This window comes from Ornithorhynchus anatinus, chromosome 12 (genome assembly GCF_004115215.2).
Source record: "Ornithorhynchus anatinus isolate Pmale09 chromosome 12, mOrnAna1.pri.v4, whole genome shotgun sequence".
Taxonomy (NCBI): domain Eukaryota; kingdom Metazoa; phylum Chordata; class Mammalia; order Monotremata; family Ornithorhynchidae; genus Ornithorhynchus; species Ornithorhynchus anatinus.
The window spans coordinates 13,410,141-14,563,573 of NC_041739.1; the positions used below are offsets into that span (position 1 = coordinate 13,410,141).

The following is a 1,153,433-nucleotide window of genomic DNA, read 5'->3' on the forward strand; positions in this document are numbered from 1 at the left end:
AACCTTAGGCAGAGCTACTTAACCTCTCTGGGCCTCAGCTACCTCATCTGCATGGTGAAGATAAGACACTGATAATAATAATAATACTAACTGTGGTATTTGTTAAATGCTTACTGTGTACCAAGCACTTTTCTAAATGCTGAGATAGATATAGGGTAATCAGGTTTCCCACGTGGGGCTCACAGTCTTCATCCTCATTTTCCAGATGAGGTAACTGAGGCCCAGAGAAGTGAAGTGACTTGCCCACAGTCACCAAGCTGACAAGTGGTGGAGGCGGGATTAGAACCCATGACCTCTGACTTCTAAGCCTGCGCTCTTGCCACTATGCCAAGCTGCTTCTCAGCTCCTTCTCTCCTCTCCTTCAATCCCATGTGGAGCAGGACCTCTTTTTCCAATCAAGTGATAATAATAATAAATTATTATTAGGTTATTTTTTCAGCATTTACTATGTGCCAGGCACTGTACTAAGCACTGGGGTGGATACAAGCAAATTGGGTTGGAAACATCCCTGTCCTACATAGGGGTCTCATTCTCAATCTCAATTATCTTGTATCTACCCATCTACCCCAGCATCTAATATTGTACTTGGCCACCAACTAAGTACTTAATATTTGTTTTTGCCAGCCTCCTGTTTCCAATAAAATGGACTACTTGTTCTTTACAAAGTTCTCACCTGGTGTGTAACATTCTCCCTTTGTCAGAGATAAGGGTACTCCTCATTGTTGTCAAAGTAGTGTGGTTCTTTTCTGAGAAGATCACTGAAAAGTCCGAAGTTTGATGGCAGTCAACAAAACCCCGGATCTAGTCTCCTTTGACACACCATTACTGCTCTTTCATGTTCCTTCAGTTGATCTGTATGACCAACTAGTCATGGGCAGGGAACATGTCTACCAACTCCCTTATACTGCACTCTTCCAAGGCTTAGTACAGTGCTCTGCACACAGTAAGCACTCAATAAATAGGACCGATTGACCGATTGATTCCATCACAGGATTTTGTTATGATTGGAGAAGCAGCATGACTCAGTGGAAATGCACATGGAATAACTTCAGCGAGGACCTCATTGTTGATGATCCTATTATGTCGTTAGATGATTGCCGTATCGGTCTGTGTCTGATATAATTAGAGAAGCCGCACTGCCTAGTAGAAAGAGCGTGGGTCTGCGAGTCAGAAGGCCTGGGTTCTACTCCCAGCTTCATCATTTGTCTGCAGTGTAACCTTGGGCAAGTTACTTAACTTCTCTGTGCCTGAGTTTCCGCATTTATAATATGGGGATTAAGACTTTGAGCCTCAAGTAATAATAATAATGTTGGTATTTGTTAAGCGCTTACTATGTGCAGAGCACTGTTCTAACTGCTAGGGTAGACACAGGGGAATCAGGTTGTCCCACGTGGGGCTCACAATCTTAATCCCCATTTTACAGATGAGGGAACTGAGGCACAGAGAAGTTAAGTGACTCGCCCACAGTCACACAGCTGACAAGTGGCAGAGCTGGGATTCGAACGCATGAGCCCTGACTCCAAAGCCCGTGCTCTTTCCACTGAGCCACGCTGCCCCGCCAAGTGCAACAAAGACTCCGTCCAACCTGTTTATCCTCTGTTTACCCCAGCTCTCCCCTTTCCGGGTCACACCTGGAGAGTTCCCCATTCCATTCCTAGATTGGGCAGTGGCTAGCAAGTGGAAGGCAATCAGCTACAAGTCAAAACCCACCTGGGCTGGGCAGCAGCAGCATGGGAGACAATCAAGGACGAAGACTCAAGTTTATTGCACGGAAGGAGACAATGGTAACCCCCCTCCGTATTTTTACCAAGACAACCCTACAGATCCACTACCAGAACGATTGCAGTTGGAGATGCGGTGTTCTGGGAGAGATGTGGCCACGGTGTCGCTATGGGTCAAAGACCACTCGATGGCATAAGACAAGTCAAGACCTCAGCTCTTAGTCAAGTGCCTGGACCATAGTAAGTGCTTAAAAAATACCATAAAAAATGCTGCTAGTTCTTGTTGATGCATTTCTTGCCTTGTTATAATGAGTTTTAAAATCTGGGTTTTGAGGAAATTTCCACAGGCTTGAAGAATGCCGTTAGATGAAGTCTTTAGACTTCTCATTGACTTGCTGTGGGCAGAGAACATGCCTACTAACTCTGTTGTTGTTTACTCTCCCAAGCACTTAATTCAGAGCTCTGCATCCAGTAAGTGCTCAATAAATACCATTGATGATGATGATGATGATAGCTTGGATGTTACTTTTGATGTGTTGAAAGCTCGAGTTTGGGGGGTTTGAATCGATGGTCATTCTAGTACCTGGACTCTCATGACCCCTATATCTTTGAGATCCCTGTTATTAGTTCATGGGAAGAGCACTGCTGTGAGAATCAGGAGGCCTGGGATCTAATCTCAGTCCTTCAGGCTAATGTGCATGAAGACTACATATGCAGTCACAATGTGCTACACTCCTGCTCATTTGTTACATGCTTTGCTCCTGGACTGGAACATGTAGAGGACTTTTATGGTGGGAAGGTGCAGTTGATTTCAAGAACTGAACGTGGTGTCCAAAACTTATTCATTCAGTAGTATTTATTGAGCGCTTACTATGTACAGAGCACTGTACTAAGCACTTGGGATGTACAATTCAGCAGCAGATAGAAACAATCCCTGCCCAATAACAGGTTCACAGTCTAAATGGGGGAGACAGACAGCAAAGCAAAACAGAACATAACTAAACAAGACAACATAATCAAGATAAATAGAATCATGGAGACAATAGACATGTCATTAATAAAATAAATAGGGTAATAAATAATATATATAAATAAGCACAGGGCTGAGGGGCGGGGAAAGGGGAAGAGCAGAGGGCAGAAGGGGGATAAGGAGAGGGGAGGAGGAGCAGAGAGAAAGGAGGCTTAGTCTGGGAAGGTCTCCTGGAGGAGGTGAGCTCTCAAAAAAAGGTAATCAGGTTGTTCCACATGGTGCTGGGGCTCACAGTCTTCATTCTCATTTTACAGGTGAGGTCACTGAGGCCCAGAGAAGTGAAGTGACTAGCCCAAAGTTACACAGCTGACAAGTGGCAGAGTCGGGATTAGAACCCATGACCTCTGACTCCCGAGCCCGAGCTCTTTCCACTAAGCCATGCTGCGTCTCCAATACTATTTGCTGACAGAGAAATACTCATAGTTGATAACAGTGTGAAGTAAATGGTTCTTCTATCCAAATTACAGTCTGAATGGTAACATTTTTAATGATCTTCAGCTTCAGAGAACTTCAGGTTCACAAACTCAATCTACCATTACCCAATTTCCCTTGGTGGAGTTCAACAATGGTGGTGAAAAACGATGATCTAACAATTAATTCTTTAACTAGGAGATTAAAAAAGATGCACCGACAAGGCACGACATTGCTGCCCACACTTTTCTCGTGAATCACTAACCTTCTATGGACAGATTGGATGATGTGGTGAATGTCGGCAGTTATTCGGTTAACATTTCCAGGAAGCAACAGAAGAGTGACTTAACAGAAATGCCCTCATAAAGGAAGAGAAATTTTGAGGCAGGTGACTGTGATGAGTTTTTAGAGTCCAGCAGAAACTTGCAGAGTGGCAGTGTTGCTGATGGTGAAATAGAAAGTCCTTCCTGCCACTATTCGGGAGAGATGAATGACTCACTTCAGAACTCTTCTGAATGAGCCGTGAGAAACAGCATTAGCGACCCTCAGGGTATGGTTGACTTTGCTACACAGAACAGCAAGACTGCCCTCAATTCGATATCCATCAATGAGATTTATGACCCCATTGTAAAAGGCAAAAAGCAGAAAATGCTGGAATCGCCAGTGGCATCAGTAATGAAGATCTTATAGAAGGGATCCCCACTTCCCGCAACCCGACCCACTCACTCACTTGGATTAGTTTTGATTGGGTGCTAGACCATAAAGGAAGTCAAAAGGGGTGGCAAAGAAGAATGACCACTCTAATCTAGAAAAGAGATGCTCCACGTAAATAATGCTCTTCCTTGCTCGTATATTACTAATAATAATTCCCGAAAAACTCCCTCCCCATTCTTTCATCTAGAGGAGATGGTTGTATTTATGCATATTCATTTTATGGTTGATCAAAGTTTAATGTCCCTCTAAAGCCAATCATGACAGGATGGGTATTCTTTCCCGAGCTGTCTCATGCCTCATGAATTTTAAGGCCACCTTCAACTCCACAGACCTGGCTTGGTTATAAAGAATTCACATCCCTTAAGGGCAAGCGAAGAGAGACTCTTAGATCTTTAGGCATTTGATCCCACTCCAACAACCATACCTAACCCCTTGCTTAGTCTACAGACAGATAGATACCTCGCTGACTGCTGAGAAACTCTGGAATTCAAAAACGCAGTGCCATCCAGGAGTTCGGTGGTGTGATTATTTGCTTGATTGAAAGTGGTTTTGGGAGGGGTAGGTTCAGAAATCTTGGGAAAAGCAAAAGCAGAAAATGAACAGCCTTCAGATTTAACAACACCGTCATCGACGTGTCTGAATAAAGAACTCCAGGAGTAGTAGAGTCAAAGATTTCAAAGAGGCAGCATGGCCTTCTGGAAAGAACACACACCTGGGAGTCAGAAGACCTGGGTTCTAATCCTGTTTCTGCCAATTGTTTATTTTGTGACTGTAGAAAGTCAAGTAACTTTGCTGCGCCTCAGTTTTTGCAGCTGTAAAATGGGGATTAAATACCTGTTCCTCTTCCTGACTTGAGGGTATGGATTTGTGCATCCAGGGGGTGGGGAGTAGGGGGATTTTGAAGTGAGTCCATATGGGCTGCAGTCTTCTCCTTCTCTTCTCCTTTTTCTCCTTCTCCTTCTTTTTCTTCTCTTACTCTGTGGCAAGCACTGTTCCCAGTTCAGGGGTAGATACAAGTTAATCAGATTCAACATAGTGCCTGTCCTACATGGGGCTCGCAATCCAAGCTGGAGGGAATAGGATTCAAAGGGAATAGGATTCAATTTACATTTTACATTTGAGAAAACAGAGGCACAAAGAAGGTAAGTGATTTGTCCGAGGTCGCACAGCAAGCGGTTTGACAGAGCTGGGATTAGAACCCAGGTCCTCTGACTTGCAGGCCTATGTCTTTTCTTATTCTCTGAGTAGGGGGGATGCTAATCATTCCACGTGCGGAGGGTTATCCCTAATCTTAGTGTCTAGTTTCATTTTCCTAAAATGATCTGTTACTGGGGACACACACTTGCCCTATTTTTGAATTACATTGTGTTCTCTCTTAGCAAGAGCCAAAGTTTGGGTAAAGCTGGGATGAAATTAATATCTTGAGCTCTCAAAATTAATATCTGGTCATATTACCCAAAGAGAATTGAGTTCTGATTACTGGTAGGGAAACTGGGAGATAGGAGACCTGCCTGTCACTTGCTTGTTGTATCCACGAGCAAGTTACTTAATCGCTCTGTATATCTGTTTCCTCAACTGGGAAGCAGAATGGCTTAGTGGAAAGAGCACAGACCTGGGAGTCAGGGGATTTAATACTGGCTCTGCCCCTTTCCACTCTGTGACCTTGGACAAGGTATTTAACTCCTCTGTGCCTCAGTTTCCTCATCTATAAAATGGGTATTGAATACCCACCTCCCTCCTTCTTAGACTGTGAGCCCACTGAGGGACAGGAACTATATCCAACCCAATAGTCATTGACTTGGCAATGGTTGGCATGTAGTAAGCACTGATAAAATATTACTATTGTTATAATTAATAATATAAAAAACAGGATAAGATGCCTGTTTTCTCTCTCTCTTAGGCTGTGAGCATGATGTGGGATAAAAAGCGTGTCCAACATGATGATCTTATTTCAAGTCCAGCACTTAGGCATCATTGTTATTTCTGATATTATTAGTTGTCTCGGTGTCCTTCTGAATGATCTAACTACATCATGTAGTTGGGGAAAAAAGAGGCATATCAGGGGAAAGATTTATTCCTGCTCCACAGAAAGTCTGTGTAGGGTTGTTTTTATGCTTTTGTTTACCAGTAGATGACTAATGACTTTACAAAATTATGTAGCATCTTGTTAGTGTGAAAGTTTAGGGCGGAAAAAAAGCAACCTTTCCTATTATATTCAGATACCTGTTATTTAAAAGCTGTATGCAGGTCCCTACTCTTCATTCCAGAATTCAGGCTAAACCCCTTCCTAGTATTTTAACACACCTCCTGCCTTGGCTTTTTTTTCTTTTCATGCTGTCCTGTGAGGTGTCCCGTTCTCTGCACTAACTTTGAACCTAAAATAGTCTCAGAAGGCATTGGCATATCAACATCTTCATGACGTCGAAAGCTTTTCATCTATTGACTGCCACTCTCTGCTGTTTCCATCCTTTCCACAGCAAATCAAGGTAAGATGGGTAACAGGAATAAGAGTGCAGATGATTCACCTGTGTGACAGAAACCGAGACATCAGTAATGTCATGAAAGTAAGCAGAGACTGGTGTTAGTAGGCAGTGGAACAAACAGTATTTGACCCCGTGTCAGCTCAGATGTTCATTGTTAACAGTGGTCACAACTCCACACTAGCGGTGCCAAACTCTCTTATCAATGTAACTCAAAAGAAGCATCATGTTATTGAGAGAAATAATCATTTCTTTGAATCAAAGGTCAAATGGTATACTTATGTGGGTGTAATGAAATGGAATTAAATGTGGAAACGGAATATAAAAAGCATGGGATTTGGGGGAAAAGGTCAACATTCAGTCAGATGATGATGATGATGATGATGGTAATACTACTAATAATAATAATTGAGGCATCTGTTAACTGTTCCTTTGTGTCGTGAAATGACTAAGAGCTGAGAAGCAGCATGGTTTTGCGGAAAGAGCCCGGGCTTGGGAGTCAGAGGTCGTAGGTTCTAATCCCGGCTCAGCCACTTGTCAGCTGTGTGACTTCAGGCAAAGCACTTCACTTCTCTGTGCATCAGTTACCTCATCTGTAAAATGGGGATGAAGACTGTGAGCCCCACGTGGGACAACCTGATTACCTTGTATCCCCCCCAGCGCTTAGAACAAATACCATCATCATCATCATCATCAGCATCACTGGGATATACACAAGGCAATAGGTTAAACAAAGTCCTTGCCCCTCAGCAGGCTCACAATCTAGGTCGGAAGGAGAACTGGTATTTCAGCCCCATTTTACCCATGAGGAAAGTGAGGCATAGAGGAGTTAAGTGAGGGGTTAAGGGATGTGCCTTAGGTCACACAGCAGGAGTCAGAGGTCATGGGTTCGAAGCCCGGCTATGCCACTTGTCAGCTGTGTGACTGTGGGCAAGTCACAACTTCTCTGTGCCTCAGTTACCTCATCGGTAAAATGGGGATTAACTGTGAGCCTCATGTGGACAATCAGATTACACTGTAACTACCCCAGTGCTTAGAATAGTGCTCTGCACATAGTAAGATCCAACAAATACCAACATTATTATTATTAAGTGGAGGACCAGGATTAGAACCCAGAAGTCCGCTGACTCCCAGGTCTGTGCTTTTTCCACTAGACACTGCTGCTTCCCTTGAAGCAAACATGTTCCAGGAATTAGGCAATCAATTTATTGACCAAACACCTTTTCTGAGCAGAGCAGTGGTCCAGTGGATAGATCATGGGTCTGAGAGTCAGAAGGATCTAGGTTCGATCCTGGCTTTACCTTGTCTGCTGTGTGACCTTGGGCAAGTCACTTCTCAGTTCCCCAGTTATCTCAGCTTTAAAATTGGGATTAAGATGCGAGCCCCACATGGGACATAGAATGTGCCCGCCCTTACCAACCCCCTGCACCTAATGATAATAATGTTAGTGTTTGTTAAGTGCTTACTATGTGCCAACCACTGTTCTAAGCGCTGGGGCTACCAGCGCTAAATACAAGGTAATTAGGTTGTCCCATGTAGGGCTCATAATCTTCATCCCCATTTATGGTTGAGGTAAATGAGACACAGAGAAGTTAAGCGACTTGCCCAAAGTCATACAGCTGATAAGTGGTGGAGCCGGAATTAGAACCCACAACCTCTGACTCCCAAACCCGGGCTCTTTCCACTAAGCCACACTGCTTGTCCTTCTGGCTACTAGGCCCACACTTCATCCAGTAGTCTACAGTTATATTATTGTTAATATAACTTTATTATTCATTCACCATGTGACCAACCTCTCCCTAACCCCCTAGACAGTGACCATTCTATAGATCAGAAAGTTGTCTGAATCAGCATCCTTGAATGATCAGCCCTCCTTTCTTTCTTTCTTTCTTTCTTTCTTTCTTTCTTTCTTTCTTTCTTTCTTTCTTTCTTTTCTTTCTTTCTTTCTTTCTTTCTTTCTTTCTTTCTTTCTTTCTTTCTTTCTTTCTTTCTTTCTTTCTTTCTTTCTTTCTTTCTCTCATTCATTCATTCGTTCGTATTTATCTAGCACTTACTGTGTGCAGAGCACTGTACTAAGCACTTGGAATTTACAATTCGGCAACAGATGGAGACAATCCCTGCCCAACAATGCGCTCACAGTCTAAAAGGGGGAGACAGACAACAAAACCAGTAGTCAGACATCAATACCATCAAAATAGATAACTAGAATCATAGATATATACCCATCATTAGTAAAATAGAGTAATAAATTATATATACAAATATACATAAGTGGTGTGGGGAGGGGAAGGGGGTAGAGCAGAGGGAGGGAGTAGGGGAAATGGGGAGGGGAGGAGGGGCAGAGGAAAAGGGAGGGCTCAGTCTGGGAAGGCCTCCTGGAGGAGGTGAGCTCTCAGTAGGGTTTTGAAGAGGGGAAGAGAGTTAGTTTGGCGGATGTGAGGAGGGAGGGCGTTCCAGGTCAGTGGTAGGACGTGGGCCAGAGGTTGACGGTGGGGCAGGAGGGAACGAGGCACCGTGAAGAAGTTAGCGGCAGAGGAGTGGAGTGTATGGGGTGGGCTGTAGAAGGAGAGAAGGGAAGTGAGGTGGGATGGGGCAAGGTGAAGGAGAGCTTTGAAGCCAAATATACAATGTGTAGGGCTAAAGGAAGAGAAGAAATGCTTATACAAGTATTTTATTGCTTTTTAGGAGCTCTGGTAAAAAGAGCGAGAGGGGAAGATGTTGAATAAATAGCCTAAAATGAAGTTTGGGGGATTATCTGTAAATTTCCCTCATCTATTCCCTATGCTGTTCCTTATTACCCCAGATAAATAAGTTAGCTGTGGTAGTCAAGTGAGTTTATTAAGATCATTGTTCAGGTTCTCAGCATAAACAGTGCAAGCACTTCAATATTCCTCCACCATACTGAATAATTTATTAACTTCTGAAATAGTCCTTATTGCAGCTTCTCTACGTCAGCCTTCCTTTTCCAAAGAAACAGAATAAGAGGCAGAGCCTTGGAGGAGCTCTGCGAAAGCCCCCCAAGATTTCAGTTTCTTTTTATAAGCTTTAAACTGCCTATTCCTGTTTGCAGAGTCTAGGGACAGACTTGAGCCCCACAGTACCTTTGAGCACTGTGTCTTGTCTTATGCTGTCGAGTCGTCTCTGGCCCATGGCGACCCCATGGACAAATCTCTCCCAGAGTGCTCCAACTCCATCTGCAATCATTCGGGTAGCGGATCCTTGGAGTTTCCTTGGTAAAAATACAGAAGCGGTTTACCATTTTCTCCTTCCGTGCAGTAAACTTGAGTCTCTACCCTCGACTCTCTCCCACGCCGCTCCTGCCCAACACAGGTGAGTTTTGACTTGTAGAAGATGGCCTTCCACTTGCTAGCCACTGCCCAAGCTAGGAATGGGATGGGTTGACTTCTGCTTGACTCTTCCCCATAGTCAAGACTGGTAGAGTCCTGAAAACTCTCCAGATGTGACCCTGAGAGGCATTTGAGCTCTGTAGTAGTTAAATAATGAAAATCTTTTAAAAAAAAGATTGTTACCTCAGCTCTTTGCCCTTCGAATAGTGGAGGGACTATTAGGAAAGTTAAGGAAAGTTAAGACCAGTGCCAGAGGATTTTACCGAGGCACTGGTTGGCCCAACCTCTGTCTTTCCTCTAGTTTGTAAGCTCCTTGTGGTCAGGGGATATATCTACCAACTCTATTGTGTTGTACTCTCACAAGCGCTTAGTACAGTATGCTGCACACAGTATGTGCTCAATAAATGAAATTAATCTATGGATTAATTAATTATGGAGCCAATCAAAGAGAAGCTAGCTCCATAGGGGAAGAATGGGGATGGTGATAATTAGGGGTAAATCTAGTGAAAGAAGAGGGGGTGATTTTTTAAAATGGTATTTGTATCTAAATGGTATTTAATGCTTACTAAGTGCCAGTCTCAGTACTCAGCGTGGCTCAGAGGAAAGAGCCCAGGCTTGGGAGTCAGAGGTCATGGATTCGTATCCCAGCTCTGCCACTTGTCAGCTGTGTGACTGTGGGCAAGTCACTTAACTTCTCTGGGCCTCAGTTACCTCATCTGCAAAATGGGGATGAAAACTGTGAGCCTCACATGGGACAACCTGATTACCCAGTATCTACCCCAGCACTTAGAACAGTGCTCTGCACATAGTAAGCGCTTAACAACTATCAACATTATTATTATTATTATTACTCAGCACTGGGGTAGATATCTGTTAATCAGACTGGAGGCTCTCACAGGACTCTCAGTCTTATCCCCATTTTACAGATGAGATTGAGGCATTGAGACGTGAAATGACTTCTCTAAGGTCTCAGAGTAAACAAATGGCAAATCCAAAATTAGAACCCAGGTCTTCTGACTCCTAGGCTCACGCTCTTTCAACTGCTTCTCAGGAAATACTCAGGGTGATTATTGTGTTTTAAGATCCCCAATTTAAGGATCTTAAATTTAACCCTGTGGGTGAGTGCTTGAGAGAGGGGGGGCAAGGATACTGAAAATGGGTTTGTCACCATAAAAAAAGGAATGAGAATATAAAGGGAAAGGAGATATGGTGGGGAAAAGGTAGATTCATTCTGCACCCGTTTCTGGAGCTCGTGAAAAAGTTGCCAGCGGATCTTAAAACACCAGCCACACCGTTCCCAAAGAATAATGACCGGAGGCTTCAGCAACCCAAGGTAGCATATACTGTTCCCATTGTGAGATCTCATGACAGGAGGGAAATTAATTAGCTCTTGCCTCCAACAGTGTGCTGCTGCTGATGCAGTGCACAGGCTCTGCTGAACAGAGCAGCAGGCAACGTGGGATTTAGAGAAGATGAAGCAAAAAAACACTTTTCTCAGCCAAATTGTCCTCTTCCTTTGACAAAGGAAATGGATGGAAACAAAAATGACACTTCTTGCCATTCGGTGTATTTAATTGAGATCTCTAGGTTGCTTTTTAAAATGAAATATGGGATAATTAAATCTCTTATCAGACCGCAGCCAGACGGCAATCGTTTAGATGGGCGAGAGAGAGAATCCAGAGTCAACATGACCTCTCTCATTTATTAGGTTGTTTATCTGGTGGCTTCTCAAAGATTTTTCCAAGGATATTTTGAGAATGGCATGGGTAAATAGCCGAGTTACATTTCTGAATTGATTTTAAAAGCATATTCACAGCTCACCCCCTTTCATTCTTGAAGATCAGAGATGTTTCGCAACCAGGCTTGAGGGAGGGTTGTAAATAAACTTTCAAGGTCACGTGAGAAGAAAGGGGAAGCAATTGGATTTTGGTGGCATACGTCCCCTTCCTACAATCAACCAATCGTTTTTAATGAACACTTGCTATGTGCAGGACACTGTACCAAGCACTTGGGAGAGTATGATTCAACAGTATAACAGATACATTTCCTGCCACAGTGAACTTACAGTCTAGAGGGGGACACAGACCACAATATAAAGTAAGTAAATTTTGGATATGCAATGTACAGATATGTAAATGTAAACGTACAGATGATGTACATAAGTAATGCAGGTCTGAGTGGGGAATTACACATTGGTAACTTTGGCATCTGGGCCTTCTACAAGTTGCAGGCTAATCTACCCTTTTCATCATAGTGGATTTTCCCTCTTTTACTTTTTGGGCAAGAAGCCAGATAAGTAGGTGGCAAAATATTGCCCTTCCGTCTGCTTGATGGTGGAAGAGACAGAGTTCTCCCTTCCAGTAAGGACACATTTATCAACTCAGGGAGCTGTCTTTAGTCAGAACAACAAGAGTTCTTGTTGATACTTCAAAGAGAGGCTGGGCTTGCTGAAGCTTCCTTCCGATGGTAAAGCTGTAGCCAGACCAACTCCAAAGAGATCTTTGCAGAAAGAAGTTGAGTGCCCCTTTTAAGAAAGAGGATAGAGATAAGTCATCTTTGTAAAGCAATTTCATGGCATAAGTATTGGCAGTACTGGCTGCAAAATTCTCAGAGATGATAAGAAGGGCCATCTGCTAGCCCGTTTTCTACGAGACAAAACAGAATAGAACATCCTCAAGCCACTCATCAGATTTACTCAGAACGTGTTTGATAGAGAAACTGGAATTCAGACAGATTCCCATCTGATAAAATTAAGTTTCCATTGAAGATGGAAAACACTGAGATTCAGGAGCAGCTAAACTGCAGGAAGATTAATGAAAGTTCAAAGAGTTTCACTGCAGCTTCAAGGAAGACATCATAGCCCAATGGAAAGGAATAGGGTCTGGGTGTAAGGAGACCTGCGTTCCAGTTCCTGCTCTGACTCTGGCCTGCTCTTTGATCTTGAGGAAGTCATTTAAGTTTTCTGTGGCTCTGTTTCCCCATCTGTATCCTGCTCTCACAACTGTGCAAGCAGAGTGACTCAGTGGAACGACTCCGGGTTTGGGAGTCAGAGGTCATGGGTTCGAATCCCGGCTCCGCCACTTGTCAGCTGTGTGACTGTGGACAAGTCACTTAACTTCTCTGGACCTCAGTTCCATCAACTGTAAAATGGGGATGAAGACTGTGAGCCTCACGTGGGGCAACCTGATTACCCGGTATCTACCCCAGCACTTAGAACAGTGCTCTGCACATAGTAAGTGCTTAACAATACCATCATTATTATTATTATTGCTATTGTTGTTCTATGTGCCTCAGTTACCTCATCTGTAAAATGTGGATTGAGACTATGAGCCTAAAGTGGAACAGGGACTCTGTCCAACTTGATTTGATTGTATCCACCCCAGCGCTTAGTACAGCACCCAACACAGAGTAAATGCTTAACAAATACCATAATTACTATTAATAATGTCTGAAAGCTTCTGGGAAGGAGCAGAATGGGATGAATCGATTCTGGTAGTCTGGGAAAAGTGATGGAACATTTTTGATCCTGTCTGATGTCTTGCCTCACTTTTCATCCCAGATTTCTCTTTCAGAAGAGAAGCCCTGAGAAAACATCAAGACTCTGTTATGGTTTCTGATTCTACACATCAGTTCTCCAGGAGATTCATGGACAGACACTATTCCCCATTTAACCGAATTAGAGCCAGTGTTGCTTAATGGGAAAAGCATTGGCCTGGAAGTTGGCAGAACTGGAGTCTAATCCTTGTAGTGGGATCCATTTCCTCAGTCTCCACGTATTTTAGAAGCAGCATGGCTTAGTGGATAGAGCACGGGGTTGGTAGTCAGAAGGACCTGTGTTCCAATCCTGACTCTGCTATATGTCTTCTATGGGACCTTCACTTCACTTCTCTGGGCTTCAGTTCCCTCATCTGTAAAATGGGGATTAATGATAATAATAATGTTGGTATTTGTTAAGCATTTACTATGTGCAGAGCACTGTTCTAAGTGCTGGGGCAGATACAGAGTAATCGGGTTGTCCCACGTGAGGCTCACAGTCTTCATCCCCATTATACAGATGAGGTCACTAAGGCACAGAGAAGTAAAGTGACTTGCCCACAGTCACACAACTGACAAGTGGCAGAGCCAGGATTCAAACCCATGACCTCTGGCTCCCAGGCCCGAGTGTGATCCCCATGTGGGACGGGGACTGTGTCCAACCTGACTAAGTTGTATCTACCCCAGAGTTTAGAACAAGGCCCAGCACATAGTAAGAGCTTAACAAGTACCATAATTATTATTATTATTACTTCACCATGACATATGCTGCCAGACTGACTGAATGCTCATATTCTCTTCTGTCTCCTCTTGTAGTTTTAAATTGACTTGCATTGTGTAGGAAGTAGTGTTTATGCATATGAGAGCATTTTAGATCTATTCTTCTTAATTTACCATTTCTTTTGTTGCTGTCTGTCAGTCATATTTATTGAACAGTTACTTTGTGCAGAACCCTGTACTAAGCATTTGGAAGTATATAATATAGCAATATAATAGACAAGTTCCCTGCCCACGATTTATTCAACTGTATATATTGAGTGTGTACTGTGTGCAGAGCCCTGTATTATATGCTTATAGTCTAGAGGGGAAGACAGACATCAATACAAATACCACTGTCTTGGAATGCCCTCCCTCCTCACATCTGCCAAACTAACTCTCTTCCCCTCTTCAAAGCCCTACTGAGAGCTCCCCTCCTCCAAGAGGCCTTCCCACACTGAGCCCCGCTTTCCCTCTGTTCCCCCTCCCCTCCCCACCCTCTGCTCCTCCCCCTTCCCCTCTCCTCAGCACTGTGCTCATTTGTATATATTATTATCCTATTTATTTTGTTACTGAGGTATACATCCCCTTGATTCTATTTATCTTGATGATGTTGTCTTCTTTTTGTTTTGTTCTGTTTTGCTTTGCTGTCTGTCTCCCCCATTTAGACTGTGAGCCCATCACTAGGCAGAGATTGTCTCTATCTGTTGCCAAATTGTACATTCCAAGCGCTTAGTACAGTGCTCTGCACATAGTAAGCACTCAATAAATACTACTGAATGAATGAAATGAATGAATACATAAATGACAGATATGTACATAAGTGCGTGGGACTAGGAAGGGGGATGACTAAATGGAGCAAATCAGGGTGAAGCAGGAGGGAGTTGAAGAAAAGAAATGTGAACTTATAACTAGGAGCAAAAAATGCCTATTGGAGACTGGTTATTTTACATTACAAGTAAATGCCACTGGCAGGATGTGTTGATTATAAATAGGATTTATGGTGTGAAAACCAAGGAATCAGAGTGTATTGTCTCTCCCCTCCCACATGAACACTCCCCTCCTGAGTGTTTTGTGGTGTTTATTTAGGATCCTTTTCTTGTGTACACAGAGTGGTGATATGGGGAAGGAATTCTGATCCAGCTACCCATATCTCCAATACTCTTTTTGGGTGGCCAAGTTTTAAATTTATGCCAGTGATCCAAACAACTTCTTCTTTCTCTCCCTTCCTTTTCTCTTTCTGAATATCGCCTGGTACACTCTCTACTGTACCTTTCAGTATGTCATTTTATTGTCCTCTAAGCTAGTAAAATCTTAGGCAGTGCTTTCCCTTGATTTTTATTTTTTTTGAGAGTTTGTGTTTAGAAGAAATTATTGGTCTGAAAGGAATGCTTACTAATAAAATTATACGCTGTGGAAACTCTGCTTTGGAGTTGACACAAAATGAGTTGCTCTGAAACTGAACACTTTTAGGGTGAAGGCTGCTTGAGTAATATTTTATGTGTGTTTTTTTTTTAAATGACTTTCTAGGAATTGGCAAGGTAAGGAAAGGGAGGATTTACTTATGGTCATATCAATCCAGCCAAATAACCCTGAGAGTTAGCATATGGGTAGTCTCCCAAAAGGCCCTTCAGCTAGTTCTAATCGTTCAGGAAGATTAGATTAGAAGCCAGGAACTTCTGCCCAACTCAGCCAATTCCAGCTGGAATTGAGCTATTTGATTCTTCATAATGAGATGTTCCTCTAGATAGTTGCCAGATGTGGTGGGCCCTGGCCCTTTAGAATCCAAAATCTCATGGGAATTTTATCCCCATAAGAGAATAATAAAATAATAATAATAATGTTAACTTTGCTTGGGCTCTGTGGGAGAGAGATAAGGCCTGGGCTGCTTCAAACACGGAGGCCCTTATAAAGAGTCTCTGCTGCCATGGTGGTTCTTCCACCCAGTTCCTTCCCCTCCTGGCTCCAAACCACAGTGTGGGTTGTGCTCCGAGGTGTGGAGAGGGAGATTCAAGCTGGGGTGTTGCCCCCACGGTCCAGGGTGACCCCGCAGAGCACGGAGGGCTCCGACCTGCTGATATCGCCCCTCCTGTGCCCTGTCCCCTCTCGAATGAGGAACCCAACTCTCTTGACTCCCAGCTCTGTGCTTTTTCCATTAAACCTACTGTTTCTCACTAGTCCTTAGTGAAGAATGTAATGATGAGAACAGATAGTAAATGCAAGCTGCTAACAATGCTAATTTTCCAATTCATGGTTTTCAAACTTGCTGTGCTTCAAAATTTCTGCATAAAATTACTTAACAGTGTTAAGAGACCATCCCACAGCACACGCTACTCATTCTGAGGGCCACCCTCAGCAGCTGCCTCTCTTGTGCCATTTCTGAAGTAAGCCCTGCTAAGGGATGGGCTGCTAGAATGGAAGAAAAATTTAGGAGCTCATAATTCCAATTCCAGTTTTTACAGAACTCCACCGGAGATCGTTTAAAAAAAAACTCTCCCCTTAGAACCTTCATTTGGTCCTTCTCATCCCTATCAATTAACAATTCTTGGTCGTAAACTCCTTGAGGGGAAAGAGTAGATCTATTCTACCATACTCTGCCAAGTGCTCAGTAAAGTAATAATAATAATAATAATGGTATTTGTTAAGTGTTTACTATGTGCAGAGCACTGTTCTAAGCGCTGGAGTAGATACAGGGTAATCAGATTGTCCCACGTGGGGCTCACATTTTTTTAATCTCCATTTTTACCGATGAGGTAACTGAGGCCCAGAGAAGTTAAGTGACTTGCCCAAGGTCACACAGCAGACAAGTGGAAGAGTCGGGATTAGAACCCACGACCTCTGACTTCCAAGCCCGGGCTCTTTCCACTAAGCCATGCTGCTTCTCTCCACATTCTCTACACAGTACTCTGCACACAGAGAGCACTCAATACATAGTCTTGATTAATTGTATGATTGGTTCTCCACTCCCCCAACCCCTTCCTGTGGGTGGTTCTGGGGTTGGTATTTTATAGATCTTCACATAATTTTAAAAAGAGAGACCCTCTCCTCTCCGGACTCCAGGTATACTGAAGAACAAGTCACTACAGGATGGGAGAAGAAGGATTTACCAATGTGAATCACAAGGCATTTGAAAATATATGGAGTGTTTTATTAATGGGTAAACTGAAATGCCATGCTCCTTTTATATTTGGAGAGGGCACCACTGAAGCTGAGCATGAGGGAGAGCTTGAAAGCTTTCCAGCGTCACAGAGGAAGGGCTTCTCCTCGGAAGAGTAGGTTTTGGTTAAGCACGACAGGGCACTCATTACCAAGAACCCAACACCCTGCCCCTTGCCGCATTCTCGACATGTCTGGGCTTCTTTCTGGATTTTATTTGATACTTAAATCTGGCACACCTCCTGCAGGCCTATCCTTCATTGTGAAGCAGACAGATTGAAATAAAATCCCCAAACATGCCCCAGATATTCTACTCATCGATGCCGCTGCTTTACATACCATAAATCTTCAGTATTCCTCCCAGAGATTATTGAAAACATTTGCATGAAAACAAGATCTTAGTCTCTTAAGAGTTTATCTCCTCCTGCTCCTATATTTCTGACAGAGCATTATGACTTCAAGTGAGGAATAAACAGCAGGAACAGATGAGGTCTTAAAAATAAAGATCCTGTTTTCATGCAAATAGCTCTAATAATTAAAAAAAAAGTGTTGGAAGAAGAATTCTCAAATTACATATTCTGTGAGAAGAAAGGTTTCTCTATAGATTTTTTTTTTAAGGCATGAAAAGACTTTCCCACTTTAATTTAAAGTTTAGGCTCTTGGGTTTGGAATATATTGCTCCTAATGGGTTTGGATCTTGGTGACAGATATAGACTCTTGGGCATGATTAGGGTACTTTGGCTTTCTGAAGCTCTTCTGGGTTTGGAAGAACTGAGGATATATGCCCCTTAGATCTAGAATTCCCCCCTCCTCTCTATGAGAAAAACGAACTCTAGAATAAACAGCTGCAGTAGGTTACCAAGGAAGGTCAAGTTGTAAATCATGGAGTTGTCTAGAAATCTTGGCTAGGCACAGTCTAAAATTGAAACCATTGATCTGATCTGTCCAGTGGTTCAGATGTGAGCTTTTCTGGGATCAAGGGGGTTGGTAAGGGCGGGATTGGTCCCCTGCCCTTATAAATTTGTCTCAAATTCATCTAGGGGTAACATCGCGGTTATTAATGTTTTTTAAGATTTTGTTAAGAAACTAGATGAATGGTATGGGAGAGATTTTATTTCCAGTGCATTTCTCTCTGCAATATTTGATACTTTTTGACTCACAGACAACATCTTTGATCCTAATTGCCCTCCAGATAGGACTGAAGAGGCTATCGACGATGTTTAGTAAATTGAGTGCGGCAGTAAGGCACTTTCTTATGCCACCTGTCTGTTCTGCCTTAGCTTTTCATTCGTTACCGTTCGTAGCGATGATGTCCGAGAAGTGGCACAGCTGGATTTTCAGATGGCAGGTTGCCGCTACATCCTTGGCGGGAAGAACAAAACTTTTTTTGCTTTAAATTGTGGCTCAGTGGAAGACTCTTCTAACATAAAGTAACCTGTACTTCTCTACCATTACTGTTAGGGAGGTGACCTTACCCCACACTCCACACGTTATGGTCCCGAGCTAGCAGAATGGAAGAGAGAAAATAATATGCTTGGAAGAAAGAAAGAGTATACACTTCCTCCAGCTCCTCTTCCTCTCTTCCTCTCCCACTTTATCCTCTCTCCTGTCTTCCTGCCTTCTTGGAAATTCCCCTAGATCTTTGCTTTGCCTTCTTGTCTTGCTTGTTCCTTCCTTTTTCACTCCTTTCTTCTCCCATCATTTCTTAGCTCCCGCTTCCCCTGTGCTTTTTTTTTTCACTCATTTCATATGGAAGGCAATATTTATGCCCAACTATACTTTTATCATAAGAAAATTTTGTTAATTTAACAAAATTTCAGGAGTTTGTGTGTTTGTGTGTTGGGTGTGCCCTTGATTTCAAAGAAGATGCCCCTACAGGTGTAACCTCTTCGTGAACTGGCTGTGACTAAAAAGACCTATATTCAAGTGGCACGCCTTTCCAGACTGAACGTCTATGAATATTGTCCTTTGATGATTTTTTTAAAATGCTATTTGTTAAGTGTTTTCTATGCACCAGTCACTGCACTAAACACTGGGGTTGATACAAGCAGATCCGGTTGGACATTGTACATATCCCACATGGGGCTCAGAATCTCCATGCTCTGCCCTCGGTAAGTGCTAAATAAATATGATTGATTGATTTTACAGATGAGGTCATTGAGGCACAGAGAAGTTAAGGGACCTGCTCAAGGTCATACATAACAGATAAGTAGTTCGACCAGTATTTGCTATTTGCATATTGTCATCTCTGCCTCTCAGTATCCCAGTGTTCCTGAAACATTTATTCAAGATCAGTGTTTCTCGGGGCTGCTGTGTACCAGCTGGCCTGACTGCTGTCCTTGAATTCCAGCAGGCTGCTGCTATACCACACTGTAAGAAACTATGAGATTTTGCCCAGGTCCCTCTCCCATTTAGTGACGTGACTTCTCTAGGCCAGCTATTTTAATTAATGTGTGTCTCTGAAGTCATGGAACAGAATAGAGCATGAATGACACAACTCTAACAATAGCCAAGTGAGCCACTTGGACCATGAGCATTAGGATGCTCATAGAGTCCGCTAGCCTAATATATCCAATTTAAGACTAATAATACAAGTCAGAAGGAGAGAAGAGCAATAGACATTGAAGCCAAGAGAAAATAAAATATTGAAGCTATTGTTCATTAATTTTTAATGGAGTAGGTTAGAAAAAATAAGTGACTATTTGAAAAAAGAATTAAAATATACAAAATAGCCAGATAACTGAGCCCTTCCTAGCTTTTCTTCTCCCAGTGAAAATTGTTCTCATCCATCACATTGTCCCAATTTTCTCTTTCCTATCAAGAGTCATGGCAATCAATCGATGATATTTTTAGGTGTTTACTGTGTGCAGAGCACTACACTAAACACAATACAACAGATGTGGTAGACACCTCCTGCCTACAAGGAGGCTACGATCTGGAGGGGGAGACAGACATTAAACTAAATTATGAATAGACTGTAATCCCCCTGTGGACAGCAAATGTGTCTACCAACCCTGTTTCTTCCCTGTTTCCCCTGTTTCTTCCCTGTTTCTGTATTCTTCCAAGGGCTTAGCAGAATGCTCTGCACATAGTAAGTGCTCAAAAATGTGATTGATTGATTGATATGTGCATAAGTGCTGTGGAGCTGAGGGTGGGTGACTATAAAGTGTTTAAGAAGGTCCAGGGGTCCGGAGAGGAGGTTATTCTAGTATTGTGGGGAGATAAAAAGGTCATCATAGCCAAGTGAGTAGCCAGACCCCTACTCAGCAGGTCAGAGAAGCCTGGAGAGGAGTTTGCTTAACAACCACCGTAGCAGGCTTCTATTTGCAGGGTCACTCCATGGGATATATTCCAGGAAATTTGTTGTGTTTCCTGAAGACCCTAAAGAATCACTAAGTAAATCTGATTTTCATGTCACTTAGAGGATGGGGAATGGAGAAGAGTTAGGAGCTAGATCTCTCGGGGTAGAAGTACATTTTAGGCTAGAAGGTTTCCACCCACTCCCTCATTTCTCCTCAACCTTAGGTCCTTGGGGCATGGCTTTCTGCCCAGATATTCCCGAGTCAATATATGCCATCTTGAAGTTTCAATACTAGTTGTGCCTAAGTTACTGAACCTTAATTCCACAGATTTATCCCCCTTTCAAATACCTCCTAAATGGGTGCTAAGGCCTAATGAATTGATAAAAGATGAACAAGACTATAAAATAACAAACTCTCTGAACTCTTTTTTATGCAAAGTGAAGTTTGAGGATTTACAGTTCCTTATTATAATTCTTTCCAAAGCAATTACACACTCCAAATGGTTCATTATCCAAAGACAATGAAACATGTCCTGCCACTTGCAATTGGACCCTACTGCTGCTGGTTCTCAGTCCTTGGCTGGATTGTATGAAGCTCACTGACTAGGAGCACTATCCATGCCCTCTCCCGCAATATTACAGTGCTCTTCACTTTCTACCCACCTCCATTTTCTTGCTCCTATTGCTTGCTCTTCAAGCCCTAGTGCCTTTGAACTTCTGAAGATCCACGGTTAGTTCTGCCAGAATGCATATTTTCACTTCCTGCTTTGGTTAGAATCAGAGGGAATAGTTAGGGAATGTTCATCTGACAGTAGAGCCTGCTTGAATAGAATGCGGCCAGGTGTCAGAAAAAATGGTTTTGCATCTGTGCATAGGGTTGGATACAGGGTGAATTTTCCTTAGCAGGGGTCCGTTAGATATTCAAGCTCCACATTATAGGAGAACTGACTCTACTTCAAAGATGGGTTCTTTCACTATTCTTTCACTTTGTCTTCAGACTGATTTCCCATATCACACTTGGTCATTCTCAGACCTTCTCTCTAGCAATGGCTCCTTGAACTTCCTGGTATCTCTTTCTGTTAACACTAATGAACACAGAGATTCCCATTCTCATTCATTCATTCAGTAGCATTTATTGAGCACTTACTATGTGCAGAGCACTGTACTAAGCTCTGGGAATTGCAATTTGGCAACAGATAGAGACGATCCCTGCCCAATGACGGGCTCACAGTCTAATCGCGGGAGACAGATGGACAAAAACAAGACAACATAATCACAATAAATAGAATCAAGGGGCTGTACACCTCATTAACAAAATAAATAGGGTAATAAAAATATATACAAATGAGCACAGCCCTAAGGGGAGGGGGAGGAGCAGAGGGAAAGGGGGCTTATTCTCATGTCCCCCCCACCTCCGGCTCACACACACACACACACACCTGGCCTTAGGAAGCAACATCTTCCTTAGTAGTCTGGCCTTAGTAGCAACATCCTACTGAGAGCTCACCTCCTCCAAGAGGCCTTCCCAGACTAAGCTTCCCCTTTTCCCTCTGCTCCCTCTGCTCCCTCTCTGCCCCCCTTCACCTCCCCTCAGCTAAACCCCTTTTCCCCCCTTTCCCTCTGCTCCTCCCCCTCTCCCTTCCCCTCCCCTCCCCTCAGCACTGTGCTCATTTGTATATATATTTTTATTACCCTATTTATTTTGTTAATGAGGTGTCCCTCCCCTTGATTCTATTTATTGCGATTAAGTTGTCTTGTTTTTGTCCATCTCTCTCCCCCGATTAGACTGTAAGCCCATCAATGGGCAGGGATTGTCTCTATCTGTTGCCAAATTATACATTCCAGGTGCTTAGTACAGTGCTGTGCACATAGTAAGTGCTCAATAAGTACTACTGAAAGAACATCTTGGGAAGCAACATGGTCTATGTAAAGCAGCATGGCATAGCAGATAGGGCACAGGCCTGGGAGTCAGAAGGTCATTGGTTCTAATCCCAGCTCCACTATTTGTCTGCTGTGTGACCTTGGACAAGTCACTTTACTTTTCTGTGCCTCATTCATCTCATCTGGAACATGAGGATCAAGACTGTGAGCCTCACATGGGTCAGGGACTGTGTCCAACCCAATTTCCTTGTATCCACCCCAGCGCTTAGTACAGTGCCTGACACATAGTAAGTGCTTTACAAATATAATAATAATAGTAATACTGGAAAGAGCATGGGAGTCAGAGGACCTGAGCTCTAATTCTGCCTCAGCCGTTGTCTGCTGTGTTACCTTAGTCCAGTCACATAACTTCTCTGTTCTCTGTTCACTGATCTGCAAATGGGGATTCAATACCTGTTCTCCCTCCTACTTAGAATGTGAGCCCCTGTTGGACCTGATTATCTTGTCTCTACCCCAGTACTGAGTTCAGTGCTTGGAAGATAGTAAGCACTTAACAAATATTATTATTGTTATTATAATTAGTTCATCCCCATCCTGCTCCTCTTTCCAAGTAATATTTCTCAAACTTGCCCTTTCCTCCCCATTTGCATAGCCAAAGCATTATCCTAGCCCCTGGGCATCTGACATTTAGATTATTGCAAATTCCCTGGCAGGAGTTCCCCCTCCTCTCTTGATTTTTCCCCCCATTTCCCTCTGCTCCTCCCCCTCTCCCTTCCCATCCCCTCAGCACTGTACTCATCCGCTCAACTGTATATATTTTCATTACCCTATTTATTTTGTTAATGAAATGTACATCGCCTTGATTCTATTTAGTTGCCATTGTTTTTACGAGATGTTCTTCCCCTTGACTCTATTTATTGCCATTGTTCTCGTCTGTCCGTCTCCCCCGATTAGACCGTAAGCCCATCAAACGGCAGGGACTGTCTCTATCTGTTGCCGACTTGTTCATTCCAAGCGCTTAGTACAGTGCTCTGCACACAGTAAGCGCTCAATAAATACTATTGAATGAATGAATGATTTCATCCTAAACAACTAGTGAAGGACATCTTCTATAAACAGCATTCTAATCAGATCACCCTCCTTTTTAGAGTACCCTGATTTCCATTTGCTTCTTGGAATAAATTGAAACTCCCTACCAGGAGTGTGAATCTCTCCACCAACCAGCTTCACTTTACAAACTCAGTTCCATCATCTTCCATCCCTGTTTAGACCCCTATTTTGGGGGAAAAGAAGTAATATCGGATCATTAGCCAAAAAGTTAACTGTTAGAGTTTATGGGATGCTCTAGACTGTAAACTCACTTAGAGACTGTAAGCTCACTGTGGGCAAGGAAAGTGTCTGTTATATTGTGATGTTGTATGCTTCCAAGTGCTTACTACAGTACCATGCACACAGTAATCGCTCAAAAAATGCAATCGATTGCCCCCAGCCGATTCAAATCAGAGTAGGGATGGAAAAACTATCACAGGTTCCCTTCTTCCTTCAGACTGGAGTGAACCAGAAAACTGGTAGCATATTTACTTGATATTTGTTAAGCGCTTACTATGTGCTAGGCAGAACTCTCTAGTTTTAGAATAGGCTATGCATCTCTTTATGTACATCTCAACGCTCATCCAACTGCCAGTAAATCTAATAGAGATCTTTTTGAAAATATTAATACAAAATACAAAGGAATAGCATAGTTTGTGTCATTTTATGGACATTTCTATATCTGTTCTATTAGAATTTAATGTCTTTCGAGTGTGATGAGTACCACATTAGTTTTATTTACGGAGTATTTTCAGTATTATCAGATACTAGTATATTTGAATGAGCTGGCCAATTCTTATGGGTTGGCTTAGATACATTTTGGAATATTTATAGTTTATGTGGCTACATTTTGGAAAATTGATAGTTTATGTGGCATTATATTTTCCTGTGTTATCTAGTAATTGTCTGTAATACAGATAAAAAAGTCTCAGTAGGATTTCTCTGCTAAAAGCACAAAATGACTACTGATAAAAGTGTGCAATTTTACTGGCTCATAATAATGTACTTTTTGTAAGGCTGTAAACATTTTTGCACTAGAGCACTGTGCTTTAGGTTCAGTGTATTCTGGATAAACTTTCTAGGTTGGGTACATCATTTGTCATCAAAATGATCTTTTAGCCCCAGGAAGCCTAAGGAGAGCAGCTGTTCCTTATATCTGCAGTAGGTTTCAGCAGCATCGAGATGGGAAACAGACTTATGTGGTTGTGAAAATATCAATGAAATGAGCGTTCCTTTCCCCCCATTCCTGGTCTTTGTCGAATAGGAAGACCAGTGAGGAAGAATTACCGGGAACCATTAGAAGATGGATGTTGAAGTGCATCAGCGATGACATTTAGTTAGATCCCAGCACCTCCAATCCTGTTTTATTAAAGAAAACATAGATTGTTGTGTTCTGGCTTCCACCATTCCAGATGAACCAAATGCATTTATTATCATAAGCAATCTGCAAGGGTCGTACTGATCTGGATCCAGACACTTGGTGATCTTGAGGCAGGGGCGATTCTGCCACCCTGTCCCTTTCCCTACAATGTGATGATGGTGTTTGCACCTTGGGAAAGCAGCTTGGCGTAGTTGATAGAGCACGGGCCTGGGAGTCAGAAGGCCATGGGTTCTCATCCCAGCTCCGCCACTTATCTTTTGTGTGACTTTGGGCAAGTCACTTCACTTCTCTGTATCTCAGTTACCTCATCTGGGACTAGGAGCCCCACGTGGGACAGGGACTGTGTCCAACCTGATTAACTCGTATCCATCCCAATGCTAGTACAGTGCCTGCCACATAGTAAATGCTTAACAAATATCACAATTATTATTACACTAAATTCATAAGCAGCATTGCATCATGATGTAATATGGACATCGGTTTGAACCTCCAAATGAAGAAAATTTCTTCAGGGGGTGGGGTAGGGGAGTCCCTGACCTGCTCCCCTTACTCCAGGGCCATGCTATACCCCTCCCAAGCCCTAGCTCATGCAAGTACCAGTTCCAGACCATGGGACTCTCAATTCTGACTCATTGGTAGTGTCCCCACCCATCACCTTTCTGCCCATCCCCTTCCCCTCATTGTCTCCCTAATGGAATGTTCCGATGCAATTGCCTCACCATTTTACCCTCTGCATCAGGCACCTCCTGGAAAGTTAAGAGATTGTGGAATCTGATGAGTGTCTGAGCAGATTTCACCTAAAACCGGGTGGTCTTGGTCCTCCTTTGCTTTCACTACCTCCATTTCCTATGCCTAGTTTCTCTCGTCCACCCGGAGAAATTCTTAGAAATGTAGTACAGTGGAATCATGGAGGTCTTTAGCAAATAAGATGAGAAGCAGAATGGCCTAGTGGAAAGAGCATGAGCTTGAGAGTCAGAGGACTTGGGTTCTAATGTCAGCTCTGCCACCTATCAGATGTGTGACCTTGGGCAGGCCACTAAACTTCTCTGCATCTCAGTTACCTCATCTGTAAAATGGGGATTAAGATTGTATCCATTCAGTCATCTAATAGTATTTATTGAGCGCTTATTATGTGCAGAGCACTGTACTAAGTGCTTGGAATGTATAATTGGGCACCAGATAGAGACCATCCCTGCCCAGTGACAGGCTCACAGTCTACCCTAGTGCTTAGTACAGGGCCTGGCACAATAGCACGCACTTACCAAATACTATTACAAAAAGGATGAGGAAATGGGTACAATGATAGTTTCTTAATAGATTATAATGTTCATGCTCGCTCTGTCCAATGGTCGCTTAAAAATAAAGGCAAGACCCGCAGTCCCTTCAGGGAGTGTGGCTGTAACTACTCTTCATCCTCTCGCTTGTAAATGTGCACAGGAGAAAGCAGCTAGTGGCCATAATGCTAATTGAAATGGCAAATATGAGTTCATTTTAGGTGGAGAGAGCTGTGTTGAAAGAAATTATGCAAATAAATGTTGGGACTGCTGCTTTTATGTTGCTGGGATATTCACAGTGGATATTTTATCACAGGTTGGCTGCTTTAACATCTGAAACAACATTTTTTTTTATTTTGCCTGAATTTGCATTTAGTAAAATATCCAGAGATGAGGGACATATATAAGAATGCACAAGTATGAGGGAATGAATAAAAATGGTGATATTTGTAAAGCCCTTATTATGTGCCAAGCCCTGTGCTAAGTGTTGGAGTAGGTCCAAGATAATGACAGGATTTCAAAGATTGTGCCTGCTGGTACCAGGTGCAATTTATTTTGGAACAATTCAAGGTTAAAACTTGTAATGTGCAAATTCTAAAGTATTAAATGCAAATACAAGGCCGTATTTGGGGATGCCAGACTCCAACTGACCCTGAACCATGAGAAATAGTTAAAAACCAAAGATGTCCTTCTGATACCAAGTTAAAGGACTTTTTCAGGACCTTCTTTGTATCAGAAAGACTTCGTTGGCTTTAAACGATTTATTTCTCATGGTTCAGGGTCAGTTGGAGTCCAGCATCCCAAACTACGGCCTTATATTTGCATTTGATATTGTAGAATTTGCACATTACAAGTTTTAACCTTGAATTGTTCCAAAATAAATTGCCCCTGGTAGAGTTTAAACTGGGGGAAAAGGACCAGCATTACTCATCCACCGAGCATTATTCATTCATCGGTGTTTGCAAACTGACATTCTTGGAGACTGAGAACAAGGTGCTAAATTGCTTGGTGCTGTTCAGTCCCTCCTTAACCTCCTTCCTGCTGCTTCTTATCTTTTCCTAGAGAAGGAATCATTCTCCCATTCTCATTTTTGATCTCCTTCTGTGAGTTTATCAACCTCATTCATTAGTATCCTCATCATCGCACCCTGACTGTCCTCCTCCCAGCATTCTGCTTATCTAGGCTGCGCTAAGGAAGGGAATGACACTGATAGCTTTCTCACTTTCTTAGCAGACCACAAACAGATAAATTTCATCTCCAGAAAGGGAAGGGGTGAACTGCAGCCCTTTCAACCAACTCTGCTATACTGTCTTCTCCCAAGTGCTTAGTACAGTGTTCTACTCTTAGTAAGCACTCAATTAATGCCATTGATTGATTGATATAGTACTTTACTCATGAATGGGATCCTGAGTTCCAGAGGGAATTTCCACTGTTCTTCAGGAAGAATGTTCTCATTCATTCAATAGGATTTACTGAGCACTTACTATGTGCAGAGCACTGTACAATGCTTGAAAAATTTATTAAGTGCTGACTATGTGGCAAGCACTGTTCTAAGCGCTGGAAGAGATACCAGGTAATCGGGTTGTCCCACGTAGGGCTTACACTCTGAATCCCCATTTTACAGACGAGGTAACTGAGGCACAGAGAAGCTAAGTAAGTTGCCCAAGGTCACACAGTTGACAAGTGGCAGAGCAGGGATTAGAACCCATGACCTTCTGACTCCCAGGCCCGTGCTCTATCCACTATGCCAATTCTCCCTCCTATGTGGACTGTCAGATCCATGTGGAGCAAGAATTATGTAAGAATTGATTATCCTGCATCTATCTTAGTGCTTAAGCATTGTACTTGACACACAGTAAACGTTTAAGACGCTAACTACGGACGTGGGTACATTCTAAGTGCTTAGTACAGTGCTCTGCACATAGTAAGCACTCAATAAATACTATTGAATGAATCCTGGCTCCACCACATATCTGTTGTGACCTCAGACAAATCATTTAACTTCTCTGTGCCTCAGTTACCTCATTTAAAAACTGGGGATTAAGACAGGGACAGTATCCAACCTGATTAGCTTGTTTCTACTGCAGTGTTTATTATGGTGTCTAGCACATAGTCATTGGTTAACATGTATAAAAACAAAAGAAAAATCCCCCAACACCAAAAATGCAGTATGGCCTAATGGACTGCTCTGCACACAGTAAGTGCTCAAAAGTATGATTAAATGAATGAAAAAGCATGGGCCTGGGAGTCAGAGGACCTGGATTCTAATTCTACTCTCTCATTTGTTTGTTGTGTGACCTTGGGGAAGTCACTTAATTTATCTGTGCCTCAGTTACCTCACCTGATAAATGAGGATTGAGACCGTGAGTACCGGGAGGGACATGGACTGTGCCCAAACATTATCTTGCATATACCCCAGCCCTTAGTATTGGGCCTGGCACATAGTAAGTACTTAACAAATCCCATAAAAAGTACCACTTTATCCTAGTTTAGCATAGGAGTTTTAGTTTTAACCCAGAATTTAGGAAAGCCAAGCAATGCCTTGGACTTTTTTTATGATTAAGTTCTGAAATGAGTGCCTCTAGACCGTAAACTCTTTCTGGGCAAAAAATGTGTTTATCAACTCCATGGCACTGCACCCTTCCAAGTGCTTAGTACAGTGCTCTGCACAAGGTAAGCTCTCAATATATACTACCGATGATGATGCCCTGCTAAATGTGAGGATGGGGATGCTTTCAAGGGATCGCCTCAGAAGCCGTGGATGAACAAACTCGTTCACTCATAAAATGTCACGTTCCTTGTTCTGTGTCAAAGAACACTTCAAAAACCATTTGAAATGTTGCCGGTAATACTGTGTCCTTTGCCAGATTTAGATAATTTTTAGACTACTTTCCTCTGATTAATTCCAATGATTTATCATTTGTGCTGTCAAAACAACTCTGTGTTGTGGCTGAGTGTCCTCTCAAGTCCCGGGTTTCTAGATTTGGTTTCTTGCTTCTGACTTAGCCTGTTTTCCTCCTGGATTCAAGTTATTTTCTATTTCTAATTTTGTTTCTGCTTTAATCATTTAAGCTCAGAGTGTTTACATTATTAAGGAGTGCATTAAAATATGTAATCACCTTCTTGTAGTAATTCATACTTAATTATGTACTTTTTCAAATATCCCTCGGCATAACAAAACTATTGAGCAGATTTATTCTATTTGCTTATTGTTGATAAAAGTTCATGTGGAAGAAAGAGAAGCATATTCAAGTGTCTACATTCGTGACTTTTTACAAATAAGAATTTATACAAAGAATTCTCCGCTCTCCTATAGCTTTTGTAGATGCTTCCATAATTAAAGGATGTAGAAAGCCTCTTTTCCTCTGAATAATAATGATAATTTTCTAGAACCCAACAAAATTGGATGTTTGTTTGTCCAAGTTGACAAGTTCCATCGGGTGTGGTTATCTAGATATTTGATTGTCTGAAATAACTTTACTTCTAGTTGGTTCAGGTAATTGCTCTCTATGGCATTTTCTTTTAAGATTTTCAGATGAAATTTGGAATTCTCAGAGGAATAAATTGGGTTTTTCAACTAATTACTTTATTCCATTTTATTAAAAAAAACACCTAGATGCAGGTTTATGCCCAATTTCGTAAACTACGATGTGAATAAAAGGAAATTTACAACTAAGCTAAAATTGGAAAAAAATAAAATCAGAGGATGGTAGCTTCGACAAAATCCTTGCTAAAGAGACCTTGGGAATTCCCCAGGCTAATATCCTAAAGTTTTGGGTGATTCAAGGAAATGGAACTGAATGGATGATGAAGGTGAAATGGTAACACTAGCAGAAGATTCACAGTGGTGAGCATTTCACCTATGTTTTTAGGAACAAATAGAATGCTTCACTGGCTCAGACCAGAGATCTAACCAGATCAGTAACTGGTCTCTGACAAAAGCCAGGAATGGTTGGGAAAACTGTTGATGGTTGTCCTCTTTGGCATCTCTCTATTGTTTTGGGATATGCTATGTAAATTTGCTAGATTAACTGTTTGCCTTCCTTCCCCCTCTAGACTATGAGCTCCTTGTTGGCAGAGAACAGGTCTAGGCCGGGGAGCATATCAGGCCAGGTAAAGGGTTGGGATATGATGGACTGGAATACTAGAATGGGAATTTGTGTTTATAGTGACTCCTCAAATGTGCAGTAGGCTACTAGGAAGGATTCTTTTGCTTCTTTTTTCCCCCTTTTTCTGCAAAGTTGCAAGATGGCTGCGAGGGCTGATATAGATTGATTTGCACAGCTTTGCTGTTAAATCACCCATTCTGCCACCTACAGTCCCTTACCACATCATTAATCTCCACTACTGGATAGGAACTGGACTCCATAAACAGGTCTTCTGCCAAAGGAGATGTCCCTAGGCTCCCACATAAGATATTCCTATCTAGCCAACCAAGCTGTTTCCTTGGAAAAAAAAATCCTCTTTGTCCCCCTAGGCCTGTAAAACATTAGCACAAAACGTGCTGTGTGTTGAGATGAAAAAAAATCACCTTCAGGACGCCTCCTGGTGCTTACAAAATATCTGCAGATAACTAGAGAACCAAAAAAGAGCTATACATATTTTTTCGGTTCCTGTTACTGCCGGGAATTGGACAAAGTAACAAAGTGACCACCAGATTTTAGTAGCTGGGAGACCCCTCTCTAACCCTGTAACCATAAGACACATACACACACACGAATCAACCAAACAGTGGTATTTTTTAAGTGGTTACTGTGTGAAAAACACTGTACGATGAAAGTAGTATACATGATCTCTACTCTCAGGGAGCACTCAATCTGGTGGGGGAGGGCAGATAAAAGGCTTTTCAAGGGGGGAGATTGTCTTGCTTTATACCAGGTCGTTTTTAAAACATCCTTCAATTAAGCCTCTTTAATCTCAGAATCCTCAATGTATATATATAAGGGTTCCAAGCCAGAATTTCGGCTTCACAAGTCTCCGGAGGGTAAATTCTGTAAAGCAGAATGGAAACCGCTTTCTAAGGCTTACTACTCCCTGAGTGTCTAGGACAAAGTTCAACAAGCCTCCAGCCACAGCCCAACGAGGCTAGCAGCTACTAGTTATCATCCAGAGAGTGGTAACCTCCTCCAACTCCTCTAACATAACAGGCTCAGGACTTTAGCAAACTCTGATTTCCCAGTCTCTCAACTCCAAGTCACCCACAGGATTTTCAGCCTCTACCCGGTGAGGCCCTGGATACTAATAAAACTCTAATGTGTTAGGAGACCGTGGGAGACTCTAGAAAAAAACAAACAAAAAACTCAAAAAGAGCCATAGCCCCCAACTCTCTCCTAATGTTTTGTTAGTTCTTCGTGTTGTTTCTGACAAAACTGAGTATATTTTGTACAAAATTGTCTTCTTTAGTAAATGAGTTACTTTTTCCCCAGATCAAACTGACTTTCTTATAGTATTCTAGAACCAAGCAAAAACTTTGCTTATATAGGTTCTCTGTGTGCAAACTTGTTGTTTAGGCTACTGTCTTCCACATGAGTGGTCCAAACCAGCTTTGGAAAGAGCAGAGGTGGAGATACTAAGTGTCCATTTCCCCTCTGCGGCTTCTCCTCATCATTCTCTCTACCAACTCCTGTGGCTTAGTGGAAGGAGTGCGGGCTTGGAGTCAGAGGTCATGGGTTCTAATCCCGGGTCTGCCACTTGTCTGTTTTATGACCTTGGGCAAGCCATTTCACTTCTCTGTGCCTCACGTACCTCATCAGTAAAATGGGGATTGAAACTCTGAGCCCCACATGGGACAACCTGATTACCCTGGAATCAGAACAGTGCTGGGCACATAGTAAACACTTAACAAATTCCAAAATTATTATTATTATTTTATGCCATTTCCTTCCAAATTCTCTCTTCTAGTCTGCTTCTCCTCATTGATCCCTCTGAGTCCCTCCTTTACAAAATCTCCTCCACCCATTAATCAGTGGTATAAAGAAGCACTATTCTAAACATTTGATGTCACTGATGCCTGTCTACTTGTTTTGTTTTGTTGTCTGTCTCCCCCTTCTAGTCTTTGAGCCTGTTGTTGGGTAAGGATTGTCTCTATCTGTTGCCCAATTGTACTTTCCAATCGCTTAGTACAGTTCTCTGCATCCAGTAAGCACTCAATAAATATGATTGAATGAATGAATGAAAAATACAACAGAAGCAAAGCAAATGTTCCCTGTCCTCAAGGAGATTGTATTCAAGAGAGTGACGGACAGAAAATATTTCCAAGCAATGGGAGCTGGAAAAAAAACAAGGCATAAGGAACTGAATGCAAAAGTGCTATGGATGGGCAGGGATTGGCATGAATGGGTGTTGTGAATTAATCAGGGAAAGTGTAGTGAGGGAGAGTTTGAAGAGGGTCTTGAAGATGGGGACAGTTGTGATTTGGTAGATTTAAGGAGGGAAAGAGAGTTTCAGGCTGAGCAAGGGATCTCAGATGGGAGAGTAATGTGAGGGGTATAGTTGGAAAGGGAGCTTCTCCCTGGATCATCTCTTGAGACGTAGCTTGGGGGGAGCAGTGTGGCCCAGTGGAAAGAGCACAGGCTTAGGGGTCATAGGATCTGGGTTCTAATATTGCCTCTGTCATATACTTGCTGTGTGAACTTGGGCAATTCACTTATCTGTGCTTCCTCAGTTTCCTCATCTGCAAAATAGGGATTAAATACCTGTTCCCGCTCCTCTAAGACAGTGAGCCCCATGTCAGTTAGGAACTGTGTCTGATTTAACTATCTGGCATCTGCCCCAGCACTTAGCACTTTGTAAGAAGCTGCATGGTGTAGTCGTTAGATCATGGACCTGGTAGTCAGAAGGTCATGGGTTCTAATCCTGGCTCTGCCACTTGTCTGCTGTATGATCTTGGACAAGTGACTTCACTTCTCTGGGCCTCAGTTACCTCATCTGTAAAATGGGGATTGAGACTGTGAGCCTCATGTGGGACAGGGACTGTGTCCAAATGATTTGCCTGTAATCCACCTCAGCGCTAAACAGTACAGTACCTGGCACATAGTAAGCACTTAACAAATGCCATAATCTTTTTAAAATGCTTGGCACATAGTAAGTTCTTAACAAATATTATCCTTGTCTCTTCCTACTCCCTTGAATTTTTCTAACCTCTCCTATAGCCTCCCCTCTCATCCTTCTGAAATCCTCCCCTAGGAACCTCAATTAAACTCCTATCAGAGATTCCTCCCTTTTCCCTCTGAGTCTCCTCCAGACTTCTTCCCCTCCGGGTTTCCTCATCTGCCTCTGTGTATGTGTTCATGCACGCCACATGTCTTTGGGTATATAGCAGTGTGGGCCCTTGTGTGTTTGCCACTGCCTTGGTGTGGGTCTTTGTGTCTGTGTCTTTGTCCTAGTGACAAGAGCCCGGGTTTGGGAGTCAGAGGACTTGGGTTCTCATCCTGGCTCTGCCACTTGACTGCTGTCTGACCTTGGCTAATTCACTTTGCTTCTCTGTGCCTCAGTTACCTTATCTGTAAAATGGGGATAAAGACTGTGAGCCCCACATGGGACAACCCGATTACCTTGCATCTACCACCATCATGTAGCACAGTGTTTGGCACACAGTGCTTAAAAAATACCATAATTATTATTATTATTGTTATTGTCATCCCCACCCAAAGTACAGTCAGTTCTGCCATAAGGAAACACTGCGTTTTTTTTATGGTATTTAAGCCCTAAATTTATGCCAGGCAAGCACTAGGATAGATATAAAATAATCCAGTTGGAGCCAATCCATATCCAGCTTGGGACTCATAGTTGTAATTCCAAATTTGCAGATGAGATAAATGAGGCACAGAGAAGTTAAGTGACTTGCCCAAGGTCACAAAGCGGACAAGTGTCAGGGCCAGGATTAGAATCCAGGGCCTCTGACTCCTAGGACCATATTCCTTCTCCGAGACCACATTGCTTCTTAACACTTTAGATAGTATGTTGTTGGAGAATTAGGGAATATTTTTCTGACAACACACATCTGACTAGATAGAATGTGATGCCTGAGTAATTTCCAGAGGGTGACCTATCAGTCACTCTCAGCATCAAATTTCAGAGCAAAACTACCAAGACCAAAGTCTTGTCATGCAGGTCCAATAACCTAGAAACTACAGTTATAGAATTGAAATTGAATATGATGAAAAGATCCTAATGTCCCAGTTTAAAATATCTTTAATTCGTAGAAACATAAAATGTATTTCCTTGCAAGAAACTCTGTTCTAAGCTATGAAAATTTACTTGTACTTTAAGCAAAGAAATTTCATCTCTTTGCTCTTTCTTTAGGTGGTGATGGTGTGACCACAAAGAAAAGTCAACAGGCCATCACAAATCACTCATGCTTGAAGAATCCAACTTCTGAGGGTAAAGTAAATAGTAAGGGGGTCTACTTGTAGGACGCCTTTTCTAGAAAAATAATCAGGAGAGCGCTAACTCCTTCAGAAAAATGAGAGATTTTAGGACCAAACTTTGCAAGATGATATTTTTGTGGATGTGATTCTGCACTTTCTCTCTGACATGTCAATTGAAAATTTCAGCATACTCTAAAAACTATCATTACTGTGTTGGTATTTGTTAAGCGCTTACTATGTGCAGAGCACTGTTCTAAGCGCCGGGGTAGATACAAGGTAATCAGGTTGTCCCACGTGGGGCTCACAGTCTTCATCCCCATTTTACAGATGAGGTAACTGAGGCCCAGCAGCGTGGCGCAGTGGCAAGAGCATGGGCTTTGGAGTCAGGGCTCATGAGTTCGAATCCCAGCTCTGCCACTTGTCAGCTGTGTGACTGTGGGCAAAGTCACTTAACTTCTCTGTGCCTCAGTTCCCTCATCTGTAAAATGGGGATGAAGACTGTGAGCCCCACGTGGGACAACCTGATTCCCCTGTGTTTACCCCAGCGCTTAGAACAGTGCTCTGCACATAGTAAGCGCTTAACAAATACCAACATTATTATTATTGTTATTATTACTTGCCCACAGTCACACAGCTGACAAGAGGTAGAGCTGGGATTCGAACTTATGACCTCTGACTCTCAAACCCGTCCTCTTTCCACAGAGCCACGCTACTTCTCTATTTCCTAAGGACTGAGGAATTGGGAGTCATTTTCCAATTATTCAAAAGGACATAAAACTTTCGTGCTACAATGACGATGGACGGAAATTTCTAAAGCGGAAGGATGAACTTAAAAGAAAAAAGCACCATAATGGTTAGAAAGTTGGATAGTAAGCAAAAGAACTGATGCAGCAGTTTTTAAAAAGCAGTAATATTATAAGGTGAAGGGCTTTAAGCAGCAATCCTCAAGGATCATTGCTTACAGTGTTTACCCTCAATCCAAGACTACTATTTGTGGTGTTTACCCCTGCCAATTCTCCCATAATCATTAGGCAAAATGCTCAAGGAAAAACTGAGTGCTTTGAAAGTGTAAACGCCGAAAGGTTGTACTGTAATTATTGGATTCGTTAAGTACTTAGTATGTGCCAGACACAGTACTAAGCACTGGGGTAGTTAAAAGATAATCAGGTTGGACACAATCGCTGTCCCACACGGGGGTCACAGTCTTAATCCCCATCTTACAAATGAGGAAACTGAGGCACAGAGAAGTGAAGTGATTTGCCCAAGGTCACACAGCTAAGTGGCCGTGCCGGAGTCCTTCTGACTCCCAGGCCTGTGCTCTATTCACTAGGCAATGCTGACTCTCTACTGGAAACCAGTTTCAGAGTTTAATAACTTAACTCTTTACTAATTTAACCCTTGTGGATAAATATAAGTTTGTCGAAATCATTTGTGGATTTTGCAAATCAAATAAAAGTAGTGAAAGCATTTCCTAATGACTCCATATGTATACGTTCAACATTTAGCCAAAGAAATGCTAAATTCTACCAGACAGCCCATAAAAGACATGGATCAATTTAAAGTTAGTATAACTAAATTTGGTGCTCTCATAGCAAATGTCCTCTGGGGAATATGTTTCCACAGGGATTCACAGACCCTGAACTTGAACCTGCAGAGAACAAGTAGAAAGGCGGACAGAGAAGGAAAGTTGTGATCGTAACTCCTGCAACCAAGGGCCTAACTAGGAAAGCCTCTGCAGTTGACTTGAGCTGACCAAATTAAAATTATGTAGATAGTTCTGAATATTTTGAAAAGATTTAGTTGTTTGAACAAGCCCTCATCTGCACCAATTCACACAGAATTGTTGCCAAGGCAGCTGTTGCTAAGTGAAAATGACTCTGGGAGAACTGAGGTCCCTAATGAAATCACAAGCATGGCCTGGTGGAAAGAGGAGGGCCTTGGGAGTCAGGAGACCCAGATTCTGATCCCAGCTCGCCCCGGACCTGCTGTGAGCATTTAGCCTCTCTGGGCCTCAGTTACCTCATATGTAAATTGGGGAAAAAATCCCTGTTCTCTCTACTTCTTAGACTGTGTTTCCCAGGTGGGTCAATGACTGTTCTGCCTACCTTGTAGCATCCCCCCCAACACCCCTACTCCAGCATTAAGCATGTTGTTTGGCACATAGTAGGTGCTTAATTAATTCTAAATAATCAATCAATGGTATTCATTGAGCTCTTACTATGTGATGAGCACCTTATTTATTTATTCAATAGTATTTATTGAGCGCTTACTATGTGCACAGCACTGTCCTAAGTGCTTGGAAGGTAGAACTCAGCACCAGATAGAGACAATTCCTGCCCAATGACGGGCTCACAGTTTTAACGGGGAAGACAGACAGCAAAGCAAAACAGAACAAAACGAAAACAAGACAACATCATCAAGATAAATAGAATACAGGAGATGTACACCTTATTAACAAAATAAATAAGGTAATCAATTATGTATATATATATTCAATAGATTAGGTAGATATCATTCCTGCCCAAAGGAGTTTACAGACTAGAGATGGAAGCTAGCTAATAACATTATAAAAGAATTTTTGGATAGCCGTCACCTACCATCAAGTACCAGATGGAGTCTTGGGAGGTTGGGATTGAGAAGGAACAACATTTGTAGCTCTTTTATCTAGACTGCATTAGACAGATTAAACTTTCAGTTGGCATGTGACTGATTCAAAAAAAAAACCTTCAGTCGGTGTTATGACTTAAAATTGAAAGCAAAGCTTTAAATACAATAATGATAAAAATGGGAGAAGTATGTTAGCCCTATGAAAAACTGAATTTCATTGAAATTAATTCTAATGGTTTTGAGGTTAGAGCTGATTTCAAGCTAAAATGAAGGTGCAGATTTCCTGGGGGCAAATGGTAGACAATCCCAAGAATCTCAAGAAGAGTGTAGTAAAATGGGTGAGGAGAAGTTAATCAATTTTGTCATGGGGGAATCTTTCTTTAGGTTATGAAACTTTTTCCAAAGGATAACATCATGTTTTGAATTTATGAGCTCTCCAAAATTCAAAAGTATATCCCAATTAGAATAGCTGTCGACTTTGTCAGCCTCCTGGTTACCGTATAGTGGAGGGAAGTATGTGAATAAAATTCTGATTTAGTCCTTCTCCCACCATCAGGACATGAGAGATGTTGCAGGTGGCTGTCAAACTGTTGGGTGACCAATATTTGAAGACAGGAAAGGAGTAGGGAAAGAGATTCCTATCAATTTCTCCTCATGCAGATCTCCCAGCTATGAATTGGTCTTTTCTAAAATGTATCTTGCATTTAGGAGACTTCAGCAATTTGAAGGTCCCTCTCTGTGGTGGGGCGATAGCACAGCTCCTCTTCAAAGGGTGGCTCAATGAGTAACACAACGATCTTTCTTTTGCTAATCCATGATTTGAAGACCGTAGACTTGTAGTAATAATAATAATAATGATAATGGTATATGTTAAGTGCTTAGTATATGCCAGGCACTGTATTAAGCACTGGGGTAGATACAAGTTAATTGGGTTGGATACAGTCCCTGTCTCACATAGGCCTCACAGTCTTAATCCCCATTTTACAGGTAAGGTAAATGAGGCACAAAGGAGTCAAGTGACTTGGCCGAGATCAAACAGCAGACATTTATTCAGTCATTCAATCATATTTATTGAGCTCTTACTGTGTGCAGAGCACTGTAATAAGCACCTGGAAGAGTACAATACATCAGTAAGCAGTCACACACTCCCTGCCCACAATGGCTTTACACTCTAGTGGGGGGAGACAGACATCAAAATAAATAAATGAAATTACAGATATGTACATAAGTGCTGTGGGGCTAAGAGAGGGGAAGAGCAAAGGGAACAAGTCAGGGTGCCAGAGAAGAGAGTGGGAGGTGAGGAAAAGTGGGGCTTAGTCTGGGAAGGCCTCATGGATGAGATGTGCCTTCAGTAAGGCTTTGAAGGAGTACTGGGGGGGAGAAATTGTGTGGTGGATTAGAGGAGCAAAGGTGTTCCAGGCCAGAGGCAGGACATGGGCTAGGGGTCGGCAGCGATGCAGGAGAGATTGAAGCACAGTGAGAAGGAACAAAGTGTGCAGGCTGGGTTATAGAAGGAGAGAAGTGAGGTGAGGTATGAGGGGGCAAGGTGATGGAGAGTTTTAAAACCAGTGGGGAGGAGTTTTTGTTAGATGTGGAGGTGGATGGGCATCCGCTGAAGTTTTTTGAGGAGAGGGGTGATATGTCCCGAACATTTTTGTAGAAAAAAAACCAGGCAGCAGAGTGAAGTATGGACTGGAGTGGGGAGAGACAGACATGTGGCAGAGCGGACTCCCAGGCTCATGCTCTATCTCCCTGACCACGCTGCTTCAGGGAACACATCTACTGACTCTGTTTTATTGTATTCTCCCAGTTGCTCAGTACAGTCTATACACACAGCAAGTGCTCAGTAAATACCACTGATTGATGAAGAACAATTCAGTGCTGTCAGTTACTCACAGAAAATGGCATCATCAACTCTCAGGGTATGGGAATGAAACAAGCCACAATCTTAGCAATGGCAGAAACATTAATTTACCGTATTTAGGAGATTTGAAGATAGGTCATGTTAAAATTATTTTTTCAGCTCTGCCTCTGATTCACTATGCTCCTTGGGCAACTTACCAAGCTGATTTTCCTCTATGCTTTTTCCATAGAGTTGGGCGAATAGCATTTATCTCAAGCTAACTCGTGGAAATTCTTGTGACAGTTAACAATTTCATTTTATGGCTTTGAAACTCCTCAGAAAAAAAAAAAGAATATGAAAATATAAGGTACTATCGTGGTATTGGAAGAGTTTACTTCCAGTTGAAACTTTGAAAGATTTAAAAAAATATCTACAGCCTTGCTATTAATCGAGTGGAAAGGACACATCCCTGGGAATTGGGGTTTCTGGGGTTTAGAATGGCTCCTCAGGGAGAGGATGTTCCCGCTATCATGGTGGAGAGTTCTGACTGAAAAACCACAAAAGACAGTCTGTGAGGGGGATAGTTCCAACAGGAATCTCCAAAGCTAACCTGGATAGTCAAAACCACAGCAGCTAGCAAGGTGACCATTCAATCGTGACTTAGTGGATAGAGTGTGGACCAGGGAGTCAGAAGGACCTGGGTTCTAATTCGAGCTCAGCCAGGTGTCTGCTGTGTGACCTTGGCTAAGTCCCTTCACTTCCTGTGCCTCAGTTACCTCATCTGTAAAATGGGGATTAAGATTGTGAGCCCTTCGTGGAACAGGGACTGTTTTCACCTGATCAACGTGTATCTACCCCAGTGATTAGAACAATGTTTGGCACATACTAAGCTCTTAACAAGTCCTATTAATCAATCAATTGTATTTACCGAGTGCTTACTGTGTGCAGAGCCTTGTATTAAGCCCTTAGGAGAGTTCACTATAACAATGTAACAGACACATTTACTGCCCCCAACGACCTTACAGTCTAGACGAGTTACAGCACTACAGCCCAACTCTGGAACTATTCTGATGGTGCTTGGGTCATCACTGGGTCCTTCCCCAGGAGAGGCTGAGCAGCACTGTGCTAAACACTAGCACTAGAATCAATTACTCTACACAGGCTCTCAGTCCTGAAGTCTTGACTAGAGACCCCATCGTCGTCAGATCAAAAATCAGTGACTCTTGAAACTGAATCTGAATGTCGTTTTAGATTTTAAATCCTATCAATCAAGTTTTTTTTATGGTATTGTTAAGAATTTACTATGTGCCAGGCACGGTACTGAGCCCTGGATTAGATACAAGCCTATCAGGTTGCACACAGTTCATATCCTTCGTGGAATTCATAGTCTTAATCCCCATTTTACAGATGAGAGAAGTTAAATGACTTGCCCAAGGTCACAGAGGAGACAAGTGGCGGAGCGGGGATTAGAACCCAGCTCCTTCTGCCTCTCAGGCCCGGGCTCTATTCACTAGGTGACTCTGCTTTTTATGGTCTAAGCAAACCAGAACCATAACACAATGTTTTGTTGCATAAACTCAATGTAGGTTTTAAATAGTAGCTGCTTCTACTTCAAGTTAATTAGCGCTTACTCTGTGTCAAGCACTGTATTAAGAGCTGGAGTAGATGCAAGGAAATAATAATAATAATAATAATGATAATGTCAGTATTTGTTAAGCCCTTACTATGTGCAGAGCACTGTTCTAAGCGCTGGGGGGGATACAGGGAAATCAGGTTGTCCCACGTGAAGCTCACAGTCGATCCTCATTTTAAAGATGAGGTCAGTGAGGCACAGAGAAGTGAAGTGACTTGCCCAGAGTCACCCAGTTGACGAGTGGCAGAGCAGGGATTTGAACCCATGACCTCTGACTCCCAAGCCCGGGATCTTTCCACTGAGCCACACTGCTTCTCTATAATAATGTTGGTATTTGTTAAGTGCTTACTATGTGCAGAGCACTGTTCTAAGCAACATAATCAGGTTGGACATAGTCCCTGTCCCACGTGTGGCTCACTCTCTTAATCTCCCTTTTGCAGATGAAGTAACTGAGGCACAGAGAAGTCAAGTGACCTTCCCCAAGGGTCATTTCTTCCCCAGGTCCCTGTTAAGAGAGGCAATACCCCTGGCTCAGGTGGAGAGAGGAAGGTTCAGGGCCCTCCTGCTCATGGGGCAACCGTGGAGCCTCCCTCTCTGACGTGGGCCCAGAAGACACCGCTTGACTCTCTTCCATGTGAAGCTGGCCTTGGACAGAGGGCAGGAAGAGGAACAGTTCAGAAAGCACAGTCAAGAGAAGCAGCGTGGCACAGTGGAAAGAGCCCGGGCTTGGAAGTCAGAGGTCATGGGTTCTAATCCCGGCTCCGCCGCTTGCCAGCTGTGTGACTGTGGGCAAGTCACTTAACCTCTCTGTGCCTCAGTTACCCATCTGTAAAATGGGGATTAAAACTGTGAGCCCCACGTGGGACAACATGATTACCTTGTCTCCCTCCACCGCTTAGAACAGTGCTTTGCACATAGTAAGCGCTTAACAAATACCACCATTATTATTATGAGATCAGTCATTCTCTGTCATTCTCAGAAGGTTTCCTCTGGCTTCCCTGGCCCCACCGTACCCCCAAACTAGGTCAAGACATTTTATAGTACATTCTTAGGTATTGGTAGGGAAAAACAGGGAGGCTCCAACTTCCAGGAATCTCCCTGAAGGCAGGGTTCAAGTTCACTAATCCTGTGGTACTTTCCCAAATGCTTAGTAATAATGATTATGGTATTTCTTACGTGCTTACTATGTGCCAGGCACTGTTCTAAGTGCTGGAGTAGATACACGATAACATTTTTATAGTACATTCTTAGGGATTGGTAGGGAAAAACAGGGAGGCTCCAGCTTCCAGGGTTCTCCCTGAAGGCAGGGTTCACGTTTACTAATACTGTGGTATTTGCCCCAGTGCTTAGTAATAATAATTATGGTATTTCTTAAGTGCTTACTATGTGCCAGGCACTGTGCTAAGTGCTGGAGTAGATACGCGATAATTGAGTTGGACACAGCCCCCGTTCCATGCGAGGCTCAAGGTCTTAATCCTCATTTTACAGATGAGGGAACTGAGGCACAGAGAAGTGGAGTGACTTACCCCAGGTCACACAGCAGATGAGTGATGGATCTGGGATTAGAACCCATGACCTTCTGAGTCCCAGGCCCCTGCTCTATCCACTAGGCCATGCCGCTTCTTAATACTTGCTCTTCACACAGCAGGTACTAAATAAACACAGGTACACTCTCAATCACAAAGGGGAAAATTGTCAATGACAGCGCATTTGGAGGGCATTCATTAATACTAATTAATGAGTTGTCTTCTCAATAGTCATGGAAGTGATTATACAACGCTAAATATTTGTGAAATTTAGTGGTGTAATTGTGCAAGAACAATTTTCAATTAATATCACACATTTTCAAATCTAGAAAACAACTAGCAGGCAGTTTTACAGTGAAAACTAGACATATGGGAAAATCTATGGTGCTGCTGAGATTTCAACTTTGCATTTCGCTAACCTGAGATGTTTTTGTGCCAAAACGTCCTCCTGATACGTTTCAAAGTGAGCAAAATACCTGCCCAACATCAATTCATTCATGGGATGAATATATTCTTCGTAAAATTTCTCAGGAGAACAACACACTCATGTATGGGTGAAATAAAGCAGGGGGAATTTTAATCTAAATTGAGAAGCTGGGAGAGGAAAAATGAACAAGGTGGTTCCTTAGACCCTTAACCAGGATATCTGCAGAGGAACACTGCAGTGGCTTGAATCTATTTAGTTAAATCAGCCAGAATAGGGTTACAGAATTTTGGGGCAATGACGTCCAAGGTTAACAGTCAACAATCAAGAGATTGGAAGCTCCCTGAAGGCAGGGATTACATCTACAGTTGCTAGTATACTTCCCCAAGTACTTAGTTCAGTGCTCTGCACACAGTAATCATTCAGTAAATACACTGATTGAACAATCCATACAAAACAGGAGACTAGTTAATGCACTGAGGCATTCTCGGACATTTCCCCGATCTCAGGGACTGAGATATCAATCACTCAATCATATTTATTGAGCACTTACTATGTGCAGAGCACCATACTAAGTATTTGGGAGAATACACTATAATAGTAAAATAGATCTTTCCCGCTCACTTCAAGCGTGCATTTTGCAGCAGCATAATAGAAAAGACGTGGGCCTGGGAATCATAAGGACCTAGTTCTAATTCTGGCTCACCAGTTGCTTGCTATGTGACCTTGGGCAAGTCACTTAACTGCTCTGTGCCTCTGTTTCTTCAACTGTAAAATGGGTAATAATGTTAATAATAATGTTGGTATTTGTTAAGCGCTTACTATGTGCCGAGCACTGTTCTAAGCGCTGGGGTAGACATAGGGGAATCAGGTTGTCCCACGTGGGGCTCACAGTCTTAATCCCCATTTTACAGATGAGGGAACTGAGGCACAGAGAAGTTAAGTGACTTGCCCACAGTCACACAGCCGACAAGTGGCAGAGCTGGGATTCGAACTCATGAGCCCTGACTCCAAAACCCGTGCTCTTTCCACTGAGCCACGCTGCTTCTCCAACCTTTTGTTTGATAGACAACCATGGGAGATTTTTGAGGAGAGGGCATGACCCATCCTGAACGTCTTTTTAGAAAGATGGTCCAGGCAGAGGCATGAAGTATGGACTGGCATGGCGAGAGACAGGACGTCAGCAAGGAGGCTGATGCAGTATTATTATTACTTGTGATTGATTGATTAAATAGCCGCAGGTGCCAAGCGGAGTAGGGGAAATCAGGTCCTAAAGGATGTTTGCTGTTGACAGTGCAGTTCCAAGACTTTAACCACTCCTAAAGGCAGCTCAGGGCAGTGGACAGCATATGGGAAGAAGGAGTTACTTGGGCAAAAACCCAGTGACACAATTGCGGTCCATATAATAATAATAATAATAATGTTGGTATTTGTTAAGTGCTTACTATGTGCAGAGTACTGTTCTAAGCTCTGGGGTAGACACAGGGTAAGCAGGTTGTCCCACGTGAGGCTCACAGTCTTCATCCCCATTTTACAGATGAGGTAACTGAGGCACCAAGAAGTGAAGTGACTTGCCCACAGAAACACAGCTGATGAGTGGCAGAGCCTGGAATAGAACCCATGACCTCTGACTCCCAAGCCTGGGCTCTTTCCACTGAGCCACACTGCTTCTCTAATCTGAGGAGCCAATTATCAGGTAAGACTACTGTGGGTTTTTTGCCCTCCCTGCCTGACATCACTTCACCCCTATTTGCCCTGTCCTTCCTACTCCTGTTCTGCCTCAACCTATTCCAGTGTACTTAATTTGACTTTAATTTTAAAATACCATCAATAGTATTTATTGAACACTTACTCTGTGCAGAGTACTATTCTATGCACTTGGGAGAGTACAGTACCATAAAGTTGATAGACAAAGTCCCTGTCAACAAAGAGTTTATAATCTACAGGTAAAGGCAGATTTTAAAAGAAATTACAGGTAGGGGAAATGTCAGAGTATAAGGTTATACGTGTTTAATAATAATGTTGGTATTTATTAAGCGCTTACTATGTGCAGAGCACTGTTCTAAGCACTGGGGTAGATACAGGGTAATCAGGTCGTCCCACGTGAGGCTCACAGTTAATCCCCATTTTACAGATGAGGTAACTGAGGCACAGAGAAGTGAAGTTACTTGCCCACAGTCACACAGCTGACAAGAGGCAGAGCTGGGAGTCAAACCCATGACCTCTGAATCCGAAGCCCAGGCTCTTTCCACTGAGCCACGCTGCTTCCCCAGCTCAAGGGCTTAAGGGCTATAGGGTGTAGCGAAAATCAAAGTGTGAAAGTAGCACAAACCCAAGGACATGGGTAAAGCAGATGGAGGGAAAATAGCGTCATTCATTCATTCATTCATTCATTCATTCATTCATTCATTCATTCATTCATTCAATAGTATTTATGAGCACTTACTATGTGCAGAGCAATGTACTAAGCACTTGGAATGAAATTGAGAGCTTAGTTGAGGAAGGGGTCTTGGAGAAGATGTGATTTTAGGGGAGTTTGAGGTGGGAGGAGTGGTGGGTTTTCAGATATGAAGGAGGAGGGAGTTCCAGGCCAGAGCATGGAGTCTGTGGCAGAACATTTCTACTTGAAGAAACTTCCTTGAATATCTGTGCTTACAGATCCTTCTTTCATGACTGAACCCCACACACACGAACACGACCACTAGTATCCAGTGTAATGCCCAGTAAAAAGTCCTCATTAGAAACAATGATTTAGTTTAATTTGGGGGCATTAAGAATGGATTCTCTGTAAAGAGAAGATAGTTGCTTAGGGATAGTCTTTTGTGTGTGTTTTAGAACTTTGAAATAATTTCAGTTCCTGGAGCTATTGAACTAGTAGATTTCTGGACTAATGGATTTAATTACCTTCTGCAGAGTTCAGAAAAGTATAGAACCACCTCAACAAACACGGTTTTGTCAGAATTGGCCCCTGTCTTCAAGGGTTTTAGGGCCTTTTTACTTTCTTCCCTAAAGGTAGAAGACCCATGCTAATCAGCAGTTAAATTCATATCTGAGAATGTACGTTGGAAAATAACACTCCTCTACATAGCAAAAATATCAGCTGTGGGAGAAGAGTTGAAAATTACATTTGGTAAGAGGCAAAAAAGCGATAACATTTTTAAATTTACCAAAGCAGTCGATTGCTTTTGTATCTTCAACCATATAAACCATATAGCAATCTTAAAACAGTTCAGCAGCACATCAGTAATTGAGGTTGAGTTCAAATTTTCATTCCAAATCCTCATTTCTAATGCTTAATATACTCCACCATTTTAAACGAGATTGAAATGTAAGCTATGTATGGTATGAGATCAGATGTAATTTTTATTTTAAAGAATCATTTAAACAGGTAACAATAGAAGGAACAAGATCACTTTGCTCAGTTTTGGAAGTCTTATGTTTTCCAAATGATCAGCCCTCTAGTTTTATTTATTTTTTTTTAATGGAGAAAATGAAACTAAGTCGATTTATGAAGTTGCGGTCAGTACCACAGGCAAGTAATGCTACTTTCATATGGTCAAAGAGTGAATAGAAGATTCGCATCTAGAATCAATCAATCAATAGTATTTATTGAGCACTTACTGTGTGCAGAGCACTGTACTAAACACTTGAGAGAGTATAATATACCAGTTGGTAGTCATCTTCCTTGCTCACAACAAGCTTACAGTCTAAAAGTAACATGTCTGAATAGAACTCATGTAAACACAGACCACTATAACCTTGCCTTTTTAATAATAATAATAATAATAATAATAATGTTGCTATTTGTTAAGTGCTTACTAAGTGCCAACCACTATCCTAAGCACTGGGGTAGATATGGGGTAATCAGGTTGTCCCACATGGGGCTCACAGTCTTCATCCCCATTTTACAGATGAGGTAACTGAGGCACTGAGAAGTGAAGTGACTTGCCCAGAGTCACACAGCTGACAGGTGGCAGAGCCGGGATTAGAACCCAAGACCTCTGACTCCTAAGCCCGGGATCTTTCTTGTGAGCCAAGCTGTTTCTCTAATAATATGACTTTAATGTTGACCTAGATTCAGTTTGTGGTCAGTGGAAAAATCCTTAGACTTTTATGGCTGTTCTTGTATCTTGTCTTATCTTTCCCCCATTCTTTTTCATTGTGTTGTTTTTCCTCCCTCTCTTGCATTATCGATTAGACTGTAAACCCGTCGATTAGACTGTGAGCCTAATCACAGTCAGTGGGCAGGGACTGTCTCTATCTGTTGCCGAATAGTACATTCCCAGCGCTTAGTACAGTGCTCTGCACGTAGTAAGCACTCAACAAATGCTATTGAATTATCTCTGTTGCATTTCATCATGTTTTTGTAACCATTTTCTCAATCTTCTACCACTTTGCAGTTACTTCCTATCTTCCAAAGTGGTAGCGACCCTGCCCCACTTTGTAGGATCTGCAGATTTGACAAGCTCGTTCTCAGTTCCTCTCTTCAGGTCCTCTTCAACTTTTGGAGAACCGCCTTGTCGGTTCAAGTGGGAACCCACCTATTATGACATATAGCAGTCCTTCGTATTCGAAGGAAGACCGCGTGGCTCCCGCAGGCCCGGCCGCATTGGGAACACAGAAAGGTTGTCCCTTATTGTGTTGTTATACTTAATGTTTGCAGCACCTGTCGCTATTTTCTCTTTTGCCTCCTTGTTTCTCTTTCCGTTAAAAAACTTTAGCTCAAAAAGAAACATTTCTTCTTGTTGGCAGGGCACTCTGCAGGCCTCTCCTCAGCAACCGACTCCCAGTTCTCAATTGGATTGAAGCACTTTCTTAGCTTCTGTTTTACTGTGTTCTCATAAGCCTTCTTCTGCACCGTCTTGCTTTCGGTTTCAGTGCTTTCAGCACGCTATATGGAGGCAGATTGACTGACTGGCTAACCACTCATTCTCCTCACGTCCCACCCGGCTTAGCCATTTTAAGGGGACCATAGCTTCGATGCCGGGAGACTGTTTCAGAAAGACTTTGTTCAGGAACTTATTCTGTCATTTTATATTGAGTACAAACCACATATGATGCTGGGGGAACTGCTCAAGGAACTGGATGTGACAGCTATGTTGGTCCAGGACTCAGAGCTGTAGAGAAGGTTGCACAACGCTTCTGCTCTGTCGACCTTTAGCTTGGCCTGCAGTCTGATTCCATGTGGTCCCCTCCTCTCTCTGACAGACTGCCGGTCTTGATTCTGTTCTCCAGTTCCTTATCTCTCATTGCATTGTTGGTCAGTGTGCTCAGATTTAAGTTCAGTACCATTGATATTAATTTTGGTTTGTGTATATGGCTATCTTAGGGAAGGCTGAAACATCACCCCCATTTTCTTGAAGCTTATCATCAGTCGGTGGGGCCTGGCCGATTCTGTTAAGCTGTTTGCAATCAATGGCATCTTCTCGTGTGTGTGGACTTCTAGGGTGCAGTGTACTTCATTCATTCGTTCAATCGTATTTATTGAGGGCTTACTGTATGCAGAGCACTGTACTAAGCGCACGGAAAGTACAATTCAGCAACAAATAGAGTCAATCCCTACCGAACGACAGGCTCGCAGTCTAGAAGGGGGGAGACGGACAGCAAAACAAAACAAAGCAAGTAAAAAAGCTTGTTCTTGGACTTTTGAATGTTGAGATATAGTAGCAGTACAGTGCCCACTTTAGCTAGGCACTGAACTAGCCACTTGGGAAATACATAATAACAAGGTGACACATTCCCTGCCCCCTAGGAGCGTACACTCTAAGAGGGAAAACATAAAAAAAGGTTTACAATAGGAGTGGTCCAAATTAATAAATTGAACAAATGCATATATTCACGAGTGCTCAAGAAGGTGGAAAAAAGTGCTAGACTTGGCTGAAGGGTTGCTATGACTCAGAGTGCTGGGAAATTAACTGGGGAAATTATGCCTGGGAGGCAGAAGTTTAGGAGGCTTATGAACGTAGGGAAACTTTGATCTGACTGATGTGGGGAGTGAGGGTGATCCAAGGCGATAGAGTAGAACGAAAGGTACAGCTAGAAGTTTGGCAAGAAGTTTTTGTCCCTGAGTTGTTGATGTGGGGTGGCATTTTACTGAAATCTGAGCAGATTACCTCTAATTCTTCTCCCTCGCCTTCATGGTCTATCACTCAGTCATTGGTGATTAAACTGCTCTGGCTCAGTTCACTCTTCAGAAAGCATTTTGGTTGCTTGCTAGTTTCTTATGTTCTTCAAGTTGGTTGCTTATCATTGGACGATTAATTTTTTAGCAACTAGAAGAGCAGAACATATTAGGAAACGGCCACATGGCTGTTTGAAGACCGAATCAATTTAATTACTCCTCATATCGAGTGATAGGCACAGGGTGGGAGTGATCATTTTAATTGGTCTAGACTTCAGTAAGACTGTGGAATTGGTTCTGCGTGACTGTCTTATCAACAAACTATGAAAATGATTGTTTTGGCCGTTCTCCTTCTGGATAGAGTGTAGCTGGGTCTAAGATCTCTCTCAACTTTTTGGTTGGTTTGGTGTCAATTTGGGGAACAGCTTGAGTAGAGTCCCACAAAGAGAAATAATAAGGATATTTTTTGTATCTGTTGGGCACTTACTATGTCTCAAGTACGGTATTAAACGATAGGGTAGATATAAGATTATAAGGTAGGACACAGTCCCTGTTCCACACAAGTGTTGCAGTTTAAATAGGAAGAGGGAGGAGTAGTAGGGAGTAGGAGGGAGAGCAAGTATCGAATCTCATTGTATAAATGACGCACAGGAAAGTTAAATGACTTGTCCAAGGTCACACAACAGGCAAGTGGTAGTGATGTGATTAGAATTTAGGTCGTCTGATTCCCAGGACCCTTTTCAGTGCTAGGACAGGGTCCGAAGAAGCATTCGAGGATGATTTACGAGGTGGATCCTGGGTCCTACAAGGAAAGGCCAAAAGAATTAGCATCATTTAATCTGGAGAAAAGAAGGGTAAGGGATGAGCCTACTTCTTCTATCTGTAAGCTCCTTGAGGTAGGGATTGTGTCTACAGACTGGCTTGTACTGTGCTTTCCCAAGCACTTTACTACAGTGTTCTGAACCAAGTAAGCATTCAATAAATTCCATTAATGGATAAATTGATGGAATGGATTAAATTGATTGATGTATTAGTTAAAATGATAGAAAAGCTATGGGAGGAGGCGAGAGACATTGGGGAGTTTCTGGGGAAGAGGATGAGTGGATTTGGAAGGCCAAAGGAGGGGAATCAGGAAAGTCACAGAGCAAGGATTGGTGAGAGCAAGGTGAAGAAGATGGAGGAAGAGAACAGGGGTGGCTTCAGACGGTCCTTAGGGTAAGCAACAACCGCGAGGCCCGACATGGTTGTGGGTGGCAGGACAGGGATGGTGATTTACAATTTTAAAGAGCTCGGTCTGTGATGAAAGCGGCCCCTGGGTTAACGGGCCCGAGAAGGGGAACACAGTGGATCTGCTGCCATCAGTCAAGCACCGGTATTTACTGAATGCTTATTATGCACAGAGGACTGTACTAAGTGCTTGGCAGAGTACAATACATATGTTCATTCATTCAGTCGTATTTATCGAGCGCTTCCTGTGTGCAGAGCACTATACGAAGCGCTTGGAAAGTACAATTCGGCAACAGATGGACACAATCCCTACCCCACCACGGGCTCACACGCTACATGCTCACATCCAGTTTACAGTCTAGAGTGTAATGGTGGTGGTCAAGGCTCCTTTCTGGAGAAACCCGCTACGGTCGGGTGAGTCGAACAAGCTTCCACATGATGTGACAACATGGTGTGCGGGTGCGGACACTGTACTGCGATGTTACACGGATCTCAGTGTACACATGCAACATAGCATAATAATGTCATGTGGGATGGGAGTGGGTAGCCGCAGCATGGCTTAGTGGATAGAGCACGGGCCTCCGAGTCAGGTGGACCTGGGTTCTAATCTAGGCCCTGCCCCGTATCTGCTGTGTGATCTCAGGCCAGTCACTTCACTTCTCTGTGCCTCAGTTCCCTCACTTGTAAGATAAGGATTGAATGTGAGCCCCTTGTGGGACAGGGACTGTGTCCAACCTGGGTGACCTGTAGAGAAGCAGCGTGGATCAGTAGAAAGAGCACGGGCTGGAGAGTCAGAGATCATGGGTTCAAATCCCGGCTCTGCCACTTGTCAGCTGTGTGACTTTGGGCATGTCACTTAACTTCTCTGTGTCTCAGTTACCTCATCTGTAAAAGGGGCATTAAGACTCTGAGCCCCACTTAGGACAATCTGATCACCTTGTAATAATAATAATAGTAATGTTCTTATTTGTTAAGCACTTACTGTATGCCGAGCTCTGTTCTAAGCGCTGGGGTAGACACAAGGTAATTGGATTGTCTTGCATGGGGATCACAGTCTTGTATCCTCCCCAGTGCCTAGAACAGTGCTTTGCACATAGTAAGCGCTTAACAAATGCTATTATTATTATTACTACTGTGATCTACCCTAGTGCTTAGAACAGTGCTCGGCACATAGTAAATGCTTAACGAGCACCTTCATTATTATTACAATTAAATTTTCTGTTCTAAGGGGATCAGATGTTTGAGGCTGGACTTAGCAGGGAGAGAGTCGAGGTCAGTCACCTGGCAAATCTGGAAATGCAGAAACCCAAGCAAAAATTACATTGTTGTAGCAATCACTTGGAGACAGTGAGATTTCTGCTGAGCTAATGAGGAATCTTACATCCTGCCTCTGGCCTGGAACGCCCTCCCTCTTCATATTCGGTAGATAATTACTCTTCCCACCTTCAAAGCCTTACTGAAGACACATCTCCTCCAAGAGATCTTACCTGAATAAGCCTTCCTTTCCTCTTCTCCCACTCTCTTTTACATCAACCTGACTTGCTGTCTTTATCCATCCCCCCCTCCCAGCCCCATATCACTTACATACATATCTGAAATTGTATTTATTTACATTAATGTTTGTCATGTCTAGACTGTAAGCTTGTTGTGGGCAGGGAATGTGTCTGTTATATCGTTATGTTTTAGTCTCTCAAGTGCTTAGTACAGTGCTCTGCACACAGTAAGTGCTCAATAATGGCTCAGTGGAAAGAGCACAGGCTTGGGAGTCAGAGGTCATGGGTTCAAATCCAGGCTCTGCCACTTGTCAGCTGGGTGACTGTGGGCAAGTCACTTCACTTCTCTGTGCCTCAGTTACCTCATCTGTAAAATGGGGATTAAGATTGTGACCCTCAAGTGGGACAACCTGATGACCCTGTATCTACCACAGCACTTAGAACAGTGCTCTGCGCATAGTAAGCACTTAACAAGTACCAATATTATTATTATTATAAATGATGGGACGACTGAGCGACTGACCGACGATCAATCATTCTGCACTATCTGCAGCACCTAGAACAGCACCATCAGGAAGTCTCATGGCTTCTGATAACTTCTTTCCTTATGTAGCTTTTCCTTCCTTACCTCTTTTTTCAGTTTTGATTCATTTTTTCTGTTCACTCTTGGTTGTTTATTTAGTTTGCTACTTCTCAGTACAGTTCCTTCAACTCTTTAGAGGAAAAGAGCTAGCCGAACCTGAAAAATAAATGGAATCGATGAATCAATCATATTTATTGAGTGCTTACTGAACTATTTTCTTTGGAAAACTGGTGAAAGGTAAATACCCCTCTATTTGTATCTTTAAGCTCTTTTTTTGACATGAAATATTTGCTGACTGCCAAATCTCCTTTTGAAAAGTAACCTTTGCTTTTGCATTTTCACAACTCTTAGCATGTTTGCTTCTCAAGTGAAAGCTCCCCTGGGTTACACAAACGTATGCAATATCAAAATCTTGTGGAACTAGACTGGCAAATCCTATTTTTTGAAGGGAAGTCTTTATCTTGGTACCTGAAAAGATGAAGGAGCAATTGAATTGTGCCCACAGGTGTGATTTTAACATCTCCCTTATCTGTACCCATGAATAAAGATAGAGCACAGAGCATTTGGTTTTGGCCTGATGGAGGCAGTGTCATTTCAGAAAGATTTAATGAGTTAAAATAATAATAATAATAATAGTAGGATTTGTTAATAATTTACCATGTATCAAGGACTGTACTACACCCTGGGGTAGATAAAAATGCAATCAAATCAGACACATTCCCTCCCTCGTCCACACAGCGTTCATATCTAAGGAAGGAAGGAAACAGATATTAATCCTCATTTTGCAGATGAGAGAATTCAGTCCCAAAGAAATTGAGTGACTTATGTGAGGTCACATACAGACAAGCAGCATGGCCAGGATTAGGTCGGATTAGTAGAACTCAGGGTAGAAACTCTACTCAGGTTGTCAGTCTGGGAGGAAATGCTGGAAGGGTGCAGATGGCCCCAGGGGAGGCCTTCGGTTTCTGGTATCTATAGGCAAGTTTTCTGCTCTATCCCTTCCTTTCTGACTTCCAACAAGTCGTTAATTGGATGCCAGTTGACCCAGAGGGCATGGGACCCCAGATTTGATCCTTTTTTTGTGTTAGTCACAGAGACCAAGTGGGAGAATGGGAAGGAAACTAGACTGTGAGCTCCTTGTGGTCTGGGAACATATAATAATAATAATAATGATCATGATGGCATTTATTAAACGCTTACTATATGCAAAGCACTGTTCTTAGCGCTGGGTGGGGGGGATATAAGGTGATCAGGTTGTCCCATGTGGGGTTCACAATCTTAATCCCCATTTTGCAGATGAGGTAACGCAGGCAGGGAGAAGTCAAGTGACTTGCCCAAAGTCACACAGCTGACAAGCGGCGGAACCGGGATTAGAACCCATGACCTCTGACTCTCGAGCCAGGGGTCTTTCCACTGAGCCACGCATCTACCAACTTGGTCACATAGTACTCTCCCAGGTGCTCAGCACAGTCTCTGCACACAGAAAGCATTACAGTAAATACCATCGATCCACTGGTGATCGGAGTGCCTGGCGGGAGGGCAGGCTCTGCTCCTGTTTCTTGGCCTCCTTCCCACGGGCCTTCCTCGTACTCTCTGGATCTAAAGGACAGATTGAGATTGCCTCCCCATCTTTACCCACCATGTCCCAGCAAAGGGAAAGATGTCCTCGGGATGCCCCACCGGTAGGGGTAAGGCTGAGGATGGGTACCCGCAGACCACCGGCTGGGGCTCAGATGGGAATTGGGAGGGCAATAAGGATTGTTGAGGGGTGGGTGCATTTTTCCCACACTGCCGCTCCAGGACCCTCACACCTCCCCAGCTCGTGGGCCTTTACTGACGCTGCTGCTCCAAGCCCTGCAGTTTACCCACCCCATTTTGAAGCAGCGTGGCTTCGTGACAAGAGCCCGGGCTTGGTAGTTTGAGGACGTTGGTTCTAATCCCGCCTCTGTCGCTTTTCTGCTGGGTGACCTCGGACGAGCCCACTTCTCTGGGCCTCAGTGACCTCATCTGTCAAATGGGGATGAAGACTGGGAGCCCCACGTGGGACAACCCGATTGACCTTGTAACTACCCCAAAGCTGAGAACAAGGCTCGACACCGTTTAACCAATAGAGTTTCATTATTATGATTATCCCCTCCACTTTCTTGTCAGAAAGAAGAGCTCGGGGGGCAGGGAGAAGGCCAGGTCCAGGTCTGGTAGGGTCAGGGTGGCAAGGAGGTGGTGGGATGGAGGGGGTCCAGAGTGCAGAGCTTGAAGGGTCACTGGGATTGGGAAGACCCAGGGGTTGGGGGGAGGGGACCGGGCAGGTCCAGGTCCCCGCTGGGTGCTGTGAGGCTGGAAGGATGGGCGCTTTTCGCCCCCGATGACATCACGAGAGCCGGCTCGGCGAGGGGCGAGGAGGAGAAGGGAGGAGGAGAAGAGAGGGGAGGGGATGGAGGGAGGGAAGGAGGGGGGCGATGGGGAGGGGAGTCGGAGCCAGAGCCCGGCTGGGCTTGCTGCGTCCCGGCTGCACATCGGCGGGCTCTGGGCTGAGCGCTCTCCATCCTCCCGCAGGAGATGGGGGGATCCAGGCGGCCCCGGCCCTCGGCCACCGCCTGAGCCCCCCCGGACCCTCCCTCCGCCGGTGAGTGATTGCCCCGGGGAGACCCCCCGATGCCCCTCCCCAAAGCGCGCTGGACCTGGGGGACAAAGGGGACTGCAGGCTGGACCACGCACCGGACTCCAGCCCGGACAGGGACACTCGGTGGATGGGGAGGAGGAGGACGACGAGGAGGAGGGGGCTTTCCCGTCTCCTAAAGCGCGGCTCCGTCCCCCCCTCCCCCTCCAGATTGTGCAGTGCGTTCATCGGTCCAGAGGTGGGATTCTCAGCCTTCCCGGCCGCCCAGGGGAGGGGGTCCCGATCTCCTGATGGAGGGGGAGTCCTCGGGAGCTCCTCATTTGGAGGGGTCCTCGGGAGCTCCTGATTTGGGAAGGGGGTCCTTGGAAATTTCTGAAGCACCTTGGGAGCTCCTCAACTGGGGGGGGGGGGGTGTCCCTTGGGAGCTCTTGTTTGGGGAGGACATCCTTGGGAGCTCCTGACTCGGGGAGGGGGTCCTTCGGAGCTCCTGATTTGGGAGCTCCTGAATGGGGGGCGGGATGTCCTTCGGAGCTCCTGATTTGGGGGGATCCTTCGGAGCTCCTGATTTGGGGGGCATCCTTGGGAGATCCTGATTGGGAGGGGGGTCCTTGGGAGCTCCTGATTTGGGAAGGGGGTCCTTGGGAGTTTCGGATGGAGGGGAGGGTCCTTGGGGACTTCTGATGGGGGTGGTGGTCCATGGGAGCTCCTGATTTGAAGGGGGGGGGGTCCTTAGGAGCTCCAGGGAGGAGTCCTTAGAATCCCCCAAAGGGAAGGGAGGGTGTTCTCAGCTCCACCGGGAGAAGGAGACGAGCAGAGAGATGCTCAACTTCTACCCAAGTGGCAAGATTGCAAAGTTGGGCAGAGTCACACCCCAGCTGCCTCGTTTGCCCCCGGCCTTTTCCTCGAAGACCCCGCCGGGTCCGGGGATGGGGGGAAGGTGGAAAGAACTAAAAATGGGGGGCGGTCCAGCTTTCCCCTCAAATCCTGCTAGGCAGGCTGCCGGGCTTCGGGTCCTCAGCAGGGAAATCTCGGGGGACGAATCCACTCAGGGGCTTGGGAGTCCAAGGAACTTCATAATTGCAGGCGTTTGCTATTGTTGCTATTCCACTTAATCAGGACCTGCAGGTGGTTCCCTGCAAAACGCACCTGCTCCCCAACCCCCAAACCCCTAACCGCCTTTGTCCCGGCTGGACAAAGGATGGACCTTAGCTGGACCCGGATTATTCGCTCGCAAGGAAGAGCTGGCACCATCCGCTCCTATGCCATTTGGGTAAGGAAAAGATCATCAGAGGAGGAAATAAAAAGTTCCCATTGAACGCTCGATGCTTGAGGTATTTAGATAGAACCATTTGAAGCACATTTATACCTTGTGTTAAAGGGCAATTTCATCCGCCTCCGAGTTTATACTATGATAAATGACTCTTAAATGCAGCGGAGTTCCTCAGAAGCAAAAGTGCAATAATCAGGCATCCCGAATAAGCCTGATGATAGAGGGGGGGAAATATGGGTTTTTTTAACCTGCATCTCCTCTTTATTAGTTTTTTTCTTCTCATTTTCCCACTGACTCTTCACATTGGTTGCACCTTCGAATTTGGGGTGGTCGAGATGGGAATGAGAGTCATCCATTCAATCGTATTTATTGAGAGCTTACTGTGTGCAGAGCACTCTACTAAGCGCTTGGAAAGTACAGTTTGGCAACTAATAGAGACGATCCCTGCCCACATCGGGTAAGAGACAGCTCAGTCCCGTTCTCTACAGATCCGAACCTGCTACACAAGTAGCGGCTTTCTTCTTTACAAAGGCAGGGAGCAGACCCATGAGGGCAGAGGATGGAATAGGAGTGGACAGAGACGGAGAAGGAATGGACGGGGAAAGGAGGGCGCTAAACAGGTTTCCAAGCTAGGAAAGATGTTAACTCCGGCAGTGAGAGGGAAGATACTCAGCGTGGCCCTAAATGGCAGCCATTCTTAGGTCGGGTCGGGCTGGGCTAAAGGGTTATGGATAATAAAGTTCAGTCCTTGCTGCATTGAGAGACCAGCAGTGTCAGCTCTTGGAAACGTGTCATTACTCATCTCCACAGAACTCTTGGTATCGATGCCCCCATCCTGTAGAAATATCATATTTTAAATTCTTCACATCCTTTGATATGTGGACCTGGACTGATTTTGCTGGACGTCAATTCCCAACTCAAACCGTTTTTTTTCCCCTTTATAAGATGGCACTATTCCTAATGGTAAACAGGCTTTAAAAAATAAAAGAGCCCTTGCTCCTTTTCCCCTTGTTTGATATTGACCTGTATCTCTGGGATTTAGGAACCTGTTGCTAATTATTCTGGCTGTCTTTTTGAATACCCTGTACTGAGAAATGGTTAATGTCCATGTGCAGTCAGCCTGAGTGAAGGAATTTACCTGGAAGGAAACTACTTTTTCATTCTGATTGGCCATTTCTGAGAGGCAGGCTGTGCTGTGGTATTTTGTTCAGAATTTGTGAGCAAATCAGTTGTCTTTATAACAGATATTGTCCCCTCTTTTTGTGATGATGCAAAGGGAAGGTTATGATAAGTTCAAAGGAGGAGCATATTAGGCTAAATGCAAGCATGGGAAAGATTTCATTCAAAGAAGTATTTTACTTCATATTTAAATACTGTACTATTTGGCTACTGGATTGACTGTGCAGGTGTTAATTGAGAACCTCACAACTCTTTAGTAACATTAAGGGGAAGCCATGTGGCCTAGTGGAAAGAACACAGGGCTGGGAGTCAGAGGACTAGAGTTCTAATCCGGGCTCTGCCAATTTTTTTTATGGTACTTGATAAGCACTTACTATGTGCCAGGCACTGTACTAAGTACTGGGGTAGATACAAGCAAGTGAGGTTGGACACAGTCCCTGTCCCACATGGGGCTCACAGTCTTGATCCCCATTTTACAGGTGAGATAACTGAGGTCCAGGGAAGTTAAGTGACTTGTCAAGCAGCAGAAAAGCAGTGGAGCTGGGATCAGAACCCAGGTCCTTCTGACTCCCAACCCATATTCTAATCACTAAGCCATACGGCTTCTCCTGTCTGCTTTGTGACCTTGGACAAGTCACCTAACTTCTCTGTGCCTCACTTACCTCCTCTGTAAAGTGGGGAGTAAGACTGTGAGCCTCCTGTGAGACATGGACTGTGTCAAATCTGATTGGCTTGTATCTAGCCTAGTGCTTAATACTGTGCCTGGCACATAATAAGCACTTAAATACCATTTTAAAAAAAATCTCATGAATCTTTGCGACATACTGGTGAGAAAATGTACTGATACTTTGTTTCCAAAGCTGGGAGAAAGAAACTCTAAGGGGACAGTTCAAGGTAAGTGAAACCTTAGTGAAAGCATGTCTGACCTATTGTGATGATGGAATCTTCTGACAAAAATGAGTGATAAGCCTCAAATCCTTAGGGCTCCAAAATCCATATGAAGGAATTGATTACGGTGCCGGCGGTTTGCGTAGTGTCACTCGTATTCTCTCATCTTTGGCTGTGACATTCCCTCTGGGGCACCCATTGCAACAAGTAATAAACTTGTTAGCACTAGAGGAAACAAGGATGGTACTGTGTAACTGTGAAATGATCTTTGCTGAAACCAACCCTGGCAGCTTGGACAAGAGGAAAGAGCCCAGGTCTAGGAGCCATGAGACCAGGATTCTAAACTCTAAATGTGCCACTTGTCTGCTGTGTGACCTTAGGCCAGTCATTTAACTTCTCTGTGTCTCAGTTTCCTAATTTGTAAAATGGGAGATAAATATCTGTTCTCTCTCTTCCCTTTAGACTGTGGATTCCTTGTGGGGTAGGGACTCTGCCGTCTCCAATTGTATTGTATAATAATGATGACATTTGTTAAGTGCTAACTATGTGCCAAGCACTGTTCTAAGCACTGGGGTAGATACAAGGTAATCAGGTTGATCCACGTTGGGCTGACAGTCTCAATCCCCATTTTACAGATGAGGTAACTGAGGCACAGAGAAGTCAAGTGACTTTCCCAGAGTCACACAGCTGATTGGTGGTGGATCCGGGATTAGAACCCATGCCCTCTGACTCCCAACCCTGTGCTCTTTCCACTACACCGTAATCTAACTCCTGTGCTTAGTACACAGAGTAAGTGTGCTTGTACACACAGAGCTTGACACATAGTAAGTGTTGAACATATACCAGAATTTGTATTACTATGGCATGTAGAATTTGAGGTTTTCACCTGTTAGATCAACAACCATCACAATTCTCCCCATTGTCATTTTTACTTCCTGCAGCCAGGTCCTCCTTAGGTCCTTTACAACTTGATGAATTTAAAACAGTTCTCCCAGTAACCCACTAACATCGCGGAGGGATCGGATCCTGCAGAGAACAGTAGTACATTTGGAATTCAAAGAAAACAAGCATTCAGAGGATTTTAAAGAGTTGTTCAGGACAATGCAAGTTCCACAAAGGCTTGTCTTCCCGTGAACTTAGAATACCTCAGAGAATATTTCATTCATTATGTTGCTGAGCAAATATTGATTGGCAATGAGGAGGAAGTTAGGTTTTTAAAACAAAAGCTACTTGGCACACACTCACTTGGATAAGGACAGCTCTCTGAGGAAAGAACTGGGAAGCACTCTGCAGGAACACAGATTGGTGGGTTTCCAGGAAAAAAATTAATCAGAAATTAGATTTGATAGCCTCAAATGCCAACGCTCTTCTGCTCTTTTCACCATTTCCTCCCAAGAGTTAGATTTCATACCGTTGGGTTACAACGGAGACTCCATATCGATTCCTTTGGAGGGCAAAGGGAAACACAGAACTGGGCAATCCGTCAATAGTATCTATTAAGCACCTTAATAATGTTGGTATTTGTTAAGTGCTTACTATGTGCCGAGCACTGTTCTAAGCGCTGGGGTAGACACAAGGGAATCAGGTTGTCCCACGTGGGGCTCACAGTCTTAATCCCCATTTTACAGATGAGGTAACTGAGGCACAGAGAAGTTAAGTGACTTGCCCACAGTCACACAGCTGACAAGTGGCGGAGCTGGGATTCGAACTCATGACCTCTGACTCCAAAGCCCGTGCTCTTTCCACTGAGCCACGCTGCACCTTCTTAGTCGGTTGTATTTATTGAGCACTTACTGTGTGCAGAACATTGTACTAAGCGCATGGGAGAGTACACTATAACACTATAACAGGCCCATAGAAGACGAATATGTGATCCTTGCCCACAGGAAGCTTACAGGCTAGCCGATAGCACAACCAGGATGTTGTTTTTGAACTTCACTGTGCAGTCTGGATTCTCGTTGGAGACTTATCTCCCATCTGCCAATCAATCGATGGTATTCATTGGCACTTGTTCTTTACAGAGCACTGTACTTAGTTCTTGGGAGAGCACAATAGAGGAAATAGACGTGATCCCTGGCCTCAAGAAACTATTAAACTTTGGTGTGATGACCCTCTTTTCCTCAACAACCATCTTTGAAGGGATGCAGTTTGCAGAGAAGACCTAATAAGGACTCCAAGAGAGGTAAACACTCAACACTCATGCAAGGAAAGAAAGCCCTAAATGTACTGCGACAGCTTTTCCCAGGGACCAAGATGTTCGAGTCTCCGAAAGCTGGCCCACGGGAACTATTTGTTGGTGTGTATGTCATTTAGAATCTCCAGGTCTGAAAGAGTTAAAGCAGATTTAAAATGTGTCCAATGAGCGAAAAGCGAGCCAAGGGGATGCAGGGGAAATGGGTTCGTTTAGTCTTATAACCTGTTGGGCTCCTTGCATTTCTGTGGAATATTTTTATTTGTTATCTTCAACAGTCATGCTGTGAGAAAGTTCTGTGGTCCTAATTCCCTCTTCCCGGAGAAATGAATGGATGCAAAGAAGTTGCTAGGCCTTGGCTGAATTGAGGTAGGAATGTCCTTGTGGGCAGGGAACATGTTTGCTAATTATTATTTTGAATTTAAATTATTTAAATTAATTCAAGCTTTGAAGTCAGCCCCACTAGTTGAGTGGGGATGCGGGGCCAGGAAAGACGGAGGTGGGGCTTTCATTGGGACTCCCAGAAAAAATCCATAAGCCAAGCAAATGCCTCTGATGCAAATGGCACCGCCGTCTCCCACCCTGAACAACCCCAAAGATATTACTGGGTATCACTGAACATTGTTTTAGGTATTTCTGTTCCTCTCCGAATAGGCGTTCACTAGTTGAATACTTTGCAAGATTTCTGCAGCTCTGCAGGTTAAACAGACAATCCCAAGTTGGCCAACTTTCCATGCTCAGTTGCACCGCCATAAAAACAGTGTCATTAGTACAACAAAAATGTCTGTCTATACTCATACTGAAAATTTAAGGGGTGAAGGGTAATAATGATGGTAATTAGTAACCATGCCCTGTGTACCAAGCATTGTGCTAAGCACTGGCAATGATACAGTGCAGTCATATCAGACACAGTCCCTAAGGGAGAGCTGATATTTAATCATGGGAGAGCTGATATTTAATCATTTTTTGGATGAGGAAACTGAGGCATGGAGAGAGTGTGACTTGTCCAAGGTCAGTCCACAGGCAAGTTGCGGAGAGAGACTAGAGCCCGGCTCATTCTGACTCCCTCTCTCATACTCTTTCCACTAGGTCGTGCTACCTCCCTAGACAGAAAGAAGCCCTTCAAACTATTTCTCCTACAGTCACTATACTGAAGGGTCTGCTTCTGCCTTGTTTCTAAACTGGGATTTCCAGGAACTAGAAACTGAGTATTTTCTATGAAGTGTCTTCTCCCTTTAATTCTCCTGATACCCAGTCTTTCTAGTACAACCCTAACTTAGGCTCCAAAGCGCACACAGAGTGACCCATTATTGACTGTCCATTCTTTAGTAGGACTTTTTTTGTCCTGCATTTCAGGAAATGTAATTTCCTTAATTTTTACATATATCATCTTTGGATAATAGGTGTGCTTAAATAACAATGAGGAAATGATACACTCCTCTAGACTGTAAGTTCACTGTGGACAGGAATATGTCTACCAACTATGATGTGTCATACTCTACCAGGAGCTTAGTACAGTGCTCTGCACAGTAAATATTTCATAAATACAATTGAGGGATATATGCATATATTCAGCAGCCATAGAAAGATGACTCGGGCTCAGTTTGATTGGAGAGAACATAGAGTAGTGATTGAGATGCCTTCAAGAAAGAGTAATATCGGAAATGAAGACTGGTATCTAATTTTTAATTAGTGCAGTTTGTAGCATCTCGCCAGTGGCTCTACAGGTTAATTAATTCAACATATTTTTGTACATGGTCACACGCACCACATTTTTCTGAAGAAAAATAAAATTAGAAAATGAGCTCATACGGCAAAGCTGTTCGTGGGCTCAATTGTTTTTGTCCATTTCCAGGAGCTCTTATGTTATAAAAATGAGACATCTGACGCTAGACCCAGGTGCTCACAGATGCTGAGGAAATCGAGATGAAAGGCAAACTATGTTTCATGCTTAGTTGTCTGTATATGAATGACCGGCATGCACAACTAATATGAAAATGTGAAATTCTTACATGGAATGTATCTCTGAATGCTATAAGAAGAAATATATGGTCCACTGCTAACTAGGAGTCAGAAATCAATTTTTGCCTCAGAGAGATTATTGTTTAACTTCACAAATTCACAATAATAACTAGGAGATCCAGCTCGAATTACCCAGTTCTATAAATTTCTGTTCAGGCATAAATTGAATCACCTAAATCAAGGATTCTGCATTGCAAAAGAAAAACAGTTTTCAATTTAATTTAACAGGTGAAGTTCAGGGCAATCGCTTATGGAAATAAGCAAATGCAGGGCATAAAATCATACTGCTGGAAGGGAAATTGAAAGGTCAAATTCAAACCATTGGTCCCATGGTACCCAAATCATACCAATATGCCCTGAGAATTTCAGGTGTAATTGGTGCAGATGGGTTTTTTTCCTCTGATCCTCTGCTAATTCTATGCCACATCAGAGCTAGTAGTATTTCAAAAATAGAACCTAGCTTCACAGTGAAAACTATTTCACAAACGTCTCCTGTCCATCTTTCTCCCTTCCCTTTTTCCCACTGTCTCTTCAGGGGAGAGGGTTGAGATGCACTTCAGGGACTGGGTGAGCCTCCCATGTTAAAGTTTGGGGAATTCGATCTAGTGATTTCATTATTAGAATTTATTGAATACTTCGTTTGTGTAGAGCACTGGGTGGGTTGCTTGGGAGAAGAGACGTGGCCTAGTGGAAAAAGCACGGGTCTGAGGTTCAGAGAACCTGGATTCTAATCCCGGCTTCAATCCCTGCCTGCTGTGTGACCTTAGGAATTGAATGCCTATTTTATAGATGAGCATACTGATCCAAGAAAAGTTGAGACTTGCCCTAGGTCATATAAGAGGCAGATGTGCCAAATGATCAGGACATGTTTCTCCGCTCCTCAAGAAACTCCATCCACCTTCATATCAAAAACCCCTTTTCACTGGCTTTAGAGCGAGCAGTCACCTTGTCCTTTCTTACTTCTCCTCGCTACTCTCCTACTACGAGCCAGCCCTCACCCGTCACTCCTCAGACGCCTACCTTCTCACTATGCCTTCATCTTGTCTATCTCACTGCCGACACTTCGCCCACACCCTGCCTCTGGCCTGGAATGCCCTCCTTTCTCAGATCCAATATGCAGTTCCTCTCCCTTCCTTCAAAGCCTTATTAAAGGCATGTCTCCTCCTAGAGGACTTCCCTGACTCAGCCACCTTATTCTTCTTCTCCCACTCCCTTCTGTGTCACCCTGACTTGCCCCCTTTGATCATCTCTCCCCTCCCAGCCCCACAGCGTTTAGGTACGCATCTGTGATTCATTTATTTATATTAATGTCTCCACCATCCACCTCCCCTCCAGATTGGAAGCTCGTTGTGTGCAGGGAGTGTGTCATGAATGAATGAAAGGTGGCAAAACCAGGATTAGGATGCTTTTCCGGGAGCGTTAGAAACAATAGAAACCAGGGATCCTGCCACCCTTGAGGAGCTAATAATGATCCAACCTGTTCTCCTGCCTTCAGATCAGCTTGACTCACACCAGATGAGAAGTTTTTATCCAATTTTTTAAATAAATCCACTCTTTTACTCTTTAAATCATCCCGATGTTTAAATAAATTCATGACCTTTTAACTTTTCCTGGAGTCTAATCATGTCTTTCGAATCTTCTCCAAATTCACCCTGTTCTTCAGTTATCAGTCCCCAACTGAACTTGGTACTCTAGTAAGGACTGGTTGGTTCCAAGTTTAGGAAAAAAAAAATAATGGTTGGTTCCAAGTTTAGAAAAAAAATAACTCATGGCTTCTATTTTCTCTACTTTGGTTTATCCATTTGGGATCTGGAAGATATTATTCCTATTTTATTTTATATGATGCGTAACAGAAAATAGCAAACATTTATTTAATATTAAATAATTATCCACATGAGAAGCTGGTTCCATCCGACTTAATTTTTACTCAGACGTATTGAAATGAACAGTAGACCCTCCTGCACTGTGTACACACAAATACCATCTAGCATCGTTGGTTTTTGGAATTCCTTATTGGTTTTGTCTCTAGCTATTGTGATCTCAAAATAGTATTTTGTCTAATAATTAGCATTTTTTTTTTTTAATAAGCATTTCCTGTGCACAAGGCACTGCTAAACCCTGGGATACCTACAAAACGATCGTATTAGATTCAGTTCCTGTCCCACACAGCTCTCAATCTCGGGGGGGAGGGAGACCTTTTAAATGTGCTTCATCATGATTTGATGTTAAGTAATCTGGCTCAAAGGGACAGCAAATATTTATGTGAAAGATTGATCCACTGCATTTATCCCCTCTTTTCTAGGAGGGCCCCAAAGTACATTTTTCTTAGATAAAGAAGAATGAAGACCCTAACTCTACTCTGCCCTGTGCCTGTTTTCATCTTCATCACCTCTCCTTCTCCCAGCTTTTATCTTCCTTCACTGATCTTCCCCCCAAGATCCACTCCTCTTCCTAACTTTTCGATCACTATTGACAACACCATTGTCTTCCCCATCTTTCAAGCACACAACATCGGCCTTATCTCTGAACCCCAGTATTGAATCAGTCACCCAATCCTGCCAGTTTCTTCTTCCCAACTTGTCCAGAATTCACCTATTCCTCTCCACCCACACTGCCACCGCACCGGTCCAGGCACTTGTCATATCCTGAGTCAACGATTCTAGTCTGTAATAAAAAAATAAATAAATAGATGTTGGCATTTGTTAAGCACTTACTATATGCAGAGAACTGTTCTAAGCACTGAGGTAGATACAGGGTAATCAGTTCGTCCCATGTGAGGCTCACAGTCTTAATCCCCATTTTCCAGATGAGGGAACTGAGGCCCAGAGAAGTGAAGCGACTTGTCCACAGTCACCCAGCTGACAAGTGGCAGAGCCGGAATTCGAACCCATGACCTCTGACTCCCATGCCCGGGCTCTATCCACAGAGCCACGCTGCCTGGTGTGGGCAGGGATTGTCTCTCTTTATTGCTGAAATCTACTTTCCAAGAACTTAGTACAGTGTGCTCTGCCCACAGTAAGTGCTCAATAAATAGTACTGAATGAATAAGCAAAGTATCAGCTTCTCTCAGACTCACCTCCCTCTAGGCTCTCCCTTCTGCTATCCATGCCTCGTTCTCTTGCTTGGAGGTTTTTATAATGCATTGTTTTGCACAGCTCTCCCCACTCCTTAAAATCCTCCAATGCTTGCCCATTCCTGTCCATAAAAAGTGGAAATTCCTCATCAGCGGCCTCAAGGTATTCACTCACCTATCCCCCCTGCTTATCCTCATTCTCTCCCATTCACTCCCCAACTTGCCGGCTTCCCTCTTCTCAAGACAATCTATTACCACACTTCATTCTTGCCCTCTTCACATCTGGCTGACCACTGCTCGCCCCATATTCTTAAATCCTTCTGAGATCATATCTTCTCCAGGAGGTTTCTTTGATTAATGTCCTTGTCACTCCACCCTTTCCCAACTACAACACCTCTGACCCTTTAATTTACTTAGGTCCTTGAGTTCCACTTCCTCCAGGGAATGTAAATTGAAGAACAGTAAAGTCGTGGTAAATTTTCAACCAATTGTCCAGTGAAAAGGGAGTTACGCTATATTCCCTGTTGCTGTCTTTTTTCAGTTGTGACTTTATGCATATAGCATAGCTTTATTTCAGGAACCAATATTTCAGTTGCAATTTGATTCTACCTAGAGTTAAGATTGAGGTGTGTGTATGTGATGGGGGTATCTCTCACTCGCTTTCTATATATATATATATATATATATATATATACACACACACACCCACACGTTTACATAATATTTTCAAATCTTTGTTTAGCTCCTCTGGGTACCAAAAATAATCAGCTGAAGTCTTTTTGTAGAAATTGTGAATATCTTTTGATTGACTGCTATTCAAGCTGAATTAGATTCAGCCTTTTATTTATCAAAGATACAGTCTGCTCCCTATAATGCAAGATGAATTCCCTCTTCAAGGCAAGATGCATCTACATTGCAATAAAGCAGAATAATTCAAAGGAAGAATGATTTCTGAAATTAGTTTTAAAAGGACCTCAGCTGCAAATTCAGACAATAGAATCAATGGCTCCTCATTGGAAAAACGTCTGAGGACTGAGGTTTCTCCATTGTTCCTAACGGGAGACTCCGTCATCATTAGAAGCACAGTAGATTCTAATGGAGGAAAAGGGAGAAGAAACGAGGGTTGAGGGATGATGGGAATTCTTCCTTGGCATCATGTTTTGTCTGGAGAAGTGGAATTTTCGATAACCTCTCTGTTTGTATGTAGTAGTCATAATAATATTTACTGAGCGCAATGCACTGAACTTTGGAAATCTAACGGATGCAAAAGAGGCATTCCCTGCCCTCAAGCAGCTTACTCTCTAATGATGGAGCTTGCCCTCTGTGAAGAATACTACATGACTTCTGATTTTCCACTTGTCTGCTGTGTGACTTTGGGCCAGTCACTTTAACGTTCCCATGCCAAAGTTACCTCATCAGTAAAATGGGAATTAAAAACCATGAGCTCCATGTGGGACAACACGATTGCCTTGTATCTACCCCCAGTGCTTAGAGCAGCGCTTGACACATAGTAAGTGCTTATAAATGCCATCTTTATTATTATTACTATTATTTTCTTCAAGGAACATCTAACCAGATTTCTATTAATAAGAAAAAACTGAAAGTTTAGAAACTTACATTACCAGCACTTTTGGATAACAGAGGGAAAGCTCCTTACTTGATACTGGAAGTACAGTCAAACTGCAGAGTTTCCTAGGAGTCTTGGGGCAATATCCTAATACCAAGAGTCATTTAAATTCTTAACTATGGGTTTTTCTGTCTTCTACACTCAGTTCTAAAAAACCTAGCAGGCGACCTGATATTTCTGATGCTTTCTCCTACTGAAATCAGTTTACCTTTAGAAGTGTAGGGTTAGAGATGAATGGCTGAGAAAATTTAGACTGAAAATATTTGAGGAATAAATACATTAAAATTGGGATTATTGCCTAGCACATAATATCTGTATGTATAATGTAGCATCACCCTGCCTCAGGCCATACGTGGCTCAGTGGAAAGAGCATGGGTTTTAAAGTCAGAGGTCATGGGTTCAAATCCCGGCTCTGCCGCGTGTCAGCTGTGTGACTGTGGGCAAGTCACTTAACTTCTCTGTGCCTTAGTTCCCTCATCTGTAAAATGGGGATTAAGACTGTGAGCATCACGTGGGACAATCTGATTACTCTGTATCTACCCAGCGCTTAGAACAGTGCTCTGCACATAGTAAGCACTTAAAAAATGCCAACATTATTATACTCAGACATTATGGCAGTTGCAGTGTCTTCATATGACTGTAAGACCAGGTTTTGCATTCATTTAATCATATTTATTGATTGCCTACTGTGTGCAGAGAACTGTACTAAGCACTTGGGAGAGTACAATATACCACATATAGAACAATATAACAATAGATACATTCCCTGGTCCTATACAACTCCTTGACCTGTTTCCCTCAGATTCCCAAGCGCAAAGGACATTCTTTTCATACTCACGCTGGGGATGTTGTTGGTGCATATGATATTTTTAGTTACGTCCACTTCTCAGGATTAAAATTACATGAACATTAGTATGACCCTCAAACCCCGGAATGGCTTGAGACAGAGGGAGGGTGACTGCCGTCCTGTTTGAGGTCTCATCCCTACCCAATCCCCTGTCCAAACTTCTGCCATGTTACTTTAGGCTCTTATCCTATCCTGCCTTGATTATTGCATCAGCCTCCTTGCTGACTTCCCTGCCCCGTCTCTCCCCACACCAGACCATACTTCACTCTGCTGCTTGGCTTATTTTTCTACAGAAACTTTCAATCTGTGTTTCTGCCCTCCTTAAGAACCTCCAGTGGTTGGCCATCCATGTCCACCTTAAATGGAAACTCCTTATTATGGTATTTAAAAACACTCAATAATCTTGTCTTCTCCTACCTCACCTTGTTGCTCTCGTATCACAATCCAACCTTGCACTTCACTCCTCTAATGCCAGCCTACTCACTGTACCTTGAGCTCAACTATTTCACAGCCGAACCCTCACCCATGTCCTGCCTCTGGCCTGGAATAATAATAATGTTGGTATTTGTTAAGCGCTTACTATGTGCAGAGCACTGTTCTAAATGCTGGGGTAGATAAAGGGTAATCAGGTTGTCCCACGTGAGGCTCACAGTTAATCCCCATTTTACAGATGAGTTAACTGAGACACAGAGAAGTGAAGTAACTTGCCCACAGTCACACAGCTGACAAGTGGCAGAGGTGGGATTCGAACCCATGACCTCTGACTCCCAAGCCCGGGTTCTTTCCACTGAGCCATGCTGCTTCTATGAATGACCCCCCTCTTCATTAGGACAGACAATGACTCTCCCCACCTTCATAGCCCTATTGAAGGCACATCTCCTCCAAGGCTAAGACTTCATTTCTTCCACTTCCTCCTCTGTTGCCCTGATTTGCTCCGTTTATTTACCTCTCACCCCACCTCATCCCTACAGCACTTATTTAACTATCTATAATTTATATTAATGTCTCTCTCGCTCTCTAGACAGTAAGCTCCGTATGGTCAGGGAATGTGTCTACCAACCCTATTGTGTTGTTATGTTGTACTCTCCCAAGCACTTAATCCCGCGCTCCGTACACAGTGAGTGCTTAATAAATATGATTGATTAGGATTTGTGGGGAAGTGGACTTGATAAATATTAAAGGACCACGGGGAGATGAGCAAGATTGGGTGGCAAAAATAGAAGGCTAAATATATAGCCCTCAAGATAGGGCTAAATTTATCATCGCTCAGAAATGCACACTGTAGGACAACATACTAAACTTGCTTCATGTAGTCATCAAAGGCATGACGTTTCATATCGCCCTGCAGAACCAAATGGTTAGCTAAGTGTCATGGAGTGCCTTAGGCAGTGAGGAGAGTTAGGGTCACTAAGTTAATGACTGTCATCATCAGTGGTAATTATTGAGCAATTACTGGGTATAGAATATTGTACTAAGCACTTGGGACAATTCAATAGAGTTTTTAGACACAGTCCCTGCCCTGATCAATCACTCTTCTCCTCCAGAAGCTTTTGTCACCCACCTGAACCCAGGGTCAGAGACCGTGTCTCTCGGTCACGCTACTAGTCTGCAATTTGTTATCATCCGTTAGCACAAAGAATTAATAAAAGGTGTGTTGAGTCAGAAAAAGGCTGACAATGACAAGGGGAAACAGGCTGGGTTTTGAGGGGCAGAAGGAGAAGATTCACTCATCCAAGACTAGCGTATCGGGATAACGAGAGGTGGAGTAGTAGAAAGGAAATAAGGGAAATTGAGAGTGGGGAACAAAGTGAGTAAGAGGAAAGGTGAACGAGCAGATGGACGAAGTAGTAAGGGGTTATTGGAAGAGGAAGAAGCTCCAAAAGAGAAAAATGCATACAGGGATTATGGTGATAGCTCTTTCACCTAGCAAGTCAGAGGAATAATAGAGAAACATTTCCATGGAACATTATACAAAGAAAGATTGGATCAAAGGTCAGCCTTTCAAAAGCAGATGTAGATCGGCGACAGAGAATTGTCTAGAGAAGGAAATCGAAGGTGGAAAATAAAGGTGAGGGCACTAAGGAACAAAAATATAGAAAGGAACAAGAACAAAAACAGAGGAGTAAAATAGGATAGATAGATATGTTAAAACATCTAATTTGTGAAGAATCATTATTTTTCAACAATTTACAGCACTCTAATGTTAACCAAAGTATCTTAGCTTCCATTTGCAAAGCATCCCAGTAAATTACAATAACATAAAGCATACGTATATATTACCTGGACAGAGTACTGTTGTCAAAATGTACTGACAGGTTTATTGTATAGTATCTATTTGTAGTCCAAACTAAGCTATAAAACTAAGCTATGTTTTTGCTACAAGAATGTCCAGGCCACGTTTCCCCACTCCTCAAGAAACTCCAGTGGCTGCCCATCCAGCTCCGCATCAAACAGAAACTCCTCACCATGGGTTTTAAAGCCGTCAATCGTCTTACCCCCTCCAACCTCACCTCCTTACCCTCCTACTACGACCCAGCCCACACCTTCACTCCTCTAATACTAATCTTCTCATTGTACCTCAGTCTTATCTATCTCTCCACCTACCTCTAGCCTCAGTTATTCATTTGTTAAATGAAAATAACACCCGAGCCCCATAATGGGACATGGACTGTGTCCAACCTGATTAGCTTGTATCTACTGCAGTGCTTATTACAGTTCTTGTCACATATTAAATGCTTAACAAATGCTATTAAAAGAGTGGTTGGTTCAACACATTGCACACAGCAAACACTCAAATGCCACTGATTGATTGATTGATAGATACACATAGAATGGTGCAAGGAATATGTACGCTATTTAGTCTCCATGTTAACAGACACATACGGGCTTAAAATATGCATTTGGGTATTTTCTCTAGAGTACTTTATTTTCCCTAATGTCCAATCTCTCTCTGTTGGTAAACTCTACTCCTCATTCCTCTCAACGGTCAGTTCTCTGGCTCTGAAGTGTTAATATACCTTCTTAAGGACCAAATTCAATTAGTTACAGGGAATAGGGAGGACCTGGACCCAAATATAATTTAAACTGCATCATTTGAAAATATATATTTTCTACCTAGTAACTGAAATGTGAGTGCCTTTCTTTGGGATGTTTTAATCAAGGAGCAAGAATAAGCGTTTTCCTACATGTTAAAATAACTCAGGAATTTGTCTCTAGTCCTTTTGCCTTAAATCTAGTGAGATCAAGAAGCTCTGCTAATAGTTGAAGTGGCAACATCATGTCACGCTCAAATCAGTGAATGTTTTGTGGTTTTGAAAGGAAGTGATCTTCCCCATGCATTTGTGGGGGACCATTTTCTAAGAAAAGCCATAAAAATGAAGAAAGGAGAGGCAAAGGATAGCCTAAAGGAAGAAAGGTTTTCACCAGAGGGCAAAATGAGAAGCCATGAATGAAGAGTTAGTATGATTATGTAGGAGGGAAATGTATGGAAGCTTTTACCTTTTTAAAAGAAAGGGCCTTGAATGAATCTATCTTTTTACAGAGAGACTATGACAGTACTGTCAGATTTTTGTAATGCACTTTGAGCTTCGTTGAGGAAAGTTGAAGTGTAAACACAATCTATTTTATTAGCACAGCAGAGATGTTGTTGGCCATTACAAAATGCCATGAAAAAGGCAATATCTGTTCTGATGCCGGCTCGAGTGGAAGGGGGACCAGGGTGAGAGTTGGAAGAGGAATAGCCGGTGCCCCAGGGAGCCAACCGCCATGGAGAATTTTACCACAGTTTTCCAAGGCCTGCTTGGCCAGGTTTCCTTGGCTTGACCTGGATTCTGAAAGATAGTGACAGAACTGTGTTTCCATTAGCCTGGTCCTTCACTGTCGACCTGGCCTGGCTGGCTCCAGAAATTTCTCCTGCACTCTCCTCTATTTCCACATGACAGAGTCTATTAATACAACAGGGATAATTAATAGTAACGTGGCATTTTCTAAGGACTTACTATGTGTTCACCACTGCTAATCATTAGGCCTTCCTCGACTAAGCCTTCTTTTCCTTGTCTTCAACTTCCTTCTGCGTTGCCCTGACTTGCTCCCTTTATTCATCACCCCTCCTACCCCTACAGCATTATGTATATATTTGTTATTTATTTATTTATATTAATGGCTGTCTCCCCGTGTAGAGAGTAAGTTCACTGTGGGCGTGGAATGTGTCTGTTATAATGTTATACTGTTCTTCTCCAAGTGCTTGTTGAGCACAGTAAGTGCTCAATAAATACAATTGACCGATTGTTTTCCATAAACTAAAAGTAGGGAGAGAGCTTTTCAGTTCTTACTCACTGAGGAGGCATTAGTTGGTATTTTTGTCTTCCAAGTTGTCACTGTACACCGCTATCTGGTAAATCAGCATCGTGGCATAGTGGAAAGAACGTGGGCCTGGGAGTCAGAAGACCTGGGCTCTAATCTCAGCTTTGCCACTGGCCTATGGCATGACCACGGGCAAGTCATTTTATTTCTTTATTCCTCGGTTTTCTCACTTGTAAGATAGGCGTTGAATACCAGTTCTCCGTCCCTCCCAATTAGATGGTGAGCTCCATGTGGGAGAGGGTCTGTGTTTGACTTGATTTTTTTTATGATATTTGTTAAGGGCTTATATGTGCCAGGAGCTGTATTAAGTGCTGAGGTAAATACAAGCTAATCAGAGTGGGCACAGTCCATGTCCCACCTAGGGCTCTCAGTCTTAATCTCCATTTTACAAGCGAGGTAACTGAGTCCCAGAGAAATTAAAATCACCCATCAAATATGGCAGAGCTGCTGTTAAGACCCAGGTCCTTCTGACTCCCAGGACTATGTTTTATCCATTAGGCCAACCTGCTTCTCCATCTTATATCTGCTCTAGCACTTAGTACAGTGTTTAGCACAAAGTCATTGCTTAATAAATACTATTATTATTATTGTCATTATTATTAAATTTAGCATTCACCTTGTCACAGATAGCATTTTTAGTTCATGGCCCTTTCCTTCACAGCACTTTGTTTCTAATATTTTTTTCCACCACCATAAAATGTCTGCAAGAGCTTCTGTTTAGGATCTTTGAGACATCAAACATTTTCTCCCTAAGCCCCACCCACAGTACAAACTCCTACAGTGTTGTCTTGCTCTCTGCTATTCTCTCCTGATCATCACCTGCAGAGTTAAACATATTCCACAATATCCACAAAAGAAATAATGCATTTCCAAAGAAAGTCTCATCTGGTGAACGACAATGCTGGAACTGTGTGAAGACAACCTGTGGCTCAGCAAGGATGCAGAGCCTACATAATCACCGCATTGTGGTTAAAGCTGTAGAAACGGAAGTTGGGGCCAGCTGGGTGCAGTGACTGGAGCAGGGGCCACCTGAAAATCCCCTCGTGGAGCTGGAACTAAAGATGATGGTTTTAGGATGATTGTGGAGGTTCCTGTTGCTAACGCTACCACTAGTGGGAACCGGAATCATTCACTGAGTATCATTTGGGAAGAATTAGATTTCTATTTCCTAAGATGGTGATCCTTCCCGATTGAAAAGGGTCAAAAAACTTGGGGCAGGTGTCCTAAGCACATCTTGGAAACTCATAATTTGGATATGAAGATACTCTCATTCTCTTTCTCTTACTCTTCCTCCCATTTCAAACTTCTGAATTTGATCACCTAGGAAGAAGCTGAGCCTCCTCTCTTCATCAAACCAAAAAGTAGTATTAAATGCCTATTTCTGTAGATATCTGCTTGTGGACAGGTACTGCATTAAGCACTTAGGTAATTAGAGGTAAATGTCACAGTCTTTGCTCTCCAGGAGTTTACAGTTTAAGGGGAAGAAAAGCACAGAATATTTCAGCAATAGGAAAAAGTGAGTAGAGAAATGGATTGTCATTAAATAGTGCTTAGTAATATTGAAAGTGCTACAGGAGGTTGAGAGTGCAAAAGTACTGAAGTAGTAGTTGGGGAGCTGTGACTTAGGAAAAAGAACATTAACCAGGGAATATGACACCTGGAAGTGTCATATTTCAAGAGATGAAGAAAAGAGGTTTTAGGTGTGAAAAAAGCCAAGAGGTCAGAAGTAGAAGGATTGAGAGAGGCCCGGAATAATGAAATAAGATTGTGAGCTAGGGTACAGCGGAAGAAGAGTGAAGGGGCTGATGCAATTCCTGCCTGGTGCAGAGAGAAATGGATAAAACCATTGGAGGTTTTTGCAGAGTGAAGAGATGCATGTAGAATAGCATGACTCCATCAGTCAGGTTTCCACTTCACTAGAGAAAGTTTCCAGTCCCTAACTCTAACTTTTAACTTCGACATTCTCATCTCCTAGCAACCAACACTCACAATTCCTCTGATTGGGAGACAACTATTTCCATCCAATGTTTTTAAGGCTACCAGCCACATTTCTCCAGAAAAAAATCTAAAATCCTATTTTCTGGATTATGATCTGTAGAAATTGACTTCTATACCCTATCTCTCTCTCTCTTGCTCTATGTTACTCTATCTTCTCCAGCAGGTAAAAAGTCAATTGTTTAGCAGCTGAATGATGAATTTCTGCATTCAGAATAAATTGAGGCTGGATCCAGTAATCAAACACACAGTGGCAGATTTCTTGACATTCATTCAGTGCTCTGAAGAATCAAGAATGCCCAAAGAAGAAATGCAGAAATAAATGGCAAATAAATGATTCCTGGAAGACATGCAGACAGCAGCTTCAAAGATGCCTTTAGGCACAAATCAGAACCAGACTTAGCACTGGCATCAAATATGAAAATGTAATTTTAACCCTCAGTAACTGTTATCATAGCCATCACCTGAAAAAAAGACCTAAGTAGTTTCAATATATATTGAGACAGAACACATTTCTTGAACAAGATGCAATAATTAAGTGGCCAGGTGGCTTTCTTTGTTAAATTGTACCCACTGCAATAGCAATTATTTATATTGGAGCTCTGGAGAAAAATAAAATGCCCTCATTTGTTATGATTTTCTGTCAGAAATCACATTACAGCATTAAGAAAAACTGCATGTATATAAGGGTTGGTAACATGTTACCAAGGAAGACTGTGGAACTCCTTCTTTGGACATTCTCAAGAAAAGAACAGATAACTATATGGGTTGGCCACCAGCCTGCTGATTGACCATGACCAAGTCACTTAGCCTTTCTGAACTTTGGTTTCCTCATCTGCAAAATGGGGATAATAATGCCTGCTTTTCCACCTACCAAACAGGGCTATTGTGAGGGCAAAAAATGAAATAAATAATATAAGATCGCTTTGGGAATAAAAGTGCTATTAAAACCAAGATATTATCTGAAGTCATAGCTGGAGGATAAGTGTAAGCTCCTTGAGGGCTGGCAATATGTGTCTGCCTCATGTCTGTAGATTGTAAGCTCACTGTGGGCAGGGAACATGTCTATCAACTCTTATCTGTTGCCGACTTGTTCATTCCAAGCGCTTAGTACAGTGCTCTGCACATAGTAAGCGCTCAATAAATACTATTCAACTCTTTAATATTATACTCTTCTGAGCACTTAGTACAGTTCTCTACACACACAATTGCTCAATAAATTACAATGACTGATTTTCAGAGGTTTAGTACCGGCCTATCAGTGTAATGATTGATCGATTGAAGGCAGAGACACTTGATGATATCTACTAAGATCTTTCCAACCTCACTGAGAATGATAGATAAACCTGGGTCCTGAGGCTTCAAAGATAAAGAACCTGTACTGATGAACTGAAGTGAAGTACCTCTGAGGTACAAGGAATATGTCTAATTCCCACCTGTGTATTCTCTCCCAGTGCTCTGAGCACAGTAAATGCTCAATTAATGCCTTTTATTGTTTGATTGACAGGATGAGAAACAATTTGGTATTCCTGGCATACTGGATGGAGAAACGTTAAATCTTCATTATTCTAGCAGATGCCTGTCAAACTACTAACTGCTGTTCCTAATACAACCCTGTTTGTAGCTCTAACATCTGATAGCACAAGTAACGGGAAAAAATGACATCACTGACAAGCAAAAATGATGGCGTAGCAGCAATAAAGGCATTTGAAGGAGGGTTGCTTGGAAGAAAATATTGTTTCTCCATCCAGTCTGCTTTAAGGTTTTTTTTTTTTTTTACAGGCTAGCTTCAAAATTTCAAAGTTGTGAATATTATTACTGCGTGCCTACATAATTCTCCTGAAAGCAGTGTGAGAATGTGGGTGTATATTTATGTGTGGCTGTGTCTGAAAAGAGCTAGGAAGAAAGATTAAAGAGAATGTGATAATTAAAGCACTTTTGATTTACATTTTATTTGCTTAAAGACACTTAAATGAGGGGTGTGCTTGACTGCAGTGGCATAAAAATGGAAATGAATGTAATTTATATAGGATTTTTTTATTTGCAAAGTAGGATACATTCATTAGTCAGGCCTAGAAGTCAGTCACTAAATTGCCTCGTGGAATACATAAAGGTGAGCTCCCAGTTGTCCTAGATGGTCAGTCAATGAGCAACATTTAGCAGGCACTGAGAGCAGAGTACTGCATTAGGTACTGCGTATGTATAGAGAAGCAACATGTCATAGTGGATAGAGCACGGGCCTAGGAGTCAGAAAGTCATGAGTTTTAATCCCTGCTCTGCCACCTGTCTGCTCTGTGACCTGGGCCAAATCACATCACTTCTCGGTGCCTCAGTTACCTCATAATAATAATAATGGTGATGATGATGGCGTTTGTTAAGCACTTACGAAGTGTAAAGTGCTGTTCTAAGCCCTGGAGAGGATACAAGGTGATAAGGTTGTCCCATGTGGGGCTCCCAGTCTTAATGCCCATTTTACAGATGAGGTAACTGAGGCACTGAAGTTAAGTGACTTGCCCAAAGTCACAGAGCTAACAAGCGGCAGAGCCGGGATTTGAACCCACGATCTCTGACTCCTCAGCCCCTGCTCTCTTCATGGGGATTGAGACTGAAAACTCCATGTGGGACAAGGACTGTGTCCAACTCAATTTGCTTATACCCACCCCAGCTCTTAGTACAGTGCCTGGCACATAGTAAGTGCTTAACAAATGCCATAATTATCATTATTATATATTGTTCTTGGATCTGCAGTTTTCAAAGCTCTGATAATTGTGTCCTGTCCCCAGCTCCCCTAAATTCAACAGGAATTAATCAGGAAGGGACCATTTTGGTTTTCACAAGGACGTGGATGGTGTTGGGCAGACATGTTGATTCTTCTTCGATAGCATTTACTTGGTCCCTTCATTTTACTCTAATGGCTACCACTACCATGGTTTCAGGCAGACATCATGGGCAAGACTACTGGGTTAGCTTCTTTCCTGCTGTTCCTGCCACTAGGCTCCTCTTCTTCAATCCTAATTCCATGATGCTTCCTAGAGCGTGTTGCTGAATCACTTCTCAGCACGCACCCTGCACTCTTCAGAACCCTCCCAAAACATCCACTCTATCAGCATCAAACAAAACCTTCTGACAGATTTTGTTTTTGTTGGTTTTTTTTTTTTGTAGCCCAGTGGAAAGAACATGGGCCTGGGAGTCAGAGGACCTGGGTTCTAATCCCAGCTCTACCTCTTGTCTTCAGTGTGACCTTGGTCAAGTTATTCAAATTCTTTATGCCTCAGTTACCCCATCTGTGAAATGGTGATTAGGACTGTGAGCCCTATGTGGGAGAGGGACTGTGTCTAACCTAATTAACTTGTATCTACCCCAGTGCTTAGTGAAGTAACTGGCATATAGTTAGTGGCTAATAAATATAAAAAACAACTACACACAAACTGGTTTGCTTCATAAGGGCTGGTGTTGGGAAATATAAGTTCTTTCTCTTGTTTGGCAACAAGTATGGGATATGTTGTAAATAACACTTGAAGAGAAATACATATTGTTAATATTTTAATTTCCTTCTCTTTGCACAGTTATGATAGCTTCTGATCAAAGTACTCCCTCCTGTTAACCACATACCCTTAGACCTGACCGGCACGACCTCTAGACATATTGTCTGAACTCCCATTGTTCATTGAAATTCCCTAGACAGTCATCCATCACATATCTCCCCCTCGGATCTGGGTAGCACATTATTTCTTAAAAGGCTGTGAGCCTGCTTAAGTTTGCTTCTAACTGTACCCCTGTTTGTAAAGATATGACAACACAAGTTCCAACTAAAGCAATACTACTTTCATTTGAAAATAAATTAATTAAAAACAGGGTCCATTCACCTGATTTTAGATAACATTCCATTTTTCAGGGACTCCACCCCTGCCCGATGAAGATAGAACACTGAACACCTTTATGTCGATGCTGTCTCCATCCACCTCAGCACCTAGCTTGGAAGCAGCCCCCATGCTCAGAGGGACCAGAAAGGGACCACGAGGGGTCTGGATAACATGGATATGTTAGGAGTCCCTCTGGAGGAAATTTTATGGATTTGGGTGACCTTGGGAGGCACTTTTGGGAAATTTTGCATGTGACCTCATTAGTTGGTACTGCATCCTTGATCTAATGCATGTGACATCTCATACTTCTGTCCAATATTCACGAGGGCCTTCAGTGGCCACCCTTACCACAAATTCAGAAAATAGAGGGCTTCCATATGCAAATGCATAACACCATTATATTAATTGCTTTAACGTATTGTCAAACATGGAAAGTGTACCTAACATAACGTGTTGGTTTGTCCTGTGGGTTTTGTGAGTCACTGAAGCAACATGGAAGGTAAAGCAGCACCACTTTAATGGAAAGTGCAGAAGACCCGGAGTCAGGAGATCTGGGCTTTAATCCCAGCTCTGTCACTTGCCTGCTCTGTGACCTTGGGCAAGTCACTTAACTGATCTGTGCCTCAATTTTCCAACTGTCAAATGGGGATGGGGACTTCAGACAGTCCAGATCATTATTACTATTAATGATAACAATAATAAGAAGAATTGTGGTAGTTATGAAGATCCATGTGCTAAGCATTATGCTAAATTTGGAGGTAGATCCAATCCAACCAGTGCAGTCAAAGGAGGAGGGAGAATGGTATTGAATATTCATTTTCCAGCTGAGGAAATTGAGACATATAGAAGCTCAGTGACTAGCTCAAGGTCAAACAGCAGGCATATCTCAGAGATGGGATTAGAAGCCAAATCTTTTGACTTCCAGCTCTGTCCTCTTTTTTCTAGGTCATTGTGCACCTGCCTTATATGTGACAGGTATTGTGTCTGATCTTATTCATTCATTCATTCATTCATTCATTCATTCATTCGTATTTATTGAGCGCTTACTATGTGCAGAGCACTGTACTAAAGTCCTTGTGCATTGCATCTTAAAAATGATTCATTCATTCAATAGTATTTATTGAGCACTTACTATGTGCAGAGCACTGTACTAAGCACTTGGAATGTACAATTTGGCAACAGATAGAGACAATCCCTGCCCAGTGACGGGCTTACAGTCTAATCGGGGGACACAGACGGACAAAAACAAGACAACATAATCACGATGAATAATTATAATCAATTGTATTTATTGAGTGCTTACTATAAGCAAAGCTCTGTACTAAGTGCTTATTATGATGTTCTGAAGCAGATCTCACATTTCCGTTTAATAATTTCAGTTATTGTCAAAGAAAGATGTGGTTGTCCCATTCTTCTGCTCTTTAAGTTTTCAGGCCCTCCATGAGTGGGAGGAATCATATAAAAGTAATACTTTTTCCTCCTTCTCTTCCCTTTCCTGTATTTTCATTTCAGCAGAGCCTCCAGCCTAAAAAAAAAATTAATCTTCTCATCTGTTCCATCAGTTCATGTCGAAAACGAGGCATTGTGTGTTGATTTCTGTTTGGACTCTACAGTTGGCTTCTTTCCTACAGATTTCCTTCACTTCCTTTAGGCAAAATATTATCAGGGTCAGTAAACAGTGATGGTGCTATTCAGGAAACAGTTCAGCCTAGAGTATAGTACTTATCTATAAAAGCATAGGAAACTTTTTGCCTCAGAGAGGAACAATATCATATCTAGTTGGAATTTTAAAAATCCTTCATCTATAAAATTATCTTTCGTTAGAGTAATATTGTTAGCTGAGGTTTTTTCTGAATATATTAAGTTATAACCAGCACAGATATATATTTAATCAATTAAACTTATTTATATTGATGTCTGTCTCCCCATGTAGACTGTAAACTCGTTGTGGGCAGGGATCTTGTCTGTTAATTCTGTTGTGTTCTATCTACCCTAGGGCTTAGTCACTTAACTTCTCTGTGCCTCAGTTGCCTCATCTGTAAAATGGGGATGAAGACTGTGAACCCCATGAGGGACAACCTGATTACCTTGTATCTACCCCAGCGCTTAGAACAGTGATTGGCACATAGTAAGCGCTTAACAAATACCAACATTAGTATTATTATTATTATTGTTGGGTAAATTTTGAGGTGGAACTATTTACACAAGTGTTACAGTACAACTTGGGACTAACTTCATATGTTGGATACCTGACATATGGAGAAAATAATCTTGTTTTCCAGAATACCATTTGAAAGAATGCTGCATAGCATATAGAGGTACAGTGGGCATAAATGCTACCTTGAGTTGAATAATAATGATATTAATAATAATTGTGGTATTTGGTAAATGCTGTCTATATGCAAACCACTTTAATAAGCCCTGGGGTAGGTAAAAAATAATCAGGTCACACAGTTCCTGCCCCAGATGGGACTCACAGTCTAAGTGGGAATGAGAACAGGCATTTAATTCCCATTTTACAGATGAATAAAATGAGGCACTGAGAAGTTCGGTGACTTTCCACGGGTCATACAGCAACAAATAGCAGAGCCAGGATTGGAATCCAGGTCACCTGACTCGTAGGCCAGGGCTCGTTCCAGTAAGTCACGCTGCTTCTCCAAACCACTGTGGACAGCTGGAAAATAGCCCCGCAGGTGATGTTTAATAAAAATGCAAGCAACCCATTACTCAAATTAATAAACTTACTTGTTTTGATGTCTGTCTCCCCCCTCTAGACTGTAAGCCTGCTGTGGGCAGGGATTGTCTCTCTTTATTGCTGTATTGTACTTTCCAGGTGTTCAATACAGTGCTGGGCATACAGTAAGCACTCAATAAATACGATTGAATTAATTGTACTCTCCCAAGTGCATTATACAGTGCTTTTCACACAGTAAGCATTCAATAGATATTGATTGATTGGTAACGTTTGCCTGAGATTATCACAGGAAACTGGTAACTTCAAACCAAATAATATCATCACCTAGGGATTCTCCACCAAAGGAAGGTGGAATAACATGATTTGAAGCATTCACATCTTGATAACCTCAGGTCATGTGAGAGAATTTAGACATGGATGATCTAGAATCACAGAGTAAAAAAAATGCAAATTAGCCAGACAGATAGCAGTTATTAACATTCTAGCTTAAACTGCTAATTAAGCTGCACATACTTGAATAAATGATTTTGAAAATTACACAGCAGAGTAGAAAACACTGCAATTACTAGAGTAAAAATATAAGTGATAGACAGATAAAACAGACTCTTGTTGCTCTAAATCATCCAGGAAATTGTTGAAGCCGCTCTCTGTGGCAGAGTGACTAGACATGACTTAGATTGCCAAAATGTCTTTCCCTCTTCCTGCCTATCCCTGCCTGCCCAATCATAGAGGTGCAAGCATGAAATACAGTAGTTAACAGACTGAAGATGGAGAGAGGAAGAGGAGAAGCAAGAGTCCAGGGAAACCTGCAAACTGAATTACTTAGGTGACTTGTTTTTATTCCTACCTCCTAGGATTGTACTGGGTAGATCTTCTACAGAAAATCATTCTTCCTAAAGATCTGTGGCATTTATCATTATTAATGATAATAGCATTTGCTAAGCATTTATGATGTGTCAAGCACTGTTCTAAGTGCTGGGAAGATACAAGCTGATCAGGTTGGACACAGTCCCTGTCCCACATGGGGCTCACAGTCTTAATCCCAGTTTTACAGATTAGGGCACTGAGGCAAGGAGAAGTTAAGTGACTTGCCCAAGGTCACACTGCTGACAAGTAATGGAGCCAGGATTAGACCCCAGGTCCTTCTGACTTCCAGGCCCATGTTCTATTCACTAGGTCATGCTGCTTCCCAAAGCAACATGCATCAAGACAGGCATATACCCATGCAAATAATGCCTGTATTTGATCAATTGATGGAAGTTATTGAGCACTTACTGTGTGCAGAATAATAATAATAATACCAAATTGGTATTTGTTAAGCACTTACTATGTAGCAAGAACTGTTCCAAGTGCTGGGGTAGATGCAAGGTCATCAAGTTGTCCCATGTGGGGTTCACAGTCTTATTCCCCATTTTTCAGATGAGGTAACTGAGGCCTAGAGAAGTAAAGTGACTTGCCCAAAGTTACACAACTGACAAGTGGGAGCCGAGATTAGAACCTCTGACTCCCAAGCCCGGCATCTTTCCACTAAGCCAAAGCTTAAATTCAAAGAGTTAACCAAACCAAGATAGTGGATTTAGAGCACCTGCAGAAGAGGTGGTTTGGGTTCCATCCTATGTCAAAGAATTGGAATTTTGTTGACCCCATAGGAATGACAAGTGTTATCTGCCCATTGAGTAAATGAGGATCAGCTGCTTAGCTGGGAAAATGTGTGACGGCCACAGAAATGTTGCCTGGAGAAATAGTTAACCGGGCGTTTGCAGTTGGTTTGTGACTGAACACCTCAAAGAGCTTTGCTCACACTGGAAACAATTGTGTGATCCTGATATTGTACCTTCAAAACCAGTGTTACCTTGGGAACAGATTATGCAAATATATTCTTGATGAAAAAAGCATCTTCCTTTGGAGAAAAATAGGCTGTTGATAGCCTGATGACTGACTCAACCACAGCCTGATCATTTCTGTCCAGTGCCACATGATGTTTTCTAGAATCTGAGGGATATAAGCAATAGGTGCTGGCTTCAACAGTCATTTGAGAAGCCCAACTCTGAATGTCCCCGCTTTTTTTAAAAAAGCATTTAATCAGTCAAGGGTATTTAGTGGATGTCGACTGTGTGCAGAACACTCTATTATGTGCTTGGAAGAAAGAGTACAATACAGTTGGTAGACATGATCCTTGCCCTCAAAGATCTTATAGAGCCTGGTGGAGGGGCTGACATTATAATAAATTAAAGATAGGGAAAACCTTGAAGTATAAGGATAATGCACATAAGAGCTATGCAGATGGGTTAAGCATCAGAGTGCTTTTGGGGTATGAACTCAAGAGAAGCAGTGTGGTTCAGTGGAAAGAGCCCGGGCTTGGGAGTCAGAGGTCATGGATTCAAATTTCGCCTCTGCCACTTGTCAGCTGGGTGACTGTGGGCAAGTCACTTCACTTCTCTGTGACTCAGTTACGTCATCTGGAAAATGGGGATTAACTGTGAGCCTCACTTGGGACAACCTGATGACCCTGTATCTATCCCAGCGCTTAGAACAGTGCTCTGCACATAGTAAGCGCTTAACAAATACCAACATTATTATTATTATTATTATCAAGTGCGTAGGCAAGGCAGAAAGGATGGACAAGATGGTGGGGAAATGAGAGGCTAGAGTAGGCTTTCTGGAGGAGATCTGACTTTACTAGGCCTTCAGAGATGGAGAGAGTGGTGGTCTGGGGAGAAGGAATCCATCAGTGCTCTTTGTTGAGAGTTTACTGTTTGGTTATGAAAGGGGAAGCATAACCAGGCAGGAGGGTGAAAGGGAGGAAAGGGCTAAAGGCAAGATTGCAGTAGAGTAAGTAGGATGGTAAAAAAGGGTGAAGTCTGTGGGCTGGATTGTAGTGGAAGATTAGCAAGATTAGATAGGTAGGAAGGGGAGAGATGATTGCGTGCCTCATAGCCAAGGGTAAGGAGTTTCTGTTTGATACAGAGATGGAGGGGTAACCATTGAAGGTTTTTGAGGAGTGGGAGAAGTAGGCAGAACCATTTTTTAGAAAAATGATCCCCAGTAGAGTGCTGGGGAAGGGAGAGGCTAGAGACAGGAAGGTCAGGGAGGAGGCCTGTGTGGAGTAGAGACAGAAAACAACAAATATGTCAAGGTTTTTTGTACTGGATAGTCTTATTTAGAAACATTAGTGCTCGTGAAGGAAGAAAAAGAGGAGAGGGAATGTGGAGGTCCAGTTTGTGATCTGAATTGAGACAATGGAGGCCCTTGAAACGAATCCCATTTATGACTTGCAACCCGGAGAGATTTGAAATTCTACACCGAGTGGCCCAGTTTAGCAGTGTGGCTCAGTGGAAAGAGCCCGGGCTTGGGAGACAGAAGTCATGGGTTCGAATTCAGGCTCTGCCACCTGTGACTGTGGGCAAGTCACTTCACTTCTCTGTGCCTTAGTTCCCTCATCTGTTAAATGGGGATTAAGACTATGAGCCCCACGTGGGACAACCTGATTACCTTGTATCTACCCTAGCGCTTAGAACTGTTCTCTGCACATAGTAAGCGCTTAACAAATACCAACATTATTATTATTATTAAAATGACTTATGTTTAAGGATCTGCACTGTTGGAGTCTCAAGACCTTAGATTGGATTGCCGTCCTCTTCTCTGTTCCCTTCTGCACAACCACAAAGTCCGACTCATGCCTGACTGAGACAAGGGAGTGAAACTTGACAGAAAAACCGATAGAAGTAGGAAAGTGCCTGCTGGGCTGATGTTATCAGTGGCCAGGGTTGGGAAGAGGTGATCCCCCAGTCCATCTCTTAGGATGGATGGAATTGGCTAGAACCCTGAAACAGGACTTGGTAAACATGGGCAGCCAAACCCTTGTGGAGCTCTGGCACAGTGATGTCTCTCAGGTCACGGGGGTGTGTTCCTGCTGCTTGTGGCACTTAGTAATAATAATAATATTAGCAATAATAACAATAATGGTATTCATTAAGCAGTGTGGAAGCAATGTGGCTTAGTGGAAAGAGCACTGGCTTGGGAGTCAGAGGATATGGATTCTAATCCCGACACCGCCACTTGTCTGCTGTGTGTCTTCACCTCTCTGTGCTTCAGTTACCTTATCTGTAAAAATGGGGATTAAGACTGTGAGCCCCACTTGGGACAACCTGATTACTCGGTATCTACTCCAGCGCTTAGAGCAGTGCTTTGCACATAGTAAGCACTTAACAAATGCCATAATTAATCATTATTATTATTACTGTTAAACACTTATTAGGTGCCAGGCACTGTACTAAGCACTGGGGTGGATACAGGCAAATGGGCTTGGACACAGTCCCTGTCCTACCCTGGGTTCACGGCCTTTTTCCCCATTTTACAGATGAGGCAACTGTAGCACAGAGAAGTGAAGTGACTTGCCCAAGGCCACACAACAGACAAATGGTGAAGCTGGGATTAGAACCCATGACCTTCTGGGTCCCAGGCCGATGCTCTATCCACTACACCATGCTGAGTAGCTTTGCCTTCAAGCATATCCACTTGATAGCTAGTTTAGGCTACTGGTCATTTTGCAAGGGCTTCTGCAGATCCTTTGAAACTGGAATGTAAGGGTTCAATACAAAACAAGAAATTGTGAGTTCACCTAGTGGGTGAAAAATTTATGGAATTTGCTACTGTAGAAAATATGCAGAATGAAGTATCAGTAGGTCTTATCCGGAAGAGACTTTACCATCTAAGTGTGATTTCAGAATAGTTGTCCACTTGTCTTTTGAGCAGCATGGCTCAATGGAAAGAGCCCGGGCTTGGGAGTCATTCATTCATTCAATAGTATTTATTGAGCGCTTACTATGTGCAGAGCACTGTACTAAGCACTTGGGATGAACAAGTCGGCAACAGATAGAGACAGTCCCTGCCGTTTGACGGGCTTACAGTCTAATCGGGGGAGACGGACAGACAAGAACAATGGCACTAAACAGCGTCAAGGGGAAGAACATCTCGTAAAAACAATGGCAACTAAATAGAATCGAGGCGATGTACAATTCATTAACAAAATAAATAGGGTAACGAAAATATATACAGTTGAGCAGACGAGTACAGTGCTGTGGGGATGGGAAGGGAGAGGTGGAGGAGCAGAGGGAAAAGGGGAAAATGAGGCTTTAGCTGCAGAGAGGTAAAGGGGGGATGGCAGAGGGAGTAGAGGGGGAAGAGGAGCTCAGTCTGGGAAGGCCTCTTGGAGGAGGTGATTTTTAAGTAAGGTTTTGAAGAGGGAAAGAGAATTAGTTTGGCGGAGGTGAGGAGGGAGGGCGTTCCAGGACCGCGGGAGGACGTGACCCAGGGGTCGACGGCGGGATAGGCGAGACCGAGGGACGGTGAGGAGGTGGGCGGCAGAGGAGCGGAGCGTGCGGGGTGGGCGGTAGAAAGAGAGAAGGGAGGAGAGGTAGGAAGGGGCAAGGTGATGGAGAGCCTTGAAGCCTAGAGTGAGGAGTTTTTGTTTGGAGCGGAGGTCGATAGGCAACCACTGGAGTTGTTTAAGAAGGGGAGTGACATGCCCAGATCGTTTCTGCAGGAAGATGAGCCGGGCAGCGGAGTGAAGAATAGACCGGAGCGGGGCGAGAGAGGAGGAAGGGAGGTCAGAGAGAAGGCTGACACAGTAGTCTAGCCGGGATATAACGAGAGCCCGTAATAGTAAGGTAGCGGTTTGGGTGGAGAGGAAAGGGCGGATCTTGGCGATATTGTAGAGGTGAAACCGGCAGGTCTTGGTAACGGATAGGATGTGTGGGGTGAACGAGAGGGACGAGTCAAGGATGACACCGAGATTGCGGGCCTGCAGGACGGGAAGGATGGTCGTGCCATCCACGGTGATAGAGAAGTCTGGGAGAGGACCGGGTTTGGGAGGGAAGATGAGGAGCTCAGTCTTGCTCATGTTGAGTTTTAGGTGGCGGGCCGACATCCAGGTGGAGACGTCCCAGAAGCAGGAGGAGATGCGAGCCTGATGGGAGGGGGAGAGGAGAGGGGCGGAGATGTAGATCTGCGTGTCATCTGCGTAGAGATGGTAGTCAAAGCCGTGAGAGCGAATGAGTTCACCGAGGGAGTGAGTGTAAATGGAGAACAGAAGAGGGCCAAGAACTGACCCTTGAGGAACTCCAACAGTTAAAGGATGGGAGGGGGAGGAGGCTCCAGCGTAGGAGACCGAGAATGATCGGCCAGAGAGGTAAGAGGAGAACCAGGAGAGGACAGAGTCCGTGAAGCCAAGGTGAGATAAGGTACGGAGGAGGAGGGGATGGTCGACAGTGTCAAAGGCAGCAGAGAGGTCAAGGAGGATCAGAATGGAGTAGGAGCCATTGGATTTGGCAAGAAGGAGGTCATGGGTGACCTTAGAGAGAGCAGTCTCGGTAGAGTGGAGGGGATGGAAGCCAGATTGGAGGGGGTCTAGGAGAGAATGGGAGTTAAGGAATTCTAGGCATCGATTGTAGACGACTCGTTCTAGGATTTTGGAAAGGAAGGGTAGTAGGGAGATAGGACGATAACTGGAGGGGGAAGTGGGATCAAGAGCGGGTTTTTTTAGGATGGGGGAGACGTGGGCATGTTTGAAGGCAGAGGGGAAGGAGCCCTTAGAGATTGAGTGGTTAAAAATAGAAGTTAAGGAAGGGAGGAGGGCAGGGGCGATGGTTTTAAGAAGGTCAAGGGTCAGAGGTCAAGGGTTCTAATCCCAGCTCTGCAACTTGCCAGCTGTGTGACTTTGGGCTAGTCATTTCACTTCTCTGGGCCTCAGTTCCCTCGTTTGTAAAATGGGGATTAAAACTGTGAACCCCACCTGGGACAATCTGATTACCTTGTATACCCCCAGCTCTTAGAACAGTGCTTTCCACAAAGTAAGCATTTAACAAATGCCACCATTATTATTATTATTATTATCAAGAGGGTTTGGATACATCCATAGATGAAAATTGGATGTAGGGAAAATTGGACCATAGAAGAAAACACTTTGAGGGTAGATGGTATCCATAATGTTTCAGATAGCTATTAAGTTGGGTAACATCATATAGTTCCTCCAAGCTTCTTGTCACTGTCAGAAACAAATTATCAAGTGGACAAATCACTGATATGTTTTCTTATGATTTTATGTTCTTTCAGCTTCTACTGATCTGTGACAGTCACAGAGAAAGTTAATGGTTTCTTGTTTTATAATATATATATATAATGTATATATAGATAGATACACAGTTATCCTTTTATTGGAAGGTACCACTACTGGTGAAACCCACCTATGAGTGCTTGTGTGGCTGAAACGGTTAGTGGTTATCCACAGTTCTGGCCACATTGTGTACATAATCAGTCTGTCCCTTACTAGGTTGTCATGTTTGATGTTTGCAAAACCTAACCTATTTTCTCTTTTGCCTCCTTGGCTCTCATTCTTTTGCTCTTGAGCTTTTACTAATACTAGAAGTACTGTTATTCCATTATTTTGAAATCTTCTCTATGCCTTCCATGTATTTGGTTCCCTAATTTAATTTTTTTCCATAACTCAGGGTCTTGGGAATCCTGAATCTTTCATTCTTCTCATGTGTCCCATCCAGAGAAACTGGGTTGCGGTCAGCACAGCCTTGATATAAGCAGGCTGATTCTGTTCTGGAATTTCATTATTGTGATCCTGTCTTGTCATTCCAATAGTAATAATGATTATATTATTAATAACATTTATTAAGCACTTCCAAAAGATCAATCACAGTGCTACATGCCTGTAAACCCGTCAAACGGCCGGGACTGTATCTATCTGTTGCCGACTTGTTCATCCCAAGCGCTTAGTACAGTGCTCTGCACATAGTAAGCGCTCAATAAATACTATTGAATTGAATGAATGCTGGGCCAATTACAAGATTAGTGAAGACAAGGCCCCTGACTTACAAGGGGTTTGCTTTCTCAATGGGGGAAGACAAACAAATCACACTTATTTTTCATTTATTATTCCCTTATCTCCACGACTCCAGGAAACTCTTTTCTATTTGTACTCAATGTAAAGAATGCCATCTTTCACTTGCATTTGCGATGAACAGTAAGCGTTCAATAAACACAATTGAATGAATGAACTTGACTTAAAGAAGAGAGGGTTTCCAAAAGGATCTTCACGTAAAATTATTCAAATACTTTTTTGCCACAGTAAGATCTGCCAATTTAAAGAATGTAAGTTGCAGGTGAATTTTTCTTTGAAAATCATGAGAGATCCATAGCCTCGTCTCAAGGCATGGCCCTCCATGAGGCACATCCCTCTAAGTTCTTGCTGAGCAAGCCAGATTTGACCTTTGGTCTCTATCCCATCTGGCTCTCTGGTCATCTGCCCTTATCCTCTGAACTATCTCGGGAAGCTCATCAGGCTATCTTGGGAAGCTCATCAACTCACTGACAGGCAAGTATATATCACTCAGCAGCACCAGGGGTAACAGGAAAATTAATACCATCTCTCATGTCAGCAGAAATGGCACCATAGGAGAAAAATGCCATTTTAACTTGTGTTGAGGACCAAGCAATGGCATTCATATGCTGGCCTTTGAATTAAGCTGGAGATCAAAGACAAGCAGATGGAAATGGGCAGATGATGGGAGAGGGAGTTATGGTTCAAAGTGTTAATGAAATAGTCTGTTAAACCCCCACCCTCCCTTTCCCCAGAGAAGAGCTTCAAGAAACTGGATTTTCTGTTGATGAGTCTAATCAAAGTGTCAAGAATCTTTGCCATTTCTTTGACTCTACCTTTCATATATTATTATATTCCTATTCACAATCTCCATACAAATAAAATACTTCTAAAGTAGAACAGGACTCCTGGAAACAATAGCACTGAGGAATCAGAAACATCTGAATGGATCTTGGGTTCTTTAGGAAATCTGCCCCATCAGGTTAAGAAAGATAATCACCCCAAACAAATGTGATTCCAGATAATCTTTGGAAAATATTATTCTTCTCCTTGTTTCTTAGCAACAGGAAACTTAACTACAAACCCATTTTTTAATAACTCATTGCAGCTTGGAACTCTAATACATAGAAGAACCAGATGGTCAGGGAAAAGGTTTCCCAGATAATGTGTAGGCAATAAAGAGAGTTTTTTACATTCCATCATCCTCGGTTATTTTCATACATCAGAGCCAACAGTTAACCATACATGTGCCATTTTGGGACCAGAGCTCAATATCTCCAAATTCAGTAACGTAGATAACCTCTCAAGATTCTAGGTTTTGTTGCTTTTTCACAGAACATATCTTGAGGACTGCTTGAGATAATCTAATCTCTTCCATGCAGTGAGAAGTTGGGGCATCTCTATTACCCAGCCCAGAGCTTTTTAAAAAACAATTATGCAGTCTACAGTATGGTTAAATCAAAATATATGTGTTCTAACAACATTCACTGGTCTGCAATGCAAATGATCAAAATAATCCTTATTCTCTAGCGGTCAAGGAGCATTAAAGATGTTTTGGCATCTACTCTTTTTTTCTCAAGCTTCTGTCTAGTTGCTGGATTAATCCATGACAAATCAACCCAGGAAGGAAATTGTTTTTTGTGGGGTGAAATGTTGTTCAAGAGATCTGATGATGAAGTCAGTTAATTCCAGCTAATTCATTTTGTGGGCCAACCAGTTTCCAGGTGGAACAGAAGAACATTCAGCAGTGACAAAACAAAAGTTCTCACTCCTAAATGCTCTCCTGCATTCAGTAGGTTTGGAACTTCTCTTTCTAAAATTTTTTAAACATTTTCCATAATCTTTTTGATCATTTTCCTGCTTGAGGCTATGTGAAACTGTCTCCTGCTGTTTTGTTCCAAGACCTGAATTTGAAAAAGGCAGGGAAACAGTCCTCTTCAGCTAGAACTTTGCTCAGAAAAGGTTTCTCTCAGGAGTTCTTTGAGTGTAAGAAAACACTGAAGAGTTGAAGTTGTAGTCCCTGACAGTAAAAATGAATTGCAAACTTGCTTTCTGAGTCTCAGGAAAATGAAATTTTCTTCTGAAACAAATTGGATTATACTGCTCCAGCTACAGTGAGATCTGCATCATTTCTTTTTCAGAACCTGGTCCTTTCCAGAATCTAAATCCACAAGAGAAAATGTGATAAATTATGATCACATTCCCGGTCACTTCAAAGCGAATATGACTTCTGAGCTTATGTCTCCTGGAAACTCTGAAAAATAGTGGACCAATATCTCTGAGTATGGGTTTTAATGAAGCATCAAGATGGCTTGCAAATGATATGAAAGCGACAAGGGTCGATGGGAAGCTTTTATTCCTATCTCAAATTAAAGATCTCAAAAGGATGCCAATTAAAGTTAGAAACCTTGAAAGGCCACCTGTTCAACCTCCTCAAGGTAGAGAGCGACATTTTGTGGCCCTGCTATTTTGGTATCTGGATTACATTCATCTATATTCATTAGTGTAGAGATAGTCCATCTGGCAGAGATAAAACAACCTGAGTAACTATAAAACAGCTTAAAGATTTGACATATCTGGTAGACTCCCGGGGCTCCTAATGTGAATCAAGTCATACGACGGGAAGGTATTATAAGAGAGCAGTTTTGAGGATTTTACAAAACAGTGCTAACACTCTGTCTGATCAGGGCCACCGCTAGCTTTTAGTTTAGAATTCCCTCTATCCAAATTCCCCCTCTCCTGTTGGAGTTCCTTCTTTTCTTTTAATCAAAGCTCATCGCTTTTCTTCAAGAAGGCAATGTTGGTAGCGGCTGTCCAAAGGTGAGTTAGTGGATTGCTGAACGAACTTATTAAATGGCCCCTGCACCAAGTCTGAATTCTCCACTTATTTGTTCAAGTCAAATTGCCTCTCTCAGGGCTGCCAATAAAATTGGATTTCAAGGAACATGTTGCCCAGGTTAGTAAGGAACCTTGAGAAAAACACATGCTCACTGAAACGTACACACAAACATACACACATGTCCATGTGTATGTATATGCCTTTCATTTTTGAAGACTGATCCTAGCTGGGATGAGATCCCAACCAGATATATGACTCTAGTGAGCACCATGACTTACCCCTGAAGAAGGGGCATTGGTCAAAAAAGTAAGTTTTTTCTCACTTTCACAACACCTTCACCTACCCACACTAGAGGCTCAATAAATACCATTGATTGATTAGAAAAGTCTGGAAGTGTGCAACTGTCTAAGATATTTGTGCCGCATTTACTTGTAATGAGATCTCATCATGGTGGCTATGCTTTAAAACTCTAAGGTTTGGGATAAGGGAAAATCCTGCAGTGCCTTCTTATTCATCACATTTGAGTACCCGCTCTTAAAACGGATCAAAACAGGGTCAAAAACAATCTGTTTGGCCCAGGTCTCCGTTGATCATTCGGTATTTGAAATAACAGCTGTGGCCCAATGGGAACAGATAGACCCAGGCCGAATGAGGTGAAGCAGTCAATCAGTGGTATTTATTGAGCATTTACTAGGCAAATGCTCCGTGTTGGACGGCAGATAGGTCTTAGGCGGGGACCCTTGAGACAAGTGTTTGGCAGAGAGAAGTGCTGGTGCCATGACTCCTAAATTAGAGTATAAATGGGATGAGAGTAAACGTAACAGGTCACTGCTGTGTGACCTTGGGCAAGCCACTTCACTTCTCTGTGTCTCAGTTACCTCATCAGTAAAATGGGGTTTGAGAATGTGAGTTCCATGTGGGACAACCCGATTACCTTGTATCTACCCCAGAGCTTAGAACAAAGTGTGACACATAGTAAGCACTTAACAAATACTATCACTATTATTATAATTATTATTAAATAGTAAATACATGTCATTTACTTGTAGTTAATTTCCCTGGGGGCCATGGGGAAGAGAAGTAGAAATATGAAAAAAGTTGGAGACCAAGAATAACAAGACCAAGAGAAGCAGTGTGGCTCAATAGAAAGAGCATGGGCTTAGGAGTCAGAGCTCCTGGGTTCTAATTCCAGCTCTGCTCCTTGTCAGCTTTGTGACTCTGGGCAAGTTATTTCACTCCTCTATGCCTCAGTTACCTCATCTGCAAAATGGGGATGAAGACTGTAAGCCTCTCGTGGGACAACCTGATTAACCTGTATCTACTCCAGTGCTTAGAACAGTGCTCAGCACATAGTAAGCACTTAACAAACCAACAGATTATTATAACATAATATACCAAAAAGTTACATTTCCATAGCCATGGTCTTAAGTAAATGCCACTGAATGATAAAAATTTGAATGATTTCTAAGACATTTAAAATTATAACTGCTACTGTATTTGCTAAGCATTTTCTCTGTGCTATGAGTTGGGGTAGATACAAGTAAATCAAGTCAGGCACAGTCTCTGTCCCACACTGGCTCACAATCTAAAGATAATGATAATAATAATTGTGATATTGTTGAGCACTTACTGTGTTCCAGGCACTATACTGAGCACTGAAGTGTATACAAGCAAATCCTGTTGGATACAGTCCCTATAGAGAAACAGCATGGCTCAGTGGAAAGAGCCCAGGCTTGAGAGTCAGAGGTCATGGGTTCGAATCCTGGATCCGCCACTTAGCTGTGTGACTGTAGGCAAGTCACGTAACTTCTCTGTGCCTCAGTTACCTCATCTGTAAAATGGGGATTAAGACTGTGAGCCTCACATGGGACAAGCTGATTACCCCGTGTCTACCCCAGCACTTAGAACAATGGTCTGCATATAGTAAGCGCTTAACATACCAACATTATTATTATTATTATTATTATTATATGGAGCTCATGGTCTCATTCCCCATTTTACTGATGAGGTACTGAGGCACAGAGTAGTGAAGTGACTTGCCCAAGGTCACAAAGCAGACAAGTGGCAGAGGTGGAATTAAAAAGGAGGGAGAAAGGGCATTGGATCTCCATTTTAAAGATGAGAAAATTGAAGCACAGAGTAAAGTGATTTGTCAAAGGTCACATAGCAGAAAACTGACAGAGCTGGGATTAGAACCCAGGTCCAGTTTCCATTAGACCACGCGGTCTTCCTCAAATTAAGGAAATAAATAAATTGCCTGAAATGATTAGCTGTAATTTAACAGCAGCATGCATTGAGAAGTGCCAGGAACTGATATGGAACTTAGGTGGAAATTGCAGTGGGTTAAAGAGGATGTCAGGAAAAGCAAAATTGCTGCTCAAGGAGGAAAGAACTGAGGTAAAGGGCAGATTTATGGGAAAGCTAAGCATTGCAACAGCAAGATTTACTTGAGAGGTGGTAACAGATCAGTGCTCATGTTTGTAACAGCTAAAAGGCTTAAGTTTTCAAATTTTTGTTAATCTCTTTTCCTTCCAAGGGTTTGCCAGGAAATTTGGTTTTTTTTTCCAACTTTTTTGAAAATTAAAACATTTTAAAAAGGAAGAGCAAAGAGTGGGTAGTTTGCTTCTTCCTTTCTCCTTCCAGACTTTGAATTATTCAGTGTCATTTGGTTATTTCTGAACATATGAGTTTTAACTTATAACTAGTGTTTTAGCAAAATAATATGTAATTCTTCTCATATTCTTTGTGTTCAATGTCTTAAATTATTTCTTTAGTGAAAACAATATGTAGTATGGTGTTTATTGAGCAAAAATAATTGGAGATTCTGTATATTTTTCTCTTCCACAATTTCAATTTGGAATAGTGAAACAAAGTTTCATACTAATAGCACTGTTTGTTTCACATCCAAAATAACAGGTTTACAGTATTATGGAAGAAATTTTAGCATATGTTTAGCTGTTTCTGCAGCCTTTGAAGAAATTAGAAAATTGACTATGAATTTTAATTCGATTCATCTATGCCATACCACATGCTTTCTATCCTCGTGATTTGGGTAAAACATGATGGACGTATTAAAGAATGTTGTTCCCACAACATGAATCTGTTCGGAGTATAACAAGATCCACACGTTAGCACAGAATTTCAGTGTGGGAATAGTTGGTTGTGCACAAGCATGTGGGGCATTCGTCAAAGCCTGGATATGATAAATTATTTATATCAATGTCCGGCTCCCCCTCTTGATTGTAAGCTCACTGTGGTCAGGGAGCGTGTCTACTAACTCTGTTGTATTGTACTCTCCCAAGTGCTTAGTTCAGTGCTCTGCACATTGTAAGTGCTCAAAATATACCATGGATTGATTGTTTGATTGCTCTGCTTCCCAGCCTCTGTCTCAGACTTATTGTACTGAGCAGTTCATTGATGTTCCTTTGTGCTTCTGCAACTTTACAGTAATGGATTTCAAAGGGAACACTACCCAGGTTAGTAAGGAACCTTGAGGAATGCACACTTATAAACATACGTGAATAGAAACACACACACAGACACACACACACCCATAGAAAGACAAACATACGTGAATACAATGGCTTTTATTTTTGAAGATGACCCTACTGGTGATGAGATGCTAAAAGTTAGGGTATTCAGCAGTCTGCTTCTAGTGATGGACACATAGAATAGGAATGTGTAGGGTAAAATGTTAGTAATGGTGGTCCTTTCAGCCCCTTCACTTCCCCTAACCTATTTTTCCCACTGAATTACTGGGAGCTAGAACATAATTTTCCCAGAGAATGCAGTTCTTCAGTCAATCGATCAATGCTATTTACTGAATTCTTGCTGCGTTCCTGGGAGCCTACAGTATAACCGAATTGGCAGACATGCTCCCTACACACAAGGTGCTTACAGTCTAGCAGCAGAGACAGACATTGACAGAAATAAATCATTTATAATATATATTTTATGGATATGTACATAAGTTCTATGGAGCTGAGTGTATCAAGTGCCCAGATCAAGAGTACAACTACTGTGTAGCACTTGAAATGGCTTTAATACCACTCTGTGGGGATTCATTAATTTTCACTGAATGACCACCGGTCTCTGCATTTAGGCAATGGCCCAGTTTTACATCTGTGGATCACTCCAGACAGTGAGTGAGTTTCACAGTATCTACAAGGTGGAATGGTTTGGGGCCAATAAATGACAAAATAATCCTCAAGTTGTATTTTTTTCACTGTTACCTTGATCCTAGTAGTGTATCATAAATGCCAAAAGATTACCTTTCCTTCTGGGACAAGTTCCTCTGATAAAACTTGCCAAGTCTTGGGAAGGTCTAGCCAGTGGGCATCCTCCCAAAATTGACTCTTCTGGGTCAAATACAAATATTTGACTATTTTCTTGATGTCTTCTATGTATAGTACTGAATTTGATGTTACTGGAGTTATTCATTGGGACTATAGACATACTCCTCCTCTCTCAAAATATATCTGAGGTATCTGACACCTGAACACGAGTCTCAGAGCCAACAAAGAGCCAGAATAAAGTCAGTCTATGAGCACTGACTCCCCTCTCAGGATCACACCAGTACTCTACCAGTTTTGACTATGGGAGGGAGAGTCAAACAGAGGCCTACCCATTCCATTCCTAGCTTGGGAAGTGGCTAGTGATTAGAAGGCAGTCTGTTACAAGTCAAAATTTACCTGTGCTGAGCAGCAGCATCATGGGAGAGAGTTGAGGGAGGAGACTCAAATTTACTGCATGGAAGAAGAAGGAACCACTTCTGTATTTTTACCAAGAAAACTCTATGGATATACTAGCAGAACGATTGCAGATGGAGGTGGGTCGTTCTATGGAGTGACTCCATAGAGTCACTCTGGGTCAGAAACGATTTGATGGCAGAAGTCTTGACTAACACTGAAAAAATGATCATTTCCTTTAATGGGTGGGTTGTATGTGGGAAATGGTTGATAATTGGTCACCCAGAAACAAAAGGAGCAGTGTAAAGTGCAGCATCAACCAGTGAATGTACCGCTGCAACTAAATGTGGGGAGTCAGCTGAGGCAGGTACAGCAATCAAGAAAGACGTGGCTTTCTTCAAGCAGAAAGCTTTACAGTTCTGTGAGACTAAGGCTCAAGTGAAAATATTTCCTGGCCCTGAAAATTGCAAGCAATGCTATACCAGGATAATCTTTAAAGGTATACATCATATGGGACACAATGAGATTCTTGCCCTTTTAACCCCATTCTTACCTCTGAGTAGATATTACTTGCACTAATACCATTTTTAAATACAGAGAACAATTCAAGTCAATGTATCGTGATGTGAGTCTTTGGCCGTAGCCCAATGCACAGAGTTAGGAATCTCATGTTTCTCTCAGACTGTCCCGATGAATTTCTATTGTGGTTCTATGATCCAGGCTATTAGATATTTGAATTAAGGGGAATCCATTGAAAGGATGTATGTATATCAAAAGGTTCTCTGAGGTGAAAAGTGCCAACACAAGAGTTTGGGACAAATCAAAAATAGTAGTAATAGTATTTATCAAGTGCCTACTGTGTGCAAGACACTCTTCTAAGTGTTGGGAAACAGAACACAGGTATGAATTGGACATGGTTCCTGACCTGCTATGGGCTCAAAATCTGCTTCTGACACACCCATCTGCTTCTGACACACCCATCGGCTGCTGACACACCCTGTTAATGCTAGATCGAGTGGATTTAATAATAACTGTAAAAATAATGATAATATTTGTTAAACACATATTATTTGTCAAGTTTTGAACTAAGTGCTGAGGTAGATAGAAGGTATTCAGATCAGAAACAGTCATGGTCCAATATGACGTTCACCTTCTAAGTGGGTGGGAGAACAGGTATTTAGTACTCATTTAACAAATGAGAAAACAGGCCCAGAGAAGTTAGCGACTTGTCCAACATCAAGCAGGCAAGTGACACAGCTAGGATTACAACCCTGATTTCTTGACTACTAGGCCTGAGCTCTTTACACTAGGCCATATTTCTCACACAAGTGCTCCTCAGGCATTCTCTCTCCTCCACAGTCGAGTGAATCCACCAGGAACCTTGCTACACTCCCACTGAGACATCCAGGGCCCTCTGCATTCCTGTCGACTGAACAGCCATGCTTGCTCCCAGGAACCTGCACAGCTGGCGTCCTGTTCTATGCTGGCCCAAAACAATAGGAGAGGACGGAGGACCGGTCGGGGGGAGAAGGAAGTGAAGGGAGGGAGGGAGATGAATGGAGGAGAAAGAAGGGATGGTAGGAGGGAGGGAGATGAATGGCAGATTCCTAGAGGGAAGCTGGCAATGATTTCCCAAGAACAAATTACTTTTAAAGTTCATTCCCCTCCTCCCACTTTGATAGGCTGATCCATGCCTGAGGCCTCACAGCTGGCAAGATCTTGTCTGTTGCCTGTTCTGTGTTCATCCATTATCTTCAGGGGTTCATTTACTTATTTCTTTCTCCCTCCTTTGGTTACAGGTAATAATGCAGATCATTTCACAAGCTCTATTTTACAGTTCTTAACTGTACACTTTTGAAGTGTTTCATGACAAAGTTTTTACAATGTATTAGGATTAATTATCCCTTTGATTATTCTAAAGAATAGTCTTTGGAATCAAATAACAACTGGCTATTAGAAAAGACAGAGTATAGTGACAGTGGAAAATCTAAAATGTTGGCAGTAGTTGGAGAGACTAGAGATTAGATTTGATTTCAGATACTCATTATTTGACTGAGATGGAAAGGAACCCTCAGGTGAGCATACAGTTGAAAGAAAGAAGAAAGTAAGCTTCTTCTATGTGTCAAAAAGTGTTTAGAAGAAGGGGTTAGCTAGGAAGCTAGGGACCCTTTGCTGACAACAACTGATAAAGGAATTGGAGATTAGATGGATGGAGGTGGGCGGGCAAACTCAGGAATAACGGTTCCTGCTGAGGGACAGAGATATCCACTCCTCTAATGCCAATCAACTCAATTTGCCTCACTCTGATCTTAATTGAGCACTTACTGTGTGCAGAGCACTGTACTAATTGCTTGGGAGAGTGCGGTACAACAGAGTTGACAGACAAGTTCCCTGACCAACCTCTTGCCAACCTCATCGCCAATCTCTCGCTCACACTCACTCCCCTGATTTCAATTCCTTCCCTCTTCACATCCAACAGACCACTGATCTCCCCATCTTCAAAGTCCTACCGAAATCACACCTTCCTCAGGAAATCTTTCTTTTCTAATCTACCCCACCGAATGAGGATAATGCTAATGCTAATAATAATAATTATAATATTTGTTAAGCACTATGTGCCAAGAGCTTTACTAAGTACTGGGATAGATACAAGATAATCTGATTGGACACAGTCGCTAATGCACACAGGACTCACTGTCATAGTAGGAGGGAGAACAAGTATTTAGCCCCCATTTTATAAATGAGGGAACTGAGGCCCAGAGAAGTGATGTGACTTTCCCAAGGTCACACAATAACCTTGGTGATTATTCACCACCCTCTGTTAATTATACAGAGAAGCAGCGTGGCATAGTGGAAAGAACGTGGGCCTGGGAGTCAGAGAACCTGGGTTCCAATTCCAGCTCCACTACTTGTCTGCTCTGTGATCTTGGGCAAGTTACTTTACTTCTCTGTGCCTCAGTTCCCTCATCTGTAAATTGGGGATTAAGACTGTAAGCCCCATGTAGGGCAACCTGATTACCTTGTACCCCTCCAGCACTTAGAACAAGTGATTAACAAATGCCATCATTATTATTATTCTGTGTGCCTCAGTTTCCTCATCTGTAAAATAGGTATTAGGTTTGTGAGCTCTAGGTGGGGCAGGAATTGTGTTCAACTCAATTATTTTATATCTACCACAGCTCTTATTACGAAGTCTGGCATATAGTAAGCACTTAACAAATTCCATAAAAATATATCTATCTTCAGAAGTTTGAAGAGCACTGAAGTTTCTTCATCTTTTTCATCTGCCTATTGAACTGCCATATTTCTGCGGCAACCGGCAGCTGCAAAACTGTGATGTGATTTGCATACACGGGTTAGCTTAAGATAGCTTTTAATGGAAGTGTGAGATTGATCTGGTTTAGAAATAATGATAATAATAATAATAATGTTGGTATTTGTTAAGTACTTGCTATATGCCAAGCACTGTTCTCAGTGCTGGGGTAGACACAAGGTAATCAGGTTGTCCCATGTAGGGCTCACAGTCCCCATTTTACAGATGAGGTAACTGAGGCACAGAGAAGTTAAGTGACTTGCCCAAGGTTACATAGCTGACAAGTGGTGGAGCTGGGATGACCCATGACCCATGACCTCGACTCCCAAGCTTGTGCTCTTTCCACTAAGCCATGCTGCTTCTCATTAGGAGGATCCCCACCACAGCTTTCTATAAGCTCTAGAGCCTGCCTTGACTGCCCTTATGAATGGAGTCAATTACAATATTAACATTGCAAACCCATTTACTGATATCAAAGCAGTAAAAGAGGTATTTTTTTGAAGGACCAGTGTCTTGCAAAAGTGAGCTCTTTATGATGGATTGGCCTAGATCTAGTCATGAACATTTTGGTTAATAAAGATACCCCAAATGTGTCCTCCGCTTCATGGATTTTTGGAAAGTTTTGAGAGGTTCAGAAGGATTCACCCAATACATACATAAGCTACCCCAGAATTGGAGTCCTTTTAGAATTCCTATAATTTCATAAAATATTCCTTCAATACACTAATTAGTACCCGAGAGGCTGGAAACAAGTAGCTTTAAAAGGTGCCTAACTTCCAACAGAGTGTCTCTCATGAACTAGGCAAATCTGGCACTGTGAAATCATTGGAAAGGAGAGTCTATTCATCTGGGAAAAATATTACTATTTAGCACAATCTTACAACACTGACGAATAACCAAGTACAGTATATTGCACAGAGTAGTTTCTCAGTAATTACCAATGAAGATAATCATGAAACCCTCTTAAATTCAGTGCGAAGTAGTCATCCATGTCAGATAAATGATCTCTTCCAGAGTTAACTCCTGGGATATCTGGAATGAAAACCACAACAATTGATCTTATGGTAATGATGATGGTGATGGCGTTGGTTCCAAAAAGATGATCTTAACATCACATTAGAAGTGTTTCCGTTTCTAAGTGTGATATCCTTTATTACGTTCATTTAAAAGTTATTTTCTTTCCCTGAAATATCTTGCTTCTTTTTATAGAGGGCTCTTATGTGCTTAAAGAGTTCTATAAATTAATCTTACATTAATCAAAGCTCTATCAAAGCTCTGGTTTGGTGTTCTTTTAAAATGAATTTAAATCATAGGAAAGAACACTCAATTATGCTAAACCAATTCCTCTACCATACTCAATCTCACCTTTTGTTTTATAAAATCAAACATTGTCCAGAACAAAGTCAGGTCATGAGATGAATGCTGCCCCTGGCCCTGGTTTCCTTTTCTCTCCACTCTAGTTGAATTCTGAATTCTATCAAGTCCCGGCCCGTTGCCTGAACAACTCACTCCTGCCACGCTCTAACGAATCATAGATGAAGGCTTTGAAGAAACCTCATGGCTTCTCTCGTTTCCATCCCTTGAATCAAACCTGAAAGTAAGTGTCTACTCTCCCAAGATTTTCTCCCCTTCACTAGTGATTTGACTATTTCCGAGGATTCTGCCAAAGATATCTCATTAGCTTCAACTCCCTCCAACCCTCATCAGGTGAGACATGAGTTTCTTTTGACAACTGTTTTCTATGCTCCTTATGTCAAAACTCCCATTCAAATACTGAAGTCAGTAATTAAATTTAGCCTTCATTTTCCGAGGTGTACTTTTCTGAGTTCCAGATGTCCTCTGTTCATTTCACCCCGGCACAATTTCTTTTGGTTCTTCCTATGAGTTTCTAAAGTTGTCTTCCTGTTAGATGGTAATAGAACATTTTTTCATAGAAGATTTAGCAGTCCTGCTTAGGGATATAATGTCACCCCAAATGGCAAAGAGCCGGACAATGGGCTCTACTGTATTTTCTGGAGCACAGGTATAGAAATGATTATCTCCTAGGGCACTCCCACTAGAGGGCAGGGCCATCTCAAGTACCAGGAAAAGGAGTTTCTATTTATCTCTGCTTCCATCTCTGTCGGTATCTAGAGGTGCTGAGACACAGGCCCTACCCCTGTCCTCGTTCCTCTGGAGTTGGGAGGTCAGTTAGATTCTAAATTCCTTGAGGACAGGGTGCATGTCTTGTTTCGTCGGTACTCACATTCTTTTGTACATTCTTCGGTGCTTCTCACTTAGGAGGTACTAGGTAATTACCACTGACGGACAGACTTGAAGTGACTGAGTACAGTGGCCACACTAAGACCGAGTGCATGACCATGGACTTCGTTGTCCAATTGCAAGCATAGTTTGGCCATGCCATGCTATTCATTTAACTTATCAGAACAGTCAATTTGCTTCAATTTTAATGGGTGGGAGCGGGTAGCAGATGGGTAGATCCAGGACTCTGATGCCTCTAAAAACTAAACCCAAGGTTTTAGCATGACGGGCAAATGGCTTTTATTGAATGCCTTCTGTGCACAGATCAATGTTTAGATAAAATGTAGGCTTCGTGGTCCTCCACCAGTTCATTTACTATTTCTTAGCTATTCCCTTCTCTTATGATTCTCCACTCCGTTTCACCTACACAAACTTACACACCATCTCCCCTGCCTCTGACTCTATTGCATGCCTTTCCTTCTACTCAAAGACCTTCCCCTCCCTAAGTTACCAGCCCACCTTCAAATCTCTTCTTTCAAAGCTCTGCAGAAGGCCTACCACCTCTATGAAATTTCCTAGGTTTTCCCCCTTTGCCCATGCTCATCTTTTAGTGCTCTAATTTGTTACCGAGGAGGACCAAGTCTCTGGGAGGAAATTATGCTCAGAATGTGGTTGGAATTAGATTGGACAGCAAAGAAAACAGACCCACCAAGACTGAGGATAAAAAAAAACAAAACTGGTTGACACATACCGAAATAGTGGTTTCGTATATGCTGTGAAAGGTTGAAAGTCCAGGTTAAGCAAGGGAGTGGCCCTAATTAAGTTAGATCAGCCACAACTGGAATTCCTGTCCCAGTCAAACAAGGTCAACAACTTCTTTGAGGAATTGTACTGCCTTTCAGACCCATTTAGTTGATTCTTCAAATCCCTTCTCTCTCCAGAAGTTCAAAAAATAATTTTGAAGCACCTTTCATTTTGCATGAAATAAGTTCCACAGAAATTCTCTTGTCACAATTTCCTTCTCTTTTTGCATGTCTCACTCAAGAGTTGAATTTACTGTAAAATTCTGTTGAGTGGAAGTGATTCATTAAAAAAAAAATGAACACTGCTGATTTTTTTTTTCCTGGATGAACAAAAACTGGTTGTCAATGCAAGGCATGTACTGTGTATTTTATTTATTCATTTAGTTCTTGGGTATTGTCAATCCCTTGGTAGTGGGTATACAATGAAATTCTCTGTTTTATCAGATTTGTTTGGGTGAATTGACTCAAGACTGATCTTAGGAATCAATGTGGAGAGAAAAACCATCTTCTCTCAAACACACTCTGAATAGACTCATCGTACTTGTTTGAGATTAATCCCACAGTCTTCCCAAAGCTAGTTCATTCTATAGATTTCTTTTCATTCTTTTCCTTTTCCATTTAGAAACTTTTGGATAAGAGGTCTTGTCTGAGTAAGTGTGGGTGGAAAATAATGATGAACTATTATTGAGAGGACAATATTTGAAAACCTCCAGATATAACTGGCCAAACATAAGAGGGTTATATTGGGTGGGATCATCCTCTCAGAAATGGCATTTTCTACAGTTTATGGTCACCTTCAAAGTCAAGAAAAGAATGGTAGAAGAACCACTTGGGCTATTTATTCAATAGTGGCTACAGTCACACACACACACACACACAAACACACACACAAAAGGGGGACTGCATCTTCTCCCATGGCAGTTTTCATTTTCCCACTGCACCATCTGCTCCCAACTCTTCTCTTGAGGTGGGTGTCCACCTTAGGCAATTTTCAACCCCCAGGTCCATTACCATGTGCTAGAGTTGAAAATTGGTGGTCACCGCTGGGACTGAAAATTTATCTGTGGAAATGTCCCCCACTTCTTTTTTCATTCTCGCTTGGTGGCCTAAACCCAATTTTCAAGGGTTAGGAGTTAATGAAGTAGCCTTGACAATCTTAGACTTACAGCCCCAGATCCTATGTTATCAGGCTTTATAAAAAGGATCTACGTTGTGGAGAGCAAAGGCAAAGGAGAAGGGGATTGTAAGTGGGAGATGAAGACAGGGAACTGGATGTTTACTCTAGATTAAGGTCCTCAGTTGTCAGTCTCCACAGTCTTAGGTCTGGTTTGCCCATTTCCACAGGAGCTCCAGTCCATCCCTGGAATTTCATACGTTCCTGACAAGTGCCTAAATGAAAGGATGAGAGATCATATTATCATTAAAGAAGTGCTGTATTTAGGGAACAATTATTACTAATTTAGTGTCAGCCTGGTGGAAATAAACTACTCCATGCCATCATTCTTAGCCTAGGGCTGAACAATATTAACAGGGATAGAACTGTTGACTGGAGAGCAACACCTACTAAATTTGCAAGGAAATCCAAGGAGGGACAAAGTGTGAGACAATGACCAGCACCTTGGTGTATGGGACCAGAATTTAAATTGACTGGAATAAATTTGAGAAGCAAACCATAAAGTGCTGAGATTTAAAAATCTCAAGTACAATTGAAGAAGAAGACCCAATGGAGAGAAGAGTTCAAAGATTCGCAGAGGTGTTCAGAGGAGATAACCTGATGTTCAACTTATATTCAATAAATTCTTCACTAGAGTGGAAAAAAAACCCACTACCAGACTCAGCAGAGCAACCTTCTATTTCTGCAGCTTTCTGCAAAGACCCATCATTCTATAACAAATCTTCATTCAAGTAATGATGTGACCATATGCTTTAAGTTACATAAAGATTAAACAGTAGTATAGTGGTTTAATCACTGCAGTATATATCTCGTAAAGGAATTTCACATTAATCTTCCAGTAGTTCTGGATTGTATCCTAATTTTATCATGTAAGTCTATGGGGGAAAGTGAACCCCAATAATAGAACCACATTTTTGAGAACTATACCCCATTAAAACAAGGTGTCTACCTGTACTTGTAAGTTTCCTTAATGGATTTCATTAAGCACTTACTGTGTGCCAGGCACTCTACAAGATACAAGATTATCAGGTTGGACAAAGTTTAGTGCTAATTCTACTAGAAATTCTACTAGGTTTTAAAATATTAGCATCTCCAAGTGATAAAATATCTTCAAGGCCAATGTAATAATAATATTAAAAATAATAATAGTTGTGGTATTTTAAAAGCACTTACTATGTGCCAAGCATTTGTACTAAGAGCAGGGGTGAGTCGATACAAGATAATCAGGTCAGACATAGCCCCTGTTCCACATGGGGCTCAAGGAAGAACAGGTATTTAATCCTCATTATAAGGTGAGGAAACTGAGGCACAGAAGAGTTAAATGACTTGCCCAAGGTCACTCAGTACACAAGTGGCAAAGCCAAGATTAGAACCTAGGCTCTCTGGCTCTCAAACTCATGCCCTATCCACCCGGTCGAGTTGCTTCTCTATCACTCTGATTCTCTCTTGTTTTAGTCTAATGTGTGTGGTAATAATGATAATAATTATGGCATTTGTTAAGTGCTTACTATGTGCCAAGCACTGTTCTAAGTGCAGGAGTAGATACAAGATAATCAGGTTGTCCCACGTGGGGCTCACAGTCTTAATGCCCACTTTACAGATGAGGTAACTGAGGCAGAGAAGTGAAGTGACTTGCCCAAAGTCACACAGTTGACAAGTGGCGGAGCCAGGATTAGAACCCATGACTTCTGACTCCCAAGCCCGTTCTCTTTCCGTTAAGCCACGCTGCTTCTCGTGGTGAAGACCAGAGCGGCAACTGAGATGGCTACCCTGACAATCGCTTGTTGGACTGTGGTGCACAGCATAACGTTGGGATGCCGCTGTGCTGACCCAGCCGTACATAGATTTTGCACAAAAATTATTGTGTGAACTTTGCAATATGTTGAATTCCTGCCCACTGATTCTCTGGTTGCACCCACAGATCAAGCGAGAACACGATGGAGAGAGAAGAGAGAGTACGAGTAGGGCTGCACCAATCACTAGAACTAGAGTCAATTCCTTCATGCATGTTCTTAGCCCTGAAAGCCTACCCGCCGGCCAAAGGCTTATGAATAGTTTACCAGAAATGCCAATTATCACTTTGGAAACATTCCACTGACTCCCTCAAAAATGAATAATGACTGTCAAGTGATTGTCCAGTGACTTCCATCTTTCATCTTCTTTTATCTGGCCCTAGACCAGGAATGGAAGCGGTCTGGGACCAAGATCCGTGGCTCAGTGGAAAGAGTCCGGGCTTGGGAGTCAGAGTTCATGGGTTCAAATCCCGGCTCTGCCACTTGTCAGCTGTGTGACTGTGGGCAAGTCACTTAACTTCTCTGTGCCTCAGTTCCCTCATCTGTAAAATGGGGATGAAGAATGTGAGCCTCACGTGGGACAACCTGATTACCCTGTATCTACCCCGGCGCTTAGAACAGTGCTCTGCACATAGTAAGCGCTTAACAAATACAAATACCAAGCTTCAAAAATAGGCTCTGCTGATATATCTTTCTGTGCTTAAGGTTGAGAAAGAGCAACTAGTTCTTTACCATTGGTCAAGGATTTTTTCTTATTATCAAGGTACATAACCTAATTATTTGGACTGTATCTGACTATATTGACTTGAATCTATCCCAGTGTTTAGAACAGTGCTTGACACAGTTTAAGCACTTAACAAATACCATAATAATGTAATGCTTTGTGTACAATGGAACATGGCTTGACTCTCTCGGTTTAAATCTTTAAATCCCAAACATAAACTGTGAAAAGGCTGTTTTTATCAGATTTTAACCACACTTTTCTACTTGCACAGAGAATCAGCTGTCATGCTGTTAAAATAAAGAACGTGACTCTTTTCATCATGAAATATGTATCTAGATTTTCTTTTAATATCAGTAACGGGCAATAGGTCAAGATAAACCAGCCGGAGGTGTTGGCCTGTTTTTAAGAGACTTAGGCACTTAACTTTCAACCAGGAATCTCTCTTTTACTCCTGCCCATTTTTGCAGAACTTGTCAACAATATGGGCACTCATCTAACTAGAAGAGAAAATGAAAACAGATTTCTCATGTGGCTTTTTATAGGAGGTCTTTTTGTGCCATTAACTGATAATCTCGATAATGTGGCATTTAATTGAACTATTTGCATACTCAGAGGATATGAGTAGGTGTGTGAAAGGAATTGGAATTGGTTGTGCTTTCATGCAGAAGGAAATTGGACGGTTATTAGATTACACGGATACCTAACTGCCGATCACTCAAACCATCATATGCTCTGTCTGGAAGATGGGGATTTGGACTTCCCATTCATCATTTTATTAACAGACTGGTGGATCAAGGCAAAGGATTTAATTTGGCATTTCATTTGCTCCTCTCTGTCTTTTGAAGCATCATTCTGTCCTTCCCGACCTCTCTTTTCTGTGCCAGTGGGCATCACAGAGAGGTCACTGGATGGACCTAATGGAAGATCGTTGGATGTGACTTTGAATTTAGAGGTTTGCAGATTGCCGAAGTGAAATTGGCATATTAGAGGAGCAGCATGGCCTAGTGGAAAGAGCACCCTGGCAGTCAGTGGACCTAGGTTCTAATCCCGGCTCTGCCAGTTGCTTGCTGTCAAGTCACTGAACTTTCTCTGTGCCTGAGTTTTCTCAAATGTAAAATGGAGATCACCTGGTCTCCCTCCTACTTAGACTGAGAAGCTTCTTCTCCTCCCTCATCGACACCCATGCCCGTCACCCCCGCCGATTGTTCCGGACCTTTAACTCTCTCCTTAGGTCCCCTGTTCCTCCCCCTCCCCCATCTCTCACCCCTAATGATCTGGCCACCTATTTCCTCACGAAAATCAACACGATCAGGTCTGAGCTCCCCAAAGTCATCCCTCCGCCTCTCCCCTCCCCCCCAACAACCCCCTCCCCTACTTTCCCATCCTTCCCTGCAGTATCCTCAGAGGAGATCTCCTCCCTCCTCGCAAGTGCCACCCCCTCCACCTGCGCCTCGGACCCCATTCCCTCTCACCTTCTTAAAACCATCGCCCCTGCCCTCCTCCCTTCCTTAACTTCTATTTTTAACCACTCGATCTCCAAGGGCTCCTTCCCCTCTGCCTTCAAACATGCCCACGTCTCCCCCATCCTAAAAAAACCCGCTCTTGACCCCACTTCCCCCTCCAGTTATCGTCCTATCTCCCTACTACCCTTCCTTTCCAAAATCTTAGAACGAGTCGTCTACAATCGATGCCTAGAATTCCTTAACTCCCATTCTCTCCTAGACCCCCTCCAATCTGGCTTCCGTCCCCTCCACTCTACCGAGACTGCTCTCTCTAAGGTCACCCATGACCTCCTTCTTGCCAAATCCAATGGCTCCTACTCCATTCTGATCCTCCTTGACCTCTCTGCTGCCTTTGACACTGCCGACCATCCCCTCCTCCTCCGTACCTTATCTCACCTTGGCTTCACGGACTCTGTCCTCTCCTGGTTCTCCTCTTACCTCTCTGGCCGATCATTCTCGGTCTCCTACGCTGGAGCCTCCTCCCCCTCCCATCCTTTAACTGTTGGAGTTCCTCAAGGGTCAGTTCTTGGCCCTCTTCTGTTCTCCATTTACACTCACTCCCTCGGTGAACTCATCCGCTCTCACGGCTTTGACTACCATCTCTACGCAGATGACACGCAGATCTACATCTCCGCCCCTGTCCTCTCCCCCTCCCTTCAGGCTCGCATCTCCTCCTGCCTCCGGGACGTCTCCACCTGGATGTCGGCCCGCCACCTAAAACTCAACATGAGCAAGACTGAGCTCCTCATCTTCCCTCCCAAGCCCGGTCTGCTCCCAGACTTCTCCATCACCGTGGATGGCAGGACCATCCTTCCCGTCCCGCAGGCCCGCAATCTCGGTGTCATCCTTGACTCGTCCCTCTCGTTCACCCCACACATCCTATCCGTTACCAAGACCTGCCGGTTTCACCTCTACAATATCGCCAAGATCCGCCCTTTCCTCTCCACCCAAACGGCTACCTTACTATTGCGGGCTCTCGTTATATCCCGGCTAGACTACTGTGTCAGCCTTCTCTCTGACCTCCCTTTCTCCTCTCTCGCCCCGCTCCGGTCTATTCTTCACTCCGCTGCCCGGCTCATCTTCCTGCAGAAACGATCTGGGCATGTCACTCCCCTTCTTAAACAACTCCAGTGGTTGCCTATCGACCTCCGCTCCAAACAAAAATTCCTCACTCTAGGCTTCAAGGCTCTCCATCACCTTGCCCCTTCCTACCTCTCCTCCCTTCTCTCTTTCTACCGCCCACCCCGCACGCTCCGCTCCTCTGCCGCCCACCTCCTCGCCGTCCCTCGGTCTCGCCTATCCCGCCGTCGACCCCTAGGTCACGTCCTCCCGCGGTCCTGGAACGCCCTCCCTCCTCACCTCCGCCAAACTGATTCTCTTTCCCTCTTCAAAACCTTACTTAAAAATCACCTCCTCCAAGAGGCCTTCCCAGACTGAGCTCCTCTTCCCCCTCTACTCCCTCTGCCATCCCCCCTTTACCTCTCTGCAGCTAAAGCCTCATTTTCCCCTTTTCCCTCTGCTCCTCCACCTCTCCCTTCCCATCCCCACAGCACTGTACTCGTCCGCTCAACTGTATATATTTTCGTTACCCTATTTATTTTGTTAATGAATTGTACATCGCCTTGATTCTATTTAGTTGCCATTGTTTTTACGAGATGTTCTTCCCCTTGACGCTGTTTAGTGCCATTGTTCTTGTCTGTCCGTCTCCCCCGATTAGACTGTAAGCCCGTCAAACGGCAGGGACTGTCTCTATCTGTTGCCGACTTGTTCATCCCAAGCGCTTAGTACAGTGCTCTGCACATAGTAAGCGCTCAATAAATACTATTGAATGAATGAACTGAGAGCCCCATATGGAACAGGGACTGTGTCTGACCTAATTAGCTTTTAATAATAATAATAGTTATTATTATTATATTAAAACAAAAAAGTCACTAGTGTGTGGGAAGCAACACTTTCAAAGATAGAAAGAAGAAGGTCCTCAACTGAAGCTACCTTCTTTCTCCCCTAATTTGGAAGGTGTCCTAGGTCAGCTCTGTAGGACTCAAATGAGAAAAATTATCTTAACCACACACATTATCATCCCGTTCTATTTTGGAACATATTTACCCCACATAACCCTTTATATTTGAATCTATGTGTTAGTCAAAGTAGGGGAGAATTAAATTTACTGTCAAATCCACCCACTCTTTTTAGCCTAATTTATGTGACCAGGACAGAAGCAAGAGTTTGGGCTTGATGGTTTTGTGCAATTTGAATTTTCCGGGCCAGGTACTAAAAGACGAAAATACTCTTAAATACATTTTCTTTGGCCCTCGACCTGTAGTTAAAGAGTCTACTCTGGCATCTACCCACTTAACAGCTAATTATTGGTTTATTAGTAGGAATCCAGCATTTTCTATTTGGTCTCAATTAAAATCAAATTCCTACTCCCTTCCCGGGGATGTTAGAGGGGTTCCTGTGAGCAGAAGCTGTCTCCGGGGATGTGGAGAGAGATGAAAAAGTGTTCATTACTGGCAAAAACATCAGTGCCTATTTAAATAAAAAGCTTTTCCTCTTTTTAAACTGTTCCACCAATTTTTGTCCATTGCTATCAAGTTGGTGGTTCTCTGAACTGGCTCTAGCTTATGTAAATACAATTGCGGAGAAAAATCCTTAAAGAAAACTGAAGCAACTTCAAACAAAAATTTTAATCTGACATCTTCCTTTTTGTTGTTATTTCTTCCCTGTCTTTCCCACTTATCCTAAATTGATTCCCATTTCCCTCCTTGAAGTTCCTGCACTTGCATTTTTTCATTTCCTACTTTTCTTGGGTTTTCCTGCTCTAATCTGTGCTGTGACTCAGTTTAATCTTCATCTTGAAGAGAGTTTCCACCTTTTCCCTGTTGAGTTACTTGGCACCACTCATGCTCCAGGGTATTCTTTCTTTTCCTCAACTTTTAGAAATTAATCCCTAGGAGTATTGTAGGAGAGGGGAGTGGAAACCAGAGACATGTAGCTCTGTAAATCAGGATACTGAAATAATATTCTGTGTAGAATTCTCTAAAGTTTTTTTTTATTTTTCCCAGTGGAGAATTCTGCATTCTATATGGCATGGGCTCTAAGATTGTTAAGAAATCCACTTTTATTTGTCTCTAGTTCCTTGAACATCAATTTTTTTTGCTTCTCCAGTCCCTTTATCCTGCTGCACCTTCAGACCCAAAGACAAAACCCCTTCCTGTGAGCCCCTGCAATTTGGCTGCCCGGGATTTTCGAACATACGGCTTATGGATTTAATCTTCCCCAGTGACATTTTCTGTTCTGTTCTTACGCCCACACAACACTTCTTTTATAGACACTCTTTTAAGCTTCCTATAGGGGAATTAATTGAAGTTGCATCTTTCTGTTTCTGGGCCACTTTCTAGTTGCCAATTATATAATTCATTTTGCGGCTCTCAAATTCCCTCCTTCTCAACAGGGGGGCATTGTGTTAGTACTCTCCATCTTAGTCCATTTACCGACTAAGTCGCTCTGCCTCCCCAGTGTCTAAGTCCCTCTCTGGTGGTAAGCTGGTACTTAAGAGAGCCTGTTAATGTGGTGAGTTCCCCTCCCCCTACACAGCTGCTGTATGGAAAATGATTCCCCAGGGTTCCCCAAGACTTAATGCACTTAATTTACCACTAGAGTGGGACTTTGAAGCCCTGGAGAAAATCCGGCTCCTTATCTTTCAGAATGCAGTACTACAGGGCAGGGAGATTTAAGCCTGTGTTTCCCTATGCACTTTCAGAAGCACTCTCTTCCAGGAGCTAGCTGATGAATTCTGACAGCTCATCAGGCAAATACCAGAACCCTATCCATTAAAGGGGCTTGTCACTACTAGTGACCTCCCAAGAAATGAGACAGCTATACTGTAGTGGATTTAATAATAAATATCGTATTTGTCAAGCCAAACATGTATTTCTTAAGCTTAGAGCCAGGCACGGTACTAAGAACTGGGGTAGACACGAGATAAATTAGTATTATGGTATTTGTTAACTGCTTACTATGGGTCAAGCACTCATTTAAGCACCGGAGTAGATACAAGATAAGTCAGGTCTGATGCGATTCTTGTCCCACATAGAGCTCATTGTCTAAGTAGGAGAGAGAACAGGCATTTAATTCCCATTTTACAGATGAACAAAATGAGGCACCAATAAGTGAAGTGACTTGACCCAAGGTCACCCAGCAGGCAAGTGGCTGAGCCAGAACTAGAATGCAGTTTCTCTGACTCACTGGCCTGTGCTGTATCCTCCAGGCCACCCTGTTTTTCCAGTTTCCAGAATGCATAACTCTGAGTCCCAGAGGAAATACACTCGGATGGGTTTCCCGAGGAAGAAGACTCCTGGGTTACCAATTCAGCTGCGGTGCTGGGGGACCCTGGAATTTCTCTTTTCATCCCTGTAGAAGCCCCACACCATCAACCTAAATGAATAGGGCTCAAGTTGCACATGTGCTCATGCTTCTTTCTACTTGAAAATCAGATGGTTTAACGGCTAGGCCACCCCCCAAACCGACCTAGCCCATGATCGCCAATGGTGCTATGAGAGCAACCATTTTATAACTTTGTAAATCTGATACATCAGCAGATACATTCAGCACTGCTCCAAAGAGAAATCATCTTCCCACCTAAACCCCGCCCTCCCTGTCTCTGCCATAGCTGAAGACAACACCACTATCCTCCCTATCTCATGAACTCATAACCTAGGCATTATCCTTGATTTAACTTTCTCATTCAACCTGCGTATTCAGTGTGTCAACAAATACTATTGTTTCAACCTTCAAATTATCACTACAGATCCACCCTTTCCTCTCCATTCAAACTCCCACTACACTGATCCACGCATGTATCCTAACCCACCTTGACTACTACATCAGCTTCCTCAGTGATCTCTCAGCCTCTTGTCTCTTCCCACTCTAATCCTTACTTTACTGTTCTGCCCAGATAATTTTTCTAAAAAAAAGTTGAGTGCACATCTCCCCACTCCTCGAGACCTCCAGTGGTTACCCATCCACCTCTGAATCAAACAGAAACTCCTTGCCATCTGCTTTAAAACACTCACTCAATTTTCTATTACAATCTAGCCCACACATTTTGCTCCTCTAAAGGCAGATTATTCACTGCACCTTGATCTCTTCTTGTTTTTTGTTAACAAATGTGCCGAGATTTATTTGAAAAATTTTCAAAATGAAAATATGATTTAGGTAATGTTCCCGAGTGGAAAAATCATGGGCCTGGGCATCGGAAAAATGAAGTTCTAGTACCAGCTTCACCTTTTGCTTGTTTGGTAATCTTGGATGCTAAACTTCTCTGTGCTTCAATTTGCTCATCTGTAAAATGGGGAAAAAGTTTCTGCTCTCTCTCTCTGTCTTAGACTGAGAGTCCTGTATGGAACAGACTCTTTTCAATCTGATCATCTTGTATTTACCTCAGTGCTTGTCACAGAATTTGGCACACAGTAAATGCTGAATAAATATTATCATTATTATTATTCATAAAAATTATGGTTGTGAATCATACTATAACTATACACAGAAATTTCAATAGGTCTTACATAGATCAATCAATCAATGGCATTTATTGAGCATATACTATGTGCAGAGCCCTGTACTAAGCACTTGAGAGGATTAGCAGACACTCTTCTGGCCATAACAAGCTTAGATGTGTGAACACGGTTTTCATTAGGTGGATAGACTGAAAAAGTGATGGTAAGAATGTTGATAGATAAAAAGATAAAAGAGAAGCAGCAAGCCTAGTGGATAGAGCATGGCCCTGGCAGTCAGAAGGACCTGATTCTAATCCCACCACTGCCACTTGTCTGCTTTGTGACCTTGAGCAAGTAACTTAACTCCTCTGTGCCTCAGTTTCCTCATCTGTAAAATGGAGATTAAGTCTGTGAGCCCAATGTAGAACAGGGACTGTGTCCAGCCCGATTATCTTGTGTCTAACTCACCAGCACTTAGAACAGTTCCTGGCACATAGTAAGGACTTAACAGACACCATTATTATTATTACTATTATAAAATGTTAACAAAATAGGAAGAATTTAAGTTCATCAGCGCTTCAATTGAAATCCAGCAGCCCATCACTCATTTCCACAGAGACGAAGTCAATAGGTTCCATCTTTGACATTCACAGTAATTATAACTCAACATGCTGAAGATTTGGAGGTTAAACCTATGGAAGGGAAGGCCACCTCTTCTTTTATCTCTTCTTAAAAAAGGAGTGAGCCAGTCTCTGGCGTAAGTTTGCATGTTAGTTCAGAATTCTTTTTGAGCCCTCCAATGATGAAGTGGGATCTGAGGGGCTGATTTTGAAAGGGATCCTGCTGATGACTTGTATACTTTTCCCGCTAGGACTCCAATTGAAATCGTCCAGGGTTTCCTATTTCCACTCCTTCCGACTTCAGCCCAGTAGCTGGTGAAAACAGTAGCTGCTGTGATGTAACGGGGAAACTCATGATTGGGGAGTAGAAGCTGGGGACCTGGTCTGAACACTCGTCAAGTAATCAATCAACCAGTGGGGTTTATGGAAACATTACTGTGAGCAAAACACCGAATTAACTGCTTTGTAGAGTAGAGTAAGACATGTTCTCTGCCTTCAAGGAGCTTATACTCTAGTGATTGGATTTACTGCAGTCACAATTAACGTCTTTGTCTCGATCATTTCTGGACTATCCAGGATAAACTGAATTCCTGGAATTATATGATTTAGAAACAGGTCATGTCCATTGGACTAAACAAAACTAAACCCTGGTCTGAATTTTCATCCGAGAATTGGAATGAGAACAACTGGAGTATTCTGCTTTCATTTAAGAGCCGAAATAGAAGTCTTTAAAATATAACTAGAAATTCAGTTTTTAGGTTATTTCTTCATTTATTTTCACAGCCCAGCTCAGCCCGGGTCATTCCTCAGCTGCCCAGAAGAATATATTAGTTTTTTAAATTTGTTTTTTTGTAAGTCTAAAGTTGAGTAGTTCCTCTGTCAGCTGCAGCACACACAAGGTGGGTTTGATTAAATTTTGGAGTGCTTCACTCCAAATCGCAAAAGATTGCTCCTTGCCAAAATTTAAACCATAAAGCCAGTGGTAAATACTGGTCCTAACATGTGCTAGTGCCACACACATTCTGGTCCTTCTTCCTAACAAAGCCCATCCTCCCCAACCAAGGATGGGCCTGGATGGACCCTTTTCTGTCTTCCCCTCTGATTATATGGAATGGAAATCACTTCTTTGACATCCTTCTCACATCACAACCAGAGACTCCAGGAATGTATTCAAATGCAGCTCCAGTTGGCAGCACCTTTACCAACTCCTGCTGCCAAATGTATTTTTGCTGCTGATCTCTTGGAATTGTTCAGTGTTGCTTGGGAAAAGTCACCTCCCTCCCCCCAGCCCCCCAGCCTTCCACCCAAGGGCAGTCCCCTCTCAAGGACAAACAGAATGCTATTCAAGTGCCTCAGGACTTGCGAGGACAATAGGGTTGGGCTTTTAGGGTTTCTTTGGTTTGAAGAAGCATCATGGCGTAGTGGTTAGAGCATGGGCCTGGGAGTCGGTAGAACCTGAGTTCTAATCCCAGCTCCACCACTTGTCTGCTGTCTGAGAAGCAGCACGGCTCAGTGGAAAGAGCCCGGGCTTGGGAGTCAGAAGTCATGGGTTCTAATTCCGGATCCGCCACTTGTCAGCTGTGTGACTTTGGGAAGTCACTTAACTTCTCTGTGCCTCAGTTCCCTCATCTGTAAAATGAGGATTAAGACTGTGAGCCCTACTTGGGACAACCTGATCACCTTGTATTCCCCCTCCCCACCCCAAGCGCTTAGAACAGTGCTTTGCACATAGTAAGCGCTTAACAAATGCCATCATAATTTCCCCCCATTTAAACTGTTAGCCTGTCATTGAGCAGGGATTGTCTCTATCTGTTGCCAAATGGTTCATTCCAAGCGCTTAGTACAGTGCTCTGCATGTAGTAAGTGCTCAATAAATACTATTGAATGAATGAATGAATGAATGAATGAATGCTGTGAGAGGGAAAGTCACTTCACTTCTCTGGGCCTCAGTTCTCTCTTCTGTAAAATGGGGATTGAGACTGTAAGCCCCATGTGGGACAGGGACTGTGTCCAACCTGATGTGCTTGTATCTATTCCAGAGTTTAGTACAGTGCCTGACACATAGTTAAATGCTTAATAAATACCATTATTATTATTATTATTATTGGGGACACATTACGGCAAACCCAGAGGAATAGGCACAGGTTAGTAAAGAAGTTGGCTCTAAGTCCCACTGTGAGCTAGTCTAATCTGGCCCAGCCTTCAGTTGCCTCATGATCCACCCAGGTCTCTCTAGATATCATATCCCAACAGGGCTACCAACTCCATATAATCAGGTTTTTCTCATCTTTTATTCTTTTCTGACATGACTGTAAGCAGGGAACATGTCTACCAACTCTGTTATACAATATTCTCCCAAATACTTCCCCCAAGTACAGTGCTCTGAACACAGTCAGCACTCAGTAAATGCAATAGATTGATTGACATGCCTTATGGTCTTCATAGATTCCAGTAGCTTCCTTTTTTTAAAAAAACAAACAGATAGAGATGAATTTCCTTTACAACGTAGTCGGTTGATTTTTATTGTATTGCATGTTCCCGTACGCACCTTAATAGTTAGACCAGATCTGTACACAGTAAAGTCAGTGGTATTTATTGAGTAATTACTGCAAGACGGGTACTCTACTTAACCCTGGGGATAGAAAAATAGCATAGGTAGATATGATTCCTGCCCTCAGGAAGCTTGCATTCTATTGAGGAACAATAAGTACTTGCTGAAGACAGTCACTTTGCCTATTTTTCTGCAATCAGTTAATGAAAAAGCCCACCAAACATCCATACCATCACTTTAACCATGAATTTAGTTTTTATAATTTTAAATTTCACACTTAATTTGGAAATGCCTTATGAGTTGGTTCTTTTGCAATTCTTTGACATAATCTATATCTACTAGTAGCTCAGCCCGTTTGTTGAACTCATTTACTGTTTTTAGCTTAAAGTCAAGGGTAATGTATCCAAACCAAGAGGATTCTACACTTAAGATAAGCACTTAGTATAGTATTCCGCATACAGTAAGCACTCAATAAATACCACTGATTGATTGATAAGGGACAGGATAAATGTCACATCTATATCCAGACATACACATCTATGGATCCACTGACACGTTGTGAGCCAGTCCTTCCCCAAATCAAAGTCACTTCGTTTTCCCATAGGCTTTTCAAGAAGGCCTAAAACATATTTGGGCAGCCTGGAACAGTTGATGCATTTTCTTAACCTGCTCTCAATAACCAGTGAACACTGACACAGACAATAAAGAGAATCCAAGTCAATTCACGGTCAGTGTTTACACTCATTCCTGCCATTAGGTGTATTTTCACTGTGCCTTTTGGCTGGAAGGGACAGCAGAACCAGGGAATGTTATTGCCACACTGTGAACTTATCTGAATAGAACATGTTGTGGTGTTGCAAGAAATAATTGTGTACTTGTTTGTGATGAGGGACACACTGGGTACAATGATGGGAGTATTCCCTAATGTGGGGTTCTGCAAGAATACAGCCCCCATGTTATAGAGAACTGGTTATACAGTGACATTTATCTGGACATATGTTTGCTCCTTGTTGCAGGGGTATGAATAGTACAGAAGGGTTAAGGCTTAAGAAAGCTCTGACATTCTGCTAGAGAGGGAATTAAGGATCTAAGAGTCTGGTTTAGTAATTTTGATGAATAGTAATAATTACAATAATAATAATAATAGTTGTGTTATTAAGTATTTACAAGGGGCCATACTCTATGATAAACACTGAGGTATATATGAGATAATAAGGTCAGGCATCCTGTCCCACATGGTACTCACAGTCTAAAGGGAAGGGAGAACAGGAATTTCATCTCCATTTTACATATGAGGAAACTGAGACACAGAGAAGTGAAGTGATTTGCCCAAGATCACAAAGGTAAGTGGAGGAGCTGGGATTAGAACCTGGTCCCTGCCTTTCTGATCTGTGCTTTGTTGACTAGGCTAGGTTGCCTCAGGGCCTCTATACTTCGATCAACAGCCTTTCTATTAGTATTTTTCAATACGGTCAGGCTGATGACAAGCGACATCAGATGTGTGGTTTCTCTGTGTTCAGTAGACTGTTTTTTCAGAAGACATCCCTTTAAACTTTACTTTCATTCTCTAAAGCATCATGGAATTGCTCAGTGATGAAGGTATTTGTTAAGTACTATGTGCCAAGCAGTGGTCTAAGCACTGAAGTAGATACAAGTCAGCCAGGTTGGACACAGTCCCTGTCCCACATTGGGCTCACAGTCTTAATCCCCATTTTTTACAGATGAGGTAACTAAGGCTCACAGAAGTGAAGTAACTTGCCCACATTCAAACAGCAGCTAAGTGGTGGAGCTGGAATTAGAACCCATGACCTTCTGATTCCCAGGCCTGTGCTCTAAGCACTACACTATGCCACTACTTTAACTGCCAGTTTTTGTTCCAAGAGGACAAATTAACAATCAGAAATCAGGCCCAGAAATAAAGTCCCAGAAAGCGCAGGTTCTCTACATCACTGGGGAGGCACTGTGAACTAATAGGTAGAATTCATTACTAGAAATGGGAGCTACATGATCGAGGTTTGCTCTGGCAGTGCACCAGTGAGAATAATTTCTTCTCCCTGCTCAGGGCCACTCATGTACATCTCTTCCTTCTCCCCCTAGCCCATGCACGATCATGTTGTGGGACAATGTCTCAGTTCCCTTTTGTCTAAATCACGAAAAAATTGGGGGCCTCCCAGCTGATTCCTATAGGGAACTGTAGTTAAGGCTGCCAGCTGTAGCCCATTTCCTCATTTTCCCTGCCCATAAATGAGCTTGGAGGAGAACTTTCAAAGGAGAGGAGTTGTTTTGCCTTAGTGGTGGGGGTGGGAGGGAAATGTAAACTAGTTCTCTAGGATGAAGGGTCTATCAAGTTTCTTGGCAGTTTGTGTTTCCACTGTCTTCAAAAAGCTATGTTCTAAATGAGCAGAAGCTAACTGAGCTCCTCTCTCCACTTCTGGGAGAAGGTACCAGTGCCAGATGACTTCTAGAGTTTGGATGCAGGGTGTCCTGGACCTGGAAAACGTGAGTTGGAGCCATTTGTCTGTTCTTGTCAGGCAGTTTGTAGGGGCTCCCATATCAAACTGCCCCCAGAGAATGATTCTTCAAATCAGTGATTCTCTAAGTCTCTTTGATCAGGTGGGTGGGGTGGAAACTGAGAGGGGCTTTCAGGATCCAAGGATTGGTGATTACTTTTGCTGCCCACAAGGTTGCTATGGGAACTAGTATGGGAACTATTATCCTTCTAGTCATATAGAATGCATTGGAGAAATACAAGCCTGGATGAAACCTTTGACTCCATGCAGCATTGTCTATAAGAGTTGAGAGCAATGCCAATCAACTCCTTCAGGGAGAAGCTCTCAGTGGGACCCTGTTGATCACGGGTAAGTGTGGTGTGTAGTTGGAGTTGTCGAATTCTTGATGAAGTGGTGAATTTTCTGGTTGAATTGATTCAGTGACTTGTGAAAGAGTAAAGACCCCAGTTTTTGCAATTACCCCAGTGCTTAGCAGTACCTAGTCCATGACTTTGGGGGTTGAATACATTTGTAACTTTGAATCTAAGCCAAGATGAAGGAATTGTGAGGATTAGACCATGTTATTCTGCAATTGAAGCCTTTATTTAGTTCTCTAAAGGCTTTGGTATAGGATTGGGAGGGTTCCTCTCATAATGGGCAGGGAATGTGTTGCTAATTCTGTTATATTGTGCTTACTTGGTACAGCATTTTCACAATGCTCAGTGACTGTCATCTAAAATGTACTGAAGAACCAAAGAAACATCTAATACCTGCCTGCTTATTGAATCAGTTGAGGTACTGTGTTAAAGCTTTAACTACTTACTTTAGCTATTGGAGTTGAATCCTTTTTGTGGAAACAGACTTTCCTGCTAAATACAGGAATAAAGTATCAAATGCAATCTTCCTTTGAGGAGCTGTATGCAGGGATAGTATCAGCTGTTAACTATCAGTTCAACAATTAAAGACAGTGCATTGGGGATTGCAAGTATTTCTGTGCATACTTTATGCACTCTATTCTTTCATCTTATCTGTAACTCAAATGCCTGCCTCTCCTGCTAGGTTATAAGCTGCTGGAGGGCAGTGATTGTGAATACTAATTGTATTATACTCTTCCAAGTACTTAGTACACAGTTCAACGACATCTTTTGAGCACCTATTGCTATAATACTAAAATAACAGGCTTATAGACTAGCACAATATTGGTCAGCAATAAAGAGAAGCAGCATGGCTCAGTGGAAAGAGCCCAGGCTTGGGAGTCAGAGGTCATGGGTTCGAATCCCAGCTCTGCCGCTTGCCAGCTGTGTGACTGTGGGCAAGTCACTTCACTTCTCTGTGCCTCAGTTCCCTCATCTGTAAAATGGGGATTAAGACTGTGAGCCCCACGTGGGACAACCTGATTCCCCTGTGTCTACCCCAGCGCTTAGAACAGTGCTCTGCACATAGTAAGCGCTTAAATACCAACATTATTATTAAATATTTTCATGTCAAATGCAGAATTAGAACTGCTGTTTGTAAATAACACTGCATTTTATCATAGGACAATGATCCCTTTGTTATGGTCTATATTACAGCAATAAGTGCTAGACTCATCACTGGTCAATTAACCAATGGTATTAGAAACCTGTTGTGTACAGAGAACTGTACTAAATGTTTGGGAAAATGCAATGCAACAGAGATAGTAGATATACTTTCTGCTCATAACAAGCTTACAATCTAGAGGAGCAAGCAAATAGAAATAAATTAGGGATATGTACGTAAATACTGTTGGACTGAGGGTGGGGTGGATACCAAGTGCCCGGAGGTTCAGATCCAAGTGTGTGTATATATAATATATATATATATATATATATATACACATACAAAATTTATTGTGTGTGTATATAAAATCTCAGGGAAAGGGAGTTGTGTGTGTGTGTGTGTGTGTGTGTGTGTGTGTATATATATATTATATATATATATATATATATATAAAATCTCAGGGAAAGGGAGTCAAGGAAAAAAGGGCTTAATAGGATATAGCCTCTTGTAGAAAATGTGATCTTAAGGCTTTGAAGGTGGGGAGAGTGGTGGTCTGGGAAGTGGGAGAGAATTCCAAGCCAGAAGGAAGATGTAGAAAAGGGGTTGGTGGTGAGAGAAACAAGATAGGAGCACTGTGAGCAAGCTTGTGACGGAGAAGTGAAGACTCATTCCAAGCATTACTACTGTCAATCATATGAGTGTTTAGTGTGTGCAAAACACTGTACTAAGCACTTGGGAGAGTACTATATAACAGTTGGCAGACATATTCTCTGCCCACAAGGAACTTATCATCCAGATGAGACACATTTATAACATTACGGATATGGTCATAAGTGATATGGGGGTGGATAGAGGGTGTAAATCCAAGAGCATGCTCAAAAATCATGGGAAAGAGTAGAGAAAATTAGGTCTTAGTCTGGGGAAGGCTTATTGGAAGAGATGTGATTTTTTAATAAGGCTTCAAAGGTGAGGTGAGTGGTTTGCCAGATATGAAGGGCAAGGGAGTTGCTGAATGCGGGTGAGTGATCAGTGGTGAGATAGCAGAAAGTGAGGTACAATGAGTAGGTTGGCATTAGGGGAGTGAAACGAGCATGTTGTAGTAATAGGAAATTGGTCAGGTAAGATAAGTGGGGTCAAGGTGATTGAATGCTTTGAAGCTAGTGGTAAGGAGTTTCTATTGGCTGCAGAGGTGGAAAGGGAACTGCTGGACCTTCTGTAGGATGTGGGAAACTTCAGCTGAATGATTTTTAGATAAATGATCCCAGCAGCAGAGTGAAATATGGACTTCAGAGGGGAGAGACGGGAAGATCAGCAAGGAGGCTGATGGAGTAATTGAGGCAAGATAGGATAAGTGCTCGAAACAACACGGTAGCAGTTTGGAGGGAGAGTAAAGAATGAATTTTTAGCAATGTTGTGAAGGCTGAACCCACAGGATTTAGTAACAGATTGAATATATGGTTTGAATGAGAGGAGTCAAGGAAAATGCCAAGGTATCTCAAAGTGGCAGCTATGCCACACAGGTGGCTGAATGTCCAACCCCTGGAAAGTGAAAATGCATGTAAAGAATGTCCCAACAATCTAGAAACACTTATTAGGGCCAGAAAACCCAAATTGGCTTAACCAATGAGATAAAGGATCAGATATCTCTACAGAAAACCTACTACGAAGTAGCCTTTCAGACAGGGGCAACTACCAGAAGACGACAAAACACCAGGACCAATTGGATGAGAACAATCTAAGGTCCCAAGGAAAATTTCAGGAATTCAGCAATATATTAACATTTCCTTGAGTCTCACTGCCCTGATCAAAAGGATACTCAAGAGACTGTAGCATGCCTAATACTACAGGAATTTATACGATAACATAGTTATATTCTTTAAGAACCTTGTGTGTGTTAGAAAAAAATAGTAACATTTGAATGGATTTAGGGAGAAAATGGTTTGGCATATACCATTATCACCAACACTTTTCTGTGCCAATCCCTGTCTAATAGCTGAGTGTTTTAAGCCCGTGCCACTCATTTTCCAGCAGCGAGTACTGAAAAACTGTAAAAGTACACAACAGTGAGAGTGGGAAGCAAAACAGCATTATGCCTTGGTCGAGAAGACGCGTGCACTCAACTGTTTCTTCCGACACTCGATCTCAGAGTACCACCCTCCACTCTGTTAAAGCCAACTGTGTAATGGAAACATGCTTTATAGCAGCAGCTACTGCACGAAGTGTAAATCAGTTTCATCAAGCTGTGCACTGTAGAAATATACCTTCTGGAAATATCACATATTTAGGAAAATAGATTGACAGATTCCACCTAAAAAATACAATCCTATCAATTATACTTTGACATATTATAGGTATATAAGCTAAGGAAGTCAAGTGGGCAACTTGAATGGGTTCAAAATGGACTGCTTCCTGATTGGATCGATGTGGCTAAATATCAGGCCACTTCATCTAGATGTTGCGATTCCCTATTATTTAAATTTACTTCAATAATTTTGAGTTTTCATTGTATTTCACTTCAGGCTCTAATTTTAATTTCCCAGAACAATAAAACCTGAGCTGAACAATAAGTGAACAATAAATACAAGGAAAAATAGTAATAACATCAGGCATTTAATATTCCTTCTCATAAATATTTATAGAGAAATATGCAGCAATAAGACATACAACAGTCAAAAAACCCCAAAATAGTGATTTTTCCCAATAAAAACCCAGAGATTACCCAATAAGTGGTTCATCTCCATGTACAATTTGTGTCTTATTTAGCTAGTAACATTTAAAGATCTTAAGTGGAGTGCTGTTTCTGGAATTTTTTTACTGAATTAAAAAAATTTATTTTGTGAATGTTTAGAGTAAATAGCTGCTCCATATCTCTTTTTTGTAAAGGACTGTGAAGAACAACATTATCTCAGAAGTAGTTTAACGCCTGAATCCGCTTGTTATGGAACCATAGGTTTGTGTAGGTAGAAGTCATTAAATTAAATCTTTCATGCAGTTTTTGTTTAAAGCTGGGTGCATAAATTCTGATTCAAAATTGACAGGTACTTTATCTCCAAGAGTCAATGGAGAATGTCTTTTTATTTCTAGAAGTACTATATTTTTGTAATTCTCACTTTGGTAGTATTTTATTCCAACTCCTTCATTCTCAATTTTTTTCCATCCTAAAACTGAAAAAAATCTCCTTGGATTTTGGTGTTGCATCTCCATTGATGTTAGAAGGAGCGACTTCTTTCCTTTGTTAAACTCACTTCAGAAATTATCATATTGTTGCTTGAGTGGAGAGCAGCAGGGAGAAGCCTTGGTTTTCTACTACTACTTATTATATCACTATTAGTTTCATTGTTGCAGGATGATTAAACTTAAAGCTAAATCAGGATCAAGCAATCATTTGTATTTATTAAGTACTTTGTCAGTTGACACATTCCCTGCCCACAATAAACTTACAGCCTATCCAGCAGTAGACACAAAAGTGTTAGATTGGTGACAGCAGCAGTTTATTCATTTTTCCAATACTATCCTTTCAGATATCTGAGTACATTCTGCTCCAAGGTCACTCGCCTAGGGGAATAATAATACAAATAGTGGTATTTAAATATTTACCATGTGGTAAGTGTTGGCATAAATACAATCAGATCAGACAGAGTCTGTTTCAAAATGAGATCACAATTTTAAGGGGAGGGCTAATAGGTATTTAATCCCTTTTTTTTAAGATAAGGAAACCTAGACATAAAAAAGACAACGACCTGTTCGAGGTCAAACAGCCACCAAATGATGGAGCCTGGGGTTAGAACCTAGGTTTCCTGCCTCCCAGTCTTTTGCTCTTTCAAGGAAGGCCCACTCTTTCTGGTATTAAACAATATAAAGAAATGCAGGAATCTTCCACTGAATGCAAAACCCCTCTCTTGGCCAAGGCTAAAATTTGTCTTGTTAGGAAATTTAGTTAGGACTGGGTTAGGAGTCAAGCTGAGGAAGGAAAGTAGGTGCCACAAAAAACACCATCTTTAATCATGCCCAATAAAGAACTCATTTTCCTACCCAAATTCTGTCCTCCGACTTTTCCGTCACATTAGACAGCACCACCATTCTCCCTGTCTCACAAACCCATAACCTTGGCATTTTCAACCTCAACCTCAATTTCTGTCTCATTCAATCTTATTAAATTCTGTCACTTCAGCCTTAACAGCACTGCTAAAACCGGATGTTTCCTCTCCAACCAAATTTTTACCATGCTAATCCAAGCATTTATCCTTTCCCACCTTGATTACTGCATTACCTCCTTGCCTACCTCCATGTCTCCTCTCTCCCTACTCCAGTCCATATTTCATTCTGCTTCCCTGGTTATTTTTCTACGGAACTGTCGAATCCATATTTCCTCACTCCTCAACACCTCCAATAGTTGCCCATCCACCTTTGTGTCAAACAGAAACTCCTTTCCATCAGCTTTAAAGCACTAAATCCATCTTGCCCTTCCTACCTGGCCTTTCCAATTTCCTATTACAACCCAAACCACACACTTCACTTCTCTAATGCCAACCTACTCACTGACCTTGATCTTATCTATCTTACTGCTGACCTCTCACTTATGTCCTGCCTCTGACATGGAATGCCCTCCCTCTTCATACCCAATAGACAATCTCTCCCCAACATCAAAGCCTTATTAAAAGCACATCTATTTCAAGAGACCTTCCCAAACTATGTCCTCGTTCCTCTTCTACTCCTTTCTGCATCACCCTTACAATTGGATTTGCACCTGTTATTGACTCCTCTCTCAGTCCCATAAGACTTATGTACAGATCCATAATTTATTAACGTATGTTTCCCTCTCTAGTTTGTAAGCCCATTGTGGCCAGGGAATGTCTTATATTCTTGCATTGTACTCTCCCAAACAGTACTGTGCTCTGCACACAAAATGCTCAATAAATGTGATTACTTACATGAAAAGCATCCTTAAAAGCTTTCATCACTGACAGTTTAGAGTGGGAGTTTATGTTAAATCTTTCACAGGAGAAAACAGGAAAAGCAAAATAGTGCTTTTTGTTTGATAGTCTGCATTTACAACTGTGCATTAAGTGCCCCACCTCTTAGCAAAGAGAAGAATGCATTATTACCACATTGAATTAGTCAGTCTAAATTGGTTTGGCTACACACAGTATGGCATAAGTTTACAAATTTAATAACTACCCAGAATTGCACAAAAATTGTTGCTGTTGACATTGAATGCATGCTAATAGGCTTTCTCCCCAATGATGTCACTTCATTCTAGTGTGTGAAATATTTTCAGTGGCTTCTTGCAGGCATTTATTTTTTTTCCAGTGGTCAGATTAGTGTGCGAAAATTTTTCTCTGTAACCTTGATAGACCAGTTCCTTTCTAGTCACTGTAATCAATCCTATCTCTGTCAAAAAATTCTATTCACTGATTGCTTACTGTATGCAGGGCACTGTATTAAGCCATTGGGAGAGTACAACAGAACAGTCAACAGACACATTCCCTGCCCACAATGAACTCCAAGTCTAGAAGTGGAGAGACAGACATGAATACAAATAAAGTTTCAGATAAGTACTTAAGTGCAGCGGGGCTGGGTTGGGGTAAGAGCAAAGGGAACAAGTCAGGGTGCAAAAGGGAGTGGGAGATGAGAGAGGGCATTTTTAAATGTAAGAGAACACATTTTATTGGTTATTAAGCAGTTGAAAACAAACCTAAAAAAAATTTGGAAAAACTGCCAGATCTACTAAATTGACTAATGGTATTTGAACATTTATTGTGCTTAGAACAGCACAGTACAATAGAGTTTGGTAGACATGATCTCTGCCCTTATGAACCTTACAATCTAGTGCAGGAGGCAGACATTGAAGTAAATTGAAAAATAATTGGTTCTGGATGAATTAAGCAGTGTCCAGGGAAGTCTGCTTTCAAGAGTGATATTAACTGATAATGTACAGTGGGTTGATTACTCAGTGCTGGAAGTGGAGAAGATACAAGGGTTACTGTTTTTGCAATTCACATATTGAGATGAGACTATTGATGGCAGCCTGCTTGTGGGCTATGGCATTTCATTTACTTTAAAGTACTTTTCAAAAAAAGAGGAGTTGTAAAAGACAAGGATAATAATATCCTTATTTTTTTATAGTTTTATAGCAGCAATATGAAAATACTACTACACGCTTATGTGCAGAGCACTGTTCTAGGTGCTGGGGTAGATATAGGGTAATCAGTTTGTCCCACGTGAGGCTCACAGTCTTAATCCCCATTTTACAGATGAGGTAACTGAGACACAGAGAAGTTAAGTGATTTACCCACAGTCACACAGCTGACAAGCAGCAGAGGTGGGAGTCGAACCCACGACCTCTGACTCTCAAGCTCGGGCTCCTTCCACTGAGCCACACTGCTTCTCATGCCTCACTGCTAGTGTACTCAAGTGGAAAGACTATTGTCTTGGGAGTCAGAAGATCTAAGTTCTAATCCTGGTTCCACCACCTCCCTGTTCTTTGACCTTGGGAAAGTCACTTAACTTTTCTGTCATTCTATTTTCCCCCTCCATGAAATGGCTATATGCCTGTTCTCTCACTCAGACTGTGATCCGTATGTGGGACAGGGCTCTGCCTAGGTTATCACATCTATTCCAGGGATTAGTACAGGGTTTGACACATAGTAAGCACTAAAACACCACAGTTATCACTACTGTAACTAGGTGTGTCTCATGAGATGTTGGATAAAATGATTTAAAACTGATGTTGAGAACCTAGTCCTCTCTGGTCTTTGCATCTACCAGTGAAATACTATATTCTCATCAGTAAGAGGTATATTCTCATCAATAACAGTGGCAGTTATTGAGTACCTTTAGAGTTCTAGGCATTAGGGAACACTCAGGTCCCTGGTCTCACATAGCTTACAATTTAATGGCCCTGTCAAATCATATGGTCTTTAAAAGTCATTCCTAGTCCCTGACACAGCTTTTCCCATTTATAACATTTGCAATGAAAACTATGAGTTGGATTATCCCTAAGATCTTATCTACACTATCTCCAGAAATGTGGTCTAGCTGTGCTCCCTCCTTGCTTACTGATCATAGAGAAGCAGCGTGGCTTAGTGGATAGAGCACAGGGCCTAGGAGTTGAAATGTTATGGGTTCTAATCCTGGCTCTGCCGCCTGTCTGCTGTGCGACCTTCGGCAAGTAACTTAACTTCTCTCTGCCTCAATTACCTCATCTGTAAAAGGGGATTAAGTCCCTCTGAGGCACAGGGACTTGTGTCCAATCTGATTAACTTGTATCTTCCCCAGTACTTGGCACATAAGTGCTTAACAAGTACCATTATTATTACTAGTAGTAGTAATAGTAATTCTCTCATGTCACATGACTACTGGGCTGATAAAGTAGTGGACCCTGTGTTGGTGCCACCCAAGTGCTCCGAGTTCAGAAGTCTGGTGTTGTACCTGAGTGGTTATTTTCCTGCCTTGGGGAATCTGTGTGTGGCTGGGGGCTGCTGGCTCTCCTCACCCCAATCCACCTTTGCTGTGGGTTTTCTGAAATGGGCAAATGTTTCATGGTTGGCCAAAGGCCCTTGGGGACATCTGCTGCCCAGGCCACTCTTCAAGGATCCTGCTGGCTTGAAGTGTCCTGGATCCAGTCAGGTTTATCTGAACCTTTCTTTGTAGGGCCTAAAGAGGACTCTTGAGCCCGGAAAATTTTTACCAGTCAGAGATATTGAAGAGACTTCTTGAGCAGACGGTAAAGAAAGGCCACCCACTGTGACTACAGTGATGAAAGATCTTCTATAAATAGAGTGGAGTAAGAATGTGGTTGTATCAGACTCCTAGAAAATGACAGTTCCCACAATTTTCAGGGCAAATCCCTGGCTCAGAGTACCAGCAGGGATGATTACTAGCAATCCAGCTTCAATTATTGAGGCAGGTGTCTGCCTTTGAGAGTGACCCTTAGGCTACTTGGCCCAGGACTTCTTGACAGAAAAAAAATACTGGCACTAGTTTTGTCTATTTACTGTAGTCAAAGCTAAACATCAACAACTGTACTAAACCCTTGGGAGAGTACAATACAATAGAGTGGATGGACACAATCTGCCCACAAGGAGCTTAGTGTCTCCTCCTCCCACAAACAAAACACTGCATTAGCTATACAACTTTGAAGGTCAAGAAAAGCCTAAACTATCTTGTTTTTATTTGTGTAATGATTCCCACTGCCTCCTTGGTATATAGAATTTTTTTGAATGTAACATTTGAACAGGAAAGAAAGCCAGGGAGTAAAAGAATTGCAGTTTGTGCAGCATGAAGGCTACTTTGGCAGCATTCAAACTGTGGGTTGCATTTGCATCCAACTATAAGAGCAGAAGGGGTGACAATTTTCCTTTAGTGCAATGTCATATATGCTTAATGGCAACCTGACAAGGACTGAGACTTAATCATGTTTTTGATGGATTCCTTATATCCTCTAGCAGAGGACTTGTACAATTTGGACCCCAAATCACTATCTCTATTCCTTCACTGTAACTGTCTCCAGGGAATTCTATACCAGATGAAGAAAGGTACAACAATAACAGAACTACTTAACATTTGTTGTGCAGCAGATGAACTTACAATTTTTGGGATATGTTTGAAAACAAACTTTTCAGTGCATGATGAATCAAAATATAATCTGCCCTTTAAAAAAGGGAACATCATTGATGATGCCTTCCAAATTTATCTTCTCATAAGCTTCCAGTCAGGAGAGAGTCTGTATAACTTTGGGGGTCTTTCATTTTGCATAATGAAATTATTGTGCATTTCTGGAGTTTTAACTCATTTTCAAGATTTATTCTTAGAATCTCGTCACATCTTCCTTTTTTGTTTTATAAGGGGCTTAAAAATACTCTTCTTACTCATTATAAATAGCCTCGGACTGATCAGGCTGCTGACCTTCTCGGGGATATTCTCTTTAGGTAAAGCAGAAGTGAAGTTACAGAACCAAGAGAAACAGGGTGGCATAGTGGAAAAAGCCTGGGCCTGGGAGTCAGAGAACCTGGGTTCTATTTCTATCTTTGCCACATGTTTTCTGCATGACCTTGTATAAGTAACTTAACTTCTATTTCTCAGTTTCCTAATTTATAAAATGGGGATTAAGTTCCTATTCTCCCTGCTTTTTAGACTGTAAGGCCCATGTGGGAGAGGGATGCTGTCCATCCTGATTAATCTTTTAACTACCCCAGGTAGTATTACAGTACTTGGAACATAGTACTTAAACAAAATTATAATAGTTATCATCATCAATGGTATTTGAACACATACTGTGCAGAGCACTGTAAGTCCTAAGAGTACAGCATGGCTAGTGGAAAAAGCATGGGTCTGAGAGTCAGAGGACCTTAGCTCTAATCCTAGCTCCACTCCTTGTCTGCTTTGTGATGTTGGTCAAGTCACTTCTCTTCACTACCTGGTCTCTCCCTCCCACTTAGACGGCGGGATGTGAGACTTGATTGCATGAACCAAGCCCTTAATGCGGTGCTAGGGACATAGAAAATGCTTTACAAATGTAATTTATTATTACTAAGAGAGGCTTGGAAGCAGGGATGGACACATTCTTTGTATGAAACAAACCAATTACCATAGCAAGGATCTCTCTGTGCCCACAAAAAGTGTTGGTCATGCTTCAGTCTTTTAAGCCACATTGCACACAGGTAGATAGGATTCCTCCCCCCTGCCAGTAATAATGATAATTAATAATTGTATCTGTTAAGCACTTACTATGTGCCAAGTACTCTAGCATATTGGAAAACAAAGAATGAACCTCATTATTAAGGTCAAATGTGATCATTGTTTCTATTTGGCCCTGAATCAAAAGACTCCAGCCTTTCCAGTAGTTTTGGACTTGGAGCTTATCTCAGAATCTGAGGTTGTCAGTAACCTTGGGAAGCAGACTCCAATTAATTCGATCATATTTATTGAGCACTTACTGCCTGGCAAAAGCAGGGGGAGCACCAAAATGTCTTAGTCATTGGTTCATTCACAACCTTTGGTGTAGAAAGGCATTCCTAATGCCATCATCAACTTCGAAGTCCAGGGAACTCGTCAGGATATTGTCGCATCTTTGCAATTGATGCCTAGCGTATTTCTGAGCAGACTGTGATAGGGTGCTCTCTTTCATTCTAAATGAATCAATCAATCAGTGATATTAAGCACTTAATGTGTACAGAGTTCTGTAATAGGTGCTTGGGAGAGTACAGTAGAGGTAGACATGATGCTTATTGAAATTACAGGAAGGAGAAACAGCAGAGTATAAGGATATGAACATAAGTATTGTGTGGCCAGGATGAATGACAAAGTGTTTAAGGGGGATACAGACCCAAGTATACAGTTGGTACAAAAGGGGAGGGTGAAGGTGGGGGTGGAGAAATGAAGACTCTGTCAGGGAATTCCTCTTGAAGGAGAAATGATTTTAGTAGGACTTAACATAGGGATGGTGATTGTTGGATATGAAGGGAGTTTCAGGCCAGAGGGAGGATGTTAACAAGAGGTTGGTGGTGAGATTGAGGTACAGTGAGTAAATTGGTGTTGGAGGAGTGATATGTGGGCTTGATTGTACAAGAAGATTACCTCATAGGTCAGATAGGAGGGAAAGAGTCGATTAAGGAAAGAATAGACAAATTGTCTTGGTAGTTGCACTTATCAGGAGGAAGCATATTCCTATATGTACCTAGAAAATGATTCATAGTCAACCATTTACAATCCACAAGAGGCCCTGCAGAATACACTACCTGTTGTATTCCCTAAAAACATTAATCTGATTCAACTTGTTCTTTTTGTTGTTATTGCATTAAACTATTCCAGATATGGAAATGCATCCTAACTGAGTTTCAGAAGCAGCTTGAAATATTTATAAACTTTTCAAAGATTAAGGAAAAATAAAAGTTGTTCCTTGGGAGGGATTTTAGAGTGAGAGGCAGCTGGTGTTCCCAACTGTGCTACTTTGTTGTTATTGATCATAATGACCCACCTCAATCTCTTCTTTCTCTTCATCATCATCATAGCCTCCTTTATGAGCCTTTCTTAAGACTCTTTTCAAATAAACTCATATTAGTGGAAATCACCATGAGATGTAGACAAATTAGTGATGGCGTGTCAATTTTCTTTGAAACAAAGGAGCTAAAAACCCAGATATGGTTCCAACCCACCTTAAGTCAAGGAGAAGTTATTAATAGTGCCAGGAACAAAAGCCAGGAAGCCTGCAGGGTGAGGCAAGGCCCTTCACCTCTAGACATTTACCTGTTTTTTTAAGGCAGGTTCTTCTGTTTGTGGTTTTCCAAATCTACAGCACCCCCCCCCCCCCTTGGGGAGCTCATTCACTCCTCTGGCTTCAACTATTATCTTTACATAGTTGATGTCTCAAATCTATCTCTTGAGCCCCCAACCTCTCTCTTTCTCTGCATCGACCCATTCCCGCCTGCCACCAAGACATCTTTAAATGGATATGCCGATGACCTCTCTAGTTTAACATGTTCAATACAGTACCGCTCATCTTCCCTCTAAAATCATTTATTCATTTGTATGTACTGAGCATTAACAGACACAATCCCTGCCCACAGTGAGCTTACGGTTTAGAAGGGGGAGGCAGGAATTAAATAAATTTACAGATATGTACATAAGTGCTGTGGGGAGAGAACAAAGGGAGTACTACTAGGTGATGCAGAAGGGAGTGGAAGAAGAGGAAAGGAGGCTTAGCCATGGAAGACTTCCTGGAGGAGATGTGCCTGAACTTCCCCATCAGAGTTCACAAAACTCTAAAGACACTAACCTTGTCATTAGCCTCAGTCTCTTTGCCTGCCCATCTCTTTGTCTGCCCATCTCCTCCCTTTTCCTCCCACTTTGACAATCTGTCCCTTTTTTTCTCAATCCAAATTGCTAACATGATGGTCCAGGCACTTGTCATATCCTGATTTAACCTCCTCTCCTGCCTCCACTCTTTCCAATAACAATGATGTTTCTGATATTAAACTGTCACTATGTGCAAAGCACTGCACTAAGTACTACAGTAGGTACAGACTAATCATATTGGACTCGGTACCTGTCAGTCTAGGAGGGAGAACAGTTATTTAATCCCCATTTTGTAAGTGAGGAAACTAAGGTATTCTTCCTCTTACTTTCCACTCCAGTTCTTACACTTTGTTTCTCTCCCTACTCATGGTGCCTAATTCTCACCTTTTCCAAAGTTGACCTCAAGCTCACACCATTCCTTCTTCCTGGAACTCTCTCCTCCATTATCAGCTGTCAGTGCTCTCCCATCTTCAGAGACCCCCTAAAATTACATCTCCAGGTGGCCTTCCTTGATCCATCTCTCATCACTCCACCCAATACCTCTCTTAACCCTTCCATTTCAGCATTTCTGTGTTACCTCAGCACTCAGGTTCTCACCCTTACACATTTGTACTCTATGGCTTCCTCTCATCTGTCATATTTTTGTATTTGTCTCCTCAGCTGGATTGTAAGATCCCTGCAGGCAGAGATCCTGTAAACCAACCTAACTGTATTTTCCCAAGTACTTAGTAAAATACTTCACACAGAATAATCACTCACCAAACACAACTGAATGATTTATGTTTTGATTAGAGCACTGGATTGCTCATAAAATTTCTCCAAGAGTGAATTTCTCACGACTGTATGAGAAATGGCCCTGATTCTTCTTTCTGTAAAATAGCAAAATTTCTTGGCTAAGGTAGTCAAGAAGAGTCTGTCTTGTTCCTCTTAGAAGCTGCAGAGATTTATGAGAAAGGAGGATGGTCTTTGGCAGTGTGGGAAATTTGGGAGAGTCCAGAATTCTGAGCCTATACTATCCTGAGTTCCTTTCCCTAGAGGGGATCCACCTTTACTTCCAGTACAAACTATGGGTTGCCACCCAGGCATCCCTGGTTCTTGAATTTCAGAAGCAACCCTGTACCTGAGAGCTTCTGTTTGCCCTACTCTCAATAACATTAGCTTTAACCAAGCATATGCTGTATGCTGAGCACTGTACTAAACATTTGGGTGCGTACGGTAGAAGTGAAGAAATGGCACTTGCCTTTGAGGAGTTTGTCTAAACTCTCTGAACTGCAGTATTTTTTTCTACACTGAATTTAACTAAACATCATATGAATACAGGACATGCAGAAGACGTGGCTCTCCTCTATTGTAACCCAAAGGAAAACCGAAAAGTAATTCATTTCATAGATACAAGGATATTTTGTTACTTTCTAATTTCACTTTCTAATTGCTAGCAGAGAAATTTAATTAAAAAGAAAAAGGCTGAGAAAGTTCTCATTGAAGACAACTTTGAAAATGGCATCTTTTTTCTTTTAGGCAAAATGAAGTATTCTGTTCATAAGGCGAGATGATTCATGATCAATCAGTAGTATTTATGGAGTGCATAGTCTAGTTTCTTTTTTTCCATAGTACTTAAGCACTATCTCCTCCAAGTAGCCTTCCGACTAAGCCCGCCTCTCCTCTTCTCCCATTCCCTTCTGTACTGCTTTTACTTGCTCCTTCATTCATCCTCCCTCACATTCCCTCAGTACCTATGCATATATCTGTAATTTACCTTTTCATATTAATGTCTGCCTCCCCCTCTATACTGTGAACTCATTGTGGGAAGGGAATGTCTGTTATAGTGTACTCTCCCAAATGCTTAGGATAGTGCTTTACACAAAGTACTCAGTAAATACAATTGAATGACTGAAGCACACTGTTCTAAGTGCTGGGATAGATACAAAATAATCAAGGTGGATACAGCCCATACCCAACAAGGGGCTCACAGCCTTAATCCCCATTCTACAGATGAGGTAAGTGAAGCAAGAGAAGTTAAGGTGATTTGCCTAAGGACACACAGCAGACAAGTGGTGGAGCTGGGATTAGAACCCAGGTTTTTCTGGATCCCAGATTTATGCTCTACCCACTGGCCCTTTTTATGTGCCCAAACACCACTGAGGTAGATTTAATGCATTCAGATTAGTCACAGTCTCAGAAGGAGGGCAAACAGGTAGTGAATCCCCATTTGACAGATTAGGCAACTGAGACACAGAGAATTGGTGACTTGTTCAAGGTTATAAGGCCAGCAAGTAGCAGAGCCAAGATTAGAACACACTTTGATATTCAGGGTGATTCTCTTAACACTAGGCAAGGGTGCTTATCCAGCACTTAGAGTAAAATTGAATTGGTAGGCCATCTCCCTGCCTTCAGAGAATTTGCAATCTGTCAGGGGAGATGGCCACTATGGCCACTAAAGTTGTATTCAGTGGCTTAGGGGATTTCAAATTTCAGATGAGTATCAGTATGGATTTTGAGTCCACCTTAATTCTGGAAAATTTTTTTGAGAAGTTTTTTAAACTGTTCAAGGAAATGTTTTATTATTGGAAATCAAACCTTTAATTCATTACCTCCTCCCCTCCCTTTTTTCCCTTTTGGACAGAGAGTTTTGTTCATTTAAAATAATTGTACTTGTTAAGGCAACTGAAGGTTATTAAGCCTCTGAGGGCTATCCAAGATATAACAAATAGAAAATGGTTTACACATACCCAATCATCTTTTGAAAGTATGTTACAGAATAAATTGCATATTGAAACAACTGGTGAAGACAGTGACCAGCAAAACTTTGGAAATGTCACTTGAGTTATTTGTTTAGTTTTTGGTCTTATAGTTTTAATGTCAAGTCCTAGTTGTAGATGTGCTGTTTTTCCCAAGTTCCTTTTATTTTATTTTATGATCCATGAAGAAAAATTAGCTCAACTGTTTTTGCTGGTATTTCTAAAGATGGATTCATTACACTATTGTGGCCTTTTATTCCAAAGAATGATCTTGGTGGCTTATTGAATTGCCTATCGTCTCATCCCCTTTGATTTGCTGGTAGTTGCTGTTTTGAGCTCTAAAATGCTTCTTTAGTGGTAGAATATAATGAATTTTTCTAAGGACATATTCTGCACTCTGCAACATTCTAACACAGAAATGAGTTTTTTCTTCAGTCATATTTGAATGCTTACTAATGGAGAGCACTATAGTACTATCTTGAGAGAATACAATAAAATAGAGTTGGTAGATATGTTCCTTCCACATGAGGAGATGACAGTCTTGTCTCATCAATGAAAATACTATTGGGTCAGCAAATGGTTGTCATTAAAATGTCATGTAAGAATGGAACGATGTTGACTGACACATATATCATTTCAGTGTACAGGGCTCATAATTTAGCATTAAGCTCTGTGAAAGACAATAATGGATCAACTCCTTCTCAAGGGTATCCTATGTAGATGGTCAAGCTAATGGCTTCAGAATCTCTATGAAGTCAGGAAAGCTTCATTATACACCTGCTCCTGTTTGGCATATACAAAGAGTTTACTCTCTTCCTTTTCAAGACCAGAAAGCTTAATGTCAGTTCTGGGGAAAATGCTGCTAATGCAGAAGGTTATTAATGAATGCAAGTCTTCTCCATAACTCCACAGTTCTGAACTAAAAACCTTGGAAAAAAGTTGAATCCTGGAAAGGGTTCTGTATTCTGCCAGTAATCTAATAGCTAAAAATCATAAGCAAGAGTCTGGAGGATTGAAGTACGAGAGGAGTGTTGCCTTTTTTATGTTTCAGCAAATATTTTTGTGGGAGGGCTAAAAAATTTACAGCAGAATGGAAGATTAACAAGAACACCGGTGCGTACACTGTTAAAGAAAAATATATTTGTGTCTCATACATGACGACATCTTTCCTTCAGCTCACTTCTCCAGCTCATTAACGTTGACCTCCTCCTCACTGTGTTGTCAAAAATGTCACTACTCTTGATGCCAGAGCTGTCTCTTTTTAAGCAGCTCCTTTCATTGCAGCAGTCTGCCTTGTTGATTTTCTTTCTCGAAAAAGAGCTCATCCCAGCAATGTGTGGCTTTTTTTTTTGTTTTGTTTTTCATTCATAACTGAGACTCAGAATTTGAGATTTACCTGAGATCTCTCTACCTGCCAGTATTTCTTTTCTGTTTCTTATCTTTGCAATTCTTCTTGCTGACTCTCACTTCCCTCTCTAAGACCCCTTTCCATGCTTCACAAGCCCCTTCCCTCAAATGCTTCAGTTTCTTTTAGCTTATTTGTCTGGACCTATTAATTTTGCTCTAAAAGCTGTCAACAGGGCCAAAGAGCCTAAGTCATCTTTTTTTTTTCTCTCCCACACCTCCTTCCTTTCCTCCCGCACATGATTCACAGGTGATAGTGAATCACTAATATTATTGATTTAGCTTGTATTTTTTTCTATTTCCATTATTTTAACTTTCTTACTCCATCTACTGAAAGTTTGCATAGTGTGAAAATATCAAATGCAACTTTAGCACATCAAAATGTATAGGCCATGGGCATAATTTATATAACTGTATATCTGGGTTACTGAAAATCAATACTGGCTGAAGATTAAGCATACCTGAGTGATGAGATCTCAAAATGTCTGAGACATTCTAAACATTGCATAAAAAAGGCACCATCTGATTTAAAAAAAAAAAATTAACCTTCCTTCTGGTTTGTCTACGAATGGAATATTAGGGTTTATATTTATCCATAATAATAATGACATTTATTAAGCTTTTGCTATATGTGAATCAGTGCTAACTCTAAGGTAATCACAAGGTAAATAGAACAGACCTAGTCCCTGTTTCACAAAGGAATCACAATCTAGTGGGATAAGGAGATGTGTAGAGCAATGACAGAGACTAACAAAATGGCAATAAATATAAAATCAATAATCCTGTATAACAGTGTAAAAATGGTTAAACAGTTTTTGGTTGGAGGAGACCTTACACTCTTGCAAGAGTCTAGGTAATCTTTGATTATATGACATTCCAGTCTCCCAGCTTTAAACAGTGTTGAAAGTAGGCTTTCTGTCCCAGGTACTCTGGTGGAGACATGGCTGTTTATTGTCCAAGTTCTGGTGTTTCTGTTCCTACTGGGTGCTTAGTGGAAAGAGTACAGGACTGGGAACCACAATACCTGGGTTTTAAACTTGATTGTACCACTTCCCGGTCAGTCAAGTCAGAACTTCTTGTCTCAATTTCTTCATCTGTAAAACGTTGATGAGATACCTGTTTTCCTTCTTCACTTAGACTGTGAGCTCCATGTGGGATAGGGACTATCTTCAGTCTGATTATCCTGTATCTTCTCCAGTACAGCATGGAGTTTGGCATATAACTGTGGCATTTATGTATTGCTGTGCACTTTTTTTCTTCTGCCGTCTTTTCTTGAAGTTGATGCTACTGATGAAAAGGACCTCTGACTGAAAAAGGTCATGTGGATTCCACTGTCCCAAACTCACCTTGCATGTTCAAAGAGTGTCCTTTCTAACACTGTCCCATTTGTTGTTTACAATGTCTGGCTCTGTTTTCCCATTTGCCTCATAGTCCTTATGAAGCTTCTGGTCCTCTCTAGATTGTAGTGTGTGATACAAATCTACCTTTGGCAATTAACCCCAGGGTAATTCTCCACAGTTGGTGCCCCTTCCTCCCAGACTGAAAGGTCCTCACTTAACTTCTTGGCCAGAGCCTGTAAGCTTGCCCACAGAACCATAGGGTCCTTGAAGGCAGGGAACTCTTCATAACTGCTAGGAGCAGTTACCAGGAAGCTTTTTCCTATCTTTCCCACTGCTAAATGTCCCTGTTCCCGGCATGCTTAATTTCTGAGACTATTTTGTGTATTAAATGGTATTTAAATGCTTACTACTTGTTAAACATTCTTAAGTGCTGGGGTAGGTACAAGTTGGAAACAGACTGAACCCCACACAGAACATGGACTGAGGGAGAACAGGAAAACTGAGGCACAGAGAACTTAAGTGATTTGCCCAAGGTCACGCACCAAGCAACTGACAGATCTGGGATTAGGACCCAGGTCGTCCCAACTCTTCCTACTAGTCCATGCTGCTGCTTATATTTGTGTTGTCTGTCTTCAATCCCTTCTCCCCACTTTTAGATGGTGAACCCCTCAAGGGACAGGTACCATGTCTAATTCCCACCAGTGTCTTCTCTCCCAGGACTTAGTACAGTGTTCTGCAAACAGTAGGCACTTAACAAATACTGTTACTATTACTATTGCACAGTAAGTGCACAATAAATGTCATGAATTGGTAGCTACCTATTACAGATCCTGAATGAATCTGGCCGCGCCCTAGCCTACTGGAGCAGCTTGGTATCTGGACCCTGTATTGCCCCGCTTCCTTCCCCTATGTTAATAGAACGAGGCATCAAGGAGGGTTCAGCTAACATTCCATCGTCCTTTCCTGTCTGTAGTCACCAGTGTCACACATCTTGCCCTTGTCGGTCGTTTCAAATTCAACAGGACTAAACTTTTCTAAAATCAGAGTCTGTGTGAGACTGGGTGGATCTCAATTTAGCTCTCACACCCTTTGGGATAAAGATTGCAAAGACATTTACAAGTCAAAAGGCACTGGGGTTTCTAACCTTTTCACATAACTCAGCACTAGGATGTAACTCCTGCTGGGTGGCTTGGGTGTGTGTGATATAAATCTAAGTGTGGTCTCACTCGGTGTTAATTTAAACAAAGGCCGTACCCTTCCTTCATATTGGTTTATACTCCAGAATACACCCAGGGAAGGAAAGCCATATTCAACAAGGCAGCAACTGCATTCAGGTAAGTGTTCTATCCAACTGTCAGAAATATTTTCATCAAGATGAAATCAATATTAAATCCTGACAAGTTGCTTAGGAAGCTGAAGAGGTGGAAGACAAAGAACACTAGGTGCAGATCTCTTGTACGTGAAGTTTCAAGGGATGGTCTATTTTAATATCACAGCCTTCTAAGATATCACTGATTCATCTCAGGAAAGACCTTTGAATTGACAATTTACATGGGGGAGCCCAAACCTATAAATGCACTTTGAAAATTTGTCAAAACATCTATTTCAGCTCAAGGCATGTTTAAATTACACATAATGTGTTCTTCCCTAACAAAGAAATATGAACCATGTGAAACCCAGCTGGAAAGAAATTGTGGATGTCAAGAGCTGACATAACACATCCCATTAGCAGGAGCGTATCAACTTATGCTTTCTTGGTTTTACAGTGTCAAGTTATGTAAATGGTCTTTCTCCCTTCCACCGTGACTATATTGGCCATTTGCCTTCTTTAACATGCACCTCGGGGATGGCACACCCATCCCTTCGATAAGAGCTCAATCAGTATGTGCTGAGCAGCTAACATGACAGGAGCCCTTGTAAAATACCATTTTGTTATCTAGCACTCTGGAGTCTTAACTTCCCAAACTCCTACCGAATTGATAATTGTGAAACACAAATTTTTCTTGCCATGCCCCTAGAAATGTATATCGTGCTTCTTCTTCCCTCTCGGTTCTCAGAAAGGGCACTGAGATCTCATTACTATTTCTCACACGAAATCTTTCACATGCCTGGGAAAGGAGACTAGGATTGAAGCTTTTCACTTGTGCAGACAGATCCTGGAAGATGATAAACATGACCATCTTTCTGAGGCTAAAGAAGTTTGCCTATTTGCAGGGATCTCTGTGGTGCTTTTATTTTAAAATGAAAAAAGACTCAAATAACCCACTATAGATATACTTATGACATTATTCTGAGTGAGAACTGTTATTATATGATTCCTGTAAGTTTAAGTCCCTTATGCAGACATAAGCCCCCTGTGGGACAGGGACTGCGTCCAATCTGATGAACTTGTATCTACCCCAGTGCTTGATGCACAGTAAGCACTTAACAAATGCCATTGCAATTACAAAAGAAAAAGAAAGCCTCTTTGTGGTTTGGGCTGGAGTCGTGGAGTGGACTTAAGCAGCCAGAGAAGGCCCTTATTCCCACTGAGAAATGGCAAAATTATCCTCCAACTGAGAGTGAGGGAAGGGTAAGAGGAGAGATGGGACATGGCTTCTCTTCATTCAGTAGTAGTCACTGAGCACACTGTGTACAGAGAACTGTACTACCCATTAGGGAGTACAATATAATAGACACATTCCCTGCCTACAACAAGCTTACAGTCTAGAGGGTGAGACACACTATCAATAAATTACAGATGTTTACATAAATGCTATGAGTGTGGGAGGAGGGAATAAATAAAGGGAGCAAGTCGGGTGATGCAGAAAGGAGAAGGGAAAAGAGGATAGGAAGGCTTAGTCAGGGAAGGTTCTCTGATTGGGCCAGTTCAATGAAAGTTGTTGGCAGCATCCCTCCTTAAAGAGTATTCCAAGTACTCAAAATTCAGTAACTTATTCAACCATATTTATTGAGCGCTTACTAAGTGCTTGGAAAGTACAATTTGGCAACAGGTAGAGACAATCACAAATATACATGCTTCAACAAGGAGCTGAGATGTAGCACGTTTGGGCAAAGGAAACTGAATACTGTGTTTACAAGCAGAGGAGAGGCTGATTCAGATGCAGGCTTCCAGTGATCCACTAACCACTTTTTGAGAAACACTGCACTACAAAATGAACCTACCTCGAATAGTGCCTCATTCTCTGTGGGGGTGCAATGAATATTTATTAGCTTATATACCTAGTTGACAGAAGGCTATGGCCCTATCATTGTTTTACCACTAGATACGATTTTGGGCCAAAAAGAAAATTAGAGATTCTCCCCTTTGTTTCCAAAAAACAAAAACACCAGATTCCTGGCATGTAGGGGAGAAATGCTATTGCTTTCCTGAACAGTTGGTTTGTCCGCTGCTAACTCCCATATAGAAGAGGCTGTGAGAGGACTGGGATGTGTTGTCAGAATATAATGTCATCAACCCCTAGAGAGAGGAAATGGGTCAGTGTTAATCTCTACATGCATACTAACAGGCAATTCCTGATGGACTTGCATGGATCTTATCATACAAACACATGGATCAAATCCCATCTCCAGGATCATAAACCCTGAGGGAAATGCCTTGGGAGCAAACTGGGCCAGATTTTTCTTCTCTTCCCTCCTGACATTTAACCATGTAAGAGAGTTCTTTTGGTCTCATTAGCAAAAAGTCCGCGATTGCATTTCAAAGGATAGTATACTATAAATGGGAAGAAATCCTGAATTACTGCATAAAATGAAGCAAAATGCCAAGCAATAAGTAGAAGTGCTTATGCCACTAGATCATTCCTTCATTTTAGAAGTTGGATTAAATGAGACCCAACAAGGATGGAAACATTTTTTTTTACCACACATAATCATTTTCATTTGTCTCTGAGGCCTCATAACTAAGCTCAGGAAAAGTGAGATCACACTTAATTCTTGTGAAATGGTATGACTTGGTGTCCAGTGGAGGGGGTTGGTTGTGGTGAGGCTTGGCCCAAGTAGCGTCAGCATTGGTCTATCCATAAGGACAGATATATCACAAGATTACTGGAGGAATAACTAGTAGAAATAAGCTTTGCCAATGGAAAAAATGTGTTCATTAATGATTTGGGGGAGGGGGAGAACCATAGTTTTAAAAATGAAAGGCAAAGTGAAAAATGTCTCCTAGCTCTGATGTTCAAGGCACAAAAAAGGATGCTTACTTGTCTATTTGAGCCTTACAAACTAAAAATGATAACTTTAGGGTAGAGTTGTAGAATTCAATTTAAGTGACTTGTTTTTAATTATTTTAAAAAGTTTTGAAGAGATTCTGACACTTTATGACCTCATAATTTAAAACATACTGCTTTTCCACCTTATCATTTGCCACTGTTCTCCTTCTTGGCCAACAATCCTTATAATTATGCCCTTGCAGTGCTCTAAATAATAGCTTATTGGGCTGATAGAGTTAATGCAATATTTTTTCCATGAGTCTTACCACTAGAATCTGTCGCTGGAATAGAGAACTGGATTTTTAATGTGTTCTGTGTTGCATAATTCTTCACTTGACAGGTAGCACATGGTCTTGTGGGGAATCTGTCTTCATAGCTGATTAAAACAAAAATTTTGTCTCTACGCTGACCTGCTATCATTGTAGCCAGGCAGTTGAACCATTCCCCAGTGCCCATTTGAAAGCTCTCTCCTTTCCCTCCAGAGCCCATCCTTTACCATGCCCGACCATGTTTTCTGTCTTCAGAAGACAATAGAATGAAGTCAGTGAAAAACAACTTGATCCAGGAGAGTATTTCTGGATCTAAAGACAATGATGAGGTTGGGGAGATTACCATAGCTGGAAAGAAGAATAAGCATCAGATTCGAGATGGACCCTTTTTATTTTATAGCTGAAATGACTGCTTGCTTATAAAGATTATGATCATAAAAGCAAAATTTTTTTGCATAACTATAGGATGCAGATCCTCTTTTTTTTTTTTTAAGAAATGTATCACAGAGATTATTTCTCTGACCTTGCTAGTAATGTGTCACCAAACCAAAAATTGCCAAATGCCTGTTTCTATAGTCTCTCCCTCTTATTTTTTCTTTCTTGGGGGCCAGAATTTCCAGTAAGGAATGCTGTGGTTAGGGCTGACCTGTGCCTCCATGTAGGCTTTGTGGAGGAATTCAGCCAGACAGGACCACAGAGTTTCAACCAACTATGCAGGCACCAGAACAGTTTGTCTCCTTTGAACTGACGCTAGTTCCATACCCAAGCTTGGGGACTGACTGCCCCATTGACCCTATTAATAGTCTAGCGAAAGGACATTTCAAATTGGGCAGGTAGTCAGGAGTAGTAGGGGAGAGGAGTTCTGACCAGGCACTTCCCTCAGATTTTACTGCCTTGGACTGGAAACGTCCCCCAGAACAGGGCCAAATTCAGGTTGGAGGCAAAGGAGGGAGAAACAGAGATTTGATTATCAGCTCTGAATTACTGAACTCTTAGACAGAATTTTCTGCCGATATGTAGCTTAATTTAAACAACAAGAATATAATATATTTCAAAATGATTCCTAGGACAAGTAAATCAACCACCACTAAATATGTCACAGGTTGTGTAAATTCCAAACAGGAAAACAATGTGGAGAGGCCATTATTGACAATACAAGAGGGATATATATTCTTTTCTATATTAAGTCTTTCATTTTATCCTATTAGCATTTGCCTGAGAAAAAGTGAAAAAATGAAATGGATGAAGTTCATGGTGAGGAAATATGGTCATGTTTAAAGTCCTAGATTTAGATTAATATAATTCTTACTTGCCACTGAGAGATAGAATCATGCACTGGCAATTTAATCCCCAGATGACTATTAGACCACATTGCAACATTATTAATATTAAACAAAGGCCCTCCTGAGAAGTTACCAAACACAAGCAGATCATTCATCAAGCATTTAATTAACTGATAAGGCTAAATGGAGAACAACCAACTAAGTGATAAATGGATCTTCTTGAAGTTATTTAGGAATTGGCAGTGAATTCAAAATGGAGGAATGAATTTTGTAAATACCTGCAATTACTCTGAAGGAAGTATGTTGCCCATGTACCCCATTCGCATATTGATGTATGATCTGTAGCAAACTAAGGGGCTATTTGAAATTTCAGTTACAGTAGATGGATAGCTTGAATAGCATATTGAAAATTTATCATTTAATCATTTTCACTTTACTACTCAGAAACATATTCCCTGAAGGCAACTTATTCATTGTACGTTGATCTGTTCTTTCTCCCCATCGATCCCTTGCTAACATCTCTTCTGCCACCCCTTCACATCTGACAGACAACTACTCTTCCCAAAACACTTAGGTACTCACTCCATCTCCCCCCTCCACAACATTTACATATCCTTATACTTGGCTGTAAGTTCTCTGTAGGCAGAGAACATGTCAACAACTCTGTTGCATTGTACTCTCTCAAGCGCTTAGTACAGTATGTACACAGTAAGCACTCAATACATTTGATTGGCTCCTTGCCTACTTGTATTTTAGTGTCTGTCTTTCCCCTCTATGTAGTACCTTAAGCATAGTGTCTCACTCTATAAACTCTTCCAATCAAAGGGATTTATTGAGTGCTAACTATGAACAGGGCACTGTACTAAACACTTGGGAGAGTGCCATATAAGAGAGTTGGTAGGCAGGGCCCCTCCTCACAGAGGCCAATAGATTACAGAGGAAGACAGACACATTAAAGCAAGTTAGAGATGGATATGTACGTAAGTGCTGTGGGGTAAAGGATGGAGTGAATATAATGAGTACACACCGAAGGGCAGAGTTGATGCAGAAGGAAAGTGAACAAGGGAAATGAAGCTTTAGAGAAGACTTCTTGAGGGAGATGTGATTTTAGGAGGGCTTTGAAGATGGGGTTATTGTTGGTAGGTCAAATATGAAAGCACCGTGGCTCAGTGGCAAGAGCACGGGCTTTGGAGTCAGAGGTCATGGGTTCGAGTTCCGGCTCGGTCACTTGTCAGCTGTGTGACTTTGGGCAAGTCACTTAACTTCTCGGTGCCTCAGTTACCTCATCTGTAAAATGGGGATGCAGACTGTGAGCCCCACGTGGGTCAACCTGATTCCCCTGTGTCTACCCCAGAGCTTAGAACAGTGCTCGGCATATAGTAAGTGCTTAACAAATACCAACATTATTATTATAAGAAGGGAGAGAACATGGGCAATTAGCCACGAGAAAGATGTGAATGAGATACAGTGAGTAGGCTAATGTTAGTGGAGCAAAGAGTATGGGCTGGGTTGTAGTAGGAGATCAACAAGGTATGTTGAGGGGGAGGTCTGATTGAGTACCTTAAATCCAATGGTAAGGAGTAATAATAATAATTTTGGTATTAAGCGCTTACTATGTTCAGAGCACTGTTCTAAGCACTGGGGTAGATACAGGGTAATCAGGTTGTCTCACGTGAGGCTCACAGTCTTAATCCCCATTGTATAGATGAGGTAACTGAGGCCCAGAGAAGTGAAGTGACTTGTCCACAGTCACGTAGCTGACAAGTGGCAGAGCAGGGAATCGAACCCATGACCTCTGACTCCCAAGCCCGGGCTCTTTCCACTGAGCCATGCTGCTCCTCTAATGGTAGGGTTAGATAGCATTTCCATGACAAGGGAGTTTAGAGCATCTAAGGCATATAGAGGTTGAGGAGAATTCAGATTTGGCAAGAAGGGAACCCCCTGTTTTAGGCTGGTTCATAGCTCTTTTTGTGTTCAGAGGAAATGTGATTTCAGACTGGGGCTCACTGTGGGCAGGGAAAGTGTCTATTATATTGTTATATTGTATTCTCCCAAGTGTTTAATACATGATCTGCATTCAGTAAGCACACAATAAATATAATTGACAGGACAGTTAATGTGGAGTGGAGGGAGCAGAATCTAGATTTCAGGGGATCAAGAAGAGAATTGGAGGAGAAGAAGAGGAGGTGGCAGGTGTAAACAACTCACTTGAGAAATCTGGAGGGGAATGGTAGTGGAGAGATGTGGGGGAGACCTGGAGGGTACCATGTGGTAATGGGAGGGTTATTTTAGTGTAGGGGATATAGTGGGTTATTTTGAAAGCAGAGGGAAAGGAGTAGTTGAAGATGGTGATCACAGAGGGAACAGAGGAGGACAAAGTGTTTTAATAATACGTGGTTGGAGGCACAGGTGGAGAGGGTAGATTTTGAGTAGTGGGAGATCTCTTGAGAAACTGCTGGGAAAGATGGACAACAGTCCAAGTGGGGACATGGAGCGGGGACTGAAATGTTGCAGAGGAGATTTTAGGGAAACTTCACCTGTTGAATTTTTTTTTTTTTTAAAGTAGGAGACAAAGTTCTTAGGGGCAAGGGATTGGCAGGAGGAAGTTAAGTCTGAAGCAGCTGGCACAGGCAATGTTTGCAAGAGTTAATAAGGATGGAAAAGTTTTGTTTTGGACAGAATCAAAACAGGTGAGGGTAAATTAGAGAAGCAGTATGTCCTAGTGGAAGAGGAAGGGCCTGGAGTTCAGAAGAACCTGGGTCTAAATCTGGCTCTGCCACTTCTGTGCTGTGACCTTGGGCAAGTCACTTACCTTCTCTGTGCCTCAGTTCCCTCATCTGTATAATGGGATTGACTGTGAGCCCCATGTGGGACAGGGACTGGGTCCAACCTGAATACAACTTATATCTACCCCACTGCTTAGTACATTTCACTTAGTAAGCACTTAACAAATACCGTGTTTAAAAAAACAAACAAAAAACATTTGAAATAGTTGAGGTTAGCATGACAAATGGATTTTGGAGTAGCAAGCACAAGAGCAGAGAAAGCAATATGTGGAGGTGGTAGAGGGCTGCAACATTGTTCTTGTCTGTCCATCTCCCCCGATTAGACTGTAAGCCCGTCAAATGGCAGGGACTGTCTCTATTTGTTGCCGGCTTGTTCATCCCAAGCACTTAGTACAGTGTTCTGCACATAGTAAGCGCTCAATAAATACTAATGAATGAATGAATGAACCTGGAAGTTTTAGATCATCAGAGGGACAGGGAAGCAAGAGAGTTGAGTTCCGTGGTGAGAATGGAATTGGGTGCGTGGATTTGGGTGAGGAGAGAAAGTGGGTTGGGTATGGAGAACAAATGGGGTGAGATGGCTTAAAATGTGGTCTGTAATGGGTAACAGGACAGATTTGCAGAGGGGGAGATAGGCAGGTGAGGTTGCCGTCAGAGGGCAGTTTCAAATTTGGTGAAGGGAGAGAGCCTTATTAAAAGCACATCTCCAAGAGGACATCCCTGACTAAACCCTCATTACCTATGCCCCCACCTCCCTTCTGTGTCACCTAAGCATTTGGTTTTGCATCCTTAATTCACCTCTCCCTCAGCTCCACAGCACTTACGTACATATTTGTCATTTATTTATATTAATGTCTGGCTCCCCTTCTAGACTGTAAGCTCATAGTGGGCCAGGAAAGTGTCTACCAAGTCTGTTATATTGTACTCTCCCTAGCGTTTATTACAGTGCATTGCATAAAGTTCTCAATAGATACAACTGATCAATAGAGATTGTACAGTGTACAGTGATTGTACAGTGACTAGAGAATACCAACATTATTAGACAACAATACCAACCAAAATACCAACATTATTAGAGAAGACTAAGCAGGTGAATGGGGTGGAGCAGGAGGGCTGGGTGATTAAATGAAAAGAAGTAGGCAGTGGAAAAGTGTATGGAAGGAAAAAGAGAGAAGGAACGTAAGAGGAGTTACTATGGTCCAGAAAGTTGCAAGTTAGGGATGTAGATGATGCAAACTAGTAATTCCAGTGAGTGATAGAGGCTGATGATATGCACTTTAAGGGAAGGTTAAGAAAGGGATTGGGGGCTGGATGCTGCAGAAACAGTACTGGGAGGCAAAAAAGAAGCCAACTCTTTTTTCCCAGGGAGTCTTGGGGAGTGTTTTGTGCAAGCACTACGAAGAGTAAGTATTCAATAAGTACTACTGATTGACCTTATCAGAACTCTGTCAACACTCAAAGGAACTCAACATTGGTATAGCTCTCAGAATGGAATTTTTTTTCATGATTCTCTGTTTCCTCCTTCCTTTTCCGCTTCTATGAGCAGAAAATCCACTCCCCAATCCACTTTTAAGTGCTCCAGTAGCATTTTTCAGCAAAAGACTAATCTTTAGGAAAATAGCACTTGGGAAGACATAAAAGAGGCAGGAAAACATTTCACTGTCAATGTTATCTTTTTGCAGTAGAAGAGGAAGGGAAATGAAAATCAGGAGATTAGAATATTGTTTTAACTCAAGAATATTGGGGCAAGTATTGATTCACTTTAATAAAAATGTATATTCTGCAACTCATTCGCGTGGCTTAGATGTTGTTCAAAGCTCACACTTCCAGGCTCTGAAGATATGAGGCAAGTATTTCCACTACAGTGAATTTTTCAGCTGACTGTTCTTTGTGAGTCAGTGGCCCCAGTGATGAAACTGCTACCACAAACACATAATACAGATCTCAAATTCCAGGCATAAAATTCAAGGGATGCTTGTTAAGGAGAGACACAGAAAACAAAATTGGCAATGACCATGAATCTGTTTTTGTTTAATGTGGTGGAGAAAGTTCCATCAATGCCATCAATCAGATGCATAATTTTCTATAATAGTCCCCAGGATTTTCTCTACCCATAGGTGTGTTCAGATAAAATAATTACTACTTGCTAGAGGCATATGAAATTAAACAATTTTAATGGGGTGAGGTCCTCCAAACATGAGGTGAAGGATGAGGAAGTGACTCAATTGGGAGATCTTTTTCTACCAGAAGAGGATGCTTTTGAAATTTGGAGGTAGGTGAATAATAATAGAGCATCCCTTTTGGTTATCTCGATCTTATTGTAAAAGTAGGTGAACGTGTAGACAAATGATCTTATAAGGGGTATATTTATATATTGTGCACATGTCATTAAGAAGCAGCATGGCCTAAGGGAAAGAGCATGGGCCTGGGACTCAGTGGACCTGGGTTCTAAATACTACACTTCCACCTGTCCTCTGTGTGAAAATGGGGATTAAGACTGTTAGCCCTAGGTTGAACAGGGACTCTGTCCAACCCTATTACCTTGTATCTACCCCAGTGCTTAGTACAGTGCCTGGCACATAGTAAGCACTTAAATACTATAATTAGGCCATTTCACTTTTGAAATGTTTGTAGGAAACTGTTTAGAATGGCTACTATAATGAAAGACTTACTGGAGAGTATTAATGTAAACAAACCACTTATTCTCCTGTTAATATTTATGGAGAGCTCTGCATTTTCATCACCGTAAACATTTTCCAGAGGCCAAGAATAATCTGGCATCATATTTTCAGATAGGTGGCAGCCCTAGTCATGAGTGTCTCTTGCCAAAATCCTCTCATCTCTCTGCTTTGTCAGAATTCATAGCTGCCTTAGAAGAGATCAATTGTAAGATTGAGCAGCTGTGGGGTTTTTTGGGTTTTTTTTTTGAGGAGTAAAAATTATTTGTGAGCAGCAGAACTTCTCTTCCTGTATTTTATATACTTCTAATCACTTGGAATCTGATTTGAACTTGAATTTATTTGCTGGAGAGACCTAATTAAGTGAAAATTGGACTCTTTTGTGAGGAAAATTGCCATGGGATTATGGATTTATGTAAATGCATGTAATGTATTTGATCCTTTGACTAGATAGTGTATTTTTCCTCTTTCCAAGGGATCACCATTAGCTATGAGTAATAATGATATCTATTAAGTGTCAAGCACAGGGTAGATTCAAAAGAAGTAGATTGGACACAGACCCTGCCTAAATGGGGCTCATGATCTGCTTGTTGGTGATTCAGTTTTCTCATCTTTAAAGTGGGCAAAGTGACTTGCCTAAGGTCACACAGTAGTCAAGTAGCAGGCAAAAACTAGAATCTAAGTTTCCCAAACCCAGGCTTGTGCCATTTCCAGTAAACCAAGCAGCCTTCCATGCTATTCTTTAAATTACATGATTTCAGAGAAATCTCTAATGGAAAAATATGACTGGACAATAGCAAGCAGATCTATTGGTTCAAGGAAGCAGCTTATTTGCTCTCATGATCTAAGGCACACAAGTTAATTCCCTTCTTTACTTCTTATCAAACTTTTTCATGTGCAATTAGAACATTGATTAAGTGTCCAGTTGGGTTGCATTAAATACATCTTTCCTGAAGTTAGGCCTTCCTCTTGTGTAGTTAGTTCAACAAATGGTTTTCTAACCTGACGATAGTTCGACTTCAATTTACTTGAATGTATGACCACTGTAATCTACATGAAACATGGGTGACTACATTCTTTCAGAATTCTGAATAGAACTAGGGGATTCACTTTTTAAAAGTTTGAGTTGAAAATGAGTTAACGATCATTCAGCCTAATGGAATGGATCTAGAAGTTTTAATTGGCTAGTGACCCTTGCAATCACATCATCAGCAGTGGTGTCTTCCAGCTGAAGGCCAATTCTCAGTTTGGCCTTAGCCTTCACTTCGGTTTCCTCATTGAATAATGCCACTATGTATAATAGCTTTTTGTATTCCTTTCATAATGTTAATTAACTCTGAATGTTGACACCATTACTTGTTTCACACCAATTTCTCTCTGAATTCCTGGATTTTTTTTGTTTTCCTTTGTCCAAAGCTCAGAAATTCAAAATGTGGATTTTGAATTAGCTTTTAAAAGGATGTTAAGGAATGTGATTGTATTTAGAGAGAGGTACATGTACAGTAAACTTTCTGGTATACAAACGTTTGAGTATGAATCAATTTCAAATGTCAGAAGCCTTTAGATAATCATTGGTATTGAGCATTTGAGTAAATGCTGTGCCTAGCTTTTCACTCCACTCTTAGGAGAGTACAATACATTAACGTTGGTAGACAATCAGTGGAATTTTTTAAGGGTTTACTCTGTACAGAGCATTGTACTAAGCATTTGGAAGAGTACAATGCAACAGAGTTGGTAGACAAGTGCCCACAGGCAACTCACTGTCTAGAGGAGGAGCTCACAGTCTAGTTAACTGAGAGGAACCAGTGATTCCTAATCTCCATATCATTCAAGAAATAGGTGGACAATAACTATTGTGACATTTAAGCACTCTTACCACCATGAATCATCTAAACCCATCAGCAATCTCTAGGATGCTGTTAAGTGGTTAGACTAGTGGAAAGAGCATGGGCCTGGAATTGTTGCTTACATTTTCTGTTCCTTAGCTTTCTCAGTTTTAAAATTAATTTCTTGTACTTTTTGTTTTCTCATCTGTTAAATGGGGATTAAATAGCTTTTCCTCCTTTCAGACTGTAAGTTCCATGTGGTATTTGGATTATGTCAGTAAATTGTAGTCTACTTTAGGGATTCCATCTCACCAACTGTATTGACTCTTGTAAGAGTTTAGTACATAGCTGTGCACACAGTGAGCACTTGATAAATGCCATTGATTTTTTTTTTACCTAATTAAATTGTATCTATCCTACTGCTTAGTATAATATAGTATATTATATATACTATAGTATAGAGAAGCATCGTGGCTTAGGGGGAAGAGCACGGGCTTGGGAGTCAGGTCATAGGTTCTAATCCTGGCTCTGCTCTTGGGCAAGTCACTTAACTTCTCTGTACCTCAGTTACCACATCTGTAAAATGGGGATGAAGATTGTGAGCCTCTGTGGGACAACCTTATTGCCTTGTATCACCCCAGTGCTTAAAACAGCGTGGCACAGAGTTTAACAAATACCAACATTGTTATTATAATGTTTAGCACATAGTAAGTACTAATCAAATATGACTGTCATTGGAAAGGTACAACAGATCATCATCGATGGGAACTCAATCGACTGAGTGCCTCATTTATGACCTATATTTCTTCCAGCTTTATTTTATTCATCCTTAAAACTCCATCTCCACTGAGACCTCATTCCAGCCTCATGCTCAAATGGAAAATTGGTGTCCACTTTCCCCTAGGATTTCCTCAAAAGAGCGACTTGTCTCCTTGCTTCAGTGGATTGTCTAGCTTTCAACATCAGGTTCCTCTTCTCTCTTTATATTCAACAAGTACCATCCTTCTCCTCTCTAAGACTTCAGGAAAATGCACTTATCCTTAGATTCCTTTAAATGGAAGTCAGGTGTGGGTGATCCACCCTGTTCTCACACTCAAAGATTGTTTCCCCTTTCAGTCCCTTCCAAGCTCACCTCTTAACTCCTCACCCCAAATCCTCTAACAATGTAACCATCCAATACAGATTAATTTCATTGCCTCATTCTGCATTCCTTGTCCATTTTCTTGTGAACATAAAAGTATTTTATTAATAGTGATAATGACTTTTTTTTACATTTTCACATAGTTGGTCTTGTAGAAAGATTTTTTCGATACCATATTTAATTTAACCAAAATATAATTTAGCAAGATATTTTAGACTTACTGAGTGGGCTGTACTACTCTTTGTGGGACTTGGCTGTAAATAAGTCCTTAGTGTGAAATTAGGCTTCAAGAATCCAGTACCCTTTTCCCCCATCCCTCTTCTTTTCTCTCCCACTTCTCCCCTTCCTTTTTGCTCCCAGAAGAATAGACAGTTAAAAAAAAAAAAAAACGCAATGAAAATGTAGTATAAAATAGAACAAGCCCTTCTCACATGCTTAAGAGGTGAAATTATGAATTCAGTGAAATCTTGTCTATTTCCTGGAATGAATCTATTGATTTTTAGCATGAAAGAGAATACTTGAATTTCATTTGAGATAGAGGTGAAGTGGCACCTTATCCCTCATCCAATTGCTTTATAATTTTCACCCCATAGGGTCCGTTTTTCCCAAAATTCTCTATTGGATTATTGGGTTATTAAAGATTAGTATCTGGAACCTAATCTTCCTAAAGTTTCTAGTATTTGTAATGCCTTTAAGATGATTTCATTACAGAAGCCCATCTTCGGTAGCCAGATCTTAGTGTATCTGAGTAGATTGGATTTTGTCCTTCACAATTTGAAGATGAAAGTGAGGTTTTATTCATGAAGTTGACCAGGCCAGTATTTGCCCAATATTTCATTCCACTATTTGCAGAGAAGGTTTGTCTTTTGGTCCACCACTTGACTCCTGTGTGGCCTTGAGCATGCCACTTCCCTTCTCTGAGCCTCAGTTCTCTCATCTGGAAAATGGGGATTAAGATTGTGAGCCCCATGATGGACAGGGACCATGTCCAACCTGATTTGCTAATATCCATCCCATTGCTTAGTGTGCCTAGGACATAGTAAGTGCTTAAATACCACCATTATTTAAGCACAATTAATAATTATGGTAACAAATTATTATGGTAACAAATACCATAATTATTAATTATGCTTAAATAATGGTGGTATTTATTAAGTGCTTACTTTGTGCAAAGCACTGTTCTAAACACTGGGGGGAATACAAGGTGATCAGGTTGTCCCACATGGGGCTCATAGTTTTAATCCCCATTTTCCAAATGAGGTAATTGAGGCACAGAAAAGTCAAGTGACTTGCCTGAAGTCACACAGCTGGCAAGCGGCGAAGCTGGGATTAGAACCCACGACCTCTGACTCCCAAGCCCACACTCTTTTCACTGAGCCACACTGCTTCTCTAATACCAAATACCATAACTAATACCAAACTAATAACATTATAATTATTAATTATCCCACCTTCACAACATTGCTAAAATTCACCCTCACCTCTCCATCCAGATCGCTACCATGTTAATACAATCACTTATCCTATGTCACTTTGATTACTGCAGCAGCCTCCTTGCTGACCTCCCAGTTTCCTCTGTCTCCCCACTCCAGTCTGTACTTCACTTGGGTCCCCAGATCATTTTCATACAAACCTTTCAGAACATGTCACACCCCCCACCCCCAGAAGTCTCCACTCATTGCCCTTCCACCTCCATATCAAACAAAAAATCCTTCTATTGAAGACATATCTCCTCCAAGAGACCTTTCCAGACCCAGACCCACTTTTTCTTCCATTACAACCCTGACTTACTCCCCCTGCTCTTCCCATCCCAGCCCCACAGCACTTATGTACATATTTAGAATTTTATTTATTTGTAATGTCTGTTACCCATCACAGACTGTAAGCTCATTGTGGGTAGCGTGGGTAGGGGATGTCAGCATTCATTGTTATATAGTACTTTCACAAGTGCTTAATACAGTGCTCTGCACACAGTAAGTGCTCAATAAATGCAATTGAATGTATGAATGAATTATCATTCCCTGGTACATTTGTTTAGTGCTTGACATCATTTACAATTCTTCCTTGTGATATGGCCATCTTCTAGAAGCCTTAGGTTGAGGAGCTCAGCCTTATCTTTATTGCTACATGACAGGTTAATCTGCTGGGTGCTGGGGTTTTTGTTGTTTTTTTGGGTTTTTTTGCTATCCTCCCACAATCAATCACAGGTATTGAGAGCTTGCTCAGTGCCCAAGATTGTGCTGAGTGCTTGGAAGAGTGCAATAGTATGACTCAAGGAGCTTCATGTGTCTTGTAAAACATTTCTTCCATTCTCTCGTTTACAGCTCCCCAACTCTAGGTTACCACATCTTACTTCTTGAGCACTCTCTATTTTCCTTCTGCCAAAATGTGAGACTATGAATATTGTTTCAGTGTAGGTGACTATTGCATTTTGGTTTCTCCTTGAATTAGTCCCTGTGATGCCATTTGATGATAAACGTGGCCTATAAATAATGATGGCATTTGCTTAATGCTTACTATGTACCAAGCATGATTCTAAGCATTGGGGTGCATACAAGATAATCAGTTTGTCCCACATGGGGCTCACAGTCTTAATCCACATTTTATATATGAGGGAACTGAGGCACAGAGAAGCTAAGTGACTTGCCCAAAGTCACACAGCTGACAAGTGGCAGATTGAGATGAGAACCCACATCCTCAGAATCCCAAGCCCATGTTCTTTCCACTGAGCCACGCTACTTCTGTGGTGTGGTGATAGGCCCTCTGTAGAAATCAGATGCTGTGCTTGGGCTCAGGTTTGAACACTACCATGGTCCAAAGACCTGCCCCTTGAATTGAAGCTTGATGTCCAATTTGAATGACATGCTATGAGTTTCTCAAAGGCTATGCTGATGCTGACTTTCATTTTTTTTTTTTTCTCACCTCTGTCTGACTTGGCATGCCAGGGCCAATTTGTTTCCTAAGTAACATAATTCAGTAACAACATTTAACTGTCAACAATGGAGACCTGGCTTGTGTGTACAATTTAACGGGTGCTCGGGTCTCCTTCAGGATGTGTGTTAGTGTATGAATTTATGCTGATTCTGAAAACTTGGAATGGTGGGGAAAGTTTAGCTGAATAAAAGGAGAAGCTGGTTCCAAGTAAACAGAAAACACAGTCCTGGGTTAAGACTGTCTTCAACAGAGACTAGTCTCCAAATTTACATGTTCTTTGTAAAGTCTATTACCATATGTTCTGAAGAGATTTATCTTTAAAGATCATTGGATTTCATCTCAAATAACAGAACTTCTCAACGTCAGAACACATTTAGAAATTTGGAGAGTTTTTTTTTTTTTCTGGTTTCATGGAACTTTTAATGTTGGAACCAGCTGATCATTTGTGTAAAGTTTTTATGCAACACATTACCTTGCAGCTACATTCTACGTGCTGGGAATTAAATGGACAGTCTTTGCCAACCTGATAATTTAGTGATGTGATTGTTATTTTTGAGGAGATTTTCATCATTTCAGGTAAAGTAGAAATAATTATAGCCCTGTTTTTTTCTTTTTTCACCATACTTTTAATGTCTTGAATTTCTCCTGATAAAGGTCACTCACTTTGCTTTTCATTAGCACATTTTAAAGAGCAAAATAAAGTGAGTTTGGGTGTTATGAACTACGGTAGAATATCCATTGCACCTATTTACTTTGGGTTTTTTTCCTCTTTCACAGAGAAAGAGTTCCTCAGAAGTGGAACTTTCTTTCTTATGATTTTTGACTAAAAGATCTTCTCTCCCTTTTTTATAGCTATGAAATGTTGTGAGCTCATACATTGACATTACTACTTCATGGTGTCCTGAGGTCACTCTATCACTGGCAGTTGGAATTGAGTAAATGGTTAGTTTTGAATTATTTCTAGGACAGTTCTTGCACTGCGGGGAAAAAAGACACTCTTGGCCAATGTTCTAACGCTGTGGTAGATATTCTGTGTGCCAGAAAAAGGACCCAGGAGGCCTCAATCCTCATTAAGCTGGTATTCACATGCTTAGATTTTTCATATCTAGCTGGGATGGTTTGTGAAACTTCAAAAATGGATATATTCCATTAAATCAAATCACTCATCAGTTGATAGCTAGGCCCAAAGTGGGCCTATATTCCTAACTTTTGAGAGAGCACAAATGTAGTGGTATATCCTAATTAGAGAAGGAAGGTAGAAGAAGGGGGTTAAGGAGGAATATCGAGGAAGGGAAGTCAGAAACAGGGAAGATCATGGAAATTTGTTGAGGAGTAACCTGAAGAATAGATCTATTCAAATTCCATGATGTGGAGGATAAAGCTTGCTGCTACTTCTGGCCTTCCCAGAGAGCAATCCTGCTGGATAAAAGGTCTTTGTTCCCTATACTTCACTCTTGTTTGGGTGAGGGATAGAGTAGAGAGACATGTTCAGATAATCTATACACTGGGTCTCCCTCTAGATTGCAAGATTCTTGAAGGAAAGGATTGTTTCTACCAATTGTACTTTCCCAAGCACTTAGAATGTTCTCCCTGCAGTAAGTATTCAGTAAATACCACTGATTGATTTCCTCAGGTGTAACCTAGCAGAAGCAGCATGGCTTAGTGGATAGAGCACAGCTAGGAAGGCAGAGGACCTGGGTTCTAGTCTCTGGTCTTCCACCTATTTGCTCTGTGACCTTGGCAAGTCACTCAACTCCTTTGGATCTCAGTTACATCGTCTGTTTTTTAAAAAAAAAAAATTAAAAAAAAAAACAAAATCCAAACCAACAAATGGGTATTAAGACAGTGAGCCCCATGTGGGACATGAACTGTATATCTACCCTAATAACACTAAAAATGAAAGATTAATCAACTGAATCTAGTTTACAGTTGTCAATTTTTCTCTTATGGAATAATGTGTGTTCTAAGATGCTAAACAGTTGGATGGTAATTCATTTATCCATTAAGAATGAACTCATAAAATTCAGTAGCTAAAATGTTCCACTTTAATCCTATGTTTAGGGTATGTACAATGTCCGTAATATACACTATGTAAATGCACATTTAAGGGTGAACATGCAAGAGATGCAGTGGGCTTGGGAGTTAGAGAACCTGAGTTCTAAATTCCAGCTCCACCACTTGCCTACCCTGTGACCTTGGGCAAATCAATTGACTTCTCTGTAAATCTGTAAATTCAGAATAAAATACCCGACTCTGAACCCAGTGTGGGACAGGGAACATGTACAGTCCGCTTATATTTTATGAACACCTGTGACTCTTGGGGTGCTTGACATGTAGTAAATAATAAGTGTGTGTTTGCATATAGCAGATTACCAAACTTGACAAATCAGTCCTTGAGAAAATTCCTGCAACCTAGAGATGGCTTATGACTCAATCACAATCATTAATGCCATCACTTGGCTCCTTAAAGAATGTGCTACCCCATCAGCTTCAACAGTCAGGTTGCCATTCTTATTCAGTTTGGCTCTGTGGTTAAATTTCGTGTACACAGCTCATTCCTGATGGCTAACATGACCATTGCACAGCAGAGCCCTAATTAATCAGGTTTGTATTGATTGCAGGCTACAGATAGTGGCCTGAAGAGAAAGACAAGGTTGAATCCTATTCAGTGAGCTTGTTTGAGCTTCAGACCCAGTGATTACTACAGGCAGGAAGTAAGAAGGGCAAATTCTTTGGGATTTGATCCTCACTCCACCCCTCACTTCTCCTCCCCTGCTTAAAGTGACTTTTCATCAGAGCCACCAAATTAGAAAGTGATGCTGACAACCTTGTCAAAGAACAGACCTGTTTAAGAAATTAAACTATCCTACTCAAAACTTCCCCAGCCCCTGCAGTTTTTGTCATGGCTACATATGAATGGTGCTCTCAGCATTTTCTTTTTCGAAGGTTAATTGGACTTTTTCTCCCAGGATGTGCCTTTTAAATACAAAACAGGTATAAAAGCAACTCTTAAGAGTTGGTTGTTGTTTTCAGAGGCCTGCACTGGCCATTACAGCTTGCAGTTGTAATAGAAGAGCAGTGAGGTGAGGGAGGAGTGGGCAAGGTGACTGAGTGGTTTAAAGCCACTGTAAAGTCGGTCCCAGAAAAATACTGGGATAGTCTAGGGCTTAAAAGTATTAGTACTAGGATTTATTAAGTGTTTTTCTGTGTGCAGAGCTGTCCACTATGTACTGGGAAAGAATACGCAGTTGGGAATTAGACATAGTACCTGTTCTTGGGAGAATTCATGATCTAAAAATAGAAAGTGGGGAGAGGGAACAGGTGACAGACACATAAGAGATAAAATTATCAGTGAGAAAGCATAAATCCAAAAAACAGAGACCAGTAAGATACTGAGTTAGAGAAGTAGACATTTTAGGCTCCCTGTGGCTCAGTGTCCAAAGTTACAACTGTGTCCATGGTGACCATCACAGCAGCTGCCTCCCACAGCTACCCAAGATTTTATGGAAGAAGCCCTATACTGCGGCTGCTTTTCTCTCCCAGGAGAAGGGGGGATGGAGTTCAACAAAACTTGGAGATGAAAGATTTAATGTTTCAATCTTGGAGTAATTTCAACCCTACAAAATAGACTAGGTTAGTCAGCTGCAGGCAAGTGTTACTTGTCACCAAAGTGCTCAGTGCTTGGAAGCTATCTTGTCTGGGTGAGTGAGGAGGAAGAGAACAGACAGGTTAATCACAGGAGGGATGGTAACTCTGTGGCAGTATTCAGTCAAGAGCAGGGACTGCAGAGAGAGAACTGGCTATGAATCCATGATGACTTACTCTGTTAGGTTTCATGGGGAAAGGTGAAGGTTTTACAATGTGGATTCCTAGAATGCTTTTAACAGAGGCTTCATCTTTTTTTTTTTAATGGTATTTGAGCACTTACTTTGTGCCAGATACTATTCAAAACACTGGGATAGAAGTTAATCAAGTTGGACACAGTCCATGTCCCACATGGGGCTGACAGTCTTAATCTCCATTTTTCTTTTGTAGATGAGGTAACTGAGGAACTGAGAAGTTAAGTGACTTGCCCAAGATCATACAGCAGATAAGTGGCAGAGCTGTGATTAGAACCCAAGTCTTCCTGGCTGATGTCTTATCCATTAGGTCACACTGCTTCCCTTCTCAGTGGATAAACTTGAAATTCATACTACAACTTACTGATCTCCAGTCTGAAAACTAGGAAGGGATAAGGTCAACTTTCAATTGGCTGCATTCTTATTACTGAATAACAAAGGGACTTTTTCAAGTCATGAGATTTCAGAAAACCATATTTTAAAGGTAAAAGCTGATCTGATTCTGACAGTGACATTGTATTAGCCAAACAGAGGGATGATTCTTTCACACAGTCAGAATATTCTCATTCTCTGAGGATGTTATTTGATGGGAATTGGTGATCCAGTGGGGAAGTGCTGCTTGGAAATTGTGGTAGGAAGCATGGATCCTAGGGACAAGATTCCCCAGCAGATAGTCTCCCAGCATTGAAGAAATCAAATGAAACCATTGGGCAGTGTAGGTCGTCTGAGGGAGTTTAAGTGGTAATTAACCTAACCCCAGAGTCTACCCTCTTAAATAATAGAAAGACCGGACTCATCTTAGGCAGTTCATTGTTGGCACTGGGTTTCCAATTAATCAAATTAACCCACAATTTTTTTTCCCAGATATGCTGCCTTTTTTAAAAAGTAAATTTATTCCTCCTTTTCCTGATTAGCATAGTGCTCCTTCTCACCTTAAATCAGGAGATTTAATGAGGACACTAATAAGACCTTTCAATTCAATGGAAGGCTTAAAATATGCTATTTTCAAGACAATTGGCATAAACCACACTATAATTCCACATGTCATTTTTCTTCCCTTCTTTAATGACAGCTTCCCCTGGCAGACACCCCACATACTTCACTTCATGTGTCAACATTTGAGAAAGGAGCTTGTTTTAGTATCTGCAGTTTCTTCCTACTTTGCTGAAGTAACTGTGAGTTGGGGTGGGGGCCCAGTGTGGGGGGAGAAATAAAAAAAAAAAAATCAGACCCACCTTCAAAACAGAAGAGCTCTCACTTGAGAAGCCTTGAACCAATTCCAAGATTCTTAATGTCCTGTCTGGCTTATTCTCATTAGAGAGTAAGCTCCTTGAGTTCAGGTATCATGTCTTACCTCTACTAAACTCTCCATACTCTTAGCACAATGCTCTGCCTACAGTCGTTGCTCATTAAGGACTCAGGAACATTTTACCATTTGGCATCTCACATCAGACCTGGCCAAGGGTCTGGCTGGCTTGGGACTGCATACAGTTTTTCCTAGGGAAGAGATATAGCTTATGTTTTAGGAAGCTACTTGTAGTCAAGAAGTGGCCATTGCTTTATTTAGACTCTATTTGAATGCCTACTCCATGCTGAGAATTAGATGTTTGGGAAAATGGGATGGACTTAAAAGGCATGGTCCCTTTGCCCAAAAAGCTTGAAGTCTAAGGGGCCATATCTACACAAATTTTGTAAGTAAATTAATCATTCAGTGGTATTTATACACCTCCCCCAACACACAAATGTAAGCTTATATGTACATAGCTCTGTGAAGCAGAAGTGTAATAAAATAATGAGTTGTACTTTGTTTTATAAATGATGGTGAGATGCCATGAGTTCTTCCTGGTGTGGCTAAAAAATGACTGATATGCCTCTCATACTCTCTGACACATCACACATATCATTGATATGCATTGAGTGATTACTATGTGAAGAGCTGGGGTAGAAACAAGCTAATCGGTTTGGACAGAGTCCCTGTCCCACTTAGGGTTCATGGTCTTAATCACCATTTTTCAGATGAGGTAAATGAGATAAAGACAAGTTGCGACTTGCCCAGTGTAACATAGTAGATAATTGGTGGAGCTGGGGCTCCCTGACTGATGCTCTTTCCACAAATCAATGAGTCATACTGACTGTTTCGGAGAGTTCCCTGCCCATAGTAAGCTTACAGTTGGGAGGGGGAGGACATAGCTACTCTACATAACCTTTCTACTAAGCAGAGTTCTTTCTTGCTGCAAGGCTGTGTTTGATCCAACTGGCAATAACTTGCTTTCTCATCTGTCAGTTGGGATCCTGGTCCTACAGAAAGCCTCCATTCACGTTGAGCACAACTTTCAGACTTATTCGCTGGCTTTGGTACCTTTGCAACAGTCCACTGTTATGCTGCATTTGTGGTGACTGTTTTGCTATATAATAGACTAAAACACACCAGTGATATGTGTTTCCAACACCTTTGCCCTATCCTACCCAAGAGAGTTGAACTTATTATTACCTCTCAAAATTTAGGGGACTCCAACATTTGGGCCTCGAATAAAAATCATGAGTCTAACATGAAATTTTAAATTGATTTTGGCTTGAGAAACTTTAATAACTCTGTAGCTTATATCTGATATCGATTGTATTCCTTTTGTGTATTCTACACATCCTTTTTTCTTAAAATGCTTACAGAGACTATAACGGTGAAAAAATGTAAAATTGTGACACTTTAAAATCATTATTTGAGTAAGGAGGCATATTTGAGGGCAGGAAGTATGCATTCTATTTCTATTGTCTTTTCCCAAGCTGTGAGTATGTAGTAGTTGCCCAATAAATGCTATTGATTCCTTCTATATGAGTGGCAGACACGGTCCATGCCCTCAGAAACAAATTGAGTGAGAATTTTTGGAAGTCCGAGATCATTAATGTATCATCCTGGAAGATTTTTATGATGCTGTTCTTATAGATTGCTTAGGGAATGGAAAAATATTACTGGAATTGAATGGCTTGAGTGACAAATGGAATAAAATTTACTGAGGCACCTACTGCGATTACCTTTAAACCCAATGAGCCCAACCATTCTTTAGGAGGGAAGAACATGGAGGAAAATCCTCAGCCAATCCAAGTGTTGGGATTTCATAAGCATGGAACCAGGGGAGGGTTCCTGCAGTCATGGGACTTTAGAATATAAAGGAGTTATTAATTTTTCATTCAAGCTTATCAGGATACCAAGATTGGAGAATTGAGTGAAAGGGGAATTGAACAGCAGTCAATAGTTGTTAGGCAGAAATATATCTATGGAACAAATATTTATTGCATACATGACAAGTTTAACATTATATTTGTCAAGGACAGTTTTCATTTGCTTCAGCTTTTCTAAGAAGTATCAAAGATTCTTCTTGAACATCAGTGGCTTTTTTTTTTTTAGTGTAGTTGTAGCCCTAAAACATTTACAGTGCAGAAAGATGACATGGAATGGAAGGAACCAATTCACTATTTAATGAACTAAGCTGTTTAAGCTTACCATTGCTTGAGCAATTTGGTCAAATGAAGGTGACAAATCTGGGAACTCAGTCTATATCCAGAGAGGAACCTTAATGTTTCTGCTTTGCTATTTTTTCTACCACATCTGGCTGTACTTTCAACATTCTTTTCACAGTCTCAGCAATTACTAACTTTTTCAATGCTTGTCCCGGGTGAGCCTTTACAAGATTCCAGTGTATCCAAGTCAGATGAGTTTCTTGCATATTTTGTTAGATACCAAAGTTCAACAGTGAGCAGTTGGTTATAATTAGTTCATTCCCAAGCAACGGGAATGACAATGTTAGTACTGTTCCATTTTGCTCTGATAACCCTGTTCTCCATTCTTCACTGGGTAGCTACAGGATTAAATTGCTTTGATCTTTTCTTTGATTTGTCTGTCCATGTGCTTGAACATTATTGGTTTCACTAATATTATCTCTATTTATTTCATTAAAATCTTTGTGTGGCCAAGAGTGAAACCAGCATTCCAGGTGATACGATCACATTTCAGACTGCACCCTGTGAAACTTTGTGCTGCCTCAGTTGAATATAAAGTAGAGAAGGAATATAATGATAATGATGGTATTTAACTGCTTACTATGTGCCAAGCACTGTTCTAAGCGCTGGGGTAGATACAAGGTAATCAGGTTGTCCGACGTGGGGCTCATGGACTTAATCCCCATTTGAGAGATGAGGGAACTGAGGCCCAGAGAAGGGAAGCGACTTGCCCAAAGTGACACAGTTAAGTGGCGGAGCTGGGATTAGAACACATGTCCTCTGACTCCCAAGCCCAGGCTCTTTCCCCTAAGCCACACTTCCAGCAATGAAATTGATTCTGTGGGTCTTGCACTTGTCTTTTATTCAAACACATTACCTCTTGCATGCTTTTGATATTCACTCCACCCACAGCCCCATAGCAATTATGTACATACCTGTAAATTACTCATTTATGTTAGTCTGTCTTCTCTAGACTGCAATATTTTTGTAGATAGGGAACCTGTCTACCAACTGTGTTGTATTATACTCTCCGAAGGAGTGTGAGAAGCAGCTTGGCCTAGTGGAAAGGGCATGGGCCCGGCAATCAAAAGGACCTGTGTTCTAATTCTGACTGTCATTTGTCTGCTCTATGACCCTCAGCATGTCACTTAATATCTCTGTGCCTCAATTATCTCATCTGTATAATGAGGATTAAAACTGTAAGCATTATGTTGGACATAGACTGCATCCAACGTGATTAGCTTATATCCTCCCCAGTACTAGTATAGTGCTTGGCATATAGTAAGAGCTTAACAAGTACCATAAAAATGTGCTGAGAAGTGCTCAGAGCCCAGTATCAGTGCTGGATAAATACCACTGATCCATTTCCTCAATGCCCTCATTTTCACTAATGAAAGATAATTCTCTGTCCCCTATGTCTCCCTCATCTTTGAAGAGAGAGACTGACTTATCCTGTGCTGTAATAATTCTCTGTCACGTTGTACCAAAGATATCACTTCCTTTTTCTCTGTGAAATAGGATGGCCGTGACTTACACTGAGAGTGTATCATTCAGTAGTTTCACAGTAAACTCTCCTTCAGAGAGTATAATACAACAGAGTTGGTAGACAGGTTCCCTATCCACAAAAATATTACAGTCTAGAGAAGACAGACATTAATATAAATGAGTAATTTACAGATATGTACATGTACATAATTGCTATGAGGCTGTGGGTGGAGTGAATGTCAAAAGCATGCAAGAGGTTATGTGTGTGAATAAAAGAAATGCAGGACTCAGAACCAATCTCACTGCTGGCAGTGTGGCTTAGTGGAAAGAACCCGGGCTTGGGAGTCAGAGGACATGTGTTCTAATCCCGGCTCTGCCACTTATCAGCTATGTCGCTTTGGACAAATGACTTCTCTTCTCTGGGCCTCAGTTCCCTCATCTGTAAAATGGGGATGAAGACTGTGAGCCCCACATGGGACAACCTAATTACCTTGTATCTACCCCAGTGCTTAGAACAGTGCTTGTCACATAGCAAGTACTTAACAAATACCAAATACAGTAAACAATGTTGAAGCTTCATAGCAGAGTTCAAAGGGGCTCTCAAGGGCATTACCAGCAGATTTGGGAGCTTTATTAGGGGTAGCAGTAACCTGGGTTTATTATGCAAATTAGGGATATTGGGTGAGAAATATCTGGGGCAAACCTTGTCCTGAAAGGCTTACGTTGTGCATTTTTTCCTAGGGAAAAACGGATTCAAGTTACTGTTTTGTTTTTGTTAATCTTGCTGTTCCCTGTCATCATTGTCCTCTTCTGAGGATTTAACAGTTATTAAATAGCAACAGTATTGTATGTAAATCCTCCTGATTTTTTTTGCTGTTGTGAAAACTCTTCTGAGAAACAACCTATATTTTTCAAATTGAACTATTCCAAATAATTTTCCTTTTTAGTTAGAGGTTGTAGCAGGAAAGATGGTTTGCTTAGGTGAATGTGTTAATAATTTGACCCATCAGAAGTTTGACATGACAGAATGCAGTTTTCAATTCCGTAAATCTTTAACTTTTTAATTTTATCATCTGACCCAAAATGATTGAATCAATGAGCTTTCTCCATCCCAGTATAGTGAAAATGTCACATAAATTGGTGAAGATGGGTATTATTCAACAGCATTCTACAAGACTCTATTTGAAGAAACTTAGGAAAAAAAAATACAAGGATGCCGAATGTGGGTGAGGATATTTAATTCATTTTAACATATTAAGGTAGACATCAAGTAATTAAAAAATAGACAAAGATTTTTTTTCAATTTTGTTTCATTTCATTTTATTGGCTGGGAAGAAAGAATGGGGTTGCTCTTAATTAGCTGAGAACATATAGGATTCACTCTTCCAGGCTGGAAATCAAGGATATACTTCATAAATCACACACTCTTCCCACCTGTGATACCCTTAATCTGTTTCTGAAGTAATTTCAGAAATGAGGCTACTGCTGTGGCTTTAAAGTTTAATGTTTCATTAGTCCACTTACCCCAAACTGTATTTTAAGGACCCCAAGCTGTGATGAAAACTTCATATCCTGGCCGATCTCTCCAACAAAGAGAGCGGTGTGGTTCAGAACTACTTCAAAGAGATGAGTTCTGGTCCCCTCTAGATTGGTAGTGACCTCCCATTTGGCCCTGGGAATGTTCAGGCTTTTCGTTCTCTGGACAGAGGTTATTCTGATCAGTGTAATCACCTTGAGGTAGAGGAAACCCCTGAGATTTAGAGAGGGCTTTCTGAAAATATTTGCAATATAAAATCTCACCTGTATTTCCAGGGCTAACTTGTCCCTCCTCTGCTGGCCTGCCCACCTCTTCCTGAACCTAGAAACACATTCTGAGGTCATGAGTTTGGATTTACCATGGTTATTGTTATGGTGTTTGTTGAGCGCTTACTATGTGTCAAGGACTGGTGGAAGCTCTGGGATAGAAACGGGAGGTTCAGGTCGGACTGTCATGGTTATAATTCATAATAGACACACCATCATCTGAAGTGGATTTGACTGAAGGGAGAGTAGTTGGCAAAGATTACTCCTTGGTATTAACTGAGCATTTACTAAATGCAGAGCACTGTACTAAGCTCGAGAGAGTACAGTAAATAAGAGTTGACACATTCCCTGAACACAAGGAACAGATGAGACTTGGTTTCAGTAGGTGGAAGAACAGGTAGTTAATCCCCAACAGATGAGGAAACTGAGGCACTGAGAAGTGCAATGATGTGCCCAAGGTCACACAGCAGGAAGTTGACAGAAAGGAACCCAGGTCTTCTTACTTCCAGGTCTGTGCTCTTAGCAGTAGGCCACATTGTTCCTCTACTTAAGAGAGCTTGAAATGTATCTCATATATTCACTCCAGAGAATAGAGATGTGCAAAGCTTCATATAATTGACTGGGAGCACTGTGACACTGCAGACCTCAGAACAACCAACTCTTAGTGAACACCAATAAAGAAAGAGTATTAAAACATCATTTTTACACTCACAACATGAAATTAAGTTCATGCATCTAGGGGAAGAATGACAATAAACGAGCTCTGTAAGTTCTGGCAAAATATAAGTACTCTTTCCATGTAGGAGCTTCAGTATAGGAACCCAGGAAACACTATTTTTTCTTTTTATCCCTCTGGCTGAAATGTTTTAAGAGTTGCTGCATTTTGTAAACTGCTGAAACATGAAATAGAATGCTTGATTTGTTTAGAACTTGCAGTTCCCAGAAATTATTATATGTATTTGGTTCATTTACTTTCTGTAATGTAAAAACATTTTTCAAGTCCTTATTTCCTGAAAGGATTTATTTTAATCCAGTTTTCCGGATATATTCTCCCTTCTGTCAATTACAAAAAATACACAGGGACTCGAAATAGTCCTAGGAAGATCTTCCCTCTAGACTATAGTTCCTTATGTGCAGGGAATGTCTACCAACTCTGATTTATTGTACTCCCTCAATCTTAGTACAGTGCTCTGCACTTAGTAAATGCTCAGTTCATACCATGGATTGATCCTTGCCAACTAATCTCTCTTAAGTCAAAGGTATTTCAGATGATGGTGTCTTCTTGAACTAGGACCATGAGGACCTAAAAATACATGTCTTGAAAGCAAAACTTTTATATAACTGTAGGGTTCAACGATGTTTCTGTGATTTGTTTTTGTGATAGATAAAATCAATGAATGACTTGCAATCCCTTCTAACAGTGTGTATATAGTCAGTTGTATTTTTGGAGGGCTCACTATGTGCAGAGCACTGTATTAAGCACTTGGGAATGTATAATACAGAAGAAGTTGGTAGACACTTTCCCTCCCCGTAAAGAACTTACAGTCTAGAGGGGGAGATGAATCCAAGTGCCAGGGTGATGCAGAAAGAGGGAGTAGGAAAAATGAGGGCTTAGTGGGAGGAGATGTTGAAGATGGCAATGAGGGAGGGGGGAAAAAAGAGGTGACAAGTGTTTTGACAAAGGGTCAGAGGTGCAAGTGGAAGGAGTTGATTTTTGAGAGATGAGAAATCTCTAAAGATAGTGCTGGGAAAGATAGAGTTGAAGAAAAGGAAGGAGTAAGGAGGGCCTGGAGTTGAGGAGGGAAGAATTTTGGGGGATCACATCTGTAAATTTCAATTTATCAATATAGTATGTGGCCAGGCCATTAGGGACAAGAGACTTGTAGAGGAGGGGGTGGGTAATTTGAGGAAGGAGTAAAATAACTGAAAAATAGCATGGTCAGTGGGTATGGGAGTCAGTAAGGTGGAGAAATAATATTTCTTAGCAGAGGAGAAAGCAGAGTTAAAGCCCATGAGGATGAAGTTGACATGGGTTACGTTGACCTGATTTCCACCAGAAGTGCTCCACAACTCATGCGCAGAAACAGAAGTGTATATGAAGGCTGTATCATGCTTAGGCTATAGAATTCCCAACTAATGCCTGATGTCGGTTCTGCTTTCCTCTCAATTTTACAAAGTCTCTGATCTAAAGGGAGTCATTCATCCCATTCCTTATAGCTGTTGGTCAGGCTATCTTCTGTTGTCGGCTGCGCAGCCATAACTCACTGTCCAAAGTTTTTCTTGCCTTTTATGCTTATGGTTTCACTAGTTTAGCTCAGCCCACTGCTCAAGAACCTTGCTATATTCCATTTGCTTTGACAAGAGGTATTATCAAATATTAACTAGTTTTTGAGAACGTCACTGATATTATAACCCAACACATCTTCACTAGGAAATGCTCAAAGTACAGCAAGCCTGAGGAAATTAAAATTAGTTATAATCTATAAAGACTCTTGCAATATGGTGAATAAACTTTACTATGGGGTTTTACAGGACTTATTACATACAAATGGCTTGTGTCCACATTATTTGACATTAACCAAGACCTAAAATGCCTTGAGTTTCTTCTGTCATGTATGCACTCTCTCTCTCTCTCTCTCTCTCTCTTTGTCTCTTTCTCTCAGAATGTATTATTACCTTTGCAAATGAACCACTAGGAGAGCTAAGGCATAGATATTTCATAGATTGCATATTTCATAGATATTGGCTCACAGATTTTAGCATTTTCTACCGTTAAACACAAGAATGCTTCAGATTTTTGAAAGAATCATACTGAGTAACATGGGAAAAGATGAAATAGATGGCCAGAAAAAGCTTGCAGACCAAAAAAAAAAAAAGGAATCAGACTCCTTGGTTTTAAAGCAAGCTTAAAAAAAAACCACAAAAAAACTTCCATGTGTCTGCCTCTTGCTACATCTTACAGAGCATGACAGCAGTAAAGGTTCCAATGTCTAGGAGTAGAATTAAGGAGTTTTCTTTTTTTAAGGAGCAGTGGGAGAAGAAATTAGTCATATTTGAGAACTTATTGTGCGCACACCACATTACTAAGTACATGGGAAAGTATAATGTAACAGAGTTGGCAGACTCATCCCTGCCCACAACAAGCTTACAGTCTACAGGAAGAGGAGATCCACTCAGTAGTATTTATTGAATGTCTACTGTGTGTAAAGCACCTACTAAGCACTTGGGGAAAGTACAATTGAACGGAAATGGTGAACACATTCCCTGCTCTCAAGGAACTTACATTCTAGGGAGAATCTAATAGACAGGTGGAATTTCCAGAGTGCCACTCAAAGAAGACAAGGTTCTGCAAGACAAATCCCCAAAAAATCCTTTGAAGAGAGAGGCCCAAGTGGAAATATCATGGGCCAGGGTGTCAGAGGACCTGGATTCTAATCCTGACTCTTACTACTATGCCTCATTTCCTCTTCTCCCACTACCTTCTGTGTCACCCTTGAAGTTGGATATGGACACACATCCAACAGGTCTCATTTAATATGACTAATTCTCTGTGACTTCAGGTTAGTCACTTATCTCTTTTGTGCCTCAGTTTCCCTATTTGTAAAAATGGCGGTTCACTACCTGTTCTCCTACTTAGGTAGTGAGTCCCATAAAGTGTCCAATCTGGTTATCTTAACCCTTCATCAGTGCTTAATGCAGTGCTTGGCACATTGTAAGCAATTAATTGTTATTATTAGTAGTAGTATTAGTATTGTTGTTATTATAGTTGCTGTTACTTGTCACATCCATTCAAATCTTCCTTAGGTTCTGGGAACAATATTTGTGGCAAAAATCTAAAGGGTACGTGTTTCAAGATTGTTTCCCTAAAGAGGCAGTCCTTTAGCAAATGGTATCAGAGTTTAAGCTCATAAATGATTTGGGGATATAAAGCAGTTGTTGAAATCCCTTGGAAGTTCTTCTGCTATGACACCTCACAATTTAGTTATTTCCAATTACAGTTTCAATATTGGAAGACATTATTTTTATTACTATTCCAGCTGCTCAAATCCACGCAACAGTAAATCAATTCAAAAGTCAAATATAGTGGTGGCAATATAGCAGGCTCGATGATTTTGATTTCACAAGGCTGATGACTGAAAACAAAATGTTTCACTTAAATTTGTTATCTTTAAATCTAAAAGTAGAAGGGAAGGGACTCCTCAAAGCATCCTAATCATTTTAGTCACACATAAGGCTAGAATCTCCTTTTCTCTTCCTTCTCCTCCTCCTCTTATGTCTTTCTCCCTCGGCTTATCTTTTCTTCTTCCTTCCTCTGTCTCATGTCTCTCTTCTCTCTATAATTTATGTATTGCTTTTTGTTTTAGAATCTGAGACCTGTAACTTATTTTAATATGTTTATCTCTCCTTCCATATAACCTCCTTAGGACAAAGATCATATCGGCCTACTCTATTGTACTCTTTCTAATACAGTGTTTCTATAGTAAATGCTCAATAAAACCACTTATTAAGAGTTGCGGAAACCCAAGAAAGGTTGAGTAATTGTTTAGAGACAATAAAACCTAAGAAGTACCATGTAGGCGTTGGAATTGTTTAGCAAAGAGAAGAGAAAACTAAGGTGAATTTAATAACTCAACCAATGATGGGTTATTAGAGAAAAGAGTTGTCAGTTTTCTACCTCTACTGAAAACAGCAGAAGACCAATTTAAACGGCTGGAGAGTTTTAGACTAGCTCTGTAATCAGTGTAGATTTGATATGTGTTAATTATTAACTGAGAGTAGCAGCCATGATTAATCCTTTCTAGTCATTAATTTGTAGCATAGTTGACATCTGATGCAAATTAAGATGCTTGCAGTACAACTGTAGAGTGAGACAGTGGTGTGACAAGTGGGTAGTTAAGCTCTACGTCAGAACTTTGTTAGGACTAGCCTCATCTTTTAGTAGTATTAAAATGATGAATTACAACATTTATGGTTCATCTGCTTCAGTATTTTTTTGCAGAATGCACTGATGCTCATACATTATCCAACCTCGGCTTCACTGACACTGTCCTCTTCTGGTTCTCTTTCTATATCTCTGGCTGCTCATTCTCAGTCTCTTTTGCGGCCTCCTCCTCCAGCTTCCCTTCCCCTATCTGTGGGTGTCCCTCAAGGTTCAGTTCTGGATCCCTTCTTTTCTACATCTACACCCACTCCCTTGGAAAACTCATTTGCTCACTTGGCTTCAGCTATCTCCTCTATGCTCATGACACCCAAATCTACATCTCCTGCCCTGTGTCTCCTTCTCTGCAGTCTCATATTTCCTCCTGCCTTCACGACATCTCTACTTGGATGTCTTCCTATCGCCTCAAACTTAGTATCACTAAAACTGAACTTCTTATCTTCCCACCCAAACTCTATCCTTCTGCTCACTTTCCCATCACTCTTAACAGCACCACCATTCTTCCCCTCTCTTAAGCCCATAACTTTGGTATTATTCTTGGTTCCTCTCTCTTGTTCCTCCCACTTATTCAAGACATTACTAAATTCTGTCAGTTCTACCTTGAAAACATCGCCAAAATCCACCCCTTCCTCTCCATCCAAACTACCACATTTAATGAAAGTACTTATCCATCTTGATTATTAACCTCCCTGCTGACCTCCCTGCCTCCTGTCCCTTTCCACTCCAGCCTATACTCCATTCTGCTGCCCGAATCATTTTCCAACAAAAATGTTCAGACCATGTTTCCCACTCCTGAAGAAACTCCAGTGGCTTGCCCATCCACCACCGCATCAAGCAAAAACTCCTCACTATTGGCTTTAAAGGACTTAACCACTATAAACCAGCCCACACACTTCATTTCTCTGGTGCTAACCTTCTCACTGTACTTTGACCTAGTCTACTCACTGCCGACCTCTCGCCCACATCCTACCTCTGGCCTGGAACACCCTCCCTCCTCATATGAGATAGATAATTGCTCTCCCCAACTTCAAAGTCTTATTGAAGGCAAATCTCCTTCAGGAAGCCTTCCCTGACTGACCCTGTCTCTCCTCTTCTTCCACTTCCTTCTAGGCTGCTCCTACTTGCTCCTTCATTCATCCTCCCACTCTTCCCCACAGCACATATGCATATATCTGTAATTTATTTACCTATTTATATTAATGTCTCCCCCTCTAGAGATTGTGGGTAGCAATATGTCTATTATATAATGTAGTCTTCCAAGCACTTATACAGTACTTTGCACACAGTAAACACTCAGTAAAAACATTTAATAGTGTGCAAACACTATCAATGTTGTTTAGATTTAAAAAATATGACTAGGAGTTGTTATTGATTAGTCACAAGTGACTTTGAGAGATCAAGTAGTCCCACCTCCCTCACAAGTCTGTTGGGATTTTTTTTTTCTTTTTACCCTGTTGGCTTTTTTCCTTTGTTCCCATCCTCACCCAGATCATTGCTGAAATTAAAAGAATGTACTAATTTTAAAACTACATGAGAAGACATTGAATTTTTGTGCTCTGTGTAGTTTAAAACACATCTGAAAACAGTCATCCATAAATAACTTGGGATACATATTTTTCGATTCTTAGATTTTTTTTTTTGAGTATTAAAGAAGTTTCAGAGGAAAGCGATGTCTTTAATTTTGAAGTTTTCTATGGGTCAAGATATTTGTTCTCCAGGATAGGAAAAATCATACATTTGCTCTTCACAAAGTTGTTGTTGAAGTTCTGCAATGACGTCCTTATGATAATTGTGGTCTTTAAGTTTATTTTTTCAGTGTGTTTACAATATGCTAAGCATTAGTACTAAGCACTGGGGTAGATAACAGATAATCAATTCAGACAGCCTTTGGCCCACGTGGGGCTCATAGTCTAATAAGGAGAACAGGTACTAAATCCTCTTTTTATAGATGAGGTAACTGAGGTAAGTGACTTGCCTAAAGTCACACTGCAGGCAGGTGGCAGAGACAGGATTAGAATCCAGGACCATGTTCTTTCCACTAGTCCACACTGTTGTGTGCCACATTTGGGTCAGTGGGCTTCTTAGCTACCTTTTTTCTTTAGTTATAAAGCTTTATATTAGAGCAGATGGGCTATGCTTATAAGAAGGGATTTATCCATAATTTATTTAAATTAATGCATCTCACCCTCTAAACTCCTTGTGGTCAGGGAACGTCTCTTCCAACTCTACTGTACTATTCTCTCCCAAACTCTCAGTACTTCGCTCTGTACATAGTGAGCACTCAAATACCCTTAATTGATGGGTCTAAGGTTGCCCATTCTGGGTGGTATCAATCATAAATATTTGAGCGCTTATGGTGTGCAGGGTAATAGTGATTCTGGGTGACTGAAGTTTAGCTTTCCCCACTCTGTAATGGTTTTGCTTAAAATAAACCATAGCTGCTTTATTTTCCCCCCAAGTAGATTTAATAGTATGCTGGATTGTGCACTTTTTTCAGAGTAACTTTAACACCTTGCACTCTTTCCCCTGAAGAAGCGTATTGTACAACTTTATGCAATTAACTCATGTTAGCTCTAATTAAAAGAAGCTCATTAGATGAGACTTAAAGGGAGATTTGGAAAGTTAATGACTGTGAAATTTGCAAGTCTATCAAGCTACCATGAAAGGTTAGCTGTGCTAATAAGTCTTCCTAGATATAGCAATTGTGCATGATGAGAAATCACCCTCAACTCTCCTAAAAACTCCACTAAGTTGAATTCCTTTCTTCTCTCTTTTGGAGTTCTGCCGATTGGATAAAATACGTCGATTTCATAAAGCCTGATGACTGAAAACAAAAGATTTCACTTAAATTTGTGATTCTTTTAAAAAATTACTCCAGTACCAATGTCAGAGACTGCAGGATTTTGTCTAGCTGAATTTGTATTTGTCAATGTGCATTTCCTGTTCTAGGGACATGGAGTGAAAAAGATAGCAGCCTGGAACTAAACAAAGCTAATTGACTATGGGACCCTTTATGGGTAATAGACTGTATACTCACTGTGGGCAGGGAACATGTCAATCAACTCTGTTATATTGTACTCTCCTAAGTGCTTAGTACAGTGCTAAACTCAATAAATACGACTGATTGATTAGGCTCACCCACTCCCCCAAATACCACCCCCCCCACACACACAACATGTATGCAGTGAGAATGTGTCCCATGAGAAGTCTTGTGGACCTCTCTGAGGCCTCTCCTTCGTTAAGACATTCCAAAAAGAGCAAACCTATTGGTCCCACCCAGGATCTTACTTTTATAGTGATGAGGAGAGCTTTCTTGATGAGGATAAAAGCTCCCAATCAATCGTATTTATTGAGGGCTTGTTGTGTGCACAGAGCACTGTTCTACGCACTTGGGAGATTACAATATAACAGAGTTGGTAGGCACGTTTCCTCCCCACAATGAGCTTAGGCTAGAGGTGAGTCACACTAATATAAGTAAATAAATTACCGATATGGACATAAGTGCTATGGGACTGAAGGGAGTGGGTGAATAAGAGGAGTAAATTCAAGTGCAAAGGTGATGTGGAAGGGAATGGGAGAAGAGGAAATGAGGGCTTAGGGAAAACCTCTTGGAGGAGAAGTGCTTTCAATAAGGTCTTGAAGGGGGGAGATGAGGAGGGAGGGCGTTCCAGGCCAGAAGCAGGATGTGGATGAGAGGTTGGTGGCAAGATAGACGAGATCAGCGTACGGTGAACAGATTGGCATTAGAGGAGCAAAGTGTATGGGCTACCTAGTTTGTGAAGTCTTTCCTGATTTGCTTCACTCCATTCTAATCAGTCCAGTATTCATTCTTCATTCACTGGTATTTATTGAGGGCCTACTGTTTTGCAGAGTACTGTACTAAACACTTCGAAGCGTTCAGTACAGCAGAGCTGGTAGATGTATTTTCTGCCCACTAGGAACTTATACATTTAGCACTTGTTCATATTATAGAGAAGCAGCGTGGCTCAGTGGAAGGAGTCAGAGGTCATGGGTTCTAATCCCAGTTCCGCCACATCAGCTGTGTGACTTTGGGCAAGTCACTTAACTTCTTGGTGCCTCAGTTATCTCATCTGTGAAATGGGGATTCAGACTGTGAGCCTCATGTGGGACAACCTGATTTACCCTATATCTAACCCAGTGCTTAGAACAGTGTTCAGCATATAGTAAATGCTTAACAGATACCAACATTATTATTATCATTATTCCTGTCCTCAGCACTTGGGTCTACATGTAAATATCTGAAACTAAGCATTTAAAAACAAATGTGTATGTGTGTTTTTATCCTTATTCAGCTGTTTTTACCTGGTATATTTATATGTCATCCTGCTTTATCCTCATTCTTCCTCTACTAATATTAGTATTTAAGTACTAGCTATGTACCAAGCAGTGTAGGAAGTACTGGGGTAAATATGAGATAATCAGGCAGACTGTGAGCCCCACATTGTGCAGGGACCAAGAAGGGGGGAGAATGGTTATCAAATCCACATTTTACTACTGAGGAGACTGAGGCACAGAGAAGTTAGGTGACTTACCTGCTGTGGGACACTAGGCAAGTGGCAGAGCTGGAACAACGACCTAAGCCTTCGGACTCCACTGGCATTTACTTTCTATAAATCACTTTTCCTTGTCTTCCCCCATTGAAATATAAGCTCTTTGAGGACAGGGTACATGAGTCTTACAACTTTTGCTGAGTCTTACAACTTTTGCACTCTCGCAGCCACTTAGTGTAAGCCCTAGGATCCAGGACGAGTTGCATAAACACTGTTGATTGTGGCCCGGAAAAGTTGTGCGAGTGAACTGAGGCATGCAGTGACTTTGCCTCCAAGCAAATGGGGCTTGTTCACTCTCTAGCCTCACCTGCCTGTGTCCCTGGACCTCCAACCTTGGCTAGGCCCGTCTGGGACATGGAAAGGGGTAGAGTGATGGCCTAGCTGTGACAGAACCAGACCCAGGGTGTGAACAAAAATGAGAGATAGTTTGACCCTTCCAAGGTAGATGTGTGAGAATCCAACCTCTTCCGCTCCTTATCGGTGGAGAATTGTGATGTTCTGTCAGCAGTGACATTCTGCTAGTACCCCTTAAAAATGAGACCATTTCTAAACTAAGGGTGGAACCCCCAATTTTCCATGGGCTTTGCAGTTCCACTACCTCCTTTTCCCTCCGAGGTAGCCTAACTAATTGTCTTTATGCAAATCCAAGTTTGCTTTTGTGCAAGGATCTCTTGGAGATTTTGCCAGATGGAGTGCAATTAACTTCAAACCATTAGACATATTAATAGCTCCTTATAAAAAGGACATCCATGATATTAGCCTGTAAGAAATAATTAACATGCAAACAATTTATTAGAAACTGCACTTTCCCCATTAAGGCATTCCATTTGCTGCCATTGTTTTTGTACTCTAGGTAATTAATTTTTAATAGCTGATTAAATGGCTCCATCTTTCATTAGTCAGAGAAGGAGCAATTTCCAATGGATTGCACACCAGTTTCGAGACTCAGGAGATATTATAACTGTTGCTAAACTATCAACTTGCTCGCAAATAAATTATGTAACCTTCCTGCTTCTCAATTTTGCATTTGTTTAAATGACCCAGCTTAAGATGTTTAGCATCATCCTACCTGGGACAGGTGCTTGGAAGGATGATTAATTTAGATTGGTTTGCACCACTCTAATTTTGGAGTCAAATTATAGGATTATATCTTGTGCTTCAGTTTCTTTTCCAGTCGATGGAATTTAGCAATTAATGTGTGCCGGGCCCTGTACTAAGTGCTTGAAAGAGTACAATGGACTTCGTAGACATGATCCCTGCCCTCACTGAATTTACAGTGTAGCAGAAAAGCATGATTGTTCAGAATTTTTAAGAGGGCCCAGCAGAATGTCACTGCTGACTGAACACCACAATTCTCCACCAATAAGGAGTGGGAGGTTGGGTTCTCACAGATCTACCTTGGTAGGACGAACAACCTCTCATTCTGCTCACACCCTTTAGATCTGGGTTTGTTACAGCTGGGCCATCATTCTTCCCCATTCTATGTCCCAAAAGGACATGTTCAGGAACTGAGGCAGGTGAGGCTGTAAAATGAGCAAGCCCATTTGATCTGAGGTGCACTACTGCAGAACTCAGTCTATCCACACAATTTTTCCAGGCCTCAATTAGTGGCATTTACTTAGCTAGTTCTGGATGCTAAGGAAATGAAGAAAGAGACTAGGTTAAGGAGACAATATTTGAGCTTGATAAAGTTGTATGTGAGTACCTCGTGGGCAGGGAACGCATCCACTGTCCAACTCTGTTGAATTATACTCTCCCGAGCACTTAGTACAGTGCTCTGCACACAGCAAGAGTTCAAATATAATTAACAGGAATCAGGCAGAATATCTTCCTGCCAGAATGGTGCAGACTCCCTAACTGCTCTCTTGCATATAATTTCTCATGAACAATAATAATTAAGGAATGAAACTTTTTAGGTCAAAACTGTTTTTTTGTTAATTGAGTTACTGGGTTTGAATCTCTTTATAACCATTGTTGGGGACTCCTGTAGAAAGGGATTCTACTTTCAGGAATATTAAACCAGTCTCTGCCCGATTTCATATCCTAAATGCTACTGCTCATCAAGGGGCAAAAAGTAAAAATTTAACCCTCAAGTGCCAGTGTGAATAGGTACTTGTTTTGAAATTTCACAAGTCCTTATTCTTTTATTTTTTTTTTTTGCAAACATCAAAAATCTAAAATTGATTTTTAAATAAATCTCAAGGTATCTTAATGGTATTTATCTTAATGGTATTTAAGTGCTTGCTAGGTGCCAGGCACAGTAAGAAGTGCTGGGGTAGATACGAGCTAATCGGGTTGGACGCAGTCAGTGTCCCATGTGGGGTTCACAGTCTCAATCCCCACGTTACAGATGAGGTAACTGAGGCCCAGTGAAGTGACTTGCTCAAGGTCACACAGCAGACAAGTGGTGAAGATGGAATTAGAACCAGATCCTTCGTCTCCCAGGCCTGTGCTCTGTCCACTAGACTATGCTGCTCAGTGATTTAGGTTCTCTCTTGCATCTTCTCAACACACATTCTTCATCAACCACTTCATTCACCCACATTTGTCTTTCTTTAAAGTCCCAACATCCTGGGAATACGATGATAATTGACAGCCAGAAAGCGGGATCTGAAGGTCTGGAAAGGCCAAGAGAAGGAGCCCATGTATAGCTTCATAGAGTTTAAAACAGTTCTTTCGGCTCTCCTCTTTGATTTTCCTGGGTCCCTGGCTTTGGGGCTCTGTCACACATCTTAAAGGCCAGGATCACGCATTTGCGTCTCAGCGGGTGCTGAGCAAGTAGTGAGAAATGTTCATGTCTCTGTGAACTTTTAAACGGGGCTACGGAGCCAAGCTGTCTTGAGCACATTTATGGAACAGCTGTATTTTCCATCTGCCAAGGGTCTGTGATTGTAGATTTTTAGCTGCCATAATAGTGCTAAGCATTTTTGGTAGAAGAATTGAAGAAATTCTTCGTTGGTTTCATTTTTTTTCCCTCTTTTTCCCCAGGAACCCTTCCCAGCTCAAAAATGATAGTACATTATACTTCTTAGAGGCTTTTTAGAGAAATGCTAGGGAAAGAGGGGAAAGGCTAAGTTAGTTGTTTAACCACTAAAGTTTACGTTTGACAACATGAATTACATAACCAGAAGAGAATGAGCAGTGTGACTAGTGTAACGAGCATAGAGCTGGTAGTCGGGGACCTGGGTTCCAATCCCGACTCTGCCCCTAGCCTGCTGTGGGAATGATCAATCAGTGGTATTAATTGAAGATTTGTTTTGTTCAGATCACTATACTAAGTGTTTGGGAGAGTACAACACGAGATTTGGTCAACACTTCCCTGCCTGAAACGATCTTACAGTTTACAGGGAGAAGCAGACAATACGTATCTGTAGTAAATTACGGATCTATGCATAATTATAATAATGATATTTGTTAAGCGCTTACTATGGGCCAAGCACTGTTCTAAGCCTTGGGGTAGGTACAAGATAATCAGGTTGTCTCACGTGGGGCTAACTGGGCAAGTCGCTTAACTTTTCTGTGCCTCAATTACCGCATCTGTAAAATGGATATTAAGACAAAGTCACACAGCAGACAAATGGCAGAGTTGGGTTTAGAACCCATGTCCTCTGACTTCCAAGCCTGTCCTCTTTCCACTAAGTCATGCTACTTCTCACATAATTCTGTGGGGATGAGGGTGGGATGAATATCAAGTGCTTGAAGGTTACAGCTCCAGGTACTTGGATGATTCAGAAGAGAAAGCGAGTATGGGAAATAAGGACTTAATCAGAGAAGGCTTCTTGGAGCAAATATGATTTTACTAAAGCCTTGAGAGTAGAGAGCAGGAGTCAATGTGAATTATCGGTGCCTCAGTTTCCACGATAGGAAAATGGCGATTAAATACCTGATGCCCTATATGAAGACTGTGAGCTTCATATAGGACAGGGAATGTAGCCAATCTGATTGTATTTTGCATAGTGCTTAGTATATAGTAAACGCTTACAACTACCATTATTGCTATTATTGTTATCACTAATTGATCGATTACATTTTTTGATCTCTTACTGTGGGTAGAGTACTGTAGTAAGCTTTTGGGAAAGTACTATATAATGTAGTTGGTAGACAAGTTCTGCCTGTAACATACGAAATACAAATCAATTATGAATATGTACTTTAGTGCCGTGGGACTGAGGAAGGAGTGAATAAAGGGTTCAGATCCAGATGCAAGAGTGGAGAAAGAAGTATGAGAAAAGGAAATGCAAGTTTAGTCAGGGAAGGGCTTCTGGAGATGTGCTTTTAATAAGGTTTTGAAGGTGGGGTTTATGATTTTAAGTTGGATATGAAGAGAGTGAGTGTTTCAGGACAGAAGAAGAACATGGGTGAGGGGTGGGCAGTAAGATAGATGAGATTTGAAATACAGTCAGAAGATTGACATTAGAGGAATGAAGTGTATGGGCTGGGTTGTAGTAGGAAATCAGAAGGATAACTTGGGAGAGGGCAAGGTGATTAAAGTCAATGGTAAGGAGTGTGTTTGATGTGAAGGTAGATGGCCAACCACTAGAGGTTGTTGAAGAGTGGGAAAATATGGATCGAACTTTTTTTTTTTTTTTTTTTTAAGAAAAATATTTCGGGCAGCAGAATGAAACTGAACTGAAGTGGGGTTAAACAGGAAGCAGGGAGCTTAGCAAGGAGGCTGATGCAGTAACCAACGTGGGGTAGGTAGGATAATGCTTGGATTAATGTGGTAGCTGTTTGGACAGAAGAGAGAATTTTAATCATGTTGTGAAGGTTGAAGCGAAGGATTTGGTGACAGATTGACTACGTGGGTATAATGGGATAGATGAGTCGATAATGCCAAGGTTATAGGTTTATGTGAGAGGGAGAATAGTGGTGCTATTTACAGTCATGGGGAAGTCAGGGGAAGATAAGGAATTCTGTTTCGGACATTTTAAGTTTGAGGTTTCAGTGGGATATCCAAGTGGAGATGTCCTGAAGGCTGCAGGAAATATGAGGCTGCCGAGGAGGAGAGAGATTAGAGCTTTTTGTATTATCTGTTTGTTTTTATGGTATTAAGCACTTACTATGTGCTAGGCACTGTACTAAGCCCTGGGGTACATAGTGCTAATCAGGTTGGACACAATCCATGTCCCACATGCTGCTTACATCTTTAATCCCCATTTTACAGATGAGGTAATTTAGGCACAGAGACCAGAGTGATTTACCCAGGGCCACGCAGAGCTGGGATTAGATCTTAGTTCCTTCTGATTCCCAGGTCCGTGTTCTCTCCACTAGGCCCTGTTGCTTCTCTCTTTTGGTAAACGAGACAACTAGCATAAGCTTCTTGTAGTCAAGGAACCTATCTACCAACTCTGAAGTGTACTCTCCCTAGGAATTGGTGCAGTGCTCTTCACATAGTGTGTTCAGCAAATTCCACTGATTGATTGATCAGGCCTTCCAAAGAGGCAAAACTGACTGGGGACTTTGGGTTGCTCAGCCTTTGGCCCTGGGTTAATTTTCACGGCTAACGGAGCTAGATTTGGAGGGAATTCCATCTCTATCACTTTCACCCCTTCCTTTTAGTGCTTTGCCCAAGTTCTCCAAATTGTTGTATAATCACTCTGGTAAAAACAAATCCCCGCTATTACTACAGGAAGAATTTGTTCCCAGAAGCCCTTCTTTATGTAATCACTTTACATTTTGAATTATTTATATTCATTATTGTGATAATTTGCTCACCCAGAATATTGTACTCTTAAAGCAAGCAGGTGGAACTGAGCAGATGAATAACCTTGTATAGTTATTATTTCAAGTAGTGTTCTGTTGTTTAACATCACTCCATTATGCAATCTGTGTTCTATACCAAGAGTAAACTCAGTTTTACAGTAGCAGACATGAGCCCAGTGTTGTCAAATAATCAGTTGTCATTTATATAAGGATGATGATGGATTTGAAAATCTTTCAAAGTTCATGTCCTCTCAGATGTTCTAATCCAAAACCCAAAACAACTATGAAGTGCAAATCGGGGAGAGTTACTGAATCTACACATCTCAAATCGATCAAAGGATTTATTGAGTCCTAGGCATCGCATTAAAAGCATTGGAAGAATACAGAAGTTTCAAGAATCATCCCCTGCCTTCAAGGAGCTTATTTAAAAGGGGATGAAAAAGGCAAAATTTGCTTCTTGATAGTTAAAGAAGGAAGTAAAACAAAAGAGGAAGCAGTTGAAACATACTGGGGCAAAACAGCTATGCAAACAATTGAATATTCATTCAATAGTATTTATTGAGTGCTTACTGTGTGCAGAGCACTGTACTAAGCATTATAAATATAGAAAAACAAAACATGAACAATATGCGTATGTACATAGGTACTAAGGCATCATAGGCATATTGTTTCATTTGAAATGAAAATATAGAAAATAGAAATGGAGGTGGTGAGTCATTTTAGGATTTTTTCCAAAGACTTCTACCTGTGCCTTTTGGGGAATCAAGTGAGGTTAATCCTCAAAGTCCTTCTGATCTGGATACTTATTGAACATGTGTGTCTATCTAGCCTTTATTTTCAAAGCTATTACTTTCAAAGCTATTTTCTTTGTAGAAAACATTTAGACATTTTGAATTTACTGCAAAAGCATTGCCTTCTGTCAAATATACAATCAATAGTATTGATAGCTTACTCTGGGCAGAGTACCGTGCTAAGCTCTTGAGAGAATATAACAGTGTTAGAAGACAGCACCTCAAGAAGCTTGCCATCTGAGCCTGGCTGACTTACTTGTCCAAATACATTTTTGTCATTTAACCAAACTATGCTAATTTCCTCCATTAAAAATGCATCCTGGTACCAGGTCCTCTGTTCCTACTGTTACTTGTAAATTTTTTCAGTTTCTACCATTATTTTTATAAATTTCCACCATTAGACTGCATGCTCCTCAAGGGCAGGGAGAGAACGATTTGTGGCTATAATCCTCTCCCAAAATGGTTTGCACGGTGCTTCAAACTCAGGAGTTTAATAATTTCATTCACAAGTTACTGACCATTTTCCGCTTCTTCCCTCTGTGTCTATTGTGTTTGTTTTTGTGGGGACCTGGGTTGGGAGAATTTTTGAGAAGGTTGTCTGTAAGTCTTTCCTTAGCTTACTGATACAACAGCAGAAGGAAGTTGGAGTATTTGTGGGTAAGAGCAGTTCAAATTCTGTAGGCCAAATAAGGATCTTATGCACCTATAGGGGCAAGTAGTGTGGCTATTTGGCTTTCCTGGGGATACTGTCAAGTTAATCAGTAGTATTTATGGAGGGCCCTATGTACAAAGGACTGTTCTGAGTCCTTAACTGAGCACAATAGAGTTAGTAGAGATGATCTCCGCCTCTAAGGATCACATGATCCAACAGGCAATACAAACACTGAAATAATTTACAGATAGAAAGAAGACCATAATGTGCAGTGACAATATCTACCAACTCTGTTATATCACATTCTTCCCAACCACTTAGTACACGGCTTTTGCATGTGGTAAACAATAAATTTTATTAATTGAAGTGGCTATGTATCTGAAATAGTACTTAAAAAGGTATGTAAGTCTGTCCATATGCAAGTATTGCAGGTGGTGGTGTGTACTCAAAGGTGTGTAGCTAGTGTAGAAATTATGCTGAAACAATATATTTTGGAGTGGAGAAATTGAATTCAAGATGGCTTCCAGGAGGGATTCAGATGAATCTCACACTTCTTTAGGATCTCAGACAATGCAAAGACCATCATGAGACTGTCTTCTTAGCCACCACTGGGCACGTGGCTGGGATCTCACTGTCAGTAGTGTCACCTCGGAAACTGAAGAAGAGTCCTGAGCACTATATGAATAAATTTAAAGCTGCATTTCTGTTTGTGCACTGTTTTCTTGAAAGACCCAGATTTTGATATGAGGTGATTTGATTATACAAGTGGAAAGGAAAAAGCCTTTAACAGAGCTTCATGCTTCATTTGGATTTGGCCCAATTTCATTAGACAGGGCTCACTTAACAAGCCTATTCATTTATCATTTTTGCAAGAAATGGGGGTGCTAGTGGAAAAGGCATGGAACTACAAAAAAACCACTTCAAAGGCTAAAATTGTGATTGTTCTGAAGGAGTTCTTTATCCAAGATGATTTTTAATAGGTATAAAATTCATCAAATTTCTCATCCCAAATTCCAGCAACATTGTTTTTTCAAGAGCTGGACCAATCAATCATTTTGGTTTCTTTGCAAAGATTAGATTTTATTTTTAACATTATGCAAAGGAAAGATGTTACATCATCCAGGAGGGATTATTTTCTTGGAAAAAAATACATGCCCTAGAATCGTATAATCATCTAAGGAATTTTTTATATATAGTAATCATGTGTGCATATTGCCATGAGACCTTATGGGAGTTTATTCTTCAGAACTTTATAGTAGTCATTTCTATTCAAAGAAGACACTAGTAGTAATAAGTGCTTAGATTGTGCAGAGCACTGTGTTAAGTGCTGAGAGATAATACACAAGTGGAAATTAGACCTGGTCCCTATGCCCTGTGTGGCCCACTACTGACAGACGTTGACCTATGAGTGTGTGAGTTGAGAACTAGCTGGCCACCTCAGTACCCAAAACCACAAGGGGCCCCACCAAAAACTCTCCCTGCTTTGTAATTTTATCCTAAAATATTTAGTCTTCAGGTGCTAAAGGTGGTTAAGGGCAGACTAACCAGCTGTGCCCCTCTCATTAGGAGAGGGATGGCCATTGCCATTTTTGTTCTGAGGCTTCAGAAAGAATGGAAAAAAAAGGTACTTATCACCTAGTGAGTGCACAGTACTGTACTAAGCACTGGGATGAGTGCAGTGCAATAGAGTTGGTAGATATGTCTGCCCACAGGGATTTTTCAGTCTAGAGGGGGAGGTAGGGTAATGGCAGGGAATATAGGTATGTACCTTAGTGCTATGAGAGAGTGATTATCAATGCTGAAATGGAACAAGTCCAAGTACATAGGTGACAGAGAAAGGAAACGTGGTAAGTGATAGAAGGGATTAGTCTGGCAAAGCCTCTTGGAGAAGATATGATTTTAATAGGTTTTTGAAGATAGGGAGAGTGGTGGTCTATTGGATGTGAAGGGGGAAGGAGTTTCAGTCCAAAGGGAGGATGTGGGCAAGGGGCTTGTGGTGACATAGACAGATTTGAGGTACAGACAGGAGGTTGGCATTAGAGGAATGTAGTACGTAGGTTGGCTTGTAGTAGGAGATTAAACGATTCACCAATCGATCACAATTGCCCCGCCAAAGCCCTACTGAAGGCTCACCCTCCTCCAAGAGGCCTTCCCAAACTAAGCCCCCCTTTTTCTTTAGCTCCCCTTCCCCATTGCCCCAATTTGTTCCCTTTGCTCTACCACCCTCCCCACCCCACAGCACTTGTGTATATATACATATCTATAATTACACTTATTTATAGTAATGTCTAATTGTTTTGATGTCTATATACCTTTAATTTTGTTTATATATGCTAGAGATGCCTGTTTACTTGTTTTGATGTCTGTCTCTGCACTTCTAGACTGTAAGACCATTGTGGGCAGAGTTTGTCTCTCTTTATTGCTGAATAGTACTTTCCAAGTACTTAGTACAGTGCTCTGCACACAGTAAGTGCTTAATAAATACGATGGATTGAATGAATGGGTAATCCACCTTCAGTAACTCTTAAGGCCTTAGGACACAACAATTTTAGCAGTAATAGTGTCAAGGGAATTAGTCATCTAAGAGTTCATCCAGATTGGTTTTAGACCCTGATTGTAGCCTCATCCCTTCTCTCCCAGACTCCCCTGAATATTAATCCAGGGTATATCACTGCTAGAATGATGCTGCCCTCTCCTGCAATGGTCACTTTTAAATTGAGATGGAATATAAAGGGCCTGTGAGTCAGATGACCAGGGTTCTAATTCCTGGCTCTGCCACTTGTCTGCTGTGACCTTGGACAAATTGCTTCTCTTGCCTCTGTCTGCTCACAAGTAAAATGGGTCTCAAGACTGTGAGCTCCATGTGGGACAGGGACTGTGTCCTCCTAATCATCTTGTATCTATTCCACTGCTTAATGCAGTGCTTGAAATGTAGTAAGCATGTTGCAAATATAATTTTTTTTGTCATGAAACCACTGATATTGGCAGAAATTCTATATGTAGCTTGGAATACCTAAATTTAGAGTTGACTGAAGTGCATGAAGACATAAACCTACATTTCCCTTGCTTTATACCCATTACAACTTCACTTGAGGAGAGCTTGAACCCAGAACAGGTACCTGCCCATAGTGGGAAAGAAGATTCATTCAAAGGGATATTCCTACCCACATATCACTCTTCAATACAATATTTTTGCTTACTTTCCTTCACTAATTTCTCTTTCCGTAAAAATTCAGCAGGAATTCAAGACTAAATTCAAATGACATATTTGAAAATTTCAGCATGCAATTCAAAAAAAAAAAAAAAGGAATACCTGTTTGTGTGTTTGGGATATGCCCTGAGAGACCAGTTTTGAAGCATGCAGATGTAGTTGCATGATGAAACAGATGCTTGTGATTACTAATGGCATCCTTTCAATGGAGTCTCTGTATCATCCAGTACACCTGATCTGTCATACCAATCAGTACGAAGAAATCCTCTCTGGGCATATTTGTTTTATGCATGTGCACCTTTACACTCTCTGCCTCTCTCCCCCTCCTCCCCGTCCCCTTCTCCATCCTCATCTAAAATATGCTTCATTTTTTTATGCTTCATATCAGGAGTCATATCTTCAGTGTTGGAATTTCTTTGCTGTTTGAGAGAAAAAATCATATAAGAGTGATTAGATTCTAAGTTGTTTTTGCTTGTTTCTAAAGTTTGAAAATCCACAATAGCCTTTCTGGTAAATACTTGTTGGTCAGGTGTGGCAGTGGGAAAGTGAATGGAACTAGTTATGGAAATATACAGATGATTTAACCATTCATTAGACATTTTAAGAGCATGTTAAATTCTGCCCAGGGTATTATTATTATGGTATTTGTTAAGCACTTAACTATGAGTCAGGCACTGTACTAAGTGCTGGGGTGGATACCAGCAGATTAGGTTGGACAAAGTCCCTGTCCCATGTGGGGCTCACAGTTTCAATCCCCATTTTACAGATGAGGTAACTGAGGCTCAGAGAAGTTGTGACTCTCCCAAAGTCACACAACTGACAAGTGGCAGAGTTGGAATTGGAACCCATGACCTCTGACTCCCAAGCCCAGGCTCTTTCCACTGAGCCACATTGCTTCTCAATATGGGTCTTCACAATGCATTTGGTGGAATGGCAACAGCAGAGTTGGTAATCATGCATGCATAACATGGCTCTATCTGGTTACAGAGTATCATGGTGTCTGAATACAGAGTTATGCTTCAGACACAGGATGGACACTACCTTGCAGGTTTTCTTTAACATGGGGTTCTGTGAGTACTCAGTCCCTCTATTTTTTAGAAAAACGAGAAACATTATTTCTATTTCCTCCATTGCATAGAAGACGTGTCAAAATACACATCTTGGAAATATGTAATTGTTTCTAGAAATACCCACACAGTATTTCAGATCATTGTGATTTATTATTGATACTCAGGTTATGTAATCAGCACAGTAAGTTGGCTGCTTAATTAGGCGAGTCTTGTGAAAATTCTGATTCGTAAACATATGTGAACCAATCAAGCAGATGATATCAAAAACAATTAGAGATATTATCTTTAAAAATAACAGCCACAAGAGAGTACCAAAATATCAGTGGGCTGCTTCTCTGATCAATGAACCAAGGAGTAGAGTAAGCAGAAATAAAAGGGGAAACCCTGAAGAAACCAGAGAAGGCACCAGAAGGAACCTACAGCTTGACATTAAACCCACATCATCGTCATTGACATTTATTGAATGCTTACTAGGTGGACGGTACTGTACTAAATGCTTGGGAGAGCGCAATGCAGTTGAGTTGGCAGGCCCACTCCTAGTCCACATGCTTGCAATTTACGTGTATGTTAAAAGGCAGTGCGATCACAGTAAAGGGTTAAGGGCTTGCTAGTCCAAAAAATAGAATTTGAGCATTTATCGGATACAGAACACTGTGTGAAGTACTTTGGAGAGTACAGTACAATAGAGTTGGCAGACATATGCCCTGCCTTCAAGGAGCTTATAAACTAGCATTCACGAAACCTGGGCTCTTGTCTCAGCTCTGCCTGTTGTGTGAACATGAGCAATCTCTTCAACTTATCTGGACCTTTATTTTTCATCTGTAAAATGGGATCATGCTAGCCTTTAATTATCCCTTGATGTTGCTGTGAAGATAAAATTCGGGAAAATAAGAATCCTCTATGTTGAAAGTCCACATAGAATATATTGTATGGATTTGACAAGGTGCTAGTTGATTATCAGGGACAATCCTAGGAGATTTGACAGCTTGTGGAAGCAGTGATCTCTCCCCAGCCCACCTGTATGCTTTCATTCCTTCATTCGTATATGAGTGCTTAAAGTGTGCCGAGCATTGTTCTAAACACTTGGGAGAGTACAGTACAGCAATAGACACATTCCCTGTTTTCTCGATAAGCTGAACCAGCCCTTCATTTCCAACACCACCTGTTCCATAGCTTCTGTCCCTGCTACTTTGACTTCCTATCCATGATCCCTCTCAAGTTCCCTTCCCTCCTCACCATTTCCTCAGCTCACTACCCTTCCTCTACCAATCTCTACTCTCTTCAACTACCACCAAGTGATTGCCCAACTTCTCCCCCAACACTTAGCTTGTGACTGCAGCCATGGCTAAATTACTCATCTTCCCTCACTATCCTAGCCAAGGCAGGTTAATCATTCCCTTCTGCCTCTGCTGTAACTCCCTTGGTCACTTGCAACAGACTTCTTTTTCTTTTAATGGTATTTAAGTGCTTACTATATAGCAAACCGTTCTAATCGCCAGGATAGGTAGAAGTTAATTAGGTTGGAAACCATCCCTGTCCTGAACGGGGCTCATAGTCTAAGTAATGTCTCCATCCACCACTGCTGTAGCTTCTCCTTTTCCTGCTCCATCGTCAACATTAGATGGGGCCAAGTCCTAAGACAAGAATGAACTGTCCAGATGGAAAGAGAAAATGAAGGAGAGGAAGGTAGGTAAGGTATAAGTGTTTACAAATAGAGAGCCCAATCCCTCTTCTGCAGAACTTAATAATAATGTTGGTATTTGTTAAGCGCTTACTATGTGCAGAGCACTGTTCTAAGCGCTGGGGGAGACACGGGGGAATCAGGTTGTCCCACATGGGGCTCACAGTCTTAATCCCCATTTTACAGATGAGGTAACTGAGGCCCAGAGAAGTTAAGTGACTTGCCCACAGTCACACAGCTGACAAGTGGCAGAGCTGGGATTCGAATCCATGACCTCTGAGTCCAAAGCCCATGCTCTTTCCACTGAGCCACGCTGCTTCTCTATGGAGATCTAAGTTCGTGAGGCTGGTATTGCAGCAGCCTGGCCTAGTGGAAAGAGCCCAGGATTGAGAATCAGGAGACTCAGGTTTGAGTCCCATTCTGCCACTTGGCTGCTGGGTGATATTTGGGAAGCCACTTAACCTCTCTGTTCCTCATCTATAAAATGGAGATAAAATGCCATCTTTCACTTCCTCCCATGTGGGATTGTGTCTGATGTGATTATCTCATATCTATCCAACATTTGGCTCCTAGGGAGCACTTCATAAATACTCTAATTGTAATTATTAGTGTTGCTTTTCAGCAGAGGATCATAGAACCATTCGCACAAATCAGCCAGCGTAGTTTTAATATCGGTTTAGAAATAAGCTGGCAGTTGTAAACTCTCTTCTTAATGGTTAGTTGAAACAAAAACATGGCATTGCCTCCGTACATTTTGTGTGTGTGTGATAAAGTATACAGCCAGTGGAATATTTCTTCAGACAGAGGATCTATATTTGTGAAGATTTAATTGAAAACTCAGCCCTCTTTTACAGTCTTTCCCCTAGAACTCCTAATCTGTCTCAATCTGAATAATTCTAAAGTCCTAGTTCCTCAATACTTTATTTTGTAAGGATTAAAGGGATGGATAATTTTATCACAGTTAAGAATTGTTAAATCAGGAGAAAAAAGTTTGCTCCTCTTTATTTCTAGAGGATTCTTTTTAGGGGAGGAAGAGCTGTAAAATATGATAGAGGGAAAATGAAAAAGAAAAAAATATCTGAAGACAAGATAGAAGAATCGGCACAGTGGGGTACTCCAAAGTATCAATCAATCATATTTATTGAGCACTTACTGTGTGAAGAGCACTGTACAACTGCTTGGGAGATAATACAGTACAACAGAGTCGGTAGATACATTCTCTGCCCACAATGGACTCATTGTCTAGAAGGGAGGGAGAGACATTAATATAAATTAAATTATGAATACATACATACATACGTGCTGTGGGGCTAAGGGAGGGTGAATGAAGGGAGGAAACCAGGGTGATGCAGAAGGAAGTGGGAAAGGAGGAAATGAGGACTTAATCAGGGAAGGCATTTTGGAAAAGATGTGCTTCAATTAGGTTTTGAAAGTAGGGAGAGTCTGTCAGATATAAAGAGGGAGGAGGTTTCAGACCAGAGACAAGATGTGGGCGAGAGGTTGGCAGCCAGAGAGATGAATGATTGTTTAGATGATTCCCTTTTTCTGATAGCAAGAATGATCTTAAAGGAGTGTTTTCTTTTGATTCCCCCAGAAACAGGTCAATCAGTGAAATTGAATACTTACAGTGTGCAGAGCATTGTACTGAACACTTGGGAAAGTACAGTACTATGGGATTAGTAGGTGTGATTCCTGCCTACAAGAAGCTTCAGTCCACAGGTGACACTGGATTTAACTACCAAGGATTGGAAACAACCCCTTCCTTGGCAGTGAAATCTCTTTGACCCTTGGAGCACCATTAAGGGACACCCCCTGATTTTCGGGGCAAGGCAAGTCCAGGGAAAGTTGCAAGGGAGGAAGGGAGAGGAATAAGTGGGCAACTTGCTATGAGAGGAGAAATCCAGTTCACAAAGTTCCCCTTCACTCCAATGTAATGCTGAACTATAAGTGATGTCCAATAGTACACTTTCTCAGTAAAGGTTAACTAATGATAAACGTGGGAGGAGACAAAGTGGATATTGTAACTCTTTGGGGAAAGCTACTTAAATGGGTAAGATAGAGCCCATATTTTGGAAGACAGATGGAGATTCAAAGTGACTGAAACAAATAGGAAAAATGGCCCTAGAGGAATAGAAATGAAAGTAGAAAATGAAAGTTAATGCAGGGAGAGAGAGAGAATTGCACAGACATCCAGACTCACAAATACAGGGACAATTGTAATAGTTCACTCTTTTCACTGCTGGCAAGGTCTTAGCCCTTAGCCATCTGTTTCAACTACTGAAGCTTATCATTAACCGTGTAGCTTGTCCAATGACACTGCATGATCTCTACTCCCTTTCAAACAGAGAAAGGAACAGTCAGCGTCATCAAGATCCCTATAATGCTTCATTGTTTACTACATTAGTTGACTGGGCTCTGACAATAACCACCCATATCTGACCACCCTGAGAACCTCACCCAAATCCTAGGACTCCTCTTTAATCATTTAGCTGTTCATGTCAGAAGTGAAGGTGTCATATTTAACTCTTTCATTAGTCATTAAATTAGAGTTGGGTGCTGGTTCCCCTTGTACACTTCTCTCTCCCTACCTGTGCACAATTACAGACCTGATTTTAGTACTGTGTTGGACAAAGTAGGCTGTCATAAGTGGGTAAGGATTCACTTGGAATTCTTGAATATTCTAATGAGAAATAGTGGTAATTTCCCTCCTTTTTTTTTCTCCCCCTCTATAGAGGCTCTTGGACCACACAAACCTCAAACTGGGTATGGCCCAAGGGAAGTCTGGGTTCAAGCAGGAAGAGCCAGGAGTATCTTCACTGAAATTATTCTCTTACACAGCAGCTGTAGTTCTAGGTGGAAAAGAGGAGACCAGCATTGATTTGTAAGCTCAGCCCATTTTTCTGCCAGGCATTAGCACTTAATTACCAAAATTATTACTAGGGCTTATCTTCCTCACTCTTCACCAAAGAGATCCTTGACCTGAGAGTAAGATTTTGGGACTGTGATTTTCCATCTTTATAGGAGCTCCATTCTGGGAGATAGGAAGGGACAGAGAGGCTTAAAGAAAATTAAATTAGAGATAAATCTCTTGAGATTATCTTTTGTGTCAGTACAGGTGAAATGTAATAATGAAGTTTATATATTTTATTAATCTGACAGCCTGGATAAAGGTTGATCATCTTGATATGCAGAGAGGAAAGGGCTGACTTTTTAAAAAGAAATGTAATAAGCCCAGGTAATTAACTTTCAGGGGAATTTCCTTTCTGGTTGTGAACAGATGAAATAAATGGTGTTGATTTTTCATTGGGTTTAGGGGTAACTCTACCATCAAATTGTTTTATAAGGCAATAATATAGTGCTTAAATGGATAAACTGTGGCACAAAGAGTTTATCCCAATGAGCGCACACATATTCCTAACAACAAACTGGGGAACTAGATTACTTCCACATAAGAGTCACATAGTATTCTTAGTATTGTAATAAAAGTCATGATTAATGATGGGTGAATCTCAAAAGCTTTAGTAATTTGATTACAATTCCATAAGCAACCAGTCATTTTTATGCATTCTAAGCCTCACACCAGCTAGGCAAGCTTCTTTCCCTGCAGAACTGTTCCCATAATCCAGAAAGACAGACTCTTTTTCATGAAATCCCTGCTATTTTTTCCTTGGACTATGCCTAGAAATGCTGTGTACACTAAAGCTGTATTTTCTTTTTTTGGTGTGTGCGTGTTTGTGTGTGGTGTGGGGGGCATTTATCATCTGAACCTAAATTCTAATTCAAGACTCCAAAGAATACTAGAATTTGTCTTCCCCAACTGAATAGGCAGGTGAGGGACTATTTAGCACTTTAGCACTAGATAGGGGCTCAATAAATGCCAATGATTGATTGCAGAGAGTGTGTCCCTCAGTTACTGGGGAAGGTTATGGTTAGGAGATTGCATTTCTTTCTTGTATCCACTGCAAATCTGTTTCATGTGTTCTTGTCCCCAAGGTGGGGATAGTGGTATTCGGTGCCCCTGAATCTAGGGGGAGTGACCAAACCAGTTTAACATAGACCACACTTGCTTTCAGCCATGGTATGAGGATTGCTATCATCCAAAACTGCTAAATATGGAATTCAGTGAGACCCGGTTCTACACATCTCAGAAGTACTTACCAAGGACTATAGCATTTGCATGTTTACTATGTGCAGAGCACTAAACTGAGTGCTTGGAAGAGGCTAACCAAAGAAATAAGATTCCTCCCCTCTAAGAGATGGCAAAAGAGTGAAGGGGATAGATATATAATTTAGGAAGAAAAGTGCTCAAAAAGTACAATATGGAAAATACATACAAATGTGCAAAGTAAAATTGAGTGCAAAAATGCTAAGGTGCCTTAAAAGGTCAGGGATGATAATAGGTAAGATGCGATATGGACAGAACAAAAATTAATTTCCTAAATGATGAATAACCTTCATTAGATGTATATGGTTTTTAGTAGCATGAATGCATCAGTGTGTTTGTGTGTGGTACGTGTTTCTGGAGGGGATTTGAGGAGCGTGAGCCTGTGCCCTTTCACTGCTCCGTGGAATTGGAGGAAATTTTTGTATAAGTGAGAATTTAACTTTAAGGGCTAGACAAGTTTCTTACATGTTGAAATTCTGGGCATCAAAAACAATTACTAATAAATACTTTCCTTGAACTAAGAACCATATCTTCTTTGAGTGTGACATGCATAATACAAGGTTCGTTTGCTTCAGAAAAGATTACAAACCTAGTCACAAAGCTGTCAAAATGCAGTGTCTAATGTGGGTTTTTGGTTTTTTTTGATGTTTGCTTTCCAAATGGTTTGGGTCATTTACTATGAAATATTGAAAAGGTAGATATTTTGTCCAGTGCAATTGTCTTCTAACTTTATATACACCTAACCCCTTTTTTTTTTTTGCCATGCCAGATGTTGGCAGGCTGCAGACATCTTTGGGACAAATGTCCTGCCAAAAAAATACTTCGACAATCACAGTATTTAAAAGAGTAGCGAGAGAGGGAATTCAAATTACTACCCTCTAAAACCTTGGGCATTTTAGATGCTTTTTTGTTGCGGAGTTAGACATGAAAGACTGGATGCAACTTGATTTTTAGTATCACTGTTTACTTTGGTAGGATTCAGTGTTCTTAGTTTCATGTTTCTGGGAATCCTGCTGCTTCTAGCTCAGAGGCTGAATTTCAAGAAATCCTATTTATTGGGTTTTAGCCCTGTTTTGTCAGCATAAAACACTCTGCAAAGTATCAAGGAGGTTCTTTCAGCTCTCAGTGCAGGCAAAATGTTGGCTATAGTTTAGAATATTCCATTTCTTAAAAATTGACTCACTGTTCTACCTAAAGTAACTCTGAATCTTCCTACCCAAAAACATTTCTGTTCTAGGGTTAGAGCTACCCTGGGATTTGTAGGCGGCCCAGGGGGTTCTGCCATCCTGACAGTCCCATGGTACTTTTCCAGCTTTTTTCCCTCCATTCATCCCTCTTAATCTCTGTTCTCATTCTTTGGAGCTCCCCTGCTGCCAGTCTGGATTTAAGAGTGTTCGGAGGAGGAGACCTGGTTTGTTATGGAGAGAAATTGAGCAGAAAGTCTGCTTTAATCAAGAGTGAAAGGGAGAGGTGATGACTGGAAGACTTTGCAGCTTCAGTGTGAAATGGAAATGATGACCTTAAGAAAAGGAGGCAAAGACCCAGTGTCACTTTTGAAAGTCACTTACCTGCTTGGTGAGAGGTCTCCTGAGGCCTGGGGGAAAGTTGATTCTCATGTGGGTTGGTACTCAACTCCTGCAAATTTCACTGTGACAAACTGGTGGGTGGATGCTCATGCAGTCTCAACTAGTGAAGCACTGTATGCCTTAATGAAGAGCGTAGCCTAGTGAAAATAGCACAGGCCTGGTGGTCATAGGACCTGGGTTCTAATTCTGACTCCACCACTTGTCTATGTGACCTTGGGCAAGTTCCTTTGCCTATCTTTGCCTCAGTTTCCTCACCCAAAAAATGGGAATTAAATACTCATTCTCCTGCCTACTTATACTGTGAGCCCCAGGGGGAACAGAAAATGTATCCTACCTATGGTCTTGTAACTACCCCAATGCTTCAACCTTGCTGCTAAAACAAAATTCTCATTTCCATGAAGAGGAAATTGAGTCACAGCAAGTGAGGCAATCATGACTACCTGCTAAGTAGTGGAAGAATCAGGATTAGAACCCAGAGCACTTTGGGTCCTAAATTTTGGTTTAGACCACCTAATCTCACTGCCTTCCACAGATCAAGATAAGCAGTCATTCCTTGCCAAGTTCTTTATCTTAAAAATTTATGTAGACCAGGGATTGTCCTTTTGTTATTGCTTGCGAGGGCTGCCTAAAACTGAAGAATTGTTGAAAAAGGTCAGGAATGATGATAACAATACTGAAAATGTGCTCTGCTTCTCCCTTTCTTAATTAGTTTTGTCCTTCCCATTTGGCCACTAGACATGTCTTCCTGGAATTATTAAAGAAAAGGTTAGTCCTATCTTCATACATGGTTTAGAGGCAGAACTGCCTGCCAACAAAGGGATGGGCTAAATGATCTCTTGAGAGTATTTTCTAACTTTTAGTTTGCAAGCTCTTGATCATAGCATGAAAGTTTAGGATCACTGTGTTCTCCAGGATTTTCTTGAAATACATTGATTCCTTTTTTTTGGTGTAGAAACTGCCAGACAATAAGCACATAGAAAATCCAGATTTTTACCACTGAACTCATTTTGCATGTACCTCACGCAACTGACAACTAGAGTGTAAACCTCTCTCATTGTCTGGAGGGGCCATGATGTTTTACCAGTCTATATTTCCCAAGTGCCTAGGGTAGCACACCACCCAAAGAAGATGCTCAATAAATGTTACTACTTCTAGAAGGAGTATCTGCTTTTGGCTAATTCTGATAATGAAAATCTTGGGGAGGAGAAGGATGGTTGTGAATAAACTATATTTGGGGGATTGGAGCCTCCTGGAGCCAATAGAAACACACACACCCAGTCACACTCTCTTACCATCATTGCAATCCCTTACTCTAGTTGAGGTTGTACTCTAGAGATCACCAGAATACCCAGAAAACACCTCAGAACGCCACCCTGGAAACTTCAGCAAGTGACCAGTTGACCTGTGGTGGTGGATGTTGCTGAAGAGAACAAGGAAGTGACATTTTCTCTTCCATCTTCTTGATGATCCTGCTACGCCTTCCCCCTTGCTGCTGAGCCTCTTCTTACTAATACAGTAGTACTGAAAGTGGGATCTTAATAAATTCTCACATGGTCTATAGGAAGTGATTCAGTGGCTGACATAATCTGAGACAATGGGGAGAGCCTCTTGATCCTTGCAAATTCTCATAGTGGCCGGGTGAACCCATAAATCCGTGACTCGCTTACCTGATGCGGCACATCATGTCACCTGAATTTCAAAGGAGGAAAACAGAGTAGTGAATCCACATCTCTGAGTGAAACAGCCACTTCCCCCGGGCCCCACCACCAGAGTACAGAGTAGGTGCTCAGTAAATACCGCTGATGAAAAATTCTTGCAGTGGCTTGATCCCCAAATGGTGCATCTTTACTTTGCAATCCCTTTGCTAAAAGATCCACAATGAAAAAAAATCACAGTAGAATGATTTGGAATAGCCTGGGGATCAAGAGTTCTTTAGAGGCTATCCCTATTGTCTCAATGTATGTCAGACACTCACTTTTTCAGCCCAGGCCTGCCGCCACTGCCGGTTCTTGTTCATTCAATCTGATGACTCCTTTACCATCTGCCATTTCATCACTGACTCCATTGATTTTTAGCCTGTAGGAATTCTGGAATCTGTCCTGGTGAGGGAAGATACCTCCAGGGATGTACAAATAACACAGATGATTAGAGAAATGATTGAAATTTATCTTACCTCATTGTCAACACTGCAGGTTGCTAAAGGTCCTTGGAGGAATTAGCACATTAGCCCTCTCATTTCTTTCCTTGGTATGTTATCTGGTGGCAATAACCCCACATCGATACATCCTGAAAGAGAACGCAGGATTACAGAGTTAAAAGGGATAGAGAGAGCAAATGAGGGTAAACTGCAGAGCATCTGGAAGAAAAATCTAGGATTTATTCGCCATTAATATTAATCCCCCCATCTTGAGAACCATATTTATTCTGCCATTTAGAAGAAAAAAATGTCTTACCAGGATTTCCACACTAGATCACTGGTTTTAACTGTTCAGTAACACCATAATATATTAGAAATATTGAAGCTGGCCAAAAAAGTTGTTCCCTGTCCAATCTGAATATTTCTTGGCTCATTCCATACTGGTGTTACCATTCAGGCTATCTATTCATCTCCAGTCCTCATCTGTAGTAAGATTTAGAAAGTCCTGGTAGTTTGAAAACTGGAGGTTTAGTCCAAGTCAAGGGCATAATCAAAATTAATGGGTGCTCACCATAATTGTCACATTTATTCAATGCTTACTGTGTGCCAAGCACTTGACTACAATCAGATCAAAGTCCTTGTCCCACACAGGCCTCCAATCTAAAGGGGAGAGAGCAGGTATTTATTTACAGTTGAGGAAACCGAGGCAAAGATGTTATGATTTGCCTAGAGTTACCCAATAAGCAAGTGTTAGAATGCGGATTAGAAGCCAGGTAGCTTTCCTGACCCTCAGTCCTGTACTCTTTCCATTAGGCAACAGTTCTCCACTCCTGGCGAAACAGTGTAACACTGTTTTGAAATAGAGGGAAGGATAAATTAGAGGTAACTTTTATTTCTGAGAAGATAGAATTCAGAGTTCAGTGATGTTCATAAGTAAACAGTTCAGGAAAAGCAGAGTGGCCTAATGGGAAGTGTATGGTCTAGGAGTCCAGGAGATACAGGTTCTAATTCCAGTTCTACCACTTGCTTGTTATATAACCTTGAGCAAGTCATCTGACTTCCTGGGAATCCATTTCCTCACTTGTAAAATAGGGTTTAAATACCAGTTCTTCCTCCCCCTTTGATTTGTGAGCCCTATGAGGGACAGGAACTAATCCCCAACTGGCTATCTTATATCTATCTACCTCAGCACTTAGTATAATGCTTGACACATAGTAAGTGCTTAATAAATATCATTAATGATATGTTGTTTCTCCCGGGCCAGGGTCTTATCTAACAGTCACCATGTATTCTTTCTCCACACTTAATACAGCACTTTGTGCTCTAAATACACTTAATAAGTACTATTACTATTTCTCCTGGAAGTCTGAGTAAAAAAAAATGACGGATTTAGGAGTTGGTGAGTTTGACTCCCTGTCCCTTTGAGATGTAAGAGAAGTGTCCAGGGAACATGACAAGTGGACGGCTTGCAAATGTACTGCGGCTTGAAAGATGAATTTGTGTTCTCTTCTTGAACACTGTTACATAGCTAGGAGCCTCAGGACTTGAGGGAGGTTATTCCCTCATGCTTTGTCACAACGTATGTCACTTAAAGGGGTGAGGCTGGCCTCCAGCTTGGTCCATGGCTGCCCAGGGCTTATACCCGCTTATACCAACTCACCTGACCCACTACAGAGATGACTGCAGTGAGTAGAGAGACACTAGCAACTCCAAGAGAGTGTCTTAGTGGGGCATGGAGGGGAGTGCAGTACCCGAGAGGGAAACTGTGGTTCCTTTCTGTACCGAGCAGGATGTGCAGCTACTAGAGTTGTGGGGACACTGCAGAAGTGCATTATTGTACATTGGTTTGGTAAGAAATTACTCATCTCTCTGTAGCAATATACAGGCATTTTGAGTAACAGCAACCATCTGCACCAGCTACTTCTATTCCAGGACTAAATTGGACAATATCTCATAACTGATGTCTTTTTGATGCAAAATGAAAAAAAAAACCAGTTTTGGAAACTTTGTTCTTGATTTGGGGGAGCAAGATGAATCCTTTTGTATTCCTTTAATATGATGGTTAATTTCCTGCCCATATACTTTTGATCCTGAAATTCCCAAATGAGCAAACTAGCTATCAAGATGCTGGATTTATGATGATCTTACTAATATTAGCACTCTATAGTAATTCTGGCTCTGCAACTTTCAGACGTATTGTGCACTTGTGCATGATATAAATCAAATCAAATAATTGTGATATTTGCTAGTGCTTACTATATACCACCCAGTGTTCTGAGCTCTAGGGTGGGTATAAGCAAATCCAGTTGGACCAAGTCCCTCTGCCATTAAAACCTTTAATCTCCATTTTACAGATGAGGTAACTAAAGCACAGAGAAGGTCACACAGCTGGCAAGTGGCTGTTTATCAATCAACCAGTGATATTTATTGAGCACTTGCAGGCAGAACACCTTAAGCATTTGGGAAAGTAGAATGCAATAGTTAGTGGACATGATCCCTGCCCATAAGGACTTGACAGTTTATAATTTACACTTTACTGATAAATTACATATAGGGAAAATGATAGGGGATAAGGATATGTTCATAAGTAGTGTCCAGGGAAGAGTCCAGGGAACATGATAAGTGGATGGCTGAGGATGGGGTCGATAAAGGATAGAGTTCCAAGTGCATAAGTGACACACAAGGGAGGAGTAGGGAAAGGGATCTTGGAGAAAATGTGACTTTAGGATGGTTTGAAAGTAAGGAGACTGGTGTTCTTGTGAGATACAAAAAGGAAGGGAGTTCCAGGCTAGAGGGAGGATGCGGGCAAAGGGTCAGCCAGTGACTTAGACAAGATTGAGGTACAGGGAGTAGGTTGATGTTAGAGGAGTGAAGTGTATGGGCTGAGTTGTAGTGGGAAATTGGCAAGGGGAGGTAAGGATGGGGGCGGGGGAGCTGATTGAGTGCCTTAAGGGCTTCAAATTTCTCTTTGATGTGGAGGTGGATGGGCAAATACTGGGGGTTCTTGAGGAGTGGGGGACATGTATTGGGTTCTTTTTAGGAAAATGATCAGAACAGCAGCGTGAAGTATATACTGGAGAGGAGAGAGATGGGAGACAGGAAGGTCAGCGAGGAGGCAGATGTAGTAATCAAGCCAGTCTTCATGAGAGTACAAGTTCTTTGAGGGGAGGGATCAAATCTTATTCTTTGGAATATTTCTCAAGTGCTGAGTATACTGCTCAGCAGACAGCTGGTGCTTCATAAATACTGTTCTTCCTGATGATGAAAGAAGATCTAAACAGTTAACAGTGATAAATACGTTAAATTTATGGGACCTTTAAACTAAACATGTCAGAACGAATGAAAATGATTTATTCTATTGATGGTACAGAAAAAAAACAGCTTAAATATAAATAACTACCAGTAAAAGGTTTGCAACTAGTTCTCTGCTTAAGCTATTTCTGTTTCTCTTCATTCTCAATTCCATTTATTTGTAATTGTGCATCTCCGTAAGGTTTATACAGTGATTTTCCTTTAAGCAGCATAGGATCTGTTTTTAAAAAGGGAAAATCCAAGAGCCACTACTCACTGCCCCCATGTTTGCAATGCTCCATCCGACTCTGGGCCTTCAATAATAATTTAATAATTTTGGTATTTGTTAAGCGCTTACTATGTGCAGAGCACTGTTCTAAGCACTGGGGTAGATACAGGGTCATCAGGTCGTCCCATGTGAGGCTCACAGTTAATCCCCATTTGACAGACGAGGTAACTGAGGCACAGAGAAGTTAAGTGACTTGCCCTCAGTCACACAGCTGACAAGTGGCAGAGATGGGATTCGAACTAATGACCTCTGTCTCCCAAGCCCATGTGCTTCAACATCAGGCTGGAAGTGGAGAGGGAAAAATCAACCAATCAGTGCTACTGACTGAGGGCTTACTCTGTGCAGAGCACTGTTTGAAAATATAGTTGGTAGGCACGAGCCCTGCTCTCAAGGAATTTACAGTCTAATGAGAGAAACAGATATTATCAATAATAATAATAATAACGGCTGTAGTATTTAAGAGCTTACTATGTGCCAATTTACAGTGCAAAGGGAAATGCCAAGTACCTCATTCATTCATTCAATAGTATTTGAGTGCTTACTATGTGCAGAGCACTGTACTAAGCGCTTGGAATGAACAAGTTGGCAACAGATACAGTCCCTGCTGTTTGATGGGCTTACAGTCTAATCGGGGGAGACAGACAAGAACAATGGCAATAAATAGAGTCAAGGGGAAGAACATCTCGTAAAAACAATGGCAACTAAATAGAATCAAGGCGATGTACATTTCATTAACAAAATAAATAAGATAATGTAAATATATACAGTTGAGCAGATGAGTACAGTGCTGAGGGGATGGGAAAGGCGGGGGGAGGAGCAGAGGGAGATGGAGGGAAAAGAGGGTTAAGCTGCGGAGAAGTGAAGGGGGGAGGTGGAGAAGGGGGAGAAGGGGAGCTCATTCTGGGAAGGCCTCGTGGAGGAGGTGAGTTTTAAGTAGGGTTTTGAAGAGGGGAAGAGAATTAGCCTGGAGGAGGTGAGGAGGGAGAGCATTCCGGGATCGCAGGAGGATGTGGCCCAGGGGTCGACGGCAGGATAGGCGAGACCGAGGGATGGTGAGGAGGTGGGCGGCAAAGGAGCGGAGCGTGCGGGGTGGGCGGTAGAAAGAGAGAAGGGAGGAGAGGTAGGAAGGGGCAAGGTGATGTAGAGCCTTGAAGCCTAGAGTGAGGAGTTTTTGTTTGGAGCGGAGGTTGATAGGCAACCACTGGAGATGTTTAAGAGGGGAGTGACATGCCCAGAGCGCTTCTGCAGGAAGATGAGCCGGGCAGCAGAGTGAAGAATAGACTGGAGCAGGGCGAGAGAGGAGGAAGGGAGATCAGAGAGAAGGCTGACACAGTAGTCTAGCCGGGATATAATGAGAGCCTGTAGCAGTAAGGTAGCCGTTTGGGTGGAGAGGAAAGGGTGGATCTTGGCGATATTGTAAAGGTGAAACTGGCAGGTTTTGGTAACGGATAGGATGTGTGCGGTGAACGAGGGAGACAAGTCGAAGATGACACCGAGATTGAGGGCCTATGAGACGGGAAGGATGGTCGTGCCATCCACGGTGATAGGAATGTCTGGGAGAGGACTGGGCTTGGGAGGGAAGATGAGGAGCTCAGTCTTGCTCACATGGAAAGCAATGAGGCCTAGTGGAAAGAGCATGGGTATGGGAATCAGAGAACCTGAGTTCTAAACTCAGCTCAGCCACTTGTCTGCCGCATGATCTTGGTCACTTAACTACTCTGTTAGCGTTTAGTGGGTGAGTTTACCAACTCTGGCAAATGAGTCTTAAGAGTTGGGCTATCTAGTGGTTGCCAACCTCACTGAGACAAAATAACAGCTGGTGTCTTGGCCTGGAGAGTTTAGGTAAAGCCTAGCCTTTACCAATATGTCTCCAGTGACTCGTGTGGGTGGGATCTTGACCTATAATAAACAGTAGAACTCCTCCAATGTCTAATCTCTACCAATCAACCCACCACCCTGCCATCTGCTAAAAATGACTTCTATAGACTTCAAATCCTTGAATCAGCACTTCTGATGTAAGTGGTCAAAGTCATCACTTTGGCTTCAGCAGTGCTGAATTTAAAAGCAAACAGATTTCTCGGATCACTTAAACATTTGCATACAATACTTCTAGCTGATTAACTCTGGGATTTATAAAGCCTCACACATTGCTGCTTCTCAGATGAAATCAATCAAAGTTTTTTATTGAGCACTTAATGGATGCAGAGCACTGTTGGGAAAGTACAGTACTATAGAGTTGGTAGACTCCTTCCCTGACCACAAGACAGAGACAGTCTCTGCCCTTTGACGGGCTTACAGTCGAATTGGGGGAGATGGACAGACAAAAGCAATAGCAATAAATAAAATCAAGGGGGCTAACATCTCATTAAAACAATAGCAAATAAATAGAATCAAGGTGATGTACATCTCATTAACAAAATAGGGTAATGAAAATATATACAGTTGAGTGGACGAGTACAGTGATGAGGGGAGAGGAAGGGAGAGGGGGAGGAGCAGAGGGAAAGGGGGGAAAAGAGGGCTTAGCTGAGGAGAGGTGAAGGGGGCAGTAGAGGGGGAGCAGAGGGAAAAGGGGAAGCTCAGTCTGGGAAGGCCTCTTGGAGGAGGTGAGCTCTAAGTAGGGTTTTGAAGAGGGGAAGAGAATGAGTTAGGCGGAGGTGAGGAGGGAGGGCGTTCTAGGACCGTGGGAGGACAGGGCCCAGGGGTCGACGGCAGGATAGGCGAGAACGGGGGACGGTGAGGAGGTGGGCGGCAGAGGAGTGGAGCGTGCGGGGTGGGCAGTGGAAAGAGAGAAGGGAGGAGAGGTAGGAGAGGGCAAGGTAATGGAGAGCCTTGAAGCCTAGAGTGAGAAGTTTTTGTTTTGTGCAGAGGTTGATAGGCAACCACTGGAGGTTTTTAAGAAGGGGAATGACATGCCCAGAGCGTTTCTGAAAGAAGATGAGCCGGGCAGCAGAGTGAAGAATAGACTGGAGCGGGTGCTTACTATGTGCCAAGCACTGTTCTAAACACTGGGGGAGATACAAAGTAATCAGGTTGTCCCAAGTAGGGCTCACAGTCTTCATCCCCATTTTACAGATGAGGTAACTGAGGCACGGAGAAGTTAAGTGACTTGACCATGGGCTCCACAGCTGACAAGCGGTGGAGCTGGGATTAGAACTCAGCACCTCTGATTCCCAAGCCCGGGATCTTTCCGCGCTGCTTCTTATTGAGTGCTTACTGTGTACAAGGCGCTGTACTCAGTACTTGGGAGAGTACAGTAGGACAGAGTTGATAGATACATTCTCTGCTTATAACAAGATTAGAGTCTAGAGGGGGAGACAGACATTAACATAAACAAAAAGAAATAATGCATTTCTAATTTATAGCACACTTCATCTAAAATAAAAATAGGTAACCAACTATGGTGCATTCCTATCTTCAGATTTATATGAGGAGGCAGATATTAACAAATAAAAGGGAACAATGCATTTCTCATTTATAGTACACTTCATCTAAAATAAAAATAGGTAACCAAACAATGGTGTGTTCCTCTATCCTCAGATTTATATAATTTCATAAACCATTTTCTAGGAGGCCAGTTCTCTCCCGATCTATTATATTGCCTCGTCATTAGTATATCTCAGCCTTTGCTTACTAACCAATTCTCTTCCACACTTGTTCCTCTCAGTAGCCAAGCATTTGAATCTGAGCTGCTTCAAATTTTCCACTGAACTTTATTCGCCCACCTGACGATTCTAGGGCTCTCACCACCGGAAGAAATCTTTCTTGGAACCCCCAACCCCTTCTCTATTTGAAGCAAATTTCCAGCAGTCACTCCCTGGAGGCAGTGAGCATGTCTCCATCTGTTCCCCATATTCCCCAGTGTGCCTTTTTCCATCATATTAAAGAGATCTAGGGCAGAGAGGAACAGGACAGTCAGGTAACTGGCAGGCTCATTGGGTGCAAGCTCCCTCCGTGTGCCCATAGCCCGACTACAGAATTCACATCGACACCTCTAATCCATCAAGGAGGCATTTCTACTCAGACTTTAGACCGTCCATCCCCACTGACTGAAAAGGCAGTGCTGGGCTACACGTTCCAATATGACAGCAAGCGTGTGAAACCATCTAGTCTGCAGAAGGGACCATTGATTACGCTTTCATATTCTGAAGCAACTTTTTATGAACTCTGGGCTTTAATCCTTAGCCTCAGCTGCTGGATAATGCCTTTAATACGTCCACCAGAATTTAGAATGAAATGGCTGAGTTACTATGACTACAAGCTACCTCAAAATTATAAAGGACAAAAGGATAAACCGGAGACTACTAGACTTTCTTCCCACTTCCCTGTTCTCCCCCTTGACCCGCCCCCACCCTCCCGAAACACACACAAATGGCCTTTAAAATCCAGAAAATCAGATAGTCTTTGGGGATAGTGGAGGGAAAAGAGGAGGGCTGTCTTTTATTTCTATTTTCATGGACATGTCATTGAGATGTTGTCATAGTATCCCAGTGCCTAAATTAGTTTCTAAGAGTAAATTCCAGTTTAGTCTATCTAAATGTGCTTCATATTCAAAGACTCCTGATGATGAGATTCCATCTGTATATGAATGTGGCCAAAAAAATCTAGTTTTTTCACATAGGACATCCCCGCCACCGCCCAACACACACAACACAGTCCACCGTACACATGTACAGATATATTTTTTAGCCTCTAGTCCAATCAGGGTGATCAGAGCATCCTAATTTAACGCTGTTAAGATTTCATAAGTCCTGCCAAAAGGTACTGATGCTTCAACAGTAAAGACATCATAATCTGGCTTCCTAGTAATATAAGATTTTAATTTGGGAAGTCAGAGTGGGAGGAAGGTATATCGTGCTGTTGGCAGGAGAGGTGTGTGATTAATTTTTTTTTTTTCAGTCACATTGATGGGTTGTACCAAATCCCTAAGCCTCTTTCTCCAGCCCCAGGCAGTCTGCACTGTGAGGCAGCTGGCCAGGATAGAAGGCTCTAGTGGCGGTTACAGAACGGAGGATCTCTGAGATCTCTTTGGCAAGCAGGCACCTCTGTCCCCTCCCCAAAGAGCTTCAGAAGGCACCTTTGGGGGAAAAAGCCCCAACACACAATGAGTGCTATTAAAATTCACATAGTTCCAGGATTAATTACTAATGTTAAATAAGAAAGGAAATGTGATAAAATGAGTAGAATGTCAAACACACCTTTAATATGCTTACAGATTTTTTTCAGTTTTTTCCTAGTAGTTTATCCGAATTTAATGCATTTTGAGAAACAATTGCACATTTTTGAAATTAAAATCTGTGTGTTATTTGATGCTATGAAACTGATTTGAAATTCATTTTGTAATGGGAATCACAACCTTTTGTTCTAAATAGAATTAGCCTTAGCAACTGTACAACATGATTTGGCTTTTACAGGTGACAAAATTCATATTATGGATGATGGGTACAGCTCTCAGGATGAGGGTCCTGCCATCCGCTGCCACCTCTGAGGAACAGGATGGCCGAGTAGAAAGAGCACAGGCCTGGGAGTCAGAGGATTTGGGTTCTAATCCCAACTCCACCACTTATTTATTTATGATATTTATTAAGAGTTTTCTATGTGTCAGACACTCTTCTAAACCCTAGAATAAATACAAGATGATCAGGTTGGACAGAGTCCCTGCCCCTCATTAGGCTCACAGTCTAAATAAGAGGGAGAACAGGTATTCAATCCCCATTTTACAGATGAGGTAAATGAGGAATAGAGAAATTAACTGACTTGCCAAGGTCACACAACAGACAAGTGATAGAGACAGGATTTAGACTCAAGTCCTCTGACTCCCAGGCCCGTGCTCTTTCCCCTGGGCCATGCTGCTTCTCTTAGCATCTTTCACTGGGCCACTTGCCAGCTGTGAGACTTCGGGCAAGTCACTTAACTTCTCTGTGCCTCAGTTTCTTCATCTGTAAAATGGGAATTCAATACCTTTTCTCTCTTGTATTTTGACAGTGACCTTTGTGAGAAAGAGAGGGGGACCATGTCTGACTTGATAGTCTAAGATCTACCCTAGGGCTTAGAACAGTATTTGACACAGAGTACTTAACAAATACCATCCTTCTTCTTAGGAAAATCATTTTAATGTTCCTTTCACATCTCAATATTCTGAATACAAACCATAATTGTCTGATATTTTGATTTGGAGGAAACTATTTTGAAAGAACGATTTCCCAAGATGAAAATTCAGCAGCATAATTTACCTATAGGTATATTGTGACTGATGCAATGAACCACACAGGATCGAGTTATCATGTACATTAAAAAAAAAAAAAAGGAACAGGCATAACAGTGGTAACTGAGTCCTAAAAAATTAAATCATTAATGCACAGTTTATATTTTCTTGTTACCACTGGAACTCTGAGTCAGTGTACTTTTAATTCTGCTAAACTGTGTGTTGAAGAAAAAGTCAACACCTTGTGTGGCTTAATCTGATATCTGAATAGCTGTAGTTTTATAACATGATCCTGCTCATCCTCCCTTATGGACTATCATGTGGTATTCAGGAAGCTCTTTTAAATGCTAAATTATTTCATTGCAATTATTTTTTAAAAGCAAGGAGGGGATTCTCATTCTACAGGCTGTTGCTGATTTTTTTTTTTTTTTTTTTGAGACACCCTGATTCAGTGTGCTTACAGTGTCCTCTCCCTCCTCCCAAACTGTCAAAACAGGATTGTGCTTGAAATTCTGAAGTGGCTACATGAGGAGGGATGAACTACAGCAGGAGGCAGGGAGAGAGATGCCATTGGGCGTTGCCAGGGGATACAGATTTACCAGAGTGTTTGCAGAGCAAAGGGGCTGAAGCTAAATAGATGAGTCACAGGTATTGAATGAGAAGTTATCTATTTAACTTATACACAATAGAAGAGCTCGAACACATTTCTAGAGGGACACATTTCCTTTGTCTAGGCATGTTCTATTTTAGCTCAGCTTTAGAGATGTGGCTTTATTTGCAATGGGATCTTAATGTATTACAAGATGATGGGTGGCTACTTTCCAGGGAAAGGATCAGGAAAAACTAATTATCCATCCCATTTTTAGAAGTTGGAATTTATCCAGCTACATGCCATTTATTTATGGACAAGGAAAACTAGCAGATGGTGTGTGTTCTTACTTTTGGAGGTGCCTGAAAATCCTCATCAGCCATTATTTATTGAACACCCATTGGATAGTGACCTCGGTACCAGGTATTTAAAAAGTTGCTAAAAGGGATGGCTTGTCAGGTTGGAAAATGAATTAGAATAGGAAACGTTTTTAGGGTCCATTGGATAAGAACTGATGAGGCATATTTGTTTCCCAAAGTCTTCCTACCTAGAAGCTGTCAGAGTGACAGAAGAGCACAGTGTAAATAGGATGGATTTTAAGAGAGGCAGATGCATCTATTAACTCTGGTTTTGTTTTGTTAAAAAAAAGAATGATTTCAAGAGAATTCCTGTTTTTTGTTTTGTTTTTTTTTCCATATGTTATGGGGTTTCCTTATGGTAACTTCCAATATTTTAGCAACATTATTGCACTGCCTTATATAAGCCATTTGTGCTTGTCAATCCTTAATGCTGCCTGATAAACTGCAGGCTGGGGGGAAAAGGGTTTTCCTCAGGCACCCCATTAAAGAAGACTGAGCTTTCTTTCAAGACTGTCCCCAGACTTTACCACAGGAAATGTTGGGAGAGGGGTTCCTAGTTTAAAGTCAGTGAGAGAAAAATTAGAAAAAGGGTTGGATGTCTTCTCTGTCTTCCAAAAGGGAAAAATCCACCTTTCTAAAACACAAGGGGAAAATCAAACTCCTTCTCTCTTTTTTATCATTTTTCTTTCAACACATTCAACTGGCTCCTGCCATCCATCTGCAATATCCAGAAGACTAGATGCAAAGCATAAGTCTTGGGAAAGGGAGAAAATTTCACCTGAACAAAGTATTTCATTTGACCTAAAGCCACCACAGAGGTACCATTTACTCACTGTCAAGAATCGAGGTGACATACACCTCCTCTACTCATGGCAGGGACCATATCTGTTATACTGTTATGTTTTACAATACAATGAATTGTGGCTTGGAGTTTTAATTTGAAAACAGAAATCCCACTCCAAACCACTTTTTGCAAGTTTAAACTCAGAAGGTAGAAGTGAAAATGTATTGTAGCAGGAGGTAAAAATGGGGTGATTTGGGGGGTGGGAAATTATGGAATTAATACAATGACCTGCACACAGTCACTGCTCAGTAACTACAACTTATTGATGGATTCTAGTTATTCTTGAACAGGTGGGACTGCTTATGCATTTCAGTGTCATGTGAGCAGGGATCCCAACTAGCAACTCTGTTGTCTTATGCCTTCCCGGGTTCTTGGTGCAGGGCTCTGAGCATGGTGGACATTCAGTTAATGCCATTAATTGATCGATGAACTGACATGTGCATACGTATAGAAATTATATGTGTGTGTATATATATATATATATGATATAAACAAAAAGTGTCTATGTATGTCTGTAAATACTCTTTATTTGTCTCCCTCCCCAATTAGATTGCAGGCTCTTTGAGAGCAGAAAATTTGAGAACAGAGAATGTACATTTTGCTCCTGTGCTCAGCCCTCAAAAGGCATCCAGTTAATACCATTGATCAGGATTTTCTGTTGTTTTGTTGATAGAGAAGCAGAGTGGCCTGAAGTGGGGGTAGAGACCTGAGTTCTAATCCCAGCTCCACCACTTGACTGCTGTGTGACCTTGGGCAAGTCATTTAGTTTGAGTTTCAGATTCCTCATCTGTTAAATGGGAATTAAATCCTAATTCCTCCTACTTAAATGGTGAGCTCCATGAGGGACAAAAATGGTAGCTAGTCTATCTTTTCTATAATCCATCACTTAAGACAGTGCTTGGCACATAGTAAAAGCTTAGCAAGTACCATTAAAAAAGTGTTAACAAAAAGTTGTGGTTTGAAATTTCAATTTGAAAGCATAAATCCTACCCCAAACTGCTTTTTGCAAGTTTGAAAGAAATAGAGCCTAAAGCTTTGAAAATTTACAGGATAAACAAGTTTGCACCGTCAAAAGAGGAAAACCCAAGCTTTAATTATACTTGATAACAATGGAAGTCAAAAACTGTAGTTCTCTGAGGGAAACATAATTTAATGTAGCAGAAGGAAAAAATGCAGTACTTTTTTGGGGAATTATGAAATACTTGAAATTACTATTTTTTATCTACCCCAGTATTTAATACAGTGCCTGGAACATCATAAGTGCTTAACGAATGACATTAAATTTTTTTTTTAAATCTGTGGCTTGGAGTTTTCATTTTAAAGCAGAAATCCCATCCCAAACTGTTTTTTGCAAGTTTAAACTCAGAAGGTAGAAGTGAAATTTTATTGTAGCAGAAGGTAAAAATGGAGTGATTTGGGAGGGGAATTATGAATCTAATTGAAATGACTGAACTATCTTTTATAGAATTGGTATGTTTTGTACCAATTTCTAATATAATTGAAAGGGAGAAAATTAACACTGCTTTTAAACATATATTTTTAAATCTAACATCAGTTGCCCAAAATAAGTTCTGATCATCAGAAAAGACTTAAATCTTTCATTCTTCTACAATGTTGCTTTTTTTAGCTTGGGTTACTCTTGGGTTTTGGGTTTGTTAGTCTTTATGTTCACTGCAGATATAGCTTACTGCAATTTCAATAAATGTTTTGTAGTGTAGTTTGGTGTTGTAGAATGGCCTATCAAGGGGGAGCACATCAATTTCATTTTACTAGCTGTCTCTGAAATGTCTCTAATTCGTGCTTATAATTTGCTCTTTATTACACCATCCTGGCTTGCCAGCTCAGCACAATTCAATATCTTAGAGCTAGGTGTAAAATGATGGGCTGGTATTCAAATACCAGTTTTCTACTCCTCCTACAATAATGTTTCACCACATAGCACTCTCCAAGAATGATCAATATTCCCCTCCGAATGCCCTGTTCATTGAAAGGCACTGATTGGTATGTGGAAAAACCCAGGGGAGCAGATCACAAATATTGATGGTGATTCACTGCCCCAAGTCTTTATTTTATTAACCTATTTGAAGGAAAGCAGAGGAATAGCTTAGGACAACTCCCCTGCCCCGAGTTACTGCATGAAGTTGTGGAAGTAGAAGCTTGTTCTGCTGACTAGAGAAGTGGTTTCTTAATTTAAATTCAGTGCAGAGTCTGTGTAAGTTAAATTGAACTGCAGTGGTCTTTTCGTCTTAGTAGTTGAGTTGTTCTTTGGTTTGAAGATGATGTTACTGCATCCATGACGGGGGAAAATCACTGGGAGAAATTGTCCTGGAGGCATAGTCCATGATATTACCCTGCTGCACCTTCTCTGGCCACTCGCCATTGAGGTGAGTATCGCTCTGAAACATGGATCAAGAGCATGGATCATGCTCTTGAGTTGTTTTTGTAATGGTGGTAGTGAGATGAGGAGTGCTAGTAGTGATGGTTCGTACTGAGCCATCCACACTCTTTCACTGATTTTCCAGTCTGTTACTGGGCAGCGATTGTCTCTATCTCTTGCCGAATTGTACATTTCAAGCACTTAGTACAGTGCTCTGCACAGAGTGAATAAAAATGACTGAATGAATGGTAGGGAGAGTTGGTACTGTAAAGTACATAATATTCTGAGCCCTCAGCAGAAGCAGACACCACCATGCCCACACCCATTTGTTAATCTTCACCGACTACATGATGCAAAGTGGCTTCTTTGGGGTGGTATTTCCCACATTTTCTTGAAAAATGAGGGAAAAGAAAACAATGAAAAAACAAAATAATGATTGCAACAACAGTTTTCTTTTCTCGCTCTTTAAAACATCTTTTCTTGACTTTTGGATAACTTTTAATGCCTTTATTAAGGTTTTTTCTTATTCCCTCATATTTGATTTCATCTGCTTTCATGAGAATTAATGCAAAGCCTTAATAGCAAAATTTTATCTGGCAGTGGAGAAGCCCTAACTTCATTTGCTCTGACTCTTGCAATGGGAAGCAGTGAGGTCTAGTGGAAAAAGCATGGGCCTGGGAATCAGAGGATCTGGGTTCTAATCCCAGTTTTGCCATCTGCTGCTGTGTGACCTTGGGAAAGTTATTTCTCTGTGTCTGTTTCTTTATCTGTAAAATGGGGATTAAATACCTGTTCTCACTCATATTTAGACTGAGAACCCAATGAGGGACAGGGGCTACGTCCACTCCACTTATCTTGACTCTACCCCAGTGCTTAGTACAGTGTTTGGCACAGAAGCACTTAGCATAAACTTTATAATTATAGTTTGATGTCCTCATTGGAAAAAATCGATCTGAATGAGATGCAATTAACTCATCAGCACCATTTCTAAACTAAACTGCCTCCCTGGTTCAATAACTTATAAGATGACCAAAGAAGGATCTCTTCAGGGCCTCGAAGATCAAACACAGAGGGTGAGCAGCCCTTCCAGAAAGATCCATTAATTGTTCATAGTTCAATCTCAGTAAAGATAGAGAGGTGAATGGAAGATATTCAAACTCAAAGATATAAGTCAAACTTTTGGGGTCCTTCAAATATTTGCATGGCATAATAATCATAAAATATTGGTTGTATATCCAGGGTGGTTAAAACAGCAGCCTGCGTCTATATAAGACTGTAGACTGCTCAGATTGTGAATAGAATTGAGTAGGTGGTCTGAAGGAAGCCCACTGACCTTTGAATTGGATGATACTAGAGTTGGATGACATTGATTTTTCCCCTCTTCCAGCTAAAACCCTGAAACCAACTGGAAATTTATTTAATTTTTTGAAAGCTCCTTGGAGATGCAAAGAAATTATTTGAAGATTCGTTGGTTGGTAGATTTTTCTGGATGACATCGTGGCTTAATAGAAAGACTTGAATACTGGGAATCAGGAGACCTGAGCTCTAATCCCAGCTCTGTGACTTATTTGTTTTATAAACCTGGGCAAGTAACTTAATCCCTTTGTGCCTCAGTTTCCTAATATGTAAAATGGGAATAAGATACCTGTTCTCCTAGTCTCTTAGATGGCAGGAACTGTGCCCAATTCTCTCTACTACAAGCTCCTTGTGGGCAGGGGACATGTCTGTAACTCTGTTATAAGGTACTCTGTATACTAAATGGTTAATATAGTCATCTGCAAACAGTAAGAGCTCAATAAATTCAATTAATTGATTTGATCATCTTGTATCTACCCTTGCGCTAGCAGTGTTCTGGATACACAGCACATGTTTAGTAAAAATCATTCCACAAGCAGGGCTGGTAACTCCCAAAGTGCTTTGTTAATTAAGCCCTCAAACAATTTACCTAACCTCAAGGACCCAACTGTCAATTTCTTTAATAAAAAAACAAACAAAAAAACCCACAACTCACATGCTTCCCCCCTTTTTTTTTTTCCTGTTGCTTTAACTGTTTCCAATCTTCACCTTTGTTCCACTGCTTGCATCTCTCACTTCACTGTCATTAGATACAGCACAAACAAACATTTTAATTGGAGGAATTATCTGACCTGCTAGAGTATGACTAGAGTTTTTCAATTAGCCTTGTTTGGTGTACAATAGGGGCAACTACACTCTGCTTATTTGATGGTTTGCCTTCCAACTTTTGAAACTCATGTGGTCGGGCTACTCAAAAACAATTCTAACATTAGAAAAGTTGATCATATAGTAGGTGTGTGGATTTCAGTGGGATGGGATTTGCATAAGTGGAGTTCTCTCTTGCCCATTTATGAGCTTCAATAACTTCATCTTGGAAAAGGCAGAGCTCCTTGCTACAATCCGACTGCAGACTCAGAAATCACTTGAGAGCCATCCACAAAGTGTCTAATAATTAGAAAATGTGAATTTCCAGGTAAAAGTAATAGAGACCCTTCTGGCAGTAGCTGATTGCCAGTTCTCAGAAAGACAAGTGTTCTATCACTTGGGTAGTGAAAGCCCCACTTGTTTTGTACTTTTTCTTCTCATCTCCTGAGAGTGAATTTGTGAACCCATCAGAGTCTCTGTTAACATCTCAAAACTGCTAGTCTCAGAGAATTGCCAAGCCCAGGGGGGATCTGTGGGCAAGGAATATGTCTAACCATTCTGTTATATCATACTCTCCCAAGTGTGTAGTACAGTGGTCTGCACACAATAAATGTTCAATCAATTTGATGGACTGATTACAGAGTGCAGAAGCCAGAGTGCTGAACAGCTGAGAACCTTCATTTGATGGCTGAACTCAGTACTGAGACTTCAAAACAAATTTATAACCAACATCACCAGCGTCAATATACGCTTTAAGCCTCTATCATGCACAGAGCACTGTAGAGAGGCAGCGTGGTTCATTGGAAAGAGCACAGGCTTGGGAGTCAGAGATCACAGGTTCAAATCCCTGCTCAGCCGCTTGTCAGCTGTGTGACCTTGGGCAAATCACTTCACTTCTCTGTGCCTCAGTTCTCTCAACTGTAAAATGGGGATTAAGTGAGCCCCAAGTGGGTCCACCTGATCACCTTGTATCCTCTCCAGTGCTTAGAACAGTGCACATAGTAAGCGCTTAATAAATGCCATCATTATTAAAGCTTAGGAGAATAGAAAAAAGTTAGGAATGGCCTTCCTCAGTTGGCTCATCTGAATACTGGGCATTCCATATCTGTCCTCCCTGCTTTTAGACTGTGGTGTTCATGTGAGACAAGGATTGTGTGCAGCCTAATTGTCTTGTGTCTATGTGAATACTTGGGTGCTTAATATATTGCTTGGCACAATAAGCCACTTAAGACACGACAAATACTAAGAAAGGACTCCTGACCCAAACAGTATTTACGGCATGCTTACTTTGTACACAGCACAGTACTAAGTGCTTGAGAGAGTGCAATAAACTTGGTACCCATGGTTCTTGTCCTGAAGGAGCTTACAGTCTAGTTGGGAGAGACTGAAACTAAAATAAATTACAGCTATGAGAAAGAAATAGCTTAAGTGTGCTCTAGCGTGGGGGAAAAATACTTAAATTACGGATGGGGGAGTAATGAAATATATGTACATAGGAGTTATGGGAGCTGTGCGAACCTAAGTGCTTGGGCAGTGTGGATGGGCAGTGATGGTGGATAAGGGATACAAGGTGGGGAAATTAGAGATTAATGAGGGAAGACCTTCCAGAGGGAGTTGGATCTCAAAGGGACTTTGAAGATGGGGAGAGCTATGGTCTATCAGATAAAAAGGGGAAGGGAATTCCATCCAAAATGCCCATGTCACATACATTTCTCTGGACACCTTACTTACTGACTTCTCCCTATACCTTAAGGAGTTCCAGTTTACTTCCAGCACTTGTCCATCCACCTTCCAGAGCCATTGCTAAAATTGAGTGGCTTTCCTCCAATCCTAGAAAAATCAAACAATAGTATAGAGAAGCAGCGTGGCTCAGTGGAAAGAGCCCGGGCTTGGGAGTCAGAGGTCATGGGCTCGAATCCCAGTTCTGCAACTTTTTTTTTTGAATAGTATTTGAGTGCTTACTATGTGCAGAGCACTGTACTAAGCGCTTGGAATGAACAAGTCGGCAACAGATAGAGACAGTCCCTGCCGTTTGACGGGCTTACAGTCTAATCAGGGGAGACAGACGAGAACAATGGCAATAAATGGCAATGGCACACTTGTCAGCTGTGTGACTGTGGACAAGTCAGTTAACTTCTCTGTAACTCAGTGACCTCATCTGTAAAATGGGGATTAACTGTGAGCCTCACGTGGGACAACCTGATTACCCCATATCTACCCCAGCGCTTAGAATAGTGCTCTACACATAGCAAGCGCTTAACAAATACCGTTATTATTAATAATGTTGGTATTTGTTAAGCGCTTACTATGTGCAGAGCACTGTTCTAAGCGCTGGGGTAAACACAGGGGAATCAGGTTCTCCCACGTGGGGCTCACAGTCTTAATCCCCATTTTACAGATGAGGGAACTGAGGCCCAGAGAAGTTGTGACTTGCCCACAGTCACACAGCTGACAAGTGGCAGAGGTGGGATTTGAACTCATGAGCCCTGACTCCAAAGCCCATGCTCTTTCCACTGCGCCACGCTGCTTCTCGATATTATAATATTATTATTATATTATATTATATATTATAATATATAATAATATTATAATATAATAATATAATAAAATATATTATATTATTATAATTAATAATATTTTATTGTGCACTTACATTATACTCTCCCAAGCAATTAATAATAATAATAATAATAATGTTGGTATTTGTTAAGCGCTTACTATGTGCCGAGCACTGTTCTAAGCGCTGGGGTAGACACAGGGGAATCAAGTTGTCCCACGTGGGGTTCACAGTCTTAATCCCCATTTTACAGATGAGGTAACTGAGGCACCGAGAAGTTAAGTGACTTGCCCAAAGTCACACAGCTGACAAGTGGCCGAGCCGGGATTCGAACCCATGACCTCTGACTCCAAAGCCCGTGCTCTTTCCACTGCGCCACGCTGCTTCTCGATATTATAATATTATTATATTATATATTATAATATAATAATATATAATAATATTATAATATAATAATATAATATATAATATATTATATTATTATAATTAATAATATTATTATTTATTGTGCACTTACATTATACTCTCCCAAGCAATTAGTACAGTGTTCTATACAGAGTAACAGAATTGGTACCCTAGCCACAAGAAGCTTATAGGAGGAGACAAACATTAATATTGATAAATCGATAAATTATAGATATGTTCATAAGCATACCCCTCTCAGGATCAAATCTGGACAGTTTCCAGTACTCTACCAGTCTCGGCTATAGGCGGGAAAGTCAGGCAGAGGTATATCCATTCCATTCCTAGTCTGGGCTAGTGAATGGAAGACAATCTGCTACAAGTGAAAACTCACCTGTGCTGGGCAGGAGCGGCATGGGTGAGGGTTAAAGGTAGAGAGTGAAGTTTACTGAGTGGAAGAAGGCAGTGGTAAACTACCATATTTTTACCAAGAAAACTCTGTGGATGCACTAACAGAATGATTGGAGGTGGAGGTGAGGCTTTCTGGAAGAGATGTGTCAATGGAGTCGCTATGGATCGGAGATGCCTAGACAGTATAAGACAAGACATAAGTGCTGTGAGGGTGGTATGAATAATGTCCTGGAGAGAGAGACTGCTATTAACTCTGGCGTTGGCCCCTTCAGTGGAAAGGCCCTGGCCTTCTGCACTGGATGAAGACTGTCAGAACTGAAGATCAGGGTGCTTATGTGCTGCTCAGAGATGATTCAAATAGCAGCAGCCTCTCTGGGGATCGGAGACACTGGCTGGGATTCTAAACATGACAAGGGAGTAGACTTAATAAAGACTTACAGGAATATGTGTGTTGGGGAGGGTAGGGGGGTGGTAATCTAGTCTTCTATGGAGGGTTCATACAATTTCTGGATGGGATACAGCGTTCAGAAGTATGCGGCTCCCAATAAAAGAAGTTAAACCTTCCTTAACCAATAGACTGTAAGCTTCATGTTGGCAGGGAACATACCTACCAAATCAGTTGTACTCTCCCAGTTGTTTAGTCCAGTGCTCTTCACATAGAACTAAATACCAAAGATAGATTGATTAAACTCCTAAATTCCTTGAAGTAATTGCTTTGTTTATTTCTTTAATTGCTATATTTTCTCTTTCCTGTAAGGAAATGTTCCCTGGAAGATTTTTGAAAGACACACAGTTCTGTGACTCCAGGGATTTACTAAAATACTTCCATATTTTCTAAGTCCCACTATGCTGGTCTTAGAAAGAAGAAACCTTTGGAGTGCAAATGACTCCTTTTCCTTATTTAAGAACATCAAAAGTTTAGCTGATTTTTTTTAAAGGGAAATTTAATTGGATTCCTTCTTTTGCTAAACTCTGTTAGAGAGCAGTGAATATTAGAACGTTGTTTCTCGCCTAAGAACAAACTAATTTAGTCATGAGGTCTACCAGATTGTGACAACTTTCTGATGGAGTTCTAGATGGAGGAATCATTTGATTGGCCAGTTTGCACTTTTACTCATTAATTGGAGAAATAATTAGTGCTTGTCAATAGTGCTGGTTTGTCATGTCTGGATTTAAGCAGGGGATTAAAATCCTCTATTGTTTCTAAAGGAAAAACAAAGTTTAATATGAGGCGAGAGCTGATTGATTTTTTTTTTTCCCTCTACCATACTAGGAAAGTAGCTGAATACTTTTTCCTCAGGGACCCATCTCCAGAGTATAGAAAGCAGTTTTATTTGGATGTTTATTCAGCCCCTGCTTTCTTAATTCTAATAAATTGTGCTCTCATTGGGGGTCTGCCCACTCACATTTCTCTATTATCATACCCTCCTAAACAGCTAGTACAATGCTCCATACCTATTAGGTGATCAGTAAGTGGATGAATGACTGTTCTTGTCATGATTTGTGATTGCAGGTATCATCAGAAAGTCAGTTTTAATAGACTGATCCGAACCCCTCGTTTATGTAAAGCTTCATCCTGAACAACTGCGGGAATAGGATCCCCAATCTCCCAGTCGGCACTTACGGAGAGGCATACTAAAGGGGTTCTGATTGCTGTGTGACTATCCCTGTCTCTGGTCAGAAGGTCATAAGAGCCTGGGCTTGGGGGTCAGAAGTCATAAGTTTGAATCCCGACTTTGCCATTTGTCAGCTGTGTGACTGTAGACAAGCCTTTTAATTTCTCTGTGCCTCAGTTCTCTCGTGGGGATTAAGAGTGTGAGCCTCATGTGGGACACCCTGATTAGCCTGTATCTACCCCAGCGCTTAGAACAGTACTCTGCATATAGTAAGCGCTTAACAAATACCAACATTATTAATCCTGGCTCCACCACTTGTCTGCTTCTTGACCTAGGGCAAGTCACTTAAGTTCTCTGTGCTTCACTTACCTCATCTGTTAAAAAAGAGAATTAAGAGTTTGAGCCCAATATGGGACAGGGACTGTGTCCAACCTAACTTGTATCTGTCCCAGTGCTTATAACAGTGCTTGGCACATAACCTGAATGGTAATTATTATTATCATTTGATGTGTCCTTCAGTTGAGTGACACCTTGTTTCTGCTTCCCCTCTGCTTCCAAACCAAGTCATTAAGAATTTTAAAAGTCAACCCAATCTCTGCTTCTCTGCCTCTCCACAGATGCCACAGCCACATCACCCTGTTGAGTTGCAAAATTGATTTGACTTCCTGGGGGAAGGAGGAGCATGGAGATGGTACCCAGACTTTTATCATCCAAGAATCTAAGATAGTCTTGTTGATCAAGGTTCTCAGAATAATAATAATAATAACAATGGCATTTGTTAAACACTTCCTATGTGCCAAGCACTGTGCTAAGGTCTGGGATAGATGCAAGGTAATTAGGTTGTCCCACATGGGACTCGCACTCCTAATCTCCATTTTATACATGAGGTAACTGAAGCAGAGAGAAGTTAAGTGACTTGCCCAAGGCCACATAGCAGACAAGTGGTGGAGGTGGGATTGGAGCCCTCGTCCTCTGACTCCCAAACCTGTGCTCTTCCCACTGAGCCATGCTGATTCCCTAAGCAACCTCAGTATTAATAAACTGGGCCCTATGTGTAGCGTGGCTCACTGGAAAGAACCTGGACTTGGGAGTCAAAGGTCATAGGTTCGAATCCTGGCTCTGCCACTTGTCAGCTGTGTGACTATGGGCAAGTCACTTAACTTCTCTGTGCCTCAGTTACTGAGAAGCAGCGTGGCTCACTGGAAAGAGCACGGGCTTTGGAGTCAGAGGTCATGGGTTCAAACCCCGGCTCTGCCACTTGCCAGCTGTGTGACTTTGGGCAAGTCACTTAACTTCTCGGTGCCTCAGTTCCCTCATCTGTAAAATGGGGATTAAGACTGTGAGCCCCACGTGGGACAACCTGATTCCCCTGTGTCTACCCCAGCGCTTAGAACAGTGCTCGGCACATAGTAAGCGCTTAACAAATACCAACATTATTATTACTATGGGATTGGCCATGAAACTTTACCATCTTTTCCATTCTTAAGTTTTGCCCTTAAAAGAACTCCCAAAAGAAAAATAGATCTGTCAGTGATATTTACCACTTAATATGTTTTCAGAGGCACTACATTAAATGCTTGGGAGAGTACAATACAACTGAGCTGGAAGACATGTTTCCTACCCCCAAGAACCATGCAGTCTAGAGGGGAAGACAGATGTTAATATAAATTAATTACAGGCATGTGCATAATTGCTGTGGATCTGAGGTTGGGGTGTTCAGAGGGAACATGCAGATTGAAGTGTAAAAATTCACATCTCCTTCAAGAGGTCTTCCCCAACTAAGCCCTCATTTCCTCTTCTCCCACTCCCTTCTTCAGTGTTCCTACATTTGAATTTGTACTCTATTCATCCCAAACTCAGTTCCTCCCTCACCCCCCGCCACCAACATACTTATGTATCTATCCATAATTTATTTACATTTATGCCTGTCTCCTCCTATAGACTGTAAGCTCCTTGTGGGCAGGCAATATTTCTACCAATTCTGTTATATTGTACTCTCCCAAGTACTTAGGACAGGGTTCTGCACACAGTAAGCACAGAATAAATGCTATTGATTGACTGATGCAGAAGGGAGAAGGATCATTCATTCTTCTCTTTCTCCAGGCCTCCAGGGAAAGGAAGTAAACAATCTTGATCCTGTTCTTTAATCATTTTTTGAAAAGGATGTGAGAGGAATGATGTGAATCTCACATTTACTGCTTCAGCTGGAACACAGATGACAATTTTTTGCATTAAACTGTGAAGAAAAGAGATGGGTGGAACTTGGGAGAGTGATTTACCTTAATGCATTGAGGGTTCTGGTGGGGAGAAATTTGGAGCAAGTTAAAATATTGTGACATATCTATATCACATACTCTCAGATCCACTGGTAACAGTGAACACACTAAGGCTCATCTTTAGCCTGACATAGTTTAGAAGGCCTATTGTCTTCAAAGGATTAAGCATGATTGGTTTCTTCTAGTGAGATCAAGGACCCAGCACAAAAAAATCATCTGACTGAAACTGCTTTCCAGCAGTGGAGAATTCCCTTTAAATCGAGTCATTATATTATATCATTTCTAAGGCTGTGTCTATTGGAAAAAAAAGCTAGGGACTCAAATTATCTTCTAAATGTACAGTTTTTTGGTTACCAGTGCAAAATAGTTAGTTTTGGTAATGGCAAGAGGGCTAGAAATCTCTCTCATGTAACTTCAGTCTTAATCGTGTGGAAATGTTTGAGGCTGGTAGCAGAATGGGGGTGGTATGGGTCATTGAGCTAGATTTTAATAAAAAAAAAAGCACTTTTCCAAATAAGATGTGAGTAGGGGGAATCTCATGCCATGTGGGATGTTCTGTATTAGAGAAGTGACTCTCACATCCTAATGCATAGGGCTTCCTTAATAGCTGAGTCTTATCTGAAAAGTACATAAAAATATCTTATTGCCTCTGTTGGGAATAAGGCTAGAATTCAGTCAATAGATTGGAATTATGGAATAGAGCTCAGAGTTGACACTGAAGAATGACAGTGAGAAAAATCACTTCTGGCAAGTACGGTTGGCTAAGTTGTATACATTTCAAAGATACCAAGAAAAATGAAAAATGAAATCAGGAGTGGTCTAATGCAAATCTGAGAGCCAAAAGAGGTAAAATTCTTTTGATGAGCTAATTGCTTTGGTTCCTTTGATAAGAAGACCAGGGCAGGAAATAGAGGGCAGGCCCATTAAATGCGGGATATAGGAAGCATATATATGTGTTAATTTTAGCAGTCAAGCCTATAATATTGACAGGTGGTAGCACTTTGTTAGGAATGGTTTTCATTGTTATTCAGCCTATGTGAACTAGCTCATCCTTTTGATGAATGTGCTTCGCTCCCATTTATCTCTCCATCAACCCCTTACTCATGCCTCAAAAACCTCCAGTGGTTGCCTGTCAACCTTCGCACGAAACAAAAATCCTCACTCTTGGCTTCAAAGCTGTTCATCACCTTGCCCTTCCTACCTCACTTCCCTTCTCTCCTTCTCCGGTCCAGCCCACACACTCCGCTCCTCTGACGCCGCTAGCCTCCTCACTGGACCTCCTTCTCACCTGTCCCGCCATAGACCCCTGGGGCCCACAGTCTACCTCTGGCCTGGAACGCCCTCCCTCCTTACATCCACCAAACTAACTCTCTTCCCCTCTTCAAAGCTCTACTGAGAGCTCACCTCCTCCAGGAGGCCTTCCAAGACTGACCCCTCGCTTTCCCTCTACCTCTCCTCCCCTCGCCATTCCCCCTACTCCCTCCCTCTGTCCTACCCCCTTCCCCTCCCCACAGCCCTTGAGTATATTTGTATATATTCTTTATTACTCTATTTTACTGATGTGTATATATCTATGATTCTATTTATGCTTTGCACATAAGTGCTTAACAAATGTCATCATCATTGTTGTTGTTGTTATTGATGCCTGACTACTTGTTTTGTTTTGCTTTCTGTCTCCCCCTTTTAGACTGTGAGCCTGTTGTTGGGTAGGAATTGTCTCTGTTTTTGAATGGTACATTCCAAGTGCTTAGTACAGTGCTCTGCACAGAATAAGTGCTCAATAAATACAATTGAATGAATGAATTAATGCCTTCTTGGAGCTCCACTTCCCCTCATCTCTGCCAGACCACCAATCTGCCCATGTACAAAGCCCTACTAAAATCATAACAATCAATCATATTAATTGAATGTTATACTAAGCACTTGAGGGAATACAATCTAACAGTGTTGCTAGACTCATTCCCTGCCCACAACGAGCTTACAGTCTAGAGGGACTGGAAGCATCTACCCCACAATCCACCTCCTCCAGGAAGCCTTCCCTCATAAACCTTTCATTCCACACCCTACTTCATCTCAAAATGTCAACTGTCCACTTGAACCCTCTTCTGTCAACCTGTCCTCCAGCAGCAGTTTGCGCAGATCTTTAAATTATGTTGCAATCTCCTACCTGTAATACTATCCCTACTTCTCTCCCCACGACATTAAGTTTCTTGAGGACAGGTGTAGCGTCTACTAATTCCACTGTGCTTCAAGTGTTTAGTGCAGTCATCTGCCTACAACAAAAAGTCAATGAATACTAATGCTTAAAAACATATGGGGAGTTGTTTTTATAGGCGGAATTAGGATTTCATGACATTATTGACTGACCTAATGATTTAAATATTTCCTTTGACTTTTAGAGAAAAAAATATAAATATAAATCCAGTACTTTTTATATTATGGCTATTCTTAGTAATGGTGGTGATGGAATGAGTAAAATTACCGCAAGATAATTTCCTAAACGGCTTTGCCTCAGTTCACACACTTACCTGTATAGCTCTTCTCATTGTCCAAAGACACTCCTTGCCGATGGTGAGATTGAACTACTGTAACTAATTGTGGCAAAAAATAATAATAATAGTAATAATGGCTTTTTCACTCTGTACTTACACCAAGGGAGCAGCATGCTTCAGTCCTAGCAAATTGAATAGCTTATTCCTACTGCTGCCTTCCCAGAATCTAAAAGATCAATATGGGGTGTTCTGGTAGAAGGAAATTCCTTCTACCAGAATTTAGTTTAAGGCTGGGAAAAGCTTTGGATGGAAGAGCTTTCTCTGGTCTATAGGTTAAGGGCATAATTTGTTCAGTAGTGCCATAGAGTTGCCCTGAGCCATCTGTACTCTCCAAACTTGTTCCCCAAGATTCAAAAACATATAAAAGTCCTTATTCTATGTTGGGGTAGGGATCATGTTTCCAATGGGACTGTATTTGCTCCCCAAAATTTGATACAGTGCTCATCTATATACACAAACAGCCGTCCTTTATATTTAACAAAGATACCCCAGAGGGGGAAATTCTTCTATGAATGCAGGCGTGACTGAAAAGGTCATCAGGGTATTCATTGACCCTAGCCTCTACCCGCCCCCCGCCCCCCCAAAAGGGTGCCTCTTGTTATGTTGGGATGTTTACTAATGGTATTTAAGTGCTTACTCTATGCCAGGCACTGTACTAAGTACTGGGGTGGAGACAAGCAAATAGAGTTGGACACAGTGTATGTCCCACAGGACGTTACAGTATTAATCCCCATTTTTCCTATGATGTAATTAAGGCACAAAAAAGTGAATTATCCAAGGTCAAAAGGGAGATAAGTGGTGGAGGCAGGATTAGAGCTCATGACCTTTTGGCTCCCTGGCCTGTGCTCTATCCACTACACTAGGCTATTTTTCATGTTTAATGTTTGCAACATCTAGTACTCTATTTTCTTTTGCCTCTTTGGCTCTCATTCCTTGTGAAGCCTTTGAAGCCAAAGACTCACTCCTTTCTTTAGAGCTGTGTGCCATGTTAGTCTTTCTGCAGCAGTTGACTTCAGTTTTCAGCTGGGACACAGGTTTTGTTTTACTGTGTATCATCAAAATGCCCAGGAGGCATATTTGATGATGATAGCTTTTTTTTTTTTTACTGTTTTAGAATCTCTCTTTATGGTGTGCTGATTCCATCGATCATCATTTTATTGGGGAATTTTATTTAACATGGCTTTATGTTGCATGCTGTTCTATGGCCGACTTCTTTGGGCAATGGATCTGTGTGACTACTGCCTTTCCATTCAATCATTCTTTCAATCATATTTATTGAGCATTATGAGAAGCAGCGTGGCTCAATGGAAAGAACCCGGGCTTGGGAGTCAGAGGCCGTGGGTTCTAATCCTGCCTCTGCCACTTGTCATCTAGGTGACTTTGGGCAAATCACTTCACTTCTTTGGGCCTCAGTTCCCTCATCTGTAAAAATGGGGATCAAGACTGTGAGCCCCAAGTGGGACAACGTGATCCCCTTGTATCTCTTCCAGTGCTTATAGCAGTGCTTGGCATATAGAAGTGCTTAACAAATGCCATTATTATTATTACTGAGCTCTTATTGTGTGCAAAGCACTGTACGGAGTGCTTGGAACGTACAATTTGGCAACAGTTAGAGACGATCCCTGCCCAACAATGGGCTCACTGTTTAAAAGGGGTAGTCAGACAGCAAACCAAAACAAGAAGACTAGGCAGGATATTAGTGTGCAAATTTGATTTCATTAAATCGTCTAATAGTTGGCCTCTTTCACTCCCTGGGTCTAGGACAGCTTGATAGACATGTTTGGTAAACTCTTCATTTAATCTGGGCATTTCTTCTGGGTTTTTCACTTTTCTGACCGATTCAGAGTGTTATTTAGGCAAGTGGTTTTTGTTTTTGGTGTTATTTGTTAAGCACTTACTATGTATCAGGCACTAACTAAGATCTGGGGTAGATCCAAGCTAATCAGGTGGACACAGTCTCTATCCCACATAGGGCTCACAATCTTAATCCCCATTTTGCAGATGAGGCAACTGAGGGCACAGAGAAGTGAGGTGACTTGCCAAAGGTCACACAGCTGAAAAGTGGCAGAGCCCAGCTTAGAAGATATGTCCTTCTGATTCCCAGGCCGGCTCTCTATCCACTGGGCTACACTGCTTCTTGTGTTGATTATCTGTCTTTAACTGCCAGTCCATTAGGCCTGCTTCATCTGATTGGAGGATGCTGCGATTGAGAGATGGATGGATGGATGGATGTGCCCCACGGGAGTAGGAGGCAACCTCTTCTTTTTTTTTTTTTTTTTTTTAAACCTGGAGTGCTCAAATTCCTATGCTCGCCACACCTGCCCATTGGTAGGTAGCTCAGGTGTTGGGGAAGCAGTGTTGAGGGAGAGAAATGGTTTCCTCTGGCATTCTATTACACTTCCAAATCATCTGTGTCTCATGGTTTATCTCGAGACAGCTCATTGCAGGCAGAGAATGTGCAATACTAAAATTCAAATTAAAATTGAAGTAATATGGAAAATACATGGTCGCTATTTTCTTAATTTGAAAAATGTTAACTATAATTATCAAAACCATTAAACCTGATAGCATCTTGTATTGGATCGATTGATCACTGGTTTTATTGAGTGCTTCCTGTGTGCAAAGCACTCTTTTAAGCATTTGACAGTACAGTAAACAGAGTTGATAGACATGTTCCTGTCTACAAGAATCTTATGGTCTAGAGAGGGGGACACATTAAAGAAAAGACATGTGCATTAGTGCTTTGGGGATGTGGTTGGAGTGAATATCATTTATTACCCTATTTATTTTGTTAATGAGGTGAACATCCCCTTGATTCTATTTGTCATGATAATGTTGTCTCGTTTTTGTTTTGTTCTGTTTTGCTCTGCCATCCATCTCCCCCGATTAGACTGTGAGCGCGTCACTGGGCAGGGATTGTCTCTGTTGCTAAATCGTACATTCCAAGCCCTTAGTACAGTGCTCTGCACATAGTAAGCACTCAATAAATACTATTGAATGAATGAATACTAGCTCTCCCAAACAATACAGTGCTCTGCAGACAGTAAGCCCTCAAGAAAGACCATTGATGATGATCCATAAATGTGCTTTACAAGTTGCAAACCCAGAACAACAAGCAAAATGATCTCTAGGGTGCTTGCCCTTGGATTATAATAAATAAATTTATTCATATGAATAACTGTCTCCCAAAGGCTTAGTGTAGTGCCTGTGTGCACAAAGAGCTTGGTAAATGCAATTGATTGATGTTGAGAAAATAGATTTGAAGTCATTTTTACCTCAGTGCACTTGTTTGCTTTTTCCTATAAATTCATTTCTGAGCTTACACATTATTGAGGAAGCAGGTTTTAATGGATTAAAAAAAAAAACTACTATGGTCTAGGGGCAAGAACTGGGATTTTGGTTCCAATTCGTGGTGAACTTTCTCAACCTAAACACAGAGAGAGGTATTGTGTCCCAAAAGCAAGTCCAAGAATTGGGCCATTTTCCAACCGAGGCTTGTTCAACTGATCTGTGCTTCAGTCTTCCAAACTCAAAAATGGAATAAAACAAGAACAATAAAAAATCTACAGACTCTTTCAGGAATATTGTGGAGATAAGGAAACACTCTTAGATCTTCTAGGTGTATTTTCGGAGAGACGGTGCACTTTCTCTGAAGCAGTGTGGCAGTCAGTATAGCCTAATGGATAGAGCATGGACCTAGGAGTCAGAAGGAGCTGGGTTCTAATCCCCATTCTTCCACTCGTATTCTGTGTGGCCTTGGGCAGGTCACTAAACTTCTCTGTGCCTCAGTTACCTCATCTGTAAAATGAGGATTAAGACCCTCCTGTGGGACAGGGCCTGTGTCCATCTTGCGGAGCTTGTATCTATCCCAGCTCTTAGAACTGTGGATGACACATAATAAGCACTTAACAATTACCATCATCATCAGTATAGTTGTTGCCAATAATGTGTAACAAGCACACTTTCCCCGTTTGTAAAATTTACATTCCCTGCTTCACCCTAGGAGTTTTCATTACTACCATTTGGTAGCATATCTGGTTTTCTTTAAGATGGTGTTTTTAAAACTTTCTCTTATTGCTAACCTGTGTTCCTTATAGAGGTGTTATGAGTAATTTGCTAGTTTGTATAAGGTACTCTGAGCTGTCATGGAGGAAACTTGCTGTATGTATATAAATATAAATGAATGAGTGAAAAATGTGGTGTCAGTAAAGAGAAAATATGCAGTATTCATTCAGTTTGAGCTTCTGAGAAGAATAGGGATCGATGTGGTGAAGATAACTCCTCAGAATATCAAATCTTTATTCCACCATTCATTCTCCTGAACTGCAGCGAAGATTCTTGCAAATTATAGGGTGACATTTCCTAATGCTTCTCCAGTCATAATTACTGCCACTGTGTCAAAATGTATAAGAATATCTTTAGGAATTCAAGCTAGTGATTTTTCTAAACTTCCCAGACTCAGTATTCCATTTTTTCTGATTCTTTTTAGTCTTCTCACATATTCTTGATGAGTGTCTGTGAGCACTGCAGAGGTAGCATTTTTCTCTAAGGTCGGTTTTCCCCTAAATATGAATTTTAATTTGCTTTCTCAGAATTGTTAAACACCTTGATACCCAATTTCGTCATCTTACCCACTACCATTGAGAAATTAACCTTTCGTCTCACTCTGAGTCTCGATATTGGAAAAGATTTCATGCACCGTTGCCTCTCACTATTTAAGTTATTAGTTCACCATCGTAGGAGGTGCTGTGTGACCTTTTAGCAGAGAGGTTGACCAGCATGGAGCACAACCACAAATCCAGTCCCTCTAGTGACTCCAAATAGATATCTACTACCGTGGAAGTCGACTAGAGGACTAAATAAATAATTAAAAAGGAAGTCAATGAGGTCACAATACGTAGTCACATCATGCTGTCCTTCCGTGCCTTTCTCCTTCAGCTACCCAGATGTAATTCACTGCCTAAGCTGAAAAGAAGCAGAGTGAGTGAAATACCCAGACAAGTTTTATTGTTTATTATTAAAAACAATAATTTTACCCAAATATGTATGAAAGTGGGGGAAATCTGGCATTACCCAACTAATATTAGCATCAGTGGTCCTGGGAAGAAAGGGTCAACATTTTTGGAGGAACAGACACTTGCTTACCTCCCACCCTCTCAACTCACCATATGCAAATTTAGACTAGGAATCTTCAGGACACAATTTCTGTATCTCTAGCATCTGCCCTTTATGTAACAGTTCTTACCAGGGCTTTGTGGAGCTATTTTGTCTTATTTCTCATTTCCCTGTAGGCTATTTGAGGGAAGGGACTAATGGCAGCTAGGCCTATGTTGTGCACCAGATAGGCACATAGCAATTGCTGTGGTGATGATAGTGATAGTTAAAAAATCTCTTTAGAGAAAGGGGGCTACTATCATCAAATCAGTACTTAATAGAATGCTCTCCCTTCCCACTTCCTTTCTCCCTCCCCCAACCCATAGGGGTCTTTAAGCAATGGAATTTTTCAGTGCCAGATTTCCAAATGCTTTCCAATGGTCTTCCTCTGGGTTTTTGTGTTGCCATATGCCTGCTGAGCAAGGTGTCGTCATTTTTCCAAGGCAGGGAGGTAGTTGCCTTCTTTATTATATCTGCTCACCAGGTGTCAATGTCAGCTCAGACACTCAGGTGAACATTCATGGGTGCGACATAGAAAAGGTAAGAGTTAGCCATAAATCCCATGAACCTAAACTTAAGCTGTCTTCATTTCCTGCTAATCAACCATTTTAGCTGAAAACCTTCCTTAGTCAATCATTTATTTAGTACTTACTATGTGCAGAGCACTGTACTAAGTGCTTGGGAGAGATGCACGGGAAAGATTCTGGCATTACAAGTTGCTTAAGAATCTTGTTTTATCTGATAAAATGTCATATCTGCCAAATCTATGTTAAACAGTCAGTTTGAATTTTAACAATGCTGTCATTTTTTCCTTTGAAAATACAAGCAAACGTGTATTATATAAATTTGTTCTTGCTGATCAGATTATTATTATTTATGAATATGAAGTTCATCCTGTTGTTAAAAAACCATTTCCTATTGGTGGTAGATATATCCTGAGCTAAAATTCATATTATTGTTGGAGGAGAGCTGAGGCTTGGATTGTAAACTTGTTGAAGTCTGGGATCGTGTCTGTATTATTCTCTCAAGCACATTGCTGTGCACACAGTATATATTCAAAAAATACAATTTATTGATTGGGTAACTGATGGATGTGGACCCGAGGTCAAAGAACTGCAGGGAAAGTAGGACACACATTCCTGCAGCTCCTGTTGCCTGGCAACTAATTTCCCAGAAGCCCATGTTTCTCAGAATCACCTAGGAGGGGGTACCAATTAGCAAGTTGCAAGGAGCGCTTTAATTCAGGTGAGGGGACCCTGACTGGCTCTCTCTCTCTCTTCCTACCTTCTGGGATATACACTGGGTCACTTTGCTAAGTATTCTGTCTATGTATGAGTGCATATACTCAGGGTTAAGGTCATTTTGTCTATGTATTTATATGATAGTTTTGAGGTATACTGAAGTCTGTAGGTCTACAGAGTGAAGGCATTTGGATTTGGTTTAGTTTTTCACTTTCCCTTTTCTAGTGCAATTAACTGAACTTCCGTTAAGCTCTGAGTGTTTGGGAAACGTCCGGAAGGACCATGAACTTGCTGAGATCCTCCCCCATTAACCCTCATTGGACCCTAAATGCCACAGGGAAAATAAATGCAGCCCTGTGACTTGGATTCATGATCTGAGACCTATTGAGAAGCTCAGAGTCAAGCACTCCATGCAACTTTTTCTCTTCCTCTCTCCCCAGCACCCCAATCCCTAATATCAGTTGCTCATTTGGGTAAAAGGTGATAAAAACCAGAATGTATTTGTATTAAGTTGCCAGATCATGGGCCTGGCAGATGACTAGCCCTTCCTCCACCTCACCCCTCCCATCAAAAACAAAAAACAAGAAATGTTTTTTGAAGGAGCACTCTCAATCAACAGTATTTATTTAGTGTTTACTGTGTGCGGAACACTTTTTATTAAGCACTTGGGAGAATACAATACAATGGAATTGCCCACGAGAAACATAGCATCAAGACAAGGAAACAGACATCAAAGTAACATATGAATCCATACATAAGTACTGTGGGGCTGAAGGTGTGAGTATATGAAGAGTTTAAAGGGTACAGATCCGAGGGCATAGACAAAGCAGAAGGGAGAACAATTAGGAAAGATGAGGGATTAGTTGGGGAAGGCCTCTTGGAGGAGATAAGATTTTAATAGGGCTTTGAAAGTAGGGAGAATGGTGGACTACTGTATATGAGGGGAAGGAATTCAAGGCCAGTGGGCAAGGAGTCAGTGGAGAAATAATGAGATCAAGATTCAGTGAGTAGTTGGTGTTAGAGGTGTAAAGTACATAGCTGCATTGTAGCAGGAGTTTAGTAAGAAGCAGTGTGGTCTAGTAGAGCATGGATGAGAAGGAACTGGGTTCTAATTCTGACTCCAACACTTGTCTGCTGTATCACCTTGGCCAAGTTACTTCACTTTCCTGTGACTCAGTCACCTCATCTGTAAAATGGGAAGTAACACTGAGCCCCATGTAGGGATGGGGACTGTCCAAACAAATTTGCTCATCTTCACCCTAGCACTTAGTACCATGCCTGGCACATAGTAAGTGCTTAACAAATACCACAGTAATATTATTTTTTATTACATTATTATTATCTTTATAATGTTGACATTTGTTAAGCACTTACTATGTGCAGAGCACTGTTCTAATTAAGGTAAGAGGGAGAGCTAATTGAGTACTTAAAAGCTGATGGTAAGGGGTTTCTCTTTGATTTGGAAGTGGATGGGCAACCAGAGGAGATTCTACTAGAACTACTTGCCAATAAGAGGGCTTCTCTTACTAAAGAGAAAGAGGTAAAGGGGAGTAGGGAAGCTATCTTGAAAAAAGAGCAAAGGAAAGTCAGACTGTTAGAGGTCCCGGTTGGATATGGTATGATGTGCTCCTCTGTCTGAGACCCAGCCAGAAGAGATTTTTATGAGTTGATTTACTTCTCTTTCTTCAAAGTATAACTGAGGTAAAAAGGAAGCTTGAGCAAATTAATTTAGTCATTAACACAATCTGTGGGGTATCTGCTAGGCAAATAGTATCTAACACATTAAATTCTTAGTTTTGTTCTGGCGATCTTGAACATCAGTGACTTGAATTATTACCTGGCATCTTTCCAGTTCAGTGTTTTCAGTCGTGATCCCTTTCCTTTGGGTTACAATAAATCCTTAATTTTGATTGGTTCAACCATGGTTGCTGGGAGTCATGTAGATTTCACAATTATATCCTGGTTCGAATTAATACCATATCTTCCTTTAATGGCCCTGAACACGGGAGGGCCCATCTTGTTTGGGGTTATACAGCTAAATAAGCCCCAACATCAGTCTCTCTAGGGAAAAGCCTCATTGGAGATTAATAGCTGAGGACTTGGGTCTACTACAAGTAGGGATCAAGATTCTGGTTTAATAGAACTTTCTGGACCTGTACTGCAAATCCTAAAATTGCCAGACTCTGCTAATGGATGTCTGATATTTGATGGGGAATTCCTTTAGTTGACAGAGAACATGCCAGTCCTCCTCATACCTCCCTGTTGAAAGTTCCCAGGCAGGTGAGGGAGAAGTAAACACCCTTTGGGAGCTATTTGTCCCCAGTTTTTCTAATATGTCAGTTGGTATGCATCATACAGGTAGGGGAGAATAAGTGTCTCCAGGGTGAGAAGAGAAATTGTTTCCCTGCAATCCATAGAAATGATATTTAGGCTTGTGACCTTTTTCTTTCTGCTGCTCCCACCTTAAGCACCAACTAGATTTAGTTTCCAACAAAGAAGACTCCAGCCCATTTCTCTTGAACAGTGGAATTCTCATTCCTCGTCCTTCTCCTCACCCGCACGTATCATCTGTGCCAACTTTTCAGCAGCAAATTTCACGGAGAAAATCACCGTGAACTCTGTGTCATCCCCTTATGTCTTTATGTGGGCTTGGGTATTTGATGAGAATTTTACCTTCAAATTGACAGACTTTTTTTTTTAGCATCTCTGGCATTTCAAGGCAAGAGCTAATAATAATAATACTAATAATAGTATTTAAGTACTTACTACGTGCCAAGTACTGTTCTAAGCTCTGAGGTAGATGCCAGGTAGTCAGGTTGTCCCCCATGGGCTCACATCTTAATCCCCATTTTACAGATGAGGTAAATGAGGCACAAAGAACTTAAGTGACTTGCCCGAAGTCACACGACTGACAAATGGAGGAGCCTGGATTAGAACCCACGACCTCTGACTCCCAAGCCTGTGTTCTTTCCACTAAGCCATCCTGTATCCAGACAACCTGAGCAACAGTGGAAGGTGAGGCTTCCTTTAACTTCTGGGCCCCGTCTTTTGCCATCTCAAGTTCTGGCAGTAATGTATTTTGAATCACCTGTTTTCCTTGGATGTCTGTGGATTTTGTTTGATGAAGTTTTGGATTATTTTCACCATGAAATCATTAAGAGCAAAGGTTAATCAGATAGTGGTCATTTCTTTTTGGGTGTGATATGTGCTTTTTCTCTTTGTTCTGAAGAGCAGACATTATTATGAGAGCTGGATATGAACTACCAAATTGAGGAGAGAAACAGTGTTGCCTACTGAGAAGCAGCGTGGCTTAGTGGAAAGAGCAAGGGCTTGGGTGTCAGAGGTCGTGGGTTCCCGACTCTGCTACTTGTTAGCTGTGTGACTTTGGGCAAGTCACTCAACTTCTCTGTGCCTCAGTTATCTGTAAAATGGGGATTAAGAATTTAGGCCCCATATGGGACAACCTGATGACCTTGTATCTACCCCAGTGCTTAGCACATAGTAAGTGCTTAACAAATACCATCATTATTAGTGGAAAGAGCACGGGCCTGGGAGTTGGAGAATTTGGGTTCTAATCCTGGCTTTATCATTTGCCTTCTGTGTGACCTTGGACAAATCATTGAACTTCTATGTGCCTCAGTTATCTCATCTGTAAAATGAAGGTTAAGACTGAGTACTCTGTAGGACAGGGAATGTGTTCAACCTAATTAACTTAGATCTATCCCAGTGCTTAATACAGTGGCTGGCACATGCTAAACACTTAACAAATATCATTTTTAAAAGTCTGGTAGGTTCAGTCTTGAACAATTAGTAGCTGGGTGACTGTGACCTGCTCGTAGATTAATCTTGTCTTGTCTATTTCTGTTGTCATCTCCTGCCCATAGCAGCACCATGGACACATCTCTCCCAGAACGCCCCACCTCTATCTGCAATAGTTCTGGTATTGTATCCATAGAGTTTTCTTGGTAAAGATATGGAATGGTTTACCATTGTCTTCTTCCGCAAAGTCAACTTGAGTCTCTGCCCTTGACTGCCTCCCATGCTGTTGCTGCCCAGCACAGGTGAGTTTTAACTTGAAGCAGCTTGCTTTATACTCACTAGGCACTGCCCAAGCAATGGAATGGCTATGCCTCTGTTTGACTGTCCCTCCCATAAATGAGACTGAGAGAGTATTGGAAACTCTCCAGGTGCGACCTTGAAAGGGGAGATTAATTTTAGACACAGGAAACATGAGACTATCAAGATGTACTAAAATCAAACCAGAATTCATTAATTCATTCAATGGTATTTATTGAGCGCTTACTATGTGCTGGGCACTGTACTAAGCGCTTGGAATGTACAATTCAGCAGATAGACTGTAAGCCTGTCACTGGGCAGGGATTGTCTCTAATCGGGGGAGAATCGAACTGAAGGTCAGAAGCAAACTCCTCCTTGGCTGGAAGAATTAAGTACTAGTATGTAGGGAGTGTTATTCTGTGCAGAACACTTCATTGGCACTTGGGAGAGTGCAATAGAGTTAGACATGCTACGGGACCGCATACACTTTTTTAGGGTATTTAAGTGCTTTTTTTGTGCCAGACACTGTACTGAGCACTAGGGTAGAAACAAGTTAATCAAGTTGGACACAGCCTCCATCACACATACAGTCCTAATCCCCATTTTACAGATGAGAGAACTGAGGCACAGACAAGTTCAGAAAATTGTCTAAGGTCACGCAGCAGATAGTGGAGGAACTAGGACTAGAACCCAGATCCTTCTGATTTGCAAGCCCATGCTCTATCCACTAGGTAATGCTTTTTTCCATTTCTCAGTGAATAGTCAATCGTTGATTCACACTGTGTTCCTAAAGTGAGCAGAAATGTGCAGAGGATACCCCAAGAGTTCTCAGCTGGTAACAAGCCAAGGTGACCTGGACCAGTTATTTATGAGCTATAATACCTCTGAGGCTCAGGAAAACAAATATCGTCGTTGCACACTTAATATTTCAAAAGACTGCGATAAGCAAATGTAGCATGAGATAAATAGAAAGTCTAGAAGTGGGAGCCTCGGAAATCTAGGTTGGCTCATTGACAAATCAGAGCTCCGTTCCTTTGGTAGATCCTAAGGTTTGCAGAGCGGAAAAGTGAATGTGTATTTTTGAGAAGTGCCGTCTTAGATTAAGCACTTGAGAACAGGATATTGAACTGGGAGGTGGATAGGGAGTTTATTAGAAGTTCATATTATGGTTATGAAAGCAAGTCAAGCGGTGAGAGCAGTATGAAAAGAACTGATTAAAAAACAACCCACCCATCATCGTCCATAAGAATTTATTGAACAGTCACTGGTGCGCAGACTAAACCCCATGCTTAAACCCTTAACCTGGAATTTTAAAATTTTCTTCACTTTGCCTGACACTTTGAAGTGTCCGCTCTCACTCTGCTGGATTTCATAATGGGTTCTTGTGGAAAGCCTAATCTCTGGTTGCACTGCTGAAGAATAGTGAAGTGGTCTGGCCTCATGGCAGAATGGAAAGAGCATGGAGTCGGGAGACTTAAATTCTAATCCTGATATTCCACTTGCCCGCAGTGTGACTTTGGGCAAGTCACTTAACCTCTGTGCCTCAGTTTCTTCATCTCTACCTTAGACTCTGAGTCCTACTTGGGATGGAGACTGCCTAATCTGTTTGTTACAATTACCCCAGAGCTTAGTTCAGTGTTTGGCACAAAGTAAACACTTAACAAATAACACAAATAGCATACAACTGGATTGGCTTAGCTTTTGGCAACCTACATCTTATAGAGTAGAATTAGGAGGGTGAATCCAATTTGCCTTCTTTTGATCCTGGGAATTCATGGTTCACTTTTCAATATGAGCAGTAAAACTTCGTTGTGTAACTGTGAGGTTTTTAAGGGCTTACTTTATGCCTAGCACTGTATTCATTATATACTCAGACTGGACCTAGTTAACAAGGAGCTCTTAGTCTAAATCAGAGATGTGCATACTTCAGTTGCTTTTCCTTGATTATTCAAACCAGATTTTGGTGGGCTCATGGTTTTGGTTTTTTTAAGGATCAAAAGTATCCTTATGACAATTATTTTTTTCCTCCACTCATAACCAGAATTATTTTTTTCTAACAAAGCTTTGGAACAAAGATTTTATGACCATGCCAACGTTCAAAACCAATAAAAATGAAATTCCTGAGTGGCCATTTCTAGGAGAATATAGCTTTCTAGGAAGAGTCTTTTCTTTGAAGTTTTATGACTTTATGTGATAATGATCCATTGGGTCATGCTGCCATGATACTGGAATGGGAGAGGTAGGGAGGGTTAAGAGAGTGTGTGGCTGAGTCCCTTTGCATGGCTCAGTGAAACACCAGAAGCCGATCTCATCTAAGACCTCAGTTCTTTCCGTAGATGATTCCCAAATATACCTCTCCTACCTCTCTTTCTCTGCAGTCTCACATTCCCTTGTGCTTTCAGGACATCTCTATGTGGATGTCCCACTGACACCTCAAACGTTAGGTGTCCAAAGCAGAACTCCTCATTTTCCCACTTAAACCCTGTCCTCCCCACCCCACCCCACCCCACCCCGGCTTTCCCATCACTGCAGGCAATACCACCATCCTCCCTGTCTCACAGGCCTGTAAACCTGGCATTTTCCTGAATTCATCTCACATGCATATTCGGGCTGTTACCAATTCCTGTCAGTTCTCCCTGTGCAACACCTCCAGAATCTGCCCCTTCCACTCCATGGTAACTACTACAATGCTGATTTATGGACTTACCATACACCGCATTAACAATTTCATCAGCCTCCTTGCTGGCCTTCTCTCTCCCCTCTCCAGTCCATACTCCACTCTTCTGCCCATACTTCACTCTGCTGCCCAGATTATTTTCCTAAGCAAACTTGCAGGCCATATTTCCCTATTCCTCACACACCTTCACTGGTTGTCCAGCTACCTTATGCATTAAACAGAAACTCCTTACCACTGGTTGTAAGATAATCAATTAGCTCTCTCCTTCCCACCTTTCCTTGCTGATCTCCTACTACAAACCAGCCCACACACTTGGGTCCTCTAATGTCAACCTTCACACTGTACCTTGATCTCATCTCTCTTGCCACTACCATTTTCCCTTGTTTTCTGACCTCAAAGTCCCACGTCTTTATTTGACAGGTCCCTAAACTTCCCCACTTTCAAAGTCCTACTTTCCTGATTAAGCCCTCTTTTCTCCTATCCTTCCTCCCTTTTGTGTCATCAGTTGGACTTGAATCTCTACCTCTTAAGCACGAGATAATTCATCACACCCTCAACCCCATTGCACTCTTGTACTTACCCATTTCGCCAAACCTGTAATTTATTTGAATGGTCTGTCTCCTCCTTTAGATTGTAAACTTCTTGGGAGCAGGGATTTTATCTACCAACTCTACTGAATTGTGACCTTCCCTTCTGGGATCATAGTCTTTGCATTTTTTCTAAAGCAGTACTGTACCCAGTAATAATAATATTGTGATATTTGTTAAGCACTTACTATGTACTGAGCACTGGGATAGGCACAAGATAATTAAGTCGGCCACAGTCCTGGACCCACATGAGTCTCAATCTAAAGAGAAGGTAAAATGAGAATTTCATCCTCCTTTTACAGAAGAGGAAACTGAGACATAGAGACATTAATGAATTGCTCAAGGTGACACACAGCAGGAACGTGGCAGAGTCAGGATCAGATCCCACATCTCCCTGACTCTCCCGCTCTCTCCACCTACCAGCCCCAAGCTCTTTCTACTAGGCCACGCTACTTTTCAGGTAGATCGTTAATGAAAAGGAATAAAAATATCAGTGTGTGTGAAGAGGACACGAGATCCTCAGACCTCTTTACAATGTTCCACCCATAACAATTTAGTTACTAAAGGCAAGCGGTCATAATGAAAACATGAGTTTTTGTGTGGATTCTAATTTAAGTATTCCGCATGGTTGCTGTTGGCTCACAGGGATGATTTGTAAATTGAATGTCTCATTGAAATCCTGTTTCTCTGCTGAAATGGATTGCTTGGCAATAAAAAGCACTTGGTTTGGTGAAATTCAGGGACAATCCCACCCCCTGGTTCACAGATTTGAATATGAGAAGCATCCATATTCTGGATTAGTCTGCATTTAATCTGGACATTTCTCTGGCTAAGGGCAGATGAGATTCTGGACTTGATTGCTTGGCTTCTTGCTTGTGTCTTGCAGAATGGATTCTAAAATTGTCTCTAAACTTGAAACCAAAGCAAAATTGGTGGATTTCTGAAAATCTTTCAGAGGGTGATGTCTTCACTTTTCCTTTTCCACCACTTAGCCAGTACCACCCTCCCCTGCCTCCCCAAGGCATTTCTGAGAACAGAGCTGATGTGTGGTCCAGAAGAAAATGAAAAATAATGATTGCAAAGGTCTTTTGTGTATTGCTTCATTACTCATTGTGTAGTTTTTTTTTTTCTAAAGGGTGTAATGGAGTCCCTAAATTGATATATCCAAACTGATGACACCAAGAAATACAACATCTGTCCCTGGTGTTCCCAGGGATAATTTACTTCAGTGAGGCATAATTTCATGCCTTGTTAAAGGAAGAGAGACCTCTTGATGACTGAAGGTGAAATGAGGGGACAGGCTTCACTAGAGGAAAACAGATCTCAGTGGGTTTTTCTTGAGGATTTGACATTTCAAAACAATGTATTAGTGTCTGTAGGTCAGAAGCAAGATTGTGTGGAGAGAAGGCTCCTGAGGTAAAGTATAACTGTCCCATGTATTTTTTTTTGGAAAACACAAATGATCTTTCCTTGCTCTGCTGGCAACAATCAGCATGACCTAATGGGAAAAGCACAGACCTGGATTCTAATCCCAGCTGTGCCACTTGTCTGCTGTGTGAACTTAACTTCTCTGTACCTCTGTTTCCTCATCTGTAAATGGGGATTAAATCCTACTCTTAACTACCTAAACTGTGAGCTCCACATGGGGCAGGGATTGGGTCCAACTTGGTTATTTTGTATCTACCCCAGCACTTAATACAGTGCATGGCACACAGTTAGAGATGCCATAAAACTAAATAAATAGAACAAAGTGAAGCTGAGGAAGTAGTGTAAACTCTCTCCTCAACAAAGATGTGGCAAGGGGGAAGGAGTGGTCTTATTTTCAATTTGGCAAAACAGTGAACCATTAGGGGCTTTCCCAACATCAGTTCTGGGCAATCACAGCATTAGCTTTAGAATTTGAAACCCCACTATGTACAAAGTACTTTAAAGGGCATCGAAGAGATTACAGAGGAGTTGGCATGACCCCTAACCCAGGTAGAACTGAATGGGGAAGATGTGGGAAGCAATCCATATAAATATACGTGGATATGTAGAGGGCGAGAAAAATAGAACACAGAAGAGAGAAACATATTTGCATATTCTTAAAGGCTGGAAAAAAACACACTTTTTGTGGAAACACAACTTTTTTTTTTCCGATCCCAAATACTATTCTCTGAAGACTGTCCTATATAGGTGTGAAAGGCAATCACAAACAACAAGGAACTCTGCTGGACATCAAAAGAAGGGAGATTTTGTTTAGTCAATTTCAGGACCATGTCACATCTTCAGAGCTCCAGGTGCAACTCTTTTAAAACAGCACTTGCCTAAATAAACTGTGACATTTCAACCTGCCTTCTTCCTCACAGTGGGAGCATTCACTTTGATTGCATGGGGGTTTCAAATTCTTCATCGAAGGTTCTGGGTCTGTTGCAAAAGAAGTAATCATAAAAGCACAAAGTCATCCTTCTGGTTTTCATTCACAGGTGATCCGCATGAGCTGTTGAAGGCTCTAAAATGTAGTCATTAAGGGTGAAGTGAAGAGCTCAGTGTAGCTAGAAGAAGGAAAGCACCATCTCTTGCCCCTGAAATATGGCACTGAATATTTCTCTAGGCAAAGGTACTAGGAGAGCCATCGGGAAAAGCAAAGTGATCGGTAGATCTGCTAAGGAAGGAATTATTTTCGGGCATTTTACAAATAACTGCTTTATTAACAACTTGTTGAAGTATATGGTATTCTTCAGAAGACTCTGATGTACCCAAGGAATGTGCCACTCCATATTGTAAGCTCTTTGAAGTGCCGGTGGGTGGGGTGGGGGGGGTGGGTCTTACTAATCAATCAGTAGTATTTATTGAACACCTACTCCTTGCAGAGCATTGTACTTGGGGGAGTACAGTAGAGTTAGCAGACATGATCCCTGCCTAATAATAATAATGAATAACAATTATGGTATTTACTAAGTGCCTACTATGTGCCAATCACTGGGGTAAAGAAGTAATCAGTCCCACAAAGGGCTCTAGCCTACTCTTCCAGTGCTTTGGGCACAGTAAGTGCTCAGTAGACACTAACTGATGAATTCAATAGTTAAAAGATGCCTGAGACATGATACTAGGCTAAAAAACCGCATCTCTAGAGGAAATGATATCACAAAACTGGGTTTGATGTTATATTTCAGCACAAGTATTATGTAGCAAGTCCAAGATTCTTCGAAGTAACCGGCAAGACTAATTGAGGCCATTTTTCTCAAGTTATTTCTTGAGGTTAATAAACTTTATCTTGGAGGAAACTTTTCCCAATACTTTTGTAGGTTGGACAGAGAGGTTGGGGCGAGAGAGAAGAGTACTGTGATTTTTTTCAGGGATCTTTTAGAATTCAATTATTGAATTTATCCACCTCCTCCACAAATACCATTTTCCCTTATTTAAGAGCTTCAGGGTGTGCTTGCAAATGAAGCCATAATTTATTTAAACTTCCAAAACTCAGAAAACGTTGAAAACAGCCAGCAGATGCTCTTTATCAATGTAAAACATTAAGCACAGTTATATTTTTGGTCTTGAAAAATATATCCCACTTGTCCTTAGCTCTGATATCTCAGTTTCAAGATAGTTTTTCCCAACTTCAGGATCTTGCTGATCGAAGATCTATTCCCAGTGTTCGTGGTTCTTCAGGATTTTAAGATGAGAATTGACCTGACCTAACCTAACCTGTGTGAAACTCAAGTTCCTTTTCATTTTTAAATGTCACTATTTTGACCCTGGTATCTGGGGAAACAGAGCAGAAGAAAAATTTTCTTGCTTCCTGAAAAAGATTGAACTTAGCACTTTGTACTGAACTCTCCCAAGTGCTCTGCACAGAGTAAGCACTCAAAGCAATGATGATGTTGATGGTTTGAGACTGTAGAGGAGAGGGGAGGAGATGGAGGTTATGGGATATCATAGAACCAATGTGCTTAAGAATTAAAGGGCTGAGTGGAAGTCTAACCAGAGCAAAGATTTAGTACCAGCTACTTTGCCAATATATGACAGCGACAATGATGATGAGGTTAGTTAACAGCTTACTTTGTTCTAAGCCCTATGGTAGATAGCAGCATGGCTCAGTGGAAAGAGCCCGTGCTTGAGAGTCGGAGGTCATGGGTTTGAATGCTGGCTCTGCCACTTGATAGCTGTGTGACTGTGGGCAAGTCACTTAACTTCTCTGGGCCTCATTTACCTCATCTGTAAAATGGGGATTAACTGTTGAGCCTCTCGTGGGACAACCTGATTACCCTGTACCTATCCCAGCGGTTAGAACAGTGCTCTGCACTGTAAGCACATAGTAAGCACTTAACAAATACCAACATTTTTATTATTATTATAACAGATTATCAAATTGGGTACATTCCCAGTCCTCCACAACATTTTTAGTCTAAGCTCTCTTTCCCCGCTTCAAAGTCCTACTGAGAACTGATCTCCAGGAGGCCTTCCCAGATTGAGCCCCCCTTTTTCCTCTGCTCCTTCTCCACCTCCCCATCACCCCCTCCGCTCTCCCTCTGCTCTCCCCTCTTCCCTAATAATAATAATAATGTTGGCATTTGTTAAGCACTTACTATGTGCCGAGCAGCACTGTTCTAAGCTCTGGGGTGGATAGAGGGTAATCAGGTGAGGTTCACAGTCTTAATCCCCATTTTACAGATGGGATAACTGAGGCACCAAGAAGTCAAGTGACTTGCCCAAAGTCACACAGCAGATGGGTGGCAGAACTGGGATTAGAACTCATGACCTCTGACTCCTAAAACCGTGCTCTTTCCACTGAGCCATGCTGCTTCTCTCAATGTTGGTATCTGTTAAGCACTTACTATGTGCAAAGCACTATTCTAAGCGCCAGAGAGGATACAAGGTGATCAGATTGTCCCACTTGGGACTCACCGTCTAAATCCACATTTTACAGATGAGGTAACTGAGGCCCAGAGCAGTCAAGTGACTTGCCCAAAGTCACACAGCTGACAAGTGACGTAGCTGGGATTTGAACCCATGATCTCTAACTCTCCAGCCTGTGCTCTTTCCACTGAGACACGCTGCTTCTCTGCCCCACAGCACTGGTGTATATTTGTACATACTTATTATTCTATTTTATTCATGATGTGTATATACCTATAATTCTATTTATTTTGATGCCATTGATTTCTATTTATTTTGTTTTGTTGTCTGTCTCCCCCCCTTCTAGACTGTGAGCCCATTGTTGGGTAGGGATTGTCTCTGTTGCCAGTTGTACTTTCCAAGTGCTTAGTACAGTGCTCTGCACACAATAAGTGCTTTCTAAATATGATTGAATAAGTGAATGAATAAATAAGAAGGAAGCAAATTAGTCCTCTTATACTTAATGCTCAGGGGTTTGGGCTCTTCTCTCATAGGCCAATCTGTAAACCTGGCAGAATTGTCAATCAGGTTTTTCAGAAAATGGTTAATTTCTTTTGGAGGGCAATTTTTACCACTCCTTGGTGTCTAGCAGGGGGCCTAGTTGAAAAAGTTCAGGTCTGAGAATCAGAAAAATGGGCTACTATTCTCAGCTATGCAATATCCTGCTATATATCACTAGGCAGGTCACTTCTCTATGCCTTAGTTTCCTCATTCATAAACTGGGAATTGTCTGGTCTCCTTCCTACTTAGACTCTAAGACCCATATGGGACAGGGAATGAAGCCAACTTGTATCTACCCAGCATTTAATACAGTGCTTGACACAAAGTAAGAGCTTAACATATAGCATTGTTATAGTTATTATCTCTCTCTGGTCTTGGCCCAAATCAATCAATCAATCGTATTTATTAGTGCTTGTGTGCAGGGCACTGTAGTATGTGCTTGGGAGAGTACAATATAGCAGAGTTAGTAGATACATTCCCTACCCACAAAGACTTAGTAGTCTAGAGGGAGAAACTGCTGCAATATATATGTGTTAACACTAGGGATTCTGTGAAATCAAGGTCATTTTGGGGTAATGAGGGGGCCCTCTGTTAGTGACTGTAACCCTCGAGGAATTCCAAGCTATCAAGTTTCCTTTAGCACTTTACTGAGTATTTACTGTATGCTGAGTACTGTCATCAAGCACTTGGAGAATATAAAACAGTAGAGGGTTTACCCACTCCCTGCCCTAAAGGCCCTCATCCTGAATTTCCAATAACTCGGAGGGGTTCAAGACCTTGTAGAACCTCCACATAATGTAGAGGAAGATTCCCATTGCAGACCCAAGGTTTTCCAAAAGCCATGGGGATTGAGGGTGATTTTCACCCTACAGGCATCACTGGGTAAACAGGAAGCCTTTTCAGGATAGCTAACATTGTAAAACACTCTTCGGTTGGACTGTAAAATCCTTGGAAGCCTATAATAATCCATGATCAGATGGTTTATCTGCACTACAGCAAATGCACTTCCCTTTGGGAAGTAGTCCTATAAAACAGCTGTTTGTTCTCTGACCCATTGTTTGGCAGTTTTCATACAGAAACCCACTCACCTCAGTCATATTCCTTTTTGTCTGCTTATTGTACTTTTCTAAATACTTAGTAGAGGGCCCTGAACACAGGAAGCACTTAATAATTGCCAGGATTTAATTGGCTGCAGTTGCAGAAATCTCCTCTCAGGGTTACACCTGGGTAGTTTCCAGTACTCTACCAGTCTCAGCTATGGGAGGGAGAGTCAAGCAGAAGCCTACCCATTCCATTCCTAGCTTGGGCAGTGGCAAGTGAGTGGAAGGCAATCTGCTACAAGTCAAAACGCACCTGTACTGGGCAACAGGGGCAAGGAAGAGTCGAGGGTGGAGGCAGTGGTAAGCCAATTCCATGTTTTTACCAGGAAAACTCTGTGGATCCACTACCAGAATGATTACAGATGGAGTTGCTGTGGGTCATAGATGGCTCGACAGCATAAGGCAAGACAAGTTGAAGAAAGAGTTGGTGGGCGTGTCAATTTTTTTTTCTACTGGTTGAAGTCATTTTGGAAAATTTAGAACACTTTTTTAATGGTATTTTTTATGCATTCACTGTGTCAAGGACTTTTCTGAGTGTTGGAGTAGATAAAAGATAATTAGGTTGGACACAGTCCCTGTCCCACATGACACTCACAGACTAAATCAGAGAAAATAAGATTTAATCTTCATTTTAAGGATGAGGAAACTGAGGCCCAGAGAAGTGAAGTGACTTGCCCAAGGTCACACAGCAGACAAATGATGGAACCAGGATTAGAACCCTGGTCCTCTGATTCCCAAGCCCAGGTTCTTTCCACTTGGCCATGCTGCCGCTTGTTGAAATAGGGTAGTCAAAGAAGTTGAAGCGTGTGAGGCAAACACAAGGAAACTTATTTGTAGCCTAGTTGTTATATTATATGAAAGCCTTTGGTTATAACCAACATATAAACTTTCTGGGAGCGTGTGTGTGCATATAATTCTCAGGTGTGATATTGGAGGGAGGGCTCACCATCAGAAATAAGCTCAACGTATCTTGTATTTAAAAACCAGAGTATTGGAAATCAACCAGTGGTATTTATTGAGTGCTTACTTTATGCAGAGTGCTGTACCGAGCCCTTGGTTTTTCATTTATTTTTTATTTAATAGTATTTAAGCATTTACTATGTGCCTGGAACCCTTACTAAGCATTGTCTATTGTACAATACCCATCGAGTTAATAATAATAATGATGGGATTTGTTAAGCGCTTACTCTGTGCCAAGCACTCTGATTTCCACCCTCAGGGACTTGCAACCTAGTGAGAAATTTACAATTTAATGAGGATTTTAAAGTTTCCTTGAGAATTGCATTCATTTATTAACCTAGCGTTCCATAACATTGATAGCCTGGTTGTGCAGATAAATACACATTTCCAACTAGCTGGTCAGTTTTCACTAACTTGTATTTTATTTTTTTAACTAGAGGTGAGATACCAGCATTAGAAATATTTGGGATAGTTTGCTTAATCTATATCTTTTGGATACTTGCAGAGTTGGCTTAGATTAGTCTGAATGCATAGCAAAACCCACGAGTGCTATTTAATGTGGCTCAGTAGATACACTCTTAGATAAGTACTGTAGTCTTCCCCTTGTTCTAGGGAAGCCAAATTCTATCTTAATGCTTCCTTTCTTCCCTGAAGACAGACATTACTGAAAAATGAGTAACTTAATGATGTAGTAATTGGGAATTTAATTTGCAAAACAATGAAAAATCTACCCATTTGTAATTAAATGAAGGATGGAAAGAGCAGGGAAGAATATTGGACAGGTACCCTTAACAGGTGTCAATGGGCTGGTGGAGAATATCCAGAGAATTTGCAACATTTGGTGATGTTCTGACCACTTTAGTCACTTCTGAGACCAGTCCTGTGCCAAGTTATTTCACTCCCGGTCTCTTTACTGTGTTTCCTCAATTTTGAATGGATGGAATCATAAAAGGTATGAAAGGATGCAAACAGAATTGCTTTTCTCCAAACACCAGTTTTAGTGGAAATTCTGGAGCTGCAGGCAGGTAGTTCTACTCTTTGAATCCCTCCCTATTCTTTAAAGTGCCAGTTTGCCCAGGGCAATCAGACTCAAGCTGTCTGGGTAGAGAGCAGCAAAGTTTCCCTCAGTGTTTTCGCCCTTGAGCGCTCCATCTCTCACTGGGAGGGAGAGTCCATGGAAGTGTGGCTCCCGAGAGAGAGCCTGCCTCAAATTCCCTTTTCATAAATTCTGTCAATCGCGAGGTCCCTGAGCTAGAAATAAGCAACTTCCTCCACCTCTCCCATCAGCAGAGAAGTAATGGCAGATCTGGGACACCATCTTACTGTACTCTAATTTGCCCGCACTGTCTAGCCCAATTCTTAGCACATACTATCAGGGTGCAGAATCTGGGATTTATTCTGGCTTGGTTTGTGTCTGTATTTTGTCCAGATAATGAGTAAGTGCAAATCTTTGTTAAGCACTAAGTACTAAGCATTATACTAAATGCTGGGTCAGGTACAAGGTAATCACGGTCAAACCCACAATCCCTGTCCTACAGGTGGGAGTCTGTGTGGCGCAGTGGAAAGAGCACGGGCTTTGGAGTCAGGGCTCATGAGTTCGAATCCCAGCTCTGCCACTTGTCAGCTGTGTGACTGTGGGCGAGTCACTTCACTTCTCTGTGCCTCAGTTCCCTCATCTGTAAAATGGGGATGAAGACTGTGAGCCCCACGTGGGACAACCCGATTCCCCCGTGTCTACCCCAGCGCTTAGAACAGTGCTCTGCACATAGTAAGTGCTTAACAAATACCAACATTATTAACATTATTAAGTGAGAGGGAGGCAGATATTGAATCTCTCTTTCACAGGTGAGGAAACTGAGGCACCAGGAAGTTAAGGTGACTGCCCCAAGATCATGCACTGAGCACTTGGGATAGTACAAAACAGTCTCTTATGGGTGCCCAGGTGAGGAATTGAGCTGCCTAATCTAAAAATGAAATGGAGAATATGTTCATTATACTTGAAAATGACACTAAGTGGGGTGAAGTTGCTAATGCCTAAATTGACCTTGGTAGATTAGCAAATGTTTGGTTTAAAAAAAACAAAAAACAAAAACAGATAAAGTTCAACTGGGGAAAGTGCAAAAAAGTCTATTTAGTAACACAAACTGATCTATGAAGATACAGTGTGGATGAAGACTGTCAAGGTATTGTGGAATACCTGTGGCCATAGTAAAACTTGCTAAGTATAAAAGAGCAATATAGTGAAATTCAAAACTTTAGGAAATGGAGGTTCCTGCCCAGGGAGTGGAGAGGTTTCCAGGAAGGGGTGGAGCTGTTAGAAGGCACCTACTGGCTGAACCTGCTGCCAAAGAGAACTATAGATTAACCTAACTGTACCTAACCCCCATCGTTTAACATATAATAAATGCTTAATAAGCACCTAAATTAATTTCTTTGTCCTTGGTGGATAGGGATCAACTTAGTACTTTTACTGGGAAACCAACAAGACTGAAATAGATCCTTGATTAAGAGAATGGCCCCAGAAAGAGGAGCTAAAATGACATTCTAGTGAATGGGAACAAAAATTTTGACAATGGGTGAACTGGGATTGTCTAAATGATACTCCTGGAGGGAAGTGCCTAGTACAGTGCTCTACACACATTAACCGCTCAATAAATACAATTGAATATATGAATGAAGCTGGGTCAGACTGAAAGTCTGTAGTTGCTGCTGCCTGGGAAACAACATGGCCTAGGGGAAAGAGCACAGGCCTCCGAAGTTGAAGGACCTGGGTTTTAATCCTGATTCTGCCAATTGTCTGCTGTGTGACCTTGGGCAAGTCATTTAACTTTTGAGCCTCATCTTTAAATAGGGATTAAGACTGTGAGCCCCATGCAAGTCCTAAGACCTGACTCTTGAATCTACTTCAATGCTTAGTTCAATGCCTGGCACATAGTAAGCACCTCATGTAGGTTTGAGCACCTTAAGGGCAGGGAACACGTCTACCAAATCTGTTCTACTTTCTCGATCCGCTTAGTATGGTGCTCTGCACACAATAAGCACTAATTGATGAACAAATACCAGTGGGGAGGAGGGGGAAAAAAAAAGAGATGGGATGGTTCTGTTTAGCCTAAGAGTCTATCTGGTCTGGGAGGTAGAAAGATTGATTCCTAGATGCTGATTTGCAGAAGTAGGACCTGACCAACCTGATGAAGTATTCCTATACCTATAAACTTGAACTGGGTCATTGATTGGGAAGTTTCTGGATCAGCCATGCCACCTGCACAAGCTTGGTGCTCTTTGGATGAGGGACCAGCTGTTCTGCACCATCATCACCTGAAGGGTAATCTTGCTTCCTGGATGGAGACTGAAAGGCTGATTGGGACTCTGTCGGCCAGCCTGGGTTGTGTTACCTCTTGATGATCTTGCTAAAATTCCATTAATCAACCTAAATCCATCCCACAGTCAATGGTATTTATTGAGGGTTTATTGAGTACTTAGCAAGGAGTGCTGTACTAAATGCTTGGTCACTAACAGCTCAGTGGAAAGAGCACAGGCTTGGGAGTTAAAGGTAGTGGGCTCTGATCCCGACTCTGCCACTTGTCAGTTGTGTGATTTTGGGCAAGTCCCTTAACTTTTCTGAGCCTTAGTGACCTCATCTGTCAAATGGGGATGAAGACTGAGAGCCCCACATGGGTCAACCTGATTACATTGTATCTTACTCCAGCACTTAAAACAGTGTTTGGCACATAGTAAGCGCTTAACATTATTATTATTATTATTAACATCAGGGAGGAGCGTGGCACCGTGGAGCCCCGAGACTAGGAAAGGGGGCCTGACTCACTTGGCACACATAATAATGTTGGTATTTAAGCGCTTACTATGTGCAGAGCACTGTTCTAAGCACTGGGGCAGATACAGGGTAATCAGATTGTCCCATGTGAGGCTCACAGTCTTAATCCTCATTTTACAGATGAGGGAACTGAGGCACAGAGAAGTGAAGTGATTTGCCCACAGTCACACAGCTGGCAAATGACAGAGCTGGGATTTGAGCCCATGACCTCTGATTCCCAAGCCTGGGCTCTTTCCACTGAGCCATGCTGCTTCACCTGCACACATGTACACGTTCTCTCCGCTCAGGACGTCCAGTTTGACAAACAGCTCCAGGGCCCACACGATGTTGGCCGTTTGTTGAAAGAGGCCCAGTGGAAGTTCTTAAAAGGAATGGGAATCAGAAAACCTGATTTCTAGTCTCAGCTCTCCCACTTGCCTGCTGTGTGAATTTGAGCAAGTAACTTAACTTCTCTATGCTTCAGTTTCCTCAACTGTAAAATGGGGATTCAATACCTATTCTCCTTCCTACTTAGATTATGGACCCCATGATAGACAGGGACTGGTCTGACTCGATTAACTGTATCTACCCCCAGATTATATCCCTACTATCTATCTCTATACTGTAAACTCGTTATGGGCTGGAAATGTATCTATTGTTATACTGTGTTCTCCCAAGTGCAGTTAAGTGCTCACTAAATATGACTGAATGAAAGAATACCCCAGTGCTTAGAACAAAGGTGGACACATAATAATGTTGGTATTTGTTAAGCGCTTACTATGTGCAGAACACTGTTCTAAGCGCTGGGGTAGATACAGGGTGATCAGGTTGGCCCACGTGGGGCTCTCAGTTTTAATCCCCATTTTACAGGTGAGGTAACTGAGGCACAGAGAAGTTGTGACTTGCCCACAGTCACACAGCTGACAAGTGGCAGAGTGGTGATTCGAACCATGACCTCTGACTCCCAAGCCCGGGCTTTTTCCACTGAGCCACGCTGCTTAACATAGTAAACACTTAACAACAAATACTCTATAAAAAAACAAACCAAAAAATATTTGGAAACGGCTACTTGCAACACTCATCAGTGACCCAGGACAAAAGCCGAGTGACAGGAGGAATTTCTGCGCTAGTGGATCCAGCTCCGCCTGCCAAAGGGAGTGACGGCACAAGGCAGTGCTTCTATGATGCTGGGATGGGCTAATTGAGTGGGGTATGACACGCTCCTGCCAGGAAGAAATCCATCCAGCTGTGCTCAGCTTTGCTTAGTATCAGCTTTATGGAGTATCATTAGCAATTTTGGACTCATATTGAGAAAGCTGTGGAAAGGCTGGAAAGGGTTCAGACAGGAGAAACCAAAATAACTGCAGCAAGATATAGCCAATTTCATAAGATAAGAACTTGGCTGTCAAGGTGACTAAACCCTGGCATAAGCACTGAGGGAGTAGGGAAGTTGTGAATTCCTCAATTTGGAGATCATAATAAATGGTCTCTATTATCTGTCTCGGTTAGATTAGCTATAATTCCCACAGTCACGGATATTTGCCTGCATCAGTGGGCTGGGACAATTGACTCCTTGAGATCGATCAATCAACGGTATTTACTGGGCCCTTACTGTGTGCAGAGTTTAGCTCTCATCTAGGCCTATGATCCTTTGTATTAATGATGATAATATAGTATTTAAGCGCTTACTTCGTGACAAAACTCTGTACTACTGCTAGGGTAGGAACAACACAATCATATTGGAAACACTCCCCATCACCCAAGGGGCTCAAGGTTTTAGGGGGAGAGGAAGTAGGCATTTAATCCCAGAGAAGCAGCCCAGAGAGGTTGTGACGTGCCCGACAAAGCCAGACTGTGGCAGAGCTGGGAATAGAATTTAGGTCACCTGCCTCTCAAGCCTATTGTTTTGGGGAAAGTGTTAAAGGCTTGGGAATTGCCTAATGTCAATTATACAGTTTTGAAAAGACTGATTTCCTGTTTTTGTGTTGTTTTGGGGGGCTTTTTGGTTGTATTTCATATTATCTAAAGCTTTAGGAAGCTTTGATTTGGATTCTCTGACTAAATAAAAGCAGTCTTTTCTCCCCAGGGCAAATTCTTTTTTTTGAACCTTGAAGTGCAATTTTTCAGCATGCAGCAATGTTTAATGGGTTGGTTAAAATTATCATTAATAATAATATCAGGCCCTAATCAAATGCTGGACGGGTACAAAATTATGAGGGGTTCCTGCCCAGTGAATTGAAAGAACAAATGAGAAAGATGAAATGAGTCAGGCTGTGAATTGAATTGAAGAGTTATTTCAGTGTTTCTCTGCGCTTTGATTTGATCTTGTTCAATATTATTTCTAGTTTACAGCTTGTTTGTTTTCTGGTTTAAGTTGGTAGGTTGTTGGTTTTGAGACATGCATAGAGACCTTCCGTAACTTTAGGCTTGTGGTTAATGTTGGGAAGATCTCTCCATCTTAACTCTGGGAGCTTTTTCTTATGATCGGGTACATACAGAATTGTAAAAGGATGGAAAGTGAGAAGTTCAAGGCCGGGGTTTGCATGCATTTGTCTTTGAGCATTTTATTTTCGTCTCTGTTTAAGATTGCCATTTTTGACTCAGGGACCATAATAATCAATAGAAGTCTGCTTGTTTCTTTGTAGACTTTTAATTTCATTTGGATGTGTGGCTTAGTGGAAGGAGCCCAGGCTTGGGAGTCAGAGGTCGTGGGTTCTAATCCCAGCTCCGCCACTTGTCAGCTGTGTGACCTTGGGCAAGTCACAACTTCTCTGGGCTTCAGTTCAAAATGAGAATGAAGACTGTGAGCCCCACGCGGGACAACCTGATTACCTTGGATCTACCCTAGCACTTAAAACAGTGCTTGGCATATAGTAAGTGCTTAAATGCCAACGTTGTTATTGTTATTATCATATGCAAATGATACATGCATCTAACTTTAGGATTGTGTTAGGTGACTGACATCGAGGTTGGGGGGGGGGGTTGGAGGGGTCTGTGGCTAATATAAATTTGGGATAGTTGAAGTGTATGAGGGAATATTAGAAGTGGCAGGAAGACAGGGCAGGGCAGCAACTTACTAGGGATGAATAAAACACCAAAGGACATTTATAGTCTCAATGGAGAAGGACAATGAAATCAAAAGAATAGATTATCCCAATCCCCAGCAGAAGAATTGAAAATATGTGGACACCACTCAGGAACGTCCCAGACCCTCCCCATAATAATAACTACAGCAATAATAGTACTTATGAAGCACTTACTACATTCTAAACTCTGGGATAGACACAAGATAATTGGGTTGGACACAGTCCCTGTCCCACTTGGAGCTCACAGTCTTTATCCTCATTTTACAGATGAGAGAACTGAGTCACTGAGAAATTAAGTGACTTGCCCTAGGTCACATAGCAGGCATGTGGCATAGCTGGGTTTAGATCCTAAGACCTCCAACTCCAGTCCCGTGCTCTTTCCACTAGACGACGCTGCTTCTGGTGACATCGGGGTGATGTCAGAGATGGGGAAGTCCACCTTGGGGTACAGCCTGGGAGGAGCAGGGGGCTGTTGGAGAGGCCGACGCCTTGCCCAAATCCTGCTTCTAGCCTGGAACACCTTGCCCTCTCTCTACACATCCAATAGACAATTACTCTTCCACCCTTCAAAACATTATTGAAGGTAGATCTCCTCTACCTCCTCTGCCTTACCTGACGAAGCCCTCATTTCCTTTTATCCCCACTCCCTTCTGTGTCTCCCTGATTTGCTCTCTTTATTCACCCACTTCCCCCAGCTCCACAGCAGTTATGTGCATATCCGTAACATTTATATTCATGTTTGTCTCCCCCCCCAGGCTGTAAGCTCGTTGTGGGCAGTGAACGTATCTAGCAACTCTGTTATAGTGTACTCTTCCAAGTTCTTAGTACAGCACTCTACACACAGTAAGGGCTCAAATGTGATCGATTTGATTTGAAAAAGGATGAAAACCTAGGTTCCTAGCTTCTTGTGCATGGGTCTGTGTCCCAATCCTGTCCAGTCTCCTCCACTTTGCCACTTATTTGGAATCAGAGCAGGGCACTGAGGTTTCAACCTGTGAAGAGTGTTTGACGCAGACAGGGGTTGGTATGATCAAAAGACCAAATGACTATGTGTACATCATCTTCTATCATGGTTGGCATCGTCGTCCCAACTCTCCCAAGACTGAGCGGTACCTTAGGTTAAGCTGTGTTTTTAACCAGATAAAATTGCTGTATTGGGTAGGGGGTGCTATCTCTCTGTCTGCATCCAGGAAGAAAGATAAATGACTTTACATTTCTGTAGTGTTTTTATATTCAAAACTACCATCACATCACTGACATGAGCGATTTACTACTCCCATTTTCAAGATAAGAAGTCTGAAAGTCTGAGAGGCCATGAGACTCGGTCGAAGTTATATGGCAGGCCAGTGGTAAATCTCGGGGAGAAAACCAGTCTCCTGACTCCTGGACCCAAGTCCTTTTCATTATATCATGTTACCTCCCTAAATTATTCATTCATACTGCATGCAAAAGATGGTTTACTCCCTGGGAAAGTATGGGTTAACTATCTCAAATGTCAAGAAATAGCTTGGGTTTGGTAATCAGAGGACCTGGGTTCTAATCCCAGCTCTACCGCAAGTCCGCCATGTGACCATGGGCAATTTACTCAACTTCTTTGTCTGTTACCTCATCTGAAATGGGGATTAAAATGGGAATTTTACTCCTTTCTCCTTGGACTGTGAGCCCTGTGTGGGACAGGAACTGTAACCAACCTGATTAACTTGTATCTACCCCAGTGCTTAGAGCAATTTTGGGCACATAATAAGCAGGTATTATTATTGTTATTCTTATGAATATATCCTGAATTTTTGCATAGAGCTTTGGTCATCAGCTTCTGGGCTACCCCCATGTTGTGATTTGATACTGTCAGGAATGATGGCCGAGGGCATCCTCTTGCTTAAATTTCCTTGCAAGTTCAGCTCTAAGTATGACTTTCTATCAGGGGCTTGGGCAGGATTCTGGTACACACAAACCAGCTCTTTAAGGACATTTTCAACAAGTGTTGGTTTGCTGAACAACATTTCTTTCCAAGAAGGATTTTTAAACCAAATGAAGCACTTAACCAAGTAGGAAATGAAAGTCTCAGTTAAATCAGAGGATTAAAAGTAATGTCAATTATGTGTGTTCTCCCTCAGTAAACATTTATTTTCAGCTTTAAGTTAAGGTTCCTAAAGGGCAGAGTTAGGGTCAGATGGTAAACTCCTCCCACTAGGTTTTAAGGTCTTCACAAAATAAACCCTAAATGGATATCATTGGTATTTGTCCAGTACAGTGATGAGCATGACATGCTCTGTCAGTATTAAGCAATCACACCATTTTCTGGAAGTCCAATTCTTCTTCAAAATGAACGTGGCGACATCTTCTGTTGCAAACAGTACTATATGTTCTCAAGAAAAGGATTCTGAAATGGAGAAGCAACATGACCTAGTGGATAGAGTAGGGTCCAGGGAGTCTGGAGGACTTGGGTTCTAATCCCTGCTCTGCCACTTGTCTGCTGTGTGATTATGGGCAAGATATCTAACTTCTCTGTTATTCCCTCTGTAAAATGGGGATTAAGATTGAGAGTCCCATGTGGGACATGGACACTGTCCAATCTGATTAGATTTTATGTACCCGAGCATATAGTAAGCAACAAATGCCATAAAACAAATGTTTTTGCTGATTTGGCTTCATCTCTTCTCCCTGAGTTTGAAATCCAAAGGAGGAGTTTGCAGTTTGCTCCCAGATGCTCTTGAGGCTTTAAAGAATGTTCAGACTGGCAGACAGCCAAAGTCGGAAGTAACCAACTGGTCGTGCAGCAGGTGAGGCCCGATAACATAAAACACTGCCAAGCTAGAGACTGTGGCCTTTTCCTTTCTCTTTCCTTTTTAGAGGTAGAATTCCAGAGGGGCTTGGTTATCTCTGAGAAACTCACAGTGGTCTGTTGTAATCCCGTCCATGTAAGAAGTTTCCAGCCATGCAAAAGACAGTTTGTTTTCTGGAAATAAGAACCAGGTGAGTTGTCACTGAACAAGATAAACAACAGCAGATGGGGGAGAAAAAGGAAAAAAAAAAACCCATAACATTCCCAGCACAATCAATTGCCAGGTTTATGGAGATGATCCAGGAAGTCAAAACTGCAGATCTTTATTTGGTGATTCTTTATATACCTTCACCCAAGGACAAATTCTTTTCCTTCATCAAATGTCCACTCGCCCACCCAATTCATTTTTTAATCCAATTGCATTTATTGAGCATTTATTGTGTTCAAAGCACTGTACTAAGTGCTTTGAAGAGTACAATATAATAATAAACAGACATATTCTCTGCCCACTCAATTATGACTGTAGTGGAGTTTCCATTCATTCAGATGTCTGGGCATTCTTACTTTTCCTTCCTTCGTACATGCAGTCAAGGTTACAGTGGAGCAGGTTTGCCGTCCTTTCTGGCCATTCTAACAGTTTGATTAGACTGTGACTGTGACCTTGGGATTTGTCAAGCACCTTTGACATACAGCTAAGCACTGGGCAGATATGAACTGAGCAGGTTGGATCCAGGCCTCGTCCCACATGGGGCTCACGGTGTAAAGTTTGAGTCAGAGTGGATAAGCATGCTATGCTGGCAAGGAGCTCACTACCCTCCTGGAGGCAAGTGGTAGTCAGGTGGCATGAACCAAAAGTGTTAAGCTGATTCAAGGCTGGTCAATAGGCCTGGATTCAGAAATGGCCTCTTTCCTAACCAAATCCAGAAGTCTTTTGGGGTTGGGATGACTTCAATTATCTCCCTGACTGAACTGCTCAACTCTGGCTACAAAATCACTGCTCTCTTGGGCTATTTCCCAAGCATTGATGGCCACCTTATTAGTCGGCCATAGATGGATGAATTTTCTTTTAGTACCTTTTGATGCGGTTTAGCGTAGGAGCCTTTTAAGTACCCTCTCACTCCACAGGGCAGGTTTTCTCTCCTACTATTTCCAGTCAAAAAGAGAATTAGAAAGGATGAGGTTTATTTAACAATTATTAACTGCACTGATGGCCCAGGAGCCTTGAGGAACAGAGAAAAATCTTCTTCCGTTCAGGACAGCCCTTTTTTCTTCCTAATTTTGTCACAAGGAGAATTACATTGTAACATGGGCAAATGCAATTTCAACTCCATTCCAATCAGAGGAACTTTATTGGCTTGCCAAAGTCAATCCCATGTCATTATATTGAAGAGATTCATGTTCCAGGGAGCAGTAGGGCTCTGTTCTCCATGTAGAATGCTTGGTAATGTCCGCTTAACTGTCGAAAAAATATTCAATTGGACCTAATGCTGCTATTGCTTGGATTGCAAAGCCAAGTGTGTGATTTCCTTGGTTAATATTTAATCCAAGGGAGTTTTTTTAGTCTTCCTCTTTTAATGGCATTTAAGTGCTTACTATAAGCCAGACACTGTACTGAGTGCTGGGTAGATACAGGATTACCAGGTTAGGCTCAGCCCATGTTCCGCTTTAGGTTCACAGTCTTCATCCCCATTTTACAGATGAGGTTACTGAGGCCCAGAGAAGTTAAGTGACTTGCCCAGGGTCTCACAGCAGACAAGTGAGGGGAACGGGGATTAGAACCCAGATGCTTCTAACTCCCTGGCCTGGGCTCTATAAAAAAGTAAGCAGAGTCTAAATAGTAAAATTTCTATTCTTTCAGAGTCTGCCAATTTAAACAATGGCTCTTGGTGGCATTCTGTGGTCTTTCAATAACATTTTTAGTCACTTTCCCTTTGTCTAGATTTTTGATGAAAATCATGGAACCACTAGCTGGATCCCTACGGCAACTCATTTACTTCTGATAACCCGAAACCCAAAACATAGTGACAATGTGAGCAAGGCAGTATCATCTGCAAAAAAAAAAAATTCAGAAGTAGAAAAATGCAAAATCCTTTGGGGATTGCCTCTTCATTAAAATTGTATGTATTAATATTTCTCCCAGGGTGATATGGATCACTAAATTCTCAGAACTTAATTATCATTATCAACCTAAAGCATGCTGCAGTTGACTAAAACATTTGAGCAAACCAATTTTGTTAAAGAAACAAAACCTTGTAAATTTGATCTGATTTCATTAAATGCCAAGTTTGGTTTGAGCTGGGGAATGTACTATGTTTGAATTCCATAGCTATTAGGAAAATGTTCAGCTTTTTCCCAGTGCCAATATTTTATTATGACTTTACTGAGGATCTGGAAGCACTGACATGCATCTAAAATCTGGCTTATAAGGATTGGTTGGCTAAACTAGAAGAAGCATTGATGGAGTATTTGATTAAAAAAAAATTTTTTATGATATTTAATCGCTTAATATGTGCCAGTCACTGTACTAAGTGCTAGAGTAGATACAAGCTAATAAGGTTGATTGGCTTGGACACAGTTCCACATGGAGCTCACAGTCTTAATCTCCATTTTACAGATGAGGTGACTGAGGCCCAGGGAAGTTAAGTAACTTGCCTAAGGTTACACTGCAGACAACTGGCAGATCTGAGATTAGAACCCAGGTCCTTCTGACTCTCAGACCTATGCTCTATCCACTAGGCCACACTTGAGGACCTTTAGCCTTGCTGGCTTTTCACTGCAAAGTATTCTCAATAGTATTTAATTTTCATTTCACAATGTCCTCTTAGATTCATTAGGTAGGTCTCATAAAAGTATCATCCAGACCTCATGGTTTTCTCTTTACTATTTGGAAGTGGGTTCTAATTGTATGTGTTTTGCTGGGTCATGAGAATAGTTAGGGTAAATTAGACACATTTTATAACTGTTTATATGTGTGGGTTTTTTTTTTTTGTTCATTGAAAGCAGACTAGGTAAGCATTTGTAACATCAATGTAGATTACATTCTTATCTCTATTGTCAACTGGTAATGAACACTGTAAGCTCGATTTATGGTTACCAAGGACACTGCTGAATCATGTATCATTAATTATAAGGATTGTATCGTGTAACTGCTCTTTTGCATTTAGGTTCTTTATTCAACCACGGTTGCAGTTTTTAAGTTCAGCATTTCATAAATTAGGTTGTTCCCTCTGGTATTCAAAATCAAGCTTTTTTTTTAATCAGAGACAGAAATGAGCTTTGTTGAGCTAGAGAACTGGATTTTACACTAGCTCCGTCTTGATGAAAAATAGCAAATCATTTGTTAAAAATGATCCATTCATAAAAGTACAACTGTAGAACATAAACAATTTCCATATCCATTTTCTCTGGATTACTTCCAAATGTTTTACCCATTCAGAAATCTTTGTCAAAATGCATGAAATGAATCAATCAATGGTATTCATACAGTGCCTACTATGTGTCAAGCTCTGTGCCTGGGTTCTATTCGCAGTTCTTCCATATGTCTGCTGGGTGTCGTTGGGCAAGTCACTTAATTTCTCTGGGCCTCAGTTTCCTCATCTGTAAAATGGGGATTAATCCTAATGCCTCTTGATTAGACTGTGAGCCCTGTATGGGTCAGGGACTGTGTCCAGCCTGATTAACTTGTTAATGATTAGAACCATATTGGGTACATAGTGCTTAAAAAGTACCATAATTATGATTATTGGGAGAATACATTGCAATAGAATTGGTGGACACAACCCCTGCTTACAGTCTAGAATGGGACACAGAGGTTCTAATAAATTACAGTTAGGGGAAATAGGCATAAAGGTTTTGTGGAGTTGGGGAGGGGTGAATATCAAGGGCTTTAGGGTTACAGTTCAAGGAGCAAAGATGACACAGAAGAAAGGGTACATTGGGGAAATGAGAGCTTAGGTCTTTAGTTGAAAGTGAAATTTTGAGTAGAGCTTTGAAGGTGGAGAGAGTGGTGGCCCTCAGATATGAGTGGGAGGGAGAGGGAGTTCAAGCCAGAGGGAAGCTGTGGGAATTGGGTTGGGACCTCCTGTCTATCTCCACTCCAGTCCATACTTCCCTCGCTGCCTGATTCATTTTTCTACAAAAGTTTAGTCCATATTTTTCCACTCCTATAGAACTTCCATTGGTTACCCATCCACTTCCGCATCCAAAGGAAACTCGTTACCTTTGGTTTTAAAGCATTCAAACACCTTGCCCCGTCCTACCTTACCTCACCACTTTCTTACCACAAGCTAGCACGCTCGCTTCACCCCTCAAATGCCAATCTATTCACTGTACCTAGATCTCTTCTATCTCACTGCTGACCCCTTGCTCATGTTCTCCCTCTGGCCTATAACTCCCTCCCCTTTTATATCTAACAGACTACAACTCTACCTACCTTCAAAGACTTACTGAAATCACATCACCCCCAAGAGGTCTTCCCTGCCTAAGGCCTCATTTCCCCGACTCTTTCTCAATCTCCATCTCTTGACTAATTAGAAGTGCAATTTGACATCTCGAGTTGAAAGACTGCATGGTAAAGATCGGAAAAGTGTATTGCAGAGTGTAGATAGCTAAATTGGGACTGAGCTGCAGCATCTGTGAGTCTGGTTCAGGGGCCCATGCTGCTTTTTCCAAACAAAGTTCAATATTTGGAAAGCTAATTTAACCAGAAAAAAAGTTTGAGTTTCTCATGTCTATTTTTCATCCATGATGCTTATTTTTATGGACTCAAATATACCCTGGAGAGTAAAGTCACTGCTTACTTTCTCAGAAAGACTATGACATTTGCTGCTACCTTTTAGCATTAGGAAATATCATCGTAATGATAGTCATTATCATAATAATGACTGATTAGTACTGATTTAATGTGACAGGAGGGAGGATTGATTGGAGGAGAATGAAAGAGGACCAAAATGTAGACCTATTGCTAAAACAAGAAAATCAAGACAGTATGCTCAGTTTTGCAAATTGTTGTACTTATTTTTGCATTTTGGGGGAGATAGTAATGCAGGCTCATTAGATCAGATGGATGTGTGAGTTTGCAACTTCTTTTCCATGGTCAGGAAGGTTTCTTATAGTCAGTGGCTAAGTTTTTAGGATCATGATGGATCTTGGAAGAGGAAGGGCTGGCTATTCACAGACTGTAATGACCTCTCTCCAGATTCATTGAGGTCACTAAAGGGAAATTTGCTTAAGCTGTAAAATGAATTTTTGGGTCCTAAATGTAATATTTAGTACAATTCCTGTCCTAGAGGGATGTTAACATGTTGGGATGAATATAGAATATTCTTTTAAAGGTCATTTTTAAACAGGTCTGGGATAAAGCTATCTCCCAGTGTGTCTTTCCATTTTTCTGCCTATCCCCCTTCAATCCGACCAAAATGCTACTTCCAAAATAACTTGAGTTCATAAATATTTTAGTATGGAATTCTTAGACCTTTGGAATTTCCAAATCACAATTTTCCTTCACCCCTCACAAATATTAAAAAGAATCGTAAACTCATTCTTACTATAAAATTACTTTTTGGAAGAAGAGAGACATTCTCCATTATGCTGTGAACTTAAATCATCAAATCTGAACTTCTCATACAAATTCCCTAGCCCTTGAAAAGTATGAGATACTTGTTGTGTGTGGTTATGGTTCATCTCCAGCAAAGCCTCCAGAATGGAAAAACACTTTCTTAAAAATGTTGTTCAGAAAGAAAGGACTTACACATACATGGGCTTTTCTTTAAAAACAATAGTGCATGGTCACAAAATACATTGAAAGCGAGAGTACTCAGTCAATTATCAGTAAAGAAATCATGCCATTAGATGAAAAAGGCAACCTCTGGAGACTCAACACAATCAGTTTTTCTCATGAAAGCTTAAATCAAGGTTTATGCATATACTGAAAGAAAATAAGATCCTAAAGAACCCAATGTGTCATGGGAAGGTAACCATGGATTTACCCTTAGAAATGGGACTACAAATCGATATAGCAATAGAGGAAATTTAAACAAATAACATAGGCCCACAAAAACGTGACTGAAGCATTTGCTGGTAAAAGATTTGGATTTAGACTAGCTTCAGAGTCACAGCAGGGGACTAATACCATTTCCTAATAATTGGAACTGCAAAATTGTGGCCATAAATTTATTGGATAAATCTATCGGAGAGATATTCTCTCCCTCGACCCTTACCTTAGAAAGTACTGTCTTCCATTTTGTATTCTTCTCCTCACAAGCAAGACTGGCTTGGCCCTGATACTCTTTTTTGGAAATCTGTTAAGGATTGAAAGGAAACAGTAGCGGGGCAGAGAAGGGAAAGGATTAAAGAGCTGAAGTTCCGTTATTTCCGTTTACTGGCTCTAAGGAGTCCAAGAATTTCTCTTTACTGGAGATAGCTCTCCAGTTTATTACTACTTCATCTTTTCCTTTGGTTCACCTCAACTTGGAATTCAATTGCATCCTTAGCCTAAGATGGGAATTTCAAGTTCTTCAGGAATGTCACTATGCATAGTTGGTGTTCTCTCCTTCTGAAGCAGGGAGACCACAAAAATGAAATATCAGCATTCAATGATGCTGTTTTGAAGTGCAATATTTCAGTCATGTGATAGGGAGAGGAAGCAGGACTGAAATATTCTGTAACTTGCTAGATATTATAGATCCTTGACCATGAATACCTTTGGAGAGTCTAGACACACTGCTTGATGGGAAGCTATGGAAAAGTGGGAGAGTTGGGCAGCCCAAATTTCTGGTGTTACCCTGATTGATTTAACACACATGGTTATCTTACTCTAAAAGTGCAAAATATTTTATTATAGGTATGAGGTCACTGTGTTTTCTGAGGGTGAAGCCAATGCAATGCAGTTTAAGGGCGACTTGCTAGTGTTTTTTGTTTGTTAAGAAAAGATAAAACATTCACTGGACCTTAACCATATCATACTATTTCTAAATAGGATCATCATCATCAGCGATATTTATAGAGCACAGTATTAGGTACTTAGGAGAGTACAGTGCAAGAGAGTTGGTGGATTTGCTCCCTGTCCAGAATGCCTTATTTTGCAAGTTTAGAGAAGCAGCGTGGCTTAGTGATTTGGGAGTCAGAGGACTCCCAACTAATCCCGACTCTGCCACTTGTCAGATGTGTGATCTTGGGCAAGTCACTTAATTTTTCTGAGCCTCGGTTACCTCATCTGTAAAACAGGGATGAAGACTGTGAGCACCACGTGGGACAACTTGATTACCTTGTATCTACCCCAGCACTTAGAACAGTGTTTGGTGCATAGAAAGCACTTAAAAAATACCATCATTATTATTATTGTTATAATCTAGGTGGTCACTATAATCAATTGATAGTATTTATTGAGCACTTACTGTGTGCAGGGCACCTATGTTCTGTGTGCTGAAACACCCGTGTTCACAAAAATCTGCAGTTATAGATTAGTACCATGCAATTACCCCCAGCAGGCACTCAGTACATATTATAACTACTGGAACTACAACTGGTTAAGTTATCTGATAGACTTTCAACTATTTTATCATACACTGATGGCATTTTGCAAACTTCTTTGGACATTTATTGTATATTGCTCCAATGCAAAGGAAAATAAGAAAGTCATCGTTGTAAATATGTGAGCTTTATATAATGAAAGCCATTCACAATATATTATATTTCAAAATCAAACGCAGACCTCTGTCTCTTCCTGCAGTCGGGGAGTAAATCCCAGTCGGTATTCTCCTCACGTGGCACTTCAGTGTAAACTGCTATGTGGACCAAAATTGATTATTCACTATTTCCAAGACAGTAATTGCATTAGCAAATGAAGTTTCCCAAACGGCACCTGTTTATTTATTTTAAGGGTCTTAAAAATACAAGTAGAGTTCCTCAGTTGGTTTCTTGCCTTTTGAAATGTTCATGTGCATTGAAGGTTTATTTGATTTGCCAGCTGAGGACCATGAAAATACAACGGGAATAAATTATTTGGGGCAAACCCACCTGCTGGCCTTGAAACTCCTCTTGCCACTGTTTGACATCGAATGTGCATGCCATCTGTGGAGGTTTTCAGGAACTAATGGTTTGCCTAACCCCTACCTCTCTAGTTCAGTGCACAGTGTCCTGTGAAATTTCTCCAGAAACGACCAGGTTTAATTAGGTGGGTTTTTTTTATTCAGCTTTGAAATTAATTTTCTAGACCTCTGACCTGATGATTCTAATCTATAGTTCTCCAGCTCTCAGCTGGCAGCTCATTCTCTGAAATTGGTCAAGCGGTGTAGGTCACTTCAGCAAAGGCCAATGTATAGACTAGCCCCGTATATTTGGATGCAGATATCACAGAAGCATATTTTTGCTGGCTTACATAAAACACAATCAGTTCCAAGCCAGAAACCCTATTGTATTTAGTCATCCTAATACTAAATTATAAAAATAATTTAGGTGTAAAGATCATGGGCCTGGGAGTCAGAAGGACCTGGGTTCTAATAATGACTTTGCCACTTGTCTGCTGGGTGACTAGGCAAGTCACTTAAGTTCATTTTGCTTCAGTTACCTCATCTGTAAAATGGGGATGAAGACTGTGAACCCCATGTCCCCATGTGGGATATGGACTGTGTCCAACCTGATTAGCTTATATCTACCCCAGTGCTTATTACAGTGCTTGGCACATAGTAAGCACTTATCAAATGCCATTAAAAAATTAAAAACAGCCATTTTTCTTCTCCCCACATCATTGTAGAAGGAATTTTATTGTTATTGGTGTCTAAACCTTAAATAAGAAAGGCTAGAGCATTAAAGTGTTGAGAATTTTTCCAAATTATACAGGCAGAATCAGGTGGTTTGAATCTCTTCAGTTTTTCCCTAGATGCTTCCTCTTTTCATGTGGACTATGAAGGCATCCTCTTCCCTCTACTTGAAGTTATATAGGACGAGTTTATCCTTTTAAAGGAAGCTTCCAGGCCAAATCTCATTACCCAAACCTAATATTAAAATAAAACCTTCCTGCTAGAAGCAGAGTTTAATTTTTACCATGAGAAATTAGAGACCCATTCCCAAGGACTGTCATGGGCAGAATTCATCAGTCAATGTAAGTAATGTAATTAAAGTAAGTAATGGGGAGAGATTGTGTTTATTAACTCTGCTGAATTGTACTCTCTCAAGTGTTTAGTACAGTGCTCTGCAAATGGTGAATAATCTATAAATACCATTGATTGATATGCACTGTATTAAGTGCTTGGTAGAATACCATACCACAGAGTTGGTAAACATGATCCCTGCCCTCAAGGAGTTTACAGTTGAGGGAATCAGGGGTGGGAGAATGAGGTTGAGGTGAACTCTTCTTCCGTGACTGCTATAATGGTGTCAAGAGTTTCACGCTTGCCCTCTATCCCAAGAATCAGGTAGCATAGATCAGCTAGGGCAATGTTCTTCCTAAGGTGCAAGGACCCACAGATCTTAGAAGCAACACTCGTGCAAGGTAGAGTCCTTAAGGCTTTGACCTGCAAAGCTAGGATTTCAGCATCAGTTTCAAGATTCTTCCCATAGATGACAGGGCAGAACCTCGGCAGACTCTTAGACCTCCGAATTCCCTGGCTTTGGGGCCTGTGCAAGGTACAGATCAGAATAAGGTTTATTGAAACCTCATACAACTTAGGCATGCAATAAAAGCTAGAATCCTGATGATTGGACAATTGCTTGATGGATTGTGTTTCAGGTTTTCCCCAGAGTCTTGCCCTGTGCCTGAACCCCTGTTAATGCATTTTCCCCAAGAGGACTCATCAACAACGTAGGAGTCCATGGACCCTAATACAGCACCCATTTGGATTGAAGCTTTTTACCTCTTCAATATATTGCATATGTATATAATGCATATATACATCAGATAAAATATACGATTGTGCCGGCTTACAGGTCATGTCGTTACTGAATCAGGTCTCCAATGTCATCAGTAGGTTACTTTCCACATTCTTGTTTTCTGGGATTCTAGGGCCCAGGTAACAATAGTGTCATGGATTATTTTTATTTGAATAGAGTTGCATTGCAGTTCTTAATATTTCAAAATATTTCTGGCCCAGTTTTCTTTATTGTCAATAGTATTACTTCTAAATTTTATTTCATCTTCACATACTCATCAAAGATAAAGCAGTGCACAAACTCTTTATCATCAGGAACCTCCCTTTCTCACTCCCAACCTTGATTTAAACACACGCTATTTATTCACGTTCTTCATTCAATCGTATTTATTGAGCACTTACTGTGCCCAGAACTCTGTACTAAGCGCTTGTGAAAACACAATGCAACAGTAAACAGACACATTTTCTGCCCATACTGAGCTTAGAGGGGACTTTATCTTGCTGGTATTCAAAAGTATATTGACTGCTTGAGTTTTAACAATCTTATAACTAAACCAGGTTTGAGATGCAGAACTCCCTCCATAAGTCCAATACTGATTAACGCATTTCTGTGGTACCCACAGCGACAGAGCCTATGTACTTTCTTTGACGCGCGCACTGTTACATTTACCCTTGATGAGTACTTTTATTACAGTATTAAAGTCTTCCATCCAAGAGAATGCCTTCTTTTCCTAGCCAATCTAAACTCATTATATGAGTACAATGGTAGGACATTGACTATAAAATGTCTTTGTGAAGTTAAACTGTATATCTACTTGATTTTTATCTGTTCATTTGGAGATTTCAGAGGGGAAGAGACCATAAATGTATTTTATATGATTTGTTTTAAATTTGTGGTCCATATTACCCATAAGTTTAAACTGCCCTTTTATTTGTTTCATTTTATTACTAATTATACCAGCATCAGTTGGCCAACAGTGATTTCTGGGTTCTTTGATCATCATCTGATTTGACTATAAATTGTACATTTGCTTTCTTATGTTGTCCCACTATGTTCCATCTGTTATTTTTTTCAAAATAACAACTTACTCCACACATATCAGAAATCTAGATAACTATGCATATATGACCATATTTTTATTCATTTTTAGATCGTAAATGAATAAATATATAGCTGCCCAGGTTTTTTAAGCTACAACCAGATACAGGGAACAAATCTCATAAGCAACAGCAGCATCACTGAACCCAAAAAAATTTAGACACACACTCACATGTCACTCACACTTCCTAGTTTATCAGTTTTTCTTTCTCTATTCTTCTTTCAGATCACCCTAGCGAGTTCTGTTTCTCCTCTGTCATAGAATCATATGCTTTTCATGTCTTTCTCATTTTTTAATGCATCCTGTTTAGTTATCTGTTATATTGTACTCTGTCTTTAGTATAGTGCTTGGCACTTACTACTGTGAGCTCAGTAGATACCGTTATTGAATGAATGATCCTCAGAGAAAGTGGAGTATTGAGAAGACTCCCTACTTCTCTTTGTTCCCTTAAAAAATCTGTATTAAAAAATTCTCTACTTCATTCTCCAACTTATTTTTGTTTTTTAGGGTCCTTTGTAAGCAGGATAACCTACATTAATGCATCCCTCATTTTAAGAAAGAGACAATTACAATTGGACTGCAACAGAATTGGTGGCAGAATGAAATATTGGAGGCAGAATAAATCTGTGGCAGAAACATCTTTAGATTCTGCTATTTCAGGATTGGAATTATTGTTTTCTTTAACCTGGTACCTTGGAGCAGGGAGTGTGTCTATTTAGGGCCCAGCTAAGATACTGAACCTGAGGGTTAAGGGGAAGGGAAGGGGCAAGGGTCTTGGTCTTTCTCCATTATCCCTTCCCTGGATGACTTCCATCTCCTTCCCACCTCACACATACCCAACCCAAGCAATTCCACATGATACTTTGCAAAGTTCTGCACCCCTCCCTGCCTATTTTCTCATTACATCCTGTATCACAGAGAGACAGTGGAAGCAGGAAAGCCCACTGTACAAACCACTAGCACTATCAAACAATTCTTCTGGGCAGGTTATCAGTTCCTGAAGTTTCAGGATTGATGCTTGTTGTCCCTAACAGGAGATTTCATCTTTATCCATTAATCTGGAGAAATGACTTTCTGAGACTCTTTTCCAGCTCAGCGTCCCAGCCAATGGAGGAATGAAAGTTTCTTTCATGCCCATACATGTCCTACCTTCTCGATCCCGGTGTTCTGTCTTTCAGCTTTAAGTATTCCCTTTCCCTGAAACCCAAAGACTTTTCCCCTCTCCCTGGTCTCCCGGCCTTCCAGTTCTCAGGCCAGTTGCTGAGATTTACTTTTCCCCCAAAACGGCAGTGTGCTTGCGTGGGAAGAGCTTGGACCTCGAGGTCAGGAGAACCAGGTTCTATGGCCAGCTTTGCCATGGGCCTTTTTGGGCAAATTGCTGAAACTTTTTGTGTCTCAATGTCTTTGCCTGTAAAATAAGGATAAACGATCTGCTCTTCTACCATTTAGATTGTGAGCCCTGGGTGGGATAGGCATTATGTCCAATCTGATTATGAAGTGTCAGCCCTAAGTGCTTTTTATTTATTTTTTTTAAAAAAAAGACAGACCAGGGCTAAAGGATCAATATATCAGGCTGAGAATAAAATGTTTTAAGATGTCTGACCAATCCAGGTATAACTCTGTCTGGACTTTACAGGGACCATGATAAAAGAACTCAACTATTGTTTTTCCTATGGCCATCTGAACTTTCCTAATTCCCAAATGGACCTGGCAAATGCTTCTTTCCACTATCCTGTTCCCTTCATTTTTATTGCTGTTTGATGTAGATACATTTTACTAGCACTTATAAGCTTACTGAGGTAGATACAAGAAAATCAGTTTGTGTCCCACATAGGGCCCTTAGTCTTAATCCCTATTTTTCAGATGAGGGAACTGAGGCCCACTGAAGTTGTGACTTATCCAAAGGTACACAGCAGACATGTGGCAGAGCCTGGATTAGAACCCTGGTCCTCTGACTCCCAATTCCATGGTCTTTCCACTAGATCCTGCTTGTAAATAGATACTTATATATTCTGATTATAATTTATTGTTGTTATTCCCCATGGCACAGTAAATGCCATAAATAATAATAATAATTGCGGTATTTGATAAGCACTTACTATGTGCCAGGCACTGTACTAAGCACTGGGGTAGATACAAGCTAATCACTTTGGACACACTCCTATCCCACATAGGGCCCCCAGTCTTAATTCCAATTTATATATAGTAAAATCTTGGAATTTATGATTATAAGAAAGGACTTTCTGAGAGTTTTTTCATCTATTTCTCAGCCTAGGTTTTGTATTATTTAAAAGCTCCCTTCACATGATCTGAATACATGTCAATGGCAAATCAGTTTAAGTCCAGGATAAATATTGTCATAAACATAATTATATCCCCATTACATTAGATAGTAAATTATGTGAGGGAAGGTACTATGACTCACCCTATTGTATTCTCCAAAGTGCTTAGTTTAGTCCTCTGTATACCATTATTCAATAAATCCATTGGCTTGATTCTAAGTTTTACAGTATTTTAAAATACTGTATAGCCACGGTGAACAGTAATAACCAGAATTGTACACATAAAATTTCATTTCTGACTCTTCAGTATGCAAATGATTCTAGAGTCAAACTCCTTCACTTTGGAAATTTTCTTTTATACATTTGTTCCATTCCAGAACAAAATGTTTGTTTGCCTATTGAGGCGATCAATCTCCACCTCGAATCTCACCAGATCAGGTTCTTGCTTTTGGGGCATTCTAAATGACTGGGCTTTTGTTCATTAACGGTGGGTGATGTTCTAAAGCTGGGGGGAATTGATGTGGTTGGAATAATATCAGTGTATGTTTAGGCTATTACTCATCCATTTTCATCCTTAGCCATTGGCAATCCCTTGACCAATATATCCTCTATCAAGCTATCACCAATTATTCAACATGTCTTGGACACCGGCAAAACTTGTTTTCTTCCTATAAGAAGGAGCAGGACTGGTACCTATCCTTGGCACTCATTTACCTGTGAGCAGACTTTTCATATAATCTTCCCTATTCATTGGTTTATTTGTATTAATGTCTAACTCCCTCTCTCGAGTGTAAGCTCATTGTGATCAGGGTACATGTCTACTAACTCTGTTGTACAACTCTCCCAAGCACTTAATACAGAGCCCTGAATGGAGTAAGTGCTGAATAAATACCATTGTTTGAATCTTTAGCTACTTCTCCCTGATTTGTTTGTAGTTTTCTGTTGATCTCTCTTCTTCCTCCAGTTTTCACTATTGGCAAATGCATTTTGGCTGTGGATCCCCCTCACAGAATTGTAAGCTACTTGAGTGAGAGAATGTGTGTGTTTCTACTGTTATTCTCTCCCAAGACTAGGACTTAGGTGGACATGAAATGCCACTCTTGATGTAAGGGCTGGGAGAAAACCCTGAATTAGCAGTATTTATTGTGTCAACTTGTTGTAGTGTACTCAATTAAACACTTGGGAAGTACAGAATAACAAAATGCAATGTTGCCTCTCTATAAGAAGCTTTTGGTCTAATGGTGTTCAATAAACACTTACTTTTCAACTCCAGAACCCCTGGTGCTTAGGTACGATGAGTAGTGGTGAACCTTGGCCCATCTGGCTCAAGCTATAAGCTCACAGTGGGCAGGGAATGTGTCTATTGTCATATTGCACTCTCTGAAGCACTTAATTACGGTGATTTGTGCACAGTAAGCACTCCCAAATATGATTGAATGAAACTGTAGTTCAGAGCCATATTGTTTGAGTAATATTATCCAAGATTATTGAGGAATCTTAGCTTGCCCTGTGGCTTAGTGGAAATAGCTCGGGCTTGGGAGTCAGAGGTCTTGGGTTCTAATCTTGGCTCTGCCACTTATCAGCTGTGTGACTTTGGGTAAGTCACTTAACTGCTCTGTGCCTTAGTTACCTCATCTGTAAAATGGGGATTAAGACTGTAAACCCCATGTAGGACAACTGGTTACCTTGTATTAACCTCAGCACTTAGAACAGTGCTTTGCAGCATGGCTCAGTGGAAAGAGCCCGGACTTGGGAGTCAGAGGTCATAGGTTCTAATCCCAGCTCTGCTGCTTGCCACTTGTGTGACTTTGGGCAAGTCACTTAGCTTCTCTGTGCTTCAGTTGCCACTTCTGTAAAATGGGGATTAAAACTGTGAGCCCCATGTGGGGCAACCTGATCACTTTGTATCCCCCCCAGTGCTTAGAACAGTGCTTTGCACATAGTAAGCGCTTAACAAATACCACCATTATTATTATAAGCGCTTAACAAATACCATATTATTATTATTATAAGTAAAAAAATCCACTGGATATCAGTTGCATTTATTGAGCATTTTCAGTGTGCAGAGCATTGTACTAAGCATTTGGGAAAGTACAATATAACAGAAATTGACAGTAATGTATGTATTTTTGTTTTTAATTTTTCATGGATATTTTCCTCTCCCTTAATTTTTGTTCCAACCCCTCCATAGCTTCTACGTTATGACTTCTCTAACTTTCATATTAGAAATCTCAACTTCCGATGTTCTGACCTCATATCAGGATTTGGTTAGGCATTAATCTTTCTACACCTGAGTGTTCTTAAGATCAATCAGTGGTCTCTATTGAGTGCTTGCTGTGTGCAAACCAGTGCACTAAGTACTTGGGAGAGTTGAATACCAGGCTAAGGAACCATCAATTATGGCACAGCCCTGTTTTGCAAAAGTTCAGGTGGCTAAAAAGGTCTAAAGGTCTAAATATTTCTAGCTCCCTTGATACTTTCTTAGTTTTGTAAATTTGGGTAGCACACATGTGCCAGCTATGTTCTGTTTCGGTAAAGTCCTGATCCCCAAACCAGAAAGTAGAAAAACAAATGTCGTCAATCGAATAGGGCATTTGTCCCCAACCTAGATTCTGTTTTCAATCCTGATACAGATATACGGTCTCTTCTTAGATATCAGTGTGTCTCACTTTCCTCAGATATAAAATGGGTAACAATCCCTGCTCCACAACTACCACTTCCAGATCCTTGAGTTTGAAATAGGTAATACCCGAAGGATGCTTGGTGATCCTGGAGAGACAGCATAAAGAAAATATAAGGAATTGTTAGCTTGGATGGGTTGAGGTCACAGAACCCCCAAGAGGAGGTACTCAGAAACGAAAATACAGTTTTGTGGTTGTCACATAGCAAGGAAGAGCTCCAAATCGGATTGTGATTACAGTGGATATACATTCCAGAACTACTAGAGAATGAATGTCTTTCAGCACAGTGTCTACTTCAGTCAATCAAACAGTCATATTTATTGAGTGCTTCCTGTGTGCAGAACACTGTACTGAGAGTTTGGGAGGGTACAACACAACAGATTTCATAGACACATCTCCTGTCCACAGCAAGCTTACAGTCTAGAGGAGAAGCAGCGTGGCTCAGTGGAAAGAGCATGGGCTTTGGAGTCAGGGCTCATGAGTTTGAATCCCAGCTCTGCCACTTGTCGGCTGTGTGACTGTGGGCAAGTCACTTCACTTCTCTGTGCCTCAGTTCCCTCATCTGTAAAATGGGAATTAAGACTGTGAGCCCCACGTGGGACAACCTGATTCCCCTATGTCTACCCCAGCGCTTAGAACAGTGCTCGGCACATAGTAAGCGCTTAACAAATACCAACATTATTATTATTATTAGAGGAGGAGACAGATATTAATATAAATAATTTATAGATCTGTTCATAATTTCTGTGGGGGCTGAGGTGAATATCAAATGCATACACATAGATACAGGGCTACATACATCCTCCCTCGTGTTCACTGGTTGCTGGTGTTTACCCTGCGTGTTTATTTGTCCTCACTGCTCTCTTTGTACATCTGTGGTTGTTTGGTTGGGTCAAGTCATCCTCGTATCTGGTTTTCTGCAATCCTGGAGGGGATGTTTCCTAACTCTGACCTCTGTGGGCAGGGACTATGTCTTGTTTATTGTTATATTGTATTCTCCCAAGAGCTGAGTACACTGTTATGCACACAGTAAATACTCAATAAATGCGATTAATTGAATGAATGCCCCTCGTCAAGGTCATTCTTTTGTTACCACTGTAAGTTACAAACAAATCTCACCTTGCTGCTGCCCACCTTTTTACACTTTAAATCTACCACTCTTATCTAGGGCCTTGAAGGAGATGTCCAAACACTAACTCCCCTAAAGTTCGGCATAATGTTTCAAAATATACAGCTTACAGTTGCAAGCTTTGTTAGTTCATGCCCTGTAGGGACATATTTTTAAGCTGAAGAATTTTGGTGACTGACTTTCAATGTGTGGCTTTCAAATGTGTACAAACCCTTCTGATAATGGATTCTTCTCCAGTGGCATTTATAGCAACTATTTCCAACCAAACTATGGTGGAGTCATCACGGTCATTTCATTGTCATTGTTTGTGAATAATATTTACCTAGCAGTGGCTTACTTCTTAGAAGAGAGCATTTTGGGCAAATTGAGCCCACCATTTTCTGATAAGGCCAGACTTTAAGCCCAGTAGACTAAAACATATGCCGATAGAGTTGGAGATGATAGTGCTGGCTGATAGAACTACCACTATTAGATACACGTATCATGGGAAAGAATTATTAGAAAATGCTAAGGATCCTGGGAGCTCTTCTAGGAGACAGTGGGGAAATGCACTTACTGGGAAAAAGAAAAAGGAGTAATTTTTTTGTGTGTCAAAACAGTCAAATAACTATTTTGTCAACTGAAAATCTTTTCAGTTCTATTGTTCAGTGGAATGTTGAATTTATCCGAAGTTGTTTCTCAGCCAATGCCAGAGTCTGCCCAGGGACAGAAGTATTTTGGGACAAGATGTTTTCAAGTGGAAATGTTTTCTGGTGATTTAAATCTTCCAGGAAAGCTGTAACTCTGTGACAAACCAGCTCATATGAGGGAATGCTCTGAAGGTAATATCTGTGGATCAAGGAGATTTTAGTTCCACACTAGATCCGTTTCTGGGAATGTCTCCCTAACTGACAAAGAGTGTTTCCAGTTGTCCAAACCCCTGATTATCCTTGTGACCCACCACTCAACTGTCACCCTGGAAGCCTCAGAATGGGGGTTGGAAAGTAGTACAAAGCTGTCAGAATAACTTACTGGGCAGTAGCCAATAGTCACTGTTTCCCAATTCATCCTAAATTGTATTAAAAATCAGCCTGGAAATATTTATAGTGTTAAAAGTCAAGGTTGGGATTTTGGTATTGAGAGAGGGACGGGGAGGAGAAGATTAGGGAATGACCTGCAATTTGTGCCTCATGATGACGTGGACGTTTTCTGAGAGAGACTGATCTTGTGAAGGTTTCTATTATTGTAGGCGGTACGGCACATACCGCCTCATACCCTCGGTGATTCTTTGGTGTGGTGGGTCAGTGTTTTCTCCATTTAAGAAAACTGAGTCATGGAAGTGAAAAGTTGGACCAAGGGCAAAGAAAGGACATTTTGGCAGATGGGCACTAGAATTCTATACTAGGCATTATTTGGGCTTTGAAAATGGTCTGTTACATCCTTGAAGTGATGTGGTTGTGGGTTTAATAATTGTGTATCTTGTACATGTAAATTACTGTTTGTTATCAAATATAGTGATTGTTTTATCATTCCAAAGGATCTGGCACAATTACTGAAAAGTAAATGTGTAGGCTTTGTTTTCAAATTCTAATTCTTCTCATTTCTTATATACTATTCTGAAATATGCCACTGCTATAATGTAGGCATTTTGTAGTCATGATTATAACAGCCCAGTTAGGCTAAGTCCACCGTTGTGTTTAATGATTTCCAGGAGGGGTGGTAGAGTTCAAAAGCTTGGTTGCATGATAAAGCTTGCTTCTGTCCCTTAACGCTCTAGGAAGATAAAAGCAAGACACCTGCCACAAGTTGACCTTTGTTCATTTGTTTGAAAGTAGACCATGAAACCTCAGCTGTAATAGCACCTAGAATTTGAACTGACATTCTTATTCTTTCACCTACATCGTCCTTGGTCTCTGTGTCTAAGAAATCACAATTTTGTTTTAATGATCTACCTGCCCAGTCATTCTCTAAGACAATCACTTGTCGATTTTCCACACCACAGAGGAGCAGGGTGAGGACAAAATAAATGAAATCTACAGGTAATCCAAGCACTTTGATTTATGCAATGGCTTCAATTTTCTCTTCCACCAACATTTTTACCGAGGATCGAAAAATGGAACTCAATTTCATTGCCCCCAAACACAGTTATTGATACATAGCTCAAGCTCCAGTCAATTCCTTTTACTGAGTGCTTACTGTGTGCAGAACACTGTACCAAGTGTTTGGGAGAGTACAGTACAACAGAGTTGATAGAAACATTATCCGCCCTCAAGGAGCCTCAAGAAATATCAGTGCTGTGGAGGCACTTCAAATCTGAAGTCACCCAAAGTTCTGCATCTATCTATCCTAGGAAATCTCTACATTAATTCATTCAATCATATTTATTGAGCACTTACTGTATGCAGGGCACTGTACTAAGCACTTGAAAGATACAATTCAGCAACAGAGACACTTCCTTCCCAACAACGGGCTCACAGTCTAAAAGAGGGAGACAGACAGCAAAGCAAGTAGGCATCAATACCATCAAAATAAGTAGAATCATAGATATATGCACAAATCATAGATATATACACAGACAACCAAACATATTAATTGGCAACAATTAATGGGGAGACAAAAAATAAAACCCAAAGAAGTCCATTATGTCTTCTGGAAGATTGATAGGGTGTGAATTACTAGAGAGAATTGAATTTTCTTCCAATGTGAATGTTTTCAAAGCTAGATGAATAGCAATTATGTTGAGAAATATGAGCCTAGAGCAGAAAGAAAGATTCTCAAGCATTTTTATCAATGTCACCCATGGGATCTTGCCAACAACATGAAAGTGCAAGGCAGAAACATCAACAACAAAGTCCAGGAATGTATTCTGTTAATTAATGTTGAGGTATTCTCATCCTGGTACAACCTTAATGGGAAAGTGGGTGAGAAGAATGGATGGTAGGTGGATACCTCGTCTACCGTATCCCCACTCTATTTTTCCTCCCTTTGGAATCACATCTGTACTTGAGCCCATAGCCACTAAGCCCTCTCTTATTCTCCTCCAACTCCCTCCCATGTCATGCTTTCACTTGGCTTTGCAGCCTTTATTCAGTCCTACAGCATCTCTGTCCATAACCATTATTTATATTTAACTCTATCTCTTTCTCTAGACTGTAAGATAGTTGCAGGCAGGGAATGTGTCTACTAACTGTCATATTGCATTCTCCCAGGGCCAGGTCTCCCTGGCCCACGTCCTACAGCTGTCCCAGAATGCCCTCCCTCCTCAAGTCCTCCAAACTAACTCTTCCCCTCTTCAAAGCCCTACTCAGAGCTCACCTCCTCCAGGAGACCTTCCCAGACTGAGCCCTCCCTTATCCTCTGCCCCTGCTCCCTCCCAATTCCCCCTCCTCCCTCCCTCTGCTCTACATCCTTCCCATCCCCACAGTACTTATGCATATTTATATATATTATTTATTCCTCTATTTTATTAATAATGTGTATATATCTTGATTACCTATTTTGATGGTATTGTTGCCTGTCTACTTGTTTTGTTTCGCTGTCTGTCTCCCTGTTTTAGACTATGAGCCCATTGTTGGGCAGGGATTGTCTCTATCTGTTGGCGAACTGTACATTCCAAGCACTTAGTACAGTGGTCTGCACACAGTAAGTGCTCAAAACGGTTGAATGAATGAATGCTTAGTTCAGTGCTCTGCACACAGTAAGCACTCAATAAATCTGATTGATCAACTGTTTGATCCCCTGAGAATTATGATATCTCTTCCCCGTAAAGCACGTTTACACTTATACACTGTTACTTCTCCTATGGGTCATTTATTTTAATGTTTGTCCTGGACAGGGTTGTGAAACCCCTTAGGGAAGGAATTATGTCTATCTACTCTCTTGTACTCTCTGAAATGCTTAGAACAGTGTTCTGCATAGAGTAAGCACTCCATAAATGCCACGACTGATTGAGCTGAGGATATCTAATCATTTGTTTTATGATCAACTGAAACAGGGCATATGTTAGTTGGAGGCAAAACAGATACTTTAAAGATGCAGAAGAACAGTCTCTAGCCATGTGGTAGAATTGTGGACTTAAATGAAACTCCTTTGGCAGGCCTTGGGAGATTGGCATATAAAGAATTTCCAAAACAGAACCAAGCACTGTTCGAAAAAAAGGATGGCAAAGTGATTTTTTTTTTTTTTTCTGAGCACGCAGAGTTGACTGGAATACTGCTCACCCATAAGTCTTTCAGTTACACCCACTTTCATGGATTGGATCTTACAGCATCATCTCCATATATTTGTTTGCCTTCTCTGTTGGAGTGTAAGCTCCTGGAGGGCAGGCAGCAGAGAAGCAGAGTGGCTGAGTGGAAAGAGCCCGGGTTTGGGAGTCAGAGGTCATGGGTTTGAACTCTGACTCTGCCGCTTGTGGGCAAGTCACTTCACTTCTCTGTGCCTCAGTTACCTCATCTGTAAAATGGGGATTAACTGTGAGTATCATGTGGGACAACCTGATTACCCTGTATCTATCCCAGTGCTTAGGACAGTGTTTGGCACATAGTAAGCACTTAACAAATACCAATGTTATTATTATCATTATTATTTTGTTGATCTCTACTTTCCAAGTGCCTAATAAAGTGCAGCACACTAAGCTGGGGTTCATTAAATGTTCCCATTGCTGTTGTGAGTATTACTGCTGGGGATAGAGACTGGGAGCCCCACATGGGACAGGGACTGTGTCCAACCCTATTTGTGTGTATCCACCCCAGTGCTTAGCCCAGGCTTGACAGTCAGAGGTCATGGGTTTGAATCCCCTCTCTGCCATTTGTCAACTGTGTGACTGTGGGCAAGTCACTTAACTTCTCTGTGCCTCAGTTCCCTCCTCTGAAAAATGGGGATTAAGACTGTGAGCCTCACATGGGACAACCTGATTACCCTCTATCTACCCCAGCGCTTAGAATAGTGCTCTGCACATAGTAAGTGCTTAACAAATACCACCATTATTATTATTACAGTGCTTGGCACATAGTAAATGCTAAACAAATACCATAATTATTATTATAATTGTTATTTGATTGGGTCTTAATCCTCTCTCTGTCATTTGCCAGCTTTGTGACTTTAGGCATATCACAACTTCTCTGTATCTTAATTTCCTCATCGGTAAAAGAGGGATAAAATAGCTGTTTCCCCTGCATCCCTCCTTCCCTCGCTCCCTCCTTCTTAGACTGTAAGACTTGCTTGGGATTGAGGCCGTCTCTCTTCTGATTCTATTTCATTTATCCCAGTGCTTGGCACATAATAAGAGCTTATCAGTGCCATCATTGTTTCTGCTAGACTGTAAGATCCTTGAGCTCAGGGATTTACTTGTTTATTTACTGGATTGTGTTTACTTACTGAATTGTACTATTCAACTGTAGTAGAGTGGTCTGCATATCATTGATGAATTGACTGGCTAATTACATTTGACCCCTGAATTCCCACTTGTTGCTATAATGGGATTGGTTTTTCTCTTCTTTTTATTCCACAGTGTTGAGGAATGTTTATTACGAAACACTTCATCTTGTTTTCCTAGTCCATCAGTCAGTGGTATTTCTAGAGCACTTATTATGTGCAGAACCCTATACTCAGTGCTTAGGAGAATACGTTACAACAGAATTAGCGGACATGTGTCCTGCTCATAATGAGCTGACAGTCTAGAGGGGGCGAGAGACATTAGTATGAATAAATAAGTTATTTATAATATGCAATTTAAAGATATGTGCATTAGTGTTGTGGGGTGTGAACTAACCTCCTCACTGTGCCTCATTCTCGCCTGCCCTGCTGTCCACCCCTGGCCCACATCCTACCACTGTCTTGGAATGCCTTCCCTCCTTACATCTGCCCTCTTCCCCTCTTCACAGCCCTACTGAGAGCTCACCTCCTCCAGGAGGGCTTCCCAGACTGAGACCTTCTTTCCCCTCTGCTCCTCCTCCCCTCCCCATTCCCCCTACTCCCTCCCTCTGCTCTACCCCTCCCCCTCCCCACAGCACTTGTATAAATTTGTATATATTATTTATTACTCTATTAATGATGTGTATATATCTGTGATTATTTTGAAGGTGTTGTTGCCTGTCTACTTGTTTTGTTTTGCTGTTTCCCCCTTTTAGACTGTGAACCCGTTGTTGGGCAGGGATTGTCTCTATCTGTTGGCGAACTGTACATTCCAAGGGCTTAATACTGTGCTCTGCACACAGTAAGTGCTCAATAAATATGATTGAATGAATGCATAAACCTATTTCATTGATGGATCAAGTAATTTCTGTAGAGTAGATGCATATTTGATGGACTGAGATGCCTGACCAAGAAGTCAGTGTTTAGAATATTTAGGAGTCTCCTAAAATAATAATAATAGTACATGCTTACTATGTGCCAAGCACTACACCAAGCACTGGGGTAGATACAGGATAATCAGGCTCCACATGGGACTCACAGCCTAGGAGGGAGAACTGTAATTAAATCTCCATTTTTGCCAAAGAGGTAACTGAGGCACAGAAAAGTTAAGTGACTTGCCCAAAGTCAACCAGAAGACAAGTAGCAGAGTCAAAATTAGAACTCAGGCCCTCTGACTCCTCAGTGCTCCAGTACTTGTTTACTGCCAGAGAGCAAATAGCCTAATGTGAAACCTTTGAAGGGCTGTGCACACAGTGACTAGTCAGGAATTTCAGAAAGTAATGAATTAAGAAATTCTTGAAAAGATTCTCTGAAGTACAATCGCAAACACTGTGGCTTAGTTGGGATTTCTAGACTGAAATGGCAAGAAGCAATTCTGATGCATAATGTAATGGTGGTTCTCACAGGGTAGGAGCTTTGGGAAGATGGCAGTTCTATGAGACAGAGTCACACACAATGCCAACCACTGAAAATAGTAGACACCAAATGGGTGACCTTTACTTGTTCACCATAAGGAGGGTAATGTGATTTTTACATTGGTCAATAATCGTTAGTATTTGAGTCCTTGCTCCATGCAGACCACTGTTCTAGAGCTAGTGGGTGTCTGGAGATGTTATGAAGACAGACCAACAGGATTTGGTGACTGAATATGTAGGATGAAAGAGAGAGAGAGCTGAGGGCAATGCCAGCGTTTCAGACTTGAAAGATAGAAATGATGGTGGTAGTGTCAACATTGATATGAAATTCAGAGGGGAGGAAAGAGTTTGGGAGGGAAGATGGAGAGTTCAGTTTCGAACAAGTTGAGCTTAGGATGCTGGTGAGACATTCCTGTAGAAACTTTCTAGAAGCAGGAGGAGATTCTTGAAAGGCAGGGATCAAATCGATCAGTGGTATTTATTGAGTCCTTATTGGGTGCAGGGCACTATATTAAGCACTTGGGAAAGCGCAGTATATATAAAAAAAAATTGGTAGACCTGTTCGCTGCCCACAAGAAGCTCACAGTCTAGAGGAATCATGTCCAGCAAGTCTACTGGATTGTCCAAAGTGCTTTTAAAATGGTGCTGTGCACACAGTGTTCACTGACTGATTGATACAGGATTGCTGGGAAGGAAAGATATCAAGGCTAGTGAGGCAGATTTGGGAGTTACCTATGCAGAGGTGATAGTTGAAGCCATTAAAGTGGATGTACCTCCCAAGGGAGTGGGCCTGGATTGAGAATAGATAGGGAACTGGTACTAAGCATTAAAGAATACCCCCAGTTTGATAATGGGAAGCAGAGGAAAGAACTGGTGAAAGTGAACTTAGAGCTAAAATAACTAGGAGGAGAGGACAGTGTCAGAGAAACCAAAGTTTGATAGCGTTTCCAGGAGAAGTGCGTGACCTAAAGTGTGGAAGAACTGATGAGAAGTCAAGGACAGAGTAGAGTGCATTGCATTTCATGAGCAGGAGGTCATTAGTGTTCTGAGAGAGAGCAATTTCAGTGGAGGAGGTGGAAGCTGTATTGTAGATGGTCGAGGGGAGAGTTGGAGAGGAAGTGGAGACAGCAGGTGCAAGCTCCCTTTTCGAGGAGTTTGGGCATCCAATATAAGGCAGAGATGGGAGGGTAGCTAGATATCCAGTGGGCATGAAGGAGGGTTCTTTTAGAATTAAAAGGATGTGTTTTAAAGCAGACCGGAAGGAGCCGTCAAGGACAGAGTTGGATCAAATTCAAGTTCATAACAGTGAAATTGAAAACCTCTAATCAGTCATCCTGAAACAACTTGAAATATTGGGGATTAGGTAGATAACTGTGAAAGTGAGAATTACTGCCTTTTTCACTATGAAAATCAGTGTCCAAACTGCACAGAAAAAGAACCCAAAACTTCATTTAAGATGTACTTAGGCATGTCTGTCTAGATTATAAGCTTGTGGTGGGCAGGGAATGTCAGTTTGTCATATTGTACTGTCCCAAGCGCTTAGTACAGTGCTCATTCATTCATTCAATAGTATTTATTGAGCACTTACTATGTGCAGAGCACTGTACTAAGCGCTTGGAATGAACAAGTCAGCAACAGATAGAGACAGTCCCTGCCGTTTGACGGGTTTACATTCTAATCGGGGCAGTACTCAATAATTATGACTTACTGATTTTAGTCAATGAAACATAGTTTCCAGCACCTTCCCAAGTAACCAAAGGCCTTGATAGTTCTAGAAAAAAGCATTTGGCTCCTATGATGAAAGAGCTGCTGGCCACAACTGCCTACTCCTAAAAGACTCTATAGTTTGTCTTCAGATTTCAAACTTTTGACAGGCTAATCAGGATTCAATTAGCTTTAGAATACAGAGCATCTTCACATGACTCATTTTAAGCCACTACTATGGTAGATAGTATTTCTATCATTGAAATTCCATACCGAGTAGCTCTTGGCAGGCCAGTAGTTGGTTGAATTTGGTTTTCGATTCCAAAGAGAGCAGAGCATCTCTTGCCCTAGTTATTTGGATTTAAGCCAGTAGCAAATGTCCTTAAGTTTTTCTTCCACTGATGACAAGCATGAAACCAATTATACCTTCTAGTAGTTGTAATCAGAAACTCTTTTAAATCAACTTCATGAATCAACGGTCGATTTAAACCCTTGGTTTAATTTCCAAAGAAAGGTTATAACTTGCAAACTTGGCTTATGCAATTTCTGATTATTCTTGCTATTGAAATAAAATCACAGGACAGAAAAACACAAAGGGTGAGAAACCAACTGATTAATTTTATCCATAACTACCAAAAACGTTTTTCTATTTTATGCACTTTAGCTGCATGCAGGGATTGTGTTGAGTAACTGTTGTATTTTAATCTTCCAAGTGCTTAGTACTGTGTTCTGCACAGAGTAAGTGCTCAATAAATACCACCGATTGATTACAAACTACCCATATCTGGGCAGAACAATGAATTTACTACAGTAGGGAGAAACAGAGATTTAAGTGAGAGTTAATTGCCATAGACAAAACAGTGATTTTAAAATCTACCCCTCTTAAATACCTTCACATGCTGAATGATGCTGCTGCTTTGAAAAAAAAAAATGAACCCAATGTGTTTTTGAGGAGTAATCATTTGGAAGACATTTAAAAATCCTTTAAAGGGATGTAACACTTAGGAGATATTTCAAGTCCTCAGCTGTGTTAAAATACTTTGGGCTGTGTATCTCATAGCTACTGACTATAATTAGTCTGTGGAAGTGGGAAATAATATTTCAGAATGCACGAGTTATAGTAAAGCTAACCAGCAGGGGCCTGTGTTGAGGGGAACAATATCTGCTGAAGCTGCCTCTCAGAGACTGAAGGAGGGACCTCAAGGGGTTAATTTTTTTCACTAGCAGCCTCATAAAGTCACATTTTCAACTGCTCCCGGTCTTGTCATCTCATTTTTTGTGTTTTTTTTTTTTTTTAACACCTCATTCTCTCAGCACTCCTCTCCCCTTGGAGGCAGATCCTTTGACCTGTGCAGATTACTGTAGCAGTGTGAAGGACAGAACAAGCTCGCCGGCCATTTCCGAGGGGGAGATCTGGCTCCAAAATAGGACGTTAAGCCTTTCGGCCTTATGCTTATTTACCAAGTCAGCACGATGCAGGGTCTCTGGGTGCTTCACGGACTCCTGGGGAATCAGCCTGGAGACAAAGGCAGAAGTGGGAGCCGCCGCAAATGTGAGAGCCAGTGCCATTAAGGGAAGCATTTTGCTAATAAGGGCCTGTGAGATCTAGGTTTCCTTGGTTTCCATGACAGTTATTAGGTACCATAGAAATTGAATAGTCTCCCACAATGCTCCTGGGAGAGAAGGGGTTCTCAGTGACAAAGCAGAGTAGTTATGACTTGTAACTCATCCTTATGAGAATACAGAACTCTCAGGATTACGTTGCTTGCTTTTTCTGGGGTGCTCAACTTTTGTCTTTTTTTGGGGGGTGGATGATGATTTGAACTTGGGCTACACAGTCTCTAAAACACTATTCCCCCCCCCCTTTTTTTTCCTTTAGAGCTGAGCTGGGCAAAGCAAGGATATGAACGGTTATGCAGGTGGGCTTCTCTGGGAGAGTGAAGAGATAAGGCATCCAATCAGGCTCTGGCAACCTGCAGCCCTGCCAATATGCCCCTCCAACAGATTTCTGTAGTCCCAGCGCGGGAGACTGCCAGCAATGGGAGAAGTTCACTGGGCAGAAACAAAGAGAAGAACAAGGAAGGAGAGGTAAGAGGAGGTTTGATTTGCTATTCTAGGACAAGCTATGGTACAGCCAATGTAGCCATCTGACCCCCAGGGGTTTCCTTGCAGTGGCTTAGCACTGCTATACGCATGATCCCAACATGGGGTTATAACATGCAAAAGAATGATGTGTGACTAGTCAGAGCTTACTGAAATGCATTTCTGACTTCTGAGAGGGGGAAAGGAATCTAGTCCGTAGGGAGTGATGCTGAAAGAATGGATTAGAATTCCTGCAGTTCCTTCCTTTTAGCATTTCATTTGAGACTTACCTGCCAGTCATTGTTCCACCATGGCTTACATAGAGCTGGGCAGTTTGTGCATGTTAGTCAAGCTTTTTGGGAGAAGGGAAAATAGTTCAGGAAGAGTTGGATGGATTTTATTTAATCAGGAGGACAAGGACAGTAATGCCGAAATAGGCAACATTAAATGGATTATGTTGGCATATAGCTACATCATAATCTGTTGCTCTCCATTTTCACAGAATGCATCTGTTGTTTTCTTAAAAAAAGGGTATTTCATCCTCTATCCTTCTGTCTTTCATGAAAAATACTATTTGAAATTTACATAGCCTAGAGAAATATACTGTTCAATCGGAGTTATCTAGGCTATATCAAAGCAAGTTTAAAATCTGCTCCTTGAATTCAAACTGCTTTTTTTCTGTAAAATATAAAACTATGCTCCTTTCAGAGTTTTTTTTTTTTTGTAAGTTTGGACCAAGTTGGGCATAGTGCTGGTGTTCAAAATACCCCTAGTGATTTTAGTAAATTCATATGCAGAAAGAGAGTCTGGGATTGAATGTCAGGAAAAACAGAAACTACAATCACTTTGCTCAATTTAAGCAATTTGTGCTTGGTATGGGGGATCTAATTAACCTTTTCAAAGACAGGGTGCTTTCCCCCAGTTCTGAAAGTTAATATTTTTCCTTGGAAATCTGTGATTGGGTAGGGGATAGAGGGGGAAGGAAATGGAAAGAAAGGAAAGAATAAATGGGAATTTGTGTGAAGTACTGAGACAAATAATATCTACTGCATCTTCCAAAGATTAAATGGCCTTTTCCTGCTTTAGAGTTTATAAGGCCATGATTTTCAGGAAATCAATACGTGATGACTAGGTAACATTCTAGGATTATTAGGTGGTGGTAAGAGATTTTAGGGATTTACAGAAACATGTTAGTTGATCTTCTCTTTGAGAAAGACAATTGCCTTATGACAGGCATTGGACATCCTTTGGAGCTTTTTCATGTTATAATATTGTTGAACAGAGGAATGGTTATGTTGGCTCCATACACTTTCCATTGGTTATTCTAATACCTGGAGTAGTAAGCCCAGACTTCTAGTGCTAAAACTTTTCACAGGCAATAATCTTGGTTATGATGAAAAAGATGTAATACTCAGATCCATAATTAAAAATGGAAAAAGCTATCGAACTATTCTTGTGCTCTCCCGCATAATAGTAAACCAAGTCAGATTTTGAAGGAAATTTTCAAAGGGCAAGTGAAGTGGCGATTAGCTTCAAATGTGTATAGTGTCCAAAAATGATCACTTTCTTCAGGGTGATTTATCACCTGGAAATTGCTCCATTATACAAATGCTTTATTGCACTCCCTCTCCCACTCCCTCCCCCTCATTCATTCAGTAGTCTTTATTGAGCGCTTACTATGTGCAGAGCACTGTACTAAGTGCTTGGAATGTACCATTTGACAACAGATAGAGACAATCCCTACCTTCATCCATTCCCTTCCTTCATGCTACCAACTCTTCTGGGATCACAGTTCCTTATGATAGATGGGTCAGGTAACTCCTTCATGTCTTGGAGAGATATATTTGCCTTTAAATACGATTCAAGTATGATAAGATGAGCCAACACTCCTAAGAAAATCACTTAAAATTTCTACTAGAACTTAATTTGGATCTGCAAAATGAGATTGCATTTAGGCTAATTCCTCACATATCTAACCTTTGGGATTTCAAAGATTAGCACTCAAATGTCATCCTAAAAGAAGTTACTATCCCTCTTTAAAGCCAGATGCTGGAGGGTACGGGTAAGACTATATTCCGCTCTTACTGATGAGCTGAAAAAGAGTTCAGGTATTTTCCTGGATAGGAGGTATACACTATGTTATGAGCTGTTCCTAGTTTTCCTCCCTAATATGTCCCACAGTCCATGTGACTGTAGTTTCTGAGGCATTTGTTGCTAAACTGAGATCTGTGCTTTCCAAAATGGTGGCTAGGTATAAGCAGGACTGAGGCCACCAAGTGGAAAAAAAAATGACTCCCACTTTCACTCCTTTTGGGTATCGCTACAAATTGTATTTTTTAAACTGATCAATTTGTAATTGTATTATTGATTCACTCTTTTCTCCCTTTCCCACCTCTCATTTCCTCTGAACAAATAGGTTCTATTATTTACCTTTAAGGGTAGTCCCCGTATTCCCTGCTCACGATCTCGTGCTCATCAGGTTTGGGGTTTTGGGGTCAAGGACTTTCAAATCAGTGCTGGTGAATACTGCTTTAAGTAGTATTCATACTGAGCTATATTCTCCTTGGGAATTATTCTCTAGAAGAGACAAAGATCCTTTAAGCAGCCCATTACCTCTTTTATGTACCACACTCTTCTTGGGCTAGTACATTTCTCGAAAGGCTCCCCGAGGACCTGTTTGTGTGTTTCCTAAAAGGCGATAGATTCTTCCAGGAGGAACCGCCTGTGTGGTTCATTGCTATTTGGCTCTGCCTTGTAGCTTGTTTAGTTAAAGCGAATCCATGTGTTCAACACACAGCCCGCTGCCAGTTAGAAGGGAAATGCAGATAGTTTTGCCACCATGGTGTTCTCACGTGTATTTTGGTTCAAATGTCATCAGGGACTGTACATTTGAGCACCACAGTCTCAGAAACAATGTTTTATGCCTACCGGTGCATGTATGCAAGAACCATCGAATAGAGTGTGAACCTTCCTCTGCATGGAGTTTTGCAAGTACTCAACCTACATATCATAGGAGAACTGGGGGTAAGCATAAGCATTCCGTCTCTCTCCCCACCCAGGGCATTTGGCAAACACAATAAAATAGAATGAAGTGAGGATATTTGGTATTTTTCCACTCCATTCAGCTGTAATATATTTATTAGAGGATTGGGATTCCAATCCCAGCCTTATCACTTGCTCTGTTACCCTTTCTCACTCCTATGTAGACAACAGGCATATGGGAGAGGGACTGCCTCTGACCAGCTTATCTTGAATCTACCCCAGCACTTCATACAGCTCTTGGGACATTCATTCATTCATTCAATAGTATTTATTGGCGTTTACTATGTGCAGAGCACTGTTCTAAGCACTTGGAATGTTCAATCCGGCAACAGAGACAATCCCTGCCCCTTAACGGGTTCACTGTCTAAATGGGGGAGACAGACAGCAAAGCAAAACAGAACAAAACCAAAACAACATCATCAAGATAAATAGAATCAAGGAGCTATACAGCTTATTAACAAAATAAAGAGGGTAATAAATAATATACAAATGTATTAAAAGTGTTACATAGAAGTAATACCATTTATTAAGCATTTATTGTGCTCAGAGCAGTGTAGTAAATGACTGTAGAGAATGTAGAGAGGTTGTAGATGGGAGTTAGACATGATCCCTGTCCTCGAGGGACTCACAATTTAAAAAGTGTTTAACTTACTATTGTCATCATTATTATTTCCATCATCATCATAATGTGATTATTACATGTCAAGTATGAAGTGTTAGTATAGATACAAGACAATTGTATCATGGAAGCATGTAGGTAGACAAATAGTGATAATTGTGCTACTTGATAAGTACTTACTATGTGCTTAGCACTGTGCATGTCCCAAAAGCAGAGCCCAAGAGCAATATTGTGTTGGGCTTACTGAAAGAACCTGCTTCAGGCTCAGAGTGAGGGAAGAACCACCCACTTATGTTAACATCCTGAAAGTCTACCTGTATGTAGCCTCCTCCAGCTTCAGAACCTGGAAAGTGATTCTCCAGCGAAAATGAAGGCCTACTCTGATTGTGACCGATAGCATAAAAATGAATCAATCTCTTGTGAACTCTGTGTTTTCATTATTGAAACGTGATGCTTGGCTTTTCTCCTGCATGACCTTTAGGAATGAATATTCAGATTGTCCATTCTGCAGCATTGCTTTGAAACATTGCCTGATGTATTTCCATTTTTATTGTCCCTAGGGGACTTTCAAAAGAGTTTTAAAATGATACCTGTCCTTAAATACTCAGCAATAACCTCTAAGTAAGAATAAGAGAAACTATTTTAATACTGTTTTAACATTCAGAAATCAACTCTGCCATGCTCCATTGTCCATTTTAGCTGCTAAATTACCTTTGTAGCCCTAACAATCATGCTGATTATGACTAAACCCTGTTCTAAGTGGAGGTTTTTAAATTTGGGCATCAAATAGAGGAGACTTTTTTGAAGTGCATAAGATAAAGGTGCAGTGAATAATAATAATAATGTTGGTATTTGTTAAGCGCTTACTATGTGCCAAGCACTGTTCTAAATGCTGGGGTAGATACAAGGTAATCAGGTTGTAGGGCTCACAGACTTCATCCCCATTTTACAGATGAGGTAACTGAGGCACAGAGAAGTTAAGTGACTTACACAGAGTCACGCAGCTGACAAGCGACAGAGCTGGGATTAGAACCTTTGACCTAATTCCCAAGTCCGGGCCTTTTCCACTAAGCCACACTGCTTTCTTGAAAGTGAAAGAGTTAAGAGTCAGAGTAGACTATATGCGAGCAATCTGTAGACTGCTCTTTCTGATTAGGGTAGGTCTCTAGAAAGTAAGTCCACTTCATGAAAGAGTATGCCATTTTAAAGTATGACAACCTATAGAGCCACATTAAAACTACTGTCTGAAAATACCAAGAACACAATCGATTCAAGTGAAATAGTGAAAAATACCCTGGGCACATTTTCCAGTTGTTCATTTGTGGATTGTAAGTGCTGCAATCATTACTGTTTAAGGAGGATGCCTCTCATCCATTTATCATTTGCTCCAAGGAGGACTAATTTTAGCTAAAGAATTTTTTTTTTCCAACATAAAGTGGCTTAGCGAGTTAAATGGCTGGAGACCCATTTCTCTGACTAGAAGTTGTTTTTTGTTGGGGTTTTTTTTTTGATATTCCACTCCCTTTCCACTCCCTTTGTCTTCTCGTTCTTTTTTAAGACTTTATTGTCAGCCTGCCAAATTCTGCACAGAAACATTTACTACGTCCTGAATAATTTCAGTACATTGGACAGCGATCAAGTTCCTCCCTCCCCCCTCTACAACTTTCTATCCTTGTCTGCCGCTTTTGTACAAGAGAATTGGTATTTACACATTTCGATAAAAGCCACTTAAGCCACGCATGACACATGTTAAAAAAAAAACAGGGCAAAATGGAGTCATTTGCATCAGCTTAAGAACATTTGCATCATTAAGAATATACTGCCTGTGGTATGTATTTGCATTTCATGCCATCCATTTTGATATGTTGCCCATCCAGCTGGATTGCAGCCCAACTACCCTTTTTAGATGACTGAAAATAAATGGGAAAAGAATTTATTGCTATCCTGAGGAATATTATTTTCAGTTTCACCTTAAATCTGGCACCATTTTCTGTGAAAGTAAGAGGCAGATACTCCTGTTTCCTGTCATATGTCAACTGATTGCTGGGAAGAAATAGTCTCCAAAGCATCATTTTCCTCCATAAACATTTCCTGGCAGAAATGGAGAACTGTTACAGTGTTTATTCTCAAGTTCCATGACCACAGCCATGGGCTTTACCTTGCAGAGAATGTTCAGAGGCACACACCCAGTTTGGGAAATTGTCCATGGTTTTGTCTGAAAATGGGATTTGTGAACAATTAGCTTAGGTCAGGCTTGAGTAACCACTGCTCCAAAGGCAGATGGAACATTTTCCTTCAAGGATCTCACAACTGAGTAGTGGAGTCAGACACTAAAATAAATAATAGGTAAACTACAGGTAAATTACAGTTAAAAGAGTAGAAAGATATTTACATAAGTGCAATGGTGGGGAAGGGGGTGTTCATATTGAAGTTTTTGGGTAGTACAGAAGTAGTCAAGTGGCACTTCAGAGTTTATGTGAACTCAGGAGATAAGACATACATGGAGGAAGGTCTCCTAAAAGACGTGTGATTTCAGAAGGACTTTGGAGTTAGGGAGATCCGTGGTCTGTAAAATTTGAAGGTGGGAAGAATTTCAGGCAGGGGGAAGGACAGGAACAAGAAATCGGCACTGGAACTGGCCTGGAGTGTCCTCCTCTTTCATATCCTACAGACAATTACTCTCCCCCACCTTCAAAGTCATTAAATAGTGCATCTCTTGCAAAAGGCCTTCCCCGACTAAGCCCTCATTTTCTCTTCTCCCACTCCCTTCTATGCCACCCTTGCTTTTTGACTTTCTGCTTGTATTCACCTCTCGCAAAGCCCCACAGCACTCGAGGTTCTGGCGGAATGTCTACGTAGAAAGAAATTGGCAGGAGAAATTGTGAAATTGCTGAAGAAGAGAGTGGTCTGGGAAAACGAGGTAGATTTGGGAGTGATCCACGGAGAGGTAATGGTAGAAGCCACTGGAGCAGATAAGCACATTCATTCATTCAATCATTTTTATTGAGTGCTTAATAATAGTGTTGGTATTTGTTAAGCGCTTACTATGTGCAGAGCACTGTTCTAAGTGCTGGGGTATAGACAGGGTAATCAGGTTGTCCCACGGGAGGCTCACAGTCTTAATCCCCATTTTACAGATGATGTAACTGAGGCAGAGAGAAATTAAATGACTTGCCTACAGTCACAGAGATGACAAGTGGCAGACCCGGGATTAGAACCCATGACCTCTGACTCCCAAGCCTGGACTCTTTCCTCTGAGCTAGTCTGCTTACTGTGTACAGAGCACAGTACTAAGTGATTAGGAAAGTACAATAAATTGTGATAGCCCCTCTTTATTACACAGTGAGCTCACAGTCTAGAGCTGGGGAGCCAGACAACAATACAAATAAAGACATCAATATAAACAAATAAAATGTCAAATCTATACATAAGTGTTATCGGGTGGGGAGAGGGGGAAGCAGCAAAGGGAGCACTTCAGGGTGACGCAGAAGGGAGTGGGAGATAAGGAAAAGCGGGGCTTAGTCTGGGAAGACCTCTCAGATGAGTTTCGGCATATGCTCCGTAGCGTGGCCAAAGTGTCTAACACAGCATGTCGCACACTGTAGGCTGGCGGATTGTTCTGATGAGCTTTAGATTGAGGTTTGCTGAGTCAACAGAGTGTTTGAATGCTCATGGAGAGCTGAAGGTGTGGAAGCACAGAGTTCTGTAAAGACATCTGTGGAGCTTTGAGATGCAAAGGGCAGTGGCATGACCCACTGGAAAAGAATTAGAACCATTGGAAATGAGATTGTTTATAGAATTTTAAAAAACACCATAGATATGTGAATGTCTGAGTATTAATTGACTATGAAAATGTATTAAAATAATGGGAACTGTTGACATTTTAAACATACATTCTTGATGATAACAATATCTCGTTACATGGTCGAATTTTTGTCTCAGGCAAATTTTCTTTGGGTCAAATTCCTCTAAAGATACTCTGTTCTAAAAATACATTCTATACTGCCTTGTCTGGTCTCCTAGGGCTGATTGAAAATCCACATAGCCTAATTATGTGATCGTCCCTATATGCAAAGTAGTTTTATGAAAAGTGCACATAATTAAATTATATGACAAATAGAAACCTAAAATTGGTGAATTTATCTATTCTTTCCCTTTGTCTTGATTAAAGAACTGTACAAGACTATAGAGTGAATAGAATCCTGAGAGATTAATAATTGAAATAGCCCACAACAAACACATCTACTTTTTTAACCCTCTACCTCAAAATAGATATACAGATTATCTTCAGTAGCAAACCATTTGTGCTGATGAGGGTATAATTTCTAAAATGTCATAGGCAGTCTATTTTAATTATTATTCATGTTATTACTCCATTTGTATGCTGTTCTCACTCTTTGGTGTATTTTAAATTTCAATTAAATTTGTGAGCCTGTATTCACATTCTTAGTGTAATTCTAACACAAACGAAAACATATCCACATCAATCCACTGCTGTCTCTGGTTTATTGAATAATTGAAGAAGTAGATAGTATCTCTCTCCCTCATAGTTCTCTTCGGAAACTCAAATATGACAACTTCTTGAATATGAGGCTTAAGTGTCCCTCATATCTAATTGTTCTCTTCTTCATGTGCATTCCTCTCTGCCTGGATCTGACTTCCCCTTTATATCTGGCAGACATCCACTCTCCCTACCTTCGGAGACCTCCAAAGATCACATCTCTTCCAAGAGGCCTTCCCTGATTTAGCCCTTATTTTCTTTATCTGCCCTCCTAGACCTAAAAAGCTAGATTCTCACCTCCTTAAACCTAAATATGTAAAGAATATTATCAAAAATGACTTGCAAATTCCTGGAGAAGCACAATTTTATTTTTGATAAATTTTTCTGTTTTTGGAATCATGTAATTCAGTAACTGAGAATCCCTGAAAATTATTTGGAAGATAGAGTCCCTAACACACTTTTCACCATTCTCTGGAAGACTGCAGTTATCAAAGGCAAGTTAAAGTTTTCGCTCAAAGGTCTAATGCATGATTGAGAATCCCCTGCCAAAAATGTGTTTCCTGGCTTAATTATGGAGCTCTAGCATGTTGTCAGGGTAAGAGAGAGTCTCAGTTACCAATTACAGAATTTCTGTTGGCAAATTCTAAGTGGAAAAAATATAGAAAACCTATACAAACCTCCAGATTTGCTTTGTAAAGTTAGGTTTTGTCAGATCCTGCATCAAATGTGTAGTTGGTAATTAAGTTTTAGCAAAGTACTTTCTTATATTAGTAGCTGAAAACAGAGATTGAATAAAAGACATTTACAGCTTTTAGATTTAGAGAGGCAGTTAAAGCTTATGGCAAAAATAAATTGGTTAATAGAAGAATCAGGGTATTGAGGGCAATTTTTGTTTTTTATCCTCCTCTATTGTGTCTCCCATTACAGTGATCTACTTTAAACAAATGATCTATATTTTATTATTATTATAGATATAGAGGGTGAGCATTCATTTGTGATTTAGGGAAAGGAAGGATTCCATGCCCTTGAGGAGTGCTGAGGATATCTGTGTTGCCTTTTAACTCAATGTTACCATCATTCCAAACACAGAATTATTAGGGCAAAATCTTAGTCATTCTCAGAAATTTAACCCCCGTCTTGCTTAAGGGTGAAGAATAGTTACTAAACAGAGGGATTCTAATTGCAAGTCCTACTGAAGGGCAGATCCCTTTCAAACTGTTGTTCACAAGTGTGAAGCCAGCTGAATGCTGGAATCCTCAAACTGTCAACGCTCTTGAGCTATAATTTCCTTTTGGTCACAAAAATGAATTAGGGATAATCCAACGATTACTCTCTTTCTGCAATTTTCTCTACCATTCATCCAAGACCAGTAAATTATATCTCTTGTTCTACCAGTTTCTCTCAGGTGGCTGCTATTGGTCAAAATCATTTTGTGAAAGGTCTCTCCTCTTCATAGTAAGTTTGTGAAACCAGTGATTATACTGATTGCTACTTCCATTCTCCACCATGGATTTTTTTTTTTTTGGGTCAGTGAGAGTTGGTAACTATAGATAAGAACTATAAATAATAATTACTATGGTATTTGCTAAGCACTTAGTTTGTACCAAGTGCAGTCTTAAGTGCTGGGGTAGATGTGTTGCAATAAATAAGATACAATCCATATCGCTCATGAGTCTCACCATCTATAGGGAAGAGAAAACATATACTTTTTCCAGTTTTACAGGTGAAGAAACCCAGGCACAAAGCTAAGAGTCTTGCCCAAGGTAAGACAAATGACAGACAAATGACAGACAGACAAATGACAGAGCCAGGATTACAACTCCCCACAATCATGAGAATTTGGGTGGGTCCCCGGACCCTGGATCCCACCAATGATGACCTTTCCTGGGTCCATTCTCCTCTTGGGCTGGGATTGGACTCAGATTCTTGAGGCCTGGAGTCTGACTTGAACCAGCCTGGGGCCAGAGCTGGGGCTAGGAGAGACATATCAGCTAATCTACCCAATGCCAGGCTTTGTGGACACACAGGCCCAGAAATGATACAAAAATCCCATGTAAATGTTATCTAATAAATAGAAGGATGTGCTCTAGAGAGAAAGTATTTTTTTATGAAATCCATTTGAATGGTTTCTGGAAAATAAATAGCAAATTCCTATGTATCGTGTTCATTGTAGAAATTCCTCATACCTGGTGATTTCACTCATTCAGTATTATTTTTAGAGCGCTTACTTTGTGCAGAGCACTGGTGCTTGGAATATTGGTGACATTCAAAGCACTACTTAGAGAAGGAGCTCCATTTCAAAAGTAGATGTTGAAGATGCGCAATCATTTTCTGATCCTTGGTTTTCTGAGAGCATTCATTTTTTCCCCTCACAGATTTTGTTTATCAGAATTTTCACTTTTCGGCTAAACCACATTTAGTAGCCAAAAAGAAGTCATTTTAAAAACAAAGCATAAAACTCCTCAAAGAGTAAAGTAAAAAATTTCAGAATAGCAAACAACATCAAAGCTTGCTAGAGAGCTTTGAAAATAGCACTTTATTTTTACCTAAGGATTTGAAGAGAACAAATGGGAAAATTGTTTTTAAGCTTCCCTAAATGTCACCTCATTATGCTGTACTCATTCTGATTATGTACTTTTAATGACTGGAGAAAGATCCAACATTAAACCTTCCACTGCAATTTGAGATGTGGAATTTTAACTGTTGGTGTGCTTCTTCCACTAACATTAGTTGATGCCTCATATTTGGCTCCAGGAAAAACTAAAATGTGTTACTTCCTATATAGATATGCATAACATTTTCACATATCCCTTTATTATATAGATGGTCTGATAGGCTATATCCAATTTTTTTTCTTTCCAATGGGATAACATTTAAAGTTTTTGAATTTGGAAAATGATGTTCTGTGATGTGTGTTATTTAGAAATTAAAAAGTAGAATTGTATCATGCATGAGTGCATGAGAAGGTGTTTTAAGTGCAAAAGTTTCTAAATTTATATGTTTTGGAAATTCAAATATAGTTTGGTCTTTAAATTTTCTGGCAGTAACTCACTTTTCTACTTTCCCTGCTTTTTCCCCTCTCTCTCTACCTCTTCTATTGGTAGCTGGTGCTCCTATCTCCTCCAAAGATGGCATGGCCTAGTGGATAGAGCACAAACCTGGGTGTCATAAGGTCATGGGGTCTCATCCCACCTCCGCCACTTGGCTGCTGTTGAACCTGGACATGTCACTTTACTTCTCTGTGCCTCTGTTCCCTCATCTGTAAAATGGGGATTGAGACTGTGAGGCTCATGTGGGACAGGGACTGTGTCTAACCCAATTATTGTGTATCTACTCCAGTGTTTAGAACAGTGTCTGGCACATAGTAAGTGCTTAACAAATGCCACAATTATTAGTTATTACTATTATTATATTATTTCTACTACCCCATGTATTATGACTCCTTGACCCTTTAATCTTAGCTCAATGCACCGTCCATCTCTCCCCCTTTTTCTCTTCTGAACTTCTCCACAAAAACAGCACTAAAGTTAAGATATCACTATTATTATTATTATTACACTTATTAAGCACTTGTTATTCATTGATTGATTTGATCACATTTATTGAGGACTTACTGTCTGCAGATCACTGTAATAAGCACTTAGCACTGTACTATATGTGGGAAGACAGCACTGCTCTAAATGCTGGGGTAGATACAAATTATTAATCAGGTTGGGTACATAATCCTGTCCCTCATGGAGCTCACAGTCTAAGTAGGAGGGAGAACAGGTATTTAATACCCTTTTACAGTTGTGGAAACTGAGTCACGTGAATTGTTCAAGGTCATACAGCAAGCAATTGGAAGATCTGGATTAGAACCCATGTCCTCTGATTCCCAAGCCCATGATCTTTCCATTAGGTCATACCGCTTCTTAAGGTATGCTGAAATTAAATCCCTCAAAGAGAAGGAAAATACCAGTAGGTCATACCGCTTCTTAAGGTATGCTGAAATTAAATCCCTCAGAGAAGGAAAATATATGGGGAAGACACCTACAGTGTGCCTATTTCAGTGTTCTGACTCATTCTTTTTTGACCTTGTTCTTTATAGGACAAAGCCTCTGCCATTCTTGCATTAATAGCAATGTTGGGAGCAGGAAATTAACAGTCATACAACTATTTACTTATCACTAAATTTTAGGGCTTAAAAATGGCACTAATGGTGAGAGTCTGGACCACAGCTGCCAACTCTATTGTATTTTATTCTCCCAAGTATCTAGTACAGTGCTCTGCGCGAAGTAGCACTCAATTGATACCAGCTTGATTGGTTGAGTGTGGTTAAAAATGGTACTATCCACCACTACAAAAATCCTAGTTTATGGATATGAGGAAGAGAGTTACCACTGTTACAGATAAATTTGGTTACATCTACCCTCCTTGCTCATTAAGACCTTGGAGTTGTTTTATTCTTGGTGGTATTGAACAAAATGAGTTGATTGTTCTGAGTCCTGATATGGTTTCTGTTAGTCTCGCTATGTACTTGGTTTTCCATGTGTAAGAATGAGCTAATGAGGCAATAGTCCTGACTTCCCTGACAGCAGGGAGTATTCATTGCCCAGGTAAATCATGTTAAAACTAAAGCGCACCACACAAAGCCTAAGAAAAGCTATTTCAAAGGCTGTTTCACAGTATTAATAATTGCATTTATTAAGAGTTTATAATGTAATAAGTGGTGAATAAATACCAAGTAATCAGGTCAGACACAGATTGTTCCACCCAGGCTATGTAATTAAAAAGGTACAAGCACTTATCCCCATTTTACAGATGAGGAAACTGAGGTAAGAGATTGTGACTTGCCCAAGGTCACTCGAGAAGTCAGGGGCATAACTGAGACTACAGCCCAGATCTACAGACTACCAGTCCCAAGTCTTTTCCACTACAAATGTAATTTGATTTAAATTACTATTCTATTTTTTTTTCTTAATGCCAACAGTTGAATCTTTTGGCAGTTTTGATCAGTTCTTGAATTCCTAGAGAGTCTTTTACAGATTTGGGGTATTTGAGCAATGTCATTCTCCTGTGTTTATTACTAACCAAGGTTCGTGACACCAAGTACTCTCACCGGCAGTCTTCAAGTTGAGTCGGTATCTTTAAAAGAAGTGTCAGTGAGGTTTGCTCCTTAGAGATACGACGTTTAAAAGGATTCCTTGAAGCTGGATTCCGACTAGTTTTTACAATAGCCGGTGGATTAAATTTGCTCAGTCGAATTGCACCACATAGAGATGTCTGTTTTTTTGGTTTTTTGGCTTGGTAACGATGTGCTGTTAACATTTTTCTATCTACTGGAGTATCGGTAATGTCCTGGCTATTGTGTAGTCAGATTTTTACAGGATATATAGATTTTTGCAGCATGTAGTTGTGATTTTAATTGTGGAATAAAAATTTATAGGCAGGAAGAGTATCTTTCCTTCTACAGTTAGGTGCCTAAGTCAGTCATCCACGTCCAGGCTGGAGTTAGTTGAGAGCCAGGCTGGGCATTGTGAAATGTGGTGAAGAGTCATAATTGAAGAGATCAGAGCTAAACAGATTTTCATCATGCCCCAAGGACTGGAAACCTCCTCTGGGCACTACACGGGTCGATTCACACTCTCCCAGCACTGCCGAAGAGTATAGATCACATGGAAATGGCAGGAGCCCTTTTAGGGATCCTGTGAATAGAGTTCCACTGACAAGGTGATGTGGATGGACTCTCCAACTGAGGACATAGGTCCAGAGATGAAAACCTGCATCAAGTTATTTTTGATAGTGGTAACGGCTTACTCAGCACAACTCTCACTCTCTCATTCCATCCTGCCCAATCAATAATATTTACTGAGCCCTTATTCTGTGCTGAGCACTGCACCAACCACTTGGGAGAGTACAGTTGAGTACATGTGTTCCCTGGCCTCAGTGACCTTGTGATCTAGTGGGGTAGACTTAATCTGATTTACAGATGGACTGAAGCAATAGAGTAATAGACTATAACTACATACTTGCCATGTGGGTAGGATTAGTGGACACAGAATGCTGAAGTGTCATTTTGAGGGGAAACAGAATGGAGAAGCAGCATGGCCTAGTGGATAGAGCACAGGCCTGGGGTTACCTAACATGTAAAATTCAATCATTCAATCATATTTATTGAGTGCTTTCTGTGTGCAAAGCACTGTACTAAGACCTTGGGAGAGTACAATGTAACAACAAAGAGACATAGTCCTGCCTGCAGTGAGCTTACAGTCTACAGATGGGGATGAAGACTATGAGCCCCATGTGGGACATGGACTGTGTCCACCCTGATTACCTTGTTTGTACCTCAGCACGTAGAACAATGCCTGACACATATAAGTGCTTAACCACTACCAATAAAAAGAGAGAAATAATAGACTAATCAGGGAAGAACCCCTGGCGGGGATGCTATTTCAGAAGGACCTTGAAGATAATAATAATGTTGGTATTTGTTAAGCGCTTACTATGTGCAGAGCACTGTTCTAAACGCTGGGGTAGACACAGGGGAATCAGGTTGTCTCATGTGGGGCTCACAGTCTTAATCCCCATTTTACAGATGAGGGAACTGAGGCACAGAGAAGTGAAGTGACTTGCCCACAGTCACACAGCTGACAAGTGGCAGAGCCGGGATTCGAACTCATGATCTCTGACCCCAAAGCCCATACTCTTTCCACTGAGCCACGCTGCTTCTCAAGATGAAGATGGGGAGAGCAGAGGTCTGCCGGAAGAGGAGAAGGAGGGTGTTCCAGGCAGAAGGGAGGTTGTGATCAAGAGGTCAGTGGTGAGAGAGATGGAAGAGAGGCCTAGGGAGTAGAATGGCTTGAGAGGAGAGAAATGTGGGAGTTGGGCTTTAGTGGGATTGAAGTGAAGATAGGTGGGAGAAGAAAACTGATGATTTCTCACAAGAAAAAGGAGGGAAACAGAGCAGGTGGGCAAGGGTTTGGTATGTTGCAAAATGCATGTAAAGGTGTTTTATAAGCCAAACTTATTTACAGCCATAGCTATCACAGCATAGTCTGCATGAACACCAGACCTCTCCAGGCAGCTGCCTTGTAGCCACTACGGTCTTTGTCATCTATTATAGCCAGCTAGTTTTTAGAATTTCGTTGGGCCTGGCCACTCTATGGAATTCCCTAGGATTTGGAATTGTTTTTTATTTGATTTTGTCAGAAGGCTTCCCCACTGATGGCATAGCTTTAGCAAGCATTCCACTTGTTGCAGAGCCACGCCTAGAACTCAGGTCTCCTGGTTCTCCAAAGCTGCACTCCTTCCATACACCACCAGCAGGTCTTAGAACCAACTGAAAATGGCACTGTACAGCCACGTCAGAGGCTGGTGAGAAGCAGTGTGAAAAGGGCCATCCTGACCATCCATTCAGGAAAACTGGTTTCTAAACCTAGCTCCGTCACTTGCCTGCTGTGTGTCCCTGGGCAAGTCACTTTGCTTCTCTGTGCCTCAGCTTCCTCATCTGTAAAATGAGGATTAAATACCTCTTCTTCACCTTAGACTGTGAACCCCATGTGGGACAAGGATTATGTCTGATCTGATTTTCCTGCATCTTTTGACCAGCATGCAGTATGGTGCTGGGAACAAAGTTTAAGTGCTAAACAAGCACCACAATTATTATTATTTATAAAGAATGGGGAATCTTCCAACTTATGAAGTCATTGCCTTTGCTCCAATTTTTAAAGCATTTATCACTATAATTAAAGCCAAAAAGAATAGTGAAGCTCTTGGAATAAATGCCAAAGTCTACAGATGGGGATGAAATGGCCTACTCAATTATCCATCCAAGTACTTTCTTAAATGTGTTGATGTAATGCCACAGAAGTTCAAAAATCCTTCCCTCCTCAAAATCTTCAAAAAGGATAACAAAGCTGTCTAAGGAAACTATGGAGACACCAGTGAAAATAGACTATCTTATTTGGTGTATTCTGCAAGCTGATCCTTAAGCTACCTGTCTGTAAAATGGGGATAAAATGCCCATTTACTTTCTCTTTAAAACTGTGAGTCCCACGTGAGATAGGGAATGTGCCAATCTTTTTATCTTTCATCTACCCCAGAGCTTAGATCTTACCCCAGAGTAAATCCAATCACTGCAGTTAAGCTAAATTTTCTACTTCAGCTAAACTGTCTGTCTCTAGCCCAACTGCACCAATAAGCCTGGGCAATTATCCAGAATATCTACACTGGCTTTGGCCCCATACGTTCCAGATGATTTAGTTGTGACTGTTTTAATCCCAAAGAAGAAAATCTATCTCCTACTTTCTATAAAACACCTTTCCTGGGACAGGTATAAGGCACTTAATTACCTAGATTCTCCCAAGAGCCGAAAGCTCTTATTGGTAGTAAGTTAAGTAATAAGTAGTCGCTCCAACAATTTGAGACCACTGGGAGCCATTGAATGTGCTACCAAATTACTGCCTGGGAGGGAAGAGCTTGGGCCCATGGGAGACTAGGGCCCCATACCTGTGAATTTATGCTGATCTCCATTCTACAAAAAGGGAAATTGGATCACCCAGAGATTGAGTGGCTGCCCCAAAGTTTTTTTTTAAAAAAAAAAAAAAAAAAAAAAAGAAAATCAGGTAAAAGAGAGAGAACTCAGTTCTGATTCATTCCTGAGCATCTGTCTTCCACATAGACGCACACAATCACACTAAAATTCAAATCCGGAATAATAGCCAGCCATTTCGAGGCTGTATTTCTTAGCACCGTAGTTGTTGATTAAAAAAAAAAGTAAAGGAAAACAATGCCATTATCTAAATTTATGGCTGACCGTATTCTCAAATAAATCACACTTTTAAAATTATGATTCTTATATTTGTACTGCTCCTTTATGCGTGGGCACTCCTGCATTTATACTGCTGAAGATGCTTCTTATGTATATTCTTAAATCTTCACCATCTGTTAGATTCATTTCTCACCCTGGAAGCCTCTGGCCAGACAAAACAAGCTCTCCAGCAGAACTCCTCTGAATGTGGAACTCTCTAGTGGAGAGGCAGGACCTGATGTATTTTGGTATATTCTGTGTATGCTATGTGATGGATGGGGGAAACAAATAATTGACTTTCCTCCTTTTGTGGGGGTTAAGAATCTCACTTCAATGTTTTCAGTGTCTTTTGGAGGATATTTACTTTTGATTGTGAATGCACATCAATCAATCAATCTATTGAGCATTTACTGTATGAAGAGCCCTGAACTAAGTGCTTGGGAGAGTACACATAGAAGCAACGTGGCTTAGTGGAAAGAGCACAGGCTTGGGAGTCAGAAGTTATGAGTTCTAATGCCTGACCTGCCACTTGTCAGCTGTGTGACTTTGGGAAAGTCACTTAACTTCTCTGGGCCTCAGTTACCTCATCTGTAAAATGGAGATGAAGACTGTGAGCATGAACACCACGTGGGACAGCCTGATGACCTTGTATCTCCCCCAGCACTTAGAACAGTGCTTGGCACATAGTAGTAAGCACTTAACAAAATGCCAACATTATTATTATTATTATTATGCCCTATCCACAACGTGCTCACCACCTAGAGGGAGAGACAGACATTAATATAATTTTTAAAATTATGAAAATGTACATAAGTGCTGTGGGGCTGAGGGAGGGGGGCATAAAGGAAGAAAATCAGAGTGATGCAGAAGGGAGTGGGAAAAGAGGAAATGAGGACTTAGGAAAGGTTCCTTGGAAATGTCTTCTACAAGGAGGTGGGACTAATTTTTGGATATGGAGAGGGAGGGCATTCCAGGGGAGAAGGTGGATGTGGGCAACAGGTCAGCAGCGAGATAGACCAAATCAAGGTAGAATGAGTAAGTTGGCACTAGAGGAGTGAAGTGTGTGGGTTGGGTTGAGAGCAGAGAGGTGAGGTAGGAGGGGACAATGTCTCTCACCCTTCCTGTGGCTCAAAGGCAATAATGATCTAATCCTATAGGTGAGAATAAATCCCCTCAAATGTGTTTGATAGGGATTCTATTAAAGTCAAATAAAGGGACTTCTGAAACTTCAGCCATTGAGAGGAAGACTAATGATACCAGTATATATGTACACATTCACCTTGACAGTAACTGAAGCCAATCAATATACCTGATTGAATATATTAATATGACAAGGTTAGATTATGTTTGTATATATATATATATGTATATGTAGATTACAGTAGGTCCAAGCAGCATCTCTCAGTGGAAATCAGTCAAACAGTGATATTTATTAAGCGTTTACTCTATGTAGAGCACTGTACTAAGCACTTGAGAAAATACGAGCACGGGAGTCAGAGAACCTAGGTGCTTATTTTGACTCCGTCACTTGCCTGCTGGGTGACCTTGGGCAAATTATTTAATTCCCTATGTGAGTTTCCTAATGTGATTTGGGGATTCAATATTTGTTCTCCCTCTAATTAGATTGTGAGCCCCGTATGGGACAGGAACTATGCCCAACCTGATTATCTCTTCTAGCCTAGTGCTTAGTACAGTGCTCTCGGTATCTAAGAAGCACTTATCAAATACCACAATTATTACTACTATTATTATTAGTAGTAATAGTAGTAGTAGTCTCTTTTCTCTGTCTGCTTTCTGACCTCTGACTAGGACAACTAGAGTGTCAGGTGCCTAAATGTCTGGGATTTTTTATTTCTAATATTCCACTTCCCTCTGCTCTGGCCCTTGCTCAGAGGGACCATCTGGGAGGGGAATGCAATGGGTCTGGAGCCTTAGGGAAGGGGGGAAGGGGTCAGAATACATATGCTGTGTGTTCAGCCAACTTCTGCCAGAGATTTCAGATGATGCCATTACAACGTGCGACCCATGCAACAAATGTAGTGAAAGTCTGTCATTATGGTCAGCAGAGTAGCGTCTGTCTCTGTGAGTGCTGTCTGTCCCAGACACTGATCCCCCATGCCCATGGTGGGGGGACAATGCAAAGTCCCCGTGGATTAGCTGCTTCACTGAGCCAGAAATGAGATGATGCTATGTTGTGTGAGGCATGCATCTCCATCACAGTGAAGGTGCCCACAAAGCGGAGCAGGGAGCTGAGTGTTTTTGTCATTTTCTATGTGATAGACAAAAGGGAGGGAAGTGGTGCCAGGAAACCATCTTGTGCGTGACAGAAGGCAGGTGGGCCACATTTGGGGTTCATCCAAAACCAAGCGTTCCCTGGAGCCAGAGTTTCCTTTTCTGAGGCACCAGTCAGTCCTTTCGACTGAGTCGAAAATTACTCACGATACATTTGTGAATCCACCTCTTTTTTTTTTAATATGTGGTTTTTTTTTCCCTTGAAATGTCAGAATAACTCAGTGATGGACTGAGCAAAGAAAAACTGGTACATTTCTCCTGAGTTTATATATGGTGTTCAGTTGCCAATGATAACAAAAACAGAATATGAAATTGCATAAGGGGGCCCCTAATTGTAACAGTGAAAAGAAATCCAAGATATTCAAAATGTCACCTTGTCTTGCATATGAATTACAGTTCATTAGTGGATAGAGCACAGGCCTGGGAGTCATAAGGACCTGGGCTGTAATCCTGGCTCCACCACTTGTCTGCCGTGTGGCCTTGTCATTTTGGTTCTCTGTGCCTCAGTTGCCTCATCTGCAAAATGAGGATGAAGACTCTGAGACTGTGTCCCCCGATTAGCGTATATCTACCCCAGGACTTAGTACAGTGCCTGCCAATTATAAGTCCTTAAGAAATACCATTAAAAAAAGTCCATTAAGAGATCATGTCTGTGATAAATGTCTAATTGTTATCAGATACAAAGCTTTGAACAGATCCAACCTCATGTATGATGTGTATTGTCAACCATGGTTTGGCTTAATAGGGCAGGCTTAAATTTTTGGTCCTCCTTTGGGGTTGGTCTAATAAACCCCAAACTTATTTCCTTACTCCCTTTGGGCAGGGAATGTTTCTGTTCTAATGTACTGTCCCAAGCACTTAGGACAGTGTTCTGTATACAGTAAGTGTTTGATAAATACCACCGATAGATTGAATTGGTGGACCAAAAGACTTAAGGCCTATGAAGGCTTCCTCTATAGTCAGTCAATCAATGGTATTTATTGAGAGCTTACCTTGCACAGAGTACTCCCTGAGTTGGCAGACACACTCCCTGTCCACAACGAGTTTACCATCTAGAAGGGAAGACAGATATTAATATAAATAAATGTATAACATAGAATGTTCAAATATGTACATAAGTGCTGTGGGGTGAATATCAAATGACCAAGAGTCCCAGATCCCAGGGCATAGATGATGCAGAAGTGAGAAGGAGACAGGGAAAGCAGAGTTTAATTAGGGAAGGTTTCTTGGAGGAGATGTGACCTTAATAATGCTTTGAAGGTGGGAAGAGTAGTGGTCTGGAATATATGGAGTGGAAGGGAGTTGCAAGTTAGAGGGAGGATGTGGGAAAGGGGCGGGAGGAAAGACAGATAAGATTGGGGCACCGCGAGTAAAGTGGCACTAGAAGACGGGAACATATGGGCTGGGCTGTGGTAGATCAGTGAGGTGAGGTAGAAGGAAGGGGCCGAGCTGATTGAGGGCTTTAAAGCCAGAGGTAAGGAATTTCAGTTTTAGGTGGATGAGCAACCCCTGAGGTTCTTAAGGAGTGGGAGACACGGACTGAACTTATTTTTACAAAAGACAAGAGGCAGGGAGGTCCATGAGTTGACAGAGGCAGTGGTTGAGGCAGAAGAGGATGAGTGCTCGGGTCAGTGTGGAGGCTGTTAGGAAAGGGGTAGGACCTAGTGTGGGAGTCTCTGGAAGGTTGGGACAGAGTAGCAGAGCAGCAGGGCAGAGCCAGCCTAGGTGCTGGTAAAGCAGTGTGGTTCAGTGGAAAGATCCCTGGCTGGGAGTCAGAGATCATGGGTTCTAATCCCTGCTCTGCCGTTTGTCAGCTTTGTGACTTTGGGTAAGTCACTTCACTTAGACTGTAAGCCCCTCAAACGGCAGGGACTGTCTCTATCTGTTGCCGACTTGTTCATTCCAAGCGCTTAGTACAATGCTCTGCACATAGTAAGCGCTCAATAAATACTATTGAATGAATGAATTCTCTGCCTCAGTTCCCTCATCTGGAAAATGGGAATTAAAACTGTGAGCCTCACATGGGACAACATGATCACCTTGTATCCCCCTCCCAGAGCATAGAATAATAGGCACTTAACAAACACCATCACTACTATTATTATTAAAGCATCTCTCCTAAACGGTCTCCTGGGTCCACCATCTGCCTGCTGAGGAATGAGCTTCAGCATGCATAGCAGTAACAGTAGCCCAGCACTGTATTAAACCCTGGGAAAGAATACCCAGGGAGGAATTGGATGTGGTCCCAGCATCTTCATTATTATAACTATCATTTATTAAACAGTTACATTGTGCATGACACTGTAGTAATTTCTCTCTCGCTTCTCTCTTCTCTCCTCTCTCTTCTCTCCTCTCTCCTCTCTCCTCTCTCTCCTCTCTCTCCTCTCTCTCCTCTCTCTCCTCTCTCTCCTCTCTCTCCTCTCTCTCCTCTCTCTCCTCTCTCTCCTCTCTCTCCTCTCTCTCCTCTCTCTCTCTCTCGTCTCTCTCTCGTCTCTCTCTCGTCTCTCTCCTCTCGCTCTTCTCTCTCTCCTCTCTTCCCCCCCCCCCCCCACCCCCCTCACACAGAGTCTCTGGTCCCGGAGGACTTACAGTTTAAGGATTGCTGGGCAGGGAAGAGACCCATGTAACAATCTCTGTCTCTGTCCCATAGGTACACTCTGCTGGCAGAGGTAGGTTGACTCTCAGTTAAGGCTCTGGGAAAGGCCTGGAGGATAGCACTTGTCCTCTCTGCTCCCTCTGCTCTGTTGCACTGTACTTTCCCATGCGATCAGTACAGTGGTCTGCACACAAGGACTCAATAAATATCACTGATTGATTGATTGATTGAAGAAAGCATGACATCCACAGGGTGCTCAAAGGGAGAATCGAACTCCATGATTTATTTCCTGGCTCGAGAATTATGGTCCCGCAATTCAAAAATGCCTTTGCTAGCAATTCGTGGTGAGTCTGACTACTGTTCTAGACAAGCTGTGGGTTGTTGCAGTTACAGCTTTTGATTCCCAGAATCAAGTTGTGAATGATGAATAGGGAAGCAACAGAGCCTAGAGGAAAGAGCCTGGGCCTGGGAATTAGAAAACCTGGGTTCTATTTCCTGTTCTGTCAGTTGTCTGCTGGGTGACCTTGGGTAAGTCACTTAACTTTTCTGTACCTCAGTCTCCTCAACTGTAAAATGCAAGTTCAACATCTGTTCTCCTTTATACTTAGATTGTGAGCCCCATGTGGGGCAGGGATTGGAGAAGCAGCGTGGCTCAGTGAAAAGAGCCCAGGCTTAGGAGTCAGAGGTCGTGAGCTCTAATCCCGGATCCTCCACCATCAGCTGTGTGACCTTGGGCAAGCCGCTTCACTTCTCTGTACCTCAGTTACCTCATCTGGAAAATGGGGATTAAGATTGTGAGCCTCACATGTGACAACCTGATGACCCTGTATCTACCCCAGTGCTTAGAACAGTGCTCTGCACATAGTAAGTGCTTAACAAATACCAACATTATTATTATTGTTATTAATGTGTCCAACCTAATTAATTTTTATCTAAACCAACACTTTAAACTCTGGCTGATGTATAGTAAATGCTTAACAGATAGCATTGTAAATAAAAATTTAAAAAAGAAAAAGAAATAATCACATGTAGTAAGGAAGAAAATAGAGTTTGAGATTTAATACCTTTTTCATCAACAGTTCATAGACTCAACTTCTTAGGCTTGACTTCTCCCTAAAGCTATATGACACAAATGTTTAAATGTTGGAATTAGCCAGGGGGGAGAATCTGACAAGGTGGATTTTATTCAGACAGAACTGTGTGATCTGAATATTGCAAAAATTATTAGAGATGTCAAATGAAGTTGGCAGTGTGATTTTCTTTGAGGTTTTTAATATCACCAAATTGAGAAGTGGATAAGATGAGCGATTTGGTTCAATTTGACACACTAATTGAAACCTTTTGATTTGGTTTTCAGAGCTCTCAGGAACTCTTCCAATGTTCCAAGCCTCTTTCCACGATATTGAGCAGTCACTAATTCTACTTAAACCAGGAGAATCTTTTATATATTTAAGCAGCAGCATATGGGACTTTTGGCTTGCATTTCTTCTTCCCACTATTCGCCACATCTATGGTGGAAAGCTATTAGAGCAATTAAATTTAAAATGTTACATTGTGGTACTGATGACAGTGGAGTGCCCATCCTATTGTAGATAATGAGTGAGGCTCAGTCTGTGTCACACAACTTTCAGGACAAACAACTTCTGTGGGCGAATTGCTTTCAAAGGTAGTGATAGGAGTGGCTCTTTTCACTCCCTCCATCTTTCTGGTCATGTTTCTGCTTGGACAGTAGATGCAAACCGGGAGGAGGAAGGCGGAGTTGTAGCACATTGCAAAGTTCATGGAAGAAATTTCGATATGTAGAAAATCAATTTGCTAAAAATAATAATGTTGGTATTTGTTAAGCGCTTACTATGTGCAGAACACTGTTCTAAGCGCTGGGGTAGATACAGCTAAATCAGGTTGTCCCCCATTAGGCTCACAGTCAATCCCCATTTTACAGATGAGGGAACTGAGGCCCAGAGAAGTTAAGTGACTTGCCCACAGTCACACAGCTGACAAGTGGCAGAGCTAGGACCATGCAACCATAGCATAGTTCCAATACATTGGAAGAGTTCCTAAGAGCTCTGGAAACCAAATGGAAAGATTTCAATTAGTGTGTCAAATTGAACCAAATATCTTATCTACTTCACAATTTGATGATATTAACAACCTCAAAGAAAATCACACTGCTGAGTTCATTTGTCATCTCCAATAATTTTTTCAATTTTTGCTACAGTACCGTGGACCAATAGGCAGCTGCCCTTTCCTGCTTAATGATTATTAGTAAACACTTAACAAATAATAATAATATTAATCACTTACTGTGCGTCAACCACTGGGGTAGATGAAATATATGCAGACCACATTCAGTCCCTGTCTCACATGATACTGGCAGTCTAAGGTGGAAGGAGGAGCAACTTGAGGCCCAGAGAGGTTGCGACTTACCCTAGGTCACACAGCAGGAAAATGGCAGAGTCCAGATCAGAACCCTGTTCCAGACTCCCAGGCCCGAACTCTTTCAGCTAGGCCGCTCTGCTTCGCTTTCGGATTCAAGAAATCCCACGCCCTGATTCTCCCAGTCCCATCTTCACAAGACACATCCTTACTGAATCAGGAGGTTAATGTGAATTGTGAGTATGGTTATGGGGGTGGGTGAATGTCTGTGTGTGTGAGTATGTTGCCAAGAAGGCAGAAGGTTTGGAGAAAGCATGAGAAAAAGCAGGAACAAGAAGGAAAGACACCCACGAGAATTCATCAGTGGCAACAAAAGAGGGAAACAAAACCTTGGGAATGTTTTTCAGAGCTCAGCTAGTATGAGGAAATGCACAGCCAGAGACAGCTTTATCACCTTAAAGTGTCGCTAATTTGAAGCTTCAGTACTCTATTGCACTTCCTGACTACATCATGGAGCATTGTTGGGTCACACATGTTTTTGTGTCTGAAGAGTTGGATAGCAAATATAATGGGGAAGACTTAATTGAACTTTTCACTATCCCAAAGACTGGAGGCAGAGCAAATACAGAATTTTACTCAAAACATTCCACCATACCAGTGCAAGAGGACTCCCACTGGTGTTTGAAAGCAGTAGGTACCAATCGAATCAAAGGAAATCTTCTTTTCACGCTGATGAAACGACATGACCTTTATCACAAGAAGCTGTGCTGTCAAAAATATCAGAAGGATCCAATGAGTCTGGGTAATTTCATGAAAATATTCTCTATGATGGGTTACTAGAGGGAAGGGTAAGGGATGTTAGGGGGCCCTTCCAAAGCCTTGAGGATGGATGTCAAAGGTATACATCACACTCTTCCTCCTAGTGTCCCTTGTTGGAAACCCACTAATGGACAGGATAGATCTCCTGACTTCATTTATCTCCTCTTTAAAATGGGGATAAAGGCTGTGAGCCCCACGTGGGAAAATCTGACCACCTTTTATCTACCACAGCACTTAGAACAGTGCTTAGTATGTAATAAGCACTTAACAAATACCAACATTATTCTTATGAATGACTTTGCAGATATTTTTATGAAAAGTCTTTACTGTGAGACCCATAAGGTCTTCCCACATAGGTAATTAGCCTTTTAATAGTCATACTCCTTTTGGGAATTTAGATTAAGCTAAATAATAGAATATATTTTAGGGAACATCCCCTTTTCTGTGTTTCATTATTTCTTCATTGTAGATGGTGGATATTCAAGAATACTGATCTTCACTTCAAGTCTGAGACTCAGAGGAAGTGTTTTAAGTAGGAGAGGGTTAACTTTTTAAGGCTAAAATGTTTTTTTCCCTTTCAAGCTGAACTTAGGTGGATCTTTAAAAAAAAAAAATGTTTTGCCTTTTTGGCAGAATGGAATTTAGAAATTTGATTAATTTACTCTAAGTCTAGACAATGCTGATTTCAGCCCCTGGTTAGATTTTCAAGTTTCTGATCTATTTAGATGTGACAGACCAAGCCAGATTCATGGTTCAGGCTTTGCAGCAGGAGCGGATTTCAATTTTAAATAAAGCACAGGGTCCATCATTATAAAGAAATGGCAAAAGCAGTTACACTCAGTCAAGCTCACCTAAGGACTTGCATGAGATTTTGCATAGCCTTTTCATGCTACTGAACACCTGCTTGTGAACAAGGAGAAGAAATTTTAAAAACTGAGATGCACGATTCCTAGTTACAATGAGGCCTTTGCTGCTTATGCAAGAGACATTCAGACGTCTAAAGACAAGTTGGATGATCTCATATCTGCAGAGGATATTCCATCTTGAACATGAAACCTTTTATTTGGGTCACACACTGTTTACTCATCAGTAAAGGTAACCGGACAGCTGCTGACTAGCCATACAGAGCCACTCTGAGCTGCAGACGCTAAGAGAGCAAACCAAGCAAAGAGCTGGAGGGTCATCATCAGTGGTATTTATTAAGTACTTTACTGTGTGCAGAGTACTGTACTAAACACTTGGGAGAGTATAACACAATAGAGTTGGTAGACACATTCGCTGCCTGCAACATATCCCATTCCTGTTGCCATTCCCTGGGGATGGGGTGATGAAAGGGCAGGAAAGGGAATACCCCTGAGGCAATAGGGCAAAGGTCAGTCAACTCCAACTCTTGATCTTTGAAATACATTCTAAGCCTCAACTTAGAATCAAAACTTTGGTGTAGAATTGGAGTGGCTCTGGGCTTCCAGCTATCACTTGTTTGGGAAAGTCTGCAGGAAGTCTAGAACTCAATGGAGTTCGAGACTCAAAACTGCCTCCATCTTTAGCAGGGCTGGATGGGTTAGGGGTGACCAGCCAAGCAAATGACAGTTGATTTTCCTCTTTGTCTGGATTCCCTACATCCTGACCTCTGCTGTCCAGTTCTTATGAACAGACCGTAGCATGCATCTTATGTACTCTTAGATACCAAAAGTTCTTTCCTTCCTCCTAGACTTGAGTAAACACAGGCAATGGTTGGGTAATTGCTGGCTTAGTTGAATTTGAGATGTGAATATATTGAAAAGAAGGTTTTCTCTAATGGTCTGGATCATTGAGATCATTAGCAACATAGGAATCTCTCCAATAAGTATATCGCTAGCTCGTTCACCCCAGAAAAGAGGCCAAAGTAGCAAAGATAAAATGAAGACAGGAAAAAGAAAATGTCAGGCTTAATTTTTTTTTCTAAAGAACAGGTGTATAAGAAAATTGCCTTTTATAAGGTACCCATAAAGAGGTTGAATGAATATGGTATTAATTTGAAGAGTAAGAATTTATCATCTCAAAAAAATCAATTAGAAGTGATTTTAATTGAGCTGTAGAAATATATTTCCAAGGGATTAGATCAGGTGTAATCATCTTGATAGGTTAAGCAACCTTATATCCCCATTAGTGTTCTTATGCAATATACGTTTTAATTCCATCTCCAAATAGTCCTTGCCTTAAACTCTTGGAGATACACCCACATCCCCACTCTGCTTATAATATTCCCCAGAATCCATATTTCTTGGGAATATCCACTACCACTCTTGCACAAATCTCTCTTTTCCTCTTAGTTTCCAAGGACAATCCTAATTTTGGTGTAGTTTGGTTTGGAAACTGGTGAGGAATTTTTTTTTATTGTCCTTTTAAAAGAAAATTGTAGGATAGTTGAATGTCGCTTGCATGTAATATCCCAAATTTATAAAAATGGAAACAAGGAATGAATTGTTCAGTGATGGACATAGTTTAGAGAAAAAAGAATTAAACCAATGTTGTTCTTTGCTTTTTATAACTGTAATGAAGTAAGGAAAATATTTTAGGGGTACACAATATGGATGTAAATTGAAGTAAAAAAAAATCCCATGTAGTTCAATACCTTAACGATCATTTATGCATCAAATTGTCTATGATAGTTATATAGGAGGTGGAGTGAATGAAGCATCTCTAGGATCTTAATGGCAGGAGGCCCAACACCCCTTTTATTGTAGGAAAAGAAACAGCCTCCATCCAACCTGGAAATAATAAGAATTGAGAACTCCTCCTCCTTGCATGTACTTAATGGATAATACCACTTTCTTTCTTTTCCTATCATGATTTGACTCTTCTTTATCAGACAACATGGAAACAGGGGGAAGGGACCTTAAGGTGTTAACTAGGCCATTTGTTTAGTTTATTGGTTCAAACCTCCAGAAAAAATGAAATCAAGGAATTTTTCCAGTATAGTTTGCTAGGTCGGAAATTCTTCTGTATAAACCTAAATCTTTCTTGATGCATAAGGTCATTTATGCCCTCAAGAAAGGAGGAGAACAACTGGTTAGCAAGCGTGGGCAGTTGGTTACGATGTGTCTAAAGGTCATTTGAATTATCTGTGCGGCAGAGTGACAGCAAAGATTTCATCAGCCGCTGACAATTTGAACAAGCAGAAAACAATTGTTCTTTTCCATTCTTATAGTTGTTCATTTCACTCCCCCTGCCCCAGGTGAGTGATGTACTGCCCGAGTTTGGATTAAACTATTCTCTTTGAATCTGACCTCTTCTCCAATTTACCAAGTTGACTTTTAATTCTGATCTTATCCTGCAAGTTCCCTGAAGATAAGCGGAGCTGACTTCAAGGTGGGCCAAGTGGTTGGGGGGTAGGAAGAGAAGCACTCTCTCTGGGCTCTGGCACAGGATGCTCCTCTCCCAGCTCAGGCTGAGCTCATAAAGGTTCCCACACAACTGCTGGAGCCTTAGATGGTTACCAAACCTGGCACCTCTGCCATTCCACATCTGTAGCCTAGTGACTTTGAAAGAGCAGAAACATTTTCTGTTCCCATAGCTCAGCTCCTTAGTATCCCTGTTCTCTGAAGCAATCCCTGGTCTGTGGCAGAACCCTGGATTTGGCTGCCAGGTATCAATCTAAGGTCTTAATCTTGGAGATCTTCAAACCTACCCCTACCCAAGATGGGGGATACAACACGCTAGTAAGCTCCATGAGGGCAGGGCCAGGTCTTCTACTTTCAAGGTTTCTAAGCATCTAGTGCAGCAAATTTAATCCATTCATGTGTATGCCTTCTGATGGAATGCCATTTGGTAGCATACCATTCTTGCTGTCTCTGACCTTAGGAAGAAATTTCAGGATTTGAGTCTACACATTTTCACTTGCAATACAATCTGGAGGACTTTTTAGTGAGAAAGAGAAAACGATGGTGTGCAATATTGCTTTTTTATAAATGTACATTTGTAAATATTCTATGTGGTGTAGATTTCCATTACAATATTGTTTCTTTATTCTTAGTGAAATCTGATCTTAATTGCAAGGAATTGCAAGGAAATTGCAATCTTCCTTTCAAGTTAACTTTTTTCCATTTTCGTATAATCTAAGTACAGTACTCTGCACATAGGTACTTGGTTAATACATTTGATGTTGGTGATGATGATAGGGATTGCCTCAGGCAGGCAACGTGTTAATGCTAGCCTTGCATTTTAAAACCCAAAATTTACCAGTCCTACAATTTTTTCAAAGTCCACCTTCCCAGTGGACTCCATAGGCTGCTCTATGTGGATAGTAAAATAAATTAAATCAATGTCCTATTTACAGGGTTCTCCCTCATTCGACTCTGACCCTCAGAAACAACTCTGTATCTACCTCGGCTCACCCCAAGATTCATTCAGTAGTATTTATTGAGCACTTACTATGTGCAGTGCACTGCATTAAGCACTTCAAAGTAAAATTCAGCAACAAAGAGAGACAATCTCTGCCCACAGAGGGCTCACAGTCTAGAATATATGTATGGGATATAGAAGGCAATCACTGCCTTGTTTGGATCTAAATCTGCTTATTTGGAAAGTGTTTATAGTGTAAAATCTATACCCTAATTTCATTTTCCCTTTTTATACTAGTGCCATCTACTAAAGTTTATAGAGTATACCCATACCAGGTCATTTTGTTTGTAGCCAGAATAGGTGCCAATCCTCGTGATAAGCACCAAAGTTTGCTACCCCAAACCCAATACCTGCAACTATTTGCTCCTTTCCCCTTCCCATGGCATTCACCTTCACCTCAGCCCCTTTTATCAAGTAATTCACCCTTATTTGAGGGCATGGAACCTCTAGATGAAGTAGAAGGTAAGCTCATTGAGGAGGGTGAACAAGCCTAGCAACTCTGTTATATTGTAATCTCCTAAACATTTAATATAGTGTTCTATACAAAGTTAGTGTTCAATAAATAAGATTGATTGATTACTAGTTCTGGGTGCAAAAGCACATATAACTGGTCTGCTGTCAGTGAAAGAGAGCCTAGCACTAACCTAAACACTGGGGTAAATACAAGCAAATCAGACTGGACACAGCTTCTGTCCCAGCCGGGGCTCATAGTCTAAGTAGGAGGGAGAAAGGGATTTGAATCCCCATTTTACAGTTGAGGAAACTGAAGCACAGACAAGTTAAGTCACCTGTCTTAGGTCACACAGCAGGCAATTGGTAGATCTGGGTTTAGAACCCAGGTCCTTTGACTCCGATGCCTGTGCTTTTTCCATTAGGCCACGCAACTTTCCAATTAGTAAAGCCTTCAAGATATTCAAAAGCCTTCATTAATTGCCCATTTATGCATGGTGCTGAATAAATTGAATTACAGTGCCTGTCATCAAGGCCCCAAGAGAGACATATTAAAGAAATGCAGGTGACTGGACATTATTGAACCAATATGGCCATTCCACAAGATGAGACCTTCCCTGACTAAGCCCTCATTTCCTCTTCTCCTACTCCCTTCTGTGTCACCCTTGCACTTGAATTTGCACTCTTTATTCACCCTTCCTTCAGCCCCATAGCACTTCTGCACATATTTCTAATCCATTTATATTAATGTCTGTATTCCCCTGTATTGCTCTAGACTAGACTGTGAACTCATTGTGGACAGAGAACATTTCTACAACTTTGTTACATTATACTCTCCCAAGTGCTCTGCAAACAGTAAGTTCACAATGAATACATTGATTGATATTGCTACTGACTGCACTTGAAGCTAAAGTGGCAAGTCAAAGAAGACTGCTATTTGGACAGAGTAGAGTTTGTTCTAATGGAAATTATTACCTTTTTTCTTTCCTAAGAATTACACACAGGGAAGCCTATAAATGGAGTTGAGGGCTCCAGAACTGTTTCTGTAGAGGAAAGGGATGGGATTACTAAATTGAAAGGAGAAGGGATTCCAGGCAGGGAGTGATGATTCAGTAGAGATAAGCCTGGGACACATGAAGACTGACTACTGCTGCTACTGCTTTTAGCCACGGTTTGGCCACCTTTTGTTTACCACAGAACACTGGATTCTATGCCAGGCTTTAATTCATCTATTGAATCTATTGAGCGCTTATTCTTTACAGTGTGATATTTTAAGACTAAAATACACTTGGTAGATATTCTTGCCCTCAGGAACTGGCAATCTAGTTGAGGAGACAGGCAATAAAATAACATGTAGGGTAAACTCACAATAAGCACTCAATAAATACCACTGATGGAATGAAATAGTTTTAGACTTAAGAAATGGTTGTGTTATAATCCTCTAGATGATAACATTTAGAAAAAGAAAGTCAATAATATGCTTCATTATTTTTCTTTCCTTTAGCATTGTTATTTTGTTCACTGGTAGAAAGCAATTTTGGAAGAGCTTCAGAGTTTTAAAGCAGCTTTAAATAAATCCTAATTGGCATACTGTACAAATAACTTTTGTATATATACATCATACAGAATTTACTAAACACAATGATGCATGGTTAATTACAGCTTTTTTTCAGGTGATGATTATACATAAAAATCATATAGCAAACCTTGGAAGGTAATAAGTCCATATACCTTCCCAAGATCCTCACTTCAGAAATTTAACCTCTGGAGCTTTTGTATGAACAAACATAAGCATTTACACCCGTAGCAATCTCATAAATTGAATCCCACTGTAGTAAATGTAAATGGCCCAAGCCTTTGAATTTAATCTCTGTTCATACTGAATTATGTCTTGAAGAGCTCAAACGGTTTCAGAAAGTAGAGAAAGAGAGGTACTTTTATTACTGAAAAAGCTGATTTTTCTGCACGTGAGAGGCATTTGACAATTTATAGATAATTTGCCAGATTTCATTTTTCTCTTTAGGAAAAATAATTTGATTCAGTGTTGTATTTAGATTTCTAGGATAAAAGACGAGTTATAGGTCATTTATTTGTAATGTAATTCATTAACTCACTGACTAATCCGAACAGTTTCTGAAGGACTGCTAATGATGTACAAAATAAGTTTTGTGTAATTCAGATTAGATTACTTCAAATAATCTCCCTGACAAGAGAAAGATATTTGAATGAGTGTAAAACAATTCAAGTACTAGACTTTGCATTTTAGCTTTTGGAAAAAGCCAACTGAAATTTTATGTACAAAATAGGACCATTAGTTGCCTAGCAAAAAATAAAAATAAAATGGAATTTCTAGCACTTATAAAATGAATACTATTCTCTTGTTTTGGGATGGGTTTTTTGGTGAAGCATGAGCTATCCCACCTGTACTAATTGTTTTAATAATAATGAAGTAATAATAGTATTTGTTCTGTTTTAACTTTAAAAACAATGGTAAGGGGTTTGATGTGGGGGTGGATGGGAAACTACTGTAGGTTCTTGAGTGTTAAGGGCTAAGCATTGTTCTAAATTCTGGACTTTAGGTCTAGTGGTAAAAAGGTTTGATGCAGAGGTGATGGGCAACTAGTGGAGATTCTTGAGGACTGGGAAGTCCTAGCCTGAGAGTCTTTTTAGAAAAATGATCTGGACAGCAGAGGGAAGTGTGGACAAGAGTAGGGAAAGACAGGAGGCAGTGAGTTCAGTGAGGAGGTAGATGCAGTAGTCAAGACAGAATATAAGTGCTTGGATCAGCGTGGTTGTCATTTGGATGGAGCGGAAAGGGAGGATTTAAGCAATCCATGAAGATAAAACCGACAGGATTTGGTGGCATGGCATATGTGGGCTGAATGAAAGATGAGTTGAGGATAATGCCAAGGTTACAGGCTTGTGCGACAGGAAGGATGATGGTGTTATCCACATGATGGGAAATAAAAGGGGAGGCGGAGGTTTGGGTGGGAAGATAAGGAGTTCAACATTTTAGTCCTGAGATGGGGTTAATGCCCGTGTCGTCGACTCAGTTGGGGAGTGCTTTAAGCTTATCCATTGCTCCTTCCCTACCCTTTTCCCATTATTGATGGCTTAAAGGAGGCTCCCAGACTCCAGGCAGGCTGGTTACTGGGTGGTGTTGGAGCGGAAAACTGCAAGCAACCTTATGACATTGAATGTCAGCCATCTACATTCCTGGGCCAATTATGAGATACAAAGAAGTTCTCCTATTTGATGTCCATAGCCCCCATCTAGAATTCTCAATTACGATTGAAAAGCTGGTAGCTGGTAAGCCCCATTTTGTTGGGTTTAGAAGCAAACACGGTCTATTCCCATGTTCCCCTTTCCCCCTTCTCTGAGCCATGCATTTCACCTACTGTAGAGTTCACCAGCTGCAGACCTGATATATAAGACCAACTAAGTAACATTGGAAATACACTTAACCACCATGCCTCAGTTTTTTTTTTATATATTTTAATCCGACTGCCATTTCCCAGTGAGTTCACACAGATCACCTGAGGTGCTGCCACGTGTAATCATGAGTGATTGTAAAAACCTTTGAGGTTGTTGCTCAGAATCATTATTGATCCAGGTATTATTTAGCGATTATTTATCTTGCCTTGAAGAAATGAGTGCCTTCTTGTTGGGAAGCAAGATGAGCTTTTTATTTGTTTAAATTAGGGAAATGTAAAGAAAAAAGCATTTGTGTTGTGTAGTGTTGTAGAAACAGCAATTGTTCCTATTTGTGGCATACCGCTTGCCTTTATTTTTTTACCTAACCAGAAACTCAAAGGACAGGAATCATGTGTTATTATCCCTTATGAATGTGTGCAAAGCAAGACAAATATACTCAGGTATGCTTTGAGATAAATAGGTAGAGAGCTAGACAATCATCACATTTTAAATAGAAAATGAAGGAAACAAAGGAATTGGTTAAAATAGTATGAAACACAGCATCCAAGCTTATAAATACTCTATGGGAGTTTCTGCAGAATGAACATCTCACCCTTTGTAAACAGATGCCTATACCTCTGTGTGGGCAGATTTTTAGAACCCAGAAAAAGAACATTAAAGCAGCAGGGGCAACAACACAGCCGTAGGCATCTTTCAATCCCAGGGACATGTTCATGTTGCCCTCAAACTCCTGAAAAAGTCTCCTACCTAATATGGGTTCTGAATCTGAGCCTAAAGTCAATGAAGAGCTTTTTGTTTTTCTGATACTAAACATTTAATTGTATCTAAAAGAATATAGTCAAGCCTCAAAATTACCCGAATTTTGATTATTTGAAAGTCAGCCAGCTTCCCAATTATTTTTTTTTGTGCGTGTATGTGTGTTAAAAATTGCTATGGTTACTAGAATGAATTCAAGTGTTTTTCATTTGGTGAATACAGTTAATCTATCAAATACTTGTGAGATGTAGAATAGCTCAGCAAGCCACACATATGTAATTCTGCATTCGGGCACAGATCCATCTAAGACTAAACAATTATGAAACTCCTGAAAGCTCACAATAGACATGTTGAACACTGCTTCACTTAACTCCAGTCTGTTATTGACTAATCTTTGAAGACCGCCACTACTTTGGAATCACATCTTCAGGCCCCGGTATTTAAGAGCTCTTGAACTGGATGACAGGATGAGTTGAAAAGGATAAGTAAATACACAGCCTTCAGGAAGCTCAAGTGTCAGGACTTATCTTTATTTCCAATAGTTTGATTTTAATTTCAGAGGCACAGTCTGAAGCTGGTGCTTGGAGGGGTGGGAGAGAGGCTGCCTCCCACAAGCATCTTTTCTTTCACTTCCTATAATTAACCACATAAGGATCCCATTTGCAGGAACTGGAGTACGAGGTGGGAGGTGAAATTTAGGCAAGGGTTACAGGTGGAAGGAATTTTGGCAGGGCTGGACTGATTCTTTATATATATATATATTTGTTAAGCACTTTCTGTGTGTCAGGCACTGTACTGAGCACTGGGGTAGAAACAAACTAATCAGATTATCCCATGTCCCATATGGGGCTCACAGTCTTAATCCCCATTTTATGGATGAGGGAACCGAGATAAAGAGAAGTTAAGTGACTTGCCCAAGGTCAACTAATTAGAGTAAAAATTAGACTCTTCAAAACTGAACCGCAAAATCAGAGGAGGGGTCTGCATAAGCAACAGGAGCTAATCATTCAGTGGGATTTACTGAGTGCTTACTGTGAGAAACTTGTCCAAAACTGAGCTAACACGTCCAAAACTGAGCTCCTTATCTTCCTTCCCAAGCCTTGTCCTCTTCCTGACTTCCCTATCACTGTGGATTGTACGACCATCCTTCCTGTCTTTGAAGCCCGCAACCTCGGTGTCATCTTTGACTCAACTCTCTTGTTCACCCCACACATCCAATCCGTCACCAAAACCTGCCGGTCTCACCTTTATAATATCGCCAAGATCCGCCCTTTCCTCTCCACCCAAACAGCTATTTTACTGGTACAGGCTCTCATAGTATCCTGGTTGGATTATTGTGTCAGTCTTCTCTCTGATCTCCCTTCCTCCTGTCTCTCCCCTCTCAGGTCTATTCTTCATTCCGCTGCCCGGCTCATCTTCTTGCAGAAACGCTCTGAGCATGTCACTCCCCTTCTTAAAAACCTCCAGTGGTTGCCTATCACCTCCACATGAAACAAAAACTTCTCACTCTAGGCTTCAAGGCTGTCCATCACCTTGCCCCCTCCTACCTCCCCTCCCTTCTCTCTTTCTACTGCCCACACCGCACGCTCCGCTCCTCCGCCGCCCACCTTCTCACCATCCCCCATTCTCGCCTATCCCGCCGTCAACCCCTGGGCCACGTCCTCCCGCTGTCTTGGAATGCTCTCCCTCCTCACCTCCGCCAAACTGATTCGGCTTCCCCTCTTCAAAGCCCTACTGAGAGCTCACTTCCTCCAAGAGGCCTTCCCAGACTCAGCTTCCCCTTTTCCCTCTGCTCCCTCTGCTGCCTCTCTCCCCCCACCTTTGCCTCCCCTCAGCTAAGCCCCCTTCCCTCTCCTTCTCTCTGCTCCTCCCCCTCTCCTTTACCCTCCCCACAGCACTGTGCTCGTCCACTCATTTGTATATATTTTTATTACCCTATTTATTTTGTTAATGAGATGTACATCCCCGTGACTCTATTGCTATTGTTTTTGTCTGTCTCCCCTGATTAGAATGTAAGCCCATCAAAGGTCAGGGCCTGTCTCTATCTGTTGCTGATTTGTACATTCCAAGTGCTTAGTACAGTGCTCTGCACATAGTAAGCGCTCAATAAATACTATTGAATGAATGAAAGAATACTAAGCCCCTGGGAGAGTACAATACATTAGAGTTGGTAGCCAAGATCCCTGTCTTCAAGTGACTTACAGTCTAGTATTGCTCATCTATTTGCTCCCCTCAGTGTTGAGGACAGTCAGAACTTGTGAGGAGCCAACAATTCCATCCTCCAGGATTTGGGGACCAAACTAAAATTGGCTTATATGGACACTGGCCCTGGGGATATTTCTTGATATTCTGGTGGACCAATCTTGACCTGGATGTGGGTGGCGGAGAAGGAGAAAGACAGCCAGGAGAACAGCATGCCTTGAAATGTTCTGGGGGTCCAGGAGGACTGTATGCTGGATTCAGCAAGTAGATTTACTTGCTGGAGTGGAGAGCATGAGCCAGGCCAGCAGGAGAAAGGAGCAATTAGGCAAAGTCGGGAAGGCCAATTGGCGGATGGGTGCTAAGTACAAGATCGGAAGGCTAATTGGGTTTTAGAGGTAATTGGGAGTGTTCCAGGAATAGAGTGGGAGAATCTCGCAAGTTATTGCTTTTTACCAATAAAATTATTAAATTATCAGTCCATTTGCTATGCAGTCTGAAAATTCCACTTCTTGCAAAACACAACATTGAGTATTTGCCACCTCAGAACTATTTGTTTCTCTGAAAGGATATTTGTAATTCAAGAGGTGCTTTTACAAATTCATGCAAATTGCTTTATGATGGAAATTGTGTTTCAAAGATTTCCTCATTAAGAAGAGGGCCAACAATCAGTAAGCATAAAACACTCCAGGCCGCCATTGACGTATTTACCACTACTTGTGCCAGGCATCTTATCCTGTGAACCGGTGATAACATTCTGCCTCCCCACTGGATCAACTGCTCCAACTTTTGGTGTCCAGTACCTCTAGAGAGACTGTTAGGGTCTTAATACTTGATTCAATTTTGTAAATTGGCATTCCCTAACTTAAATAATGGGGGCTTTACAGCTGCTAGGCCATAGTGAGGAACCTTGTACCGTCTGAAGGTGTGCTGGACTGAAGAGCCATCTGCGGGTTTTGTGTTTGCTCCAATTAATCTATCAATTATGCATGTCAGGCCACCACTTGAAATTTTAGACCATAAAGAATTCTTCCTTAAGGTTAAAAAAAAAAAGAGGCCGAATGGCAACCAGCACCAGATTCTTCAAGTAGCAAACAGCTGTAGCCCCATCCAGTTCAAACACAACAAGGCCCTCCTGCAGCTCACATCCTCCAACACACTTTTTCTCATTATTCCTCCACCCCTCTAGTCATATAAACTTATCAGACTTCTCTTGAAATGTACCACTTATACGCTTAATCATCACAGTCATCATTTATTTAGCGCTGACTATGTACTGAGCACAGTACTAAGCACTCCGGAGAGTACAATACGACAGAGTTGACACCTTTCCTGCCTACAGTTAGCCTCAGCACTTAGGTGTATATATATATATATATATGGTCATTCAATTGCACATTACGTTATTTGATTGGTAAATACTCTTCTGACAGTCTTTTCCGTTGAAATGTACAATATGCCACGTGCTTATTGATTATTCTATTGGTAACTACTCTTATGACAGTATCTCCAGTTGAACTGTTAACTCCTCGTAGGCAGTCGATATGCTACGTGATTCTTTTGTAATCGTAAGTACTTGGTAAAGTGTGCTGTACCCAGTAGACATTAAATAAATACCACTGTTACTATCATAACAACTGTTACATTTACACATTGTGGACCAGACTGTTGGTTGGGCATCGATCTCTCCACCCACACCTTCAAGTAGATATTCGTGTGTGTAGTAACACTTCTTAGGATTGTTGAAGAACTTCAGGTTCAGTTCTCAAATCTGTCCTAATTAAGATTTGAAGAAGCATGGGCTCATGGAAAGAGCACGGGCCAGGGAGTCAGACGACCTGGGTTCTGATCCCAGCTCTGCCACTTAGCTGCAGTGTGACCTGGGGCAAGTCGATTAACTTCTCCATGCCTCAGTTCCTTCCCCTGCAAATGGGGATTCAGTACCTGTGCTACCTCCTACTTAGAACGTGACCACAAGCGAGGCCTGATTATCTTATCTTAGGCCTTAGTACAGTTCTCAGTACTAAGCACTTAACAAATACATTATTTATTATTATTACTATCATAATTATTATTTTTACCATCTTTGGAGCTTGCTGGTCTTTTATATCATTAAATCAATCGATAATATTTATTGAGACCTACTTTCGCGTACAAACAGAATCAGTAATTGGAATGAGAAGTTGTCAGACCTCTTACCGCTTGTGGCTGTCAATTCTTGGTGATAAACTGTCTCCAGTTGCATTATTATCGTTATATATTGTTTTATATTAATTATATTGTTATAATTGATATTATAATTAATTACAATAATAATGAACCATTAGGGAACCATTGCTTTCCAAGTTGGTTCAGCATGAGCCTGGGTGTCAGAAGGGCATGGATTCTAATTCCATTCCAGTGCTTGTCTGCTGTGTGACCTTGGACTAGTCACCTTTCTTCTCTGTGCCTCAATTACCTCATCTATAAAATGGGGATTGAGACTGTGAGCCTCATGTGGGTCAGGGCCTGTGTCCAACCTGATTGGCATGTATCTACTCCAGTGCTTAGTATAGTGCCTAGCACATAGTAAGCAATTGATAAATACCATTTTTGGTTTTTTAGTGCACTTATCACTTGCTATAACAGATGGAAGGAGGGGAGTATCAGACAATTTCATGAAGCTTAGACCTCCGAGACCCTGAATCTATTGAGCACATGGGTCCTAGCTTCTTGTCTGCTCTCTGCTTTGGTGTGGAGGAGAAAGGAGGAGAAGCTTGGCTCTCATGGTGTTCTCTTCAACACTGTGAGCCCATTTGGGGTAGGGTTTGTCTCTATCTGTTGCTGAATTGTAATAATAATAATCATAATGGAATTTAAGTGCTTACTATGTGCCAAGCACTGTTCTAAGTACTGGGGCAGATACAGGGTAATCAGGTTGTCCCGCGTGAGGCTCACACTTTTAATCCCCATTTTCCAGATGAGGTAACTGAGGTGCAGAAAAGTTAAGTGACTTGCCCAAGGTCACGCAGCAGACAAGTGGTGGAGCCGGGATTAGAATCCATGACCTCTGACTCCCAAGCCTGTGCTCTTTCCACTAAGCCACACTGCTTTTACTTTGTACTTTCCAAGTGCTTAGTACAGTGCTCTGTACACAGTAAGGACTCAATAAATACGATTGAATGAATGAAAGAAAGAGAAGTGCTGTGAGAGCAAAAGAGGAGATGCGCAATGGTAATTTCCTTGGTTCTACAATAATACATGTTATCACTGCATGTTTTATCTACAGTATCATCAGGGAATTAGGGAACATTTGCTCAACAGTGCAACCTTGTTGGGAAACAATATCAGAAGAAATGATTTGTGCAAGGGCTCAAAAGAGGTTTTTGAAATTTCCTTACCTGCTAGTTTTCCTTAATATAAGGTTTTGCGAGAACAGAATTCCCATATTGTATACTAATTTTCTGCAACACAAAATAGCCTCCCCTGAATTCAAGGTGTTTTTACTATTATTAATACTAATTACTAATAACATTAATAACAGTGCATTTTATGTGTTTACTATGTACAAAACACTATTCAGTCCTGGAGTAAGTACAAGTTAAGCAGGTTGAACACAGTCCTTGTCCCACATGAGGCTCACAGTCTATTCAGGAGAACAAGTAATGACTCTCCATTTTACAGATGAGGAAACAGAAGCACAGATAAATGACTTGCCCAGGGACACACTACAGAGTCCCAGTTGTAATGATAATTTGGGATGGTGCTTCACACATACAGGAAGTTTAGTTTTCTTAGGGTCACTGTACTGACTCTAGGGAAAAATCATATTGAAGATGGGGAGAGAGAGTGGGGAATAAGAGAAATAAACCTTACCACATTTCATTATGGGTGTAATCTCAGTGGGTAGGAATTTTAAATCTTTCCAAGTGCTCTCTCAGCTGTTCCTGCCTACTTTTTTTTTTTTAGCCAGTGCTGCAGGATAAGTGAGGGATGGTAAGATCTGACTACTTAGCAATTCCAGATCCACTAGGCAGATGTCTACCCCATGACAGGAAATATTGATTCCCTGGAGGTGAAACCTGGTGTGACCTCTTAATTTCCAATAGTGATGACACATCACAGTCATTTCTCAGAACTCTGTGAAGGAGAGGGACTATCAGAGAAAAGACATTATTTGAGATTCAAGGCACAAGTTGGCTTAGAACCATGTAAGATTCTCTCCAAGAACTATTATAGGTACAGATTCGTTTGCTTCACTAACACTCTCCTGTAGCCTCTTTAGGCACGGTCCACATTCTGGCTCCTTGGCTGCATTTTGGGGGTGAATATAGCTTGCTATTTGCCTATTGGAACTGACTCATAAAAACCTTACTATAGCCCCTCTTCCACTTTCTTTAGCTTCACTGAATTTTCCAATAATGTAGGGGTTTCATTCTTGATTTATTTCTACCTATCCCATACACCTCCTTATCTATGTTATTCAATTGTACCTTCAATTAATTACTTAGATGACCTTATTTGTAATTATTTTGACATCTATTTCCCCTATTAGAGTTTAAGCTTCTTGTGTTGCCTCTCTGTATGCTTTCCAAATACTATAGTGTGTTGCATCAAGTGACACTGAAATACCATTGCTATTCATTGACAAACTCCACATTCCATATTAGTATTCGTGCCTTCACTAGCATCTTTAATATCACACACATACAACCATTTCTTTCATCATCATTTTACATTCTGCCCAGTTAGACTTGGGATGACAGGATAATTTTTCCAAATTCAACTGCATCATATTTACAGTGTGTAGTAGAAACCTGTGTTATTAAAGAATGTATAAGTTAAATCATCCCTGTTGTTCTTACTGAATCAACTTTTTCTACCATGGACTAAATTTGAGAGACTACCCTGCCCCCTCCCTACGTTCTCTTCACCTCACTTGGAAATGAAGCACAGGTTTCAGTCAATAAGTCTTATTTATTTAGCACTTACTATGTGCAGAGCCCTGCACTAAATGCTTGGGAGAGTCCAATAGAACAGAGTCATTAGATGTGTTCCCTGCCCCGAAGGAGAGGGAGCATCTAGAGGGGGAGAATCTCAAAGTGCTTTTTCATTCCCTTTACAGGCCCTCAACTAATGTTCCTTTAGGTTCATAATTTTTTCTCTCTTTTCCAGGAAAAAATAAGCCTTGTTCATCCCTGTCCCCTTATCCTCTAGGTATTTCTACAATTCTCTCTTCCTCTCCATCCTTTTACAATTCCAGATTTCTCCCACTCTGTCTGCATCTTCTGGTTAAGAAGAGTATTATCAATCAATTGTATTAACTGAGTGCTTATTGTGTGCAGAGCATTGTACTAAACACCTGGGAAAGTACAGTATAACAGAGTCAGTAGACATGTTCCCTTCCCCCAAGGAGATTACAGTCTAGAGTATTTTATGAGGTATAGAATGTTGATCAATTTATGCCTCTGCCCGTCTTCCGCAATTAGACTGAAAGCTCCTCAAGGAATGGATGACTTATTATACGTGTTCTGTATGCTCCTTAAATGCATTGATGACACACAGTAAGTTATGTTAACTGACTATGGCTGAACCACTGGATTCTCTAGATTACAAGTCAAGGAGATGTTACTGGGATGGACTTGAAATCAGAATGCTTGGTCAATTTTCCAGCTCCATCATGAACGTGTTGGCATGTCGGGCGACTTATTCCCCCCATCAGAAGCAGCTCGTTCCAATAATGACAAAGAGTGGTTTGTTTGCATTGTGCTTTAGGGGCCTCATTCGGAAGGTAGTACATATTCGATTCACCATCGTTTTTGTAATGTCTTCGGAATCCTTGAGCAGGGCCCAGAATCATTGCTAATGAATTCCTCTTCAGAGGGAGACACACCAAAGGTTCATTAATCACCCTGGCGTGCAAGTGTCCTGTCGTTTGTTTCAGGAAAATGAGCAACTGCTGATAAATCTCACCTTCTTTCTCTGCCTCTGTGACATGGTGTATGTCGATTAGTCCTCAGCTTACAAGAGGAATTGATACTGTAATAAATTGAGGTGGTGATGCCTGTCAGGGGAAAAAGGTTGGGATCTTTAGGGAAATATAGGAAATATTATTGGAATTTATTAATTGGAATGCTCTTTCTGGGAACACAGCTGATGACTTTGTTTCACTTTGCTGTTGTCTTGTTCTTACTGCTGGACTTTGGGAAGCTTTGCAGTATTTTAGGCAAAAGCTGTGTTCTCCTGTAACAGATATAAGCAATAAGCTTCATCCTAGATTTTAAATTCAAGAAAGCATCCACTTTGAGAAATCAAATTATGCACAATTGAATGGAAAGAGCATGGTTTTGTGTTCTCAAACTAAAGAACTTATTCTGGAGTACCTTTCCATAAATTGGAGTGTTAATACTTTTCACTGAGTAAGCAGTAGTAAGTTGCTTATATTACTTGACTTCATCATTACTTCACCCTATAAGGTCAAGATCAGAACTGCCCTTGCTGCAGAGGGTTGTGCAAAAATTAACTATTGTTCCTATGCTGTTAAGATAAAGGGATTGAAATAATATTTCAATAACTATTAATTATTTAAATTATATAATAGCTTAATAATGATCTACTAAGGCCCAGCTCCCCCACTTTGTCCCTAATGCCACTCGCTCACGGTGCCTTAATTTCATCAATCTAGCCACTGACCCGGTCCCACATCTTCCTTCTGGCCTGGAACTCCCTCTCCCTCCATTTATATTAATGTTTGACTCCCCCTCTAGACTGTAAGTGCATTGTAGACAGGAATGTGTCTAACTTTTTTAGTGCTTAGTACAGTTCTCTGCACACATTAAGAGTTCAACAAATACCACTGATTGATTGGCTCCTGTTCTCTGCTACTTGTAAGTCTTTCTCGGGACTCAGCACAAGTCAGTCATCTTTCTGATTAATAATATCTGTTGAGCTTTCACTTGCAGAGCACTATACAGAGTGCTTGGGAGAGCACCATAGAATTGTAGATAAAATCTCGGCCATTGGGGCATGTATAATCTAGCAGGGGAAACAAGACACTAAAATAAACTTCACATAGGGGAGAGACTTATGTAGGTCATTTATGTACATAACTGTCATGTTGATTCCCAATGCCATGGAACTGTAGTGCCTACAGAAAGGATTTAATTAAGAAGGAAAATTACATTATTGTGAGGGAGTTTTACATGCTGAAGAGTTGCCAGGAGAGAATTATTACTAACATTCTGTTGTGTTTACAATGTACAAAGCACAATCCTGAGCAGGAGGACATCGATTGATACCATCCCTGGCCCCCAGGAAGGTTCATAAACTCAGTGGAGGAGAGAAGATATATAGAACAATAAAAGGAAAATTCAAACGGTGAAAGGGATTAAAAATTCCACCACAAAAAAGTCACTAATTCCATATGCAGAGCTATCTGTAATTTCTTTTAATGTCTGTCTCCCACACTTAGATGGCAAGTTTCTTGTGGGCAGGGATAACGTCTACCAACTCTCTTGTATTCTCCCTAGCACTTTGTTCAGTGCTCTACACACAGCAAGCACTGAAGAAATGCCGTTGATTGAGTGATTAAGAAGCTCTTGCAAATGTTGGGTTTTCAGGTACCTCACCACTCCAAACAGTCCTTGCCTAAACAACCTTCCCAACATTCTAAAAAGTTGAAGATAGGCTTCTTCCAAAATGCTGCTTTTTGTGGCCGAGCATTCACTCTTGTGGCGTGGGCAAGATGAGGGACATCACCTAGACATTGAAAGGACACCTGAAGGCCCCATAAACACATGGATATTCGAGAAGCAGCATGTCCTAGCAGATAGAGCATGGGCCCCAGAATCAGAAGGACCTGGGTTCTAATCCTGGTCCCACCACTTGTCTGCTGTGTGACCTTGGGCAAGGCACTTTACTTCTCTCTGCTCCAGTTACCTTATTTATAATATGGGGATTAAGACTGGAAACCCCATATGGAACAGGAACTATGTCCAACTTTAAGACCTTTTATATACCCAGCGCTTAGTACAGTGTCTGGCACATAGTCACTCAACAGAAACTTCATTCTGAATGCAGGGGAAGGTAGACTATATCCACTTTCAAAGAGTCTTCTATCCATACAATATATGAAACACTTTTTGGCATGGTGGTAGTCTGCTAATTTCTGGAATCGTAGTTCAGCTTTATTATCCCATTGAGATTAATTCCCCATATAGAATTAGCCACAAATGTGTCATAAATTACTGGGTAATTGTGATTTGTGTTTGTTTACATTATCTTGCCCTCTTGCAATCCATCAGAGGTGAATTTACACAGCCTTCAAAATATGGGGGAGTGAGATTGGCCAGAAAAAGTTGAGATATTTAGATATTTAACTATCCCCTTGCATTATACTTGAGCTCCAGAAACACAGTCCGAGGTTTAATGCAGAGGTTAATAACCTAAAGCTTTCTAAACCTAAACAGTTAGAAAAGTGATTCTCTCTCTCCTCTCTGAAACACTATATATGTGCAAATTGAAGTGATAAATTACTTTCCTGCCCTTTATAAAAATGAAAGAAAGCAATAAACAGGATCTACTTGTATAGTCGGTCCTTACCCTTCATATTTATGGAGCTTTATTTATAGACAGCACACATTATTATTTTTACAGATTTATTTTTTTTCAGGGAAAACCTCAAGGGATAGGTCTGTCGGTTTCATGAAGCTCTCAGGAGGTCATTGTCAAAAAACGTGAAACAACTGTGCTTCATCCCATTCAAGCAGAATAGTGAAAAGTCTTCTACTTTCTGTTAAAAAATGACTTTGGAATTGTTTCGTTGTGACTGTAATATAAAGGTGTATGCACCATTTGAAAGAGTTTGTCACAGATCTTGTCGTTTCTATCTCAGCTGCATCCCTTGATTATAGTTTCTCATCTCTCACTCTAATATATGTGTGTGTGTATTATATATGTGTGTATATATATAATATACACATATACGCATAATATTATGTGTATAATATACACATGTGTATATATGCATAGTCATATGGTGAACTTTAATTTTACCTTACTTTTCTCACTTATTTTATGAACTTAACCTTCTTGCTCCTTCAATATGTTTTCCACTCTCCCCTGCTCTAGTTATTTAACAAATCTATTAGAAGCTAGCTCAAAAAAATTAATTCAAATAACCTTCTCATGTTTGTCTTTGCATGCATTATCCATTTGTAGTCCACTTCAATTTTGTCATTATGACATCTTTACTGGGAGATTTGCCCCTTGCCCAAAAGATTTTCCATTAGTTTGACCAACAATATTGGGCTCTAATATATCTGTTCTCCCTCAAAATCTCCTCCATCTTGATTCCTAACCTTTGGATGCCTTCCGCATGGGTATTTTTCAATCTTAGTGTTGCAAGTGTACATAGTTCTGCTGGTTATGAGTGTTTTCACTGTGTCCTTTGGCTAAAACATAACCACACTGGAATTAGGGAATCTTCTTCTGAAAATATGTGACAGAGTACAGCACATCATGGTGGCTGACCCTGGGAGAAGACTACAAGAAGAATTGTCCTTAATGCAGGGTTCTGTAAGAACTCAATTCCTGTGTGAATCTTCCAGATGACCCTTGGCCCCCACCTTATACCACGAGATACCTACGGTGGGAAAGGAGTCTGTAGGTAGACCCAAAATGAACAAATTTCAAGAATATTGGGTAAATAATCCCTTCATATTAGAGATACAATGGTAATTCTCCCTCCTACTTTGACTGTGAGGCCAATGTGGGATAGGGACTGTGTTCAATCTGATAAATTTGTAGCTAACTGAATGTTTAGAATAGTGTTTGACACATAATAGGTGATTAGCAAATACCTTTAATAATAATGATGATGATGTAAAACAAAATACTAACCACCTGGATGACTATAATCCCTTGCGAATCCAATTCTCCAGTGATTTACCCAAGGGATATGGGCTGAGGACCACTGTTATGCTGTGAAATCAAGCTGATGAAACAATATCATTAGTCGGAAAGATTACTCCTCTACTATCTTCTATGCTTAAAGCAACCTCTATCCTTATCTATCGAGCCCCTTTTTTGATATCACTCAATCATTTGTATTTATTAAGCCCTTAATACAGTACAGAGCACTGAACTAAGTGCTCGGAAGTGTACAGTATGAGTCCGTAGACAGTCAGTCCCTGCCACAGGAGTTTACAGAATGTAAGCTCGTAAATCCTCCTAACAATTCACTTTATCAATTAAGGGGTCTGAGTTTAAATGGGAAGGAGAGAAATAATCTTCATGTCACAAAAATGTTCTGCCTACTATTCTCTCTCTTGCACAAGAGAGTAAATAAAGCCTATATACCAAACAGCTCATAAGACAACCCATTTTATAATCTTAAACGTTACTGGTATCAATATATGTAAAGTCAATTCTTCCATGACAGTCTTTTCAGTGTGTTTTGGTTAGAACTCTGATGGGAAATCAGAGAATGTTATTCCGATGGCCTGAGTCCATCTGGATAGAACACACATTGTTTTTGGAAAGAAAAAAATTTGTGCATGCCCACAATGTTAGCCGAGGCATCCTAATACATATTTCCTTAACTCAGGGCTCTTCACGAACACGATTGGAGAACTGACTCTATTTTATTTGTCCTTATGCCTATTCTGCATTTAAAAAATTAATGTTCTTGAGTGAGTTCAATAATCTGCCTGGTTCTGAAGAGGACTCAGTAGCATAATTCAGGTATTTGAGGTAATGTACACATATGCTTCTCTTCACAAAGAAAAAGGAGATCAGGCACTCTGTTTAAAGTAATACGGGAGAGAAGTCTACTAGGCTTGTTTTGAAATCTGTCTCCCCCCTTCTAGACTGTGAGCCCATTGTGAGAAGGGGTTGTCTCTGTTGCTTAATTGTACTTTCCAAGCACTTAGTACAGTGCCCTGCACACAGTAAGTGCTCAATAAATATGATTGAATGAATAAATACTAGATGATGAACATATTGGAAAAAATCAATGGTGGTGCCTTGAAGAGAAATTTAATAAAGGTTGGTGCTTAGAAAAGCTAAAAATAACTTAACTTGAGATCAAAAGTAAAGCCTGACCCAAATGGCTTTTACATATAATGGAGTCAGAATTTCTACAATCTTCTTTCTGATAAAGCCCTCTGTACTTCCACATGAGAAATAGCTATTGTTCGGGGTTGAATTTCTTTTTGATCTATTCTCTGCTTCCAGAATCAGTTGGTAGGTAGATGGCTTATATTAAATCATTCATTTTGTACCACTAATGACCCTTAAAGGGTATTTTGTCATGTTAACCTCAGTTTATTGTACTCTCCCAAGTGCTTAGTACAGTACTCTGCACACAGTAATTGCTCAATAAATGACACTGATTAATTGATTGGTTAAAGACTGTGTTCAATTCTAAAACAGATGTGTTGTAACTCTTCCCAGGAGTTTAAACTAATCTTTAGTGCTAGTGGTCTTATTCATGCTTTGTTCATTTTATCCTTGAGTTTAATGTTACTTGACAAGTTGGAGAAAAGCGTAGCACAGGTAAATTTGTAGGCAGTGCTGATTCCACCTGAGATATTGAAATATATATGGAAGTAGAATTTGTTGTATTTTTCTGCAATTCTGGAAAATCAGAATTGTCCTAACCAGATGAATAGGAAGGAAATCTGGATCCTTGCCAGTGTTTATGAATGTGATTAAACAATTGGGGCGAAAGAAAGCTTTGTGGTTTCCAATCTCAAAGTATGTAGTGTCAACACATAGCCCTGCAGACAAAACCAGCCTCCTAGATAAAACAAGTTAATAAAGTAGGTCTAAAAGTGTGAAGAGGAAGATTGGTGTCTCTGGAAATTACTTGTGGTTCTTCCAAAAGCAGATTTCTGCACAAGTGGGTGATGGGGAGGAAAAAAAAACATGAGCAGATTCAATGGGAACTTTAAAGGTTAAGAGAAATAAAATTAATTTTGCTTAGAGAAATCTTGAAAGATGAAAAATTAGTCTGAAAGCTCTTGCCATCACTCGATGCCAACACAGAACCATCAAGCTGGGAGGACCTCTGGGAGTCATTCCGTCAATGGGCAGGGATTGTCTCTATCTGTTGCCGAATTGTACATTCCAAGTGCTTAGTACAGTGCTCTGCACATAGTAAGCGCTCAATAAATACTATTGAATGAATGAATGAATTTGACTCCAGATCACTGCCTTCAAACTACTACTGGATTACTAATCACCCCAGGACAGATCAATCAATCAATCATTTAATCAGTCAATGGCACTGGGATATTTACTGTGTGTAGAACACTGAGGGAAGTGCTTGGGAGAGTACAATGGCTGTAAATTAATGATTAGATGATGCTGGGTCTTTTTGTAATCACATCACCTCTCTTCCCTGAGCCCCTATTTGAAATCTGAGAAATAAAATGGTTTTATGGGAGAAGGGGGCAGTAATAAGGGAGGAGGATTAAAGCCAGTTGGAACTCTTCTTTCTGCTTAATTTTACCCACCATGCGGTTTTCTGGGGATATAGTTTCTCTCCATTTGGAAATGGTAGCTGAGCCTGAAAAAGATAAGGGGTCAGGCAAAGGGTAATGCCTATTTTTCAAGAATTTCTTCATTAAACCTTTCCCGGGGCACTTAAACCCAGATCGTGTCTCTTCAGATCCTGTCTTTGTTCTCTCTTATAGGCAGATATTTTGTCCTTTTTCAAGGAATCCATTTAGTATATAGGTTTGAAGGATAATTTAAGTGTTCTTTGGCATTGGTACTCTAATCAAGAGTGTTCTTATGTCCTTTGGTGAGAAATCTACTTTGCATCACTTCAAGGTGACACTCCTCCTCAGGCGTGGACACCGAAACACTTCACATTTTACTTATGACAGAGAGTCATTGAGAAGCTGAAGGGCATAAGGTTATTTTGAATTAGAATAAACTGTCATTTATACTGATTTATTTCGAATTTATTTTCACAACTTTGTTGAGTTAAAGTCTCTATCCCTCTTGGCACCTGCTTGGGTTTTTTTCCCAGAATTGGGTTTTTTTCCACCTCAATCGCCCTCCTTTTTGAGAACCTTGGTTTAAATTAGCTTTGTAAGCTGTTGCTTGGTTAAATATATTAATATAAAATTATTTACTCAAAGGTTCTGCTTTTCCTAATGAAATGCAGTATTTTAGGACAGGGTATTAGTAGTCAGGGCATTAGGAGTTTTAATTAGCTATCTAGAACAAAACTGTCCTGATATGTTTTCCAGATTACTCATTGATCGGTGAATGCCTCAGCTCAGAAATCAATCTGGGTGTGTTGCTTAATGTTTTGTCTTGCAGTACTTCTATGTCTCTCCATATATCTACCTAATTACATACTATATATGCATTTATGCATGAATCCTTAGCTAATTGCCTTTCTATAGCCCCTCAATCATGCCATGGGCTTGAAGATACTAACTAGCATTTACTGATGACTAAGGATAAAATGGAAGCCAATTGTTATACTCTTACTTGGTGACAGAATTCTATTTATGCCACTCAGCTGTGATAAATTAGTGTACCCCTCCCCCTCTGAGTGAGTGTTTCTGCTGATTCAAGTGTAATTGTGCCAAACCATGTGATAGATAAACTCATCATCAGTGTGACTGTGGGCAAATCACTTAACTTCCCTGTGCCTCATTTACCTCATCTGTAAAATGGAGATTAAGACTGTGAGTCCCACATGGGACAACCTGATCACCCTGTATCTCCCCCAATGCTAAGAACAGTGTTCTGCACATAGTAAGCACTTAACAAATACCAACATTATTATAAACAAACTGGGAGTCGGAAAGACTAGAGTTCTAATCCCGGCTCTGCCACTTGGCTGCTGTGACCTTGGGCAAGTCACTTCACTTCTCTGTGCCTCAGTTCCCTCAACTGTAAAATAAGATTAAGACTGTGACCTCTAGATGGATGAGAACATTCTCCAACATGATTATCTTGTAAATACCCCAGGGCCTAGAACAGGGCCCGACACATATTAAGTGCTTAACACATATAATAACAATACTGTACAATTGCCTTTCCTATGATTTCTAAATAGAAACTTTACCCCAAGGGAGAACTATCATTTTTTGTTGTTGATTTTGGATTTACTGAACACATTGAACCCCACAGTTCATTCCATTAGTTCATATCTCTTTGTTTCAAAGCCCCTCCTAGGGTCCCTCCATTGAACAAATAAAAGGCAGCATTCTCAGAGACACTTTTTCCTCTTACATCAACATGTTCATTTTCCAACATGGCTCCTCAAAAATGTTCATTAGATCCTAAGATGCTTGAGAAGAATCTTCTGTTTTTCTGTTGGAACCTCCAAATGCTTAATACAATCCAGTCAACTGTTTTTATTGAGCACTTTCTCTGTGCACAGCACTTTGTTCACTTGGAGAATACATTAGAGTTAGTAGACATGATGTTTGCTGTCAAGGAGTTTACAATCTAGAGTGCTTCACACTCAGCACTCTATACTTTTAAATGATTGGTATTTGCTGAAGCCAGTTTGTACTTTTCACTGTTAGATGAGCCTAATATTAAGATTGACACCTCAGACTAATTTTCACATAGGATACTTAGTCGTCTCGCCTTGTCCCTCCTGGAATATGTAAAACATCAGTTATAATTATTGAAATATTTATTTCTTTAGTGGAATCCAAAACATAGAAGCCACAAAGGGATTAGTCCCCGAGAAGTGAAATTGCTGGAAGTTGACAGAAGTTGATCATGTTCCAAATAGAAAGCATGTTTTTTAGAGATCTCCTGAAAGTTGATATTATTTTTAGTTTTCTGCAAAAGGTCAAGCCTTGATGTTAAGATAAGTGCATAGCGATTGACAAGATGTAGATGTAGACATTTGGGTGGTTGTCAGAGTAAATTTGAGCAAATTGTTTCTGTTCCCCAGAATGTCTCTGTGGGTTCCTTAGTATGACTTGCACTATATAGTTCCAATTTTGTGTTACTGAGCATTACTATTGTGTGTGACTATTCCTCATTTTATCCTTAAGCTTTATTAGTGATAAAGCTCAAGGGGAAAATGTGTATCTTGTAGCTGTATACATAGCATATAGATTTGTGTTCTTAGCCCAAAGTGGTTGCATACCCTCCCCAAGCAGACTAATATGTGGTTCTCCAGAGGAGTTAGATATCACATCATTACTTGACACGAAAGACTCCTTATAGAATTCAGTCTGTTTTACAGTCTGCCAGCCTCCAATATCATTTCCACCAGGTGTACTTCACACACTGGTAATGGACATGAGCATGAAATTATGGCAGGAAGAATATTATGGGCAGGGAATTAGTGGTAAGGTAACTCCTGATGTGCAGCAGTAGAAAAGTCAGACAAGATATTATTATAACCTTCCCAAAGTCAGATGAAAGTAATAGTTTAATTCACAAGAAGAGTGCAATATTTTCTAGAGGGACAGAGAGTTCATTTGCTAAGTGTAGGCTAATAGAAATTGATCACTCTTGCCTAAATCAAGAAATCTTTCATGAGGTAATATAGATTGTAAATCTCCTTAAAAGGCTCTGCTCTCAGGCTCTTACACGTATCTATCTACGAGATCCTTAGAGAGGCAGAGCTTAACACTTGGTGAATTTTCCAAAGAAGCAACATATATATGTATCTTTTGGTTTTTATCATCTGGCAAAATTCAGCGTTGAGAAAAGTGATAGTTTAAGCCCGAAATGAAGTCACCTCTACTGCTAAACTTCTCACTGTACCTCAATCTCGTCTGTCTCGCCGCCATCTTCTCACCCACATCCTACCTCTGGTTTAGTATGCCCTCCCTCCTCATATCAGACAGATAATTGCTCTCCCCGCCTTCAAAACCTTACTGAAGGCACATCTCCTCCAAGAAGCCTTCCTTGACTAATCCCTCCTCTCCTCTTCTCTGACTCATTTCTGCTCCCTCTTACTTGCTCCTTCATTCATCCTCCCTCCCATCCCCACAACACATAGGTATATATCTGTAATTTATTTATATTAATGTTTGTCTCCCCGTCTAGACTGTGAGCTCATTATGGGCAGGAATGTGTCTGTTGTTATATTGGACTCTACCACGTGCTTAGTACAGTACTTTGCACACAGTAAGTGCTTAATAAATACTATTGAATGAATGAATGATAGTGTGATTACCCATGTCAAGATTCCTCACTGTGCAAAACTGAGCCAATTTGACTGATAGATAAGTGCTGTGCTTGTTGCTTGACCTCTCCTGCCAAGGTCCATGTGATGAGTTGGTACAGAACCCTATGTGCTGTGGATAACTGGGGGGCCTTGGAGCCCCTTTTGGAAGTAATTCCTGACTATGCTTTCCCATAGACTGTAAGCTCGTCACTGGGCAGGAATTGTCTCTATCTGTTGTGGAAATTTACATTCCAAGTGCTTAATACAGTGCTCTGCACATAGTAAGCATTCAATAAATAGTATTGAATTCTTCCATAGCCCAGTGCTGCAAATAAACTTCAACATTCCTCTCAGCCCCATACATTTACCCTTATCTTCCTTCAAAAGCCATCTTTTTCCTTGGACTTTGCTTGTTCCTCTAGACTGTAAGCTTGTCCTCTATACTGTAAGCTCATCCTCTAGACTGTGAGTTGTCCTTTAGACTGTACATTCATCTTCTAAACTGTAAGCGCTTAGTGGGAATGTGTCTACCAATTCTGTTATATTGTACTCCCATAAGCAATTAGTACAGCGCTCTGCATACAGTGAATCCTCAATAAATATGATTGATTTCAGTTCTTGATTTTAATTCTTTAATTCTGCAAAAGGCAGTAAATGGACTAGTTTAGTACTCTATTAGGCTGTGCTGCTTAGTCTATTTTCTTTCAAATGGTATTTCTTAAGCATTAATTATGTTCCAGGAAGAGTACTAAGCTCTGGGGTAGATGCAAGGTTGGATACAGTCAATGTCTCACTTGGGGCTCACAGTCTTAATCACCATTTTACAGATGAGGGAACTGAGGCCCAGAGAAGTTGTGACTTGCCCAAAGGCACTCAGCAGACATGTAGAAGAGGCAGGATTCGAATGCAGGTACTTCTTACTAACAGGCATGAGCTCTATCCATTAGGCCACGCTGCTTCTGACATTATATACATTTTCAGCATATAATGAATGTTAGTGGAAATACCTGTAGCTATGAATAAAGAAGGGTAGAAGGAGGCACCCTGACGCTGGTAATTTTCAAGTGCTTCAGTGCTAGTTTTCTCAGATGTTTCTTCCATAGATGAACTTTGTTTAGCCCCATTACAAGTATGCCATCTAAATCTTTTCTATTTTTTTATGGCTCTCTTTTTCAGCCTACTGAGTGGGCAAAAAAGATGAGTTATCTCTCATTTCCTATTTCACTATGAAAACACTATGAAAAAATGGACTTCTAAAATAAGCTTTTGTGTGTAAGGGTTATTTTGGTGAACTTGAAAGAAAAATTCAAAGTTCAATTTTAATTTTTCTTTTCCTGCAAGTGGTTCAGACTTTCTCGTTTGCCTGTGTTTATGGGAATTCCTTTGCTCTCCTGGATTTGATCAATCAGTCGTATTTATTGAGTGCTTTCTATGTGCAGAGCACTGTACTAAGCACTTGGGAGAGTACAGTACCACAGCATTAGCAGATATGTTCTCTGCCCTGTTGCCGAATTGTACATTCCAAGCGCTTAGTACAGTGCTCTGCACATAGTAAGCACTCAATAAATACTATTGAATGAATGCCAATAACGAGCTTACAAACTAGAGGAGGAAATCTTCCCATTTCAGGAGCTACCTTGAATAATTTTTTTTTATTCCCATATGATAAATTTTTCAGTGCCTGGAAATGATGAGGATGATTAACTTTGGAAGGAATGGAAAGCATATTTGGTAGTGTCCCAACTAAATCATCCCACCTCCATCCTCAATTTAACTTTGGAAAGAAGGAAACCATTAATGCAGACAGGCAAATTAGCATGGGCCACTTAGGTAGAGAAAGTAGGATTTGTCTCCCTTTCTATTATTATCTTTTTGTTAGCCTTTCATGAGAATTGTATGGAAATGTTAAATATACACATTAATACTCAGAGTTTAGTAATCTGGGCAGTGGTAGGAGAGCTGGTGGTAATGGCTTTTCAGATTTGGGATGGGATTGATTTAGGATTGCCCGCCACTATTGACAGTGGAAGCAGTGTGGCTTAGTGAAAGGGCCTGGTCCTGGAAGCCAGAAAACCTATGGTCCTGGGAGGCAGAAAGACCTAGGGTCTAATCCCAGCTCCACCACATGTTTGCTGTGTGACCTTGGACAAGTCACTTAACTTCTCTGGGTCTCATTTACCTCATATGGAAAATGGATTTAAGGGTATGAGCCTATGTGGGTTGGGGACCGTGTCCAATCTGATTAATTTGTCCAATCTGATTAATTTGTATCCACCTCAAGGCTTAGTACTGTGCCTGACACATAGAAAGTGCTTAACAAATACCACTTTATTTTTAGTATTATGTGGGACAGGGACTGTGTCCAACCTGATTAACTTGTACCCGCCCCAGTGTTTAGAGTAGTGCTTGGCACATAGTAAATATTTCACAAGTAATTATTATCATAAACCTGGTTCTACCACTTTAGTCAAATCAGTTGACTTCTCTATGCCTCAGTTTCCTCACGTGTAAAATGGGGATTAAATATCTGCTCTCCCTCCTTTTGAACTGTGAGCCCCATGTGGGGCAGGGACTGTGTCCTACCCAATTATGTTATACCTCCTCCGGCACTTAGTACAGAGCTTGGTTGGTATATAGTAAGTAAGGGAAGCAGCGTGGCTCAGTGGAAAGAGCCTGGGCTTGGAAGTCGGAGGTCATGGGTTCAAATCCTGGCTCAGCCACTTGTCAGCTTTGGGACTTTGGGTGAGTCACAACTTCTCTGTTCCTCAGTTACCCCATCTGTAAAATGGGGATTAAGGCTGTGAGCCCCACGTGGGACAACCTGATCACCTTGTATCCTCCCCAGCGCTTAGAACAGTGCTTTGCACATAGTAAGTGCCTAAATTCATTCATTCATTCAATAGTATTTATTGAGCGCTTACTATGTGCAGAGCACTGTACTAAGCGCTTGGGATGAACAAGTCGGCAACAGATAGAGACAGTCCCTGCCGTTTGACGGGCTTACAGTCTAATCGGGGGAGACGGACAGACAAGAACAATGGCACTAAACAGCGTCAAGGGGAAGAACATCTCGTAAAAACAATGGCAACTAAATAGAATCAAGGCGATGTACAATTCATTAACAAAATAAATAGGGTAACGAAAATATATACAGTTGAGCGGACGGGTACAGTGCTGTGGGGATGGGAAGGGAGAGGTGGAGGAGCAGAGGGAAAAGGGGAAGATGAGGCTTTAGCTGCGGAGAGGTAAAGGGGGGATGGCAGAGGGAGTAGAGGGGGAAGAGGAGCTCAGTCTGGGAAGGCCTCTTGGAGGAGGTGATTTTTAAGTAAGGTTTTGAAGAGGGAAAGAGAATCAGTTTGGCGGAGGTGAGGAGGGAGGGCGTTCCAGGACCGCGGGAGGACGTGACCCAGGGGTCGACGGCGGGATAGGCGAGACCGAGGGACGGCGAGGAGGTGGGCGGCAGAGGAGCGGAGCGTGCGGGGTGGGCGGTAGAAAGAGAGAAGGGAGGAGAGGTAGGAAGGGGCAAGGTGATGGAGAGCCTTGAAGCCTAGAGTGAGGGTTGATAATAATAATAATTATTATTAATAAATGCCATTATTATTATTAAGCAATAATAAAAATAATTGTGGTATTCATTATTGTTATCAGTGACAACTGGACAGAACCAGGTGAAATGGGATGGAGAGGCAGAAATAAAAATAAATGTGGCTCCTCTCCCATAGCATACTCAGCAGAACTCGACATGAAGTGGTAACCTGTCTCCCTGCTCTCTTTTCCCCACTCTCTGTTCCCCTCCCTTCTCTTTCTTCCCCCCTCCCTTTTCCCACTACCACAAACCCCTTAAACAAGCCCGTGTCAGCTGAGTTCCTGGAAAGATATATAATTATCTGTTTTCAGGGACACCTGTCTGTGAGTATAAAAAAAGAAGAAAACCAATCTCTCTGACAGCCAGGCAACTGGGAGGCTTTTTTCAAACTGGATGTTGTCTGTGGAACTGTTTCCTTTTTTTTTTTTTTTTTTTTTTTTACAGAATGGTTCATTCCAGTTCAGCACCTCCCCTCAAAAACTGTGAATTGTATTCTTTAACAGTGTCAGATGCATCAGCAAGCAAGTGACTATCTTTTTGAGCATGGACTATGTAATGTTTAGTTGGTTGCATCTGAGACTTTTCAGTCACACTGGGATAGGGTCTCACTGAAAAGTTTCTCCTTCACACGACCTCTTCCCCTTCCCTTTCCTTTTCCTCCCAACAGCTTCCTTTCTCACTTCTCTTCCTTTATGCTTTCCTTCTTCTTCCCTTCACCCCTAAACACTTTTCTGATGCTAAGTACTGTATTTATTACTGCTCTTTTGCTCTGTGTAACAAACACTACCCCAAGGATGGAAACAATTTCCATTCTGTTCTGCAGCTTTCACTGTTACCTAACTTCTATCTGGGGTTGTGGGTTGAATCTTGACTTTATCTGTTTCATTTCCTTTGAAATATTTGAGCTACATAATTATATCTGAATCACTGCAATTTTTTTTAATAATACACCACTCTTATAAAGGCATTCATTTTTTTCCCCTAAAATGAAAAGGAAGTCAATTTAAAAACTCCAGTTTTCATCTCTAGGTTCTTCTTTATAATAGATGCTTAAAGAACATATGTTCAAATGAATCGGTAGTATTATTAGTTCCTTAAAAAATGACTTCATTTGAACAGTTTTTGGAGATTCAGGGAAGGTTTTTGTCCCCCATAGCAATACCTCACCCCAACAGCACTTATTAACACAACCTTGTGCTCAGTTGTTTCCCTTATCTCTAATTTGTTTTAAAGTCTGTCTCCCCCACTAGCGTGAATGCTCCTTGGGGCCAGGGATCCAGCATCTATAAGTTCTATTGTACTCCCCCAAATACAGTGCTATGTTTTCTCAAAAAATTTCCAAAGTAAAGACTTCTTACAGCATTGAGTTTTCTGTTTTGTGTAGGTCCAGGTTAGCGATTGGGAAGATGAATTTGCCACTACAATATTTTTTTTAAAAAAATACAGTAGGTCACAAAAATTATGTTTAGGTAAGCTTTCTTTAGCTTTGTCCATATTTCTCAAAGTTAGCCACTCACCTTAGTTAGGCTCATCTGCTTCACGTCCTGCACATCTCAACAGACTAGAAGGGCACAATAGATTTCCCTGCATTAAATGGCCTCAGAAAGAGGGGAACTGTATGAAAAAATATACTGGATTAGCCTGAGGAAATTGGGAAAAGACAATCTTCCAGGAGAGAGGTTGCGGGTGTTTGGAAGCAGTTTTTTTTTTAATATTTTTTAATGCAAAGCAAGGTTTCCAAAGTTCTCATAAAGCATAGGAAACGTGTGTGAGTTTTGTTTGATTCAAGAAGCTTCTTTTTTCTATGCTTTGTGTGTTCTCTGTGTGTGTGTATGTGTGCAAGTGAATACACATATGCAGTGTGTGAAGGTGCGTGGGCATGTATCCAGAGAGACACAAACTGTGACTGCAGTTGTTACGTAAATAGATATATGGGGTTGAAGATTGTATTCGATTCTCCATAGAAAGAGGCACAGTTGTATGTATTTCTCTGGGATTGGAGCTAAATGGAAATGCTAGATTTGTATTTATTAAAATGAACATCTGCTTGGGGTAGCTTATTAAAAATTAAGCTCAGTTAAATCTTAGATTCCTGTGATCACTCCGTAAAGCGGATCAGTGCTGCCTCTCAACCATGTTGGCTTGGTTCAGTGCTTAGACAGTAATTAGCGAGAATGCTTAAAGACCACTTTCTGGTTCTGATAAATTACAAATGATACTGACAATTTAATGTCTCTTAAGGGAGATTACAGTTGTTCATAATTTACCTGCTGTCCTGTCTACTGTAAATCATTACACCCGAGGCTGTGATGGCCACAACCATCAAGGCTGGGAGAAGAACATGCTTCCTCAGAGTCTCGCTGACCTGTGTGCTTAATAATAACGTTGGTATTTGTTAAGCACTTACCATGTGCCAAACACTGTTCTTAAGTGCTGGGGTAGAAACAAGGTAATCAGGTTGTCCCACTTAGGGCTCACGGTTTTTATCCCCATTTTACAGATGAGGTAACTGAGACACAGAGAAGTTAAGTGACTTGCCCAAGGTCATACAGCTGCCAAATGGCAGAGCCAGGATTAGAACCCATGACCTCTGACTCCCAAGCCCAGGCTCCTTCTACTGAGCCACACTGCTTCTCTATGCTTAGTGCTTCAGTCCTTTCAATTTAGCTAAGCGATCTGTCTTTTAGCAGGAAACAATACTATGAGGAAGGGGGGATTTCTTTAAATCCTCTGAATAATGGTATAATGAATCAATAGATGGCATTTATGGAGCACTTACTTTGGGCAGAGCACTATAGTAAACACTTGGGAGAGTACGGTACAGCTATTGTAGGATAGTGGGCAAGTTTTATCATCTGGACTTCCATTATGGTCTTTAGAAAGAGGGGAGAGGTGCAATGGGGCAAAGACAGGAGGTTGGGTAGGGAGGAGGAGGAAGCCAGGAAGGGAGGAGAGGAGGATGAGAAGGGAAGAGAGAATGATGGGAAGAGAGGAGAGTGGGAAGAGAGGAGTTGGAAAATGCTAGTGAGCATTGTAAGCCTCTCTCTTTCTCTCTCTATGTCTCTGTACATGACCTCTCTGCTCCCAACTGTATTTTTTTTTTCCTAAGCATGCCCAGCTGATAATGACTGGGGAATCCTCTCCAGGCATGTGACAGTCCACTAAATGAAACTCCAGAATGCACAGGCAATTAATCCTCAGCTAAGGAAACGGTCAATCAATCAATCAGTAGTATGCATTGGGAATTTACTGAGTGCAAGGTACTGTACTAAGCATTCAATAATATTAATAATAATGTTGGTATTTAAGTGCTTACTATGTGCAGAGCACTATTCTAATCGCTGGGGTAGATACAGGGTAATCGGGTTGTCCCACATGAGGCTCACAGTCTTTATTCCCATTTTACAGATGAGGTAACTGAGGCCCAGAGAAGTTAAATGACTTGCCCACAGTCACATAGTCGACAAGTGGCAGAGCTGCGATTTGAACCCATGACCTCTGACTCCCAAGCCCAGGCTCTTTCCACTGAGCCACGCTGCTTCTCTAATAGAGTACAGTAGGATTAGTAGACACCATCCCCGCTCACCCACATGTCTCCTGTGTGATCTTTGTCAAGTCACTTGACTTCTCTGTGCCTCAGTCACCTCATCTGTCAAATGGGAATTGAGACTGTGCCCAACCCGATTTGCTTGAATCCACACCAGTGCCTAGTACAGTGTCTGGCACATAGTAAGCACTTAACAAATACCACAATTATTATTATTATTACCCCTCAAACCTGGGCTTCAGAGCTGAAGGTCTTTGTCACCTTCATTGTGCCACTGCAACATACCTTGTCCTCAGCAGGAGAGAGGGAGGGGGACCTATAATCGTGGGGAGAATGGAAGAGGAGTCCAGGGAACACGATTGGTTACCTGATGCCATTCCAGCCCCAAATATTTCCAAGGTGTCAGCCTTTCTGCAGCTCACCCACTCTACCCTTGTCCAACTCAATCAAAAGAAGCCGGTTGAAAATCAACAAAGGACAAGGTCATCCAATCCCTTTTATTCTATAGCAGAAGGGGGTTTTCAGAAGCAAGAAAACCACCTAGTAGGAAGTGCCATTTATATGAAGGACATCACTGAAACCAGGGTTCTTCATCACTTCTATCTGTCTTTATCCATAACTTGAACCATTCTGGAGTTATACTTGGGCTTCAGGTGGATCCAGGAGAACCTCGCTAGGAATCCCAGCAAGGTATTGACTAGGAAGAGCTCTGGACTATTGATCCAAGCATTTCTCAGGTCTGACAAACTAGCCTTCATCTCTCCGTGACCCTTCTGCATGTCATTTGAGTTGATGTCAGCTTCACTGCTAATGGCTTCTCCTTGCAACCCAGTCCCACACTCAGGCAACTCATTCAGGAAGCAAAATAAAAATCTCAGAGAATGAATGGGACTGTAAAAGCAGGGACATACTGAAATCCCATTAGAAAGTAGCAGGAGAAAGGCTGACCTCCCTGTGAGCCAAAATCTCTTTGGAATCTCTTCTCTCCTTTCCAGGATTTACAGTCCAGCAGTTTTCACAAGCACTGAAATTGGGTTTCCAAAAGAAAAATAAGTCCAAAATAGAGGAAAAATTGAAAATCAGAAGTGAGATGTTTGCTTGCACTCAGATTGTTTTGCCCATTATGTATCATTTCACTTCCGGGCTTTGCATGAAGAATCTTGTTTTCATTTGCTCTGCATTATTTTAAGAAATGAGATTAAAACCTGATAATTAATGAGGAATATGGAATGACAGTATTTTCTTTACTTCAGATAAGTTTGGGTTGCAGAGATCAGAACTTTTAGGAACCTTTAAACAATGACTTTGGATATTAACTAATGACCTGGGGATAAAAAAAATAATTCAGATTGTCTATTTTTGTGCTTGATTTTTTCCAATAGATGAGCCACCCTGAATATATTTGCCTATCTTTTCAAGCAAGCTAGCCACCCTGTTCCTTCAAGCATTTCAAACTTGTTTTTCATGAAAGATCTTTATCACTTCCCTATTTACATTGTTCAGATCCATTTAACTGTAGTGTTTTGTCATTTAGTGGAATAACTCATCAATCTGTTAGCACAACCTCTCTTTATAATGCTATAAAATGGGCTATTTGGAATTCTGAAATGTTACAAACCTCCAGATTGCTAATTGCTTTAGATACTGTGAAAAATAATTACTCCACATTATTTTTGATATTTAATTGGCAGTCTAATGCATTTAACTAAAGACCGGCAATATAACATTTCACATTACTGTACAATATGCAGTGGAATGGAAAACTAGACTGTAAAACTTTACAAGTAGAAACATTGTTTTGAACATATCAGTAAAGATTATTGCTGTTCTAGTTTTAGTATATTTTGAAATAAAAGGCAAAAAATGGATCTTCCAGTTAATAAAAACAATTAGCAATGTGTTTTCTTCTCAAAAATATGGTGTATTAGGGACACAACAACCATTATATCTCATATGGGTTATGGAAATGAATGTTCTACTAAAAATTATCCTTTCCGGGGTGCATTTTTTCCTTTTTTTTTTTCCTTCACAACAGAGATTGGTCTTTCAGTCAATGGATCAGATATATTTACAACTGAATCGGGTTTGATCCATTCTCTGGTTACGGTACTTTCTGTGAAACAATATTCCCAACTAGAGCTATCATGAGGAAGTTTAGGTATTTTGGAATCTGTGACCAGGCACGTAATCATAATAATAAATGTATTTGTTAAGCATCTGCCAACATTAGGGCAGATACAAGATAATCAGGTCAGGCACAGTCAGTAGGGCTGTCTAAGAGGGAAAGAGAAGAGGTACTGAATCCCAATTTTGCAGATGAAGAAACCAAGGCACAGAGAAGTGAAGTGACATACAAACAAGTGGTGAAGCCAGAATTAGAACTGACTTCCAGGTCTGTGTTCTTTCCACCATGCTATACCTCTTCCTGTTATATCCTACTATTCGAACAGGAAATCCTCACAGGAGGTAACAGGTTTTTCTATAACCTGAAACTGTGATGTGCTACTAATGTGATGAATGGCTTCCTAAAGATTCCTACCTAGAAGAGTCAGCCTTCCATTTGTCGATGACCATTGAATTATCCACCATCTATTTTGGGATTTGCTTTTATGAATGTACTCAGAGGGGTGGTTAAAAGATTTGCACTCATCACCACTTAACCAGCAATAAGTGACCTGTTTCAGGGAATGTAAATTATTTTCAGAATTTCAGAAATTGAAAAGGGATAAGTGGAAGGAGAAAATGTTGGGCTGGTGCGAAGCGATAGCCCGTAACCCTCACAGAATCCCAAACAACACGAGGACACCGGAGATCTCGAGTGATCTGGCAGATGCTTCACAGACCTCTACTCTGGTGAGTGCAAAGTTACCTTTCCTGAAAGTGGCATGTGAACAAATATCCCCGAAAGGCGAGGGGAGAAAATTTTCTCGACTCCCAAGAATGAGTTTGTTTTTGAATGTTATATCTGTATTCTGTTTCTCCTCACCTTCTCATAATTATATAGTTTGTTCAAATTTGCATGAGATCATTAGCAGCCAGGTGTTTAGTGAGTTTCCCAAATTAAGGAGAGATTATTGCCCCTGTCATGGTTTTCAGCAGTTTCCTCTGAAGTCATCAATATGGAGAGGAATCTTAGAGAACACTCCATTCTGATCAAGGTACTTCAATGAAAATTCTACAGAGGTAACAAATATTTTATAGTTGCATATAGATTTCTACAGTCAATAAAAAAAACAAAGACTGAAAAGCTTTTCTGAAGATGAGTTTTACAGTGTTTGATTACAAACACAAAACACTTCTGGCTTTTTTAACATCTGACATGGATTCAACAGCATTTACTTTAATACATAACTGTAATGCATTAGTCAGTTTTGTTCAGTGTTTTATTTAATGAAGTGGCGGGGCCTGAAGAATGAAATCTGGACTTCTTGGTTTTCTGTTTTTAAAGGAAGGCTTTCTTTTACCTAATCATTTCCTATTGATCGGAAGTGTTAGCATCCCATTAACAGGAAGGGTTTCAAATGAACTTACCTGGCTTTGTTGTTTTGCTTTTTGATATGTTATAAAATGGTATCCGCCTTCTCTGATATGAGAGGGAAAAGAAATGCTTGGTAGCATTAAATTACAAATTGGTCTTTGAGATTTCATTTGATCATGTACACCTTTCTTGATAGGGACAAAGAAAATGTCGTTTCTTTTCAGCATAGGTTCCCCTCTTTGTCTCCTTGTTTAGGTGATGGTAGATTTAGCTACTTAACTAGGAACAATGGGATCTGTCAGCTTTTCTTGCCTCGTTTTTCAATTTCTGGAGTGTTTAACATTTTTAGTGTCCTACATGAGGTAGGCATACCCAGCCAAGCATTACTAAAGAGCTGTCAGGAAGAAGCATTAGAACAGGGAACTGGGAGATGAGAACAGACCTTCAATTGTTGAAACACAGAGCAGACATCAGAGTAGAAAAGCAAGCGATTACTTCAATTTAATAGATTTGTGGGGAGGAGGTAGAGGGAGAGGAAAATGCAAAAAAGAAAGTATGTTCCCATTGCAGATGACTCTGTTTGACAGTCCTGGAGACTGAACTGTACATTCCAAGTGTTTAGTACAGCTCTGCACACAGTAAGCGCTCAATAAAAACGACTGAATGAATGAATGGAGACCACATTTTCAGGCTGAGTTCCAGAACATCAACCCCGCACGAATTTGAGCCAGAACAGCATGACCTAGTGGAAAGAACACGGGCCTGGGAGTCAGAGGATTGGGCTTCTAATCCTGGCTCTGCCAACTGTTTGCTGTATGACCTTAGGCAAGTCACATTAGTAAAATTAGGATGAAATCATCCTTTGGTCAACATAGATTGGAGTCCCATGTAGGACAGGGACTGTGTCCAATCTGATAAACTTGTATCTACCCCATAGCTTATAACGGTGCTTGACACATAGTAAGTGCTTAACGAATATCTGCACACAGTAAGCGCTCAATCAATACGATTGAAGGAAACATCATTGAAAACAAAAACAAAACAAAAAAAATGGGGGATGAGGATGAGACGTAGTGAAGAACCCCACTTGCACAACACCAAACCCAATCTGGAGTTCTCATTCAGCACATAACTAAACAATTGTCTTCTTGGTGGATAAAATATAAGCTCTGAATTGTGGTTTTATTTTTCAATCCATAGTTAATGCCCCGAGATTATTTGAGATTATTGAACAATTACACTCTTTCACTTGGGGCCCGGCTATACCAATTGGAACAGTGGTCTGCCTCAAATTAGATTTTGATTAGGGAATGTTAATGCAGAACTTGTCTTTGTTTTCAGCCAGATTAGATCAGGGTGGTGGATTAATAGGAAAATAAATGTTATCATTACTAGGTAAGGCCATTGGGACTTGCTTTTCGCCTCTGGTTGGGCCAGCAAGATGCTCGGAGGAACACAAGATAGTCGGTGGTTTTTTTCACATGCATCCTCGTGGTTAAGGGTGAGCTCAGTGGTATTCACTGAGCACTTATTATGTGCAGAACGTTGTACTAAGTGCTCGTTGAAAGTTTACAATTAATCTGGGCCCTTCTTTGCTTCATCGTTGGCTCTTTTTCTCCATGCCCCATCTCCATTCTCACCCCCTGCTAAAACTCCCATCTTTCAGGTTGGAAACTGTAAGACTGATGAAAAGTTGAGGGAGAATGTCTGGGGTAAAGCAGTTTTTCCACCTGAGAGTAATGAAAGGAGCTGAAAGAAGGAGAGAGGAGCTGTGGGTTTGGGGCCATTTCTGGGTTCAGGTGGCAGGGGAAATCCAAGTTTGTTCAGATGATTTTGGAAACAAAGACTAATACACACAGAAGGGAGAGCAAGGCAGTTTCTAAAACAGCCCAAAGATGCCCAAGGATGATCAGAGTCTGGCATGTTAGTCAATCAATCAACGATATTTATTGAGGGCTTAATATACTAATACTAAGCCCTTGGGAGAATCTATCGGGAGACACGTGCCCTGCCCAAAAGGAGCTTACAGTCTAGAGGGGGAGAAAGACATTGATATAAATAATTAATTTATGGATCTGTCCATATACAGCAGTATGACTTGGTGACTGTCATTGCCTGTTTTGCATGCGTTTATCTAGACTAAATTCCACTTGACATTGCTATCTCTGTAAAGCGCTGCTGGACACTTTTCCACATGACAAAAATGTTCTTTTTGTTCTGCCACCCAGTGGAATGGCTCTGAATCTGATATTCCTGTTTGCTGACAAACTTGCCTCTTTTAGGTGCCCCACAGAGAAGTGGAAAGACTTCCAGTCCAACCAACAGGGACACTGCCCTAATGATGATAATTACTATTATAATTTTAATATTGGTTATTTGCTTGCTAAGCTACTACCTCTTTCACAAAGCATAATAATTGTGGCACTTGTGAGGCACTTACTGTGTGCCAAACACTGTGCTATGAGCTGGGGTAGATGTAATATAATCAGATCGGAAACCCTCTCTGTCCCATGTGGAGCTCAGAGTCTAAGGTGGGGTGTGAGTGGGAAAGCAGGTATTTATAATCCCCATTTTACAGATGAGGCAATGGAGGCAAAGAGAAGTTGTGCCTCACCTGAAATCACACAGCAGGCAAATGGTAGAGCTGGGATTAGAACCCATCTTCTGCTCTTTCCACTAGGCCATATTGCTTCCCTGGATGGAAGGACAGTGCATTTTCAAGCTCATACTTGCATGTATGCTCTCTTTCTCTCTCCCTCGCTCTCTCTTTCTCTCTCCCTCTTCCTTCCCCACCTCCCGCCCTGCCCCCGGATTCTGTCCCCAGTATAGCATCAGTATTATCTGTAGGAGAGTCTTGCCCTTGCAGATTGACCTTCTGGCTCGTGACTGTCCAAGTTAAAGTCTCTCAGCTCTCCTTATTTTTTACCCAAAACATTCTTCACCACTTTCTTTCCAGCTGTGTTAATCCAAGAAATACGATTTAATTCAGTATATTGTTCTAGGATATGATCTGAATGACGGCCCCCAAACAAATGAAATGGCATTCCAATGCGTATAAAATACATATCTTGCCTCAGTAGCAAAACCAGGAAATGCAACGTTGGGTATTTTCCTCCCTGTTGTTAAGAGTTAGCTGAAAACCTGCTTAGTAAACATTCTCTCAAGGCCCCAAGGTTCCCAATCTTGTTAGTTTGAACACACTTTAAAGTCAATGAACATTTTGCCAAGATTAAAAAGAAATGACCTCCAAAAGAGCCATGTAGACAACTAATGAACATCTTTGAAAACGCAGACATTTACTGAGAAAGGAGGCACTGAAGTAGCATGGCCTACTGGAAAGAGCAAAGGTCTGGAAGTCAGCAGAAATGGGTTCCCATCACGGCTCCGCCACTTGTCTGCTGGGTGACCTTGGGGAAAACTTATCTGTGCCTCAGTTGTCTCATCTGTAAAGTGGGGATTAAGACTGTAAGGCCCTTGTGGGAAGTAAGTGCTTAACAAGTCATTGCCTGTCACTGCCTGCTGTGTGACCTTAGACAAGTCATTTCACTGTGCCTCAATTTCCTTATCTCTAAAGTGGAGATGAAATACCTACGCTTTCTCTCCCTTAAGCCTGCGACCCTCATGTGGGTCAGAGACTGTGTCCATGGGTTTAAACTGTATCTATCACAGTTCTCAATCATATTTATTGAGTGCTTTCTATATATAGAGCCCTGTCCTTAGAGAGTACAATATAACAGAATTGGTTGACATGTTCTCTGACCACAAGGAGCTTACCTTGCTATAGAGTTTAACAGTGCTTGACACCTAGTAAATGCCTTATAAATACCACAATTATTATTATGATTTTTCAAGGGGAGTTTCCATCTACGTGAGGGTATGTGGCAGGAATGACCTATGTACAGCTGTTAGCCCCTCACCCAAGATGACCACAGGAGAACAATTCCCATCTACAGGCCCATCACGGTTTTTGAAGTGACTTCTCGTTATTCCAGTATTTCCAAATGCTCGGCTGGTGTAAATTCCCTCTCTGTTTTTTCTTTTCTCCCCCAAGAGACCTTCCTCAATTAATTATTGTGTTTTCCCAAGTGCTTAGTATGGTGTTCTGCACACAGTAAGCGCTCAATAAATACCATTGACTGATTGATAGCTTCTTCTCCTTTCTCTGCTCTCCAGACACACTTTGCTTCTATTTCACCTGGTGGGAGACTGGGCTTCTTTGAAATGTTCGTCTTGCCCTCCCTGCTGGTATACCTCCCACTTCATTACACTCTGCAGCCATCCATCACTCACAGCTATTTATTGAATGTCTGTAGGGTGCAGAGCATTTGGGAGAGGACAGTAGAGTTAGTAGACATCATCTTTGCCTTTGAGGAGTTTACAACCTAGTGGGGGAGGCAGGCACCAAAATTATTCACACATAGAAGTTAACTGGATATATGTATAGGTGAATGCTTGCACAATAGGATTCATTCAAAAGTACTGCAGGTAGGTGTGAGTGTATATTTAGTGTACAGTGCTGAAGTGCTCATAGCAGGGCTGAAATCAGGGGAGAGGAGAAATTATTTGGGGGAAGGTCCCCTCTGGGATTTCAGAAGGTCTTTGAAGGTGTGGAAAGTAGTCATCTGGGGAATATTAAACAGCCAGGAGTTCCACAAAAGAAAAGAATGTGAGCCGGATGTCAGAGTGGAGGGAGATGAGAGCAAGACAGAATGAGTAGGTCACTGGAGTGGAACTCAGGGTGTGAGCTGTGGTGTAATGGGAGAGAAAAGTGGATAAGGATTAGAGAGCTGATTGAGTATCTTAAAGCCAATGGGGAGGAGTTTCTGCTTGAAGCAGAGAGGGACGGCTAGCCAGTTTGAGGTTTTTGAAGTGTGAGGAAATTTAAGAAAACAACCCATATAGGAGAGTGAAGTGGAGAGTGAAGTATAAATTGGAAAGCGGAGAGCCTGGAGGTAGGGAGATCTGTAAGAAAGCTGGGTGCAGAGAAAGGGACAGGCCCTGTAAATCTTCTGGATGAAAAACTGACAGGCTTTCATGGCAAACTTAATGTTGGGTGGGAAGGAGGACCATTTTGTTTTAGTGGTATTTGTTAAGTTGTTTAAAATGCTGTTCTAAGCACTGGGATAGATACATAATAATCAGCTTGGATGTAAATGAAAAAGAGGGTACAAATGGAAGACCAGACCACATCAGATTGCCATTAGTGGTAGGGAGGATGAAAGGAACAGGGCATTTTAGTGAGGACTGGATAGGCAGGAGGCAGTGGATCCCCGTTTTATCTCCCCCTCTGTACTGTAAGCTCATTGTAATCAGTAAGCTTGTCTATCATCTCTGTTATTTTGTCTCTCCTGAGTGCTCAGTACAGTGCTCTCCACATAGTAAATGTTCAATAATATGACCAATGATGATGAGATGCCCTGCCTTCCCCAGCCTTTCTTCCCTGAAGTCACATCCAGAATAACTCAGAATAGAGATGCAGTAAAGCCCCATCTAAATTCAGCTCCAGGAAGGTGAGATGGAAAATAGGACAAAGGACACTCTCTCAGCCAAGTATGGATTAAGCAACTAGCATCTAGCATTGTAGATGTCCAGAATGTGCCAGTCATCGCAGACATTGCTCTATAAAAAACTATGATTCATTTCTTCCAGGAGAGCTTTATTTTTTTTTATTTCAAATTACTCAACATCTGCACATTTCCTGTAACACTACCATACGCCCTTGATCCTCAATTTATGATGCAGAGAGAATGAATAAAGTTTCTCATCCTTATATTCACTTCAGGAAGAGAGTTAAACCCTTTTGGGTCAGCAGATCAAACTCCAAGACACAATACTACCAGGCCATTCTGATTCGTACTTACCTCTGAGGACAGAAACGTCTTCGCCCACGCTTCTCGGACCAGCTAATTATCATGCCTCCTGTCCACACTGATCAGAAGTCCAGAAAAGAAAATATAGGCGGCAAAGCAGGGGATTTAGAAAATGTTTCAAATAACAGGGGCAGTGTGACCTACTGGAAAGAGCATAGGCCTGGGAGTTAAAGGACTGGGATTCTATTTCTGACACTGCCAATTTCATGCTTTGTAACTCTGGGCAAGTCACAGTTTCTCTAATCCTCAATTACCTCATCAGTAAAATGGGGATTCAATAGCTGTTCTCTCCACTATGCTTACTTTGACACTGTGGACCATCCCTTCCTCCTCCACACCTTATCCCACTTTGGCTTCACGGACTCCGTCCTCTCCTGGTCCTCCTCTTATCTCTCTGACCAGTCATTCTCGGTCCCCTTCGCAGGCGCTTCTTCCCCCTCCCATCCTTTAACTGTTGGAGTTCCTCAAGGGTCAGTTCTCAGCCCTCTTCTGTTCTCCATTTACACTCACTCCCTCGGTGAACTCATTCGCTCTCACGGCCTTGACTACCATCTCTACGCAGATGACATGCAGATCTACATCTCTGCCCCGTCCTCTCCCCCTCCCTTCAGGCTCGCATCTCCTCCTGCCTCCGGGATGTCTCCACCTGGATGTCTGCCCGCCACCTAAAACTCAACATGAGCAAGACTGAGCTCCTCATCTTCCCTCCCAAGCCCAGTCCTCTCCCAGACTTCCCTATCACCGTGGATGGCACGACCATCCTTCCCGTCTCTCAGGCCCACAACCTCGGTGTCATCTTTGACTCATCTCTCTCGTTCACCCCACACATCCTATCCGTTACCGAGACCTGCCGGTTTCACCTTTACAATATCGCCAAGATCCGCCCTTTCCTCTCCACCCAAACGGCTACCTTACTGCTACAGGCTCTCGTTCTATCCCGCTAGACTACTGTGTCAGCCTTCTCTCTGATCTCCCTTCCTCCTCTCTCGCCCCGCTCCAGTCTATTCTTCACTCTGCTGCCCGGCTCATCTTCCTGCAGAAACGATCTGGGCCTGTCACTCCCCTTCTTAAACACCTCCAGTGGTTGCCTATCAACCTCCGCTCCAAACAAAAACTTCTCACTCTAGGCTTCAAGGCTCTCCATCACCTTGCCCCTTCCTACCTTTCCTCCCTTCTCTCTTTCTACTGCCCACCCCGCACGCTCCGCTCCTCTGTCCCCCACCTCCTCACTGTCCCTCGGTCACGTCTATCCCGCCGTCTACCCCTGGGCCACGTCCTCCCGCGGACCTGGAATGCCCTCCCTCCTAACCTCAGACAATCTAATTCTCTTCCTCTCTTCAAATCCCTACTTAAAACTCACCTCCTCCAAGAGGCCTTCCCAGACTGAGCTCCTCCCCTTTGTCCCTCTGCTCCCTCTACCCCCTCACCTCTCTGCAGCTAAACCCTCTTCTCCCCCCTTTCCCTCTCCTTCTCCCCCTCTCTCCTCCCACCCCCTCAGCACTGTACTCGTCCGCTCGACTGTATATATCTTTATCACCCTATTTTGTTTATTTTGTTTAATGAGATGTACATCACCCTGATTCTATTTAGTTGCCATTGTTTTTATGAGATGTTCTTCTCCTTGACTCTATTCATTGCCATTGTTCTTGTCTGTCTGTCTCCCCCAATTAGACTGTAAGCCCGTCAAATGGCAGGGACTGTCTCTATCTGTTGCTGATTTGTACATTCCAAGCGCTTAGTACAGTGCTCTGCACAAAGTAAGCGCTCAATAAATACTAATGAATGAATGAACACTGCCTGAAACACTTGGGAGAGTGCAGTGCAGCAGACTTGGTGAACATGTTTCTTACCCACAAGGCGCTTACAGTGAGCCCCATGTGGGACAGGGACTATGTCCAACCTGATTAACTGGCATCTACCCCAGGACTTAGGACAGTGCTTAATACATTGCAAGTGCTTAACAAATAGCATGATAAGAGTAATAGTACCCGGCATCCTTAGACTTTAGACTCTAAACTCATTTTAGCGGGGAACGGGCCTACTAATTCTGTTGTATTGTACTCTCCCAAGCAGTTAGTACAGTGCTCTGCACATAATAAGTGCTCAATAAATAGGATTGATAGTTTCAGCAGGAATAATAGAGACAAAGTGGACCAGATCTGTGTGTAGTCACAAGTTCTGCAGGAGGTGTGTCGCCACCTTCTGGGAGTAGTTAGGGTCGTTTTTTAGTACCCACTAGGTACTGTGCACTGTCCTAAGCATTCTGGTGACACTTTCATTCATTCATTCAATAGTATTTATTGAGCGCTTACTATGTGCAGAGCACTGTACTAAGCGCTTGGGATGAACAAGTCGGCAACAGATAGAGACAGTCCCTGCTGTTTGACGGGCTTACAGTCTAATCGGGGGAGACGGACAGACAAGAACAATGGCACTAAACAGCGTCAAGGGGAAGAACATCTCGTAAAAACCGATGGCAACTAAATAGAATCAAGGCGATGTACAATTCATTAACAAAATAAATAGGGTAACGAAAATATATACAGTTGAGCGGACGGGTACAGTGCTGTGGGGATGGGAAGGGAGAGGTGGAGGAGCAGAGGGAAAAGGGGAAAATGAGGCTTTAGCTGCGGAGAGGTAAAGGGGGGATGGCAGAGGGAGTAGAGGGGGAAGAGGAGCTCAGTCTGGGAAGGCCTCTTGGAGGAGGTGATTTTTAAGTAAGGTTTTGAAGAGGGAAAGAGAATCAGTTTGGCGGAGGTGAGGAGGGAGGGCGTTCCAGGACCGCGGGAGGACGTGACCCAGGGGTCGACGGCGGGATAGGCGAGACCGAGGGACGGCGAGGAGGTGGGCGGCAGAGGAGCGGAGCGTGCGGGGTGGGCGGTAGAAAGAGAGAAGGGAGGAGAGGTAGGAAGGGGCAAGGTGATGGAGAGCCTTGAAGCCTAGAGTGAGGAGTTTTTGTTTGGAGCGGAGGTCGATAGGCAACCACTGGAGTTGTTTAAGAAGGGGAGTGACATGCCCAGATCGTTTCTGCAGGAAGATGAGCCGGGCAGCGGAGTGAAGAATAGACCGGAGCGGGGCGAGAGAGGAGGAAGGGAGGTCAGAGAGAAGGCTGACACAGTAGTCTAGCCGGGATATAACGAGAGCCCGTAATAGTAAGGTAGCCGTTTGGGTGGAGAGGAAAGGGCGGATCTTGGCGATATTGTAGAGGTGAAACCGGCAGGTCTTGGTAACGGATAGGATGTGTGGGGTGAACGAGAGGGACGAGTCAAGGATGACACCGAGATTGCGGGCCTGCGGGATGGGAAGGATGGTCGTGCCATCCACGGTGATGGAGAAGTCTGGGAGCGGACCGGGCTTGGGAGGGAAGATGAGGAGCTCAGTCTTGCTCATGTTGAGTTTTAGGTGGCGGGCAGACATCCAGGTGGAGACGTCCCGGAGGCAGGAGGAGATGCGAGCCTGAAGGGAGGGGGAGAGGACAGGGGCGGAGATGTAGATCTGCGTGTCATCTGCGTAGAGATGGTAGTCAAAGCCGTGAGAGCGAATGAGTTCACCGAGGGAGTGAGTGTAAATGGAGAACAGAAGAGGGCCAAGAACTGACCCTTGAGGAACTCCAACAGTTAAAGGATGGGAGGGGGAGGAGGCTCCAGCGTAGGAGACCGAGAATGATCGGCCAGAGAGGTAAGAGGAGAACCAGGAGAGGACAGAGTCCGTGAAGCCAAGGTGAGATAAGGTACGGAGGAGGAGGGGATGGTCGACAGTGTCAAAGGCAGCAGAGAGGTCAAGGAGGATCAGAATGGAGTAGGAGCCATTGGATTTGGCAAGAAGGAGGTCATGGGTGACCTTAGAGAGAGCAGTCTCGGTAGAGTGGAGGGGACGGAAGCCAGATTGGAGGGGGTCTAGGAGAGAATGGGAGTTAAGGAATTCTAGGCATCGATTGTAGACGACTCGTTCTAAGATTTTGGAAAGGAAGGGTAGTAGGGAGATAGGACGATAACTGGAGGGGGAAGTGGGGTCAAGAGCGGGTTTTTTTAGGATGGGGGAGACGTGGGCGTGTTTGAAGGCAGAGGGGAAGGAGCCCTTGGAGATTGAGTGGTTAAAAATAGAAGTTAAGGAAGGGAGGAGGGCAGGGGCGATGGTTTTAAGAAGGTGAGAGGGAATGGGGTCCGAGGCGCAGGTGGAGGGGGTGGCACTTGCGAGGAGGGAGGAGATCTCCTCTGAGGATACTGCAGGGAAGGATGGGAAAGTAGGGGAGGGGGTTGTTGGGGGGGAGGGGAGAGGCGGAGGGGTGACTTTGGGGAGCTCAGACCTGATCGTGTTGATTTTCGTGAGGAAATAGGTGGCCAGATCATTAGGGGTGAGAGATGGGGGAGGGGGAGGAACAGGGGGCCTAAGGAGAGAGTTAAAGGTCCGGAACAATCGGCGGGGGTGACGGGCATGGGTGTCGATGAGGGAGGAGAAGAAGCTTTGCCTGGCGGAGGAGAGGGCAGAGTTAAGGCAGGAAAGGATAAATTTGAAGTGTGTGAGGTCGGCTCGGTGCTTGGACTTTCGCCAGCGGCGCTCAGCAGCTCGAGCATAGGAGCGTAGGAGGCGGACGGAGGAGGTGATCCAGGGCTGTGGGTTAGTGGCGCGAGAGCGGCGGAGGGAAAGGGGGGCGAGAGAGTCGAGATGAGTAGTGAGGGTGGAGTTGAGAGCGGAGACCTGATCGTCGAGAGTGGGAAGAGAGGACAGGGCGGCAAGGTGAGGCGAGATGCTATTGGAAAGACGGATGGGATCGAGAGAGCGGAGGTCTCTGTGGGGCAGTAGCGAAGATTTGCAGGGGGAGGGAGTGTGAGAGATGAGGCAGGTGAGAAGGTTATGGTCCGAGAGAGGGATTTCAGAGTTGGTGAGTGAGGAGATAGTGCAGCGGTAGGAGATGACAAGATCGAGGGTGTGACCGAGTCGGTGAGTGGGCGCGGTATGGTGGAGGAGGAGGTCGGCAGAGTCGAGGAGGGACAGCAGGCGGACACAAAACTGAGGCACCTTCCCCATCTACAAGGGAGTTTATACCCAAGCGGGGAGTCAGACTTTAATATATTTACAGATAGAGTAATCAAAATAAATAACTGAATTAACAGTTGAATTATCATGCTTTCGTAAGTGCCGAGATAGCTATAGATAAGTACTGAAGTGCAAGAATTGGATGATGGTTTTTTACAGCTTGGAGGGCTGGAACTTAATTAAAGAAGCCTTGTTGGAAGAGAAGCCATTTGAGGAAGTCTTGGAATATGGGGCAGTCTATTTTGAAATTGGAGAGGGAGGGAGTTCCAAGCCAGAGGAATAAGATGGGTGAAAGAAGGGGGATGAGAGAGTTGAGAGCATGTATAGTTAGCCGATTCATTTGGAAGGAACTGAGGAAGTGAGTTAGGGAGCGGGGGGTGAGGAGAGTGGATCTAAAGATGGAGTGAGTTGGTGGAGTGTCTTGAAGCCAACTGTGAGGAGCATGGGATGAACGTGAAGGGACCTGTGAAACCAGTTTAGGGTTTTGAGGAGTGCTCAGGTCAGTGCTCAAGGATGCTTCAAGGTGATTTGTGCAGCATATAATACTAAATAATTGCGGTATTTCCTAAGTGCTTACTTTGTGCCAGGCAGTGTACTAAGCACTGGGGTAGATACAAGCAAATCTGGTTGGGCACATTTCCTGTACCACATGGGGCTCACAGTCTCAAACCCCATTTTACAGCTGAGGTAACTGAGGCTGAGAAAAGTGAAATGACTTGTCCAAGATCACAAGCAGACAAGTGGCAGAGTCAGAACTAGAACCCATGACCTTGAAACTTCCAGGCCCATGCTCTATCCACTACGTCATGCTGCTACTATCCATCTGGCCAAAACACCTCCAGTAGTTGCAGAAAAAAGACAAGACAGCCTTTGTTTTGTACAAAACTGAGGCCAAGACTATGAATCCGCTATTGTCATACTTTCTGTTGAATTTCATTGTCAGTGATGTCTTCAATTATTAATCGGTTTTACCATATCTATTTCCTATAGATTGGCAGAAGGGACCAATGAAGAGCCTGATTCAATAGTCTACTCATGATATGGCCAGATCCTGTAACAGGGAGATAGCTGTTTAGATGGAAAGAGAAGCAGTGTGGCTTAGTGGAAAGAGCCCAGGCTTGAGAGTCTGAGGTCGTGAGTTCTGATCCCAGCTCTGCCACTTGTCTGTTGTGTGACTTTGGGCAAGTCACTTAACTTCTCTGGGCCTCAGTTACTTCATCTGTAAAATGAGGATTAAAACTGTGAGCCCCACGTGGGACAACCTGATTACCTTATGCCTACCCCAGAGCTTAGAACACTTTTAGACTCTGAGCCCGTTGTTGGGCAGGGAGTGTCTCTATCTGTTGCCGAATTGTACATTCCAAGTGCTTAGTACAGAGCTCTGCACACAATAAGCGCTCAGTAAATACAGTTGATTGAAGGAATGAATGAAGAGTGCTTGGGACATAGTAAGGACTTAACAGATGCCATCATGATGCTGAAAGGAAGGATCAGAGCTAAGATATGTGAATAGTTAGAAACCCAGGTTGAATGTGAGAGATGAAGGGCAGGAAGGAGTCAAAGATGACACTGAGGTAGCCGGCTTTTTGCCCCTCCTCATCAGTACCTTGGCCAACATGAGACATTTCACGGTCGTGGAACTGACCAAGCAAGGGCGTGAAAAATGGAAGCCCAGAAGGTTAGAGTGGAGCTTCCCACTTTCTGGTTCATACAGTTTCAGGAGGACAGCATAACTGTGCCACACGTCCTTGGTCTTTCCCTGCCAACATTGTCCACTCCCAACATCTCCCTTCCCTTGAATTGGACCTCCTGAAGGTGGGGCACACACTGCATCTGACATGATGTCACCACACTAGGCCGTGGACCCAGTGATTCATCAAGACGTCACAGAAAACATTTCTCCGTGGCCAAGGCCTCACTTCAGCCAAACAGCCTGGAGCATCTTGACTTGGTAATCCTAAAGTATGCCCTGCTAATGGATCATTAAGCCTTCATCTGCAAACTAGGAAATTTTGGAAATTGCATTAGGAATACAGTGAAAAAGAATGCACTTTAATTGGGAAAACAATGTTGGAATGGTCTGATTGGAATAAGGAACTCTTGATTCCATTTTGCTGTGGATATTAATCTGTTCAGACTAGCTATCTGAAGCTCACAGATATTAAAGTGCAACTGTTATGTAGTTTCAGATAAAAAATCTAAAATCAGTTTTTGAAGAAAAATGATATTCCTCTGATCTGAACTTGAAATCACTGGCTGGATGATTACCATCAGCGCTGTCATAATTATGTCCCAAGTTGCGTGAGCAAGCAAGGTTTGGGCTAGTACACTAAAAATCTAGGCTAGATCTAATTTGCTTTCATCATCTCCTAGTGATAAAGGTGATTACTCTCAAAAGACTGGGAAGCAAAGGTAATGTCAATCAAACAATCAGTGGTATTTATTGAGTGCCTACTGTGTGCAGATTACTCAACTGAGAGCTTGGGAGATAGGATTCAGTAGTGTTGGTAGACTTGATTCCCGCCCCTTGAGGAGTTTACAATCCTTTCAGCACATAGCTAGGAGCAGGGACTGCCAGCAGAAGTGGGGAGGCAAGTAGTAGCCTGGACTAGGGGATACTTCACAGGCCCGGAAATCAGAAGGACCTGGGTTCCATTCCGAGCTCTGCCACTCATCTGCTATGTGACTTTGAGCAAGTCACTTCACTTCTCTGTGCCTCAGTTACCTCATCTGTAAAATGGGGACTGATACTGTGAGCCCCATGTGGGACATGGACTGTGTCCAACCTTATTAGCACATATCTACCCCTGTGCTTAGTGCAGTGCCTAGCACATAGTAAGCGTTTAACAAACACCATTAAAGAAAAACGTCAGCCTCCATCTCTTCTCATTCCCTTCCATGATCACCTATACCTTGGGCAGCTCACAGAAATTACTTGAAGATGGAGTTGGTCTGACTTAATCAGCAAAATCCCATAGGTGGAAAAAAACAAGGGCATAAAACTTTGATTTAGCAGCTTGGCAATCAGTTTTTCATCAACCTAAATAATTGTCAAAGGCATTAAATTAGGTGAACCGAGTCACAACAACAACAGTGAGCTTCCGCCTTAAAAAAAAAAAAAAAAAAAAAAAAGCAAATCCAGTGCAGATACGGGAATTTAGAGTCTTGGTCCCAAGGAACCAGATGCAGGAATAAAATTGAATTTAACAATTCAGTTGTTCCTTAAAGATAAAAAAGGGTTTTCATCTCCTATAGTTGCCAGCTTGTCAGCTTCCACAGACAGCTTGTCATAATGACTAAATCATATATCCTATCCTGCAGTGAACAGCCTAACAAAAGGCTGCTATGCAGTGTTCATAGTCCGAGTGATTAGCCCAATGGAAATCAGAAAAACAGCACTTCTCAATGGGCATGACATTGTTATGCTATTTATCACCTTTCACCATGTGCAGGGTAAATGAAAAATACAGTTGGCTACACCTTGCTGTAAGCATAATTGGTTGTTATTGAAGTCTGGGAACCATACAATTCAATATATTTTCTGCAGTTGCCTACCCTTAAAGCTTTTGTACCAGTGAGGATTATTTATTGAATTGCATAGAGGAAAAATCATTTAACTGATTCGCAACCCCATGTGTTTACTATCAGGAAAGAAAAAAAACCCCTCTTTGAATTGTTTCTATGTCTGACATACGAATGCAGATTTTGTTGTTGAAGCGTGACTCAAAGTAAAACAGTCATCTTCCCTTAGCTGTAAATATAGTCATCCTCCAAATTTGAAGATGGCAGTGGTGATGGGGAAATTTTATCCACATTTGTGTGTGGGAAGAGCAGGTTTGAATAAGTCAATATGTGATCAAACATCCCTCGCAGTTGCACTTGTAAATATAGTCCTTGACGGTGCTTTGCATGTGCTATTTACAGTGTCTCATGCTGTTTACAACTCTGCCTCTAATGTTGTTATGTGCCGCCCCGTTCCAGACTGCTGCAGTCTAGGTGGGTCTGTCTGCCATAAGCCAGGAAATCACAGCTACACCACATTGGTAAGGTCATGCTTCACTATATCCTTAAAATGTCTCTCCTGTCATCCCTCTATAGTATGTCAGATTCTCTCCTCCCTTCGCTCCATTTCAGCTCTCCACACAAGTTTCCCAGGTGTGCTTACATCTGTTCTTCTCGCATCCGTACCCACCAAAGCTGTGATGCCAGGACTATTCCATCAATAGCTGATCCCATTCCAGGACTTTATTATTGATATTGTGCTGTGCCCTCCCATCCTCCTTCTCACCTCCTCTTGGATTTTCTCCTTGACCAGATATTACACCCAGTTCAGAGATAGGATTGCTCTTCAAGAACGCTTTAAAAACTACTTTGAAAAACATGCCCTTTAATGATAATTGCTAAGCACTTACTATGTGCCAGCCACTGTCCTAAGCGCTGGGGTGGATACAAGTGGATTGGGTTGGACACAGTCCCTGTCCCACATAGGGCTCACAGTTTGAATCCCCATTTTCCAGATGAGGTAACTGAGGCAAAGAGAAGTTAAGTGACTTGCCCAAGGTCACATTGCAGACAAGTGGAGGGGCTGGGATTAGAACCCAGGTCCTTCATTACTTTCAAGCCCTACTCTATCCATTAGATCATGCTGCCTCTCCTCTAGTGGACATTCAATCAATCAGTTGTATTTATTGAGCACTTACTGCGGGCAGAGCACTACACTAAGTGTTTAGGAAAATAGAAGAGTTGGTAGACACTTCATAAGGAGTTTACAGTCTAGTCTATAACAGAAGTAAAAAAAACCACATTATGACACTGCTCCTCTGCATATTATAGCAACGTTCTGCCCAACCCGGCTGGGAAAGTTTGTGTGGGTCAGCTAGAACAAAATAATAGGTACTTCTTGAGCACTCACAGATGGCAGTGCTCTGTACTAAGCACTTGGGAAAGTAGAACAACAGCATGAGGGATGTTCACACCCACAAGGAGTTTACACTTTAATTGGGGAGGTGGACATAGTATTTCATTCATTCATTCAATCGTATTTCTGGAGCGCTAAATGTGTGCAGAGCACACTGGAAAGTACAATTTGGCAATATATAGAAACAATCAGAACAAATTGTACTGTCACGAAAGTGCTAGAAGTGACAAATGGGTTGATGTGATCTGGGTGTTGGGAGTTCTGGGGAAGATCTGTGGGAAAAGAGGCTTGGGCAGAGTCAGTTTCTAACACTGGAAATGCTAAAACTCAGCACCTGAAAGAATATCCATCTTGGAGGGTGAGGTTTCTCGGAGCTTGCTCAAAGATGGTCCACTATGCCGCCATATCTCAGAGGAGAGTTCAGGAACTCAGTCAGGTGTTCTCAGTATTAATAGAGAGCATAGCTTCCTATCCCCCATTGGCATATCAGAATAGAACAGAAGGAGAGTTGGATAGTTTCAGGTTTCCACCAATTGGGAGGGCTTCACTCCGCTATCCGGGTCACTGCTTCCCAGAAGATCAGCCTCAACGCTATCCGTTGTGGTAGCTAAAAGTGCTTTTCTCAGGGCTGTTATTTCCGGCCCAGAGGGAAATCCCATCCTAGTTGGGCTTTTCCATCTTCCAGCAACCCCGTTTGCCCAGTATCCAAACTTTTCATTCATTCATTTGTATCTACTGAGTGCTTAATGTGTACCAAGCACTGTACTAAGCACTTGGGAGAGTAATAATAATAATGATGGTATTTAAGTGCTTACTATGTACAAAGCACTGTTCTAAGTGCTGGAGTTGATACAAGGTAATCCGGTTGTCCCACCTGAGGCTCACAGTCTTCATCCCCATTTTACAGATGAGGTAACTGAGAAGAAGTTAAGTGACTTGCCCAAAGTCACACAGCTGATAAGTGGTGGAGCTGGGTTTAGAACCCATGGCCTCTGACTTTCAGGCCTGTGCTGTTTCCACTAAGCCACGTGCAATGTAACAATAAACAGACACATTCCCTGCCTTCAGTGAGCTTACAGGACTCTCATCCCACCCCTCCAAATTCCGGGAGGGTTTTACAGCACCATCCTTGGAGCCAGTGAGGATAGGGTGTCTTGGAGCCCCTTTTCCATATCTTAAAGGGCAAAAATAATCGACCATGAGTCAGGCAACCCCTATCAGCCAGCACAGACATGGACACATCCCCCCACCACAAGATCCTACTTGGCTGAGGAGGTTTAAGGGAGGCCAAACGACATCTTACCCAACCTCTCTACCTCTCACAGAATTTACTGACCCCCTTGGGGTCGGGAATGACCCCTCCCCACGGAGCTTGGGGCAGTTTCCCAGCTGGTCCTGCCGACTCCTTGTGGTGAGTTCAGTAACTTGGTTCTGTTCTCATCCTTTCCAGGCTCACGGAGGTTTCCAACCCGAAACCCTCCATTGAGCTCAGTGCTCTTTGAATCATATCCTCATTGTCACTTTCTCTTTGAAAACAAAATGAGGAGAGTATTAAAGAGCAAGTCTTTGTTTTGAAGCAAGGTAGCAGCAAACAAAATGATTTTACTTCCTCTTTCTTCCTAGCCAAAAGTGAGACAGTTCCTCCACCTGATTTAGCAAAGCAGGGTGGTGGATGGCACTGAAGAACACTGTGTTCTTTCACTAATTGCTTCCTATTATTCTGGAGGAGTTGAACTGACAGAATTGCAGAAGTGAGAGGCCAGATGAAACACACCAAAATTCCACAGTCATGATTGAAAGCCCTTGTATCTGCTCAGTGCTTCCAATCTGAGGCGGCATGTCCACCCAACATGAAATTCATCTGGCTTTTTGGGGCCTTCAAAGTTCTGGACTCTTCAAAATAAAGAGTGGGCATTCTGCATTTGAAGAGCTAGTACCCTCTCATGGAAAAAAAAAATCCCCTAAAAATCAGGAGCTTTGTTTTAGTCAGTAGCTTGAACCATTAATTGGACATTCTGCAAATGTCAGTTAAATTGTCCTTAGTGTTGAAAGGAAAGAACCACCCAAGTAGTGGCATATACACATAATGCTAAATTTTGAATAAATCTACTCACCTCTCCCCTAACCATCTATTAGAGTTGCTAATAAATAGTAAACTTGTCCAGTTTGAGGTTTGTCGGTTTTTCTTTCCCCTGACGACTTCCCATAGGACGTTCATGAACTCTGAAATGGCAAAGGGCAGGCACGCAAGAACTGAATAATCGAAAAGCAGACTAACCAGCTCATGAATAATTGAGAGTTGACTGTATTTTGCTGAGCCTGTGCAGCTGTGATACCTGTTACCGAAAAGAAGGCAAGGAGAGCTAGGCTAAAACCCATTTCCATAGAATTGAAACACTTAGATTGAACTTTAGGATCCTCGGGGCTTAAATTAAATTCAATTTTAACTGTTTTGAACTTGTTCTTAAAAGGTCGGCAGGCCCACATGGCTCCTGGTGTTAACGGTCTGTGTATAGAGGGGCCAGACCTAATCAGGGGGTGACTAGATTACAACCTCCCTGCGATTTGGGAAAATGAGTTCCAGAAAAGTATGAAGGGAGACAAGGCTAAGCTATTAACCTGAGGTGAGAGGGGCTATTTTCATCTCTGCATCGGGAAGCTTCCTGTCCCATTGTATCCACAATTAATTTAAACACCTACATGGTCATCTGGGCTTCTCCTTTAAAGAATGCTATAAAAAAAGCCATTTGAGTTAGCAGTTTACATTTCCCCTGCCAAGAGTAATGCCAGTGGCAAGTGCACTCAAATACAACATACAAGCACTTAACAGGTTGTATGTGTGTGTGGGTCCAGAATGTAAATAGCTTTTTCTGCCCTTTCGTCTTGGCAGTTCACCTGCTGGCTTGGTGGGTGGTGGGGATGGTTTGCAGTAGTGGTGAATATCTGGGAAAATGAGTTTCTTGAGCATGAGATCTTCCTCCTGGATATATTTCCCCTCTGATTATGGATGAGTTCATCTGAACCCCTGGAGAATGTATCTCGTAGATAGCAAGGTCACAGGGCTGACTGGAGCTTTGTGGCAGAGGGAACAGAAGCACAAACATTCCCTCCCCGCAACCATGGAGAAGTGACTCCTCTGCCAATAGGTCACTGAAGCACAACAGCCCTTCTCTCCACCAACCGCCCTCCACCCACCCTATAAACCAGTGGGAGATCGAACTGCCCAGTGCCACACGTCAGGTAGGTCTGTTAGCTGCCGCCTCCGTCTCCGGCTGCCCACGGCTACGTGGACTGGGCTTTTGATTTCCATACGTTCTATGAAACATTTCTTCTGTCCTCCTCAATTATGGTTTCCCCACTTCAGCTATTGAGAATAGCCATCGGTCCTACCCCTGAAGGTGTTATGCAATAAATTGTAAGTCCATCACTGGGCAGGAATTGTCTCTATCTGTTGCCAAATTGTACATTCCAAGCACTTAAGTGTAGTGCTCTGCACATAGTAAGTGCTCAATAAGTACTATTGAATTGAATAAACACTGATATGGTCCTTATTGACTGACTGACTGCATTTCAGAACCTCATTATCTGTCATCTTGTCTTCTCTGATACTAGGTGGCATGGGTTGGAACTGCTCCAGAACTCAGATGTGGCATCTGGAATACCAGATTCTGGAGCTATAGAGCAAGTTAGGCAATCTACAGCTGCTTAATCAATCAATCTCATTTATTGAATGCTCACTGTCTGCAGAGTGCTGTACTAAGCATTTGGGAAAGTACGATATAACAGTTTAATAGGCATATTCCCTGCCCACAAAGAGATTATTTTCTAGAGGGGGAGACCAACATTAATATAAATAAATTACAGATATGTACGTAAGTGCTGAGGGTAGGGTGAAAGGGAGCAAATCAGGATGATGCAGAAGGGAGTGGGAGAAAAGGAAATGAGAGCTTAGTAAGGCAAGGCGTCTTGGAGATCTGCCTTCAATAAGGCTTTGAAGGTGGGGAGAGTAATTGTCTGTCAGATATGGAGAGGAAGGACATTCTAGGCCAAAGGCAGAACTTGGGCAAGTGGTCGGTTGCAAGATAGACAAGATCAAGGTACAGTGAGTAGAGGTTGGAAAAAAAATGGTAACTAAGAGCTTACTCTGTGCCAGACACTGTACTAAATGCTGGGGTAGATACAAACTAATCAGGTTGGACACAGTCCCTTCCTGACTTAGGCCTCACAATGTTAATCCCCATTTTACAGATGAGTGAACTGAGGCACAGAGAGGTTACACAGAAGACAAGTGGCAGAGCGTGGATTAGAACTCAGGTCCTCTTGACTCCCTTGGACTACTCACTAGGCAACACTGCTTCACAGTAATAAAACATTAGTAATAAAACTTTAAATTGGGCGGGATTCCTGATGTCATGTTGACATCTTCTCTTTTTCGTTCTCTCAAAGGACGTTCTTGCGTTCTTAATTCAGTTTCCTAACTCTGCCTATCTCTGTCACTAGCCACTACAGCCTTGGGGTCAGAATTCAATGCCAGCATTCTGCTCATTCACCCTACCCTCAGCACTTAAGTATATATCTGTAATTTATTTATATTAATGTCAGTCTCCCCCTCTAGAAAGTAAACTCTTTGTGGGCAGGGAATATGTCTATTAAATTGTTATATTGTACTCTCCCAAGTGCTTACTACAGCACTCTGCAGGCAGTGAGCAATCAATAAGTGCAGCAGTTATAGGTAGAGGCTGGCATGCTCCTGTCAGTAAAATGTTTCAGTATTTTTCAGATTGCTAGTCTAGCTTTTTGCTGATTCTGAAAAGAGGTTCACGTTTTCTTGGTTGTGATTCCATAACAGTGTGCTTAGGAGCATGTCAGTGTGATTAGACTGTAAGCCCGTCAAAGGGCAGGGACTGTCCCTATCTGTTACCGATTTGTACATTCCAAGCGCTTAGTGCAGTGCTCTGCACATAGTAAGCACTCAAATACTAATGAATGAATGATGAATTTTGGTCTATTCAATTAATTTGTAGTATGTACTGAGCACTTACTAGGCAGAACACTTCACTAAGCACTTGGAAGAGTACAATGAATATGATCCATGCCTTTGCAGTCAGGAAGACAGAGTTGCTCCCTTAGACTGTAGAGCTCTTCCCCTCTAAACTGTAAACCCCTTGTGGGCAGGGAACACGTCTACCAACCGTGAATTAGTACACTCTTCCAAGTGCTTAATACAGTCCTCTGCATACAGTAGGACCTCAGTAAATACGATTACTTGATACACATAAGGGGAAAGTGAGTATCCAAGTGTTTAGGTGATATGGATGTGCTGAAGTGTCACTAGGCAACAAATAAGCTGGGAAGAGCAGAAGTTAACCTAGGAAGACCTTCTGGAGGAGATATGATTTCTGAAGTGCTTTGAAGATGAGGGCAGTGGTTGGTTTTCCAGGGATGACAAGAAGTAGGGAAGGTGTGAACAAGAGTGAAGTTGTGAGACACACAAGAATGAGGGAGAATGAGTAGTGGATTCCGGGAAGCAAAGTGTGTGAGCTGAGGTGGTGTGGGAGAAGAATGGTATTTTTTTAGAAGTTATACTTTGAAGAAGAACCTGAGCAGCTAAGCAGACCGCCCCCACTCTGCTAGTCCTTTGCAGTTATCATTAGATAAGGAGAGATATCTGAGAGATAACGAGAGATTAGATAACAGTGAGAATTCTTCACTGCTCTTTCATTAAGTGTTGGGAGAAAAGGCCATGTCTTCTCCTGTGGACTGGCCAATCATGCTTCACTGTAACTGAAGTGTCCTTACCACCTCTGTACAGTTACTGTCTTGATTAAAATGAAAATGGAGCCATTTACTCTCCAGTGGTGGTGTGAAGAGGGGGAGGGTCCATTTACTCTCTTCAGGGATGCAAAAGTCCTGGATTTGGTTTGGTCCTTAACTCTCGTGTGTGTTCTTCATGCCACACAGTGGACTCGGTCAATATTCCTTTTATCAGGATCATGGGGATCAGAGAGCTGTCGAGCACACATTCTTTCCTTGGTGAACATTATAAAGAAAAAACAATAAGCCATTTTTTTAGATGAAAAAAGCTCATCAGTTGGTATAATCCCTCTCCCCCAAAAGTAATATATGCATCAGTAAAAAAAACAAGCAGGCTCCAAGATAGGCACTGGAAAGAGTATCAGGAGACCTGAATTCTTCTCCAGGTTCGGAAGCTGGCACAGTCTCTCCCTTTGAGCATTTTCCTTCACCGATAAGGAAATCTTTTTTACTTTAAGTAAAATGGGAAGCGGTCCCTATCTCATGCAGCTGTTGTGAGGATTAATGAGAATGCTGTGTGAGTCCCATTAGTTTCTTTAAGAAAGATGTGTAAATATGAAACATTTCTTTCAGAGATTCGTATTTTCACTCTACCAAATGAAAATCCCTTTCCCTCTGGGTTCAAGGGGAACATAAATTCACATTTATGGGTTTTTTTCCAGACTCTAGAACCAATTTGTTGATGATTAATATTTTAGTAAAGGCGGGCTTAAAGAGATCAAAGAAAGGCACTGAGTTGTGTGGGGGTATATTAGCAGCTTTAGAATCATCGTAGTCTAATGGAGAGAATGAAGTCCTGAAAAATAGGAGACCTGGGTTCTAAGCCTGGTGATGGCACTTACCTGCTGTGCGACCTTGGGCTAGCTGTTAACCTCACTGTGCCTCAGTTTCCTCATCTGTAAAATGGAGATTAAATACTTGTTCTCCCTGCCCTTTAGATTTTGAACTGTGTGTAGGCTAGTACCTGAGTCCAACCGTTATCTTGTACCTACCCCACAGTTTTCTTGGCACATAGTAAATGCTTTTTATTATGAATATGGTCATGGTTATTATTTATTCAGTGGCAAAAATATCCACCCCAAATTGTCAGAGGATAGTTTGGGTAAAGCTGGTGCCTCCTAGCCCAGATTTCTCCACCTCAAAACTCTAATGGTGGTATTTGTTAAGCGCTTACTATGTGCCGAGCACTGTTCTAAGCGCTGGGGTAGACACAGGGGAATGAGGTTGTCCCACGTGGGGCTCACAGTCTTCATCCCCATTTTACAGATGAGGGAACTGAGGCACCGAGAAGTGAAGTGACTTGCCCAAAGTCACACAGCTGACAAGTGGCCGAGCCGGTATTCGAACCCGTGACCTCTGACTCCAAAGCCCGTGCTCTTTCCACTGAGCCACGCTGCTTCTCTAGGTCCACAGATGGATCCGACAGTCAATTAATAGTATTTAATGAGCTCCCACTGTGTACAGAGCATTATATTAAGCCCTTGAAAGAGAACAACAGAATTAGAAACCATGATCCCTGCCTTCAAGGATCTTAGAGTCTAGCAGGGGAGAAAGACACAAAATAATTTCCAGAGACAAGTGGACAGAGTAAGAATGGAATGATAGATGAATAGGGGAGACCATATTTTGAATTTTGCAAATGTTTGGACCAGGTTGGCCCTGTCTAGAGCCGTGAAAAGCTGGAGATGAGGACTTTCTCCTCCAGGCAGCAGTGAACTGACCATTTTTTTGTGGTGATTCAGAACTGTTCATTTATCCTGATATTTTGCTCCCCATGTGTCACTTCTCCCCACCTTGGGTTGTAAGTCCCTCCAAGCCTGGGTCTGGATAAATGTCCATGTATTCCTCACCACATCTAGTCCAGTTCTGCTTAAATTGTAGGCACGTTTTAAATGCCACTGTCGATGGTTAAGAGAAGCCATAGTTCAGAGAGCTTCCTCCTTCACCTCTGAACAGTGGGTGCATAGTCTCCAATATGAAGGACTTGGGAAAGGGGATGAGAGAGGGGGCAGCAAGACGGACAAGTAGCATATGAAAAGCTCAGGGTCCTTGCCATAGTGCCACGATGGGGGGACTTGCTCTCTTTAAAATTGTATGTTGAAGATTCCTGAATGAAAGGTAGTTTTCTTGTCCAATCCTCCAAAAGAAAGTTAGCTTTATGTATGGGCAGCTTGATTAAAGATAAAATTGTGCCGTCCCTCTTCCTGGTCTGGTGGCTTCCAGCAAGCTAGAGAGGGTGATCTTTTAACAATCTCTGAGGGCCAGCTTCCTTAGCTGAGAGCCAGTGTTTTCAGACCACTATCTTTGACCGGAAGACGGTTTCTCCACTAATGAATGTTGAACTTTGGATTAAACATGAAGTAGCGACGATCCGCTACAGCAGTTTTCACCATAGAAACAAGGAAAAGGTGCTTCGTAAGGCTTCGGATAGTGCTTGGCAGTACATGCTCAATAAATACCACTGATAGTATGTTTGTGGACAAGCATACAAGAGAATATCTCTCAAATACATACACACTCATGGATATAGTCTTACTTTTGTCAGGGTCATCTTCTAATCAGAGGATAACTGTATGTCTAAACTGCCTAGCCCTTGAAAAACTGTTTTGAGGTCACAAGGGATCCAGGGTTATGGTTTCAAGTATAAAGCTTTCAAAAAAAAAGAAATGAAGAAAGAGGCACAGAGAAAATATGCTGATTAGGAAAGTAAGCTAAAATGAATGTAATTCTTGGTGGGGTAATGAGTTTTAGCCACTGGGATCCTCATCCAGCAAAGGTACCCATTTTACTAATCAAACTGCATTCAAACTCTAATTTGAACACATTTTATGGAGCAATTACTGCCTCCAAACAACATTCTGATGAAATATCTGCATAGGGAAATCTGCTTGGTCAGTCGGGCAGAGAAGTCGTTTTATGGTTTGAAAACGAAAGGTTGGAAATTGCATTATTAGGAGGAGCGAAGGAAGCAATTACGTCCATATGGGAGGGGCAGGAGAGATCAAGATCTAATACAACATGAAGGGGAGTCAGCGCCGAGCAAGAAAATAAAATGTGTGAACCCAAAAGTGCCAAGTGATGAATGGTAATGTCACTGGCCTTGGGAGGCAAGGCTGATGCTAGTACATTCGTGCAATCATTCCTTAACTTTTTCAGGGGACGCTGAGGGCCGAGTGGATGGGACCATCATAGAAGAAGGCTGCTTGCTGTTATGGGGCAGGACAGGGGAAGGAGATGTGAGGGAGAAATCTAGTTTCTAGGGGAATGTTGTGGTGATCAAACTAGGAAGGTCAAGATGTTGAGATATTCAGTGTTGATGGCATGCAACTGTGACCATTTTTATGATCTTTGAAAGATTCTTGCAATTGGGTGGAATTATTTTAAAAACCAATTATTATTACATCTGTTAAGCACTTACAATGTGCAAAGTGTTATTCTAAGCACTAGGCAGATATGTTATCAGGTTGGACACAATCGCTATACCACTTGGGGCTCTCAGTCTAGGTAGAAGAGAGCAGGATTTAATCCCCATTTTACAGGTAAGGGAACTGAGGCACAGAGAAATTAAGTGACTTGTCCAAGGTCAAATAGTTGACACGTGGCAAAGCTGGGTTTTGAACTGGCTCCCATCTGACTCCCAGGCCCAAGCTCTTTCCACTAGGCCACACTGTTTCTCTGTCAGAAGTACATTTTTTTGGTTGGATAATGTATCCCAATACTTTCTTATTCTGGCTAGAGTTTAGTTATTTCAGGTCCACTTCTCTAACATCTGTGGTGTTTGGCCTTCATTCTTGTCCATATCAAAGAAGCAATGGAGGCTACATGCAAGTGAACTATCATATGTAATCTGACTGTTAGAACTTTTCTGAATCTCCCAAAACAGCTGCCTCAGAAATAAATGAATTTTCAGAGTGTTTTGGGCATGACCCATATTTCTTAAACTTGTTTTTAATTTGAAAAAGTCACTCTGGCTGTCATGAAAATCTGACATTTACTTGATCCTGTGGGCCATTTATTTTCCCTGGGTAACAGTATCCTGCACTCTTTAATTGTCCTTCTGCTATTTCTAATTTGTCTCTCAATCAGTCAATTGTATTTATTGAGTGTTTAATAATAATGTTGGTATTTGTTAAGCGCTTACTATGTGCCGAGCACTGTTCTAAGCGCTGGGGCAGATACAAAGTAGGTTGTCCCACATGAGGCACACAGTTTTAATCCCCAGTTTACTCCGTGAAGAGCACTAAACTAAACACTTGGAAGGGTATAATATAGCAGAGTTGGTAGACATGTTCCTTGCCCACATGCCATAGTGGTGATCATGATCACATTGCATATTCAATGAAAATAGTCAATTCACTTAACTCAGAATGATTTAACAACCAAAGACGTGATTATCGAAACAAACTAATGGTTTATAGTTCATGAAAAATGTGAGTCTTAAAAGGTTCCTTCATCTAATGTAACATATGCAACTCAGAGTTCAGTTGCTCTCTATTTTCTCATTAAAACTTCTAGGCTGTCATCTTTTTTCAATAAGGCTGCCCTCTAGGCGGTGAAACACCCTCAGCAAGGCTTGTTTCAAGTGGCAGAATGAGGGTGGCTGACAAGTAGTCGACTCAGTTGGGCCATCTTCAGCAGCAGCGGCTGTCTGGTGATGCGTAATAAAATCTATAGCGACGGGCAGAGGTAGGAGAGAAACAAGTGGTAAAGGAGCAAAGGCAGACTGTTGAAATGGGTGATAACGGGGTCCAATTAGAGTCAACCCAGAAACTCCAAATCCTCTGTAACTACCCAATGCAGAAGCCATTTTGGTGCAAAACCCAGCTTTCCCTCCTGTTTTTCCTGCATTACCCAGTGTAGGTAGATGGCACCTAGTGGGGGCAGGGTGGTGGGGGAGGGATGTTACCATAATAATAATAATGGTATTTGTTAAGTGCTTATTATGTGCAAAGCACTGTTCTAAGTGCTGGGGAGGATACAAGGTGATCAGGTTGTCCCACATGGGGCTCACAGTCTTAATCCCCATTTTACAGATGGGGTAACTGAGGCACAGAGAAGTCATGTGACTTGCCGGAAGTCACACAGCTGTCAAGTGGCTGAGCCCGGATTTAAACCTGTGACCTGTGACTCCCAAGCCCAAGCTCTTTCCACTGAGCCACGCTGCTTCTTAATGCTTTTCCAGTGGGTCAGGCTTATACCCAAGAACACGTCCCTCAAAGCTGGGGAACTATGCAAAATCCAGTCATCGGCTCTATTTAAATGAGTAGTAAATCCACCTGATTCTATTTGTTAAGGAAAATCGGGTTGGACACCGTCCCTTGTCCCACGAGGGACTCACAGTCTCAATCCCCATTTTACAGATGAGGTAACTGAGGCATAGAGAAGTGAAGCGATTTTGCCCGAGGTCAAACAGCAGACAAATGGTAGAGCTGGGATTAGAACCCATGACCTTCTGATATAGGCCCGTGCTCTATCCACTACACCACTACGAGGTGCTCGTCCAGTAAGAACCTTGAAGTATCACAATCAGCAGACTGGCACCATGAATGACCAACCAATAGAGAACTAGAGAAGACTACAAGGTAGAATAAACGAGAATGGCTTGGATGCCTTTTGTCCCAAACAAAATCACATAAGGGCATTTTTCCATTATGAAAAATACCTACACTATTCTTTCAAGGGAGAGATAATATTATTCTACTCATTAGTCTCAGAATATGTTCCTCTCTGACCATCAGTGTAATTTATGGTGATGGCCCTACCGAAACCTCTCTCTGGACCAGAAGGGAAGGATCTCGTACTTATTGATCAACTTCAGGTTTTACAGTCTGCCCTCAGTCAATTTTTCAATGCCTTTCTGACAGTTTAGATGTAATGACTATCCTCTGGTTCCCCTGATTTTTACATCCCTCCTCCTTAATTTTGCAGTGTTATCACTCAAGGTCCAGGCACTCAGTTTAAAGCGTGGGTTTATTGTTCATTTACTAAGAGATGAGGAAAATATGAGTGCAGTGTGACTACTGGAGAACAAGCCATTTCTGCTGGCCCAGAGATAAAATAGACACATACTCCCCAACAACTTTGTACTTAGGGGAGAGGGGCATTTCCCTGAATATGCTATTATGAGGAATTTTTTCGTGCTGCTTTAAATAAGGAAGATTGTTAGCCAGGGTTTGAAATCATATAGAGTCTCTATCTCTTAATTCAGTTGTTTTGGCTCATTACATGGAGATGTGAATTATTAAACAAGTTTCTCTGCAAGGCATCTCACTGTGGATTAATGAAGTTGCACTGTGCAGGTGTTCTCCCAGCATACCTCTTGTGGAGAAATCCGGGGAGACGGCAGCCAGCAGCACATCCCACACAGTGCAGAGAGACTCAGAGCTCTTTTATTAAGGATATTTGTTAGACATTTGCCAGGTACTGTACTAAGAGCTGGGGTACATTCACGCTAATCAGGTTGAACACAGTCTCTGTCCCATGTGGGGCTCACTGCCTTATATTTTACAGAGGAGGTGATTGAGGCACAGAGATAATGAGTTTCCCAAGGGGTCACAGCAGAAAAGTGGAGGAGCTGACATTAGAACACAGGTCTTCTGATGGATACAGAAAGACTGTAGACCTGTAAGACGGTAGCGACTTTAAGAAAGTAGACTCTAGGCCGTAAACTCCTCCTCTAGAGTGTAAGCTCCTTGCGGGCAGGAAACATCCTTACCAACTCTGCTATATTGAATTCATTTAATTCATTCATTTGTTTTCATTAAGCTCTGTACAAAGCACTGGAGCACTTATTGTATTCAGAGCACTGTACTAAATGCTTGGGAGAATACACTATAACAGTAAACAGACACATTCTCTGCCCACAAGGAGTTTACAGTCTAAAGGGGGTGAGACAGACATTAATAGAAATAAATTAAAGATATGTACATAAGTGTTGTGGGGCTGGGAGGGGAGATGAGTAAAGGAAGCAAGTCAGAGCGACGCAGAGGGGAATGTGAGAAGAGGGAAGCAGGGCTTAGGGAAGGCCACTCTAAACCTCATCCTTCACATGAACAGTGTTGCTTAGCAGAATGAGTGTGAACCTGGACGTTAGAAGTCCTGGGTGCTAATCCTGGCTCCACCATTTGCCTGCTGTTTGACGTTGGGAAAGTCACTTAACTTCCCTGTGCCTGTACCTATTTATTTTATTTCAGTGTTATTTGTACAGCACTTACTATTCGTCAAGTGCTGTAATTAACACTGGCATAGATACAAGACAATCTAGTTGGGCACAATCCTCTCCCACATGGGGCTCACAGTCCAAGCAGGAAGGAGATCAGGTATTGAATCCCCATTTTATAGAGGAGGATTCCGTGTTCTCCATCCACCTTAAAATGGGAGCACAGATGGGACAAGGACTGAGTCCAACCTGTTTATCTTGTATACATCCTAGCACTTAGTATGGAGACTTTCCTCAAAGGGAATAAAGGAGGCATCTATGAACAGCACCTTGTAGTAGGTTCTGTGGTGTTCAGATCAGCTCAGGCAGGTAGTGGAGTTCCCCAGAGCTATTATTATTTTCATTAATATCATCATTATTATTGTTGTTGTATTATTTAAGTGCTTACATATCTAGCACTGTTCTAATCACTGGGGTAGATAAAATTTAATCAGGTTGGACACAGTCCCTGTTCCACATGGGGCTCAGAGTCTAAGTGATTTCTAATCAGGAACCTTTGATTATAGAGTGCAGTTTTGTGAAAATATTGCTACTCCTTTGAACTGGAAGACCTACTTTTTGTCATGACCATATTGCTCTTAAAGTAGCTTGTGAAGCTTGTTCTTATCTACGTAACCAGGAAAAATGATTACGAGTTGCCGATGCCTGAGTCCCCATTTTGCGATGCCACACTTTCTTTTAATAATGCAGCTTTAATGGGAGTTTCTCTCCTGGAATACAAATGCAGGAGATGGATGCTTTTTTCCTATCAGGAGCAACTCAGGAGGTGCTAATTAGGAACTTTTTCATGCTATCCAATTGTTAAATGGTAATTAATTTCACGACCATTGCTTCCCTGCCTGTGTTTAGGGGAATATGTCGTTTGTCATCTTTTAAAGTCAAAGAATGACTGTTTGATGTCCTCTTCCCCTCTCAGAAAAGCTGGGAGAGGCTCTTCATAGGAAATTACTATTAAAGTTTAGTGTTTTCCTTTGGTATTTCTTAGGCAAGTTATTCCTTCCTAGTACTGGGAAAAAAAAAAGTTGTCAAGTGTTCCCAGTAAAAGGGGAATCACTTGCAAAGATGTGCATTAGTTTGCTGCTGGGGATATTTCTGTGGCGTTTTGGTGATGGTTGTTGGGAAATCCTTCCGGATTTTGTGATGTTTGAAGTTTGCAATTAGCTTAGTTATTTTGAAAGTTGATTTTCCATTGAACAGTGCAGTACAGACATCAGATTCTTGGAGGTAACACCATTAAGTGAATGGAACAGTTTGTGTTCACACCTGAACAAATGAAATGCCATTTGGATTTCTAATCTTTCATCTCCGTTTATTTTTGAATGCAATTGACCGCTAAAGGGGTGGTGGAAGTCATATAAATAGAATGCTGCAGATGGGTTAGTAAATATTCTTGCAGGTTTTTGTCCAGGAAAAAAATTGAAATAACCTAATCATAATCCTGCTCAGAGCTCAACAAATATTGACCAGATCCCCTAGTCAAACAAAATTACCACTGGCCATATGCTTCCAGCCTTCGTTTCTGTGTGCTATCTTTGGATAATCTCTTTTTGTTTGTTTTAGTTTGTTTGATGTCTTCTTTCAACTTTTTCCTGATTTCTCAGGCTGGATTGCTAATTAATTAACCATAGGACTACTGTGTTCATCAGTTTTGATTTTGCACATATCCCTGTGAGTTAGAAAGTGAATTTGTTGAGTTTAGATATTGGGATGTATTGATCAATGTGTATTTTAAATAGTGAGAACCCTTTAATGTCTACCACCTATATTTATTAGTATTATCAGCATCGTGGTATTTTGTTCAGCACTTACTATATGTCAAACACTCTTCTAAGCGCTGGGGTAGATACAAGTTACAGGTCACACATAGTCCCTCCCCGACATGGGGCTCACAGTCTAAGAAGGAGGGAGAACAGGCATTGAATCCCCATTTTATAGATGGCGAAGCTGAGGTTAGGCGATTATCCAAGGACACACAGCAGGCAACTAACTGGAAGAGTTGGCATTAGAAGCCAGGTCCTCTGATTCCCAGGTTCATGCTCCTTCCACTAGGCCATGTTACTTTACTTGTCTGCTAAATTTTCTCCACCCTGTCCACAGAGGGTTTGTCACAATAGTAAGACAGAGACCTGAAGGATAATACTACACATACTCAACTACAAACTATTGAAGAGTCTTCTAGAATGACAAAATTCTGGTTATTTCAGCCCCCAAATGCTTTTCTGGATATATCAGATGGAAGGATCTTTCTTTTTCGACTTGAGATCAATGAGGACAAGGCATATTTGGTAGTCTCAATTAGCTGGAAATGTGTACACATAGGCCCCGTGTACTGAATCACAGCTTAGGGTTTAAATAATAATATTCTCCAGATAGATAATGTGTTGCCAATTTGCTCTCTCTCTGGCCCTGATCTGCCCTACACTTCTTATTTGCATGATCTCAGTAATTATCTGGGTACTGGTGACTGGGTACATTTGGGTGTTAGCTTTCAATTCTGAGCGTGGGGATGAATTTGAAGTAGAGGCCCCAGTGGAGAGGAGCTCAGAAAAATTAGATTAATACAAGGGCCACAAAGAGCACTATACTAAGCTATACTAGTATCTGAATTATCTTCTATAATGTAAGTTCCTTGAAGAAAAGAATCTTGACAGCCTAAGCACTTGCCTAAGCACTTAGTACAGTCCTCCTCACAGAGTAAATGGTCAATAAATAGTATTGATTGATTGTGTAGGTGTCGGTTCTGGGTTTCATTCAGAAAGGCAGAAATGGAGTCAGAGGAAATGCAACATGGGCTAGGAACAGGGAAACACAGACACACATCTGGACACAGGGAACACGTCTACCAGGAAACATATCTTTTGTATTGAACTCTCTCAAGCACTTAGTACAGTGTTCTGCACACAGTAAGGACTCAATAGATACCACTGATTGATCGAAGCATGGGCACGGGGCAAAAATAGAAAAAGAATCAGGGTGGGTTAGGCAGTCTGTACCCTGTTGAAATCCATGGACAGGACACAGAACCTCCATTTTGAAAGTCCTTCTCATTACCCCCCACGTTGCCTAGCAAGGAATCCCTGCTGACTAGATCAGCTGCTTACTCAGCCCTAAAGTCTTTCCAGGAAAAGCTGATGTATTTGTTCCCCAATCCCAGGAGGGAGAGAGCTCTCCTCATCCTGATGGACCTGCCACCTGGGGTGTGTGGTTATTTTACTCAGTCACCCTCAAAATCTGTAGTGGCTCAAGAGATAAAGCTGCGGTATTCCCAGCTCTTATATCTCTCCCCAGTTCTCTCCGATGGAACTCTGCTCCTCAGGATTTCATGACCATGATTGATGACTTTGTTGCAACGCCACAGATTGCTAATTAAACTTGACCTTATATAAAGAGATCTGTGTGGCAGGGATATCAATCTAGATTTCTTGGCATTTTAATTTGTTTGAATCAACGTGCCATGTGCCTTAGAGAATCTGTTCCAGACATCCCTACCTCTAACACCTATCAATTAATTAATCCATGATAATTATTAAACTCTTATTGCATGCAGAGCACTCTACTAAGCATTTAGGAGAGTGCACTATAGTAGAGATGGTTGACACTTTCCCTTTGTCTCTGTTGTTTCTCCTTCCTGCAGTTCATTCAATTGTATTTAATGAGTGCTTACTATATGAAGAACACTCTACTAAGCTATACTAGTATCTGAATTCTCTTCTAAAATGTAAGTTCCTTGAAGAAAAGAATCATGTCTAATAGCCTAAGCACTTGCCTAAGCACTTAGTACAGTCCTCTGCAAAGAGTAAATTGTCAATAAATAGTACTGATTGATTGCTTAGGTGTAGGCTCTGGGTTTCAGGTATTGCGATATTTTCTTAAAAAGTTTGTCTAAGCAACAAATATTTTATATTGTGCTGTTATCATAATGAAAAGATCAGGATTAGTGCTTCCAAAAGTTGATAATGTTCTTGTCATTGTAACTAAAACTACTAAACCCCTCTAAGAAGCAGAGTGGCCTAGTGGATAGGGCGCGGGCCGGGGAGTCAGAAGAACATGTGTTCTAATCTCAGCTCCACCACATGGGCTGCTGGGTGACTTGGGCAAGTCACTTAACTTCTCTGTGCTTCTGTTACCTCCTCTGTAAAATGAGGTTTAAGATTTTGAGACTTACTGGGACAGGGACTGTGTCCAACCTGAGTAGTTTTTATCTACCCCAGGGCTTAGTACGGGTCCCTGGAACATAGTAAGTCCTTAACAAATAATAATAATAATAATAATGGCATTTGTTAAGCACTTATTATGTGGGCCAAGCATTTTTTTAATTGTGTGGTGGGGAAAGGGCAAGGGGGATTGCTATTAAGATTCATAAAAGTTGCCAAAAGATTTAGATTTGTCAGGTATTGTTTCCAGAGATGGAAGCATTTGCATGAATTACTTCCTTAAAGTGTTGTTAATGTTTCTAAAGCATTGACCTTGTTTAAAATGGGGGCTTGACCCTTGGGAATTTTGGCAATTGTACAGAAATGTGAAGATCCCAAGTACACTGTGATGAGAATTCCAAGTTAGATCGCTGTTGAGTAAATTATATAGACATATTTTATGTGAATAGTTGTAAAAGATCTTGTTACCTTCTGAAAAAGTATGGATAGCTCCCAGTAGCATTTCAAGCTCCTTTTTGAGATGCAGCTGGTAATGTTCCTGTATTTACTATCAGTACATTCACTGCAAATACCCCATTTCAGTGGCAGGAAAATCAACCAGGGGTTAAATATGGCATTGAGGTTCACCTCTCTGGAATAATTTTATTTAACCTCTTAAAGTCTGGAACCTAGAAAAATTTGGCCAAACGGTGAAGTCTTTTTCAAATCACATTTAGCTCCTATCACTATTTTTGACTTAATTTTTCTTAAATATAAATGTCTTCAAGTCATTTCCACCAGAAAATTCAGGTGGTCTGTTAAAGATCACAGACCTCCATAGTGGCATTAGAGACCTTCAAGTTAGGGCGGAGATGGAATATCTGACCTAAAAAAATATATTTCAAAAGTAGCTTTGTTTTTAAGGGTCAAACTAGTGAAGGTCTGTGGTCTTGGCTCAATTCAAGTGCCCCTGATGCTGCTGAATTTGAGTTTGAACCACTTGCCTGGCATCCTGCAAATATTACACTTTCTCCTAGTGGCCAGATGTCAGAGACAATGCAAAACATCAGAAAGAAGGAAATAGTTGCTAAGAAAATTGCAGAAGCTCCTTCTCAGTAGGACTTTAAAGATAGGGCATTAAATAATAATAATAATAAAAATAATGGTATTTGTTAAGCTCTTACTATGTGCCGAGCACTGTTCTAAGCGCTGAGGGAGATACAAGGTAATCAGGTTGTAATAATAATAATAATAATGTTGGTATTTGTTAAGCGCTTACTATGTGCCAAGTAAGCACTTTCCCTCTGGGTTCAAGGGGAACATAAATTCACATTTATGGGTTTTTTTCCAGACTCTAGAACCAATTTGTTGATGATTAATATTTTAGTAAAGGCGGGCTTAAAGAGATCAAAGAAAGGCACTGAGTTGTGTGGGGGTATATTAGCAGCTTTAGAATCATCGTAGTCTAATGGAGAGAATGAAGTCCTGAAAAATAGGAGACCTGGGTTCTAAGCCTGGTGATGGCACTTACCTGCTGTGCGACCTTGGGCTAGCTGTTAACCTCACTGTGCCTCAGTTTCCTCATCTGTAAAATGGAGATTAAATACTTGTTCTCCCTGCCCTTTAGATTTTGAACTGTGTGTAGGCTAGTACCTGAGTCCAACCGTTATCTTGTACCTACCCCACAGTTCTTGGCACATAGTAAACGCTTTTTATTATGAATATGGTCATGGTTATTATTTATTCAGTGGCAAAAATATCCACCCCAAATTGTCAGAGGATAGTTTGGGTAAAGCTGGTGCCTCCTAGCCCAGATTTCTCCACCTCAAAACTCTAATGGTGGTATTTGTTAAGCGCTTACTATGTGCCGAGCACTGTTCTAAGCACTGGGGTAGACACAGGGGAATGAGGTTGTCCCACGTGGGGCTCACAGTCTTCATCCCCATTTTACAGATGAGGGAACTGAGGCACAGAGAAGTTAAGTGACTTGCTCACAGTCACACAGCCAAGTGGCAGAGCTGGGATTCGAACTCATGAGCCCTGACTCCAAAGCCCGTGCTCTTTCCACTGAGCCATGCTTTTGTCCCACGGGGGGCTCATGGTCTTAATCCCCATTTGACAGATGAGGGAAAGGAGACACAGAGAAGTTAAGTGACTTGCCCAAAGTCACACAGCTAAGTGGCGGAGCCGGATTAGAACCTACTACTTCTGACTCCCAAGCCCGGGCTCTTTCCACTAAACCAGGATGCGACATCCAATCAATCACTGGGATTCACTGACCTGCTACTATGAGCAGAACATTGTACTAAGCGCTTGGGGAAGCAGCCTGGCTCAGTGGAAAGAGCCCGGGCTTGGGAGTCAGAGGTCATGGGTTCTAATTCTGGATCTGCCGCTTGTCAGCTCTGTGACTTTGGGCAAGTCACTTAACTTCTCTGAGCCTCAGTTCCCTCATCTATAAAATGGAGATTAAGACTGTGAGCCTCACATGGGACAATCTGATGACCTTGTACCGCCCCCAGTGTTTAGAACAGTGCTTTGCACATAGTAAGTGCGTAACAAATACCAACATTATTATTACTATTATTAAAATATAACAGAGTTGGTAGACACATTCCCCACCTACAAGGAGCTTTCAGTCTATAGGGGAGACAGGCATTAATATAAAATTATAGATATGTGAGTCAGTTCGGTGGGGCTGAGGGTGGGGTAATTAAGGGTTCAAATCCGAGTGCAAGATCTTAAACATAAGCGGGGAAAGTGTCTCGGCCAGGGCTGCATTGCTGTCATTTTTGACGTAGACTGCTTCCTCCCTTGACTCTTTCTTCCCTTCCCTGACCCATCTCCTTTATATGCTCCATCCTCAGAGACCGAGGGGAAGTGGAGATGACCAAGCTGCTAGGATTCGCTCCTCCAGACTCTAAACTCATTATGGGCAGGAAACACGTTTACCAACTCTGTCTTTTCACGCTCTTCAAAGAGTAAGCACTCTTAAAATACACTAAATAGACTGCTACATTCCCTTCCCAGGCTCTTCTGGAGCAATATTGGAGAAGCATCATGCGTGGCCTAGTGGGAAGCTCACAGTCAGGAGATCTGGTTGAAATCTCAGCTCTGTCATGTGCTTACTGTGTGACCTTGGGCAACTCACTTCACTTCTCAGTACCTATTTTTCTTTATCGGTAAAATGAGGATTAAATGCCAGTTCTCCCTCCCTAGACTGTAAAGCCTCAAGTGAGACAGGGACTGTGTTTAATAATGTTGGTATTTGTTAATCATTTACTGTGTGCAGAGCACTGTTCTAAGCGCTGGGGTAGATACAGGGCAATTAGGTTGTGCCACGTGAGGCTCCCAGTCTTAATCCCCATTTTACAGATGAGGTAACTAAGGACCAGAGAAGTGAATTGACTTGCCCACAGTCACACAGCTGACAAGTGGCAGATCTGGGATTCGAACCTGACCTCTGATTCCCAAGCCCGGGCTCTTTCCACTGAGCCATGCTGCTTCTCATATTGAAGCAGAGTGGCTTAGTGTATAGAGAGCATGTGCCTAGGAGTCAGAAGGACCTGGGTTCTAATCCCAACTTCACCACTTGTCTGCTGCATGATCTTGCGCAAGTCACTTAACTTTCCTGTACCTCAGTTAGCCTCATCTGTAAAACGGGGATTTAGACTGTAAACCCCATGTGGGAAATGAACTGTGTCCAAACTGATTAGCTTGTATCTACTGTCGAGTTTAGTACAGTGATTAACGTCTAGTAATTGCTTACAAATGACATTTTTTTTAACAAAGGATAGAATAACCACATGATACTTTTCCTGCCCACAAGGAATTTATTCTCTACTGAGGAAGACAAAGGCGTACTTTCAACTCCTGTGATCAAAATAAAATTATTCATGGGTGCTAAACAGCAGGGCTTCCCTCTGATATTCCCTCTTATTTCTTCAGAATTTCCATTAGAATTTTTTGTTTTTACGCTTTATACTTCTTGGCCATATTTCCCAACTGATATCAGTTAAGAATCTGACCGCAGACCTTATTTTGCTAAGCGTGCATATATGTGGGATAGATTTACTGGTTCTAATCTGCCTTCATGAATTATTCAGGAAGCTACTGTATGAGTCACCGTCCAAAGGTGAAAATAGACCCGATGTTCCAAGCCTTCAGAAGTGTGGCCTGACCTCATCGCAGTCCCATTTTTAAATAAGAATAATTCAAACTTGGGAGGCTTTTCCAGTAAGTGAATGGAAACATGATGGGCATGCCACCCATAAAGAAGCCTGCGAGTTATAGATGCTGACAGCAAGAGAATACCAAATAGGGGTAGTGTCAGATGTAAATAGGGGCCTGGAGCAAGGTCTGCAGGTGACCTATTTTTTTTTTTTTTACCATTTTATTGCTTTATGCATCAACTACCAGAGAGACTCCTTAATTTAATTTCCTGAGCCTTATGCCCAGCTTTCTGTGGCATGGGGTTCTACAGCAACCATTTTCCACCTAACAGGGAACATCTATGCCACTGCATTTTTATTCAGTTTGGTTCCCTTCTCATGTGGAGATAGCTGTTTCAGCATCTTTGATTTGATTAGTGTACCGCAAAGAAAAGCAAGACTGTTTTCTTCCCCACTGGGTGGATGACCTGACTGACGATTTAAGATTGAAATCTCCACAGGATGATTTCTGCCCCTCAAAAAAGAGGTTTCTGCTCTTTTGAAGGTTCATTTGGTTATCCGATTTCAAAGGGAAGGTAAATCCTTCTCCTCTTAGCTGTAAGATCCTCCTCTATACTCTAAGCTTCCTGTGGAGAAGGGAAGATGTCTACCAACTCTGTTATACTGTACTCTCCCAAGCACTAAGTACGGTGCTTTGCACCGAATATGTGCTCAACAAATACAGTGACAACTGGGTTCCCCCTTTTTAATGGTATTTAAGTTCTTAGTATGTGCCAAGTACTATACTAAATGCTGACAGTAGATACGAGATAAACAGATTGGACACCTTCTCTGTCCCACATAGGGGTGTCGTTCTTAATCTCCATTTTATAGATGTGGCAATTGAGGCACACAGATGCTAAGTGACTTGTCCAAGGTCCTTTTCCTGTGAGGAGTGATCTCACCATCAATTATGGTATTTACTGAGCACTTACTATGTGCAGAGCATTATGCTAAATGCTTGGGACGGTACAATATAACTGGCAGATGCATTCTCGGCCCACAGTGAGTTCAGAGTTTTAGAGGGGGAGACAGATGATGATATAAATAAATAATTTATAACAATATTTAAGGATAGAATAATAAAAATGGTAGTATTTCAGTGCTTACTATGTGCCAGGCACTGACTGTATTAAACGCTTGGGTGAATACAAGCAAATCAGGTTGAATACCGTCTCTGTCCCATATGGGGCTCGCAGTCTTAATCCCCATTTTACAGATGAGGTAACTGAGACACAGAGGAAGTGAAATGACTTGTCCAAGGTCACACACAGCAGACAAGCACTTAGTACAGTGCTTTGCACACAGTAAGTGCTCAATAAATATGGTTGAATGAAAATGGCAGATCAGGGATTAGACTCAGATCCTTCTGACTCCCAGGACTGTGCTGTATCCACTAGGCCACATTGTTTCTCTGTGACTTGCCATTTCTCCTTCCTGGAGGCAGAGCATTGGATCAGATGGGCTGTAGTGGCCCCATCTGACTCCAGGCTTCCACGATTCTATGGTTAGGCCTACTGATGCTGCCACTAGTAGCAGAGGTGACCCAGGACACCTGGGTAGAACATGAAGCATAGTGGGAGTTGTCCTGCAGCAGCTATAGTAAACTGAGGCAAGCGTCAAGTTTTTGGAATATGATGCACGTGGCCTCACTGTGAAAATATAATCTTTACCTCATCTTGTTGAGCAGATGCCTGGTTATTTTTGTATGCTGTCTACTAAGAGAGCCTGGAAATAAGGGAATGCAGTACAGACTGAGAGAACTAGTTTCCTGATACCGAACCTTGTACATTTCATTTTGAAAAGGTTCTCTCAGCTTTCAGAGGAGGAGGACATTACCCGGCCTTAAAGTTTGAGAGAATGATCTGCGATACCAACTAGGAGAAATTAGGTTAACAGTAGTAGCCGTAATAACATTTATTTAATGTACTAGGTGCTTGGGAAGTAGAGAATAATGAAATGACATGTTCCCTGGCTACAAGGACCTTACACTATAATAGTAGACAAAAATAGAATGATTTACCACACTGTCAAAATAAATTGAGTGGACATATATACATGAAACCTAAGGAGGGTGCCAATAAATTCATAAATACTAGAGAAAGATAAAGGGATAATAAGGGTACTGGAAAATTAATCAGCTAAGCCATGTAGAGAAAGGTATATTTGAATGTGGGAAGACCTGTGGAATGTGGGAAGACTTGAGGTCTGTCCGATGTGGGGATAGAGTTCCAAACAAGGAAAACATCATGAGCAAGAACTAAAGGAAAAGAGAAAGAACATTAGTACTCTTTGTAGCCTAGTGGAAAGAGCATGGTGTGGGTCAGAATACCTGGGTTCTAATCCTGGCTCTGCCAACTCCTTGATGTGTAACTTTGGGCAAGTCACTTGATGTCTCAGTGCCTCAGTTTCTTCAACTGTAAATGAAGATTAAATCCTACTCCCTCCTGCTAAAAAGTGATCAGGTTGGATTCAGTTCCTGTCCCACATAAGGCTCATAGTCCAAGTTAGAGGTAGGAGGATATATTCCCCATTTTACAGATTGTATTAGAAGAAGTTTACAGATAGGATTAGACCCCAGGTCCTCTGACTTCCAGGCCTGCACTCTTTCACTAAACCACGATGCTTCTCCTGTGCTTACATTAGGAACCTTTGATTGGTCAAAGGTCAATTGACCAATCAATTACCATTCTGATTCTATCCATTGGGAGCACAAGAAGTACTGGGGTGTTACTGTTCTCTGTGCTTGGGAGAGTTCAACACAATAAGTTTGGTAGAAACGTTCTTTGCCCCCAAGTAGCTTACAGAGTAGAGGAGGGTCTTAGGCCTGAAGTGTTAACACTTTGGAGAGGAGGAGTAAGAGAACCAGGTTCCCCTGATAGGCTTCCCTGCCCTCTTCTACCTCTCCTTCCCCAAATCCCTCCAGATCAGGTCTTTCCCATCACCTCTCTGCATGCCCCTATCTGGACTTTGGAGTTTCTCCCACCTCACTTCTGCTTCTTTCAGCTTTCTGACTCCTTTTTTCCCGCTTCACTTCTTCCTTCTCCTTCCTCCTTTCTCCCTTGTCCTCCATACTAATAATAATAATGTTGGTATTTGTTAAGCGCTTACTATGTGCAGAGCACTGTTCTAAGCGCTGGGGTAAACACAGGGGAATCAGGTTGTCCCACGTGGGGCTCACAGTCTTAATCCCCATTTTACAGATGAGGGAACTGAGGCACAGAGAAGTTAAGTGACTTGCCCACAGTCACACAGCTGACAAGTGGCAGAGCTGGGATTCGAACTCATGAGCCCTGACTCCAAAGCCCGTGCTCTTTCCACTGCACCACGCTGCTTCTCTGTAAATGAAGTCTCCATACGACTCCCACCAATTCCTGTTGTCAATTCCATCTTCAATAGACTAGTTATTTCCTAGTAGCTGTTCTTTAAAGACAAATTAGCTTATCTTGCAATCACATCACAATCAGTATGATATAAAGAGCTATAATCACATCCACTTGTCTACTTTGTGACATTGAGCAAGTCAGTTTTTCTGTGCCTCAGTACCCTCATCTGTAAAATGGATATTCAATACCTGTTCTCCTTCCCTATGAGACTGTGAGCACTATGCGTATCAGGGACTGTGTCTGACTTGACTATCTCATATTTACCCTAGCACTTAGCACAGTGCTTGGCACATAGTAAGGGCTAAACAAATATCACGATTATTATAATTATAATTTTTTGTCCTTCATTCTGCATTACTGGAGAGATCAGTAATTTTTTAAAGCAATGCTTCACACTCTCAATTTGCTCTTTTTGCATATTTAACAGTGCAAATTACTTTCACGTGAATTTAACTCTTTTCTCCTTTTCATTCCCCATTGCCAGAATTAAAACATCATCCACTATCACTCACTCCAGGAATTACTTCGAATATCTACATTCACTTTTCTGGGAATTTAAATTCAGGGCTCCATGTAATAATGTCTCTACCCAGAATTGTCCTAAGAAAAAGAGTGGTGATGAAAAAGCACTCGGTTCTTGATCAAGTAGTGAAAAACATTAACTACATTTACACTTCATTTCAATTTTTAGAAAGGGAGTGAAAAAAAACCAACATTTGACACCAAGAGTCATTGGAGAGTTGCGTACTTGGCATTCTCTCAAAGTTGCTCAAAGAGAAAGGCCCCCCCGATCCACAAGCATCAGTTCAGCAAGCCACTGCCATTGAGCCGACTGCATCTGTGAGGAGGAGGACTTCTTTATGATGTCTGCCATTTTAAAATACCAGGGTGGGTCATCATCATAGGAAATAATCAGATAATGAGAAGAAAGTTCATGGCATATCCAAAATAAATTATTTCCCTCTTCAATTAAATCAAATGAATTTATTAAACACGTACTGTGTGCGGAACTCAGTACTGTATAACAGAGTTGGTAGACATGTTCCCTCCCCACAGTGAGCTTGCAGAGAGACAATAATCTAAATAAATAATAGATATATAGAGAGAAGCAGCGTGGCTAAGTGGAAAGAGCCCAGGCTTGGGAGTCAGAAGTTGTGGGTTCGAATCCAGGCTCTGTCACTTGTAAGCTGTGTGTCTGTGGGCAAGTCACTTCACTTCTCTGTGCCTCAGTTACCACATTTGTAAAATGGGGATTAACTGTGAGCCTCACGTGGGACCACCTGATTAGCCTCTATCGACCCCAGTGCTTAGAACAGTGCTCTGCACATAGTAAGCACTTAACAAATACCAACTTTATATAAGTCCTCTGGGGCTGAGGGAGGTGGGCTATTCATTGGAATCAGGACTATACATTGGAATCAAATAGTTACTAAAAATTCTGTGTTTAAAACTTAACCAGGAGATTTCACTCGCTAGGTTTAAATTGGTTTCACAGGAAGCAAAGTTGGGGCTTTCTTGGAGCTCAGGAGGAGAGAAAAACCCTAACTGAGCTAATCAATAAGTGGTTTTATTGGACATTTACCTTGTAGAGAACACTGAGCTAGATGCTTTGGAGAATTACAGTAGTTTGAAAATAGATTGGTTCAGATCCTAGTTTCATTTGTTATTTTGGAAAACAGTCTAGAGGAAAGAGGAGGACCTGGAAGCAGAGGCCTTGGGTTCTAATCTGTTTTCCAATGCCTGTAATGGGGTGGGGACAGAAGAAAAATCCATTAGCTAAAGGTCCATGAGGATATTAATAGGAACCTGCGGGTGGGGTAGTTCCCTTGGGTAACAGATTGTTTACATTTTCAAGAGCTTCATATCTTCACATTCAGCTGAAATGACATACTGGGAACACTGTGCCTAAATCAGACTTACCTGATTATGTTTTCACTCCGTTGACACAGTTACTCAAATGTTTTAATCACATACCACATGTTTAGATGATGACATTAATTAAGTGGTTGGAATTAGCTATATTTAGTGAGACTCTTTGTCCTTGAAAGAAATGCAAGCTACAGGGCTTTTTAATAAAAACTGTAAGATAACTTCCATGGATTCCTAAAGTGAAGCGGGCATTTCAGTCATTACTTTGAACACTGTTGGGTAATGGTCATTTGCAAAAATGCATAAAGAATAAAGAGAAAATATAAAATGTTTTTAGAGTCCAAAAAAGAAGGTCACTTCAGATCTTACCCAAATTCTCAGGTTCAACTAAATGAATATTGAATTAATTGTGCTTTGCAGTTTATTTTTCAGTAACTATAGTTCTGATATACCTTAAGAGCCCTGAACATAATAGGGTATTCTTATTCTGATATTCAACATCAGTGATCTAAATTCCCCCCCTACAATGTCTGTTCCAAGTGATGATAATGGTGAAATATGGTCCAGTTGGGTTTTTTATGCTCTGACCATTTCATTACTCTTCATTGCATTTACATATTCCTTGACACTTAAAAATGGACATTTTGTAAGACAGTACAGTGAAAGCAGTGGATAAATAGCTAGTGAGTTGCAAGGCTGTTCTTCAATTGCCAACGGCATTCTTAGGACTTGGAGATTTTGAGCCATATTCTGGGTAAGAAGAACTACTATGTACAAGTATTAAGATGCCCTGGATATCCAGATCCCCAGAGTAAATATTAGGTAGATAGATAGGTATAAAGGTAATGATAATGTTGGTATTCAAGTGCTTACTATATGCCAAGCACTGTTCTAAGCACTGGGGTAGATACAAGGTAATCAGGTTGTCCCACGAAGGGCTCACAGTCTCCATCCCCATTTTACAGATGAGGGAACTGAGGCCCAGAGAACTGAAGTGACTTGCCCAAGGTCACACAGCTGACAAGCGGCAGAGCTGTGATTAGAACCTACGACGTCTGACTCCCAAGCCGGGGCTCTTTCCACTAAGCCACGCTGCTTCTGTAGATAGATATGGTTATGTGTTTGGGTGGGGTGGGGAGGAGGGGTGCACTCCAGCTCCTTGTGGGCAGGCAATGTGTCTGTTATATTGTTGTATTGCACTCTCCCAAGTGCTTAGTACGGTGCTCTGCACACAGTAAGTATCAATAAATATGATTGACTGACTGACTGACTAGGGTGTGTGACCAGAAGAATGAAAGAATTCAGTTTCTAAACAGGCTGGCCTCCTAGGATCTTGGTCATCTCCCTTCCAATCAGGTAATTTTCATGTTAAATTTCATGAAATCTTCCCTAAACTCATGGTAACTAGATATGAATTGACAAAACTGTCCATCAATATTTACCTATTTGCAAATATGTCTGGAAGAGCTTAATAGGTGTGTAGCATGCTAGGGAATCCTTAAGAGTTTATTAGGAGGTAGACTAGTCAATTTGGTGCTACTCAAGTGGGTGAGTAGAATGGGAGATGGAGTGAATCCTGGAAATGTGATTGGCAACTTCAGTATTTCAAAGCAAAGATTGAGAGCACCAGGGAAGGAAGAATGAAGGGAGGATCCAAGACCCACAGTTGCAGCAGCCCCTTGGTCTTTTTCCCTTAGAGTTTGATGTCAAAACAAGCCACCTGATTGCCATGGCTGGTCGGAGGCCCGACTGTTTCTTTCTGGTGGAATTTTCCGGGAAGTGGACTTGGCCCCAGTGCGGTGGAGGCTGAAATACACTGCCTGCTCCTGCGGCAAACCGATGTGGCTGTGTGCCAGGAGAAGAGTATCCCACTCCCCTGCCACTCCTGGTTAAGAGACCAGAACCAGATCAGAACCAGGAGCTCTTTTATATCCCTATATATTGATTTTGACTTTTATCCCTGTTAAACCAAGTAGAAATGGATTCAGAAAGAAATGGTAGGTACACCACTTTTATTTACCATCCATCTAAGTTCTGGAAACAAGTTTATATAATCACAAATGGAATTTTTTTTAAGTGTACAAATGATTAGAGTCATATTATGGGGAAGGGTTGAGTTCTATCCTCGATAGGCTTTTGGAGGAGAACAGTGTTACATTTTAATGTCACTCCATAGCAGCATAGAGCATACTTTCCTATCAATCAAAAATGTTGTTTTGCACCAATACCATGTAATAGCTTAAACACAAACACATTTTTGATTGACAGATTCTCCTCAAAGATGATATGAATATGTATAAGTTTTTCAGTGAATTAATGGGTAAAATACCTTAAATAGCAATATTATCCATTCTGATTTTTTTTTAAATGGAACATCTTCCAAGTTGTAATTCAGTCAAATTACTAATTGGGAGTTGAGGGGTTTGGTAGCCGGGCCTTCATTTACTGTTTTTATGGTCAACAAGATCAATCAATAGTAATATTAGCTGTTGTACTTTTCAAAGTGGATTGATCCATGCCTGTCATGAGGAACAAAGTCCAAGGAGAAGAGTGTTACTAATTGTTGAGGAGAAGTCTTTCAAGCCTCAATTCTTAAAGTAAACAATTTTACCGAGTATTGGTGCTCATGTTATTTTCTCAGGGCTGTTTAGTCAATTTAGTTTAGTCTGTTTAGTCTGGAACCCTTAACTGTGTGCAGAATCATTTTAATATTTCTAATTTTGTCATTTTAAAGTTGATTGACTAAATCCCCTTCAGGACTGAAGAAAAGAATTCTTAAAATTAGGTGGGCAAGGAAAAGCCATCAGTCCCTCCTGCAAGTGTACTGACTGTTTCATTCTGCTTAGGTGGAAAGCAGAGAAAAAGGTAGTGAGGTCAGTTGAGATTAAGATACTTAAAGAAAATAAAGTGGTTGTTCCTGCCCTCTCCCCATTTCCCCACTCCAATCCTTTCCTCAAGCACATTAAAGAAAACTAAAACCTGGGGAGATAGACTCAATTATTTCCAATGGCTTTAACTAATTGCATGGATCTAGAATGTCTCAAATATTGAATACATTTTGAAAATCCATCCTTATTCTAAAGAATAGCATAAGCACATTTTGATAATTGGTCTTAAATAAAGATCAGGCAAGAACATATTTTCACAAAAAATGCAGCAAAGGCACAAAAGGATCTGTCCAAATTAGCAGACCCAAATGAGCAATAAACTAGGGAACTTAAGGAATTGGCTTATCTATTGCATGGCTTCTATTTTATTTTCAATAACGTATGCATGGCTAGAAAATTCTGAAAACCTAAACTCCCTGAAAAACTCCCTGAAATAATCTTCAAAAGAAAGGGAAACATATGAAATATCAATTTGCAGCATACCTATCCCTGCTAGATGTATAGGGGAAGAAAAACAATTGTGTTTTTCCTGAAATTTCTACTGAGTAGTAGGAGTACGTATTTGAAGAGACTTTAGTCTGTTATTTTTAGAAATGTTGTTTGGCAGGACTGAAAACAGAAAAGCTTCACACTGCCTCCTTTGAATCCCCTTTACTAGTTCATGCCCGATTGGATCAGTAAACCCCCTTGTCTCTCACTGCTGTGCCTTTTACTGCCTGCTGACTAGAAGGGAGAAAGGCTTTTTGCCATTCAAGTGTTTGTAGATAGAGGACCCAATCCTCAGCCCATTGCTATCCTGGAGAAATTTTGAGAAGCCAGAAAATCTGCATAAGAGCAACCTCTTCCTTGCTTCTCTCTCCTATTCCTACCTGGTTAGGACAAAATACTTTCAATAAATACCCTTAATAAATATTTATTTATACTCTCCCCCACTGGATTGGGAGCTCTTTGAAGGCAAGAATCACATCTACCAATTTTATCATAGTGTACTCTCCCAAGTGTTCAGGACAGTGCTCTGCAAACAAACACTCCAATACTATTGATTGAATTGAATAGAATTGATTGTCATCAGGAAAATACCGTCAGGTGGCTTGTTTTGACATAAAACTCTAAGGGAAAAAGCCCAAAGGGCTGCTGCCACTGTGGGTCTTGGTTCCCCCTTCATTCTTCCTTCTCTGGTGCTCTCAATCTTCGTTTTGAAATGTGGCAGTTACCGATCACATTTCCAGGATTCCCATTCTACTCATCCACTTGAATAGCACCAAACTGACCAGTCTACCTCCTAATAAACACTTCAATACTATTGACTGAATAGAGGGATTGTCCTCAGGAAAAGAGTAGTGTGGTGGGAACCAGCCTAGAGTGTGAGACCTGAACTTGGGAGAAACTACCCTGAATGTAATTAATTCTTATGAACGAAGTTAGATGCTCTTTCAAAAAGTGTTCAATAGCTCGCTAAATTCTCAGTGAAGATTTCTACACATCCTGGACTGTTCATTCATTCAATTATATTTATTGACTGCTTACTCTTTGCATAACACTATACTAAGTGCTTGGGAGAGGACACTGTGACAATAAAAAGACACATTCCCTGCCCACAAGAAACTTACGGTCTAGAAGTGTGTAAACTATGCCAAATAGACTTAGACTGGCTTGTCTCAGGCTGCCTGTTGTTTAGGTACATCCTTAGACACACACTGGATGTGTCAATGACTTAGAAGAAAAACAGAAATTAGGTTGAGGAATGGTGTTAGTAGTAGGTGTGATGAGCGCTGTATTAGGCTCTTGAAAATTACTGAATAACAAAATGATACGTTCGATGACCACAGGCAGCCTGCAATCTAATAGAGGAGAAACAAGCATAAAAATGAAGGTCAAACATCAACAAAGAAGCAGAAGCAATTCAAATGGGTTTAAACATGAGACATAAAAAATTAGAGTCATCTGTTACAAGGAAACCTCAAATCCCAGTGCAATATGGTCAATGAGTAGCAGAAGGGGAGAAGTCAGAAAACACTAATGTTGAAAATCAAGGCTTTCTAGTGAAAAAACACTTTAAAAACACATTTAAGTACTGAATTTTTGACACTTTGCAGGCCCTACATCCCACTCAGAGACCAACTCCGTGATCTTTGTCAATCAGAATATTCTTGGCAGTGAGATTTCAAATGATGTAGCATCCCTATTGCTAAGCCTATCCTAGTAAAATGAAATGGACACAAAAAAAGTCACTTTTGTCTCAATTATCTGTCAAGATTTTGTGTTAGTCTGAATTTCTGGTTAATTACCATAGCTATCATTTTTCCTTGTTAATGTCAGCTGTGGTTTGAGAAGAAGCTCACTGCCCCAGCAGTGGTCTTTTAAAATTCTAAAGCAGAAGAGATATTTTACCATATGTTCCTAGAGCAGGAAGAAAAAGCCACTGTAAGGTAAAGATAACTCTTATGCTTGCCTATGGTTGTAAGAAGGCCAGTAAACTTCAACAAAAATCAATAAAATGTTGGAAAAGTATTAAAATTAAATAAGCAGAGTTGCCTAGAGGACAGAGCATGGGGTGGGAGTCAGAAAGACCTGGGTTCTAAGCCCAGCTCTGCAATTTGTCTGCTGTGTAACCTTGGATTCACTTCACTTCTCTATGCCTAGTTCCCATATTTACAAAATGGGGATTAAGACTGTGAGCCCCATATGGGACAGAAACTGTGTCCAACCTGATTAGCTTGTGCTTGCCCCAGTGCTTGGAACAGTGTAACACATAGTAAGCACTTAAAAAATACCATGGAAAAAGAATCCTCATTCCCAGGAGGGAGAAGTGTTATTCCTGTTGGTTTCTCCAACCTCTATCAGTCCTTCATGCAGTTCCACTGAACTAGCTGATGCTCGCAGTTCTCTCCAATTTCATATCATCTTCAAATGTCATTAACATGTGCTTTACTCTCCACCGTACATAATTAATGAATATATTAAACAGAATGACATCTAAAATTGATCTCTCTAGCATCCCAAATTCGAAGCATTGTTTCTTCCTTCTTTTGGGTGATGTTTTTTACATTCTATTTTCAATCTATTTGCCTGAGCCAACCACTAACTAGGCTGGAATAGTTTCACTAGACTTTCAAAGAATGTCCAATTCTTTTAAATGTGAATGCCCAGACAATAAATTACATTCCCTGCCTACAGTGCCCTATAATTAGATTCAGGTGTCATTTTCTTCCCTCAGTTGTCACTTTATGATTTTTCTCAGCTCTTCAGTGTTGACCTATTTCTTCCTCAGTGCTTAAGTATTTACTGTTAATCCCATTAGAAAGCAAGTTTAAAATGGTGATTAGTAATTTCTGGGACCATTGTGATTGATTTGGGGTGGAAGAAACAACATGGAGAATAACTTCGTTTCCCCAACCTCATCTCTTCTTTCCCACTTTGTTTTAGGCCTTTTGTGCTTTTCAATGTTCTAATGCAAAGAGATTTTGCCTCCTGAATATACTACTCTGCAGAATTCCAGCCAGATGGTGAACAATTCCAGTTCCAACTTTCCTAATATGTTGGTTTTTAGCTCTAGAGCAGTGTAAGCATCCTTTTGTTCAATTGGCATTCTTTAAATCCAGGGTCAATCAGTTGGCTTAACAGAATCCAAATCAAATGAGAGGTTATTAAGGCCATTAAATAATTTTTGATCTTTCTTTCAGTGTTTCAATTTACTTAGAGTAATGGGACACGAATAAGACCCTAGGGCTGGAAGGGAACTGGATAAATCATCTAGTCCACCCCAAGACCTCCAAGCATGTGAATGATTACATCAGTCAATGAATGGCCTTTATTGGACACTTACTGTGTGCAAAGACTAAGCCATCCAGGTTACCCATTCCAATGTTCAGCTTCACAGACAGCTTTTTTGCAGTTGCAGGGAGGTCTTCTATCCTGTTGGTGCACTGAGGCCTGAATATTCTGATCAATATTTGATATCACTTGTCAGTGTGAAAGGTTTCCCAAAATGTTACTGAGAATTTGAGTGTGAATTATTCTATTGACTCCTGAGCTCCTTCAGTCTGAGAAACCCACAGAAAAATTGAACTTTTGGAATGAGTTGTATACTAGCCCTTTCTGGAAGTGTTAAATCTCAGGCTTCTGAAAACTTTCATATTGGAATGTGCTGGGATCCATTCACAAGGGCATCTCATTTGCCAAAATATGTTTACTCACATACTCCTGAATTTGAATATCAAAATCCAGGAGAGTGAGAAAGAAGTCAGCTAATGGTAATGTTTTGCCAGAAAGAAAATGAAATCCAGCACCTTTTCCTAGCGGAATTTGAAGATCTCAGAAACCTTTGGGAGAAATTACAGTTGAGTCCAGGAAATCAATCAATCAATAGTATTTATTGAGCGCTTACTATGTGCAGAGCACTGTACTAAGCGCTTGGGATGAACAAGTCGGCAACAGATAGAGACAGTCCCTGCCGTTTGACGGGCTTACAGTCTAATCAGGGGAGACGGACAGACAAGAACAATGGCACTAAAAAGCGTCAAGGGGAAGAACATCTCGTAAAAACAATGGCAACTAAATAGAATCAAGGCGATGTACAATTCATTAACAAAATAAATAGGGTAACGAAAATATATATAGTTGAGCGGACGGGTACAGTGCTGTGGGGATGGGAAGGGAGAGGTGGAGGAGCAGAGGGAAAAGGGGAAAATGAGGCTTTAGCTGCGGAGAGGTAAAGGGGGGATGGCAGAGGGAGTAGAGGGGGAAGAGGAGCTCAGTCTGGGAACGCCTCTTGGAGGAGGTGATTTTTAAGTAAGGTTTTGAAGAGGGAAAGGGAATCAATCACTAGTATTTATTGAGTGCTTACTATGTGTGGAATACTGTCAAGCATTTGGGAGAGTAAAATGCAACAGAATTATCAGACTCATTCCCTGCTCACAAAGACCTACAGTCTACATGAGGAGAGTCATGGAATAATTTCAAGACTACATCTCACAGAAGTTATTTTTAGAAAGGATCTCTTCTGGAGTTGCCAATTGGGCATTTTGAGCTTGGGGATACATTTGTAGGTGAAGCGTGAAGGTGATAGGGCACTAAGGGTGGAGTTTGAGATGGTGAGTCTCTGATAACTGAGGGAAGGAAGGAGGGAGGAAGTGTAAAAAGATGAAGATAGGATAGGAGAAATAATAATAAAATCGGTATGTGTTAAGTACTTACTATGTGTCAAGTACTGATCTAAGCACTGGCGTGGATACAAGGTAATTGGGTTGGACACAATCTCTGTCTTAGATGGGGTTCAGAAGCTTAATCCCCATTTTGTTGATGAAGTGACTGAGGCGCAGAGAAGTGAAGTGACTTGCCCAAAGTCACAAAACAGACAAGTGGAGGAGCCAGGATTGGTTGGTTCCTGGGCCTGTGCTCTATATGGGACCCGCCATGCCCTTACCATCAGCTTTTAAATACTCAATTATCCTGCCTCCCCAACCTTGCCTCCTTGATTTCCTACTACAATCCAGCCCGCACACATTGCTCCTTTAATGTCAACCTACTAACTTATCTTGATTTTGTCTATCTCGCTGCCAACCTCCCACCCATGTCTTGCCTCTGACCTGGAATGCTCTCCCTCTTCATGTCGATAGAAGCCAGATGATCACTCTCCCCACCTTCAAAAGCTTACTGAAGGCACATCTCTTCCCAGAAGGCTCCCTTGACTAGGCCCTCATTTCCATTTTCTCCCTTCCCTTCTGAATCACCCTTAAATTTGGATTTGCACCCTTTATTCACTCCTCCCTCAACCCCAAGGCATTTAAGTACTTATCCATAATTCATTTATTTATTTATGTATGCCTCCCACTCTAGTTGGGGGAAGGGAACATGTTTACCAATTCTGTTATATTGTACTCTCTTAAGCACTTAGTAGAGTCCTCTGTACACAGTAAATGCTCAATAAATATGATTGATAATTGTGGTGTTGGGTAAGCACTTACTATGTTCCAAGCACCATGATGAGTGCTGGAGCAGATAGAGGGTAATCAAATCGGACACAAGGATTGGAGAGGGAGGAGGGAGAGAAGGGAGGGGGAGAAAAAGCAGAGAGAAGAGGTGGGGGGAGACAGTAATGATATTCATAATTTCTGTGGTGTCTCCTTGGTTATGTCACCTATAGAAATAATAATAATGATAATGATGGTATTTAAGTAGTAAGTACTACGTGCCAAGCACAGTTCTAAGCACTGGGGTCGATACAAGCTCATCAGGTTGTCCCACATGAGGCTCACAGTTTTAATCCCCATTTTATTCATTCAATAGTATTTATTGAGCGCTTACTATGTGCAGAGCACTGTACTAAGCGCTTGGGATGAACAAGTCGGCAACAGATAGAGACAGTCCCTGCTGTTTGACGGGCTTACAGTCTAATCGGGGGAGACAGACAGACAAGAACAATGGCACTAAACAGCGTCAAGGGGAAGAACATCTCGTAAAAACAATGGCAACTAAATAGAATCAAGGCGATGTACAATTCATTAACAAAATAAATAGGGTAACGAAAATATATACAGTTGAGCGGACGGGTACAGTGCTGTGGGGATGGGAAGGGAGAGGTGGAGGAGCAGATGGAAAAGGGGAAAATGAGGCTTTAGCTGCGGAGAGGTAAAGGGGGGATGGCAGAGGGAGTAGAGGGGGAAGAGGAGCTCAGTCTGGGAAGGCCTCTTGGAGGAGGTGATTTTTAAGTAAGGTTTTGAAGAGGGAAAGAGAATCAGTTTGGCGGAGGTGAGGAGGGAGGGCGTTCCAGGACCGCGGGAGGACGTGACCCAGGGGTCGACGGCGGGATAGGCGAGACCGAGGGACGGCGAGGAGGTGGGCGGCAGAGGAGCGGAGCGTGCGGGGTGGGCGGTAGAAAGAGAGAAGGGAGGAGAGGTAGGAAGGGGCAAGGTGATGGAGAGCCTTGAAGCCTAGAGTGAGGAGTTTTTGTTTGGAGCGGAGGTCGATAGGCAACCACTGGAGTTGTTTAAGAAGGGGAGTGACATGCCCAGATCGTTTCTGCAGGAAGATGAGCCGGGCAGCGGAGTGAAGAATAGACCGGAGCGGGGCGAGAGAGGAGGAAGGGAGGTCAGAGAGAAGGCTGACACAGTAGTCTAGCCGGGATATAACGAGAGCCCGTAATAGTAAGGTAGCCGTTTGGGTGGAGAGGAAAGGGCGGATCTTGGCGATATTGTAGAGGTGAAACCGGCAGGTCTTGGTAACGGATAGGATGTGTGGGGTGAACGAGAGGGACGAGTCAAGGATGACACCGAGATTGCGGGCCTGCGGGACGGGAAGGATGGTCGTGCCATCCACGGTGATGGAGAAGTCTGGGAGCGGACCGGGCTTGGGAGGGAAGATGAGGAGCTCAGTCTTGCTCATGTTGAGTTTTAGGTGGCGGGCAGACATCCAGGTGGAGACGTCCCGGAGGCAGGAGGAGATGCGAGCCTGAAGGGAGGGGGAGAGGACAGGGGCGGAGATAACTGAAGCTCAGAGAAGTGAAGTGACTTGTCCTAGGTCACATAGCAGACAAGTGGCGGAGCCAGGATTAGAACCCACATCCTCTGACTCCCAAGCCTGGGCTCTTTTCACTAAGCCGGAAGCAGCTGGCCATGCCTAGGATCATATTATCTCATTGGAGATATTTTATTGGCATATGCTATGCCATGGGCAGGGATTGTCTCTATCTGTTGCCGAATTGTACATTCTAAGAGCTTAGTACAGTGCTCGGCACATAGTAAGTACTCAATAAATGCTATTGAATGAATTTCCAGCAGCTGAAAATCCAGAAATCTGTAACATTTACATGGTGCTTAGCCCAACTGTGGCAATATGGGAGCTTTGTAGTCTCTCCAGTAGAATGAAGGTTCAACTTCTGCATAACGTGAGTGTGTGAGGAAACCAATCACTTATTTGATTTGGGAGATGCTCCCTTGGAGATGGATTCAAATGACCTAATTCATTTTGCTCAGCAATTTGTGCAGTTTAGGGAAGCTACTGGAAAATGTTTGGAAAATGGTTGAACAGATTGCAATTGCAATCCATTCCAATTAGACTCAAGCAGTGCAAAGAGCCATCAAAGACACAATTGTGAATTTAAATTGTATTGAGTGATATCAACCATAAGTAAAAGGCTTTTAAAATATACATTGGGGAGAACATTGAGAGATTTTTTAATGAGCGTAAGTAAAGATACTTAGTCGAGTTAAAATAAATATTCATGAATTATGATGAACATTTTAGTAACCATGTTTAACTCTATTTGGACGAGTCAGTGAATTGGCCTCTCAAAATGGCTGCAGAAAATTGAGAGAAAGTTTTAAATGGCAGATTTATTCAGCCACAGTTTTGGTTTTACCTTTGTAGGGTCAATGAGAAAGTATTCCAATAGTTTAGGTTCCATAATATTTCTCTTCTTAAAGTAGATGAGCCTGAAAAGTAATAGAAATGTTAAATCATCTTGAATTTAACAAGTGACAACCCAAATGACAGAGGTTTCAAGAAACTGTAAACGCAAATTAGACCACTGAAAATCAAAATTCAAATTTTAGATCAGGGATCATAACATCCCTTAGACATATACATGAAATTCCCAGTATTTAACACTTTCACTGATGGTTTCCTTTTTTATTGCTGGTTCGCTGGTTGAAAATTATCCTTCAGGTTTTTGACTTCTTCCTAGTAAAAACTGTCCCTGACAGGCATGGTGGGGATTAGAAGTATTTGTTCCAACTCCTTGTTCTACTCCTCACACCTTTCCCCCACCCACCCTCATTTCATAACGGCAGTAAGCGCTACCACCAAAGATTGGTAATTCAGTTGAGGCCAAACCTCTCCCACCCTGTCCTTCCCCACCATTCCTGTCTTCTCGTCTCCCCCTCCACCTTCCGTGGGCGACTTAAGCAGGAAAATCTCTGGTTTGGGAGCCAAGGATCCAGCCACTGCAACAGGACAGGAAAGAGGAGTCTGGAGATTCCACCCATGTCAGCCCCACCCTTTGTCGAAAGAGTGAAAACACTTTCGAGTCATAATCGACGGGGTTCTTAGCACTGACCTGGGGTTGGTAAAGAAGGTGGTCCAGCGAGGTAGTGCCGGTGCTGCTTCTGGGGGGCTCAGCTCAGAGTTTTCCATCGTATCTTACCAAGTTCACCTGTGAAACGTCCCTACTACCCCAGAGCAGCCTCCCTACTCATTCTCATACCCTGGATGCTATTTGATTTACTTTCTCTTGGAGCAAAGGAGTTAGGTTGTTATGGAAATATATTCGTTCATTCAATCATTTATTGAGTGCTTTCTGTGTTCAAAGGACTGTACTAAATGCTTAGGAGAGTACCGTACAACAACAGACACATTCCCTGCCCACAATGAGCTTACAATCTAGTGTATGACCAGTAAAACCGTGTTCCAAATAAGACCAACAACCTAGGGCTCGGGAGACGTAGGTTCCTGTGATGGGCTCTTCTGGGCAAAGACCACACTCTCTGTCACATTGTGCTGTCACTAAGCCAGGGTACTTGCTCCTGAAACTCTGTACCCCAGCAAAAACATGACTGACAGGGAAGAGAGACTGCTCTGGTGGCTCTGCACAAGCCACTAGGACCAAAATCAATTCTTCTGCACAAGCTCTTGATCCTACAAGTTCAGAACTGAGGTGAAATAATAATAACAATGATCATACCATTTTCAAAGTGCTTGCTATGAGTCAGGAACCGTACTAAGCACTGGGATGTATGCAAGATAATCAGGTCCAACAGACTAAAGAGAGAGAACAGGTATTTGATCTTCATTTTACAGATGAGATAATGGAGGCACCAAGAAACTAAACCCTTAGGAAGCACTAAATAAATACAAGCGACCAAGGTCAATAGCAGGCAAGTGGCAAAATTGGGATTAGAACTGAGGTCCGTAGACTTTTAGGCTGTGCTGTTTTCACTAGGCCTCTCTGCTTCCTGGAGGAAGAATCTCTCATCATCATCGGTTGTTCAGAAAAGAGAATTTCATCAGGTCGAAGGTGACCTGAAATAAAGACCTGGATCATCTTTTTTTTGGTAAATCCCTTTCTGCTTTGTCTATTTTTCAAGGATATCTGAAAAATTGGATTCAAGCTTTCTTTATTGGCTATAATTTCTTAGACTACTGGGTATAGGCCATTGGTCAGCCAATCAGCGGTATTTACTGAGTGCAGAGCTTTGTATTAAGTGCTTGGGAAAGTACGGGACAACAGAGTTGGTAGATGTGATCCTTGCTGCTAGCAGCTTACAGTTTACTATCTCTAGCTTTGGAGATTCTTTTAAAATTCCTGGTACACAAATGTGACTTTACCCTAAACTCTCTTCATTACCTCTCAAAATCCATTTTAATATTTTCAGTTAATATTCACTGAGTGCCCTGAGGATGCATTTCAGTGAATTGTTCAATGAAGCTGCTCCAAAAAAATAACACTTGGTTGTGTTTTGTTGGAATCCATGCGGCGTGCTTGGGCCCCTTCTGCAGACAATATTCTGTGCCTCGAGTGACCTTCTCCTCCAGGATTTCCATCTGATGGAGAGGGGAAGAAATTATTTCTACACACCAAGTGCACAGAGTGTCAATTCCAGTATGGCATAAATTATTTTTTTAATTTGCTGAACTGGTGGCAGAATGCAAAATTGCATTGCCTGACTGCCTTTCAACATCTGGTCTCATTCCCCAGAGTATACTTAGCATTCCCCAGTTCCCCGTGGTATCCTCTAGATCTCCTACATCTCTAACGTAGAAGCAGTTGAATAAAATGAATGGAGCTTTTTACGTGGAATAGAGCAGTCATGGTATTTATTAAGGACTTACGAAGTGTCAAGCGATGTCTTAATGCTCGGGTAGATGCAAGAAAATAAGAATCTATGTCCCAGTTTCTTTGGGGGAACTTTTTCGTTTACAGAACCGTGATTAATAACTTCTGACTGACAAAACCAGCTATCAGTGAAGCAATAGTAAATGAAAATGAGGGGGGATTTTCCTGTTAAAATGGTCCATTAGTGGTTAACCAAAGCAGATTCAGTGGTCTGGGTGATTGGAGCGAAGTGATGACCTGACAGAGCTGTTGTCCTGGGCCATCTGTCAATGGACTATAGACCATCCCAAAGCGTGGCTTGATCGACCCAGCCCAGGAATTCTTTAAAATGAGGAGATTTGAAAAATAGACACTAGAAAATAAGATTAGTGGGAACTCCAACCCTTAGTATTAATAGTAGTAGTGTTTGAGCATCCTTCAGCGTGGCTCAGTGGAAAAGAGCCTGGGCTTCGGAGTCAGAGGTCATGAGTTTGACTCCCGGCTCTGCCACTTGTCAGCTGTGTGACTGTGGGCAAGTCACTTAACTTCTCTGTACCTGTTACCTTATCTGTAAAACGGGGCTTAACTGTGAGCCTCACGTGGGACAACCTAATTACCCTGCATCTACCCCAGCGCTTAGAACAGTGCTCTGCACATAATAAGCACTTAACAAATACCAACATTATTATTATCCTTTTGGTCCAGTGCCTTGTGCCAAGCATCTGGGGGCAGAGTAGCAGCATGACTGAGGAGTAAGAGAACAGGCCTGAAACTCAAAGCAACTCTTTTTTAATCCCACCTCTACTGCTTATCTATTGCGTGACTTTAGGCAAGCCACTTTAAATTCTCTGTACTTCAGTTTTCTCATCTGTAAAATGGGGATAAAATACCAGGTCTTCCTCCGTACCAGGCTGAGAGCCAGCCCCTTATGGGACAGGACTTTGTCTGACATGATTATCTTTTCTCTGTCCCAGCACTTAGTCCAGGGCTTTACACGTAGTGAGCACTTTACACATGCCATAGTAATAATAATAATAATGATAATCGTTTGTATCATTAATATTATTATTATCATTACCATAATTGGGGAAGGGGCCTTTCCTGATTAAGCCCTCTTTTTCTCAACTTCCTTTCTCTTTGGATCACCCATGTATTTAGATTTATGCCTTTTAACCACCTGATATTCAGCCCCCCTCAGCCCCACCGCATTTATGCATATCTGTAACATTTATTTATATTAAAGTTTGTCTCCTCCTTTAGACTGCAAGCTCATTGTGAGCAGGGAATGTATATACTAAGTCTGTTGATTTGTACTCTCCTCAACACTTCATACAGTTTTCTGCACATATTAAGCAAGATTCTCTTTATCTTGATGGTATTGACGTCTGACTACTTGATTTGTTTTGTTGGCTGTCTCCCGCATTTAGACTGCGAGCCCGTTGCCTGGCAGGGATTGTCTCTATCTGTTGCCGAATTGTGCATTCCAAGCACGTAGTACAGTGCTCTGCACATAGTAAATACTCAATAAATACGATTTAATGAATGAATTAAGCATTCAGTAAATACCATTGGTTGATTGGGAAGGATAAAACAAAGTCAAGACACTTTTCCTGTCAATAAGTAGTAACAGTAATATTTAATAAGAACTTATTCTGTACAGACCACATACTGAGTGTTGGAACAGAATGCACAGGTGGGAATTAGACATGGCCCCTCTCCCTGTGGGGGAGAGAGACAAAAATATTTACAGACTCAGTAGTTGAGCTAAAAAATCTAATAAATGTCTATATAATGTCCTAAGAATGAGTATAAATAAGTCCATACGTGTTAGAGCTGATGGTTTAAAAATCTTTAAAACGTTGGTAATTATCACTTCTCAAAACTCCTCAGGAAGGAAGAGACCAGGATTTCACCAGCCAGCTTATCCAACAAGGGCTTAGCAGATGAGTGTCAGGAAGTTGTTCAGTTGTGGAGAAAAGAGCATCCTCACAAACCAACTATTTACTTTCCGGCTGCATTCTGTTTCACGTTATTCACAAGTCAATCAATCAGTATATATTGAGCACTTATTCTGTGCCGAGAACTGTATTTAGCATTGGAGAGAGTTCAACAGAGTTAGTCGACAATTGATACAGTGCATGCAAAAAATGTTTTGGGCAGGAACCTAGCATTAGCCACTGATAGCCTCTGATAAGAATGGACTTGTGGAGATGTAAGGAACAGCCCTTTGCATTCCAGCAGCAGTCAGACAAATTATCCCTGTTTTGACTTGGAAACAGTTGACTAATTGCACTGCCAAAGTGTTTTTTGCTGGGTGGTACAATGGTATTAAGAAATGGATTTTTCCACTGATTATTTCAGGATGGCAATTAGTGCTCTGTTACTAGAGAAGTTCTGTGGTGTGGAAGTTACATCCACAGAAGGGACAATGCTTCTCAGAATGATTAATTTTATTGCAAAGCACAGATTAGAGTCTAATAATGATAAGCATCTTAATGTCATTTGCTGATTTAGGCGTTTGGCCAGCTCATCATAAAGCAATTATAAAGCAAACAGTCCATCATTAGTGCTCTAAAGTATCTATTGACCTTGCCATATTCCCGACAAATTGCAAAATTGAGGCTGCCTTTCTGATGTACCCATTTTCATTGGTGATGAGCATGAGCCTATTTTGGGGAAGATTTGTATGCAAACTGCAGCCATGATCTATTACAGCCAACCTTTCTGAAAAGGTAGGTTCTTGATCAAGATGCAGGACATTTATTCATAAATCACTTCCTGTTCCAGGAAACCCAGATAAAAATAAGTATTTAACATTGTCCTTTAAATATGAACGTTCCCTCTCTCCAGCCTAAGGGCAGCTGCATTTTGTGGTTTTAAGATTTGGAGCAAAAGAGACAGGGTGGGCTTTTTCTAACTTGAATTCAGAAACAAAGTTCTGAATACCTGAATGAGTATTCCCAGCTTTACTAAAATGATTTTGAATTAGAAGGAACTTATCAAAGTCATATTATTACTGAGCAGGGAAAATGATTTCTTCAAGTAATGTCAATCACATGATATGTGTTAGGGCACAGTTTGCTGAATACTGAAAACTGGTTTCATTTCCTTTAAACATTTTGCCCCTCTCACCTCATTTTGATCTTGTGCCTCTTTGTTCGGTAAGAGAAGGTTTTTTGAGTGGGATCCGTGCACCTCTATCTCATTTGCTTGCTTGCTTTTTAATTATAGAGAAGCTGTGAAACCCCTCAGATTTGTGGTTTGATTTTTTATCATTGAAACTTCTGAAATAACTTCACGCACCGTGAAGATAACTGAACGGTTTTCTTTTGTTAATTTCCCAAAAGACATTGCAGGCAGTTAAGGGCTACAGGTCAAGCTATGCCATCCTGGAGTGGTTTAGTATCTGGGCGATTGATACAACCAGGGCATAGCACCTCTGGATGAAATCCAGAATAGGTGGGGGATGGTGAAGGGAGTAATGAAATGGGCAAAACAAATTTCCAGTGGAGTGGTCCTATTCTTTAGCTCCCCTTTGTCCCTGAAGACACATCTAGTGTTTGATTTGGCCCTTCACAGCCTCTGTGCCTTGATCCAGAAGAGGGGCATGATGCTTTGAAGCACAGGGTCATGAATTGCACTGCAGTAAATTCAACAAGACTCAACCTTTATGAGCATCCAGTCTAAAAGTGTGTGTTGGTAAGACATTGTTCTTTTCAGACCTACCTTTTCTTTTATGGTATTTAAGTGCTTACTACATGCCAGGTGCTAAGCACTGGGATAGTTACAAGATAAGTAGGTTGGGCAGGGTTCCTATCCCATGTAGAGATCTCAGTCAATTCTCATTTTATAGATGAGGTAAATGAGGCACAGAGAAGTGAGCTCATTCAGATTTGCACTCTTTGTGTCCCACCCTCAGCCCCACAATGCCTATCCTAGGTTATTGATTTATTTTAGTGTCTGTGTCTCCCTCCAGACTGTATGCTCTTTGTGGGCAGGGAATGGTTCTACCAAATCTGTTTATATGGTATTCTCCCAAACAGCACAGTGGTCTGCACACAGTAAGTGCTCAATAAATATGATTGATTTATTGACTGATTACTTGTCCAAGGTCATATAGCAGACAAGTGGCAGAGTCAGGATTAGAACCCAGGTCCTCTGACTCCCCGGCCCGCCTTCTTTCTACTAGGTCATGTTGCTTCTCTCACTGCTTTTAACTGTGGCTCATGCAGTTAAAAACGTACCCTCAATACTCTCAAGGTTGATCTCTAAATGTGCATGTGTGCATATGTGTGTATATTAAATGTATTTATTCAACTATATATGTAGTTATACATATATAATGAATGTTATATCAACACACACATATGCTGAAACCCTAAGACATACATTTAAAATAGTGCAAAATTTAAGAACCCTTAAAGCTCGTTTGGTTAAAACAACAACAAAAATCTACTCTTTGAAAACCACTCAGAGGAACTATTCTCTTTAAAAGAGCACTTTGTGTTAACTGAGATAAACACGTCTTCTACTTTGTTGAGTTAATTCTAAGCACTAGTCTGCAAGAATGAAAAATTCTCACTGTATGTTTGTGACATTAATATATTATCATCCTTGACAAAGTCCACAAATGTAAAAAGCAAAATTTTAACTGCAAAGTGAAGAGCTAAAGAGTTTCGGAAAAGGAAGTTAAAGTTGGAATTCCTGTGAAATGAATCTCCCATGCTCTTTCCACTAAACTTCACTGTTTCTCACTTCATTATGCTGCTTCTTGGCCAGTCTGTGTCAAAAGCGTGACTAATTCACTTCTGAAGAAAGACAGAATGGCCAATTTTAGGTTCTTGGGCTATTTGGTTTTAGTAATTAGTTTTTCTTTCCATTGTTTGGAATTCAAGATCATCAATTACATGACTTGTCGTGATTTTTTCCCCCCTTGAATTTCTCTTTCTGAAAAATGCTAGGCCTGGATGCATGATTCACCAGCACTCGATCAAAACATTACTAAAAAATTAATTAGAGCATGTTCACCTCTAACAATTCCCACTTGCCACTTCAGCCCTGTGAAGTACTGTTGGAGGCTAAGGATATATGCTGTAGCATTCATATAGGTAAAAGGTCTCCTCTTTGGAAGGGCTGAGATCATTGAGAAACACATAGAATTTGGTAGTCTTTTAATGAATGTTTCCTAGGATGCACTTTGTCTAGGTTGGTAATTACCTCCCCAATCCCACCCATTTTGACTTCGAGGGAGACTGGAGGAGAAGAAAGATGTCATCCCCATCAATGTTTGTGAGCCTCTATCTAGGTTTATAACCCTCTAACAGTCAAGCAATCATATTTATTGAGCACGAACTATGTACAGAGCACTGTACTTAACTGTATTGGGAGAGCACAATATAGCATATTTAGCTTATAAATTGCCTGCCTATAAAGAGCTTACAGTCTAGAGAAATTCACATGTTTCTTTCTAGTAACACTTTGGGTCTATATTTTCTTCTAGATTTCCAAGTGAGAATAAAGATCTAGAGAATAAGCTCAGATGATTTATAAATGTCACTACACCTCCGAAATAAAAATATAGTCTTATATGGTGTACCATTTAAATACCCTAATTGTTTTATATCTTGTCAGGAAATTGCTGGAGTTTCGACTCTTATTTTGACGGCATACTGATGTGAGAGCTCATTGATAATCATGAACAGAAACCTCCATCATAAATTAGTATAAAAATGCAATCTTACAAAACTGTCAGGAATCCGAGGACTGAGAGGAAAACGTCTTTACTGAAGACTACTGCAGGTTTCTTGCCCTTGGTGCTATTTCTTAGGCTGCTTTCTCCCCTTGGCCCTCTAGGAGCTTCCTAGAGCCTGAATTCTGGGACATTAAGATCTGGGCATTTGCAAATAGTGGTCTGCCTAATCAGAAATAAAACCAGTCAGCTTTGGCATATGAGAATATGGCTACACTTCAACACTTAGATAAACAGCTTCATTTAAATGAAATGAAGAAAAAAGAAAAAATTAGATTTGGTAGCCTGGATCTCACTCACTTCCAGCTCACCGCAGTCTCTTGGTGTTGAAGGATGACGGCAGAGCTAAGACACTGTATCCAAGATGAGTGATTCAAAGTCATTGAGAGGGAATCTCAGGTTGAGGGATTTCCCAGCAATGCCCTGGATCCAACTGGATCTAGCAGATCATCTCAGCAAAAGCAGATTTCCTCACAGCAGAAAGCGACTGCATGTGAAATCTTCTGAGATTTTTGCAACCAGTGATGGAAGTCGCTACTACCAGGGAATCGAGTGCCATCAGACTCATCTTTCCCAACTGTCCATGGAAACTCTGCATGTGAATGGCTCTACTACTCTTCTAATTAATTTCTGTTAATTACAAACCTGGCCATTCTTTGGAAGAAGCCAATCACAACTGGAACCATTACTTCACAGGAAAGTAGGCTGAAGAATGTTTTAACTAATCAGCTGAATCAAATCCCAAAGTCTAGCCTGGTCTAGTCCCACAGTCCTAGGGCTTAGCTAGACAACTCACCTCTCAGAGATGGAGGGGTTAAGTGAAACTGTGGGTATATTTCAATTCCTTCCTCACAACTTGGCATTTACCCTAATACAAAACTCCCAACAGTTCCCACTGAAATTAACTCCCTTAATATCACCCAATGATATTAGAGCTCATACTGTGTACAGAGCACTGTACTGCCTCTTTGGGAGAGTACAGTGTAATAGAGTTGGTAGTCACATTCTCTGGCCACAAGGAGTATTCAGCCAGCAACGATCGAGCGCACGGTAAATGTAGCCATGAATGATTTACAGTAAAATAAGAATTAGAAGTTTCCTCAATTTGAGGTTTCTCTTTTACTGCATGTTACACAAAATTAACCACTTTTCAGTGGTGCCCAGAATTCTACCATCCTGTTTTTGTAAATCTAGTGACAGGCACACCCCCCCTGCATTTTGCTATCGTGGTTTACGGTGCCCCCAGAAGATTTCAATGTAATTATAGTCTTGTTATGTACAATGGGGGATGCTTTATTACTTTATAATGAACAGAAGACCACAGTAAGCTTAGAGATGCTGGTGATGCTCTCATTATCATCCCACTCTGATTATGAGATTAGCAATGAACCACCAGGAAAGAGTGCAGCAAGAAAAACATTGAAAACATACAAGAAATATTTGAAAAGAGAAATTAAGTGTTCACAAGATAATTTTTGCGAGAATTTTGTGAGCGAAATGTGTTAACAATATTATGATATTTTGAAATTGTCAGTAAATGAATTTTTGGTACACTAATGAAAAGAAATTGGGTTTCTTTAGATGCCATATGAGATAAGTAATTTGGGAAGCCCCACATTATACCTGGCAAGAAAATTTGCAAATCATTAAGGGAAAAAAAAGGATAATACTCAGAGGTACATTTTATTCCAGTAGTTTTTCTTTCTTAACCAGTCGTAATAAACATTTAAAAATCCTCTTTCAAGTTTAATAAACTTTGGCACAAATAGAGAGCAAGCAGTTAACACCACCAACCTAAAGGTGTCAGTAGACTAGCCCATTTTGTTAGCCTGAAAATATTAATGAGACTGGAAATAAAGTAAACTCAACACAACATTTAAAAAAAAATTCAACTTCTTTCTAGAGGAGATTTTAGCCAGATAAATAGCACTACATCAGCCAATAATAATAATAATGATTATGGCATTTGTGAAGCACTTACTATGTGCCGAGCATTGTTCTAAGTACTAAGGTAGATATGCGGTAATCAGGTTGTCCCACATGGGGCTCAATCTTAATCCCCATTTTACAGATGAGGTAACTGAGGCACAGAGAAGTTAAGTATCTTGTACAAGGTCACACAGCAGACAGGTGGTGGAGCCGGAATTAGAACCCATGACTCCCAAGCCTGGGCTCTTTCCACTGAGCCACCCTGCATCGACCAATCAGTAGTATTTATTAAACTTTATATGCACAGTACGGTATATAAGTACTTGGAAGAGTTAAGTGCAACAGAATTAGTAGACATTTTTTCTGACCACAACAAGTTCAGAGTCGAGGAGGGGAGACAGATATTAATATAAATAAATTAAGGGGCTGATGTTGGGGTGAATACCAAGTGCCCAAAGCATACAGATCCGAATACAGAGATAATGCAGAAGGGAGAGGGAGTCAGAGAAAAGAGGGCTCTTTCTCATTCTTCTCTTCCCCACACAAAAGGTTTTGACTGGGGCAGGGATTGTGTTTGATATTTTTTTCTTTGTGGCCCCAGACACTGTTGGGACAGGACTGAGGGAGTGTGAATTTTTCCGTGCAAACCATCGGCATTGTGAGCAATTCCTTCACTTTTGTTCTTGAAGTCTTCGTGACTGAAGGGAAACCCCTCCTCCCATCAAGGCTCTTGCAACGGGAGACTCCATCACTCACACAATGCTCGGCAACACGGTCGGCTTTCCATAAAATGCCGCTCTTGATGATAAAGTGCAAGGACAATATATAATAGTGAGCAAAGTGCTTAATTTTTTTATCTTAGCTTTCATGACAAATACAAAAGTAACTGTACTGTGAAATTTCATTGCTAAGGGGAAAAGCAGATCATTATTAATTTCCAAGGATCTCAGTGTGATAACAATACAGAATTATCTAGATAATTGGAAACAAACAAAAAAATCTCGTTTAGCCAGATGATTCAGATAAGTACTCAATTATTCTACTTTTAGTTCTCTTACTATGCAGGGAAATAATAGCAATTCTAGCCCTAGCTACTTTATAGAGATGTTAAGAAGAGCAGTTTGCTTTTATTGTAGAAAAGGGTACCCTGGGCCCTATTTATGTGCAGGACACTGTACTAAGTGCCTGGGAGAGTACAATACAACAATAAACAGACACATTCCCTGCCCACAGTGAGCTTATAGTCTAGAGGGAGAGACACGTAATATAAATAAATAAATTACAGACATGTACATGAGTGCTGTGGGGTTGGGAGGGGGAATGAATAAAGGGAACAAGTCGGAGTAACACAAGGGAGTTGCAAAAAAGGGGAAGGTCACAGATCTGGTGACCTTCCAGGTCACATTTCTCTTTCCCTCTTCAAAACCTTACTTAAAAATCACCTCCTCCAAGAGGCGTTCCCAGACTGAGCTCCTCTTCCCCCTCTACTCCCTCTGCCATCCCCCCTTTACCTCTCCGCAGCTTAAGCCTCATTTTCCCCTTTTCCCTCTGCTCCTCCACCTCTCCCTTCCCATCCCCACAGCACTGTACTCGTCCGCTCAACTGTATATATTTTCATTATCCTATTTATTTTGTTAATGAATTGTACATCGCCTTGATTCTATTTAGTTGCCATTGTTTTTACGAGATGTTCTTCCCCTTGACGCTGTTTAGTGCCATTGTTCTTGTCTGTCCGTCTCCCCCGATTAGACTGTAAGCCCGTCAAACGGCAGGGACTGTCTCTATCTGTTGCCGACTTGTTCATCCCAAGCGCTTAGTACAGTGCTCTGCACATAGTAAGCGCTCAATAAATACTATTGAATGAATGAATCTGGTGAGTGGGCCAGGCCAAACCCCCAAGGGTTAGATGAGGGAGCTGGCTTTCAACTAGTAGGGAGTTAAGCTCTATCCCCATCAGAGGAAAGTGAGTCAAGGCTGAACACTCATAGAGCGGGGGGGAAAAAAAGGGAGCTGTGAATTGGCTGTAAGGTCCTGCTTTTGTTCTTCTTTTTAAAAAAATGGCATTTGTTAAGTGCTTAGGAACTGTACTAAGCACTAGGGTAGGTACAAGCTAATCAGGTTAGATATAGCCCATGTTCCACCTAGGGCTCACAGTCTTAACCTCATTTTGCAGATGAGGTAACTAAGGCATGGAGATGTTGTGTGATTTGCCCAAGGTCACACAGAAGACAAGTGGCAAAAACAGAATTAGAACCAAGGTCTTTCTGACTCCCAAGTCTGTGCTCTGTCTACTAGGCCATGATTTTCCCTGAGCTTCATCCAGAAAAGTTTCCTTGTGGGCTTATATTTCTCTCTACCCAAGCTCGACCTGACTGCAAGCTAACTGTGGACAGGAAATGTGTCTACCAACTCTGTTAGATTTTTTTTTGTCCCAAGCACTTAGTACAGTGTTCTTTCCCCAGTAGGCACTCAACAAATACCACTAATTTATTGGTAGAGTTGTGTTACTTTGGAGGATATTTTAAATTAAACCTCATTTTCCAGTTGCTTTTTTCCCCCTAAGCAAAACTCGTCGGCTAGCACATGACTTAACCATATGGCAAGTTAGTCAGACCCCAGCTTGGCCCTGATAGTCTTGATGCTCAGGACCTGTAAGTATTAGCTTGCAACCCTTGTTCTCTATTATTTTTAGTAGTGATCTCTCCCCATTGGTGTTATTAATTCAATCCTGACTGTTCTCTTGTCTGGCTTGGAAGTTTGGTTCAGCCACAGTCACTGGGACTTCCAGAAAATTCTCAATTCCTAATTCCAGATCTTCTGTTAGTAGTCCTAAATCCAGGATAGAAGACATTGTTTATGATTTTATGGCAAAGTAGCCCCACTTTCAATCAAACAAGAAAAAAAAATTTCCTGGACTCTAATCGTAACCCAGTTATTGGGGGTTTGGGTTTCATGGTCACCAAGTAGTAATAGTATAGAAGTGCTTGGGAAAGTACAACAGGAGTCCTGTACATTCACTGCCCATAAGACGTTTACACTCCTACACTGATAAAATCACATCTCCTCCGAAAGACCTTCCCAGATAAAGCCCATTATTTCCTTCCCCTCTTCAACTATGAACTTGGCTGTATACCCCTTAAGCACTTGGATACTAACTCTAGCCCCTCAATAGTTACGTAATTTTGTTATACTTTAATATTTCCCCTTTCTCTAATCCATTTTAATGTCCATCTGCACCTGTAGACTGTAAGCTTCTTGTGGGCAGGACCTCATCTACCAACTCGGTTGTAATGCACTTTCCCAATTCCTCTGCACACAGTAAGCACTCAGTAAAGACCATTGATTGATTACGGGGTGGAACAGACAGAAAAATATTTAAAATTACTCAGCTATACACTCTGATTCTGCCCATAACAACCTTAATTGTTTAATGGAAGCAGGCCCGTGCCTATTTCAGTCACAAGATGGCGAGGCTGGCAGGATTGCTGTGCTTTTTTTATACTCCAGGAAAACACAGCCAACATCTCTGGAGAACTCAATTTCCTGTCCAGAATTTCCAATCTTATTCATTCAATAGTACTTATTGAGCGCTTACTATGTGCAGAGCACTGTACTAAGCGCTTGGGATGAACAAGTCGGCAACAGATAGAGACAGTCCCTGCTGTTTGACGGGCTTACAGTCTAATCGGGGGAGACGGACAGACAAGAACAATGGCAATAAATAGAGTCAAGGGGAAGAACATCTCGTAAAAACAATGGCAACTAAATAGAATCAAGGCGATGTACAATTCATTAACAAAATAAATAGGGTAACGAAAATATATACAGTTGAGCGGACGAGTACAGTGCTGTGGGGATGGGAAGGGAGAGGTGGAGGAGCAGAGGGAAAAGGGGAAAAAGAGGGTTAAGCTGCGGAGAGGTAAAGGGGGGATGGCAGAGGGAGTAGAGGGAGAAGAGGAGCTCAGTCTGGGAACGCCTCTTGGAGGAGATGAGTTTTAAGTAGGGTTTTGAAGAGGGAAAGAGAATCAGTTTGGCGGAGGTGAGGAGGGAGGGCGTTCCAGGACCGCGGGAGGACGTCACCCAGGGGTCGACGGCGGGATAGGTGAGACCGAGGGACGGTGAGGAGGTGGGCGGCAGAGGAGTCCCAGCCTGCCATGGTTTCAGGATGCCTGAGGCCACCTACCATCCACTGAGGCAGCTTGAAATCCTGAGAGGCCTAGGGCAACTAGGTGGCAATCCTGCCCCTTCTCCTCCATACTATCCTGTCCATCTTTCACCAGCTGGAATGGCCCAGTGGATAGAGCGCAGGCCTGGGAGTCAGAAAGACTTGGGTTCTAATGCCAGCTCTGCCACTTGTCAACTCTGTGACCTTGGGCAAGTCACTTCATTTCTCTGTGCCTCTGTTCCCTCATCTGGAAAATGAGGATTAAGACAGGGAGCCCTGTGAGAGATGGGGACTCTGTCCAACTAGAGTATCTTGTTCCTACCCCAGGGCTTAGAACGGTGTCTGACACATAGTAAGCACTTAACAAATACTGCAGTTTTTATTATTACTATTATTTTCCCCTCTCTTCACTACCAAAGCCCATCTATGCCCCCTCCCACCACTTGCATGGCCAGAGAAAATAAGCTGTTTGTAAATGAGCCAAGTTCTTTCTGCCACAAGCATGGGATGTTAAGCTTACTTCATCTACAGAGACACAGATGCTCATCATGCATGAGCTAAGCATCCTTGCATGCAACCCGTTCCCCTTCTGCTTGAGCAAGGTTTATAGTGACTGCAGTTATGGGAGAGGAGCAGGGCTTTCACTGGATCCAGGCATTTTCTCACTGGACACCCCTTCACCTTCTGCTTCTCTGAATTTCCATTTCCACCTAACCCAATTTACAGGACAAAAGTTGAAATTCAAGCCAAGGCGTATGAAAATAAAGAAAATGGTCCATCATTAAGAGAACCAGGATATCTCTGCTTCTCTCCCTAGGCAAGAAAAAAAGCTTGAAATTACTATGTGCCACACTGACTGGCTGCATTACAATTCCGTATCCCCCTCTGTATTACTTCCTTTGATTGTGTAAGGTTCATTTCATCTCAATGTAGATTAAATCAGAACACTAACATTCCCAACTGGACCACCAGATGGAATCACATTTTAATTAACTTTTCAGCCAGCATACAGATGTGTCGCCTGTGAAACTTACTAACAAACTATTTGCTTTCAGCAAAATGAGAAGTTGTAGCGATAGATTCCAATCTGGAATGAATGAGCACATTGTGGGAACATTAACTCTAAAAAGAAAAAAAAAAGATCCTTCATTGGCCATACACAGAATAATACTGAGCAATTCAGAAAATTATGTCTCAGGATACTCCTAAACCACAGTAACATGTCGCATTTCAATTTACCTACCCCATTATGTAAGCACTTACTCATCCACACATCCATCTTTCCATTCACTTCTACCTCCTATTTGTAAATGAGCTTATGTCTGTCTCTCCGTCCCCATCACCCCCCATTAGACTGTAAACCTCTTGAGGCCAGGAATTGTGTCTCATTGTACTCTCTCAAAAGCTTAGTATAATGCTTTGTTACTCCCTATATACAATCGATTGATTAGATTCCAGTGAATATTTTGGGGTCCGAATGAGGTGCGCAGAGTTTAGGTTTAAAAGGATTTCTCAGAGTTTGTGAAATTAGGCTGCCATACACCATGTTAATTATACTCCACCAAAAATAAAGGAGAAAGAAGAATTTCCAGCTCCTGCTGGTCATTCCTCTAAAATCAATCAGTCAGTGGTATTTATTGAGTACTTACTGTGTGCAAAGCACTATACACCAGAGTATTGTTCCCTGACTAAAACAAGCTGAAAATAATAGTTATCCAATAATTGGGTGGGAGAGGTGCTATGAAAAGCACTTTAAACATAGTTACTGTCTTCTAAGAATTTTCATCTTGAAAAACTTCATCATCATGAACCTACTTTTCATTAATTTAGAATAAAGGGAGAATGCAGCTTGAATGGGTGGAAAAAAATCTAAATTGTGAACGCATTTATAATGTGACTTTATTGCAGTTCCCTGTGTGTGTTTTGTTGCTAAGTGCAACCTTTCCGGTGTTATCCTATTCTTAATTCTTCAAGTACTTTGATTCTTTGCTGCTTCTGCATATCCCTTGCCCTTGCAACAGAACTGAGGCTTTGTTACTATAGCTTTTTTCAAAAAGGTCTTTCAATGAAATCAATGTCTTCCTTCCCAGAGCAGCTAAGGAGAGACAAAGGGAGGAAGTGTGAATTCTAGAAGACTGGGGTCTGAATTCATTAGGGCTGTAATTACTGACAGACACAGTACCCTAGGAATAGGATGGTAGGAAGACCCAGTAAACTAAAAATCTTTAGGAACAATTGCTTCTCCTACTCTTCCTTGGGAGGGGAGAAAGGATGGGAGGTAGAGAGGAGAATGCCATCTACAATAAATCCAAGGAGAAATGCTTTCTGCTAGTTTATTCAGGACAGAACAACATCTTTCTCCTGTTCCCCAACTCCATATCCCTGAGCAAGAAAGCTTATATTGCAGACTGCATTTGGAAAGGTAGAAAGATCAGGGGATCTCAGTGCTTACTTAAGAAGAAAGGAAAGAGGCATGTTGTCCCTTCCCGTGGTCCAGACCACAGGAAAAATCTGTGAAGAAAATGACACTAAGCTGGGGATGGGGAAAGGAGGGACAATGGAGGACTGAAGGGGTGGAAGTCAGAATCCGGGGCATGGTGGATGGAAGGGTACATGAGAGCTATGAGGAACAGAGAACAAAACTTCTAAAAGGCATAATGCGTAGGGAGGGGAAGTTTAGAGGAGGCATGAGGGGGTTGGGCAGGAGAGGACAGGGACAGAGCACAAGTGGCAATACCCGATCACCACCCAAGGAGTCCAAGGAGGAGTGAGGGCCTATTTTTCTTCGATTCCAGTGAAACTCTACCTTAGTGATCCCCTGCCCCTCCACAGGGGATCACAGTGCATAGCCTGCTGTCAGAGAGATGGCCAGGAGGCAGCAGTGCTTGGGAATGGATTGCTAGGGTAATCCTTCTCTACTTCCCCACCTCTTTGTCCATGCTTAATAATAATGATGATATCTGTTAAGCACTTACTATCTGTTGAGTGCTGTTCTAAGCGCTGGGGTAGTTACAAGCTCATCAGGTTGGACACAGTCCCTTTCTCACATGGGTCTCAGTGTCTTAATCCCCATTTTACAGATGAGGTAGCTGAAACACAGAGAAGTGAAGTGACTTGCCAAGGTCACAAAGCAGACAAGGGGTGGAGCCGGGATTAGAATCCAGGTCCTCGTCACTCCCAGGCCCACTCTCTGTCTGTGCCGTGCTGCTTCCGAACAGCTGTCTGCATGCTGACTGTCTCTGTGAACAAGAGCCTTGTATAAATTTCCTCAGACAATAGCAAGGCTGTGCATGTACTTGAATCTTCTTGGCACAACCTTGTAGAATGTAGGAGGGGAAAAAGAGTGCCTTTTTTTTTCTTTTCCACAACTTGGATGGGTAAGATATAGTGGGAGAATTGCCATCACCCTAGATTTTCCCTTCAGAAGCAGTATGCATCTTTCCCTGCCTGGACTCTCGAGGCTCCCCTAATAGATTCAAGCCATTTTGTTTGCCCATTTCTAATTTATAATGGATATTAAAATGTAGTGTGCTTCTATCCATCTTTTAATGGGTTTAATGAATGTGATAAGCCTTGCATGAAAAATGGCCATTGCCCTTGTGGAACTTAAAATCCAAGTGATGGAACGAGGTACATAAAATTAGACACGGGGGAAAAATGACAACAGGCGGCTGGTGGATTTTGATTATAAGCGGGAGACCCATTAAAGTTCATTTATACCAGGCTCTCAAGTTTGGTTACAAACTTCTCTTCATTCAACTTGAATTGTTCTTGGAGCCCGAGTGAAAATATTAATAAGTACAGTTCAGAGGTTGAGAAACTGGGAAGTGGCATCCTTTGTGTACATTTAGAGGCTGAGCTAGTGGCAAGAGCGGCAATCGAACCAAGACTTCCATTTTCTAAGAGCTGTTATCCACAAGGCTACAGCTTCGAAACAGGGATCTCTGCTCGAAGGAAAGGAATTAGATTTCTATCTCCTGGTTTCCCTGATGTGGGATATGATTTTGGCCCAGTGAGTTAACATCACGAAGAACTCTGACCCTTTGCTCTTCCTCTGTAGAGCTGTCTTTATTCTGAGAACACAATGAACAGACCTTAGTTTTGCAGGTCTATGTTGCTTTTATCATTTAGATCCAGTGTGCAGCTTGCCTTCCAGCTGGGCAGTAGCCCATTTTATCCTAGTGACTTCAGTTAGAAATGGACCTTTTCCCCTTTTTTCTTGATCAAGGACATACCTTAGAGTCCACTTCTCATCTACTAGAATTAAAAAAAAAACAAATAAAAGATATCAAATGCATGGGTCAAATGAGCTGTAATAGGAGTTGTTAACCTACTAACTTAAGGTATATCCAGTTCAGTTAAAATTTCCGAACAGTAATACCTTCTATTCCTTCAAGAGCCTAGTACTGGCAGTAAGGTCCCAGTTCAGAGTGGTGCAGGCCAGTATTAGAGTCTATTTCTGACCTTTCCTCTTCAGGACACCATTTATTTTAGAAATCAATGCAGCAAGTGTTACTTATTAACTCTGTCCTTCCCTCGTTCCTTCATAACTCTGCTTTTTGGAAATCTGAATCTACATTAGACCTATAGCTCGGGGAAGCCCACTCAAAAGAAAAAAATGGTCATATCTGACTTGTAGCTTTCTGGGAATGGTATGGACAAGATTCATTTGGGAAGTTGCTCGTGAGAGGGAAACCCATATGTTAGAAGACTCCAATTTGGCAGAAGACGGAATTTCTGAGTACCAAACATTTTGTTCCACTTTCACTGTAGAGACTCTTGGGCTTGAAAATGAATATCCATCTGTTGAAACTCAAGAAAACAAAATAATTGCAAGGGAGTTGGGAAAAAAAAATTGTGCCAGACTTGGTGATGGTAGTCATTTTAGTCTGGGAGTGTAAATCAAGCGTGTGAGAGTGTATATGGGAGTGTCGATGAAGCATATGCAAATATTCAACATGTCCAAATTTTATTGAAAAAAATTAGAACTTTGGTAGACCTAGCCATTTTCTTGATTTACTTACTTGAAACATGTTTCTGTCTCATATTCCACCTTTCCATGTTCCATTGTTAACTGAATATTTGAGTGCTTTCTATGTGCAGATCATTGTACTAAATTCTTGGGAAAGTACAATACAGTAGACTTGGTAATCCTAATAATGATTACTGTGGTATTGGTTAAGCTCTTACTACAGGCCAAGCATTGTGCTAGGTACAAAATATTCAGGTTGGACACAGTCCCTACCTGATGGGTTCTCCCAAGCTAAGTTGCTAGTTAGATCTTGAGCCAGTAATTATCCCATGCCCCCTGCCCTTTCCCTCCCTATTTGGAGGTCTTTATTTTGTTTCCCAGTATTCAGCAGGCTCTCATTACGCCCATGGTTCAGAAGAATAGGGTTCACCTACAAGGTCTCTTCCAGGTAGAAAGTTGGTTCTTTACCATGGAGTTGATTTTATTTTATTTCATCCTCTATGACCAGCCTAAATTGTTTGGTTACAGTGGAAACAGTGTCCTCATTGCCATTTTTAAGATTTGTAACTTGTATCCAATATAACAATAACATCTGGGAAGCTACAGGATAGAAACCGTTCTCCGGCTGTTCTGTGTCTCAACAGAGAGCGCCAATTCAAGATGAATGCCGTCATCTATAATGTTTTATAGAAGACATTGCGCTGTTAGGAGAAGTCACATGGAAAATTGGGCCATTGTATCTCACATCTGACCTAAAGGAAGGGTTTCACTAGCCATGTTGAGCCCAATCTCCATCCAGGGAGCAGAGTCAGACATCCCAGAGGACCTGGAATGGGGTTTCCCACCTTGATTCTGCCAGAGGAGCAGGTGCACTCTCAGTGCAGGCCTGCGTTGCCTCCGGCAGTATCTCCAGGCTGCCCTGGAGAGAACTCTGTCAGAACCATGAGCCTTCCAGAAAGTCTGACCGGAGTCCCTGAGCTCTTCGGTAGTCTCCGGCCTGCAGATGATCCCGAAGGAAGTGGGGGATCTGGTCTGGTATGGCCGATACTCTGGCTTTGGCTGGTGAGTAGGTCTTGGCTACACAGATGAGGCACCATGATGCTGAGGATGATGCCCTATGATGCACAGAGCTGTCCCTGGGCCGGGTCTACATAGGAAGCAGGATGACTGCCAGATGGTCCTGGGTGGTTTTGGCAGTGAGTGAGTTGGTGCTGAACTGGGCAGGATGGGAGCTGAGGTCCTCCTTGCCTTGTAAAACCACTTTAAAGTGGTTTAAAGGTGTTCTCCCTCTGATGCACACGTCCGTTCTCCCCCCTACTTAGACTGGAGCCCCATATGGGGCAGGGACTATGTGACATCTATTCCAGCACTTACTACCGTATTGGACACGTAGTAAATGCTGAACAAATGCATTATTAATAATATTGTGTTCCTTGCTACATTGAAAACAGTGTGGCCTAGTAGTAAGAGAATGAGCCTAGAAGTCAGAGAACCTAGGTTCTAATTCCTGTTCTGCCACTTCCCTGCTTTGGACATTGGGCAAGTCGCTTAACTTCTCTGTACTCCAATTTGTAAAATGGGGATTAAATACCTGTTCTCCCACCTATTCCATTCATTCGATCGTATTTATTGAGCACTTGTGTGCAGAGCACACCTATTTGACTAAGAAACCTATTTAGAATAGGAACAGTGTCTAATCTGACTATCTTGTATCGGCCGAGGGCTTAGTTCAGTGCTTGGCACGTAGAAAAGGCTTAACAAATGCCAGTTATTATTATTAGTGTTATGCATAATTTACTCACATTGAAAAGAGCCATCATTAATATGCCTGGTAGAGTCTGGATGAAAGTCAACTAAAGCAGCTGAGTAAGAAGCAGCCTTGATTCTGAGGAAGACTGTAGAATTTCATTTTGCTGGAGATCTTTACAAATATCAAAAAAAAGTTCCAATACCACCTTCAGTGGTGTGTTTAGTGTCCACAAACCTCCTGAAGTCCATTTTGGTAATTGAACCAACTAAACAGTCTTCTCTATACAGATGTCCATAAACTTTCTTTCCTCAACATCTGCCTCACATCTGCCTCAACAGCATCCAACAACGTTGTCAACCCCAGAATGAGGACCATGTCATGTGATCTTGAATGTAGGTGTCTGCAGGCTGAACAAGGTCATGGATGGTGTGGAATTCCCCCCGCCCCCCAACCACCTGCTCCCCCCACCATCACAAGTTTAGCTTCCTGTCATATTGCTCAAGGTTTACTGAAAACACAGTCAAAGGACAACCGTTATTCTTTTTTTAATGTTTCGGTTTGGGCATTTTTTTTGGTTCTTTTTTGCTTTTCCCTTCATTTTTGCACAGACTATATACGCAATCAGTTACTGTCCATTACGAAGGATCGTTGCATGTGCCTTAGAATTATGAATTATATTAGGAAATCAGTGAAGGAGGTTTGTTCACAATGAGCCTTAATTTTTTGAGGTTTTATAACTGTGTTCTACATAATAATAATAATAATGTTTGTATTTGTTAAGCGCTTACTATGTACAGAGCACTGTTCTAAGCACTGGGGTAGATACAGGGTAATCAGGTTGTCCCACGTGAGGCTTACAGTCTTAATCCCTATTTTACAGGTGAAGGAACTGAGGCACTGAGAAGTGAAGTGACTTGCCCACAGTCACACAGCTGACAAGTGGCAGAGCTGAATTTGAACCCATGACCCCTGACTCCCAAACCTGGCCTCTTTCCACTGAGCCATGACTGCTTCCACATGCCAAGCACTGTACTGGGGATTGAGATTGTGAGTCCTTTGTGGGACAGGAACTGTGTCCCAACCCAATTTGCTTGTATCCATTCCAGTGCTTACTACAGTGACTGACACATAGTAAGCGCTTAACAAATACCATCATTATCATTATTATCATTATGCACTGGGAGAGATATAGAATAGTCAGACTGGACCCAATCTCGATCCCATATGGGGCTTACAGTCTAAGAGGAAAACAATTATTAAATTCCTATTTGAATATGAGGAAACTGAGGCACAGAGAAGTTAAGAAGCTAAGGAAATACAGCTGACAGGTGGCAGAGTCAGGGTTGGAATTCGAGTCCCTGACTCCCAAACTCATGCTCGTTCCACTAAGCCATGCTAGTTGTGAAAACTCCCAGGAATTCTCCGGTTTATCTTTTGCCATTTTTTCAACAATAGTCAATCTGTAATATTTACTGAGTTATTGTGTGAAGAACACTGTACTAAGCGTTTGGAAAGATATAATGCAACAGAGTGGTAGACCTGTACCCTGCCCAGAAGAGGCCTAATGAACAAATAAGTGGCCAAATCTTGGTGAAGATTTTTTCCCCCCTGAAATATTAATTTTAGACCCAATTCCTGAGGAATTGCTATTTTCATTAAGCCCACTTTATTTGATAGACTCTTCCAACCATCCATCTGTTACTGATAGGCTTTTTCTATCGATGAGACACTCTAAGTGAGATCTTCATGACAGCTGGGGACAGAGTCAGCATTTGGAGACCACCTACAAGAAAACTTCCCATTGGTCATAGCAGGAGACATGATGGCTACAGAGTGGAGGAATTGAAAGGAGCCAGAAAGCACCTGTCAAAAACTGAGCAGCAACTGAAAGTCAGATGACCACTTGATCCACTCAGTCAAATGCAGGATGTTTCTGTTTTCCTGAACTCTATAATTAACAGCACTTTTCCCAGCTCTGTCGCTTGTCTGCTGTGTGACCTTGGGCAAATCACTTCACTTCTCTGGGTCTCCGTTACCTCATCTGTAAATGGGTGCTAAGACTGTGAGCCCCAGACAGGGCAGGGACCGTGTCCAACCTGATCTGCTTGTATCCACCCCAGCACTTAGTACAGTGCATGGCACATAGTTAAGCACTTAACAAATACCATAATACATTACAATACACTTTTCCGCAGATGTTCCTGCCTTTTCAAAAACTGTATTTTCAATTTTTGAGGGGGTGAATTGTTCTTTTTCAGCTGGTTCCCCTATAGTAGGATACAAAGAGTAAATATCTGAAGGGGACTCGTTTGTATTATTTTGTAGGTAAGATCATTAGGATCATTATGTTTTATGATTTTTTAATGGTATTTGTTAACCGCTATATGCCAGGCATTCTACTAAGTGTTGGGGTAGATACAAGAAGATTAGGTCGGACTCAGTCTGTGTCCCACATGGGGCTCAAGGTCTTAATCCCCTATTGACAGATGACATAACCGAGATATGGAGAAGTTAAGTGACTTGCCCAAGGACACACAGCAGACAAGTGGAAGAGCTGGAATTGGAAGTTAGAAGGACCTGGATTCTTTTCACTAAGGTATTAAGCACTTACTATGTTCTAACCCCCTGGATGGGCACAGGATAATTAGAGATGAGATAACCGAGGCACAGAGAAGTTAAGTGATTTGCCCAAGGTCACACAGCAGCCAAGTGGAAGAGCTGAAATTGGAAGTTAGAGGGACCTGGGTTCTATCCACTAGGGTATTAAGCACTTACTGTGTTCTAACCCCCTGGATGGGCACAGTATAATTTGATCTAACTCAGGCCTCGTGACCTACAGGCGGGGTTCACATTCTAAAGATGAGGGAAAACAGGTGTCTTAACCCCATTCTGGGGGGCTGGAAATACTTCAGCACTAGTTAACAGTACATTGTTAGGTGTTTGTTCCTTTGTCTGTGATTATAATGGAAGCGACCAAAGCAGAGGAAAAAATGTGTGCAGCTTTCAAGTTCAACTAGTCAACTGTCAACCCATTCACTTCTCTGCTATCAGCTAACAGTGAAAATACCCCCTGCACCATCTCCGTGGACACCATTTCTTTTCTATGCTAGCCTGAATATGCTTTTTTAAAACTATGTCCAACTAACTCCCTGCACCCTCAGAAATTCAGCTCACTATCCTTATCTGCTTATATCTGGGCTGACTGTCATGAGTGTGATGATGCATCTGATCATTTGAGATCCCCTTCGAGGGGAACCAGTGGCTGATTCTCCATATTGGACCACAATTCCAAGGAGTATGTATGCTACTCTATTTTTAGATCCGCGATATCCTCTGTCATGGCAACTTACATGCTCTCAGCTTTGTTTTACAAGGGAGTCAAAGGTGCCAGTTAATGTAAACACTAAAATTTCCAGCAATTAATGAGCCACTGGAACCTGCAGTAAACGTGTGTGTTTTAACCTCATTTAAATATAAACACAGAGCAAACATAACAAGAAATGACAGGGGATGTAATCTATTGTGCAGCAGTCTCAGAGCCACAAATTCCTGAACAGCATTGAGGAGGTCATCAGCCTCAATAAAACTTGGCCGTTTAGAGAGGAAGAACCTCCCAGGGAGTTAGTGGACCTGGGTTCTAATCCTGGCTCTGCCTCTTGTCTGCTCTGTGACTTTAGGCCAATCATTTAACTTCTCTGTGCCTCTTTTTCCTCATCTGTAAAACATAGATAAGATACCTCTTCTTCCTCTAAGAGTGTGAGCCCCATGTCAGACAGAAGCTATGTTGATTGTAGTCTAACCCAGAATTTAGCACAGTGCTTGGCACATAGTAAGTGCTAAACAATTATTATTATCATTATTAGTCCTATGGATGAACTAGTCACCAAACAGTATAGAAAAAATAATTAATGAACCCAGGTTTAAACATCCCTCTCTACTGTAGTCCCTCTGACCCAGTTCAACCTCAGAAATTTGATGCTCAGGAGTAGGTCATTCTAAAGGGATCAGCGTGATAAAAGGAACAGATTAGAAAAGTGCTAGGAAGTCATTTTGCAGGATTAGCATCTATTCCTGTATAAAGACAAGGGAAAGGTCAATCCTTTTGGCACTCCAGATCGTTAGTCAAAATAGACATGGATTTAAAGCAACTGGGGCAGCCTCATTTTCCCCAGAACAGGAAATATAAGTTGTCTTTTGGGATCCAACCATTTACATTTTTACATTAATGAGTATAATGAGTATGATATATCTGATTCCTACTCAATATTATACATTTAGAGGAGAGGAAGAAAGCCCAGAGGACTCCTCTGGGCTCTTTGAAGAAAAAGTGCCACTTAAATTCAAGGTATTATCATTATTATTATTATTGTTGTTATTATGGTTATTTCTTATTTTGATTTTCTGCTTCTGAGGCTCATTCTGAAGTGTTGTGGATCGTTAGGGTTTCTCCCACAGGATCAGGCCATTGCAGTTTCCAAGCAACTGCTGTAATCCCGAGAAGACTCGTGGAACAGTAACTGTAGCCATAAATGGAGGGAATTCAGTGGCAGTTGTAAACTGCAGCAGGTTGCCAGGGACATAATGCCAGCAGAGATGAGAAGGAATTCCTTTCATGCATTTCTGTTTTTATAAAGCCCTAGGATAAGAACTGGCTGCTATGGTGATAAGAGAAGAGAGGGTCAGGAGGGTTCGGGGGAGACTGGGACTGGGCTGGGATGGGAGGAGATGTGTAGTATATATCTATATATATATGTGTGTGTGTGTGTGTGTGTGTGTGTATATACATATATATACTAGTATATGTCATATATTTTGTCCATTTACCTTGTGGATCTGCATATATATATATACATACATACATATACAGATTCACAAGTTAAATGGAGGAAGCATCTGGAGCTCGTAGTGTAGATAGTAAAATTGGGCGTTTCTGGGGGAAGGAAAGGGAAGTTCTCGGGATTCTGATCCTGTTTCAAATTCAAACTGCAACAGTGCCCTGTTAGAAAGGAGGGAGGCATACCTAAGACCTCCTGAGGAAATAAGCAGCATCTGAGTGAACCAAGCTACTTCCCTGCGACAAACAGCGCTTAGTAGTCTGCAGATCAGAGCCCAACTCCATCAGGAACTTTTAGCATAGTCATGGACGCGATGAAGCTGGGGTGATGGGGGAGAAAAAGGAAAAGTCTTTTCATGTAATTGCCAGGGTCAAAACTTCTTTCCACTCAGCAGTTTGCTTGTGCCCCTGCTGGCAAAGGGCTCTAATTAGGATGGCCTTGGTTATACAGTGTTCTAGAAGAAGAAGAGGCAGAAAGCAATAGATGTCATTTTTGCTGCATCTCTTCTGTCTTTATCAACAGCATTCTACCATTGAAAACCCTTCAGCATGTCTCCAACAACAAATGAATGTAATTCAAGTGTTAGTGCAATCATGCAAGTCGTTCATAATTTCAGGTAATTTAGACATTAGCAAGTAAGTAGCAGAAGGTGGTTCTGACATGGAGAAATGTATTGCAAATTATATCGCCTCTATTAACACTACAGCACTGTGATTAATGTGGGGCGATGCCATATTGAAAAGCAATAGACTAGTGGGGAAAATGTATTATAAAGAGTTCTACTTCTTACCGGTGGAAAATGATTTGCGAGGTCATTCTATGCAACTGGAGTAAAGATTCCTACAGCATTTTGAAGATATGGATGTACTTTAATCTTACCATAAAAGCAGGCAGAAAAAAATGATTTCTGGGCTTTCATACATAAAAGAAATTTGAGTGTTTAATATCAGGGCAAACTTTTCCTGAGGGAGCAGTGAATATTTATTCTGAATGGTTAGTGTGATATAACTTAATATGATATGATTATCTCTATTTCTGACATTTTATTCTTGAAGACCTGAATAGAGTACTTTAAGTTTTTTTAGTGTCAGCAAGTTGGAGGGAGATATTTAGTTGCACTGAAGTTTGAGGGTCTCTAATAAAATATTTGGTGCTTTTAAAAATTCTGTCTGACATCTAGAACTCGCATTGAGTTTGCATTATAGGTGAGAGACATGAGTATCCTCTAACTCCTCTTGTCAATGACCATTTGTCTTCCCAGGATTCTACTCCATCCCACAGAAGATGGGTCTAGAAAATTATCTTCAGGTCTTCCAAACCACTCTATCAAATTGTACTTTCCTGAGCACTTTAAAAACATGCTCTGCACACAGTAGGCTCTCAGTATATATGATTACTGATTGATAAAGTGGCCCATATCAAGCGAAGCAGATGGTTGAAGGATGATGTCACTGACTTGATTCATGTTGGTGGCCTGAAAGGGTGATTGATTCATGGCTTTTATTTTTTGTCTGCCCTGAGTATATACAGGCTGAATAACTGTTCATTTCCCTATTTTCCTTGGACATATTGTATTAGGTGATTGCCAAAATAGGAAGAAATGTCCGGCCATGATAGTGACGGCATAGAGAAAGCTCCATAGAATAGCAGCCCAAGATACCACCTCCAAAGCACCTGGATGCAGTTTGTTATAGTTTATCAAACTTTCTCCTCATTCCTCCCCACTTCCACTGCTGCTGTGGCCAGATACCTGACACACACGTTCCCCCTCCTCACCCCCCCACATCCCCTCCCACAAGCACACCTTCCGTACAATCTGCGAGTAGACGTGCATATAGTAAGTAGAAGGAATGAGCTACGGGATTACTGCTTTTACCAGCACTCCTCCCCCTCTAAAGTCTTCCCCTCTAAAGTTGGTGCTAGGTTCTTTGGGCCCTGGTAGATTAGAAGCTGGAGGAACTAAAGGAATAAAAGCTGGGTGATAGGAACAGTTTTTGAAGAAAAAGCAGGATAATTGGTTTCTAAAAATATGCTCTCAACTTTTCTCTTTCTTAAGTTACATTCCCCAGGCATTTTGCCATGGTATTTGATGTTTGCGAGAGATCCCTGTATTTGCTCTCGGATGAAATCCCGAGAGAAGGAATGCAGCTGATTTTACATCTGTACTTGAATCACAGAGTGCTGGGTGAGGGACTAGGTTAATCACGTAGCTGCAAACATCACTTACAAAAGGAAAAATCTCTCTTGATAAGCCCCATAAAGGCCTTCCTGACTGTGTTTTACTATCTAATAATGACGCACCAGGTGGCTGATGATACTGCGCCTCGGTGGGAAGAAGCCATTATTGCCCGATAACTTACTCTCCACTGGGTCTCAGTGCTTAAGAAGACTAGATAAATATTCCTGGTAATCCATTTTCCTAGACCTGAAAAAAACAACATAGTCATCAGAAAGCAGGGCCTAGGGTGTTATCGAAGTGGAAACTGCTGCGCTCCCTTATGTGCGGTGTCATTCTGTGGCCCTCCAGCCATGTCACATGGAGGTGGCCTATCACAGTTGTCAATTTGACTTCGGGCCTATTAACTGGGCCATAAGGATACTAATGGGAATTGGAAGGGTTGAAAAATTGGCAGCAGATGAAGGCTATTGAGACCATGTGGGAGTAGGAGGATATAAGGGATGAAAGGTTATTGGGACCCCTGAAGATTTTCCTTATGCACCAGGAAACTCATCTGTGGAGAAACTCCAAGCCCTGATTCCTATTGCCAGTGAACTTAGCTAACTCTTTGTTTTAACTGTCCCTCAGCCACCAAAGTTGAGTCTCAGTTTTCTGAGATCCAGACCTCATGCAGTATTGGAAAGCCTGTGCCCCAAAAGAACCATCTCTGAGACCATGGAAAGAGCACAGGACTGAAAGTCACTTGACTGGGGTTTTAATCCCAGTTCTGCCCCTTGTCTTCTTAATTCAATTTCTCTGTGCCTTTACATACTCATCCTTAAAATACAGTGGCTGCTCTCCTGATTAGACTCTGACCTCTATGTGGAACAGGGACGGAGTCTGATCTGATTAATTTATATCTACCCCAGCGCTTAGAACATGCAGTAAGTACAACAGTCCCTATACTAGTAGGAACCACTTAGTATGAACTGCAGTGATATCTTTATTATTATTGTCATTATAATTGTTATGTTCTATCAATGAGAACTTTAGATGAGAGGAGGTGTTTCCACATCTTTCTGGATTTTGATAGATGACTTTGGAGAAAAGAGAAATGGCAGATTAGAATTCTCTTGACTTTGAAGAAGAAAAAGAGCAAAATTTAATCTTTGTGTCTGTGATTTCCTTGTGCCACCAGAGATCAAAGCCAAAAGATGACTGTAAAGAATCAAACTATCTCATGGTAGTGTGATACTAGTATTTGGGTTTCTCAGGGGCACCTTTCCCTTTCTTCTTTCAGTATGCTAGGGGAGAAAAAAGAGGATATGGAAGAAGAAGCAGGACTATCAAGGGATTCAGCCAAAAAACTTGCTTTTGACAATACTTCCTTAGTCTTTTTTAAAGTTTCATTTTTTGTGCTAAACATTGGTGTTCCCCACATTGCCTATTAGTCAAAATTAGTTGGGTTTTTTTTTTTAATTTACAGTTGATATAGGGATTATTTCCCTTACTATACAGCAGGATTCTGTGCAACTTGGAAATGAATGTTTTGATGTTGGCTATGGATAAAAGCTGTGCAAGAATCCTAGTCAGGTGTGACAGGACTTCAGCTATTGTGTGATAGGGTTATCCAACAAAAATGAGCAAAACAGACAATCTAGAAAAATGTGGTAGACAGAACCATCCACTGTCCTGCATAAATATTGAAGGGTAGTGTGCACAGTTTCAGCAATTCTTACACTTCTAGTCATTTTACCCACATAACCCTGCCCAACTGGTCCAGTGAGCACCAACATGGCAGATGAGATGAGCTTTTGACCAGAGGAATTTCCGCCCAACAAAACTGTATATTTTGCAATCTATTTCTGAATTTGTCCCTCCTTATAATAATAATGATAATAATTGTATTTGTTAAGCGCTTACTATGTGCCAAGCACTGCTCTAAGCGCTGAGGTAGATACAAGATTCAGGTTACCCCATGTGGGGCTAACAGTCTTAATCCCCATTTTATAGATGAGGTAACTGAGGCACCGAGGAGATAAGCGACTTGCCCAGAGTCACACAGCTGACAGGTGGAGGAGCAGGGATTAGAACCCATGACCTCTGACTCCCAAGCCCGGGCTCTTTGCACTGAGCCATGCTTCTTTCTTCTCTCCTTGACCACATCTTCAACCTCTCACTCTCCACCGGTTCCTTCATCACTGCTTTCAAACCTGCCCATAGATCTCCTATCCTGAAATCATCCTCCCTTGGTCAAACAGCACCTTCCAGGTCCCTCCCTACTATGGTTCTTTTCCAAACTCCTGGAGTGAGTTGTTTTCACCCACTCCCTCCACCTCCTCCCCTCCAATTCTCCCTTGGATCCCTGCAATCTGGTTTTCACCCCTACATGGAAATGGCCCCCTCTAGGGTCACTAATGACCTCCTTCTTGCCAAATCAAATCATCTCTACTCTATCCTAATATTGTGTGACCTCTCACCTGCCTTCGATGTTGTGGAAACACACTTTAACCTTGGCTTCACTAACACTGTTCTTTCTTTGACCTCTCCTTCTCAGTGTCATTCACCAACTGCTTCTCTGCTTCCCATCTTCTAACTGTGGGAGTCCTTTGAGGGCCAGTTCTGGGACCCTTCTATTCTCCATCTATACCCAATCCCACAGAGAATTCTTTCACTCCCATGGCTTCAACTACCATCTCTGTGTGGATGTAGAGAAGCAGCATGGCCTAGTGGAAAGAGTCAGCCCTTTCTCACAAGCCCTTAACTTTGACACGATCCTTAACTCATCTTTCTCATTCAAGCCACATATTCGGCCTGTCACCAAATCCTGTCAATTTACCCTCTAGAATCCACCCTTTCTTCTCCATCCAAACTGATCCATACTGATCCAAGCACTTATGATACTATACTGATCCAAGCACTTAAGATACTCAGCCTGTATCAACCTCCTCACTGACCTCTCCGCCTCCTGTCTCTCCCTTTTCCAGTCCACACTTAACTGCACTACCTGAACCATTTTTCTAAAAAAGAGGTCAGTCCATAGCTCCCCTTTCCTCAGAAACCTCCAATAGTTTCCTATCCACCTCTGCATCAAAAAGATACTCCTTACCATCTGCTTTATAGCAGTCAATCAACTTTCCCCTTTGTATATTACCTTGCTGATTTCCTACTACAACCCAGCCCACATACTTATATTCACCGTACCTCATTCTTGCCTACTTCGCTGCTGATCCCTTGTCTGTGTTCTCCCTCTCGACTGGAGCTCACTCCCCTTTCATATATGATTGATCACCATTCTTTCCTTAGTCAAAGTCTCCAAGAGGCCTTCCCTGACTAATCCCTCACTTGCCCTAATCATCTTTCCTTCTGTGTCATCTAAGTACTTGGATCCATATCCCTTAAGCACTTGGATATTCACCCCACCTTCAGCCACGCAGCACTTTGGTGCATATCATTATACTCTGCCATGTCACCTAACTGTAATTTTTTTTAATATCTGTCCCTGCCCTCAAGTATATAAGCTCCTTTCATTGCATTGTACTCTCCCAAGGGATTAGCACAATGCTCTGTACACAGTAAGCACTCAAAAACCACCGATCAATTGGGTGATTGAACTGTAGAACTTGCTGCTCGTCATTTGTACAAATTACACGAAAGCTGTTTAATCAATCAGTCAATCAAAGGCATTTATCTAGAGTGCTTGAGAGCATATAGTGCAATCTAGTTGGAAGACATGATGCCCGCCCTCAAGGGGTATACAAAAAGGTTTCCTTTGTTTAGTTATTGTTATTATTATGGTATTCGTTAAGCGCTTACTATGTACCAAGCACTGTTCCAAGCGCTGGGGTCGGTACAGGGTAATGAGGTTGTCCCGTGTGGGACTCACAGTCTTAATCCTCATTTTACAGATAAGGTAACTGAGGCACAGAGAAGCGAAGTGAATTGCCCGAGGTCACACATCAGAAAAGTGGCGGAGCCGGGATTAGAACCCGTGTCCTCTGACTCCCAAGCCCTTGCTCTGGACACTAGGCCATGCTCTTTCTCTAAGAGTTTGAGTTTGTTTATAGTGTTGTAAAAGCTGTGAGTAAATCACCGTATTAAGAACAAATGGAGATGATGCATTATGCTGTGCAATTTTCCCTGCGATCAGAGGTTAAAAACTTGGGGACCAAATGTTCAAATTCCAACCGATGTAGTAGTGACTTATTTTGGCCTATGGTGCTGAGAACTCATTAACCTCACTTAGCAGCCATCATTGAAAAGGTACTTCTCGGACGTGGACAAAGCATAACAGGGCATTTTGACCACGGTGGATGATTAAAAAGACAGAGGCTATAATGGAAAACAGCACTGAGGCATATTCTATTATGTTCGGACAAGGTTTCCTTCTACTGGTGCGGATGCAAGCCTGAATAACAATCAGCTGCCTTAAAAATGTGGGTCTCTAATAGCCAGGACTGATAAGCCTGAAATGAGAACCGTGTCCTGATTTTGTTTGGATGGGTAAAGGATGTTCCTGACACAAACTAATCGGGATGGTTGTTTTGTTCTTGCTAGAAATGCTACCGGTAAAATAAGGCAATTGTGGAAACGTTTGTGCCCCTAAGCTTATCCGGTTGGGAGAGAGCAAAGAGGACATCACAAACTCATCTACCCAAAATAGAGTCATCACTGTGGGTTTTCTGCTGTGGGGAGAAAGCATGGCCCAGTAGGAAAAGCACAGGCCTGGGAGTCGTCTGACCTGGGTCTAATCCTGGCTCCACCACTTAATAATTGTGGTATTTGTTAAGCGCTTACTACTTGCTGGGCCTCCTCAATGATGTTGGGTCAGTACGTGAATTTCTCTGTGCCTCAGTTTCCTCGACTGTAAAATGGGGATTCAATACGTGTTCTCCCTCACATTTAGAGTGTGATCCCAATATGGTACAAAACCTGTGTCCAACCTGATTAAATTTTTGTATAGTATTTGTTAAGCATTTACTATGTACCAGGCACTGTACTGAGCGCTGGAGTAGATACAAGCTAATCAGGTTAGACACAGTCCATGTCCCACATGAGACTCACTGTCTTAAACCCCATTTTACAGATGGGGTAACTGAGGCACAGAGAATAATAGTAACAATTATAGTATTTGTTAAGTACTTACTAAGTGCCAGGCACTGTACTAACCGCTGGGGTGGGTACAAGCAAATTGGGTTGGACACAGTCACAGTCCCACAGTGGGCTCACAGCCTTGATCCCCATTTTTCAGATGAGGTAACTGAGGCAAAGAGAAGTGAAGTGACTTACCCAAGGGCACAGAGCAGACAAGTGGCAGAGCCAGGACTAGAACCCACCACCTTCTGACTCCCCAGCCTGTACTCTAGCCACTATGTCATGCCAGAATTAGAACCCAGGTCCTGCTGACTCCTACGACGGTGCTCTATCCACTGGGCCATGCTGCTTCTCCACACCAGTGCTTGACCCATAGTAAGCATTTAACATATACTGTCGTCATTATAAATATATTGTTATTCCCCCCCTCTCATGGTCGCGCCTGGAGAGTTATAAGTAGTCTACCAGTCTCGACTATGGGAGGGAGAGTCAAGCAGAGGCCTGTCCATTCCATTCCTAGCTTGGGCAGTGGCTAACGAGAGGAAGACAATCTGCTACAAGTCAAAACTCACCTGCACTGGACAGCAGCCGCATAGGAGAGAGTCAAGAGTGGCGACTCCAATTTACTGTGTGGAAGAAGGCGATGGTAAACCACTTCCATATTTTTACCAAGAAAACTCTATGGATCCAATACTAGAATTATTGCAGATGGAGATGGGTGTTCTGAGAGAAGTGTGTCCACGGTGTCATTCTGGATCGGAGATGACTCGACAGCATAAGTAATTGCTGTTGCTATAATAATAATAATGATAACTATCATAATTATCATTATTATCATTATGACCTAGTGGATAGATCATTGTCCTAGGAGTCAAAAGGACCTGGGTTCTAACTCTAGCATGACATAGTGGATAGAGTGCAGGCCTGGGAGTCAGAAGGCGGTGGGTTCTAATCCTGACTCTGCCACTGGTCTGCTGTGTACCCTTATTAATAATAATAATGATAAATAGGATGGCTGTACGGTTTAACTGATAAACTGAGATTTTAAATAAACCAATATTATCATTTGGGAGAGTATAGGGTTTCATGGAGTTTGATCTTATCAAGATATGTATCCTAGATGGGAAGGTCACATTAGGTAGAAGTCCTGGATAAGAGTGTTTTCATTGGCGAAGATAAGAAAGCCTTAATGTTTCATCTGACACATGACTAAAACATTGCTTCGTTACAAAAGGTGCAGGCCAGACTTGGAATTCTTAGTGTAACAAGTAAAATCTCATTAAATACCTAAACTACTACTAGGGCTTAGTCCGGGTATTCAGATTTCCAGTCATGGTCACCTCCATTCTCTTCCTCCTTTCTTTTAGCTTCTTCCTGCTGATGTTCTTTTTCCCCACACACATTTCTCCCTCTCTCTCTCTCTCTCTCTCTCACTCTCTTTCTCAATGCTTCCACAATTTTCCTCTTTTTAAAGAGGATACATTCTTTGAATAGCTCTTGAAATCTTCAGGAGGGAAGGTAAATTGTAAATAGACATAATTCATTTAGAAAAGAACACCTTCTTAAATGTTCTTTTCTACATTTGTATCTAATGCAGGAGACATGATAAAAAATCTCCCCCGAAAAGGAATTGTAGTTTCAGGAACTATAATATTTCTCTTTCTCGATTTGTGACCAACTTTTCTGACCAGAGAGATGTGTGACCATTAGTCAAATCAATTTAAATGCATCTGCCCAATGTTAATAAATAACCTTCCTTTAAAGTCCCAATAACTAATTTTTAAATAAAAACATGGGCAGGGATGAATTTTTAGTACCCAGTCCATGGAGGAGGCAAAAGAGCACATTAATAGTGATTCAGCAAAAGACAGCAGGTAGTAAGAGCAAACTTCTAAGTTGGGAGAAAAAGAGTAAATGGAGAAAATGTTTCCCACATCACTCTCAGCTGTTTAGAGTCCCTTGGGTCCTCTCTTTGAGTCACAAGTTATTGATGCATCATTTTCCTCCTTTCCACCTCCTGCCTACCACCAGAAGTCAGAGGTTCTAAAACCTCAAATGTACATGATGGAGTGTGGACCGGGAAGGTGTCCATTTATTGTGGTATTTGTTAAGCACTTATTACGTGCTAGGCACCGTTCTAAGTGCTGGAGTAGATACAAGATGATCGGGTTGGACCCAGTCCCTCTCCCACATAGTGCTCCGGGTCTTCATCCCCATTTTACAGATGAGGGAACTGAGGCACGGAGAATTTAAATGACTTGCCCAAAGTCACACAGCAGACAAGTGGCAGAGCCAGAATTAGAATTAGTTCTGTATTCTTCCGCTAGGCCATGCTGCTTCTGTTTACTGTAATAGTGTACTCTCCCAAGCGTTTAGTACAGTGAGCACACAGTAGCACTCAATAAATGGTCTGCGCATAGCAAGCGCTCGATAAATACAATTAATTGAATGATTTCAGACACAAAGGATAAGACTCGCAGGAGTGAGAGACTGCATGGAATAATTGGTCACAGTGCCAGTGTTTTGCCGCTATGCCCGCTCATCTCTGCCAGGGCTGGAGTGCGACGAGTGAGTGGGCACTGGGTGGTTCACCCCGGAGTTGCTTATATTGCGGACCCATCTGTATCCAAAGAGGCCACGGCCCAGCACCAATCCTATTTTTCTGGATTCCTATTGAGCTGACCCACCTCCTGAACAGCTCTCAGTTGCTCTTTGACTAAACTTGCACCGTGACACAGTCACAGTGAGCAGAAAAGAATTAGAAATCCATCTCCCTCTTCCCAGAGCAGGGTTCTTTTCACCAGCACCAGCCACGGAGCATAGGGCAAATCCTTGCACTCATATACCTAAGGGAAAAAAAAGAAACCAAACATCAGGCTTAAATGCCAACGATAGCTGACCGAAGAGGGGAGCTTTCAGTTAGCATTTCTCTGGGACATTTGTGTATATGTTTGGGGAGCTTTGTCCTTCTTGAATTTCACTCTGAGTTTTGGAATTCAGTTGCTCACTTCTGGTTTAGAAGAATCAATACCTAGGCTGCTGGTGCAATCTGAGAGTTTTGTACTGAAGCTTTAACCTGCAATTAAGAGGGTAATTTGCATGTTATAATGTGCAGTTGTCACCCTAGCATTTCACTACTAGGCCAGGTTAATAATAGTATTGGAAGCAGAATAAACACATCCTTAAACAAATAACAACTGCAGGCTCTCACCTGCTCTTGGCCTAAAACCAAATACTCCTAGGACACGTTTTCTACTAGCTCTCTGCTAGGTCAGCTTCATCCACGACCCACACAACTCACCACAGGAAGCTCAGAACCTGCCTTAAGTCTGGGGCCTCTACACAAGTTTCCGACAGCTAGCCAGCATTTTTTCTGAGTAACTCCTAAGACTCTCATTGATGACCAATAGTAGTGCATCAGCAAACCACCACGCTCTAAATAACCACATTTGGATATGTGCTCTACTTCCTTACAGCAGTCTTAAGTTTTATCACCTAGGCGTTTTAAAAAAGTCAAACAGTTTCCATGTCATTTGATCATCGTAGGATATACACACAGGGCTTATTTTTTATTTTGCCCAGCAAATGTACAGAAAAAAAAATCATTAAAAATGTTTTATCGGCTTATGATCAGACATCTTCACATCTTTTAAGGTCCTCATATTTAAATACAGGATCTTTGGCAGAAATACGTGGCCCATCTCGTTTCTTTTGTCCCTATAGATTATTTCTACAGTAAGAAGACTTCACAGGGATTGAAAAATAATCATTAATCCAATGTTCTTACTGGTTTCACTTACACATTCTTGGCTCTTAATAGCTTCCAGTGTGAATCAAGTTCAGCCAGTTGGAAATGTGGCTTCTGAATGCTTGAAAATAACGTTAACTTTTAGAAGATTGTCGCCTTTGAAATCCTGTAGCCTTGTAAGTTTCTCTCACAAGTGAATTGAAGCTCTCCTACTCCCTCTCCCCTCCCTTAGGGAGGCCGCGCAGTTCGACTCGCAACTTGAAGATGAAGGCATCTGTTAGAGGAAGCACTGTACTGCTTTCACTTCCTTAAATGCGAATTGAAAATAACCCTTCAGTCTTCTGTGATGAAAAACTTTTTAAAAACCTCATTGATTTGGAAGCAATATAAAATTGTTCGACCTCAAGGTGACATTGATTAAAGATTTATGAGGTTGAAAGTTTACACTAGGTGCTAAGTATTAAAGTAGTTGGATGGCTTTAAATCTCTGAAATCACCCAGGGCTCACAATCTGTCTGATTGATCCTCACTTGACAGTTGAGGAAAGGGAGGTCCAAGGAAGTTAAGCATCTTGCCCAAAGTCACGCAAGAGACCAGTGGCAGAGCTGGAAAATAGAATCAGTGAATCAATGATATTTATTGACCATTTACCATGTGCAGAGAGATCACTGTACTAAGAGTTTGGGAGAGTGCAATACAACAGAGTTGGTAGACTTGTTCCCTGTCCACAATGAGCTTATATTCTGCATCCAGTAAGCACTCAGTAAATACAATTGATTAATTGAATCATGACTTTTAAGCAATACTGTTACCTCGTGGGCGCTAGGTATCTATTTTCACCAGCAATTGTGTTTCATCCTAGGCCTTGCCACACATACTTACAGAGTTGTGCTTTTCCTATATTCCCCAGAAGACTGTACTCTCACTGAGGGCCAGAACAATTTTTTCCCACCTAGTACAGTCATTGCTGTTGACCGAGGGACCGGCCAGTGAAATTGGCAGACAGGCTATGGCCAAGATGATAGAGGGGCCGGGGAGACCATGTGGCCCTGGTTTCAAATTCAATAGAAGACTCAGTGCCCAAGGAGAAGAATATGCCTATAATAATAATACTTGTATGTGTTAAATACTTACTATCTGTCAAGCTCTATATTAAGCACCTGGTCTCTGTCACACAGGGGACACAGAGTTTAAGTTAGGAGGTAAAAGAAGTATTAAATCCCCATTTTGGAGATGCGAAAACTGAGGCACAGAGAATTCATTCAATCATATTTATTGAGGACTTACTGTGTGCAGAGCACTGTACTAAGCACTTGGGAAAATACAATATAGCAATAAACAGACACATTCCATGCCCACAACAAGCTTATAGTTAAAAGACTTGGCCAAGATCACACGACATCCAGTTCAGAGACAGTTCAAGCACCCACATCTCCTGACTCCTAGACCCAGGCTTTTTCCACTAGGCCACCAATCAATATAATTTATCGAGTGCCTTCTGAACAGTAGACTTATGCTTCGGTCCGAAGATGGCATGGGTGGGTGGCGAGGGCCTTTGAGAGAGAATCTATTGCTCGCTGAGTGCAAAGAGCTGTACTAAGCCCTTAAAAGTGAACAAGAGCAATATACGTTTTCTTCCCTCAAGAGATTGACAATCCAATGGGCGAAACCATCAAATTACAATATATTTACAAAGAGTGAGAACAAGAAGAAGAAACAGAATTTAAAAGTAGTGCAAATAAAATATGGGAATAGATAATTGAATATGAGATTAGCATGAGAGTGATTGAGAGTTCAGGGTTCAATAAATAGCATTGAATACCGGCAGCACTTGAACACGACATAACTGATTTCTGAAAACTATGTCTGAAGTCGAAGTCAGGGTGAATTTTCTCAGTAGGAACAGAGATATAAATGAGGGATTGATTTCCGTACCCTGACCGGATGCCCTATTTTTAGCCAAATTACACAGAGTTGTGTACTCAGTGATGAGTAAGATGGCAAGCAACATTTGTTCACCTCCCATAGATTCCACTTATTATTACTGAAATGTCCTAAGCAGGGCCACTCTAGGACAGCATGTGCCATTCAGCTACTGGTACAGGGCATCCCCTAAGTCTTTCCCCTACCCCTACAGCCAGGCTGAATCCCACTGGCTCCTGTTCTATCCAGCATGGGCTGAAAGGCAACCAGTAGCCACTGGGGAGGTCCATGAGGAATGAAGAGGTGCGCCAAGCAACATTTTAAGAAGATGGTTCAGGTAGTGTTGTGGATAAACTGAGGAGGGGAGAGAGAAGTGAAGAAGAGAAAAGACCAGGGAGGAGGTTGATACTGTGTAGCAGAAGAGAGTTTAAGCAATAGCTATAGATTAAATTTTGTCTATAAATGATAGAAACTGTAATCACCAAGTGTTTGTGGCACTTAAAAAAAAAATAGATATTTTCTGTGTCAACGCCTCAACACAGCTGCAGGTCATGGATTGTTGCCTTCTAATGCATCTATTGGTTTGCAAACACTCTGCCCAAGTTCACTGTTCAGTTCCAGAGGGAAAATAATTGAATACATGTTCTATAATTTACTCCAGTTTTAGGGATTCATAATTTGCTCTGGGCATGCTCCTTAACCTAAAAATAACAAAAGTGCCAAAGGGAGAGGAAAAGCACTTCTTCAGGTAGTGGAAGTAAGCCTTCAAAAAAAGGTGTCAGCCTGTAGTAATAGGCTTTGATTTTCATCTTGTAAATGGAAGGTGCTTTAAAATGATGTAAAAGCAGCCTATAAACTGGTGAAATAGAACCTTTCCAAAGGAAATAGCACATTATTTTACCTCCTTGAAGGAAAATAGATTTTTCAAAGAAATGGAATTATAAAACAATTTGGGATTAGGGCAAATTGGGAAAGCGACAATTAAGTCAAGGGAGTGATTTGCCTACCAAGAGGATTGGGGGATTTCCAGATCTAAAATGAAAGGAAAACACTGAAGTTAGGCTCTGTCCCACAGACATAAGAACCTGAATTCACCTTCATGCCTTTGTTTATCTACTCAAAAATGCCCTTTGCCCTGTTTAGTGACATTAGCATGCTTTGTAATGATTTAGCATTATAGAAGTTTAGAATACAGTTCTCTGTAGAATCTGTCTGCTAAATCTACTAATTGTGGTAGCCTTTTCTTTTGGCTGGTGAGGAGAGAAATAATTGATGTATATTGATGTAATAAATGATAGATGTATATTATCGATAGGCTGGTAAAGAGGCAGGCTAGTTGAAATTGTATTGCATTTTGCTAATTTAATCCAGGTCAAGGTTGTTCAGTACACTGTGTGAAACACCTTGAACCCTGCAGTCTCACCTAAATTTTCTCCGTCCATGAGCTATATTCCCTTATAAATTCAGAATTATACCCATTTATAGTTATACCCATTCCCAGTGCTTCTGTAAAGTTCTTCGATGGTACATTCAAATGCTTTGTGTTGATTACCCTACTTTTATATATTTTGTGTTTGTCTCTCCCCCCACCCCGCCACCTTAGAATAGCATGGTTTAGTGGCAAGAGCACAGGCTTGGGAGTCAGAGGTTGTGGGTTCTAATCCCTGCTCGGCCGCTTATCAGCTGTGTGACTTTGGGCAAGTCACTTCACTTCTCTGTGCCTCAGTTACCCATCTGGAAAATGAGAATGAAGACTGTGTGCCCCACGTGGACAACCTGATTACCTTGTATCTACCCCAGCATTTAGAACAGTGCTTGGCACATAGCAAGCACTTAACAAAATGCCATCATTATTATTATTACTACTAGAATGCAGACTTTTTGTACATAGGGACTGAGTCACTTTGTTTTGTACTTCCCAAGTGCTTAATATGGTATACGGCACCAAGAGGGTGGTCAGTAAATAATATAATTTCCACTACTAGCAATATAACTACCACTACCATTCCTAAACGTCCAAAAAACCAGAATCACATTCCTGCTGAAAAGAAGGCTATTTGACCGACAAAAAAAAAAAAAAAGAAATGAAATCCTGACAAACCTAACTCTGTTTATTACCACAAGGTGGAGAAGAATCCCTGTAGAATAGAAAGATGTCCTTCATTGTCCATGACGGGGCCCTGTGAATTTTTAAAAAGTAAACTTGCAAGGCTATCATCCTCAAGGGTTGAAATTACCTACACAAGAATTTAGCGATTAATAATAATAATTTGGTATTTACTAAGCACTTACTATGAGCCAGGCACTACACTAAGCTGTTGGGTAGCTCCAAGCAAGTGGGGTTGGACACAGTTCCTGTTCCTGTCCCACATTTACAGTCTTAATCCCCATTTACAGATGAGGGAACATGCACCAATTCCCACCTAGTTGGAATTCTGTTTTTTTAGATACATATCCCAGAAATAGGTGTATTGCTAGATTAGTAGATGTCTATTATATTCATAAAGCATAACTAAGGCTAAATTTATACTAGCAAATCTTTGGAATAGTTCCAGCAAATGATGAAGCTCTCAGTAACATTCAGGTCTACGATAATTTGTGCTTTCACTGTATTCATTGGCTAGAATGTTCTTAGGAAATTAGATTGTGTTTGTCTGACATTGTGAGCCTATTTGGGTAAGGACCTCTAGATTGTAATCTTATGGCAGGAATTATATCTACTAATTCTCTTGTACTCTCCCAAGTTTCTGTACAGTGTTCTACACAGTGTATGCACTCAATAAAGAGTATTGATAGGTTGATGGATATGGGCCACCATAGATTCGGATGAAATGCTTTGTCCACATGTATACAGTCCGTTGTATTTATTAAGCGCTTACTGTATGCAGAGCACTGTACTAAGCATTTGGGAGAGTACACTGTAACAGAGTTGGTAGGTGTTCCCTGCCTACAAAGAGTTTACAGTCTAGATGTGGAGATAGACATTAATATAAATAAACAAATCGCACAAGTGTGGAATGAGTTAGTTCAAGAGTAAGTTTTCCTTAATGCAGGGCTTTGCCAGAATGCAGTACCCCCTTTCTCCATGTTATAGGAGAACTGAGACTAAAAACTCCTTGAGGACAGAGTGTGTCAACCAACTCTATCTTTTTATGGTATTCATTAAGCGCGTACCATGTGCCAGGCACTCAACGAAGTGCTGGGGTAGATACAAGCTAATTGGCTTGGAAACAGTTCATGTCCCACATGGGGCTCATAGTCTTAATCTTCATTTTACAGATGAGATAACTGAGGCACAGAGGAGTGAAGTGAGATGAGGTAGCTGAGGCACAAGGAGTGAAGTGACTTACCCAAGATCACTCAGCAGAGAAGTGGCGGACCTGGGATTCGAAACCAGGTCTTTCGGGCACTCAGGATCCTGCTCTGTCCATTAGTCTATGCTGCTTCTCTGGATTCTAAACTAGCAAGTACTTCGTACAGTGTCTGGAAACAGCTGACATTTGATAAATACCATTGATTAACCGGGGGGATTGTAATGTTTTAGTGTTTCCTAAAATTTTTAATTTTCCACTTTTTCCCTTGATATATTTGGGTAATTGAGACCAACATATGGCTCATGGATTAAATTATGTGGATCATTTGAAGCATAAACCAGGGGCTGATAGAGAAATACACTATTAAAATACAATAAATATTTAGGTTTGCTCTGCTTTGTGCAGGTTAATAAGACTAAGATCATATTTTCCTTCTTACAGTTCAACTGAAATCATCTGCAATTCATTGAGATTATAACTATCGCAACCTTCTCAGTGACTCTTGGAATCTCATTCATAGCTGTCCAACTTTCCTTTGAGATGAGGGCTGAAGGGATGCAGGAATTTGGGTGAGCATGGAGACTGGGAGGGGAAAACTTTCAAAGAGCTAACAGCTCAGAGAGTTCTGAGATTGGATACCCTCAGGGCTGGTCAGAGATCTGAAATGTATAATCAGTCAATCATTACAATCAATTTGTCAAGAATAGTGACTAGCTCTAGAGAATTAGCGTCTATAGTCAGCTCATGTACAGATGTCTTTTTCCCTGAACAAAAGGAGTTTTAATTGCTTGGCTTTTGCTATGAAAGGGGAAATCTCATTTGAAAGAAAAAAAAAACACAAAAAACTTTCAGACTGGTATGCAATTTGGCAATAATCAATATTTCTATTGATATGCTTTTTCCACATGGGTTTGACTTTTTATCTTAGTGAAATTTCACAGAAAAGGAGTCCCCAAAATGTGGTCTTCTCTGCTGACTCTGAACTGATAGCATTATGGCGATTCTCTTAGGTAATAGAGAAAAGCCTTTTCATTCCAAAATTTAAATAGAGATGATTGGGAATGAATGCCCAAACCGGTTTAATTCCTCCAAATATTTCACATGATCAAACAGCCACATCAAACATTAAATAAAAGACATTAGCAAATGTTCATTAAAATGCATAAACTATGAAAGTGCGCTACCAAAGGGCATTCCTCTCTGAGCGTGGGAGGCAGCTGCTAACTTCTGTCATTATTCCCTGATTATCATGCTCTTGTGATGTAGGGCCATCAGGGGCTCTTGTTAACTACGACCCTTATCGACCCTCAAGTTGACAATAATATGGGCATCAGTTTAAAACGTGAGATTCTTGAGACAGCTTCTATTTAGTCTAACATTAAAAATATAAACTGATTTTAATGCTGTATGACAACCGTATTTGACTAATCTACAATGAAGAATATGTCACTGAAATAGTAATGGGACAAGCCACCCAATTAATTAGTGGTAAATTGTACAGATTGCTCTGAAAGCCTTCCAAGAGAGGATATCAGCTCTTGTACCCAATCTTGGAAGTGCAGAGAGATATAGATGGACCAGACTTTTTTTTCAACTAGCCGGGGGTAAAGAAAAATGTGAATTTTCATAGTTAGATTTTTACTGCTGGAACGTAATCATTAGAACACAGATAGAGTCCCCTCCTCCAAATTCAGATATCTCAACAAGGAGAGCTCTTACTGATTAGTGAAGGTAATTTGTTGGAGTTAAATAAAGTGAGTGTCAAACATGTGATCTGACAACCGTATGCAGAACAGCGTTCTGACTTACTGCCAGCTGGAGAACAGCAAGCCGTGTTAATGTTGGTATTTGTTAAGCTCTTACTATGTGCAGAGCACTGTTCTAAGCACTGGGGTAGATACAGGGTAATCGTGTTGTCCCACATGAGGCTCGCAGTCTTCATCCCCAATTTACAGATGAGGGAACTGAGGCACAGAGAAGTTGTGACTTGCCCACAGTCACACAGCTGACAAGTGGCAGAGCCAGGATTCGAACCCATGACTTCTGGCTCCCAAGCCTGGGCTCTTTCCACTGAGCCACGCTGCTTCTCATGCACGAGGTAGGAACTTGTAGGGGGAAAGAAAGAACAGTTTGCTATGTTTTCATTATTTTTTCAAAATTAAGAATTACCTCTCATCTTACTGAGTTTCTTCTATGGGAAAGTAGAAGTTGCTTGGGAAAATCCTCCAAAACAACGTTAACAAAGGTTGCCAACCCCTAAGAGTTTGTCACTACAGGGAAGGAAGAGTGCAGGTCTCTGGTTCTCTGATGGTGATTTGTAAGAGATCCATTGACCTATATTTTATATCTGAAGCAGCGTGGCTCAGTGGAAGGAAAGAGCCTGGGCTTGGGAGTCAGAGGTCATGAGTTCGAATCCCGGCTCTGCCACTTGTCAGCTGTGTGACTGTGGGCAAGTCACTTAATTTCTCTGGGCCTCAGTTACCTCATCTGTAAAATGGGGATTAACTGTGAGCCTCACGTGGGACAACCTGATTACCCTCTATCTACCCCAGCGCTTAGAACAGTGCTCGGCAATATACTAAGCGCTTAACAAATACCAACATTATTACCTGAAAACAGCACATATAAAGGGAGACCTGCACAATGCCTATGGTGTATGTAGCCTTATCTTTGACTTTTCTGTTTTTATTGTTTCATCTTATCTTATGTAGCTGTCGCCATTCTCCTCCCTCCAACTTTATTCTTAGATTATAAGATCCTCGAAACCCAGGGACCATGTTATCATCTGTGTATTCTTTTCCAGTGCTTATTATGGTGTTTCACCCATACGTGCGCAATAAAAGAATACTATCAACTACTGTCAATAACCACAGTCTTTATCTGTGCTATCTGCTGTCCTGGTCCCACCAATTTGTATTTGTCAATTGGATCCCAAAATCAAATTTGGGGGAAGTGAGTGAAGATACTTTCTGAAGATACTTTCAAGCTCTTAGGTGGAAAGAAGACTCCCTGACAGTGAGATTGTTAAACACTGGAAATAATTCCCAAGAGTGCTCTGGGGACTCTTTTCTCCTGAGGTCTGTACAGGTAGATTCAGTTCTTACCTCGGATAGTTTAAGTGCAGTACTATTGATGCCTGGGTAGCAGCTGATGGAATTGTCAGCCTGAAATCTCAGGAATAGACAGGAGCCTTCTCATTGTGATTCCAAAGAACCTCCAGAAAGAAATGTTAAAGGGGGTCCGAGTGGGACATCTAGGAATCTAGCGCTCAGTACAGTGCCCTGCACACAGTAAGCGCTCAGTAAATACGACTGACAATGAATGAGTGAATCGAGAAATGTTAAAAATGTGTGACGTATTGACCATGAATCAAAGATGACATTGTCAACTACCTCAAACTATTCCACCGGCCTGAAGTTTCAACTTCACCAGTAAGCAGTCACAAAAACATAAGCCAGTCCAACAAGGTGATAAAAGAAAGTAGACACCAATCTATTCATTGGGAACTAAAGAAATATCGTTGTGTCACACTTTCTCAATATCAGAAATTAGCATTTAGTATGCATCCAAACAGCAAGTCGCTGCTAGACAGCCTGAAAGCAATATTTGCACATGATGGAATTCCCAGGGAAGACTTTATTTCCTGGGGGCAGGAGATGAATAACAATTAGAATGATAATTGTGATATTTAAGTACTTATGTTCTAAGCACTGTGTTAAATGTTGAGGTTCAGTCCAGTCAGGTATAGTCCCTGCCTAACACGGGGCTCATAGTCTAAAGGGAAAAGAGAACAAATAATTTCTATTTTCCAGAAGAGGAAAGTGAGGCACAGGAAATGAAGTAACTTGCTCAAGGTCACACAACAGAAAAGTAGCAGAGCCATGATTAGGATGGTGGTCTTTCCACTAGGCCCTGCTGTTTCAGCAGGTTGTTAGAGATTGGAATTTAGCTCCTAACAATGTAAGGTTGCAAGCTCTGCAAGATGATGAGTAAGAACAGAGGATGCAGTCTTTGACACAGTACAATACCTCTGAGACCTCAGAACCATCCATCAGTAGTGTTTACTAAGTACTTACTCTGTGCAGATCACTGTACTAAACACTGTACTAAGGTTGGGAAAAGAGTTCAGCGATTAATCAGGGAAGGGCTCCTGGAGGAGGTGTGATCTTAACGGTTTTTATGGAGCAGTCGCTGTGTGCAGAGCACTGAATTCCGTATTTAGCACTGGGATTTCAGAAGGGCCTTCGAGACGGGGACATCAGTGATCTGCCAGTTGTAAAGAGGGAGGGAGTTTCAGGGAGAAGACAGGGAGTGAGCAACAGGTCGTTGGAGAGAGATGAGATGAAGGCAAAATTGAAGGAGTTGGCTTGAAAGGAGCAAAGTGTGTGAGCTGCTGTGTAGTGGGAGAGGAATGAGAATAAATAGCAGGGAGGAGATGATTGAGTGTCCTAAAGCCAGTCATTAAGAATTTCTCTTATTGCTTACCCATTTGGTATCTTTAAATATGATGCCCAGAGGGGTTAGCTAAGGGTTGGGGGCTGTAGGTGCCGGGAGAATCTTTTCCACTTCCCTGCAAAAACTAGAGTAAAGACAAAAACAACAAACAAAACAAAAAGAACAACAACAAAAGTACAGTTGTCTTCTGCACTATAAGTGGATCTGAACTGTAAGCCTGCAAGAACATCAGAGTTAGACACAGGCAGGCAAAGATGACTGTTTCAGGGGTTGGTATAGTGACAAATTGATCTTTGGACAGAATGGCGACGGCAGTAATTGCAAAAATAGTTTCAAGAATTAGAATTTTCTGACTGAGGAAACCACCTCCTGTCAGCCACTAAACTGACGAGAAAAGACTCCCCTAAACAAGGTTCACCCAACCCCCAACTCCATGAGGCTTGTGTCCTTAAATCAAACAGCCACAGCTGGGGGTGAAATATGGAGTAGATCTGTACGTTTACATACACCCAGAACGTGTCTTAAAATAAATCCACGCACTTAAGGGTAAACAGTTTTTATAAACCCACGGAGCACATATGGTACCAAGAGTTCAACAAGCTTCCCAATAGTTTTTTTTTGGATGGCTAAATGTTTCCTTTTGGTGGTTTATTTTTTTTAAATAATTTTTTCATTTCCCATATGGACAGATAAAACCATGTGAATATAAACATAAGTTAGAGAAAGGTTCTTTTCTTTTGGAGTCAAAAGGACCTGGGTTCTAATTGCAACTCTACCACTTCTTTGTTGGGTGACCTTACATAAGTCGCTTAACTTCTCTATGCCTCAGTTACCTCATTTTAAAATGGGGATTAAGAATGTGAGCCCCATGTGGGACATGGACTGTGTCCAACTGAATCTACGCAGTGCTTAGTAGAGCGACTTAACAAATACCAAAAAAAAAAATAAAAAATCAGGATCCTCAATTAGTAAAGGACAATAAATTTACTTTGTTTTTATAGTTCCTAAGACTTTTGTGTAAAAGAAGCTATACTTTTCAGCTATTATCAGGGCTAAACTGGGCAGCACTGGCCATGGGCAGATACATTAATCACCAGCTGTACTGCAAGATTGTTATCCATATGAGTAATCTCAATCTTTAGTAACGTATTCTGTGACGACATCAGCAATCCTAGGGAGATAAGTGTGGAATGGGAAAAATGAGGCACAGTTTAACTGTGAAGTAAGTTGTCCAGTCAGATGTGTCTGGACCTTTGGTCAGACTTCCTATAAAGGAGCGATTCATTCAGTTCTTGGTTAGTAGTCGTAAGAGTAATTTTAAGCACTTACTGTATTCAGAGCACTGTACTAAACTCTGGAAAATAGTACGCAATTGGGAATTAGTCATTGCCCTCGGAAATCACATGGCATTTTCATAACGACAGTTTTGGTATATCTACAAAGCAGACCCATTTTTAGCAGAGTTTACTGACCCCTCTGGACATGAATCTTGTTCCCAAGAAAAGAAACTAAGTCCTGTCCTCCAAGATTTTCATGAAAACATAATATAGGTCTATCTGGAGTTACAGCCAGGGTATACTGTGAGAAGCAGCGTGGCTCAGTGGAAAGAGCCGGGCTTGGGAATCAGAGGTCATGGGTTTGAATCCCGGCTCTGTCACTTGTCAGCTGTGTGACTGTGGGCAAGTCACTTTACTTCTCGGTGCCTCAGTTACCTCATCTGTAAAATGGGGATTAACTGTGAGCCTCACATGGGACAACCTGATTACCCTGTATCTACCCCAGTGCTTAGAATAGTGCTCTGCACATAGTAAGCGCTTAACAACAACGTTATTATGTTCAGTCAATCAGTACAGTGCTCGGTACACAGTAAGTGCTCAATAAATAGGACTAAAAGAATGAGTGAAACGTGTTACAGGTCTGAAAACATTGTAATTTCAGTAGAGTAGAAGCATGTTATCAAAGCAACATAAGCCTTTCTCCAAGTGCCTAGAAAATTATCTAAACTGTATACAAATTGTCCTGAGTTAAAAAGCAGCAAGAGACCTGGAAAATCCATAGTTGGACATCTCAACTGTGACTCTCCAAAACTAATGATAGAATTTTCCTTGGAAACAATAAGAGTCAAAGAAAAATTCCCTTTGGTGCAGAGGAAGAATAATCCTGAATAGTCCACTATTAGGATATCCATCAACACGGGGAACCGAGGGCTCATGAATGTGCTGTTTTTAATCAGCTTGAGGGAGGAGTTGTGAGTTCTACCTCTTTAAATAATTCCTTTAATTTTGTTTTCCAGAATGACAAGTCCCCAGGACGCTCTACGAGTCGATCGAGTAACATATCAAAAGTAGGTGGATTACATTTGCTTGTTTTCTTGCATTTAGACATCCAACTGGATTTATGTGACTGGACCTAAGTCAGTTACTTTTTGCACAGGCATCTTATTGATCTGGGTTCTCCTGGATAATTTGGTTTGCCAAATATTTTCATTAAGCTTTACAGGCAGTGTTTTGAAGAAAATAGCGACTGGATTTTCCCTCACAGTAAAAAATCCAGGAAATTTTCACTACCATAATTTGTCTAATGTAAAGTGCTTTCTGGCATGTCTGAAGTGATAGTGCTATCGCCTGCCATAGTTGAAGAGTGGGATCTGCATTTACGGAAGAATTACCATGAATTACATTTTACGAGGACTGTAGTTCATTACATAGGGTGAAACCTGTTTTTCAACCAGAGTATGTATTTGAAGTCTATGTAAAACCAAGCCATCTCCTAGTTACATAATTACTAAGGGGTGGATCGGGCATGGATATTTTGGCCTGGCCAAATTTATAAATGAGTGACGACTCCACGGGATGGATTCAATTATTTGTGTTCTATTAGGAAATATAAGTTCCTTGAATGCAAAAATGCCACTAATAACTTTGTTTACAATGACAAATCACATTTTGGTTGGAATGCCTGGCCTTAAGAGTTGAACATAATGCCTGCAAATGGCACAGTCCAGCACCATCTGCCTACCAGCTGGCGAAGATGTGTCACCTAAGTCACCTACACAGGGAACAATCATGTTTCCAATTGGCTTTTCCAAGAAAACCGGGCAAGAGGGCAAAATAACGTTAAAGACAAAAAATAAGGATCTCTCCAGGTGGTAATTTCCCTCTCCAGATTGTAAACTTGTTGTGGGCAGGAAATGTGTCTACCGACTCTGTAGTATAGTACTCTCCCCAGTGTATGGGGCAGTGTACTGCACGGAGTAAGCACTCAAATACCGCTGATTGGGGATTTTTGCCAGGCTAGCAGCATGGCCCGTTACTCCGTGAGGAGGTTGAAATAGCATGGGGAAAAAAAATCTGATACAAGGGAATGTGAACAACAACAACCAAAAAGGGTGTGCTGGGTTACGTAGGAAAGCCGGAGAATCTCTTTCTGTTTTACTCTTTTAAGAAGGGATTTTCTCATATATTTCAGTAACTAGCTGTAGGCATGTTGTAACCTGGAAGGTCTAGTTGGGCTCTCAAAGTTGCTTCCAGCCCAAGGATTTGGTGGATTTACTGCTGAATGTACAAGATTGAGCTTCACTTTGAATTGATCGATTGAAGGACTGGTGGGACACTTTCTTCCTCCTTCTAGGGCCATAGATTAAATAAGTGTAATAAATAGTAACACTGTAAATGTGGATTACAAGCAAAACCTTAGTTCTGCTAATTGAATTCCATTATTTGCCATTTTTTTCCAAAGCTCAAAGTGCTTAATACAGCGCTCAATAATTGCCACTGATTGATTCATTGATTGATACTTGAATGGAATTGCTCTCTGGGGAATTGTAATCAGTTACAGTTTGTATTTCCAGTTGGGTGGAATACTGATAATCCCAGGTAGACCTGGATTACATTTCTATTTTTTCTTGCTTTTCTTATGCTATTATCATGCCAGTCCATCTTGGCTAAATCGAAGGGAAACAAAAGCTGTAGCTCAAAAAGGCAGAAAGAAGCTGGGTGGGTTTGGCAAATTGTATCTAGTGCGTAGATGGTAATATTTATCAGCCACTTGCATTTCTCTTAGGAAAGTCTTTGTGGAGAAGAGTTGTTGCTGATCCTCTTTTGATAGAGTGTGCACAAGCACACACACACACTTTACAAATAAGTTTCTTGCATTGCAAAATGATCCACACTTCCCCTTGCCTATGCTTCTTCTGGGGCTGGAAATCACTGCATTGATTCAGCTGCTGTACATTGTACATTCCACTAACCCACTTTTCAAAAGGCAGAGTCACTAGGCAGGATGTCTGATATTTTCAAATCAATTTAGAAAAGTATTTTAAAAGCCCTTTTCCATTGGCTTATGCAGTGGGCAGATAATGGAACCTGATCTAGGTGTAACAAGAAACTCAGCATCTTTACCTTTAAAAAGCTTTCTCGGTCTTCATCATTTCATGTCAGTCTGAGGCTGCATTTACTGTACAAAGTCTCATTTCAATTGTTCACTTGGACTCCCTCGAGTCACATTAAGTGAAAGGTAGGCTGGGTGGTGTTTATAAATATTCTGGAAGCTTTCTTTTTGTCACTGGCTGGGTAGCCGTTTTGGATTTCTAAGGCTTCGATATAACAAAATTTGTTTCATTATGTGACATTTCAAGTATCTCCCAAACCCTGATTTTCTTTCTGTCAAATCATCTGTAATTCCTTGATCCTGGTGATGCCAGGATTCTCTTACCCCAAGTAAAGTCTTCACTCTAAGGTTGAATTGAAGGAATTCAAACAGGATGATATATTGGAATGTGCAAACTGTGGAATCCTGGGCTCCATCCTTCCTTTTTCCTAACTGGGATCAATAAATCAGTTCTGTCTCTAGGTAGCACATGTTTGGATCTGAAACACTTTGATGTGCTTTAATCAGTTAAAATAGGAGCGTCGTCATTAAAGGAGAATTGGAAATGAGTTCAACTCAAAAGACATAATGAAGCAAACAAATTTTGATTTTCATTAACAACAAAATCTCCTCTTCTTCCTTCACTCTCAGAAGGCTCTCAGAAAGACCCATGACAAGTCATGACCTGAGATTAGTCAGTTAATCAATCACTGATATTTAATGAGCACTTATTGTTTGCAGAGCACTGCTCTAAGCCTTTAGGACAGTACAATTGGAAGACATGATCCCTGTCCTCAAGTAGCTTGCAATATGTGACCTGAGTTCTGAAGCAATGTGGTCTAAGGGAAAGAGCACTGGCTGGTAGCCAGAGCTCCTGGGTTCTAATTCCAGCTCTGCTACTTGCCTGCTGTGTGACGTTGGACATGTCACAACTTCTCTGTGCCTCAGTTTTCTCATCTGTAAAATGGTGTTTTTTTCCCTAGACTGTGAACCCCATGTGGGACAAGGATTCTCTTCAATCTAATTATCTTGTATCCACCCTAGTGCTCGGCTCAGTGGAAAGAGCCCGGGCTTGGGAGTCAGAGGTCCTGGGTTCTAATCCCGGCTCTGCCGCTTGTCAGCTGTGTGACCTTGGGCAAGTCACTTAACTTCTCCGTGCCTCAGTAACCTCATCTGTAAAATAGGGATGAAGACTGTGAGCCCTACGTGGGACAACCTGATTACCTTGTATCTACCCCAGCGCTTAGAACAGTGCTTGGCACATAGTAAGCGCTTAACAACATTATTATTACAGTGCTTGACATATAGCAATTGGTTAAAAATACCAGCAAGGGTGGGGGAATACTTAAAGTTAGGGGAAAGGAAGGCATGGAGATTGACTGTTATTTTCAAATTTAAAGGATTGGGGTGGTGGGATTTTTCCTGAGGAACTATTGCCTTTTGGCTTTCTCTCCCAACCAATGCCTCCCCCACAATTCCCAGACTTTTTCCCAATTGATCCTATAATTTGGAGTTGGATCTGTCCAAGACTGAAGCTTGGACCTCAATTCATGTAGAATAGATCAGGGTGGGGAGCAGGGGAAGGCCGGAAAGGAAGGCCACCAGGTAGTGGTGCTGTAGAGAAAAATCAATCCATGGTATTTTCTGAGGGCTTCTTGTGTGCAAAACACTGTACTAAGTCCTTAGGAAAGTATGATATGACAGTTGGTAGATATGATATTTGCCATCCTCTACAGGGAGGACCTACATTAAAATAGATTAGGGATAGGGAAAATAGAATAAATAACATAAACTCCCCCTCCAAACTCTGTATATGAAATAAAGCTCTCCCTTGCCCCTTCTCCCTCTCTCCCTGAATTCACCCCAGCTCAAGTTTGGAGTAGATCATCCAGTTCATGATAACGATTTACAGTAGAGAGGGGAATCTTCTGCATTCTGCAAGTTTAGTGGCAAGCTCACAGGTACTGTGCAGGGGAGCTTTAAAGGTCAGATGGGCAGTACTTTCCCCACTACTTCTATTTGGATTCTGCCCTTAGGATTACCGCTGCAGACATCGCTGTTTACCGCTTTGTCTCTCTATTCCCAGATGCCCGGAACCTTATTTAGCTGATTGTTTCTGAGTGTTATACACCGGTCGACCCACGCTGAAGGCAGCTGCTGCCGTTTCACTGGCAGTGCATAGCTCTACTTCCTCGTTTCAGGTTGTGTTTCAGTGAGTCTTTCATAGAGGTTATATCAGCCCATTCTACTTGCAGCTGTGTCGCTTTAGCTCGCCATTCCACAGCTGTTTGCGATCTGCCCAAATGTCTGCCTGTATTTTATACATTCTCTTCAGCAGCGGGTCGCAGTGAGCATCCCCTCCGGACTGGTTGGCTGGCGACGTCCAGGACCTTGGTGGAAATATTGTTTTGCCATTTGATGTCCAGTACAGGTTTGTTTCTGGTGAAAGGGTCCTGGAACTGTCAGCTTCTGGAACAATGTACCTTTGTGGGGAATTGAGCCCCAGTTGGGCTTAGCCTGAGAGCCCCATTTGGGACAGGGATTGGGTCTAACCTGATTATCTTGTATCTACCCTAGTGCTTAGTATAGTGGTTTGCACATAGTAAGCACTTATCAAAACCCATCATCATCAAGTGAGAGAGTGTAATATCCCAGAGGTTAGAGGAAGTGGAGTTTAGAGGTTCACTCTTTGAACAGCTATTCGGGGATGGCAGGACTAAGGAGGCTTTTTCTAGTGGGTTTTTTTTTTCATTTTTCCTTTTTCGCCTTTTGACATATTATTATGATATTTGTTAAGTGCTTATTATGTGCCAAGCACTGTTCTAAACAGTGGAATAGTTACGAGGTAATCAGGTTGTCCCCCGTGGGGCTCACAGCCTTAATACCATTTTATGGATAAGGTAACTGAGGCACAGAGAAGTTATGTGACTTGTCGAAGGTCACCCAGCAGACAAGTGGAGGAGCCAGGATTAGAACCCATGTCCTCTGACTCCCAGGTCCCGGCTCTTTCCACTAAGCTATGCTGCTTCACTTATATTCTGTGTGTTTTCCTGTCCTCAATAACAGAAGCAATCGAATTGTTTTCCTGTATGTTCTTAAATAGATGCCCCCAACCAAAATGCCCTCAGCGCGTTGGCAAAAAGTAAGCATTAATAAATATCACTATTAGTATTATTATTACTAACAGCAACAAATGTATTAATGATGAACAAACCACATTTGGGCCACTGCTATTGATTTTGGATAGTGCTACGTGGTTTCTGTCCGCAAGTTGTCAAGCTTTGGTCCTGCCAGGCACGTTTGAATCCAACATGGGTCATTAAACATGAACAATGGTGTGGGAGTTTCTGTCACAGATCCAAGAGTCTTCTCCCTAGTCAAGGTCTCAGAGCTAAATGGGCAGGGTTCCAGTTCTGCAGAATTGCTTAAAAGAAGCTTATGTGTTCAGAACATATTGTGATCCTGTGACCTAATGGAAAGAGCATGGGCTGGGAGCAGAGGACCTGGGTTCTAATCTTACCTTAGTCATTTGCCCACTATGTGAGGCCTTTGGCAGGCGGGCTCACTTTTCTGTGCTTCAGTTTCCTCATCCGTATTCCTGTTCACCATCCTAATTAGATGGTGAGCCCCATTTGGGACTGGGATGGTGTGCAACCTAATTACCTTTTATCTACCCCAGGACTTAATAATAATAATAATGATAATAATGTTAGTATTTGTTAAGCACTTACTATGTGCAGAGCACTGTCCTAAGCGCTGGGGTAGATACAGGGTAATCAGCTTGTCCCACAAGAGGCTCACAGTTAATCGCCATTTTACAGATGAGGGAACTGAGGCCCAGAGAAATGAGGTGACTTGCCCACAGTCATCCTGGTGACAAGTGGCAGAGCCAGGATTCGAACCCATGACCTCTGACTCCCAAGCCCGGGCTCTTTCCACTGAGTCACGCTGCTTCATAGTGCTTGGCATAGTATGTGCTAACCATATTATTATTATTATTATTATCCAAGTATAGAGAAGAAGGAGAGAAGTAGAAGCAAATACCTATCTCCTTATCCCCTAATCCCATCTGAGTGAAGGAAATTCTTGAAAATGAGTCTTGCCTTATGATGATGATCAGCAATTGTTTAGCACTGTGGTTCTACTGTATTGAATTTACTTGAAAAAGCCAGGTCATCTTTCTGCCCCAGATATTCTGGGTGTGGCATTCATGTGTCATGAGAACAGATTATTACCATACTATTTATTTTTTATCAAGTCCTGGCTAAAGAACTCCTTTAAACTCTAAATGTAGCTAACTGATCTTAAGTAAACCAATCATCCATGTTTCTGGGAGTATCATAAACCCCCAGGGAAGATCAGAACTCCACCAGTTCAGCTCACTGTAGGCAGGGACTGTATCTACCAAATCTCTTATACTGTACTCTCCCTAGTGCTTGGCACAGTGGTCTGCACACGCAAGTGCTCAAATAATACAATTAATTGAATTAAAATTGAATAGATTTTCCTCTTCTTTATAAGATCATTAAGTGCAACTAACTTCCCAGGGACTTTTAATGGTATAAGATTTGGCACCTGTGACTGGCTTTATTTTCCGATATGATAGCATGCTACTTTTCACTCACAAGAAAATCCTTTGATTTATTGCTGTGTAATTTTGATTTAGCGACATTATTAGTTTCATTTTGTGAGTTTTACACTTTTCCCCTTGACAGTGAGCTCTGTTTAGTGCTTTCAGAGCCTTAGATAGACTAGATAAAGCCAGGAAAACATTTTGGCTTGAGCCTATAAATGTATCGGGCATTGTTTGAAACGTCGACAGCAAGAAAAGATTCTGTCTCTGGTCGTTTTAAAGGCTATTTCAAACAAATGATAATAGAGACGGAACTGTTACTTTAAATGGTTTCTTAGACCTTGACAAACAGCTACAGTTCTGCATCTTTCTCCCCTGCCATGGACATCCTCCCTTCCTTCTTACTATTTCCATTTTGTTTCTCTAGCCTTGTTTTTTATTTTTCCATTTTTCTTCCTTTGGTTTACTCCCTCATTTGCTCTTTCCCACTGTCCCACTCGCTGGGTGATTCATTCTTCTTCTTACTTAAATGGATTGCTTCCACTCTGGGTGAGTTTATCCCCACAACACTCACCCTCCTTACTGTCATCATGGTTAGTAGAAAAGCAACGTTTACAGAGTGCACACTGAGTATGGAACACTCTACTAGTGCTTTGCTTTACCCCAGTGCCCATTTGGGATTTTCCAAAAGTGGACAGATACTATAGGAGGAAATCTGTATCAACCTTAGTCTCCGGATCATTTCCAGCTTTTCTGGGACTGAAGGCAATGAGACAGGATTTTTCTGTCCAAGTAGATCATTCTCCTATCCTTGACCGGTCCGGGCCCCACCCTGTCAACCTTGTTGTACCTGTCCATTGCTGAGGCTTTGCACCTGCCCAGAGTTCATATGTAGAATGGCTTTGAATAAGTGTTTCTTTTGTGCCAGGCTCTGTAATAGCACTGGGGGTAGATAATAATAATGTTAGTATTTGTTAAACACTTACTATGTGCAGAGCACTGTTCTAAGCGTTGGGGGAGATACAGGGTAATCAGGTTGCCCCACAAGAGGCTCACGGTTAATCCCCATTTTACAGATGAGGTAACTGAGGCACAGAGAAGTAAAGTGACTTGCCCACAGTCACCTAGCTGACAAGTGGCAGAACTTGGATTCGAACCCATGACCTCTGACTCCCAAGCCCAGGCTCTTTCTACTGAACCACGCTGCTTCTCTAAATGCAAGTTAATCAGGTTAGACTCAGTCCATGTCCCACATTTTATAGCTGAGGCACAGAGAAGTAAGGTGACTTGCTCAAAGTCACCCAGCTGGCAAGTGGCGGAGCCTAGATTAGAACCCAGATCCTTCTGACTCCCAGGCCCATGCTCTGTCCACTAGGCAACACCACCAAGGTGAGCTATTCTCCCTGTATTCTCCCCGTAAGAACGAATCTTGGAATTTTAGAGGACACTGGTCCAAAGAGCGAAGATTAAGGTTATTTGGTATAGTCAAGGAACCTTAGCGCCTATGCCTTCTATAGCATCCTGATGGCCTGAGGGGTTCAACACACTTCCTGGAATTCCTAAACCCCAGGGAAGGTCTTGGACCCTGAGAGGATCGGGCTTACTGTAGAATTTAGCGGCAGCAGAAGGCTTAGGCTATGCATATTTTCTGAAAAGAACCCTGTCCCAAATGATCTTTTCCTCTTATTGGAATTCATCACTTGTCTTTGTGTGCTTCTTTGTATTCTGGAGTTATAATGAAAATGCTCATTTTATGAAGGGGAACAAAATCTATCGTCCAAAACTTCAAGAAAATGTTAACTTTGGACTTTGCTGCTCTCCCAGAAGTGACTCTAGGATCCTGCTGAAGCATGAATGAAAAGCAGAAAGTGTCTCAAGGGTTCTAAATGCATTTCTTCCAAGCATAATCAGACACTAGCAATATATTTAGCACTCAATCTTGGAGATCTGTGAATGGGGATCTCCATGTTCATCATTATCCAAATGTATTGATATAATGCCCTAATATGTGTAGCACAGAGTTAAGCAGTATTAGCTTGTGAGCTCAGATTGGTCCATAAACAAGTCCTAGTCTATGTATGGTAAAAAGGGGCTTATGATTCTGTTACTGATATGATCTGTGCCAGCAAAGTGAGCACAAGCAGGTGTGGTTGGACTTTGGGCAGTACTATGGACAGTCCTGGACAGGTCGTCCTGCTTACCACTGTCCCGTGAACTTCACCTAATTTTGTCTCAGTTACGCTAAGTGTAGAAAGAGACTGAAATGAGGGTGAATGAAGTGTTTGACTTTCCTGTCTAAAGATAAGATGAGGTCGAACATATATGCCTTTTGGGTTCAGAGATGATGCTAGTGATGTGACAGTTTTATCTCTCTGTGTCTGTGTCTATTACTGGGGACAGAAGTGGCTAAAAAGATCATTTTATGACTAAAAACAATCTCCCAAATATCTGTACAAAGTTCTCCCCCTGTTGCACTCCTTATCATTGCTATTGTTATCATTATTATTATTATAGTTTTTGTTGTGTTTGCTGGGTACCATGCATTGGGGTAGACACAAGATAATCAGATTGGAAAACTGGCCAGTTGTCACCATCTTCTCAAAGCCTCTAAACTGTCCAGTCCAGTTACCCCATTTCTAATTGCTACAGGCCAGGCTTATCTGTACTCTGGGGCTCGCTTCCTGTGATCCCCTTATCTTTTGGGATACCCCATTTCAGCTCACCACGTGGTCCCCACCAGTGAAAACAAAATATAGCAAGCAAAGTTTTTTTCCTAAGAGACTATTTTCCAGAACTGATTTCCTGTGACTCCTTCTTGACATTTGATATTAAACCTAGAACTGTGGTGGCATTGGTGGAACCAGTGAAGGAAGAGCCAAAGTGTGTGAAAAGTCAAGTTCTGGCCATCATCACGGCATTTGGACATTACAGTTGCTCTATAGATTGCCAATTTGTTCCTATCCATGGGAAGTAGGCAAAACACGGCCTCAAAATTCAGGGTTTCTCTACGAGAACACATTTCCCAGAGAAAAAGTGTGCCCTAAAGGAAAGAGCACGTTTGCTGTATGATCTCAGGAAAGTCATTTAACTTCTCTGAGCCTCAGTTCCCTCACCTGTGAAATTGGAATTAAGACTGTGAGCCCCATGTGGGACATGAACTGTGTCCATCCTGATTAAATTGTACGTGCTCCAGCACCTAGTACAGTTCCTGGCACATAGTAAGTGCTTAACAAGCACTATTAAAAAAAATAGGGATTAAGACTAAGACTGTGAGCCCCACGTGGGACATGGACTGTGTCCGACCTGCTTAACTCGTCCGTAACCAAGTGCTTAGTACAGTGCCTGACACATGGTAAGCACTTAAGTACCATTTTAAATAACAATATGAATAATAATAATAATAGATGTCCACGCTTATACTGAGGACTTGGGAATCCAGGTATTTTAGACCAAAAAAGCCCTACACTTACGCCAAACTATGTAGATATTTGTGGCTAAGGTAAACCTTAGGCTTCAGATACTTGAATAATTTGCCATGATAGACCCAGTTTTATTAGAAAATCCAAGGCATTACAAAAGGGGAACTATTGCCTGGGCCTTGGAAATACCATTCCATCCTTAGAATTTTTTTTACCAATAAATATCATTATTAAACAACTACTATTATCATATTATATTGCTCTATTATGTGATAATAATAAACAGTAATAATGATGGGCCTCCTTAGAAATCATTGCATGCTTTATAAGCATTTTAAGTGAATCTCATTTAAAGTCTTACCTGTTAATCAGCAAGACACACAATACAGGGCTGCAGATAGAGAATAGCTAAGAATTTCCTTTGTCTTATATTGCATTTATTCCAAAGAAAATTTGGAATTGATACGAGGAAAGAGCCACTGAACTAATTTATCCCTGGAGCTCAAGTATCTGTCATTCGGTCTGTCTTTCTCTTTCTCTCATCCCCCCTGTATTTGGTTCTTAGGGAGGCACATAATCACAATCCACCAGGGGAACTTTCAGCACATTAGTGCCCTAAATCACAAGGGAGAGCAATAAAATGGATGCTTATGTATAGGCTACAGTGGCCTAAAGGACTGAATGTTTTTCCTTACACGCTTACCTCCAAGAACTGACTCAGCCTCCATCTCCACAATGTGCACATTTCCTACCACACTAATTTTGAGATTAAAAGCAAGGAAAGTGTCTGCTAATTTTGTTTGTATTGTACTCTTCCAAGCACTTAGTACAGTGCTTTGCACATAATAATAATAATAATAATATTGTTATTTGTTAAGTGCTTACTATGTGCCGAGCACTGTTCTGAGCGCTGGGGTAGATACAGGGTAATCACGTTGTCCCACGTGAGGCTCACAGTCTTCATCCCCATTTTACAGATGAGGGAACTGAGGCACCGAAAAGTCAAGTGACCTGCTCAAAGCCACACAGCTGACAGGTGGTGGAGGCGGGATTAGAACCCACGACCTCTGACTCCTAAGCCCGTGCTCTTTCCACTGAGCCACGTTACTTCTCTGTAATGCTGCACTATGTAAAGTGCTTATTTTACATAGTAAGCACCCAATAAGTAGCACTGATTGATCGACTGATGTATTCATCTCCTTCATGAGGAAAGCAGAGCACAGAATCTGTCAATCTACAGCCCCCCGCCCCCTCCACAGCGGCAGTTGTGGATTCCCCCAGACCACAAATGGAATGGGCCACGCTGCATATCCTGAGTGTCACCTGCTTCTCAGAGGGGGAATCTCCAAATGGCTGCTGGCCTGACAGGCCTGGATACCCAGAGTGACCTGCCAGCAGAAGCCTTGGAACCTCTGGGTTCCTGTGCTCCCTTACCACGCTTTTGTGTAGCTTGTGTTATGTCAGGGAGAAGATGGTAACCCCAACCTTGGGATCCCCTGAATTATAAAAGATTGAGGGAGGGAGACTATAGATTATGTTCCATAGGCGATTGTATGGGTTTACTGTTGTGGGGAGAGGGTGCATTCATGCACTTTCAAGAGTCCTGTAGGGGATTATCTAGCTCATTAACGTTCTCTGGCCCTTAAGATTTTCCTTCTTTATACTGCTTGCCTACCCAGCAGGCCTACCCACCATCATTATAGTTAAAAGCATTTGAATAACTCTGTAAACTCTATGAAAGGAGAGGTCTGCAGAAGCAGTGTGGCCTAATGGAAATAGGACAGACCTAGGAGTCAGGAGATCTGGGTACTAAATCTGACTCCACCACTTGTCTGATGAGTGACCTTGGTGAGACCACTTCATTTTTTCTGTGCCTCAGTTTCCTCATCTGCAAAATAGAGATTCAACTGCTGTTCTCCCTCTCCCTGGACAGCTAGCCCTGTGTGAGAGGGGGATTGGGTCTGACCTGATTATTTTGGAACCACCCCAGTAGTTAGTACAAAGCTTGGACCGTAACATGCACTAATACCAAAATTATCATTATCGTCATTATTATAATTCTTGAAGGTTGGATACTGATACAATAAATTTTGATCATAGTTTCCACACTGAGGCTCAGTAGATACCCACCTACCCTACTTAAAACTACCCTACTTAAAACTCACCTCCTCCAAGAGGCCTTCCCAGACTGAGCTCCCCTTCTCCCTCTACTCCCTCTTCCGCCCCCCTTCACCTCTCCGCAGCTTAACCCTCTTTTCCCCCCATTTCCCTCTGCTCCTCCCCCTCTACCTTCCCATCCCCTCAGCACTGTACTCGTCTGCTCAACTGTATATATTTTCATTACCCTATTTATTTTGTTAATGAAATGTACATCGCCTTGATTCTATTTAGTTGCCATTGTTTTTACGAGATGTTCTTCCCCTTGACTCTATTGCCATTGTTCTTGTCTGTCTGTCTCTCCCGATTAGACTGTAAGCCCATCAAACGGCAGGGACTGTCTCTATCTGTTGCCGACTTGTTCATTCCAAGTGCTTAGTACAGTGCTCTGCACATAGTAAGTGCTCAATAAATACTATCGAATGAGTGAATGAATGAATGAATCCACCTATGGCTGAAACTGCAAATATCCAACAAATCAACCAGTCTTCTACTAGGCAAAGACCTTGGTTTGTTCTTCTCTGTAGTTTTCCTCAGCATCACACAGGAAACATTCAAGTTCTCAAGAAACATCTAAGTTAATGATGTTGAACAGAGTTGTCCTGTGATCGTGGTTAAATGGCTCCGGTAACATAGAGTAATATCTGTTAAAATAGGTAGTATGCTTCTATTCTAACAACAAAACATCTCTTTTCATGTTCAGTGTTGCGCCATGATTTAAGTTCCATCTAGTAGCGCCATTGTGAGGCTCTGCCAGAAGTGGTCTGGGCACTCTGCCCCTCCACAAGCGCCCATCTTACCACAAACTGTTGACCTCCTAAGCACCTCTGTCTATTCACCGCTCTTATCTCCACTCTTTCCCCTCTGCTTCCAGGCAAGACCTAGGTTGGGGGATTAGGGAATGGGGCTAGAGAAATAAGAGTAGGTCCAAAGCTATGAATGAGATTAACAAACTAGTAGTCGGTGGGCCCAAAAGGAAACCTCCAGGAGTTTAGATGTCTCCCAGCAGGCTTCTCGCTGCTTTTCCCAGTAACTAGGTATGGCTTAGGTGAGGTGGAGAGTCCCAAGAAGGGCACCCAGACCAACATTTTGGCAGCTCATAGCTTCTATTGTGTCCAAGGTAAACGAGAAGCAATACAGTGGGAGTTTCAGAAGCCTCCCACCATTAACCCTGTCCCACCAAGCAGCTTTCCTGCCTGCTCAGCCTCTACCGTGGGACTGCTGTAATGTAAGGGTGGACCTGATCCCCCAGAGCCTGTGTGGGGTGGGAATTTGTTGAAGTCAAGAGTTGGTCATTTCAGTCTAGCAATCAGACCTGAAATAAGCCAACTGAAGAGATGGAGAATATATTCAAGATTGGAAGTCAGTGTGGCCCAGGAGTTAGAAGAATACCATGCTGTGAAGTCCTCACAGATGATAAGCTTCCCAGAGAAAATGCAGCTTTAGTTCAAAAACTCGACTATTGTTTCCTTAAGAAACTAACCGAGCTGCCAGCCAAGATAGATATATGGCAATCTTTTATGATCTTTTATGATTCCAAAAATAAATAATGAAGTAATTCTTCTGATGTTCAGTTGTCCTAATGTTCTGCTGACGTGCTAATTCTGCTTATGCTGATAAAAATATCAGAATAATTTTAAAATGTCAGAATTGTTTGTCTTTCTAAAGGTGTGAATAATTCAAGAGGAATAGCCATATATTTTTCCCCGAGTGGTTTCCGACCACATCACAGAACAGCAGACGTGATCTTTGCCAAGCGTCAGCTGCAGAAGGATGGCAAGCAATAGCACCGAGACCTCCATCCTATATTCATAGAGTTCGCAGAAGTTTTTGACATCACGAGGGGCAATCCACATCCTGGATAATCAGTCCCTGAATAATTGAGCACAAGCTGAACTCCCATGTGAATACAGAGGTGATTTGGGTATAGGAGAAATCACCTTAGAATGGAAGAGTTTAATGAAGTGTAATTATATTCCGCCATCTGCAATATAAATCAAGCACTCCTTATTTAAGGAAGAAGGTGAGCGCGCTTCTTCCAGCATCCCCCCTGTGGTGAGTTTTGTGACTCATTTTTCAATGAAGAAAAATTTAAACTCAATGGAAAGCAGCATATTGTGTTCCTGTCAGCCGCCATTTGCAGAGATGGCACAGAGAGCGGAAAGCTTTCGACTGGCTCCCTGCTGGTTGGGGAAATTTCTTAGAACTCCTCTGATGTCAAAAGAAAATTGTTTGCTTTCTTAGAAATAAAATAATTCTAATAATGATACTGGTTAAGGACTTACTATGTGCCAAGCACTGTTCTAAGCACCAGGGTAGATACAAGCAAATCGGTTTGGACACAGTCCCTGCCCCGCAAAGGGCTCACCGTCTCCATCCCCATTTTACAGATGAGGTAACTGAGGCACAGAGAAGTGAAGAGGCTTGCCCAAGGTCACACAGCAGATGCATGGTGAAGCCAGGATTAGAACCCATGACCTTCTGATTCCCAGGCCTTGTTCTTTCCACTACACCACGTTGAACAGTGGGTTTAGAAAGTCTGGAAGCCTGGAATGGAGAGGTCAGTTTTTCTGCTTTGAAAATCCAGTCTCCACCTTGAACATCTCTGTCTAAGGAGAAACCGTACATTTTCTCTTGCTTTTCAAGTTTCTTTGGAGATTGGCAAAGATTTCTTTCTCTTGGGCAGAGCCTCCAGACCAAGGAGTCACCCACAATGTTAAGCCTGACCCTACTGAATGTATAACATTAAGGCAATGCATAACACTACACTAGTTAGTAATCATGGTCACAGCCTGCTGGTGACTAAAGTTGCTGACTTCATGGCACTGTACCCTTTCTTAAAAATCTAGGACCTTGTCAAAATTAAAGGCTTCTTGTTTGGGAAAGAGCATGAAAGAACACAGCCCTGCGAGTCAGGGCACCTGGGTTCTAAGTCCAACCCTACCACTTGCATGCTGTGTGACTTTGGACAAGTCACTTGACTTCTCTTGGTCCCATTTTCCTCACCTATAAAATGGGCATTCAGTACGTGTTCTCCTTCCTACTAGACTGTGAGCCGATATGGGACGAGAACTGTGTCCATCCTGATAATTTCGTTTCTACCCCAATATGTGGTAGTGAGCACTTAAGTAATGTTATTGTTATTATTTGTTTTAGTGGATAAAACTATTACATTTTCAAAGAAGAGCTTTAAAATTCAGGAGAGCAACTATTACTATGGTTGTCTGATAAAGGGGCTAATAAATAACATCATTAGTAAGAAAGGTAAATAATAGAGATGCATCTTTATTCTTATTAAACTTCCATAATTCCAAGAGTCCAACACTGAGCAAACACACTTTGATCTAAATAAGGTATTCCCAAAACCATTAAGCAAGGTCCCAAGAGTTGTAGGCTATAAACAAAACAATGTTTAATGAATAACTGTGCACTTTGATCAGGATGTCACACACAAATGCTTCCCTTTCTATCCTGGAAATAATTCAGGATTGTACACAAGATATACTGCATATTTATCCTAAAATCACCAGGTGAGTGACTTGATCCGTTTTCCTAAAGGACTCCGTCTGACATTTGAACTTCTAAATGAAATTGCATTAAATATGTATCGACTTCGAAGCCTTACTGAAATAGAATAATGCATTTTCAATTTAGTGTTGGTTACACTTGGCCTGTTTTAAAGTGCTCTTCTAATGAAACGGTGGATCTATCAAAATTAACTCTATACAAGATGCAGCACCGTTGCTGTTTTATTTAATCATAGCGTTTACTACCAGCTTCTCCTGAACGCTAAAGCAACAGTGGGATATAATCAAGCGGCCTTGATGACACTGTTGTAATGGCAAAGGAGTTTCTAGAAAGATATGGCGACGTCCCTTGGTGCCCCAAGGTTTTACTGTAGGGAGCTAGGGTGCTTAGGGAACCTCTCGCTAAACATCCATTGTGAATATTCTTAGTCAGCTAGAGAGGGAGAAGTCCGAGGGCATGTTGTGATCCCGAATAACATCGCAGTTACCAGTATCAACATCATCCATTCGCATTTCGCGTGGGGCGAATGATGGCTAAAATGGCCCAACGTAATTTGAAAGGGGAGAAAGTTTGACTCCAGCCAATCAGTTTAATCAATCAATTGAATTTATTGAGTGGTTTACTCTGTTCATATCATTGTGCTAAGTGCTTGGGAGAGTGAAGAAGAGTTAGTAATATGATATTGGTTAAGTGCTTACTATGTGTCAAGCACTCTTCTAAGCACTGGGATAGATACAAGCTTATCAGATCTGACATAAAAGCTGTCCTCAGAGGATTTAGAATCTTATGGGAGAGACGGACACTAATAAAATAAATTGCAGGTAGGGGGAAGCAACAGGGTGTAAAATACATACATATTGATTAATAGAATTTATTTAATCGCTTATTATCTGTCAAGCATTGTACCACGCGCTGGGGTAAGTACAAGATAATCAGGTCAGACTTAGTCCCTGTCTCACATGGGCTCACATTCTAGGTAAAACAGGCACTTAATCCTCTTTTTACAGATGAAGAAAATAAGACACTATGAAATTAAGGGACTTACGTAAGGTCACACAGCAAGCAAGAAACAGAGCTGGGTTTAGAATTTAAGTTCTTTAACAGCCAGGCTCATGTTCTTTCCATTAGGTCATGCTGCCATCATGTCTCTCCTATGTGCTATTGGAGAAATTCAACTTTTGTACCTGAAAGAATACTGGGGGGAAAAAATCTATTTGCAAAAAGCTAAAGGAGAAAAACACTGTCAATAATAAACAGCGTGGCTTTGGAAAGAAAAAGTTCCGTCGGACCCAAACTGAGTGGCAGGGTCAAAAGGAAGCAAAAGCTGTAATCAGCCTTCACATTGACAGGACTTTTGATTCAAATCCAGATGTCATTTTGAGCCCAATTATCATCTTGGACCTTTGTCAGTAATACCATTCTTCTCGTAATAGTAATAAATTTCTACTCGGGTCAGGGAACCATTTTGACATTTTCAGGGGTATGCTGAAGGCCAGACCATCAACTGCTAAGAGAATGCTGACAAAAGCCAAAAACCATGACACAGAAGTGGATCCCCTTCTAGCCAAAGGGAGAATATGGAATCCTTCCCTGGAAATCTCTAAAGCCACTTTCTCAGTTGAACCTGATTATAAACTCTGATTGTAAAAGTTCACATTTTACCCTGCATGTGTCAGCCCTCCTATAGTTGGGTACTAACATAACAGAATTCTACAACCTACCAAAAATATTACCATTAGTATTATTAGCATAAACATCAGCATCATCCTATTGCGACTTTTCCAGCAGCTCTGAACCTGTGATAGAACCCAAGAGAGCCGGTCCACTCTGCAAAGCTCTTTTGGCTTCAAGCATCCTGGAGGTAGTGGGGAGAAGAGAGAAAGAGGAGAATCTGGGCCATTAATAGCTCCTAATTTGCATCATGCTCTGCTCTACAGTTCCTCTAATTACTTTGGGTTTGAGGGAACACTAGGGTTGATAGGAGCACAGAAATTGGGGCTGGCTTTTGTTGGTTTAGGGAGGAGATAGAAAAAATGATCTAGAGATATTAGGAGGAAGAACAAAAACAAAATCAGTAGTAGTGCAATTATGTCAAGATGAAACAAATGAATTAATAATGATGGTATTTGTTAAGCCCTTATTATGTACCAAGTACTGGGATAGGTACAAGATAATCAGGTTGGACATAATCTCTGTACCTTTTTGGGCTCACGGTCTAAATCGGAGAGAGAACAGGGATTCAATCCCCATTTTACAAATGAGGAAACTGAGACCCAGGGAAGTGAAGTGTCTAGCCCGAGGTCACAGACCAGACGAGCGGTGGGGCTGAGCTAGAACCCAGGTCCTCTTACACTCAGGCTCACTACATAAACCGCTTATAGAGTATGCAGGCATTCATAATATAGTTATTTCAGAAAACACTGCCTGTGGTGAATTCATGTAGTGCGTGCATGTGTGGCTGATTAGGGCAAGGTCCACGGTATATAAAAAGTCTACCCCTGGTCATGCTTAATGCTTTCATCATTTGGTTCGGTGTCCGCTTTTGCTCTTTGATTCTGCTCTTCGGCTCAAAAAGGGTCGCTCCTTTCTTGTTAGCGGTGTGTGCGAAAGTGCTGAGGCTCGCTATAAATGTATAAATTGGGTTGCTGAGACTTGAGGCATTGAGAATCAATCAGAGTCAGCTTCCTGGTTGTGGTAGGTTTTAAGCAGGCTTGGAAGATGGGGAAGATTGTGGTCTGGTGGATTTATGGGATAGGGAGTTCCAGGTTGGGGAAAAAGTAGGAGCAAGAGCAAAGTGGGAGATGCAAGAATAAGGTATAGTGAGGAGGTGAGATTGGGAGGAGTGAAGATCATGAAGGGGAAAATCGCAGGTAAAATGTGTTAATCTGTAAAGTGAGGAAAGCGGGAGTCAATGGTAACTGAGTTTTTGTTTGATGTGGAGAGACATGGGGGGCTCCTTGGTAACTTCCACTTTCTTTTTTCTTTTCTCCTCCTACCTTCATTCTTTTTTCACTTGATTTCCCTGCCCTCCCTTCCCCTTTTTCATCTGTTCATTATTATGGCATTTGTGAAGAGCTTACTATTTGCAAAACACTGTTCTAAGCGCAGGGGTTGATACAAGGTAATCAGGGTGTCCGATGTGGGGCTCACAGTCTTCATCCCCATTTTACAGATGAGGTAACTGAGTCACAGAGAAGTTAAGTGACTTACCTAAAGTCACACAGCTGATAAGCGGTGGAGCCAGGATTAGAACCCATGACCTTTGACTCCCAAGCCTGTGTTCTTCCCACTAAGCCACGCTGCTTCTCTAAGACATCTTCTTCTTTAGACATCTTCATTCTAAATTTTGTTTTCCCTACAGCAACACAATGCAGTAGAGATTACCAAAGTAAATTTAATAATGAGTTGTCAGTCAAGGGACCAGGGAACATTTGGCAGAATTTTACAAACTGCTAATTCTGGGCCTTTCGAGTCAATGTTAGCCCTTCTCCTCCTGAGCCTGGGATTTCCTGGATCTTAGTTCATGGGCTCGTATGCTCCAGAAATCATACAGTCTCTCCTCACTGGTGGTTTGTTAACCGCAGGGCCTGGAATGATCTGCAGTGATCTGCAAAGACACTTCCAAGGTATTTCCTCTTTTGCAGATACTGGAAATAGTTTGGTCGGCTTTAAGTAGAGACTAAAGGAATAGGCGAAGGGAGTGTTTTTGTGCAAGCTTTCCATTTTGTTTATAGAGGGGAAAATTAAAGAAACGCCCACCTTTTCACCTTTTTTTAAAGAAGGCTAACTGATCAAATGAAAATGATAAAAGGCCCAGGGTTGATTCTAGTGGGTAACAAATGCTACAGAAAGCTCAGAGAAATGGAGTGTACTGTTGTACAACTTCCCGTTATTTCCTTTTTCTTCCTCCTCATATTCCCGTAAATTATTTTTGTCTGTATGTTTCTCCCATTAGGCTTTGAGCTCCTTGAGGGCAGGGAACACGTGTCTTGCTTCTATTGTGCCCTCCCAGGAGCTTATACAGTTTTCACACTCAGGAGGTAGCACAAGGAATGTCAACGATTGATTGGTCTACTAATATCTCATGATTCACATTTTATACCCCTTACCCAGTTCCACCTAAACTGAAGTAGGTAAAACTATTAATTATTACAGATCAAGTCCCAAAATAGTTATTGGATCATCACTCAGGGATGAATTAAGCATAGTCCTGTTGATGTCTGCTATGGAGATAAGACCAGACGATTTGAAATAAACCAGAGAATTCCTCATTTCATTTGCCACAATTTTCTTGCCAGATCTACCACTAAAACAGAAGACTTTGACCAAATTCCTTTTTTAATGGATCTTAAGTGCTTACTATGTGCCAGTCACTGTATTAAGCCCTGGGGTAGATACAAGTTAATCAAATTGGACATAGTCCACATCCCACATGGGGCTTACAGTCCTAATCCCCATTTTACAGATGAGGTAAACGAGGCACAGAGGAGTTAAATGACTTGCCCAGGGTCACACAGAGAACAAGTGGCAGAGCCGGGTTTAGAACCCAGGGCCTTGGACTCCCGGCTGTGTGCTCTATCCATTAGATTGCAGACCACACTATTTCTCCTTTTCTCTTCTCCCTTGTCTTGTATCAGGGACTCTGATGGTAATGGGCCTCGGCAGAAAAAAAACCACAAGCCAGAATTTGTTTGGGCTAGGGAATACAAAAACAAATTAATCAGGAAATCAGTCAGTGGTATTTAATGAGTGCCTACTATTTGCAGAACACCATAATAATAATAATAATGATGGTATTCGTTAAGTGCTTAATATATGCCAGGATCTGTATTAAGCGCTGGGGTGGACACAAGCAAATTGAGTTGGACACGTACCTGTCCCATGTGGGGCTCACAGTGTCAATCCCCTCTTTACAGATGAGATTACTGAAGCACTGAAAAGTGAAGTGACTTGCCCAGGGTCGCACTGCTGACAAGTGGCAGAGCGAGGATTAGAACCCGTGACCTTCTGCCTCCCAGGCCCATGCTCTATCCACTCTGCCATGCTGCTTCTGTATTAAACGCTTGGGAGAGTACAGTACAATGGAGTTGATAGGCACGATCCAAGCCCTCAAGGACCTTACAGTCTAGAGGGGGAAGCAGACAATAAAATAGATTTCAGATAGGAGAAATGGCAGAGTGTAAGGTGTTAAGTGTGTGGGGCTGAGGGTGGGGGGAATACTAGATCCTTAGCGGGTAGTGTAAAAATCAATTGCTTAGGAAATATGGCTCGCGAAAGCCCTATTTCTTGAACAGCACACAGTGTAGGAAACCAATGACCAGTGATTAGAGTTAGATTAAGCCTTTAGTAAACTATCTTTGCAATGTGGAGAGAGTTATATCCAGTTACCTTTGGAGTGGGTAACGGAGAGATGGAAGAACAGAGAATTTTGAATTAATAATGACTATTGGCATATATTTTCTAAGTGCTTACTATGCACCAAACTCTGTACTAAGGGCTGAAAACACACACACAGATAAAAGTGACTGGTTGCGGGGATTGATATAAGATAATCAGGTTGGGACTTCTAATCTAAGGGGGAAAGCAAACCATCTCCATTTCATAGAGCTGGAAACTGAGGCCCACAGAAGTTGAGTGACTTGTCCAGGGTCAAACAGCAGACATATTTTGGAGTCAAGATTAGAATCCGGGTCTCCCGATTTCCTGGCCCGCCATCTCTCCACTAGGCCATACCGCCTCTCGAAGTCACAACATAAAACCCTGGCGATATGATTGAATTTATATTACTGACCCAAGCCTTGCTACTCCAATTTTGACAAACTCTAACAACATTCTAAGTGGCCATAGATTTCATTCTACTAAATAACAAGACTGATGTTGTTATGTTGATTTCCTTTCGGGCAGGGCTACGCAGATCCCCGTATCTGGGTTGATTGCATTTGTCAGCTCTTTGATGTTTTCTTACCATCCCATTTTGGCAAATACATTGAAGCCTTGACCTAGTCACGTTAATAGCCCCGGGTTCTGATGAGCTCCCTAGCCGCAATATGCTAATAGGAGAGATGAAAGCCATAGGGTGGAAGAGAGTGCAAGTCCCCCTGAGTAATAGAGCTGCGGGATTTTAGATTAGACAGACTTGTTTGGGTTTGAAAGAGTATTTGATATACTGTATACTTCTATCTCTGTGTTGGCACTTAATGCTGATCAGAGCCCAAGAGGAGTTCAAAGTGAATTGGTAAAAGCAGTACTGAGGTACGGAGAAGAATGAGAGAGTTGTAGAGAGAGGCAGTAGCTCAGAAGGATATAGGGTTTATTCATCAACCTCCTATACCGAGGAAACATTTTCTTTAGGCAAATTCTGCCTATCCTGTTCATGCTCTGTTGTATCGTCCTTTCCCATGAGCTTAAGTACAGTGCCCTGCACTCAGAAAGCACTCAGTAAATGTCATTGATTGAAAAAAAATAACAATTAAATATCTGTCTTTGACCCACTTAGAATGGGGGAACCCATGTAGGACAGGCAATGTGTCTGATCTAATTTTATCGCATCTATCCGCCGCTTAGCGCCGTAATCCAATTACTATGAGGGGTGTTGGGAAAGGTGTCAGGAAGAATCAGTTCAAATTCAATCACCTTTTTTACTTAATTTCTGCAAGTTAACTTCGTGTTTTTATCTTCCCCCTTCAGTTATTTTTGATCACTCCAAGTAAGGAAATACTGTTTTTATGACAAACTTCATCCCCAGGGAACAGTGTGGCCTAGTGGAAAGAACACAGGCCTGGGAATCAGAGAAGCTAGGTTAATTTTTGCTTCACCTTGTGCCTGTTGTGCGACCTTAGGTGAGTCACTTAACTTCTCTGGGCCTCAGTTCCCCCATTTGCAAAATGGAGACTCGATACATGTTCTTTCTCCTATTTAAATTGTGGGCCACATGTGGGACCAGACTAGCTTCTATCTAGTCCAGTGCTTAGTACAGTTCTTGGCACTTAGTAAGCATTTAGCAAATATTATTATTATCATTTTATCAATAATAATCTTTATGAGGACGTTGGATCTCAAGCTGTGAGACTTCTGAAGCTGGACACAATAATATCCACAGTGCTCCTCCCCAGACAAGCCTCTCTCCTCGAATCTGGAACACTGAGAACCTCTAAAGCGAAGTTTCTTTTAAACAGTTGGGACTTGAGAAAATATCTATAAATTTTTAAAAGTTGCTTTTCCCTATAACTGCTGACTCCCACCTCCCTTTCTCCTCAGTGTGAGCACAGAAAAGAACAACAACAACTCTAAGATTGTTGTGGGCAGGGAATGTGCTTACCAATTCTGTTGTACTCTCCCGGGTGCTCAGCGTAGTGCTCAACATACAATAAGCATTCGATAAAGACCATGGATTGATTGATAAAAACTGTAAGCTCACTGTGGGCAGGGAACGTGTCTTCTAACTCCATTGAATTGTACTCTCCCAGTGCTTAGTACAGCGCTCTGCACATGGTGAGCATTCAGTAAATAACATTGATTAATACAAATCTCCAGAAAAGATTATTTCTCTTGCAATTCATTGGCATTCCATGCTGGCACTTAGACACTTCAGTTTTCTAAAAGTTTAGTTACATCTCTCAGCATCTACTCCAACCCAGGAATTCAAATAAGCCAACTACTAGGGGAAGCAGCATGGCTTAGTGGCAAGACCGTGGGCTTGGGAGTCAGAAGTCATGGGTTCTAATCCCTGCTCCACCACTTGTCTGCTGTGTGACCTCGGACAAGTCACTTAACTTTTCGGTGCCTCAGCTCATCTGCAAAATGGAAGTTAAGACTGTGAGCCCCACGTAGGACCACTTGATGACCTTGGATTCACCCCAGAACTTAGAACAGTGCTTGGCACATAGTAAGAGCTCAACAAATACCATTATTATTGTTATTATTATTTTGGTTCTTTCAGGGAAGAGGTTAACCCTGGAAAGTGCCATCACTGAGAAGCATCTTTGAGGAAACTTGCTTTGGGTTCAACGTTCTGTAGTTCTAACCGTGGCCTAGTGGACAGAGCAGGGACTGGGGAGTTAGAAGGACCTGGGTTCTAATTCCGGCTCCTCCGCCTGTCTGTGCTGTGTGACCTTGGGCAAGTCACTTCACTTCTCTGTGCCTCAATTACCTCATCTGTTAAATGGGGATTAAGACTGTGAAATGGGGGACTATGTCCAAACTGATTAGTTTGTATCTACCCCAGAATTTAGAACAGTCCTTGACGCTTAGTAAGCACATAACAAATACTAACATTATTATGGGACAGTTTCAGTCTGGGTTTCTGCTCTTAGTAGTTGTTTTCTGGCTAGGAATATGTAAGGCTTAAAGAGCAGATGAAACGGTCTTTCGACTCGGCTATTGAGGACCATGGTGGATGAGTCTCCAGGGAGTAGGTGTTGCTTTTGATATGGAAAATCCATTTTGAATGGCACAGAATCAATTACCTTAACAGGTTTGGAAACAAAAAAAACTGATCACTGGGGTTTCTTTCTTCTTCTCCAAATTGCCCTTTTGACTTGTGCCATCTATTGTCACTTACAAGATTTTCCCTTCCATCACCGTAGACCATAGAGATCTTAGTGTGAAGTATGTAAAATCCCAGAAACACTCTAGAAAATTATTCTTTCTGTGGTGTAGGTCAATTTATGGGCATTAGTGGCAAATTTCAGAGATGACTGTCCATTCCCTTTAATGGACCATCCTGTCTGATGGAATGCATTGTTCTCCAGAGAAATCCCATTTCCAGGAAAGTACTGGACCCAATATATAATTTAACTATCAGGAGGATATGCGCCATTTTCTTGACAGATGAACCATGAAGGGCCCGGAAGATATACTGCCCGTTTTGTGTAAATGTCTATGATCTGTCTTGTGGAACTATGCTGATTTGAGAAGAAAAGTCAGGAGACAAATAATGAGAAAAGCATAGAAAGGCCCTTAACCTCTTCAGTTTGACTAAAACTCTTTCCTTGTTTGCTTCTTCTGTGTGACTTTATTTTAGATTGCGATCACTTACAAGCAGAATTGGCCTTCTATTTCCTCTCCGCCACCCTGGGGCCTGAGCACAAAGTATCTCAACTGATTTTCCAGGCAGAGCAGGTTGCTTCTGGGAGGGCAATGTTGATGATGATGAGGATGGTATCTGTTAAGCACTTACTGTATGTTAAACACTGTTCTAAGAGCTGGGATAGATACAAGGTAATCAGGTTGAACACAGTCCATTTCCCACATGGGGCTCACAGTCTTAGTCCCCATTTTACAGGTGAGGGAACTGAGGCACAGAGAAGTTAAGTGACTTGCTCAGGCTCACACAGCAGATGAGGGGTGGAGCCAAGATTAGAACCCAGGTCCTTCTGACTCCCAGGCCCGTGCCGTATCAATTAGGCCATGCTGCTTCTGTGAGGGTGGGGTCTGGGACAGGAAGGCAGGCAGTCTGCAAAATAGGTGGTGGTTTCTCCAGAGATACACCATCCACCCTAATATGCCTTCAGCCCACACCCCATCTAGAGGGTGCGATTCTGGCCACAAACCTTTTGCGTCGTTCAATCAGTCAACCAATTTACTGAGCACTAACTGTAGGCGGATCACTACACTATGTACTTGGGAAGGTGCAATACAAAAGATCTGGTTGGTCGGCGTGCTCCTTGGCCAGTCTAGCTCTGATCTCTTCCTCTAATATACTCTACTCTAAATTTCCCATCTGCAACTTGATCCCCCAAAGTTTAAGTGCTTAGAACAGTGCTTTGCACGTGGTTAAGTGCTTAACAAATGCCATCATTATTATTAAATACTCACGGCTGGCACTGGCCCATTCTCTGAAAAAGGAATCATTTATGCACGCCTTCTTAATTCTCAGATTTTGCCGCATGTATGATTTTCTGAGCTCATCCGACTCCCCACCTTCTCTGCAATATAACTCTAATTTTGTTTTGGAGAATCAAGTCCGCATTAATAAATCAGGCTTCCCGTCTCGTCTCCACATTTTTTGGAGGTTTGAGTGTGTGTGGAGGGGCCTAGGTTTCACCAATCTTACCTTTTATCTTCTCCACTTCTGTGCAGGAGGCATTTTGAAGATTTTTACACACCCAGGAGTGTAGCCCCCTATCTAATCCAAAGTCCCAGTAGAACCAGCCTTATCTGAAGGGCAGAGTAAGATCTTGGTTGCTCATGCACTGAAAGGGACACATGCATGATTTCCCCTGCAGAGGCTGTGAGAGTGTCATTCTTCCTTGGGTCCCAGCCAGGGATTGTCTCTATCTGTTGCCAAATTGTACATTCCAAGCGCTTAGTACAGTGCTCTGCACACAGTAAGCACTCAGTAAATAAGATGGAATGAATGAATGACAACCATTGTCATTGGTTGCTTGCCTAGAGCTGCTTCCCTCCCTGCCCATCAGCAGCATGAGAAGCAGCTTGGCCCAACAGTAAGAACACAGACCTGAGAGTCAGAGGACCTGAGTTCTAATCCCTGCTCCGCTACTGTGTGACCTCCAGCAAATCACTTAACTTCTCTGTGTCTCAGTTTCCTCATCTGGAAAATAAGGATGAAATACCAGTTCTCCATTCTGTTTAGATGATGAGCCTCACGTGAGACAGGGACTGTGTCCAACTAAAAGTTTGGTAACTACTTAAATACCACAGTCATTATTATTATCTTCATTATTATCGTCATCAATAACATTTAAATGAGTACCTCCTGGCTTTTGAGTTCTTACAGGTGCTTGGGCAAATGCCAGGAAGTAAATGATCTCAAAGTGGACTTAAGCAAAGAACCCCTCTTTGCTTAAGTCCAGTCCCGGAAGCTGCTTCCTTGATAATTTTATTTTTAAAGTTGTGACTCAACATCCTTATGGATCAAACAATTAGAGAAATATGTCACAGAGATCAAGATGGAATCCCCAAGTGCTAGAATTACAAGTATCAAACAAAACATGATGGAAATAGTCTCCCTTCTAGATATAAAGTTGCCATGCATTTTTCTGGACTTCTGCAAATTTCACTGGCTGTAGAAATGAAGGACACCCCTGAGGAAACAGCCTTATCTACCAAAGGTTAACAAAGGCAAATAACAGGGAAAGAAGAGGAGATTTATTTTTTCCCCTCATAAATTTGAATATTGTATTTTTTAATCTTACCAAAGACCCTGGGAGGCTGTGGGTAATTCTACTTAGTAGGTGTACATTATCGCGCCTCTGAGAGACAAAGGAAATTCAGCTCATTCTTTCAAATTAGGAGTCAGAAAACAGAAATGAAGCAGAACAGCAAAATATATTATTTCAATTAAAGACTCTCCTTGCATACTGTCCTTGCAGTCAGCTTAGAATCCAGCAGCATTAAAGAATAAAAAGAACTTGCACTTCTCTTTCATGTGCAGTCCAGAAACTTAGAAAGGACAGCTCTACTTCTTCCATGCAGCAGTTTCTGGGACTGTTATTTTAAACACTGAAGTAGTAAAAAAAAAAAATGTAGGGGCTAAGCCACAGATTTTCCTTAATCATCTCACTAGCTCTCAAGCTACGGGAATCTGTAACAGTGTCACCACAGCCATCTGTCCAAAACCTAGATTTATGCTAGTCAATACTGAGTGGTTTAGTGGCTAGAGAAAAGGCCTAGGAGCCAGAAAGACCTGAGTTCTACGTTCTACCACTTGCCTGCTGGGTGGCCTTGGGGAAGTCACTTAACTAGTCTGGCCTCATTTACCTCATCCGTAAAATGGGGATTAAGAGTGTGAGCCCCACATGGGACTGGGTCCAACCTGATTATCTTGTATCTACCCAAACGCTTAGAACAATGTTTGGCACATAGTAAGTGCTCAAGTACCATAATTATTATTATTATCATTATTATTATTACTGCTGGGGAAGGAACTTCACTAAGAGATCTGATATGCTTGTTTCCTGAATGCTCACTTGAATCAGTTTATGAACATATGGAATGGTTCAGGTCCATTCCAGGATCGCTCCAAAGGAAGGAGAGATGTTTCTGGGCTCTTAATTGGAATTTCCAAAGCAGGCAGGTAAGATATTGGAAAAAAATACTGGGAGTCTAAAAGCCAGAATCAATCAATCAGTGGTATTGATTAAGTGCCTTCTGACTGCAGAACACTGTATAAGAGTTTAGGAAAGTACAATACCATGGAGTTGGTAGACACATTCCCTGCCCACAAAGCGCTTACAGTCCACCTGTTTATTACACAAGTGAATGTAGATCTGAGAAGTCCTTTATTGTGTTTTTGAGGCCACCACCTCAAAGCCAGTTCTGGCAGTACTTTCCAGTGAATAAAGACAGTCTTTTTAGGAAGTGGAGCTGCTTTGCTGCCCATTCATTTAATAATAATAATGTTGGTATTTGTTAAGCGCTTACTACGTGCAGAGCACTGTTCTAAGCGCTGGGGGAGACACGGGGGGAATCAGGTTGTCCCACATGGGGCTCACAGTCTTAATCCCCATTTTACAGATGAGGTTACTGAGGCCCAGAGAAGTTAAGTGACTTGCCCACAGTCACACAGCTGGCAAGTGGCAGAGCTGGGATTCGAACTCATGACCTCTGACTCCAAAGCCCGTGCTCTTTCCACTGAGCCACGCTGCTTCTCTGTAGAAACAACCAACTGGAGGACAGAGTGTCATGTAGGGATTCTAGAGTAAAGACCATGAAAATTCTCTGCATTCTTACCAAAGAAGCAGGTCATGAGATCCTGGAATGGAAATCAGTATGACTGTGCAAGAACAAGGATGACTGGCACCTTTAAGAAGAAATCAGCAATGAGAAACATAATATCTCTATGTGCTATCAGATAATAGGGATTTGATTTTTCCCCTTGCACACTAATTTCATATCTCCTGCACACTTAAGGCTCCTCGGTGACTTTAATGTACCACCCTGAGAAACTAAATACACTCACTTTAGTTCTCACCTGTGTATGTCCTCTCAGTTCATTTATTTTTACAGTGTGATTAAAAAGTAGAGAAGCAGTATGACCTAGTGGATAGAGCACAAGACTGGGACTCATTAGGACCTGGGTTCTAATCCCAGCTCTGCTACTTGCCTGTTGTGTGACCTTGGCAAACTACTTAACTCTCTGAGCCTTGGTTACCTCATCTGTAAAATTTGAATTAAGACTGCGAACCCCATGTGGGACAGGGACCGTGTTCAACCTGATTAACTTGTATCTATCCCAGTGCTTATAATGGGGCCTGACACATAATAAGCACTTAACAAATACCACAATTATTATTCTTATCATTATTATGTGTTTATGAATCTCTTCCTTCGGAGTATAAGCTCCTTCTGGGCATGGAGTGTGTCACTACATTTTCTGCACTCTCCAAATGTCTATTACAATGCCCCTTACCAGTACATCAACGTAAGTAACTAGGGAACTAGAGCCAATAAACACTGATTAAATTTTGGGGGATCAAATTGTGGTAATTCTGGTTACAGGCTCTCTCTCCCATTTTCCCTCTTTTTTAAAAGTTTTAATGTATTCTACTCTGATTCTTTTGTAGTCCCTCTCCAACCAAAATAACCCTTCTTTGAATTCTTGAAAAGTGACAAATTTGGAGTATAGAGAGCTAAAATAATAATAATAATGTTGGTATTTGTTAAGTGCTTACTATGTACACAGCACTGTTCTAAGCGCTGGAGTAGATACAGGGTAATCAGGTTGTTCCACGTGAGGCTAACAGGTAATCCCCATTTTACAGATGAGGGAACTGAGGCCCAGAGAAGTGAAGTGACTTGCCCACAGTCACCAAGCTGACAAGTGGCAGAGCTGGAATTCGAACCCATGACCTCTGACTCCCAAACCCGGGCTCTTTCCCCGAGCCATTCTGAAAACTGACACTGTTCAGAAATGAACATTTAAGGAACCCAAGAAAGGTAGATTAGAGTATTAAACAAAAAGTGTTTGATTATTTTCTATCTGTTAAAAAACAAAGTCCGTAGACACCAGGAAGCCCCGTACCACAGAGTGATATGATAATGAAATTGTGTGTTGCATCTATAAAAAAACAAATCCTAGACTGAAGGAAAGATTAAAAACAAACTAGTGTTCTGAAACATCAGAGAAATTCTATTACATCTTATTTTCTTTTTATGTTGTTTTTCTTTTGCCAGAATTCTAAATCCCTTCCTGAAATAAATCAACTTCCTGAACAAATAGGTGCTTCTGAAAACTATAACTAAAAAATTAAGCTTTCTCTGTATTTTCTGCACACTTCTTGTTCACTTACAACAGATCTTCCTGAGTTTCTTATTTATTTAATATTTTGAAAATGACCTGCAGGTTTGCTTCCTGCAGCGATTTGAAAATAAAATCTCCTATTTTTAAGGCTTTTTCAGAATTAGAATTGAACATGTCTCCCACGTGCTTCATCTCGAGTGAAGAAACTCTTAAGTTTCTTCAACTTCTTCCTATTGCTAAAATGTTTTACACCTCGGGGCAATTCCCTTTGAGACCAGGAAAGCAGATGAGTCAGAAACAATTATGAATTCTTCAGTAGAGTTTATAAGATATTTCAGACTTTATAAAAGATAGGGACAGTCAGAGTCTCTTGGGTTTTCATCATCAACGGTATTTGAGTACTAACTCTGTGTAGAACACTGTATTAACCTTTCAAACTCTTTCCAACTACTATTTTTCCTCCTTTCTGTCAGTCCTTCCTTTCTGTCATTTATTCTCCTTTTTTCTCCCTCCTTCTCCCTCCTCCCCTCCCCTCTCTTCTTTTACATTTTTGACCTTCATTTCAACAGAAAGGGGCCGGGTTTGGAGGTGGGGGGGGGTGTTTTGTTTGTGTCATTTGAGAGTTTTCATGTTATCCTAGGCTAAAGTAAAAGTATATTTGGTGGTATTGCACCCAGGTAACAGATCTGTAGTCAGAGAAGAAATGGGGTTCATCTAGATGAATGGGTGCAGGAGCTGAGTCAGTCAAGAATGACATCCACTTTCTTCTTAGAACAGCACACACAAAAATCATAACTGTTGGGAAACTCTCGCCCACATCCTACCTCTGGCCTGGAATGCCCTCCCTCCTCATATCAGACAGACAATTGCTGTCCCCCACTTCAAAGCCTTATTGAAGGGACATCTCCTCTCCTCTTCCTTCACGCCCTTCTGTGCCGCTCTTACTTGCTCTTTCGTTTATCCTCCTGCCCATCCTCCCCAGCATATATGTGTATATATATATATATGTAATTTATTCATCTATTTATTTATATTAAAGTCTGTCTCCCCCTCTAGACTATGAGCTTGCTTTGGGCAGAATGTGTCTGTTGTTATACTGAACTCTCCCAAATGCTTAGTACAGTGCGTTACATAGAGTAAATGCCCAGTAAATATGATTGAATGAATGAATGAACACTAATAAACTATCTAGTAAGATCGGCCTCTTCCTCCTCTCCTCCTTTGCCTTCTTCCTAACCTTGTACTTGGAATGTAATTATCTGTATACTTCAGCTCATATTAATATTATTTTTGCATGAATCTCTGGCTAATTGCAACTAGTTGTGCCTAAATCTTGGCCTGAGGGACTCTGAAAAGTTCCCGTGTTATCTGGAACCTGTGGAAAATTCAATATGATATTCAATTCTAGTCCTTGGCCACTTTCAATTAGTGATATTTATTAAGTGCTTACCATTTGCAGAGCACTCTACTAAGTACTTGGGTGAATATGATTCAACAGAATTGGTAGGTCTGATGCCTGCCCTCAAAGAGCTTGCCATCTTTGGTATTTTTCAGGTGAAGAAAAGACAGTAGACCAAGGGGACCAGGACCAAACTCTAGATTTTCCCAGACAATATTAATGCTTATTATGCTAGTGACAATTTGAAAATAATTATGGATGCCTGTCCTCTATCACTTCTGCCAAACTGAGCAATAGTAATAGTAATAGTGGTTACTATGTAATAAGTTTACTATGTAATACTACGTAGTAATAAGCTCTTACCGTGTGCAAATCACCCTACCGAGTGATGGGGAAAACTACGGAGCAGCTAAGGGAATTTTGTGAAGCCCTGATTGATTCTGCAACTACCCAACCCAACTGGCAATAGTTAACCCTGCCCCATCCGTGGCCTCCATGCTTCGGCAATAAGCTGCCTTGTCTAGAAGTTCATTCCCCGAAAACCTAACGTGAAATTACTTTCCTTAATTATGTAGCCGATATAAATAACTCTGATAAAATGAGTGCAGCTGGCCTCCACTTTGCTTTTCCCATTTGAATGCACTCAACAATGCAACCCTCAGAAATAGACATCCATTACGAGGAATACTCTATTTCTGAGAAAGTGTTATTCTGCTCATCCAACCAAGCACAGTTCCCCCATATCTGTCTCATACCTATTAACAAAATAAACCAATTACAAAATACACATAATGTACCCATTGGTAAATTAAAACAATACATTTTTGTAGAATTAGACTGAAGTTTGTGTTCTTTTGGGGTTAGGAGGGTTCCTCATTTAGGAAACTACCAATGCAAGTACCTAGTCTTTCCTTGGGTTAAATAGACACTGAGCTTTTCTTCTTTCTCTTTCCTAGCCTTTTTCCCTTTCTTCTTTCCTTCTAATTTCTCTCTGCCCTTCTGTAACTTCCCCTATGTCTTTCAATGCTTCATTTGTTCTATCTGTTTTTCTCTGTCTTTTTCCACATCTTTGAATATTTTGTCTCTATGTCCCTGTACCTCCTCTAGCCACCCAATTGTCTCCCAGTGTTTTTCCTCTTTGTTTCTACTCATTCTCCTTCTCCTCCACCGCTTAATTTTGTTTTCCTCTCTTCCTTATCCTAGTCCTTTAATCCTTATGTCCCACTCTGGATCCCTTGTTTGTTTTCATTAGCTTGAAGTTTCTTTGTCATTTTCTAGTTGTCTCCTGAGTCCTCTGTCTCTTATAGCTTACCTTCTTTTACCTTTTTTTTTTTTTGCCTCTTCCACTCCTCCCCTTTGTGTCGTCATTTTCTCCTCTTCCTCCTCCTTACTTTTTGTCCATGCAACAGTAGCTGTGTATAGAGGGGTTTGGGGACTCCTCTAACTCCTTCCTTAGTAATGATAGCCCACTAAGGGTGTTGGCCCCAGGAACGCAAAACATCTAGGCTTTCTTTTTTAATCATCATCATTAATAACATTTTACTGAGAGTCATCTGTGTGCAGAGTACTCTACTAAGCATTCGAGTGTAAAGCAAGTTAGGAGACGGATTCCTTCCCCCAAGAGGCTTATAGAATCAATCAGTCCATGTTATTTATTGAGCATTTACTTTGTGCAGAGCACTATACTTAGGGCTGTAGAAAAGGGACCAAGAATATTCATTCATTTTATTCATTTGGACTAAAGAAAACGTAATGCTCCTGCATTAAGTGAAATTATAAACATCAGCTGGCATTGAACAGTAGAGAAGCAGTGCTGTCTAATGGAGAGAACAAGGACCTGGGAGTCAGAGAAACTTGGTTCTAATCCTGGCTCTACCACTTGTCTGCTCTGTGACCTTGGATGAGTGATTTAACACTGTCTCAGTTACCTCATCTGTAAAATGGAAATTAAGATTGTAAACCCTAAGTGAGACAGGGACCATCCAACCCACATATCTTATATCTACCCCTCTGCTTAGTACAGTGCCTGTTACATCAGATAACAAAAATGGATCTTTTCAAGGTCCAAAGAGCATAAAATCAAAATCAGGCAGGAAAGCTTTATCTTTCCCAGTTCCTGAATCACTTCCTGGCTTAAGATCTAGTTCATAAACCTCTTAGGGTTTCATCTTCATCCATGGGTTTCATCCATCAGTTGATCAATAGAATTTATTAAGCACTTATGGATGAAGAACACTTTTCTAAGTGCTTGGGACAACAGGATAGAGTTAAAAGTATTAATAATAGCTGGAAAAGCAGTAACACCATACCAGGCTCTTGGGAAGTTACAATTAATGCTCTTAATGGTTTAGATTTGGTTCCTGTCATTGAGAAGCTTATAGTCTAAAACAAATATGTAGAAAAATTACACTTCAAAAACGGCTTAATCAGTGGTACTTTCTGAGCTCTTACTATGTGCAGAACACTGTAATAAGTGGTCAGCAAGTACACTACATTAGAGTTGGTAGACTTGTTCCCTGCCCACAATGAGTTCGTGTCTAGAGGGAGAAATCAACATTAATATAAAAAAATACATTGCAAACATAAAGGAAAGTGTTATGGGGTAAGGTGAGGAGGGTATGACTCTACTCTTCTCAGTGTTGTAGAGATGTAGTAGTTGAACACAGATAACAAAGATAACGATAATTGTGGACATTGTTAAGCACTTCTTATGTGCCAAATTACTAAGCACTGGGAAAGATATGAGATAATCAGGTCCCACGTAGTTGCTGTCCCACACAACGTTTACAAGTCTTAAATGGTAGGAAGAACAGCTGTGAGCTTGTTTTGGGCGGGGACTGTGTCTGTCTGTTGAAATATTGTACTCTCCCAACCACTTATACAGTGCTTTGCACACGGTAAGTGCTCAATAAATGCGATTGAATGAATGAGGAACTTGGGGCTCAGAGAAGTTAAGTGACTTGCCCAAAGTCATACAGAAGGGAAGTGGCAGAGCCAGAATTAGAAGCCACAGGTCTTCTGTCTCCCTGGCCTGTGTTCTTCCTACGAGGCAGGCTGTATTGTGTGATTCCCTGAAGACTTGGACATCTAGATATAGATATATGTATATATATTTTTCTTTTTTTATCTCTGTGTCTGCAGCACCCTTCCCTCCTCACCTTCTGAAGCTAGTCACATCAGGACTAGACCTGAGACTAGACAAGCCTCAGGTAGTAGGGGAAGCCCAACCCACTTGTGATTCTTCTTTTTTCCTCTTCAATCTACTTCTTTAAAGAACTAAATCCACCCCTTCCCTCAGGGCCCCTCACTAAAAAAAAAAAAAAAAAAAAATGTTGGTATTTGTTAAGCGCTTACTATGTGCAGAGCACTGTTCTAAGCGCTGGGGTAGACACAGGGGAATCAGGTTGTCCCACGTGGGGCTCACAGTCTTAATCCCCATTTTACAGATGAGGGAACTGAGGCACAGAGAAGTTAAGTGACTCGCCCACAGTCACACAGCCGACAAGTGGCAGAGCTGGGATTCGAACTCATGAGCCCTGACTCCAAAGCCCGTGCTCTTTCCACTGCGCCACGCTGCTTCCCTCACTGTATAGGGAAGCGTGGCTGAGATTCTCACTGACAGCACTCATCAATTCTGGACAAGGAGAGGCGTGCGACGTCCTAAGTGCCTTTCACCGAACACACAACATAATCTATTTCACACCCCATTCCGTGGAAGTTTGCTGAGTCCTCTGATCTCCAACTTGGTCCAAAGCCTTTGCGTTTCTCTCAATCCCACTGAACACAGGCGCTCTTCCAGTCAGAGAACAGATCAGCCAAAAACCAGCTGCTAGATCTAAACTGGACGACGGTTAAAATTGAGCTTGGAGAGCTTCCAGGGCCTCCCCAAATGAGAAGTTAGAGGAAATATAATCCTGATTCAGTGGTTTATGTTTGTCAGTCATTAAGGTTCTAATTGGAAAAGTTCATACGTCCCTACAATATATCAGCTTCGTCAGGATGAGAAAGTGAAAGTAACTTTTTATAGCTTCATCATCCAACAGAACAAAGTGCCGACGTTCGTCACGTGTAATTTTGTAATCTGAAATGTATTTGTTAGAGCAGTTTTGTGCGTTGCCATTTAAAACAATGGTATGTATGCACCCAGTAATCCACGTGAGCATTTTTGTGTACGTTTGTATGCATGTATATGCTTTCATGTGAGTCTTAGGGGAGGGAGGGAATGTGAAGTATGTGTGGTTACACATTTGTTGCTGCTGTACTTCTGCTAGCCAGATACACTCCAATCATTCATTCAATCATATTTATTGAGCACTTACTGTGTGCAGAGCACTGAACTAAGCACTTTAATCAGAATCAAAGACATAAAGCAACCTCCCAGAGAGCTTTAAGTGCTGAAAATGAAACGAGTCGAAAATTTATTTCCGTTTTAAGATATTTGTGGTAACTGGACTAAGGGGCCTTTTTTTTTTTTGGCTAAAATGTATGCCTTTTGAAGGCCACCATGACTTGTGGTTTCTTAAGAACGACAAGTCTTATGACAGTGAAGATTTGACACACAACTCGGTATAATTCTATATTTGTGAGAGGTGATTTTTCTTTCAGAATAAGTGAGCCTCTGCTACGCCCTATTATATTAATCCTAAAAGTTGCTCCTAGGACCCAGGCAATGGTGCAGTGGATGGGTAATGGGTATTGTGGTCTCTGCCAAAACTGGGTCACAGCAGAGTCAAGTGGTCCCAAAGTGACCCATGTGGCCTTGTGGAAAGAGCACGGACCCGAGAGCCAGAGGGTCTGGGTTCTAATCCTGTCCCTGTAACATGTCTGCTGTATGACCTTGAGCAAGTCACATAACTTCTCTGTGCCTCACTTATCTGTAAAATGGGGTTTAAGACTGTGAAGCCCAGTAAGAGTCATGGACTGTGTCCAACCCGATTGGCTTGTATTTACCCCAGAGCTTAATACAGTGCCTGCTATATAGGAAGAGCTTAATATCGCAATCATTATTTTTACTATCACTACTATTATTAATAAATACCATTAATGAAATGGAGCCTGTAATGTAGATTGGAGCTCTTTAATTCCATCTGATGCCACTACCAGGCAGGATTGTCCAGGACTCTAAAGAGTAGATGGCTCGCCTAGCAGCAGGAGGAACAGAAGCAGCTGGCAAGCTTCACGAGTGCAGCCAGGTCAGGGGTACTGTTGTCCCCCTCTAAGCAACCCAACAAACTGGCCCACAGCAACCAATCTGCTATAGGGGAGAGTCAAAAACCCCAGCAGCCTGAGCAGTATGGCAGATGGGAATGTCGTATGAGCGGATCAAGTGCTTTTGGCTGTCGATCTTTGTGATTCGGTGTCATTTTCAGGAAGCTTAAATGAGCCAGATGATCCCAGAATGTAACTCGAACCCTAGTCAGCCTCTTGGAGCACTTTCTGAACTCTCTGGGGCCGCTTGGGTTAGCTCAGAGTGAGAGTCTATAGGAGACAGGCCCAGGATAGGGGAGACATTGGGCTGAGCATATTCTGAAGCCCACGGGTCTCCCTCACCAAAGGGCTGTTCACAGTCCTGCCAACCAATCAATCCTTCAGTGCTTTTTAGCAAGTATTTAGTCTGTGCAGAGCACTGTACTTAAGCACATGGGAAATGGCAGTACAGTATTTGGCAGACAATCTCCATCCCCACAAGGAGCTTATAGTGTAGAAGGGGTGATGGACATTAAAATAATAGAGGAAATAGAGCATAAGGATATGTACATAAGAGCTGTGGGGCAGAGGGTGGGGTGGGTATCAAGTGCTTAAGGAGTAATAATAGTAATCATTATGGTATTTGTAAAGTACTTACTATGTGCCAAGCACTGTTCTAAGTGCTGGGGTAGATACAGGGTAATCAGGTCATCTCACATGGGGCTCACACTTTTAATCCCCATTTTACAGATGAGGTAACTGAGGCACAGAGAAGTTAAATGACTTGCCACAGGTCAGACAGCAGACAAGTGGCGGAGCCAGGATTAGAACCCACGTCCTCTGACTCCCAAGCCCGTGCTATTTTCATTAAGCCACACACAAGGGCGTAGGAACCGCCTTGGCATGCTCCTAAGGGGACTCCCTCAGGTCCCTGTGTCAGTTGGTGAAAGACCATGCCAAACTAAACAGAGCTCTCGAAGGAAACCATCCTACCTTTAGGTTGAATATTGTTCTTCAGTCAACCAATGGAATTTATTGAGCACTTAATATGTGCAAAGCACTGATCACTGGGCTTGAGAGTGTACAACAGAGTCGGTAGTCACACACCCTGCCTACAAGGAGCTAATAGAACAATCCAGCTGAGTAAAGACTAAATGAGGCCATTGATGAGGAGAGGTCGCAGACCATTCATCTGGTAAAAGAGTTATTCGGGGCTCTCTGAACAACGTCAATCAATGGTATTTATTGACCACTTACTGTCGGTTGAGCTCTCTACTAAGTGCTTGGGAGAGTACAACAGAGTCGATAGAAACAGTCACTGCCCACAGTGGGTTTACAGGCTAGAGGACATGGTGAACTTCCCCAGCCAGAATCATACCCTTCCCTCACTCCCAGTTAAGTAAGTTGGTCTTGTGCCAGGATGAATACATATAACTGCCTTCACTTGATTTTATTAGATTCAACAATCCGCTGCTCAGGGGACTCTGATTCTCTGCTTGGGTTACATTGAAAAATACTTTTTTTTGTTGTTTTGACCTACGTGGAGGGGGGGTTGGTTTTCACTGTCCCCGCAGCAGTTTTTAAAGGAGGGTGGGCTTGGGGGCTTTACCCGTGGTGGAATTCTGCAGCACTTACCTCTCTGGGGGTCTTAGAACTATGCTATCCATTGACTTGAAATGCAAAATAAGGTTGATTCCCGTCACACACTGGCAAGCGATAAAATAGAAACCTTGTGGACGTCGCTTCCTCAAACTCCCAGCAGCCCAGGCAAATGACAGCTCTTGCTTCTCGGTTTCTTCTAGTTCCTCAAACAAGTTTTATTTTTGTTCACAGTCAGACTTCCTGTATTCAGTGAGCAGCCTACCACCACCATGAACGGCAGCAACATTTGCTGTAGCTTTTTCACCATGTGGAAAAAAAGTAAAATATCAACCATGTATTACCTCAACCAAGATGCCAAACTATCTAACTTGTTTCAACAGGCAAGCAGCCCTACAACAGGAACGGCTCCCAGAAGCCAATCACGGCTGTCTGTCTGTCCATCCACTCAGGACATCTGTAGGTACGTGCCAAACAAATGATCCTATTCCGATGTCTGCTCTGTCCTCGTTCTGTATGTCCCCATTTCTAGCTCATGCTTCCGTTTGCCATTATTCACGGGTGATTTGCCGCGGGCTTATAACAGCTTGGGTGTTTCCATTTCATTTTCCTCTAGTTGATCTTTATTTACAAAGTCCAAGCTCGTGTCACTGTTGTTTTCATCTCTCTCTCTCTCTCTCTCTCCCTCTTTTTGCCATTGCTCTTTCCGTATCCCTTCCTCTCCCTTCCGCCTGCTGTTCCGTTTAGATCTGCCACCTTGCATGATGGGTCAGAAGATGGGTTTGAACATTCCACCCCTGTCATGCCGCTGACCCCTACTTTGAGGGAGTCTGGTAAGAAACGGTTGAAGCCGAGGGTTAGGCGGAGGAGAGAGGCTTCTCAGAGATGTGAGGATGCAGAAAAACAAAGAAAAGGGCAGGAAAAATGTACCCTGCCCTTCTCCAGTTCCAAGTGGATTGAGCGTCCCAAAGAGACATCTGATTCATCGTCCTCAGAGGAAAGTCAGTGGGCTCAGGTTAGAAGCAGAGCCCGAGGAAGGGTCAGAAGCACCCAAAGAGAGAGAAGGAGCCGTAATAAATCATCCAGGAAGCTAGAGGGGTCCCCCACTTCCAATGCTATTGAACTTGTCCCCCTGGGAGCCGGAGGGCAAAAGAAACAAGAGCCAGCTGGGCCTGAGAACTGTTCTTTAACACACCGAAGAACCAGCCGTACCAGGTGCAGAGATTGCGGTCTTCCTGTCCCCACGGGGTCTTGGCCGGCTAAACGTGCCTCGGGAAAAAATGGGAGCAATAAGGGCACACGCCACGGGAGAGATCTCCGGCCTCCGGCTTGTCTCGGACCAAGTGGCGTTATCCAGGAAGGCCTTTTGGAGAGGGACTCCGCCTCTGAGATGCGGGCAGTTCCAGATTGTGGAGGACCTGCCGATTTGGGGTCCCGGGGTCCCGACTCGGCTCCGAAGCTTCCTGTTATGCGGGATGACTGGTCTGATGGTTTAGAAGTCTGCAGGTCAGTTCCTGAATTGAGAAACCTGAATTTGCCTGAAGGAATCCCTTCTGAAATGTGAGAATGGCTGTGTTTGGTCCAGTAGGTATAGCCAGTAGGTCCTTGCTAAATGGTCCTTAAATGTCTGGTTTTGGAAGGGCCTGAGTGGTGTGGGAGGGAGGGGAGAAGGGGCAGAGGAGGGAGAAATGGAGGTAGGTTGCAGAAATGTTCAAATGGGGACATCCGCTTTGTCCGGGTGCAGATTCTGGTTAGAAAGGTCACTTGAAAGCAGACTATTTCCCATGATTTGAGATATCTGCACATTGAAAGTTTCTCCCATTTGACTGGCCACTTCCCCATCTCACATCCCAGTAAAGGAGGAGGGTGAGAAACCCAGTCCAGGGAAGGCCAGGAGGGGGTGGAAAGCCTGTCTCATCCGGCTCCTCCTCCTCCTGGTGAACTGGAGACCTCAGCAGTGCTCTAGAGGGACCCAACACTGTCACTAGCACTGTGGGGAGGGTATCCAGGGTTCTGGGTTCCTGCGATTGAGTGGGGAATGTCATATCCACAGCAGCAAGAATGGTGTAGTGAATATAGCCAGGGCCTGGGAGTCAGAAGGTTGTGAATTCTCATCCCAGTCCTGCCGCTTGTCTGCTTGTATGACCTGGGGCAAGTCGCTTTACTTTTCTGTGCTTCAGTTTATTCATCTTTAAAATGGCCATTGAGACTGTCAACCCCACATGGGACAGGGACTGTGTTCAATGGGACTTGCTCGTATCCACCCCAGCACTTAATACAGTGCCTGGAACATAGTAAGCGCTTAACAAATAGCAGAATTATGATTTTCATTATCAGGTGCTAATTTGTTCTGCAATTAGGAGGCTAGGCGGGGAAGTCTGGGGCTGAAAATGACATAAAACCAAGATATTCTCCAGGTCAGAGGTGCAAGGGGTAGGTAGCAGAGAACCCGGGAGAATGTGAATAATAATAACAATAATTCTGGTATTTAAGCACTGTTCTAAGCGCTAGGGTAAATACAGCCTAATCGGGTTCCACGTGGGGCTCACAATCTAAGTAGGAGTGAGAGTAGGTATTGAATCCCCCTTTTGCAGATGAGGGAACTGTGCCACAGAGAAGCAAGGTGACTTGCCCGAGGTCACACAGCAGTCATTTGGCGGAGCAGGATTAGAACGCAGGCCCTGCGACTCCAAGGCCTCTGCACTTTCCTCGCTGCTTTCAGCTACCACCACCAGCTATACACTGCTCTTTTCTCAACATGGGGTTCTTATCTTGCACTTTGACCAAACTGTAATTTATTTTTCTTGTGAATAGTCATACATTTTGCTAAATCCACTAAAAATCATTGCTACCGCGATATGTGCCCATGCCCTGTAAATGTAAGAAATCAAGACTTCTCTTAAACCTCTTGCAAATTTTATGCTGACCTCAACCATAAAAATTGTTTGGGAGTCTTTTTTATAAGTGGTAATTATATTTTAATCATCTGAAATGTCTTTGTTGTTTTTGGAGTTTTGGTTCTGTGCGAACATATTGTCTGCTTTCCAAAGCCAGAAGGGATTTAGGTCTGATCTGAAGGTGAATTTCCTGGACGGAAGTAGTGTTAACCAACAGAAAAAGTTAGCTAGGGTGACTGTGAAATATCTGTCTTCTTATTTTAAGAAGAGGATAGGTTCTTATCTGCCTAGGATGGTTTATATATGTCCCTACCTGAAGGCAAGGGTTTGGATTCAGTGAACCAGTGGATGGTGGGAGAGCCCGCAAAAGCACCACCATCAGGATTCCAGTCAAAATCTTTCACGGGTCTTCTTTCCCCTTGTGGATCTTCTCCACTGAGGGAGGTCGGGGTGCCGATGGTTCAGGGAAAAAGGAAGACGTTGTTTTCCACTTCGGGCCAGCCTTCCACTAACTTTACCATCTGGACCATGCAAGTTTGAACTGGAAGAGGAACAGGTAGATGAAATTATTTTCTTTTCCCATCAACTCCATGCCCTGGGGTTGCGCTTCCAGCATAGGGTGCTCCTCGAGTCTCCATTCATTCATTAATTCATTCAATAGTATTTATTGAGCGCTTACTATGTGCAGAGCACTGTACTAAGCGCTTGGAATGTACAAATCGACAACAGATAGACACAATCCCTGCCCTTTGACAGGCTTACAGTCTAATTGGGGGAGAGTCTCCACTTGTACAGTCCACTTTACTAAGTATTCCCACTGAATACTTGATCTGGAAGCCCATCCTACTGTCAAACGCTGCATGCAGAGACTTTGCACTGCTCCCCGGTTCCACTGCTAACCTTCTGTGAGCGTTGCAAGGACTCAGTGCAATTTTAAAAGGAATTAGGGGACCAGAAATGTTCCACAATTGGAACATTCAATAATAATAAGGTGTGTTTAACACTTACTATGTACCAGGCATTGTGCTAATCTGCTAAAGTAGATCAACGAATCGTATTTATTGAACCCTTACTGTGTGCAGAGCACAGTACTAAGCACTTGGAAGAGTACGGTATAACAGAGTTGATAGGCCCGTTTCCTGACCGCAATAGCTTGAAGTCAAGAGGGGATACAAGGTAACCAGACCAGAGTCCCTGTCCCACCTGGAACTTCCAGTCTACAGAGGTGGGAGAACTGCTGCTTAATCCCAATTTTCATATAAGGAATCTAAAGCACAGAGAAGTGAGGTGATTTTCCAAAAGTAATATGGCACGAAAATGGCAGAGATGGGATTAGCTCCCACATCTCTTGACTTCTGGTCCTGTTCTCTTTCCAGTAGGCAGCACTGCTTCTCTGCCAAAACACATTTACAAAGATTGTCATGCAGCCTTACTACCTCAGCACCTAACCCACCTCTTTAAGCATCAGAATGTCTACAAGGCAGGTTAGTATTTCAAAATTTGCACACCCCAAGTCAGGCAGTCCCCTGCCTACCACAGTGACTCCACAATAGAAGTCTTACAGAAGTCCTTTGAGTCTAGACAGGTTGGCCAGCAGTGGTGTGAATGGAGTGGTAGAGACCCCCTGCACTCCCACACAGCAACTGTCAAACAAGCTGAGCTGAGCCAAGGAGGAGTCAAACATAATAATATTAATAGTTGTATTTATTAAGCACTAACTATGTTCCAGGCACTGTTCTAAGCACTGGCGTAGATATAAGATAATCAGGTTGGATGCAGTCCCTGTCCTACATAGGGTTCGCAGTCTTAAAACATGTGCGTATGATCCCATGGAGAAAGTTCTAGCAGCAACTTCCCTTGTCCTCGGTATGAAAATAGGAGGCTTCCATTTCCTCAAGATGTGTTTTCTTTTATGAATATTAGCCTTTACCCTATTTAGATTGGGACAGAATGCCAACACTTGGTATGCTTTCTATTTACTGAGAAATATATGTGAATTAGAAAAAAGATTGCTTTGAAGAGAAACTGAATGAGAAGCAAAATGAGTGACCACCAGTGTTCCAACCTTGCAAGTTGAAGTAATAATTGCAGCTCTTGTTTCAGGAGCCTCGCTTTTCAAGAGTGTAGTTTTGTAGCAGAAAATGCTTTTGAACAGGTGAGACAAAATTCTCCCTGAAAGTCTCTGGAGAGCATGCACCTGAGAGATTAATTAGTTGATATTTACAATGGATTATGGTGGCTGACTAAGGAAGTAATGTTTTAAATATACATCAGTCTGTTACCAGGACTTTGCTAGTCAGTCAGCTCCTTGAGAGTAATTTTTGAGAAATTTTTTTTAACATATGAACAGTCATATTCAACTTTTGCTCAGTCTTTGTCAGTGTCAACATGGCTTTTATGCTACTTGGGTTTAATATAGATGCAGCATTCATTCATTCATTCATTCAATAGTATTTATTGAGCGCTTACTATGTGCAGAGCACTGTACTAAGTGCTTGGGATGAACAAGTCGGCAATAGATAGAGACAGTCCCTGCCGTTTGACGGGCTTACAGTCTAATCGGGGGAGACGGACAGAGCAGCAAGCATTCAGTAAATACTTTTAATACTTGCTGATGGGGAAAGCATTCAGTAAATACTTTTAATACTTGCTGATAGGGAAATCATAAACTGTAAGACCAAACTGGACCAAATAGAGGACTGTCCACGATAAAACATCCCTCTCTTTTGGTGTTTGTTCTTTTTTTCAGGCATCTCAATTCAGACATAAATCCCAATCACCACTTGTCTACGCTAAATCCTCTATGGGATTGCTGAGTGAGCCTTACAAATGCAGTTCAGTCATGTGTTCTGGCTTTCTCCTGCTTTCTCTTCCTCTTCCAACCAGGTGACAGGATTGTCATAGTTCAGGTTCCTAACTCTCTAGCAACCTGGATTAAGTCATCGGCATCAGAGAAATAAAGGGATAATGGCCTAGAGCAAAGAGCCTGATAATGTCAGGTAGGAAACCCCAGTTCTAATCCCAATTTTGGCGCTGGCCTTTGGGTAAGTCACTTAAACTCCCCTGGCCTGAGTTCCTTCATCTGTAAAATGGGAATAAGATACCCGTTCCCTATCCCTCCTAAATAGAGCATCCTGTGTGGGCCAGAGACTACCTGATCTGGTTATTCATTCATTCATTCATTCAATAGTATTTATTGAGCGCTTACTATGTGCAGAGCACTGTACTAAGCACTTGGAATGTACAAGTCGGCAACAGATAGAGACAGTCCCTGCCCTTTGATGGGCTTACAGTCTAATCGGGGAAGACAGGCAGACAAGAACAATGGCAATAAATAGAATCAAGGGGAAGAACATCTCATAAAAACAATGGCAACTAAATAGAATCAGGGTGATGTACATCTCATTAAACAAAATAAAATAAATAGGGTAATGAAGATATACAGTTGAGCGGACGAGTACAGTGCTGAGGGGGTGGGACGGGAGAGGGGGAGGAGGAGAGGGAAAGGGGGGAGAAGAGGGTTTAGCTGTGGAGCGGTGAAGTGGGGATAGAGGGAGCAGAGGGAAAAAGGGGGGAGCTCAGTCTGGGAAGACCTCTTGGACGAGGTGAGTTTTAAGTAGCGATTTGAAGAGGGGAAGAGAATTAGATTGTCTGAGGTGAGGAGGGAGGGCATTCCAGGACCGCGGGAGGACATGGCCCAGGGGTCGACGGCGGGATAGGCGAGACCGAGGGACAGTGAGGAGGTGGGCGGCAGAGGAGCGGAGCGTATGGGGTGGGCGGTAGAAAGAGAGAAGGGAGGAGAGGTAGGAAGCGGCAAGGTGATGGAGAGCCTTGAAGCCTAGAGTGAGGAGTTTTTGTTTGGAGCGGAGGTTGATAGGCAACCACTGGAGGTGTTTAAGAAGGGGAGTGACATGCCCAGATCGTTTCTGCAGGAAGATGAGCCGGGCAGCAGAGTGAAGAATAGACCAGAGCAGGGCGAGAGAGAGGAAGGGAGATCAGAGAGCAGGCTGACACAGTAGTCTAGCCGGGATATAACAAGAGCCTGTAGCAGTAAGGTAGCCATTTGGGTGGAGAGGAAAGGGCGGATCTTGGCGATATTGTAAAGGTGAGACCGGCAGGTCTTGGTAACGGATCGGATGTGTGGGGTGAACGAGAGAGATGAGTCAAAGATGACACCGAGGTTGCGGGCCCGAGAGACGGGAAGGTTGGTCGTGCCATCCACGGTGATAGGGAAGTCTGGGAGAGGACCGGGCTTGGGAGGGAAGATGAGGAGCTCAGTCTTGCTCATGTTGAGTTTTAGGTGGCGGGCCGACATCCAGGTGGAGACATCCTGGAGGCAGGAGGAGATGCGAGCCTGAAGGGAGGGGGAGAGGACAGGGACAGAGATGTAGATCTGCATGTCATCTGCGTAGAGATGGTAGTCAAAGCCGTGAGAGCGGATGAGTTCACCGAGGGAGTGAGTGTAAATGGAGAACAGAAGAGGGCCAAGAACTGACCCTCGAGGAACTCCAACAGTTAAAGGATGGGAGGGGGAGGAGGCGCCTGCGAAGGAGACCGAGAATGACTGGCCAGAGAGATAAGAGGAGAGCCAGGAGAGGACGGAGTCCGTGAAGCCAAAGTGAGATAAGGTATGGAGGAGGAGGGGATGGTCGACAGTGTCAAAGGCAGCAGAGAGGTCAAGGAGGATTAGAATGGAGTAGGAGCCATTGGATTTGGCAAGAAGGAGGTCATGGGTGACCTTAGAGAGAGCAGTCTCGGTAGAGTGGAGGGGACGGAAGCCAGATTGGAGGGGGTCCAGGAGAGAATGGGAGTTAAGGGATTCTAAGCAGCGAGTGTAGAAGACACGTTCTAGGATTTTGGAAAGGAAGGGTAGTAGGGAGATAGGGCGATACCTACCCTAGTGTCTAACACAGTGCTTGGCACCTAGTAAGTGCTTCATAAATAAGGAATAAGTTGTTATTCTAGGAAAAAGGAGGGAGACAAAGAGAGACCTATGTAGAGGTTTCAGATGGAAAAGATACATATGTCTAGAGACCCAGGTATCTACTAACCAGACTGAGGCAGACAGACCTCCTTAGCATAGACCAGCTGCAGCAGAAGTAAGAGAAACTGCAGCTGCTGCTAGATATTCCCTGCACAGGGGATTATCTGGTGCTTCCACCTCCACTTTCTCTAGGCTATCAGACAGAAACTCGAGTAAAGACAGCTGCACCTGGATTGGCTTATCTTCTCCGGATGCTACTGGGCAGCTGGGTTCCAGGTGATGACCCCTGTGTGGGTAAGGATGTATGACTCGGATGGAATATGTATGTGTTCAAGGATGGGTGGGGGCCTGAGAGGCCAGTAAGAGGCCCTGTCCCCTTTTTCTTCATCCCCAGGAACCAGCTCTGTGTTCTGCTCCTACTCGATGCTGGACTTGGACCCTGGAAGAGGCCTAGGGACAAAATACTACTGATATAATTACAATAATAACAGTGATTGCATTTGTTAGACACTAACTCTGGGTCAAGCACTGGGGAAGATACAAGATAATGAAGACAGACACGGTCCCTGTCCCAAGTGGAATTCACTAGTAGCAGGGAGAACCTGTAGTGAATCCCCATTTTACAGAGGAGGAAACAGCCTTGAAGAAGTTAAGTGACTTAGGGTAGACAGCAGAGCTAGGATTAGAACCTGGGTCCTCTGACTCCCAGGCCAGTGGTCTTTATACTAGGACTTGCTGTTTCTCTAAGAAGGGAGAAGGAAAGGAGAAGCTTCTTCAGGAATAGTTTAACTGCTGTCTTTCACCTTGAGACTAGAGAACTGCAGCAAGCAGGAGGGGATTAAAGCAGGCAGAAGAGTGCAGGGGGCTTTCACTGTAGGGACCCAACCTTCCCCCCTCCATAAGCAGCATTGCCTAGTGAAAAAGCATAGGACTGGGAGTAAAGGAGGCCAGAGTCCTCATCCTGGCTCTGCAATTTGTCTTCTGTGTGACTTTGGGCAAGTCAATTGACTTCTCTGAGCCTCAGTTTTGTCATCAGTAAAATGGGGGATTAAATATCTGTTCTCCTCTCTAAGGCTCTGAGACCCACGTGGGACATGGACTGTATCCAATATGATTATCTTCTATCTATCCCAGTGCTTAGTACATAGAAAATGCTTAAAAAATACCACAATTATTATCATTTTATTGGTATTTGTTAAGTACTTACTATGTGTTTATTATGTGCCGGGCACTGTACTAAACCCTAGGCTAGAAATGAGTTAATCAGGTTGGATACAGTTCCTGTCCCACAGAGTGTTCACAGTTTTCCCCATTTTACAGGTGAGGTAACTGGGGTACAGAGAAATTCAGTGACTTGCTCAAGGTCATGCAGCAGACAAGTAGCGGAAATGGTACTAGAATCCAGGTAATCTGACTCCCAGGCCTGTGCTCTTTCCATTCGGCCACACTGCTTCTTATAAACAGTAATAGACATATCACCTGTGGTAATCTCCAAGATAGTGGGATGATTAGAGATGGCAGCCCTGAAAGTAACAAATTCACTTTGCTTCATCTGTAGATGCCATGGATATCCATCAAACATCTAGCCCTACAACATAGAAAGCAAAGCAAAGTGTGTGAGGAATGGAACTATCAGGTGAAGACAGCAGGAGTGGCCCTCATCCTCACCCCCCGGTCTCTGCGTATCTCACTCTTCTCAAATTGAATGGAAAATGTCCTCCGATATTTATTTTAATAACAGCTGAGAGAGTAGGTCTGAGTAATGAGCAAAGCTGGCTGCCAGCCAGAAATCGATTTGAGTTTTCCCATGAGAGGAGATGCACAGTAAAGCTTTCAATACTATTTTTCATACTTGACAGGGCCAAACTTGGGATCAGTAACCCCAGTGATAAAATGGGAAAAGTGGGGTACGATATTTGCCCCTGGAAGTGTGACTGTGAGTTATTTCAGGCTCTAAGGATTTTTTTTATCCTCCCCCTCAGAGGGAACATTCAATTTCTGCCTTGAACAGCATTGCCCTGGGAAGACTCAGGTGTTTGCAATGTATTCAATTAAATGTAGGTTCACAGTGGATCAAATAAAGTACCTGGAATTATTAGATACTTAATATCCTTCCAGAAACCATTTTTTTCTCTTGATAAACCAACATTAATCGAAATTTAAACCAAATATGCAAGAAGTAACATGGCCTAGTAGAAAGAGAAAAGGACTGGAATTCAGGGGACCTGGTTCTAATCCAGTTCTCAAATACCACAATTATTACTATTTCTTGTGAAGAAGAAGCCAGGAGTTGGTCAAAATTTTAAAAGGATATAATCTTTTGGGAGAATATCTCTCCCTTCTCCAGTCCATACTTCTCTCAGTTGCCCGAATCATTTTTCTGAAAAACATTTAGCCCACACTCCTCCAAAGCCTCCCATGGTTGTCTATCCACCACCACGTCAAACAGAAATTCTTTACCAGTGGATTTAAGACATTCAGTCGGCTCTCCCCCCGACCTAACCTTACTATTCTCCACTACCACCCAATCCACATAATCAGCTCCTCTAGCATCTACCTATTCCCTGTATTTTAGCCTCATCTGTCCCGCTACTGAGCCTTTGTGCCCACTCTCCCTCAAGCCTGTCCCTCCCTCCTGCTTCCTTCCAACAGCCTATCGCTCTCCCACCTTTCAAATCCGCCTAAAAACACATCTCCTCCAAGAGGCCTTTCCCATCTAAACACTTAATTTCCCCTCTCCTCCCTCCTCTCTGTGACAACCGTCAACTTGGCTGTGTACTAATTAAGCACTTTGTTCCTCACCCCAGCCCCACAATTATATCATGTAAATATTCTTATATTCTATTTCCCCTATACATCTATTTTAACGTCTACCTCCTCTTGTAGACGACAAAATCCTCGTGGCCAGGAATTTCATCTACAAATTCTGTCTTATTGTACTTTCTCAAGAGTTTAATACAATGCTCTGCCCACCGTAAGAACTCAATCAATACCACCGATTGATTTAATTGAGTAAGTCTGACATTCTAGTTTTCACCTTATAATTTTCAAGACAGGGTCTTGTGTGTTGTCTTTGGGAATAAATTGGTCTAGGCATGGCACTGGTCGAAGTAATGCTGATTATCAATTACTGGTACCAATCTCAATTGTAAAATCTCTTGGCGGAGTGGAATGATTAATTGCCACTTTATTCTGTTTCAGTCAAAGTAATTACTGGGATAAGATTTCAGCCTGCTTTCCATAGACAACTTATTTTATAAACTTCCTTCTTGTGATGTGCAATAGAAAAACATAAAAGGTTGTGTTAAGGTGGGCTATTTGGAGGAGGAGGTTACATATTTCTCCAGAACATTTACAGCAGTTCAGCTGAAATAATTCAGAAGGAAACAAATGAGAGGGCTGGTTTTATCCAGAGAGCTGCACAATTCTCCATGTTCCTTTAACTATTTAAAACTCTTTTCAATTGAGTGCTTACTGTGCACAGCAAGCATGGCTCAGGGGAAAGAGCACGGGCTTGGGAGTCAGAGGTCATGGGTTCGAATCCCAGCTCTGCCACTTCTCAGCTGTGTGACTTTGGGCAAGTCACTTAACTTCTCTGTGCCTCAGTTACCTCATCTGTAAAATGGGGATTAAGATGGTGAGCCTCACGTGGGACAACCTGATTACCCCGTATCTACCCCAGTGCTTAGAACAATGCTCTGCACATAGTATGCGCTTAACAAATACCAACATTATTATTAGTAGTAGTAGTAAGTGCTTGGGAGAGTATATATAGGGTAATTGTCTCAGATAAATTATGGGCATTTAAGAAAAACATGGGAGAAATTAGAAATCAAAATCCTAGTAGATGAAAAGACACTCAGGCCCAGCATGGAGAGCAGAACACTGAATAATAGTAATCGCAGGAATAGCTTTTCTTCTCATTCATAGTGTGTAGTACAACTGTTTTCCTATTCATGTAAATGTTTCTTTCCACAATGAGTTTTAGGAGGTCGGTGGCCTATATAAAATGCCTCATCAGAGAACCAAAAGAAAACCAGGAGCTTATACAAAAGCACCAAATGTGGAAAGCAAATCGAATTGTGAAGGGAGAGAATGTGGAGAAATTATGCTTCCTGTTTGGCTGTTCTCCTTGTCATGTCACATTAGAAAATTTCAGGAGATACAAAAGGTATTTGGGATATATGCAGGGTCAAAATATACTATCAGAAGGAGAACTGGGGCTGTTAAATGGTTCACCTTAACTGTAAGGATGGATGGAAGAAGGACAGAGCTTTAATTATGCATGGGGAGGGCATGGACTGCCTGCCTCCCCTCTGACTCCACCCCCAGTGAACTAAATGTCTCGTGCCGGGGGACTTGATAGGGGTGGTGGGGTGAGGGGTTGGTGGGACCGGAAAAGAAAGGGAGGAGGAGGAGGAGAAGCAGCGGTGTGGCCTAGTGGAAAGATATCATGTCCGGGAGTCAGAGGACCTGTGTGCTAATCCAGGTTCTTGCTACTTGCCTTCTGTGTGACCTCAGGCGAGTCGCTTGACCTCATAGTGTCTCAGTTTTTTCATCTGTAAAATGGGGAATCAATACCTGTTCTTTCTCCTACTTAGAGGTGCCCAGCGAGTATAAAGGTCTCTAAAAGTTTACTGGATCTCAGGAATATCTGATGAGTTTCCACTACTCTGGCACTGTTGGTTTACTAGAAAAATCAGTCGGCAGAGTTCAGCTGTAGCACACACCGTAAGCTGAAAACATGAAATGACATGTCATAACTTATTTCCAAGGTGACAGTTCTCTGTATTAGAATAAGCTTATCAGGAAGACCAGCATTGAGACTAAACGCCCAGGCCACCCCCCATATTGCCTACTGCACCTTGTTTTGTTTCTAATTTTGTGTTGCACGCCTTGAAATAAACAGCTCTCTATTGCATTAAAATTTGGTTAGGGTTATTCGTTTTTAAAATGGATTTTATCTTCCCTCTTCAGATAAAGGCAACTGATTCAGAGACACAATGGAAGGACAACACTGACTGAGGAGATTTGAAATGATTATATTCTGCATGCATAATTAATACATTTCATCGACACTGGGTGGAGAGGCAGAAGGACACCAATTCATCATTTAGATTATTTTACAGCCAAAAAAAGTAATCTGGGCAAGATAGAAAAAGATCAAAAGGGCGATCAAAAGATGAGGAGACCGAATGAAGGATGGGCTTTGAGACAGAGACAGCAGACATCGCTTTAAGGGGTAAAGTTCAGGAATGCTATTGAAGAGCAGGCCATAGAAAATGTCAAAGGCCGTTGCCATTTAGCTGGAAAATATAGGAAAAAAACTAATTCCAACAAAAGGCTAGATGTGTTCTCTCCCTAACATGCCCAAAGGAAAAGACAGAAAAATCAAAATGAACAAGTTCAAAATTTTATACCTGGAACACACAACCTCATATAAACCCACAAAAATGATTGACGGAAGGAGGAGTTTTAGCAACCGAAAGTCCACTCGCTTACATTATGATTTAATATGCTAAGAATTTTGAAAGGCTGGTCTGGCAAATGGAACTCCCAAAGTCCTTATTTTTAAGTTTTTATTCTTTTTTTTCCTTCATTCAAATTCAAAAATATATTTAAGGGAAAATGTAGGTACACCCGTGGTGTTAATTAAGCACCTCCAAGTTCTCCGCATCAAAAAGTAGGAGCCGGTTGTAAAGAGCTCAATTTGCTCATAGTTGGAAAGGCTTATAAAGCCAGAACCAGGGGGTTGTGTGGAGGAGAAGGCTGTGTAAATGAGAATACCATGGTGACTTGCATGTGCTGACATGCAGTTTATGTCAACTGCAATTCCAACAGTGCTGAAATTACACGCCTTTTAAAATGTGGATGAACTGACTGCAGGCTGAAATCCTGCTCAGGCAACAAATAGCTCATCTCCTCCCTCTCTTGCCTTTCTTCTCCCTTCCTTTACAGAGACTCTAATGTCTCCTCCATTCTGAAAAAGCTGTTACTTTAAATGATCCTGTTCCCCAACTATCACCACACAGACGCCAAGTCTTTCCTCAGCCACATTTCTCTAACCCACCATCCTCATTGAGCTACCGTTGCTCCTTTAAGTTGTTTTCTAACTTCCTCCAATCTGGCTCCTCCTGAGAATTCTTCTCGCTGAATCTTCTCTTGAAAAGGTCTCTAGCATCTTTCTCATGGTCTAATCCCACAAGGCTAGGACTTTGACCTCGGTTCAGGGAGGAGGATCGTTAGGTCAATGAATCAATGGTATTTATTGAGCGCTTTTAGTCCAGACACTGGACTAAGCTTGGGAATAGTACAACACAGTAAGTAGAGAAGACTCCTGCCCTCAGGTTGCTTCCTGTTCTACTGGGGAGCACTGGCCCAAAGAAAGCATCATGAATCTGAATCTTGTGGTGGACCACAGAGTGCTCTGAGGTTTTACCGAATGGGGGGGTCAAGGAAATGGACTGCATCTTGTGAGCCAACTGCAGATTGGGGAAGAGGGGAAGGGGCAGGGCTCTGGAACAGCAGGCTTGGGGCAGATTCCAGGGGTTTTCCCATAAACCAATCAGTCTCAAAGGTGACTTGAGATCAGTGGGCAGGGTGGGGGGCGGAGGAATGGGAAGCCAAACCTTCTGCCATTTTATCCAGCTGACAGACCCAATATCTTCCATTTCTAACAAGTCCTGACTTCTCTTCCTGCTCCCGTTGGGAATGTGTTAGTAAGTGGGGGCAGAAATCAACAGTATTGTTTATGCACTTTCTTCCTCTCCACCATTTTCTCACACTATTCCCCACCTATTGCTATTTTATCAAGCATTAGAGGAACACCTCTGGACATCTGGTGGGCTTCGATCAATGTCTAATAAATTCATTCTAGGCCTGAGGCATAACGCCGCCACTGTTTTATCTGCAGTTTTATTCTGAGCCAGCTATTTGCAAGTGTCTGTGATGGCGAACAGTGGTTAACAGCTGGTAAGAGATCAGCTTGTGAAACCAAAGCTTCTGTGCTGTGTCACGTGCCTGTTTACAACTGTGAGAAGCAGCGTGACTTTGTGGAAGGATCCCGGGCTTGGGAGTCAGAGATCATGGGTTCTAATCCCAGCTCTGCCACTTGTCTGCTGTGTGACCTTGGGGAAGCCGCTTAACTTCTCTGTGCCTCAGTTCCCTCATTGGTAAAATGGGGATTAAGACTGTGAGCCCTATGTGGGACAACCCGATTACCTTGTATCTACCCCAGCACTTAGAACATTGCTTGGCATATAGTATGCGCTTAACAAATATCGTCTTTATTACTAAGTCCCGCTCTTAGTTGCCCACCTCTCAGAATTGCTAGGGGCAAGGAGTTTCCACCTCCGAGGGCAGAGCGATCATTTTCATCTTTACAATTTTTCAATCCCAGCCTCATTTACCCCAGGTCTCTGACAAGCAGGAGTTAAAGGGCTGAGATTGTGCCCATTCTGAGTATCTTCCATCTTGCCCAGGAACTGGTACAGTGCACTTAAATATCGCAATTATTATAATTACAAAGACAGCCACTCCCTACCCCAGCCCCATTTTTTTCCCTGCAAAACTCCTGCTCCCTTTTCCCACACCCTCACACCTCACACCTAGGCTTCTTCTTATCCTCGTGAGAGAACAAAATGGGTTATTAAATCAGTAGTGCGTATAGCCCCACCATAGTAAAAGGAATCTTAAAAGCAAAGTTGGTTCCCGAAGACTTATCCCAGATTCAGACAACGAGCTTGCCATTCACTTTAAGGTATTTCATTTTCATTTCACAAGTTTGTTTTGTGGTGTGAAGTGAGAAAGTAGTGCTTCCGAAGGCACGGGGAGTCAATCTGGCCACCATCTGTAGAGCATTCCTGTGCAGTAACTAGCCATCTCCTAGTGACCCAAGGTATAACGCATTTCAGGAGAGAAGGAGTGAGGCCTAGTGGAAAGAGCAGGGGCCTGGGAGTCCGACAAACAAGATCCTACTCCCGGTTCTGTCAAGTGCTTGCTCTGTGACCTTAGGCAAGTCACTAAACTTCTCTATACCTCAGTCCTCAACTGGAAAATGGGGATTAAATACCTCTTCTCCCCATACTTAGACTTGAGCATCATGTGAGACAGGGACTGTGTCAAACCTGATTAACTTCTATCTATCTCAGTGCTTAGAGCAACGCTTGACAAATAGTAAGCGTTTTACAAATGCCACAGAAAAGAAAAAAAGCCAATCTTTGAGGAGAGTGGACTAAAGTGTAACCAGTCATCCAGCTTTATTCCTGTCTGGCTCCTGTCCACAAACTTTATATCCAGAATTTTAAAGTGCTCAGTCACTTAATACAGTGCTCTGCAAGTAGTAAGTGCTCCACAAATACAATTGTTTGACTGATTTTCAGCACTCAGTTTCCCTCTGGTGAAACTCTTGCCATGGACTTTTCTGGTCCAGAAGCCTTGGTGAAAGGGCTTCGGGAAGGAGAAACAGTGTTTCTGGAGAAATCGTGAGGGTGTTACTCCAGAGAAATGCTTTAAGTCCAGGCTGACTTCTGAGTTTGGACAGGACTAATTCAGAACTGATCCTCTGGTATCTCCCACAGCACTTAGTACACAGCTGTTGATTCTCTTTTTCACTGCAGATCAAAGCTTGCTAGATTTCCCTTGTTAGGCAGCTAGGAGTGTCAAATTGTAAACTCTTGGATGGAGTCTCAAATGCAAATGAATCGGTTGTAAATGGATGTTTTGTAAAATAAAATTAAGAAAAAATTTATCTGCCCTCCTGAGTTCCTGTGCTGCCCATCTGTTTCATCTTTATATTTATTTAGGACCCATCAGAGCAATTGCCGGGAGTTAAGACAGTGTGATTCTAGCGAAAACAAAAAACAAGTTTTCTCTTCTGCCTTATAACGCAGGATATTCTTCCTTACCTACATTTACAACACCTGAATTCTAATTATTGGGTGAAAAAGGTACCAAAACAATGGGGGCATAAAATAATAAAAATAACTGTGGTATTTGTGAAGTACTTACTATGTGCCAGGCACTCTAACTGGATACAAGCAAATCATATTTGGACGCAGTCCCTGTCCTACGTGGGTCTGGCAATCTCAATCATAACTATGCTTAAGACACAGGGCATGGCTATGAAATCCCTTCCCTGAGATCTCTTTTCAGTTGGCAAAAATGGTAAAATTTTCATTATTGTATTACAATTTCTCATTCTTCCAATATGCTTTATATAAAGCGTTTCAATTGAATAATCATTTTATACTTTTCTGACACCTTATTTTTGAGGTAGAGTTCGTATTTTTGCTTTTAAAACTATTTAGCACCATTCTGACAATGTGTAGAAAAAAAAACCAACCTCTTGGGATCCCACTTGATTTGGATAATTTGAAAATGGCTCAAAATACTGAAACCTATAAAATAGGTTATATGGAATGGGAATAAAAATAGATAAAGTTCATTTTTCCCACAGGAAGTGGCTTTAATTTCAGAAGAAAATGATGTGTTTGTGTGTGTGTATGTTTGTACTTTTGCAGTTGAAGCTGGTATATGTAAACAACATTATTTATAGGTACCGGCTTCATTTGAATTGACACTGCAAGTACTTATTAGCAGGGCTAAGACATGCAGCCAACTTCAACTTTGGAAAATTTGATCTGCTAATCCAGAATGTATGCTAAAAATGTTTCTCTCTTTTTTCTTTTTTTTTTTTTTAAGGTCCATGAAAGTAACAGAGATCCAGCAATTCAACCTCTGAAATTGTGGTTTTTTCCAACTTGGGTTTTTCATGACAGGGCTTAACCTGTGTATTTTTCCATTTTTGAATGGCTATGGTTCTTAATGAAAACCCCAATGTCACATGGTGCAAAACCTTTAAGATCGTGTCCATTGCCAGAAGCGATTGCGCCTTTAAGTGTCACTAACAGGCAGGATTTTGATTAGACCAAGAAATATTCAGATTTTCATCTTACGCTTTCCTTTGTAACCTTTACTTCTCCTGCTGATGGTCTGTCTGGAAACACTGATTTATTCTGTGAGACCTTTTTTTTCCATCGCTGAGGCTGGGTTGAATTTCCTCAAACTGTGAGCCACATTGAGATAGAGAGAGGTGTTCCCTGGAGTTGGGAGCTGGAGGGGAGGGAGGAACATTTGATTTACATTTTTGCTTTGGCCACTAAAGGGGTTGGAGCCAAATGGGTGCTGGGGAATGTGCCTGGCCATAGTTGCGTAGTGCAGGACACTTGTGCCTGAAAGTTCTGGCTTGCCTGTGCCCGTTCTGTGCCTGGAGAATTGCAGGGATGCAGGCGATTTGGGGGATCCTGGCACTTCTTTTGAGACAAAGGAAGCCCCTTGGTTTCTCTACTGAAGGAAATGGAAAGCCCTACTAAAATCATATCTCCAGGAAGCCTTCCTTGACTAATCCCTCATCTCCATCACCCATCTCTCCCCCACCCTACGCTGTATCACATAAACACGTGGGTCCTCACCTGCTAAGCACTTAGGAACGTCACCCCACAACAGCACTTATGAGCATAATGGTTACACCTGTTGCTTCTTCCAAATGGTAAATTTTATTTTAGTATCAGTCTCCCTGTCTAGATTGTATGCTCCTCGAGGTCTGGGAGAGTGTCTACTTACTCTCTCATAGTCTGCCAAGTGCTCTGCATAGAGTAAGTGCTCATTAAATTGGTAGAATAAGTGCTTATTAAATACTACTGATTGTGCGTATACTCATATACATTCTTTACATATAGAGCAGCGCAGCCTAAGGGATAGAGCACCGGCCTGGGAGTCAGAAGGACCTGGGTTCTAACCTCGGCTCCACCACGACTCTGCTGGGTGACCTTGGGCAAGTCACTTCACTTCTCTGGGCCTCAGTTACCTCATCTGTAAAATGAAGATTAAGACTGTGAGCCCCATATGGGACAGGCACTGTGTCAAACCTGATTAACTTGTATCTACCCCAGAACTTAGTACAGTGGCTGGCCTATAGTGAATGTTTAACAAATACTAATAAAAAATATATAATTCTGATTATGAGGTGTTTTGAGAATTCATGTTATTTAACCCTTGGCTCTCAGTAAGCAATAGAAGAATTTTGTCTTTACTGTAGCTAAGATTCTGAAAATTCTCTTATTACTATAGATGTTCCAGTTCCATATTTATCAGGCTGTTCAGTTTTATATGAGAAGTTGAGTCCTGAAGACAAATGTCCTCTGTTCACACTTCTTTATTTTGAGGTTGGGGAAGTTGAGTTTCAATTCCTGTGGCTTATTTTGCAGATGACCGTTTTTGCATCCATTTTGTTACCCTGAGTGATTGCTCTTATACAATGTTCCTTTCCACTTGCAGTTTTATGTTATCTAAAAAATAGGTTAATAGGGGCAGTAATACTCCCCACCTTCATAGGTCTGGCAACGGGACTCAGATGATTCATATTAATTATTATCCTGTTAAAAGGTTTTCATGGACTATCTGTCAACCAGGTAATCAAGACACTGCCTAGAGATTTTCGATTATAGGACATACTGATTCAAACCAAGATTTGAAATTCTACCTTAGAGTAGGATTGCAATGGAATAGATTGCAAATGTTGGATTGCAGTGGAATAGAAAAAGCGATTTCAGATCACCAAAGACAGCCCACCCTGAAGACTGCTTAGAGTGTCTTTCAGAAACTGACTTATGCTGTGCTTAGATCCAGGGATGTAAAAGTTAATAACAGGATCATGGATGTGTGACTTGGTCCAGTGACTGTGTGGATTCTCCCCTCATCGGTGGAGGGGCAGAGTCAGTTTCAGAAGATAAATGAGCAAGGCAATCGCCTCAGGGTGTAATAATAATAATAACGGCTTTTATCGATAAAAGGCAGTCAGAATGGACACGAGGCCTGTCCCATTTGGGATTTACAGACAGAGGGAAAGAGAACAGGTATTTTATCCGCATTTTTACAGATGAGAAAACCAAGGCCCAGAGAAATTATATGACTTGCTCAAGTTCACCCAGCAGGCAAGAGACAGAGCCAGGACTAGAACTGGGACTAGAACGCAGGCCTTCTGACTCCCAGCCCTGTGTTCTTTCCACTAGGTCACTCTTCCTCACTATGCAACATCAGTAGATTTGGCTTCAACAGGGACCTGGAAGGGAAATGTAATAACTCTGGAACAAGGGTGAAGTCAGGGGGTTCCCCCCTGGAGAAACACCCTTGATCTTTGGGTTTTCTTGGTGTATGCTCTTGGGTAAGTCATTTAACTTTTCCGTGCCTCAGCATCTTCAACTACAAAATAGGAATTAGATAACTGTTGTCCCTCTCCATTAGATTGTGAATCCCATGTGGGACAGGGACTGTGTCTAATCGGATTGTGTTGCATCTACCCCACCGCTCATCACAGAGCTTAAAGTGCTTACAATAACCACGGTTATGCATTACAGTATTTTGCTCTGTTGGGTGCAAACGTAGCCGAACATAGTAATGCCCTACGAAATGACGGGGAGTAGTGAATGTCCAAAACCACTTCTGGGTCGGAATACAAGGTGGTGGATGCCGGAGGGAATGATGAGAAGCAGCATGGCTCAGTGGAAAGAGCACGGGCTTTGGAGTCAGGGCTCATGAGTTCGAATCCCAGCTCTGCCACTTGTCGGCTGTGTGACTGTGGGCAAGTCACTTAACTTCTCTGTGCCTCAGTTCCCTCATCTGTAAAATGGGGATTAAGACTGTGAGCCCCACGCGGGACAACCTGATTCCCCTATGTCTACCCCAGCGCTTAGAACAGTGCTCGGCACATAGTAAGCACTTAACAAATACCAACATTATTATTATTATTATTTATTGAGTGCTTATTGTGTGCAGAGCTGCAGTACATATTGGTCATCCCTCTGCATGGACTGACAGGGAGGCAAGACTACAGAGAGAAAAGGTTGGGAGGAATGAAATTGAGGAGTATGTGGCTTTGGTGGACTCTAACTTTTCTCCATTTCCTACAATTCCCCTAACGGGACAAATGACTAGCAGTGAGAATGACTGAAGTAAGGATTTACTCTGGAAGATGAATTATTACACGTCCCCTAAAAAAAAAAAATCAAACATTTATGCTTAGGAAGGGTGTTTGATTTCACTGGCAGCTTAATTCAGACATCAAGAAGGGTCAGTCCCAAAATAATGAAACAAATTTTATTAGATAAACCTCCATGATTTTATCAAGCAGATACTCCCCCTCCATATTATGGTTATTATTAAGGGAGAGAAATGTAAGAGCTTTCAGAGGAACACAAAGTCTTTCTGATCTTCTGTAAAACTTACTTTAAAATTCTTGAACTGAAAGTCTCTCTCTAACACTACCCAAGACTGGGATTTCAAAAAGTGGAAATGAGACACATTGCATGGCCTCACACTCGTGTGACTTCGTCAATTGATTGGGTAGAACAACGAGGAGCTGTGCAAGAAAGCATTTACTTGCATGGGGGACTGGGCCAAAGCGTGAAATTTTAATGTGAAATTTCCAAGTTTTTAAAACTTGGTCTAAGTTCGCATCATGGGAAAAAGAATAGAAAAGAATACATTTCTAAGGTCTGTTGGAATGAGGAGTCTCGGCATGTAACATAGGAATTGGAATGATTAGGCCTCACTGTGCAAAGGGACCAAATAACCTCCTCACCGTGGGAGCCCAACCCTTTAAAGTCGCTCAGCAGCTGTCGCTTTCCTTCTTCTCAGGATCTGCCACTGTGAGGGAGACGACGAGAGTCCCCTCATCACTCCGTGCCGCTGCACGGGAACTCTGCGGTTCGTTCATCAGGCCTGCCTGCATCAGTGGATAAAGAGCTCGGACACTCGCTGCTGTGAACTCTGCAAGTATGATTTCATAATGGAGACGAAGCTCAAACCCCTTCGGAAGGTACGATGTTAGCAGGGAAATCGTCTTCGGTGCCAGGGCTCGGGTGGAAGGCAAGCAGGGATAGATGGCTGGGAAAGTAGATGTATTTTAAGGATACGTTTTAATGATACCTTCCCCAAACATGCTGTTATTCTTAGTTGGGCATTTCATCCAATGGAGCCTGTGTGTCTCGGGCCTGGAAATGACACCCCATACGGGAGAGTGAATACCATCCCCTCTCGGTGCTCGAGATATGGGTGAGCATCCTTATGTGAGGATCGCCAACTCCCTGCTACAGGTACAGGGCCAACGGTCACAGGCTCCACAGCCGAAGGCAGAATCAGAAAAACCGGTCTCGGCTAAATCATGGTGATTCTCCGCTCCCCTAGCTTCGTTCCTTCCACAGGATCATAGCTGTTCTTTCTGGATATCAGACAGGATTGATTTAGGAGGCTGGAATGACCTGGCATTCTCCCCTCCATTCAAATTTCTTCCAGCTGGAGGGAAGGATGGTAGGGACAAATGAGGGATCGGGGCAGTGCCGAACTGATATTTTACATGCTCTTTTAATGCCAACTTACTCACTGTACCTCGATCTTGTCCATCTCGCCACCAACCCCTTACCCTCCTCCGCCCTCTGACCTGGAACTCTCTCCCCCTTCATATCTGACAGACCACCACTCTCCCCATCATCAAAGCCTTATTAAAATTACATCTCCGCCAAGACGACTTCCCCGATTAAGCCTTGGCCTTCTTTTCCCCTACTCCCTCTCCCTTCTGTGTCGACTATGCACTAGGATCTGTATCCTCTAAGTATGTGATATTCACCCCACCCTCAGCCTCACATCACATGTTCATATCCATAATTTATTTATTTACATTAATGTCCATTTCCCACTAAATTGTAAGCTCCTTGTAGGCAGGAAATGTGACTAGCAACTTTGTTTTATTGTACTCTCCCAAGCGCCTAGTAGAGCACTTTCCACACAGTAAGTGTTCAATAAATACCACTGATTGACTGAGACAGAGCATTCGCTAGCATCTTCCGGGGCCAACAGGGAAAATACGGCTCTCCTTTTGGCTTTGTCTTTACTAGTGTGGGCCTCTGTTTTCTCACTCTCTTCCTACAGAATGCAAAATGAATTGGTATGCAAAGTTGTCATAATTTCATGTAATTTAATTGCTCAAGCTCGGAATTGCAACTACCTTCAGAAGGCCTTCCCACAGAAGGCAACAGATAACATTAACTAATCTTATATCTCGAGTGTCAGGCATTCCCTCTTAGAGGAGAATTTATCTTCTGAGGGGATTTTTTTTTAAGTGGTTCATTTGGCATTTGTGGATTGTCAGGGAAGGGAAAGGAGAGAAATGGAATATGTAGTGCAGCAAGCTGTCAGAAATGGGTAAATAGCTTATCCTTCTTACTCAATTTACCCTCTCTGCTCCCAGTTACATGACCTCATCTTGGTGAAATTTTGCTAAAACCTTTAGGATCAGATTATGTAAGGATACAAGTCAGAAAACGAAGTTAGAGACCAATTTGAAGTTGACTGAGAACAACTTTTAAAGGATACTGTTTTAAAGGAAAATGACTACATCCATTTGGATGCGTTCTTTAAATTCAGGCCTTTGGACTATTTACATGGAACTCCCCTCCATCTAACTCAATGCACAGCACACCATCGCCTCGCCTCTGCAAGACTGTAGATGGGAGGGTCCCAGCCTCCAAATGAGGAAGCAGAGACTGTGCAATTTAAATAATTAAACTGCCCGAAGCTGCTTTTTCATTTAGATGCCAGGCACGTGCAACCAAAGAACACTGCCTTAGAAATAAAAATTATAGCTTCCATGATGAGCTGGGTTGAGAAATGAAGGACGGAGGACAAGCGGCATTAGAGAGACTGGCCGGACGGCCTCCGATTTAGTACCGATAGTGACTTGGCTTTTAGAACGCCCTTTGTGGCCAGAACTTCTCCAAGTGGTTTAGAACTACAAAATATGAGCTCTGGCCCTCCGTGAAAAAGGTGCGTTCTTGTAATTATCTGAACCTAGACTTCATCAGTCTCACTGCCTACCCCTCAACAAAGTCCTGTGGAACTTCTTTCCTCTTCATATCCAACAGACATTCACTCTCCACACCTTCAAAATCTTATTAAGATTACATCTCCTCCAAGAGCCCTTCCCCACTTAAGCCCTAATTTTCCCCAATCAATCAATCGATCAATCAGTCTTATTTATTGAGTGTTTACTGTGTGCAGCATGCTTAGGAGAGTATAGTAGTTTGAGTCACCCCCATACAGATTTTAGACTGTGAGAAAGGATACGCTGAGAGGCAAAAGTAGAGTTTCTTAGTTGTTGGGTCTCCCAGATTCCTATGCCTTCCAGGACTAGTACCCTTTATTCACCCCAGCACAAGTCCCACAGCACTTATATACATATCCATAATGTTGGTATTTGTTAAGCGCTTACTATTTTAATGTCCACCTCCCCCTCCATCTAGACTGTAAGCTTGTTGGGGGCAGGAAACACATCTACCAGTCAATCAATCGATCGTATTTATTGAGCACTTGCTGTGCAGAGAACAGTACTAAGCGCTTGGGAGAGTGCTGTGTGATGATATCACAGAGCATTCCCTGCCCTTAATTAGCTTACAGCTATTTTGTACTCTCCCAAACACACAGTACAGTGCTCGACACACGGTATGCTCTCAATAAATATGATTGACTGAGTGCAAACAAATGGAGAGCCCAAGATACTTTCTTCCTCACCAGATCCACATTTGAGGCTCGCTTGGTGCTCGCAGGTTAGGGGAACAGAGTTGGTGCTCTTTCAGGTGTGAGACTGCTCTCCCATCATGGCCGCTTGGAAGAATTACCACCGACATGCTGGTTTCCATTCAGAGCTGTTCATCTCATGTGGGTGACCCTGGCTCCACTGATGCCTGACCCAGTGATGCTGTGACACCAGGAGGGCCATTCAAAGTCTTACTCTTTTGTGTCTTCTCTATCACTCCGATGCAGGGTTCTTTCCTTCCTTCTTCTTACCTCACTGAAATGGGGTCAGTAAGGCTTGTGATGGGATTTCCTGCCTCCCAAGAAAGTATCCAATCATGTAATAAGTGTGTTTCCAGGACACTTGGTTTTGGAAGTATTAGATTGGCCACAGTTTTCCCAGATGTTTCTCCAAATAAAACCTAATGGTTGGATTGTACAAATACCTAAGATAGAAAGCAATCAGTGCCTTTTGTTGTTTCCTTTAAGAGACTAATCAATCAGTGGTATTTACTGAGGACTTCCTGTGTGCCGAGCACTGTACTAAGAACTTGGAAGAGTACAATAGAGTTACCTAGAGTACGTGTGAACTCTGTGCTCAAGGAACTTATACGGTAATGTACAGTCTATCCAGTTGTGTCCCCAGATATGTTCAGAGCTTACCAAACCCCAACACTAACAAATGCATAGGAGATGATCCTCGTAAGAAAAATGATATTTATATGGAGTTCTGTGCCACGTCTTCCTTTAAATTCTGGCCGTCGCACCCTGATGCCTGTATGCCTCATGTTAGCCTTTCCCCTCTTTCTTCCGAGCCCCTCTCTCCTGCCCAACTTACTACTGTTACCCCCAGGGGAGCTGAGAAAACACATTCCCTAGTGAATGCCCCTGGTCAAAAGCTAACACAGAAGGAGACAAATAATAAATACTTCCATTTAAGCAAAGCGAGAAAACAAAGGTTTCAAAATAATAATTGTGGTTTTTGTAAAGCACTTACTTGGTACTAGTGAATGAATCATTGCTATTTACTGAGCACTGTGTGCAAAGCATTGTATTAAAAGCTTGGGACACTACAATAGAGCAAGTAGGCACGATTCGATTCCTACCCTCAAGGAGCTTGCAATCTAACGGGGGCAATATCATTAAAATATACATTCTGGTAGGGTAAAGAGTTCAGCACATAGTACAGTGCCTGGCACATAGTAAGCACTTAACAAATACCATTATCATTATTATTATTATTATCGTGGTACAGGGCTAGGTATATAAGTGATGTGAGGGTGGTGGAGTTCTGTGAGTGAGCCCGTCATTAGGCAGGGATTGTCTCTGTCTGTTGCCGAATTGTACATTCCAAGTGCTTAGTACAGTGCTCTGCACATGGTAAGCGCTCAATAAATACTATTGAATGAATGAATGAATATGAGGGTAAGTACTAGGGAGAGCTCTGGGGTAGGTACAGTTCAATTAGATCAGGCACAGTCCCCTCCTACACAGTCTAAGAAGGGAAGAAGAGCAGGCATTTTATTCCCATTTAACAGATAACCAAACTGAAGCAGAGAAATGTTAAGCGACTTGCCCGTGATCACGCAGAACTGGGATTTGAACTCAAGTCTTCGGACTTCCACTCCAAACTTTTTGCAGTCGGTCAAGCTGCTTCCCAAAAGAATCCCTCAGGGCAGGGATTAGTCTGAAATCTGCTCTGAAATCTAAGTGTACCTGTTGTACCTACAAACACCGCCTAGTAGAAAAGCGCATAGTACAGCGCTCTGCACACAGTAAGCGCTCAATAAATACGCTTGAACAAATGGATAAGTTGAACTTGTATAATCACTGATGAATAAGCAGTCCCGAGTGCTCATGGAACATTGAAGAGGCAGCCTCTCTCCTTCACAAGTAAGGCCTCAAACTAATGACAACCACCAAAGATTCTGTCTCCCGTCGCTCCTCTCAAGGGTGCTGAGAATGGACCTGGCTACATTTCCACCCTATCATAAGGTTTCAGGGGGTGGAGGGTGCGGGGGTTTCCTCAAATGTTCTTTTTTTTCTACCCCACTGCTGTCATCAGCGTCTGATTCGCTCACCTGAACCCGGTGATTCGTAGGATTGGATGATTATACGGTTAATTTGCTCCTTGATTTTCCCAACTGGATGAATTTGTTGAAGAACTTTCCCTTGTGGTCCAAATGATCCACTTTGCCTTTGGGAAGCAAATTAACTGATTAATAGCTCAGTATCCTAGCTCAGTACCCACTTCACTGGAGGCACCAGCCCGGCCCTGCCCGGCCCATCCCCTGGGTAATTTTATTTCAGTTTGTGTGAAGGTAAAGGCCAACCGAACGAAGCACTTAATTTGACCAATGATTCTGAATACCCCGCATTAGCCAATCGCAGATGGAGATGCAATCAGGAACTACAGCTTCATGCACAGGAGAAAGGCAAACCGTTAGAGCTTAAAGAAACTAGATGCTTATTGGGGAATCTGGGAAAACATCAATTAAATCTTACTTCCCCAATTCGTACGGTAATAGCACCAAAATCCACTGTTAGTAAACCCATCCAAGTAGTCTAATGTTTCCAGAGCAGAATCCAAATAGGTAACAGTGCAATGAAGGGGGTTATTTATAGAGTAATTTACTTCAACTTGAAGTCAGTAGTATGGCTATTTTAACACCTCTTGACAAAAACCCGTTATTCAGAGCCATTTCCACTTCTTCACCAAGTGTCAACTGTGCAGCTGAAAACCCTGGAGAACCACAGAGGCTCAAGGTCAGAGAACAAAATGACTAAATTATGCAATTTAGAGAGCAAACATAATATCATTTGAGAAAACAAAGTAATTTCTTATCCTGATATGGGAAGATAGTTTGGGATTCCTTCCTTTAAATCTCTCTCTTCCTTGACCCACTGCAGCTGAATCACTAATTGCGAAGGGCAACCTGAGGAAGCCACAAATGCTTCTGGCAGACTGGCTTAATTGTCCTGAGACGAACAGAGAATTCCACAGCTATTTCACGGTGCAATTTACAAGCCCCAAATATGGGACAAATCCTGTATCCATTTGGGAAGCAGTGTGGTCTAGTGGAAAGACCATGGGCCTGGGAGTCAGAGAACTTGGGTTCCAATTCCTGCTCCACCAGTTACCTACTGTGTGACCTTGGACAAGTCACTTCACTTCCCTGTGCTTGGTTCCCTCATCTGCAAAATGGGGATTCAATACCTGTTTTCCCTCTTACTTTGACTGAAAGCCCCACTTGGGACCTGATTATCTTGTATCATCTCCCCTGGTGCCTTTAGTATGGTGCTTGACGTATGGTAAGCAACTTAACGAATACCACAGTTATTATTTGTTTAGCTTTAGGGGTTTGTTTTGACCTGCACACAATTGGGGACACACTTTAACAGGTCTCCCTGTCATAACCACCGACGGACCATCAAAAAAATCAACTCAACATTTTCGTCTAACTGTTCCTTTGTTTTTAACAAACCTAAGGTTGTGGTAGGATAGTAAATGTTACAAATGTTATGGATAGATCAACCAATCAGTCACATTTATTGACTGCTTACAGTGTGCACAACACTGCATTAAGCACTTGGGAAAGTGCTTAGAGTTGGTTGATACGTTTCCTTAGAGAAGCAGTGTGGCTCAGTGGAAAGATCCCGGGCTTAGGAGTCAGAGGTCATGGGCTCTAATTCCGGATCCTCCACCTGTCATCTGTGTGACTTTGGGGAAGTCATTTCACTTCTCTGGGCCTCAATTACCTCATCTGTAAAATGGGGATGAAAACTGTGAGCCTCACATGGGACAACCTGATTACCCTCTATCTACCCCAGCACTTAGAACAGTGCTTGGCACATAGTAAGTGCTTAAATTCCAACATTATTATTATTGTTATTGTTACAGATGTGTAGTTTGTCTTCTCTAGACTTAAGCTGAAGAAACGAAGACATTTTAGGATGTTAGATATTGGACTTTTCAGGTCCAGTAAATGGCAGTGGAATCAGACGAGTGACAGAATGCAGACTCAAGTGGATGGCAGAGCAACTTTCTAGTTAGCAAATTTTGGTCCAGGTGTCAGACTATTAACTGGAGTTGGACACTGAGAGCCCTGGGAATCTTTCAGGTGATGGTGAAGATATTAAATGACATTGGGCCCTGAAGTGACTTTGGAGACATGACTTGATAAGACCTAAATTGACAGTGAATTGTTTATAATAACTTTTTGAATATGGAACTCATATTACATCCCTACCGTTCCTGATCAATCATTCCATCAATGATACTCAGAGTTTGCCATAGTAAGTACTTGGGACAATCCAGACTATATATATTCCTCCTCAACGCTAACCTACTTACTGTGCCTCAATCTCAGGCCTCTCGCTGTCAACCCCTTGCTCACGCCCTGCCTCTTGCCTGGAACTCCCTCCCCCTTCACGTCTAACAGACCATCATTCTCCCCATCTTCAAAAGCCTACTAAATTATATTTACTCCGGGAAGCTGTCCCTGTCTAACCTCTCACCTCCTCATTCTATTCCCTTCCTTTCTGTCACCTACATACTTAAGTCCACACCCCTTCATCACTTTGATACTGATCTTACCCCCTCCCCACAGCTATCATTCATTCATTCATTCAAATTTATTGAGCGCTTACTGTGTGCAGAGCACTGTTCTAAGCACTTGGATTACAAGCACACACACACACACACACACATATATATGACTTCCCTTATTTTATGTTTTCCCCCCTCTAGATTGTAAGCTCCATGAGGAAAAGGATTGTGTCTACTTTACTGTGCTCTCCCAAGCACTTAGGGACTAGATTTAAGTAGAAGAAAATACCGTTTGATATAAAGAAACATTTCTTGATTGCAAGGGCTAAAAAACAATGGAAACCACATCTCCTAAGAAGTTGATGCAACTTTTCTCCCTGAAAATCCTTAAAATTATTAGATTCCAATATCTGTCTAATGGTTTAGGCATTTGCTTGCCTGGAAGTCAAACCATGTAGCCTGTAAGTCTCTTGCAGCTTTAGGATATTAAAATTCTGGGTTGTGTTCTTCATCAAGCCAAGATTACTGGCACCTAGCATTCTATGTTCATGTTTGAAAATGAAACCAAATCATACAGAAAAATCTGCTTAATATCTAATACCAAAGCCTGGGTAATTAGAATAATGAATTAAGGAAAATGTCACCTCTGAGAGAGTAAATCTTTAAATGGAGAAAATTAAAATATAAAAAGTAATTTAAAACATAATCGGAAAATGAAGCTGTGGGGAAAATTTCATTTGTAGCTGTTTCTCGATGCTTATGCGCATTTTAATTTGCTGTATTTCATGTTCCACATGGGTCATTGTAATATTGATTCATTCAGGTTTGTACTAGAGCTTATGTTTCAGATATTAGAATACAGGTAGCTAAAGTAGCTTCCATTTTGTTAACCGGCAGCTTTTCTTAAAGGAAAATTTGATTTTCCCTGGGGGTTGGGGAGCAGGGGGTGGGGGTGGGTGGATAGAGAACTGTCTTATTAGAAATGTCAATAGTAATCTAAATATAAATTGGCTGTCCCATGGTGTAATGGTAGCACTTAGATTGCCACAGTCATTTCACGATTAGACCAGAACTGCTTATTCAGACCCCTTGATTTTCCTCCTTTTTATTCTGTTGGGCATCCTATAGCCAATTCATTTCTTTCTTCCATGATGAAATGGGTTAGGGCAGAGAGAGGCTATAAAAGCCTCCACTAGCCAAGCTAAAGTCTTCTCTGGAACAAAGGACCGAACATTTGACACATTTCATAACTCACAATTATTAACTGCAAATCCTTTATGTTCACATTTTAATCAGCTTTAAAAAAATGTCATTTACCGTTCTGATATTTTGAGCAGTCTTGGGAACAAAGCATCTGAATGGAAATGGCACTTCACCAATCAAGTTGAAATCATTTTTGTTAAATGATTCTGTTTTGGTCGTCATATACATTACTTTGCATCCTAGCTTTTGCAATCCCAAATTATGTTCAGTATGCTATAATTACCATCTTGAAGGGCCCAAGAGTTTGAGTATCAGCAAGAAATATTGTTATGATGAAGTCGATTATAACGGAACATATCGCTCCCAAAGTCGCCACTCGGTAGTCTACCAATGTCAGATCGGATCTATTTCTGAAATCAGGCAATGCTGCCCAAGGACTTTCAGGTTTCGGGGTTCATAATTCAACCTGAAGTTATTACTATACATTCTTTAGGGATCCAACAGCCAGTAGTCAACTGCCTTAGTCAAGGATCAAAACAAATCAAACCACTGAGGCCATTTCTAAAACAATCCTGTGCAGGAGTTGTAGACACGATGTCAAATGTTTTGTAGAGAGAGTTGACAATGAGAGGGGGAAAGATCTGGGTCAATCAAACATTTGCACCCAAAATTTAGTTGTTGTATTTCGTTCAGGGTGGATAGATTGGTGAGGCCTTTTTGGATTGGGTGGCCTTTTCTTCTATTCTTTAGCTTGTAGCCTCCAAAAAAGCCTTCAGGAGGAGCTTGGGAATGTCTAGGGGAGCCAGCAGAATCACGAGGGGGACAGGCCGGGGGGTACTTGGAGGGGTCTCCAGAGACACCAACACTTTGGCCTCTCTAGCTGCTAGATCTGGATGGGCTAGGCCGCAGTGGCCTCTGTGGGGGGGATGGATTGCAGAAAGGGTGTAACTGAATCCCTGCTCCAGCATGATTTGCACCTTGGATCCTATAGGAAAATACAATTTACTTTGGGTTAAATGATTTCTCATTTGCGGGGATTTGGTTTCTGGCCAAGGCTTCCGACAGAGGCAATCAACTTGAGTCATTTTCTGAAAGTTTTTATGTTCCAAACTCAAGCATTGATATTCCTTTGACTTTTCAGAACATTCCGGAATGAAATGTTGGGGTCGATGAGGTGAATTAGCCTATTTTTTATAACGCTCTTGAAGTATTAGAGGAGACATTGTTCAGAGTTAATGCAAACGATGGAATTTTAACTGCTATTTGAAGGTTATGAGTAACGTGGATTGGGAAAAAAAGAGCTGTGTCCGTGTTCTCCATTGCCCTTTTCTCCTGATAATTCTCAAATCACTCTCTCTGCTTGACCTTCAATTTGTCCCGGTTGAGGTGCTGAATGCAAACGTATTTCAAAGTTGCCATGCTTGGTTTCATCCGTCTCTGCCATGGTACCAATCTTCCAGATGGCAGTGTGGCTAAGTCCGTAGAATTATCCTTGTCAAATTCCTTCATGTCGTTTCCGACCCATGGCGACTCCGTGGACACATCTTCTCCAGAATATCCCGTCTTCATCTGTGGTCATGGAATAAAGGAATCAAATTCAGATGACCTTTGATAAATTGGAGATATGATCTATCAGAAACTGGATAAAGTTTGAAAAGGGGGAAGACAAATGCTTGTTACTAATATCAAATGGAGTAATTAGTATCATTATTATGGCATTTATCATTTTGATATTTGTTAAGCACTTAAATGTGTCAACAACTGTTCTAGGCGCTGGGGTAGATACAGGCACAGTCCCTGACCCACATGGGGCTCACAAGTCTAAGAAGAAGGGAGGACAGGCGTTGAATCCTCTTTTTACAAATGAGGCTCAAAGAAGTTAAGTGACTTGCCCAAAGTCACAGAGCAGATAAATGGTGGTGCAAGTGATTAGAACCCAAGTCCTCTGATTTCCCGACCCATATGCTTTTCACTGGGCCACACTGCTTCTCAAAGCTACATGTCTTCTAAACCTTCTTAAGGAATCTTTTGGGAAAATCATGTCAGGTCCACTTGGCAGAGTAATAATTGTAATAATTATTATGATAGGTGTTAGGTGCTTACTCTGTGCCAGTAAGCTGAGACACTGTACTCAGCACTGGAGTAGATCCAAGCAAGTCAGGTTGGACACGGTCCCTGTCCCCCAGCGGGCTCACAGTCTTAATGCCTGTTTTCCAGATGAGGTAACTGAGGCCCAGAGAAGTGAAGTGATTTGCCCAAGGTCACGCAGCGGTCAAGAGGCAGAGCTGGGATTAGAATCCAAGTCCTTTCGACTACCAGGCCCCTGCTCTATCCTCTAGGCCATGCTCTTTCTGACAGCATTTGTGCATTTTGATTCGGCACACCCTGAAGACAGAATTCAGTATTTAAGGCTCATGGAACAGCCCCACACCCACCACTTCATGACTCCGCTGTCCATAGGGGCAGCTGCTCGGCTGTAAGTTTGAGTCCAACCTCCAGTCTCGGTTCACTTCCGCAATCTCTGCAGGCAGCTAATAAAAAGGAAAGTGCAGGTCCTCTCCCTGGGCCCAGGCAGCAAACAGAATCAGCCAGGATGATCCCGTGGGTCTCCTCCAGAGCAAGACCTAACTCAGGTGGCATTAAATGAATCACTGAGCGAGAAGACCTTGATAGGGAACTCGGATTTTGATGAAATCCGGAAAAAAGAAATCCTCTATCCCCAGGTAATTCTTAAAACTTTAGCTATCTAATAGAAATCCATATTACGGTTTTAAAAGTTCACGAGGGCAGGGATCATCTCCCTACTCCATTACACTCTCCCAAGAGTTTAGTGGCATGCTCTGCACAGAGTAGGCAATCAATAAATACCGTTGGTTAAGACAAAAGGTTTTGAACGGTAGTTTGCCTCGAGGCTTGGAGTTCTAGATGAAGCTCACCTCAGAACGGAGGGCCGACGAGTTAGCAAATTATGTTTTCTGTTGGTTCAATAGCTTCATTTTGGTAATTCCTATTTACCCTCGCTATTTAAGAACATGTCAGGAGGAGCCTGGTGTTGCTTTCAAAGTGTTATTCCCTTCAGGGAATCTCTGTCGGGGACTGCTGACTGAAATCAAAGGAATCTGGGTGAGAAAATGGAATTCCACCGAATCCAGAAGGACCCACGGAATTTAATTCAGAAAGAGGAAGGGAGAAAGGGAGAAGGAGAAACTTTTCATCACTTGCCATCGTCCTGCTTGCTGTTTTCTTACTGATCGGCTGAGTGTGATGCCTACCCTCCGAGCTTTTTCATCAATTTTCTAATAAGGTTCATGATAAGAAGTGATAGCTAATATTGCATAGGTCAGGTAGCACTGCCTTCTTCTGGGATTAGTTTTCTTTTAGCCTGATTTGGTGGATACTTTGCAATCTTTGACACACCAGAAGGTTCTGTATTACCTTTGATTTCTTGACGCAGCTACACTGTGTTGTCAAGGCAACCCATTCCGGTGTTTTCTTCCCCCTAGTAAACCATCACCAGTGCTGAAAGCCTTAAATCACAAATCATTCCTTGTAATCTACAAGGTCAAATGCTTCCTCTGTATGCACAAAGCTATTACCTTTTTTTTATTAGAAATCATGTCATTAGAGTGCAAGAATTCCTGCTTGAGGGATAATGTGTATATTAAAGCATATAAGTTAAAATAATTCCATAACATTTATTCCCTATCTTGCTGCCCCAAGGATACGTGGAGCTGTTTAACCCAGGTAGCTTTGGTTTGGAAGCTTAAGCAAAAAGGTGGCACATTATGGCCGATTTGGAGGTAAATGAATTGCAGTCAACAGATTCTTGGCTTCAACTTTCACATGATATGTGAATTTTTTTAAAAAATAGCTTAGGAGACGTACCCTTTAACTGGTGTGAAGCACTTCCTTGACCCTTGTTTTTCTTCCCATTTAAAATACCATTTTCGAGAGCTCTCCTTATTCTTATCAGGGGGATCACTTAAGACACTTGAAAATATCTCCTGGACAGATGTGAAGTCAGTATGCCATAGTAGAGCACCTCGATCCCATCAGGTAAAATGCTATATTGAGACAGAAGTGGAGTGTTGTTCTCAGTCGTAGGTTACCGTAAGGATATTTGGAATAAAAGCCTATTAAATGACCAAACGTGAGAGAAAAGAACTTTGTGAGTTTCCAGTTGATTCATAATTTATTTTAATAGCAATTAAAACTGAAAAATGAGGACAGAAGAGAGGTAAAGAGATTTAAAGGCCCATGAGGTAACTCTCTTGAGTTAGAAAAAGAAGGAATAGTAGAAACCTTTGAAAATGTCCAGGCTTGTTTCTGAAACCTACACTGCTTGATTGCAGTCCGTCATTCTGAAGAGTTTCAGTGTCACTTTACTTCACAGAATGGAGGGAACTTCTTTTTTTTTTTTAAAAAAATTTGCTAATCTGAATGGGAAGACAAAAGAGCTCAAAGCAATTAGACTGGATTCTTGTTGGATTAAGAAGTTAAGAGCTGAGAATTTGAACTTCTTCATTTTAGTACTTCTGATTTCATGCCTCACTGTTAATACTAACTACTTACAGAAATCTAAAGCAATTCCCTTTCGCTTTTGCAGTGTGGTTTGTCTGAATCTGAGATTGGGAGGCTCAGTGGCCTTCCACTGAAGTTTAAGCTCTCTCTCTTCTCTGTCCTGAAGCTGGTATCACAAGAGGCAAATTCGTAACATTAAGGCATTTTCAAAGAAGAGGAAGAATATAAAGTCGGTATAGACCTCTTAAGTGGTCATTGTCTTATGTTTCTGAGCAAGTTCGGTAGTAATGGTATTTATTGAGTGCCTACTAAATGGCACGCACTGTACTACTCAGAAATTACCTCAAATAATAATTGTGGTGCCAAGCACTAGGCTAAATGACGGGATAGACGCTAGATATTCCGATTGAACATAGCCCCTGTTCCAATTGGGACCATAGTCTATGCGGGTGAGGAGGATGGATACTCCTCAGATGCAGATGCAGAAACTGAGGCCCAGAGAAGTTAAGTGACTTGCCCAAGGTCACCCAGCAGGCAAGTGGCAGAGTGAAGATTAGAATCTTCCCTCTAGTAGACCATCACCAATGTTGAAAACCTTAAATCACATATAATTTCTTGTAGTACACTAGGTCCGTTACTTCCTCTGCGTACATGAAGCTACACAGGTCTACGCCCTCTCTCCACTAGGCCCTGTGGTTTCTCTAGTCGTGTTCCCAGCCCACAGTTAGTTTACACTGATGGGAGTTGAACTGGCTTTATGCATCTGTGGAATATATTTTCATGAAACAGAGGGCAAATCGGGCCTTTTCTGCTATTTCAATTCAACATAGCAAGACATAGTCATCAAAACGAATTCCAATTATACCAGTAATTATTGGCAAACTAACATTGCTCTGACTAGGATGGAAAATTAGTCCCTTTGATCCCTTTTTGGTCACTGGAATTTGAGGGGTCCTTCATTCGCACATCAGCAGGTCAGCAACCATTTATTAAGTCCCAACTCTGCCACTTGTCAGCTGTGTGACTGTGGGCAAGTCACTTCACTTCTCTGGGCCTCAGTTCCCTCATCTGTAAAGTGGGGTTGAAGACTGTGAGCCCCACGTGGGACAACCTGATGACCCTGTATCTCCCCCAGCGCTTAGAACAGTGCTCTGCACATAGTAAGCGCTTAACAAATACCAACGTTATTATTATTATTATTGTTAGCACAGGGTGCATGCTGCAACAACTCTCTGTGAATTTCTACAGGCAGGGTGAGGAGAAGCAGTGTGCCCTAGTGAAAAGAGCACAGGTCTGGGAATCAGAGGTCTGGGGTTCTAATCCTGCCTCTGCCACTTACCAGTTGTGTGACCTTAGGTAAGACCCTATGTTTCCATTTCTGCATCTGTAAAATAGGGATTAAGCACCTGTCCTTCCTCCACACCTTAGACTGTGAGCCCCATGTGCCTGACTTGATTATGTGGTAACTTCCCCAGTGCTTAGTACAGTGCTCGACAGATAGTAAGAGGTTAATTATAGGTGGGGGTGGTTAAGGGTAAGTACCTAAGTGCTTAGGATTTCAGAATCAAATGCATAGATGGCACAGTAATGAGGAAAATAATGTGGTTGATGAGAGGTTAATCAGGGAAGCCTATCTGAAGGAGATATCATTTTAGTAGGATTTTGAAGTAGTGGTTTGTCAGATAGGAAGGAGTAGGGACTTGTAGAAAAGAGGAAGAGCTCAAGAGAGGAGTCTAGAGTGAGAGAGACAAGATTGAGGCACAGAGGTTGGATAGGCAGCCGTTGGAGGATTCTGAGAAACGGGAGCAGATGCAGAAATGATTTTCAGGTCACAGGTCAACACACAAAAAAAATGTGCTCATGTTTTCCTTCACAGTATAAGAATGTCTGCTCTGGTGACCTTAATTTTTCCAACATTTAAATACCTGGGCTTTTGATGATACCATTTTCAGTTTGGAAAGTCTCTGTGTAAATTTGGAAATAGGAAAAGTGAGGGGAAGTTCTGAAAAACTTTGCTAGTCTTGTACAAGAACTAAGCAACCAATCAGTGGTATTTATTGAGAGCTTACTACATGCAGAATACTGTACCAAGTGCTTGGAAGAGTACTATCCAACAGATTGAGCAGACATGTTCCCTGCCCATAATGAGATTACAGTCTAGAGGGAAAGCCCTGGAAAAGAATATTCAGGTGGGAATTAGACATAGTCAAGTTGGAGGGATGGGTGGGGACGGGAAGTGAGTCTCATGGTGTTTATGTTCATGGCCAGAATTCACTTTGGTTGATCCTGACCGACGACGAAGGTCTTGAAATTGAATTGGCCTCAAGGGATCCTTCCAGCCTGGAATGAGACTCCTGAACCAATCTTAGTCCAGGCTCATAAGGAGGGATGGATTGGAATCATAGGGGGCTGTGTAAATGAGAGGCAGTTTACCTCCAAGTCAGGCAAAATGTAGGACCCTGCAATGGAAACGGACCACAAAACCCAAATGCGTGATCTGAAAACATTCTCTCCCAGCACCTCTTACACTCTGTAACATGTAGAGAAGCAGCATGGCTCAGTGGAAAGAGCCCAGGCTTGGGAGTCAGAGGTCATGGGTTCATATCCTGACTCTGCCACTTGTCAACTGTGTGACCCTGGGCAAGTCACTTCACTTCTCTGTGCCTCAGTTCCCTCATCTGTAAAATGGGGATGAAGACTGTGAGCCTCATGTGGGACAGCCTCATTCCCCTGTATCTACCCCAGCGCTTAGAACAGTGCTCTGCACGGAGTAAGCGCTTAACGAATACCAACATTATTATTACTGAGCAGCATCTGCTGCAGTTTTGGCTCCTCTCTAGGTGAAACCGATGAGAAGAGTATAGGCGCAGAGAGTAGGATTTGATTCTGGATTTCCTAACTCTTTCAAGTTCCTGAAGCAGGAGTTTCATTTCCAGACTACCGGACTGTAGTCTCAACACCAACCTCGTTGTTGACCGACGCTTCCTTTTTCACATGAATTTAGCAGGCTCCGGTTGCATCATCTCAAAATAAAAAAGAGGAGTTTAAGGGAAGAGTGTCTTGTCTAGTTCTGCAGAACAATCTATCAGTCTTCAGGCTCGTTCTGCATCTGACTGGCCCGTAGTCTGTGATAGGATGCCTTTCCGTATCTGAAGTTTGTGCAAATAGGCGACGGCCCACAGACTTTCAATAGCATGAACGAATACGCGATCCAATCGTACGCAGTATGCGAGCACCTAAGAGAGAGGTACAGACAGGGACTTGGTGTAGCCCTTTCCTTCCTCTTCTCCTACAGGGCATTGCCCCATCTCTTTCTGTCCCTTCATGTCAAGGCCCCACCCTCCCTTCCTTTTCCTCAGCTATTAATGTGGCTAAAATAACCCTTGCGCAATCGACAATCTATTTTATAGTGGGTGTGGTGGTTCCTCCTTGTGCTGAGGTGTTTGCGGAACTTGTCACTGTTTCCAAGTTTATCCCCTGGGGTCCGGATCTTAGCGGAGTCTTTGCTCACGGAGAACGTTCGAACCTCCTTGGGGACAGGAGACAAACACGAGTTCTCCATGGCGCTGAAGTTGTTGTCCTGCGTACCCCTCTGGGGTGACTCTGGGCCTGGTGCGGTGTTCCCTGGTTTCCACTGGGGAGGGTCGGTGGGATGGGCTTTCAACCCTCTCTGGGGGTCCTTGAGAAGCCTTAATAATTATAATTATGGTATTTGTTAAGCGCTTACTATGTGCCAGGGGTGGATACAGCATATCAAGTAGGACACAGTCCCTGTCCCACATGGGACTCACAGTCTCAACCCCATTTTCCACTTGAGGCCCAAAGAAGTAAAGTGACTTGCACAAGGTCACACAGCAGACAAGTGGCAGAGCCGGAATTAGAACCCATGACCTTCTGACTCCCGGGGCCGTGCTCTATCCACTATGCCATCCTGCTTCTCATGTACACTTCTCATGCTCCTTCTGCCTTATATGTGAATGCAGAACTCAGAGGCAGGTCCCCTGTCCCAACCAACAGATGATTTCTTTTCACCTCTGTAATACGTGCCCCATTCCCTGTTGGTGATTCTGCAAAATACCACACTGGATTGCAGAAGCAAGCATGTTTATAGATGGTGAGATTGAGCCCTCGCCTTAATGTATATAAATAAGAATTATGATTTTTTTTATGGTATCTATTAAGTGCTTACTGTTTGCCAGGCACTGAAATAAATTCTGGGGTAGATAAAAGCCAAGTGGGTTGGCCATAGCCCACATCCCACATAGACTAACAGTCTTAATCCTCATTTTACAGATGAGGTACCTGAGGCACAGAGAAGTTAAGTGAGGTGCCCAAGGTCACCCAGCAGAGAAATGGTGGAACTAGGATTAGAACCCAGGTCCTTCCGACTGCCAAGCCCATGCTCTATCCACTAGGCCATGCTGCCTCTCAATTTTTGTTAAGTGATGATATCTAAGTGCTTACCGTGCCTCTGACTGAGCACTGTACTAAATAAACTCTACTGAGAAGCAGCGTGGCTTAGTGGAAAACACACAGGCTTGGGAGTCAGAGGTCGTGGGTTCTAATGCCGACTCCACTTGTCAGCTGTGTGACTGTGGGCAAGTCACTTCACTTCTCTGGGCCTCAGTTACCTCATCTGGAAAACGGAGATTAAGACTGTGAGCCCCACGTGAGACAACTTCATTCCCTTCCATCTCCCCCAGCGCTTAGAACAGTGCCTGTGGGCAAGTCACTTCACTTCTCTGTGCCTCAATTACCTCATCTGGAAAATGGAGATTAAGACTGTGAGCCCCACGTGAGACAACCTCATTCCCTTCCATCTCCCCCACCGCTTAGAACAGTGCCTGTAAGTGCTTAACAAATACTATCATTATTATTACTAAACACTGGGGTGGAGACACTACAATTAGATCAGTAAACTCTTCGAAGGCAGGGGTGGTGTCTGCCAACTCTCTTGTACTCTGCTGTGCTAAGTTTTTAGTACAGGGAGCGCTCTGCATACAGTAAGTGCTCAGCAAATAGCAGTGATTGATTGATAGACCAGATAGGGTCCCTGACCCATATAGGGATCACAGTCTAAGTAGGAAGGAGAATGGGTGTTGAGTCCCCATTTTGCAACTGAGGAAACTGAGGCACGATGAAGTTCAGTGACTTCCCAAGGTCACTCAGCAAGTGGGTGATTGAAGAATTCAACATGCAGAGCGCCTCCCCTGGCCATGTCATTGTGCTGTCGTTTCGCAAACAAGTTTTCCTTCCGTTCTGTCATTCTAAGAAATTGGATCGTGAACTCCAAACAAATAAACATCCCGTCGGGAAGACGCTTTGGAAAACAACACTACACTATTTTAAAGAGCTGGATCGATATGTGCAAAATGTAAATGCAAAGGAAGCGAATTCCCAACAGACCAAAAACCCCAAATCCCATTTCTACACCTTCGCGGGTAAGTGGTTTCACTTTGGAAGATGTGGACCGAACCCGTGACTTCCACCCTGGGGCCATGATGTTCCCCCTCTGCTGAGCGGTGATGACCGTGCAGAATCGCAGGCAGTGACACAAAGTCACTGCCCATCATTCACAGATGAGCAAGGAGCGTCTTCCTCTTCCCAGTCATCTGGACCGGATCTCCAAGGATGGGCTGGGTGGTTGGCCGAGGAGACAGTGCCACCTAGCAGATTGCAGAAACACACGTTGCCTTTTGCAGAGCTATAAAATCAGTAGTTTTCCCTAACTCATCTGCACAGGAGCCACTGGAAGACAGTTCTTGGCACCCTAACCCGGAATCCTCTGTACCTTTCTCTCTGTATCTCGTCCAGATCCGTGGCAGGCAAGGAGGGGAGGAGGAAATGTAAGAAAAGGGCAGAACTGGCGTGATGTGCCCCAGTGGGTGATGAGAAGCACGTGAAAAACAGGAATGTACGATGATGAGATACTAGCTGGCACGTGAAGAAAGCGCAGAGGGATTGCAGCGCTCAGAAGATGGCATAGACTGAACCACCAGCAATACAGTCCAATAGTTGTTGGTTCCTAGTGTTCTTAGGCTGGTATTCCGTCACCAGCAAGGACTAAAAACTGAGCTGGACAAATGTAAGGAACAGAGTTGAAAAGACAGGAAAGACAGAACCGGGGTGAGTTGGGGGAGGCGGGGCGGGGCGAGAGACAGAGAGAAAGAGAGCGAGACCTGCCTATGTCAGCCTCGTGGAAATCAAAACAAAGTCTGATCACATCTCTAATTTTAGCCGTTTGCCAGACAAGTGACCCGAGCCCTTCCTTCTCCGGCGTAGCCCAGTCCTCAGCCCATGACAGTGACTTTCCTGGCAGCAATCGCACCGGCCTTCTGGATGCCCTGGAATCGGCCTGGCCCAACTAGCAATCCGAGTTTCCAGCTTGGCTAGAAAAGCTCTCTAGGTCCGTCACCCATCCGGGAGGCACGGTGCCAGATGCCATGACAATGGTGGACACCACAACAGTTATGGCTGCTCTTTCCACTTCTAGAGTGGTGCACTTCTCCTCCTCTTCTTTGTCCCGCTCCTCCTCCTCGTCCTCCTCCTCCTCCTTTTCTTCCTTCCTAAGTGGGGCCTTAAGAATCCCAAAGAATGACAGAATCTCAATGAATGGGTCCATCCCCCCTGTCAGAACATGAGGTCACCTCCTCGGGATCCTTAGCGCGCCCCTTGCCAATCTCGTTTGTGGAATTCCCCGGCTCCAAGCCGATATGGGATTTTTCTCACTTCCTGCCACAGCGACAGACCAGCCTTTGAGTCAAAGGGAGTAGGGAGGAAGTGAAGTGGTCGAAACAGAGAAGTTTGAGGTGGGCCCAGAGCAGAAGTTCAGGTGTTAAGATCCACGCCCACATCTCAGGAGCTCCGAGTTTGGGAGGGGTGCCGATCAAAGCCGAGATCCAGCATCCTCGTGAAGCTCTGGGGCCGCGGAAGAGGAAAAAATGTCACCGTTTCGCTGGAAACTAACCCCTACCTGCAGACGGCATGACCCACTGAACCGAGGCAGAGGAACCAGGCCACTTGGAGACGCCCGCACCTTTGGGTCACTTGCCTTGGGAGACCACCAACCTGGGCTCCCGGGAACAGAGCCAGCTGCGAATGGCCAAAACAGGGAAACGGCAGCCGGAGAGGACCCGACAGTCATGGGCTCCGGCCATCCAGCCGGCCATCTGTAGGTAGAGGCCAGGCGTCGGCCTTTGCTTCCTTCGGGCAAGAGTCCAGATTCTGCCCCATCCCTGCCAAGATGGACGATGCCACTTGTCATCCCACCTAAAAAGTGACACCCTGGTCAATTCACCTAGCCAAGGTAGTTTCCTCTGCTGACCACAGTCCTGGAAATCCCTGGTCTAAGTCTACCCTCTAGTGGAAATCTTTATCCACGACATACACTGCGTTTTCCAGAGGCCTGACTGGTTGTGTCTTGCAGTACCTTAACAGGTCAACCTCAGAGGAGGAAACGAAGGGGAAACGTGGAAACATAAGTGGTTTATCAGCACGTTGTTGTATATGGATGCATATATACGTTGATCGTCTTGACCTGGAAGAGTGAACTCGTGGGTTTTTTGCTCTGACAGGATAGTAGTAGGGATATCGACTAATGGAGCCCACAAGTCTTCAACCTGCGTCTGCATACCCGGTCCTAACTGGCTCACCCCCCATCCAAATAATAATAATAATAATGATGGTATCTGTTAAGCACTTACTCTACGCAAAGCACTATTCTAAGTGCTGGGAGGATACAAGGTGATCAGGTTGTCCCACGAGGGGCTCACGGTCTTAATCCCCATTTTACAGATGAGGTAGCTGAGACCCAGAGAAGTGAAGTGACTTGCCCACAGTCACACAGCTGATAACTGGCGGAGCTGGGATTAGAACCCATGACCTCTGACTCCCGAGCCCAGGCTCTTTCCACTGAGCTACGCTGCTTCTCTATCATATCCCATCGTATCCCACCATACCGCTTTCCCGATCTGTTCCCCGTATTGGCTGCAGCTTCCCCTCAGCTGTTTCAAGCTTCTCTGCTCCCCATTTTTCCCTCTTTGGCCATTAGTTTTCTATCCACGAATGAATTTTATTAAGCACTTATTTTTTATGGTATTGGTTAAACGCTTACTACGGGTTAGGCACTGTACTAAGCACTTGGGTAGCTATAAGCTAATCAGGGTGGACACAGTCCAGGTCCCACATGGGGCTCAAAGTCCGAATCCGCATTTTATAGACACGGTAAATGATTCATTCAATAGTATTTATTTATTCAATAGTATTTATTGAGCGCTTACTATGCGCAGAGCACTGTACTAAGCGCTTGGGATGAACAAGTCAGCAACAGATAGAGACAGTCCCTGCCGTTTGACGGGCTTGCACAGAGAAGTTAAGCGACTGGCTCAAGGTCACACTGCAGACCAGCGGCAGAGCTGGTATTAAAACCCAGGTCCTTCTGACCTCCAAGCCCGCGCTGTATCCACTAGGCCATGCTGCTTCTCTGCGTACAGTGGACAGAACACTGTTCTAAGTGTTTAGAAGAGTACAGTACAAGAAAGTGGGGTAGACATGCCCTCTACCCACCAGGAGCTTCCAGGCTAGAGGCAGAGACATTAAAATAAATTACCAAAAGGGAAATTGCAGAGTGTAAGGACATGTACATAAATGCTGTAGGGCTGAGGTGCATTATGTTACACTGTTCTTACCATGTGACTTGCTTTAAAAATCTACCCTCAAGTGTCTCACACCCATTCTGTCACACCTCTGGCAAATGGGTTCACTAGAAACCGTCTGAGCAGGTGTACGGAAATAAGGCCAAGAGCAGGAGACTGAGCTGGAAGTCTGGCCTGAGTGTGGGGCTGGGGACATCCTCCCCAATCCTAAACTAATGCTGCAGAAGAGAAGTTAGAATCTTCTCTCTCTGTCCTTATTCCAGTTTAGTCTCCCTAACTACAAGAAGGGAGACTCGAGCTTCGTGAGTTCCATAACCACTGCTGACAAAGAATGAGGCTGGAGATCATTTTTTATGACATTTTTGCATCACAGCTTCCCCCGGGGGAAAATATGGGTGATCCAGGGAGTTAGGTTTAGTGATATCAGTGGGAATTTTTAGTGGGATATTTAGTGGGAAGCAGCGTGTCTCAGTGGAAGGAGCCCGGGCTTGGGACTCAGAGGTCATGGATTCGAATCCCAGCTCCGCCACTTGTCAGCTGTGTGACTGTGGGCAAGTCACTCAACTTCTCTGTGCCTCAGTTACCTCATCTGTAAAATGGGGATGAAGACTGTGAGCCTCATGTGGAAAGACCTGATTGCCCTGTGTCTACCCCAGCACTTAGAATAGTGCTCTGCACATAGTAAGGGCTTAACAAATACCAACATTATTATTATTATATCAGCTTTGGTTACCATCCTGATTGCGACTGACAGGGTTGGGTACTAGTGGATAAATGTCAGGAAGGCGTTTTCAGGTCTTTAGGAGTGACGTGTTTTATCAAACATCATTCCATCAGATGGCCGAGACAAACCTGAAAAGTAAAGAAAGAGGTAGAATGAGTGGCAGTTTAAGTTAATTTTCCTCCTGAGAAAACATTCTCAGACAGGTTTTTCGGCATGTAGTGACTGCTATAGGCCTATCGAAAAATATGGCCTAGTAGTTAGACAATGGTCCTGAGAGTCAGTTCTAATCCAGGCTCTGCCACTTGTCTGCTGTGTGTCCTTGGGCAAGTCACTTAACTTCTCTGTGCCTGAATTACCTCATCTACAAAATGGGGATTGTGAGCCCCATGTGGGACATGGACTGTATCCAACCTGATTAGCTTGTAGCCTGGCACACAATAAGCACTTAACAGATACCGTAAAAAAAGTTCTTCCCCTCCTCACAGGGCATGTCCCCAGAAGCTACAATCCCAGATTGTCTTTCGTGTTCCAGCCAACCATCTGCAGATAGAAGCCAAGCATCTCACTTCCTGCCACATTAACCGACCCAGTTTTGAGGGAAAGGGACTAGGGAGGAAGTGTAGTGGTTGAAATAGAGAAGTTTGAGGTGGTCTTAGAGCAGAAGTTCAGGTGCTGAGATCCGGACCCACCATCCCAGGAGCTCAGAGCTTGGATGGTGCCTATTAAAGCCGATCCAGCATCCTCATGAAGCCCTGGGACACTGGAAGAGGAGAAAATGTCACTACATAATCACGGTGAATGTGACTTTATTTGGAATCTTTTTAACCCCTTTCACGTGTCTTGAATTCAAGCGAGATTCCTCTTGGAAATGATGAAACCCTAACGTGAGGCTTTGAACTGAATGACAGGCTGTAAAATATGAAAGGTCGCTGGTTCAGATATTGCAAGCTGTGGTTGAAAAAGAAGGGTTAGCTAGATTACTTCTACACCGACCATGAAGGGCTGTCATCTTGCCTTCCTAAACTTTTCCACCCTTATACGTGTAATTATTCAGCCATAGTTATACAAATGCCCTAGGAGGATTGATGTTACCTAGTAGAAACAAAAGAGTCTCAGGATAAACTCTAAGTCCTTGCGGATAACGTATTTGGGTTTGGAAAATAGGTGGTAGGATCGTGTTTTACTTACAAATAGACTTACTCTCCAGGTTTATTCCAGAATGTGTCACTGAACTGTAAGGCCAGGGAAGAAAGATCAAAATGGAGGCAGCCGTGCCAGAGACCTAACTGGCGTTCTCCAAAGATCGCAGAGTTGAATGCGAGACAGCAGATGTGAAATGGGGTTATTGGGCTTAAAAATTCATCGCAACCACCTGCACTTTCTGGGAACTTGAAGGTACACGATGGACACCAAACCCACTGCCAAATTGTTGATATTTTCCCATTCAGAGAGACAGCCAACGGACACGATTTTGGATGAAAGACCAGAGACTAAATGCCATGAAACTCAGAAATGAATAGGTTCCGGGGCCTCGTTTTGTAGAATCACCAACTGTTGGTTTAGGATGGGTCCGGAGCTTCCACTTGCCAATGACTTAATGGGCGGTTCTCTATTTTGGCTTTCTGAAAACCGTCATTCAGTAGCTTAATCCCAGGCAACCAACGGGAGGCTGCTTGCTCTGAATCTATGCCTAGGCAGCCTTGTTTTTGTTTTAAGCAGTTTTGGGAGCCAAACTACATTGGAGGAAAACTGTGTTGGCATCAGTTGTTGGCAGCAGTAGGCTGGCGGCACCATGGTGGTTTCCTGCCTAAATGTCCCTGGCGCAAGGGCGAGCACTGTAACTTTCTGGATGGAATCTGTCAAGCTACAGATGTAGTTCAACGCATCCAATATTTGGTCTGGCCAGCCTAGTCCCCGGCTCCAAGCCAGAGACTGACCTCCAATCTCCAAATGTGTTCTTTGTCTCCCAGAAGGCGGCTGGTGAGTTCCAGGTATTCAGAATGGGTAACTGGATGAGGTTGATTCAGTTCCATGTTTGACCACTAAATAGAACAAATGAAAGGGAAAGCTGGAGTATCCAAACATTGATTTTTAGAAATAACTAGTTTTGGGGGAAAAAACAACTGGGACGATTATCAGAAAAGTTCAGAAATATGAACAATATGGGGTGGGTTCCTGTCGGAGAAAACTTAAATTCAGTTCAGTGCTATCCATTTTTCATTATCTGAACTTGCTGTGGTCTTTTCTGGGATAGGTAGATTCTGTTCTACTGAAATTGGAACATGTGTGGTTTTCTACTCACAAGGTGATATTAATATAAATATTTTAAATCATGGAATGTCGGCATAATTATAATTACTCTATTATTATTAATGTAGTATTTGTTAAGTGCTTATAGGTAGGTCCCAACTGGAGAAGCCAAGGTGCGCTTGGACATAATTAATTTCAATAGTCAATGCTTTTCAATTAGAGACCTAATCTAGTTTCAAAACAAACTTGCTATCCTCCCCTCTCTGAGGAAAGCAAACACTAAGTCTTGAACTGAGTAACTCTTGGCCCCTGGTAAACTGAAGTATCACGGCTCGAAAAGAAATAGGGAATCCATTCTGGGAAAGTTGTCAGCATTCCATTTCATTAAAATCTCTAGACGGGGAATCACCACCTCCCTTTGTAACCTGTCCAGTGGGTTTAGAGCCAAGGATTTCTTTGACTAGCACATGTAACTTAATGATAATAACGCTAGTGGTTTTCATAAAGTGCGTAGTATGTGTTCAGCACTGTGTTAATAACCGAATAAACACACTGTAATTAAATCAGAAATCCCTGACCCACGTGGCAGGGAGAGCAGTTATTTAATCCCCATTTAATATATGAGGAAACAGAGAAACAAAAGAGTTAAGTGACTTATTCCAGTTCACACTGCAGACTGCAGTGTCAGAGCCAGGATTAGAATCAATCTCCTGACTGCCAGGCCTGGGCTCTTTTCAGTAGGCCACCTGCTTCTCAAATGAGAACTCCGTGTTTCCCCTTCCTCTGTTCTAAGTGGAAAGAGAACAACCTCTCCCCACCGTCTGCACGGAAATCCCATTCTATCTAGCTTTTAGCACCTGGATTCTCGGTGGCAGAATGCAGGGAACTAGGGAAGTTGGTGTTCGAATTGGCCTGCTGTTAAGTTCAATTCAATTAATATTTATGTGGTGCGTATTCAGGGTACAGGAAGGACACTCTATGGGGTCCTAATTAATGAGCCAGCTATTGGCAAAAATAAAACAAAACAAAAAACTGGAAGATTCGGGCTTCCAGAAAAAAGGCTTCCAAACAAACTGGCACGAGCTGTATTCTCTCCCTGGCCTGACTTTTGGAATACTATCTATAGTGACTTTATGGTGAAAACTTGGCAAATTATCATGGATCCCAAGAGTTACATTCCAATGTTAAAGTTGCCATTCTCCCTTGAAGCTCAGTCACAGTGGCCTTGTTTTGCCCCATTTCCCTCTGACTTCTTTCCCAGCGTCAGGGCAGTTGCATCTTTGAGAAGCACTCTGCCTATAGCACGTTGCATGTGATCACACTGCCTGCGATAATAAGATAATGGAAGATAATGAGCCTCCTTAATATAGGGAGTATGCATTTGGCTACTCAAGCACTTTTCTATCAAGCACAGTTTGTGATGCTCACCTGCCTTAAGAGTGTAAGGTGGATTTATTCTTACCAGAAATCAGAGTCACTGATTAAAAAAACAAAAACAATGGACCCCCAGTTTGGGGTGGGGGCCTTGGAGGTTGTCTTTTGCAAAATCCAGCCCCATTATCAATCCAGGTTAATTTTGTTTTTTCAGAATGAGACCTCGGTTAATTGGGAAAACCAGAACAGAACAAAAACGGATAAACACAGGGTAAACTCAAGCTTAGGCCAATTATACAAAAACAATAAAAGAGTGGCCAACTAAAATAGTGTGGGCCTGCTAATAGACCAAGGCAGGACACCTCGACGAATAGACAGAGCCTCACCCAGAGGAATTAAACGATAAGCTCCTCAAAGAGTGGACTGAATGATTAAAATGGAAGAGAGGGAAAAGGTTGAAACTGAAAAGGCAGGAGTGTGTAGCATGCCCTCAAACCAGGGGAGGCTAAGGTGAGAATTGACAAAGAAAATCAGTGGTCAGTAAGTCAATGGTATTTATTGAGCACTTACTATGTGCAGAGCTTGGGAGAGCACCATATAACAGACACATTCCCTGCCCACAACGAGCTTACAGTCTGGGGGGGTAAGACAGATTAAGTAAATAAATTACTGATGCGTACAGAAATGTTGTGGGCCTGGGAGGGGAGATACAGAAGGGAGTTGAAGAAAAGGAAAAGAGGGTTTAGTCAGGGAAGGCCTGTTGGAGATGTGATTCATTGAGGCTTTAAAAGATGGGTAGAGTGACTGTCAGATATGAGGGATGGCATTTCAGGCCAGAGGCAGAACACAGACAGAGGTCGGCGTTAAGATAGATGAAATGGAGGTACAGTGAGAAGGTTTGCATCAGATGAGTGAAGTGTGCGGGCTGGGTTGTCGTAGGAGAGTAGTGAGGTGAGGTTTGTGGGGGCAAGGTGATTGAGTGCTTTAAAGCCAACTATAGGAATTTCTGTTTGATGCAGAAGTGGACAGGCAACCACTTGAGAAGTAGGGAAACCAGGCCTGAACATTATTGTAGAAAAATGATCCGGGTAGCAGAGGGAAGTATGGACTGGAGTGGGGAGAGACAGCAGTCTGGGAGGCTGATACAGTAATCAAGGCAGGATAGGATTTGTTGAAACACTTTGTGCAGCATACTGTCCTGGTTGCTTGGGAAAATACAATATGATAGCTGGCAGATGCTATCCCTGCCCAAACCTATTTGTGCCCTTGAAATATTCAGCTCATTTGTGATTTTCTCTTAATCCCGCAACCCTGCTCTCCCCAGGATAAAGATGACTTAAGCCATGAACCTTTCCTCACCTGGGAACAAGGCAGGAAGTACTTTCTTCCTCGCATTGGCACATGTCTACCAACTTACTGACTCCTCCCAAGCACTCATTACAGTGTCTACTCACAGTAAGTGCTCAGTAAATACCATCGATGACGAGCTTCAACGTGACACTTCAGGGAGTGTCCACTGCTAAAAGCTGACAAGAGGTCACCAAATTAGGGCTCAATTTGACGTGCTGTTGCATCATTCATATGTGGTGATAATGCCACCAAGAAAACTACAAGCTGGGCTGCCGGGTTTCCCCTCTGTGAAAGTCACCTTTGGCAGGGGACACTTTCTTGTGGCTTTGGTTCTAATAAAAGAAGGATAAAGTTTTACACAAAGGAGACGGGCTCAAGGGTCAGGATTGCTGATTGTTACTATGTGAGCCTAAAGGCTTCATACAACTTCACCACGCTTTTTTCTGCCAACGAGTGCTGGGAAGGTGTATTTAATTCTAAAGACATGGAAACCCGGAGTTAAAAAGGACAGAGAGGGGATGATTTATGCAATAATCTAGTCACCAGGAAGGTGGCACTACCGTATTACTTTTCAGCTTCGTGCGCTAATGATTTGAGGTCAGGCGAATCTACGGATTGCCTCCTAACTGAGAGGGATGTCAAAGGAGAGGTGTCGGGCCTTGACGATCGCCCCCCGCCCTGCCTCTCCTTCAAATGATCTGCGGCCCGGCAGACGCCGAGATGGTAAGACGACAGCAGGGCTGACGTTTTCTTAAGCGACCTGTGAGGAAGATGACCACACTTCAAATTTTGACCCCACACCGTTTTGTTTGAAAGGGACCCATTTCATAACTTCTCTATGCCTCTTAACTTTTCTATGCCTCGGTTACCTCATCTGTAAAATGGAGATTAAAACTGTGAGCCCCACGTGGGACAACCTGATCACTTTGTATCCCCCAGCGCTTAGAACAGTGCTTTGCACCTAGTAAGCGCTTAACAAATACCACCATTTAAGGTGCAAGTAGCTGTCCGGAGCCTGTCACAAGCACCAGGTTGGGAGGGACCTTAATAGATCGTCTAGACCGTGATTCTCTGGGGAGGATCGTAATAGTATATGCACGGCCCAGTGGATAGAGCGCGGGCCTGGGATTCCGACCCCCGCTCCGCCACTTGTCTGCTGGGTGACCTCGGGCAAGTCACTTAACTTCTCTAGGCTTCAGTTACCTCATCTGTAAAATGGGAATTAAGACTGAGAGTCCCGTGTGGGACCGGGACTGTGCCCAACCTGATTAGCTTGTAATAATTTGGGTATTTGTCAAGTGTTTCCTTTGTACCAAGCACTCTTCTAAGCGCTGGCCTGTTTTAAGCACTCTATCTACCCTTCTGCTTAGTATAGTGCCAGGCACTAACAAATTAGTGCTAACAAAGCACTTAACAAATACTATAAAAAGTAGCCAACTCACAAATCAGTCAATCAGTGGTCTTTAGCGTGTGCTCGCTGAGTCAGACCACTGTGTCCTACCTGATTATCTTGTGGCTTCCCCAACTTTTAAAACTGTGCAGTGGAAAGAGCCCGGGCTTGGGAGTCAGAGGTCATGGGTTTGAATCCCGGCTCTGCCACTTGTCAGCTCTGTGACTGTGGGCAAGTCACTTAACTTCTCTGTGGCTCAGTTCCCTCATCTGTAAAATGGATATTAAGACTGAAACCTCATGTGGGACAACCCGATTACCCTGTATCTCCCCCAGCACTTAGAACAGTGCTCTGCACATAGTAAGCTCTTAAATACCAGCATTATTAATATTATTCTTACTAAGCATTTACTAAATACAATACAAATACCACTGTATTAAATGCAGTTCAGTAGTGCTGGGAGGCTACAGACAGTAATCTTGAGGTGGTTAGGGAACATATTGAACAACCCCTGCACACAGTTAAGTGCTCAGTAAATGCCAGTGACTGATGGATTGATAAAGCTAATAGTCTCCTACAGATCAGTTGAGAGCCTGATGAGAGAATTAAAAGATTCTTGTCCTTCCACAATCACTTTCTGATCAGCTTGAGGGTTCACAAGGGTGACTTGAACGGAACCTCTTTTCTGCTCAAGGAGGCCTGTATTCTTACATCACTGGAAGGATGAGCGGGTCTGAATAAAGGAGTAAAGGAGAAACAGGCTCCGCCGTCCTTGACTATGCTCTAGCCGGCTTGATTGGGAGTCTGGAACGGATTGGGCTAAATCTAAGAACCCCAAGCTAGCTGGGGAGAGTGTCATCCATAGCCTGTGACCAGAAAGGAAGATTATTGATTATAATTACCGCAAATCGTAGTCAAAGAAAAATACCCTGTCCTGACATAAGGGGGAAAGAAAATGACTTTATTCAAGATCTTTAATGCCTGCGACTTTTTTTTTGGTCACTGTTCATTAAAGTTGCGTTGATGGAGCCATCCTTCCTATTTGAAACCGAAGTTTCTGCTAGGTCATCCCGAGTGTATGTCTGCGGGAGGGAGTGAAAAAGGCGAGGTGGTCATCCTTACCCCTGACTCCACAGCACATCCTGAAATACTAATTATCGTATTTAAGTGCTTATTCTGTGTCAAGCTCTTTTCCAAATGCTGAAATCCACCCTCTGCGCCCGCTCTGAGGCCTCAAGTCTGAACATATCTCTGTCTTAGGCTCTGTCAGCGCCGGCTTCCTTTGACGTGTTATCGACGTGTAGAAACTCCTTGGGAAGTCATTTAGAATGCTGTGCCCAGGAGTATTTCTCGGAAGATTGCCTTTCTTTCGGACATCTGGCCCTCCTGCCATGGAGGGAGATCTCGTTATGTGGTCTGCACTGGGTTCAGTCACTCCATCTGCCCCTCTTCTTATTTCAGTGGGAGAAACTACAGATGACGACGAGCGAGAGGAGAAAGATCGTCTGTTCTGTCACATTCCACGTGATCGCTATCACCTGCGTGGTCTGGTCGCTGTACGTGTTAATAGATCGGACTGCCGAGGAAATCAAGCAAGGCAATGACAACGGTGAGACTTTATCCCTCAGGAATCACAACTGCGAAAAGGAGATGTTTTCCAGTATCCAAAATTACCTGTGGATTTAAGTTCATCTTCATCTGTTTTACTGCATGTAGGAAGCAACCAATATCGCCCAAATTTATGGTTAGCGTTTGACTGTCATGTTGTAACCTGACAGTTTTCCTTCGAAAATGTTGTTTAAGCTGCTATACGTTTCCCGAGCTGTTTCATTCCCGCAGGGAAAACCGAGGTTGTTACTAAGCCACGGTTCTAGTGGAAAGAGCATGGGCTTGGGAGCCAGAGGATGTGGGTTCTAATCCCGGCTCCACTTGTCTGCTCTGTGACCCTGGGCAAGTCACTTATCTTGTCAGCTGGGTGACTGTGGGCAAGTCACTTCACTTCTCTGTGCCTCAGTTCCCTCATCTGTAAAATGGGGATTAACTGTGAGCCTCACAAGGGACAACCTGATTACCCTGTATCTCCCCCAGCCCTTAGAACAGTGCTCTGCACATAGTAAGTGCTTAACAAATACCAACATTATTATTATTATTATCATCTTCTCTGGCCTCAGTTCCCTCACTTGTAAAATGGGGATTGAGACTGTGAGCCCCACGTGGGACAACCTGATCACCTTGTATCTACCCCAGTGCTTAGAACAGTGTTGGCACATAGTAAGCGCTTAACAAATACCATCGTTATTATTATTACCTAGGTGGTTTTGTTTATATACTATAGGCCTTTCGGGTACCATGGGAGATTGAAAAAGCAAACTCAAGACAGGAGAAACAAGCCGGGGTACATTTGCCATGATACAAACTAAAGAGCTCCTAGCACTGTTTCTTTTTTTAATTCCACGCTCCATAAGACTCATACGCATCCCCTTCGCTCTCCAAAGTGTGAAAGGCATTGGGAAAAAGACACTGATGCATCTGAATGAACAGAAGTGATCCACACCCTCCTTGAACCGACCCCTACTTTCTCCCATTATGAATTCCATTGGCTTACTGCCTCGTAGGTAAAGAATATCCCTGTCTGCCATTGAGCTTCGCCTGGTTCCCCAAGTTTCAGAGTTTCCTTTATAAGGGTCTATGCACACAAAATATTTATTGGCCTGTTCCCTGTGCTTTTTCCCAAATGACATGTAGCAGAGATCAAATCTACTACGAAGTGGCAAATGAAATCTTTGCTGCACATCAGATGCAGGATTTAGGAAGTGATGGTTAGAGTTGAGCTCCTTGTGGGCAAGGGATGTGTGTTATTACTAATATTATTGTTATAATATTTGTTAAGTCCTTAAGATCAGTTAAGCTCTGCTCAAAGCACTGGGGTAGATACAGGGTAATCGGGTTGTACACAGTCCCTGTCCTGCAAGGGGTTCACAGTCTAAGTAGGAGGAAGATTGAGTTTAATGAATTGACATTTTACAGATGAGGAACTGAGACCTGGAGAAGTTAAGTGACTGTTATACTGTACTCTCCCAAGTGCTTGGTACAGTGCTCCGCACACTTTAAGCACTCAGAAAATAGAATTGATTGTGGTGTTCCTTGGATTCTGATCTGGAAGTTGTGACAGTATTTATTGAGCACTTACTGTGCAGAGTATTGCCCCGAGTGCTGGGAAAGAATATACTAGTGGGAATCAGACACGGTCCTTGTCTCTCATAGGGATTACAAAGAAAAGAACCACTAGATTTTGTGCTCTGAAGTACTCTTAATTTCCCAAAGCCTTTTTACATTAGCTTATCACGTTCATCTTCACGTTCCACGCGCTAGGGTCGGGAATTTTATTCTCAAGAGGAAATTGAGGTCCAGAGAGATTAGTTTTCCCAAGATCACACAGAGGTCCAAGTGGCAAGAGTGAATCAGAACAGTGATCGCCTGATCACCATGGGCCTGTGTATTTCCAGTTCCTTTAACTCTTGCTGCTTAAAAATACAGTCCGAGGGCTATGTTTCATTGAGATTGATATTTTCTTGTTTGGAGCGTAATTGTTTCAAGATGAGTTGAGTTTCTTTTTGCCCCTGGGGCTCCATTTTTTGGTGGCAGAATCCTGACACCGGCAGGGACCACAAAACACCATCGGCTCAATGACCAGACCCTCCAAGGCAGAGGGCCGGGTACGAAATCCATCCCTTTTTCACTTAAGTCCATTTACTCTTGTTTGGTCCCGTGTGGGCCGAGAAAAAAAACCGGCCAGCCTCCTCCCCATAATCCTTTGAAGACAGTTGTTAAATCACGCCGACAGTTGTTAAATCTCTGCTCCAAACTAAACCACTCTTTTTTTCTTTAATATTCCGGATATATCAAAAGATACTCCTGCATAATTACTGGGCACTGAGGTAGCTACAAGACACTCAGGTTGGACACAGTCCCTCTTCCATGTGGAGCTTACAGTATAAGGAGGGAGTAGGATTTAATACCATTTTACAAATGAGGAGAGACAGGGAAATTAGGTGACTCAGCCAAGATCCCACGGGCGGCATGTGGCGGGCTCGCCGTCTTGGGTTCTCTCCACTAGGCCACGCTGCTTGACTTTTCGTTTCATTCAGTAGTATTTATTGAGCGCTTACTATGTGCAGAGCACTGAACTAAGCCCTTGGAATGTACAATTCACCACTTGTACTTCACTAGTGGGAGAAGCCTCCCGTCGGGCAGTTAGCGGAGGTTTGGGGTGGGAGAATCGTGACTCCCTGGTGACGGAGTGGTCATTCATTCAATAGTATTTATTGAGCGCTTACTATGTGCAGAGCACTGCTTACTAAGTGGTCCCTGAGTGCGGTTCTCCTGTCATGTTTCTGTGTGGTCCCCGGCAACTCCCAGGACCAGGGCAAGGGAGCTGTGGGGTCGGTTGGGCCGTCGAACTAGAGGTTTTATGGAATAGCTCTCCCACAGCTTCCCGTTGGGCCAAAAAGGGGGAGCCTGGTGGTAGGCCGCTCTGGGCCCAAAGGGTGTGATGGACGTTTAAACTGACCTTGGTTTTGGTAAAAGGGCCTCGCAAGCACGGCCTGTCAGGTCTCAGTGTGGATTCAAAGGCAAATCCGGTTGGAGCCAAATCAGTCCGGAAGGCCTCCGCGACTCTCTGAACGGAAAGAAATAGTTGAGGATGAAACAGCTGAGCCTTTTGCTGCCAGGCTGCCACGCAAAGCCAAGCCAGAAAGCTTGCGGGCTAGAGTTGTTGTTTTCATTTAGATTCAATATTTTATGATGCCCCAGACATTTCTCTCTCTCTCTCCTGCTGAAGAAAATGAAATGTATATTACATGAAGCCAGGGCCCTGGTGGGATTAATCCACACTGCCAAGTCCCAATTTTTTGAAAAATTGCCACCTCTCCTTTTCAGACTCTCTGAATTTTAGCCCCAAAATAGCTTTGATGCATTCATTATGTCTAGAAATCAGTCTCCACCTTAATGAGGGCAGAGGCTTCTAGTAAGTTTACAGAGAAATTTTCGTGTTCACTTAGTGCAACAGCTTCACTAATAATAACTAAATAATAATAACAGCTTTGCAAGTTTCTGTATTTCAATATCCCTACAGATCTTATTAATCTTTTCTGTATTTCAATATCCCTACAGATCTTATTAATCTTTCCACTGGAGTTCAATCAATCAACCGTACTTATTGAGCACTTACTGTACAGAGCACTGTACTAAGCGCTTGGGGGAGTCCAATATAACAGAGTCGGTAGACGCGTTCCATGACCACAACGAGCTTACATTCTAAAGGGGGAGACAGACATTAATATAAATTAATAAATTACAGATATGTACATGTATGCTCTGGGGCTTAGGGAGGGGTGAATAAAGGATGACTTAATAAATTATTCCCTATGTTTGGAAACTTTTTTGGATGTTCCGGCTTTTAAAGTAGAAATCACAAGCTGGGGACGTCCAGGGACTCAGTCCTCTCATAATCAGAAAGTTCAATTCTTTTTCCAGGCCTTAGAAGTTCATTCGGGGCCTCAGTGAGGTACTGAAGAAGCACGGCCTAGTGGAAAGAACATGGGCCTGGATGTCAGAGGACCCGGGTTCTAATCCAGTGCTTAGAACAGTGCTTGGCACATAGTAAGCACTTAAAAAATACCATCATTATTAGTAATCCCAGCTCTGCAACCTGGGGCAAACCATTCAACTTCTCTTATGTCCCAGTTTTCCTGTCAGTCTCTTAATTCTACTTTGAGCCCCATGCAGGACAAGAATATTTACAACCTAATTCACTCGTATTTATCCCAGCCCTTAGAACAGTGTTTGATGCATAGTTAAGTGCTTTACAAATACCATTAAAAAAACCCCCAAAATTACAGCTGTAGTTACCCGGGGTCCTAATGGCCAAAAGAGATAATATAGCTCCTTTACCCTCAAGAGCAAGATGTGGCCTGGAGTGGAAAACTCTTGCTCAGCTAAGAGCGGACACAAAACCTATTTTAAAATAAGCTTCCGTATTCCCCTGGCTCCAGCTCAGTTCACTTGTTTCACACTTATCTTAAGAACTTTGGTGGCAATTTGTTTCCAGTGAGTATTTGAATCAAACCATCTATGAAGGTATTTCATGTTTTTTTAACTGAAGTTTCTACGGTAAAAATTATCGTTGTGGGTAGGGAACGAATCTACCAACTCCGTTAATATCTACTCTCCCAAGTACTCTCCCAAGGACAGTGCTGTGCACAGAGTAAGCGCTCAATAAATATGACTGATTGATGGATCGTGGCACCATTTAGGGTGCTGGAAAAATTCATTGACCTAATAGCTCCCCGGTGCCCTGAATTAATGAAAATGTTTCCCTACTATGGGCAGTGGTGGGATGAGGCCCAGCATCCAGTTAATCCTCCTGTTAGTCTCCTCTAAATATGGTTTCAGAAATCTTCATTTCCAAATCTTTTCAGAAAATCCAAAGAGGAGAAGAACATTCACACAAAGGTCGATAATTCTTATTTAGAACAAATAAAAAGCAAAGAGTTTGAGTTTATGTAGTATCTGGATTTGCTATAGGATTTTCCTGACTGGATAACTGTTTATTCTTTATTGACTACTGGATTCTCTTTAGAAAGAATTATCATTTCTTCCCTTTTTTTAATCTAATCTTTTGCAAAATAGAACAGTGATCTATACCGTATTACAATTAAAATGGGGAAACTAGAACATTTTCCAAATTCAGTATAGACTGAAGAACATTTGACCATTACGAAAACACAGTGACTATGTTAGAATGGGAACTGGTGCAATCAAGGGGGATAAAAAAAGGTTGACAGGATAAATAATTGATAAACTATATGTCCTTTGAGTGTTAGAAAGGCGAATACACATGAAGCATCTGTGTCTTTTTAGCAATTTCCTCCTATTCTGAATTAATAATAAAAATAGTGGTATGTAAATGCTTGCTATGTGCCAAGTTTTAGATATAAGATAATCAGATTGGACACAGTCCCCGTCCTAAATGCGGCTCACAGGGATAACAGGTATTTAATCCCCAGTCAGTGGTATTTATTGAGTGCTTAGTGTGTGCAGGGCACTACTAAGCGTTAGGGAGAGTACAATTCAACACCATTGGTAGACATAAATCCCCATCCACAAGGAGCTTACAGTCTATCCACTTGACAAGAAAACGGAGTTAAGTACCAAGATTACCAAAATTCTGCACTCGCAGATCTCCTCGATCATCAGTAACATTTATCGCACTTAACGAATGCTATCCAAAGTTCATACGTATCCTCGTTAATATGCTTCTTCATTATCTGCGTAACATTTGGTACAAATTCTGATGAGTTTCTCTAAATATATTTTAGATATTCTTCTAATAAGTACATTTTAGATACTCTCCTAATCCCAAGAAATCCAGGACTGTTATTCTAGAACATATTTCTTATAATATATTTACTTTAATAATGATAATATTTATGAAGTGCTTATTATGTGCCGAGCACTGTACTAAGTACTGGGATAGAGACAAGATAAACAGGATGGAAGCAGTCTGATCTAGTGGATAGAGCATGGAACTGGGAGTCAGAAGGATCTGGGTTCCACTCCCGGCTCTTCTGCTTGTCTGCTGTGTAACCTTGGACAAGTCACTTAACTTCTCTCTGCCTCAGTTATGTCATCTGCGAAGCGGTGTTAAGACTGAGTCCCCACCGTGGGATATGGACTGTGTCCAACCTGCTTAGTTTGTACCTGCCCCAGTGCTTAGTACAGAGCCTGGCACCTAGTAAGCGCTTAATGAATACCATTAAAAAAAAAGTCAGGCACTTTCTTTTGACACAATCAGGACCACCCCAAATTCATAGTGATTGTTGGCCAGCTGTACTTTTTAGCTTCACGCTCGATGCCAAGCCTCTTTGGATTTCCTGGAAGGATCAGAAATCTGGCTGGGGCCCGCCAAGGAAAGGGACACCCTGACGGCTGGAGGGTCTGTGGGGGCTGGCCCCGACAAACTGCCATGCCCGAGAAAGACCCGAAAAGGGAGACCAAGAGGGTGAGGCAAGAAAGGGTAAGGAGAGAGACGATATCCACAGCCTCCGGGTCTCTTCCACGGTGGGGTGGAGAGCAGGTGGAAGGAGGAGTGAGAGGAGAGAGGCTAGGGATGGTGTGGTGAGATTGAAGAGAGGAGAGCGGGAGACAAGAAGGGAGGATAGGGTGACCCTGGCTCTTGAACCTGAAACGACAGGGGGTATCGATCACACAGCGGGGATCAAAAAGTCAGCAGAAACTGGGCAAAACCTGGGCTCCTGAAAGGGCAGGGCCCCGGGCCACCGCTCTGACGGACCATGCCCCGAGGACAGCCCCAGTGATGTGACCCTGGGATGGTTAACGCACACGAGGCAAGTGGATTGACCAAAACCTAGGCTGGCTCATGAAAGTCCAAGATATTTCTGGGCTTCTCCCTTCTAATGGAATAATAATAATAATAATGATGGCATTTGTTAAGAGCTTACTATATGCAGAGCACTGTTCTAAGCGCTGGGGTAGACACAGGGGAATCAGGTTGTCCCACGTGGGGCTCACAGACTTCATCCCCATTTTACAGATGAGGTAACTGAGGCACAGAGAAGTGAAGCGACTTGCCCACAGTCACACATGGAATAGTTCAGAAACCATAAAAACCTCGAGTTGGTCAGACAACTTAGTTGGCCGACAACTTAGAAAAAGAAAGCAAAATAGGTTTGATTAGGAACCAAGGCCTGCAACCAAAGAGCCTATAGGCATCACCAAAAGAAAAGGTTTAGATAAAAATATTTAAGGAGTCAGTTCTGGGACTGGGTCCTAAGGGCTTAGTGCAGTGCTCTGCACATAATAAGTGCTCAGTAAATACCATTGATTTATTTCAAATGGTATTTGATGTAACAAGCACTGTTTAAAGCACGGGATTGATGGAAACTAATCAGGTGGGACACAGTCCCTGCCCCACATTTGGGTCCCAATTAAGTTGGAGAGAAAACAGGTACTGAATCCCTACTTTACAGTTGTGGAAACTGAGGCAGAGAAGTGACTTGAGCAAGATCACACAGCAGACAAGGGGCAGAGCCCAGGTCCTCTGGCTCCCTTGCCCGTGCTCTTTCCACTAGACTACACTGCTTCCCTGACTGAGTTACACCTCAGGTCTGTTAAGACCTAAGTGAAGAGGGGAACCTCAGCCCGATTTTCTGAACCACCTCTATGATCATAATCATATAATAATAATGTTGGTATTTGTTAAGCGCTTACTATGTGCCAAGCACTGTTCTAAGCGCTGGGGTAGATACAAGGTAATCAGGTTGTCCCACATAAGGCTCACAGTCTTCATCCCCATTTTACAGATGAGGGAACTGAAGCCCAGAGAAGTGACGTGCTCAAGGTCACACAGCTGATAAGCGGCGGATCTGGGATTAGAACCCATGACCTCTGACTCCCAAGCCCGGGCTCTTTCCACTGAGCCACGCCGCTATCATATCACGGTCATATATGATTACGATCATTTACTTTATCAACAATATTTTCGACACCTAAGTCGCGAGCTCCTGGGATGACTGAGATTCGCCAAGCCAACGCCAGAAAGATCCCACAAGATAAAGGCCTAAGATATTGCTAAAAAGCCCCAACCACAGAGAACCGGTCCTTTCTTGAAACAGCTCTACGCTCCAGATGACAGATAATTTGACCAGCACGGATCAGCCTCGATATTAAAAAGCAGAATATGGCTTATGTGCTTTCATCTCCCCATTTTACAAACTGAGAAACATGAAACTGGCAAATCTGGGGTGGCACTAGAGGAGGTGACAAGGACAGTGGGAGGGAAAAAAAAAATCCATCCTGCCCAAAGACTCATTTCCTTCCCTCATGCTTGGGCTGAACTGAGGCGAACAACAATCCAATCAAATTTTAAGTACAGCTCTTATCAAACAGCTTCCATCTTCAAAAGTGAGAAAGTATGCTTACAGCTCAATTTGCTTAAGGCAAATTTAAGAAGACCAAACAGACCAACCACCCCATCCAAATCGGATCATCAGAGGGACAGATACACCAGAGTACAGATGTTCATTCAGACTCAGTCCAAAATCTCATCTGCACTTGGTCTGAATGGCAGCGTTATCATAATTAGATCTGATGAGATAATCCCATTTTAGCTGATTAGGTGCCGAGCTCCGGTCCCTGAGTTGCCAAGTGCCCGGCCCTGGAATCATTTGCAAGTTGTGTCACTTTGGAAGAACCCCACTGAGCTTTTGGGGAATTTATCCTGTGATTAGGAGACCACCGCGGTCCTAACATTTCTTGATTTGAAATACCCAGGTTCAAATGAAGCGGAATCCATTTATCATCACCAGCACAGATGTTGCAGTCAATTTAGGCTGCATCCTGTCTTGGAAAACACAGATATTTGCATTTGGATTTCAGCCTTTTGAGGTGGTTCAAGATTTTGTTTTTCTCTTGGAATCTTCCTAGGCCTTCACTATCCACGGCCATTCCCCGGCAGTGCATTTCCTTCTTGGTAAAGCCTTTACTACTCACCCTGTGACCTTGGGCAATTCATTTAACTTTTTGGGCACAGTTTCCTCATCTATAAAATAGGGCTGACGACGATAAGCCTCACGTGGGACAGGAACTGTGTCCTACCTGATTAGCTTGTATCTACCCCAGTGCTTGAAACGGTGCCTGGCACAGAGTAAGTGCTTAACCGATACCATAAAAAAGTCATTTAACTTCTAGTGCCTCAGTTCCCTTATTCGTTGTGAGCCCCAGGTGGCATCTGAGTATCTTGTAAATTGAGACACAGCGTGGCTTAGTGAAGAGAGCAAGGGCCTGGGAGTCGGAAGGACCCGGGTTCTAATCCCAGCTCCTCCACTCGTCTGCTGTATGACCTTGGGCAAGTCACTTAACTTCTCTGGGCCTCGGTCGCCTCATCTGAAAAATGGGCATTAAGCCTGTAAGTCCCGTCAGTCAGGGACCCTGTCCCGATCTGCCGGTTTCTACCCTAGCGCTTAGTACGGTGCCTGGCACGTGGTCAGCGTTTAACAAGGACTAAAATTATTAGGATAATGGCAGTTCTTGGCATATAGTAAGTGCTCCCAAAATGCCAGATATTAATAATGAAAAATTAAAATCACCTCTTTCCAGATAAGCATTCGGAACTGGAACCTGTTGGAAGGGTCTACTCTGAGTAACTTTGACCTTGCTTTATGCTGTGCGGAGGCAATGTCTCGCAAACGCGGCCCGGTCTTGAATGTGTTTGTGCGACGCATGAACGTGTAGGTGTGAGTAAACGGCACTTATTTACCCAAAGAGCAGGTGGGAAACTGCCATGTCTATATAGGATGTCGAAGAGGTAAGCTACGCAATTTTAAACCAAGGGACCGCTACACAATTAAATTCAGTAACATCTTTGGCCTGAGGCAGGACAGAGACATCGATTTTTCTCATCCTGCCAGAATCCCTCTAAGAGGCCCAGTAGGAGGTGGAGGATAAGCAGGAGGAAGACGCTGAAACGGAATCTGTAGCAAAGTAGTGGCACTAACCTGCTGTCTCTTCTGTTTGAAAGGTGTCCTCGAATGGCCATTTTGGACAAAACTGGTTGTGGTGGCCATCGGGTTCACAGGGGGCCTCGTCTTCATGTATGTCCAGTGTAAAGTCTACGTTCAGTTATGGCGCCGACTGAAGGCCTACAACCGCGTGATTTTTGTGCAGAACTGCCCGGACACTGCCAAGAAACTCGAGAAGAATTTCTCGTGTAATATGACCGTGGACACCAAGGACGCTGTGGCGGTGCCGGTGTCCCAAACGGGGACGGGTTCTCCACCCTCCCTGGAAGCGGGAGCCCCAGAGGTCATTCCCGTTTGAAGGGGCCGGTCGGAGGTCCTTCCCCGAAGAGTCTGTCGTGCGTCCGCTTGCTACCCAGACGCCACTACGGAGATCAGGAGCGAGCCGACGACCCCATTCTCCCCTCACCCCCAAACACACACCGGACCAAACACGAGGAAGCACCTTCCTAACAAAATAACGAACTGGCGGACAGGTGGTTGTGGTGAAATGGCGCCCGCCTGCTCCTTGCGGGATGTTGGCCGGACAGAGTGGCGTGGCATGAGCCCGCGATGAAAAAAGCACGTTTAGAAGATGGTTTTGAAAAGAATCCCCGGGCCAAGGAGAGCTTTTTAACCTGAGTGGCAAGGTGCAGATCTGAAACCCAGACCTCTTCTTTTTTGTCTGTTTACTAGGGTGGTAAGAGGAGGAAGAGAAAGTATAGTTGAAGTTAGATGTGTGTTACTTCTTGGGTCTTGTTTGATCGTTCTCTCACCCACAGTTATGAATGAGAAGGGATGATGCACCTGGCTTGGAGCCTTAGAAAACTGTGCACATTAAAGCCCAAATCAAACCCAGGAACAGACTTGAAAATAGGCTGCTGATTTTCCAAGCCTCCCAATTTGACAATTAACAGATTTATATGGTGACACTGGAGCCTGTTTTGACAGCTGCATGAACTGAAAATAGTTTCCATCCACACTTGATGGAATTAATGCTCCTGAATTATATAAATAATTGATTTGGGGGAAAAAAAAGAAAAAAAGAAACCTTTTTTAAGAAGACCAAACTCCAAGCCCAGTTTTCTCCTTCATCCCTTTAAAATACAGATGACAGCCTCAGGCTTCAACATACGACCTGATTTTCTTTGCAAAAGCTGCTTTATTGCTTATCATAAAAAGAAAGTATGATTCTTGCAAACCACTGAATTGATCCAACTCAAGTGCCCTGCTTGTAGATTATATGACGAGCTATTGTTGTTCTCATAACTGGGAAGAAAAAAGCAATCAGAAAATCTACCCCTAGCCAAGTGCTCAAATTTAATTTAACTTGTCCTCTTTGGGGCACCTGTAAAGAAGAGGGAGGAGTGTAAAAGAATACTTATAAGAGCCCAGAGTAAAAAGTTCCAAGGTTTTTAGCATTTGATGGATCTACCGGCCTGAGAATTACAGAGTAAGTCAGGACAAAAGATCTAGGACTTCTTAAAAAATGCCAAGATCACCCTTACTTAGATGTGATTCGGGGGAAGCATTCAGTGGCTAAGTTAACTTTGCTTTTCGACGGTTCAGTTCCTGCTGTCCCTGTTTTGACATGCACTGTGTGAAACTGAAGCGTCACTGACATTGAGGTGAGAGAGTAATGATCCCGAGTACAATGGCTCTTCGAGGAAGGCTGTCCTGCATTAAAAAAAAAAAAGTGTGAGTTCCTTTCGTTAGCTGTCGTATTTATTATTGTGGCAAGAAGCCGAGGTGGCCCTAGGAACCAATGCATGGTTTGCACAAGTCTGGATATCCACGTTGATGCATTTTGTAATGATCGGAGTCCCTTCTGTGCTCTAGTGCTTCACGAATTATGTTTTAGGAAGAGGAAAACAAGTCTTTCTTTGGACGCGTTGGACTGTGCTAACTGGCGGTAGCTGATTCCCGAGCCAGGTAGCTCCGACTCCTAGAAATACTGAATAGGATGAACATTGATCTTGTCCTTTTTTTAAATGTACCCGCGTAAGCTCTAAGTAGCACAGTGTAATCGTTTTCAGTCACTGGACCAAGTTTTTCTAAATGTTCCTGCAACTTTGTTTCCGGGGGGTGGGGGGGAGATGCATAAATGTAAAAACGGCACCAGCAACGTGCGAGAGCACGGGTGTGACCTCCAGCCTCTTTTTCTCACCACCGACTCCTGAACAACGAAGCCTTGTCTGTAACTTTGCCTAAAGATTGTCGGCCCCTCTGACCTGAAGCCAGGACTTAGAGTTGGTTTACAGCGGCTTAGCGGCAGGTCACTTCAAAAGTATCCGCCTTGCTTCAGTTTTCCCCCTTAGACTCCTTAGGCTTTCAGCTGAGCGGCCCCTCTCCTGAGGAGAAGGGGTCGACGGCAGTTTGTTGACTGCAAACCCCAAGAGATCTGAGAGAGTTCAGCACACCCGCACTATAAAGATGGAAGTCGGGGAAAAGGATGTTTATAATTATTGCCACAAAAATACCATTGTGGAAAGACAAAAAAAATAAGATAGTTCTAACCCCGGCATACCCACACTATATACAATCCACACCAGTGCGGGACACGAGAGCTAAAATGAGACCTCACGGATTCAGGGCTAAGCCTCGGGTTAAGGAAACCGTTACAGAGAGACGCAAGGACGGAAACAGCAAGAGATGTTATGTTTAAGACCTGAACACAAGTCCTTATGGCAAACCTCTGGTTGTCGTCTTGCATCTTCAAGGCGTGAAACTTGCAGGCTTCATTGTGCAAACGCCATCTATAGAGAACACCCCTGTAACCCTTCTGTGTTTTGGAATTGCGTTCTCAAAATGATGAGGGAGTGGTATACTTGGGGGAGTCACGCCTTCTGAAAAGAACAGCTTAAACTAAAATCTAAGTGCTTTTTCTGTTTTTTTTTTTACTTGCAAATGGCAGTGATTGTTAATCCTTATGAAATTGTACAGGTTTCTAATTGGTTGCATTTGATACTTGCCTTTAACAGCCTTTTAATGTTGTTGCTGGAGGGTGAAAAATCAAAGGACAAAGTCTAACGCTCCCCAAAGAAGCGTTTTTTAAAAAAAGGTCTGTTGAATTCCCAATCACGTCCAGTGATAAAAACTTTTTGAAAGAGGGCATCCCTGATGAAGGAAAAGATCTGGTCAAAATCTTGGATCTTCTTCTAGATATTTTGAATTTTCTGAACTCCTCTGATACTGTAAGTCCACCAGAGCATTACGCATTTCACGGGAAAAGCTGTAGGATCGGTCGCAGCAGCACTTTCCTTCAATGACATTATTTTTTGGTGTGGTGCTTTACTACTAAAACTAACTTACATCAACACGTAAAGCTCCAAAGGACCTTAGCAAAACATAAGGCACTTGGAAGCAAAAGGATTGATGCTTAACCCTGAGCTGCACTTTTAATATATTTGGCTCTCAAAAAGACAGCATTAACTACTAAGCCACCTTCTGCAAACGTTTTTGGCAAAAGGTGCCCGAGGAAATAGACGAGTACACAAATGTCTGTATTCCATTTACTTGGAAAACTAGCTCCCTGTAGCGAGGAAAAGTTGGGGAAAATTGAATAAACTGATTATTTCAGAATACTACATTGACATGCTTATCTGTTTGTGCTTCTCCAATTAAACTGAGAATTTTGGAACAAAGTGGGGCTTTCTTTTTTCATATCCTTATTACCAAGTCATTACAGAGCACATGGTGTCCCCCTTATGGTGCTATTTCTTCAGCTAACTGGAAGTGCTGATCCGTGGGGGAGCAGAGCTTCCTCCCAGCTGACCACCCTCATCCCAGACAGAACACTATGCTGAAACAAGAGGAAAATGTGCTGGTGTGCAATTCTTGGGTCTGCAGGGTTTTGCTATTTTTCATTTAGCCAATTTTCTTTCGTTAAAAAAAAAAATACTTGATGTTTTGTGGACTAATGTGAACTAAGACAAATGAAAAAAGAATACAATTATCTGTGGAAGAAAACATTTGTACATTAAACACGTGACCCAAACTTCTGTCCCTTTCTATAATTGTTGGTCAAATTTATTTTCTCAAGCCTCTTTCTGGCTATAGGGTTTTTCCATTTCAAGCCTTTTAATTTTAAGCTAAAGCATTCCTTTTAATGTTTTATGGCTGAAGAGTTTTGCTGTTTAGAAAGATAACTTTCTTAAAAAAGAAAAGAGTTTTCAAAGTCAGAACCAGCTGCATGGACTCACTAAATGGGAGATATAACTGCGGTTATATTAGCACAGAACTTCTTGGCCTAAGTTTGTTACTGGCCAGAAGATTATTTTACAATGCTTTGGTGCTGATTTTTCAATGCAAAATGGATTAAATCTAATTTTTCCAATTACACTTAAAGAAAACAAATCCACATGTAAACAAACCACCAATTTACTTCTAGTTCCTACCAGCCAGTTCCCCAACCGGAGGAAAAGGATAAAGGAAGTCTAGAGTTGGGCCCGTTCCCTCCTCTAATGGCGTCAAGAAGCATTGCATAACTTCTTCTTAAGGATCAGATGAACTTTATCTGGAATGAGTTTGAGGCTGTTTATCCTTTTCCATCAGCACCACAGGTGGCCAGTACTCATGCATTTTGGCTATGACCCTCTCCGGCTGGCACGAGCCCGTTTGAACTGAAATGAACTGTAGAACTGCTGTGCTACTGAAATGAACTGTCGGTGCACATGCCTGGGATATGGGGACAGGTGAGTACTAAGGTCTGGGGATTTTGGCAGCACACAACTCTCATAGGACAGTTAACTCCACCCCGAGGTTTAGTTTACAAAGCCACCGGGCTCCCAGGAGAATAATTATTACCTGCTCTGGTGACCAGGGCCTGAATTAACTCATATTTTGGAATAATCACATTTAAAAGATAGTATTTACTGGCCTGAAACATCCAAGTCTTTGATGTGACCATAAAGCTCATTAGCTCATTAGGGAGCCCCATGTGGGACAGGGATGGTGTCTGGACTTGATTAGCTTGAAGCTATCCCAGTAATTACTATAGTGCTCGGGGAGAAAATAAGCTCTTAACATATACCACAATTATTCACAAACCAAATGTTGTTTATACTGTGACTGGACACGAATATGGATACACAGCTCAAAACCTTTACAATAACTACTCTGAAAATAAATTTTACTTTTAAACGCTGTGGGGATTACAAACAGCAAGGAGTAGAATAAATACATCGTTATGTTGTCAACTGGGCCTAGCTCATGTCACAGATCAGAATTTTGCACCTTATAAACAATTCTCTTAGCAGGAAAAAATGAAACCACACACCCGAGAAAGTGTAGCAATACTCAACACCTGAAAATTACCCTGTTCACAAAATACCCTAGTCTTCCCTGAGCCGTAATGACTAACTTCACTGACATGAAAGCCACAGGGAAAGCAAACAGACAAAACAAAACAAAACAAAAAACCAGAGCTCCAGATCATTCTTGCAATGGTGTTTTTAAAAGAGAAATATTATTCACTGTTCATGATGGAAAATCCAAGCACACACACACAAAAAAACCCACAACAAATGAACTTATTAATAGGAATTACATCCTTCACCCTGGACCTAAAAGTCCTTTAGCAGAGAGGATACAAAAAAAGGAGGCTGGGGAAGAGATCTCATTTTAGGAGTAAAGATGGTTATAAAGTACTTAGTCAAAAATGGCAACTAATTTATTTAAAATTATTTCCTTTCTGATTGCTTAAATGGGGACATTTCTAACATTTTCTTTTGGAGGTGTCGAAAACTAGTTTATCGTTAAGGCTGGATGAACAAACCTTATTAGTCATTTCAGAATAGGCTGGAGACTTTGTAAACCTGTCTCCCTGAAGCCGTGCGGAGTTGAAGCCTGTTCCCACTCCATCCAAGTTCATCAGAATCAATCTTCGTGAGCTGAATTCTCCTCCTCCATTTCATCTAGCATGTTTATGTCTTCGACTTTTTCACCACATGGTTCTTCCTTTAGTTCTACATTTTTCTTCCTCTTGGAAACTGCATCACTAGCACAAAATTTTCTCATCTTAATGTTTGGCAACTTCTGTAGATCACAATCCCATTCCCTAAGTGAAAAGAAAGGAAAAAAAAACAACAGAGAACGCCATTTACAAATATGGAAACCCCAACAATGAAGCAGAAGAGTCTGAACGTCATAAATCAGTATTTGGCTTTGGGTACAAAAGACTGGAACTAAATGTAATCAGCTGCTTTCTGCTCTTCCATCGGTAACACACTCCAACAATCAAGCTACTTTTTAGTTGGACGTTGTCCGATCTCATCAGCTTAGAACAGTGTGTCTGGCTTGTTTTTAACTGGATGGAAAACCTTCAAGGAAAATTTTAGGCTGCCTTAAGATGTTCCATCAGTGATTTAAGATTTAATAAATATTCTGTCATCTTGCACCAATACCCCAGGAATCGGGGATTTTACACTGTCTTCACTGTTACATTATATTGTCTGCAGCGGCATCAAATGAAGGATTAGACCTGGAATTACGATCAAGTAAAACGCCTTGTGGGCAGTGTAACTCTGTTACACTGTACTCTCCCATGAACTCAGCACAGTGCTCGGTACACAGTAAGTACTCGGTAAAGACTATCAATGGATTAAGTACCCGGCCACGACTGGGGAGTGCAGAAAAGCTGTAGGCCGTGGCTAAACGCTATAGTAATACTATTCGGACTAGCTAATTATCTGTATTTAGCCTACTGGAAATGTTTCGTTCTGACCGTACTGCTGCAAAACGGGACTCTGACTACAGACCGGCCTTGCTGGGCATTCACCCTTGTGGAGGGGCCGGAGCTTGTCCCTCAGTTTATGGGATCCACGTAAGGCGTACGCCTGGATCCCCTGCCTGATTTTTAGGATTCAAACAAACATCGCTTTCCACTTCCAGGACAGTTGAGCCGCTGCCCAAAATCAGTCCGCATGGCTTTGCGTTGAATCAATCGATCGCTGGTAATTCTTGAGCGCTTACTATGGGCAGGGCACTGTCTTCGAGAAGCAGCGGGGCTCAGTGGAAAGAGCCCGGGCTTTGGAGTCAGAGGTCGTGGGTTCTAATCCCAGCTCCATCGTGTATCAGCTGTGTGACCATGGGCAAGTCACTTCACTTCTCTGGGCCTCAGTTCCCTCATCTGTCATATGGAGATTAAGACTGCGAACCCCACAGGGGATAGATAACCTGATCACCTTGTATCCCTCCAGAGCTTAGAACAGTGCTTTGCACAAAGTAAGCGCTTAACAAATACCATCACTATTATTTTTATTATTATTTCCTAAGCACTCGGGAGAGTACAATACACAATAATGCCGGCAGACATATTCCCCGCCGTTAAAGAAACCAAAGAAAGTCTGCTCCAAGGACCACAGTGTTAAAATGTAAAATGCTTTGTTCCTTTCCTTGTTTTTTCTTTTCCCAAGGGTTTTTTTTTTTTTTTTGTTTCAGAGGTAACAACTTAATGATGAATTGATTTGTGAAACAGATAAGTGAAGTTCAGATAAGTAACCTAACTCAGCTTTCAGTACACTAATAATGTTCATTAGTGCCCAAGCTTCTTTGTAGGAGAAATGTTAAGTTTATATCAAGGACATGATGTTTTTGTTGCTTTAAAGAAATATTATCTCGTCTCAGTGTGACGCTGTTCATTAGAAGGCCTAGATTCAGAATAATATCAGCAATGTTGAACTGCTGTGATGGGTTTTTCAAAAATCACTTTCCTAGAGGGATTAGACCATATGGCACAATACTCCATATTTGTGTTGCAGGGATTTAAAAATGGAGTAATTTTCAGAAATACTATTTTTCTGACCATTTGCCTGAACGATTTGACAAATGAGATCCTCTTAAACTCTCCCCTGGCTGGTGGCGCTGAGGCAGAACACCAACTAATTCTTTCTAAATTCTTCATTTTACCTGGAAAAATAATCTTCCCAGCCATCACAGCCTTAAAACACCCGCTGATCAGACGCCAAGCTCTACACTTCCCTAGAATTAGAAAGTAGATACGCACCTGAAAGTTTTCAGATGCTTTGCATTCACGATATCAGGAATCTCTAGAAAAGGTAAGAATCTCTATTAGCTTCAAAAGGATGGGCCGCATTGGACATCAGCAAAACATGCTATTCTCTGGCTATACAAGCATAGAAATTACAATGATGGGCAGCCCAATGACTAAATCGAGTGACAGGAGCTACAGCAAACAAGATGGGTTTGCTTTTTTTTCTTTTGGCGGGCCGACAGGAAGGAAAGCGTGTGAGATGTACCCAGCCCGTATCCCTCGTAGAGCCTCCGTTCTCGTTCCATGGTCTGTCTGATGGTGGCTTCTCGGGCACAGTGCTGCCGTCCCCGCCTGCCTTTAATGCTGTTTCGCAACTCGATCTGTTCCAGTTCGCTGCTGAACCGAAGTATGTAACTGGAAAGTACGAAAACAGGTTCAGCTACAAGATTCCCATCATTTTGGAAAGGAAATTCACGCTGGGCGTTCTTTGGGTAGATTTTAACCTACCGTTAGTTCTGTTTTTTCACCCTTAGATGACGGTCCAAGCCGTACTGCAATAATCCAAACTCTGGCCTGGGCTCCACATCCCTTTCCCAGCAGATTCGGGTGAAGCACTCCAACTCTCCAGCCGGCACAACTCTCCTCTTTCAGCGACTTCTACTATCTTGCCTCTCGCTCAGCTACCTCCTGCCTGGGTCTCGATCACTTGCTTATTGTGTACTCTCCCGAGTGTTTAGTATAGAGCTCTGCACGCAGTAAGTGCTCAATAAATACCACTGATTGATTGGTACAGGAAGTCCTTGACTTGGAATATTCCGAGTGAGCTGTGAGGGAGAAGCTGCTTAGCCTCGGGCAAAAAGCACAGGCCTGGGAGTCAGAGGGCCTGGGTTCAAATCCTGGCTCTGCCTGATGTGTGACCTTGGGCCAGTCACTTAACTTCTCTATGCCCCAGTTTCCTCATTTGTAAAACGGGGATTAAATCCTCCTCCTTCCAATTTAGACCGAGCCCCATGTGGGACAGGGACTGTTTCCAATCTGATAAACTTGTATCCACCACAGCATTGGAATAGTGTTTGACACATAATAATTACGTGTATAATAATAATAATAATGATGATGGTATTTAAGCGCTTACTATGTGCCAAACACTGTTCTAGGCACTGGGCACTGTTAATAACGATAGTAATCGTTAAGCGCTTACTATGTGCCAGGCACTGGACTAAGCACTGGGGTGGATACAAGCAAATCGGGTTGGACACAGTCCCTGTCCCACATGGGACTCACAGTCTCAATCTCCATTTTACAGATGAGGTAACTGAGACCCAGAGAAGTGAGGTGATTTGCCCGAGGTCACAGAGCAGACAAGTGGCGGAACTGGGAGTAGAACCCAAGTCATGCTGACTCCCAAATCCGTGCTCAATCCACAAATATGATTTAAAAAACATGGTACGACATTCCAAGAGGAATGCTCTCGTTCTGTTTTAGAGAAACACCTCCCCAGCACCTCATCCCACTTGTAATCCCGCCCTGAGTTGTAAAAACATGGACACAGGGCAGGGTGACGATGTGAAAGCATGAGAGGCATCAGAATGTCACCTTACTTTGAACTTCAAAGAGCCAAAATCCCAAGTGTTTAATTGATCTCTTGCAAGAGGAGGGAGTAAATCCTAAGGATTTCTGGTTTCATCTCTTCAGTGAAGATTTGTCTGAGGGTATCTCAACCTAGATCCACTAACCCTCCCGGCTCTTACCTCTCAACTAGTTCACATGCTTCTTTCTTTGTGTATTCGGCTTTGCTGGGATCAAGGTGACTTTGGAACCACTGCAGTTTTTCACCTAAAAGAAAAGGAAAACACTGTATTACAGTCAGGACTACTAGGAGTTGGGTTATATTTCCATCATAAACTCAAGTAAACAAGGATTACTATCAAGGATTTTTAAATGATCACAAAAGTGGGCCCTAACATTAAAACAGAAAAGTGTGGACGTGAAGCTTATGGAGGAAACCTGGTGGAACTTTGGTCCTGTTTAATCTTAGGGTGGGGTGATGGGTTGACGCAGTGTTTCTTGGTTTCTGTCACCTGGGTCCATTTGTGACACATTCTTTAATAGAATACAACAGTGTTGAGCAGACGGAGAGGAAACTATACGGCAGGGCCCAAAATATTTGTTTGGAAAAAGTACCGGCTTGCAATTATTGACTTTATCCAAGAAACCCTAAAATTATCTGATGGAAAAAAAATGGGACAAACCAAGGAAATCATTTAAGGGCAACTGATGTAACTGTGTAACAATGTCTGCGAGATCTGTTTGCCCACCATGCCATCATATGCCATGAAGTGTTTTCTTGCAGACACCTAATTTTTTAATTGCCATTAAGAGCCTTGTATCTCAGAATAGTAACAAATGGTTAATACGTGGCTAGTTACAGGAAGGATTCTATGCCTTCTGTGAGAACTCTACTACCTGGAGGCATTCTGCCATCCCTTGAAACACAGAAGAAATGTTTCCCAAGGTAACATGAACAGCATATTTGGGAAACGATAGCCATCATATAAGAAGGTCTGCGTGATGGAGGGTTGGTAATTTGATCCCTATTAGGCCTGAATGTTATCCTAGCCAACTCCAATAATAACCTATAAATTTCTCCACAAAAGGGACAAAATTAGCAGAATTCCCCTGCAGAAGTCATACTGAATGCAGAAAAGTCTCGTTGGTAAAATACTATTTCCGCATTTCTGCTAGGGAAGGTGCGGGGGTGCTTGTAAACTATTCTTTCATTTAATTTAAAAACCTGATAAATCAACCACTTACCTATAATGTTTAGGCGCAAAGCTTTATCGTTCTTCAGCCTTAAAGAAAAAAAGGTATCTGAATTAGACGATAATCTCAAATAATTTAGAAAAACAAAAAAGGAGACAAAAATGGAGCCGCCCCGTGAAGTCTAACATCACGCTCTACCATTTCAACTTATTTTTTTGAATTTCTAAATGGAGTCATAAAAAGTGATATTACAGGCACTTGGATTTTTTCTTAAGGTTAAGCGCTCACATGTGTCAAGCATATGTTTCCGACATTAAACGCAACAGGCAAGACCACAGTCTTCCTGCAGATCATACATTGCTAAATAGGAGGCACAAATGGAAATCAGAGAACTTCTATTTTCACTTTCGCAATAAGAACCACTAGTTTCAGTTGTGCTACAGACTCTTCACTGTCCCGGCTAGGCTGCGAATCACAATGCCATTTGCGATTTTTGCCAAGAAAGCTTCAGTTCATGAATTTGAATTGTAGGTCTGTGTTGCGGTAATGCCAATCGGGTTTACCTTGGAGGCTACAGATTCAAATTTTCACACAGCTGTGTGGCGAAACCTCGGAAAATTATACGTTGGTAGGAATTTTACGGTAGTTGCAAACGTATTATTTTCCCCATGGTCTAAACTTTACCCCCAAAGAGGCGGGTTAACTCCTATAAATCATTGGTATTTATCCATCACTTATGCACAGAGGATTGTACTAAGCGCTTGGGACAATTCAATACCATGGAGTTAGTACACACAATCCCTGTCCTCGCAAGTCTCGAGGGGGAGACAGACGTTAAACTAAATTACAGAGATGGGAAGAAGCAGAGAATTACAGAGGTGAGAGTGGGAAGAGTGTCCAAGAGCTTAGGGAGGACAGACCCAAGTGCTTCGGTGACGCAAGACGGAGGAAGAATAGAGTGGGGGGAAAAGGGAAGTTAGTTAGGGAAGGCTTCCTGGAGGAGGGCTTTGAAGGTGGGGAGAGCGATGGTCTATCAGGTATAAAGAGGGAGGGCGTTCTAGGTAAGCAGGCATGGAGACGTGAGCAAAGGGTCAACCGACAAGAAAGAAGAGGTGCAATAAGTAGACTGATGAAAGAGAAGTGAAATATGCCAGCTGGGTTATAGTGGGAGAGGAGTGAGGTCTGGTAGGAGGGTCAAAGCTGAGAATGCCTTGCAGTCTATATAACAGAGATTCTTTTGGATGCAGATGGACGGGCAGCTACTGGAGGTCTTCTGAGTGAAGGAACATGTGAAGAACAATTTTTTAAGAATATTAACCAGGCAGTCAAGTGAAGTAAGGACTGCGGGAGAGGATGGGGGCAGGAAGGTCAGTGTGGAGGCCGAGCTGAGGCGAAATATGTTAAGTGCTTGGATCCACATGGTAGAGGTTTCAATGGAACAGATTCTAGAGACATCGTAAAAGTACAACTCTCAGGATTCGGTGACATTAAATTTGCGCCCGGAATAATAACAGTGATAATAACAATGATGGTTTTCGTGAAGCGGGTACTATGGGCCAAGCACCGTTCTAAGCGCTGGGGCAGATACGAGGTAATCAGGTTGTCCCATGGGGGGCTCACACTCTTCTTCTCCCTTTTACAGATGAGGGAACTGAGGCACAGAGAAGTTAAGAGACTTGCCCAAAGTCACAGATCTGATAAGTGGTGGAGCCGGGACAGGAATAAGAGAGGTTAGTCTAGGAGAACGTCAAGCTTATGAACAGGGAGGATGGGGTGTTGAGGGGAAAGTCAGGGGGAGGAGAGGGTTCGGGTGAGAATGTGCCCTGGCTACTCACCCCATCCTCAGCCCCACAACATTTAAATACATGTCTATAAGGTTTCTGTAAGGTTTCTGTTTTGAATGTGCTAATCTGGAGGGGTTGGTGGGACACCCAAGTGGGAGATGTCCCAAAGGCGTGAGGAAATGGGAGACTGCAGAAGAGCGGGTGAGAGGTCAGGGCTGGAGTGGGAGGTTTTGAAGTGACTGAAGGAACAAATGTGTTCTCCAGGGGAGTGAGTGTACATTTGGAATAGAAGGGGACTCAGAATTGAGCCTTGAGAGACTCCCAGTTACTGGGTGGGAGGCAGAAGAGGAGCTCCCGAGCCTGTAACCTAAGCATTATCATTGACTTCTCTCTCCCACGCAACCCACGTAGTCAATTTGTCACCAAATCCTAGCAGTTCTAGCTTCAAAACGTTGCTGTAATCCACCTTCTCCTCCTACCACCTTGATACTGCATCTGCCTCCAAACAGACCTCCTGCCTCCTGTCTCTTCCCACTCCAGACCATTCTTCACTCTCCTGTCCGGATCATTTCCCAAAAAAACCTACCAAAATTCAATCCACTTCTCACTCTTGAATAACCTCCAGCGGTTGCCCATCCACCTCCACATCAAATAGACATCCCCGATACTCAATCAGCTGGCCCCCTCCTAACATGCCATAATGATCGACAGCCCAGTCCACGTACTTTGCTCCTTTAGCAGAGGTGGGTTCGCTGTGCCCTCACCCCAGACCACCCTAATCCTCACCTTCCAAGCTTTATTAAGGTCACGCTTCCTTTCGAGAGGCCTTCCCCATTTAAGCCCTCATTTTTCCCAACTCCCTCTCCCTTCTGCGTCACCTACGCATTTGGAAATGTGCTCTTTGGACACTGGGTATTCACCCCATCCTCAGCCCCACAACATTTAAATCCTTCTCCGTAATTGATTTATATTAGTCTGTTCCCTTCTCCAGACTGTAAGCTCATTGTCGGCAGGGACCGTGCCTATCAACTCTTTTGTATTATACTCTCCCAAGTGGGTAGTACGGTGTTCTGCAACCAGTAAGCACTCCCTAAATACCACTGATTTAACTGACCAACTGCCTGAGCCTGCAAAAGTGACTGAGGAGGAGCGGAGAAAGAGATATGAGAACCAGGAGAGGACAGTGTCCGTGAAGCCAAGGTTAGGTAGACGACGTTTCCCGGAGAATGGGTTGCATCCCCAGGGTTGAAGGCAACTGAGAGGTTGACGAGGATTAGGGTAGAGTAAGAGTCCGAAGGTCACCCTCACGTGCCTCGGTGTAAAACAAAACTCCCAAATTTGCGGTTTTTATTCAAGTTCAATTTCCCTCCAGGAAAACCTTCGTAAATTAAGACATACCCTGAAGTCACCATAGAGATGAAAATTTCAAATGCAAGGCTACAAATCGTATTGCTTTTCAAAGGGTAAACAGGCTCAAGAACTCTCAGGATCCACATCTGAGGCTTCGGACGATTTTTCCAGACCGAGTCATCTCCGCTCGGTGTTTCAAGTTCTTTTTAGTGTGATGTGCATGACAAGCGAGGGATGACAGTACATAGCAACAAAATGTTGCTATGGTGGAGGTTGAGATGTCACACAGAATTGAAGCCAAAATTAAATGGTAGGTAATAGTCTTTCGATGCCTGAAATTCGTTATCTCAAGAAAATATTTTAATGAGTTTTTCGAGATTATTTTGTGCAGAAGCAGAATTTCAGTTAGGAGATTGATTAGATGACCTCACGGTTCCTTTTAGTTCATTTTTTATGATTACTACTTCAGCCAATCTTCCTTCCCAGGCAATAAAAATCTAGCAATGTGCCTTCTACTTTTTTAATGAATTTTTAAAATGAAGGCTCTTTGGCAGAGTCCCGGCAGTATGGATTCTCAGATTTTATTTAGTTTATTACAAACTAATCTGGCCTTTCATCCTCACGCCCCATCACGACATGCAGTAGCTACTCACTCCAAGCCGAGATGAGGGAGGGGTGCTACTCTGCTGACCCTTGTCTAAGAAGCTCTTAATATGCCACATAGTTGGAAGGAAAGAAATATGAGCAGATAGCTTTCCAGACTATCTATCCAGCCCTAACCCAGAGCTCAAAGCAATGATCAAGTGAATACGAACTGCTGAAAAGGCATTGTTCTACGGTGAAATATTAGCAGCACCTACTGACTGGAAAAAAAAAAGAAAACACACCGAAAACACAAAATTTTACCCAACTAAAACCCTTCTACTATTTCTGTAGGGGGAAAAATTACAGCCCCCAGTGCAGGTGTCTGAACCTAAAGTGGCAAAAGGAGGGATGGCAGGTAATAGTAAATGCAGATCTGAATAATGAAAGTGTGGATTATGATGTCCTGTCCACGGCAACGCAGAAGACCCCATCTTCAGAACATTTATCTACCAGGTGAGATCCCAAAACATTTTTCATGTAGGGACCCAATTGTAGTTCCCAAGGTGGGATTTTGGTTCCAGGACCTCCAAAGCTGAGATTCCTAATCCTTCTAACCTCTTTTCTCCTAGGGCCAAATCTCTCCTTTGAGTCTAAAACTGTACCCTCTTTCCTGTCTCGCATCCACTTATCACCAGCAACTATTTACTGAGTGCCCACTGCGTGCACTCAATACTACACGTACTACACGCTTGGGACAGTTCTCAGTGGCTCAGTGGAAAGAGCGTGGGCTTCGGAGTGAGAGGTCATGGGTTCGACTCCCGGCTCTGCCACTTGTCAGCTGTGTGACCATGGGCAAGTCACTTGATTTCTCTGTGCCTCAGTTATCTAATCTGTAAAATGGGGATTAACTGTGAGCCTCACGTGGAACAACCTGATTACACTGTATCTACCCCAGCGCTTAGAACAGTGCTCTGCACATAGTAAGCGCTTAACAAATGCCAACATTACTATTCTACACAACAGAGTTGGCAGATCCACTCCCTGCCCACAGGAAGGGGAGCCAGCAAAAAGAGGTAGTGCCTCTTTTTGCAGCAGCAGGCTCCAGGAGTCTGAGCTCCACAGAGCTCCCAGTTCCAACCTTTACCCAGACCAGGGAAGGAGAAGGAGTGTGGTCTAGTGGAAAGAGCACGGGTTTGGGAGTCAGAGGACCTGGATTCTAATCTCACCTCTGCCAGTGGCTTGCTATATGCCAAGTCCACAAACATAACTCCTTGTCTTTCTACTGAAACCCTTTCCTCCCTACGGCTTTCCCAACATTGCCGACAATATGATTATCCTCCCCAGCCACAAGCATTATCCTCAACTCGTTTCTTTCCTACCACCAAAAGATTCAATGTCACCAAATCTCGTCGGTTCTACCTTCACAACATCTCTAGAATCCACCCTTTCATCTCCATCCATATTGCTACCACGTTGATCAAACCACTTATTTTCTGCCTTAACTAACATCAGCCTCCTTGCTGACCTCCCTGCATCCTATCTCTCCCTTCTCCATTCCACTGTTCGCTCTGTTGCCCGGAACAATTTTATGAAAATACATTGTCAATAGTTTCCCACTTCTTAAAAGATCACCAACGGTTGCCTATGCCCCGCCACAAACGGAAACTCTTTACCACTGGCTTTAAGGGCACTCAAATACCTCTCTCCCTTCTTCCTAACCTCACTTGACTTCTTAAAACTTAACCCGTGCCCCCCATTCCTCTATCACCAACTTACTCGATATACCTCTATCTCGTCTAGCTCACCAATGAACCCTTCTCCCTTTGGCCTGGAAATCTTTCACCGTTCACGCCTGACAGACCGCTACTCTCATCACCTTCAAAAACCCACTTAAAATCACCTCTCCTCAAGTAGGCCTTCCCAGACTAAGCTCTTTATTTCCCCATCCTCCCTCCCCTCTGCGTCAACTGTGACTTGGCTGTGTATCCCTTAACTACTTTGCCACTCACCCCAGCCCCATTATTCTTCTGTAAACATTCATATTTCCCGTATTCCTAATCTATTTTAATATGTCCCCCCCATGTAGACCGTAAGCTCCAAGTGGGCCGGGATCGCGTCAACAAACTCCCTAAGGGATACTCTTCCAAGTGTTCAGTGCAGTGCTCTGCACACAGCAAGTGCTCACAGACAGCACTCCATGAAAACCGGAAACCCCTTTGTGGACTCCTACGATGCCCACCGTCCCCCCAGTAAATTTTAAATTTACAGGAGAAAAATTAAGAGTAGTGGCAGATGACAGACTAACCAAAAACTGGACCGCTGACCATCTTTTGTGTCCCCTCACCGCTGACTTCTCTTTGGCACTGTCTGACTTGGCCAAAACAAGAACACTCTTCAGGTTAAGAAATGACTGCTTCCCACTTGAATTGTCTGGTCAAAGTACAGACCACACACAATGTACCAGAAGCGGGGTCCAACGAGAGCACGTCTGCTGAGCAATACTCCCCTGCCAACCTTCCCAACGGTTGTTTTCCTTCATTCTCCCACATCTTCTGCCAGTTCCACTTCTCCCACCCTTTGTGAATGCCTGAAGTGCTCTTACATTTATTTTCAAACAACCCTCACCTAACCTTAAACCCCTCCTTCGGAACAGGCTGGGCTGTATTACCGCAAACTGCATTTATTGAACGTTTTATTTTTCTTTCAGAGTCCAAGGACCTGGTAAGTGTCAGAACTTTCGATTTGCTCCTTCTGTTTTCCAAGTTTGCACAATCACTCCAGAATTAACTTCTTTAAGAACTGATATTGCATGCCAGAGAAAAGCAGTTTCTCAGTTTCACAGGAACATGTCCTTATAACCAAATGAAAAAGTAAAACCTTGTTCATTTGAATCACATGCTAAATGGAACTAAACAGGTTTCTTTTAGCTTCTCCCTTTAGTGATCTGTAGAATAGGAACCCCGTTCTGAATTATGAGTTACTAGGAAACATAGTTTCAAGTTTAACTTCGAAAGGGCTATCCTGTGCCCTTTCATAATGAATTCAAAAGAGGATTTCTTCGGAATAGGGGGAAATATCTTGGCCTAGTGGAAAGCCCACAGGCCTGCCAGTCAGAGAACCCGGGTTCTAATCCCAACTCTGCCACTTGACTGCTGCGGGGCTCTGGGCAAGTCGTTTAACTTCTCTGTGCCTCGGTTACCTCATCGTAAAATGGGGATTAAGGCTGCTCCATTTGGGACATTGTGTCCAACCTGACTTGCCTGTACCCACCTGAGCACTTAGTGACTGTTATTACTATTATTGTTATTATAATTATCGGTGCCATTTATTAAGCCCCTACCATATACGAGCCCCATACCAAATTCTTGGAATACTGCAGCAGAATCAAAAGACCCCATCAAAGTGCGGGGGACTCAAAACGATTTTACATAGGAAGAATTGTAGCAAATTGTATTAATTGGGCACCCGCTTGGTCCAATGCACTGTATTTAGTCTTTGGCAAGTCCAAGACGAATAAGTAAAGTTCACTGTCCATAGGAGCTTACACTTTATGGCGAGAGAGGGACCTAAAAATATTTACAGATCGAGTAATCAAAACAGATGCCCGAATGCACAGTTGAACAATAGTGCGGCCGACAGGTTTAAACACATTTGTGATTTATATTGATTGAATGATTACTTTGTGCCAAGCACAGTGATTTGTACTGATGAAAAGGATTCACACCCTACCCATAGAGAGAGTTTATAGTCCAGAGTTTAAAGAATGCGTTTGACCTAGTGAGGGGAAGAAGCAGGGGAGTGAAGTAGAAATACATTCTAGATTCCAAGCACAGGCGGTGGTGTGTGGTGGTTCGAAAACAGGATCACATACAGGATACCGAGTAGCTCTGCTCACCTGAACGAAGAGCATGAGCCCGGGAATGTGACGGGAGAGATGGAAAATATAAAGGAGTTCAAGGGTGAAGGCCTTTGAAGCCCATCAGTCAATGGAATTTGAGCACTTAATCTGTGCAGGAACCATACTGAAACCTTGGAAGTCTAAGTAGAGTGATCCCTGCTTAGTCAGGGAGGCAGACATTAAAATATATTACAGGGAAACAAGAGAGTACATTTTCTGTTGCACAGAAAATAGAACAAGAGAGAGGAAGACTCAGCAAAGAGTCTGTTATAGGAATTAAATTCCAGGATGATAAGGCCTTGAGTGAGGTTGGGTTTTTTGTTAAGCACACACTATGTGCCAAGCACTATAATAAGCACCGGGTAGACTCAAGATAATCGTGTCCCATATGGGCCTCACGGTCTAAGTAGGAGGGGGGACAGCATTAAATCCTCATGTTGCAGGTGAGGTAACTTAAGCATGGGAGTGAAGTGACTTGTTCAAGGTCAACTGCAGGGAAATGGCAGAAATGGAATTTGAATCCAAGTCCTCTGACTCCCAGGTAAAATCAAAACATGATTTCACATGTAAAAACTGTTCCCTCCTCCAACAAACACATCTGAAATTGAGGAAACACTGTAAACAGTAAATAAAACAGAGGACAACGAATTGTCCATTCCAATCGCTCAATACAGTGCTCGGCACACAGTAAGTGCTCAATAAATACTATTGAATGCATGAATGAAGATGCCACCCACGAGGAGGACATAAAATGCCAACAGTCACAGTTAACAAGCATTCATTCAATTCATTCAATAGTATTTATTGAGCGCTTACTATGTGCAGAGCACTGTACTAAGCGCTTGGGATGAACAAGTCGGCAACAGATAGAGACAGTCCCTGCCGTTTGACGGGCTTACAGTCTAATCGGGGGAGACGGACAGACAAGAACAATGGCACTAAACAGCGTCAAGGGGAAGAACATCTCATAAAAACCGATGGCAACTAAATAGAATCAAGGCGATGTACAATTCATTAACAAAATAAATAGGGTAACGAAAATATATATAGTTGAGCGGACGGGTACAGTGCTGTGGGGATGGGAAGGGAGAGGTGGAGGAGCAGAGGGAAAAGGGGAAAATGAGGCTTTAGCTGCGGAGAGGTAAAGGGGGGATGGCAGAGGGAGTAGAGGGGGAAGAGGAGCTCAGTCTGGGAAGGCCTCTTGGAGGAGGTGATTTTTAAGTAAGGTTTTGAAGAGGGAAAGAGAATCAGTTTGGCGGAGGTGAGGAGGGAGGGCGTTCCAGGACCGCGGGAGGACGTGACCCAGGGGTCGACGGCGGGATAGGCGAGACCGAGGGACGGCGAGGAGGTGGGCGGCAGAGGAGCGGAGCGTGCGGGGTGGGCGGTAGAAAGAGAGAAGGGAGGAGAGGTAGGAAGGGGCAAGGTGATGGAGAGCCTTGAAGCCTAGAGTGAGGAGTTTTTGTTTGGAGCGGAGGTCGATAGGCAACCACTGGAGTTGTTTAAGAAGGGGAGTGACATGCCCAGATCGTTTCTGCAGGAAGATGAGCCGGGCAGCGGAGTGAAGAATAGACCGGAGCGGGGCGAGAGAGGAGGAAGGGAGGTCAGAGAGAAGGCTGACACGGTAGTCTAGCCGGGATATAACGAGAGCCCATAATAGTAAGGTAGCCGTTTGGGTGGAGAGGAAAGGGCGGATCTTGGCGATATTGTAGAGGTGAAACCGGCAGGTCTTGGTAACGGATAGGATGTGTGGGGTGAATGAGAGGGACGAGTCAAGGAGTCAAGCAGAGTCAAGCAGAGAAGAAAGGACTAACAGACTGGTGGGAGTGTATCTGTTCCACCGTTTTGTCTACCTGCAACAATATTATGTGGTTTGAGATCAATAACAAGAGAACCTGCAACTGAAGCTAATTAAGAAGCAAGACGACGACTCAGTCTGAAGGAAATGAGACTTGCCAAGTGAGAAAAATTGTGAAGACAGTACTGAAAAAAACCCAATACTCTCTTTAGGGACAAGAGATCATTTTTCACCCACCACCATCAATAGAGCTTTTTCAGAATAGCTGACTCAACCGTTTCATCGCTTCCCAAAAGTGTGATTCCGGAACTCATGATTGGAAGATCGGGCTGAGGGCCAGGAGAGGGCTGAGGTTTAGATGAAATGAGTGGCGGCTATGGGGACTAGACTAAGGGGGGGGAGAAACGGGACAGGCCATCCTTAGGGAGGTAACAGAAGACATTCTTCAAAGCTGAGGTAAAAAGCCCCAAAAACCTAACTGAAGGTCAACGACACTGAGGTCCCTGCCCACACTCCTGTCCTTCAAGAAATACAGATTTCAAGTCCGGAGCCATGGGACTAGAAACACGGGAGAGTCGCAGAGGGCACAGAATGGCGGCAGGGGCTTGAAGTTGTGGGCTCGGGACTGCGCATCACCCCAAGATCACAGTTCCTGTGGTAAGACCAAATTTTGGCAAGCCAAGCTCGGCAGACCGGCCCACCGCCTTCTGCCCTGGGTGCTGCGTCTAGGGTCGATGCTTGGAACACAACCTGTCGTGTTTCCTTGAGCAACTTTTAAGCCGACCACATTTCTGTCAGTCTAATGATATTTCCACCGATTTCTCCAAGGGTGAAAATTCATCTCTCTCACTAGACCTCCCGGGGAAGAAATACGGCAAAGTTCAGGGCACCTTCCTACAAGTAATAACCACAAGTCAATCCCAAGTCAAAAGGCTGGCCGGTTACCTTCGATCAATCATTTAGAAAGCAGCATGACCCAGTAGACAGAGCATGGGCCTGGGAGTCAGAAGGACCCGGTTCTGCCACTTGTTTGCTGTGTGACCTTGGACAAGTTACTTCACTTCTCTGTGCCTCAGTTCCCTCACAGGTAAAATGGGAATTAAGAGTGTGAGCCCCATTTGGGACATGGACTGTGTCCAACCTGATTACCTTGAATCTACCCAGGTGCTCGGAACAGTGCCCGGCACATGGTAAGCGCTAAACAAATACCATTTAAAAAAAATCATATTTATTGAGCTCTTACTGTGCAGATTACTGTACTAAGCGCTTGGGAGAGTACAATATAATAGAGCTGGCAGACTCGTTTGCCGCCCACAATGAGTTTATAGTCTAGCTTAAAGTCTACCTTCATATCCTCAGCCTCGACACTAAGAAAATGGGAACCATCCTCCAAATGGCTCTTCAACATACAACGCAAGTGTTGGAAAATCACTTACTTTTCTCTCTTATCTTGTTTGTGAGCTTCTCGTGTGAGCTGAGCTGCTTTTCTACTATAAGGATGGATAACTTTCTTCTCATGTCCTACACCTTTCCCCTTCGGTGCTTTAGGCTGAAATTCAGAAAGAGAGCAGAAGCATCTCAATAAGAAGCACAGATGATTCCTCTCGTCGATGATTTCCTCAGCAATGAGCTGTTAGGCCCACTACAAAAGTGAGTATTATTGAAAGGTCAGCAAAGACCCAGTCAGTCAGTGAAAGACCCAGTTAGCCGCATTTTTATTTTTATTTTTTTTAGTGGCCATCATTCACAACAGTAATTTAAAGTGGAACGACTCAGTTTCATTGACCACTACCAATCAAGCAATAACGGAAAAAGAACGGAGGCAGATTATAAATAAAAAGGCGGGTAGGAAAAAAACCCCACAAGAATCAAGGTGCAATTAACTGAAAAGCATAAAATTGAATAAAAGAATAAAAGTGACACCAAAAAATTACATTTATGAAGGTATTTTAAAAGGTCATTTATTATTAGCCGATGCCTTTTTTTTTGAAATCCAAGCAATGACGAAATGGTTTCCTCCCAACAAAGGTAAAACTGTGTATCTGATGCATCGGTGAGTTCAATAGGGCATAATAATAATGTTGGGATTTGTTAAGCACTTACTTTGTGCAGAGCACTCTTCTAAGTGCTGGGGTAGACACAGGGTAATCAGGTTGTGCCACGTGAGGCTCACAGTCTTCATCCCCATTTTACAGATGAGGTAACTGAGGCACAGAGAAGTTAAGTGAAGTTAAGTGCCCACAGTCACACAGCTGACAAGTAGCAGAGCTGGGATTCGAATCCATGACCTCTGATTCCCAAGCCCAGGCTCTTTCCACTGAGCCACGCTGCTTCCCTAATTTTTGTCATCTATCTGCACACTGAAGAATTAATTTCTGGGGTCAGTATTTTGCTGATTCCCCCTACCAGGCTGTCATTTCTGGAGAGCGTAAAATTAGCTAAGATTAGCTAAAAATCTTAGCAATAAGATTGCTTTGCAAGTTTCCTAATGCAACGTTTCTGTTATTGTCAATTCTTACTTTTGCAACCCTAAATCTTGCCAGTGCCGGAAAAGTTGACATCGACAGAAAAGAACAATAAATGAAAATGGATTCCAACCTCTCTGAAAACATAATGGAAGAAACTAGATCAAAGGGAAATATTAATGGCATATCCGGAGTTTTGCCAGCCTCTTAATAGATTCCTTTCCCCCCAACGAACAGAAAATGACATTTTTAGTAGTATTGAAACCTTCTGGTCAAAAACTCCCACAACGTTCTTTATGAAACAAACGGTAGACCAGAGTAGGGATATTTACCAAAGATGACAAATTTAGACCACAGAAAACGTTCCTCTCCTATGAAAGAGGGCAATATATCCTGACAGAATTATAGCCCTTGATGTCTGATCACTAATAAGCACATAGCCTTCAACTGAAAGGAGCCCCCAAACTTAAACTATAATTGAATGTATAAACAAACAGCTTTTCAAACGAGGTCCACCACAGAAAACTTCCAGTTTAATTCAAATCTCACTGGCTAGACTGGTGATCTGTTAAACGAAAAACTTCTACAAGGCATCTCCCAGATGTCTCTTTGATGACATCTTTCTCCACTTACCTTATCCTGAACCACCCTCCACTTTGCTACTACTATATGATTGTTATTATTAAGCGCTTACTATGTGCCGAGCACTGTTCTAAGCGCTGGGAATATATACAAGGTAATCAGGTCGTCCCACTAGGGGCTCACACTCTAAATCCCCATTTCAGAGAAGAGGTAACTGAGGCACAGAGAAGTGAAGTGACTTGCCCCAGGTCACAGAGCAGGCAAGTGGCGGAGGCAGGATGAGAACTCAGGACCTTCTTACTCTCAGGCCTGTGCTCTATCCACTAAGCGTAGGCCATGTGCCACCTTGGGCAAGCTGCTTAACTTCTCTGTGCCTCAGTTTCCTTATCTGTAAAAGGAGGGGTTAAATATTCTATTCTCTCCCCTTTAGACCCTGGATCCAGTGAATCTGGAGACTGAACCCAACCTGCTTATAGCGTAGCCTCCACTTGAGTCACGGTAAGGGATTTTTTAATTGAAAAGCCAATTATTTGTTCTCATGAAGCACTGATGGCATTTGTTAAGTCCTTACTCTGCGCCAAGCACTGCTAAGCACTGGGGTATTCATAAGATAATCAGGCTGAACACAGTCCCTGTCATTCAGGAAGCTCCAGTTTAAGAGGGAGAACAGGTATCGAATCCCCATTTTACAGATGAAGAAACTGGGGCATGGAACAGTTAAATGACTTGGTCAAGGTCATACAGCAAGCCAGTGGCAGAGGCGGGATCGGAACACAGGTCCTTGACTCCCAAGTCCATGATCTTCTCATTATTCATTCATTCAATTGTATTTATTGAGCACTTACTGTGTGCAAAGCACTGTCCTAACCGCTTGGGAAGTAGAATTCAGCAACAAATAGAGACAATCCCTGCCCACAGTGGGTTCACAGTCCAGAAGACCACGTGCTTCTCTAATGATGCTGATGATACATTTCCTCGAATAATACACAAATAGCGGAATAAATTAAGTCAGAAAGTTTTCCTATTTACCCAGCATAAAATTAGTTGCCAAAAAGCTGGTGAGGTTCAAGTTCAAATGAAGTGTTAAGAAGAGGCTTGAGAGGAAGAGGCTTTGAACCTGAAGAGGGAGAAGCTTTTCTTTATAAATAGCCAATCACGCTAGAATCAAGCAACCGCTTAACAGAGCTAAGCAATTCGCTGCTCCAATTTGGGCCTGGGACATTAAATGGCTATTTTACACTGTAGAACAATTTCTGAAATAACTCTTTTTTCCAAATACTGAAGATTAAACCCTCAGGAAATGTTTGTTACAATCAAAACCTCCAGGTTCTCCTTCCGGTTGCCTATTAACTATTGATTGTGGTTTGGCCACCTTAGCTTCGTTAGTGAAACAGCTGGCAGTGAGGCTTTGCCTGGGAGACTGTGAGCTGGTTGTGGGCAGAGATGGTCACTGTTTACTGTTGTGTTGTCTTTCCCAAATACAGTTCTCTGCACACAGTGAGTTCTGGATAAATATGACTGAATGCTCTATTTAATTTCACAAAGCACTCAGGACTTACTGCAGTGTCAAGTTACTAGAGAAGCAGTGTGGCTCAGTGGAAAGAGCCCGGGCTTAGGAGTCAGAGGTCATGGGTTCTAATCCCCGCTCCACCACCTGTCAGCTGTGTGACTTTGGGCAAGACACTCGGTGCCTCAGTGACCTATAAAATGGGGATGAAGACTGTGAGCCTCATGTGGGACACCTGATTACCCTGTATCTATCCCAATGCTTAAAACAGTGCTTGGCACATAGTAAGTGCTTAAATACCAGCATTATTATTATTACTAGGCACTAGGGTATGCACAACTTAATCAGGTTGGACCCAATCCCTGTCTCACATGGGGCTCAAAGTTTAAGTAGGGGGGAGAACAGGTATTCATTCATTCCATAGTATTTATTGAGTGCTTACTATGTGCAGAGCACTATACTAAGCGCTTGGAATGTACAAATTGGCAACAGATACAGTCCCTGCCCATTGACTGGCTTACAGTCTAATAGGGGGAAGGGAATCCCCATTTTCCGTTGAGGATATGGAGGAGTGGGGAAGTTGCCCAAGGTCACCCAGCAGCCACCGGGCAAAGCCAGAATTAGAATTTAGGACCCCAGCCTCCCCGGCCTGTGCTCTATCCACTGGACCATACTATCTCTCAAACCACGTTGCATGGTGGTCGGTCTTCAGTCACCCATAAAGTCCTGCTGAATACGGACCAGGGAGTTAGAGGGAAGATTAGGGAGAAAACTACATTTCCCAGGAAGCAACAGCACTTGACTCCTGACCTTAGGGAGTGGTCCTGGGTGAAGCCAAGCCCCTGCTTCATCTGATAAAAGGTGGAAGAATGGCTCATTTCCCTCCTCTCCTGACAAGAAAAAGTTTCCCAGCTGGCTCCATGCGGGTAAGCCACCTCTCAACTATGCCCCGGTTTTTACAGATGGTATCTGTTAAGCTCACAATGACCCAGGAACTGTACTGAGTGGATGTTGCGGGCTGGGGGGAGGGGGCTGAGAATTTATCTGGAGGTTTGCTAGTATAAATCTCACAATTGTGCTTGCAAATCTTTCCTTGAATTTACTGTCATTCCTCTTGAGTGTCAGATTAAAGTACTATTTAACAGATGGGGTTAATCAGAGTTTTAGAGTAATTCCAAGTTCAAAATCAGGGTCCTCTTCCAGGTCAGATTCCCCATCTCTTTATCTTTCTTCTGAGTGGCTCCTCTGTTGCTTAAGTTTAGGAGTTGTAATAGTAGAAACGTTTCTAACTCTGGGGATTTTTAGCATGGTGCTCCCTAGCTCTATAAACAGCCCTCCGAAGGTAGTCCAAATGAGAAAATCAGGCTCTGGCTTGCTGACCGGTCAGAGGGACTATCTTCTTAAAAGCTGCCCGTTGCCAAACTGGGACTGAGGTCAAATTGCTTAGAAGCCACCTGTAAATCCTTCTTTACATTAGGGGGTAATGCTGCAGCAGGGTTAAGTGGTTCAGCATCAGCCTCGTGACATGCCGGAGAAGACGCAGAGGGCTGAACACACAGTGAACACATCCGCGGTAGCGAATGTCTTGCACACAGACGTGTCTTGGGAAGAATGAAGACTCGCTTGGAAAGTTATCTGAACTCTGACCGAGTAAGTGAAATGACCACCAGCTAACACACACCACCTATCAGACCACCGTTCTTCTCGCTTCCTATTTCACTTTGTTGGTCTGTGTCTCGACCGGTAGGCTGTATAAATTCCATGAGGGCAGAGAATGTGTTTTTAGCTTTTCTCTCATAGACTTAAGTATTCTGTAGTGTTCTGCCCTCAGTAGACACAATACCTACCAACCAATGAATCAATGGCATACTACTATTATGGTATTTATTAAGCGCTTACTAGACTGTGAGCCCTTTGGGCAGGGATTGTCTTTACCTGTTGCCCAACTGTACATTCCAAATGCTCAGAGTGTTCTGCACACAGTAAGCACCCAATAAATACGACTGAATTTATTGAGCACTTACTGTGGGCAGAGCACTGTATTAACAGCATTGACTGACTGAAGGATAGCTTCACTCTCCTGCTGGAGATTGCAAAACTAGGTGGAGGGCGGGGGTGAGGAAGGAAGGGGAGGATCCCGGAGAAAGCTATAAAAAAAAAAAGCCATTCATCCAACTCCTGAAATGTCAAATGAGAACTCAATTTGTACATGTATTCCAGTGTCGCTCTGTTCCGCGACCACGGGACAGAAGGGCACTGAACAAACGGTCTGATGATAATCTGACTGTTCCCGGCCCCAGATAGACGGTCTCTACTTATCTCAAACAGGTCATTCTCTGAGTAAATCCTGCATTCTAGTCCTCTCGGTCTCATGTCCTGGCACTTCTGCCGCATCTCCCCGGGCGGAAGATCTGGGGGAGCGGTAGAGCTCCGTTTGGGTCCCTGACATTTCTCACCCTATACTAACTCTCCCAGAGAGCTTGTCGGGGCCGTTGGCCACCATCTCTCTGTGGAGGATTCCCAAACAGAGCCTCCCAACCCTTCTCCTGCTTTCCAGTGAGTGACACGCGGCCTCTTGCTTCAGGGCACCTCTGGGCGGATGCCCCTTTAGACAGCTGTTTCCACCCAACTGCTCCCCATATAGTTTAATGGCATTTGTTTTATGTACAATGCTATTTTTGTAGCTCTTTCCTTCCATCTACCTGCTCCCTCTCCGAAGGAGGGATCGGATCTTCTAGTGACATTTGGGCCAGTGGTCTGGGAACCTGGACACCCGGCACCTAATCCCAGCCCTGCCTGCTGGGGCTGTGTCTTTCAGGGATGAGGGTTTCTGGCAAACGAACTCCTAGGGGCACCTGGGTGAGGTGGACCCTCCTAGTAGGAATCTTGAGAAATCACTGGCTGGCAAAGACCACGGAGGCTACCACGGCAGCTGCCTGCCGCCCTACTAGACTGGAAGTTCGTTGTGGGCGAGGAATCTTTTCTATTGTACCCTCCCAAGAGCACGCAGTAAGGCTCAATCAATACAACTCCAATTTGGGCCTGGGACATTAAATGGCTATTTTACACTGTAGTACAATTTTTGAAATTACTATTCATTCCAAATACTGAAGATTAAACCAGTACCTTGGAGTAGGTTACCTGAAGACGTGGTCGCTTCTGAATGTCCTATTTTGCCCCCCTCCCCATCCCCAGCACGTAAAGAGGAGTCTGGAGTTTCCTGGTACCCGACTCTGCACGTAGTAAGGCTCGATCGATACAACTGATTGCTTGAGGCTCGGAACCAAAGGTGATGCTTTATTTCCAAAAGCTCGGTCCTTCGTCACTCTCCAAGAGCTGAGAGCACTGTGGCCCGCCCACGGGGAGCACCGAAGCACCCTGTGCCGACTGGGTATTCGAACCCACCGTGCCGGAGGTGGGTTTGGCTTCAAGTTAGGGTGAGCGGGGTTGGGCCAGGGATTTTGTCGGGCCACCGGGTGCTGTCTTTTTGGAGGCTGAGGCCCTAAATTGCAGCCACAGCCGATTCACTTCTGGGCAGGGAACGTGTCCATTCCACTGTTGCAACGGACCCTCCCAGGCCCTTAATACAGTGTTCTGTACACAGTAAGTCCTCAATAATGACCACTGACTGATCCATTGCGCAAACGGGATCGGCAGGCTAAAAGCTGAGTTCTCATTTACAAAAACTGGGGGTTTCAGGTGAGTTTACTTTTGTTCCATTACAAAGTCTACACGGAAAATGTCTTACAAATGGCTGGCAGACGCTGGTATATGTGCAAAGATAGCAATGAAAGCTCATTAAGGGTAATGGATTCCAGCACCAACCCGAGACTTAACATCCGAACTGTGGCTCTGAGGTGATGGTTTTTGCACTGGAGTGAGAAAAACAAAACTACCCCGAGGAGTCGAGTACCGGGAAACTCCAGACTCCTCTTTACGCACTGGGGATAAGGAGGGGGGCAAAACAGGACATTTAGAAGCGACCAAATCTTCCAGGTAACATACTCCCAGATATGTCTCGATGCCTTATTGAAGAGTGGAGATCATGGAAATGTAGATTTGTGATGAACTGTCATTCAACTGACTTAAAATTAACCAGGACTGAATTAGGGTGGACCGGTAACATCTACAGATAGTGCTGGTTCGTCGGTCTAGCAGAAAGAGTAGGAGCCTGGGAGTCATAGGAACTGGGTTCTAATACTGGCTCTGCCGTGTATATGCTGTGTGACCTTGGGCAAGTCACTTAACTTCTCTGTCTCAGTTCCCTCACCTGCAAAAATGGTGACTCGATATCTATTCTCCTTCCTACTTTCAGTCCCCACGTGCAAACCCAATACCTTGTATCTACCCTAGCAGTTCACAGTGCTTGACACACAGTAAGCACTTAAGATACCACAATTATGATGGTTTATTACATCAAGCACATTTTTAGAGGGAAGACGCTAAGGACAAACGTAACTAACTCAGGTTTTGAAAATGAATCCCAACTTTCCTCTTCCCCGCTTATCTGTCAGGCTTGTAGATATATAGAGATAAAATCCAGGGATAGAGGAAGAGAAGCACACCCACTTTCATTCTCCCTAGAGGAAGGAGATGAACTAGATCACGTCTTGAGATTCCTTTTATTCCTCTAATGCTAAAAAGAAAATCCGGACCATGTTCATTCAGGGCAAAATGAACTACAGATACTCAAAGGCACTTAAAGAGGGGAAAAAACAGCCCTACTAGTCTCTCCTACCCTTCCCCACCAGAGTAGCTCTAGTTTTTTCCAGCTGGGGGGTTTGTGGATCTCTGTCACTAGAGCAACATTTTACTGGTTGGGCGGAAAAACACTACTTGCATTTATCAGCTGCTATTTCTCCGCTTTGGTCCATGCCTTTTCCAAGTAACAAAGACATCTGGCTCAAAGCGGTTTGATATGACAAGTCCATTTCCATTTCAATGCACTTCTTGTCTTTAGGACAGAACGATCAGGTTGATTGGGGCAGAAAAAGGAAAGAGCTGATAACCTAGATGAGCCACTTCAGACTAAGGATCCAGGGCCAGTTCGTGCAACAGGTCTCACAAATGCCTTTCTTGATGATCCGGAGGACTCCGTTATTTAAAAGGAGGGGAGAATATTCTACGGAAAATTATATAAATTCATCACCGCATTTTAATTGCCATGCCAAACTAAACTTTTCAGTAGCTGAACGCAAAGAAAACCTACTCCAAGCAAGAGACACATTCAATAGAGACAACTCATTACAGGGTTCAACCCGATGAATACTGTCATCTATTTACCAAACTACAGAGTTGAAAAGGAGCCAGCGCTAACAGCTTTAGGAGACGCACCGTTAGTCACTATATTTGGGAAGCAGCAGGTCCGAGCGGTGAAAATATGGGCCTGGGAATCATGGAAACTGGTGCTTTGCATAAAATAAGTGCTTAAATGCCATTATTATTATTGCAGCTCTGCCATTTGTCTGCTTGGGCAAGTCACTTCATTCGGTTGTATTTGAACGCTCACAGTAATCACTTCTCTGGACCGGTTTTCTCAACTGTCAAAGGGGGATTCAATACATGTTCTCCCTTTTACATTGAGACTGTGAGGCCCATGTGGGACGGGTACCGGTGCACCTAAGAAAATCCAAGTAGCTACCCCAAAGCTTAGAACAGTGCTTGGTACGTAATAAGCACTTAAATACCATCACCAGAAGTTAAGCATTTACTGTGTGCCAAATGCTACTAGGCCCTGGAGTAGATATATTGGATGCAGAGGGGACCCAATCCCTGTTCCCCATGGGCCTCAGTTTAAGGGGAAGGGAGAAAAAGTATTTCACCCCCACTGCCCAGATGAAGAAACAGCCACAGGTAAGTTAAGCAACTTATTTAAGGCAACAGATGATGGAGATGGGATTAGAACCCAAAACTGAGGCCCAGACCTGACCTCTTTTCACTAGCCACAGGATAAATGACGGATAAGAAAAAACTAGGAAAAGCCTGGGACTTTAAAAACAACCAGCATTCATTCACTCATCCCCCTGTATCTATTGAACGCTTCCTAGGTGCAGAGCACTGGACTAAGCGCTTGGAAAGTACAATTCGGCAACAGAGAGAGACCCTACTAGAGTGGGATCCCCAAACGCTTAGTACAGTGCTCTGCACCCAGTAGGTGCTCAAATACTACTGAATGTGGGCCAGGGACTGTGTTCAACCTGATTAACGTGCATCTATCCCAATGCTTGGCACATAGTAAGCGCTGAACAAGCACCTTCATTATTACTGGGAAGCAGTGGATAAAGGAAGGGTCTGGGAGTCAGAAGGTCACGGGTTCTAATCCGGCTCTGCCACCTGTCTGCTCTGTGGCCTTGAGAGAGTCACTCTGCTTCTTTGCGCCTGTCACCTCCTCTCTAAAAAAGGGATTAAACCTCGAGCCCTGCGTGGCACAGCACTGGGGTGGACCCAGGCAAATCCAGTTGGACGCAGCCCCGGTCCCCACGTGGGGCTCACAGTCTCAATCCCCATTTTCCAGATGAGGGAACCGAGGAAGAAGGAAAAAGGAGGGAGGAGGAGGTTGGCAGAAGGAGGAAAAAGGAGGGAGGAGGAGGTTGGCAGAAGGAGGAAAAAGGAGGGAGGAGGAGAATGGATGGATGGATGGAGGAGGAGGGAGGAAGAGAATGGAGGAGGGAGGAGGAGAAAGGAGGGAAAAGGAGGATGGAGAAGGAGGGAGGAGGAGACTGAAGGAGGATGGAGGTCATGGGTTCGAATTCTAGTTCCGCCACTTGGTGAGACTTTGGGCGAGTCAATTCACGTCCTCTGGGCCTCAATGACTCCATCTGTAAAGTGGGCAAGACTGGGAGCCCCACAAGGGGCAACCTGATCATCTTGTATCTGCCCCAGCGCTTAGAACAGGGCTCGGCACATAGTGAGCACTTAACCGATACCATCGTTATTTAGGATTATTACGAATCCAGAGGGTGTCGGTGAGGGCCAGAGAGGTGAGTGGCCCAGGGTCACCCAGCAGACGTTCCCCCCCTTTCCTTCTGCTCCTCCCCCTCTCCCTTCCTCTCAGCATTGTGCTCCTCCGCCCATTTGTATAGATTTTTTATTACCCTATTTATTTTGTTAATGAGATGTACATCCCCAAGACTCTATTGCTATTAATGAGATGTACATCCCCTCGATTCTATTTATTGCTATTGTTTTTATCTGTCCGTCTCCCCCCATTAGACTGTAAGCCCGTCAAAGGGCAGGGACTGTCTCTATCTGTTGCCGATTTGACCACCCCGCACGCTCCGCTCCTCCGCCGCCCACCTCCTCACCGTCCCTCGGTCTCGCCTATCCCGCCGTCGACCCCTGGGCCACGTCCTCCCGCGGTCCTGAAACGCCTTCCCTCCTCACCTCCGCCAAACTCATTCTCTTCCCCTCTTCAAAGCCCTACTTGGAGCTCACCTCCTCCAAGAGGCCTTCCCAGACTGAGCTCCTCTTCTCCCTCTACTCCCTCTACCCCCCCCCTTCACCTCTCCGCAGCTAAACCCTCTTCTCCCCCCTTTCCCTCTCCTCCTCCCCCTCTCCCGTCCCACCCCCTCAGCACTGTACTCATCTGCTCAACTATATATATATATATCTTCATCACCCTATTTATTTTGTTGATGTACATCACCCTGATTCTATTTATTTGCGATTGTTTTAATGAGATGTTCATCTCCTCGATTCTATTTACTACTATTGCTTTTGTCTGTCCGTCTCCCCCGATTAGACTGTAAGCCGGTCAAAGGGCAGGGACTGTCTCTATCTGTTACCGATTTGTCCATTCCAAGCGCTTAGTCCAGTGCTCTGCACATAGTAAGCGCTCAATAAATACTACTGAATGAATGAATGCTCTGCACATAGTAAGCGCTCAATAAATATTATTAAATAGTCTCTCTCTGTTGCCAAATTGTACACTCCAAGCATTTAGTCCAGTGCTCTGCACATAGTAAGCGCTCAATAAATACTACTGAATGAGTGAATGCTCTGCACATAGTAAGCGCTCAATAAATACTATTAAATACTGTTGAATGAATGGTCTCTATCTGTTGCCGAATTGTCCATTCCAAGCACTTAGTCCAGTGTTCTGCACATAGTAAGTGCTCAATAAATACTATTAAATACTATTGAATGAATGGTCTCTCTGTTGCCGAATTGTCCATTCCAAGCGCTCAGTCCGGTGCTCTGCACATAGTAAGCGCTTAATAAATACTATTAAATACTATTGAATGAATGGTCTCTCTGTTGCCGAATTGTCCATTCCAAGCGCTTAGTCCGGTGCTCTGCACATAGTAAGCGCTTAATAAATACTATTAAATACTGTTGAATGAATGGTCTCTCTCTGTTGCCGAACTGTCCATTCCAAGCAATTAGTCCGGTGCTCTGCACATAGTAAGCGCTCAATAAATACTAGTGAATTAATGAATGAATGCTCTGCACATAGTAAGCGCTCAATAAATACTATTGAATGAATGCTGTGCACATAGTAAGAGCTCAGGAAACACTATTAAATACTATTGAATGAATGGTCTCTATCTTTTGCCGAATTGTCCATTCTAAGCGCTTAGTCCAGTACTCTGCACATAGTAAGCACTCAATAAATACTACTGAATGAATGCTCTGCACCTAGTAAGCGCTCAATAAACACTACTGAATGAAAGCTCTGCACCTAGGAAGCGCTCAATAAACACTACTGAATGAATGAATGCTCTCTGCACCTAGGAAGCGCTCAATAAACACTACTGAATGAATGAAAGCTCTGCACATATAGTAAGCGCTCAATAAACACTACTGAATGGAGGAATGCTCTGCACCTAGGAAGCGCTCAATAAACACTACTGAATGAATGAAAGCTCTGCACATATAGTAAGCGCTCAATAAACACTACTGAATGGAGGAATGCTCTGCACCTAGGAAGCGCTCAATAAACGCTCCTGAATGAATGAATGCTCTCTGCACCTAGGAAGCGCTCGATAAACACTACTGAATGGATGAATACTCTGCACCTAGGAAGCGCTCAATAAACGCTACTGAATGAATGAATGCTCTCTGCACCTAGGAAGCGCTCAATAAACACTACTGAATGAATGAAAGCTCTGCACATATAGTAAGCGCTCAATAAACACTACTGAATGGAGGAATGCTCTGCACCTAGGAAGCGCTCAATAAACGCTCCTGAATGAATGAATGCTCTCTGCACCTAGGAAGCGCTCGATAAACACTACTGAATGGATGAATACTCTGCACCTAGGAAGCGCTCAATAAACGCTACTGAATGAATGAATGCTCTGCACCTAGGAAGCGCTCAATAAACGCTCCTGAATGAATGAATGCTCTGCACCTAGGAAGAGCTCAATAAACACCACTGAATGGATGAATGAACAAGGGGGGGAGGGGGGATCCCCTGACCTCTGACCCCCAAGCCCGGCCTCCTGCCACGGAGTCCCGCGGTGGGGCTCCCGTCCTCCCGCTGTCGGCCTGTCCGCCCGTGCATCCGCCCGTGCATCCGTCCGTCCTTCCGACCCACCATGTCTGGTCTCCGTCCGGGTCCCTCGGCGCCTCCCGGGCCCACAACGTCCGCGCACGTGGGCCTCGGGGAGGGCAGCGGAAGAGGCCGCCTCCCGCACCGCTCCGCCCGCACTTCCGCCCGCACTTCCGCCCGAACTTCCGCCCGCACTTCCGCCCTCCGAAGGCTCCGGCCTCCGGCGCTTCCGCCGCCGAGCCGGTCCGCCCTCCGAAGCTTCCGCGCTCCGAAGGGTCCGCGCGCCGAAGGTTCCGGCCTCCCAAGGTTCCGCGGCGGCCTGGCCGCGCTGCCTCGGGCTCCACCGCACCGCACCCCCACCGGGTGGCGATAAGAATAATGAGGGTCTCTGTTAAGCGCTTACTATGGACCGGGCACTGTACTGACCGCCCGGGTGGGGGGGGGGGGGAGAGAAGCCACGTGGCCCAGTAGCAAGAGCCTGGCTTCGTTCGTTCATTCATTCATTCGTTCATTCATGCATCTATCCATCCATTCAATCATATTTAGTATTCTTAATAAGAATGATAATACCGGCACATGTTAAGCGCTTACTATGGGCCGGGCACTGTACTGACCGCCCGGGGGGGGGGGGGTGGGGGGATAGAAGCAGCGTGGCCCAGTAGGAAGAGCCTGGGTTCGTTCATTCATTCATTCATTCATTCATGCATGCATTCAATAGTATTTATTGAGCGCTTACTATGTGCAGAGCACTGTACTAAGCGCTTGGGATGAACAAGTCGGCAACAGATAGAGACAGTCCCTGCCGTTTGACGGGCTTACGGTCTAATCGGCAGTTCATTCATTCATTCATTCATTCATTCGCATTTAATGATAATAATGATGATGATAAAGGCACTTGTTAAGCGCTTACTATGTGCCGGGCACTGTACTGACCGCCCGGGGGGTGGGGGATAGAAGCAGCGTGAACCAGTAGCAAGAGCCTGGGTTCGTTCGTTCATTCATTCATTCATTCGCATTTATTAATAATAATAATGATGATGATGATAAAGGCACTTGTTAAGTGTTTACTATGTGCCGGGCACTGTACTGACCGCCGGGGGGGAGGGGGAGGATGGAAGCAGCGTGGCCCAGTGGCAAGAGCCCGGGTTCACTCATTCATCCATCCATCCATCCATTCAATCGTATTTAGTATTTATTAATAATGATGATAATACTGGCACATGTTAAGCGCTCATTATGTGCCGGGCACTGTACTGACCGCCGGGCGGGATAGAAGCAGCGTGGCCCAGTGGCAAGAGCTCGGGTTCGTTCATTCATTCATTCAATCGTATTTAATAATAATAATAATAATAATGGCATTTGTTAAGCGCTTACTATGTGCCAAGCACTGTTCTAAGCGCTGGGGAGGATGCATGAGCCCTTACTATGTACAGAGCGCTGTCCTAAGCGCTGGGACTATGCAACTGGGCAGCAGATAGAGAACATCCCTGCCCGGCAGCGGGCTCCGGGTCTAAAAGGGGGAGACGGGCAGCAAAGCAGAACAAAACGAAGCAAGGGGTCCGGCGTCAAGATCAGCACACCACTAACAAAATTAACAGAGTAATAAATAATGCGGGTTTGGGAGCCCGAGGTCGTGGGTTCTAATCCCACCTCCGCTTGTCAGCTGTGAGACCTTGGACAAGTCACTTCTCCGGGCCTCAGTTCCCTCATCTGTCAAATGGGGACGAAGACTGGGAGCCCCACGGGGGACAACCTGATGATAATAAGAATGGTATTGGTTAAGCGCTTCCTATGTGCAAAGCGCTGTTCTAAGCTCTGGGGGGGATACAAGGTGATCAGGATGTCCCTCGTGGGGCTCACAATCTTCTTCCCCATTTTCCAGATGAGGGAACCGAGGCCCAGAGAAGTGAAGGGACTCATCCGAGGTCACAGAGCAGGCAAGAGCAGAGCCGGGGTTAGAACCCGTGACCTTAGGGGAGCGGCGAGGCTTAATGGAAAGAAAGAACAAGGGCTTGGAAGTCAGAGGTTGGGACTTCTTGGCAGCTGGTGACTTTGGGCAAGTCACTTCACTTCTCTGTGCCTCAGTGACCTCATCTGTAAAATGGGGATGAAGACTGCGAGCCTCACGAGGGACAATCTGATGACCCTGTATCTCCCCCAGCGCTTAGAACAGTGCTCTGCACGTGGTAAGCGCTTAACAAATGCCGACGTTATTATTATTATCTGTAAAATGGGGATAAAAGACTGTTGAACCCCACGTGCGACAGCCTGACGACAGTGTATCTACCTCAGCGCTTAGAGAAGTGCTTGGCCCATAGTAAGCGCTTAGCAAATGCCATCATTATTATTATTATTATTATTATTATTCTGACTCCCAGGCCGCGCTCTATCCACTACCCCATGCCGCTTCCCAGGTCCACGTGGCCCGGAGCAGTGGCCGAAAGAGACCCCTGGGCCTCCAGTCACGTGCCCAAATCGCCCTTTTGGCTCCCTCTGGGCCCTCCCAGCTCTGCCTCTCGGCTGCTGTGCGGCTTTAATCGAATCCCTTCGCTTCTCTGTGCCTCGGTTTCTTCAACTGCAAAATCGGGATTCAATACCTGTTCTCCCTCCCATCACACTGGGAGCCCCGTGCGCTAGAGGGCCCGTGTCCGAACCGGTAGTGTCTGCCACGGGGCTTAGCGCTCAGTAAGTGCCTAACGACGACAACCACCGTGATTATTAGCAAGGCTGCTTTAGGTCCCAAGAGGGACGGAGCTTTGATTGCTGTGGTTTCGATTCTTTTGTTGCTTTTCTTTGCTCTCTCATTTCGGAGGTGCGTTTGACAGGTTCGGCACCCCTGCCTGCCTACTCTTCGCATTCCCTCCCCCAGCAAGGCCGTGATCCGCGGGGACGAGAGAGCACGAGGCAAGTCGGATTGTGCATTCCAAGCGCTTGGTAGAGTGCTCTGCACACAGTAAGCGCTCAATAAATACCATTGAATTTATATTCAATAAATACCAACAATAAATACCAGCCTCACGCGGGACAACCCGATGACCCCGTATCTCCCCCAGCGCTTAGAACGGTGCTCGACACATAGTAAGCGCTTAACAAATACCAACATCATCATCAATGAATGAAGCTGCCCAAACCACTGATGCTGTAATCTCTTTGTTCACGCAGATTCAGAGTTCAGAGTCTTCGTGACGACAGGAGAGCTCGTCATCGTCATCGTTGGGCTGCTTGTGCAGGACACTAGGCTACACACTGTGGAACTCCCAAAGGGCAAGGATTGTGTCTACCAATCCTACCGTACTCTTTTCCGAGTGCTTAGTAATAATAATGACATTTCTTAAGCGCTTACTATGTGCAAAGCCCTGTTCTAAGCGCTGGGGGGGGATCCAAGGTGATCAGGTTGTCCCAGGTGGGGCTCGCAGTCTTAATCCCCATTTTACAGATGAGGTAACCGAGGCACAGAGAAGTGAAGTGACTCACCCAAAGCCACAGAGCTGACAGGTGGCGGAGCCGGGATTAGAACCCATGACCCCTGACTCCCAAGTCCGGGCTCTTTCCACTGAGCCATGCTGCTTCCCAGAGTTCAGAGCGAGTGCTCAATAAATACCATTGATTTATAAAATGCTTAGGGAGGAAAAGCTGAATTGAAGGTGTATGGCTCAGTGGAAAGAGCCTGGGCTTCGGAGTCAGAGGTCATGAGTTCGACTCCCGGCTCTGCCACTTGTCAGCTGTGTGACTGTGGGCAAGTCACTTCACTTCTCTGGGCCTCAGTTACCTCATCTGTAAAATGGGGATTAACAGTGAGCCTCACGTGGGACAACCTGATGACCCTGTATCTACCCCAGCGCTTAGAACAGTGCTCGGCACATAGTAAGCGCTTAACAAATACCAACATTATTATTATTATTATTAAAGATGGAGTCTGAATTAATTTTGAAAATAAACACCAACAAAACCCAAAACCTTTACCAACCATCAACAAAAGCAGTTGAATATTGGTACACCAGAACGTACCGTGCGGAAGGATACTTTCATGGCTTTATACTTAGTATTTTTATCTAACAATGTGCAACCAGTCCTGTATTAGGAATTCTATTAGGGCACCAGAAGCTAAAGTGGTATCTATCACTGACAGTCTCTTGGGCAAGTCCTTTAAATTTTCTGGGCCTCGATTTCCTCTTCTGTACAGCGGAGATGAAATACTTCCCCTTCAGACTGTGAAAGCCCCGTGTGGATCAGATATCGGCACATACGGCGCTAAACAGTGATACAGTGCTTGGCACATAGTAAGCGCTTAACAAATACCACCATTATTAATTAATTTATTATTTGTTAAGCGCTTACTATGTGCAAGGCACTGTTCTAAGCGCTGGGGGGATACAAACTGATCAGGATGTCCCATGCGGGGCTCACAGTTTTAATCCCCATTTTACAGATGAGGTAACTGCGGCACAGAGAAGTCAAGTCATACAGCTGGCAAACGGCGGAGCCGGGATTAGAACCCATGACCTCTGACTCCCAAGCCCGGGCTCTCTCCGCTGAGCCACGCTGCTTCATCCTTATTATTGATTACATTGTGTCTTCTCTGACTGCATGGTACCCACTCCGGTGTGTAGTGTGGTGCTTCGCACAGAGGACGTGTTTAACCATTATTATTATTCCTGAAACCTCCAGATGTTCAGGGGCCGATTTGGGACTTTGTCCCCCCGTATTCCATTTGTCGCTATACCATAGAACCTCCCCTTTCATGACCAAGAGACAACTCTGCTGGGACACAACCTGGTGGAGCGGAACTCCGGCCCCTGCTTCGCCTCCAACAGTCCACCCTTCTCCCTACTTTCCAAACCCTCCTAAAATCAAATCTTCTCCAAAAGGTCTTTCCCTGACTAAGAGAAGCGGAATGGCCCAGTGGAGAGAGGATGGGCCTGGGAGTCAGAAGGGCCTGGGTTCTTTTTATAATGTGGTGTGGAGAGTTTAGGTGATTTCCCAATGTATTTCAAAAAAGATGGACGGCTGATCAGAATAATTCACACCTTAAGATCTGCAAATAGGGTCACACTCGGCGGCGGGACCTTGGGTAAGTCACTTCATTTCAGCTCCTTCGTTAGTAAAATGCCGATTAAGACTGTGAGCCCCATGTGGGGCAGGGATTGTGTCCAACCCGATCTTCTTGTATCTACCCCAGAGGTCAGTCCCGTATCTGGCACATAGATTAGACTGTGAGCCCGTCACTGGGCAGGGATTGTGTCTATCTGTTGCCGAATTGTTCATTCCAAGCGCTTAGTACAGTGCTCTGCACATTGTAAGCGCTCAATAAATACTATTGAGTGAACGTAGTAAGAGCTGAGACGATACCATAATAATAAGAAGAATCATAATAATAATCCACTAGGGCACGTGGTTTCTTTAAAATCCTTGTGGGCAGGGATTACGTCCACCGGATCTAATAATAATAATAATAATAATATTGGTATTTGCTAAGCGCTTACTATGTGCAGAGCACTGTTCTAAGCGCTGGGGGAGATACAGGGTCATCAGGTTGCCCCACGTGAGGCTCACCGTTAATCCCCATTTTACAGATGAGGGAACTGAGGCCCAGAGAAGTGAAGTGACTTGCCCACAGTCACACAGCTGACAAGTGGCAGAGCCGGGAGTCGAACCCATGACCTCTTTTGTATTGAACTTTCCCCAGCACTTCATGGAGTGCTCTGCACACGGTACCAGCTCGATAAATAACTGGGATGGATAGATTGAAACCTGGGGAGCGTACGGAGCCAATTGCTAGAGGTATTTTATCCGGTGCCGAAAATTAAGTGCAAGGCAACCACAGGGTCAGTGAAGATTTAAATCTTCCTTTTGTCTTTATCCACCGAGCGGGTTTTAAGCTGCTGAGAGTGCCACCTTCTTGTTCAGACAGGAACCAAGGGACGATGAAACAATAATTCATTTAAGGGCACTTTCTTAGACCCCACACCCTTCCTCCAGACAAATCCCAGTTTGGCCTTGTATTGTATTGGACGTGCATCTGTTGCCATCTAGTGGGACCAGTAGTATTATAAAGAATCGGTCTTTTCCTCTTGCGGCTCACCGTCGGAAACTGGAAATTCTCCCTCAGATATAAGTAAATCAACCACTGTTCCCTACTCTTCAACACTGTCCCCTCTCCAAATAAAAGTAATTTATGCTTCACCTACCTGCGTCACCTGCGTGGGTTACCAGACTTGTCTTCTGGCTTATCTAAGTAGCAGCCGCCCCGTCCTCGCCTGGGTATTTTTGTTTCCTTCTCTCCCACTGCTGTGTTGTGTTTGTGACCCTGCTGGGATTTTATCCTCATTTGAACTTCCCAGACTTGATCGTTTATAGAAGAGAAAACAATTTCATAAATGTTTCTATTGAATAAATCCACATCAAGCTGGGACTTAAAAACTTGAGCGACTCCTACATCCTCTTTGGTAAAAACGCTGAGCGGCTCCCAGGCTGAAAATGGAGAGTTTGTCTTTAGAATAACTGATCCTTGGCATCGGAAACATTTGGCCGGAGTTTCATCAGCGATCGCCACTTCCAAATATAGAAGAGAAATAGGGAGGCCACGTCTGTCTTCATAAAGTTGATCTGTGGTCTATCGGCCACTCGCGTAGCTCTGGATGAGCGCGCTAATCGTATTTTATACTTATATGGCACTCTTCATCTGAGCATGAAGTACTTTGCAGATCATCCTACTAGTGACGATAACTTCGTATTGCTACTCTGAGTCTTCCTTTACGTTTGACGTCTTCCATGTGTCTCCAAGCACTAAAGTTACTAAAGCACTAAAGCTCCAAGTCCAAGCCTCATAGTATGGAGAATAAGACCACCAACATCATTTTCCCCCACACTGTGGAAAAACTGAGACAAACACCAGAAGACAAACTTGAGAAGCAGCATGGCGTTGTGGATAGAGCCCGGGCCTGGGAGTCAGAAGGTCGTGAGTTCTAATCCCGCCTCCCCCGCTTGTCTGCCGTGTGACCTTGGGGGAGTCACTTAGCTTCTCTGGACCTCAGTTCCCTCATCTGCAAAATGAGGATGAAGACTGTGAGCTCCATGTGGAACAGGGCCTGTCCAACCCCTTCTGCTTGTAGCCACCCCAGCGCTTAATACAGTGCCTGGCGAATAGTAGGTGCTTAACGAATACCATCATTACAACTATTATTATCGAAAACAATATAACAGTTCAAGGAAGAAATATGTACTATTTTATTCACATTAATGTGTTTTATTCATACCAATGTCTTTATTCTTATCAACGTCTGTCTCCCCTTCCAGATTTTAAACCCAATCTGGGGAGGGAACGTTTCTGCTGATTCTGTTTTATTCTACTCTCCCAGGTGCTTAGAACACCCCTCTGCACATAGTAAGTACTCAGTAAATACCAGTGGTTGATTAATTTATTTGTCAAAATTCTGTTCCTCATTTGAATAATTGGATATTGAATCATAATTTTGTCAAAGGGCTAGTGATTGGAAGAGCACCAGATATAAATAAAATATTGTGAAATGAGATGTTTCTACCTCTCTTTACGACTATAGTACACTGAAGAAGAAGCAGTGTGGCTTAGTGGAAAGAGCACTGTGGGAAAGAGAGCAGGTGAGGGGGTTGTGGTCAGATAGAGGAATTTCAGAATGGGTAAGTGTAGAGATTGAACAGTTACTGAAGATGATAAAAACAAATATGTGCACAAATTGGTGAGTGTGTGAACTGGGGTGAGTGTGGAGGAGAAAGCAGAAGTTGCCTTGTTCCATTTGTTGAAACTTGGGCTTTCCCCCCCACAAGTTCACAAATTAGGCCTCTCTTTTCTGAGAATCCTTAAAATAAGCTCTACTTGAGTCCTTATACAATCTATAGGTGACCTTGGTGAGAACAGCAATCTATTGTACTTATTAAGCATTTACTCTCTTCAGAGCACAGTACTTGGTAGAACACAACAGAGTTGGCAGACCGTTCTCCGCCCACAATGAGTTTACGGTCTAGAGGTGTGCTCATTCGTTCACTCAGTCGTATTTACTGAGTGCTTACTGTGTGCAAAGCATTGTACTAAGTGCTTGGGAGAGTCTAATAAGCACACACATTCCCTATCCACGATGAGCTCACAGAGTCTAGAGGGGGAGACAGGCATTAATATACATAAGTAAATAAATTCCAGATCTATACCTAAGTATCATGGGGTTGGAAGGGGGGATGAATAAAGGGAGCAAGTCAGGGTGAGGCATATGAGAATGGGAGGAGAGGAGAGCTTAGTCAGGGAAGGATTCTTGGAAAAGATGTGCCTTCACTAAGGCTTTGAAGTGAGAGAGAGCACTTGTCTGATAAGGGGAGGGTACTTAATATGCCCCTCCTCATACCTCTGCCCAATCAAGAACTGTGGCCTTCAGAGGAACAGGTGTGTAAAACAGAGTGAAAAGGTAGGCAGGTGTTGGGGATAAAGACTGGAGTCTTCTGTAAAGGAATAGAGAACACCCACCTGTGGTAGCCATCAGATTGTTCCTGCTGAGCTCTAGAGCACAGGACCTCTCTAAAAAGCAGCAGTGGAATGTTCCAGAGGGCATTTTCCCAGTATCTTGTTGGGCAGGATACTGCAAACATTGATATGGGAAGAAGAAAGGAGGCTGCAGCTCTGTCTCTGTCCTGCCCTTCCTCACCAGCAGTGTCATCAGGATCAGTGGTTTGTGAGAACTTTGCTGCCTTCAGAAACACTTCAGGTTGGTGATAGTTCATCAGGTGAACTGTTGGGGGTGGGTGGGTGGGTGGGGGGGGGGGCGGTGCCGTGTTCCTGAATACTGACAACTAACATGAAATACCAGGGAGGTGTGGGGAGGTTTGAGGACTGGAAATTCTTTGGGAAACTCATTTTGGTCAAAAATCCTGCCCGAAACACAGGAAGAGACTCTTGCTTAAGGTGGTGTGATCTTTAGCAGATTCGTGGCTGGGATGTGTTGCAAGAAAGTGTTCTCCTTGGCTTACCAAAGTTTTGCCTGGTGGCTTGGCGCTGGGGGAATTTCCTGAGATTGCTGAGGAAAAGTTAGTCCCCAAGATGGGAATGTGAATGAGGAGAGATTTTGGTCTTTATTTTTACCCATGAGTAGAGGTAGTTTTCAATATTGTTGTGCTCAGGGAGGATGGTCTGGCTTTACTTTTTTTGCTGTTTTTTAGGCCCTTGCCTAGTGGGGAATTTTTTTCTTCTTCTGAAAAATGCAAGCCCAGCAGACACAGTTTCTGAAAACACAAAAGACTTAAACCAAAATGAGATCAAAGGAATTCAGAAAGGTTAATCTGGCAGAAAATCACCCTCACCCAATTCTCATATAGCTCCAGTTATACCCCAAAGGATGTCTGTCTCCCCCGATTAGACTGTAAGCCCATCAAAGGGCAGGGACTGTCTCTATCTGTTACCGATTGGTACATTCCAAGCGCTTAGTACAGTGCTCTGCACATAGTAAGTGCTCAATAAATACTATTGAATGAATGAATGAATGTTTGACCGAATTGCTACTGTTGATGAGAACTGTCTCTGGTCTTAGAGATATGGTGGGTGGGGAAAACACATCTTTATCTTTCCATTAGACAGTGAATTGATTTTGTTCTGTGTTTTGGTTTTCTAAATGGTCTAAAGTTAGAACTGCATTCAATTGACAAATGGCTTTTGCAACAGAAAACTAATGATAACATATGAATCTACTTAAGCAAGGGTTACTTCTGCTCATATATCTGCCACGGCTGTTTTTGCTCCCTTTTCCACCTTGACTTTGATTATTAAGAATGTTTTGCTGACTCAGAATGCTGAAAAGTCTAAATGATTTATGGGTGCTGTGACTGGTCATGACACCCAAAATATTTTCCTGAGAGTTTCTCACTGCCTTCGTCTCTAAAGATCTTCAAAATCTGGCAAGAACATATGACCCATTTTAGATGATGACCTTTTCATACGGAATCAGATGAAGGATAAGAAAGTCTCCACTGCAGGCCACAACGCATAACGTCCAGTCAAGGCTGTCTTTCCATGATCAATGCTCTTTTTGACATTGAATATCCTTTCCAGGAATCTCCCGTCAGCGCAGCGTTTCCTAACTCCAACCAGTAAGTTTCTCTCATTAAAAACACTAGTTAGAAACAGGAAATCATGACTTTGCAATCCGAGTTTCTGATATTTCACAGACTTCAATCCATAATTACTGGTAACTTGAGCGTTTCTGGCTAGTGTGTATTGTCAGGAAAGCTATATATTTTTTTCCCAAGTTGTCAAACAATCAGAACTTCTAAGAGGCAACAGCACTTCCTTTGTCTTCAGAAAGTATTGCTCTTGGATCATGTGCTATGGATGATTCAGTCTCCTTAGTATAAAGAAAAGATAAATGGTCTTGGTCTTTCTCTAACAATAAAAACTCAAATCAGTATCTTAGTCACCTCCAATTTCACTTCAGAATTTCCAAATGTAAGTTGAATTGCTGTATTTGTGACTTTGTGGATTATTCTATATTATGAATTGAACAGAGCATTGACAGCACGGTCCTAATTTTGAATTTGCTGATTCTTTTCTCTGCAGGTGATTAAGTGACGATTTTTCTCGATAATCTGTTTCTCCTTGAATCGCTGATTTAGCCTCTGTTTTGTTTCAGTACGAATGGTACAGTGTCCCATAGTTCCAGATGTTTGCATTTTCAACTTTTATAGGAACCGCTACTACCTGATGGAAAAAGTAATTTTAATGCACTTTGCTTTTTCTGTGAAAGTACAAAATAGTAACCCGGCCTAGCATGTTCCTGCTGATATCCTCCATCTCACCCACTTCAGATAATGGATTTTCATTTCTTAGGGAACTACAGGTCCCTTTGTAGATAAACTGAATGGGCACATCCATTATAACTCTTGGGCTTTTTTTTGTTTTGTTTTTTCCAAAAGTACTATTTCTGCTTTCAATTGAGAATGCCAGATGGTACCAGTTGGATCACCATTTCCTTTAGCAAAAGCTTTTGGAAATATTCTCCTGACAAAGCAGAATGGGGGAAAAAAAATAACTTCCAGTGAAGATTGTCCTGCCAAACTGGTACCAGGTTCCTCTGTACAAGCTGGCCTACTATCAAGATCCCCGAACGCCCCCCAAACACAAAGTTGTTCCAAATTCCCTGCTTCCTTCTCTTTGAGGCACTTACTTAGTCACCTATCCATATATTAACCACTGTGCCTTGTTTCTGTACTAGATAGAAACAGCGTGGCTTAGTGGAAAGAGCCTGGGCTTGGGAGTCAGGGAACGTGGGTTCTAATCCTGGCTCTGCCACTTGTCTGCTGTGACCTTGGGCAAATCACTTAACTTCTCTGGGCCTGTAACTTCATCTGTAATCTGTAAAAGGGGGATTAAGACTGTGAGCCCCATGTGGGACAACCTGATTACCTTGTATCTACCCCTGTGCTTAGCACATAAGCATTTAAATACTATTATTATCATTATTATTATTATAAGGAACTCACACGTATTTCAAGGGTTAGGTCATAGGGATGGGAGCAGGGTCAATGCATGTGGCAGACTTAAGAAATAAGAGTCAGAGTCTTGGGAGAGAAGCAGATGACCAGAAGTTTAGACAGATATTGGACAGGCAAACTTGCCTAAAGAGATGGGATAGTGAAGAGGGAGGAAGATGGAAAAGGCAGTCACCAAGAGAAGAGAATTGGTGGGTCCTCCACAAAATGAGTGTAAATATCTTTACGCTTGGGTACTTCCCTTACCTGTAATTTAGCGTCTTGTCTCTGATGCTAGACCCTAAGTTCCTTGAGGACAGGAATCATATCTACTTCTTCTAGAGTCCTCTCCCAAGGTCTTAGTTCAGTGTTATGCACAGTGTAAGCTCTCAAAAAGAAGAATTGGTTGATGCTGCTACAACCAACCAGCTCTCCCATGGAGCTCAAGGCTTCTGGGGGAGCCAGATCGTGCCAATCAATTGTATTTGAATGCTTACTGTGTGAAGAGCATTCATTCATTCAATCGTATTGGAGACTTACTGTGTGCAGAGCACTGTACTAAGTGCTTGGGAAAGTACAACACAACAATAAGCAGTGGCATTCCCTGCCCACAAGTTTATAGTCTATAGATAGACATCAGTACAAATAAATGAAATGACAAGTATGTACATAAGTGCTGTGGGGCTGGGAGGCAGGAAGAACAAAGGGAACAAGTCAGGGCGACACAGTGGGAGATGAGGAAAAGGGGGGCTTAATCTGGGAAGGCCTCTTGGAGGAGATGTGCTTTCAATAAGGCTTTGAAGCGGGGGTGAGTAATTGTCTCTTGCATTTGAGGCGGATGGGCATTCCAGGCCAGCTCATCTGTAAAATGGGAATTAGACAGTGAGTCCCCCATGGAAATATCTGATTATCTTGCATCTACCCCAGCACTTAGAACAGTGCTTGGCACATAGTAAGTGCTTAACAAATACCATTATTATTCATTATTACTAAGAAAAGGAAAAAGGGGCTTAGTTGGCAACGGTCTCTTGGAGGAGATGTGCCTTCGATAAGGCTTTGAAGAGGGAGAGAGTAAATATTTGCCAGATAGGAAGAAGGATGGTGTTCCAGGCCAGAGGCAGGACACGAACAAGAGGTCAGTGGCAAGATAGAAGAGACTGACATACAGTGAGTCGGTTGGTATTATAGGACCAAAGTGTGCAGGCTAGGTATAGATCTTTCTCCCTCTCTCCAGTCTCGCATCTCCTCCTGCCTTCAAGACATCTCTAAATGGATGTCCCCCTGTCACCTCAAACGCAACATATCCAAAACAGCTCCTGATCTTCCCACCCAAACCCTGTCCTCCCCCGACTTTCCCATCACCGTATACGACACCACCCTCCTTCCTGTCTCACAAGCCCATATCCTTGGTGTTATCCCTGACTCCTCTCTGTCATTCAACCCACATCTTCAATCCCTCACTAAATCCTGTTGGTCCCACCTTCACAACATCACTAAAATCCACCCTTTCCTCTCCATCCAAACTGCTACCATGTTAATACAATCACTCATCCTGTCCTTCTGGATTATTGCATCATCCTCCTGAACGACCTTCCAGCCTTCTGTCTCCCTACTCCAGTCCATATTTCACTCTGCTGCCCTGAGTATTTTTTCTACAAAAACGTTCAGGACAAGTCACCGTGCTCCTCAAAAAAAACTCCAGTGGTTGCCCATCCACCTCTGGTTTCAAACAAAACTCCTCACCATTGGGTTTAAAGCACCTTGCCCCCTCCTACCTCACCTCGCTTCTCTCCTTCTACAGCCCAGCCCACACACTTCACTCTAGTGCTAACCTTCTCACCGTGCCTCGATCTCACCGTTAACCCCTAGCCCACGCCCTGCCTCTGGCCTGGAATGCCCTCCCTCCTCAAATCCAACAGATGATTACTCTCCCCCCACTTTCAAAGCCTTATTTAAGGCACATCTCCAAGAGGTCTTTCCAGACTAAGCCCCATTTTCATCATCTCCCACTCCCTTCTACATCTCCCTAACTTGCTCCCTTTGCTCTATCTCTCCCCCAGAAGGATTTGAGATTTTTCTCTAAATAAAGCATCTGCACAGCACATATGTACATATCTGTAATTTTATTTGTGTGTTGATATTCTCTCTCCACTTCTAGACTATAGGCTCATTGTAAGCAATGAATGCGACTTTGTTGTTGTACTCTTCCAAATGCTTAGTACAGTACTCTGCACATAGTGTCAATAAATATGATTGAATGAATAGGAGAGTAGCAAAGTGAGGAAGGAGGGCTTCAGGTGATTGAATTCTTTAAAGACGATGGTAAGGAGTTTCTGTTTGTTGCAGACACAGAGTGAACGTTTTTGGAGGAAAATGATCCAGACAGCAGAGTCGAGTATGGACTAGAGTGGGGAGAGGCAGGAAGTTCAGCGAGAAGGCTGACAAGGTAATCAAGATGAGATAGGATAAGCGCTAGGATTAACATGGTAGTTTGGAGGGGAAAGGGTGGATTTTAGCTATGTTGTGAAGGTTGAATCAACAAGACTTAGTAATAGATTGAATTTATGGATTGAATGAGAGAGAGTAGTCAGAGAATGCCAAGATTATAGGCTTGTGAGGCAGGAAGGATGGTGGTGCAGTTAACAGTGATGGGAAGGATGGGATTTGGATGGGAAGATTGTTGCCGACTTGTTCATCCCAAGCGCTTAGTACAGTGCTCTGCACATAGTAAGCGCTCAATAAATACTATTGAATGAATGAATGAAAAGATGAGGAGTTCTGTTTTTAACGTGTTTGAGGTGACAGCGGGACATCCAACTAGAGACTTCTAGAAGGCAGGAGGAAATGTGAGACTGCAGAGGGAGATGTAGATTTGGGAATCACCTGCAAAGAGGTGGTAGTTGAAGCCAGGTGAGCAAATGACTTGTCCAAGGGAATGGGTGCAGATGGAGAATAGAAGGGGAGCCCAAATCGAACCTCGAGGGACACCCACAGGTAGGAGGTGGGAGGCAGAGGCGGAGCCCATAAAAAAGAGACAGAGATGGAGCGGCCAGAGAGAGAATACGAGAACTAGGAGATGAGTGTCAGTGAGGCTGAGGTTGGATAATGTTTGCGGGAGAGGGGGACGGTCAACAATGTCAAAGGCAGAATCCGAAGAGGATCAGGATGGAGTAGAGGCCTTCAGATTTGACAGGATGGAAGGAGGAAGATGGTGTGATAACTGGAGAGAGTCGTGGGTCAAGGGAGAAGTTTTTTTTTTTTTTAAGTGGGGGGAGACTGGGCAAGTTTGAAAGCAGTAGGGAGGAAATGTGTAGGAGAGAAGGCACGTGAGGAGGGGTTGTGTCAGAGGGATTTCAGAGTTGGTGAGGGTAGAGATTGTGCAGTGGCCAGAGATGATGAGATTGGTGGTTGGCGTCTTGAATGCCAAATTTCTTGGGCTGCTGTTCTGCTTCTGGTCTTTCAAGTGGCAAAAGCTCCGTGTGCAGTGGTGAAAATCACCAAGCTGTTGCTGTGCTTCCCCTGCTGATATTGACAGTCACCACAAGGGCTCAGTCTTGAGATCTTTCTCTAAATAAAGCATCTGCACAGCACTCAAAGTCCGGCTGCAACAAGCCTCATTTGTACCCCTACCACTGCAGTATCTCCTTTAAAATTCTACCCACTGCGTAGCAAAGAAAATCTTCCCTAATCTAAAGAGTTTATCAGTATCCTCATCTATATGCAAACACACTGTTGTTTAGACCTATTTCTAGAGCCTGTGCATTTGGATCTAAACTTTAAGCACTTGATATTCACCCTGCGGAACTTCCATATATGTCCTTATACCTTGCTGTTTCCCCTATATGTGGTTTATTTTATTGTCTGCCTCCATAAGCCCCTTGTGGGTAGGGATCGGGTCTACCAGATGCATTATATTGTATGCTCCCGAGCTCTTAGTACAGTGCTCTGAACAGAGTAAGTGCTCAATAAAATCATTGATTGCTTGTATACATAGGAAACACCCTGTTAGTTCATACCAATAGTCGCCCCTGCCCAGCATCTTTTGTTTGATAGTAATTATGGCATCCGTTTAGTGTTTATTATGCATCAAGCCTTGTTCTAAACAGCTATTTTAGTCTACTTAGCCTGTGAAGCCTGTGAACCCCATGAGGGACAAGGACCTGATGATTAACTTGTATCTACCTCAATGTTTTGACACCTAGTAAGATTTTAACAAGTAGCCCTGGGGTAAATACAAATTAATCAGGTCAGTCACCATCCTTGTCCCAGTTGGGGTTCACATTCTAAAGAGAAAGGTAATGTTAACAATTTTTTCTTGAGGACCAGTTCTCCTCCCCGTTGTCCATTCTCATGTTTAGGGAAGAGGTCCCTCTAATTCCCATAATGGATCAAATTGGATCTATTATCCCTGCATTTATTTTATCCTGTGGGAAGTTTAAAGATCCTGGCCCAGAGGGGAGGTGTGGGTTAGCATGTGTTTTGTGGATGATTCTCACACAGGGAGGGTCTCTGCTAGGTCAGAAATGTCACAGTCCACTCGTATCCATCCAGGTGCTACATTTTCACCTTGCAAAACACCTCTACAAAACACCTCACACTGATCCTGGTATAAAATCACAATGAATAAGGAGGAATGTTTCTTCAATACACAGCCACGTCATCCAAGGTTGATTTTTGATCTGAGTTACAATTGGAGCAATTGCCTCTGTTCTTCCCTTGTTGGATCTGGGATCAATCAAGGAGTTTCTGTCGGATGAAGAGCACTCTCCTACCCTTTATGTTCCTATGTTCCCCACCCAAATACTTGCATATTAATTCACATACATATCCCCTTTTCCTTCTTCCTCCTACCTGTGATTTATTTTAGTGTCTCCCTACTAGACTGTCAATTCTTGGAGGTCAGGGATCAGGACCGTTAATTCTATTGTACTCCCCGGACTGTTTAATATGCAGTGGGTGTTCAGTAAATACTAAATGATTCAGTAGACCCCAGTCATCTCTTTTGGAGGAAACAATAGAGAAAGGCTTTACATAGAGGATTTTACCATTTAGAATTTCAGTCCCAGAATTTGGAGAAGCACATTGGCTTAATGGAAAGATCTTGGGCCTGGGAGTCAGGAGTCCTGCATTCTAATCCAGACTGAGCCACCGTAAACTCAGGGATCTCGTCTATCAACTCCAGTACAATGTAGTTAGTACAGGGCTATGCGCATAGTAAACGTGCCATAAAAACAAAAAACCACTCCCTTTTCTATGAAGCATCCCTGCTTTATAATCACCACCTTAGGTGCTCCCTTAAAACAATGATTTTTTACAGCCACTCTTAACACTTTTACATATATCAATTTACAGGGTATCTTTATTAAGGCTATACATTCCCTTATCATCCCAAGATGCATATTCATTATTTCTTCTCCTGTCTTCATTAGATTGTAAGTTTTTTGAGGTCAGGGGCAGTTTTTCCTTCCAACGCATTCTCTCCAGTGGTTCACACAGTCCTCAAAATGAACAGACTGGAAATGAGGGTATATTTGAAACCTCTCGTCCCAAGTGGTCTACTGAGCTCTGCTCTGTGTTCTTGGTACTGACCATCTAAGTTATACAACGTAAATATGAACAGATATGTTATAGGATGACCACGCCCAGTTCCACTTGTGTCTTTATAAAATGAAGGCCCGGCAAACTCAGTGCTTCGGGAACCTGAGACAGGACACCTTCCCCTGGTAATAAGCATTTTCTTTGAAAGGGAACTTGACTCTCTGTGGGTGATTTGGCCTTGATTTTGAAAAATATTTGAAGAAACCCATCATTGTGGGGAATCTTCTAGCTCCCAGGAAGGAATATTCATTCATTCACTAGTATTTATTGAGTGTTTACTATGTGCAGAGCACTGTACTAAGCGCTTGGAATGTACAATTCGGCAACAGATAGAGATGATCCCTGCCCAATGACGGGCTCACAGTCTAATTGGGGGAGACAGATGGACAAAAACAAGACAACATAATCACATTAAATAGAATCAAGGGGATGTACACCTCATTAAAAAAATAAATAGGGTAATAAAAATATATACAAATGAGCACAGTGCTGAAGGTAGGGGAAGAGAGAGGGGGAGGAGCAGAGGGAAAGGGGGCTTAGCTGAGGGGAGGTGAAGGGGGATGAGGTGCCTGTTGAGGCTGTGAGGTTCAACCCCATTGTAAACCCGGGGAATTAAGATCTTAGTAGCTAGTAGCAAGGGCCATGCAGTAGTCGCAAGTCACTTCACTTCTCTGTGCTTCAGTTCTCTCATCTGAAAAATGGGGATTTAGCCCCAAGCGGCTCAGGGACTCTGTCAAACCTGATTGGCTTGTCTTCACCCCACAGCTTGGTACAGTGTATGGTGCTTAGTAAGAGCTTGGCAAATACCTCTATTAGTAGTAGTAGTAGTAGTAGTAATATTAGTTGATGGTCCTGGTCCAGAGGAGTTCAGTTTTTCCCCCAAAAAAATTCCTAGAAAGACTCTTCTCTCTTGGTCCTCGAGGGCCTGAAAGAGTTAAAGTCTTGAACTCTTTATGGGCAGAGAATATGTCTGTCTGCCGTTTTGTACTCTCCCAAGAGCTTGGTAGAGTGCTTTGCAGAAGGCAAGTGCTCAGTAAATAAGACTGAGTCTGCCCTGCAGATCAGTATCTGTGAATTGCAAGACATTCTGTAGCTTGGAGCTCTCATTTTCCATAAATCTTACATTTGCAGGTCTACTTGAAAATGCTGATCATTATGGACTTACATTTCCTCCTGTAGATGAATAGCTCAGTCTCCTGCTACTGCCTGGTCTCTCTTTTCTTTCTGCTTTTCATGAGCAAAATTACTTCAGCTTCCCGACTCTTCATCCTCCAAGAGACCTTTCAAAATTGGGATTCAACACCTCTCCCATTTCCCATTTTCTGTTAGGCAGCCATTAATAAACATAGCATGTCTCGATATCCCTTTTTCAGCATTTTATAGTCTTTATTTTTGCTATTGCCCCAGTTAATAGAGGCTGTTCTTATTATCAAAATCCTATTAGTAGTGGCATTTCACAAATCCAAATAACATTCAAGACAGAAATTTTGCATAATTTCCTGACTATTAACATTCTCTATTGTCCACGATTCATTGTTGACGAGTTCCATCTTGAACACTTCATTTTGGACTTCTCACATTCCTCCGGATTTATTTTATTTACTTTGCAGAAATGTCAATTTGCCTGGGGTTTTTGCATCTGCATTACCCAACTGGGTCAAATTCTTCCTAAATCATTCAAGGAGAGCAACCACTCTTTCACAACTTCAAATGAGCTATCCACAAAGTTGCTTTAGTGGGATTTTCCTTTGTTTTATGGTGACTGCCCTTAGCCACACTCTGATTTCAGTTTTGTGCATCCTCAAATCAACTCATACATTTTCATGCAGAGGCTCTTGTCATCTCTAGAAGCGCATGGCAGCCTACCACAGCATGACTAAATCATCTTCAAAAGTCAAATTGGAACCTAACTCCTGGAGCTTTAGGTGGCTAAGTTATTCACCGGAGAGACACTATCATTGGACATGGGCTTTCTGCCGGAGCATACGATTGTGGAATTAGTCATCTTTATTTGCCAAATAAGTACAATTGAGTGATGGGTATTCTTTAGCAGAGACTCTGCATGGTCAAGTAAACATGGTAACTTTGTTTATGCCATCTATCCACATGTCACTGATCCTTAATATTTATTCAAAGATGCTTCTACTGACAATGGACTCTCATCCATGGATGGAGTGTGGCTGAACAACTCCCTGAGACTGTCACTCCGTTTTACATTGTGTACATGTAATAATGATGTTTTTCATTAATGATTATGCCCTGATGCATTTTCCCCTTATATGACCCGCCAATATTTCTTTTTTTTTTTAATCTGCCTCTTGGTCTCCTGGTCCTCCCAAAAATCTGTGCTTGAGACAAACTTCTCCTCCTGATTGCTGCTCATTAAGCTGTGACAATTGTTTGTTCCTAAGCTAAATTGTGTGAGACTGAATAATATCTGTAGTAAAATCATTTTAAAATTGTTCTATAGGCTAAATTCAAGTTTATGGGGCTCCTTTGTCAACCGGCTTCCATTTTCCAGGGGGGTACAGTTCCCATAAAAGGTTGTGTAGCTGATTCCTTGAAATTGTTTTTAGTGGGTTTTTTGGATAAAAAAATCCTGCGCATGGGTGGTTGCTGTGAGGGAATGATTCTCCTTCACTTCTTGACCACTTACTCACTGGGACTGTACAACTATTCTCTAAAAAATTCTGGAGGTGATGAGGCCAGGACCCGGCCACTGTCTCAGTCAATGGTATTTCCTAAGTACTAACTCTGTGCAAATCACTTACGAAGAGTTAGAGAGAGTAAAATAGACTTGGTATGGGATGGAGTGATAGACTTGTCTGCAGGAGACTTCATCACCACTAATTAAAATCTATTCATGGACTTGGCTCTTTTTTCATTTTGTTCTGCAGCTCCTGCTTATCTGAGGTTTGACACCAGTAAAATTGACAGCTCTTGAAAAGCAAGGTTGATTCTATTTGACTTGGTTTGAAGAGTACATTGATTTAGACTGTAAGCCCATCATTAGGCAGGGATTGTCTCTATCTGTTGCCAAATTGTATATTCCAAGCACTTAGTACAGTGCTCTGCACATAGTAAGCACTCAATAAATACTATTGAATGAATTGCCCATGCATTGGAAGGGATCAGTCACTAATCGTTACCATCATGCTAAGCACTGAAGTAGATACAATCAATCAATTGTATTGAATGCATGTTGTGGAGAGAGGCTGTGCAAGATATTCAGGTTAGATTTAGTAACCTACTTATGTGGTACTGGCAGATACTGGTCCAATCTTCAGCTCATCTGATGCCCGGTAATCAACATTTAAATGTCAGACTCAGTTTAGGAAAAGAAAGAGGCATAGAGAAGCTTGGCATAGCCTAGTAGAAAGAGCCAAGGCCTGGAAGTGAGATGATTGGGGTTCTAATCCCGGCTCTGCCAAACGTCAGCTGTGCGACATTGAGCATGTCACTTAACTTCTCTGTGAATCAGTTCTCTTATCTGTAAAATAGGGATTAATAGGGATTACCCCCCCGGATCTAGACTACGAGCCCCACTGTGGGATAGGGACTGTGTCCAACCTGATAACCTTCTATCTACTCCAGGGCTTAGAACAGTGATGGAGTAAGCGTTTAACAAATATTGTCTTTATTGACAACCTGAGTGTTTAGTACACTGCTCTGCACACAGTAAGCACTCAATAAATGTGATTGAATGAATGACTATTAATAGCAGGGCTTTTTTTTTTCCCTGTAGGATTGCACAGGATGAGTTTCCAAATGTTTCCATAACAAAATGTTGAGCGGGTGTATCCAGCCCTGGGAAAATGAAGGGTATTTGGAAATATAATGAGATGTGATCTCTTTGATGTCTTTAATCACTGTTACAGATGGTAGAAGGTACTTCCCTACTCCTCCTTTTAGCAATCCACCATGGACTTCCTGCCTTACATCGCTGAAGTGGGTGGTGAGCATTTTGGATAAGTTTTAATAAATCGGCAATTACGTAAGAATGAGTGCAGGAAAGCCAGCATGCAGGAACTCTGAGAAAGTTGAGTGGAAGAATAAGGACTTGGGCCACCCCCAAACACGCAGGCTTCAGGCTTTAATTTGAGAAGCAGCATCGCTTAGTGGAAAGAACACGGGTTTGGGAGTCAGAGGTCGTGGGTTCTAATCCCTACTCTGCTACTTGTCTACTTGGGTCAAGTCACTTAACTTCTCGGTGCCTCAGTTACCTCATTTGTAAAATGGTGATGAAGACTGTGAGCCCCACGTGGGACAAACTGATTACCTTTTATCTACCCAGCGCTTAGAGCAGTGCTTGGCACATTTTAAGCACTTAACAAATACCAACATTATTATTATTATTATTTAATTTATGCTGGGCTGAGATCTGTATAATCCCCACTTCCCCTTGGCTGAGCTCAGGGTCAACTAAGGTGTGTGCCTACCCTGGGAACATTGGATGAAATCTAATGTTTTTTCCGGCACAACCTACGTGCAGTTTTGGAAGTCGAGTAGCTCCCGCTTCATATTTACTCAGTGTCTCCCTAACCTGATCCTTGGGCTTCTCAGTTGGGAAGGAATCGTATCTACTAAGGAATCCTGCCTCTGCTACTTCTCTGCTGTGTGACTTTGGGCAAGTCACTTAACTCCTCTATACTTCAGTCACCTCATCTGTAAAATGGGGCTTAAGACTATGAGTTCCATGAGGGACAACCCAATTACCTTGTATCTACCCCAGCACTTAGAACAGTGCTTGGCACAAAGTTAGTGCTTAACAAATACCATCATTATTATTATTATTATTTACTAAATATTGATGTCTTCCAGTTAGTGCTCAGTAGTGTTAGTTGAGGGGTTGTTTTTTTTTTTGTTACAGCAAGAAGATTTGACTGTAGGAAACCTGAATCTTAACACCAGTACATATCTCCAGATCCATACGATCTCCACCACTTGTGCAGAACAAATAAGAACTCACCTTTCAAGGTCTTAAAGCAAAATGCTTTCAGAGACAGGAAGGAGAGGCGGTGGAACTTTTGTCTGTGCTTGAAATTGTGGTTCAAGGGAAGAATTACAGGAGAGCTGAAAACACTAGCCAGCATCTTCTCAGCATAGCAGAGCCTCTTGCCGGTTCTGTGGTTAACCCAGGAGATGAGATTCACTTTAGGCGCTCACTGAAACGGTGGGAAAATTCTAAATGAAATCAATGGGAGCTTTGATTCCAGGAGCCCAGAATAGTCTTTGGAGATGGTTGAACTCATCTCGAACTATCTCTCTCCTAATAGATTACAGACCTTTACTAATTAAGGCATGTTTGTGAAATTCATTTCCTTATTAACATCATCCCATTATCTCAACTAATTTTAGTGAAAGAGTAAGAGTCTATGTTTGGGTTCATCATCAGAAATTAGAGACATTACGATAAATGACTAAGAGGAGACACAAAGTAAGCCTATGAATAAAAGAAGTGTGTGTTTTTCAAGAACGTAGGAGGACACGGGGTTTCGATCTGAGGTAAAGAATCAGGAGTCACATTCGCAAGTACATTGACTGGTGTCTTTGAGTAAGTCACTGTGTGTTCCGGGCTGTGGAATGAGAAGGCGGCCTCCTACCTCATTTGGCAGAATGGCCGCTGGCATGTTAAATTGCTGCTTATGAAGCACACCTTTATGTGTAAAGTGATGTGTATCAGCTGAAAATGCTGGGTTTGAAGTTTTTAAAATTGTTCATCTTCCCAAAATTACTAAGAAAGTCATTTGGCCATTTTACCCTAAGTGCAAAAGCAGTTTAAAATGTGCTAGAGCAAGTTTATACGTGGTTTAACACTTCAGGTTTTCCACTGAAATAAGGAAGTTTGCTTTTAGGATCAGGCTATGTTCAACAAGAATATTCATTCAGTCACATTTATTGAGTGCTTACTGTGTGCGGAGCACTGTACTAAGCACTTGGAAAGTACAATTCAGCAACAGAGACAATCCCTACCCAACAAAGGGCTCACAGTTTAGAAGGGGGAGACAGACAACAAAACAAAACAGATACAGTGCTGATGTAGCAGTATCTGTTTAGGTCAATAACACAAACCTTTGGAAAAGCAGTGAGACTTGTAACACCAGAGCTACTGTGAATTCCTACAAAAAGAGGTAGAGACAGATAAGTTTGTTATTTGGGGGTTGGGTGGGGAGGGTGGCTTCTTTACTGCCTTGCATTTTTTTTAATTTTTTTAAATTAAATTTAAAATGGAATTTTTTTAATGCCAGATGGAAAGCAGGAGAGGAGTTATGCTTGGGGAGTGAGAGAGGTACTTGAAAAAGGTGAACAAAGGAAGAATGAGAAAGTTTTAGAATGAAATTGAATCAGCACATCTTACTTCATTGACTTTCTCAGCACCGTGGACAAGGGCAAAAAGATAGTTCCCTTCCGATTTCTTCCCACCACTGAATTTCTCACTTTGGATGTGGAAAATCTGGAGTTCAAGTTAGCAACCCAACTGGAGAGTCATAGCAGTAACAGAATGTAGAAATATGTTTTGCCCTCAGGATCCTCACCTCTGAAATCCTTCAGTGCTGTCCTGTTTGCCACCTACATTATTAGCTAGGTCTATATCTTACATTAGTAGATACTCAAACATTAATGACCATGTTATTGATGCCAAGAGAAATTTTCAAGTCCCTTGGCTTCCTTTTCCATCAGTGCACTTGATGACTCTTTATGGTTCAAGACATAGATCTGAGAGACGATTTTGTTTTAAGGAAAAATAATTATCTCATGACACAAACATGCACAGAGCAAATCTAAACCTAGATGTCCAACCAGCTTTGAAAGAAAATTGCCATGCAAAGAGAGGGAATTCCTTTTACTCATGAACCATTCTTTGGGTTACCTGTGACACTACTATGCAAGAATCAGAAGGCTACTTTCATATCTTTGTCCCTTTCGTGTCCAGGTTCCATGAATCTCATTACAACACAGAGAGTGGAGGCCTCTATATCCAAATTTAGAGAGTTCTAAGATCAGACAGTCAGACTTTTCCCTGTTAGAAGTATTTGCTGATTGAGCAGAGCTAAGCTCAGTCCAGCTGGGGACATGGTGGCTCCCTCCCACTGGTATAAGTCTCTGATCAGTTTATCTCCTTTCAGTTGGATATTATAGCCTGCCTACACATGGAGAGAATCTCTGTGGATAATTGAAGACTGTCTCCAACTGTCTTAAGGAGATGGCTGCTCCAGCTGGATGAAGGAAAATGAGTAATCCGTACCTCCTTCAGTTTAAAATGAAGCAGTTGAAAGGACTTTCAACTTGAGGCGATTGCTTGTTGAGTATTGAGCCTGTTGATGGAATTAGTTCATTTCTTTTATAATGAATTGAGATTTAGTCAAGTCGACTTTAACGTTTTTGTAGCCCACATAGCTTGATCTTATAGCCTTCTGGATTGTCATTGGCCATCTATTTTTTCTAACATTAGCATTCATTGACCTCCCACTTGGTGCAGAACACTGTACTAGGTATTTAGGAAGAATGGGAACTGTGTCCGATCTGATTATTTTGTATCTACCTCAATACTAAGTAACTTAGCACATAGTTAGCACTTTATCACTACAGTGCTTGGCACATAGGAAGTGCTTAAATGGCATCATCATTATTATTATTACAGTAGTTGCTACTAAAATATAACAGGGAGAATAACAGGGTCAAAGTAGAATGTACAGATGGACAAACAGGTATGAGTACTAAGGAGGGTGTAAATAAATTCACAAGTGCCAAGCAAACACTTTGTGAAGAGAAAATAATTGGTACCTTTTGTTTCCTCCTTTATTGTATGGGTCAGAGACATCATAAGTAGCACAGTGTAGTGGATGGAGCATGGGCCTGGGATTCCGAAGGTCATGGGTTCTAATCCCAGCTCCACCACTTATCTGCTGTGTGGCCTTGGGCAAGTCACTTCACTTCTCTGTGCCTCAGTTACCTCATCTGTAAAATGGAGCTTGAGACTGTGAGCCCCATATGGGACAGGAACTGGGTCCGACTTGATTACCTTGTATCTATCCCAACACTTAGAATAGTGTTTGGTACATAGTAAGTGCTTAAATATCATTTTTAAAAAGTCCTCTGCACTCAGTAAATATTGATCCCAGTGAGGGGAAAGCATACTTTAATCATTCTTTAGGAACTGTTGATTGAAAGTTAACGTTCTTTTAAAAAGTGGTTCTGTGGTTCCTAGAATTCCAGCAAAATCAAGGATAGATTACTCCTCTGTCATCTTGAAGATTTGCTACCAAACTGAGAATGATTTCTTTCTCAATGGTCTGACCTTCCATAGAACCATGGCCCTTCTAGACTGTGAGCCCGTTTTGGGGTAGGGATTGTCTTTGTTGCCGAATTGTACTTTCCAAGCGCTTAGTACAGTGCTTTGCACACAGTAAGCGCTCGATAAATACGATTGAGCAAATGAATGAATGGCAGCTGCAATGATCCGTCTTGTGCAAGAGAAGGTGGGTACCTGGTAGAAGTGTGTAATGAGGAAAGCAACTCATTACTTCATCGCTTTGAAATGGAGCAAAATTAAATTTGTGTAATGAGCGTGTTTTTAAAAAGTCTCTGTCCTAAGAAGAACAAAATGGCCAGACCCATGCTAACAAAGAAATGTAGTGAAGTAAGGGGTTTTATATTAGAGGGAAAAAATCAATTCCTGCCTCAAATCTCTGTATATTTCAGGAGAAAGGGGGGAGGGGCTTTAATGTTCCAGATAATTACTTTTCAATTCTCTTTGCTAGTGTAGCCCTAACCAGTAATTTTCAATTCTTAAGGAGCTGCTGTTCAGGGACATGAGAGAGCATTCCCAAGCTACCTTCAAGAAAAAACCCCAATTAACTAGCAACCTACATGTCCTTTTCTTGGTTCTGTCACCATGAAAGCTCAATCCAGTGATTAGTAACTATTTGCTTCAGTGCCATTTTGGAACAGGCATAGTACTGAAGATTTTCCTTCCTTGGATTCAGGGACTAAAGTAACACCAAAGAGGTAACTCTAGAGCCACTTGCCTAGTATTGATTCATAGGTCCAGCTGGAACAGGCCGCAGAGAGCTCACTTAAAGGTGGTGTTAAGGAAGAGTTAAATGATCTCGGTTCCATAACAAGTCCAAGGGTATCGATTTGCCTTGGAATTCATTGTTTTCAAAGAGATAAGGGGAAGTGAGATCAGGGGGACAAAGGAAAATGATTGCAGGTGGCTGTGCCTGACAATCAGTCTCCCAGCTGAATAGAGAAATCTCTTTGCCCCAGTTGAGAACTTCACTTTGCTCGAATTTTGCCAACCCCAGAGCAAAGGAATATATCTCTCTCAAGGTCCTGAGATCAATTATTTTTAACTTAAGCTCATTCCCGCAGCATCTCATGAGTGAGATAAATCCTCGCGGTGAATTTTCACTTCAGCTCATGACTTTAAAATTAGCTCCACAATACGACATTTTTATGCTGTTAGCTGTGACATTATGACAATCACTGGTTTGCTTCCCGAGAAGCGCAGCTCCTCTTTAGATGACAGTATGCCATCCCTCCAAGGTCACAAACCAAACCAATGACAATTCCACTTGTCAAAAACTTTAATCTGGGCCCTGGTTCCAAACATGCATCAGGCTTAAAGAAAAAAAATTACCCACTTTTCTTTGAAGTTTCCTATGGCTGAGTGAATTCTGAAAGCCATTCAACAGGTGCCTGCAGTTAATAAGTAAAGGCAGATGACTGATAAAGATAAAATCCTCAAAATTTTCTACTTCAATAGACATATTTAAATGCCGTGTGATAACATCCATCATTGAATTCACGGCTATATAAAATATTAAATATCTTGTTAATTCAAGCTATTCAGTACCAGAGTCACACATGGATTCCTTCTGGAAATATGCAAATGACTGTTAGACATATTGGTTGCTCTGATATACGCAGCATGGATTTTTCTTTGATGTGCAGTAGGAATTTAGTAATTGAGTCAATTATTTTTACCTCTTTTGGTCTCCTTGCCATAATGCCTGCCTGATAGTATTTCTGTTGAGTTTTTTTAATTGCGGGGGAGATATGGAGGGAAAGGGAGAGAGTCATTTTGGGGAAAAAAAATACTAGGTCAAAACTTCTTAAAAAAATTCACACAATATTAGGTTGCTTTGTTGATGTAAACAATTTCTTCTCCCAGTAAGACACAAAAATGAATTGGATATCTTTTTTCAGTATTAAAATTAATGCTAGAGAAATGATTAAAAATCTGTGATTTGGGCAGCAACTTCTACTTTAGGTACTTAAAGCCATGGGCATTTAACATTTTGGAAGATAGTACTAGTTTGGTTTTGCCTGATAATGACTATAATGGATTCTCTTGTCATAACGAATAAGCCTTTGTCCATTCACAAAGACTTTAGAAACAAGAGCCTGCACAAAAGAATCAGTCTTATTCAGAGCCGCAATAAATGGTGTTTGAGTGCTTACTGTGTGCAGAGCACTGCATTAAGCACTTGGGAGAGTACAGTGTAGCAGAGTTGGTAGACACATTCCCTGCCCACAAGAAGCTTACAGTTTCATGCTCTCTTGTCCCTGTCAGAGATATTCCTATGTCAGAGTACGGCTGATCTATATATAGTAATTCCTCAAATGCATTTACAGTCAACTTAGAAATAATTATGCCTGGTTAATAGTGCATTCATGCAGTAGAATAATTAAGTAATACTTAATATTGGACCAAAATACCAGGCTATTTTTGTTTTTTGAGGGTTTTTTTGGTCTTAATTTCTGTAAGAACAGTGGTAGGATCAGTGGTAAAGCTGTTGGGGGAAGAAGGAAAAAATGCCAGTGGTTTCATCTGCAGGAGACTTGCTTTTTTTTTTTTAACCTGCATCCCTTGGACTGACACAACACTTAACCTACCTTCTCTTCTTAACTTCTAAAACTTTGGGTAAGGGGAGCAATAGGAGAGGGAAATAGAAATTGGAAGACCAAATGCTGATTGATGTTGATGGCTTACCCTTTTCTCCCAATCCCCAATTCTTTTCCCCACACCTCCTGTCCAAAATCCTGACAAGATAGCCGAGAGAGAGGAAAGAGAAAATATTTATGGAATAGTCTTTTCCCCAACCAATCTCTCTGAGAGAAAGAGTGTGTTTTTTAAGGACATTTTATTTTTCTGGTTGAAAATTCTACCTGTGACCTGAAACCACCAGGGGAAAATTTCACCCTTGCCATCAATCTGTACGCAGCCATACAATAGTACAGCCAGTACTCTGAAATACCACTGATCAGTTTAGGCTTAGTCTCCACCTTCCAGTGGTAGCATAGATTCCTGATGAATGGATATTTTGAACTTTTCAACCTCCAGCTATAGTTCCTTTCTATATTGCCACCAGGAATAAGGACATTGTGAAGAAGGACTGGGTAGTTGTCACTGTCCAGACAAGTTGGCAGCAGGATGAGAGGGTCAGCATAGTAGATTCCTAAGCACTTCCAAGAAGCAACTGTCAATCAGGCCAACTCCCAGCCAATCAGAAAGGAAAGAAAATGATGCTGCCTCTTGGTCACAATTGTCTCTGCATAGGATGACATGGAAAGGTACTTAGGGAAGTAAGAGAGACCGTTATTGAGCTGTTAAAATCTTTCAGGGTGTTAAATTTTCCTAAGAAAGCCATGGCCATATAGCCCTGTATGGAGTCTCCAAATGTCAGGCTTATTCTCTCCTTAATAAAGAGATCCAAATGATATCATTTAAGCAAACTTTATTCTTAAAGATTGAGCTTCATCAGTTCTTATTCACAGTGCAAGGCAATTAGAAACAAGTTATCACCGAATAATATGTATGGAGAAGCAGCGTGGCTCAGTGGAAAGAGCATGGGCTTTGGAGTCAGAGGTCATGGGTTCAAATCCCAGCTTGGCCACTTGTCAGCTGTGTGACTGTGGGCAAGTCACTTAACTTCTCTGTGCCTCAGTTACCTCATCTGTAAAATGGGGATTAAGACTATGAGCCCCACATGGAACAACCTGATTCCCGTGTGTGTCTACCCCAGCGCTTGGAACAGTGCTCTGCACATAGAAAGCGCTTAACAAATACCAACATTATTATTATTATTATTATGTAGCTGTATTTTTCACAGCATAAAGAAGGATGAAATTTGATAGTCAAACTTTACCAATTATGATTCGGATTAACTTGGCTAATTTTTCCAGCAAATATTCCAATGGATGAGACTGAGCACAAACCATAAAGATATTTGGAATAAAACATTTAAAGTGCAACTAAAATTACTTTGGTGTAGTTATTGCTACCCATCAATCTGAAATTTCATGTATTTACTACACAATTTCATTTTTTAAAACCTCAATCCCACTTCTAATGTAAAAAGTCTGGCTTTAACAATTATGTCCAGTCATTCTGACACACGATTTATAGTAAACTGCACTCCCATGCACTTCAGTGAAGCAATAAAGCTTACATATCTAGGAATAGTTTTCAGTAAAACAAAGATGATACATCTCAAAACCTGACTTGGAGACATTCAGATGCTGCCCTTTGAAAGAAAAAAAAGTATTTATTCCAAAGCTTCTGGCAGATCTCCTACACGTTGTGATGGCAGCAAAATTTTGTCCCTAGTGTGCGCTGAATTTTAAGATACACTATTGCTGTCGATCTAGTCAAGGAGAGCTGAATGGTTCCTGTGTTTTTTTTTTTAAATACACCTCTCCTCAAGCCTGGTTCCCATTCACCTGACAGCTGAATTGAATCTGAACCTAAGGAGAAGAATTTTCCATATCCTGGAAGTCCTGGATTGAAAGGACTTCATTTGCTTTAAAAAGAACAATTTCCTCATATAACTGTGTGGCCTGTCCCTCTACAATGGACTAGCCCTGAAATGCACAAACTCTCAAGAAGAAAATCATTCAAGACATCACTTGGATGTTTCCTCTGGGGTTGGAATCTCCGGGGTAACTCTAGGGCCTCAGTGCCCATGACAATTTACAACCGGCTCTTGAGATTCCACATTAGAACACCCCAATGTTACTCCAGTAGTTGATTGCCACCATCAAGCTTCCCAGACAGTTTAAATAAACAAGCAAGGTGACCCAAATTTTTGGAAGAGGAACTCTGCCTGTGTTGAGTCAAGGAGAACAGCGGATGATGATTGATGAGAGTTTAAGGGCCCTGATGAAAAATTGCCAGTAATTGTACTCTAGTAGGTGTACATATAGTTCTCCTTTGTTCCTGAAGACATCACTAATGGCGACATTCACCTATGGGTGCATCTGTGGTTAAAAAGGCCAGTGCCGGTCCAAGCATCCCAATCACCCTGAGCACATAAAGTTTGTCCTTTTGCTATGTTCTTGCGCTTTTTGTTTGCTGTGCCTGACCTGATTCTACTTTTTGTTGCCTTGTTTCCTCATTCTTACAAACGTTCTCAGGAAGAGACATTCCTTTCTTGATTGTAGAGGACCTTAATGGTCTGTCACAGCATCTCCTTATTGTCGGCTGAGACGCAGCGAGCCCCCACGGCCCCACTTCCTTTCTGCATTTGGTGTCCCCATTTCAGCTCACTCTTGATAGTAATTATTTATTTGCATATCCTACTGTTGTCTATTCTCCTCCCATGACCCATCTATGATATACTCTAGTTAAGGGGACCATACATGAAAGCCTGGTTGTCCCTTGTCTGGAATAACTAACCCACCCCAATGCCCTATTTCCAATGAAGCACTAATTATTCCCCAAATACAGAAACTGGAGGGTGGGATCCTGCAAGTGTTTCTGATCATTTATTTGATTGGGGGATGAAATCTGGGGCACTTATCAAATCCCATATAGGATACCTGGAAAATCTGAAATCCTGGGACTAGCCTAGTCAACCCAAGATGCTTAGTCATCCTAATTATGGGTCAACACGGTTGAAAACAAGACATATGTTTTACTGAATCATGTGCCTAATTTAAAATGGTCTGATGTGATCAATTGTGGTGAGTGAGGCTTAACTCCAATCTGACCCCTCTAAATGGGGAAAGAAGACCAATGATTACACCATCAGGAGCACAGCAAAAACTGGTGCCAGCAGGTCGAGAACAGTTTCCTGTATCATAAACTAGCCAATCTAACTATTTTATAAGGTTGACCCCCCCCCCCCCTTGCCCTCACAAAGTAGAAGCTAATGTTTTGTTAGTGAAGACAGTTTCTTCAGTGAATTTCTTTGTAAGAAAAGTCTAGTGTTAATCTCATTTTAAAAGGTAACCTTTGCTGTCTTGAAAAATAGGAATAACTGGTTTTGACCAAAATATGACTTGTACTTAGCTATTTCATAACATATGAATATCCAGGCAGCCTCTTTAGCAATTTAATGTGCACATCATAAATGGAAAAATTCTTCAAATCTTTTTTTCCCCATAATATTAATCTCTTATGCACTCAAGAGGGTGCTATTACAGCTCTGGTAATAAACTGCATCTGGGAATAGCTTTTAAAAGCTATTAGATTTAGGAACATCATGAATACAAGAGGGGGAGACTGTAAAAAGGCAATGCTTTGGCCTTTTCAAAAAAATGATCAATTGTTTTTCTATTGGATAGGACTCCATCTTCTGATGGAGCATTTCTGGGAGACTGTTGTCAAGCTATTGGCCTGAGAGCTGATAAGACTTTGGAGTGATCTCAAGAAAAGGTATCAACGGTCAGATTGGTCAAGTGAAGAATTGTATTTGTTGAAGAAATGTAGAGTACTTACTGGACTCAAGGAGTTTGCATTGGGGAGAAGCTAAAAAGTGAGAGTATACTTTGAAAGGACCAGTGCCTGCTATGGAGGAGTCTATGATCTAATGGGAAAGGGGGGAGGGGGCATCAGAATGGAAAAGCTCTTCATCTAGCTAATATTAAGGCAGATATGTATCAATAGACTGCCCAACCTCCAAAGAAACTGAAAGGAAAAGTGGTTAGATCTGAAGACTTTTTTTTGTGTGGGGGGGGATTGTGAGATCCTGAAGGACAGTGACTTGTGTGCCTTGATTCCACTGTACTTTTGTAAGTGCCCAGTCCAATGTTCCACGCCCAGCAGATGCTCAGTAAATATCGTCAAGGCCTGTGAGAAAATATTCACAGATAAGAACTGGGCATTTGGGGTAGGATACTTAGGTCCCTGAGGAGAACAGAAACTGGAACACTAGACTGTAAACTCCTTGAGGGCAGGGATCGTGTCTACTAACCCAATTGTATTTTACTGTCCCAAGTGCTTAATACAGTGCTGTACACATAGTAATTGCTCAATAAATATAATTGATTTGGACATCTACAGCTCATTGATTCTGCAATTTTTTTTGTCCCTATCTTGTGAGCTGTTGTGGAAGAACATCTGCAACTAGAAACTTATTGACACCATCTACTGATTACTCTGCTCTCTTTCTAGTTTTTCCAGGAAAATTAATAAAAAAAATAGCAGGATGGGCTGAACTAACTTCCTCATTCTTTTACTGGCGATTTAGTATTATCCTAAACTGATCTAACCTTGCATTTCCATGTATAAAGTTGCAACCTGACTGGTCTGGAAAGGAGATGGAGCATCTGGTTGCAGGAATAGATCAGTTTAAAAGCCTGACTTTCATCAGATCACAACTGGAAATTAGTTTAATTTTTCCATGTGTTTTTTTTACAAGTTCATACTTCCATATTATAGTAAAATTAAGTTAGTATCTTACTGATATTCTGCTTGGTTGTCTAGATTTAGAATATAATAAAGCTAGTATCAGATGAACCATCTTGAATCGGATTAAAGAAATCCACTTATTCCATCCACTTATTCCATGTTCTAATCATTTCTGCTGGCAAGACGGGATTGGAAATGCTCTGAATGTGATGTGAAGGTATTGTTAAAGTAATACATAAAGCTCATTTGAACCAAATGCAGCATTAAGCAGTAATACTAATTACAATGGTCATTATACATGATTCAGTATTCATTCAGCTTTGTAACTTGAGATGTGAATGTGGTGACATGGGGAATTTCATTCTACATTTAGGTTTAGTTCTCTAATATTAAGATTAGATTGACATGTTGAACCTCCAGCTACCCTAGGTAACTTCTATTGTCTTTTCAGCTGCTGCCCATCTCCCCGACACCTACATTAATGTTTCCTTCTTTGGGGGGAAAAATGCCTCTTTCTGTGCAAGGGGAAAAAGCAGGAAGTATTGGTGAGAATTATCAAGATTGTGGAACCCAAGTTGAGGAAACTTTGGAATCTAGTCATTTTTTAAGTTTCTGGTCTAGCATCAGTGAAAGGGTTTGAACCTTGAAATTTTTGAAAGAATGTTTTCTAACTAAATTTAATGAAATGTTTCTGTTCAAAAGGGGAGAGCATTAAAGCACGATCGCCATTCATTCAAGTCAGTAATAATAACCCATCAGTTTCCTAAGGAGGAAAATCATAATTGGAGGTGGTGTAATGCAGCAACACACATAATGTATCTTCATAGAGCTAATTAATAATCATGGTATTAAGTGCTATATTCCAAGTACCTTTTTAAGCTTTCCGGTACAAATAGGATAACCAGGTCAGGCACAGTCCCTGGAGTCTAATGGGGAGGAAGAACAGGTATGTAATCCATATTTTACTGATAAAGAAACTGAGGCACAAAGAAGTTTATTAACTTGACTAAGGTCCCAAAGAAGGCGAATGGCCAGCCTCGGTTTAGATCTCAGGTCCTCTAACTCCCAAGCCCATGCTCTTTCCACTGGGCCATGCTGTTTCACCATACATTGTCAACACTGAAGAATAAAGAATCGTTCTGGATTAAATGGTTAAAACAAATCCTGAGCTGCATTGCAAGATTAACGGATACCCCCATCCCGATTCTTTAGTCCACAGAGGGATCTCTTTCAAAAAGAACCTCTGATTTCATTAAGAAACATGGACCGTAAGGGCAGTTTTCTCTTCAGCCTTTTATTGTGTCTTCCTCACACAGAATTCCCTTTGAAATCAATGTTCCTTAAGAACCTACAGTAAAAATCATGGGGCACTTATGTTTCCTGACCGGCTGCCATGTCCCTGTGAGTTGCTACAAATGATTTGCTGACACAACTTGGTTATTTTCTTAGAACAATTTCAGCTAGTTATCTCGGCCTGTGCAAGGGCAATATCATAGAAATGCACATCTATAAAGAGAGGGAATGACAAGCAGGCCCACAGACTGTAAATCTATGTTCTAAATGAACAGAAAGTAAATCATACCCTCACTGGGGTACATTTAAATCACTTCCATCATAAGGACACACTCTTTTTTTTTAAAATCTGTGTCAAAGTATAAGGTTGAAAGGACATTTGTTATTTAAGTTCAACAGGGTCCATATTACTTGCTATCCACATTAATCAGGCCTGGGCTTCCTTCTATCTCTTGCAAAGAATTCTTAGATCAGCTATATTTGTGTTCAGGGATGAAGGACTGTATTTCAAAAGAGGGCTAGGAGGGAATAGACAGTACTAGCGTAAGATCAGCAGTGATCAGCATTTTCCTCCTGATAGTTTCTCCACATGGGATTGGGAATGAAGAAAAAGAAATATTGGATCAAGCCAAAGAACTTCATCTTTTGGGTCTGAGTACAGGACGGTGCTTGATTCAGATATTAACAGCTGGTGAAAGCTTCCAATTCCAGGCCTTGGTTTAATGAGGATAAACAAACACAGCTGAAAGCCCCTGTTGTGGAGAAATGGGGATCTGTGAGAGCCGCCTACGGACTGCCTTTCTTCCTTCTTTTTCTTGGATGGGATCCATATGTGGGAAATTAACATGGGTGTTAGTCCAAGTGAGAAGAAAGCAAAATCTCTCTCTTCTCCCAGTGATCCAAATCAGTGTAACACCATCTAGTGGTTTTTTTTTTCAGACTTGTTCTATCCTTCGCTAAAATCAGGTCAACAGAGAGACCCCATAAGTGGTTTGAGGGCCAAGAAGTGAGATATTGTCTAAGGGGAATGATAACTGCTATTGTCCAGATTTTCCCAAGTTTTTCTGGGTAATAGGAAGGCTGATTTCAATTCCAGAATCAGTTTTGCTTGAGAAGCTACACCCTACGCCATCTGAGCCTGGATGGTGTCTAAACTGATTGTTTTGCCTACCCCAGCACTTACTCGAGTCCTTGGCCCATAGTAAGCACTTAACAGATTATTATTATTATTATTGTTTTTATTTTTATTACATGGCTCTCTAAAAGCAGCCAATGACACCAAAGACAACCTGCCTATATCCCCTTTATTGAGATATGGGGGAATTTGGGGTAATCTCCTCAACTGGGGAAGTCAAAGATGACTCTTAATGAAACCTTTATCTTGTTCAGCAGAGAGATCTTTACAAGGAACAGATTGTATAAGGGCAGTGGATCCAGAACCTGGGTTTTAGAACTCCCAGACTTGAGGTTGCGGTGTGCCTGAAAATCTATGAAATCAGCAAAAAAGAGTTTGGGGCTCTATTCCTAAAAGCAAAGTAAATCTGCTCTGCAGTGCCAAACTTGAACAGGGAGGAGCCTGATTTGCCAGATCGGGATACGGCACCAGAACACTCAAGCAGGGTTGGTTTGAGCAGCTTCATTCTTCCCGGATTGTTGTGGGCATGAACCTCTCAGCCCCAGAACCTCAAAGTCCCAAGACCACCTGCCCATAGAGTGCAGAGCAAGTCTTGATACAGAATAAGTCCTTCTAAAACCTTGTTCTCTTTGCTCCATGGATTTGGTTTTAGTAGTGGTCAAGAATAGGTGAGGGGGTAAGCAAAGAAGTAAGTTTAATGTAGAGATTAAATTCAATTCGTTCAGTGATATTTATTGAGCGCTTACTATGTGCAGAGCACTATTGAATGCATAGTGAGCACTTTAGAAAAGGAGGAGAGATTTCTGACTTTAGGAATGGAAGACCTAAGCAATTAGCACAATGTTCTGCACACAGTAAGTGCTCAATAAATGCTTAGTGGAAGTGAAAAATCAGGGACTGAGAGGGAACATTTTATAGGAGATGACTTTGATATGAAAAGCCGGGTGATGTAATGCACAATTGATTGATTTTTATTTTAGGTTTGAGTTAAGGGAGATTTGCTGTATGTTGAAAACCCTGAGATTTTAGTAGAGTCAACTATCCATTCCCTTGTAAATGAGAAAATGATGACATGGATAAATGAAATTCACAGAAAATCCAAAACTTCATCAACTTTCTCCTCCAACCACCCCATGACTAGTGTTAACAGTGACTAACCAAATGGTCAGGTTTAAGTCTTGTCTGTTTTCTCTTCACAGCCTAATTTCTGGATAGGGAAAATAAGCATTTTTCAGATGAGGAAACTGAGGCCCAGAAGAGATTAGTGACTTGCCCAAGGTCACGCAGCAGGCGAGTGGTAGAGCTGGGAATAGAACCCAGACTTTCTGATTCCCAGGTCTGTGCTCATTCCACTAGGCCATGCTGCTTAGAAACCAGGAACCTGGATAAACTACCGACTGAATCAGCAGCCCTTGATTATCAACCAAGAGCTGTATGATTTGCCAAGAAGCAGCGTGGCCTAGTGGAAAGAGCCCGGGCTTTGGAGTCAGAGGTCATGGGTTCAAATCCCGGATCTGCCACTTGTCAGCTGTGTGACTTTGGGCAAGTCACTTAACTTCTCTGTGCCACATTTACCTCATCTGTAAAATGGGATTGACTGTGAGCCCTACGTTGGACAACCTGATTCCCCTGTGTCTACCCCAGCGCTTAGAACAGTGCTCTGCACATAGTAAGCGCTTAACAAATACCAACATTATTATTATTATTATTAATCCCTGCTCTATCACTTGTCAGCTGTGTGACTTTGGCCCAGTCACTTCACTTCTTCTTCTCTGTACCTCATCTGTAAAAATGGCGAGTAAGACTGTGAGCCCCAGGTGGGACAACCTGATTACTATGTATCTAGCCCTGTGCTTAGAACAGTGCTTGGCACAAAATAAGCACTTTACAAATACCATTATTATTAATAATAAAAGGAATTATTAGCTATAAGAACTTTTGCAGAAATGGTATCTGTATAACCGAATCAGATGTGAACTTTTAAAAAGAGAAGCAGGCTGGGTAGCTTTATTGGTAGACTAGAAGCAAGAAGATGATCTCCATAAGATTCTGGTCAATTTTATTTATAGTGTTTAAGCATTTACTATGGGCCAGGAACTGTATTAAGAACTACGGTAGATTCAAGCTTATAATAATAATAATGCTGGTATTTGTTGAGCGCTTACTATGGGCAGAGCATTGTTCTCTGGGTAGATACAGGGTAATCAGGTTGTCCCACTTGAGGCTCACAGTTAATCCTCATTTTACAGGCGAGGTAACTGAGGCACAGAGAAGTTAAGTGACTTGTCCACAGTCACACAGCTGACAAGTGGCAGAGCTGGAATTCAAACCCATGACCGCTGACTCCCAAGCCCGGGCTCTTTCCACTGAGACATGCAGCTCATCAGGTTGCCACTGTTCACGTCCCTCATGGGGCTCACAGTATTAATCTCCATTTTACAGATGAAATAGCTGAGGTACTTGTCCAAGGTCACACAGGTGGCAGAGCTGAGATTAGAACCTAGGTCCTTCTGACAATTCATACTGAATACAGTCAGGCTTGCAAGGCTCTGCTAGAGTGTCTCTTCACCAATTTCTGTCTGCATGGCTAAATTGCACGTGCTCTGATTTATTTAATCTGCAGTAAATACTGCAAAGGTATTTCCTGGAGAACGTAGTTATGGCCTTTGAATTTCTCCCATTTCATTGTGAGTGGTGATGATTGGACGGTCGATGACTTTAGTCCTAGGGAATAGCTACCGGTGGTTATTTTAGATATTCCTTGAGCTTGAGTTGTTAAGCTATTGATTTATATCTAAGGAGCCTGCAGATTCAATCTTCAGAAAATAAAATTCCTTGTAAATTGAAGAGAGACTTTTCAGAAAACAGTTGAATGATTCAGACGTATCCTGCGAAGAAACTGATATCAGGACAAACAAGCCTATTAGCAGAAAGTGGTAACTGAAACATTTCACATTTGAAGTAACAACCTCTACCCATCCCCCTACCGGCTCAAATCCAAATTTGTTTCAGAATAATCTGGTTTATCGAATGGGTTTCCACTTGCTGTGGGATAACTCTCTTTCTCTAAATAGGTTATGAAGCAGGATCAAATAAGTGAATTTGAGGCCCCAGAAGTAAGTTATTGATCTTCGTTTAGAACTAACCTCCATGGCACAGAGAGGAAAATGGGAGACGAGAGAGATTAGTTTGCAGTACTGGGCAGTACAATTGGAAAAGGACAGCAGGAAAAAGAACTTGAGAGGAAGATTGAGTCCGAGGCAGAATGATGAAGAAATGGGACAGCCTCATCTTAGGGCAGTTGAAAACACTAGCAGAGAGAAATTAAGATCCTTACCCAAGGTCACAGAGCTAAAGCGTGGCTTCTCTTGTAGGATTTGCATTTCTTTGTTCTATAAAAGGACATAATAATTCTCTGTCATAGAATGAATCATTTCAAAATGGCCCTATTTAAAAGTTATATTCCATTAAATTGGGCTTGGTTTAAGAGAGGTAGGTATCAGAGTTCTCTCCTGAGACTTAGAAGCACTCTATCTTGATCTATGTCTCCGTGCTTTAGTCCAAGGACTAATAAGTCTGATCAGGATTTCTGAAACTGCCTTTATGAAACACCTACATTCTTACCATGTTTATCATTCTCCTCTCAGCCAATATTATTTTTATACAAGGAATCATGGGTTAATGATTGTGAATAGAGGGCGGGAGGGGAAAAAACAGGAAAGAGAAAAGTCAACAAATGGTAACCTTCGAAGAATGAACAATAAAATATGAACTTCAAAAAAGGTTCTTTATTACATCGACCATAATGGCATGTGTCAATTTTAAGCAAGCCATATGCAAATGTATTTTTAAGAGCTCCCTTAGTTAAACCAATTCTCCAGAGTGAGTCTGAGAATCTCCTATAATAGGGGCCATTTTTCTCGTCTTTATTTAAAAAACCAAAACAAACAAAAACCTGGGTCTAGTTTCCATGGACCATCCCGTAATAATGAAGAAGAATGTTGGTATTTGTTAAGCGTTTACTATGTGCCGAGTACCGTTCTAAGCGCTGGGGTAAATACAGGGTAATCTTGTTGTCCCACGTGAGGCTCACGGTCTTGATCCCCATTTTACAGATGAGGTAACTGAGGGACCGAGAAGTTAAGTGATTTGCCCAAAGTCACATAGCTGACAGGTGGCAGAGTTGGCATTAGAACCCATGACCTCTGACTCCTAAACCCGGGCTCTTTCCACTGAGCCACTCTGCTCCCCTATGCACTACTCTTGTAGTGCTTCCAGCGTCAAAACAAAGTTGACAAACTTGGCTGCATTTCCATTAAACCATGATACAGTAATTTGATGGGGAAGAAGTTGCAGACTTTTAATACCAAGTGAAGGAGACATAGATCTTGATGCTTTTAAAATTAAGCTAAATAGAAACATTAATGGAACAAGGGATCCCATAAAATGGGGAAATTAAAGGCCGTCACCCAACAGACAGGGCCCATTTAGTTCAGTAAAAATGACAGAAACATTTGGGTAGGAACAGAAAATATTAAATTTGTCAAAGAGTTCAAACAAATTGTTATTAGTATGTGCAATGAGGACACAATAATCTGTCTAGACACAAACTGCTCTTTACATAAAATTTCATTCCAACCAGATTTAACCTAATCCTGGATAGAAGTCTGTTACAATGACTTCAGGGTTTATTCAGTTCACAACAGAAACTGCTGCTTCCAGCTTATTAGGAACTATAATAGTGAGGGAGATATGGCTGATTAATTTCTGGAAAAGTTATGCAACTTCGGCTTCACTAACACTGTCCTCTCCGGTTTCTCCTCATCTCCTTGCCTGCTCATTCTCAATTATTTTCACAAGGCTTCTCCTCTGCTTCCCACCCCTAACTTTGGAAGTCCCTCAAGGCTTATTTCTGGGTCCCTTTTTACCCCCACCCACTTGATAAACTCCTTCACTCCTATAGGTCCAGACTTTTTAGACTGTGAGCCCATTGTTGGGTAGGGATTGTCTCTATCTGTTGCTTAATTCCAAGTGCTTAGTACAGTGCTCTGCACATAATAAGCGCTCAGTAAATAAGATTGAATGAATAATTCCAACAACCATCCCAAATCTGTATCTCCAGCTCTTATCTCATTCTCTGCAATATCATAATTGCTCCGGTGCTCAGAACGTCTCCACTTGGCCATCCTGCTGACACCTACAACTTGTAAAAAAGAGAACTCCCCATATTCCCATCCAAACCCTGTCCTTCCCCTGATTTTTCCCCTCACTGTAGACAGCAAAACAATCCTTCCTGTCTCACAAGCCCGTAACCTTGGTGTTATCCTTGACTCATTTCTCTCATTCAACCCACATATACAATCTGTCACCAAATCCTGTCAGTTCAACCTTCACAAGATCACTAAAATCTCCCCTTTCCTCTCCAACCAAACTGCGATCATGTTAATTAGAGCATTTATCCTCTCATGCCTGGATTACTTCATCAGCCTTCTTGCTGACCTCCCTATCTCCTGCCTCTGCCCCCTCTGGTCCATGCTTCACTCCGCTGCCTGGATCGTTTTTCTACAACGGTACATGTTTCCCCATGCCTCAAGAACGTCCGGCGGTCGCCCATCCACCTGGGCATCAAACAGGTACTCAATAATATTGAGCGCTTGCTGTGAGCAGAACACTGTAGTAAATCCTTGAGAGAGTACAGTATAACAGAGTTGACAGAAACGTTCCCTGGCCACAATGAATTTTCAATCTAGAGGTGGGTACAGACATTAATATATATATATAAACTATAAATATGTATCTGAGTGATATGGGGCTGAGGGAGGGGTGAATAGAGTGAATATCCAAGTGAACGTGCAAGAGCGACACAGAAGAGTTTGGGAGAAGAGAAATGAGGACTTACGGAAGGGCCCTTAGCAAAGTTGTGTTTTTAATAGGTCTTTGAAAGTGGGGAGAGTGATTGCCTGTCAGATATGAAGAGGGAGGGTGTTCCAGGCCAGAGGCAGGATGTGGGCGGGAGTTTTGTGGCGAGATTGAGGAGATTGAGGTAGAGTGAGTAGGTTGGCATTAGAGCAGTGAAGCGTGTGGGCTGGGTTGGAGGAGGAAATCTGGGAGGAATGGTAAGAGGGCACATGGAGTTTTAAAGTGCTTCAAATGCTTTAAAGTGCTTTAAAGCCTATGGTAAGAAGTTTCTGTTTGATGCGGGGACTCCTGAGGAGTAGGGAAACATGGACTGAACGTTTCTGTAGAAAAATGTTCTGGGCGACAGAGTGAGGGATAGACTGGAATGGGGAAAGGTGGGAGGTCAGCAAGAAGGCTGATACAGTAATCAAGGTGAGATAGGATAAGTGCTTGGATAAATGGCATAGCAGTTTGGACGGAGAGGAAAGGGAGGATTTTGGCGATGTTCTCAAGGTTGAACTGACAGGATTTGGTGACAGATTGAATACGTGGGTTGAGTGAGAGAGATGAGTGCCAATATGGGCTTAGGAGACAGGGTGGATGGTGGTACTGTCTACAGTGATGGGAAAGTCGTGGGCTTGGGAGTCAGAGGTCACGGGTTCTAATCCCGGATCCGACACTTAGCTGTATGACTTTGGGCAAGTCACTTAACTGCTCTGTGCCTCAGTTCCCTCATCTGTAAAATGGGGATTAAGACTGTGAGCCCCACGTGGGACAACCTGATTACCTTCTATCAACCCCAGCACTTAGAACAGTGCTTTGCACATAGTAAACGCTTAGTAAATACCATAATTATTATTACCATAGACTTTCAAGCACTTAGCACTCTATCACCTTGCCTACCCCTTTCTACACCTCCTTGATTTCATATTGTAACCCAGCCCACACACATCACTTCTCCCATGCCAACCCACTCACTACACCTTGATCACATCTTCTCAGTCCCACAGCACTTATGTATATATCCATAATTTATTCATATAGAGCAATGTCTGTCTCCCGCTATAGACTGGAAGTTCATTGTGGGCAGACAATGTTTCTACCAACTCTGTTATTTTATACTCTCCCAAGCACTTAGTACAGTGCTCTGCACAAAGTAAATGCTCAATACAATTGACTGCGAACTGGGGACAGATTACAGGTTAGGATGCAGCAGTGTAATGGAGCAAAATGTGGGATGAAGAGGGGGGTCTGAGAAGAAGAGTTAGGAGATAATAACGATAATAATAATTGTGGTGTTTAAGTGTTGACTATGTGCCAAGCACTGTACTGAGCTCTGGGAGAGGTACGAGATAAGCAGGTCCCACAGGGGTCTCGCATTCTAGGTAGGAGGGAGAACGGGCATTGAATCCCCATTTTGCAGATGAGGGAACTGAGTCTGAGAAGTGACTTGTCTACTGTGCAACCTTAGACAAGTGTGAGGGCCAGGATTAGAACCCAGGGACTCTGGTTCGCAGGGCCACATACCTTTCCCTAGGCCCTGCTGCAGTTTCGGAAGATATTTTAGACTTAACCCCTATGGGGAAGAGAAAGCTATTAGAACCCTTAGAAATGGATTTACCCGACGTAGCATCCAAGATGGGAAGCTGATATTGAAGGCACATGGATTTTTGAACTTGAATAAGGATGAATTTGGACAGGGCCATTCCAAGGGGGCACACAACCCTTTTTTGTGGTTCCATCAGCTGTCACAGCGAGGGGGTTGGCCCATTAGCTTTTCTTTCTTCCCCATCACCAGAGGGCTGGAGAATAAATGTAGGATGCCACTCTTCGCCTGGGAGAGTTAGATAAACTACTATTTTCATTAGTGCTGCTATCATCTCCGCCCCTGCAGCAGATTGGCGAGGGGAGGGAATGCTAAGAACCGGAAGGCCTAGTGGGGGATTAGCGGTGCCCATGAAAACAGCTTCACCAGCTCCCCCTGCCCAGGGACCGAAAGCTCATAGACCCAGCCTCGGAGAGCAGTGACAGCTGACTTTTCTCTATTTTCCCCTCTTTCGTGAAGGAAAGAGAAGGAAGAAATTAGGGTATTAACTACAGTACTCACCAGGATGATTTTTTGATAGCCTGGAAATTAATCTTTTCCATGGTGGATGAATAACTTTCTAAAGCCTTGAAATATGCCCTGTAAATACTTTTAGAGCTTCAACCACTAAAGAAGGTAAAAGTTTTCTGTCCCCAGGCCACCATCTTGCAGACCCCTTCCCTGAAAGCTCACAAACAGCCTACTTTGGAAATCCTGGGAGGAAACCCCTTTTCTAATCCAGCTCCGCTCCTCTCCCCGCCCAACTCCGCACTCTATAAATGCGTAGGAACGAACTGACATGAGATTGTGCCTGGTTCCCGATATGTTGGCCACTTTTAATTTTGACAAATGTAATTACCTGGGGCTTAGTGTTTCTAAAATTAATCTTCCTTGTTCTTATTTTACCAAAGATCAGCTATTGCTGAGTATCCCAGATCGGAGTAGGAGTAGCTGTTTGCTTCTGACAACGTATGAGCAGAGATTCCAAATTAAACCATTTGAAGGGCAGGATCCTCTTACCAGGGCAAGGGGAAATGATGCTATGCTAATTGGACCTGGCCTTTTTAAGAATTTTAAATGATGCCCTACTTTAGACATGGACTTGTTCTCTAGCATTTATTTAGCATTGCACTGAGAAAGAGAGGGACCTGCCTTGAAAGAGAATGGGCCTGGGAGTCAGGGAACTTGGGTTTTAATCCTGGCTTCCCCACTTGCCTGCCGTGTGACCTATGATAAGTTACTTAACTTCTTTGCCTCATCTGTGAAATGGGTATTGAATGCCTGTTCTGCATCCTACTTAGACTCTGAGATCTCTGTGGAACAGAGACTGTGTCGGAACTGATTATCTTATATCAATCCCAGAACTTAGTACAGTGCTTTTTGTGGTATTCGTTAAACACTTATCAGGTCCCAGGCACTGTTCTAAACAATGGGTAGATACAAGGTAACCAGGTCCCTCAGGGGGACACAGTCTTGATTCCCATTTGACAGATGAGGGAACTGAGGCATAGAGAAGTGACTTTCCCAAGGTCACACAGCAGGCAAATGATGGAGTCGGAGATTAGAACGCAGGTCCTTCTGCGTCCCAGGCCCATGCTCTAGCCACTAGGCAAAATGACCTATGGGCTTCGCAAATAGCAAGTGCTAAAGAAAGAAAATCACTGCTATTACTAGGAGGAGGAGAAGTTCAGCTTCTTTCTCTCACTAAAGGAGAGAGAAAGTGGGAAGGAGCAGCAGAAGTTGCCTGGGAATTGGCCTCGGTGGGAATCCCTGTGGTGGGCCTGTGGCCTGCTAACCCCACCCCAGTGGCAGCCTCATTCTGTGACAGGGCAGAAATAATGCCGTAATACACGAGAGCAGCTCGCTGAGCCCTCCAAACGTAAGCAAAACCCCATTAGAAATGCACCGATAAAGTGAGGCTTACTCTTTGTCTAAAATTTCTCAGATGAAATTTAACAAATTTAAAAACAAAGGACATAGGGCTCAGATGGAGACCTGGAAGAGAGTCTGAGCTTCCAGAGCTGATTCCCCTTTTGACAGATGAGGTAATTGTGGCCCAGAGACATAAAGTGACCGGCCCAAGGTCACACAAGGACAAGTGGTGGAGATGGGATTAGAACTGGAATAGTCAAAGTCTGCCGTTCATCATGCCGTTAGAGAAGCAGCGTGGCTCAGTGGAAAGAGCACGGGCTTTGGAGTCAGAGATCATGGGTTCAAATCCCGGCTCGGCCACTTGTCAGCTGTGTGACTTTGGGCAAGTCACTTAATTTATCGGTGCTTCAGTTACCTCATCTGTAAAATGGGGATTAAGACTGTGAGCCCCACGTGGGACAATCTGATTCCCCTGTGTCAACCCCAGCGCTTAGAACAGTGCTCGGCACATAGTAAGCGCTTAGCAAATACCAACATTATTATTATTATCTCAAAAGGTGAGTGCATTTTGCAAATGGTGTCAAAAAAAACAAACCCCAAACACACCTAGAGTACATTTCTAGACTGTGAGCCTGTTGTTGGGTAGGAATTGTCTCTATCTGTTGCCAAATTGTACTTCCCAAGCGCTTAGTACAGTGCTCTGCACAAAGTAAACACTCATTAAATATGATTGAATGAATGAATTATTCCACTGCTTTTTTTTAGGATATTCATTAAGTGCTTAATGTGTGTCAAAACTATTCTAAACCCTGGGGTAGGTACAAATTAATTAGGTCAGACACAGTCCCTGTCCCACATGGAGTTGACAGTCTAAGTATGAGGAAGAACAAGTCCCCATTTTACAGTTGAGGATACTGAGGCATAGAGAAGTTAAGTGACTTGCCCAAGGTCACACAGCAAGGGATTGGCAGAGCTGGGATTAGAACTCAGGTACTCTAACTCCCAGGCCCACATTTTTTTTCTACCAGATCATGCTGCTGCTGTTTCGTCTAAAGCAGTTACGTATTATGTATTAATTTGTCCAAATGGTCAGTTATGATTATTTAGCTACTTACCTTCATGAAAGCAGCCTACACCATCATAATCCACACTTCTTAATGACTGCCAAATTGCCTTTTTACCATTAACAGGTTTCAAGGTGGTTACAAGGATGTTTATTGTTCTATGTGCCCCTTACAAACAACTGAAGGCATATTGGGAGTCAGATGTCATGGGTTTGAATCCCAACTCTGCCACTTGTCAGTTATGTGACTGTGGGCAAGTCACTTAACTTCTCTGTGCCTCAGTTACCTCATCTGTAAAATGGGGATTAAGACTGTGAGCCTCACGTGGGACAACCTGATGACCCTGTATCTACCCCAGCGCTTAGAACAGTGCTCTGCACATAGTAAGGGCTTAATAAATACCATCATATTATTATTATATTTTATTAGACTAATGATAACTATAACTTGATAGGACTAACTTTTCTCTTCCCTTCTTGAGCTTCTGTTGTACCTCCCAAGAGTTTAGAACAGTGTATTGCATTCAGTAAATGCTCAATAAATACCATTACTTCTACAGTCACTAGTCTCTTCATTACTCTTTCTTAATAATAATAATTATTATTATGGTATTTGTTAAGTGCTTACTATGTGCCATGCACATACTAGGTTCTGGGGTGAATACAAGAAAATTGGGTTGGACACAGTCCCTGTCCTACTTGGGGCTCACAGTCTCAATCCCCATTTTATAGATAACTGAGGCCCAGAGAAGTGAAGTGACTTGCCTAAGGTCACCCAGCAGACAACTGAAGGAGCCAAGATTAGAACCCATGACCTTCTGACTCCCAGACCCATGCTCTATCCACCACACCATACTGCCTCTTGCCACTCTCTCTCTCCTCCTCCTTTTTCCGGCTTCTTGGTATGGGATGAGTAAATTGTCATCAAGCACTGGGCAGGTGGACAAATTCACTCCAACCCTCAGTGCCCTCCACAACTTCACATAGGAGAGGAGGTTGTCAACCATCTATAAATGGACACAACCTTGCCTACCGCCACTTATGCCAAAAGCGTTCGACCAGCTGCGATCGGTGCAGCTGCCTCCCAAAATTCTGGAGCGGTGTCATCCTGCTACCCACCGCCATTACATTTATGGATACCAGTGTATTCTTGTGGGATTTCCAGACACAATCAATCAGACATTATTTCTATGAACGGGCCAACCAAATTTCATCCAGTTGGCAACCTCGATTGTGTCTCTCCACTGAGAAATGGCACAGCAAAATTTCAGACTCACCCAGCAGATACGTTAAGGTCATCTCCCGATACCCCATGTGAGCGGCGACTGTTTCACGTGGCCTCCTTTGGAAGCTGCTGCTTTTTAGGGGGAGCGTCAGTCAGATTGAATTTGGCCAAGAAGGGATCCCTCATTTGGTCAGACCTGACCGAGGAAGAGAAAATGGGAGTGATTTGGAAAGAGTTTGCTCATCAATCAGTCAATTGTACTTAGTGAGCATTTATTTTGAAATGGCACTGTTCTAAGTGCCGGAGTAGATACAAGCTAATCAGGTTGGACTCAGTCCCTGTCTCACAGTTTTAATCCCCATTTTACAGATGAGGTAACTGAGGCACAGGGAAGTGAAGTGACTGGCCCGAAGTCACACAGCAGACACCTGGAAGACCCGGGATTAGAACCTACGTCCTTCAGAGTCCCAGGTTCATGCTTTGCAGAGCCCTGTATTAAGTACTTGGAAGAGTACAGTATGAGAGTTGGTGGACATGATCTCTGCCCACTAGCTCAAAACCTTCCTAGTTGCTGGATGAAGAATCAGTGCAAATGCAAATTCACTTGTAGGAGAGCCAATCTCTCTTGCTAGAGTGCTTCACACAGTGCTGCACAGAAAAAGGGCTCAAAAATACAATTCACTGATTAATTAGGAAAGAGCAAATGAATGTCATTGCCAACTTTATATTTTGCATCTGCTCTTTATTCACTGAGCAAAATAAAATCTTTAGTCTGTGGCAGAAATAGCTCTCTGCACAATTTCTGAAAGCTAGCCCTCACCCAGAGAGCATGGGGATTGTTTTTTTTAAAGTTGTTGAACTGATTCTCCCATGGGTTATGCAAAACCCAGACTGCAAGTTAGAACCTTTTGCAAGTTGCATGAATTCTGCTAAATTGACAGGGTTACTGACGATTTTCTGAATGGGATTACAGAGGATTGGAAAATGGCTAGCGGCCCATTGACTCCATCTATTAATGGTATTTACTGAGCGCTCACTTTGTGCAGATCTTTGTCATAATTGCTTGAGAGAATAAAGTAGAGTTGGAAGTAGCAATCCCTGCCCACAAAGAGCTCTCAATCTACAGGTGTGTAAGGAGTGTAAAACAGGTGAAACATCAGGGAACAGTTGATTGATTAAAAAATATATGTGGGTTGGCGAACTTTTGGCCTAGTAGGTAGGGTGTGGGCCTGGGAGTCAGAAAGACCTGGATTCTAAACCCAGTTCTTCCACTTGGCTTGGGCAAGTCGCTTAACTTCTCTGGGCCTCAGTTACATCATCTATAAAATGGGGATTAAGACTGGGTATGAGCCTCATGTGGGACATGGACTGTATCCTATCTGATTAGATGGTATGTACCCAGTACTTAGTACAGCACTTTTAACTGAACATAGTAAGTGCTTAATAAATACCATGAAAAACCCTATTATACCACTGGATTAGAAGAAATTTACCCCCACACATCGATGGTCCGATCCTTTGTCCTTTTGTACATGGTTGTCTGGTTTGTGTTTCAGAAGCTATAGGGAAATGCCTTAGGGTCCTTATTCGAATCACTCGGCCAAACTCATCTGATCACTGAAAGCTTTTAAAGACGCTCTCCCATGAACCACCCTATCCCACACAGCCCCCCCGCAGCAGGACCCTCCATATATTATTGCTGTTTTCCAGAGTAAATACAAATTCTTAGTATTGTAAACTGCCATAATGTTCTTTCCTATGTGTAAGCATGTATTTTTTGACTTTTTATAGGCTTTTAAGTCATTAGTGCATTAGTATAGCTCAATTTCTCATGAGTCAGAGATATAAAAAGGCCAATTACTGTGTAGAGCTTTAACTTGGCATCCTAGGGAGTCATGGATTTTCCGGGCAATATTATGTTCTTGCCAGGACATGTGCAGTGTCATGTTCAAATGTCCAAAGAGATGTGTTACATCAGAGACAGCATGTCCCAGGTAGATGATGTGGATCGTCTGTCTGATTTTTTCACTTCGAAGTTGAAAATAATAAAATATGACCCCTCTCCTGCTCTGCCCAGATTGGACCTACAAGATGGGCTATGCAGTTGGAGCCAGCAGCCAGCCACGTGGGTAGAAGAGAGAATTATTGGAACCTCCTTGAGGAAAGAGATCGTGTCTACTCTATTGCTTTCTTCCAAGAGCTTGCAAGTCAGTGTTAAGTGCTCAACATCAACTAATAACTGGTTGATCACAAGACTAAAACCGGGTTTGAAAGGCTGTGCTCCTCCTCTCAGTGATCACAGTCGTCCAAAGAGGCCAGGGAGCTGTAGAGGGATTGATGTTCACAGGCAAGTGGAAGCCCTCTCTGGATTTTTGTGTTGTCATTTTATGCTTCCGGCAATGAAGACCTTGAAGACCTTGATCAGTGGTATTTAGTGAAGGCTTACTGTGTGCAGAGCACTGTAGCAAGTACTTAAAAATTTCTCCTAGCACTGACAGAAGCAAAAATGCTTTTGTTTGTGGAAAATAGCCCTTTCCTGTCTCTCTCTTCCCAAGCCACAACTTATTCCTGAGAAGATATGATCCTTCATTTCTTTCTAGACTGTGAGCCTGTTGTTGGATAGGGATTGTCTCTATCTGTTACCAAATTGTACTTTCCAAGCATTTCAAACAGTGTTCTGCACACAGTAAGTGTTTAATAAAAACAATTCAATGAATGAATGAATGACGACAGAACACTCAGCAAGCTAAATGTAAGCATGATGAGGGCAGGGATTGTGCCAATTGTGCTCTCCCAATTGTTTAGTACAGTGCTCTGCACATAGAAAATCCTTGATAAATGCTGTTGATTGGCTGATAGCAGAAACTCTGGTAGGGAAAAGAGCCAAAATTTTCTTCTTTTGGGGGAAAGAGGCTAAATCTGGAAAGTATTGTCAGTCATTGACAGATATGAAGAAATGAAATTTTACTTTTCCATTTCCTGGGTTTTTTTAAATCTGTGTGTGTGTGTGTATTTGTATATGCCCTTGTTGTTAAATACATTTTACCAAACTTTAGTTAGTAAGCTTTTCCCCATTTCTTTGCAGCCCACTCTGGATCTGTAGGCTTTATTTAGTCCAGGGGGAGGACTGGAGAGTAGAACTGGCATATTGGAAGACTTTCCAGATGGCCCATTTTGTGTTGATGTCGGTAGACACGGTTCGGTCTGGGGGTGGACAGACTCACCAAAGTACTGCCGTGGGTACAGGAGTTATGTAATATCTAGTGATTCCCAGTAGCAGCTGAGACAAGAGGGAGTCTGAATGGTTGTCACATGACAAAGAACTGGCAACTTAAATCGACCACGCACGTACGCCAAAGCCCGTGTTGCTGGGGAAAAAGGAAGAAACATATTCATGCCATGACTGTTTTCTCACTGATCATCATCAGTGACATTCCACATCCCCTTTGGTGTCCACAGAGCACCTACACGGGAATGTAATATTTGCTTCCTGAAACATGCCAGCAAACATTCCCAACTATATTTTCCTGGGCACAGTTTGTAACAGACTGCCTTCTCCTTAACAACGTTCACTCACACAGAAGCAATCTCACCATCAGTAGAATCCGATTTAAGCAATCTGTAGTATTTATTGAGCACCTACTCTGTTCAGAGCATGAAACTAAGCATCTGGGAGTGTATGATCGAGTTAATGGATAAGATCTCTGCTTTCAGGAAGTTTTTAATCTAGCGAGGAGCTAAAAGATTAAACATGAAGGACAAACACACACACGTTGTACTAATGAATAGACATTCACATTTGACTCATAAAGCTACAGTGAGGCTCTTGAGTGGTCAGCTCATGCTCTTCCTCCATTTTTGCATCCCTGGCTTATAAAAGGAGAGGAAGAGAAACTCTCACTTATCAAGACTGGAATCCTCCATTCCTCAGTCTTACCCAGAGACACTGATCAATTAAGCAATAAATACTAAATGCTTGTACTAAGCACTTGGGAAAGTACAACCGAGTAGGTCCACGTGTTCCCTGCCCACTTAAGCTTACAGTCTAGAGGGAACTTGCCATATAGAGGAGCTTGCGGTTTTGATGCAGGTTGGGTGCCTCTAAAGCCATCATCTCACAGGTAGAGAAATTTGGGGTGGAACTAAGTGTTCGTCTATCCAAATAGTCTCCATCAGAAGCAACGAAAGATGCTCGGAATAAAAAAATGATCGGTGCCCTCTAGCCTAGCTACCCTGCTAGTTGTCTAGATAAACTAAATCCTGGCTTTGGTCCATCATATTATTGTCACTCATCTCACACACAAGCAGGCCACCTGAAGAGAGTTTGGCACCGTCTACAGTAAAAATGCCGGCTGAGTCTCGTTTGTTTGCTCTAATGTTCCAGCCGGCTCACTCCCTGCGGTGGTATCCTGTGTAGAGTCCTGGCCCAGAACGTGGGCAATAATCAAAGAGGCAGGCTTGGTGTTGCTTATTCCTCATTCTCACAGAAAATAAATGCACTAGCCAAGTAGGAGTCCCCAGAAGAATTGTGCATTCCAGCTGTCACCGGATCATAAGGAAATAGCCATCCTCTGGCTGGCTCCTTCCTGCGAGGCTTTCACAGTTTGATTCACTATGCAATAATGGAACTGGGCTGGCCATTAGGAGGGATCCACTCAGGCAGCGTGACTTTCGCTAGGAAAACTGGGCCCTTCTCCTAAGTAGTCTTGCCTGTCTCTGTCTTCTTCTGTGCAGTCAAACTCTGGTGCTCTTCTGGTTCTGCTTTTGCTGAAGTAGTTATCAGTCTAGCATTCACAGCAAGTCACGATTTCCCTGTTTGTTTTTGGTGGCCGGGGAGCCAGCGCTTGCAATCCCTCCTGTACTGAGGAAAAAGAGGAGCTGAAATATGGAATAGAGATAGTGGAAACGCTGCTGTGGAAGTTAAGCTGTTAGGAAATAAATGTGTAACTCTCTGAAGACAAAACTCCCCATCTAAAGGATTGTGCCTCCCTCAGCGTTGACATCACTGGCTCACTGTGAAAGTGATGGAATGGTAGTTAATCAGAGGGCCTGGGGCAGGGGCAGAATAGCTAAGCATTGAGAATCGTGTATAAAATGAACTTGCCTCTAGATCAATAGAAGATGGCAAGAGTAATAAAATGTTGTCCTCTTAATTGCCGTTGGCAGGTCAACCTAGGAAGTGGAATGTGGCAGACCACAGTGTTCTTACTCTTGGGGCAGAATCAGGTAAATAGATCATGGAATGGACAGCAGAAACAGGGGACATGAAATATGCCTGGGTGGTGGGGAGGAGATAAGAAAGGTTGGTGAGAGGTGGCGTTAACTTAGTGGATGGAGCACGAGTTGGGGAGTCAGAGGACCTGGGTTCTAATCCCGGCTCCACCACTTGTCTGCTTTGTGACTTTCGGCAAGTCACTTCACTTCTCTGGGCCTCAGCTGTCTCATTTGTAAAATGGGAATTAAGACTGAGACCCATGTGAGACAGGGACTGTGTCCATCCTAATTCGCTTGTATTCACACCAGTGCTTAGTACAGTTTCTCATACATAATAATGATGTTTGTTAAGCGATTACTATTATTATTATGGTATTTGTAAGGTGCTTATTAATATTATTGCTACAAAGACAACAGAATATAGGAAGCATGAGAAGATTTTCAAAGAGTTGATATGCTTGCTTACTGATTCCACGAATCAACTCGGGTGGTCTTCTCTAGTGGGAGTTAGCTTTCATTATCCTTACAGCCTGATACTGGGGTATTTTCTTCACACTAGTGTGTGGAAGAAGGCAGACAAAGAAAAAGCTATTTTTGCCTCTGAAATTCTTCATTGGTAGGCAAGCACACATAGGTCTAGGGCATAAGGCCAAAAATGGAAAAAGAACACACACAGAAGGGAGAATATATCTTTATTCTAGTCAGTGGCACCAACTCATATGGTCTCTTGTTTCTTGCTGTAACAAATGAAACTGGGCAAATGCTCCTGCTGAGTTTCCATCACCCTAACCCAATTTGGAGATCTTCTCTAGGTTCCATCTAGTAGAATCTGATAGGTTATTAAGCTGGGTCTATTCATATTCTGCCTGAAAATTTCAACAGGTACAAAGGGCGTGCTGAATGGCATTTAGACAAATGGATACCTCATACTATCAAAAGAGCTTCTTTGCAAACTATCCCCTTCCTAGTGTAATGAGGCCACCTTGCACTTAGCACTCTTAGAGAAGACTTGATATGTAACACTTTGAGTCATACTTAGCTGTCTTAAGGACAAAGTGACCGCGTAATAAAAGAGAAACAGTCAAGCATCATAGGCAGGTAACTCCAGGAAGAAAATGTGGCTCCTCTGTCTTGGGGCCTATTTCACCCAATTGGCCAAGTAGGGCTTGGTCTCCATCTTTTTAAAAAGTGACAAAACAAGACAAGAGTGGTAAGGCCATGTGGTGGGAGACAGATTAGGCTGCGTTGGTCTGAACTTTTGAACCGGCTAATCTATTTTCAACCATGATATGTTCAATTTGAAATTTGAGATTTATTACCCATATGTGGTTGTGCATTTTTAATTGATTTGCTAATTCAGTTGATTTGCTATACCGCAACTGAGCAGGACATTTGTGGCTTGCAGTTGGTTTTTAGAAGCCTCAGAAAATCAGGAAGGACAATTAAGGTCATTGTTAATAGAGGCAATCATTAACAAAGCTAAAGCATCTGGTATTTAGAGTTTTCTTCCAAATGGTACACTCTTGAAATCATTTTATGTTCTTAATGAAGAATTGGATTAAAATGAAAAAGAATGTCAACCAATAGAAGATGGTGTGAGAAGCAGTTTGTCCTAGTGGCCTGGGAGTCAGAGGACGTGGGTTCTAGTCCCAGCTCCACCATGTGTCTGCTTCGTGACCGTGGGTAAGTCACTGTGCCTCATTTTCCACATCTGCAAAATGGGGGATTAAATCCTACCCTTCCTACTTAATCTGTGAGCTCTAAGTAGGACAAGGACTGTCACCAACCTGATTATCTTGCATCTATCCCAGCATTTAGAACAGTGACTGGCACATATTAAGTACTTACAAAGTACCACACTTGTAAATATAAAATATATTCCTAAACTAATGGAAAGAACGATCGTCTTAGAAATGGCAGATAACCTGGGTTCTAATCCTAGGTCTGTCTTTGGATGGATGATTCTGCCCAAGGTAAAGCTAACTTTTTACAATCAATTATTCTTTTGACTATTTCATCCTGATATATTTATCCTGATTCTGCTATATCTTTGTCCTCGCACCTGCTTCCACTATCTTCAAATGATTTTTGTCTGGCTCTCGCATTAGACTCTATGGTCTTTGAGGGCTGTGAGACAGTGTCTATGTTTTAACAGGAACCCTAAGTCCCTAGTCCCCAGTAGTAGCGCCCTGTGGGCCCTCCGTAAGTACTTACCGATTGACTAACACATCATAAATGTGCTCTTAGAGCAACTGGAGATAAGTTGATGGTGGTAGATGAGGAGGCAGTGTACATTCAAAGAAGAGAATTGACAGTGTCCCCTGCTGATTCACCTCCTATGTCTCTGGCCATTCTTTCTCAGTCTTTTTCACGGGCTCCTCCTCTATCTTCCACCCCCTAACTGTGGGAGTCCCATGGGGCTCAGTTCTGGGTCCTCTTCTATTCTCCATTTACCTTAGGGTGATCCAGTTTCTCCCTTCTTCAGTCCATACTTCAGAATACTGCCCGGATCAATTTTAAAGAAGTTGTTCTGTGCATGTCTCCCTTCTCCCCAAGGACCTCTGACTACCTATCTATCTCTTCATCAAGCAGAGAATCCTCATCTTCAAATTCAAAGCATCAGCCCTCTCCCCTTTAATTTCCCTGTTCTTCCTCCAGTACATCCCAGTCCTCACACTTTTACTCCATTACCAACTACTCACTATTCCTTCATTCTTGCCTCGTTTTTCATCACCTTCCTCCTACCTGGAACTCCTTCCTCCTACATATCTGACAGACTTGTTGTTGTTTTTGTCTTACGCTGTGGAGTCGTGGAGTCGTGTCCGACCCATGGCGACACCAAGGACACATCTCTCCCAGAACACACCACCTCCATCTGGTTGTGTGTCCATAGTTTTCCTGGTAAAAATATGGAAGTGGTTTACTGTTGCCTCCTTCTGCGCAGCAAACCTGAGTCTCTACCCTGGACTCTCCCATGCCGCTACTGCCCAGCCCAGGTAAACTTTGACTTGTAGAAGATTGTCTTCCACTCACTAGCCACTGGCCAAGCTAGGAATGGAATGGACAGGTCTCTGCTTGACTCTCCCTCCCATAGTCGAGACTGGTAGAGGACAGGACTGGAAACTCTCCAGGTGCGACCTCGAGAGGTGATCTGACAGACTAGCACTCTTCATTTCCTCGATGTCCTTTTTTTCCCCTACGGTGTTTGTTAAACACTTACAGTGTGCCAGGCATTGTAATAAGCCCTGGGTAGATACAAGGGAATCAGGTTAGACATAGCCCTGTCCCCCAAAGGGCTCACGGTCTTAATCCTCATTTTACAGATGGGGTAACTGAGGCACAAGGAAGGGAGGCATGTTGCCCAAGGTCATACAACGGAGAAGTGGCAGAGCTGGAATTAGAACCCAGGGCCTTCTGACTCCCGGGTCTGTGCTTGAACCACGAAGCTAATCTCCCCGCTCCCTATTTTCCCTTCCCTACTTGCTCACCCATCTAATGATGATAATAATAATAATGACGACATTTGTTAAGCGGTTACTATGTGCAAAGCACTGTTCTAAGTGCTGGGGAGGATACAGGGTGATCAGGTTGTCCCACGTGAGGCTCACAGTCTTCATCCCCATTTTACAGTTGAGGTAACTAAGACACAGAGAAGTAAAGTGACTTGCCCAAAGTCACACAGCTGACAAGTGGTGAAGTAGGGATTTGAACCCATGACTTCTGGCTCCCCAGCCCATGCTCTTTCCACTGAGCCACGCTGCTTCTACTTAGTCCCTGCAGTGTCAACACTAATGTCCTGCCCCCACGCTCACAGTCTTTATGAAAACATCCCTTATATTGATTGCTTCCCTTACCTGTCATTTATTTTAATATCTGTCTTCCTGATGAAAGTAGGGATCATATCTGCCAGTTGAATGTATTTCACTCTCCCCAACTTTTAGTACAATGTTCTGCACACAGCAAGCACTCAGCAAATACCACCGATTGACTGAGAGCTGCCTGAAGTTATTCTCAAAGTCTCATAGTCAAATTCGGCAACAAGTGCTTAGAATCAGAACTTTTTTAAAACTTAGAATAATAGCCCTATAATATTATGTCAAACTGCAAAGGAAATAAAAGCCTCTAAACTGGGAAATCTTTTTTTTTCAGAATTATATCCAGGTTTCTGAAATATATGTAGATGAAAAATTATAGATTTTAGCCCAGCAAACCAATGTTATCCAGAGATGGGACTGACCCATGTGAATAACTCAGCTTTGTACACTTACTTTTGATTGCTGATTGATCACCAAAGGAGCCATTAGAGGTCAAAGTGAGGTGAAGTGAAAGTGATCTCATTCAGACAAATAAAAATTGAACTTCCTCCAGATTAGAGATGGGAGTGGGGAGGAAGAAGATGAGGAGAATCAGTTGTGCATGAAAATCAAGTCAGAAGCAATCCAGTACTAATGAAGACCCTCCTACTCCATGACACCCTATATTGATGCATTTTGCTAAATAATGCACAATGTGCTTTGAACCACTACTTTTTAAAGGGAAGATGTTTTTAAATGAAATGTAATTGTCTTTTAGGGGCAGGTTGAAAGAAACTGGAAAAAACCCATCTGTAACAATAAAAGGAGGCTTCATGTGCTTCCATGTTGCTTTCTCTTTTCCCTCGACCCCTTTACAAAGTCATAACCTGCATAATCGTTTTATTCTATGAGTTCTCTTTGCAGGAAGAATATTGAAAATGCCTTTGTTCAAGTCAATAATCCTTGTGATAAGAGAAAGGGAAGCTTTATTATAATGGAAGATACCTATGGAAATCGTCTTGCCAAAATATTGTTCAAGAATAGCATATACAAGTGAAATATTGTGTTAATGTGAAATCTGACTTGATGGTTCCGTGGCCCTTCCAGCTGTTATGTAATAGCTATCTCCAAAGAGCAAAACATATTTTTTCTACAGATTGAAAGCTGTTTGAAATAGAACAGGGAGTAGACAAGACAAGAGCATTTCTTTGTTGAAAATGATGTTCAGGTGAAATGTTTTAAATAAAACAAACAAATGTTTTTAGAAGTACTAAAGCTGAAGAGTATATGGGGCAAGCTGGAGTAGAAGTTCATTTTAAATAGAGAAAAGCTGTGCCTCCTGTAGAAGATTCAGTTTCACAGCTGTATAGAAGTTGGACCTTCGTAGAGTTATGAAGACTTTCAATTTGGTGTGAAGCCGTATGCTCCACTGTCAATAAACTCTGTCAGTCTTCCAAAGGACATGGTTGACTATCCTGATTTGATTTTCTACTTCTCTGACTCTTCACGCTTCACTGAGTAGTAAACTGCCCAGAAAACAGGATATGTGAACAGCATTTAGGATCTGTGTCACCTGAGAAAATTGTTGGAAGCAAGAAGGGCAAAACAAGCATAATAAAGCATAGACAAAAAATATATAATTTTTTTCAATCTTCAATCGCATCATCATCCTAATAACAATATTTAAGTACTTACTATGTGTCAGGCACTGTATTAAGTGCTGGGGTGGATACAAGCAAATCAGGTTGGACAACAGTCCCTGTCCCTCTTGGGGCTCACAGTCGCAATCCCCATTTTACAGATGAGGTAACTGAGGCCCAGAGAAGTGAAGCGACTTGCCCAGGGTCACACAGCAGAGAAATGGTGGAACTGGGATTAGAACCCATGAACTTCTGACTCCCAGGCCCATGCTCTATCCATTGTGCCATCCGGCTTCATTAGATGGTGAGTTCATGGCTGACACACTGTACATTAAAACTCTTTCCAATAGGTCTGGATAAAGGCTAGCAAAGAGAACAGTAGAGGAGGAAAGAATCAAAACTACAAAACCCAGGATACAAATAGTAGAAGAGCTCACCTCTCTCCTATCCCCCGCTCCCCTCCAGCCTTTCCCTGGCCGGGTGGAGTTTTCCTCTGAGAGAACTTAGGAAAAAGTTTGTTAGTTGAGTGTACAACTCTGTTGCTGCCCTAGAACCCGGGGAGAAGAGTTCTGTAGGGTGAGGTATGACCAATAATTACTCTGAATATTTAATGGCTATTTTCAGTCTTAGTGCTAAAACAACGACATGGCCCTTACCTCAAGAAATTCCTGCTTCCAAGACTGTCACCCCTTAAAAAGAGAAGACCCTCAAGGATGTGAGGAGACAACTGTATCAGAGAAGTCAGCTTGGCCTCCAATAATCAGTATAAGGATTGTGCTCCTTAAAGCAGAAGTTTTGGAAGGCAGAGGCATATTTGAAAAACAGTGATGGGCATAGTGTAGGTTTGACCGAGGAAAGTCATCATCCGAATACAGTGTGGAGTGTATGGTCAGTTGCGTATGGGTCATGCCCTACCACATCACATTCACGAACAGGATTCACTGTCAGTTGCATCATTTTCTAATGCAAAGGACAACTATTCATATGCGTGTATGTATAAGGAAAGAAAAACTACATGGGGTTAATAGTAAAAGTTAAAATTGGGAGGCATTTCTAGATCAAGCTTAGTTCATGCATTATCTTATTTTAATATTCAAATAATTCTGGAAGTCAATCAGTGGTATTTATTGACCATAGCACTGTACTAAGCACTCGGGAGAGAGCACAGTAGAGATGGTAAACATGATCTCTGCTAACAAGGAGTTAACCATCTAGTGGGATTGTGAGAGAGTGATCTGATGATCTAATTATTCTGTACCTAGACCAGCATTTACCACAGTGCTTGGGACATAAACAACTGATGAATAATGTTAATTTGATTATTTGCATTATTATTGTTAACCAACCAGTCATATTTACTGAGCTCTCACTATGTGCAGATTACTGTGCTAAGTGCTTGGGTGAGTATAATACAAGAATTGGTAGACCCATTCCCTCCCCACAATGAGCTTACAGTCTAGAGGGGAAGACAGGAATTAAAACAAATAAATAAAATTATGAATATATACATAAGTGCTAAGAGTCTGAGAGGGTGAATTAAGGGTGCAAATCTTAATAATCATAATAATAAGCGATTATTATTAATAACTTTAATAGAAAAATTCACTTTTCACTTTGGGATCTCGTTGCTTCCAATAAACTCCTTTTCCCCAGTTCCTCAACATTACAACTAGGAAATCCTATTCAAAGAATTCCAAAGGAAAAACTACAAGAGAGAAATATATTAAAAAGCACTGGTGCTTAATGAGAAGCAGCGTGACTCAGTGGAAAGAGCCCGGGCTTGGGAGTCAGAGGTCATGGGTTTGAATCCCAGCTCCGCCACATCAACTGGGTGACATTGGGCAAGTCATTTCACTTCTCTGGGCCTCAGTGACCTCATCTGTAAAATGGGGATGAAGACAGTGAGCCCCACGATCACCTTGTATTCCCCCCAGTGTTTAGAATAGTGCTTTGCACATAGTAAGCGCTCAACAAATACCACCATTATTATTATAGTCTAGCCAAAGCAAGACACAATATTTGGAGAGAACTTTTGGATCAAATTATATGCCAGCAAAGTTTGGTCAAAGTTTATCCATGTATCTTTGAGCCATGGATGGAATTGAAACCAAATATTCCTTTAAATATCTGTGGAAGCACAATTCTTCAAACCTGAGCGAGAAGTCTTTCAGTGTAATTAGGAAGATTCCCTGAGGTGAACCGAAGATGCTTCTTCACCCTCTGAGCTGGCTTGGTAAGACTGCAATGGTAACAAAGGGCAAATGCATTTGGAAGAAAAAACAACAAGCTTTTCCCAGTGTGATGGGCAGTTTAGCTGAACTCTGTAATTTTTACTTTGCAAAGCCCAAAATACTATTTTCTCAAGCAAAAATGAACTTTTTTTGGAATTCCACTGAGGAAGGGTATCCTAGAACCTAAACAATTCTGTCTTCAGGAAAAATCCTGGAAAGAATACAGTGAACATCTTTCTGGCACAGTCCTGTTTTGTGTTTGTAATAATCCATCCAAGTGGACCGCTCTCTAGATTTTATAATCCCTGGTGTTTCATCAGCAAGGTACTCTGCAAATTCTTATCTGGTGTTTTATTAATCCCAATAATAGATGAGATCGTAACCTACTTTCCCATTTGTTAATTCTATCCAGTATTACCCTGTTTATTTTCCTGACACACTTTGTTCTTCTTCAAATTGAAACCCAGACATAAAAAATTCCAAAGAATAGATGCTTCTATTTTGTTTTTTAGTGTGAATGCCTTGCACATAGCATGGCCTGTGACCAGTTTATTCCATCAAAGCAAAGTAACTTTATTCTGTACATGACTTCCCATTCCAACTAGGTTCCAAAGGCGTTTCAGCACTAAATAACACAATTACAAAGCAAAGTAAAAAAAAAAAAAAAAACTGAAGGAAGGGGAAGGGAAAAGAGGGTGAAGAAGAAAGTGTAGTTTGATTTGGGTTGTGTATCAAATGGAGAATCTGTGAGATAAAGATGCAGGAAAGCAAAGAAATAGATCTTCTCGCTTGAGTGAAGAGACTGATTGGAGTGGCAGAGAAGAACGGCCAAGCAAGATGAACAGAGAGCTGGGTAGAGAAGATGAGAAAATCCATGGAGGTTGTTTTTTGTTTTTGTTTTTTGACAACAAGAAGGTTAGTTTAAACTAATGCTGAAATGAATGGGTTGACGAAGGAATTGCAGGAGTCTAAATGGACAGCTCCTGGGAAACGAGGATTAAACAGAAACTAAATCATAATGAGTTTGTGGATGATTGTTTGATCTCTGAATTCTTTCTCAGAGAGGGGAAAGAGAGAGTTATAAAATAACTGGTTCTGAGAAACTAAGGAGGGTAAGCTAAAGAGTCCTGTGAACTAATATAATGGCAATTTTTGTTTTGTTTTGCTGTCTCCCCCTTTTAGACTGTGAGCCCGTTGTTAGGCAGGAATTGTCTCTATCTGCTGCCCACTTGTTTATTCCAAATGCTTAGTGTAGTGCTCTGCACACGGTAAGCGCTCAATAAATATGATTGAATTGAAGAAATGAAGGAATTTGGAAAGGGGAGGAGTATTCTAGGTTGCACTAAGAGTGGAGTAAAACTTTCAGTCCTCAAACGGAGACCAGCTGGACCTTCACTCCTTCCTCCTGTGATGAGGAAACCAAGTACCACGCAGTGGCAGTCAAATGGAGCTGGGTTCTATCAAAAGAGCCTCTAGCCTAGGTTCTCTCCAACTCCCAGATCAGAATTTCCCAGGACCAGTAAGAAGTTGGTGATGCGAAAAAATCTCCCGATGATTCATATTTATAACCTCCGCTGGGAACCAGGATGGAGAATTGTTGTTCAAGTGTGAACTTATGAGGTTATCGTTCTAATTTGGAAACAAGCAGAGATAAGATCTTGGCCTTGGGGTATTTTGCATTCAAACAGAAGGCAAATAGATGGGTGCACTACAGAAATAAGAGTTTGAGAAGATTCAAGTCAAAAGGATGAGGCATGGACCCTGGGTGGGCTGGTATTTTTATCTTGAGGAAAACCACAGCTTCTGCTCGATTTCTAAAGAAAACAGGTTTGTCGTGTTCGAACGAGAAGCAAACAGCTATCTCCATTATCGTGTCCCTGCAGGAACTGGAGAAGAGGGCTCTCTCAGTGGGAAGTATTCTCCCGTTTAAGGAAAATCATCAAGATAAAGGTCAGAGTGCAGTGCTGTCCGCATTTAAGTCACGATAAAATGTGTAAAGGGAGGAAATCAACAGTCCACAGAGGAAAGGTGTAGATGATGGTGAATAAAGCCTGAAGCGGTCAGCCTGTCAGAGGACCCTAAGCAGAAGGAATGCATCATCCTCATCAATCAAGACACACGTTTAATACCATCAGTGAATGCTTTATAAGGGGATGTAAGAACAAGAAAAGTTCCAGACAGAAAAGAGGTGAAAGGTGGTGTATAAATCTTTAGAAGCAGGTTTGGTAGCTGGGTTCTTTTAATTACAGACAGATAGCCTACTGGGTCTAGAACAAAAGGATCGCTCAGCAAGGGTTAAAACAACTCCAGTTGTGTGAAGGAGGAAAGAACCAGGTACCTAGTGACACAACTCTAAATATCATCTTCCTTCCAATTTTCCTTTCCTAGTCGGGGGTATTTGACATTTGTTGACCAATTTTCCTTTCCTAGTTGGGGGTATTTGACATTTGTAGACTAGATTCTAGGTTTGTGGTTTTTTTCCCCTCCCCATTCCCAGATACCACGACTAAGGTTCAGTGCTGTAAGCCCGTCCAATTAGACTGTAAGCCCGTCAAACGGCAGGGACTGTCTCTATCTGTTGCCGACTTGTTCATTCCAAGCGCTTAGTACAGTGCTCTGCACATAGTAAGCGCTCAATAAATACTATTGAATGAATGCTGCAGGGAGTCCTATAAACTACTTAACTGAATTTGGGGAAAGATTCCAATGACCAGAATGAAATAATAAATCCAGTGCTTTCTTGTGCATGGGACTGTGAGTGCTGGGCAAGATAGATAAAAGAACGTTCTGCAGGTGATAGGAGATTTCTTTTCCCTGTTAATGACGGGTAGCTGACAATGGCCACCTGAAGAGCAAGGGGCCGAAAAAGCTATCCTACTGTATTTTAATGTTATAAGTATTCAAGTGATGCTCTATTAAGGACACCTTGGGTGTATTCTTTCCATTGATAGTAACTCCACTCTGGGGTCGTGAGGCTAGAGAGAAGGACCCTGGCTATGGCAGTCATCATAACTGTGGCAGATGCTCCTGATTCCTTCTTTCTGAGATCCTCACCGGTGGCGGGCAATAATTGTGTGTCGGGTCACTGTAAAAGGGATGGAGGGATTTGGTGCGAGGGAACCTGACAGGGTAGGTAGGGGGTCTTTAGCTAAGACCCTGAGGCCACTGTGACATATTGCCAAAAATGGTTGAACAGCCCTGGATAGAGCACTTAAATTGATGGGTAATCTTCAACCTCATTTTAGCCATTATTTTCAATCTCCTACCCTATCAAACCTTTTACCCGAGCTGTTAACAATAAGTAAAATGGCCCAATTTGAGTTTCATCTCCCTTCCCTGCACCTGCCCATTTCCTAGCGGAAATATTAACAAGAGATGGAATGGACAGAGGGTGGCAGAGAGAGAGGGGGAGAAGCAAAAGGCTTGGCTAATTCACATCCTAGATAATCGGCTCCCAAGTCAGTATAGGAAGAAGTCAGAACACATTACAAACAATCATTTCCGGAGGCTTCGTCATTTCCCAGTGAGGTAGGTGGGAAATAGGCAGAATTCTTTTCCTTACTTTGTAGCTGGTGAAATTCTTGCCTTGCATAAGATCCGGCAAATTAGTAGGAAACAGCAAAGCTTTGGGTTCCTAGGGGAAACTAAGGGACGTGGCTCAGTGGAAAGAGCAAGGACTTAGGAGTCAGAGCTCACGGGTTCTAATTCCAGCTCTGCCACGTCAGCTATGTGACTTTGGGTAAGTCACTTAACTTCTTGGTGCCTCAGTTACCTCTTCTGTAAAATGGGGATTAAAACTATGAGCCCCACATGGGACAACCTGATTCCCTTGTATCCACTCCAGAGCTTAGAACAGTGCTCGGCACACAGTAAGCGCTTAACAAATACCAGCATTATTATTAGGTTCCACTGGCCCAGAGAAACTCATTCATTCTACTTCAGTCTAGGCCTCAATTAGGTAAGTGTATTCTTTTGTTAAAAATAGATTCAATCAATAGTACGTACTGAGCGTCTAATGTAACAAGGAACCGACACAAGTGTTGGGGTGAGTGCATTGGAATTAACAATAGTAGTGGGCCTAACGCCTGCCTTTTCTGAAGATATTAACAATCTCCTCTAGGTTGTAAACTCCTTGTGGACAGGGAACATGTCTAGCAAATCTGTTACGGCCCACTGTCCCACTTAGCACAGCGCTCGGCTCACAGTAAGCGTTCAAGAAATACCAATGGTTTATTTATTCTCCTCTCCCCTACTATTCTGGCTCTTGGCAGAAACCGACTGGCATAAAAGGCCCAGGCTATTATTAGAGGTGGAGCTGGGGTCCAAGGGCAGAAGGAGAAATAGGAAATAGGGTGGGGAGAAGCTACATTTCTCAGAAACCAAAGCGTAGACTTCCCAGAGACACCTGGGGATAATGAGTCTTGCGGGGCGGGGGGGAGTCTTTCTGGACCTTTCTGGAAACCCCCATGACTTTATTGTTTTGTTTGTTTTGATATTTGTTAAGCGTTTACTGTGTGCCGGGCACCATCCTAAAGGCTGGGCTAGATACAAGGTAATCAGGCTGACGGTGTTAATCCTCATTTTACAGATGAGGTGACGGAGTCACAGGGAAGTTAAGTGACTTGTCCAAGGTCACACAGCAGACAAGAGGTGGAGCCAGGACTAGAACCTAGCTCCTTCTAACTCCCAGGCCGACACTCTATCCATTAGGCCACCTGGCTTCTATGGAAGAGAAGCAGTTCTATGGAACTGGTGGGTGACATTTTGCTCTCTCTGGCTGCTGACAGTTGATGATGATATATGTTAAGTGCTTACTCTGTGCCAAGCACTGTTCTAAGTGCTGGGGTAGATACAAGGTAATCAGGTTGTATCACGAGGGACTCACACTCTTCATCCCCATTTTACAGATGAGGTCACTGAGGCACAGAGAAGTGAAGTGACTTGCCGAAAGTCACACAGCTGACCAGCAGCGGGCCCGGGATTAGAACCCACGACCTCTGACTCCCAAACCCATGGTCCTTCCACTAAGCCATTGCCTTCTGGGGTGATAAAATCCTGCTAGAACCTGGGTATGAGTTTCATTTCCCCAAGATGCTGTCTCTGCATAAAATATTTCTGATGTTTGTTAAGCTCTTATCATGTCGGACAGTGTGCTAAGCCTTGAGGTAGCTACAATTCACTCAGAACAGACACAGACCCTGTCCCACATAGGGCTCGGCGTCTGAGGAGGAGGGAGAACAGGTAGTGAATTCCCCGTTTACAGATGAGGAAAGTGAGGTGAGGAGAAGTTAAGCGGTGTGACCTTAAGTCACGCAGCAGGCAAATGACAGAAACAGGATTGTGGCCCATAGCTCATGATTCCCAGTCCATGCTCTTTCCACTATGCTACAGTGCTACTCAAAGTGTTATTGTATAATTACCAACTAGTCTGCACATTAGTAGGAAGGCTATGTGGTATCTGTGTGGTGATTTGGGTTGAATTAGCTCTCTTGCTAAAAATATCTTTTCACTGTGACGCAACCTACCGTGTGGAAGCCCACACCTTCTCAAGCCCCTCTCTCTTTTTTTTAAATGGTATTTGTTAAGCACTTATTATGTTCCTATACTAAGAGCTGGGGCAGATGCAAGCTAATCAGGTTGGACACAGTCCATGTCCTACAAAATCTTAATCCTCATTTTGCAGATGAGGTAACTGAGGCACAGTGAAGTGCATTGCCCAAGTTCCCACAACAGACAACTGGAGGTGTCAGAATTAGAACCCAGGTCTTCCAACTCCCAGTCCCAGGCACTTTCCACTGGGCCCCACTGCTTCTCAGTATTTCAGGAATAAGGACAGACCAGCTCTCACTAAATGCCAAGTGGTTGGATCACTGGAGTCTTGCGGCTAGGGACGTAGACTGGAAGTTGTTGAAGGGGTCAGACACCACCAGCACCCCATTCTTTTTCCCAGCATCAACAATGGTGAGTCGATGGTGTCTTTCCACTGAACCATTTTGCTTTATCACCTCTCTGAAAAACCCGGAGAAGGCATTGGCAAGTCCACCTCACAGACAGCACAGAGGTCAGGAGAATTGCCTTAGCGTCATCGATCAGGGACAGACTAAGGACTAGTACCTGACCGCTTACTGGATTGTGAGTTCAGAGCGCTGTCTACTGACCCCTCTGAACACACAGTAAACTGTCACACTGTCTGCACACAGTAAAAGCTTAATAAATACCATAGATTTTTTTTTCGATCGACTACCATTACCCCTTTAGACTCCTCGGGGGGAGGAAATGCACCTGCCAACTCTGTCGTACTCTCCCAAATGTTCGGACAGCGCTCTGCATGTGGAAAGCGCTCAATGAATACCACTGATCGATTGATTAGATCAGTGGTTCTCAAAGTCTGCAGAGGAACTCCAGTCGTCTGTTGCTACATCGCCACTGTTGCTTCGCCCAGAAGTGGGGAGGGGGTGTACCCCTTAATTCCCCGCCACCCACCCCAATTCCTATAATCAGACAGTGGCGTGTATTGAGCAGAGCACGGTACTAATTCGCTAAGCAAGCTCTCCCCGCAGACTGTATCTGATGTTGCCGTGAACCCCACTGGGAAAGCGACAGGGAGAATGGGCTCAGTGCCATGACTCTGAGGCAGGAATGCACTTTGAAATCTTGAACTTTGATGCGACCATGTTGAGTGTCTTGTTTTAAAGAGTTTACTTCACGTGATATCTAACTGTTCTGGAACAGAAGGTCAAATCAACAACCCAAATCCTTGAAACACAACTAGGAGCAAAAACTCTAAGCTTTCTGGGCTATTCAAAAGAGCCCTCTAATTACAGTAATATGAATGATCATTCAAGGCGCAGACCTTTTCCTTAACTATTTATCGGGAAGGTGAGCTGGAGATTTTCCGAATTTTTGTTAATTAGGCATCGAAGAGGAAAATAATTTTCTCCGGTCATTAAGTCGAGAGGAAAAACCTTTATTATAATACAAGTAATTTTTCATTCACTTGACCATTCAATTCAGCAGGGACAAGTGCAAAATAGTAACATGAAAGCACAAAAAGAAAACATAAACACAGAATGAGAAAAGACTGATTAGATACAAGCGTGGTGGAAAAAGACCTAGAATTTACAGTCAGCCACAAGCTAATAGGAGTCAGGAAAATAGTACTGTTTTTACTGGGATGCCTAAATTGAAGCACAACACACAGGAGTCAGGAAGCAACTCTTCCCCTCTCAGCCTCGGCTAGATTCTGACTGGCACTTTTGTGGCCAGTCTTGGGGTTCACAGTTTAAGAGGAGGGAGAAAAGATACTGAATCCCCTTTTTACAGATAAGGAAATTAAGGCACATTGAATTGCCTAAGGTCACCAACCATGCAAGTAGTTGAGCTTGGAGTGGAACATAGGTTCTCTGACTCCAACTGGGCCCGTGTTCTTTCCGCTAGGCTGTGCTGCCTCAGATTGGAGTGGGTGAGCTCTAGAGCTCTTATAATTTGTGGTTCAATCTTGCAGGGATATTTTGCACACTACAGTCTTGGGATAATTAATTCTGAGGCATCCGGATGTAGAGCTCTCTTTAAATGAGAGGCACTGTGTGGCTTTTTGTAAAGTACAGGTGAAAGAACATTGAACAAGGCTCCATTTAAAACTGAGGTTGCCGGTCTGATTGACCCTCAGGGTTTCTTCCCTACCATGTTGGAAAGAAATGGTCTTAGACTAGAATCACGGTAAACGGTCTTCTCTTCATGAGGCACCAATCTGTGAACATTCAGAACTCTGAAAGCACTAGAGATTTTTCATTTTATTGTACTTACTAGTGGAGAGACCCATTCTTCTGTTCGATCAATGCTGTGGTGTAACTCCTCTGTAAGAGCCTTTCGTGTTCCTCTCTTTCTTGAAACACTTTTTCTCTAGATCACTCAGTAGAAAGAGCCTGGGCTTCGGAGTCAGAGGTCAAGGGTTCGACTCCCGGCTCTGCCACTTGTCAGCTGGGTGACTGTGGGCAAGTCACTTAACTTCTCTGTACCTCAGTTACCTCATCTGTAAAATGGGGATTAACTGTGAGCCTCATGTGGGACAACCTGATTACCCTGTATCTACCCCAGCGCTTAGAACAGTGCTCTGCACATAGTAAGTGCTTAAATACTAACATTATTATTACTATTACTGTCCCTTGATTCTCTTGTCCAAAGCATGGGAGGATGGGGACTGGGAGTGGGGCATGTTACCCTTGCTCTTTTTTGTTTTCTGTGGACTTTCCGTTTTTCAATTGCTCCAGTCCCCTCCTCTTTCCTTCTTTAATATCGTTCTCCCCCGCCGAAACTCACTTCTTCCTGTCCTCTCTGAATGTATTCCCTGAGCAGCCCCAAGGCCTGCCCAACCTGGAAATCAAAGCCCCGTCCACACAGCCCAGCACCGACGGCTAGACTAGACACAAACCTGAGGTGAACGGAAGAGGGTCAGGCCTTCCTTCGTCGTGGCTCAGGTTTTTCACACATGGGTCATTTTACCAGTGGCTTGCTGGGGTGTGTAGCTCCAGCAGTTCCCTAGAACAACTGAGCAGGGGTTAAAAAGCAACTGTGCCCTTCCCCAGCCCTTGGGCTCTGACACCTCCAACCACAAGAGGAAGAAGTTTCTTACTTCAGGGAGGCTATCCCAACCTGGTCTGGTCCGAATAGGGCTCTCGGGCCTGGACTGGTCAAGTCTTTGTGCCGGGAGCAGCTCACGCGAGACTGCAAGGAGGTTGTGGTGAAACGTGGAAGGGAGCCGCCGGGCTTTCGGGCACTCAATCCGTGTGTGACGTCAGCGCCGGCGTTCACACGGTCCAATCGGGTCCTACCGCAAGAATCGAGGCCGGGCACGGCGCCGGTTCCATCTCTGTCAAACTGTGAGACTCACGATATCGGGAGGCAGTGAATGAGGGACATTAAGTCGGCCTTGATGCCGTTATTAAGGAACCCATAGAGAATGGGATTCAAGCAACAGGACATCATACCCAGCAAATGACAAATGCAAAACACCAACCTGAAATGTCTGTTAGAAATGAGGTTGGCGTTAAAGTCCGTCACCACGTGGAAAAGGTGAAGCGGCATCCAGCTGACGGCGAAGGCTAATATCAGAGTAGCCAATCGATAGAAGACCCGCCGAGACCGCTTCTTAATTCTGGTCATGGAGCGGGATGCGGTCAGCATCTCCTGCACTTCTGAGTTGTCTTCAGGCTTCACGTCAAAACATATGGGCACCCCTGGGATGACTTTACTGGAAGAGGAGAGACGACTTCTTTCCGTCCCAGAGGATTCCGGTAGGGCTCCCGAATGAGGCTCCTGAGGAGGCCTCAAGGCGGCCGGTACCACGCAGGCCGATTTCTTGCTGTACCGCCTTCGTTTTTTTCTGATGAAAGAATAATTCCATCTGTTGCTGCTGGGGAGCTGCTTCTGAGGCCCACTCTTCTTGGAGGGATGAAGCGATAAGTTTATCATCTCGTTCTCTTCTAATCTTTTCTCTCTTTTGACCAGCTTGCAGCTGATGCTCCTGCAGACGCTGGTATGACTAACGGTCAGGCAAACCAGAGGCAATATATACTGAACGAGCAACAGAGAGATAGTGAAGGCAATTCTGTAGGAATCAGACGGCCATGATTCGATACACAAGTATTTGCTGCTCAAAGACTCTGAGCCAAAGTTGTCCCGGAGTTCTTCAAGCTTGTGGAACACGGGTAGAGGGGAGCAGAGGGCCAAACCCAGTGTCCAGATGGTCATTATTAAGAAATACCCGTGGTTGGCTGTTAAATTATTAGAGAGGGGATGCGTTATCATGTGGTACCTGACGACAGCAATCGATATTAACATTAAGGTGGAAACCAAAACGGACACGCATTGGAGGAAAGGCATTATGTGGCACAAGACCTCACCAAACATCCAGTGATCCAGCAAGTTAGAGGTCAGCGTGAAAGGTGAGCAGAACAACACAACCAAAATGTCAGAGAAAGCCAAGTTTCCGATAAGGAAGTTGACGATGGTCTTCTGCCTGCGTTTTTTCATTAGAGCCATGAGGATAAGTAGATTTCCCATAAAACCAAGGAGACTTACAAAGGTGTACAGCCCGATCAAAAAATACTGAATGTCATCTACACTGCTTTTATAGTCATCCCAGACAGGGAAATCCAAATTCTTAGAAGGGGTGATGTTCTCCTTGGTAAGGGTCCTGTTAGAATCCTGGAGTTCTAAATCCATATTACAGGCCTGCTTGAATTCAGAAAGATAGTCATTAAGATCTTGAGAGGAGAAATGCATCACTGAATGTCCTCCCTCCTCACGTCCGCCAAACTAACTCTCTTCCCCTCTTCAAAACCCTACTGAGAGCTCACCTCCTCTGGGAGGCCTTCCCAGATTGAGCCCTTCCTTTCCCTCTTCCCCTCCTCCCCTCCCCATCCCCCCTACTCCCGCCCTCTGTTCTATATCCTTCCCCTCCCCGCAGCACTTGTGTATATTTATTATCTATTACTCTATATTATTAATAATAATGATGATGATTAAGTGCTTACTATGTGCGAAGCACCGTTCTGATGTATATCTATCATTCTATTGATCCATTTTGATGGTATTGATACCTGACTACTTGTTTTGTTTTGCTGTCTCCCCCTTTTAGACCGTGAGCCCGTTGTTGGGCAGGGATTGTCTCTCTCTATTGGTGAATTGTAGATTCCAAACGCTTAGTACAGTGCTCTGCACACAGTAAGCGCTCAACAAATACGATTGAATGAATGAATGAAAATCAAATCCGTTAAAAAAAAACTTCTCAAGTCCTTCCCATTCTTTGCTCAATTTTGGAGTCGAATTTGTCTTAAGAGCAGCAGATGACAATTAATTGAAAGTCCTTCAACTTCAGCAGTCCTCTACTTCAATGCCAATTAGAGAATCCTCTTTTTAAGAAACACGGCACAGAATAGGACGGAATTTAGACTGTCTGTTGGTGGGAGGATGACGTCTGAGACTCAAGAGGGGTCCATTTGGGAACTCTTGATTTTACTGAAGCTTAGATTTTCCATCTTTAGTTTCAGGTCTACCGAAAGAGGCGTCGGCTCAGAATGGGTGCCAGTGTCGGACACCTTGCTCCTCAGGCTGACATGCCGACTAGGTGGCATTTTCCTATTCTAAGGTTTTACGTGGTCCTGTCAACACTGTCTCTTTGTGGGCAGGGAATGTGTCTACCAGCTCCGTGATTTGTACTCTCCTAAATGTCCTGCACCCAGTAAGTGCTCAATAAACATGATTGCTGCACACAATTCCAGCCCTCAAGGAGTTTAAAGTTGAAGGGGGCAAATAAATGAACACAAACTGCCAAACGACAATAGGGAAGTGGTTTGGTGGCTAGATTAGACGCTCCTTGGGGGGCAGAAATCATGTTGACCCACTGTAGATTCCATTCTGAAGCACTCTGTACAGTGTTCTGCACAGAGTAAGTGATCAAAATCACCACTGGTTGATCAACTGAGGGTGGAGAGACCTTCAAGCGGGGGCTCCGTGGCTCAGTGGAAAGAGCCCGGGCTTGGGAGTCAGAGGTCATGAGTTCAAATCCCGGCTCTGCCACTTGTCAGCTGGGTGACTGTGGGCAAGTCACTTAACTTCTCTGTACCTCAGTTACCTCATCTGTAAAATGGGGATTAACTGTGAGCCTCACATGGGACAACCTGATTACCCTGTATCTCCCCCAGCGCTTAGAACAGTGCTCTGCACATAGTAAGCGCTTAACAAATACCAACATTATTATTTTGCACTCTTGGCCCCTTCTGCATAGTTGACTGGATAAATAATTCCTCTATTTGCCCTGTTCTCTCCCATCCCCCATTTCCTCTTCACCATCACCCACTTTAAACTTAGATCCTTATCATCCTCTGCCCCTCCTTCCCTAGGCTCTCTTCTCCTAAATTCAGCACCCATCCGGACCCCTGACCCCACTTGACCGTGCTGACCCTGAATCCCGAAGCTGCCGTACCTTTTTTAAGAAGCTTGTCCCAGTCGGTTCTGTTCCAGTCTAAGCCACCTGCATCCCCACAGAGAATCTATAATTAGGTTCAGCGTGGGGAGAAGAGGTGAGAGAGAAAGGTTTGAAATTGGGGGGGCACAAGTGGAGTTTGGAAACTGTGGCAGGAACAAACATTTATAAGAGGTAAAGAGACAGAGAGAGAGTGTTGGCAAGGGGACGGGGAGAGTGGGGGAGAGGAAAGAGAGGCGACAGGTAGAGGGGGAGAAAAAAAAGACATTTCAATAGCTTACCTGGAAACCACTGGCAGTGACAGAGAGATTTTCGATGTTCTGGGTAGCAGCAGCTAACGCATATATGCCTCTGGTATTTAGCAGTATTGCTCCCTTGATTTACCTTCCAGGCAAATCCCTTCTCATTTTGGCCACTGGTCCTGTAGTCAGAGAGAAAAGTCCATCTTGGGGAAAAGATTTCTCAAGTAGGCCTTGTGATCCAGAACTGAAAAATCTAACCAATTTAACTCACATAATAATAATTATGGTATCTGTTAAGCGCTTACTATGTGCCAGGCACCGTATTAGGCGCTGGGGTGGAAACAAGCAAATTGGGTTGGACGTAGTCTCTGTCCCCCGAGGGTTCACAGTCTCAATCTCCATTTTACAGACGAAGTAACCGAGGCCCAGAGAAGTGAAGCGACCTGCCCGAGGTCACACAGCAGATAAGTGGCGGAGCTGGGATTAGAACCCTTAAACTCCTATCTCCCAGGCCTGTACTCTATCCACTACACCACGCTGCTTGCCGTTCTGCACATCCATTCGTTCATTCGATCGTATTTATTGGGCGCTTACTGTGTGCAGAGCACTGTACTAAGCACTTGGAGAGTACAATACAGCAATAAAGAGAAACAATCCCTGCCCACAGTGGATTTACAATCCAGAGACGGGGAGAAAGACGTCAAAACAAGTAAACAGACATCGATATGAATAAATAGGATTACAGATATATGCAGATATGCGTAAGTGTTGTGGGGTTGGCCGGGGAGAGGAAGAGCATAGGGAGAGGGGAGAGGTGACGCGGAAGGGAGGGGGAGGTGAGGAGAAGGGGGCCTAGTTTGGGAAGACCTCTTGGAGGAGGTGTGCCTTCGGAAGGGCTTTGAAAGGGGGAAGAGTGATTGTCTAGTGGATCCGAGGAGGGAGGATCTTCCGGGCCAGAGGTAGGTTGTGGGCCAGGGGTCGGCAGTAAGACGGGCGAGCTCGAGGCACAGCATGAGGCTAGGAGTTAGGAGCCAGGAAATCCAAGATGCAGGTTCTAGTTCTTCTCCGCCCCTGGCCTGCGGAGCAAATCATTTCCTTATCTGGATCTCAGTTTCCCTCATCTGTAAAATGGGGATTAATTACCTGCTCTCCCTACCTCTTTAGATAGCGAGACCCAGGTGGGTCAGGAACTGCGTTAGATCTCATCATCCCTTACCTGTTCGGCACGGTACATGAGAGAAGCAGCGTGGCTCAGTGGAAAGAGCACGGGCTTGGGAGTCAGAGGTCATGAGTTCGAATCCCAGCTCTGCCACTTGTCAGCTGTGTGACTGTGGCAAGTCACTTAACTTCTCTGTGCCTCAGTTACCTCATCTGTAAAATGGGGATTAACTGTGAGCCTTATGTGGGACAACCTGATTACCCTGTAGCTACCCCAGCGCTTAGAACAGTGCTCGGCACATAGTAAGCGCTTAACAAATACCAACATTATTATTATTACTTTTTAAATGCCATAAACAACCAGTCTTCAGGGTCTGACCGCTGTTTGCGGAGTGAACGCCGTGCAGACGCAGAAAAACAAGGACCGGTCAATAAAAGGCATTTTAAAACGCTGACTGTTCTTTCACTGTAGCTTTTCATAAGGTGGGGTCTATCATTGCTAGCAGTGGGAAAGAGGAGAATTTAGGATCCACTTTTAATATAGGTTTAAGCCCAAAGCAGAGAAGGTCAGCATAAGAGCAGTGGACGGTTGCAGATATCCAAACAATTCAGGCTAACTGAGATCATTTAAGGTAAAAAATTCATTCTTCTGTTTGACTTTGAACAGGAATAGGGTAAGACTAGAATTCAGGCAACTCATATTAGCAAGAAACAAGTGGAAATGTTCCATTCTGAGACTGTGCCCTCTAAACCCTGAGCTCCCGATGTTCCAGAACTGATGTTTTGTTTTTCGCAAGAGAAGTAAGTGGCTTTAAAATAGTAAATACTGGAACTTAAAGGCCGAGACATGGTTTGTTGTTATAGGTTGTGTATTCCCCCTTTCCTTTTTTCCCTTCTAAAGATGCTTGACTCATAACGTGACTATACTTTGGAAACAGTACACACACACAAAAAAAAATCCTTCTGAATCACATCGTAGCCAAATGCTGAGAAATTATTACTTATAACATTTGAAAGCTGAAATTCCATTAGTTGTTCATTCTTTATCATTTTTCACATGTGAATGATTAAAGACATGATAAGATTAGGAAGCAGCATGGCCTAGTGGAAAGAATAGAGGCCTGGGGGTCAGAGGACCTGAGTTCTAATGCTGCCTCCTCCATTTGTAGAGAAGCAGCGTGGCTCAGTGGAAAAGAGCCTGGGCTTGGGTGTCAGAGGTCATGGGTTCGAATCCCGGCTCTGCCACTTGTCAGCTGTGTGACTGTGGGCAAGTCCCTTAACTTCTCTGTGCCTCAGTGACCTCATCTGTAATATGGGGATTAACTGTGAGCCTCACGTGGGACAACCTGATTACCCTGTATCTACCCCAGAGCTTAAAACAGTGCTCTGCACATACTAAGCGCTTAACAAATACCAATGTTATTATTATTTGTCTGCTGTGGGACCATGGGCAAGTAACTTCTCCTTGCGTCGGTTACCTCATTGGTAAAATGGGATTTAAGTCTGTGAGCCTTACGTGGGACATGGACTGTGTCCAAAACCTGGTTCTGTGGCCTAGTGGATAGAGTATGGGCCCGGTAGTCAAAAGGATCTAGGTTCTAATTCTGGCTCCACCACTTGTCTGCTGGGTGACCTTAGGCAAATCACTTCACTTCTCTGGGCCTCAGTTACCTCATCTGTAAAATGGGGATTAAGACTGTGAGTCCTCCGTGGTACAGGGACTGTGACCAGCCTGATTAGCGTGAATCTACCCTAGTGCCCATGAACCGTGCTTGACACATAGTAAGCGCTCAACAGATACCATCATCATCATCTTGTATCTACCCCAGCATTTAGTAGAGTGCCTGGCACATAGTAAGAGCTTAATGAGAACCCTAAAAAAAAAAATTGAACTCCCTTGCACGTAAATGAAATCTTGCTCAAAATAAAACTGAACAAAGTTTTGATCCATGGATTTAACTCAGTTTAATTAGGATACTTAAGTGCCAAGCGCTGAGGTAGGTAAACATAAACAGAGAAGCAGCGTGGCTCAGTGGAAAGAGCCCGGGCTTGGGAATCAGAGGTCATGGGTTCGAATCCCAGCTCTGCCACTTGTCAGCTGTGTGACTGTGGGCAAGTCACTTCACTTCTCTGGGCCTCAGTTACCTCATGTGTAAAATGGGGATGAAGACTGTGTGCCTCACGTGGGACAACCTGATGACCCTGTATCTACCCCAGCATTTAGAACAGTGCTCTGCACATAGTAAGCGCTTAACATATACCAACATTCTTATAAAAGATCAGACATAGTTCCTGACTCACATGCCGCTCACCATGTAGTTTAATTCTGATTTCCTTAAAAACAAGAGTGAGTCCAGTATCTTAACCACTCTTCAAACTTGGAAGTTTCTGCAAATACTTTAACTCACTCTCAAAAAATCGTATTTAAAGTAGTAGTTTTTATAATACTTTGGAAAACTATACCATTATTGCTCATATCTATTTTTATCACTTGTGGAATGAGACTGGGGAATATTTCAAATACAAATTTAAAGTTGCCACTCTTCCAATTCAAAATGATTAGAAAATGAAGAGTTTAAGCATTCAAATAACCAAAGGGAAATAGTTTGGTGTAACATTTTGTAACATGCTAATTAAATCTAATCAAAATATATTCATAAATTGACACTCTATGGCTTTTTAAGGGTGAAGACTTGAAATTTTTTATGTCTCCTTATTGAAATGATGATTATTCGGGAGCTAATCACAGGCAGTCTAGTTACTAATAATTTATGTTGATAAATATTTTAAAATTTATACTAACCCAGAATCAGGGTTGCAAAACTCAATAGGTGGAGATCGGAAAATTGCAATTAAAATTTGAAATGAATTGAAACTAAGTGATCGAGTACCATGAAGTCAGAGTTTGAGCCCCTACCAGCTGCTTTTATTTGCATAATTCAGAACCACTTTTAATTTGAAAACCAGGATTAATGAGGCATTTTACATCTAGAATTTCAAATTTTCCAGACCAAAATGCTAGACGACTCTGGTATATCAGCAGCACCATATTTAGGTACAATTTTGACAAACGGATGTTGACGTTATAAATATCGGTTCAGTATAGCTTGGGCTCTACGGTTTTATTTTGTAGTAGAGTACAGTATCTTCCCAAGCTTGCCTTTTAATAAGAAAATTAAGAAAGACAAGGTCAGAAATCAATGGCAATTATAGAAGTGTGTCCCTTGGCCTTAATACGCCAACCAGAGCTGAGAAGAACTAAGAGGTAGAAGGCAACCTATTTCCAAATGGATATAATTCTATAATTATAATACAAACTATAATTATACCTACACAGTACATACACAGTATAATTATAATACTTATATAATTCCATACACAGACTATATATATATATATATTCATATATGTATGCGTATATGTACGCATGTATGTGTGATATACTGAGAAGCAGCGTGGCTCAGTAGAAAAAGCACGGGTTTAGGAGTCAGAGTTCATGGGTTCTAATCCCAGCTCCGCTACTTGTCAGCTGTGTGACTTTGGGCAAGTCACTTAACTTCTCGGGGACTCAGTTACCTCATCTGTAAAATGGGGATTAAGACTGTGAGCCTCACGAGGGACAATCTGATTACCCTGTATCTACCCCAGTGCTTAGAACAGTGCTCGGCACATAGTATGTGTTCAACAAATACCAACGTTATATTATTATAAGACTACTTGTACCAGCCTAATTACTAAGAACCCATTTATTTTTTCAGCTGGGGGTTTCAATTTTTTAAATGTGATGGCTTAGACAGTAGGCCTAAAACCCTCAGTGCTCCTAGCACTCAGGCCTGGAATGGAATTAATAACTTTATTAAATCAAACCAATTCTTCTTTTCTAGCGCTTGGGATCTTCACTAAGAATTACAAGTCGATTCAGATTGCCCAGTGTCCAAGCTAGTCCTTTTTGGTAAACCCGAGCACTCTGGGAACCTGCATTAGTAGTAAAAGTACCACAGATTGCTTGCCACAGAACTATTATGGGCGACTTTGGAAAAACTTATTTTAGCACAGAAAACAAAGGGCGGTTCTAAATGGATATGTAAGGAATTTTAAGGCGCCATTCCTGACTCCTAACCCTGCAGGTGAGTCAGGTGTCCGCTCGCCGCCTTGCAACCTGGTCCTCTAAGTCACTGTGACTCCGGAGCCCTCCTCTTGCTCTACCTCATTTCACTTTTACAAGTGAGCAGAAAGAATTAAGAGGGTCTTTTCAATCGTCACCTACTACATTAAAGCAGCAGGGATGTTGGCTGTTGCCTGAAACTTGTGACCGATCTCTAGTAGTTGTAATTTTAGGAACAGTGGCAGCAGAGGGGTCAGGGAGAAAGGTGCCCCAGAGAGTTGCAGAGAGGTCAAGCAAAGCAACATGGCCTAGTGGACAGCGCGTGGTCCGAGGATTCAGAGGACCTGGGTTCGTGCCGTCATATTTATCGAATGCTTACCGTGTGCAGAGCGCTCTGCTAAGCTCTTGGGAGAGGACAATCCAACCATAAACAAGGCACATCGAGTTCTAATCCCAGTTCTGCTACTTGTCTGTTGTATGACTTTGGGCAAATCATTTCTCTGTGCCTCAGTTACCTCAGCTGTAAAATGGGGATTCGAGCTGTGAACTCCTTATGGGACACGGACTGGGTCCCACTGGATGGTCTTGTATCTACCCCATTGCTTCAGTACAGTGCCTGGCACATAGCATGTGCTTAAAACATACCATTTGCTCTCCAACCCTTCCTTTCTTCTCAATCAATGGTCTTTATTGAGAGCTGTCTGTATGCAGAGCACTGTACTCAGCACTTCTCCCAGGCTTTTTCCGGGCCACCACCACCTAGAACAATAATAATAATGGTATTTAAGTGCTTACTATGTGCTGAGCACTGTTCTAAGCACTGGGGCAGATACAGGGTCATCAGATCGTCCCATTTGGGGCTCACATTTTTTAATCCCCATTTTTACAGTTGAGGTAACTGAAGCACAGAGAGGTTGTGACTTACCCAAGGTCACACAGCAGACAAGTGGCGGAGCCGGGATTAGAACCCACGTCCTCTGACTCCCAAGCCCGGAATCTTTCCACTAAGCCACGCTGCTTCAGCACAGCTCCTTTCTCTCCTCCCTTTGTCCTCCGCTCCCACCAGCCTACCCTTTCAGTGAGGCCTTTCAACGAGCCCTACCTTTAAAATAACCAAACAGAGTTTTCCTCCCTGAAAAATGCAGAATTTCACAAGCTCCTTTCCCCACCAGCATCATTTCAATCCCCGGGAACAGAATGCTAAACAGAAGGGAAAAAGAAATCATTGACATCAGTATCGGGGCAGTCTTAGAGGGGCAAATGGACTCATTTATAGGTAATGGACACAGGTCGAGTACATGAACTAAATCTCGCTTCCGGATTAAAGTCATAGGTGAAAATATCCCAACCAAATTAGAATGTCTAAAAAAAACAAAACACCAATGCACAAAAATAAGAATAAAGTATGTCAGACCAAACCTAAATCCATCCCTAGTTTTCCGACGACCGTCGAGACCACTGTTAATCTTTCCTGCTTCAAAAGGAGAATTAATGGCAACAAAAATCCCTAGGTTAAAGACCCGAGAAGTGCCCCCCAGCACGGTAATATCGGAGCATCTTTGCAAGAGATTAAGCTCTGAAACAGTTGTATTCATTTTAGATCCCTCAACACCTAGCATAGAAAAGAAATGGGCCGAATAAAATTCCGCTCCTAGACACTGGCTTTCCAGAGACCGAATGTCAAAGAAACGACGTCGGAAAACGCAGTCGGTTCACCTGTGTCCGAAAGGAAGAAAAGTGTCCAACTTCTCCGTTAGAAGCTCCAAGCCTCGAATTAGGGAACAAAGCGAAGGAAAGGAGTAACTTCCAGGGACACACTTGAAAGATTCTGAGAAACCGCTCGAGCCTATGAATGAATATGTTTTTAATAGGCGTAGTGATGATTCCTTGAAAAAACACACTGCTTTCTTGCAAGCAGAAAGAGATAAACCGCTTGTGATGTTCTCCTAAAACCTTAATGTATTTAGGCAGTGCGATTTTTATCCTGAACCTTCACCGGGCCCAGGGGCGCCCAGATTTCTAGCCGCTCCGGGGGGAGGCGACGATTAAAAAGCAAGCAAGAAAAGGACGAAAAACTGAGCTGAGACGTGTTAGGCGAAATTCTCCGAGCCCTTCGTCCCGTCAAGGCTCGTAGCTCTGCCTGATATTTGCAATTTAAACCTGAACCCCGGGCTCGAAGATTTCCTCTGAACTCTCTCCGAGCTTTCCACCGCTACGTTTCCCCGCGCGTTTCGAAGAGGCGGCCGTTGGCGGTGAGAGGTTTCCCCGACCGCAGAAACTCGATTGAATAATAATAATAATAAAAAATAATAATAATAACAGGAATAATTGTATTTGCTAAGCTCTTACCACGTGCCGAGCGCTAGTCTACGCGCTTGAATAGGTGTGAGAGACTGTGTGTGTGTTTGTGAGAGAGTGAGCGTGTGTGACAGTGTGTGAAGGTGCGAGAGAGCGTGTGTGAAGGTGCGAAGGTATGTCCGTGAAGGGTGGGTGGTATTTACTAAACGCTTACTATGTGCCAAACGCTAGTCTAAGCGCTGGGGCGCGTGTGGTGTGTGTGTGTGTACGTGTGTGCATTTCTGAAGGTGTGAGGGTGTGCCTGGAAATAATAACAGTAATGATGATGGCATCTGTTAAGCGCTTACTACTTGCAGAACACCTCTGGGGTGTGGGTGGCATCTGTCGGGCGCTTCCTAGGTGCTAAACGGTGGTCTAAACGTTGGAGTGGGTGTGTGGTCCGAAGGTGGGTCCGTCAAGTGCGGGTGGTATTTGCTGAGCCCTTACATTGTGCTAAGCGCCGGAGGGGTGTGTGTGTGTGTGTCCGAAGGTGGGAGGGCGGGTCTGTAAATAATAATAATAATGATGCTAATGATAACGATGGCGTCCGTTAAGCGGTTCCTATGTGCAGAGCCCCGTGGTAGCGTGGGGGGGTACGCGTCGAGCGCTTCCTAGGTGCTAAGCGGTGGTCTAAACGTTGGAGGTGGGGGGGGGGGTCCGAAGGTGGGTCTGTAAAGTGCGGGTGGTATTTGCTGAGCCCTGACCAGGCGCTAAGCGCCGGCCTAAGCGCTAGAGTGGTGCGTGTAGCGTCAGGCGGAGCCCCCGCGGCTCGGTGATCACCCACCTGGGCAGGCTGGGCCCCCGCTCCCGGGGCCGGGCCGGGCCGGGCCGGGCCGGGCGGATCCGGGGGCCGGCGCCCGATCTCTGCCACCGCCGCCGCCGCTGCTGCACGCTCCGCTGCACGCTCCGCTCCGCTCCGGGGGCTGCGGGCCGGCGGGGGCGGACACCGGCAGCAGGACGACGACGACGACGACGAGGAGGAGGAGGAGGAGGAGGAGGAGCAGCTGGCTTTGCCGGTGACGGGCCGCGGGGGACCCGTGGGGATCCTCCTCCTCCTCCTCCTCCTCCTCCTCCTCCTCCTCCTCCTCCTCCTCCTCTCCTCCGCCTCTTCTTCCTCCTCCTCCTCCCTGCTCCTGCTCCCGTCCCCGCCCCCGTCCCAGCTCCTGCCCCCGCCCCAGTCCCAGCTCCTGCCCCGGCTCCTGTCCCTGCTCCTGTCCCTACCCCAATCCCAGCTCCTGCCCCAGATCCTGCTCCTGCCCCGGCTCCCGGCTCCGCTCCTGCCCATGCCCCAGTCCCAGCTCCTGCCCCGGCTCCTGCCCCAGCTCCTGTCCCTACCCCAATCCCAGCTCCTGCCCCAGATCCTGCTCCTGCCCCGGCTCCCGGCTCCGCTCCTGCCCATGCCCCAGTCCCAGCTCCTGCCCCGGCTCCTGCCCCAGCTCCTGTCCCTACCCCAATCCCAGCTCCTGCCCCAGATCCTGCTCCTGCCCCGGCTCCCGGCTCCGCTCCTGCCCATGCCCCAGTCCCAGCTCCTGCCCCGGCTCCTGCCCCAGCTCCTGTCCCTACCCCAATCCCAGCTCCTGCCCCAGATCCTGCTCCTGCCCCGGCTCCCGGCTCCGCTCCTGCCCATGCCCCAGTCCCAGCTCCTGCCCCTGCTCCTGCTCCTGTCTCTGCCCCGGTCCCAGCTTCTGCCCCGGCTCCGGCCCCGGTCCCCGGCTCCGCTCCTGCCCCTGCCCCGGTCCCTGCCCCAGTCCCCCAGCTCCTGCCCCGGCTCCTGCCCCAGATTCTGCCCTAGTTCCTGCCCCGGCCCCCGGCCCCCGGCCCCGCTCCTGCCCCTGCTCCTGCCCCTGTCCCTGCCCCGGTCCAGCTCCTGCTCCTGCCCCAGCTCCTGTCCCTGCCCCAGCTCCTGCCCCAGCTCTTGCCCCAGATCCTGCCCCGGCCCCCGGCCCCGCTCCTGCCCCTGCCCCTGTCCCTGTCCCTTCCCCAGTCCCAGCTCCTGCCCCGGCCCTGCTCCTGCCCCAGCTCCAGCCCGTGCCCCTGCGCCTGCTCTCTCCCCCTCGGAGCCCGGGGGCGCACCGCTGGAGCAACCGACACCGCGGGGGGAAACTGAGGCACCCTTCTTGGCATTCCCCCCGCGCCACACACACACCCAGCAGCACCTCCCTCCAAAAAACCCGCCAGACCCGCGCCCGGGCCCCGGCACGCACTATGGCTCTCCAGTGCCTTGTCCATAGTAAATCGCTTAACAAATACCATCGTTTATTACTATTGTTCTTATTACTCTAAACTTTGGGCTCGGTCACCGTTCTCTGCTGCCCCATCACTGTAGCCCAACAGCCCCGACCCCCCATCCCGACCCGGGACTCCTGGCCCGCAGCCACCCTATTTCCCCTCCACCCCATTCCCTCTCCATCCCACCCCATCCCACCCCATGCCCATTCCATCCCACCCTACGCCATCCCAATCCCACCCCACTCCATTTCCCCTCTACCCCATCTTACCCCGTTCCCAGTCCACTCCACCCCATCCCACCCCATCCCATCCCACTTCATTCCCATCCCATCCCACTTCATTCCATCCGCAGTGCCAGGGAGGGACCGGCCTCCTTCCTCGTTGGGGCAAGCTCAGAAGCCTGACGCCCCCCATCTCTTTTGCCCCGAGAGAGGTTGGAGGCCCAGGGGCAGGATGCCAAGATGCCCGTGTTCGGGTGGTTCCCTCCCCACGAAGGCCTCTTCTGCCCGGGCCGGTTGGCGGCAGCGGCCCTCCCCCGGAGGATCTGGGGCACCCGCCTGGGTGGGTGTGAAAAGGAGAAGGGGGGCACGCGTGGGGTGGGGCTGGAGGACGAGGGTCGAACGACCATGTGTGGGTGGGTGAAAGAGGGCTCGTGTGGTGGGAGAGACCATAGGTGTAATAATAATAATTACGGTATTTGTTAAAGCGCTTACTAGGGGCAGAGCGCTGTTCTAAGCGCTGGGGTAGATACGGGGTCATCAGGTCGTCCCACGTGGGGCTCCCGTTTTTAATCCCCATTTCTACAGATGAGGTAACTGCGGCACAGAGAAGTGAAGTGACTTGCCCAAGGTCACCCAGCAGACAAGCGGCGGAACCGGGATTAGAACCCACGACCTCTGACTCCCAAACCCGGGATCTTTCCCCTAAGCCACGCTGCTTTATGGAAGGTGTGAAGACAGGTTTCTGATGATATTAATAATAGCATTTGTTAAGAGGTCACTATGTGCAAAGCACTGTTCTAAGCGCTGGGGGAATACGAGGTGATCGGGTTGCCCCACGTGGGGCTCACGGTTTTAATCCCCATTTTACAGATGAGGTAATTGAGGGCCAGAGAAGTGAAGTGACTTGCCCAGAGTCACACAGCTGACGAGCGGCGGAGCCGGCATTAGAACCCATGACCTCTGACTCCCAAGCCTGGAGGTGGGAAAGGTGGGAGGCCTTGCAAGTGAGGAGTGGAAATGAGGGTAACGTTGTGAGTCTCTGTTTGTGTTTGTGTGTGTAAGCGTGGTGGGGGGGGAAGGGAGAAGCAGCGTGGCTCAGTGGAAAGAGTCTGGGCTTGGGAGTCGGAGGTGATGGGTTCGAATCCCAACGGTGCTTCAGTTTCCTCATCGATGGAAATGGAGGGTGAGATGTCTGTTCGCCCTCCCCCTTGGACGGTGAATCCCATTCGTTCATTCCATCGTACTTATGGAGCGCTTACTCTGTGCGGAGCACTTGGGCAAGTACGAGGCGGCAACAGAGAGCGACGATCCCCCGGTGCGGTGCTGGACACGTAGTAAGTGTAGTGTGGCTCAGTGGAAAGAGCCTGGGCTTGGGAGTCAGAGGTCATGAGTTCCAATCCCGGCTCTGCCACTTGTCAGCTGTGTGACTGTGGGCAAGTCACTTCACTTCTCTGTGCCTCAGTGACCTCACCTGTAAAATGGGGATTAAGACTGTGAGCCCCAAGTGGGACGACCTGATTATCCTGTATTTACCCCAGTGCTTAGAATAGTGCTCTGCACATAGTAAGTGCTTAACGAATACCAACATTATTTTTATTGTTGTTATTATTATTATTGCTATTATTATTATAAAACAAACACCACGATTATTATTTTTATTACTGGGGGAGGGGATGCACCAATTGGTCGATCGATGGTATTCACTGAGAGTTTTCGATGTGCGGAGCACTGTTCTAAACGCTTAGGGTAGTACAGTCCAACAGAACTGGCAGAGATATTTCCGGCCCACAACAACTCAGGGTCCGGTGGGGGAGGGGGGCATTCATACATAATATATAATTAAGAGAGATGTAACCATAAACGCCGCGGGGTTGTGCGAAAAGGAGAGGGAGCCAAGGAGAAGAAGTTTTCACCGGAGGAGCGCAGCAGTCGGGGATGCTTTACCTTTCCTTAATACTTCACCAGCGTGTCTCAGTGGAAAGAGCCCGGGCTTGGGAGTCAGAGGTCATGGGTTCGAATCCTGGCTCTGCCGCTTGTCAGCTGTGTGACTTTGGGCAAATCACTTCACTTCTCTGGGCTTCAGTTCCCTCATCTGCAAAATGGGGATGAAGGCTGTGAGCAGCCCCACTTGGGACAACCTGATCGCCCTGTATCTACCCCAGTGCTTAGAACAGTGCTCTGCACATAGTAAGCGCTCAACAAATACCAACACTATTATTATCATTATTACCTTTCTCACCTTTTCCTCCCTGTTGGTTTAAAGGCTGAGGGCGGAGGCTGCTTTCTCATCTTCCAGAAAGAAAAATAACAGATGGCATCTTCTGGAATGTCAGTGAATACGCTGGTGCCCCTCCAGCTTGGTTGGATGCCAGGTCTGTCTCTAGAGTGAGAATAACCGACCAGCAGTTATCTTAGGTGCCACAGGGAGAGCAATCAATCGATCAATAAGTGGTATTTCTTGAGTGTTTACTAGGTGGAGAACACTGTTCTAAGTGCTTGGGAGATTACGAGACGTCGGAATTAGCGGACACGTTCCCTGCCCGTAACGAGCTTGCAGCCTAGGGGGGAGCCAGACATTAATATGAATAAATAAGTCATATATAATAATTTTAAGATCTGTCCCCAAGTGCCGTGGGGTTGGGAGTGGGACAGATATCAAATGACCGAAGGTCACAGATCCAAGTGCCTAGAATAACACAGACGGGAGAGCGGACCGTGAGCTCGTTGTGGGCAGGGATTGTCTCTATCGAGTGCTCTGCACACAGTAAGTGCTCAATAAATACTACTGAATGAATGAAACGAGTCAGAGAAAAGAGGAATTCATTGGGGAAGACCTCTTGGAGGAGGTGTGACCTTAATCATGCTTTGAAAGTAGAGAGTGGTGGTCTGAAAGGGGAGGGATTTCCAGTCTACGGGGAGGACGTGAGAATGGCAGGCTTTGAAGCCGACGGCAAAGATCTGTCTGACGCGGAGGCGGCTGGACAGCCACCGGGAGATTCTTGAGGAGTGGAGAGTCATGGACCGAACGTTTTTGTTGATAAACGATCCATGCAGCAGTGTGAAGTATGGATCGGAGTGACCGACTACTTGTTTTGTGATGCTGTCTGTCTCCCCCTTTTGGACCGTGAGCCCGTCGTTGGGCAGGGATCGTCTCTATCTGTTGCCAAATTGTACATTCCCAGCGCTCAGCACTGTGCTCTGCACACAGTAAGCGCTCGATCAGTACGATCGAATGAATTGGAGTGGGAAGACACAGGAGGCCGGGAGGTCAGCGAGGAGGAGACGTAGAAGTCAAGACACCTCGGTGGGCAAGACAGCTCGACCGACGGTGAAACATGAGGCGACGTGCCCGGGAGCAGAAAGCTTGAGCTGCGGTTTATGGTCCCCGGTCAGATGATCTCGTAGCACGGCCAAGCAATGGCGGTTGTGAGGAGAATGGACTTGAAATTCCAGTCAATCCATCGTATTTACTGAGCGCTTACTGGGTGCGGAGAACTGTACGAAGCACTTGGAAAAGTAGAAAAAAAAACCCAGGTCGGTAGATGTGTTTCCCACCCACAACCTGGGAAAATAGTCCTGTCCATATACAAAGTGGAGGAACGTATCCCTCTTTCAGCTTCTAGACCGTCAGCCCGGTGTGGGCAGGGATTGTGTCTCTCTATTGCTGAATTGTACTTTCCAAGCGCTTAGTACAGAGAAGCAGCTTGGCTCAGTGGAAAGAGCCCGGGCTTGGGAGTGAGAGGTCATGGGTTCGAATCCTGCCTCTGCCACTTGTCAGCTGTGTGACTGTGGGCAAGTCACTTCACTTCTCTGTGCTTCAGTTCCCTCATCTGTAAAATGGGAATGAAGACCGTGAGCCTCACTCTGGATCTACCCCAGCGCTTAGAACAGTGCTCTGCACATAGTAAGCGCTTAACAGATACCAACGTTATTATTATTATTACAGTGCTCTGCACACAGTAAGCGCTCAATAAACACGATTAAATGAATGAACTCCTTACCTCTCCTCTTCCCTCCTCTCGCACTGAGAAGGCATAAGGAAGATAAGTGACATGTCCAAGGTCACGCAGCGGACAAAGGACCGGGCCAGGGTGAGAACTTCCAAGCCTGTGCACTACCCACTAGGCCACTGCTTTTCTTGTCTGTCTGTCCCCCAAGACTATAAGCTCCTTTTGTGCAGAGATCATTTCTTTCTACTCTATCCTACTACGCTTTCTCTTCTGTTTAGTGAACTCAGTCAGTGATCAAGAAATCCCTGATTGCTTGATCTCTTTCCCTTCTGCCACCCTCCCTCTTTAATAATAATGTTGGTATTTGTTAAGCGCTTACTATGTGCAGAGCACTGTTCTGAGCGCTGGGGGAGATCCAGGGTCATCAGGTTGTCCCACGTGAGGCTCACAGTCTTCATTCCCATTTTGCAGGGGAGGGAACTGAGGCCCAGAGAAGTGAAGTGACTTTCCCACAGTCACACAGCTGCCAAGTGGCAGAGCCGGGATTCGAACCGATGACCTCTGACTCCCAAGCCCGGGCTCTTTCCACTGAGCCACTCTGCTTCTCACGTAGTTTAGATATACAAATGCCTCCTAGTGGAAGACTTTTCATTTTCCTGCTCTGCCAAGTCAGTTTGTCCACAGTGTTGTGTTTTCAAGAAAGGAGTTTCTTCTAACTGGGGCTAATTTGGGATTCTGGGGTGTCAGGTGAGTGCCAGCGAGGATTCAGTCTTCCTTAAATGATCACATTTCTACCCTTGCAGAGAGGAATCAAATGACAGTGACCAATTAAAACTAAATAATGATTATTCACTAGCAACGAAGCACTTGTTGAACTGATTTGACAGGAAAAGATCCAGTTGGGAGGTTGACTGTTTTGTTCTTTTAAATCCCATAATCAGATTCCAAAGAAATTCTCAATTTCCTTGAAATTGAATCATTAAACCCAGGAGATGACCTTGCTTTTGTTCTGTCTACTTTTTTTTTTAAGCTGTAGGAGTCTTTAATTCAAAGAAGCGGTGATTAGGGCACAGTTAAGGAAAAGGAAAAGAAGACTTATCTGTGAACCCCAACAAATTCATTTTCTTTTGAATTTTCTTTTGAATTCTTTTCTTTTAGTGATTTTTTTAAATGACATTTGTTAATCACAGCATGTCAAACACTATACTAAGTGCTGGGGTAAATACAAGTTAACCAGTGGGACCGAGTCCCCGCCCTATACAGGGTTTACAGTCTAAGTAAGTGAGAGGAGGATTTAATCCCCATTTTAGAGATGAGGTAACTGAGGCACAGATAAGTTAAGTAACTTGCCCAAGGTCACGCAGCAGATATATCGCGGAGCCGGGATTAGAACCCGGGACCTCTGACTTCCCATCCATGCTCTTTCCACTACGCCATACTGCTTCTCCAAGACTTAGTAATAATAATGATGATGGTTTTTGTTAAGTGCTTACTATGTGCAAAGAACTGTTCTAAGCGCTGAGTACAGTGTTCTGTACCCAGTAAGTGCTCAATAAATGTCACTGATTGATTGATTGAATAAAATAAGATTGAGATAAAAAAATCAACTAAAGTTGATTCTCCAAGAACTTTGGGGATGTGTAAAAAAGAAAGGGAGCTGAAGAGCATGGGCTTGGGAGGTCGTGGGTTATCGGTTGTGTGACTTTAGGCAAGTCACTTGACTTCTCGCAAGTCACTTGACTTGTCTGGGCCTCAGTGACCTCATCTGTAAAATGGGGAGGAAGACCGTGAGCCCCACTTGGGGCAACCTGATTTCTTTGTATCTATCCCAGCGCTTAGAACAGTGCCTGGCACCTAGTAAGCGCTTTAACAAATACCATTATTATTATTGTTATTACTGGGGTTATGCTAAGAGTCAGCAACTGCTGCTTTCGCTTACTGTCACTACCTCACGGTAGTGATCTAAAACCGTAGGCAAAACGACGAGTCGCCTGAACTAATGAATTGGTTGAGGAAAGATGAAAAGTTAAGAGGAAAAAGGGAAAGGCCCAACAGCCTGAGAAGCAAGAAATTCTTCCAAATGTTAAATTAGGACATGTTCTTATCTCATAATGCATCGCTTTCAAACATTGTATCTATAAAGATGTGGAGGAGGGCGATGCGATCATTTACCAAACGTTGAGGGGGAGAAAACATCGTACTTGATTTCTCTGGAGACTCCCGTATTCTATTATATAAATCCATACCTAGTCCCTTATGTAAGCAACTCTCCTATTTTTGAGAAAGAGAGCCGACTCTCAGCAGGAATCTTTTAAAAAAGCAACAGATGCATTACATGCTTTGTTATTTTCCTAGGGAATCCAGTGTCAATCACGCGAACCTATGGGGGAGACGCAAACCCTGTGTTTGGGTCTCGTAGAAAATTTGGTGATGCTGGAGCAAAAGAAAGCCTCTTCTCATTCATTTTTATACGATCGCAAAACAAAAATGTGAAAAAAGCAACGCGGTGCAGAATGCCAACCGAGAAAGAGCAACCGCATCTTTTCCCTGTGATCTTCCTTAAAAGTTAATCGACGTTGATACCTGTGTGCCGTACCGGGAGCCAGATGCTTCTGCGTCTGTTTGCACAGCTTCGATTCCCTGATTCTCCCCATTCCCTGATTTCACCAGCATTCCTAGCGGAGTGGGCGGAAGGGAGTTCCCCTTTCCAAATCCGACTGAACGATGGGATCTTGAAGGGTGAGATGTTGAGGAGCAGCATCTGGCCCCCTGCTGCCTCAGGGACACCTCAAAGTTAGCCTCCCGTCCTTTTCTTGCTTCTATTATGGGAGAGCGGCAGTGTGGCCTAGTAGAAAGAGCACAGGCCTTGGAGTCAGGTGTCATGGGTTCGAGTGCTACCTCCACCACTTGCCTGCAAGTCACTAAACGCTCCGTGCCCCAATGTCTTCATCTGTAAAATGGGGATAAAATACCTGTTTTCCCTCTCTCTTGGACTGCGAGCCCTGTACGGGACAGGGATTTTGTCAGATCTGATTATCTTATGCATATGCATATGTTACATATGCATGTACCTACATCTCACTGGCAGGCCCTGTGCCCATAAAAGAAGCCATTCTGCTCCTCTGACTACGATACGTCACTTGTTTTCATTTAAGCAGGAGGCTGCTCCTTTCATACGCTTTCAATAACTTTCTTCGCCTTTCTCTTCGATAACTAGTTTTTCAAGGTTCGCGTATGCGTAGACTATAATTTTTAAAATCTGGTGTTCACATCTTGAAAACAACTTTCCTATTTTCTACATGGCAAAAAATGATTTTTTTCTTCTGAACAAACTATTACACATTTCAGGGAATAAATGTGCACCGGTGAGGTGATCAGCTGATGTGTTCGACCGATAAACTCCCTCAGAAGTTCTTCGGATATAGTCGCCTGGGCATATCGGCTGTCACGTGGGGTAGGACTGGTGATGAATTATACCTATTTGATAACCGACCGTAGTCTCTTCTCACTTCTCTAGGGAAGATCGCTATTTGGATTTGGATTCTGATGCTTCTGCTGCGCCAGATTGAAACTGGGGCCATTTAGCTGCACAATACTCAACTAGGACTGAGGTGTGTCCTTCTGTATTCAGTATCTGAAAAGGGAGCAGGATTAGAAACCCATAATGGAGATCTAATTTATAGTTTTGTGAAAGCCCTTTGGCTGAACCAGATTCCCCAACTGGAAAAATTGAAATTTAATCACTATCATAAATGGAAAAGAATAGCAACGGGATGGGTACAAGTTGCCGTTTACGGAATAACATTTAAAGCTACAGAAGTTTAAAGCTGCAAAAGCAAAGCTTGACTGCCTGATTACGGCCGTCGCCCGGGGACAGAGAGGAGGAGGAAGGGCGCTCTGCTGCCCTCCACCACACTTCCAGGGCACAAAGAAGAGACAGAGGGGGACTCCGCCACCGCCGCTGCCAGCCCTCCCCCCACCCCCCATTCAGGGACATTTGCCCACTGAGAAACAGCGTGGCTCAGTGGAAAGAGCCCGGGCTTGAGAGTCAGAGGTCGTGGGATCTAATCCCGACTCTGCCCCTGTCGGCTCTGTGACTTTGGGCAAGTCACATAATTTTTCTGGCCCTCAATTACCTCATCTATAAAATGGGGATGAAGACTGTGAACCCCACATGGGACAACCTGATTACTTTGTGTCCACCACAGCCCTTACAACAGTACTCGGCACATAGCACTTAACAAACACCTTTATCCCCACTTTGGACTGTGAGCCCGTTATTGGGCAGGGATTGTCTCTATCTGTTGCTGAATTGTACATTCCAAACGCTTAGTACAGTGCCCTGCACATGGTAAGCGCTCCATAAATACGATTGAATGAATGAACAGCATTGGCGATGGATGCGGCGGCTCTCCTCTCCCAGCTTGGGGGACATGAGTGTGGCGGGGCAACAGGATTGGGACTGGGGAAGGACACTGGAGAAACAGCATGGTCTAGTGGCAAGCACGGACCTGGGAGCCAGAGGATCGTGGGTTCTAATCCCCACTCCTCCACTTGTCTGCTGTGCGACCTTGGGCAAGTCACTTCACCTCTCTGGGCCTCAGGTACCTCATTTGTAAAATGGAGATTGAGACTGTGAGCCCCACGTGGGAGAGGGACTATGTCCAAACCTATTTGCTGTTACCCACCCCAGAGCTTAGTACGGTGCTTGGCACATGGTAAAACACTTGACAAATACCACAGTTATCATTATTATTACTGCTTGGTCTCTGTGCCCCACTATGATTTCACTGCGTCAGAAAGTTGGCAGTTCTTCCAATCAATCAGATTCTGCCTTCAGAAACCGATCAGAGGACGTGATTCATGAGCACGCTATAAATTAACTCCTTCAATCAGCCGAAGGATGGTCAGATACAGACACCCAGACGTGGCCATTAACCAAACCAATATACCTTAGGCGATTCTAGACTAAGGTGAGTCACTTGTCTTCTAGACTGGGAGCCTGTCGTTGGGTAGGAATTGTCTCTATCTGTCGCCGAACTGTACCTTCCAAGAGCTTAGTACGGTGCTCGGCTCACAGTAAGCGCTCGATAAATACGACTGAATGGATGAATGAAAGATACCAGTTATTTACAAACAGCGGGAGCAAGAGGGACTTCATCATATCTTGAATGCTTTCAAGAGTGCTCCCAAACTTTGCGCTTATGTCTAGCCCTGAAGTGAAAACCTCGAAAACTTGGAACTTTATTTTTTTTTGTTTTCTTGTTTTGGTGTGGATCCATTTTCCGAAAAATTTAACATTCAGTGACTTTGCAAAATATGATTAATGTGCTGTTGTAATGCCAACAACCATGCAACCATTACTTGGAATCGTTGGAAAGAGGAGAATGTAAAACTTCTAATGAGACTGATCTGTCATCTCTATTACCAAATATTTACAAGGAAAGAGCAGTTCTTCTTGTGAGGAATTACATCATTATCAAACAAGTTAGATGACTTCCCTTGGAAATTTGGGCTTGGGGCTAAAAACTGCCAGATCGCGACATGCTTGCCTTTTAATGACGAAAACCTTGAGGCGAGATTGCTTCAAAATGGAGAAGGTGACTCAAGGGGCAAGATTGAGTAAATAGAGTGATTGGTGAGTAGAAATTTAAATGAGTTTCTGGACTCGGAAAAGATCGGCCTCCCCAGACCGTTCATTCGAGTCCTTCTTTTGCCCAGGAATTGGGAATGCAGTTAGGATTTAGCCTAGCTGAAAGACGTATAGGCTCGGCTCGATTTTTAAAAGGCGTTTTGCTTGCGTTTGCGCACGGATTTATCCTTCTATAGCACTAGGCGATCACATTTAAAAGGACAAATAATAACTACCTGCCCCTCAATCCAGTGTCGGTCAGACTCCAGAGAAAGTGTGGTTCTCCCCGAATTTCTTGAGCGTGAAAGATGTGTCTAGAAAGGTACTTGTGAAGTGCACTAGCATAATACAGACTCCTATATCTATCTAGCTATAAATCTATATGTACACGAAGCTCGTCCTCTGGAGCGTAAGCTAGTTGTAGGCAGGGAACACGTCTACCAACTCTCTCAAGCTGTTAGCACAGTGCTCCGCTCACTGTGAGTGCTCAATAAATACGGTTGATAGATCGATATACTTGTCCTTTATCTCCGAAGAAGGCGCCGCTTATGAGAAGCAGCGTAGCCTAATGGAACGAGCACGGGCCTGGGAGTCAGAGGACCTGGGTTCTAATCCCAGTTTGCCAACTGCTTGCTGCGTGACCTTGGGCGAGTCACCTCTCTCTGTCTCAATTACCTCAACCGTAAAATGGGCATTAAATTCCTGTTCTCTCTCCTATTTAGACTGTGAGCCCCATGAGGGACAGGGACTGTTTGGCCTAATTAACTCCTACCTACTCCAGCGCTTAGAACAGTGATTGGCACTTAACAAATACCATAAAAAGTTCATTTATGAGTGTGTAGGTGACTAACAAGGTCAGTACTGGATCTGTAGTCTCGTCCACATTGGACACGCTAAAATGTTGTCCCTCGTGTTGCGTATTTGCTATTTTGTAGTGTCTGGTACCGTGTTCTCCTCTGCCTTCTTGTCTCTCCATACGAATCTAGATTCATGTACGGTTGTTGACGATTATACCGACTTTGAGTGGAATTTACCAGATTAGGAAGATAAATTCTGGTACCAGTCCCGCCCTCAAATAATGTGAAAACTTTAAATTTACCCTGCTTTTTTTTTAAAAAAAAAGAAAAAAAGGAAAGAACTCAGAACAGTTTTGCAAGCAGGTACTGCAAACCCATAACCTGGAGGCAGCCTAGGCTATGTCTAAATTGGGAACTCTCCTTGACAGTCAGGATGTATAGGGGTTTATTTTAGTCATTTCCATAGAGTGGCTATGGATCGGAAACGACTCGACGACATTTGATGATGATAATATTTTAATCATTACTTTGGGAATTAATTCCAGCCCGGCAGCCTACACCAATTCTGACTTCTGCAGAGATTGCTTTCCGAAATAGAAACCGTGTCAAAAACTCGGTATGACTATCGCAGTGATTAACCTGAATTAGACACCAAGTTGCTGTTGCGCACAGAGATACTCCGCATCTAAATGGATCTTTCCCTCCGCACAGTAGGCTCTGTCTTCCCCGGATCCCCCCCAGTCAATGTGGTGCAACCACGAGCCTCCCACTACCTCAGCTCCCTGTGATTTTGTGGTTGGGACGTTTCTCCTGCTAGTCCCTGCAGGTCCCGGTTCCCAGCCGGAGCTCCTGGCCCTGACTCTCTCTGACTCTTTACGGGTTGGGTGCTGGGGAAGGAAAAGGAACATTTCACAGAGCTCCCAGCACCCTGGCTCAATGCAAAGAGTCAGAGGTCGTGGGTTCTAATCCCGGCTCCGCCACTTATCAGCTGTGTGACTTTGGGCAAGTCACTTCACTTCTCGGTGCCTCAGTTACCTCATCCGTAAAATAGGGGTTAAGACTGTGAGACCCACGTGGGACAACCCGATTTCCTTGTATCTAACTCCAGCTCTTAGAACAGTGCTTGGCATATAGTAACTGCTTAACAAAGACCATAATTATTATTATTCAGGACTGGCGCTGTCCTGGGGACTAGGGCTGGCAGCCTAGTTCTGGGGAGCTAAGGGCGGGATTTCCCACTTAATTGTCTGCCGAGAACAGAGTGGGGACTTTCTCATTCCCAGGGATAAATTGAATGCAGAAAGTTATCCATTGCTTTTATTCCTAGTGGGCCCTGAAGGTGAGTAGGGAAATTTATTTTTCTCTTCATTTTCTCTCACAAGGGAGAGTATAATATTGGCCCCTGAATCCTCCTCCAGTGAAGTTTTGTTTCTGTGCCTTATTCACCTCTAAGGTCGAGCCAGTCTGACTTAGGCAATTCAAAAGAATTTCAGGAAACAAGGGATCTGTTTAGCCTACCTAACCTAGGGTCATGACAGGCTGAATTAAGTTCCATTTGGATATCAATCAATGAATCCGTGGTGTTTACTGAACCAGATTAAGTAATCTGGGCAGAGCACTGTATTAAGCACTAGAAAAAGCAGAGCACAATAGAATTGATAGGTATGATCCTTGCCCACAAGGCAGTGTGTGTGTGTGTTGTTTTTTGTGTGTACAATATTCCTGTGAATGTGTGCGTGGCTCCAGGGATTGTAGATTAGCACTGATTACTGGACTCTGCACACCCTAAGTGCTCAGTAAATACTATTGATTGATGGATTGATTTTAAGGTTACAATCTAATAAATATACTCTTACAAGTTGTCGAATTCGACTCAGAAAGGGTGTTGTTTTTCCGTATACGTGGATAATGAGAGTTCATCGCCTGATGCACTGGCCAAGAACCCCGTTTGCAATAGTCAGGAGTTTTTGAGTTCTGGTCTCAGCAACCCTTTCAACTACTGCACAGCCCGAGTGGATGGAGCAGCGTGCCTTAGTGGAAAGAATTCAGGCTTGGGAGTCAGAGGTCGTGAGTTCTAATCCCGGCTCCACCACTTACCTGCTGCGTGGCCTTGGCCAAGCCGCTTCACTTCTCTGTGCCTCAATTCCCTCATCTGGAAAATGGGGATGAAGACTGTGAGCCCCAAGTGAGACAACCGGATCACCTCGTATCTACCCCGGCCCTTAGAAGAGTGCTTGGCACATAGTGAGCACTTAACAAATGCTATAATTACTATTATTATTATCAGGTAGGAACAATAGCCGGTAATGCCTATCTGCCAGGCCTCTCTGTAGTAATGGTAACGACACAGGGTAGTGTGATGATAAGTGATAAGAGAAGGAGAAGCAGCGTGGCTCAGTAGAAATAGGCCGGGCTTGGGAGTCAGAGGTCATGGGTTCTAATTCCGGCTCCGCCACTTGTCAGCTGTGCGACTTGGGCCAAGTCACTTCGTCTGGAAAATGGGGATGAAGACCACGAGCCCCATGGGGGACAACCTGATCACCTTGTATCCTCTCCAGCTCTCAGAACAACGCCTGGCACATGCTCGCCTCCTCCAAGAGGCCTTCCCAGACTGCACTTCCCTTTTCCCTCTGCTGCCTCTGCCCCCCTCTTCACCTCCCTTCAGCTAAGCCCTCTTTCCCCCCTTTCCCTTTGCTCCCCCCCTTCCCCTCAGCTCTGTGCTAATTTGTATATATTTCTATTACCCTATTTATTTCGTTAATGAGACGTACATCCCCTTGATTCTATTTACTGCTATTGTTTTTGTCTGTCCGTCTCCCCCGACTAGACCGTAAGCCCATCAATGGGCAGGGATCGTCTCTATCTGTTGCCGAATTGTCCATTCCAAGCGCTTAGTACAGTGCTCTGCACATAGTAAGCGCTCAACAAATACTATTGAATGAATGAATGAACATAGTAAGCGGTTAACAAATGCCATCACCATTATTATGCTGAGTATAGGGGATGAGCTTGGAGAAAAAGGCGACTTGGTTCTTAGAAGCAATAATAGATGCACTTCATGGGAAGGGAGGGAAGGAAGGAAGGAAGGAAGGAAGGAAGGAAGGAAGGAAGGAAGGAAGGAAGGAAGGAAGGAAGGAAGGAAGGAAGGAAGGAAGGAAGGAAGGAAGGAAGGAAGGAAGGAAGGAAGGAAGGAAGGAAGGAAGGAAGGAAGGAAGGAAGGAAGGAAGGAAGGAAGGAAAGGGGAAGGAGAAGGGAAGGGAAGATGAAGGGAAGGAGAAGGGAAGGGAAGGGAAGGAGTAGGGAAGGGAAGGAAAGCAAAAGGGAAGGGAAGGGAAGGAAAGGAAAAGGGAAAGGAAGGAAAAGGGAAGGGAAGGAAAGGAAAAGGAAAGGAAAGGATTCTGAAGTTTGCTAAAACAGTGGTGAAGGCAGGCCACAAGATGGCACACTCCTGCCAAAAAATGGGAAGACCCGTTGCGGTCACACAACACAACACAATTTTGGACATTGGCTCGGATCCTCCGAGCCAAGCAGAGAGCGCGTGTGTGAGTCTGGGTTGCTTTGGCGTGCGCCCCTCGTTCCTGCGGATGCGTGCGCCTGGGCGGCTAGCTGGCGAGGCACGCCTGCCTCGGAGGGGCTTCTCTATTTTGGCCGCATCTCTTTCACGATCACTAGGCAACCCACCCCCAGCTGGGCGATTTAAAGGTGAGCTGTTTGCCGAGCGCTCTCCGGGCTCCGCTCGGTGCTGCACCGTCATGTGACAGCGGGGTGAGGTGGGGTTGGGCTTGAAGGGGGCGTCTCCAGCTCTCTTCGCCAATCTTGGGGATGTGAGCCGGAGGGAGCCCGGAGAAGCTTTTCCTCCTCTCTTGCTCCTTCTCCTCTCCCATCGTCTTCCTCCTGCAGACCCCCTCTCTTCTCTTTCCCCTTCTCTCCCAGCACCTTCCTCCTCCAGAAGCGAAGAGGACGGTGCCCCGCCGCGGGCTCCAAGAACTGTCGGGGACCAGGTGAGGCTCCGAGAGAGTTGGGGAGGGGGGACGATTTGGGGTTGGGGGGCGGGGGGGAGGAAGGAGCGGGGCGCGCAGGGTGGGAGCCTTTCAGCGGATGGATGCTGCAGCTGGAGGGCTGGGGAGGGGGGGCCGGGGACGAGTCGGGGACCCAACTCGGGGACCCAACTTGGGGGGAGCAGGGGGGCCCCGGGTGACCCGTCCCGGGCCCGGACCTTCCGAAGTGGACCCAACTTTGGATCCGTCCCCCGGCCCCGGGGCTCCAAGCGGCCAGCGAGGTGGGAGGGGCCGTCCTGCTTCTTTTAATGTTGGTATTTATTAAGCGCTTACTCTGTGCAGAGCACTGTTCTCAGCGCTGGGGTAAACGGGGTAATTAGCTTGCCCCACATGAGGCTCACAGTCTTCATCCCCAGTTTCCAGATGAGGGAACTGAGGCCCAGAGAAGTGAAGTGACTTGCCCACAGTCCCACAGCTGACGAGTGGCAGAGCCGGGATTCGAACCCGTGACCTCGGACTCCCAAGCCCGGGCTCTTTCCACTGAGCCAGGCTGCTCTTTGAGTATTAATCCCCTCTTCTGAGCGCCTCACGGTGCGCCAAGCACTGGGCCAAACGCCGGGGAGGGTGCACTCGGACATCCGAGGGCCCGCAACGAGCTCAGTCTCTTCTTTCCTCCCCCCTCCTCCCCCCCAGTCTCTCCAGTTTTCCCGGAGTCTCTCTGTTCTGGGAGACTCGAGGGGGGAAAGGGGGCAGAAGCTGCGGGCAGCTGCGTGGCTTTGTGGAAAAATAATAACGCGCATGAGAAGGGTGTGCGCTAAGCGCCGACCGTGTGCCAAGCGCTGTTCTAAGCGCTGGGGGGAGACACGTGGGGCTCCCGGTCTTCGTCCCCGTTTTCCGGATGAGGGAACTGAGGCCCAGAGGAGTGAAGTGGCCTGCCCGAGGTCGCCCCGCCGACCAGCGGCGGGGGCGGGATTAGAACCCACCACCTCGGACTCCCTCGGACTCTTCTCTAAAGAGCCCGCGCTTGGGAGTCCCAGCTGGTGGGTTCTAATCCCGCCTCTGCCCCTGGTCTGCCGGGTGACCTTGGGCAAGTCACTTCTCTGGGCCTCAGGGACCCCGACTGCCACATGGAGATTAAAAGTGGGAGCCCCACGTGGGGCAACCTCGTTGCCCTCCGCCTCCCCCCCCCCCGGCGCTTAGTGCTTGGCGCATAGTACGTGCTTAACAAATACCATCATAATCATCGTTATTATTATTCCACGGTGGCTCTGACCCGTCACCTGACGGTCCAGGAGGGGTGCGAGGGGGGCCCCGGGGGGCCTCTCCGCAGCGCAAGGAGAGAAAAAAGCGCAATTGACATTGTGGCTGGCCTCCCTCCCCGGTCTGGTCCCGGCTCCCTGCTTTCCCTCCATCTCCTCCGGGAGGCCTTCCCAGATTTAGCCCCCCTTTTCCCCATCTCCCCCTCCCTCCGTCTCCCTCACTTGCTCCCTTTGCTCTTTCCCCCTTTCCCCCCACCAGCCCCGCCGCACTTAAGCCCTAGCTGTCGTTTTCTTTATCTGTATCGAGTTCCGTCTCCCCCCCCCCCCCCCCCCGCCCCCACCCCTTAATGATGTTGGTGTTTGTTGAGCGCTGACTCTGTGCCGAGCCCTGTTCTAAGCGGGGGGGGGGGGGGGGGGGATACGAGGTCATCAGGTGGTCCCACGTGGGGCTCCCAGTCTTCATCCCCACTTTCCAGATGCGGTCACTGAGGCCCAGAGAATAATAATAATAACGTTGGTATTTGTTCAGCGCTTACTATGTGCAGAGCACTGTTCGAAGCGCTGGGGGAGATACAGGGTCATCGGGTTGTCCCGCGTGGGACTCACAGTTAATCCCCATTTTACAGATGAGGTAACTGAGGCACAGTGAAGTGACCTGCCCACAGTCACACAGCTGACAAGTGGCAGAGCCGGAATTCATTCGAATCCATGACCTCGGACTCCCAAGCCCAGACTCTTTCCACCGAGCCACAGAAGTGAAGTGACTTGCCCGAGGTCGCACAGCTGACAGGGGACGGGGGCGGGATTCGAATTCACGACCTCCGACTCCCGAGCCCGGCCTCTTGCCTCTGAGCCACGCCCCTTCCAGGGGGGAGGCTCGTTCTGGGCAGAGATTGGCCCTCTCTGTTGCTGTACTCTAATAAGGAGGTTGACGATGGTATTTATCAAGCGCTCACTCCCTGCCAAGCGCCGTTCTAAGCTTTCCCGAGCGCTCAGCAGAGTGTTCTGCGGGCTGTAGGCGCTTGTGCCTCAGTTACCTCATCTGTGAAATGGAGATGAAGACTGTGAGCCTCACGTGGGACCACTTGATTACCTCGCATCTACCCCAGCGCTTAGACCAGGGCTTGGCACGTAGGAAGCGCTTAACAATAATCATAATAATAATGTTGGTATTTGTTAAGCGCTTACTATGTGCCGAGCACTGTTCTAAGCGCTGGGGTAGACACAGGGGAATCAGGTTGTCCCACGTGGGGCTCACAGTCTTCATCCCCATTTTACAGATGAGGGAACTGAGGCACAGAGAAGTGAAGTGACTCGCCCACAGTCACACAGCTGACAAGTGGCAGAGCTGGGATTTGAACTCATGAGCCCTGACTCCAAAGACCGTGCTCTTTCCACTGCGCCACGCTGCTTTACCGACATACGAGTGGATGGGTGGGTGGAGGCTGTCCCGCCCGTTTGTCCCGAGCAAAAAGCCACCTGGCCGGTTCCGGGCCCGGGTCTCGCCCGCAGGTGATGGGCGGGAATCTAGGGGGCCGCCCCAGGGGTCATCACAAAGCCAAGGGGACAAGGGGTCAGGGCCTTGGAGGGGCTTCCGCCCGTGACCCTTTCATTCAGTCGTATTTCTTGGGCCCTTACTGTGTGCAGAGCACTGGACTAAGCCCTTCGGTGAGCAGCGGGGTCTGCGAAGGAAGGAAGCGCACTTTCTACTTGGGAAAACGGCCTCGAATCGAGGGAAAATATCCACCCCCTTCCCCGGGACTGGGAGAACCGGTCCAGATGGCTACTAGCCCACCTCACGGCGCTCTCCGGTCTTTCTCCTTGGGCTCTCGCCTGTGGAACAGTCACCGTGAGTCAAAGAAAGTTAATGTCGTTTGCTTCGTGTGGGAGCTGGTGGGGAGGGGGGCGTGGGATGGAGGAGGAGGGAAGAAAGAAAGCCCACGGCCCTCCCCATCTCCGCTCCGAAGACTCACGCCTACGGTTGCTACTTGTCCTTTGTTTATTATTATGGTATCTGTTAAGCTCTCACTCCGCACCGAGCGCCGCTCTAAGGATTTGGGGGAGACGCAAGGTCATCAGGTTGTCCCACGTGGGGCTCATAGTCTTCATCCCCATTTTACGTGCACCCCGTCGTATGTTCTGAGCGCTCACTGTGTGCAGAGCACTGTACTAAGCGCTTGGAGAGTACAATTCAGCCACAGAGACTATCCCTACCCAACAACGGGCTGACAAGATGAGGTAATTGAGGCTCAGAGAAATTAAGCGGCTGGCCCAAAGCCACACAGCAGACAAGTGGCGGACTTGGGATTAGAACTCGCATCCTCTGACTCCCAAGCACTGCTCTAAACGCTGGGGGAGATACGGGGTAATCGGGTTGTCCCGCGTGGGGCTCACAGTCTTAATCCCCATTTTACAGATGAGGGAACCGAGGCACAGAGTAGTTAAGCGGGTTGCTCAAGATCACACAGCAGACAAGCGGCGGAGCGGAGATTAGAACCCACATCCTCTGACTCCCGAGCCCGGCCGGGCTCTTGCCACTAAGCCACGCTGCTTTGTTTGTAACCGGCTGTCGGTTGAGGTGGGCTCTTCCCCCTGCCGGGAAGGAACAGCTGATATGTAAGTGATCTGGGTAAACTGAGGGTAACTCTTTGTGTGATTGAAAGCGCTTTCTCCTCCGGCCAAGAAAGGGATGAAGATCTTGTAGGGAGTTTTGGGGAGAGACTGTTCTTGCCGTTGCGATGGGCTCACGGGACTATGAGCAGCTAAACGACTAAGGTAGCAAAGGTCTATTCATTCCATCGTATCTGAGTGCTTACTGTGTGTAGAGCACGGTTCTGAGTGCTTGGAAAGTAAAATTCAGCAGCAGAGACAATCCCTCCCCAACAACGGGATCGCAGTCAAGCAGGAACAATAGTCATGCTGGGAAGAGACCGACATGGCTAACGTTAACAGCACACTTTTTCCCTTTTTTTTTTTTTTTCCACTAAAATTTCAGGTTCATTTTCTGGGATCAAACTGCCTTCCAGTGAACAGAGTGATGCCCTTATATAGGCTGCTTTGGGGTCCCCCCTCTCTTTTATTTTTGGCAAGAGTAGATGTCAATCTGTTTTATTTGGAAGAGACGTTCTGAAAAGCTTTTTCTCCTATGCTTCGTCCTTTTCGTAAAATTTCTGGTGGAAATTAAGATATTGAAAATTCAAAGTCAGGTTTAATCCGGGGCCAGAAACGGATAGAAAATCTGACTGGTAAGGACCGAAGGTGTGCAGCAACTTTTCCACTGGCCTCGGTGGTGTTTACCTGTTCTTACTTTATAGGTGGTAAAACAAAAGAAGAGTGCTGGTACCTATCACAGATAACAAGAAAAATCATCTGAGTGATTTTTCAACAGAATTGACGAGCAAGGAAGCTGAACTTCCATTTTTAGCCCACACATTTTAATACTTTAATTACTGTGCCTGATTCCGTTCATTTCCATATGCATCGAAGGACTGGCAAGTGGTGTCTGTGAAATGATGTATACACGAGTAGTAAAATGACTTATGGTTTCCTTTCCATTTTTCTCATTCACATTTTCTAGGAAGATTCATTTTTTATAAAGCAGCAAGGATTTTCCCTATCTATCTTTTGAACCGGTAGACTGTCTGTTTGAAATTTCAGTGAAGCTTTGCAGGTATGAAGACTATAGAGTCTTTGTATTTAAACCCGAATCAGGATCTGATGAATTGCAGTATTTTAGAACCGGAATCTTATAATTATGCAATCGTAGAACAGAACTATTCTTCCATTATTCTAAAATTTGATAAAGCATGGAAGGTCAAATATATCATGTGGTCACACACATCAGAATAACGTTTGGGGATTGATTATCCCCACAGTACTCAATTGTATTGATTGATTACAGAGCTCTGCACATAGTGAGTGCTCAATAAATACTATTGAATGAATGAATTATAGAGAACAAAGGGGGATATGTGAGTATTTCTAACACCTCGGTTCTTTGCAATCCCACAATTCCGGATTTATGTGCTTTTTACATTTTGAAGATAAGCTCGACCTCTCATGCTTGGATATGAAATTTCTACTTGTCCCTAATTATGATCCTCACTCTTGTCCCTCGTATCTGATTCCCTCACAGCCAGACCATTGAGAAATGAGGTAATTGTGATGTTCTTAGCTCTAGTGTGTGTGTATGTGTACATGTGTTTGTGAGTCTATTAACTTGTGCTTCACAGTGGCATTTACCTTGGCCTCAATTCCATGGCCGGACCCAGAGAATACAAGATAGCCAAGGAGGAGAAAGCAGACTTGCTCCTCTTCCTCCCTTTTCTAACATCTGCTGCAGACATGCAGTGATATTTGCATTAGCCTCCTATCCAGACCTGGAGAATGCCACAGTGATAGCAGTCTTGCTCCTCTTCCCTCCCCCCTTGTCTAACATCTGCTACAGACATACGCCCACTTGAAAAGAGAGTTTCCAATCAGACGCAGCAGCACACTAACCGATTACTTATTTTGACAACCCTAGGTGTAAAGAGTTGCTGTGAGCCCATTATTGGGCAGGCATTGTCTCTATCTGTTGCCGAATTGTACACCCCAAGCACTTAATACAGTGCTCTGCACATAGTGAAGCATAGAGAAGCAGCGCGGCTCAGTGGAAAGAGCACGGGCTTGGGAGTCAGAGGTCATGGGTTCGGACCTCCGCCACTAAGCTGTGTGACTGTGGGCAAGTCACTTCACTTCTCTGTGCCTCTGTTATCTCCTCTGTAAAATGGTGATTAAGACTGTGAGCCCCCCGTGGGACAACCTGATGACCCTGTATCTACCCCAGCTCTTAGAACAGTGCTCTGCACATAGTAAGCGCTTAACAAATAAATACCAACATTATTATTATTATTATAGTGAGCGCTCAATAAATACTATTGAAAGAATAGTTCCATCTGTCTCCCCCGTTAGAATTCAAGTACCTTGTGAGCAAGGAATGTGTCCTTTCTTTCTTCTGTATTCTGTCTAGTACAGTGCGCTGCGCTGTGGGCAATCAATAAATGCTACAGCTAGTACTAAAAGAGATTTAATAAAGGAAACAGAGCAGGGATGATCCAACTGGAGGAAAAAAAAAATTCTTGAAGCACCTATTCCCTGCTCTCAGACCCGTTCCTTTCTTCCCTCACCTGAGGGGCATTGGCTCAGGGAGATGATGCCTACTGTGATTTGGCTCAGCACTGAACGCTCTTGCTTCCTTCTCCACCTAAGTCTACCGCAGAAATTCTAATAGCCTGTTTTCTTCCTCTACGGGGGCAGCCTCGGGAGCAGGGTTGTTTTAAAATGAGAAATATTTCAAGTTGTTAAGTTTGAGGAGCAAATTATAGCTGTATTAGTCCAAGTAGCATGGAAGCTCAGAAAGTGGAGCACGGATGATATTTAGAGAACTTTAGGACAGAAATTTTAGGTTGACTGGTTAAGAAACGTAAGTAACCCCATTCCTCGATCGAACCGATGGGTTAGTCAGCCCCCAGATTCTATCCCCAACAGCGGTAAAATGGGGAGGGGTTTATGCCTGTCCTTCCTTTTCTTTAGGTTTTGAGTCCTGTGTGGGTCAGGGACTTATGTTTGACGTGATTATCTTGTCTCTACCCCAGTGCTTAGTACAGTGCTTGGCACAAAGTAAGCACTTAACAAATACCACAACAAGATGATTAGGAGAACCATGTTATCAATTAATTGATCGATGGTATTTACATGCTTGCTGTGTGCAGAGAGCTGTACCAAGTATTTGGAAGGGTACAATATGACAGAGTTGGTAGACATGTTCCCTGCACACAATGAGCTTACATGTTATGGGAAACCTTCTGGACACTAGTCCTAATGTTTAGGGATCGACTCTATAAGAATCTCAACTTTTCTGTACATATACCTCTGTATTTACCCTAGACTTTTTTTGCACCTATTTCTATTTTTTGCCTGAACAATTTCCTGTGGTAACAAATCCTATGTACTTTACAGCCACTCTATGAAGAAGTCTATCATTTTTATTGTTTTTTAAATTACTCTCAAGCTTCAGTGGATGTTTTCTCACCCTAATATATTGGGATTTGGTGAATAGCAGTTCCAAGTTTGCCCAGTGAGTATTCTTTGTGAATCTATAGATTTCAATCTCGTTCCTCTCCCTACCTGTTGTTTTTTTTTTTTTCAGATTGAAGACTCTTCTATTCTGTCCTCACAAGGAAACTTTAGTCATTTGGTTGCCCTTTTATGAGCCTTCTCCAGATCTTTCCTGTCCTCTCTATGACAAAATCAAAACTGTACACAGTGTTCCAAGGATGAATGTACTCTGATTTTACATAGAAGCAAAACTTGGTCTTTTGTTCTCTCTCCCCTTTCTGACGACGCCTACCACTTGTTGGCTCTTTTGGCCTTTGCTGTACATAGAACCAATGATGTAAAAAAAAGAACAAATCAATCAATCCATTAATGGTATTTATTGAGTACTTACTGTATGCAGAGAACTTTAATAAGCATTGGCAGAGTACAATACAGCAGAGTTGGTAGACTCATTTGCTGGTCAAAGCAAGCTAACAGTTTAGAGGTGGAGCAGACATTAATATGAATAAATAATTAGTATATATGTCCATAAAAGAACAGTCAATGACTCTGAGCTTTTCCCTGAGTGATGACTGGAAGCTCTGAACCCATCATTAATGTAGTCGTGACTGGGATTATTTTTTGCTGGGTCCAATGTCTTGCACTTGCTCCCCTTGACATTCATCTGCCATTTTCTAATCTGCTCATTTGTGTAGGCCTTTCTGGGTTTTAACCCCATCTCTGTGGCACTTCCGCAACCCAGAAGGCCCGAGTTTCATTTACCATCTTGAAGATTTCACTGTGTGCTTTCTCTTGCAGATGGTTTTTGAAGATGTTGAGCAAAACTATTACTAGCTCAGATCCTGGAGGTCTTCCATTATTTGTTCTTCTCCATCTCGAGAGCTTTACCGTCTCCTATCATTTGATTATTACTTTTGTTAGCCAATTTTCCACCCTTGACAAAACAGCCCTCCAATCCCGTGATTACTCAGTAAGGACACCTCTTCTATAACGTATTTTAACTATGCATTTTGGATAGACTGTGCTTAGGGAATTGAGGAACGTTCTTAGGACAACTCATATCAGGAAAGAGATGTCGTGTCTGAAGAAATGTTTGTGGGCAAGGAAGTGGGGTCCGTTATTCAATCGATAAGTCGTATTCATTTAGAGGTTATTGTGTGCAGAGCACTGTACTAAGCACGTAGGAGAGCATAGTATAACAATATAACAGAGTTGGTAGACACATTTCCATATGATGAGTTTTGTTTAATGTGTTATGGAGAACTAACTGAATTTCTAGGTATATATAGCATTATCAGAAGTCTTTTGAAAATCTAAAAATATTATTTCTACTGGTCCCCACCCCCTTCCACATGCTTGTGGATACCTACAAAGAAATTCAGCAGATTAATGAGGCAGGATTTCCCCTTACAGAAACTACACTATCCTTCTCCCACAGGTTGTATTTTTTCTAAGTGCTCACTGATCCTACACTTCATCATCTGTTCTACTAATCTGCCAGGTCTAGAAATGAGACTCCTCAGAAAGAAGATGCTCTTTTCTCCATTTTCTCTTATACCTTTGAAGTAGACTTTCTTTTGTTGCATTCTTCTCCTGTTGCTTTCTAGGAGACCTTGCAATTTCGTTGACAATTAGCATCACGGCATCATTCACTTTTTTTTATTATTTTTCTGCTCGGCGAGAACAATGTTTGGAGCCATACCGAAAACATAAACAAAATCACCGTAGCCTGGGATGCGGAACTCGGCACGGGAGTGATCACTGGCGAACCTGAGATTAAAAAATACGTTTCTCAATTACTCACACTAGTTCTGGAGATATAGCTTCGTTGTAGTCATCCTTAATGACTTACTTGTGTTCTAAAATGACCTGTACTTGGATCTGCACCCCTGGGACATTTGATATTTACCCCGCCCTCAGCCCCACAACACTTATGTTCATAGCTATAAATTATTTATTTTTAGTAACATCTGCCTCCCCCTCTAAACGGTGAGTTCATTGTGGACGGGGTAGGTATCTACCAACTCCGTGGTACTCTATTCTCCCAAAAGCTTAGTACGGTGCTCGGCACACGGTAAGCACTCAATAAAGACCCTTGAGTGACTTGTAAAGCGATCATCCTTTACATCAGTGCCTGACTGTAGTTGTAGTAAATCCAGGAAGACAAACGAGGCCAAGTGGAAAGAGCAGAAACTGTGAGCCAGGACACCCAGATTCTAGTCTATTCTCTGCAACTTGCCTGCTGTATGACCTTGGACAGGTGTGCTACTTGGCATACAACTGATGCATGTTTGAAGAGATTTATTGTTTATTGAGTGACTTTTCCTTTGCAAACTGTGGGCATAGTTATTCACTGGCATAGCCACTGGGGAAGCAAACGGAATTAGCGGTAAAAGTGCCCATTTTCTCTTTACAGATTGTGCAAGATTATCAAGGAAATGAAGAGTTCTGGGAAAATTTTAGTTACTGTTCTTCTCCTAGAAGAATGAGAACATGCTGAGCCTTTGAATTGCTTTGAGGAAATATACATTCCACTGAAGAAATCTACACTACCCCCGTAGACCGAAAATGAATACAACGGCATTTTCCTACGTCGAGAACCATTCCGTCGAGTATAATTTTTCAGAGAAGAATTCCCAGTTTCTGCCCTTCGAGGATGACGAATGCCACGTGCCCTTGACTATGGTCTTTACGTTGGCCCTGGCTTATGGAGCCGTCATCATCCTTGGGATCTCCGGAAATCTGGCCTTGATCATCATCATCTTAAAACAGAAGGAGATGAGGAATGTCACCAATATCCTCATCGTGAATCTCTCCTTCTCGGACCTCCTGGTGACAATTATGTGTCTCCCCTTTACTTTCGTCTACACTCTGATGGACCACTGGGTCTTTGGCGAGCCAATGTGCAAACTGAATCCTTTCGTGCAGTGCGTCTCCATCACCGTCTCCATCTTCTCCCTGGTTCTCATTGCCATCGAACGCCATCAGCTGATCATCAATCCCCGTGGCTGGAGGCCAAATAACAGACACGCGTACATGGGGATCGCGGTCATCTGGGTCCTCGCCGTGGCGTCTTCTCTGCCTTTCGTGATCTACCAGGTACTGTCCGACGAGCCGTTCCAAAACGTGACGCTTGAAGCGTTCAAGGACAAGTACGTGTGCTTTGATCAGTTTCCTTCAGACTCTCACAGGCTGTCTTACACCACCGTCCTCCTGCTGCTCCAGTACTTTGGCCCACTCTGTTTCATATTTATTTGCTACTTCAAGGTAAGAGAGAACGTTCTTCCCCCTTCTGTCTTTATTTCCGGTGGGCCTCGGGGGGCCCAAGTCGCTCCTTGGTTTAGTGGTTCCACACATGCGTGTTATGTCTCGTTCCTTGCAGATCTACATCCGTCTGAAAAGGAGGAACAACATGATGGACAAGATGAGAGACAATAAGTACAGGTCTACCGAAACCAAAAGAATCAATATCATGCTCCTGTCCATCGTGGTCGCCTTTGCCGTCTGCTGGCTGCCGCTCACCATCTTCAACACCGTGTTCGACTGGAATCACCAGGCCATTGCCACCTGTAATCATAATCTGCTGTTCCTGCTCTGCCACCTCACAGCCATGATCTCCACCTGCGTCAACCCCATCTTTTATGGGTTCCTCAACAAGAACTTCCAGAGAGACTTACAGTTCTTCTTTAACTTCTGTGATTTTCGCTCCCGGGACGATGACTATGAAACCATAGCCATGTCCACCATGCACACAGATGTTTCTAAGACATCTTTAAAACAAGCAAGCCCGGTCGCATTTAAAAAAATCAATCCCAGTGATGATACCGAAAAAATCTGAAGCTGCCAGCAGCCTAACCGTCCTAGCAGGCAGCTGTCTAAAGACAAGCACAACCCCAGATGATTCCCTGTTATTTTCTTTTTCCGAGGAGAACGGTAATGCCCCTTTAGAAACAACACGAATGTTCTTGTGTTGCCTTTTCACTCCGTTAGTTGTCACAGTAATTAATTTGAATGAAAATGCCAGCTGTGTTCTGACCTTCTCCTGCAGATGGTTTCCATCGGAAGTCTGCGGTTCCCTTTTATGTTATGCACTTGTACACAAGTAACGTACATATTGTATTTATTCCAAAGCGTTTTCTTCAAAACTGTCTCTACAAGTACTAACAATCTGATGCTTTTGTGATTTTTCAGTGCTCAGCCACTGGATTGGTTAATTCTGATTGAATTTGAACAGTTTCAGTCTACTGTTGAGGACTCATGAAAATCACATCCAGTGTGTGGAAATCATCGAGTTAGAACGTACTTCTTGCCAGGCAACAGACTCAATTAAGGAGTTACCTGAATTTTCATCATCTAAAGAGAAAATTGAACTTGATTCATAGTTTCATCCGATATTGCATGAAAAACAACCCAAAGCACTTCTTAACTGTTAATATACCAAGAAATCAGAACGTATACACACACAGACACACACACACACATACACACACAAACATATATATATATATATATATAAAGTGAAAAAACCATGTCTATGACTTAAAATGGGTATTTAAAATCCTAAGCTTTTTAGGTAATATAACACAATCTAATGTCGTTACAATAGATCGTGGGTATTCGGATTTCCTAATAACCGAATGAATTCTCCCACCTGAGAGGCAACTCGGCAATTGTAAAATTCCTTAACAGCCTTTTACATATTGTCTTTAAAAGTTTCCCATTTTGACAAGCAGTACAGTATATAGGAATGCAAAGTGTACTTCTCTGTATGCATCGGTGCCTATACTAACAACTGATTTCACATCTTCATTACACATCTCTCCGAAAAAGGGGTAGTCAAGATTGATGAGAATGAATGTACACCACAGTTACCATGGGTACATATCTGGAAACTGAGAGTACATTGTTTTGCCAGTGTTTACCAGTCAAAGACTAACTGTGCCTTGTGCAGTCCTATAAATAGTGTACTATATAAAACACTCAGCCATTTGTGTTTATGTATTAATATCCTTAATTCCATGTATCTTTTAGTTGGGATTGATTTTTGGAACCAAAAAGGAAAGGCATATTTTAGAACAAGACATACCCTAAGCTCATTGTATGGACAATCTATTAAAAAAAGGCTTTTGTTTTAGAACTGTGGGTATTTCCTTCATTAACTTTTTTTCCCTTACTCAGCAACATTCTCCCTTCTTTCTCCTACTTTTGTTTCAGGATTTATAAGGTGGTCAAATGTCTACCCATCCGAGATGCTATTGGCCTCATATTCCATCAGTGCGAGCTTGCTGCGTGAAGGGAATGTGTCTGTTTATCACTATACTGTACTCTCCCAAGTGCGTAGTACAGTGCTTTGCACACAGTAAGCACTCAGTGAATATGATTGAATGAAGGAATGAATCGAGTGCTCGCTGTGTACAGAGCACCGTATTAAGCACTTGGGAGAGTATAGTACAACAGAATTAATAGACATGTCTACAGGGAGCTTACATTCTGGAGGGAGTAGCAACATTCTGAAGTTCCTCTGTATTCCTCCCTTCTCATTTTATCTTCAGAACAGAGAAAACCTCTCTTTTCCTATATAATTCTCAAATCCAGGCTAGACAACATAATCACTTTAGTTGTTAAAAACGCATAATGGCTCAGACAGAGTGTGAAACATTCTTACAGACTGGGTGACACACTTACACATACACACATTTTGCTTTAAAATGATCTAAGGAATCATTTCTTTAAAAAATAAACCACCTGTGATACCAACTGTGATCTTCTGGTCAAGATTAATTAGGTTTTTTTCCCCATCCAAAAGTTTAACCTTTCAAATGATTGATTAAAAGTAAAAATACACCAGCAGGGATTATCCATAGTCACCGCTGAGATTATGTGATTTGAGGTCAATACGTTATATGAGAATGCAAGCCTGTCCCGCGGCTGTTAGCTTGTTGTGGGCAGGGAATATATCTACCAGTTGCGTTGTACTGTACTCTTAGAGCGTAGTAATAATAATAAAAATTGTGGTATTTGTTAAGTGCTTACTATGTGCCGAGCACTGTACTAAGTGCTAGGGTGGATATAAGCAAAGTGGGTTGGACACAGTTCCTGTCCCACAGTGCTCTGCACACAGTAAGTACTCAATGAATACTAATGATTGACTGACTGATAGAGGCCCATTTCCAGAACTCTTCCTGCTCATCCACACTGTAGACCGAAGACTCCAGATAATTATTTGTATATCAAATTTTCCCCACTTAGTTCAGTGGCTGAGAATTATCCAGTGGTGATCACCACACCATAGAGAAGCTTGACGAGCTAGATGAGTAAATTTGGTCACTTGTCCCTACAGACACTGGGAGGGTTGTGGGACAGTATGCAATAAGCACTGCTTGGCCCACTTTGAAGACCAAAGATCTACCGCCGGCTCGGTGGACCAAAGGACTGGGATTTATTGATACAGAAAATTGTCTGACACACTCGTGTGGAGAACCCTAAATGGATTTAGAAAGCAGGCTCTCTTCCCTTTCTCTCCCGTGACTCTAGGTAACACCTGAAGAACAGAATAGTTACTGCAAACATCCTCCTTGATTTTTGCCCCTGGAAGAAATGGAAGGGGTTGGAGGAAGAGGAGAAGGAGTAGACAGACTGTGTAAACTGTAGTCGTGTTATGCTGACTTCATGAGTTAGAAGTTGTAACGCTAAAGTCGAGCGCTTAGAATAGTGCTTGGCACATGGTGAGCGTTTAACAAATACTGTCATCATCATTATTATTATTAACATTTTATCGTTCTGTGTGCTCTTTTGTTTATTGTATACTAGCTATTCACAGGTTTTTAGATAGTTTATTAATGGAAAGATCATTGTGCTTTTAAAAGTGTGACACCTTATATTTCACATGTCTGGCTCTTATCTGTGCACAGGACCATTGGGGATATTAGGGAGGGGAAAAAGTTGAACATAAACTTACTCTGTAATTTGCCTGTAGTCTATGGTTGTCTAGTCTAATAGATGGTAAAAGTAGGCAGTATGCAAAAAAAGCAAGAAATTTAGACTGGTGCAGTGGAAGGGAGATTTGAAGTTTAGGTGGTCATACTCTCCCTGAACTTCCCAGACTCTACTGATTGAAACAGGCATTTCTTGCCTCCCACCCAGTTGCTCTCTGGCCGGATCCTTTACTCAGCATTCAGGAGACCGGGGACAGGGCCGAAAGGATAGCGGCAGCTAACGTGACTGGAATTCTGGTCCCCTGGTATATAAGCCAGAGTGTGTGATGTGACGTATGGGCTAGAAGTGGAGGACTGAGGAGAAAAGATGTGGGGATGGCTGCGTCAGCCTCCTTTCTGATCTCCCAACCTCCTGTCTCTCCTCACTTTGGTCTGTATTTCACTCTGCTGCCCAAATTATCTTTCTACAGAAATATTCAGGGCATATCACTCCAAAAATCTCCAGTGGTTGCCTGTCAACCTCCGTATCAAACAAAAACTCCTCACTCACTTTAAAGATCTCCGTCACCCTGCCCCTTCTGACCTCCCCTCCCTTCTCTCCTTCTACAACCCCGCCCTCACACTCCGCTCCTCTGGTGCTGACCTTCTCACTGTGCCTCCATCTCGCCTGTCTTGCCACCGACGCCGGGCCCACATCCTTCCTCTGGCCTGGAGCACCCTCCCTCCTCAAATCCCCCAACAATCTCTCTTCCTCCCCCTTTGAAGCCCTACTGAAGGCACACCTCTTCCAAGAGGCCTTCCCAGAGCAAGCTCCTTTTTACTCAGCTTCCCCTCCCTTCCATATCACCTCGACTCACTCCCCTTGCTCTCCCCCCGCCACAGCACTTAATGTATACATGTATAGATCTATAATTCTATTTATTTATACTGATGCCTGTTTACCTGTTTTGATGTCTGTCCCTCTCCCCCAACCCCTAGTCCATAAGCCTGTTGTGGGTAGGGATTGTCTCTCTTTATTGCCGTATTGTATTTTCCAAGTGCTTAATACAGTGCTCTGCACATAGTAAGTGCTCAATAAATACGATTGAATGAATGGATAAAGGGACTATGGAGAGTGGGGCAGAAAGAGGAAGAAGAGGGGAGCCTCAGACCTTAGATTTCAGGGTCCAAACTTGGGTCCTGGCTTCCTGGATGGCCTCCAAATCAATCAATGGTATTTACTGAGCATCTACTGAATGTTTAACTGAATGTATTACAGTATTAAGTAAGCACTTGGGGGGGTAGAGTACAATGGAGATGGTAGACACTATTCGTGCCCTCAGAGGGCTTCCACTCTAAGCCTCAGTCAACTTGCCTTTCACCATCCTCCTCTCTTCTTCCTGTTTCATCCTCTTCCTTTCTCCTTTGGCTTCCTTCTTCTTCCCCAGCCCCCAAGTAAGGAGGGAATTATAAGAGACCAACACCAAGAGTCAGGTGCAGTGATTGGACCCTTTACTCTTTGTTCTAATCCTGGCTCCATGACTTGTCTGCTGTGTAACCTTGGGCAGGTCACTTCATTTCTCTGGGCCTCAGTTACCTCATCTGGAAAATGGGGATTTAGACTGTGAACCCCATGTAGGACGGGGACTCTGTCCCATCCAATTTGCTTAATCGATCCCAGTGCTCAGTACAGTGCCTGGCACATAGTAAGCGCTTAACAAATTCCACCATTATTATTAGTAGTAATATTTGTATCACCCCTCATCTGAGATACACGTACTCTCAGGTGGTCATTTTTTTTTTTAATCTAGTGAAAATATCCCTCGTAGACTGCGTATTTGGGGTGGCTGATGACAGTGGACTGTTGGATTCCCCAAAGTTCTCATTTCTGCTGGGAGCCCAGGAGGAAGTGGAGCAGCAGGAATAGGTAAGAATAATTTTTTTAAAATGATATTTGTTAAGTCTGCTCCTATGTGCCAGGCAATGTATTAAGCACTGGGCTAGATATAAGCACCGGGCTAGATACAAGGTCATCAGGTTGGACATTGTCCCTGTTCCACATAGGGCTCAGAGTCTTAATCCTCATTTTATAGATGAAGGAACTGAGATGCAGAGAAGTGAAGTGACTTGCCCAAAGCACACAGCAGACAAGTGGTGGAGCCAGGATTAGAATCCAAGTCCTCCTGACTCCCAGGCCGGTGCTCTATCCACAAGGCCACACTGCTTCTCATAAGCTTCAGACACTGCTGTAGCCAAGGTCATCTACTTAGACCTGAAAGAAAGTTGCGTTTGGATATGTGAACTTTGAGCACTTGATAATCTCCCACCCTTAACCCCACAGCACTTAAGTCCAGCGCTTAGAACAGTGCTTCAGCATTTAGAACAGTGCTTGGCACATAGTAAGTGCTTAACAAATACCATTATTATTATTATTATTATATATCTTTAAATTAAGTATTATAAGTTATTTGCATTCATATCTGTCTCTCCCTCTAGACTGTAAGCTCACTTGGTTGGATTGTACTAGCCCAAGAGTTTAGTACGGTGCTCTGCACATAGTGGAGTGACCAATAGATACCTTTGATTGATTCATATCCTTCCATATCACAATATCTTTATTGTGAGAGGACTGGGGAGGATTTAGAGAATGGTGAGTCTGCTACATTTCTATTCAGAGCTGGAATAGTTATTGGTGGGGCTTCCTAATTCTGAGCAGAATCATGGGCATTTACCCTTGAATTTTTTTGTATGACATTGATGGTTACTGGCAGTCCCAAAAAGGCCATTTCCACATTAATACAATTAACTGCTTTATTTAAAACATATTATCAAGCATTAACCATGTGCGAAGCACTGTGCTAAGTGCTGTGGCAGCACAAGATAAGCAGATAATAATAATGTTGGTATTTGTTAAGCGCTTACTGTGTGCCAAGCACTGTTCTAAGTGCTGGGGTAGATATAAGGTAATCAGATTGTCCCACATAGGACTCACAGTCTTCATCCTTATTTACAGATAAGGTAACTGAGGCATAGAGGAAGTGAAGTGACTTGCCCAAGGTCACACAGCTGACAAGCTGCAGAGCCGGGATTAGAACCCATGACCTCTGACTCCCAAGCCCGGGATCTTTCCACTGAGCCACGCTGCTTCTCAAGCAGCTACAACACAGTCCTTTCATTCATTCATTCAATAGTATTTATTGAGCGCTTACTATGTGCAGAGCACTGTACTAAGCGCTTGGGATGAACAAGTCGGCAACAGATAGAGACAGTCCCTGCCGTTTGACGGGCTTACAGTCTAATCGGGGGAGACGGACAGACAAGAACGATGGCACTAAACAGCGTCAAGGGGAAGAACATCTCGTAAAAACAATGGCAACTAAATAGAATCGAGGCGATGTACAATTCATTAACAAAATAAATAGGGTAACGAAAATATATACAGTTGAGCGGACGAGTACAGTGCTGTGGGGATGGGAAGGGAGAGGTGGAGGAGCAGAGGGAAAAGGGGAAAATGAGGCTTTAGCTGCGGAGAGGTAAAGGGGGGATGGCAGAGGGAGTAGAGGGGGAAGAGGAGCTCAGTCTGGGAAGGCCTCTTGGAGGAGGTGATTTTTAAGTAAGGTTTTGAAGAGGGAAAGAGAATCAGTTTGGCGGAGGTGAGGAGGGAGGGCGTTCCAGGACCGCGGGAGGACGTGACCCAGGGGTCGACGGCGGGATAGGTGAGACCGAGGGACGGCGAGGAGGTGGGCGGCGGAGGAGCGGAGCGTGCGGGGTGGGCGGTAGAAAGAGAGAAGGGAGGAGAGGTAGGAAGGGGCAAGGTGATGGAGAGCCTTGAAGCCTAGAGTGAGGAGTTTTTGTTTGGAGCGGAGGTCGATAGGCAACCACTGGAGTTGTTTAAGAAGGGGAGTGACATGCCCAGATCGTTTCTGCAGGAAGATGAGCCGGGCAGCGGAGTGAAGAATAGACTGGAGCGGGGCGAGAGAGGAGGAAGGGAGGTCAGAGAGAAGGCCGACACAGTAGTCTAGCCGGGATATAACGAGAGCCCGTAATAGTAAGGTAGCCGTTTGGGTGGAGAGGAAAGGGCGGATCTTGGCGATATTGTAGAGGTGAAACCGGCAGGTCTTGGTAACGGATAGGATGTGTGGGGTGAACGAGAGAGACGAGTCAAGGATGACACCGAGACTGCGGGCCGAGAGACGGGAAGGATGGTCGTGCCATCGACGGTGATAGAGAAGTCTGGGAGAGGACTGGGTTTGGGAGGGAAGATGAGGAGCTCAGTCTTGCTCATGTTGAGTTTTAGGTGGCGGGCCGACATCCAGGTGGAGACGTCCCGGAGGCAGGAGGAGATGCGAGCCTGAAGGGAGGGGGAGAGGACAGGGGCCCACATGGGGCTTAAAATCTAAGAGGATAGGAGAACTGGTATTTTACCCTTGTCTTACAGAGAAGGAAACTGAGGCAAAGAAAGGTGGACTTGCCCAGCAGGCCACCGATAGAGCCAGGATTTGAAGCTGGGTCATGTGACTCCCAGTCCTGCGCACTGTCCTCTGAGCTGGGGGCAGAGAGCCGGGATGAGCTCCAGCAGAATTTTAATGGCTTTGTTTTCTCTTTTGATTCCAAAGGGAGGATCCGGGAGGCTCCATCAGTAGTATTTATTAGGAGCCTTATTCTGTTTATAGCCCTGAACTAAGCACTGAGAGTTCAATATAGATTGCGCGAACGCAATCCCAGCCCCCGGGGAATATATAGGGAAAGGAGAGAATTTTCTCCTCTGGGAAATGAAAGCAGCCTGGCCCAGTGTAAAGAGCATAAGACCGGGAATCAGGGGACCTGCGTTCTAATCTTGGCTTTGCCACCTGCTGCTGTGTGACCTTGGACAAGTCCCTCATATTCTTTGTACCCCAGTTTACTCATCTGTAAAATGGGAATTCAATATCTGTTCTCCCTCCTACTTAAACCGTGAGCCCAGTGAAGGACGGAGATTACGTCCAACCTGAGTATCCTGCACCGACGCCAGTGTTTGGTACAGTGTCTGGTACATAATAAAGTGCTTAAAAAATAGCATAGTTATCAAGACTGTAAGCCCGTCAATGGGCAGGGACTGTGTCTATCCATTGCTGAATTGTACATTCCAAGTGCTCAATATAGTGCTCGGTACATAGCGCTCAATAAATACTATTGAATGAATGAATGAATCATTATTTGTAGGAAGAGGAGAACGAGGAGTAGCAGCAGCAGTTGTAATAATAGTCATAGTAGTACTAGCACTTAGTTCAGTGCTCTGCACGTAGTAAGCACTCAATAAATACTATTGAATGAATGAATATTGGTCTGAATCTATGTAATGGGCTGGATGGCCAGGGAATGTTCTCACTCAACAACCAGGCACAGAATCGCTCTGCCTAAGATTCCTAGAGTCTCCTGGCCCAACTCCCCCAGTCATGAAAAGCTGCCCTCTTGCACCTTTCTGATAGACAATTCTTCACCTCATAGGGAAAGTGGGGTTTACTAGGTTTCTAGCCTAAACCAGAGACGCGGGATTTAGTGTTAAAGTTTGAAACCATGGAGCTCTTGCTTAAAATAATCATGGCTTTGTTTTTGTTATTTTTTCCTTTTCCACCAAAGGAGCACAGGAACACAAGAGTATATGTAATACAAGGTCATTCGAGGGCTTGGAATCCTCAAAACACGAGGGAACTTTGCTCCGCAACTTAGTCCAAAAATGCAAACCAGTGAAACCTACGGGAATACATGCTGGGAGTTACAGCTGGAAAAATACATCACCCTCGAGATGATAATAATTTTTATGGTATTTGTTATTATGGCATTATGTAGGTACCAAGCACTGAACTAAGCCCTGGGGTAGATACGGGATAATCAGGTCCCACTTGGGGCTCACATTCTAACTAGGAGGGAGGACAGGGATTCAGTACCATTTTGCAGATGAGGCATCTGAGGAACGGAGAAGCGACTCACCCAAGGTTACCCGGCAGGTAAGTGTTGGAGCAGGGATTAGAACCCAACCCAGGTCATCTGACTCCCAGGTCCATGCGCTTTTTCACTAGGCCACATTGCTTTGAGGCCAGGGCTCAGTCAGGGATTCCACAAACCTTTGAATCTTCCACAGGGTTGGAATTCTTTGGGATTTTCCCCAGTGGTATTCACTGGCAGATTCCTGATGTCATCTAGGTAGAGGGACACCCCCACTTTGCTGATTATGTGTTGTGTTGTAGTCTCCCAGCACTTAGCACAGTGCCCGGAACACAGTAAGCAATCAATATGATTGATTGATTGATCTGAGGTTTGTCAGGATCATTCCTGTCTTGGGTTCACTGCCAAGTTGGTACACCTTTCTAATCGGGCAAGGAAAAAGGGACCCTACCTCCAGGCTTGGTTCTTCCCAGAATCTTAGTGTTCATGGACCTGTGCTTCTGATCTTTTAAAACTGACTGTTGTATGTCGATAATAATAATCATTAATATCTGTGGCATTTATTATGCACTTACTAGCTGTCAAACACCATTCCAAGGGCCATGCTAGATACAATGTAAATGTTCAACAAGTAACAGTGATTGATTGATTAACTCTCCTAGGACGACTAAACTGCCCTTCCCGCCTAGCGGGACTTGATACTGTCGACCCATTTTGATACTGTCCACACAGGTGGACACATTTTCAAATGGCAGAGCAAAGGCAGAAAGGAGGTGGTGAGAGAGGAGTCCTCAGATCAGTGAACAGTGTGACTAAAGGTGGACAATCTTTTTTTTCCACTCAACCATCACATGTTCCTTCTATCCCACCACTAAATCTCTTATACTCTTTCTCTCTCCTGTACCCCTGCTTCCCCTCCTACTACTAATCTATTACCTTCAAAACTTAGTTTTCACTCATCTTGGACTTCTTGAAGGTGAATATGTGGGAAGATGGAGAAGCCAGGATCAAGGCTGGATCAGAGACTGGGCCAGGACTTGGATACAGCCCAGGGAAAACAGGAGGCAGGCTTGGTGTTCCAGAGTAGGACATATTTCATCAAGTCAAAACTGGTTTCCAAACCCTGCTCTTCTCATTCCAGTCCATATTCACATCTGCAATCGTTTCTTCTCTTTCAACCTAAAAAGCGTAAAATAGATAGATCGCCCAAAGCCTGCCTCCTCTCTTTGTCCTTTCCCTTCTAATGTCCCAATTCTTCTGTCTCCCCTCAATCTCAACATTTTCCATGGAAGCCTTCCCAAATGATCAAAAATTAAAGCCACAAAGTCTATATCGGATTCTCCCCTCCCAGGGGACGAGTTTGGATTATTATTATTACGGGCAGAGAATGTATCTAACCAACACTGTTGGACTGTACTCTCCCAAGCGCTTAGTACAGGGCTCTGCACACAGGAAGCACTCGGTGAACACCACTGATGATGAGCTTTAGCAATATTCAGCTCAATTCTCCCCTTCCATTTGAGGGGATGCACTGTTGCTTCCCTCCCCTTTTCTCCACTCCACTTAGGCCTGAATTTCTCTTTCTAACCAGAAAATCTTTTATATCTTCATTTCTTTCATAATGGAGAGGAAAGCGGAGGTGATTGGAGAGGACGGCATAGTCCATGGAAGAAATTCAATTGAGAAACAAGTTAGTATTCCACATAAGATATTTTTCCCTCTGTCCTTTGGAACTGGAAATGTAGATCTGTCTTCGTCAGAAGTGAATTGTGGAATGACTACAGGCCTGGGCTAAGCAGCGTGGCTCAGTGGAAAGAGCACGGGCTTTGGAGTCAGAGGTCATGAGTTTGAATCCCAGCTCTGCCACTTGTCAGCTGTGTGACTGTGGGCAAGTCACTTCACTTCTCTGTGCCTCAGTTACCTCATCTGTAAAATGGGGATTGACTGTGAGCCCCAAGTGGGACATCCTGATTCCCCTGTGTCTACCCCAGCGCTTAGAACAGTGCTCGGAACATAGTAAGTGCTTAACAAATACCAACATTATTATTTCTAATCCTCACTTTGCCACTTCACTGTGGGCAGAGAATGTGTCCATTTAATGTTATATTGTACTCTCCCAACTGCTTAATACAGCATGTTGCACGTAGTAAATGCTCAATAAATACAATTGAATGAATGAACTTGTCTGCTGCATGACCTATAATAATTATATTTGTTAAGCACTTACTATATGCCATTCACTGTATTAATAATGTTGGTATTTGTTAAGCGCTTACTATGTGCTGAGCACTGTTCTAAGCGCTGGGGTAAACACAGGGGAATCAGGTTGTCCCACGTGGGGCTCACAGTCTTCATCCCCATTTTACAGATGAGGTAACTGAGGCACAGAGAAGTTAAATGACTTGCCCACAGCCACACAGCTGACAAGTGGCAGAGCCGGGATTCGAACCCATGATCTCTGACTCCAAAGCCCGTGCTCTTTCCACTGAGCCACGCTGCACTGGAGCAGATGCAAGATATTCAGATCAGACACGGTCCCTGTCCCAACCAGGGATCACATTCTAAGTAAGAAGGAGAACAGGCATTGAACCCCCATTTTGCAGATGAGGAATCTGGGTCACAGAGAAGTTAAGTGACTTTCCAGGGTCACACAGCATTCAAGTGACAGAGCTGGGATTAGAACCCGGGTCCTCTGACTCCCACTAGGCTCTTTCCACTAGGCCATGCCATTCTCTTGACCTTGGGCACATCGCTTAACTTCTCTGTGCCTCAGTTTCCTCAGTTGTAAAATGGGGATTAAACCACACTCCCTTCTACCTAGACTGTGAGCTCCATGTGAACAGAGACGGAGTCCAATCCTATAACATCGTATCTACTTCAGTGCTTAGAGCAGTGCTTGTATAGATAGAAGGTGCTTAACAAATACATGACTGTAAGCTCATTGTGGGCAGGGAATGTATCTGCTTCTTGTTGTATTGTGCTCTCACAGCCACTTAGTACAGTGGTCTGCACACAATAAGCACTCAAACTACGATTGGCTGACTATTATTATTATGTTCGGGGTTGGATTTAAACCAGTAAGGTCGATGCGTCTGGTCTTTCCCTCTAAATCATTTTTCTTCCTGGGAGAAGATGTTATTTATCAATCACTCTTCTAGGCTAGTTGCCCAGTTGGTACAGAAACCAACTCCAAACAAGGCTACAGTGCCATCTTGTCACAAAATGACTGCCAAAGTTGGATTTGCAACAGCTTTTATTTCTGTGGGCCCCGGGAACCGAGTCAAGGAGGAGAGAATTGGTTCCCGGCCTGAATTCTCTGTCCAGCCTACGTTGGAAGCGTGCGGGCATAGCCAGAGAACTGATCGTGTCCCATGTGAAATGGCCATCAGATGGTTGGTTCTAGCACACGTTCCATTTTGTCCCTGCTGAGAAGTGTTCCTTACTTCTAGGTTGAATAGAGTGATGATGGTTTGCCTTCAAATTATAAGGAGAAAATGTTGAGCAAGATTTCCTCGGTCACAGAGAAAAGCTCTGTGTTTCTTGGTGTAATCCAACTCCTGGATGAGGATATAGCATGTCTCTAAGAGGGATAGAAATTCAAGAGCTGACAATTTAACTAGCAGATGAGATGAGGCCATTTCTAGCTTCTCACTAGTTTCTACCAAGTCCCAAGGGGGCCAGTTACTTTGCCAAACTTGTCCCGGAGCTACAGAAGGGAGCCAGAACTCCAGCCTATTTCAGAACCTAACCTCCATAGTGCATCGAGAGTTTGGGCTGGTCAGTGTGTCTTCTGGGACCTGGGAACACAAACAACACGTATTTGAACCAACACATATTTGGAAGCTGTCAGAATCCCTTTGGAGCTATTGCTCCCTGCCGAAACAGCTGTGAATGTGTAAAGTGCACAAATGACTCCGCTTGCGGAAACCTGCATTTACAAGTTGAATGCAAACCATGCCCGCGGTGCCCAGGTCAGGCAGCTGTCGAGAGGAGAGTGGGCAAGCTGTGTGGCAGCAGGAAGGGTGGAGCCCGACAGAGCCGATGAATTTTCCGTGTGCTTTTTAGGAATTAAAAGGTGAATCACCTAGCCATTTGGAGTCCCTACCATGTTTTAGCTCAGAATTTAGTATCACAAAAGGCTAAGGATTTTGTGGAAAATCTTTGAAAATCAGACCCCTTTCCAAAAATGCTGGAAGTCTAAAAATATCCTCTCATCCTTTCTGCACCCGTAAAGTCCACCTTAAAAAGATCTAATCTATGGAGGCTGCTGATCCCTTAGAAGTTAACAAAAATCCGGGCATGACTTTCCAAGAGAGTTAGAAGGGGCTTTGCTGAGATTCACATTTGAGGTTGACATCCTTTTCTTCGGATATAGAGCCAATATGGACAACTGCACCCCACAACCAATTAGGTTGTTTGTAAAGGCAGCTAACAACCAAATTCCGATTCTGTTCTTTATTGTCGCTCTTTTTGAGGGAGTGTGATGTTTGCCACTTCAGAGAGGGTTGTATGGGTTAATGAGATAACACCCACTTGGGGAATCATAAATTCTTAAAATGGAAGACTCTAAAAGACCACTCCTCCCCAGGCCCCCCACTCAGCAGACACCTTCAAGGAGATCCTTGGAGACCTTGTATCCTCAGATAATTTGTCCTTTTGTTTACTAGCAGGAGAAAGCTGGGCCTACCTTGTAGTCATTCAGACAATTGTATTTATTGTCCTATTGTCCTATTATACTTAGGGTATGCAGACTTCTGTACTGAGCACTTGAGAGAGAACAATAGAACAGACACCTTCCCTGACTACAGTGAGCTTACAGGCTAGAAGGGGAGATGGACAGTAATATACATGAATAAATTACAGATGTGTAAGTGCTGTGGGGCACCTATCAGAGACTGAATCAGGATGTACTAAGAATCAGGGTAAATTTTTACTCCTTGTAAATATCTAGAAAATACTAAATAACTCTGGAAAAAAAAATTAGATAGGCAAAGCAGGTCTTTGTGCTTTGGATGGTTTCACTTTGAGTTCATTCTCCTGTCCTTGTGCAGGAGAAATACAAACCTTGAAAAGTTTCGTCATTCTTGGTCATCCTTTCAGCATAAATAGAAGTCATGGCTGCCTTCACTCTCCCGTTTTCCCTCTTTATCTTTCACACTGAAAGGGTCTTGTTCATTATCTTCTTCAGTATGCTAATGTTCTTTCCTCGCAAACCACAGAGTGTTTATGTTGTTGTCTGAGGTGTTCCCCAGTCAAGGTCTCTGTGAAGTTATTCCTCTGAGGAGATTGCTTTATTTCACAATTTGTGCTCTGTGATTAAATCTCAGTGTGGAATATAGATTGCAAAACTCTGATCCTGCACAAATGCTTTAGAGATTTTCTCTGCGCATGCCACACTTTGGGACAATTTACCTCGGGGGCTCAATGGTGAGGATCAAAATACAGCTAACATACCGCATTATGGAACAAACTGACCATCTAAAAACCATCTAAACCATCTAAATCAATCAATCTATCGATCAATCAATGGTATTTATCAAGTGTTTACTGTATGCAGAGCATAGTACTAAGTACTTGGGGGAGTACAATACAGTCTAGATAAAGGAACAGGCACTGATAGAAATACATAATTTATAAAATATAATTCATAGGATCTGCACATGAGTACTGTGGGGAAGAGAATGGGGTATCAAATGTTGAAAGGTCAAAGATCCAAGTACACAGATGACATAGAAGGGAGAGGGAACTGGGGGAAAGAGGGTTTAATCAAGCAAGGCCTCTTGTAAGATTTTGAACTTAGGGAGAGTGGTGATCTGGCATTTATGGAGATGGAAGGAGCTCCAGGCCTATAAGAGGATTTCAGGAAGGTGTAGGCAGCAAGATAGATGAGGTCGGGGGACGCTAAGCTGGCACTAGAGGAACAAAGTGTACCTCCCGGGTTGTAGTAGATGAGCGAGGTAAGGCGAGGTCACCTAGTTTTGTTATCACCCCTCTTTTCTGTTTTGATCTTCATAGGGTTATCCTTCTATCTCTTTATATTTTTATCTAATTTTTGTCTAATGGGGCATTGTCAATTACTTCCATCTATAAGTTTCCTTAATCATTTGATTTCATTTAGCCCATTTTTCTGCAGACGCTTAAGGTCATAACTTAATGAAGGGGCCATCTTGAGGGCATTAGATTATTTATTCATTTATTTCAACAATGGAACAATAGAAGCCCTTATTTGGAGGGAAGGGAAATGACCACTTCTAATTTAAAAATGAACCTAGATCAAGAAGCTAATCAAGATTTTAAGGATCAATTATAGCCCACTGGAAAACAGACACTTTGAAAGGAGTTACAAAGAAAAAAAAGTGTCATCAAATAATAACAAAGGGACGGTTGGGAAGTCCAAATATCCCACTAGTTTAGATTTTGTGGCTTTTCCTGTACCAAATCTATACGTTTCTCTCTGAGGTGATGCTTTTAGCTTTCTTTTTTCTGAGATTCACAATGATTTTTATTTACAGAAACCTTTAGTGAATCAATTGACAGCTCTCCAGTTTCCCTCAACAGCCTTCCCGGTTCCACATGGAGGAGATAGTGTCCCATCAGCTGCCATTTTCACCTCACCAAGGAAAAGGTATCAAGATAATTCAAGCCAAAAAAGACGAATACTAGAAGTCTTGCTCAGGGATGGTCTCATCAGAGTCTCTAGTCTTCCAGTTATAAAAATAACTCCAAAACCCATCCTACAGCACACCACCTCTTCCATTCTGACTGTAATATGTTTTTCCCCCACATCAGGGAGATTCTGAGAAGAGCACTTAATGGGTTGAATCTCACTTGAGCCGTCATTATCTTATTCTGTGACCGATTTTCTCTTTCTCTGCTTCCTCTCCTTTGTTGTTTCTACATGAAGAGGAAAAGACAGAAAAAAAAAACAATTTAAAAAATTTAGAAAATTTTATCCTGTCACCCCAAGTGGTCCATCCCTCCAATAGCTTCAGAATGCCTTGACCAACCTTGTTGAACACTCTCCCTCCATTAGGCAGTAGAGGAAACACATGAGCAATCAATCCAATCAGTGGTACTTACAGAATGTTTATTGTGTGCCCTACACTGTACTAAACCCATAGGAGAGTACCTTAAAGCTGGTAGCTATGACTCTTGCCTTGGAGAAGCTTATATTTTAGCGAACAACATTTGAGTGCTTCTCTCCTGATCTTGTTGGATGGGAGAATAAGAATCCGCACCTGGAACTGGTCTAACTTGATTAGCTTGTATTAGCTTGTAAAGTGTTACCATAGCGCTTTACAAATATCACAGTTATTATTATTATTATTATTACTACCAAATACATAATACAACTGAAACACATGATCCTAGGCTATCTCTCCTGTCCTCCCCACACACTTCTGCAGTGGTGCTAGAAGGTGGATGAAAGAGGGGGTTGCACCAGACCAGAGAAGGGAGAGAAGTGGCGGGGTCACATGTTGGGAGGTGATACATCACGTAGGGAGGAGAGGGGCACAAACCATCACCCTCATCGTTGACACAAAATTAGGACATTTTGCTTGCCTAACTTGTGAGATTCATCCCTAACTGCTGTCATGACATCACATCTCCTCACACAAGAGGCAAGGACTTCTCAAAATCATAATCCCAAACTCACTCAGGGAATACAAATCACCTAATCTTCATTTCCCGGGGAAGGAATCCAGGACAAACTCTAGATGAGATGATTCGAGAAGGAGTGTGGCCTAGTGGATAGAGCACAGGCCTGAGAGCCAGAAGGATTTGGATTCTGATCCCGACTCCACCACTTGTCTGCTCTGTAACCTTGGGCAAGTTACTTCACTTCTCTGTGCCACAGATCCCTCATCTGTAAAATGGGTGTTTAGACTGTGAGTCCCGTGTGGGACAGGGACTGCGTCTTACCCATTCATTCATTCATTCATTCAATAGTATTTATTGAGCGCTTACTATGTGCAGAGCACTGTACTAAGCGCTTGGAATGAACAAGTCGGCAACAGATAGAGACAGTCCCTGCCATTTGACTGGCTTATGGTCTAATCGGGGGAGACGGACAGACAAGAACAATGGCAATAAATAGAGTCAAGGGGAAGAACATCTCGGAAAAACAATGGCAACTAAATAGAATCAAGGCGATGTACATTTCATTAACAAAATAAATAGGGTAATAAAAATATGTACAGTTGAGCGGATGAGTACAGTGCTGAGGGGATGGGAAGGGAGAGGGGGAGGAGCAGAGGGAAATGGGGGGAAAAGAGGGTTAAGCTGTGGAGAGGTGAAGGGGGGTGGTAGAGGGAGTAGAGGGAGAAGAGGAGCTCAGTCTGGGAAGGCCTCTTGGAGGAGGTGAGTTTTAAGTAGGGTTTTGAAGAGGGAAAGAGAATCAGTTTGGCAGAGGTGAGGAGGGAGGGCGTTCCAGGACCGCGGGAGGATGTGGCCCAGGGGTCGACGGCGGGATAGGCGAGACCGAGGGACGGTGAGGAGGTGGGCGGCAGAGGAGTGGAACATGCGGGGTGGGCGGTAGAGAGAGAGAAAGGAGGAGAGGTAGGAAGGGGCAAGGTAATGTAGAGCCTTGAAGCCTAGAGTGAGGAGTTTTTGTTTGGAGCGGAGGTCGATAGGCAACCACTGGAGTTGTTTAAGAAGGGGAGTGACATGCCCAGATCATTTCTGCAGGAAGATGAGCCGGGCAGCGGAGTGAAGAATAGACTGGAGCGGGGCGAGAGAGGAGGAAGGGAGGTCAGAGAGAAGGCTGACACGGTAGTCTAGCCGGGATATAATGAGAGCCCGTAGCAGTAAGGTAGCCGTTTGGATGGAGAGGAAAGGGCGGATCTTGGCGATATTGTAAAGGTGATTATCTTGTATCTATCACAGCGCTTAGGACAATGCCTGGAACATAGTAAGCACTTAACAAATGCCACTATCATTGTCATTATTATTATTATTGGAGAATCTCAATTTCTAAGTTTGCACCAGTCATTCCAGGGCATATGGTCACCTTAATTAGTGCATTCGACCCTGCCCCGATGCCCCCTTCCTCAGTGATTTTATAAATTTACAATCATTCACTCAGCAGTGTTAGCGCTAAAGCACAAAGGAATAATTTATTTCTCTAACAACTCTGTGCCAGATATATCTATCAGCTCCCACTGTGAATTTGATTCAGACCATTCCACCGGGGACAAACAATAAAAGGGATATATCATACAACCTGGATTTCCGATTGAAATGGTAGTCCTATTTACAATTTTTCATCACCCAAGGTCTGTTTCCTTTTTGTTCTCTTCTGAAGTTGAACAGTTCTAACCACATTAAATTCCCCATCAATTGCCAGGCAGTGGTTGGAGGGACGGTGGTAATTCAGAGACTGGAGCTCTGAGAAGTGACATCGGCTTCCTGGATAAGAATCCGCAGACATCGGCCTTTCAGACGGCTTCTCTACAACCAAATCTAATGATGAAGAGGTGACCGGACGGGAAAAGGGTGAATGAAATTCAACTAATGCCAATTCCCTTAAGTAAGAATGGCCCTCCTGCCACCCCTCTAATTCCACACCTGTTATTGTTACTATGGCTGGAAAGACGGACGGGATTACCACTGGGGTAAAGGAGCCACTGCTTCGGGCCGTGTATCTCTAAGGGTTCCCAGACAGTGGTTCGCCCGCACCAGTGAGGGTTCACCCAGACCACTGAGGGCCTCTCGACTCCCGGAAGTTCCTTTACTTCCACTTTACCAAAATAATCGAGTCAGAGCTCAGTATTATAAGGAAGAAGTTAAGGACCTTGGGCAAGTCAGTTAACTTTCTTGGGCCTCAGTTTCCTCATCTGTAAAATGGGGATAAAATAAAATGGGGATAAGCATAGACTGGAACAATGTGGATATTGGTCCCCAAATCAACACGCTGACATCTGTATCATTCCACCAGCATCCAGGTGACGATATCAATACCAGAGTTACACCAGCCTTCTTCACTTATTTACCACTAACTAGTGGAGACAATTACCCAATCTTGGGTCAGCAGAAAAGGTTTTGTTCAATAAGACCAAGGACCAGAAGCAAAAAGCCTGGCTTACTGAAAATGGCGTGGGCCTGGGAGCCAGAGGACATAGGTTCTAATTCTGCCTTCTCCACTTGTCTGCTATGTGACCTTGGGCAAGTCACTTAACTTCTCTGTGCCTCAGTTACCTCATCTGTACAATGGGGATTAAGACTATGATGAGCCCCAGGTGGGACAACCTGATTACCCCGTCACTACCCCGGCGCTTAGAATAGTGCTTGGTACATAGTAAGTGCTTAACAAATACCACTATCATTATTATTATTATTATTATTATTGTTATTATTAAAAAGGACCCCATTGGAATGTGTTGCCCCTTTGTTGCATTATACACATTCCTGTCTACAAGACACCAAACAACTTTAACACATTCCATGATCTCCTCCCCAAGGAGCATGACTCAACCTTCTGGTTTAGCTTTCCCACACACCACAAGCTCACAAATTCACCCTTTAGTGGGATTTTCTTGTGAGAAACCAGTAATTCAATTACCCTGCGATGTCTTCATCATGATTATTTTTATGTTATTTGTTAACCAATCTATCAGTGATATTACTTGAGTGCTTATCTGTAGGTAGTGACTGTATTGAGTGCTTGGGAGTATACAACATAGTAGAGTTGGTAAACCCAACCCCTACCTAGATACTATATGTCAAAATACTAAGCTAAGCACTGGGGCAGATGAAAAAGCAATCTGATCAGACAACATCTCTGTCCCACACATGGCTCACAGCCTAAGAAAGAGGGATATTAGATGTCTTATCTCTCGTTTACAGGTGAGAACCCTGCGGCCCAGAGAGGTTGTGACTCGGCCAAAGTCACACAGCAGGCCAATGACAGGGTTAGAAGCTAGGTCTCCTCACTGCCAACTTCATGCTCTTTCCACTAGGGCATATTGCCTCCATGTTTTTGTAATCTGTTTTTATTAAGTTATTGATTTCCAATTAAAACATACAAATAAAATAATCAAAATGAAAATTTTGCACAATTTGTTGTTGATTCATTACTCACTCACCCAAAAAGATGGTATCATACTTCAACATCTAAATAATACATCTTCACATTTTAATAGAAAGAGGCAGAAAGAGGTGCTGGTACACTAGTAAAGCAGACTGCCTTAGATTGTGACATTAGTTATTCTCTTTTTGTATTTTTTCCAGGTAAAAATCTCATTATAGATGGTTTTTGGTGAGTATAGTATTAACCAAATATTCATGAGGGAATTTTAAAAAGGCACCATTCCTTCCATTCTATGTATGAAGATAGCACTTTAGTTCTTGATGTAGCTAGTTTTCCTAATCTAACCAATCTCCAATATTCTAGTCAACTATTTGATGGAGTTTGTCTATACTTGCCTCCCTGGTGTTTCAGCCTCGTTGGCTTCTGCTTATCAATTTCCCCAAAACCTCTTCCTAAAATAAGCCTGTAACGTAGAACAAGATACACAGTGCTCTTTGTTAGAATACCGTTCATTTGCACACTAGAATGCAGGTTTCCATTTCCATTAGAGCTCAAGATACCAGTGAGTTGAAGCTACTTGATTATTTCTGCATTTCAGTTACAGTAGCCCAAGTCAAAAATCCCCATCAGGGTAGGCATACTAAGCCTGATCCAGAAAAAAGCAGCCTCGCTGTGTGTTTTATTTTGGTTTTTTTGTTGTTCTCGTTGATCTTTGGGATTTTTTTGTTTATTTATTTTGTTCATTCATCTTGGGTTTTTTGTTTGTTTTTTGGGTTTTTTTTTTTTGTTGTTTAAGCAGAATGGATTTAATTTCATCAGTTGTCTGGGAAAGTCACACATATTTGACAGAAATTCTCATTGCAGAAGAGTCTGTAACGAGTCGTTTCAGTGTTAGTTATTCCCATTAAGTATATTTATGTTTTTGGTTTGCGATGCCCTGAATTCCGAGAAGCTTATCTGAGGCTGTGCGAACAATTTCACCCTTCAAGCAAGAGAAGAAAAAGAGAAAGAAAATCGAAGTGTGTTTCTGAAATATATAGAAAGCACAAAACAGAACGCTAAACCTTTCTCTAGAGTTTGAGTTCCAGGGAAATTGAACACCTGAGCGTGTGAAATAGGACGACAGTAGGGACGACAGTAGGGTCCTGAGCAGGAAGGAGAAATGGGTCAGGCAGACAGAGTAGACAGTTTTCCCAAGCAGCCTTTTCCATGACGCCATCCACCCTTGGGCTGGGCTTGTCTCTTTAAAGGAGCCTGCAATCCTCTTAGCTTATCAGCTTCTCCTACCTCTTAGAAAGCTGTCCCAGACTGTACCCATCGCTCTTTGGTCTGGGACTGGGCAGGCAGGAAGGTACAATTAGGAAATTCTTTCATTCATTCATTCTATCGTATTTATTGAGCACTTACTGTGTGCAGAGCACTGTACTGAAAGGATGCCTGGAGTTTTGCTTGCAAGCATCTTGCAACAACATCTGTGGAGCAGATTCGTTCCCACTGGGTCTCTCTAACTTCCGGAGACAGGTCTGGGTAACACCTTATAGACAATGGTGGAAAGAGAGTTGGCTTATATTTTGACTCCACAGAAATGTAGTGAAGCCCATTGTTGAAAGGTGCACCAGAGAATATGGTGCTTTCTACAAAAGCACAGTGTGTAATTTGCAAAACAATTAGAGAAAAAGCTGCTTTACTGCCAATAACCAGTCTGGCCTAGCAAAAAGACCATGGGTCTTGTTCTAGGTTTTAATCCCAGTTCTGCCAATTGCTTGCTGTGTGATCTTGGGCAAATCACTTGATTTCTCTGTGCCTTGTTTACTCAACTCTAAAATGGGGATGACTGTTCTCCCTCCTGCTAGACCATGAGCCTCATGTGGGGTGAGGACTGCTCCTACCTAATAAACTTTCTCTACCCGAGTCCTTAAAATGGTGTTTGACACCTAATAAATGTTTAACAAGTGTCATAAAAAAGGGATGCCTTAAAAGCCAGATGGAATAATCAAGACCAAATGAGACCTCGGTCCCTCCACAACTCCAGAGAAACCTCAGAAGAAAGAAGGGATCCTCTCTAATGGCTAATTTATTTTTCAGTGTGTGTAGACTAGGCTGGTGGGGGAGGAGACATAGGTTGGGGGCTAGGTCTGAATAGGATTATCTGGGATGACAAGTCGGATACGTTTCTGGCCATTATTCACTCAATCGTATCTATTGAGCGCTTCCTGTGTGCAAATGTACTAAGCGGCTTGATCTCCTATTCATTCACATCCCCAGGTAGGGTCAATTCAGGCCAGTTGGTAATTGTTAAGGCTACTTTTGCATCTTTTACTGGGCACCCTAGCCAAGGTGCATCCAAGCAGAACTAGCCTTGGATAAATTGGCCTCTCCTGGGCTATGTCGCTGTGGAAGCTTCCCAGGTGAAAGTGGTGGAGAACACAGCTGCAGCAGCAGTAGAACCAGAACAGCACACAAGAAGCCCCAAAGTCAGGTGAGTTTTGTTCCTTCAGCCCCTCTGCCTATCCCTTTCCTAATCGTGCCCTCCCCTTTTCCACTGGGGCTACTGCTGGCTTGGAGCAAAGGGCATCTTTGAGAAATGGCTTGATCTACGGGAAAGAGCTTGGACTTGGGAATCAGAAGACTTGGTTTCTAAACCCAGCTCAGCCACTTGTCTGCTGTGTGACCGGGGGCAAGTCGTCTACCTTTTGTGGGCTACAATTTCCTTATCTGTAAAAGGGGATCCAATTCCTGTTCTTTCTCCTATTTAGACCGAGCCCCATGTGGGACAGGGAATCTGTTTGACATGATTAACTCAGGTCAGTCCCTGTGCTTAATACAGTGCTTGACAACAAATGTCATAATAATAGCGGTAATGATAATAGCGTGGCCTAGTGGAAAGAGCCCGGGCTTGGGAGTCAGAGGTCATGGGTTCTAATCCTGGCTCCGCCACTTATCAGCTGTGTGACTTTGGGCAAGTCACTTCACTTCTCTGGGCCTCAGTTACCTTATCTGTAAAATGGAGATTAAGACAGTGAGCCTCAAGTGGGACAACCTGATTACCTTGCATCAATCCCAGCGCTTAAAACAGTGCTTTGCACATAGTAAGTGCTTAAAAAATACCATAATTATTAATAGTAGTAATAAAATACTTCTCCCCTGTCCTGTTCCTCTCCACCTTCCCTTTTTTCTAGTCATTTCCTGTTTTGCTCCAACCTCCATCCACCCTAAGCCTAGAGCCCGGGCCTGAGAGTCACAAGGTCCTGGGTTTTAATCCCAGTTCTGCCACTTGTCTGCTGTTTGACCTTGAGCAAGTCACTTCACTTTTCTATGTCTCAGTTACCTCATCTGTAAAATGGGGAGGAAGACTGGGATCCCCATGCAGGACAGGGATTGTGTCCAACCCAATTTGCTTGTATTCACCGCAGGGCTTAGTACAGTGCATTGCACATAGTAAGTGCTGAACAAATACCATGATGATTATTATTGATAATGATAACAATAATTATTATTTAAGTGCTCCCTATGTACAATGTACTCTGTACTAATTTCTGGGGTAAATAAGATACAATCAGATCAAAGACCATCCCTGGCCTACCGAGGCCTCACTGTCCTAGAGAAGGAGAAAGGGAATTGAATCCTCATTTGGCAATTGAGAAAACTGAGGCACAGAGAAGTTAAGTGACTTACAGCAGGCAAGTGGTGGAGCCAGGGTTAGACACCAAGTCCAAGTCCTCTGACTTCCAGTCCAGGCCTCTACCACTAGACCATCTTAAAGATGTCCTTTGCTCTAAGCCAGCAGTAGTCTCGGGAGGAACAGAACCAAGGACAGTAGGCCTGGACAGGCTTGTAGGTAGGAAGCAGGAAGGAATGAACGCTGAGGGCCAACTGATGTGTGTTTCTTTTAAGCCTCCAGGGGAGCCTGAAAGTAGTAAAGTTTATTCCTCTTTTCATAAAACTCAGAGCACCGGTTCCAACATTCAAATAATTCCATATAAAGAATATGGAAAACCCTAAAATGTGAAAGAATGCTATCTGAGGGCAGTACCGCTCAGTGGAAAGAGTACCTGACCGGGAATCAGGAGACCCAGTTTCTAGTCCCGGCTCTACCACTAGCCTGCTGTGTGACTCTGGACAAGTCACTTAACCTCTCGATTCTTCGGTTTCCTCATCTGTAAAATGGGGATAAAATTACCGTTCTTCCTCCATCTTAGACTTTGAGCCTGTGTACAATCTTACTATCTTGGATACATCCAACTCTTGGCACAGAGTAAGTCCTTAATAAATACCACTAGAGAAAGTGTTGTCCATCGATTTGCTCCTTGGACTTATGTCCAAAGATTGAGCTCTACAGTTGTCTGTTGATCCAGACCATCAGAAACCCACAGGTGAGTAGGAATGAAGGATGCTAACATCAAACCCCACTTACCGAATAGGCTGCCAAACCTCTAAAACACCAGTTCAATTATCGGTTTCCCAATTAAGAACCTGCCAGGGATTTCAGCAAATATTCCACCTAACTAGGTAGAAAGCCCAATGCTTTATGGTGGTTTTTACAAATAGCATGTTTCATTTGCCAATATAATATTGCATTTTGACACTCTGGTGAGTCTTTGAAATGCACTGAGGCTACTTTGAGAAATAAACTAGTGGTTTCAAGTCTGTGAAGAGTTGGCAGGAGGGATTTATGAGAGACATTGAGAAAGACCTCCTGACTGTCAGGACCATGAGATATTGGAACAAATTACTAAGGAAGGTTGTGGAAAAGGGGACTACTGTGGAAAATTATCTTTCCTGCATGGTTTAAGAGCCATTTTGCCTGACTGGAGCCAGAAAACTGGATTAGAAGTCCCTCCCGGCCCATGATTTTATTATTTTATGATTCCTGGGGGAATACAAAATACATAACTTTCTTGAGCTGAAGACAGGAATGGGAAAGTTTAGTAGCTGGGTTTCCCTAAACAGCCACAGTGACAACACGGTCTAATAACTGAAATGCTGTTGGAACGTTGGAGTGGTTAACTACCAGGAGAGTAGGGTACATATTTAGTATAACCTCAAACATGAGAATTCTTGAGTTCTCACACTAGACCTGACAGTGAGTTCGTCTGTGGCCTGGGCATGGTATTATCAAAATTCCCTTGTACTGAAGGTGAAAGTGAACTGCGTCACTGGATGTCTGGGCCAAACTGCTCAGAAATTTTCCTGGGAGGGGGCAAATGAAATGGATGTGGATTTGGGAGGGGTAATTGGAGCAGGTATATTTCTGTGGACCAGATCCCCTATCAGCGCAAATTGACGGCTCCCCAGAAATGACCAGGAGGCAGAGCATAGTGTTGTTCCACAGGATTCTGGAATTTGTTGTCTCCACAGGACTGTCTCAAGGACTACATGTCCCAGGAACACACAGAACCTGCAAGCACCTTCTCCATTCCCATTCCTACTCCAAATATGATAAGCAGCATGGCCTAGCTGCAAGATCATGGCCCTGGGAATCAGAGGAACGAGGTTCTCATCTCGACTCTGTCACGTGTCTGCTTCTTCTTAACTTCTTCACGCCTCAGTTACCTCATCTGTAAAATGGGGATCAGTACCTGTTTTCCCTCCTACTTAGGCTGTGAGCCCCGCATGGGACAGGGACAGTATCTCACCTGTTATGTTAACTTGTATCTATCTCAGCACTTTAATACAGTATCAAGTACCATAATCATCATCGTCATTGTCGAACCAGGTCCACCTTCTATGAACTGGGTATGGTAACAATAATAAAAATATTACTAATAATTTTTACCATGTGTTAAGCACTTACTGTATGCCAACAACTGTACTAAGTGCTGAGGTAATAATAATTAATAATTATGTCATTTATTAAGCACCTACTGTGGCCCAATACTGTTCTAAGCACTGGGGTAGATACAAGGTAATCAGGTTGTCCCACATGGGGCTCATAGCCTGAATCCCCATTTTACAGATGGGGTAATTGAGGCACAGAGAAGTTAAGTGACCTGCCCAAGACCACACAGCAGACAAGTAGCGGGGCTGGGATTTGAGCCCACTCCTCTCACTCCCAAGCCAGTGCTCTTTCCACTAAGCCACAATGCATGTGCCTAAGATAGATACAAGATAAGCAGGTCTCAGAAGGGACTGACAGTCTAAGTAGGCGGGAGAACAGATACTGAATCCCCATTTTTCAGATGAGGGAACTGAGGCTTAAAGAAGTTGAGTGACTTGCCCAAAGTCACACAACAGGTAAGTGGCAGAGCGGGGATTAGAACCCAGGTCTTCTGACTCCCAGGCCCGTGCTCTTTCCTCTAGACCATACTGCTTCTCAAGTGTAGAAACCCCTTTGCACAATTGTAAATTTGGGTATTTAATTTGTCCGTTCTGGTAACGGTCCTCACAGGTACTAAGGATGGCAGAGATTTACCTAGATTAAACCCATCACTCAAATTTAAGGTTGAGTTCTGGCCTTTTGGTTGGAGATTGCATTCAGATTCCTTCATTAGGCAGAATTATAGGTACATTAGTCTTTTACATTATGTAGCTAGGTCTTGCAGAGGTTACCTAATGGAAGCATTAGGCAGCATCCATTAAATTACACATTTATCACCTATTAAATCTGAGTGATCAATTATTATTTCATTATCATGCAGCCTGCAGTTTGTTAAAATGATAATAAATGCCCATATGAGGACCTAAATGAAATGCCTATGTGAGAACTCTCAGGAAACAAGAGTGGACACATTTCCAATGTCAACAGTGTAAGGAATTCATTTATGGTCAATTATAGTCTCTTCATTTGAAGACAAATGCCTTTCTCCAGTGTTTTCCACTCTAGCTGGGCTCTGCAACATAAAGCTTTCCCACCACAATTTAAGTCCATTTGCTCCTGCCCTGTCGTGGGTAGAAACAGAGAATGGATGTTCACCGGCAAGATGCAACGTCCCCTTAACACTTGGAAGGTGTAATGGTTTTTCTCCACTCTTCCCTTTTCCGGGATAGTCCATCCCATGCCTTTTGGTCTCTCTCAAGGGCTTTAATCTTTCCATCATTTAATCAGTAATATTTATTGAGCATTTAACTCTGTGTGCAGCCCTATACTAAATGCTTGGCAGGGCACAATCGAGTTTGATGACATGATCCTTGCCCTTAAGGAACGTACAATCTAGTGGGGAAACAGAGACTGAAATATATCACAGGTAGGAGGAAGCAAAGGAGTGCAGAGATAATCACAGAGGCTTGGGTTGGGGGAAAGCTCACCTCCTCCAGGAGGCCTTCCCAGACTAAGCCCCCTTTTCCTTCTCTCCTCCTTTCTTCTCCATTGCCCTCCCTGCCCCACAGCACTTGTGTATATATGTACTTATTTATAATTATAATTCTATTCATTTTTATTAATGATGTGTATATTTCTGTAATTCTATTTATTTATAATGATGCTGCTGATGCCTGCTTATGGCTCAGTGGTAAGAGCCCGGTCTTGGGAGTCAGAGATTATGGGTTCGAATCCTGGATCTACCACTTGTCAGCTATGTGACTGTGGGCAAGTCACTTCACTTCTCTGTGCCTCAGTTACCTCATCTGTAAAATGGGGATTAAGACCGGGAGCCCCACGTGGGACAAGCTAATCAACTTGTATCTCTCTCCCAGTGCTTAGAACAGTGCTTTACACATAGTAAGTGCTTAACTACCATTATTATTATTATTGTTGTTGTTGTTCATTCATTCATTCAATAGTATTTATTGAGCGCTTACTATGTGCAGAGCACTGTACTAAGTGCTTGGAATGAACAAGTCAGCAACAGATACAGTCCCTGCCGTTTGACGGGCTTACAGTCTAATCGGGGGAGACGGACAGACAAGAACAATGGCAATAAATAGAGTCAAGGGGAAGAACATCTCGTAAAAACAATGACAACTAAATAGAATCAAGGTGATGTACATTTCATTAACAAAATAAATAGGGTAACGGAAATATATACAGTTGAGCGGACGAGTATAGTGCTGTGGGGATGGGAAGGGAGAGGTGGAGGAGCAGAGGGAAAAGGGGAAAAAGAGGGTTTAGCTGCGGAGAGGTAAAGGGGGGGTGGCAGAGGAAGTAGAGGGAGAAGAGGAGCTCAGTCTGGGAAGGCCTCTTGGAGGAGGTGAGTTTTAAGTAGGGTTTTGAAGAGGGAAAGAGAATCAGTTTGGCGGAGGTGAGGAGGGAGGGCGTTCCGGGACCGTGGGAGGACGTGGCCCGGGGTCGACGGTGGGAAAGGCGAGACCGAGGGACGGTGAGGAGGTGGGCGGCGGAGGAGCGGAGCGTGTGGGGTGGGAGGTAGAAAGAGAGAAGGGAGGAGAGGTAGGAAGGGTCAAGGTGATGTAGAGCCTTGAAGCCTAGAGTGAGGAGTTTTTGTTTGGAGCGGAGTTGTTTAAGAAGGGGAGTGACATGCCCAGATCTTTTCTGCAGGAAGATGAGCCAGCCGGGCAGCGGAGTGAAGAATAGACCAGAGCGGGGTGAGAGAGGAGGAAGGGAGGTCAGAGAGAAGGCAGACACAGTAGTCTAGCCGGGATATAATGAGAGCCCGTAGCAGTAAGGTAGCTGTTTGGGTGGAGAGGAAAGGGCGGATCTTGGCGATATTGTTGTTCTGATGTCTCTCTCCCGCCTTCTATACTATGAGCCCGTTGTGGGCCAGGATTGTCTCTGTTGCTGAATTGTACTTCCCAAGGGCTTAGTACAATGTTCTGCACTCTGTAAGTGCTCAATAAATACCATTGAATGAATGAATGTGAGTACTCAGTTGGGTGCCACAAAAGGCGCCATAGTAGTAGTTGGAGGAGACATAGCATGGGAAGGTGAGGGATTAATCAGGGAAGGCCTCCTGGAGGAGATGTGACTTCAGAACACCCTTGAAGATGAGGAGAGTGGTGACTCCCACATCTTCATCTCCAGCCCTGACCTCTCTCCTTTCCTGCAATTTCTCATTTCCTCCTGCCTTCACCTGTGAGGATGTCCCTCCAGGACCTCAAATTAAACCTTTCCCAAACTGAACTCCTTATCTTCCCCACCCAAACTCTGTTCTCCCTCTGTCTTTCCCATCACTGTAGACAACACCGCCGTCCTCCCTCTCTCAGTCAGTTGTATTTATTGAGCGCTTACTGTGTGCACAGCACTGTATTAAACGCTTGGGAAAGTACAATAAAACAATTCATTCATTGTTCATTCATTTCATTCAAAGTACAATAAAACAAACATTCATTCAATCACATTTATTGAGTGCTTACTGTGGGGAAAGCACTCTACTAAATGCTTGGGAGAGTACAGTTTAACAGTAGACACATTCCCTGCCCATATCAAACTTACAGTCTAGAGGGATGCTTCACTCTTCTGCCTGGATCATTTATTATTTATCATTTATCACCAAGAACATTCAATCCATGTTTCCCCACTTCTCAAGAACCTCTAGTGCCATCCATCCACCTCCACATCAAACAGAAACTCCTTGCCATCTGCTTTAAAGCATGTGATCAGCTTGACCCATCCTACCTCACCTCACTAATCTACTACAGTCCAGCCCACGCCCTCCACCCCTCCAGTACCAACTTACTCACCATGCCCTGATTTCATCTATCTCACCACCTATTCCTTTCCCACATCCCCCCTGCCCCAGCCTGGAACTCCCTCCCCCTCTGTATATGCCCGGATCACCACTTCCTCCACCCTGAAAACATCGTTATGGTCACATCTTCTCTAAAAGACCTTCCCCCAGTGTAGCATAAATGGGCAACAGCCTTTCAGCACTTCTAAGATTACTTCTCATCCTCTTCTCCCTCCTGTCACCATTTCCACTCACTTTCCTGTGGTCACTGCTAGCCATTTCCACCATCAGTCCTCCAATCTTCTCGGCATTGCCATCACAACAGGATATGGATGCTGTCTTCTCACTTTCAGCATTCGAGAATACTGCTTCAAGAGAAGTAGCAGAGCTCAGTGGAAAGAGAATGAATCTGGGAGTAAGGAGAGCTGGGATCTAATCCTGGCTACGCTACTGGTCTGCAAGTCACTGAACTTCTTTGAGCCCAGTTTCTTCACCTGTAAAATTGGGATTGATACTTGTTTTCTCTCCCCCTGTGAGTCCCAGACATGTGACTGTCACATTATTCTTTATCTACCTCAGTACTTAGCGCATGTTGGCCCCCTCTAATTGTTAAACCCCCTCTACTCTGTAAGATTCTTGAGGACAAGGATGATCTAAATTCATTCTTTTTTTTAAATCATACTTTCCCAGGCAGTTAGTACAATGCTCTTCACAAGAGACTGCTCAATACCACTGATTGATTGTGGGGCAGACAGTAAACACTTAACAAATATCACAATTATTATTGATTATTATTAAGAAACAACAGACTGGTGTCCTAGACCAGAAAAATCTCAACTCTTTTAGCCCTCTGAATGGAACATAATAATAATAATGTTGGTATTTGTTAAGCTCTTACTGTGTGCCAAGCACTGTTCTAAGCACTGGGGTGGATACAAGATAATCAGATTGTCCTAAATAGGGCTCATAGTCTTCATCCCCATTTTACAGATGAGGTAACTGAGGCCCAGAGAAGTGAAATGACTTGCCCAAGGGATTAGAACCCATGACCTCTGACTCCCAAGCCCGTGTTCTTTCCAGTCAGCCATGCTGGAACATAATAATAATGTTGGTATTTGTTAAGCGCTTACTATGTGCCGAGCACTGTTCTAAGCGCTGGGGTAGACACAGGGGAATCAGGTTGTCCCACGTGGGGCTCACAGTCTTAATCCCCATTTTACAGATGAGGGAACTGAGGCCCAGAGAAGTTAAGTGACTTGCCCACAGTCACACAGCCGACAAGTGGCAGAGCTGGGATTCGAACTCAGGAGCCCTGACTCCAAAGCCCATGCTCTTTCCACTGAGCCACGCTGCTTCTCCATGTTCACTAAGCATTGCTCAAGCCAGAGAAAAAAATCACAGGAATGATCAGGGAAAAGGAAGGGAAGAGGAAAGGGAAAAAAATGCTGACAAGTACCAAAATGGTGCAAACAAAAATATCTCTCTCTCGCAAACTACCAATTCAGCTCCTAATTTTCCTTTTCATAGTGACAATCCCGTAGGAAACCAACTCCACTTTAAGTGGTGTCCCCCTGGTCTACTTTTTGCTCCCTTCCTGAGTTTCCTGAAAGCACCTAAAAGCCACACCGCCGCCAGGATTTTTAGACTCACTAGTGGCATTCTCCCCCTTCATCTCCAGAGGCAAAAATCTACATTTTGATTTGGTACTTGAGTTAATTTGCATGAACTACTTGGTGTAATTTTGCAGATTTTCCATTCTTAAGAGAAGAGCCCCTGAATTCACAAAACCATCTGTTCAGAAACACACACAGTATTTGATAGAAATGCTAAGTTGGAACTTTTTTTTCTAAGAAATCTTCACTGTGATTTCTGCATTTGGAATAGCTATTCATAGAATCTGGGCAGAGCTGATAGCGGATCTAGTCTGGAAGGGTACAATTCTCAACAAAGTTGTGTTTGTGTTTATGTCAGACAAAGGGCAGTTCGTGTTACGCCTGAGAAATAGGTCAAGCAAGTAGTGTATCAGAATATACTGCATTACTCCACACACATTTATAAATATAACTGTGAATGGGAATCACCCCCTCAGTCTAAGAATGCTTCAGCTTTGCATTGCTTAATGCGTTAGTGTGCTTAATTTTCACTGATCATGAAATTATTGTTGACTAAAATAATTACAGAAATATCCCAAGACTTGTATGCCCTTATATATGCCACCTTAATGTCACAGGTGTAATGGTCCAAACTATACTTACTGTTTGAAGACCTTCGAGCAGGCAACAGAAGGATGTGGGGAGTCTGTTTTCCAATCCCCGAGAGGAGGTAATGGACTGGTAGAAATGGGATATGCTGCTTTTCCTGCAATATCTCCTCCACTGATTACCTCTTTACTTAGAGGACTTCAAGGTTTTGGCTCACTTTCCTGAAGATTTGCTGTTTTTTGTTGCACTGCTCTACCTCTCATGCTGAATTTTTTCCTCTTTGTTCTGAGTCACAGAAAGGATTTTCTTTTTGGCCTTAATCGCTAACCCTTGTGCAAACCAAAAGGGAATATCACTCTTCTTTCTCACAATCTGTGACTTGATCAGTGAACCAGATTGTAAACTTCTTGAGGGATCTTGTACCAACTCTACTGAATTCAACTCTCCCAAGTACTTTATACATTGCTCTGTACACAGGAAGCGCTCAATAAATACCATCGGTTGATGGGTATTGACTCTTTCTGGTGGAGACCCAGGGAACATTTTTCAGGCAGATCTCTTTCTGATACTTTTTCATCAGAAACTAGAAGGTTGAAGAGGTTCTCAATTCTCCCACAAGTAACATCTAGCATGATACCTCAAAAGCACCTCAGAAATGTTGATTCAACTGCTGCCAAAGTGATTTTTTGAACACACCTTGGTTAAAGGAGCATTTTGGTTCGGATGAGAAAAGAATTTCCAATTTACCCTTCAACAATATTAAATGTCCTTTTAAGGCTATTTTGCCTCTCATCAGACAATCAGTCTATCAATCAATGGTATTTATTGAGCACTTACTATTTGCAGAGCACCACTCTAACTGCTTGGGAGAGTAGAATGCAGCAGAATAAGTGCACATATTCCCCACCCTTAATGAGCAGAGAAATAAAATCAAAGCCACCATTCATTTCAGAGTGTGAGATGGAGAGAATTTTTGAAAACACTCATCCCTTAAGGAAGGTTTTTATTTATGTGCATGTTGAAGGCTCTCTCCTTGGCCCTGACCTTTCCCTTCGCTGTTGGTCTTATCTGCGTATTTTTAATATGTGACCCTCCAGCCTCATCACCATAACATCAGATGACAACACTGAGTTCTCAGTCACTTTAAGCCCTGTTTTAAAAAACAACTCAGGAATCATCTGTTCCTCGGGGAGCATATTTTATTTGAATAGCTCAGGGTTAGAAGGAAACCATCTGGAATGTCCTTAGGAATTTCAATTGAAGTTTGATGTAGCCAAGAAATATTTGTTGGTTATTTGGAGTACATATATATGTGTGTGTTGTGTGTGTGTATATATACATATATATATATACACAAATATATATGTATATATTTTTGAATACAGATGGAACAGGGTGGAAGCAGTCTGTATAAGTCTCATAAATGAAGCATGTTTGTTAATTCTTTTGTACTCTCATAAGCATCTAATAGAGTCCTCTGAACCTAGAAAGTACTCAATACATACCACTGATTGATTGATGCTTTTATTACAGACTCACCACTACAGTTCAAATCCAAATCTCTGCTATATGAAGTAATGAAATGAGCTATGCAATATATCCATATTTGAAAACAGATTGCTATTCAGAATAGAAGCCCAAATGGGTATAATAAGCCAACTCAGCTTTCAAATGCTAAAAAGGGACCTCTCAAGATGCGAAAGGCTGGAATGGCCACATCCCGTGAGCACCTTTCGCAAGTCGGTTCCAACTAGATTTTAAACTGCTTGCTAGACTGCAAGCTGCTGAAGAGCAGAGATCAGCGTGGCCTAGTGGAAAGAGCACGGGCTTGAGGATCAGAAGATTTGGGTTCAAATATAGCTTCTCTACTTAATTGCCATGTGACCCTAGGCAAGTCACTTAACTTCTCTGTGCTTCAGCTCCCTCACTGGCCAAATGGGGATTCAACACCTGTTCTCCCTACTTAGACTGGGAGCCCCACGAGGGAACTGATTACCTGTTTATCTACCACAATGCTTAGCTTAGTAAGCACTTTGATAGAACACAGTGATTATTATCACTACTTAATCTCTTTCTCCCCAGTGCAGAGTACAGTGACCTGTGCAAAGTAATCACTCAATAAATGTCATTGATTGTTTGATTGGTGCTCTGCAGATAGTAAGCACCATTGATTGACCATCTGACTTCAGGTGGGAATCAACTTAAGCAGCAGCTTAAGGAGGCAGTCTGGTAGAACAGCAACATTTGAAAATTTAGCTGACTAGCTTTTCTCTGCCTGAGTCACAGGTGTCACCTCTGTGAAGAGGGACAAGGCAGGAACAGAGAGGTTCTGCAGCACGGACGAGGTTGGTCAAGAAGCCTCTCTTCACCCCTCCAAGACATGTTCAAGTTTCAGGAGGTCTTATAGATGCCCTATGATGTCATTACATTGTGTCGCTTGGGTCCTGGCATAATAGACATGGTATCACATGTGTTGGGGCTATTTCCGCTCCCCACGACTGCCAAATGTCTGAAGCTGACCCTGTGGCACCTTGCCAGAAAACTACTGGGCCTGTCAGGTGTGGGAAAGTTTCAGTGTCTGCAATGATTTTCCATCCTAAGAGTAAAAGCTGCAAACAGACCCAAGAACATGAATTATCTTTGCCAAATCTAACATTTCTTTCTATAGATCATCCAGTGTTCTCATTTCGCTCTAAACTGTAAATCGTGTCTGTCAACATCGCAAATAAAATGGATGGTGAAAATGCAGTTGGCAAAATCAAGTTGACTAACCTGAAATTTATACTGCCAAATATATGCCTCTTTGCTCTAAATGAAATTCACTCACAATAATAAATTGTGGCATTTGTTAAGTGCTTACTATGTGTCAAGCACTGTACTAAGCACTGGGATAAATGCAAGGTGATCAGGTCAGACTCAATCCCTGTTCCAGATGGGACTCACAGTCAGATTTAGTGAATCCCCATTTTATAGATGAGGAGACTGAGACTCAGAGAAGTTAAGTGACTTATTCAAGGTCACACAGCAGGCAAGAGTCAAAGTCAGGATTAGAGCCCAGGCTTTCTGACTCCAGGACCGTGCTCAGAAAGAAAGAATATACAATAATTAAAATAATAATTGGGGATGCCCAGCGAACGAATGAAATGAAATGACAGTGCCATTTAAATGACTAACATAATTCTGTCCAACGATGGATGCTTCAAAAAGCCCTGATCTAGAGAAAAAAATCTGGAGGGAAGGAGGCAGTATTTGAGGAAAAATAAATCAAAAACCTTTTATATGAGAAGCGGATAAAATGGCAGTACATATTTTGTTTGGTGTTAAAGCTCCACCCTGCCCCATCAGCTATCTGAGCAAACTGCCGCACAAAAGCCAATGGGGCCCCATTCTTTGCTGACCTTGGTGGCCCAGAGATGAGCTTTTCTCTAGTGAGGCTTATGAGAGAACAATTTTTTTTTTAAAAAAAATAAAGGATGGCAATAAGCTCAATGCATATGGTCCTGATTCTGATTCTTCTGAAGATTAAACCAAGATAGGGTGTTAAAACCTGCCAAGATCAGAATTCCCTCTTAGAATTGACTGCCTTCGAATACCGAATAAGACTTTCACCCCGGCTGTCCTCGGTACAATGAGAGGTAATATTAATATAGGGAGAGAGCTTGAAAAATATACACCTAGTACCATGATGTGCATTACTAGCTACCCAACTGTAGGTGAGAATTGCTCATCACTTTGGGGGAGTGTGGGGTTAACTGGGATTCAAAGGGTGATGAAAATGAGCTCGGCGTTTCAATTGTTATAGAGTGGTAATAATAATGATAATGGTAATAATTGCAATAATGGACCAGTGAGTGCAATGCATTATCCTAAGTGCACTAGATAGGGTTCTCGAACAACAAAGAACTACAAGGTAACAGAAGAGATAGAGGTAAAAATATTTACAAATAGTGGAGTCAGAACGAATCACTGAATGTGCAATTGAATAGACACCCACACCCACACAGGAGAGCGGCAGACAGATACAAATAAATACATAGTTCCAAGAACACCTTCATTTTCTGGGAAGATTTGGAAACTGACATTCCAAGTCCCTCTCCCAAGGGATCCCTGTCTCCTTGGGGGTCTCTGTTGGTCACGTTCCTATGGATTTGAACCCTCTGTCCTCTGGCCTACACTAGAAGGCCAGCGTTGGAGGAGACGGAGGGGAGTTTAAATGGTATTGTTCTTGTTAGAACTTCACCTCAGTCCCCCTCATAGTCCAGGAGAGAGAAAAGGGGAGCGAGGTGACCATCACAGCTCCCCCCTTAGCCTCCTGCTGCTCCTGATCTTCCCATGAGAGGGTAAGCACCTTATGTGTTTTTCCTTTTTTGTACTTCCCAAGTGCTTCGTATAGAGCATTACTCCCAGGAGACACTCAATAAATACAATTACTACTCCTATTACTAGCCCCCTGAAGGACAGGTTCCTTGTCTAATTCCCACCTGCCAACTCTTTCCCAGCGCCGTGCTCTGCACACACTAAACACTACATAAATACCATTACTACTATTACCATGTTTACGGTATTCGTTCAGTGCCTATTATCTTCCAGACCCTGTACTAAGCGCTGGGATAGATACAAGTTGATCAGGTTGGACAAAGTCCACGTCCCACATGGGACTCACAGGCCCATGTTATAGATGAGTTAACTGAGGCACAGAGAAGTTCGGTGACTTGTCCAAGGACACATGGCAGGCAAGTTGAGGAGGCAAGATGGAACCTGAGTCCTTCTGACTTCCAGGCCTGTGTTCTATCCACTAAACCACTACTATTACTTCTAGTAGAGAAGCAGCCTGGCATAGTGGAAAGAGGTCGGGCTTAGGAGTCAGAGATCATGGGTTCGAATCCCGCCTCCACCACTTGTCAGCTGTGTGATTTGGGACAAGTCACTTCACTTCTCTGGGCCTCAGTTCCCTCATCTGGAAAATGGGGATTAAGACTGGGAGCCCCACGTGGGACAACCTGATTACCTTGTATCCCCCTAGTTCTTAGAACAGTGCTTGGCACATAGTAAGCGCTTAAAAAATGCTCTCATCATTATATACACTGCTGCTATCGATTTAATCAATCATATTTATTGAACTCTTACTCTATGCAGAGCTCTGTTCTAAATACTTGGGAGAGTACAGTGTAACAGAGTTGCCAGCAGTGAGCTTACAGTCTAATTAACACTACTACTTAATTTTTCTGCCTGCCAGGGGAAAGCAGCAAGGGGTGGTGACATACAGGGTATTTAAGCAATAAAATGCAGATATAGTCAGGTCGGGGCATGGATCCAGTGATTAGCAGTAAAATTGTGATATTCATACCCACTGCTTCAGTCTCACCACCAACAATAATGCTATTATTATTATTATAGTATTTGTTAAGCTCTTACTATGTGTCAAGCACTGTTCTAAGTGTTGGGGTTAATATAAGATCCTATCCCACAAAGAGCGTTCACAGTCTAAATAGGAGGGAGAAATAGTACTGAATCCCCATTTTACAGATGGACCCGAGGACAACTATATGGAAAATAGTGAAAGGTCTCGACAAAAAGGTCCCTCAGTTTTATCTGATCACCAGCCAACTGCCTAATAATGCTCACATGTATTGGGCTCTATCTTTTATCCATCTAACTGACTCTTTCACTTGTAAGTTGAGCCCATCTTCTGTTGTTCAGTTCACGATGTGGAGAATTGCTAGTTGCAAGAAGCTACTAAAAAGTTACCAACAAAATGGCATCCTCCTTCAGCCTGAGTCACCTGGAGCAGCAAAAACCTTGAGACACTTGCTGTGCCCGGCAGATGCCTGAATACATTCCACAAATGGGAGAGAACTCACCTGGCCCAGTGGATAGAGCCCGGGCCTGGGAATCAGAAGGTCATGGGTTCTAATCCCAGCTCCACCACTTGTTTGCTGTGTGGCGTTGGGCAAGTCACTTAACTTCTCTGTGCCTCGGTTACCTCACCTATAAAATGGGGACTGAGACTGTGAGCCTCATGGGACAGGAACCGTCTCCAACCTGATGTGCTTGTTTGGGTCCACCCCAGCGCTTAATATACTCTCTGGCACATCGTAAGCACTTGAGAAATTCCATAATAATAATTATTATTACTATCCAGCATACTTGGAGTCCTTTGGGCCAGCACTGAGACCAACATTCAGTGTGGTGTCTGAGAGTGCAAAATTTGGAAATGACACAGACAGGAGCCCTTTCTAATACTGCTAACCTGTTTCTACATGGCTTATTGACTTGAAAATTCATTCATTCAATCGTATTTATTGAGCATTTACTTTGTGCAGAGCACTATACTAAAGCCTGGAAAGTACAATTCGGCAACAGATAGAGGCAATCCCTACCCAACTACGGGGTCACAGTATGGAAGTGGGGAGACAGGCAACAAAACAAAGCAAGTGGACAGGCATCAATTGCATCAATGTAAATAAATAGAATTATAGATATATGAACATCATTAATAAAATAAATAGAATAATAAATACGTACATATATACACAAGTGCTGTGGGGCATGGAGGGGGTAGAGAAGAGGGAGGGAGTTGGGGTGATGGGGAGGGAAGGAAGAGCAGAGGAAAAGGGGGGCTCAGTCTGGGAAGGCCTCGTGGAGGAGGTGATTAAGTAGGGTTTTGAAAGGGGGAAGTGAGCTAGTTTGGCGGATGTGAGGAGGGAGGGCATTCCTGGCCAGAGGTAGGACGTGGGCGAGGGATTGACAGTGCGACAGGCACGAACGAGGCCAATGAGGAGGGTAGCGGCAGAGGAGCGGAGTGTGCGGGCTGGGTTGTAGAAGGAAAGAATGGAGGTGAGGTAGGAGGGAGCAAGGGGATGGAGAACTTTGAAGCCAATAGGGAGAAGTTTTTGCTTGATGCGAAGGTTGATAGGCAACCACTGGAGATTTCTGAGGAGGGGGGTGACATTCCCATAGCGTTTCTGTAGAAAGATAATCCAGGCAGCAGAGTGAAGTAGAGACTGAAGTGGGGCAAGACAGGAGGTTGGGAGATCAGCAAGGAGGCCGATGCAGTCATCCAGTCGGGATATGATGAGTGATCGTACTAACAAAGCGGATTGGATGGAGAAGAAAGGGCGGATCTTGGTGATGTTACGAAGGTGAGACCGGCAGGTTTTGGTGACGGATTGGATGTGTGGGTTGAATGAGCGAGCAGAGTCAAGGATGATCCCAAGGCTGCGGGTTTAGGAGACAGGAAGGATGGTAGCGCCACCCAAAGTAAAGTCGGAATGTTCTTATGAAGTCTGTCCCATGCCATACCCAAAGCCCTCAGGTCCAACGCTAAATTATTCAGCTGCTTAACAATCCCGCCAACCTTGGAAACATTTCTAAATCATCTTCTAGCCTTCTCCTCTCAGGCAGAGCAGTTCTAAGTTCTCATTTCATCCCTCATAATGAGGAGATGGCACACGGCTTTTCGTGTTGGGGTCAGTTAAACATATATATTTATGACTCTCCATACCTTGGGAATTTACTGATGTTTTGCTCTTTTACCTTTTTACTTTCTCTAATGAACAGAAAGACTGAGTCATTTTAGGGGATACTCTCTTCCCCTGAGGTCCCCTCTGGTACCAGCAGAGTTCTTGTGAACCAAAAGAATTTAGCCTCATCTCACCTGTCAACAAACCTTGTCGTCTGAGCCTCTGGACTTTTCAGACTGTTGATTCCATCAGTTTTCATAGGCTTTTAAAATCCTTGTAAGCCTCTTCTCATTTTTAGGCTTGTCTGATTTAATCGCTTTCTTATAGAATTTTACTATTTGCCTGTTACTCTTTCTGTTATAGAAATGAACTTATTGATTTTTTTCACCTCATATATATTTCACTTTACTTTCATTGCTCCCTATATTTTTCTGATGAGCTCCAGGTAGATTCTTTTTTCCCTTCATCCAGCATTTGCCCCTCCAAGGTATAAATATTTTCCAAGCAAACTGCAAGTTGCCTTCCAATATTTTCAAGTATACTTTCAGGGTCACTCTTACAGATGAGCTTTCCCAGCCCAGCACCTCAAAACAATTTTTGGAAAAGTGGCATCTTGGGCTTGATCTTTTGGGAATGAATTTGTTCTCATGTTAGTCCTAATTAAGTGATCATTCCATAGAGATGGAACTGAAACTTCTGTGTTTCTGCTGGTAAATTACAGTGTTCTTTTTAAGTGATGGAAACACTAAATATCCATCAAGTGGTATTTGTTCTTCAAGAAAATTTGAACACAAGACAGTTGAATGGAACAAAAGAACAAATATGGTAGAATATTGAAGAAGACATCAAAAGGACAAAAAATAAAATCAACATATTTCGCCAACTCTCTTACCCATATTAATGCAGAGTGGGATTTTTTTTCTTTCCAAGTTAGGGTTCCAGAACTGTCATTTTAGATCTGGACTATCTGTAAGACACGGGGAGCTCGGTGGGTATGGGTGGTCCCTGGGGAAAGCACCACTTTGATTAATCTTCTCCCATCTCTATCCTTTCCTAGATTTAGCTTTTCTGCTTCGCCCAGGAGAATTGACTGAGCCCCTGCTCCTGGGCGAGGGGGAATTATGATAGCCCTCCTTGAGATAGTTAGTGAACACTCAGACATACTTAATTTTTTCTCTGGTATCCTAACCCCTCTCACTTGCTCCACAGTTATCATGTTTCCTTTGTAGGTCCGTGGCAACTGGGAATTGTGGAACTTTGAGGCAGAAGCAACCTGGGAACAGCAAAAAGAAATAACAGGCTTAAATGCATCTAATCTGGATCCCTATCAGACAGACCAGCTGAAAACCAGGTGAATGACCACCTGACCTGTAGTTCATAAAACAAGTAGTATTTTTGAAAGAAATTTTCTGGTCATTTTCTTTTATCTCAAGTCAGCATGGAACATCCCTAACATTAAGAGAAGAAGCAGCAGCGTGGCTTAATGGAAAGAGCACGGGCTTGGGAGTCAGAGGATGTGGGTTCTAATCCCTGCTCTACCACTTTCTGCAGTGTGACCTTGGGCAAGCCACTTCACTTCTCCGTGCTTCAGTTCCCTCATCTGTAAAATGGGGATTAAGACTGTGGGCACCATGTGTGACAACTTGATGACCTTGTATCTATCCCAGCACTATCCCAGAATAGTGCATGGCACATAGTAAGCGCTTAACAAATACTATTATTATTTATTATTATTATTATCCACCAAGCTAATTAAGTGAGGGATTTAGAAGCAGCACGGCATAGTGGCTAGAGCACAGGCCTAGGAGTCAGAAGGTCATGGGTCCTAATCCCGGCTCCACCACTTGTCTGCTGTGTGACCTTGGGCAAGTCACTTCACTTCTCTGGGCCTCAGTTACCTCATCTGGAAAATGGGGATTGAGACTGTGATCCTCACTTGGGACAGGGACTGTGTCCAACCCAGTTAGCCTGTTTCCTCCCCCACGCTTAGTACAGTGCCTACAGTAAGTGCTTAACCAATACCGTAATTATTATTATTTACTCTGGATGCTACCAGTGTGTCTGCCAGACCTGTCCAGGAAGTCCTGGAGTTGACACAGTCACACGACTGACAGACGACTGCATCCAGGTTTTTCCACCTCTCTCTAGGTCACTCTGGGTGGTCACCGGGCAATCATTTAATCAATCAATAGTATTCACTGAGTACTTATTATGTGTAGAGCACTAAGCCCTTAGGAGGGTCCCTGCCCTCAAGTCGCTTACATTCCAATCAAGCGGACATGTAAGGGACAGGTTAGAAACTCTGGCCCCCACCAGCAGCAAGGTATTCATCATGCAGACTTTGATGCCTGTCAATAGGTATGTGTGACGACTCAATCCTCCCAAGAGAACTCCTGATTGTCCCACCTCAACCTAATGTATTTCAGCTCTTCCAGGCTGAATTGGAACATAAAGTATTCCAGTCCCGGTCGATTCCCCTCTTGCACATGGTCCAGTATCAGCATCACTAGATTCTTTCTCAGTTTCTTCAATCTCCAGGTCCGTTTGCCCAACACACATCCCCATCCCCTTCCCAGAGGGCTGCCAATCCCAGTGTGTTTCTAGCGTGACAACGAGATCCCTGGAATGTGGGACACAGCAGCTCACCAGGTCTGCTTACTCTGCTTCTAAAGTTACTTATAAATTACATCTTGTTTCTTTTCCTCGGCACCCCCTCCAAAAGTGATAATGAGCAGGAAAACGTTCACTAGATGAACTGCAGGGTGGGAACGGGGCAGAAAACCACAAAGCCTTGGAGGATCCTCTATGCAATTATTGTGCATGTCAAATGGTTGACGAAGGTTACGAGAGGACTTTGCCAGTCCAATATTGGCCCCCCAGTTTGGGAATGACCCCCTTAGGAAAAGAATTCATTAGCCCACCACACAGCTCGCCGTCAGCATGGACCGGTGGTGACCAGTTCGGTGAGCAGCGCTGGAGAGATGATGCCATGTAGATATAGGGATGACACGGTTGGGTGGCCTAGACTTTAGTGAGCCTTAACTGGTTCCTACAGCAAATGATATCACAAGATTACTGGAACTTGAATTTTCTAAACCATATTTTCAACACATCATTGCTCGTTCAATGGGCACCCTCTAGTGGCTCGGGGGGTGGGGGCCGAGGGGTGAGGGAGGGATTCATTTATGTAGCCCCCGTACTTTCCATGGAAGGAATCCTAAGCCCACTGGGGACAGTATTGAGGTGCCATAAAACTGGAAGAAATGTGGAACTTTCAGGGCAGTTTTAGAAAGATTGAAGGGAGAGAAGCAACATGGCCTACCCTAAGCAGATAGAGCACGGGTCTGGGAATTAGAAGGACTTGGGTTCTAATCTTCTGTGGGATCTAGGGCTGGCCACTTAACTTCTCAGTGCCTCAGTTACCTCATCTGTAGGATAGGAATTAAGGTTGTGGTCCCCACGTGTCCAACCTGATTACTATGTATCCACTCCAGAGTTTAGGACAGTTACTGGTGTGTAGGAAACGTATAGCCAATTCCATAAAAAAAAATAGTAGCCGTGTTTATTGATCACCCACTGAGTACAGTGCACAGTTCTACGCACAGGTGGCCTGGGCCCTGCCCATGTAAAGAAGCTTACAGCACAAAAGAGGGAAATTTGGGAGCCATCTATTTAGAAGTGGTGGCTGAAGCCATATGAGCAGATGAGCTCCCAGTGAGAGTGGGTGTATTTTGAGAAGAGTAGCAGAGCCAGAGCAGAGCTTTGAGAGAGAAGGGTTTGAGGACGTGGTAGTTCATTACTTCTTCTGGGCCACTGTTCTCCTGCCCAGCTCCAAGGCAAAGCCATGTTCCTAGTCAACGGATTCTCAGGTTGCAGGGGGGAAATAAGTCAAATCTCCCCTGACTGAGCTATTAATTGGGGCAGACAGATTTTCCAGGCCGTGGCTAATGGGACTTGATAGTAAGGAGGAGAGAAATATTCTCTTTCCACTTCCATTTTCCAGGGCATTGGTAGTTGGTAAAGTGCTTAGTACAGAGCTCTGCACATAGTAAGCACTCAGTAAGTACCATGGATTGATTGGTTATTAGTTGCCCTACTCCCTAATTATTAGTATTTATCCAACACCTATTCTGTTCAGAGCACTCTGGGAGAGTAAGATAGACTTAAGAGACTTGATCCCAACCCGCAAGGAGCTTACAGTCTAACAGAGAAGAAAGATACTAAAATAAATGACATTAGGGCAAGCAATCGAATATGAAAATAAATACTTATTGGCTGTGTTAGTGAAAATGGGGTGGATACCTAAGTGCTTAGGGCTCATCAGCTCAAGATCTGCCCTCCCTTGCTAAAATTCAGCCCCCCGCCCCTCAGGAGAACCCGATTTGGAACTGATCTAAGCCAGGAGTTCAGTTTTGAGGAGATGGCAAACGCCTTCTGGGCTTAAACTGAAGGATTTTTTAGATCTCGCTAAGGCTTGGCCTTGATCACTTTCAGAAGAACTGTTTTCTATTTTCTCTCAGTTAATTACTTTCCACCTTTTTTAATCTTTTTTTTTTCTCCACACTAGGATGGATAGTTAAAATAACTTATTTACCAAACTGTAGCTTAGCAACAGTGACACAGCACAAGACTAGGTTATCTAAAGCAAACTGCTGTAAATTATGTAAGCAAAGGAGCAGCACATGATCAGGAAGGTTTTCTTGTGATGCTGGGGGCCTCAGCCATTCTGATATGAAAGGAAAATTTTTCAGTTCTGAAAATGTTTCCACCATCATGCCCAGTGTCAAGAGAGGGGGCCACCATCCTCCTCTAAACTTTGAGCCCCAAAGTACTTAGGACAGTGCTCTGCACACAGTAAGTGCTCAATAAATTCCACAGATTGATAGTGAGCCCCCCCCACGGGACAGGGACCATGTCTAACTCCCAAAGGTGTATTCTCTCTCGGAACCAAGTACAGTACTTTGCACAAAGCAAGTGCTTAATAAACAATGTTACTACTATTCATCATTTTCTCAGTACCTACCCCAGTTTTCTGATCACGGGAACTTCAGCTCCATTCAATTCCCCAAGGCAGGGGACATGTCTTCCATTTTTATTGGATGGTCTCAAGTACCGTACAGTGCTCCGTTCACCGTGGTACTCAATAAATATTTTATAGTTAGGGAAAAATCGAACAATGAGTGGAAATTAAAATAAATGGCTTTCACATTTTCTTGAGATATCATTCCACTGAGTCTTATCTTGGTTTGATCCAAGATGGTATTTATTTTCTTAAAATTGGGGAAAAAGGATTTGTTTCACTTTAAGGTCAACTCTGGATTGTCCACAACAGATTTTATTTTTAATTCTCAGTCATTTTGAATTACTTTCCTCTTGACCTTCTTCCATTCTGGAGCCGTGCAAGTCTGTATCAGTGGCTCTCTCTGGTTCCACTGTCTCACAGCCACCTCCCCGCAACACCAGACAAGACTTTGGCCCACTTTCTCCCAATTGTTCAATATTATCTACTCCAACTATCCTGTTCTTTCAATGTTGATAATGAAGAGTTGACCATACAGTCAAATGAAAAATAACCTACATTTCAAAGTTGTTGTGATCCAGTGTTGAGTCAGGTCCTTTGGACAAGCTGCACAATTCCTTTGTGGAGTGCTGGAGTTGATTTCCTCTGACGTCTTACTGGTCCCAACCTAGAGAGGCAAATATCAGGGAATGTGGGGAGAGGATGTTCATTTTTCAGGGGAAAGAAACAAAAGCTTTTCTATTAATAAGACCAAGGACCTGTGCATATTTTTTTCGATTGCTGATATTGCTGATGATGATGATGATGATTGTGGTATTTGTTAAGCACTGGCTATATGCCAAGCACTGTACGAAGCGCTGGGGTAGATACGAGATAACCGGATCGGACACAAATCCTGTCCCACTCGAGTCTCACAGCCTTAGTAGGAGGGAGAACAGGTTTTTGAATCCCCATTTTGCGGTTGAGGAAACTGAGGCACAAAAAAGCTAAGTGACTTGCCTAGGGTCACACAGCAGACAAGTGGCAGAGCAGGGATTAGAACTCATGTCCTCTGACTCCCTGGCCTGTGTTCTTTCCATTAAGCCACACTGCTTCCCTGAAAACAAACTATCAGAGCCCAGAGTTTGCAAAGTGCAATTCAGCTGGGTCTCTTGTTCAACTGCAGTGGTCCACAAGTATTTATTCGGTAGTTAGAATGTGTATAGTTCAATTATGGACAATATCTTATTAGGTGTTCACTAAATTTTGATTACTTGTTCAAATTGTGATGTGGATTTATCTCAAGTTATTAAAAATTAAGGAGGATAGTAGAAGTCAAATGAGCATTTCATTTCAAGAATCAGAGCCAGGACAACTAAGCCCACATCTGCTAATAATTGTGTCCGATATTTTCTTTAATCCTCGTGCCCCTCTAGACTGTAAGTTCGTTGTGGGGAAAGGATGTGTACTTGGGAGCATACTTAGTACAGTGCTCTATACAAAGGAAGGGCTCACTAAATCAATTGATCGATTGATTTTCTGACTACTGTGAGGTATCGTGATCTGGAGAGGGGTTGAAAGTAGCCATAATATTGATTGAGTGCCTCCTGGGTGCACAGCAGAGTTCTAAGCGCTTGGAAAGTATAAATCCAGCAGTGGATACGATCCCTGCTCATAGGGATTGGCTGAAAGTCAGAAGACTTGGGCTTCACCTTGAACAAGTCACTTCAGGTAACTGGAGTCCAGAGAAGCTATCTGGAAAATGTTAATAATTATAGCTACCTCGCCTTACTTTACAGGAATGTCGAGGATAAAATGAGATCATTGATGTGAAAATACTTTGGAAATTTTTTTTAAAAAACCCATATAAATTCAAGGGGTTGCTCATACTCTGATATTTCCTGCCGCATATCTTCTGCACGGTTTTAAAATTCATATCACAAACTGAATGGTCTGTTGGTTGCATTTATGGTTGTATTGGATTCTTTCACTCTTCGGTCTCTTGATCAGCACTATTATTTGCATGGTTAGAGTTGCATAGTTTTCTCTGTCCATTTCCTTCTTGGCATTTGGAGGCTGCTTTTGTATATTGTTTGCTTTCTGGCAGGCATGCTATAAAATTCCAAGTATTTTGCGTGCTATGTTACCCATCATTTAGTGTCAATGAATAGAAGGTCCAAGTATTTCGAACATTGGATTAGAAGCTTTGTGTGTAGAAAATGTATCAGTGATGCCTGATGACTTTAGCATGACTTCGTGGCCTATATGAACAGCAAAATAGATGGGTGAAATGGGCCCATGGAAGGAAAAGGGTCATGGAAAAAAAACCAAAAAGCCCACAAAACACAACATTTTCCTTTTCTCTCACTCCTTGTCTTCTCTCTCTGTTGATTTGGAATATAGTTCTCATTTGATATTCTTCATTTCCACATCGTATTTAGGTCACATTATCTGTAACTGGAAGACCCCTCTACTGGGTTTCTCTGGTTTCCCATAGCCATTGGAATTTAAAGTTGTGAATTCTCAAGGACAACTTTTGCCATATCGCTCCTTTTTAGTAAGCAGAATTTGTAACACCCACAGACCAATTCTTTAGCTCATTTGTGACTTTCCACGCAATCTGTAACTAGGAAAGAAACATAAGTCCTCATTAGTACCAGGGTTCAGTGAGCCATCCGAATTATATGTTGCTCTTTCCTCTGCATAACTTAAAACCACCTCCCGAGTAGGTCTCACTTCATTTCACTCTTTCCTTTTCGCATCAGTACAGTTCATTTTCATTATTTATGCCATGCTCTACCGTGAATGCGTTCAGTTCTCTCACATCTTGTGTGTTTTTTTTACCTGAGAAGAATGCTGGTGGTTTTACTGCCTGTATACAAGAAGGCTGGTGGGTGAGACTCAATATTTCCAGGTGCGGTATTCCCACAGCCTGTCCCTGAGATGCTGGCCTAACCACCTTCTGTTGGGATGACTGCTCTCTGCAACTTTGCCTCTTAGCTCCGGTTTGCTGTTTATTTGAGCCAGAGCAACTCAAATTCCTCCATGCCAGCACAAGTTGACTACTGCTGTCACTTCTTAACAATCACCCACGGCACACATGCCTTCAGGTTGTTTCTCGAGGTCCTTGTAATTAACTCAGGCAACCACCCGAACACTTCACTGGTATGTGGGTGACAGCTTTACCAGTCAAGACATGAAACAGAAATTCTTAGGTTGGGTGAAATGGAAAGGACTAAATTGGGATTCTGAATGTTTTTAGGGAATATTTAAAAATTTTAAGAACCGTGGCCGATCAGTTAGTTGAGTTAACCGCCATTATACTTCCTGCTAGGGGAGAAGTCGCCACCCAAACATCTGATCGTACCCTGATATGCTTTCGGTAGACGGTTGTTTGAAAACTGGCCTGCGGTAATATTAATGGGGCATTAAATTAATGGTGAGCTCAAGCAGCAAGAACACAAAAAGGTAATTAAAGAAGGAATCATCCCCCTCCCTTTGTAATCCAACTGTTCTGAAGACTGGCATTTTGGTCCACTGTAAATAAATAATTGATTGGAAAGTCCCAATACCACCAGGGGGCATATCACACCCTGCAGAGCATTTAGGAACACATAGAAAGCTAATAACAACTTCTTGGAAGTTTTCTTCAAAAATAGAATCTTCAGTCAGAGCAATTGTCTTTGAGCTCAGTCGTAATTCACATTTCCCTCTTCGTTTTCCATGCGCGGTGATTGAATTGTCCAAATTGCTTGGCAGAGATCATTACAATTAACATGAGAACCAGAAGTTATGCATTCTTTTTTCCACATTCTCTAATTCCTAAGCTTCTAATTGAATGAGGCAGAAAATTGAATTAGCTTGTATCTGAGTTAAGTGGAGTATAGGGAAAATTAGACCATGCAGGCTAGAGCTCTACACAGGATTTTTACGATGAAAGGTATTTTTAAATGTACATTAATGAAATTCGTATTCGCTTCCACTTTAAAAATTAAATTTCTAAATGAAAGGGAGTGGGTAAAAAGGGAAACCGTCCCACACTGATCAGCATTGGACACATTTTTATTGGAGACCTGAAACTTAGTGTGGGTCCTATAACTTTAGCAGAATGTTCAGTGTATTCTAAATTGTTTCAGTGTTGTTTCAGGGATGAAACTGTTTTTCAGAATTAGGGATATGCTACAGGAGAAGTAAAAAAGCTGGAGGGAGAAGAAGAAAGGAAGAGGTACTGGCATAGCCCAATTTTTAACAATATCTCATTTCACAGAAATGTGGAAAATTGGACACTATGTCCACATTACTGCACGTCAAGGATCAGTGAATATAGGAAGGGGAGATGAGAAAAGAACATGAAAAAAGGTCTAATTTCCGGTGAAGAAATAATGTTGTACTGTCCAGAAGAACTGAATATTCTTGTAACCATATTAAAGGTGTAAACAGTTTTAGGTACTCGAAGAACTGAATTTATTAAAATGAAAATTGCTTGCCCCATAAGCTTCGTTATAGAATACAGATATCCCATGTCCAAGCAAAGCTTTCATTGTCACAGAGAGGTACAGGAGGGATTGATAAGGCACTGGTGAAAGATGAGAGGATAGTGAGAAGTGACTAACTAAACAGGCTATTCTTGTTTACATATTGTGCCATTCTAAATGACGCTGGACATGGTATCTTTAAAAAGAAAAAGAAATAATACTAGGAATAATGGTAGTATCTGTTAAATGCTTGCTATGTGCCACACAATATACTAGGTTCTGGAATAAACGGGAGATGTTAACCAGATTGGATCCAGGTCCTGTCTGTCTTTGGGCTCCCAGTTGAAACACCGGGAAGAACGGATATATAAACTGTATATTTACAGATGAGGCACAGAGAAATTAAATGAGTTGCCCAAAGTCTCACAGCAGGCAACTGCAGAGTAGGATTTAGAAGCCAGATCTTCTGATTCACAGGCCAGGGCGTTTTCCACTAGGGCACACTGCTTCCCAGATAAAAGGTTCTAGATTCTGCTTTCTAGATATAGGGTTGGGTAACCACTTTCATCTGTATCTCCTTCTCTGTTTGTTTCATTAAAATGCTCTTTAGCCTCAAAAAACCAATAAGAGCTTCACTCTAACATTTTTTTTTTGCTGGGTGCTGGGTTAGCGGCAAGTAATACACCACAACATTCCCTGAAGTATTTTTCTCTTTGGCTTCTCAGCATGAAAGCTCCTTGGGTGTACAGCATTTATCACTTTATGATTGTGTATTGCTACATAATGTCTAGTATTACTATTAAATCTACTATTACTACAAGCCTCAGTCTGCCCTGCTGCCTATTTTTGTCTTTATTTCTTTTTGGTTTTTTTCTTAAATGATATTTGTTAAGTGTTTACTATATGCCTGGCACTGTACTAGGTACTGGGGTAGATCGGGATAATTGGGTTAGACAGAGTCCCTGCACCACATATGGCTCACAGTCTTCATCCCCATTTTACAGATGAGGTAGCTGAGGCCCAGAGAAGTTGTGACTTGCTCAAAGTCACCCAGCAAGTACATAATAATAATAATGTTGGTATTTGTTAAGCGCTTACTATGTGTAGAGCACTATTTTAAACGCTGGGGTGGATACAAGGGATGAGGTTGTCCGACGTGAGGCTCACCGTCTTAATCCTCATTTCACAGATGAGGTTACTGAGACACAGAGAAGTAACGTGACTTGTCCACAGTCACCCAGCTGACAAGTGGCAGAGCTGAGATTCGAACCCATGACCTATGACTCCCAAGCCCAGGCTCTTTCCACTGAGCCACACTGCTCTGGAGCAGAATTAGAACCCAGGTCCTCTGACTCCCAGAAATCTTTTCACTAGGCCATACTCTTTTCACAGGGCTGATAGCTGACAAGTTGGGGCCGATTTTTTCAGATTTATTGTAAAAATGTTTAAACAGAAATGATACAGTAGTGGAAGAAGCCCTTGGGAAAAACCCTACTTCTCATCAGGAGATAGATAAAATGGTCACACAATTTTTTCGGCCCTTTAACTCCATCTCCAATCAACTAAGACTCCCAATATCTGGAAGCAAACCACCACTTCTAAATTATATTTAGATTATGCTGCAAAAAACTAATATTTACATCAACTTCTCCTATGTTTTTATCACAAAAGCACCTGACACATAACCCTACATGCTCCTATCAGGATGATGATTCTACAATAAACTCTTGCTCAGAACATTACACCTTCCAAGAACCCATTAACTCCCATTCTGGGAGATGACCAGACAAAACTTGGCAAGAGTCCAAACTTGGGAAACTTGGGAAAACTTGGGAAGCAGTGTGGCTCAATGGAAAGACCCCGGGCTTGGGAGTCAGAGGTCATGGGTTCGAATTCCCGCTCTGCCACTTGTCAGCTGGGTGACTGTGGACAAATCATTTAACTTCTCCATGTCTCAGTTACCTCATCTGTAAAATGGGGATTAAGACTGTGAGCCTCATGTGGGCAACTTGATTACCCTGTATACCCCAGCGCTTAGAACAGTGCTCTGCACATAGTAAGTGCTTAACAAATACCAACATTATTATTATTGTTATTACGAGTCAAGAAGAGACAGGAAAATAACCAAAGTTTGAAAGATAAACTCAAGAGGAATTTGGCATATTTCCACAAAGAGAATAAGTCTGAAGGGGACTAAGAGCTCCTCAAGTATATGAAGGGCAATCGGAGGAGAGCAATTGTACTCAATGTTTGACTAATGATAAAGCTGAGAGGAAGGAAGTTAGGTGAGAATTATGAGAAAACTTGGTCTAGATAAAACTAATCAAGCTATATTATCTTTCTACGCAGGTGCACTCAGTGTTTTACTTGTTTTATGTCTCCGGCTTCCCTTGTAATCGTGATAACAAATCAGCAGTTGACTTAGAAGGCAGTCTGCTTGTCACTTAGATTTTTAAACAGTGGACAGTATTTTGGAATGCTGTTTCTTTTAGTTCCATTTTCAGTTAACTTATGACAGGTTCGTCCTGGTGACCATATACAATCACTTGGCATCAATCAGGTTGATAGTTGGGCCTTGGGCAGTAGTCAAACAGTTATTATTCCTCCAGTGGTTTCTTTAATTTTGGTACTTCTTAAATGCTTGCTATGAGCCCAGTACTGGGCTAAGCACTAGGGTAGATAAAATGAGGTCAGATCAGCACTGTCCCTGTCCTGCATGAGGTTCACATTATCAGGTGTCTTTTGTTAGAAAGGTTTACCTGTTCACTTTTTTCCATGGGCGCAGGATGCCGATCAATCGCATTTATTGAACTCTTACCGTGTGCAGAGAACTGTACTAAGCCCAGACTACCCTAGCGCTTTGTTATTTGTTAAACTCTTATTATATGTCAGTTTTGTACTAAGCACTGGGGTAGATACAAGCTAATCAGGTTGGACACAGTCCATGTCCTACACAGGGCTCATAGTCTCATTCCCCATTTTACAGATGAGGTAACTGAGGCACAGAGCAGTTAAGTGACTTTCCCAAGGTCAAACAGGAGGCAAGTGGAAGGGCAGGATTAGAATCCAATTTACTACCAGAGTAACTTTTAACACTAAGAGAAATGAACTAAGAAAATTCACTTCCCCATTTATTTCCAGTGCTTTCCTATATATTTCCAAACTTTTAGATCTCATCGATATGACCATAATTTTTCACATCTTTCTCATTGAAATGGTTTTGGAATTAGCCCATTAAGGATAACTTAAGAGCGTTTTACTCTAAACAGAAATGCCTGTGTATTGAAGTGGAAAGTGTACTCTCTTCACAATCAAAATTATTTCCTTAGTTTTCAAATATTTCTAATGGCTATGACTTTCCCATTCCCTTCTCTCCCATCTTACAAATGACCCAAAAAAGTAAAGTTCATTTTATGAGAATGCAGTTTTCAAAGGAATGAACTTAGTTTCTTTCCTTGAAAATTGAATACATTTATTCCACTTTCCCCATCTTTTTACCACTCAGTTTGTGATGATCTTAAATTACTGTCACTGAGAGATACTCGTAGCTGATGTTATTGGGCAGAAGGGAAAGGTGCCTGTCACTCAGGTTTCTAATAACCTTTGTTCAGTGAAGGGTATTACCTTCAAAACTTGCTTGCTTAAATTTAATTTTATCTACCCAGAAGGAAGCAACATGGAAACTCATAAGTATACGCTCATCTCTCCGAAAGTTAGTAAGGAAGGCATCAATCACCCTGTTACAATAACTAGCATTTTGTTTGGAATCTCTCCAGGCGTAGACTAGTTCCTGTGCAAATTAATGGTGATGGTGATGATGATGAAAGGCTGAATGTAGCTTTAGGCGTGTCTTTTATCTTATCTGCAACAGGCAACCGCATTTTTTCTAAGTCGTTTTTTTAGAGGAAAATGCCATTTTAGCCACGATGCTTCTCAGGATAAGCCCAGTATTTATTGCCTAACACATTCGCCCAGAGAGTAAAGATATATAGATGCTCCAAAGAAGCCAGGTTCACAAATGCCTTCTCCAAAACCGCCCCAGGACCGGGACATCATCTATCAGCTTGACCGATCGAATTTCAAGCTTTTATACTTCTCTGGGCTTTGTCTCCTCCTAACCCCCTGACAAATCTAGTGACTGTAGGGCAAGGCTAAAGGAGAAACATGGTGGACACAGCTTGTTCACCAGAACCTCCAGCCAAAAGCTGTCAATTAGACATGTTCCTGAGCAAATTAGGCATAACCATGGAACTTGTATGTACTTAGTAGTATTTAAGTACCCAGGAAGGACACCCGTCTATCTACCTATCTGTCTACCCTGTCTTTAAAGCCTAGCAGTCTCACTTGAAGAAGTGAAAGCTTCTGATCGCTTTTGTTGGGCAGGGAATAAAACTGTGATCACCACAGTAGTTATGCAACAGTAGATCTGGTTAAAATCCTCTTCAATGTATAAGCTCAATGTCTGTGACCCCTTCTAAATATGGCTATTGTCACGGAATAGCTTATACGTCTGACAGTGTACTGGGCTCAGATTGTTTTTTGAGGCTGAATATTTACTTTAAAGGTGAGGTGGGACACTGAGGCAATTCTATGGAAATTTTGGGGAAAAACATTCTGATATTAAAGAAAACAGAGGACCGAAAGCTACAGTTGTTAGATTGTGGCCAGGGACAGGGGCTTCTCCCTTTATTGCACTCTTCCAATCAATAGGTTGATTGATCGATCGATTTAAAACGTAACTTGGAGGCACTGAATCATTCAGACTGAATCTCTCTTTAAGGGAGATAACACTGAGGGCAGATCCTCTGGTGTCGAAATAGAAGTCCTGACTCCTAGCCCTGCTTTTGTTCCTGACCTACTTATGACTGTGATTGACCTGTAGTGCAGCCCAAAACATCTCTGGGCACAAGGGCCTCCAGCTGCCCTACTGCTCTGCTCTAGGCCAAATTCCCTTTGGGAACTACATGACCCTCAGAGAACTGCAAAGTAACAGCTCACAGCACCGCTCCTATAATGCTGCTGGTAATAGGCATTCTCCAGCCATGAAACTCTGCTAACCAACCTGACAGGAGGTTTCTTCCACTTGGCCCCCTAGAATCAATCAACCATCCACATAGAATCCACCTAGAATCAATCAATCATATTAATTGAGTTCATACTGTGTGCAGGACACTTTACTAAATGCTTGGGGGAGTACAAACAACAATAAAACACATTTCCTGCCCACAACAAAGTTATAATCTGGGGAGGAGATAGACATTAAAATAATAAATTACAGACTTGTACAAATGTCCTGTGGGACTGGGGGTAGGGATGGTGAATAAAAGGAGCAAGTCAGGGGATGCAGAAGGGAGTGGGAAAAGAGGAAATGAGGGCTTAGTCAGGGAAGGCCCCTTGGGGGAGATGTGCCTTCATTAAGGCTTTAAAGTTGGGGAGATTAATTGTCTGTCAGATGTGAGGAGGGAGGGCATCCCAGTCCAGAGGTGTTCATGGGCAAGAGAGGTTGCAGTGAGACAGATACATTTGAGGTAAAGTGAGTAGATTGGCATTAGAGGAGCAAAGTATGAAGGTTGGGTTGCGGTAGGAGAGTCTCCAAGTGAGGTAGGAGGGGGCAAGGTGATGGATTGCTTTGAAGCTGATGATAAGGAGTTTCTATTTGATGCGGAGGTGGATGGGCAACCATCCACATAGAATCCACCTAGAATCAGGGTACACAGTCAGTCTTAGTCCAAAAGATTAAGAGAATTAGGATGTTTTACCCAAGAGAAAACTACAGAATTATTAAATAGCTATCTTCAAGGATAAAAAATTTATTTTGGGAAGGATATGCATCAACTCTTGCTGACCAGTTCTTGCTGACCTGTAGAGAAGTTATATGGCCTCGTGGAAGGAGACCTGGATTCTAATCCCGGGTCCCCCAGTAGCTTGCTGTGTAACTTTGGGCAAGTCATTTAACTTCTATATGCCCCAGTTTCCTCATTGGTAAATGGGCTTTAAATACCTCTTTTCCCTCTCCCTTAGACTAAGTGACTGTGTCTGAACCAATTGTCTTGTATCTACCCCAGTGCTTAGTACAATGTCTGGCACATAGTAAGCGTCTAACATATGCCACAATTATTATTATTATTATTACTCTCCCAAGTGCTTAGTACAATACTCTGTACACACTAAATACTTAATAAATACCAGTGATTGATTGGTTTCCAACTTGATTATCAAGAAGTTCTTGTTTCTGCCCATTTCAAATCTCTCTTGCTTTTGCTAAAGCCTATTTCCTTTTGTTTGGTTGGGGAAAACAGTAATAATGTTAAAAATGCTACTAATAATGATAATAACAATAATATTAATACTAATGAATTTATTATCATTATTAGTAGCATTTTTAACATGATTACTGTTTAACAATAATATTAATACTAATGAATTTGTTAAGTATTTGCTATTTACCGAGCAATGTCCTAAGTGCTGCGGGATACCATATCGGGCAAAGTCACTGTCTCACACAGGACTCACAATCTTAATCCCAACTATACAGATGAGGTAACTGAAACACAAAGAAGTTCAATGACTTACCCAAGGTCACACAACAGACAAGTGGAAGAGCTGGGATTAGAACTCCACCAACCTTCTCCCCTATTTTCCCATCCTTCCATGCAGTATCTTCAGAGGAGATCTCCTCCCTCCTCGCAAGTGCCACCCCCTCCACCTGCGCCTCGGACCCCATTCCCTCTCACCTTATTAAAACCATCACCCCTGCCCTCCTCCCTTCCTTAACTTCTATTTTTAACCACTCAATCTCCAAGGGCTCCTTCCCCTCTGCCTTCAAACATGCCCACGTCTCCCCCATCCTAAAAAAACCTGCTCTTGACCCCACTTCCCCCTCCAGTTATCGCCCTATCTCCCTACTACCCTTCCTTTCCAAAATCCTAGAACGAGTCATCTACAATCGATGCTTAGAATTCCTTAACTCCCATTCTCTCCTAGACCCCCTCCGATCTGGCTTCCATCCCCTCCACTCTACCGAGACTGCTCTCTCTAAGGTCACCCATGACCTCCTCCTTGCCAAATCCAATGGCTCCTACTCCATTCTGATCCTCCTTGACCTCTCTGCTGCCTTTGACACTGTCGACCATCCCCTCCTCCTCCATACCTTATCTCACCTTGGTTTCACGGACTCCGTCCTCTCCTGGTTCTCCTCTTACCTCTCTGGCCGGTCATTCTCGGTCTCTTTTGCTGGCGCCTCCTCCCCCTCCCATCCTTTAACTGTTGGAGTTCCTCAAGGGTCAGTTCTTGGCCCTCTTCTGTTCTCCATTTACACTCACTCCCTCGGTGAACTCATTCGCTCTCACGGCTTTGACTACCATCTCTACGCAGATGACACGCAGATCTACATCTCTGCCCCTGTCCTCTCCCCCTGCCTTCAGGCTCGCATCTCCTCCTGCCTCAAGGATGTCTCCACCTGGATGTCGGCCCGCCACCTAAAACTCAACATGAGCAAGACTGAGCTCCTCATCTTCCCTCCCAAACCCGGTCCTCTCCCAGACTTCCCAATCATCGTGGATGGCACGACCATCCTTCCCGTCTTTCAGGCCCGCAATCTCAGTATCATCCTTGACTCGTCTCTCTCGTTCACCCCACACATCCTATCCGTTACCAAGACCTGCCGCTTTCACCTTTACAATATCGCCAAGATCCGCCCTTTCCTCTCCACCCAAACGGCTACTTTACTGCTACGGGCTCTCGTTATATCCCGGCTAGACTACTGTGTCGGCCTTCTCTCTGACCTCCCTTCCTCCTCTCTCGTCCCGCTCCGGTCTATTCTTCACTCCGCTGCCCGGCTCATCTTCCTGCAGAAACGATCTGGGCATGTCACTCCCCTTCTTAAACAACTCCAGTGGTTGCCTATCAACCTCCGCTCCAAACAAAAACTCCTCAGTCTAGGCTTCAAGGCTCTACATCACCTTGCCCCTTCCTACCTCTCCTCCCTTCTCTCTTTCTACCGCCCATCCTGCACCCTCCGCCGCCCACCTCCTCACCGTCCCTCGGTCTCGCCTATCCCGCTGTCGACCCCTGGGCCACATCCTCCCGCGGTCCTGGAACGCCCTCCCTCCTCACCTCCGCCAAACTGATTCTCTTCCCCTCTTCAAAACCCTACTTAAAACTCACCTCCTCCAAGAGGCCTTCCCAGACTGAGCTTCTCTTCTCCCTCTACTCCCTCTATCACCCCCCCTTCGCCTCTCTGCAGTTAAACCCTCTTTTCCCCCTTTCCCTCTGCTCCTCCCCCTCTCCCTTCCCATCCCCTCGGCACTGTACTCGTCCGCTCAACTGTATATATTTTCATTACCCTATTTATTTTGTTAATGAAATGTACATCGCCTTGATTCTATTTAGTTGCCATTGTTTTTACAAGATGTTCTTCCCCTCGACTCTATTTATTGCCATTGTTCTCGTCTGTCCGTCTCCCCCGATTAGACTATAAGCCCGTCAAATGGCAGGGACTGTCTCTATCTGTTGCCGACTTGTTCATTCCAAGTGCTTAGTACAGTGCTCTGCACATAGTAAGTGCTCAATAAATACTATTGAATGAATGAATGAATGAATGAACCCAGGTACTTCTGATACCCAGGCTTGTTTGTGCCTTTTCCATTAGACCACCCTGCTTAGTTGGAAGCCGTGATCCCTGCTTTCAAGGAATCTACAATCTAGAATGCTTGAAGGCAAAGAGCTGGGCCAGGTGATCTCTCAGACCTCCCTTAGCTTTAGAATTCTGTGATTCTCTGCAGCAGTCTTTATATAGGTAGTTCAGGAGAGAGAGGCAGGAGAGTATGGGTAGAGAGTGTGATGGAAAAAAAATGGAGGGAAACAGGGTAGGCAAATAAGTGTGAAATAAAGTGAACAGGTGAGCAAGGGAAAGTGTAGGAAGCAGATTCAAGTGATTGATGGGGTGAACACAGGCTGTGAATAAGGATCACGGTCAGATGACTTCAGAAAATCTGCGTTCCAAAAGCCTTCACTTCACATGTACTTTAAGATCCCAGAATAAACAATAATGGAGATGCAAAGCCTTGATCAATACTGTTTCCCAAGAAAGTGTCTGTTGATTTGTTATCTTCTTAATTACACTCCAAATTCACCCTACAGAGCTCTCTTTATCTTTGTTCCAAGATTTTGCTCTGCATAAGAAGAGCTCCCAGAACCCTAATATAATTTTCCTCTTTATAAATATACCAACTTTAGTAGTTCAAATAATTAGCCACAAAAGTTACAGTGAAAATGGGATGTGTCATATCACCATATATAAATGGTCAAAAACAACCTCTCGAAATTAAGTTATCTATTCTCCTTGTCTCCTAACAGACCCATCTTTGTAATTTTAGATTTTCATTAGAGTGTTGGAGCTCCTAGGGGAAATATATTCATGTGTTCATTTTTTCTGATGGTATGCTAATATGCTGATATAGTATGATTGTCTATCCATCACTGGGAAAATGATAATTAAAATCATAATCTTTTCCAATAAGAATGGAAAGATGATCCCCATCTATTCAACACTGAAAACTAAATGGTCTACAGAATTAGCATCATCTTTGAAAATGGAGGACTGTTAGGAATATCCTATGATACAGCGGTGACGTGCTTCTCGTAAGTGTGGACTGCAAGCTCGATGTGGGCAGGGAATGTGTCTTACAATAGAGGGGGGGAGAAAAGCATGGAAAGATGATCCCCATCTATTCAACACTGAAAACTAAATGTTCTACAGGATTAACATCATCTTTGAAAATGAAGGACTGATAGGAATTTCCTGTGATACAGCTGTGATATGCTTCTCGTAAGTGTGGACTGTAAACTCACTGTGGGCAGGGAATATGTCTTACAGTATAGAGGGGGAGACAGGCATCAGTATAAATAAAGTACAAGGAAGTAGAAAAGTCAAGCAAGAAGGCCAGACATCCTTTGGGAGGTTGTCAGAGTGTGGCTAGTGGAAGCTGAGTAAGAGATTGAAGACCAACGGAACTGCTGTGTTGCCCAACCTTCCCTCTGGACTAGACACAAGCATCACCTCCGGCTCCTCGAGCAATTTGAAAAGGCTCCCTCAAAAGCCACACTCACTATCCTGTGGCAAGACAAGCTCACGAACCTGTCCCGTCTGGAAGGTAATCAGTCTTCTAGTCTCAAAGCTAAGTCTGCCTTAACGTAGCTATGTTGGATGGGTCTTGTGAGGAGAATTAATCGATCAGCATTTATTGAGCACCTGCCTTGAGCAGAGCACTGTATGAACTACTTGGGAGAGTACAATATGACAGACTTGGTAGGCACAATAAGGAGTGATGGCAGGACACCCAAAGAGCTGCTGTGTGGAGAGCTGAAACTGAGAAACTGAAAGTGAAGAGGGCAGAGGAAGCCTTTTAACTGAAACAAAATCTTGGGACAGTGCTGAATCACAAATGAAAACTAAGAGTCAACTGCAGGGGATAGGCCTAAAAAGCATACTACGACCAAAGAAGGAGAAGCCCTCTTCGAGCAAACGATTTGTGTAAGGAATGAGAGACAAGGAGGCAAAAGAGAAAAGAGTGCCACGTACCGAAACCGTTAAACATGGCAACAAAATAAGGAACAGCCTTTCCACTAGACCGTAAGCTCGCTTTGGGCGGGGAATGTGTCTACCAACTTTGTTATAGTGTATTCTCCCAAGTGCTTAGGATAGTGCTCTGCACCCAGCCAGTGCTCAATAAATATGATCGACTGATTGGTTGATTGCACAACATAGCTGGAATTGTGGGTTCTGCATTCCGTCTCACACACACTCGTGGGTGAATTTCACCATCAATGGTGTCTTCCTCTAATAAAAAAAAAAGCTGGGTAACAATAATAATAATTGTGGTATTTCTTAAGTGCTTACTGTATACCAGCGTAGAGAAGTCAGGACCAATCAGTCAATCAAGATCGTATTTCTTGAGTGTTTATTATGTGCACCGAACTTCACTAAGCTTTCGGAAGAGTACTGTACAACAGAATTAGCAGGATTACTCTATGCACATCCTAACTCCTGGTTCTGATGCCCTGTGTAGTATGTAGGAGAAGCTATTAAAGGAATTTGTTTGCAGGGCACTGAAAGGTTTTGGAACTAGAAATAATTTAGATGCTACTTCAATCCATCCCCACAACTCAAAAGGTTGTTCCTTTTAAGTATTTAAATCAGAAGAAAGCAACCACTTTGTTTTATCACATACAACAGTTACTGATGAAATCGAGTGAATTTGCCTTTGAGTTCATCTTAAGCAGTTAACCCCACTTTTATGCAATGCTATCTTGATGCCGCTTGAAAACTTAAGGCCAAGTAATTGAGAATGGAAAAAATACAAAATAACTCAGAAAGACAACACAGAGCTTTCTGCATTTAGTGGATCAGTTCATGATGATAAGGGGATTTTTGAAAATAGCTCATAAAATTTGTCTAATAGGCAAGTAGGGACCAACTACAATAGCAATGGACAGTTCCTCCCTTTGTTTCTAAAATCTTTTTTTCACATAAGAAATCACCTTGAATTGACTTTTAGTGACTTCTGATAATGAAATCACAGTAAGTCCTTAGCTCAGCCGCTTCCCGGAGGTGAGGAAATATCAAATGGTATTAGAAGTGCAGTTGAACGGTCCACAAATGTCAGACAGAGCTTGAGACAGAAATCCCCAGAACACTTCTCTGTGGAGTGATACACTAAGAATCAAATAAACCGTTGCATGATTTCTACTGGGGGCTGGCTGTCTTTTTGCAAGGAGAACAAGCAGGCAAAAGGAGTGTGGGAGCTGCTTCGTACTTGTTCGTGTGATGCTGAAAAGTAGAATTCATCATACCTCCCGAGCAACCACTTGGTAGTATAATTTTGGTCCTCGCTAAGTATTTATTATTTTGCCGAGCACTTGATATGAGGCACTGTACCGGGTGAAACCGTAGCCACACAGAATGCCATTTTCAAAAGTCCATCTGCCTTCTCGTCAAGGTCTGGAACATAATAAGCCTCCAAAGACACTACCGTTTCATAGTTCTTGCATCCTGGTTTTCTTGGCACATTTCTGTGCTGTCAGTGCCCAGGACTGAGAATTTGGAGAGCTTGGAGGCAGGGCCGTTTCAAAGCAGAGGTATCTAGAGTTCAGCCTATCCTGCTCCAAAGGAGTCTGTGAAAGCAAAGAGATAAAATCAAGTCCATCTGTTTATTCAGACTTTTGCCTGGGAAATCTTAAAACTCGTCCTTCCCGGCTTAGCCATTTGGGGAAAAAATATCGCCACTTCATCTAATGGAATAATAGCCATAAAACATTCTGAGTTCTTTAGATTAAAATCACTATATAAATGCAAAGCATTACTATTCCTTATTATTAGAGTGCCGGCTTATGCCTACTCCCTCGAGACTCATATAGGATTATCTTCTTGTATATGTTTGAATTTGTACTTCATGAATAACATTCTCAGACTAAGCTCTCTAGTCACACTCCAGCTTGACAAACAACATGATAAAAACCCTCCATTTCAAGGGAGTTCAATGGATTTTAAACTTTTAAAAGGACATCTTGCCATAAGTATTCAGCCTTCAATGATTTCCATTTTCTCTCCAGAGGACTCTAATCACTGACTGATATAGAAATGAAGCACACACATTTAAATAATAATAGTCTTTGCCAAATGATTCGAGACAAGAATGAAATAGTGACTGCCACAGAAGGTTGACAGGATGGAAGAGGTTATTCTCTATGTTTGGAAAGGGGAGAGGGTCCGGTGTCAATTTGAGAGGAGTTGAGCAGCAGCCAGGCCTCGTGGAAAGAGCAAAGGCCTGGGAGTCAGGGAGTCTGGGTTCTAATTCTGACTCCTCCGTGTGTCTGCTGTGTGACCTTGGACTAGTCACTTAACTTCTCAATGCTTCAGTTATCTCATCTGTAAAATGGGGATTAAATCACCTTCCTCTTGATTTAGATGGTGAAACCCTATGTGGGACAGGGACTGTGTCCAACCTGATAATCTCATTTCTATTCCAGCGCATAGAACAGTGCTCAACACATAGTAAGTGTTTAATGAACGCCATAGCCTCCCTTCCTGCCCCTCCTCCCCAAAAGAACTGACACTAAACCTTCCTAAGCGTCTGCAAGCAGGACCGGTAAATTGCTTGTGGGACAAATCCAAGAAGAAAGCTTTCTAATTAGGACCACCATGCACATGCATTAAATCTGGACACAAAACGCAGATCTTTGAAAAGAGGAACTGCAAATAGGTTCTAATTATTAGGAGAACTGCAATCTATTAAATGCATCAGAGATTGAGTTTTTGAAGCAAAATCTGGTTGAAGTTGCCATAACATGCAAAATGATCATTAGCATTAAAAATAGCAAGAGAAAATCAAGAGGTTGCTCATTTCTTCTGAATAGTTGGAGCAAGATCATTTTCTTGGATCAAAAAATAAGCATTTTATAAAAAGCTGAAACTGAGGTAATAAGAGTTCTAGGATTTAAATACAAATTCCTGGCCACTTTGTTTTAAAAGGAAATGGTATTTATTTCCTAATTTATCATTTGTCAGTTACTTGGAATGAACATAGGGTTCTCGATCGTCTCCTGAAGACGTCCTGGAGAAGTGGCACAGCCCAAATCTTCCTCGTGGCAAATAGATCATGAGTTGGAGACCTGTCAATTTCTTCCTTCCACTGCGTAACATAATTCATAGACAAAGGGTGGTCAGGCCGCTGAAAATCGCCCAAGCATTTCCTAAACCTGTTGTGCAAATATCTCATTTATCTCGTTTAGACTGTGAGCTCGTCACTGGGCAGGGATTGTCTCTAACTGTTGCCGAATTGTACATTCCAAGTGCTTAGTCCAGTGCTCTGCACATAGTAAGAGCTCAATAAATACTACTGAATGAATGATTCTCATCTTGTCCCGAGGAGAGCTTGGTAGAAGACTATGTTTGGTTGTGTTAGACTTAGCCAGGCTCTCAGCCTTCCTCGGTGATGGAAGTTGCTGAGGTCCTTCAAGCCAATCTTATTTCCAGGTAACAATTTAGGAACTAGAAGTGTGGTGATTCCAGGGTTAGCTAGTATTCTTTTTATGGTATTTGTTTAGCACTTACTAAGTGCCAGGCACTGTTCTAAGTTCTGAGGTAGATACCCGGCAGTCAGGTTGGTTACCTTCCCCTGCTCACAGTCTTCATCCCCATTTTACAGATGAGGTGACTGAGGCACAGAGAAGTAAAGTAACTTAGCCAAGGTCACATAGCAGACAAATGGCGGAGCTGGGATTAGAACCCAGGCCCCTGCTCTGTCCTCTAGCCCAGGCTGTTTCTTGTTGATTGCCCCTTCCCCACCACTTACTTTTCAAAGCAGAGGCCCTCTAAACTGTCTCCTCCTAGTGGGCAGGGAATCTGTCTACCAATTATTTTACCTTGTGCTCTTCCAAGTGCTTAGTACAGTGCTCTGCACACAGTGTGTGGCTCAGTGGAAAGAGCCCGGGTTTGGGAGTCAGAGATCATGGGTTCTAATTCCGGCGCCGCCACTTGTCAGCTGTGTGACACTGGGCAAGTCATTTCACTTCTGACCTTGGGCAAGCCGCTTAACTTCTCTGTGCCTCAGTTCCCTCCCCTGTAAAATGGGGATTGAGACTGGGAGCCCCACGTGGGACAACCTGATTACCTTGTATCCACCCCAGCGCTTAGAACAGTGCTCGGCACATAGTAAGCGCTTAACAAATAGCATAATTATTATTATTATCACCTCATCTGGAAAACGGGGATTAAGACTGTGAGCCCCATGTGGGACAACCTGATTACCACATCCCCCCCGCCCAGCGCTTAGAACAGTGCTCTGCACACAGAAAGCGCTTAACAAATGCCATTATTATTAATAAATATGATGGATCGTTGGTTAAAAGAGCAAAAGACGGAAAGTCGGGGACCGGGGTTCTAGTTCTGATGCCACCACTTGTCCACTGTGTGACCTTGGGCAAGTCACTTCGCTTCTCTGTGGCTCAACTACCTCACCTGTAAAATGGGGTTAAAAAGATGTGTTCTCTCTCCCCCTTTAGGTTGTGTAGCCTGTGTGGGATAGAGACTGTGTCTGATCTGATTACCTTCTCTCTCCCCTAGTGCTCGGCACATATCAACCATTTCGTAAGTACCGTAAATAGTAATAGTAAAGCAGTTGTTCCTGGGCAGAAATGGAGAGTGACAATCTCACTATCTCGACTTGCTTTACTATATCGCTACCATAGTGACCTATTGCGTTACCTTTGACATCAAGCTCCAGAAACTCAGAGCAATCACTTTGAAAAATCTTGCTGTCTGATTCTTTACCCTCACTGCAAAATACACACAGAACACACTCACGCACCTGAACACGGTATGGTATGAAACAAAGCAAACCTAAGCTACCGAATGAGTCAGTGTAGCCTTTTCAATGGTTCAGCTCTTTCCTAGAACTATTAAATTTTCTAAAGGTTATCCTGTCATCCAAGGCAATCTGGTTGGAGTTCTGTTCTAGCAGGATCGATGTTTTCTTCATAATTATAAGGTTTTCATTAATAATTTTCATTCCTGTTCTTCCTATACAGTCTGAGTTGCCATTTTCAGGCTCAGACAGAATTCTTTTGTGATATCTCTTGAGCCCTTGAAAGAGTTTCTTGGGATTGGTGATTTTATTAGTCCTGGATGTCAGAATGTGTTATGTTTTTCCTCAACCCACTATGGGAATGTTGTTATAATGTAATCCCTAAGGGCATGTCAAAATAATATGGAAAGCCTTCCGTCACCTGTTCGGAACTGGTTTCCACAAACAGAAAGTACTTCTCGCTACTAAATGGCTCCATTTATATCAATTAAAACAAAATTGGATTCTGATTCCATCTGTGGAACAATTCAAATTACTTGGAGTTGTTTTTTGGTGATACATTCATTCATTCGATCTATTTATTGAGCGCTAACTGCGTGCAGAGCACTGTACTGAGTGCTTGGAATGTACAATTTGGCAACAGATACAGACAATCCCTGCCCATCAATGGGCTCACGCTCTAAGAGGGGGACAGAGACAACAAAACAAAACAAGTAGTCAGGCATCAATACCATCAAAATAGATAAATAGAATCATAGATATATACACATCATTAATGGAATAGAGCAGTAAATAATATATACAAATATATACAAGTGCTGTGGGGAGGAGAAGGGTGGAGCAGAGGGAAGGAGTAGGGGAATGAAGAGGGGCAGAGGGAAAGGGAGGGCTCAGTGTGGGAAGGCTTCCTGAAGGAGGTGACCTCTCAGTAGGGCTTTGAAGAGGGGAAGAGAGTCAGTTTGGCGGGCATTCCAGGTCAGTGGTAGGATGTGGGTCGACGGCGGGACAGGCGAGAACGACATGTATGTTTTCATGAATTCAGAACGAGGGAATGCAGATTTTTGAAGTCGTTTGAGGCATGAATCTAGTTAACAAAAACAACGTCCACTCCTATATTTGCCCTGAGGATAGGTGACTTGTATTGATAAAGGAGTCTCCTATCAGATCCGATGGTTGTACCTCGCTTTTGACACTTTGGGATGGTGAACCTATGCGGAAGACTTAATTATAGAGCTAGTGGCAGCCACTGTTCTATTTTCACTCTCTAGGTCCTGCCTGGCCCGTTCTTGTTGGGACACTGAATGCAATGAATGAGTACAGAGCAGCACTCGACAATCAGCTCTATAACTCAGGTCTCCCGATTCCCTTTGCTATATTATTCCGTTCAGATCTTAGGGATCTGGGAAGGCACTGGTTTGGGAATCTGTGGAGTCACCTCTTCAGCCCGAGTCTCGTTGCCATCTCTACAGAAGCAGCATGGCCTATCGGATAGAGCATGGTCCTGGAAGTCAGAAGGACTTGGGCTCTAATCCCGACTGTGCCACCTGTCTATCACTTGACCTTGGGCAAGCCACTTAACTCCTCTGCACCTCAGTTACCTCACTGGTAAAATGGGGATTAAGCCTGGGAGCTTGAATCCATCCCGGTGTTTAGAGCAGAGTCCGACACAACAGAAGCATTTAACAAATACCACAGTTATTATCTCTATCTCTGACTCCTCCCTCGGGCCAGTGGCTTAAATTTAGCCCATCCCGACTCCCCACCTGGTTGCTGGTCTGCCTAAAATCGGGGCGGGGGGTGGGGGCGCTCACTTAATCCCCCTGCAACAGAAATGGTTATTGAGCAGGAAACAAAGATGACTGACCTGCAGTGCAGGCTAAGTATATGGAGCTGTGAAGATTGGTCTTTCCTGGTACTTTCTTGATTTTGTTAAATTAAAACAAAGGGTGCAGAATTGCCGCGATTAAACTAATAATAATAATAGTGGTATTTGTTAAGCGCTTACTATGTGCAAAGCACTGTTCTAAGCGCTGGGGGGGATACAAGGTGATCAGGTTGTTCCACGTGGGACTCACAGTCTTAATCCCCATTTTACAGATGAGGTAACTGAGGCCCACAGAAGTTAAGTAACCTGCCCAAAGTCACACAGATGACAAGTGGCAGAACAGGGATTAGAACCCATGACCTCTGACTCCCAAGACTGGGCTCTTTCCAGGAGTTAGCAGCTACTTTGAAGAATATGAAACAGAGAAAAATCCCGTTTCCACCAGAACTGGGGCTTTGAGTAATAAACTCCTAGTCTTCATTTTCTCTTTCCACAGTGAATAGATCTTTAGATACTTATTTTCCTTTCTAGTTCTGGCCTGAACACTTCATTAGCTTAAACCTATTCTCCAAAATATGGAACCCGGCAAACTGCGGTACCAAAAATGAGGAACTTTCAAATCCCTGGGAAGCCAGAAAGTACTTTTCAATTTATTTGAGATGTGCTCTTTTGGCACTTGTTATTTTCCTTGTCTCACAATAGAAACAGCATCCATGGTGTTGAAGATGCTTGTAGTAGTACTTGTCACAAACAATTCACCTTCATCTCAACACCTGAGTAGATCATTTTGATTCTTCCGCTATAAACTTTACGTTTTAACTAATGAAGTTCCCCGAAGACTGTTCCAGCCTGAGAATTCACTTTCAGTGATACTCAATTGCCTTTCAGCACTGTTTATTAAAAACTAAGAGTGAATTACGTATAAGATTTTAGTGAGCAAAAAGTGCATGGATACCTTACTACCTCTGAATTCCCAGAAGCATGAGGAGGGCGAAGCTTAAACCTAATCAGATTTCAGGATGTCTTCATGAATCATCAATTTTACACCTCCCTGATCTGACCATTCAGAAATGATTTTTTTAGTGACGCTTCAGTTCACAGGTAAAATTGGTATCTCTGAAAACGGAGACAATACAGTTCTCTTGATTATTTAAAGAAGGTGGGGGTGAGTCTCCATTACTGGATTCGCCAGAGATTTAGGTTCGACAAAACCAAATAGGGTTAGGACAAGCAGTCACTTTCAGTAGGTGGAGGGTGCTAATAGGCTAAACACCTGGGATGTGTTAAAGCAGAGTAAATTGCTTTTCTCTTCTGGTAAAAATTTTTGTTTTGATCGCCTCGGTAGTGACATGGTTTGGACTCTGAACCGTTCGCCGAAGCCGAACAGGACTTGTGCTTTCCCGTTACCAGCGTGGAGCGGATAGTTTCATTTTTCGAGATGGGAAATGAAAAAAAGGGAAAGGACGAAGGGAAACGTAGTTGATGAAATACTCTTTTTTAATCATCTGCTAATGATTATGTGGGAGGGAAAACCAGTTTTCCAAACCCATCCATGAAGTGCTGTTCATCTTGAGGAAATGGATGTGAAACATTTCTTGGAATTTAAGCACGTCAGAGTCTGAGTTTAATCCCTATTCAATTTCAAAAGGATAAATACCTATCGCTATATAGAGGCTTGAGAAAAAAATGGCCCTGTCATTTATCATATTTCTTGAGCAGTTTTATCAGCGTCATTTATTATCGACATGTAATTATACTACTTAGCAAATCAATATTTCTAGCAGGAATTACCTGGACTGTAACCTGTCTCCACTGAAGGAATGCTTGCTGTTCCAGAGTTCTGCTGGGCTGGACTTGTGTGGGGAATGAATGGCAGGTTCTATTCAAGCACTGGCGTTATGTGGAATAGAAGAGGAGTTCGCACACCCCTCTAGACAGTAGGCTCAATGTGGGAAGGGAATGTGTCTGCCAATTCTCTTGCACTGTACTTTCCCAAGCTCTTAGTACAGTGCTCTGCACATAGTAAGTGCTCAATAAATATCCCCGATTGATAAGCAAAGTGGGCCGAAGAAACACAATGATGATAATAATAATAATAATGATGGTATTTAAGTGCTTACTATGTTCCAAGGACTGTTCTAAGCGCTGGGGTAGATAGAAGATAAGCACTTTGTCCCACGTGGGACTGAGTCTTAACCCCATTTCACAGATGAGGGAACTGAGGCACAGAGAAGTTATGTGGCTTGCCCAAGGTCACCCAGGAGATAAGTGGCGGAGGCAGGAATAGAATCCACGTCCTCTGACTCCCAAGCCCGTGCGCTTTCCGCTAAGCCACGCTGCTTCTCTGAATGAAACAGAGCACCGACACGTAACCTCAAATGATGTACTGAAACTCTGGATCGCAGTCCCCTCATCTGTAAAATGAGGGTTAAGACCGTGAGCCCCATGTGGGACAGAGATTAGCTTGTATCTGCCCCGGTGCTTAGTATACAGTGCCAAGCACATCGTAAACACTTAACAAGTACCCTAAAATAAAAAGAAAACATTTTCCATCCTTCAATTGTTTTGGCACTCCACGCCCTTTTTAAAATGAGGTGTTCAAAACTGGATGCAATCCTGTCTCATAAAAGCTTAGATCCCACCGAGTAGAGAATGGATTCCTATCTCACTCTAACATGTCACACGTCTGCCGATATACAGCAGGATCATCCTCATTTTATTTGGTACAACTTTAGGGTGTTGACTCCCCTCTAGACCGTTCTCCCCTTCTAGACCATTTTCCCCCTCTATGCTGTTCTCTCCACTTGACCGTTCTCCCTTTTTAAACTTATTCTCCCCCTCTAGACTGTTCTCCCCATCTAGATGTAAACTCATAGTGTGCAGGGACTATGTCTACCATCCCTGTTATATTCTTCCAAGTGCTTAGTACAGTGCTCCACACACAGTAAACACTCAATAAATATGCCTGGTTGATTGATTGAGCCATCATCTTATATTCCACTAGGAATCCTGTTCCTTTCTGCTATTCGAGTCGCTCCTCCTTTCCCAACTGTATCCATGTTTGTCCTTGATCCTGTTTAACTTCAGCCTGTTTTTGACAGATCACTTTTCGAACTACCAAGCTCATTCTGAACTCTCCTCCTGCTTTCCTAGAAGCTGGCCGCCCTCCTTTAATTTAGTGCCAACTACAAATTTAATGAGCCTATTCTCTTCCCCTTCAGTTGGATCATCAATAAAGAGAGTGCCGGCCCCAGGCAGGACAGATCTCAATAAATGGAGAGAGGAGCGTGAAATGGCTCCGGGTCAGAGGCCTACAGCTTCAGCTGGGAAGGAGGCTTGCTCTGAAGCTTCTAGACAAAGCAAAATAGTTGAATGATTTCAACTTGTTACTTATAAATCTGCATCAAAACTCTTACACTCACGTCAAGGTGACTGAAAGGAAAATTCCAGTTCCTGTCCTAACGGAGTCTTGATAGAGGAATCAGGCTACAGATTTTCCCCATAAAGCTGGGGAGAAGGGAAAAGAGGGGGGAAGGGACATAATTGCATATTAGGTCACTTCAGATAGGGGTGGCTCTGCATGTGCAGAGCGATTTGGGGTTTTGACTATTTCCCCAAAGATTTGCATAATGTTTATAAACAGGTGAATTATCCTAAAAATTGAATATTCAGAGCTTCTAGACCCATTACTCTAAACAATATCATTATCTTCCCAATTTCACGAGTCCATAACCTTGGCATTATCCTCGACTAATCTCTCTCATTCAACCCACATATTCAATCTGACACCAAATCCTGTCGACTCTATCTTCGGAACATCCCTAAAATCTGTCCTTTCCTCTCCATCCAAACCGCTATTACTCTGATCCAAGCACTTATCCTATCCCGCAATGACTACTGTATCTACCTCCTCACTGACCTCCCTGCCTCCCTTCTCTCCCCACTCCATACTTCACTCTGCTGCCCAGTTGATTTTTCTAAAAATGCTTAGAACCATGACCCCTCCACTTCTCAGGAACCTCTAGCTTTTCCCCGTTCACCTCCACATCAAACAGAAACTCCTTACCATCGGCTTTAAAGCACTCAGTCAGCTCGTCCTCTTCTACCATGCCTCATTGATCTACTACAGCCAAGCCCACACACTTCATTCCTCTAATGCCAGCTTACTCAAAGGGCCCTAATATCATCTATCGCATGACCGACCCTTTTCCCACATCCTTCCTCTGCCCTATAACTCTCTCTCCCTCCATATTTGCCAGGCCACCACACTCCCCATCTTCAAATCCTTATTAATGTCACAGATCATTATGAGTAGGGAAAGTGCTAATTCTATTGTATTGTATTCTCCCAAGAGCTTAGTACAGTGCTCTGCATATAGTGAGCACTCAATAAATACCACTGACTCATTCATTCATTCATTCATTCATTCAATGGTATTTATTAAGTTCTTACTGTGTGCCAAGCACTGTTGATTGATTTGATCTCCTCCAAAAGGCCTTCCCCATTTAAACCCTCTTTTCCTTAACTCCCTCTCCCTTTTTCATCTTCTACGCTCTTGGATCTGTCCCCTTTAGGCACTTGGTATTTAACCACATTCAGCCCCACAACACGTATGCACATAGCCATAATTTATTCATTTATATTAGTGTCTGGTTCCCCCTCCAAACTGTAAACTCGTTGTGGGCAGGGAACATGTCTACTAACTCTGTTCTATCCTACTCTCCCAAGTGCTCAGTACAGTGTTCTGCGCACAGTAAGAGCTCATTGATGGATTATAGGCCCACAACATGAGACCGATTTCCTTGGGTTGTTACTTGAAACTAGAACTGTTCAAGGTGATGGTGCCGTCAGTGAGAAGGACCATAACAGAACCTATCCTGCAAATCAGTAGCATCGGATAGGTTAGGGAGGCTGAATCCGACCCACCGTACTCAATCAATCGCATTTATTGACCGTTTACTATGTGCTGAGCACTGTACTGAGCGCTTGGGAGAGTACAATACAACAGAGCTGGTATACACATTGCCTCTCCACAACCCTTCTTCCCACTATAGTCCTAGAGAAACAGGTGGAGCCCAGACTCCCCATTTCTTATTTTGATGATACTTGCCATTGCTCTAAAAATAAAGTGCTGCATAGTTGATTTTGTTGTCACGGTTTACCCTGTGAGTATAGCTCTCGTAACCGCCTCACATAGAAAAAAATATTTTAAATATATGTGTTTCCACCTTGGATCTATTTTCTGTGGAAAATCAATAGAAGAAACCCTCTCCAGTTTCTTTCATGCCTGGATAGCAGTTGATGCTGGGAGGGGGAATTAAACAAATGTCTGCAAAATGCAAATACCCCTTCAAAGGAAGAAGTGTTTACTGACTTTAGCAGAGCATTTGTATTACGATATAAAAGCGTTCCTAGCAAATACAGAGGTCTTTTTCAAGCAAGCTTATGCATTAGATGTTTTCTTTATGCTGGAATTATGAAACGGGGAAATAATAAAGGCAACGTTAATAGAGCGGTTGGCACTTTCAAAAGGTTCATGGGCACTAATTACCTAATGGACTCAACATCCCTATTTCAGAAGTGAAGGCTGTTATTTTTCCATTTCATGTTAGTATTTCCCTTTATCCTTCTGAGCTCCCCAAAGTCACCCCTCCGCCTCTCTGGGATTAGAACCCCACCAACCTTCTCCCCTATTTTCCCATCCTTCCCTGCAGTATCCTCAGAGGAGATCTCCTCCCTCCTCGCAAGTGCCACCCCCTCCACCTGCGCCTCGGACCCCATTCCCTCTCACCTTCTTAAAATCATCGCCCCTGCCCTCCTCCCTTCCTTAACTTCTATTTTTAACCACTCGATCTCCAAGGGCTCCTTCCCCTCTGCCTTCAAACATGCCCACGTCTCCCCCATCCTAAAAAAACCTGCTCTTGACCCCACTTCCCCCTCCAGTTATCGCCCTATCTCCCTACTACCCTTCCTTTCCAAAATCTTAGAACGAGTCGTCTACAATCGATGCCTAGAATTCCTTAACTCCCATTCTCTCCTAGACCCCCTCCAATCTGGCTTCCGTCCCCTCCACTCTACCGAGACTGCTCTCTCTAAGGTCACCCATGGCCTCCTTCTTGCCAAATCCAATGGCTCCTACTCCATTCTGATCCTCCTTGACCTCTCTGCTGCCTTTGACACTGTCGACCATCCCCTCCTCCTCCATGCCTTATCTCACCTTGGCTTCACGGACTCTGTCCTCTCCTGGTTCTCCTCTTACCTCTCTGGCCGATCATTCTCGGTCTCCTACGCCGGAGCCTCCTCCCCCTCCCATCCTTTAACTGTTGGAGTTCCTCAAGGGTCAGTTCTTGGCCCTCTTCTGTTCTCCATTTACACTCACTCCCTCGGTGAACTCATCCGCTCTCACGGCTTTGACTACCATCTCTACGCAGATGACACGCAGATCTACATCTCCGCCCCGTCCTCTCCCCCTCCCTTCAGGCTCGCATCTCCTCCTGCCTCCGGGACGTCTCCACCTGGATGTCTGCCCGCCACCTAAAACTCAACATGAGCAAGACTGAGCTCCTCATCTTCCCTCCCAAACCCGGTCCGCTCCCAGACTTCTCTATCACCGTGGATGGCACGACCATCCTTCCCGTCCCGCAGGCCCGCAATCTCGGTGTCATCCTTGACTCGTCCCTCTCGTTCACCCCACACATCCTATCCATTACCAAGACCTGCCGGTTTCACCTCTACAATATCGCCAAGATCCGCCCTTTCCTCTCCACCCAAACGGCTACCTTACTATTACAGGCTCTCGTTATATCCCGGCTAGACTACTGTGTCAGCCTTCTCTCTGACCTCCCTTCCTCCTCTCTCGCCCCGCTCCGGTCTATTCTTCACTCCGCTGCCCGGCTCATCTTCCTGCAGAAACGATCTGGGCATGTCACTCCCCTTCTTAAACAACTCCAGTGGTTGCCTATCGACCTCCGCTCCAAACAAAAACTCCTCACTCTAGGCTTCAAGGCTCTCCATCACCTTGCCCCTTCCTACCTCTCCTCCCTTCTCTCTTTCTACCGCCCACCCCGCACGCTCCGCTCCTCTGCCGCCCACCTCCTCGCCGTCCCTCGGTCTCGCCTATCCCGCCGTCGACCCCCGGGTCACGTCCTCCCGCGGTCCGGGAACGCCCTCCCTCCTCACCTCCGCCAAACTGATTCTCTTTCCCTCTTCAAAACCTTACTTAAAAATCACCTCCTCCAAGAGGCGTTCCCAGACTGAGCTCCTCTTCCCCCTCTACTCCCTCTGCCATCCCCCCTTTACCTCTCCGCAGCTAAAGCCTCATTTTCCCCTTTTCCCTCTGCTCCTCCACCTCTCCCTTCCCATCCCCACAGCACTGTACTCGTCCGCTCAACTGTATATATTTTCGTTACCCTATTTATTTTGTTAATGAATTGTACATCGCCTCGATTCTATTTAGTTGCCATCGGTTTTTACGAGATGTTCTTCCCCTTGACGCTGTTTAGTGCCATTGTTCTTGTCTGTCCGTCTCCCCCGATTAGACTGTAAGCCCGTCAAACGGCAGGGACTGTCTCTATCTGTTGCCGACTTGTTCATCCCAAGCGCTTAGTACAGTGCTCTGCACATAGTAAGCGCTCAATAAATACTATTGAATGAATGAATGAATGAATGAATGAGAGTAGGAAGAAAAGAATATAATAATCTCATCTTCAAATTGTCCCATGGGACAGTCGTTTTCTTTAACTGGCATGTTCATGTCCAAGGTCCAAAATGTGCCTGTGGAGAGGGAGCAGCAGGAGGGGAGGGGAAAGGGGTGTGGAGGGAGAGAAAGAGAGAGACAGAGAGAGTTTTGAACACCTTAACCAACACCTGCCTCTCCCATTTCCCTTTTTCTCCTTTCTCCCACTCCCCTCTGCTAGGTTCAGGGGCCACCACTGCCTTGAAACAGCTTCAGTCAGCTACGATGCTTCCTTTCCCCATGATAAAGGAGCTGAAATTTGCTGCCCTCTGGGAAACGGACAAAGCGAAATCAATTAATCAACAGTATCGCAGTACCGCACCTGGAGAGTTTCCAATACTCTTCCGGTCTCGGCTATGGGAGGGAGAGTCGAGCAGGGGCAGATCCATTCCAGTCCCACTTTGGGCAGTGGCTAGTGAGTGGAAGGCAATCTGCTACAAGTCAGAACTGCCCTGTGTTGGGCAACAGAGGCTCGGGAAAGATTCAGGCGGAATACCACGCCTAAGAAGTCAGTGGTAAACCACAATGGTAAGCCGGGGCTTCAGAAAGCAATGAAGTCCTTTCAAAAAATCAGAAGCTGAGAATCCCTGATTTGATAGACTACAGCATATAGTATCCGAACACAGAGATTATTCACTTCCAAGATTTTCTAAATCAAATTCTCATTTAAAAAAATACAGAACTCACAGCAAATCGTGTAGATTAAGTTCTGAAAATTATATATTGAATCTGTGAAGGCATTTTAATTCTGGCATCGCTGACCTCTTCTCACTGAGGATCTAATCTAACTTTACCATTTGGAATTACTAGCATCTGAATAAATGTCAAGTTTTCTTTTTTAAAAAAATGTGAGCATTAACAGTCTTTCAATTAAATACATTATTTCCTTCTAAATCTCTTAATGTCTTGATCTGGAAGTTTTATATTCATCAAGCAAATGGTATTTGGATAAAATCAACCCCTGTCAATTATATTTCATACTAATGTTCAATTTAAATATCATGAGGAAATATCTGACAATTTATCACTTTTCACAGCTACCCCCTCCACCAGTTAATCAGTCGATCAATCAATGGTATTTATTGAGTGCTGATTGTGTGCAGAGCGCTATACTATTCACTAGGGAAAGTACAAATCTATAAGAGTTGCTAATCACAATTCTTTCTCACAAGGAGCTTTACAGTCTGGAGGGGGAGACAGACATTTAAACAAAATGCAGATAGCAGAACGGCAGAGTGTAAGAATATATACGTAAGTGCTGTGGAGATGAGGGTGAGACGAATATCAAGTGCTTAAGAGGAATAGATTCACTCAATCATAGTTAGTGAGCCCTTACTATGTGCAGAGCACTGTACTAAGCGCTTGGAATGTACAATTCAGCAACAGATAGAGACCATCCATACCCAATAAAGAGATTCCAGCACATAGGTGATGCAGTAGGGAGAGCAAGTAGGGGATGTGAAGGCTTGAGTCAGCAAAGGCGTCTTAGAGGAAAGATTTGAAGATAATAATAATAATGGTATTTTTTCAGCATTTACTACATTCCAGACGCTGTACTACGCGCTGGAGTGGATACAAGCAAATCTGGTTACACACAGTCCCTGTCCCACGTAGGGCTCACAGTCTCAATTCCCTATTTACAGATGAGGTAACTGAGGCACAGGAGAGTGAAGTGACTAGCCCAAGGTCCAACAGCAGACAAGTGGCGGAGCCGGGACTAGAGCCCATGTCCTTCTGCCTCCCAGGCCGTGCTCTATCCACTATGCAGTGCTGCTTCTCTAATGATTATCTGAATGATATGAAGGGGGAGGGAGTAACAAACCGGAGGGAGGATGTGGACAAGGGGTCGGCTGGTGAGATAGATAAGCTCAAGATACAAGGTGTAGGTTGGAATTAGGCACGCAGAGCGTGTGACGATGACGACGATGATGATGTTGGTACTTGTTAAACGCTTACTATGCACCGAGCACTGTTCTAAGCGCTGGGGTAGATACAGGGTAATCAGGTCCCACGCGGGGTTCACAGTCTTAATCCCCATTTTCCAGATGTGGTAAATGAGGCCCAGAGAAGTTAAGCGACTTGCCCAAAGTCACACAGCTGACAAGCGGCGGAGCCGGGATTCGAACCCATGACCTCTGACTCCTCTGACTCTTGAGCCTTGCTGCTTCTCTGTGGATTGGGTTGTAGTAGGATATCAGTGAGGTAAGCTTGGATGGGGAGCGCAGACTGAGTGCCTTAGAGCCGGTAGTAAGGAGTTTTTGTTTGATGAAGAGGCAGATGGGCCGGGCCCGGATGCTTTCAAGGAGTGGGGAAATGTGGACTGAACATTTTCTTAGAAAAATGATCTGGGCAGAAGGGTGAAGTATGGAAAGGAGAGGGGAGACCCAGGAGGTAGCTCCTACAAAGAGAAGGAATCAAAAATACTTTCAAGGTATCGGTTGCATTCAAAGGCACTTTAAACGGGGTTATCCTTCTAAATATGATGAAAACTTAATGAAGAATTTACCGAACAATGTAATACTAAAGAAAAACCTGTGTGTAGCCGTAATGAACGGTATATCATCAGTGCGGTCTACTAAACCCCAAGCGTTATGCGTTTTAAAATTATTTATTGTTCTGCTTAGTTTTTATAGGTTGTGTCAGAAGGTTGAAAAGAGTCGTCGGAACATAATAAACTAAAAGATCCACGCACGTCTGAACATTATAGAGCAGCAGCAAATGATAATATGAATGAAGATAGGAATAATAGAAGCCATTAAATAGTTCCCAAATTTCCACAGCCTCTCCTTACTGCAGCTCTAATTACTAACCAGTCTTTGTTGCATGGCGTGCTTCCAAAGCTTCTCTCCGGCCAGAAATGATTGAATGGGTTGATCCCGGTCTGGATGAAGTAATACAGAATTATGAATTTGGAAAATTATGAATTACTTGATTGTAAGCGTTGTACTCTCCTAGGCACTCAGTACGGTGATCTGCATATACTAAGTGCTCAGTAAATAGCATTCACTCATTATTGCCTGAGGAAGAAAACCTTAGACCAGACGTAACAGAGCATGATATATTTATTCAGTCCTTAGAAATACTTCCACCCAGGATCTCAGCTCTTATTTCTAATAGATAATTGTCCCTTTTTGCTTCTGGCTTTTCCCCTGCTCTTTCCCTATTTTTTTCTAGTGATTTTTTTCCCTAAGAGGGCATGAAAATCATTTTTTCAGACAAATGAATTAGATCCATCTTCCCTCACAGATTCCTTCCTATCTGCTTCAATTCTGCCCGACCACAATACTTCTCCGTTCTTATTGACTCTTGTTAGTCTTAAGATTTATTAAGACTCAGCCTTGACTCTTTTTGATCTTACTGATCATTATTTTGGTTATGGTATCCATTACCCACTCCAGTTGTTTCAGACATTTAATTCCTCCTCAAGTCTCTGCCGTTGCCCCCCAGACCCCTTTCTCGTTCCCCTAATGACCTGGCCATTTTATTGATAAAATTAAAGTCATCAGACCTGATCTCCCTATGAGCAGGGATCATATCTTTTCATTCATTCAATAGTATTTATTGAGCGCTTACGATGTGCAGAGCACTGTACTAAGTGCTTGGAATGAACAAGTCAGCAACAGATAGAGACAGTCCCTGCCATTTGACGGGCTTACAGTCTAATTGGGGGACACGGACAGACAAGAACAATGGCAATAATATCTTCCAAGTACAATACCCTATAAAGCGCCTAACACAGCATACTGCACACAGTCAGTGCACGCTAAATCCCATTGATTGATTGATTGATAATAATGTTGGTATTTGTTAAGCGCTTACTATGTGCCGAGCACTGTTCTAAGCGCTGGGGTAGACATAGGGGAATCAGGTTGTCCCACGTGGGGCTCAGAGTCTTAATCCCCATTTTACAGATGAGGGAACTGAGGCACAGAGAAGTGAAGTGACTTGCCCATAGTCACACAGCCGACAAGTGGCAGAGCTGGGATTCGAACTCATGAGCCCTGACTCCAAAGCCCATGCTCTTTCCACTGAGCCACGCTGCTTCTCCGTGATTGATTGATACCTCTGCTTTTTTTGAGCTGTATCTGAACAAGTACAGGGAGGGTTCTTCTCATCCCTCTTTGGATAAGTCTTTGATACACTCATTACAGGATTTCGATTAACTGTCTGGGCCGCAGAGTCCCTAGAATCACAAAGTCAGAATGAAATTGAAAATCCGTGGGATGTCACTCCCTGCTTCTGAGTAAATAAATGATTAAATCATATGGGACAGAGGGCCGCTAGTCTACCCTGAACGTAAGTCCTTCGGTGGACAGGGACTGTCTCTATCTGTTGCCAATTTGTACATTCCAAGCGCTTAGTACAGTGCTCTGCACATAGCACTCAATAAATACTATTGAATGAATGAATTATCATCATCATCAGTGGTATTCAAAGAGCACTTACCGTGTGCAGAGTACTGTACTAAGTGCATGGGAGAGGAGAGTTGTCCCAGTCATATTTATTGAGCCCTTACTGTAGAGAAGCAGTGTGACTTAGTTGAAAGGGCCCAGGCTTGGGAGTCAGGGGTCGTGGGTTCTAATCCCGGCTCTGCCGCTCGTCTTCTGTGTGACACTGGGCAAGTCACTTAACTTCTCTGGGACTTTTTTACCTCATCTGTAAAATGGGGATTAAGACTGTGAGCCTCACGTGGGATGACCTGATAACCTTGTATCTATCCCAGCGCTTAGAACAGCGCTTGGCACATAGTAAGCGCTTAACAAATGCTATCATTATTATTATTATTATTATGCAGAGCACTGAACTAAGCGCTTGGAAGAGAACCATATAACAATATAATGGACACATTCCTGCCCACAACGAGCTTAGCGTCTGGGGGGGTGGGGGAGACAAACATTAATTAGCAGATCAAATGCAACTCTTCTCCACCCCGGACGCACAATAGAAAAGGGTGGGAAAATAGACATTTTATCCCCATTTTACAGGTGAGGAAACTAAAGCATGCAGAAATTAAGTCATTTGAGCAAGGTCATGCAGCAGGCCTAGAACCCAGGTCTTCTGATTCCCAGTCCCGTGCACCAGATAGAATGACGGGATCTTTTGCTATGAATTTCAACTCAGTTTGAGCACGGTTCCCTGGCCCTTAATTGAAAAACCATTCCCGAGACTTGAATTAGTTTGGATTCAGAAAGACGTGGTAACAATAATGATGATGATGATGATGATGATGACGATGATGATATTTGCTAAGCACTTACTATGTGTCAAGTGCTGTGCTACGTGCCGCAGGGGATAGAAGATCTAAGAGAGTTGATGGACACGTTCCCAGCCCACAACCTTCCCTGCTTCCAGATGTAATTTATAACTATTTCCTCTTGGGAAGTCCACAGAGAACAGGAGAAAACCTGTCAGCCTCTTCATCTTACAAATAGTTCTAGTCGTGCCCCTGTATGTTTGTGGTGGGAGGACAAAAGACCCCAAGGGTTTCATTTTGCAGTCCCGAGGTATGAGATGGTGTGTAGCAGTATTAATTGGATATCAGCCCCTCTTGACTGCATGCTCCTTGTGGGCAGGGAACATATTCTCCAAATCTGTTCTATTGTGCTCCCCCGAGGACTTAGTACAGATGGGCCTGGGAGTCAGGAGGTCACGGGTTCTAATCCCCGTTCCGCTACCTGTCTGCTGGCTGCGTGACCTTGGGGAAGTCACTTAACTTCTCTGGGCCTCAGTCACTTCATCTGTAAAAGGGGGATGGAGGCTGTGAGCCCCACGTCTGCCCGATTCGCTTGTATCCACCCCCACGCTTAGTCCGGTGCTTGGCCCATAGTAAGCACTTAACGAATACCCCAGTTATTGTTATTATTATTCTCTGCACACTGTGAACACTCAGTAAATACGATCGACTGATCAGTTGTGCCCTCTATTTGGCCCATAGCTAGGCGATGCCGCGTGCCCAGCAAAGATCGGTAGAACTCCGTGGGCCCTCTGCAACCAGAGGAGTGGAAGATGGGGACATTGGAAGCGACTGGAAATGATCTGGAGTCACAGTCGCTCCGCATGCCTGCTTTCTCCTTCCAAAGAGCTCCCAAACAGCAGCTCCAGGCCTCTCTCCACCAGACAAACTGATCCAGGGGAAGGACGAAATGCCTGTCTCCCCCTCTAGACTTAAAGCTCATTACAGGCAAGGGATTCGACTAATTCTTTTGTGATGTAATAATAATAATAATAATAATGTTGGTATTTGTTAAGCGCTTACTACGTGCCGAGCACTGTTCTAAGCGCTGGGGTAGACATAGGGGAATCAGGTTGTCCCACGTGGGGCTCACAGTCTTAATCCCCATTTTACAGATGAGGGAACTGAGGCACGGAGAAGTTAAGTGACTTGCCCACAGTCACACAGCCGACAAGTGGCAGAGCTGGGATTCGAACTCATGATCCCTGACTCCAAAGTCCGTGCTCTTTCCACTGAGCCACGCTGCTTCTCCATGTACTCTCCCGAGGGCTTAGTACAGTGCTCTGCACACAGTAAGTACTGAGTAAATACTACTGAGGGATTGATTAATCAACTGATGGATTGATCAACCGATGGATTGATTAGAGAAGCAGTGTGGCTCAGTGGAAAGAGCCTGGGCTTGAGAGTCAGAGGTCATGGGTTCGAATCCCAGATCTGCCACTTGTCAGCTGTGTGACCTTGGGCAAGTCACTTCACTTCTCTGTGCCTCAGTGACCTCATCTGTAAAATGGGGTTTAACTATGAACCTCACGTGGGACAACCTGATTACCCTGTATCTCCCCCAGGGATTAGAACAGTGCTCTGCACATAGTAAACGCTTGACAAATATCAACATTATCATTATTATTATTATTATTATTAACGCAGTGCTCTAAGAAGGAGAGTGAGGAGGGAAGAGAAAGGAGTAAAGGTGAGTGGGGAGAAGAAAAAGGGAGGGTAGGGCGATAGGAGGGGAGAGGAGAAAGGTAGAAGAAAAACAGGGAAAAAGAGGGGAGAAAGGGAGAGGCAAAAAGAGGGGTTAGAGGACGCCTCTTTTGCCCCAGTGTGTCAGCTGGTCTGGGGTGAATATCAAGTACTTAAAGAGAACGACTCAATCTGTAGAAGCCAGAGTTGGCTTAAAACGCAAATCAAGGCCAGGTGGTACTCAGAATGATGAACGGATCCAGAAACAAAGTGGCCTACTTTCATTCTCTTCTCTGCCTGCCCGCTCCTCCCCATCTCTCCACCTGGTCTCTGAGTAAAAACTTGAAAACTTGAAAGGATCCCCTTTCCTGTCTGCCCGCCCCATCTTTCCCTTTGTCTACCTCCATCTTGCCTCTGGAATGAAACTCCTTCTCCCAAGTCTCGGCCCATCTCGCGAACAACCCCAGCCTCCACTGTGCCCTGTTCAGACTCCAGGACTGCTATGAAAGGCAGAGGCCAAAGACCTTTCTGTCCGTGTGACTGTCAGGGGGTGAGGATCCGGGTAGCGGGGACCAGGGGGGTGTCTGGATTGCGTCCTGGCTCGGGGAGGAGGAAGCAGCCCCAGGTGGGACGGTAATTCAACCCCTTCACTTTGGGACAGGTAGAATTGATAAGACATCATTCATTCATTCATTCTTTCAAGACATCCAGGCAACCCCCTGTAAACCAAAAACACGGTTGTCATGCAAACCTCACTGCTGACGCATAGCTGGCTGTAATTACTGAGTCTCTCCCTCCCGACCGAGGAGGAAAATGGTAAACACGATTCGAGTTCCAGGACGGGAACTTCCTCTGTGTCTGGTTGTCCAGGGAAGGCAGAGGGTTGGCTTTCTGCCTTTACTATGGCAACCATCCCGGCCCCATCCATCCTTGGCAGTAGGGATCCATGCGGGGAAGCCATTGGGCCATAATGGCGAGCCCCCGGGATGTCTCCCGATGCTACTCTTTGAGGCAGCCCCCTTTCCGTCCCCGGCCCCTGCCATATCGATGGACACTGAAAACACTGGGTGGATGTTAATGGATACAACTGATTTAGGGCATTTTACAGACGGTCTATGAATTTATGATTGGTTGACAACCCCACCCCCGAGCAGGCTAACGACAACCTGATCTAGATTCAATTGTCTTTGCTTGTCAGTGAGGATGTCAGTGACGGGCATCAGAAATATGGACATTTGGAAATTTTGATTGGGAAAGTGAGGGAGTCAGGAGACTCTGGTTTTTAATCTGGACCTGGCACTTGCCTGCTGTATAACTTTGGGTAAGTCAGTTTACTTATCTGTGCTTCAATCAGTCAGTCAATCGATCATATTTATTGAGCTTTTACGGTGCGCAAAGCATTATACTAGACACTTGGGAGAGTGCACTATAACAGAGTTGTTAGATACGTTCCCTGCCCCAAATGAACTTAGTGTCTAATTTCCTCACTTTCCTTGTGTGTATATAGGGGATGGAACACCTATTCTTCCACTCCCTAAATTATGGGCCACATGTGAGACAGGGATTGGGTGTGATCTGATTTTCTGCATTTACCCCAGCATAGCACAGTGTTTGGCAGATAAGAAGCACTTAACAAATACTGTCATTATTAGTAATACTATTAATTTGATCCTTGGGGAAAAGCCAGTAATCAAATCATATCTGTTTTCAGAGAAGCAGTTTGATAGAAATTTTCGGCGTGCAGAGAAACATGTGAATGGATTGGGAAGTGTGGTCATACTTCTGAGAGGGAAAACAACCTTGGTCAATCAGGAAATGCCTTGTATCAAAATTCTAGTTTTTGCTGTCCTATACACTATGTCACCATCATAGGTAATAATAATAATAATAATAATGCTGGTATTTGTTAAGTGCTTACTATATACTAAGCGCTGGGGAGATACAAGATAATCAGGTTGTCCCATGTGGGGATCACAGTCTTAGTCCCCATTTTCCAGATGAAGTAACTGAGGCCCAGAGAAGTGAAGCGACTTGCTCAAAGACACACAGCTGACAAGTGGCGGAGCCGGGATTAGAACCCACGACCTCTGACTCCCAAGCCCAGGCTCTTTCTGCTGCCCTCTAAGGTATCATGTGCCATCTTACTTGCTAGGCAATACGTACCACCTGCCGCCTGAATTTTGGGATTCTCCTTTGAAACGGAGTGCTCCTTTCTCTATATTGGAACATAGATATTCAATAAGAAAATCAAACATATTGGCATTGCACTTAGATAGAAGGGTTTCACAAGATTTCTTTCATGAGAATTCAACCTCTGATTCCTGAATTATTCAACGACTTTTAAAAACAGAAAGAAAACAAAATTAGAAGCCCATAAACAGAATGCAAAGCTTGCCTCATCTGCTCTTCCCCAAGCTGATTTAAATACAGATCATTAAACTTTTGTTGTCCCCACAGCCCCATACAAGAAACTCATATATTTTAACCACCTCGCCGACTGGCTGGTCTGTCGCATCGAGTCTCTAAGCTAGCCCGTAGGGCTGGTTGGGTATAAATCTCAATGGGTTCTCGATACTGCCGTTTCAGGGTACTGCCCAAGAAGCTCTCTCTTGGCCTTTCCATGAGCAGCATCACAAATTCCAAATAACGGAACAGGAGGATGAGAAGTCAGTTAAGTGAGAAGAGAGAAAAGTGGAACAAATGGCACGTGTCTAGTGACTGAACCAAGAGTACTGTGGGATTACTTCCGGATAGTTAAGAAACATGGTTTGTAATAATAATGATGATGGCACTTGTTAAGCGCTTACTATATGCCAAGCCCTGTTCTAAGTGCTGGGGGCGATACAAGGCGATCAGGTTGTCCCACGTGGGGCTCACAGTCTTCATCCCCATTTTACAGATGAGGCGACTGAGGCCCAGAGAAGTGAAGTGACTTGCCCAAAGTCACACAGCTGACAAGCGGCGGAGCCTGGATTAGAACCCATGACCTTTGACTCTCAAGCCCATGTTCTTTCCACTGAGCCACGCTGCTTCTCAACTTCTCAAGTTTACTTTGGTTTTAATTGAGCATTGATTTTTGCCCTGGGCTTCCATGGCTGAATCTGTTGCCTTCTACTCGGGCCTGGCAGCTTTTTTTTTTTAATGGTATTTGTTAAGAGCTTATTATGTACTTAGATACAAGAAAATCAGGTTGGACACAGTCCCTGCCCCACATAAGGCTCACAGTCTCAATCCCTATTTTTCAGATAAGGCACAGAGAAATTGAGACTCACCTAAATTCACACAGCAGACAAGTGACAGAGGCTGGATTAGAACCCAAGTCCTGCATTCTTTCATTCCTTCAATCGTATTTACTGAGCGCTTACTGTGCAGAGCATTGTAACAAGCGCTTGGGAAAGTACAGTAATAATAATGTTGGTATTTCTTAAGCGCTTACTATGTGCCGAGCACTGTTCTAATCGCTGGGGTAGATACAGGGTAATCAGGTTGTCCCACGTGAGGCTCACAGTTAATCCCCGTTTTACAGATGAGGGAACGGAGGCACAGAGAAGTGAAGTGACTTGCCCACAGTCACACAGCTGACAAGAGGCAGATCTGGGATTCAAACTCATGACCTCTGACTCCCAAGCCCGTGCTCTTTCCACTGAGCCACGCTGCTTCTCTACCAATCGACAGTGATATTCCCTGCCCCCAGTAAGCTTCCAGTCTAACCCTACTCTACCAAAGTTGGTTACCCAACACATGTGAAGTTTATTTTAAAAAGACCATGGTTTCGAGCAGCCAGTGAAAATTCTCCTTTCCTGCCCCGGGCTGTGCTCCCAAGACCCCTCACTGGCCGTCCGTTGCCTTATTGTCACCGACCCTGATGATGATGATGACAGTGATTATAATAATAATATCTATTAAAAGCTTATCGGGCACTGTGCATTGTACGAATACAATATGTGCAGATCAGATGCAATTTCGGCCCCGTGTAGGGCTCACAGTCTATGGGCGAGGGAGAAGACGTATTATTCCCCATTTCACAGATAAGGAAGCTGAGGTACAGCCAAGTGGAGTGACTTGCCCAGGGTCACCCAGCAGGCAAGTGGCAGAGCTGGGATTAGAATCCCAGTCTTGTGCTCTTCCCAGTAGGCCACGCTGCTTCCCAGTGATTAGAGTGTAAGCCCGTCAACGGGCAGGGATTGTCTCTATCTGTAATTGTACCTTCCAAGCGCTTAGTACAGTGCTCTGCACATAGTAAGCACTCAATAAATACTACTGGATGAGTGAATGAATGAATGGATACTTTTCAGGGTACGGGTCTCTCACTGAACAGTCAGCTGGGGCTCCAGCTACAGCCCCCTGCTACGCGAAGACGTCCTTGATTCTGGGATCGCCAAACGTTCTGCAGTTACGTGGTCAAGGCCTGGTCCTGACTCTTTCTCTTCTTCCCTACCTTCCCCCTGCAGTAACTTCAATATCCCTCTTTCTGTCTCTTCAGGCAGATGCTCTGGGGACTCCACAGTTCTTTCCAAAACTTTGTTCGTAACTTCTGTCTTCCTTCCAGCGTCGTATTTTCCAGCGTCGTTATCTCATGATGCTGCCTTCCAGCATCGAATGGGATAGGAGGTGGGTCTCCTCTCCCATCTGCTATTTACACGTTTGTTACACGGTAGTCCTAGAGCTGTTGAGAGTTTCTGGAAGAGATTTGCTCGCGATTCTAAGATCATTTCTTGAGTTTTAGATGCCATCCTCCGTCTGCCACAGCACAGGCATCTGTCCTCCTGGGCACAAAAGTACAGGGCATGCAGGAGTTTGTTTATTATAGCCCTCATTATACATTTTAGATTCATATTAATGGGGTTTTACTGTATTTTCACACACCCGTTAACCTGGTAGGGGGCATGTTCCTTCTGCATCAAAATTAGAGTAATCCATTTGTACTAAAACTCACAGGTCCAAAGAGGCTAATGAAACCGGTAAGAGTCGCGGACGATAAACCCTTCAGCTCCGAAGCCTTAAAATGGAAGCAAATAGGTGCAAATGGTTATGAGTGGTAAAAGCTGTAGGGAGCTCACTCATAAAAATATACTTACACTGAAAAAAAATGGATGTGTGGAGAAAGTGTTTCATTGATTAACTCTGTCTTGACTCTTACTCGAAGCCAGCTGCTTTATAAAATGGTCTCTTGAGGTAAGAAGGTCAGAATGTCCATAGGCATAGCTTCTTTCTTCTATTTATTAATAAAGCAGGCAATTGTCTGACCTCTGTACAACTTTCATCTTATGTTATTAAAATGCCCCACATTCTATTGAAAAATGAAATATGTCATTTATGTAACTCTAATATGAGACACAGACAGCAACGGACAAGTATTTTACCGAAAAATAGACCTGTAAACCAAGTGAAAACGAAAAAAGAAAGAAAATTGGCACCTTAAGTATAACTTTGAGTGAAAGAAAATACAGGGAAATATATGTTGAAAGGGTAGCTTTTCATGGAGGGATTGGTCCTTCCGATAGCTTTTCCTTCTCCCAACTCACTGATTCCCTCCCCCTCTCCAACCTGTACAAACCATGTGAAGCCAGGATCCCTGGCAGTAACGATGATGGTACTAATATCCATTAGGCACTTACTATGTATCAAACACTGTTCTAAGCTCTGAGAAAAGATACAGGGTAATCATGTTGGACACAGTCCCTGCCCAGGGATTTTCTTGTAAAAATATTTTTTTTTGACATCCGAAGCTCCACACCGAATTAATGTTTACGGAGCCGTACAGTACTGCTTCCCGACTCCTTCTGGGCATCGCATCAGAACATCTGTGTGATGAGCAAAGAGCGTTTTGGGGCTTTTCCAATCCCCGGTGCAGCCTCCCCATCTCCTATCACCCAGGGCCCTTGGAGTGCTTTCACAGGGCAGCTCCAGCAGAGCGGCTAAGTGGCTGGCATGTAAGGAAGCACAAAAGTGAAATAAATCTCAGAAAAAAAAAACCGACCCAGTCTGCACCAGCGAGAATGTGCTGGTGAGTGATGGTGACTGTCAGATCCTACCAGTGTGTGGTAGTAAAAATCATGGATCCTGTAAAGATTTCACAATTTACTGTTAGGTTTTCCTCACCACAGGCACGGCCAGGGTGGCTTACGTGAATAAATTACAGTACTGCGAGTCTGTGGCGAGTGGAGAGGGAAGGGTTGGAGTGGGGAGAAAACCCTCCGCTCAGAAAACCCCACCCTCTCCAGTACGTAAATCATGGGTCCTGAGGGATTATTACAACGCCAGTAACTTATTTCAAATGAGTTCACTCTCTAACCGTGAGATCACCCAACGTCTTCACATTTTATAATTTCGGTGTTTTAAAATTACTATAAAAGTAATTAATTTTCTAACATAGTCTCCAAGCACCCCACATTAACACCTAGGGCAAAATTGGAGTATTCAAACTTCAGAAGTGTGAACTAGTAGCTCTGGAGTTATATTTTCATGTTCGTCTCCCCGCTTAGAGTACAAGGTCCAAGTAGGCAGGGTTTATATCACTTTTTCTCTACTTCCCAAGTTCCCAGTTGGTCAAGTGGACTTAATAAATGCTACTATCCATTCATTCGATTCAATCGTATTTATTGAGCGCTTACTGTGTACAGAGCACTGTACTAAGTGATTGGGAGAGTACAATACAACAGTAACCAGACCCCTTCCCTGTCCTCTACTACTTTTCTGGTCCTTTCAAGTCGTTTCTGAACCACAGCAACTCCACGGACACATCTCTCCCACAGTGCCCCGCCTCCGTCTGTAATTGTTCTGGAAGTGTATCCTGCTACTGCATGGTTCAGCGGAAAGAGCCCGGGCTTGGGAGTCAGAGGTCATGGGTTCAAATCCCGGCTCTGCCGCTTGTCAGCTGTGTGACTGTGGGCAAGTCACTTCACTTCTCTGTGCCTCATCTGGAAAATGGGGATGAAGCCTGTGAGCCTCACAGGGGACAACCCGATGACCCTGTATCTACCCCAGAGCTTAGAACAGTGTTCTGCACATAGTAAGCGCTTAACAAAAACCAATATAATATAATATTATAATATGATGGAGATAAGAGGAGATCAATGGCGAAAATGGAGAAAAGAGAAAATGCTTCATTAAGACTCGGGAGAAAAAAACTGCACAAAGTCTACATCATTTCTTGGACAGAGATAACTGATCAACCGATCGATAGCGTTGACTCTGAGCAGATTCACATATTCACATATTCACATCCATCATCTCCACCCATCTGGCCTCAGGTTTTCTTTGTGGAGGTGGGTCTCAATGGGCTCCAGATTTCAGCTTCCTTGCCCCCCTTGACTCCATAAGAGTTATCTACACTGGTCTCCCACACCCTGAAACTCCGCTGCTGGGGTTTCCTCAGGCCAGAGTCTTGTTAAGCCCATCAAGGGGCAGGGATTGTCTCTATCTGTTGCCGAATTGTATATTCCTAGCACTTAGTACACTGCTCTGCACGTAGTAACCACTCAATAAATACTGTTGAATGAATGATTGAATGAATGGACTCTAAACTCACTGTGGTCGGGGAACACATTTACCAACTCTTATATTTTAATGTAGATTAGGCAATTTAAAAGCAGTGTGGAGGAGCAGCGTGGCTCAGTGGAAAGAGCACGGGCTTTGGAGTCAGTGGTCATGGGTTTGAATCCCCGCTCTGCCACTTGTCAGCTGTGTGACTGTGGGCAAGTAACTTAACTTCTCTGGGCCTCAGTTACCTCATCTGTAAAATGGGGATTGAGACTGTGAGCCCCACGTGGGACAACCTGATTCCCCGTGTCTACCCCAGCGCTTAGAACAGTGCTCGGCACATAGTAAGCGCTTAACAAATACATTATTAACTCCATTGTATTGCACTTCCCCAAGTGTTTAGAACAACGCTTGGCTCACAGTAAGTGCTCAGTAAGTGCCATTGATTGGATTGATTGATTTCCTGGGTGTGAGTATCCAGTTGCTTAGTCTTCACGAAGTCATTTAAGTTCATTCTTCCTGCGTTACCACTGACAGTCCACACCACATTCACACAGCCAATGACACTTCCATTCTAGACTGTAAGCCCACTGTGGGTAGGGATTGTCTCTCTTTATTGCTGAATTGTACTCTCCAAATGCTCAGCACAGTGCTCGGCACACGGTAAGTGTTCAATAAATATGATCGAATGAATGGATGGATGGATGGATTCTCCATGGGCAATCAGTATTTACTGAGCCATCTGATGTTCCTGCAAGACTGTATTAGGTACCTGGGCGAATATGAGGAAAATTAAAATACAGTCTCTGCTTTCAAGGGACTTTCTTTCCAAGGGAATGTAAGCAAGAGTGCTCCTGTTGACTATTCTTGGATCTCTGTTCCTACAAATCAGTCTGAGCATTTTCTGCAAGGGCCCACAACTTGCATCCCCTTGGTTTGTCCTGTTTTGAGACCTATATGGCAGAGTTCTTCGTTGACCCTTAGGGGATTGTGTAAAACTTCATTCTTTCACTGGACAATCCCTGCCCAACAACGAGCTCACAGGGTAAACGGGGTGTCTCCCTCTATTGCCGAATTGTACATTCCAAGTGCTTAGTCTGGTGCTGTGTTCACAGTTAAGTGCTCCATAAGTATGAATGAATGAATGAAATCAGAAGATTTGGAGTCTAATGGCAGCTCTGCCACTTGGCTGCTGGGTGACCCAGGAAAATCAGGTTAACATTTTTTGCTTCAGCTCTGTCATTTGTGAAGGAATGAACGGATGAAGGAATGAACGAACGAATGAATGAATGAATGAATGGACAAATGAAAGAAATCAGAAGGTTTGGAGTCTAAACCCAGCTCATCCACTTGGCTACTGGGTGACCCAGGAAAATCAATTTAACATTCTTTGTTTCAGGGAGGGAGGGAAGGGAGGAAGGAAGGGAGGAAGGGAGGAAGGAAGGAAGGAAGGAAGGAAGGAAGGAAGGAAGGAAGGAAGGAAGGAAGGAAGGAAGGAAGGAAGGAAGGAAGGGAGGGAGGGAGGGAGGGAGGGAGGGAGGGAGGGAAGGAAGGGAAGGAAGGGAAGGAAGGGAAGGAAGGGAAGGAAGGAAGGAAGGGATGAATGAATGAATGAACGAATGCATGAAATCAGAAGATCTGGAGCCTAACAGCTGCTCTGCCACTTGGCTGTTGGGTGACCCAGGAAAATCAATTTAACTTTTTTTTTTTGCTTCAGCTCTGACATCCGTGAAGGAATGAACGGATGAAGGAATGAGCGAATGGATGAATGAATGAATGGAGAATGAATGAATGAACGAACGAACGAACGAACGAATGCACGAAATCAGAAAGATCTGGAGTCTAACGGCAGCAGCTCTGCCACTTGGCTGCTGGGTGTCCCAGGAAAATCAGGTTAACGTTTATTTTTGCTTCAGCTCTGACATTTGTGAAGGAATGAATGGATGAAGGAACGAAGGAAGGAACGAATGCACGAAATCCGAAGCTCTGGAGTCTAACGGCAGCAGCTCTGCCACGTGGCCGCTGGGTGACCCAGGAACTCCCTTGGAAGATTCTTCGGCTGCAGCTCGGTCGCTTGGGAAGAGATGAACGAAGGAACCAACGGAGGCACGAAATCCGAAGCTCTGGAGTCGAACGGCAGCTCGGACGCTTGGCTGCCGGGGGTCCCGGGAAAAGCATGCGAACTTTTTAATTTTTGCTTCAGCTGGGCGTCCTCGGGGAAGGAACGCAAGAAGGGGGGCGCGGGGGCGGCGCGAGGTCCCCGGGGCCTGCGGCGCGCTGACGTCAGACGCCGTACGTGCTCCGCGAGGCCGGCAGGGGGGCGGGGGCGACGTGGGGCCGCGTGCGCCTGGCGCCTCCCCCGTTCCTTCCCCCTCCTCCCTCCTCCCTCCTTCCTTCTCCCCCCTTCTCCCCGCCGCCATGGCCGGGCCCGAGGAGATGGAGGAGACGGAGGGTGTGGAGGCGGCCGCCGCGCAGCTGGAGACGCTGCAGTTCGGAGGGGCGGCCCCGCCCGGAGCCCCCGAGCCCCTTGGCCCGGCCCGGCCCGCCGCGGCCCCGGGCCCCGCCGCCGCGCCCCAGGCCCCGGCCCCCCCGCCGCCCCCGGGCCCCGCCGCCGCGCCCCAGGCCCCGGCCCCCCCGCCGCCCCCGGGCCCCGCCGCCGCGGCCCCGGGCCCTCTTCTCTCGGCCAGCCCCACTGCCCCGGGCCTCCCAGGGCCTCGGCTCCCGGGCCTCGATGCGGCCCCGGCCGGTCCTGCCGCCCCGGGCCCCCCGCCGCCTCTTGTCCCGGCCTGTCCGGCCGCGACCCCGGGGTCCCCGCTCCCTGCCCCTGCCGCCGCCCCGGGCGTCCGACATCCCCAGCTCCCGGGCCTCCCGGAGCCCCTTGTCCAGGCCCGTCCCGCTGCCCCGGGCCTCGCAGGGACCCCGGGGTCCTCCGAGCCCCGGGCCCCGGAGCCCCCGGAGCCCCCGGAGGCCCCTCTGCCTGCTCCTGCGGTGCTCCCGGACCTCCGACAGCCCCAAATCCCGGCCCCGGAGCCCCCGGAGCCCCCGGAGCCCCCTCTGCCTGCTCCTGCGGTGCTCCCGGACCTCCGACAGCCCCAAATCCCGGCCCCGGGCCCCCCGGAGCCCCCTCTCCTTGCTCCTGCGGTGCTCCCGGACCTCCGACAGCCCCAAATCCCGGCCCCGGAGCCCCCGGAGCCCCCTCTCCCGGCCCCGGGCCCCCCGGAGCCCCCTCCTCTGCCGGCCCCTGCCGCTGCCCCGGGCCTCCGGGGGCCCCTTTTCCCGGGCCCTGCCGTGAGCCCGGGGTCCCCCGACCTCCAAATCCCGGAGCCCCCTTTTCCTGCCCGTCCTGCCGCCCCGGGCCTCCAGCCGCCGCAGGTCCCGGCCCGTCCCGCTGCGACCCCGGGGTCCCCCGACCCCCAAATCCCGACCCGTCTGTGGGTCCCGGGGGTGGTGGGTGGCCAGCCTTCCTCGCCGCACCGCCAGCATCCCGGCTCTTCCTCCTCCTCCTCCTCCTCCTCCGACAGGTCAGCCACCTTCCCTCCCTCCCTCCCTCCCTCCCTCCTGCCCACTGGGGCCCGGGGCCTTGGGCGGACCCCAAACCACCTGCGGGGTAGAGGGGCTTCTTTGACGGCCCCCGCTCTCTACGGGAAAACCGGCCCGGGACAAACCAATTCCGCCTCGAAACAGCCTTAGCATCACTGCCCCTCTTAGAATAATTGCGATTACGGGCCTTCCTAAGCCCCTGCTAGGTGCCCAGCCCTGCCTTCAGCGCTGGGGTAGAGACAGGTTCATCGGGTTGGACACGGGCCCCGTTTCTCGGCCCCCATCACCTCTCTCGTCCCCTTTTTACAGGTGAGGTAGCCGAGGACCAGAGAAGGGAAGTGACTTGCCCCGGGTGGCGCGGCAGACAGGCGACGGAGCCGGGATTAGAACCCGGGGCCTTCGGACTCCCACGGGCGCTCGCCCGCCCGCCCAGCCCGGCTTAACCGGTTGGATGGAGGGTCCGTGGCGACCGACAGAAGCCAGCGTAGCGGCTGGGGCACTTGTCAAAGGCTTATAATAATAATAATGTTGGTATTCGTTAAGCGCTTACTATGTGCAGAGCACTGTTCTAAGCGCTGGGGGAGATGCAGGGTGATCAGGTTGTCCCCCGTAGGCCTCACAGTCTTCATCCCCATTTTCCAGATGAGGTAACGCAGGCGCAGAGAAGTGAGGTGACTTGCCCACAGTCCGCTGACAAGTGGCAGAGCGGGGATTCGGACCCGTGACCTCTAACTCCCAAGCCCGGGCTCTTTCCACCGAGCCACGCTACTTATGACAATAGTGATGATGGTACTTGTTGAGCGCTTACTATGTGCCAAGCACTCTTCCAAACGCCGGGGTCGATTCAGGGGAATCGGGTTGGCCCACCTGGGGCTCCCAGTCTCCATCCCCATTTGACGGGTGAGTTCAGCGGGGCACAGAGAAGTCTCGTGAATTGCCCGAGGTCACGCAGCGGACAATAATAATAATAATGTTGGTATTTGTTAAGCGCTTACTATGTGCAGAGCACTGTTCTAAGCGCTGGGGGTGATACAGGGTAATCAGGTTGTCCCACGTGAGGCTCACAGTTAATTCCCATTTTACAGATGGGGTCACTGAGGCACAGAGAAATTGTGACTTGCCCAAAGTCACACAGCTGACAAGTGGCAGAGCTGGGAGTCGAACCCATAACCTCTGACTCCGAAGCCCAGGCTCTTTCCACTGAGCCACGCTGCTTCAAGTGGCGGGAGCGGAATTAGAACCCAGGGCCCCTGGCTCCCGAGCCCGGGCTCTTTCCACTAAGCCACACTGCTTCTCTCCGGGCGCCGTAAAGAAGCGGGGGTCTCGGTACAAGATGGGACTCACTGGCCAAGGAGGAGGGAGAGGCGGGATCGAATCTCGTTGTACAAACTTGTAGAATTTCTCTGAGGCACAGAGAAGTGAATCGACTCGCCCAGGGTCACACGGCAGACAGGTGGCGGGGTCCGGATTAGAACCCCGGACCCCGGAGAAACAGCGTGGCCTAATGGAGGGAGCGTAGGCCGGGGAGACAGAACTCTCTGCGCCTCAGTTACCTCATCTGTAAAATGGAGTTTGATGATGTTGGTATTTATGAAGCGCTTACAATGTGCAGAGCACTGTTCTAAGTGCTGGGGTGGATACAGGGGAATCGGGGAGTCCCACGCGAGGCTCACAGTTAATCCCCGTTTTACAGAGGAGGTAACTGAGGCACAGAGAAGTTAAGTGACTTGCCCCCAGTCGCACAGCTGACAAGTGGCAGAGCCGAGAGTCCAACCCATGACCTCTGACTCCGAAGCCCGGGCTCTTTCCACTGAGCCACGCTGCTTCTGACCGGGAACCCCACGTTGGACACGGACCGTGTCCAACCTGATTAGCTCGTGTCTACCCCAGCGCTTAGTACAGCATCCCTGGCACATAGTAAGCTCTGAACATAAAGGTGGAGGGTAGAAGCAATGGAAAGGGAGTGGCGGGAGGAGGGATTAGGGATTTATGCCCAGGGCCTGAGTGGAGGATGTCAGGGTGGAACTGAGCCCTTTGGGAGTTCTCTCGCTGATCCCTTGAATTCATGATAGGTAATGACTAGCTGACAATTTTTGATGATGATGGCATCTGTTAAGCGCTTACTATGTGCGAAGCACTGTCCTAAGCGCTGGGGGGGGTGGAACGGGACGGGGTGATCAGGTCGTCCCACGTGGGACTCACAGTCTTCATCCCCATTTGACAGATGAGGTCACTGAGGCCCAGAGAAGTGAAGTGGCTCGCCCAAAGTCACCCAACTGACAAGCGGCGGAGCCGGGATTAGAACCCACGACCTCTGACTCTTTCCACTGAGCCACGATGCTTCTAATATAAACACACCAGGACGGTATTTCTGGCCTTGGTGTGTTTATACTATAATAAGTCTCCCCCACCCCACCGACTTTCTGTCGTCGTGTGGTGGCAAGAAGTTAGAGACACACATCTGTCGTTGCCAACACCTTTTTTTTTTTTTTAAGGAACTACAAGCGACCTTTTGCAGATCTTGGGCTTCAACCCAACCCGATTTGAAAAGGCGTGCTTTCTGTTCTACCGTGAATCTTAGAATGAAGCTGACTTGGTGACCAAAATAACATCCCAGGGTTGCCAGAGAAATCACTGGTGCCATTGCCTCAGGGCCCCGAGAAGCAGAAGATGCGTACTCAGTTTTGCGGCGTGCACGGCGCTGGTACCCACAATCCCCGATGCAACCGTTGCACAGCCTTTCTGTGTGTAAATTGAGACTTCTCGTCCATTGAGGCCGTGGGTGGAAACCTCGGGGTACTTGGGGGTGACGGAGATGGGATCCTTGGCCGGGAACGACGGACTAGCCCCCCGGAGAGGGCACCTTCAAGAAGGAATTGATTGAGGCCATAAGTTTGTGTAGCGCTATCCGTGCGCCCTCCGCCCTGCCGGGCGGTTTCCCTCGGGGACACGTAAGGCGCCTACACGTAAGGTAGGCATTTAAGTGCGTGAAATGGGCCTTTCTCCAGGGTCCCTTTATAGCCGAAGTCACCTCCCCGTAACAGGGCTGTGCTATTGCATGGTGACCCCGAAGGCAGTCGCCTTGGTGATAATAATTAATAATTGTGGTATTCGTTAAGCGCTTACTATGTGCCGGGCGCTGTACCGTGCGCTGGAGAGGATACGAGCCAATTGGGTCGGACACAGTCCCTGTCCCACGTGGCTCACAGGCTTCATCCCCGTTTTCACATGAGCTAAATGAGGCACAGAGAAGTGAAGTAACCTGCCCGAGGTCACACAGCAGACAAGTGGCAGAGCTGGGATGAGAATCTTCAGACTCCAGGCCTAGGTTCTAGCCACTGAGTCACACTGCTTCTCAGTGCACCGCCCTTTCCACTAGCCTGGCAGCAGGATTAGAGCTGTACCAGTGGAAGAGCTCTTCCCTCGAGGCCGTGAGCTCCTTTGACTCGTTCAGTTGTATTTATTGAGCGCTTACCGTGTGTGGAGTTTGGGTGAGTACTGTGCAAAAAATAAAGGCACACTCCCTGCCCACAAGGAGCTTTCACTCTAGAGGGAAACGTGTCTACCAGTTTGTAGGATTGTACTCTCCCAAGCTCTTAATATGAGGGTCTGCACACAGTAAGCACTCGATAAATGCCGTCGATCGATGTAATGTGGCTGGGGCGTGAGAACTGACAGGTATTTTTAAGTGTGCATATTTCCGTCTGCTCTTCTAGACTGTAACCTGCTTGTGGACAAGGGAATGTGTCCACTGTGTTGTATCGTGTTCTCTCAAGTGCTCAGTACGGAGCTCTGAGGGCAGTAAGTGCTCGATAATTACCACAATCACAATGCTACGTCCGATAGGGTTATCTCGCGTCTTGTATCCCAGCACTTAGTACAGTGCTCAGCACATAGGAAGTGAGCGTTTAACAGATACCAACATTATCGTTATCGCTACCCATATTGCTGTTATTATTGTTGTTGGCTGAATTAGGTGGGTTAAACAAGACTAGACTCAGCCAAGCCGATCATACCGGAGGTGGAGAAAGGAGTGGTGTAATATCCTCTTGGAGGAATCTTAAGATATTGATAAACTCAGGTCAGGGAAAAGCTCAAGCCCTGGAATTGCGCCTTGACCGATGCACGTGTCCATGACCATTTCTTCCAGCACCGCGGTGTGTTCCTTGCAGATGTGCAATTTGCAGATTTAAAGTTGTTCCTCTCTCGTGTGCGCCCCACTTCAGCCGAGAAGACAGATGGAACTGGGATCTTCAGTTTTTTTGTTTCAATTGTAAAACTATGGAGCTGGGGTGGTTTATTCAGAGTACCCAAGGTGCACATCAGAGCTTCATAGTCCCTGGGGATCTGGCAGTCAAGACTTTGGCATCCCAATAAATGCCCAAAATAAACCTTACAGAGCTCTTTTAGTAGTAGACTTCCGATCTAAAAGCTAGGTGATCCCCATTCTGTCACAGTTTAAGTACGTATTTACAGTGTAGCTGGATTTCATCAAGGCTTTTACATTTCGATTTGTCTTTTTCAGTGACACAGATTCAGATAGTTCATCTTCCTCTTCCTCCTCGTCCACCTCTTCGTCATCTCTGTCGCTCCCACCGGTGGCGTCCGACGGCGAAGACGATCCGCCAGCTGAAAAAGATAATAAAGCGTGTCCTCTTAAAACGAAAGATGAACTGCTTCTTGAAGTAAGTCCCCGAGTTACCGTACTTTTCCTCTGTCTTGCCCGAAATATCGAAATATAATTACAGTTGGAAATCATTGTTTTACCTACGTCGTGGTAGCATCAGAGAAGTGCTGTGTGACTTTCCATTTCATCTCAGCCTGGTCCTGCAGTAGGAGCTAGATTGTTAAATCGCTTCTTCCGGGCGTGCCTCTAGGTGCCAGTCAAAACATAAAAGGCTTAAGTGCAGAGTGGGGCAACTTTTAAACTCAATTATGGGAATGAAAAGGGAACGGGAATTTTAGGTAGGAATGAGGATTGAGACGGGTCAGGTTTCAGAGCCACCATTTTGGATCATCTCGGCCTAGATTGGAAACTCTCAGCTCTTCTCAGGGAGCCTAAGGACAGATAAAACTTGTCCCTGGGAGTTCTGTCTGCACCAGTAATTCCCCCTAGGAGTTGAATAATGTAGTTCAGTCATATTAATTGAGCGCTTACTACGTGCAGAGCGCTTGGAATGTACAGTTTGGCAACAGATAGAGACAATCCCCGCCCAACAATGGGGCTCATAGTCTAAATGGGGTGTAGACAGATAAGTGATAAAATAACCAAGAACAGGCAGAGATAGGTAAATTAGCGACTGAACTGTACCAACTTGCAGGTCAATTTAGTTTTGTGTATTTGTGTATCTTAAGTAGTGAGAGTAGCTTTGGAACCATGTACGATAACTTCATCTATCACCGGATAGGATGTGGTGCATCTGACAGTGCCCACTGATGCCCCTTTGTACCACTTGGATCTTTTTATTTGTTGGAGTCTATTTCTGCCACCAGGAATGTATGAATACCTTATTCTCGCAGAACTCAACATTGATCACAATTGTTACCCCGTTCCCCCCCAGATGATTTGAGGGAATCTGAGACGAGGCGGTGATTTAGTTGCCTTTTTTTATAGCCAGGGCACAACAGTGATTGTTGAAAGGGATTCCGTCCTTACATATCCCGTTGAGGCATTTACTCCTCTAGCTATCCATTTTCCTTGTCTTTTATTTGTAAATTATTTTGTGCCTGTCTTTCCAGCTAGAGGGTAAGGTCCTCGAGGGCAGAGATTGAGCCTTCTACCTCTATAGTACACTGCTCTGTACTAATTCTAAGTAAATTCATTCATTCAATAGTATTTATTGAGCGCTTACTATGTGCAGAGCACTGGATTAAGCGCTTGGAATGAACAAGTCGGCAACAGATAGAGACAGTCCCTGCCGTTTGACGGGCTTGCGGTCTAATCGGGGAAGACGGACAAACAAGAACAATGGCAATAAATAGAGTCGAGGGGAAGAGCATCTCGTAAAAACAATGGCAACTAAATAGAATCAAGGCGATGTACATTTCATTAACAAAATAAATAGGGTAATGAAAATATGTACAGTTGAGCGGACGAGTACAGTGCTGTGGGGATGGGAAGGGAGAGGTGGAGGAGCAGAGGGAAAAGGGGAAAATGAGGGTTTAGCCGTGGAGAGGTAAAGGGGGGATGGCAGAGGGAGTAGAGGGGGAAGAGGAGCTCAGTTTGGGAAGGCCTCTTGGAGGAGGTGATTTTTAAGTAAGGTTTTGAAGAGGGAAAGAGAATCAGTTTGGCGGAGGTGAGGAGGGAGGGCGTTCCAGGACCGCGGGAGGACGTGACCCAGGGGTCGACGGCGGGATAGGCGAGACCGAGGGACGGCGAGGAGGTGGGCGGCAGAGGAGCGGAGCGTGCGGGGTGGGCGGTAGAGAGAAGGGAGGAGAGGTAGGAAGGGGCAAGGTGATGGAGAGCCTTGAAGCCTAGAGTGAGGAGTTTTTGTTTGGAGCGGAGGTCGATAGGCAACCGCTGGAGTTGTTTAAGGAGGGGAGTGACATGCCCAGATCGTTTCTGCGGGAAGATGAGCCGGGCAGCGGAGTGAAGAATAGACCGGAGCGGGGCGAGAGAGGAGGAAGGGAGGTCAGAGAGAAGGCTGACACAGTAGTCTAGCCGGGATATAACGAGAGCCCGTAATAGTAAGGTAGCCGTTTGGGTGGAGAGGAAAGGGCGGATCTTGGCGATATTGTAGAGGTGAAACCGGCAGGTCTCGGTAACGGATAGGATGTGTGGGGTGAACGAGAGAGACGAGTCAAAGATGACACCGAGATTGCGGGCCCGAGAGACGGGAAGGATGGTCGTGCCATCCACGGTGACAGGGAAGTCTGGGAGAGGACCGGGTTTGGGAGGGAAGATCAGGAGCTCGGTCTTGCTCATGTTGAGTTTTAGTTGGCGGGCCAACATCCAGGTGGAGACGTCCCGGAGGCAGGAGGAGATGCGAGCCCGAAGGGAGGGGGAGAGGACGGGGCGGAGATGTAGATCTGCGTGTCATCTGCGTAGAGATGGTAGTCAAAGCCGTGAGAGCGAATGAGTTCACCGAGGGAGTGAGTGTAAATGGAGAACAGAAGAGGGCCGAGAACTGACCCTTGAGGAACTCCAACAGTTAAAGGATGGGAGGGGGAGGAGGCGCTAGCAAAAGAGACCGAGAATGACCGGCCAGAGAGGTAAGAGGAGAACCAGGAGAGGACGGAGTCCGTGAAACCAAGGTGAGATAAGGTATGGAGGAGGAGGGGATGGTCGACAGTGTCAAAGGCAGCAGAGAGGTCAAGGAGGATCAGAATGGAGTAGGAGCCATTGGATTTGGCAAGAAGGAGGTCATGGGTGACTTTAGAGAGAGCAGTCTCGGTAGAGCGGAGGGAACGGAAGCCAGATCGGAGGGGGTCTAGGAGAGAATGGGAGTTAAGGAATTCAAAGCATTGATTGTAGACGACTCGTTCTAGGATTTTGGAAAGGAAGGGTAGTAGGGAGATAGGGCGATAACTGGAGGGGGAAGTGGGGTCAAGAGCGGGTTGATTCCAGTAATTAATGGAAATATGATTCCAGTAATTAATGTGGCTATTTCTTCCTATCTCTAAACTCCCAAGCATGAGGACCATGTCCACCAAGTAGTGTGTTCTAGCCAAATGCTTAGTTCAATGTGCTACACACAGTTGGTACTCAGTAATAATGATGGCATTTGTTAAGCGCTTCTCAGTAGACACTACTAGTTGGCTGTTAAAAGGAAGAAATCATTCTTAGAAAATCATATGAAGCTGTTCCTCAAAAGGTTTAAAATTTCTAAGTTTGTTTCTGTGGGTGATGCTTGGTAGTATATAAAGATGCCCCCCTACTCCCCCTTATTTGACCTTGCCATAAGTTCGAACTTCCTTGGACCTAAACCATAACGACACTCGCTTGCTAAACTGTTGAACGTTTACTCTGGTTTCAGGGGAATAGCCACGTTTGATTTATCTTAATTGTTTGGAGAAATCCAATTACAAATTATGGAATTCTTATTCAGTAAAAACAGAAGTTGTTGTGGAAAAGCACTTGGATGGATTACTTCCAGTTGGATTGAGAGTAGTGCCAGCTGAAATTGTCCTTGAATATCTGGAAAGGTTTTCATATTTCTTGTGCTTTGGGTGGTGTTCTTGATTGGTTAGCCCCCTTTAATGATGAAATGCCTTGCACCTAATCCTAAAAATCTGTAAGCTCCCGATCTCGGCATATGAATTTGGGGACTGTTTTTGTTATCACCCCGTAACTGCCATACAGCTATAATTTTTTTATTTTTTTAATATGTAAGGGCTACCGTCTGTGAGCACTTTGGCTTCCAGCTGGCCCCAGGTAGTGACGGACTGGTAGGGCAGGAGCGTCAAGGTGTCCAGGACACAGCCTCATGCACCCGAAGACACACTCCTAGTCAGACTCCACAGTCTCACCTCCGGGGGAAGCGGCATCTCCGTCACCCCTGCCATTCCCGGTCCAGGCTGGCGGCACCACGGAGGTCTCGTCCTCGGCCCCGGAGGCCGTGTCGATGGCAGAGAGGAGCTGAGCGGAGAGGAGCAGCTGCAGTAATTGTAGTTATTAAATAGCAATAAATGAATAATAGACATAATTATGGTATTTAAGCACTTAGTATATGTCAGGCACCGTACCAGGTGCCGGAGCAGATGAAAGATAATCGGGTTAGACAGAATCCCCGACCCACAAGGGGTGCTGTGTCTTAATCCCCATTTTATAAATCAGGTAACTGAGGCAAAGAGAAGCTCAGTGACTGGTCCACGGTCACACAGTAGACAAGTGGCAGAGCCAGGATTAGAACCCAGGTCCTTCTGACTCCCAGGCCTGTGCTCTTTTTCTTTTTTTAATGATATTTGTTAAGCATTTACTATGTGCCAGGCGTCGTACTGAGCCCTAGGCTAGATAGAAGCTAAGCAGTTGGACCCAGGCCATGTAGGGCTCACAGTCTTAATCCCAGTTTTACAGATGAGCTAAACTGAGGTCCAAAAAAGTTAAGTGATTTGCCCCAGGTCACACAGCACACAAGTGGTAGGGCCGGGTTTTGACCCCAGGTCTTTCTGCTCCTCTGAGCGCTGGGTAAAAAATAACAGAGGTGAGAGTTATAGGGTCCCTGGGGCCCTCCAGGGGCTCACAATCTAAGAGTAAGGTGGGGAAGAATGTCGTCACAGATACAGTAGGAAAGATGAAATTATATAAATACCAGAACAGAATAGAGGACGGGGGTCGGGCTTCAAGTCCGGTGGTAACGGGAAGCTTTAGGGGCCTCCAGGGTGCTGCCGCTCAAGTCATGGAGGGTCTACGGACGATCGAAGCTTCCCCACATCTCCTACTGTCTGTGTCTGTCTCCACCACCTCGTTGTGCTTCCTTCCCCTCTGCCTGTGTCCGCCTGTCAGTGTCTGTTTTTGCCATCCTTGTGTAAACTGTAGGTATCATTTAGGCTCGTTCATCCTACAGAACAAGTGTTTCAGTCTTTGGAAACGCTCTTATGCTTAGGAGTAGAGTACCCTCATGCGTAAACTGCCTATTATGGGTTTAAATATAAAGTCATAGGTATGCTGATTCACTTTAAAAAAAAAAAAAGGAAAACTAAAACGTTATGTTTTATTAAGTTTATGCATGAGGTGTACCTGCAACCATTTATACTTCATGTGAACCCATTTGGAAACACTCCTTTAAATGGCACAGATGCTGCAGATTGCCGTGAAACTGCAGCTACAACAATAAATGAAGCCAATTTTGAGTTGGGCCAGTGAGAAATGAGGGGGTCATTTGGAGTTAGAGCATCAAGTCTCAGCAGAAGGAGAGTTTGTCAACCCTGCAACCAGCAATTCCAGCCACAATCCATCGGATGGTCTTCAGGCGATTGCGTTTGGAAAGGTCTGTTGTCACATGTCGATCGTCTCCTCCGCACCCACCTGCAGTAGATAAAAATCAGCTTCATTTTGAGCCTGAGGGACCACCGTCTGAGACTGAGTGGCCTCTATTCGCCAGTGGATGCTTAGTGGATATTTAACTGGAATTATTTATCAGAATACTTTTAATCATAATAATAGAATCGTCGATCACACTCGTAGAGAAGATAAACCACTAACAGTTTTTTCCACCCTATTGCGATGTCATACTTAATATGGAAGTCTGCCGATTAGAGGAGGACGTTCAAGCACTTAATACGGTGTTCTGCTTAAGTATGTGCTCAGTACATACCACCCATTGATCATAAGCTCATCCGGCTACATCTGTCCGCGCATCGGGGCGGAGAAGGAGAGAAAGACAGGGTGGGGCTCCCCTTAGCAGCCAGCGATGCCATGTTGGGGTAAGATGAGGCCGGTAAAGGAGTCAGTGGGGTGAGGATTTGCTAGGGCAGAGGCTACTCCACACCTTCACGGTCCCACTACCCACCCACACACGGAGCCATGTCCGAATAATAGATATCCACATGTAGTTCAGAGTTGGGACTGGCAACTGTAGTCCCAGAGGCTTTCCCTTGTTCTGTGTAAGTCTGATTTACTGTGGGCAGAAAGCTAAGATTGACCCACCTCCTTATGGATTTTGAAAGTGCCAGGCAGAGTGGGGACGCCTGGGCTTCATTTCCGTCCCAGGCCCTGGGTCCAAGCGGCCCTGTCCTGCTCCCCCATTAGAGTTCTGGGTGTCCCCTGTCTCGGCGGCCCTGGACTTCGAGCGAGGGAATACTTATTTTAACCAATCTCCCTGCAACGGAAGGAGGGAGAGTTTGGAATCCAGGGTGGGATTGAAGGTTTCTAAGGTAAATCAGAGGGTGGTCCCGGTTCCCAGTTCCCAGGCGAGGCCCATTGAGTCCCAAGCTAGATTCCAGTGGAAAGAGCCCTGCCTTGGGACTCAGGAGACCTGGGTTCTAGCCCTGGTTCTGCCTGCAGCTGGTGGGCGTGGGCAAAGACCGCACATGACCTTAGCGTCGTGACTCGCAGCGTGTTGCCCACCTCCTCGCTGGGCACGGCGGGACCACGACTGGCAGGGTCAGCGGCCAGAATCAGTTCCTCAGCCTGGAGGCTCCAACCGGGACTTGGTATCCGCGTACGGTGCAATCCCAGCTGATGGTGCTATAGAAAGGTAGGATTTGAAAGTTGAGCTGTCTGGCAACTGCTCCCCATAATTAGAGGTAAGACGGTAGAACATTGTGGTCAGGATCTATTCTACCTTGGCTCTCGTACTATGTTGCTGAGGAGATTGAGGCTGAATCTAATCTGAACCGCTGCCAGACTCAGCTTTATGTAACTCCGGGCCACAGAGGAGGAAAATGCAACGCAGGCTTACATCTCTGCATCCACCGAGCCCTGCTGAGAATGGATCGTGAAACGAAGGACCGTCAGCTCCGTGGTCACCGAGACACTATAGTGCTCTAAAAAGAAAACGAAATTGTCCTCTCCTAGACGTTCTAACTCTAAAGGAGAGCAGCTCCTCTCCTCAACTGGTCATTCTGGGCAGCGAGAAGGGAACCGGATACTGCTGCCCAGGGCTGGCCCCTTGGCCACGGCCCTCACATTTATTCATTTTTAATAATATTCGTTGAGCGCTTACTGTGTGCCGTGCCAGGAACTGTAGTAAGTGCCAGGGTAGGTACCAGTTGATTAGGTTGGCTGCAGTCCGTGTCCCTCGTGGGGCTGCCGGTATTTATCCCCATTTTACAGATGAGGTGACTGACACGGCGAAGTTAAGTGACTTGGCCGAGGTCACCCGGCAAGACAAGGGCGGAGCCGGGATTAGAGCCCAGGTCCTTCTGGCTCCCGGGGCTGTGCTCTATCCATTAGGTCCCGCTGCTTCTCCACTGCATTCTTTCAGCGGCGGGGAAAGAGGCGGCAGGCTGGGCTCTGCTGGGGCTAGTCTGTTGCCCCGGCCTCCGATTGCTTCCCTTTTCCCCTTTCTCACCATCTCCCTTTTCCCACTCTGCCCAGCTGGCAGCCCTAGTTGTTCTTATGAAGCAGCCGGCCAGTGACACCGCCCCGTGAAACTTGAACCCAGTGATGCCATGATGTCTCACATCACCTTGGAGACCCCCACGAAACCAAGTGGCAGCAGAGAAGCAGTGTGGCATCGTTCATTCAGTAGTAGTTATTGAGCGCTTACTATGTGCCGAGCACTGTACCGAGCACTTGGAATGTACAATTCGGCAACAGATAGAGACAATCCCTGCCCGTTGACGGGCTCCCAGTCGGATCGACCGATGCATCGTGTTTAGAGCATCGTGGATAGAACATAGGCCTAGGAGTCAGACGGTCATGAGTTCTAATCCCGGCCCCGCCACTTGTCTGCTGTATGACTTCTCCGTGCCTCAGTTCCCTCATCTGTAAAATGGGGATCGAGACTGGGAGCTTCATGTGGGACAGGGACTGTGGCCAACCCGATCGGGTGTATTCACTCTAGCGCCTCGCACGGTGCCTGGCACACAGTAAGGGCTTAACAAATACCACAATTACTAAGCAGCCCTGGGCCCCTGGGGATTCAAAATCTGCCGCGTTTAAAGCTGTTAGATCTGCAGGGAAGGAAGCTACGTTCTTGTGTGTTTAAATTGTTCGATTGGCTCTTTGCACACCGACTGCTTGAGGGTTTTCATTTTGTTGGGCATTTCTGCACAGAAAGGTGGGCGAACCTCACCTTGGCCAGCCCCTTCTTTCCCTGGCTCTTCGGCCACTGGAGAGTCAGTAGTTAAAAGCCTTCTCGGGTCGTAACGTGGGAGTTTTTGATAAGCAACTAGCCTCCTTTCTCTATTAAGACAGGAAACACATCCTAGAGCAATGTGGTCTCCGATATCAGCGCTTTTTATTTGAGTCTCTCGATATGCCAGACAGACATCTGGCGGCGGGTATTGCCGTCCCCGTTTTCAAGGTGGAAACTCGAGGAAATGAAATGCTTAAATATCCTTTGGCTAAATGACACCGTTGTTTCATTTTAATCCCAGTTAACTTTTATGATGTTTGCTATATTTAGTTAAAAATGGATTGCGGCTAGGATAAGATACCGATATGGTTTATTAAAAATATTGACTTATTAAGCCCGAAGTGAAAATTATATAGCTCATGAAGAACACCTTGTTTAACAGATTGTGGTTTTATTGTCCTTACATTGAAAGGATTCTAGAGCCGTTTTAAAAGGCACAGAGAAGGCAAATTAGAGTTGTGTTTTTGTTCCCCGTGGTTAGCGGGTTAGGAATATAAAGGAAAAAAGGAATTGGCCCTTTCAGAATAGATGTGTGGGCTGTAAAATTTCACTTCTACTGATCCCGAAAGGCAAATCTTAAACTTAAGAGTTCTGGTCTACTTTTATTTCATTATTAAAAAAGGTAGGCACACCGGTCTCTGGGTTACTTTTGTATCGCAGAGCTTTCCAAACACTAAATCTTTCAAACCAATTTTGGAAAATGGTTTGGAAAGCAAACGGCAAACAATTTCCCCATTCCCCAGTGGTAGCAAAGGACGCTTGGGGAACAGAGCCAGTTTGATGATCTCAAAGCAGACATCGAAGGAAGGTTGAAAGATTCAGGTCAGAGGGGGCGGTGGTAGTCAGTCAGTGGTACTTAGCTAGCACACTGTGTGCGGAGCATTGTACTAAGGCTTTGAGAGAGTACACTAGAACAATAAACAGATACTTTTCAAGGAGCTTACCGTCTAGAGTGTGGTCGTGGCCTAGAGTGTGGTCGTGGCCGCTGTTTTGTTTATAGGTATTTGTTTTTGTCCATCTGGCTCGGCCTACCTGCTGAACCAGTCTTCTGTGGTGTGGGAGACTTCTCCCCTAGGGCCAGAGGTGCCAACCTGCAAGACATTAGTTAGCTTCTGGGTCCCCTGGAGTTGGGAGAGTGGGGCAGTGCCCACGGGCTGTGGAAAACGGTCCGAGGGCTGCCTTCTGGGGAGGACCCAACCTGAGTCCATGCCGACCGAAAACAGGGGGACTCTCCCCTGCCCCTCCCGCCACCCACTGCGCCTTCACTGCCCCCGCCCTAGTCCCCACCCGCTATCCCAGGAGGGGAGAAAATGCTTCGGGATGGCAATTATTTGTTTAAAGGCTGCCGAGTGTATGAAATCTAGTCCCAAATTAAATTTGAAATTGTTTTACTTCGTTGAAAATGATTAACGTAAAAATATTGATGTCTTACCATTACCTGTGGGAAATAAACACTGCTAGAGTGCTGATACACGCAGATATACAGCCAGAGCAAACGATGATTTATTTCAATGCTTGATAACAGGAATTGTAACAGCGTAAATATTAAAGAGAATCCCCGGGAGACCTCCGCTAAGAAAACCCTGTTAGTTTCTAACGGCTTTTCCTGTGCTGACCAGGACGTTGACTCTGCATTTAAATTATTTTGATGAAGTTCCTTTCTCCTTTGTGGACGCTTCCAGAGTCGTGTTTAGTTTGTTTCGGTGGAGGTCCAAACCAAGTTTGTGGTAGAAATATCTTAACTACTGCCCAGATTATTTTTCTGAAAAAAAAGAATTTTCAGTTTCCATCTCCCCTCCCCTGTCCTTAAGAAACTCCAGTGGTTGCCCGTCCACCCCCTCATCAAGAAGAAACTCTTTACCGTGAGCTGTAAAGCCCTCAGTCAGCTTACCCCCACCTACTTTACCTTGCTGATTTCCTCCTGCAGCCCGGCCCTCACACTTCATTTCTCTCAGGCAGCGTGGCTCAGTGGAAAGAGCACGGGCTTTGGAGTCAGAGGTCATGGGTTTGAATCCCGGCTCGGCCACTTGTCAGCTGTGTGACTTTGGGCAAATCACTTCACTTCTCAGTGCCTCAGTTACCTCATCTGTAAAATGGGGATGAAGACTGTGAGCCCCACGTGGGACAACCTGATTCCCCTGTGTCTACCCCAGCGCTTAGAACAGTGCTCGGCACATAGTAAGCGCTTAACAATACCAACATTATTATTATTATTATTATGTCATGGGTTCTAATCCCAGCTCCGCCACCTGTCAGCTGTGTGACTTTGGGCAAGTCACTTCATTTCTCGGTGCCCCAGTTACCTCATCTGTAAAATGGGGATTAAGACTGTGAGCCTCACGTGGGACCACCTGTATCTACCCCAGCGCTTAGAACAGTGCTCGGACATAGTAAGCGCTTAACAAATACCAACATTATTATCATTAAGGCCAGCTTATTCGCCGTACCTTGATGTCTCACTGCCGACTCCTTGCCCACATCCTCCCTAGGCCCGGAACTCCCTCTCCACCCTGCTTCATATATGAAGGACTGCCAGTCTCCCCGCCTCCAGGGACTTCTTAAAAGCCCGTCTTCCCTGACTAGACCCTCATTTCCCCTACTCCCCTTCCTCTTCGCTTCGCCCCTGAACTCGGATTTGCATCGTCTAAATATTTGATATTTACCCCACTCACAGCACTTATATACATGCCCGTAATTTATTAAATGTGTCCCTTAAGGGCCGGGACAATGTCTACCAATTCTGATGTATTGTACTCTCCCAAGTGCTTAATACAGTGCCCTGAACAGTGTAAGCGCTTGGCGAGTACCGTTGATTGAATGATCTGTACTTTCTGGCTCTCAAACTGAGCCCTCCCCTCCCCACCATTTTTCAGGGGATTCTTTAGCTGAAGTTATTCCATGTGTTTATTCTCTTGGTGACCTTGCAGACATCTCAATAATAAGCCCAGTGTGCAGAGTGGAGAGTTTTATTCCCGTTGACTGGCGCGTTCCCTTCAGATGACTGTATTTCTCAGGAGGAGTGACCCCTCGGGTCTGGGTTTAACAGGGGCATCAATTAGTCTCCGGTGGCTGTTGGGCAGTCGGACCCCTCGGGCTGACTGGAACTGATTGGGACCGTAACGCCACTAGAACTCGCGTCTCTGCGGTAGTCGGTTTCTTCCTGACGGACTCTTCAACTGATGTCCCGTGCTCCCCCGCCACTCACCTTGAAGAACATCGAGGCTGTCTGGGTGGCAGGGGAAGAGTGGGTGGGGTTGGGCTGGGTCCCCTGCAGACTTTGCAGTTAATTAAAGCTCAAACTTGGAGCCCTGGCTACCTTGAAGGCAATCAATCAATCATATTTATTGAGCGCTTACTATGTGCAGAGCACCGAAGGCAGAGATTGTGTCTTCCAACTCCGTTGTCTTATTTATTGAGCGTTAACTGTGCAGAGCACTGTCCTGAGCGCTTGGGAGAGTACAGTGCAACAATAAACGGACATATTCCCTGCCCACAGTGAGTTTATAGTCTAGATGCGGGGGGACAGACATTAATAATTACAGAGACATACATAAGTCTTGGGGCTGGGATGGGGGTTGAACAAAGGGAGCGAGTCAGAGCGACACAGAAGGGAGTGGGAGAACTCTCCCAACTGCTTAGTACAGTGCTCTGCTCACACTAAAGTGCTCAGTAAAGCCATTGATTTATTGAGAGGGGCTGCATTATGGCCTGAAGTAGGAGAACCTGCTATGCACTCTTCCTTCCCCTGCCCCAGAATCCAGGTGAGCCCAGCACCCACTGCAACATTTGCTTTTCTTAGAGTCAGAGGAAGGTCCCTGGGTGTGTGTGTTTTCAATATTAAAAGGACTCTTCAGTTTGCCTAGATCAAGAATGTAAGTCAGTAAGTGAAGACAGGTCAATGAAAAGGGTCTTTTTCAGATTTCAACCCAAGTAGATACCTAGTAATCTGTTGCCTCTTATCAGAAAACCACCTATTATTCCAATGACCTTTATCTTCACCTGATATAGCTCTTATCTTGGAACAATATGAAGTGATTGGCCGCAGTATTGAGATCACATGCCTCACATAGGAAGAACAAGGAAGCAAAAGCATAAATACAGTGGTTGCTACTGTCTTCGGTAATTACCAAGCTAGACAACCCTTGTTCCTAAGGGAAAAAAAAAATTCTTTTTGGTTTCTGTAAACCCATGGAGATCTCCCAATTCTTTTTTGCAATACCCTTCAGTGGAGTAATAGAGTAAATTGGTTTTTGGTAGATGCGTTCTCCAGCTAGCTCTCCACAAGATCTGGATTTCCCCCGATTAGACTGTAAGCCCGTCAAACGGCAGGGACTGTCTCTATCTGTTGCCGACTTGTTCATCCCAAGCGCTTAGTACAGTGCTCTGCACATAGTAAGCGCTCAATAAATACTATTGAATGAATGAATGAATTATATTGGCCATTCGATTTGCAGAAAGAGAAATCAGATTGTTTTCACCAAAATGTTAAGACAATTTCTAAGACTAGAAGAAATGGGTTCTGGCATCAGTTCTTCATTCATTCAATAGTATTTATTGAGCGCTTACTATGTGCAGAGCACTGTACTAAGCGCTTGGGATGAACAAGTCGGCAACAGATAGAGACAGTCCCTGCCGTTTGACGGGCTTACGGTCTAATCGGGGGAGACGGACAGACAAGAACGATGGCAATAAACAGAGTCAAGGGGAAGAACATCTCGTAAAAACAATGGCAACTAAATAGAATCAAGGCGATGTACAATTCATTAACAAAATAAATAGGGTAACGAAAATATATACAGTCGAGCGGACGAGTACAGTGCTGTGGGGATGGGAAGGGAGAGGTGGAGGAGCAGAGGGAAAAGGGGAAAATGAGGGTTTAGCTGTGGAGAGGTAAAGGGGGGATGGCAGAGGGAGTAGAGGGAGAAGAGGAGCGCAGTCTGGGAACGCCTCTTGGAGGAGGTGAGTTTTAAGTAGGGTTTTGAAGAGGGAAAGAGAATCAGTTTGGCGGAGGTGAGGAGGGAGGGCGTTCCAGGACCGCGGGAGGACGTGACCCAGGGGTCGACGGCGGGATAGGCGAGACCGAGGGACGGCGAGGGGGTGGGCGGCGGAGGAGCGGAGCGTGCGGGGTGGGCGGTAGAGAGAAGGGAGGAGAGGTAGGAAGGGGCAAGGTGATGGAGAGCCTTGAAGCCTAGAGTGAGGAGTTTTTGTTTGGAGCGGAGGTCGATAGGCAACCGCTGGAGTTGTTTAAGGAGGGGAGTGACATGCCCAGATCGTTTCTGCGGGAAGATGAGCCGGGCAGCGGAGTGAAGAATAGACCGGAGCGGGGCGAGAGAGGAGGAAGGGAGGTCAGAGAGAAGGCTGACACGGTAGTCTAGCCGGGATATAACGAGAGCAGTTCTTGAGAAGCATCAACAAGAGCCAGGGGTCAGAACCTACCTTCTGGCCTGTTTACGTGCTTGAAACATCCCTTTCTGGCAGGTGATTCGTTTACCAGTAGCAGTCTGTGAGACAGATTGCACGGCGGGGAACTTTGTTTTGAAGAACCTTAGAATAATCCTATCTCGGTATGTTATTTGTAACTGCACAGTTGATGCTGCCATTTGTTTTTGGAAGCTCTCTCCAGCTATATGGGAGAACTTTCAGCTCAATATTTAAGTTACCTTTGCAATGTTATTTTGGAGACTGGAGACTTCATCTTCGAGGACGATCTTCCTTTTTCTAGGCTTATCCTTTAAAAAAAGCAGAGCCCCCGAGTGGGTCTCAAGTCAGTCCCAGAAGCCAGTCCACATTCCATTGAGCAAGGAGGAATTCGTGTGAGATTGCTGAGCGAAGTGTGTATCAGCTTTTTAAGTGGGTGGTCTTGCCAAGAACATGAAGTGTTATCGTATGTTCCACAAAGCCCCCTGCGAACTACCCTTCTTAAAATGATGTCTTCGTCCCTGACGGTTGAGCCGACATTCTTCACGCCCAACCGAGGAACGGACCCTGGGAAAGGAGTCCAAGGAGGGAGCTGCAGAGTCAGAAGCGGAGCAGCAGTGCAGAGAGCCGTAGCGGCGGGGACTGCGAGAGCCGGCTTCTGGGAGCTTGCGGGATGAGAAGCGGGAGGGCCAGTGAAAGGGGGTCCTTCTCTGCCGGCCTCTCCCTTGTCCTCTTGCTGCCCCTTGAGCTAATGGCAGAAACTGTCGCATGATTATTCGTGTAAGAGATTTTGATGGCCGCATCCTTACCGTGCTAATGCAGGCAAGCCTGACATTTTTATTGGCATTCAAGTGTTTGGCTGCCTCTCTTCCATCTGCTTTTTTATTGTCAACATTTTACGTGCAGGGTATTTTTTTAATACTCTAGTTGTGCAGCTGAACGGAAACCGTGAATATAAGTTAAAGATGCTGTGACTAGTAGATAAACTGACACAGAGAGCACGGGCCTGGGAGTCAGAAGGTCACGTTCTCATCCCGGCTGCGTCACTTGCCTGCTGTGTGACCTTGGGCGAGTCATTTCACTTCTCTGTGCCTCAGTTCTCCCATCTCTAAAATGGGGATTGAGACGGTGAGCCCCATGTGGGACAGGAACCGTATCCAAACCGATTTGCTTATATCCACCCCGGAGCTTAGTACGTTGCCCGACACATAGTGAGTGCTTAATACCTTCATTATTATTATTCTTATTAAATGACAGCATCTCAACTCAATACTAAAGCTTTGTTCAACTAAGGGAAAGATTCATAAACATGAAATTAATTGTTAAGGCTATTGAGGAGACAGGGGACCTGAGGTCTAATCCTGACTCTGTCACTTGCCTGCTGGGTGACCTTGCCATGTCCTGTAGCTTCCCTGTGTCTCAGTTTCTTCATCTGTAAAATGGGGATTAGGTACCTATTCTTCCTTTTACTCAGACTCTGAGCTCATGCGGAACGTGGATCGTCTCCAATCTGATTGTATCTTGTATCTACCCCAGCGCTTAGTGCAATGCCTGGCACAGAGTAAGTGCCTAACAAATACCTTAAAAAATAAAGTCCATGTGTTATTAGGGGTCCTAGACAACCCTGGCAGACCTGATTGTCTTGTGGTATTTGTGTTGCATCGATATAGGCTTGGTGCCAGCTGATTTTTAAAACAGCTGCTAGTGACCTGATAAAAGTTGTTACAGAAGGTCTGGGTGCAGCCCAGTGTATTGCCAACGTCATGTGAGGACTGCATGGAGTAACCAAAATTTAAGTAGTAAATTCTTGCATGTCCAAAATGACTCCTCTCATTTCCAGATATAGCTACTCCTAATTTAATGTCAATGTTAAATGCCTCCACTTTTCCCACAGAAATGACTGGCAATGCGGGTATTAAATTTCCAGAAAAATTTGTTTTGGCTAAACTGAAGACGTCGTATTTTAGTGATGTAGTTAATTAAGGCATTAGGGGTTAGTGTAAAGTATGAGTCTTCCCGGATGGGCCACGATGCGGTGCTGGAAGAAAGGATGTTGCACGTGAACATGGGGACTGTGGAGCCTCAAATACTCGACACGCGTCTTTTGGAACGCACAGCTTTCAGGAATGCGCCCCCTGTTAGACAGCTGACTGTCTCTAAGAATTTTTGCCGAATGCGTTCGTTCTGCTAAGCTTCCGAAGGACAGTGACCATGCTTGTTAATGCTGGTGTTTAAGTGCTTACTACGGGCAAAGCACTGTTCTAAGCGCTGGGGGGGAGATGCAAGGTAATCAGGTTGTCCCACGTGGGGCTCACAGTCTTCATCCCCATTTGCCAGATGAGGTAACTGAGGCACCGAGAAGTGAAGTGACTTGCCCAAAGTCACACAGCTGACAAGCGGCAGAGCCGGGATAAGAACCCATGACCTCTGCCTCCCAAGCCTGGGCTCTTTCCACTGAGCCACGCTGCTCGAAGCTTCATGGAGTTCTTCTGTACTCTTCTTGTCTCAAGCTTAGTCCTAGTTTCGGCAACGGAGCCTTCTCAAATTGCTTTTCTGGTGATCTTGTGCTCTGCCCAAGATGATGATATCCTCTGTAGGAAATTGAAGTTTAGTCTGATTACATTGTACTGACATTTAGGTTCAGTGGGCATAATCTGTCATTTATTTGGTATTTGCTGAGAACCACTGTTGGCTTTTTAAGGGGATTCGAGTTGGAGTGTTTCTTAACTTTCTAGCTTGGTGAATTGAGCTCGATGTACCAAAAAGGCAGACCACTGGCTATGTGCTTTTAAGCTAGTAGGCAAAGCAGCGGGAAACTTTTTCTATTAGGGTGGTGTGTTACTGCTAACGTTTACTTAGAGTGATTGAAATCCATTCATGGGTTTGCTGACTTGCTATTACATCGTGATCTCTGTGAGATTGGTCCACCGGTCCAAATGGAAATTAGCTGTTCTCAACAGAGGTGAGTAAAAAGGCCCATTTTTCTTTGTTGATTGGAACCTAAAACAGTAAGCCGGGCCACTTTCTCCTTTAGAAAAGTAACTGACGCAGAAATCTAAATCAACATATTCTCCAGGAGATTTGGAGGATTTGTAATTACTTGTGAGGATGATGAATTTATTTTATATATTGTGAGCCAGGTTCTCTAAGGGCATAAATTACTGCCTTGTGTTTGCCATTTTTAGAAGTTAAAAGCCTGTCAGGCAACTAAGGCACCTTTAAATTATTGCTGCAGTAGATGAAATATTGTTATGGTGATCAGGAAGAGTAATTGCGGCTTTCTGAGTGTCCGTCCTGCACCTGTAGTGTAGTCACAGGAAGATTTGGTTCAGTCATTTTCGGGGTTTCTGGTCCTTTTGGAGTAGTAAGGGGTTTGCTTCCATTGTCCAACAAAACTCCCATTAATTAATCAGCAATTAAAGTGTTTCATCCCATGCCCGCACGGAAGGGTGTCATCTTGTTGGGAGAAGGGTTGCGGGGAAGGTTTCAGTAACTCTTAATAGCCCAGGACACAAGGCTTGAACTCCTCATTGCTTGACTTAAAGGGCTGACTTCCATGCAAAGCACAGCAACCGTGTGTTTTTGTTCCTATAGATGGTAAAAACTCCTGTGGGCGGGGAACACCTTTATCAAGTCAGGTATATCATACCGTCTCCCAAGCACCTGGTGCTGTGCTCTACACATATGAAGCAGCCTGGTTTAGGGGGTAGAGCACGGGCCTAGGTGTCAGAAGGTCATGGGTTCTAATCCTGGCTCCGCTACGCCTCTGCTTTGTGACTTTGGGCAAGTCACTTGACCCCTGTGCCTCGATCACCTCATCTGTAAAATGAGGATTGAGAATGTGAACCCCATGTGGGACAGGGACTGTGACCAACCCGATTGGCTTGTCTTCACCCCAGCGCTTAGTCCAGTCCCTGGCACACAGTAAGCATTTAACAGATAGCACAGTTACAATAAGTGCTCAATAAATATGATTTTTTATGGTATTTCTTAGGTGCTTACCCTGTGCCAGTTACTGTACTAAACAACGGGGCAGTTACAGGCTAATCAGGTTGGACACAGTCCCCGTCCCACTTGGGGCTCATAGCCTTAATCCCCACTTTGCGGAGGAGGTAACTGAGGCACAGAGAATCGAGGTGGCGTGACAGAGGCGACACAGTAAGCAAGTGGTGGAGCTGGGATTCGAACCCAGATCCTTATGCTCTATCCTCTGGGCCACGCTGCTTCCAGTCGGTTGGTTGATTGATGCCGCAGGGCTGCTGCGTGCTGTGGATCTGTGTGTGCCCAACTCGCAAGGCCATCCCGTCTCTTGCGCTGCATTCCTGAAGAACCTGACACCGAGGAAAACACATGACAGCATATGTAATAGGGAAATGATCTCCCAATTCTGTTGTATCATTCTCTCCCAAGTGTTTAGTACAGTGCTCTGCACTCAGTACGCGCTGAGTAAATACCATTGATTAACCAACGCCACAGTCACGTTCTCTTCCAAACACATTCACGTTAATGGGACAGTTGGTTTTCAAGTTCCTGAAGTAGCATTCATATTGCCTTCACAGGTACACTGCAAAATCAGAGCGCTAATGCCAGGGGAGAGCACGGTAAGAAATACTGACTCACGTTAAGATCCCGGTGCCCTTGTCAGAGCTAAATCGAGGGCATTTGAGCAGGAGAGACATGTATGTAGTGGAGAATATGTGTATATTAGAAACTTGTGTGGAACAGTCACCAGGTTTTAATTTAGCCTTAACTGACAACGATTCGGATAGACGTGGTACCTGAGGGAATTTCTCACCTTACTGTTTGTTTCACTGCTGTACTGTACTTTCCCAAGCGCTTAAAGTACTTTGCACACAGTAAGCTCTCAATAAGTACGATTGAATGGATGGATGAAGGAATGAAATCAGTGAGTAGATCATATATGGGCCTGTGATCAAAAAATTAGCAAAATAAGTGTACAGCTTGCTGTCAGGATCATAATAAGGGTTCTGGGACTTTTGACCCTTTAGTAAAGCGTGCATTTAGGAAGCGGATGAATAATCAGCCGTTCCAAGATTCTGCTCTTTTTTAAAAATGGAAATGTAATTTTTCTCTTCTTTTGAAAGGAGGTAGTTAAAGCAGTGTATCGATTCTACTGCAGCATTCTGTTTCAAAAGTTTTTCTTAATCCGTCAAAGGAAATTGCAGTAGACCATCTGAGGAAAAATAACCATCTACTTCGTATTATCCCCAACATATGGCAGAACCTCAGAGAAAAATATTGACATACGTAGTAGAAAATAAACAGAAGATATTAGTATTGAAGAACTGATTTTGTAATAATAAACAAGCAGGGTTGTATAGTAGAGAGACAGATGTAGCGAAATGTACTGCAATATAAAGAACTAACTTCTGTTTTTAAGATCTTATGGAAAAAAAATCACACAACTGTGTGTTCAGTCAGGGCCCTAAAAATAGTGATTTTTTTTGTTCCCCGGTTTTAACCTATATTAATTATGTAAACCATTTTCTGCAGTTTATCTTTTCAGAGAGTTTTCTTGGATTATAAAGTCAAAAAGTAGTTGCATTAGATACCAAAGGGGCTTGGGCATGCACATACACACAAACCTTCCCCCCGCCCCGCGCCATCCCGTCCGTCCCCTAAACCTTGAAGCCAAAGGAAGGTCTACAGGGGCAGGGTGACGATTAAGACGTGCCCTTCTTCCTCCTATGATAATTTCTTAAGTGCTCACTATGTGCCAGGCACTGTACTATTTGCCGGGGTAGATAGAAGCAAACCAAGTTGGACACAGTCCATGTCCCACAAGAGGCTCACAGTCTGAAACCCCATTTTGCAGATGACGTAACTGAGGCCCAGCCACGTGAAGTGGCTTTCCCGAGGTCACACAGCAGACACGTGAGGGAACCAGGGTTAGAACCCAGGTCCTTCTGACTTTTAGGACCGTGCTCCGTCGGCTAGGCCAGGCTGCTTCTTGACGCGAAATGCTCGTGTTTCTTTCAGGGTTCTGTCACTTTCTTTTGCATGTGTGCTCTGAGCAACGTGAGTGTTAGACACACGCACGAGGACTCATTGCTCTGTATATTCTGGAAACAAGTCGCCAATTTTCAGTAGCTCTTGCACTGATAATGTCTTGGTATTAGCCATCAAGAAGTCGTAATTTTGGCAAATTGATGACCCTTCGGTTCTCCATTTTAGCAATCCATCAATGGTACTTATGGAACGCTTGGGAGAGGACAGCGTTTCCGAGTCGATAGGCACATTCCCTGCCCACAGGGAGCTTCTAGACTAGAGGGGATGACAGGCCGTAATGAAACTGAACTCCAGCAAGAATGAGAACCCAGCTCCCCAGCCCTCTTTACTGGTTTCAGAAAACTATACAGCTGGTTAGTCAAGGAGTTGAGCTTTGACCACCGGGAGGGAAGGGGCCAGAAGGCCAAAGCTTCGACTTTTTGTCCGTATTCAAGCCTTGAGGAGTCTGCTTTCCCTCATCCATCTGGTGGTGTACTGCTGGCCCATCATTTCTAACCGTACTTTCTTCCTCCGCTTGAGCGTCGGAGTTTTCCCCTCTAAAGCGTGGATATCTATTATTCATCATGGGAACTGGTATGGCCGAATGCCTTTTTTTATGTATTGGACAAAGGCTCCACGGGAAAAATCTTTAGAAGACCTGTCAGCCTTGATTGCATGATGACATAGATGAAGATCATGTGCGTCTCTGACCTCAACTTCAGCAAACTTTAATCTCATGATGATCTTGAGGTTACTTTCCAGTAAGGGCAATAGATGTACTTAGAGTAGTGCTTTGCACATAGTAAGCGCTTAAATACCATCATAATTATTATTATTATTATGTACTATTAAAGTACATGGTTCAGCCCTACCACTGTATTAGATAAATAGGAAGGAATTGCTTATCTCAGTGGGTTAATACATTTGACATTTACGAGGGGATCAAGAGAAAAATTAACTTAGTTTGTGGCCACCCCGCACCGTTCCCTGAACACTTACCATATATGGTTTAAAAATTTGCAGTGATGCAGATAAAAATACATTTGCTTCTCTCTTATTTTTTGCCGTGGTCCTTGGCAACAATATATGACTGTATTAGCTGAAATTTTCAAAGGTTTTTCCCTCAGGCATTTAAAAAATGTCTTACACCAGAAATTTGAAAGTTGGCTTGCTAAAGAAAATCTCCCCACAAAATATCACTTTTCCGGCTAAATGGTGCTTGAGTTTTTAAAATTTTCTTAATGTGGTGGTGCCTACGGGGACTAAGTTTTACTGATTCTTCAGCCATCAGACCATACGATTGATAGGAGAGGAGACATGATATAAGTAAACTTAAACATCTGGATACAGTCGTAAAAGAACCATTGGTAGAATTGAGGATTTTTTTGGTAAGAATTTCAGGTACTGGTCAGGTTCTATGTGCAAGGTCTTTCTTCATTTCCATGAGATAAGGTTGTGTTTCATCTTGCCTCTGGTAGGTGGTAAAGCTGGTGAATATCTTCCAGATTTTCTGAGTAGTTTAGGTGAATTATCACTGAATTCAGGAAAGAATGGAGGCATCTTGCAGAATCACTGGACACGTCCAGCAAGTACTATGAGCAGTTGATTTGGTCTAATGCAGAGGGGTTTAATATTTGGATTTCTTTATGGGCAGATTGCTATCATTCAGATGACTGTAATATCCTCTATTTTCGGGAAGTTATTTATCTTTGTTCAGATTTCCTAGCCATGTATTTTTTTTTTTCGGGTGGAGGACAGCTGTTTCTGCCCCTTACAAGAAAGGGTGTTAATCCTGGTTCGGCCCCCAGCTAGGGAAGGAGGCCTAAAATTGGACCTGTCGATTCAAAGACAGTGACTAGATTCTGTCAAAAGGGAAGCACATATTTAGTTGTTTTCAGTCAATATTTACTTAGGAAACATCCTGAGAGGTTATTAGTGTTTTGAAGTCTCAGAATATCAACAGAAAAGTTTTCTGGAAATGTCATTTTGACATTGTGATTCTGACTTCTCAAATACTGGCATCATCATCCACTCTGTTCCTTTTGTTACGGTAATGGTTTAACGGTAACACAGAGGTCATGATCCGGCCTGGTAGGCAAGACATTCTATACTTTTCAGTACCATTCCCCATTAGCTAATGAATGAGGGAGAGGAAGTTAGCCAATATGTTTACGGTCACATCAACGCTAGCAGAGCTAAATTAAATTTTAGTAATTATTTGGTTGATTTTATCCTTGGTTATAACTTGCATAAAATATTTTATGCTAGAATTATCCTGGTACACCACCTTCACGGAGCAAGTAGTTGGCTTCCTTGGCACTTGTAAGAATCGTGAGGGAGGATGCGTACTTTTCATTTACCTCATTGCAGTGGAAATGCCTGTGTCATTCATTGCCTGCTAATTTGGGATAGGATCCAATTCCAATCTTTTCGATCTCCCTTTTTGAGGCCTCTAATGGGAGAACTTAAACTAGACCCTGAGGGATAGTATATTCTTCAAAGCGCACTTCTTGGCCGACATTCAGCGGCTCTGTGGTTCACTCTGCTGAGAATTAGAGGGAAGACTTTTAAGGTCAAGGGTTCCATCCGTCAGGATCTTGTTACCTGAGAGATAGATGTATCGCTCTGGTTTCACGGTGACCTTGTCAAGTGCCGTCACTTTTCACTCATTTTTAAATGCTCTTGAGTTGATTGTACAGGCTTCCCAAGGCTTGGACTCAAACCACTTAGCATTAAGGGGACTGAATACAATCATTCTTTATATTCATTTTGTGCTCAAAGATTGAATTTCCTATTGTGATCACACCCTCATGTGAAAGATGTTAGTCATTTTTCCAGTGTCCTTTAGTCTTTTTCCCAAGAGGCGGGTTGATGATGATGATGATGATGATGATAATAATGGCATTTGTTAAGCGCTTACTTTATGGCAATAAATGCTTGGGTGGGTACAAGCAAATCGAGTTGGACACAGTCCCTGTCCCACGTGGGGCTCACAGTCTTAATCCACATTTTACGGATGATGTACTAACCTGAAATGGGTTTGCGGGAATGGGAACCCCAGAGACACAGCCTATAGAAGGGATGGCTAAACTGACGCAACTAGAGTATTCTATAACTCCCATAACCCAGATCCTATCCACTCCTGAGACTGGGGAGCGGTACCATCGTGTGATCCGAAAAGGAGCTCCGTTCCGACTGGATTATTGCATCAGCCTCCTCTCTGATCTCCCATCCTCCTGTCTCTCCCCGCTTCAGTCTATACTTCACTCTGCTGCCCGGATTATCTTTCTACGGAAATGCTCTGGGCATGTCACTCCCCTCCTCAAAAACCTCCAGTTGTTGCCTATCAACCTTCACACGAAGCAAAAACTCCTCACTCTTGGGGCTTCAGAGTTCTCCATCCCCTTGTCCCCTCCTACCTCACTTCCCTTCTCTCCTTCTACAGCCCACCCTGTACACTCCGGAGGCACGGTGCCTCGTTTCTCACCTGTCCCGCCGTCGACCCCTGGCCCACGTCCTACCGGCGTCCTGGAATGCCCTCCCTCCTCCCATCTGCCAAACTAAATCTGTTCCCCTCTTCAAAGCCCTACTGAGAGCTCACCTCCTCCAGACTGAGCCCTCTCTTTCCCTCCTCCCCTCCTCCCCTCCCCATTCCCTCTACTCCCTCTGCTCTTCCCCTTTCCCCTCCCCACAGCACTTGTGTATATTTGTATATATCATTTATTACTCTATTTTATTAATGATGTGTATGAATCTATGATTCTATCTGCTCTGATGGTGTTGATGCCTAACTACTTGTTCTGTTTTGCTCTCTCTCTTCCCCCTTTTAGACTGTGAGCCCACTGTGGGACAGAGATTTCCTCTGTTGTCGAATTGTACATTCCAAACGGTTAGTACAGTGCTCCGCACACAGTAAGCGCTCAATAAATACGATTGAAAGAATGAATGGAAAGCTCTGTCTGTCTGTGAAGGGTCAAGGGAGCCAACAGGGCTTGCGAAAATTGGGGCCAGACGTAACGTGGTTGGGATGGAGCCGCAAACCTCCCATTATCCGAATGCCATTCTTGTTCATTTGGGTATACCGCAGGGATTGATTATGAAAAATGATGATGGCTTCTGTGAATAAATGATGGGGTAGGGTAGGGTGAGTTGAAGGGCCAGCCACTTAAAAACCCATTAGTCCTACCTCTAGACCAGAACAATCTTCTAATGACTTCTAGCCCTCTAATAAGATACGAAGCCACACAGTACGAGGATTTTTGTCCAGACCGGTTGTAGATACAGTAGATGATTTTATTTTATTTTCTCTTTTCCTTTCATCCTCTTTCCCTAAGAAAGAACTTAGAAACAAGGTCTTATAGTAAAAATGGAGAGTTTTTTTCCAGGTTGGAAGTTTGTGTTGTGTATATAAAAATAAGACTTGCCTGTATTTATCATTCAGTCGTATTGATTGCAGTTTACTAAGCCCTTGGGAGGTTACAGTAAAGCAAAATTGATAGGCATATTTGCTCCCCACAGTGAGCTTATAGTCTAGATATATGTCTAAAATGTAGATATTTTTAGTCCGATTCTGCCACAGTAGGTGAATAGAGAGTACCAGAGACAGGGCTTACTTGTTTTTCTAGGTTGAATATGTAGTTTAATAGTCAACATACCCAAGTGAATGAGTGAAATAATTCACTGCTTAGTATAGTACAAGGTGGTCCTTTACAAGAGCAGGGACCAAATCCATTTAATCTACTTTTACATCTTCCTTCCCCACAGTCTCTGAAGGTTGATAGTGATTGAGTAGGGAGCAAGGTCAACATGCCAGTCAAGGTGTGAGGCCACTTATAAGGTGCACCCAGTTTTCCTTTAATGTAGGGAAAACTCGCAGTCCCATTTCTCCTCCCAACCCCTTATGCCGTGCACATCTGCCCATGCTCACAATCTATTTCCCTGATGGTGCCGTATCCAAATAGCCTCACCTTGTCAGACAAACCTGTGCTGATTCCTTAGTGACATCCCAGCCAAAATACTTTCCAGCCAGTACTTTGTGACAGAACTTAGTTCTGTAGAGAAGCAGCATGGCCTAGTGAATAGAGCACGGGCCTGGGAGTCGGAAGGACCCGCGTCGTGATTCCGGCTCCACCAGTTATCTGCTCTGTGACTTCGGGCAGAGGGTGGTGTGAGAACTTCTTCAGGCAGAAGATGGCATCTGTGATTCTGAGGTGGCGTTCGGAGCGTTCACTCAGCCCAAGTGAATGTTCACTAGCTGGTGGAGTGATGGCGTGGCAAGAAAGCCAAAGCTGTTGACGTTTTGCTACATTGCCTACAGATTTAGTGTTGTTTCCCGTCGAGTGTAACCCCTTTCACCTTGCAGGTACGTAGTCGAGATCCATGAAACTGAAGATATGTGGACCCCGAGGGCATTGCAAATGTATGTCTTCTAATAATAAAAATAAACTATAGGACTATTCTCGATTTATATGGACAGCATCATTTTTATATTTTGGGGTGTCATTTCTTAGAATGGATGATGGAAGTTTTCTCCAGGTTGATTTTTTACTAAACTTCAAAAGAAAAATGTTTGCAGTGATATAGTGGAGGGTGTTTTTCAATGAGTACAGGGAGCTGTTTACCAGAATTGTATTTTGTAGGTGAATATACTGTTTTTTAATTTTTTTTTGCAGGAACTGCCCTCTGTCGAAGAGCTGACTATAATTTTGCCCGAAGAGGTTGAACTGAAACCTTTTGGTGTGGTTTCAAGCATTATTGAACAGTTGGGTATGTACAGTATATTTGAGTGTGCATCCTGTATTTCAAATGTTAGCTTGCTTGTCCCCTGAGTCAGGACTGGCTCAGGTACAAGGAGGTGAGAGACATCGTGGTAAATTGCTCTCCTCCCTGTCCCTTTGTGTCTCCATTAACCTCTACTTGTGCCTTTCTGCCTAACATTTATACTTAGTCAATCCCGGGCCTAGCTAACATCTAGTATGTTTTTCACTAAACCGGGAAGGACGTTCCAAGGTGCCAGAAAGAATAATAATAGCATTAGTGTGTTTTAAGTGCTTCTTGTGTGCAGAGCAGTGTACTGAGTACTTAGCGAAAATGCACCGGGGGGAATTAAACAGTCTTTTTCCTTGGGGGGATTTACAGTTAAAGCTGTCTTTCATAGTAAAGAAGATGTTGTTGGTGCTGATATTTTGGGTTTGGGTGGATGTGTATCCATAGTCCAGTCTCTTCCGTTTTATACACGAACCAGGATAACAGGGCTTATTGTCCAGTCACGGTAAGGAGTGCATTCCTCCATTAGACTGCTCAAGAGCGCATGCTGATTCACACACGCAGGACTGACACAAACACTAGGTTGCCTACTTACTGATGGGTTTAGTTGAGATATGTAGTAGCCATGTTCCCTGCCCTCACAGAGTTTGCAGTCTAGCAGGGGAGCCAGATAATAAAATCCATTGCAGAAAGAAGCAGTGTGGCCCAGTGGCCTAGTGGACAGAGCAAGGGACTGGCAGTTGGAAGATTTGCTTCTAATTCTGACTCTGCCACTTGTCTGCTGTGTGACCTGGAGCGGGTCACTTCTTGGCCTCGTCTGTAAAATGGGGATTGAGGCTGGGAATCCCAATGGGACATGCACTGTGACCAACCTGATTAGCTACCCCAGCAGTGCCTAGCAGCTAATAAGTGTTTAACAAATACCTTTAAACAGAGTCGGGGTGGGGGGGGGGCGGTTAAATGGTGTGGAAGAGATGAATAGACAGTTGAGAGGGATATAAAATGGGGAAGACCTCCTGGAAGAGATGGGATTGCAAAAGGGCCTTGAGGGTGGGGAAAGCAGTGCACTGACATGTCATGGGGGAGGGAGTTCTAGGCAGCAGGGAAGACTCGTTCATTGCATCTACCTGGTGCAGTGTGATATAGATAACTGGTGGTGGTTATTCCTCTTTCCCCCTCAGGACATTGAAGCAGAGAGAGGTTTACTGGCTTCTAGAAGGTTTTACAGCAAGCCAGAGCTGGGAATTAAATTCAGTTGTATTCCAGTTCGTCGGTGTCTTCTGTAGACCCCAGCATCTCCTTTTAAGAAAGAACTATTGTGGTAAAGGGATTCTGTAAGAAGAACAGTTGAGATGCATCATGTTCTGTGTCATGGACTCTTACCTTTTCTTGACTTAAAAAGAACGTCCTGAATGAAATGAAGGAAATTCCACCACATTTAATGATTAGGCCCGAGTTGTGTTTCTTATGACTGGTGAAAAGCGGGGCCCGTTGTTTTTTGCTGTTGTATATTTTGATATCCTATATTTACACATATATCGGGAATGGACACGTTTTCATGGTTGATATTTAGTTATGCATGTCTGCTCGTGGCCAGATTTCTCTGTGTGTGGTGGTGGAGGGAAGACCGTTATTGGGTTTTCAATCCTTTATACACTTTGCAGATGTAAAGATTGTTCTTTATTGGGCAGTTGTCTTTGCTATTTGCCATGTTTCTTGCTAGCGTGAGGGAATCACTTCATTTCTGATGGCTATCCAAGCTGGTGTGCCTGCTGTTTTGTCTTTGAAATGTTTATCCTACCCTCTATGCTTTGGTCAGTCAGTAGTATTTGGAGAAACAGCATGGCTCAGTGGAAAGGAACTGGGCTTGGGAGTCAGAGGTCATGGGTTCTAATCCCAGCTCTGCCACTTGTCAGCTGTGTGACTGTGGGCAAGTCACTTAACTTCTCTGTGCCTCAGTTACCTCATCTGTAAAATGGGGATGAAGACTGTGAGCCTCACATGGGACAACCTGATTACCCTGTATCTACCCCAGTGCTTAGAACAGTGCTCTGCACATAGTAACCGCTTAAGAAATGCCAACGTTAATATTATTAGTATTTAATGAGTGCTTGCTGTGTGTGCAGAGCACTATTCTAAGTGCCTGGGAAAACCAAGACAATGCAGTTGGTAGACACTTGATTCCATTTATTGCTATCGTTTTTGTCCGTCTCCCCCGATTAGACTGTAAGCCCGTCAGTGGGCAGGGGCTGTCTCTATCTGTTGGCAATTTGTACATTCCAAGCGCTTAGTACAGTGGTCTGCACATAGTAAGTGCTCAATAAATACTATTGAATGAATGAACTACCCTGTCCACAGAGAGCTTGCAGTCCAGACGGGAAGACGGACATTAAAATAAATTACAGTAGGGAAAGTGGCAGAGTATAAGGATATGTACATAAGCGCTGTGGAGTTGAAGGTGGGGAGAGTATCAAGTTCTTAATGGGTACAGATCCCCCTGCATAGGTGATGCAGAGGGGAGGAGGAATAGGGAAAGAAGAACTTAGTCATAGAAGGCTTCTTAGAGAAGGCATGATGTTTAGGAGGGCAGTAGTCTGTAGGATACGAATAGAGAGGATGGGGACAAGGGGTTGGCAGTGGGTGACAGGAGAGTGAGGTACAGAGAGTAAGTTGATGTGAGAGTGGAGTGTGCAGGTTAGATTGAAGTGGGAGGTGAAGAACTTAAAGTAAGAGCGGAAGGGAGAGCTGATCGAGTGCCTGAAAGCTGATGGGAAAGAGTTTTCATTTGATGTGAAAACGGATGGGCCACCAGTAGAGGCTGTTGAGGAGTTGGGGGCTAGGCCGTTAATCGTTTTTCTGAAAAACAATCTGGGCCATAGAGTGAAATATGGACAGGAAGGTCAAGAAGGAGGTTGATGCAGTAGTCAAGACAGGATATGATAAGCGCTTGCATCAGTGTGGTAGGTGAGGAAATGATGAGTAAAGGGTGGATTCTAGAGCCGTCGTGAAGGTCCAACCGGCCGGATTTGGTGACAGATCGATTTTGTGGGTTGAATGAGAGAAATGAGTCGGGTAATGCCAGTGTTACGGGTTTGTGAGACAGGTGCCAGCTACAGGGATAGGAAAGTCAAGGGGAAGTCAGGGTTTGTGTGGGGAAAATGAGGAGTTCTGTTTGGGGCGTATTAAGTTTGAGGCGTCATCGGGTCATCCAACTAGTAATGACCTCTTCCCTCTCCTGCAGTTCACAGAACAGTTGCTTGGGGATTCCTGTATCTTCCATCCTTCTCACATGACTTTCCCACAGGTGTAAACACTAATAATAAAGTGGTAGAGCCGTCTAAAGAAAACTGAACTGAAAAAAGCAGAAATAGTAGTAAGAGCATCAGAATTGGCATTACCAGATGAAGCCAGTGCCCACCACCCAGTTTTGAATGACCACAGAACGTGGAAGAACCGAATGACCTGCTATTGGTTTGTAAGCAAGCATGCTAAACATAGGACTCCCCAGCCTTTGCTCTAATCACCAGACCACACTGCTTGTCAATAGCTGCTTCTCTTCATATTGACTCCCTGATTCAGTTTCAGCCATTGGCTTCAAGTAGCCTAAACGGCCTCTTCTGCTGTAACCTTCTAAGGAAACTCCCATAGCCTGAAACAGGTTAGTCGCCTCGCCTCGTCTCCCGACTGGATCTCGTCTCCTCTTTCTGCGATTGTCCGTACACCGCGCCTCGGCATCCCTAAATTGGATAGGTTTATTTCAGAGTTTTCCAGAGTTGCTGAGCAGTGTAATACAACTCCTTATTGTTCCTCTAGACTGCAAGCTCATTTTGAGCAGGGAACGTATCTGGTAATTCTCTTGTATTGTACTCTCCCAAATGCTTAGAACAGTGTTCTGCACACAGTAAGCTCTCTCAATATATACCACAGATGGATTGATTCTTTACCCTTTTCTTTCTTCATCTATCAAGTAGTAATTATATTTCTCTGATCATCTGATAGTAACCTTATTCGAAGTCCTTAATTTCTGCATCCAGGTTATAAAAAACAAAGAGCTAATCTGATGGCATTAATTCAACTGCAGTATTATTCCCCAGTAGGAGAGGGTGAAAATGGTACTCTTTGACTTTCAGAAAGTTTTTCCATTTCAGTACCAGACCCCACCCCCGAAAAAAACCAACACCACACTTTAGTTTGTCCCCAGGCTTATCCTTCACTGCCATAGTAGGGGCACAAACTGGAGTTCCAACTTCCAAATAAAACAGATGACTCTCCTCCTGAAAATATCAGTCTGCAGTTCCTAAAAGAAAATTATAGACAGTTTGCTCAGAGTGAAACTGGGTACCTAAAACCGAGTTAATCAGTTTGTTCACTCCCTTGAGTTTTGCTCAGCCTGAGCCTTTCATGCTATTCATATCTACTTGCCAATTATTCTGGTAGGGAATTGACTTCCCACAGGCAGTTTGGGAGTAGCGCAGATGCCTGGTAGTGAGGACAATAGCAGAGCATCAATACAGATAGTACATAGAGCACTAGTACCCTGAATGACTGAGACAAGTCACTCGATTTCTAGATTATTTTATCAGTGCCATTGATCAGTGATTACTGTTTTTAGTTGTAGGTTAAGATGAACTCTGAGTAACTTTCAAGGAAGAGTAGTATATCAAGGAAGAGTAATTTACTAAATAGCACCTTAGAGGTCTGGAAGATAATGTACTTTCACTTGTGGCCAAAATACCTTTTTGAGGTATCCTAGCGTAGTTTTCGTTGTGCTTCTTACTGGCCCTAGTGCTGTAAGTAAGTGATAATGTGGCCAAGGTCACTGTTATGTAGCTTCAGTGATACAGCAGTTCGTTTCTGCGTCTGGTTTGTGTTGAGTGCTTACTGTGTGCCAGACATTGTCCTAAGTGCTGGGGTAGATACAAGATAAACAAGGTGGAAACAGTCCATATTCCACCTAGGGCTCACAGTCCTAATCCCCATTTTACAGATGAGGTAACTTAAGGCACAGAGAACTTAAGTGACTTGCCCAAGGTCACACAGCAGACGTGTGGTGGAGGCAGGATTAGAACCCAGGTCCTTCTGACTCCCAAGCCCTGTTCTTTACCCATTAGGTCATGCTGCTTCTCAGTAGTGCCCTATATTTTTGCTCTTACTGACTCCGATCCAGGCTTCCAGGCCCCACCTCTGCCTCCCTAACTTCTGACTGCTCATTGAGATCATTTAAGGAGAACTTTCTCCCTCAGTGTTCTCTCGCCTGTACCAACCCATCTGAATTCTCTTCCTTCCCTTCTGTCTCGCGTGATGGGGGGAGCTCCAATTTACATAGCTGGATTAGAACCCAGCTCTCTGATTCCCAAGTCCGTATTCTTTCCACTAGGCCAGGCTACGTTACACTTTACCATTATTACGCATAGTAATAGTATTACTAAGTGCTTATAGTGTGCAGAGCAATGTACTGATGACTTTCCAAACTCTTTGAGTGAGTGATTTTCACCGCCACCTCCATTTCCCCTCCTCCAATTCCCCCCTTGACCCCCTGCATTCTGGCTTCTGTTCCTTTCGTGCCCCAGAAACAGATATTCAGATATTTTACAGTCCTAGACTGTAAACTCGTTGTGATCAGGGAATGTGTCAGTTTGCATGGCTTAATGGAAAGAGCCCGGGCTTGGGAGTCAGAGGTTGTGGGTTCTAATCCCGCTTCCACCACTTGTCAGCTGTGTGACCTTGGGCAAGTCACTTAACCTCTCTAAGCCTCAGTGACCTCATCTGTAAAATGGGGATGAAAACTGTGGGCCCCGCATGGGATAACCTAATTCCCTTGTATCTACCCCAGCACTTAGAACAGCTTAACAAATACCAACATTATTATTATTATTGTTACATTGCCCTCTCCCAAGTGCTTAGGACAGTGCCTTGCATATGGTAAGTGCTCAATAAATACAAGGGAATGAACGAATGAATATTGAATCCCCATTTCCAGATGAGGAAACAGCCACAGAAAGCTTAGGTGTCTTGCCTAGGGTCCCACGGCAGGCAGATGGTTAATCTGAGATAAGGACCCAGGTCTCTTATCAGGTTTGTGCTCTTTCTACTAGACCATGCTGCTTTTTTTTTTTTTAAATGCTCTTACTTCAGGGCTCTGCACACAGGTGTGTGATAAATACTCTGTCATTTATCGTCCAAGTTGAGAATTCAGTGGTGAGAACCATAGAGGATTTTCAACCTAGAAGATTGGACATCAATAATTGAATGACTGAAAATTTCCCACAACTATTTCTCCCCCAAATAAGCGGGTCAACATTAAGTTTACGCTTATAACCCTATTTCTTGAACATTCTTCCCTAAGGAGGCTGTTTCTCTCCATTCTGTACTATGTGGTGTGGGTAGAAAAGGGGCCCAATAGAAGTCCAGAAAAACACTAAAAGTTAAATTTAAATGATTTGGAATTATCAGTACCTCTGCACCTGTGTGTGGAAAAGGATTTGAGTCCTTAGTGTGTTTCTGGCGTGTAGTGCATTTGTTTACTGGTGCAAGCTCTATATCCCTGAAAGTGTCCGTGCCACCAAGGTTGCCCTGAACTAAAGGGGAAGACATTAAAATCCATAAATCTTTAATTATGTATGATTGAAAAATAGATATAATAGTAAACACATTTCTGCTCTGAAGCTGCTTCCACGGTCCTCGGAAGCAGCGTGGCTTTGTGGAAAGGCCATGGGCCTGGGATTCAGCAAGACCTGGTTTCTAGTCCCGGCTCCGCCGCTTGTCAGCTGTGTGACTGTGGGCAAGTCACTTCACTTCTCTGGGCCCCAGTTACCTCATCTGTAAAATGGGGATTAAGGCTGTGAGCCTCATGTGGGACAACCTGATTACCTTGTCTCTACCCCAGCGCTTAGAACAGCGCTCTGCACCTAGTAAGCGCTTAACAAATACCAACGTTATTATTATTTTTATCACCGAGGAGTCATCCCTCACACAAGTCCTCTAAGCCTAACGTTGCCGCTATCGGGAACAGAATAGGGAATTGCATGAATCATTGGCCAGTCCCACAGTAGACGCATCTTATGTTTCATGAGTAGAGAATTATCGATCCCACAGGGATAACACCTTGACTTTTGCTTACCCTCAAGAAGCAGCGGTTCCTAGTGGTTAGAGCACAGGCCTGGGAGTCAGGCAGACCTGGGTTCAAATCCCCATTCCACCATTTGCCAGCTGTGTGACCTTGGGCATATCATTTAAGTTCTCTGTGCCCGCTACCTCATCTGTAAAAATGGGAGATTGATTTCGAGTCTCCTGTAGGACATAGACTGTGTCCAACCTCTTATCTTAGATCTATCCCAGTGCTTAGTCTAGTACCTGGCACATTGTAAGCACTTAACAGATACCAATTTTTTTAAAAAAAGAATAGGTATTGTTTATGGCTTGGTGTGCTTCATAATTAATCTGTCAGTGGTGTTCATTGAGCATTCACTGTGGGCAGAGCACTGTACTAAGAACTTGGGAGAGGACAACACACTAGAGTTGGTAGATATGATCCCTGCTCACAAGCAGCTTCTAGGCTAGAGAAGTAGCTTGGCCTGATGGAAAGAGGATCTGGGTTCTAACTCCGGCTCTGCCGATTGCTTGCTGCGTGACCTTGGGCACATGCCTCAGTTTCCTCATCTGCAAAATGGGGATTAAATCCCTGTTCTCTCACTTTCGTAGAGTGGGAGCTCCACGCGGGACGGGGACAGTGTCTGGCCTAATTAATTTGTATCTACCCTGGTGCTTAGAATAGTGGTTGACAAATAGTAAGCGCTTTAACAAATACCATAAAATAAAAATTTTAAAAGAGGGAGAGACAGATATTGAAATAGATACAAATAGGAAAATGGCAGGGGATAAGGACATGTATCTGAGTGGTGTGCGGTTGAAGGTGGGGTGAATACTAAGTGCTTAAAGGATACAGATCAAGGTGCATAGGTGACTCAGAGGATAGAATAAGTAGTGGGAATGAGGGTTTAGGGGGGAAGGTCTTTTGAAGAAGATATGATTTCAGGGTGGTTTTGAAGGTGAGGAGAATGGTGGGGTGTGGGGTGTGATAAAAGCTGGGGGAATTCCAGGCCAGAGAGAAGATGTGGCCAGGTGATGAGTGAGTAGGTTAGACAGAAGCAGCGTGGCTCAATGGAAAGAGCCCGGGCTTGGGCGTCAGAGGTCATGGGTTTGAATCCCAGCTCTGCCACTTGTCAGCTGTGTGACTGTGGGCAAGTCACTTGACTTCTGTGCCTCGGTTCCCTCTTCTGTAAAATGGGGATTAAGACTCCGAGCCTCACATGGGACAACCTGATGACCCTGTATCTACCCCAGCGCTTAGAACAGTGCTGTGCACATAGTAAGCGCTTAGCAAATACCAACGTTATCATTATTATTATTAGAGGAGTGAAGTGTGTGGGCTGGCTAGTTGGAGATCACTGAAGTAAGAGAAGAAGGGGAGAGCCGATTGAATGCCCTAAGCTTGTTATTGTGGGCAGGGAACGCGTCTACTAATTCGGTTCTACTTGTACTCTTCCGAACGGTTAGTACAGTGCTCTGCACACAGTAAGCGCTCGATGAATGCGATTGATTAAAGCCGATGGTAAGGAGTTTCGATCTGATGTGGCTTATGAGTATTAGGGGGATGTGCCCAGATCATTTTCTGGGCAGCAGAGTGAGATATGGACAAGACTAGAGAGAGGATGCAGGGAGGTCGGCGAGGAGGCTGATAGAGTAGTACTGGGCCTATTAGAAACAATTTGCGTAACTCATAATAATAATAATAATAATAATAACGTTTATATTTGTTAAGCGCTTACAATGTGCAGAGCACTGTTCTAAGCGCTGGGGTAGATACAGGGTATTAAGGTTGTCCCACTTGAGGCTCACAGTTAATCCTCATTTTACAGATGAGGTAACTGAGGCCCAGAGAAGTGAAGTGACTTGCCCACAGTCCCACAGCTGACAAGTGGCAGAGCTGAGATTCAAACCCATGACCTCTGACTCCCAAGCCCGGGCTCTTTCCATTGAGCCACGCTGCATATACAGCAGCTTGTATCACTGATAACATCAGAGAAAGTATTTTGCTTTCTCTGAAGAGCTGGCCAATGGTATCCATAGAAGCTGTGAAATTCCAGGGCAGGAGGCGAGGCAGTGCTTTAAAGTGAACTTATGTAATAACAGGGAAGAGTTTCAGGCACACTACCCAAAGACTTGGATTTTTCTCTGTGTCTTAAGTGCAGTCGGAGTAAAGATGGCTTGGAAGATACTTAACGCAACTTTGTTATTTTAATAAAAACGAATCGATTTTTGTGGTGAAAGTGGGGCTGTTTTAATTTCCTGTTTTCCCGGGGTTATTTTAAATCACAGCTGTCGCGTTAAGCAAAAAATGCACAGCACCGTGCACTTTGTTACCTCTTTTCGTCAAATCACCTCTCTCTTCCAGGATTCTGCCCGATTTAGGTCTCGGATAAATTTCCATATTAAGGTTTAAATTCTCGATTTAACGTTTAATATGGCTTGGTATACTTTTGTCTTTCATCAATTTTTAAAGTAACCGTTGGATTTTTTCATTTTCTTTTTAGTAATTATTGAGTCTCTAACTGACCTACCTCCAATTAATGAAGAGAGTATCATTTTTAAAGGAAACCGGCACGCAGCTGGAAAGGTTCGTAAAAAACGGGGAGTCAGTTTGTACATTTGAAGATGATCCTTTTTCTTCCCCGTGGAAACTTATTTCAATTCACTGTGTTTTTTAATTAAAAAAAACAACAACCACTGCTTTGGCTAATTCCAAATGTCACTGTGCTGGTCACTTTCTACCCTTTTTTCCATCCGTCTTTTAAAAGAGCTACTGATGAGTGTCACTTAGCTGGCCTGAATCAGTCTGCACTGCTAAGTGACTAGGTGTTGGGAGATCTGAGTTCGAGTCCTGGCTCTCAGCACCTGTTTAAGGATACTGAGTCTCAGGTACTCCCTTTTGTCATAAGTCCCCATTTTGCAGGCCCCCAAAAAAGACAAAACACCCTGCTAAGTCACTTAACTCACATCAGTCCCATTTTCCTTCCAGAGGTGAGATTAGAAGTTTCTACACCATTAGAAATTTGAAGCCTAATTCTAAAATCCCTTAAAATCCTGTAGTCCTGACACTCGGGAGCGCATGAGTCCTGCCCATCAAGTGACAGACTGACGTGGAGCGTACATCTTTGGCAATTGCAGATCAGTGACCTCGTTCTTTTAGAAATTCAAGAAGCGAGGCTTTAAAGCAGTCCACCACCTTGGCCCCTCCTGCCTCACCTCCCTTCTCTCCTTCTACAACCCAGCCTGCACCTTTCGCTCCTCCGGTGCCGCTAACCTCCTCTCTGTGCCTTGATCTCGCTTGTCTCGCCGCGGACCCCGGCCCACGTCCCGCCTCTGTGCCGGGCCGGACGCCCTCCCTCCTCAAATCCGACAGACAATGACCCTCCCCTGCTTCAAAGCCTAATCGAAGGCACGTCTCTTCCAAGAGGCCTTCCCAGATTAAGCCCCGCTCTGTTTCTCCTCTCCCACTTCCTTCTGTGTCACCCTGACTTGCTCCCTTTGTTCTCTCCCCGCCCCCAACCCCACAGCGCTTAGGTACGGATCTGTAGTTTTATTTATATATTGATGTCTGTCTTCCCCCATTAAGAATATAAGCCCATTGTGGGCAGGGGATGTGATTATTTATTGTTGTACTCTCCCAAGCACTTAGTACGGGGCTCCGCACACAGTAAGCACTCAAAAAGTATGACTAAGTGAATGGGTATATTTACAGGAAGTGTATTTCTGAACCAGATATCTGAAGAGCATGAATAGTACCGAAGAAACTACTCCATAACTATTATTCGCATATGCATTTAAAAGAATGAACATTAAGCAAGCATCTTGATAAGTGCAGGCTTCCCAGTCTCAATCCTCCAGCCTGTAGCTATGAGTTCACTGCAAGTTGAAGAGAAAAGCAGAGGAATCACATTGCCTCTGTGAAGAAGGTAGAGAAGCAGCATGGCTCAATGGAAAGAGCCCGGGCTTGGGAGTCAGAGGTCATGGGTTTGAATCCCGGCTCCACCACTTGTCCGCTGTGTGATATTGGACAAGTCACTTAACTTCTCTGGGCCTCAATTCCCTCATCTGTAAAATGGGGATGAAGCCTGTGAGCCCCATGAGGGACAATCTGATCACCTTGTATCCCCCCAGCCCTTAGAACAGTGCTTTGCACATAGTAAGCGCTTAAGAAATACCAACATTATTATTACCCTATGGTGAATTGTTTTTTTCTTTTACTATGGCTACTTCAGAGTTTGAACCAAATCAGGGGCTACCAAAGCTGCCTACACCTGTTTAAATTCTGCTTTGATTTTTTTTTTCCTTTACTTTCATCAATACTTCTCACTGTTAGCACAAAAGGTTTGGTGTTTTACAGTGAGGTTTCAGGAGATTAAATAGACAAGTTGAAGCAGAAGCTAGCTTTTTAGTAAGCTTTCTTGTTCACTCACAGAAAGAGTATTGTCAATAAGATTTCTTTACAGCAGGTTTTTTCTTTATTCCAATTTCAAATTAAAAATGACCTCGAAAATATAAGCCGTATGGATTATTGTTAAAATTCAGTATTTCAGAGTTGCACCGGGTACCTATCGTCCTTTCATCTGATTGCCATTTCTTTGGGTTTTCTCTTACAGGTCTTTGAGATATTTGGTCCTGTTTCACATCCATTTTATGTGTTACGCTTTAACTCTTCAGGACACATTGAAAAAAAGGATATTAAAATAAAGGATACTATGTATTTTGCACCATCGATGGAAGACTTCACTCAGTACATATTCACAGAGAAACTAAAGCAGTAAGTTTTCCATATTTTTTTTTTAATTTTAGAGGGCATCAGAGGGGAAATAGGGACTAACTGTGATTTAGATAACTAGATTTTATACTCGAATCATGCGTTCTTGGTAACCGAATATGAAGCTGTGCTGTAACCTGTGTTTTCATGACGTGTTTGGGCTATAATGCAGTCAGGATAAGATTGAGAATGTTATTATGACTGTGAGCCTGCCGGCCACCGTCACCATCAGTGGTTTTTGTTGAATGCAGAGAAGCAGCGTGGCTCAGTGGAAAGAGCACGGGCTTGGGAGTTATAGGTCATGGCTTCGAATCCTGGCAACACCACTTGTCAGCTGTGTGACTCTGGGCAAGTCACTTCACTTCTCTGTGCCTCAGTTACCTCATCTGTAAGATGGGGATTAAGACTGTGAGCCTCCCGTGGGACAACCTGATTACCCTGTATCTATCCCAGTGCTTAGAACAGTGCTTTGCACATAGTAAGCGCTTAACAAATGCCAACATCATTATTATTATTAATGCTTCTACTATGTGCAGAGCACTGAGCTAAGCACTTGGAAGACTACAGTACAACAGAGTTAGTAGACACGTTCCCCACAACGAGTTTATAGTCTAGAAGGGGAGACCGACGTTAGTAGAAGTAAATAATTTATAATGTATAACTTGTAGATATGCGTATAAGTGCCGTGGGGTTGAGGGTTAGGTGACTATCAAATCCCCAAAGGTCACCGATTCATTCAGTGGGATTTACTGAGTGTTTACTGTGTGCTGAGCACCGAAGTAAGCGCTTGGAATGTACAATTGGGCAACAGAGACAATCCCTACTCAATGACGGGCTCACAGTCTAGTACGTAGATAACACAGGAGGGATAGGGAGCCGGGAAAAAGAGGGCTTAATTAGGGAGGGCCTCTTGGAGGAGACAGGACCTTAATATTCATGCTTTTGAAGGTCAAGAGAGCAGCGGTCAGGCGTATATGGAAGAGACGGGAGTTGCAGGCTAGCGGGAGGATGTGGGAAAGGGGTCAGTGGCAAAAATAGATGAGATGGGGGCACAGTGAGTACGCTGGTGCTGGAGGAGCAAATTCCGTTGGCTGGGATCTAGTAGGAGATCAGTGAGCTAAGGTATGAAGGGTGAGCTGACTGAGTCATTTAAAGCCAGTGGTAAGGAGTTTCTTTGTGAAACCACCCTTCCCGTGGAATAAGAATAAGAATAATTATGATATTTAACCCCTTCGTTCCCTAGGCACTGTTCTAAATGCTGGGGTAGATACAAGGTGATTTGGTTCGGCACAGTCCCTGTGCCACACGGGCCCTACGGCCTTAATCCCTATTTTACAGCTGAGGAAACTGCGGCCGAGAGAAGATAAGTGGCTTGCCCAAGGTGACACAGCAGACAGGTGGCAAAGCCAGGATTTAGACCCCTGGTCCTCTGATTCCCAGGCCCGGGCTCTTCCCACTAGGCCACGTTGTTTCTCTCCTTCAGGACAGCGGCCCCACAGTAAAGCATGTCGTTTATGCAGCTTCTGCTGCTGCCAAGTCTAGCTTTTCTTCTCTTCAGTCAGTGAATGGTGTTATTGAGCGCTTACTCTGTGCAGAACACTGTACTTAGAGCTTGGGACTCCCCACACAGATTCTCCCATTTCCCGTCCCTCTCTTTCCTCTGCGCTTTCTCCTTAACCTCAAGATTTCGATGTTTGCAGTGAGGGAAGTCATTTAGTGGAGCATTTCATCTTTCATATCAATAATTTATTTACTGAGCGCTTACTTGGTGTCCAGCACTGTTATAAGTACTTCATACCCACTTCATACCCTTTTCCTACTCCCCTAAAGTATGAAATTACTTATCTTTTTCTCTACGTCAGTTACTTTCATCAAGAAGCAGCACATTTCATATCATTCCTTTCCAAACCAAAATGGGAAAGAATGGTTCTGCTACTTTGGAAGTTGGGAAAGCTTAATGCCAAAAATACTTTAGGTTAAAGTGATTTTTGCGTAAGCAGTCACCTGCTCCGGGAAATGATCAATGCTCACGATCCAGTCGTTCATTCCCGGGGACACGTCACGATCCGAGCTCTCCCTTTTCTTGATTCTGGATGGAAAAGTAGAAGAGCTGACTGGATACAGTGTCTCACTTGTGCAAGTAATCCTAATTTCATGTATGAGAAAGAACTATTCATTACGTGACTGATTTTTCCAGTTTTTGTGATCTTTTCGATACATGTGATATTTTAGACCATTGATGTATTTTTGAGTCATTCCAGCATCAGGAGTGCTTGAGTTATTTGCTGCCTCATGCATCACGTCAAGACCGGGACTGGTCGGGATTGACTAAGCACTCTGCTGTTTTATTCCCTAGTCAAGAAAGGGTAAATTATTATTTTTTTAAACTCTTTACACAGTGAAGTTACGTCTTCAACATGACCTGGCAGGTTTATTTCTGGACAAGTACCTGGTGATGTAATTATTTTCCCACCCCTCACCGTGCTGAAACGAGACAGGGTCACGTTGTCTGAAGACTATTCCTAAATCTGCCGTCGAGTGAAATCACTTGGTAACAGAACTGAGTGCCCCAAAACAAAAGGTGACCAAGCCAGTTGTTGAATTGTGGACCTCACCCACCGAGAAAGAGGTCATGGAATCCCCAGCTCCATAACGCGAGGGTTGCATTACCGCAGAACTTGGGAAGGAAAACTTGTGCTGTTCTTTTCACTCACCTGATCTACAAGCAGGTGCAAAAGCCATTTCTTTCGAGCACCTTCAAGATGGAGTCCATGCAGGTTCATGTTGTCTAAGAAACTTTCCCCACTTCCATGCCTGGGTTCAGGCCAAAATACAGAGGGGCAGTGGGTGCTATGGTGGAGCAAAGTAAGGCTTTGAAGAGGGGAAGTGTGATGCTCAATCACTACCCCATAGATGCACATTCACTTTAATGGAGAAGAGATGTGCTAACCATGCCTTAGAAATCCACTTTTCCTTATATTTTAGTGTCTAAATCAGTTGAAACATTGATGCTTGTTAGGTTACTGAAGGCTAAAATTGTTGCAGCCAGAGCAATTAATTGAAAACTTTTATATTCTGTAAAAACCCAATTGATGTTCTTTGACATTTACGCTCAGCGATGACTCCAGGCTCATTAGTTTTGTCTTGACAGAGCCGGGAGATTTGAAGAATTTTGAAAGATGATTACATCTGTCTGACTGAAGATATACAAAAGCACACTATTTTTGCTCATAAGCCAACTTGTATAAAGCAAATGTTAAAATGAGATCGTAGGGGAAAAATAAAAGAAAAAGCTCAATTTATTTTTCCCTTAGTTTGTCATGAGGAAAGTCTTTTCAAAAATATTCTATCCATTATTAATAAGACCTGTGCAATGGATGTGTTATCTTCAGAATATCTCAGTGAAAATTGTAATCTTTTGGCCATGAATAGAGTCAAGGATCATTCTTTCCTGCTCCAAATGGAGGATAGGTCACAAAAGTAGAATTGTGTATTTTCTCCATAAATCTGACTTTCACGTTCTCCCTTTAGAGCAATTTTGTTCCAGCGAAATACCGCTAATGGACAGTGAAGCTGCTTATAGGAAAGGAAAGGCAAGAAACCGTTGAGAAGCAGATAGGTTAGTTGAAATAATTAATTATCCTTTTTTTAAAAAAGGAGCAAAAACTGATGACTTTCCCCCTCTCAATCTCCCCCACTCCGTCCCCACCTCTGCTACACTGTAAGCTCACTGCGGACAGGGAGCGTGTCTGCCAACTCTGTTGCAGTGCACTCTCTCAAGCACTTAGTACAGTGCTCTGCGCATAGTGGACACCTAATCATACCATTGATGATTGATGATAGGACTGCCTCTTTGACTCATCTCCACATAATTTTTAAGTAAAGAAATTCCCAAAGCAACCAACCTGAGGGCCCCTCTGGGAAGCGAAGAAGGAAGACTTTGTCAGGTCAGCCTGCCTGGTCCAATATACCCCTTCCCTCTCTTTAAGCCATCTCTTTAGGATGTTCATAGTCCTTGCGCGGGCACACAAATTGGGCAGTTTTTATTGTCGCGTTTATTGCGGGCTCAAACATTTAAGCCTTTTATTTTGCCGGATAATTTGATCATAGTTTTTTAGGGGGCTGAGCCTCTCATTTGTGGAGGTGCACGTTTCTCACCGGGAATGATCTCAAGGGAAAAATAAGTTCCATTACTATTTCACCGAAACCTCCTCATAGCTCCTGGGATATTCCCTGCCTGTGAAAAAGCAGTGCGTGTTTTCTTTTAGAGAGCCTGAACAGTCGGAGGCTATAATTCAGCTGATGTTATGTGACGTGAGCCAATAATCGTGGTAACGACTAAATGCCGACTCTCTGGAACGCTGTGCTAGGGGTGGTGAGTGTGCAGCTCGGGATCGGTCGGGGAACGTGCCGCTTAGGCTTTGTACAGTGCTCTGCACACAGTAAGCTCTCAATAAATACGACTGAGTGAATTATTGATTCTGGCGGCAGCAGACAGCACTGTGCCTACGTCCCTGAGCTTCTGTTTTTCGATTGCGCTTCTTCCGCCCCACGATCAAGCTCCTTAAGGCCAGGGATTTTGGCAACCAAAATAGCACTGTATTGCCCTCCCCAAGCACTCGGTGCAGAATTCGGCACATGGTAAGCAGGCAGTAAGTGACACTGACTGATTGAAGGGTGGCCACCCCTGCACTCTGCTAAGTCCTGAAGTTGGAACCAGAGAAGCAGATAGAACACAATCCCTCCCCTACATGGAACTCAGTCTAAGAGGTAGAGAAATAGTAACTCGTGGTCGCATTTTATTTTCTTCTTTCCTCTTGTAGAGATAGAGGATCTGATGCATCGTGGAAGAATGATCAAGAGCCACCTCCAGAAGTAAGTATAGGGCAATTAGCCCCTTGCTGTACCGTCTGTGAAGAAGTGCTAGCTGGCTGGAACTTGCCTAATGATTCTATCGCTAGAGCCTTAGTGGGCAAAATGTATCTTTTGACCCTACACCCGAAACCTGGTTTAATTTCAGTGTTACTCCATACCGTGTTTTAGATATGGAACCACCTCTCTTAGACACATAAGCGACAGCAATTCACAGTTGTAAATGAAATAGCGCAGCGTGCCACCTGAATCACTCCCTGCCCTTTTACGGTGAAACAGTGTGACAGCTTAAGAAGGCAGTCGGTGTGTGGAGCTTCAAATCCAATTCCATGCTAAAAAAAAATGAAAGGGAAACTTGTTCTTTCCTTACGTTGGTAATAGTCTTTTGACTAGAACTGTGAATCCCTGAGATTGCCTGAAAATTACCACGCTTTGGAGCTTTAGCGAACCCGGGTAGGTCTCGGCTCCATTTCACCCCTTTCTTGGTGCGTACTTTCTCTCCCCCGCCTCCCCACCCCTTTCTCTTGACATATATCTATATATATATATATCTCCCCCTTTCCTTCCCCCCTTTCTCTCGATATAAATCTGTGTCTCCCCATCTCTCCCCCTCAAAGTAATTTCAGTTTTTCAGGGTCTGGGCCTCCCAACTCCATTTAGTATCCCCTTGGGAGCTTTAAAAATAACGGCCTGATCGTCTTACTTACCACGTGGAGATAGGTGTCCTTGAGAGACCAAGCGCTTCCCCTTTGGTGAGCAAGTATCTGAAGACTCAGGCAAGGCATTTTACTTTTCAGGGTTCAGTAACATGACAACCTGACTGAGGTTTATGCTTAGAAGTAGCCCGGTGCTTAATCTCAAACCTCTTCCCCGATGGTATCCTGATCTAGTCTCTGTGTTCTTATGAAGTTGGTTTTTGAATTATATTTTCGGTGGGGATACTTTAAAAGAGATTTCTGCATTGAAAGCGATCGAAATGGGATCAGAAAGGTATTTGGTATTCAGTATTTCCAGAGACTTATGTAGCACGCTGGAAGTCCCTTGGCTTCTGTTAATAAAAGCCTGATTACTCTGGGAATATGCCCACCAAGAAGCTCAAATACCTCCCTGAGACAGGTTCAGCCGTTGTTAGTTTTTCCCTGCAGCTTAGCTGCCCCTCAGTAATGGCATATGATATCCCCCTATTGTTATCCGTCTTTGACAGCTTGTGAGTTGCCAGCTCTGGTGAACCATGCGTATTTTCGTTTTCAAAGGGTCATCTGTTGGCAAGATTCAGGATTTATTGAGCTGTGTAACAAAATAGAAAAACAGTAAAACTTCAAAGATGTTCTTCAGCGGCCCAGCTGTCACAGGCACCTGAGAGTTTTCTTCTAGACCACAAGTGAAAAAATTATAAATATATAAAAAAAGATAATTTGGAGGAAGATTTGGATAAATTTGGATAAAGTTCTTTCTCCAAAGTATTTATTAAAAGTTCTTTTCAAAAAGGTTTAGAAGGAGGGGGAAGAGGGTTGCCGACGCGTGATCTAGAAATTGGGGTTTGAGCAAGGCATTTTAAAGAATTAAAGGGAGGTGTGACTTGTGTGCGTCTGACTTCTGAGTAGGGCGGTTCCTACCATGTCATGGAATTGGTTACTATAGATTTATGTACATATTCCACGTAAACTCTTGTTATTACGGGTCTGGGAGACCCCTGTCCCCCTCTCCCTATGTTGTAGCTGTCGGATGTAATTTCAGATAGTAGAGGTTAGAAGGACAGCGCCTGGTTGAGTGGAATCGTAAGCAAGCAAGAATGAATATTGAAGTCTAATTGCCGCATTACTATTTACCACATCATCTGGGCGTTTATGAAGAAAAGCCCCAAGTTGCTTGCGTCCCCGACTGCGATGCTATTGTTGTGAGGAGTTGCCGTTTTCATTAAGAGGAGATGCCGATTTAGTGTTGCGGTTACATTGTCATGGTAGAACAGAACAGAACTGCTGCTGTGTATTCACTGAAGCAGAAAAATGCCATTGTCTGCTCAGGGGATATACTTGCAATCTGTGGACTCTTTGAAAACCAGTGTAATGAATAGGGATCTTTTGAAAGAGTGCTGAGTTCCACTCTTAAAAGGCCTCCAAAGAAGGACATTCTTTCTCACTAACCTGTTCCAGTGGATGAATGTGTTACTTGGTCTCTATTTTAAACACTCTCTGTCAACTCTAGCCCATTAACTGTGGGGCAGGTTTGTTTCTGAACAATTTTTTAGACCTTTTTTTCCTTTGTCCCAAATCTGTATAAACCAAGCCTCATGCAGGTTGCCTCCTATAGCACGAGCACACCCCCGAAACATTGCTTTGAGCTTTGAGCGCTAAGAATGGATTTGCCCACCGACAGGTGATGTGGTTGAAAAAAACCAACCAAACGGTTCTGATTACTTTTCCCAGGCTCTGGATTTCAGTGATGATGAAAAAGAGAAAGAAGCAAGACAGAGGAAAAAATCCCAGTCTCAAGGAAGAAAGAAACTGAAACCTGAATCGAACGATCCGAGTGAGTAACGATTTAGGGTTTGGAATGCAAGTAGAGGGAAGCCTGCTAAAAATGACATTTCTTGATGTAGTTGCTCTGAAAATCCATCCTATTTCCAGAGGTTGTGCTGATGCGGGCAGTTTCCTAGCCCCACTCGGCTCCCTAGTTTGCTTTCACTTTTCTTCTGGCACCCCTGGTTCCGTTGGTGTTACGTTGATATAGTGAGGAGTATAAAGGAGAATTTCACGGAGAATTCCCTCGTCACTTTCTCTCTCCCAGGGGGTTTCAATGACCACCGCGGCCGTGAGCGGAGCGGCCCAGTAAAAAGAGCACAGCCCCGGGGTCGGGAGACCCGGATTCTAGTTCTGCTCTTTCACTTGCCTACTGTGGAAACTTGGGTGTTACTTAACAGTTCTGTTCCTCAGTTTCCCGTCTATAAAAAGGGGACTAATTTCATGCTATCCCTCTCCTTTAGACTGTAAGCCCCATGTAGGGCAGGGACTCTGCCTAATTTGATGAATTTACATCTAGCTCAAGGCTTACTACAGTGTTTGCCAAGATAATAATAGTGCCATTTGTTAAGTGTTTACTCTGTACCAAGCACTGTGCTAAGTGCTTGGGGTAGGTCCCAGATAATCAGGTCCCATACTGGGCTGACAGTCTAAATAGTAGGCATGGTAAGCATTTAAGAAATACTACCCTGTGCTGTTCTTATGAGCAAATGCGAGAGATCGCACACATCCCACTGATCCACAGATTGGATGGATGTTAATGTTGTCGTGACTCTCTTTTTCAGTAAATATTCTGCCAATAACGCACCTTTAAAAAAAATCCTTTCCAATCTTTTTTGTTAAAAATTAAAAAAAATCATTCCAGGAATCAGAATTAGGACAAAACCAGTGTTCCATGCCAGGGAACTTGGGATTCTGCATATTAGCAAACCTGAGGTTTGGTATTAATGAGTTTGGGTATCAAGAGCCAACTTGGGGTGCCAGCTGCGGGTCAGGTGCGTACTGAATTCCCCAAGCGGTTGCCCATTTGGACACTTGCGGTTCGGTCCTGTGCTTCCACATCTTCGTGCCACAGCTGGGGGCTGAAGACCACAGTACATGCGTTTGCTGCATGTGTTCCTGAAGTAAAGATGTGTCTCTCACTAAACAGCAGCAGCAGCATGGCTGGAGAAGCAGCGTGGCTCAGTGGAGAGAGCACGGGCTTTGGAGTCAGGGCTCATGAGTTCGAATCCCAGCTCTGCCACTTGTCGGCTGTGTGACTGTGGGCAAGTCACTTTACTTCTCTGTGCCTCAGTTCCCTCATCTGTAAAATGGGGATTAAGACTGTGAGCCCCACGTGGGACAACCTGATTCCCCTATGTCTACCCTAGCGCTTAGAACAGTGCTCGGCACATAGTAAGCGCGAAACAAATACCAACATTATAACATTATTATTAAACTTTCTCTCCCACCCCACCCCGCTCCTATTTCCGGATCTGGCAGGTCAGGGTGTATTAATGACCATCACCCTAAATGTTGATAAAAATTAGTGAGACGAATGACCCTTTACTGCTCACGCTCTGTGCTGCAGAATGCATTAAAATGCTTAATTTGAACTAACCCACTGAATTGTCTGGCATAGGTAAATTACTGCGTTGAGCGTATCGATTTGAACGTGGAAGTTGTAATAGGACTTTTCATAAAAGCCATATGTGCGTGTTTCTGAAAATGGTAGATGTTAGCTATGCAAAGCGTAGTAAGGGCCTAGTACGCATTGGGAAAAAAGCTCCATTAAAAAAAATATTAAATTGCAGAAACCTTGCAGTCAACAACCGTAGCCTCCATCCCATTGACCAAAATACAAAACGGGGAGAATTACTGCTGGGTCATTGACAGTTCAGTGTGGAAAGCATTCACTTGTCATCACGTGGGCAGGGATGTGGTCTTTTTGTTGTTGTTTTCGTTGTTTGTGTGTAGTGGTTAATTTTGGCGAGCAGTGGTGCCCGTTGTTCACCTGTGAAATTAAATTCTCGGGATTTAATCTGATCGGCCCGGGAGCGTGCCGTTCAACAGTCACTCTCCTGAGATTGCCGGTGAGGTTTCGTGTCTCTTTCCTTCTTCCCATCCACCTTCAGAAAAGGGTACTTTACAAAGACGTTCCGGTTCATTCTATAAGGAGAACGAATTACTTACACTATCGCGCTGGGATGCTATGTCCCGAGATCACGTAGAGGGAACCGAATGCCAGAAACTTCAATTTGAAATTAAACAGTCCAGGAGCGCTCTGAATCAGTCAGGTCTTTGGCCTCGAGCTAAGGATTTGCAATTTAGATGCGTTATCTAGTTGGTTTCTGTCAGCCCTAGTGTCTGGGGCCCAGGTGGGGATGGGAGGTGCCCGGAAGGCTTGTGAGAGGGGAAGCCAAGTTGTCCCCTCTTATTTTTGTTGGTCTGGTGAATTATTAAATCGTTGATTGCTTTCCCCTGGGGTCATTTTCTTTCCCTTGTCCCGTCAATCCGCTCCAGCAGTAGCCAACAGTAAGCAGACAATCTGTAGAATCAAATTGGAACAACTGATGTGCAGTTGAGCTGTGGTCAGGGCTCCCCGGGAACATTGGGAGGCGGGTTTAGTGTTGTGCGGCTTCAAAAGCATCAGTCTGCAAGGAGCAATAATAATGATACTCGGAACCCTGGTATTTCCCAAGTGCTTCCTAGTGATCTCGTTTAAGCCTCACAGCATCCTTGTGAGGTAACGAGAGGTAGATTGTAGTATCCTGACTTTACCGATGAGGAAACTGCGGCACGGAGAAATGAAGTTCCAGCAGCCCAGTGGGAAGCAGCGTGGCGTAGCGGGTGGAGCCCGGGCTTGGGAGTCAGAGATCTGGGTTCCATTTCCGCTCCGCCACTTTTCACCGTGTGTGACTTGGGGCGAGTCACCTCACTGCTCTGTGCCTCAGTTACCTCATCTGTAAAATGGGGATGAAGACTGTGAGTGAAGACTGTAAGCCCCAAATGGGACAACCTGATGATCTTGTATCTCCCCCAGCGCTTAGAACAGGGCTAGGCACATAGTAAGCGCTTAACAAATATCATCGTTTAGACTGTGAGCCCGTTGTTGGGCAGGGATTGTCTCTTATCTGTTGCCGAACTGTACATTCCAAGCACTTGGTACAGTGCTCTGCACATAGTAAGCGCTCAGTAAATACGATTGAATGAATTATTATTATTAGAACTCAGTCCTCACGGCCCTTTCCCCAAGACCCCATTGCCCCAAAGAACTAAATAGGCAGGTTGCTCTACTGTTCCGAGGTTCGTTCTAAACCGAAGAGGAGCTTTCTCCTAGAAAAAATAGAAAGTAGACCAGAAAATGGAAAATATCTGAAAATAGACGAGACTCCGGGTAATCAGCCACAGGCTTGTCTGCCAAACGAGATTGCCTGGAGCTCCTGAACCTTAAAGAGAATCGCTCGGGGTGCTCATCCCCTTGACCGTGCAGGAAGGCTCAGCCTCTCGAGTGGGTGCCTGCACTCCTGAGTCCACCACCCGGACTTTTCTTACTCCCTCGTTCTTCGTAGGGAGACAGCAAACCATGCCTTTCTCTGGAGAAGAATAGAGCCTTCTCATCCCGAGGTGGTTTTCCCCCTTCACCCTTGAATTATTCCCAATTGCTGTCGAATGATTCAGAGGATGCAAAGAAAATGGAACTTTTAATTAAAATGAAGTCTTCGCGTTCACCGTTATTAGCCTCATTTCCTCTTGAACCAGCAGGACACACTCGGGGAAATCTTTTCTCCATTTCAGGGAAGAAAAGTGAGTGTCCTATGTTTTCTAATGATGTTTTAATCAAATCTCTTTGTTTAGACTTCCCAGGAATTATTTCAAACATTTACCTCGATTACTCTTGACTGAGTTGTATTCATTTGCTGTTAGGAGTAAGGGCTAAGCCTTTAAGATTTATTTTAATTAAACTCATCTCTTCTATGAACGGGACCCTGAAAATCTTGCAGGGGGACCCTTCATCTGTATAAGGTTATAGTCTTTGGCAGAGCTTCGTCAATGTTACAGAATAGCTGAATGACAAGGACTTTGGGGTTGAAGCTGATCTGGTGTTTCCGAGACCGGACCCGATGTTATTTTTCCCCTCTTCCCACAGGTGGGAATTACGGAGAAGTACGCCAGCATTGGTCTGCTCAGCGCCTGTTTTCGGAACACCCAAGAGGATACCAGAACAGAGAATTCACGCGGGGCTTTCCGAGGGCTAGATATCCTCAGACCTGCTATCCCAGGCCAGCACCTCAACAGTACTTCCCTTCCCAACACATGGCTTCTCATGAATCTTCTTTAGCCTTTCTCCCCCCACCGCCTCCTCCTCCTCCTCCTCCTCCTCCTCCTCCTGACAGTCCCATTATGCCACCGTACCCTTTCCCTCCTCCAGTGTTTGACCTGCATCATTTTCCGCCTCCCCCACCTCCACCCTTAAACATGAGTTGGCCAGTGCCGGACATGCCCCCTCCTTCCTCAAACAGCTCCGCTTATTCCCAGTTTCCCCCTCCACCCCCTCCCCCTCCCCCACCCCCTCCACCTCCTTCTTCTCAAGGTGGCCATTCCTCACAGTTCACGCCTTATTATTAAGTGAATCCTAATTTTCATCATTCCTGCATCGAGAGCTGCGTTTCCTAACCGAGAGGTATATATACATCTCTCTACTTACAGTTGTGTCTACAAGGAAGTCCCTATGCAATGGACTACTATATGGAACCGTTTCGGGGCAAAGTGAAGCGGGAGGTAATTTTGTTGAGAACTTGAAAAAGAGTAAACCACTGTGACTTTTCATTTATTGAGTGTTTTCCGTGTGCAGAGCACTTAGGAGAGTACAATACGATAGAGTTGGTACGCATGATTCCTTCCCACAAGGATCACGCGCTAGAGGGACGAAAATACAGTGAGGACAATAACACAGCAGGATCTCAAGCGAAAATCCAATTGGGCATATCACGCTCCATTTACTAAGCTACCATTCAAAAATATTTTTGGCAGTGTTTGCTTCGAAAGAAGTGCCTGGGTTTTCTTCAGGGATTTAAACTTTAATTGAATACATATCAGTTAAATGTACGTCTTGTAATATTTTTGTATGTTCAACAAAAGGAGATTTCCGACTTGTTAAATAAACAATATTTTTATAAACCATCCTGTCTTCGTGAGGAAATCATTTTGTAGCGGCTTGACGAAATTTGCGTTGCATTTATTTGCAAATGGAGATGGAAAAATGATGTATGCTTTGTGGTAATTAGAGGAATTAAGTCATAGTGTAGTAAGATATGTTTTTCATTTTCTGAATGACCAAAAAGTAATCGTAATAGTCATTAAGATTATAATGGCATTTAGTGAATTTCTGTGAATGATCGGTTGATCCATTTTACAGAAACCACATTTCCGAGGCCGTTGGTTCATTCAGTCGTATTTACCGAGCGCTCACCGTGTGCAGAACACTGTACCGAGTGCTTGGGAGGGTACAATACAGCAATAATCAGACACATTCCTTGCCCACCACGAGCTTAGAGAAGGGGAGACAGACATTAATATCAGTAAATGAATTAACGGATATGTACATAAGTCTGGGATGGGGGGGAGAACGAAGGTAGCGAGTCAGGGTGATGCAGAAGGGAGTGGGAGAAGAGGAAAGCGAGACTTAGGGAAGGCCTCTTGGAGGAGAAGTGCCTTCAATAAAGCTTTGAAGGTGGAGGGAGAGTAATTGCCCGTTGGATTTGAGGAGCGAGGGTGTTCCAGATCAGAAGCAGGACACGGGCGAGGGGTCGGCGGCGAGAAAGAGAAATCAAGGCGCACTGAGAAGATGAGCATTATTTTAGCGAAGTGTGTGGGCTGGGTTGTAGTAGAGAAGCGAGGTGAAGTTGGAGGGGACGAGGTGACGGAGTAAACATGCGACAAATCTGGATATAGATTTTATTAGGACCAGCGAACATTGACAGAACTGTCTTTAAAGCACAGTGTGTCTTCATTTTCGAGTCACTCGAAGAACCTCCCTTTGAATGATGCTCTAGCCAGTTCTCACGCGAGGAACTAGTTCTTCAAAGCCAAGGTCACTGTTCTTACCCAAATTCCCTTGCCCCGGTCGAGTGGGGTTGGGAAACCCTTAGCTCTCCCGGAGCTCCTCTGCTTCCTCACTCAACGGCACAGTCTCCCACCTCCGGGCTCCGGGACTCCGTCGGTGCTGCTTCTTGCCGCCCCTCCTGCGGTTTTGGCCACTCCTCCCTATTGCTGTCTTCCCCTGGATCCATAACCCTGGACTCCAGGAGCGAAAGAGCCGACAGGCCGGCGTGGAGACCGTCCAAAAGGTGATCTCTGATCAGTGTTCCTCAATGTGTCAACGGGGGCCACTTCCTACAAGCTGGTCTCTGAGTCTCCGTGACTGAAGCACTGGACGCTTTCCCTCCTGACCTTTCCCTAAATGAAGTTAACATCAGGCCTAGGCTGATGAAATACTAGAAACGCAAAACTCGATTCAGCTCCCTGACTGAATCTTAATGGACGTGGGAGAGAAGAAAAAGTAGGATTTTGGTAACAAGTGGGCAAGTCATTAGATGGAAACATGGGAAAGAAGAAAAGTTAGGATTTGGGTAACGAGTGGGCAAACCTCCAATCTCCTAAATTCACCATTGGAGAGCTAAGAAGCAGCATGGCTCAGTGGAAAGAGCCCGGGCTTGGGAGTCAGAGGTCATGGGTTTGAATCCTGGCTCTGCCACTTGGCAGCTGTGTGACTGTGGGCAAGTCACTTCACTTCTTTGTATCTCAGTGACCTCATCTGTAAAATGACAACTGTGAGCCTCACGTGGGACAACCTGATTACCTTAAATCTCCCCCAGCGCTTAGAACAGTGCTCTGCACATAGTAAGCGCTTAACAAATACCAGTATTATTAATCACTGGTTTTAGTCCTGTTAGTGATAAACATTTTTTTATCTGTCTCCCCCGATTAGACTCAGACTCCCCCGATTAGACTTCTCCCCCAGAGAAGTCAAGTGACTTGCTCAAAATCAGCAGCTGACAAATGGCAGAGCCGGGATTAGAACCCACGACCTCTGACTCCCAAGCCCGGGTTCTTGCCACTGAGCCACACGCTGCTATTGGAGTAGCCACCTTGAAGTAGATTGAAATCAGTTTAAACTAGCACGATTGGGCTATACAGTGCATTTTCTTGGTGTAGAGGGCGAAAGGTTTCCTGGAAAGGCAGGGCTTTGAGAAATTTCTTCCTATTATGTTTCTTCATGGTGATCATTCATTCAATAGTATTTATTGAGCACTTATGTGCAGAGAACTGTACCAAGCGCTTGGAATGTACAAATCGGCAACAGGTACAGTCCCTGCCCATTGACGGGCTTACAGTCTAATCTTTGTGTCGAGAACAACCAGAGTTTGATTGAGTTGTGTTTTCAAGGTATTCAAGCCCCAATGAGTACAGTCCCTCATTTAAAGAATTGAAGGATGGACTGTAAATTAATTTCAGTTAAAAGTTTTACAGGAATCATATTCAAAACGCTATCATTTTCTAGCCATTAAAAATTTGATGGCAAAATGTCCGTATGCACTGTATTTTCGACATGTCTTGGTATTTGACTACAGTTGTTGTTTTGGAAAACTAAGGTTATTTTTCCTAATATGTCTCCTGCAGGGTTTTGGCCTATAACGGCCAGATGGTACAGTACCACAAAAACTTAGCTGATTATATCAGCTCTCTGTGGGCAGGGGCACTCTCCAAGGCGCGTAGTACAGTCCTCTGCACACGGTAAGTGCTCAATAAATGTCATTGGTGGTATTAGCCTCCCCTAAAACCTCGAAGACCAGAAGTGCCTAAAGTAATATCCTCCAACACAGGGGTCTTGTGGAAGTTTTCTGGGTTTTTTTTTAGTTTCTCCAAAACCTAAAAGGGCTGGGTATGTCATTCTCCACCAAAACCACTCTCCTCAAAAACCACCAGCGGTTGCCTATCAACCTTCACACGAAGCAAAAACTCCCCTTGGGGCTTCAAAGCTCCCCATCCCCTTATCCCCTCCTACCTCACCTCCCTTCTCTCCTTCTACAGCCCACCCTGTGCACTCCGCTCCTCTGCCGCTCACCTTCTCACGGTGCCTCATTGGCACCTGTCCCCCCATCGACCCCTGGCCCACGTCCCACCGCTGTCCTGGAACGCCCTCCCTCCTCACCTCCACCAAACTAACTCTCTTCCCCTCTTCAAAGCCCTACTGAGAGCTCACCTCCTCCAGACTGAGCCCTCCCTTTCCCTCTGCTCCTCCTTCCCTCCCCACTGCCCCTACTCCTCCCTCTGCTCTTCCCTCTTCCCCTCCTCACAGCACTTGAGTGCATTTGTATATATTATTTATTACTCTATTTTATTAATGATGTGTATATATCTATGATTCTATCTATTTTGATGGTATTGATGCTTGACTACTTGTGTTTTGCTTTTCCTTTTTCCCTCTGTCGTTTATTTTAGTCTATCTCCTCCTGCTAGATTCTAAGTTTAAGGACAGAGTTGTCTTCTCAGTTGATTGTTCTCTCCAAAGTGCTGTTATTGTGGGTTTTAATCCCTTGCTATGGGCCGTGTACTTTACTGAGTGCTCCATTGGATTCAGGTTAAGCGTTGCTTACTGCAATGTTCTGCACATCGTGCATTCTCAAAAAGCATCGATTAACTAATGATATTCTTATGACATTCACAGTGTGGGGGGATGGCATAGCCCTCTAACCGGTTATTGTGGAAGATGCTGGATTTCACTCTGAAAAACCGTTCCGAGGAAGCTCGAAACAAGCCCCAACAATTTCTCGCCTAGTGGTGTGGTCCAGCGAGCCAGGAGGCCAGTTGCTGAAGACCTGAATCGTGTACCAACATTGAGATAGAACAGAATGCTGAGAACCTTCATAAAAAAAAGAGAGTTTAGGAGCTCTAGTCAGATATTTTCTAGGAGGTGTCTGGAATTAATGTGCCTTGCCAGCAACTCAATTGATTTTTCTTGGTACAGTTACGTTATCTATTCTAATCTATAAGTGGATGGTCATTTCTTTGTATTGGGAGTATTTCATGGAAGAGTTATTTGGATTCGCCTTTGTCCAGAAAAGTAATATGTGCGCTATCCTTACAGCAGAAATATAATTAAACTCAGCAATTGCTTTTTGAGAAGACACCGTTATTTTTGAAGTATGACGTCTTTCAGGCTCCAACTCCATTCATTTTCAACCAACCCTCTTACTCTGCATCAGCCGTTGAAGTGGCTTTTAAATCAATGAATCAATCAGTGGTATTTATTAAGCACTTGACTCTGTGCAGACCCCTATATTAAGCATTTGGTAGAATACGAGAGTGAGCAGAGACGTTCCCTGCCCACAAGGAGGGAGAGCCGGTCATAAAACTAAATTACAGATATGTCCATCTAAGTTGCTGAGGTTGGAGTGTATAACGGGTTTTTAAAGGTTATAGATCCAAATGGGTAGGTGAGGCAGAAAGGAGAGGAAGTAGGGGAAATGAGGGCTTAGGGAAGGGCTCTTTGGGTAGATGTGATTTTAATAAGGCTCTGAAGATGGGGAGAGAGTTGGTCTGGGGTGGGAGAGAGAGGTCCAGGCCAGAGATAAGATGTGGGCAGAGGGTCGACAGCAAGATAGATGAGATCGAGGTCCAGTGTGTAGGCTAGTGTTAAAGGACCAAAGTGTGCGGGCTGGGTTGTCGTAGCGATTGTGGAGGAGATTGGCTGGGGCTCCTCTCCGGAAACGTCAGGGCCGGGAGGAGCCTAGCGGGACTTCCAGTGGCTTGTAGTTCAATTTCAGGACATTGTACTCTCTCAGATGAGTAAAGTGCTCTATAGACTGGAAGAACTCAATAAACAGCATCAATCGATTGAAGCATGCCGAGAATGGCCCAGGGGATCAGATCCGAAAAGCAATGTGCAAGTGGCCTGGTGGAAAGAGCACGGGCTCGGGAATCGGAGAACTTGGGTTCTCTAATCCTGGCTCAGTCAATTGCCTGCTGTGTGACCTTGGGCAAGTCCCCAAGATTGCCTTAGTTCCTCATCTGTAAAATGAGATTGAATATCTACCTATTCATTCAATAGTATCTATTGAGCGCTTACTATGTGCAGAGCACTGCACTAAGTGCTTGGAATGTACAATTCGGCAACAGATAGAGACAGTCCCTTCCCACTGACGGGCTTATAGTCTGATCGGGGGAGACAGACGGACAACTCGCCCCGTGACCCCCATGTAGGGCAGGGACTGTGTCCAGTCTGATTGACTCGTATTCACCCCAGGGCTTAGAACTGTGCTTGACATTTGGTAAGCACTTTCCAAGCGCTTAGTACAGTGCTCTGCACATAGTAAGCACTCAGTAAATACTAATGAATGAAATACCATAGTAATAATGAAGCTTTTGGGCACTGAGGCAGATAGAGCCAAAGGCAGCTCTGGGCAGCTTCAAATCCCTTCACCATGACCTACCCCAGCCCACCTTCAAATGCTAGTAAGAAAAAAAATGTTTCAGTGTTGCTTCAGAGGATTCAAAGACAAAAGTCAATATCTGCATTCTTCGATATTTACAAACTCCCACATCCCAAGTCAAACAAACCTGGAAAAAACCAACTCTGTGGTCCTGAGAATCCCAGAGTTAGGAATGGTCAGTACAGATCTTGGTCTTGCAGGCTATAGCTATGGAAAGGCTGCAGGAATATTTAAATAATAATGATAACTCTGGTGTCTAAGTGCTTACTATGTGCCAAGCATTGGGGTAGATACAGGATAATCATGTTGGATCCAGTCACTGTTCCATTTGGAGTTCACAGTCTCTAGCTCTTTGATTTGACTAATAGAATATGAGATATTTAAGGATCGGGTTTTTTGTTGGGTTTTTTTTTTGTTTTGTTTTTTTGGGGGGAATACAAGGTAATCAAGTTGTCTCACGTGGGGCTCCCAGTCTTAATCCCCATTTTACAGATGAGGTCACTGAGGCCCAGAGAAGTGAAGTGACTTGTCCAAGGTCATACAGCAGAGCCGGGAGAACCCACCGTGTCATCTCGCCGGCATTTGTTCGAAGAGCAGTGTCTGGGAAAGCAGCCGGGGAGAAGGTGGGTAGTAGAAGGTTGAACTATAAATCATCTAGAAGATTTTTCGGTTTTTTTAGTGGTATGTGTTAAGCACTTACTATATGCCTGATATTGGGGTAGATACCAGCTAATCAGGTTGGAGACAGTGCCTGTCCTGTGTAGGACTCACAGACTTAATCCCCATTTTAAACATGAAGTAACTAAGGATCAGAGAAGTTCAGTGACTTGCCAAGGTCACAGAGCAAATGACCGACAGAGCTGATATTAGAACTCAGATCAATTTTTATGGAGCGTTCTTTGAGAATCCCTGATTTAAATACCTCAGTAGGTGGTTTGGTGGAGAAATAGGTTTAAAATTCCATGAGATTAAAAGCACTGTACTTGGAAAGGCAAAAGACCACTGCTCCTTCATCATCATCATCCGTCCATCACAAGAAATACTCATTTAACTTCCATACTGGTAAAATACTGGAGTGAAACGTTAGCAGTTATTGAGAATCCACAATGCTAATGACCGTGGTGGGATCGAGCTACAGTGAGTTTAGTTTGGCCAATTCACCATTAATATTTCCGTGTCATCGCTCTACCTGAGCTCAGGAGTTTTTGAAGTGGCTTTTACTCCTGTGTCACCATCCCTTGAAAAATGTTTTGTGAGCACTTTTAGAAGCATTTATCCAATCATTTTCCTCTTAATCACTTTATTTGCCAGGTTTCTTTCATTAGGGGATTAAGTAAGGGAGCTGGAAAGAAAAAAGCTAGTGACAAGGGAAATAAATAGTATGTTTGTCTACAGAAGACATCTGCCAGGAAGAGAGCTCATTTTTATGAACAATAAATACATTTTAAAGTAAAATATTTTATCTGGTTGGAAGGGTTCTTTCCCCCAAATGAAATTGTTTTTCATAAATTATACCAATGAAATATCTAGTGACTGGTTCTCCTGGAGCATTTTGCACCTTTTGGGTGATGATGAATATGTAGACGTTTTGTAAGGAAGAAGATATAAGAGGAAGCAATGCCTTTACACTTTAGGCTGAAGTGTATTTAGTATTAAGATGTGCAGATTTGCAACCACTGAGATAGTCAACTTTGTGAGCAAATACAAAGAAAATGAAGAAATTAGATAGAACTCCCAAAGCTCTCAACAGCATTATAAAATTGGACAGATCGCTATATAAATTCACATTTAGTCACGCAGATTGTGCATTCACCTTCTAAAATTGAGAAAGCACGGTTCCGTTCTTGTCACCCTTAAATTTCTTTCTGCTGGGGGGCACTGCAGTTATACAAGGGGTGGACCCGGAGGGGTCTTTGAGCTGAGTGTGAGTAGTGGGTGAGTGGCTGTGGATGAATGTGGTGTGGTGAACGCATAATCACAATAATGGTGATATTTGTTAAGCCCTTACTATGTGCCAAGCACTGTTCTAAGCGCTGGGGGAGATACAAGGTGATCCGGTTGTCCCACGTTGGGCTCACAGTCTTCATCCCCATTTTACGGATGAGACATCCCAGTGTGGCAAGGGAAGAGGCAGTGAGTGGTCCGGTAGTGTTGGATGAATAGGTCAAGCATCAGCTTGGGAGAAACACTATAGATGTTCAATTAGTGAATGTGAAAGACATCTTGGGTGTCCCCAAGATCTAAGCAGTGACGTCTTATTATGTCAACATTCACCAGCATGTCCTGAAGGATGTTAACCAACGTCACCTGGCAGATCCTCACAAATCTAACGAAAAGATGCTTCTCAAAGTCTTTAGGGTGGAACATCAAACCAAGGGTTCAAAGGCAGAATAGATACGAGGCTACTCAGACTGAAACTAAACTAAGGGTTTCCACCCATCCCTAAAGAGCGTATATGAACCACCTGGGCATTGCTGAAAGAGAGAGGCGTGGATCTACCCTAGTCTCAGCAAAGGAGGAATCTGAAAGTCATGAGTTTTTAGCAGGCCTTTCACAATTGATAGTGTTGGTTTGTGAAGAATTCGCCTGCTAGCGTGTGAAGTCGTGGCTTTGGCTCCATTCGATAATGAAGTCGAGAGTCCACAGGGCCTGCTAGAAATAGCCCGGAACCGTGAATCGGGAAGCTCAGGTTCTAGTCCCGGCTCCGCCGCTTGTCAGTTCGGCCTGGGGTGAGTCACTTCTCTGTTCTTCTCTCAGTTTCCCCATCTTTAAAATGGGGATAAGATACATGTTCTGTCCTTATTCTGTGAGTCTGTATGGGAGAGGGTTTATATTCAATCTAATTATTTTGCATCTACCCTGGCAGTTAGCACAACGCTTGGTCCATAGTAAGCATGTGATAAACAGCACGATTTTTATTTGAGCCCAGTAGAATGGTACTACTCCTGTATCTAATAGAATGCAAACTGAAATTTAGAAGGGAGGGCATGAGCTATATAGTCACCCGCACAGGCTCATCCTGAACACAGAGGAAAATCCTAACACCAAAAGGAAGAAAGGCAAACAATGCATGCAGTATGGGAGACCTGCAGTACTTTAGCAAATCATTATCTTTACTGACATGACGCATCATTCTTCTGAGCTAACCTTGCTCACGCTGATCTAATGTCCCTGTCAGCATCGTCTTCGGATCCACAGACAGTTCTGAATAAATATATATAATGGTGTATATAAAGTTAATCCCATTTTATTAGGTAGCATAACATCATTTACAGGTAGTATAGATGATAGGTTAGACTGTAAGCCTGTCAAACGGCAGGGACTGTCTATCTGTTGCCGACTTGTTCATTCCAAGCACTTAGTACAGTAAGCGCTCAATAAATACTATTGAATGAACATATAATTGTCATCAACCCGTACTCTGAAACCCCCATCCTCTTGATAGCTGACAAACTACCAATCTTCAAAATCTTCAAAGCTCTATTCAAATAATATCCTCTCAAGGAGGTCTCCCCCAACTAACTTCTCATCACCCCACCATGTTTCCCTCCCATCTGCATCATCTAAACCCCTTAGGTCCATACGCCTTAAGCACTCTGCTACTCTTCCCCCTCAAAGCACTTGCGTGCATCGTCTTATATTCTGCTGCTTTCCCTGCTTCCCCTACGTGTAATTTCTTTTAATGCCTGTTTTCCCCACTTGAGTGTGAGCTCCTTGAAGTCAAGGATTGCGTTTACCAACTGGGTAGTATTGTAAACCTGTCACGATTAGACTGTAAGCCCGTCACTGGGCAGGGATTGTCTCTATCTGTTGCCGAATTGTACATTCCAAGTGCTTAGTACAGTGCTCTGCACATAGTAACCACTCAATAAATACTATTGAATATTCTCCCAACCATTTAATGCAGTGCTCAGCTCATGGTAAGCGACCAAAAAATAACTCTGACTGACTATGTCCTGAACCTCCACTTTTCTTGTTCTTAAAAATAGGATCTTTGAACTAAGTTCATTTTACACTGTTTTTCCTCTGGGAGTATCCCCACTGTAAAGTGAAGGGAAGTTGTATTAAAAGAAGACATTTTGAAAAACATACCTCTGAAAATATTAACAATGCAGGAAAAAACAATGGAAAAGTGGTATAAATGGAAAATACTTGTTGAGCGCTAACTATGTGCCAAACTGTTGTAAGCGCAGGGGTAAATAGAAGGTAAGCAGGTTGTCCCACATGGGGTTCACGGTCTTAATCCCCATTTTTCAGATGAGGTAGCTGAGGCACAGAAAAGTTAAGTGTCTTGCCCAAAGTCAACCTCTCCCTAAGGTACCGGGGAGTTCCTCCACAGAACAACTGTGCTTTGGGTGCCTCCCGGTTGAGATTTTGGAACCATCGTTAGGTGCAGCCTGGGCAATCTTCAATGGTGGTGCCTTAGGAGACAGCCCGTCTCCATGGTAACCAAGCCCTGTTTGCACTGGGTGAGTCAAGCCTTTATTTAGCAGCAAAACACACTTTGGAAACTGGCATGGAAAGGAAGACTGTGCAGAATAAGGAAGGTGGTGGGAAAGTTGGAGAATAATGCTGGGGGTATTCAGTTCTCTCACTGCTGCTTGGGCTGTGGTGAAACTGATGTCTGTGTTAGACTCTTCTTGAGAGAAGTCTCTTGTAGCCGCTCCCCCTCCCAGATGGAGGCAGCTAGAGTGGATCCCTGTGCCAACATAATCACAATGAGCTTGTCTTTGTTTTTCTTTCTTCTTTACTCCTGTGACTGCTGCTCTTTATTCTGATACTATCTGGCAACAGATGCCAAAGAGTGTAAAGATCTTGGAATGTCCATCACAGCAGGAGAGTATGCTCCAAAATAATAATAATAATGTTGGTATTTGTTAAGCGCTGGGGTAGATACAGGGTCATCAGGTTGTCCCATGTGAGCTTCACAGTTAATCCCCATTTTACAGATGAGGTAACTGAGACACATAGAAGTTAAGTGACTTGCCCACAGTCACAGTCAAGTGGCAGAGCCGGGAGTCGAGCCCATGACCTCTGACTCTGAAGCCCAGGCTCTTTCCACTGAGCCGCGCTGCTACCCCCTGCTTTCCCCAAAACCATGGAAGGTGGGTTGTCGGGCATCCTATTTTTCAAGATCGAAAGGGATGACATTTCTGCATCTTGGTTCTGTGGTCGAAAGTCCTTGTTGCTGATCAGATTTGCAATTTTACCTTTTCTCTTTCTGTCATCTCTAGAGTTAATGAATAGTTGGTCAGTATTGTCAAAAGGACATTCACCTTGGAGTAGGCAGATTTTATTTGATTTATGATTTGAAATGAAACTTCTTATTTTTAGCCTAAAACCCATGTTTTTCTGTTATCTGTAGCTATTCCCTCTGTGAATCAGGTGCGAAAGACCTACTGGCGCTCACCCTAGTCAAATATAGAATTTGCTTGAGGAATGGGTGCAAGGATTCTCCTATAAAATGGCACGATTTCCCTTGAATTCTGTAGTTAGGCAGCAAACGTAGGCACCTACATCTACGTCAGTGCTTAGAACAGTGCTTGGCACATAGCAAATACCATAATTATTATTATTATTACTGTATCAGCCTCCTTGCTGACCTCCCAGCCTCCTGTCTCTCCCCACTCCAGTCCATACTTTACCCCGCTGCCCGGATCATTTTTCTACAAAAACGTTCAGGCCATAGAGAAGCAGTGTGGCTCAGTGGAAAGAGCCAGGGCTGGGGAGTCAGAGGTCATCGGTTTGAATCCCGGCTCTGCCACTTGGCAGCTGTGTGACTGTGGGCAAGTCACTTCACTTCTCTGGGCCTCAGTTCCCTCATCTCTAAAATGGGGATGAAGACTGTGGGGCTCACGTGGGACAACCTGATGACCCTGTATCTCCCCCAGCGCTTAGAACAGTGCTCTGCACATAGTAAGCGCTTAACAAATACCAACATTATTATTATTAATATGTTTCCCCACTCCTCCAAAAACTCTGGAGGTTGACAGTCGTCTTCCATATCAAACAGAAACTCTTCACCATTGGCTTTAAAGCACTTAATCACCTTGTCCCCTCCTACCTCACCTCGCTACTTTCCTTCTACAACCCAGCCTGCGCACTTCACTCCTCTAATGGTAACCTTCTCACTCTACCTTGATCTCATCTATCTCACCACCGACCTCTCGCACACATCCCGCCTCTGGCCTGGAATGCCCTCCCTCCTCAATCCAACAGACAGTTACTCTCCCCCCCAGTTACAAAGTCTTATTGGAGGCCCACCTCCTCCAAAAGACCTTCCCTAACTAAACCCTCCTTTCCTCTTCTCCCACTCACTTCTGCATCACCCAGACTTGCTCCCTCTATTCTTTTCCCCTTGCCCCAGCCCCACACCACTTCTGTACAAAGCTATAATTTATGTATTTACGTTAATGTTGGTCTCCCTCTGTAGACTGTCAACTTATTTTGGGCAAGGACCGTGTCTGTTTATTGTTATCTTGTACTCTCCCAAGTGCTTACTTCAGTGCTCGGCACACAGTAAGCGTTCAGTAAATATGATCGACTCACCCAGCATGATGGGTAATAAAGCAAAACTCACATTGATTTCACAGAGCGAGGATGGATGTGTGGATGTTACCTCGGAGCCTCATTGTGAACAGAGGATATGTACAGGCAGAGGAAAGAGAAAGGCTGTCTCGGTTTGAAAAATGTTATTGCTGGAGGTGAACTAAGCAACAAACCTGGCCCATGAATCCACCATCAAGCATTTTTGAACAAGCAGACAGATTTCAAGTAAAATTCAGTTTACCGATTCCTGTGGAACCCAAGATGAAGTAGAAAAAATATTTGGAGAAAAGTTTTCGCCTCATGTTGAGTCTTACATGGAGAAATGATGGCTTTCAAGGTCATTTTGGAAAGAGGATGAAAGTCCACTAGGCTACGTTACAAATTTTAACGTCTCGTATCCCTGCCAAGGATCTGCCTCGTTAGAAAAATAATTGAAGTTTGCTCATTGCCAACCTCTCCCGATAGCCCATTTTTATTTTAATTCATTTGGAGACTCCACTGAAGGTCTACCTTCCAGAGAACTGAATGTACCTAATGGAGTTACTGGCAAATTAATGAATTCCAGATTGCAAGAATTTTTTTAAAAAAAAAACAACAAATAAACAACTACAGCAACAATAATGAAAACATTTCTCCCGTGGCTTGTTAGGAGAAAACTGAAGGTTTATGAGCCGGAGTTCTTTTCTTACGTTTTTGACTGTTTCCCTCTTTGTTTTCTGTGCGTATTTTTATAATCAGCCACTTAGAAAGTATTTACAGAGGTCAGGTGAGGACCCTGTCCTTCAGGAATTTACAACCCTTTTAAATCATATCAGAATATTGAATAATGCTTCTATAAGGTGGTTGGATGCAGTCTATCTAAGGTAAGGAGAACTTCTGTTAGACTGTAAACTGTCTGTGGGAAGGATCTGTATCTTCTATTCTCCAAACACCCCATACAGGGCTCTCTCTGGAGACCAAGAGCTCAATAAAAGCTATGGTTATTATTGAAGAATAAAGGTCCAAAGGTTTTCACTGATGGAAGGCTGAGGGATACTATTTTGTCCAATAAATAACTATCAAGGACATTTACCCTTTGGTCTCTGTGACTATTTTCTCCATTTCCCAACAGACAGCACTTAAAGACGCTGAACTCCAAGAAGTAGAAAACGTTTTTTTATATGTGTTTAGCAAGTGCACTAGAGACCTGCTGGAAACACTTTTGATTTATTCAAATTTTTGTGGAAAACACTGTTGTAAACTTTTGCCACCTGCTCTTTCTATTCTAGTGCCAATACATCATGCTCAGAAGCTGTGAAAAATTACAGTCTAATGATGCACTGGAGGATTAAAAAGAATTCCTATGACTGGTAATTATAGAATCTTATAGCCACAAGAGAAGATTAATGATGGCAAAACTTAGTTTGGGGGGGCAACAGAAACTTGAGAGAAAACTCCAACTTGTTTTTTAAATGGGGATCATGTCATATTTATATTACAAATAATTTGGGCTTTGAAGAGGGGAAGAGAGTCTGGCAGAGGTGAGGAGGGAGGGCATTCCAGAACAATGGGAGGACGTGGGCCAGGGGTCAACGTGTGAACGGGGGACAGTGAGGAGGTGGGTGGCAGAGGAGCGGAGCCTACGGGGTGGGCAGTAGAAAGAGAGAAGGGAGGTGAGGTAGGATGGGCAAGGTGATGGAGAGCCTTGAAGCCCAGAGTGAGAAGTTTTTGTTTCATGCGGAGGTTGATAGGCAACCACTGGAGGATTTTAAGAAGGGGAGTGACATGCCCAGAGCGTTTCTGCAGGAAAATGATCCGGGCAGTGGAATGAAGAATAGACTGAAGCGGGGAGAGACAGGAGGAAAGGAGATCAGAGAGAAGGCTGACACAATAATCCAGCTGGCATATTCCTAAGTAATGGTTATTTAGCTTTAGAGACTATTTGTGATTTCACATGGAAGAGGGGAGAGGTAATAAGCATATTTGCCATGACTTTAAGAGAAGTAAGTTTATGGTAAATGGTTGAATGAGAGGGAGTATGCCTGTGAGGGTTTTTTCATGATTTCCTTTAAAGGAATGGAAATCGAGTGTAAAATTGTCAAGATGACCATTTTCAATAGCTATTAGCATTGTGCCAGTCCTGATTTATTTTTTATGGTTTTTGTTAAGTGCTTGCTATGTGCCAGGCAATGTACTAAACGCTGGAGTAGACACAAGGTAATCAGGTTGGACACAGTCCATGTCCCACATGAAGCTCGAAGTCTTAATCCCCATTTCACAAATGAGTTCACTGAGGCAAAGAGAAGTGAACTGGCTTGCCCAAGTTCATAAAGCAGACTGGTGGAGGAGCAGGGGTTAGAACTCAGGTCCTCTGACTTCCAGGCCTGTGCACTATCCACTAACTCACCTCCTACCATCTTTAGGGTTGGATCCACATCACAGTATGGCCAGAGATACTCCCCAGTCCTACCGAGCGTCTTTCAAAGGGCTTCCGAGTAGCTGAAAGTCATCGTTCTCCTCCCTGGCAGAGAGAGCCATGAACCAGATAACCCTTTGAACCAGTCTGACCCAGACTGTAGACAAGAGAAACTCATGGTCCAGAATGGAATTTTATAGTTGGATGACGAGTTCCAGTCCTATTCATTAGGTGTCACGCCTGACGCCTGACTGAAATACATAATCCAGAATAGCAGCACAGCCGAGTTTTGGGCTGTTCTTAACAGAAGGGTAATGCATGCTACAGAAAACCCAGGAAGACACTTGCTGTCCAGGACCTGAAATGAGAGCTGAGAAATCGGGAGTTGTCTAATTGATTTTTGTCAGATTATGTGGCCAAACAATGGAAAAACTACCCAAAGGAGTGAAATTCCCTCTTGTGTTTGATGAAATGCATGTTCAGGATAGCATGCTTAATCTATGTGCACCTGGAAATAATGTGTACATTTATATATATATATGTATATATATATCTATAAATATAGATATATATATATAAAATAAGCATCTCACTGAGCTAAAATATAAGAAGTGTGAGTTCTTGCTACAAAATCCAAAATTCCCTTCTCTACAATGCTCAGTGAATCATTTTCATCACTGTAGACAACACCGCTATTCTCCCTATCTCATATGCCTGTAACTTGGCATTACCCTCGACTCATCTCTCACATTCAACTCACACATTCAATGTGTCGCCAAATCCCTTTGGTTCTACCTCCACAGCATTGCTAGAATCTACCCGATCCTCCCCATCCAAACTGCTACACTGCTGATCCAAGGATTTATATCCTGGATTGACTACTGCGTCAGCCTCCTCTCTATCCTCCCTGCCTCCTGTCTCTCCCAAATCGAGCCCATAATTCAATTTGTTTTATTTTGGATTCACTTTGGAGCATTTTTCTAAAAAAAAAAAAAAATCAGTCCTTGTGTCTCTCCACTCCCAAGGAACCGCCAGTGATTACCCTTCTACTTCTGCATCAAGTGGAAACAATCACGCATCCTACGCTGCCTGGATTACTGCACCAGTCTCCTTGCTGACCGCCCAGCCTCTTGCCTCTCTCCACTCCAGTCCATACTTCATTCTGCTGCCCAGGTCATTTTTCTACAAAAACATTCAGGAAATGAACCCACTCCTCAAAATAGCTCCAGTGGTTACCCATCCACCTCCACTTCAAGCAAAATCTCCTCACCACTGGCTTTAAAGCAATCCATCACCTTGCCCTCTCCTACCTCACCTCACTACTCTCCTACTACCCATATCTCACACTTCGCTCTTCTAATGCTAACCTTCTCAGTGTGCCATGATCTCGTCTATCCCACCGCTGACCCCTCGTCCACGTCCTGCACCTGGTCTGGAACGCCCTCCCTCCTTAAACCCAAGAGATAATTACTCTAACCCCCCCTTCAAAGACTTATTTAAGGCACGTCTCCTCCGGGAGGCCCTCCCTGACTTAAGCCCCCCTTTCCTCTTCTCCCACTCCCTTCTGTGTCACCCTGACTTGTGGCCTAGTGGAAAGAACCCGGGCTTGGGACTCAGAGGTCGTGGGTTCTCATCCCGGCTCTGCCACTTATCTGCTGTGTGACCATGGGCAAGTCACTTCACTTCTCTCTCATCTGTAAAAACAGGTATTAAAAAATGTGAGCCCCACGTGGGTCAATCTGATTACCCTGGATCTACCCCAGCACTTAGAACAGTGCTCTGCACATAGTAAGTGCTTAACAAATACCATCATTATTATTATTATAATTGTTGCTTTTTATTCCCCCTTCCCAGCCCCACACCACTTGTGTACATAGCTGTAATTTGTTTATAATAATGTCTCTCCCCCACCTCCGGGCCCCCAGTCTGAAAGCTCAGTGTAGGCAGGGAATGTGTCTGTTTATTGTTGTACTGTACTCTCACAAGCGCTTAGTACAGTGCTCTGCACACAGTAAGTGCTCAGTAATGGCAATTAAATGAATTGAATGAATGAACCTTACCATCAGCTTTAAAGTACTCAGCTCTCCCCCCTTCTACTTCACCTGCTGAGTTCCTACTACGACCCAGTCCACACACTTTGCTTCTCCAACACCAACTCTGTTCCTCAATCTCTTTTGTCACACCCCAACCCCCTGCCCACATCTTCACTCTGATCTGGAACTCCATCTTCCTTCGTATATGACAGACTTCACTCTTCCCACCTCCAAAATCTTATTTGAATCCATTTCCCCCAAGAGGTTTTCCCTAGTTAAGCCCTCTATTCCCCTGCCTCCCTCTCCCATCTGAATTGTCTATGCATTTAGATCTGTAGCCTTCAAGCACTTGATATTCACCCCACCCTTAGTCCCAAAGCACCTATGTACATAATTATCCATTATTTATAATAATAATAATAATGTTGGTATTTGTAAAGTGCTTACTATGTGCCGAGCACTGTTCTAAGCGCTGGGGTAGATACAGGGTAATCAGGTTGTCCCACATGAGGCTCAGCGGTAATCCCCATTTTACAGATGAGGTAATTGAGGCACAGAGAAGTTGTGACTTGCCCACAGTCACACAGCTGACAAGTGACAGAGCCGGGATTTGAACTCATGACCTCTGACTCCCAAGCCCGTGCTAATGTCTGCCTCTCACTCTTTACTCTGAGCTCTTTGTGGTCAGAGAACATGTCTTCCATCTCTTACAAGCGCAGACAGTAAGCGCTCCAAAATATCATTGATTAATTGATTGAAAGTGGGCTAACAATTGAGCTTTATTTTATGTAAACTCAGGTTGATTGTTATATGAACTCAGACAACGATATAAAAATAGATGAAGAAATATGAAATTTGATGATCTTCAAGTGGGTTGTGTCAATCCGCAACCCAGGAGAATAATTCTAGCTTGGAATTGAATCTCTTTCAGAAGAGGCAGCTGGTGTTCAGAACTCAGAAGCTATTGCTGAACTAGAGAGATCACCTAAACAACAATAAGGAAAACCAATCGGAAACTCAAAATAAACCTGTGGTGTAGAACATCTATATAAATAGAGGGGAGACACCTGGAGGGCTTTGGGGAAAAAATCATTCCGAGTTCTCAGTCGCCTAATCTCTTGCAGGGTGTGAATGTGGGCGTATTATCCCCTCTCTTCAGTGATCACTCAATGTGAGTATTTATTAAGCGCTTACTGTATGCCGAGCTCTGTACTCAGCGCTTAAGGGAGATATTGAATGATAATTGAACGGTGGGAGCGTAAGTGCTGTCCCCTACTTCCGCTGCTCTCACAAATGTGGATTTGGATCTGCCAGATAGTGTTGCACCTAAGATCTCATTCATTCATTCAATTCATTCATTCATTAATTCATTCATTCAATAGTATTTATTGAGTGCTTATTATGTGCAGAGCACTGTACTAAGCGCTTGGAATGTACAAATCGGCCACAGATACAGTCCCTGCCCTTTGACGGGCTTACAGTCTAATCGGTGGAGACGGACAGACAAGAACAATAGCAATAAATAGAATCAATTCCAGACTGCAGGATTCATTCATGCAGCACACTCACGGAGGATGTTATCTAAAGCAAAAGGACATCTTTTCAGTTGTCCTTAGCACAATTTAGCTTTTGACTATGGCTGAAGGGCAATAAAGAATAGGTACAGGCATGGATTTGGGGAGCAGAGGCAAATTAATTTTGTTTGCACGGATTAATATTGGATGTTGCCGAATTGTACATTCCAAGTGCTTAGTACAGTGCCCTGCACATAGTAAGTGCTCAATAAATACGATTGAGTGAATGAATGAATGAACTAGTAGAATGCACCACCATCCCAAGCTTAATTCCTCCCTTTCTACTAGAAAATGCAGATGCCTCAGGAGTGGTGGACAAAGATGTTTCTCTCTAATTTTAGAAGCAGCATGGCCTAGAGGGAAGAGCAAAGGACTGGAAGTAAGAAGTCCTAGGTTCTAATCCAGGCTCCATCACTTACCTGCTATGTGACTTTGGGGAAAGTCACTTAAATTCTCTGGGCCTGTTTCTTCATCTGTTTTTACCCGTTGACTCGCACCCTTAGACTGTGAACCCCATGAGGTGCAAGACTGTGTCGGAACTGATTGAATTGAATCTACTCTAGCACTTAACACAGTGCTTGACACATAGTAGATGCTTAACAAATACTACAGTTATCTCCTTCCTGGTTCACTTTTCAGATAAGCATTCAACCAGCAGTCTGCATAGACTCCAGGATAAAAAGAACCAAACCTTAATTTTCAATAAAAATAGACAGGGTGTCAGTCTCCTCTAGTTTTCTTTATACCGGGATAAAAATTGCTTTCCAATAGTAAATTTTCATAGCACAACCTTCCACCAATGATATTCCGCTTCATCTTTCCAAGAGGAGTAGCCTGGGCACTCTGTGGCTTTCCAGCTTCGCACGCATCCTGTCTGATGAAGATGGATTACCAAGAATTGGCTGTTGCAATTCCAATATGGTGTTTGGCAATCTGGTCTTGCTCTTTGATATTCAGCAGGACCCAAAGGCCATTTTGGAAATGCTCATAGTCCCAAATCTTGCATCCGTATAGATATTTGCCTTCTGACCCATACTCCTTCCATTTGGTCGGGAGTTTTTTTCTCCTAGAATTGGCTCCATCTCACCCGAGTTGTTAAGGACAGAAACAAAACAGAAGACAAAGAAAACTCCCCAAAACATTGCCACTTGAAGGATTTTCAAAGGGCTGGGTGAAATGAATTAGCAAAACAGCCTGTTCATTATCAGGCAGGGTTGCTGTGGCATAACTTTGTTAATAGTTTAATTTACAAATTGTTACCGAGCATTGGCCTCCGACTCCCGTCTTGCAGGTGATGTATGAGGCCAGGCCTCCAGGACACCTCCTGATCCCTAGGAGAGATGTGGCTAGAGCAGGGGAAGCCTGTTCATTTTGTCATTTGACAAGCAGAGTGTATGTATCCCCATCGTCTAATGAAAGAGGAGCTTATTCCACCCAGGAGAACCCTTCCCAGTTCTCTCTCCCACACAATCAATCAGTCTTATTTATTGATCACCTACTTGGGAGAGTACAACATAACAGAGTTAGTAGACAAGTTCCTTGCCTATAATGATCTTATAGTCTAGAGGGGGAGATGAGATTAAGCCACATACCCTTCTCAGGTCTTCCCCTCATCCCTTGTAATTTCAGGACCAAACCCAACCTAGTAGCAAAAGCTGACGGATGAAGAGTTGGGAGTCTTTCATTTACCTAAAAATCCACCACTAGGTAATCTGGAGGCCTTCCTGGTGGAGGAACACCAGGGGCGTAGCATGGAGAAGCAATAGCTTCTGCTGTAATTGTTCTGGAGAAAAATGCAGGGCTTTTGATCCTCAAGAGCTGTTCAACTAGCATCTAGTTTGGAAGCACCAAAGTACTAAGTTAAGTAATTTGTATATGCGGGATAGAAAGTGCTATCATGATAATATAATATATTTTAATAATGACAACTCTCAAGGAAAAAATAAAAGAAACTGATTATGCACTTCAACATGACAACTACCTAAAGATTATCGGTTTTTTGGATTCAGCAAAGCATTTTTACTAACAATCTACAGGTCACTAAGCTTTAGCTTTAGCTGCTTCAAGAGAAGCAGCATCGCTCAGTGGAAAGAGCCCCGGCTTGGGAGTCAAAGGTCATGGGTTTGAATCCCAGCTCTGCCACTTGTCAGCTGTGTGACTGTGGGCAAGTCACTTAACTTCTCTGTGCCTCAGTGATCTCATCTGTAAAATGGGGATTAACTGTGAGCCTCACATGAGACAACCTGATTATCCTGTATCTCCCCTAGCGCTTAGAACAGTGCTCTGCACATAGTAAGCACTTAACAAATACCAACCTTATTATTATTATAATTATTATTAATACTTTATTAAGAAAGTTACTTGGCCAGTGACACCCTTCTGGATGCTGAGAAGTCTGCAATCCAAAGATGCTGAGGAAGAGACGAGAGAAAGATGTAACTCACAGAATAAGAGAAAATGAATAAAAAACTCACCTGATCAGATCAAAGCATCAGGCCAGCTCTACCTAAGTCATATGGCAGATAAAATAAATATTATGGTCAAGGAAAGAGGAAGCAAATGTGAATAACTGTATTTATGGGTTAGTCACGCCAGAAATTAATGAGGTGAGAGATCAGCATAAAGGTATTCCACCAGAAATCTACTAACCCTAACAAAAACATGATTCACTTAAATCTCCATGAAACAGGTGTGGAAACAGATTTAATACAAAATATAGATGATCTCATCATCTCTAAAAATGATCTCATAGAAGAATTCTTCTAACTCTTGAACTGAACTTGATTACAATGTGTGTTTTCCTCGGGTAATTTGACCAAATTTAAGGGAAATGGTGTTTGCTCTATCAGATCCCAAGGAGAATATATAGGTTGTAAGTATAGGTCACTTTCCTTTGTATTGGTGGTAGAGTAAGAATTTTTCATGAGTATTGGAATGGCTGAAAAAATTTCCAGTATTTTGACACTGACAATCTATTCCACACTGAGCGTCACTTTGCTGTTTGATGATGTTTACCACTTACAGTATCTGTTGCTATTATCAATCTGTCTTTTGGTTTTTTGGTCTTTCTAAAGCCTCTGCTCTAGAAGAGCAGCACCTCTCCCGTTTGCTACTGAACTTCAGTCTGCTATGAACCACACGGTTTGAGACTAACCCTCTCTCTGTCTTTAAAAGGGTTGGTTACTTGCTGGGCTCATCCCAAGCTCTCAATACAGCGCTCTGCAGACAGCAAATGCTCACTAAATATGTTCGATTGATTTTTTAATTCCTCACAAGGCCTTAATAAGGGTGAATGGATTACATTCCTGACTTTCATTGTCGGGGGTCCCCCCACCTTGCCTCTGATCGTTATTATCATGTGGCTGGTAGAGAAAGCTCGGGAAACTGGTCAGAAGCTGGATACGACTTCTTAGTTGGGGCCCGATCTCAATTATCAAGAAAATTGGATAGTATCACAGCTTCCAAACCCTTGAACCTTAAACAATCGAACTTGATGCCCCATCCCTACTCCATATAATGAGTAGATCTGCTGTCACCCTATAGGGTGAAAATCCCCTGAAGTTCTGGAGGTGCATTAAATTCCTTCTGTGAGGATAGGATTTCCAGATTATTAACACATGTCAAACTGTCAGTTCCAATCAAAAACTATCATGCTGATGGATGGTTTGCTTTATTGCAACCATTTCAAGAGCATCCTTTGAATATTCATCAATCTTAGATCAGTCGGTTTGACTGCTACGTCTCAGTTCTATTAGTTTAATGAATATAAAGAAGGAACCAATTTTAACTCGACAAGCAATTTGGGGTCTAGGAATGTAATTACTCTACATGGTAATTAGAAAAAAGGCTCATAGGTATTCTCTTGTTTCCTTTCATAAAACTACACGGGGACAAAACATAAAATCCCTTTTCGTTACATTCCATAATGAAGGTAAGAAATCCAGAATTTCAGCCAAAGATTTGGGCTACTTTTTTGCAATAAATTGAAGAACATTTTCAATTTATTAAAGCTAAGTGACCTGTAGATTGTTAGTAAAAATGCTTTGCTGAATCCTGAAACTGATAGTCTTTAGGCAGTTGTCATGTTGAAGCACATAATCAGTTTCTTTTATTTTTTCCTTGAAAGCTGTCATTATTAAAATATATCCCTCAAACAGATGTGTGAATAGGTCCACTTGTGAATATGGAGAAGGATTTTAGGCAAATGGTGATATTTAGTCAAAAATTTGAAAATATTTGGAGTTAGTAAAGAGCTATTTTTCCTGGAAGGGGATTTATTTTTTCTCTTGAAATATTTACATATGATTCCACAGTACGAATATGACAATTATTTCCTCATTCATCTCCATATCCGACTTAAGGAGTGTCTGAAACAATATCTAATTTTATGTATATGGGCTACATTTTATTGATATGTTCATCATAAAGAACTGTAGCATCTTAACTGTTTTTATAAAATATGTTTATAAATGTTTTATTATCGATGACATTTATTGAGAACCTACTGAGTGGGAATCACCATACGCAGCATGTGGAAGAATGCGACAGAAGCATGACAGATGGCCATCGCCTTCCAGGAGTTCATAATCCAATATTTCAATATTAGACTGGCAATCAGGTCAAACACAGTCCCTGTCCCCCATGAGTTTCACACCTAAGTAGGAAGGAAAGCAGGTATCAAATCCCCCTTTTACAGATGAGGAAACTGAGGCACAGAGAAGATAAATTATTTGCCCAAGTTCGAACAGGAGGCAAGTGGTGGAGTAGGGATTAGAACCCAGGTCCTCTGACTTCCAGGTACATGATCTTTTTAAAGGGTTCCAGAGCCTTTCAACATCCCTTCTCTCCATCCCCTTTGATACTCTGATGCTTCACTTTGATACTCACCTCAAACCCTTAGCACTTATGTACAGATCCTTAAACTCCTACATTTCCCCATCTAGAATTTATTTTAATGTCTGTCTCCCTTTCTAGACTGTATTCTCCTTGTGGGCAGGGATCAGCAGCTACTCTAGTGTATCGTACTTTCCCAAGCACTTAGTAGAATGCTGCGCACATAGTGAGTGCTTAATAAATGCCATTGATTGACTGATTGATTCCCTATTCCATGAATCCTAGTGATGGACCATCAGCAGGAAAAGCTCAAACAAGCCAGGACAGGATGGGGAGTCAGGCTTTGTACTTGGTTTAAACCTGACAAAGAGTCTTAAATCCTGCAAAAGATCAAGACCACTGACCTGAAATATTGGAGCAAATACCCTTCATATCACATGGTTGCACAGAATAATCTATAAAGCAGAGAAGTGAGAAGGATTATTATAATCAGTTAACACTTGGTAAATGAGGCTTTTTAGAGGCTTATTCCTCCATTGTCTCAGGTTACATTTATTAATTCTGATTCCTAATCCCTGCCTACAGCCAATTGCGTTTATCTTTCTCCCCTCTTACCCCACCACACACTGGTAACTGCCCCCTGTGAGTCCTTCCCACCCTGTACACATGTAAATGAAGCCTTAAATGTGTGGATTCATTTGCTTTTTTGTAGTACCTGAGGTTGCTCTCGTTTTGCTTTTGCCGGCAAGATCTTTCTCAAGGCTTTGCTCTAAAATCACCACCCCCATTCCTAACGATCTCATGCCAGGCTGGTCTGCCTGCAACTGTTGTCTCCCTTGTGCTGGTGTTTTGCTTCACTGTATATCTAAAATGTTTTCTCCGCTCCCTGGCTACCTTCCTTCTCTCCCCTCTCTCTTCCCTCCTATGCCACTCCTTCCCTTGCACTTTCCCCACACACATCGACCCACCACACAGGAAGTAGCTAATTGGGCATCCGCTGAAATCCATTCTCCCTTGTCCCTTCCAGTGAAACCGCGTATGAAGAGCATGGATTTGATGTAAGCAATGGGCAGGGACTGTCTCTATCTGTTGCCCAATTGTACATTTCAAGCGCTCAGTACAGTGCTCTGCACATAGTAAGCGCTCAATAAATACTACTGAATGAATGAATGTTTAGTACAGTGTTCTGCACACAGTACTACAGTATTACTCAGTACATAGGATTGTTCGGTTGATGCTAAATGGGATGAAAGTTCTGGCACCTTGGAATTCAGGAATTAGAGGGACTTAGATACAATGGTAAAAAGAAAACCTGCCACGAGATTGACGTTCAATAGGGATAAAGTCATCGCAGTAGACGGAGGGATGGAAAAAAGAAATACAATTAAGGGGGGGGGGCGGCGGATGTCAAACTAGGACCTACGTCAGCAGAAAAATATCTGGTGATCGCACCTGGCCAGAAGCTGTGTGAATGTAGTTTTGTTAGCCAAATTATCCATAGAGTAGTGTGATGAATGAACTAGAATAAGATGTGTAAAACCAGGAGATCATCCCTCTCTTATTCTCTACACAAGTTAAGACCCTTCTAAGAGCACTGCATCCACTTTTGTTGACTATTTTCTAAAAAAACAACAGAGAGGCTGAACTTCAAAACTCTCTTTGACTGTCGTCTTTCCCTCTCCATGAAACTCACTGTCCTTCCAATACAGTCATACAGACACATTTCTCCCTACCTTGAACTGAATTATATGTCATAGTTGCCAGATGTTTGCGATTCAGCATTTGTTCTCAAGTTGCAATGCAGCGTGGCTCTGTGGAAAGAGCCCGGGCTTGGGAGTCACAGATCATGGGTTCGAATTCCGCCTCTGCCACTTGTCAGCTATGTGACTGTGGGCAAGTCCCTTCACTTCTCTGTCCCTCAGTTCCCTCATCTGTAAAATGGGGATTAAGACTGTGAGCCTCATGAGGGACAACCTGATTACCCTGTATGTACCCCAGTGCTTAGAACAGTGCTTTGCACATAGTAAGTGCTTGACAAATACCAACATTATTATGGGAAGCAGCGTGGCTCAGTGGAAAAGAGCCTGGGCTTCGGAGTCAGAGGTCATGAGTTCAACTCTCGGCTCTACCACTTGTCAGCTGTGTGACTGTGGGCAAGTCACTTAACTTCTCTGTGCCTCAGTTACTTCATCTGTAAAATGGGGATTAACTGTGAGCCTCACATAGGACAACCTGAGAGCATCTGTTAACAACCGTTTCATTTCCTAAATAATGTCAGATGGATTACAATTCTATATTTTGAAAATATTACAAATATTTAAAAGTTCATAGTTTCTGTATATGTGCCTGTGAAATTTTCTATCAAAAAAAACCAACCCTTCAATTATTTACCTGCATCCCTGGTTTACATTTCCTTTATCTCTCATTGCTACATATTTTCATAAAAATTTTGGAAAGTGCTCCTAGTACTGACAGGTGAAGTATTTGCTAAGATCCTCTTTTCTGCTTTCAGAGGGATGTGCTTAATCTAAAAGTAAATGAATAATATATGTTCAGTCTTTCCAACTCTGTAGAGATGGCAGTGTTCGGAGCTCTGGGAGGAGTAGATGAGGACTGTTCCATCATTATAAGCCAAGAAAGAGTGGCCATTCAAACTCTGAATCTCAAATATGGGTACGTAAACTGCAAGAAAATCTAATGAATGTGTCCAGAGAAGGAGAATGTCAGAGGTTAAAGCACAGAACACCCAGTTTGCCAGGCAGTAACGCTCATGCTAATGGTAGTTTGAAGGAGTTCTCTTGTCAACTAGCCCATTAAAATGAGGCATGCAGCCTGGCTCCTGCATTCCATTTCCAGGTTAGCCCCAGTAGAACGGCGTTTGATCGTAAGAACCATAAAAAGCCTGAGGGATGGAGCAATAGGAAGATGATTAACCAAGAGCTTGTGAAATGTTGTTTTGAAAATGTTCCATATTGAGAAATGCAAAATAAACTAGGTCTGAAAATAGAATTATGATGGTGATGGTGATGATGATGAAGGCTGGTGGTAGAGACAAATCTCATTAAGGGAGGCAAAAATGTGGTAGGTGTGCAGGCAGAATGAAAGCTACGACATTAATGCCCATTTTGATACACGCCTTTCATTTTCTTCTGACTGAAGTTGCGAGCTCTAAAAGCCTAGGATTCATTATGAATAATTCAGTGACAACACACAGATTCATTTAGAGATTTAAAAATTCTCTTGCTCTATTTTGGCGATTCATCCATTACATCCACGACGAGAGGGGTGAGAGGCTTCTTCTCGTTAAGGTGGTTAATCGATTCTCATTCCCCTCTTCCTCTCTCCCACGCACATGATGAAGACTGGGGCTCATAAAAGTCATATCCTTGATGTAGGACTCGTCTATTGGACCGGTTCGAGTTGGGGAGGGAGTGGAGAGGGAAGGCACGACGTGGTGGAAGTGCTGGCCAGGTTAGTGACGGCCGGAGGAAGCAGTAGGGTATTTCTTGAGCGCTTTCTGTGTGCAAAGCACTGCACTAAATGCTGGGGGAAGTACTACACAATAGATTTCTACCCACGTGGAGTGGGAATTGAGAGTGTGAGCCCCATGTGGGACGTGAACTGTATCCGACCTGATCGTCTTATAGATACGATATAGTGTCTGACACATAGTAAGCACTTGACAGATATCACTAACAAAGTAAATACTCAACAAATACCACCGATTAATTTGAGAGAGCGGAGGTGCGATTTTGAATATGTGGTTATTTACATAACCTTTTAAGGTGTTCATTCTCCCAACAATATATTCAGTTGTAGTCTACCACACTGGGCCAAACATCTTTGTAAGAAAGAAATAGCAAAAAAGAACTGCACTTCATAGACTGAGAGAGGGTTCAAGGCATGAGAAGCAGGGGGGCTTAGTGGAAAGAGCATGGGTTTGGAAGTCAGAAGTCGTGGATTCGAAGTCCACCCCGCCGCTTGTCAGCCGTGTGACTTTGGGCAAGTTAATTGACTTTTTTGTGCCTCAGTTACCTCATCTGTAAAATGGAGACTAAGAGTGTGAGCCCCACATGGGACAACCTGATAACCTTGTATCTACCCCAGTGCTTGGAACAGTGCTTGACACTATTATTATTAATATGTGAAAACTGTGTGCTCTGCTATCTTTTAAGCAAACTTGGCTAGTCTGAATTTCTCCCAAGCCTTCTCTACTCTGATAATTGTGCATTGCACTCTCCTAAGTGTTTAGGTCAGTGCTCTGCACACAGTGAGCACTCAAGGAATACCATTGATTGATTGTGTTGAGAAAGATGATGTTCTATCATTCTATAGATTTAGTTCTGCACTATGAACAGGTCATATAAACTGTCTCTGACTGGACAGTCCAAGGAAGAAATAGAAATCCCAAATAGGCCAATGTGTGTTTTGAGGAGATGATGAGATTGAGGCCCTTGTTTGAAATTAATAATAATAATAATGTTGGTATTTGTTAAGTGCTTCCTTGGCATTACCTGTTTTTCATGATTCCTTCATGGGCCTTTTTACATTTCCTGGTCTTTTTTTGCCTCTCCAGCAGCATGCTAATATCAAAGAGTGTTTTCTACAGGAAGCTTCCTTTGGGCTGCTGCTCTTGGAATTAAAACTTCAGACGGGAGTATCACTCTGCAAACAGTGTGGAGACTTATTTGAAGTGAATGTTGAGGACAAGAGTGTCTGTGTTTTTTTTCCGCTGCTCCTAGCCTAACCTTTGCTCTCCCTCATCCCCCCACAGCCATTCCCATTCTGGGAGAGAGAATAATTGCTGAACTCAAGGTCAAATTAATTTCAAGAGCAAGTGATGTAGTGAATAGCCCTCAGAGTTCAATTTTCCCCTAGTTTCCCATTATCTAGTACCTCTTGTTTCTCCGAGCAATGACGATGGCATGGGATTGCTCTCTGAAATGAAATGCCGTCTTTTTTCAGAGCTAAGGGAAGGAATCCCTTTGCTGCCTTTCGAAGAGGCTCAACAGAGCCCCATGGGCGATCCAGGGAGCGTTCTTAGCTGCCGAGAGATCTGGAAAGAGGAGTCTGAACGTGTCCCTGCTGCATTTTGTGCATCGGAAAAAGGAGTTCTATCTGACATTAATGATCATCTGCCTCATTTATCTGCAGGATGACCGTCCAACTGTCTGAAAGTATGGTTATCATTTTCATGGTAGACCAGATCTTGACAGAAATTGGCAGAAGGTGATGGGCTACAGGTGGTGTTTACGTTTTTATTTTAATGACACTAAAGGAAAGTGAATTTTTTTTTCTGTTCTGAGCCATTTTGGAGACTTAATTGACCCTGGTGGATATTCTGACACTGTAAGCCACAGTGAGAGGGCAGATAAATATTTTACCTGTCATTTCCATAGGTTACTAGTTGTGCTGGGCCAAGGTTGAAAAGATAAAGTGGTCTTCACTGAGATATACTGGAAACTTTTTAGGAAGCAAAACTGCATAAGAGTTTTTACCACTCCAACTTAATTCAATTTGCTTCTGTTATTTTTTGGTAGTGATGTGCATGGAATTACATTTTCTCTTTGTGAGAGAAAATGGGGATATTTTCATAGGGGACCATCTATCCTTATCTAGCCGGAAAGCTCACTATGGCTGTTTATTCTTATATTATACCCTGCCAAGTGCTTAGTACAGTGCTCTGCACACAGTAAGTGCTTAATAAATATGACTGACTTGACTGACTAGATATTTGGGGTGAACAGATATCCATCCCAGAAAGTCAGTCCATTCCAAATTTTAAAACTTAAAGATCCTACACTGGGAAATAACCCATCTAGTCCATATTCTCCCATAGTGACACCATAGGAAGCTTGAAGGATACTCGGTTCAATCAAATCAATCAATCAATAGTATTTATTGAACACATATGCAGAGCACAGTACTAAGTGTATGCTTGGGAGAGTACAATAGAAGTAGTTGCCACGATTCCTCCCCTCAAGGAATTTACAATCTAGTGGGGTAAAGAGAAACTAAAATTCATGGTAGGTAGGGGTAAAGCAGTGGAGTTTAAAAATGTATGCATAAATGCCGGGTTGGGTGGAGATGGAGTTAATACCTGAAGTAGAGTGATCTAATGGAAAGAGCACAACCTGGGAGGTAGACCCTGGGTTATAATCCCAGTTCTTCTACTTGTTTGCTGTGTGACTTTGTGCAAGTCATTTAACTTCTCTGTGGCTCCCTCAACTGTAAAATGGGGATTTAATGTCTGTACTTCCTCCTACTTAAACTGTGAGCCCCATGAGGGAGAGGGACTATGACTGACTTTATCATGTATCTACCCCAGCACTTAGAACAATACTTGACATGTAGTAAGGACATAACAAATTCCATAATTAATTAAATAATCTGGTATATGCCTAAAGCCCTGCTCAGAATAGCACCTGGAGATTTTCCAGTACTCTACCAGTCTCGGTTACGGGAGGGAGAGTCAAGCAGAGGCCTATCCATTCCATTCCTAGCTTGGGCAGTGGCTAGTGAGTGGAAGGCAATCTGTTCCAAGTCAAACCTCACCTGAGCTGGGCAGCAGTGGCATGAAAGAGAGTTGAGGGTGGAGACTCAGGTTTATGGCACAGAAAAAGGCAAGGTAAACCACTTCCATATTTTTCCCAAGAAAATTCTATGGATCCACTACCAGAACGATGGTAGATGATGGTGGGGCGTTCTGGGAGAGATGTGTCCATGGAGTCACTATGGGTCGAAGACGAATCGACAGCGTAAGACAGTATGCCTAAGGGTTGAGCACTCAAGCGAATAGATGATGCAAGTATGGAGAGGTTAGGCTGAGGAGTTCACTTGAGGCTCCATCTCCAAGAGATAAATAACTGTATTTGCTGTAAAACAATTCATTTGCGTGAGCACATTTTCCTTTTCTTTTTCTACGATTTCACCATTTTGTTCTTTTTCTTTTCTCTTCCTCTAGAGTGCTTTAATTTTTCTCTCACAAAATGCACGTGACAGCAACTGACTGTAAAACAAATATCATTCATGAATATTTTAAAACCTGCCTTTTCTTTAAAAGCGCAGTTTCACTTATTTTTGTTTATTAGTCATTCACCCGGACAATCTTTAATTATTATGGGAATGTCAGAATCTGCATGTGAATATTTTCCTGGTGCGTATGTGCGGTGAGATGGAACCCAGTTTATCGAAAGCAATCTTGAGATCTCACCAGTTGACTCTTTATGCCGCGGACAACTGTTCGGTTTGATGAGCCACCTGATATTGATGAAGACCACTCACATATGGAATTATGTTTCTTTCATAATAATAATAATAATAATGTTAGTATTTGTTAAGCGCTTACTATGTGCCGAGCACTGTTCTAAGCGCTGGGGTAGACACGGGAATCGGGTTGTCCCACGTGGGGCTCACAATCTTAATCCCCATTTTACAGATGAGGTAACTGAGGCACAGAGAAGTTAAGTGACTTGCCCACAGTCACACAGCTGACAAGTGGCAGGGCTGGGATTCAAACTCATGATCTCTGACTCTAAAGCCCGTGCTCTTTCCACTGAGCCAGGTTGCTTCTCCCATCTAATCAGCTGTATTTACTGAATACTCAATTGTGTGCAGAGCACTGTACTAAGCACTCAGAGAGTTCAGCACAACAATATAATGGACACATTCCTACCCTCAAGGAACTAGCCGAATATAAAGATACCTTATTGCCAACCTCCGTCACCAGGGTGACAGTTTTTATTGTGTTCATTTTTAGTACCTGCCATTTACTCAGACCCCTCTCAGGGTCGCACCTGAAGAGTTTCCAGTACTCTCCAGTCTTGGCTACATGAGGCAGAGTCAAGCAGAGGCCTATCCATTCCATTCCTAGCTTGGTCAGTGGCTAGCGACTGGAAGGCCATCTGCTACAAATCAAAAGTCCCCTGTATTGGGCAGCAGCGGTGTGGGAAAGAGTCGAGGGCGGTGACTCAGGTTTACTGCACAGAAGGAGGCAGTGGTAAACCACTTCTGTATTTTTCCCAAGAAAACTCTATGGATATACTACCGGAACGATTGCAGATGGAGAGCGGGGCGTTCCGGGAGAGATGTGTCAGTGGTGTCGCTATGTGTCGGAAACGACTCGACAGCAATATCCCAGCTGGATTATTGTGTCAGCCTTCTCTCTCATCTCCCTTCCTCCTGTCTCTCCCCGTTCCAGTCTATTTTTCATTCCGCTGCCCGGATCGTCTTCCTACAGAAACGCGCTGGGCATGTCACTCCCCTCCTTAAAAACCTCCAGTGGTTGCCTATCAACCTCCGCATAAAACAAAAACTCCTTACTCTTGGCTTCAAGGCTCTCCGTCCCCTTGCCCCCTCCTACCTCACCTCTCCGTACGCTATGCTCCTCTGCCGCCCACCTCCTCACCGTCCCCCGTTCGCACCTGTCCTGCCCTCGACCCCTGGCCCATGTCCTATCACTGTCCTGGAATGCCCTCCCTCCTCACCTCCACCAAACCAACTCTCTTCCCCTCTTCAAAGCCCTACTAAGAGCTCACCTCTTCCAGGAGGTCTTCCCACACTGAGCCCCCCTTCCCTCTGCTCCTCCCCACCCATTTCCCCCCCACCTGCCCTCTGCTCTTCCCCCTTCTGCTCCCCTCAGCACCGTGCATATTTGTATATATTATTATCCTATTTATTTTGTTAATGATGTGTATATCTCTATGATTCTATTTATCTTGATGATGTCTGCGCTAGCCTGTTTTGTTTTGTCCTGTTTTGTTTGGTGTCTATCTCCCTCGTTTAGACTGTGAGCCTGTTATTGGGCAGGAATAGTCTCTATCTGTTGCCGAATTGTACTCTCCAAGCACTTAGTACAGTGCTCTGCATATAGAAAGCGCTCAGTAAATACTATTGAATGAATGAATGAATGAATGAATGAATGAATGAATTTACTCAGAGGTGATCAAAGCACAGGATCTTTGAATCCAGTGTTAAGAGACTTGAGGAAAATGGACGCTAGGCTTGTTTTTACTTGTTCCCCACCTTCAGAAGAGCAATTTTTAAAATTTTTTATACTATTTGTTAAGCATTTACTATGTGCCAGGAACTGAATTAAGTCCCAGGATAGATAGACTAATCAGATTGGACACAGTTCATGTTTCTCGAAGAGCTCACGGTTTTAATACTCATTTTCCAATCAATCAGTTGTGTTTATTGAGCACTTACAGAGTGCAGAGCACTGTACTAAACATTTGGAATACAGTATAACAGAGTTAGTAGACATGTTCCCTGACCACAGTGAGGTAACCGAGGCACCGAGAAGTTAAGTGACTTGACCAAGGTCATACAGCAGACAAATGGAAAAGATGGAATTATTCATTCATTCAATAGTATTTATTGAGCGCTTACTATGTGCAGAGCACTGTACTAAGCGCTTGCAATGAACAATTTGGCAGCAGATAGAGACAATCCCTGCCCAGTGATGGGCTTACAGTCTAATCATAATTAAGGTCCTCTGACTCCAGGCCCTTGCTCTTTCCATTAGCCAAGGCTTCTTCTCTTTATTGAGCACCATCTGTGTATAGAATACAGCACTGTGTACTCAGTAGCTAAAATAAAAGTAAAAGGCAGAGTTCTTTCCTTGAGGATCTTACAAGTCCGACAGACAGGATGGAAAGGCTCGGTTCATCTTCTCTTTGAACCTCGGTTTTCTCATCTTTCAGAGCTTCATTTCTCCTGATTATGTACCCTCTGATCTTTTGTCTCCTCTCCTCGATGAACACAAGAAAGCAGAGAGTCAAAAGAGGAAAAGCAAGGAAGCGATCGTTTTTTAGGAACTTTAACCCGCTATCAGAATGAGGGCTTCATTTGTTTTGAGGTTCTCTACCGCAGAGCCCAGAACCAGCACCCTGGACTTTTATTGTACACTCCCGAGTGCTTAATACAGTGCTTTACAAACAACAAGCGCTCAGTAAATATGATTGAATGAATGAATGAATGACTCTTGTCTCATGCCGTGGAGTTATCTCTGACCCGTAGTGACACTATGGACACATCTCTCTCAGAACACCCCGCCTCCATCTTCAATTGTTCTGGTAGTGGAGCCATAGAGTTTTCTTGGTAAAAATCCAGCAGTTGTTTAGCATTGCCTCCTTCCCCAACGTAAACTTGAATCTCCACCCTCGAGTCTGTCCCATGACGCTGCTGCCCAGCACAGGTGAGTTTGACTTGTAGCCGATGGCCTTCCAGTCGCTAGCCACTGCCCAAGAGAAGAATGGAAATACCTCCGCTTGACATAGTCGAGCCTGGTAGAGAACTGGAAACTCTCCGGGTTCATTCATTCATTCAATAGTATTTATTGAGCGTTTACTATGTGCAGAGCACTGCACTAAGCGCTTGGAATGTACAAATCGGCAACAGATAGAGACAGTCCCTGCCCTTTGACGGGCTTACAGTCTAATCGGGGCAGAAAGGCAGAGAAGAACAAGGGCAATAAATAGTGTCAAGGGGAAGAACATCTCATAAAAACAATGGCAAATAAATAGAATCAGGGTGAAGTACATCTCATTAAACAAAATAAATAGGGTGATGAAGATATATACAGTTGAGCAGATGAGTACAGTGCTGAGGGGGGTGGGACGGGAGAAGGGGAGAGGGAGAGGGAAAGGGGGGAGAAGAGGGTTTAGCTGCGGAGAGGTGAAGGGAGGGGTAGAGGGAGCAGAGGGAAAAAAGGGGGGAGCTCAGTCTGGGAAGGCCTCTTGGAGGAGATGAGCTTTAAGTAGGGATTTGAAGAGGGGAAGAGAATTAAATTGTCGGAGGTGAGGAGGGAGGGCATTCCAGGACCGCGGGAGGACGTGGCCCGCGGTCGACGGAGAGATAGGCGAAACTGAGGGGTGGTGAGGAGGTGGGCGGCAGAGGAGAGGAGCATGTGGGGTGGGCAGTAGAAAGAGAGAAGGGAGGAGAGGTAGGAAGGGGCAAGGTGATGGAGAGGCTCGAAGCCTAGAGTGAGGAGTTTTTGTTTTGAGCAGAGGTTGATAGGCAACCACTGGAGGTTTTTAAGAAGGGGAGTGACATGCCCAGAACGTTTCTGTAGATGCGACCCTGAGAAGGGGAATGACTCTATGGGGCATCAAAATTTCCTCTCCGGCGTGCATATGGGCAGTAAGCCTTGTGCCTGCACAGGTCAGAGGGAAATTGCTTTGGGGTCCCCACGCTACTCATTAGCCTCCATCCTGGAAGATTAAGAGCTTCTTCATCTTCAACCCCTTGTCATTTTAACTGTTTGTTAAGTTATGTTGGCATCCCTGATGAAAGGAATGAGCTTTTAAGAATCATCCTGGAAGGGTCCTTGAAAACTCACTTAGTCCTAGTGCTTTTCTCCTTTTTTCAACGGAGGGAGAGTTCTGGGCTTCGTCATCCTGGATTTTATTACACGCTTGTGGTATCACTCCCATACTTGAAGTCATCAGGATGTTGGCACCCAAAAGAGAGGACCTAGCCACTCTTCTAGTGGTCGCCTCTTTGACCATGAAACAAGATTCAGGCACACAATCCTGCGTGGTGAAATTAAAGATGGCTACTTACGACATCCCAAACTGCAGGGGAAGTTCCCCAGGACACCTATCGGGAGCACTGATCTCATCTGTGACTTTGGGCAGTCACTTGCCTTCTCAGTGCCTCAGTTTCCTCAGCTGTAAAATGGGGATTCAGAACCTGTCCTCCCCCCTTTTTAGACTGTGAGTCTTATGTGGGATGACTGAGCCTGAACTGATTACTACCCTGGCACTTAGAACTGTGGTTGACACACAGTAAGTGCAAAGCAAATGTAATAATAATGATGATAATAACAATAATAAAAATAATCAATCCTTTTGCTTCTAGGAAGGTTCTATTTTAGGCATTCTAAAAAGATAGGTGCCTATCCAATATATTTTTAATGGCATTTATTAAGCTCTTACTGTATGCTAGGCACTGTGTTAAGTGCTGGGGTAGGCACAAGATAAGTGTGTTGGATGCAGTCCCTAGCCCACAAAGGGCTCACAATCTTAATTCCCATTTTACAGATGAACTAACTGGGTCACGGAGAAGTTAAGTGACTTACCCAAGGTCACGCAGCGGATACGTTGGCAGAGCTGGGTTCCGAAGCCAGGTCTTCCGACTCCCACGCTTGTGTTCTTTCCATTAGGCCAAACAGCTTTCCTTGATAATACTGAAATATCTTCAGGAGAGAAAATTCCACAGCTCCCCTCTAATCTATTCCAGTACTTGACACTCACAAGGTTTCCTTATATGGCTGTGACAACAGTGTAGCACTTAAGAAATGATTAATGGTAATTCAGCCTCATTACTACTTAGGAACCTAAGAACCGAAGCTAAAGAAGAGTAATGATATACGACTAACTCTGCGGAGTATCAAAAATCGTGGGTATACTGCTAACATTTTTTTCTTGAAATTCTTGAGTTATCTGTCTGAATCGTATTGTAACCATCCATTTTAATAATTCGCCCTTATGAGAATTCGTATTAAAACTGTATTGGAATTTTTCTTTCCTTTTGCCTACATAAACTGTAAAATTTATTGAGATTCTGGAAATAACTGTAAGTTCTGAGACCTGGAAATTGGTCTGGAAAGTAATAATGATAAATGTGGTTTGTAAAGCATTTACTCTGTGCCAAACGCTCAACTAAGTGTTGGAGAGATACAAGATAATCAGGTTGGACATGGTCTGTAACCCATATGAGATTCACAGTCTAAGAAGAAGGGGGACTAGGTATTTCATCCCATTTTTAGATGGGGAAACAGGAGCACAGAGAAATTAAGTGTCTTGCCCGAGGTCATAAAATTGGCAAATGGCGGAGCTGGGATTAGACCAAGCTCTCTGACTCTCAGGCCTGTGCTCTTTCCACTAATGCTGTGTATCACTGATATACATTCAATGACTCCTAAAGGCAAGAAGACAATAATAATAATAATGATGGCATTTGTTAATTGCTTACTATGTGCAAAGCACTGTTCTAAGCGCTGGGGGGGGGATACAAAGTGATCAGGTTATCCCACGTGGGGCTCATAGTTTTAATCCCCACTTTACAGATGAGGTAACTGAGGCACAGAGACGTTAAGTGACTTGCCCAAAGTCACACTCTGACAAGCGGTGGAGCCAGGATTAGAACCCATGACCTCTGACTCCCAAGTCCGGGTTCTTTCCACTGAGCCATACTGTTAAGTGCTTACTGTGTGCCAAGCACTGTTTTAAACTCTGGGGTGGGTAGAAGCTAATCAGGTTGGACACAGTCCCTGACCCACATAGGGCTCACCGTCTTAATCCTCATTTTATAGATGAGGGAAATGAAGCACAGAGAAGTTAAGTGACTTGCCCAAGGTCACACAGCATAGAAGTGATGGAGCTGGGATTAAAACCCAGGCCCTTCTGCCTCTCAGGTCTGTTTTCTCTCCACTAGGCCATGCTCCTTCTCAGCATGACAGCCACTGCTTATCTCTTGAAATAAAGCAGAACTGTAAAGTCTGTGGAATCTGAAGATTCTTCCTCAAGTTTTGAATTTTTTTCAAAAACTTGGCTGTCAGTTTCCCAGAGCAATCTTAAACCAAGAGTCATCCATCACCCAAACCGTGTTAAAGATGCAAAATGAAAAAGCCATTTTTTGAGACCCTAGTCACTAAGAAATTGCAGATTTTCCTCTCCAAATCCCGGAGTTAGTTTCCCGAAAGTCGACTGTTTTAGCCTACCAAGTGAAGTTCAACAGGATACATGGGGTTCGACTGTAGGCTCTCTGAGCTTGCATTAAACGTTATAAATATGATGATAAAACAACCTATGGTGTGTGAAAATCATTTTTATTCACCTTTAGTTTCCGTTAGTCTCCTATAAATTGTATATTATAAGAAATGTAATTTCCAAGTTAGGTAAGTTAGAGTACTGTTTAAAATTTGCTGGAACAATGAATTTCTTGTAATTATTATGAACCACAGCTACAGTAATGACAGGAAACACTTGATGATGGGGTTGCAGCGGTAGAGGGAGAGATTGGGGATAACTAGCAATGAGACCGCCAAGGAAAATTATGGTTATTTCAAACTGCACACTGTAGTAACCACAGCGATGTACAGAATTCTTAATGGGAAGCCTGAAAACGGCATAAGGAGAAAGCTGTAATTCAGTCGATCGTATTTATCTAGTGCTTACTGTGTGCAGCACACTGTACTAAGCGATTGAGAGGGAACGAGATAGCCATAAAATAGACGCTTTCCCTATCTACAACGATCTTACAGTCTAGAGATGGGGACACATGTTATTGTTATTCAGTCGGTGGGGGAAGCCCGAGTTGTAATCTTTCCCACTGCTGAACCTTTTGCAAAACCGATTCAGCAAAATTGCAGAGTGATCATTAGTTCTAGTGAATGATCTAGGGTCGCTCTGCAGTTTGAACCATTTTGGGCAGGTAATATGCCCGTTTATTCTAATATTATGCTCTCCCAAACACCTAGTGCAGTGCTCCGTACACAGTAAGTGCCCGATAAATACGACTGACTGACCCACTGACTTCTCCCTTACTAGTTTTCCCAGTTGCATACACACATGGTGTAAAGACAGCAGATCTTTAAAGACGTGAATGAGGGACTGTGACCTCTATCAGGTACCCTGAAGGGATTTTGGCCTTGTGCAAGAGACTGGGAGTCCCAGGTGTAAGCTACGGAAAACGCACACAACTCCTTGGCCTTTTCCCCTACCCGGCTGGGTACCTAATCCAGAAAACTGTCCTGGAAAGGGGAAAGAAGCACGATCTCGTGGATTTTTTTTTTTTTTTGGTAAGCTCGAAGGCACGAACAGAACCTCAAAGGAAATTCCAAGTTATTGTTTCGGGGCCTGAGATAGGTGCAATTTGGAACTAGGAATGTAGGCCAAGTATCTGTGAAACGAAATCATATGAATGAAAAAATCCTTGGCCGGCATTATCAAAGAGAGACACGTAGCTGGATCAAAAGAACGTGATAGGAGATGACGGGATCAATGCAACTCATTTTATGAACAACCTGACTGGTACTAAAAATGGCATACGGCTGTCCTTTCTCAACAGAGTTCTTTTATTCCAGTTAATACAGTTAGAAACAAATAATCCCAACCCCTCAGGGTAGTAGGACCTGGTCTTTCAGTGTGCAGTGTCTGAGGACCGACAGCTGGTTATTGGCTTTGTAGACCTTTATCAACAATTATATTTAACGAGTGCTTACTGTGTGCAGAGCACTGTACTCAGGAAAGCACAATTCAAAGAGAAGGTAGGTACGTTCCCTGACCCCAGTGAACTCACGGTCTAGGGGACTTGAGTCAAACAACTGTGTTTTCCTCCATTCAAGAGAGGAATTGATTACAGAGTTCCATAAAATATTCTCTATAGCATTAACATCATCATCATGGTATTTATTGAGCACTTACCGGATGCAAAGCACTATACTAGCCGCCACTTGGCTGGCGGCTCGATTCGGGGAATTGCCAAGAAAAATAATCACACAAATATAAACTTAAAATTTACCAGATAATTGTAGATAATTGCTGGTCTACCACACAATTGATCTGGTATTTGGAGTGTGTAATGCCATTTTTTTTAATGGTAATTGTTTAGCGTATACAATAATAATATATTTAAGCGCTTACTATATGCCAAGCACTGTTCTAAGCACTGGGATAGATACAAGGTCATCAGGTTGTCCCACGTGGGGCTCACAGTCTTCATCCCCATTTTACAGATGAAGTAACTAAGGCACAGGGAGGTTAAGTAGCTTGCCCAAAGTCACCCAGCTGAAAAGTGGCGGAATCGGGATTAAAACCCACGACCTCTGACTCCCAAGCCCTTCTCTTTCCTCTAAGCCACTCTACTTCTCTATGTGCCAGGCACTGTACTAACCACTGGGGTGAGTACAAGCAAATTGGGTGGGACAAAGTCCCTGTCCCACTTGGGGCTCACAGTCTCAATCCTCATTTTACAGAGTAGAGAAGCAGCGTGGCTCAGTGAAAAGAGCCCGGGCTTGGGAGTCACAGGACATGGATTTCAATCCCAGATCTGCCACTTGTCAGCTGTGTGACTGTGGGCAAGTCACTTCACTTCTCTGTGCCTCAGTTCCCTCATCTGTAAAATGGGGATTAACTGTGAGCCACACGTGGGACAACCTGTTTACCCTGTACCTACCCCAGCGCTTAGAACAGTGCTATGCACATAGTAAGCGCTTAACAAATACCACCATTATTATTATTATTAGATGAGGAAACCTAGGTCGAGCGAAGTGAAGTGACTTGCCCAAGATCGCGCAGCAGACAAGTGGCGGAGCTGGGATTAGAAAACAGATCCCCCTGGCTCCCAGGCCCGTGCTCTAGCCACCAGGCCACGCTGCTTCTCCTGCCTGTGCCTTGACCGTGTTGGAGTATACATTCCCAACAGGCACAGTCCTGCAGCTAAAATTATACAATAACGGTCTTCAGATCGGAGGCATTAACACCATCTGATGAGTGGGAACTGAGAAACAGGATGGAGAGCAGATATCATCACTAGCGCTGAAGAGACCCAAGAGACAGGGGCAGCATGCGGTCTCAGGCCTCTTAAACCACCAGGCCACTGAGTATTTGTGTCCGGGACAGACTCCACCTTCCGCCAGCTTCCCCTTGGGATGTTCCCGATGAGCTTTCCCGCAGTCGGACTTAGAGAGGAGGAGGCAGCGGAGATGGCAGAAGCACTGGCTTCTCCAGTGAGAAGAAGTAAGAGAAGCAGTGTGGCTCAGTGGAAAGAGCACGGGCTTGGGAGTCAGAGGTCATGGGTTCGAATCCCAGCTCTGCCACTTGGCAGCTGTGTGACTGTGGGCAAGTCACTTCATTTCTCTGTGCCTCAGTGACCTCATCTGTAAAATGGAGATTAAGACTGTGAGCCCCACGTGGGACAACCTGATTACCCTGTATCTACCCCAGCGCTTAGAACAGTGCTCTGCACATAGTAAGTGCTTAACAAATACCAACATTATTATTACCCTACTCTCCTAAGCAGAGATTTTTCCCTCAGCACATTCAGAAAAGGAAAAGAAGTACTTGATTCCGGTAGAATTACTGAAACAGACGTTTAGACTGTGAAACAGCCAAGTAAATTCAACAGTCATCTCAGGTGCATTAGGTAAGCATTTTAAGGCGTGGCTCCGTGGAAAGATCCCGGGCTTGGAAGTCAGAGGTCATGGGTTCGAATTCTGGCTCCACCACTTGTCAGCTGTGTGACTGTGGACAAGTCACTTTACTTCTCTGTACCTCAGTTACCTCATCTGTAAAATGGGGATTAAGACTGTGAACCTCACATGGGACAACCTGATTATCCTGTATCTACCCCAGCGCTTAGAACAGTGCTCTGCACATAGTAAGCGCTTAACAAATACTAACATTATTATTATTATTATTATTATTATTATTATTAAGGATTTGGAAGGGTATTACTTATTGGCCTCAGTTCATAAATTCAGAAGATGGTATAACTAGATCTGTACCAAGAATTTCTGTCTCAGCAATAGGTAATATAATATACTTGACTAAAGTCCAGATTGATTATTATGTGGCGATCCGATTAATGTGGGCAATTGAATAAAATGTCCGTGATAGCAACAATACTCTAAAGCAATTTGATAGTCACCCCAGCCCCACAGTACTTCTGTAAATATTGTAATACTCTAATATTTCTCCTAACCATAATCTATTTTAAATTTTATTTGACTTAGACTGTGAGCCCCATGGGGATCAGGACCGAGTCTGATCTGATTAACTTGTATCTATCTCAGGACTTAAAAGCATGCTTGAAGCACTATAATTACTTAGCAAATACCACTAAAAAATGCCTGTCTCCTTCTGTAGATTTTAAGCTCCTTGTGGTCAGGCGATCGTGTCTACCAACTCTATCCTATTATATTTTCCCAAGCGGTTAGGTCAGTGTTTGGCACACAGTAAGTGCTTAATAAATATCACTGATTGATTGATGGATTGAATGCATGCTTTGGATGCCCCAAACTAATTTGGGCTCCTATTCACTTCTAGCACTGCCAAACTGGGCTAGGTTTAGTTTCCCAGTCTGTTTGAAAACTGGGTAAAAATGGAAGCAAAAAAAAAGGAATGTTTCTTCAGTACTTCGAAATTGCTTCTCTTAAAACTCCCACGGGGTTATTTCAGACAGTCTGCGGCCTAACAAGAGAAAATGTTGTTCTGCGAGCAGATAGAAATAGGTCATGAGTAATGATCTGAAATCCTTAGATAGGCACTGCCCCTTTTATTTTCGTTTTGGACTGAACCAAGTGGATCTAACTTTGCTTTTATTTATTTTAATAAGCCACAAAATTCAAATGCCATCTGCAACGTGTAAATGTGAGTGAGGCAATCGAGGAACACTCCATGAGTCTGGAATTTTTCTGTTTTCGTAGTCTTCCCTTTTGTTTTTCCATAGGCCGGAGCCTGCCTTTTACCTGAACTCCAAAGCTCAAGCTAGGAAAGACAATGTCAATCCAGCAGTGTCAGGAGCTGAACAAGCAGGACATCGGTGGAAGGCAACAGTGGTGAATATTTACTACTGGAAAGCAATTTTTATCCCGGTATAAAGAAAATTAGAGGAGACTGAAACCCTATTTTTATTTAAAATTAATGTTTGGTTCTTTTTATGCTGGAGTCTATGCAGACTGCTGGTTGAATGCTTATCTGAAAAGTGAACCAGGAAGGAGATAACTGTGGTATTTGTTAAGCATCTACTATGTGTCAAGCACTGTGTTAAGTGCTGGAGTAGATTCAATTCAATCAGTTCCGACACAGTCTTGCACCTCATGGGGTTCACAGTCTAAGGGAGCGAGTCAACGGGTAAAAACAGATGAAGAAACAGGCCCAGAGAATTTAAGTGACTTTCCCCAAAGTCACATAGCAAGTAAGTGATGGAGCCTGGATTAGAACCTAGGACTTCTTACTTCCAGTCCTTTGCTCATCCCTCTAGGCCATGCTGCTTCTAAAATTACAGAGAAACATCTTTGTCGACCACTCCTGAGGCATCTGCATTTTCCAGTAGAAAGGGAGGAATTAAGCTTGGGATGGTGGTGCATTCTACTAGTTCATTCATTCATTCACTCAATCGTATTTATTGAGCACTTACTATGTGCAAAACACTGTACTAAGCACTTGGAATGTACAATTCGGCAACATCCAATATTAATCCGTGCAAACAAAATTAATTTGCCTCTGCTCCCCAAATCCATGCCTGTACCTATTCTTTTTTGCCCTTCAGCCATAGTCAAAAACTAAACTGTGCTAAGTACAACTGAAAAGATGTCCTTTCGCTTTAGATAACATTCTCCGTGAGTGTGCTGCATGAATGAATCCTGCAGTCTGGAATTGATTCTATTTATTGCTATTGTTCTTGTCTGTCCGTCTCCCCCGATTAGACCGTAAGCCCGTCAAACGGCAGGGACTGTCTCTATCCGTTGCCGACTTGTTCATTCCAAGCGCTTAGTACAGTGCTCTGCACATAGTAAGCGCTCAATAAACACTATTGAATGAATTTATCAAAGAAAAACTTGATAAAGGCAGTGGGATAACTGGATCAGGATTTTCATTATTTCCTGTTGTCCTTTTTTTGTGATATTCGTTAAACTCTTCCCATGTTCCTGGCACTGTACTGAGGCCTGGCGTAGATGCGAGCTAATCGGGTTGGGCACAATCCATGTCCCACATTGGGCTCACAATCTTAACCCCCATTTTACAGATGGGGAAACTGAGGCACAGAGAAGGTAAATGACTTGCTCAAGTTCACACAACAGGTAAGTAGCTGAGCTGGGATTAGAAACCAGGTCCTTCTGACTCCCAGTCCCACGTTCTAACCACTAGGCAGGGCTGCTTCTCAGAATGTGAGTCCAGTCTGAGACAGGGATGGGGCCCGACCTGTTTACCTTGTATCTACATCAGCGAATACCATAGTGCTTGGTATATAGTATGTGTTTAAAAAATGCCACGGTTGTTGTTAATAATAATTTATAATGCAGTCATTCCTAAACCCAGGAAGGCAGGGGCAGGATCCGTGGGTTAAGGACACAGAGTTTTGCACGTTTCCCTTTTAAGAATCCTCATCGGTTATTTTTGATCCCTTGAAAATGGAATAGTTTTTTGCCATGTGGTTTAAAAATACACCAGGAAAAAAGCTGGCCAAGAAGATCGCCCACATGTTTCCCCTAGGTGTCCAGTTATTTTAAGGTTCTCATTCCTTTGTATACCAGTTATAGAAGTGACATCTTGTGTATTCCTGGAACAGTTTGCAACCAGAGATGTCAAAGAATTTAAGCAGTCGAGATTTGCTGGAAAGTATCATTCTAATCTCCAGATGGAGAAACTAAATTAGAAAGAAATTAAGTATTTAATCCCTCATTAGAGAGTCGATCGGCGGCAGGTTGAGGAATAGAACAACCCAGGTTTCCTGAATTCCAGGCCCAGGGACCACTCCAATCCACACTTCAGCTCCTTTGGAGCAAGCAGTTCTGGAAATGCTGTGCTTAGCCAGACAGTACAATTGTTCATCATCCATCAAATTCTTAACATATCCATGCAGCATTCCCTTAGTTGTACACGAAGGCAAAGGATTCTTCTGTTATCATCGTAGGAGAGGTTTTTCCACAGTGTAGCCATTAAACGATGGAAAAACCTGAATGGGTATAAATCAATGCTATAGGTTTCCTACTAGGTGGCTGGGTTTTCCCCCGGTCTTTTCTCGGTTCGGGGTTGATATGTACTGGTTGCTTTCACGTCGGATATTGATAGATAGAGTGGAACATTGAAAATGACAGAAGAGGCCCAACCCTGTCCCTTTCAGGGTGCTCCAAGGAACACGTGCAGGTCCAGGTGGGAGGCAGAAAGCTGAGCACAGACCACGCGTCAATAGACCAGCACCATTCTTCTGTAACACTTGTAACCCTCTTTCTCCGAGCCCATTTCTCCGTTGCTGCACACAGAGCGCTTACTATGGGCGTAACCCTGTACTAAGCAGTTGGGAGAGTTGTCAGACATGCTCACTGTCCACAGTGAACTTGCAGTCTAGATAGGCAGGAAGAGGGGAACATAAATAAATAATTCATAATATGTAATTTCAAGATATGTATAAAAGTGCTGTGGGGTTGAGGGTAGGGTAAATATCAAATGCCCCAAAGTTACAGATTCAAGTGCATAGACAATGCAGAATCAAATGTATATTGATTCTATTATACGTATATGTAGATATATGGATATATACGAATTCTCTATTGATGATGATGATGATGATGGCATTTGTTAAGCGCTTACTATGGGCAATACACTGTTCTAAGCACTGGAGAGAGTACAAGGTGATCAAGTTATCCCATGTGGGGCTCACAGTGTTAATGCCCATTGTACAGATGAGGTAACTGAGGCCCAGAGAAGTTAAGTGACTTGCCCAAGGCCACACAGCTGACAAGCGGCAGAGTCGAGATTTGAACCATGACCTCCGACTACCCAGCCCGTGCTCTTTCCACCGAGCCACGCTGCTTCTGTCAATATGGTGCCCATGCCTCAGATTGTATAAGAAGGTTGGGGTGAAAATAACAAAAGAAATACCTATGCTCATCATGAAGCCAACTTCCCTTTCTTTCTGGAGTCAGTGTTGCAGATTTCCAAACGTTGCTGGCTGTGTCGTTGTGTTTTGAGGCGGGAGAAGCAGCGTGGCTCAGTGGAAAGAGCACGGGCTTTGGAGTCAGAGGTCAAGGGTTTGAATCCCGGCTCTGCCACTTGTCAGCTGTGTGACTGTGGGCAAGTCACTTAACTTCTCTGTGCCTCAGTTACCTCATCTGTAAAATGGGGATTAAGACTGTGAGCCCCTCGTGGGGCAACCTGATTCCCCTGTGTCTACCCCAGCGCTTAGAACAGTGCTCTGCACATAGTAAGCAATTAACAAATACCAACATTATTATTATTATCATCAATGAGAGCATTTTGCAAAGACTGCTCTGCAAGTAGCAGAATGTCTAGTCTGATTGTCTTGCATCTAACCCTGTGTTTAGCACAAAGTAAATGCATAATAAATACCACAATTATTATTACATAGACCCGGGAGAGGAAATTCAATAACTGACTGGAAGCTCAGAGTCCCCCGGAGATACATGCTTTAGTTTGGGGCTGATTCTGGACAGATCTAGCAGACTTTCCACAAAATGAAAGCACAAGAAGCAGAATTGCCTAGTGGTTAAAGCACAGTCCTGGACATCAGAAAGACCTGGTTCTAATCCTGGCTTTTCCACTTGTCTGTGTGTGACCTTGGGCAAGTCACTTAACTTCTCTGTGCCTAAACTACCTCATCTGTAAAATGGGGGTTTAACATTATGAGCCCCATGTGGGACTTGGACTGTGTCCAGCCTGATTAGCTTGTCTGAACCCCAGTGCTTAGGACAGTGCGTGGCACATAGTAAGTGCTTAACAAATATCATTAAAAAATGATGACCGTATATCACTGTCACATCATACTTGCAGCCCAGCATATTCAGCATATTCTATTAGACTGTGAGCCCATCACTGGGCAGGGATTATCTCTATCTGTTGCCAAATTGTACATTCCAATTGCTTAGTACAGTGCTCTGCACATAGTAAGCACTCAATAAATACTATTGAATGAATGAATATCCCCTATGACATCGCAAGTCTCAGGGGCCAGATTTTTTGTTTTTTTAAAGCAATTGCTGGTCATTCTAATATGGACCACATTTGCACGAGCTTCCATGGCAATGCCCAAGCTGGGTCTAAAGAAGAAGGCACAACAACAGTCCCAGGATTGATGGATGCATTCATTTGCCTCATTCTTGCTCTACAGATGCCTGTGAAAAAGTCACCCATTTTTGATGCTGATGATGATTATATTTTTAATAAGCCCTTACGATGTGTCAATCAATGCTCTAAGCTCTGGGGTATATACAAGTCAACCAGGGTGGACATCATCCCTGACTCGTGTGGGACTCACGGCCTAAGTAACTGCACGCATGTACACTCTGCACAGAGTAGACATTTAATCCACAGAATCCAACTAGAGAGAGTCAACAAGGAACTCATCCACATGCTCATCATCGTCATCATCATCAGTGGTATTTATTGGGTGCTAAGTGTGTGCAGAGTACTGTAAGAAGTCTTTGGGAGAGTACAATAAAGCAGAATTAGTAGACATGTTCCCTGCCCATGAGGAGCTTATAGTCTAGAGGGAGATACATATGTTAATCTAAATAAATAATGTATAATATATAATTTACTAGAACATCTAGCCTGGCACTTTATTTTTCATGTCACATATCCCTGGAGGGGTGAGGAGGACAATTATTGACCCAATTTTACACGTCAGTAGGCTCGGACCCATTGAGTTCCCACACAGCTGGATTTTGTAAGACTCGATTGTTCTTCAACAGCAGTTCAAGAGGGAAGAAGAGGAAACAAGGAATCAATCAGTGGTATTTATTGAGCACTTACTGTGTGCAGGATACTGTATTAAGTGCCTGGGAGAGTACAATGCAATAGTTTTGTCAGACATCATCCCTGCCTTCCAAGATATCACAATCTAATGGGAAGCAAACCTTTCTCCTACTGTTGATTTCCAGAGGGTGGGAGAGTCTCCGAAAGGCTTCCTGTAGGACCTTCTCTCTCTTGAGAGAATTTCAAATCACTGAAGGGTCTTTGCTGGAATCTACAACTGGCTTCCAGTAGCTATTTCTGGTTGTCTGTCTCCCTTCTTTCCCGCTTCAGAACCTATTTTGGGGTTCCCATTCCAGTCTTCCAGCCAGGGGGGAATAGTCTGGAATGAGCCACTTTTCCGTGATGATAATTTCCCATGCCAAGTTTACGCTTAGCATTTCGTCCCCTGGTGAGCACCTCAAGATTTCTTTCTCTGGTTACCAGAGAAGCAGTGTGGCTGTTCATTCAATAGTATTTATTGACCGCTTACTATGTGCAGAGCACTGTACTAAGCACTTGGAATGTACAAATCGGCAACAGAGACAGTCCCTGCCCTTTGACGGGCTTACAGTCTAATCGGGGGAGACAGGCAGACAAGAACAATGGCAATAAATAGAGTCAAGGGGAAGAACATCTCATTAACACAATGGCAAATAAATAGAATCAGGGTGATGTACATCTCATTAAACAAAATAAATAAAATAGGGTGATAAAGATATATGCAGTCAAGCGGATGAGTACAGTGCTGAGGGGATGGGAAGGGAGAGGGGGAGGAGCAGAGGGAAAGCAGGGAGAAGAGGGCTTAGCTGGGGAGAGGTGAAGGGGTGGGGTAGAGGGAGCAGAGGGAAAAGGGGAGAGCTCAGTCTGGGAAGGCCTCTTGGAGGAGGTGAGCTTTAAGTAGGGATTTGAAGAGGGAAAGAGAATTAGATTGTCGGAGGTGAGGAAGGAGGGCATTCCAGGACCGTGGGAGGACGTGGCCCAGGGGTCGACGGCGGGATAGGCGAGACCGAGGGACGGTGAGGAGGTGGGCGGCAGAGGAGCGGAGCATGTGGGGTGGGCAGTAGAAAGAGAGAAGGGAGGAGAGGTAAGAAGGGGCAAGGTGATGGAGAGCCTCGAAGCCTAGAGTGAGAAGTTTTTGTTTCGTGCAGAGGTTGATAGGCAACCATTGGAGGTTTTTAAGAAGGGTAGTGACATGCCCAGAGCGTTTCTGCAGGAAGATGAACCGGGCAGCACAGTGAAGAATAGACTGGAGCGGGGAGAGAGAGGAGGAAGGGAGATCAGAGAGCAGGCTGACACAGTAGTCTAGCCGGGATATAACAAGAGCCCGTAGCAGTAAGGTAGCCATTTGGGTGGAGAGGAAAGGGCGGATCTTGGCGATATTGTAAAGGTGAGACCGGCAGGTCTTGGATGTGTGGGGTGAACGAGAGAGACGAGTCAAGGATGACACCGAGATTGCGGGCTTGAGAGACGGGAAGGATGGTCGTGCCATCCACGGTGATAGAGAAGTCTGGGAGAGGACCGGGTTTGGGAGGGAAGATGAGGAGCTCAGTCTTGCTCATGTTGAGTTTTAGGTGGCGGGCCGACATCCAGGTGGAGACGTCCCGGAGGCAGGAGGAGATGCGAGCCTGAAGGGAGGGGGAGAGGACAGGGGCAGAGATGTAGATCTGTGTGTCATCTGTGTAGAGATGGTAGTCAAAGCCATGAGAGCGAATGAGTTCACTAAGGGAGTGAGTGTAAATGAAGAACAGAAGAGCGTCAAGAACTGACCCTTGAGGAACTCCAACAGTTAGAGCATGGGAGGGGGAGAGTGGCTTAGTGGAAAGAGCCCGGGTTTGGGAGTCAGAGGACGTGGGTTCTAATCCCGACTCTTCCACTTGTCTGCTGTGTGATCTTGGGCTTAACTCCTCTGTGCCTCAGTTATCTCATCTGTAAAATGAAGCACTTAACCAATACCATACAAAAAATAATTTTAAATTTCATCATAACAGCATTTACTAAGGACTAGCATAAGTAAAGTATATATATATTAAGAGCTTCAAAATTTTCTCAGTCAGTGAAATAACAAAAACAACCCCATCATGCTTGAATTTTTTTCTGAATACCCAGTAGAAAGCATAAGAACTTGAGCTGCATTTAGTCACACCCTGACCTTAATCTGGGAGTTAGTGTATCAGTCTAATCAGAAACTCATCTCTCTTTGAGAAATAAGTGTAATGGGGAAGGGTTTATCCAATTTTATCTCCTTCCTTTTAGGCCTTCAGAACAGAAACTAAATAAAAAATTCCTTGAGGGATGGGAACATGTCTGCTAATTTCACGGTATTCTCTCCCATGTGCTCTGTGTATGGTAGGCACTCAATAAATAGTATTGATTGATTAATTTGGAACTTTCTCTTTGGGATCCCCCCCACATACCCCGTATCAGTCTGGACTCACTTTGCCTCAGAGTTACGTCAGAATTTGCCACAGAACTGATTTCTCATGTATCATATCAGTATTACTCAAACTGCACAGATCTGCTTCTTCTTTGGTACAAATTCTTTGGTTCTGAGTATATTGCACCAGTTTTGCTAAATTCCAGAAACTTTACAGAAGCTTTGAAGTAAAAAATTGAAGAATAACAGTTCAGCATATTACAAGCCCTGAAATTCCCCAAATAAACTAGGCATCAGTCTTTGCGGTAATTTCCTAATGAAGATATATGTTTCTTCTATTGTAGATTATATAAAGGTTTGTGAATCTCCATTTCCTAAAATCTAATTAATCAAACTTATTATAGACCCAGTAATCCACTTCTTCTGAAGGTGATTTTTATTGCTTTGGCATTACCCATTATTAACTGCTTTTTGAGAATCAGTAAATAAATTAAAGCTACAGAAGGTCTCTTTGGACCATCAATCAATCAGATTTATTATAGTTGTTTTTTAGACAAATGTTTTTTCAAGTAGTGGCTGTCTGAGAGTCATTATGTTTTTTAGCCTTTATTTGGAATAAAAGTGAAATTATTTTACATTTGAAAATGAAAGTTTTTTTTTCCTTCTTGCTTGATATTTTATTTAAAAAATGTTTCAGTTAAACTAGTGGAAGCACTGTTTTAACATCTTTGGTGTAGAATTTAGGATGGAAAAATATTTGCAAAAACCAGGCAAACATTCAACAATATTTATTGGTCCTCACTCTGTGCAGAGCACTGTACTGAACTCTTGGGAGAGTACAATAATTATAATAATAATGACGGTATTTGTTAAGCGTTTACTAAGTGCCAAGCACTGTTCTAAGCGGTGGAGGCAGATGCAATTCTTAACCTCAAGAATCTTACAATCTAGCCATAAAGATACTAAAATAAATTATGGGTAGGGGAAGGAACTGCGTTTAAAGATATGTTCTTAAGTGGGGAGGGGATGGGCAAGTACCAAAGTGTTTAGGGAGTGAAGACTCAAGTGGCAAGATAATATCAAATGGGGGAAGATGAGAGAGTAGTCAGAGAAGGCATCCTGCAGATCATCCCAGATATTCATTGTGACATTTAGGAAACTACTAGGGAGATGCCACCTTGGACATCAAAGGGAGAATCACTTCCATGTGGCTTTAGGCCCATGTAACGCAGAAATGTTCCTTCCAATGCCTGGGCCAAGGTGAGCAAGATCTGGAGTCTATCTGGGTCCTGCATTATGTAACCCTGCTCAAGACCTTTTCCTCTGTTGAGTTTTCAGGGTGGGCAGGGCCCAAGGGGTCTTTGAAATAACACGAATCCTTTATTTTGCAATGTACGTCTGTCTATCCAGACTCCCTGCAAGAGAGTACCGTCATAGACAAATCCTTTGGAGTTTAGGAATGAACAGGCTACTGATCGCTTTCTAGTCTTTGTGAGCTCATTGTCAAAATGAGATTGCTTGACTGACGATATCAACCAAGAGTTGCCATGGAGAAAATACAGAGCTGAGATGAGTGGTAAAAAAAATGGAAAATTGGCACAGCTCCATCGGCCCATGAAACAGTGACATATTTGCTTCTGTCTTGATCTTTTACCTTTTTGTGAATAATAATAATAATAATAATGATTATGGTATTTGTTAAGCGCTTACTATGTGCCAAGCACTGTTCTAAACACTGGGTTAAATACAAGGCAATCAGGTTGTCCCATGTGACACTCACAGTCTTAATTCCCGTTTCACAGATGAGGTAACTGAGGCACAGAGAAGTTAAATGAGCTGACAAGCGGCGGAGCTGGGATTAGAACCCATGACCTCTGACTCCCAAGCCCATGCTCTTTCCACTAAGCCACATTGCTTCTAGTCTTGTTAATAGCAGAAGTTCCAACTCTCTAGGCTTCCCGGGATTGACACAGCCAGATCAGAACCCAGGCCCTTTTGACTCTCAGGTCTGTGCTCTATCCACTAGACCACTTTGCTTTTTCGCTTTGAGAATTTTCATCTCTTATTAAATCAACATAGGCAGTCCAAGGCTCAATTCCTTCGTGGGGAATGGGATGCTTTCTTTTGGTTTTATGTTTTGTTTAAGAGAGCTCCATCTCTGAATTTGTGTATGGAAGGGAAAAGAGCAGGAAGGCAGAGGTAAATCCTTCGAATGACTAAACCAGGCCCGAAACGACTGCATTAGCAAATAGTTTCCTTTCCTGCTTTTAGGGTAATAATAATAATGTTGGTATTTGTTAAGCACTTACTATGTCCCAAGCACTGTTCTAAACACTGAGGCGGATACAAGGTAATCAGGTTGTCCCACGTAGGGCTCACAGTCTTCATCCCCATTTTCAGATGAGGTAATTGAGGCACAGAGAAGTTAAATGACTTGCCCAAGGTCACACAGCTGACAAGTGGCAGAGCCAGGTTTAGAACCCACCACCTCTGACTCCCAAGCCACCTAGGGTACTTAGTTGATGTGTACCGAAGCCCTGAGATAGTCGATGCAGCTTCCAATTGCAGCTAGAACTACATCTAGAAAGATGATCAGTCTGAGGTTCCATGGAGGATTATCTCTGTGAGCAGGGAACGTATCTACTACCTCTGTTATGTTGTCCTTGCCCAAGTGCTTAGTACAGTGCTCTGCACACAGTAAGCACTTAATAAATCCAACTGAATGATTGATTACTGTCATCTTAAGCTATGACCTGTTTAATGTCCTTAAAGTTGACGGGATAATCCATCTCTATATCTCATCGTCTTCTCCATTGTCTAAGTGGTTTAAACATGGTAGTCGGCGGCATAGTGATAAGGCGAGTTCACTGGAATCAGGAGTTTTGGCGACAGACACAACATCCTCCCCAGGAGCCAAGATGCAGCACTGTGGGGCTTGTGAGGGTGTGAAGCTCCTCTCCTCCTCCTTGAAGGAACTGGAACACAATGTCTTGGGAGTAACTCTCCCAAGATCCGGGACACAGTGTTGCGACACTAATAAGGGTGTGTGAGACTCAGTGGGAAATTGTCCGGGTTCGCCCGAACCATACCCCGCTCCACAACCTGTGCCCAACTGTGTTATATGATTATGTGATTGTATATGATTATATATTGTGTTATATGATTGTCTTATAGGATTGGCAGATATTCCAAACAAAACAGATCCCATCTGCAGGAAACCATCCGATGAGGTCACTTTAGTGGGTTGTAAATAAACCTTGTCAATTGGGTGGAGGACACTTAAGGGTGAACAGGCATCCTTAAGGCATCCTTAATATTAATTTATCCTTAATAAAGGTGCACAGGCCCTTAATCTAATCAAAACACACTTTAGACAATTAGTAGCCTAGTTGTGCCCCCAGTCAGAGTATGCATCCAATTAATGAAGAAAATAGGGTTGACTGGAATATGCCAACACAAGGAAAATTTTTTTAAAATGACTAGAAATAGGGTTTCTTCTAGACATTGGAGAGATAAGAATGCTTGGGATTTTTACAATCTAGTTAAGCCACCCTTGCTTCTATGCAAGTATTGTTTGTGTGACTTGCTGCCAGGGATAGTTTATCCTATTAAAAAACTGCCTACAGCTGATCAAATAACTTAAGACTGGGTATCTGTACCTCAACCCATCCCATCCCATTTCTGTCTTATGTTCTTTTAGTTTATAAGCATAAGAAATGGCACAGAAGCATCCACATAAAAAAGATTCTGCGTGAAAGTGTTCACCGGCTAAGCCAGAGTTTCTGCACCTTCACGGACCCAGAAGAGACAGAGTTTCCAATCCAGAGCTACAGTTGGGAAAGAGATGGGTCTCTCTGGCAGCAGGGAGTAGAGGGAGGGTGAGTCTCCAGTTGTACAATGGGTAGGAGATGGAACTGTTCCCTAAGCATCCGGGGACCCCAGAAGACCCAGAAAGGGGATTCCAGGAAATGGGAGGGAGGTGGGAGGGAGGAAGAGCCAGGACTAGGTGGTGAGAAAATGGTCATGGTCATGGGCTTCTAAGAAATATTTTACCTTTAGTTCCTGGTTAATTTGTGATTTGATCATGGCTTGTAGAGTTTAAAATGGATTTTTTGTGGGCGTCCGGATTGTGCCGAGCCTCCTCGGGTAATTTTGTGAAAAATGCATACTCTGAATGGTCAAGAAAATATTGCACTTATTTATCCATCTTCTCGATCACAAATGCACAGTGAAATAGGGAAATGTTACTTAGATAAATCTCCTCACTATCTTCCTCTTGTCATGAAGCTACAGAAGAAAAAATATGGGCATTCGCTGTTTACTGCAATACTGCAATGTTATGTATATGTGCAGTATTTACCAAGTGACCATCTTTTCTGTTAAATTATGGAAATTAGCTTCTGATGACAATTCCCCCAAATAGCCTTTACCTTACCTTTGTTTCATTATGCCCTTATTTCATTCTTACTTGGGGATATGCCCCAAACATTAACCCTCCCAGCAGGAAAAAATAGGAGCTCAGTGACGTGGCATGAAAAATCCTTAAGAGTAGGAAATGGATATCTTACTCCTATTGTACTCCCCAAAATGCTTAGCACTGTGCTTCGCACCCAGGAGGAATTGAATGAATGATTGATTGACTGATTGCATGCCTCATCATAAACATGTCTGTCTATTGTCCCTATCTATTCAAAGCTTTCTCACTATTCCATTGCCCATCAAAATACTAACCTAAATTTCATCCCAAGGTTTCAAATCTTTAGGTAGCCTAAATTGGATTTCCTAAGTGTTTTACCAAAGGACACCAAGTCCATCTCATGGCTGTCACTTCACAGAGTAAGTTCTGGAAATCGCTGGGCATCATCACTCAGAAGTATTGCCACTAAATTGTCCTTGAGGCTTTTACATTTTGGAGAGGGCAATACTTAACTAATTTGTTGTCTTGCAACTCTGCGGCATTAACAGTTCCTGTGTTGCATCAATAAATCTCCTGCCTTCCTCTCCTTTCGTTTGGGATGACATGTGAGAGGAAGAAATAGTAAGGTTGAAAATGTGTCAGAAAATGGGATCTAAGCTGAAATGCCCCAAGAATTGGAATTCTTGGCTTCCCACTTGCTAAGGTGGAAAAGGGTGACTGACATCTCAGGCTTAGACAGATGCACTAGGCTATCTGCCAAGTTGGCCCTGGAAATTTGTCACCTTGGATACCTTTGTCATGTATTGGACTTCCCAAGTGCTCTGCGGAAAGTGCTCTGCACACAGTAAGTGCTCAATGATTGATTACCCCCAAATGACTGCTCCACCAACTTCTGGGAGTGGTCTAGGGGATATTGGAGTCAAGAAAACACCTGGTAGCAACAGCTGGTGATAGGAGGGTCCTTCCAGAAGCCTTATAAATTCACCGCATAGCCAGCTATAGGCACGCGTTGGGCTGGGCTATGGAGTTCAAGTGTGTCATGGAAATGCCTGTTGCTTTTATCTGTCACATTTCTCTGTAATGGATGGATATTAAGTGTCCTGATGGTGTCTGGTAAGAGCAAATTGACTCTGGACACTTGGTTCTCCACCCTTTTAGCCGTGTGACCTCGGGTATCTCACTTAACCTCCCTGGGCCTCAGTTACCTCATCTGTAAAATGGGAATTGAGACTGAGTCCTACCTGGGACAGGGACTGTGTCCAACCTGATACGCTTGTATCCACTCCAGGGCTTAGTACAGTATCCACCCCAGTGTTAAGTACAGTGCCTGGCACATAGTAAGCACTTAGCAAAACCATAATTATTATTATTTAAGAATTTGATATTCACCTCTACCCCACAGCATTCTACATATCCATGAGCTATTTTAATGTCGAACTCCTCCTCTGGTCTGTTGGCTCCTGGTGGACAGTGAACATGCCAAATAATTGTTTTATTGTACTATCCCCACCGATTAGTACCACTGTACTGTTCAGCAAAAAGTAAGCATTCATTAAATACGGTTGATTGATTCACTGACTTTTTGCCTTATTTTAATGAACAATTTGTTCTCGAGTTGCCAAACATTCAAGGCTCAGCTACTTTAACTCTATGATGTGCAGTTCACATACTGAAATACTCATTGATTTTTACTTCTCTTTCAGGCAGGATTATCAACTATTGTCATCGATCTTTCTACAGACTTCTTTTCCTGTGTTTTCAATTGCTTTTTCAAAGCAAATATGTTTACAAGGCAATGATGAATGTTTGCCTTTTCCTTTTTGCTTCCCACAAGGCAACAGCGCACATATTGTGAACTGTCAATCTACAATTTCTTTTTTAAGAAAGAATGCCGGTTTCTCTTCAGAGGGTTTTAACATTAAATGTTACTCTGAAATTCACAGGAAATAGGAGCATCTCATGGTGATCACAAAGAAAGCAATTGGTTCATAAATTATGCATTCGTAATATGGAAAAAATCATTTAGACTCTTCCTTATTTACTAATTATCTTCTGAATGTTCAAATTTTAATATCTAGACCTAATAATAAGGTAGACAACATTTTTCTGACTCACTAGAGAAACTGCGTTTCTTTCCTATTTTTAATAAATAGTCCAATGAATGAGATTCTTTTCACTCTGACAGGAAAGAAGTACATTAAAGTAAAAGACATCATTCGATTCATACCTCCTGTGTAATTCTCTAGTTCTCAAGCAATTTATTTCCTTAGTTACGATAATCTCTTTCTCTTCCCTCAGCTCTCTCCTTTCCACTCTATCCTGAGGCTCCCAAGTGTCAGGGACCTTGTCTATTTCTCACCTGTTCATTCTCTTCCAGCACTTAGTGCACAAAGTGCTTATAAAATATTATTAATCAATCATATTTATTGAACACTTATGTGTGCAGAGCACTCTACCAATTGCTTGGGAGAGTAGAATATAAGCATATGACAAACAAATTTGTTGCGGGCAGAGATTGTCTCTATTGCTGTATTGTACTTTCCAAGCGCTTAGTACAGAGCTCTACACACCGTAAGCACTCAATAAATACGAATGAATGAATGAATGAGTGAATGAATGGAGAAGAGAAGGCTTTGAAGAGGGGAAAGTAATTGTCTGAGCCTTCCAGGCCAGAGGCAGAACGTGGGTGAGAGGTCAGAAGTGAAATAGGCTGTTAATGAGGTGTACATCCCCTTGATTCTATTTATTGTGATTATATTGTCTTGTTTTTGTCCATCTGTCTCCCCCGATTAGACTGCGAGCCCGTCACTGGGCAGGAATTGTCTCTATCTGTTGCCGAATTGTACATTCCAAGCACTTAGTACAGTGCTCTGCACATAGTAAGTGCTCAATAAATACTATTGAATGAATGAATGAATTAATTAATTAATGAAATAGTCGAGGTAGAGGAACAGTGAACAGGTTAGCATTAGAGGAGCGAAATGTGCAGGCTGGGGTATAGTAGAAGAGTAGCAAGGGGCAAGACAATTGAGGGCTTTAAAGACGACGGTAAGGAATTTCTGTCTGATGCGGAAGACACTGGAGGTTCTTGAGAAGAGAGGAAACATGGTCTGAACGTATTATGAATAATAATGGTGTTTCTTAAACATTTACTAAGAACTAAGCACCAGGGTAGGTATGAGATAACCGGGTTGGTTGTAGTCCCTGTCCCACGTGGGGCTCACAGTCTAAGTAGGACTGAGAATGGAAATTGAATCCCTATTTTACAGATGAGGAAACTGAGGCACAGAGAAGTTAAGTGTCTTGTCCAAGGTCACACAGCAGGCAGGTAGCAGAGACGGGAGTAGGATTTTCTGACTCCCAGGTCTATGCTCTTTCAACTAGGACATCCTATGTCTAATTACAACATTATAACTTATAAACACATTTGTATCGCTACTACCAATGCGTTTCTAAAATGTCCTTTTCCTCCTACCTCTCTCAGCATTTCTCTTATTTTTCTGAATTTCTATACTTCCCTTATTCTGTCCCACAAAACAGATTTTCCTCTTCCTCTAAGCAGTCCAGAATTCTCCCTGCCCAGGTTTTCTCCCTCCTTTTCTTGTTTACCCTTTCCAGCTCCCTAACCTGGGCTCTTAACTTTCCATGTTACAGTCTGCTCTTCTTGATTTTGCTATTTTCAGCTGCCTGACACCGCAAACCACCATATCATCAGAAAAACACTTAGCTCCTTCTCGTATCAAATTATTTCTGACAACCCATTTGTTCAAGAAATACAACTAATAATGCCATCCGCAGGTCACGCTGGCGGTTCATTCTATCCTCCTTGGATATAGTTTGGGAGCTCCCCGAAACCCTTTTTTGAGGCCCCAAAGTGGACGATGGGCTGACATCCGTGAGGTTGCGTCACATAATCTTTACATTATTGTGTAGAGAAGTCCTCAGGGGCCTCGGACAAATTGGCCCAAGCAAGACTCCTGAAATACTGAAAATCCGGGCTGATCCAAGAGGAGTCTGCAGGGAAGGAAGAGGAGGAGAAAGAGGAGGAAGTAGGCAGCAACTGAGTCTCTCCCTCTAGGAGAAGGAAATAGGAGCTAAATCAGATTTATTAAAAAAAGGCTCAGGGTGAAGCTTCGGAGAGGAGAAAGGGAAGGTAGGCCCACAGTGCAAGTGCTTGTGCGGGAAAGAGGAAGACGTGGGGAAGAGCATCGGGGTCTTAAGGGTGAATGTTCTGATTTGCCATACCCAAAGGACAGGTGTGATCGTGGCCTACCGAATCTCTTCTGGGTTTTCTGATCAGAGCTCTTATGCAGCTCTGGCACGCCTGGTATCACTGTTACCCCTAGATTCTTAAAGATTTCAATTGTTGTCTTTGTTTAGTCAACCAATCGAGCACTTACTGTGTGGAGATCACATAGCACACAGTAAGTTTTTATACAATTTATATACACAAATAAGCATTTGGGAAAGTACAATACAACAATAAACAGACACATTCCCTGGAGGTAAGAATAAGAATAGTAAGTCTTGGTGAGGGCATAAAGATTGTGCATATGTGTCTCCTTAAAGTGCTCGCTGTGGACAAGGAATGTCTGTTTATTGTTATACTGTGCTCTCCCGAGCGATTAGTGCCATGCTTCACACACAGTGAGTGCTCAGTAAATATGATTGAATGGAGGAATGAATAAATTCAGACGTCTTAGTAGACTCTTAGGAATCTAACTGAACCCCAATTTAGATGACAAAGGATCATGCATTCATTTGTTTTGTTATGGCATTTATTAAGTGTTTACTATGTGCCAAGCACTATACTAAGCACTGGAGTATGTAAAAGATAATCAGGTTGGACCCAGTCCCTGTTCCACCTGAGGCTCACAGTCTTAGTAGGAGGGAGTAGGAATTAAATCCCATTTTACAGATGAGGAAACTGAGGCACAGAGAACTTAAATGATTTTCCCAAGGTCACACAGAAGAAAAGTGGGAGAGCAGGGATTAGAATTTTTCTTTTCTCTGATGGACAACATCCTCTCTGGCAAAATATCAGATGCTCTTAGGAAAAATTATACTGCTGTTGGGAATGATGTTTCCAAGTTTTATGTACCTGAAAGATTTGCAATTGCTCTGTTGACTTATTTGTTTTATTTGCTTGTTTTATTGTCATCTTTTAGTGCTACCCTCTAATGGTCAGACCAGAAAAGTAACATCTTACTACCCCGAGCTTTGCTATACCCCATCCAGAGTCAAAGCTGGCTCTCTAAAGAGCTCTTACCCTTCGAGTTTTTCAAGGATTCTTGGATCTATAAATAATTCAGTGCATCATTAGAGGCTCTTATGTCTCAAAACTCCTATCTTTTGCATTGGTCTAAGAGCTGTCTTACATAGTGATCTATAAATTTCTCCAACTCTGAACACCAAAGAAGAGTTTATGACACTCAGAGGGAACATTGTATTTTGGAATGAAGTGCTATATTCTTTGACTTGACCTTTTGAACAGGAAAGGGGAGCACACAGTTTGCCTTTTTTGAGACGGAAGCTAGTATAAGTGATGGGCCTACTGTCTCCAAATAAAAATGGAAAATTTGGTCACTTTGTCAGGTTTAGTTTTTTGATATTGTCATATTTAACCAAAACATAGAATCCAGTCTTCTCCTTTCCAAACCAGGTGCTGGCAACCCCCAGCTGAGTAGCAACGGGTGCCTGCCTGGCTATTTTACCTGACACTCCAACCTCAGAATGGGACCTGGGTGACATACGATCGTTCCTGAATTCTGCACTTTTGCTGAAGCCCGGTCTGGAGCTTCTGGGTCCCATCATCCTCTGCTGCTACTTGGCTCAGTCTACATCTCTTCTCGTTGCAGGACACCATTAGAGACATGGGACAGAAGCACCCAGATGGGACAGCATAGGACCCTGAAGTAGTAAGAGTAATAATATTTAATAAGCACTTACTATATGCCAATCACTCTGCTAATCACTGGAGTGAATACAAGATAATCTTATCAGATTATCTTCATAGCTGCAATAGACTTTAGAAGCAGGAGAGGCTAGTGGAAGAGTCAGAGGACCTGGGTTCTAATCCCAGCATCTGTCTGCTTTGTGTGCCAGTTGAGGAAACCACTTAACTTCTATATGGCTCAGTTTCCCCATCTGTAAAATCTGTTCTCCCTCCTTCTTAGGCTGGGAGCCTTATGTGGGACAGAACCGCATTTGACCTGATTATTCAGGTTATCTATTCCAGAGTTTAGTTCAATGCTTGGTACATAGTGAGTGCTTAATAAATATCCCCAAGCCCCCTCCTTATGTAACTCCCATATAGATTGATTCATCAACCCAAAATATTTGCCCATGTCTGCTTAAACTACTTCTTGCAGATCAGTACTGTTAAAATTCAACAAAGGTTTTAGCTGCTTCAAGATCTGCTTCTGGCAAACAATAACACAACAAATCATTGTGATAGTGAATATAGTCACATGGCTACAGCAGCACAGTTTGAAGAACTGACCTCAAACCCAGTAAGTCCAAAACTGATCTCCTCATGTCACCCTCTGCCTTCCTCATCACAGTTGATAAAATCATCATTCTATCCATCTCTCAAGCCCGTAACCTTAGTATTATCCTTGATGCTATCCTCTTTCAATTTTGCTTGTCTCTCCCACCGCTGATCTCCTGTTCACTGCCTGTCCTCTCGTTTGAACTCCTTCCCCTTCACCCTTGGCTGACCACTGTTCTCCCCATCTTCAAAGCCCATCTCCTCCATGAAGTCCCTCCTGATTAATTAATAATTTTGCCACTTTTATATTCCCTAACTGCCACTTCAGTACTTCTGGGGCCCCTAAAGCACACGTGCTTAGTATGTGCTCAATAAAATATGCAGATTAATCAATCAGTGGTATTTCCTGAGCACCTACTGTGTTCAGAGCACTGTACTAAGCACTTGGGAAACTACGATATAGTAGAGTGGGAGATATCATCCCTGCCTGCCCTCGGGAATCTATATCTAGTGAAGTACAGCAAGGATGCTGATATGGTTATCAGAAAATCCTCCCCATGTCTGTCTTTCTCTCTACACCATAAGCTCACTGTAGTCAGGGAATGTGTCTACCAACTTAGTTGTACTATATTCTCCCAAGTGTTTAGGATAGTGCTCTACACATAGTAAGTGCTTCATAAATACCATTGATAATGATCTCTGATGTTAGGTAGGGTCTTGGTGAACCTCGAGTAATGGGAAAATCATATCTTCTCATGGATTCTTTGGAGATTAATGAGTATAGTGGGTGAATGGTTTGAAGATACCAACCTGACTGACATTTCTTAATTATTTTTATGTCCACCACTAGTACTAAATATTATAAAGTTGCAAAAAGAAAGCATAAAGTATATTATACAGTTCAGGACAGTATGGATAAGGCAGATGTGAGGAAGTATTGAACAGCATATCATGATCAATGTCATATGTACAAAACAACTGAATCTACTTGCACCAACCTGCGGGTCAGACTGAAGCCAGAAAAGATTTACGTTGAGGTAAAAGTGCTCTCAACTTCTCAATCAGTCAATACTATTTATTGAACACTCACTGTGTGCAGATCACTGTACTAAGCATTCGGGAGAGTGTAATGTAACAAAGTTGGTAGACGTATTCCCTACCCTCATGGAGCTCACGGCCTAGAGACGGAGATAGGATAAATAAATAAATTAGGGATAAGTACATAAAGTGCTATGGGACTGAACATGGGATGAATATCAAAAGACCAAAAGACAAGTACAGAAATATTTCTCCCATTTTGTTCTATCCAAATTGCAAAATGAAAGACATGCTGTAGCAATCAATCCATCAGTTGTATTTTATAAGCATCCCTGTGTGCATTGCTTGGGAGAATACAATACAGTGAACAGTTGCAAACCCTGACCTCAAGGTGATTACAGTCTAGGGGATAAGACAGACATTTAAGTAAGTTCCAGGTAAGGAAAAAGAGATGGATATGCTTATGAGCTAGTTATCAAAGTAGGTAAGACATGCTACCAATGATAGAGTGCCTAAGTGCCTGGATAGAGAAGTTGCCACTGAGGAGATATGGGGGGTGGGAAGAGAAATAAATGACATACATGATTGTAAAAATTATCTTCACAAAATGAATTATGAAAAGAATAATTATCTTTGCATTTGAATCACAATTTTATTTTTCCAAAATATTTTCACAACATTATTGCATCTTATCCTCCAACAGCCCTTTAGCCTGATAAAAGTTAATTCATCTCTCATGAGTAAGCATTTTTCTCTTGGAGAGAATTTCAGTTTACATTCAACTGGCTCCTCACAGCAGAACATTTGATTAATGCCTTACACCTGTAGCCCAGGGCAGGTCTATTCCCTCATTAAGGTTCCTCTCACTATTCCCAAAGCCCCAAGCTGAGTTATCAAGGGGTGACAGAGGAAGTTTAATTGAGTTTTGGTAAACGTGTGAAAGGGGGAACTGCAGAGCATGGGGCTACTGAGGAATTATGACACAGGGTGGAGGAGCCTCTGTGGAGAAGTGGTGAGAAACTTTTGGGATTTATCTAGATTAAGATAAGAATAACAACTGTGGTGTTTGTTAAATGCTTACTTTCAGTGATCCATTAGGTTGTATTAATTGAGCGCTAACTGTGTGCAGAGCATGGCAAGGTCTGAAGTAGATACACTGTAATCAGATCAGACACACTCCTTGGCCTTCATGGGGTTCATGGACTAAGAGTGAGGGAGAACAGGTACCTTAGTCCCATTTTACAGATGAGGAAACTGATGCCCAGAGAAGTTCAGTGATTTAAGTCTGACTGTTTGCATGTCGGGCATTTCTCTCCCTCTAGGCCAAGAACAAGGGCAACCTGACAGTTTAACAAGGGCAACCAGCTTTTAATGCGGTAGCTCCTCCTAGTTTACTGCTGTTTTTACGATCCAGGGGAACAAACTGTGCAGACATCTCTAGCCTGCTGCTATGCCTATCTGCTTCAGTTGCATCAGCTGCTGTTACAAGAGCCAGGGCTGGAAGATTACCAATGGGCTGGACCAGGAGTCCGAGGAAGAGCTTGGAAGGTGAGCCCTGCTACATAGCCCATCAGCCTGGTGTTCCAGAGATCACTGGACTGTAAGTGGAGTCCCTCCAAGACCTCTAAATGGTGCTAGAAGAGGCAGGACAGTTGTCCACACCCTCTGTTATCTATGGTTCTTTTTCTGTCTTGAGTTACTATCACACCTACTCTGTACTTTTATTTCAGCTGTAATATGTCTTAAGCCTTAAATATATATGATTGAATGAATGAATAGCCCCCTTGGTTTCCCTTTTTTTTTTTTGCTCTAGAGATTACCTGCTTGGGGGGGTCTGGTTTGTTTGATAATCAAAAGTTAATTGTTTGCTGAAACTCTGTGAGGGAATTGTCTTCTCTATACAGGTCAATCATTCAGTTGTATTTGTTGGACCCTTATTGTGTGCAGAGTACGGAGGACCACAGTCAGCTGACCCTTAAATGAACCCCAAACCTAGAACTCCCTTTCAGCCAGAGTAATGAGAGGTCCATAAGGATGAAGAGAGGAAAAGTGGATTATGGTGGAGAATGTCAGCTGGAATTCAAGTGGGTTCTTTAAAAAATCATTTTGTTTCCAATTAACCGTAGGGATATCTTCAAAGTTGGGGACGTGTGTTGTTCTCTAAATGAATAACAACCATTTCTTCACTGCCAGTCTAAATGGAGTGCAGGGTAACTATTACACAGCATAGACTAGTGGAAAAAGCACGGATCTGGGAGTCAGAGAACCTGGATTCTAATCCAAGGTTCAGCACTTGCCTGCTGAGCGATTTGGGCAAAGCATTTAACTTCCCTATACTTTGATTTTCTCATCTGTAAAATGGAGATTAAATCCTATTCTCTCCTACTTAGACTGTGAACCCCATGTAGGAAAAGGACTATGTCCCACTGATTATCTAGTCTCTAGCTTAGCTCTTAGGGCAATGCTTGAACCATAATCACTATTATTATTATACTTACTTATCAAAAAATAGCATTTACTGAGTGTTTACTCTGTGTAGAGCATTGTACTTAGTACTCAGGAGAACACAATAAAGATGGTAGAAAGAATCTCTGCCCTCAGGATATTGCAATCTAGCAAGTGAGAAGGATATTAAAACAAACTGCAGGTAGGGCAAACAACCAAATATTCATTCAATAGTATTTATTGAGTGCTTACATGTGCAGAGCACTGTACTAAGCACTTGGAGTGTACAATTCGGCAACAGATAGAGACAATACCTGCCCAATAACGGGCTCACAACCAAATATTAGGCTAGGTTTGTGACTGCAATGTGGGGAAGTGAGTGGAGTGAATACCAAAGTGCTTAATGGGCATCAGAGATTTATTGACTTTATCAGTAGTTTCCACCTATAGAAATAAATAAGGGAACAAAACACCACCGATTTGACAAAATCTTTGAAAAGTCCAAGCAAATGATCTTTTTAAGAGTCACTGATTTTCATTTGCAATGAACTGCATCCATTGGATGAAGTTATCTGGAGATTTGGGCATTTCTCAAAATCAGCTGTTTGACATTTACTACCTACCCTCTTCCATATCTGTGGAGGCAATTTTAGGGATAGAAGAAGAATAAGAATAGAAGAATAGAGAAGCAACATGTCTCAGTGGAAAGAGCCCGGGTTTGGGAGTCCGAGGTCATGGGTTCTAATCCCTGCTCTACCACTTGTCAGCTGTGTGACTGTGGGCAAGTCACTTAACTTCTCTGTGCCTCAGTTACCTAATCTGAAAATTGGGAGTAAGACTGTGAAGCCCCATGAGGGACAACCTGATTACCTTGTATCCCCCACCCCACCCAGTGCTTAGAACAGTGCTTGGCACATAGTAAGCGCTTAACAAATACTAACCATTATACCATTATTATTATTATTAATAAACAATTCAAAGCCAGAGAGAACCTTAAAACTGAATCTTTAAGCATTTAATATTCCATTCAAAACTGAGTCAACTCACCTAGCCCGATTAGATGATAGGAATCTGCACAAAGGTAATCTCACCCATCCCTTAGTTGGCACCCACTTGCAGCAGAAAAAATATTATCTTTATTATATGGTAGCCTTGTAGACCAAATTGGCAAGGGATGATTTTATTTGAAATGATGAATGTAATGGAACAAGATTGGTTGAAGAGCTGTGAAGCAACTGGTATTTTTCAAAGTACTTTTTTTCTGTCAGTTATTGATTGTTGAAACTCTCTCAGAATACCAAAATTGCTGAAAGACTTCCAACACAATTAATTTGAAATATAAAAACTCTAAAATAAATGGATCTAGCTAGTTGATGCTTTTGAATGCTGAAAGGAAACCACAAATTTATTTCAACTTCCAGGGAGGAAATATTTCTGACACATTAAGAAAATTACTGGGGTGCAGAATCATTAGCCATAAATCTTTTAAATAACCCCAGTAGTTATGCTCACTGAATTGTCTATCTCTGTTCTTTTAACACATTTTTGGTTTTTAATGGATTAAATCCTCCCCTTAGTGGATTATCATGAGCTCTCAGCCACAGAACCTCCCTCTGCCCACTTCTTTTGTTTCCTGAGGAAGCTCCTCTCAACTATTCTGCATGATGAAGGGGGGAATAGCTAATATCACATTTACCTGTAGTGGCTCTTTGCCCTTAGCCCCAGCCAGAGGGTCCAATTCCAATCATTTAATCATACTTATTGATTGTTTACGCTGTGCAGAACACCGTCCTAAGTATTTGGGAGAATACAATATAATAATAGTAATAATGGTACTTCAGTGCTTACTATGTGCCAAGCACTATTCTAAGCACTGGGGGAAGATACAAGTTACTTAGGTTAGACACAGTCTCTGTCCCACATGGGGTTCATACTCTTATCTTCATTTTACAGATGAGGTAACTGAGGCCCAGAGAAATTAAGTGACTTGCCCAAGATCATACAACAGACATGTGGCAGAGCTGGGATTAGAACCCAAGTCCTTCTGACTCTTAGGTCCATGTAGAACATAATTGATAGATACTCTGTCCAAAACGAGTTGAATCCTAAAGGGATTTACTCAGTTTACCCAATTTTGTTTCTGGTGGCAATTGTTTTAGACCTCAAGAGAGTTCCTGATCACAAAGAAGCAGAGAAGCAGATAGTGCCCCCCGATATACAAGTGTGGCTGGCCCAGCATGTGGCTCACCTACTCACTGCTAAGCAAGCGGAGTTGGTCTAGCCGTTAAAGAATTCCTTTGAGCTTAGTTACATGGAATGCAATTTTTTTTAAAAAAGTGTCAAGAAGTGGAAATTCGGTAGAACAGCCCTAGAAGGAATTAAAAAAAAGTAATTTCAATAAAGGAAGTTCTCTTTGAGAATCAAAAAAATTGAGATTATGTATAGATTTGGCCAATCCTGAAGTCAAGGGAAATGAGGAATGCAAGAGTAGACATAGGTGAAGAGCCTGTTTGGAATGGCAAGCTGGATGAGAACACCCGAAGATAAGATTCCCATAAATCTCCCCCAGGTACACATTATGGGTTTTCTCTCTGGGGCTTTTATCCCTAGGGAGAAATTGCTTTTTAAAAATCCTTGAATATCTCTGTTAGATGGGATTTTTTGGAGTTAGGGCATGCTATTAGAGATTTGGTCAGAGAGGGAGGAATAGGGCTGGATTTTTGTAGTAGCAGGTTCAGTTCCTCTCTGTTGTCTGCTCCAACAGGCCTTGACATCTTCAGATAAAGATATTAGGTTTGGCATCCTGAACAATCCAACTGGATATTATGGAAAAGGAAGGAGTGAGGATGTTTTGAATGGGAACATCAGTGGTGAAGAGTCACTTGTGGTAAATTCTGGGGGGGAATCAATCAGTGCTATTTACTGAGTGCTTACACACTCAGTACAATAAAAGAGTACAATAAAGCAGAGTTGATTGACATAGTCCCTATCCTTAAGGAGCTTACCGTCTTCACAAGCTTATAAAATGGAAAGACGGAGTCGTCATGCTAGAGAGACCACTGGTATAAAGAGTTTGGAACCGTAGGGTTTGAGCTACCAATTTGTTGCTTTATAATGACACTTCTACAGTTTAATCTCACCCTCAAAAAATTGAGTTTTGAATAAGGACTCAAAGCTTGTCACTTAAATTGGCCTTTGGGCATCAAGCTATCTCCTTTCTTTGGGGTGGAGGTTCATGCAAACTTACTTAGGGGAACTTACATTTAAAGCTCCCAATATTCTTATGAGGGAGGGTCTGAGTGAATACCACAAATTAGGCTATTGAAAATATTATGAAATCAAAATATTGGTATAAATCACTACTGTACAAGGCCATCTCAATCTCTCTTATCTGGCATGTGATTACAATGCATATCTGCATCTATTTGAATATTTTGGATCCAGCAATACCCGATATAACCTTTGTGTTTTGGTGACAGCTGTGACAAAGACAATCATCCAACTTATTCCTCTTAATATATGTCTTTCCTTTTATTGCCTAGAAAATTCCACTACTTTATTTTCCATCAGCCGACTCTTTGTACTTCAACGGAGTCTCCCGGGTGTTTGCCTAGACTATCCCATAAGTTACCCAGAATATAAACTAAATGCAATTGTCTTAAGTTTCCAGTCTTTGTGCATACAGATCCATTCTGGAATACCCTGGAGGCATGCAGATACAGAACACTACAGCTGGGGAAAGCATATTTAAGGCTGTGTCATATCTTGAGATTTACTTCTTTATTTCCAGTCTGCTACAATGAAACTTATATGATAAGCCAACAGCAAGAACAAGTAAATGACGTTCTTTTTTTAATACTATGGAAGGAAGGAAACTGAGCTGCATTTACATTTCACTGCCTGATCATAATCAAATAAGTGCAGATTCTGCTTGAGATTTTTCAAAATGTTAAAAATGAAAGGATTCCAATTATGCAGTATCTGATTTCAAAATGAGATTGCTCAGAAGTAAACTTTCTTTGAGAAGTTTTCCAGAAGGCTTAGAGTGTTTTGTTAATAGAATACTGGGAGACTAATAACAATAATGATAATGATGGCATTTGTTAAGCGCTTAATATGTGCAAATCACTGTTCTAAGCGCTGGGGGGAGGGGGTTGCAAGGTGATCAGGTTGTCCCACGTGGAGCTCACAGTCTTAATCCCCATTTTACAGATAAGGTAACTGAGGCACAGAGAAGTGAGTGCTTTGCCCAAAGTCACACAGCTGACAAGTGGTGGAGCCAAGATTAGAACCCATGACCTCTGACTCCCAAGCCCAGGAGCTTTCCACTGAGCCACACTGACTACTGTGGGAAAATATCATGACACCAGTGTAATTTTGTGGAGCATTTAGATTTAGTTTTAAAATATGATTTTGTGGGAGGCAGGTAAAGGGATGTATGAAATTTTGCTGTAAATATAATTGAAGCAAATCTAATAAGTAATAAGTTTATTAGTAAAAGTTTAAAGTAAAAGTTTATTAGTAAATCTAATAAAACCAAGACTAATAATAATTATGGCACTTGTTAAGTGCTTTCTATGTTCCAGGCACTGTTCTGAGCACTGGGGTAGATAGATGCTAATCAGGTTGGACACAGTTCCTGTCCCACGTGGGGCTCACAGTTTTAATCCCCATTTTACAGATGAGGTAACTGGGGCATGGAGCGGTCGAGTGATTTCCCCAAGTCCATACAGCAAACAAGTGGCAGAGGCAGGATTAGAACCCATGACCTTCTGACTCCCCGGCCTGTACTCTATCCACTATGCCATGCTGCTTTCCTAGAGTACTTGATTATAACACAGACCAAGATTTTGTGCTTTAGTTCTTTAACTGTTGTGACTGAGGACAAAGTCTCCATGATTTCCCATGCTATAATTTATCTTTAGATAAAATCGGCATGTTGCTTAAGATTAAATTAGCCCCCAGGATATATTGAAGATTGAGGGGAAAAAAAGCCCTCCCCCTACATTTTTTAGTTTAGATTGGAACCAGCATCAGTTGGACTGTGATTGTGTGTTTGGCTATTGGCACTCGATCATTAACCGTTATTGATTGCCCACTGGGTGCTCGACGCTAACCTGAGCGTCAGAGGTCTCCTACGGTATGGAATTCTAGGAAAGAATATCCTGGGAGTTGTGATGACATTCAGGAGGTCACTGACACTTGCCCACTCCCAAGAGATACAAAGTAATATTTGCTTCACACCAACCCTCTTATCTTTCTGTTGAAATTAGTTTGTGAGACAAAAAGAAAGTAAATTTAATAAGCTTCCAGTAAAGATACACTTGAATTGGTGTGTGGAAAGCAATATTGCTGCTTTCTCTTAAATCCACTAAATATCAGCCAAGCAAATGCTTTCCAATCTCTGATGAGCTTTCCTGCTCCTTGTTGTTAGGCATCTTTCAGAAGTACTTTCATCTTCCATTGATCACCAAGAGCTCTCAGTCTGTCTTTTTGCTTTCAATGGATTTGAAGTAGTCAAAAGCACAGGCTGCCGTTGTGCCTGGAGACCCAAACACATTGTATCTGAACTGGTGTGTCGGAGAGTTGACTACCATTACTTGCGTTCATTAAAGTAATTCACTAGGGCACTTGTAAGTAGGATATTTCACTGTGTTCCCACTGTAAGAAATGGATTTTCTCCTGGTGGCAGATAAAGGGGCTGTTTGAATCATCTTTCTACATTATTGCTTCGAAGATCAGAGACTTCATGGCAAAAAAACAAACATCCATTGGAGGGTTTTTTTCCCAACAGCTGAGATATCTGAATCCACGAGTTTTTAATGGTGGAAGTGCTTTTAGCCTGGCTTTCTGTGTAATAGAAAGGGAATTTGCAGAGATTGCTTCTATTGCATTTTCCGTGGTACTAACGAGACCTGGTTATCCCGGGTGCAAAGGAGCCACGATTTGGGGCTGGTACATGACACACCTACACTACTGGATTACTGTTCTGTCCTGTCCTTCTGTCCTGGGCACCCCTATTCGATCTTCACTCAGTTGAAGGGATTAATTTACAGCACGGTCATGAGCTGCTTCTTTCGGTTGGTTCCTGCTGACATGGTCTCAAACTTTATTAAAACTTTATTTGAGATCTAGAGAATTTTTCTAAGAAGTCATAATCAATATCCTTCCCCGGCCCCAGCTTAGACCCATGGAGGGGTAGAGAGAGGAGTTGTGGGGGCAGGGGAGCAATAAGGAAACTGGAGGAGGGTGGAGGTGTAGAAGCCAGGTTTACTAGAGTCCAAAGCAATTTTACCTAATAGTTTGATCTAATGAACGATATCCTGAACCCCCTCTAGACTGTCAGCTCATTGTGGGTGGGGAATGTGTCTGTTTATTATTGTATTGTACTCTCCCAAGCACCTAGTACAGAGCTCTGCATGCTGTAAGCATTCAATAAATGCAGTCAAGTGACATAGAACTTTGTTTAGGGACAGGAAGGTGGGAAATGCACCATCCATAGAGCATGCGCTTGAATTATGCTTGAAACCGTAGTGGTGATGGTTTGGGCGGTCATCCACACTCTCCCACCTGTGAATGGCAGCAAGCATCGTGAGATGGCCAATTTAACCTAGGGATGTGGTCTGTGGTTATGAGACGGAAAAGCTCTGCCTACCCTTTATAGCAGCAGACTCTGCTGAGTCCTCATCCACTTTTCACATCGATGCATATGCGATGTAAAACCATTAAGGTCTTTATTTTACATTGCTGTATTATCCCTTTTCCTACTTGCCAGAATTCCATAGCTGTATGGATTATCAGGGACATGTGTTCATTCTCAGGCTCTTGGGTGGTGAACTGGTTGGGGTAGGGTTGCAGGGTTATTGGAAAGGGCAAGGGAAAAGAGCAATCTTTAAGGAGAACTGGAAATTCTGGGATCTGCTTCCATGCATACAGCTCTGTCATTAAAATTTTCCAATTTCAGTTCCAATCCTAGGACTACCGGGAAGAAATCTTCTTTACAGAAGTTGGGGGGGCTCTTCTGTTGCCCCTTGCCAGGACAGGGCTAGTAGTTGGACCAGGAGGACAAGTGGGGAAAGTAGAGCGGGGTTTATTTATCTGTAGCACTCAGCCTGGAATATCAGGATGAGTTTACTTATCTGTAGCACTCAGCCTGGAATTTCAGGAAGGAGGTAACTGGGGTGATTGAAGCCTGGGACATGCCTGAGTTCTTTATCTTTTCAAGGTGTGTAATTGAGAGATAAGAGCCAGGTATCAGTGGAGCTGGCATTGGAGATTACTTATGTGCAGTAGCCAGTAAAATGTTCAGAACCCCTGAAGACCATTGGCAAACTCTGCAGAGCAGCCTGTAAACTAGGAAGATTGGAAGATTAGGAAGCTTGACCTAAATCAGAGCAATATGGATTCTGAAGTAAGTGGAGTGAAGTACAGTGATAAACCCATTCCTTCAGCACCAAACTAGCTACCTCAGCAACAGCGTATTAATTAATGCTAATGATAAGAATGGTCTCATAAAGATTTTATTGAAAACCAGATATTTCCAGTGGGAAAAAAAACAACAAACATTTCAAAACATATGAAGGAAGATTTGGTTGCTATATAAATGGGTCGCATCTTACAAAAATTAAGGCACTGTCAATAGTTATCATTCTAAACAAATATAATAACATAGATCCTCCTTATATAGAGTACAATTCTATTAACATTATTGATATTAAAATGAACAAGAAATGAGTGTTTTTTGGATTGGGAATAATTTCACAATTTTGTTAGGAAAAAAAATTCCCTCCTCATGGAATCTTAATGAGCCTTTGTCAACAGGAAATTAGTTTAAAATAGAAAAAAACAATTACAGACTTTATATTTTTCCCCTCACAGACATAATGCAATAACAATTCCACCCACAGTATATTAATTTATCCCTAAGGTCTTCATGTTTTCTTCTTACATTCCTGAAACACATTCAAACCAGAGCGATTTTTTAATATGGGATTTTTTTTTTTAATATACCTAGCATGAAAATGATGCCATGGGCTTAGACAAGGGAGTTGATGTTGTCTGTTCTGTATAAATGAGGTGAAGTTGGGCCATGGGGCCATGGTGGGAGGATGTTTGCCCAGAATCCCAGATCCTAGAGGAAGAGAATGAGCTCACGAGCCCCCTTTAAAGATCACAAGAGGGGAAACTCGAGGAGATGAGTGAGATTTTCAACCTGGTAGTGATTTCATTCATTTCCTGGATTAAAAGAACTTAATAAAACTATTATTGTGATTCTTCAAATACCCCTTCACAATCTGCTGTCCAAGCATGCTTCTCTAGACTGCAAGCTCCTTGGAGGCCAGGAATATGTCTTCCAATTCTGCTATATTCTCCCCACACAGTACAGTACACTATACATAGGAAGAGCTCAATAAATACAATCAGTTGATTATTCTCGACGCACAAATAGTGGAAAATAGAGCACTGGAACTTTCTTTCCTCACAATCAATCACCTAGTCTGCAAAGCCCTGAGTTGGGTGCTTGAGACAGAACAGTTGTAGTGGAAGACACAATCAATCAATTGTATTGAACACTTACTTTGTGCAGAGCCCTGTACAAAGCAATTGGGAGGGTATGATATAAAAGTTGGTAGACACATTCAAGAAGCTTCACTTCACTTCACTTCTCTGTACCCCAGTTACCTCAACTGTAAAAAAAGAGATTAAGACTGTGAGCCCTATGTGGTTTTATCTTGTATTCATTCATTCATTCAAAAATATTTACTGAGCGCTTACTGTGTTCAGAGCACTGTACTAAGCGCTTGGGAAAGTAAAATACAATAGACAGCGATATTCCCTGCTCACAACAAGCTCACAGTCTAGAGTAGAGAAGACAGACATCAGTACAAATAAATAAAATTACAGATATGTACATAAGTGCTTTGGGACTGGGAAAGGGAGGAGAGCAAGTCAGTGTGACACAGAAGGGAGTGGAAGAGGAGGAAAAGGGGAAATTAGTCTGGGAAGGTCTCTTGGAGGAGATGGGCTTTCAATAAGGCTTTGAAATAGGGGAGAGGGGTTGTCTGTTGGATTAGAGGAGGGAGAGCGTTCCAGGCCAGTGGCAGGATGCGGGCTAAGGGGTTCGTGGAGAGACGGGCAAGACTGAGGCACAGTGAGAAGGTTAGCCCCATTTTAAGCAGTGCTGATTATGCTGCTTCTTTTTCTCAGATATATAGATCTGATGGACTGAATCTTTCTCAGACATAATAACAGTAGCTAGTTTTGAACATATGGCAACTCAGTGCTATGTTTATGACTGTCTAGTGAAGTGGAGAGTTGAGGCAATTATCAAGATAATTAAGGTAATTTATTGCATGGAGGGGAGGAGAAAGCAGTTTTGGTTCCTGGCATGTTACTGCTACTGATGAGAAAGACGTTTCATTCTTGCCCTTGCAAATCTGGTAAAACTGTTTGCCTTTGCTTAGTTATCCTTCATCGCAAATACTGCCCTTCTTCGAATACTTCGCTTGCCTTAAAAACTCCTGCTGATATGGAAGAAAGAAACACCTAAAACCTACAGTTTTACTTTAATTTAAGAAAGGGAAGATCTTTATGTGGCCCATTTCCTTGTGATGGACCTGCAGAACACACCTCAGTTAGATCTTATCTAGTTCTTCAGTGAACCCTCGCACACGTCCTGTTTCTGACCTGGAATTCTCTCCCCATTTATAACCAACAGACCACCAGTCTCCCCTCCTTCAAAGCCTTATTAAAATCACAGCTCCAAGAGGTCTTTCCCTACTAAATCCTCATTTCCCTTACTCCCTCTACATCACTCTTGCTCTTTGATTTTTTCCTTTTATTCACCCCACCCTCAATCCCATAGCACTTATGTACATATCCATGATTTATTTTAATGTCTGTCTTCCTGCTAGACTGTAAGCTTGTGGTGGGCAGGTAACATGTCTACCTATCTGTTACATTGTTCTCCCCCAAGTGCATAGTGCGGTCTTCTGGACACAGTAAGCACTCAATAAATTTGATTGCCTGATCCCTGGGGCTCTTTGCTACTCTCCTTATATTCCAACTGGAAAAAAGCAAAGTCTTCACCACTTTCACTGCTCTCCATTTTTTGAGGTCCAAATAGGATTAAATTGGCATAGATGACAGTAAAGTGAGGCAGTAAACATGTTAGTAGTAAAACGATTTTTAATATTTTAGTCCTAATAGATTCCTTTAAGGTCAGTTCTAGACTAGAAAATATCTAGATAATCAGGCATCAAAATATATCTGGACCTCATTTATACATATATATATTCCTGAGGTCCAGATATATTTTATCTATGTGTATACATATATATATACATAAATCAAAGTATTTTCAATTATCTGGATAATTTAAATAGATCTGTGCCTTACACTATAAGTGGTGACTAGAGAATTAACCTGCATGTCTCCAGTTTCTTAAAAAATGAGCAAAGGACTCCCTAGTTTGTCTTTTATAAATAATAGTTGTCATTGGCATTGAAAAGTAAATGCTGACCTTTTATCCAAGTAATCTGGGTAAACTGTGAGTCCCATGTGGTACTGGGACTGTGCTCAATCTGTTTATCTTATATCTACGCCAGCACCTAGCACAGTGCTTGGCACATAGTAAACATTAAACAAGTACTGTTATGAAGCAATGTGGCTTAGTGGATAGAGCATGAGCCTGGGAGTCAGAAGAACCAGAGTTCTAATCCAAGATCTGCCACATGTCTGCTGTGTGACCTTGTGCAATTCACTTCACTTCTCTGTGCCTCAGTTACCTAATCTGTAAAAAGAGGATAAGAGTGTGAGCCCATGCAGGACAGGGATTGTGTCCAATCTTGTTAACTGGTATCATCCCAACTCTTAGAAAAGTGCTTGGCTTACTACAGTAAGCACTTAACTAGTGCCATTGTTATTATTATTATATCATTCATTTGCACAAGGTAATGTATGATTTAAAGTCCCATTTATCCTCATCTCCCCCTCCCTTCTGCACTACCCTGACTTGCTCCCTTTGCTCTTCCCTGCCTTCCAGCTCCAAAGCCCTTATGTACCTATCTGTAATTTTATTTATCTCTTTGCTTTTCCCCCTTTCCCCAGCCCCGTGAGCTCATCGTGGGCAGGGAATAATAATAATAATGTTGATATTTAAGTGCTTATTTTTTCTGCCAAGCACTGGGTTAGATACAAGGTTATCAGGTTGTCCCACTTTGGGCTCACAGTCTTAATCCCCATTTTACAGATGAGGTAACTGAGGCACAGAGAGGTGAAGTGCTTTGCCCAAAGTCACCCAGCTGACAAGTGGCAGAGATGGGATTAGAACCCGACCTCTGACTTCCAAGCCCGGGTTTTTTCCGCTAAGCCACACTGCTTCCTCATGTCACTGGTTATTTTTGTATTGTACCTTCCCAAGCACTAAATACAGTGCACTGCACACAGTAAGAGCTCAATAAATACGATTGGATGAATTTGTATTCTTCTAAGGCACTCAGGTTTATCCTGCTACTAAGTCTCATTCCTCTTCCACTATAACCCAAACCACACACTTGCTCCTGTAAGAACAACCTACTCACTGAGCCTCACTCATCTCTCTCACCGTCGACCCCTCGGTTATGCTCTCCCTCCTGTCCGCAACTCTCTCACCCTTCATATCCAACAGATCACTACTCTCCCTAGCTTCAAAGCCTAATCTCTCATCTCAGTGACTAATCTCTCATCTCCCTTCCCATTTCTTGGGCTCCTAAATCAGCTTTGCGCTTAAGCCTCCCATGACTCAAGTACTCACCCTACTCCCACATATCTTTAAACTCCATTGCTCTCCTCTAGTTGTAATTCATGACAGTGTCTGCTTCTTGAGGGCAGGGATCACCCCTACTCATTTTGCTGCTCTCTCCCAAGAGCTCCATAGAGCACACTGCACAGAAATGAGCTCTCGATAAATACTACCGATTCAGTTGGGAGCAAGTAAAGGGACCAACTATGGAGTCTAGGCAAGGAAGGGATTCAGAAGAAGCTGGGAGGTGGGTGGGAGAATAAGAGTAGCAGCACACATAAATAAAACTAGCCTGATATCAGAGTATGGGTAAGAGAACCTTCCTTCTGACATTAGAGATATTTAGATTAATCCTTACTATACTTGAATCATTTAATCCATCAATTAATGGTATTTAACGAATGCTTAGTGTGCAGTGTTAAAGAGTTGGTATAGATGATCCCTGCCCACAAGGAACTTGCAGACTAGAGGGGGAGACAGACATTAAAATAAATTATAGATGGCTATTTATATGTGTCATGGGACTGGAGGAGGAGTGAATATCAAAATGCTTAAAGGAAACACCCAAAAGCATATAGGTGATGCAGAAGTCAAGGAAGTAAGGGTTTAGGTGGGGAAGGTCCCTTATGACTTTAGCAGAGCTTTGAAGATGGGATGAGGGGTGGGGAGGGAGTTCCAAGCTGTAGGAAGAATGTGGACAAGGGGTTGATTCGCTCTTGCTCTAGGATTTGTACTTTTTATTCACCCCACTTCTGCCCTGCAGCACTTTGGTATTTATCAGAAGTTTTAGTGTTTGATTCCCCCCTAGGCTGTAAACTTCTTTTTAATACATATATATACCTATCTATAAGTATTTACATAGATGTAGTGTTTATGTACTTACTATGTGCCAGGAACTGTACTATTGGAGTAGATTTAAGGTTGGATACCTGCCAGGCACTGCTCTGAGTGGTTGGGTAGATAAAACCTTCCTCCTGCTTCCCTTCCCTCTGAATCCTTATGGAGAACTTGTCTCCCAGCTTTATTATATTGTACTTTCCCAAGCACTTAGAACAGTTTTCTGCACATATTAAGTCCACAATACATCCAATTGATTGAGATAGAAGAGGTCAAGATAGAGTGTGACCAAGCGATGGGGCAGGGTGGAAGTAGAAAATCAGTGAGGTGTAAGATAAGAGGGGGAGAGCCAATTGAGTGCTTTAAAGCCACTGGTAAGGAGTTTCTGTTTGATGTGGAGATGAATGAGCATTTAAAACCATTTAAAATCATGAACACCCTCTGTAGAAAGAAGATAGACAAGTAAATAGTCCCTGTTCTTGATGTCTCCCTTCTCCGGACCCTTTCCTCCCTCCCTGGGCTGTTTCTGATTAAGTGAATGAATAAAACCCTAATGGTTTTGATCTTACAGGGAACAAGGCCCCATTCTAGCTTCCGTTTACTTTAATCTTGTCATAACGAACCAGTTCAATAATGAGCGGAATATAAACATTGCTTCTCAGCAGATAAGAATACAGTCCTTCACCCTCTCTCTATTCCCATACTTGTCAAACTGAACAACGTCAAAGCAAAGTCACAGCTACTTAAACTCCCCCTTCTCCCCAGCATAAATAAAGCAGCTTCTGACAGTCCATTAAAACCCCGTGAGTGTTGAAATAAAGAGCACAGAACCCTGATGTACTGAATCCTGAACTCAGTGTATGTTTCATTTCCACACCCATAGAAATGGATGGTACCAGTCAGGTAGATATTTCTGAAGCTTGGGGGGGGGCATTATTGAACAGAATTTTGTTTAAAAACAACGGAAAAGCCCTTGCTGGATCAGATCATGTCCAGCAGTTTACCCAGTTTCCTTAGTGATGAGTAATAATGGTCCACAGGTAGGGATCACCAAGCGGTGCCTATTTCCAAAGGCATCGTCTCCTCCTCCTCTTCCTTTCCACCACTCCGCTTCACCCTCACCCCCACCACTGCACCTGTACTGAGGGCTGAATTGATGTAGAGATTCACATAGCTTAAATTTAGGAGATCAACCAACCCCAAATTACACCTGCTCTTGACCTTATTTATTCATATTAACGTCTGTCTCCCCCTCTAAGCCGTCAGCTCGTTACGGCCAGGGAACGTGTCTGCTAATTCTATTCTACTGTACATTCCCGAGCAGTTAGTACAGTATTCTGCACTCAACAAGTACACGGTGAATACGACTGATTGATTAAAATTCTGATCACAGAAAGACGAGATCAGTTAGTCCAAGTTCAGGACTCACTAGCCAACGGGCTGAGGTGAGAGCTATTTGTGCCTCTGGGTAAATGGAAACTATGATGAACTCTGTGCTGAACATTTATCAGAGCCTGCTTCTGTCTTCCTCATCACACCACACCATTGCCATCATGCCTGCTTGATGCAGGCCTATGAGCAATAGAGTCAAGGTTGAAAGGTGATTGCTATTCTGCCTCCGCCTCCCCTCCTCTCATTGTTCCCTCACCCCTAACATTGTAAGGAAGACGAACAGAAATCAAGACACAAACTGCTAGGGAGGCTTGACCCTATAGAGCAATCCAGCAACAACTTCAAAAACAAATTTATTTCCCTTACAAAGATCAGAGTGTTTGAAGGTCACAGAATGTAAATTAGAAACTTCAGGGGCTGTATAAAATTGGTACACTGCTGAGACCCCCTTCCTGCTCTTCCCGTTCCTCCACCATCACTTTCCACCTAATATTGACAGAAGGAAGAACAGTTGGATGATCAAGTGAGGAAAGAGCACTTAAACCATGCATCATGGTGTGATAAGTTACTGAACCTTGGTTCAGCTCAGGTTTCAAGGTTGGGGTCTTATTTTGGCATTTAGGACAATATAAGCTTTATTGCAGCTGCAAAATTTCAACTCTGGTCTGTCCTTACTGCCCCTCATTGGAATTTATTTATTGTTTCCTAACTTAATGGACTTGAGATCCTGTCCCAAGTTACCTTCATCTGTAGTAGATATTTTAAAGGATGGTGGGAAAGCGGAGTCTATAACTAAAACTGATCAAATAATAATGCATTATTACTATAAAATGTGTTTTTGAAGCACTATGTGCCAAACATTGTACTAAGTACTGGGGTAGATATAATCAGATAGGACACAAATGCTTCCCCACTGAATTTTTTTAGCTATTGATCAGTGGTTTTTTTTTTAAGGTATTTAAGTTCTTACTATGTGTCAGACACTGTAGTAAATGCTGCAGTAGATTCAAGCTGATCAGGTTAGACACAGTCCCTGTCCCTCGTGGGGCTCACAGTCTTAATCTCCATTTTACAGATAAGGTAATGGAGGCAGAGAGAGGTTAAGTGACTTGCCCAAGGTCACACAGCAGACAGTGGTGGAGCTGGGATTAAATGTGCTCTGTTCATTAATCAATCAATCAATCAATGGTATTTATTGAGTGCTTGGGAGAGATGATACGCCAGAATTAGCAGGGACATTTTGTGCCCATAAAGAGCTTACTGTCAATAAATACTATTGATTGATTGAATGCTTGATTGAATGCTTACTGGCTGCAGAACACTGTACTAAACTCTGAGAAGACTGCTCAGGTTTCTATACTTGATCCCTGCCCTCAAGAGCTTACAGTCTAAAAGAAGAATTTACAAACCATTCCTCGGTCTGTGCATATTGAAAATTCTGTAGCATTCAAGAAAGATAGATAATGATAATAATGTTGGTATTTGTTAAGCACTTACTATGTGCCAAGCATTGTTCTAAGAGCTGTGGTAGATACAAGATAATCAGGTTGTCCCAAGTAGGGCTCACAGTCTTCATCCCCATTTTACAGATGAGAGAACTGAGACACAGAGAAGTTAAGTGACTCGTCCAAGGTCACATAGCTGACAAGCAGCAGAGCCAAGATTAGAACCCATGACCTCTGACTCCCAAGCCCGTGCTCTTTCCACTAAGCCTCGCTGCTTCTCACAAGCCATGCTGCTGCACTCACAAATATTTAAGAACATTATATATAAGATATAAATATATATAAGAACAGTGCGGTATTCTGGCAATAGAGTGTTTGAAGAAAGTGTAATACCCTCCTTGAATTAACCCTCACATGATTATGAATAAACCATGTAGTCTCCCTCACTTTCCCTCTAGTCACCCACTATAGACTTCTCTTGCATGAGTGTGTCCTGAGAATTTCTGCCTTCCCAATTTCCAAAGGTAAGAAATTCCATGGACCTATCACCCACTGTGTGAAGAAGTACTTTCTTTTGTTTGTTTTTAACCTACCATCTTGAAACTTCCATGGGTGCTCCCTCATCCAGATGTGCTGGGGTTTGGTGACCAACAATTCTGTGTTGTGTATCTGGATCCTTCAAAATTTTGTAAACTTCCAATATATCCTTGGTAAACCTTGAACTTTGTAGAGTCCTAGCACTCGTAGTGAAATAGCATGGTCTTGGGGTAAAAAATTGGGCCAGGAATCAGAAGATTCAGGTTCTACTACCAGCTCTGGCCACCGGCTTTCTAAGTGACCTTGAGCAAGTCCTTAACCTCTATGTGCCTTGGTTTCTCTGTCAAATGGGTAAAATGGGACTAATAATGTTGGCTTTTCTCTGCCTCACAGAGAAAAGTGGTGAAATGATGTGGAAGCGCTTTGGAAAAGTAAACTGTTGTACAAATTTAAGGAATGACGAAGAGAGTGAAGAATCAACCTTTTCAGTTTACCCTTATCCTTCTCCTTGCATTTTCTCTAGTTCTACTTTGTTTTCCCTAAAATGAGGCAAGCACGATATTCCAGGTGACGGAAACTGCATGACCCATTCATAACTGTTGCCCAGAGCCTATTCAATCCCTGCCGGCTCTTCGGTCCTGCTGTGGAGATTGGAAACGATACCAACCCATACAAGGCTTGAAGCCCATAAAATGACATATTTATTTGAGGATTTTACGATTCCTCTGAATCCCATCAAGCAATTAATTTCCTTAACTGAGAGGGCTTTAAAATTTATCCCAATTTTAATCCGACCAGGATGGGATAGATGTGATGCTGTGTGAAGGCAGGAAGATTCAGAAAATAATTTAAAAAATAATAATAGTTAACTTGTTCTAGCTCTCTCTCTCTTTCTCTCTCTCTCTCTCTCTCTCTTTAAAGGGTATCAGGTTAAGTGCTTACTATATGTCAAACACTGTTCTGAGTGTTGGGGTAGATGCATGTTAACTAGGTTGGGTAACCAGGTTAATAATAAAACCAGGTTTTATTATTAAAAAAATAATAATAGTTGACTTGTTCTAGCTCTCTCTCTCTCTCTTTCTCTCTTTCTTTCTAAAGGGTATCAGGTTAAGTGCTTACTATGTGTCAAACTCTGTTCTAAGTGCTGGGGTAGATGCATGTTACCCAGGTTGGGTAGATGCGTGTTAGTCACGTGGGGCTCACGGTCTTAGTAGGAGTGAAGCCGGATAGTTAACCCCCATTTTATAGATGAGGAAACTGAGGGACAGAGAGGTTAAGTAACTTTCCCAAGGTCGCACAAAAGGCAGAGAGAAGACTTGGCATTAGAACGTAAGTCCCAGGCCTATGATCTGCTCATAAAGCCACGCTGCTTCTCTCTCTCTGTGCCTCTCTCTCTGTCTCTCTCCGTCTTGCCCTCACTTCATCCCTACCAGAGCAACACAAGGTTACCCTGATAAGTAGACTCTGCTTAGTCTCTTCTTTCAATTTAATTAGGCTGCAGAATATTTTAATTGATTTTATTTCAATTTGAAATTAATGAAGATAAGTGAACTCTGTAATGTAATTGCCATAGTATGTATCGTAAAGCTTTCTTACAATTGAAACAGCATTTTATAGTCTCTGTGGCAGCAGGATAGTCATATTAATTTTAAAAGTACTTCAAAAACAAAGATTTATACTCCAGTAGGCAATTATGCTAAATTGTCAGGAAAATTCATTTTGGCTTTGATTAGCTCTAATCAAGAGGCTTATGGAAATGGAAAAACATAGGAAATAGATGTTATCTTTAAGCTACCTTTGCTCTTGAGGAGGTTATATTTTCCTCCTTGATCTCAGTTGAAGGTGTCGGGGAAGGAGGCTTTCCTCTGGCGTGTTCAAACTTCAAAAACTCAGTCCCTGAAATGGAAGTGTAGGCAATTGGGTACCGAATGCTAATCTTTTACCACATAGAGCAGTGATCACCCCACCCAATTTATTTTAATCTCCTCTCATCCCATTTGCATCCTGTCTAGAGTAGATCAGAAAAGCACCTCGGCCTAGTGGCGAGAGCATGGGCCTGGGAGTCAGAAGACCTGGGTTCTAATCCCAGATCTGCCACTCACCTGATGCCTGACCTTGGGCAAATCACTGCACTTCTCGGTGCCTCAGTTTCCCCAACAATAAAATGGGGATTAAAAACCTATTTTCCCTCCTTCTTAGACTGTAAACGCCACATGGATGGGACAGGGACTGTTTTCAACCTGATTAACTTGCATCTACCCCAGCACTTAGAGCAGGGCTTGGCACACAGTAAGTGCAAATGTCATATGAAAATAATAATCAAATCGATCAAAAGTATTTATTGAGAACATACTGTGTACAGGGGACTGTACCCGGTGCTTAGGAGAGTACCATAGAATCAACAGATATGATCTCTGCTCTATCTAGAGCTTTGGCATTCGATTTTTCTTTTTTTCTTCCTTTCTATTGAGGAGGGACCCGATATGATTTTTCTCAGCGTCACGCCTACAAAAAGTACTCCAGGAAATGTTCATTGAAAATGACTACCTGCTTGGTTTTGGTTGTATCGTAGGGTTAAATGTGCCAGTACGTCTCTTGGACCAAATCACTCTAAATATCATCCTGCCTAGGTGAAGCGGCAGATGTATTCAGATAGCTATCCAGGTTGCTACGGTGCCCAATTTTGGTCACTGCACTTTAAAAAGGATGCAGGGAAAATGAAGAGTGGCAGCAGAAAAGCAACAAAATGATTAAAGAGATGGAAAATAGGGGTCTATCTTAGAGAGAGACTTAATCGCTGTCTTCATGTTCATGAAAGGCTTCTAAGAGGAGGCTACTGAACAGCTATTGTGCATTTTCTCTGAGAGCTGAATAAGAGAGAGGAAATGGGCTTAAATTGAACAGGGAGAGAATCTGGTGGACAAAAGAAGAACTTCTAGATTATCTTGATGGAATAGTCTCCACTCCCTGAAATCTTCAAAAAAATGAGTAGGCAGCCATTAATCCTGGGTCATGGCTTCATCTACCTGAAACCAGGAAATGAACCGAACATCCTTTCAAGTTTCCTTCCTGTTCTTTAATTCTAGGAAACATGCATCAATCAATAATAATTATCGAGTTCCTGCTGTGCACAGAACACTGCAGTAAATGCTTGGGAGAGGAAAAGAGCAGTATGAGGCATAATCCCTTCCCTCAAGGAGTTTACAATCAATCCTAGCAAAAAAAAAAAAAAAGGGTTTAAGGCAAGGCAGAGAGAACAGCAAGTTGGAGGCTAAGGAGCTTCAGAACTATAGAAAAGACCTAACATTTCAATTTGTTGTAGAAGATGACCAGACTCAATTAAAAGAGAAAAGATGCAGCTCTTGGGAAAAGATTGGTTGCCAAAATTAAAATTTATATTTACTGTGAAATGCCAAACATCTCTTCTTATATAAATGATGGGATAGCTTAGAGCTATTTAAAAATTAAAAGAAAATACACATGGCCCAGGTTCCTAATTCCTTTTGCTTTCTAAAATGAAATTTTAATGGCTTTGAATTAAATTTGGTTTTGTTTTCCTTAGGACAGTACAGGAACACATAATTGTTCCTTTGTTGCCCTCAATTAGAGCTGACCTAACTATTGATTGGAGCAACCATCATCTCTGGACATACTTTCTTTGTTTTTTGTACTTTCAGATCAGCTAATCAAGTGTTGGGAGGGTTGGGTCTAGAAGAGGATAGGTCAAAATGTTAAAAAAAAAACAACAACAACAACAATGCCAAAAGCATAAGGAGAAGTTGCTGGAAGCTCTTTAATCTTCCCATAGCCATATTTAGTCTGACTGGTCAGGCATTGGTAATATCCTTTACCTTGACAATTGGCCATGCTTCCCATTTCACCCCTATTAGAGTACTGACCTTACTCAGTGGTTTCCTATGCTGTTCTACAATAATATATCTTTTTCAGTAGGGTGTTCTAAAGAAAATAGAACAGTTTTGATAAAGAAGACCTGTCAGTGACCTTCTTGGAAATGTGACCTCAACTCTATCCTTGCACCATTGAACAGTGTGCTGCTGTTCAATGTAACAGAATTTAGATCTGGGTTGACACTAGAGACCTCCAGTTATGCACAGCGTTTGCCAGGAATGGACTGATGAACCAGAAGAATCCTCAGTATATCTTAGGCGTACATTTACAGATTACACACATCAATGTTGAGGATCTTCATCTTGCGAGTTTCAAATAGTTCTGATCATGTTCTCAATCTGCTAATCTGATTAGTTGCAATTGATTGAACTCTGCTCAATCTGCTGAGTTGGAAGGCACTAGCATCCATGTTTGGGTTATACGGTGGCACCAGCTTCCAGACTCCTTGTGATGTCCTTGAATACGTCCTTATAATGGGATGAATAGTCCAAGTCGAATTGTATTCTGCAGCTGATGGTGAAAGGATTAGACAAGTCCTTTCAGTGTTTACATGGTCAGTCATATCATAGGGAGTTATTTTAAGTCTACATAAGAGTCTCGGGACAGTGAAACTCCTTTAATTAGTTGCCTGGGCCTGGGTCTAGTGGTGGAGTCCAATGAGTCTGTGAAATTTGCCGACATTGTCCACGGTCTTGATGTATTCCCTGCAGTTCTCTTGTATCTGAGATGCAGTGAAATCATGTCTCCCACCTGATTTTCTTGTATCCACCCCAGAACCCAGTAATAATACTGATAATAATGTTGGTATTTGTTAAGCGCTTACTATGTGCAGAGCACTGTTCTAAGCGCTGGGAGAGATACAGGGTAACCAGGTTGTCCCTCTTGGGCTCACAGTTAATCCCCATTTAACAGATGAGGTAACTGCACCGAGAAGTTAAGTGACTTGCCCACAGTCACACAGCTGACAAGACTGTAAGCCCGTCAGTGGGCAGGGACTGTCCCTATCTGTTGCCGATTTGTACATTCCAAGCGCTTAGTACAGTGCTCTGCACATAGTAAGCGTTCAATAAATACTATTGAATGAATGAATGAAAGTGGCAGAGCCGGGATTTGAACCCATGACCTCTGACTCCCAAGTCCAAGCCACGCTGCTTGGTAAGCGTTTAACAAACACCACAGTTATTATTATTATTATTGTTATGCTGGCCTGATTCTGGGAGCTCATGGTTAATGTTATTCTTCCATTAGCTGGTCCTGGGACAATCCTGTTACATTCATGACAGCAATCGAGCGCCCTGACAGCCCATGATAATTTCCAACATTAGAGCTCCTCTCTCCCCTTTCTTCTTGATGATGCTGGTTGTCGAAAGCAGGACAACCTTAGAGTACAACATAAGCTACCGTGTTTTTTATGGTGTTTATTAAATGCTTACTGTGTGCCAAGCACTATACTAACAAATACTAGGGTAGATACAAGATAAAAAGGTTGGACACAGCACCTTGTCCACAAAGGGCTCACAGTCTAATTAGGAGGAATTAGAATTTAATACCCATATTACAGGTGAGGAAACTGAGGCATAGAGAAGTTTAGTGACTTTGCCCCACACGGTAGTCAAGTAGTGGAGTCAGGATGAGAACCCAGGTCACCCAGGCCCATTCTCTTTCCACTAGGCTTCAGCACTTCCCTTTGTTGAGGTCTCTATATCAGTAATGGCCAAGCAATTTTGCCAGGTGTCTACACTTCTTTGTAAATACAAGCAGATACTGTGTTTTGCTGGGTAGGGAAGAGGAAACAAAATATTAGAAAGCATGAGAGTTTTCTCTTTTTAATAAATTTGGTTTGAAGTGTAGGGATTCAACGGTGACTCACTGGGTCTGAAGTCTTTGAGAAAAAGATGGTTATCATGGTTTAGACAACTGGCTCTTTTAAAAATATGTGCTGCTAAATTTTGTACTATCTTAGCACAAGGATAAGGACACAGTGTGGTCTAATGGAAAGAGTACAGTCCTGGAAGTCAGAGGATCTGAATTCTAATCCCAGCTCTGCCACTGGTCTGCTGTATGCTCTTGGGCAAGTCACTTAACTTCACGGTGCCCCAGTTACCCTCATATATAAAATGGGGATGAAGACAATGAGCCCAATGTGGGGCAGGGTTTGTGTCCAACTCGATTAGCTTCTATCTTCCCCAGTGATTAGTACAGTGCTTGGCACACAGCAAATACTTAACAAATACCCTTAACTAACCTGTGGTTTCTTTTTCCTGAAAGAGCAGGAAGACCCTGGAGTTAGAGGGATAGCCCAGAATTTCTCAAGGCATTTGCCAGACCATGGAAACTTTGGGTCAATATGCTCTTTCTAGTCTTCTAGACTTTTAGCTCCTGGAGGATGTGGGAATGTGTCTGCCATCTCTATTGTATTGTACTCTCCTAACTCCTTAGTACAATGCTTTGCACACAGTAAGCACTCGATAAATTCCATTGATTGATTTCTTGGAGAAAAGGATTGGTGGGTGTGGGTGGCCATCTTTTTCATGATGACGTGTCGGGTTCAGAAAGACAATGTAGGAAAACATGCTGTGTATCAGCTAGAGGATCCTTACTGCTTGATGAGGGCAATAAAACCCTGTAATAAAAACGACAGTAGCTTGTATTAAGCACTTATGTCTCAAGAACTGTGCTAAGCACTGGTAAGCAAATCGGACTCAGGTCTTGACCCACCTAGGGATGACAATCTATCTAATCTCCACCCTCCTCTAGACTGTGAGCTCGTTGTGAGCAGAGATTGACACTCTTTATTGTTGTGTTGTACTTTCCCAAGGGCTTAGTCCAGTGCTCTGCACACGAGTGCTTAGTAAATACAATCGAATGATTGAATAAATCTCTATTTTACAGATGAGGAGACAGAGGCCCAGAGAGGTTAGATCATTCAATCGACTGAGTGCTTACTGTGGGCTGACCATTGTACTTGTGCTTGGAAGAGTTCAATACAATAAAGCTGGTAGACATGAACCCTGTCATCATCATGCTTACAAACTCTTGGGGAAGACTGACATTAAATTACAGATAAAGGAAGTATAAGGAACTTGCCCAACAGCAGGTCAGTGGCAGATCTGGGAGTCAAACTGGGATTGCATAACTCCCAGGCCTGTGCTCTTGCTACTAGGCCATGTGCCTCCCCAGTTGGAAAAGCTTCTCCACAGAGGCAAAACATAGATTGGGCATCTATACACTGACCTCTAACCATTTTCTTAATCTTCTTCCTCATAGAGGGAGGGAAGAGATTGTTGTTGTAAACTCCTTGAGAAAGTGTGTCTTGCATCTGTTGTACTCACCCAATGCTTAGTTCAGTTCTTTGCCCACCGTAGATATTCAGTAAATACCATTTTTAATGGTATTTGTTAAACACTTACTGCTGGTCAAGGACTGTTCTAAGCACTGGTATAAATACGAGCTTATCAGGTTGGACACAATTCCTGGCCCAAATGGGGCTCCTAGTATAAACTGGAGGAAGGAGGATTTAATCCCATATTTTATAGATGAGATAACTGAGGCACAGAGAAGTTAAGCCACTTGTCCAAAGTCACACAGGAAGCAATTGGTAGAGCCAGGATTAGAACCCAGAAAGGCCTGTGCTCTTTCCATGAGGCCATATTGCTTCTACCATCGATTGATTGATCGAAGAACTAGGGAGATGGGTGCCCACCACGGAAACTAAATCAGAAACAAGTTAAGGTAAAAAGAGAGCTAATGAGGAAATATGAATACTAGAAAATGTCACCAAAAATGAATCAGACCTGGGCTCCTGGCTCTTCTCGGGGTGGCCTTGGCTAAATCAAATCCTCTCCCAGAACCTCCAGGCTCTTTTCCTCTCCTCCCTTCCTCAGATCTGTTTATGGTCCAGAGTGTTTAAATTACAAATGAAACTACTCTACATTGGACCTACAAGGAAAACCCAAGTGTCTAGGAATAAACAAGGTGCCAAAAGAGATGTCGTTATATATAGAAAGGTTTTATTTCCAATAATTCAAAAATGAAGCAGCAACTATTGTTTGGGAAGGGATAAGGAGAACTGAAATTTTCTCCTTAAGAAAAAGAAGTGATGAAATGAAAATAGGTTTTTCAGAGATTTCCTACGATGGATAAAGAAATATCCCTAAAGGGTTTATGCTATAAGTCGATCTGTTCCATTCTGGCCATCTCTGGCTGTATCTGGGATTCCTTATTAAAAAAAACTTTTCCAGAATTTATGGACTTTCACTCCATTGAGCTTCACCTGTTCTGACCCAAAGCCTCTGCTCCTGGGGATTACAGCTAATGGACCTCGTCAAAGCTTTCGGAATGACAAACTGGCAACATACGAATGGGGTAGGTTCCCTTCCTCCCAGGATTTTTTTTGTTTTTTTCATAAGATAATCCATTTTGAGCTAGGAAGAGATCCTTAGAGAGCATAAACCATGATTCCCTCTGTAGACATAATTGCAGTTTTCTTCCTTCTGTGCTTTCCATCTTTGTGCAGCTCTAATATCAATTGTTTAAGAAAGTTGTTTCATCATAAGGAAAAGCTTCTCTCCTTTACACTATGAATTTTCAGCATCTCATTCTCCAGAGCTCCAAGAATGAGATGCTGAAAATTCATAGTGTAAAGTCACAGAGCTCTGGGAAGAACATTTAGTACACTCAGAATGAATTGTTTTGGGGAAAGGAGAGAAGATCAAAGAGTCAAAATGATGAATCTCCTTAAAAATTTCCTTCTTAAGGTTCTCACTTTAATTTTTCGATTGTGAACCCCCTGAGACACAGGAACCATATCAAATTCCCACCTGTGGATTCTCTCCCAGCATTTAGTACAGTGCTCTGCGTACAGTAAGCACTTAATAAATTATATTATCCTCTTCTTCCTTCCCTAAACTTCCTCCTGCCCACCTGCTCTCCAGAGACAACAAATTTCCTTGTATCCACCCCAGCGCTTAGAACAGTGCCTGGCACATAGTAAGAGCTTAACAAATACCATAATAATAATAATGAAAAAAAAGTTTCAGTCATCTAGGCTGAATTCTCTTTCCTGGATTCAGGGTTATATTTAGACACTTTCCATGACTTAGAGGATGCAGGAATGACAGATTGGAATGAGCACTGATGAAGACAGCGTATGCTTCCTAATGCTTGGTAGAGTTAGTAAGAGCTTAGAAAGAATTCTAGACGACTTGTACATATTGGGCCCATTTATAGAAACAAGCCGGGATGGGGGGGTGGGAAGACCTCATTACGTTGCTGATTTCTACCATGTGAAGGGATGACTTGATCAAGTTTAACAGCGTGTGACTTTTTCATTCTGCCACTTGAAAGCCCAGACATTTTCAAAAGCTGCTTTCTTTCCCCCTGCATTCTAGAGTTAGCTATAAATAGGAATAAGAGGGGGATGAACAAATCTTCAGTATATTTCTAGTCTGGGTGACACTTCAGTGCAAATCTATGTCCATTTTTTGAGATTCAACCTACAGGCCATAAACCCTTTTGTGATGTCCCCATTTTGAAATGCCATCAATTTTGCCTTTGGGAAATGCTGGTGATATTTAAAATGGCAAACATCCATTAAGTATGCAGATCTGGTATTCATCAAATAAGGAAGGGGACACCTTTTCATTATTTATTTAGGGAGAGCACATGGCCCGGAAAAACTGGGAGCTGCTGTCTGGGTTTCCATGGTAACTATTCTATAGTAAGAACGCCTGACTTCACCGGCGGATTTATCATTATCCTTGCCATAACATCATTTGCAAATAACAATCAATTTAACTTAAAAGGAAACTCATGAGAAAAATGCATATTTTGTATCATCTATCTGTTTTGGAAATCTGAGTAATATGCTCTGCAGTGCATACACACAAGGATAAGAAGAAAATCAAATTCTCCAGACTGATTTTTCATTCTTAATCTCACATTGTAAATCTGGCACTTATCTTGCTGATCTGCTCTGCTCTCAATCCTCTTTTCCCCAACTCCCTCTCCCTTCTGCATCATCTGGGCCTATGGATCCCTATTCTTTGGGCACCTGGTATTAATCACACCTGCAGCTGCACAGCACTTACGTATATGTCTGTGATTTATTTATTTATTGACAACAGCTGTCTCCCTATCTAGACTGTGTGCTCGTCATGGATGGAGATCGTGTCTACCAACTCTGTTGTACTGTACTTTCCTAAGCACTTACTATAGTGCACTGCATAGAGTAGGCATTCAGTAAATAGCAGTGCTGGATTTTGATCTCCCACCCTGAGACTATGAGACCCAAATATACTAGGGATAGGGACTATATCTGATTTGATTGCCTTGTTTTTACTGGAATAATAATAATAATAATTGTGGTATTTGTTAAGCGCTTACAATGTGCCAGCCACTGTATTAGGCGCTGGGGTGGATACAGGCAAATCAGGTTGGACACAGTCCCTGTCCTTGATGGGGCTCACAGAATAATGCTGGTATTTGTTTTGCGCTTACTATGTGCCAAGCACTGATCTGGGGTAGATACAAGGTTATCAGCTTGTCCCACGTAGGCCTGTCATTTTACAGATGAGGTAACTGAGGCACAGAGAAGTTAAGTTGCCCAAAGTCACACAGCTGACATGTAGCAGAGCTGGGATTAGAACCCATGACCTCTGACTCCCAAGCCCAGGCTCTTTCCACTGAGCCACGTGCTAGCCTGAGAGGCAGAGGGCTTGGTGGCCTGTCCCGGCGTTTGGTATTCTTGGCAGACAGGCAGATGGATGATGGACAGAGAGAAGCAGGCTGAACGAGAAGACAGGCAGACGGGAAGGGTCACAGTGTTAAGCACTAATAAATTTACCATGACTGTGGTTATTTTTATTAATAGTAGAAATAATGAACTCCACTTAAGTAAAGAGTTCATGTAAGTTATGTGAACTCTCACCTTTTTTTGTGGCTTTTATTAAACACTTATTATGGGCCCGTCACTCTACTAGACGCTGAGGTAAATACCAGATAAGCAGGTTGGACAGAGTTCCTGTTCCACATAGGGCTCCCAGTCTAAATCGCTATTTTACAGATGAGGTAACTGAGGCCCAGAGAAGTGAAGTGACTTTGCCCAAGGTCACACAGCAGACAAATGGCGGAGCTGGGATCAGTACCTGGATCCTCTGACTCCCAGGCCCATTCTCCTTCCACGAGACCACACTGCCTTTCAGACTGGGTCGTCCAGGGCCCAGCAGATACAGCGGACACAACTGCATCCTATCGACAGGGCTGAGGAGTCCTCAAGGCACTGCCGCTGCTTCTCCCTGACCCGAGAAGAAGTTGATGGGAGTCCCCGTGGTTCCAGACGGAGCTGTCCTCTCCCAGGCCATAGGCCTCAGCCTTCCGAGGTGCTGAAGTCTCACATTTCTGTGGCTTCTCGCTGGGTGTCTGGAGAGGGGCCTTGATTACCAGCCTAGGAGCTTTGTGGGGCTCCCACGTTCCTCCTGGCCTTCTGCAGACTTCTATGTGTAAGGACAAGGAAATTCCATTCCTTGATGAGAGCAGCATTCCTTCTTGCGTGATTAGCGTCTCCCATTGAGAACAGCAGACAAGCCTCAGTCTTCAGGTTTCAGGACTGAGAACTTGTGAGTAGGAATTGATTTGAGCAATAAAGTTTAATGTGGTGCCCTGGCACTGGCATGTTCCTGACAGTCAGGTTCGCACGGAATACAGTGAGCGACTAGGCAGGATGAGGGAGCTGTACATTGTGAGTACAAGTGACTTTTTTAAATTTGCAGGTCCATTTATGGATAAAGTGACTTCAACCTAGTGTCTGTGCCATGCCATGAACCAGCAGGCAGTTGCCCGGTTAGGCCCTCTGGTCTTTATTGCCCCTGTGGCAAACTCCAGTCTCCAATTCAATCTCCAAAAGAGGCAAAAGTGTGCTTGGAGGAGAGGCATAAATTTACTCTTCTATACATTCATCCTAAATTGTTAGGGATGCACTGTCTTTCTCCCTGAAATAAATAGCAGGTAGCTTGAGGAACTTTACCTGGGTTAATTGCAAACAGGTTGGAGAAAAGAGATAAGCCAGTAGTTCTGGGTCTTCACTTACTACCTGACAAATACTACTCTGGCCCCTTTCTGGTTTTCCTGTGTTCTAACTTCAGAAGTAAACTCAGGGTCCAGGAAGATTCATGTGGAATGTGTCCCTCCTCGATCGTCTTGTTTTCTACATCCAGTTCTTCCACCAAAATAACCACTGCTGGTTCTGAATGTCTGCTATGCTTGGCATCGGGCTCACCGCTAAAAAGGAGCAGCCGAGAAACCACTCAATTGGAGTTCTCTTTATGTCAGGATGTTGTACTCTCCCAAGTGCTTAGTACAGTGCTTCACACACAGTTCATGCTCAATAAAGACCACTGATAAATTGTTCCCACCAGATTTGGGGGTTGGAGGTGACCTTGATAGAGAGGAGAAGAGGAGCAGGGAGAACAGACAGGGAAAGGGGAGCTCGACGGTTACTCATCAGTTACCTCCAGAGTAATAAGAACTGTGGTATTTAAGTGCCTACTATCTGTTGAGCACTGTACTAAGCACTGAGTCAGATACAAGTTAATGGGGTTAGACACTGTCCCTGCCCCACATGAGGCTCACAGTCTCAAGAGGAGGGAGAACAGGTATTGAAGCCCCATTTTGCCGATGAGGGACTGAGGCTCAGAGAAATTAAGTGGCTTGCTCAAGGTCATAGAGCTGACAAACAGTGGAACCGGGATTAGAACCTTTGACTCAGTCATTCAATCATCCAGTCGCATTCACTGAGCACTTACTGTGTGCAGAGCACTATGTTAAGTGCTTGGGAAAGTACAATACAGCAGTAAAGAGAGACAGCCCCTACCCACGATGAGCTTGCCGGTGGTGTGCTGTCTAGTGGAGTGATGTAGATGGGGAAATAAGAACAATATGCAATATAAGTCACAGGAAGCAACAAAAAAGAAATTCTTCAGAGATCTTGTCCCAATAGTCTCTACAAGCTAGTCCTCAGAACAATCCAAAATCTATGGACATAATTAAAAGAAAAAAATCCATTCAATTGTGAAGGACTGGTTTAGTGAAATAACTTTAGTGTTATTCCATGTAGCTCTCCAGTCCACGGCACAGTTCAGTTGAAGAAGTTTTTACCTTCTTTGAAGACAATCGTGGATACTTTCAGGAGCAGTGCAGTTTGTGCTTGAGAAACATCAAGCGGAACAAACTTGTGGGAAATCTGTTGAAATACAATTGAATTGCACTCCAAAGGACTGAAGACAGCTCAGTTGTTCTGGGCATCTCTCTTTTTTTTTTATTTTTGAAGTTCCACCTGATTTTGATACTGTTTGATACTTTCACTACTGCTCATTTGGGCCTGGAATTCATTATCAGCAATCAAAACCTGCATGGAAACAGCACAGTAGTGAAAGGATGACCTGGCAGGACTTCACAGTTCAGCCTGAAGAGTTAAGTCTGCAAAGTTGTCTCCTGTTAATCTACAGGTTTTGGAGACAAAAAATGGACTGACAGAAAGAAACAGTTAATTCACCTACCTGTAAATTCACTGTGAGTCAAATTTACCTCAGCTTCAAAAGGGAGAGAAGTTCCCTCTGCCTCCATTTTGGTTCTCCGGTACAGGCGGAGTTTACCTCATGCCTTCAGGGTCCCCCAGGGCATCCATGTGTCTCTCAAAGTGATCAGTCCCCATCAGGATGGGGCAGTGGGACTTGAGGAAAAGACTCCTCACCAGACTCTCTCTAATCAGACCAGGGAGATGGCTCCAATGTTGTCATCCACAGTATGATATAATGCCATCATGCATCGTGTAGAGGCCCTGAGAATCTACTAGCCGCAGGCCCGGTATGGGCTGAATATGTCCATGCCTATGCCGGAATTAGAACCAGGTCTTTCTGATTCCCAGGCCCATGCTCTGTCCACTAGGAAGCACTACTTCTCTTTCTTTTTCCTTTTCTTTCCCCGGATTTCCTTTTCTATCTAAATTTTGGATGGCTATCCTTTCCAGATTTGCAAATCTTCGAAGGAGAAAAACGTTCAGCAACTAGTCTCGTCTCTTAAAACCTTGTTGGTTTTTATTAAAAAAGATAGAAATTGCATTAGCATAGTTATGTAGAGACTCCTCATCACTGTTATCTGCGTGCATCTTAAAGAGCAATTATATTTCAAGTCTGACAGTTCCCAGACACTTTATTTGGAATTATAAGTGAACCTCAGCTGAGGAAGAGAAGGATACTCAGTTTTCATTGTGATTTTAATTAAATGGAATTAAAGCCCAAAGGAACAAATAGTTACCAAATTAAAAGCCACATCACAATGATAAGATTGAAAAAACCAACATTACTAAAGATGTTGTGAATTAAAGCCCTTCACCTGTCCTTACATCACCCTTGGTAACTAAGCATGAAAGGAACTTCAGGAAAAATGGGGAAAAGAGTGTTGACTGCAGTTCAATAACTAAAAAGCAGGGCTGATTTTTATCAGAAGCTTACATTTTTAAACCCAGGTTTGATTAAATTTGTTCAGTTTTGGGGTATTCTTTTACCCACAGATAATAAAAATAAATAAGGGAAAAGAGGCACTACTCCTTTTTGTACAGCTATACTTTGCTTGCAATTGTATTGTGGACTTTTTAATGGTATTTATTAGTTGCTTACTCTATGCCAGCACTGGAGCAGATACGAGGTTGGACATATTCCATGTTCCATTTGGGGCTCACAGTCTTAATCCCAATTTTCCAGATGAGTGAACTGAGGCACAGAGAAGTTAAACAACTTGCCCAAGATCACACAGCAGAAAAGTGTCAGAGCTGGGATTAGAACCCATGTCCTTCTGTCTCCCAGGGCCGGGCTCTAACCATCAAGCCATTTTGCTTCTCTGCTTTTTCCAACAAGCCCACTGTAAGCGTGTACATATATCTGTATATTTTAAGATGGGTGTAGAGGGGAGTGTTTTTTGGATTTGAAGATGCTGTTACAGACAATGCGATTCTATTAAAAAACACGAACACAATACATTATGTATCTAATTATGGTATTTGTAAAAATTACCCTTTGATGCACTGTTGTTTTTTTACCCACAATATCTGGCAATATTTTCTTTCCTTCTTTTTGGTGTAATGATCTGCTGAAGCCCCTACTCCAAGGCAGAAGTTGTGCTGCTGATTGCAGATGGCCAGGGTGACCTGTCTTCTGTGGATATTTCTCTCAGGTTTGCTGTTTATGCCGCATCATTTGAAGCTTTCCTTTGTTGAGCCTCTAAAGTGTTCCTTCGGGCCTTCTTTCTACGAGTACTTCATTTCAACTCACTACAGAGGATTGCCTGGCTATCACATATCCACACAGTAGAAGTGTGATGTTATTGGCACTGCTTCACTGTTGTTGGTTTGACTGTCACAAGATCACATTGTTTGGCAGCTTCCCTTGCTAATTAAAGAATTATAAGATCTTAGAAGTACTGGATATCTATCCTAAGTACCACTCCTACAACCATAAAAAAGATTGGACACTGCTATTGTCCTTTCCCTGTTTGCCTTTCCTATGTTTCGTTCATTTGGGTTTTGTATTCCTTCGTCTTTAATCTGGTTGTCATACATTGTGAATAAGATTGTAAGCTTTTCAGCGGGCAAGATTAGATCCTTTGCTGGGCACAAAGCATTGCGCAGTTCTGATCCTAGTAGGCCCTCAGGAAATGCTATTGAAGTTGACTAATTAAACATGTGATTTCCAGAAGGGCCATCTCCTCGGACTGCCCAGAAATTCAAGGCATTTATATTTTCCAGTTCTGACTTTGGCTGAATGTTCCAGAAAACAGAAGTATTCATCAGCCTCTTCAACTTCCAGGAGAAATCTGAAAGGAGCGTTAAGAAGGTTCTTAAACAAGGAGTTTATGGGAATCTGTGACAGCTATCAACAACATCACACTCTCAGACGAATAATACTCTTCTCTCCAATCTTTCTCATCTTATAGCAACATAACAATGACTGCTCTTTTCTTTTCTTATATATCTCCTTTGGAAGATCGGATGCCCCATGATTAAATGAAACAGCATGATTCCTTCCCTGAATTTTTCTCTCTTTCTTTTATATTAACACTGAAACCGCTGGAGGGCATTAAGAAATTTTAGCAAGGCTAAAATTTTCACAGCCAATTTGATGGGTTTAAATAGCTTAAATTACTTCTTCAAATATGCATTACCTTGATCTACATTAGATTTGCTTTGCCATTAGGTTGCATAATTACCTGATTTAATTAGAACCTTATGGGATGTCTTATCATCCAAAACACTTTTTACGTACCCAAATAATTAATTAAACATCACTTCACCACTTACCAATCTTTCCAGCTCTACCTTCCAAATAGCAGATAAGAACACAGTGGATCTCAGGAGTACCCTAATGGATAACACCTTACTGTAAGGAATGACACATCTCACAAGTTCCCTGATTCCTAGCTGGTTTTGATCTATGAAGAGGACTTTACCCCCACTCTGTTGCAGCTGCATTGGTTCTGTTGTTAATTACCTTCATTTTTAATAGACTTCCATTAAAAACCTGTCAGAAGACCCAAATAAAACTACATCCATTAAATCTTCTAGGGCCACTGTTCTGTTACCCTTTCCAATCGTTTTATCAGATTTCATAGTACCGGGTACTATTACATTACTTAGTATGGTTACACTATTTTTTTGTTTATACGTATTTAAGAAGTTTTTAATCTGACATTTATTGATTCGGTTTTTAACTGCTCAGATGGTCATATTTGGAGGCATGTGATTCTTCATCGATCAGGGATTACTTAATATTGAAATTCTTCAGGATTCAGTCTTGAGCTCAGGTTTATAGAGCATTTAAATGACCTCAGAGGAGAGGTCAGAATGAAATTCTGTAAAGAAGAGGGTGAGGTTACAAATGTAAGGAAGAAAAAAAAATCCAAACTGCTTAAATACAAGATCGTGATTGCCTGGATATTTGTGTACAGATGAAAAAAAAAAAATCAGTATAGAAGACATGAGCCAAGCCAGCCATTCAAAGCTATGGTTTCAAGCATAATTCTGGGATGCATGAGTAAGACCTCAGAAAGCGGGAAATACAAGACTCTCCCGGCATTATATTTACTACTGATGAGTTGTTTAGTTAAATAATGTGCCCAGTTCTGGGATTTGAAAATTTAAGGATTTTTAGAGGAAAGACTAAACATTTGGGAAAATACAATTCTCGGTGATAGGATAGAAAGACAGGGATTCTTTAGAAAGAGTTAAATAATGAAGAAATAATTGAAAATATCTAAAGGTAATTCTACAAATAATTCATTCCTAATAATCAGTTAATCAGTGGCATTTATTGAAAGCTTATTATGTGCAGGCCACTGTAGTAGGTGCTTGGGTGAGTACAGTAGAGTTGGTAAATTATGGTCTTTGTCATCAGGGAGTTAAGCAGTGTAAAGAGGCTGGGCTTGGGAGTCAGAGGTAATGGGTTCTAATCCCGCCTCCGCCACTTGTCAGCTGTGTGCTTTGGGCAAGTCACTTCACTTCTCTGTGCTTCAGTTACCTCATCTGTAAAATGGAGATGAAGACTGTGAGCCCCACGTGGCACAACCTGATCATCTTGTATTCCCTCCAGTGCTTAGAACGGTGATTTGCACATAGTAAGCGCTTAACAATTGTCATTATTATTATTATTATTATAATGTAGTGGGAGGAAACAGATATCAAACTAAATTACAGGTGGGGGAACCAACCAAGTATAAAAATATGAGTGGGGTGAGGTGAGTATCTAAGTCCTTAAGGGTTAGGACTAACTAGTTGCATTAATGGCAGAACAAAAGGAAATAATATTTAAATGTAGCAGAAGGGTTTGAAGTAAGGTATAAAATGAGTCTCAAAGTAGAGGTGATTTATCTTTTCACAGATCGGTAAGGGAGACTGATGAACCTTTCTCAGAATGTCACTGAAATAGGAAGCAGCATGGTCTAGGGGAGAGAGAACTCAGAGGACTGGCTTCTTATCCCAGTCCTACCACTTGCCTGTTGTGACCTTGGGCAAGTCACTTAATTTTTCCGGGCCTCAGATTTCTCAGTTGTAAAATGGGGATTCAATATCTGTTCTTGCTACTTAGACTGTGAGCCCCGTGTGGGATAGGGACAGTGTCTAACCTGATTAACTTGTATGTACCCCAATGCTTAGGACAGTGCTTGACACACAGTACACATTTTACAAATACCAAAAAGGAATAGGATACCATTCATCCTTCTGGAGCAGCTTAAGGTAAGAGGTTTGTTGATGGTGACCTCATAATAATGATTATTATCATTATGATATTTGTTGAGCACTTGCTATGGGCCAAGCACTGGGGTGTGGTCCCTGACTCACTGGGGCTCATAGTCTAAGTAGGAAGGGAAACAGGTTTTGATTCCCCATTTTATAGATAAGGAAACTAAGGCACAGAGAAATTAAGTGCCCAAGGTCACACAATAGGAATGTGGTAGAGCCAGGATTAGAACCCAGGTGCTCTGAGTCCCAGGACCTGATCTTTTCATTAGGTTATTTTGCCCTCTTGTAGACCCAAAGGGTTGGAAGGAACCATCCTGACTTCTTGCTTTGTTTTGTTCTCTGTCTTCCCCCATTTAGACTTTGAGCCCGTTGTTGGGCAGGGATTGTCTCTATCTGTTGCCAAATTGTACATTCCAAACACTTAGTACAGTGCTCTGCACACAGTAAACAATAAATACAGTTGAACGAATGAATATCCCCAACTGTCTACTGTTTTAAAAGGATCCAAACATTGTTTGGTAACTTGATATTTCTGTTTCATTAGGGCTCTGATCAGCTCCCTGACTAGAGTCATTTACTTCTGTTCAGCTTTTTCCTTTATGCAAATACCCCTTGCCTCTGAGACTTTTATCTCTTCATATCCCTGGCAATCTTCTTTATCTCCATATTACATCTTATCTGTCTTAGTTTATACTCCCCTCTACTAAAATAATTGCAGTGGGATTTTAACCTTTTGATGGTTTGTCTGCCACCAGGTTTAATTCTCTATCCCATTCTAACCCCACTAGTTTTTATTTCTCCCAGTTTCACCTGGAAGTCTGGGCTAAGCATCTTGATGCATCATTGAGGCACTGCTTTCATTTCACAGAGAGACAATCAGTAAACCTCCTGGTATCAGGGCCCATTTTTAGCAGGTATAATCGAGAACAAACCAGGACTGACGTGCTTCTTTTTAGATTAGAAGCGAGATGTATTTCAGCAAACATGCTAGGTAAGGTCTCTTTTGACCTTAGGGATAAAAGTTTTAAGTAAATTCATCCCCAAATGCCAAAGGGGAAGTATTTTCATATTCTATCTTCTACCCAGCTCTAGAAGGAGCCACCCGAGGAAAGAAGGGCTTAGTTTGCCCACTGATGGGTCAAATTAACCTGATTATTCTTAAATTGTAAACATCACCCCGCCCACTACTGTGAGGGTCAGAGATTGGAACCCTGTCTAATTCCCACATCTACAGTCTCTCCCTGCATTTAGTACATGAGGAGCAGCATGGCACAGGGAGCCAGAAGGTCATGGGTTACTATGCACACAGTAAGTGCTTAATAAATGCTACTATTATTAGCACTTACTATGGGCCAAGCAATGGGGGCGGTCCCTGACTCATTGGGACTCATAATCTAAGTAGGAAGGGAAACAGGTTTTGATTCCCCATTTTACAGATAAGGAAACTGAGGCACAGAGAAATTACGTGCCCAAGGTCACACAACAGGAAGGTGGTGGAGCCGGGATTAGAACCCAGGTTCTCTGACTCCCAGGACCTGCTCTTTTCACTAGGCTACTTTGACCTTTTAAAGCACTTTTGTACTATTCCAACTACCACTGTAATTCAATGTCCCACTGTGCCCGTGGTTCAGTCTTGACCCTTCCCAGAATGCCTATGTCTGGTTGTGAGGATGTGGGTTCTAATCCCGCCTCTGCCACTTGTCTGTTGTGTGACCTTGGACAAGTCACTTAACTTCTCTGTGCCTCACTTACCTCATCTGTAAAAATGAGGATTAAAAAACGTGAAACCCAAGTGGGGCAATCTGATTACCCTGTATCTACCCCAGAGCTTAGAACTTAGAGCTTATCTTAGAGAAGCAGCGTGGCGCAGTGGAAAGAGCATGGGCTTTGGAGTCAGGGCTCATGAGTTCGAATCCCAGCTCTGCCACTTGTCAGCTGTGTGACTGTGGGCAAGTCACTTAACTTCTCTGTGCCTCAGTTCTCTCATCTGTAAAATGGGGATGAAGACTGTGAGCCCCACGTGGGACAACCTGCTTCCCCTGTGTTTACCCCAGCGCTTAGAACAGTGCTCTGCACATAGTAAGCGCTTAACAAATACCAACATTATTATTATTATTATTATTATTATTATTAGAACAGTGCTCAGGACATAGTAAACACTTAGCAAGTACCATAATTATAATTATTATTATCAACAAGCAAGTTATTACTTTTATTGGTAAAGGCCTTTACAGGACAAGAAGGGCATCTGGATTCATTCATTCAATTGTATTTACTGAGTGCTTACTGTGTGCAGAGTACTGTTCTCAGTGCCTGGAGAGTACAACATAACAATAAACGGACACATTCTCTACCCACAACGAGCTTTCAGCCTAGAGGGGATGGTGAGGGGAGAGACAAACTTGGTAGAAACAATATGGTCTGGTGGAAATAGCACAGGCCTGGGAGTTAAAGGACCTGGGTTCTAATTCTGACTCCACCACTTGTCTGCTATATGACATTGGACAAGTCACTTTCCTTCTCTGTGTCTCATTTACCTCATCTGTTCATTGACGATTAAGATTATGAGCCTCATGTGAGTCATGGACTGACTCCAACCTGATTAGCTTATATCTACCCCAGCGCTTAATACAATGCCTGGGGTGTAATAAACATTTAACAAATACCATTAAAACAAGAGGAAGAAAAATGGAGGTGTGTGTGTGTGAGAAACATGAAACCTCTCAAGCTTTCTCTTTGGCTCCTTGAGATATTGCCCTGTGTCCTGTGATGAACGTTTGCCCAACCTACTTAAAGGTGGAATAATAATAATTCCTAACATGCCAAGGGCCCCGTTAAGCTTTGGGGAAGATACAAGGTAACCAGACACAGTCTTTAACCCATATCAAGTGCATAGTATAACAGGAGGAAGAACGGTCATTTTAATCCCCATTTTACAGATGGTGAAATATGCTCAGAGACATTAAATGACTTTTCCAGTAACACAGCCAGCATATGGTGGAACAGGAATTAAAACTCAGATCTTCTGCCTCCCAGATCCCTGCTTTTTCCACTGGGCTATGGTGCTTGGAATTCTTATCTATCAATCACAAATTATTTTTCTTATACAATCCTTTTAGGATCCTTACTTTCCTAGAATTTATTAGATATTTGCTGGAACCTTTATTTCACTTTGGATCCTTATACCTAGCCGCACCACAAACAATTATTTGGTATTGTGGAAGTGACTGTCCTAATCTAAATTAAGAGTTTATTTGACCCGGAGGGCCAACCTCATTGGTAGCATCTAAGAACAGAGATGAGCACTTCTTAGCTGGATTTAAGTAGTGATGATTAGCTTTGCACTTTTAATTAGGATGCAACCCGCTCTGTTCTGGTTCTGTTTGGCCTAAAATGCCAAGCAAATATGCCTTATGTACTTTTCAAACCTGGCAGAAAAGAGTCCACATCACTCCTAAAATCCAGCTGACAATCGCTTCTCAATATCTGGGCATAGTTTCCACACAAGCTGTTTCACCAAGGAGTAATTTTCGTGTAAACAACCTATGTCTACTAGTTTCTTTTTTGTCTTAATGATCTGGATTTGCTGTCTAGTCTGGAAGTCTAACTGCAGACCTGTGACTCCTATTCTGGGACTGCTGTATTCCAGGACAAGTTCTACTCTGTGCCCACATTTTTGATAGTTAACAGAGGGGTCTTCAGTCAATTTGATCAGTGGCAATTATCGGGCACATATTGGGGGTAAAGCCATTTCCTAATCTTTTGAAAGAGAACCAGAAAAAGCAAGATACATGTCCCTGGTCATCAAATGCCTTACAGTCTAATGGGGTCCCAGGAGATTTCTGTAGGCATCAGGGGAACTTTTGCTCCTGTCTCCAGCTGAGGAGATTCCAACAGTCCATCTCAATCATTAATATTTATTGAGCACTTAGTGCAGAGCTCTATCTCAAGCCCTCGGGAGAATACAGCAGAGAACGGAGATATGATCTCTATCCTCAAAGAGTTTTAAATCTAGCGCAAGAATCAGAAATTGAAATTAATTACAGTTAGGGAAAAACCACTCAATATATTATCATTTACTTTTGGTATGTAAGTGTTCATTATGTGCCAACCATTGTACTAAACACTGGGATAGAGAAAAGATAATCTGGTTGGATGCAGTCCCTGTTCACATGAGGCTCACAGTTTAAGTAGGAGGGAGAATAGGCTGATTGAATCCCCATTTTACAGATGAGGAAACCGAGGCACAAGGAAATTGTGAGACTTTGCCAAAGTCCTACAGCAGAGAAGTGGCAGGGAGGGGATTAGAACTAATCTGCTCTCTGGCTCTCTCTGGCTCTCCGGCGTGTGGTCTTTCCACTAGACGCCGTACATATAAAGTGATGAACGTAAGTGCTGAGGGTGTTGGGAGTAGGGCGAGTATATAAATCGCTAGAGGGTAAGAACCTTGGTGCATGGGTAACTCAGCAGGATAGGGAGATGAGATCAGACAAGGAATCCTTCCTAGAGGAGACATGATTTTAATAGGGGAGATGTGATTGAAGAAGAGGAGCTGGACATGTTGACCAGGGGATCAGCACACTATCAACAATGTGAACCTGCAATGGGTTGTCACTCTCTTTCCAGTCGAACTGAAACCAACAGTAATCAGGGTCCAACTATCTGTTTTCTAGAAAAATAGACACACAATGCTTCATTTCACTTTGGCTGCACTGACCTCGCTACAGAATGTTGTACATCATATTCAAAGTAATCAGGGATCTATCTTCATTAAATTTGCTAGTTGGGCCTAGTAATTGAATTAGTTCACAACTATTCAGAGCACAGACATTTTTAAGTGGACAGAGAAAATATGTCTTAGGTTCCCATGCCTTTTGTCCAGTAGTCTCTCTTTTTTTTAACTGCAATAAGCCTGGAAATAACTCTAATGCAATTTTGAATTACAGTAGTAATAGAAAGTTGCTTTGGTATATTTGACACTGGAAAAAAATAATCAGAGAAATCTGTTTTGTCCTTTCAAATGTATCAAGGAGAGAAGGAGTGAATCCTTTTTTCTTACCATTAAGAGACAAATTGATTCTCCATAACTGTCAAAGCAGAATTATGTTTTCTCTTTTGATTGAATAGCTTGAAGCTAACATATCACTATGTCCTGAGGGATTAAAAATCAGAGCATCTTTAGGACAATTCATGACTTTGAGAAGTGTGCTAATGTTATACTAACTGTAAATACGTGTGGATAAATAGTTCATACTGATTGTCCCCTTCCTTAGGAGATGCAGAGAAGTAAACGTTATCCAGAACCCATGTTTAGTTTTGTTTTGTGGGGGCGAAGGTATTTGTTAAGCACGTACTATGTGCCAGGGACTGTACTGAGTGCTGGAGTAGATACAACCTAATCAGGTTGGATACAGGCCACATCCCACATGGGACTCACAGTCTAAATCCCCATTTGGCAAGCAAAGTAACAGAGGTACAGAGAAGTGTAGTGACTTGTCCAAAGTCACACAGCAGACAAGTGGAAGAGCAAGGATTAGAATGCATGTCCTTCTGACTCCTAGGCACAAGCTCTATCCGTTAGTTTGGTGGATAGAAGGAGTCTCTCACAAACCCACTATTTTCTGGTATCTGGATCATCTTTCTCCCTCTTACCTATCACTCTCTTCTCAATCAATAATATTCACTGAGTAATTACTCTCTGCACAAGCACTGTGCTAAGCACTTGAGCGAATACAATAGAGTTAGACTTTATCCCTACTCTCAAGGAGTTCACAGTTTTTTGAGGTGAGGGGAAGCAGACAATTTCATCTCCCAAACTAACCTTCATACAGCACTTTTCCTCTGCACCAACCACTCTCTTGCCTCAAATTCATTAATCATGGCCATCCCCACCTTCGAAGCCCTCATAATAATAATGATGATAATGATGGTATTTGTTAAGCACTTACTATATGCAAAGCACTGTTCAAAGTGCTGGGAGTGATACAAGGTGGTCAGGTTGTCCCACGTGGGGTTCCCGGTCTTAATCCCCATTTTACAGATGAGGTAAATGAAACACAGGGAAGTTAAGTGACTCGCCCAAAGTCACACAGCTGACAAGTGGCAGAGGCGGGATTAGAACCCATGACCTCTGACTCCCAAGCCCGGGCTCTTTCCACTGAGCCACACTGCTTCTCATAGAAATCCAAGTCCTCCAACAGTCATTTCCTCACTCTTTTTCCTTAGTGTCAAATTGACAATCGATGTTCACTTTTTTTCTCTAAGCTCCTTGTGGGCAGGGAATGTGTCTATCAGCTCTGTTGTACTGTACTCTCCCAAGCACTTAATACAGTCTTCTGCACATAATAGGTGCTCAGTAAATACAATTGATTGATTTAGAGCGCAAGTTCCTCCAGGGCTGGGACCTTGTCTCTTATTTCCCCACTCTTTCACTTGTCAGCTGTGTGACTGTGGGCAAGTCACTTCATTTCTCTGTGCCTCAGTGACCTCATCGGTAAAATGGGGATGAAGACTGTGAGCCTCACGTGGGACAACCTGATTACCCTGTATCTCCCCTAGTGATTAGAACAGTGCTCTGCACATAGCGCTTAACAAATACCGACATTATTATTATTATTTGTGTTCTATGTTCCTAGAGGTTTAGTCTGAATCATCCTCATACACAACCTCACTTTACACAGCTTTCAGGATTTGTTTTTTGGGTTGTTTTTTTTTTTTTTTTCATTTTTCTTTCTGCGTTTTTTGGAGGTTTTTTATACAGCCTCTGGATATCCTATCCATGAGCCTGTGTAATTGGCAGGGCTGGAGAACCATCAGGGAGTGCAACTGCTTATAGAATTTTATCCAAAGATTTAGAGTAATGGGGTTTTTCATATCACCAAATGGAACAGAGGGTGGAAAAATAAAGCTCCTCTTGACAGAGTACACGTAATTTAGATTGCTTGACAAATCGACTCTGTTCAGAACAGAAAGGTGAAGAGAGACACAGATAAATGAATTCTCAGAAGATATGGTGAATTGGTGCCAAACTCAGAGATAGATAAAGAGCAGTAGCAGGCTAGATTAACAGACTCTGATCAGTGGGGATAGATCAGAAACTAGCTTCTTAAATCAAGAAGGATGCAATGGATTGTGTTTAGACTTTTGGGTTTTTTTAAGCTCTCCCCTCCTCATACTTGATACAAAGCAACCCATCTGTTACTTTCCCATTCTTCACTCACTCGATATGATCTCATTTTATTAGCAGTGCAGATGAAAAAAAGGATTGTGGGAGAAAAAGTGCTTTTCAATTAATTTCATGCCATGAAATCTGGGAAATACCACCAATCCAGGAAGTCGACAATAGAATGAAATGTATTTCTAGGGACCAAAATAGCTTAGAGAAATATTTCTGAAGATAGGATGATTTATGATGATAGTAACCTCAGATTCTTTTAGTTTACTAAATAGCTTATTATCTGATTCTTCCTCTCTTTCAGATAGGTCACACAATGCCTACTTAGCAGAGACTCAATTTTTACGTCAGTGTCCTTACAGATCCTGATTTGTCTCCCTGAAATAGAAGGCAGGAGAGGTTTTTGTTTAAGAAAGGCTGGGGATCCACTTCCTTTCACAACTGTTCAATGGAAGATCAAAAAAGAAATATATTCCATTTGAGCAGCATTTCATTGGCGGTACTTGAGGTGGGAGAGGTTATTCAAACATTCATTTTGGTTGGAATGCCTGTCTCTGCTTATCTTCACGGGGTGAATGATCTGATTGACGCAGAAGATTACATTCTGTGACTAGCAAATGCAACAGGCCAGCAAATGACAAGACTTACATGTCCTGGATGTTGGGAGACAATGTCTCAACAAACACACTCGCCCATACGCATGAGAACGGTTAGTCCTTGGGCTTCTATTTTAATGCTCTGTTTGCCTACGCCAGTGATCTGAGGGGAATAGATGAAACCAAGATATCAAAGCAATTTGATTTGACTAATCATAGACATCAGAGCTGGATCAAAATTTTATCAGATTTGGAAACTTTTTGTTTTTAGTTTGTAATCCCTCAGCTCTTTGGTGTACATGAGGAGAACAATAATAATAATAATAATGTTGGTATTTGTTAAGCGCTTACTATGTGCAATGCACTGTTCTAAGCGCTGGGGTAGATACAGGGTAATCAGGTTGTCCTACGTGAGGCTCACAGTCTTCATCCTTATTTTACAGATGAGGGAACTGAGGCACAGAGAAGTGAAGTGACTTGCCCACAGTCACACAGCTGACAAGTGGCAGAGCCATTATTCGAACCCATGACCTCAGACTCTCAAGCCCGGGCTCTTTCCACTGAATCATGCTGCTTCCCAAACAGAACAACTGTAGTTTAGTGGCAAGAGCACGGGCCTGCGAGTCAGAGAAGCTGGGTTCTCATCCAGGGTCTGGCAAATGTTTGCTGAGTGACCTTGGGCAAGTCATTTAACTTCTCCATGCCTCCGTTCTCCTTTTCTCCCTTCTACTTAGTAAGCCCCATTAGGGAGAGGGACTGTGTCCAACCTAATTCACTTGTATCTATCCCAGAGCTTAGCATAATGTTTGACACATAGTAAGCACTTAATAAATACCATTTAAAAACAACAACAAAGGTATAGAAAAACCCACTGAATGGAATGGAAAAGAAGACTTCTGGTATCTTTTGTTTATGTTTCCATTAAAAAAAAGGCCAGTTCTAAAATGATGCAGTGCATCCATTAAGCACTCAATAGCACTGATTGACTGATTGAGTGATATCAATAGAAACACCATCATGAGGAGGCTCACCAGACCAAAAGCACCTCATAGGTCATGAAAGGATCAACCAAGTCAGACTATCTGTTGAGGAAGGGCTAAACGTCACCCATTCATCTTTGCAAGTGAGCGATTTCTAGGAATAAGTTTTTTCTGACAGCAACAGCTTTACTCATGAAGGGTCGGTCTGTGCTTTATTCGCTTGTTTTAGTGTTCTGTATTTTCAACTACTTTTTTTCTTTGCTTTGTTTTGGGGAATTATAGTGCCATTTAACTTTCTTAGCACATTGTTTTTTTTTAGGTACCTTTGTTTCTCTAGTAAACCAGACCTGTCCAGTTAACGCAGCTGATGCTGACTTTTCACTGTGCTGTGTTAATTAGGAATATAAACACAGGGGACTAAAGGTGACAGGGAGTTTTGTGGGTCCCCAGATTGGGAGGCATGATAAATCAACAATTATTTCGTCTTTCCCAAGCAGCACCGCATGCTCATAATTTCTGGCTAGTACATCTCTAATTGGGATTTTGTTATATTACATTGATACTCTGATTAATTTAATCTCATTTTATGAAATATTTATAGGCTCGGTGCATTCAAAATATATTTCATATTGGACCTTATAAATGAAGAATCCAGGGTTTACAATCTTGCTTTCAGACAAGATTTCTGGTGCCTTTTAGATATTTTTCAATCACATAGGCAAGGGTTACTGTGACTATGGACATGTTAGGAGAATATTCAGCAGTGGCCATGAACCCAAAGAGATGCTCTATGCTGAACTATTAAATTGTTATATCTTCCTCTTCCATGTGCTTAGTTCAGTGCTCGGCACACAGCAAGTGCTCAATAAATATGATTAATCAATGATTAACTGAAAGGGGGTAATTATGAATGGGGTGGATAGAAGAGATGCTAAAGACACAAGGAAGGAAGCCCTTAACTAATGTGGCTTGTCCAAGGTCACTTGGAAGAGAGATCACAGGCAGCGATCAGAAATGGAGAGAAGATGTGTAACCCCAAAGTGGGGAAACAAACACTGCCAGGTTCTATGGGTTACAAATGTAATATCATTCAGGGCAGGGACTGTGCCTACCCACTCTATTATATTGTTCTTTCCCCAGTACTTTTCATATGTAAGCATTCAATACATGCCACATACATATACACAACATAAAAGGGATTAACACTTACATAACATACACAGGTTAATGGAAATATCACCACTGGGATCCTAAAACAGCTCTGTCCATCCATCCATCCATCCATCCATCCATCCATCCATCCATCCATCCATCCATCCATCTCTCTCTCTCTTTCCTCTATCTATCTCCATCTATCTATCTGTCCATCCATCCATCTGCCTATCCACCTATCGATCCATCCATCTATTTATTTATCTACTGCCTTTCCATTATTTAGACAGTAGTTTGGATTTTCCCCTGACCCCAAACCTGCATTTCACCTTCCCATAGAGAGCAACTATTTCTCAACTATATTGTTCAAATTCTCCAAATAATTGATAAACCACCAATCAACTTTAAATGATGCATGCGTAATAGAATGCAAAGGGAGACGATTGGGATAAATGTCACCAAAAGCCTAATAATTCCAGCAAATATCCAGCTAATTCAGGTAAAAGCATACTCTCTGTTCTCAATTCTACAGACATTTAGGAATATAGTGAAACCCTGTCCAGTTCAATAATCTGGAGTCCATTCCAACCCTAGGCCTGGCCCAAGCTGAGCCCCAGGAAAGAGAGCTCTTTCCCCCCCTTAAAACTGAGTATCTAATCCTCACTTAACACGGAACTGCTGCTGTGCAGTTACTCACACATTGATCGCATAGGCTCCTGGCTTGTAGTCTGAGAGCCGCAGGGTTGACTCGTATTTCATGGGTGGTTCCGTCACATTTGTCGCTAGCAGCGTACTCTACTGGATAGAGCACAGGCCTGGGAATCGGAAGGTCCTGGGTTCTAATCCTGACGTCTTAAGGAACAACTATGGGACCTTGGCCAAGTCACTTAGCTTCTCTGTGCCTCAGTTACCTCATCTGTAAAATGGGGATGAAAACCATAAACCTAATGTGGGACAGGGATGGTGTCCAACCCAATTATTCTGTCTCTTCCCCAGCGCTCAGTACAGTACCTGGCACATAGTAAGTGTTTAACAATCTCCCTGCCCCACAGCCCTTGTGTATATTTGTCTATATAATGCTATTTATTTATACTGATGCCTGTTTACTTGTTTTGATGACTGACTCTCCCCTCTAGATTGTAAACCCACTGTGGGTAGGGATTGTCTCTATGGCTGTATTATACTTTTCAAGTGCTTAGTACAATGCTCTGCACACAGTCAGCACTCAATATATATGATTGAATGAAGGAATGAAATATCACGATTTTTATTATTATTATTTTAATGGTGTTTGTTAAGCGCTTACTATGTTCCAGGTACTGTTTAAAGTGGTAGGGTAGAAACAAGGTAATCAGGTTGGAAACAGTCCATATCCCACAAGGGGCTAATAGTCTTAATTCCCACCTTACAGATGAATTAACTGAGACCCAAAAGTAATTTGCCCAAGGTCACACAGCAGACAAGCGGCAGAGCCGAGATTAGAACCCAGTTCCTTCTGACTCCCAGGCCCATGCTCTATCCATTAGGGCACGCTTTAGTACAGGGCTCTACATGCACACAGTTGATTAATTGATTAGCCACTACCACCGGTATAGAACAGAGGAAAGTGACTGATAAAATAAATCTCTTGACAGCAAAAGAAGAGGAAACTGGAGAAGAGCAGCCAGGGAGAAAGGAGGGAGGGCTGGGGAATCCCCAAGAGGATATACGCCAAGACTGATGGGAAAGCTCTCAAGGAGTTGTGGGAAGAGGTGGGCTGAAGAAAGGGTGACTCAGTAAGTAGTGAGAAAGGGAGCTGGGATCAGAGCTTCCCACCAGTCACATTTCAACAATCAGCATTCTGCCAGCTGCCATTTCTGTGGTTGGCAAAGAAGCTGCAAATTATTACAACTGGAGGTGAAATTGTGAAGAAATCAAGCCGAGGGGGAAGTGGATCAAAAACCCCACATTAATAACTGTGCTATTTGTTAAGCACTTATGCCAATCACTCTACTATATCCTGGTTGGCCACAGTCCCTGTCCCATGTGGACCTCTCAGTATAAAGGGGAGCGAGAACAGGTATTTAACTTCCATTTTACAGATGAGGACTCTCAGACACAGAATAGTTACATGGCCTGCCCAAGGTCACACAGCAGAGTAGTAGAGGAATGGGGTTTAGATCCCAGGCCCCCTGACTTCCAAGCTTAGGACCTTCTCACTTGGCCATATTACAGATGGCTTTCTACTCACTCTACAGTTTTTTGCTGATTGACTGATTTTATTTAATTTTATTGGTTATTTTTATGCAAAAATCCTTGTACTTTTTTGATAATTAGATGAAAATGACTTTGGGACAGTTTGTTGGGTGAACTCAAATTTCCACATAAGCTGTGTATCCACATAAAAACATCAGAAGATGTTGCAGACTAAGATGTCATGAATATACTCATCTTAAACAAGAAAAGGGAGGCATTTCTATTTCCTTTTTCATTGCTGGCAAGATCCCAGTCAGAGTCCTGCATGCCGTAGGAAATCAGTTGATATGCCAATATGGTGTACACTTCTAGATTATAAACAAGCTACACACATAAACCAAAGGCTGAATTTCACCATCAATAACATTTTCTCCAAGTATGAAGGCTAACTAAATACCATCAAGCATCCTAGAGCAATCCCACCTGTAGACTAGGAATAAGCAGGGACCACCTCCTCCAGCATTTTGATAACGCTTAGATTCCACCATGCTTCTACGGAAACATTTCTTTTCATGGTAGTACATTTTTTCTCCTGGGAAAAGGTCAAGGACACACAACCAGTTGGGTCAGTTTTGTTTTGCGTTCTATGTCACATATGTGCAATTCCACTGTCCTGGCAATCTCGGAAGCGGTTTGATGGCAATGTGGGATGTAAAGGGCTTCAGACTCTCTCTTCTAAGGCATCATGGAAGGGGCTTTTCAGGATATTGTGGGTCAGATAAGCTTCATTTTATTCCAAAGGTCAACACAGGTTCTTTTTCTGTATCTGGAAAATATTTTCTAGGTTCTCTACTCTTTTGCTTGAATGACAAAAGGAAGAGGGGAAATGAAAATGTTCAGAGATAAATGAATATGAATTTCTATATTTCTATATCTAGATATATGGATATAGACTTTTATATATACATATATAAGAGTAATGACTCTGTAAATCTTTCAGCATGCCTCTCCCGGGGTTTTAAAATAGCTGTATGAGATTTACAAAATTTAAAAATTAGGAGTAAGACAGAGGGAGTGGAATTTTTTAAAGAATTGGCCTCTTTCCCTTTTTACCTTGGAGAGGACACGAGAGACAAAATTTTCCTGGGAATGGAGGAAAAAAAAATCTCTCTTTGCCTGCTCTGGATTCTTCAGCTGGACTCGAGTATACTACTGCCCCAAATTTCTTGGCCCTTTGCATTTGGTGGGGGCAAATAGTGGTAGATCACAAATCATCATCCTCATCATCATCGTCATCATCACATTTATTAAGTGTTGGCTATGTGTTGTGAACTGGGACAGCTATAAGATTCCGAAATTGGACACAGTTCCTGTCCCATACGGAGCTCATAATCTGGTTTAGCTCCATTTTACACACGAGGAAACTAAGGCCCACAGAAATTAAGTGCCTTGCTCAACATCAACCAGTAGACCAGTAGCAGAGCTAGAAGCTCAAATCCCAGGACCTCTGAATCCCAGTCTACGCTTTATCTATTAGGCCACACTGCCTCCCACCTGTACGTGCTGGGCTGTCCAGAGACCAGGCCCTGGATGAGCTGGACAAAAGGGCTGCTTGGTTCCTTTCTTCTCTGGTCTTGACGCCCCTTAGGCCTCGCTCATACTGAGTCGGCCCCAAGGCCCGGGTAGTGACGCGTTGTCCATGGGAGGGGAGGAGGCCGTTTGTTTTCCCCACCAGGGCAATGCTACTTCTCCTGATACCAGTGCCTGGGAGAGGTGAACATCTAGCCAGGCCAAATTCAGAGGGTAAGCAAGCAAGGAAGCGACATTTGAGGGAACAGAGGTGGGGGAGTGGTGGTTAGTAATTTAAAAGCATAGACCTCTATGTTGGAAGAGATCCCTGTGTAAACTGGGATCTGGAAGGGGAATATGTAAAGTACAGGGGGCAAAGGTCACCCCAGCGGAACTCACTTAGTTCAAATGGACTTACATATGATGTCGTAAGGGGCACAGATGAACAAGGGAATGCCGGGAACTACTGAGCCACTATCATGGAGTTATAGTAATAATAATTAGCATGTGTTCAGCTCTTACTATGTACCAGGCACCATATTAAATTCTGGGATGGATATGAGCAAATTGAGTTGGACACAGTCCCTGTCCCACATGGGGCTCATAGTTTCAATCCTCATTTTACTGATGAGGGAACTGAGGCCCAGAGAAGTAAAGTGACTTACCGAAGATCACACAGCAGACAAGTGGTAGAGCTAGGATTAGAACCCATTACCTTCTGACTTCCAGGCCAGCGCTCTTTCCACTAGGTCCCTCTGCTTCTCAAGAAGACCCACCTACCTCTGGGTATCCTCAGATAGGGATACTTCCATTAACAGAGGACATAGCCAAACTGGCAAAAACCCCTTGCCAAAATACAGACAGACCTCAGGAATGCCCCAAGATGGCTCTGAAGTGATGTTAGAGGTAAGAACACACTTCATGGGCAGAACAAGAGAGGGGCATTGGAAGGGGATGAAGGCATGGGCCCCCTGAAACATTAGCGGTGGTTTTTCTCTTGAGCCCTTGAGGGGTCTTTCAACTCCTCTGGCTGGGAATGTAGGGGAGGCACGGGAGCAATGAGGGATAGCAGTGATCTAATCCCTTGGTTTCCAGTAAATGGCATCGCTTCCCCTAGCTCCACATTCTTCAGGTAGCTATTCTGGGAAGCTGAGGTGGGAGAGATCAAAGTTTTTGCTGCAGTTCTCTTAAAGGGAGCCCGGCACATTGTCCTCATAGAGCAGTTGTTGACAACAAAATTAATTCAGTCTTGTTTAGAAAGAGTGGGTGAAGTTCAAACCCTTCTCTCTCTCCTCCCAAACTGGTTCAAGGGTGTAAAGAAAAGAAAATGACATTACGAACAAAACACTTGTGAAGACTATAGAATCAAGTATTTATCCAAAGGGGCGCCAGGAGATATAATAGTCTTGTTAAGAGCCGAAGGCCCAACCCTCTAGGCTTTGCATAATTTAGTAAAATTTTGGCCCAATCATGTAACATTTCTCTGACCCATCTTTACAGCTAAGATTTGTTTCAGAATTCTAGAAATCTCCAGCCTAATAACCGAACAGATATACATTCTGGGAAAATGAATGATGCAGAGAAGTGGGAAACTTTTCTGGAAAAATATTTGCTGCCATGACAACAGTGATACCCTGAATGCAAGCAATGAATGGCAACTCAGAGGTATATCTTAGATCATATGTCAACTTCTCCGATTTGCCTACTCCTCCCTACCTCATCTGGACCTTCTCTTGATTTTCAATGAAAGCCCTAAATTCAGGAATGATCTACACGTGAATTAGATGTTCCATTCCATTCCAGTCTTAGTAGTATTAGTTGATTAGGGCTCATTTAGTGTAGTGTGCCGCATTATTCCTCACAGGACTGTGTTAATTCTTGCCTCTGTGCTTTTCCTTTATGAAAATTCAATGTGAAAAATACAGACCCCAACCCCACCTGTCAAGATCCAAACCCAGAGAGCAAGGTTATCTTTTGAAATCTCTTCAAACTCAGGCTCTCTAGCTCCTTAGTCTCTTCTCTCTTATCTGGTTTTAAAGCCCCTCGAGGAGGTTGTAATGAAGCAATTAAGATAGGAGGCATCTCCCAGATCTGGAAGAGGAATGACCTTCTATTCCTCTTCAGGGCTTCATTATTTCTTTACACAAGCAAGCACAACAATTTGTCGTATTGGGCTTAATTTCTGCATCCTGAAAATTGCTCACACAGTGTCACAGGGGCAGGTGCTCAGTGATCTGGTGAAGCCTTCCAGGTAGGCATAAATAAGAGAAACAGCACCATTTTCTGTTTCAGTAGACTGGAAATATCAAAGGTCCAGAATTGATTTTGGAAGAAGGTCCAGAATTAATTTTGGAAGCTGGGGTCTTTCTCTGCACTGTGCTAACTCCAACTCAACAAAAATATATTTTTTGCAATACATAAACAATTTTACATCACACAGGTCAAACAACTAATAGTGTGGATTCTTAAAATAGCCTTTGGTCTATCGTCTCTCACGTTTGCATCTACCTATCTGTAATTTCCTTAATGTCTGTCTCTCCCTCTAGACTGTGAGCGCCTTGTGGGCAGGGAACAGGTCTACTCTCCCAAGTGCTTTCTACAGTGCTCTTCACATAGTAAGTACTAAATAAATATGATTTGTTGATTGATTCATGACCTTGTTGGGTATTCCATTACTAATCAATCAATTAGTGGGATTTCTTTGAGCACTTACTGTGTGGAGGTCATTGTACCAATAGCTTGGTATAGGGGCCAATATACAATGGAGTTGGTCAAAGTGACTCCTTCTTTCAAGAAACTAAGGGTCTAGAGGGGAAGGCAGGCATTAAGATAAATAATAATAATGATATTGTTGGTATTTGTTAAGCACTTACTATATGCTGAGCACTGTTCTAAGCGCTGGGGTAAATACAGGGTAATCAGGTTGTCCCATGTGAGGCTCACAGTCTTAATCCCCATTTTACAGGTAAGGTAACTGAGGCACCGAGAGGTTAAGTGACTTGCCCAAAGTCACACAGCTGTCAGGTGGCAGAGTCAGGATTAGAACCCATGACCTATAATGATGGTATTTGTTAAGCTCTTACTCAGTGCCAAGCACTGTTCTAAGAGCTGGGTTGGTACAAGGTAATCAAGTTGTCTCATGTGGGATTCACAGTCTTAATCCCCATTTTACAGATGAGGCAACTGAGGCACACAGAAGTGAAGCGACTTACCCAAGGTCACACAGCAGACCAGTCGCGGAGCCGGAATCAGAACCCATGACCTCTGACTCCCAAGCCCATGGCCTTGCCACTAGGCTATGCTACTTCCCTATTAGAGGAAGGGGGCAAATGTCAGTGTAAAGGTGTGAGAAGCAGCATGGCTTAGTGGAAAGAGCACGTGCTTGGGAGTCAGAGGTCTTGGGTTCTAATTCCAGCTCCACCACTCGTCAGCTCTGTGACTTTGGGCAAGTCACTTCACTTCTCTGTGAAAAGTCTCCTTCCCAATTTATCCAAGAGTCTGAATCTGCTCTCTGAGGAGGGGAAGCCTGGATTGCAATCCAGTGGGGAAGAAACAGTACTCAGATTCTGCCTCTTGGAAAGAATGCAGGCTTGTGAGTCAGAAGATCTGGGTTCTAATCCCAGGTCCGCAACTTGCCTGTAGTGTGACCTCTGAGCCTCAGTTTCCTCATCTGTATAGTAGGGATTCAATATCTGTTCTCCCTCCCACTTAGACTGTGAGCCCCATGGGGGGCAGGTACTGTGTTTGACCCGATTATCTTGTATCTACCCCAGTCTTAGCACATATAAAATGATTAACAGGTGTCACAATTGTTATTATTATTATTATCCCTCTGAAGATAGATTGGGGTTGGCAAAAGAGCCAGATTGAAAGATGCCTATGGCTTCATTCTGTTTCTTGAAGGTGCTAACTGCTCCTGATCCCTTAGCAACCCAATGAAAGGGCCTGGCAATGAATTCATTTGTCTTAAATGAGCTTTCACTATAGGACAGCAAACAAGAGCTTTGTACCCCGAGTATTCAGGACTCGATCTGACCTAGGGGTCTTCCCTGATTAAACCTAACAAACACTGAAATATTTGCCCAAACTGAGCTGACCGAAAGTACGCCTACAAGGCAGGGCTCCTCTTCTTGGTTGCTGTATTACTGAACAAAGGCAGTTAACCTCTCTGTGCCTCAGTTTCCTCATCTGTAAACTTGGGTTAAACCACCTGTCGTCCTTCCTCTTAGACTGTGAGTCCTGTGGGAGACAGTACAGGGTCTGAGCTGATTGTCCTATATCTTCCTCGGTGCTTAGCACATATTAAGTGCTTAATAAGTATCATGATTATTTTTAGGGCTCACATTTGGTGTCTTTGGGGGTGCTCTTTTAAATGTGTAAAGGAGGCTCTGGCCACACCTCTCTGCTGCAGGTTTCTGACTTCAGTAAGATCCTCATTCAGGAAGTTGAACGTTCAGCTGCTACAGAAGGCAAGAACACCTGTCGGACTCTTTCTCTTTTATCTGTCACCGAGTGTAGAAGAACCCAAAACAACAAAGGCTGTGCGAATGTGCGCTGATCCATTCCTCCATGTTCCCCTTTCCTGTCACAGTTTATCTCCACAGTGGTCAGGGATCAGGCCAAGGGAAGAGCTTTTTGCCCATCCCATCCAGCTCCACTGACTCAGCCTCACTTTTCATTCATTCATTCATTCAATAGTATTTATTGAGCGCTTACCATGTGCAGAGCACTGTACTAAGCGCTTGGGATGAACAAGTCGGCAACAGAAAGAGACAGTCCCTGCCGTTTGACGGGCTTACAGTCTAATCGGGGGAGACGGACAGACAAGAACAATGGCAATAAATAGAGTCAAGGGGAAGAACATCTCGTAAAAACAATGGCAACTAAATAGAATCGAGGCGATGTACAATTCATTAACAAAATAAATAGGGTAACGAAAATATATACAGTTGAGCGGACGAGTACAGTGCTGTGGGGATGGGAAGGGAGAGGTGGAGGAGCAGAGGGAAAAGGGGAAAAAGAGGGTTTAGCTGCGGAGAGGTAAAGGGGGGTGGCAGAGGGAGTAGAGGGAGAAGAGGAGCTCAGTCTGGGAACGCCTCTTGGAGGAGGTGAGTTTTAAGTAGGGTTTTGAAGAGGGAAAGAGAATCAGTTTGGCGGAGGTGAGGAGGGAGGGCATTCCAGGACCGCGGGAGGACGTGAGCCGGGGGTCGACGGCGGGATGGGCGAGACCGAGGGACGGTGAGGAGGTGGGCGGCAGAGGAGCGGAGCATGCGGGGTGGGTGGTAGAAAGAGAGAAGGGAGGAGAGGTAGGAAGGGGCAAGGTGATGGAGAGCCTCGAAGCCTAGAGTGAGGAGTTTTTGTTTGGAGCGGAGGTTGATAGGCAACCACTGGAGTTGTTTAAGAAGGGGAGTGACATGCCCAGATCGTTTCTGCAGGAAGATGAGCCATAGAGGCCAACTGGGTCTCGTACAGAAAGAGTAGAAGTGTGCTTTCACAGACAGAGCAAGGTTTTAGTGGGATTGCTTTCCCTGCTTCCTTATCTAATTTCGGGTCATGCTTGAGTGGCAGTCACTGCCCCCTTAAAGGTACTGAGCTGCTTCCTGTCAACCAAGTAGCAGGGATGCTATCAGGATTCCTGTTTGGATGAAGATAAGGTAGCGATGCACGACTCCAGAAATGTTGCATCGATACATAAAAGGCTCTGCATGGCTCGAGCACTGTCAACATTAGGTAAGTGTTTAACTTCCAGATTGCTTTAGCCCCCAAACTGCATGAAGCTATTTTTTTCTTCTGAAAAACTGCCATCTTCTTGTGCAGATGAATCCCTGCTGTCTCTTTTTCTTCTCCCTGCTTGTCAGTTCATGAAGAACACACTTACCAGGGTGAATACTCAAGAGTGCAAATCACGTTAGTTAATAGAGAGCCGGAGAGGTGGAAAACCTAATACTTCCAGTGGATTTTTCAGAATAGCTGGGCTGGTAACCCATTTAAGAGTTCCCAGGTGGATGTCTCTGAAATCCCCATGGGGAAATTATATTAGCAACAGCTACTAGCTTCAGGGCAGTGATTCTCTGCTTAAACCACATGGGAGGTAGAGGAGAGGAGTGAAGTGGGAGGGAGGTGCTCTCCCCAGTGCGAATCTGAAAACAGGCGGGAAAAAGACAAGGAAACAATCTATATGAATGAAGTGAATTTTTAGTGCCCGTTGAGAGCTCTCTATCCCATGAGCTATGTGGCCATCTCTCCTCTGAAACTTTCTAAATGAATTCAATATTTTTAAAACCAATCTTGCCCAGATATGCCGGTGGCATAAAATTGTTGTTTTTAGTTTGTTTTATGCTCCTAGCTTTTATTTCTTGCCATATTATCACTGCTCCTGCTGTTACCACTGGTTTCAAATATTTTAAGTAAGGATGCATTTTGTTCCTGTATCCCGAGGGATTTGAAGTAGAGGGAAATTTGATAAGTACGGATGATGATGGTGTTGGCTGAAACTGAAACTGAAATAGTCAGTCAACAATTTTTAATCAGCCCCTCGGGATGTGTTAGGAAATATAAGAAACTGTCATGTTGGTAAAAATGACTCTCCAGACCTTGGAAATAGCGGGTGGAAGCGAAGCCCAAGGTTGGATTGTTTCAAGGAGGGAATGGGGAGCAGATGAGGGAGAGGGTGGGTGGGGATTTGAAGGAAGAAAATAATGAGAGTAACAATTACAGAACTTAAGTGCTTACTGTGTGACCAACACTGTTCTAAACACTAGGGTAGATTCAAGTTAATCTGGTTGGATACAGTTCCTCAACTACCTCAAAGAAAAGCTGTCTCCTGGTTCTCTCCTTGATCGTAATAATTCTGGTCAGTCAGTCAATCCTATTTACTGAGTGCTGACTGTGCACAGAGTACTCTACTACTACTGGTGCATAGAACAGTGCTTTGCACATAGTAAGCGCTTAACAAATACCATCATTATAATTATTATTACTTCCAGTGATGATATTTAAGCGCTTAATATGTACTAAGCACTGGAGTAGATACAGGGTAATCAGGTTACCCTATGCGGGGTTCACAGTTTTAATCCCTATTTTACAGATGAGTACAGTGAAGTGACTTGCCCAAGGCCACACTGCAGACAAGTGGCAGAGCCAGGATTAGACCCCACGTCCTCTGACTCCTGAGCCCGTGCTCTTTCCACTAAGCCACTTTACTACTAAGTGCTTGGGAGAGTATAATATAACAATAAACAGACACATTTTGCTTTAATTCTGGTATTTAATTCTGGTATTTGTTAAACGCTTAGTATGTGCCAAGCAATATACAAAGTACTGGGGTAGATGCTAGAAAATCAGATAGGACACAGTCCCTCTCCTGTACTGGCTCATGGTCTAAGGGTGGGGGGGGCACACAATAGATATTTAATCCTCATTTGATAAATGAGGAAACTGAACCACAGTTAAGTGATTTACCCAAGGTCACACAACAGGTGGCTCAGTGGAAAGAGCACGGGCTTTGGAGTCAGAGGTCATGAGTTCGAATCCCAGCTCTGCCACTTGTCAGCTGTGTGACTGTGGGCAAGTCACTTAACTTCTCTGGGCCTCAGTTACCTCATCCGTAAAATGGGGATTAAGACTGTGAGCCCCATGTGGGACAACCTGATTCCCCTATATCTACCCCACGCTTAGAACAGTGCTCTGCACATAGTAAGCGCTTAACAAATACCAACATTATTATTATTATTATTAACAGGTAAGTGGCAGAGCCAAAACTCAGGTCCCTTGACTTTGAGGCCCATGCTCTGTCCACCAGGCCACAGTGATTCTCTAAATTAACAGCCCGTTTTACTCCCAAAGGAGAATTCTTGATCCATTTGTTTTTTGGTGATAGTGGTGATGATAATTTACAGAGAACATTTATTCCTAATGGCTCACTAAGGCGCTGCAAGTTTGGTGATTATTAGTACTTTATATGAGCTGAGGCTAACAATTTAGCCACATTAAAAAAGACAAAGGACCAATGGGAAAACAAATTACAGAAATGAGGTTATCATTCCTGAAGGAAATGAAAGTGATTTGTTTCCACCATTGAGATGCAATGTAATTTATGGCCTTAAATAGGAGAGGGACTAATCTGGCTTAGTTTGGTAAATTTTCCCAAATGCACAAAAGACGTCACATACTTTCTACCTATTTGTAATCCTGGACTAGATTATAGTAATCTACATTAAATGATCATAGAATTAGATCATTCATTTCATAGCCTATCTTTGTTTCAAGGAAGGGCAACATGTGATTCAGTAATATTAAGTAATTTGAATATGTCAGTTAAATGTCTGATAGTCATCTATTATCATTTTTAATTGAGGGATATGGGTTGAATCCAGTGTGATCATCTTTTATCTACCTCAGTGTTAGTATAGTGCTTGGTACATAGTAAGTGCTTAACAAATACCACAATTTTTATCATTATTATTAGTGTTAATAAAACTACAATGCTAATATTAATGCTATTGATAACTGAAAAAAAACAAGGAATATAAACAGAATAGTCAATGACAGTTGGAACAGCAAATTAGGGGGCCATGTTTATCATATGGTTAACCATGGAATGAACGGCAAAGTAAACTGAGGCAGATCTCACCGTTCTAATTACAGTTATATTCCCAAGCAGCAATGCAGCTTCTTGCGCAAACACTCTTCTGATCGACTGAAAGTGAAACTCGACATAAGTATACAGAGGAGACTAAATACCACAAAAGTGCTACAGACAAGAGGTCATTGCTTGAGGGTCTATTTCTCAGTGGTGGACTTTTACCTGAAGTGTTGTGCATATTTTCTATATATGCCGTCTGTAGCTATTGTTCAAGACCTATACCTTCAAAACGTTGAAATGAGTCGAAAAGTAGCTTCCTTTTTGGTATGGTCTGACATGGAAATAAAAGGTGTTCAGATAAATTTGATCCATTAGGGAGTGTCAGACTTATAGTAAATTAGGAGCTGTCTCCCTGTTCAAGAGGCTAGATTGCTATTTAGCATCATAATTGAACCCTCTGTTGGACATAGTATTCATTTGCTGTTCCAGCTATAATTTTGGGATCGGTTACTTGTGCAAATGCACCATGCATGGTAGAGCATATTAGTTTGAAATACTGGGAGTTCTCCCTTAACATGGGGGTTGTGTTTTTGAAGACCCTGTGTAATGGAGAAAATCATATAACAACCATTGATCCACTGGAAATGAATAGTTTTTGGTGCAGAAGGTTCAAAGGAACTACTAAGACTAACATTTTTTGGTGCAAGTTTCTACTGTAGCAATTTGCTGCCAATGGTAATATCCACCATTATAATTCTTTAAACTTTGTCCCGCAGTGCTATTTTATAGTGTTAAAAAGGTTAAGCTGCAGAAACTTGGTTTAGTAGTCCTGAGGCTTTGAAGTGTAGCATCATCACACCTTCAGCAACACTACATGCATGTGCATAACTAATCATCCCTCTATGGAACCTACAGTGCCAACTTGTGGATCGGGTTATACCCGCACAACTTCATGGTGGGCCAAGAACGTTCCCGAATTCTTCCAACATGTTATATCCAAATTTGGTAAAGAAAACAAGTGATATCGCAGAACTGGGTATAAAGGTTTAATGAATTGCTGGAAGGCAGAAACAGTTTAAGTGCAAATAGTGCCTGCCACTCATAAATCAGATAAAGCCTTCCCAAAATGCATGATTGCAGTTAGGTAGTTACAGCCTGCGGCTAAACCTATCAAGTCATTCAGGTGATTCAGTACCAAACCGTTCTGGGTTTCAGTTCTAGTGATACCTTTGTGGTCTAAAATATCTAAGCCCCGGTTGTGAAGCTGACCTCTGTGAAGGCTCACATGACGTTTTGCAGCTTATCATTATCTGAGTGTCCCCGATCCTCGTAGAGTACTCAGAATACAGCTTGCCTGATTTCAAAACAGAGAAGAGCATCAGAGAAGAAAACAGCTTCATTCAAATTAAGTGCACCTAGAATCCAACTAAAATACTGTCCTCAGTATTAGCCGAACTCATCTTCATGCAACAGAAAAATAAAATGCTAGGGACGTGTTCAGTTTGAAACTTGCCATCATAACCCAGAGAGTAGAGCCTGAGACCAACTGAATCTACCACACTGTCCTTGTTGATTGAGGGCTGCTAAAAACTGAGAGAAACCTGGATGTGATTACTCTTAACCCAAAAGTGAAAAGTGTTTTTTCTTTCACTTTCATTGCTATTTATTCTGTATTTGTAGCCCTGTGCTAAAATCTACCCCCCTGAAAAATCTCATGTGAAAATCAATTAATCATATTTACTGACTACTTACTATGTGCAGAGCAATAATAATTATGGTATTCATTAAGCACTTACTGTATTCCAGGTGCTATACAAAGCAAGTAGCGTGGCTTAGTGTGAAGCACACGGGCTTAGGAGTCGGAGGATGTGGGTTCTAATCCTGACTCTGCCACTTGTCTGCTGTGTGGCCTTGGGCAAGCCACTTAACTTCTTTGTGCCTCTGTGACCTCATCTGTAGAATAGAGATTAAGACTGTGATCCCCACTTGGGACAACCTGATTATCTTGTATCTACCCCAGCGCTTAGAACAGTACTTGGCACCTAGTAAGCGCTTAACAAATACCATCATTATTATTGTTATTACAAGCAAATCGAGTTGGGCACAGCCCCTGTCCCTAGTGGGGCTCACAGTCTAGCTCCTCATTTTACCGACTAGGTAACTGAGGCCCAGAGAAGTGAAGTGAATTGCCCAAGCAGACAAGTGGAAGAGGCAGGATTAGAACCCGTGACCTTCTGACTCTCAGGCCCATGTTCTAGCCACTACACCATGCAGAGTACTGTTCTAAACCCTTGAGAGAGTTCGATACAACAGAATTAGCAGGCACGTTGCTGCCCATAATGAGCTCACAGTCTAGAGGAAAATAGGAGTATGTATATGAGGCAAATCATAGTCTTTTGCAAATCCACCAGACGATTCACTGGCAAGTAAATGTAAGTAGCCTGTGAAAGAATGCTTTTTCTAGTATGGAAGTGGTAGACTGTAGGGGACAGCACACTGGATTGTAATTCTGAAGACTGGGCTCTGGGCCAACTAGCTGCCACAGGTGGCTGGAGGCAAGTCCTTACCTTCCAGTAGCTGAGCTTAATCTAAAAAATGGACACAGACATGCACTGGCTATTGATAGTGCTTGTTAAAGAGGTGTGAATGTCTTGGAAAATAGATCGATAAATGACTTGGATTTTTGTAATTGAATTCAGAGCCAGAGGGCTTGACTGCTCTTTTCTATTTTTAGATCAGTTATGTTCCAAGCAACTCTGGGATTGGGGACCAGCTCAACTGGAGAGGAACAAAACAACATTTGAACCTTCCAAAAAAGCCAGGTCTGGCCCCGCAATTATTTATATATTTTAGGCCCTTAATATCATTTGTGCCTGAAGTAGCTGGATAACTGAAATCCAGGGACATTTAGTCCTGAATTACCTGACTAATTTGAGAGTGTAGAATTGTGACTAAACAATAGATAATGCTCTTTTTAGGAAGGATTGATCTGGGGCAAATGGGGAGGATGGTGGTAATTATTTCTGCTTTATAGAAGTATAAGGAAATATACTGAGGAAAGAGAAACTTTTGTAAAATTTTCAGGAACTAACGAAGGGTTACTTTTAGTTTAGCTGGTAAATATTAAGGAAAATATAGAAGTGATGAATTGGCCTGTATGGATTGTGATTTCCTAAATGTCCGTTATCTAAACAAGAAAGTTAATAATAAATGCAAAGGGAGTATTTTTAGGAAGATTAACAGCTACTGTTGAATAGGGACTCAACAGGGAGCAGGGACAAATACGGAACATTTGAATAATTGGATGCTAATTTGACTTGCCTTTGAAAACCTTCTCACCAAACACCTTTCCAGGAAGTTGAAGAAAATCTGTCCCCAAATACTTTGTCAAGACTGGAGGAGGGATCGGTCTGATTGATATTCCTAGTTGCAGAATGAAAATATTTCCTCAAAGAGGTATGGGGATTTGACTGTTTTTGTTATTGCTTAAATAAAGGCCAAATGATAAACTTTCTGATGTTTTTTGCATCAGAATGATGTGTTTTATAATTTCTTTCCATAGTTCAAAATGCCACAGAGTGAACCTTTCTCCATTGCACTTAAGTCTAGTGCTATAGCTTCCTTAGTAGTGTGCTAATCAATCAATCAGTGGTATTTATTGAGAGCTTACTATGTCCAGAGCACTGTACTTACTATGTGATGGATTCTAGGTCCGGGTCACTCTGTGTACAACTGAGACAAGGGAAAGTACTAGACACCACTCAAGCTACTAGCCCTCTAATCTTTTCCACTGGAGTAGGTCCAGACTGTGAGCCCATTGTTAGGCAGGGATTATCTCTATCTGTTGCCAAATTGTACATTCCAAGCACTTAGTAGAGCGTTCTGCACACAGTAAGAGCTCAATAAATATGGTTTAATGAATGAAGTCTCATTCATCATTACTGTTGGAATATTTCCTAATTTGGGGGATGACTTCTTTTCCAAAGCAGGAAATACCATTTCATTACAATGATGTGTAATGATCAAGGCAGCTTGTATTAAACTAGGGGCTGAAGAGAGGTTCTAGTGTTTCAAAGCCTAGATCTCTGGCTTTCAGAATCACTCTTTGGAATTATTGACCTTACAAGTCCTTAACAGAGCCTCTTTGCATCATATCAGTCACCATTCTCCAAGAGGTTATTTGCTCCTTTGTCCACCCCTCTTCCCTAACAACTTCTATTTTTTATTGATATTGACACTTCCCTTTTATCATCCCCTCACTTGGATGAAACAAATATGTGTTCCTGCTGATGCTATCCATCATAATGAACACTGCCAGTGTTTGTCTATTACAAATCATATTTATTGAGCACTTCTGTGTGCAGACCACTGGGCTAAGTGCTTGGGGAGTACAGATAAGAGTTGGTAGACACATTCCCTGCCCCAAAAGACTTACAGTCTGGAGAGGAAGACAGACATTATTATAAATAAATTACAGGTATGTACATAAGTGCTGTGTGGTGAATAAAAGGTTAAAAAATCCAAGTGGAAAGGCAATGCTGAATGGAGTGGGAGAAGAGGAAATGAGGGCTTACTAGGGGAAGTCCTCCTGGGGGAGATGTGATTTCAATAAGGCTTTGAGGCAAATGTTGGGCATTAGCAGGGAAATGGGACTGATAGTCCAACACCATCCATTTTCAGGGCTAGTTGATTTGGAAGTTGACTTGTACACATTCCTTAGAGGAGCCCAACTCCAATGGCTATCATCCTGCTTTGGGAATGAGGGGAGAAGGAGAAATGAAGGCTGGAAAAACATGAGGAAAAGATTTGGGGAAAGATACATACAGGGGAGACTAAAGCTAGAGAAAGACGCACACAGAAAACCAACAGGAAACAACTTGGAGTGAAAGGAAAGAGACAGAAAAGGGAAAAACACTAAGAAGACTGTACATTTTACCACCTTTCAAATACTCCTCATGGTGCTCCCATTTGAGAGTGTCTATAATATGGAATAGGATTTTAAATGTATTGGTCTCAGAGGGATTCAGTTAGAACTTGGAAAGATACTGACCATTTACTCTGCTTCCTTGCAGTCTCATTCTAGATAGTCTGGAGGCAGCAGGAAGCAGGGCTGGGCCTGGGCAAGAACAAGGGTTTCTCTCTACAGTCTAGTTCTGCACAGCTGAGGTGAACCTACTGCCTTGCAGAGTTTCCTGACCATTCTCCCAGCTGCGGAAGCATTGAGGAAAGACCTCCTCAATGCCAATTTCCTGTGTGTGGCAATTCCGTTTCCAGGGAAGATTAGGGAGACAGGAAGTACAGTAGTTAAATTGCATAAGAGATCTAATTCCTGTCTCTCCCCTGTAACACCCTGGGCCATGCCATCTATATGCCGAGAACTCTTCACATGGGCAATGTGGCAATGTTAAGTGCAGGATATATGTGTGTGTGTGTGTGTGGATATAAAGGCATTTTTCCAAGATGAATGTATTAGAGCAGTGTAGTATGCTAGCAGAAATCATTGTTACCATTTATATTTGCGCCCCCTTTTAGTGCGAGTCCCTCAAGGTTCAGTTCTGAGACCCCTTCTACTCTTCATCTACACCCACTCCCTTGGAGAATTCTTTTACTCCATGGCTTCAACTACCATCACTAAGAGAACGATTCCCATATCTATATCTCCAGCCCTGCTCTCTCTCCTTCTCTGCAGTCTCACATTTCCTCCTGCCTTCAGGACAACTCTACTTGGATATCCCATCAACATCTCAAACTTAATGTGTTCAAAACAGAACTCCTTATCTTCCCACCCAAACCCAGTGAAACAAAACACTAAGATGTAAAATACATGGACAAATACACAAAATAAAAACAAAGATATTGATTAGGTTACTGATGTTAGAGGAGCAGAACTTCAGGTTCCTTGTCACTCAGTCTCAGTCCCAACCACAGCTCCACAACAGCAGCCACCACAGTCTTCCTCTCTACAAGGCCCTCATTTCCTCTTCTCCCACTCCCTTCTGCGTCCCCCTTATATGAATTTGCACCCTTTATTCACCACTCTCTGAGCCCCACAGCACTTAAGTACATATCCGTTAATTTCCTTATATTGTCTATCTTCCCCTTTAGACTGTAAGCTCTCTGTGGGCAGATCGTATCTTTCAACTCTGTTATATTGCACTCTCCTAAGCGCTTAGTACAATGCTCTGCACACAGTAAGTGCTCGATAGAATTGATTGATGTTTTGTGGAAGGAATGCCGTGCTACAGTTGTTCTCTGACCCATCGGGATGGCTCAAGGAAAGTCAGGATGAAGCCTTCACAGTGCCTCAGAGGATAGCCAGGGTGGGATCCTTGAAAAGTAGTGACTGTGGAACGTAAGCTCATCGTGGGCAGAGAACATGTCTAGCAACTGTGTTTGTTGCATTGTAATTTCCCAAGTGCTTGATACAGATCTCTGCACAGATTAACTATTACGGGCTCTCGTTATATCCCGGCTAGACTACTGTGTCAGCCTTCTCTCTGACCTCCCTTCCTCCTCTCTCGCCCTGCTCCGGTCTATTCTTCACTCCGCTGCCCGGCTCATCTTCCTGCAGAAACGATCTGGGCATGTCACTCCCCTTCTTAAACAACTCCAGTGGTTGCCTATCGACCTCCGCTCCAAACAAAAACTCCTCACTCTAGGCTTCAAGGCTCTCCATCACCTTGCCCCTTCCTACCTCTCCTCCCTTCTCTCTTTCTACCGCCCACCCCGCACGCTCCGCTCCTCTGCCGCCCACCTCCTCGCCGTCCCTCGGTCTCGCCTATCCCGCCGTCGACCCCTGGGTCACGTCCTCCCGCGGTCCTGGAACGCCCTCCCTCCTCACCTCCGCCAAACTGATTCTCTTTCCCTCTTCAAAACCTTACTTAAAAATCACCTCCTCCAAGAGGCCTTCCCAGACTGAGCTCCTCTTCCCCCTCTACTCCCTCTGCCATCCCCCCTTTACCTCTCCGCAGCTAAAGCCTCATTTTCCCCTTTTCCCTCTGCTCCTCCACCTCTCCCTTCCCATCCCCACAGCACTGTACCCGTCCGCTCAACTGTATATATTTTCGTTACCCTATTTATTTTGTTAATGAATTGTACATCGCCTTGATTCTATTTAGTTGCCATTGTTTTTACGAGATGTTCTTCCCCTTGACGCTGTTTAGTGCCATTGTTCTTGTCTGTCCGTCTCCCTGATTAGACTGTAAGCCCGTCAAACGGCAGGGACTGTCTCTATCTGTTGCCGACTTGTTCATCCCAAGCGCTTAGTACAGTGCTCTGCACATAGTAAGCGCTCAATAAATACTATTGAATGAATTAAGTATTCAAATGTCACTGGTTCATTCGCTGTCCTTTGGAGGGGAAACCAAGGTACATGAGAGTAGTCTTGGGAAAGAGACAGATTTTCCGGTGGAGTCGCTTGCCCTTACTGCAGAAAGTGTCCCGAGGAGAGCATTGCGGCAACTAAAACCTTTACAGTGAGGAGTCTGAGGGGCATATTGGAAGCAAGGCACTTTTCATTTACTATGGGAAGGCAGCAGGTTCTAATGAAATCCCTCAGCTAGAGCGGAGAGAGTGAAACTCAAATTCTCTTTGTAGGGGAAATTAGTTTTCTTTCTCAGAAAGTGCCCAGGCTGGTAACTATTTTCAAACAATTGTATCATTTTTAAATAAGGGTTTTTATGAAGCATGAAGACACAAACCTTCTAATGAAACAGGTATCCTTCTGACCACTGATACTACTGACTAATGCGTTCATTTGGCAACTTTTCTTACTTTTAATCTATTAAGGGAGTTGGCTGAGCCTGCTGCTATTCTCAAAAGACTTAATTTTTTCTCCTCCAGAGTAGGAGAAATCTCATCATCTTAACACCAATAATGTCTGTGATGGGATAATGAATTAATCATAGATTCAGTATTCAAAGGAACGGTCATCTGCTCCCTGCTAGGATATCCTGTGTGGGTACAATCATTTCTAGAATTTTGCCTTTTTCTCTTTCTCCACCCCACACGGTACAGTCAGTGAACAGCTCTCTGGGAGGTCTCTGTAGAACTCATTGAACTCTACTTTTTCCTTTAGAGTGAGATGGGTATTAGCTATGTGTCTTCTGGGTCACATTCCCTCTATGATTTCACCTTCAGCCAGCTTAGCTTTTCGCTGGAGGAACAAGACTGAGGTGGCCTGAGTGGCCTGCAATTTCACAGCTCGGTTCTGTGCACATCCACCTATCCCTCCTAACCATCTGAATTTCATGCCAGTTTGTGTCTTATTTGGCTCATGGGATTGAATGGGAACCAGGCAAAATTTCTCCCTAAAGGCTTATTTTGAGAACCAGGTGATGTGACAAGGTGTTGAATGTTGCTGTTTTCCCCAGTGTTCTAACTTTATGAATGTGAAGTAAGCTAGGATGATTTCACTGTAGTTTAGTATAGTTGTAGTATTTTTTAAACATTTACTAGTGCAAGTATCTTGGTTTCCAATTTCTTGTCTTATGCAGTCCTGTCGTCTCTGATCCATAGCGACATCTGTCCCAGAATGCTTCACCTCCATCTGTTATCATTCCGGTAGTGTATCCATAGACTTTTTTTGGTAAAAATACAGAAGTGGTTTACCACTGCCTTCTTCCACGCAGAAAACTTGTCTCCATCCTAGACTCTCTCTCATGCTGCTGCTGCCCAGCACAGGTGAATTTTGATTTGTATCAGATTGCCTTCCACTTGGTAACCACTGCCCAAGAAAGGAATGGATTGGATATGCCTCTACTTGACTCTCCCTCCCATAGTCGAGACCGGTAGAGTCCTGGAAACTCTCCAGGTGAGATCTTGATGGGGAGTTTCTGATTTGCTCATGAGGAAATAGGGGCACTGACAGGTTAAGCGAATTGTCTGAAGTCACACAGCAGGCCAGCAGTAGAGCTGGGACTAGAGCCTAAGCATCCTAAATATCCTGACTCCAAGTCTCATGTTTTTTTCCAGGAGTCCATATGATCTGTTATCCCCATTTTACAGATGAGAAACTGGGGCCTGGATAGGTTAAGTGAGTTGCTCAAAATCAACCAGCAAGACCACACTCCCTCTCTGTAATTTCTTAATGACTATCTTCAGAAACCTGAAAATCTAAATGAAAGAAATTCCTGACCTGGAACTTGACCTAGTGGCAACCAGGGAGCAAGTAGCCACTAGACGTCACATAATTTTTTATGTACGGTCTTTGTTAAGTGCTGACTATGTGCTGAACACTGCATTAAGCACTGGGGTAGAGACAAGTTAATCAAATTGGACATAGTCCATGTCCCACATGGGACTCAGTCTTAATCCCCATTGTACAGATGAGGTAAACTCATTATAGGCCAAGAACATGTTTACCCACTCTGTTTTATTCTACTCTCCCCAATAATTCCATTGATTTGCTGAATATAAACTGACTGGGAAAGGGAGCAGGAAGGTTACCTGTACCCATAAGGATCATTCAGCTAGTTAGTATTTATTGAGGGTCTATGCATGGGAGAGCTCTTCTAAGAGTTTGAAAGGGCACAATATGGTAGGTGCAGGCTCTGTTCTCAAAGAGCTCACAGTCAACTGGAGGGATACAGAAATCACCAAACGTTTCACAAATAGGAGAAAGAACAATGCTACAATTTTAGATGCATGAATATGGCAGATAAAATAGAAAAACAAAGCAGTAATTATTAAATGCTTACTATATGCCAAGCAATGTATTAAGCACTGGGTTAGTTGCAAGATAATCAGGTCCAAATACCCAGTCCCTGTTCCCCACAGTGCTCACAGTCTAAGTACATGTAAGCCATTCAAAGTAAGTGCTAATTTAGCGTTAAATGTACGTGGTAATTGGATTGACACAACCTGAGAAGGAGATTTAATCGGGGATTTCTTCATGGAGGTGATGGGCTTTCACAAAGATGGGGATTGCTGGCATCAGACTGATTTGAAAGGGAAACAGTCCAGAGTGAGGTGCAATGAAAGTAACTTGGGAGGAGCCAAGAGAGTGAGCTGAGGGGTAACAGAGTGAAGAAAGCTTATAAATAAAAGCTGTGGAGTGCCTTAAAGCTAATGGTCAGGGTTTTCTAGCTGGTTTGGAGAGAAATCAGTTCTCCAGCAGTATATCTGCCAGCTCAGTCAGGGACCATGTGAGTGAAGCTTCTCATTTTCCCCTTTTGCCAAGGATTCAGTGCTCAAGAGTGTTCATGTGCCTGGTAAGGAGTGAGCAAGGACCTTAGTAAGTGGGTATCTGAGACTTCCTGGAAGAAGCCTTCTGGGCATAATCCAAAGTGGTCTGGAGGGGATCCATTTGATAATTTTCTTGCTGGACTGCAGGGTTGGTGCTGTGGACTCATGCTGGCTGATCAAACTGAGGGAAAAGTGTGAGTGTGTAAATGGGTTCTTGTTAAGTCATTTTCCCCTCCAAATATAACTGAGAGTTATTTTATTCTCTTGGATTTTAGAAGTTAAAAAAGGACTTCATAGGTGAATTGTCTTTATACACAACAAAACTCAACCAGCTGTGCAACATATAGTAAATGTGGAATGAGTAATTTTTTTAACTTGAAAAACTGTGCTGAAGTCCATAACATTAGTCCTACTTATGACTCAAAAATAACAATTCTGTAATGTTACTGAAATGCACTACTGGTTGATGAGGCACCCTAGGATTGGCAATGACACATTAATTCAATGATTTTATAATTTTTTGAGTGTATTAGAATATAGAATGCAGTTATTTTATATGCAATGTAGGCTTTAGTCAGCTCTAACAACATGTATAGTGCTTGATTACATGCTGCATCTATTCAAAATAATTGCAATTTTCCAGCTCATTAAACTCACACTGGGTAGCCACCAAGCCCTTAATGAAATATAGGAAGCAGTTTCCAAGACTCCAGCCATATTTACAGGCAGAAGCCATCTCTCCTCAGAGTATTCAGTATTTAGTTTTACTTGTGAAAATGAAAATGGGAACTTGAGTCTCTTATAAGGGTGTCATTATCATAATGGTCAGCAGCTCTGCTGGATTGCCAGCCAGAAGAAGGTCATTCTGGGATGGAAGAATGCAATAATGAATTGAGAGAAAGAATGAATTGGATCTTCTCTCGTCAGGGAGTCATAGAAAGGCACCTACCCTGGGAGAATACAGGCTTCACTGAAGCTCCATTTTACATGCATCAAACAGCTGGGTGACTTCATACACCAAGCACCAGCCCTGTCCCATTTAGAAAACTAGTTAATGAATTGGCAAAGGACTGGTATATTGAGAACCTTAAAGAAATGTTTGAGAGTAAAACAAACACCCTTTTGGGCAGTTTAAAATAAAACACTTCTCCTAGAATCTTATTCCCCACAAATTCCAACCACTGATGTCTGTCCAAATTTGAAATTCTTCAATGCCCTAATTTTGCCCATTTTCTCATACCTCTCAAGCAACCCTATTACCCTTTCCACGTTTGCATCCGAGGTAAAGCTTAATTGTCACAGCAGAACATGTCCATTAATAGCCATTGGACTGCTTTCTCATCTCTCATTTGTGCTTAAAATGTCAATGGTATTCAGAGACCTTCAAGGGCTCTGACTAACTAAATCCTGGGGAACTTGGTCATTGTGAGTCTACTTTTACCATAATGAGAATAGATTAAGTCTTGGTGCCTGCTTCATTTCTTCACCAAGGGGAGCTCAGGATTCCTTTTGGTAAGAAGGGTAATAATCACAAGTTTGAAAATCAAAAAACTGAGACATAGGTCAGTTAAGTAATTAGTCCAGGGTGGTAGAATGAGTCACACCTCACTCTAATTCACACTGCCTGTCACACAGCCCATTTCTATAATCCATTACCAGGTCACTCTCATTCATAGTGGTACTGGAGTTTTTTAGACCCCAAATGAACTTGGCAGTGTTACAATCTGAAGATTCTTTAGAGTTAAAGTTCCACTCATAAAGACAAATTTACCTTAGAAGAAAAAGCGTCTTTTGCCAAGAAATATTCTTGGAAAATCATTTTTATGAGATATAGCTCCATCTTGAATAGTGTTTCAGTATATAGCCATATCTCAGAAAAATGATATATATGGTACTTAAGTGCTTATTCTGTGCCAAGTACTGTACTGTGTGCTGGGGTAGATACCAGCTAATCAAATTGGACACTGTTCATGTCCTACATGAGACTCACAATCTTAATCCCCATTTTACAAATGAGGAAACTGAAGCACAGGAAAGTTACATAACATCCAAGGTCACACAGCAGATAAGTGGTGAAGGTGGGATTAGAATTCAGATCCTTTGATTCCCATGGTCTTTCCACTAGAAATTAAATGAAATGAGAAAGAGCTGGAAAGTCTATTTTTAATAAGTATTGAACTGACAGGTCACTGAGGCCACCAACTATTCAGTTCAAGTTTGACTGTCAACACTGAATTTCAGCTTGTTGGGCAAAGGGGCACAGATGAGACAATACAAATCAAAAATGGTTCAACCCAAAATCTGAAGAGCAATTATTTTTCAGATCATGTGAAAGGCATAGGGCAGGGAAGAAATACAGTTGATGCATTAATTCCTAATTTTAATTTGGCAGGTAAGGATAAAAAACAGTTCAAAACTCTCTCAGGTACTCAAATGTTTCAAAACCCAGAAAGAATGAATTACTCTTTTAATCATTATACTAATTCAATATTCTTAAGGGAAAGAAATTACAAACAATTAATCTTTTTGGGTATTGAATTAAGATGGAGACCTAGCTGCCAATACCACACACAGTATAAATTTAATAGCACATGGGGTATTTTCAGACTTTATACTGCAAACACACACAAACACACACACACACACATGTGCGCGCACGCACACACACACACACACACACACACACACGACTATTCATTCAGTTAGGCTTTCCTCCTTCCATGACCTGCAATTTTCTATCGTTTTTTGCCTTGGTCTACACGAATTTAAAATCTCTTCCAACACCACCTTCTACGTAACTAGGACACATTCTCTAACTCCAAGGATGATCTACCAGGTTGCTAAAGAAAGTGTATTGATAATAGTTCATTTGAGACAGAAAAGAAGCAATTATATGTCCTGAATTGTGCCATAAAATGCCTCCCACGAAATGACAGAACTGGCAACTCAGGTCTATTAATAATGAGTCAGATGCGAAAGGACAAGTTTAAATACTGACTTATAGATGAAAAAAAATTAACAGGTATAAAATTTAATTTCTGTAATTCAGGACTAATGACACACTGAAGCATCATTCCATAGCTAACAACTAGTGTGGAAGTGAGCCAAATAATTTAATTATCAATTTTGGGGAGTTTGAATTCACTGGGGCAGTGAGGCAGGAAAGAGGGAGGGAAGACTTGGTTAAAGCACAAAACCTACTAATCAAGAATTTGTGCAGAACTGAGCAAAATCAACAGGTCAGCCCAACAATCTTCAAATGCTCACTAGCACATCAGCTGCTGCCATATTATAAACAATTTTATTATGCCACTTGGGTATATTTAAAGAAACTTGCTTTTTTGTTGGAAGAATCATTCCAAGGCAAAGCGAGTTCAGTCAGTGGTATTGAATAAAAGTGCAGAATTATTTTGCAGTGCCAGAGAAGTAAATTAGGCTCCTTACCTTAACTTTTCCTCCAGTTTAAGTGACAATACACGTAGGCCCTATGGATTAAGGCTATGACTATTGGAAGCAAATGTTTTCAATCATTTTGCGTTGTTTCCCCACCCAATGCATCTTATTTCACACCCTCTTGAACTCCAAGTGGTGAGCGGCCTACTCCTAGGTTAGAATGTAAATTCCTTGTGGGCAGGGGAATATATCTACCAGCTCTGTTGTATTTCTTACAGGTGCTTAGTACGGTGTTCTGCGCCCAGTGGGTGTTCAATAAATACCATGACAGTGAAGCCCTCATTGCCTGGTTCATCTTTACTAATTGATGCAATCTCCTCATCACAATTTAGAATTTATCAATCTAGAAAGCAGGATGGGATTGACCAACTTTAGCTCCTTTACCACCTTAGTCCTTCAAATGTGTTCAAAGATCAGCAATCCTCTTTCCCAGAAGACTGACTGGAATTAGCAGGGAAGGGAATCAATCTTATCCTGGAAGTCAAGAAGCAGTGAGCAGATACATGCACAAGATTGGCCTTCTGTTCCACTCAGGCTTCCTGATTGCTAACAGAGTAGCAATTGGCTTTAAAACCTTATATTAAACAGCAGTAGAGCAAAACATATGAATAGCAGTGCAATTTAGTCCCTGCAGTGATGAACTAAAGTTTTTGGTGGCTTCCAAAAAAGTGAATGTACCTTTTTAAGGAACAATTTAATAACAGGAAATGACTGGTTCAATAAGTAGGCTTTTCATTAATTGCAGACATTTACTAAACAAATACCTATTACTATTCTTCATTAGGCCATAACTCAACACTAGTCAATCATAATTCTACTACTTGTCTTCAAGCACATTTAGATTTTCTATATTTATTAAAGAGCTAATTAACTGTGAAAGGGCTACCACCTTTTCTTCTAATAATAGACTCACTGAGAGTTGCGATATCAGTGTTTCAGGTTTTACTTGGTGATTGATCAAAATCCCCTTTATTGTTGCAAGGAGCATTCAGTCATGCCAACATCCAAAATGTATTGGCTATCGTATTATTACTGAAGATTGTTTCAGTTTATTATTTCTATTGAACATTTTAGAGGGAAATATTTCCAGTGATAAAATAACAAATGTATCTATTTTGTAAAGGCCGTATCATCCAAATTCTCTTTTTCCCTATGCCCAATACGTTTTGTAAGGGTTTTTTTATATGCTATTTTCAAGTACATGACCAATGGAGAAGTAGAAAGCCACCCTGCTTAAGGATATTTAATTTATTTTTAGGTTTAATCTAGTGAGGAATCAACATTTCCCCTAGCTTTATAAACCGACTGGAGGTAGGGACCATTTCTACCAATTATATTAATCTCTCTCAAGTGCTCAGTATGGTGTTCTGCCTACAGTTAGTGCTCAATAAATACCCTGATTGATTGTTTTTCCATCTTTCAAGCACAAACATTCAAGTAAGAACCAACCAGACCACAGCTCCCCATATCTTCAAATCCCTTCAAAAATCATACCTCCCCAACATAGTATTCTAACAACCACCACAGCTCTCTGCATTTATGCACTCACAGTCACGTATAGTACCTCTGTACATATTGACTGATTTGCATGCTATTATATAAACACTTAGCCATGTAACAATGTTCCCATTCTCTTTTTCTTTGCATCTACAACTTTATATCTGTCTCCCCAGCTAGATCCCTAGCTCCTTAAGGAGATGACCATTAAAAATTGCAGCCCTAATGATAGAATCATGGTCCTGGAAGTCAGAAGGACCTGGGTTTTCATCCCAGCTCCATCACTTGTGACCTTGGGCAAGTCACTTCACTTCTCTGCACCTCAGTTATCTCATTTGTGAAATGGGGATGAAGACTGTGAGCCCCATGTGGGACATGGACTGTGTCCAATCTGATTAGCTTGTATCTACCACAGCGCTTAATACAGTTCCTGGCACATAGTAATTACTTCACAAATAACACTGGAAAGAAAAAAAATAAAGGGGATCAGTGCTCATACGTCTATTCTATACTCCCAACTATGTTCGTTCAATTGTATTATTGAGCGCTTGCTGTGTGCAGAGCACTGTACTTATAGTTTGATGCTTTACATACATTATGGGTTAAATAAATAAGAGAATCAGAGTGGCCTAGTGAAAAGAGCATAGGCATGGGCATCAGAGGGCTTGGGTTCTACCAGCTCTTCCATATTTTCACTGTGTGACCTTGGGCAAGTCTATTAACTTCTCTGCTTTTCTGTTTCTTCATCAGAAAAGTGGGGATTAAATTCCTGTTCTCCCGTCTATTGACACTGTAGGCTCCATATAGGCCAGGGACTGTGTCTAACAATAATAAATGATAATGTTGGTATTTGTTAAGCGCTTACTGTGTGCCGAGCACTGTTCTAAATGCTGGGTAGATATAGGGTAATCAGTTTGGCCCATGTGGGGCTCACAGTCTTAATCCCCATTTTACAGATGAGGGAACTGAGGCCCAGAGAAGTGAAGTGACTTGCCCACAGTCACACAGCTGACAAGTGGCAGAGCTGGAATTCGAACTCATGACCTCTGACTCCCAAGCCCGTGCTCTTTCCACTGAGCCAGGATAACTTGATTATCTTATACCTACCCCAGTGCTTAGTAAAGTGCAAGGCATTTAGTAAGCAACTAACAAATACCACAATTATTATTTTTATTATTAGTAGTACATACCTGATTGATTTGTTGAGATAGAACATCCTTTTATCAATATTAGACATAGAATACTGGGGGAGTTGAACTATTATTCTAACCCACAAATTTGCCCTTCTGATGCTCCTATGACCTCCAAAGAAGAAGATTTAATAAACTTCCTTGGTAACCTATTCAGTGTTTTTACTTTTATTCTCACCTGAATATCGTGATCTAACCTAATTTTCTCATATTGAAGTCTCATCCTATTCTCCTGCAGGTGTACTTGTCTGGAGACTGAGACTAGCTGGTCATTATTTTCCCAACGGAAGCTCCATACTTGTGAAGACAGACTTTAAATCACCATTCCAATAAGTCCATTCCATTTATTGGACATTCAGATTTATCTGATGCTTTCTTCACCCTGACAATCTGGTTGGATATTCCTGGAGTGGAGAGTGACATTTGATAGTTGTACATAACTGTCCTCTCAGGCCTCTAGATGTGACGACACCTGTTTGCTTCCACATCCTCCAGCAGCAGGACTGGAAAACTCATAGCCAAACAATATTCTCAGTTACCACAATGGACAGGACAAAAGTCAATCTGGATAAAGTGATATTTTAGATAATTGTGTTTCTTTCATTTTTACTGAGGTTCAACCACTTGAGCACCTATAAATACAATGACCTACGCACTTGAATGACCAGTGTCACAGCTTAATACTCTATGCCCTTTGTGTGGCAATGAGGTGCTCTAAGTATTCTAGCATACCATTTATGCTAGCTTAAATGGGTTTCTAGACTTAAATACTTATCCATGTCCAAGACCAAAGTATGTAAAGGTCCAAACATACTGTTGAAGATTGCATACTCCTTGAAGCCAGGCATTGGTCTCCTCACCATCATACTCAGAAGAGAGCTCGATGTACTATCATCACTTGGAACTTAATAGTTATTGATTAAAATATGGGCTTTTTGGAACAGCCTGGACACCTGTGTTTTCTGTAGAAGTCGAGTCTGGCTCTTTTATTATGCTGTCTTGTTATTAATGGTCTGGATGCCTAATATAAGCCTGGAAAGTCAGGCTGAGAATAAGGAGAATTTATTTTTGGCTACTGACTGGGCTCTGCCAAATTTCATTTTGGTTTTAATTAGAGAGGGATTAACCAGCTCCTAGGAAGAAATGGAGAACAATGTCACCCATTTTAGTTCCCAGCAGAACTAATTATGGAGACAGTGGATGGTTGAGTGGAGGGAAAAAATAGTTCTCCAATATTATTATTATTACTACTACTAATTACTAATAATAACAGTAATAGTAATGTACTATGTGGCAAGTACTGTACTAAACTCCTAATATTAGCGAAAAAAGCACACCTGCTCTCTCTTCAAACATGTGTCATCCAGGTCCATGGAAGGAGAGGTAGGAAAGGAGGTGAGGAGGCTGAGGGGGAGGCAGGGAAACAGGGAGAGAGAGAGAGATTGGGCTGCAGAGCCAGGTTAAGTGCGTAAAGCAGTGTTTTTAAATGTATGTTCAGTCTTCAGAACTGATGGACTTGAACACGGTAAGTTACATCCAAGCAAACCATCGGTATAGAATTATGTTCCAACTTTCCAAAAGGTTCAGAGCAGCTTTTGCTCCTCTCTTACTGCTCTGTTATTGTCCCTATATAAGAGAAGAAAAGATCAGGAAACCAAAGCCTTAAAATTAAGGGATTTGTTTCTCTAATGTGCTATTTGTTCTTAGTTAAGTTCAGACTAAAATACTTTTAGCTCCCAGTTCAGTGCTCTACTCATTAACTCTTGTTATCTTTCATCTTAAATTTGCTCTACAAAATGTGCCATGTCAAATAGCACATTCCTTTCAGGGAAGGCCCAAGGACATACACTTGGACCTAAAAAAATCGAATGTGGTAAGTATCTTGCAGTAACTCCACCAACCCTAATCTATATCCAACAGGATCTCCAAATGTTTTCTTGTTGGTTTGGGCCTGACAGAGAAAGAGTGGAGTCCCAGGATCCCATCCTAGCTTCTCCATTGGAATGCTAGGGAACTTTGAGCAAGTCACTGGATCTCTCTGTGCCTCTATTTTTCAACTGTAAAATGAAGACAGAGAACTGCTCTCCCTGACTGTTAGATTGTGATGCCCTTGTGGGACAGACACTTTGTCAGATCTGACACAGAACTGGGATTCAGGAGATCAAGGTTCAAATTAGAATTCTGTCTCTTGACTGCTCCGTGACCTTGGGCAAGTGAATTAACTTTTCTGGACCTTAGTTTCCTTATCTATAAAATGGGGATTAAATATTTGTATTATACTCTCCCAAGAGCTAAGTACAGTGTTCTGCACTCTGTAAACTCCCAATAAATATGACTGAAAGAATGGATGAGTGAATGAATCTATTATTCCTCCCCCTTAGACTATGGTGTCTCATATGGGGTGGGTAATGTGTCCTTTCTGATTTGTGCTGTATCTACTCCAGTGCTTAACACAGTACTTGCCACAAAGAATTATCATTTTAATCATCTTGTTTCTACTGTAGTAAGTGCTTAATAAATATAATTATTATTTGATATGGTTCTACAATTATGTCATGGTCTGGAACAAATAGTTTTATTTTAGAATGAGGAAATTGAGGAACAGAAAAATAAAGTGACTTGCCCATTGTCCCACTCTGAGAGCAGGGGTTAGAACCCAGGCTCTCTGACTGCCAGACAATTGTCCCCTCCATTCGGCTGGGCTATAAAGGCAGACGAGGACGATAAAAGTCTTAGGGGTCATCCATTCCAATTAGATTAGTGTGTTCTGATGCTGTCCACTTGTGCATGTAAATAGTATGAGTTTTGTGAAGGGTGTACAAAAGGTTGAATGATAATTGGGCTATTAGTGTTTTAGATAAGTGGCTAGAATCTGAACTAGTGGGAGGAAATCAATGTTCAATATAATATGATCTGGTAGTAGGGGAGCAGGGAAGGCAAGCTCTTCTTGAATCTTTGAAAGATGGCAACCCTTTCAAGCTCATAACCACACTGCACATGCCTCACTGGGGGAGCGGGAATTCAGTTTCCTGAGAGCACAGTTCATAAGTTTTGTTTGTTGAAGGGGCTCAGCACAGGCTGTGGTGGTTAAAAAAAATATTACATGACACATCTGGAACACTCAGAATGTCCAGTGAAGGAAGTCTATAAATATGGCCTACTGCATATCAAAAGCTTTCCAATTTCCAAAGGGAAAACTTAAGACTCCCATTTAATTTGAAATAGTAGAAACACAAAAAAGACAGAGAGAGTGGGCCAAAGCTCTGCATATCGAAAGCTTTCCAATTTCCAAAGAGAAAATTTAAGACTTCCATTTAATTTGGAATACTGGAAACACAAAACAAAAAGTACTGAGCAGGTGGATGTAATGACCTCTACATCAAAATCCTATAAAGGGTTAGCGCTATGATCTGAACATATCCTGTCCCTCCAGGCGAGAACACTTCACCCTTTCAGTCAATCATTTGTTGTGCAGAGTGCTGTGCTAAGTGCTTGGAAGAGTACATATAGAATGGTAGACGTGAATCCTGCTCCCAAGGAGCTTACAATCAAAGGTATTTATTGAGAGCCGATGTAATAACAATAACAGTAGTACGTAGTAATAGAAATAGTAATATTATTTAACAAACACTGTGTGCAGCAGACTGAACTACCTCCTGGGGAAGAATACACAGGTAGGAATTAGACGCAGCCCATGTCCTTCAGGGTGCTTACAATTTAATCCACAGTCTAATCTACCGCATGGTACTAAAGTCTAGGGGGAGTAAAACACAGATGGTAGACATGATCCCTGGTCTCAAATAGCTTACAGTCTAAATGAGGAGCTTTGTTAATAAATAAACCCTTTGAGGACATGAGTTCTACTTGGGAAACTTTTGCTCACAGAGTAATCCTTCCACAGAAGTTAGAATAGGAGGACTGGTTGGCCATACCCATAAACACCACTGAAATAACACTGGTAAAATGGAATATTTGCTCTATCCAGTGGATGCTCTAATTCTCTTCGCCCTTTCCTCTGCCTTCAACACTGTGGACCAGACACCTCCTTCTCCTGGAATCATTATCTAAACTTAGATTTATCTACTCTATCCTCACCTGGTTTGACTCCTATCTCAGAGAATGTTCCTTCTCAGCTTTGTAGGCTCTTCCTCTACCTCCCACCCTCAAACTGTGTGTGTGTAGGAGCTTCAAGGTCCCCTTCTATTCCCCATCTACACCTGCTCCCTTGGAAAACTCATTTGTTCCCATGGCTTCAACTACTATCTCTACATAGGATTCCCAAATCTCCATATCTGTCTCAATATTAAAGTAGACCTTTTTCATCCCAAGTATCTGTCATTAGCAAAGCCTAGAATCACTATACTCAGAAAAAAAGATTTGGCAATAAATTTTAAAGTGATGGAGAGTGAGTGAGGGGTTAGGATCATGAGTTATTGTGTATTTTTGATCTTTTATTAACTCTGAATTTATTGAAAGCCTCATTTAGTGAAAGGAAGAGGACTGATGATTCATTATTCCAAATAAGGTGGGAGAGAGGGGTAAAGATAAAATAATGGGGCCATTCACAAAGCAGTATACCCTTCTGCCCCTCGGGTCAGGACTGAGAGCCTATGTAATGTTGTGGTTAGTGATTAATCATCATGTGGCTAAAATTTGCTAAATTTATAGCCTTTCATAATTTAGGAAAGCAGGAAAGAAAGATTCCTAGAACTGATTCTGAGAGAAGACTTTTTTTAATGGCATTTGTTAAATGATTTCTATATGCCAGGTACTGTGCCAAGCACTGGGTAGATACAAGCTAATCAGGTTGGACACAGTCCATGTCCCACATGGGGCCCCAAGACTTAATCCCCATTCTACAGATGAGACAATTTAGGCACAAAGAAGTTAAATGATTTGTTCAAGGTCAGACATTAGACAGGTGGTGGTGCTGGAATTAGAATCCAGGTCCTTCTGACTCCCAGGCTCTATCGACTAGGCCATGCTGCTTCTCTGCTGTTCCTTCTGTTAAGGATATAGTCCTATTTCTCCCCCCGTTCACTTTTGAATAAGAGACACATACAAATATTTCCATTTTGCCAAATTAGATCAAGTTCTTTGGGCATGGCTAGATAAACGAGTAAACATCTAGATATCTTCTCCCTCAGAAGGTGTTCCTAGGTGTGCTGGTGGTGGAAAGGAATGACCTCAAATAAAATATTTGTCCATTTCCATCATGCTTCAATGTCCAGAACAATACCGGAATTACCATTTTACTATCAAGTCTAAGATAACAAACCTCGCAAGCCTAAAATAGCAGATCTTGTAAAACCTCTGGGATTACTTCTGATTGATCATTTAAAACTATGACTTAAAACAGAAGAAGTCAGGCATTTGAAAACCATAGAATTATAGAGTTATCTCTGAGGCCTTGAGATCAACTGATCCAACCCTCTGCCTGCAGGCAGGTGGGTATTTAAATGATCTAGGGCAGATGGTGATTTAATTTTTTGAACCATTGCCATAAATTCCCTTAGTAGCATCCAATTGGGTTGTCAACCATCCTGCTCAAAGCTTCTCATACTCAGAAGGAAAATACATTTCATTTTAATTTCTTGCTTGAAAAATTCCATCTCCCCTGAGGAACACTACTGTTTAAGTTCTTATATTCACTGCTTCCAATTTCACAACCACACCCCTGGCTAGCACAGGAGCAAATAAAGGCCTGGAGAAAGACTTTCAGGTCCATGCAGGATTAGGTCCCTGCTGACCAGTAGAAGCTGGGCAAGTTCTGGTACAGTGCTGTGAGGGTGGGACAGATTAATGCTGAGTGCTTAGAGTGAGTATATCAATCATTGGTATTTATTGAGTGCTTCCTAGGAGCAGAGCACTGCATGCTAAATGCTGGGAAAAGTACAGTACAACAGAATTAGAACATTCCCTACCCATAATGAGTCCAAATCACTCTGCAACAGAGGAAACATTCAATTAATACTTGATGGTCTTTAACCGTAATCACAGATCAGCTGATTCCTTTTCACAAAATAATTGCACTTCACGTCTGCTATCATATATTTTCAAGCTTTTTTTTTGTAAATTCTGCTTCACTACTCTGAATTGCATAATCTTAAAATGTTCCCCTCTGTAAACATTAAGCTTTATTTCCCCACTACTTATATGGCTCTCGTGTTCTCACAAAATGGTTCTGCTATTTGTAATAGGATATATTGATCTCAATTTCTTAAGTGAAACTGTTGCACTTAAAAACTGGGCAGAAAGGCAGTGAGTTCTCTGATTAAACCCTTTCCAATGTATATTTCATGATGATGTTCCCTAACATACAGGAATGCTAAGATAACTCAACTGAATTTTACTTTAAAAATTATTTCATTACACAATTATGAGATCTACCTGAGCTCATATTTCTCTGAAAAATTGAGTATAATGGGTTATAAATAACTTTTTATTATCAGACTACATTTTAAACTAATAATGACAGCCTATAACAAAGCAGTAATGATATTTTCTTTCTGGATCAGTCAATGCCCAGCATCACACTGGACATGGAAGACCTGGACTGAGTAACCCGAGTGATACAGTGGACAGTCAGGATCGCTAGGAATTTCTAAACATTTATCCATGACTTTAAGAATGTGTCCATATGTCCAAGCATCTGTGTTCTCACAGAAAGTCAGAGAATCAGTCATCTATCCAAAAAACCAAATGGAGCATTTTTTAATTAATTTACGGTATTTTTAAATTTTGTTTTTCAAAGAATTGGTGTTTAAAGGTGAATTTTGAATATGATTGTTGCAGACAAATTCATATTTTCTTCAGGACATAAAAGGGGTATTCTGGGACAGCTCAAAATGATCCTTCCAGTCAATTCTTATGCTCGACAGTTGTCCCAATTGGAAGTTGGAGGAAAATATAATGGTTGTACTCGACATTTAGTCTTAATGTTAGGGAAGTACCACTGAACATTCCTACTAGTATTTCTTCCTTATGACCAATTGACTTAAATCTATTATGTGGGTCTTGAACCTACTGATATTCTTTGCCTTTACAGTGTTTACGGAACAAATTGAATACTGCTTCCTGTTGGAAGAAATAGAGGTTCCTTCTGCTTGTCTTAAAACTACTATCTTTAAGTTTTTCAGATGATACTTTCTGTTCCTTGTGCTCTGAGAAGCGGAGGAGTACACTTGTGTTTTCAACTCGTCTGTATACTGTATACTGCAAGTCTTCAATCATATCCTGCCTGAAATTTAGTTTTTCCTAAGTGAAAAGCTATTTTTTATTTATCTGCCAAAAGAAGCTAATCCACTCTATCATATTCTTAAATTTTCCCAAGTTTTCTATTAATACTCAGATAAAATATAAAATAAAGTTTATATAGAGCCATAGTTCTCCAACCCTTAACTGATTGAAAAGTATTTATCACCAAAATATTTTAAAGTATTTCTTCTTGGCTAGTTGAAAGGCAAAGAAAAGCTTGTACTATATCTCTCATCTTCAGGGTTTGGAGTAACTTCCAAAATCACTCATTCAGTTGTACTTATTGAGCCCTTAGTATACACAGGGCACTGTATTAAGCTCAGTAGTGAGTACTGTAGAATTGGAAAATGTTCACTGCCCTCAAGGAATTTACAGTCTAGTGAGGACCTTACAGTCTACTGAACTTCTCGGACTTATACTTGTCAGATTAGACATTATTAACTGCTAGATAAAAATCAGTCATACCTTTTACCTATAATAAATACCAGAAATCCCTCAAATTTAAAATCATCCAGACAATGACTTTTCTGTAAGATCATAAATGGGTAACAATGTAAATGAGAAGAACTGGGGCCATAAGCAGCATGGCCCAGTGGCTAGACTATGGGGCCTGGAAATCAGAAGGATCTGGGTTCTAATTCTGGCTCTGCCACTTGTCTGCTGTTTAACCTTGGGCAAGTGACTTCACTTCTCTGTGTCTCAGTTTCCTTACCTGTAAAATAGGGATTAAGACTGGCCCCACATGGGACAAAGACTGTGTACAACCTGATTACCTTGTGTTTACCTAGCACTTTGTACAGTGCCTAGCACATGGTGAGCACTTGACAAATAATATATACAAAAAATTCAAATTACTAGACTTTGAGGATTAGTCCTTCATAAATTACTTTTTAGGCTACTCAAGACTCCAATTCTTCAGTAGATTTTGTAGTGATTTATTCTGTCCATTTCCACTTACATTAAATTTCTTAGATCAGCCTCACAACTTAATTTACTAGGACAAATTTACCTGTTTTTGTCTCTCTTAATCATGATATAGATCATTAGGTTGGATCAGTAGTAATAGTTTTGTTCTCTTTCCATTAGGACACTGTCTCCATGAAAATGGATCCCATTTTCAACATCTGGGGAGTATGGTTTGGCTTGTGCCTCACTGTTTTTTTCTCATGGTAAGGAAGAATTCTCCAAGGGAATGGTAAATCACTATAGATAGAAGCCCCAAATAAGTCATTTAGAAGCCCCAAATAAGTCATTTTCAAAATGGTGTCCCTGCAGGCTATGGATCTATGGTAATAGCTCCAAAAGCAGCTTTGGAGCTATGGGGGTTATACTATATGTAGGGCAAGTTAATTTCTGTGGCATAATTCTCTGGTTAGTTGTTGATCAAGCCACCATGCCTACCTGATTGATATAGTCCTCCCCACCCCCCTTTCTAAAATGATTGGAATAATCTGGGGAAGACACAGCTTTGGGCCAATAACATGAACAGCTTCCTCCATCTTGGGGGGTGGAGCTAATTCTGGAGGAGGGAAAGGGATTTGGGCCAGTTTTGCTGGGAGTTGAGGATGAATTAGGAGGCTTTTATCCATGTCCTGAGAAACCTAAGGTTTAATTCTCTGCATGTGGTAAGTTATTTTTCTCTCTCCAAGCTATTCTTAACCTGATTACTGGTGTCCTTGGTCGATGATTTTAACTTAAACCAAGGTTTTGAGGTATCTCTCAAACAGCTCAGGCCCAATTCCCCCGGAGTTAAGGATAGTTTCCAGGTGGGTGGTGTATTGAATCAGTTCTAAAATCCTTCAGGAGCTGCAGCTAATTATCTTGTGAACCTTTCCTTTGATATGTTATGTTTGCGCATTTTCTGGCTAGTTTGTAGGGGCAGCTCAGTCACGCCTTCTGGAATGTATACAGCTTGCTTAATGGAATCTCAAGAGGAATTTATAGATCCATACCACCATAGAGAAAGGAATGCACACCCTCTGAGCTCTGCCAACAGTTCTCTCTCCACCACCCCAAATGAGTTTTTTTCCTCACTCCTTCCAAGAACTGTGGTTAACAAAGTGCAGAGTGATTTATATTTTCAAAAACACTCCAAGAAGTTGGTGAAAAACAAAACCAATTCAGAGCCTATTGGAAATCTCATGAGTCGCAATGCCAACTGAAAAATGGAACACTGAGTTTATCAGAACTCCTTTCTTTTGATCTGAGCTTTCCCCATAATTAATCATATACTTCCTCAGCTCCCTCTTTCTGTCAACTCCATTTCTTCATTTAAGATCCCTAGAACTGCCGAGTAACATGTTGATCTACCTGGGCCTCAGTTCATTGATAAATCTCTTTTCAACACTGCCAACATATAGTTGGGTGAGTTAAGAAGAGAGCCAGGGAAGGAAGGCAGAAAAAAGGACAAAGAAACAATATGTTCATTTTGGGAGGAGCCAAAAGTTTTCTAGGTTCTTATTTTCAGTACAAATAGTAATCCTGGGGGCAGAGCGCTACATTCTTTGAAACAAATTGAATGACTGTAACGACCCCATCCAAAATGCTTACCAATAGGAAATCGGGGTTATGAAAAATTAGAGTATATGCAGAAATGGGAAAAATCTCTGAGATCCTTCTCCAAGATTATGGAGTGTTGAGATGCAAGAGTAAGATACCAAGGCAAATTCTTCTTACTCATTGAACAGAAGTAAGAGGATGCAGCTCAAGTGGCATTTTCTAATGCTGGAGGCCAGTCTAGCAGATAGGTGAGAGGACCTTAATCCTGTCTGAGGTAAAGAAAGATGACTGCATTATGTAGAGGGAGGTCCATAAACTCTACAGGGCCAAAGTTTGGCCCTTCCCCATCACAACCTTCTGATATCACAGGAAACAAAATCTCACCCCTCCTTGGAAAGGAAACATCACCATCAAGAAAGAAACTCGAGGCTGCATGCCACGGGGTTTATTGTTGAATTTGCCTTTTTCATCATGCATTTTGAATTTTAACTATTTTTGTGTGTTTTCTTAAATTCCTTTATTCAGTGTGTATGTCTTCGTTTATGTCTCCGTTCACTTAGATCAATCAACAGTATTTATTGAGCCCTGGCTGTGTGCAATGCAGTGTACTAACTCCTTAGGAGAGTACAAGACAGTAAAGTTGGACTGTGAGCTTCTTGTGGGACAGTAACCTGGCCTTAATTTTCTTCCCAATTCTCCAATGTTTAGTACAGAAATTTGCACATTTCTAAGTGTGTAATAAATGATATCACTAAGAGTAATAGAAAGCTGAATTTGGTATAACTGGCCCTGATGCAGGATAAGATACTTTGTTGGATCTACTCTGGATAAAGTCCAGGAAGAAAGATAAACTCTGGCACCATTTGTTAGAATATTCATTTTCATTCAGCTCAGGGACCATTTTTGTTCTGTCTCTAGCCTGGCAGGACTTCAAAAACATTAAGCAGAATTTAATAGACACATTTTTAAGGTTCTGAATAATGGGATAATGTTTCCTCTGGTCTGTCCATGATTGGACACAAATACGCCATACTGCAGATTTTCTTTTACGAGAGGGAAGAAAGCACCTAAAACATCGTTTTCTTCCTGGTTTAGCTAAAAGAGAACAGTTACGTTTCCCATACCTCTTCAGTCAGTCGAGGTGTCAAGATCCATGTTTTTTGGTGTTCCAAAAAAAGGACCATCCAATTGTCTTTGCATGTTGTGAGCAGGCTGTCAGAAATCTTTAAGGTAGATTTTACTCTACTCCTTGATGTACACACTCATTCTTTCTCTCACGATGCCTCACAAATTGCCCCAAACATTTTAAATGACCACTTCAGTCATTTTCTCAAGATGGCTTTTCCCCACAGAAGTACAGGCTAAAGATTAAAAGTCAAGCAGTGTTAGTTCTGTACCAGTCTTACCTTCCTTCCTTGCTTCCCCTTCCCCTTTTTGTTTCAGTGTCAAGTTTGGGCAGGCTAGATCAAATCTCTCAAACACCAGCCCATTCCACTTCATCAATTTCAACCGTGCTGGGAATGAGGATGGATGATTCTCTCGTTCACAATAACAATTCGCATTTAACCTCTACATGAAGTCGGCTTTCCTTCTCAGCTCAGCATTATGCTTTTCCACGGCATTCCTGTGATTCAGGGCTACATTGTAACCTTGATCAGTGAATGGCAGGTGGCACTGAAGATTGACAGGTGACATTGAAGCAGGGTGGTGATATTGCAGATGGTCATGGACTGTAAGTTCACTTCAGTCATTCTTTCTGTGCATGCATTCTTTGCTCCAAACGGGGGAAACTTTGTAGAGAGGAATTCAAAATCCTGTACCGTATTTGCCTCCTGAGGGTTTTCCTTACCCGAGACTCAAAAACAAAACAAAACAAAAAAAAGCGTTTCTTTCTGCCAAACACAAATTTACAAGATCTGAACTGGATTTCAGTGATACACTATCAGTTGCCTGCAGTTTTTTCTGCCAAATCTTGTGCCCTATAATCTCCCTCTAAGTGCCCTGAACTCAAATATTTCACCACCCCGTCACTTGGAATGCATCTCCTATTGGAAATGTCACCTCTTCATTGGGCTGCTACAAGGGACACTCAGCAATTTATTAGACTCGATTGACTTAGACTTAATTGTGTGGCTCCCCATTCTTCTGAGGGTGGTTTCTTAAATCTCGCCAGGTGCTTACTGATGCTTCTTTTTATTCTGAGGGTTTAACTCAAGGACCCTTGTGACAAATTGCTTTTTTGTGTTAAATCAGAATTTTCACTCTCTAACTGAGAAGGTGTCGTAGAGGGAGCCATTAGTAAGAAAGTTCACAGCCACGCTAATAGAGTTGTTTGTCTCTGCTCTTGCACGATATTTGTCATTTATTTCACGTAGTCATGGAGCTCATACAAAGGAGGGAAAAGAATAATGTATTTTCCATCAGCATTGCTTTTTTCATACCAGAAGGAAGCCAATTGTTCATATTTTTTGCCTAGCAGTCTTAGCAATTGGTAAAATACCTTGTGATGTGCAAATTGTAACCCTGTAGATGTGTGAATATGTTGCCAATCACATAGCCTCTCACTCAAAAACAAACAAACTCGGAGGAATGTTTTGCAGCTGAATGCTACTAATTCAGATTTAATAAGGATGAATCCAATTTCATATTTTAAGGTTAAACGGCAAAGCTATTTAAGCTCATGAATTCATTAAGGCCTCTTTCCATTTAATTTCAAATCAGATTCCTCATTCTCCTTATGGCCTTCATTTTACATGCTTCTAAAGTTCCTAAATAACCTCAGTTTATAAATATTCACCAAAGACCTAACACGTATAATTGCTGTGCACTAATGTGTTTATATTCTTCTTCAAATAATGACCTCTGTTTATCAGACTTGTCTCAGATCAAAGAGCTTATTTAAGTGTGATCATTCACAGGGGCAAAGAGGGAGAGAAAAGGCCAGACTTCTTTGCCACTGTAGGAAAAATCACAGAGCTGTATAAACAAAAATTTAAATACTCTGAAGAGTAATGTTGCGAACTAAACTTGGTTTCCATTATTGAATCCCTTATCCATTATTTTATTTCAAAGCCACAATGACTATGTATGTTGGAAATGACTTTTTCACGTCTCAAGTGGCCTTATCTGGAAGAGTACTAGGCTTGAAATATAATAGTCCCCAAAAGTTGTTAAGACTTCATGACGCTTTTCTTTTTCTCCTGAGACTTTTGAGGGGCACTGTGATTTCTTTATGAAATATGTAGATCAGCATATTTTTGTTTCATTACTTTGGATTTGGTTGGTTAGCCACTGTGGTAACCGGACCAGTGATCACTGTAGGTCTGTTTAGACTGTGAGCCTGTCATTGCGCAGGGATTGTCTCTATCTGTTGCCGATTGTACATTCCAATGCTTAGTACAGTGCTCTACACATAGTGAGCGCTCAATAAATACTGTTGAATGACTGAATGAATGAATGGTACTGACACAGCTACATTCTCCACCTGCTCTGGATTCCAGGTTTCCAGTTTAGGGATCACCTTACCTAGGATAGAGGTTCTCCTCCCTCAAATATGACTCCATTTGTTTCCAGTCTCCCTTCCAGGATACTTCCAGCCCCATGTTCATTGCATACATATATCTCCTACAGAGGAAGCAGAATGGCACAAGGGAAACATCTGGGAAGCACTAAGGGATGAAAGTGGTTACCTATTTGACTGTTTTTTCACAGCATCTAATTAATTACAGCCCGTTGTCTAAAGACCTTCACTTGTAGTTTACTCTGCCTCACTCATCCAAGGACTCCGATATAATGTGTGGCCTTATTTCCAAGAGTCAAAACATTTTCCAGACACAGTTTGATCCTCACAACTACCCTCTTAAAACTGTTTATGCTAAGTGCTTTGTTTTTGTTGTATTTTTTCCAAGCTTCCTGCTGTTTCACTTTAGTTCCCCAAATGACACTTCGTTGGTTATTATATACAAGATAAAAGGGATAGTTGGTCATTTCTAAGGACACTCTCAGTTGTTTAAAGTACCTAGAAAATTATTTACTCACAGCCATCCCTCTCCATTCCTGCAGTCTCACCAGGGGAATAAGACATAATACAGTGATTGGATTGGGGTATCAGGCACTAAATAATATTAAATATAATTACTTAAGTTCTCTAATGCATTCTGTTCAAATGCTGTTATGAAAGGTTGTCTCAATGACATCTATTCCAGTCTGGTCCTTCAGGCCTATGCTGTAATTTATATATTTTCTCATAGAGGATTTTATATCTCCCCAATTTTTTTCACCTTCTTTTTACCCTAGTTTTCAAACTTTTCTAACACAAGAACAAATGTAATCGTTTGAAAAATATTTCCTTCAGAAATCTTCTGTTTAATCTCATTTTTGGTCAATTTGAGAGAACTTACTGAGCACCCACTGTGAGCTTAGCACTATACTGAGGTGTTGGGAGAAAAGAGTAAAATCGCTACTGAAGAGGAGCTTTCTATCTGTGTGTCTCTGGAGGCAGAAGAAAAATATATAGATAAGAGGTAATAGGGTATAGAAAATGAAATCAAAGAATAAATAATGGAATCCATAAATCAATTTATACATAATTTTCTGTTTGGCAGGAGCAACTAGTTAGGGAATACCACCTAGAGGAAGTGAGTTTATTCAAACATTTATTGAGCATTTACTTTGTGCAGAGCACTGTACTAACCCTTGAGAAAGTACAATACAACAAACAGTGACATTCCCTGCCCACAGCAAGCTTACAGTCTAGAGGGGAAGGTACTGAATATGGGGAGGATCTAGTCTGGCAAATTTAAGAGAAGAAAGAATTGTGATAGGACATGAGCAGTGGATAAGATAGCAGGGAGTTGAGAGTGAGGCACAGTATAATTGTTAGCAGGGGAGGAGTGAAGAGTGTGAGCTGGGGTGAAGAATAGGTAAAACGAAAATGGCACTGCAATCAGCTGGGATTCCATTTATCTAGCTCAGCCCTATACCTTGAATACAGCTGTCTCGGAGACTTTGTGTTCTCCTATTGCTTGAGTTGAGATACAGAGTTGTGGATAATCGGAACACAGTACATCTCAACATTTCTTTTCCAAAGAGACATCAAGTACTTTACTGTAGCTCTGTGAATTGAGAAACAGGGAAAGGTATAACTGTTTCAGCACAGAGCAGATCCTCTAAAGACCAGTTTTACAACAGAATAATATTTGGTTATGAGCATGAGCTTTCCCAACTGCAGATTTAATCTTAAACTAGAGTTTCAACATCATAGAATTCTGGAGAAGTTTGTTCAGCTTATGCAGTTCTGATTTAGTCCTTCTCTCTAGACTGTTAAGCTCCCACTCTAGACTGTTAAGCTCGCTGTGAGCAAGGAACATGTTTACCAACCCTGTTGTATACTTTCCCAAGTGCTCAGTACAGTGCCCTGCACCCAATAAGCACTCAGTAAGTGCAATCGATTGAAAAATTCAGCAAATGATATGAACAGGGTTACATCTTTGTCCAGTTTTTATGCTTGGGGTCTCTGACTACTTTCTGCTTTTCATGTGGCCAAAAGATTTCTAAGCCATGGCCTTGAAGTTAAGATCCTGGGTGCCATCTCAGTGGAACAGCTTGTCTTTCCAGTGACAGAAATTCTGTTCCTCATGTAATCTCAGGGTGGTTAAACACTCTCCCTTGGTGAGTCCCCCTCAAACGCTAGTTCCCCAGCAGCTGCTGTAAGTTTGAGCGGCTGCTACAATAATCTCCATTCCTCCATCTTTAGATCTCCCCCAGGCAAGAATATGGAAACATCCTTACTTTGGTTCTGTTTTAAAACTCCAAATTTAATGTAAGTACACAACCAAGAAAAACTTCACAAGTCTTTTCTGGCCCATCACACTATACATATGAAATAAGAGAGTTTCTTAATTTGATTGAAAAAAATTCTTCTTCCAGAGTAGATTACTGATTTTGCAATCATGCTCCAAGGCATAGGAGAACAAAACTTGATGAAGTAATTTCCATAGCATGTCTCGATTAAGCAATTGGTTCCCTATGGATTGGAGTTACTTGTGAATATTCCCTGCTAATGAAAAACACTTTCCAGGCATCTGTGGGAAAGAGGGGAGAAGAATAAAAGAAATGAAGTTTTCTTAGGGAATATGCCTAGTAATTTTATTGCACAGTAAGGTATTCTGCACACAATAGGTGCTCAGTAATTACTACTGATGATTAAGTCTAGGCCATGGTAGATATTTAGCCCTCAGGTTGTGTCTTGGTGCATTCCTGCTCATTGTGTCGATAGATACTACTGTTACCTGGTGTATTAGAATCTGTCTGGCTGTGCCTTTCGTCTCACCACCAGTTTGTATGGTCTTTCGGTACTACTGCTGGCTTCTGGAATGACAAAGGTTAAAGAGAATCACTCAGTAATAACTGTGGCATTGGTTAAGTGCTTACTATGTGCCAAGCACTGTTATAAGTATTGAGGTAGATACAAGGCAATCCGGTTGGACACTGTCCCTGTCCCACATGGGCCTCACAGTCTTGATCCCCATTTTACAGATGAGGTAACTGAAGCACAGAGAATTTATACTTGCCCAAGGTCATATAGCAGAGATGGCAGAGCTGGCATTAGAACCCCTCGTCCTCTGACTCCCAGGCCTGCGCTGTTTCCCCTAGACCATGCTGCTTCTGAACTGAGCAGTGGGAAGAGTATAATACAACAGAAATAGTGGATGTGTTCCCTGCCCATAATGAGGTTAGTAATGCTGGAAGACGAAGAATTGGGGATTAGGTCGTTAGTGATGAAATGTACAAAATTACTCTGACAATCACACACGTGTGTGTTGACAACAAGCCTCAGGGTATGTTTTGAGATTCGTCTATTATAAAGTTTCCCTATGTGCTCATGGGTTCTCATGAATAAATGCAGTACACTAAAGGTTAGTTTTACTCCATGCAGATTCTAGTTAGAAATGAAAAGGCTGGAAAAGAAATCCATTTTCCAATACACCTTGCAAACCTACTCTCTCTTTCTCTATGCAGTAGCCATTTCCATGCCACTGCTTTCTGTATGTAAAATCAAGAACTTCTTCTTTTCCAATAATTGCAAAGAACCACTGGAATAGAATTAGAAAATGGGCTGCTTAATATCTGAAAGGAAATGAGATCAGGAAATAGTTTCAAATAACTGTTCCTCCCACAAAAAGTGGAATGGAGTAATTTCCCCGATTCTAAAGAACACATTTTAGAAAAATGATCGTCTGAACTCTGGTGGTAGTCGTTAACTCACAGTTTGAGTTAGGTGAAATAGGCCATTAAGAATAGCAGTCCAACCTGCTGAACTAATAGTCAGTCTGTGGAATTACAAACACTGAGCAGACTATCATCTTCACTTGCAAAATGATCTCTTTTGGACAACTGCGTTAGTACTTAGTAGTCAGGGATTGAGATGAAAGGAAGGAATTGGAAGGCAATTGCAGTTAGACATCCTCATGTATTTTCTTTAGCCCCCACTAATTCCTAAGAATTTCAGCTCACATGTAAAATATTATCCCAGCAGGTAGCCCTAGTTCTTTGGATTTTGAGAGAGAATACAGAGGGGCTACCATTAAGCAGATTTATTAGAAGGAATAAAGAAAATATAATAGGAAATGCCACTGGTGTACAAGTAATTTCAAAGTCAATTTTAAAGTAATATATGTACTCCCCATAAGATTGTTATGCATTTCTCCAACCAGGTAAGCAGAAGTTTGGGATTGGATCGATCTCTCAACCTACACCAAACTTACCCTTTTTCAAGGTTGTTTGGGGAGCAACGTAGCTGCCAATTTCACCTCCAAAACTACTTCCTTCTGGATATTACCATATTTTTCTGAAGGTTATATAATATCTCTCCTGCGGTCTCAGCCTTGCTGCCTCATTGGTTTCTATAGCATTCATATATAAAACTTTTTATTTTCACTTTTTATTATTTGGATATTTTATCTACTGTATATTAGATAATTAGGATTACTTGTCCCCCCCAAATAAAAATCATAAGCTCCTGAGGGCGAGGCTGGGCCTTTGTTTCTATTGTCTATCACCTCAGCCTTAATAGAGTGCTCTAGGTTTGCTTTGGTTCAGTGTTAATAGCCCAGCTCTGGGAATGAAGAGATTTGGGTTCTAGTTCTGACCCTTTAAGAAGAGGAAGGTCTACTGGATCTTTTCCACCATTGGCAAATATTTATGACTTGGGGTGTGCTGTGATGTTTGTCTCTATCTGGTGCCGAATTATACTTTCCAAGTGTTCTAAGGTACAGTGTTCTCCTCACAGTAAGTGCTCAATAAATGTGATTGAATTAATGAAATGAATGAATGATGTGGGCAGAGAAAGAAAACCTGAAAAATAGCTTGATAACATGGGTGATAAAAATTGCAGTTGCTGCCACAGTGGAACTGACACTCCTGTTCCACACTGTTTATTTGGTCAAAATTCTCTTCTGCCACATTGATACTTCTCTATCTATAGTCTCTATCTTGTTTTCAATCTCTTAGTCTCCCACTTAGATTCTGAGCCCCATGTGGGATGGACTGTGTCCATCCTAATTCACTTGTATCTACGCCAGTGCTTAGAACAATGTTCTACACATACTAAGCACTTAAATGCCATAAAAACCAGTCTCTGCTCAGAGAGAGTGGCTTTTTTTTCCACACTTCAGATTGATATGTCTGTGCTCACTTGCTTCTCAATGGTTTGTCTCTATCTATTGCCGAATTGTACACTCCAAGTGCTTAGTACAGTGCTCTGCACACAGTAAGTGCTCAATAAATAGGATCAAATGAATATCCTGTTGTTGAAAATCTGTTTCACTTCAAATCTTGGTTCTGCCACTTGGCTGCTGTGTGACCTTGGGCAAGTCACTTAACCCCCATTCTACAGATGAGGGAACTGAAGCACAGAGAAGTTAAGACTGTGAGGCCCACGTGGGACATGGACTGTGTCCAACCTAATTAGCTTGTATCTATTCCAGCACCTAGAGCAGTCAGTGCCTGGCACACTGTAAGCACTTAACAAATGCCACAATTATTTAAATGTATGTTTTGTTTACTCTGTTTACTGCATCTCCCTATTTTATCTGCCCACGTAGCAGCTGCATAGATAGGTTGCTTATCATCCATTCTCCTCACGTCGCGTGCTCGCTCTATGAAGCCGTGTTGCGTGAACGTCGTCACAGTGCTGGTGAACTGAATGCATTCCAGGATCTCAGTGCCTAATTTTATCAGCTCCACATAGATGACATTGGAATAATGTATGGACTTTTTTTTCTCCAATTAATTTTTTTGGAGGAGGAGGCAAAGATAAAGCATGAAATATTGTCTCTTGGTTAGAATATGCTTTAGTACTTCCCTGGGAGATATTGTGAACATGTGGGAACTGCCAGGATACAAGATCTGGTTGCAACCCGTGGAGAATGTGAGGGTTAAATGGACCTCATTTGAGTGCTATAAAAGAGAAAGGAAGTATCTGCGAAGTTGTGAGGGATGTTTGAGTGACAGCAACCTCGGAAGGTGGGGAAAGACATACTATTTGTCTTTTGCTCTATACTCCTTTAAGATTGAAAGACTTTGCTTTGAGTCCAAGGAATAATCATTGTAAACAACTATTCACCTTGGCAATCAACTGAGACTTAGCTGTCTCAGTGTAAGATGCATCTGCAAAGCCAGAGCAGCATTTTAGCTATAAATGAACAGCTTTGTTCCTGTCTCATTTGGGAGAATAGTGGTGATTTAACTGAAATACATTAAATGAGGTGAATGGATTTTTCTTAGAAGCTTTTATTGCCTTACGAGTTAATTAATTTTACTTAGTGATTCAGATGTGTTATATTACAAAAGAGTGGATTCAGTAGATTATCTCTATTCCCCAGAATCAACAGACTTTTTCTCAAGCCTTACTTTCAATAGTTTGTGGGTTTTTTTGGCCTAAGGTAAATGTGAAAAAGGTGAGCATTCATTTTTGCTTTTCCACCTTTTTTGATAAACCCATAAACAGTCCCACTTTCAGAGAATTTCCCCACTTCTAAGTACAATGAAGTGTTTAAATATTGGTTAGTCTAGAAGACGGAGACTGTACCCTGCCTCTTGCTTTAGATTCTCTAAATTAACCCCCATTATACTGTAATGGTGTCATTCTGTAAGTAGTCCAGAATGGAATCCCTTTACAAAGATGAGCCCCTTGAAATCTGAGGCTATTTCTGAATCAATTTCCTTGTACCTTTCTCTAGACCTTAAGGTCTTTGTGGGCAGGGAATGTGTCTACCAACTTTGTTATATTTTATAACATATATGATATATTATAACTGTCTTATATTTTACTCTTAAAGACAGATCAGCAGCTAGATGGTTAGAAATCGTAACAGTGATAACGAAAGAACTGTTAACAAGGTTATAGATCATTGCAGAAGACAGGACGTTCTGGAGAAAATATATCCACAGAGTTGCTATGAATCGGAAATGACTCGACAGCACTTGATGATGATAATAATTTGGGCTTAATACAATGTTCTACACTCAGTAAGCATTAATAAATAAGATTGATTTCCTTTCCCTTCTTCTTATGACAGGGATTTACGTATTGAAAGAACTTACCAGGGGCATCAATAGTACTAATAATAGCAACAACAGTAATAATCATGACATTTGAAGCCATTTTGCCTGCCTCGTTGTTGTTTGCTCCTGTACTGTTATCTCTAACCTTTTCTCTTTTCCTCATTGCAGACAGTATTACTGCAGAAATTTTGCTTTCTCCTTTGACTATTGTTTTTATTTTTTACTCATTATTTAGGCTTCCTCTCCCTTTTCTAACTTGGACAATTGCTATCTTGATTAGGTCTAAACTTCTAAAGGCATAGGATCTTGGTTTTCCCTTCGGAAATGAGCTTCAATCTTCTATTCAATTTCATTGATTTTAATAAATGATATTCAACTTTCAGAACGAAGACCTTCAGGACTTAACTGAATTAAGATCAGTTATGTGGTAGTTCAGAGTGCATTATCTTGAAAACAATTCTTTGTGCTTTTGAAAATGCTTTTTACAGGCTCTTTTGAGGGAGCTGCATAGCAAGGTATGCATCATCCCACTCCATCAACATTATAACAATCTTTTATATAGGGTCTGTTCGCAAGGCAACTAAGGAACCAAAATCATTGAGGATAGAGGTAGCAACAGGAATGCAATCTAAGAAAAATATGTTTAGAAAAAAGAGAATGAAAAAGAAAGCACAAGAGCTAGAGAGAGGAGGAAAAGAAATTAAGGTGGGGAAGATAAGTGCGACGGTGGAAAGAAAGAGACAAACTATGTGTCAGTTTTCCTGTATGAATTTGGACAAGGCTATGACTTTTAATTAAAGATTAATTTTAACTATTAGGCCACCAAGAAATGTACCAAAGTGGTAATCTACTAAAAGGGATCTAATTTTATCCTAAGGAACAGTATCAGATGTGTGAATTAGTATTGAGAAGGAAGAGATGATATTGTTATATATTTGTGTCTCTCTTTCCTGGCCCTAGCCTTCAGTAGTGTACCTGATTAGCAAATATAACACTGTTTTAAGGCATCTATGTAGCTTTGTTCTGAGCAAGCTAGGTGTTTTGCTATTTCATTTTAGGATTAAAGCAAACACATCTCTAATAAATGATTCCCTTCCAGGTGGCCTAAGTCATTCAAGGATTTGCAAATTGAAATGACATTCATTTAAGACTAGACCTTAAGCTTGTTAACAGTATATTCCTAATCAGATAGACTTTATTGCCACTCTAGTTTTGAACATCAGTGTCTTGGTAAAATGCACTTTGGTTCAATAGTTCCATCTCTTCTATCTCTTTAAATCAACTTTTAATCCTCTAATTTTAATAGTTTTGTGACAAATGTCCCAAGTCAGTTAATTTTTACAGTGTTATTAGGTGAAATGATGCTGAGATCAAGATAATCCTATATAACTCTCGAGGAGCCGCCGAGCTATAATAAAAGTCCACGCACGCCTTGGTTTAATGTGGTCTTCTCTATTGTTCCTGTAACTCATATTTATAATGCTATTGTGTAATGAATTGGTTTGTAATGGAAAACTACCCATAATTAGGAGCTCAGTCTCTGTAGAAGGATTTTTGGAACCAGGAAAAAACATTATTGCCATCTACACATTTCTCTAATGACTTAATTCTCAGGCTGAAGTACTACTACCTTAAAACATATGGAATTCTGAAAGTTAATATCTGAGGAATCATTTCTTGGAAACTGGTTGTAATTACCAGGACTTGTCATTGCTTTCTAGAGGCAGACACCTGCCCTCTAGACTAGCTGTCCCCAAAGGAGACCTCAATCAAATGTTAGGTTGGATTTATCCTTCTGCCATTAGAGAGCCACTTCCTACCACCCAAAATGGAGGTTCATCATCATCAATATTAATTATTAATTCAGTCATATTTATTGAGCACTTACTGTGTGCAGAGCACTTTACTAAATGCTTGGGAGAGTACAATGCGACAGAGTTGGGAGACATGTTCTCTGCCCACAAAACACTTCATCCCCCCACAATTCCTGTCAGATCCATTTCCTCTCCTCGAATAAGGGAGGAAAATACTTGAGCAGTGGTCTTCTGGATGAGGGATGCTGAGGTGTCACATCCCTGAATAACGAGGTCCAGAGCAGTGGGTGTGGCTGATAAAATGGTATCTGTTAAATGTTCACTGTGTGTCAGACATTGTACTAAATGTTAGGGTAGACATAAGGTTGGACACAATCCATGTCCCACATGGGTCTTTGGTAAGTCACTTATCTGTTGCCGAATTGTACATTCCAAGCACTCAGTACAGTGTTCTGCACATAGTAAGCGCTCAGTAAATACTATTGAATGAATGAATGATTGGGCCTCACAGTCTTAATCTCCATTTTACAGATGAAATAACCGAGGCCCAGAGAAGTGAATTCACTTACTCGGGGGTCATATATCAAACAAGTGGCAGAGCTGGGGTTAGAACCCAGGTCCTTCTGACTCCCAGGCCCCTACACTGTCGACTAGGCTTGTCATTTCTCTAGGCATTGTGGGCCTCTGGGTTGAACCCTGTTCCCTCCCACTTCTCTCCTGTTTCAGTGATACTTGAAGTGTGAATCCTCCCCCAGCTGCCTCTGCTAAGACCCCTTTCGAGCACTGATTGTGCAGAGAATAATGTACTAAGTACATCCCTCTGGACTGTAAGCTCATTGTGGGCAGGGAATGTGTCTGTTTAATTGTACTCTCCCAAGTACTTAGTACAGTGCTGTGCACACAGTAAACAGTCAATAAATACGATCGACTGACTGATTTAGGAAAGTACAGGAAATACACGATCCCTGCCCACAAAGATAGGTTGATTAATTGATTGATTAAAAAAGCTAATTCTATCAATTAACTGGGTAATTTAGACTAGTGAATAGTTACGCTTTTCCTCAGGACAAGTATAACATTATAATTCAGTACGCTAAGCTTTTTTCAGAACAAGAGCCTTAAAAACTAAGGCATTTGAGATTCGGGAGCTCCTCCCAAAGTTATATGCAAAATGAATGGAGTATTAAAACCCCTATGGTAGGCAGTAAAACAGAATTGTTTTTACTGTTAAATTATCCTTGGAGAAGAAGAACTAGCCTTCTTTGTTGTTTCTTTTGGAATTGTAGGGAACCTACCAGTTTCACTACTTCTCTTCATATTTTTCTTTTAATACTCCAGAGACTCCATTGTTGTTGTTCTGTAACTCCAATGAGGGTAACAAAACAGGCTAAACTGCCATTTCCGACTCAATTTACTGTAACGATAATAGTAACCGTGGCCCTCTGCACAGCTACCCCCCACACAGTGGAAGTATATTCTGAACTTGAGGACCAAGTTTCAAGCCAGTTAAAATCCTGGTTAGGGAAAGGGCAAGGGCGATCAATGCTTCCTCACGGCAACGTCTAAGTTTTTAATCATTTTCAATGACGCAACATGCTTAGAATTTCAATGGCAACTAATTACTTTATAATTTCACTTGGAGGGAATTTAAGTGCTTTTTTGCATCGGTTAATGATTCCTCTTTTCAGCCCACATACCATTAGAGAAAAACTGTGCTGGAAGTTCGGGTGTGTTGAAGTCACGTAATTTATAAGCCGTTACCATAAATTGTAAACCAGATCATCTTCCATGAGAAGCCCCCAGAGGAAGGGACTTGTTTTTCGCAGAGTCCAAATTGATTCACTCAATTGAGGTCAAGAATACTGGGCTTGAAGGGCCACTGACTTGACTAAGCATGGCATTGTTTATGCTCTCTTGCCTTTTTTTTAACAGCTCCAACACAAAAATGGAAAGTGGAAAGATTACCTCAACTCTGGAAACTATCCACCTCTGTTGAGAGAACCAAATTGAGCTCAATCAATCAATGGTATTTATTAAATACATACTGTGTGCAGAGCACTGTACTATGCACTTAGGAGATGACAATACTTTACAATAGAATTAGCAGACAGGTTCCCTGCCCATAATGACCTTACAGTAGGGAGGGGGAGACAACAATTATTATGAAGCCCAGGTTTCCAAACCATTCATTGCACTCATCCAAAATAAAAGTCATCATGCACACACACAACTGTTAGAGTGTAATCACCTTGAGCAATATGTAATCACCCTCTTCGACTGAACTCCTGGAGGCATGAAGATTGTGTCTAATTCCCACTTGTGTATTCTCTCCCAGCACTTGCTACAGTGATCTGCCCACAGTTTAGAGAGGGTTGTGTGGTCTAGTGGATATAGCATGGGCCTGGCAGTCAGACCTGGATTCGAATCCCAGCTCCGCCACTTGTTTGCTGGGTGACCTTGGGCAAGTCACCTAACTTCTCTGTGCCTCGGTTACCTTTCCTGTGAAATGGGGATTAAGACAATGAGTCCTAAGTGGGACAGGGAATCTGTCCAACCTGATTTTTTGATATCCACCCCAGTGACTTAGTACAGTGCCTGGCATCTAGTAAGTGCTTAAGAAATACCACAAATTATTGTTATTATAGTGCTTAATAAATGCTATCACTATACTATGCATACTGCTACTTCTTTGGGTCCAGGGAGTATGTCACTTCTTTATTATGTACTGAACTCTCTTGCCTGTCTCCAATTTCTAGCTTAGAGTGATAAAAAATAAACTTACATGAGCTGCTCAGCCCAATGCATCCCAAGTGGGTAACACTAGTCCACAGGGATATTCCTAGAGAGTTTTGAGAGAAGCTTAGAAAAGAGTTCTAAGATAAACAGTTTAGCTTAAAGGATAGAGAACAGGATTGGAGTCAAGTGCTTTGGATTTTGATTCCATCTCCTCCATTTGCTTGCTGGGTGACCTTAGGCGAGCCACTGAAATTCTCTTAAATGGGGGTTAAATACATACTCTCGCTTTCCCTCTGATCATAAACCCTCTGTGGGACAGGTACTATGTCTGATCTGATTATTCTGTATTTTCTCCAGTGCTCCATGTCCTTGGCACATAACTGCTTAACAAATACTATCGTTATTATTTCCAGACCCTAGGAATATACAGAGGCATAGGTCTGGAACAGTTGCTTCATTACACCGAGGTTAATTCTGTCCTGCTACTGTATTATTAAACTACCTCATTAGAGTCTAGTCTTTTACTTTGCAGGATACATTGAAGCCTGGAGTTATTTGAACAGGTAACCTGGAGTTATTTGAACAGCAACTTGAGCTATTTAAGGTTAATTCATAAAGCTTACTTCAGTCTACCCTCATATACAGCATATTTTTCAGTTTCATGTAGCTGAGAATATTATTTCATCAGGTTTATATGCATTCTAAAATCTAGATATAGTTGAGAAGCTTTGGAGTAGAATCGTCTTTCTGGTAATAGTTGATATGAAATCACATTGACTGTGCTGTAATTTAACAAAAATTTATTTATGCTATTGCTGAATAGCAAAATTACTGAAGATTTAAAAATAATCAAGATTTTGAAAACTGGAAGAAATAGAACTCTAGTTTGTCATCCTCTCCATCCCTCAAGTCTTTTCTTGCTGCTGGTACAGAGAAATATTTAATGCAAAATGGAAGAAAAGCTAATTAATCCTAAATTGACCTAACCCATTGCTAACCTGGCAAACCTCAAATGAAAATCAAGTTTGGTGAAGGAAAATAGTAAATGCCCATGATATTTTAATTTGATGAAGTAGATCACAGACTAGACTAAAAGCTCATTGTGGGAAGGGAACATGTTTACCCACTGTGCTATACTGTGCCCTCCCAAGTGCTTAGTAGAGTGCTTTGCACACAGTGAACAGGTAATAAATACCACTGATTGATTGATAGACCGACATCTTTGATAAGCATGACATAAAGGCAGTTCCCTGCATTATAGTGCCTTAGTCGAAATAAATTGCTTCTCTGTCTCTTAAAGCCAGAAGACTCATAATTTTAAAACTAGAACCCAATACTGCAGTGCTAAAGAAAGACCTATAATTCCTTCCTGCTTTCTGTTCAGAAACCCTAGTTTGATATTCAGAAAAAAAGGAAGAAATGCTGTCGATTAATTTTCATTCATAATGTCCTGGGCATTGTAAATAATAAAAAGAGTAATGATAATGGTAATTCTTAAGTGTTTACTATGTTGATGCAAGGTAATTAGACAGACTCAGTTTGTGTCCTGCACAAGGGAGAGCCACTATTTTTATCACCATTTAATAGAAGAGCAAACTGATGCCCCCCCCCCCCAAATTAAGTGACTTGACTAAGGTAATGCAGCAGAGCCGTAATTAAAACTTGGATCTTCTGACTCCCAGGACTGTGAGTTTTTCCACAAGGTCACACTGCCTCTGCCAGCGGAACCATTTAGAAAGGATGAATCTGCATGGAGAAAAGCACATTTTGGTGGTTAAAATGTTTCTCAGAATCCATACTTTTTAATGATGAAATATGGTTTGGCAGATAGCCAGTAATAGGAAGCAGGACCGCATTTCTTGGAACACAGAGGTTCAGAGGGATGACGCTTTTAGAGATGTGACTTTCTGGGCTAGAAACTATAGTCCAAGCCCGTGGGTAGAGAAAGAAAAAGGCAAGACAGGATGAGGTGGTGTTCCTGGTACTACCTGCTCCCCTCCCCATACCAAACACACACATGGTTAATACGAAGTAAAACAGCCAGAAATAAGAAAAGTGGTGATTGAGTGCAGTCACTCCTGAGACTGACTCCCCTGAGTTCTCGCTGCACATACTCATTATGGAGCCAGAAGGCAGTTCTTCCTGGGACTGGCCAAAACAGGAATTCCAGCAGCCAGAACACCTCAGCTGCTGATACTTTTTTCTCCTTACCCATAGTTTGGTTCCAGGCTGGGGCTTCCTACTGCCATCTCCGCCACCCTGACTGTCCCCTCCATCGAGGGTAGATTTGAGTACTTCTGAATCAAGGGGTTAAATGTGTTTCTTATTATGTCCAAAGTGGGATGGAGGGTCGTAATGACAGTGCAGTCCTTTGTTACTGGTGTTTAATGTGGCAATTCAATATGGAAGCCTTAAAAAATAAGTTGAGGTTGTGTTGTACAGTTTTTTTTTATTTTTCTGTAAGATCTTGTGCCTCCCTCCTGTTTGACCACAGATCTGGACCCAATAGTTGCTTTCTGGAAAGACTCACAACTTGGCCATGGTGAATGTTGAGGTCTAGTCTATATGGAGAAAAGCTGGTGATTTTTCTGCCTGGTTAGATCAGCAAACAGCACTGGGAACATGGTCTCTTCAATTTGAATTTCCACAGGTTCTTTTGGGGAAAAACATTGTTTTAATTGCTATTTATATAACTAAAAAAATGTGCTTCCAGTATAACAGCAAGGAGCCCAGAGTTTTGGGATACTCATAACTCTGACAAAACAGTCATCTATAAAAAGCAATGAGCCATAACAGATGAGTTGAAAAAGTCAGGATCATTTTGGAACACAGAGATATCAAAGCCTTATGACACTCACAAACAGCAAAGAATAGGTTTCACTGCGATCGATGGTAGCATTTAAGAGATTATCATGTGCAACACATTGTACTATCTGTTAGGAAGAATACATGGCTATTAATTTAATGTCTGTGGATCCAGAGGGGTTCACAATCTGGAGCAAAGGAGATAGATACAAGGGGAAGCAATCGAACGTTTAATTAGTGGTTCAGAAGCCACAGGAATAAAAAATTCATTCACCTCTGCCCAGAGGGATCACTCCAGGCTGGAAGTGTTCTAGCTTGGACCCCCCCACCCCCGCCCCGACCTTACATCCCGTTTAGACTGTGAGCCCGTCATTGGGCCGGGATTGTCTCTGTTGCCGAATTGTACAGTCCAAACACTTAGTACAGTGCTGTGCTATTGAATGAATGAATGAATGGAAACCACTGCCACAACCTTCCCAACATCAGAAATAATGGCTAAAAACTTCTGGACTCTTTCAAGGGTTAGGGTCTAGTCCAAGGTTTCCAGTGGAAGGAGAGGATGGTCTTAGTCATCTGGCCATTCCCTTGTGGGTTCAAGAGTGCTGGAAGTTGGGTCATGCTTGATTACTTAGTGCTGAATTCTGGACTCTCTGTGCTACCAGGTAATGAAAAGAAAGCGTGTACTTTCTGGTTGGCAGCAGTTGATGATGATCATACTCAGTGAAGTGGATCAGGAACCTGAGAGAGTAACAGTCAATCACTAGTATTTACTGAGCAGTTACTCTAGAGAATCATGTCTTCGACAGTATTGCTATTCAATAGTTCACTGACATGACCTGCCCTCAAGGGGTTCACAATCTAGCAGGGGAGACAGGCACTACAATAAATGACAGACAGGCAAATATAAGGTAACTGAAGAGCCAGAAGGCTTGAAGTGGCATTTTTCTTATGACATTCAGTTAATTACAGAATCCATGACCTGAAATCTACCTTTTCTGCTCCATCTTCTAGCTCCAGTCCTAAGCTTCCAGGGCAGGTCACTGTCAAATGTTTTCTTTTTCACATCTCCAGGGAAGAAACCTCCTTAATCTTCCTTGGCATCTAATTTGCATTTTATCATTTTACAGATTTTTTTTGGCATCTAATCAGAGTCTCAATGCAATACAATCCCCTTTCCTTTAGTAAAGATCTAGATTTCCAACTATCTGTTGATGTACATGTAATTCCCCAACTTACTACCAGTTCATGTTATTCAGAGAGGATTGATCTGGTGTTTCACTGTGTGTGAATGAAATGTGCCAGCTGAAGGCATTGCGGGATTGTTGTGGCAGCTAGCATTTTGGCAGAAAAAGGCTCCTGAATTTTTTTTCCTGCTTTTTTTGTTTTCCTTGTCTTTTTGCTTTTGTTTTGTAAGTGCTTACTATGTGCCAGGCACTGTATTAAACCCTGGGGAAGATTCCAGTAATCTGGTTGGACGCAGTCCATGTCCCATATGGGGCTCACAGTCTTAACTCCCGGTTTACAGATGAGGTAAATGAGGCACAGAGAAGGAAAATAATTTGCCCAAAGTCACACAGCAGTTAAGTGGCAGATTCAGGATTGGAATTCCTGTTTATTGTTCTATTCTACTTTCCCAAGTGCTTAGTACAGTGCTGTATACACTGTAAACACTCAATAAATACAATTCAGTGAATAAATGAATGAACTCAGATCTTTGACTCCCACCTCTGCTCTATTCCCTCTCGACTGTAAGCCCATTGTGGGCAGGGATCATCTCTCTTTATTGCTGTATTGTACTTCTAAGTGGAAAGAGCACAGGCTTTGGAGTCAGAGGTCATGAGTTCGAATCCCAGCTCTGCCACTTGTCAGCTGTGTGACCGTGGGCAAGTCACTTAACTTCTCTGTGCCTCAATTACCTTATCTGTAAAATGGGGATGAAGGCTGTGAGCCCCACGTGGGACAACCTGATTCCCCTGTGTCTACCCCAGTGCTTAGAACAATGCTCTGCACATAATAAGCGCTTAACAGATACCAACATCATTATTATTATTACTTTCCAAGCACTTAATAGGATGCTCTGCACACAGTAAGTGCTCAGTAAATATGATTGAATGAACGAATGAATATCCACCAGGACACACTGCTTCCCATTTTTCCTTGTGATCTATGATCATTTTGGCCAAATTATGAAAAAAAAAACCCACAATGCTTACCTGCTTAATTAGCCATAAGGAAACTTCCCTGAGCAAGCATTTGTATACTTTTTAATTTTCATCCCCCCATAGCCAGTGTCATTGATGGAGTTTTCCACTCTCTCTTTCCTGCCAGTAATGTTCCTTATGGGGCACAGATTGTAATATGCAGGCAGGGGAGCAGTCCTTTGTGAAATCATATTAATTACTAAGATCGTCTGTCATTAATTAAGAATTCCTTGACACACCACTGAGCCCACGCTAACGAATTTGCTGATACCTCATCTGTCGAGTAGAAAATACTTCCTTCTTCTATATCCTCATCCTTACTTTTCTCACCATTGCCATTCCGAGTGGCCTCAAGATATTCATAATAATGTAAGATATATGTTACTGGTTAGAGCAGTGTTCTGTTGGGTGGTTGGGAAGGGTAGTTAGTGGAATGAAATCTGTCACGAAATTTCGTTGGTTCTAGCTTCAAGGCATTGCTAAAATCTGCCCTTTCCTCTGCTACTACAGAAGTGAAACTCTTTTTTAGATCAAGGGTGATCTGCTTTCCCTCAGTATACCCACCCGCATCCATGCATACAGTTGGGGCCCGAGACAGGAGAGCAAACCTTAGGAAATAAGGAAAAGTTTAGAAAAAATGCCTATGTTCAGGTGCTTCTGTGCTCCCACTCCTCATCTGCATTCTGGTTGAGCCTAATTTAAGCAGGTGTATTTTTTCCATTGGAAAATTCTGCTACTATAAATCTGCCTGGGGCAGTTTCACCTCTGGTGCATTTGTAGGATTTATGCTCTATAGGCAAGGGTAATCTATCACTGGTCCCAACTCAAACTCGCTGGACATTTGGACTTTCTCACCCTTCACTCCTGTTTCCCCTTCTTCACTGCTACCATGGAAGGTCCCCGGTCTGGCAGCCTGGTATCAGGGTGATGGGGTCAGTGTAGAACAGAATAAATGGGATGTTTGTGGCAAATTGAAGGGGAGAGGGTCAAAACAAGCATCTATTTGTTTCACATTTACCACCGGGCATTTGTTGAATTTTAGGCACTTCGATATGCCGCAATTATCGCATGAGCTATTCCCGAGGTCAAAGGTTTGTTATCATTTCTCTTCACAACTTCATTCGCTAGTGGCGAAAACTCAGTTATTGAAGGAATTGAGAATAGGACATAATGAATTCTGTTCTCTGGGCTGCAAAATGGAGATTTGGCTGCCAGCATTCTCTGACCATCGTTTTCTACAAGTTAGGTTATATATCCCCAATCTCCCAATACTGTGTGTGTGCAAAATATAAAGAATTTGTGTCCTGAATCAATCCTATTTATTGAGTGCTTACTATGTGCAGAACACTGTACCAAGTGCATGGGAGAGTGGAATATTACAGAATTAGCTGACATGTTTCCTGCCCATAATGAGCTTACAGGCTAGAGGGGCCGAGCATCTTTTTTATTTTTCTGGCAAATTGGGGAAGCGGCATGGCCTATGGGGAAGAGCACAGGCAAAGGAGTCAGAGGTTGTGGGTTCTAATCCTTGCGCCACCACTTCTCTGCTCTGTGACCTTGGGCAAGTCACTTAACCTCGCCATGCCTCAGTTCCCTCATCTGTAAAATGGGGATTGAAAGTGTGAGCCTCAGGTGAGACAAGGACTGCTTCCAACTTGATTACCTTGTATCTACCCCTGTGCTTAATACAATGCTTGACATATAGTAACTGCTTAACAAATACCATAATAATAATAATTATTATTGTTATGACATTCCATCTGAAGTATCTTGGAAGGGTCATGTGCTCAGAGTGTTGCTAGAGGATCAGTAACAACAGTTGCTTGTTAGCGTAAGCTTCTTGTGAGTGGGGAGCATGTTTTGTGTTTATTTCAATGCATTGCCCTAAGTGGTCGCTCAATTTTTAATAACGATAAGAGTATTTATTAAGTGTCCACTGTATGCAGACCACTGCAGTAAACACTAGGGAAGAATAAATGGTTCCTGTGAGTGGAGGCTCACAATCTAGAAATAGAATTGGGAGAGGGAACTGGTGACAGGCACATAAGGAAAGATGACAATCTTGTATCTTCCCTAGTGCTTAATCATAACAATTATGGTATATGTTTAGCACTTACTATGAGCCAGGCACTGTACAAAGCATTGTGGTGGTAACAAGCAAATCAGGTTGGACACAGTCTGTGTCCCACATGGAGCTCACAGTCTCAATCCCCATTTTACAGACGAGGTAACAGGCACAGAGAAGTGAAGTGACTTGCCCAGGGTCACACAGCAGACAAGCGGTGGAGCTGGAATTAGAACACATGACTTTCTGACTACTAGGCCTGTGCTGTATCCACTAGGACACGCTGCTTCTAGGTGCCTGACACATAGTAAGTGCTTAACAAATACACACACATGTATATATGTAAAAACTACATAAAGGTAAACACCTTTATGATGGCTCTGAAGAGCAGTTTGGGTAGTAAATCCAAACTGGGGCCTAATATAAGTAGAACAAAGTTAATTTTCAGTGGCAACAAGGAAATTATTGTTGAAGACACAACTCCTCCAAGAGGGCTTACCTGACTAAGGTTTCATTTCCTCTTCTCCCACTCTCTTCTACACTGCCCATGAACTTAGATTTTTCTCCCTTTATTCACCCCTCCTTCAGTATCACAGCACACACACACACACACACACACACACATATATATATATATTTTATTTATATTAATGTCTGTCTCCCCCTCTAGACTGTGAGCTCATTGTGGACAGGGAATGTGTCTACGACCACTGTCCTATTGTTGTCTCCCAAGCAGTTAGAACAGTTCTCTGCACATAGTAAGAGTTCAATAAATACAATTCATTGATTAATTGTTTGAGTAGCAGTTATTAACAGACTAGATGAACATGGTGGGAGCCAAGGAAGCCTACACCCACCTCTAGGTCTGTCCTGGTGATCTTGATGATATCCCATCTGCTTGTAAGCAAACTGTATTTCACACCATTCTAAACCCTGTCTTTGCACATCCTCTCTCACAGATACCTTGGCAGGGGCCAGGGTGGTCCTTGCCTCTAGAGCATACTAGCAACAGATGAAATGATAGGGGGAGGGTCATTAGCATTCCTGGGATCAGTTGCACATCAAGCACTCTAGAGTGCAAACAGTTGGGGAAAAAGACCCAACTTCAATCTGACATTTTTGTTACTGTACTCTAAGTTGAAGTTTACTTTGTGCAAAGGTTACTAAGTGCTGGAGTGAATAGAAGAGGAATATGCTATCGCACAAACCATAATAAATTGGGGTGTAAAGTATTTTAAAAGATTCCTATCTATCACAGGTGGTATAACTACTTTCTGTATCTGAAGATGAGGCAGTGAACCAGTTGGACTCAGTGTTCTTACCAAAAGACTAAACAGGTCATCAAAAGACATTTAAGACATGTAACAGTTTGTCTATATCTATTCTGTAGATATCAATGGCATGGAGTACAAAAAAAATCCATAAAAATCCTTGGAGATTATTTTGACATTCTCAAGTATGGAATTTTTATTCATTTTCAGGTATTTTTTTCTTTAGAGAATAAAATCAATCTTTTTGAATTTGGGTTTCCTGTTGTTCCACCATTCCAGTGTCCAAACTACCTGCTGGGTAATGGTTCGTAAGAGACGTTCAGCTTTGGCATATTTTATGATGCAGTTGCTTTGAGCATAATTTAGCATACTTCACATAAGAAAATACGGGTCTTCAGGGTTGAAAATGAACTATTAAATCCCTGTCTCTCTTTAAGTTGTCTGGAAGGACCTCCTGAATCTGGGGAAGAGACTGAAACATTCTCTTCACATTTTATCCCTTAAAAAATAAAACTGCATTAGTGCTTGTTTTCTTTCAAAAAGACATTCATTTATCATGCGTCATTTTGGTGTATCCAGATTGACCCCAACCTCGATCTCTTGGCCTTAGGGATAACGCAAAGAAATTCTTCCCACTTTACAAGAAGGGAAGCTAGTCTGCCTGATTCCAGATCCTATGAAACGTCACGGCAGTATGATGCTGTGATATGAGATGAAAGGGTTACTCTTGTACCTGTAAACAGCAGGAAGTGTTCTGAGAGTGTTCCACTTGCTGACAAATTCCCGTGCTTCAGAGTGGAGAAGGGATAGTGAAAGGAAGAGAATGAGAGTTCGGAAATGAGTAGCAGTAATTCCCCCTTTTCATGATTTCTAGTGTATGACCCCTCCCCTCTTCTACAGTGTAGTAGACAATTCCAGAGGCTCAAAAACCAAAACATAGAAGAGGCTTTTCATCACCAGAAGACCCGGGAATAATATTAATAGTCCTGATAGTAATTGTGGCATTTGCTGCGTGCTTTCTATGTGCTGGATACTGTTCCGGGTAGATGGAGTAATCAGAATGGACACAGTCCTTGTCTCATATTGGGTTTATGGCCTAAGGGAGAGGCAGAGAAGAGGGTTTTTACCCTTTGGATACAGAAAGTAGGGTTGCTTGTGCGCTCCTAAACTCAAAGGCAGAAAAGAAGACTCATTATGTATTAAAAAAAAATTAGGAGAGTAACATTATGAGTGAGTAAATTTGATTTCAATTGAGAGGAGGATAGCCTTTGAGATGTGACCTATTGTCCTTTTGTACTTATTTGTGTAGTTTTAAAAAGTGTGAATTCTTCAAATGCTTTGAGAGAAGGAGGCTGTTTTTATCCTTAAGTGGAAACGGAGTTCATTTGGTCTAGAATCCTGAGCACATTACAGCTAACCCAGTTTGTGTTCAGTGGAAATGATAAATCCATGCAAGTTAGTGAGTGCCTCCTGGGTGCAGATTACTCTACCCAAGTGTTCAGGACAGTATAATAAAGGTAAAAGCCATAATCTCTTCCTTCAAAAATCTTTCAGCCTTTTGGAAGAGACAGAAACTCACAAAATGATTTACAGGTAGGTGGGAAAGAGATACACACCCTACTATAACAAGAGAATGGAAAGACAGGGATTAAACGCTTAAAACACTTAGTGAGCCCCACGTGCAACCTAATTAACTAAGCACCTACCCCAGTGCTTAGAACAGTGTTTGACACCCATTAATTCATTCGATCATATTTATTGAGCACTTACTGTGTTCAGAGCACCTGCTAAGTGCTTGGGAGAGTACAATATATCAATAAACAGAAACATTCGCTGCCCACAATGAGCTTACAGTAATAAACAGGTACCAAATACCATGAAAAACAAACACACAAAAATGAGTACATCATGGCTTACTTGATAGAGCACAAGCCTGGGAGTCAAAAGGACCTGGACCATCCCAGCTCCGCCACGTGTCTGCTCTGTGACCTTGGACAAATCACTTAACTTCTCTGGGCCTCAGTTACCTCATCTGTCAAATGGGGAATTAAGACCGTGAGCCTCTTGGGGGGCAGGGACTGTGTCCAATCTGATTAGCTTGAATTTATCCTAGTACTTAGAACAGTGCTTGGCACATAATAAGCTCTTAACAAGTACCATAATTATTATTATTATGAATTGATATGCATATTAGCTCACTGGGTGTACTTATGTTGTTCTGTATTTACATTATTTCATCTTATTTTGTTCCTTTCCAAACTCCTCCACACCTTATTTTTCGACCGTGAGCCCATGAAAGGCAGGGGCTGTGTTTCATTCTTTCTTGTGAATCTTTTCCCATGAGAAGCAGTGTGGCTCAGTGGAAAGAGCACGGGATTGGGAGTCAGAGGTCATGGGTTCTAATCCTGGCTCCGCCACTTTGTCAACTGTGTGACTTTGGGCAAGCCACTTAACTTCTCCGTACCTCAGTTCTCTCATCTGTAAAATAGGAACAAGACTGTGAGCCTCAAGTGGGAGAACCTGATCGCCTTGTATCCCCCCACAGTGCTTAGAACAGTGCTTCGCACATAGTGAACACTTAACAAATGTCATCATCATTATTATTATTATTATTATTATTATTATTATTATTTTCCCAGGACAGAGGAAACACTTAAGTACTGTTATTACTGCTGCTACTACTGAAGCAACTGAACAATATTTAAGAATATGACTTGAGCTCAGGAATGTCGTATCGTCTGAAGATAGGTGAGTAGGAAGAAGGGAGATCAGGCAGTTACAGATACAGTAGCATTACTGAGAGATGATGAGATCTTGAATCATGGTGCTGGCCCATTTAAATGGAAAGAAAGGTTCTGAACCTAAAACCAAAATTGTTGTGAGGACAAAACAAGTGGGATTTAGGGACAAGCATAATATGATGGTTAAAAGGTTGTGAGAAGGTAAAGATGATGCCAAATTTGGGGTTTCTAGGTCTAGTGAGGAGAGCTGGGGAAGTTTGGAGGAAGAAGAATATTGAATAAAGAATATTTCAGTCAATCATATTTATTGACTGCTTTCTGTGTGCAGAACACTGTACTAAGCACTTGGGAAAGTACAAGGTAACAAACACATTTCCCTGCCCACAACAGTAGGTTTAGGAAGGAAGGGCAGGGGATCACTTTGAACATGTTAAGTTTAAGGGACCAATTGGAGAGCCATGTGGCAAAGTCATTGAGGTAAGAGGAAGTGGGAAATTGTGTAGGAGGAGAGTTGGAGGTAGTGAGAGAGATTTGCCAGTCAAACAGATGAGCCTCTTCTAAATGGTGAGTTTGGAGCAAGAAAATTAAGAGCCTAGAGAAGTGGCATGGCCTACTGGAAAAAGGACAGGCCTGGGCGTCAGAGGTGACTGCCTTCTGCATCATCTATACATTGGGATCTGAGACCTTTGGGCATTTGATATTCACCCCACCCTCAATGCTACAGCAATTTTATAAATTATTTGTTTATGTTTATATCTATCTCATATCTTATATCTTATATCTTATATCTTATATCTTATATAAGATATCTTATATCTTATACCTCTAAGCTCATTGTGGCCAGGAAATGTGATTATCAACTTTTATTATAGTCTCCCACGTGGTTAGTAAAGTGCTCCTTGCTCAGTAAGTTCTCAATAAACACATTAATGATGGTGACCTGGGTTTTAATCTCAGCTCTGCCTGACCATGAGTAAATCAATTAATTTCTCTGGCCTCAGTTTCTGCATCTGTAAAATGGGGAATAAGTACCTCTTTTCCACTTAGACTGTGAGCCAAGACTGGGACTGTCTGTGATCTGTTCATCTTGTATCTATTCCAGTGCTTAATATAGTGCTCAGTTTATAGTAAGGGCCTAAAAAATACCACAAATTTTAGTGTATTGAAAGAGCAGAATCAAAGCTGGTTCTAGTCCAGCCTTTGGCTTCTTATCTTTCATGACTTCTCTAGCTTCAGTTCCCACGTTGTTGAGTTATATAATAATAATAATGTTGGTATTTGTTAAGTGCTTACTATGTGCTGAGCACTGTTCTAAGCGCTGGGGTAGATACAGGGTAATCAGGTTGTCCACGTGAGGCTCACAGTTAATCCCCATTTTACAGATGAGGTAACTGAGGCACAGAGAAGTGAAGTGACTTGCCCACAGTCACACAGCTGACAAGTGGCAGAGCCGGGATTCGAACTCATGACCTCTGACTCCCAAGCCCGTGCTCATTCCACTGAGCCACGCTGCTTCTCTATAACACTGTAAGCCCGTCATTGGGCAGGGATTGTCTCTATCTGTTGCCAAATTGTACATTCCAAGCGATTAGTACAGTGCTCTGCACATAGTAAGCGCTCAATAAATACTATGGAATGAATGAATAACAGTACTCCCTTGTCCTTGTTGATCGATCAAGCAATGGTATTTATTGAGCATTTGCTGTATGCAGAGCACTGAATTAAATATTTGCATGAGTACAATGCAATAGAGTTTCTAGAAGCGGTCTCCGAAGTCAGGGAGCTTAAATACAGGGGAGGAAAAAGAAATTAAAATAAATTATAGAAAATGTCAGAGCGTAAGTATATGTACTCAAGTGCTGCTTGTCCTTGTTGATGGATCAGGCAATGGTATGTATTAAGCATTTGCTGTGTGCAGAGCACAGAATTAAATATTTGCATGAGTACAATGCAATAGAGTTGGTAGACGGGTCCCCGCAGTCAAGAAGCTTAAAATATAGAGTAGGAAAAAGAAATTAAAATAAATTAGAGAAAATGGCAGAGCATAATATATGTACTCAAGTGCTGTGGAGTGAATATGAAGTGCTTAAGGGGTACAGATCCAACTGCATAGGTGAGGCAGAAAGGAGGGTGAATAGGGGAAATTCTTAGTCAATGAAGGCCTATTAGAGGAGATATGATTTTAGTAGGGCTTTGAAGATGGGGAGAGTGGCGGTCTGTTGGATGTGAAGAGGAGGAAGTTCTAGGCCTGAGGATGTAGGCAAAGGATCAGAGATGAAACGGATGAGATTGAGGTACAGCGAGTAGGTTGGCATTAGAGGAGTGAAGTATGTGGGCTGGGTTGAGATAGGAAATTAAGGAGGTAATGGCTGATTGAGTGTCTGCTTGATAAGGAGATGCATGGGCAGTTTTTGAGGAAAGGGGACATGTGGACTGAATGGAAAATAATTTAGGAAAAATTTCCTTTCTCATTCCTAGAGGTGTCCTGAAAATGAATGAAAGGGTGAACGTAAAGTGCCTTGCTCATGTAAAAAATTAAAACCGAGTGTCTCAACTACAATTCGGGGTTGCTGATTTTACATCTAGAACCCACACCTCTTGACTGCTGTGAGCCAATAAATCACTATTTATTGTGTGCTTACTTTGTGCAGAGCACCGTACTACCTGCTTGAGAGAGCATAAAACACTTAGTAAACATAAAACTGTGACTTCATGGAGTTTTCAGTCCGGTACAGGGATAAGGATTTCCTTCTAAAAATTAAAGGATCTCTATAACATTAAACTGCATTTGTAAACTCCACTCTTTTCAGTGTATCTAACAACTGTTATGTTGTACTCTTCCGAGCACTTTATAGACCTGTGCACATGGTAAGCACTCAATAAATATGATTGATTCTTAATTTTAGAATAAAAATGAATGTGAATTCATAAGGTTTATATTCCCACTCCAAGAAAAGTTAGGGAAGAGAAATAACACAGGATAGGAGTCAGAAAGACCTGTGATCGTGGCTGGGTTCTGCCACATGGCTCCTGTGTGATCTTGGGCAAGTGCCTCAGTTTCCTTAGCTGTAAAATGGGGATTATACATCTGTTCTCATTTACTGTTAGACAGTGAGCCCTCTGTGGAATGGGGAAATGTGTTCACTCTGATGGTCTTGTATTTTTCCCCAGTCATTAGCACAATATTTGAAACAGAGTAAATGCTTCATAATTGCCATCATCATTATTATTATTATCAGGGCCATTTTCAAGTGTGCCTTCCTGTCGTCCTTGCTTTACAAAGCTCATGTAGTGCCTGGGATAGTATAAAGCAGGAACAGAGTTAAGGGAACAAGCGGGTTTTAGGGAGTGGGGAGAATTGTGTTTTCGAGCCTTCAGATACTGTTAGTGGTTTGAGCAGACCTCTCTGGAACAGTCAAATGTCCAGGAGAATAAATTGGAAAGGCTTTCACTGAGCTTCATTCAGCACATTGCAATAGCAGGTAATTAATTCAAAGTGTTAATGAACCCCAGGTATATTTGAGGAACTGTGAAGCAGCAGATTACCCACTTTTAATCTTTGCATCTCTTGGTGTCTGCTTACAGGTACTGGGCAAACTGCATTTTCCCCTTTCAGACCTAGGTCTGTAGAGGAGGAAAAGGAGGAAGTGGGTGTCTGCACTCATTGAAATTTTGCACAATCCTTTGCTTAGATATTAACTCTAAATGCTTTTAACTGAAACACCAAAAAAAGTTAATCATCATATTGCTGGTGGTAGGAAAGTAAAAGGAATTTCATATTCCACCATGGAAAATTTCAGTTCTCAGCGAGTCCATTTGCCAGTCTGTTTGTGTCCCCATAATGGGGCCCGGAAACTCTTTCACTTGATTAGTCACCCAGGCAGCCTGGGGCTTAGCTTTTAAGGCTCTTAATGAACTTTATTCAGCTACTGCCTATCACGGCTACCAAGACATCCAAATCCAAGGAAGCGGAGGATGTTGGGTTTAATATATTTTTTTCTCCAAAAGCATGACCCACTTTAAGGTGCGACAAAGACTAGATTTAATAAGAGCAACAAAAAGTGCGTTAGTGTGGTATCTATTATTGTTGAGTGTCAAGGTCTCCTTTCTCTCTCTCTCTCTCTCTATCTCTCTCTCTCTCTGTGTCTCTGTCTCTCTCTAGTTTACCACTTGTAACAAAGAGCAGTTGCTTAGTAGGTTAAAATAGTTGTGAAAATAACTTCTTGTCCGTATGCTTAGGATGTCATAAAAGTGTAAGTTCTCCTGCCAGATGCTAATCTCTTAGCCTAATGGATGGGTATACAAGAGCTGACAAAGCTTCAAAATTACTCAGTTTTTTTTTCCTTGCTCTTTGGGGGTTGCTGGGAAAAGTCACCTCCTTGATGGGCCTAAGATCCCCAGCTCTTAGAATGAAAAGGGACTCAAGCTTCCTCAAGGACAGTAATGTTTTCTTTCCTTTACAATCTCTGGGGTTGGAGGCCTCACAGCCTGTCTTGGATAGCCACCCTGTGCTTCTCACCTGCGTTTGAAAATATATCTCTCCCCTGCTCTGATTTAAACTCATATCAAGCAGTCAATAGTATTGAGTGTCTACCGCATGCAGAGCAGAGGACCGAGAAACTGCAGAGAGGAATTGATTACAGTGCTAGTGGCTTGTACATCATCATTTGCAGAACCTCTCATCACTGCCTGTCATGTTCCTGCTGGGACATGGAATGTAAAGTGCAAGTGGGCGGGTGGGGGATGGTCACTTGCGAAGTTCCAGTGCTGTTTTTGCCCACAGCTTCAGCCAGAACCAGGACTAGAACCCAGGCTTCTGATTCCCAGAGCAAAACAGGCTACTTGGGGAAGCACATCAGAAGAAGATGTAATATCTGTCCCCAAGAAGAACCCAAAGAAGAAAAGTTCACAGCCAAAAGGAGAAAAGCACCCTCTCATTAAAAACCCTTTGTAGAAGGCATGCCTTCTTTTCATTCAATCGTATTTACTGAGCGCTTACTCTGTGCAGAGCACTGTAGTAAACAACCCAGGTTCTTCTAGCTTTTTCTCACAGGTCTTTTCATAGGATCTTGTGCCTTGCAAGTCTTCCTCCATTCTGCATTTGTTGTGATTTGATTCTCAATGATAAGAGAACTGCTCAATCCTACCATTGCCTCCTGCCAAGACCCAAACGAACCTATTCACTCTGGAAGGTGGATTGCAGCAACCGAGGCTGTGACAGTCTACCCATTTTCCTGCATTTGCCCACAAAACCTCCAACCCTCCATCCTTTCCCTTCTCCAGTCCATGTTCCATGCTGCTGCCTGGATCATTTTTCTAAAAAAAAAAAAATGTTCTTCACATGTCCCCTCCTCAAAATTCTGTAATGGCTGCCCATCAGTCTTTGCATCAAGGAGTATCTCCTCCTGTTGACTTTGCACTCAGTCAGCTTTCTCTCTCCTACTACAACATAGCCTGATCACCTTACTCCATAACACTAACGTATTTATTGGGTCTTCTCTTTATCTCTCTGGCTATTGACCCCATTTTCACATTGTGTCCATCTAGACTGTAAGCTGATTGTGGGCAGGGAACATGTCTACCAGCTCCATTGTATTGTCCTCTCCCAACTGCTTAGTACAGTACTCTGCAGAAAGTAGATTCTCAATAAATACCATTGATTAATCTCCATCCTGCCTGGAACTCCCTCCCTGTTCACATCAATCACATCCCGGCTCAGCCACTTGTCATGTGTGTGACTTTGGGCAAGCCACTTAACTTCTCTGTGCCTCAGTTATTCCATCTGTAAAATGGGGATTAAGACTGTGAGCCCCACGTGGGACAAACTGATCACGTTGTATCCTCCCCAGCCCTTACAACAGTGTTTTGCACATAGTAAGTGCTTAACAAATGCCATCATTATTATTATTTATTCACCTATTGTGTGTAGAACACTGTACTAAGCACTTGGGAGAGTGCAATATAACAGAATTGGTAGACACATTCCCTGGCCACAATGAGCTTACAGTCTTGAAGGGGAGGCAGACATGAATATAGATAAATTACAGACAGATGCATAAATGCTTTGGGGCTGAGGGAGGGGTGAATAAAGGGTACAGATACCAGAGCAAGAACAATGCAGAAGGGAGTGGAAAAAGGGCAAATTACGGCTCAGTCAGGGTAGGTCTCCTGGAGATGTACTTTTTTTTGTCCTATCAACATTCTCCCCATCTTCAAAGCCCTATCTCCTCAAGGAAGATTTCCCTGAATTATCTCTCATAACTCCACCTTATTTTCCTTCCTCCATATTTGCATATTTGTATAAGCATATCTATATTTGCTGAGTACCCTGGTATCCCCCATCTCAGAGCACTTATGCACATATCTCTTCATACTGTGTTGCTTCCCCAGTCTGTAATTTGTTTTATTGTCTGTTTTCCCAAGTAGATTGTAAACTCTTTTTGGCACACAACTCCTACTACCTCTGTTATAGTAAGCTCTTAGCAAAATGTTTTGCACATAGCAAGCACTTTGATTAAAACCCCTCTATCACTGACCTCAGACTTTCATTTGGTTCTACTCCTCCTTCCTGTGAAGTAAATGGAGTTGGTTTTATCCTCCACTGTTTGTGGGAGGAACTTTTAAAATGGAAAGCTACTATGCATTTGAAAAAAAAGGAATCCCTTTCTCCTTTTTATGGTTTAATTTACTGTGGATATGTACTCTTTAATACACTTAGAACCTTCAAGCATCTGTTTTATTTAAAAGCAGCAGTCAACTTTTAATGGGAGCACAGGCAGACCGAGAATGCAAGGAAACACCTGACCACTATTTCACACTCCTATAACTAGTTTGAAACACTTTAAATGACATTTTGAATGTCTAAAATGAAATAAAATATAATAACTGAGAGTTTACAAGTAGAATTTCATCCGTGAAGACATTTTTTTCCATTTAGTGACAACTCTCTAAATCAGTTCAGCAAAAGTAGGAGGAAATGTCAGTGCTATAAAGTTCTAAGACAGGTTGTGAATCCTTTGGGCCTTTAGTAGTGGGTAAGAGAAGCAGCGTGGGCTAGTGGATAGAGCATGGGCCTGGAAGTCAGAAGGACCTGGGTTCTAATCCTGGCTCTGTCACTTGTCTGCTTTGTGACCTTGGGTAAGTGACTTCACTTTTGTGTGCCTCAGTTGCCCCATCTGACAAATGGGGTTTCAGACTGTGAGCCCCATGTGGGACATGGATGGTTTCCAACCTGATTTGCTTGTATCAATCCCAGGACTTAGTACAGTGCCTGGTCCAGAGTAAGCATTAAACAAATAGCTCTGGACACAGTGAGCACTCAAGTACGATTGAATGAATAAATGAAATACCATCATTATAAAAATAAAGCTGTGCTGCCCATCAGCAGTCCAGAGGCAGAATTAAAGTCCTATAAGGATGAGCTTTCTTCGGTCAGACAGCATGCCCCAGTCAATATTGCCCATTACCATTGATTCCTATGAACCTCTAGGGAGTAGAAAGAGTAGATACTTTTTTTATGATATTTGTAAAGCACTTCCTATATGCCAGGCATTGGGCTGAACACTGGGGTAGATACAAGATAATCGGGTTGGACAGAGTCTTGTCCCATATAGGCCTCACAGTCTTAATTCTAATTTTATAGATGAGGTAATGGAGGTACAGAGTAGTCAGGTGCCTTGCCCAAGGTCACACAGCAGACAAGTGGTAGTCCTGGAATTAGAACCCAGGTCCTCCTGACTTCCAGGTCTATACTCTATCCACAAAGCCAAGATGCTTCTCTAAATTTGTTTTTCAACGACAGAATTTACATTTGCGGGGGACTTGGAAGCCAGGTTAATCCACTCAAGGTAACTAATCTGTTTATCTGAATAGTGCATAGATTCTGTAAGGTCTAAGCTGCCCTATAGTTAATTCAGAAAATTCCAATACTGGGCCCAGGAACCATATCCTGGGGACTAATGAGGTTCTACAGATCTCAGTTCTATGGTTCCCAACCTCCCTCCCAGTGCCTCTCATGATAAACTCACTTGTCTAACAATCAAGAAAATTCCTGGAAGTTGAATCTGTGTCAGAATTGGGCCCTAGGCTAGAAGCGTGGGAATGCTTAAAAGAACAGGGACCCAGGAAATCTGGGACTTTTCTAGCAGGAAGAGATAGCAGTATGGCATTCTTTTGGGAGAGGCTGAGAGGAAAGCACATGACTGAGGGACTGAGGACTGAAAAGCCCAGCTGAGTCCATGAATGGATAAATTGTTTTTGAAAACCTAGATTCTAGCTAGAAGTTTGCATTTTGTGACTGGAATTTTAGTTTATGCTATACTGGCCTTGTTCTAGCACAATCTTGTTAGCTGATGTAAGCCTGTTCGATATTGATTTCTGTTTTTGATTTTGCTTCCTAATCGAATTTAGCTTTAGAAAAATGCTTCTTGCCGGTTTCCTCCTTTAAAAAGGGAAGCCTATAAGTCTTATATTCTGAGTATCCAGTCTATTAGGACGGAACTATTGAAGGAAAGGACAGAAGACCTCTGAGATGACAGTTTTCTTCTTAGCTACAGGGAAGGGTTAGGGATAGTGAATTACTATGCCGGCTCAAGTAGTTAAAACCTAAACTCCTGGGATGGTGCCAGCGATTTTACCTGACTTCTCTCCAAATCCTATAGGCATGAAACATACACCTAATAAGTGTGAAGATCTTAGGCATTTGGAATTACTCTATTTAGGTGGATTAGTGTTTGGAGAAAGTTCTGATAAGAGGCAGTGGTTAGCACAGCATGGGAGAGCCCTTTATCTCTTGGGTACAGCTCAAAGCAACACTCAAATGCCACCTTGCAAGCCATGATACAGCAAATTAGTAGCTCATCCAAGCTGAAATTGAAAGAGGCTAGGGAAGATCATTTTATAAGTGTTCCTGGAAGGAAGAAGAGTGTTTAAGTGTCTGTTTATGGTTTAAGAAGGGGAAGCTACCTGTTATTTAATCAACTCTCAATTATTCAGGACCTGTGGGCAGGGAGCGCATCTTCAGAGTTTACTGTATTTGTCTCTCCCAAGTGCCTTGCACAGTGCTCACTAGACAAAAAGTGTCAGTGAATATCCTTTATTGCGTGGCCCTCTCGATCCTTCCCTCTAACTCTGTTTTGGTCACTTTTCTCTGTCCATTTATCACCTTGTCTAGAGGGAAGTAGAGTGGACAAAAACTCAATTCAGTGCATTTGCCTTTGGTAAATGGCTTGGTAAGGGACTTCCCTTCCCTCTCATTAGCTTACTGTATTTTGCATTTTACAGTGAAATAATCCACTTTTCTAAAAGAGGCCAAATGCAGCTCAGCTAGTGGTGTCAGATTTGGTTTCAACTGCAATCTGACTTCCCAGATCCTCTGCACCTGCCAAAAGACCTTCCAGGGAAGACAGGACAAGGTAATTAAATAAAGGATAATCCCTTAGATACAAGACATCTGGTGATCCCAAAATTGTCAGTATAATTTCATTAATCCTCACAACACATGGGACAGAATCCATGCCTCCTCTCATTCTAGCATCTACCAAGGACACTCTCCTTTTTCACATCAATACACATTCACTTTTCTCATGGTGACAGATCTACATAGTGATAGGCCCTTGGGTTGGCACCATAATATTTGGGAATTAACTTCTGACTCCTCTGCATTGCTCACATTATAACTTTGGCAAAGTCACCTCAAATTCTTGCCTCTTTTTCACTCTTAATAATGATAATAATAATGATATTTAGGGACTTACTATGTGCCAAGCACTGTTCTGAGTGCTGGGGTAGATTCAAGCTAAGCAGGTTGAACACAGTCCCATGAGGCTCACAGTCTTGATCCCCATTTTAAAGATGAGGTAACTGAGGCACAGAGAAGTGAAGTGACATACCCAGGGTCACACAGCAGACAAGTGGTGGAGATGGGATTGGAAACCAGGCCCTTCTGAGTCCCAGACCTGTGGTCTCTCCACTAGGCCATTGAAAATATAAGGGTGAATAATAATAATAATAATAGTTGTGGTATTTGTTAAGCACTTAGTATGTGTTAGGCACTGTCCAGAGCCCTGGGGTAGATAGAAGATAATCAGGTTAGACACTGCCCTGTCCCACATATGGCTCCCAGTTTCAATCCCCATTTTACAGATGAGATAACTGAGGCACAGAGAAGTTAAATGACTTACTGAAGGTCACACAGCAGTCATGCCACAGTGCTAGGGTTAGAACCCAACTCCTTCTAACTCCCAGGCCCGTACCATAGCCTCTAGGTCACACTGCTTCTGGTATATCAGCAAAGTATTATTTCCCAAACACTCATTTTGAAATATTTGAAAGTATTGAAATGCGGAGGCTTTCTTTGTGCCTCTGAGCCCCATGACTCAGTTAACTCTAGTTAAACGCAAGAAAAGAACTTGAACTATGTGTGCAAGCGAAGGGAGGTAGGGACTTCTCTTGCACATTAGGTTTCTACTGAAATGTAAATATTTAATTAGGAAAAAAATGAAGATCCTAGACAATTACCCTTCACTTCAAATACTCCTAAACATCACTTCAGATACCTCCTAAGCATTTTCAGCTTTCAAATGTTACCTTTGGGGAATCTAAAGACAGATTCATTATTTTTTACCAGTCAACTGCAGAGAGCGTTCAGCCTTTGTAAAAAAAGAGACACAGCTCTTGCCCTAGGGACTTACAGTTTGAAAGGTGGGCCTGGGTTCAAATCCTGACTCGGCCATTTGTGTGCTGTGTGACTTTGGGCAAGTCACTTAACTTCTCAGTTACCTCGTCTTTAAAATGGGGATTAAGAGCATGAGCCCTGTGGGGGACAGGGACTGTGTCCAGCCTGATTTAACTTGTATCTACCCCAGTGCTTAGAGCAGTGCTTGACACACAGTGCTTAACAAGCACCATTATTATCATTATAAGATGACAAAGTTTCAGGGTGAAATGTTTTTCTCTACATTTTTAAAGTTAACTGATAAATGGGAGTCCCTCAAGGTTCACTTCTGGGTTCCCTTCCATTCTCCATCTACAACCACATGAAGGAACTTTTCGACCTAATGTCCTGATTGGTGGCAAGATTTCTAACCTACTTTATCAGTAAACACTTTAATATTACAGAGAAGCAGCACAGCTCAGTGGAAGGAGCGCGGGCTTGGGAGTCAGAGGTCATGGGTTCTAATCCCGGCTCTGCCGCTAGTCAGCTGTGTGACCTTGGGCAAGTCACTTAACTTCTCTGTGCCTCAGTTACCTCATCTGTCAAATAGGGATTAAAACTGTGAGCCCCACGTGGAACAACCTGATCACCTTGTATCCCCCAGTGCTTAGAACAGAGCTTTGCACATAGTAAGTGCTTAACAAATACCACAATTTATTGTTTTATTTTTTGTTTTTTATTTTTATAAAGGGCGCAAATCTAAAGAAGCAAACAAGTACATTTGATTCAGTGAATGAAACCTAATATTGATATTTCTGCTAATATAGTCTAAGCCTGAGTCGCAGCAAAGAATAGGATGAGCATATAGGCATTTGGGCAGCCAGCTTTTTGCTAGAGAAACTAGCTTCTTGTTGTGGGAGGGCCTGCAAATGGGGTGTGATGTGCACAGTCAATCATATTTATTGAGTGCTTATTGTGTGCAGAGCCCTGTACTTAGTGCTTGGGAGAGTACAATGCTATAGAATTAGCAGACATGGTCCCTGCCTTAATGAGCTTACAGTCTAGAGGCATAAGAGGTGTTTATTGGCTTACAAATTTGTCTGAGCTTCCTATTGATTCTACCAATCCTGAGCCAAAGGGGTTGAACAAGAATCCTACATAATGCTGCATCTCCCTTCCGAGACAACCATATGAAACAATCTGTTGCCAGCATGGTTCCCCTCCCCCCCCGCCGCCCCCCCCCCCCCCCCATGGGAAGCCTTGTTGGGCCGGGCAGTGGCTGCAGCAATTTTTGGTGTAAGGGTCACCCCCTCTTGCCCCACCATTGCCTCTGCCTCCTTGTCATTGTTTTAATTAAAAAGGAAACAAACACAAGGCTCCTCATAGGTGCTTTCCTGCTTCCCACACTCTAGAATATAATAATAATAATGATATTTGTTAAGCACTTACTATGTGCCAAGCTCTGTTTTAGGCGCTGGGGTAGATAGAAGGTAAGCAGATTGTCTCACGTAGGGCTCACAGTCTTCATGCCCATTTTACAGATGAGGCAACTGAGGCTCAGAGAAGTTAAGTGTCTTGGCCAAAGTCACACAGCTGAGAAGTGGCAGAGCCGAGCTTAGAATCTGTGACCTCTGGCTCCCAAACCCGTGCTTTTTCCACTAAGCCACGTTGCTTCTCAAGCCATGTGGGGAGATGGACATCAAGCATCAAGAAACCTCCCGAGGAGGTAGTTTGGAGCGATTTCGGTTTGTGCGACTTTACTGCTATAAAGGAAGGGAAAAGGAGCCCCCACTTCCCCTGGCGGAGTGACCTCGCTGTCTCCTGGTCCAGCAGTAGAATTTACTGAGCATCCACTTGGTACTATCCTCTGGTGAGATACTTAGTAGCTGAGTGGAAAGATCATGGATCTGGGAGTCAGAGGAGCTGGGTTCTAATCCCAGATCCATGACGTACCTGTTGTGTGATCTTGGGCAAGCCATTTCATTTCTCTGTGCCTCATTTCCTTCATCTGCCAAATGAAGATTCAATACCTTCTCTCCCTCCTATTTACACTGTGAGCTTCTTGGGGGACAGAGACTGTGTCTGACCCGATGAACTTGACTGTACCCCAGTGCTTGGATCAGTGCTTAGATCGGCGCTTAACGAACATCACAAGTAGTACAGAATAACAGTGGCCTATTCCCTGCCCACAAGGACCTTACATTCTAATTGGAGAGGTAAACATAAAAAAAAACTTTCAATTCGATGGATGAAAATCAATAATTTTGAGCAGAGATTTATGAGGTCCCTTTGCCAGTTTTGAGCAGTGGGGCGGAGAATATGTGTCCTAACTCTGGCAGTACTTTTACCAGATGAACACTGAGGGATACAAGGGCACCACTCTGTAGGCTTGTAACAACTGGGATGTTGAAAATATGGCTTCCCATGAAAAGAGCCATTTTTTAAATTTAAATCATTCCATTTGCATCTCACAATCGGCAGCTTCCCGTCACCCCCCCCCAAAAGATATCTGCTGCTTTTACAGCATTTCAGCTAGTGAGAATAAGAGGAAACATTTTGACAGCAAATATTGTATGACTCACCAGCTAGTCAGAGAAAATTAACAGGACTGCCAGTTCAGCATGGCTGCCATAATAAGAAATTCACGTTACAGTAAGGTTTGATTAAAAAAATGAAAAACAAAACCTGCCTGCTTAATGAAGGCGTAACCCTGACTGCATGAGTGCTGATGCCTGTAGCCCATATCTATACTACACATTACTGCACAGATCATTTTCTTGAAGTATTACTCAGTCCGCATCTCTCCTCAGAACCTTTCATTTGAGTCTCCTGTACCTCCACCTACTGTATGCAAAGCACTGAACTTGGCAGTAAGGAAGCAAAAAATAGAAGTAAAAGGTTTGATCCTTGTAGACTAATGCTTCTTCATAGACTGAAGAGTAATTATCGTAATTATGGTATTTATTAAATGAGTACTATATGCTAAGTATGGGTTTAGGTACAAGATGATAAGATAAAATGAAGCCCAGATCTGTCACTGAGGCCCCAGTTTAAGAGGTGTGGAGAACAAATATGTTGTCACCATTTTACCGATGAAGAAACTGAGGAACAGAGAGGTTTAAGTGACTTGACTTCACTCCCTGGGAATGCCTCTCTCATGGGCAATAATAATGATAATGTTGGTATTTGTTAAATGCTTACTATGTGCAGAGCACTGTTCTAAGCGCTGGGGTAGATACAGGGGAATCAGGTTGTCCCACGTGAGGCTCACAGTTAGCCTCCATTTTACAGTTGAGGTAACTGAAGCACAGAGAAGTTAAGAGACTTGCCCACAGTCACACAGCTGACAAATGGCAGAGCTGGGATTCAAACCTATGGCCTCTGACTCCCAAACCCGGACTCTTTCCACTGAGCCAGGTCACCATTGATCTCCAAAGGCCTCTCTGCTCCACCTTGTTTCTCCTCGATTTTTCTGCTGCCTTCAACTCTGTTTACCATCCCCTTCTCCTAGAAACGTTATATAATCCCACTTCACTGACACTGTCCCCTCCTGGTTTGCCTCTTATCTTTCTGACTACTCCCTCTCAGTCTCTCTTGCTGACTCCTCCTCAACCTCCCATCCTCTCTCTGTGGGGCTGCCTCCAGACTCAGATCTGGATCTCCTTCTGCTATCCATTCACACCCACTCCCTTGGAGAGCTCATTCACTCCCACAGCTTCAGCTAGTATCTCTAAAGCAATGATTCACAAATCTATATCTCCAGCCCTGATCTCTCTCCTTCTCTGCAGTCTGACATTTCTTCTGTCTTCAGGACATCTCTATTTGGATGTCCCATCAACACCTCAAATTTAACAACTCTGAAACAAAACTCTTCATCTTCCCACCTAAATCTTGCCCTCTTTCTGACTTTCCTAATACCATAGGCAACATGATAGAGAAGCTGTGTGCCCTAGTGAAAAAGCCTGAGAGTCAGAGGACATGGGTTCTAATCCCAGATCTGCCACTTGTCTCCTGTGTGACCTTGGACAAGCCATTCAGTTTCTCTGTGCATCAGTTATTTAGTCTGTAAAATGGCGATTAAGACTGAGAGACCCACGTGGAACATGGATTGGGTCCAACTTGATTATCTTATATCTATTCCAGCATTTGGTACACTTCATGGCAACACCTCGCAAGCGCTTATTAAATACCATTTAAAAAGACAAAAACAAAGAAAGCAAAATAACAGTAACAACAACAAAAAATCCTGCCCAACTCACAAATCCATAACCTTGTCATTTTCCTCGATTTATCTGTCGCTTTCAATCTGCACATTGTCAGTCGTGAAATCCTGTTGGTTTTACCTTCACAATACTGCTAGAATAAATTGCTTCCTTTCCATCCAAACTACACCATGCTGATTATTTCCTGCTTTGACTATTGTATCAACCTCCTTGCTAACCTCCCTGCTTCCTCTCTCTCCCCTATTTATTTCAAACTTCATTCGGCTGCCCGGATCATTTTCTAAAAACATCTTAGTCCATCCATGTCTTCCCACTGCTCAAAAACCTCTACACCATGCACCTCCACATGATAACGTTTTACTTTGGGTTTAAGGCACTCCATCAGTGTTCTCCTTCCTACCTTACTTCACTGATCTCCTACTACCCAATCTGCAGACTCCATTCTCTAATGTCAGCCTTCTCTCTGAACTCTCAATCTCGTCTGTCTGGCCACTGACACCTTGCCTTTATCCTTCCTTGGGCCTGGAGCGCCTTCCCACTTCAGATCCAACCGTCTACCATTCTCCCCACCTTCAAATTCCTAGTAAAATTGCATCTCTTTCAAGAGGCCTTTCCTAAGCCCATGCCTCTGCATAAACTATGCACTTCTCTGTACCCCTTGTACTAAACTCCTTTACTTATCATCATCTCTTTCTGATTCTCTCTCTCTCTGATTCTCTCTCTCTCTGATTCTCCCTCTCTCTGATTCTCTCTCTCTCTGATTCTCTCTCTGATCTCTCTCCCCCTCTGCAGTCTCACATTTCCTCCTGCCTTCAAGACGTCGTTACTTGGTTGTCCCGCCGTCACCTCTAACTTAACGTATTCAAAATGGAACCCCTCATCTTCCCACCCAAACCTTGCCCTTCCCCTGACTGACTTTCCCATCACTGTAGATGGTACCACCATCCTTCCTGTTTCACAAGCCTATAACCCTGGCGCTATCCTTGACTCCTTTTTCTCATTCAACTTACATGTTTAATCCATCACTAAATCCTGTCAGTTCAACCTTCACAACATCACTACAATCCTCCCTTTCTTCTCCAAACTGTTACTGTGTTAATACAAGGACTTCTCCTATCCTGCCTTGATTACTGCATCAGCCTCCTTGCTGGCATCCCTGCCTCCTGTCTCTCCCCACTCCAGTCCGACTTCACTCTGCTGCCGGGATATTTTTCTACGAAAAAGTTCAGGCCATGTTTCCCAACTCAAGATCCTCCAGTGGCTGCCCATCCACCGCTGCATAAAACAGAAAGGCTTTATCATTGGCTTTAAAGCACTCAATCGCCTTGACCCCTCTTACCTCACCTCACTACTCTCCTGTACAACCCAGCACATACACTTTCCCCCATTAATGCTAACCTTCTCACTATACCTCGACCTTGTCTATCTCACCACTGACCTCTAGGTCCACGTCTTGCCTCTGGCCCAGAATGCCCTCCCTTTTCATATCCAACAGACAATTACTCTCCCCACCTTCAAAGCCTTATTGAAAGCACATTTCCTCCAAGATATTTCCTCTGACTAAACACACTTTTCCTTTTCTTCCACTCCTGTCTGTGTCACCCTTACTTGCTCCCTTTATATATTCCCCCCTGCCAACTCCACAACACTTGTGTACATATCTGTAGTTTCATTTATTTATTCATATTACTATCTTCCCCTCTTACACTGTAAGCTTGTTGTGAGTAGGGAATATGTCTGTTAACTGTTCGCTTCCAAGAGCTTAGTACAGTGTTGTGCACACAGTAATTGCCCAATAAATATGATTGATACTAGCCCCTGCTCCACAGTACCTTTGTACATATCTTTATACTGCTATTTTCCTTTTCTGTAATTTATTTAGATTTCTGTATCCCTTGTCAACTCTAAACTGTTACGAGCAGGGATTGTTTCTATCAACTCCATTCATTCAATAGTATTTATTAAGTGCTTAATATGTGCAGAGCACTGTACTAAGCGCTTGGAATGTACAAATTGGTAACAGAGACAGTCCCTGCCCTTTGATGGGCTTACACTCTAATTGGGGAAGACAGACAGACAAAAACAATAGCAATAAATAGAATCAAGGGGATGAGCAACTCATTAAAACAATAGCAAATAAATAGAATCAAGGTGATGTATGTCTCATTAACCAAATAAATAGGGTAATGAAAATATATACAGTTGAGTGGACGAGTACAGCGCTAAGGGGAGGGGAAGGGAGAGGGGGAGGAGCAGAGGGAAAGGGGGAAAAAGAGAGCTTAGCTGAGGGGAGGTGAAGGGGGGGTAGAGGGGGAGTAGAGGGAAAAGGGGGAGCTCAGTCTGGGAAGGCCTTTTGGAGGAGGTGAGCTCTAAGTAGGGTTTGGAAGAGGGGAAGAGGGGAACTCTGTTGTATTGTACTTTCCCAAGCACATAACACACACAGTAAGTACTCAATCAATACTGATCTGATCTGATCAAGGCCACACAGCAGGCCAGTGTCAGGGTGGGTTTAGAATGAGAACTCCAGGCTCCCAGATCCACGCTGTATTCATTATGTAAGGCTTCCATAATGTGGCTTTGTAAATCACCTACATTCAACAGATAATTGTTCAACCCTTCATGTGGTTAGATAGATAACCTGCTGCTGTTTCAAGAGGAGAAGGGGGAGGGTTGAGTTTATGGCCTTGATGATGGATACTGATACCTTAGCTGGTTGGGGTGGGAAACTGTGGAACTTAGTGCTGGTTCATTTAGTTTCCATTTAAAAGGATTATAATTTATTTGTCTTAAAAAATCCATTTATGACCAAATGAGCAATTAGTTGAGCAATTTGTCTTTCAAATCCTTTAACCATTCCAAATTAGACTTCTGAGGTCCCAGACTAGTCCTGGTGTGATGATGATGATGTAGCAGCTTCCTCTTGTACATGACAAATGAGCCTCTCTCTAAATCATGGAGATTTCAGGCTTGAGTACTAAAAAATTATGGTATTTATTAAGCACTTATTATGTGTGTCAAGCAGTGTTCTAAGCCCTGGGGGTAGGTACGTGATAATCAGGTCTAGCAGAATCCTTGTGCCACAGGGTCTCACAGTCCAAGTAGGATGGAGAACAGGTATTGAACCCCCATTTTACAGTTGAGGAAACTGAGGCACAGAGCAGTTAAGTGATTTGCCCAAGATCACCCAGCTGGCAAGTGGCAGAGCCATTAGAACCCAGGCCCTCAGACTCTCAGTCTCATGCTCTTTCCACTAGACCACGCTGCTTCTCGGTACTTGAGAGAAATGAATGATTATCCTAATGGTTGGGCAGTGTATTTCCCATCTTTTTTTCTCTGAGAGTTGTTTTCCCACTGGGGCAGTGGATGCAACAAGGGAGTAGGCAGGCAGATGTGCAACACTGGGCAAGAATTTTACATACGAAAACCACTCAAATTCTTAGTGATAGCACAAAGTACCAAGTATTGTGCCAGAGTGCATCGCAACAGCAAACAGATGTTTGGAGAGCCACCTCAGCCACGGTGCCTACGTTACCCAGCTAGCTTAAGGATTCCTTCTTTAAATGTTCACCACTGAATGTCCCACAGGTGTGACTCAGTAGGACCATGTTAGGATCGGGAGTTGAGACCTGGAATTCTGTTCTTGGTTCAGCCACTTGCCTGCTGGGTGATCCTGGGCAAGTCACTTATATTCTCTGTGTCTCAGTTTCCTCAACTGTAAAATGGGGGATTAATACCTGTTCTCCCTCCTCCTTGGACGTGAGCCCCATTTGGACAGGGACTGTGTCTGATATGATTATCTCGTACTTACCCCAGTGCTTAGTACAGTGCTTGGCACATGATAAGAACTTCACACATATCACAGTTATTTATTCTTAACATGAATAATAATAATAATAATGTTGGTATTTGTTAAGCGCTTACTATGTGCAGAGCACTGTTCTAAGCGCTGGGGGAGATACAGGGTAATCAGGTTGTCCCACGTGAGGCTCACAGTTAATCCCCATTTTACAGATGAGGTAACTGAGGCACAGAGAAGTTAAGTGACTTGTCCACAGTCACACAGCTGACAAGTGGCAGAGCTGGGAGTTGAACCCATGACCTCTGACTCCGAAGCCCAGGCTCTTTCCACTGAGCCACGCTGCTTCCCCAGAGAGCTTGGGGTGAGGTTGATCACTGATCACTGAGGCAGGGAGCACTGAGAGGGGAGGGAAAAAAAATCTATCATTTGTATTTATTGAGCACTTATCATTGCAGAGCACTGTACTAAGCAATTGAGAGAGTTGGTAGACACTTTAAGGGGGAGAGGGAGGAAAAGAAAGGGAAAAGAGACGAAAAGAGCAAGACGGTGTTATGAGAGGCAAGAGGTAGGGGAGGAATAGGAGAGCGAAATGGGGAGAAGGAAAGGAAGGTGTAGATTCTCACCTTTTTTACAGTCATTAGTCATCTCCCGTGGCTAGGGAAGCAGCGTGGCTAGGGAAGCAGCGTGGCTCAGTGAAAAGAGCCTGGGCTTTGGAGTCAGAGGTCATGAGTTCGACTCCCGGCTCTGCCACTTGTCAGCTGTGTGACTGTGGGCAAGTCACTTCACTTCTCTGGGCCTCAGTTACCTCATCTGTAAAATGGGGATTAACTGTGAGCCTCACGTGGGACAACCTGATCACCCTGTATCTCCCCCAGCGCTTAGAACAGTGCTCCGCACATAGTAAGCGCTTAACAAATACCAACATTATTATTATTATCTCCACTGCTGCTGCTGTTTCCGTCACCGGACTCTTCTTGTCCTTGGGTCTGGAGCTCAGGCTGGACATCCAGCCAACTTGCTGGTCCTCCTAGACAGCCTGGAGGATTTTCTAGGGAGGAGTCAGGAATTGGATGGGGATGGGGTGGGGGAGACAGATGGTTTGCCCCAGCCCCAGAACACAGAGTGGGCAAAAATCACAGTCAGCTGGTGGGGGGCAAGTCATGGTGGCCACACCTTTACTCCGACTTCATAGAGTGGTGGGGCTCACTCATTTCCCCTGCCCCTCTACCCTAGGGAATGTTGCTTACAGTCTCTTAGAGTATTGTCATGATTAATCTCATTCTGATGATGTTGGGGTGATAAACTGAATAATCATTGGTGGCAAATTTAACTTACTCTAGGAAACTATGTTATAAAATTAAAACTATTTTTTAATCTAATATTACCATGATTTAAAAGATAACAATTGAGAACAAATTAATACCATCATATATAAAAGTACAGAGGATATGTGCAAGAAATAATTGTCAATAGGAATGGTATAATAACAATTCTGGCCATATATTTTTTTCCCCCCACATGAGTATAGTTAATTAGTAAGAAATTGTAAATTGTGGACTTCAGGAGTCATCTACTTGACCTGGATATTTAGCTATGGGGTTTTGCCCATTATTTGCACTTTATGACTAGCACACTTAGAGTCTCTTAAAGTACTGTCCAGGTAGCGTTCCTCCTACCGCTTCCTTCAGGATGTAGTTTGACTCATCCATACACTGTAATCATTTCAGATGGATTGAAATCATTAACAGAGAAGTGAAAGGCAGAATAGTTTATTATCAATATCCTAATCCAGCTAGTTGTTCTGTTTATATAATTGCTAATCAATGAAACCAACCGCATTGGCTGCGCCTTGGTTGTTTCCTGGAACATTTCCTAATAAACACGTGTGTTGTCCCTCCTGAGACCAATCATCTTCCCTGGTTTCTATCAATAAAGTAGTCAGTTTCTTTCCTTTGGTCCTGTCTAGCCCAATGCTCATTTAATGTGTGCTTCTTTGTGTTGCAGGCACAATCAAGAGCAGGCAACCTCCAGCATGTTAATCTCCTTCCTCCCACTGTTTCTTGCTGTGTGCTCAGAATGCTTTCCAAAGTGTGCGTACTGAACTGTGGTGCAGAAGGGATGATAGTGGAAAAACACATCTACTGCTGATCATTTCCCACTGACTCTATTCAGGTCAAAGTCCCATCGAATCAACCTTGGTATAAACAGTAATATCATTGATCAGAGCGTCCTTGAAAACTTCAACTTTTGCAATACCGGCATGGTTATCTTTTAGGAGCAAGTTGACATTGAACATCACACACCCTGACATTCTCACACATATTGTCCAGCACCAAGGAAAAGTACTGTTCTGTACAATGGAAAATTTCATCATCAGATAGTAACATTTCATGCAGAGACTTCACAGCTAAGCACTTCACAGTGCTAGTCGTGAAGTCCAAATAATAGACAGAACTCCTTAGCTAAATATCCAGGTCAAGTAGATGACTCCTGAAGTCTGCAATTTACAATTTCTTACTAATTAACTATACTTATGTGGGAAAAAAATCTGGGAATATATACTATACTATATTATTATTACTATTCCTATTGACAATTTTTTCTTGCATATATCCTCTATACTTTAATATATGATATTAATTTGTAAATTATCTTTTAAATCATGGAAATATTAGATAAAAGACTACTTTTTATTTTTAGAACGCTTCCTAGAGTAAGTTAAAATCGCCACCAGTGATTATTCAGTTTATCACCACAACATCATCAGAATAAGATTAATGTGCTAATATTCTCATTCTTTATAAGAAGAGAAGCTGGACATATTTTTCAATATCCTTGCATTCCACTTTGGGTCTGTCATCGTAGATATAGTCTTGATTACATCTTTTGCCTTTCGTTTCATCATTTTACACATTTTGGAGTGAGATGCTTTAATATGCTACTTTAAAAATGGATATTATATTTTCTCTTCTGTATCCAATTTGCAGTTTAGAAATATAGATTTCTCCTGATTACGAGAGGGTCGTATGTTAATGATCCACTTCAACTGAGGCTAAAGTGACAGAGTTCGAGACACCATTGCAAGGGCACATTCCTTATGGAAAAATAATAAAATAATAATAATAATAATAAAAATAATGATACCTGTTAACCATGAACTGTGTTCCAAGCAGCGTATCAAATTCTGGGGTAGATACAAGATTATACTGTCTGTCATATTCCCTGTCCCACAGAAGGCTCATCTAAAAGGGAAGATCTGATATTCATTCATGGATTCAATCGTATTTATTAAGCTCTTACTGTGTGCAGAACACTAAGTACAATACAGAAATAAAGATAAACAGTCCCTACCCACAATGGGCTCAATCCCGTTTTACATGGGAGGTATGTTGAGGAAGGCGAATGTTCAAGGACTTGCCCAATATCAAATAACCGGCAAGTGGGCGAGATGGGATTAGAATCAATGTCCTCAGCCCCCAGGCCTGTGCTCTTCACACTAAGGCCATGCTGCTTCCCTAGTGAAATCGTTCTTTTACTATAGTACCAATACTAAACAAGCTCTCAGTCAAATACTTTTTGATAATTTTGAAAGACATAACGGATACCCACACTTTCTTTCAAAGTCGGTTCTACTCACTGCTTTGGCTTTTCCTACCATCTGGCCAGCAATGGGACTGGATGGGCACGGGAGACCAGACTAGAGTGTGGATGATGCATTTATAAATCATCACAACTACTGCAAGAACAATTCAAGTGCACCTCCTGCTGGCAGAAGGACATATATGAACACTTTGTTCCTCTAATACCAACCTGCTCACTGGGCCTCACTCTCTTCCTTCTAGTCCTGAATCCTTTGTTCATGTCCCTCTTCTCTCCCCGTCATCAAAGCCCTCCTAAAATCACATCCTTTCCAGGAAATCTTCCCCGATTAATCTCACATCTCCTCAATCTATCCCCCTCTCTACTGCCTTATCTACCCACTTAAGTCCTTACCCACTAAGCTTTTATGTACTTTTGTAACATCTTTGAATCAGTGGCTTCATCCTGCCTGTGATTTACTTTAGTGTTTGTCTCCCCCAGTAGACTGTAAAATCAGTACAATCCTCTGCCCAGATTAAGCACTTATTACGTAGTATTGATTGACTTTTCCCTTTTGACCAGCATGGGCCTTGTGGATAGAGCTCGGGTCTGGGGGTCAGAGGGTCCTGGGTTCTAATCCCCACTCTGCCACTTGTCTGCTGTGTGACCTTGGGCAAGTCACTTAACTTTTCTGTGCCACAATTCCCTCATCTGTAAAATGGGGATTAAGACTCTGAGTCCCACTGGGGATGTAGACTGTGTCCAACCTGACTAGCTTGTGTCTACTCCAGCATTTAGTACCTACTAAGCACTTAAATGCCATGTAAAGAAAGTCTACCAACTTTGTGGTGTCGTGCCCTCCCAAATGCTTAATACAGTGCTCTGCACACAGTAAGCCCTCAGTAAATATCATTGATCGATTGACTGATTGACCATCAGTTCCTGAGGAATATTCACCTCAAATTGCAAGCGTCCAAAAAATCAATAAATGATACTTATTGAGTGCTTGCTTTGTGCAGAGCACTGTACTAAGCATTTGGGTGAGCACAATACAGTTGGAAGACACGATCCCTACTCACAAAGACCTTGCAGTCTAATGGGGAAGTTACACTATTCTATTTTATGGACTCTCGTTGGACACGTTACTCTCAAGGACTCCTAAACTCACTGATTTCATCCTACAACCCATCCTGCACATTTTGCTCTTCTAACGCCAATCTGTTCACTGTATTTTGATCTCATCTATCTTGCCATCGACTCTTGCCCATCGTCTTCCTCTAGCCTGGAACTCTCTCCCCCTTCATATCTGACAGACCACAATGCTCCACACCTTCAGAGCCTTATAACAATCACATCTTCTCCAAGAGGCCTTCCCCAACTAAGTCTTCATCTCCCCTACTCTCTCTCCCTTCTGCATCCCCTGTGCATTTGGATGTGTACCTTTTAAGCACTTGTTAGTCATCCCCCTGCCCTAGCACTTATGGGTATATCCATACTTTATTTTAATGTCTGTCTCCCCCTCTGGATTGAAAGCTCCTTATGGGTAGAGAATAGGTCTGCAACCTACTGTATTCTCCCAAGCGGTTAGTACAGTTCTCTGTACACAGTAAGCACTCAATACATACCATTGATTGATTTATTAACACATCATAAGCACTCAGGTAGTCATCTCTCCCCACCCTCACAACACTTATACTTGTGGTTGCTTTTTTTTACATATAATTTATTTCAATTTCTGCCTCCAAGTGAGAAAATCTCTGAGGGCCAGGATCACGCCTATCAATTGTATTGTACTTTCCCAAGTGCTTAGTACCATGTGCTGTACAAAATAAGCACTCAATAAGTACCATTAATTGATTTGATTAATAAATGGTATAACTCCAATGTCAGTAACGCTGCTTTCATCTCCACTCCCCCTGAAGGATTGTCCTAAGCACATAGGTGAGTGAGGCTAGTAAGACTGACACGTGATTTTCTCCCTCTTTGGTATGGTTTGCTCATGAAGACAGAGCACTTCTTATCCTGTTTGTTGTCCACTGTCATCATCTGAATGATGCAGTGGCCCCTAGATTTGCAGGGTACCACAACAGCAGACATTAGGTAGTAAAGTGTCATGAACCACATTTTCAGCTCTTCTGTTGGAAAAGTGTGAATTATGCCATGGAAAAAGTATACGATAGAATAAATTAATTTTGATTATATCAAAAAACAAATGTCTCTAAGTTTCCATAGTCCATTGGAGGAAAGTGCTTTCAGAGTTTGTGAAAATAGGGCCAAAGATACGTTTCTTCACCTCTGCCTGGGGACAGTGCTACGTTGATCCTGCATGGCACTCTAGTTCAAATCCAGTCTCATAACTGGATTATAATACATAATATTATAATGTATTATCATAATATCATATGTATATCTACATAGTTTTAATTAAACTCATAACCTCAGCAGTGCTTTTTCTTATTTAAGATTGATAAGAGCTAGCATTTTTCTCCTAGGGTTAAAGCTCCAAGCCCTAGGGGATACATTAATTCAGAACGAAGCAAAAATCAAACTGAATGTATTCAGATTTAGTGCTGTGAAAATTGACAAAATGCTGATTTTTTTTCAGAAAATACAATTTTCTGAATACAATGCAAATCCAATATGGCTAAATGCCATATTTTCTTGTTCAATACAAATTCCATGCTTTATGAAAAATCATATGGAGAAAACTGTTTTTTTTTTTCTGGCTGTAGTCAATGTGGGATACCAAGATATGCAAGTGCTTAATGAAGTTGAAATATTGGTGAAAGAAAGTCAAGAGATAAATGGGCATTGGTCTTGACTTCCTGTTGTCCTCTCCATAAGAGAACCGTTCACAGTGGTTCTTCCCAAGTGCTGCCATCCATACTGGATGCAAAGCCCAGTAGAATGAGAGGATATGGAAAAAGTAAACTTAATCTGAGGATTTCTAAGGCAATCTGAGGCAAAAATCTCTGCTCCAAGTTTTTAAAAGGTCAATATGATCTTTGTGAGAACATACCTTGACTAAATAAATTCAGTGCAGACCCTATTGAAGCTCTACATGACATTTTCAGAAAGAAACCAGACGAGCATGGTTTGTTAGATGGGTTAGCATATGGGCTACAGAAATGAGCAATGAGTAATTTTGATGGTTACAATGTCAACTGTGAGTCAAGTGGGGTTTGGTAACGGTATGTTCCCAGCTCCATGCTTTCATTAATGACTTGAAGGAGAAACTGGGTAGTACACTAATCAAAATCCCAGATGAGAGAACCCTGATGAATCACAAGTCCCTGGAAGGATCAAATTATAGCTATAGTTGAGAAGTGGAGAGCTGAGTGAGAGGTCCTGTGTCATTCCCCTCCTGACCTAGTGCATTAACCCTGGAGGTAGTAACTGGGAAGCCATAGAGAGTTCCTGGGGTTTGGACAATAAGGAAGTGGGATTCTACCTTCTGAAAGTTTAACTATTGCTGTTCACCACTTGGTTGATTTACACTCTCCTGGTAAAGCTGTTCTGCTCAGTTTTGGGGGACCTGACCTAATCCAAGTTGTTACAATTCAGGGTTAGACACAAATCCCCAGTTTTAAAATAGTTCGCCAATGTTCCAAGCTGGCTTTTCACAGGGGCCAGAACTCTTTTGAATGGTTTCCTAGAAGTAATATGGAAGTTCCCGCCCTGACAGCCTGCCTGGACTTGGCCTGTGCTCTGACTTCAGCAGTTTAGAAATAATCAATGGGGAAAACTCAAAGTCCCAGAATACACAGCTCTCTACCAAGAGAATTACAAAACAGTCCCAATTAGTTGGTTCAAAGCCATTTTCTACTGGTGTGGCACTATTTTAAGGATCAATAAATCCTCAGAATGAATGTCTGATGACTGAGTCTCAATCCAGGTTTGGTTTGGTACCAGTCTACCCTGGCCCAGTCCCTTGTTGCCCACAAGCTGACCGAGGTCATGTAGAATTTTTGCTTCTTCTATTCCTTTCAAAGAGTGATGTGCCTTCTGAAATGGGGCTGAAATTTTTATCTCTTTTATGTTTCTGAGAGGCTCTTTGAAGAGAAAATGTCCAACTCATAAAATGAGACACTGGATTGAAAATATAATAGAGAACTGAGGGATGGCTGCAAAGTGGGCAACTGAGGCCCTTGGTGGTTTTGTAGCTCAAATGTGCTGTTTAGGGAGAGGTGAGGAGGTTCCCTTGTTTTGTTTTGTTTTTTCCCAATAGTCATATCCTGTTAATTTTCATCCATATCCTTCTTTCTTCTGTTTACCCTTCCTGATACAGGCCAATCTCCCTCAGTAATTTGTGTTTGAAGAAATTATCTGCCCAGTAGAATGAGTTCTTCCTGGGAAAGACACTATAAAATCCAGTTAAGGAACCGCGGGCCACCGATTACTATGTGCTCATCAAAATTATCCCGGGACTTGAACTACGACCTTGAATTGAGTTATGCATTTTGGGAGTTTGAGCTGAAGATTTCACCTTAGTAAAGCTTTGCAGGAGTTTGGGGACAAATGGACTATTTTTATCTTAAAGATCTTTAAAGAGGAAGACTTTTCTATCTTCTCTGATCCCCATCTATTTTTCATCACTCCAAATTTATTTTCTTATGAGTAGCTGAAATTTCTCCTGCTTTGCTATGTTCCACATAACTTTTGTTTCAACTTCTGTTGAGGAAGAACTGATTGGCTAAACATCCTATAAAACCCTTCATGGACTTGAAGACACTTACTAAATTGCCTATTAACTTATTTTCTCTTATCCAAATAGCCTTCAACCTTTTTCTTTATAGGATCTATGTTTTAACCTTTAATCATTTCTCACTCCAATTTCTCTAAATCCTCTTGAAAGTGCTTTGACCAAAACAGAAAACAGTACTCCAGTCACTGCCAGACAAATGAGGAGCATAGAGAAAAAAGTACTTTTCATTTTCCTCTGCTTTTGTCCCCTCCCCATCGCCCCGACTCCCTCCCTCTGCTCTATCCCCCTCCCTGCCCCACAGCACTTGTGTTTATATGTACATATTTATTATTCTATTTTATTAATGATGTATATATTATCTATAACTCTATATTGATGCTATTGATGCCTGTCTACTTGTTTTGTTTAGTTGTCTATCTCCCCCCGTTCTAAACTGTGAGCCTGTTCTTTGATAGGGATTGTCTCTTTTTGTTGCTGAATTGTACTTTCCAAGCACTTAGTACAGTGCTCTGCACACAGTAAGTGCTCAGTAAATACAATTGAGTGAATGAATGAATACTTCTCAACTCCTATATGCCAAACTTCTATTAATACATGTCTTAGCAATTTCACTTTAATAAAACTGTTGTTATTCTTTCATATTTATATATATTTTGGTCAATTATGACTTCCAATCAATAGTAATTATTGAATGCTTGCTCTGTGCAGAGCACTGTACTACACATTTGGGAGAATACAGTAGAGTTAGTATACATGATCCCTGTGTATTTGTAGCTGACCAGCCTATCGCCTTCTGTAGATGAGTTGTGTGCTCACCCTTAAGTGCACTATCTTACCCTCATTCCTGTGAATTTCATTATGCTTACACATTTTTCCAGTATTTTGAAGTCATTCTATCATTGTGTCTTCTGAAATGAGAGCAGTTCCCCAGTAATTTCTTCACTGAGTTCATAATGTAATACATTTTTTTATGTATTTTCATGATTGTATTTTAATATATCACATACCACCCAAGTACTTCTCTACATATCAACTTATACACCATACTGTTTAGGTTCTTACTCATTTACACGTCTGTTTTTCCTGTCCTTTCTTTGGAAGAGAAGCAGTGTGACCTAGTGGAAAAAGCACAGGCCTGATATTAGAGGACTTCGAACCTAATCCGGGCTCCATCATTTGTCTGCTGAATCTCGAGCAAGTCTCTTAACTTCTCTGGATTTTAGTTACCTCATCTGTAAAATGGAGATTGAGACTATGAGCCCCATATAGAGCTCAATAAATACTATTGAATTAATTAATTAATATGGGTTAGGGACTGTATCCAACCTGATTATTGTTTACCTATACCAGAGTTTAGCACAGTTCCTGAAGCATAGTAAGTACTTAATATCATTAGAAAATATATATGTGCATATATATGTGTATGTAAATATATATATAAATATATTTATATATTTCATGTTTGTCTCTTCCCCCATTAGACTGTAAGATCCTTGAAGGCAGAGATTTTGTCCTTTATCTCTAGTGTACCCTTCAGGTTTCACAGTGGGCTCTGTTAGTACTATTGATTAATTGTTGTCATCGATTTTTCTGCTCTTGGGAGTGCAATAATGAACTTTATATGATTTCTCAAGGGAAATTATACTTTATTTGATGTAACTTAGGCAATCATGTAAGTTCTTTGTGCTTCAGTTTCCTCATCTATCAAATGGGGATTAAATACCTGTTCTCCTTTCCCTTTAGACTATGAGCCCTGAGTGGGACAGGGAATGTGCCAGACCTGATTATCTTTTATTCAACTTAGGGCTGAATACAGTTCTTGGCATATAGTAAGCACTTAATAAATGTTATCATCATTACTACTAATATTATATTAATAATAATATGACCAGCCCTTCCCAAAATCTGAATGCTAGAGGAGCAGCTGCTGTCAAGAATGATATGTAGTGGGAAAATGGAAGAAGTATTGCTGCCTGTTGATAGCTACATATATTCGGTGATCCCAGAAACAGATGGAGACCAACAAGTAAGGAAGGAAAGTGTGTCAAATTGAGGAGTAAAAGTTGTCAGGGAGCCAATTTAGAGAACTCAACGGGATAGACCTTCAAATACACAAACATGCTGAGAATGACTGTTGATGTGAAGTGTTCTGGTGACATGGAGTTCAATCAGGGAATATTTCCTGGCAGAGGTGGAATTTTAGAAGGGCTTTGAAGGTGAGGAGAGCAGAGGTCTGGGAGACTTGAAGTTGGAAGGACTTCCAAAATAGAAGGGAGGAGGTTAGGAAGGGGACCTGTTTATCAAGGAAATGATGTTTTCTCTGGTCTTCCTCTTTGGTCTAGTATAATTGAAGAATATTTTTTGTATTCTTTTGTCATAGTTGCATTTATTTTCCAATATTTGCTTTTCAAATTGTAGGCTTCTTTAATCTTGCTGTGTCTTTGTACTCTTCATTAGTGATTTGGTCTAATTTCTACTTTTTTGTAATTTTCACAGTTGCTTTAGAGGTCCCCTTAAATTCTTTGTTTGGCTAAAAGGACATTTTGTCTCCTCATCTGACCCCTCTCTCAACGTTATAGTTTGTTTCTGGGCCTTTAGAATTGTCCAGTGGAAAAACAGCAGCTATTGTGGGCATATTTGACTCTTAGTCTTTCCTACTGGTGCCCTAAACCAATTGAAAAGGAACTCTATGTGGTTTTTTTTAAAAAAATTCTTACTGATTCTCTCTCCCTTTGCCTTAGTATCCTGAAGTAGGTCATTTTGTGATTTCTCCTATCATGGTATACATCTACCCTTAAATTCTCAATACTCCTCTGTAAAGTCCAATGAAAAAGAGCATTTGTGTTAGTTTATTCCTCTTCTTTCTGCACTAGAAAATTGACTGCTGGTCAAACCTAAAACCAGAAGATAAATGACACATCTTAGTAGAATGTGTTTGTTGAGGACAGGGATCATATCTACCAACTGTATTGTACTGTACTCTCCCCAGTGCTTAGTATAGTGCTCTTCTCATAGTAAACATTCGGTGAATACCATTGATTGACATCTGGTTTCCTAAAATAAGTGGTGGTGTTCATTCAAAATCCCATATTAAGGAAAACGTATTCCACAGCACTTACTGTATCCAGTGCTTCCTGAATGCACACAAGACATTTCTTCTGCTACCTTGACATTCTGAATCCAAACAAGCTCATGCTGTTGGTTGAACTAATTCCCTTTCTACCTTATAGCTGAAACTCATGGTGAAAACACATGCTCTGGTCAAGTTGTTTGAATGGGTTAACCAGAATAGTCATCTTCTACCTCCTCGTCCATGTTTGGATGTTAACAAATGCGTCTGCCATTATGGCTTCTGTTCCCATTTTCTCTCTTAATACTCCTCAATTTAACACACTTTCCTTCCTTACTTGTTGGTCTCTGTCTGTTTCTGGGATCACCGAATAAATGTAGCTATCTCCAGGCAGCAATATCACCTCCATTTTCCTGCTACATCTCATTCTTGCATCAGTGCTCCTTTAGCCTTCAGATTTAGGGAAAGAGCTGTTCATCCTATTATTAATATTATTATTAGGTAGTAATGATAATAATCAAATTTATATAGTGCTTACTATGTGCCAAGAACTGTACTCAGCCCTCAGTTAGACAGAGGATAATCACACATTCCCTTACCCACACAAGGCTCACAGCCTAAAGGGGAAGGAGAACAGGTATTAAATCCCCATTTTATAGATGAGGAAACTGAGGCACAAAGAAGTTACATGATTGCCTAAGGTAAGCCAATGGGCAAATGGCAGAGCTGGGATTAGAACCCACACCTTCTAACTCTAAGGCCTAGTGCTCTGTCCTTTAGTCCATGCTCCTCAATTACATTTTAGCTATGGTCTTGAGTTGATACTATCTGCTCTTTCTGTCAATTGCCACTATTCCTTCAGTTAGTTAACAGATCTTTCAAATAACAGTGGGTTGTCCATTTTATTTCTCATCATACATACTGGAATTTATCAAGGCTATTCTAACTCCAGGCCCAGATCAATGGCAATGCCACTTTTGGGTTTGAAAGATCTATCTTCATTAAAACTGCTTTTAAATCCTGCTCATTAGATTTGCTAATCCCCTCCTGAAGATACTCTTCCTTTTCTTCAACAATCAATGGTATATATCGAGCACTTAGTGTGGGTAGAGCACTATTCTAAGCACTTAAAAACAAGAATAGTGTAGGTAAACACAATGCCTGCCCATAAAGAAGCGTACCCCATCATAAATGCTGGCATACCAAAGTTAGTGCTCTGAAGCAAGGTTTTTCTAAATGGTTTCCAATTTAAATGGTTTTAACAATAATAATAATAACGATGGTATTTGTTAAGCGCTTACTATGTGTAAAGCACTGTTCTAAGTGCTGGGTGGGGGCATACAAGGTAATCAGGTTGTCCCACGTGGGGCTCACAGTCTTAATCCCCATTTTACAGATGAGGTAATTGAGGCACAGAGACGTTAAGTGACTCACCCAAAGTCACAGAGCTGACAAGTGGCAGAGCCAGGATTAGAGCCCATGACCTCTGACTCCCAAGCCTGGGCTCTTTCCACCGAGCCACACTGTTCTTGATAGTTTTCTACTCCAAGTGAGTAACTTATCACTGGGAGCATCTGGGACATGAACACCTACTGTGCATTACCAAATTGGTCTGCTAATAAATGCTAGAAGTTTTTAGGAGCCCTGTTTCTAAATCGTGAAGGGCTGCATTATCCCACCTAAACCCAGACTCCTGATCAAATATGATGTTGACATATGACCCCGTTTTAATTTTTCTTTGCAACTTGGAATATCCATGAGGTTTCCCGGAGTCCTCGTGAAGTGTACCTCTCTTAAGGCAAGTGGCAATAAAGAAGTGATTCCCACAAGTGCACTATAGCAAGTTGTGAGTCTGATCTTTAATTGCAGTCTAGCTATTTGTGTTGATTCAAATAATTCAAAGAGCCTATGGCGATCAATTGCCCATCTGCTTGACCAATGAATGCTATTCAGTTCAAACTTGAAGTGCCTTTGAAATGTACTTAGAAACCAATATACAGAAGAAAATATTGAGCATGTTACTTAAAGGTTGTGTGCCTTTAAGACACAGTATTCTTCTGGGAAAGATGGATGAAAGTTGGAGTAAGGAGGGTAGTAGATGGGATTGTAAGGAGAACTCTGCCTAGCTTGATACAATCAATAAAGGGTGGGTAATTATTTATTAATATTAATGTTTGTCTCCCCCTCTAGAATGGGCAGGAAACGTGTCTCCCAACTCTGTTGTAGTTTACTCTCTCTAGCACTCAGTACAGTGCTCTGCACACAGTAAGTCTTCAATAATTGATTGATGATGAGCAGCAGAGTTGTTTTAGAGTTAATTCCCCAAATAGGAAAGGTAGCCAGTTCTCATGCATGCGCACAGAGATGGGAGGAGTTATAAAATCCCTGTACAGCAGAGGCATGAAGTTGGGTGTGCAAACCATGTTTCACCAGAAATCTAAAAATGTGATAGTATGACAATAAAATGACTAATTTATTATAATCTGTCTTTTCTTCATGCTTACCTCATTTGGCCAAGATATCAAAATGACTATTCAATTTATGATAGCAGAAATACAGCTCCTGTCATGTTGGGTTAAAATAATTTAGTGCAAGTGCAGATGGGTGACTGTGGGTGATTGGAGTCCAGTGCTTGAGATTCAGGGCAAAAGGTTGATGATTAAGGTGGGTGAAGCCTGGCACCCTCCCTCTGTGTGTCTGCCAGTGAGCCCCAGGAGATGGGAAGAGGAACAGGGAAATTGATTAGGGCTGGACACAGTCCTTGCAGCTAATCTCGTGCCTGATCGCTTGTATCAATTGGAACAGATTTCTCTCTGCATATTCTGCGTCGATCTGTGCTTTCTAGCAGTGAGAGAGAATCAAAGATTGCAGGTGGGATCTGGAGTGTGACTGGGTCTGGGGCAAAGGCCAGGGAATGAAGAGTGGCCACCCGGAGGAGGATGACCCTGGTATCCTACAGACTGTGGTTGCTGCTGCAGAGATGCCGGTCATGAGAAGGTAGGAAGAGGTGGCAAAACAATCAGTCAATTAATGATATTCATTGAGTACTGCAAACAGAACTCTGCACTAAGTGCTTGGGCTAGTAGAGTACAACAGAGTTGGTGGAGTTGGAAGTAGGCAAGAGTCGGTAAACAAGAGAGTAGTAAGGAATAAAGTAGTAACCCCAGCAGCACCAGCCCATTAATGTTATTTATTAAGCCTCTACTGCAGGAAGAGCAGTCTACTAAACACTTAAGAGGATACAACAAAAGAACACAATCCCTTGCCTATAATTGAGTTTATAATTGAACGGGGAAGGCAGGCAGGCACATATTTTTCATGAATAGTGGGTGCAGGAGAGATTAAAAAAATACATCTGGTAGGGAAAGATGATAAAAGAATAAATAAGAGTACTTTGAAAAATACATAAGCGCTAAAGGTCCACCGCTAACATGGCAATAACAATAACAACGATGATGCTAATAATAGTATTTCTTACGCACTTACTATGTGTTAAGGACTGGAGAAGATCCAAGATAATCAGGTCAGACAGTCCTTGAATCACACAGGGCTCACAATCTAAGTAGGAAGGGGATCAGGTATTGATTGAATCCCTATCTCACAGATGAGGTAACAGAGTCAAAGAGAAGTTAAGTAACTTGCCCAAGGTCACACAGCAGTCATGTTACAACCCAAATCATCTGACTCCGAGGTGCGTGCTCTTTCAGCCTGTGGAAGTTAAGGGGGAATGCTTCCTGGAGGAAGCACAATTTCAGGAAGGCTTTGATAATGGGGAGGATTTAAAGGAAGAGGGTCTTATAGGTACCTATAAGACTCAGAAGAGTGTGAACAAGGGATCCGAGTGGGAAGATTTGAGACTGAGGTACCAGGTAAGTTTGGGAGGAGGGGAGACTCGTGCTTGCAACCTGTGGGGACTAATTTTTATTTCCTTCTAACTGGAGCCCCAGAAATGTAAGAAAGAGCCCTGGAGTAAGCTCTCATTGTTTGTTTTGAGATAGGTGATTCTGTGTTAAGTTATTCTGCTTTCCTCCCCACACAGTCATCACTGGTTTATAGCTAGCTATAATGAGAGCTTCTAGGTCTATATAGCTGAGATCCTCCAATGCCACCTTTTAAAGAGATTAATAATTCACACATTTGCAAAATTATATTTCCTTTGACTTCCAAAAGTTCAGAGGAACTGAGACAAACATGTCACATTCATTCCATGGCCTTGAAAACCTTTTGAAGAACCTATTCATGTGAAGCTTTGTAATTCTTATTGTATAAAAAACCTGATGCAGACTCATACTCTATTTAATGCTCTCCTTTTAAATGTGAGAACAAAACAACCAGTGAAGCTTTTGATCCTGAACAATGTGCAGTTATAAAACACAACCTTCAATCACATAATATCAGCATCGTTTACGACGATATTCTTAATGTATCTGAATAACTACTTCACTGTCTTGTCAGCTAATGCTTTTAGAAGCAGTAGAAAAAATTCCAGAGTACCATGGTGGGAAATGGAATTAACTGCCATTTCCATTTGTTATTTTCATTAACCTGGACATTTTGCAGTCAAGATAATTCTGTCTGTAGGAGAAGATTGACTGTTGTCCTTGAACACCTGAAATATAATATTTTAGAAAAAGGAGGATTTTACAATTCAGAGAACATTTTCCAGCACCCAGGGGAAAGCATGAGGCAGTGGATTAGTGCTTTTCAAAGATATTTAGCCATCTGGCTCCTGAAGAGAAATTGTATTTTCCTGCTGGTAACAGCCCCGAAACCTGAGTTCTAACTTATCGTGTTTGGCTCTCTGCAAACAAACAAAAACTGTTGGATTTCTGAAATGATAAGTTCAGTGAATAATGCAAGCTGAGAGCCTCAGAGAGAAAAAATAAAATGCTTCTTGTAATATACCTCTCACTAAATACCAGGTTTCCAGGGCAGCATGAGATTGGAGCGTATATGCTGCTTAGAAAATGGAATTCTCGATTCAGTTGGTGCTAGGACAGGCTGATTCTCTCTGTGGCTGGACAGTAGGTTGGAGTTGAATTGTGAGCAGGCCGGTAGGGACTGCAGATGGAGGTATGAAATACAGTAGCTTGAGTAACTGACCTGACTGGTCTTTGGCTGGAAAACTGGCTTATCTATAGCATTTTTAGGTTCTTTAGGGTCTGTGGCCCTTTGCTTTGCTGCTTTATTAATTATGTGTGCTTCCTCTCTTCCCTGCCCAATTAACCATCCTTGGCCCTCCCCCTTCTCTGTCCTCCAGATTTGTATCTCAGCTCCACCCCTTATCTCATGACTCCTGATATCTTCTGCTCTTAATGGTACTAGTAATGGTGGTTTTTGTTGAATGTAATGCACAACACTAAGAGATTGGGAATGACATAGCTGTGTCCACAAAGGAAAAGGTTGTGGAAGAGGTGTTTGAGTAGCTCTATTTATTCCTCTTTAGGGCTTCTTATCTGGACTTGGGCTAAGGGCCAGAAAAGTTGTGCGCTACACGGAACACTAACCTGTATTGCCAGAGGACCTTGGACTTTAATCATGTTTTGGAATAGTAATAAATAGCAATGTTAAAACAATAAACAAACCCTGTTGGTTAAGCATCCTACTTTTCAGTCATATTTCTTGCAGAAATGGGAAATCGCTGTGAGTAGCATATTCTTAGAAAATTTAGGTAGCTCTTTCTCTTCTTCTGTCTCTCTCTCTATCCTCCTCTCCCCCTCCCCCATTTTTTTAGTGACATTTCTTAAGCACTTACAATATTCCAGACACTGTACTAATTGCTGGGGGAGATTCAAGGTAATCAGGTTGGACAGAGTGCCTTTTCCCACATAGGACTCACAGTCTTAATTCTCCTTTTTACAGATGAGGTAACTTAGGCAGAGGGAAGTTATGTGATTTGCTCAAGGTCACCAGCAGATAAGTGGTGAAGCAGGGATTAGAACCCAGGTCCTTTGTCTTCCAGGCCCATGCTCTTTACACTAGGCCCTGCTACTTCTCAGGCCTAGGAGAGAGCCTCAGAAGAAACCCAGGCCCACGTTCTTCACATATATCTTCCTATATAGTGAAATGGTAGCATTTCCCTGTGTTGTCAGTGACCTAACTGAGCTGATTTTGTTAGGACTAATAAGAAGCATGAAATCTGGAAATGTTTTTCAAATTGGTGGTAATGTTCTTGGCTATTGAGTCATGTTTCCATCTTGCTGTAGCTTATCCTCTTTAGTTCAGGGAATACAAGCAATGTGGAAAGGGGAAGATGGCTCGAGTCAAGTAGCAAATTTCAGTGAGAAGAGATTTGACTTGGGTCTGTTTAGCTACATTCCTCCATACTTTACTGATTTATAATATTTTACTTCTACTTTCTGCGTTTCCTACATTTTTTACTGTTACGTACCTCACTATTTCCATTCTTCCACGTGCTTTGACAAGAAATAGTCACAGTTTATATTCTCACACATTTGTTTTTGAACACACAATAATAGTTCCTGAAGGATTACATTTTGTTTCTCAGTCTCAGTCTATTATAAGGCTCCCCAAGAAAATCCCAGACCACCTGTCAAAAAAAAGACATTTGGCCTTGAAAACATGTGCTTGATTAAACAGTGAGGAGCTCTGCTTTACTCTTCCAACTAAATCTGTAAATATTCTTGTTATTTTGCTTTTTGAAAAATGCTGTCATCCTTCATAGAGCTATCTTTACAAGAGGAAGGTGACGGTTTTATGTCAGGCCCAAATGAGGCAAATGATAATATACCTCAAAGGCCCTTTCAGCTTGAATCATATCTATGGACAGTAGTGATGGAAATGTCTAGAGGGGCAGTAACTGAGCAAAATGTCTTAGGGCACTAAAACCCAGTGGGTAAAGTAGCCCATTAGTGGTTACATGAATATATCAAATTAGGGGAGAGATATGTTTATCTTGGGAAGAAATGGAAAGGAAATGCATCCTTGGTTAGCAGAGAGAAAGGAAATTTGTGGTGAGCTTCGCTGTTGCTGCTGTGTCTTTTTGTTGTTGTTTTTTCAGTCCCCTAGGAAACAACATGAAAAATAACCTGTAATAAGGGAGGCACATAGGCTTCCCAAACCTGTAGACTTCAGTTTCAATGCCGCTCCTAAATAAGACATTCAGCAACCTTGGCACACAGTCTCTTAGGATTTCCTGTCAGTAGCTGAGATCTAGAGTTGGAAGTTTTGAAAGATCCATCTGACATCTAGATAAACATATTGTGCTTCCCATTCCAATCTGGGCAGCCTTTGCAGATGACATAGAATCAGAGAAGTGAATTGGTTATTGAGTCTGGATTGCTTTCATAACTTAAAGTGGTGATGCATTCTGGATTGCTTGGGGTTTGATGCACTTGGATTGCGATTATAACCTAGGAGTCAATTCTAAGGCTGTGATGGAGACAGCACTCTCATGTTCCACGTGGAATGTGTATTAATGTGGCAGAGATGATGTGATTATAGACCTGAGGGCCATATATCTTCTTACTGTGGTATTCTAAAATGAGCACACACTAGATTCCACTGATTGATCATTTGAGACTCAGAAGCCTTTTAATTCTGGATCGCCACAGTCTTAACAAATCCCTTAACTGTTTATGCTTCCATTTACTCATCTTCCAAATGGGGATGACATTGATCATATAGGTCAGGTTGGGGCAACTTTAAAGCCTAGAGAGCTAAGTGACTGGTGCTTGGGCATGGCCTATTTCACAATATAAAATTTAAATCTCAAATTCCGTCCCTCCCAAGTCAGGTGGAACATTTTGGGAGGGAACTATCTCTTCTGCCAATGGTGGGAAAGTTCTACTGACACAGGGGTGGAACCATGAGAAGAAAGAATGAAGAGAAGTCAGATGGAATTGGATGTAGGCTGTGATGTGTGCTCTTGTCTACTCTCCAGATACCTGCAAACGGAAGATTTTCATATGGTAATATACTTTTTTTTTGGATTAAGCTGTTGCTAGGGTAAAAGTGAAGCCAGGTTGAATTCATTTTGCGGTTATATTAGATTGGAACCTGTTTCCAGGAATTTCTATAAGGAAGCTATCCACTGCCAGCCTCAGGGTTGATGTATAATGGTATCTGACATCTAGTAGCCGGATGATGATGATGATGATGATTATATCTGTAAAGTGCTTGATATGTGTCAAGCACCACTTTAAGTGCTGGGATAAATACACATCAATCAGTACAACGTCCTTGTCCCTTGCCATTGGGCTCACAGTCTAAGTAAGAGGGAGGATAGGTTTTTAGTCCCCATTTTACAGATGAAGAAACCAACTTTCTGATTCTACCTGATCTGCATTAGCTGCCCAGATTGGATTGGAGAGCACAACATGCTTGCCTAGATGCCAAATGGATCTATCAAAACTTCCAACTCTGGATCTCAGCTACTGACAGGAAATCCTCCTAAGAGACTGGTCACAAAGGTTGCTGAATGTCCTATTTAGGAGAGGCATTGAAACTCAAGTCTACGGGTTTTAGGAGGAAATTTATATTGATGCCTCTTTACTTGTTTTGACATCTGTCTCCCCCCTTCTGGATTGTAAGTCTGGTGTGGGCAGGGATTGTCTCTCTTTATTGTTGAATTGTACTTTCCAAGTGCTTAGGACAATGCTCTGCACTCAGTAAATGCTCAATAAATACAACTGAATGAATGAATGAGTGACAGAGAAGTGACTAGACTTAGATCAAATAGCAGCCAAGTGGTGGAGCCAGGATTAGAACCAAGGTCTCCTGACTCCCAGGCCTGTGTTTTTTCCAGTAGCCACACCGCTCCTCTATTTGGCCCCTTTCATTCATTCTTTCAATCATATTTTTTGAGCACTTACTGTGTGCAAAGCATTGTACTAAGCGCTTGGGAGAGTATATTGCAATAACAGACACATTCCCTGCCCACAGTGAGCTCACAATCTAGATATTAATATAAATGAATGAATAATAAATAAATACATAAGTAAATTACAGGTATATACATATGTGCTGTGGGGCTGGGAGGGAGGATGAATAAAGAGAGCAAGTCAGGGTGATGCAGAAAGGCGTGGGAGAAGAGGAGAAGAGAGCTTAGTCAGGGAAGGCTTCTTGGAAGAGATGTGCTTTCAATAAGGCTTTAAAGTGAGGGAGAGCAATTATCTGTCTGAAATGAGGAGGGAGAGTGTTCCAGGTCAGAGGCAGGATGTGGAAGAGAGATCGCGGTGGGATAAATGAGATCGAGGTACAGTGAGAAGGTTAGTGCTAGAAGAGCAAAGTGTGTGGGCTGGGTTGTAGTAGAAGAGCAGTGAGGTGAGGTACAAGGGGGCAAGTTGATTGAGTGTTTTAATAGTAATAATATTAATGGTATTTGTTAAGCCTTAGTATGTGTCCAGCACTGTTCCAAGCCCTGCAGGGTAGATACAGGGAAATCAGATTGTCCCACGTGGAGCTCACAGTCTTAATCCTCATTTTACAGATGAGGGAACTGAGGCACAGAGAAGTTAAGTGTCTTGCCTAAGGACACACAGCAGATAAGTGGTGGAACCGGGATTAGAACCCATGTTCTCTGACTACCAAGCCCGTGCTATTTCCACTAAGTCTCACTGCTTCTTTAAAGGTCCCTGGCAGTCTTGGACCTCAAAGGTTTTAAACAGTACCTTGTGAAGCTCAACTCTACAATTTCCTGTTCTTAACTTTTATGATTTGTCAATCGCATTCCAACTTTGATATCTTTTATGGTATTTGTTAGGCACTTAGTGTATGTCAAGCACTGTTCCAAGAGCTGGGCTAGGTAAAATTAATCTGGATGGACACAGTCCCTCTCCCGTGTGGGGCTCACAGTCTAAGTAGGAAGGAGGAAAGGTTTTGAATCCCTCTTTTACAGTTGAGGAATTTGAGGCACAGAGAAGTTAAGTGACTTGCCCTAAATCACACAGCCATTGACAAAACTATCATTAGACAGGTCCTCTGACTTCCAGGCCCATGCTTTTTCCAATAGACCACTCTTCTTCTCAGATTTTGTCTGGTTTGAAATCTGGGTTTGGGAATCTGGTTCCCCCATAGTCAGTGGAGCTTCCACAGAACGCTCTACTGAGTCCTGGGGGAATTTTAACTTCTATTTCCAAGAAAAAGGTTGGGTGGAAGCCTAATGCTGTCTCCACATTTCTAACTTGCCTGTTCCTTCCTTCCTTCCTCAACCAATCCCATCCTTTCCTTTTCATCCATTCCCTCATGCTATTTTTCTGTTAAACACATGCAGACACCCCCACACTCAACTCTTTGTTAATCCATATTGGAGATATTTTTTGGACTCTTTTTTGAGACTAACATAGTTGCAAGTTACTTAGAAGAGTGGAGTACAGACCTGAAAGTCAAAAGGATCTAGGTTCTAATTCCAGCTCCTCTTTGTCTCCTATGTGACCTTGTGCAAGTCGCTTCACTTCTCTGCACCTTGGTTACCTCATCTGTAAAATGAGGATTAAGACTGTGAGCCCCAGGTGAGGCATGGACTGTGTCCAAACTGTTTAACTTCTATCTTCTCCTGTGCTTAGTACAAAGCACGCAGAAAGTGCTTAACAATTATCATTAAACACAGCCTTTGTCAAAAACTGAAGCCTCTGTTAACTTCACAAGGCAAGAGGTTCAAGGGAAACTCATCTGAGATGAATTTCACTCAGTTATCCCCAACATGCTTATAGTTTATTACATTTCTATAGTGTGCATGGAATATTCTACGGACCCCCTAGGGTATCTCTTCATGTGATTAAGACAGTCTCTTGTCCTCTTCCCGAAAGAGAAATGAATTTTCATTCTTCAGCACAATCATTACATCACCCTCTTCTCAGGGGAAAAATATGCACTTAAAGTTGGATTTTAGCATAGACTGCTGAAGTCAAGAAGTCTAAAGACAATATGCCAATATATGAATTAATAAAAAAACACTGCAGAGTCAGAAGGCTCTGACCTACTTTATATATCTTAATAAATTCCAGTTAATATAATTCAGCTCCAGGTTGGAAAATATGGCTGAGGAACATAGAACATAAGATTACTCTCTCCAACTCCCTGAATTTAGTCTTCAAAGACAATGAATTTGTTTGGATTTTCAAGTTTAATATTGAAATATTGAAGCCATTATAATAGTATCCATTCTCACTTAAACAAATGTGTGGATGTACACAAAAGAATGTATTGGAATCAAAAGCACAATTTTGCTTTAATTGGATTTTGTAATGTTCTGGTTTCTGGTGATGGATGGACATAAAGAGGTTTGTAGTCATTTAATTTTCTTTTGCTCTCACGCCAGCTCTTGTTGTGTAAAAGCAACTGACAGTAATTTTTCTCAGCATCAGGTCCATTTGAACCTCTGTATGGCAGTAGGTAGTTTTGCCTGTAACTAGCTGAGAACATGGAAAAATATATCTGACTAAAATTTCTAATTTGAGAGCGTAAGAGTGAAGTACAAGTAAAGCTGAAGTCATTTCGTAGTCCCACTTCTTAAGATACCTTCCCACTCTACAATTCTAGCCCAACAAATTGTGTTTTTTCCCAAGGAAAATTCCATCTTCAAGAAATGCTGATTCTCCTAAACTAAAATTCTAGTTGGCATTCTCAAAAATACCAACTCATTACAAAACAAATGTTCAAAACAATTTACGCCACTGTACTCTACACAAACTAACCAAGGCCTTTAAGGAAAGTTGCCCTCGTATAGCAAAGAGGAAATTCATGGGTAATGGTTATTTCATCCAAGAGAAATAAATGGTTTAAAGCCTACAAGTGACTGATCGTGCCTCATAATCATAGAATTGTTGATGGTTCCATCGAAAGAAAGCGGTGGAAATGTTTGGGCTGGGGTGTTAAGCAGGTGTTTGGGTTCAAGAGCTTTGCTTCTGGTTGACAGAGCTGCTGCTCACACTGGCAAACCTCTCTGGGCCTCCCACCTGCTCCAGCTGCCATGAGTCCCTCTTTATTGCGTCCCGTGTCTGCCCATCCTTTGTTTTCATTTGGCATCATCGAAAGGTAACCTGTCCACCCTGGAAAATCCAGACTGTAGGGACAAATGAGAGCATCAACATGGAAGCTGGCCTCTCGGAAGCACAAGCAGGTGATTCACTGCCATCATTCCATTTTATCTCCGCCTTTAGTCCTCTTTCTAATTGGCAGGCTTATCCTGCAAGCCTGTTCCTGGCCTTTCTGATTGCAGTGTTCATGCTTTTATGAAAATGATTTCCCACAAAGGGGTAATTTTATGTTTCTTCCTTGTGGATGGGGTGGATATAAAATTGAAGGGAGTTTCTCTTCCTGGTAGTAAGTTAAGTGTTTAAATAAGCTGAGAACTCTTTCAGGTCTCATGTACTGCATTGCGCTTGGATGAATTGCATTCAGACATTTATAGTGAGTCAGGTAATGGTTTGTGGAGGTGTTGTGTTGTGAGGAAGCCCTGGAATAAGGGAAAATTGCTGAGCGGTTGAAATGTTTATCTGCTGAGTGGGCTAACTGGCTAAGAATCCTGTGGAATAATAATTATAATAATAATGTTGGTATTTGTTAAGTGCTTACTATGTGCAGAGCACTTTTCTAAGCACTGGGGTAGACACAGGGTAATCAGGTTGTCCCACATGAGGCTCACAGTCTCAATCCCCATTTTACAGATGGGGTAACTGAGGCACAGAGAAGTTAAGTTAAAGATAAGTTAAGATAAGTTAAGTTAAGATGAAGAAGTTATCTGTAAAATGGGGATGAAGACTGTGAGCCCCACGTGGGACAACCTGATCACCTTGTATCCCCCCCAGCGCTTAGAACAGTGCTTTGCACATAGTAAGCACTTAACAAATTATTATTATTAAGTGACTTGCTCACAGTCACACAGCTGACAAGTGGCAGAGCTGGGATTTGAACCCATGACCGGTGACACCCAAGCCCGTGCTCTTTCTGCTGAGCCACGCTGCTTCTCTACCCAGTGAGCTTCTCTACCCAGTGAGCAGAGTGAACAGGATGCGATAGGTCTATGCACATGAATCTGTGGCCTTTGGGCATTTGCTATTTACCCCACCCTTAACCCTACAACCCTTAGGGGTACATAATAATGATGGTATTTGTTAAGTGCTTACTCTGTGCCAAGTACTTTCTAAGCACTGGGGTAGATATAAACTAATTAGGTTGAACAAAATGTCCCTGTCCCACATGGGGCTCACAATCTAAATCCCCATTTTACAGATGAGGTAGCCAAGGCACAGAGAGGTTAAGTCACTTGCCCAAGGTCACACAGCAGACAAATGGCAGAGCCAGAATTAGAACCAGTATTAGGTACATATGCATAATTTATATATTATAAATTATTTATATTAAAGTCTGTCCCCTTATCTAGACTGTAAGCTCACTGAAGGCAGGGAATGGGTCTGCCAACTCTGTGGTATTGTACTCTTCTAAGTGGTTAGTACAGTGCTCTACTCATAATAAGCTTAGCTGAATAAATACCATTGGGTTAAAGATGATTACCATATGCAGGAATTCAGATACATCTGTCTGGAGCATAGTGTGGGAATCAGGGATCGGAAAGGAAATACCAGGGAAGCTATTTATGTTTTATGGAATTTGAGGCAGGTGATAGGTGCCAGATTGATAGTCTTCACAACAGAATTTTTCACAGCACAGTTATCATCAACCTCTCCACTCTGCCCTGCCAAAGAGAATCAAATCTGACTTTGAAGAAATACTCCACAATAAAACAGTTCGGAGCTGAAATCCTAGACCTTTTCAGTGCACCTGGCAGCAAGGGTGTGTACTTCATAGACCTGTCGGTTCTACCCTTGAGCAGTACACTGCATTCATTCCTGGTAAAGTGGCACCCTGCTGGCATCCTACAGATTGAAAGAACTGAGGCGTCAGGTACCTAAGTAATTTTCTTCAGATCTCAGTAAGAAAAGCATGTGTTTGAACTCTTTTTCCTGTCAGATACATGCTTGAACCACTAGACTACAATCAATGTAGCCATTAGAAAGGCAACAGCTAAAATGACACCATGCCCTTAGGTAGATGAAGTTTTTCCCCATTGGGTTACATCCCAGGGGACTCTGTTTTGCCCACTGAGGAACAAACAGGATATTCTCAACAGCCTCCCTGTAGTCAATGAGTGGCTCCCATTGGTGGCTTCTGGGGATGTTCAAAGCCTCCAAAACTCAACCAGCTTAAACTCTTTGGTAAATTCTTGGACCACTATTACTATTTTCTTCCTCTTTGAACAAATGACCCCCTACTCCTCCTATCACCACAAACCAACTCTGTTGAGGAATTCTAATTGGTAGGCCAATTACAACAGAAAAGGATATGGAGAGAAAAAGCATTTGCTTCAAACTTCCCTCCTCCCACCTCACCCCTTACCCCCTAATGGGACAAGTACTATGACTGATCTGATTGTACTTGGGCAAGGTATGTGCTTATTATATTGTTGTGTTGTACTCTCTCATGTGGTTGGTACAGTGCCCAGAACACAGCACTCAATAAATACAATTAGTTGATTGGTATTATATCTAGACCAGTGTTTATAACATAGTATCCACTTAAAAAATATTATTATTAACCGGTAGTGATGGCACACAACCTATCTGACCCAGGTGAGCTGACCAACATCTTGATTCAGAGAGAGGGAGGCTGTCCTGATCCAGGCTTGGTTCCATCTATGGATGGCAGTGGTTTAGGGTTCTCCTGGAATATCAAGATAAAGGACCAACACTCACAAGATAAAGAATCTTGTGTATTAAGTTAATGTATCACAATCATTAAATAGCATGCATTGAAAACTCTTCTAAACACTTGGGAGAGTATAACAGCAGTTTGATTTAAGGCATCTGGAGTAAGTGCCTTCACCTTTAGCAAGAAGAGATGCTAAGAAGCTAGAAATGATTTAAAGATGTCTTCCAGTTTGATTTTTAAAAATACAAATGCATTTTGCATCTTGGGTGACCTTGGCCAAGAGTCAATCCACTTGGATGACAACTCTGACAAAAGAAATCCAGTGTTTTGAATTCTCATGTTGTCAAAAGGAGCCTGACAGACTAGAATGGCAATGATAGGCAATCAAACACCAAGAACCACCTTCTCCCATAGAGTTATATGCACAAACTGCAGCAGGATCTTAGAGTTTGGTCTTATTATTCACCTGCACTGGCACTGATAGTCCAGGTGGAAGAAAAATCATCCTCTTGGAGAGATTTCTGGTCCTCATCCCTTTACCTTTTCATTTTCCTCTACCTAATTGTCCCTAAATTCAAATCTATTTAAAATTATTCTGAGCTTGCTCTTCTAATTAGCCTATAAATCTTTTCTTTTATGGAATTACACATTGACATCTGTATGGTCATTGAGGTTAAGACGATGGAGGACACTTTTAGATAATATGTCCTTAGGGGGTATATGTTGGTAGCTTCCTGCTAGAAACTTTTCTTCATTTTAACTAATATCTTTTTATGGGTGGCTAATCTATATAAAACACTTTGTCGCCTTGGTTGGAGATTTAGGTAAACAATATAATGTTGTTTGATGTTGATTCTTCCCTATGCTAAGAATGTAAGGCAATGTGACATTAACCAATATAATAATGTTGGTATTTGTTAAGCGCTTACTATGTGCAGACCACTGTTCTAAGCACTGGGGGAGATACAGGGTAATCAGGTTGTCCCACGTGAGGTTCACAGTTAATCCCCATTTTACAGATGAGGGAACTGAGGCACAGAGAAGCTAAGTGTCTTGCCCACAGTTACACAGCTGACAAGTGGCAGAGTTGAGAATTGTGGCTTTTGGCCTAGTGGAAACTGCACAGGACCAGTAGTCAGGAGACTGGGTTTGAGGCTCAGATTCATCATTAGCAAGCTGTGTGACATTGACAAGGGATGTGTCTGATCCGACTACCTCATATGTACCTCAGCACTTAGAAGAGTGCTTGGCGGATATGTCTGATTTGGTTACCTCATATGTACCTCAGCACTTAGAACAGATCTTGGCAAATAGTAAGCTCTTAGCAAATACCACAATCATTATTATTAAGTTACTTCAGCTCTCTGGGCCCCAGTTTCCTCGTGTAAAAAATGAGCAAGCGTAAGATTGTGAGCCCCATGTGGAACCGGAACTGTGACCTATCTGATAGACTTGTGTTTACCTCAGTGCTTAGCACATAGTGAGAACTTAGTAAATTCTGTCATTATTGTTAATAATGATAATTGTGTTATTTGTGAAACACTGTGTGGTAAGTCCTGAGGCAGATGCAGTTCAGTAGATCAGACTAAAGGCAAAGGAAAGCTGGTATTTAATCCCCATTTTACACATGAGGAAACTAAGGTACCGAGAATTAATCAATTAATGGTAATTATTGAGAGTACTTACTGTTTGAAGAGCATTGTTTTAAGTGGTTGGGGGAGAGAACAGTCGAGTTGGTAGACATGAACCCTGCTAATAAGGAGCCTACAATCTAGTGGAGGAGACCGACATTAAAATAAATTGCGGATGGAGAAATGGCAGAATATAAGGGAATACATAAATGCTGTGGAGTGCTAACTGCTCCACAAAGTGTAAAGAGTACAAATCCAAGTGCACAGACAATCCAGAAGGGAGAGCTGATATGGTGTGGAAATGAGGGTTTAATCAGGGATGGCCTCTTGGAGGAAGTATGATTTTAGTAGTTCTTTGATAATAGGGAGAGTCTTGGTTTGTTGGATATTAAAGCGGAGAGACTTCCAGGCAGAGGGTAAGACAGATGATCAATTAAATGACTTGCCCAATGTCACACAGCGAGCAAATGGCAGAGCTGGGATTAGCACCCCAGTCTCCTCACTCCCAGGCCTGTGGTCCTTCCACTAGGCCATTCTGCTTCTGATCATTATTATTATTACACACACACTCTTTCTCTTAGAGGTTGACCGAGGGGCCTGCTTCCCTTATATAGCAGTGCTCCAGCAGAAAATTCTAGAAGCCCTGAAAGAAGGTGTTTCCTTCAGTTTTCAAAGATTCATTGTTATGCCTCTTGGAGCTACAAGAGGAGGATTGAATTGAATTCTCCTTTTGCAAGTAGGAGAATTAAAGCCATCACGATAACATACACCAGTGCTCACAGAATTCCTTTATGTCAAATTAAATTAACTCAGGGATCATAAACATATAGTGGTGTTCTGAATTATTTATCATTTGTCATTTCAATTGTCCGGAGGGATGGAATTGCCTTTAGCCAATTCCACACACTAAGCCCATCGCTCATTAGATAAGTATTAAAAAGCCTTCTATCAAAGGAAATTTTAGAGTCCCCCACACCAACCCCTTCCATATTTTGACAGCTTTCACTGTCAAGGATGCCTTCCTTATCACTCATGAAAATCCTCTGCGCTGCAGTTAAGCTAACTTTGTTTTGCCTTACAGTATTAAAGGCCTGGAAAAAGGATCAGTCTCTAGCCTTAAACTCGTTATGGGCAGGGAACTTTGTTAATTCTGTTGTACTGTAGTCTTCCAAGTGTTTAGCACAGTACTCTGCACATAGTAAAGGCTCAATAATTGAGGATTAATGTCTAACCCCACTTCTAAATGGAAAGGAGCACCCCAGTATGATCCCAAGTGCTTAGTATAGTGCTAATCACACAGTATGCACTCAATAGGTACGATTGAATCAGTTTAGAGTGTTGTAAAATATATTTTCCATTTTCATGTTTAGATTTACTCTCTTTTTTCAGGTCTTATTTAGGGGTGGGTGGGAAGTGGGGAGGAGAGGGATTTTACATTAAACCTATGGCTTAATTGGCATGATGGCCTTAGAATGGGAAAACCTAACACAACCAGAATCATTTAGATAATGACTCACCTTCCTTTCCATGTCACCACAATTCACTCCCTTTGCACTTCCCCCCATCTCCCCGCCACACCTCACTATATTTATATATGTATATATATATATAATTCTATTTATTTATATTGATGCCTGGTTACTTATATTGGTGTCTTTCTCCCCCCTTCTAGACTGTGAGCCTGTTGTGGGCTGGGATTGTCTCTCTTTATTACTGTATTGTACTTTCCAAGCACGTAGTACAGTGCTCTGCACGCAGTAAGCGCTCAATAAATACAATTGAATAAATGAATAATTCCAAAGGAAATAAACCTGACTTCAAGGAAAATCCCAGTTTGAAAAAAATACCAAGGGTTTAGTTGACCTATCAATGAATGTTTGTTTTTTTTTTTTTATGGAGTGCTTACTGTGTGCAGAACATTATACTAAGTGCTTGGGAGAGTACGACAGACTGAGAAGACATGACCCCTGCCCACAAGGAGCATATAATCTGGTCAGGGAGATTGACATTAAAATTAATTACAGATAAGGGAAGCAGCAGAGTATACACATATCTACATAAATTATTTGGGGCTGGGGGTGCAATAGGTTTCACAGTGCTTACACACACAAGAGCAGTTAATCAAGGAAGGCTTCTAGGAAGAGATATGATTTTAGTAGAACTGTAAAGATGGGGAGAATGGCTGTCTTGTTGGATATGAAGGAGTTTAAGATCAGAAAGAGGATGTGAACAAGGGATCAGTGGTGAGAGAGATGAGATCAAGGTACAGTGAGTAGGTTGGTGAATGACACAGTTCAATTATATGCTCCACTCATTTTTTCTGGCTAATACACAAGCCATCTTTTCATCATCCTATTCATTGTCATCAATATTTACTGAACACTTCTGGTATCAGAACACTGCAGTAGGGACTTAACAGCACAAAAAAAAAGGGAGACAGTCCTTGCCTTCAAGGAGTTTACAATATCCGACAGCAGATAGAGACAGTAAAATGAGAAGCTCTTTATTTTATACTGGCAGCACTGCCGGAGTTATGTCACAAGAGATATAAATTTCAATCCTTTCATAATTTCTTTTCTAGTGCAAAATCTGAGGACAGCTCTAGCCCCGATTGATTCGAGTTACGATAAGACATCCGTCAACCTAAGTGGTTACGTGATAAATCACTTGTGTGGAAGACGTCTCAACCCCACACCCATCTTCTAATATTGCAATCACCCATCCTCATCAGATGAGGTCGTGCTTTTGGGAAAGGAATACATTATAATGTTATTAAAACGATTGCTCTATATTTAAATTGACAGTAATAGAAGTAGCTTGAGTTTACTACTTGTGCACATCCTAGACAGCCAGCTATTTTTCCATCTGTATTTGATTAGATGGGAGAAAAGTCCAAGAGAAATATCATAAATTTTTCGTAATTTTGAACATTTCCATTACTGTCTGCTTACTATAACGTTAAAGATTTAAAATGCAATCAGTTTGGAATTCTTGTGGGAGACTGTCAATTACTAGTTAGGAACAAAACATAATGAAATTTCTGTCCACCAAGCTTTTGAAGACTTCCCAAAGATAATGGTCGTATACTATAGTAATACAAATAAATCCCTTTAAAGAATGATCTTTCCGAAGTGCAATTTCAATTGTGATTTGGACTGACTTGAATATGTTATAAAAAGTTTGCTTATGAAAATACCTTGCTTATATTTTTCCCCCCACAGTTCCACTATATTTTGAGGAAAAAAATGAAATCTTTTATGTGCATTACCAATTATTATACTAAATAACAACACCTAGTACAGTGTCTGGCACATAATAAGCACTCAACAAAATACCATTAAAAACCCAACAACTTTCCAAGCAATTTATCTTTTTTTTCTGTTGAATTTTTGGTTGAAACTCATCAGTGAAAATTCTGGGTGGACAGTACAAGATGGGTTATAATTTGTACACAGGTATAAGCATTTTTAAATTGTATGTCTTTTATTGTGTGTGTGTTATTGCATGTGTCTGAATAATGTCAAGTCTACTAAATAGAAATAAAAGTACCATAGCAATCCCCATTCCTGTAGCTGCAGAAATACTGTAAGGACAGGATTATAGAACCTGGACCTATTTTCTTGAGTTTTCTTTATCAGTGAAATTGCTTTCACAAAAGTTATTTGCTTCATTCTTTCTTTTTTGCATTATAGATTCTTTTAATCACCATATTTGGGCACCAAAGTCTCAATTGCATTTTCAAATGAATTAAAACAATTTGAGTTTTGGTATTGAACTCTGCATCATTTGCATCTAAAATACGTAATATTCTTGCTTCTAATTTAAACATAAATAAGGGAATATTCATTTTCAAAACTATTTGAGAGCAGTGTTGGTTTGAAAATATTTAATTGAAAACAAACAGGCAGCCCACATAACCCTTTCCTTTCTCTACATCAAAGAGATGCAATTTGAAATTCTGATAAAATGGGAAAAGGGGAGAGGACGGGGAGCATCATCCGGAACGCTACCAAAGACAGTGTGGTAAAGGAATGTCCCGGATTGATTAAGATGATACCCATGAGGTAAAAAAAACTATCACCCCATTGAAGCAGCAGGATGAACATGGCCTGCAATAAAAACTGCCATCACCCCTTCACATACACGTGGAACTGGAGAATTTCATTCCAGTTTTTCCTGACAATGTTGAGGCATTTTAGTTCAAACTGTCATTCCTGCCAAACATCTTATTCTGCATATATCCAGCAGACTGCTGGCCCCATCTTTCCCACCTAAACTCTCATCTGTTCATCCTATTTCCCCATACCTTTATATATGCTTACCCCTCCAACCACTAATTCTAATTCCATCTCTTCCCCATCATAGCATCTTAAAACTGTTGCTCTCCCCTACCTATAATTTATTTTAATGCCCATCTCCCAGACGCTAGACTATAAGATCCTTGAAAGGAGAGATAATGTCTACTAACCTATCCTATTTGCTTAAGCACTTAGGACAGTTCTCTGCACTTATTCTGCCCTATTGAATGGTGATTGATGATTTTGTAGAGAATGTCTCAAAGCACAAATGTGCTGATGGGGAAAGGTTTGACTGACCCTCTCCTTACCTGTTATTTTTTGTACCATTCAGAAGCATGGATTCAATTAAGAGGCTTTTGTTTTACAAGCTGACGGAGGAAATTAACTGAAAAACAAAACCAAAATGGCACATTTCTTCTAATTATACCTTCTTGCCTGGCAGCCCTATGCCGTTTTTTTTCCTTTAAAATATTTCACTTACTTGTCTCATTGACAATCTAAAATAAACGAGTATGTTTTGTGGAACTCTGAAACTGATGCTTCAAAATCTGTAATGTGCCACCTGTCAAATTGTTGCTTGTTGATGTTATTTTGTTTAAAGGTTAACGTGCCAAGGGGTGGAAGGAAATGTTTGATTTGTCTGCATTTTTTCTAGACATAGTATTTGATTTTTTAGGTTTTGGATTCTTCTCCCTCCCAACCCTTACCACATACAAAAAAAAGGGCAGCATGTTAACAGAACCAGTCTCTTCCCTGATTGAAAATAGGAAAGCCTGTATTCATGAAATACTGGTAGAGTACCCATTTTGTGAATGGAAGTTGTCTCCATTTCAGGTGCATGAGGGAGATGTGCCTCGCTAAGGTATCAAGGACTACAAAATTATTTGTCCTCAGGAGACATTTTTTGATGTATTCTACCCGTTGAAAGAATTACTTTGTAGGGCATTTATGAATCACCTCCTCTGATTCCCCCAGCCAGGATCTCACTGGTGGCTACATCAGCCAATCTGCAGAAAATGGAGGCAGGTTTTGCTTGGGATTTCATGTTCCCTAATTTGAAGTGTACTAGAATCAGATCAAGTATTTTGTTTTAAAATACTGCCTAGTGAAAACTCGGCAGTCCAGGTGGGTAACGTTATGGGGTGCCTCGCTAAAACAGTTTGTATTCAAAGCTCTCTCCCAGGGGGTGACCCAGCTGTATTTTCTGGGCACACGATGGGAGAGGGGAGGCACAGGAACTAGAAAGAACACGAGGCTGAGGGCCAAGAGGAAGGTCTAACTCTACTTGCTTCCCCTGCCCTGCCAACCTCTTCACTAGTCCAGGAAAAGTGCCCTTTACAGTGTTTGGCAAAATCTTGTCAGCTCACTTCACGGACCTCGTGACTGCCAATCGTAAAAGGATTCACCAAATAACATCTCTGTCCATAAAGGTGCAGTTGGGTAATTCCTTTGTGGAACCCACTGGGGTTCTGGCATCCACTGAGGTGGGGGGGTTGGTATGGTGGCTGAGGCAAGCCTCTTCCTCCTGCAGGGGGAGAAAATTCCTGTCACCTGCAGAAGCGGAGAAAAGGCAGAAGTCATTGTCAATTTGGAATGTCACAACACTGGAGAAGTGAGGAGACAGTAGGCCATCTTCTCCAATCAATCATGAGCTGCTATGTCTTTTTTTAAACTTTACCTTTGAAGACTCAAATCGATCCTGTTATTTTGTATTTTTTGTTGAATTTTTCTTTAACCTTCTCCCTTAAGATTGGGAAGCACTTGTGGGCCAATTTCTTTATCTGAACTAATAATCTATGCATCCTACATTAACTACTAAATACTACCCAACTAGCTAAGTCACTAGAGCTTCATATGTTGCCCCATTCCTTTCTGCATCAGCCTTGTACTTGGATTCGTATCATTTTTTCACCTCTTCCTCAGGACCACAGCACTTATGTACATATCCGTAATTTATTTATATTAATGTCTGTCTCCCCCATTCACTGTAAGTTTGTTGTGGGCCAGGAGTATATTTACCAACTCTGTTATATGCACTCTGCTAAGGGCTTAGCACAATGATCTCAACACAGTAAGCACTCAAATATGATTGATTGTTTTTAATGATTTCAGAACTGAATGCTCAAACATAGATCAATGAAATGATGAATGACTGTTATTGACCTAGTACAAAATAGGGCTGCAGTTGACTTTGGTGATTGGGATACGGCAGAATTAGCATCTTTATCTCTCATGTGGCTCACAAAATATTTGTGGGGAAGTCTAAGGATCTTAGTGAGATTCTCCACTTGCTGAGTAGCCGTCATTCAATTAATTGTATTTTTTGAGCACTTACTATATGCAGAGCCCCGTACTAAGTACTTGGGAGAGTACAACAGAATTAGCACGTTCTCTGTGCATTTCGAGGAAAGCCGAGTTTACTAATGGTGGCAAAGTAATGATGGGTTTACTGCTAAAGCCAGTGAAATGGCACCTAAATGGCAATGATGGCATGTCCTCTAAAAAATGGTGGTCCAGTGATGAAGACCTTGCGCCGAGTCATTTGATCCTGATGCTAGTGGTGCAAAGTAACTCACCCTCTCTGACTCCTGCCATTTGTGTTTTTATGGTGCAGTGGGTGAACAAGTGAGTGGTCAGATAGGCCTACATACGGCACATGGCAAAGGATGTAATAATTTATTCAGCAAGATGTCCTTCACTCCAGATTTTTAGATTATTTAGCACAAATGATGCATCTGATTAGACTGTGAGCCCGTCATTGGGCAGGGATAGTCTCTATCTGTTGCCAAATTGTACATTCCAAGCGCTTAGTACAGTGCTCTGCACATAGTAAGGGCTCAATAAATATTATTGAATGAATGAATGAATGTTGCTAGTATACATTAGGAGACTACCTGCCAGTCACCTCTGCTTGGTGATGTCAAGAACATGGAACAAGTGAATGACCCTAATGGCTTTTCTAAACTATTAATTTACTGTGATCAGCCAAAATATGTTAGTGATGCTGCTTTTCTTCGAAGTTTCATGTTGAGACCAAAATGCAAAAATACAAGGCCGATATTCTTTAAATAGTATGTGTGCATTATTCAAAATAACTCATTGCAGGCTCCCTGTCACACATTGCTATCGCAAACATCTTGTGGTATAATGCATTCTCATTTCTCCTTACTGACCAGCTTCAGAAAAACAGTAACAATATTTCCCAATTCTTTGCTTGGGGAATTAGGTGGATGTAGATAGAATTTTGTAACACTGATGCTAATAAGCAATTTGTCATGATAGGTGTAGCAGTGCGAAGAGAACTGGCCAGTTATTGGGGGAAATGATCCCTTTCCATGCTGATTTCATTCCCAAATTTCTAACTTGATTCTTTGGTAATGAAAATGTTGGATGTTGCCTCTCCACCAGAATTCTGTCTGAGCAGATTTGCTCATTTTTTAATTTTTATGTGAGTAATCAGACAGGCAAACAAACTTTCATGCAGAGTCAATATTCCATAGAGTTATATGAGCACTATAAGGTTGGATGTACTTCAGAATTGTACATTGAGAATCTTAAATTAGTAATTGGTTGCTAAACATTGTGTTCCTTTTTTAAGTAAGCTTACCAACAATTTAAAACTGAACATTGCCTTTATTTTTGCTTCTGAGAGTATGGGGTAGAGTTATTGCCAAGAAACCAAAATGATAGCAAGAATTTTGATGTAAAATGTACATCTCTGAAGATCTGAAAGTTATTTCTGAGAGGATTGGCTTTCAGGACACGTTTGTCTTTTTCAGGAAAGGCCTTTTGGGAGATTTCTAATCCTGAATGAAGTATCAGGGAGGGAAAATGCTGCTACGTGGTCTGGGCTAGTAACTGGGACCATTTGAGGCTGAAGTCAGCATATCAGATTCCATTTTCTCTCCCCATGAATGGATACCACTTGAAGGGGTTTGCTGTTCATTCATTCATTCAATAGTATTTACTGAGCTCTTTTTGTGTGCATGGAAAGTGGATGGAAAGTACACTTCGTTAACAGATAGAAACAATCCTTACCCAACAATGGGCTAACAGTTTAGAAGGGGGAGACAGACAATAAAACAAAACAAGTAGACAGGCATCATTACCATCAAAGTAGATGAACAGAATTATAGATATATATATACATCATTAATAAAATAGAGTAATAAATATAGACAAATATATACATGTGCTATGGGAAGGGAAAGGGGGTAGAGCAGAGGAAGGCAGTAGGGACATTGAGGAGGGGAGGAGGAGCAGAGGAGAAGGGGGGCTCAGTCTGGAAAGTCCTCCTGTAGAAGGTGAGCTCTCAGTAGGGCTTTGAAGTGGGAAAGAAAGCTAGTTTGGTGTATGTGAGGAGGGAGAGAATTTCAGGCCAAAGCTAGGATGTGAGCCAGGGGTCAACGGCGGGACAGGCGAAAATGAGGCACAGTCAGGCGGTTAGCCACAGAGGAGTGGAGTGTGCAGGTTGGGCTGTAGGAGAGAAGGGAAGTGAGGTAGGAGGGGGGAAGGGGATGGAGAGCTTTGAAGCCCCAAGAGTGAGGAGTTTTTGCTTTGTGCGAAGGTTGATAGGCAACCACTGGAGATTTTTGAGGAGAGGAGTGGCATGCCAAGAGCATTTCTGTGGAAAGATAATCTGGGCAGCAGAGTGAAGCACAGACTGAAGCGGGGAAAGAGAGAAGGATGTGAGATCAGAGAGGAGGCTGATGCAGTAATCCTGTTGGGATATGATGAGAGATTGTACCAACAAGGTAGCGGTTTGGATGGAGAGGAAAGGGCAGATCTTGGCAATGTTGTGAAGGTAAGACCAGCAGGTTTTGGTGACGGATTGAATGTGTGGGGTGAATGAGAGAGGAAGAAAAAGGCTCAAGACTGTGAACATTATGTGGGACAGGGACTATGTCCTGCCTGTTCATTTTGTATCTTTGTCAGGGCTTAGTACAGTACTATTGAATGAATACTAAGGGTACAAAGCAATAGAAGAATGCTTAACTCTTCAACTGTAAAATGGAAATTCCATATCAGTTCTCCATGCTACTTAGAGAGCGAGTCTCATCTGGGGCAGGGACTGTGTCTGACCTGATTAATTTATGTCCACTCCAGAGCTTAGAACAGTTCTTGACAACCCAGTAAATGTTTAACAGACACCATTTTTACAAAGTGACATTCAGCTCTTAAATGAATATACTAACCATTTCACTTAGAGATATGGGCCTTAATAATCATACTTATTAACAGCTATAAAAACTCAGTTTCTTACCTCCCACTTTCTGAGATAGTCATATTTCCTAGCCCCTTTTCATGACTTCTTTCCCACAAAAGACTTTATATCTGAAATCCCCACTTCCTGTAAATCCTAAATTATCCAGGCAAAATCAAGAAACTGTGTTTTAATAGTTTACAAGTTTCTTCCATTCAATAACATGATTAGATTTCTCCCAGTGCCTAGAATAGCCAATGACAGTCACTGCTTAAAATTTATTTTATTTCAATACTCCAAGAATGCTCTATTTCTCTCTGGGAGAAATTCTGAAAAGTACATATATGACAAGAAATTGGAAGTAAATTACCTGGAAAACAGCAAATATATACCCCAAATGAAAAAATGGCATAATCTAAAAAGTTCTTGTCATTGGAAAAAAAATTTAAAAACCCCAAAGATTAATCATTTGTGCCCTAGTCCATGGTTAAATGACCCTGCACAATCAAAACTTAGATCAATCCAACCATTTATTCATATTACCTACTGTTTCTCTTCTTGCTTCTTATTAAGCTTCATGGAGATGGAAATGATTATTTTAGATTTTCAATGGATGTTCTCAAAAGAGACTCTAATCTGTCTTCAAGTGGATTATTTCTATTCAGGGTTTGTCTAGCCATTTTTATTCTACAAGTATTTCTTCCTAAGGCAAGCATCTTGTTCCCTGGGTTATGGTAGGGATATAATACAGGCCAGTCCTGTAATATTCTCCGTTCTGTGAACTTATTTTTCCATTGGATTCTTTAATAATTACAGTTCTCATAGACACAAAAGACTGTGAAATAAGATAGAGTACTAAATACACTGTTCCCTAAGGACCTATTCATTATCTCTCAGATACCCATGGCGTACTATTAAGCATTAGAGAAAACCATAGGCAGAGTAAGTTAGGTTCAAAAAACATCCATATAATTAATAGAATTGGTTTAATGACTTGGAAAAAAAAAACAGTAGGCAGAAAGACAAGATGAAAGGTTTAGGAGAAATGCAGAGGTCTAAAAGTGTAGTAATTTACTTCTTTCCTCTGCACCTGATTTTTCATGCCGGAGTGCTAAAACACACGGAAGGTAGGGTAGGATCCCTGATAGTTTTGAAGTGCTTCTTTTCTCATATTGAGTCACAAAAAGTCTGGAATCCACAGATTAAAAATTCTTTAGGATTTCTTCAGAAGCGGCAGCAATTCCTAATGGATAGAACATGAGCCTGGGATTCATTTATTCACTCAATAGTATTTATTGAGTGCTTACTATGTGCAGAGCATTGTCCTAAGCACTTGAAATGTACAATTCAGCAACAGTTAGAGACAGTCCCTGCCCAGTGATGGGCTCACAGTCTAAACGGGTGAGACAGTAAAGTGAAACAGAACAAAACAAAAACAACATCATCAAGATAAATAGAATCAAGGGTATGTACACCTCATTAACAAAATAAATAGGCAGAAGTACATGGGTTCTAATCCCGGATCTGCAGCTTGTCTGTTGGGTGACCTTGGGCAAGTCACTTCACTTCTCCGTGCCTCAGTCCCTCATCAGTAAAATGGGGATTAAGTCTATGAGCCCCGTGTTTTGTGTCCCACCTGATTAGGTTGTATCTAATCCCACCGCTTAGTACAGTGCCTAGCACATGGGAAGCACTTAATGAGTACCACAAACAAAAACTCACAAACACACAAAAGACCTTTGCAAAGGAGGTTCAGGACTGCAGAGGAGAGAATCGGCCATGGGCAGCTGAAAGGGAGGCTGACACAGTGGTGCTCACAAGCGGCCGCTTGCCTTTCTTTCAGCAAACTCCTCCAGGCTGGCTCTCTCTGCAGGCCTCTCTCCGGCTTTGCTCCTATTATGCTCCCCATCTTGACCTACTTGCACTTCAAGGGCCCCTCAAGTGGATAGTCAAAGATGGAGAGAAGAACAGCAGCAGCAGATGGAACTCAGAAGTTGGGGATGCAGAAGACAAAATGGATTCCTGTTAGAGGGCCTGGTGAAAATGCTGACCACAAACCAAAGGACTTCTGAATGCTCAGCGTGCAGCTGCAGGCACACTAACACACACAAATGCAGCAATATAATTCACTCCTTCATTCAGTCGTATTTATTGAGCGCTTACTGTGTGTAGAGCCCTGTACTTCGAATATACAATTCAGCAACAGAGACAATCCCTGCCCCAAAACGGGCTCACAGTCTAAAAGGAGGAGACAGAAAGCAAAACAAAGCAAGTAGACAGACCATCAATCAATACCATCAAAATAAATAGAATCATAGATATATATGCATCATTAATCAAATAGAGTAAGGAATAATCTATATGCAAGTGCTGTGGGGAGGGGAAGGGAGTAGAGCAGAGGGAGGGAATAGGGTCAATGGGGAGGGGAGAAGGAGCAGAGGGAAAGGGAGGACTCAGTCTGGGAAGGCCTCCTGGAGGAGGTGAGCTCTCAGTAGGGCTTTGAAGAGGGGAGGAGAGTTAGCTTGGTGGATGTGAGGAAGGAGGACATTCCAGGTCAGTGGTAGGACGTGGGCCAGGGGTCGACGGCGGGACAGGTGGGAACGAGGCACTTTGAGGAGGGGAGCGGCAGAACAGCGGAGTGTACGGGGTGGCCTGTAGAAGGAGAGAAGGGAGGTGAGGTAGGAGGGGGAAAGGTGATGGAGAGCTCTGAAGATAAGTGTGAGGAGTTTTTGCTTCATGAGAAGGTTGATAGGCAACCACTGGAGGTTTTTGAGGAGGGGAGCGATATGGCCAGAGCGTTTCTGTAAGACTCTTAGCACTCTCCTGCAATAGCCCTATTGAATTTAATGCCAGTATTCCCATCAGGGATCATTCCCAACAAAATAGCATTTTGACTTGGTTGTGAATATCTGGGTTGGGGTGTGGATGTTCCATGTATTGGGCACACGGGGGCCACTGTGCAGTGCCAATATAGGCAGCTTGCGTTTTACGTCATATTTAGTTATCAGTCCATCAACCAGTAGTAGCTATTGAGCAAACAAATCACACTTCCCCTTTTCAAAACCCCAGTGAAGACTCATCTGCTCCAAGAGGTTTTCCCAGACTAAGCCCCCATTTTCGTCAGCTCCCCCTCCCTTCTGCGTCACTCCATCTCGCTTCCTTTGCTCTATCCCCCTCCCTCCACCCCACAGCGCTTGTGTATATATGTGCATATTTATAATTCTATTTCTATTGATGCCTCTTTGTTTGTTTTGATGTCTGTCTCCCCCACTCTAGATACAAAGCCTGTTGTGGGCAGGGTTGATCTCTGTTGCTGAATTGTACTCTCCAAGTGCTTAGTACAATGCTCTGCACACAGTAAGTTCTCAATAAATATGATTGAATGAATGAAGTCCTTCCTCTGTGCAGAGCATAATCTCAAATACAGCAGCATAGCATTATGCTATGATGCAGCAGGGATACCTAGACTGGTCTGCAGCAGTCAGGTGAACCTCTGAATGATCAGTCAAGTGCTGCAAGCAGGTAAATTAGACAGCACAGAAACTCCAGTCTGGCAATTAAATTAGTGGCATTGAACTGGCTGGATTCAGCAGATAAACATAAAATAAACCTATGCAAAGCTCTAGTGAGAACAATTTTATAAGTTTATACATATGGTATAATTTAATTGTTTAAATTCATGGTCTTTATATTACTGGGACAAGCACTGGTATTTGATCATGCATGCTATTAGTATGAACTACTTTATACCACCTTAAACATATTTATATAGTCTTTGTTTTTGGAATCCTGGGAATGCATTAATGCCAAATACATAATTTCCTATAGAGTAGTATATTCCATTTAGTATTATTTCACTAAACATTCTATTTCCATGTTACTAATTAAGAGCACTGAACAACTGGTGAGTCTCTGTCGTGGTCCCAACTCTAGCTGTGTTCTATCGCATTGTTAGAGACTGCTGATTTTAAAGCGTTTATAATTATATGATAACTGTAGCATTTATCCTGCCCTTCCTGTTTCCTTGTGCTCCTTCTGTGCACTAGCAGCTTGGCTATCCTGCTGCCCTCTGTTTTCCTCATGGCTTCACCACTTGTCTGCTGTGTGACCTTGGGCAAGTCACTTCACTTCTCTGACCCTCAGTTACCTCACATGTAAAATGAGGATGAAGATTGTGAGCTCCATGTGGGACAGGGACTGTGTCCAATCTGACTAACATATATCTACCCCACTGCTTAGAACAGTGCCTGGCACATAGTAAGTGTTTAATAAACCATTATTATTATTGTTATGCTATGCTAGCAAAGCTCTACTGGTTTAAGCATTACCTTAACACTGTGGAGTTGACTGCATTCCAGTTTTTCATTCTTGGTGATCTAGTTCTGACATTTTTGTAGTACCTGGAAGGCGTTCACATAATAATGTTGGTATTTGTTAAGCGCTTACTATGTGCAGAGCACCGTTCTAAGCGCTGGGGTAGATATAGGGTAATCAGGTTGTCCTATGTGAGGCTCACAGTCTTAATCCCCATTTTGCAGATGAGGTAACTGAGGCACAGAGAAGTTAAGTGACTTGCCCACAGTCACACTCTTGACAAATGGCAGAGCCGAGATTCAAACCTTTGACCTCTGACTCCCAAGCCCGGGCTCTTTCCACTGAGCAACGCTGCTTGGTGCGTGTGTGTGCATGTATTTATTGAGAGCATACTGTGTGCAGAGCACTTTACTTAGCACTTTGGAGAACACAATATAACAGACACATTCCCTGCCCCCCAATGAGCTTACAATCTAAAGGGGCAGACAGACATTAATATAAAATAATAAGTAAATTACAGATATGTATATAAGTTCTGTGGGGCTGGGAAGGGGGATGAATGAAGGGAGTAAATCAGGGGACAACAAAAGAAAGGAAGACTTATTCAGGGAAGGCCTCTTGGAAGAGATGCGCCTTTAAGAAGGCTTTGAAGGCGGGGAAAGTGTGTGTGTGCATTGCAAGAGAGTAAGGCAATCATCCGACAGCAGACATACCGGCTTTTTCAGAGAGTGGTGTCTTATTGAATGAGGTACCGGTTACAGCGTGGCTCAGTGGAAAGAGCACGGGCTTTGGAGTCAGGGCTCATGAGTTCGAATCCCAGCTCTGCCACTTGTCGGCTGTGTGACCGTGGGCAAGTCACTTAACTTCTCTGGGCCTCAGTTCCCTCATCTGTAAAATGGGGATTAAGACTGTGAGCCCCACGTGGGACAACCTGATTCCCCTATGTCTATCCCAGCGCTTAGAACAGTGCTCGGCACATAGTAAGCGCTTAACAAATACCAACATTATTATTATTACCGGTTTGCAATAGGATAAGGTTCAGTGAGTCTCTCATCTCTTTGCCCAGAGAAGACTAGGTGGCTTATAATTGGAAGCTGCCCTCTGGAGGTTTTGTCCTAGATGGAGGGTTGGGGGATAATTTACTCTCTAACTATGTCCTTCTCAGGCCAGGATGGCTTATTTGGAAGTGTGACTAGGGGTAGGAGAGTGGTTTTAATAATAAATTGTGGCATTTTTTAGTCCGTACCAGCTGTCAAGCACTGCGATAAGTACTAGAATAAACACAAGATGGAACTCAGTCTAAGTACAAGGGAGACCAGGGTATTAAATCCCAGTTTTAGAGATGAAGAAACAAAAGCACAGAGAAGGTATGTGATTCCCAACATCACCCAGCAGGCAAATTGGGCAACAGAGGTTAGAACCCAGATCCTCTGACTCTAGACTCTAAATTATAGACTGCGAGCTCACTGTGGGGAGGGAATGCCACTGTTTATTGTTGTATTGTACCATCCCAAGCGTTTTTTGTACCGTCCCAAGCATTTAGTACTGGGCTCTGCACACAGTAAGCGCTCAATAGATATGATTGAATGAATGAATGACTAAGCTATACTGCTTGTACTTGCTGATATATTGATGGCTGAAACAGATTGCCTCATAGATTTTATGAACAGTAGTTTTTCAGATACAGGCCTTGAGGGTACTTGTCTGACCCTCTTTGTTGACGTTTCATCTTTTGCCTTATATTGCAATTTTAGTTGACTTGCTTTAATTATGCTTACATATCAAATACTACTGACCTGTACTAGGTGCATCTCGAGGTAATCAGTTGATTACAAAGCTCTGCTGCCATCTGCGATACAATTGAACTACTTTGGGGAAGCACTGTGGCCTATTGGAAAAAACACAGGCCCTGGAGTCAGAGGACCTGGGTTCTAAATAGTTGCCTGCTGCGTGACCTTGAGCGAGTCACTTAACTTCTCCGTGCCTCAGTTCCCTCAACTGTAGAATAAGAATTCAAAACCTGTTCTCCCTCTTACTTAGAATGTGAGCCCCATATGTCTACCAGCTTAACTTGTACCTACCCCAGTGCTTAAAGCAGTGCTTGACACCCAGTAAGCCCTTAACAAATACCATAGATAAAGGATGAAATATATTAGTTTAACATATTTTTTATTCTCAAACTTCTTCCAATAGGCTCAAGCGGTTAGTCCAGTGTTGTGCACACAGTAAGAGCTTTATACATTATGCACTCCCAAATTTCAGTGACTTTTGATCTTAAATTCTTGTTGCATTTCTACAAGATAATTCCTGAAGGAGGTATAATTTCATTTCTATATTGGGTTCCTAAGGATTCACATAACTGTAAGAGCATAATAACATCCATCCTTAAGGGGATGGCTTTTATGATTTTCATTAGCTCAATGATTTTAAGAAATTTTTCTCAAATCTGATTGAGGTTTTGGAATGTCTTCTTCAGTTCATTATCTGAATTCTAAGGATTTTCCCACCCTTATTAGTGACTTTTCCTTCGAGTACATACTTTTAATGCCCTCGCAGAGCAATCTCCCACTTCCTTGGCTTTGAGTATCCGTGAAAGGAATTTTTCCCATTAACAATTTAAATTCTTCTTCTTTGAAAGTAGTATTTTTAATGACTGATTAAAAATAAAATAGTTCTTTCATGGAAGAAACTTTACCTCTTTTCTCTTCAAAATTCTGTCTATATTGACTTAGGTCACTGCAGTAACTAATTGCAGTATAAAATATGATAAAAATAATATAATACAATAAATTTTCAATTCCAAGGACTTCAACACCCTTAGAAAATACTTCCAGTATAATCTTGGAAGTAAGTAAACTATATACCTTAGCCTTACAAATAGTGTCCAATTATTGGGTTGCAAAAAATAAATAGGCATTGGTTCTGCTCCTAATTTCAGCATCACTCCCTTCCCCTCCTGGCCATATCTGTTGCCACTCAAATTTAGCTGATAACTAGTCAGCTGAAGTCACATATCTGCTTGCAGCAAATCCACTCGAGTCATCCTCATTCCACACAGAACAATATTTTAAATTGCTAATCTTTATTCATCATTATGACAAAGCAAATCTGCTCTTGCCAGTGTATTTGGAGCATGTTTATGGACCTGACAGGCTTGAGACCTCATTAACAAATTACAATGTCAAGAAGATGCATTAATAAAACTCTCACATACTCATCCAGGGCAAATTTTGGAAGTTACTTCAATCGATCAATCAATGATATTTTTTGAGGCCTAATTGTGTTCAGAGCACTGTACTCAGCACTTGGGAGAGTATAACAGAGTTGGAAGACACATTCCCTGCCCACAAGGAGCTTACAGTCTAGAAGGAGAGATAGGCATTAATGTAAAGAAATAAATTATGGATATGTACATAAGGTCTGTAAGACTTAAGGTGGGCAAACATCAAGTTCTCAAAGGATACCGAGCCAGTGCTTTGCACATAGTGCTTAACAAATGCCATCATTATTAAGTACATAGATGATGCAGATGGGAGAGGGAGTCATGGAAGAGAAGGCTTAATTTGGAAAGACCTCTTAGGGGAGATGTGTTTTTAATAAGGCACTGGATGTGGGAAGAGTGGTTGTTTCTCATATATGGAGGGGGAGGGAGTTCCAAAACAGAGGGAGGATGCGGACAAGGGATCGGTGGCGAAATAGTTGAGATCGAGGTTCATTGAGCCAGCTGGCACTATAAGTGAAACGTATATGGACAGTCAACTAGCTAAGGTAAGAGGGGGTGAGCTGACTGAGTGCTTTAAACTTGATGGTAAGGAGTTTCTATTTATATGAAAGTGATATCCCATTAAATGAATGAACATAAAAATTTCATATTGATGTCTAATCTATTCCAGGTATTTTTGAGAATTCCAATAAACAACATTGTTGATCTTGATAATAATATGGAGAAGCAGCATGTCCTAGTGGATAGAGCATGGCCCTGGGAGTCACAAGAACCTGGATTCTAATCCCAGCTCCACCATTTGTCTGCTGTATGACCTTAGGCAAGTCACTTAACTTCTCTGTGCCCCAGTTATCTCATCTGTATAATGGGTATTATATGTCCAGCCTGATTAGCTTTTATCTACTCTGGTGCTTAGGACAGTGCCCAATACCCAATAAGCAAATAACAAATACCATAAAATAAATAAAATACAAAGAATTTAAAAATTGTATATCTTCATAATTAAGCACTGAGAAGCACTTTAGAATCAAACTATGCCCACAGTGGATCTATCAGAATTAACAGTGATCCACAACCGTTTGCTGCTTCCCTATTTGATCATTTCATTTAATCAGTGGTATTTATTGAGTGTTTACTGTGTGCAAAGCACTGTACATCATTTCCTAAACAAGATCATGCAAGAAAAAAGGCCAAAAATACAACCTAATTATGGAGGGAAACAATAGACTTTCCCAATTGACTTTTCCACTCCAAGGGAGTCTCAGAATTTCACTAGTACTTATTTCTTCTTATGGAATTGGTTAAGTGCTTACTATATGCCAGACACTGTAATAGGAATCAGGGTTTATACAAGTTAATCAGCAGACACAGTCCATGACCCACATAAGGCTCACAGTCTTAATTCCTATTTTAACGATGAGGGAACCGATTTGCCCAAGGTCACAAAGTCAAAAAGTGGCAGAGCTGGGATTAAAACTCACATCCTGAATTTCTATTTCTCAAAAAAAAACTTTTTAAAAATATTGTCATTTCAAAGACCTTTATGCTTATTCATTTAAACCTGAAGAAGTATGTGAGCCACCATGATATCATGTGCCCTTAAAACTTATTCTTTGTATACCCAAGAGAATTTCAGTAATAATATCTTTCCAAGATGCAGTTCTATAAATTCCTTTTATTAGTCAACAGCATGCTACATAATGTGCCTAAAAATCCTCGTAGGTCTAATCTACGGTAGTCTTTTTCTTAGCAACTATATTAAATTATATTATAGTAACTTGACAATAATGTAGAACAGTCAAAGATGACTGTTGTAATGATGAGCGTAGGCTGGATATGTGCAATAATAACGTCAGTAGAACTGCTTTCAGTACTAGTTCAAAATTCACCTAAATTACTCTTTACTAATCCAAGATTAGCTTTGTATTATAATTTTGTTAGTGGACACATGGTACATCAGATACACCTTGCCTAAGTACTAGATATCTTGGTGAAAATCTGTAACAATGTTTTAGGTGATTTTCAAGGCCTATTCATTCTTGCCTACTCATTCTTCAATTAAGCTTTTTTTGTACCATGTCCTTTAGTTCTTCAGCATTCTCATTTCTGTTCCTGGAATTATTTAAAGGAAGAATCAGGACTGGGAAGTTCCTGGAATTGGAGAATATGGCTTTAGTTCCAAATAGAAATTAATATCAAGTAATAGCACATGGAAAAATACATATTTTTCATAAAGTAGAGTCTTTTCATAGAGTCTTTTCATTTATAAAGATGCATTATAGCTATTAATCATTGCCAGAGCTTTTGTCACTTAGGTCAGTGGTATTTTGCCAACAAGTCTTAATAATAATAATTTTGGTATTTGATAAGTGCTTACTATGCACTAAGCACTATACTAAGCACTGGGGTGGATAGAGATAATGAGGTTGGGCTGAGATCTCATTTCACATGGAACTCACCATCTAAAGAGGAGGAAGAATAGGTATTGAATCCCCATTTTACGGATGAGGAAACTGAAGCATGGAGAAGTTGCATGATTTGTCCAAAGTCACACAGTAGGGAAGTGGCAAAACATGGGACTAGAACTCAGATCCTTGACTCCCAGCCATGTGCTCTTTCCATTTAGCCATCCTGCTTCAAAGGGGAGTCATCCTAGAGCTGCAGTTTTATTGGTTAGGGAAATTGGGAAGGAAATAGCTTCTCGAAGAAAAAACCTGAAAACTTGTACATTATTGATATAAATAATTTATAGATCTTTCTCAAATGCCATTTGTGCCTGTGAACTACCAGTGTTCAGTCCAGCACGGATAGATTATGTGAACGTCCCTGCTGTAAATGAGAGAAAATGCCTTTTCAATTTGTTCTTTCCATAAACTAAGGAATTGACAATAAACTCGGTCCCTGTGGGCAGCACAAGGGCAAACCCATTTCTACTTATTTTTTTCAGCTTCAGATGTTTATTTTCCCTTTGAGAATCACTTCAGACCTAGAGATTTAGCACTTTCTATGGGGGTCATAGATCTCATTTAGGTAACTGTAAAAATAATTCCGACTGTGATTCTCCCCTTGATCTTGGGACTCTTTGAGGATATTGTGTGGATTTGAGTTGGGGATATAATCTGTCTTGATTACCGTACCAACCTTCTTGCTGACCTCCCTGCCTCCTGTCTCTCCCCACTGCAGTCCATTCACTCTGACGCCAGGTTATTTTTCTACAAAAATGTTCAGTTTATGTTTCCCCACACCTCAAGAACCTCCAATGGTTGCACATCTTCCTCCACATCAAACAGAAACTCCTCACCATTCATTTAAAGCACCGTTCCTTCAATCATCTTGTCCCACTCCTTACCTCACTACTTTCGTGCTGCAATCCAGCCCACACAATCTGCTCCTCTAGTGCCAATATACTCACTGTACCTTGATCTCGTCTATCTCGTGGCCAACCCCTCGCCCACATCCTGTTTCTGGCCTGGAACGCCTTCCCTCTTCATATCCAACAGGCAATTACTCTCACCCAATTCAAAGCCTTATTGAAGTCACTTCTCCTCCAAGAGGCCTTCTTCAATGAAGCACTTCTTTCTCCCCTCCCTCCCTTCTGCATCACCCTTGAAATTGGATTTGCTATCTTTACTAACCCCTTCTTATGCCCCATGGAAAAAATGTACAATATCCTTAATTTACTTTCTATATTAGTGTCTCTCCCTCTAAAATTCAAGCCCATTGTGGGCAGGAAATGTATATTATACTTTCCCAAACACCTATACAGTGCTCTGCTCACAGTAAGTGCTCAAGAAATGTCACCAGTTGATTTCAGTTGAGAGGGACCTATGTAAGGTTTTTCTCCTCCAAGAGATTGTAAATTTCTTGTGGGCAGGGATCAGGTCTGCCAACTTTTACTGCTCACAGGAAGCACTCAACAAATGTCATTGATTGATTTCAGTTGGGAGGGACCTATGTAAGGTATTTATCTTCCAAGAGAGTGTAAATTCCTTGTGGGCAGGGATCATGTCTGCCAACTACCTCAAGCTCTTAGAACTGTGCTCTGTACACTGGAAGCATTCAATACTTGATTGATTGGTATGCAACATTTGGTCCCAGAAGTAGGAGGGTGTCAAATTCCTCTCTTCAATTCTAGGGACAGAGTTGATTTTAGGGCAGAGAAGTTTTAGATATTTGGTGAGTAGGTTGTCTTTTTCCCATCCAGATTAATCACTGGAGTGGCCATATTCAGCAATATATTGGCAAGTGTTAAAAATATAATTTAGAAAAGCAAAATAAAGAAGCAAAATGCAGGAGTTGAATTCTAGAAGAACTTTGAGGGAAGGAGAATCATGTCGGAATACTTGCACCTTGACTACTGCCGTGACCAAATTCATATAACCACATCTTTCCATAGTGCATCGGATGGTGTTCTATATGACACATGGTCAGAAGAATGTTATCTACATTTCTCAACAGATATCTAAAATATGTCATGAAAACACACATCATGGTTGAATGGACTGCATTATGGTGTTTTTTTTCCATATTCGAAGACAAAATGAAATGAAATTACCCTTGCTTGAATCCTGGCAACCGGCCCCTTTTTTATCACAGAGGCATTGCATTTAAGTATCCCTGGAAATGATATAAACTTTCATCCTTCAATTGTAAATTCTTCCCGGACACATAAATTCATTAACGTGAACTGAGGAGATGTATCCTACAATTTGAAAAACGCTTGTCCCCATGGCAAGATAAATCTTTAGCAATAAAACAGGGATGAAGAAATTTAAAAATAAACAAACACACAGGAGGCTATTCCTCAGAGGGTAGTATTTGTGTACTCAATTAAATATTCTTTTCAGGGCAGGATAAATAATCCGAACAAAAACCTTTTTTCCAAGTGAAACATAAAGTTCAAAATCAGACGCTCTTTTCCTGGACTTTCAAATGATTGCTTTTATTGCCATCACACCTCCCTCCTTTCTCAAATCTCTCTTATGTAAACACTTCATATCTTTTCCCTGGTTTGATTGAGCTGTGCTTGAGCTACTCTTAGGTCTGATGTGATTGCTGTACAACCCATGAAAGAATCAGGAGGAATCCAAAGAGAACAAACAGAGTGTTTTTTCTATTCACTATTCTAAGTGCTGGAGTAGATACAAGTTAATCATGTAGGACGCAGCCTCTGTCCCATATGAGGCTCTCATTCTATGTAGGCTGGAGAACAGGTATTGCATCCCCACTTTACAGTTGGGGAAACGAAGGCACGGAGAAGTTAAGTGACTTTCCCCAAGTCCCACAGGAGACCAATTGCAGAGCCAGGATCTTCTGACTCACAGGCCCATACTTTTTCTCATCCACTTCTTACTCTCTGTCTCTTTCTGTCAAATCCTGAGTACTATTCATTACCCATCAGAACCTTAGTCCCCATCAAATAGTTCATTGGTTTTTCTTTAGGATTTCCTTATTATTTTAAGAGTGGAATATGATGATAATAGTGGTATTTGTTAAGCACTTACTAAGGACCAAGCACGGGATAGCTACAAATACAATCCAGTCTCTGTCGCATATGGGCTCACCGGTTAAAGGAGAGGGACAATGGGTACTTAATCCCCATTTTCAGGTGAGGAAATCCAAGGTATAGAGAGTTAGCATGACTATCCCAAGGTCATACAGCAGACAAGTGGCAGAGCAGGATTAGAATCCAGATCCCTTGACTTCAGCTATGTGCTCTTTTCACTAGGACATGCTACTTCCCATCAAAGCCCCACTGGAGTGTCTTTCTACCTAATTTGGAAAAAGAATGGAGAGAAACAATCTTTTTTTTCCTCTTCTCATTCACATCCTCTGACCTTAGAATATTTAAGAAACCCAAAACAACAGAGAGTTGCCTATTATTTTAATCTTTCTAGAAGACAGGAAAAAGGCTATAAATCTTGTATCTTTTTCTTCCACTTGGATAGAAGTGAGAAGAGGACTATATCTGCCAGCCAGGAACTCATATTCTTTTCCCAAGAAAATAGTGAATTAATAATGTGTATATTAATCAAGCTGGAAGAGGCTTGATCATTTCTGGCCTCTGATGACTTCTCCCGACAGCAGCGGAGGCATAGAAATGGTAAAGCCTGTACTTGTGTGTCAATTTTTTCTCTTATTACTATTCTGAAAAAAAAAATCTAACTGGCTGCTTCAAGATTTGTGCCTTTTGTCACATATATCAATCAGAATTCTTCTCTAGAAATGGCAAATCACCTTCCTTTTCCAAAATGAGGTCAGAGAAATGACTATGGAATGGCGTCCTCAGTAACAGCACTCTAACTGGAATGTCTTGGCCATGTCGCCTGGCAATAATGGTGACTCACAAAGTTGTCAGTTTGATTCAAGCCTTTGTTTGGCTTGAATTTGGAGGGACATCTTGGATAATGCTATATGGGACGCCTCCTTGGAGGGAAATTGATTCTCTCCCTTCGGGCTGCTTTATGATTTTTTTCAGCCAGGGTGAAAATAGGGCATTGCTGAACATTTATCAGACTCTTTAAGCAAGAGATGGAGTTCACTGGTGTTTATTGCTGCCTTTAAGCAGGAAATGGAATTCACTGGCATTTGTCACTGCCAAGAAAATAAATGAGGTGCAAATTAAATCCAATACTGTACCAAATATTGCTCAGAATTTTTCACATGTTATTTATTGATAAGTGAAAATAAATTATTCTTTTCAATCTGCATAATGTCACCATGAATATTATAAAGCATATAATACTTATTTTTAGAAGCCTTGATTAAGAAGTCCATAATCTAATTAGGCAGCAAACTAAAAATCTAAATTTAAATAAAAATTAAGGACAAACTTGCTTTGAAAAACAACAAAACAACCCCCCCCACACTATTAGGTGTCCAAGTAAAATGCATGTGGCAGAACGAAAAAACCAACAACATCAGTTGATTAACAGAAATCCCATAGGGCTAACTGGAAGAGTAGAAGAGAGCCAGGAGAAAAAGAGATGAGAATGGGAAGTGAACAGTCCTCAGAATGAAAACATGGTTGGGGTAAACTGTGAGGAACGTTCCTAGTGCATCTGAAGAGATGGTACATGACAGTTTGAGTTTCCAACTGTGACCCAGAAGAGCAACTGTGTAATGGAAGTTCCAAACTTACATCTAGTACAGCTGCAAGTATTTTGGGGTTTTGAAACACCATGCAGGTGGGGGAGATATTTCAAGATCACAAGAGCCTGAGTGAGCAGGACAAAAAATGGCAGATAGGGTTGACATTAGAAATGTGAGGTAATCATTCCCTCTGACCAACTATTGAATACACAGCAGCAGTCAAAACACCCAACAAATATCTGACCTCATTAGGTATATAAAGAAAATAAACCACTCTCATCCTCTCTTAACACAAGCCTGTGGGATTGGGTCATTCCATGACCTTCTCCTGCCACCTATAGATGATGTTGGGAGAGATAATTGGTCCCAAGTGATCATTTCTATATCATTTACCTGAATATCTAATTGTAGTTCGTTTTTTGATAAACTGTACTTTCAACTCCAAAAAAAGAGAGTGAAACTTCAAGCATTTTATCCAATACCTGTAAAAGTCTGGCCTAGTGGAAAGAGCATAGGCCTGGAAGTTAAGGAACCTGGGTGCTTATCCCAGCTTTGCCTTTTTGTGTGAACCTAGGCAAGTCACTTCACTCTTCGGCACCTCAGTTTCCTCACCTGTAAAATGGGGTTTAAATACCTAATCAATAGCATCAAATATCTTCTGAAACCCAGGCTCATACCAGGGACCTTTAGATATTCAGTTGAACGTTTTCCCAGTTGAGCTATTTCGGCCCCTATTCTCCCTTGCCCCATGAAGCCCATTTGGGACCAGGGTGTTCTCAAACTTACCATCTCGCAAACACCCAAGAGTTTAGTTCAGTGCTTAACACATAACTGAATAAAAGCTTAGTAAATACTATAATCATTGCATGAATGTTACCCTCATTTGCCACTTCCTGAACACACATCTACACAGAAGTGAAAATGATCCTTCATAAAAAATACCTTACAAAATGATGCATAACAACCTCCTCTTCAAGCTTACCACAGTGCTTTGTGAAAATTGCAGTAGTGTAAATACAGACCCAACTCTGAATGAATAAACTTAATTTTCTGTGCTGTCTTAACTGAAAAACTGGAATCCACTGAAGCACCTGGGTCTCTCTCTTGAGAGGTGACAGACAACTGGATCTCACAGCTTGTAGACTGACAGGACCTGCATCAATTCCAATGAAGAGATGTATGTCAGGGTGGTAAAGATTAGTCTTTCTTATTAGGGATGTGCCAGACTCCAAGCAGAGAGGTGATAATATGTTGAACTGAGATGGTAATTTAAAATAGGAAATGATTGTCACTCGTTCATCTAGACTTTCTCTAGCAAATTTAAGCTGGTCGTGAATCTAATGATAGACTGCTAGCAAGATTTATCACACATTCCCAAGAAAGAACCCAGCACTGTTAAATGAACACATAATCTGGTTAATGAGGGGAGGATCAAATTCTTAATAAATTTTTAAAGATTAAAATGGAAAAGCCTCATTATGTTGCTGTAACGAATTATCCTCACTGCACATGCCACTAAACAGTGGTCCTTGTTCATGATGAAAACACAGTTCATTTGCTCGAGAATAATAGCTTTCATTCCAATTCAGGTTTTCATATTTATTCTCAGGTGTTTTAACAAGGATGTCCAGTCTCACTAAGGGCAAACTGATTGAGAGAGATTTATTGCTGGGACAGGATTCAACATTCACCCTTGGGTGTTACTCCTGTGTAAATAGCACACCAGTGGCTACCAAACAATATTCCTTGTCCTTGAATGAAACAAGTCTAAACTGTAATTGTAGTATAGGATTCCCTCCAAATTTCCATAACTTTAAAATAACTTTAGGGATTAATTTTTAAACTATACCAAAATAGATTTTTTTTTCCTTCCTTTTTAACTTTTAGGATTATTGAAAATATCCTTTGTCGGCTCTCCAAGACAATTTACCTTTCAACTGAGGAGAGGATGGAGATTTTCCACTTCCTGTTGAAAGGTTTTCCCTAAAAGTATTGGAAGAGAAAACCCAGAGTTAGCATGGATATTGTACATGTGTTTGGGTTGCTACTGTGTCAGTTTATAATTAAAGGAAAGCATGAAATATGGTGGCTTCATACAATGACTAGTATTCAGGGTAGTTTCTAGCGTGTTTTGCCCGAGTCATTTATAGCAGTTTATCCATCTCTAAAATGGAACAAGAAAGGTACTATTATTAACAACAGCCACCTCAACGACAGTACAGTGATTACTATCAACCTTTCTCACAGCTTGTGAAGAGAAGGTCCTCTGGAGACAAGCCCCTGAAAGGGAGGGGAGAAGGGGAGTGGAAGGGGGCAGTGGGAGGGAATGATGCTCCTCTTACCTCTCTGGCCGATCATTCTCGGTCTCCTTCGCTGGAACCTCCTCCCCCTCCCATCCTTTAACTGTTGGAGTTCCTCAAGGGTCAGTTCTTGGCCCTCTTCTGTTCTCCATTTACACTCACTCCCTCGGTGAACTCATTCGCTCTCACGGCTTTGACTACCATCTCTACGCAGATGACACGCAGATCTACATCTCCGCCCCTGTCCTCTCCCCCTCCCTTCAGGCTCGCATCTCCTCCTGCCTCCGGGACGTCTCCACCTGGATGTCGGCCCGCCACCTAAAACTCAACATGAGCGAGACTGAGCTCCTCATCTTCCCTCCCAAACCCGGTCCTCTCCCAGACTTCTCTATCACCGTGGATGGCACGACCATCCTTCCCGTCTCTCAGGCCCGCAATCTCGGTGTTATCCTTGACTCGTCCCTCTCGTTCACCCCACACATCCTATCCGTTACCAAGACCTGCCGGTTTCACCTCTACAATATCGCCAAGATCCGCCCTTTCCTCTCCACCCAAACGGCTACCTTACTATTACGGGCTCTCGTTATATCCCGGCTAGACTACTGTGTCAGCCTTCTCTCTGACCTCCCTTCCTCCTCTCTCGCCCCGCTCCGGTCTATTCTTCACTCTGCTGTCCGGCTCATCTTCCCGCAGAAACGATCTGGGCATGTCACTCCCCTTCTTAAACAACTCCAGTGGTTGCCTATCGACCTCCGCTCCAAACAAAAACTCCTCACTCTAGGCTTCAAGGCTCTCCATCACCTTGCCCCTTCCTACCTCTCCTCCTCTTTCTTTCCGCCCACCCCGCACGCTCCGCTCCTCCGCCGCCCACCTCCTCACCGTCCCTCGGTCTCGCCTATCCCGCCGTCGACCCCTGGGTCACGTCCTCCCACGGTCCTGGAACGCCCTCCCTCTTCACCTCCGCCAAACTGATTCTCTTTCCCTCTTCAAAACCCTACTTAAAAATCACCTCCTCCAAGAGGCGTTCCCAGACTGAGCTCCTCTTCTCCCTCTACTCCCTCTGCCATCCCCCCTTTACCTCTCCGCAGCTAAAGCCTCATTTTCCCCTTTTCCCTCTGCTCCTCCACCTCTCCCTTCCCATCCCCACAGCACTGTACTCGTCCGCTCAACTGTATATATTTTCGTTACCCTATTTATTTTGTTAATGAATTGTACATCGCCTTGATTCTATTTAGTTGCCATTGTTTTTACGAGATGTTCTTCCCCTTGACGCTGTTTATTGCCATCGTTCTTGTCTGTCCGTCTCCCCCGATTAGACTGTAAGCCCGTCAAACGGAAGGGACTGTCTCTATCTGTTGCCGACTTGTTCATCCCAAGCGCTTAGTACAGTGCTCTGCACATAGTAAGTGCTCAATAAATACTATTGAATAAATACTATTGAATGAATGATGCAAGGGGAGAGGGCTGAAGGAACAATTCAAAGACTGCTCTTTTCCCAGAAATGCATTTTAGCATTTCATTAGTATAAACATATGCCTTCATTTCATATTTCCAGTTGGTGTTCTAAAAAATGATTTATTTTCTATCTAATGCTCAGGTGATTAAAGTTGACTACCTCGGCAGATCATTTTTCTATAGGGAGCTTTAGAAAATGTTCACCCTAATGGCTCCATACTTGCCAAAACCATATTTTCAACACAGTGGTCCGCACATCGTAAGTGCTCAACAAATACCATTGAGTGATTGATTTTTACCTACTAATGGTTTGCTGTTAAAGTCTAGCTTGCAACACTCAGCTCCAGTCCAGATATACAATGCCAGTCACTACCAACGTGCCCTCATACAATTTGCCATGCTGCTATATTAAGGAAGGTCACTTTTTTTTAAAGGAATTAGGAGACTGTCTGAGGGAATAGTTCTAGAATATATGAGGAAGGAAAATGAGTCATCCTTCCAAATTCATTCTGTTCCTCTTTATCCATGGCATGGAAGTACCTCCTCCTTAGACGGTGAGCTCCATGTGGAACAGGGACTGTGTCCAACCTGATCATCTTTTATCTACCCCAGCACTTAGACTAGTGCTTGACACATAGTAAGTGCTTAACAAATACCATAAAGAAAACAACTTGGGAATTTGAAAATGACTTTCCTCCAAATCTTCATTTATATGAGCAAAACAACAAAGAACAAGAAAAATAATGGGTTTCAATATCTTAAAAGTCAGGGACTGGGTCTTTTATCGACCTATAAGAAGAATGGATGACAGTAGGAGACCTAATTAATGAATTAATTATGGTCCTTATTAAGTGCTTACTGTGAGCCAACCAACATGCTAATCGCTGGAGTAGATACAGAATAATGATATCAGACACAGTATCTGGCCCACATGGGGAAGGAAGGACGGATTTTTAATTCCCATTTTAATAATAATAACATGGCATAGTGGATAGACCACAGGCCTGGGAGTCAGAGGTCCTGGGTTCTAATCCCGGCTCTGCCACTTGTCTGCTATGTGACCTTGGGCATGTCACTTAACTTCTCTGTGCCTCAGTAACCTCATCTGGACTTTTATATCCACATGGGACAACCTGATTACCGTGTATCTACCCTAATGCTTCGAACAGTGCTTGGCACATAGTAAGTGCTTAATAAATGCTACTATTATTATTATTTTAAAGATGAGGAAATTGAAGAACTACAGAGGTATATTATTTACCTAACCAGCTGTGGAATGGTAAACTGAAAGGTGATAAATGTGAGCAAAGATGACAAAATAAATTAATAGTATTTACTAAAAGGCATGAATGTGGTTTTCCAGATATTACTGCATTTGTTGGGTTGGTGGTGTGATCTTCCCTTTTCATGTCATATCATATTGACATATTGTTTCTTTTGGCAGAATTAAATGGAGTTTATAGATTTGCTCTTTCCCACTAATATGGCCTGTGCATAGATTTCAAGGAGAAGATATAAGCAAGCTCCAAAGACTTGTCAGGAAGTGTCAACTCAAGACTGAGAGCAACTGAATTACGAGTTCAATTTTCTGTCCAACTGGAACACCGACGCTACTAATGTGGATATGAGGAGGGAGAGAGAGTAGAATATGTCCTCCCTCCATCCCTCCATGGTCAAAAAACCATAGCTCCCGAGCCACAGAGAAGGAGGAGGAGGGGGAGTTGGTATAAGAGGACATACTTTACCCCAGGCAAATGCTTTTGTTCATATGTAGGGCTTTTTCTCGGTTCATGTTTGTGCTCAACTAGTGAATGTGTAGCAACTAGTGACAATCAGGTCCATCCCCTTTTTTTTGGAGACTAGAACAGCCAGCTCAGTCACCCCTTTTCTAGAGGCTGGGTCACACAGCTCAGTCTTCTCCTTTATGGACATATGTTTTCTGAATGAAGGGGGAAATTCATAAAGCCGGATCTCTACTCCCTGCTCCTAAGGGCCGAGGGGAGATCAGCCCATTGATTTCTAATCTCAGTTTTACCAAAGGTCAGGTTTGGATCATTTATTTTGATTTGTAAGGATATGCATAGAAGTGTACAGATGCTAGTGGGAACTGTATAAAATAAAAAGCTACATAAAAGAGTATAAAAGACAATAAAACAATATAAAAGACATTAAATAGAGTGCTGGGTTCTGGGGGTTTCCTTTCCCAAAAAGACTCTTCTTTTAATTGAAAGAATGATAATCTGAAATGTGCTGGTACTGAGAACATTTGAGCTCTATAAAGAAATAAACTATAGGGCATGCTGTTTCTGTACTAGAGAGAAAGCATCTCCTCAGCAGTTTCTTAAGTGCTATTGGAGACACCTCTTATGGTATAACAGTGTCATCTAGTGAGTGCTTTAGGTGGAAGGACTCGAGCTAAATGACTATGATAGGACTGGATGTTATCATCCAGCCTCAAATTACAGGAGGTTTGCAATTTTGTTTTCCCTGATTTTTGTTTAGGGCTGAATTTTGTTTTTATGTGATTGATATGTTCCAAGTAGTTTGTTAGCTGTATTTAAAAAAAAGTTTCAAAAAAGACTCATAAGAGCTTCCTTCCGGACTCTGGACTGATTCTCTGGGGAAAGTCAATGATGGTATCATATATTTCCATTTGTGACTTCTGGCACTGAGGTTTATAATCAGCCAGTAGTATCTGTTAAGCATTTGTGTGGGAAAGAGCTCTGTACTCAAGGTCGGTGAAGGATAGGTCACAACAAGGAGTCCCTGTATGAATCAATTAATCAATCAAATATATTTGTTGTGTACTGTGAGCAGAAAACTGTACTTGAGAGGGATATAGATGTGGAACTCTTAGATTGCTGCCACTGGAAAGATTGAGGTTCAGGGGAGAATCAACACTGGATTAACCAAGGCAGTGTTGCAGGTCCCACCAGAAGTTTAAGTGGCCTAGATTCTCCTAAACAACAGAAATTCTACCCAGGGAAAATTTGATATTTACAGAGCAGGTTCAGAGCAGATTCCCAAATCCCCATACTTTTGTGTTCAGGGTTGTGTGCACTGGAAGCAAATATAGCTTTTAACACGCATAATCCAAGCCCTTGGACTCAGGAGTATTTGGAGACCTCCAGCACTTTTTCTCCTCCTCTCCCTCACCCCTGTCCTCCGCTGTTTTCAGGTTAGTATCAATCAGTGGTATTTAGAGATGCTTACTTTGTGCTGGGCCTTGCACTAAATGCTTAGTTGAATACAGTGCAGTTGTTAGACATCATCCTTGCACTCAAGGAGCTAATGACCATTAGTACCACCACTGCTGGAGTCCAGATAGAAGAGTCTTAGTTTTCATTAATTTGCTGTAGCACAGGTTCATGTTAAATGCATATCTTTAGTGGGACAGGATTCTACAGGGACAGGATTTTAGTGGGGCAGGAGTCGAAGGGCTTCCTGCCGTCATCCTAGATAGAGTGATGCAAAACAGAGCTTTGACCAGCAAAGAACAGTTCTTGCTGGATAGAGAGGAGAAAGTTTAGGTGGCTAACTTTTCCTCTTTCCAATGTTTCCGGCTACCTGAGGTGGGAGCTGTGACAAAACCATGAGTAGTGCCTGACAGAAACTATTTCTCAGTGGAGAGGAAGTGAAGAGCAAGTTTCTTGGACTCCACTGGTTAGAATATTTTAGTGGGCAGGAATATCTCATAATGAGATCTTCTCTACATCATCACAAATCCTTAAATTGCAAAAATCAATCAAGCATTTATCTCCATCTGCAATTGTTCGGGTAATGTGTCCATAGAGTTTTCTTGGTAAAAATATGGAAGTGGTTTACATTGTCTCCTTCTGCACAGCAAACTTGAGTCTCCACCCTTGACTCTCTCCCATGCTGCTGCTGCCCAGCACAGGTGAGTTTTGACTTACAGCAGATTGCCTTCCACTCACTAGTCACTGGCCAAGCTAGAAATGGAATGGGTGCGTCTCTGCTTGACTTTCCCTTTCATAGCGGAGACTTACAGTGTGCTGGAAACACTCGAGTTTTGACTCTGCAGGTGGGTGCCTCAGTAACCTCTTCTGTAAAATGGGGATTAAGACTGTTTTATGTGGAACATGGACTATGTCCAACATGATTACATTGTTTTTATACCAGCAATCAGAACAGTGCCTAAATACACAGTAAGTGCTTAACAAATACCAGAAAAAGAATCCTGGCACCACTGCTTGCCTGCTCTGTGTGATCTTAAGAAAATCACTAAATTTCTCTGTGCTACAGTTTCCTTATTTGTCAAATGGTGATTGAATATCAAGTATCTCTTCCTCTTAATTTGTGAGTCCCATGTGGGACAGGGATTGTGTATAATCTGATGGTACGTCAGAATATAGTCCTTGGCATATAGCAAGTGCTTAATAAATACTGTAATTATTGTTTGGAGCCATGAATAGAAGGGCCAGTAGAAGGATGAGGGAGGCATGAGAAGCAACATGGAGAAGTGGATAGAGCATGGCCCTGTGATCCAGAAGTTTCAGAAACTGGCTCTGCCATTTGTCTGCTGTGTGACCTTGGGCAAGTCACTTTACTGGGCCTCAGTTACCTCATCTGTAAAATGGGGATCAGGATTGTGAGCCCCAAGGGGAACAGGGAATGTGTCCATCCTGATATGCTTTTATCCATCCCACCAGTTAGTTCAGTGCCTTACACATAGTAAGGACTTAACAGATTCCATAATTATTACTATTATCAGTGATTCACCATGATCATTACCGCTCTTCATCCTGGGCCATTTTCTCAGTGTTAATTCGGGATCAAACCAAAAGCGTATGGAGTGGGCAATAGAGGAAATGACATTTCCAAATAGGCTTTAGGTCAAACGGATGCATGCTATTTTCCCACTGACAACAAAGGGACAGGGTAGAGAGAACATTTCCTCCCCTAAGATCGTCTTAGCCTGGATAGTTGAGCACAATGTTTTCAATAGAGGGAGAGGGTGGAGATATGTAAAAATGCACATGTAGGGCATTCCAGAACAGAAGATAGAAAAACTTGGCCTTTCTGCCTTTAAAACCTTCCTTCCCGCACTCCATTTCAGCTAAAATCTGATGTAGACCAAGAATGCTAGGTGTAGGGATGGCAACAATGAAAGCCTGAGGTGCAACAGGCAACAGCAAGCATGCTGTGGGCAGGGAATGTGTCTGTTTATTGTTATATTGTATTCTCTCAAGTGCTTAGTACAGTGCTTTGTGCACAGTTAGCACTTGATAAATATGATTGAATGAGTGAATTAATGAACAGCCGGGGCTAAGGTCAATAAAGACCTGCCACATGGGTGGATGGAGACAGAAATGGCTGCTGCAGAGTGGAGGACATCAAGATTTTGTCTCCTCTCGCCTAATGTCTTTAGTGACCACTTGAATTCTTACTTTTCTATCAAATCTTTAACGAGACTTTCCAAACTTCACCTGTTCTTTGCCTTTTCCTGAGTAGGTTGAAAATGATTTGGTAGTTAGGCAAGGGAAAGGGTTACAGCAAAGCACACAAACTGTGCTTTGACCAGCTCTCTTTTGTTTGACTCCAATGCTGTGCTCTGCCGATTAGACAGCATCCTCTCTCATTGGTTCAGGAGATGTTAATAATAGAGCAGTTTCTTCTATCAGGAGAAACAGTAACATTAATTACCGATTATTCATTAATCTTACACCTGCATGAGGTGACACAATTAGCAAAATGAGATTTCTTCAGATTTTGGGAAGTCTCAAACCTCCATTAATTGGCAGGGGGTATATAAGCTTTTTATGATTGATTGCTTTCTCACTTGTTTTATACACAAAACTCCTGAGCCTAGAAACATAAACAAAATAGAATTTCAAACGTTTAAATGCTGTAGTTTAATGAAGGATTCATTGGTAGTTTTTAATTAGGTGTCTTAAATACCATGTATTAGGTTTGATTATATAGATTTGTATATGTATTTTATTACTATGTTGTAAAAAAATTGTCATATTGTGGTTTAAGGGATTTCTAATTTGGATAATTAGTTAAAACTTACAACAATTAATTTGACTTCTTTCTTAAGCTATTTGTAAGTAGTAACAATTTCAATTCTATAACTTTGAGGCTAATTTATCTAACTGTAAAGTTTCATTCTCAGTTGTCATTCCTAGATGCATTTCTGTTACATTTCAGTTACAGCTTTCTCATCCAAACACGGATTGTTGTTTCTTCAAAGGTTCTTGCTAAACCATTTTGATTTCTTACATGGTTGTTATCACGGCTTTAGTCTTTGTAAATTTAATAGTGGGATTTCATGAATCTAAAGAAAACATAATTTAGAACAGTCCTGATCAAATATAGTGTATTTTTTTTAACGGAGGGAAAGATTGAAATGGAAATTAATATTGATAGTAGTGTCCCTGTAAGGTTGTGATTACAGAAAAGGCCTATGAGTAAAGCTGGTTGATTGGGAATAGCAATAACAACAATTATGCTTCTAAAACTACTACTACTACTAATATTGATGATACCCCAAATATAATACCACAATATTAATAATAATATATGAAATGCCACATTTATGATAGTAATAATACAATCAGATTGGACACTGGGGCAGTGTTTGGTGGGTGGAAGAGTAGATATTTGATTACCATTTTTACAGTTGAGGAAACTGAGGGACATCTCAGAGTCCCAACGCAGATAGAGTCACAGCGGGGACAAGTGATCCAGAAATCACAGCCCCGGGGGGAGATGAATTCACACCATCATGTTCCTTTAATTGCTTCCCATTCCAGGTTCCTTCAGGGATAGACAGGATGAGGTCGTTATTGAGTTAAGTGACTTGCTCAAGGTCACTTGAGCAGGGAAGTGGTGAAGTTGGGAATAGAACCCAGGTCCTCTGACTCCTGGATCTGAGCTCAGCTATCAATCATTCATATTTATTAAGTACTTACTGTGGCAGAGCACTGTACTAAACACTTAGGAGAGTAATTATATATGTCTCCAGGGATTTTTTTTCTTTTTCTCTGGTATTTGTTAAGTGCTTACTATGTGGCAGGCATTAAGCGCTGGGGTAGATACAAGCTAATCAGGTGGGACACAGTCCCAGTCCCACATGGGGCTCACAATCTTAATCCTCATTTTACAGATAAGGAAATTGAGGCACAGAAAAGTGAAATGATATGCCCAAGGTCACACACTACACAAATGAAGGAGCCAGGGTTAGTCTTTCTGACTCCCAGGCCTGTATTCTATCCACTAGGTCACACCTCTTCTGTCTCTGGGGCTGGGGTCAGGGTACCACAAAGACAAACCTGGCCTTGAGTCAGGCTAAAGCAGCACCCCCTCTCCACCAGCTAGTTATAACAAGCCATTACACGCAGGACGCTCCAACAGTGTTATGCTGGAAATGGCTGGACACCCACTTTAAAGGGTGAAAATCCCGTTCTAGGATAGTTAATTCTGGTTGGGTAACACTGCATGGATGTTCAAGCCTCCTTCAGGTGTATTATTGTCCATCTCTTCTTATTCAGCTTTTTTTTATGTTAATGAAAGGTGTGTCAGAATCTTCTAAGTGACATTTTGCCCTTAGAATTATTCATTCATTCATTCAATAGTATTTATTGAGCACTTACTATATGCAGACCACTGTACTAAGCACTTGGAAGGTACAAATGGTAACAGATAGAGACAGTCCCTTCCCTTTGACGGGCTTACAGTCTACACCTGTACAAATAATTCAGCAATCAATGTTGTCGTATAAGTAAACTGATTTAATATTTTTCACCTTTGCATATGATTCCTAGGCTTTGAGTTTATAAACAATAAAATCATTTTCTAGCTAACCATTAGGATTAAATCATTCCATTTAAAAATAATCCTGCATTTTACTTATTCAATTTTATTTTATTAAACAAGCTCAAATTGAATGTGATCTCTGGTGAATTATTTAACTGTCAAGTAAAAGATAGCCTTTTAAACTGCTGCAAGCTCTTCAACCCCACAGACTATTTCACCCTCTTTGGAGGAAGGGACACATTAGTTTTTTTATGCTGGTCGCCTCCTCCTGAATGAGGTTAATTTATTTTTTTAATGCAATTAATTCTGTTGCCACATTCACTAGAATGTTATTAGTTTACAGGCATTCCTTAAATATTTCAATCTCTAGGAAAACCAGCCAACTATCCTGAGGGGTTTTGATTCTTTCACAAATCAGCATGAAAGGGCTTCAAAATGGGAAACTGAGATAGGGAGGCAAGTCCAGTTTTCTCTACAACTTGCATCGTCAAGCAGATAACTGCTTGAGTAGAGGGTCTCTATAAGGTTGTCGGCTCCTGGCTGGGTTTCTGAGAGAGCTTTGCTTTCCCCTTGCGTTATCTCTGCTTTCTGATGCTAGTTTTCCTAGTGGCAACAGAATGGGAAGGAGAGGCTCAGGGTGGTAAAACCCGAAATTCTATCTGCTAATCAGATGGGTTTGTTCCTGGAGAAGATTTGGCAGAGGACCAAAGATACTCATCTCCTCTGCTCCTGGCAATACCTCATCCCGCTGGTAAATTGGGTTTTAACACTAAGCCTGTTGAAGTGCAGATTTGGATCCAAAAAGGCCTTTACCTATGCGGTCAACCCACACCCTTATTTTTACCACAAATAGAAGACTAAATAAAATTCTATCTTCAACATTTTCTGTGGATAATCTACCGGGCCTGTCGTTTGCTGAGAGCAATAAATCAATCACATTTATTGAGTGCTTACTATGTGCTTGGGAGACTACAATACAACAGAATTAGCAGATGTGTTCCCTGCCCATATCAAGCTTATAGTCTAGAGATATTTTAAGGGAAACTTGAGAAATGCTATTCTTTTCACACAAAACATCTTCAGTCATTTTAAAGAACCTACAAAGGGCAGATCAAATCTCTTTGCCAGACTAAATGCCTCCACAAACAAAACTACTGTTTTTAGACACATATATCTGTCACACCACTTAAAATCCTCATGTGTGATGTATGTGTATATTGTTTCACTTTCTCCTCCTCGAAAGCACGGGCTTGGGAGTCAGAGGTCATGGGTTCTAATCCCGGCTTCTCTGCTCGTCAGCTGTGTGACTTTGGGCAAGTCACTTAACTTCTCTGAGCCTCAGTTACCTCATCTGTAAAATGGGGATTAAGAGTGTGAGCCCCACGTGGGACAACCTGATCACCTTGTATCACCCCCAGTGCTTAGAACAGTTCTTTGCACATAGTAAGTGCTTAATAAATGCCATTATTATTATTATTATTGTGGTTTCATATTTACAAAGTAGGTACATCTTTACCCACTGATTCACATTGTCTTTCCAAAGAGAAGCTGGGAAAGAGGAAAGCTTGAAGTGCTAAAAGTCCTGCATGAGAAGGTATAACATCCCCCCACAGTGCCTAATAGCAATTTGGCTCAGTGGAAAGAGCACGGGCTTGGGAGTCAGAGGTTATGGGTTCAAATCCCAGCTCTGCCACTTGTCAGCTGACTGTGGGCAAGTCACTTAACTTCTCAGTGCCTCAGTTACCTCATCTGTAAAATGGAGATTAACCGTGAGCCTCACGTGGGACAACCTGATTACCCTGTATCTCCCCCAGTGCTTAGAACAGTGCTCTGCACATAGTAAGCGCTTAACAAATACCAACATTTATTTTATTAATACTAAAGAAGCAGAAGTTAATTCACCAGTCCCAAGGAGATAGCTATAAAAATGAATATCATTCATGGGAGACAAGTCAATTAAAAAATGTTCACCCCATTGAAATGAGGAGCCAGCAGTCAAGTGCATTTCTTAATGTCTTCATTTAAATAAGCATTTGATTAAAAAATAATTCAGTTGACAGCTAAAAGCCTCATTGAAATATGTTAAAACGCCGGCATCCAAGGTAGTGTTCTAGGAAGATTGACTTGCGGCCAGCTGTAATGACACAGATTGCTTTTGTTTTCCAGAATGGGAACTAGGCCTCTCATCTTTTAAAATATGATCAGTATCTTGGACCAATCTTAATGTCTCATTTGCCTCATACATAGAATCAAAATACAAAAGGACACGATGTAAAAAGATGTTCCTGCGCCTTCTACAAAGATTGCTACTTTCTGTTCATGCCTTGATAATTACTGTTCTATGAAACTGTTGAAATTGGAGATCAAAACGTCCTTTACCTAATTTGATGCACTGGCTGCTGCACATAGTAAACCGCCAACATTGTAGACAGGCTAGTTACTTTCAAACATTTACAGATGCAGGGCTCTAAAATAATTTATGTTCTAATGCCCTGCCGATGTTCTAATCTTCCCATATAGTGGGTCCTCTTTATAAAATAAGTTTATCAGGATAAATACCTATTTTCAACATCAGATTTAAGGCAGTAAGTGTCTATATATTTCTTTTATAACATGCATCCTTGAATATAAACCCCTATTTTTAAAACCTCAAAATCAGATTGGACAACATTCAAAAATTTTGCTCATAAGTATTGTACATATTTTCATGGGGACTATAGTCATCTCCTAGCACATCCAGGAGGCACAGAAATGCGCTCCTGAGTTCTGCTCAGCATCTTTCCCCTCCTTTCACCCTAATTTGGCCATTAAAAAAAGTTCACAATAGACGGGCACTTATCCCTAAAATAATCTTTCTAAACAATGTACATCCAAATGAGTAAAACCAATGCGTCCACTAGAAAAAAGAAGGAATATAGGATTCTTTTTTCTTCCATGACTACTCAAGGATGATGATAATTGCAAGTATCTTGTCTCTCTTCCCTGGTAAAATAAAGCTCTGTGTGGTCAGAGAATGTGCCATTACTTTGTTTTGCTTAGTATAGTGCATTATAATATAACAGGTAATAATAGTAACAAAAATAATAGTAGTTGTCAGGCACTTTCTATTTGCCAAGCACTGTACTAAGCACTGGGTTAGATACAAGATGATCACGTTGGACTCAGTGCCTGTCCTGCATGGGGCCCATTGGGTCAGGGGAAAGGAGAAGCTTGCTCCCTCCTACCTTATTTGGCTCATTTCCTGCTACAACTCAGCCTGCACACTTCGCTCCTCTAATGCCAACTTACTCTCTATACCTAGATGTCATCCACCTCGTCACCAGCCCCTGGCCCCTGTCCTCCCTCTGGCCCCTTTCACACGTGACAAACCACCATTCTTCCCAACTTCAAAGCCAGACTAAAATCACATCTCCTCTAAGAGATCTTCCCTAAGACCTTTTTTCACTTACTCTCTCTCCCTTCTAGGTCACCTACGCATGTAGATCTGTACCCTTTAAGCACTCGATAGTCACCCTCCCTCAGTTTCACGACAGTTGTGTACATTTCAGCGTGGATCAGTGGAAGGAGCCCAGGCTTGGGAGTGAGAGGTCATGGGTTCGAATCCCGGCTCTGCCACTTGTCAGCTGTGGGACTGTGGGCAAGTCACTTCACTTCTCTGTGCCTCAGTTCCCTCATCTGTAAAATGGGGATTAACTGTGAGCCTCACGTGGGACAACCTGATTACCCTGCATCTACCCCAGTGCTTAAAACAGTGCTCTTCACATAGTAAACGCTTAACAAATACCAACATTATTATTATTATGATTTTGGAAATTTATCATTAACATCTGTCTTCCCATCTAGAATATAAACTCCTACTGGGCAGGAAGCATGTTTATCCAGTCTATTGTATTCTCCCAAGAGCTTAGTACAGCATGGCTCAGTGGAAAGACCACGGACTTGGGAGTCATAGGTCGTGGATTCTAATCCCGGCTGTACCACTTATCATCTGTGTGACTTTGGGCAAGTCACTTCACTTCTCTGTGCCTCAGTTACTTCATCTGGAAAATGGGGATTAGGACTGTGAGCCCCACGTCGGACAATCTGATTACCTTGTATCTACCCAGCGCTTGACAATAGTAAGTGCTTAACAAATAGCAAAATAATAATTATTATTATTTTTATTACAGTGCTCTGCACACATTAAGTGCTCAATAAATATCAGTTGAGCGATTGATTGATTGATTTAACCCTCATTTTACAGATTTGAAAACTGAGGCACAGATAAATTAAGCTTCTTGGCCAAGGTCGCACTGCTGGCAAGTGGCAGAGTCAAGATTCAAATCCAGGTCTTCTGACCCCCAGACCTTTCCACCTGGCCACACTGCTTCCCAGGGAGTGCTCAATGGATACTATTGCTTTTACCACTAGAAGAAGTAATAGACCTGTGTCCTACACTTCCTCCCACATTAGTGGCAAGTTAGAATAAATTTTTGTCATATCAGTGGGTTTTTTCCCAAAGAGGGGCTGCATGAGTTTTCAAATCTGCATCCAGATCTTTTTGAAACTTTGCTTAGCAAGTGCAAATTCTGTCCCAATTTCTCCCTACCAGGCCGGTCTGTCCACTGTAGTGTCTCACAACAATCCACTCTTACAGGCCATTATTTTGCTACCACCAGCAGCCTTTAAACTTTCATAATGAGTGCATCTCTCTCTCTCTTTCTCTCTCTCTGTCTCTCTGGTTTTTGATGATTTCCCTGAAGATTTCCCCACAAGTGGGGATTTAAAAGGGAAAATTCCAAACAACTTTAATTTCATAAAGAAACCATGTGCCCTTACCCTTAAGTATTCACTGTCGCATAGAAATGATAGAAAGTTGGTTGCTGAATCCTTTCTTACACCATAGGATTTCTTCGTGCCTCAATTTCTTCGTCTTCAAAATGTAAGTAAAATACCTGTTCTCCCTCTCCCGTGGACTGTGAGACCCATGTAGAATGGGGGCTCTGACTGATCTGGTTGTAGTGCATGTGTTCTGTTGCTTAATGCAGTGCTAGGCACATAGTAAGTGCTTCACAGTTACTATTCTCATTATATACAGGTGAGAGCTATATGCCTTTCTTATGTCTGCTCACTGTTTTCCTGGCCCTCCCTAATGTTCATAGTGTAGAGACAGGGGAGAACAGAGTTGTGAAAGAGTGTATTGTTGATCCGTGGCTGGAATTTGTGTTATTTCCTTCTTCAGCTGCTGCTGCTTCTGCTCCTTGTTGGCTTCCAAGGGAAGGTAAGATCTGTGCTGAGGTGGATGGGCAATCCCTGGAGTTCTTGAGCAGAGGGGACATGTGGACTGAACATTTTTGTAGAAAAATCTTCCAGGCATCAGAGTGAAATATTAGACTGGAGTGGGGAGAGACTGGAGGCAAGGAGGACAGCAAAGGAGGCTGACACAATAATCAAGGTAGGATAGGATACATTCGTGGATTAACATGGTAGAAGTTTGGTGAGGAAAGGGTGGGTTTTAGTGATGTCTGAAGGTTGAACTATGGGCTTCAGTGATAGTTGAATATGTGGGTTGAATGAGAGAGATGAGTCAAAGTTAATGCCAAGGTTACGGGCTTGCGAGGCAGGAAAGACGGTGGTGATGGAAAAATCAGAGGGAGGGCAGGATTTGCTATTATGCTATTAGCGTCATGGTCATAGACAGGATGCATGTCCAGTTGTGCTCCCTATTTGAAGAAGACAACACTGACCACCTACGAGTTCACTTATGAGTGCATGTGTGGCTGAAGTGGCCAATGAAGGATCCATTCATTCACTCATTCATTGAATCGTATTTATTGAGCGCTTACTGTGTACAGAGCACTTTACTCTGCACATGTAAAGTACAGTCAGCCACAAAGAGAGACAATCCCTGCCCACAGTGGGCTCACAGTCTAGAAGAGGGGTCCCGACAACAATAGGTACACAAAAAGTCATCCCTTGTGTTGTATTTGCTCGCTGTAGCACCTGGCATGGTTTTCTCTTTTGCCTTCCTGCCTCTCTCTGATAATAATACTTATTAAGTGCTTACTCTCTGTCAAGGCACTGTTCTGAACACTGGGGTCGGTTCAAGTTAATCACAATGAACACAGCTCCTTTCTCGCATGGGGTTCGCAATTTAAATAAGAGGGAAGACAGGAACTGAATCCCCATTTTACAGATGAAGAAACTGAAACACACAGAAGTTAAGTGACTTGTCCAAGGTCACACATCAGGCAAGTGTCAGAGCTGGGCTGAGAATACAGGTCTTCTGTCTTCCAGGCCTGTGCTCTCTCTACTAGACCATGGTGCTTCTCTAATACGAAGCAGCTCCATATGAGGCTTTTGGTCAAAATGAGCTACTCACTTCTTGATGTCAAAATACCAGGCAGGTCTGTACTCAGCTGAGTTGCAACACCATCTGAGGGAGGTTATAGACATCCACAAATGAATTATTTTTGTCTATTGCTCAATCTATCCTCCTATCTGTCCCAGCACCTTTCTCCTTGTACCTATATTTATTCAGTGGTATTTTCTGAGCACTTACTGTGTGCAGAGTACTGTGCTAAATGTTTGGGAAAGTACAATACAGCAATAAAGAGAGACGATCCCTGCCCACAACGAGCTATCTGACTCTTTTCCTAACTATAGTTGGAGCATGAGCAGTTCTGCTGGAACTAAAATATTATTCAGGATTTAACAACTAAAGGAATATAAATAATGTCATATATTGCACAAATTACAGTCTGACAAGCGTAACATTGTTGGTAAAAGAAAATTGTCACCGACTTAATCAGTAGCGTTTCGTTGAATGTAAAACACGCTGTGACTCTTTCGGAACTGTTCGGTTTCTGTGGCATTGAAATTGCCTCTTAATGACCATATTTTCATTAATAGCTGAATGAATGTGAGAAGATCAAACATATTAGTAGCTGAGGAAAATAGGTACTGGAAAACAAGAGATCCCTAATCTTCAGCAGCAAAGTTCTTTCCTTTCCCTAATTACCAATAAGCCAATTTCATTTTATTATGACTATGATAGTCTTCAGATGCACTCATGCTACAGGTATAAACAAATCATACTCCCTTGAAAGGTTTATCTAAAATATAGGTGCGGTATGCATAAATAAGAGAAATTGACCTCAGCAGTTTGTTGATGAACGAGTGCAATAGAAGGCTCACAACAATCCAGGGTTCAAGGGTTCAATCAACCAGGCAGGGATTGTGCCAAAATTTGGGACCCATTTTCTGTCTCTGACCATTACTACTGATTCCTTTATTTCCCCTTCTATCTGAATTTTTTTTTAAGCAAAACCTGTTTACTGAGTGATTTGTAGTAATAAAAAATAATTGTGATATTTGTTAAGCACATAACAATGTGCCAGATACTGTCTTCATTCAAATGAGCTCTGCGGCTGCAATTTCAGGTGGAAAAATAGCCACAGACACACCAGCCGTATCCGGTACTCATGCATTTATTTATATCCATCTTGAGTACTTTCCTACTGATGTTATTCAACTGTATGTCCATTTGTTTCCTTAGATTACAAATTACAGATAAAATTGGTGTAAGTATTTTCATGTCTGTCTTCCCCATTAAGATCCTTCTGGGCAAGGGATGTATCACTTGCTTGTTTTGTAGTTTCTAAATGCTTAGTACACTGTATTGTATGCTGTGATATATATTATTATTATTATATTACTACTATTAGCCATCACTACTATGGCTGCTGTAAAGCAATCCCCTTCTTAAAATAAGCCAGAGCAATTGTATGATTTGGGAGTCCTACAGATGCAAGAACATATATGTACATTATGTGTTTGTGTGTGTGTGTGTGTGTGTGTGTGAGACCAGTGCTTAGAACAGTGCTCAGAGCTTAAAACAGTGCCTGGGACATAGTAGGCACTTAACAAATACTATCATTATTATTATTTTTCAAAATCATATCATTTCACAAGCTTAGCATGGCCTAGTGGTTAAACCACAGACCGGGAGTCAGAAGGACCTGGGTTCTAATCCCAGCTTTTCCACTTGTCTGCTGTGAGACCCTGGGCAAGTGACTTCTCTTCTCTGGGCCTCAGTTACCTCATCTGTAAAATGGGGATTGTGAGCCCCATGTGGGACATGGATTGTGTCCAACCTGATTAGTTTATATCTACCCCAGCTCTTAGTAGAGTGCCTGGTATATAGTAAGCGCTTAAAAAATAACATTAAAAAAAACACACATGCTTTTTTTGCCTGGTTTCCTTGTAATATTATAAATAACATGAATATAACAAATTTAAAAGTTTAAGTACAACACCGGTAACATGTGACTAGTCCCTTGACTAAAGTGAAATCAATTATGTTAGCTAAACTTCTAACTCACAGTGTTCTGGCAAAGAAAATCATAATTGTGTCATAGAACACGAGGATCCATTAATCAACCAAACAATCCTATTTATTGAGCATTTAGTGTGTGTAGATCACTGGGAGAGTACACTATAACCAGTTGGTAGACACATTCCCTGTCCACAAGGAGCTTACAATCTAGAGGGGGAGATGGTCATTAATATAAATACAGAAATTATGGATATATACAGAAGTGCAGTTGGGGTCTGAGTGGGGTGAATCAGATTGCAAATAATAATAATAATAATGTTGGTATTGTTTAAGTGTTTACTGTGTGCAGAGCACTGTTCCAAGTGCTGGGGTAGATACAGGGTAATCAGGTTGTCCTACATGAGGCTCACAGTCTTCATCCCCATTTTACAGATGACGTAACTGAGGCACAGAGAAGTTATAGTATTTATTGAGCGCTTACTATGTGCAGAGCACTGTACTAAGCGCTTGGGATGAACAAGTCGGCAACAGATAGAGACAGTCCCTGCCGTTTGACGGGCTTACAGTCTAATCGGGGGAGATGGACAGACAAGAACAATGGCAATAAATAGAGTCAAGGGGAAGAACATCTCGAAAAACAATGGCAACTAAATAGAATCAAGGCGATGTACAATTCATTAACAAAATAAATAGGGTAACGAAAATATATACAGTTGAGCGGACGAGTACAGTGCTGTGGGGATGGGAAGGGAGAGGTGGAGGAGCAGAGGGAAAAGGGGAAAAAGAGGGTTAAGCTGCGGAGAGGTAAAGGGGGGATGGCAGAGGGAGTAGAGGGAGAAGAGGAGCTCAGTCTGGGAACGCCTCTTGGAGGAGTTTTAAGTAGGGTTTTGCAGAGGGAAAGAGAATCAGTTTGGCAGAGGTGAGGAGGGAGGGCGTTCCAGGACCGCGGGAGGACGTGATCCAGGGGTCGACGGCGGGATAGGCGAGACCGAGGGACGGTGAGGAGGTGGGCGGCAGAGGAGCGGAGCGTGCGGGGTGGGCGGTAGAAAGAGAGAAGGGAGGAGAGGTAGAAAGGGGCAAGGTGATGGAGAGCCTCGAAGCCTAGAGTGAGGAGTTTTTGTTTGGAGCGGAGGTCGATAGGCAACCACTGGAGTTGTTTAAGAAGGGGAGTGACAGGCCCAGATCGTTTCTGCGGGAAGATGAGCCGGGCAGCGGAGTGAAGAATAGACCGGAGCGGGGCGAGAGAGGAGGAAGGGAGGTCAGAGAGAAGGCTGACACAGTAGTCTAGCCGGGATATAACGAGAGCCCGTAGCAGTTAGGTAGCCGTTTGGGTGGAGAGGAAAGGGCGGATCTTGGCGATATTGTAAAGGTGAAACCGGCAGGTCTCGGTAACGGATAGGATGTGTGGGGTGAACGATAGAGACGAGTCAAGGATGACACCGAGATTGCGGGCCCGAGAGACGGGAAGGATGGTAGTGCCATCCACGGTGATAGAGAAGTCTGGGAGAGGACCGGGTTTGGGAGAGAAGATGAGGAGCTCAGTCTTGCTCATGTTGAGTTTTAGGTGGCGGGCCGACATCCAGGTGGAGACGTCCTGGAGGCAGGAGGAGATGCGAGCCTGAAGGGAGGGGGAGAGGACAGGGGCGGAGATGTAGATCTGCGTGTCATCTGCGTAGAGATGGTAGTCAAGTGACTTGCCCACAGTCACACGGCTGACAAGTGGTGGAGCCAGAATTCGAACCCATGACCTCTGACTTCCAAGCCCGGGCTCTTTCCACTGAGCCATGGTGGGGTGGGAGAAGACACCGTGATAATCTGATAAAGAGAATAGAAGCTGTTGCCTGTGAGGAAGCAGCTACAGAGTCAGTACTACAGTGCTGAGCTAAATGAGACTGTGAAGGAACACCTGTGGAAATGCCCAGAGTTTCAAAGATGCTGCCATTTTCGCTGCCTTCAAGATTTAAGAGAGCTAATATGAAAACTCATGAGATACATTTGTTCTCCCTCTCTGGCAGATCTTAACCAGAATCTTCCTGGACTCCCAAGTGCATAGCACATCCAGAATTGCTTTTTTTTTTTTGGTATTTGTTAAGTGATTACTATGTGCCAGACACTGTAATAAGTATTGGGGTAGATACAAGATAACTGGGTTGGACACAGTTCCTGTCCCACATAATAACAATAATAATTGTGGTATTTGTTAAGCATTTACAAGGTACCAGGCACTGTACTAAATGCTGGAGTGGATACCAGCAAATCGGGTTAGACACAGTCCCTGTCCTGCGTGGGGCTCACAGTCTCAATCCCCATTTTACGGATGGGGTAACTGAGGCAGAGAAAAGTGAAGGGGCTTGCCCAAGGTCCCATAGCTGACGGGTGTTGAGCTGGAGTCCAGACCTGCATCATAACTTCAAACTACATGGGACATGAGCCAAATTGGACATGGCTGTATGTCAGAGACAGGAGACGGCCAGGGGAAAACACCAAGGTCTCTACGCAGTGTTCAGAAATATTACAAAATTATTTGATAGTTTCAGTAGGCCTAAGCTCTGACAATTACTGAAAAAGGTTTGGTTGGTCAGCAGGGAACACGAGACCAGAACTAAGGGCTCAAAATGACCTTCTCCTATTGATAAAACTTGTTTACCACTCTGCTTCTACCTGATATCTTTGTTCAGCTACATGGTTGACAAAACTCATTCATTTCCTAGCATGTAGTTTTGTATTTTGGAGTGCTTTTCTCATCTGAATACTAGTTGGTCTTGCCATCCTGCTATGAAAAATATGCACTCTAAAAGGATCTGTATGTGTAGGTGGAAAGAAAAATCAGAACATATTCTTTCATTCGCCAGCTATTGAGCAACCAAACAAAGGAAAGGGGTGGGAGAGCGATTAAGTAACTGAAGCTTGTATGATGTTTAAAAGTTTATGAGGGATTCCTTAAAATAGCAAACACATTTGGATAGGAAATGTTTTTCCAGGTATATACTGCATCTTAACCACTACATCTCGGGTTAAGAAATGACTATGAATCTGATTTACATTTTGAAACTATGCTTTTATGAAAATGGCCTGGCAATCTAGCCTCAAGCCCTAACCATGCAAAGAAAGAGAAATTGTGAGTGTTAAAGAAATATTCATGATGGGCAAGTACTGTTTTATGCAGATTAACTTTGGAATAGTAAATTTACTACTTTACTATAGCAGATTTACTATTCCAAAATTATTCCATTAACTACACAATTAAAACTATTTCACCCAAAAAGCATGAACATGTCAAAAAATCCCAAGAGAAAAATAGACAGTACCTGAATTGATCAACCAGATATTCATTTTTTTTAAATGAGATGAAATGAAATTCAAAGAACAGTTCTGAGAGAGAACAATTTTGAAAGAGAAAATGTTGGCAATGAAAATAAGACAGTTCCTATGTTCTCGCCAAATCCAGCAGATCCCATTTTCTTTGACAAATATGCTAGCATAAAGGGCTAAAAGAAAATGCCATTTAAAACAGCTGAACATTGGTCAGTTTAATCGTAGATGATACCTATTTCCTCCAAAAATTAACTCTCAGAGAAATAAGTAAAGAGCTTGGTCCTGCTGAAGAAGTGTCTGGGATAAAATGCCCTTATAACTCTGTTGTACTATGACAAAACAAAATGAACTTTACAAATTTCCAGCAGAACAACAGGGAGATAGATTGACAGAGCTTTGAACTCCTTCCCGGTACCTTTTATTGCTCTTTTCACATTCTCCTACATGGACTTTTTGTCTGGAGGCGTGTGCCACAGTCAGAAGGCTTTTTGTAAGTGAGAAAGATGAAAAGCAAGAGTGGGGGTGCAGTAACTCATCAACAACATAGAAAGGGTTCAGGGCTTCGGAAAGGAAATACCTAAGCTCAGAACATATTCTTGGGACAATGAGGATTTATAAAAACCTTCCCTCTCTGGCTCTCTGGAAAGCAGCGTGGCTCAGTGGAAAGAGCCTGGGCTTGGGAGTCAGAGGTCATGGGCTCGAATCCCGGCTCTGCCACTTGTCAGCTGTGGAACTGTGGGCAAGTCACTTCACTTCTCTGTGCCTCAGTTACCTCATCTGTAAAATACGGATTAACTGTGAGCCTCACGTGGGACAACCTGATTACCCTGTATCTACCCCAGTGCTTAGAACAGTGCTCTGCACATAGTAAGCGCTTAACAAATACCAACATTATTATTACCTTCGACCTCTACCTCCAGGATCAGTATTACTGTACCTTTTTGTTCATAGCCAGAGCCTTCCTGGACTCACAAGTACATAGAACACCCAGATTACATTTTTTGGGGGGGTAGGGGGTATTTGTCAAGTGTTTACTATGTGCTAAGCACTGTACTAAGCACTGGGGTCAATACAAGATAATTGGGTCAGATACAGTCCCTGTCCCACATGGGGCTCACCATCTTAATCCCCATTTTACAGATGAGGTAATTGAAGCACATTGATTTCTGGTACAGTATGGGCACCCAGAAGTTTAATTACTGTTGTTGGTGATGTGCCTAGTGACTGTGAGAGAGAGAAGATTGTTTTCCCACACATTATCTGCTAGAGGCCTCTGAGTCATTGTGGAAACATCTCCTAAAGCCAGAAGTTACCCGTAATTAATTTTAATATCTATCTCCCTGTCAAGATTGTAATCTTCTTGAGGGCAGGCATCATGTCCTCCAACTCAGTTATATTGTATTTTCCTCAGTGCTTAACAGTGCTCTGCACCCAGTTAAGTGTTCAATAAATGTGATTGATGATTGATTAGGTAGTAATGTATGGGGGTGTAGGGAGTGATCCCAAGGAGGTGTGGGATCCCATTTTGGATTCCTATTAATCATTGGTATTTATTGAGTGCTTTCTGTGTGCAGAGCACTGTACAGCTGTGCTTGGGAGAATACAATAGAGTACACAGATATGATTCCTGAGCTCAAGGAGTTTACAATCTAGTGGTTTATTACTGTATTACCTTCAGTACATCGTCCTTCATCCCTTGGGTCAGAATTATTACCTCCAACCTTGGCCACACTCAACTGGGATCCCTGCCTAAATTTCCCCCAAGGAAGAGGAAAGCTGAACCATCCATTGAGGAAAGGGCAGAGCTCAGAAGTCCAGGATAGAGTGAAGAATGTGATGCAAGAGGGCAGAATCAAAAGGAAGAGCCTCAGTCATCTCTCTGCCCTGAGCCAAGAGAATAGAGAGCCTCCCCTCCCCTAGGAAATGCCCAGGGGGGGCAACTTAGACTTCATAAATTTCACCTCTCGATGAAGGGATTTTATGGATTGTCTTTCCAAGTAAATAGGCCTGCTGTCTTTCTTTCTACCGTGGTCCTGCTCCCTTGATTCTGAATGTTGCCATGTTATCTGGCATCTGGCTGGAGCTTACAGAGCAGAATTCCCAAATTTGTTTGTTTTGAATTCCTTTGTTTTCCCATCCTATTAACCTACAGTGATAGAAGGGAGCATGGTCTGAACACACTTGAAAAAAAGGAGGGACTAGAACTTTCATTTTTTCCCCTTGGTTAATTCAGTATCCGGTTGCAATTCTTAGCTCCATTTTATGAATTGAGAAAATGGAAAGGCTCTGCGTCTCCTCAGGTTACCCAGTAAGACAGTGATGAGACAGGACTGGAATGCCGATCATCTGACTCACCTTCCAGAGTTCTTGCTAATACCAGAATAGCTTTTTTTTCCACATTCTCCAGTGAGCTTCATGTAACTGAGCTAGAAGTTGAAAAGACCACCGCATGATTGACAGTCCCTTCCATACTGTCCTCATAATAAGACTTCAAGAGTATCAGAGTATCATCTATATTTTATGAAGTTAAGGGCACCAGATTTTTGATTAACCAGAGCGTGAGGGGTAGGGCCAAAATGTGAAGGGAAGCAAGACAGAGGAAGGAGAAGAGAGAAGCAGCATGGCCCTAGTGGAAAGAGCATGGGCTTGGGAATTAGGGACCTGGGTTCAAATCTCAGCTCTGCCAGTTGCTTGCTATGTGACCTTGGGCAAGTCTCTTAATTTCTCTGTGCCTACGTTTCCTCAATTGTAAAATGGGGATTAAATCCCTCTTCTCCCTCCTACTTTAGGCTGTGAACCCCCTGCAGGACAGGGATTGTGTCCAACCTAATTAACTCATACCTACCCCAGTGCTTCAAACAGTGTTTGATTCATAAGAGCTTAACAAACACTAAAACAAGAGGAGGGTAGAAAGGGATAGAGGGAAAAGAGAGGGACAAGAGACATTTGAGGGAGAAGAATTGGGAGAAAACAGAGCAAGAAGGAAAGAGACTTACCAGAAAACTATTGAGAAGGGGCATGACCTAATGGAGAGAACATGGGTCATGTCATGGCCTTTGGGTCCCCTCTTACTACCTAGGCTGAAAGCAGGAGGGAAACCCTGGAAATTGTGACCATCCTGCCTAAAATGGGACATCTGGCCACCATACAAACACGATAAACTAATGGATGTTATCCTTTAGTCATAACACATTTTCACTTTCCGGCATTTTTGTTTGCCCATTGTTTTGAATGTTGTTTACCAGAAAGTAAAATTTCACTCTTGAGCTTTCAGTGTTGAAGCTTTTATTATTTTCATTGGATCCTTTTGATAGTGGGAGAAAGAAAGTTTTTAGAATGTAGTAGTCAATTAAGCAAAGCTTCCTAAATTTTTCTTCTGAATATGCTACTTCATAGCTCTTAGTTCCATGAATAATAATCCTGTTAAACAGCCTTCCTCTTAAGCATCTTTACCCCAGATCTATGCATCTGCAACACAAGAATGAAATGTGTTAATAGAGGGTAAAGGGGCTTTTGGTATCTCTGTAGTATTTCTATCCACGTTTACAATGGCAGAGATTCCCTTTGCCACCTCACCCCCAAGTATAATTTCTGTGCTAGAGTGTTGATTTCTGCAGCATTTTGAAACTTTTCAAACACCCATTTATAGGCTGTTTATTAAATTTTTTTCTTCTTTTTTAGGAGAAAGTTCTATAGACTAAAAATAATGTCAATTATCAAATTGATCTAATTAAAATTCTGGGTGCTGCATTCTGTTTGTGGAAAGGAAAAGAACTGTGTGTATGTGTGTTCCAAGTCTCTAAATTTCCAAATGTATTTTATGGGAAGATATCTTCGGATTAAGCTAGAATTAAATTTTCTATAAATGAATCTGAACATCTTTAGGTGTCTACCGACTCTGCATATATTATCTTTGTCCTGTTGGCTGCTAAAGTGGTATGGTGTCTGAAAGTTAGGGCTGATAAATGACTTCTGTGTTTATTGCTATACTGAAATTAATCCTTTGTGTCACCAACAACTCCAAACCAAGTTGAACTGTCAGCCTTCGATGATTTGTCTCCAGATTGGGTGTTTTGGGACTTCTCTGAATCTATCCTAATTCAGTGAAGCAGAGTCCCAACTCTAAAGCAAAAATAAAAGCAAAACTTCCGTTTCCCAGTCCACTCAAATAAGTCAAGAAGAGCTTATGAATGATAGGCATCATTCACTTTGGAAAGGAGTCTGACATTTAGTATTTCTATTCTTATCTCAGGACACATATGGCGTTCTCTCTTGTCGACTCATAATTGTTAGGCTCCTAATTGAAGATTAATCATCACTTATCAACAAGGATTGCTTTGCACTGTTTGACTATATTTGTTAAGAAATATCAATCAGACTCCTTGAGGATGATGGAAAAAATGTAAAGAGAAAGTTGGCTGAAATTCCCCTGTGCTTTACAAGCAAATCATGTTATCCTGCTCCTCTTTTAGAATTCTGACAGATAATTTGTAAAGCTGGAAATGGAAGCTTCAGTCCATTATGCCTTCTTTAGCCTCTGCTCTCCTAAGCAATTTTATGTGCTGGTACTTATGAGCTCCAGTAAAGGTTCTTTCCCTTTAAATGGTTTTGACTGCTCATGTTGACTCATTCGAGAGAGAATATAAAACAAAATTGAACCTCATTAGTTCTCGAAAGAGGGGCTCCAAACTGATCTATAGGTCAGTACTTACCACCATGGTAGAGGAAACTGAGAGCTTTTAAAATTCAGTATAAACCTTACCACTTCCCAGCTTTCACAAATGAAGTTGTTAAAACAGTCTCGGACTTAAATTTACATTTTAGTAATATTCCTCATCTATTAATACCAAACCAAAGTGAAAGTGGAGAGTTGAGTATTTGGTTAATTTGATTTGTAAGATCAGGTCATATGAAAAAAGGCCCTTAATATCAAGTTTTGCAAATTATCCAGATATTTGTCTTAATTCGTCATTTTGCTGTACAGCCTGAGTGTGCTATTGGAGTAAATCAACAGTAAAAAGTAAAATGGCCTACAGAAGCCACATGGCCCAGTGGAAAGAGCACAGGCCTGGGAGTCAGAAGAGCTGCGTTTTAATCATAGATCTGCCTTCTGTCATCTGTGTCACCTTGGTCAAGTCACTTAATGTGCCTCAGTTACCTCACCTGTAAAATGGGGATTAAGGCTGTAAACCCTATGAGGGACATTGAACCGTGTCCAACCTTTCCATCTTGTATCTGCCCCAAAACTTAGAACACTGCCCGACACATATTAAACACCAAGTACCATTAAAAAAGTGGCTATATTTTGATGGACTCTAGACTGGACAAGGACATGCACAGAGACACACACACACACACACAGAGCACCTAGCCGGCTTCGGACACTATCGATACCGCTGCAGCAGATTGCCTCTAATGCCATTATTCTCCCCATGAAAACAGGGACTGTTTCTTCTAGGTGTCTGTCACAACTGGAAATATAGAAACCATATTGGAAATCTTCAGGAAGCAGGGTGTGAAGTAGCCATTTCAATCATGATAGCCGTAGTTACAACATACTCAAAAGTACAACATTCTGTACTTTTCAAGCAATAGTAGAGTACACCATTCACCACTCCAAGTGGGTACTCAGTGAGTGGTATTGCTGCTTCAGTTGCTAGTGATTGAGGGAAGAGTTAAAAAAACAAACAAACCAGGGATGAGACTAGATAGCTTCCCATTCAATCAATCGATGGTATTTATTGATTGCTTACTTCGTGCTGGTAGACCTGTCGGAGCCATTAGGGTGAAAGAATCCCCAAACTGAGTCCTCCCACCTAATGCGGGAACATTTAGTATTCAGTGGAATGAGCACGGGCTTGGGAGTCAGAGGTCATGGGTTCAAATCCAGGCTACGCCGTTTGTCAGCTGTGTCACCTTGGGCAAGTCACTTAGCTTCTCTGTGCCTCAGTTACCTCATCTGTAAAATGGGGATTAAGACTGTGAGCCCCACGTGGGACAACATGATCACTTTGTATCCTCCCCAGTGCTTAGAACAGTGCTTTGCATATAGTAAGCACTTAAAAAATGCCATTATTATTATTATTATTATTATGTCCAGAGCAAAATTAATGTCCATTTCCCTCCCAAATCTCAAATGGCATGTCTTTTTAATGACAAAAAAATGAACATAACCAAAAGACTTTCAGCTGCATTCTGAATTTACGGTGGCTGCAGAGAAGAAGAGCTATTTTGATCAGGAGTTTCTGCAGTGGTTTCTTCAATCAATCAACTGTATTGAGTGCTTACTGTATGTGGATCCCTGTACTGAGTGCTTGGGAGAGTACGGTATAACTTCCAAAGCATGTCATCTGCATGCAGCCTACTATGTGCAGGGTGGTGTGCTAAACTTTTGGGAGAGTACAATAGAATTAGTAGGCAAGATTCCTGTCCTCAAAGTGCTGGAAATGTAGCAGGGAAGACAGACATTCAAAGAAATAGCAGATAAAATGAAAAAGGAGGAGGGCATATGGACATGAGCTAGTGTTTAAATAATGGTGTCTATATGCATAAATGCTATATTAAGTTTGAGTACTAATGTGCTTAAGAGGTTCAGAAAAGAAAAAGTGCTGCAGTGATCCTTGGAAGGTGGGGAAAGAGTAATGTATCAGAAAAGGTCTCCTGAAGGAGATTAAATTTCAGAAGGGTTTTGCGGGGGCAGAGCTGTGGTCTGATGGCTATGGATGGAGAGGAGTTTCAGGCAGTGAGGTTAAGTATGAGTTAGGGAGAGGCGGTGGGAAAGACAAGGACATGGCACAGTGAGTAAATTGTCTTGGGAGGAATGAAGCTGGGGTGCCCTGTGAGAATGGAGAGGATAAGAAGACAGAGAGCTGATTAAGCAGTTAAAGCCAAATATCAGTAGCTTTGGTTTATACGGAAAGGAAAGAGTAATATATGAAGTTTTTGAGGAAAAAGAAAATAAATAAATGGTGGTATTTGTTAAGCGCTTACTATGTGCCATGCACTGTTCTAAGCCCTCGGGGGGATACAAGGTGATCAGGTTGTCCCAAGAGGGGCTCACAGTTTTAATCCCCATTTTACAGATGAGGTAACTGAGGCACAGAGAAGTGAAGTGATGCCCAAAGTCACACAGCTGGCAAGCGGCAAAGCTGGGATTAGAACCCATGACCTCTGACTCCCAAGCCCGGGCTCTTTCCACTGAGCCACACTGAAGAAAAGTGTCCTGGACCTCCACTTCAGCCCTTCCACGCCACTACTTGGATATCCAAACATCTCCTCCCATAGCACTTATGTTCATAGGAGAAGCAGCGTGGCTTAGGGGAAAGAGCCCGGGCTTGGGAGTCAGAGGTTGTGGATTCTAATCCCGGCTCTGCCGCTTGTCAGCTGTGTGACTTTGGACAAGTCACTTAACTTCTCTGGGCCTCAGTTACCTCATCTGGAAAATGGGGAGTAAGACTGTGAGCCCCATGGGGGACAACCTGATTACCTTGGATCTACCCCAGTGCTTAAAACAGTGCTTGGCACATAGTAAGCATTTAAATACCATCATCATTATTATTATATCTCTTATTGATTTTAGGATCTGTCTTCCATGCTAGACCGTAAACTCCTTGAGTGAAAGGATCCTGTTTGTTTTGTTTTGTGTGGTGTGGTATGAATCTCCTTTTTGTCTGCAATGGAATAGGCACTGGGAGTATCAGTTTGGCTTCAGATGTTTGTTTTGACATTTTTCCTAAATGCTCACAACAATTCTCTGCCCCAGTAGGCTCTCAATAAGTACTACTGATTGATTAATGGCTCTGGAAATCAGAAGCCCTCAGCTTTAATACTCCTTCAGCTTCCTGTGGCTCTGCCATTAATGGTCAAGGTTTCTAACTGAAGGATCAGCGGACGGGCCCAGCAGGAATCCTGAATGAGAGCAGCCGAAACTGCAGCAAATGAAGAGCAAACTGCCTGCTGGGCTATTGAGCTACCTCACAGCATTATAACTCTGCTGCCCTCACTGTGAATGTAAATGGGTCCTTCATGTAAAAAACAAAAAAACCCAAAAAACATTGGCAAACATTTTGCAGTATGTTGCACCCCTGCCCACATACTCACTGGGCACCCCTGCCCACTTTCTCCGTGGCTGATTTTTTGAAGGACCAATGCTGTGTTGGAAGGCTAATCCTGTGGATAGGTAGCATTTCTATACTTTTAAATGAACACCAAGCCGTGAAAGATTGGCACACTCAGGGGTTGTCCATAAAAGAGTGAAAGAACATTGATACGGAGAGAACGTGTGAGTTAGTGATTACGAACGCTGTAATCGATTCCTCTGTGAGGATTTCAATCGTGAAGACTTCAGAATCTGTCAGTTCTACCTTCACAATATTGCTAAAACCTTCCCCTTCCTTCCAACTGAACTGCTACGGCATGAATCCAGGACTTATCCTATCCCGCCTTCATTATTGTATTGGCCTCCTCACTGACCGTCCTACCTCCTGTCTCTCCCCACTCCAGTCCATACTCCACTTTGCTGCCCGGATCATTTTCCTTCAGCCACATTCAGACCACCTTTCCCCACTCTTGAAGAACCTCCCGTGATTGCCCATCCACTTCTGAATCAAACAAAACCTCCTTCCTTCGGCTTTAAAGCACTCAATAAATTGCCGGCTCCTACCTCACCTCACTACTCTCTTATTATGAGCAAGCCCACACACTTCATTCCTCTAATGCTAACCTTTTCAGTGTACCTTGATCTCACCTACCTCTCACCCACATCCTGCCTCTGGCCTGGAATACCCTCCATCTCACATCAGATATTTGTTCTCCCCCACTTCAAAGCCTTATTGAAGGCCCGTCTCCTTCAAGAAGCCTTTCGTGACTAAGCCCTCCTCGCCTCTTCTCTCACTCCCTTTTCAGTTGGCCTGACTTTCTCTCCTCATTCATCCTCCCTGCCAGCCCCACAGCACAAATGTAAATATCTGTATTTATTTATTTATTTATGTATATTAATGTCTGTCTTCCCTCTAGACTGTAAGCTCATTGCGGACTGGGAATGTGTCTGGTGTTATATTGTGCTCTCCCAGGTACTTAGTACAGTGTTTTGCAGACAGTAAGTGCTAAATACGATGGAATGACTGACTGAATGAATGAATGAATGATAATGAGGCTCGTTCATCCTTTGCAATAGAAGGTTTCATCTCTTTCATCTCATCTTGATAGTCCTGCAAGGAACTGGTCTGTTGAGTCTCATTTCTGTCTGCAATGGACTAGGTATTAGTGGGAGTGTCTGGTTGGCTTCAGATGTTTGTTTTGACCTTTTCGATTCTGGACCACAACACTTGCTTTGGGTCAACTCAACCTCACGGACACTCACACGAGGCCTTTTAATAATATGATAATAAAACTTTCAGTCATTGCCTTTGTTAAATGGCTGGGAAAGCTAATTCTAGAGAGCAGGGGAAAAATGAGCACCAAAAAAGCAAGGGTCTAGAGGCAAACCCATAACCAAAGAGGATTTGTGAATAATAGGCACTGTAGTCGTTCTCTCCGTATCAATGTTTCTTTCACTCTTTTATGGACCCTGAGTGTGCCGATCTTTCACGGCCTGGTGTTGATTTAAAAGTATAGAAATGCTACCTATCCACAGGATTAGCCTTCCAACACAGCATTGGTCCTTCAGAAAATCAGCTGGACGCCCCTTGCACGACATTGTTCTAAATCACATTCATTCTGCAGGAGATCCGTTGCCCTGCCTATCAGTGCTGCATAAAACTCATTTCCCTGCACAACATCAGATCAGGAATAAATTAGTTCTGCACAATATGTAATTACATGTTCAGTCTTTGGTAAGATAATGTAACCCTGGCTTTTTCCATTGACTTATTTACCATTTTCCAATTTGTCAAACGTGGCAATTCGGCAGAACTAGCATTCATAATCAGTGAAGGTTGAGATAGTGTTTGAGATAGGCAAATTTGTCTCCTAGGGGATTATTTCAATTTACAAAGCAGCTGGGAGGAGACAATCAGAATCACTTTTCTGGGTGGAGCTTTTTCTACCCATACCTCATTCTCTTTATTTCAGCTCAGCTTCTGAATGTCCGTCTGCTAAATAAAATGAAATTCACAGGTAAGAATTAATTTTCTTGAGTTCTTTCCCTTCTGTTAACATCAAGTAGATGAATATCACACTTGGTGAATGCTGCCACTATGTACTATGAATAAAGCAATATGGAATGCCGAGTCAATAGGGAGATCAGCCCCTCAGCGGGAAATACAATGCCTTTGAAATACGATTGGTGCAGAGAGGATTGTATAGTTTATCTTCACTTCAGGTGTCTGTCAAGCATTTTTTTATGACTTTACTTCTCATTGTTTCAAAACACATAGTCAGGTTTTTCTTTATCCATAAATTTCCCCAAATTATTCTCTGAGACATATGCTTGACCCAAATGATGTGGTATGATGGAAAAGAAGAGCAATTAGCTCAATTCGAATTCACCACTTAGAAAAATCAGCTACCGCAAACTGACCACCTGAGGGATAAGGAGTCCTCAGCTTTGAAACCATTATCTTCCGATACCAGTCAGTCTTGGCTCAAATTCAACTGCAGGAAGGCATAAAGATCATTTTCTGTGAAATCAATGACACAGCGGTGAATGACTGAAAGCCTAACTGAGATTTAAAGACAGTAGCCATAGATAATAAAGTTGAATTACTTCCAGGTTAGAGAAATGCTTTGGAAGGGTAAGTACACAGCCTTGAGAGGATGAAGGCTCAAAAGAGCCATTATTCAAAAACCACAGGGAAAAATCACAGATGGAGTAAAAAATGATCATGCTAATGATGGAAAAACACAACTCACTTATCCCTGAACCAGAGAATATAGGTAATCAAGCATACCCCTTCAGTAAATGAATTCTCAGCTTTTACACGGAGAGAAAAGTTCAAAATCTATTATGTACCTTGAGAAATGTTATCAGTCAGACGGTTCCTAAATTCTCATGCAATCTTTGAGGTTGAATGAACTCTCCAGGATGACAACAAGAGGAATTGGGTAAAAGTCAGAACTTTGTAAAACTGTTATTGATCTTTGGAAAGAATAGAAATACGGACAAAGAATCCTTAATGGGTTCAATGCATAGAAAACTTTTCTTCCAGTTTTTCTGCCAGCAGAGGAGTCTAATAAACCAAGGGGAGAGTTGCTGAAGTAATCTTCATTGTTATTATTTACCTAGAGACCAAGGTCTCTCCTGCCTGACATTTTGGTTGAAGTAGGCAGTGAGTAGCTAGGGAAGTGGTGAAATATGATTATGAGGGAAACAAAAACTAACAGATATCCTTCATTTGATTTTCTTTGTCCTGAGAGCAGTAGAATTATTATCTCTTTGATAAGAATAGTTGACACATCAAAGAATATTTTTTTCTTTCTTTTTGCTCAACTATAGTACAATTTATGGATTATCTGTGCCATTATTTTTCTCCCGAAGTGGCAGTGGAAAATTTAACAATAACTCAATTCTCCCCAATCCTGAAATGCATGTGAGTTCAAAATATTGGGATAAAGGTAAATTAACTGGAACATTCTTGAAATATCGGTGTTTCAACACGCAAGCATCATGGAATCCTCAATAGTGAAATCAAGGAATATTGTAAAAATAAAACAAAAGTCAGGGTAAGCAGTAGGACAGAAAACTTCCATGCTTCTACATCTCAAGAGTTCCAGAGATATGTAGTTTCAGAATGTAGTCAAAGCTTTTGTGGTTAAATTGTGTAATTTAATATTTAAATTTTCTGATTTCCCAACTGACCACTATGTAAATGGATTCCTTCCAAATTATACTTCTGAAACCTTTGTTTACTTGAGGACTTAACTTTGATAACTGAATTAACAAATATAGTGTTTCATGAATACTTATTTAAGGAGCCTCACATTTTGCCAATTCAGTTTTATTTCTTTTTGTGTCCCTGGTTGACATTGCAAATTCTAGGATTTTGAAGATAGCCTTTCAAAACTCTCAACTTTTGGTTTTGTATATGAATGACCTCCCTATTTCAGAAGTTAAATAATGCACGTATTTTGATGAATAGCCTCTACATATAATCTCTAGCATGTGATGATATGTGATCTTGACTATTTCACCTTTGCTCCTTAAAATCTCTAGCTGCTTTGACAAACACCACCAGTGTCTCGCCCAAATTCCTTTAGGCCTGCAGGATTTTCGTAGACCCTACCCACATTTAATCAGTGCCTCTGATTGCTATTATTCTCTTCTGTATCTCTTACCACCATCCAAATCAATAGTCAAGTTTGAAATGAGAGAGAAAAAAAAGGAATTTAAAGAGTTTGTGCATCCTTTCAATTAGAGGACTAAGGAGTTGAGATAGCTTCATCCAGGAAGAAATTAACTCTTAAAGGCCAGTGAGGTAGATCCTGTTGGAAATAAGGGGTTGAACTAAACAATCTCTCAGCTTCCTTTTACACTTGGTCTGCTCTGGCCGGTCTTTCTCAGTCTCCTTCGCAGGTGCCTCCTCCCCCTCCCATCCTTTAACTGTTGGAGTTCCTCAAGAGTCAATTCTTGGCCCTCTTCTGTTCTCCATTTACACTCACTTCCTTGGTGAACTCATTCGCTCTCACGGCTTTGACTACCATTTCTACGCAGATGATACGCAGATCTACATCTCTGCCCCGTCCTCTCCCCCTCCCTTCAGGCTTGCATCTCCTCCTGCCTCCAGAACGTCTCCACCTGGATGTCGGCCCGCCACCTAAAACTCAACATGAGCAAGACTGAGCTCCTCATCTTCCCTCCCAAACCCGGTCCTCTCCCAGACTTCCCTATCACTGTGGATGGTACGACCATCCTTCCCGTCTCTCAGGCCCGCAACCTCGGTGTCATCTTTGACTCGTCTCTCTCGTTCACCCCACACATCCGATCCGTGACCAAGACCTGCCAGTCTCACCTTTACAATATCACCAAGATCCGCCCTTTCCTCTCCACCCAAAAGGCTACCTTACTGCTACAGGCTCTCGTTACATCCCAGCTAGACTACTGTGTCAGCCTGCTCTCTGATCTCCTTTCCTCCTCTCTCACCCCGCTCCAGTCTATTCTTCACTCCGCTGCCCGGCTCATCTTCCTGCAAAAACGTCTGGGCATGTCACTCCCCCTCTTAAACACCTCCAATGGTTGCCTATCAACCTCCGCTCCAAACAAAAACTCCACACTCTAGGCTTCAAGGCTCTCCATCACCTTGCCTCCCTTCTCTCCTTCTACTGCCCACCCCGCATGCTCCGCTCATCTGCTGCCCACCTCCTCACCGTCCCTCGGTCTCACCTATCCTGCCGTCGACCCCTGGGCCACGTCCTCCCGCGGTCCTGGAATGCCCTCCCTCCTCACCTCCATCAATCTAATTCTCTTCCCCTCTTCAAATCCCTACTTAAAGCTCACCTCCTCCAAGAGGCCTTCCCAGACTGAGCTCCCCCCTTTTTCCCTCTGCTCCCTCTACCCCCCCCTTCACCTCTCTGCAGCTAAGCCCTCTTCTCCCCCCTTTCCCTCTCCTCCTCCCCCTTTCCCGTCCCACCCCCTCAGCACTGTACTCATCCGCTCAACTGTATATATTGTCATCACCCTATTTATTTTGTTTATTTTGTTTAATGAGATGTACATCACCCTGATTCTATTTATTTGCCATTGTTTTTATGAGATGTTCTTCCCCTTGACTCTATTTATTGCCATTGTTCTTGTCTGCCTGTCTGCCCCGATTAGACTGTAAGCCCATCAAAGGGCAGGGACCGTCTCTATCTGTTGCCGATTTGTACATTCCAAGCGCTTAGTACAGTGCTCTGCACATAGTAAGTGCTCAATCAATAATATTGAATTAATGAATGAATAATCACAGGGAAAATCCTATTTAGGAGGATTCTATCAGGGGCCAGAATTAAGTGCAAACGAAGTGGATGGTCATCCCAGGGTGCTAATTTTTAGGAGGTTACCACATTTCAGCAGAGCACTCTGCCTGGATGGGGCAGTTCCTTGGACTTGGACAAGATGGGATTTTCCAACTCCCTTAGGTATGACTTAAAGAACGGAACTACTTTCTGTTCCAGAAGTCTCTCTCTTTAAATTGCTTCCTCTAAAGAATGAGATCAGATCAATTTGAAACTTGAAACCAAAGTCTTTCAGAAAGGGTTGAGGTTAGGGTAGATATTTGTCTCATTTTATGCCAGCCAGTCTGGCTTGCAGCTGGTCTGTCTCTTGTTTAGGAAGGATGAAACACCAGGAAACTTAATGCCAGAGATCCCAGAGGCTGAAGTGCTGCTCTGAGGTTAGGTTTGCAGGCTAGGAATTCCCATTGCCCAGATGTGAAAAATCCAGCAAGGATTCCCACACATGTCAGTTTGCTCATCCCTGCCACCTTCTAGTCACGCCAGCAGTTTACCCCTTTCCCTTGGTTCACCTCACCTCCTTAATGAATTAGGATTAGTGGAAAGAGAATAGAATGTGAGTCAGAGAACCTGGGTTCAAATCCTGTTCCGCATCTTGTCTACTATGTGACTTGGGGAAGTCAGTTCATTTCTCTGCCAGTTTCCTCATCTGTAAAATGGGGATTTGATACTTGTTCTCCCTCTCTTCTAAGATGTGAGTACCATGTACAGTAGAGACTGTGTCCTACCTGATTAACTTGTATCTATCTCAGGTCTTAGTGCTTAGGCACATGGCAAGCACTTAGCAATAGTTATTGTTATTATTATTAGACTTGGGAGGGGGAAATAGTGGGTGTGCAACAGGTCTTTTCTGCCTCCTCGCTGTTATTGGGTGGATAATCAGTTTTAATATTTATGAAGTGCTTTAAGATGTCATCTCTAAACACAATCAGTATATAGAGAACAGTCAGTTCTCGTATAATGCAAGGGTTGTGTTCCTGAAGAAATGTATCTTCCTCAAGACTTGCATTATAATATTGAAGTCTTGACCAATGCTGCAAATATGTGCCAAATCATTTCTTCCAACTCCACATCATTCTGTATATATGCACATGGTGTATGAAAAACACTCCCTAATGTCTTAACGGCTGTCTATCCAAAATATAAAGTGAAAACACTATTGTCTGGGAACAAACAGTATTGTCAAAACTGGTTTTAATCTGGCTTTACCCCAAGAAGGCCAACTAGTTGTTGGTAAATAGGAAGTTTCCCCAATTTTGTTTTTCAAATTGCTGAAGGCTGGGTAGTTCACCCTTGGCCTCCCAGCTGGTATAACTCTTTTAGAAGAAGCAGCGTGGCTCAGTGGAAAGATCACAGGCTTAGGAGTCAAAGGTCATGGGTTCTAATCCTGGCTCTGCCACCTGTCAGCTGTGTGACTTTGGGCAAGTCATTTAACTTCTCGGTGCCTCAGTTACCTCATCTGTAAAATGGGGATTAAGATTGTAAGCCTCAAGTGGGGCAACCTGATTACCCTATATCTATCCCAGTGCTTAGAACAGTGCTTGGCACATAGTAAGCGCTTAACAAATACCAACATTATTATTATTATTATTATTATAGATGTGCTCTCCATAGCAGCTGGAGCCAGACAGGAGACTTACCACCTCTGTCCCTTGCAAGACTCCATGCTTGGTCTCTATGTCTTTCTCTCTCTGTCTCTTTCCCTCTACATGGACTTATACCACAGTCCGATGAACGGTCTGATAAATCTGCAGAGAGAAAGGGCTCCAGAAACAAATTAAAGGATGAGGGGGAGAATGAAGGTAGACAGTAATGCAGGAGGCAGGAAGAGAAGGAAAGTGGGAATGGCAGTCCGATTATTACTGGAAAGATTTCCATCTCCACAAATTTCATGATGTTCTAAGTTGCCTGTTTTAGAGGCAATTTCATTTGTTTACAATTGGCATTTTGAAATAGAAGAAAAACAGGATTTCATTATTGCATGCTTTTGTTTTCTTAGGATGCAATTTGAGGTTTCTGCAAAGAGCAATCTAAAGCCAATTGGATGGGAACAGTCTCTTCCTCTGCATTCTTATAGTTTCCTAATGAACTGTCAGATATCCATCAATAAACATTGATAACGAATGATAAATAATGTACTTTTAGAGAAGAAAAAAGTATGTCATAGGAACTGAAATATCTCTGTCATTAAACTCTACCGTTGACAAAGGAACTGTACCACATTTTCAGTCCTTGTACCCTGAAAAAGAGTGAGACATGAGCATGAAGTTCCATTTTTCCTCAAAAATTATAGGCCTTGAAAAGTGTATACTTCTTTTTGTGCTACATGATGTCTTCATGAAATACACATTAGCAAATTACAAGAGAGAGATCTATCACTTTAAAACTATTCTTTTTCCTTCATAGAAAGATTGTTCCAATTACCTTAAAAATGCATTCTGGTTTTTAAGTTTTAACGTTTTGCTAACAAACATTCTTAACCCACTAAATTTAATTGGAGTTCCTTTTGAAGAGAATCCGGATCTTTATGAGCCCTTCATTTCCCTAGGGTCCTTGGGCCTCTATGTAGTTGTGAACCTGCTTTGAGATTGAAATATGTAAGACCTATGACAATAAATCAGTCTTATTTTTTGAGCACTTACTATGTGTAGAGCACTGTATATCCTTTATGTGTACAGTGGTTCTCCAAAGAGTGTTTGACGTAACTGAACTTTGCTTTTAACCCCATCCAGTTAAAATCTTTTGCATAATTCTGACAATTTAATCAAATTCAGGCTCATTTTCATATAGAGCATTGAAATGTAATTCTCATTTGTTAAAAATGAAAAAAATTAGAACCCATTAGGAATTCTTCACCAAGACCATCCCAAATATTAGAAAAGTAATCAAATGTTAACAATAATAACGTCTGAGTTATTTGACTCAAAACGTATGAGAACTGATAGTATATAGAGATATTTTCTCTGAGATTAAATGACTGGTGACATCAGTAGCTTTATTTTAAGTCCAGAAGAAAAGAACTTTAGCAATACATTTGCTCAGCACAGTCTAGAAAGGTGATACTGAAAGATTTGGGAGAAGGCCCAAACTGGTAAATGGTTTATACAAAAATTGGATGATAATTTATAAAGTTAATTTCATCTTGTAATTTCTTCCCTGTCGAACCAAGTCTGGAGGAATAAATGCTTTTGAACTACCAAGATATGTTAGCAGAATAACCTGAAAATGAAACTGGACTACTTTGAATTCATCATCGTTACCTTCAGTGTTGTGTTCAGAACACTTTGAAGTGTACTAGACACTTTGGAGCATACAATCAAAAGAGAAGGCCTCATCCCTGCCATAATTGTGCCGTTGACAGTGCTTAATTTCTATTTTTGTAAAACACCAAATCAATGATAAGAGTGATTACAACAGTAATTAAGCCTTTAATGTATGTCAAGTGCCATACTAAACACTGCGGTAGATATGAGATAACCAAGTCAGACACAGTTTCTGTCCTGAGGCTCACATGAGACTTACATTTCAAACCTGAAGGAAAACTGGTATTGAATCCCCATTTTACAGCTGAGGAAACTGAAGTCCAGAGAAGTGAAGTGACTTGCCCAAGATCACAGATGGGGCAAGTGGCGAAGATAGAATTTGAAAGCAGGTCTTCTGACTCTGAGGTCCTTTCCATTTCCGCTAGGCCATGCAGCAAATCAATCAATTGCATGTATTTATTTGTGATGTCTGTGTGGCGAGCAGTACACTAATAGAATCAAAAGGCACGATCCCTACCCTCGAAGAGTTTACAGTCTAAAGGGGATTGATTCCATTGCTAAGTGAAATTTCAGCATAATGGGGGCGGGAGAGTATTGGAGAAGCTGCCTCAGCTTGAAACGTTCTTTCCTATCTTACTCTTCACTAAGGATGCTGGATCTCTCAAAGTGTTTTTCCACAGGTTCTGGAGCTGAGTCTCAGACAAATCAATCACTAGATCTAGGTTTGGAATTGGAATCGTCTTTACACTGAAACTTACCGAGGCTTGTGCAATTGCCAGTGAATTTTGCCCACAGCAGAGTTCCGTGGGATCAGCCAGGACCCTTGGTGAGGGATCTCCTTTTGGGCACCCGAGACTTCCCAAATGAAAAGAAAGCAATAATTTTAGGAGAACAGGAAGTGTATTCTGTAGATGAGCACAAAGCGAGATATGCCCATCACTGTGGCCTTTCCATCTGACAGGATCTAGATTGATGCTCTTAATTTCCTTCATTTTAGATTTAGAATTCAGGTCCTGAGGGAAGCCATATGTACCAGATTCTGTTCATTGAACAGAAATTCAAATGAATTTATCATGTAAATTAGCCATTCGGGTTTTTTTTTCCTTTCTGTCTGGAAGAATTGGGGTTTCCTTAGAAACCACACAGACCGGTCCTTTGGCCAAAACTAATGAGTATATGTTTAAAAATCAATTAATCCATGAGTCTTCCCATTTTGTCTATGTGGAAACCTTTAGTGCTATAATGTTCTGCTTCTGAGGATGGAGACAGATTAACATTTTGGGTAAAATGTCTAATTTCCTATCTGTAATGGACTCCAAATGCATAATGAGCAGGCCCCTAATCAGCCTAGAGTCCTAATATGATACATTTCACACACAGCACATAACTTTCATTTTGGTTTAGTGGGACTTGGTCTGGAGGGAATGAACACTTATATGTTTCTTGGAGAAACAAAGTGTTCATCCTTGAGGATTTAAAGGAGGTTGTTTGAGGTTCCTGTCTCCAAGGCATTTGGATTCAGTCACAGGGACTGAAGAAGCAGCGTGGCTTAGTGGAAGGAACAGAGGCCTGGGAGTCAGAGGACCTGGGTTCTAATCTGTCAGTTGCTTGCTGTGTGACCTTGGACAAGACACTTAACCTCTCAATACCTCAGTTTACTCAACTGTAAAATGCGGACTAAATACTTATTTTCCCTTTATTTAGACTGTGAGCCCCATGTGGGGCAGGGACTGTATCCAGCCTAATTAACTTGAACCTACCCTAATGCTTTGAACAATATTTGACACATTGTAAGAGTTTAACAAGCACACTATACAATGATCAGATTCCTTGATGGTAGGGTATGCCGTGAGTCTGTCTCTCTTGCCCTGACCTCTTACTCATATCCCCAGTTCTGCTTGGAATGCCCTTCCTCTTCACATCTGATAGGCGACTGCTCTTTCTCATTTTAAAGCCCTTCTGATATCACATCTCTTCGAGGAAGCCCTCTCACATCTGCACTATTTTCCTCCACTTCCTGCCACTTAAGCCACATATCACCTAGGCACTTGTACATTCACACTCCTCCATGCATACACATGTCTCTTCAGCCTATAGCTTCCCCTTTCTTGCTTGTAATTTATTTTAGTACCTATCCTCCTTGCTAGACTACAGACACCTTAATTAATGAATTAATCAATGGTATTTCTTGAGCATTTATTTATTAATCATTGTTCAAAGTCCTTGGGAGAGTACAGTAGAGTAAGTGGATATTATCCCCACCCTCAAAGAGTTTACCACCCGAAGCATCCATACCTTTTTAAGGGCAGGAATTGTGCTTACTAACTCTGTTAGGCACTTAAGATAGTGCTTATTATAACATTCTGCTCGTAGTAAGGATCCACTCAATATTATCAGTTGATTTAGGGACTGACCACTTCCTCCCTGGAGATTGTAAACTCTTTTTGGACAGGGATTGTGGAACATTATTGTACTTATACTTTCCCATTGCTCCATATACTGGAAACTCTCAATAAATACCACTAATAATTCCTCACCATACAGCCCTGAGTTCTGTCCTGCAAATAGTAGTATAGAAAACATCATGGAGTTATATACCTGGGCCTGCTAGTTAAACTCAGGGAATCATCACATATTGTAAAAAACAAATGAAAAGGTTACAAGAGAAACATGAAAGGGAACTGCTTTCTTAGGTGGACAGAGAGCTAATACCTATCTCCAACTGGTCAGACATGGCTTTTCTCTCTGACAGGATTTAGACTAATGCTCTCAATTTTACTTCATTAGAGATGAAGCATACAGGTCCTAAAGGCTGCCATATGTAGTCATTTCTAAGCAATGAATATAAATTCAAATGGATTTATAATTTGCCTGTGGGTACTCAATAAATATGTTTTATAGAATAATTCAGAATATCCTCCAATAACAATCTTCACCAGCTATGCAGGAATGGGAATAGTGTAAGCAGGATCATTATCGGTTAGATTTTAACCTCCTCCTCTATTAGCACTGAGAGCAGAAGAAGTTGCACAGTGCCTAACTACAGCATAAGGGGCTCTGATTAAATGAAAGGAAGGATTCATGGCATAAATATTGGAGTAGATTACTTAAGTTGTCTTATCTTCTCTGGAGATCTTTAAAGATAGGGAAGAGATTTATTTCACTTAGTATAATTCTATATGACAAAAAAGGGCTAACAAGATGACCTTCTATCCTTTCCACGCTATTTCCAATGTTCTGATTTTACAGTATTAAGGATGCTGACTGGATCATTTTTATACAAAAACGTTCAATCCATGTTTCCCCACTCCTCAAGAACTTCCAGTGATTGCCCATCCACCGCTGCATCAAACAGAAACTCCTTACCATCGACTTTAAAGCACTCAAACACTTTGTCTCTTCTTATCTCATCTCACTACTCTCCTACTACAATGCAGCCTGAACACTCTGTTCCTCTAATGCCAACCTACTCACTCTACCTCGCTCTCATCTGTCTTGCTGCCAACCTCTCGCCTCTGGCCTGGAACATCCTCCCTCTTCATATCCGGCAGACAGTTGCCCACTTCAAAGTTCTACTGAATACATACCTCCTCCAAGAGCCTTCCGGATTAAACCTTCTTTTCCTTTTCTTCCACTCCCTTCTGCATCACCATGACTTGCTTCCTTTATTCATCCCCTTCCCAGCCCCATAGCACTTATGTGATTTATTTATATTAATAGTTGTCTTCCCCTCTAGACTACAGCTCATTGTGGGCAGGGAATGTGTCTGCCATATTGTTATATTGTACTCTTCCAAGTTCTTAGTTCAGTGCTCTGCACACTGTATGTGCTCAATAAATACTTTTGATTGATTCATTGATTGGTGGAAGGAAAACTTCATTTGAGTATCTTCTTACTCAACTCTATTGTATTGTACTCTCCCAAACACTTAGTACATTGCTCTGCCTATAGTAAGTACTCAGTAAATGCCCTTGATTGAATAAATGATTGATTTCTTAGAACCAAGTGGGAGAGTGGAGTGGGGAGTCAAAGTAGAGAAGCTTCTGCATCAGGCTCCTGACCCTATCCCAGACTACCTAGGTTGTATTTTGCAGCCAGACCAGTCCTTTTTTATAGGAACTGATGAAAGGATCCAGTGGGAGATGGAGAAACAGGGGCACAAACCCAGGGTCCAGCTACACCTATGCTAAAAAGTGAATCATGCAATTAATTTGCCTGTGGTGTATCAGACCTATATTCTCAGTATCAATGAGCTCCTTAGACTTGAATAGGAAAGGCACCGGGTTGCCTTTCTGTTAGTAGTTTGAATATCAGTCAATCAATCAATCATATTTATTGAGTGCTTATTGTGTGCAGAGGACACACTGTACTAAGAGCATGAGTGGGCAGGATATAACAAGATAACAGAGACATTCCCTTCCCGCAATGACCTTATAGTCCAGTTTATTATTATTATCATTAGTATGGTATTTGTAAAGTGCTTACTATGTGCCAGGCACTGTACTAAACCCTGGAACCATTCTCCTTGATACCCAGTAAAACTCCTCCAGCTTCCCTTGATCTGACTCATTCTCCTCCCCAGTGCCAAGGAGAACATAGAGAAGACTACATTTTTCAGAGGACTTTTTCTAAGAAAAATGTAGTTCATAAGTGACCTGGGTTATAGTGAGCCACCCTGTAAAAGGTTTCCACTGTAATGGGTCATAGTAAAAAAATTTCCAGTATGTGAAGAGACCCCAGAATATAGTTGACTAGATATTCAATCTAAAGGTCGCGATAGGAATTTCCGTTAAAAAGTTCCAACTCTGCAAGCACTAATTTCTAAATAACAGTACTGAATAATAAACTAAAGATCATTAATAATAGTACCATATTTACTGACTGATTGCTTCTTATGGCATCATTTCTGTAGCAGCTGCACAAGTAAATTTGGTAGATGAGATAACTTACAATTTTATTGAGACAATTTGACCATGAAATTAAATTGAATGAGTTCAAAAAAGGGAATTAAAGGAAAATGGAAAGAGGCACCCAGTTCTGAGAGCGACACACATAGAGAGGGAGAGAAAGAGAGCGAGAGAGAAAGGAATGTGCCCCTTCATTCCTTCATTTATTCATTCAAACGTATATTTGAGCACTTACCATGTGCCGGGGGCACTGTACTAAGTGCTGGGGAGAGTACAACACGACAGTGAACAGACACATTCCCTCCCCATAATGAGTTTACGGTCTACAGCTTTGACCAGCACGCCAAGTACTCACATGGTTTGGGGTTCCTGGCTGCCTTTTTGAAGAACGGCCAGTTGTTGAAGAGAAAATACTTATTGGTTGATCAATAAGTATAGATCAAGAACAATGTCAAAAATTAGAAACAGCTCAATAGCTAGACCAGTCTTTCCAAACAAATCAATCTGCTCTATATCACAATGAAGGCATTTCACAATCGGCATTTTACCTAAAAAAAACCAAAGAAAACCCCACTAGACCCAAGTGTGACAGATAGCCTTCCCTGTCTAAGCCCTCATTTCCTCTTTTCCCTATCCCTTCTGCATCACCCTGCATCACTCCCTTATTCAGCGTGAACTTGGGAGTCAGAGGTCATGGGTTCTAATTCTGCCTCCCCCCTTTGTCCGCTGACTTTGGGCAAGTCACTTAACTTCTCTGTGCCTCAGTTCCTTCATCTGTAAAATGGGGATTGAGATTGTGAGCCCCTCATGGGACACCTGATCACCTTGCATCCCCCCCACCTCAGCACATAGAACAGAATAGCACATTGTAAGCACTTAACAAATACCATCATTATTATTATTACTCACCACTGCCTCATCAGCCCCATAGTACTTATGCACATATCTGTAATTTCTTTACATTAATATCTCCCCTTGTGAACTGTAAGCTCATCATGGACGGGAAATGCGTCTGTTATATTGTTGTGTTGTACTCTACCGAGCACTTAGGACAGTGCCCTGAACACAGTAAGCGCTCAGTAAATGCGATTGATTGAGACACATTAAGACAACATAGTAGAATCTAAGAATAGTTACTATGAGTATTCTAGAGACACATCTCCTTCTCTAACTAAGCCCAGTTGTATAGATGAGGAAACTGAGGTCCAAAGAGAATAAGCTACTTGCCCAAGGTTACACATCAGGACGGTGACAGAACTTAGGTTGGAATTCAGGTCTCCTGATTCCCAGGCCTCTATTTACAGTAAGGAGCCTTATATGGAAAATAAATATCAAGAAAAAAAATCAGAGGAAATAATGAATCCTACCAAATCTTTCATCCTTTCCTTACAAACGAGCTCATAGTGGCAGGGAACATATCTGCCAACTCTCTACTCTGCACATAGTGAGTGCTCACTAAATACCACTGATTGATTGATTGACAATATAAGGAGCACAATGAGAATTTTAATTAATTCTAAGCATTTCATGCATTAAGGTTTTTTTTGTCTCTGGTATAGATGATTATAAGACTCCATAGAAAAAGAAAAATATAAACTACCATGAGGAACAACTCCTTAAAATAGAGAAATAGAAAGAGAAGTTAACCAGAAACATTTCATTAAACAGCAAGTACAGCTAAAATTCAAAATGAAATAATGTTAACCAATGGCATGAATGTAAAGAGAGTTGATCAAATGTCCTGGAAAAACAATGATGGGGAGAAAATAAACTTGGAGATACTGAACTTGAAAATAAACTGGTGGACATTACAAATGAACACAATCTCAGTAAGTTAATGGTGCTTCCTGAAGAAGTTCAGGTATTTTAGACATTATTTCTATTTTCCTTTTTTATGAAAAATTTGGAAAATGTGAATAGACAGTAAATAGAGTCTGATAATCATAGCTATTGCCAAAGAAGGCTAAGTGATTAATTAATGCATTTAATTTGGCAGGAACCATCAGATTTTTCAATCCTGGGTCCCTCTCAAACTAATTCAGCTGTGCAGTAGAGGTGGGGATTGCTAAATGGAAAGTGTCTGGTTGGGAATCTCCAAAGGCACCCTGGTCAGGCATCACCACACTAAAAGTGCCTATATAACTTTTAAATTAATTTTCAGCCATCAAACAATTAGTCTATCATTCAAGTACCTATTGTGTTCATACCTTCATATTAGCACTTTGAAAAGTACCATCAAATTAGTAGATTCAGGTCCTGCCTAAAAGGAATAAGAAAACCCCTGAAATAATTTATAGGTATTACTATAAATATATACCTGCTTCTATAGAAACACACATATATGAGTTAGTGCTTGAATAGTAGGATTAAACAAACTGAAAATACACTCCAGGATTCCTTCTTAACCCCCAGCGGGAGTCCCAGAGACCTTTGAAGATTAACACCCAGTTGATCATTTTTATTTTGTGAGCACTTACAATGTGCAGAGAACTGTACTAAGCACAATAAAGGGTGATGTTTGAATACAGGGTACAAAACCAAGTTCAAGGACAATGCAGAAGGGAGAGAGAGGAGTAGGGGAATTGAGGGAAGACTAAATAAGGCTTTGAAGACAGGGTGAGTTGTGGTTTGTCATATATGAAGTGAGAGTGTCAGGCCAGAGAGAGGATGTGGACAAGGAGTCAGTGACTAGATAGATGAGATTGAGGTACAGTTAATAGTTGGTGTTAGAGAAGTAAAGTGTGTGATATAGCTTGTAGTAGGAAATCAGCAAGGTAACATAGGAAGGGACAGGCTGATTCAGAGCTTTAAACCCAATGGTGAAGGTTTCTCTATGATTCAAAGATATCCACTGACATCTTGAGAAGTGAAAAAAACATGGACTGAAGGTTTTGGGTTTTTTTTTTTTTTTTGGTTAGAAAAATGATCCGGTCAGCAGAGCGAAGTTTGGCTCCGAGAAGGGAGACAAGGGAGGCAGGGAGGTCAGTGGGGAGGCTGATGAAGTAGTTAAGGTGGGATATGATAAGGGCTTGGATCAGAATAGTAGCAGTTTGGATGGAGAGAAAAGGCCAGATTTTAGCAATGCTGTGAACGTAGGAACAACCAGATTTGGTGAATAGTAATAGAGGGAGACCTAACAATTAAGTTTTTTTTGTTATTCCAAGCCCATAAAATGAAATTAAGACTGTCGCCACACTCTTTTTCTTTCCTGTATGTCATATCTTTTTTTATTATTTCTTTATAAGCTTATTTTAGTTTTCAATATGTGTTTTTCTTCACTGTAAAGCATTTTTTGTGATATCTTCAAATCATTTATTATACTATATACACAAATATGATATTTATTATAGGAAACAACCTGTATTTGACTATCTATTCAACATTATCGCTGCACATTAGTGGAATGTACTTCATAATATACAGCATCACTTTCTACCAACTTGCTCATTGAACTCTGTGCCCCATTGGCTTGGTAGGAAAAAGACCGGCAGAAAAGAGAGAATGCAAATAGAGGTACACAGATCACTAGCGCAAAAGTCAGTTCTTTCACACAGGTTCTTTGTCCCAAAGCCCGTGCAAAGCTTATCTTTCGTTTTAGATGGGAGACTCCGTCACCACGGTGGTGTGGTTTTCCCTGCCACTACCACATAGCAAATGCAGGCCATTTGTTGTGTTATGATATCTTATTAAGTATTGTAAGGGATTGTGCAGTCTGTGGAAGATCAAGAGAGTCTATAGGGTGGCTTATGGAAAGAGCCTTGCCCTTGAGGTCTGAGGACTTGAATTCTAATCCTGACTCAGCCCTTGCCTGCTATGTGAGACCTTGGCAATCTACTTAATTTCTCCATGTCTCCATTTTATTCTTCAGAATGGTGAATAAATACCTGGTCCCCCTCCTATTTAGATCGTGATCTTCGTGTTAGACAGAGGCAGTATCCTGTCTATCTTTTACGTGCTAAGTACGTATTAAGTCCTTAACAAAGACTATTACCGAGAAGAAGAAGCATTCGGTGGTGTTTCTCTGCATTAAGAAGGCATCCTTCCTGCTGTCAAGCAGCTTACAAACTAAGAGGTATATGTTGACAGTGCTCGGCGCCACTGGGATGTGAGCCCACACTTCTCAGAGAGAGATCACTGGGACAACGTGGGAGGCAGAAAGAAATCATAGCCACCAGTGATTCAGTCTTGTGGTTCATTTAACATTTAAATAGAATCCCTAATTGAAGACCACATTGCAAATCTAGAGAGCTACTGATGGTATCTAGCAACTGCCAATGAAGCAGAAAAGCCACAACCATTTTTCAAAGCAGTGGTATGTTTTCAAATTTACAACTGGTTTCTGTAGTTGTGAACAAATGTCATTTGAATGACGTATGACCCAACCTTCCACATGTAATAGTCAAGCATTTGTTCAGTTTCAACCACTCCAATACTCAGAACTAGCCATTTAAATATGGTTATAGATTCAGGATGCCTACATATTTTCTTTTCACTTGTTATTCTCAAGTCAGTAATTTCAGCATCACTGCAAAGGCAGATTGGACTTGTTGTTTCTGCAGAATTTCAACTTATATATTCTCATAATTCTCTCTGACTTACTGTATTCGTTATGAAAAAAATCCAGTCGCACTGACTTCTAGGATGACTGAAAACAGCATCAGCAAAGGGGATTAAAATCATGCTCTGAGGCGTTTTTCAACAGTTTCTTTTATCCCAAGAGGGCATCATGAGTGCTCCTACATAGTTATTTTTATTTAGTGTGATTACAGATGGCATAGAACCTCTCTTTGGGTATTCATTTTCCAAATTTTATTTACCGGTATTGTAAGAATTAAAATTAAACAAAGCACAGCTTTTGTAGTGTTTATTCAAAGGAAGAGCACATTATGTCACAAAATAGATTACAACTACATGCATACCCAACTCCAGTTGTGTTTTCCTGACTCTTACTTTCATTCCCAGTCTTGGGCAATTTTTATTAATCTAAAAGTACATAATCCTATGCTTCTTACTGCTTTTGTACATTCCTAATTTACAATTTTTCTATCAACTACTTTTTAGTTGCTGAGTATATAAAACTCTTCCAATATTGCAAATTTAGGCACCAAAGAAACGGACCAAGTACCAGACAGACCCCCCTCTCCATGACACCCACCCCTCATACACATCTTGTTCACTTCATCCCTATACAAAGCTCAGCCCAGCCCTTCCTTAACCTAGTCAATCAATCAAATGGAAGAAAAGTAGGTGAGGTAGGAAAGCTAGTACCTGTGTGTAGAGTGGCTACAATTTTAGAGGTGATTTGCTTGGGGAATTGCAGTAGCCTTCTAATGTTAAAATGGAGGCACAGATGAAACAGGGACAAATCTGAGATTTTGTCAAGCTATTGGTGATTGAGGGGAAGGGGTAGGAAATCAGTCGATCATTGATATTTATTGAATGCTGACTCTATGCAGAGCACTGTCCCTAGCTTCTGGAAAAGTACAATGCAAGAGGGTTGTTAGACATGATCCCTGCCCACAAAAAACTTGTAGTTCAGTGGGGAGAAGGACTTAAAGTTCAACACACACACACACACACACACACCCTCCCCCCCATTAGCTTGAGTGGGAGACCAAGGCAAAAGTGAAATAAAGACAGAGAGTAAGTATTTCACAGTAGTTTTTTTTTTTTTTTTAAAGAAGAGATTAGTTTGAAACTCCTATTCCCAGCTTGGACATGGCCCAACTAGCAGTTCCAAAGGGGAAATTAACATGTAGGTAGGTAAGTAATAAGAGCACTAGACTGTGAGCTCATTGTGGGCACGGAATGTATCTGTTGTATTCTCCCATGTGCTGGTATGGTGCTTAGCACACAGTAAGTGCTCAATAAATAAGATTCAGTGAATGAATGAAGAGCAAATTAGAGCTTAAATTAGCATTTTAGGAAGTAATTTCCATCAGGCAGATCCCTGAGAGCTGTAGGAGGTCCTAAAGTGATGCACTCTCCCTCAAAGAAATGTTGAACCTATTTGTCACAAACTAATAACATTTTTCATAGGCTGCCCAACCCCTAGAATGGACAAAGGGAGACTGGAAAGGTTTTCACCATTGTAAATTGTAGGTTTGGTGATTCTTTTTTCTTTTACAAAGCTTAAGCACTTAGTCTGTGCTAACTGCAAAATATGCTTCCCCCATCCAAGTTATGTTTATCTTTGACAAAAACAGTGAGTGCTATGCTCCTTGAATTGACCATGAATGTGTTGTGGCTTTGGAAATCTAAACCCGTAGTATCTTGTTTCTAGTCTCAAATCTGTTTGTTTTCTCTGCTCTGATGCTCCAAACTGGATCTTTCCACACTAGTTAAGTCAACTGCTCTTTCTAAATACGGACTGGGATGTAAGTGCATCGGATATTTCCTGGAACTGAAATATCAAGAGTCAGTAGGAGACATTCAAGAGAGAAAAACAAAAACCAAAGCACAGTAGTTGTGGCCACTGAACTAAGCACTGATGGGAATTAGACACAAGAAGCTCACAAACTGTATCTGCTGCTCCACTTCACCAGTGGAATTTCCAAGGTTTCAGAACTGACCAAATTGAAGCTCATTTTGGTGGCATTTTTTGAGACCACAGACTGGAGAAGCCACAGTAGAAATTAGTGGTGGTGGAAAAGGCAATGTAGCAGGGAAGATAGTATGGTCTCCAGGTGAAGAGGCAATAATGGCAAGGAGCCAGGAGTGACTGCTTAACCACCAAACAGGCCAGACAAAACAGGCTGAAGCAGGTGCCAGAGCCACTGGCTAGTGCATGAGGGTGAACTATTCAGTTCTAGGATTCTCACTCTTGCCTTGTCGTCCGTATTCTCCTGCTAGTCTCTCAAGTGGAAGGAGGAAAGGGGGAGAACCAATATCTAGAGACAGGAAAAGCAAGAGCACAAAAAGAGAGCAAGAACCTACTCTTTGAAGCCCCAAATCATCCCTAAGAGGTTCCCTCTCCATAAGTGCCAGATTCAAACCAAAAAATTTGGCACCAATGATTTCAGGACATCTCTGCATTTAATTGTAAGTTCGAAGGATTGGCTTATTTCAAAGTTGGAATAGAGAGTATATATCAAAACTCCATTAACTTAACTTTATTAATATTTCACTTTAAACAGTCCCTTTAGCCATTTTCCCCCTATTATTTCCATGACCCTGTTGGATCATTTCCAGCTTACTCTCAATGTGAATGAAAAATGGTGGAACATCCCAACTGAGGATTTAATAGAGTAAGACGTGCAATTAATTGTAACTTGATTTACGATTAATGTAGCAATACTGCTTAAGTAGTGGTGAAGAGGCCTCAGATATGATCTAATAACAGATAAATGTGCCTACCCCAGGGAACTGTATTTTTCATGATGGAAGTTTTCAAAATTCAAATTCGGTCACAGTTCCATAAACCAAGTCTGACTCTCAGTCCCTCAAATTTGGTGTTAGGGTCAAGAGGATGTCACAAAACATTATAGTCGGGCACCATTAATCCTACTCTAAACCTGTACTGGGGATACTGAAACCAGATCATTAATGTGGTTCAGTTCACCCTAACCCCTCTACAAGGTTTGCCTACCTCACCACAGTGGATGTTAACGGGAATCAGAGAATGGCAAAAAGAAAGCTTCCACCGTTAAGAAAAAAAAAATAAAAAAGCTGGATTAGGGAAGTTGGGGGAATGTATAGGTGCGAGATGTATATGAAGGACCCAGACTAGCTGTCTGCAAATATTAATAATAATGTTGGTATTTGTTAAGCGCTTACCATGTGCCGAGCACTGTTCTAAGCACTGGGGTAGACACAGGGGAATCAGGTTGCCCCATGTGGGGCTCACAGTCTTAACCCCCATTTTACAGATGAGGTAACTGAGGCACCAAGAAGTTAAGTGACTTGCCCAAAGTCACACAGCTGACCAGTGGCTGAGCCGGGATTCGAACCCATGACCTCTGACTCCAAAGCCCATGCTCTTTCCATTGAGCCACGCTCATATAAATGCTCAATTTTCTAGTCTATTTTGCCTGTACAGGTCAAACTATTGCTGTTAATGATACAGATAAAATACTGGTTGAATGATTTTACCACTGATCATAAATGAATAATAAGGATGCAAAACCATGGCTATTGAAATTCTTTAACAGTGAAAAAATAGTAAGAAGTCTCGATACCCACAGTAAGTCACATTCAATTACCCTTATAATTGATATATTTAGGTTATAGATCATTTTGGTTTAAAACCAGATGATCTAGGAGAATTTTTGAGAGATGCAGCCTAGTGGAGAGAGCGCAGTATCGTGAGTCTGGAGACTGGAGTTCTAATCCTGGTTTTACAACTTTCTGTTTTGTGACCTTGGGAAAATCACTTAACTTTGCTTCTGTTTCTCATCTAAAAATGAGGAATGAACAACTTGTTCTCCCTTCCTCTTAGACTGGGATCCTCCTGTGGGACAGGGATGATGTCAAATATGATTACCTTGTATCTACCCAATACCAGGCACTTAGTAAATACTTTAAAATATTGCAATTATTATTATTTGATTTTATTTTGAGATACAAATTGGTTTTGGAAATTTTTTAAATTGAATGTTTTATGTTTGCTTTTGTTTTTATGGTTTACAGGAAACATCTCTGTGGTAGGTGTTTCCTTCAGAATTATTAATCAGTGGTATTGATTGAGCATCTGTTGATTTAGAGGACTGTCCTAAGAATTTGGTTGAATATAACACAAGCAAGGCATCATTTCTCTGCCCTCCAGAAACTCACACTGGCATTCTAATGATGGCAGTGAAAAGAGTGGTGGCCAACAGAGCTACTCATCTTCAATTATAGCAGTGCTAAGCAAATTTTATTATCTTAATGTTTTGTATTCCAACATTAACCTTTAACTCAGCAACATTCAGATTTTTGTTTTTGAGTTGAGTCTATATATTAGGGTGAGAAAAATGATGGCAAACAAAAGATAAGGAAAAATATATATGTGTGTGGGTATGCATGTATACTCCCACAGACAGATCACACATAAGCACACATACATGTATATGTATTCATTCATCTGTGTATACATATGTACGTTTGCGTATTTGTGTTTCTGGATGCCTGCATTATTGTCTCTCTTTCCATATAATAATAATAATAACAATTGTTAAGCGCTTACTATGTGCAAAGCATTGTTCTAATCGCTGGGGAGGATACAAGATGATCAGGTTGTCCCAGGTCTTAATGCCCATTTTCCAGATGAGGTAACTGAGGAACAGAGAAGTTAAGTGACTTTCCCAAAGTCACCCGGCTGACAAGCGTCGGAACTGGGATTAGAACCCATGACCTCTGACTCCCAAGCCAGGGTTCTTTCCACTGAGCTACACTGATAATGTTTCAATCCTTCCACTCTAAAAAAAATTCTCAGGAACAAAAAGGAGCTGAAAAGTGTCTGTGAATACATGGGCATGCAGAGTTGGGATCAGCCTGGATAAATGAAATTCTCTCCATCCAACACTCACTTTCAGCAGACTGCTGTCCTGCAGGCTTCACCAGTAGAGACCCATATTTCAGCACACTGCAGGCTTCTAAATCATAACCGTCACTAATGACCACCATGCTCTTTTGGACACCAGAATTTACATCCAGTCAGTCTGCTTTTTGGACACGAATTAAACATTTCATATGTTTTACTGAGTACTGGTGATCCTGGATTTCCTCCCCTATCATCCAGAGATGGGAATAATAAAACAGGGCCTTTTTTCTTGGACTGGCTACCTAAGGAAGCCAGCAGCAGCCTGGCTCAGTGGAAAGAACCCGGGCTAGGAAGTCAGAGGTCATGGGTTCGAATTCCAGCTCTGCCGCTTGTCAGCTGTGTGACTGTGGACAAGTCACTTCACTTCTCTGTGCCTCAGTGACCTCATCTGTAAAATGGGGATTAACTGTGAGCCTCATATGGGACAACCTGATTACCCTGTATCTACCCCAGTATTTAGAACAGTGCTCTGCACATAATAAGCGCTTAAATGCCAACATTATTATTATTATTAAGGGATTTTAGCTTGTCTGCATATATTCTGGGTTATCACAAGCACTTTCTTGATGCTGCTCTTTATGTCTTTCTGAACCCCTTCCTGGACTCTGGCTGGCTTCCACTGAGCTTCCTCAACTATAAACAAGGGTTTTCTGGGTTTACATTTGGTTTAAGAGTTCCTAACTAGCAAAGATGAAAACTCAGAGTCTTTTTCTTCCCCTTCTCTTTAGACAAAAGCGTTAAATGAGTATGTCCACATATGCCTGCACACATACACACAAACACACATTGTCTCCCCCGATTAGACCGTGAGCCCGTCATTGGGCAGGGATTGTCTCTATCTGTTGCTGAATTGTACATTCCAAGCGCTTAGTACAGTGCTCTGCAGATAGTAAGCACTCAATAAATACTATTGAATGAATGAATGAATGATCATCCTCTTTCAGAGCAATCTACAAAAGCCTATGAGAACATGTCCATTGAAACCTGCACCATTTTCGACTATGTCTTTGCTGAGTCCTCGGGATGTATGAGGTGATTTGTAATGAGAAACTGGCTTTAAATGTTGATCATTGTGGTCGATCATCTGCATTTATTGCTAATGACTGTAGGTCCTTGTGGGTATGGAACACGTCTACCAACTTCGTTGTATTTTCCCATGTGCTTAGCATAATATTTTTTATATAGCAGCTGTCAATAAATAGCACCGATTGATAATGAGACCGAATTTTGACTGAATTCGTGAAGAGTGAGGCAACATCAGAGTTAGGTCAAAAGCTTCTAAATTAAAAGTAAGGGTGATCAGTTAAATAGTGATACTTTTTAGATCAACTGTAATGTTCATGTCAAGCTACAACTTCTGTGTGGTTACAAATGGAGTTAAATATGAAGTTCTACATATGAAATTATTTAGATGACAAAGGATGCAAATGATCATTAAGGCATAGGAGAAGATCTAGTTTATGTGGCTTCCCTGAAGCATTCAGAGCTTTAAATTCTTGGGGGATCAGGGAAATTATATAGCAGGATAAGAAAACAAATTCAATTTTTGAAAAAGCAAAGAGGTTATTTGGAAATTGCAGAAATGATAACCTAGTTGTGTTACTTTCTAGAACAGGGCTTCCAAAGTTATTTGTTCTGAGGCTAAAAGAAGTGAAGATGGACCTGTGAGTCACACTCTTTTCCCAGCCCATTGCAAACTGCCAGGAGATATGCTGGGAGGAGAGTGAACTCCCAGTCCACTTTTCCTCCTTTCAAGGGGGCTTCAGTAGGATAAAAGTTCTTGTGGAATTGCCCTGGAAAAGACCTATTTATGATCAATGAAACATGGAGGTATCCAAAATTACTGGGAACAAAATATATTACTTACATTTGTTCTAATTTGCTAGATTCACATTTAGGTAAATGCCTTTATTTTTCCAATGTTGGAAAATCCAATCCAGGATTATTATGGTGAAGACACAAACTTTTTGAAGGATTTGAAGGACAAATGCTCAGACTGTCTCTGATGATGTTCAGCTGAACCTTAAGCCATGGGACATCTTACTTACCTTTGTATCTGGGTCAAGATGCCGAAGTCAACAATTCTCAGGACTTTTTTTGTAAGATGAAAAGTACTGAGAACTAGTAACCTCCAGAGGCATGCATTAATGATGGATCCACTAGACTGTAAGGTCCTTAGAACAGAGATCATGTTTACTCACTTTCTCTACTGTACTCTAGTACAGTGCTCTTTACACAGGTAAGTGCTCAGTAAGTACCATTGATTGAGTTTGATTGGTCCAATTGTGAAGACTTTGGGATCAAAGACCTGGGCAAAGGAATTGGTTGTACTGATTTAGACTGTGAGTCCATTATTTGGCAGGGATTCTCTCTGTTTCCCAATAGTACATTCCAACTGCTTAGTACAGTGCTTTGCACATAGTAAGCACTCAATAAATACGATTGAATGATTGAATGAATCATATTGGTTAATAAATGGTTATTTAAGCCAGTAACATTCTCTCATCTCTGCCTGTCATTTCTGCCCCTCCTGGGGCACTTAGTGTAAGGAGGGAGTTGATGGACAGACATTTTAAATAAAAAGGTTTTGTGACCGCAGTATAGAGCTTTATAACATTCACAAGCAGGTGATTGTCAGTGTGGTAAACCTTGATAGCCACTGTAACCTCTACCATCCACTCCGTGCTACTATTTTCAGGATTCCTACTCTGTCTACCAACTTAAGTAAGGTACCTTAGGCTGGTTTTTGGCTTTGGGGATGATGCAGCTAGAAACAGGGAATACCTCGTGGAGTTATGCTATCAATTGATGAAGATTTCTTACCAAAGTGGGGTGTGGGTTGGGCTTTGGAGACTGGGAATATATATTAGTATTATATAATTGAAGAATTAAAAGTAGTGCCAGGGACTTAAATTCTTAAGCCAGGATACTTATCCAGGAAATCCAGTACCCATCCACATAGCAAGACTTTTTATTAATGGTATTGGCTTACTATGTGCCAGGCACCACTCTAAGTACTGGGAATAGATACAAGCTAATCAGGTTGGACACAGTGTATGTCCCACATAGGATTCACAGTCTTAATCCCCATTTAAAAGATTAGGTAACTGAGGCACAGTTACTTGTCTGTTCAATACAGCAGGCAAGTGGCAGAACTGGGATTAGAACCCAGGTCCTTCCGGCCTTCTACGTCTCAGGCTCACACTCTACCTACTAGATCACCCTCCTTATTGATTATTGGAAATGAATACTGTATCTTTTTTGGGTATTGTGAAATCACATCATTAAAAAAGTTTTAAGCAGAAAAAGAAAGGAAATAAAAATCAATTTAGACTATTCCAAGTTGATATGTTTCATAAAAGAAATTCAAAATACAATTATGCTATGGCCAAAAGAAAATGGGGATGAGTAATAGTAAAAACTCAGCAAGATGATAGTTGGTTGAAAATTGTATGAGAATTTTCAATCTGGCATGGAAGAAAAGAAAGCACAAAATGATGCTAGTTTTTTTTTGTATTCAGGATAGTTTCATATTATTTTATATTAATAATTTTAGGATTAAACATGAAATTAATATTTCCTGCAAGGCTCACTTCAGTCTGGGTTGAAATAGACACATTCCTCTGTATCGTACCTACAAAAATACACCACTGGAGATATATGATAGAGGACTAGATACATTTAATTTGAAGAAACGATACGATTAGTTTGCTGGAAATCATATAAAATATCATTAGCTCTTTTGCCATTCTGTCTCTAACATGAAAAGAGCTTAAAAGATTTGCATATGAAATGTATTAGCTGCCAAGAAACATTTTGTTTCACATCCAGTTAAAATGGACTTTGGCTATTCAATCAGGTAATGAGAAATTGAATGGAAATGTAATGTCAGCTTAATTTTAAAAAGCTGTCATTTTCCTTCTGGTAATAGATTTGGACAACACTTTTTGCTAAAGAGCTTCTGTAATTTCAAATCTGCCATTTTTGAAAATTCATGAAAACGAAAGGCTACCTGGGTGTCACTCATGTCAGCATGAAGATTTTCTTCATCTCTGTCTGCTTTTTCTTTGGGTTTTGAAAAAACGGAGTTACAACTAGGATCACGTATTCAACATTACTAAAAAGACAATGAGCCACAGAGACAATGTGTTGTTTGATTAAATGTCAATTACTGGCAACATTGGATGGAAAACCTAATTTCCCCCATGCTGGGCAGTCATACCTCAGAGCATGTCAGCTCTTTTCTCTAGCTAATGGAAATGTTGCTGATGCAATCATCGATTGCTGTAGTTACAAGCCAGTGGAAGAGACTATGCTTATTTACTGAATTTTCTCTGACACATATAAAGTCAGAGTCACCAAGTTTGTGAATTTCTCCCAGCTGGCAACTTAAGCACAGAAAGTGGTTCACTAATTCTCCCTTTCACATGTCCTCCTTCTTGCCTGGAACTCCTTCCCCCTTCAAATGAGGAAAAGTGTGATTGAAGGTGGCTACATTTCAACCTGAGGATCAGGAACCATGTCTACTTCTCACTGATGTATTTTCTGTCCAGTGCTGAGGTCAGTGCTTTGCACAAATTAGTGTTTAATAAATATATTACAGCTCTTTTTGGGTATGCAACAGACCTCCACTTGCCCCAAAGCCTTACTAAAATTGCATCCCCTTCAAGAGGCCTTCCCCGACCAAGCCTTCATTTCACCTGTTGCCTCTCCCTTCTGCATCGCCTATGCACATGGATCTGTACCCTTTAAGGCCTTGATATTCAGTCTGCCCTCAGACCCACAGCACTTATTCACATATCCATAATTTATTTTAATGGCTGCTTCCTCCTCTAGACTGTAGCTGCTTGCGGGCAGGGAAAGTTATTAGCAACTCTTATGTGTCGTAACCTCCCAAGCACTTAGTATTCATTCATTCATTTAATCATATTTATTGAGCACTTACTGTTTGCAGAGCACTGTACTAAGCACTTGGGAGAATACGATAGAACAATAAACAGACCCATTCCATACCCAGAACAGGCTTACAGTGCTCTGCACACAAAAACCACTCAATAAATACTTTTGATTGATACTGCAAAGGAATTTTCTGAATCTACCCTAGCCTAGTGGAAAGAATATGGACCTGGAAGGCAGTGGAACTTTATAAATGTATTTTTAATACATTAAAAAATGTTTGCTTTTTTAATGTATTTGTTAAGGGCTTACTATGTGCCAGGCATTATACTGAGCACTGCAGTAGATACAAGCTAATCAGGTTGGACTACATGGGGCTCACAGTCTTAATCCCCATTTTACAGATGAGGTAACTAAGGCACTGAGAAATTAACTGACTTGCCCAAGGTCATACGGTATACAAATGGAAGACAAGGAATTAGAATCTAGATCCTCTAATTCCCAGGCCCAAAACTCTTTCCACTAGGCCACGCTGCTTCCTGGGACCTAGGTTCTAATCCCTCCTCTGCTATCTGACTGCTGTGTGACCTTGTTCAATTCACTTCTCTTCTCAGTGACTTAGTTTTCTCATCTGTAAAATTGGGATCAATTACCTGTTCTACTTCATTCATTCAATTGTATTTATTGAGCACTTACCATGTGCAGAACACTATACTAAGCAGTAGGAAAATGCAATTCAGTAATTAAGAGAGACAGTTCCTGCCCACAGTGGGCTTACAGTCTAGAGAAGTGGAGACAGACACCAAAACAGGTAAACAGGCTTCAATATAAATAAGTAGAATTATAGATATATGCATATATACATATGTACATATGTACAAGTACTGTGGGGCAGGGAGAGGGGGAAAGAGCAAATAGAGCGAATCAAGGTGACATGGAAGAGGGGGAGCTGAGGAAAAAGGGGACTTAGTCTGGAAAGGCCTCTTGGAGGAGGTGCGTATTCAGTAGAGCTTTGAAGGAGGGAAGAATGTTTGGCAGATTTGAGGACGGAGGGCATTCCAGGCCAGAGGTAGGAAGTGGGGCAGCGGTTGGTAGCGAGACAGGTGAGATCGAGGCACAGGGAACAGCTTATCACCAGAAGAATGGAGTGTGTGACTTGAGATGTAGGAAAAAGGGAGGTAAAGTAGGAGGGGGCAAGGTGATGGACAGCTTTGAAGCCCAGAGTGAAGAGTTCTTGTTTGAAACAGAGGTTGATAGGCAACTACTGGTGATTTTTGAGGAGGGTGTGAAATACTCTGAATATTTCTGTAGAAAGATAAACCTACTGAGACTGTAAGCCCAATTAGGGACAGGAACTATGTCCAACCTGATTTTCTTTTATCTAACCCAGTGCTTAATACAGTGCTTGGCACGGGGTAAGTGCTTAATAAATGCTGTTGTAAACAATAGTCTAAATAACAATTGCTTCCAAAGTAGTAACAACATATCAGAAGCAGCAGCCAAAGTAGCATGGCTTAGTGTCAAGAGCACGAGCTTGGGAGTAAGGAGACATGGGTTCTAATCTTGCCCCTGCTACTTGTCTGCTGTGTGACCTTGGGCAATTCGCTTCACTACTCTCTGTCTCAGTTTCCTCATCTGTAAAATGGAGATTAAGACTGTGAGCCCTTTGTGGGACAAGGACTGTTTCCAACCTGATTACCTTGTTATCTATCCCAGTGCTTAGAAGAATGCTTGGCACATAGTAAGAGCTGAACACCTACCATAATTATCGTTATTATTATTATTATTGTTAACCCACATTTTATGGACGGGGAGAATCATACTTATTGTATTTACAACTTTGCAAGAACCTTTGCAGTTGCTCCTCTATGACCAATACCTGGCTAACAAAGTCAGTATATTTCTCAAAGGGTGGACCACTTCCCAAGTAACATCTTCTTTGCCAGAACACCATACCAAAAATGGTTTAGAAATGGAGCAGGATCCTGGACTCAAAAGTTAGGTGGTATCTTCATTAACAGTGAATTTGAGAAGCCCTAACTCCAAGAATATAAATTAAAATTAAAACATGAGTAGAGCTCAATGGAAAGAGCATGGGCTTAGATGTCAGAGGCCGTGGGTTCCAATTCTGTCTCTGCCGCTTGTCAGCTGAATGACTTTGGGCAAGTTACTTCACTTCTCTGGGCCTCAGTTACTTCATCTGTAAAATGGGGATTAAGACTGTGAGCCTCACGTGGGACAACTTGATTACCCTGTATCTACCCCAGTGCTTAGAACAGTGCTCGGCATCAACATGAAGGCCAGGAAGCACATCTTTTACTCACTGGTGCATTTCCTGTACGATGATTAGTACAGTGCTCTGCACATTGTAGGTGTTTAATAAATACATCCCCTACTAAGTGTATCCTACCATTATGAGAAGCAGTGTGGCTCAGTGGAAAGAGTACAGGCTTGGGAATAAGAGGTCATGGGTTCTAATCCCGGCTTCACTGCACATCAGCTGTGTGACTTTGGGCAAATCACTTAACTTCTCTGTGCCTCAGTTACCTCATCTGAAAAATGGTGATTAAGACTGTGAGCCCTACATGGGACAGCCTGATCACCTTGTATCTACTCCCCCCCAGCGCTTAGGACAGTGTTTTGCACATAGTAAATGCTTAACATATACCATCATCATCATTATTATTATTACTATCTATTATGACCTCTAAACATGACTGAAAAAGTGGGGTTGAATGGCCTGCAAAATAAGGCTTAATTTAGAGAAATCCATAGCAAATTGAGATAGATTCTAGATTGTGAGCCCACTGCTGGGTAGGGATTGTCTCTATCTGTTGCCGAATTGTACTTTCCAAGCGCTTAGTACAGCGCTCTGCATACAGTAAATGCTCAATAAATATGATTGAATGAATAGATGAACAAGAGAAATTCATGCCCTTGTGAGCTATCTTAGTAAATGAGGTATTTGAAGACTGTCATCTCATTTTCTATGGGTCCCATACAGGCTTAATGAATCTTAAAATCGGATTCCGTTAATAAACAAAGAATGAAGCTAATTCATTTTTATTGAGCAGTAATTCTAGGGGGTTCGAACTACAAGCCAAAATACACCATTAAGTACTTTGGGTTGTGTTTGAATGCTTGATATATTTGAGAGGTTTTGAAACCTCTAGGCAAACACCACTCTTAAATGTTAAATGCTAATTATTCTGTTTGATAAACTCAGTACTTAGATTTTGTTGTTGTTGTTGTTGAAATTCTCTCTTCCATTGTCATCAGCAGCAGAAAATGTTTATTTACCGCCCACAGGGTGTGTGGCAAGGCACTGGGGCCTCTGATTTGCAGTTGTTCATCACTGACTTGGATGATGGAATAGAGATCATGCTCATTAAGTCAGTGAGATTGCTAGCACCTGGGAAAATAAGATTAGAATCCACCAAACCTTGAAAAGCTTTAGGAGTGGCCATAAATAAACAAGATAAAGTTAAAAAGAGACAAGAGCGGAAGAGCGCATTTAGGCAGGAAAAGCAAATTTCGCAAGATGAAAATTGACTGGAAGTAAGGCAAAGAAAAGCCTGGATCAGGACAAACGTGAGTCAGCTACTGTCACCTGGAAGTAAGCACGGGGTGGGAGTCATTCAAAAATGTGTATCATGTAGAGCCTAAGGTCAATCTTGGAGCTCTTATTAAAAACACTATGCCAAGTCGTGAGTTTAAAGGAGATGCTGAACACCTGGAGAAAATGAAGATGAGAGTAATTTAGAGGTGAAATAATCTGGGTTTATGTGGAGAAGAGAAAATGATGTGCGCTTCCAATACCTTTAAAATAGAACAAGAGTGAATTTGTCAAAATAACAGTAGGTTAGATTTAGGATGCTTCTAAAAAAGAGTTCACTGAATACAGGGGTGAAATGCCTTAAAATTAGTCCCCAACGGAACATATGAGAGCCCATTCTTTGGCGAACAGATGTCTTTTGCCTTGGATGGCATAGATGCAGTTGACCTAAGAAGCTTCATCCAACTCAGAGAGTCTGAGAAACCAATTGTCTTGCCTCAGGGCTTCAGCTGATTATCACTGGTAGCAGAAAGGGGGTCCTTCTCATTTAACAATGTCAAGTGGAATTTCACAGTTGGTTACCTAATGCCTGATTTACATGACATCCAGACTATGTTTGATTGAAAGTAACGGTGAATTTATGTTAGGTACAGAATCTTTAAGGTGAAACTGGTTCGGTCTCTGAAGATATTTAGTCTAAGCATACCAATGAATTCAATCTTTTAATTCAAGTCGAACGTTGCCAAAAGAAGGAGAGTGCTATTGCACGGTTGAGATACTGTCCTTTGTTATTTTCTGTAGCTTGTTCGGCCAATAATTCAATTTTATATACTGGACACATCCAATTCTGATTGTTACTACATGCGGGGTTTCAATCCTTTGCGGAAAGGAAGGAAAGGGAAGAAATGAGACATTGGTGTCTAGCACTGGAATCAAATTTCAAATATGATCACTAGTAAGTTTTTAACTCTTATTAGCATGGTTCTGACCCAAATCCTGCTCCTGAAGAAATTTGCTGTATTCTGCCAGAACATTCTTTGATACAGGAGTGCTCAATTTATGGAGTAGTGTCTCTTAGATTACACCTACTAACTGTTTACTGCACTCTCACCCCACCTACCACTGACCCCTTGCTCAAGATCTCACTCCCCCCTAGTACTCCCTCTCCCTACACATCTGACAGACCAGCAATCTCTCCATTTTCAAAACACTACTGAAATCATATCTCCTCCAGAAAGTCTTCTCGGACTAAAGTATTCTATTCCCACTCTGTTTTTGCTCCCAACTACCTCTCCCATTTGCCTTCTAAGCACATAGGTATTCCTCCCACTCTCCACCATCTAGACCTCTTCAGCACTTATGTTTATGCTATTATTATTATTATAATTATTATCATTATGGTATTTGTTAAGTGCTTACTTTGTACCAGGCACTGTAGTAAGCACTGGAGAGGCTATAAATAAACTGGGTTGGACACAGTCCCTGTCCCATGTGGCTCAGAGTCTCAATCCCCACTTTACAGATGAGGCAACCTAGGCACAGAAGGGCAAGTGAGTTGCCCAAGGCCATGTGGCAGACAAGTGGAAGAGCCAGGATTAGAACCCATGACATTCTGACTCCCAGGCCCATTATTTATCCATTATGCCATCTGTTTCTCAATATATATATAGAGAGAGAATATATATATAATATATATTTTATCCTTATATTTTGTTGCTTCCCTTACATAATTTATTTTTAATGTCCTCCTTCCTTATGTAAGATCCTAAAGGGCATCCAACCAACTATATTGTTCTCTCCCAGGTGCACAAATACCCTTAATTGATTGGCACATAGTAACCACTTAAATATCATTATTATCATCAACATCATCATTATTATTATAGATGAAAAAACATCTTGAGCCTGCCCTGGCTTTAAGGTGAGTCAGTGTGAAAAAAGCTGGTAACTTGGGGCTTGACACCTTAATTTTTTCATTTACTGTAGAGGGAAGTGTTAGTATACAATGGTGAAAACAGGACAGTCTCATTTTGTACATATATCTTCTAGAAAAGCATATTTAAAATAGTGCATGAAATGAAGGTGGCTATAAGCTTACAGGTGGATAAATGATGAACTATCTAATCCATACTTCTTTTCTACTTCTGGATAATAAATGCTGTGACAAGTAAAGGCAGTAATTCAGTGTGCGTGTCAAACCGTTATTTATTCCTTTGGAATACTTTAGAATAACCATAATTATGATAAATATACCTGCTATTCACAGGGATTCAATATGTGTTCTCAATTCATGTCAGCTATACTTTAAGATGAATTAAGGTGATTTCTGAAAAAGCCACAATAAGTAGTTTCTAAATTCCAAATGTCCCCAAGAGCATCCATTCAGCCATTTTGAATTCCGCACTTACATTTTGCCCTATAATAAAATCAGAAAATGACTAGGAGATTGTAAAGCCTAGGAATATGTTGGACTTTGGCAATTTTTATACTCGTGCTTTTTTTAACTGGTAGTGGAACATGGCCAAGTTTCGTAATGTTTAAGCACATTGGTCTCTGACTGAAAGATAACATGGTTTCACATTACACACTATAAACTTGAAGATATACATGTTTGTTTAGGCATCCAAACATCTATATTGGCTGCGAGATCTGGATCTACTCCAGGAGACATTTCCAGCTCCAGGGAATCGCTTTAGGCTGGAACAGCTGAGTTCAGTGTTATGAGTAGTTTCAGTTATTTCAATATGAAGACTTCGTCAGGTATCCTGGAACTTAAGTTCAGTTAGAATCTTCACCAATGCCCCATCAGACTCTTGAAAAGGACTATTTTCTAATAGTCATCATACTATTTATTGAAAAGGACAGCCACATGACTACAACACTGGGAACAGCAAACTATGTTATAAGTAGTGTGCAAGACTCGGGCTCTCACTGCTGGTAGTTGAAGCTGTGGGATCTGATGAGTTCTCCGGGGTATGAGTGAAAATGGAGATTAGAAGGGATCCAGAAATGAGCCATTTAGTGGGTGTGAGAAGTAGGAGGAGCTCTCAAAAAAGAATGAGCAGTAGTGCCAAAGCCAGCAGAAGAATCAGTAGAGGTCAGAGTCAGTGAATGGGAGGTTAGATTATGTTTCAAGGAGAAACTGCTTCCGCATTAATCCAAGACCTGAACCTATCTTGCCTTGATTACTATATCAGCCTTCTTGCTGACCTCCCTGCCTCTTGTCTCTCCCCACTCCAGTCCATACTTCACTCTGCTATTGTGTCACTGTTCTTCAATAACATTCAATCCATGTTTCCCCACTTCTCAAAAACCCCCAGTAGTTGGCCATCCACCACGGCACCAAAAAAAAGCTCATGAGCATTGGCTTTAATACACTCAGTCAGCTTGCCCCCTCCTACCTCACTTCACTACTCTCCTACTACAACCCAGCCCTCATACATTTCTCCTCTAATGCTAACTTTCTCACTGAGATTTCATCTCTCTCACCGCCGACATCTCACCCCCATCCTGCCCCAGGCCAGAAACACCCTCCCTCTTCATATCTGTCCGATAATTACCCTCCCCCTCTTCAGAGCTTATTGAAAGCACCTCTCCTTCAAGAGTCCTTCTCTGACTAAGCCCTCATTTCCTTTTCTCCCACTACCTTCTGTGTTACCCTGATTTGCTCCATTAATTCACCCATTGCCCCCATCAGCCACAAGGGACTTATGTAGATAGCTGTAATTGATTTATTTATATTAAAGTTTAGCTCCCCCTCTGACTGTAAGCTCGCTGTGGGCAGGGGATGTATCTGTTACATTTTTATATTGTAGTCTCCCAAGCACTTAGTACAGTGTTCTGCATACAGTAATCACTCAGTAAATATGATTGGTTGATCGCTTGATTGATTAATAAGGGGGTGATCTGTAGTGCTGGAGGCAGCTGAGAGGTCAAGAAGGATAAGGATGGCATATAGGTCATTGCATTTGCCATGAAAGAGATCAATGGCAACTCTAGAGAGGGTAGTTTTTATGGAGTGAGGGATACAGAAGCTAGTTTGGAGACAATTGGAGGTGGTGATATGGAGACCGTAGGTATAGACATCTTGCTCAAGGACTTCGGAGAGGAATCGTAGGAGGGAGATGGAGTAATAATTGGCAGGAGCTGTAGGATCGAGGGAGGGATTTTTTAGGATGGAGATACTTGAAGTGTTTGAAAGTGCAGGGGGGAAGGAACCATTTGAAAGTGAGCAGTTGAATATAGGGGTCAGGGAGGGAAAATGGGAAGGGATTTTTTAAGATGTGAAAGGAGGGACTGGGAGAAACAAATGGGTATCTCTATATCCCTGACATAAATAAAACCCTTTTAAAACTGAATTAACCATAAAAAGAGATTGGGACATAATTCAATGTCATGTTATTTCCTACTTATTGTCCTTCAATGTAGCAAAATAATTTTCTGGGATCAGATTCCAGAACTTTCATCTTGTGAAGAGGTGTGGTAGGGAAAGGTGTAGTTCAAAGTGAACGTTCCACTCTAAGGAAGCTCTACTTCACAGGATGTGTCCCCTAATACCATTTGGATACATTTTGAGACCTTCATCCAGAATCCTGCCATATTCAAATATGTGGAGATTTTTCCCTGGATATTTTGCCAAGATAATGTTTTGTTACTTAAATTATATCAACCCTGTAGAGCATACCACAGTTTTCCAAATGAAAAAGATTTAAATAATTCTTGAACCCATTTACAAGGCTACAATTGTGCTCAGAACACAATAAAACATAATTCAAGCTGCGCTTTTCTCTAAATGCCTCAAAAAATCAACTTCAGCTATTTTATCTAGTTTGAAAAACCTGTGGAATGCTCCCTAGAGTTGGTCCGATCAATACGTCATCTAAATAAGCAAAGTAATAACATTGGGACTTTAATCCATACTAGGGATTTTAAATCAGGTATTAACTGAATTTTGCCTTCCACCAGTCTACAAATATATAACATTTAATTTTTAAACTATAGAAAGTCTAACCAAGTCTATCTAGGAAAAATAGTAAAGATTAAAGAGTTTGATCTGGTAAGTGATGATAATTGAAACAAATCCAATTTACATTTTTCTCTGTGAGAAACAACTCCAAGAGATGAAGCCTAACAGAATTTCAGTGACCAAGAATGGTGACTAAGTGGATTCTTTGATTTTCCACCCTTCTCCTGGCATATTTTTCAGTTTGAATAGGATCTTTCGTGGCTCAGTGGAAAGAGCCCACCCAGGCTTGGGAGTCAGAGGTCATGGGTTCGAATGCCGACTCTGCCACTTGGCAGCTGTGTGACTGTGGGCAAGTCACTTAACTTCTCTGTGCCTCAGTTACCTCATCTGTAAAATGGGGATTAACTGTGAGCCTCACATGGGACAACCTGATTACCCTGTATCTACCTGATTACCCTGTATCTACCCCAGTGCTTAGAACAGTGGTCTGCACATAGTAAGTGCTTAACAAATACCAACATTAATTAATTAATTCCTTTGCTTTGCTTCTCTGAAATCTATCTGCCTACCTGTCCTAACCGTTATTCAAACTATTTATGCCCTTTCCTTCATATTTAATATCAAATTCCCAGGGTAGAGTACGAGGAATCTTCTTCCTTCTCCCCCTTTTAGGTGGCTGCCCAGCCCTGTCCCCAGCTTCACATTCAGCAGCAGCAGCACCTGGAGAAGCTCTTTTTTGGAGAGGCTCTTTTTTGGCCCAGAGTCTCCCATTCCAGGGAAGAAATTGCTCCTCCTTCTCTCCGGGGACCCAGATTAGAATGAAAAATCCGACAATAATGGCAATCCCTTATAGGAACCATCAACTATCGCTAAATGATTAGCAGTTCAGCCTACATTCTTTAAAATCATTGGATAACTGTTTTAACTCCACTTCCCTTTGCATGTGAGAACACAAGTTAATAGGCCTCTAAAGCTCACATTTTGGAGAAAGAGACAATTGACTGCTTGTAGATGACCTTCTCATGGTTGTGTACTGGTCAAAATTAAAATTCTAAGGTAATGCTACCAATCCTTTAGGCAAACGTGGAATTCGTAACGTGCACTGTGCACACCTCTGCAGAAGAACAGAATACTGATCACAGTTCCTCTCCTAATATTGTCTCTCTGCCTTCCTATTTTTCCAGGTTTTAATGGTGAGAACCTACTTGAAACCTGATTTTCCTTACGGTTACGGTTATCTGGACATATTGCTCACTGCTAGATAAAGTTAATTAAACCAGAGAAGTGCAATATTAGTTCAATATTTTTAAATCAGAAATTTCTATTTAGATTTACTTTGCTTTAAGGCATGACTATTCTCTTCATTTTTCCCCCACCAGTATCCCCATAGTTTATTTAAAAGGAGATTGGCTCACTGGTATAGTTTTATGAAACACACATCTCAATTTTATAGCTATCCCAAGGGGACAGCTGTCACATAATCTCACTCCAACATTTTTTTTTTGAACAGCACAAACAATTAAAAAGCAGTACACTTTGTCTAAAAGTAGCAGACGGCAATAATAAGCCACACTGACTGTTCTGGCTATTTTCCCTTCCAGGCCCCTCTCTAAGTAAAGTTGCACTCTAATTTTCTGGGAAAATTTGTCTTTACTCGGCAGGAAATCATATTTTGATGGTACTACACTACATAGAAATGTTACCAAAGTTTTTTGTTTGTTTGTTTGTTTTAATAGTATTTGTTAAGCATTTAATATATACCAGGAACTGTACTAAGCTCTGGGGTAGATTCAGGTTAATCAGGTTGGACACAGTCCATGACCCACATAGGTTCATAGTCTTAATCCTCATTTTACAAATGAGGTAACTGAAGCACAGAGAAGTTAAGTGACTTGCCCAAGGTTATGCGGCAGACAGGTTTTCTACCCTCTTTAAGATCAGATGCTAACTCTGAGAGTATCCCTACCAGAATCTAATTTTGGAGGAAGATTTGGAATTATAATTTTTTTTTTCTTTAAACAATCTCTAAAGATTTCTCATAGGGAACTAGTAATTTAAAATTACCCTAGAATAGGGCATTGGTGAAGAGTCTTCAAAGAGCGTTGGCCTAGTGAATAGAGCATGGGCCTGGAAGTCAGAGGACCTGGGGTCTAATCCCAGCTCCACCACTTGCCTGATGTGTGACCTTGGGCAAGTCACTTAATTTCTCTGTGCCTCAGTCACCTCATCTGTAAAATGTGGATTAAGACTGTGAGCCCTGTATGAGACAGGGTACGTGCCCAATTTGATTAGCTTGTATCTATCCCGGCATTTAGTACAGCATTTGACACATAGTAATAGCTTAAAAATGCAATCACCATCATCATATTTCCAAAGTATGTCAATTAGCATCAATTTTAATATGGATTTAGACTGGGATGGGTAGTTAAAATAATATGCATATATTATCTCTTGGCTTAAATCCAGTGAACTGAAAATATACACTCAGTCTTCCATGGTCAGTCTTTCCCAATATTCTTCTACCCCAGCATGTTCCAAATCATTAGATTAGGTGGATGTTGTCACAAAACCCAGTCCAAGATGCAAAAGAAAATTTTCTTCATCATCACTGTTTTTTTTCCTTCCCGAAATTTACTTTTTCACTCTATCCCAGCCACTCAATGCAGAAAAAAGTCATAAGCCAAATATACGCAGAGTTGGTGCTCCACCCCTCTGTTTGAAAGAATTGCAAAGACATTAAAGACAAACTTCCTCTGGGCTTTCTGTTTGTACCCAGAAGATCCAAACAAAAGATAAGATTTGGAGAGGATTTGTTGCCTTCCAAGAGGAGTCGTAAACCTCAGAAATTTCAAACAGTGTAGTACTTTCTGTGATTATTTTTATTATTATGCATTGTTTGTGCTTACTTTATGCTTAATAATAAGCTTGTGTACACCTATATAGGATTTTATTAGATTCTTGGAAACTCCTGTTTATCCTTAATTCCCAAGAGTCCGAATAGAAATTTGTAATCGCATAATTAAGGGAGCTCCATCCTGCCACCCAAATTATCTTTTTCAAAACATTGCTAAGCATACATCTCTCCACTCCTCAAAACCCCCAAATTTCCCATCCATTTCCCTTCATATCAAACAGAAGCTCCTGATCATCGATTTCAGGGTTCTCCAGAAATTCTTTCCTTCTTTCTTATCTGCCTTCTTCGCTCATTACTTCCCAGCTCACAGTTCCTCTATCCTTCCAAGTTCACCTCGCACTGCCTCCCTCTCACCTTTCCTACTTACACCCAGTGCTCACAGTCTTCCACCTGCCTGGAACTCTTTCCCCTTTCAAATTCATCCTACTACAGCTCTATCCAGTTTCAAAGAGAACTGACCTCCTCCAAGAAATATCTCTAATTGAACCCCACCACCCCAAGTCATAGTAGTAATAGCATTTATTGAGTATTTACTGAGTACAAAGTACCAAGTACAGAGAAACATCTTGGCTTAGTGGAAAGAGCATGGACTTGGGAGTCTGAGGATGTGGGTTCTAATCCTGCCTCTGCCACTTGTTTGCTAGGTGACCCTGGGCAAGTCACTTAACTTCTCCGTGCCTCAGTTACCTCAGCAGTAAAATGGGTATTAAAAGGATGAGCCCCATGTGGGGCAACCTGATTTCACTGTACCTACCCTAGTGCTTAGTATAATACTTGGCATAGGAAGAGCTTAACAAATATCATAATTATTATTATTACAATCTATGTACTAAAGATTTGGGAAGTATAAAACCAGCAAACAACACTTTTTCTGTTGGCAAGGAGAAATTTGATATTTTTATATTGTAAAAGTATAATCATTGAACGTGCAACTAATAAAGAATAAATATCAATGTGCTGAGCATAGGTATCATCACTACACAAACCCATGTCACTTCAACATCCACTTTAACATTTATAATAATAAAAATAATGGTGGTATTTGTTAAGCGCTTACTATGTACAAAGCACTTTTCTAAGTGCTAGGGGAGATACAAAGTCATTGGTCTGTCCCACGTGGGACCCACAGCCTTAATCCCCATTTCACAGATCAGGTAAATGAGGCATACAGAGAAGTTTAGTGACTTGCCCAAAGTCGCACAACTGATAAGTGGGGGAGCCGGGATTAGAACCCATGAGCTCTGACTCCCAAGCCCAAGCTCTTTCCAATGAGCCACGCTGCTACTACTTAGCCCTCCTTATCACTTATGCATATATAATATTCATAAGCTGGGTTCAGTTTTGAAGTCACGTGCTTCCACCATGCGTTTTGGTTAGAACATGGTTAGGGAATTAGAGGAGCTGTATCTAATATTGAAAGCCAGTTTGGATGCAGTCAGTCAATCGTATTTTTGCTAGACAATCATATTTATTGAGCGCTTACTGTGTGCAGAGCACGGTACTAAGTTCAAAATGGTGCCTATAGAAATGGATTATTGAGGTAGGGGAACCTCTTTTGTACTTGCCTAGTCACTTAGTACAGTATTCAGTAAACCAAAGTCACTCAAATCCTATATATTTGAATTCTATTACAAATATATCACCAAGTGATGGATATCATCATAAATGACAGATGAGCCTCAAGCCTGGGATTTGGGGATAGAGAACTGGCGAAGGGGATTGGGGCATAGGGCTAGTGGCTTGAACAGTTCCACCCACACATTCTCTCTCCCTTTCTGCCAGTCGTATTCCTGCTGAGGTCCGGAAAGCAAAGGGAAAGTTGGCAGGCAGGGGAGCGGGTCCGATCTTTGCTCCTTATTAGCCAGTTAGAGGCAGAACTGGAATTAGAAACACAGGTCTACTGACTCCAGTGCAGTGCTCTTCTGGGCAACACAGGGTTATCGCAAATGATAATCACTGCTTTCTCTACTCTAGACTCCGAACTCATTGTGGGTAGGGTAGTAAGCACTCTGCCCACACTAAGCGCTCAATAAATCAATCCATCAAGGTATATGTTGTGTGCTTATCATGTGAAGAACACTGGGAGAGTACAATAGGACAGAGACATGTTCCCTGCCCATAACAAGCTAATAAATATCGTTGATTAATTCATTAACTATCATTTACCTCAGCACTTAGTATAGCTCTTAGCACATAGTAAGCACTTAATACCGTGGATATTATCAGTATTATGAGGAATGACATCTATCACTAAACTTACTAATTTCTAAGAGGTTATGGAAACATTTGTATATATTCAAGTTTTATACACTATTACGTTGTTCCTCAGAAATACTTGTTTTTTTACCTCATCTAAATACTAAATAGTAAGAGACGATACCTTCATTTCTCCATTACTTATTTTGAAGAAAGGAAAAGGGATATTTCAAACTTAACTGTCCTTCGACTGATTAAGACAACATTGGGTTATTCGATCTATTATCTTTTTCCAGATAATTTTAATTAACAATCCTGTATTGCATTATTGGATCTTAGACTCTGCAAGGTTGTCCCTCTTGCCCCTAAAAGATTCCTAACTACTGCCCCCCCCCTTTTTATGCAATAGAGCAGTGTGGGGTTGGAAATTAAAAGCAGAAGACTGAGGGTTTGGTGTACAGTGTAAATTCCCCTCTAGACTGTGAGCTTCTTGAGGGCAGCGTTCAAATCTACTAACTCTGTTGTATTATACTTTCCCAAGTGCTCAATACGGAGCTCTGTACCCAGTAAGCACTCAAAAAATACAATTGATTGATTGTGTGCAGCAGAGAGAGGAGTTGCTTGCAAAGCAGAAGCTTTTGGAAGATTGGGATACCAGAGCGTAAATTCAAAGATCACAATGGGCACCCCACCCAAGAAAATCTTTGGTATGGATTGGATTGTCAGCCCAATGATCTTTGTAATCTCTCCATTTATCAGCAAGATCTCACCCCCCCATACAGTTGTCTTTCCCCAAATCATATAATCATAGGTAAATGTCGACCATGATTTGGGGCTGGTAAATCATTAAAAGTAGACAAAACTATTGCTCTTGTTCTAAAGGTTGCTGCCAGCCCATTTGGAATCATCCCCTCAATATATATTTCCCAGTCAGCGCAGAGGATTACCTTAATAGCAAAAAAAAAATTTTCCCACTTCACTAACCCCTACAAATAATCTTTCTCCTCTACCCATATTAGGCAAACCAGTGCTAACACACATCAGAAGACTGGAGAAAATGCTCCTTTATGAATATTTCAGAATAACCAGTTAAATGCAGGATTTTAAAACAACTACAAACTTTCCACAAATTGAAATAAAGGTTTCCATAGCTTTGAAAAACACATCTGATCTGCACATTATTCTTTCGTATCTTGCATTTTAATTTTCTTTGAAATATAACCTCTTCCCATGTTTTGGAACAGAATAGTTAAAAAAAATCCACTGTTGGATTAATGCTATGAAATTTGTTGTTACTTGACTTTCTTTCCTGCTACAGGCAGTAGGTTATTAAATAATAATTTAACAGAACTCCTGGATTTATGTTGGTATTGTTAATTGGTGCACGAATACTGCATTGCCTAATCAAAAACTAACTCGAGCAGATGTGAATGAAAAAAAAAACACGAATGAATAGTCAATTGCTCTTCACAATCTTAGGTCAATTCGACTCCAACTAATATAATGCATTCAAATATGAAGACTCTTTTACTTGCTAGAGAGAGGGAAATCATTCTTGTACCTAAAGCTCACATTTTTTGTCTTATTGGCTTATTTTAAAGACTTTTCCATCACTAAATAGCAGAAACAAGTTCAAGAGGAGAAAACCAGGGTGATGAATAACAGAACAATAAAGCTGATCTCTTCTACTTTTTTCTTTGCTTTGAAGTGCAAATAAAAACACAAATAGCATGTTAGTTCAAATTTTCAATGAGGAACTAAACAGATATTAAAGATATGATAAACTTCATAGCGGAAAGTTATTTAGTATAATTATCGTACAGTGTCCAAAGAAGTCACTTTTCCAGCATACCTAAGAGGGAGCAGGAAACTTTTGCCATGTCTGCATGATAGAAAAGCAAGCTAAACTCTCAACCAACTCCTTGAACTTGGAAGACTCAATGGCACAAAGGTGTTAGTGGAAAATGGTATCCCCTTGGGAATAGAAAAAAAATGTACTGTGTTTTCTCATGCAGATATGGATTTTCGACACTATGATTGGGTAGACTGGGATCTTCCTGATTGGCCTATGGTAATTATTAGTATTATTATTATTGTATTTGGTAAGCACTTACTATGTGCCAAGCACTATACTAAGCACTGGGGGGTAGGTATAAGCAACTCGGGTTGGACACAGTCCCTTCCCCATGTGGGGCTCACAGTCTCAATCCCCGTTTTACAGATGAGGTAACTGAGGCCTAGAGAAGTGAAGTGACTTGCCCTACGTCACACAGCAGACAGTTGGCAGAGCTGGGATTAGAACCTATGACCTTCTGACTCCCAAGCCCGTGCTCTATCCACTATGCCATGCTCACAGAAGGCTGATCTGGTGCTCGTTGGTAAACTGACAATTTCTGGACCACTGTCCTGGGAAGTTGTGGTTCTTCCCCTTCCTGGACCTTTTCAACTTTTGGAATTTCAATTTGTTGGATAGGCAGTTTTTCTGACTTTGAGATACCTAGATCGGCCATTAGAATTTTGCCTTGCTTAGATCTTCTACTACTGTTTGACAGCGGTACATTTCACTATCTTTCTAAGGAATGTGTTTCTTAAACTTAGGCTACCTTTTGGGTTAAATCACCTTCTGCTGGCCAACATTTCAACCATTGATCATTAACAGAAAGACAGTGGAGTCTTAAATTTTGTTTTTTTTTTCCTTCACCAATCAATAATATACTAATCATATTGAAACCAACCAGATTGTTTTTCTTTTCTTTTTGAATTTACTGTCAAATGTGTTGACCTACTATTTCCCCCTAATATTTCTGAGTTGATTTCTTCACCATTTATGTGAATAGGTGTTTCTTCACCATGTAAGCTCATTGTGGGCAGGGAGTGTTTCAGTTATCTTGTACTCTCCCAAGCACTTAGTACCGTGCTCTGCACACAGTAAGTGCTCTGCTCAGTAAATGCAATTGACTGACTGGCATTTGAGAATCCATTTGGTCTTCGAGATTTATTGTGGACACGGCTGAACTTGTTGCATTTTATCTCCGAATCTCCCCAATATTTGCAAAATTACATAGTTTCCAAAAAGAAGAGATATATCACTTACTATGTATTGGAACAGATTCTCCATTTCTAGTCTGGTTTGTTGATCGTCTTCTCTATTGCGGCATTTGACAGTTGTGGAGGGATTGTCACCCTCCCTGATACTTCTATATAGGTTTATACAACACAGACTGTCAGAACTGTAATCTGCCTGATACAATTCCAGTTCATTTCTGCTTGAAAGTATAAAAATGTCATTCAATCCCTTCCTCTTTGAATGCATTTGGATTTCACCAAGTTGAATGCTTTCTTGCAATCAAAAGTGAAGTCATCTGTGACCTAATACTCTAAGTGTTTTTCTAACATTTTTCTGATATGCTAAGCAACATGGCCTAGTGGAAAGAGTGCGGGCCTAGACATGAGAGAATCTGGTTTCTAATCCCAGGTTTTACAGATGCCTAAAGGTAAAACACTTAACTTCTCTGGACCTCAGTTTCTTCTTCTGTAAAATGAGGAATTAATACCTTTTCTCCTTCCTATTTAGACTGTGAGCCCCATGTGAGACAGGGACTCTGTCAGCCTGACCATCTTACATCTATTCCAAAGTGCTCAGAATAGGGTCGACACAGTTATTATTCTGTTAATTCACAGAGGAGGTAAGGGGGATCAAGAACTGAGTATGAATGAAGTCGGACTTCTCTGCTAGTTTGCAGTTCAGTGTCAAACTATATGCGGGTGTTATATGTGTGAGAGGAGAGTTATTAGGTAGTAATTTCAAAGATTCATTCATTCAAAAATATTTATTGTTTATTGTGTGCAGAACATTATAGTAAGTACCCATTTATATAACAGTAAATAGACATATACCCTTCCCACATTGAGCTTATATTCAGAGATGTCTTTCTCAAATGGTATTTCTTGTACCTTTCCACATGATCAGAATGAGTGTGTTCATGTTATATGCACTGAAAAGTTTTGCCAATACCGTAAAAGGACAGCTCCCACCTGCTTTGAAACATTCTGAGCATTTCTTATTTTTCCCAGAGGACTGTCTACACTTTACATTGTGAGCTACGTAGCCACCTTTCAAAATTACATCTAGGACTTGTCCCAGTTTCTCTCTGGGATGGGAGAGTTGGTTTGTAGACACACGTCCTGCTAAAAAAAAGTTTACAGACTAGAGGGGGGGACAGACTTTAATAAATATAAATTACAGTTGCCTGACAATTTCAGAGCTACATTCGATGTATTTATTTAAAATATGAAATAAATTTAAATATTTATTACTCTATTTTATTAATGATGTGTATATATGTATAATTCTATTTATTTTGATGCTGTTGATGCCTGTCTACTTGTTTTGTTCTGTTGTCTGTCTCCCCCTTCTAGACTGTGAACCCATTGTTGGGTAG

At 42.5% G+C, this 1,153,433-nt stretch overlaps 5 protein-coding genes, 2 long non-coding RNA genes and 6 other non-coding genes across 23 annotated transcripts; 9 read left to right on the top strand and 4 right to left on the bottom strand.

Annotated features, from left to right (window-relative positions):
* The first annotated feature begins 54,421 nt into the window (after nucleotides 1-54,421).
* MARCHF1 (membrane associated ring-CH-type finger 1) lies at nucleotides 54,422-549,893 on the top strand. Of its 2 annotated transcripts, none has more exons than XM_029076521.2 (7): nucleotides 54,422-54,524; nucleotides 279,908-280,116; nucleotides 445,662-445,712; nucleotides 484,185-484,264; nucleotides 505,378-505,558; nucleotides 535,785-535,932; nucleotides 545,923-549,893. In XM_029076521.2, the coding sequence occupies exons 2-7, from the start codon at nucleotides 280,018-280,020 to the stop codon at nucleotides 546,219-546,221; spliced, it is 858 nt and encodes a 285-aa protein (XP_028932354.1). In that variant the 5' UTR covers nucleotides 54,422-54,524; nucleotides 279,908-280,017; the 3' UTR covers nucleotides 546,222-549,893. The 2 variants fall into 2 exon arrangements, with proteins under 2 accessions (XP_028932354.1, XP_001507971.2); XM_001507921.5 differs by lacking the exon at nucleotides 54,422-54,524 and adding an exon at nucleotides 342,351-342,499 and having other exon boundaries at nucleotides 280,039-280,116.
* LOC114815775 lies at nucleotides 215,028-215,159 on the top strand. The gene has a single exon (XR_003763577.1). It is a non-coding gene; the product is annotated as a small nucleolar RNA SNORA7 (small nucleolar RNA).
* LOC120638714 lies at nucleotides 237,415-258,806 on the bottom strand. The gene is made up of 3 exons (XR_005660599.1): nucleotides 258,679-258,806; nucleotides 252,572-252,634; nucleotides 237,415-237,751 (listed from the first exon to the last, which is right to left on the bottom strand). It is a non-coding gene; the product is annotated as an uncharacterized LOC120638714 (long non-coding RNA).
* Nucleotides 241,927-242,064, top strand: LOC114815745. The gene has a single exon (XR_003763547.1). It is a non-coding gene; the product is annotated as a small nucleolar RNA SNORA7 (small nucleolar RNA).
* LOC114815796 lies at nucleotides 430,353-430,490 on the top strand. The gene has a single exon (XR_003763598.1). It is a non-coding gene; the product is annotated as a small nucleolar RNA SNORA7 (small nucleolar RNA).
* Nucleotides 549,894-551,320: 1,427 nt separating the features above from the next.
* On the bottom strand, nucleotides 551,321-580,271 carry TMA16 (translation machinery associated 16 homolog). The gene is made up of 7 exons (XM_029076524.2): nucleotides 580,160-580,271; nucleotides 567,504-567,616; nucleotides 556,707-556,744; nucleotides 555,644-555,728; nucleotides 554,158-554,306; nucleotides 553,905-553,947; nucleotides 551,321-551,957 (listed from the first exon to the last, which is right to left on the bottom strand). Exons 1-7 carry the CDS (start codon nucleotides 580,160-580,162, stop codon nucleotides 551,777-551,779), a joined length of 612 nt encoding a protein of 203 aa, XP_028932357.1. The 5' UTR covers nucleotides 580,163-580,271; the 3' UTR covers nucleotides 551,321-551,776.
* An 8,400-nt stretch (nucleotides 580,272-588,671) lies between these two features.
* Nucleotides 588,672-688,933, top strand: NPY1R (neuropeptide Y receptor Y1). 5 transcript variants are annotated; one of them, XM_029076839.2, is made up of 6 exons: nucleotides 675,975-676,142; nucleotides 676,374-676,441; nucleotides 683,698-683,815; nucleotides 684,595-684,766; nucleotides 686,213-687,063; nucleotides 687,179-688,933. In XM_029076839.2, the coding sequence occupies exons 5-6, from the start codon at nucleotides 686,365-686,367 to the stop codon at nucleotides 687,632-687,634; spliced, it is 1,155 nt and encodes a 384-aa protein (XP_028932672.1). In that variant the 5' UTR covers nucleotides 675,975-676,142; nucleotides 676,374-676,441; nucleotides 683,698-683,815; nucleotides 684,595-684,766; nucleotides 686,213-686,364; the 3' UTR covers nucleotides 687,635-688,933. The 5 variants fall into 5 exon arrangements, with proteins under 5 accessions (XP_028932675.1, XP_028932672.1, XP_028932674.1 ...); XM_029076838.2 differs by lacking the exon at nucleotides 675,975-676,142 and having other exon boundaries at nucleotides 676,240-676,441; XM_029076842.2 differs by lacking the exons at nucleotides 675,975-676,142; nucleotides 683,698-683,815; nucleotides 684,595-684,766 and adding an exon at nucleotides 588,672-588,843.
* LOC114815780 lies at nucleotides 635,125-635,267 on the bottom strand. Its single transcript, XR_003763583.1, has one exon. It is a non-coding gene; the product is annotated as a small nucleolar RNA SNORA7 (small nucleolar RNA).
* On the bottom strand, nucleotides 647,870-660,456 carry NPY5R (neuropeptide Y receptor Y5). Of its 6 annotated transcripts, none has more exons than XM_029076833.2 (5): nucleotides 660,396-660,456; nucleotides 657,920-658,033; nucleotides 652,051-652,190; nucleotides 651,770-651,817; nucleotides 647,870-650,019 (listed from the first exon to the last, which is right to left on the bottom strand). In XM_029076833.2, the coding sequence occupies exon 5, from the start codon at nucleotides 650,005-650,007 to the stop codon at nucleotides 648,670-648,672; it is 1,338 nt and encodes a 445-aa protein (XP_028932666.1). In that variant the 5' UTR covers nucleotides 650,008-650,019; nucleotides 651,770-651,817; nucleotides 652,051-652,190; nucleotides 657,920-658,033; nucleotides 660,396-660,456; the 3' UTR covers nucleotides 647,870-648,669. The 6 variants fall into 6 exon arrangements, with proteins under 6 accessions (XP_028932666.1, XP_028932669.1, XP_028932664.1 ...); XM_029076836.2 differs by having other exon boundaries at nucleotides 651,770-651,836; XM_029076831.2 differs by having other exon boundaries at nucleotides 647,870-650,016; nucleotides 660,396-660,455.
* An 89,170-nt stretch (nucleotides 688,934-778,103) lies between the features above and the next one.
* NAF1 (nuclear assembly factor 1 ribonucleoprotein) lies at nucleotides 778,104-833,575 on the top strand. The gene is made up of 9 exons (XM_029077077.1): nucleotides 778,104-778,215; nucleotides 778,396-779,206; nucleotides 783,751-783,910; nucleotides 809,068-809,161; nucleotides 818,755-818,837; nucleotides 820,864-821,024; nucleotides 825,845-825,896; nucleotides 828,320-828,422; nucleotides 832,542-833,575. The coding sequence occupies exons 1-9, from the start codon at nucleotides 778,104-778,106 to the stop codon at nucleotides 833,018-833,020; spliced, it is 2,055 nt and encodes a 684-aa protein (XP_028932910.1). The 3' UTR covers nucleotides 833,021-833,575.
* A 29,102-nt stretch (nucleotides 833,576-862,677) lies between these two features.
* On the top strand, nucleotides 862,678-862,816 carry LOC114815776. Its single transcript, XR_003763578.1, has one exon. It is a non-coding gene; the product is annotated as a small nucleolar RNA SNORA7 (small nucleolar RNA).
* Nucleotides 862,817-864,049: 1,233 nt separating this feature from the next.
* Nucleotides 864,050-864,186, top strand: LOC114815724. The gene has a single exon (XR_003763527.1). It is a non-coding gene; the product is annotated as a small nucleolar RNA SNORA7 (small nucleolar RNA).
* Nucleotides 864,187-895,477: 31,291 nt separating this feature from the next.
* On the top strand, nucleotides 895,478-928,487 carry LOC120638716. The gene is made up of 3 exons (XR_005660601.1): nucleotides 895,478-895,621; nucleotides 927,569-927,646; nucleotides 928,218-928,487. It is a non-coding gene; the product is annotated as an uncharacterized LOC120638716 (long non-coding RNA).
* Nucleotides 928,488-1,153,433: the final 224,946 nt, after the last annotated feature.

Coding starts and splice junctions, on each gene's coding strand:
- NPY5R (XM_029076837.2), bottom strand. CDS start 650,007: ATGGATTTAGAACTCCAGGATTCTAACAGGACCCTTACCAAGGAGAAC.
- TMA16 (XM_029076524.2), bottom strand. Junction 556,745..567,503: donor AAACAAGATAAGAGAGAAAA/GTAAGTGATTTT, acceptor TTTTTCTTTAAG/GCTGAAGAACGATAAAGCTT. Junction 554,307..555,643: donor GCATGTGAACTAGTTGAGAG/GTAAGAGCCGGG, acceptor CGTACTTTCCAG/TTACATACTTCGGTTCAGCA.
- NPY1R (XM_029076842.2), top strand. CDS start 686,365: ATGAATACAACGGCATTTTCCTACGTCGAGAACCATTCCGTCGAGTAT. Junction 687,064..687,178: donor TATTTATTTGCTACTTCAAG/GTAAGAGAGAAC, acceptor CGTTCCTTGCAG/ATCTACATCCGTCTGAAAAG.
- NAF1 (XM_029077077.1), top strand. CDS start 778,104: ATGGCCGGGCCCGAGGAGATGGAGGAGACGGAGGGTGTGGAGGCGGCC. Junction 778,216..778,395: donor CGGAGCCCCCGAGCCCCTTG/GCCCGGCCCGGC, acceptor CGGGCCTCCCAG/GGCCTCGGCTCCCGGGCCTC. Junction 828,423..832,541: donor ACCTGAATCGAACGATCCGA/GTGAGTAACGAT, acceptor CTCTTCCCACAG/GTGGGAATTACGGAGAAGTA.
- MARCHF1 (XM_001507921.5), top strand. CDS start 342,389: ATGTTGGGCTGGTGCGAAGCGATAGCCCGTAACCCTCACAGAATCCCA. Junction 445,713..484,184: donor GATCGAGTAACATATCAAAA/GTAGGTGGATTA, acceptor TTGTTTCAACAG/GCAAGCAGCCCTACAACAGG. Junction 484,265..505,377: donor TCCACTCAGGACATCTGTAG/GTACGTGCCAAA, acceptor CCTTCTTCTCAG/GATCTGCCACTGTGAGGGAG.